Source organism: Sceloporus occidentalis, unplaced genomic scaffold (genome assembly GCF_023333645.1).
Source record: "Sceloporus occidentalis isolate IW3139 unplaced genomic scaffold, rSceOcc1.0.p SCAF_11, whole genome shotgun sequence".
Taxonomy (NCBI): Eukaryota; Metazoa; Chordata; class Lepidosauria; order Squamata; family Phrynosomatidae; genus Sceloporus; species Sceloporus occidentalis.
The window spans coordinates 12,254,601-13,408,033 of NW_028316991.1; the positions used below are offsets into that span (position 1 = coordinate 12,254,601).

The 1,153,433-nt window shown below is 40.0% G+C and overlaps 18 protein-coding genes, 1 non-coding gene and 1 pseudogene across 21 annotated transcripts in view; 8 read left to right on the forward strand and 12 right to left on the reverse strand.

Moving 5' to 3' along the window:
• Positions 1–430: 430 nt before the first annotated feature.
• LOC149305585 (NIPA-like protein 2) lies at positions 431–37,464 on the reverse strand. Its single transcript, XM_089477584.1, has 11 exons — positions 37,360–37,464; positions 30,965–31,033; positions 27,318–27,489; positions 22,099–22,158; positions 10,788–10,909; positions 9,137–9,233; positions 8,814–8,949; positions 7,413–7,501; positions 5,750–5,813; positions 2,220–2,314; positions 431–498 (listed from the first exon to the last, which is right to left on the reverse strand). Exons 1-11 carry the CDS (start codon positions 37,462–37,464, stop codon positions 431–433), a joined length of 1,077 nt encoding a protein of 358 aa, XP_089333710.1.
• Positions 37,465–86,548: 49,084 nt separating this feature from the next.
• LOC149305586 (delayed-rectifier potassium channel regulatory subunit KCNS2-like) lies at positions 86,549–87,982 on the forward strand. Its single transcript, XM_089477435.1, has one exon. The coding sequence runs from the start codon at positions 86,549–86,551 to the stop codon at positions 87,980–87,982; it is 1,434 nt and encodes a 477-aa protein (XP_089333561.1).
• Positions 87,983–125,505: 37,523 nt separating this feature from the next.
• Positions 125,506–216,459, reverse strand: LOC149305587 (serine/threonine-protein kinase 3). 3 transcript variants are annotated; one of them, XM_089477354.1, is made up of 11 exons: positions 216,437–216,459; positions 206,868–206,948; positions 201,677–201,805; positions 200,605–200,719; positions 197,310–197,474; positions 197,052–197,219; positions 167,035–167,172; positions 160,328–160,453; positions 152,882–153,083; positions 147,067–147,242; positions 125,506–125,664 (listed from the first exon to the last, which is right to left on the reverse strand). In XM_089477354.1, the coding sequence occupies exons 1-11, from the start codon at positions 216,457–216,459 to the stop codon at positions 125,506–125,508; spliced, it is 1,482 nt and encodes a 493-aa protein (XP_089333480.1). The 3 variants fall into 3 exon arrangements, with proteins under 3 accessions (XP_089333480.1, XP_089333479.1, XP_089333481.1); XM_089477353.1 differs by having other exon boundaries at positions 152,882–153,086; XM_089477355.1 differs by lacking the exons at positions 197,052–197,219; positions 197,310–197,474.
• Positions 216,460–242,404: 25,945 nt separating this feature from the next.
• Positions 242,405–245,398, forward strand: LOC149305588 (protein odd-skipped-related 2-B-like). Its single transcript, XM_089477428.1, has 3 exons — positions 242,405–243,060; positions 244,576–244,675; positions 245,216–245,398. The coding sequence occupies exons 1-3, from the start codon at positions 242,405–242,407 to the stop codon at positions 245,396–245,398; spliced, it is 939 nt and encodes a 312-aa protein (XP_089333554.1).
• Positions 245,399–286,379: 40,981 nt separating this feature from the next.
• Positions 286,380–670,082, forward strand: LOC149305589 (intermembrane lipid transfer protein VPS13B-like). Its single transcript, XM_089477585.1, has 61 exons — positions 286,380–286,526; positions 290,321–290,464; positions 315,784–315,904; positions 321,184–321,351; positions 321,820–322,001; positions 323,250–323,424; positions 334,929–335,194; positions 338,646–338,741; positions 339,742–339,864; positions 340,739–340,876; positions 342,661–342,748; positions 343,308–343,499; positions 344,431–344,600; positions 345,616–345,810; positions 349,233–349,357; positions 365,547–365,731; positions 399,103–399,237; positions 402,088–402,261; positions 444,423–444,532; positions 449,469–449,613; positions 463,088–463,215; positions 475,674–475,908; positions 484,795–485,015; positions 490,049–490,252; positions 504,543–504,714; positions 504,995–505,109; positions 507,694–507,835; positions 509,575–509,989; positions 510,359–510,470; positions 534,224–534,427; positions 546,974–547,097; positions 550,360–550,503; positions 563,671–564,358; positions 574,625–574,762; positions 580,235–580,642; positions 601,738–601,940; positions 602,863–603,073; positions 604,209–604,393; positions 612,477–612,673; positions 619,052–619,233; positions 620,283–620,632; positions 624,191–624,352; positions 631,273–631,428; positions 632,420–632,683; positions 634,864–634,947; positions 635,110–635,285; positions 637,481–637,651; positions 638,146–638,347; positions 641,147–641,335; positions 643,579–643,725; positions 644,253–644,536; positions 645,068–645,195; positions 645,490–645,686; positions 646,024–646,142; positions 647,621–648,441; positions 654,025–654,201; positions 657,530–657,700; positions 662,204–662,380; positions 667,870–667,972; positions 669,351–669,600; positions 669,834–670,082. Exons 1-61 carry the CDS (start codon positions 286,380–286,382, stop codon positions 670,080–670,082), a joined length of 12,084 nt encoding a protein of 4,027 aa, XP_089333711.1.
• Positions 670,083–672,836: 2,754 nt separating this feature from the next.
• Positions 672,837–674,118, reverse strand: LOC149305590 (cytochrome c oxidase subunit 6C-like). Its single transcript, XM_089477489.1, has 3 exons — positions 674,077–674,118; positions 673,413–673,547; positions 672,837–672,962 (listed from the first exon to the last, which is right to left on the reverse strand). The coding sequence occupies exons 2-3, from the start codon at positions 673,524–673,526 to the stop codon at positions 672,837–672,839; spliced, it is 240 nt and encodes a 79-aa protein (XP_089333615.1). The 5' UTR covers positions 673,527–673,547; positions 674,077–674,118.
• Positions 674,119–686,663: 12,545 nt separating this feature from the next.
• LOC149305591 (regulator of G protein signaling 22-like) lies at positions 686,664–721,006 on the reverse strand. The gene is made up of 20 exons (XM_089477586.1): positions 720,982–721,006; positions 719,513–719,541; positions 717,947–718,009; positions 716,772–716,984; positions 715,739–715,824; positions 714,303–714,468; positions 713,478–713,622; positions 712,055–712,698; positions 711,197–711,358; positions 706,546–706,671; positions 705,832–705,933; positions 695,666–695,860; positions 694,569–694,670; positions 692,376–692,536; positions 691,881–692,043; positions 690,838–690,996; positions 690,173–690,241; positions 689,023–689,184; positions 688,243–688,422; positions 686,664–686,837 (listed from the first exon to the last, which is right to left on the reverse strand). Exons 1-20 carry the CDS (start codon positions 721,004–721,006, stop codon positions 686,664–686,666), a joined length of 3,126 nt encoding a protein of 1,041 aa, XP_089333712.1.
• A 5,473-nt stretch (positions 721,007–726,479) lies between these two features.
• LOC149305592 (F-box only protein 43-like) lies at positions 726,480–731,729 on the reverse strand. The gene is made up of 4 exons (XM_089477587.1): positions 730,351–731,729; positions 729,634–729,736; positions 726,988–727,167; positions 726,480–726,728 (listed from the first exon to the last, which is right to left on the reverse strand). The coding sequence occupies exons 1-4, from the start codon at positions 731,727–731,729 to the stop codon at positions 726,480–726,482; spliced, it is 1,911 nt and encodes a 636-aa protein (XP_089333713.1).
• Positions 731,730–737,481: 5,752 nt separating this feature from the next.
• Positions 737,482–739,623, forward strand: LOC149305593 (DNA-directed RNA polymerases I, II, and III subunit RPABC4-like). Its single transcript, XM_089477477.1, has 3 exons — positions 737,482–737,542; positions 738,948–739,040; positions 739,601–739,623. Exons 1-3 carry the CDS (start codon positions 737,482–737,484, stop codon positions 739,621–739,623), a joined length of 177 nt encoding a protein of 58 aa, XP_089333603.1.
• Positions 739,624–742,659: 3,036 nt separating this feature from the next.
• LOC149305594 (sperm-associated antigen 1-like) lies at positions 742,660–763,329 on the forward strand. Its single transcript, XM_089477588.1, has 18 exons — positions 742,660–742,772; positions 743,656–743,815; positions 744,569–744,679; positions 745,427–745,476; positions 745,802–745,917; positions 746,271–746,376; positions 747,679–747,809; positions 748,640–748,746; positions 749,350–749,473; positions 753,267–753,632; positions 753,773–753,872; positions 759,474–759,626; positions 760,161–760,333; positions 760,718–760,859; positions 761,159–761,285; positions 761,773–761,934; positions 762,325–762,693; positions 763,198–763,329. The coding sequence occupies exons 1-18, from the start codon at positions 742,660–742,662 to the stop codon at positions 763,327–763,329; spliced, it is 2,742 nt and encodes a 913-aa protein (XP_089333714.1).
• Positions 763,330–770,903: 7,574 nt separating this feature from the next.
• On the reverse strand, positions 770,904–788,491 carry LOC149305595 (E3 ubiquitin-protein ligase RNF19A-like). The gene is made up of 9 exons (XM_089477589.1): positions 787,908–788,491; positions 783,787–783,995; positions 782,046–782,190; positions 779,592–779,754; positions 778,562–778,676; positions 778,008–778,169; positions 774,996–775,209; positions 772,471–772,614; positions 770,904–771,579 (listed from the first exon to the last, which is right to left on the reverse strand). The coding sequence occupies exons 1-9, from the start codon at positions 788,489–788,491 to the stop codon at positions 770,904–770,906; spliced, it is 2,412 nt and encodes an 803-aa protein (XP_089333715.1).
• Positions 788,492–863,229: 74,738 nt separating this feature from the next.
• Positions 863,230–869,351, reverse strand: LOC149305596 (ankyrin repeat domain-containing protein 46-like). Its single transcript, XM_089477459.1, has 3 exons — positions 869,041–869,351; positions 866,587–866,745; positions 863,230–863,446 (listed from the first exon to the last, which is right to left on the reverse strand). The coding sequence occupies exons 1-3, from the start codon at positions 869,349–869,351 to the stop codon at positions 863,230–863,232; spliced, it is 687 nt and encodes a 228-aa protein (XP_089333585.1).
• A 2,507-nt stretch (positions 869,352–871,858) lies between these two features.
• On the reverse strand, positions 871,859–892,285 carry LOC149305597 (sorting nexin-31-like). The gene is made up of 13 exons (XM_089477591.1): positions 892,226–892,285; positions 890,228–890,302; positions 888,017–888,131; positions 883,162–883,226; positions 880,706–880,816; positions 877,959–878,049; positions 877,127–877,214; positions 875,769–875,838; positions 875,374–875,466; positions 874,616–874,819; positions 874,415–874,519; positions 873,943–874,020; positions 871,859–871,951 (listed from the first exon to the last, which is right to left on the reverse strand). The coding sequence occupies exons 1-13, from the start codon at positions 892,283–892,285 to the stop codon at positions 871,859–871,861; spliced, it is 1,248 nt and encodes a 415-aa protein (XP_089333717.1).
• A 1,807-nt stretch (positions 892,286–894,092) lies between these two features.
• On the reverse strand, positions 894,093–894,175 carry TRNAL-UAA (transfer RNA leucine (anticodon UAA)). Its single transcript has one exon. It is a non-coding gene; the product is annotated as a tRNA-Leu (tRNA).
• Positions 894,176–909,443: 15,268 nt separating this feature from the next.
• Positions 909,444–909,562, forward strand: LOC149305599 (5S ribosomal RNA; annotated as a pseudogene).
• Positions 909,563–916,159: 6,597 nt separating this feature from the next.
• Positions 916,160–924,433, forward strand: LOC149305600 (polyadenylate-binding protein 1-A). The gene is made up of 16 exons (XM_089477170.1): positions 916,160–916,541; positions 917,801–918,025; positions 919,076–919,269; positions 919,696–919,811; positions 920,043–920,182; positions 920,427–920,521; positions 920,823–920,960; positions 921,062–921,157; positions 921,269–921,538; positions 921,624–921,711; positions 921,807–921,920; positions 922,020–922,180; positions 922,423–922,507; positions 923,564–923,694; positions 923,800–923,899; positions 924,192–924,433. Exons 2-15 carry the CDS (start codon positions 917,833–917,835, stop codon positions 923,890–923,892), a joined length of 1,914 nt encoding a protein of 637 aa, XP_089333296.1. The 5' UTR covers positions 916,160–916,541; positions 917,801–917,832; the 3' UTR covers positions 923,893–923,899; positions 924,192–924,433.
• A 14,036-nt stretch (positions 924,434–938,469) lies between these two features.
• On the reverse strand, positions 938,470–949,504 carry LOC149305601 (14-3-3 protein zeta/delta-like). The gene is made up of 5 exons (XM_089477167.1): positions 949,211–949,504; positions 940,125–940,245; positions 939,521–939,684; positions 939,340–939,435; positions 938,470–938,529 (listed from the first exon to the last, which is right to left on the reverse strand). Exons 1-5 carry the CDS (start codon positions 949,502–949,504, stop codon positions 938,470–938,472), a joined length of 735 nt encoding a protein of 244 aa, XP_089333293.1.
• A 78,566-nt stretch (positions 949,505–1,028,070) lies between these two features.
• On the reverse strand, positions 1,028,071–1,029,929 carry LOC149305602 (transcriptional regulator ZNF706-like). Its single transcript, XM_089477465.1, has 2 exons — positions 1,029,795–1,029,929; positions 1,028,071–1,028,166 (listed from the first exon to the last, which is right to left on the reverse strand). Exons 1-2 carry the CDS (start codon positions 1,029,927–1,029,929, stop codon positions 1,028,071–1,028,073), a joined length of 231 nt encoding a protein of 76 aa, XP_089333591.1.
• Positions 1,029,930–1,068,199: 38,270 nt separating this feature from the next.
• LOC149305603 (grainyhead-like protein 2 homolog) lies at positions 1,068,200–1,124,997 on the forward strand. Its single transcript, XM_089477592.1, has 16 exons — positions 1,068,200–1,068,327; positions 1,094,467–1,094,653; positions 1,096,026–1,096,093; positions 1,097,846–1,098,236; positions 1,098,688–1,098,743; positions 1,099,526–1,099,679; positions 1,102,271–1,102,382; positions 1,106,490–1,106,584; positions 1,113,444–1,113,602; positions 1,117,133–1,117,220; positions 1,118,171–1,118,310; positions 1,119,049–1,119,080; positions 1,119,533–1,119,624; positions 1,120,379–1,120,464; positions 1,122,020–1,122,084; positions 1,124,880–1,124,997. The coding sequence occupies exons 1-16, from the start codon at positions 1,068,200–1,068,202 to the stop codon at positions 1,124,995–1,124,997; spliced, it is 1,971 nt and encodes a 656-aa protein (XP_089333718.1).
• A 26,427-nt stretch (positions 1,124,998–1,151,424) lies between these two features.
• The window catches only part of LOC149305604 (neurocalcin-delta-like), a 9,489-nt gene continuing 7,480 nt past the window's right edge, over positions 1,151,425–1,153,433 (reverse strand). Inside the window, exon 3 of the mRNA XM_089477172.1 lies at positions 1,151,425–1,151,522. Coding sequence (XP_089333298.1) covers positions 1,151,425–1,151,522 — 98 coding nt within the window. The remainder of the gene's footprint in view (positions 1,151,523–1,153,433) is intronic.

Here is a 1,153,433-nt window from a genome sequence, read left to right on the forward strand (position 1 = left end):
ACAACAACCAACAAGAGGTATATTCTCAGTGTACATCTCTGTGGTGGCAGATAAAGTGGAACCTTCAATACAATGGAGACAGCATTCGTTCCTGAGCTAGGGGGGTCTTGCTGCATGATCTGTAGGTTCTGAACAGAGACCCCATGGAATTCAGTGGGATTCAACGTATAGGAACTCTGTTGATGTAAACATTGGAATTTTTAAACAGAGGTTTACTCATGTTCTTGAACAGGGATTGGCAACATGGACCACTTATGCTCCCATGATGTTTTGCCAAATTGACCTTATGCCAACACAAGATTAAAAAACACAAAAACAAATGATTAGACACAGTACAGTAACACATTTTAGGGTTTATGTGATGGCTTCCTCTTGACAACCCGCTTTTCATTCCGCTTTCATCTCACTGGTTTGGCAGCCGTATGAGTAACTAATTAGGCAAAGTCCCGTATGAAATGCTGTTTAAATTTGGCTGGATTTTATCCACAGTTTCTTTCCCTGCTGAGAAACAAAAAAGGATAAAAGAAAACTATTCAATACATATATATTTTGTTATCATACAGATCTTGGGACATTATTCCAAGGATTTGTTATAATTTTACTTTTTTTCATCCTGATGGATTTCTCATGCTGTGAGACACTTCAATCAAGGAAATAATGACTAGAACAAGATGGTCAGTATGTCTGTGTTTCATTGTACAGAATTTGTTTATATACATACATACCGTATTGGCCCGAATATAGGCAGAGTGGTAGCATATCGGGGGGGACGACAGAGTGGCAGCATATCGGGGGGGCAGAGTGGCAGCATATCTATTACAAAACTTTTTCTTTAAAAAAAGCACCAAACTTTTAGGGTGCGGCCTATATTCGGGTGCGGCCAATATCCAAGCCAATACGGTATATATATATATATATATATATATATATATAAAATTCATCATTTACAGAAGATAGGTAAATGTGTAGGGGAGATCATCACAGTTATCTGGAGATGGATTAAGAAACACGCAGACTCTAGTGCATTTGTCACATAACGAGACCCCACGGAGCTCCTGGCAGAAACCCCATTAGTGCACCAGGATAATTCACCAAAGCCGCCATCAGCATACGGCATAGACTTTTCTTTGACTGGTTACAATTAAAGTCAGGCCGAGAACATATTTTGCAGCTGGCAGCAATATCCCCGGCTGATCTCACAGATACAGGGGCAAAGTTCAATTTTTAAGGACAGATTTATTCTTTATTTTTACTTTATTCCATTCCCTTTCCGTTCTTCTTTCTTATCTGTAATCTCACCAAAGCAGATTGTGCTACCTAACTCATATTTCACTGGCAGCTCTTTAAAACATTTGCCTTAAAATGATAACTTTGTGGAAACATTAATCTGGCAGCTGTTTTTTAGTTAATCCAAATCCACTTGTCTCCGTGAATCGGATGCATGCTTTTTAAATTGCCCACAATGGAACCTGAATTATTACTTGGGTCCAGAAGGTGGGGACCACAGCCGGTTTACTTGTGCACAGCCAAAAGTTACTCTTACTTATTCTTTGAATAATCACATTTGTTAACAAAATGTTTTTCATTTATTTAGCTTAGCCTAGCTTACAAAGGCTCTCAGAATCTAATCAAGGTACTTTGTGCAATAGAACATCACTAGTACTACAAGGAACACACGGTAAAGGGGGTTCCCCCATTGCACCTAAAGTGATATCACGTAGGAAATGTTTTGGCATTTAGCAGTCATTCAATGGCTTACACTTGCCGATTCTTTACAAATGCTTTTTGGTGAAGGTTGTATATGCGGCTGGTTAGTTAAGAGTAAGGTACATTTGTCTATCACACGCTTCTCATGACTCAGAGCTGTGCACGGGTGAGATAATCCTCTCTATGGGATTTTCTTCCACTGAGGTCTGATTGGGATTCCTTTAAAATGTAGCAATGGATTCCAAGAGAATGCTTCCAATTCCATTCCTTCAGAGATCTTTTACAGGAAAGAAATATGATGGCATGGAAATTGTGCAATCTGGGAAGAAGACGTGTAAGTCGAAGTGGAAATAAACATATAATCACAGGTCTCCAGGAAACGCCATAGATCAATACAACACTATAAATAAATCCAGATCTACCATATTTATTTTACAAATGCGTCAAAGTGACTTGTATCGTGTGCTGCTAACGTCTCATCTTATTTAGCCAAGCACTCGTATATTACGTACCAGGAATGTCACCAAAATTGATAAAAGGTTCTTGCAAGGGTTGTTTTTCTTGGTTTCTTGCTATTAAAAACACACCAAGGAAGGACAAAAGGCACCTGCAGACATAAATTTACTTTAGAATATGCATGACTTACACTGTGCACCCACATATAACAGTTCATAAAAGATCCCCCCCCCCAAACAGGTTTGCGTAAAACAATTATTTTGAAACTTTCATAGAATTAGCAATTTTGTGAAACCCCGTGGAGCTAATCTCATATACTGTCATACCACAAGAGGAGAGAAGCACAAAATAATATTTTTAAACATATTTATTTATACTGTATACATCTGGTGATGTAAGCATTCGAAATAAGGGCCTAAGTATCCTGAAGGACTGACTCAGTACAGTAGTAAAGTTAGTCCCAAGGCCCAATATCCCAGTTCATAAAAAAAAAAAAAAAAAAAAAAAAAAAAAAAAAAAGGAAGGCCCAGATATCAAGACCCGTAGTGTACCTTGGGGAGTCCGCCATTTATTAAGGGGGTGCCATCAAGTCAGCATTGAGGTCGTGCACTCAGGTCTGGAATGCTTTACTGGGAAACCAGGAGATTTCCAGGTGGGCCGCCCTAGCAGCACTGGGGCAGCAGACACCCAACGCGGGCCCTCAGCTTCCCCTGCCTCCCTTGGGCGGAAAAGAGTTTCCTCACACAGTGTGTGGGTGCCACAGCGGCAAGCTGTGGGCACCCATAAGGCAGCAGTCGGGCCGCATAGACATCTACATGGCCCCAGTGCTGCTCGGCCGGCCCCTGGACCAGTGAAATCTGTAGGTGAGTTAAGGGGGTGCGGGAAAATGAATGAGTGAGTGACTGAATGAATGTATAAGTGTTTAGGGGCAGAGGTGGCATAGGCAGGCTGCTTCAGGGGCGGAAGTGGCATAGGCAGGCTGCTTCAGGAGCAGAGACCTACCAGATCAATGTCTGGCACAGTATATAGTGATGGGGGTTATGCTGTACTGTGTGGCTCAATGTATAGTAATAGGAGTTATGCTGTAAAATATCTGTTCAGAAAATTATATTTATTGAAACTTATTTCTTAAAGTTAATTATTTTTTCAGATTTCTAGTTTTTTTCCAGTTGACACAAATTTGTGAAATAAATATTCTTGCCAATCAGTTGACAAACTATCCCTCAACAGCAGCTTTGATACTAGATAAAGTGATCCAGTAACGCGGGACACACACATTCTGACCATTTGTCCTTTTCAACAAGCGGTAATACCCAAGGATTGTGTCTGAAACATAGCGGCATGAATCGTAGGGGGAGCATAGCTAATAGCCAGAAAAGAGAAACAAAACGGGTAACACATTAAAAATAAGTAAGGATTAACTCTTCATTCAACTAAACCAAAACAAATCTAATAAAACATCACCGAAATAGTAGAATTAACCCTTAGGTGTTAACAAAATATTAGCTTGATATGCAACTTACACATTTATTTTTCATATATTCGAAACATGAGTACCCCAAGACTTTTTAATAATGAGTACAATGTTAGCTATTTATTCTTTGGGTTTTACACAGTCACACAATTACCTTTGTTAATTATAATATGCATTGTCTTGTGAGGCATTCGAGTTCATAAGAACCATAAATAATAATAAGAGCCACTTTTGGTTTTAATGTAAGTGGATACGAAATAAACCAGACAGCATTTCTGCAAAATATGAGACTAATTACTCGATCATGTCTCTATAAAGTGCTCTGTTATAGCTTCAAATTAGATAAAGTTGTAAGAATTGATAGTTTAAAGTGTATTTTATTGATTACAGAATCGGAGAAAATGTTTACAAGCGCGCCTGGATTCGGGAATAAAAAAAGATTGATGAGAGTTGAAAAGCTTCATATTTTACTTGAGGGGAACAGTCCTTATGTTCAGCTTAAACACTGCCAGCTACAGACACCTTAACTGATTGCACGAGGACCACTCATAATAAATAATATAAATTATATAGTTTTATATAGCGCCATCATATTCCATAGCGCTGTAATCTGCTAAACAAAATTGTGACTATTATTTTAATATCATTGTTAGGATAAACTGCACTATATAAATCTGCAATAGTGTATTACAGGTTTTTTCTGTACTAGGCATTTTCATTATTGGACTAAAGAACCAAAATTCTTACAAATCTAGGTTCGTGATTTAGACAGCTATCATTTTAAGCTCTTGTTGGTGAAATTATTTGGATGAGTAAATTATACGCTGTAGAGACAGTTTAATTTCCGCCTGTCCTTAAAGTACCGTAGTGGAGGAACAACCATGTTATACTGAATCATGTTTATTTCTCAGTAGATCAGTTGCACCAACCTTACACAGCAGCGTAGTCACCAGGGGTAAAAGTGTTGGGAAAGGGGGGGGGGGGGTGCCACACAGGAGGACACATAGTGCCGGGGCATCAGATTAAATCACTCTACAAATCTTTAAAATTGGTTATGGGGTGCTGTTCGGACACATTGCCAAAGAAGCAGAATTCCCTGGCTACCCAACATCCAGCCTACGGAGGAGCGCCAGCCAAGTGGCTCAGTAATAAAAACAGCCCAAAACACACTTGCCAGATGGCACATTCAGTATATTATAACATACATTCACTGAGAAGGAACAGAAAACCCATAAAAAGAGTACAGAAAGGATCCAGTCCTCAAGCCCATGCTACAAAGTTCTAGTTGCTCTAGACCCCTGGTGGAATGTGAACTGTTAAGCAAAAACACATGAAAGAAGTTTCATACAGGGTCACAGAATCTTTAAACCTGAGCAGACCAGAAGGCAATTACAACTTGTGCCTGTTGTCAGCGACCCCCCCCCCCCAAGCCAGTTGCCTTTACAAAAACTTTATGAAGAAGCATGATCAGCAGCACTCCCAATGCCATCTAGCTTAAATGTTATCGGTTGCCTTTATCCATCATTGATTTCAAAGGCGCTTAGACCCCATTGACTTCACTGAGCAGCCAGGGTGTGGAAAATAATGAGACAGAACTCCAAAAATGGAAAATTGACTCTAATATTCATGTAAATTGAAAATAAAGCTGGATTGGCCTTTTAGGTGGAAAGGTTATTTTTTTAATTTGTCTTATGGTTATTCATTCTGCACATCATTCAAACATCAACCGTTTCCTCACTAAACCACAGTTTAATTTATTATTTTGCTGCTGTATTTTTGCTACACAGTGAATGACTCCTAGTTGCTCTGTAGCTTTATAGGAATACTACTAGCTAATCATCTAAGAAAGGGTAACAATAAAACAAACATTATTTTAAAAAGTTAGTTGGCTTGGCTCCATGCAGTGCTGTACAATTTAAATATGTAGCGCTAAACAGATATATAACCAACTTTTACACATACAACAGGAGTTAAGGATCATGCCATTAAACTTGCCATCTAGCCTTAAAGCACTTTAGACAAAAGGAGGGGTAAAATGAATCCCCAGTTTAATAGTATTTGCTCATTAACTATTACACAATGTCAGTGAGCTGAAATATAAAAGGTACTTACCCAAAAATAAACATGAAAACATTAAACACTGTTGTATCTTGAAATTCCTGGTAAAATATTACCCCTGTAAAACATACAAAAACAATGTTTCACGTTTACATATTAATAAGTTAGGTTATCAGAAACAAAACAAATGTGCATTTATATACAATATATGACCAAACGTATGTGGACAACCCTCCTAATTATTGAGTTAAGGTGTTTCAGCCACACTAACTGCTAACAGGTATATAAATGAAGCACGTAAGCAGCGATCCCCAGAGACAAACATTGGCAGCAGAATGGGTCATATTGAAGAGTTCAATGACAAACATGACACCTACATTGGATGCCACAAGTCTGTTCATGAATTTTCTACCCTGCTAGAGCTGCCCCGCTTCACTGCAAGTGCTATTATTATGAAGCGGAGGAGTCTAGGAGTAACAACAGCTCAGCCCGGAAGTGGTAGACCGCGCACAGTGGAAACGTGTTCTGTGGAGTGATGAATCACGCTTCACTATCTGGAAGTCAAATGGCCGAATCTGAGAAGCAAGCTACAGGAATGCATGGCGCCTACTGTAAAGTTGGTTGGAGAAAATTAGGCTTTGGCCTCTTTATATCCAGTTAGGGGTAATGCTAATGCTACACCATACAAAGACATTTTAGACAACTGCATGCTTCCAACTTTGTGGGAACAGTTTGGGGAAGGCCCTTTCCTGTTCCAGCATGACTGTGCCCCTGCGCACAAAGCAAGGTCCATAAAGACATGGTTGGATGAGTTTGGTGTGGAGGAACAAATGCTCCTTTGGCTGAATGGGCAGAAATTCCCACAGAAACACTTCAAGATCTTGTGGAAAGCCTTCCCAGAAATGGTTGTTATAGCTGCAAGGAAGGGGTGGCAACTTCATATGCCTATTGTTTTAGAATGGGATGTCCAACAACCTCATATAGGCATGATGAACAGGTGTCCACATACTTTTGGTCATAAAGTGTAGTGTATATGGGGATACATTTTCCTAGACAATACTTGTTAACCTTGGACCACAGACAGTGGATCAGTTTCAAAGGTCCAGAAGAAGTTCATCCAAAACTGATCATGATTTGTACCATTTATTTTTTTTTACATTATTGTCACTCCTGTGGTAGCACACTATGGTACGTTTCAATATGTAAATACATCACTTAAAGTATGATGTGAGATGTTAAACAATGGTTAAACCACATCTTCCCATATAAACTCTTAACTCTACGTCCTGTAGAGACTAACAGGTATGTTCCGGCACTAACAATTTACGCAGAGCTCGTTACAGTGCATACATCCAAAGGGTTTTCCAAAAGTAGAATTGACAGACTAAGTTTGCATTAGGTAAAGAGGGACTTGCTCTGAAAATATTTTTCTGTTATGTTAAAAAAAACACAATAAGCTGGGGTGGCATTAAATGCATTTTTTGGAGACGGTATAACATGGAGTAACTAGGAAACATACTTTATTGACATCATACCAAATTACAGAAGAGTTATTAAGCTTATATGTGCCAGCAACCAAATGAGAACTATTTGCTCCATTGTAGCTCTGCTGATCTAACTTAACACAGATGGTGCCAAAAAATATGGGAAAATAACACTTTTACTTAGTAACATTATGTAAACAAACAACATTAGTTCCAAACAACATTTTTAGTACCTGCAAATATGGCACTTGTAGTAAAGAACACAAAGTTAATTGGCACCACTTCGGTGGCATTGTAAAGTTGCATTGCTTGATTTAGAAACCTAGAAGAAAAACATAAATATGTACAAAATTATTCCGCTGGCATTCTGCAGTTACCATCATCATAAATATTTATGCAGTGTACTATTCAGCAAGAGCCAGAACGCTTTCTAATGCACATAAGCTGAGAAACACAGAAAGCCTCATTAAACAAATGCCTTCCACTCTGAAAGCCAAGTATTGCTCAAGAAAAAAAAACATGGTAAATTATAATGAACCTAATAAAAATTCACTTGTCTTGTGTGTACAGAGATTTTATATTTTGTTCTTAAGTGAAAAGGAATATATAAAGATGATACAGACTGTTACTGGGGGGTTATAGGTACTAGTGGAGACATAACAGGGGTTGATGGGGACATGGCCATACCTGGGAACTTTATAGCTCCAGCTACCTGGAGCCCCCTCCCGCTGATGTAGTGGGTGTCAATGGGCATTCCCGCTGATGTCAATGGGAGATGCCGCTGTTTAAGCGGGAAATTGACAGGAAGTAGGGGCATGTCAGAACATCGCAACCCACAGATTTCCTGTGCCAACGAATTCCCAGGTATGGACATGGCGGGGGCTGATGGGGACAATACAGACGTGTTATGTGATCTGGTATAAGAGATATCCTTTCCCGCATATCTTAATGTATTGGCTTGTTTTTAAATTAATTATTGGTCATTAATTTAGCCATGTTATTTCAGTGACCCCAATTCTAATGTGTAAATTCTTCTGTTTAGGGCCTACTAAAGTAGGCACACCACATTCCAGCAGCCCTTCAACGGAGGTGCTCAGCTGGGCCACGTTACACATCGATATGTGACCCTGCATTAGTAGGTGTGACTGTGCATGTTGGAGTATGGTGTGAGAGTGTGTTAAAGTGTTAGTGGCTGTGTATTAGTGTATGGTGTAAGTAGATGATGCTAGAGTGTGTGGGTGTTAGGGTGAGTTTGCATGTTAGAATGTTTTAGTCTGTGTGTATGCAAGTATGCCAGGGAATGGGGCACCAAATAAATCCTGGACCCAGGCACCAGTAACCCTATGCTCACCCCTGCATTATTACACTCACAAGTCTGACAAAAAGTAATTTATTCCAGAGTCCAGGGCTGCAAAATACAGCCATGTGTGTGAAGGCAAATGCTTAATAATTGTGAAAGTTTTACCTTAGCAACATTTTAGGTCAAGTTTAACTACCAGCAAGGCTAAATCCCATTTGAATATTTGTTCAATGTTCACGTGCGGATAAAAGAAAAATATAGATGTATAAATAAAAAGCACAAAGAAGTACAACAAAAGTGTACAAAAAAAGTGTAAAAATCTCACAGTACTTACTTGACCTGAAAGGCACACGAGGCAACCATTACAACAAACATGACGTAGAATATAGGGTACGTCAGTTGCATTTTACCCTTGAAGGTTTCGGTTATCATACCAGACACGGCTTTTACTGAAATTACTGCCATAGACGCTGAAAATAATAACAAAAAAATATATAATTTTTTTTTCTGATCATGAGAAGTGACTAACTTTTTGTTGTCCTTTTCCCAATAATCCCAGTATTGTCTGGCTGGCAAGAAGACAGAAATCCAACGGAAAACCATTACTAGCTCTCTGCCTGGGCATATGGTGGAAGTAGTTGATGGAAACGTACTTACCAAGCAATGCTACCAGGAGTAACAAAACCACAATGTGATCCACCCCCTTTCTCTTGTAGAAATATAGCAAGGTACAGAAGATGACTATTTCTAAGATCTGGAAACCAAAGAATGAAACATTATTTCAGTACACATCAGTACATCAAATGCAAACCTATGGCATTCATTACCAGACTATAACTAGAAAAATAATTCTAAAACAATGTGGTACATGCAGTATTAACAATTAGATTAACTGTTTTAATGGATCGCCTAACACGTATTTGATTTATGATTTTAAATGTCAGTGAGAAACCTAACCTACAGATTTTTCTATTCGTTTCAGACACGACAACATAAGGGAACCAAAAAAAATGACTGTTTTTTAATAAAATTTAGTGCAGTGCATTATTTGGTTTTGCTTTAGTAAATACACACTAACACTAATTTTTAACTAGTCACTAGTTTTAAAAATTCCAGCGGCACGCTGTTTTAATGGCATACCTAATTTTTATATTAATTATTTCCTCTCTCCATTGATCTGCTCATACATTTACTAATGAATCCCTTAGACATACAGTTAGTGGAAAGAATACTAAGAGCTTTAGCAGAATATTTCATGTTTTCTCAATATATTGTTAATGTTGCAACTGACTATAGCAGCTGGAAATGGTGACCCCAAACTTTTGAACAGTAGTGTGTATAATATAATATACACACACATCCAAACAAATCTTTCTAGACATTAACAAAAAAACAGAAAGGCAATATTTTATGGGGGGTTTTTTTTACATTTAAAAAATTACGGGGATTTTGTTTCAGGACATTGGACAGATGGGCCTGGAACGCATTTCACATCGCTATATTAAAGAAGACATTAGTTGACTTGTAGCAATAAAACTGAATTTATAAATCAAATGAAGTAGCTGCTTCTACTAAAATCCTCCAATGACATCATTAATTGGAATGTTTGGCCACTTTTCCTGCCATTTTAGATTGTATGCATAAATCCCCTACTTTAACTTCTCCTTCGTTTATACAATGACTTTTAGATGGGCTTCTGACAGCATAATACAGTTACTGGTGCAATCCTCACAAGTTAAATCATAAATGGCTACGACAGCAATAATGATGGTTGAGATAAGTAGTGCGAAGCTGAGAGGTTCAATTTGTACTAATTGATGTCAGTCAGCTGTCAAACCAGTGAATATGAAGCCAACATCCTTAAAAATACAACAGATTTTCATTCTCCAGTAGGATTTCAGAAAAATATAGCTTTGGGAACGCAGAATGGTTTTGGAGCAGGGCATGCAGAATGACTAAATATACCAATAAACAAACACATGCATGATTATAAATCAGGGGGGTCCTGATAAGAATGCATTGATTACAAACCGATAGAGAGTCCTACAGACAACGTGAAATGTGTTCTGAATCCATAAATCTTTATTCCCACAGTAAATGTATAGATCATACATATAAAATGTATAGTTATATAATGCTTAGGCAGGACATGGGTGGGTGCGTTGACAGGGTTCTCAGTAATATGTTTCATTTGTAAATCGTAAAGTGATGGAAATATACGTTTTATCTAATATAAAATAATGCTAATTTACAACTCAAAGCCATTTAAAACTTTTTGTAAACTCTTATAAAACAAAGAAAAACTCACCAGATAAATTAGGAACTGCCAGCTTACAAGGTACTTCTGTACTTTAACGGCAGTTACCTCCTGAGATACATTTGGTGAAAAAGTGACTAACAGGTATGTTCCGGCAATTGCCAGCGTTCCACCTGAAAAAAACAAAAAACGACCATGTATCAACATTAAACGGCTGTATTTTTCACTCTACTTAAATCAGAAAACATCTCCGTAGGCTGCGGTGAAAGTTATAAGCGTTGCCTTGTTAGCACCCTGCAATAAAACACGTAACCAAGTTCAATGCCGCAACAGCGCATAACAATAAAAGAGAAATATTTGGAAATGGGTGTTCATAAATCTTCGCAAGTTTTCCAGCATTAAATTATCTCGGACAAAGTAGTGGAATAGCTCAGAGGCCAATAGTTCATACTTTCCTTAAAACAAATCTTTAGAATTGAAAGTTTACGTAGTCCCAGTGATGTGTCAGAAAGTAAGATCTTCCTACAGCGGCAGTAATAGGTTAGGATTTATTGTGGTTTAAAAATGGTAGGTTTGAAGCTATGAAGACTGAAGCTGGTAAACCTGGTGAATGTAAAAGGGGTGACCTTGTCTGCTGGTATAGTAAGATTTAGTGACTACATGTTATGAAGAGAGTGTTGTACATTTCCCATTCTACATAAAAGACATTTGCCTTGCACATGAAACATCCAGAAAGAACCAACTACAAGTTGGTTTTCTTGCTTCTTCACAACCTTTCCATCTCTGCAAAGAAGAGATGGAAAGGTTATGAGATGAATTCTATACAAAAAGACAGAGAGAACAGGATTCAATTGCAAAGTTTGGTGGAAACGTGTTCTTCTCCGTTTAATTATCTGAAGCTGCTGCATACACTTTCATCAGAAGATACTTAGACCAGGTTTTCCCTTATACATCAACAGGTGTGGTGTCATGAGGAACTCATCTTCATTTGTTCTCAAGAGTACCTTCTGTAGCTAGAAAGTCCCTAACTGAAGGCATCTAGAATGCCCTCAGATCTCCATCTCCTCAGTTTGCCCCAGGTCAGGATATTTACTGTTATTTCGGCCACTATCACAGTTGGTGCTTTTGTCGAAGGACATGTTAGGTCATTGTAACCATTTTCTGTTGCGCTTAGTGTTTTCCGGACCCAGTGGGCCATTTCTGATATACAGGAGAGCCTCTTTGAAGTTAATGGGATTATTATTTCAATTCCAGTTCTGGACCACAGGAGAATTATAAAAATCAAAGAAAACAATCCCACGTGAATAAGTGAAAAACTTAATTAAAAAGTTTGTGAGTGGTATTGATCTACATGATTTCTTGACACTTTATCTATACAATATTGCACTATTATTTTTCCCATGTATATGCACCCTATGTTGTGTCGAACCACAGGACAATTATGTCAGGATGTTGAAGTCATGGTGCAAGATCAAAGCCGATTTCCTTTTTTTACTTTTGACCCATTCTTACATCTAGAACGATTGGCTTGAGCTCCAATTTGACTTTGTTTGCAGCAACGTACTCTGAACGTCTTCCTTAGAGACTGTAAACCCTCTAGCATTGACCCAGTTTGTTATAAATATGGTAAATCCTGCTTTTTACACAAAAACAGTTTGTGCACATTTTCCACAAAATGAAAAGCAATTACATTAGAAAAACGGACAGGCTAGATGTGCCGAATTGTTCTTTTCTGCCATCCAATTCTATATTTCTACAAGCTATCACACTTGAAGCTTTACACCAAGCACTCTAGACATACTTATTACATTTCATCTGCAATTTCACAGAGACTGAATCTCTGCTGCACTGAGAAAGAGGAAAGCATCGCACCTATTTCCCGAGACGATGATCCTAGAGGTTCTGAAAAATATGTAGTATTTGAGAACTAAAGTAGCATATTTCTGTATACCTGTTCTATACAGCCAAAAAACAGGGATCAGCAAAGCTTCCCATACCAACAACCCAAACTTTTTTCACATCACAAAAAAGGGAAAACTATGTTTTTTTCAATATACCTGTTTATCAGAATTCTGGGCAGCGGAAACAGCAGACTATAACAGAAACAAACAATGGCCAGACTAGACAGGCCAAACAGTTCTTCTGTCTGATTATATGCAACCATGAGGCCACCTTTGACATTAGCCAGCCATTATGACCCTTTACAGATTAACCCACTGTTCCCCCAGAGCGGCATCAATGGTAATGTACCCTAACAAGCAAGCTAGGGCACATTAGAAAAATGAAGGGACTAAAACACAAAGCTTTTCAACAGGAAAGGATTAAGGAGGTTTAAATATAAAATAAAATTGTTGTGATAAACAACTGTTCCTTCAAATATTTTGGTAGCCTTCTAGGGAAAAATGTTGCCACAATGTAAAAAATAAATATAAGTTTATTTTTACAGTTTTTACAGTTGTGGCCCCTGCAACTCCAATAGTTACGCCACTGCTCAGCCCTTCTTGCTGGAGAAAACAGCCAGTGTTGGCCCTTCATATTGTATAGTGAAGCAAGAGAGTTGAAACCACAGCTCTCCTGCAAATTCTCCTTTTAGTGAATAAATCCGAGATGATCGTCCATTTCTCATTAACGCTAGGTCTACAAATTGTAAAAAATGAATCAAAATCTCTGTTTGATTTGCTTTTTCATGATTTGGTGATCAGCTTGACGTGCTTGTTCACATGTAGCCAAAAAATATTTATTAGCCGATCCATCTGGAATGCGACTTCTCTAAGCTTACACCCAACCCTAAGGAAAACCTTGAACTATATGAACTGACAAAGTTATTTCAACATGAAAAAATGACTTACATATATGACAGTACCTGTGCCATAAAACTATTTCACTTAGTCCTTCCAGTGCCACTTATCTGGATGCACAGTTTCAATTACTACTGGAGACGTTCTTTCAAATTTTGAAAATAGGAACCTCTACATGTTCTAGTAGAATTAGCCCAAGGCTTCCCTTTTCTATATCAAAAGTGGAATATTTACCAAATACATCTGTAATTTGCTCATGGATAATAGTACATAAAGACAAATTTTGATATCTAACATGTTTACCCTGATCATGATGGGTTAGAATACAAGTTACTGGAATCCACTGGAATCACATCTGATTACTGACATAATCAGGGGCCTTTGATCAATGGGTAGGAAGAGGTACTTAGCTCTGCACAACACCTCTTTGGAACCAGTCTAGCTCATATGGACAGCTAGGTCCACCCTACACAACAGGATCAAGAGTGGGAGAGCATCAGTGTATCTAGGCAGTTTCCAGGTACTTCAGGTAATTTCCTAGCGTGGAAAAACATGGCCATAATGCACATGTTTGAATGTGCTCAACATCCTGTAAGTGCAATTTATTGTTATCCCTACATATTTGGCCAAGATACCGCGCAATTGTTTTTTTTTTCTTTTCGTCATATATTATTCTAGATGTAAAGACATTGGAAAAAAAGCCTGACAACTCTATATAATAAATGCTTGAAGACCAGGAACATGTATATTTAGTCCACAAAAAAGACAGCGTTTGTTTTATGATCTAGGTAATTGGTAGTTACGTTGGAATACTAATAAATTCCTCTGTTAACTGATCTAAAAGCTGTGATTATTTAGTTTTTTTAATGTTTCATCTGAATAAAGTGTGGAACTAGAAGCTGCCGCTGTAACGTTCACCCTTTGCTGTATGGACTTGGTTAAACTTTGTGCCATTCATTTCATGTTTCCAGCCACTAGTGGCCACCCTTGCCATTCAGAACCACTCAGACTAATTATCAGGTCCAGCTGCAGTTGCTTACCTGATCAAGTCAGCCTTTATAAACCTGCCCAGCCCTGCATTCGGTGCCTTGACATTGATGTTTTAGGACTGCCTGTTTGGTTCCTGATCTGCTCCTGCTTTGACTAAAGAGCGAGTGTATTTTATACAGGAGATCTGGTCAGAGGTCCTGGTGTCAGCAGGGTACGGCCCTCGGCCTCCCGGCATCGGCCCTTGTAATGGGGTCTTAAGCCGGGAGCTGCTATTGGGGGTCCCGTCAGAGCTGGCATCGGGAACGGGTAGCGATCGAAGAGATGGCGGTTCCTAATTTTCCTAACACAGTACGTATGTATATTGAAGATGAGGAGCGTCATCGTTTCATCACGTTGGAGGAAGTCCAGGTTCAAATCGTTGAAGGTCTGCTTCAGATACCCAGAGAGGAGATTTTCTGCCTGCAGGATTTCGGCTATCGTGGTGTTTTTGATATTACCTTCAAAACTATTTGGGGAGCGCGGAACTTGATGGAGCGCAGTTTGAATCATGCGGACCACATCTTGCTGAGAGGTATTGTTTTTCGTCCTTCACTTGCGGTAAGGAAAGCATGCATTACAGTACATATGTATAATCCTTTTGTACCGGACGATGCGATTTGCGCGTTTCTTAGTCGCTATGCATCTAAGGTGGAGAACCCAGAATATGTACGGAATCCGTTTGGAGTATATAATGGCCGAAGAAGGTTCTGGGTAACCTTAAAGCCCGATGAAAAAGGGTACGGAGGGATGATGCATCCGCCGCAGAATTTCTCGATCGGGGGAATCAGGGATACCTTTTTTATCCCAACAGTCCCATATACTGCCGTAAATGCTTTCGGTTTGGACATACTAGCGAACACTGTATCGAGGAGCAAAAATTTTGCCGTAATTGTGGCCAGAAGGGGCATGTGGCATTTGAGTGCCCAAAACCCCGCAAATGTGATATATGCGGAGACATCAGGCATGGGGCTTGGTCATGCCCGGTGTTGAAAGAACAGCGAAAGAAGGCTGCAGAGAGACAGGAGGCAGATGATAAGAGGAGGGAGGCTGAGCTGTCTGCTTATGTGGAAAAACTGGTGGAGCAAGGAGCCCCTGTGTCCGGAGCATCTGTCAGATCGCTGCCCGGAAGATAGACCTTCGGTTCCTGTGGTGCCTGATCAAGTGGCTGAAGATGTTGTTGTGGATCCGGTGCAGAGTGGTGTTGCTGTTGTTGAGAGTACACCTTTGATTTTCGAAAGGGAAATTGTGCAACAGCAGGAAGTTTCCATGTTGGAAGCACCTGAAGATCCTTCACTTAGTGTCAGATCTGCCAGATATTGGCAGTATGGAACAGGAACCATGGGGGGTGGAAGTTAGATCTGTAGAAGATGCGATGATGGATGCAGGGGAAGGATGTAGTGTGGAAAAAAGAGTTCGGGAGGTAGGAAAAGGTTCTTTGTCTGATTCCCCCCGGTTAGGCGAAGTGGTGGTGAGCGATGGGAGTTTCTCTCCGCTTTCAGGGAGGTTCTCTCCGCTCTCAGTGTGTTCGGAAGACCTGGGATTGCAAGGAGGCTTTTTCAGGCGTGGAGTCGCGGATTCTGTAAAGAGTTCTTTGGGACTGGTGGAGGAGACATTGGTGGAGAAAGGAGCTAAAAAGTTCCGATCTGGGACGTGAGGTGTGTGGTATGGAGAGTACTAATGATTATTAAGTTATGAGGTCTCTCTGTATCGCATCCCTCAATGTCAGGAGCATTAAGAGGGCTGCAAGACGTGTTGTGATTTTTCATACATTAGTGGATCAAAAAGCTGATGTGTTTTGTCTGCAAGAATGCAACTTGTCTGAACCTCTGCAGGGCCAACTTTGGACCTTGGGTCCTTCTGTATTCTCTTTCGGGGTTAGACGGAGTTGTGGGGTGGCTGTTTTATTTCGGAGTTTTGATTTTCAGGTGGTTAGGGTAGTTGAGGTGGAATGTGGAAGGGTGGTGGTAGTTTTCTTTATGTATGGGGGTGTGGGGTTTAAGTTAATCAATGTGTACGCACCGGTAGATAGGAAGGAGAGGGTGACGTTGTTTCAACATGTTAAACTGTGGTTACCAGGGAGGGAATTGGTGTTTTTGGTGGGTGATTTTAATCCTAATATGAGGATAGGGTGGGTCGTAGGAGAGGTGCGAATTTGGATGGCTCCAGTAGGGAGTTGGGTCAAATGGTGGAGGATTTTGGGTTGATTGATTCAGTTCGGTTGCATAAGTCGTCTGAGACGTTTTTTTCTTTTTTTAGTCTAGGATTGATTTTATTTTATTTTCAAAGTATTTGAGTGGGGTGGAAATGGTTGGTGTGCGTTTGCCTTTTACAGATCATGCTTGTTTATTATGTAAGGTGGAATTTGCGGTGAAAGTTGTGTTGGGTCGTGGGCAATGGAAGTTAAATGTGCTATTGATGGAAGATGAATGGGTGGTTAAATGTTTTGAAAGATTTTTCTTGGGGTTGCGGAGGAAGAAAAGGTGTTTTATGTTGATTGGTAGGTGGTGGGAGTTTGTTAAAGTACAGGTGAGGTTGTTTTTTGTGAGAATGGGGCGGGTTAGGGCAAAGAATGAAAGGAGAGAATTGATGATGTGGCAGAATCGATTGGAATATTTGAGGAAATTGAGGGGGTTTGGTTTGGATGTAAAGAATGAGTTGATAGAAGCAAGACAGCAGGTGAATCAGTATGTTGAGAGGAAAGGTAGGAAGATAATGTTTCAAGCTAGGGTGAAAGTGTTAGAGGAGGATGAGAAATGTACGAGATTTTTTTTCAAGAAAGCGTTTGGTGGTAAAAGTTTGATGGAAAATGTGTTAAATAGGGATGGTGTAGTTGTGGAAGGGTTGGGGGTTGTGGATGTGGTGTTGGATTTTTACAAGGATTTGTATGTAGAGAAAGCAAGAGATTTGAAAGTGGAGGATGAGATTTTGGATGGTGTGGAACAGGGTGTAGATACTGTGGATGCAGAGGATTTGGTGAGGGAAGTGACGAAAGATGAATTAGAAAGGGTGGTGAAGTGTATGGCTAAAGGGAAGACGCCTGGATGTGATGGGTTACCTGTTGAGTTTTATTGTAAATTTGGGGATTTAATTGGAGATGATTTTACGGAAGTTTGTGTGGAAGTGTTGCATAAGAATGAGTTGCTTGCTTCAATGAAAGAGGGCGTGATTGTGTTATTGTTTAAGAAAGGAGATAAAAGAGATTTGAGGAATTGGAGACCGATAACGTTGTTGAATGTGGATTATAAGGTGGTGGCGAAAGTGTTGGCAAATCAGTTAAGGATGATTGTTAGTAGTTTGGTTGGAGAAGAACAGGTGTGTGCGGTTCCTGGGAGACAGATTAGTGACAGTTTGATTGTGTTGCGTGATGCTTTGTGGTACTGTATGGATAGGAAGTTGGAAGTGGCTATTGCGACGATTGATTTTGAGAAGGCGTATGATAGGGTGGTACATGGGTTTTTGTTTAGAATATTGGAGAAGTTAGGGATACCTGTAGAAATGTTGCGGTGGTTGCGAAGTTTGTACAATGGAATTAGTAGTAAAGTGATGGTGAATGGTTGTTTGACGGAGAGTTTTTGTGTAAGGTCAGGGGTGAGACAAGGTTGTCCGTTATCACCGATTTTGTTTATCTGTGTGATTGAACCTTTGTTAAAGATGATTAGATGTGATAAAGTAGTAAGAGGAGTAGAAATACCAGGTAGTGGGGGGAGGAGTTTGAAAGTTTTAGGTTATATGGATGATGTTACGGTGGTGTGTAGAACGCAAGCTGGGTTGCGGAGGGTTAAGTTGTTGGTAGAAGGGTTTTGTATGGGGAGCGGGTTTAGAATAAATTGGGATAAATGTGCTTGTAAAGAGTTTGGTGCTTGGAGAGAATTGGAGTTGTGTGGATGGCCAGTGAGGAGTGACGCGATTGAGGTGTTGGGGGTTAAATTCAATGAGAAGTTGGATGGATGTGATAGTTGGGATAAGGTGATAGGGAAGGTGAATCAAAAGTTGGGGTTTTGGTCATCTAGGACTTTGTCCTTTTCTGGAAGGGTGTTAATTGTGAAAGTTGTGATAGTTCCTCTGTTATTGTATTTAAATGTGGTTTTTCCTGTCGGGGTGCGAGTGATTAAGATGTTGGTGAGACGTTTATTTTTATTTTTTTGGAATTCTAGGATGGAGCGGTTGAGAAGACAGAAAGTGACTTTGAAGGTAGAGAATGGGGGTATGGATATGCCAGAGATTGAGCGTTTTTTGATGGTGCAGTATATACGGGTATGTATGAAGGCGAGTAAGAAGGATGCAATGGTGGGTTGTATGTTGAGATATACGGCGGGTGGCTTGTTGAGGAAGTATGGTTTGTATGAATTGGATCGTAAGAAACCAGTATGCTTTAAGGTGCCTTGGTTTTATGAGAGAATTGAGCTTGGAATTAAAAGGTATGAGTTGCAAGATGTGACAGTGTCTATGTGGGAAGAAAAGAGGTGTGTGTTGAAGATGATTAGGGATCGTGAGTTGGTTGTTTGTTTGGATGGTTTGACTGAAGGTCAAAGCAAGCAGGTGTGGAAGATGTTGTCTGGTAGAGAGTTGGTTAATAGACAGAGAGATGTGGGTTGGATGGCGGTGCATGGGTGTTTGCCAACTAGGGAGTTTCACAGAGTGAGGAAGTTGTGTGTTTCAGAAGTTTGTCCTAGGGAAGGGTGTTATAGAGTGGAAAATGTGGTACATGTGTTTTGGGCTTGTGAGTATGCTGTGCAAGTGTGGCAAAGAATGGGGAGGTTTGTGAAGGAATTAGTAGGGGTGGAGGGAGTGGGGTTCGAGGAAGTGTTTTTTGGATTATGTGATTTAGAGAAGAGGAAGAGGCGTCTGTTTTGGATGTTGATAAGCTGTGTGAAGGAATCTTTGTGGGATGTGAGGAATTTGTTAATATTTAAGAAAGATTTGGTTGAGGTTGATGGTTGTGTAAGAATGATTCGGGGACGGATGTATGTGTATTTTTTGAGAGATTTACGGAGGTTGGGGGAGGTTGATGCGGAAGGGGTTTGGAAAACCAAGAAATGGAGGGATTGGGGTGGGGGTTGAGGGATGGATTCGGGTGTGGGTGTCGTGATAGATTGGAATCGGGTGGTGATGTGGGTGGTTGATAGGGTTGCTAAGGGGTTTTTTTGGGGGGGTTTTTTTGTATATACAATTGTACATATGGTTTTATGTTGCACTATTTGGTGTGGGATTCTATGGGAAAAATATACCATGAGGATGTTGTCTCTAATGCCGTCCGGAGTATCATCTGAGGGATGTGGTATTATGAGAAGAGAAAAAAAAAAAATTTGTTCCTGCTTTGGTTCCTGATCTGCTCCTGCTTTGTCTCTTGCCGTGTTCCTGAGTTGCGGCCAGCGCCCCACTAAGCGGACTCCCAAGTCGAGTGCCCTGCAAGTGGGCAACCTGCCGTGTGCCCTGCAAGTGGGCAACCTGCCGTGTGCCCTGGAAGAGGGCTTCTAGCCGTGCCGTGTGCCCTGGAAGAGGGCTTCTAGTCGTGTGCCCTGCAAGAGGGCTTCTAGCCGTGCCGTGTGCCCTGCAAGAGGGCTTCCTGCCGTGTGTGCCCCATCCCGTGGGCTTCCTGCCGAGTGTGCCCCAACCCGAGGGCTTCCTGCCGAGTGTGCCCCAACCCGAGGGCTTCCTGCCGAGTGTGCCCCAACCCGAGGGCTTCCTGCCGAGTGTGCCCCAACCCGAGGGCTTCCTGCCGAGTGTGCCCCAACCCGAGGGCTTCCTGCCAAGTGACTTTCTTTGTGTATATGTATATGTATTTATATATATATATATTTATATATATATATATATATATATATATATATATATATATATATATATATATATTGTACCATCATATGCAATACAACTCTTAATCCGCATCTTCTGTCCTTGAGTTATTTCCTGCGCCTGTCTGTACCAACCCCAAGCCATCATGCATCGTGGGGTACAGACAGAGCCCCTCGTATCCCCTGCACCTAGGCTCTATATCTACCTGTGTCCTCGGTTCGTGACAGCCGCATTATCATCAATGACGTCACTTTTTAGAAAGATATTAACTATACAGAATGGTAATACATAGTAAAGAAAATATATTGGGAAAAATTTTAATTTGTTTTTTTTTAAAGATTAAAAAAGAAAAGTAATAGATACAAACAAGCTAACAATGCTATATCAATTCTGGAATAAGTTACAGAAAGATCAAGCAAAATCAGAGGATACTTTATTTAAACGTGTAAATGTCTCTGATTTCTGGAAAACAAAAAGAAAGAAGAAAAAGCTGAATTTGCAGCTTAGAAGCACATAGATAAACGGGAACAAAGGCTAATGACAAAAAAACAAGGTATTTAAGTCCAAAATGTACATTTACCTTGTGCAACATTCGATCGGTTGTTAGGATAAAACTAAAAATTTGAGTACGGGCAAACAAACATACATTTAAACATTAGTGTTCATGTTTTTTTATAATCGTATTAGTGCATCCAACAGGAAAAATGGGCAGAATAAATGAAAATTGTTATCCCATAATAAACAAATTTTAAGCCAGGAGAGAGAATGCGACAGGGTTTACTGTATCCAGCATATGCCGTTAAGGATATTTCATGGTTCTAATGTATTTACTACAGTAAAGTGGGAATTGGTTTTAGTAAAGCAATTTATTTATGCTAAAAGTTATGGTAGAAGCAAAGTGTCCTTTTTGTAAATCCGTGTTACTGTTACAGACACTTAGATACTTAATTTAGCATACGCTGAGATCTGTGGGTGCATAGGGTATAACTTGCTTTATCTAATTAAATTAGATAAAGTCATGAACCCCTCTTCCTTCTTCTCGCATTAACCTTAAAAGGACTGCCTCACCCGTGTGGAAGTAATACTGAGACATGAATGAGCATTCTGGTATACTTCAACAACAGAATAATTATTTTAATTAGATGGAATCATAACCATAAATGTAAACTAGGTTAAATTGATTCTTCTTCCAGCAGTTCAGAACATTAGAACTTTGAGTGTGTTAACATCACAGGAAACATATGTACATAATACTTTGTCCTTCCTAAAACCTTTAATTAATAATTTGCAATCAGTATAGGGCATTCAGAGTTTGTAGGTAACTGTACCCTAGCCATAACTAACATCCCCCATGCCAATTTGAGTTTTTACAGAGTAGGTAACAGATGCCTGAACTTCCTAGCAGACTACAGTTATAACTTAAATATGATAATTCGCCTAAGAAAACAATACATTAAATTATTATCAATAAGTTATTCATTAAAACACCTTAACTAACATGGCACAGGCCCCACCAGAAATAGAGTTATATTCTTCCATATGTATTCAGCTAAAAATAAATGCATCAATAAAATAGTTCATTTTTCAATCTGAAAAAAACAGATTGAATGAGCAGGACTGCAGCAAAAAAAAATATTTTCAAACTCATCCATTTTTTTTTGCTAATTTATGAATTTACCCTGTAGTAGATTTCACTTATCAAAGATTTGTTTCCAATAAATACTTTTAAGAAACCTTACCAATGACATCAGATGCTCTTAGACTTTCTTTCAGGAACACAACAGAAATTGCGGCGCTGCCTGGAGAAGAAGATAGGCGTAAAATTAATACTTGTAACTAATGTAAATAACACACATTACAGAATAAGACATGGGTACAGGAGACTAGGATGTGATGGTAATACCTCCAAATTAAAGGTCACAACTCTCAATACTTTGTGTCAAATAAAAAAAGAAAGATCAGCTTTCAATAAACGATGAGTTGCATGTGAGACATGTCAAGTTTTAACTTGACATGGGAATGGCTTATCATCAATTACCCAATAAAGACAAGGAGACCCACTGGATTTTAAAACGGTCAAAGATTTTATTAAAACACCTGCGACAAACAAACGTAAACATCAAACATGTAAACATATTAATATCCCGCAATTAGCGCCAGCTAATTACATCATAATAAAGTGCTTAAACAATTAACGTCCTAGCTTACTAGGACGGGATCCTCCGGGAATGCGTTTACTGGCGTCCTCCCGGCACTCTAGCAAAACCGATATGAACTCCCCAGGGCCATCCCATGGGGAGTCCTGCATGTAGCCGTCCGGCTAATGCCACCCGAGTTGCCATACCTCAGATGGCCAACTCCCGCACTGACGCCAGACCCTGAGGGACCTCCTGCCATACCCTGAACATAACAAAACAAGGGAGCGCGGGAACTTCACTTCTGTATAACTTTCCAAAACTGAAAGGAAATCTCCCCTGTGCAGAAATAAATACCCCGTGGGAGGGGTAACAGATAACATTAACATAATCCTTATCATAAGGTCGCTATTGGGATACCACCTAAAAAGATACATAGGGCAAATTACATGCAGCCAGCCCAGTCATGCTGGCCCTGCGTGTATGTCCTCTTCAGGCCAATACTCTCCGTCTTCCCTGTGCATTACGAAGGGCCAACCAGGTGAGCTTTAAATGCAAGATGTATGAGTGGACCTTCTATATTCTATAGTTGGCAATGATGCTTTCAAAATTATACCTATGATTCATGCTGGGCCCTTTTTGCAAGAGAACATCATAGGTTGGCCATTGATAATGAATAGTTAAGCTGGTGTGACTCAGGGTTTGAAGAATTCGTTCTGATGGTTGGTTCAATAAGGTGAGTAAGTGTTCTGGTAAAACAGGTCCATGCAGGTACTTCCTCATTCTACAGCGAATGCACAGTATCCACAATTTTAAAAAGGAAGATTAAATAGAATAAAGGCTGTCCGAAAGAATAAATAGTGCCAGATCCTTGGGGTATATTTTATAAAGCACTTTAACAATTATGTCCAAAGACCGGGGGTAACCCATACCCTTGTCAAAGAAAGCCACAAAAACCAATTGGAATCCTAGCAACAATAGTAAATATAAAACATGACTTTTAATAATAAATTCCACTAAAACAATTAATGTACCAAAATAATATAATAAAATTCCAACCATTTTGGTACATTACTTAATTGTTTTAGGGGAATTAATCATTAAAAAATTATGTGTTATATTTACTATCATGAAAAATCATGTGAATTGAGTAGGGGGAATAGGTCTGAACATTAGAGAAAGGAAAAAATAATGGGCAGAAATAGGGTTGTCTTGCAAATGATTTGTATAAAATGCAATTGTAAACAACCTCTTATTAAAGTTATATATTTCAAATATGTATAAAATGTAAGTATTGCATGCTGTGGAAGATACTGTTAGGATTAATATAACATGCAAACTTTATGCAAACTATTTGCCAGGGATTTTTTCACAAATATTTGACAAAAAAAGTCATTCATACATCCTTTAGCAAACTGATACTGAGAGATTTTTATAACACAAAAAAAATAATTTTAGAAAAAAAGCCATAGAAATGAATCATATCGCCACAATTTATCAGACATGAGCTGGTCAAGTGATTGGTTTCCATAGCAATTGTTCAACGACAAAATGTATGTGTTGATAAGTATGAAAGCATTGTGTGGTTATCTGAAGCCTAACACAAAGAGGGCGAACAATCAAAAGTGACAGAAGCAATTTACCGATTTATCGCATAAAAGTGTAAACTTAAAATAGACCATCTGAATAATTTTCAGGATGTTGTTATGAAGGGAAACCTAATTTTCTCTTTTTATTAAAGCCTTAGCCCCTTAAGGACCGGGCTCATTTTTCGTTTTGTACCCTGTGGGACCGAGGCTGTTTTAATACTTTTGTGGTGCTTGTGTTCAGCTGTAATTTTCTCCTCACCCATTTAGTGTACCCACATAAGTTATATATTGTTTTTTTCAGGACAAGATGGGCTTTCTTCAGATACCATTATTTTGATCGTATCATCTTATTTACTATAAAAAAAATAAAAAAAACATGGTGACAAATTGAAAAAAAAACAAAACACATTTTATGACTTTTATTTGAAAAATCTTTTACTCACCTAAAAAAGTAAAAAAACTAGCTAAATAGATTCTACTACTTGTCCTGAGTTTAGAAATACCCAATGTTTTTATGTTTTTTTGCTGTAAGTTATAGGGCAATAAGTACAAGCAGCGTTTTTTGATTTCCAAATCTTTTTTAACTAATCTGGTCAGTCTGCCTCCATCTCCTCTTTGGAATATCGTTGAAGCCTGTTAACTCAATTTAACCCATTCAAACCATATATTTTTGAAAACTAGACACCCAAGGGTATTCCAAATGCTGTTATTTTAACCCTTTCCATGCACCAATTATAGAACTACACTTTGTCAAACTTTGTAATAGTAATTTTTTGTATTTTTTTTTTCACACAAATTGTACTTTAGTTATAGATATACAGGTCCTGGTATATGTCACTGTCAAACAACCCCCCAATATGTGTTCAGGAACATCTCCTGAGTACAGCGATACCCCACATGCATGGGTTTGTCAGATTGTTTGGCTGGTAAAAGGCTACTTTTGGGGCATGCGTAATTCAGGTGGTCATTTGGTCATTCTGCCTCCATCTCCTCTTTGGAATATCTTTGAAGCCGGTTAACTCAATTTAACCCATTCAAACCATATATTTTTGAAAACTAGACACCCCAGGGTATTCCAAATGCTGTTATTTTAACCCTTTCCATGCACCAATTATAGAACTACACTTTGTCAAACTTTGTAATAGTAATTTTTTTTAAATTTTTTTTTCACACAAATTGTACTTTAGTTATAGATATACAGGTTCTGGTATATGTCACTGTCAAACAACACCCCAATGTGTGTTCAGGAACATCTCCTGAGTGCAGTGATACCTGACATGCATGTCGGGTTGTTTGAGATTTAAAATGCCACATTTGGGAAGTGCGCTTTTTTTCTCCATTTTGGTCAGTCTGTACCTATGCCCTATCTTTGAGCTCCGCCACTCCAATTTACCCCATCAGCCATTTTTTTTTTTTATATATATTAGACACCCCTTGGGTATTTGTTGAGATTTTTGAGAAATTTTAGCACTTGCTCAAAATAATAAACTTTATTTTTTTATTTTATTTTTTTAATACTTTTTTTTTTTTATTTTTTTTTTTTGCACATTTTGCTGGATGGTTCATCTATTGACATCACTGCATAATTATTTTTAAATGTTAGCACTTTTAATTTTTTCCATTTTTTTTTTTAATATTTTACTAATCACATTGTGATTAGAAAGCTGGGCTCCATTGACTTGCATGGTTAAATGCAGTACCTGTATTCAACCTGCAAGTGGAGCCAGAGTTCTCTAGAGGGTCTGGAGACCATCTAGCGAACTCTTTCTTCTTCATTGTTTTTTTTCCCGGGTCGCCGCCATCTTGCTGATGGCAAAGATCACCGGCAGCTGCGGCTGCGACCGCTCTCCGGATCGGTCACAGCCCATCCAAAGGTAAGTGTTTGGTGTCGCTGGATGCCATCGTTGATCGCCTCCTAAACGCTTTTAAAACGGGCGTCCGCGGCTGTTGACGCCCCAGGGAGGGGCCAGACATGGCCCCCGATGCCGATCTCGGTGTTACTGAATGCCTCGACATCGAGGCATTACAGTAACGCAGTTTAAGCGAAGAAAGTGATCGTTGATCACTTTCTAAGCTTATTTAATTTTTTGACGGTTCAGGACCGTCAAAGGTCATTTAGTGACCTTCTTGTCATGACGGTCCTGAACCGGCAAAGGTCGCGAAGGGGTTAAGGACAATGGGCAGTCCCTAAACCCATTGAAAACAATGCATTTTGAGCCCGTACATGTACAGGCTTTGTCATTAAGGGGTTAACATCACATTTTTTTAGGGTGGTGGTAAAACCCTATTGCACCAATTAAAGTGGAACCCCCACAATGTTTTTCCTTTTTTTTCTGCATGTGGTATGTTTATGGTGTCAGTAGGGTATATAATAATGTGCAAAGTGGCTTTTTGTTACTTGATTTTGGTTTTGTATCGCTGTCAATCAGTTCCTGACTTTCCCGGTTTGATTTACGTGCAACAGTTGTGCGTTTCCTTTCTTAGCTGTAAATAGCAGAGGATCATGGGTAGGCATAACCGATAAATAATATCTATTAGGAATAACTGTTAAATTACTCTTGCAGCTTTTTTTTTGCCACAAATATTACATCCAACTCCAGAACAAAACCTAAAGGATAGTTCCACCGCCAAGATTGATAAGTGGCCTATGGTCACCAGAGCAGCCAATAAAATGATCAGGTGATCCTGCTGATTGGATCATTATCTGCTATGGTAATATGACCACTGATGAAATTTTGTACCAAAACAACTTTTTATACAGTGATCCAATTGTAGTTATTCCCAGCAGAAATGTGCTGATTCTAAGATGGTTAAAGACCAGCATCTCAAAATAAGCATCCTATTTTCTGAAACAAGTAAACATTTTATCTTAATGCCCTTAAATCCTATCAGACATTATAAATCTGAGGTCACAGAACACAAGAAACACGATCATACCCCTTGGTGTGCTGCCAGTCAATGGGCCGGCTACGAGGGGATCTGTGTTTACTCCAATCAACCCATTTATACTACGGAGGACTCTGTCGAGTGGGCGAAGACTTCATACCATGCAGTAGAGGTCACTGTGTGCCTTTAGACACTGAGCAATAAACATGGCACTTGCGGAAAGGGCAACTAGGGGGTAGCCTCAAGTTAGGCCTCGGGCAGCACCCAGGGTAAATACATGACTAATTGACGCTCCATTAGGTTTTGGATGGGATGTTAGACACAAAACTAATGACTTATAACCCTTACCTATAACAGCCACACACCCCAGAGGAGCAATCAGAGTTGCAGGAGCAAAGCCGTAAGCAGCAAAGTTTCCTAGTTCACCAATTCCCATCAGTACCATTCCACACCACCATAACTTGCTTTTGTAGTAAGGGATTGGATTTTGCTGGATGGCGAGTCGAAGATGGGTATATTTCTGAAATGCAAATATTTGTGACGTGAAATTCCATGTATTTTCAGCATGTTAACAGATGCAATTACATTTTCTAAATTAGAGATCTGTCAACTCCGTACGTTGCACATCAAGATAACTTTTCATTGTAGGTCCAGCAAACCCCAGTAGAAGACATATTCATTATAGACGTCTGCTGGTGGAAACTCATTTATCACCTCCCTTTTTAAAAGAATTGCAATTGTGCGAGCATAAGGTGAAACAAATAACATAAGAATAAGAAAAAACAACATGTCATCATACAGTGGGGCAAAAAAGTATTTAGTCAGCCACCAATTGTGCAAGTTCTCCCACTTAAAAAGATGAGAGGCCTGTAATTTTCACCATAGGTACACTTCAACTATGAGAGACAGAATGAGACAACAAAGTCCATAAATCACATTGTCTGATTTTTAAAGAATTTATTTGCAAATTATGGTGGAAAATAAGTATTTGGTCAATAACAAAAGTTCATATCAATACTTTGTTATACACCCTTTGTTGGCAATGACAGAGGTCAAACATTTTCTGTAAGTCTTCACAAGGTTTTCACACACTGTTGCTGGTATTTTGGACCATTCCTCCATGCAGATCTCCTCTAGAGCAGTGATGTTTTGGGGCTGTCGCTGGGCAACACGGACTTTCAACTCCCTCCAAAGGTTTTCTATGGGGTTGAGATCTGGAGACTGGCTAGGCCACTCCAAGACCTTAAAATGCTTCTTACGAAGCCACTCCTTTGTTGACCGGGCGGTGTGTTTGGGATCATTGTCATGCTGAAAGACCCAGCCACGTTTCATCTTCAATGCCCTTGCTGATGGAAGGAGGTTTTCACTCAAAATCTCACGATACATGGCCCCATTCATTCTTTCCTTTACACGGATCAGTCGCCCTGGTCCCTTTGCAGAAAAACAGCCCCAAAGCATGATGTTTCCACCCCCATGCTTCACCGTAGGTATGGTGTTCTTTGGATGCAACTCAGCATTCTTTCTCCTCCAAACACGACGGGTTGAGTTTCTACCAAAAAGTTCTACCTTGGTTTCATCTGACCATATGACATTCGCCCAATCCTCTTCTGGATCATCCAAATGCTCTCTAGCAAACTTCAGACGGGCCCGGACATGTACTGGCTTAAGCAGGGGGACATGTCTGGCACTGCATGATTTGAGTCCCTGGCGGCGTAGTGTGTTACTGATGGTAGCCTTTGTTACTTTGGTCCCAGCTCTCTGCAGGTCTTTCACTAGGTCCCCCCGTGTGGTTCTGGGATCTTTGCTCACCGTTCTTGTGATCATTTTGACACCACGGGGTGAGATCTTGTGTGGAGCCCCAGATCGAGGGAGATTATCAGTGGTCCTGTATGTCTTCCATTTTCGAATAATTGCTCCCACAGCTGATTTCTTCACACCAAGCTGCTTGCCTATTGCAGATTCAGTCTTCCCAGCCTGGTGCAGGTCTACAATTTTGTTCCTGGTGTCCTTTGACAGCTCTTTGGTCTTGGCCATAGTGGGGTTTGGAGTGTGACTGTTTGAGGTTGTGGACAGGTGTCTTTTATACTGATAACAAGTTCAAACAGGTGCCATTAATACAGGTAACGAGTGGAGGACAGAGGAGACTCTTAAAGAGGATGTTACAGGTCTGTGAGAGCCAGATATCTTGCTTGTTTGCAGGTGACCAAATACTTATTTTACCGAGGAATTTACCAACGAATTCATTAGAAATCCTACAATGTGATTTACTGTATTCTTTCCCCCCATTCTGTCTCTCATAGTTGAAGTGTACCTATGGTGAAAATTCCAGGCCTCTCATCTTTTTAAGTGGGAGAACTTGCACAATTGGTGGCTGACTAAATACTTTTTTGCCCCACTGTATGTACTTACTAGTAAGTGGGGCAAATAGTATATTATATTGTATGTATCTCTCACAGGTATATGGCTGACCGCATAACCTGCTACACAGTGACGTAACTACAGAGGTTGCAGGGGCTACAACTCAATGCAAATGGAATTTTAAGTAAAAATTACAATTGATTGAGGAAGAAAATAAACACCAAATATCTGATAAATATGAAAGCCAATATAAACTAAAGATTAAAAAGGGAAGAACTCTAGACAGCATTAAACATGTAGATTGATTAGGAAGATGCAATAATAATAAATAAATACACGTGTGTTCTGAATGTAGGTAAGAGATATGTATTCATATGCAGAGGGAAATCTTTCATTCCATGTACACTTTGGGGAATTTTATTTCTTCAATTTGTGATATATATATATATATATATATATATATATATATATATATATATATATATACATACACATACATATACCGTATTTGCTCAATTATAAGACGACCCCCCAAATCTGAATATTAATTTAGGAAAAAGAGAAAAAGCCTGAATAGAAGACGACCCTATAGGAAAAAAGTTTTACCAGTAAATGTTAATTCATCTAAACTATTTTTTTTTAATAAAAGCTATGATTGAGAAAAATATTTTGGTTTTATTTCCTTCTATTTTCCAACCTGCCCCTCCAGTTATGCACATCTGCCCCAGAAATGCCTTATGCCCCCTATATGCCACTGTGCCCCATGATATGCCTTTTAACCCTCTAAATGCCACTGTGCCCCTGATATGCCTTTTAACCCTATATGCCACTGTGCCCCATGATATGCCTTTTGACCCCCTATGTGCCACTCTGCCTCCAGAAATGCCTTATACCCCTATATGCCACTCTGGCATTTAGAGGGTTAAAAGGCATATTATGGGGAAGAGTGGCATATAGGGAGGTTTAAGGCATTCAGGAGGCAGAGTGGCGTATAGAGGGTTAAAAAGGCATTTCTGGAGTCAGAGTGGCATTAAGGGGGTTAAAAGGCATTTCACAGAGCACTCTGCCTCCAGAAATGCCTTATGTCCCCCATTTAACACTCCCCTGGCACCACCCCAAACTTACCGGTGCTTCTGACTTCCCTGTCATGTAGCCGGGGCAGCGTGTAGATCCCACGCACTTCCGCTGCAGCAGGAAGGAGGTGTGGCTAGCAGCGGGGGTTGTCTGCGTCCATCGCGCAGACCTTCCCCGGCTGTCAGAGATCAGAGTTCCCCGCACCGGTGGACAGGAGGATCCAGGTCCCCTGAAGCTGCGGGGGATCTGGACCTTAGTCGTCTCATAGTCAGACCTATTTGAGGTCTGATTATAAGACGGCCCCGATTATAAGACGAGGGGTATTTTTCAGAGCATTTACTCTGAAAAAAACCTTGTCTTATAATCGAGCAAATACGGTATTTAACTATCCAGAGATCTCAATTTCTGTTAACTGGTCTGAAAGAAGGAGCCGTGTAGTTCCTAGTTAACCCTTACATTGAAAATTGGTTACGGAACAACAATTATGTGTCGATACAACCCTGATCTTAGGAAATAAACAATTAAGAAAGAAAATAATGTCATCATATAAGTAGTTTTGTTACCTGTAGGTTAAGGGAGATGCTGATTAAGAAACTTCCAACTATTGACAAGATAATTCCAAGTATTTGGTTCTGAAATGACAAGAACAACATTATAGTAACAATGATTATCACAGCAAAAAAAATTGTAAAGCAAAATTAGGACAAATCATTAATTTTACTGTACTTCTTCTGACATTAACTCACTCCACTCGTATCTCTCAGTTCAATAATGCACCTAATATGACACACAGGAAAAATTGCTGCTTGACCACATTCAATACATTGCTCTGTGGCTGAATCAATAATTATACACAAGACACGGTGAGTGTTTTCTGAGGATTTGCTTGAGAGCTTATGCCATAAATTGTCTCAGTTACACATGCCTCCCAGCTGTCCCACTATGCATGAGACAGTCCCAATTTTGCCACTCAATATCTCAATAGGAGATCTCTTTTCTCTCCATTCATGCCAATAATATGTATAGTCAATGCAAGCCAGCCAGCCATTTAGCACTTACATATTGGCTTAGCCTTTGAATTTACGGAACGTATGGACTTGAAATTTATCCCACAGACACCAAGGACCAGCTTTCTTTATTTAAAAAGGGAGCCCCTATGTTTCTTCTCTTAGGTGACCAAAATTTGAATGTGCCCTACTTGCTGATCTGCAAAACTAGGCCATGTCCACATAAGGATTTAGCTTGTATCAAGTGATGTACAGTTGTGTGAAAAAGAATGTACACCCCATTTGAATTCTATGGTCTTACATATCAGGACATAACAATCATCTGTTCCTTAGAAGGTCTAAAAAATAGGTAAATACAACCTCTTACTGATGACACCGTAAGTATATACACACGGCTTCTCCATTTTGGCTTTATTTTTATTGCATGAATCATGACATGGTGTAATATATTATGTATATGAACACATGATTATTATGTCCTGATATCTAAAACCAAGATGGTGTACTTTTTCTATTACATGACTGTATTTCTAAATCTAACTTAATGCAAAGCCTAAAGAAACAAGTAATTCAATGGACCCAAGATGTCAGGCAAAAAAAACCCCCCCAAAAACACTTATCCACAAATAAAGCAATTTTAATATTATTTATTTAATATTGTTTTATGGCATTCGGACTTTAGACTCCTATGTCATTTCTGTAAAATAATAAACAGTGTAAACACGGTTTCACAGTCGCAGTATTTTCTTTTATGTTTGAACAGGGAAATAACAGTGTTATGGAATCTAATTAAAATATATTAAAAACTGTAAGTCATATTAAAACAGTGTTTATAAAACACAATGAAACATTAAATGATGGGGTAAAACTCACACTGCAATGTACAAATGTGTAATACTAAAAAAACAAATATATCTGCCATCTGATAAGTGTTCAACAAGTACATGCTGATCCAATGATTACTCAAATGAGGCAATGTAAAAATATCAGTTAAAGTACATAACCTGAATTATATTAAATGTTACAAGATTTAGCAGCACTTATAATAAATTCGGGACTCCTTGTAAATGTTCTAGAATATTTCTTCTCCCTTTTGTTGTTGTATACAATAGCCATATGAAATTGTGTTCACATATTAGAAAAATCTCAATTATTATTCCTGTATAGTGACTTATTTCTTCAGTATTAATAAAGGGACATCCTAGCCATCATATGGTACTTTAACACATAGGATAGTTACATGGTCCCCTTATACTTTGGTGGTATTTCCCTTGCAAAGCCTCACCCCCAGCTATTTCTATGTAGGAGATCTCCCCCGTAAAAAGGCCCTTAAGCAGTGGAATAGTGGGGGGCCTGATCGTCCCCCTGGAGCTGCCATCCTAAATCGGCCTAGGCCAAATATGTCACAGCTTCTTGTACCGAAAAGGATTAAAAATAAAGTATGATGGAGCTGAAGGAGCAGCCACTATAAAGTCTGAAGTATGCTGCCAAAGACAATGGAAGAGCTATGACATATTAACACATGGAGGGCTACGTGTAAAGTATCTTTGCAATAAAAATAGAGCAGTTGTGACAATGTCTACATCTATGTACTAGCTGTGTCTTAAGAGAAATGTGTCCACATTTTTAATTAAAAGTAATAAAATTTCCCTCTCTTTGCTCTTAATTAAACCTCCACTTAAACTACTTTATACATTCCACATACACCCAGTTGCCGCGTTTCTTTGGACACTTTTCCAGTTTTTAGCTGCTCTTTTTAATATATATATATATACATACACATACATATATATATACACATATATACATATATATATATACACATATATACACACACACTCACATGGCCAAGACAACTTGCTAAAGTTCAAAACGAGCATTAGAATGGGGAAGAAAGGGGATTTAAGTGACTTTAAAACGTGGAATGGTTGTTGTGAAGAACCCTGTCTGATCTTCACTGTTATTATTATTATTATATTTATTTGTACCCTGTTTGAATGTGGCTGCAGCTCCAGCCTTCAAAAAGACGATCCTATAATCCGGCTGGGGCTCTTAATCAGCCAGCACAGTCCTGTCTGCCCAGACGGCACCCGCACTACAGGGGGAATAACACAGGTGGGGGAAACCCATTGTATCCCTTAATCCCCTCACCTGATACATCCCCTGTATACCGATGGGATTTGTGACCGGATGTGGCTGATGGGATTGGGGGTTGGGTTCGGTGCACAGTGAATGGAGATTGTATATAAATTCTGTGTGTTTGTAATAAAGAGAGTTCTGTTTTTAACCTCAAAGCATGAAGTCCTGTCTCATGATTGAGGGAAGTGCTGGTCTGTGACTGCTTTCTTCGGACAGCCACAGCGCGTCCGCTTACTGGGAGAGGGAAGGAGCTGACGGGCGGATGTGTCCAGTCTGGGGCACAGGACAATCCGTCACAGTTGTTGGTGCCAGACGGGCTGGTCTGAGTATTCCAGAAACTGCTGATCTAGTGGGATTTTCAGGCACAACCGTCTCTAGGGTTAACAGAGAACGGTCCGGAAAAAGGAGAAAATACCTAGTGAGCGTCAGTTGTGTGGAGGAAAATGCCTTTTTTGATGTCAGAAGAGAATGGGCAGACCGGTTCGAGATGACATAAAGGCAACAGTAATTTAAATAGACCCTTGTTACAACCAAGGTATGCACAATACCATCTCTAAAGGCACAACACATCAAAGCTTGAAGCAGATGGGCTACAGCATCAGAAAACCACATGGGGTGCCTCTCCTGTCAGTTAAGGACAGGAAACTGAGGCTACAATTGGCACAGCCTCACCAAAATTGGACAATGGAAGACCGGAAGAACGTTGACTGGTCTGATGAGTCTCGATTCCAACTGCGACATTCAGATGGCAGGGTCAGACTTTGGCATAAACAACTTGAAAGCATGGATCCATCCTGCCTTATATCAACGTTTTAGGCTGATGGGGGTGCAATGGTGTGGAGGATATTTTCCTCCACAAAAAAAAAGTATTGTATATTTAGTACAGTATACCGGGATATGCAGATATTCACAAAAGCTAGCCCTAAACATTGAAATGTTATCCCCATAAGATTACATGTTGCGTTCATAAACGTCATAGATCTACAGAGTAATGCTGTATAACATATTATAAATATAACATCTCCATATTGTAACGAGTCTTGTTGCATGCAAATATATAGTAAATTACATCAATGAAAGCAGTATAGTATATAAACAGCCCCCTCAGCTGTTTAGTGTATACACAGTACGCCCTACATCATCTCTCGATGTAGGACAATGTATTGTAAGATGACGCATTGTGTCTGTTTATACAGCCTGCTTACTAGAACAAGCAACTAATGTTTAAAAACAATTTGATCTGCACATCTCCTAGCGTATAGAACGCATTTCAACGGCAGCATGTATAGAACCTAGCCATAAAATTGTGAAAGACAGATAGGGAATAATCTAATAAAAAGCAGGGTGCAGAGGGATCATTGTTATCCATCCAAATTGTTTAAAGACATAGTGTGTCTGAAACTCCTCTCGCTAAGTCAACTAGAAAACGTTATAAAATAAGATGTCAAACAGGGAAATACAGGGATTTTTTTTTTTACCTCTGGCAGTGCAATGTCTCACTGTGAGCCTAATTAATCAAAGCCAAGTAAATCACACTGAAAGTATCTATCGCCTTATAAGAGTCTCTCTTCTGTGTGAAAATCACCATAAATTCATAACATTGTTTTGGAAGATCTTCTCACTGTGATCTCTCAAGAATATGCTGGGAAATCTCTCTACCGATGCAAAAACCTTTGGGCCTAATATTACATCCTAGTGGTCTTTTAGGCCTATGGTCATTAAGGGGTTCCAAAGCGACCTGGTATATATTAAAGGCCCGGGTCTGTTTTGGATCGCAGTCTGGCCCCAGGGGGAAGCATAGTTTTACCATGAGAAATATAGGTATCATTATCAGAACGAAGACTATTTTGTGAATGCAGTTTAAAACACTGTTTCCCCCCTGGGGATTAATCTGAACCATTCATACAGCCCAGCACTCTAATTCATGCTAATCCTTAGTAACTCTCTGTTTTACTTATTTCAGGTCCATAATCTATGAAAATAGTTCAGTAATCGATGTGATTCACCAAACAGAAACAACACTGATAATCTATCACGTTCTTCTGGTATGTTAGTTAATATTGTGGGGCAAACACCCTTCTTCATCCTGTAAACACAAGTTGTGACGTTTATGCTGTCTCTAAGGTCTCTGGCCTCTGCAAGAAGAAAAATATGCAGTCCTGATAACGGATAGTAGCAATTCTCATTCAGAAAACAATAGCCAACTATTGACACATATCAGTATGGAACACAAGGGGAACATCTTCTTCCCACCTACTACAGGAGGTCAGGAAGTGAAGACAGTCTCTAACTTGGAAGTAAAAAGATTCCGGTCAACGAGATGCAGGCAGATCTCTGCATAACAATACTTTCTCTTGTCTCCCAGGATAACATGGTAATGTATTTAGCCCCAGGCACATGCAATGTATAGACTTACAAAGGTCCTTTGTACTAGTTAACCCCTAACATGCAGATTGTATTTTGCATGGCAAGCCACACGAAAATGTCCTTACAGGATAAGTAGAGGACACGTGACTCTAAACCTTTTAAAAAATGTTTTACACATCACATATAACTATCATAAATACTATGAATTAGGAAAAATGTAGATCAAAATTCTTCAACCTTTTATGTGAAGTTAAAAAAAAAAAGTTGAAATTCAGGTTTCCCGATCATCCAAAACTGGGATAAATAAAGACAAGCTGGCCATAGGCAATGTAAAACATAAAAGGCATCCATTAACCTACATAGTACAAAACAAATCACAATTGCGTTTTAGTCATCTGAACATATATCAAGCAAATACAATCAGGGTGCTAAGGTATAGCGGGGCTTCTTACATTTCTTTATATATTTGCATTAAAAAATAAGCATTACAATTGACAGCTATCATATGCATTCGATTGCACAGGATAGCAAAGTTACACAAGGAGCCTTCCAGCTGTGATGGGTTTCAAATCACAATGAAAGGCAACTTTAAATTGGGATCCAGTTTGGAAGTCTTTAAAACCCAAGGTGTTAAACAGGCAACAGAGCAACAGTAGATCTTCAAACACCATGTTATATATCTCATAAAATCTTCTAAATACATAACATTTTATTAGAACACTTTTGCAACCCCAACTGCCCAACCTGCAAAAAAAGACAGAAGACAACAAGCACAGATGTTTAGTTTGCCATTTAAGAAATGAGTCTTTTATATATTATACACACCTCTTAATGAGGGCGACTGGCAAGCCAAGCATTCTTGCATGTCTTGCATGACCACAAAAGTAATAATTTAAATGACACACATAAATAAATAAATATGTAATACACTTTAAACTGTGCTGTCACCAGTACTTCTGGGAAGTTATTTTTTTCAGATTATTAAATTACACCAACAAATGGAATTACCCACAATACATTTAGGCAAGTGGCCCATATGCTAGAATTTTCAAGACCACTAGCTGGTGACGGTGCAGTAATAATATAATATATAATAATAAATTACTTAATGATTGAGAAAAGACATGCTGGTGAACTTTGTATGTTCAAAACACAAAGCAATCAAAACACATGTTTAATTATAAACATGTAAGAGATTGTTATATGTGAGGTTTAATAAATCCCTATGGCCAAATATATTTCAATTCAGAAAATAGGCAGATCCTTCCTGCTAGGAGGGGGTTTGCCAGCACATCTGTCTTCTGGGTACTCGATGAGCCAGAATACCATATGTAATAGAATAAACAAGCTACTGCATTCTAAATGGAGATACAAATATATAGGAAAAGGCATGTTCTCAATACAGCTCACTTGGTATCCCAAGGGTTAATTAGTGTAGCACTTACCTGGTGTGTGTTATTATACAGACTGAAGAGACCTGTGTTGTTTTCACTATTATGTCCAAAAGTTTCATTTTCAGGCAGAGAAGCCATTGGGCCCTCGTTGGCCATTCTCCCTTAATCACAATGGGATAGATGGATGGTTCTGATGAGCCTTCATGGGAACTTGGCATGAGTTTCCCAGCCCCCAAGCCCAGTAAGAGATCAGCCAGCTGGTTTGCAGTGTTTGTGTGGCAGGCAGAAACTCCCTCTAAGCAATCACTTCCTACACCAGGAGGGTGTGTGTTAGAGTGTGTATGGTGCTGCTAGGCTCTGGCCCTGACACTCCCTCTCTATTCAACGCAAGTCTCAGGGAGAACGCATGTGAGCCCTGGCCTTATACTCAGTCTCCTGTCTGTAAGGTGATAGAAACAACGCGTCTGGGTAATTCAATTTAAAAGCACAGGAGGCTTACAGGCTGGAGTCACCTTAACAGGATGTGCTTTATCTAAATTAGTACAATGACACAAATGTGAATAATACTGGAAATAGAAAATAATGCATTCTTTTATGATAGAAAAATAGTCAGGAGTAGCAGTAGAGAAAGGGGCCAAATTTATTTTAATTTATCTGATCTGAATGTAGCTATAATCAAGAGTACAAAAACCCAGCACTTCTTACATGCTGAAAATAAAATATATTGTATTTTCCTGAAGATCTCAGAAATAATCTACAGTGGATGTGCCACTGTAGATTATATATATATCTATATCAATAGATATACATATCTATATATATATATCTATAGATAGATAGATATATAATTAGAATGTATGTATCTGTTGTTTGTTAACAATGATCTTGTCAATTAGTGTTATTAGGCAAACAGCTCTGTGTACACTTGTGGTATTGTACACAAACAGTTCACGATATGCCTGGAAGCACAAACTATTTAGGAAAAATATGAACACTTGTTTGCAAACTGGTCTTCCTTTCTGCATTTGCATGTCACTGGTTCTGAGAGGTTTAATTGAGACTTCATTCACAAACACAGGCAGTGAAAGATTAGTGGCGCTTAAAACTGTCTAACCTAGTACTAATCGAATGTAGAAGAATCACTGGGTTGACCCTTTAAAGATCCTTAGTATCTTTTAATGGATTTTTAATCCAACTCTAAACAACACCGATTTCCATTGTCAAACCCCCCCAATATCTGAAGACAAAGATACTTACTTTTTGTTTCTATTTTTATGTTGCAATTTTTTATGTTATGCACTATTTGTTGTATGTCCTGTTTACTTACTGTACAGGGCTGTAGAACATAATGACATTATATAAACCAGTACATAATAATCCACTCTTAATTTAATCTCAGAATTGTCCAGTGTTAGTGAATGTTACTATGCTACTTGAGGCTCTTCAGACATTAAAGATCTACAAGCCCCAAGATCCTATGAAAACCTTGTACTTTGAGAGCTGCTAAGGACTAAATAAAAATTTGCAGGATCTCTTTGCTCATACTGTGTGCATCCCCAAGAGTAGAGAGAAGACATTCTGACATTCCCACTTTAAAACCTCCATTTACCAATGTAAAAATAAATAACCATAGACACATGGAATTGTTTAAATATTCGAAAACTTTATATTAAGTATTAAAATTTCATATTTCCGCAGACAGGGTGCAAGCTGCAGTGAAGACAGAGGAGGGAGGGGGAGGGAGAACTGTGCCAGGTGCACCAAAGGATTAGGGGAAAATAGGGGGGGAAGTGTTAATATGTGCATGTGTATTCGTGTATGATGTTAACGTGTATGTGAAGGTTTGTATGTTACTCTATGGAGTCAGAGTGTGTGTTAGTGTAAGTATCATGTCATATAGTATGAGTGTGTGTGTACAAAGGCTGGAAACTTCTAGCCCAGGGCAGGTACAGCTGAACGCTTCCTCACATACACACACTTACACAAGTGCTCACGTTAATACACAGTAACACAAATTTACACATACACACTCACATTAACACACACATGCACATGCCTTCATCTTTTTCAGTGCAATTTGGGTTTCTTGGGAGGGTTGATTATGTAACTATGTAATTTATGAACTTTTTATATTGTATTGTACTGATTATGTAACCATGTACATTTATGAATAAACCCAATCTGGGTTTCCATATGGATTTGTTATAACATGTAAAGTAAAAAAAATGTTTCCCAGGATATGTTGAGAAACAAACATCTTGCAGATGCCTAAGAGTATTAGATGTTAGTGACAGTGCTTGCATCATGGGTCCTTCTTTGAGTATAGGACCCTGGGAATTCAAATGTGAAGAAGTAACTTAACCGAGTGCCCCCAAGTCAGTGTGTGTGAATCCACTTTAGTTTTGAAATATCTTCCTTTAGTCCAAACTATATTCCTGCTGGATATGAAATTGACAATTATGTTGGTATAAGGGGCTAATCCGTGATTTAGTGTTACATTACAGTACATTACTTTATTTTGTAAAGCACCAACAGTGTCAGTAAAATAATTTCAAATCACACACACAATAGCAAACTGGTACAAAGGGAAAAGAGGGCCCTGCTCTTGAGGGGGAAGTAAAGCAGTAGGAGCAGACTGCTTGGATGAGGATGAATTGATTAAGATGTTGGCTGAGTGTTATGAAGGAAGGTTTGTACTCTTCTCAAAAAGAACCCCAGACAGTATATCACAAGGGAGTGGATTAATATTTTAATTTTTTCTTGAGTGAGAAATGGCCAAATTCTGGAGATGTTTTCCGGGTGATGGCAACAGGGTTTGGTGAGGGACTGGATGTGAGGGATGAAGGAGAAAGCAATGTTAATAACCATATAATATAACCATAGGGTAGTGGAATGCCATTCATGTTTTAGTCCCAGAAAGACAGTGAGGGAGTTTGAAAGGTCAGAAGAGGAAATGTAGATATGGGTGTCACCCACATATAGGTGGTATTGGAAGCCAAATGAGGATATGAGTTGTACAATGGAAGAGGTGTAAATGGAGACTAGTAGGGGCCTGAGCCTTGGGGAACACCAACAGTTAACAGTAGGGGAGATAAACAAGTTCCAGAAAAGGTGACACCAAAGGTAGAGGTAGAGCTAGGAAAGAGCTGTGTGTAGGGTTTGTAGAAGGAGGGGGTTGGTCAACTGGGCAAAGGACTGCAGACAGGTCCAAGATTATATGGAGTGAGAAGTGGCCTTTTGTTTTAGCAGTGATGAAACGTGTTGTGTCTCCGAAACATACATAACACTAATCCGTAGGTACATTTTTGGACAGATAACACCCATCTGCGTTATTTTACTAATATCTGCCTATAAGGACATGATTGTTTTCCTTTTCCTATTTTTTCTGTTATTTTTGTCATTATTTAAGAAATCATAAGGGATCATCAGTACAAGAATTCTGGGATTATGATACTAGAAGGCTTCCTCCTATATCATGATTAATAATTGTAGATAAGTAAGACATGGAAAGACAATGAACTACAGGTGTTTTGATACATTACAGAGTAAGTAAATGCAACAGCATTGCACTTATTACTATAGATGCTCATCTCATCTAAAAGCTTTATGGTGTTCTATTACAATCAATGCAATTATAATCAAAGTTGTGTCTTTGCGCTGATTGCATTTAAACAAATTATTCATTGTAAAATATTAGCATATAGCTGATTATATAATTGATTATCACGAGAGATGCTCTGTCAGGAGACTATGGAAATAAATCACAACTGATGTTTAAATTGTAACTCACCATGACATTCCACATAGGAAGACAAATGACCCTTATCTGCTCATACTGTTTATATAATAATATCACATTGTAGGCCATGGACCTAATAATATCATACACATGTTTTAAATTGCAATCATGTTATGAACAAAAAAGCCATGTATTTTCAGTGATGTACCTAGAAACAGACAATGAAATACATATTTCAATAGGTTTCCAGGGTAAACTGTTGCTTTGAAGGGAAGATATTTATTTATGTGTTTATTTCTGTGTCATACAAAGTTATATACTGTATTAAGAAAGGCATATTGAAGAGTAAGTGCCCAAAGGGGAGTTTGGGGGCATCAGTAGGTGGTAGTTGGACAGTTGGCCAGCAGACTAGGTGACCAAACATTTTTGGCACAGTATCATCTTTGGGCCCATGCCCCACTTTGTCATGGTCCATAGTGGTGGGCTCCAAAGCTGCTCTCCATTTCAAAAGAAAGCCTACTCCTTCATCCCCCAAGGTCCTCTTTTTAAGAAAATACATCTCCCCGGGCTCTGTGTTAATTCCTGGAAAACTCTGCTGTGTACACTCCACTGGTTGCAGCCCTGAGGTGGTTTAGTCACTACACTCAGAGCCGGCCTTAGGTGTTCTGGCGCCCTGTGCGGACTACTCCTCTGGCGCCCCCCCATCCCCAAAAAAGAAAGGAATAAAAACTTGTAACAAAACTTGTAACAAAACCCCAATCACTATATACTACGCCAAACATTGATGTGGTGTAGGCCTACCACTTCATTGTCTGGCTTAGTAGTAGGGATGCACCGAAACGAATTCTGGACTGAAACCGAAAGTGCAGCATTTACCTGGCCAAAACCGAATATGACCCCCCCCACACCATAAAAAAATCTAACACTTTTATTTAAAGTAAGTAACACACCAAAATAGGACAAAACAATTAAATAATATTATATATATATATATATGATTAACAGCAATCACATTCCTATCATGCCCAGGCATACCCAGATTCCAGGATTTACTCGCAGACTTGGCATGATAGGAGTATGATTGCCCTATCTACCCCTTCTCACTCCCTTCTCCCTATCTACCCCCTTTCCCCTGTCTCACTCCCTTCTCCCTATCTACCCCCTCTTAACTATCTTTACCCTTTCCCTCTTTGAAGTTCACTTACCTTTCAGGAGTCCTGCGGTGGGGGTGCAAGGCCTCTGCCTCCCAGCTCTGTATGGAACAGTATAGAGTGATGGGAGTTATGATGTACTTTTAGAGCATAATAAGATCATGAAAAAGACATTGGAAATGGTACAGCATAACACCCATCACTCTCACACACTTACCAATCCACACGTCTACCAATCCACACATATACACTAATCCACACATATACACTAATCCACACACACTAATCCACACATTTTTACCAATCCACACGTATACCAATCCACATTTACCAATCCACACATATACACTAATCCACACATATACACTAATCCACACATATATATACCAATCCACACACATATATACCAATCCACACATATATACCAATCCACATTTACCAATCCACATTTACCAATCCACACTTATACACTAATCCACACATATATACCAATCCACACATATACACTAATCCACACATATATATACTAATCCACACATATACACTAATCCACACATATATACCAATCCACACATATATACCAATCCACACATATATACCAATCCACACACATATATACCAATCCACACATATATACCAATCCACACATATATACCAATCCACACACATATATACCAATCCACACACATATATACCAATCCACACATATACCAATCCACTCTCACTGAATGCTTTCCTACCTTTCCTCTTTTCTCCTTACAGCTCCTTTTCCTCCTCTTCTGTCTTCTGTCTTCTTCCGGGTCAAAGGGCACGGACAGCGGTGGGCGCGGCTTCAGTGTTGTGCGCCGGGATCTGACAACAAACCCCGGCGCACAGCAGCTGTTGCCGCGCGGATCACAAGGGAGCGGTATCGGAGGTCTTTAACAGACCTCCAGCTCCCTTGAGTGAGTTTAAGCCGGGTTTAAGGGAGATCCTTGAACCGGATTAAAATCACTCAAGGGAGCCGGAGGTCTGTTAAAGACCTCCGATACCGCTCCCTTGCGAGCCTGCTCCTCCAGCGGCGGACATTACTGTCCGTCTCTGGAGGGGTGCCGGGTGCCCCCCTGATGAGCGGCACCCGGTGCGGACCGCCCCCCCCCCCCCGCTAGGTACGCTGTTGGCGGGAGGGGAACGCCACGGTGGCGTCGGACCCCGCGGCGGCTGCGGACCCCGCAGCGGCGCCCCCTGGAGTGTGGCTCCCTGTGCGGTCGCACAGGTCGCACACCCCAAAGGCCGGCCCTGACTACACTGAGTTTGATTTGAGATAAAACTGTATCTGCTCATTGACTATATTATTCTTTATTAAGGATCAACCCCCCCAAGGTTTATCTGTGAGTAGGTCAGAGGTAATCCCAGCGTAATGCATAACAAATAATTCTGAGCATAAATTGTGGATTTTAAAGGGCCAACTTGGGCGTTTATGCAGTGAGGCTCATTATTAATTCATAGTAAATGTGGTGAGATGCAATGTTTTTTTGTGTTATGTCACTAACAGACTCACAGTTTAGTGAATAAACAATTCATATTTTTTTATTTTACTCATTTTTTTTAAATGCATGCTTCTGGGTATTTAAATTTTATAAAAATATAATCTTTTTTAAGTCTCTTACAAGGGATACATAGATTACAAGTAGATTACAAGATATTGTAAATTGTAAATATGCCTGTGTACAATTTAAAAATATATTTAATAATTATTTTTAAGAATTATGTATTCTACAAAGGCATTCCAGATCCCATTGTTAATTATGGCAATCAACACAGTGGAACTAGAATTATGATTATATTCTTTAATTGCACGTGTCATTGTCATAAATTAAAAATCAAATGGATGTTAAAGTAGTTGTCAGTGTTGTTAGCTTCATGTGTCTCTGTTCTTAATCAATTCCGAAGCTTGTGCCAGTTATGAAATAAACTTATTTCAAGGGAAATTCATGAATAAGGTCTGGACTATTGCCCTAAGTTAGTAATAAAACAAACATTTTTTTATTTGCCTCAGGTCTAAGTAAAACAAGAGAATTTCTGTACACGAAAATGTTATTCCTATAGATCTCATTTTATTTTTTTATTAAAATCTTGGACACGTGACAGGTACTTTGTCAGAACTTTTGATTTTTTAAATGTTGTTGAGTCTATGTAGCTGTTTGCAGAATGTGATGCTCTTATGGTGGCAACATTAATCTGCATTATTGTAGTATGTAATTAAAATAATAAGATAAAATAATAAAAGTAATAAAAGCCATTCGGCCCATCTAGTCGGCCCAGTTTTCCTTATGTAGAGTCCTTGGTCTTGTCTTAGATTCAGGATAGCATTGTGCCCATCCCATTCATGTTTAAATATTAGCCTCTGCCACTGATTTGAGGCTGTTCCATTTATTTACCACCCTCTGATAAAATACAAAAAACCTATTTACATTAAACCTAAGCCTATGACCCACCAGACTATGCCCTTTTGTTCTAATGTTTGTCCTCTGAAGTAAACTGCCCTCCTGTACTTAATTAAATTCCTTTAAGTATTTCAATCTTGAGATCCCTTATTTTTTCCTGATAATTTTAACTCTACAAACCATTTTAGTAGCCCTCCTCTGAACTCTCTCCAACATGTCAATATCCTTCTGGAGATGGGGTCTCCAAAACAGAACGCAATACTCTAGGTGAGGCCTGACCAGAGATCTGTAAAGAGGCAGAACTACCTCTCTCTTCATGCTACGAATGCTACAATCCAGCTTGTTTTTTTTTTCCATTGCCTGCTTGCCTTAAAGTCCTCCCAAGTCCCTCTCTTCTGTTGACAGAACAGTGCCCCCAATGCTATATTCTGCTTTGGGATTTTTATATCCAAGTACATTATTTTAACTTTTACATTTACTCTTTCTTTGATTGCTCCTATTGAGAAGACTCCTTACACTACAGGAAATGTAGAACAATGTAACAAATGAGGATCAAACAAGGATATGAAGAAATTAGAAAGGCCACTCAAGAGATTCTTCTCTAACGAAATGTAAGTTTCTGGATAAAGGAAAGAGAAATGATGGTTGTAGCCCGATAAATATGAAGGAATGTAATTGCAATAACAATTAACAAAGAAATAGAACAATAAAAGGAGGGACAATGTTCACTTATATGTCTTTAATAAAATCATAACTTTCCTTCATGCTTTGTTCTGAACATAGTATTACAAAACCAAGAAAAATGATCAGCAATAACCTGATTCGACACATCTTAAATTGCTTTAAAATAAAATATTTTAAACATTGATTCCGTAAACCAATGAGCTTTCAAAATGATGTCCAAATGTCCTGCACACATTTATTAACATCAGCGATGACTATTTGCATGAGCCACAAGTACATGAGTTCATTGGTGAATATGGTTTCTGCGGTGGTATTAAAGTTGTGAACACTTTTATCTTTGACATTAACCCCTTGATGACAATTGCCGGTCCGGGCACGTCACGGAAATTCATGTCGATAACGACAAATGACGTGCCAGGACCGGCACGTCATTAAACGGGTGCAGAAAGCGATCTATTTTCGCTTTCTGCACCGAAACGGCGTTGCTGTAATGCCTCGACCTAGAGGCATTCAGCAACGCCATTATCGGCACAAAGAGGCCATCTCTGGCCCCTCCCCGGGGCGTCAACATCCGCCATACTTTGTATGGCGGCGGACGCCCGTTTTAAAAGCGTTTAGGAGGCGATCAACGATCGCCTCCTAAACGTAAATGGTGTCGCTGGAATGCCTCGATCAGAAGGCATCCAGCGACACCAAACACTTACCTGGGGATGGACTGTGACCGCTCCGGCGGTCCGGGAAAATTCAATAAAGAAAAACAATAAAGTCTAAAGAGTTCGCTAGACGGTCTCCAGACCCTCTAGAGAACTCTGGCTCCACTTGCAGCTTGAATATAGGTACTGCATTCAACCATGCAAGTCAATGGAGCTCAGCTTTCTAATCACAGTGTGATTAGAAAAAATAAATTAAAAATAAAATAAAATTAATAATAATTAGAAAAAAAATAGTAAAAAAACAGTAAAATGTAAAAATAATTTCCCACTGATGTCACTATCAGGAGAACCTTCAAGTTGAAAAAAAATGTAAAAAAAATAAAAAAAGGCAAAAAAAAAATATATATATATAAAAAATATATTTTTGTGAGCAAGTCCTAAAATTAGCATATTAGCTTAAAACAATTCTCGCATGGAAAGAGTTAAAATACTGGCATGTTAAATGCCCATGGGGTGTCTACTTTTAAAAAATGTATGATTTGATGGGGTAAATTGAATTGGCCGGGTTCAACAAGGTCCCAATTAACACGGGGGGAAGGATGGCCACACATCTAATTTCCAATTAGAAAAATGCACACGTACCAAATGTGGCCTTTTAGTTCCCCCCAAAAATGACAAACCCATGCATGTGGGGTATCACTGTACTCAGGAGATGTTGCTGAACACATATTGGGGTGTCGTGTGACAGCGGCATATACCAGGAGCTGTAAATGCATACATAAAGTAGGTGTGTGTGGGAAAAATACACACACGAAAATACTACTGCAAACTTTAAAAAAATGCTGGTGGTAAAATGTGTGCATGCAAAGAGTTAAAATACCAGCATTTAAAATACCCTGGGGTGTCTAGTTTTCAAAAATATATGGTATTGTTGGGCACCCTGAAATGGCCCGGCTCAAAGATGTACCAAATAGGGCATGGGCAGTGGATCCCCAAATGCCAAAGTTCCACATTGAAAAATGTGCATGCCCCAAATGTGGCCCTTTTGCCCCCAAACAGCCAGGCAAAATCATTCATGTGAGGTATCGCTGTACTCAGGAGATGTTGCTAAACACATATTGGGGTGTTTTTTGATAGTGACATATACCAGAACCTGTTTATTTATACCTAAAGTAAAATGTGTGTGAAAAAACAAATGCAAAAAAATTACTAGCATAAAGTTTGACAAAGGCTGATGGTAGAATAAGTGCTTGGAAAGGGTTAAAATACCAGCATTTGGAATACCCTGGGCTGTCTAGTTTTCAAAAATATATGACTTGATGGGGTAAATTGCATTGGCCGGCTTCAAAGATACCCGAAATGGCACATGGGGGGAAGAATTACCAGATTTGGAAAAAATGGCTTTGAAATAGCAAAACGCTACCTGTACTTATTGCTCCATAACGTGCAGAAAAAAGCAAAAAAACATAAAAACATTGGGTATTTCTAAACTCAGGACAAATAGTAGAATCTATTTAGCAGGTTTTTTTATTACCTTTTATAGATGAGTAAAATATTTTTCAACTAAAAGTTAGAAACAGTCATTTTTTTCTAAATTTTTCACCATATTTTATACTTTTTTTAATAGTAAATAATATGATACAATCAAAACAATGTCATCTAAAGAAAGCCCTTCTTGTCCTGAAAAAAACAATATCTAATGTGTGTGGGTTCAGTAAACGGGAAAGAAGAAAATTACAGCTAAACACGAGCAGCGCAGAAATGTTAAAACGGCCATTGTCACGAAGGGTACAAAAAGTAAAATCAGCCTTTGTCACGAAGGGGTTAAGCTTCCTGAATTCGCAAGTTTGTAAACATAAAACCACAAGGAGTTAGGGATTATCCAGCAAATTAAGGTAAAATTAATTATTTTGATCACTCTAGATGATGTAAAAGGTGTACTGGAAATATCCACAGCCTTGTAGAGATCAGAAAATCGTTTGAAAGAAATAAAATTAAAAAAGTAATGTTGTCAACTTGGCTAAAAGCTGTTTCTAAAGATATGTACTCATTAGAAGACCAAGATTGCAGAAAGCTTAACATAACACTGACATCTCAGGTATCATATTTAGAACACAGGAGCCTTTCCATGTGCAGCTCTAAAAAATAAAATGCTTCCCAACTGGCACACTGTTTGTAGGAGAATGACCTGCTGAGATTACTAAACTGTAAGTATTAATCATTTGATAAGCTTTCCCTTGATCAATACAAGAGATCCCATCTACAATTATTACTGAATCTGCATGGACAGGTTAAATGCCCTATTTAAAGCACCAACAAAAACCAAATCAACAAGATATTTCTATAAGCCAACTGGTTACCGGGAGCCAAGGACAGCATTCTTCAATATTCCTCAATCCCAGCAAAAATATTTTTGGTAGGTCTTAATTTATTTGATCTTGGCCCACCCCACATTTAAGGGCATGCCAAGTATTGGACACATTTGACATTTGAGTCTTATAAACCTTACTTGGTATATAATGTCTTATTGTTGAGATACAACAATAAGAATCCAATTTCTTGCACCTCCTTTCTCTATGAATTGGACAAACCTCTCCTGAATGTTAGCTCACTCCTATGCATTTAGGTGGCAACTTGTCCGTATTAACTTGTTCATCTACTGAAAACATCTTAACTTGTGTGACTGTCATTATGTTTCCTCTGAAAAAACCTTTTAAAACCAGTGAGTGTGCAAATGATAAAGACTAAGTATCAGACATAATCGATGTTGCTGATATAATGGCTTTTTACACAGTCTGGTCTATCAAAGCACCCATGACGGCTATTCAATTGAGAATTCCAGTAGGATAAACAATATCATTCAAATACAAATAAATAGGAATATATCATACGAGAAGTACAGCTAAATCAAATAATTAGAAAGAAACAATACTGGAATAAACAATAAAGGAAATAAAGTAAACAAAACATAATTGAAATTTAAAGGCACAAATAATTAAGAAAACAATAAAACAATATTAGTTTATACAGATGGGATACTTATTTCCTGAGGGAGCAATAAACAAAGAGGACTACGGTTCTATCCTAAGCTGTAATTGGTTTAACCTCTTTGTTCCATTACATATTTTTACGGTGTTATGCCTTGTTATTGGCCTTCATGTAATTTGAACTTGCTGCTGAGGGGTAATAAAGGGAGTACTCATAATATGAGCCTCCAGCCTTGTAATACATTTCAAGTAATTTGAGGTTGATAATTATAGTAGTTAAGTATATGGCCATTTAATAAAAACACTTTTAAATGCATTTTTTTTTTTTTAAGAGAAGTAGTAAATTAAATATGGATTTGATCCAGAAATAATCCAGAAGTAATTTGTTTTTATCATAGTAAAGGTGTTCATGATATACTGTTGCATGAAATAATATAATGCATGATATTGTTTAATAATGCATATTGTTATTAGGGTATATAATATGTCTGCTTTGGTTCCTGAATATTTTACGTCTTTTCAAACCGTGCTATGTTAATTATGATATATATGATCTTTAAGTGCCTTTCTTTGATTCAAAGGCATATGAGTTTGCAATCTACCTAAATATGAAAACAACTAAGTTCTGTTTCATAAGTTACCAGCCCAACCAGATAACGTCAGAAGCCAAGATGGAGGTGGTTTGCGAAAGTGTAGAGCATTCAGCCCACTAGTAGCAGACCTACTAAAGAAATGAGATCAATGGGTCATAGCTGTGATTTGGCCTGAAATTGCATTACACATGAAACCTCACAGACATCACATCCAAAGACACACAGACACAGCTGCTGTTCATTGTTGCCATGTGTAGTGACATATTTACTTTTGATGATGCCATAGCCCTGACCCAGGGCAGCACCCAGTTGCTCTCTGGACTAATCTCACTGGCTGCAAACCTTTATGACATCATATCACACTGCCACTTATGGAGAAAATGGGTTGGCTATAACAGCCCGTTATGGTGCTGTTAACAAACTATAGTGTGTATATGTCAAAGTTAATACCTGTGTTAGTTTCTTAATGGTCGAATCCTTGTATGACACTGCACTTCAAACTTATGTTGTTTACTATTGAGTTTTCACTTTATAGGTATATTTAACTCTTTTCCCGATTGCTCTGTGAACATAGATAAACATTCCATCATGGTATTCATTATTTTTTGGGAAAGTGCAATAAATAATGGCTACAGTTTAATTTTGGGTCCTACAATCACTAGCTTTTTTCTACTTCTTCTAATGCTACTGGACTTTCTCAGAGAATACCTTGGTTAACCACTTCCTTAAGCAGAGCCATATATTTTCCTATTTGGTAGTGATTAAGATAATTGTACACAGATAGGTTAGATTGCAAACTGGTTATTGTGAAGAAAGAAATAACGCTTTACTTTTTTATCTTAATTATTATTTTTAAGATTAAAGATAAGATCAAATATTAACATAAAACAATGGGCTAATCTGTAGTTAGTCCTAGGAAGAAGGCACAAATGTTAACCTGGTATCATGGAAATTGATAAAATATATACAGTGAGTGTTTAATTATAGACAGATAACCATTAACATGGACCCTGTTTAGCCAGACATGTTGACAAATGTATGTGTTTTTTTACCTTACTTTATCAAATGAGCGTAGAATTAGCACACAGCTGGATATACCAAACATACATTATTGTACCTATGTTCAACTCTGTGTTTAAACTACAAGTGGTAAAGGGAAATTATTTCAGGGTCCTCGTTTCCTAGAATCTGCCACTAGGGAGCTATTAAGGATAGCTTTGATTACCTTACGTGTCATGAAGACTCTGGGTATAGGAACTAATTAACTCTGGGCAAGTCCTTTAGATCTCTGTGTGGGTAGAGGTTAGCATAACATTCTACCCAATTCTCTCAGTCTCTTCTTCTCACCTGGTGACATCACCCATGGTGTTCCTCTAACAACTCATGGATTGAGAAGGAAGAGGGAATCACTGGGACTGCAATCCTGGGATTTTCCCAGTTTGTTTATATGCCCACAAATAAGGTCTTTCAAGCTCTCAGCACGGAGGGAGTACACTATATGGACAAGTGAATTGGGACACAGCTCTTAATTATTGAATTCAGATGTTTCAATCAGGCCAATTGACACAGATATATAATAAAATCAAGCACTTAGCCATGCAGTCTGCATTTACAAACATTTGTGAAAATAAATGGGTTGTTCTGAAGAGCTCAGTGAATTCAAGCGTGACACTGTGATAGGATGCCACTGCAAAAGTCAGTTCGTAAAATTTCATCCCTGCTAGATGTTCCACTGTCATCTGTAAGTGGCATTATTGGAAAGTGAAAGTGTCTAGAAACAACAGCCACGACGTGGAAAACCATGTAAAGTCACAGAGCAAGGTAACTGAGTGCTGAGGTACATGGTGCATAAAAGTTGCCAACATTCTGTTGATTCCATAGCTTAAAAATACTGAGCAGGAATGAGTTTCCATGGCCAAGCCCAAGATGGGCTTTGGGATGAACTGGAACAGAGATTGTGAGCCAGGTCTTCTTGTCCAACATAACCTCACAAATGCTCTACTTGATGAATTGGCACAAATTCCCACAGGCACACTCCAAAATCTTGTGGAAAGCTTTGGTACAAAGGGGGGGGGCAACTACATTTTAATGTCTATGAATTTGGAATGCAATATCATAAAAGTCCCTGTCGGTGTAATGGTCAGGCGTCCCCATACATTTGGCCATATAGTGTATGTATGTTGGAATGGGAATTTTATGTATAAGTGTGTGTGTTAACATGAATGTGTATGTATAAGTATGTGAGCATGAATGTGTATGTGTAAGCATGAACGTGTAAGTGTTTTTGTTTGTTAGCAAAAATGTGTAAGTGTGTGACAGAGGAAATGTTAGCATGAGTGTGTATGTGTGAGTATGTGTTAGTATGAGTAAGTGTTTGTTAGTGTAAGTATATGTAAGCATGTGTATGTGTGTTAGTGAAAGTGTGTAAGTGTGTGTTTATATGTGTGCCAGTGTGTATGTAGGTGGCAAGGGGCCGATGGGGCCACTTTGCTTTACTTCTACCCCTGGGCCAGAAGGTGCCAGCCCTACCCTAGTCCTGACTGCTTTTAAGTATTTTTTCAATAACACACTAATTTGTGTTAACTTGCAAAACCTTTGAATTCCAAAATTACCTTTCAGTGCATATTTTTTCATTTGAATTCCTGAAATGTAAGTTTTGCAGAATGTTTATTGTTTAGGCTGCTGGCTTGCAATTAAATTTGTATTGAAGTAAACACAGGTCAAGAGATCAAACAAACAATTTAGCATAAAATTCAAAACTCAGTAAACAATAACGGAAGAAATGTAACCAAAAGCCCATCAGCTGCACGTAATGAACATCCAAATCAGGATCATATTAAAGGAAGTAAAAATCCAATCCTGATCTAATTTGAAAGTTGAGCATAACAATGCCAATCTGATAAAGAACAGATTTTTAAATATTTTATACTGTATTAAATCTTATTTAGCTTGGAATAAACAGTGAACTCTCCTACTGGATTCTTGTTTATTGAAATATGTACAGAATGCAGCAACACACTTTTTTAAACATTTTTCTGTATTCCTTACCTAGAACTGAAATTGTGTCAGGTACTGTCCCTTGCCTTGGCGCTCCTCCAATGGCTTCCTTGACGCATTCTCACATTGGCTTGTTACTCTTGGGCAGTTGCTCCTGTTATCTTTTATTATTACTCATCACAAAGCCATGCTTTATCTTGAGCTGCTGGTCATCTTTCACCATAAAATGGTGTCAGGTACAATCCCATGCATTGGCCTACCTCCAATGGCTTCCTTGAAGCATTTTCGCATTTTATTATTACTAAGTGCCTTCCGTCTTGTTGGTATTCTCTGGTTACACGTTTGATTGTTTTATTTTCTAGCTATTTCTTTTAACCACACCATCTCATTAACCTAGTTTTTTTTTCTTCTTCTTGGGTAAGCCCTGGTCCACAATGCCCACAGGCTCAACCCGAAATAGAACATAACTGTCATACCTGAGAACTTCCCAGGGCAGATGCTCTCTTCTGAGAGACAGGGCAAGCCACACACAAGGGCAAGGCGTAATGTTATGTCAGGCTTACTGGTCTAGGCCAGGAACCCTAGACCAGAGTTGAGGTAAACCCAGATACCAGAGCAGCTTCATGATCATACAAAGCCAGGTTAGGATGCCTGAACAGTAACATGGTCAAACCCATGCCAGGATACCGGTACAGTAGAGTGGTCAAGCTAAGCCAGGTCAGAATACCAGAACAATAAAATATACTTACAATAGCAAAACAAGAAAGCACCACAAAAGGGTACCTTACAGAAGCCTCTGGGCCTTAAAATAGTGAAACCGGAGGAGCCTCATCATGTGATCTCTGGCGTGGTGTTGTCAGACGAAGGTGTCTAAGGAAAGTAAAACGTTCTGAGCATGCGTGTGCAAGGTCATGCCACACCCCTTCCGAAAATAAGAAGAGAGTGACCCAGAGACTCCGGGTCAAACCCAGAGAATTCCATGGTACGATGACTGTTGTGGGGAGAAAACCTTCTGTTCTAGTCATCTCTGACCAAGGGTCCATCCTTCCATTTCTTGGAAGTAAAACTGAGTCTGCAGGTTATAATTACATTTACATGTGTTTCACTAAACAGAGTTAAATAAACTGTGGTAGATTACTATTCATTTTGCATTACTTTCGGTTTTCATGAGGCACCTTAAAATGTCACCTCTATGAAAAATGATTGCATTTACTCCGACCTTTAAAGATGCTTAGTAACTCTTACGTCTGGTACAGAAATATACTTTCTACTTTGTTGTCCTTTGCATGTTCTTCTGGGACAGACAAGTCCAAATCCAAGCATCTGGTGGATCTCCTCAAACGGCCATATAGGAACTTTTTGAGGGTTATACGGCCCCTTCCCTATATAGGTATTTTTTAACCATACATTTGTTTTGAAGGTGCATCCGGCTAATGAGTGCCACCAGATGTCAGTATACCATACACTACGAATGAAGTGTTAGTTTGCAGTAGATGGAGACTCTTGAATAAATGATTAAATGGCTGTTCAGTTTTTTTACTACCAGGCTCTTGTCACGCATTAATGTGTTATAATCCAGGGCTATAAATCATAAACTGTAATGAAGGAAGTTATTACAGTTAAGGAATATGGATTACTACTGGGGTTAAGTCAATGTTTTAAAATGTAGAAATCAATTCATATCACCATGAGGCCAATCCATGAATACTTTATGATGGTGGTAGATTTCCAAAGCGTGTGTTATAAATAGAAGGAGCTGAAAGCAGGAGCTTTTCACTAACAATCCCTTTGAGGGGTTTCTTAAAATAAGTTAAAAGTATATATTTCATATATTCTGTGCAGATCTCTTTGCATTTCAAATCCTCTACTCTTGTGAACTATTTGAATCTAAAATCTGAATCCAGATAATCATTAAAAAATGAAATAAAAATATCAAAAAATTGTATTTTTATCATTATTGATGTCATGGATGTTTGGATCTACAATGAGAACATATTTTGAGAAACTATAAACTGACAATTCTAGCAATCTAGCAAGGGAAAGAAAATAAATGCTATATATTATATGTTAAAAGCATAAATAACATTCCAAAGCCTTCTCTGAGGGCCCACAATCCTGGAATTTTATTAAGCCCAGATTTGGACATTAGAACGCTTGATATTTACTCCAGGTCACCATGTCAGAGGAATAATGTATATATTCCTTCCAAGGTGGCTGGACATGTACCTAAAGTTCAACTTGTTTAAGGCATCAGTAGAGGCAAATTGGGGAGTGGAGGCATAGCAATGGGTACATTCACTATTGCTCAACCTATTTTCAACACATCTGTGTTATGTTGGCATGCGTCTGAGCTATTGGCCATGTTTACTCATCTGAGACTCCACAGTTACATTCTCCTGTGTCTTGCCTGCTGCCGCAGTAGTCTGCATCCAGTTCCCTGTATGTCTCTGCCTTAGTTTGTGTTTCTCACTTTCTCGTTATTATCCTGTACCTCTGTTTGGTTCCTATTAACTACATGTAAGCTCCTTGATGCTGTTTCCCCCATTTTAGTCTTGATGTTCTGGAACACGGGGCAAATCCCGGTGGGCCGCTGGTCGGTACCACCACACACTCACCTGATCTGCCTCTCCAGCCGCCCCATTATCATCAGTCCGGTCCTAAAAGTGTGTATGTATATTTTTAAGTTTTCAGCACCAAAAGATTCACTGTTTTACTGTTTAATAAAGGGGAGACACAATAACTGCAGTTATATAATATGTATAGTTATCTAAAAACATTTTGACTGAGGTACAATAAGTATGGATACAAGTAAATATAAATATAAGTAAGGTGTCCACTACCGCAATTTGTGGTGTCCGCCATGAGTGCATTTTAAACATTTTATTAAAATAGTTAAAAGGAAACCTTCAAATGTTTTTCTGACAGTTTTGTTCAGAATTCTAAATATATATTTGACATTTTTGTTTGCATCCCGTTTATGACAATCATTTTAAAAGAAAGTGATCAATTGGAATGTGAGTTGTTTCCATGACTTTAGATAGTAACTGTCCATAGTTACTAAATATTATTCTTTAAAAAAATAATTTCAGGTTACTCTCCTTATCTGGCTGTTTGCAGTCTGCAATGCATTGTTTTGTAACGGTCTTTACTCGGAGCAGATTATATCAGGAACACAAGTATCAGTCCCCTAGCAACATGTGGGATATTGTATAAATGGTCTAAAAATAGGTTTAATGATGATAAAAATGACATGGCAAACTACAAGAAAACATTAACCAATTCTTATTCCATCCATCAACGTTAAAAAGCAGCCAAAGTAAAGGATACCACTGAATGTAGCTGAGTAGAATCCACTAGAGGATACAAGGTTTGAAAATTTCAGTGGTCGAATATATATATATATGATTCTGTTAAATCTAATTATCATAATTATAAAAACGTATTGTATTTCCACCAATCATGGTGGATATGTTCCAAAAGTGTTTATACTTTCCACATGAATAAGTCTTTCTGTGTGATTAGTTACAGGCATAAGGAGCAAAATTAATCTTGTGACACATAAATGCAATTGGCATGATGGTTAGATGGACAAGCAGTTATGCCATAGAACATTTTTTTCTGCAGTGGAACACTTCTTTAGCTTGGATGGCCCCTTACTTATGGGTGACATTAAGTCGCTGTCAAAATAATCAGATTATTCCTTTGGTCAGGGGTGATCTGATCATTATCAGCCCACTCCTGAATCGCTCTGCAGCAATTTTAACTGCTGCAGAGTTTGACAGCAGTAGATCTGGAAGCACCTTTGACTTCCTTGTCATTGCTGCTGAAGACATTTTTCATCACTCTTTCAATGCTTGTGCATGGACTGTGATTTGATCACAACAAACTTGTGGAGACTGATGATACATTTACCCCTCTCAAGGAGTGATCAGGCAGCAGGGGAGGATTGGGGCTGGTCTGAGGGAGCCTTTTCCACTGAGCCCCAGTAGGTACAGTTGCGCTTCGGCACGCCCTCGGCACGCATATATACGTCCACATGGTCCTCAGGCAGGCTAGGCCTTGATGTTCAGTAGGCCGCATTTGGCCCTCAGACCACATGTTGGATGCCCCTGCCATAGAAAGAGAGGGACTTATCTGGTCTGCAGAGTGCACCACAAGAGTAAAGGAACTTTAAAAAATGAGTGTTCCATGACAAAGCAGTACTTTACAGTTCTCTTGTGAGTCCTCACCTGTAATGTGTGCAGTTCTGGAGACACCATCTCCTGACATTCTGGATAGAGTTCAGTAGAGGACTACTAACATGGTGAATGGTTTGCAGGATAAAAATACAAGGAAATGCTAAGGGATCTCTAAATACAAGTTGGAGAAGAGAATAGAGAAGGGGAGATGTAATAAAACATTTAAATACATAAAGGGGTTTAACAATATACAAGAGATATGTTTATTTCAAAGAAGGATAAATGTTAGAACAAGAGTTCATAATCTAGATGGTCAGAAGTGGTAGATGTTAATAGAGGAAGAGTTGAGCCAGCCATAAATAGAATAAAGCAGGTTTTCAAGGAAATGGACTGCTTACTGCTAGTTTTATACAACATGTGTTTGTTGGCAAAACAATGTTTGGTGTAGGATAATATTAAATTATGGGATACATGATGCTCTGGAGGACAGTTTTATTATTTTTCTATTAAATTCAAGACTAGTCCCAGCAAGGAATCGCAAAAAAATAAGAGATGTTAAATACTTTCAATCCAAGAATGATACATCACTTTTTTATTTAATATGATAGCAATCATTACAGTTACTACTGGGAAAGAAGGGTGTAGGACACTTGTAATGAGCAGTTAGTAAAATCCACTCTTGCCTTAAATGACCTTTAGACTCAATAACAAGTCTTAAGGTTAAGTCAGGCTTAATTACTTGGAACATGAACTATAGAACCCAAAGTAATTGCTGATGTAGAAGGCAAGTCCCAGGCTGCAACAATGGGTAATTCAGCACCTTTGAAGAATTATTGATGATTTAACCCCACAAAAATGCACAACAAATTACACACTTTTTTTTCCACTTTGTCTTGGTTGGCGGGGCGTTTTCTCCTAAACCACAGATGGAATCAATTTCTAATATTTAAAAGTAAAAAAGAAAACAAAATTCAAAACACACACATAGATCTGTCTGTTTTCCATTGTGATTTTCCCAAACATTACTTCTGATATATTTATTCTTAAGCCAACTGGCATATATCAGTAGTGCACATAACATTGTGTGTTCATCTGTCAGAAGACTAACCATGTAACAAGATTTATTACCAGACAAAACCTGGAAAATTCTTCCACTGCAGCATTTTTTGTTTCTCAGGTCATCGCTGGACTAGTAGATAAAACTTTTTGGGTGTCAAACGGGTGAATGAAATCCCTGATTAATTTCTCTTCCATCACAACATATAGATTAACTTCAAAAGATGTTGGAAATTATTCACCATGCCCTGATTTAGCCCAAGTAGACTTTGATTGTGATAATTTTCAAGTTAAAATATATAGATACAATTGTCACTAAAACTTTTCACTATGATTGATGCTGAATTTTTGTATGACACATTTTGATCTTGTCAAAGTCAACATCGAAACCACTTTCTGGATTAGAAGTACCCAATTTTCGCATGAGGCATTTCACCTAGTTTGATTTTCTGAACCAAATCCCTCTCCACGTAATCTTTACTGGGTGGATTCTAGTTGAGGTCCTTTTTAAGATCAGAACCTGGAACACCTTGCGTTTTATTTAATTTTACAAACATAACATTTAAACAAAAATAGCATGTTTACCTGAATTAATTACATTACAATCTGCTACATAATGTTCCAATTCAATTTCTTTTTAATTTTCAAATTATAACTACTTCATAATGTTTAAATTATACCTCCTACAGCAGGGGTTCTCAAACTGCGGCCCTCCAGCTGCTGCAGGACTACATCTCCCATAATGCTCCTTCAGCTAAGGGGCTGGCTGAGGAGTATGGGAGATGTAGTCCTGCAGCAGCTGGAGGGCCGCAGTTTGAGAACCCCTGTCCTACAGGGAAGCCCACCTCAAGAGCTGTTATACTGCAGGCCTTCAGGGTGATACTTAACATTCTGCCTAATTGCTTAATTCCATGTTAATTAGAGAAACCATACAGCTCTGCTGATTAGCAGGGCATTGGCACTAGGTTGGACAAACCTCACCTAGCTGATTAAGGCCACTAAGTGGAATTAAAATACATTTTAGTGCTCTTATTTATTGTTTGCTAAATTATGTCTATTTAAATAACAGATTTAAGATATACATGAACCCTCCATGATAACAATATTGAGACAATGCACAGCATTGTCAAAGAGAGGGTTCTGTCTATAGCAGGGGTTCTCAAACTGCGGCTCTCCAGCTGCTGCAGGACTACATCTCCCATAATGCTCCTTCAGCTAAGGGGCTGGCTGAGGAGTATGGGAGATGTAGTCCTGCAGCAGCTGGAGGGCCGCAGTTTGAGAACCCCTGGTCTATAGCATTGGGTAATAATTAGTACATTTACATTATATGGAAATGTTAACTGGAAATTGCTGTAGGACTAATCTGTCTGGATCTGTATCACACACAGAAATTGTGCACGATCCAGGGTACCACCAAGTCCTTCAATAAATCCAAAATAAAGAAGCAGAGGCTCAGCACTCAAATGGTAAGGTGAGTTTATTTCACACAGGCCTGCGTGAAATAAACTCACCTTACCATTTGAGTGCTGAGCCTCTGCTTCTTTATTTTGGATATGTATCACAGGAATTATGGACCAGTTGGGAAGATCTCCCCTGCACGGCTCACACTAACACACATAAACACACTAACCCACATACACCCAGACAGTCCCGTTAACACACACCTAGATACTCACTCTAATACATCCAGATACTCACAATAACACACCCACAAATGCACACCCAGACTAACACAACCAGACACTCAACACTAACACACGGACACAGAAACTCACACTAACCCTAAACTACTTACACAAAACACACAAACACATACATTTACTTATATCTATATACACACACACTAAAATACCCAAGCCCACTTATTAACATACTCGGACACACACACACACTAACATAACCAGACACTACACTAACATAACCAGACTAAAATACCTAAACATGCACTCACTAATATACACAGACACTGACACAAATGTAACCACAATAATACACCCACACACACTAACAAACACACACTAACCCAAACTCACTCAGACATACAAATACACTCACACTATCATACCCAGACACTCACACTAACGTACCCAGACACTCACACTATCATACCCAGAAACACACACTAACATACACTACACAGAAACTAACATACCAGACACACACTAAACATACCCAGACATACACATTAAAATACCCAGACACAGAGACCCTTACATACCCAGACACAGACAGATTATAGTGTAAAGGCATGTGCCTACAGCTAAACATGTTACATGAGATAACAGGGATTGAAGCAATTTAACAGTAAAAGCTTGTAGAAAATTAATTCATATCATTCAGTGTGCAGATGACGAGTACTTTATAGCCTCAGTATTCATCTCTACAAGATCTAAGCAGATGATCATACAGCAGATGAAATTAGGTCTTTCCTTTGAATCTCTTTGAAGATTAAACTCAAAAGATGATATTGGAAAAACTTAAAATACTGGTTATGGAAAGTCACTATTTGATCATTTTAGCATGTCTACAAACAGGCCTTCTTTCTTTCTGAAGGTTAAAAATTGAAGGGGTAAAGTAATATTATTAAGACCCTGGCAAATCTTCTGCCCTTCGTTTAAACATGACATCAGGGGAATGTAATATTAATTATAAATATACAGAAAGGGGTGTTGCTGAAATAACCAACATGTACACACCCAGCAAATACTATTTTAAAGCACCCGAGGCATAAATATTAGGGATTCCGTCACACTATACAGCCATATATTGTTATCTCATGTAACGTCAAAGTACCCCAAGCTTGGTGAGTCCTATATCATTTTACATGGGTATATTGCTTACTAAGGATTACTGCCCATTTAACCCCCAACTTAAAGCCTTCTCAGGACACCATTAATGAGGTACCTGTGTGCCAGGTGTGGCTGCTCAACCCTAAGGTTTGGTCAGAACCTGTAGATCTGCACCAAAGTGTATAAGAAGGGGAACACAACCATAAAAACATACACATTCAGATTCTGGGGTCTTGCTGAAATGACCAACATGTACACACAACAAAGTCAGACCTTTAACCCCTTGATGACAATTGCCCGTCCGGGCACGTCACCGAAAATCAAGCCGTTAACGACAATTGACGTGCCAGGACCGGCACGTCTTTAAATGGGTGCAGAAAGCGACCTATTTTCGCTTTCTGCACCGAAACGGCGTCAACATCCGCCATACTTTGTATGGCGGCGAACGCCCGTTTTAAAAGCGTTTAGTTTTAAAAGCTTTTAGTTTTAAAATCGTTGATCGCCTCCTAAACTTAAATGGTGTCGCTGGAATGCCTCGATCAGAGGCATCCAGCGACACCAAACACTTACCTTGGGATGGACTGTGACCGCTCCGGAGAGCGGTCACAGCCGCAGTTGCCGGTGATCTTCGCCATCAGCAAGATGGCGGCGGCCCGGGAAAAAAAACAATAAAGACGAAAAAGTTCGCTAGTTCTCTAGAGAACTCTGGCTCCACTTGCAGGTTGAATACAGGTATTGCATTCAACCATACAAGTCAATGGAGCCCAGCTTTCTAATCACAGTGTGATTAGTAAAAATAAATTAAAAATAAAATAAAATTAATAATAATTAGAAAAAAATAGTAAAAAAACAGTAAAATGTAAAAATAATTTCCCACTGATGTCTCTATCAGGGGAACCTTCAAGTTGAAAAAAAATGTTAAATTAAAAAAAGCAAAAAAAAAATATATATAAATATAAAAAATAAAATTAGCATATTAGCTTAAAACAATTCTCGCATGGAAAGAGTTAAACTACTGGCAAATTAAATGCCCATGGGGTGTCTATTTTAAAAAAATATATGATTGGATGGGGTAAATTGAATTGGCCGGGTTCAATAATGTTCCAATTAACACAGGGGGAAGGATGGCCACACATCTAATTTCCAATAAGAAAAATGCACACGTACCAAATGTGGCCTTTTAGTTCCCCCGAAAAATGACAAACCCATGCATGTGGGGTATCACTGTACTCAGGAGATGTTGCTGAACACATATTGGGGTGTCATGTGACAGCGGCAAATACCAGGAGCTGTAAATTCATACATAAAGTAGGTGTACTGCAAACTTTGAAAAAATGCTGGTGGTAAAATGTGTGCATGCAAAGAGTTAAAATACCAGCATTTAAAATACCCTGTGGTGTCTAGTTTTCAAAAATATATGGTTTTGTTGGGCACACTGAAATGGCCCGGCTCAAAGATGTACCAAATAGGGCATGGGCAGTGGATCCCCAAATGCCAAAGTTCAACATTGAAAAATGTGCATGCCCCAAGTGTGGCCCTTTTGCCCCCAAACAGCCAGGCAAAATCATTCATGTGGGGTATCACTACGCTCAGGAGATGTTGCTGAACACATATTGGGGTGTTTTGTGATAGTGACATATACGAGAACTTTTTAATTCATACCTGAAGTAAAATGTGTGTGACAAAACAAATGCAAAAAAATGACTACCACAAAGTTTGACAAAGACTGGTGGTAGATATGGTGCATGGAAAGAGTTAAAATACCAGCATTCGAAATACCCTGGGGTGTCTAGTTTTCAAAAATATATGGCTTTATTGGGCATACTGAAATGGCCCAGCTCAAAGATGTACCAAATAGGGCATGGGCAGTTGATCGCCAAATGCCAAAGTTCAACATTGAAAAATGTGCATGCCCCAAATGTGGCCCTTTTGCCCCAAAACAGCCAGGCAAAATCATTCATGTGAGGTATCGCTGTACTCAGGAGATGTTGCTAAACACATATTGTGGTGTTTTATGATAGTGACATATACCAGAACCTGTTTATTCATACCTGAATTAAAATGTGTGTGAAAAAACAAATGCAAAAAAATTACTACCATAAAGTTTGACAAAGGCTGATGGTAGAATAAGTGCTTGGAAAGGGTTAAAATACTAGCATTTGGAATACCCTGGGCTGTCTAGTTTTCAAAAATATATGACTTGATGGGGTAAATTGCATTGGCCGGCTTCAAAGATACCCGAAATGGCACATGGGGGGAAGAATTACCAGATTTTGAAAAAATGGCTTTGAAATAGCAAAACGCTACCTGTACTTATTGCCCCATAATGTGTAGAAAAAAGCAAAAAAACATGAAAACATTGGGTATTTCTAAACTCAGGACAAATAGTAGAATCTATTTAGCAGGTTTTTTTTATTACCTTTTATAGATGAGTAAAAGATTTTTCAACTAAAAGTTAGAAACAGTCATTTTTTTCTAAATGTTATACCATATTTTATACTTTTTTTAATAGTAAATAATATGATACAATCAAAACAATGTCATCTAAAGAAAGCCCTTCTTGTCCTGAAAAAAACAATATCTAATGTGTGTGGGTTCAGTAAACGGGAAAGAAGAAAATTACAGCTAAACACCAGCAGCGCAGAAATGTTAAAACGGCCATTGTCACGAAGGGTACAAAAAGTAAAATCAGCCTTTGTCACAAATGGGTTAATGTTCTAAATATAAGAGTAGGCAACCAGCAGCTGAGAAGTTTGCATACCTAGGTATTTATGAGCCTTCACACTTGAATCTGTAGAGTCTAGAGGAAATGCCTGATAAGCAGATTTAAATAGAGTAGGCAGGAAGCGGGAAGAATATATAGGTGGACCTAAAAGCCATACCTATTAACAACAGATTAAAAGACTTCAGCAAAAACATGTTTACCTGTTCCCATGACATACCTGCAATTTACAGACTATAATTTGGTTTTTCAAGCTGTATTCACACTCAGCAGGATAACTCTAAGGAATGCATGATTTAATTTTCTCCTCTCCAAATCCTACTTACAAAGGGTGCACATGTCAATTTCTGCCTTCAATTGAATAGTAGCCAGGGGTACACACCTATGTGGGATATTTGGCCAAATCCTTTGTAGAAACCAAAACAAATCCACAATCTGGTCCTACTTAATACAAAATAATCTGCATACTAGGAACACACAAAGTATAGAGTCCTGGTCTAAATGCTAAATGCTGCCAAAAGCCCTTGTAACCTTTAGTGGCTATACATGGAACTGCAATTTAAAAAAAAGCAGAAAAAGCTTCTGCCAATCAAATCAAAAGAGCCCTTCTTGCCCTGGATAAAAGTTCTGGCTTTTTTATTATTATATATTACATTCATTAATTGTGGACAACATAGCATGATTAGTGTGATGTGTTTTTAATTTGCTGGATAGCATTCCAATGTATTTTTAGTTATATGAAGTTACAAAGTAGCATGCCTGTATAAAAAATCTTAGAACAAGACTTATACCTCCAGAAATTCTGCATTCCAGTGTTGGGTACACTACAGAGGACACCCTAGCTCATGTCCTAGTCTAGGAGGGATATCACGTGGCAGTTATTTCGATAGTTGTGTTCTGTTTTTTACCCTTCAAGGATGTGTGCTTTAATATCTACGTAAAGAGAAAGAAGACATGTGAGATTTCTTTTTTATTCTGGCACATGACTGAAATGATAAATGTTTTCTTTTCTTTAGATTCCACTTGTGTCCTTTACACTGGCACAAAATGGAAGAATTTGTTAATGTGTTCTCATCTGGGTTGGAATGGGTTAATATCATAAACCACATTGCCATATGACATAGTGTTTTACCATTGCAATGCTTTGTCGTCTGCAGATGGCAAATATAACTGTGACAGCTTCCACAAGCCTGCTTAGTTTATTAATATAACCTTCAAGAAAAATGCCAGTGTAAAAATGCCAGTGTAATCTACAACGTTTGGCTTCGACATGCCCTAGTATATTATCCTGTTCACATATGTTTTCAGCATGTATAAATTAAAAAAAAAGAATACAAATCAAGTTTAATACTCTTCCTCAAGTATAACAATATGGTTATATATATATACACAAAGGTATGGGGCACCTGACCATTACACTAACATGGACTTTGATGGCATCACATTCTAAATACATAGACATTAATATGTAGCTGGTCCCCTCTTTGCTGCTATAACAGCTTCCACTCTTCTGGGAAGGATTTCCACAAGATTTGGAGAGCTTCTGTGGGAGTTTTTCCCCATTCATCCAGTAGAGGATTTGTGAGGTCAGACACTGATGTTTGAAGAGAAGGCTTGGCTCACAATCTCTGTTCCAGTTCTGTTTGATGGGATTGAGTTTAGGGCTCTGTGGGTCCGGTCAAGTTCTTCAGCACCAAACTCATCCAACCATGTCTTTTTGGACCTTGCTTTGTGCAATGCCATGCTGGAATAGAAACTGTTCCCACAAAGTTAAAAGCATAGTATTGTCAAAAATGTCTTGGTGTGCTGAAGCATTAAGATTTCTCTTCACTGGAAGTAAGAGTCCCAACCCCTGAAAAACAGCCCCATATCCTTATCCCTCCTTTACAGCTGGCTCAATGCAGGCAGGCAGGTAACGTTCTTCTGGCATCTGCCAAACCCAGACTGCCAGAGAAGCGTGATCCCTCACTCCCCAGAACACGCTTCCACTGTTTCAGCGTCCAGCACCTCAGCACTCGGTGATCCGCTCTGTGATTTCACGTGGTCTTCCGCTTCATGGCGGAGTTTCTGCTGTTCCTAAACACTTCCACTTTCCAATAATACCGCTTACAGTTGACAGTGGAATATCTAGCAGGGATGAAATTCTCCAACCTGTTTTTTCCACAAATGTTTGTAAATGCAGACTGCATGGCCAGGTGCCTGATTTTATACAGCTGTAGCTATGGGTCTGATTAAAACACATGATGTCAATAATTAAAAGGTGACAGAACTGTAAAACATTGCTCCTAAACTATACATTAGATGCAAAAATCATAAAGGATTGGGAGTTGTGATGAGGCATTGTAAGGATGTGTGGATATAAGGGGATAACTATCAGGGTGGCATGACTGGTTGCAACATAATGTCTACCTATTTTCTTTCATATGTGAAATGAAGTGTGCTTAGCTATCTGACAGGTCAGAGAAAGAGCTCACATTAGTTTTAGTGACGACTTCACATTGGCTAAGGATCATTAAACAGCATGTCCTTTCTTGCATCCTACTAAAAAAATCTAACTTTGCTTTCTGTACCATATAGAACCTCCCATTATAACCTATCTGTACCTTCCCTGTATCTGTAGCTTTATTGCTTCCATCGTGTTAATGGGGGGATAAATGTGCTTCACTGGAACACAGACAGTGTAATGAATACTTTAATTTATTTATACTTTAAGAACAGAACGCTCGACATGTATACAGGAACATTCCAGAACTGCCATGGATTTCAGATTCAGGAGCATTTCCTGAAATCATATCCACCATGTCGCCTGTCTTTGGTGGGGAAGGACACTTTACTTGGCCCCACTCTATGACTATATTTGTTACTGACATTCATATGGGATAAGGAAATAGATTATTCTCCATAACAATAAATAAGAAGGTGGGGGCCAGAAGTAAGGACTTTATTTTGGTTACATTTAAAAAAAATTTAAATGGTTAAAATTGTTAAAAGCAACTATACCCTAACATCCTATACAAGGATGTGGCACAAGGAGTACAAATAGAGGGTTTCATGACAAGTAATAATCTCCCAAAATTATTATTATATCTGAACATTCTGTGTTCGGATTTTAATACATGGAATGGGACCAAAGAGCAATTTTTGCTCTTGTATTAAATGCTTCTAACCGTGTTGGTGTCTTGAAAGTTGTGTTGACAATAAGTCAATACGAGAGCATTCTGTAGAGTACCAAATATTCATCTCAGTGCACGTGAATGGCTCCCGGGTATTTGGATTTTCTGTCACTCCTCTGATGCGTTTGCTTACACAGTACTGCGTACATACTCTTGATTAAGCAATAACCATTTACTCTGTTTATATATTTTTTTATTGTACTTTCTAACTATTAAATTTAATGCACTTACTACAAAACATGTTAAAGTAAATCCATGTAGATAAAACATGAAGTTGTGTAACCATAACGTAATAAGGTATTTTGTAATAAAAACGTAGTATGTGCTGAAAGAGGCAGTTTGGTTTAAGGACATGTAAACACATAAAACAGCAAAAAGATGAAAATAGCTTTTGTTTAACCTAGCACAAATACAGTACAGAACCCCCTCCCAAAAAAACAGGATAAACATTTTAAAAGCATTTTTTGAAATTAGTAGGAAATTAAGTTAGCTATATTTATATAAAATGTTAGCATATTTAGATTCTCAGAGACTGCAATCCATTTCTGTTAACAACATAGATGCATGAGACACTTGGGCATATTTTGAATTTTATATCATAGATGTTGTTTCTTAAAACAAAGTCACAAGTCAATTCTATATATACGTTAATTATTTGTATCATTTGTGGAATAGGACATGGAATCACCTGATGTCAGAAACAATTCTTTCTGTAGTTATTAGCTTTTTCCGGTAAATAGAATTACTGTCTCCCTCGCAAAGAACACTACAGTGTCACAAAGACCAAGATTGTGAGGGGTTTGAAAAGGAAGTCAAAAGCAGCAAAAAAAAGATCCAGAAGGAAAGTGACCAGTGATTAAATCACTGGTCACTTTAGCAAGAGCAGTCTCAACAGAATGTCAAGAGCGGAATCCAGATTGAAGGGGGTCAAGTAGAATACTGGAGTAGAGAAGCTTGGTTAGTGGGATGTATAACAGTTGTTCAAGAAGCTTGCAGGTTAGAGGAAGTAGATGGATGGGTTAGTAGTTTCACAGTTTGATATGGTCCAATGAGGGCTTTTTCCAGAGTTATTGTGGCAAAAATCTCACTTTGAGTGACTGGAAAGAACTGGTTTAATCTAGGAGAAGTGCAGTTTAATGTAAGTGAGTAGAGTCAAAAGGAGGATGAAAGCAAATATTTCACATGCAATTGTCTCACTTTTTTCATTAAAGTAGGTATATTAAAGTCAGAGGCAATAAGGCTAGTGGAACAGGACACAAAAACATTGAAACAGGACAAAAACATGGTTGAAACTTTGAAGATGTAAGGTGTCGTGTGCCAGGTTGGGATGAGTGAGTAATGTCTGGGGCTACGTTCTTAAGACCAGATGCAAAGGTGACGTTGCATAGAGAGAGGTAGCTAGGTGAGGGCATGACATGTTTAAAAGGAGAAGACAGGTCAGGTAGTAGATTGGTTGAGGGTTGCTGGAGACTATTTGGGGAGAGAGCTGTTGAAAAAACATGGCCGTGATGAGAAAAGGGCAAAGAAAGTAACGAAAGAGCAATAAAAATACTATATAGTGATGCTTATAAGAGGAGAGAGAGAAAGTTTCTACCGATGATGGAAGAAACTGAATAACAACAAGAGGATTGTGATCATGATGCCTGGAGAATGAGAGAGAGAGAGAGAGAGAGAGAGAGAGAGAGAGAGAAATGGCAGTGGATATTAAAGGGAATAGAACTTCATGGACAAACACACTCAACCATTATTCTGGTGTCCAAAAGTGGAGACCATTCACTGTTTAATAGACATTTTGTATTAACAGTTAAAAGAATAAAAACAATCCTTGGTTATTTATCTTTGAGATGATACTAAAAAAAGACACTAAACAAAAACATATAAATGTGTGATGCAACTGTTTTGGTGGGGTTTTTTTCCGTGGCACAGAGAAACGCGATGTAAGTTGTGTCTGAGATGTTTATGGGGAACATTTTAGTGATTAAAGAGTGGGAAGGCTACGCAGTGTTGTTAAGTATGGTTCATACTGGTTTTGACAGCTCAGTCTCAGCCAGAGACAGTGGTTTGTGATGCTAGGTGCATGAAATTATGCTGCAAGCAAAGAATGAAAACACACTTTAAAAATGTAATAAAATTCAAAAAGATTTACAATTGCAATTTACATAAGCCTTCTCTAACCAGTTTTACTAAATCATGCGTGGCTGGTGATAGGGGAGCTTGTATGTGTCAGCCAACCTCCAGTTTCATTTAATTTTAAGTTTGTTGTTTTGCAGGGATAATTCTTCTTGTTTGAAGTTTCATATCTAATGAGTGCCACTTCATGTAGGGGATGCATTCATAACAGAAAAACCTGCTTTGTGCAAAAAATGATTGCGTTTTGCCTTACAAGTCATAGCCATTTTAACTGACCTGCATGTTTTCAAGGCACGATCTTACAACAGCTTTAAATAAAAATATTTGGGTTCTTTCATTAATATTATTCTAGAAAATGTCAGGAATTAATTTATAGACAGCGAGTATAAGGAATAAAAAAAGATGAGTATTAAAATATCTGACTGTTACAGGCTTTCTCCTGTGTTGTAGAGATAAGCATTAAATGTTCTAATCCATTTAACTGATATAAATATGAATGAGATGAATGATGTGCTAAAAAATAAATGCTTTTTTTGTGAAGATAATGCAAAACATCGATAGGACAAAAAGTTTGCTTTGGAAACTTGTAGCTAGATTTTGCAGGAGAATCAATATGTGTATTAATCTGTCCACACGTTCAGGCAATCAGTTGGAGAACTATTACAAATCTTTGAAATAATTAGACACAGGGGTTTAGTTTTAAGGGAAATATCACAAGGAAGGACTGTTTTGTTTGTATATATAGTAAATAATGGGCTACTATCTACATGAATGTTTTAAGAAGAAGGCTAAAACCTATTTTTCAAGGGTCTTGCTTATTTGAATTAAGTTCATCAAATTTTTAAGATGAAATCATGTAAAATGCAGTTTAAGTTTGGGAATATTTATGTAATTGAATAGGGGTTTACCTTTATTTGTATTTAAAGCAAGAAAAAGTTGCTTTTGAAATTCACTTTTATATTTAAGAGGGTTTCAGGAGACGGATGCAGTAACAAACATCAATATGGGGATGGAGACTGTAAGAATTGGGTGGAAGAAGGATGGAACTGAACAGACTGGCCATCTGGCACAACAGGCAAACGCCCAGTGGACCAGTGGCTGATAGCACCACACGCTTACCTTGTATAAGAGTACAAAAGCCCAGCGTTTGGCTGTGCATATCCAGCCACTGGCCACTGTTCTCAGAAAGCAATTGGCTCATTTTGCCTCTATTCACCCATTAGAAGTGGCTGTTTAGGCATTTTGTTAGTTTGCCTTGTGGTTAGACCAAGTGCATCCTGTCACACTAAATGTCAACTGCACTCAAAGCTGCTCCAAGGTCCTGAAATGAGATGGAATTTATTGCAATATACTAGATTTAGCAGATATTACTGGAATTATTTGTGTGCTGGCCCAATGAAAGGAACTTCATCTAAAGACTCCATAAGACAATAGGAAAATGAGATATCGGGGTAATCTGAGCACAGGGTGGCGTCTTACACTAGAAAACTAAAGAAAAGGGTAACCCAACTATTTCTGCGACAGAGTGGTATGCAGTTACCCTCGGCTTACTTAAAGAGTTAAAATGTGATCATTTTGAAGCAAGCCTTGTTATAATACGCAGAGATCTCCACTTGAACTCTTCACTTTATTTTTTATGGATGTGTCCTCCAAGAAACAAATAAACTACAGCCTCTGTTTGGACATGGATTGCCAACCAAAAACCTGTTTAGTATCTCTAATGAAGTCATTACGTTAAATGTAACATCCAAGGTTCTTGGTTTGCATAACTGTGATCTAATTTGATAATCAAAGTAAATAAACTGTAGCTGTTTAGAAAAGAAAAAATTAAATTGTCAGTCCATCAACATGTTTGGAAGCAGTTTTTCAACAAACTGACTACAGAGGACATATGCAACATGACTCATCTACAGCAACACTGAGTTTAATACCATTACTTCCAAGTTAAACTAAATCAGATTACGCTTCATGTTTGACAACAGCAGAAAAAAAAATACTTATCAATTTTACATCTTGCAGTCAGATCACATAATCCCATAAATAATATTTCATGGCTCTATCTACGTTTACTTTGTAGAAGAGAAAGTGACCCTCATCTAATAGATGAGAAGGAATAATCGCTCCCTCTGTGTGTTGGTCTTCAAACGGCAGAAGAGCTACATGTCCTATTTCACAGCAAAAAAAAAAGATTTCTATGTGCTTTAGGAGTAATAGCAAAATAATGTCACTGCACTGCCTCAGACTGGTCAAAGGTTAAGTGGTTATCCAACTATAAAACACACGTATTGTGTGATATTGGTGTATTTTCATTTTTTTGTGATCATTCTACAAGATTACATCTACCTACCGGGATAATGGGAGATCTCCCAGTAGGCCGACTACCAGGGGGCCGGTATTGAGGCCAGGCATCTAATTATACATGTGGCTGTGGCCGTCAGTGAAGTGGCAGGAGCAAAATAGATTTTGCTCCTGCTGCTGCATTGGCGTCCACAGTCACGGATACACGTATAAGGACTCCCACTGCAAGTCTGCCAGTCAGCATTGCACCAGGTATGAAGTCATATCCGATTTAATGCTGACTGGCAGATATAACCCCGCAGTAAAAGTATGCGATTGTCAGTGAGAAAGCTGCGGGTGAGTTAAGGGGGTGTGAAAGGGTGTGAGAATTGTATGAATTAATGAAAATTGTTGTTCGATATTGTATTCATGATAAGTTATGTTAGGGAGCATGAAGATGAAGGGAGATGATTTTGGTGCAATATGGGGTGATAAAGGGGATGAAAAAGATGATGGGGAAGAATATGATGGCGGTATGAATATGGTGCTTAAGGGATAATGATTGTGGTTGTGCATTGGAATGAATTAGGATGTTGGGGTGTGCTGGTGGCCAGGGGCAGCTACACTAAAACATTTATACATACATCCAGACACTCTAACACCATACACTTATATATATATATACACACAGACACTCTTAACACCATACACTTACATACATACAACCACTCTAACAATATGCACGTACACATATACATACTGTATATATACATACACACATTCACTTTCTCTGATAATCTATGCAGGTCACACAAGTCCCCCTCCCTCAGTCTCCCTCTCACATTTTTAATTCAACATTTTTTATGAGTGCTACAGGTTTATTTGCATTGTTTATTACCTACTGCGAAATTGTTTTCAAGAATTTAAATAAATTTGGAAACGGTTAATTTCATACTTTGTTTTTTCCGCATTATACAAACTATACCAGTGCTCTCTCAACAACACAGGAACTAATAGGCTTTCTCATTAGAGAGACATCTCTCACTCCAGAGTTCACCTCTGACTGTTCTACAGCAGTTCTCCTAGACTAAGCAATTACACCCACCAGGAATCCTTAACAGCTTGAATCCTGAAAGATCTTCCAGTTCAATCCTGTGTTGAACAACCGAGTTCAACGGGATTTGTTTTGCGCTCATCAGCTAATCTCTACAGAGTTTATATTAAAACCCAAGATCTCAATGATTTAGTGACTACAGAATTTGGTAGATGACCAAGGGCTCCACTTATAAAATAGTTCTAAGGTCTGAAGTAAGTATGCGTTCTAGACTTCTGTGTGTTTTTGGGTTTTTTTTTTTTACAAAAAAAGGTACAGCCTTGTGTAGGATCTGTGTACCTACTAGGTAGGTTTTTTTAAAAAAAAATAGCTAGATAATTGCAAAAAGGCAAAAATGATTGAGCCTTCATAAAGTTTTGGGGAAAATATATAAACATAAATAAAGGGCTGATTTTTAAATAAGGTCAAGGTTTAGCTGATACTACATTTTACATTCCCTGTTTGATAACCAAAGTCACGTGTAACATAAGGAAGTTATTGGTAGGGACACACAAACTTGCAACCAGCCACTACATCTCAAACCAGGATTTGTTGACTTTATACATGCAGAAGTATGAGAAGGACTGCAGAGGAAGACATTGATGTTCTTCAGCTATAACTCTTACCAGGTTGTTGTTAAAACTGGGTTTTCGAACTGTCATAACTATACTGAGAAACCTGCTAAATATTTAAACTTGCACGTCTATATGTCCTGCTCCATATGAATAAAAGCAAGTCTAGCCATGCGTTGAAGCTTATCATTGTAAAAGAGGTAAAGGGTGGACTAGACTATGTAGGAAGTGAGCAAATCCCAAAACCATTTGGACCACCCAATGAATAAGGTACTACCATGAAGGTCCAGTACTGTGATAACATGACCCACTTGGGCAAATCTGGACAGTTCCCAGGAAGGGCCCTGAAGCAGCCCTATAAGTAACATACATTCGTGACAACAGGGAAAACTAAGGGAATTCAACATTTGTTTCATTTCGGATGAAACTCTGAAGCTGATGTTCAACTCATGGACATGCTTAACAATGGGACTTGTTGTATCCCCCCCCCCAGTTTATAAAAACATTATAAAACAAGTGAAAAGGAAACCATGGTCAGAAGAGGAAAGGGCAAATTCTTAGTCTATAGTGCAAAATACTTGGTAATACATGAAAAGAACGAATGCATTCTCTTGAAATATAATCACATGCCATTTCTCATTACAACAGCAGTTATATGCCTCATTTGCACTGTTCTTATAATGAACAAAATGACTAGTTTTGATGATTCTAACCTAAATATTATTTCTGCTGACAGGTTTTGCTAGCATTTATAAGGTGGGATTAGCAGTTCTTGACAATCTCATATCCAGCAGTGTGTGTCTCAACCCCCAGAACGGCACAGACAGGTGCAGATGTCAAATCTAATCTGTGTTTTCATGGAAGCACAGTAAATAGAACCATGGCTCTGATGAAAAGATACAATGTAATCTATTGGAAATGATGGCAAACACAAACCTGCTGTTCCCTTTAATCAGATCGTAGGGGGCATACCATCTGTACTTGTTTACAGATCTGTTGAGAGAAGCACCTCAGTATGAAAAAGAGACAGGACGTCTAAAGTCTTGTGGGCATGGAAATAAAGAAACCTGAAGACATTCTAACATTAATAATTTTTTTTCTCTCTTAAAACAAAAAAGCATAAACTAATGAATCATAATCTCATAAAGTTTGGTTGACTAAGGCATATCTGTCACTTTCCAAATCCCACATTTTACAGTTTTATACACTGAATAAGTACATGTAATTAATGGTATTTACATATTTAAATGAGAAATTCTCTTCCACTTCTCTGAGGTTAATGTTGAAAGTTTCTCCGAAACAGTTACATGTATTGCCAAATTAAAAGCTGTAGGTAACTTGCATGAAAATAAAATCAGTTATGGTAAAAGCTGTGATGGTTATAGTTCCACTTGATTTGAAGGTTGATAAAGGAAAATGTTGCATACATTCTATTGAAATGAAAGTGAAATGTTAAACTCCAGTGCAAGAAATATATTTTTGGGGTGGCTATAAGCAATCATTATGGGCAAATTTTGTGGAAAGACAGGTGATGTCATCTCAAACCCATAGCTGGTATCTTCCCAGGGCTGGTCTCCCAGGACTCCCCTTTCACTGTTCTTGTCTGCAGCAGAACCCAGCCTTTGGAAGGGTTACCCGCCAATAGCTTGAAAGGGGCAAGCAAAAGACAGGGCCAAATGCCGCTACACAGCCTGGGAGATTAAATGCTGTCCCGAAGGCTTCATAATCATCAGAGAAACCTGGAGCTGTCCTAGGTACCAAAAACAAAATACCGTCTGCGCTTCTCACCCTAATAAAGTTGGCAACAAATATATAAACATAATATAAATGAGAGGTTTTGGTTATATGAATTGGCCAAAGCATAATTAAGCTCACCCGCCACGTCAAGGCACACTCTCAATAGGGTGAGATCCTACTCTCACCTCCTACATAGTGGGCACACAAAGCAGTTTATACTGCTACCAAAACCTTATTAATGTGTTGGGGGAGGTGCAATTAAACCTCCTCCCATTTAACCCCTGGACAGCAAGCGGCAACCAGACTGACGAGGAGCCAACAACCTCACATATGTGCAAACAGGGAAAAGAAAAAAATGTCGGTGCGCTAAGCTAGTCACAGGCTCAAATAATACAAATGTATAATATGAGGCCTACCAAACAGGTATAAGCATGCTGCAAATACAGTGTGTTGGCTGTACAATGTATACAAAAAACAAAATACTGTCTGCGCTTCTCACCCTAATAAAGTTGGCAACAAATATATAAACACAATATAAATGAGTATTTTGTTTTTTGTATACATTGTACAGCCAACACACTGTATTTGCAGCATGCTCACACTGTTTGGTAGGCCTTATATTATACATTTGTATAATATAACACATTATATAACACAAGGTTATGTGACTTGAGCACAAATATGGTACTGTTAAGATGTTTGGGCACACATACGGCACTGTTAAGCTGTTTGGGGACAAATATAGCACTGTTAAACTGTCCAAAGGAGGAAATGGTGGAGTTTACAGTGGGAGAAGTGTGGCCTGAACAGGAAGAGGGGTGAGGCAAATTCAGATTACGGGCTCATGAGTTTAGTCAGACCTAGGGCAACACAAAACCTAAATACACCACAGGAGCCATCCATAGTTAGAACACATGTATGCCTCATGTTCTTTTATCTTCTGTTGACTTATATGAGAGAGATGCCATCTTGCCATTGTTTTAAACGTGTGCCTCTCCTCCCTAGAATAACTGAACATCTACAAACAACATATAATGTTAAATGCTCACAACAATCTTCTAAAACAATGCAGGAAAGTTTTGGTTTTTTTACAAATTATAGGACACTAGGACTCAGATGCAAGCCTCCTGGGAGGATCTTGGAAAAAAAAAAGAACTAGTGACTATGCCTTTGGTAGGGGCAAATGGGATGTCAAAACTATAGAATATAACTCTTAATAATTTAAAATGACACATTGAAAAAAAATACAAAAAAAATACTCATGTGATAGATTTTCAGACTTTAACCTAATTATGGTTTTATCTCAGATGTGACAGCTTTAAAGTACTTTCTATGGATGTCATCTATCGTCCTGACGCTCACCAAGCAGTTATATTTCAGGAGGGTTTTGCTGATTAAGGACTCTTACAGATGCTTTGCAACATTTAGCCTTGAATACTGCAGAAATTCCCCATAGAGAAGAAAGGGATTAAAAAAATGTATGACTTCCAACAAACACAATGCCCACTGTTTGTTTAATTGCACTTCAATTATAATTTGCTTGCAATTTCATCTGAGCTTTTAAAATCTTAAGATTCTCATTACTGTTTTCTGCGTTCCACGAACTGAGGCACGTCGATAACATCTCAGCCTGTTAATTTACTGTTTGTATGTTATAATCAAGAGACTAAAACCTGTATAGTTCATTGTGTAGATGAAAAACACAACATTTAATGACCAGTCTTCATGATAAATGCATAACCTACATAGGGTTAGCTCTGGTCATCTCTATACTACCGTTGGGTAGATCGCATGGGGTCAAAGGGGATAACAATGAGAACTTGAGACTTATTAGTGAGTGACATTTCTGGCAGTTTTGTGTGGGTGGCTATACTTAGTATAGAGTGTAGCCAATTACTTTCAAAATAAAACAATTTAAGATTCCATGCAGCACCAGGGAGACAAACATTGATGCATCTGTCTAAAGAAGAAGAAAAATAAATGCAAGCCCATGTATTGGGAGACAGTCAAGCATGCTTGCACAACAGCAACACAAATAATCAAGGAGGGCTCCAACTGCATCTGTTACTGCTGTGGGGAAAAAATATTATATTTTTATATCCTATAACTAAAGTTTCTGCTTTAATTATTACAGTACTGTGTAAGCTATAATAATAGAGCATATTTATTATTATTAGTAGTAGCGGCAGCAGTAGTAGTAGTAGTAGTAATTTGAGTCAATCATTGAAATGACATGATATATAGATCTTTATTTCTACCTATTTTTCTATTCTGTTCTTCCTCGTCTCTTTCTATCTCTCTTATTTTTCTTTTCTCTCTCCCTCTCCTTTCCCACACACAACACGAGTGAGAGAGACTATTATTATTTTAATGTGTTACAGACCTGGACCACAAATATTAGTATAGTATGTTAAATATATTGTTAAAATCTGCTAGGTAAAAATTACTTTACTAAAGCTATATTGCCAGCACTCCATACCAAAAAAACATTTTTACAAACAAGACATTTATACATTAAGTTTTTTTTAATTCATAACATTCATCTGCAATTCTTTTGTAATAGCCCTAAAATTATATATTTTGGTGTTTTTTTTATGCAGGACTCTGGTTACTGGGTCTGTATCCTACTTTACTACATGGATTATTTTTTATATAATACAATTGAAAATGTATTAAGTGTCAAACTTAATTTGTTATTCACTCTGTTCCCAGTTCTCTTGACTGTGTACTTTGCATGGTAGGAAAACATGAAATCATTTTCCATGTTTTCATTTAAATTCTGCAAGTATAAAGCTTCCTATTAGAAGCATAATTAATATATTTTTTTAAATTTTCAGGCAAGGATCATACAACCTGCCATTTCATAGACACAGAGAAATATTTTGTTTGCGAGCGATTCATTTCTATGATTTGCAAACAAAGAATGCATTTACTGTTGGTCCAAATACACTATTTACTTAAAACCACAACAATTTTTCCATTTGAAAATTTAGTGAAAACATATGCTAGCTCTGTTTCTTTATATAATCTAGACCTCCTGCTGAGTAATATCAAACGTTAAGAAAAATCTCTAAAAAAATGAAAAAGTGATAAAATTATTTCCTGTGCAATTAATTTAAAGAGAGATAGTAATAATTCAACTTCAGAATTTAACCTCAAGCGGTCGAATTTTTTTTCCCTATTACATTTTCATGTCAAAACCATCCAGGAAAATGACGGTTTGACTCATTCTTTGCCACATACATTTTAAATAGGTTATCCAAAGCACACCTTTATGTAAAAAAAATGATATCAGAGCATATTGCATTTGATAATATATTTATTTCCCCACCACTACAGTGTTATGGGGGGATGGAGCTACCTCCTCACAACTGTCCAACAATTTGTTCCCCTAGATCAATTGGACATAAATACCACATACCTTAAAATCCTCTCTCTAGTCAGCATATGAAAATAATGAAATACTATAAAATTGGCTGTGGACCCCCAGATCCTTCATAAAAAAGGAGAAAGCTGGGAGATATGGATGGTGCACAAACCCCTGCTATTAGCAGTAGAAAAGGCAATTGATGGTTTTCCATAATCAATGGTTATTTCTATGTCCTACGAGGGTCGCAGTAATAGATATATATCTGATAGATTTAAATATCCAATAAAATAATGGCATTGTGCCAAATTTGCATGGGTCAATATATGCATAGTAAATTATTATGATGTTACTGTTAAATAATTATGAATCAAATTCATATAAAATCAATCAAATTAATAAACGCAATAACCTTTTATGCCTTACAAACATTTAATAATTTTTACCATGAAAATTGTAATCGCAAGCAATCGTGCAACCTGAATAGGATAAAAATAATACTGTATATAAAGCAAAACCGTTTCTTCCACAGACAAGCTCTTTGTATATTATTTCTAAAGAGCCATTAGTGTCCAGTTTATTTCACAAACTACTTAATATCAACAGAACTTGAGTTCAGATGTAAAATTACTTTATTTGATACTTCAGGGCGAGGAGAATGAGAACTGGAACTAGAGTGGGTGCAGGCTGAGGAATGTAGTAACCAGATTGCTTATATACTATTTAAAACTAAAGGTCAATAAATGCTATTTTATTCACTAAATACATCTTAGTGTGTTCCCTTTATAAATCCCCCCCTACCCCTAGAACTTAGTGAGCAGGTCCCATCTGCCTTTTTGGAAACCCATTTTCTTACCATTCTTCACTTTGATTCCTCACTATGGAACTATGGTGTTTCACGATGCACCCTACTACTCAGCTCATCTATCTTGTTGACTCACTAGATGCACTACAATAATATAATAGAAACTGTAAGGTAGTTATAATAAGGCATTCATTACTTGATGGTATTACTATTGTTAGAAATAATTCTGCTTGTAAAAGCATTAAAGACTGGTTTTACATTCACTGAATAGCTAGTCGAATTTGTAGCCTTATTATACATTGGGGAATCGTGTAGTGAATTAATTTTCTGTGACAGTAATAATGAGGAAATATTTAAACATTGCTTTCGATTCAACAAATATATTCTTCCATGACTAAGAATAACTTACAGAAGGAAGATGTCCTATTATCTAGAAATGATCCTCTGACAAACTAAATGAGCAACCATTTAAAAGCTATTGGAACCCGTTCAAGCAGTATTCAGTAATACCATCCGTGAAATTCACACGATTCGGAATTAACTAGGTACTTTTTCTCTCAATCCGGAATATCATTATTTTGTAATAGTGATGTTTAAAAGTTAAATAGGTCACATGCATTTAAATGCCATCTACTGGAAGTCAGCACTTGAAATTCAGAGAACAGTAAATAAATACACTTAATAAATATTTAAAGTAAAATCATAATAAATATTAGGTAAAATAAACATCCAAAGTAAGGAAGCTATTTAAATGATTACTTTAAATTCTAAGTACAAAGTTGTTCTCTTCAACGATATCATTCTTTGGAGTCAAAATCTTTGTTTGCGTAATATGTAATTTCAAACTTTTTTGCATGCTTTTTATAGACTAGAACCTATATAGACGCCAGGCATTATAAGTTTTTTTTTCTGAAATAAGGGTCAATCTGGCCCTGTGTAACGGTTATTGATGTAACTTTCAAGAGCTCTCCCTACATTATCCATATATATCATCCATATATATCAGTGTATTTTGGGGGTTATAAATGGGGCCCTATGTTCCACCAAAGCAACAGAAAGAATATTTTTTCCCTAGCTAATCCAATTCAAAAGTAATGATGACACGTGTTCCAAATAAAATATACTATATAAAACTGTAAAATATGACATACTTGATTTTGTCCTCTTAATCCATTAGAGATGCTGCTTAATCTACTTGGGTATATATAAGATTTGTGCAAATTTAAATTTTAACAAAATTTGCAAATTTGTCAATTTGTACGAATCTCCAAAAACGAGGAGGGACTCCAACAAAAGAAATGAAAATGCAACAAAGAGCTCTGAATTTCTTTGGTTTTTCACTCTGACTCACTCTCCCTGCTTCTCTTACTCTGTCTCTCAATGTCTCCCTATCTTCTCCATCTTCTTGTTCATCTTTCTTTTGTCTTCTTTCTTTTCCGCTGCTCCTTGTGTCTTCTTTCTTGGGCATGGCCTTCCGGTGAAAATGGCGAGGATATATTTGTGGTTCTGCCCTTCTGCACAGAGGACAACTGAGCAATAATGACTGGAGTTTAATATTTCTTGTGCTTGTTTTGGCATCACTAGATTCCAGCATTTTGTTTCTTCCCATGGAGGAGCAGCTGGGCCACAGGAAGAATATGATTTATTGGATTTTACCTAAATATAGTTAATTGAACACCCCCACTTTTCTTATGATAGGCTTTAACTCCTGCATAACCTTTTGCAAAACATATATGTCCATCATGCCTTATCAAAGGCATTAGAGTATAAAAATCACTTATCTTTATGAATTTAAACCTTAAGGCTTTTTGGGGAGGTTTTATTCTATTCTTATATTGCATCATTAAGAATTCACATCAGTTTAAAGTTTTATATATATTTTTTGTCTTCATAGCTAGTATATGAACCGTGTGGCAACTAGGTATATTTATTTAACTACTTTTATATGCACCATTTATAAGCATTATTTGTTACTCTGATGTTATTGAAATGATCATGTACCAAAGTAGGCTCCCTTTTGCCCAGATAGAGTAGATTACAGACAACAAAAGGCAAGACCGATCAGAATGCCAAATGTCAGTGGTAACAGGGGCAAGCCAGGCCAGGATAACCAGAAATCAACAAGGAAATACATCTTGAACAAGACACCATCACCAAAGATGAGTTGGAATGAAGAACAGTGTTTAAATAAACCAGAAGACAGATGAGGTCATGGAGTGGTCCAAAGTGCAAATTCCCTAGAGGTGTCCTTGTAGGTGTTCTAGCTGTGTAAGATTAGCCTAATCTACTAGACAAACACTGCCACTCCTTCTGATAATGTCTTTTTGTGAACAATAGAATGCCTTGGTCTAAATCAACTGTGTTTGAGCAGGCAAAGTAATCTAAGATATCACAAAACACATGACATTGGAACCCTCCAGGTCTGCAGATGAAGGAAGTTAATTGGTGCAAAATAGGATTACACTGAAGTTTTATAATTCCCTTTTACTTCATAATAATAATAATAATAATAATGTCTATGTAACATTAAATGTAACACTATATTTTTGTATTAGTAGTAGTATTGTATACTATTTATACTTCTTCTTGTATTTAGCATAAATATGTATATTAGTCATAAATATAGGCAACTGATACTTGATACAGCTTTTACTAATAAGATTACAGTATTTTAAACAGATTATACTACTTTTCATTTTAAGCACTTGGTGAAGGATCAAATTATTATCTGCAACAAGAGACAATATTTCATAATCCTTCATATTCTTATTACTTGGATTTAACAACCTGTAATTACTAAGACTTTAATTCAAACTGTAGAACTAGATACCAGATATTCCAAGTTTAATGAATTAATGCATATAAATATTTATACAAAATATGAACATCCCCAATAACTAGCCAAACAAGGATAAGTTAAGTAGTTTGGGGTATCATATTTTTCCATGTTACCGGCTGGAAATAAAAACAGTAGGAGGAAATTCTACATTCTTAATTAAGCATTTTGGGGTCCTGTCAGAACCAGTCATTTCCCAGACAAACAGGAGCTGCTTGTGCCAGCAGTGGAGCTGGAGGTTTACAGATCTGGCTTACATCAGAGAATGTCAGTGTTTGGCACCAGTCCTCAAATTACACTAACAGGGCAGGCTTTAGTAATTACCCCATTTTATACCAATAAAACAATACATAACACCTGGACTAGTGGTGTGTCTTGAAGATTGGGTTGTGAACCCCTGTTCTACACAATGATACTTGTAATAAAAAATAAATAATAAATTACAATTAGCGGGACTGTTTGATTGGTTAGCAGGTGCTTGCCAGGTAGCCAGTCTGTAACAACTCTTAAAATAAAACCAGGAAAACCTTTAAGGAACCCCAATTTTACACCAGTAGACTAGCCAAGCAGCTGGAAAGGGACATTGGAAATTCTTTCATTTTACGGACAAAGCAGATAAACATCCAATTTTAAAAATAATTGAATTTGGACTTAGTGCTATGTGCTCAATATAGTACCAAAAGTGCTCAATATAGGGTTAAGTGTAGTAATACCAGCAATGGACTATTCACTTGAGTAATATGTTTGGATAAGAAACTGTCCCTATGGGGTTTGTGGCATCATAATAAATACATCTATATAAATCCTATTTCATTGGCATTTAACAGAAGAGTAATATTGTTATGCTTCAATCTATGTGTTGGCATCAAAAGGGTTACATTATTTATATATACTTGCTTTTTGCCTGTCTGTGGATGCGCAGGTTGTTTCTACCATTAAATTGTGTTAGATGCACCTTGTGGAATCTAGAAAAACCTTTTCATGGAATGCACCTTTAAAAATGTATACATTTAAGTTCTGCTAGTATTCTGAGGACCCCATCAAATTGTTTAGTAGAAATTGCCTTGTATTATTTTCAACTCAGCTTTTTTTTCCATGGAGTCATATTGTAGATTCCTCTATTTGACAGCTATCACTATTTGGGGAATAGTTAAGGAGTTGAAATGCAAACCATACATTTTCAACCACCAAAGCACCAATTAGCGTTTACATGGATCATTGAACTGAGCCCTCTAATCTCCAAAGTGTCCACCAGGCAAATGTTATGCAAACTACTGTCAGCAAGGACACTAAATAAAAAGGAAATATGGACTTCAAATTTACAAAAGATTATCGATAAATACTAGACTCACAAACACATAGTGCTTTTCTAAACCACTTGGTATATTTAAATGCAAAAAATTTTATATTGGTCTATTTGTAGGAGGAAATATGTGTCTTTGAAGCATTTGATTCACAAATGAATGTAAGTTATTCTAAAATTGCCAATGCCTCTAAGAGTGGGTTCCAAATTGACAATACACAATTGTAGTGTTAGTTAGTTAGTTAGATAGTTAGTTAGTTGTGTTAGTTCTATTTAATCAATAAAGGCCTCATATTCTAGTTCCCCATTAATAGGCAAATTAAACCAAAAACTTGCTTTGTTTAAACCAGTGTCTATACATGGAATCCAGCTCCTGTCCAGTACCAAGGTACAAATGATGCTGTTGGGGGTAAGATAAATGGACCTGAACGTCCATGATCTATTAAATCAGAGGTTCAATGACAATAAGTAAAAAAGAATGGCTGTATCACTATTAAACAATAATTTGGGAAATTTATCAACACAGCTTAACACACTGCAGCTAGAATAATCTTTCTCTGTCACTGTTGCTCATTTGTTGCTCCACTAAGGCAATCACTCCATTGGCTCCCCGTACCCCTCAGAATCAAATTCAAACTTACGACCCTGACCTACAGAGCCATTAACCACTCCGCACACCCCCTGTATCTCTGCCCTACCATGCAACTACATCCCTAACTGCTCTTTTCATTCCTCTCATGACCTTTGTCTATCTTCTACAGTCATTACCTCTTCTCACTCAAGCATCCAGAATTTGCCAGGTGCTGTACTCCTTCTCTGGAATTCCCTTCCTAGTCAGACTTTCTCCCTCATACGTGAATTTCAAAAGCTCGTCCGAAAACCCACCATTTTCAAGAAGCATACATCCTTTCCACCTAACACTCTCAGAGATCATCCGGACCCAATCAGCTCATCCCCATCCAAGCTGTTCTCTTCTCTTCTACTGTTTCATTTCCCCCTCAACCACCGACTAGATTGTAAGCTCACAAGAGCAGGGCCCTCTTCTCCTATGGTACCGATTTGTTATTGTTTGTGACTTTAAATTATCCCACTGATTGCAACAGCGCTGCGGAATCTGCTGGCGCTACATAAATACATGTAACGTAATGTGCTGTTACTTTATACTCAATATGATCAGTAATAAAAGAAATAGTGATAACATAGACGGTTTTCTGTGGCGAGAGTGTCATTTTGTCCATCTGCAGTTTTATTGTATGGAAAACAACAGCTGCTTCCATAAAATGCAGTACTCCTGCTTGGTAACTGCTGCTGGTAATACATTTGCATTGTGTTTTGTCACAGCATAAATAGAATATAGATAAGAGCTCCTGAGGATCTCTTTTCCATGCTTCATAGGCTCCCTGCTACCTGAGGGAGTGACATGCGGGTTAACATTCTGTCTCCACCAGAGGAGATCCTGGTTCCCCAGGAAACAAACTTCACTCCAGGAGAGACCTCTTAGCAAAATGGGACATCGCCGAATAGTCAGAATAAACACAATAGTCATGAATGCTGCTTCTCCAGTAGAAAATTTATTTTATTTAATGTATTTTTATTTTTTTTTACTAGTTTCCAGTCTGGATTTATTCTTCCTGTTTTAAGAAGAAGAACCATTTCCGCAGACATATTCAAGGTATGACAGGAAGCCCAATAGGGTGACCTTGCATATTTTATTGCTACCATCAGCAAAAGCTATAGACTGCCTGGTGCGAAGAATTGTGGTAAAAGATGATCCTAATGAGAACTAAATACATGACACTGTTCCTTCCTGCCATTGATTGCTATCAATTCAATTCTCAAAAGTAGGTTTTGCATATGAATACAGCAGCAGTACTTTAAAATGCATGAACAGTAGACACGATGGCTCTTTAAGTGCATGTAATAGTTTCTGAGGAATGGCTGTTTTTGAGATTGAATTAATTCATACCATAATTTATGGCATCACTAATGTGATTAGAGTTTTAAAAATGCATTACTATTGTCCTTCATCATTTGATGGACCACATCTCCTATTAATCTCAGCCATAGAGATCAGCAACATCAGCTGGGCAGCAGCCCTGGCATATAGTTACAGACATCTAAATGGTTAATTCGTTTCAAAGCATCAATCAATAATTTTACAAGTTGGACAGAAAACTAGTAGTATACGTGTTCCTTTTTAACAGGTGAGATTGTAGTAATATTACAATCTAATAACCCAGCAGTGCCTTTAAGGGATCCCAGCTTTTTACTCTTATTATATGTAAATAAACTTGGTTTTCGTTAAAACGGAGATTATACCAAAGGCTTTCCGCAGCATCCGAGTGTTTGCGAGCAGCTGGATCCACAGACCAGTGGGCTGAAGGATCCTTACTTAAATGCTGTAAATCTTATCTATCTTCCAATTGAAATTCTCATTCATTTATGTTTAATAAGGTGATAGATTTGTATAGCAGATTATTTTAAAGGCAACACTACTGATGTAATAAGATCACAGACAATCGGTGCATCCTATTGTTCTAAGTGGCTCTATTTGGATTGCTATCTTATGCCTGATATCCACGATGATGCAGGCGTGGGTGTTAGAGTAGTAATAGTATTTACTCACATGCACTCAGAGGGTGTAGGGAGGACAGGGATCACACCGTGTGTACTAATGGCCCCTGTGTAAGGTGAGCCCCAGCTGATTTGTTACACATCTGATCTGCCACTAATCTCATTTCATGCCCGTGGCTGCTCTCATCCATCTCTGCTGCACGTCACATCTCCCATGTAGGGCGAACTTTCTCTTTTCCCAGACATACAGCTCATCTTTCTTTCTCCTCCCCTATTTCATGATGCAAAGGAAATCCAGACTGAAATCCGCATCAGTCACAAGGAGCACCTGAGCAACCAGCTGAAATGCTGTAAGGAAAACAAAAAAACCCTCCTCGCCTAGGGAATGCCGTGCAGAGATAGGCAAGACAATGAGCCATGAGACAGAGCCAAAGGATGGGAGCTCTCTAGGCAGGGAGAGAGAACAGAGTGAGCTCAGAGAGAGAGAGAGCGCTGGGAGCTGTCCTTTCAGCACCAGGATTCCACTGGTGACTAACAGGTCCTGCCATTCTATCAGCACAACTTGCTGCACTAACAATCCATCTTGGACCCGAGAAGACCTCCTTCAACATCCAGCCCTGCCTTGTCCTACACCAGGGTTCTGATGGAATATTAAACAGATCAGAGCTCACAGCCACAACCATCTGGAAACTCTCACAGAGCCATGGGATGTACCCCTGGGAGTTGCTTCTGTGCAATTGGTTCTAAACTTCAAATAATAAGAGGTATGATGTTTTATTTGAAGAGTGTAGGAGAGCAGCCTGAAGCTATGAGCTTAACACCTGGTTGGGCAGCAAGGTGTAGTAATCAGTTTATAATTAAAAACAGGAATTTGGATAAGGCATGGAACAACAATCCTTGAGGCAGACGTAACCCCCTCAATGCCAGACAGGTGTGTAATGCTTTTTGTTTCATTTTCTTCACACAAATCTAGCACTGAAAATGTTAATTTATAAAAGACAATATCGCTGGACTCGGAGTGCTGAAAAGTTATGTAATTTATATTGAATTTACTCACGTCTGAGAAGCCAAAATAAAATACACATGGCATAAGGGGAATAATAGCATAGCTCTTTAATTGGCATACTTCAACATAGTCATGCTATAATACATGCATGTGTTACAGTACCCTGTAAAATAAATACTATTAAAAGGACATCTTTATGACATGAAGCTATTGCTGCTAATGTATACTTCATTTATTTGTTGTGTTAAAAGATGTGTTTAAGTGTATACAATTTCCCTTATTTACATTCTGTCCCATTGTCTTTCACCTTGCCAGAGCTGGTGTTTAAAATTGACCCTGTGCCGATTTGCTGTATTTTAGGAAGTATTTCCATAAAACCTTGAAAGTTCAATATGACAGGGGAGAGACTGGAGGATTTGTCTGGATGGCATTTTGAAGATACAGAAATAACTGTAAATGTTGGAGGGTACAAGAAGAAGCTAAGGTATGATACACTGTTAAAATTCCCAGACACCAGGTTGGGAAAACTGTTGGGTTGTCAATCGAAGGAATCCATCCTGGAACTGTGTGATGATTATGATGACGCAAAGAACGAGTTTTACTTTGACAGAAACCCAGAGCTTTTTCCCTATGTGTTACATTTTTACAATACGGGGAAACTTCACGTCATGGGAGAGCTTTGTGTGTTCTCCTTCTGTCAAGAGATCGAATACTGGGGGATAAATGAATTTTTTATAGACTCATGCTGTAGTTACAGCTATCATGGGAGAAAGGTTGAACCTGACCAGGACCAGTGGGAAGAAAAGAGTGAGCAGGAAAGTACTACATCATCTTTTGATGAGATTTTGGCTTTTTATCATGATGCTTCTAAGTTTGACAGGCAGCCTTTTGGAAACATCAGAAGAAGACTTTGGCTAGCTTTAGATAACCCAGGGTACTCGGTCATGAGCAGGGTATTTAGTATCCTTTCCATCATCGTGGTCCTTGGGTCTATTGTAACTATGTGCCTCAACAGTCTGCCAGACTTTCAAATTGTTAATGCCAATGGAAGTTCAGAGGAAGACCCCCGGTTTGAAATAGTGGAACATTTTGGCATTGCTTGGTTCACTCTTGAATTGGTCATGCGCTTTGCTGTATCTCCGGACTTTAGAGCTTTCTTCAAACACCCACTGAACATCATAGACTTCATATCGATTGCGCCTTTTTACATCACATTAATAGTCAACTTGGTAGTGGAAAGCAGCCCAGCTCTGGCAAACTTAGGCAGGGTAGCCCAAGTACTCAGACTTATGAGGATTTTTCGCATTCTAAAACTTGCCAGACATTCGACTGGTCTACGGTCTCTAGGAGCAACCTTAAAATACAGCTACAAGGAGGTTGGCTTGTTGCTGCTCTATCTGTCTGTCGGGATTTCCATATTTTCTGTGGTCGCTTACACCATTGAAAAGGAGGAGAATGACGGTTTAGCCACAATTCCAGCTTGCTGGTGGTGGGCTACAGTTAGCATGACCACAGTTGGTTATGGAGATGTCGTCCCAGGTACCATTGCAGGAAAATTAACAGCTTCAGCCTGTATCCTAGCTGGGATACTGGTAGTTGTGCTTCCTATCACTCTCATATTTAATAAGTTTTCCCATTTTTACAGAAGACAAAGGCAGTTAGAAAATGCTATGAGAAGCTGTGACTTTGGCGATGGAGTGAAAGAGATACCATCTGTAAATCTGAGGGATTACTATGCCCATAAAGTCAAAGCTTTGATGGCAAACCTCTCTAATATGAGCAAGAGTACTCCAAGTGAACAGAGTCTTGATTGCTCTCTGAACTAATTCAGCCAGAAAACAAATACATCTCAGGTGTATAGAACTTGCTGTCATATGATTATACCAGAACATACCCATACGTATACATACATGTTGGATAAAGAGAGTCACTGCTCTGCATAGTGTGCGCAGAATATGTCCAACGGATATCTAACACTGACCCTATTAAAAGGTTTGGTTCCTATGCTTCCACAAACTACTGATCTTTATTTGTGATTTGCTTTTAACCAATGCCATTGTAACGCCTGTTCCTGCCAAATGTGAGCAATGTAGTGTGCTATCAGGTGTGTATATGTTTATGGCAGTGTGAAGAGTAACAATGATGTCTGTTCAGGTCCCCTGTCTTGTAATGCGCAATAATTTATGGCCCATGTCTTCACTGAAATGTTTGCCTGACAGCGTGCATAGATTTGTTATATAATATCAATGTTCCGCATCTCAAGATGGTATCTAAAATTGGAATGGAACATTTTAGGTGGGTTTCTATGTACAACTTCAAATGTTATAGACAATAACACATTTATTATGATATGCATATGCAAGACAAATATGTAGAGTTTAAATGCATGCACGACAATGACTGTCAATCTAGTCTGTATTGTATTTTGCAGGACTACGTTAAAGCAGATCTGTTGATGTGACAAACTCACTATCATGTTAGATGTTTTCTTTCCTCAGATCTGAGCTGTTTGCGTTATGGAGTTAAAGACATCTCTGCCTTTTTCCGTATATATTGCTTGCAGCTCCACTAATGAAAAACTGGTTTTCTAAATGAATTATATCCTAAGTTTCCTTGCCTACATATAACACATTTTTATAAACCTTGTTTTACATAGACATGAGACATAATGTAAAACACAATGAGATATAGCCACTCAGCTACTTGTAGACTAATTGTGCGGGGATACTGTGATGACGGTGGTTTGTTGCTTGTGGTCAAGCATTGCACAAGGCTAGGTTTAGAGAAATATATGTACAACTTGATACATATTCTTGGTAATAATAATAAAAGTATCAACTGCAAATAGTGATGATTGCTTTACATGTCTTTTGAGTTTACTGGATATATATTAAATTATAAACATATGGCATGCTGAGTATAAGCAATAAGCCCAGTAAGGGGCTTACAATAGGCACTGTATTGACATTTATGTTATAGGTCACCGCAGTCACATCACCATGTAAGAAAACACATAATTATTTTACGTTGCAAGATAATTGTCTTGTATCAGATTACAGCTAATTAATGGCTGGAATTATTTGGTTTGCTTAGCCGCTGCCTCTGATTTAAACCGCACAGATCTGGGTCTGTGATGCCACTGTAATATAATATTGAATGCTGAAAACTCTATGACTTGAGTTTTACATTCAAAGTCCTCCTAAAAACAAAGAAGAGGCGCTTAACCTATTACTTCTCCATTGTTCTTGTCTGTTTTCTTGTTATTTTTTAAATAAAATGTTAAATCTGTATAACATAATAAAGGTTCCAAATTGTTTATTAAGCATATCTTATGGTTAAATTAGTGTTTCTGAAATAATGTTATGTGATTCCTGGGTTTTTTTGTTTTTTTCTTCCTAGCTCAAAAAGTATGTTAGTAGAAATTTAAGCCACTCGCCTACCTGGCTGGTCCATCTGGACCATAAACACTGCCGATACCTATGATGTTACAAACATAGTTGTTTGTGGTCAGGGTTGTAGTTACATTCCATGTAAGCCTGGGTGCAAATACTACATGAGCTACTATGTCTTTCACCCCAAAAAAATCTTGGCAGGAGGATATTGTGATATAGAATATATGCATTCTCTACATCACTCAATGGAAAGGAAGAGTAGATGCCAAATGGCCGGCAGAGAGTACAGTTCTTTATCTAGGTCAACCACTTTCCATGACGTACTCTTTGTTAACTTCAGATATTGTAAGACAATCTGTTTGACGATATACACTCAGTAATAGGAAACGTTGGTTGTTGGCAGAAATGAACATTTAAAACCCCAGCATGTCAGTTGATTAATTGTGACTGATGATTGCAAATAATCTAAAAATAAGCCTTTTGGAGCCACTGAGTTACCAGGAGTTGATGATCCTCAAACATGTTCCTCTTACGCATTCTGAAAACTAAACTGGGCAAAACTAATTCTAGGCTCGTGGAGGTCCCCACCGTAGTTGGTTTTTTGTGGAAAGTTTTTAAAACCACCCCCAATTATATTAATGCAGAAAAAAGAACCCCCTTGAAGTGAGCCTGTGGACCTCTCATTCTTCTGAAATGAATGGAAACTTGCATTACTGTATGGAATTAGTCCACAGCATTTATTGTACTGTTTTTAAAAATGGTAAATAAATCTACTTTCTCTTTGGCGGCAAGGACAGCGTCAAAGATAAAGAATTTTCTGGAGAGGAAACATACTTTATGTTCTATCTTATGGTGGCTGATGTATGGGGGCCGCTCTAAGCCTGGAAGTTTCATGAGAAAACGATTGGGTGCTTCCGGGTGATACACTTGATAAAGAATTGCTTTAGTAATTTTTCAACTAATAATTTAGTTGCACCTCCCAACTGAAATGTTTCCAAAATGCTCAGAATCACCATTGTGTGTTCTGCGTGTTTTTTTATAGCTACTCATGCGGATCAGTAAATAATCAGGTAAAAAATATACTAAGGGCCCATTGTTTGCCTTTCAATGACCTGGCTGACCCCTGTGTGTCGGAGCGTAAACAGAGGCAGAAAAAACATTTAGGAACTTTACATAAAACTGAGGAGAAAAGATTACTGCTCCCCCTGTCTCTAGTGGTTTGTTCCATGTCTATTTCCTCTCTGTAGTACGAACAGAGACCTCTTCCTGTGACGGGGGGGGGGGGGGGCAGACTGTAGAGAAGCCCCTTTTGTTTGTATGAATGCAGGTAAGTGAGTTAGGAGGGTAGTTACCTTCACTTATTACTAACATACTTCATATATTCCATGGTTGTGATTGCCTATTATGATAATATCTAATACATTTTATTTAATACAAAAAAAAACCATATTTCTTAATATATTTTTTCTTTATTATTTTTTTTACTTTGCTCGCCATAATATATGTGCATTTTATTATTTAAAACATGATTAGCCAATGTAATTGGTATATGGACACACAAATTTACATACAGCTTTACATATATGCATCTATTTCATGCTTCTCTGTTTTTCTTACCTCCTAATGTCTCGTATGGCCAAAGAGGGGTACGGTTAGAAGTGTGGCCAGTCTTTACCCTGACTTTTTATGCAGCTTTGTGACCGATTATGTGTAGGGCATTTAGAGGAAGACTGTTTCTATTTACACAATTTTATTTATAACATGTAATTCCATATAACAAATGGACAGATTTAAGGCCCACAGAGTGACTTTCCTTTCTAAAAAGTGATTCCTGAAGCATATTAACTGTGGCTACAGTGTTTACTATAAAACAACAGGATTTTCAAATTATCATATGACCATAGATTGCCCACCCACATGAAATATAGGTATAAGGGCCAAACAAAAGAGGTCAGAGCCCTGGGCCCATGAGATAACAGCACTGATCACATGGGAAAGTGTAGGCAGGAGCTGTATCAACCTCTATGTGATAAATTTTACTTGTACGGCATATTAATTTATCATCATCTACAGTATATAAAATATTGGTATAAACTGTCATTTTTACTTAAAAGACAGTAGAAATATCCCAAAACCATTAGGAAGGGCCAATGGGCATCTATTATGATTTTAATAAGCAAGGTTTCAGCTAAGGAGAATTCCAGCACGGGGTATGGTCAATCTATTATCATCTTAAGCAATTACTCAGTGTTAGCGAGCTGGCTTTAAGCTCTTAGAATTCACTTTTAACATGAGAATCCCTGAAACCTCAGTTTCCAAATGTAGTACAGAAGCATAATATTTTTTCAACGTCTGAAAAATATCTCTCACTAAACTCCTCAGATATTTTCTGCAATGGATGGGGGGGCAGGTTGGTGCTGTCCTATGATACATTACATTGGTTTGGAGATCGTTATAAACCCATTATTTTTTATTGGGTCATTGAGTGCAGAATGCTCCTGGGCAAGTAGGAATGTAAAGTTCACTTGTGATCATTTCATTTTTAATAAATGCCATAAACCCTGTAGATGTTTATGTATCTGTAAGATTTATGATGACTCTACCAAGTGTGATGGTTGCTTGTGTGTCCAGAGAATTGACCCAGAATTGGTAAGAAGAGTTTATTTTTTTCCCAGTGTACTAATTTGCTTTAACACCTAGTCCTCCTCTATTATGCAAAAGCATAATTATGTACTGGAAAACTTGTGTTTTTTGTTGCAAATGCATTTTCCTGAAAATTATACACATTTCTAGACTGTGGTTTAATTCAAACTAAAGTTTTAATGGTCTGTGTAAACTCTCAGGATTAATATAAATTTAGTTCTATTACCCATGTTTCAGTATGATTTATAGTAAACATAACAACAGGCCTTGTTTTCCATTGGTTTTATAGATTTGGACACCAATTTTCTTTTTTTAGGCTTTATTTGGGTGCTTAAATGTAATATTGAGAATAGAATGGACCGCCCCAAACCTGTGGTAGTGAAGCACCTGTTGTAGAAATCACAACACACTCTACACCTGAAAGTACATTAATATCTATAAAACCAATAATATACAACAGCATAAATTATTTGTCTCACAGATGCAAACAAGTCAAAACTTTCAAACAACCATTGGATCAAAACATTTGAAAGAGCAACATTAACCCGGTCTTTGAATGTAAAAGTAATTGCTTTTGTAAAAAGGGCACATCTTGCAAACTGCTGATCTTAAGGTTTCCAGCATTCTATTCCACTGTTAATGGAACCCATGTTCTGTTTCAAAGTCTGTCTAACACAAGTGATATATAGGTCCTTGTTAACTAATGGTCATGTTTGCCCATGTTTGACTGTACTGATTAGTCATTAAATCATGGTTGATCATGTCAGACAGATTTAGTTAATGCCATGCTACAGGACAATGATTTATTATGGATTAATTTATACGACCAAAGTGGGCATATTTTCACACAAAATAAATGTAAAGTTTATTTTCTTTTACTTATTTTCTTTTTCTTTTAAATATACAGTGAATAAACTGTGTAGCGATTACTTCCATATGGTATAATATCCCAAACACCACCCCTTGCTGAACTAAAATAGTACCGGTAATAAGAAAACAAAAACTGTTATTGTCTGGGCCGTCCCCAATAAACATCCCAAGAAAATATTTGGAGGCAAAGTCTCCAAATAAACACAAATAGTTTTGACTTATTACTTTATGTTTGCATAATAATAATAATGGGCATTTTCTTAGCCACCCACAGTTGTTGCAGATTTTACTAGAGCTGTTTCTGCCCAATGTTTTTATAAATGTCTTGCACAGCTTCCATTTTTGACAATGCCAGGCGGTTTATTTTTAAAGAAGTCAAGCTTTGAAGAAATCAATCTTTCATGAGTCATATCGGCGTTTCTTTCTCGCAAGTTCCTCCTGCCAGCACACTTTCCTTTCCCCAAAATAGCAAAACAACAAAAAATCTGTCATTCTAGTCGGTAGTCGCAGAATGAGATATCAGAGAGCTCCTAAACCAGCCCCAACATATCTGGCTTTCGTAATCACGCTCAGCATGATGATAAACAAACCAGCTCATGTGCAGATGTTTAGAAAGAGAAAAAAGCCGGAGTTGTTTTATTTATAAAGAGAGATTTTACCATGCACAGATGAGTTTATAGGTCTCTGTCAACTTTGAGTAGATCAAATAGACATACATAAATAAATAGTCACACTCAAGGTTTGAAATAATAATTAGCCATGTGTTTTGGCTTCTGTTCCACACCCAACATGAAGCAGCCATTTTTTGGCCCACCTTTAAGATACATTTAGGGTGAAATATCAAACCTAGATAGTAGTTGCCTGGCTATGTATTTAGACTAGAATCCACGTCTTCTCATTTCTTTGTCATTTAAAGTAAGTGTAAGTTGTAAATAAAATGCAGGCAGCATAGTAAAATGCAGGCATTGTGGATATAACAATCAAATATTGGTGTCTCGCTTAGCTTTTACACACTCACCTATTGTTAAACGTATCAACAGATATGCTCCATCTTCTTATCAGCATAGTTATTCCCTTCACATCTTACTCTCTTGTCCTCCCAGCCTTTCCTCTTCTCACTTTCTCTTAAGATGCCAAAGTGTGTTCATTTTTTCCTTACCTGCCCCCACCTTGCCATGTTATTACCTGCTGCTCAGTTTATGGCTCATACTTGCTTCCATTCCTTGGAAAATTGTCACAAAACACTATATCCCGTGTTATTAACGTTAAACTGTATGATGGTGATATGTACCTTGGAGGTCATATCAAACTGGTCAATACAGGATCCATATATGCAGGAAATTCCGAATTCCTTCCTTTTGATCCTTCCTGGAGGTCATTGGTTGGTGACGGTAACAAACATGCCTTTGAAATCTCTTTCAACATCTTTGAAATCTCTTTTGCATAATCGGTTTTAATTTTAGCATTCATTGACCATATATAGTCATATAAGATAACTTTTTATTTCTTGATTTCTTGTAAAGTTGCACATTTATCAATGACCACCAGGAAAGTATAAGCATTACTAGTGTTTGGGTTATAGGGTTAAAAGTAGGCCTGGGCAGACACCAACTTTTAAAGACACAAAATATTAAAGACTCAGACTAGGACTGTGTATGTATAAAGCTGTATGGACAAAGAATCATTTTGAAGATGCCCAAATTAGCAACTGAAAACAAAAATATAGAAACATTCAAGACCGTATTCATTTCGATCCTCAGTTTGGCTCCTATTCAACCAAGCAAAGATGGATAGCATTATACATTTTCCAGCCATATTTATTTCTCTTAATGTTTTTGATAGTTAAACAGTATTCTATGCGTCCTCAATATTTTTTTAATCTTCTATTTCCATGACCCTATTCTACTATTTAAGCTACTCAGGTATAATTGTTTTCTACAAAACTGTACAAGATGATGATAATGATAATGGCTGCCACCAAGAATCAGCGAGACTACCTCCGATGTCAGATAAAAGTAATTAGAAATGGCTTACCGATGTACTACATTGAATAGATACAGTGTCCTACCAATCATTATTAAAATTACAATTATTATAAGACTAATTTAAGTTTCCAGAGCAACTTTCCCCTGGCATTTACTGTCAGGTAGAAAAATATTATGCTCCTTAGAGACGATCAGTCTTCTGACATCAATAAAACAAGAAAAATGAGAGACTGATGAACACAATTTAATTAACCCCAAGATAATGAGCATGTCATGCAATGTTCTAACAAATCCTGAAGTTCACAGGGAAAACAATTTTAAAAGAACAAGATACATTGGCACCTTGTCAAATAGCAATATATTTGTCTGTCACAGAAGGATGTATGAGGGAAATGACAATAATCTTTAATTTACCTGTATCGCACACACACATATATATATATATACACACACATACACACACATGTACTTGCACCCCAGTAGTGATGCAAAAAAGATCCACATCCCCCAGACGTTTTAGTGCCACTTGTAACTCAGATTGTAAGCTCGTTTGAGCAGGGCCCTCCTCCCCTGTTGTCTCTGTTAGTCAAATCGTTATGTTACATACTACTTGTTATGTCCTGTCTACCCATTGTACAGCACTACAGAATTTGATGGCGCTATATAAAACAATAAATAATAATAACTTAAAAGGACACTGCGGCCATTGTATGCACTCTAATGCATATGATAGCTGAGTGGCCATTTTAAATTTTATTGGTGTCCTCCTTGCAAATGCATTGAGACATTCTGCGTTCTAGATGGAGGAATTCAAGCAGCCAATCGGTGGTGCAAAATATCAGAACATGGAGGCATGGCGGGCTGCAGCTTCTTCTACAGGTAAGTAACTTATTATATTTTTTAGTGAATACATAGTGAAATGCTTACAAAGTCACTGTCTACCGCCACCATATTTCATTTTGATATTAAGGTAACAGGTGTTGCTCCATGTACTGAAATTAAATTAGGGTATGTTTAATACCTTTATTTATGTTTAGTTGATATTTACTATATTATATGCCAAGTGATAGGATCTGATACCTTTGACTCTTTGATACCAACTTTGCAGACTGGTTTTGTATTTTTGTTTTTAATAATATTTTTTACATTATTAATAATGAGAATACAAAATTAGAATATACTGTAAGCACATACTGAACCAAAGTGATTTGCACTGTACATTATTAATACATTGCCAAAGCCTTCATGTGTACTTTAAAATATATGATCAGTGCCTTTAAATGTACATGGTGTCCCCCTTGAAAACGTATTTCCTCCTTTTCCCACCCCCCACACATTTTCCACTTGATATGCTTACCACCGGTCAGCTACACTGTGGGCTCATGGGATCATCGCAGTGGGGTCTAATTGATTTCAAAAGGAGGGCTGTGCTGCCACTGCTGCTTCAAGCAACCAATCAGTGGTAAAAATGATGCGATCACAGAAAAGCCATGGAGCTGCAGCTTCTATTTACGTACTAGTATTTTTCAATAATGCATTGATGGAGCATGGGGTTAAGTCTGGGGCTGAATTAAAAGGTCAGGAGGGCAGTGTGGCATACAGGGGGTATAAGGCATTTCTGGGGGGGGTGGCATATTAGAGAGGCAAAGTGGCATATAGGGGGTATAGGGCAAATCAGGGAGTATAAGGGATATCTGGGGGGGCAGAGTGGCAAGTCAGGTCAGACAATAAATAACAAGAAATGCATTTTTCTCAATCATAGTTTTTATTAACTATGAAAAAAAAAGTTCACATGTGAATTAATATTTACTAGTAAAACTTTTTTTTCTATAGGGTAGTCTTATATTCAGGCTTTTTCTTTTCTTCTTCAATATTCAAATTTGGGGGGGTGTCGTCTTATAATCAGAGTTGTCTTATAATAGCGCAAATTCGGCATCAATAAAAGTGTTTCCTTGTACCCTTTAATGGTCCAACGTTCAATTTATACACCAGACGCTGTCCTGAGGATTTATTTTTACTTGGTTGTGGTAATCCCAAGTGATCCCTCATGTAAGGAATTACTTAGTGGCACATTTCACAAAATAAAGGAAACAGTACACAGCTTTAGGAATTTTATTTATTTATTAACTAAACATGAATACAACATATTAGGTATATCGATCTTCTCCTCCTAACTACATTTAAATGTTTTGGTCTTTCATGATATTCTATTGGAGATCTGGAATAAGATTGGAAACATTGTTAAATCATCAGATGGCTTCACGCTGAGTTACTGTTTTTTTGGAAAGATAGGAAGCATGATCCCTATCAGACTCCCCAAAAACTCCCCTAAAATATCCAATAAAATGTATAAAGAAAATCCAACAATAGTGTATCATACCGGTAACTTCATACAAACATTATAGGAATCAATGGATTGTTTCTGCGGCTTCCCCCAAATGAAATTTTATATAATTTCTCTAGTTTTGCAACATAAAATATGATCTGTAGTGTCGGGTGTTACTTGTATATTTAACAAAAACATACATTTTAAAAACAGACCGTATTTATTGTATCTCGTCTTCTCCAGAACGACCAAAGCAACAGCATCTGAAAAAGAATCACCCCGTTAAAAACTGTTCCAACATCTTGATCTTTATTGAATAATGGGAGAGCTGGCAGGAGAGTTTTGGTTTCCGCTCCCTCACTTCTCTATTTATTATGAAAGGCCAACACTTTAAGGTTTCTCCAGCAGGAAGGGCTGAGCTGGCCCTGGATAATATAGATCTGAATGGATGAGAAGACTTTAAAGAAATCTCACTGATTTAACCATACAGTATAGAGGGCCCTCCAGGATTTTCCTGTAGCAGAAGTTCACATGGGTCAGCCCTTCATCATGTATAATGAGGACAACCTCCTGCAAACGCTCCTTGTAATTAATAGCCCCAATAGTGATAAATGTGATGATACATCTAACTAAAAGGCAGAACAATGTTTTACATTATTCTGTAAGCAGGGTTTGGGGGTGACTCCATAACTGATGAAAAAATACTTTGTATGTATATTAAGGTTAGACTGTGTAAACTCTCCATTTCCAAGTACGCGTTCTACGGTTTTAGCCATATTCTATTCTCTATTAATAAACTGTCTACCAAAACCACAAGTTCGCTCGTTACCTGAATGCATGTAAAGTAACCATTCAAATCTCATTCTAGCCATGTTCTAGATCATACAGAACAAATACACTACATTCTTTACATTGTCTGAATATCACTATACTGTACTATAACTATACTATTACTATAGGTAGATATAATATGACTATAATGTGATACATACGGATTGCACAACAGGCTGGGTGTGACTATGTACGTTCTCATCAACATCTTTATACACGGATGCTTTTTGTATGTGTATGTAGACTTGTAGGTGTCTATAACTGGGATGAAATGCAAATAGTACTTACCCTAGGCAAAGATTTTTAGGTCTATATGAAAGGAACAAAAATGAAATCAGTCAAACCAAGCAGCAATACATTTGTTACATAGAAACATATATTCTGAAATAAATCAGGAAATGGGATGAAATTACTTTTGGACCTGATGGTTCTTGATCACTACTTTTTAGATATTTTTGGAATCACTTGTTTTTCTTTTTTTCTTATAATCTAAAGCTTGTGGATAAAAGACTAAACCCAGAGTTAGTTTTAGGTTTAATGATTCTTAACAACAAAATATATACAGCTAGGATTCCCATGATATTGTTAAATAGTTATTTTTGTATTGTATTTCCCACTGCAAGTGTGTATAAAACCACTTAATGGTTTTGGCAATGGTAACTCCATCGTGATCCTTGTACTGTATGTATGATATTGACAAACAGAATCAGTTCCTTTGGCCATTACTCACCTTCCAACAGCTGGAACTCCATCTGCTCTTTTCCCTTTCTTTTTGAATAGGTTCCTCAGGTTCTGCAAAACTCTTTGCCATTTGCCTTTCTTTGATGGACCTGGGCAGGTCCCATTAAGTCTAAAGATATTGAAACAAGTTGTGAGTATTTTTTGTGAAATGTAGTGATTTGTGTGGATATAAGTGTCCATAAGTTGACTTCAGGTGAGTTGAGTTTTCGTGAGCTGAAAAAGACAAACAGCTGACTCATTAACTCACAAGTTTCTTGTGACCTCCTTATGTTGGAAGAAAGTTCCAATTTGCACATTTCACCTCACATTGCAAGAGGAAATGCCTATAATAAAAAAAGACAAAAAACCCAAAAGAGTATAAAAACCCACACACTGAATGGCAATTGCCCAATATTTTCACCAGCCCCATCCACGGACAGCTGAGAGGTAAAATCAACCTGGGGGGTTATAGCCCCAGGTATTGCCCCTCTAGGTAAAAAGTTATAAAAAATACCCTTTGGATGTACAGACCCATCGTATGCATTTTCCTCATCCACAAATCCATTCCTGGGGGGTTGGGGGATTAAAAGTAAAGTTACTTTTCCATTTAAGGTGTTTAAATACAATAATAATATTACCTAGTGTTCCCTGCAGCTCCTGTAAAACAGAAAATATCAAAATTAATATTTTAAAGTATATTTGAAACATAAGTTTAAGATGAAAAGATACATACCAGCAACAGCAATGGTAGCGGGGGTGTCCTAGAAAAAGATAAAAATTCAATTTTAAAAATGTTTGAGTTGTACAGAGGGACGAATCACTTTTTTTGTGTATCTGCTGAGCTCCTGACTAATTTACTACATGGAGAAAAGGCAGGCAAAGATCCACTTTTTTAATAATCTCCGCAAGAGACAAGAAGGTGCCGCTCAATGACCCATTGTTTTTTCCCATTTTTCTCCATTTTGTAATTACACCCAGTATATTAAACATAATAAAGTATTTTTAAGGTTATGGCAGATGCTGGAAACCTGTGACTAGGGCCACCTGCCAAAAAAGTGAAATAACTCTGAAAAACATGAAGAAAATAGTTGCACGGTTGTTTTCTTGGACCCTACATTCAGCATTATATAAATCAACAATGTAATTTAATTTATATCACTCACAAATTCTCTTCCATATTCAGTGCGCTCTTCATTTTCATCTGCAGGAGGAACAGCCTCAATACTACAAAAAAGAAAATAGGAAATAAAGGCACATTTTAGTTAAATGATTAAACACATTGTGTATCCTCTGCCTCTAATGCTATTATTTACATATAATTAATTCATAATACGAGTGAATGACAGCAAGAAAACATCAAACCTATGAGTTTTGGTTTCGCCTCACATCACAAAACGTTTTTTTATACATGATAAATATGTCTATAAAACTTTTGATCTGGGAATACTAACAAAAAATGAGCAGGAGCAGGGGCAGGGACAGGGGCAGGTCCGGAATTATTCTCCTCCAGATTATTTATAAGAATTCTGTAAGAACAATAAAAAGATGTATTGTGAATCATATTGTCATCTAACATGCAGTTATATAGTATAACATTTGAGATTATAAGCATGTAACGCTTGTCATAAATACAGTTGGTGTTATATGAAAGTATAACCATGGTGTTTTATGCCATGATTTAAACAGATTACCTGTTCTGTGCCCCGATCTCTGTAAAAACAAAAAAAAGAAAAAGGAATGTTTCAGCGACATTGTTCTTGTTTCTGAAGAATACATATCACTTTGAATGTATATGGCTTGATGCGATACATACCTTTCAAACTGAAAACTGCAACATTTATTTCCTATAGAAAAGAGGAAAAATTAAAAGCCATTGAGATGGAATTTTTAGTTGTTTTGTATCTTCGTTTGGTTGACTGACAGAATGGCAGTCAGTTGGTTTTTGATATATTTCAACAGTCACTTTGTGGTTCCACCTATCGATGGAAGTAGCGGTTTACGCTATTATAAACAGGCATGGTGATTCTTCCCACAATAGGAATGACTGTATCACTTCATTTTTGCTCGCATTCTGCAAACATGACAAATTTACTGATAATCAAGTTAATACTCACAGTTTCTCCTGTGGCCTCATTGAGTCGAGTGGTTATCCATCCTAAAAAAGTTATTTAAAAGAATTAAACAAAATGAATAAGCAGCCGTGGATGAGAAAACTCTTTCCTTTCTACCCAGCTGTCTAATACAGCACAGATATTTACGTATAAAATATTGGTATCAATGGAATAAGACTATCTGCCTCAGTGTGTTATAAAGAGCTCTGCCATACAAAGGCTAAAATCACTTAATATAACTCTATATTACATTGAAATGGTGTATGGTGTCCTACAGTAGTATTTACCTTTACCAAAAAAACATAAACACTTTATGTTAGGTTGAGACTAACAGAGAATGGTTATTGATTAAAAATCCCATAAAAATTGTATTTGGGCTGCAGCTATACAACTTGTTTTCACTTGCTTTTAATCCCAAGTATTTTGGAAACCAAACCATGCCTCTGATTGTAGTATTGAGTTCACGTATCCAACAATTGCAGTGGCGCATACCCCAAAAAGCCTAAACCCTGATGTACTCACCAAAATACACCACATTGCCTTCTGTGATAGAGAATAACATATAAGTCACATTATCTGTGGAAGAAAGTAGAGGGTTCTTCAGAACCCTTCTATAAATCATATTGGTAGAAAAATCAACTATCAGCTAATCTCCGTATTCTCCAACCAACTGCTTGTAAACAAGTGATGAGTGCCCTGCACTCACAGATGCTTGTGCTGCAGAATGTGTGATGTCATAAAGCCTGAGCACAGACATGTTCAATGACATCACTTACTGTGTCCACATGAAACACATATTAATATTACATCTGTGACTAACCCCAAACACTTATACCTCCAAAGTGACCCACTTTAGAAGGGACAGTGACACCTCTAACCACACACCTAAATACAAAAGTGTCCCTCTTTGGCCATTTAAAATGTTGGGAGGTATGAACATTAGAAAACTATAAAGTAGGGTTTGAGTTTTCCCCTTTTGTGTAAATAAACAGATCAATTAATTATGGATATTGTAGCAACAACTTGATTTAATATTATTATGATGTTGATGTGAAGTATTAAATGAGTCATGTCTGTAAAATAAAAAACATAATGCACTCAATTCAATGATGCTGTTTAAACATTTATCCAATTATGTAAATTAGCACATTCCAGCCAATTGGAACTCCGATGCATTTATTATATGTAGTTCCAAAAGTTCTGAAAAAGGTAGGTTGTGAGCGCCTTATACCCCTGAAGATTTTTGAGGGTGATAAATCATGCCAGAGCAGACTATGCATAGGAGGCTTGTAGTTTTGTAGCTTTTCTTTTCCAAGGTGACATAGAAGGTACATTTGTTGTCATTATATTTGCTGATTCTTTTTTAAAGAGTTCACAGACTAGAAGGAGATGGATGCATTGGTTAAACAAATATGATCTAAACACCCAGAAGAAAAAACCCTAGAATATAGCATATGGATGTGGCTTTCAAACAAAATTAAGGGCTTACCCGTTCCTATGTTTAATTATTAATATTTTTTTCCCTGTATGAGATGAAAGGTTGGATGACAACGGTGATGGTTCACCAGTATGGTATGATGTGACACCTTGCCTCGTTATTCTCTATAGTTAGATATTGAAGCTGCACTATACTGTATGGCTTTGAGAGTTAGAGAAGTTATGGATTTACACATATAAAGATAAGATAATCACTTTAATTAAATGCATTTATATATATTGTTTATGTGAATACTATGCATTTAATGCCAGTCATCCTCTCTTGGCTGAGCTACACTATATTCATATATCATTAAAATTTATCTCAACCAGGGACCAGACGGACACAAAACGTAAAATGCAATCACCTTTATTTTAATAACAATAGTGTACAAAGCCAAATCGTAATCCAAGAGCGTATACCAAAAGACAAGCCGGGGTCAGGAACCAAGACGGGTCAGCAAAGACAGGAACATGCCAGGAATCAGGAGCCACAAGCCAGGAATCAGGAGCCAGAAGGTAGGTCAGAGAAAGCCAGGTCATGCACGCGAATTAAGGAACACAGAGATAGCACCTGCAGCCGGAAACAACACAAGGGCCAGGAGGAAGTGAAGTGAAGTTTGGCAGCTTAAACAGCCAGAAGGGGCTGGCTCTGGGCTGGACAATGGGCAGAGTCACAGGAGTGACAGGAGTGTAGCCATGGCAACCCAGCCAGGCTGTATTAGCTTCCAGCAATGCAGCAGGAAAGCAGCTAGGCCATAACTGGAAGTGATCCGCCTCACTATGATAGCACCATAAACAAGATATAATTTGGTTTAGTACACCTGTTTCAAAATACCAATATTCATATACATGGTGAGCAGTAGCAAGAAAGATATGGGAGTAGCATTTGGATTTAAAAATTGTTAGCTTTTGGGGGGTTAAGAATATGCTACTTGGCATGCTGATTTGGGTTGATTATTCCTGAATTCCTGTCTAAGTCTAACATTTTAACAACCACCAGCTATAACCTTTCTCAATGGCAATAAATGTATAAATTTCCCCAGATAGCCTTAGTAACTCAAACAATTGAATCTCTCGTAGTATAGTATCAGGACAGCTGCCTAATGGCAATAGCCAATAGGGCGGTATATCCAGTTGGATGTGATTTGAATGAATGTCCAGGGCTTATCTCTCCACATGTGGTTATAAGGGATATATGAAACAACATGAACACCAAACCCAATTTGGATGAACAGGTCGTGGTCTTTTATTTAGCTTACATCGTAATCACCAATCAACAAATACTTAATAACAGATATATATGTACACATTGTCACCACCTTACACTCTTGGCCCAAACCCAGAGTGAAACCAACTTTAAAGAATCCCAGGCCAACCGCCCTAAAGCCAGAAGGCCCATTAAACCACCAGTTCACACAAACGCTAAAAAATTTAAAATTAACCATTTGTGGCCCACCCCATAAAAACCAGTGCTATAAAGTTCTGCATAGTTATATTTAGCTTGTGCCTAACCCTATCTAGCACACTAAACTCTGGTCTATTGAGCCACATAAGCCTGGGTATAATATTGTACTAAATAAATTATCGCTTCGATAAAATATTTTTTTATATTAATAATAAGCTCTTTGAAGAGCAGCATTAGCTCTATTGATTTACCTTTACCCAAATCATTGCCACCACAGTGGATAATGATCACAATTGGCCATGAAAAGATATTAACATATTCAAATAAAATACTCTCTAGCTAACAAATTCCCATACCCCGAACACCTAACCAATAAACCTTAACATCATCAATTTCAAACCCGAGGTTTCCCAGAAAATACAGGAATGTGCCACAATCCACACCACTTTTGGATGTCGACGTAAAAGATACAACCATTAGCATTCTACAACAGGTTAGGTCTAACAAATCTTAAAACTGTCCATTTCCCACCTCCTGATTCTCTTAATGATTGACTTATCTAAGCCCAGTCTTGCAGCCTCCGTTGCTGCCCCAATCCGAAAAGAGTGCGTAAAATAATTTTTTTTCTCCAAACCAAGTTCCACAAAACATTTCTTTAACACACTTCTGAACTGAAAACTGTGTTAAATGCAGACCAGAACCATCTACCAACCAATTGCCTTGAACCTTAGGATGCAGAGCTATAAAAGCCTCTGCCATCTTCACAGGGCAAATGCCAGCTCCATTAATTCTTTGCAATACTATCCAGCATCCTCTTGCTTTTCTGTCTGTCTTAGGCGATCTCAAAAATAACTAAATTTTCACCACAAATAACAAACTCCACTTATAAACCCGAGCCGCCCCGTTTGTTGATAGTCACTGGCTCACCAACCCAAAAGGCTCCAAAGAATGCGATAACAAACGCAGTTTTGAACAGGCAAGCTTCAAACTTGTTCCAACAAATCTTATGTAAAACTCCCATTAATTCATGTAATAAATCATAAGATATAGGCATCCTAGAGTCCTGTGTGTGTTTGATACAACCATAACCTTTAAGAATCTGCCTCAATAAGATTAAGAAGTCTCTAAACATATGCCGGTTACCTGATAACTTAAAGAAAAAAGATGCACCTAATAAACATTTATCAATAAAAGATCGTGAACAAACCCTTTCTCATTAATTTCAGGACAAAATCTGAAGCTGTCTCAATACTATTATCCAACATATCCGCACCTCTAGTAACACCCGACCACAGTTTCCATGACTTCCTATAGCTATCCCAGGTACTTTAGGATAAAGATCTAGCAAATAAAACACCCTAAATGGGTGAAGTCAATCCCCAGAGGCTCTTTGGAACTCTCACCCCCATCCTCCTCTGCTTGGGGTACCAGCTTCCTGAAAATCGTGAAATAAAAGCGTGATAAAGCATCAGCTATAATATGCTTTTTCCCTGAGATTTTAACCAAATATTATTGATTTAACAAATGTAAACTAAACGCCTTCAATGTATTAATAACCCAAGCCACTTCCATATTGTCGCAATTTAACGAAATCCTTCTATTACACCATACCTTTCCCCAAAATTCCAATGCCACCACTACTGGGAATAATTCCAGCCAAGCCATATTTCTAATCCAACCTGCTTTATACCATTCTTGCAGCCACCTAGCTGACGCCCCTTCAGCATCAGTAAAAAACTCCAGATCGTGATTATCAACAAAATCTTCTTGCCAAATAGCTGCACCAAATAGTCTTTAAGAAATAAATTCCACACTTCCAGATCTTCTCTAATTTGCTTAGTAACCCCCACTCTGATATCCTTCTTTTTCCCCAGCAATGGTTCTTGCCATATGACTAGAAAAAAACCCTACCCATAGGAATTACTCTTGCAGCAAAATTCAGCAAACCAAGCTGAGACCTTAATCATGAACCTAAGCTTAACAATTGTATCCTTAGTCAGTCAAAACAACATATTAACAGCATCTATCTCAATACCAAGGAAAGGACAAAGAAAGAGTTTAACAAATCTAAACAATCATCACTACCGGACTTACCAATAAACAAAAAAACATTGAATTACAAATGCAAATGCTTCAAAATAAAAACATGAAATAGAACAGCCCATAGGCAAACATTTATCAAAGTAAAATGCACCATTCAACTGGAAACCTAGAGAGGGAAAACAAACAGGGTTATTTGGCAAGAGCCTAAAAGCTGCCTCATTGTCCACTTTAGCCAATAAAGCATTTATACCAAACCTTCTGACCCACTTTAAAGCGTCTTCAAAACTCGCACCGAGAAATCAGATTTATCAATATCATCATTAAGAGAGCTGCCCTTAGGAAAAGGTAAATGGTGGATTAACCTGTATGAACCTATTTCTTTTTGGGGACTAAACTTAAAGGTGATCTTCTAAAGTTAGTAAAAGGAGGAACATTAAATGGGCCTGCAACTCTACCAAGTAAAACTTCCTTATTAATCTTCTCTTGCGCTATACCGTGATTGACTTCCACCGATTTAAGGTTACCAACCCAGCTCAGATTTTCACCTTTAAATATTGGTATATTGAAACCTAGCTTAAAACCATCATATAACAGCTTAGCCATCCGCTTGTTTGGATAGCTGTCTAAAGAGAGGAGCAGCTTTAACCCCTTCACTGGGGTCTCTGCCTTTCTGAACCTGTTCCTTCCCTTGCTGTCCTTTACGAAAACACTTAACTGCCGGGTGGCTCCCAGCACAAATAGTACACTCGTTGTTAAACCTACATGAATTAAGCAATTTACATTGAGAATTGTTAAAAGACCAACAAATACCTTTCTGCCGCATATGCTAGGAATTAACCCCTTGAGATCTAAATCCTGACATACCCTTCTGTGGTAGTATAGCACTAACTCATGTACCCACATCCTTCATACCCCATTGCAGGTTCTAATGAACAGATAGCTTTTGCCTAGAAATTTCATTGTAATTAAACCAAGACATACCACCAAAATTCTTATATGCTCCTAAAACACCTTCTAAATGCTGAAATAAACCAGAACTTTTACTACTATGTTTCTCATAGTAAACACTAGTAAATATGCAAAAGGCTCTGAACCAGTTATTAAATGACCTGGGAACCGGCCTCCTCCTATACTCATACTTGTCATGCTTGTCATGCAACAATGCAAAAATGTCAACATAATCACCATTCCAAATTTTTTCCTTAATGGCATTATGCAAATGAAAACCAAGCAGGCACATTTCACAAGCTAATGATTCCTTCATACAAGTTTTTTACAATACTTTTAACATTTCCTCCCCCCCTCAAGCCTGAGCTGGACTGGAAGACTGCAATTCCTTTAAAAACCCTACTAAGGAGGCCACTATCTCACTAAGCTTATCCATATCATTTTTGTGACACTCACCAACCCCAGCTCTGCCTTGAGTCCTTGGTACCCCAGAAGACGTGTCCTGCAGCCGTACAGCTTCCTGTGATGCCAGCACCTGCCGCCTATCCAGCTGACTGCTGTGGGCTTGTCTTCTGCATGCTGCTGCTGTTTCTTCCTGATGACTTCTCTCTTCCCTGGGGAGTGTGACTAGGACCTCTTCTGTCCTGAAGCCAGTCTTCTGCTGCGTCTGTTAGTTCCTGGTGCTGAAAGCACGTTTTCCTCCAAATCTCGTGAGAATTCCCTGATGTCCTGCAATGATACGCAGAAATCACAAGTGCCTTCTTCTGGATCCAAAATTTCTTCGTTGTGGAAACTCCTTCCCCGGGCTCCACCTCAGCCACCACCACCTCCAATTCTCTGCCTATCCAACCATGTTGGATGTCGTTGTCAGAAAGGGCAGACTCCAGGCAGCGCCTCGGCAGCTTTTTCACGAAGCCTGCAAAGAAGCTCTTCCATCTTCTGCCTTTGGCTCTCCCGCTATGCTGCTGCTCACCAGACTCAAATTCATATAGTCTAGGTAGATTTATTAGTTCCAATATAGATATTATCTCGTGGTCTTTATAGAAATACTTAATAACAAGGAATACAGACCCCACACCCATTAGAGATTAAATGAGTCCCTACTATTATGTGACAAAAATAATAAAGACTATATAATTGGGCTGAAGGGTTTATGAATAAAAACAACAAATGGATTCAAATGAAACACTGAGGAGCACCTTTAAACCCGTGATGAAAATTAACTTAATTAATAGACTCGCCGGCGGAAGGTTGTCAATGCACATTATGCAGGCGTTCACCAGATGCCCCACTAAACACAAGGGAGTCTGAAGCATGGGGGTAAGTCTGGGGATGCATTGGTAAATTCACAAAATAAAGGAAACAGCTTTAGGAATTTTATTTATTTATTAACTAAACATGAATACAACATATTAGGTATATCGATCTTCTCCTCCTAATCACATTTAAATGTTTTGGTCTTTCATGATATTCTATTGGAGATCTGGAATAAGATTGGAAACATTGTTAAATCATCAGATGGCTTCACGCTGAGTTACTGGCTGTTTGGAAAGATAGGAAGCATGATCCCTATCAGACTCCCCAAAAACTCCCCTAAAATATCCAATAAAATGTATAAAGAAAATCCAACAATAGTGTATCATACCGGTAACTTCATACAAACATTATAGGAATCAATGGATTGTTTCTGCGGCTTCCCCCAAATGAAATTTTATATAATTTCTCTAGTTTTGCAACATAAAATATGATCTGTAGTGTCGGGTGTTACTTGTATATTTAACAAAAACATACATTTTAAAAACAGACCGTATTTATTGTATCTCGTCTTCTCCAGAACGACCAAAGCAACAGCATCTGAAAAAGAATCACCCCGTTAAAAACTGTTCCAACAACTTGATCTTTATTGAATAATGGGAGAGCTGGCAGGAGAGTTTTGGTTTCCGCTCCCTCACTTCTCTATTTATTATGAAAGGCCAACACTTTAAGGTTTCTCCAGCAGGAAGGGCTGAGCTGGCCCTGGATAATATAGATCTGAATGGATGAGAAGACTTTAAAGAAATCTCACTGATTTAACCATACAGTATAGAGGGCCCTCCAGGATTTTCCTGTAGCAGAAGTTCACATGGGTCAGCCCTTCATCATGTATAATGAGGACAACCTCCTGCAAACGCTCCTTGTAATTAATAGCCCCAATAGTGATAAATGTGATGATACATCTAACTAAAAGGCAGAACAATGTTTTACATTATTCTGTAAGCAGGGTTTGGGGGTGACTCCATAACTGATGAAAAAATACTTTGTGTGTATATTAAGGTTAGACTGTGTAAACTCTCCATTTCCAAGTACGCGTTCTACGGTTTTAGCCATATTCTATTCTCTATTAATAAACTGTCTACCAAAACCACAAGTTCGCTCGTTACCTGAATGCATGTAAAGTAACCATTCAAATCTCATTCTAGCCATGTTCTAGATCATACAGAACAAATACACTACATTCTTTACATTGTCTGAATATCACTATACTGTACTATAACTATACTATTACTATAGGTAGATATAATATGACTATAATGTGATACATACGGATTGCACAACAGGCTGGGTGTGACTATGTACGTTCTCATCAACATCTTTATACACGGATGCTTTTTGTATGTGTATGTAGACTTGTAGGTGTCTATAACTGGGATGAAATGCAAATAGTACTTACCCTAGGCAAAGATTTTTAGGTCTATATAAAAGGAACAAAAATGAAATCAGTCAAACCAAGCAGCAATACATTTGTTACATAGAAACATATATTCTGAAATAAATCAGGAAATGGGATGAAATTACTTTTGGACCTGATGGTTCTTGATCACTACTTTTTAGATATTTTTGGAATCACTTGTTTTTCTTTTTTTCTTATAATCTAAAGCTTGTGGATAAAAGACTAAACCCAGAGTTAGTTTTAGGTTTAATGATTCTTAACAACAAAATATATACAGCTAGGATTCCCATGATATTGTTAAATAGTTATTTTTGTATTGTATTTCCCACTGCAAGTGTGTATAAAACCACTTAATGGTTTTGGCAATGGTAACTCCATCGTGATCCTTGTACTGTATGTATGATATTGACAAACAGAATCAGTTCCTTTGGCCATTACTCACCTTCCAACAGCTGGAACTCCATCTGCTCTTTTCCCTTTCTTTTTGAATAGGTTCCTCAGGTTCTGCAAAACTCTTTGCCATTTGCCTTTCTTTGATGGACCTGGGCAGGTCCCATTAAGTCTAAAGATATTGAAACAAGTTGTGAGTATTTTTTGTGAAATGTAGTGATTTGTGTGGATATAAGTGTCCATAAGTTGACTTCAGGTGAGTTGAGTTTTCGTGAGCTGAAAAAGACAAACAGCTGACTCATTAACTCACAAGTTTCTTGTGACCTCCTTATGTTGGAAGAAAGTTCCAATTTGCACATTTCACCTCACATTGCAAGAGGAAATGCCTATAATAAAAAAAGACAAAAAACCCAAAAGAGTATAAAAACCCACACACTGAATGGCAATTGCCCAATATTTTCACCAGCCCCATCCACGGACAGCTGAGAGGTAAAATCAACCTGGGGGGTTATAGCCCCAGGTATTGCCCCTCTAGGTAAAAAGTTATAAAAAATACCCTTTGGATGTACAGACCCATCGTATGCATTTTCCTCATCCACAAATCCATTCCTGGGGGGTTGGGGGATTAAAAGTAAAGTTACTTTTCCATTTAAGGTGTTTAAATACAATAATAATATTACCTAGTGTTCCCTGCAGCTCCTGTAAAACAGAAAATATCAAAATTAATATTTTAAAGTATATTTGAAACATAAGTTTAAGATGAAAAGATACATACCAGCAACAGCAATGGTAGCGGGGGTGTCCTAGAAAAAGATAAAAATTCAATTTTAAAAATGTTTGAGTTGTACAGAGGGACGAATCACTTTTTTTGTGTATCTGCTGAGCTCCTGACTAATTTACTACATGGAGAAAAGGCAGGCAAAGATCCACTTTTTTAATAATCTCCGCAAGAGACAAGAAGGTGCCGCTCAATGACCCATTGTTTTTTCCCATTTTTCTCCATTTTGTAATTACACCCAGTATATTAAACATAATAAAGTATTTTTAAGGTTATGGCAGATGCTGGAAACCTGTGACTAGGGCCACCTGCCAAAAAAGTGAAATAACTCTGAAAAACATGAAGAAAATAGTTGCACGGTTGTTTTCTTGGACCCTACATTCAGCATTATATAAATCAACAATGTAATTTAATTTATATCACTCACACATTCTCTTCCATATTCAGTGCGCTCTTCATTTTCATCTGCAGGAGGAACAGCCTCAATACTACAAAAAAGAAAATAGGAAATAAAGGCACATTTTAGTTAAATGATTAAACACATTGTGTATCCTCTGCCTCTAATGCTATTATTTACATATAATTAATTCATAATACGAGTGAATGACAGCAAGAAAACATCAAACCTTTGAGTTTTGGTTTCGCCTCACATCACAAAACGTTTTTTTATACATGATAAATATGTCTATAAAACTTTTGATCTGGGAATACTAACAAAAAATGAGCAGGAGCAGGGGCAGGGACAGGGGCAGGTCCGGAATTATTCTCCTCCAGATTATTTATAAGAATTCTGTAAGAACAATAAAAAGATGTATTGTGAATCATATTGTCATCTAACATGCAGTTATATAGTATAACATTTGAGATTATAAGCATGTAACGCTTGTCATAAATACAGTTGGTGTTATATGAAAGTATAAGCATGGTGTTTTATGCCATGATTTAAACAGATTACCTGTTCTGTGCCCCGATCTCTGTAAAAACAAAAAAAAGAAAAAGGAATGTTTCAGCGACATTGTTCTTGTTTCTGAAGAATACATATCACTTTGAATGTATATGGCTTGATGCGATACATACCTTTCAAACTGAAAACTGCAACATTTATTTCCTATAGAAAAGAGGAAAAATTAAAAGCCATTGAGATGGAATTTTTAGTTGTTTTGTATCTTCGTTTGGTTGACTGACAGAATGGCAGTCAGTTGGTTTTTGATATATTTCAACAGTCACTTTGTGGTTCCACCTATCGATGGAAGTAGCGGTTTACGCTATTATAAACAGGCATGGTGATTCTTCCCACAATAGGAATGACTGTATCACTTCATTTTTGCTCGCATTCTGCAAACATGACAAATTTACTGATAATCAAGTTAATACTCACAGTTTCTCCTGTGGCCTCATTGAGTCGAGTGGTTATCCATCCTAAGAAAGTTATTTAAAAGAATTAAACAAAATGAATAAGCAGCCGTGGATGAGAAAACTCTTTCCTTTCTACCCAGCTGTCTAATACAGCACAGATATTTACGTATAAAATATTGGTATCAATGGAATAAGACTATCTGCCTCAGTGTGTTATAAAGAGCTCTGCCATACAAAGGCTAAAATCACTTAATATAACTCTATATTACATTGAAATGGTGTATGGTGTCCTACAGTAGTATTTACCTTTACCAAAAAAACATAAACACTTTATGTTAGGTTGAGACTAACAGAGAATGGTTATTGATTAAAAATCCCATAAAAATTGTATTTGGGCTGCAGCTATACAACTTGTTTTCACTTGCTTTTAATCCCAAGTATTTTGGAAACCAAACCATGCCTCTGATTGTAGTATTGAGTTCACGTATCCAACAATTGCAGTGGCGCATACCCCAAAAAGCCTAAACCCTGATGTACTCACCAAAATATACCACATTGCCTTCTGTGATAGAGAATAACATATAAGTCACATTATCTGTGGAAGAAAGTAGAGGGTTCTTCAGAACCCTTCTATAAATCATATTGGTAGAAAAATCAACTATCAGCTAATCTCCGTATTCTCCAACCAACTGCTTGTAAACAAGTGATGAGTGTCCTGCACTCACAGATGCTTGTGCTGCAGAATGTGTGATGTCATAAAGCCTGAGCACAGAAATGTTCAATGACATCACTTACTGTGTCCACATGAAACACATATTAATATTACACCTGTGACTAACCCCAAACACTTATACCTCCAAAGTGACCCACTTTAGGAGAGACAGTCTCTCTTTTGGCCTCTAGAATCTAACTATTCATTGAAATGCATGAATCTGATACATAAACAGAGGTCAAATTACTATCATCATTTGGTTTAGTACATCTGTTTCAAAATACCAATATTCATATACATGGTGAGCAGTAGCACTTACAAAGACTGATATGGGAGTAGCATTTGGATTTAAAAATTGTTAGCTTTTGGGGGGTTAAGAATATGCTACTTGGCATGCTGATTTGGGTTGATTATACCTGAATTCCTGTCTAAGTCTCAATCGCAATAAATGTAAAAAACTACCCGAGACAAAAATTATAAAGACTTAACTTTAATTAAATTAGGTATTAACACAAAGCGCATAAAGGGGGAAATCTAGAAGACCTTCATACAAAACTAGCTAAAATCAGACGGATTAGGTGTGCAAATGAAATTAAAGTATAAAGTGGATATAGAGGTAAAAGGTGATCATTGTTGACCTTATTTGCATGCGCCTACCCAGAATCCCTTGTGGTTGTGGCAGCATCATGAGATTTCTGAGGGAAAAACAAGCCTTCTGGCTTGTCTGGTGTCTGTAGATGAGTGTTTAATAATACTTCTATTACCCCCCAAATGAAATAACGCAGAGATAACATTTAAAGTAGAAGAAAAAGTGAACAACTCCATTCTATCCTTGAACCAGTAATGGTATCCGAGTAACAGCAGGGTTGGGAAGCCTCTTTTGAGGAAAATTAAGTTTATGCAGAAGAAACATAATATAAATAAAATTTTTGTAGACAGCAAAACATAGTTATCTCCTAAACTAACCTGCAAAGCCTTTGCAGACTTTTATAAAGCCTGGTCCGAAAGGATATTCACCATTATAAATATAAGAAGTGATTTTTTTAAAAACTCTTTTTATTAATTTTGAACAGAAAAACAAAGCATGTGATGTATATATAAAATGTGATTTTAATATACATAATTTGATAATTGTTCATATTTTTATTTCAATATTCATTGTGAAGTAAAGCTTTTTCAATGGCAACCAATCGAAATACTAAGCATGTTCATTGAGAACTTACATTTTAAAGTATGGCTAAACTCATTTGATCTATATATTTGGACAAATGCAGGAGAAATGCGGTGTTCCATCAAAATAAAAATGTACATATCTCAGAATAGTTAATTTTCTTAAAGCTATTAAAATTATCACAGAATCACCATTGGATCAAATATAACAAAGTAAATAGAACCGTGGAATTATATCTAGAATCAAATACCAATAAATTCCGAGTCTGATGAAAAAATAAAAACTATGACCAATTGAGAGGCATTTACCAACTTTATAAATCTTTTCTGTTGGAAACCTGCCTTAAAGCCTGTGTTATAACTTGGAAAGCTGTCCATGGTATAATTAATCTTCAATAAACCTACTTAATAATTTTACATAAATGGAATTTGGTTCGATATAAGGTCAGCATATGTTGTGGGAATCTGCTGGAGATGTGGTACTGAGAGGTTGACACTTTGAGACGTATTTGGTGAGACTGTTCGAGTCTGATGGCTAGTAAACTATGTATTGCTAGATATTGGAAACCACTTAGGCGAGTCCTACACTGAACAATTCACCTTGCCGCTCTGAGCTAAAGGTAAACATCTCTAATGAGGCAGAAAGGGGTATTCTCTGAACCCCTACACCCTTATTAGCCCTTAATAGGCACCACACGGGGTGGGCATCAGCATTTGTAACCTGGTTGTGAAATACAAATACATAGAAGAAAGCCCTGCGCTAAGAGGTTTGCTGTGATGTAGCAGGCGAGCTTCCACTTTAAATGGCCATTGGCGTGAAACTAAAAACCTCCATTAGTCTAAATAAGCATAGAGCGCAGGTAACTTTTTTTCAGTGTTTAAGAGTGATGGAAGTTTGAGCGCAGGCCTTTCTTCTATGATTTTGTTTTTTGAATAGTATTTACTGGATGTGCAGTAAACTATCTACCCACACACACAGAAAAGTAATTAATTTTAGATTACAACCTGTCATTTTGACATTTCTCATCCTTTGAAATACACATTTATCCATATCCCAGTCTTTCTTACCTCCATGGTATACATATTGAGAAACCTGCGACATGGCAAGATAATGCCATTGCCACTTGGTCAGATCTTCAGCGGACAGAAAGTCAGCTTTACACAGTTTGTCCAGCTCATCACGTAGAATACGTAATACTTCAAAAATTGGCACTTTCCTAAAATCATTAGAATAGTGATAGGGGTCATCAGCTTCTGATACTAGTAAATCCTCAGGCACTTAGAACTTATTCTATCCCACTCCCAATAATACATATTATTTTCAGCGATGAACTACTTAATCATCTCCTACCAGAGCTTTTGAATTTAGAACACTCAGCAATTAACAATCATAGAGCGGGTTTTATGTGCTGAACATTATGTGATGTGGTTTTTTTCCTCTGGACCATCAAGTCTGCAAAGATATCTTCTGCCATAATACAGTTTGGCTTCCAAAAGGCAGATAAAAACCATAGAGGTGTTGCTATAATGGAAGTGCTGGCAGCATTATACTTTCTGTAAATGCAACCAATGTAGATTGGTCTATAAAGAACCCTAAAAAAATTGTAATATGAAAGGAAGAACAACGCACATGAAAAAAATGTAAATATTTTATTGTTTCCAACATCTTCCAATATACATTTAAACTGGAGAATCAGTGTCTTCATAAAGGCATATACGGTGTGCATGGATCTTACTTTTATCTTAGGAGGATGTGATCATGGAGCTATTGCGGTTGACTTCACTGAATGCTGACATCTCTGATTGATCTGCATTTGTAGAATAAATCAGACTAAGCTCTACCTTTTTATAAAGCTTCATGGGAGACAAGAATGGCTGAATATACTCGTCTTTTCATTACATTGTCATCTGTCTTGTCATATTTTCTAACTATGCCCTTTTTACTACGCATTAAATTGTATGTTAAAGATGTCTCCTGCTGTATCTTCAGAGAACAGCATCATGAAGGGTAGATTCTTTACTTAATGATGGCCTTTTCAGGGATGTCAATGAAGAAAAAGGTATCAAGGTTGCTCAGTGGATTGCCCAGGCTATTACATAGGTATACAAGGTGAACCCATGTGCTGCTGTCACTGCCATTTTCCTCCATAAGTGTTATGTGCTGGGATATAACGTCATATCCCAGTGCATAGCATGAATTGCAGATGTTTTACGAGAGAGCGATTATCAGTTAATTTTTCAAAAGCCGACTTAAAACATTAACCAGTCAGTCGGCAACCTTGCCGCCTGCCACAACAGAGGTCTTGACTTGCCTGTTGTGCCATAGGTTCATCATCGCTGGCCTAGGGTCTTTAAAAAGGTCCCAAGAAAGACTTCTCCCTGGTGACTAGCCAATCTAGGTGTTCTAATACTGGCCACAACCACCACCAGCTGCTTTGTAAAAGGTGCTGAGGCCAAACCAAATGGCATTAGCCTGATCTGAAAGTGTATCTCAGTGTCTCCTCTTTGTCTGTACAGGGAAGCAACGCTTCAAAACTGCCTCCCACCCACTTCCTGCCTACTTCCCACCCACGTCCTGCTTACTCCCCACCTACTAAATGCTGCTTAGAGCTAGCTCTGCCGCTATGCATGGAGGTTTCCATCCAGTAAAATATTGACATGCAAAAAATATGGTTGGAGTGCAAAATTTCCATCCCCTTCTCTCCAATCTTTCTCTTTACCTCACTGCCTCCTACTCTTATTTTTTACCTCTATTAATAATTAGCAGAGGCCTGTTTTATATGTGACACAGGGGATTATGTTTAAGGAGCAATTGTTGCAAAAGTGGCACAGTCTCCATAGCAACCAATGTGAATCCTCCTGCTGACTACTCCATATTCATTACCTTTGCGCCAAAGTAGCTGTTTATACACCCCCCAAATACATTTATTATTACAGAATTATTGGCCTCATTGTGTCACATATACTAATTATTATAGAATTTATATACTAATTTTGGTAGATCCAGAATACCATTGTTTTAGTGTAGAATAATTAATGAATATTCACTTTTCAGGCGTCAGATTTTGAATATTCCCTAAAGCTATTTTACGAAGTGTCAGGAAGCTGTAGATCTCATCTTCAGTGAGATGCTGAATTGTCGTTTTGTGCCGATCTCCTGGACTTGTATGACTCACTCTGCGCTAGTGGCAAACTCTCATCAGATTGCCGTTCAGACAATCAAATTACTCCACAACTGGCTACAGAATATTTTATTAAAATAAAATAAAAAATTCAGTTGTCGCTTACACTTCGCAGGAATCATTTTATTTTCTAATGAAAGGAAAAATGACAGAATAATTAGGCGACACATACTAATACTCATATAAAAGTGGTATCAACAGTAATGCCTCCTCTCTGGTTATCTGCTCTCAACTCCCCGGAGTCCAGTTTGTCCAACTGAAGACCCATCTTGAACACCGAGTCTTACACTAACAAGAATAGGACATCTTACACGTTCACTGGTCACGGTAAGGACCAATAGGTTTAGTTAATGTTTGACCAAACATTAGAATGGGGAGACACTTGGTATGCCCGAGAGTTTAAAGAATGGTGCCATAGACAACATCGAGTGGCCGTTCAGCGAGCAAGAACACCTTGTTAAAGACGAGATCTCATGGCAAGATGGCTTTTCTATAAAAATGTTTTAACAGTTTTTACAGAGCCCACCCAAATCTCAGTTAAAGCAAAGGCAGAAGATCCATCTCTGTTAAGAAAGAAAATCATATAGAATATATATATATATATATGAGAGACAGTGTGGGCGAAGAATAACTCTGACTTAAAGTTATCATCATAGTAACCAATAGAATGGTCTTAACAGGAGCACATTTAAATTCTAATTTCTCTTCATATATAATGAAGTGTCTTTTTATGCTATAAAAATATATTGCTATTTGTATGTATTATTCCTAAATGTTAACGGCCAGTAACCTCACTTTTGTAGGTTGGACTTTTATTTTATTTGCTAAACTCGAAGCCGTTTTTTATTATGTTTTTTCAATGTTTTACCTGCCAGTGATTTATCATCCATTACGTATAAGTGAGTGAGATTAACTTTGCAGATGACAAATTTATCATTGCTGATTATATCCTGACACGTCTATGATTAGACAGTTGCTTTCAGTAGAACGTGTTGCTGTTACTCGAAGAAGCCGAGTCTATTTTTAACATGTATGAAACCCACCTTGATCTTTTAATGCAGGCATTTTTACACTTGTAGAAGACAGCATTTTCTGCGTTTCTGTTATATTCAACCGTAATTCCCCTCTTTCTCAGTTATATGCTGAAATTATATATTTTTATTTTCAGGACAAATAGGGCTTTCTTATATGTTTTACAGTTTTACCTCTTACAAATTTGAATGCAGATGAGAAAAACAAATTATATTAATAATACCTATCCTGGGCTTGCCTAGGATATATCCTTTTATGCCAAGGATTTTCATTTACTTTGGTAGTTATTGGGCAAATTACAAGTGCGTGTATTTTCTCAAAATTGTAATATTTTCAATTCTGGTATTCTGAGTTTCTAACTTCAATAGCGCTCACAGATCTCAAAAGTGAAATCTACATAAAAGTGTATGTTTATGAAAGTTATCGGGACAAGAAATGTGCATTCATTTTCCCATCATCATCCAAAAAAAAATCTACTTTTCAAACAAACTTAGTAATGCTGCCTTGAATTTCTAAGGATACGTGCAATAATTTGTGTTCTGTAGCATTCCCTGAGTATATCGATGCCCCACATGCATATTTACAAGCTGACTGTAAGGAGTAAGAGGGTATGGTGGGAGACACCAGACAGCAGGAGCGAGGCTAGAAAAGGCGAGGCAGAGTTAGGTCGGAGTTAACATTGACATTGTGAGGCTTCCCTGAATAATGCGATCAATGATTAGAAGGACCAGGGGGCATTATATGGTTTGTATACAATGTACAAAGTTCTCACAGGTTAGTACAGGTTAGTATTAGATTTGGTGCAAATAAGCTCATGTGCTATACAGTTTCTTTTTTTCATCCCATCCTACAGTGCAGCCGTCCTGTTCCTCCCTGACACTGTAACTTATAAGACGGTATAATAGGCGGACGGTGAAGACACATTACACCGATTGTGTCCCCCACCCTCATCAGTATTAGAGACTCATCACTAGAACTAGATTTCTCTCTGAGTATTGGACTATATAGTATGTGTGTTATATATACATATTTTATATATAATCATAACCTATAAGCAGATTTTTGTTTGTTTGTTTTATGTGCAGCAAAAGAGAAATGTAGTTCTAGTGTTCAGTGCTAAAGGTCAGGGTTGAACTGATATTGGACCAAATCAACTAAATAAATCATTTTAATGAGGAAGTCTATGGATATGCCCACATTAAACACATTAGCCCCCCCCCCCCAGTCTAGTGAGTGTATATTGCTGTATTTATAGGAATTACATTACGGTATGTTTAATACTTATTATATATATACCGTATTTTTCGCTCCATAAGACGCAGTTTTTTTCCTCCCAAAGTAGGATGAAAAATCAGCCGCGTCTTATGGAGCGAAGATGCAGGCAGGGAGGGAGGGGCAACGATATACCGTATTTATCGGCGTATAACACGCACTTTTTTAACTAAAATCCGGAGCTTAAACCCTACCTGCGTGTTATACGCCGATAAATCCGGGGTCGCAACTGAGGCAGGCGGCGGCGGCCGCCAGCAGAGGAGTCCTGGATTTCTGCCAGTCAGGGGGGCCCAAGGGGTGCCGAGCGGTTGCTGAAGACAACCGCTCGGCAACTCTCGGGCCCCCCTGCCTGACAGATATACAGGAATCCTTTGCTGGCGGCGGCCGCCGCCACTGCCGCCTACCTCAGCGCTTCAACTCCTGTGTTGGAAGCGTTTGTCTCGGGTGCCGGCGCTTTAGGCTGGGCGCCGGCATATGACGTCAGACGCCGGCGCTCAGCAGTGAAGCGCCGGCACCCGAGACAAACGCCTCACGCTTCCAACACAGGAGTTTAAGGTAAGTGACCGGGGCGGGGGGGGGGGAGATCCTGAGAAGGGGGGGTTAGGGAGTTAGAGGGGAGATCCTGAGAAGGGGGGGTTAGGGAGTTAGAGGGGAGATACTGAGAAGGGGGGTTAGGGAGGGAGGTCTTACTGTGTGTGTCTTACTGTGTTTGTGTGTGTGTCTTACTGTGTGTGTGTCTCACTGTGTCTGTGTGTGTCTCACTGTGTGTGTCTTACTGTGTTCATAGCTTATTCAGTTATTGTAATAAATATTTTAGCCCATTTTTTAGCTCAAAATATTTTTTCCTTTTTTTTCTCCTCTAAAATCTAGGTGCGTCTTATCAGCAGGTGCGTCTTATAGAGCGAAAAATACGATATATATATATATGTTTGGGAATCAGACAAACTTTATAGGGTTTGACAATTAGACCTTATATCAAAGTTGATAGAACTAAATATATTTATTTCCAATGTAACTTTTTGTTATTGAAAGTTTATGTATTGAAACTAAAGGGGACAATTTACATTCTTTGAGCTATCTTGGCTGGGGAATTAAATTTCAAATTTTATTATTGTTTCTTTAATTGATGCTCTGCCAAGAGACAATGTTAAATATATTTTACCATTTGACCTGCTTACTTTGAAGCCTGGATTTTGCCAAAGGATAATTTGATGGTCGCTATCATTGCTGTTTTTTTCATATTTATTATCTTGCCTTTGCTATTCTCAGCATTGTATATATATCATCTGATCCCATTTATTGTTCTATTTAAGTGACCATTCAATTACCTGTATTTCTGTCCTATAGCCTTCTCCGTTTTGGCTGTGGGTATATACAGTGGATATAAGAAGTCTTTTTTTTAACCCCCCCCCCCCCCCAAAAGTGTTCAGTTTGTTTTGCAATTTAATTGTTCATGTTTTAGGTCACATTAAAGGTGGCAAAAGTTCTGACATGATTTATCTGTCTCATTCTTTAACATTACAAGAATCTGGCATTTTAGCAGGGGTGTGTAGACTTTTTATATTAATTGCCCAGTAAAACACTTCAAAGTACTTTTGCATTTTTATTTTGTTATATTTGAGAGAAAAAATATTGATTTTTTTTTTTTTTTAATAACGTTATTCATAACACATATTCCGTGACATTTTATCTGCCACTCACACAAAATTTCCCCATTTTCCGGTCTACATGGTGTCTAGGGGCTGCACTCCTAACGGGATGTTTAGGGGGATCTCCGATGTAGAGGGCCACATTAATGACATCATAACAAAACACCATAAACCTTTCCTAGCAAGCTGCCTAACGGAGCACCTGAATTGAAATGTGTCTTAAGTGTAGCATTTGCAGAACGCTAGAGACACCAGCGTCACCACTAGTTTCATAACATTATACCAACGCACATCTAGCGTTCACACGCAGTGATAATGCCTATGATTTTGTAAGCTGGTAATAATGTTTGTTGTCGTTGGGTCCCCGCACTGCAGGCCAGCAACTCAAAAGCTTATTCTACAGACATCCTACTTATAATTATGTACAATTTAACACCAAAAGCTACAAAAAGGGACACTTTAATGCAGATTGCAGCAAAACACACCTCTTGCTTGCCAATGCACATGATCGCTCCACTTACCAGCAGCATACTCCAGCATTTTCACATTAGTTATTGGCTGCCCCAAGCATCCAAAACAGCTGTGAAAATCACACAGCAGAAGGGGTGGTGTGCTGCAGCTTCTCCTAAAGGTGTTTTTTTTTTTTTCCTGTCAGCCTAACCATAGATCTCAAAGTACTTGATCATGTTATTGGGGAGGGAGTGGGACCTGCCCGATCATATTATGTGCCTGATGGAGGGAGGGCCTTCCAGATGGTGCTGTGTGCAGATGGATAACATGTTTTAGATACAAATGTGAAGGGGGGACAGTGAAAGGACAAGATCAATGTGTATATCATCTTAATTTATTCTCAGGAACAGCACATTGACACCTCCACATTAAGTTATCGCTTATCTCTTACTCTCCCCTATTAGGTTGCTGATAGTTGTTAATTGGTTTGGGAATACTTTGTAAGGACAGAACTTCCGCGGCAGATCATGCTGGCTCTACCACAGGCAACCATTGATCTTAGCTTTCATGTGGTGACCTTTTAAACATAACTTATCTAAAACAATTATACTGATAAACAAAAGAATTTCATTAAGTTAATGTTACGGTTTTTATAGATACATTCTCTGTAGATTGCTTTACTTATTGTGAGTTTACAAGAGACATTTAATCACCACTGAAATTAAGATTCTTTGCCATGCTTTACCAGTCTAATCTGCATCGCAATTAGAAAACAATGGAGACAACACACTTTGTGAAAACATTTTTGTTTTATTTTTACTCAGTACGTGTATATATTAAAACAAATTCTTATAGAAGGCAAACTGAGGAAATAGTCCAAAAGTGGTTATCCCTAGCCCCACGTGCTTTTGTCTCTGGCTCATTGAGGGGTTAAAAAGATGCAAAAAAAAAAAAGGTAAGTGGTTATGAGACACAAATTTGCAGCTTTACATTACAGCATTTTTACCAAATACAAACACCTGAAAGGAAAAAAATTCTAATAAAAGAATTACACACACAACAAAATTCTTACACAAACGTTGTGACACAGCGAAATATACAGTGTATTGAAAGGTTCTCAAGGAAGGCATTATAATACAATATATTTTAACAACCACACATACAATTCTGAGAGATGGAAATTCTTCATATAACTGGAGACCAGGTGTAAATTACCTGCAATAATCCTTTTGTTGGTGAATTTATGATACAGTACAACAAAGTCATAACTCAATAGACGGTCTGTATGTTTCAGACATCTGTTCTAGTATTGGTCCCTAAATATAGGGGGGTATAAGTCATGTCAAACTTAGTTTTTATTTACTCTCCTTGGTTTGCTTTACTAGTTAGCTGCATACAGGTCAGCTAAACTTATTTGTATAACCTGGTCATTTAATGTATGAAAAAAAAGTACACAAAAGTGGCCACACTGATTAAGAGATTACCCGGCAAACGTCAAGGCACACATTTGATCTGCTGAATTATATAAGGCAAACGTAAAAGTAAAGAGTTGATCGTCACGTGGCGGCCTCACCTTGCAGATGGTCTGCCGGTCATCTCATGGTCACTTGGATGAACCGAGTGTTCCAGGAAAAAATAAAAGTAAAAAAGTCTGCATGCTAAGTAGACTGACTCATGGAACATTAATTCCCGCAATGTAATAGATTCATTAAACAAAGTACTTTTAGTTCCTTTAAAACAAGACCGCTAGCAGCAATGTCACACTCTACATGCTTTCCATAAAAATGACAGGAATTTAGAGGTTATTTTCCAGAATATGTTGTATAGTGATAGTGGCGTCTCTGCTCATAGGGCTGCTTCTTTGGTTATAAAATTAATGGTCCCATGAATGCAACATTCAGATGTATTTATTAAATAAAAGCACCAACTTACAAAATTTAGATCAACTCATACACAAAACGTTCCTTCTTTCTTCTCACTGAAGGGCTGAACACTTAATAGGCAGCAGAGATAGTGCTAATCCTTGTCTTGAACTACAGACACCAGGTGATGGGTGCAGCTTGGTTTAAACAAATTATTGCTTTAATGGGAGTTGGCAGCATAAATATAGAGAGCAAATATACCAGGCTAGTAGAATTGGAAGCAAATGCACATTGGAAACATCACCGTGAAGTAATATGTTAAGTACTTTAAGCCTAAGACATAAAAGTACTTTGCATGTAGAGTCACATGGTGATACCACGAGAAGCGTCTTGTCCCCGCACCTTTGCCTTCAAATATCCAGCCTGAATGTATTGTGTCAATTACACCAGAGGGCCCTTTAATCCAACATTGATACTATTTAACACACACTGCATGAATAGTCAGCATTTTAATAGTGTAACATCCCTTGGAATTTTCACAATTCTACTAAAAGCCTATAGAGTTTTTGCTTTAATAATATAATGGACATTTATATGAACTCATTCTACATAAAATAGTTTAAAAAATAATCAAGTAACTGATTTTGTAAGGAAATGCCTTCATTAAACACTTAAGGTAAAACTGGTATATGCTACATAGAAAATGTCAATAGATATGATAGGGGTGATTAAGCAGATCTTAATCGTCACTGATGCACCTTGTGCAAAATGCCATCGCAGGGAGCCTTGCTGCGGACTTAGAACATAAATTAACTTTCACCTAAAGCTGAGTGGTGTATTAACTACATACTTCCCTACAATACCGAATATTAACCAGTAAATGCAATAGTCAATCAAGGCTGCTGTAGATAGAATATATTCCAATCAGGAAAGGGACTGAAGGCCATATACTGATACTAGGCTTTGGGAAGCAGCCCCTAGACCATGAAATTAACACAAACATATGTGCAAGAAACGGTTTCTGCCGCAACCTCTGAAATGGTAACTAATCACATCTGCTATTGCTAAACAATACACAGTCTATTAACATCAGGGGGGTTTATGGGCTTCACTTTTACAAACCGAGGTCCAAAATATACATACGAATTTTCACAAAACTTGACAATATAAAAGTGTTAACCTGGCAAGGTGTAAATAATTAAGCACTGTCCACGTAACATGTTCATGTTCTTGTAAACTGTTTTAGGGATCGGTAAGTATGGCTCTGCTGCTTTTGATATGAAATGGGTCGTTATATGGATATTCTGAGGGCCTTTACATTAATTTGCAATACAGTCCAATTATTCAACACAGAAGAAAATAATCTAAAAACCAAAATCGGAAGAATGTAGAGGTTTACCAATGACACAATAATCAGGAAATTCATCTGTGTGGTAATCACAAAATAATATTTGGTCTCGTGTGTGCATCAAGAGCAAAACAAAAACAGATACAAGTATCTTGAAGGCAAATTTACATCTAGCAAGGATCAAAAACAACCCTGATGACACTGAACAGCAAAGCAACGATTCAACAAATAAAGAAATTTATTTTTTTGGAAAATGGGGATCTACCCTAAGCTCTGTAACAATCCTTACCTACAACACATAAATAATGAAGCTTATTCAACTACTTGTAACTAATGCCAGCAAGGGCACCTGAGGCTCAGCTTTGGATGATGGTCAGTGACAGAGGTCCAACATTCTTCAATGACTCCACAGAAGGGGTAAAAGCAGACGTGTTAATTTCAGGGTTACATAATGCTTTATGTGTTCCAGCTACAATACAGCAACGCTGTGTAATTGAGGAGGTTAAAAAAGAACTAATTTAGACGCAGCTCTGGTTCTACGCGGAGTGGTAAATGAAGCACTGAAAGGTCTCAACCAATGTTTTGATGTAGCTGTGATGTGTTTGTGATCACGGTTTTTATCGAATTCCTAAAAAGTAAGTGTCCGCTAGTGGTTAAGAGTTTTCCCAGAGATAGAACTCCCTCATCAGAAGTTCTGCTGCCGTCGCTTCTTGGCATCCATTGCATCAAGAATGGGTTGCCTCTTTGCAGTGTACCTCTGTCGAAGTTCTTCGATCTCCCTTTCCATCATGGGGTCCAGAGCCTTCAACCTCATCTGCAGTTCCTCAAAACTCAAGTTCTTCAACTATGAATGAAAAAAAAAATAACACAATTATTAAAATGTGATTTAGACAAGGAAATAAATCACATTCTAAAAACACCTCAGGCATGAGGTTGTCTTTCTGAGTACAAACATTACATTTTTTGCATATACTCTGTGTTCCTATATTATTCTAGATCGAATAATAAAAGCCATAAAGGAAAAATGCCATAAATTCAGTAAATTTAAACAGAGAAGACAATCCAGGTCTGGTTATGATATTTCCCTTCATATTTCATGCATCAAGGAACCCCCAAATTTTTTTTTGTGTTCCTGAAAATAATGACTTCTGTGCAATTACCTCATAATAGCATCTTCCGCTATTCATTTAATAAATATTTCACTTTAAAGGCAAAGGGGAAAAAAAACAATGTAACCCATTTAAAAAAATTCTGGAAACGCTCCATTCTGTGTTTTCCAGAGCTTCCGTTTTATAGATTATGATATATCATCATCCGCGCTTCACAGGCCCATCACAGAGCGCTTCATGTGCATGAATAATTGATCTAGAAAATGTCAAACATGTCAAAATAAACCAGCCACTGGAATTATAATATACATTGTTTAGCTGGAGGCCAACAGCGTAATGGCGGCTTCTCTTAAGTGTAGACTTACTCTAGAAAACACAGAAAAGGGTATAAAAACGTAGAGGCTCCAACAATGTTACCCATACATCATCTTAAGCCGAAATACCCGAAAACATAGTTATGGGCATGAGAATCATTCAGAGCGCACAGTTTTGGTTACTGGCCATACTAGTATTGAATATTTGGATGTGGGTATATTAAAGACCCAGTATGTTATCTAGCTGCTTGATAGAAAAGCTGATCTAGAGCGTACAGTTTAGATGGGTTATAATCTGTAAACATTTCTGACTCAAAGCCAAATGAAACTATATTAAACTTTAAACATGACATGACCTCTGCAAGACCCTGCAATAGATCTATAATCAGGATGACAAAGAAGTGCGGAAGAAATGCCAGAAACAGAAGCTAAAAAAGCTTTGGAAGCTCAAGATCTATTCCCGACACCCCGGATGTGCAGTTCAGAGCTTTCCGCGCACGATCGCTTACATTATGCAGGAAGCAAGCAAATAGGTCATTTCATATTCTTTTTAGAACGACTGTCTCGGCAAAAAAGGTAAAAAAAAAGCTGGAAGGATTTGGAAGAACTCCTGGACAGGTCTGTGTGTTAAAAATAAAGGGTCTAGTTTCACTGTATCGCCTGTTGCTTGTCCTAAAAACCTACATCTTCACACATTATATGTTCTACAAAGCGCACAAAACTATTTTACAATGATCAACTACCAGCTCCCATTTATTGTAAAATCTCAAGTATGCTATTCTTTTTTAGGACCGTAATTGGGGAAACGGCTTTCATGACGATGTGCCGTGAAGCTGAAGAGTCGTGGGAGAAGAGCAACGTGACACGTATTTAATGGCTGTGCAGCTGATCGGTATTTAGTGTCATATAAATCAACTACATGCAAAGTGGGATAGGAAAATAATAAGCAATACAGATGGGACTACTGAAGGCAGGGTAGGGCTATTGCCCCATGAGTAGAACATTGGCCAGATGCACTTCCTTCTCTCTGTAAATTTCACATTTTGACAAGTTGATGCATTTCAAGCTGTAGGTGGTTATTTTTCTGATGAGTTATCATTCCCTTCCATTTAATTCCTTATGTGTGTTTAGAGCAAATGCATGCTGCTTGTTTCCGATATTAATGAGGTTTGTTCCAAATTCCATCGCGTGTGACACCCATGGAACTTCTAGAAGAAGGATAAGAGTTTTTTCTTTCCACAAGCATATAAATATTTTCCACTTGTGAGAAAAGCTCAGATGAAGAATGTAACCACGTATCACACAGAAGTCCCCGAAACATAATGGAGATGTAGTATTTATTTCTCCACCTTGGCTGTCTAGCAGTCCTGCATGCAAAAAGGGCATTTGTCTGTCATTAACACCCAGCATTCATACGGAATAATGCACCAGGGATACTCAAATACATTGTGTGTTCCTTAGTTTCCCATCTTAAGAGCAGGAACTGGTGCAATCTCTGTCTTGATCACCAATTAAGTGTACATTGCTTTTATCTCAGCTCATCCATTGAAATTTAGTTTGCTTTCCTACAGCTACATACAATCTAGTTTGAAAAACACAAATGCAATTTACCTTTCTGTTCTTATCCGATGTCATTCATGCTCATTATTAGGATGTGTCCTTACCCCCAAGAGGTAATTTGAACAGGATTTTAAACAGCCAGGATAATTGGCCGAGACAATAACAAATTTGGAAAAATTCAATATACAAACAGCTTATTTTGGAAACCCGTCAATATGCTTCCATCTCAATTTTATTTGAAGGGTTTAAACTACAGAACTGCTACTGAAATAGATGTGTGTGGAGCCGGAAAGCATCCAGGGCTGCATGAAATGCGATATCCACTCTCTAGATGCGTTCTGAAGTAGTAGCTGAATTTATTGATCCGCACGGCAGTAATAATATTTTCAATTCCCATCTTCACACAGAACCCCAAAAGCAACTCTCATCGTGTGTGAACACAACAAAATATATGTTTATACATAAGGTATTTCAAGGCAGGAGTCAACAAATTTTTGATCTACAAGCCAGCATTTTTTTTCAGCCATGTTTTATATTCACATATTAACCAACTTGGCACCCAGGGTTTGTCCAGCCTTGTCATACACTAACATCCATTTACAAACTAACACATTACAGTTACAGACGCACACTAACATATTATGCTCATAAATACTAACACTACAATAACAGTCTATGCTCATGTACACATGATAACACCATACACTCGTACATACACTAATACTGTATGTTGATATACAGACATGCTAATGCTTACTGTAACACCATACACACACAGGCCAACACTACAGATATATAAAATTACACACTAACACTAAGGACACACACACACACACACACTGGATCTAGCACTACAATACTGTAGACATACTGACTCTGGCAATATACATTTATACACACACAATGCTTCCAGCACTATACACGCTCACACACACATACACTACTCCTCCTCTCGCATGCCATGTCTCTGCCATTGCGAATTCAGCTTCCTGCGGGTGCAAGGTAAAGCGAGTGACCCAGTGAGATCATATAGTGTGCATTACATTACCCCGCTGGGCACCTCACGGCACCCGTTAAACCAGATTCATAACAGAAGCCTTACAAAACCCTAGGAGCCTGGTTTCTAATGGTTTCTATTGGCCATGGCGACCAGGTTTTGTCTCACCCTTAAAGTTAATAATAAAGCATCCTATCCATTCCCAAGTATTAGCAGGAATGCGTGTACATACGTGGGAGATAGAACTATAGAATCATGACGCCAGATAAGAACGGTCTGGCCATGTTTTCTGATGTAAGACTCAGACCTACATCAGTATCTGGTCTTGTCTTGGATTTAGGGCAGTTTTAGGTCTATCCCATGTTTACATTCAGTCACTGTTTTAGCTTCTTCAACTTCTGATGGGAGGCTGTTCCATTTAACTACCAACTTCTTGGTAAAATAAGACAACTCTAACGTAAAGACAACCCAGGAAAACATTGGAGCCGTAGAATAACTCTACATTAACTCTGCATTACACAACAACCACATGCTGGGCTCACGCACTAATGTCTAGTTTGGCTGAAAAAACCCTCATTTTTTATATTCCTTATTATAGCCATAACTTAAGCCATAAAGACTGAAGCGTTTTTGAAATATGGTCTCTGTTTCTGTGAATCAGGACAATTTATTGGCTACAAGCATACTCTGACATCATACATCCAACAGGAAACTGATCCAACCGTGCACATGGATCAGAGATGTATTCGGAGATTAGAGAAAAAAAAATATCTTAAACATAACATTGGCAGATTTAATGTCCAGCTACAAAAAATTACATTAACAAATGTAAAAAAAAAAACAAAAAAAAAAACCTTTTAATTAGACACTAACCATCTGATTATTACTGTTAAAAAAGCTAAAGAAAACCCAGTTTGCATTCAACATTCTCGTTCCTAAATGTAGATGGAGCCAGCGATGTAGAAAATCTGCATTATCTAAACTGTTGAGCCGAGACTTGATGGAAGAAATAATGTTCTCCCAGGGTAGCTTAATGTGAATGCCTGTCTAAAGTAATATCACTCGCATTTTGCCATTATGTTTTGAAAGATTTACAGTGTTTGGCTTAACATTAAATACAGGCTGGCATTTCAGTTAAATAGAATTAAGAATGGAGAGATGATAAACCCCGTGAGAAAAGGGGACCGGGGCCTAAATAACTGACTTACCAAGGTTGTGATTTAACATAACTCATTGGTGTGGACCAGTCCCTTCCAAATGCCTACCTTTCATAGTTCACTAAAATGGTTTAAACTGGGACTGTTTTCAGGATGTACGGTAACTATTGTATCATAAATATCCCTCGTCTATTTGCTATTTGGAGCAGTCATCTTAAATATCCCAAACACTACTCTTTGTAGGTAGATTGTTCTTCCCCTTTGGTGGAACCCAATGAGACATCAGTGTAGTTGTAATTCATTAAGCAGGTTTTCAGATAATGAGGAGCACCTCATCTGGTGTAGCAGATTGGCTGCAAACACAGCCCATTGGCTGAAACATGACATCATCAGCATGAGACCAGAGGCTGTTGGAGCAATCAACTTGTATGCTCCTGCTAGTTTTGGGACACAAATAGTTTGGGGGATCTAGTAAAGTTCCCAATCATTGAAAGACATTTTACGCACAGGAGGGAACAAGCATTTAACAGACAGTGATCTTGATTTGTAAAAAAAAAAAATATATATATATATATATATAGGGATGACTTAGGTTACAAGTAAAGCCTCTCAAAGCAATCCTAAAACCATGTTACTGGGAAAGATCTAGATCTGAATGTTGTAGACACCAATATTTTCAATCAAACGCAGACAACAGTATATACAGTATATATTATACACACACATATCCCTGCATGGGCTCCGCAAAATAACTGAGGGTTCTAACACCACTGTCAAGCCCAAGCTACATTTTCATTGCCTCGGACTTACCTTTTCTTTCCATAAATCCAAATGATTTCTTATGTGGAATATGAAGGCACTTATATGAAGTACTTGGTTTGTTAATAGAAATAAAATGCTCATTTAAAAAAAAAATCTCAAAACACATTAGTTATATGAAATACCCTTGATTATTGGTTTTTTTTTTTTTCTTTTTTTTGAACAACAAACTTTCTTTACGCCAGGGAACAAAGTCCATTAACTTTGGACATTGTTTATATAGAAAGCGTTTCTAGCTTTAAACGTGTCAAATTGAAATGCACCCGCTTGATTGAGGTAAATACCCTTATCCAAGATGTCTGTTCTCCGTGTTATTTTAAGAGCTACGTATAAAAGATTTCAGTGAACTACAAAAGAGCTAACTGATATAAAAATGAAAACAGCCCATTACTGTCAATCTGTAACAATTACACGCAGCTACTTGACACCCAATAAAAGTCACTTTTTCAATCAGGAGTAATCTTCTCCTCCTGGTAAAATAGCATTTGCTGCTGCCAGAACTCCAGATACAAAAGCTATTTGTGTGTGTGGCTTTAAATACAATTTTTTTTTTTTATTATTTAAGACTTGAAGGGTACTGGGGAGAGTGGAAGTATAACACAGGCAAGGATTTCAGATACACATATATCTATATATATACACACACTTTAGACTATATCTACATATACATTATATATATTTTTATTTGTGTCCCAATAAATCTGCCTGGGAAGCCTGGTGATTGGTACTGTCTTTGTAGTAGAACAAAACAGTAAGCACTTTTACAACACCACGAAATAAGAATAAAACTCATCAATGAGGTGAAAAAAATGACAAAGATGATAGTTTTTCTGTCACTGTAATTATTTGTTGACATGGTTTAAAAGGAACAGTAAGGCTCCGTGGCATATATGTAAAGGGCACTTTTTGCAGCTGAATTTGCTTGCTTTGAGAATTAGCAGCCGCTGACCGCTACGAATGGTTGTGCTGAAAGAAACAAGTTTTTTTTTTTACTGAAACAGTTTTTGAAAAGGCTGCATGTAGGTTAAAGAAGGAATAAACGCACCTGTGGGACTGGAATTGTGTGCTTCTACAGGACTTTTTCAACAAACATTGCACTTTTCCCCCCAACAGTTCTAGTTTTTTCATAATATAACGTTTTCAAATAAGCGATTTGTAATCCTTCTGGTGTCCGGATCCTTTTTCTCCGGGCAGGGAAGCCACACCCACTCCCCCGCCCACTATCAGCAAATTTAAACCCATCAGGGGCTGGCCCTACTACTCATCCAGCTAGTCCAACCTCCACACGTCACCACTGCCCCAGAAATGGGGAGTTCCCAGGTATTCTTATACATTATATATTAATATATATTCTTACATATAACTCTATACAGGAACGCTTTCACTGCCATAAAGAATCAGCTCAGTGCGGTGCTCGAGGAGGGAAAGTCACCCAAAATATCACATGATGCAGATCTGAGAAAGGTCTGATCAGCTCTGCAGATAAAGTTATTGTAATCTAGCCCTGTGTCTTTAATATATATGTCTATACCATCTGTCCTGTCCATATCCAGACTTGCCTGTCATCTTGCCAAATATAAAATGTTACATGAACAATCAGACACTAACAAAGTAAGATATGTATTGTTACTATGGCAACCGAAGAGTCTCATTAAAAGGAAAGCAGAGAATGAGCTGAACATTCAAACTACCCAACAATGACGAAGCAAAGCATTGTACTGGCACAACACAACTGCACGGCCTCCCGCGGACACAGCGGCCAGAAGATTCTTACAGAAAGGTTCGCAAACCATTGAAACCTGGCTCCAAGTGTTCATAAATTCGTAAATGAAACGGTTTTAACCAAGTCAAGGCTTCTCCAATACAAGTCTGTCACTTCATGCTTATATCTGCACAATGTCAAAATGATAAACACAAAAAGATGGTATAGTCTTTCATCAACTGGAAGTCGGCGTATAAACTGGATCAGATATTTGTTTCAAATCACCTGGAAACGTTTATTACGAACCGTAATATTACGGGCAACCTAACATTTTTCACGTATATCTATACCAGCAGAGAGATAAGAGAGGTCTTAAAATCTAAACACGTCATTCTAGAGCTTTAGCGCCCATATTGTGAAGAATGACTTTACGTGTTTACGTTAGAGCCTTACTGAAAAAGCTCGGCTTTACTTATTTAAATTTACTGATAGCAAAATCATTAGATTTTTCAGATTTGTGTGTTTCTTCTCTACAACCATCTCCGATACAAATTAAATTGATTTACTAAGCTTTGTCCAATCATATGTTTCACCTTTGTGTAACTCGGTGGAATTCATTTAGAAATTGTGAATTTGATTACAAGGGATGAAGGGATTTTTTGGTCTTTATCCAGCTGTGCATATGCAGCCTGGAAGAGGCTGACCCAACGAGCTTCCTGCTTGTCAAAGCAATGATGTAAGCGCAGTGATTTCACCCTCCAGCTCTGCTGATGTCAGAGACGCACTCGGCTAAAGGGGAATTAATCTGATTTAGCACTTTCCTCACAGCACAAAGGACAGGATTACAAAGAATCTAACCATGGTAGAGGAAAAAAAAAGGCACTTTTAGTTAAAATAGTGTTTGATTTTGTTAATCGTATACAAAACTTGAAACGTACCACATACATCCAACTACCGTAGCCATAAACCACCACCATCTCTTAAATCTGGTATAACTCAGTATAATTCCTAAAGAGTGAAAATTGCTGTTTGTTATTTATGCCTTTTGAAGGGGTTGAAACTCAAATGTATAATCTCCTATAAATAGAGGGTCGTTCATGCTAAGCATGTGTATGGTCTGAAGCGCCCCTTTACTTACAGTAAAGTTCTAAAAGATCTATGTTTCAGAAAAGATCATGTGAAAGTGGTACACAGGGCGATGAATGCACAGCTGGGCCACATTACTAAGAAAATACATACTGGCATCAGTAATATTTTATCTAAATCTTTCCATACTTCTAAAAGTATGTTAAGTGCTTCTCGTTATTCCACATTCAGCAGCAAACTATTCTGAAGATCTTCATTTTAGACCAAACCCTTCAGTATCTCCACCGTGTCTTATTTACAAAGAATTTTCTTTATGGAAAACAGCTCTGGTTGTGGTTCGCGACGGGCAATTTACGTTAAGTGGTTGTTACAAAATGTTCAGGACGAAACAAAGTTAAAAAGAGTGGAAAGAAGTCTCGACTGTGAGAAAAACAAAGCAATTCTTCAATTCCGTGACATTTTCCGATTGCCAGTTCATAAGTCTTTATTTAATCGGAGAGGCATCTAAAAGGTACTTTCCTCTAAACCGCGTGTTCAAATATCACACAAACACAATTATGATATTCTCTGGTGTTTATTCACTAAAAGGCTGACAAGAGGGTTTGTGGGATACTTGTGTTTCAGCTCATTGACTTTATTATACATCATACAGGACCAACCTATTTCACACATACATGCGCTGCATTGTTGGATGAATTAATCTGACCCATCTTGCATTGGTTACCTACAGCTAGCCACCAAAGCCTTACTTCTTGTTACATAAAGTTAAAAATATAAAATTGCATGTAACAGCTGGACGGTATTCAGCCTTGGATAAGGATTACAAACTGCTCAACAGCCATGCGCATGCCATATTGTCAGGGACAGGCGATAATCTCCTACAACTCCGTGAAGATGTAATCTGGCATCCCTAATCTGAGTGCTTGTTTGACCAAAACCAAACTGTATTCTCCAGAAGGAATGCTAAGAGTTGTGATGAAGACGTGGGTGTATCCATAACCTAAGAAGCAAACAATTGTGTCAGAAGCTCTGCACGTCTCTCACTGGAAATATGTCAGAATAAGGATATGACCAGGAAAGATAGCCAATAAAAATGTATCACTAGTCAGTTTCTCCAGTAAATCATGCAATAAGCTGTCCTCCATCCAGAACCGATTCTCACTTCTGATATAACTTGTCAGCTGCTCATACCGAGGAGCAATAATTCACAGACACATCCGAAAACGAGAGACACATACACACTCCTACCGTAGGAACTCGCTTTAATTACACCACATACAGCCAACAAACCGGCTACTGCTGTGCGGATCCTTATGCTTCTAGTAGCCACCTCCATAAAGTATCGCTTGCCAAGTACATAACAGCTCCCTAGGCAGATGTGCAATTTGCCTATATGGTAGAGCTGCCGGATTCAATGTAAAATGTTCTAGACTCTCTTAAAGTAAGGTGGGTCCTGGCTCAAAGGAGCTTACAATCTACAAGGTGTATTGGGTCCATAACCCTTACCTGTACCTTTGGAGATCTGGATTCATAAAATGAAAATGTGCACTAGAACTGTTAAGCGGTGGCTTAAGCATTTACTGCAAACTTACGAGTGAGCTCCTAAGCCCAGTGATACAAGTCAGTAATACCGAAAGTGAATTTTCCCAAAGTAAACCTGTTCTTAATTGCATCCCTACATTACCTGCAACGTCCCAATTAAACATGTTCCTGCATGATTTAAATATGAAAGCAGTTCTTGACTCTTTTTAAAACATAAATGAACTTAACTCTGAAATGTTCCACAAGCGAAGAGATTATTTTTCTTGCATGTTTTTCATACACACTGGCCTGATTAGAGTAAAACATTACGGCGTGTATGTATAGAAGCATACAATGGAGCTTTATCTGTAAGAAGAAGTCCATATACGATAAAGGCATACAACGTTCACACGTTCATTTTTTGTAAAAGGATATATACATAGCTAATAAGCGGTACTAGCTCAGATAACAGAGCTCGGCACTTAGAGAATGAGGCACTCTGGTGACAGCTGAAGCCGTCTCGCCGCTGGACACAAAGGCCTGGTGAAAAAGCATCTACAAAAACAAAGAACTTGATGGAAGATCAGAGCCAATGAACCCCATCCCAAAAAACATTCATCCTTCTCGGATCTTCTAGTTTTTGACTGTGACACTATAACATTTCTCTTCTTTTGCACTTTGAATTTAAATGTCTCTTTTACATCTACCCTCCGATCTATATCTATTGTAATCCAGAAGCCATTTTTCATACCCCAAAAAAACAACATGCAAAAGAAAAGCAACGTTAATATGTAAAAAAAGATGATCTGAACAAACCTAGCACAACAATGGAGTTCACTGATACAGCATGTGCTTTGTTACAAGGAAACTTTAAACATGTTAATGTTACTCTCCAAAAACAAAATATGTATATAATGGTATAAAATGTGAAGTATTAAATTAACATTTTAAAAACTCCCAGGGGGTGTATCATCTGCCACTTCGATTTTTCCAGTTTTCTATTTTTTCACACACATTTTCAACCAAATCGCCACAACTCTGTTGTACGGAAACCAAGAGTGGTTGTTGATGCGGGGAAATCGTGAATCAGCGGGGCGACTGTTTAATATTTAGCAGAGCTTGTTTTCTGTGCTCTATCACCGAGACACCGATCATTATCACCGACTCCTTGTGCCATGGAACTGAAACGTCTGTAAGGGAGCCAGGCCTTGATTCCTACAAATGCGAGGATGAAATCTGGCTAATGTATTGTTGGGGTTTCTACATCTCATCGCCTTTTCATTTATTCTGCTTTCCTATGTGTGGAAAATGAAATCCTGTTGATGGCATTGTTTCTTTTCATGTAAGATTTACAGATATTTCAGACACAAATAAATATTCACAAATAATAAAAAGCCGCTGTGGCTTTTTATGCCGTTTTTTCTTTTTCCTTAAAAGGCTTTGGATACAGAATTAGCATTTTTTTGGTTTGAAACATTCATAGCTGCACAAGTGGGGACACTAAATAAAACAAAGGCAGTGGAGCTGCGGGGAGTATGACTCCCATGACACTCAGCCATGGAAAATGTAGTTAAGAATAGCCAGACGGCGCAGGGCAAGTTCTCGGGGCAAAATAAACATGAAGTACGTGTTATGTAAATTTTTTATGTTAATACGTGAAATAATATAATTAAAAAGTTATCTATAGGCACGAGGATCATTATTCTGGATATCCGGAAGGTGAGTTTCCCCGTAGAGGTAGATGAGTTTGGTTCGGATTGTGAAAACTTCTGAAAGGCTTGAAGAGGCCTGAAGAAGAGACTTCTGTGTCCTGAAGCCCTATGTTTATATTGTTTTAGCAATCCTTTTAAAAGGTACTATTTTTCCTCCAACTGACCCCGAAAATGTCTCTAAAGTCTCTGAAATACGCTGGAAGACGGAAGAGCTTTATGTGTCAGAAATCATCTCACTTAACAAAAGGACAAGCAATCCAAAACATTAACATTCAGCTGCGTCCCCGGCCGTCCATAAACACTTCAGGAAAACACTCCCCAGGATGGAGGATGACAGACTGCTTTTTCAGGAGCGGATCTCGGCTCGTTGTATTTTAATGTACTGATACTATTTTAAATTACCTGCAAGCAACTGGGACAACAAACATCAAAACATAATAGGAAAGCCTCAGAATGGGAGTTTGAGGAGTATGATTAGAAGCATGGAGTTGAATACTAATGGACTATATCAATTTTCTACAACAAGGACAAATGGGTTATATCAAAGACAAGAAAATACGTAAAATTAATAGAAACCAGTAACACAAACACTGCTACTTGAAACATTTATTCACAAAGTTGTTCCTCTGGAGATATTTGAGAATAAGTAATTGGGACTACAGACCAAGTCAATAGTCCTCAAGGGTTGCATCTTCTGGCCATGCCTGACTGAAAATATAATCATGAATTGTCCAACTGTGGGAAGTCATAAACCGGGTGCTGCAACGCGCCACTGATATACCGATGAGCTTCACACTCAACAAAACCAAGAAACTCAGATTCTCGTGGACTACCGAGTTTACACCGCCCAGAAACCCAACAAGATGCCCCTTTCTGAGACATCAATGAATGCATAATAAGTGATTTGAAAGGTGTTTGGGAGGTAAAACAAAAAAAAAAATCCACATAGTAAAAAACAAAACAAAAAAAAAACCAACAAATTCTGCAACATTTAACTTAATATGGCAAAGTTTAATTAATCGGGCACAATGTCTCATGGATGGCTATAGTAATAAAATACTATAAAAAAACTCATATCTGAAAAAACTTCAGATTAAAATAATATTCCGCATGTATTGTATTACATAGTTACATAGGCTAAAAAAAGACAGCCTTTCCTATATCTGTTCATTTGTTGCTGTTGATCCAAAAGAAGGCAAAACCCCAGTTTCGCTCTTTCCAATTTTGCACTAACCAGGGAAAAACTTCCTTCTTGACTCCAAAATGGCAGTCAGATTTCTCCTTGGATCAGTAAGCCGTTTCCCATAATTAAAGATTATTTCCCTGAATATTATGTTTTTCCAAGTATCCATCCAGTTGCAGTTTAAACGTCTGTAGAGACTCCGATAAAACCACCTCTGCAGGCAGAGAATTCCACATCCTTATTGTCCTTACTGTAAAAAACCCATTCCTTTGTCTTAGACTAAATCTCCTTTCTTCCAGTCTGAACGCGTGACCACGTGTCCTATGCATAGTCCTGTTTATGAATAGGTTTCCACACAATGGTTTGTATCGGCCCCGGATATATTTATATAATGCTATCATATCCCCTCTGAGGCGCTGTTTTTCTAAACTAAACAGATTTAAATTAGTTAACCTTTCTTCATAACTATATTGCTCCATTCCATTTATTAATTTTGTAGCCCGCCTCTGCACCCTTTCTAGTGCTATGATATCCTTCTTTAGAATAGGTGCCAAAAATTGCACAGCATATTCAAGGTGCGGCCTTACCATTGATTTATAAAGAGGCAAAATTATATTTTTATCCCGCAAATTGATGCCCCTTTTTATACACGACAATACCTCACTGGCCTTAGCAACTGCTGACTGACATTGCACATTGTTTCCTAGTTTGTTGTCTATAACAATTCCCAAATCCTTCTCATTTGTCGTGAACCCTAACTCACTACCGCTTAGGGTGTAGGTTGCTTGTGCATTTCCTACCCCGAAGTGCATAACTTTACATTTATCTACATTGAATTTCATCTGCCATTTGTGTGCCCAGTCCCCCAGTCTATCTAGATCCCTCTGCAGCGCTGTAATAATCTGCTTGTGCTGTATTACTTCACCTAGTTTAGTGTCATCCGCAAACACAGAAAGATGACTTTCAACGCCTATTGCCAGGTCATTTATAAATATGTTGAATAAAATTGGTCCCAGAACAGAACCCTGAGGGACACCACTTACCACTTTTGACCAGCTTGAAAATTTACCATTTATAACAACTCTCTGTACTATCTCTAAGCCAATGTTCTACCCAAGAACAAGAATTTGCATCTAGACCAATTTCCTTCAGTTTGAATACTAACCTATTGTGTGGAACCGTGTCAATTGTACATTGTACTGAATGTAGTGAAGATCATCCAGGCTTCCACGGGGGGTGGGTGATGCCACTCCTCTGTGCGACATAACTCCATATTCCAAATGTAGAAAATCACGACGACGGGCTTATCGCACACCAATCCAGGACACAACCATATCAAATTCAGACAGTAATGTTGCAGGAGTCAGAGGCCATCGTATACTGGAAATCTGACACTTAGGTTAGCATGTGCCATAGAAGCGCAGAATGTAGCAGCTAGAAAATGGCATTACTGTCCCTTTAAGAGATTGCTACCATTAACTCTCCAAGAAATTGGCGTGGATATTTATCTTACTGTAAATAAGAAACAACTCGGGCCTCTAACCAATAACGACGTATAAATACAGTAACTGGCTGTTAAAGTGAGGATATGACCGAGACAGACACTGTTTCAAGGTAATGGCCAAGGTGGCCCTGGAGTCAGTACAGCGATGGTACCGTGTGGCAGAATGATGGGGCAGAATCAAATCCATTCACGCGTGGACCGAGTACCGAGTGCTTTCACCCAGAGGTCTCTGAATCCGCTTAACCAATAAAGAAAATCAGATGCTTCTGTCTAATGGAAAATGCACAGAGAAGAACGTCTTGCTATTAAAAAGAAGTGCACTCCCATAAATAATGCAGAGTATGCCCACTGTGGCTATGTCTTTATGTGGTAACGGTTATATAAACATTATGTGATATTGAAATAATTTTTTTTTTCTTTAAAGGGACAACCCAGTAAAAGAAAATATATTTAAAACAAAAGTGATGTTTTACCAGCAAGAAGTATATGGGATTCATATTTATAACATTAACACCTACTGCATAGATGTTGACCTAAGACAGATGACGGTATAACCCAACGTCAATGAATTGTCCCACTACAAAAGCATTTATTTACCGCCGGCCTCTATTACACCCGCAGCATCTGTATTACACGCAAATATCCTCAAAGCTCCCTCCCTGCCATCAATCTCCATTACGCAGGGCGGTTTTTATAATGCAGAGTAAGTGCCCACGCTCCTGTAACGCCCTGCTTTAAGAAGGGTGAGAAAACAGATTCCCCGAACAAATCTGAAATGTCTTTTCCTGGATGTTGAATTGAACGCTTCTTAATAACTTGGCAGCACATGAGAGCAATCGGGGTGCACATAATGCATCTGTTAGCATTAAACACGTGCCCCGAGGCCTCATGTTCACATCGCACTTAATATTCTGTGTAAGGGCTTTGATGAGATTATTCTCACTTTGCAATTATTTTTCCATTCATTGCAGGTTATCCGAGGTACACATCTGGGAAAAAGTCGAGAGCTTTAAAATGATCTATAAAACGTCAGCATATATTCTAATCAGGTACGCAAAGCATTAAGAGGGGCAAATGTCCAGTGGGTTGCGTGCACCACACACTGACCCTAGCAGCACATCAGGTCCTGCGGTGTTACAAATTGCTAATATGCAGTCTTATGTACATCATTTAACGGCTTCTGTGCTTAAAGCACCAGGTTCGCCCCGTTAAGATATCCACAGATAAGTTCTGCATCGTGTAGAGAGAAGATCAGCCTGTCAATTAGTTTTTCTTCTTAATGTTCCCTGTCTCTCAAAAAACTTTAAAATGTAGCTGAAAAACTACAGTTGCCTAGAAGAGTCCCGACAATCCACCAAAGCCTGCCATATGTATTATATCACAGCCTTCCGCCATTTCATGCTCTTGCATGTGAAATAGCAACGCTCAACATACCCTAATACACAGTGATGGGAGTGATGTGTAATAGGAGTGATGGGAGTGAGCTCCCTTTAAACTAGAATACCTTAAAGGTAACACCCCTTCAATTATGCCAGGGATGGGCAGTATAGACAGACCAGATCATGACGCCCAACAAGAAAAGGAACAGGTTTATTTGATAATACAGTAGTACATCATAACATCTAGGGAAGTTTTAGATGGTTTCTCCTGGTTTCACACAGCTTTGAAGCCTTCCAAACATCTAAATACAAATGCTTTCACTCAACTGCACTGAACATGTTAAAATCTCACTCTTTAGTTTCTGAGCATACCCAATATTACCTTAAGTTGGGGTTTGTCCAATTGTATGCTATTTACAGGTATAAATGATGCCCTACAAAAGGCTCTCTTCCAAACCCCCCCAAAACCGGTCAGTCTACTGTTTTGAAGAAAAGAAACGCTCCACCACATTGAGTGCAGATATATAAAACCCATCTACCATGTCGCTTCCTCCACCTCCAGTGTAAAATACAAGAGACGTATCGAGCAAGAAGAAGAAATCTTATCACATAATGTCATTTAAGAAGTTACAGAATTAACGTCTCAAGGAGATCCAAAATTTTACAGCACTGGCCCAAATCTGCCAGATCAATTGGACAGGCCCAACGCCGTACAGCTCAGGCACACATCTCCCGGGCCAATCAGACAGGCCTTTCAAAGAGTATCGGAGCTAAATATCTTAATGTTCCACCATGTCAACCAGCGCATTAAATACTGAAAAACATTTTCTGCAACACTAACATTCAAGTTTTTTTTCATTGTAATAGGGAGAAGGAAAATAATGCGATATGGGGTTGATGTTTTTTATAAGGACAATTTGTTTTGGGCATAAAGAGAGCTGTATATTTGTGTGTACTGCTTGGCAGGTGTTCAACAGATTCACCCAAAATGTCGCTGAATATTTCAAACATATGCTGGAGACGCGCACACAACAAATGCTTCTGCCGAGATGAAATACAAAACACACTAAAGTATGCAGTGAGAATTCAACTGACTTCATTTTCTATTGTGGATTATTTCGTAAGTGAAGTGAACACTCTTGGGGGGAGTTGCATAGACTTTCTGCTAAATGCACGCAATGTCAATGCATTAGTCCAGAGGCTAACGCACCCCGAGACCCCTAAGGAGCGGCGGTGCTGCCACCAGATACAGAATGTACCTCCTTAACAAATCATCTTTGGCTCTTAAACATTTGAATTTTAGCATCTATGTATATTCTCAAATGTTGCTACCGGGATTTGTCAAGTACCGAGCGACAGAACACAGCTAATTCTCTGAATTATGTCAAATATTAACCTTCACTTGGTGCCCTAAAATCAAAGTCAAAGGTAGTCTTAGACATATAGCATGTTGTACAGAATAACTAAATGAGCCGCTGGGGTTTGCAGTATACAGAGCATACATCTCTTAGCTAGAAGAAAATCCATATAAAACATAACACTGTCCCTGGAGACACCCAGATTCTAGTTTTTATGTAAACTTAAGATGTAGAATACTAACTATGTCCTCAATATGTCTACCTGGATTGAACAAGCACAGAAATAGAGTTGTGATATATATATATGTATTTAATTAAGAGTTTTTTCCGCATACACAATAAATAAAGATCTGTGTTTGGAATAAAAGTGAGCAGCTCATTCATTTATCTAAACCGCTGTCCAAAAAAAGCAAGAAAATACCCACAGGATTCCGGACACACATCACCTCGGCTTTCAGTTCTGCTCAGAAATCGCAACCCTGTGTGGCAACCTTAAGCCGGGGTCACAACTACCGTGTTTCCCAGCCATTCATGCTTCTAATTTATTTCTTCTGCTCATTATACCAGCGAAAATTTTATGTTGTGGTTAACAGATGGCTCTTTCAAGTTCTGTTACTATTCCAGCATCTTTAGAGGACTGCGAATGAGCAAACTTAAACAGGAAGCTTACTGAAAAAGAGAGGAGGGGGATCTGAAAGATGTGCACATTTGTGCCTCATGCCAAACAATCTGGAAACCATGTCTTCTTGGAACTGGTTCCATCAAAGTGACAGAAATAATTACCCTGGTATTGCTGTAATAAACAGATTTTCCTTCCACATGGTGCCGTACTTGAGCTGAGATCGCTGATATAATGCAGAGTTCATGCAACGCTGAGCTAAAGCTCATTCATTCGATCATTCACGGTAATCTCTAAAACCTATAAAACCACCGTTACTTTGTAGATCATGGTACGGTGATGTTAATGGCAGCAAATAGAAAATTATGCAGATTTAGGAGTATATTACAAGAGTATCAAGTAATGCCTCGGGTAAATGAAAGATTATAATCAGAACACATCATTATCTTTAATATCTGAGAGTTTACTAAATTTGCATTTTTAATAACAGAATCACTTTTTTTTAACATTCTCTTCTGTTTTTGCATGTTAAAGTACGCTTTTGTTGAATGTAGATTTGAGATATAGCAATTATCTAATTATTACACTGCTCATTCAATTGACAGTATTTAATGCAATTTGTATATATTTTTTTTGCACATAAGAGACATAACTGCTGTGTAAACACTTATCAACATTTCACTGCCAGCATGACATCAGCTTGAAATATTTATCACCTCCAAAAAAGTGGAACATATAATATGCAAATCTTTACTCCCCGCCAGATCGGCTGTTACAGGAGATATTCCCTCTCTGCATGCGTATCTTAAACGGAGAAGGTTAATCCACGTCCTCCTACGACCTTCCTCTTGTTGTTTAATTGCCATAATCCTCAGGTAGGCCTACTCCCAAAACGCTTTCATGTTTACTTAAACCATGTCAGTGGGTAACTGTGTATAATGCCCCCGCCACCCCTGCAATTCCGGAGGTACACCTACCTGAGGACTATGGCAATTAACAACTGCAGTGACAGATTACCCTTCCCACGGGATAACCGTAGGCATTGAAAGCTTCCCCTCTTGCACCTCAAAGCGTAAATTGCTCTGCCTTTCAGAGAGCCTCGCTGTTCTTTTATGGGACCATTACAATTTTTAATCAAAACTTATTGCAGTTTCATCCCCGAATCTCATTTCTTTCATATATAACCTACTGAAAAAAGCGCAGAAGCAATAAAAAAAATGTATTATAAGGAAATAAGCCTAACATTCTATTGTTAACTCTTAATATGAATATTGTTGTGAACTGATTAATGCACAGTGTGCGAGCCCTCCTGCGTTCTGCTAGAATTCAGAATGTACATTGGGTCCATTTCCATCTTGAACCCAGAAATGGGGGAGAATGTTAGATGAGAAGCTGCAGGGACAGTGAAGGAAACAGTATGGAGAGGAGAATAAAAAAACATCCTAAAATATCTTACAATATTTTAAAAATTGCTCAACCTCAGCAAAAATGCGAACACTATCCACCAACATGGCGCTGTGATAAGGTGACTGGTTTACCATAAACGCATCACTTATCACTCGTCTCTTACACCAGTTACATCTCCACTCACAGCAGATGGGTCAACTGTGGATTTCACCAAGGAGAGCCCATAACTAGTATTTTAAAGTAATAAAAAGGGATAGATATCAGACACCTTAACGGCTGCAAAAGACATTAGTAACTGGGACACTACAGACATATGTTTGTTGCTCTATCACGCTGAAGATACCGGTAATTCCAGTCCTTGTGTAGACAATGCACGGAGTGAGGCTGAACACTCAGCAGGGGTTATGAATAATTCCGCTCGGCTCCCTGTAAGGACACAGCAAGCATCCGACAGGAGCCGTCCAGACCTGTTGCAGTATGGACGCTCTGTTTTAAGCATGACAGCCCAAACGTATAACGAAATAACGTTGAATGAAAAGGTATAAGAAGTATGCTTGTAAGGCAGAGCAGCTAAAGGCTAAAGTTATAAACACAATAGAAGCTGCTTACAACAGCAACCACCTAGAATATGGAATTAAGGGATGGTTATTGCCGACTCTCCTGCTCTATATATTGTATATGATTTTCAGAAAGTATCTCATTAATATTCCCTCAGTGCAGAGCAAGGAAAACCCCAGGGGACATGTCTGACAATCGTAACGCTGACATGGAAACTGCTTATGTACTGCATATGGATGGAAAACTGAACGGTCATATAATCCACAATTATCAAACACATTCTAAACTTTTGAAAGTAGGAGAGGAATCTGTCTCAAGGGAAGGGGCAAGGTGAACATAAAGGGGTGAACATAAGAAGAAAATGAGACTCCTGGTAATGCAAAGGTTATTTTTGGTGAAAGCTCCCATTAAAAGGGAGAACCAAATCATGATGCACTGCTACAAATCAGAACCACAAAGTGAAAGAAGGTGTCAGAGAACCTGGCATTTATTTTGTTTTCATAAACGCTTGAGAGATATATATATACCGTATTTGCTCGATTATAAGACAAGGTTTTTTTCAGAGCAAATGCTCAATAGGTCCGACTATGAGACGACTAAGATCCAGATCCCCCGCAGCTGCAGGGGACATAGATCCTCGACCTGCACCTGCCCCTTAAGCCCGCCGCAACTGCGACCGGGTCCGCCACTCAAAGGGGTCGGGAAGCCCCCACCAGGGCCAGCCTTACGGGTGTGCGGCCGCACAGGGTTTAAATTAAAACATCTGGCTTTTTTTATTTTTTTTTACTTTATTTAACATCCTCCATGTTAAAGTTTTTGTTAAATAAAGGTAAAAAAAAAAACCTCCGATGTTTTAATGTAAGCCCTATGCGGTCGCAGACCCCTAAGGCCGGCCCTGGTGGGGGCTTGCCGGCCCCTTAGAGCGGCGGACCCGGTCGCAGTTGCGGCGGGCTTAAGGGGCAGACGCCCCTTATGCCCTGCGTTAATGCGGCCGTAGAGGCAGCATAGGCCCAGTCAGTCCGGTCCTGCCGCGGGCCCGGCCACAGTTGCTGCTTGCTCCGGCAACAAGGTAAGTAGGGTGAGGGAGGGGTGTGCAGTGAGAAGGGGCAGAGGGGGGTTAGATAGTGAGAAATGGGGAGAGGGGATAGATAGTGAGAGGGAGTACATAGTGAAAAGGGGTACATAGTGAGAAGGGGCAGATAAGATGGGGAAGAGGGGGTAGTGTGAATGCGTATGAGAATGAATGAATGAATAAATGTGTGGATGAATTGTGTGAATGCGTATGACAATTAATGAATTCATGTGTGGATGAATTGCTTGAATGATTTGTGAGACCGCATTAATGAATGTGTTAATGATTTGTGTGAATGAGTAAATGCAAAGATGGTACATGAAGGGTGGGCTTTAACAATAAATAAATAAATAAATATGGGCTGCTCGGGCTTAAATGCCCGGGCCTATTTTTTGTCCCAGTCCGGGCCTGGCGCAGACCTTCCCTGGCTGTCAGAGATCAGAGTTCCCCGCACCGGTGCGGCACCGTGTAGACATCTACACGTTGCCCCGGCTGCATGAAAGGGGAGTCAAAAGCACCGGTAAGTTTGGAGGAGGGAGTGTTAAATGGGGGACATAAGGCATTTCTGGAGGCAGAGTGTTCTATGAAATGCCTTTTAACCCCCTTAATGCCACTCTGCCTCCAGAAATGCCTTTTTTTTTTTTTAACTCTCTCTATACGCCACTCTGCCTCCTGAAATGCCTTAAACCTCCCTATATGCCACTCTGCCCCATAATATGCCTTTTAACCCCCTTAATGCCAGAGTGACATTTAGGGGTATAAGGCATTTCTGGAGGCAGAGTGGCACATAGGGAGTCAAAAGGCATATCATGGGGCACAGTGGCATATAGGGTTAAAAGGCATATCATGGGGCACAGTGGTATATAGGGGGTATAAGGCATTTCTGATGCAGATGTGCATAACTGGGGGGGGCAGATTGGAAAATAGAAGGAAATAAAACCAAAATATTTTTCTCAATCATAGCTTTTATAAAAAAAATAGTTTAGCTGAATTAACATTTACTGGTAAAACTTTTTTCCTATAGGGTCGTCTTATATTCAGGCTTTTTTTTCCCTAAATTAATATACAGGTCGTCTTATAATCAGGGTCGTCTTATAATCGAGCAAATACGGTATATTATACATACACAGGTACATACACATACATACGTATATAGTTAGATATAGATATATAAACAGAAACTACTCACAAAGTCAAAATCCCCATCCGGAGGAACCTTCCAGTTGTCAGGGAAAACATTTTTTGATATATGGAATTGTTCGTGCACATTTTGATTGCAGTTCTCTAGAGGTTTATTTTTGGAGTCTTGCTTGTCGAAGTAATCCATAAATGACGGCCGTGGTGCTTGTGGAGACGTTGCATTTCCTAAGTGTATAAAATAAATCGAACATTATTACCGATGCATCAACAAACTGGCAAAGACAGACAGAAGCACCAGCCTCCAACCTGCAGGTTGCTAGCTAAACCTCTTATGGTTCACATGTAAACAGAACACGATCAAATATTTTTCTTAAAATCAAAATGGTTCAACCCAAAGCAGAATGCACATTTTTAATAGACAGTACTTATCTCACAATGAACACAATGAATGGGATACCTTTACAGATGAACTACCGCTGACCACATACTTTAATTTGCTAGATGATTCATGAACCTGCCTTGCTACACACTATGTGGACCACTTACATTCACACATTCTCTGCCCTGCTGAATAAACAGCTAAACCACCTGTATGGATTGGTGAGCAAACCAGCTATAACCCAACTAAGTAACGTTAAAGAATGTTATTTCCATGCTTTTTGCCATCCAGAATGTACACGGTTCCTGTTGTGGGTGTACAAGAAACCCTGTGACTCTCTGACCTCCCAGATGCAGACATATTAGACATGTGCAAATCGCCTCCATCCACTATGGGCTTTCTGGATATTTAGAAGACCTAGTTTTTCCCGGAGGTGGACAGTTTACAGAAAAACTCTCAATGTTAGTAATTAACAGCTCAATTAAGTAATTGTTGTGTTTTACGGAAATTAAAGCCCATAGGGATATCCCAAGCATGTTTGCACTGAAAGTGTCGCATGATGAATATGCTTCAATATAAAGTACAGATGCTAAAGCAACTCGAGCTTCTACAGAGAGAAAACAAAACACCTGCCAGTGTCAGTGTCACCCGGCCTCAGTGTCGACCGTCGAGAAGCAGTCAGCGACCTGGAAGTTACTTTTCGTTCTAAACAAAGAATAAATGTAAAAGGTAGATCTGCCAGCGTTAGCTGAGACAATGCCTTCATATTCCTTCAAAAAACACAAATAATAGTAATTTGGGCTCACGTCTAAAGGAAGGTCCCAAAAACCTATATTGCATGCACATTGTGCAATAAGTACACCGGTAACATTGAGGCCAGGGGAGGAAAAATAAAAGTTCCATTTAGTACAACATTCTGAAACCTCTCCAATATGTCATCGTCAGATATATCTGTGGAAATAATGCCAATATTTCTAAATGATTTAGTGTTCTGTTTTGTACAAGTGATAATCCCATTTTCCTAGGTCTCCCACGTGAGAAAACGGTTTACAGAGGTTTTCCATAACCAAGTAATTCTCCGCAATTCGTTACTGCTCGATCCAAAATTCTATTAGTGCTCACTTTCTAGGATTTCGGTGCAGAATATTTTTATGAGAGGAATGCTCGGTATGCCCGCTAGCAGGCAAAACATTTAAAGTAAACACATGTAAGGTGCTCTTCACACTTCAAGGTCTTGTCTTCTGCAACTGTGTGACACTTGCAACATTAGGAGCCAAAACTGGGGGAAAAAGTACTGTTATCACCGAAATATGTCAGAAGAACAATGAATAACGTATTAACAGATGAACTATGCAAATCGTGCTAGAAGCTAAGGGAAAGCTTCATAGTTTTTTATTTTAATAGAACTTTGCATATTTGCAGTCCGTAGTTTAGACCGACACCTTTATTGTCTATCCGCTTGGACCCAACATGATGGCAGACTCACAGGTCTTCTCGTTATTATGGTTTTTCATCACCACAGCGGTGGGGCTCAACTCAACCTAAAAATCCCATCAACAGGGCAGGACTTAGTAATTACTACATTCTATTCTACAATGGAGATACAAAACACTTGGGGACCAGGCACTGAACTAGAGTAATGCTTCTTCATATTCTCTTCTATTTAAAAAAAATAAAAATGACCATGATGCATAAAGGACGTGCTGTAAGATGAACAATTCACGACTTAAATGGTCTTCAAATAACTGCACCGGGCAGTGTTAACACATAATCCTTGTATTAGTCCGATACTTCACTCCATGCTTTAAATAACCTTTTTTAACAGCATTTGGTTGCGTGTAAATATCAGGCTCAACGTACAAAATCTTATCTCACATCAACTATACCAAGAAGCAAGCCTGATGTAAACGCGAGGACCGCATATACAGAAACAGATAACATAAGCTGTCAAGCAGAAAGGCTTTAATAGCAGCTGATGCATCTAACTCCAAGCAGGTGCGGTATATGTGCACGGTGGAAACACTCCATTATGTATTATCTGTCACTGTCGGCACAATTGTCATGGATTTGCTGGCGGAGGCGTTGTAATAGGATTCACTGTATGTCGGTGGACAGAGCGAGCAGACTCCGAGTGCCCTGTCGGCAATAGCTGCAGGGCTCCATCATAAAGGATGTGTGCTTACCGCAGACGGGCCGGCAACAGAAGAGAGGCCAAATGATACATTCACATATTTCCTCAAAACAATGTCTTAAATTATAAAAGATAACAACGTAATCATAAAGTGTGACCTTTTACTTTGTGATATAGTTTGTCTTACAAAAGACACCAAGCACCTCTGGACCATCTTATGTTGGTTAAGATCACTCCAGCGTAAAGTTTTCTGGCGAGTTTAGGAAGCGGAGGCACATGCATCAAAGTAGATTTCTAGACTGTGATGGGAAAGTACATTTAGGACAAAGAATAAAACAAAACATTCCCATCGCATGTGCAGCATGAGGAACCAAAGGATAATTGGGGTAATTACAGGTAGACGTTATTAAAGTAAATGATGCCTGAGACAGACGTTACTCCGTGCTTCAGAAAAACAAATACATTAAACAGAGAGAGTCATTTAACGGGACCTGCACTGCCCGCTGACGCGACGATCTGGAGAACGATTCGGTGTTTGCTTAACAAGTACGGCACTCACTTAACATCTTGTAATTAAATGTCAAACGGGTGCTGATGAGTTAGGGTTTCTAAGTGTAGACAAATAAAGTGGATAAACGATGTGCCGTTAATATGAACACACTGGATTTATGAAAACATCAGATCATTTCACGTTTTTGGATTGTTAGGATGTTATTAAAGAAAGGGGTCCATGTAAAGAAAAGAAGAAAAAAAAAAGAAAAAAAAAAAAGGACAGGGAGTGGCGCTAACAGGAAAAAGACAAGATTAAAAAATACAATTAAAAAAAAAGCTGATGGCTGACCACCCATCCATGCAGCTCTATGTCTAATGGAAATCAGAGGAGGCTGCCGGACATTGGGGTATAGCAAAAGGCTGAGGGGCTAAGAAACGGAAGAAGGTAAAACCTGGATAAATAAAGAGAATCCATGTCCAGGCTCCATCTGTGACAGAAAGTGTCCAGGAAAACCCAGTTTGTGCTGGAAAAGGTATAGAAACACCAAAAAGAACTCCAGTGACATCCCCAACAACTCCAATCTAGAAAATGCACTTAACGCGAACATTACTTAAACTCTACGTTTTACTGTCAAGAGTTTTAAATAAAAATAAAAAAAGCCAACCTGTAGATAATTTGCCAAAAGCCAAATAACAACGATTTAAAAACCCAATGACATTACTCTTTTTTTCCCTGATGTAAAGACTTCAGTGCTTCTCTTCTAATATAATGTGAAGAATAAATAATTTGCTTTACACAATGGTACATTTTCATATTTTATAAATGTTATACAAGAAGTCTTTGATAAGTATACTGTTCCCAATATTTTCTATGTACTGAACGGGATCATCGATTTATTATAACATATACAGGATATATATTTATATATATGTCATTTTTTTTTCTTTTGACAACATATTAATAAAACTTCCCAGCAATGTATGCATTCCTTTCTCAGCACATAAAGGTCTCCATAACTCCTTGGTTAATACATTCACTTGGTGTTACAGTAACTGAAAGGACTCTGTGTTAATGTTAGGAAGTGACGCATGATATTAATGAATTACTGAATCCCTAATAAAAGCCTAAATGGCAGGTTTCTTTACCAGCGTAAATGAATTAATTCCATTCCCTGTGTAAACACCGTCGCATTTTTAGGCAGCTAAGTAATCTCAAGACTGCTCTTGATGTCCATCTAGTGGGTAAAACGGGACATTTTCCTTCTGGCGCGTCGCTTCTCCCATCCAATGTCTTTTCTTGGCATTTATTTGTACTTCTATTCACATCAAACATCAACATTACCCTTAATAGATTTTTTTTCCCTTAGATTTTCACAGACAAGCTTAATTTCAAAGCAAATTGTCCAGCAAAGAATCAGTTTGGAAGAGTTTCACAGAACATGCTGCAATTATACGATTCCAGGAACCAACCAGCAAGGAAGCGTCTGATGTTACGTCATGCTGTGGCTCACACCTGACGAGCTAAAAACACATTCATTTAGTGGGTAGCTTCATCTGGTGCGCTGTCAGCGGAGATCTTGATGTATCCGCTCGCTGGCAGCTGGTAAAGTTCTGTCGGTGTAAACGCTGTCTGAGCACTGGGGTCCGGTGCCAATACAACCACCCGGAAACTCTGCAATCACTCATCTGTCTTGGCATCATGTGAGTGTTCAAATGTTACTATTCCAAACAATATGGATATACAAGTATGCTATAGCTTATAGTCAGCTTAACCCCCCCCTTAGTGTATGGCTGACTTACAGATACGGATTTTTTAATTATGATCACACCTGCGGGCAAAATAATTATATATATCTTGCTCTGCCTTTTTTTATTTTTTTTTTTCTTTCTACTGATTTGACACAAAGGAGTTTAAATGTATCAAGTCTCTCATACATGTAATATTTTGAAATGGTGGTAAAGAGCCAGATTGCAAGAGCCAATAAGAACCTACAGTGCCATCCTAACGGCCCAATCAGAAACCACGCTCTAGTCCTCATGTTAGCCCTTTGCAGACTCTTAATGCTCTTTTTTGTTACGGCCCCGGGAAGGACTTTGTTGCTGTGAATGTAAATGAACGCATCCACCAATAACGCTCCGTTACCCATCATTCTGCACCGAGTTACGCAAATTGTCACAGCGCTGCTCCTGTTAACGCAAATCATCTGCTGTTCTTTTGTGAGCGATGTAGTTTTAGTGATTAGAGTGATAAGTGATGCACTGACAGTGCTATTAATGTATAGCAACCTAACTACTCCTAAATGCAACAAATCAGAAGATGTTTAAGAGGCAGAGTTTAAAGAAGCCTCTCGCCACATCCAGGGCATGGCATAGTAGTTCCTCACACTCCAATCTTCCAGCGCGCTGCATTTATGCGCAGGGGGACAGATGTCTAAGACTCAATCCTTGTGACTCTCGGCATCTATCACTGCAGCATCCCGAGACTGCCTACTGATGCTGTCGGGAAGGGATTTGTAGTTTTATTACAAAATGTATCCTTGTATCTGGTCACATGAAGTGCCCAAACACCTCAATCTGTCCCTGAATTGGCTTCAGCACAAAAATGTACAAGTATCATTGTTGGAGACAAGATTAAATAGTGACTGCAGAGAATATGTATGGCTGCAAGGAATGTGAAATTTAATTTAAAAAAAAAAAAAAAAAGTTTTGAATATGTTTTGTATGCTTTAATACCCGAGAGGCCTACTGCAAGACAGCATCAGGTACAGGCCTAGCATGAATACTACCCGATTTTTCATTATTTTGTATATGTTCACACATATATTCAATGGTTTGGTAAATTTTTTGGACCACATGACTTACTTTTCATTGTTCCATCTTCTTCTTCCTCTTCTTCATCTTCATCACTATTGATCACCATGGTCCCCAAGTCAGACTCCAGCATTGTGCTGTTGTGCTCAATCATGGTCTGTGCCCCTTCACTCATGGTGCTAGCGGCTCTCATGGTCCCCGCACTCTCCGAACTTGTCTTGACCATGGTGTGCGAGTCAAGCTCATCTTCTTCCTGCTCAGAGAAGAGGACGCAAAGGGTTACTAACAGAACACCCCACAGATTAGCTTTCATGGAAACATTCTGAAACCCATCTCTAAGTATACAAATAAGTTTATATAAATGATTCCCCACAACCACATCATAGAGTCCTCAAACCATAACATAAATACAAAGGTCTCGCACAGGAAAACAATGGCCTCTAACCACACATTTTTATTGGTTTAAGTAGTTTCCTAAGTCGTAATTTAGTATTAAAGCAATGCTGCAATGGCAGGCTTGGAAGAAACGACAGGGGGTACTTCTTTCCGAAAACATAAAACGTGATGTCAATTTATAGATGGCGCTTTATTTTACTACTCATTTGGCAGAGCGATGGGGGTTTAAGGAATAGGGACGAGCCATTTTTAGTAACGAAAAAGATCTGTTCAGCAGATGCTGGAGAATTGTTGAAAAGAACAGATTCCAGTGTTGGATAAAACAGCATTTCCAATCAGTGGCAGTAATGTTCCTGGAATGTTAAGCTGAACTGATGATAATCCAGTGTATGATTCATAAGCCCCATATGGAGCGCAACTATTTCAATACAAAGGAAAAAACCATTGCGTTTTCATTTTAATAAGGGGTATGTGCAAGCAACACAATTAGCTCATAATCACAGCAAACGAGGAACATAAAACTCTTGGCTGAGCAATGGTACAAATCTAAATCTGTGCATTCAATTGTCTACGGGGGGAAAAAAAAAGGTGAATTGAGATACAAATAAGGGAGCAATAACAACGGGGGAGGAATAAATATATCTTAAAAACAGGACTTAAAGAGGCTGCAACTGCAGCATACAAAACGGAGAGATTACTTCTGCTTATATGAATCTGCAAACATTCCGTATACTGTATAAGTTGGGAAAGCGAATTCCCCTTTAAGAAGCGTAGTTAAACTAATAGTTACATGAAAACACGGCTGTAGCTCGATTTTTATTCTGTGGATTCAATTATTACATGAACGGAGCAAGGTGTGATTTACATTTACAACATAAGCATGTCCGTGCATCACTATCACGTTTTTTCAGATATAAAATAACTCCACTGTTTTGTTTTTGTTTGGGTTTTTTAATTTAACACCTCTTTCTCATTCTTATCGCACCCAAAGCAAGTGCAGTCAAACTTTTCATTATGTAATGAGAAGCGCGCTGCCTTGCAGGAAGGGTTAAAGTAAATCTATAGGTACAATACTGGGCACTCCATCACATAGGGGCATTTTCTACTAAATTGATTGCACTGGCCTAAGGGAAATAATTTCCCTTTGCACATACCACTTCCTGTTCAGGTCTGCCAGGGGAAAATAATTGCTACCATACTGAAATCATATCACTATTACATTACTGTAAGATGTAAGTCCTATTTGTGCAGATGCCGGCTAAATACCTGCTAATTGGCAACTATACCTCGTGTGCCGAACGGCAGCTGTCTTCTGCTATAGATCTGCTCTAAACATGCACCGGATAATGGTCTACTCCAAATGCATGCAGAATAGTTAATGATATTAAGATGTTAAATTGTGCATGGAACAAGCGAGCACAAGTGATTAAAAATAAATACATCTGAAAAAATTCCAGTAGAGGTATATTTCTATAGAGAGAACGTGCTTATAGATGATCTGCCATATCTAGTGCAAAATACAATGAGTACTAAAAGAGCACCACTACATTCAACACTATATTTAATAAACATAGGTACATAAGCAATGCCTTAATTACAAAGTATGAAGGGCCGAAGTTCCCTAAAAATTAAGAGCTGGCTCAGTATAATGAGTAGCGAATCACAACTAGACCATCCAACTATGCCGTTCAAGTAAGATTTGCCGTTAAAGAATCAAGATCGACGCATTGTTTTCCTTATATAAATATTAACGCAGATACTGGAGGGCATTTTGTAGAACAAACACAGACCACTGTGTAAACTAATCCACCAAATATTATTCATGCAGCTTCTTTTTTTTTGTACATAGAATTTAGGAGCCTAAAAGCGGAATTTCTATGGATATTAACGTAAAATAGCACAAAAACATAGGCAACAGCTGTAATATTATAAGATCCTTGGCCACCTGGCTCCTGGGATCTATACAGCTCTGCGGGTGAATAAAGTATATAATACAATCAGGAAAAGAGAATAAAAATAGTGACAGGGCCATACTATTAAATGTGTTAATAAGTGGTACATTGTATAACACACCCTCAGTTTAACAATTTTATATCGATTAGTGGAAAGTAGACTAATATTAACATTCTGGTTAACTGCATTGTTAAATGTATGCAATACTTCCAACAAACACTAGAGGGCAGCACAGACAACAAGATAAGCTATGTTCTTAACATTAGAAAATGCCAAAAGTGCACAGGTATGGTGGGAGATCGCTGGCCAGTAGCTAATGACAACATAAGCACAAATAATGACCACCTTGCTGAGACTGTCACTGCTGACAACATATCTGGGAGCAACTTGATGAGAAATGACAGAGGAGCCTTTACAGTGCAGCTTCTAAATCAGCTGTCAGATCAGAGATAAAACTATTAAAAAGATAACATTTTAAGGAGACCCTGACAGAAAGCAGATGCATTAATATGCTCCCCAAAATAGGAATATACAGTTGATAAAGCTTAGTGAATAGAGTTCCTACAGCTACAGCTACAGCTAGAAGACCCAGAAAATCTCAAGGGAGCTTCAAAGTTTAGACTGTGCTTAGAATTTAACGTTACGTCTGTGGAAAACCGTAGAGAATGCATTATTATTATTATTATACTTTATTTATAAAGCGCCGACAGATTCCACAGCGCTGTACAAGGTAAAAATTTTACAGATAACGACATACAGATCCAAGAGGAATGGAGGGCCCTGTTCCCGCAGGAACTTACAATCTAGGTGGATAAGGGGTGAGAAACAGGAGGTGAGGACTGCGTGGTAGTGAATGACGTTAATGTAGGGGGAGTTTATGTCAGTGGTAGGCTTCCCTAAAGAGAAAAGTTTTTAGGGAGAGTTTGAAGGAGGGTAGAGTTGGTGAAAGTCAGACACACTGGGATGCATAATGCATAATAAATACACGACGTGGCTGAGAATACTAAATGAGTGTCTTAACCGTTTTTGCTCTCAGCTGCTTATCTACTCGCCAGTACTGCCCAACTCAACCCTCAGTACCCAACATCCTCCTACAGCCTAATCATGTCATAAATGAACATTTACAGGCCTGAGCTACATGTGCCGCATCATTATGAACAATGCGGAAAACCGGGTGATTCCAAAGGGTTCCTTTACTTTTTTGCCCACTATCTACCACCCTCTCAGTAAATTAAAAGTTTCCCAAGCACTCGGCATGCAGCCAGAGGAACGGACCCACATCTGCCAATGGACTCCTTTCTCTAAAGGCAGACTCGTGTTCTTGTCCCAACATAGCGGGAGAAAACTGGATAAAATAAGTCATATTAAAATGGAACACTAAAAACGCTCAGTGCGATAATCTGCGCTTTGTAATAATCTAAGCCTCTCTTGTGTTGAAGGACGCAGGCTATCAGCGACGTGGACTCTTTCCTGTAGAGGGATTAAACATATTATTGGTCTGATCGGTATGATGGAAACTTCTTCTGACAGCATGACATGTTTTGATAGGTGCTGAGGTAAGCAAACAGATTTTTTTAATTAGCTGAAAACGGCAAGCAAAGTATTCTACAGAGGAGGTAATCCAGATCTGAAAGTTTAAATGTTAGTTTAAGCATACTAACTATGACCAGTCTCTTCACGGAGAATTTTAATTTTGTTGGATAAGATTTTGATTCAGGTCAAGCAGCTGTGCAGTGGAATGTACCACAATCAAAACTTGGTTCAAGTACACAGGGAACATGTCCAAATATTTATTACCTTAAAGAACAGGGTCATTTGGTTTGGGCTTTTAACTCCTAAAGTGACTGTTGCCTGCACCCCTGGCAATAAAATAATTTACACTAATTCAGTGAAGTCTAAGGTGATTGCACAGAAAAACGTATAACATGGAGCAGATATGTTTTAAACATGTTGCGGTTATTCATATATATTCTGAGGAAGACACAAACAAATTGGATAGTAAATACGTAACACAACAGGCTCCTTTCCAGATCGTTATACAGTCAACCCTGTCCAAAACGCAGCCACCGAGTATGTTATTTTTGGGGCACTTATTTTTGGCTGAAGCGCTTTGTTTTGAGACATTTGAGTCGTTTATCCTTATTTACCTGGAATGCTCATCTATCTCTGCTCTCATCCGCATACACGGCCAACCAGTACCTCCTCGTCTCCTAGTTTTTATCCAAGCTGTGAAAGGCTGTCGTAATTCAGAAAACGAAGGGTTAAGACTCAGCAGTGTTTTTTGGTCATATCTTTGCAGCTGACCAGTAACCCTCTTAAACCAGGCGGTGATCACAGTATTAATACAATTTTCATCAAACCCAGCTTTATCTCCCATTAAAGAGCAACTGTCCAGGTTACTCCCGATCTTAAGTCCTAGTCTTACAGGCTGCATGTTTGGGTTTTTTCACATGATGATCAATACAAAAAAGAGACTGTTGGGTACAACGAGAAAGTTTTAAATTCCTGCTCCTCCATATGTTGTTTACTGTTGAGAATTCCAAAATCTATCCAAAGGCCCAGGTCAGACTCTCCTCTGAAAATCCACCTGTTCAGAGAAGCATACAATCTTCCTAATAACCACAAACCGTATGCTAAAAGAAACCATTTTCTCCCTAAACCTTTTTTGTATTTAAAATATTTTTAATTATAAAGAAAAAAAAAAGGTAAACAGGTTGATGCCTGTTTTCCACGTAAACGGTGAAAAAACAGGCATCAATATAGATTGTAAGCTCACAAGAATAGGGTCCTGTTCTCATATACCAGTATTGCTTAGCATGTGTTAATGGTATTGCCAATTCGTACTTTCACCTTTTCAGTATTCCCTATTGCACAGCACTGAGGAATCTGCTGGAGGTTTATAAATAAAATTTAATGTAACGTTACAACTTCCTAACGCGACTAATAGGACTCCAACGGAAGTGCTGTTGAGGGATCCTAAAGGAGCTTTTGCATGTAACACCCTACATGGATTGGGGTGAGGCAGATGGGACATAAGAGCTGAAAAACAGATGCATAAGCAATCCCCTAGTTTTAAATTAATAATACCACCAACCACCGGGGGAATCGGTGATGTAGGCCAGATTCCTGGCTAAACGTTCTGGGAGATGCATGAGCCGGAGTACACAGTCCCTGTCCTATATGCTGCAGGCCAGCTGGACACCAACTCTGGTCTCCCCGTTTCTGTGGCTTACCAACGCCTACATAATGTTCTCACTGACAAAGTAAAACGTAACCCTATATTCTTTAGCGCTTGAACTTTATATCTCCGACATGCATGCAAACTAGGAGTGAACCAACTTTGGATACCATGTCTGTTTAAAATTTAAAGTGACCCCCAAATTGAACACAGCCAACATGCTCCCCCTGCAAATACCTTGAAGGGACTATTCCTTTCTTCTAGAATGTAGATATATTTCCAGGCTTAGGCACACTGTACTTTTCTTTTGAGACTTATTGATTAACCAAGCATACAGATGCAACAAAGCCTAATTAGAACAGTTCCCTGTCCCATTCTGCCGGAAATAATATGGAAAAACGGACACTATTACAATGATGCGGAGAGATTAATCATCGCGTTGTTATAGTGATCAGGTAAACGTTTTCTATCTCTGGCTAGGTCTATGGAAATCAGCGTGAGTAACTCTGCATCCCGTCCCATAGACAGATCAAGCTTCGTAGCCGACATTAAAGAGTCACTATTATTCCAATACTGGGCTGCACTTCTGTGTAAAGCTAAAGTCTCAGTATATTTCTCGTGCATTTAGATTTCTCGGTCCTCAAACTGCATGAAAACCTTACTGACACATCAGTTATCTGGGGACAGAGCCTGGCTCGCTACATACTATAATCCTTACGTGGTGTTTAGGATACAGTGACAGCGCGTTATGGTCTCCTTTACCTGTATTACGTGTGCAGAAACATCTTTCCCAGGAAACATACAAACAGGAAACAGTAAAACAATAAAACATACAGACAATAATAAAGGCACCGTCTTTTAACGTATTTTATACAGACCCAGAGCTCTGTTTCATGACCATCAATTCAGTATTTGCTAATTCAAAGCAACTGTGATGGCTGAATCTTGCACGTGAACTCTTTTGTGCGTTTCCTTTATATTGAGTACCGACACAAGCTACACAATCAAATCAGTCAATTTTAACAGGACAGAGAGCAATCTTCTCTTCGAGACACATCTTATGACACAAAACTCGCAATCTAGGTAAGATCATTCTAACCGATCACCAGTCTGCACCTCAGAAGCAGTGACTCTTGACGAGTTGAAGCTGCCCCCCCCCCTAGAGAAAGCAGTGTACGGAAACCATGGCGTCTGTACTAAGGGCGCCAGTGTCCATGACAAGGCTTGCAGACGTCTATCGGCGTATTTGTAGCATATACTGAAAGGTCCATCACAAAGCCTTTTAAATGTTTAGAGGCACTTTGAATGCTGTGAAACATTTAAAGGTATAAAACATCACAGGTGGGCTCAGCACATAGAGTCATTGTTTTTGGGAATGGGGGGCTAGTATTTGAGGCTCAGACAGCAATATATTTTATGCAGAACGGCAACTCTAAAGAAACGTTCCATAGACTGCAAGAACCCTCTTCTGTTTCTGTACCTGAAAGTCTTACGGGGTTCACGTTGTTGTGAATTTTGGTTTTTACCCTGACTGAAACAGCGCCATGGAATAAATGAATTACGTAATAAACACTCGTGCTTCATTTCACTGCAATTAAACTTCATAAAACGACTAAACAGAACTCGGCTATCCTTAGAATGTTATAGCCTTCTCTGAAATGATTCATTTTAAAGTACGACATGTACCTGTTATTTCTATAGTTAAAGCTATCAAGTCTAAGGGGGAAAATGACCTCCCAGCAGAAGTGGTAAGGCTTGAGGAAATTTAAACATGCATGGAATAGGCCTAATTAATAAAGCAAGGGAACCTCTAGGCTTCAGACTAAACTGAACTTAATACAGGACAAAAGCCAACCAGAAGTGTCATTAAAATCTCAGTTTCTAGGCTTCCTCACAATGGACATAATTCAAATAATGCATAGCAGAATTAAATATCCTTAGATATTTAAAAAATAATTAAAAGCAGATACCGAATTTTCGTCTTCCTCTTCCAGTTCTCTTTGCTGCTCTTCGTGTCTTTTTGCCTTAATTTCCATCGCTTCTGTGATTAGATCTCTCAAAATTGACACGGCTTTAGCATTTTTTATAAAGGTGTGCTGGAAAGAGAAAAAAATTAAAAGGTTACGGCAGAGATAAGATGGCTGAATCTTTTGTTAATGACTTTGGCCAATTTTTATTATCAATGTCCCCATCAATGGCAACATTTGGCTGTGCAGGTCAGAAAATTAATGTATGTTAACATTCTATATACGAGCAGAAGCACCTACACCTACACCCAGGCCTATCCCTAAGAGCCGTGTTTTTGCGACCAACTTGGGGTGCAGAACTCTTTGGAACAGAATCCAGAATGTCTTGCGTTTGCAAAGTTACTGTTTCAATACAAATGCCTTGGAGCATCAGACCAGCACTAAACTGGGTCCAATTAAACCCACGAATAGGCAACTTTATTTTTCAGGTTACAGCTGAGCTACCTTGAGATTTTTTATTCTCAAATTACAAATAAACCAGTTAGATGTTCACAAAGCATTGTATCAACTCCATCAGTAAAGTGAGTGTTTTAAAGCTGGAAAAAATGACTGGTATTTGATAAGTTTTAATAGCTATTGTGCCGCTTCTTTAAGTTTTAGCTTTGCATAATATGTTTTTCAGGAAGCTGCAGCTTAACTGTTTGTATGTCTATCTCGGTTATCTGAGCCCAGTCTACTAGACAAACACGCCGAGACTCCTCGTAACAACTGTGGTAAATAGAATGGCTCAGTGTTAATCACCCACAGACATTAAATAAAGTCTATGGGTGAATGGTGAGTGGTGATTGTACAGGGAAAGTCATCACATGAATGACCGACAGCCTCCAGGTCAGCAGAGGAAGTCAAAAAAGTTTTGGGTTTTTTTCCCCATTTCTAATGCTGTGATTTGCAGAAGATGTCGTCACTGGAGTATCGATGTGTACAAGGCCAACTACCTTAAAACTGAAACAAACAATACATGACGTATCAATCACACAGAGAAGGGGCTAAATTTACATTTACTGTGTCCCGTAAACTGTGGCAATCACTGTGAAACCTTATCTTTGGTACAGTGGAACTGTTGCATATCCAAAAAAAAAAAAAAGCTCTGGGGTCATAAAGTGATGGCGTATTGCTGCTTATGCTGAATTAACAGTAAAATAAATGACCTACTACCAGAATAGAATAATAAAAAAAAAAAACTGCAGCAGAAATGGGATGGGGCTAAACCATACCGGAGCAAACTACTGCGGTGAGAGGGGGCTTATAAAATGTTTATTAACGTAATGGCCCCAAAGCAGATACTCCAAACATATTAGTGATACATTTAATCACACTAATACCCACACACAGAGAATAGGGCGTTTTTAGAGCACTCTTTACATTAGTGTTCTTTCTGGGAACAGGATTGTTTTAAAAATATAGGCCAGTTTTAAGGAAGGAAACCTTTACTGGACTATCCACCTACACAAAACAGCAGTGTGTAGGTGAATGAATGATGTATTATGCAGGGCATTGGCCCTACTTAAAGCATCGATAAAACATGTAATTTTAAGTCTGCTCATTTACAGTCCATCAGCCTCCCTTAGTCTCTCCCTCCTCCATGAAACATTTTTATGAGAACACTCTGCTTGGCTGTTGGCTCCTTTTAGGTTTATGGCACATTGGCCTGGAAAGCTGCAGGGTATGGATAGTGCGTGGTTATTACTCTTCCTAATGAGGGTATATTTCTATCCAGTAAATGTTGCCCAGGTGCCAGTTTGGCTGTATGGCAACATTTGAGAGGCATGTCTGCAACTGACAACATACTCACACATTCATGCTGACCTCCTCATACTGGCTCTTTGAGATCTGAAAAATTATTGACCACATATGCCCACTTTATTACTATGTAGTTAATTATCATTAGGGTATTCTAGCAGCCAGGCCTAAACATTTGCTAAAAAAAAAAAAAAAAAAGGCTCTTGAACATCCTGTATATAATACTATTGCCTCTCCCACACCAACAGCTGTCCTCAAATGGAGACCCAAGGTATTGATAGGATCTAGCTTTAGGCTTTTTATAGGGTTGACCATATCAATTAATATTCTTGGTAGCTGTAACTGGAGGCAACATAGATTTACATTTTTTTTTTTTAGCAGAAGGCTCAGTCTAATTTGAGAGAGATACAATCAAGCATTTACCAGTAGAGTCATTTGGCATAATCAAGGTACATTGCTGCACCCCATTTATTTCAATATAAAATATACAAGATTAGCAGAAGTGCTTGAGAGGTGTTTTCTTGTTTGTTCCTAACAGTCTAGCATAATAAACCTCAAGTATAAACCATAAGTGAAGGAAGCAGGGGAAAAATGTTAACTGAATGGATACAGTAATTGTATAAAGGGACTGTGCAGTAGGTAGTAGGCATGCAGAATGGTGACTGGATGACATCTTAAAACAAACATCCTCTGTTCTTTATTTCAAAACCTCCACCCCCAAAAAAACCCCATGACATTTAGCAAACTGACAGTGCAAATTAGTGACGGTGAACAAGTAGCCATGTCTACTGTGTGTTTTACAAGATCTGTGTTCTGTGACTGTAAGCTTTATGATTGAGAAACACAGCACAGAATGCATGGAAAGGGGAAAAAAGATAATATCTAACATAAACAAGGAAATAGCTTAATTTGAGCCATTCTCAAAACATATTTAAGCTTAATTAGAATACAATTAGTTGGTTTTATATGCCATACAGACTTGCACGTGTGTAACATAATACCTTCATTAACAGTAAATCTGCAGCTGAATAATAAGAATTCTGGAGAACTTCAAAAGGCCCGTGGAACTTGCCAAATAGCCAATGAACTTTGTGGGATCTCAAACATCTGTATAGTTGGTGTATGATGTTTCCCAGTATAATTTAGTAATTTATCCCATCATTATTACACAATGTATTAAATATTTGTTTAGAATTGTGGATAATGTGCATGATTAACCATTACCTCCTCCGGTAACGCATTCATTAGGCTAAACGAAGCATGGTCCCCAAGAAATGATCCCAAGATACACTGTTTCACGGTGACCTTTTTGCAAAAGTGACAATCTGTGACTCTACAGTTATGTAGACCTTATAGTCTGACAACTCTTAAAACCCCTACAAAAATCTTGCAGAGTCACAGAATTTAGATATTCGGAATTTAAAAATTTAGAAGCGATCATACAAAAATAGAATCGGGGGGGGGGGGACACACCCGATTTTATTGGATCCCAGACCAAGGAAGCCGGCTGTAGGACCACAATTTTTGTATAAGGAAGTGCAAACATAGGTTTACAAGTTCTATATAGCTCTTTGCATGTGAATACTTTAACAAATATTGTTCATCCTACTGGGTTAAATAAAAATGTAATGTCAGCCCCATGCAGGGACGGAGTAATAACAGACAGTTATTAACAAACAGACAGGATTAACAACCCAGACACTGCCCTCTTTCACAGAGGAAACAAAACACATTAACGATCTTAGCTCTTGCCCTTCCCCTGTTCTGTACTACATTCCATGAACTCCATGTCACTGACCTAGAATAAGTCACCGATAGGGCCAAGCTCCAAGATCTGTTAATCATTTGGGCAATCAGTGAATACAGCACTTAGAGAGCTGATATTTATTTCATTTGGAATGCTTCCATCTGATATCTGAGTAACCAGCTCATAAAAGTTATTCAATACAAAAATAAGAAGTGTTATGGCCAGAGAGATATAGATTGTGATATGCAGTAACTTTCAGTGTCATGATAGAGCGACTTTAGAGCTTCAACATAAACAGAGAGCACAGACTGGACTAGTCCGATAGCAAATGGATTCATTCAACCCATTTTAATGAGTGTCTGGCTGCTACACCCATTGTTTTTTGCTGGTTTGTGAATATACTTGTTTAAAAAGTAGCTCTCCAATTCTTAATGAACCACAATGCTCATTACCATCCAATTCACATTTTCTTTAATGATGACTGAGAAACAGAAATTATCCACTTCGGATCTGCAGGCCATTGTTAAACCCATTGGAGGCATTTTCCACTCATTGAAGATACTAGTTTTATCAAAAAACCTCAATAAAAGGGTTAGGGTAGACACATTTTCTGTTACAAATATAAAACTTGGGCCACCAAGAGGTGCTGTGTTCTAACAAATTAAACCTCATCCAAACTTTGTAGGGGGGATTTGATTTTCTGAGCTTAAAACCTAACTCAACAGCAACAAATTAACAGATATAGGAAAGGTCGAACTTGATGGACGCATGTCTTTTTTCAGCCTATATAACTATATAACCTGCCCCTGTATGATTTCAGAGACTGACACACAATTTTATGTGGTTTCATTTAGGGCTGCAACTAACGATTATTTTAATAATCGATTAGTTGGCCGATTATTTTTTCGATTAATCGATTAATCGGATAAAAAAAACAATATGCAAATTTTTTGTTTATTTAAAATAATTTAATGAACTGGATGTTAAAAAAACAACTTAAAATTTACATTAACATTCTTATTTTGTTATGATGTAATAAAAAAACAATATTTTCAAAGTACAAAAACCCAAACACAATATTTATGAAACAAAATAACCCCAAACATTCTGAAAAGAGGTGGACTATTACTGTTCAAGAAACTTTGCCCCAGCCCTGGTACTTTGCACCCAGCACTTTGCACCCAGCCCTGGCACTTTGCACCCAGCACTTTGCACCCAGCCCTGGCACTTTGCACCCAGCACTTTGCACTTTGCACCCAGCACTTTGCACCCAGCCCTGGCACTTTGCACCCAGCACTTTGCCCCACCCCTGGCACCCAGCCCTGGCACTTTGCACCCAGCACTCAGCACTTTGCCCCACCCCTGGCACTTTGCACCCGGCACTTTGCACCCAGCCCTGGCACTTTGCACCCAGCACTCAGCAGTTTGCCCCAGCCCTGGCACTTTGCACCCAGCACTTTGCACTCAGCACTTTGCACCCAGAACTTTGCACCCAGCCCTGGCACTTTGCACCCAGCCCTGGCACTTTGCACCCAGCACTTTGCACTGTGCCCCTGCACCCAGTCTCCAACTCTGCCCTGCACCCAGCCCTGCCCCCACATTCTGCCCTGCCCCCACACTCACACCCTGCCCCCACACTCACACCCTGCACCCACACTAACACCCTGCCCTGCATCCACACCCCCACTCTGCCCTGCACCCAGTCTCCCACTCTGCCCTGCACCCCCACCCCCACTCTGCCCTGCACCCAGTCTCCTGCCCTGCCCCCACACTCACACCCTGTCCTGCAGTGTAGAGAGGGTATGGGTATAGATGGGGATGTAGGTGTTGAGGTTCATGTGGACTTCTACTCGCAAGCCCTTCGCTGCTTTTAGTGTGCCTTCACACCATGCACCCCTTACACATGTTTTTCTTTCTATGTCTTACTTTGCTTTTTCCTTTTTTCCTAAAGGTAAAATATGCTGACAATGCAGCCGGTAGATTCTAAAAGTTGTCTAATCTTTCCTGCTTATACATACAAACTAACCATACATTTAATAAACACTCCAAGATATAGTAACAGTAGGTCCAGAAAGAACACCTTTGCATTACATGATACCTCTACCTTCTCCAATCGTGTTTCCCCATTTCTAGGCCTTGGGTTTCCAGGACGTTTTTGTATCAGAAACAAAATAAAGGAAGTTCCCAAAATATAGGGGTATTTTAAAAAACAATTAAAAGTTGAAGACATTAAACTATGTTTTTTTGTTTTTTTTTTTTAAAGAACGAAATCTAAATACTTCCGAAGTGGAGACGCAAAAACTGGCATCACAATTTTTCTCCACACGACAACACTATGGGGACTGTGAAGTGCTACTGCCCTGAGCTGCACACCATCTTGCTTTTAGCAGCTTGACTGCCTTCCTTTGTATAGGAGTTACCTCTTCATACCTGCTGTCTGTCACATCTTTACAACACCTATTTATTGGACTAACATTCCATTTTAAGGACCAGCTTTCCAGAGTATCAACCTCCATTTGTCAAGTTAAAAGCAACACTAACCAAAAAATATTGGAGAGACCATGGGCAGCAGTCTAGAGGTTAAGGAGACCGATACGGTATAGGTCACAGCTGTTTAAGGTGGTCGTATATTAGTCTAGCCAGTGTGAGAAGAACTTGGAGGGGTAGAGGGAGTGAGTATTGCTAAAAAAAAAACTTGTCCATATATCATTATATAAAGTGAACCCAGCATAAATCAGAGTAAAATCACAGAAATGTCACGTTATGTTCTGGTAACGTGACAGGAATCCTAAATCCATGCTTAATCGGGTGTCCTTGATGGTTAAATGTATTTCAAATGTGTTTCCGGCTTTTGTGTTTTTCAAGTCCCCCTTCAGTACTTTTATTTGGAGACCCTCGATGGAGTGGGCTCTCTGGGTGAAATGGTAGCTGATGGGGTGCAGTTATTTTCCGTGTGGCTGAACACAATTGACAAGGCTTGTTTATTTCAAGGGGGGGGTGCAATTAGAGGTTTGGCTAGGGGTAGGATTTTATTTCAACATTTTATGTGCATTTGTGAACTCTGGTAAACAAAATTAAAAGCAGCAATAGAAGCCTCATCTTGTAATCAGGATTTTATTGTAAATCATACACAATGAGTGCTTGAACTGTCACAAAAACTTACCTGCAGAAGCTGGGTGGCAGTTGCCCTCTGCTCTGGATTCTTCACTAGACATTTCTTCACAAAATCTGTGAATTCATCTGACCAGAGCTCTGGTTTCCTGAAAGTAGGTGGAGGATTTGTGGGAATCATAAAAATTGCCTAAAGGAAAACAAATATAGATTAGAAATAAAAAGTATGTACCAAATAGAACTGTGCAAATTAAGCAAGGCAGACCATGGTTGTGTAAGGTGTACAGTGGCACTAAATGCACATGCATACAAAAATTATACTAAATCCATAGAAATATATTTTTGAATCAATACATCTCTAGAAGCTTTCTTTGAAGTACAGTTGTGTGAAAAAGAGCGAACACACTCTTTGAATTTTGTGGTTTTACATAGGACATGACAATCATCTGTTCCTTTGCTGGTCTAAATTATAGGTAAATACAACCTCAGATGAACAACAACACATGATATATTACACTGTGTCATGATTTATTCAGCAAATATAAAGTCAAATTGGAGAAGCTGTGTGTAAAACTAAGTACACATTGTGATTCTATTTCAGCCAAGCTTTAGTTGTCTGGTAGATGGCCTCACACTTGTCTCTAGAATACTTTCGTATACAGAGGAGTTCATCATCTACTCAATGACTGCAAGGTCCCCAGGTCCTGTGGCTGCAAAACAAGCCCAAATCATCACTGCTCCACCACTGTGCTTGACAGTTCATATGTTTGTGCTGATATGCAGTGTTCGGGTTTTTTTCGCCAAACGTGACATTGTGCATTATGCCCAAACATCTCCGCTTCAGTCTAGAAGTCTAGAAGTCTTGTGGTTTGTTCAGATGCAACTTTGCAAACCTAAGTCGTGCTACCATGTTCTGTCTAGAGAGAAGAGGCTTTCTCCTGGCAACCCTTCCAAACAAACCATACTTATCCAGTAAAGACAGATTTATGAAAATCACATTGAAGCCCATAAAGCCATTAAATGCTTATCTTCAGCATTGCCACGCTGAAACTATTTTACTTCTCCCATACAAAACAAAGATCTTGACAGCGGATGGAAGACATTTGGCACATCTAGTCTGCCCATTTTGGTCCTTGGTCTTGTCTTTCACTCTGTACAGCCATTATTATTATTATTAATTTTTTCATATAACACCATCTGATTCCACAGCGCTGAACAAAGTAGACATGACATAATTAGTATAAAACATAAGATGACATACAGAAACAAGTGAGGAGGGCCCTGCTCAAATGAGCTTACAATCCAGTGCCTATCTCATGCATGTGTAAAATGCCATCATCAATTCCAAAGACCGTTGCCCTTTACTACTAAACACTAAACAATAAAAAGGACTGCAAGAAAGAATCAAGAACAAAACTGCAGTAATCTGGAGAGTGGGTTCAAGCACAATATGAACCAAGGATCATACCCTCTAGACAAGCAAGGAAGCTGGTACCTGTCATATAAACCCGGAAGTGACAGCTCATCAACCACTGTTAATTCAGTATAACTTTTACTAAATAGATGGATACAAAGGAGACAACCATACTAAAAGTGTCTCTGCATCACCTTCAACATTTCAAAAGGTCAAAGAGCGACACCATAGTTTGGGAGCGTTTGACTAAAGGAGTGGCCAGTATACAGGGCTTTACTGAGACTTGATAGCTATTGATAGAATTAAACATGGCATCCAGAGGCTGTAGATTAAAAAAAATAAATTACATTTACTGATTTTGTAGAAATTATTGTAACTTTCATAGCTGTAGAACATATGAACAGTGGATAATGCATACCACCAAAAAACAAACAAAATCTCCCACATATAAACCAGGCTACTTTCATTACGCTGCTCAGGATGAGAAGTACCTAGACATGAAGGTCAGGTGCCTTCCCCGGTAATCTAATTATCAAAAAACCCAATTGTTCTTTTAACAAGCATTTTATTTCTACTTTTTCATAATTGTGACAGATTGTGTTGTAAATTAGTTATTTTACAACCTGTGTTACTCTGTTGTGTTATACAAGATGCAATCTTTTATAAACTCCTCCACTGCAGTCCTTGAAGGCAAGTCTGAACTTTGATACTTTTAAAGTTTATAGTTATCACTTGGTAATCAATTTCAATTCAACCCCTATTCAGTAGCTATCAAAACCCGAAACTTTAACCTTAACAGCTGCGTACTTCTTATCTGTAAGTAACAACTCCCAAATAGATCACATACTTTATGTGTTATGATGGGTAATAAAATAAAACACTGGCTTGACACGGAATTGGTGGTTGTCAAAGTTTTTTCATGAAATCAATAAACAGCAGCACTGAATCTTATCACAAACTATTATTTTCCCAGTCAATACCTAAACAAACAATTAGCATTTGTCAGATACTTTGCGGACGACAATAACCATAACCGCAAGTCATCTCTGTACAGCATTTTCTCTAATCGTCACAGAACAAGGGTAAACCTGCAAAGTCTTGGAGCTCTGCAAATACGATTCGATTTTGTGGGTGCGAAACTGGATCCAGTGGCAATATAAGGCAAGACATACACCCCCCACCCCAAAAAAAATTAAACAGTAAAAAAAAAAAAAGCTATAAAAATTATCGCATGAAAATAATTTTACGCAGAAACATATAATTTGACTAAACTTAAGAAGCATGAATGTTTAAATTCTCATGTTAAAGTCCTCTCAACAGTTTAGGTTTCCATATTCTGGAAGTGTTCTTTTGGGAGTTTAACGTTCAGCTAAATTATTAATCTTAAAAGAGTTGCGTCTTCACTGGCCTTATAACTGCAAGAGGGAATGATTCAACAGAACTTCCAGATAAAACGAACATAACGAGGATGAACGGGGATACTTGGGAGGATATTCTGTAACCCTGACATGTTAAGAAAACCATGAGTTGGAAGCACTGCTAACATTTATGGATTTTTAAGTGGCAGGTCCATCTTCAACTTCAATTGTAAACTAATCCCAATGCTCCCTTGATCTGGTACGTAAAGAGACTTCAAATATAACCCCGTTTCGCAAGAGTGAATATTCTACATGTGAACTCAAAAGGCTTGTTAGGCATTTATCGCCTTATCTAATCTCTGTTCATAAAAAATAACTACCGCAAATATTTCTCTAGTCAGCAGTTTGTTTGGATAAAGAGAAGAAACAGAAGCTTACACATAAGGGAAAACGGCAAGGATAAAGTCCCCACCAACAGCAGAAAACATTATCTTATCTTGGAAAAAGACAGATACCAAATAATAGTTACATCAGGTAGGCAGAAGCAGGACAGCTTGCATTTTAACCCCTTAACGACCTTTGCCGGTTCTGGACCATCATGGAAAAATGATCACTTAATGACCTTTGACGGTCCTGAACCGTCAAAAAATTAAATAAGCTTAGAAAGCGATCAACGATCACTTTCTTCGCTTAAACGGCGTTACTGTAATGCCTCGATGTCGAGGCATTCAGCAAGGCCGAGATCGGCATCGGGGGCCATGTCTGGCCCCTCCCCGGGGCGTCAACAGCCGCCACACATTGTATGGCGGCAGACGCCCGTTTTAAAAGCGTTTAGGAGGCGATCAACGATCGCCTCCTAAACTTAAATGGTGTCGCTGGAATGCCTCAGGAGGCATCCAGCGACACCAAACACTTACCTCTGGATGGGCTGTGACCGCTCCGGAGAGCGGTCACAGCCACAGCTGCCGGTGATCTTCGCCATCAGCAAGATGGCAGCGGCCCGGGAAAAAAAAACAAAGATGAAAGAGTTCGCTAGATGGTCTCCAGACCCTCTAGAGAACTCTGGCTCCACTTGCAGGTTGAATACAGGTACTGCATTTAACCATGCAAGTCAATGGAGCCCAGCTTTCTAATCACAATGTGATTAGTAAAATATTAAAAAAAAAAAAATGGAAAAAAAAAATTATGCAGTGATGTCACTAGATGAACCATCCAGTACCAGCAAAATGTGTAAAAAAAATATTAAAACAAGTATTAAAAAAATAAAAATAAAAAAATAAAGTTTATTATTTTGAGCAAGTGCTAAAATTTCTCAAAAATCTCAACAAAGAGTTAAAATAAAAGCACTTCAAATACCCAAGGGGTGTCTAATATAAAAAAAAATGGCCGAGCTCAAAGATAGGGCATAGGTACAGACTGACCAAAATGGAGAAAAAAAGAGCACTTCCCAAATGTGGCATTTTAAATCTCAAACAACACGACAAACCCATGCATGTCGGGTATCACTGCACTCAGGAGATGTTCCTGAACACACATTGGGGTGTTGTTTGACAGTGACATATACCAGAACCTGTATATCTATAACTAAAGTACAATTTGTGTGAAAAAAAAAAAATGTACTATTACAAAGTTTGACAAAGTGTAGTTGTATAATTGGTGCATGGAAAGGGTTAAAATAACAGCATTTGGAATACCCTGAGGGTGTCTAGTTTTCAAAAATATATGGTTTGACGGGGTTAAATTGAGTTAACCAGATTCAAAGATATTCCAAAGAGGAGATGGAGGCAGAATGACCAGATGCTAAAAGTCTGTGTTGCCTCAAAAGTAGCCCTTTACCAGCCAATCAATCTAACAAACCCATGCATGTGGGGTATCGCTGTACTCAGGAGATGTTCCTGAACACACATTGGGGTGTTGTTTGACAGTGACATATACCAGAACCTGTATATCTATAACTAAAGTACAATTTGTGTGAAAAAAAAATAAAAAAAAATTACTATTACAAAGTAGAATTGTATAATTGGTGCATGGAAAGGGTTAAAATAACAGCATTTGGAATACCCTGGGGTGTCTAGTTTTCAAAAAGATATGGTTTGAATGGGTTAAATTGAGTTAACGGCTTCAAAGATGTTCCAAAGAGGAGGCAGAATGACCAAATGACTACCTGAATTACGCATGCCCCAAAAGTAGCCCTTTACCAGCCAATCAATCTAACAAATCCATGCATGTGGGGTATCGCTGTACTCAGGAGATGTTCCTGAACACACATTGGGGTGTTGTTTGACAGTGACATATACCAGAACCTGTATATCTATAAGTAAAGAACAGTTTGTGTGGAAAAAAAATAAAAAAAATTACTATTACAAAGTTTGACAAAGTGTGGTTGTATAACTGTTGCATGGAAAGGGTTAAAATAACAGCATTTGAAATACCCTGGGGTGTCTAGTTTTCAAAAATACATGGTTTGAATGGGTTAAATTGAGTTAACCGGCTTCAAAGATGTTCCAAAGAGGAGATGGCGGCAGAATGACCAGATATTGTAAAAAAGGTTTGGAAATCATAAAACGCTGCTTGTACTTATTGCCCTATAACTTACAAAAAACAGCAAAAAAAACATACAAACATTGGGTATTTCTAAACTCAGGACAAGTAGTAGAATCTATTTAGCTAGTTTTTTTACTTGCTTTTTTAGGTGAGTAAAAGATTTTTCAAATAAAAGTCATAAAATGTGGGGGTTTTTTCAATTTTTCACCATGTTTTTTTTTATTTTTATTTTTATAGTAAATAAGATGATACGATCAAAATAATGGTATCTGAAGAAAGCCCATCTTGTCCTGAAAAAAACAAATATATAACTTATGTGGGTACACTAAATGGGTGAGGAGAAAATTACAGCTGAACACAAGCACCACACAAGTATTAAAACAGCCTCGGTCCCACAGGGTACAAAAAAAAAAACAACAGCCCGGTCCTTAAGGGGTTAAATGAATATGAATTAATGTGAATATTACAGTTTGACATAAACCCACCTGATGTAAACACACATTCATGCATATACACACACGTGCATATACTCACACACACACGCATATATTTATACACACACGTCTACTGTATTTTCTTGCTTTGCACTCTAATCTACTGGCCTGTATATATCTACAATATTATATCTCAGTAAATCACAATAAGTTAAAATCTAGAAGTTGAGAAATAGTATTTAGGAATTTGAGTGCTTTAAAACTCAAAAATCAGAAAATGTAAGGTTATCAAGAATGGTTATGAGGTGTGATAGTATGAGAAAGGCCACACGCAGCTAACATGCATTTTTTTCCTGGGCAACCTCAAGCTAATCACAGGAGTCTTCAGTTTGTGACAAATCGAACCCCCGTAAAATCAGATTTGGGAAAGTACCCCGTCTCCCTGTAAATATAACATTTCGTAATAAGAACTGTTTAAATCCAAATACTGAAATGTAAGAAACCCGCTGAAAACCTTTGTCACAGTGATATCTGTTGGCACCGGAGATATTTCTTTCCTTCAGATATACTCTTATCAAGATATCAGCGATCTCGGGTTTACTAGTGGACAATTTCTTTATTACCTTAGCGTCTTCCAAGTGTCCTACTAAAATTGGTAATCACTTCCATCAATCTTAGAAGTTATAAATGTTATCAAGCAGAAAGATGGCACTTTATGGTACTATGAAAATTCCCACCTTTGGATTTTGTAGTTTGAAAAAAACAGAAATATCACCAGTCCAAAGGGATATAATATTTTTCCCGTCCATGATGATACATATGATATTAATTATTCCTTCGGTGAAATCATAGTTGATGATTAGCACTGGGTAGAATTCAAGGCTTGACCGAACATGAACTGACAGGATGTCGGAAGACATTGCAAAGTTAACGACCTTTGAGAGTAAATAAGCGAACAGAGCACCAGAGAACAGCATTGGCAGCCACCATCAAAAGATCGGACTGAGATTAGAACTTCCATTCTGAAGCATGCATCATTTCTAGAAAGCTACTGCTAGACCCAAGCAGATGGTGGTAATACCTGGATATATTATCACAACCATGACATGAGTCCTGTGTAGGGTAAAATAAAATAAACCGAAGGCTAGTATGGAATTTAATGTTTTATGCATTTCAACCCTTTAAAAAAGCAAACATTTCTTACGGCAAATTTAAATAGAATGCTGTCTCTACCTTGCATGGGTAGGCCTGGACAGATCACAGGTAGCCTTGGCCATCCTTTTGGCGTGGGCTCCTAACCTTGTGTGCCTTCCTATTAAAAACTCCATAAATACATCCATGATTTCCTCCTGAACATCTACATAGTGCCAAATCTTGTCCACCTGGCTCATTACTTAAAGGGACGTTCCTGACACTCCAACTATAGAATAGAGAATGCATATTGAAGTATTCTGTTTAATGTGCATTCCTCCAAAATGAATGGTTAAACACTTACCTGACATAGAATTCACAGCCATGTTGCAAAATAATCTTACTTCTTCCATGATCCAACATTTCATGCCACTGGCTGTTTAAGATCTCAATCAGTGACAGGAAAGAGCCTCCATTGATTTCAAACGATGCACTTTCCTTGCACTGATTGATAGTTTAACCCCTTCGAGACAAAGGCTGATTTTACTTTTTGTACCCTTTGTGACAATGGCCTTTTTAACATTTCTGCGCTGCTTGTGTTTAGCTGTAATTTTCTTCTTTCCCGTTTACTGAACCCACACACATTAGATATTGTTTTTTTCAGGACAAGAAGGGCTTTCTTTAGATGACATTGTTTTGATTGTATCATATTATTTACTATTAAAAAAATTATAAAATATGGTGAAAAATTTAGAAAAAAATGACTGTTTCTAACTTTTAGTTGAAAAATCTTTTACTCATCTATAAAAGTAATGAAAAAACCTGCTAAATAGATTCTACTATTTGTCCTGAGTTTAGAAATACCCAATGTTTTTATGTTTTTTTGCTTTTTTCTACCCATTATGGGGCAATAAGTACAGGTAGCGTTTTGCTATTTCAAAGCCATTTTTTCCAAATCTGGTAATTCTTCCCCCCATGTGCCATTTCGGGTATCTTTGAACCCGGTCAATGCAATTTACCCCATCAAGTCATATATTTTTGAAAACTAGACAGCCCAGGGTATTCCAAATGCTAGTATTTTAACTCTTTCCATGCACCATATCTACCACCAGTCTTTGTCAAACTTTATGGTAGTCATTTTTTTGCATTTGTTTTGTCATACACATTTTACTTCAGGTATGAATTAAAATGTTCTAGTTTATGTCACTATCACAAAACACCCCAATATGTGTTCAGCAACATCTCCTGAGCGCAGCGATACCCCACATGAATGATTTTGCCTGGCTGTTTGGGGGCAAAAGGGCCACATTTGGGGCATGCGCATTTTTCAATGTTGAACTTTGGCATTTGGGGATCCACTGCCCATGCCCTATTTGGTACATCTTTGAGCCGAGCCATTTCAGTGTGCCCAACAAAACCATATATTTTTGAAAACTAGACACCCCAGGGTATTTCAAATGCTAGTATTTTAACTCTTTCCATGCACCATATCTACCACCAGTCTTTGTCAAACTTTGTGGTAGTCATTTTTTTGCATTTGGTTTTCCACACACATTTTAATTCAGGTATGAATTAAAATGTTCTCGTATATGTCACTATCACAAAACACCCCAAAATGCGTTCAGCAACATCTCCTGAGTACAGCGATACCTCACATGAATGATTTTGCCTGGCTGTTTTGGGGCAAAAGGGCCACATTTGGGGCATGCGCTTTTTTCAATGTTGAACTTTGGCATTTGGGATCCACTGCCCATGCCCTATTTGGTACATCTTTGAGCCGGGCCATTTCAGTGTGCCCAACAAAACCATATATTTTTCAAAACTAGACACCACAGGGTATTTTAAATGCTGGTATTTTAACTCTTTGCATGCACATATTTTACCACCAGCATTTTTTCAAAGTTTGCAGTAATATTTTTGTGTGTGTATTTTTCCCACACACACCTACTTTATGTATGAATTTACAGCTCCTGGTTTATGCCGCTGTCACACGACACCCCATAATGTGTTCAGCAACATTTCCTGAGTGCAGTGATACCCCACATGCATGGGTGTGTCATTTTTTGGGGGAACTAAAAGGCCACATTTGGTACGTGTGCATTTTTCTAATTGGAAATTAGATGTGTGGCCATCCTTCCCCCCGTGTTAATTGGGACGTTGTTGAACCTGGCCCATTCAATTTACCCCATCAAATCATACATTTTTTAAAAGTAGACACCCCACGGGCATTTAATATGCCAGTATTTTAACTCTTTCCATGCGAGAATTGTTTTAAGCTAATATGCTAATTTTAGGACTTGCTCCCAAAAATATATTTTTTATATATATATATATATTTTTTTTTTATTATTTTTTTTAAAAAAAAATTTAACATTTTTTTTCAACTTGGAGGTTCCCCTGATAGTGACATCAGTGGGAAATGATTTTTACATTTTACTGTTTACTATTTTTTTTCTAATTATTATTAATTTTATTTTATTTTTTAATTTATTTTTACTAATCACACTGTGATTAGAAAGCTGGGCTACATTGACTTGCATGGTGAATGCAGTACCTGTATTCAACCTGCAAGTGGAGCCAAAGTTCTCTAGATGGTCTGGACCATCTAGCGAACTTTTAAAATTTGTGGTTCCTGTTACAGGACGGCGGCCATCTTCCTTGATGGCGAAGATTGCCTCGAGGTCGAGGCATTCAGCAACGCTTTTTGGGTGCAGAAAGCGATAGTAGATCGCTTTCCGCACCCGTTTAAAGACGTGCCGGTCCTGGCACGTCAATTGTCGTAAAGCACATGCTTTTCCGTGCCGTGCCAGGACCGGCAATTGTCATTAAGGGGTTAAGCAGCCAATCAGTGGCGAGAAATGCCGGATCATGGAGGAAGTAAGATGATGGCAGGGAAGTGATGTCACTAAACTCAATGGGCAGATGTTACACATGTGCACTGGGTCTAAACAGACCCCATTATGCAGCGTTCAGCAGAGCCAGCCCTGGAGCTGACTGGGGGTGAGTACATCGTGTGCAGGGAGATGCATTCATTCAAATTAATCTCCTGGAGGACATTTAGTCGGGGGGTGGGGAATGGGGCAAATGCATTTGGGGGACTCTGCAGATTCCTCCCATATATTTGCAAAGTCCAGCGCATGAAAATGTAAAGGGACCCCACAGCTATCCTATGCATGAAAGAGCACATGATGGCTTGAGTGTCCCTTTAAACATACATTTGTAGAGCAAGGGAGTTTCGTTTGCGGTCTCTGCAATCGACAGAAACCTCAGTTGTCCATTTATTGTACATCCTGCACCACAACATGAGATATACGTGCTGCAAGAAAAAATCTAAATGAAAATTATACTGGTGAAATGCGGAAGCAATGTAATGTTTACAGGCTTCAAATTAGCATTCATCTCTAGTTTTTCAACTAATTTTATTTACACAGGAGTTGTTAGATGTATCCGCAAAACACACTAATTATTCAACAAAATTAAAAAGAAATTACTGGGGGAAATACTCATTCTGGGCTCAGACAGCAGTGGGTTACATGTATAACCGTCCCACAAGTAGCAAACTTTTACAATTGCAACCAGTAGTTTAACAGCCATTAACATACTGTAAATGTGTCTCTTTTATTAAACCGGTACAAAGGTTTCATTTTTTTTTGTGACAAATGACGCAATTAAGGCCATAAAGCCATAGACACATAATAAAGACAACACACGGGTATGTTATGGAAACAATGCTCACATGGAACAGCAGAGATAAGTGACTAGTTAACCCCTTCGTGACAAAGGCTGATTTTACTTTTTGTACCCTTCGTGACAATGGCCTTTTTAACATTTCTGCGCTGCTCGTGTTTAGCTGTAATTTTCTTCTTTCCCGTTTACTGAACCCACACACTAGATATTGTTTTTTTCAGGACAAGAAGGGCTTTCTTTAGATGACATTGTTTTGATTGTATCTTATTATTTACTACTAAAAAAAGTATAAAATATGGTGAAAAACTTAGAAAAAAATGACTGTTTCTAACTTTTAGTTGAAAAATCTTTTACTCATCTATAAAAGGTAATGAAAAAACCTGCTAAATAGATTCTACTATTTGTCCTGAGTTTAGAAATACCCAATGTTTTTATGTTTTTTTGCTTTTTTCTACCCATTATGGGGCAATAAGTACAGGTAGCGTTTTGCTATTTCAAAGCCATTTTTTCCAAATCTGGTAATTCTTCCCCCCATGTGCCATTTCGGGTATCTTTGAACCCGGCCAATGCAATTTACCCCATCAAGTCATATATTTTTGAAAACTAGACACCCCAGGGTATTTCAAATGCTAGTATTTTAACTCTTTCCATGCACCATATCTACCACCAGTCTTTGTCAAACTTTGTGGTAGTCATTTTTTTGCATTTGTTTTGCCACACACATTTTACTTCAGGTATGAATTAAAATGTTCTCGTTTATGTCACTATCACAAAACACCCCAATATGTGTTCAGCAACATCTCGTGAGCGCAGTGATACCCCACATGAATGATTTTGCCTGGCTGTTTGGGGGCAAAAGGGCCACATTTGGGGCATGCGCATTTTTCAATGTTGAACTTTGGCATTTGGGGATCCACTGCCCATGCCCTATTTGGTACATCTTTGAGCCGGGCCATTTCAGTGTGCCCAACAAAACCATATATTTTTGAAAACTAGACACCCCAGGGTATTTTAAATGCTGGTATTTTAACTCTTTGCATGCACACATTTTACCACCAGCATTGTTTCAAAGTTTGCAGTAGTATTTTTGTGTGTGTATTTTTCCCACACACACCTACTTTATGTATGAATTTACAGCTCCTGGTATATGCCGCTGTCACACGACACCCCAATATGTGTTCAGCAACATCTCCCGAGTACAGTGATACCCCACATGCATGAATTTGTCATTTTTTGGGGGAACTAAAAGGCCACATTTGGTACGTGTGCATTTTTCTAATTGGAAATTAGATGTGTGGCCATCCTTCCCCCGGTGTTAATTGGGACCTTGTTGAACCTGGCCAATTCAATTTACCCCATCAAATCATACCTTTTTTAAAAGTAGACACCCCACGGGCATTTAATATGCCAGTATTTTAACTCTTTCCATGCGAGAATTGTTTTAAGCTAATATGCTAATTTTAGGACTTGCTCACAAAAATATATTTTTTATATATATATTTTATATTTTGTTGCCTTTTTTAAAAAAAATTTTTAAACATTTTTTTTTCAACTTGGAGGTTCCCCTGATAGTGATTTTTACATTTTACTGTTTTTTTACTATTTTTTTCTAATTATTAATTTTATTTTATTTTTTTATTTTTTTTTTACTAATCACAATGTGATTAGAAAGCTGGGCTCCATTGACTTGCATGGTGAATGCAGTACCTGTATTCAACCTGCAAGTGGAGCCAGAGTTCTCTAGATGGTCTGGAGACCGTCTAGCGAGCTTTTAAAACTTGCTTGTTTCTCTTGCAGGGCGGCGGCCATCTTCCTTGATGGCGAAGATCACCGGCAGCTGCGGCTGTGACCGCTCTCCGGAGCAGTCACAGCCCACCGAAAGGTAAGTGTTTGGTGTCGCTGGATGCCTCCTGATCGAGGCATTCCAGCGACACCATTTAAGTTTAAACGCTTTTAAAACGGGCGTCCGCCGCCATACAAAGTATGGCGGATGTTGACGCCCCGTGGAGGGGCCAGAGATGGCCCCTTCGTGCCGATCGCGGCGTTGCTGAATGCCTCGAGGTCGAGGCATTCAGCAACGCTTTTTGGGTGCAGAAAGCGAAAGTAGATCGCTTTCTGCACCCGTTTAAAGACGTGCCGGTCCTGGCACGTCAATTGTCGTAAAGCACATGCTTTTCCGTGTCGTGCCAGGACCGGCAATTGTCGTTAAGGGGTTAAACAGTGATACATGAGAACAGACTTACACACCAGCTATTAAGGATGGGCACAGGTGGAAGTTTATGGCTCTTTCAATAACTCGAAGCCTCCCGATAGAGTTTGTTTACAAAACCAGGCAGAGGTCTCTTGCTTCACCCCTACTCTGTACTGCGCAGTTTGGCAGCCTATAGCTGGCAGAGGATTATGGGAATTGTAGTTCATGTAAAGCTTGCATTTGTGGCAAAGTGCAAGACAACAAAGGAACACAAGCAACTACTACAAAAACAACTTTAATGGGACAGACTATGAAGAGGCCAGTAAGGCATGAATTGGATAATTATTCTTCCGAAGACATGCTTAGGTCACCCAGTGTCAGATAAATATCATTACAATAACAAAAATGTTTTTTATTTTAACATATCATCCTATCGTACATTAACTCTGGTCTACTGCAAGGTCATCATTTACGTATGCCATATTTAATAAGTGATGTACAATGAGGAAACTGAAAACGTTATATGTCCATAAACCTCAAGCACCTAAGTTTGACTCTTTTGCACAAAAATGTAGTAAACATGGTTACGAGGGACTGACCCATGAAATGACATTTGGCCAATTTCAGCCCGAAGAGAACACCAAGACACCGATGTAGCAACAACCAAAGAGTACAGAAACTTGGTGACCGTGTTATGTTACTAGTGGTAAATTGAGAAAATCCTAACGATATTATTATATATCTCACAGCAATTTTAAGATATGATTAATGTACATAAAGTGCCTCTGATCTGTTAGTTCAGTAATCTATATAAAAAAAAAAACAACACTACTATGCAATTACAAGATCTTACCATTTATACGTGGGGGGGGAACAGTTTGTGAAGTGGAAATATCCTCATAAATAGCAATTTCTACAGAATAAAAATCTGCACATAAAAGGAGACCGGGGCCGTGATGCATGCTGCAAAACGCATATCAACCTGAAAAATCTTTCCAACTTTCTCCTTTCCTGTATGAGACCAAAACTATGTCATGTTTTGTTTGTACAACAATTACACTAATTGAACGCAGGTCATTTGGTTTTTACTGTGTCCATATGACATTTAGTAAAGTAAATACGGGCCAATTAGTCAGAAAGAAGTGTATAAGAAAAGGGGAAACGGGAAGGCCAGCATGCCTTTAGGTAGGTCGCACAGTGGCAACGGAAAGTTATATATATTTATATACAACCCACATATTACAGTGAGGATCATTAGCACGCGTTGGCTATAATTCTTTATATTATATATATATACATTTATATTTATATTTATATATTCTCCAACTTCATTCTGCATTTTGTTAAATGATAAAAATGACTGTTTGAAAACATTCCTACTTTATGGCATTTTTTCACACCAGCCTAAAACATTTGCACAGCGGTGTGTGTGATATATATATATTTTTATATATATATATATATATATATATATTTATTATAATCTGTGTGCATTTTACAAACTACTACAACACGAGGTCAGATACAAAACAGGAATTTAAATACAAAAACAAAAAGGAAATTTTGAGCACTAATTCAAAAAAATTAATCAGGAAACTACATTAATCAACACTAATAAACAAAGCAATACTATGATATCATTGAATTTGAAAGTTTGACTAGAAAGTACTCATGTGTAACCAAGGGAACCGGAAGACCCCCCTAGGATTAAGATGAAAGAGCAGCTGATTGGACGCGAACTATTAACATTAAATGGAATTTGTTAATGTTTGGGCTAATTAGCTGAAATTGCGGGACTAATTTTGGGGATATTCTCAAATGTAAGGTTATACCTGCATACTGCAAAAGGTCAATGGGCCTTAAGATGAGCATGGAGTTCGTTTCCAAAATTAATGCGTTAACCCTTTCCAAGGCAGAAGTAAACACAAGGCAGAGCACATACAAAGTTCTTTCACCTGTCCCAGTGAAGGAATTATCTATAAAACACCTAATAAAATTAGAGTGAAAGCTACGTGTGCCAGCCCGGCTGGGCTAACACCAGAGATCATAGACCGGCCACAGACAGGTACGGTGTGTTAGCAAGAAGTAAGGCTATTGTTATGGCTTCTATTTTTTATTAAAAGATGCACATATATGTAATAAAGATTAAAACGAGGTTAGTGTGTGGCATCTTGTGCTTTACTAGATGAAAAATATTTCTGAGTCATAAATAATGGAAAATAAGGTGGAAATCTAATGTTTCAATAACACTTGGTCTTTTCAAAAATTAAAGCTGAAACTCCATCTACAGAGTAATGATTTTCTGTAGCAATATCGTGGATTACATGAAACTAAAAGGCAGAGAATGGATTTATTTGAAAGGAAAACGGCAGATAGTGAAAATCTTTAACCGTTTTAATCAATACGTCAACCAACGCAGGTACGTTATCAGACCTTTCATGTCATGCTTTATCTGAACTATGTGACTGGTTTTGCCTGACTAGCCCTTGAGACAATTAGCGGTCTGAAAATCAATGAAAGATTAGTTATGTAACAAGAATTGGATACAGATATTTCTCCTTTCCTCCAAACCTAATAACCTCTTATTACAAGAAGGAATACCTGCTATATGACCGGCACCTCGTCTTACGAGCAGCGATTTCATTCCATACGGAAACAGATCTCAAAGACCTCTACCGGCAACTCACTCTGTAGGTGACGGTACTGAGAGTTAGATGAACGGGCTACGGGCAGATTTAATAACCAGTCTCCATGATTCTGTAAGAGATGGAAATTAATGGGGCCATTTTAGAGTGAGCTGCACTACACAGAGCCCCCCTAGAGTTGTATGGAGGGCCTGGATCTGGCCCATGGTTCACCGAGCATCGACAGCCATTCCAGAGGAGCGCGGATATTGTGAGCCGTCCACTTTTCTCACAGCGAACCTCGTACAAAAAAATTAATTGCCCCTGTTAACAGCAGACTTAATTTTTTTTTTTTTTTTTTTAAATAGACAATTATGTCTAAAAATATGCACATCTGTTACGACAAAACTATGTATTGATTTGTTTTAACACCAACTTCTCGAGAAACTGTCAAAAACATGCTCCGGGAGGGGAGATTATATTTCCAATGCTTTATGGCCACATATTCTACATTTTGCTTCATTTGTTAAAAAAAGTTTACATATTTCCACAAAAGCTAAAATTTTCTTGGAAATGAAGAGTACCAAGAAGTATTTATGTTGTTGAACATTTATGCATACCACTGTCTGTTAAGCAAGAACATACATATATTATATATATATATTATATATATCAGATTCATTGATTTTTTTTGTCATATGAAGGATAAAATTATTCAGATTATATGGGGGATGAGGAAGATTTTTTCCAATCAACACAATGTGTTTTCCCCCCAACGCAATAATTTTTATGTTAACATCCCAACTACTCAACAGGTTTGTTTCGGTTTTTTTTAAATAAAACTGAATCCATTCAACGGCATGCTAAGCAGATGTTATGTGTGAATGTACAGTGTATAAACATAATGGAAAAAGACCAAGGATAGTCCGTGGGATTGACGGCAAATTAATTAATCTACCGTAATGTGTTCACAGACGAGGCAAGACAAATAAAACAAATAAAAAAAAAAAAAAAAAGTAAATGCCTTTCTTTAATTAATCCATCCGGATTACCATCAGGGGAAGGATCAGGAGAAGTTTCATGCCCTGTGGTGGTTGAGCTGCACACCATTTGGAATTAATAACACCTACTTTGTGCAGAAATGACCCACGGCGGAAGTAAAGACCATCTATATTTTTTTTTTTTGCCCCAAAACAGTTCCTTAACAGCAGCAATCACGCTAGTACCTCGGAATGGCTTTGAAAGGAACGCCTGCTCATTGCTAACAGATGTCTGTGGCACATTTTCCTTAGAATTATTGAACAACTTTCCTTTCACTTTCATAACAAATTAGCCAAGGATTTCTCAAAGCACCTGAAAAAGTTATAAGATTGCAGGCCTGAAGGCAAGGCATGCACCGGAGAAACCTAAACCGTCACAGCTGTCACTCGCACTCAGCACAAACGCGCCCTCTGGCACGCCAAACTTATTAGGTCTTAATTATAACACATTCGGCTTACTACAAAATTAATAAGATCTAAACGCAAATATTACATATTCATATTTTAAGATAAAACCACTTGCTGTGGGATCATTAAAATCAGTGGCCCATAACTTAAGAAAAAGCTATTCCCGAAAAAGGTTAAATCCCATACCTTTCAAGGGTATAATAAAACACATTATATATCTATCATACGTATAAACTATTATATATCACTGTCACAGATATCTGCATCATCCATTAAAACTCGCTTGTAACTATTGCTTTTGGTACACTTAGGTTTACTGTTCCTCGCGAAGCTAACATTGGTGGCAACAGTGGCATGCCTAAGAAATTTCACGTAGTGAAGGTATCTCCTCTCCCAACACACTCTTCAGATGGGGAGGAATAATCAAGTATATCGTGAGAACAGGATGTTTGGGCTTCCATTGATTTATAGAAAGGTTGGTTTCCAATATATTGCTCATTTTAATCTGTAAACACTATCACATTGGTTTACTGTATAGTAGGAAATTTGACGGATCCCATCGAAATGGGAAATTAAAGGGCCGCCGACATACACAATAGGTACCCGACAGAGTGGATAGAGAAGGTCAATCATGTAGTCTCTACGTGGAGCATGCTGTGACATTACAGAATTTTATTTGTTGTGTGGCGGGGCTGCATGGGGACCACAACCTGCTCCTTCACTATCCGCATCCGTTTTGGCTGCTCATGCGTGGACGGAGCTCTCGTTATACTCCCTGGATCTCTCATGTGAGCCGGCGCAGTATAACTCCATCCGCATGGGTGAGCAGGGTATGCGTTCAACTGAGCTGAAATGCATAGAGGGGATTCCGATATATCCCTCCATATATATATGTAAAGGGAGTTGAATATTATTTTTAATAATCAGGTCTGTATTTTAGAAGGAGTGTTTCCCTCGTACAGGTAAATCGAAATCAGCATTTATGTAATATATCTCTTGCATCATGCTAAAAATACATACTCTAGCAATGAGAGAAAAACAGATAGCAACTGTTATCCGGCATGTATTTTATTGTATATGTTCAAATTTTCTAGATCAAGGGGTAAGGACTGCGTTGACACATTTGTGTATAAAGGTGTATTAACCTTAGAGTTGAGCAGCCCCTCCTGCCACACAGGTACCTCATTAATGGCGTCCAGGGAAGGCTTTAAATTGCATGAGGGTCTCTTTTGGGTTAAAATGCAGAGCACTCCCAGTGATTCAGCTCCTTGGTAAGCAATATAGCCGTGAGAAATTACATGGGACTCGCCAAACTGGGGGTGCTTTTACGTAGCCTCAGGCTGAGCAATATATAGCCATATAATGTGACAGAATCCCCAATATTTCTGCCTCAGATAGTTTTTTTTTAATGGTATTTGCTGGGTATGTGCTGAATTCTTGCTTGTAAAATATAAAGCAGTGAAAGCACTCAAGTCCAGTCCCCGGTAATCTCAGTTCTGAGTAAACATATCGATCACCAACATATCATATACTTATATCACAGAGTACTTAACAATGAAACCTTTGTTTATGTTTTATAGTGGGTTGTACTATCGTAAAACCATATTCCAAGTCCTATAAATAAATAAAAAAAGTCACACTTGTCCCCAGTTGAAAGGTGGAGATAATTAACCTGGTATTTTTACTGTCTGCAACTGGTTGTTTATAGAGGGCATAAAAAAAAAAAAGAAAAATTGTGCTGCAAGTTATAGTTTGAATGAGATATGCGCTGGACACATTCTCCTAAAATAAAGGTAGTAACATGTACACATTCACTAGTCACTTATATTTACACATCTTGCCACATGAGATTTGGGGGGGGGGGGGTTGAATATACAGAGAGCCTCATTCTTCCTCTAGCTAAATTAAACATGGATAGCTTATATCGTTCCATATTTGTTCATAAAACTAGCTACAGCTTGAGCTTTTTTTGTGCTTTGCAGAGTGATTAATAAGAGGTATTAACGACTCCAGTGATGTCACCATGACATCATTAGGAGAACCATCCAGTTTAAAGAAAATGCCCCAAAAATGTAAATACATTAAAAAAAGAAAAACATGTATATAATGTTAGGAGGCATTTTACACCCTTTTAAATTAGTGTATACTAAATATTTTTCAGCATATATTTTTTGTATGATATGATCAATAATCCCTTCTTGTCCCGAAAAAAAAAAAAAAAATTATATATATATATATATATATATATATATATATATATATGATTTGTGTGAGTAGAGTAAATTAGAAAAAACAAAACAAAAAAATGCAGAAATGTTAAAACAGCCATCGTCACAAAGAGTACAAAATTGGAAAAAACGAAGGAGTTAAGATCTGTGGGGAGAGGGACTTCAGCAGAACGTGGAGGACTTCCTTTGCATTGCTGTGCACCATCAGCTTAGTTTGGTCGCAACGTAAACAAGATATAACATGACTGCCGACAATGGCAATACTTTCACTAAAGTATTTTATTTTTTTAATGATGCCTTGAATTGGAATGTTTGCCACTAGGTGGCATGCTTTGAGTCCGAATAATAAATGGTTTAGGACTGAAATTCATCCACAATTTGCCAGAGTAAAATACATAAAATTAAAAACCCAACTTGCAGAAGGCCATTTCCTTAGAGACTGTCAATACAAGGGTATAAGAAAATGATAAAAAAAAATAAGACTTAACCTCTAATATAAGATGTGTGGAAATTATGTATGAGCTATATTTTTACACAATACTATAATGAAGGCAAAATGTGTAACTTTTTTTATAATTATTAAAAAATGCAAGAGAGGTACTATTGTTAATAAAGCACTTTGGTTAAATTGTTCATCAATTATAATAACCTAAACCGAGGAGTCTTCACCCAGTCCAGATGGAACAGGTTACTTGCTATTAGGAGAAAAAAAATCTGATGTTTCCAACTCTACCATCTGCAAAGACCGGCAAGTCACAACCAAGGGGAATACTTTGGGAATAGCTCATATACCAAGCCCTTTAACCCCTTTAGCTTCAAGAAGGACCAAAGGCTATGCAAACATGACTGAAGGTTATGTTCACAAACAGAAAGATTACCATGCACATGAGAACAAAGTCAATCAGGAATAAAATGAGAAAACGTAAAAATGAATTCATCGATTTCCCATGGTGTTTTATTTGCAACGCTAAATAAATCAAGTGCTATGAAATAAAGATACATTTTAGACAATTTGTCGTAAAAATTAGGAATATTAGGAATATCCCTGCATTTAAAGCCATATAGAGGTTTGGATCAAAATCAGCTAAAGAAACGTGTGATATGGTTGCATGTCACTAACATGTTACATACGGCTCATTTACAGGCCATAAGACTTGTATATAAGTAAACTTTATGAACGCATATTACTCCAAGAAATACTTTAGCTGGAAAACGTTCCTCTGACTTCTAAATTGTACGTTAAAATTAAACAAAAGTATAAACAGAGCTAGAAAGGAATGGTAAATAAAAAATAAAATAAAAAATCCCTCCCCACTCCAACTACAAGTTTAATCCTAATTTAAGATCTCATAAAATGCTGTAAAGGCGGATTTTTGGAAGTATAAAAAGCATAGATTTTTATCTTAATACATTACTTCATATGCTAGACATAGAATGATAAGTAAACATATTGAAGATACCAAAAGGCTCATCTATGGTAGAAGTTAACGAATAAATTGTGTTGGCTTCCAGTGACGAGGCAATGCAGTCAGCTCGCACAAAAGCTTTACTGTAAAATTCAGTAAGACCCCAGATCCCTGACTGTTGAGTAAATAATGTAGAACATAAGGCTATCATCCCGTGATGTGGTAGAGTTCCATATCAAACATTGTGTAATGATATTTGTCACTAATTTCAGGCAGACTTCCATCAGAACTCCATGAACTGTAAAATGGAATTTACTATATGGGATTCAGAATATGGGAATAATTAGTGTTTGTTTGCAAGCAAGCCTAAATAGGAAATCTCCCCAGGGGGTTTCTCTATGTTCATAGCATTAGTTAGTAGTTTTGAGGAAACCTCAGCTGATAGAGTAATTGCATTTCTGCTACTATACATGGGATGCCCACGTAGAGTTTTATTCCCTTTGGTTCAGCTATATGCAGTGTAACCGAGCTGTATCCTTGCAGAATAACCTATGTACAATACTCAACTGGTCACGAACATAACCATCAGAAGACAAAACGTGAAACATGTCCCTTTTAAAAAAAAATTACAAATTCACCATTAACTTAACTCACAGGCTCGCCAGCAGGTTCTTCATACCCCCATCCTAAAGCCCTAATTCCAGATTAAAATTTCAGTAAGATTGTTTTCATTGCCAGTGACAATAACCTTCAAATAGTGTGAACCAGTGACAAACTAAAACAAACAGCAAAACCAAGTCATACCACATAGGACTATGTTGGACAGAACTAAATTGTAAATATTACTTTTTCCAAATGTTACTTCATAGCTCAGTCTATGCGAAGGTATTAACAAAATACATTAGCATGCGGCAACATACGGAGTTTCCTCAAACAAAACATTTAATTTGTATATGTTGGGAGCTGGGAGCCCTTTACCTAATGTATCAGTCTGTCAATTCTAGTTTTGTCAAACCACTTGAAGGCATTGTGCTTTACAACTCCCCCACATACACAGTCAAAGTCATAAGGAACTATCTTCAGTGTAAAGCAGAACAAGGAGTCCTGGAAGGGATGGTGTGGCCCCCACAAAGCCCTGATCTCAACATCATCGAGCCTGTCCGGGATTACATGGAGAGAAGCAACTGAGGCGCCTAAATCCACAGAAGAGCTATGGTTAGTTCTCCAAGACGTTTGGGACAACCTACCTGCCGAGTTCCATAAAAACTTGTTTGAGTGTAACTAGAAGAGTGGATGCTGTTTTGAAGGCAGGGGGTGGTCACCCAATATTGATTTAGATATTTGTTCACTCACTTTGCATTTGGAATACTCGTGTGTTATGTGGGTGCCGCATCTAGTGTATTGTTGGATATACACAAGTATAGGCGGCATCCGGATGATAAACAAGTACTGCGTTCTGTCAAAATTTTACCATATACTGCTATTTTCACCACATGTTCTTGCAATGTCAATATTTTGTATTTATGCAAGAAAGCACGTTTCTTATATTTTTGTATTTTGTGTAATTTATTCACAATGTAAACATTGCACAGAGAATTAAGTCACTTTATGAAAAAATGGTGAGGCAGCTTTAGACCGAAAAAGGCCAAGGCTCTGCCGTATAATTCTTTCAACTAAAAGGGGTTAACAAGCCGAACAGCAGGCAACATCTGTCAAGGAACCAAATGGTTCTTTCAGCACAGTGACTTCCCCTCTGCCAGTTCCTTTCATATTTCAGGGTGGTCTACAAACCCATTTTGATAGCGCTGTTGTTGCCAAGGACACTAAATGGAAACAGGTGCGATCAAATTTTAAATTAAAAGATTTTGCTGAGCTTCAAAACTACCTGAAGTCATGTTTCCATGAACCCGTCCATCGCAACTACTGCACAAAAATAGAAGAAATGTTTTAACAGGAAAGGGATTATAAATTGCCTGTGGACCATCACATTTTAACCGGAGAAATTCAGATTGATTGTGGAACTTTCTCTTTGAATATTTTGCTTTGCAATTAAATATTTCTATTAAGTGTTTTAAAGGAATCCAACCTGCCACAGAACTTAAAGAACGAGCTAAGGTGCAAGATACTATTTGTTTTATGGTGTACATATATATATATTTATTTTAAGAAAAAGCATTCATTTCACAGCACAAACATGTAATAATTAAAAAACCTGTGTTTACAAATCCCTGTCATCATACCAAAGACCAGATTTTATATTAAAGAGGCTAAAATGACATATATATTGTGATAGCAATGAAATAAAGTTTATGCCATCGGCACATCACAGTTGAATGGTCTAGAAAATGCAACTACAGCAAAAACACATTTCAGGTGAAGAACTTGCCTACAGTTTTATGTTTTTTTGTGGGGGGGGGTTGGGGTCAATACAATCTCTCAAGGAAAATGACATGGACACAGAACAGGCAAGTGAAAGGGTGCAGTCAGGGGCTACAACAGTCTGCGATTCACTGCACGTTATATATATTTATATATTCCAAACACTATGTACTTATATGCAATGTATACACATAGGTATAAGTATAATATTCCCATACATATGCAAATGTGTATGAAGAAATATAGACTGTTAAATATGAAAGGGATGCTGACATAAATATGGAAGTAACTTTAACCACCCAAACCTAAACTAGATGATTTTCCATGATGAAGAACACGTGCTCATTAGCCTGGAATTCGTATTAAGAATCCCTATCAAACAACTACCAACCAGCATTCAGCAGCACTTTGCAATTTACGCATTACTTTGAAAGTAATACCCCAACTTTAAACATTTGTGTATTAAGCCCTTTATGTAAATATATCAATGGGAACATGGTGCAGTTTTGGAAAAGATTAGCACTTGTAAGAATGTGAGCTATTCCTCCTAAATATACAGTGCCTCCTATAAAGTAACCAACATCCAGTTAGCCTTCACTTACCGTAGGTAAAGTTTCATGTTAAGCCGTGTATGTGTGTAATTTTTGAATTATAGCACTGATTCACTGCTTACTTTGAAAGTGATTAATCAAAGTCAAGGCAAAACCAACCATCAAATGGGGCATGTTTCAAATTTCCTCTTTTTATACGAGTATGGGTTTATATACATGTATAAGGAGAGAGAGCGAAAAAGAGATGAGTTTATTCCTTTTAATCAAAACAGCATTTCCAAACACAAGTACATGCATCCCATTTAATACCAATTAGCCTCCAATTGCTGTCTGACGTTTGCTTCGATCTCGGTTTCTGCTACTTGATTACACATTCCTAGCTTAATCCGTCCATTGAAGCCCACACAACTGATACCGACCAATTTATAAACCACTGCTCCCAATTCAAGATGCAGCCGGAGGACAAGCAACTCAAAATAGCGACTGTGTCAAGGATACCGGTTAATAGAGAGCTCCACAGCCCTATTGTTCTTTGGAGAAGTCCTACAATGGACCACACGCCATCACCAACATAAAACCAATTCTGACCAAACCGCAGCAAAATTCAAAGATAGTCCTGCTTCCTAATGTTCACCGAGAGTGTCATCACATGCTACATGCTCGTCATATTCCAGTGAATCCAACAGCATAATTACTTTCTTCAGGCAAGGATGCCCACTGCATGGCCTACGGACAGTTTAAGCAAACAAAATGGGCAGCACACTACGGACCATATGCTTAACCAGCATGATAAAACAGACCGATATACAAAGACACTGAAAATACGGCATCTCATAACACAGCACTTACCAGCATGCCTACTTCCCACAATACAAGATTACCCCACAGATTTCTTTTTCCTCACTACAGCATGACAAAGGTCTTTGTAAAATAACTCATCCGCCTCCCTCTAAGTGCCCCCTGCCTTTTTAAAGCACCCATATTTTAGTTGGGGTTACCCAATTACTTTGGGTACTATCTAGAAAGTGGAGTAATAGGCTTGAGGGGGAGAACTAAATAATTGAAAGATTGCCATCTAATGCAAATCACTTTGCTCAGTGTATACATAGGTGGCTTCTACAATGCAATCACTCATAGAAAATACAGTAAAACCGAAGGGCATAAAAGGCTATAGCGGAGGCGGACGTCACCCTTACATCCTTTCAACGTCTCGCACTGCTAGGAGCAAGATTGATGGAGTTTGATAGAGCAAGATTCCTCCCATGAGGCCACTGTGGGAAGCTGAAGCAGCAAGGTGATACCTCCCATCGGACCTGTTCTGGAGATGAATATATCGTAGGTTTTCCAGGCTTTTCGTGTTAGCGGGTGGCATGCATGGGGTATGGGGAACACATCTGATTCAAGCAGTAAGTGATATTACTTTGAGAACCTGGCTCTGGATTTAACAAAACAGAACAAAGCCAACTGATCGCTTCGAGGAACTTTCTTCAGGGTGCCTTTATTTGGATTCAATAAAATACCTTAAAATAATATAACTGTTACTGTCTATCCAACTAAAGAAACAGTTACCATGCATTTCAAATGTAAAAAAAACAATAATGACTTTATATATAATATATATCATACACATACAGACTGCGCTTAAAGCGTACTAGAAATGAACGACCTCTAAGGTACATAACGGATTCCTGTGTATTTTGGCAGGTGAAAGCAATCCTAAATAAGGAAAACATCTGGAATGTTTTCTTTTTCCCAGTGATTTGCACAGCTTGAAGGATGAATTTATAATCTGTTCATATGCATGCCACATCTCCTAGCTAAAGCTAATTATCCTTATTTAAATTATACAACTTGGTTCCTAGTAAAACAATGTTACACAAATATGTAAATTGATTGTGCAGCATGATAACACTACGTGAGAGCTTTCACACCCCATAAATGTTGCTTTAAACCAAATATTTACATTTTCCAAAATAATGTGACCTGACAAGGGGTGTATAAATGTATATATATGAATTGTGGTTTTAATTCACCATAAGCTTTCATTACTCCTAGAGCCTTACACTATGAACAAATAATCAAGTCCACACTCAAACTGCATTTCCTAGAACAGTTTCATTTGTATCAGCTCCATACGACATATTGTCCTAAATAGGCGTTCGGGTTTCACACAATGGTTGAAACAGCTGCCAAAGATATCAACACTTTGAGGTGTGAGATCCTTGAAAGGTCTGAACTTTCTTCTTACTACATGTCATGTCTTCTGCGTGTACATATTCTAAATGGGATAAGGGAAACCTAGTTTCTTTACCGAGTTTATCTCGATAGACTGTAATATATAGTATAAACTGGAAGATAAACTGCTCCATGGATGAACCAGCCCATCAAAATATGAAGCAAAATACCATGAGTGGGAAAAAAAGCGGGAGCCCCATCTCAAACCAAGAACGGACAGCTCTGAAATATTCTCTCACTTGCACCATTACAGCGGAGGCCTCTCCACTAGAATATGAGACTAGCCGACCATCAGGGCCGTCCAGTCCCGAAACACACGGCAACCACAGACGTACGTTTTGGCCTCTCATGGTCCGGCTGGTATCCCTCTAGGTGCAGTGAGACTACCCATGCGTTTCGGGACTGGACCGCCCTGATGGGTGGACCAGTCTGATATACTAATGGAGAGGGCTCCTCTGTAATGGTGCACCTTCTTACAGTGCAGGCTATTTCAGCGTTCTTGGTCTGAGATGGGGCTCTGTTATTTCTCATGATACTCACTCACCTTCTGAAGACTCAGCCTGTCACCAACGCAGTGCACAACCTTGCGTTCCAGTTTCATAATAAATGGTGGATTCTGCATTTTAAAATGGTATAAAAAGCTATACTTCTGCCTGAGAAAATATATAAATTGTGTGGTTACACTAAACACAAAAAGGGCAGCACCCCTCAGCTAGTTGCTGTAGAGGAGATGTGTTTGCGATATACTCTCCTCCGGTCAGCTCCAGCACTAGCCTCTTCACACCCCGTGCACATGATTTCAATGAGATTGCTGTCCTGACACCGATTGGCTGCTTTGATCAGTGGCTAGCATATTCGGGACACAGAGAAGGAGGTCAGTTGCAGCAGCAGGGCAGACTTCAGGTAAATTCATTATTTTCATTTTTGAAGAAAAAAAAAATAAATAAAAGCACAAAAACACTGGGTATGACTGCCCCTTTAAGCTACTCTCTCTTTGACCAAGCATGTGGTCAGCCTGTCATTCTTGCGTCTTTAACGGCAACATATAATTTAGGTACATTTCTATGAGTAGCTGAAGTGCGGTTATCAAAAGGAAGCAATGCTTGTTTGCAAGGAATCCACCATTTCCTCTCTGCCAAAAACACTTGTTTAAAAAGTCGTGTAAGATTTCTATTTAAAGCCTCAGCTTGGCCAAGTAGGAAATGGCCTGCTGGCAATAGATTAGCTTTGTGGCAGTGCCAACCAGCCTCCGGCTAAACCGTGTGTGCAGGACCATTTCAACATGCACTCCCGAGAAACAAAAACTATATTTTACATAAATAGTGCAGAGCGTGGCACCTGGCCAGGAAAAGCAAAGGAAATTTGCATTGGCTTTCATGCTTACCATTATCAGCGCAATGTTATAACTCAAACTAAATCTAAATAACTCAACACATGTCCAGGAAGCTTGTAAGGTCAAATCAGATAAGCATGAAATAAGCAATGGGATATACAGATAGAAGAAGAAGAAAACCACTCCTGATATAGCAGGGTATATCTAGGAGTGTTTTAGATAGGTTTGCAATGGTCTAAAGCCTGTGTTTTTTTAAGAAGGGGCATGTGTCAAGGAGATCAATACGAAATATCTTTTGAAAGACATCTATACTTTAGCGAGAGAGCACTGCTTAAAGAAGAACCCAACCGAAAAGATCATCTGGTGCTCTTCAGTGTCTTCCCTCGTGGCCTGGAAGCCTCCTGGACCTCAGAACACTGCGGTGACGATGTTGCATACAATGGAAAATTAAAATATGCAATATATATATATATATATATATATATATATATATATATATATATATATATATTTATTTACTCACAGAGTCCATTGCACACCATTCCAAATATTCCAAGCCCGGTGCTAGTAACTAGCAGTTTCCATATAAAACACTTTCAAAAAGATGGTCAGCACTCCAGGTCTTTAAATAGACAATTTCATTTTATTCAAAGTCAAGTTGACATTTCAGTCATCACTGACTTTCATCATTTAAGACAAGGAACTTATTAGACATGCTAGTTTGCTAGTTCTGTCACAGATCAGTCCACTCTACAAGTACAATGTCATGTCTTATAGCATATTATTTAATACGCGTATTAACTCTTGATGTTAATCTGCACTGACACCCCACCAAAGAGATCCATAATGTGACATGCGTCAACACCTTTTTCAGCACAAGACAGCTAGGCACATGCCATTGATTAACAAAGGTTTGCATTTTTGTTTCCGTTCCACTTTAAATTGTCTAAAAATAACTTCTGTAAATGATGACTGTGACATTTCTGGCTCAAGTCAGCATCTTGCTTGCTGATGTCCACGGGTACTCCAAAATATTTAAATCTGTGTAAAAACTAAAACCTGCTACTTGTATATTCTGTAATAGCGAACCACACGAGTCTGACGCAAAGTTAACAGACACTATTTTCATGACTGGTTAACTTACTTGTCCGTAATGCACGGCTTAACCGATTACCAATATTAAAGGAACGCTAATCCTTCCAAACAGCCAATGACCTTTCTTTGTTATATGGTTATTATCTCCAAAAATCCATGTTGGAAAATTACCCTTTAACTTTTTGTAACCGGTGGGTGTATCTAAGTGCAATTAAGTGCTTTGAGTGAATCCAGCTGTTCACTTGATGATTACATAAAACTTAAAAATATTACCACTGAAAATCAAGCTACAGCAATCAAATAATTAATCTGCAATCAATACGACGACCTGCTCAACGAACAGATTTTCCGTTTCATACCAACCCACTGATTATGGGGGAGGTTTCCTTGCTTTCTTTGGTCGTTAGTATACCCCTACTCGGCTCCACAAAGTACAGAGGAGTAACTCTCTGAATGCCGTGTTACTTAAAGGATATTGCGGGACAACTCTCACACCTCCAACGTACTCTGGGAATTTAGTTCTGACACGAATGGTCCATTCCACAAGACAAAATACAACAAAAATAATAAATATTATATATAATATAAAAACTTGTATAGTGTTCTTCATAATATTCTTTTTAATATGATCTACACCCCCATGACCTTTCCCATTCTAAGTGTTAACATTTTTACAGAAAATCCACACATAGAAATATATAGGCTCTTAGATATATATCATTAAGTCCAGCCATGCGATTTCAAACAATTTATACCATGTTTTTTGTTATTTGAATACTTAACATTATGATTCTGTAGATTTCAGTTGAAACAAGAGGGAAAGTGTAACTCCCATCATGTTACGGAGCCGTGGTTAGAGCCATATAAACACAATATTTAATAGACGGACAGGCATGCATTTTTGCGCACAGAAGCACACAGACGTTAATTCTACCCCTGAGAACATTCACGGATGATGCTTAAACAACTCTGCAGAGCCCTGGAATCCCAGCGGAGGAGATGGGATAGCGCTCGTAATGCAATAAAACCTTATTTCAACTGGAAATCTCTTACCGCAACTATCTCCAGAAACCAGCAATGTATATGCTTGGTATACGCAATCCCAGTGTTACCCCATAAATAAAAATATATTTCTGGAAAAATATCCGTCACAGGGAAGTACATGCAAGCACTGGATGTCACATATAATTATGTGAAGATACCAAGCAGACAATGATAGAATATCCGTGTCTAGTAAATACACTAACTATCCCGCCTGCCATCCAAACGTGGTTTCATGATTTAATGAGGAATAATGAGAAAATCTTATCGTATTTACCAGTCAACATTGGAAAATTCATACATAAGAAACACAGAATTTACTTATTAGCACCAACAAAGACTAATTCTTGGCTTTCTTACAGAAAAAAATATTGTCGATTTAGAAACTTAACTCATCAAAAATAGAGGTTACTACGCCACGGTAATCAAAACAGACACAAACATAAAGGCATAATTACTACATAAAACTTCTTTGCTTTTTATGAAACAAGAAAACAGATGAACAAGTGCTAAAAAAGACCTGGGAGAAGTATACAAAATGGGCATCCTTGACAAATAAGGCTATTTATTTTTTTCTAGGTACATCAGGGCCTTACAAAACACAGAAAAATACAGGATATGAGCAAATGCTGTGACAAAGAACCATTTTTTGTGATTGGTCGCTTCTTTTACTAAGATGTGATTACTAGTACAGTAACCTATTTAAAATGTAGTTGTAAATACCGTATCATACAATTTTCACAATAAAAAAAACGAAAGACAATTGAGAAGGGTTGACGCAGGAATATGGCAAAGACCACGTCACAGAAACCCTTATTAAAAGAATACCAGCTGTATTGGCTGTAATGGAATATTCATGAGAGGACCTATGTATGTATAGATGTGTAAATGCACAGACACAGACACACACATCACAAAATAAGTTACAATTCTGAAACATTTATGGAATTTAGTAATAATTACATCTTACCCTCATGGGATGAATGTCTGCATATGGAGGCTTCCCTTCTGCCATTTCTATCGAGGTTATGCCAAGAGACCAGATATCAGCCACACAATTGTAGCCAATTTCTTGTATCACTTCAGGCGCCATCCAGAAAGGAGTCCCTATTACTGTATTTCGTTTTGCCATAGTGTCCTAGGAAAGATCACACAACATATAGAAGTCTATGAGAGGCTATACATCACCACTGTTACATGTTAATGTATGGCTTGAAAGGCTACTCACCGTCAGCTGCCCGGCCACTCCAAAATCTGCCAGCTTTGCATGGCCTTCAGTGTTCAGAAGAATATTTCCAGCTTTTATATCTCTGTGGATTTTTCTCATAAAATGTAAGTACTCCAGGCCCTTTAATGTGGATTTCAGAATCGTAGCAATTTCATCTTCCGTTAACTAAAAGATTAGAAAGTTTCAAAAATAAGAACATAGCTTTTTCCCCCATACCTGAATACATTTCTACTGTAAAATACCCAAGACAGAAGTTGTGAAGGCAACGGTGCTTGCTGAAATCAGCGGGTTGGAACAATCAGCCCTCTTCAGACTCCTGCTTTAGTAAATAAAGCCCTCATCACCAGCAGGCAGACACCTTCCTCTGGTATTAATATAGTTAATTCAGAAGGCTTCACAGGGTAGGAAAAGTTTGGCTTATCATATGATTGACCCTTAATGCCTAGTAAAGGGTCTGAGTGAGATAAAGGAATATCATTCATATAATTCCACAAATGTATGAGGTGTATGACAATGTATATCGAGTACAAGCACTAGTATAAAAAAATACAGAGGTTTTAGAATCCTAACACACACACACATATATATATATAAAGGGTAAAGGGTCTGAGTGAGATAAAGGAATATCATTCATATAATTCCACAAATGTATGAGGTGTATGACAATGTATATCGAGTACAAGCACTAGTATAAAAAAATACAGAGGTTTTAGAATCCTAACACACACACACACATTATATATATATATATATATATATATATATATATATATATATATATATATATATATATATTAGATTTGTGCATTCGTATTCGGGAGAACATGAAAACCAACATGAACGTTGCATTTTCGTTGTTCAAACCGAATCCTAAATAAACTAAGATGGTGCCGGGTAAATGTAAACAGACACTCAACACAAAGAATCTTTGTTTCTTCGTGGTCGTCTTCATAAATATCTCCTAGCTAATCTCCCTGGTCCCTCCCTCCCCCCAAACAAGTCACTGCCTCTTGCCTACCTAAAGTCTTTGTAGCATAGCAGGGGTTAACAGGAACCCATAGGATTCCGCCAGGAGTTAAAGGTCGCCGGAAGGGGCCTCCTATGGCATTAACCAATGAGAGTAGCCTCAGACAACTGCTCTGATCAACTCGGCCTGGGAGTGAGAGGGATTTAAATCAATCTCACAAAAGGACAGGGCAAGGTACACCTAGGAGCAACTTGGCCTGAGGAGACCAATGGCTTCGGCATCAGGCGTTAGAAGGTCCGTAAGAGCGACTCTATTGGTCACCAGCAGAGGGCTCGTCTGGCATCAACCAATGAAAAGCAGCTGCCCTTCATTGATTGATGCCAGAGGAGCCCCGCTGCCGGTGACCAATAGAGTCGCACTTACGGACCCTTAAAATCCTGGCACCAAACCTGCTGCTGTTACTGCAGTTTAAACCCCTGCTAGAGAACCAGCAGAAAAGTAAGAGAAAAATCTAACACGAAGAACACACATGAATATTCACTCGAAACGAAGGGTTTTTTTTCCCATGAAGACTTGGCTGGAGCCCAAGTCATATATACACATACATACATACATATATATATATATATGATCCTCAATTTCTTGTAACCTTCTGCTAAAAAACAGCAAATCTCTGATCTAATTTAAATAACCTTTACCCAATGAAAACTGTTTTACTACACATATGTGGCCAGCTAGCAATACCAGCACTTTACTCCAGGGGCAGCCAGTATACTCAAGCGTGTATCATAAAAACCGAAAGGTTAAAATATGTCCAAGTGTCTAGTCCATTTACAGTTGCCACTTCAAAGTCCACTGTAAGGTCACAGACTCAAAAATGCAATCACAGGCTCTGCGGCTACTACAGATGTTTCTCCCGAGCAGCTGGAACTTGTACAATACGCCTTATCTGGTACGATCAGCAAACAGCAGAGTTTCTGAAGTTAACATGATTGCAAATCCGGCCATTATAAAACAGGCCGTTTCACCCAAAGATTAAAGGAGACAGAAGCACGGGGGCAAACAATAAAACCGTTAACATGAACTTCGTGAGTCTTGCTGCGGGCTACACGGCCAAGTCAATGTATGCTGTAGATTTCGGATCGATTTAGCGGAGGTGGTTTTCATCCTGTGTACATCATATTGATGGACTTGTATAAAAACATTTACCCTGAACCAATTATATTCTCCCCAGATTGCATGGACTTTCCACCACGACTGCCACATATAATTTGTTATTTTCCAGTAGTTTCTAATTCTGCGCAGGTCCCGTTTTAAATAATTGAGGGCTTTATCAGATAAGGCTTCCGTGGCAATTTTTTTCAGGACTTTTCCAATTAAGGAGCATTCAGTAAAATGTAATTATCACTAGTTTTTGCTGTGTTGCTCATTACCTGGCTGGTGTGTATATAGCACAGCAAAAAAATCAGTTGAATCAGAATACAAGGCAAATAAAATAAGTCATAAATTAAGGTATATTTTGTCAATATCAGCCAAAACCAAGACTTTATATTAATGAAAATCTGAACTGTATATGTAATACATATTGTAACACGTTGTAATATTGCCATTAATATTTTTCTGCTGTATAAATGTGTCATGAAACAAAAGGGGGCTTGCATTTACTGAATTACAATGTAAGGACCAGCTTGTAAAGCCTTTTTTTTTTGGAAACATCAGCAGCCACGGACAATGATGCTACGAGATCATAGCTCGTAAGGTTCGTGTACCATGAGCCTCCCAAGCTGACCAAGTACTAATACTTAGAAACTACTCGTATAAAATGGCATTCCAACACTAAAAACAACAAAAAGCATTATTGAACTTGTCTGGAAAAAAGTAAAGGTAATCAACTGACGGTTTTTCTAAATTACTTATCACTCCAGTTGTCCTTTTTATACTGTTGTATTATGTTTAACGATTTGAATAAAAAGCGCTAACATCTATTTTTTTTTGTCAAACACTCCAGTCATCCTTTGCACTTTGATGCATGTGACAGCTTTGAGGTCCATTTAAATTTTCATGCTGTCCAAAAAGCAAAAGCATTTGGACATGGGGGGTCTAAGAAGACCACATGATGAAAGCTCCTATAGATTTCCTGCCTCAGAAGAGGAGTAGAGCTGCAGCTTCTCACTATGGCAAGTACCATTTTAATAATGCAGACAGTAGTTTAATAGGCACTATTATTTGGAATAGCTCCCAGTGACATTAAACTGTCCTTTTCATGTATTTGGTTCTGGTGAAAATATTGTAAACAAGTACAGTGAAAACACAATATTTAAATATTACCGTTTTATTCCTTAGTCGGATGATATCGGAAACAGAGCCAGCTCCGCAGTACTCCATAACAATCCACAAGTCAGTGTTCTTAAAGTAGCTTCCATAATACTTGACCACATAATGACTAGATACAAAACACAGCAAATGTAATATAAAAGGCACACAATTAATTACTGCACAAAATAAACATTTCCACTACAGTATACGTACAAAGCATATTAAACATTTAACTCAATGTCATTTACACCATCACAAACTCCTGTGAGTTATAAAGGCTTTGAAATATATTTGGGATTAATATTTACACAACAACAACATAGCACATTTGTATCCAGTTAGTAGCCAACAAGCCAGAGACAACCGCCACATTTTTGACAGCATATGTAGAAGGGCCCTTTTTTTTTTTTATCAATTAAGTAAATTAGTTTACGACACAAGTAAGTCATTAAGATGAGGATAATAAAATGTGGACTTCACAAGAACATCTGGTAACCTCTCACCTGCGCTGCTTCTACCTCCCTTATTTAGCTTCTTGTTTTAATCCCCAGCAGAAAGAACATATAGAAGCAGACAATTGACCACTTCCAGATATGTTACCTTTAAGAAGTTGGAATGCATTATTAGTAGATAAAATTAAATTGTGCTGAAACAGTGCTTAAAGTTTAGGGGGGTTAAGTTCACAAATCACCAAGTTTAGAAGTTGCTAGCTGGGGCCACTATAACTCCACCACTCGGACACTGAAATCACAGAAAGTCACTATTTACTGCACACTTTCAAGGTTCTGTGTTTTCTTCTTGGTGCCCTTCAAGCGCTTGAGCCCTTCTCTGATACACCGACATTGGGACATTAACTATTTGTCAGTTCTCTGGTATAATTTCTGCCATCTTCCTATTAATTTGACCTTGTTCCATGGCCCCCTTTGTCAAGTTCATCTCCATCAGGTAAACTACATGTGTTTTAGTTTAGGGTTGTTAGGCAAGCGTAGAATATAAATGGCCACAAGCTGGCACCAAACGCTCACTTCTTTACGGGAGTCAGGTCATGGTGCAAGGTCTGGGCAAATAAGTTTACATCGCTTACCTGTCACACTGCTGCATTATGGATATCTCTTTAATAATTTCTTGAAGGTCAGATTCAACAGGGACTTGTTTAATTGCAACAACTTGCCCCGATTCTTTATGGATGGCTTTAAAGACACTGCCATAGGATCTGCAAGGAAAGATGAAACATGGTTTAGAAATGTTCTATATGCTATGGCATATAAATTCTTATGTGCCTTAAAGAGACACTCCAGGGTAGAGGACTGCATTGGGAGGCGGGTCCCGCCAAAAAACTTGCGGGCGGTCAGGCACTGTACCTGCGGGTCCCGGTAATCCCGCGCAGTCCCGCAAGGCTGTTTTCTCGCTGTTCCATAACAGTGTCTCCTATCTTGCTCCGCCCAGGAACAAGGCGGAGTCACGTGATGTGATGTCACTTTCTGTGACTCCGCCTTGTTCCTGGGCGGAGCAAGAGAAGAGACGCTGTGAGGGGAAAACTTGCGGGACTGCGCGGGAAATCAGGTAAGGAGGCGGGCGTGATTGGCCACAAATGTGGCGGGAGCGGGCGGGATTGGCCACAAATGTGGTGGGAGCGGAACACCCACATTGCGGGAGCGGGCGGGATTAAAAAAGCAGTCCCGCGCAGGGCTCTACTCCAGGGCACCATGCAGCCCCAAACAATCCATATTACGGTAGTTCAAGGTGCATTTATTTAGTAGAATAAAAAAAAAGCAGGAAAGCACTCTTACTAGAATCAATGGGGACGCCGTCAGATCAGTGTGCAGGGAGAGGTCTGCATGGACCTCGAAAGTTTCGCACAAGGCAGTACTGGAGCTGGCCGGTGAAAATAGATTATGTGTTCACAAACTAAAGGAGCTGGGGAAGTGGGGAATGAAAAATGCATAGGGGGATATTAATGAACCCCTTCACCTTTTGGCAAGGGGTAAATGTTGAGTTAAAGAGAACGCTCGGCTATCATATGATGCTGGAGGGTTCCTTTAACTCACTAGCACTAGGGTATACAACTCGGCCATAACCCTAAAAAACGGCACAAATGTTATGCTGATAATTCCTCTAGAAACAAAATCACAACGTAGAGTTTAAAAATCATTTAGAGGAAAGGAAAGGATATTTTTTTACGATTTTACACAATAAAGATTTTTAGAGCTTTTATGATTGTTTTTTTTTTGTTTGTTTTTTTTACGAAAGAATACGTTAACCCAACATTTTTCCTTTGCAAACCCAAAGAGTTATTAACACTATATACAGTGCCAAAGTGTGAAGCAGTAAGTACCGAACAGAAGAAAATGTACAATAATCAATCTCTTTAATAATATGTATAGGACATCCTTCATAGGTTAACAGATATCCATATAATACGTCTTACTCGATCAAGTATTAAAGTGGAATATAAATTGATTATTGGACTTGGCCAACTTATCCCTTCCTCATTTTTAGAATCTATTTCCCGGAAAGGTAAAGGGGCACCCATTTAACGCTATATGGTATTCATTATCCAGTAATAAAAGCTAAGTTGTATTTAAAACACTGGTCTTTGTCTTAAGTATTTACCAATACTGATGTGGATTATTTATTGATGCAAGTACAGTCGCAGAAACATGTTTTACATTTGTTTGTGTTTCTAAGGAACCTGGCCAGGAATAGATCAGAACTGCCAATGTGATGTAAAAGAACACATCAAGGTTTAGGGGAAAGCTGCCAAAACTGTACTCAAAATGATAGCAAGTTCCAGATTTGACGACATTACAGTGTCAGCTGGCAATACACAGCGGTTGTATTTTGCAGGTATCCCACCGGTGAGACCCAAGAGGCTCAATGCAGTTGATCTATGTTGGAACTGATCAACAATGGAACAGAAAGTATACAGCTATGATAAAAGTCTTAATGGTATTTTACTGAGGGGTCATGAAATCACACAGTGTAAACAGAATGTGAAGAGTGAGGGTTATACTACAAGACACATGGATAATTGGTTAAAGAGTCATCCATTTCCACTAAACATCCAGGTGGCCAGAGATGTGATAATCCTTACATTTTACAGCAGAGTTATCAATGCGGGTGTCCATCCCAATTCATAACAAAAACACCAGGAATGAAAATCTTCACAAGGCCCCTCCCATTATCTACCCTTCCTCTCCCTCCCTATTATCTACCCTTACCCCCCCCCCCCTTGTACTTACCTTTCAGCAGTCCTGCACTGAGTCTCCCTGATCGGTCTCGGTGCCGGCTTGTAATGCTGAGCGCCGGAAATGAGGTAATCTTTCGGCACTCAGCATTACAAGCTGGCACCGAGACCGAACAGGGAGACTCGCCGCAGAGGAGAGAGAGACGGGCGCCGAGCGGGTACTGACAGCTTGGTAAGCAAAAACCACTCGGCGCCCCTTTCCCTGTCTTTCGCTTAAAAAATAAATAAATAAAAAAGGGCTTGGGGCAGCAAAGTGCCGCCTGGAGCGGTTGCCCCACTCGGTTCCATTGTCGGGCCGGCCCTGCTCGGAAACTTCCCCAAATGAAGTCTCTCTTACTGTCAGCTAAGGGGAAACCTCCTACATGTGTGGAGCAAGTAGCCCTAGATTTGTCTCCTCCAAGCCGTTTGTACAGATGGGTGTAAGTTGGAGAGTTGTGTTTTTAACTTCACTTTCATTCTGAAAGGTCAACAATTAATTGCCTATCCAACATTTTTAAACAGTAATATTTCTCCATTTTCTTGACAATGATCACAAAGTTAAGGGAAGCTTGGGAGAATAAAAAAAAAACAAAAAAGTATTCATTAAAAATCAAGAATTGGTTACAAGAAGCGTTTGAAGTCACAATATTTATACCCGCTCAAAAACGTGCAAATATTGTCGAATATACACACATCTGCCTCTGTGGCTCTTTATCAAAGAGTTTTGTTTGGTACAAGAAACATCTGGGTTTGGTATCAAGTTCTGATGATGTTATTAACTTTCTATTTTCTGCTCCACTGTGATGGAGCTCTCATCTATGGGAACATCTGCTACTACACTGCCTCTGTATGTCACTATTAATTGCAGCTTTTCAACACGCAAAGCAAGAAAACCTACACAGACTAAGGAGCAAATTGGTCTGTCACGAAGAATTACTAGGTCACAATATATCAAGTGAGGTACATTATCTCACTTTGGCCTAAGTGTCAAGAAGTCTTCAAATGCTGTAATCTTCTCTCTTACAGATGATACCCCAGAGGATCATGAAAGGGTTGACTTGAGGTGAGAAGAAATTCTTGTGTCCAACTACATTACACATTTCTGTTCTGAGCAACAAACACATTCCACACAGAAATCTAAAGGTTAGCGCCTTGCTAAAAACACTATATAAGATAATGCCAGTGCTTGGCTTTTGTACAGTGTTGTGGAATATGACAGCATTATACACGTGAAATTATAAAGGCCATCATGCTGTGTACGATACTTAAACCTTAATGACTCTCCCCAAGGGGTACCCAAATCCCATCTAAACTAAAAGACTTCTAAATCGCCATTAAACTTACTTTTTTTATTTCACTCTTAAGAAAACGACTACGCTAACTTTACATTAGGAGTAAGGTTTGCAGAAACATTGCCGATGCCCAATTGCACCTTCATACTTTTTGCTGTTGACCCAGTCAGAGGAGCCAACAGCGTCCGTCCCGTGCATTTGGAGCCTCACTCAACATTAACAATACGATAATAAGAGGGGTTTGCTTAATCGTTTTCTTAGAGTGTATCTTCATATATTTTTAGGTCATGTGGTCTGCCAGTCAGATCACTAGCATATGTATTACTAAAAAATATATTTGGATGTAAGGTTAAAATTGTGCCTTCGTCTATACATATCTTATACCGTGACCAGTTTCCCATCCACTAGCGTTTAAAATGATGGGCAAAAGGAGTTTAAAATTTTGCTTAGATTCCACTTTATTTTCCAGTTAGACCAACTCTGGCTTTTCTACTAGTTTGACTGAAACACATGACATTCGAGAACGGTGAGCTGGGAATCGAATCTCGCCCCAATCTCCTACAATAAAGCTAAATTCCACCGGCAAAAAAGCAAACACTCTAACCTTAAAAAATACTTTTTTCTACATTATTTCATATGAAGTGAGACTTTCAATATGAAACACGTATTTTTCCTATTAGTACCGGTTTCAGGAAAGGTTTTCATATTACACACTGCAGTAATCCTGTACATAATGGGAATGGATGGTACTCAATCATGAGATAGTTCTTATGTTTCTCATGAGATTGTACCAGCACAACACAATAAGCACCAGTATACCATCAAAGTCCTCGCATCGGTGTCTGACAGTAGCCATGCACAAAGTAACTGAGTGTTTATTAAAACGGCTCTTCCACATTTCTTCTATAAAAACTGATTTGCAAAGAAAGAAGCGTTTCCGCACTTCTCTTTCTTCGCTGTCTGCTTTATTCTGGCCCCTTGGAGTACTTTCGCAAAAAATTGCTTCCAGTAGCTTACACTACAGAGAATGGTCTGTAAATTGGTTTATATATTAAATTTGAAATATGATGTTATATTAGGTGAATATTATAGATCCCAAATTTATCACAAGTACAGTGCCATGCACACTGTAGAGGTCCCAGCTGAGCTGAGCAAACAACACTCATTATCACTGCTGCTTTTTTGGTTGGATTAGCATGCCTTGGGTTGTAAAATGAATAAACGCTGTTGTCCAGTCGTGTGTTAGATGTGAATGTGTCTATAGTCACATATACTCACACTAAAGACACACAGTTATTAAGCACAACAATGAACTCATAACTAAGAGTCATTTAACACTTTAAATTTAAATTCAAGTAAACAAAACAAGCAGTGTGCGAAAAGCCATTTAAAAATGTCAAAGAATAACGATGGAACTATTTTGAAAACAGTTTATTCTGCATAATGGAAATGAACATGTGAACTGCCAAAAAACAAGCTGCCCGAAACTCTAGGAATATTGGATGTGAGGTTTAATGACACGGCCCGTTGCTTTTATTAGAAAGATTCTGGCAGTGATTCTTTTTAATATACACTAAATTGAACATTCCTCCCCAGATATACTAGTGATATTACCCAGAGCGTTTCAGTACTACACACTTGATTTACAGAAATCTAATAAAAATAGTTTGCAGCCACTATCTAGAAGGGTAAGAGATGCTGTTTTATCTTCAAATCCATGCACAAGTGATAAAAAGAATATTACATTTCACACTTACCCTTCACCAAGCTTTTCCAAAACATCAAAGACCTCTTCTGGCTGTTTAGTCAAACTGTCTTCACTCAGTTTTTTCAGCTTGCTAATAAAATGAGAGAAACACAGGGACAGAAGGTCAGCATATCTGAAATGTGAAATAAACGTACCCAGAGCCACAAACGCAAAAAGAATTGCCAAGGAAAAACATCACGCCTGTGCTCTAACCTACTGCCCCCTGAGAATTAAAGTATATCTGGAATGTGCAAACGTAATGCTTTAGAATTCTTTTATTATTAATTATTATTAATTATTGTTTTATATAGCACCCATCAAAACCGATAGCGCTGACTTCACATAAAGCCCACTCTGCAGACGTTCACAGTAGGTACATATATTTACATTGAGCCATCATATTGTGTGACATAGTTCAACGGGTAAATGAGACATACGTATAAATACACACATACACTGGTGTACCCCAGCCTAGGCTCGGGGGGGGGGGGGGGAGCCGTGCCCCTGGTACAAAGCTCTCCCCCTCTCGGTTAAGTAAACCCCCTGGTGTATCCCCAACTGGCCTATTTAGGCTCCATAGACTTCATTGAGTGTTACTCACCCTTGGCATACAGCACACCAGGATATGACATCATATCCCACCTCTCAGTTTCTTAAAGACACGCAGCTCATTTTATTGTATCAGAGACGCCGACCATGAAGGTAGAGGACGCTGGGGCTGCGGCTCAAGGTTGGGACTACGGCTGTGCTAAAGGTATTAAAATACAGCATTCTAGGGGTGTAATTGTATATATATATATACATACATTCACATACATGCATATACACACACTTCCTAGCATTACAATCTATTACATACATATACCCATTATATACGGTATATATTTATATATAAAATGTATGCTTTTTAGACACATGCAGGTTGCAATATGTGTTGCCTATCATTCGATACAAACGAACTGGGAAGGAGTCCTATTACTATAGAAAGATACATAAGAATGAAGGAAGTTACTCAGTCCAGCGTAACAATTCAAAGGAAAAGACAGATGGCTGGCACCGGACGTGAAGGCTCAAAGTTGTAAGGGCAGCGATGCATGCATCCTATGTGTCTCCACTATTAATAATTCATTCCATGTTTAACATCTTAAGATTTTGCAAGACAATATACAATGATTCATGTCATGGAAACAGATGCAGTGTGTGACATAGAGGCAAAGTTATTTTGGTTGATGGTGTGTCAGAGCAGCTAGAATGTTAAAGTACCGTATTTGCTCGATTATAAGACGAGGTTTTTTCCAGAGCAAATGCTCTGAAAAATACCCCTCGTCTTATAATCGAGGTCGTCTTCTAATCAGACCTCATTCTGCTGGGGCCAGGCTGTCTTACCGGGCTTTGGTCGCGAGCAGCGTCTCTGCTACTAGCAGCAGGAGAACAGGAAGCTAGCAAAGTCCTCACATAACTCTGCCTCCCCCTCCTTCCTCTGGGGGCGGGGCCAGAGAAGTTGCTCGCACAGCCGGGCCCCTGCAGAAGTCTGCGAGTGAGAGATCTGCAGTTCAGGTAAGGAGGTGGGGGAGGGTTTTTGAGTAAGTGTGATTAATGGAATGAATGAGTATTTAAATGTTTGTGAATGAGTGTGTGTGATAGCATGGATGTGTAAGGGGGGTGGTGGTGGTAGCATGGCATAGGGAGGCTGTAATCACACTACTATAATCCCCAGGTTCCAGCATGTACTGGCTGCCTTGGCTTGATAGGAGTGTGATTGCTGTTATATATATATATATCTCCAGAAATGCATTTTAACCCCCTATATGCCCCTCAGCCTCATGATATGCCTTTTAACCCCCTAAATGCCACTCTGGCATATAGGGGGTTAAAAGGCATATCATGGGGCAGAGGGGCATATAGGGGGTTAAAAGGCATATCATGGGGCACAGTGGCATATAGGAGGGTATAAGACATTTCTGGAGGCAGAGTGGCATATAGAGGGTTAAAAGGCACATCATGGGGCAGAGTGGCAAATAGGGGGGTATAAGGCATTTCTGGGGGCAGAGTGGCAAGCCTAGGGGCAGATGTGCATAACGGGGGGGGGCAGGTTGGCAAATAAAAGGAAATAAAATATATATATATTTCTCAATCATAGCTTTTATTAAATAAGAAAAAATAGTTTACATGAATATTTACTAGTAAAACTTTTTTCCTATAGGGTAGTCTTATATTCAGGCTTTGTTTTTTTCCTAAATTAATATTTTGATTTTGGGGGGTCGTCTTATAATAGAGCAAATACGGTAGTATTCTGATGATCATAATAATTGAAAAAAATATTTGTAGCAGTTATTCGACAATAAATAGTAATTAATAGCTATTAAAGAATTCCAGCCCCTTCTCCTGATTGTCATCGGTCTCGTCTTAGATGCTTTCATTTCTTTCTAAAGTACTTTAATAGAGATTCTTTATTGCCAAGACTGTATGGGACACTAGACTGCCTCTGTGAGTAAAAGCTTTATCACATTTATATTTGGGGGGAAAAAGACATTTTTTTCTTCTTCTGGTGGCCTTCCTTACATACAGTCACTTTCCTGAGCACGCTATGTGTTATCAGTAGCTGGATGATTATTAAAATGAGAAAAAAAATGGCTGCAGCGGCCCCCCACATTAGCCACATGATAAGTGTACTTGCCACTTTGCATTAAACGCCAGGATGAGTATACAATTGCATTTAACAGAAGAAATATAATTCATGATGCCATGTCTTCATCATTTTCTTTTTTTGGGGGGGTATAATGTATGGTTACAAATATTAAAAAGGAGTGATAATGCAGCATACCATCAACCTAAAGAAAAAATGTAATTCCAATAATTTTTAGTAACCGTTTCCAGCTTAGATTACTGCGGGTAAAGCTCATGTATGTGGGCTCTATGTTCCACGACGCCACCAATGTGTTAAAATGATTTTCTGTCTACCATTGGACCATTTATCTGACATTTCAAAGGCAACTAGTCCGTTTGATGCAAAAGTTAAACTCGTGACGAGTGAATTTTGAGAGACAAAACAGCTGATGTCAGTTCCCAAATGAGGAATGTCTAGGGCGCTGATAAAGAATAATAGTATGATTGTACATTTGCAAGCACAGTTTCATAGGATACCCTGCGTCTTGGAGATAAGAAGAGACTGATCACTTTATAATTGGTGACTTTTTGCTACTGTGAACAGCCTTTATCTCAGTGCCTATTCATAACTACTGGCAACATTCAATTATTGTGTAAGTTATTGTACTCTGAATTACATGGCTGCTGAAAACAGACTACGGAAATATGAAGGGTATTGATTAAGAAATCCCTTTCCAGATAATAGCAGTATTACTCCTCAGTAGCCACCGGCAGCGATAAATTCAGACACCAGTCCCTATACGGTCGCTGCTATAACCAGCCATGACCTGGGGTCCCTCGGTATCAGTAGATCACAAGCCTTTCTAACCTGCCACGTATTAAACCTATTTGGTCAGGTAATCCACAGGCTATTATATGTGGAACCATACAGCAAAAAAATTTGGAAATTATAGCCATATTAACTGCAAACTACTAATGAAAAATACTTATATTCATTGCTATTCTTCACAGATTATGACCGTACAGATAAACTCCTGCATACCTAATGAAGTCCACGGGCCATCGTTAGTGAGAAGAAGCCTCTGCCAACTGCTTACTTTTGCAGAGTAGACATAATTCCACAAGCAACACATTGGAGTTTGAGCATAAATAATTATTCCAGCCTAGTAAACACTTAAATCATCCTATCAGTTGCGATGCACCCATCACTTTGTACAAAACCCCTGCTGAATGTAGGCATTTCCATCATATGTATTTTAAAACTATGTCCTTTCATGTGTGAGAAACTAAATCAGTTAACATATCTTTCTTTCAGCATTACACACAGCGCTGTACGCAGACATGTAGTTTAGAATGTTAGAGAAAAGTGCATTTTATTCCAATAAATTCCCTTTATCTGCAGGTCATCGTTGTAGGCAGTCATGTGATATACCGGGCGACTTCCTTTTCACACTGAGCTGTGTTTATGGCAAAGTTAATGAAGTCCTGCGTCTCCAATGAAATCCTTTCCTTCAGTCACTTTCTTAAGTCACGGGTCCTACAGTCTGGTTAAGACTGAACAATTTCATTGTTAACCACAGGGAGTATGATAAGGAGTGCGTGCGCTTGTCTATTAGATCGGGCTAGTAATAATAACAGACAAATAAGAAGTTTTCTTATATGAAAACTAGAATATTTTAAAATCAGAAGGCATTATTAAAGACTTGATTTAAGGCGATACTAGCAATACAGATTTTTGGTGGGACTTCCCCTTTAACGAGCCCAACACTTATACGAGTACTAGAAAGTATTTGATCATAGATTTTAAAATCCCGCTGTGTAACTTGCTAAGCTTCCCGTTTTGCTGATGTTAGTTATCTTAATTACTAAAACCAAGAGGGAAACATTATTCCGTGACTCCTAATAAATTCAATGTGTATCTGTGAGAAGAAATAGAGCAGATCTAATGTGTCTCGGGATTTAATCCTTTGTGGTTTTTTAACCAGGACAGCGCATACGAGATGCAGTTAGTGTTTCAAGGGACTAGCCAGAGGCTAAAGGACAGTTACACAGCGATAAAACGGGAACCCCTATTTTTTTTATTTCTCAAATCAGATAAAAAATAAGTTTTCAAAAATATTAACAATTTGCAACATATCACAGCTCCTTTAAGTGTGCCCAATGTACTATACTCCTTATCATACAGAGTGTGAGAAGTAATAGAATGTCTAAGTTTTAATCACCCAGTCTGACACTTTGGCTAATGACAGTGTATGGAGGAAAGAGATCAGTGTGTGTTTGAGCAGAGAAGATCACCCATCATATTACAACTGACAATTATTTGCAGCCCCCAAGTTGGCAGATAAAGGAAGATTACGAGATAAAGTTTTTTGTCAATGCCTACATTACTGGATTTTAGGCCCAAGGATAAGTTTTTTGCCATGGCACTTCCCCTTTCAACCAACCTTAACTAATATTCTTACACACATTTGTCTCAGTTTTGAGCAAACCGTGTATAAATGTACAAGTGTAAAACCATTTGTTCTCATGAGTTTGAAAGACTCGTGCAAAGGCGTGGAACAACTTCACTGGAAGTTACTAATATTTCAAAAGTCGAACAAAAGGGTATCACTTGGATTCCTATAATAAATAGAAAAAGTAATTAATAGATATTCTATTGCTGAGCCTAGCTAATAATAATCGTGGTTATTCACTAAAAGAGTTGTCAGGAGTGTTCTGTTTCCACGAACCTCTCTTCACGATCAATGGGAACACTGGCAGGTTTTACCAGCAAGGAGGACCGAGTTGGCCCCATTTAATTCAATTGGGTCAACCAATCTTTTCTTCTAGCTCAAGCTTATTGAGGATGGATTTACATAATTTATGAGTCAGTTAAACCTTCAGCTCTTCTGAGACCTCTTCGTTTAGTGAATAAACCCCAATGGGTTCTGGTAGCAAGACAAGCGACATCTCAGTTGTGGTCCAGTATCAGCTAAAGAGCCACTGTTAGCCACATAAATACCAGAAAATAAAATACACAAAATGGAATATTAGCAGAATAAGCAGCTGGTGGAATTATATTTATTGTGTTGGCATTTCCCCTTTAATAGGCATATACTGAAAATATACTAAAAAGGTTATAAGAAAAAGCACAGCTTTACCCAAACAAAATACAACAGGGAAACTGAATGCTTATTGCCTATATATGACAGCATAGCAAAAAGATCTAAACAGCTGTGTAATTTTTCTAATTTTATTACATCACCCCAAAATGCTTTACAAAGCATTTATTACGCATATGTACCAAAAGTATTGCAGAGTTTTGTGTCATTTTTGTCATAGTATGTGTTACCCCTCTTATCTAACAACACACATCACTGCGACGAGGCTAGCGGGAGAGCTTCATACCTATCAGCTGCCCCAAGACACTTATGAGACCCTAGATAAGAACCTTCTGGGACGTTAGAAATCTATACGTCAGATAACATGATCTTTCTGAAGATCTAGCCAATAGGATATATCCTAATTTAACATATATACGTATATTATAACTAGAACTATTATGCATCTTGAGTTTTGGCCCATAACCTGAGGTGAGAGAAAACATTAATAACACCGGAGCATAGTTTACGTGAACTTTGTCAACTAAAGGAAACATAACAAGGAACCCAGAATCAGTCGTAGTTATTTTACTCAATGCGTTCACACACATGAAACACAAAATGATTATTCTGCTGGTATAATAAAGCATTTAAACACAAACAGAGTTTGATGGCAGATTAAATAATTTGGTCCATCTATCTAATCAAGATGGCTTTATGCCTAACCCCTGCATGTTTAAATTCCTTCACTGTATTAGCCTCTACCACTTCTGATCGGAGGTTGTTCCATTTACCTTCCACCCTCTTGGTAAAGTAAAACTTACATTACATCTAAATATCGACTCTAGTTTTAGATTATGATCTTTTGTTCTAACGTTTCTCCTTTGAAATACACTTTTCTCCTGTTCTTTGTTAAACCATTTTGTGTACGCAAATGTTTCTTTAATATCTCACCTCTCTCTCGCTTCCACACACCGATCAGCCATAACATTATAACCACCTGCCTAATAGCCCCCCTTCTGCCACCAAAATAGCCCTGACCCATTAAGGCAGGACTCCATTAGGCCACCTTCTTCCATTGCCCCGTAGTCCAGCTCTTATGCTCACGTGTCCATTGTTGGCGCTTTCGGCAGCCGGCAGGGGGTCTGCATGGACACCATGAATGGTCTGTAGCCCCATACGCAACAAACTGCGACGCACTGTGTGTTCTGACAGCTTTCTATCAGCATTAACTTTTTCACCAATTTGAGCTGCAGTAGCTCGTCTGTTGGATTCGACCACATGGACCAGCCTTCACCCGCACGTAGATCAATGACCCTTGGCCACCCATGAACCTGTCGTTGGCTACCTGCTTTCTCTTCCTTGGACCACTTTTGACAGGTACTGACCACTGCAGACCAGGAAAACCCCACAAGGGCTGATCCTTACGGGCTTTTTCCTGCTTCTAACACATCAACTTTGAGGTCAAAATGGGCACTTCCTGTCTAATATATCCTCCCCCCACGATAGACTCCATGATAAGATTATCAGTTTATTCACTTCACCTATCAGTGGCTGATTGGAGGAACTTGCTACATTTGCACCTAAAAGCCCCCTTTCCACAGGAAGACAACACCAGCCAAGACTTTAGCAGTACTAAATAATAATACTTAATGGTACAGTTATAACTAGTGATAGTTCTACCAGTCCTAAAGGGACACTCCAGCCAGCATAGGCACTTTAAAAGTTTGTGGTGCCCATTTTGCAAACGATTCTGCGGAACCCCCATATGTGTTTATCTGAAGTGCAGTAGATGAACACATCTCCTCGACAGGTGACAGACCTACTTCCAAACAGCGCCAACACTGGCCAGGCAAACACCACGGCAGGGGCCTGTTCAGATCCCTATGCGCATGAGCGGCATGCATTTAAAGTGAGCGCTTTCCTGACACTGATTGGCTTCTGCAAGCAGCCAATTAGTTGTTACAAATGTCATACCATGGAGGAGGAGGGCTGCAACATTAAAGTACTTTACTATTTACTCTTCTTCAGAAAGTCCGTTTAAGGTCAGCAGAGCAGGTATAACACCACCAGTCATCATTGAAAATCCATTCTGCTTGAGGATCCCCACTGAGTTGTTCCCTCCCGTGCAGCACATTAATTATGGGGGAAAAAATTTCATGATCCTGATTAGCTTTCTTTATAGGAAGCCAGTTGAAGGACTGCTGCAAAAATCCAAAATGACATCATCGTGTCTCTTTACAGACATCAAAGAGGAACTGTTTCCATCAAAGCTTAAAACTAGGGTATCATGCTCATGGCCCGTCAATCAGTATAACTGGTGTAGAAATACTTAAAAGCCCAGCTCATGGAAGCAGAGATCATCGGCACAGCCCAGAATGATCTAATCGGTTTTCTTGTCTTAGTAGGAATGTCACCCTTTTCCTCACTCATCACACGATGAGCATATCAGCAATATGGCAGCAATAAGGATGCAGATCCCCAGAATTAAAGATACAACTTAATATGTATATATTGCTTTTTTAATATCTGTGAGTGACATTACACAGTAAGACATAGAATCTTAGAAAAGGTACACAACTAGTTCAAAAGCCACCTGTACAAGTTAACAAAGTCACTCTAACAAGCCTCATACTAAACAAAGCAACATCAGGGGGCAACTTCAAGCTAGCATTTACCGTGCATAGCGATAAAGGCACCAGGGGTAAGGATGAGGTGCTTCCTAATAATACAAAGAGGCGGCTTAAAGAATAACACGTATTACCAATAAATGGCACCACATGTTGGACATTTTGGGCCACTATCAGAAACATTTAATTGCACTTGAACGCTAGATTAACAAGGACTTTGTGCAGCATTTAAATCATGTCTGGATCATTTCTGTGTTCCTATCATAGGAGCCCCTACTCTATTCAGGCCCCGGTGAGTAAGTTGGGTTCCAGAGATGTATCTGCTGTGTTAATGGACACTTGGTTGGATTTCTCCTTGGACTGGATGGTGCCGGCCTTCATTACGTGTCATAACAATTGGGCACTAAGAGGTTTCCCCATCATACGTGTTTCAGAGCAGCACTACATCAAGAGAAAAATCCAGCATTAGGGATGTTGACCCTGGAATGAGACAAATCCTAATACAACGGTGGGATGATATTAAAGGCAGGACCAGAGACCCCAGGAAGTGTGGAAGAGCGGGCAGCAAGGCAGTTGTTGAACTACAATTCCCAGGATTCACAGTTTTTTGGTGTGCCAATGGAACGTTAAACACAATACAAAACATATACATCTGTCAAATACACTAAACTAGCACCTTATGCACAGGTGTGTTCTTAACATCAGAACCCAGTTTTATAACCGTATACATTGTTTAAAATACACAATAAGAAAGCAACCCGCTACAATGAAAACACCAATTAGACGCATACATACATATATATATATACACACACACATTCACTCACACATACATACACTCACACATGGACACCTAAGCCAGGTAACTTTGTTATAATGGATGCAGCCTATTATGTATTGATTTATATAGCGCCCCCATACTCACTGTATAATGGCTATTATCAGTAAATAATGTATGTTAATATAGCTGCATGTGTAGTAGGGCAAGGAAGGAAGTAACCTTTTATTATTCATGTCAATGCAATGGCACAATGTATAGAGCACAGCATACTATACCCCATCGAGACAACGACCTCCTTATACGGAATGACTTTGGAACAATAAGGCCGCTACATTGGGAGCTGTGAGGGAGGGCATTAATGTCATGCACCATAAGTGGAAGGTCCCAATGGGTCTGTAGGCTCGGGGCCTTGTTGTGGAACTGGCTGAGGTGCCTGCCCTCTCTTATGGGGGTTAGAGGGCCACTTGCCCAGCACGCTCACCTCTTGGGCGCTGGGTGCTCCATAGCGGACGTCTCAGCTCAGCCACCACACGCCGAAAAAAAGAGGAAACGACACGTTCAGGAGCCGCCACTAACTCCGTACAACTTCCATCTTCCTCTAAACACACATCCCCCTCCTCCTTCCTCACACACCAAACCAAGCAGCTGCCAGGCGTGCTCCCGCCCACAACGCAGCGGCAGACAGCCCATTGGCTGGCTAGAAAGTTATCTCACACACGGATTCGTCAATTCGCCTGTCACGGCGGATGGAGTCACGGTGTAAAGCGCTTTAGCCCGCCTCTTCACCGCAGCGTACGCACAAGGAACCAGGAAGAGAAACTTGACAGCAGAGCATGATGGGAGCGGGGACACGCCTACCCAGTGCGGGAGGGGGGGGTCTGTGTGTAGAGGAGCGGGCTCTGTGGCTGCAGTCCCACTGTATGTCCATACTGGAGCCAGGCTAGAGGCGCAGCCGCACTGGGAGTAATAGTTAGAAGTAGGGGGGCAGTCCCCGTGGGAGGTATTAGGAGTGAGCCGCAGACACTCTCACGTAACGCCACTCAAGAGATGCCTGAGCCACTCACTCACTCACTCACATTCTTTCTTTATGGCCTTTACGTAACATGGGAAAAATAAAATTTGATGGCAGATAAGAGCTATTCGGCCTGTCTAAGCTGTCCATGTTTATCTGATGAAAAGACTTAATGTCTTAGATTTAAGACATCACTATGTCTGCCAATGCGTGTTTAAATTGGCTTAGTGTATTAGCTTCTGCTAGGTATGCTGGGAGGCAGTTCCGCTTATCTACCACCACCTAAGTAAAACTTCTTTCCGTTAACAAATGTTAGATTGTAACGTAGCTCCTCCTTTGGAACCTCCAAGATGATTTCCTCCTGTGTGTTGGGTTTGCGTCTTTCTTTGTTGTGATGCGGAGATATCGTTGAGTAGGGGGGGTGTACGGGCTTACCTTCCAGCAGTCCTGCGGCAAGTCTCCCTGCTCTGCCACGGTGCGCGCTGCTTTACTGCTGAGCTCCGGAAATGACGTCATATTCCGGCGCTCAGCATTAAAAGCCGAGACCGAGAATGAGCTAGAGGGCTTGCAGAGGAGAGAGGCGCGCCGAGCGGGTACTGAAAACTTCATAAGCGAAAACCGTTCGGCACCCTCTCTCTCCTCCGCTTAAAAAAAAATAAAAGGAGCTTGGGGCGGCAAAGTGGCGCCTGGGGCAATTGCCCCACTCTGTTCCATAGCAGGGCTGGCCCTGGGGGTGTAGATTAGGTTTGGAGAAGAGGAAGTTTGTGAAATAAACTGATATGATGTGAGTCCAAACATGAAGCTAGCAGGGAGCAGACATGCTCATCGCCCCTGCGCATGTGCGGTATACTCATACCTTCCAGCGCTGCAGGAGACCCCTGTGCGCATGTGCAGAAAGCACTCCCATTGGAGCAAAGGAGATTTTATCCCCCCTTCCCCATACAGGTTGAAAACTTTGCATTGCACTTAAGTATATCTTCTTCATTGGTGGGGATGTACTTAGTCTTCTGGGGCAGATTTGTACAAGGGGAAGAAAAACACAGTTTAAGGAAGCTGGATCAACTCATGGCACACGGCGTCTGCTCCCTGCCTCTCGGTACACGACGAGAACAACCACAGTACTTGCGTTTCCCGCAGAGATCGTTTGCTGCGCTGATCCCTGAAAAACCCAACCAGACTTCCTCGCTTCAAGAAAAATAAGCAAATTATGCAATAGGTGACAATTGAAACTGGTGTTTTGCCAATCCAATCACTTAGGGGCCACACGAGTGAGGGGGAGCAGGACCCTACTAGCCCCTTCCTGAAGAGAAAAGGGACTGGCAAACCGGGTCCGTTTCAGTCCCTCCAGTCGGTCTTCCTCCCCAAACGTTAGAACATCCGGCTGTGTTCCGGTTCTAAGGGATGGAGCTTCCCGTGTCACAGAAAAAAGTGAATAATCGAGTAATAAATAATTACCTTTGCCTTAATCATTCTTTGTGAGATTTCTGTAACGGTTGGTTCTAGGTCATTCTAGCAACATTTCCAAAAGTCAGCTTTTTTTACACATTTTGCTGATATAAAAATGAGATTTATTAGAAAAACATAAAGTAAACGTACACTACATTCAGCATATGCTAACTGCAGTTTTTCCCCACAATCCTACACATAGGAGATTAGCTTTTTTTTTCCCTATAGCTTTGTCTAGATGCCAAAACTCTAAATATAATATTTTCCCCCTGGTAGTAAAAGAACGTGCTTTATAAGTTACGCTGTAAAGCCGAATTGAGATTTTAATGATCCCAATACCCCGTGCCCCCATTCAGCTTCCAATAATCATAGAAGGTCGCACTCAATAAACTACAAACTCTGTTTGAAATACAAGAGGTCGACGGTTTTTCACCTCTTCTAGTTAAACCTCCGCAGTTATCAATGTGTTTTCATGCGTTTTCTGGAAAGCGGAGTAAGCGAAGATGTGTGCGTTTGATCTATTAGCCTCCAAACGCATTTTTTTTTTTAGTCGAGCCACGAATAATTTCATGCCTTCAGCTAAATACGTCCGAATCTTGACTTTTCCTTTTCCAATATATATTTTTCTTTTTAACTCTACCGTTCCAATTTACATTTCTGAGGCCGTTATATTCTGGCTGGAAATTTCCCACAAATCCCAGAATAATAAGGCAAACACAATGTTTATGTTACGACGTCACTGCTCCTATTGGGGAAATAAGTAATTAGGTCTGGAAAGTAGTTATTCAGCTGAACTTCAGGCCACGAGAGTTATTTGTATGTATTAGGTCTTATTTCATATGCCGTACAGGGTGCTGCGGACGTATAATCACTGAGCTAGTTCAAGAAGAATGTGTGCTTAGAATAATATGACTGAGGATCAGAGCGTTTTACAGGTTGCATCTTTCTCACATATATTAATTCATTCTACAAACCAGTCCCTGGCAAGCTTTAAAGAGCCAAATGTATCTGGAAGTCATAGAAATGTAACTAGAACACTAACATTATCACGCAGGCTTTGTAATTGTAGCAGTTACTTATTATTAAAGGGACGCTCCATCTAACGCATTTTAATGAATATGATAACTGAGAGGTCCCTTTAAATGTCGGTGACGTCCCCCTTACAAACGCATGGTGGGATTCTGCCCCCCCCATATGCATTTGTACCCCCAGCTATTTTTTTTTCGTTGTGGCTGATGTGTTTGGAAAAACTTATCTCCCTGCATGTAATATACTTACTGCCAGTCAGCTCCAGCGCTGGCGCTGCAAACACTGGCATTCTGGTGTCTATTTAGACCTGTATGTGCATGCACGGAAAGTGCTCCTTTTGATTGCTGTGGGAGCTCTTTCTTGCTCGACCAAGCAGCCAATCAGTGGCAAGAATCTTTGGCCCACAGTATGTTTTTTTGCTTGAAACATATTCGAGCTCTCTCGGAGTCCTTTATTATCCATTCTTCTTTAGCGGGGCTGTCAGATAGTAAACCGCCCCTCATTTAATGTTAATTGTTGTTGTTGATGGTTGAGTATTAGACTTGTCGCCTCTTGTGTGTTTTCATCTATCAGATTTATAGCCTGTTGGTAACTGTTTATTTTTATTTAGAATACATTTTGCTAGGAAGACTGTTGAGATTTTTCTTGTTTTCCAGTGTATTTGGGAGGGCACGTGTGTCATTATAGGACATGTAGAAGAAAAATGTATTTCCCCAAACCTAATTTGCAAGTGTATATTCTGCCATTTATATACACATTATTTTGATTTTTAGGGCCGTAGTACATTGATACCCAAACCCAGCAAACATTCTGTGCTCCAAGAAAAGAGAGATGACGGGGAGGACATAGGGACAATGGGTATGTGTTTCAATGGGAATCGGAAATATACATTCTATTTTCATTTTTAAGTGTCATTGTTAATTGTTAATCCCAATTACAAAATGAAAGAGGATCATATTAAGAAATCAACGGCAAAAATGTCATCCTAAAAATACTGCTAAAGGGGCTATCATGCCTTTTTTTTTCCCGGAAGTCAGTGAAAGAAATATTGTTAACTCCGTTGATGATCTTCTTTAGGTAAATGAGCAATGTTTAGAAATACCCGTTGGTTACGTTCCTGGTAACAGCTTTCCTCCACTTCCAGTGAATTCTCAGTCCGAGGGTCTTGCTGACCGCTCCATGGCTTGTGATGATGACTAGATGGGCCGAATGGTTCAGATAAGCCGCAAAATTCTATGACTTTGTGTTATTCTGCGTTTCAAACATTGCACCATATTCACCTTTTATACATAATTCCCACTGCTCTACGTAAATCTACTTTTCTCCTCCACGTAAATTCTTTATTTATTTATAAATGGATTTATCTCTTGTTCAACTGATCCGCCTTATAAATTAAAAAAAACGCAGGCAGATCTCATTAGGTCCTTTCCATCAGTTTGTATTTGATTAACTGGATCAAAACTGTTCGTGGAGTTTATTCACTAAATGGAGAGTTAAGGTTTCACGCCTCTACTTTTCACTGTTCAATATAAAGGGCCAACATTGCAAAGTGTTTACAGTACGAATGGCTGATTTGGCCCTGTATATTGCAAAATTCAATGTCAGAAGGAATCTCGCTGATCTAGCCATGGCCAGGAATATTTCCCCTACCTGTGATTACCATATCAAAGTAGGAGAGCAGGAAACGCGTGATATTTTACCAATCTAAGAAAACATTGGGGGTTCTGGACCCATCTACTATCCGACCCTTCAGGTCTTACTGCTGGGTACGTATGAATGAACAAGTATGGTTGTCTTCCCAGCTTTTATTGATGGTATAACTTCTTGTGAATCTCCATCTGAAAAGGAAAGCGATGCCACGTTAAACCAACTATAGTATAGAAATGGTTAAATGATTACCTGATCAATATATATTTGTAAAAAAAAAAAAAGTCCTCGACACATTAATAATTCCAATAAACATCATCCAATCTGTCCCTAATGTGGGCTCTTTTAAAGGTGCTGTCCCACCTGCTCTGCTGAATAGAACACTTTTGTAATTAAATGCATTATTAGAAGCTGCTATCTTTTGGATGCCCAGACTATTTCTCCGAGATAATTATGTAAAATCAGCACAGATACGTTGGAAAAGAAACTGAAAAATGACACAATGACATTATTTAATCCATACGTTTGTTGCTACATGGAATGCTTCTGTTTTGAAGACAAACTTTTGTCACTGTATTTTTTTTCTGAGTACATTAAAAATACCGGTTCACTCTCCATCTCTGATCTCTTGATTAAAACCCGGCTTATAATTGGGCTCAGCAGAAAATCAGTTTCTCGCCCTTAATTACTTGAATGAGATGTTCTTTTTTCCATTACACATGATAATTGCTGTTGGCCCCTAGAAGACTATTCCAACGAACTGTTTTATAATGTGCTTACAGTAAAATAATTGTAGGGTATATTAAAAGAAAACATTTTGATTTCCAGATGTTATTTTATGTTGTTATTCAGACTACTCCAAACTAAAACTTAAAGAAGGATTGGCATCATTAAAACTCCTATCTATTGTGTCAATTTGTTCCTACTATATTTTGGTCGCTTTATTTGCTCTGGATTGTAACCTCACCCGTTTCTGTATATCATCTTGTTATGTTATATGCTAATTCCTATGTCCTCTCTACCCTTTGTACAGCACTGTGGAATCTGATGGCACTATATGAGACAATAAATAATAATAATGTGGTCTTGACCCTACACCCTATTTTGAGTATCCAAACCCTTGCAATGTATGTGTAAACTGCCTCACTTACCTATAGTCAATCTTGTCTGCCACACATTGGAGGATGACAGGTCTATTTTGATGCTAGTCTGTTTTAAAGATATTATTTTACCCCGTGGAAGCTGCGATCTGTGGCAAAGGTGCCAGAACAAACATATTCCCTGTCCTGATCTTATCGTGCCTCTCCCACCCACCTTAGAAAGGCTGCCAGAATCAGCTTCACTCAACGGGGCCAAGGAGGACAGATCTAATTGTGTTATATCTGTTATATCTGTGTATATGTGTTATATCTGTTATATCTGTGTATATGTGTTATATCTGTTATATCTGTGTATATGTGTTATATCTGTTATATCTGTGTATATGTGTTATATCTGTTATATCTGTGTGTATGTGTTATATCTGTTATATCTGTGTATATGTGATTCTACCCAAGTCGGTTTAAATCCAGCAGCTCCATCTATCCTCACCGCGTGCCATATCATGGAAAGGGAAAAGCCCTGCGCAGAAACTCTCTGCAGGACACTGGGGGGGGGGTTGTGACACCTCAATATGCATTTCACAGTAATAATCATGTTAAAAAATCACTTTAACCTCATCATATTTGCCTAGACACAGCAAATGTTTAAAAATGCTCTGAAAACACTATGGTCCCCAATAAAAAACATTGTTTGTGATGTTCTGCGTCCATCTGGCACGGCAATAATTACTAAAATAACTGTTTCTTTATTATTTTCAAGCAAATATTGTTATTGAGATTTCCGTATAATATACAATAATATGAAACACACATTGTTACCAGAGGCAGTACGTAGTCAAAGATAACTGGTGTTTGGCCAAAAGAAACACGTAATGTATGTGTAATTAGATGGGTCATCATGGTATAGGCAATTTCCTATAATAAATGACCTATTATTCTTCATAAGGTTCTCACTAGGTGGGTTATAGAGGATTCTATATTTTAACCCAACCAATGAATGTTGTGACTAGAGAACTACAATGCAAATTTTTTTTTTAATTATTTTTTTTTTATCTATCACAGAATAAAATTTCCCAATAGAAAATAAAAACGTTCAGTTAATGGATTTTAGCACAATGTATACCAGTTCTTGTAAAACCCATAATACTGTGGGAATTTTGGGCACTAATCTATTTGTTGTTTTCTACATATATAGAGTATATACCTCTAGGTAAGGGAATTAAGTAGCTGCTTAGGGCTTAAAATTGCCTAAGGGCCTTCCAGTACAGGATGGAAGCCACACAGAGACCTGTTTAAGTATGACATTGATATATCATAGAGTTATACTGCTATCTTAAAAAACATTATAACCTATGTATTTTGACCTTGTATACAATAAATCCATACCTTATGTTTATACTAGCCCACCTAAATATCTTCAGTAGGGCCCCATAAACCCCATGATGATCCCACGCATTGCTTACTAATATAATTGCTTTCTTTATTTTAAGTACAGGTCAGTTTGATTATCTATGTCTATAAAAGGATGTCTCCCGATGCTAAAGTTACCTAATCTGGTGTCTTTTAGAAATTGTTGGGATACAACTCCCATCACTATCTGCCATGTTAGTATACCATCCTTGATTTATTGCTTGTAAGTACAAGATTGAGCAGCCTTCTGTCCTCCAACTGTAGATAAACCACAAGCCTGGAGCATTACGGCATTTATTGCTCCATGCCTGTGTCATAATGTTGTGTAAATGAGTATTTGCCATTTACAGAATGTTTTTGGCAAAGAACATATTTCCAAATGTTTTACTAATGAGTATTTGTAGAAAAAAACAAGATATTTGTCTCCTCTATGGAATTATATGTATTTATCTATATTGTAACATGCAGCAGAATTTTCTCATAAGAATGTGTTTTCATTGTAATTCATCTGGAAGTCCGAGATCCCGTTCAGACTTTATCACATGTGTGTTCACTTTCTGTGAGTAATGATCTCTGAGAATTGGACTGCATGTAGTATATAACAGCATTTGGTCATTTATTAACTGCTATAGTTATTTCTCTCTCTTAGAAATAATCATTTTGGCTTTTGCGCGGATGATAGAGTTGTGTGCGATACAGGTTATGAACTCACACTTTCATTCACACTAAAATCCTGCTTGAAAAGGACTCGAAGACATTTTAATTCTAAAGGGGAAACGTCTACTCATAGCATTTGCCCATTGCCTATAATTTTTCAGGTAGTCCAAATGTCACAGTATACTTTCACTCCTCAGTGGACTCTTTTTTTCATTATTTTTTTGTTAGGATCTTTGGGTGATTTTATTTATTGAAGTAAATTAAAATAGATAATAATAATAATAATAATAATAATTACAATACATATATTCAAGGGGTATGACAAGACTAGAATTGACAGACTAAGACAAACCGATATATAAGGTGGAGAGGCTTGGCTCGCAAGCTTACAATCTTGTGGGAATGGGTTGAGGACAAACATAAGGCACAGAGAAAGGGTGAGAGGTAGTGCGGGGTTGTATCAGTGACAGGGAAGTTCTAGAAACGAAGATGGTGCGGCTTCTCTGAAGAAGTGGGCTTTGAGATGTTTCTTGAATGTTGGGAGGGAGGGAGAATGCTGAAGGTTCCTTGGGAGTAGATTCCAGAGATATGGGGCAGCCCGAGTGAAACCTTGTAGACGGGAAAAGGAAGAGGTGATAAGTGAGGAGGAGAGCCTTAGTCCATGGGAAGAACATAGGGATCAAGTAGGAGAGTATTTGCTTATGAGGGCAGAAATGTATGGAGGAACAGTATTATGGAGTAGACTTGGGCACCAGGGGGCTCTTTGTGCTCGTCTTCGGGGGGAAAAAAATCTTCGTATTCCGTGAATATTCGCCTGTTCCTGTCTTCTGTCTTGGTTGATGGCAGACGAGCCCCCTGCTGGCGACCAATAGGGTCGCTCGTACAGACTGTTAAAGTCCTGGTGCCGTAACTTACCCTGCAGATCCCACTGGCCTCACTGTTCTATCAGTTAAATGTCTGTACGAGCGACCAATAAAGTCCTTCGTACGGACATTTAACTAATTGAACAGGGAGGGAGACCAGTGGCATCTGCAGGGTAAGTTGCAGCATTGGGGTTTTAAAAGTCTGTAAGAGCGACCAACATTTGTTGAGTTATAAGGAAGTTGGTCTATGTTAGATTTTCGGGCAAGCTGCAAAGGAAAATCCTGATTCATCTCTTGAGGAAGCCGGTTGTCCGGTGAAACGCGTTGAGAGAGAGGGATATATTGTGAAAGTTCTTGCTGCTGGACGGTGGACTTTCCTGTGCCTGGTTTAAAAGCTGATTACCTTGTGCACGCTTTTGTACATTTCGTGTGTTGTAAGTGCAATATTTTACCTTATCCACATGACCAAGTGATACTGTGCCATTGCTGCTGTGTTTTTATATTTTTTAGCCACAAAGAATTAAAGAATATTTTATGATGAGCGCATTTATGTCCTTGGAAATGTGAGTGCACTACTTACTTGCAGTATTGCTAAGCCTTATTTGCATACAGAGTCACACTATATATTTTTTTAAAAATCTTTTTTCCCCTATGTGGATGTACGCCCCATTTGGAAGAATTGTATAGATCATTAAGTGTTGGAGGAACGCTTATTTGGGTGCTGCTGCCTAATTAGGGAAAGTATTACTTATTCATTTACACTAGTGGTGTGTGTTTTCTTTTCTTGTGTTTTTGACTTTATATTTTGGAAAGGAAACATTTCCCTCACCATGAGGGGTTTTGCAGAAAAGCTATACGGAAATTTTCATTTAATGTTTGACAACCAAGAGATAATGCTTTGGTCCTTATATTGCTTCTATTATATATATATATATATATATATATATATATATAAACATTATAATAGATAGATAGATAGATAGATAGATAGATAGATAGATAGATAGACTTTTCATGTTATTCTTATTATACTTATAAAAATATAATAAAAATATCTAAATAATGAATTAAATTAACAATAAGTCGTATTAAAACAGGCTTCTTACCTGAAAATAATTACGATAGAACATAAAACTTCTTGTCAATTAACCAGTTTTTAATAACATCGTTGTACTTATGTGGCTGGATGTCCCTTTAATTGTTCTCTCTAAGGTGAAAAATAAAGTTTAATGTCACTTAAACTGTCTGTTATACTGGTACGTCCTGTAGGTCTCCAGCTGAACTATTAATTGTATTTGTAATTAACATTGGCAGAGGATCATGGGAGTTGTAGTTTACCAGCTATGGGCTAGCCAATTCTGTTTTAGCTGTAGTGACATTTCTGCATACCCCATCAGGCTGAAAAAAGCAAATGTTGGCAGTGCCATGGTCTAAATCCCAAGATCCATTGCGGTGCAGGATCAGATTACAAAGACATGGGTTTATTATAATTACAATAAAAAGTGTTTAGATCTATTCTTAGATATGTGTCATACCTCGCATAGCTATAAACCGCATTCTCATAATGGATGTAATAGAATAGGAGTGGGCTTTTCAATACTTAAAATAAATTGTGCACATGTTGCAGTTTTATATTAAAACCATCCATCTTATTTCTTTATCCATGAAGATCTTATCATTTTCTTCTTTTTTTACAAAAACACTTGGTTTTATTACAAATTTTACACTCTGCTGCACAAGGTCAAATGGACAACTATTCAAAATACCTTCAGAATGTTTAGCAAAATCATGATGAGCTTTGCCAAAAACTGAGATGTATTTATAGCCAATCCTCCGGGTACTTTTGTTTCTCCAGCAGCATTGTGAATGAATACATGCATTTTTTGTTTTCATTTTCCCAATACATCAGGGGAGTTCTTTGCACTTGGATTCCTACGATGGGCGATTTGTTAAACTTCTATTTCACCTTTGGGAATTATGTGCAGTTCACCACACCTTAAGAGATTGTATCATGTTAAATATTGTGTACTTCCAAGAAAGCAAACGATGAAAACATTGTTATGTGGCCCTAACAATGGGGCCCACCATTTATATTTAGCTACAATCGGTTCCCTTCTTCAGTTATCAAACTTTAACTGTCTTTTATTACCAATCTCAATCACAGTTGAAAGACTGCCTTTTGAAAACATAATCACATATACTTACTAGGGCAATTAACTATTTGGCAACCAAGCTGGCGTTGTGGTTTCAAGAGAGTGGCGCTGGTGTCTACTACCACAGGGTTGCGTAATTCGTGTTTTGACTACGCTGGGTGCTTCTGTTACCGGACACCTGGGTCTATTTCCCCTAACTCAGCACCCCCACCCCCCCAGATGCCCTGGGTTGTCGGGCTGTTCATACTACATAAATCACTTGCCACCTTTTTATGTCCTGTTTTATTTTCCAGCCAGTCATATTCTTACCTCTTGTTTCCGTTAGTCAAATTATTACAATGTACAGCACTGCCGAATATGCTATATAAAACAATAAATAATAAGATACTATGAGTAAGCTGTCCCACTCTGTCATTCAGATTTTTTCTGAACATCTACACGTCAAAAGTGATGATCCCCCCCCAAGATGATGAGTAATACAATACCAATACTGTGATAATTAATTCATCACACTTATATTAAGACTAATAAACTGAAAAACATGAAAGTGATAGATCTGTTCTTATTCATGGATTTAATCATGACTAAATTAAAAAATGTTTTTTTGTGTTATGTGAAATTCAAGAAATAGTCTTAAATTTTTCTTGTAAAAAGCTTCCAACTCTATTAAATTAAGAGATTAGAAAAGTGGCAACTGGGTTTTGGTACAGAACGATGTATATATATATATATAATGTGTGTGTGTATCTCATGTATATATCGTGTTTAATATCACATTCATTCAGCTGTTAGGTGAACTGTGTATAATACACTCAAAGTCTGTAGGTGGACTCTTGACCCTAAGAAGCTAGAAGTGCTAAGCAAAACTGGACTACAATCCAAGATCAAGCCAAATCGACAGACAGGCTAAATACAAGCACAATGTAAGTAGCAAGACAAAAGGTCAGGGCAGGCAGAGTTATAGCAAAGTTAAGATATGAAGCCAAGGTCAAGAATACCAGTAAGGTGTCTTACCCAAAAGATTATTGAAAGTTTTACTATATGGTGCCTGATGCACAGGCTCTCTCAGCATGAAACATTAAACTCGACCATGACGCTGGACATTGCAACATACGCAGAATGATGTATGAAGGCGCACATATATGAAGGCTCGACATCAAGACATACCTATGGAGGAGTCTAAGGTAGAGAACCCAGTGATCCCACCTAGAGGACAAATATGGTCGAGCTGCCAAAGGCAGGGTCCTGACACTGTGTGACAAACTCTCAGAGTAAATCATTGTCCATTGAAGGGTCAGTTTACTGTCATTGACAGCCCCACTAAATAACAATGCATATTAAAGTACTTTGTGAGTACTTTGGCTATCATATGCATTAATGTGCCTATAATGTATATATAATGTAAAAAGTACTGACAAATTTTATGATCACATCTCTTCATTGCTTTTATTATTACTGTATTTCAGAAAAGCATGTGAATTTATCAACATTAGTTTATTAAAAAAATCAATTAATCAATGTAGAAAAATCATTGTAAATCCCAAACTATTATTCTGTTATTTTATTAATGTTGAATTGTGCCGCTGTACTCTACTCTGTTTTTTTATTAACATCCTATAAAATATAGGATGTTAATTAAAAAACATATACAGTAAGCTTGTTGAAGGCTTCCTATTGTGTTGACCATAAAATCATGAAGCTGAAGTTCTGTTGTAAAATATTTATTCATATACTGTATCATTATGTTAATTAACTAACATAGTTATTTAGCATAAATGCTTCTCTGAGTAATGTGTGTATTCTGATTGCCCTTGATTGTCAAATTCTAAATACGTTATAGACTCATGTGTAGACAATAATGTTTGACATATTTTTGATTCATCCACCACAAACTTGCCACTGAACTTTGATTTCACTTCTCATATCCAGAGAAATGAAAATGCTTTGCAGATGGAACGAAGGCAGTAAATTCCTTTTTTACATCAATCATTTATTCTAAGCAGTGACTCAAATTTAGCCAAACCTGTTGATTGGAGATTTGCTGACTCACAAACCGGCAAAAATAGCTGAACTGTTAAAATGCTATTCACATAAACATAACACATTTGGTTATTGCATTTTTTCCCATAGATTAGGGTTCTAACTCCAATGTTTAAAAGGTCAACATTTGTTGAAAGGTCAGTATTTGGCTATGGTTGACAACTGAGGTATTAAAAATCTGTTTTTAAAACTATTGTACTGCATTCTTTTTTAAAGAAAAGTTATAGATTTTGAAAAATATTATGTTCTGGCATATTTGCCATTTAAATGTGTTATTCTCCTGTTATCTTACCCAAATCTAATAAAAAATACTCTGACTCACCCAGCTGGACAATGTGATAAAGGTCTTTGGAGGAACAGACTTCATTAGCATTGCCATAAAGAATCAGATCGGTGTGGTGTTTGAACAGGAAAAGTCACCCAAAATATCACATGACTGACAACTAAAAAGAGACTGGGATGACTGAGCTGCTCTGGCCCTTAAAGCGGTTGCCAAATTACCTACATGCAGCCACTGGCTGGATAAGCGCAGCTGAACAATAAGTTTTTATATCTATCCAGCAGCACCACACATTAAAGGACCAGAATTGTTGTTGAAATGCCTAACTATGGCTACCATTTTTTTCCTTTTTTGCAGAAGAATTCTGTTTATAGATAATCCCGGGTTGTCATACACTCCGGGATGATTATAAGAAGAACGTTTGGAAGATAGACTAGCAGTTATGTGGATCTAACACCCATGTCAAAAAATACAAAAGTTGGCAAAATATTGTCCCGTCTTAATTGAAATGCCTCTTGTGCCCTTATGTGGTACTACAAGTAACAAAGTGAACCAAATCTAAAAACTCTTCAGCTGTAAACGGACATTATTTTCTGCAATTCTGGAGGCGAGTGCCTGCTCTTCTTGCTAGCCTTCTCTGGCATGCATTACCACATTTGCTCCTTTCGGAATGACTGGCAAACTGGTCTTCACATTAGCATATGTGCTCCTTTCAGAATAGTTTAGAAAGTGGTTTATGAAAAAATTAGAAAATAGCCTCAGATCCAGAAGTTTTTTCCATGTGGGATGCGTTATCACCACAATTTTACCACTAATAAATTAAACTATTTTATCTTTAAAATATTGGTCATTATTTGGTGATAACTTTCTACAATCAACAGCTAATGAGATTTAATGAACCTTTTATCTTTAGCCATGCTGCTGGCACAAGAGGTTGCTGATTATCTTATGTAGACAAATAAATTGCGAGATGGAATGCCGTGAGCAACCCAGCTTGTTTCTCAAAATGTACCATGGTTTAATTTGTTAAGCAGCACGTCCTTGTCATTGGTAAAATAAAGTGTGATCCTTAGTGTCAAGACAGCAAAACATTGAGAAGGAAACAGTTGAGAGAGGCTGGTGGAATCAAAGAGGTCTCAACTTATAATAAGTTCTACAGAAAGAGTTGTAAATGCACAGGAGAGTCTCTAGGCAGAGATAGCAGGGGCATGTTAACTGCGACACACCATTATTCATATGCCTGCCAACAATTCATATGTCTACCAAGGTAATCATCGTATTGGCTTTTCTCTCTACTCATAATCCATCGTGTTAACATATTTCCGTTTGCACTAAAGTAGAATAATGTCTTAATTGCACTTAAATGAATCTGACCCCTCTGCTCCCTTTTGGTTTAGTGAACATCTTTGGTGGTGTTACGCTTGGGATTTCCACCATTTTAGGGATCCCCCTGGCACAGATGCATTAACACATACCCATGCCTTCCTTTCAACTTAATTTTGTGGTGTCTGCTTTTTTCCCATAGTTCCCTTGAATTTAATTGTGGGGTCGCCTAGCCCTCCAGGGCTGGTCTTAGTGCCAGGGGAATCGACCAGCAGCCTGGACCAGGTGAGGACTGACAGTCATCACATATACCCCCAATGAATAGAAGTCAGTCTGATACCTGACAGAGGTGCAATATACTCTACAATGTGCGGGGCAAGTGCACAAGGATCTATGTCTACATCAGCATTCTAAATATTGCCTGGCTCCTTACAGTCATTGAAATGCAATGTCTGTCCTTAACTTTTGAGGTGGGCTCTTGTATGCACTAAAACCTGAAGATATATTTCATGCTGCAACAATGCTTATAATACAGGACTGCTTCCAAACAAACTTTCTGAATGAGTCGCTAGTGCACCTGCTATCAGAATTAGCTGCATTGGCCATTATGCTCTGCCAACATCTAAATAAAAGAACGTGCCTGCAGCCAGGTAAATATATCATGTTCCACAAACAGCTGGAGAGGCACTTTCTGGCTTCCTTAGTAACCTATTAATGATCAAACCCCCAGGTTTTTCTATCCCTTTGCGGAGAATGTATTAGACCTGTAATTATGTTTTTATAATAGTCTTTACCTTGTGAAACAAACCTATTTTTATTGAAATGTAAAACAGTCACTTACAAAGCAATTACCAGGACCCAGAGAAAGCGTGTTCGTGTATTAAAAGTGCAGTGCATATAGTGACCGGTAGGTGGCGCTGCAGTACTTCGGACGGTACAGTAATAACGCTCCCCTCCCCCGCCTGTTCCATACATGTGTCCAGTTTCCATGCAGTGTGCTCTCGTTGTCAGCCTCCTGCAGAGCTGGCAGCTTCATTGATCATTAGTACCCCCTCTAAATAGCTGTGCCCTTTGCATTAGTCTGAACGGCCATGAACACTGGGAATTACCCTTGTGCCCAATAAATGCCTAGAATACCTATGGCAGTAAATGATCAGCAGCACTAACTCAGAAATGCTTAACTCTTTTGATAGCATCTCACCAGACTGTATAGTGTAAATTATTCCAGTGACCATAAATTGAGTCAGACCCTGATGATGTCCATTAACCCATTAAGATCTTAGATGTGAGTGATGACATACACTTTGGGTCCCTTTTAACAATATAACTGATTTGTTCATGGAGTAGAATGGGATTACCATTGCCACCACCTGCTGCAGACCGCCGATCATTCTCAGCCAAGAGTGACTGCAGTGAACGGCACCCGGATGTGTGATGGGAGTAGTTGTGCTTAACTGATGATGGAGTGGCTGATGTGACCCGTTAACTTAAAAATCCAGTCCACAGAAGCCAAGCTCCAAACACTGTCGCTTCGCCATAGGTTTTATAGCAATACTTTCTCTTCCCGAGCAGGGATCGCATGTTGGGCCCTGTTTGCGTATAAATGTTGTAGTAAATAGGACATAAAAGAGAACATCTGAAGGAGATAATTGCTTTGAGATAAGAAAAACCTCACATTTTCTCTTTAAAGAGACTTATCTACTGTTTGCAAATTTACCTTCCCCGCAGTATGCATTATATACACACCGCTGGGACACTTACTACAGCCTTGTATAAGCAAACAGTTGCTAAACATCTCTGCCCATATATCACTGCAATAAATCCAACATCTCCAACTGGCCTTCAGCTGCCTCCAAAGAGCTTACACACCCTGCGAGTAACATACACAATATATAAATATATATATATATATATATATATATATATATATATATATAAAGAAGAGCATCTTTCACCAAAACCTGTAAGAATAATTACAAATAAATCCAAACTGTGTGTTGTATATATATATAACTCTCGAAAGCTTGTGTTTTAAATATTATGTTAGTCCAATAAAAAAATGTATCACCGCATACTCTGCAATACTCTGTTTTTTTTGACATCGTATATATATATATATATATACTCTGTAGCAAAGGACAACTAAATGAAGACTGTTTAATGTTAGGATACAAACTACTGTTGGGTTAAGAGAGTAGATTTAGTAAAATGTGAAATTTAGAGTTATAGGAAAAGGGGTCTTCATGGGGCATTTAATTTTGTAAGTTCTTTCTCTGGTAAATCTATATTTGCACAGTTAAGGGTATTAGCCGTTTGTTTTTGGGAGTCCACCACCCCCTAGCAGAGCCTGGATCTGCCCTGCTTGGCGTAGGGCAAACACTTCGATCACAGAGTAAAAGCTACCTACTTGGTGCAATTATTTCTGTCACCCTGATGATGGGAAGGAGTGTGTGAGCTGCTTTATTCCCATTCTATTGCTCCTTTATCCAGGAGGAATTGTACACATTTTGTCTGGATGTTAGCAGATCATCTGCTCTGTTTCCAGTTAAGGTAACCGCATACAAATTTGAATTGGTATATATTAAAACATCAGCATTCTGTGGTTTGAAATATCCCTAAGGTTTTCTCTGAGATTCTGAAAAGACAGACATGTTTATAAAAAGATAGTCCATATCACCCCATGCCCTTTATGATGTGCTTTATATATGGCTAAGACTTTTATTTTCATGTTTAGGTGCCTTTGTGATGTAAAATTCCACTAAAAGTGTGATTAGCCCCTGGGGATAATGAAGCTCTTCCAATTCCCCCTTATATTAGTCATGGAGATGTATAGACACAGGATATCTGCTCATAGTAGATTATTTATTGTTATTATTATTATTATTATTATTATTATTCGAACTTTAACTGAACTGAATTCCAGGTCATCTTGAGTGCTAAATGGTGGCTGTTTAATGACAGTGATCTTGGGGAACGGCATACAGAAATCCAATGAAACGTAACATTTTAAATACAATGTACACACCAATGGCTCCTGCTGTGTGGGACCCTTATATCTCCTAGCAGTAAATAAAAGTGAGTGTTCAGTTTAAAGCATTCATATTATTAGCTGCACAGGAAGATATAATGTATGAGTTATGGTCTTGGTGAGTTGTTAGGTTATAGATGGGGAACACGTGTGAGAGTGATCATAGGGGACTGGGGTATTCACAGAAAATCAAAATACCTTGTGTGTGGTCTATATCAGCAGGAAGCAGCTGTGGATGAGGAATATTAGATTTATACACAGTAAATACTGGTACATGCTGCCCACCTTAGGGGAAATTTATTTAATCCTCCTGCCCCTTTTTTCACTGTCCTTTTATAAAAATGGAAAAATATCTAGAATGATTTGTGTGTTACATTTATCTTGAACAATCTTGTAAATAGTATTATTTCAGATACAGAAATTAAATGAAGAAAATAAAATATTTTTGGTAGAATATAATTAATTGGAAGCAAGGGATTGTGATCTAAAGGGATCAAGGTGTGGGTAATCCAAGAAGCAAGGAGTTGTGTTTGTACCAGGATCTAAACATGAAGACCCTTCCTTCTTAACTCCACATCCACCGAGCCTTTGATCTCTCTCAATATTTTATGCTGAGCAAAAAATCAGAGATCATATACACCACAAATCCCAGCTTTCATGTATCATCCCCCACACACACAGGAGAGAATCTGCAGGCATGTAACATTTGCCCTCTCTATGAAAAAGAAAAAAAACTTTATTTTTTATTTTTTGCAGAACATGGTTTTCAAAAGTTTTTTTTTTGTATTTGAAAAAAAAATCCCAAATTTAGCATCTGAACCCTAACCCTTTCCCCCCTGTTTCCTAATCCAAATCGAGCAGGTCTTTCTGCACATAGAAGTCATATATAGGTCTGCCAGATTTAACCCATTAAGTGATAGAAACAAATACACAGTCTCCTGAAGCCACAGGCTTAATATATTTCGTAAAATTACTTTTCTGGAAAAAAAATCGGATGTTATAATGAACTCAGAATGTGGAAAGTTGCAGAAATCCGAGTAAATAAAAACAGAGGTTTAGATATTTTAACAGGAAACGTGATATACGATAAACCAACTGAGGTTTTTATGATGCGGAAATGTATTTATGAAGAACGGCGATTATTTAGCATTCAGACTGATTTACCAAAAATATTGTGTCTTTCTGATCATACAAAGTATAAACTGGCCATTTGATACAAAAACATTATGTAAGTAAATTAGATAGGAAGCCTAACCTATATAAAAAAGGACACATAGGGACAGACTTAGTAATATATGTTTAATAATTAGGTATAATATCTATGAAACTTTCTTGTAATAAAAAATACAAAAGATTAAAAAATATTTTATGTTATGAACAATTACAGAAATTGTTAACCACGTAAGTAGATCCCTTTTCTGCTTAAAATTCGTTTATTTCGCCATTATAAACGAAATTAGACTCGTTAATTTTTGTAATTGCGCGAAAATAAATAACTATTGCTACATGGGTTATCATCGAGATTTTTTCTACTTGACTTTTTGTTAAAATTATAAAGATCGCAAAAAGATGTTTCTCTTTTTGCGATCTTTATAACTTTGCGCATGGCTTTAAGCCGATGACACCTTTTAATAAATAATCTCAATTAATTTTTGCTTAATTCCGTATTACCAGATTTCTAAAATCCTACTTTTTGACAATAATACAATAATATGAGTAATATCAATTTATAAATAAAGGCAATATTTATATATTTATTATGCATTTATAAACAGATAAGCATATATTTATATATATATATATAGCGCTCTAATTAATGATCTTGTCTTGATAGGTGTAATGTATATTTTGGGGGAAACGATTTTCTTGCTGAATCATCATTTAAATAAATAATATATATTCTTTATGCGATTATTATTACCAAAATATGCTGAGCCTTGTTAGTTGTTTGTTTCTTGTGAGCTCATAATTAGCCCTAATGATGTCTACTATCGGAATTAACAAGTGTAAGAGTACAAGAACATTACATTTCCTTTTAATAAGCATAAGGATTTGGGTTATGTTTAATCTTCGTGACATTATATATATATAATGTTACTGCATGAGCTGGGTGCCAGTGTGCCCCCAGGTACTGGGAAATAACATTGGATTGCTTAAGAAAACCTGTTGTCTGATCTGAATTAATACAGAATGGAAGCAATAAAATATGAACGAGATATATTAATGGGCATTCCCCTTTGACTTTTGTAATAATTGAATACATATAATTCGGTTTTACATGCACTTTAAACCGAAATACATTGTCTTTTAATTAACAGATTCCTTATTACCCATTAATCATTAGACGGACTGAGACAGATAATTGGTTTTATTCTTCATACTGTATTTATTGCAAAAGTGCTGAAAAAGTAGTTGCGTGATCTCCTAAAGTCACAGTCACTCAGGGGTTAAGGTTTAAAGTGGCTTTTGTTTCATACTTATTAGTTAAGGGCACATTTCTGCAATCAATACTGCGTGACTATACATCATAGAGAAGAGAAATATTACAGACCTCTGGGGTAATGATGGAACTCCAGGGAATTTAAAGTAATTCCAAGTACAGCACTTCATAAAACATTCTTCTTAACGTACAACCTCTGTGTTATTCTAGCTGGCACGGAATTGGTTAATAATAGCCACCTCTCGCTAGCTAACAAGTGATCAGGGTTATAGAGAAGGGGGATTTGTGTTTTATTTCCCAATGCAAAGGCCACTTTAGGTTGTGTTGTGTAAAAAAAATGAGCTGTCCCTTTAAGATCCAGTTGCCATCCAAACAGAAGTAAACAGAACGAGCCATTAGAGATGCTGCACTGTAAAAGGGGCGTTGTTAGTTCGTTTTTTGCTGGGCGGAGATAGAATTTTACTACTGCCAACGTTCCATGAGTGGGCGTGGCCAGAGACATGTCTGCAGCTGGAGGGCGGGGTTAAGACTCCAAACCACTGAGAACTGAAATTTGATGGATCTGAAAGGCTGTTCTCAGACTTGCACCAAACTTTCCAAGAGTAAAAGCAGGAGAGAGAGAGAGACAGAGAGAGAGGGAGAGAGAGGGGAAGCAGAGAGCACAGACCCGGGACTCTCCAATATAAAGTACTTCAACTACAAGACTTGTCTAGCACTGACTGCCCCACAGACCCTGCAGCCCCTCACTATGATTCCTGCTGCCGGGGAGGGCATGGGCCAGCTCTGCTGAGATTTTATTTTGGACCAACTGTGTGGATCTAATGAAAGGACAGAAAGCCTTAGGGTCTCTGGCGGAGATTTGGGATTGAAGAGGCCCCTGGGATCTGTTGTTTATAGGTAAGTACTAAGTACCTCTAAGTGGGGAACTTTCCGTGTTGAGATCCTGAACTTCTGATGTATTTGTGTGTTTGACTGTATCTCGTATGTGATGTATATAGCAATCCTCTAGAATTAGATTGTACAGCGCTTCGGAATATGTTTAATAAATAAAAATATTAATCAGAATAGTAATGTATTCCAAGGCTGTGTGAAAGAAAGGAAACCCGGCCTGCGATCAGAGCCCATATTAAGACTACATTAACTGCTACCCCCAATACAAGCAGTGAGATAACCGACCTAAAGGATGCATAAATATAAACACGAGTTTAAATATAACTTTAACGTGTTGGATGACTGCAGAAACATTTATTTAGTAGACTTTCTTCTGTCTGTTAAAGGGGACATAGAGCCTAAATCAGTAACAAAGCGTTAATCCGCTAATGTAGTGCATTAACCAAGTACAGATTAAATGTTATAGAGGTGGATGGTAAATGTATACGGTCCCACATACTTAAATCAAGCAGAGAGGGTAAAGGTGTGTGAATGACAGCTGGACTGTGCTTTTTGTGGCAGATTGACAAACAGGAATGGGGATTGTGTTCTGGAGCATTTAGGGTTAAAATATATCCAAATTATATACTACTATCAGCTAACCTGAATGTATTTTCTTTTGTATACATGTAGTATGTAAAGGAACAAATACGATAAATTAGTTTCAAGTTATAAAATATTTATATCCATGTATAGACCCCATCCTGACTTATTGGGGTAATATATGAGCCTTCATCTTCCTAGTTCTTAAAATAAGTGGCACTTGTTATACAAATATAGCTTGGTTATATTTATATCTTTACAATTGCTTCTGATGTAAATCTATACATTGCCTTAGAAGTTAATTATCCTGACAGTATTCTATGTTCTAGATAGGTTGGTATATATATATATATATATATATATATATATATATATATATATATAAATGCGTATTAAAAGTAATTATATCCAGTGCTGATAAGATATCAACTTATTTCTTTATAAAAGTAAAAAAATAATTTATGAAATATTAAAATGTAACACGAGTTTGTTTATCATAAATCCTACAAATGTAATTGAGGAATTACTGACTTTTTTTATTAAAAGTTTTTTTTTTTTAATTACTGACATTATGCTTAAAATTATTGTTTTTTCAATCATGACTAATCTGAAAAAAAAAATACGAAATCGAATGGGAAATCTAAATTACGAAAATATTTGTATTAATATTACATTTTAACTTATACTGCGCACTCTGATAAAACTAGAATTTCCAGTTGCTTAGCTAACGATAATTCTTTAGAAAATGTGACTACTCATCTCAGATAATTCCAGGGTTTGAATAAAATATTCAAAAATCACTGGATTGAAATAAGAAGTAAAAATTACTTGAATAAAATAGATATTAAAATCACTGATTTACTAACACTTTGTGAGAATATTGAGCATTACGTTGATCAATCAGTCTGCAGCAGTGACCCTGATGGATGTTCTTTGGTGTGTGTGTGAGTTAGTGCATCTAATTGTTTGTTAGGCGTGTAAAGATAGGGATCTCTTAGTATATGTGGGTTGGGGGGGGGCATCTCAATTACTTATAGAACCCAATTCCAGCATAATTTTCTGCCTATGTGTTTAAGGCTGAAGCAGGTGGCTGGAGAATTCCATACATTGCATGTAAATCGAGACATTAGGCACAGGTGTAGTCACATATATGTAATTATACATTGAGGGTCTTGGGTTATTAGTTCTTAAGGGGTCAGTAACGTCCTGTGGGTGAGTGCTCTGTCCCCCAGACCCTGCTAACTCATTGGCCTTAGTAATAGGTCCTATACCGCAGAGCCTGCTACCACTGGGGCCCTGATCAAACAGCTTTGCAGGGGCAGCGGGGCAGCGGTGGGCAGCAAGAGCAGCGGTGGTAACCAGGGTGCTTCTCACAATTGAAAGCATTTTACTAAAGGTAAAACACATGATTACTGCATCACACTCAAGTGATCTAATCAATTAGCATTTACCCAAACCCATATATCTATTCTATTTAACGAAAACATATTTTCTACATACTATAAATACATGTATCTATCTATATCTATCTATCTATCTATCTAGTTCTCTAGGGGCTAATATATATATATATATATATATATATATATATATATATATATATATATATATATATATATATATATATATATATATATATATATATATATATATATATATATATATATATATATATGTGTGTATGGTTTATTTATTTATATCATAATAATTATGTCCTGCATTACAACCTCGTATGCGTTTCTTATAATTCAGGAGGAATATATGAGACGCTGAAATATATTACTATATATCTATTTAATACTTATTATTTTTTGAATAGTTATATTTATTAATTAGTTTCTAAGTGTTGCTCATTAGTTTTTTTAATAGTCATATTTATCACTTACCAGTCTCTTATTAATAGGTATATTTATAGTTTATTATTTTCTATTTAATAGGTATATTTATTAGATTGTATTTATTAGGGGCAGGCAGGACACGTTCAGAGTATGTGTATATACAGGCCATGCCCGTATATGCTGTAATAAACACACAGCTGTGTGAATGGGAGCATTGTCGTTGTACCTGAAACATGCACGCACGGTGTATGCCGCCAGGTACATGCCCCGTGTTGTCGCGGTGTCATGGATGTGTGTTAATTGCCCCCCTGACACACAGGCTTGGATGCTACCGTTTGTCCCAAATCTGCATGTAATTTAGTTGAAAATACGTGTGATGCATTTCAATGTTACTGGAAGTGACAGCAGGGCCTGCAGGGCCTTAATTCTGGCGAAAGGGGCATTTTACACAGACCCCCGCTACATAAAACAAATTATCACCCCGGAGGGGGTAATAGTGCATATTATAGACTCCAAATCAGCGCCATAATTACTACATTACTGCAAGTCACAGATGTGCAATGATCACAACGCACAAAATACAACAAAGCACCTCAAAATACCACACAACCCCACAAAATACCACACGACACTACATAATACCAATGCAACATGACACTACATAAAGTACCACACAATACCACACATCACACGATACCACACAACACCACAAATTACCACAAAATATCACACAAAACCACCAAGTACCACAAAATATCACACAAAACCACCAAGTACCACAAAATATCACACAACACCACAAAATATCACACAAAACCACCAAGTACCACAAAATATCACACAACACCACAAAGTACCACACAAAACCACATGATGGCACAGGGCTGAAGTCTAACATCCCGCCGCCCCCGTCCCCCCTTTTTGCGGTATAAGAGTCCTCGCCATCCCCGGTTTGAACGTTATAACCGGGAGAAAGTTGTCACCTACAGTGTGTGCGGCACAGTAACACCGAGTATTTCGTTAAATGTGTGTATTAAACCGATGTATGGGGTTTCCCCGTTACTGCTTGTAATACACAGGGGTTCCAGCAATATTCATAGAACTCCATCGCGGTTTATCTCGTTGGTTCCGTTGCTGTGTATGGGGCGGCTCCACCGGACACGTTGCTCTGTAGGTGATGACATCCAGCTCCCGGGGGTGACCTCCCGCTTCTGTAGTGTATAGCGGGTCAGGCCTGTGTTAATAAATGACTTGTTTGGGTAATTTGGGGTGTTGGGAGATGTTTGTAGCAGAGGAGCTGTCCCTAAAATGTTCATCTCATTGTACCGCGCCGCGCAGTATGATGGCGCCATATAAATGCATTAATAATATGATGACCGTTTCCCTTATCATGAATACAGAGAGCCCGTGGAGCGCGCCGTTCGTCGGGGTTTGTACAACGATTGCCCGAAACCGCGGAGATTATTCCGTAAAGTGATTCAATGTATTGGGTTTCTATGAACCTGTCCTAATCTGTTCTCAGGGGCCGGATTCTATTACCCCAGATGATCACATCAGGGGTAACTAAATACAGATTCCACTACAGACAGCAACCAAACATTTCCGAGATTAGAAACAAACTCTTAGAATATAATCCCAGGTCTGTAACAGATCGCACATTATCAGCCCTGCGGGGCGGCGCTGGGGCAGAATGTGGCAGGGAATGGAATGTCTGGGTAAAGTGGCATTCTGTCCCAGAACATCTCCAGATTAACCCAGAAAGGGGATCCAAAGGTGGAGCCCCTTCCCATGGGGTCCGCCAGCCTGCGTGTGTCCGGCGTCAGTGGGGGACACACGTGGGCAGATGTCGGTGGCTGCCCCCTCCGTGACCACCTGGAGAGGATCCTGCTGTAAAGTGGGTCTGTTTAGTAAAGTGTTACTTTTCTCTCCTGGTTACCTTGAAGAATAGGTGCCCCTGGGTTAACCCCTTCTTTGCTTTGGGGAAGGAGATCCATTAATCCCATGACATAAATTAATACAGAGCAGCAACAGAGAGTGCAGAAATAATCTCCCCCCCCCAGCACAAAAGGAGCCCACATTGAGCTACAGGGCAGAGATTTATGTGTGAAACAGCCCTGTGTCCACATCCACAACCCTCCTCTGCTCCCTGTCTTGGGTCCAAGGTATGAATACATGAAGGTGTATGTGTTCAACAGCAACAAGTCCCCATCACATGCCATGTAACAGACTTTACACATCAACTGAGCTGCAGTCAGTAATCTGGCTGTCCTCCATCATGCATTGCTCCCCTAGTCCTACCTATAGTGGCCCTTTACCAGAAAAAAGGACTGCAGTTGTAAGATTTATAAATTAAGTTGGCTGGTGTTTGGCACAGAGTACAAGGTGATCATCTCTCCATTCCTGCTCAGGGAAGCTTAAGACTTTTTGGTTCTAATTATATGTGAAGGTGAAGTCCTTTGGAAAACATTGTTCTAAAGAACAGATCTCACAATTACTGGAGCCAACTGAATTCTTCCCACGTCTTGAATCACTTTACTTTGACTCTTAAAATACACGAGGAAATGAAATACACATTGTGAGTAAATGCACTTTTTTCCTTCTTCTTTTTTTCCTCTTCTAGATTTCCCTTGTTTTGTGTAGACTTCTTTCGGAGTGGATCAGTTCCAGAAGGAAAAGGTGTTGGGTGCTGAGATTGGATCCATCTGGGAAGATGGGAAGTAAAGCTCTCCCAGCTCCAATCCCCCTGCATCCTTCCCTGCAGTTAACTAACTACTCCTTCCTGCAGGCCGTCAATACCTTCCCTGCGGCTGTAGATCATCTGCAAGGGCTTTATGGACTAAGTGCTGTACAGACCATGCACATGAACCACTGGACTTTAGGCTACCCAAACATGCATGGCATCACCAGGTCCACCATCACTGAGATGGCTGCAGCCCAAGGCCTAATGGATGCCCGTTTCTCCTTCCCAGCCCTTCCCTTTGCCACACATCTCTTCCACCCCAAACAAGGAACCATTGCCCATGTAATCCCAGCTCTGCACAAAGACAGACCAAGGTTTGACTTTGCCAATTTGGCCATTGCTGCAACCCAAGAAGACCCACCTAAAATAAGTGACCTTTCAAAACTGAGTCCAGGAATTGGAAGCCCTATCTCAGAGATCAGCAAGTTATCTCCAGACCGAAAACCTTCCAGAGGGAGATTACCCTCCAAGACTAAAAAAGAATTTATCTGCAAATTTTGTGGGAGGCATTTTACCAAGTCCTACAACCTGCTCATCCATGAAAGGACCCACACAGATGAGCGGCCCTACACATGTGACATATGCCACAAAGCTTTCAGACGACAGGACCACCTCAGGGACCACAGGTAACCTCCATACCTCTATCACAAATTTACCAGCACTGGATCCCAAAGGGTGTTACAGACCTGCTATGTAGAAGATATTATTTCTGTGTTTGAAAGGGGCAAAAGAAAACTCACTCACAAATATTATACACCATTGGTTGTTCCATTAAAACTGATCTAACATTAATCTCCTTGATTCCTCCCTCTGCCAGCATGTTTGTATCATACTGGCACCTGAATATGATGGCTACTCTCATTATTAGCTTTTGTGGTGCTAACAAACTAATTAGCAAGTATGTGTGAAGCTTAAAATAACAGCCCCCCCTAGGTGTAGCAATTTTATGGAGTCTGTGTACTAAAGGTCACCGTGTTCCTATAATTCAGTAATTAGAAGATCAGGAACTGGACTGAGAAACCTGAGAACCTTGACAAGTCTATTCACATTGGCACATCCCACCTTTACTTATTTTTAAATATTTTACAGAAACTCTCCATCTAGAGCCTCTGGAAGCAACCATACATTATATTCACCTCTGTGAGCTTTACCTAACATAGCTAATATTAACCCAAAATGTATTTCGACAGTAATGTTGAGCCCTCTATTTATGAATATTAACCCATTCCGTTGCTGTGATCATACAGCGCTATAAGCAAACTAGAAAGAGACCCCTAGGGAACTAGAAAGAGCCCCGGCTATATCTGGATAATAAGTGCACATTTTGCAGGTCTGCATTAAACTTTCCTCCTTACCCCCCCCCCCCGTGGACTCATATCTCCGATATCACAAGGATAAATCATGATGTTATTGTCAGCATTGTGATCTATGTAATATAGATACTATTTTACCACCACTGAGTTATTTACACATCTTGTAAAAAGTCCTGTTCGCTTTTACTTTGTACAGTTGTACCCAGGGGTGTATAGTTTTGCCTATCTTTAGCAGCCCAATACTACAACTCTCATCATACCCAGCATATGTATGTTCCTTTTTAGATTCTGGTTGCTGTAATATATAATTAGTGCAAATACTGGCTGAGTAGGATGGGAGTAATAGTTTCCTCCATTGGGAGTGCCAGAGGGCAACCTATCCCTGACATGAAGGGAAAATTATTACAGCAACTTAAACCCTGACGATTTATTTACAGGAGCTGATGAGATTAGACTTTGTGTGAAGGTCGGTGTTTCTGTGCAGTTAAAGTGACAGATAAAACCAGGGCTATATATAATGTTTACTTGACACACCGGTTTACTCTAATCTACTGCTAGAGAGGGCAATCGGGCTTTGATGAGGATCACTGATCTGTTTTCAAGTGACCCTTTCTGGTTAACCATACACAGAATTGCACCAATATTCCTTTGCAAGAAGGACAGTCCTTGCACACACGTAACGTGCCCCCCCCCCCCGGGACGCAGATAGTTAAAGCTGGGGGTTAAATTGTTTTAGGTTATCTCTAGAGATTAAAAAATAGTAGGCGATTGATGTGAGTAATGTTCTTCATTGCTGTTTAAAAACCAAACCTTCTTATCGATTTGCAGATACATCCATTCCAAAGAAAAGCCTTTCAAATGTCAGGAGTGTGGGAAGGGATTCTGCCAATCCAGGACCCTGGCAGTGCACAAAACCCTACACATGCAGGTGAGGGCAAGACACCATATATATAATATGTTTTCCAAACTAGTCATTATTTTAGTTTAAAATGAAAATCATCATCCTTTCCCATTGCTCCTGTGTTCATAGTCTTTAAAGGCCCCTCAATGCACATTCACTGGATACAGCGCCTAGAAAAATACTATGTACAATCATGGTGTATATTATTCTAAGAGCAGCACACGGGGGAATCTTCCTGGAATACACATTGAGCGATGTGTCTTAATTATAGGAGGGATAATGTTCTCTTATTGTTTGGAGGTAAAGTTGTATTTTATGGAGGTTATAAAAGGAGCAGGCAACTGGCCCAGTGCAGATCTGGTCTAATGTATTACCCTGTGCAAAAATAATAACAAACAAAACCCAAATAATAATAATAATAACAATAATCATAACAAAACTAATGTTATTTGAATGTTTCCCTGTGTCTCATTATATCTGCTATAGACCAAAACAAAAAATATATATATACAGAAAAAGGAAAGAGGTGTGAAGGATTAATCCTTTGCTTCATTCAAATCTGCACAGGAATCGCCCCACAAATGCCCCACATGTGGAAGAACGTTTAATCAGAGAAGTAATCTGAAAACTCACCTTCTTACCCATACAGACATCAAGCCCTTCAATTGTGAGCGGTGCGGGAAAGTATTCAGGAGAAACTGCGATCTCCGGAGGCACAGTCTGACTCATAGCCCCAGACAAGACTTCTAGAGCCAGACCACAATGATCCTGGCCCAGGGGCTTCCTGCTAACATCCAAAGACTTATGGCCCTTATGGACTGGACTTCTTCAAAGATAACTCCAGACTGACTGAAGGCTGCACTTGCCTCCTGTACAGATGTTTTGTTTTTCTTAAAAAGGCTCATTTTAGAGCTTGTGTAAATAACGGTATTTTTTTTTATTATTATTTTTTTGTCCAGTTTTGATGCACAAATGGTACAGACTTTTAAAAGAAGATACTTTGAAAAATGTATTTCAGAAAATAAAATCATTTTTTTCAAAATATATTTATTCACTTAATGTATTTCTGGTCTCTGCGATTTTGTTTAATAATTGCCTTTGTCTTCAAAATTGAATATACCAGCAGAAAAGTAGTAATTATATATTAACCCTTTAAAGTACCAACTTAAGTTATCATTTGGTTTTGAAAGGGTTAGCTGTGTAGGAACAGTATCATTATCCTATTTGTTGCAGAATCCATATGACTATTGTTAACCATTTGCTCCCTTCTTGCATCCAGCGTGTTAAACAATTCTTGCAGTCTAGGTTTAGTTAACAAGGTTTAAAGAGGCCAGTGGTAACTTGTAGCCAGTCAGTTGTTATTTTAGCCATCCGTGAAATCAGTGTAGACCTTCAACATTAATAACTTATTATAGACAGCAGCTTAAAAGATATAAAACAGCTGTCAGATGATATTGATACCTTTTATAAAACAAGATCCATATTTACAGGACAAGATACAGTTAATTGCATTTAGTGATACCTTTTTAACAACTTCAACATTTACACTCTTCTACTTTCCTACACATTTTCTTGAGCATTCTTTTTAAGATTTCAAATTGGTATAAATAATTGTAGCTGCTACTGTGAAAACTTAGTATTAAGTATACATGTACAATGACGTAAGCATCGGAAAAATATTTAGGGGGGTCTTGGTAATTATTAGGGGGTATAAAATGGAGGTGGGAGTGAATCTCTTCTGAAACTCACTTATTTTAGACGTGTCTGCCATTGCACATGTATGGTGGGATCTGGATCCCTCAGCAGTTACTCTGTGTCGGTGCTGCAGACTCTCACAGCTCCGAATACTTTAACATGACAAAGGATTTAGATTTCAGTTTATTTGAGAGGTGTATGTTTTATTTTGTCCCCTGGGTATTCAATGTCTATTCCATGAAAATTTGGAAACACAGCAACAAATACAACCAAGATTAAATCTGAACATTATGCGTCTACAAATATTGGAAGGGTAAACTGGTGCAATAAAAAATATATTAGAAATACAATTCAAAAGAGTGAAAAAGAAATCAAGAGACGAAAGCACTTGTAATATAAACCTGCAGCTGAGGTATCCTGAAAAGATTCGATAGTGTGCATGGTGGGTTTTACATGGGATCAAATATTTTACCTGCTTTACAATGTGCTCCTGACATTGCCCCTGAACATTTAGTCGCTTCTCTATACTTTATTTTAGATATTTGCTGCATAGTTCTGAATCACACATAGTTCTGGATCACGAATAGATCTAGACAGTGGCTCACAATTATTTGAGTGAAATAGAAAATAATTTCCACTAAATTTCGTTAGCAAGATTTTTTTTTTATTAAAAGAATACTTAAAATAGTTAATATGTAACAATGTTAAAGGTGAAATATACATTGGCAAAAACTTAAAGAAGACGTTCATTTATATCGATGATTTTTTTTTTAATATAAAGATTAGGTTAACAGGATGTTTGAGAGGAGGGTGTATTTATTATTTAGCAACTTTTAACACAAACCTTGAAAACAAAAAGCTATATTTTTATATATATATAATCAACCCAAGTTCCGAATTTTAAAAGAAATAGTTATAGAGTTATTGTGATTTTTTTTATTCAAGCAAGAAAACACCAATTTCATTAAATATGTTCTAATTTAATTAATTTGCAAGTAATTTAAATAACACATTTATTGTATATAATGAGATTCTATTTAATTCTGTTTAAATAAGGGTGCGCGATACAACGCAAAATAATAGAAAAAACCCTTCATATTACGGAATTATCTGAACAGCTAATAATAATGTCAGATTGTAAATTTAATATAGTTTGCGTGGGGGAGAATCGTGGCTGCGTGGGAAAGAGCGATTAACGGTCTCGCCCTGTTTTTCACTCCCGGTGGTCTTCTCTTCACTGCCCACGAGCAGATCCCGGGATAACTGCTTTGTCTTAATTATTTAACGGGGTTTAAAGTAAGTGGGGAAATAAGGATCAAATTGCTATGGACATAATCTGTGGCTTATATATATTTATTAAGAGTATTTATTTAACAAGAGCGATATTTCACGAAAAAAGCTCGAGAAGCGCACACGCTTATTTTATAATATTTAATACTTTTTTCGTTTTCTATACTTTTCTATATTTTTCGAGGAGTATCCTGGAAATTATTTTTACATATTACAAATAGATAAAACATGATTTCATTTATTTGTTAAAATTACATATCAACGAAACATGCCTAGTAACGTGTTCTATGATTGAGGTGAGAAGAACTAGAACGTGTGCAAGAAAACTTAATGCTGTCATTTCAATTATTATTATTACTTTTTTTTTAAACTTAACAAGTTTACAATAATCAATTAGTTGTATTGTCTGTAAATGTGGAGATGTTTTGTTTTGGGCTGAGATTATTTTGTAAACATGGAGGCAGAGGAGGCAGCGGAGGCAGCTAAACTGAGCTGACAATGGCTGAATCACACAGTGAATTATATCCATTTCAGGTGAGAATACATCTGTTTAACCCTTTATGTGCCTGTCTAAGGCTTTATATTCCGAATGTTTTAAAAGGACAGTGTGGGTTGTGGGTTCCTGTTGGCTAGCTGGGAAGCATCTTTGTGTTCCAGAAATATTGCTTCTGCACTTTATGGAGATGATGCTAGAGTGTGCTATGTGAGCTTTTGAGTATTTTAACGTGCTGTCACACTGTGATATACACTCAGTATGTGACCATTATGGTTACTTTGTCACATAGAGAGGGTTCGGATGTGTGTTGCTTAGAAATATTCTCTATTTATTTGGGTTTATGGCCCATTTTCTCCAGTTTTATGAAACCAGAGCAGATTCCTTGTGTTCCTTCCTAGATGGCAGCCATACCATGTTGCATGATGTTTGGCAGCATCAAAGCTGTCAGCGTTTGAACACCCTCTCAGGGCAGAGGTCAATTTATGTAATTGTCCAGCATTACCTATGGGCACGGTTTCTTCTACTATTATATGCATATTATTTAATTTATTTTATTCATGACACTACTTATCGGCACTGGATATAATTTTTATGCACACACATACATAAAAAAAATAATAACAATCTATTGGTAATTTCCAAAGTACTGGATACCAGGGGTACCTAATTATAAGGATACATATAACATAGTGACATACTAATACAGAAGATGAGAGCCATTGTTTATGAGTGCTTGAAATTGCAGGGAAAAACACAATAGCTCTTATGAAGACTCGAATGGAATAAAGTACAGCTTGTAGACAGCAAATAATGCTCCAGTTGGTGTAGATAATTCCCTTGAGACCCAGTCAGCATTTCTGTAAAAAAGAGCCTGCCTGTCTAGCACAGGATTCTGGGAGTAGTAGTTCCACAACAGCTGAAGTGTATCATGTCAGCCAAGGAGCCTGACCCTCCTTCTGCCAGAATTGGGTTTGCGGTGGCTACAATATGCTAAGCTGTGTTAGAGGCAGAGCTTTATTACCTTGATGTCCCAAGAGAAGATGGAGTCTTTAGTCGTAGGTGATTTCAAGCTTTTATTGGGCCAACACAGAAAAAATATAGAATCTGATAAGCTTGCAAGACCTCAGAGATCCCTTTTTCAGAGAGTTTGTTTCCATCACATATCACAGTTTCCTCAACATTACAAATATATTTTATTTATCAGAACGTAAATGTGATAATGAAAACATTGTATTTAAGAAGTTTCTATGCATTTTAATGGTTTCAAAGGAAAAACAAATATACTCAGTCCCCTTTCCTAATGAAACCTTATTAGGTAGCCCCAAAGTCCATACTGTTCAACTACAAAGCCCATGATTCTCAGGTAGCCTTTTACCAGGATACACCGGCTGGCTGACCTTCGGAACAGTGGCGTTAATCTGAGAAGCTACCTGTTGGCTAGCTCTGAGTATATCTTATGTAGGTGATATATCAGGGTTATCAAACAAATAGTCTGAAGTAGAATTCCATCAGATATACAATCTGGGCAGTCGTCGTAAATATACCATTAAAATACTTTGATCTTTAAGGCACATTAATTCCAGTAATCCTGCAAAAGCTTAATGACTGTGTGGCATTGAACAGAAGGAGTGTAAGGAGATAAGGTTTCTGGTTAAGAAGTCATGTCAATTGCTCTGAGAGCAATAGCAATTCCGCAGACAATTCCAAGATTTAGCCACCAAGAAAAAGTGGAGCTGAGGAACAAGTGCAGAATAAATCTAAAGTAAATATGTTTCTGTACTATGTATTGTGGGCCTTCTACATGGTATTGTGAACCTCTCTAGACATTGTATATAATGTTATAAGAACCCATAACCCTTTACTACATTGGAGGAGACACATGTCTACTACCTTGGGTTGATCAATTTTTAATACACGTTTTACTATGCAGAGTATAAGTTATTAATGAAATGATTATATATATATATATATATATATATATATAGATAGATAGATATATAAAATATTGCATTGAAGTAGTGTCTTGCTGGTGAGAGGCCTTTGGTATTGCAGGAACGCACAACCCAAGCAGATCATAAAGCGTGGGAGAAAACATAGAAAAAATTTGAAACCCCTGGATGGCTACTCCCTAAGATCCCTTTAGGAAACATGCCCACAGTGGCTAATGGGACATGTCCCGTATGCTTTGTTTATTACGCCTTTCTCCATGAAATTTGTGACCCTCGCTATTTCACATTTAAAGGGGATCTGCCACTTTCCCCAAATCCTAAATTTCTGTACACCGAATAATCCCATACAGTACTGGACCAATCACGTGCTAGCAGCTTGGGCGCTACCCTTTTGTAGCATGTCCCTCAGGTATACCACTCGTCCGACAGTAATTTATTCAATAAATAAAACCAATACAAACCCTTTTTTTAAATCCTAGGGTCTTGTTCATTTTTGAATAAGCTGATGCACCTCACTTGGAGTTTTATTCTTCCATAATATATTCTGTATCTTCCTACTCCTTACTTCTTTACCTTTGCTCCTTTATGCTGCCTTTTGCTTTAAATCCATACATTCTACATGTCCCGTTCTCGCTTTCATTTACAATTATTGATTTCTTATATCTCCTATCAGAATACCTTTCTCTGTTTTTTATTGAGACCCAGGTTTTTACTAGTGCGAATACGGAGCCAAACCTGGTATAAGCCAGTCCTCAAGTCCCCAGATATTTCATGTTTCATCTCTTTTTCCAATAATGTAGACAGTATTCTTTTATGCATAATACTTCTTTGTAATAAGTAGATATTATTCTATGAAACTTGGCAAAATGTACCCCAAACCTCTTGGACAATCAATATCCAATCGCCTGAACTGTAAAATTAAATTAAAGAGAAGTTAGTGTGTCCCACGTGCTTGAAATACTGTCTGGGTCAAGGATCACTTTCATAGATTAACGTGTTGCTAGATAACACAGAGCTGGTTTTGCTATACTGAGCTGATGCTTTATGGTAGTTCTAATAAAGTCCTTTCACAATAGACTTTCATCAGTCAGAGTGTCTAACTAGGTGATTAAGACTGAGATATTCTATAAATTACCACATGCAGTGTCAGGGTGCTAATATGCATCTGCCTTAAATAATTATGTATAAAAAAAGAAATAATATGTTTTCAAATGTATTTTGATATATTAGTAGTAATTGGTGGGATTTCCCTTTTTAAATTGGGGCTGATATCCTTTGAACTTTTCACAGTCCTGAGATTGGCAAATATCGATATGTATAAACGTCTATATTGTGTTTGTGCGCATAAGTACTCCATGCAAAACACTGCAAAGCATAAATGAATTGTTGCTACTAAATCATTAAATCATTGTTAAGGGGCCACAAACGAAGGAAGAATGGCTACCATCACAGGATATCACTGGGTTATGATTATTCTTTCCATTATACATACATTTCATATGTTGCTGACCAGCACATGTAAGTCCTACTCCTGCAGTATGTGGGATGTATAAGTCCAAGAAGGCAATCAATCAGTAAGCATGCCACACACTGCAAGGCAGCACTTTACATGTGCCAGTCAGCAACATGTGAAACATATGTGTTTTGATATGCCTGCTCATTGAGAGCTTCCTAATTTATATCTTTTAAGCCAGGCCTCGACTGGCCATCCACCACACCAGGCAAATGCCCAGTGGGCCACCAGCCAAGAGCACTCCATACACAGATCTGCCACTCCATAATGTGCAGCGTGTCATATCCAGCTGTCGGCCACACTTACGTCATTTGGCGACTGCCTCGTCATTCCTAGCCCCGCTTCATGCTATACATATGCTATTTCTCTAAACTGGAGAACTATCAGAAAACATTATTTGTGCAAATGGAATTACTAAGTCCAACAAACTCCAATGCAGAACCGCAGCAAGTGATATTATAATGTGAATTAATATATAAATCACACCTTCTAATACTGCCTTTCCACCTTCAAAGGAAAGATGTGTATATGTGTGACCGAGTATGTTTTAGGATATTTTATAGAACAGCTGGCAATACAGTGTTCAATTGTAATTTTTTTCTGAATGTTTACAACAGTATCCACATAAAATTAAGGTATACAACAAAAACACTGGTAATTTCTTGAGTTTTTCATATTACAAAAGTGAAACTAGGATTAAATAAACATGTAACAAAAATGTGAATATAATTTCGATCTTGAATTTTTAAACTTCTCCAGGCCATTAAGAGGTTAATGTAGTAAAGTTACAGAAGCTTTTAAACAGCAGAAACAAATGGCATTAGGTAGATGACTAACTCAATTACTATAGGCAACCATGATTTTCAAGTGTCGGTCAGTATCCTTTTAAGCTGTTTAACAAAATTTTGCCTTGCAGACTACAAGGACCACTTGCGTGTCCAGTAATTGGTAGTTCATTTTGAATTTGGGATGTTAGCCCCTGGATTTTCTTTTTTAGGTGCAATTCCACATGTGGCCACAGGGGTGTCTGCAGTCACAAACACACAGGACTTCATGGAGCATGTTTGATGTGCTCCTCCTAGGTATTTTTGTACATGGATTGTTTCAGGTGTTTGGACGGTGGGGTGATGTGCAAACTAAATAGATTTTGAGTCATTTTATTTACAGAGTCATTTCCCCTCTCCTGATGGCTTCCACCAACATCACATTATACTCTCAGGGTCATACAGTCTGGATCTGACTCCTTCATATTCTAATGATTTAATCTGAGCACCCTGTTTGGGGCTTTTCTCACTGCTATAACACAGGTAACCTAATACAGAATGTCTTTACCTCCTGACAAGTAATGGTTTTGGCTAATTTGAATAATAGATTAATTACTGGAAATTGCTACAGTAGACAGCCTATTAAAGGGTTAATATTAAGAGTGTCTCATAGTCATCCTATTTACAAAAGTTCCCAGGTATGTTTCCCCGGATGCCTGATGCTGAAATCTCGGAAGCCCCGGGTGCTCTAGGAAGACGTGTAACATGTAACATTAAAGAGATACATTAATTAACATTAAATGCCCAATCTGAGATCTTTGATCTGAGCTGTTACTGCTGGATTACTGCGTCTGACTGTGATGTGCATCTCAAATGGCTTCAATTATTGGGTATTTCCTGTGCTATCAGCAAACACCAGGCCCGCTAATCACTTCTTCAGCCTCCAGACTAATTGAATTAGAGCGTCATGTATTTTACATAATACTTCCCATTAACCCTTTAAGCAATGGGGATGCAGCATCACTTTTAAGTACTTATTATCTGTAGTTTAAATTTGTGTCAATTTTAGAACATAAGACCAAAACACTGTGCGGTGCTATCATAATCATTAACCCTTTGAGTGTTTTCCAGGCTAGTTTTCTGAAGTTGCCTTAGTAACCGATTACACTTTAACTAGGGAGATTTATATATATATATATATATATATATATATATATATATATATAGGCTTTATCATAAATACCTAGTTTAGGGAACACCTTACATCCCATCACAAGCTCGTTTGAGCAGGGCCCTCCTCACCTGTTGTCTCTGTAAGTCGAATTGTTATGTTACATACTACTTGTTTTGTCCTGTACACCCATTGTACAGCGCTACAGAATTTGATGGAGCTATATAAAACAATAAATAATAATAAATACAGACATTAGTTATCACATATAGTGTTATAAGTACAATCCCACAGCAGGAAAACGTAACCCCACCAATTATTTCTCCATATATTCAAATCCAAAACTCTAGAAAGCTGTTTACCACGGTAGGCAATAGTAGGATGCTTTGGTGTAGTTATGTGCTAAGCAACATATAGCTATGGCTATATATTTTCAACTGAGAGATATTATATTGATATTTGCAGTACGTATTTAATAGATGTACAGCAATTCCAGCAGTACCCCAGAATTTCCATTTGTTTGCCTGTTAGGTCAGTACTTCCTTATCTGCATTTTATGTATAGTTGCACAATGGTGTCCCACTGACCTTTGGCTAGTCTGTTAAATAACACAATTTTTACTTAAGGCTAAATCAGCTATTTCTTAAAGAAAAAAGACTGTGTTTATGCAACGTCACACTGGGAGGTATATATTAACATCAGGGCACGGTCAATGAGCCCCCACAGGGACAAATGTATGGGGCTGTACAATGACTCCTGAAGAAGGCAATCCACATCTCACAAGGCAGTTGTATGCCATCTTGCCGAATGCAACTGGTTTGAGGATATTTGTTGTGTCACCTTGATGTGTGTGTGTGAAGTGTCACTGCATGCTTGTGGATATTCATGTCAAAAACCAGTAGTTGAAAAGTGGCAATACAGAGTAACCAAGATAATAGTTCAATCCGGTATATATTTTTACTTATTGGCCGCTTCAAGAATTGTCAGACCACAGAGGAGGTGGGGAGCTGGAGCTTTAAAGCTGCAGCTTCTCCGTAATGTAATTAATATTTAAGCTAACAAAAATTGGATTATTAGCTCTCAGGGTCCTCTTTGACCTCTTTCATTATAAGGCTGTCCTCTTCGTACAAGCGATCATCAGGCTCCTGTAGTTGCGGATCTTGCCATCCATGTTCATGCGTTACAGGAACATGAGTTAAAGTTGTGCCTGAGTTCCCTTGGTTCCTGTGTTCCCATGATCTTATGTTATCCATGTGTTCTCGCATTGACTGTCTCTCCGGTATCGGATGGGATACAACATAAAGTAACCGAAAGGAAGCTGCATAAAATAGAGGTGGTCAAATAATAGGAGCACATAAATGATCTAGAAATGTTATAAATGCTCCATAAAATCCTGGTTAGTGTAGACACATTTCTGTTGGACTACAAAAATATACACAATAAAAGGGTTCTGATAGCGGACCAGAATGCCCAAATGAGAGGTGCCCACCCTGCCCTGTTAGTCTTAAGTTATTACAGCCCATTCCTTTATGTTATCGCTTTACTAGTTACTGATCACAAACCTTTTCTTCCTGCCCATTTACTTGATATTGCCATTCATTCCTTACTTTTATGCCTTCAAATACATCCATTGGAACCATGTATGCGGCCAGGATTGTAAGCCTGTGAGCAAGACCCTTCTTACCCAAAGTATCGGTTCGTCTTAGTCTGCCAGTCTAAGTTTTGTTATACCCCTTGGATTTATGTACTGTAAGAAGCACAGCGTAAACTGTCTGCACCATATAAATAATAATAATAATAGTTATGAGAAGAAATCTAAGATACTGTTAAGATGCTTCAAATGCCTTTGCACACGGTGTTAAATATTAAAATAATTTTCGTGCAAATATTTTAATGTATGTTTGAAACATGCTGGAGTGATGTTAATGGTCAATAAATAAAAGGGAAAATTCCCATCTTATAACCATTTGATAAAAATATTATTATTTAATTCATGTTCCGAGTTGAATAACACAAGCACTCTGCTTCTTTAATCATTCTAGCATTAGGTTACACATGTACATAACAACCAAGATCAGTCAATTATTTTGCGTATTATGACACAGAAATATTAAATCGACTCGTGGAATCTTTACTCTGAATCGGAAACATTGACAGCATTAGATTTTGCGTCACACCCACTACACACACTTACGTAACCACACAAGCGTACATTTTGCTTTTCTATAAGGAGTAGGGTGGGTTGTATTTGTATTTGTGGGTTTTCTGTCCACAACGAGCCTAATAGATTTGCGGCAAGCAGTCATTAAATTCGGTGACTTGATAATGTATTCTGCATTAAGGACTTCAAGTAATTGAATATACTGTCGGTCGACAGGAATCTATGCTTCATGCAGTTCCACGTCACGCTACGTTTGGAAGCTCCTCATAAGTCTCCTGTTTTTTGGGGAAGAACAGTCCCTCTTCATTGCCAAATTCACCAGGCACACTTTTATGCCTTTTTACTGAGCTCTGTATTTCGGTAGGCATCGGGTGTCAGACATAAAGTGAATAACAATAGGTATATAAACCGTAGTCAAACATTGCAGAAGCTGAGCTTTGGGTAGGACCAGTTTTGACGTGAAGTTATCTAATGGAAATATTTTTTGCATTTGTCTTGACAACACATAGACAACACATAGAAATAACAATGAATCTAATATGACCTCTAGAGCCAGTATGGTGAAGAATACATGGAATGGCCTCCCAAGAGGATTCAAACATACATGTGATAGACATACGGCTATCCTGAATATTGAGCAAGACCAAGAAGCTAATAAATTCAGGTGTTTTGGAACAAATGTATTAGTTAATTTATTAATTAAAATATAATGTTTGTTCATTTAAGGGCTGGATTTACATTACTGTGAGGATGAACAATAAAAATAAATCATGAGCTGCAAATTCTGCAACTGTATCTGTCCCTTTATTATTCATATAAGTTGCAATAACTATTGTGCTTTAAATGGAAAATCCAGCACTGGTCATTTTACTATAAACTACCCTCTATAATTAAAAGTAGGACACCAATTTACACTGCTTTTTTAATGAATGACTTCATCCAGTACCAAAACATCCTATAAATTGATGCCCCTACCAGGGCTGTTAGAGAAGCTAATCTTGTTCTTTCAGTATAACAATATCTGCTTTGTAAATAGAGACTTATGACATCACAACTACAAAAAAACATTTAACATCACGTAGGAATCTTTGTGTTGCTTTCGTCAGATGAGATGACTATGTGGCACCTTCAGTATGTGGGCCATCATTACTAATAACAGTAAATACTGACAATAAGTAGAAAAAAAAAAAAAAAAAAAAGAAAGCTAGTTATAACTTATAACAAAAAAGCTGTGTTATCAGTAAAATAAGATTTATTTATCATACCCATTGTACAGTGCTATGGAATATGATGGCGCTATATAAAACAATAAATAATAATTTATGTGCAATTTGTGGTTTTAATGTATTGACAAAAATATTTCATATTTTGCAGTGCCTTCCCCGTGGAAGTTAAAGCTGATTTAATATTATTAGCGTCAATTCTATTCCACCATCTTGATAAAATGTCAGTAATTTATTTTAAATGATGTGGATTTGCAAAGGAAGCAGTTTTAGATTTGAACACCTGGATATACTGGGTTAATTAGGTGCCATTTGAATACATTTTTATGTTAGCTTTTCACTCTCACATATAAACAAAAAAATGATAAAGTGTTAAAACACAAATATGTAGCTAACAATGTATATATATTTTTTAATTTTAACAATTTTAGTTTTTCAGAAATTATTTTAATTACCACTTTGAAAAGCTTGTTGGCGCTTTGTAAATAAATTGTTATTTTAATGGTCTAGCCTTTGTTAAAAGGCATATATTCATAAAAGGACAAGGTCATTTAAAAAATGATGGAACTAAGAAATATGTTCTTTGTTAAGCCTTGTAATTATTTCTTCAAATCACTCACGCTGGAAAATATGTCATAAAATATATTTGGGTTAAGATGACTTTTAAATACTTAGTATTCAACATTAATGCTTTATTCATGTAAAATTACAAAGAAATTGGTATTTTAGTTAACACTTTCATTCACGTGACATATGTTGCTCATAAATAGTTCATAAAAAGGAAGAATTTTTTTTTTTTTTAAAAAGAGTACTCCTTGCCAAATAATTTTCTTACATATAGAATCTCCCATAAATCACCCAAATCAATTTTAAATGAGATAGACCAATTAACCCAGCAAATAAACACTTAGAGCCCTCGTTTGCTGCATTTGAGTTAAATAAAATATAGCAGTGCTTAAAAAGCCATCAAACCTAATTATTTAGTTCATTCAGTGAAAAAGACTATTGCTTTTTTTACATGATGGATAGTGGATAACTTTCTTTACGTGATTAATGATATGGCACGTGTAGGCAAAGCTTCCAATGAGAGCTTGTAGGAGAGCCTTATCCTGTATGTATAGATGAAGTTTTTTTCTGGTAATATTCTGTCATGTCTGTTCAGTGACATATTTTTATTACGTGAACGCCTCTTGTGTAAAGAATCAACGTGCCAGGAAATGCTTATGAAGGTGCTGATCTACCCTATGAAAAGTATGAATAGAAGGTGTCTTGGTGCGCCGGTGACCAATTATTCTGGATTTCTGTGTGTCAGCTGCGGGATCCATAAATGCTTCTAAACATAACATTTACTGTACTGTCAGAGCAGCAAATGCTCCCTTATTAACTGCATTAAAAAACTGGAGCAGGAAAACTGTAAATCCTCGACCATGGGAGAGTGACGGAGTGGAAAAGTCAGTTTAACAACATTTTCTTTATATTTCTCTGTGTTTTTATATATAATTCTAACAAATATTCACAACTCCTGAAAAAAAAAGAAAAATATTATATATAATAATTTATACATAAATGTATAATATTAATATAAGCCCACGCTTCCTTAATACATCAAGATCTTTTAAGAACACGTGGCAAAGATTATATTCATATCAGTATAGGATTGTAGAATTTTAGTAAAGTGTCATATTTTGGAGGAGATGTCTTTTTGGCTTCCCAGTATGTGGATATTACTTTTTCTCAGGACTCGTATAATTAGGAAATATTTCTGCCGGAGTATTCCGGTTCTGTATGATTCATCTCCTTTCATTGTCACAGCCCGTGCTCCCTGCTTGCTAAAACAGCTATTTTGTAGCATTTTTTTATGTCATGTATGTACGTGTTTGATAAAATAGTTGACAATTATAAGAGTTAGGCATCTTGTGAACCATTGTTATTTACCAGTTGTAATGATAATGACATGAATACCCATGAGTACGATCCCGTGTATTGTACGGATAACACATATCGGCCATTTAGGTCACATGTAAAGTGCTGCCCTGCAGTATGTGAGATGTATAAACAGCAAAACCAGATGGGAGTTAATTCAATAATCAGTACCCTTCTGTGAATTTATACTCCCCATATAGCACAGAGTAGCATTTTACATGTACCGGCTAGACATATTCATTTATATGCCTGATGTGGCAACACTTATATTATTATTTATTATTTCATGCAGCACCATCATATTTCATAGTATTTATTTAAAATAAATTGTTTCTCACTGTGTCCCTTTTGTGTGTGTGTATATATATATATATATATATATATATATCCAGGAAGATCACCAAAACTCCCAAAATGAGGATTTTTCACAGACATATTATGACACCATAATACTGCTGGTGGTTATACTGTTTGAGATGAGTATTTTTTGCTTGAGGATGTAAGTGTTTTAACTCAAGCCATGGGTAAACAATAGAGGGGTTCAGACATAATCACCCGGTCGGATACTTTAGTTAATGAAGCTCTGTTGAGGAATGGACTTCATTAGCTTTGCCATAAAGAATCAGCTCAGTGTGGTGTTTGAGCCGGGAAAGTCACCCGAAATATCACATGACTGACAACAATGGCGGCCTCCGGGTCTGCAGAGGGAGTTTATTGTAAGACAATAAGATATCAATGCCGACCTGCATTACTGTATCCTACACCATGTTTTATGCCCAAGGGAAATGTCCCCTTTTAAAAGCACAGAGAGACTAACACACGTTCCAAACACTTAGATTACAGTTATGTTGCACAATATTTAGAACAAAGTAAGCCGAGCTTCTCTTCTAAGCCTGCATCTGGGGAGCAAATTGTGCCATGTTTATTCTGTTTTCTATTCGCATTCACCCCGCTCATACTCTTGTGACAGGCATGGCATTTGTCACACACAATTCGGCTAATTTGAGGAGGCAGAAAATATATCACAACTGCGTGAATTTTTTAATAAAGCAAAATAATGATCTCTCATTGTTTATTAGTAAAATGATGGCTTTATTTAGTAATAGTTTGGTTTTTTTTCCCCTTAGCTTTGCCATTGCTTCACATTTGGATTTAATGTAGAATGCTGGTTATGTGACTAAAGTTTAAAAACATGGCTGCTAACCATGTGCATGAACGCAATGGGGATTGCTTAGGACTGGGGCAAAAGTAGAAATAGATTTACCCTTGTGCAGGATAATTAGCAGATTAATTAACATATTGTGAGTATTTCAAAAAATGCAATTTGTTAAATTTAAAGCAGAGGCTTTTAGAGGAACCCCGGGTGTAATTTAGGCCCTTGGAGCCCCTGAAAGAGGCGTCTCTGCACACCAGTGGGCCCTTTGGAACTGGAACTAATAATATCTGCTCTTAATGGCTTCTGTAATTATTTATTATCAGTAATGTATAAGGTGATTCTTTTATCACCAGCTTCTTTTGTGTGAAATGCCACCTTGTAACGTGCAGAGACATTAAGTACCATGACAGGACTGCATACATGAAGAAGAAGCCCCTTAACATAGCTTTGGGGGGGGGGGGTGTTGTGTTACTCCATTACCCGTTTCAATGTCAGGGGTTGAAACACTTTCTCACTCATGGGGGCCAGGACAATTTTCATAGCTCACCTAAACTGAAACGTAACTTTTATTTAATCCATGGTTAAATCAGACACTGCTGGAAAAGGATAATTGCTAAAAAAAACTGCGCCGGGCCTGCGTTTCGGGCCCCTGATGAATCTGGACGATGAAGCGCTTACCGAGTGCAGCCATCTTTTCACCAATTATCCGAATGGCTCTATTTTAATTAAATAAATATAAATTATTTATAGCAATAAATAGAAAATATGAGATAATAGATAAAAAATACATCTGTCAATAAATACCTAGAAATAAGTATAAATAATTGACCTCAGTAGATTACTATAATTTCATGTGAAAAACTCATGGATAAATATTCTATAATAAATAAATACAGTAGATAAATATATTTGTATATTATGTTTATATATTTATCCACTGTATTCATCTATTTATTATAGAGTATATGAAGTTACAGTTATTTGATCTATACCTGAACTTCATGAGGGTGGAAAAGACAGGTGTGGCAGAGTGAAGGAGGGGTAAGGGAACTCTGGGGGTGATGATGGGGGAGGGGGCACCACGGGGGTGCCCCTCACAGTGCACCTCAACACCTAAAGCTGGCCCTGATCATGACTCGGACTCTGTTTCATGTCACTTGCTGGTCCCGCATTGTTTATTCGCTATGTGATCGTAGTAGTAGTATTGCGCTCCTCTGCTGCCCTGCGCGTATGGTGCGATGATCTCTCATGCGGAGCCACGTTAGGGTCAGAAGGAGCTGACAATCTCCTCCTAATCTGCAGAGTCAGTGCGACTATTACATTTTGTTTTTTAGTGTTGCTTATTTGGTGTTGGGGTGGAGGGTGTGATTGCATGCCAGGGAGCGCAGGGGGGCCAAGCAAATGCTTCCCCAGCGTCTACTGTAAGAAGCTACATCGTGTTGGTTACTGTTTACTTAGGTAGACAAAGGTAATGTCTATGTTAATCAACTTTTTTTTATAATTTAATGTTAAACATTGCTTCTAGTGTGCCGGGTTGGTATATTTGAAATCATTTTAACAGCCAGGAACTTTAATGCCATCAGAATTCCCTGACTAATGTCCACTAATGTGTCCTCACTGCCCAGGAATACATCAGCTCTCACCAGTAAAACACTTGCATGCCACAGTTTCAGTTACAGGCTAATTTGGCTCTCAGCGTGTGCCAGACATTTTTAATAAAAATGACTTTATATTTCATAAACCATAACAAATTGTAATAACCTCTCTTATTGGGAGTAGATGTACAACTGTCTTTTGGAAAGAAAAAAAAAACAACGAAAGACAGAACAAATGTTTCTGTCAAAAAACATATGCAATTTGTTGATGGGGAACAATTTGAGAGGTTCTTTGTGTAATGTCTGCCATGACATAATGTGTAATCCGCTTCAAATTAATTACTGAAAAGGAAAAAGACAATATAAAAAATATTAAAAAGATCAGACAATGGTTTCCAGTATTCTGATGAAGAGAATATTGCTTTGTAACTCATTACTTGAACCAAACCACTCATGTTCAGGAATTTTAAGCTTGCGAGCAGCGGCGTCTTTACCTATAGAATTAGTTTGTCTTAGTCAGTCACTTTTAGGTTTGTGAGTCTCCCTTAACCCCTTAAGGACAATGGGCGGTCCCGAAACCCATTGAAAACAATGCATTTTGAGCCTGTACATGTACAGGCTTTGTCATTAAGAGGTTAAAACATATCTATTATACAAAGCAATGTATAAATTGATGCTGCTATAGAAATAAAAGATAATAGTCATTTTACTATCTATTCAAGATGTACAGTAACAGTATATGACTCAAATAAGTTATTCTAGAAAGACTATGAGATTTGATCACCCCCCAAAAAAAATTCAAAAACTAAATTAAACTAAGATTCTATGAGCTGATCATAAAAAGCCATTGGAACCCGGTGTTTTATACCCCAGTATGTGCAAACTAATGAAGTATATGTAGAATATTAATTGTGGACCACCCTATATGGCTCTTTATCCCTATTTTGTGTGAAATAAAGATAAAGATGGAGAGAGGAATACAATTTTGCTACTTTAAAAACTATTTCTTTCTCAGCTCAGTCATTACTGCGGTCCCTCATCTGAAATTTGTTGATTGTCCAGCTGTAGGACGAAAATCCTTCAAAGTTATAATCTTTAAAATAAAAAACAGTACATAATAAATACCGTTTAAAGAACAGACTGAGAACACTGTGTACTCTTAAAACTTAAAAGCAAGAGGCATAATCTCTTTGCCTAGTATCTCCACTTTAGCCACACCAACTGCTAGCCAAACATCAGCAGAATGGGTCATACTGAAGAGCTCAGGGACTTTAAACATGGCAGGTCATAGGATGCCACTTTTGCCAGTGAAATTCCTGCCCTGCTAAATCTGCCCTGGTCCGCTGTAAGTGCTTTTATCATGAAGTGGAAGTGTCTAGGGGTAACAACAGCTCAGCCATAGGTGTGATGGTCAGGTGTCCGGATACTCTGGGCCATATACTGTACATCTAATGATAACATGTGTCTACCACCAGAAGATTTGAAGAGGAGAGAGAGACCCGTGCATTCTCTGATTTGAAGATTTGGGGGAACTATCATACTTTTCTGCATATCTATTTGCAATTCCACATTTAGCCACCAAGTTATTTAACCAAAAGTTGGCCCCCTGACCGGATGGTTTATGTTCCCCTTTTACCCCTTTCTTTCCAGTCCATACCCATCCTGTGTACAAAGGTTTAACCCTTTGGACTTGAAGAAACTGATTTGGGAACACAGCAGGGTGTTACGCATACATCATGGCCAGATTGGTGTATTGTAAATCATTGTAACAGCCACTGCCAAGATAGAGTCCATTTGGCAGTACAAATATCAATAAGATTTTACCACTTACTAATTGATTTGTTCAGTAAAGCTTACCAAGGACCTCAGGTTAATGAGATAGTAAAAAAGAAATGGCGGTAATTATAGATATATATAGATAGATAGATGTGTCATTAATGATAATAAAGGCAGAGCAACTCCACCATGTTTTCACAAGCGGCCACTGGCTATATCAGTTACTTTAAATGCCCTTGTGTGTTATCAATGTAGCAGATCTGTGACTTTTTCCCAAATTCAGGACCAGCACTGGTAGGTTTTCCATTTTGAAGGGCTGAGCTGACCCTTTATTATGCATAATTCAATATGAATTATAATATAGATTGTACAGGTTTACCCATGCCCTTCCTGCAGCAGAAACTCATTGGCCCTTTATAACATTTAGTGAAGTAAAGGAGCTGAACCACAACTCGCCTTCAAATGTAACCAACTTTAGTGAATAAACCCCATAGACAATAACAGAATCATACATTTACCTAGTCATCTATGGCTATATGTGGAATTGACATTCAAACATTAAAAAAACCCTTCTCTTTATTACCGTCACTACCATATCGGCGGACTTGGTGGCTGTCTAGGACATTGAGCGGCATGAGTTTTTAATTGCTATGTTAGCAAGCTAGTGCATGCAGGAAGGGGGCACCAGAGACATAGCTTGCCCAAGGGGGGCTACAAACCCTAGGACCGTCCCAGCTTCTGATAGCAAAGCGACATTTTCAAATCAAAGCAGCCCCCTGGCTTATTTAACTGCAGTGTGTATCTAGGTGGGGTTCATTAGAGCACTAACTGCGGATGGGGTGTTTTTGAGTTCCTGCAACTTTAATTTACCTTTAAGGTTTATATTTTTTACTGTAAATGGAAGGAAGAATGAATGGAGTTGGGTGACTGCGTGGGTCTAAAACTGCTTAATCCATTATGTGGTGAATGGTTGAAATTACCCCTTAGTGTTTAGAACTTGCTCCAAGACAGTATAATTTGAGCATCCAAACTGGCACAAACATAAGCTGCTGGAAAATTTATTGGAAATTCTAATAAATGACATCTGTCCCTTTCTGATGTGCCACTGAATTTCATACAAGCTTCTCACTGGACACTACAAACATTCCACTGCGAGAATGGGCAGCTTCGAGACATCTAATAACTTAAAATGTCATTTTCACATGCAGAAATTGGCAATTGCAGCAAGGTTACAGAAAGTTGTTTTCCGATGCTGAAAAGGACTTGGAAATCAACACCAACACTAAGAACAGTTTTACGTCTACTTAAATAATCCTGGTTTACTGTTTAATGTGCGCGTAATGTTTGAAGAAGTTAATCTTCGCCAAATGGTGCCACGAAGCCCAGTTTAAGTATAAAACTCTTCTCTGTATTTGCAAGGAAGAAGAAACATCTTTCTAATGTACTTTGCATTTTCCTTGTGGCACAGTGTGGCACAGAGTAAAAGAGATTCTTTATTTAAATGATGGTTTATTTCCACAAAAAAGTAAATGAATCATTCCATTAAAATCTTCCATAGGATTACAGTGGATTACCTATGGTCACGAACTTTCGTGGCACTTCATAATGGGACTTGCCAACTCCCGATGACCAAAGTACCATAACGGTAAAATCTCGATAAAAACAAGGTGGGATGTTGAATATGTATCCAGCAACAGTCTGCCTAAATTTATTTAGAGAGTAAATACAGTGAAAATGTAATATTCTTACATATTGTGATAAATAGGTATGTATATGTGGGACATAAGACATTATCAAAGCAACATTTTAAACCCTAAGTAGCAACTAAACAAAGGTTTATCCTAAATATTCACAGACTGCTATTCTCTTTCCATGCATTAAAATGCTTAAAGGTGTACTGCAGGTAAAATGCACATTGGAGTTCACTTTGCACTCCACTTTACTGGAGACAAAGACAGTTGCAAGTTGTTTTGCATCTGCCCATGGATGGATTTGCATTCCAGGCACAGAATATTATTGACCAATTGAAGTTGGCCCTGACACTTGGGCAAGGTAAGTGTGTAGTGCCATTACCCACTGACCCATCAAGCATGAACTGGGCTTGTCTGATGGCCGGTCTAGGTCTGTTACTATCCCTGTCATATATTAAAATAAAATCAAGTGGAGAAATAAACTTGAGAGTGACATGATTTAAATCAAAGCTTATGGGGCTAATTTAAATCGCCTCTTCTGCAATTGGCGTGGCATCCTTAAACCACTTCATGTGACTTTGCTGCTCTTCCTTATGTACACTCAAGCTGTGTGATTGCTGGAGGTCACACAATTCACTGCGACTATGACCATGACAGCTGCTAGACCCCAGATTACATGGCAGTAGTGCAGACATGTAAAGGGGTAGGGAGAACATGCAGAGGATATGACTGAAGCACAGCGCATGGAAGTGTACCCAGGTGTGAAGGAATCATACGTTACCATTATACCAATTAGTGCTCAAAACTTTGTAAGTATTATTATTGTTCAGTATTTTACATAAAAAGGATATAGTGCTGTACATTATAAAACAATTTGGACTCACGGGGCAGAAAGTAATATTTTTGGGGTGCAGGCAAACATTTTCAACTACCTGTCTATAGATAGACTTGAGGCTGCATTCACCTTCTGCTCCTTGGTCTTCAGCTTAATGAGATGTACAAAAGCATAGATAACATTATTTAGTAATGCAACAAATGCTTTCCTGCATAGGCAAAGAACTGACATGTTCAATGTGATTATGGCTGATGCCAAGTTTATTGCCCATTTATTTTTTTCAAGAGCACCCACTATATAGCATGTGTTAAAAAGCAATGGAAATGCACAAAGATTATGTTTTATATTAAATACAAGTCAAATACCCAATGGCTGATATTGAAGAAACCCTCCCAGCAGCCCAGGAGAGCCTTGGAGACATCTAGGAAGGACTTCTCAATCCAAACATCATACCATCTGGTGTATCAATGGAGGAAAAGGTCTCTCTGGGCCTGCTAAAATTTCTCCCAAAAGAAACATATAATTATCTTGCTGTCAAACAGCAAATTAAGCGGGGTTCAGTAATGGAGAACCATGCAGTCAATTACATGACGTTAATAACTTCTCAGTATCTAGAGACTTGGATTAGTAACACAATATATGTCCTACATTTCGTGTGTTCCAAACCACATATGAAATATTACATTCTATGTGCTCTGGAGTCCACGTGTTCTCAAGGATAATATTGATGTTAGGATATCAGTATATAAAGTAAGGCTTGGTAATCTCCCCTCTGGCACTTTTAGTGTTAACCAGCCGCAATGTTGCTCATTTTCCTCTTCATCCTGTAATCTAATGTTATAATTTATAAAAGGTTAAATTATTCACATATTTCTACTTGATATGTTCACCTTTTCTACTTCCTATGGCTTAGTCAGTGGTACAACATTCTTCACTGCTGGGAAATGATTTAATGTCGGACTTGCTGACATCCCTTAATGGTATGCTGAAAGAGACAAATCGCAACAAGACTTCAGTTTCACAGGTTAAACAGCAAATTTATTCTGTGGTCAGAATAATAATACCCAAACCACTGTTTTCTTTCTCCTTCATTTTCGGAGTCAAAGGCTTCTCAATTACACAATTTTCTACATTGTTCCTCCCTCTGAAATTACTTTTTCCGTTTAGCAGGCCCACAATCGGATGCTCAGGATTACTGCCTTAATACTCAGCCTTCAGGATGTATATTTTATTTATCGACAACGAAAACAGTGTTTTCAAGTATTAAAAGACTCATCTTTAGCAATGTATCTTATACAGAGTGTGTATACGAGTATATATAATATCAGTATATATCAGTAACAAAATATATGATGGCGCTATATATATATATATATATATATATATATATATATATATATATATACAGTATATATCAATAAATAATAAATTGCTGCATGTGCTCTTGAGGGACCACTCAGCTATCATATGCATTAAAGTGCATCTGACGAATTGAGTGTCCTCTTAATGTTCTAGAAAGATTTGTTTAATGTCATGCTGGCTTCATTTAGGTTTTAGTTTTTAGTGAATGTTGCCCTTTAAGTTGCATGGGGCACCATAGGTTGGGTGGAGGCATTCTGATTGTATGCCAACAAAAGGGCTGCACTTAGGCTGGGGTAAGCAGGGCACGTTGGCCCAAAATCTAGGAGAGCCAAGATGTGCCATATCCCAATGCTCCCCTTTCTCTCAAACCCCAAAATACTATAAGCATGTAGGAGAGTGGGAGCCCCAGTTGCCCCTTCCTAAGGGTCTCCTTGCTCCTGTACATTCTTTAGGCAGCCCTCATCAACAGCAGTCTTCCTCAAGACAAGGAAGCATTATCAGGAATGTTTTCTGTTCTCTATACGTGCCTCAGCAAAAGAGACCTCAAAGGTTCTTTTTCCATACACTTTAAGGTAGTTGAGTTCTTAGGGCTGAAGAGGATTAGGGTGTAAATGATGTAAAACACTAAATCTTTTGAGGATGCATAGTATAAATCTTGTGGGGCTCTAGCTGGGAACCACCAGACTTCTTACAGTCCTCAGTTTACCCTTTTACACAACTTAATGATGTCAAGTCCAGGGCCAATGCTTCTGAAAGGTATGTGGCCCTCCACATGAAAATTAGACAAGACTGCACTGAGAAGAGCCAACACTAAATGTTGTAAATGTTTCATATATCAAAATGAGCGATTGCCTCTGGGGATCCTTGCTATCCTCCCTTCCTGCTGGATTCTCTTTGGGTGTCAAATACTATTTAGAAATTATTGCTTGGGAGTTTGGTGAATAGGAATGGATAAAAAGGGTAATCTTCATCTCTTTCGTGTGACATGGATTACTTATTGCAGTACAGGCCCCCAGTATATTTCAGAATGCACCAGTAATGCCCAATTGACCTGTTTACAATAAGGTGCGTAACCATAAAATGTGGAGCACCACGTGTGAATATTTCGCTGATTTTACACACAAAGTAACCAACACAAGGATCTGTTTCTCTGTTTATTATAGAATTATTACGCAGGCATAAACATTAGCTTTGTGCCTATCACATGCTTGCAACACCTTTATACATAAGCCCCCCCTCCTGTAGCTTAATTTGGCATTCTATATGGCATTGTTACTAATAAACATAATTCAGTTCCATGGTCATTATCCTTTCCAACCCATTATTATTATTTTTTGGGTCGAAGCCCCCCCAGCCCTGTAAGGCTGGCTATGAAAAATTATGCATATGCTGCCTTCTGCAAGGTACACATGACTACATGGTACATTCTAAACACTAAAGGAAGGGTCTGTTGCATAGGTATGTGGAAGGCAACGGGTACTGCCCACCGGCCTTTTGGTCAGTTTGCCCAATGGTCAGTCTGGGCTTGATTATTATATTTTATTTATAGATCATCAACAAATTTTGCAGTACAATAGATGGGTATACACACATAATGACATATTAAAGAGAGGTGGAAGGTGCAGAAGGCCCCTAATGTCATCTTTTCTTGCAACAATTACCAATAAAAACAACTGGAACATACATATTATATCACTAATAATGAAAAAATGGTCAATAATCTGTAAGAAAACCAGGTAGGAAAGCACCAACGCAAATTGCCAAAATATCTACATATTACTAATGGATAACTTATAATGGAAATCATATTTTTTTCTTAACTGTTTTAGGTTTTTTTTATTATTATATTCCATTAAAGCTGGTTCACTCAGTAGTCACTAAAATTCTACCCAAGGTTGGCTTTAATTACTTGATGTCCACCGCTTTCTACCCTATTGATTTCGTAACACTGCCCATATTTCAAAGTTTTTTTTTTATATTTAATCTAAAAATTGAATGGTAAACATCAGTCTCGAATGTTATTCTGTAAGCTTTATTTGCATTTATCTAACGCCATTTGAAGTATAATCAAAGACGCTACTTTTTATGTAAATGTCGTTTCTGCGTCATGGAGAGATGCATGTGTGAAGAAGGACGCCTATAAAATAACCATGAGGACAATGTTGGACCATGTGTTCAATCTAAATGTTGGTTGCTGCATTCCAGGCGCCTGTTAAGTAATGTAGCAGTTTGTGACCTGCATTTGACAGTAATCTCTGGTCTGCAGGCACAGGTCCAACAGAAGCAATTTGCCTTTTGGAAAATACACAGGCTGCTTAGCCTCCAAAGAAGAATGCATGGTCTGGAATTCTCAGGCTTCATTCTGCTGAACTTTTCCAGCTAACGGCATGGGAGTCGGTTTTCAAACGAGTTGGTGTAATATGTCAGTTTACAGGAATTTTGGACACTGTGCAAGTGCTTGGCTACATTGGAGGTTTTAGGCATAATCAAACTAAGCTATTGATGGATACCCCGGGGAGTGATGTACGGGGTATGACAGCCTAAGAAGAACTAGTTGCATTTATAAAATTAAAAGCCATTTATTGTAAATGTTTCTGTCCTTCATTGGCCTACTTCGGAATGGATGAATGAATACTTTTATATTGGAAGAGGTACTAAATATGTATAAACTGAAACTAAAATAGCTATTTATTGATATTTTAGAAAAAAATTGATTGACTGAATAGCCTTCAGATTTGGTCTGTCTGAGACACATGAAAAAAGTCTGTGGCTCAATCACAAAACTACACTTGTTGGAACCGTTGGTAAAAGTTACGTAACACAGACCACCTCTGGCTCAATAACTGTACTTTATTCTTCAAAAGATGATCTCTGTTCCACGCGGTATCAATGACCATTTTAGTTCACCACTTTTTCCTCAATGGAAAAGTGTGACAATCACAACTAACAATATTCTACATGTACTGCCGTCGGCATTGAACCCAACTGAATATTCCTTGCTTTTTATCAACCACTATTGGTACTTAATGCTAGAATTCTTCTATTTTACATACAATTCTGTAGTATAACGGAATAGTAGTCTGTTACCCTTGACTGTGGCATTACCAATTTGCTGACCCGGATTCCCATGAATGTATGGGAAAACAGATCCAGCAATAAAATTGTTAACACAATGCAGTCATTGTCAAGATTACTACCAAACACAATAGATAACATATTTCCCCCTTTTATTTCCAATAATCCACTGACAATGAAACCCCCTCCTCATACATAAAACGCCACAATCACCCCAACAACATAACCACATCAGGCAATAGCATACACAGATGCACCTTTCCCACACAAGGTTCTGTGACACACGCCAGCTCAAAATCGCCAACATAAACCAAAAACACTAAATGTAATATTAATTAACCATTATTCCACCCGACCTTACTCTCAGCAGCCCCACCATTGTGACACTGATAAGAAAAACCCCTTTACCAACATTATCAAATAAAGGGAGGGTGGGAAAATTCAGGTAAGAAGAACTATATACAGGATCTGACCAATAACCAATGTCCCAATAACCCCGTTGTCCTCAGCCCACCTCCTCGCACAGTCAAGGCTTTATCTACCTGCTCTGTCCCATGGGCTACATTACTTTCCAGCTTCAGAAGTAGGGGTTGGGTGCCAGAAAGCCTTAAAAGGTGCAACCTTTTATCTAAAAACTGTGGCAAAAAAATCAGCAAAATATTTATACATATGGCACTCCACATTTTATGGCATGGTTATGCACCTTTTTTGAAGGAGTTATTTTGGCATTTTGCTGTATTAGTGCTGTTATAAAGCCTTCTGTTTCCCTGTATTACTTTGCCTTAATATCACTTTAGATTTCCTTAATTTAACCAAAGAGATTGCTCACCAGCTGCTAATAAATGATTTAAAGTATGTTACATGTTTAGCAGTGTCTCTTGCAGGCAATTCTTTTGAGTCCCAGCCCTCTTGGCCTGTTCCTGCGGCATAATAGTTGGATCCACTCACAACTAGACAAGGGAGAGGTAAAGTGTTCACAAGACACTGGTGTCCAGGAAAAAGGCTTGTAGAAGACACTGATTTCAATAAGGAGTTCTGCAAAATGCTTGTTACAAGGCCAGTTGGCTTCTTACCTCTGCACTTAACATATTCCTAGATCCTGGTGCTCATTTCCAGAGGCCAGTCCAGTGGAGATAATTACTGTCACCAAATCTTAGACCTGCCATGTTGTGATTCCTATGCCAAGAGACCAGTGACACAAGATGTGCTGATGGGCAGGAACAATGGTTTCAACATACTGCTTACTATAAGTACATAAAACCTGGATAAAAACCTAGTTCTGTATTTTTTCCAATGTACACTTGTGACTCCCATTACATCTAGTATAACATATGGTTGTATAAGGACCTGGTCTTCCCACATGGAGAACATACATTTTTTTCTTCACGCTGGTGAGAAGCATGGTCTGCCCCGGGCTTCACAGATAAAAATAATAGAAAAAAATTCTGTCTGTATAAGGCACGCTAAATAAGCGATTTTACTGTTCTGGACACCCCAAGACACTTTAAACTTTTCCCCGTGCGGATGTGAAAAGTGCACATGGAACATGTCACACTATATGTTATCTTAGGTCACTGGGGTCTACAGTGCAGATAAATAATTTTAAAGAATCTTAGTCTAATTAAATTAGACACCTAATTGATTGCAAAGAAAATAACAGTTACATGACCTTTGGTTGTGTGTCTGAGTGCATTTTTTTCAAACAAAATTATTTTTACAGTTTAATGAATGACCTAGGCAAGTAAGCCAGGCCTGGCTTGTCTGTGAAAACAAAAAATGTGTGTGCTCATTGGAAAAACATGTTTGAGTGCAACACCGACCACTGGTATTATATATATATATATATATATATATATATATATATATATATATATATATATATATATATACATATATATATATACATATATACACACACACACACATACAGACTTAACACATGGAATACATTGAGGTATCTTTGTAAGTTCCTCAATAGGTTACTTTTCAGTATAATGGAAAATGCTTCCTAAATGTTGGATTTTCTTTTTGCAGGCTTTCCATAGTGAGTGCAGTCCTTTGGGGAGAGGGGCATCATGGTGTATTCTAGGCTAAACTGACTATAGGCATAGCCTATGCCTATAGTCAGCTTAGCCTAGAATACACCTATAGCCCCCTCTGCCTCATCACAGGGAGTGGTTGGAATCCTTTTTTTTTTTTTTCTCAATTCACCGTTTATTAAAAGAAAAACAGACATAGCCATACATCCAAAGGACAAAGCACAGGGGCGATGATACATGAACATATAGAGATAAATCAGCATGCAAGAAACCACAGTGGACACATGGCAGATAACAAAACCCCATGGTAAAAAGTAAACAAGGAGCCGAACGTAATGGAAAGGCCCCAGGGGTTAGGGCCAAAAGTACAATAAAACAGTAGTAGCCCAGACCTAGGCCCCACATAGCGAATCATGCAGGAGGATTCCCAGCTCAAGTAGGGCGGGAATTGAGCAAATATGAGATCAAAACAAAACAAAAAAAAAAAACACAACAACCATAATAAAGGAAACCAACCGTGGTGGACGGACGGAATACCACTAAGACAAAAAGGAGGCTACACAGGCCTCCAGATGTATGTGCAGAGGGAAACCAGAAATGCAGGGACCGCACAACGTAGCAAAGCCTGGTACCAAAGGCCCAAGGAATCAGGGGAAGTCAAGGGCCGGAGGGCTCCCCGCAGACGCGCCCATGACCCTATGAAAGGAGGGAGAGGACAGAAAGGCCCTCCAGGGAAGCCATTTAAGACCATTCTTGTAACCCCTACCTCTAGATGTCAGAACTAAATCCTCCATTTGACATATAAAGTTAACCGTAGCCAGCCAGGCAGAGATAGGGGGGGAACAAGGCTGTTTCCAGAATCGAGGAATGACCGCCCTAGCAGCATTAACCAGGTGGATAGAGAGGGACCCCTTGTAGGACCCCAGGCTCAGTTCGGTGTTGTGTAACAGCATACACTCAGGGGAGAAGGGAAAATCAGGATCGCCCAATTCCTTAATAACCTCCCAAACCCTAGACCAGAAAGGGCGAACCAGAGGGCAGTCCCACCACAGATGTAAGTAAGTGCCCTCTCCGGCCGCACAACGCCAACACTGCGGGAGGACCTGGGGAAGGAAGCGGTGCAGCTCTGCTGGAACCTTATACCACCTCGTGAGCAATTTGTAAGCGGACTCCCGCAGCTTACACGAAGTGGCACCCTTATGCACCAGGGAACAAATCTGGGTCCATTCATCAGAGTCAAACGTGCGGCCCAAGTCCCTCTCCCACAAGCTAAAGAAGTAAGGCTTGGTCGGAATCCGAAACGACAAAAACAATTTATAGAGGACGGACAGAAGATGGGAATGACGGCCAACATCCGAGCACAAAAGTTCGAATGGCGTGAGCGGGCGAGCCGGGTCAAAAGCCGGAGACAAGGAAGAAAGAAAATGCTTCAGTTGGTGATAAAGAAAAAGGGAACCAAAGGGCGCCTGAGGGGCCCCCAACAAATCAGATAAAGACCGAAGCCCACCATCCTTATAGAGATGGCCCAACCGCAACACCCGCTCCCCGGAGGGAAGGAAAGGACGAATGGCTCCCCGAGAAAGCCCCGGGGGAAAGGCAGGGTTAGAGGAAACAGGAAAGAGTGGACTAGGAGAGCCCACCCAGCCCAATTTAGGGAGGTACATTCTGATTACCCTCAAAGTCGCCGCAATGGTCGGATGTGACGAGAGGGAGGGAAACCTAGGTGGAGTCCCCAGCCAAGGTACTGCAGAAACCTCGAGGGGGAACCACGAGTTCTCAAGCAGCACCCACGGCCTCGGAGTCCTGGCCGTCCATTCCACCACCCTGCGCATATGGGAAGCAACCCAATACCCCTCAAGGTCTGGGAGACCCAAGCCACCACAATCCTTAGGGCCTACCAGGTATTTAAAGGCCAACCTGGGAGAGCGGTCATGCCAAATGTATTTAGTAAAGACCCTATGCCAAGCACGAAGGAGCGATTTAGGAAGGTAAACAGGGAGGGTCTGAATCAGGTAGAGAAACCGTGGTAGTATATTCATTTTCAACACCCCTACCCTCCCAAACCAGGAGATATGGGGGAAGGCCCACCTCCTCAGATCCGCCGAAACAGAGGCAAGAAGGGGAGCAAAGTTAACTGCCATCAGGGTAGTAAGGTCCGAGGGTATACGTACCCCCAAATACGTCATAAAAGAGTCAACCCAGCGCAAGGGGTAAGCACGCTTAATGGCCTCCTCCAGGTCAGGAGGAATATGAGACCCCAGAATCTCGGATTTCTGTAAGTTAATTTTATACTGAGAGACAGAATGAAACGTCTGTAATTCAGTAGCCAAATGAGAAAGGGAAACCAAGGGGTCCGACAACATGCAGAGCAAGTCGTCAGCATAAATTGACAGCTTGTATTCCGCACCGGCCACGGAAAGGCCCGAGATCCCAGGGTTCGATCTAAGAGCATTCGCCAGGGGTTCTAACATAAGAATAAACAGTAAGGGCGACAGTGGACAGCCCTGCCTCGTGCCGTTTCCCAAAGGGAAGGCGTCCGAAAGCAGGCCACGCACCCTCGCCGAGGGGGAATGATACAGCGCCCCAACCTGGTGGAGGAAGCGGGGGCCAAGTCCCAACCTCTCCAACACCTGAAACAAAAAGAACCACGAAACCCTATCGAAGGCCTTCTCGGCATCGAGAGAGACCAGCAGAAAGGGAGTGCCACGGGATTGAGCCAGAGCCAACAAGTTAAGGGCCTTGATGGTGCCGTCCCTAGCCTCCCGCCTGGGGACAAAACCGACCTGATCACTATGGATCAAACCTGGAATGAGGTGTTTGAGTCTATTAGCCAGGAGTTTTGCCAAAATTTTAAGATCCGTATTTATGAGGGAGATAGGGCGGTAGCTCCCACAAAGATCCGTATCCTTCCCGGGTTTGGGAAGAACCGTGATATGAGCCTGATTGGAGTGAGGGTCCAGGCGAGTACCCGTGGCTAAGGAATTGAAGAGAGAGACCATTTGAGGCCCAAGGACGGGTAAGAACCGGCGATAATAAAGTGGAGTGAACCCATCAGGGCCAGGACACTTCCCACGGGGCAGAGACTTGACAACCTCTTCAATTTCTTCGAGACAAACCGGGGCGTTAAGCGCCACCCGATCAGCGGCCGAGATCCGCTTGTGTAAGTGTTTGGTAAGGTAAGTGTCCACAAGCGACCGCATCTGAGGACTAGGACCCCCGTCAGGAGAGAGGTTATACAACCCGCGATAATAATCAGAAAAGCAAGCCGCAATGTCTTTGGAGACATAACGCAGGGAACCAGCAGAATCCCGAATCCTGGGGATATACGCAGCCGCTCTCTTAGCCCTAAGCGCCCGAGCTAGAAGCTTGCCCGGCCTGTCCCCCAACTCATAAAAGTGACGCCTGATAAGCAGATAACTACGCCGAAGCCTAGAATCTAAAAGCGACGCCAGTTGGGACCGCAGGAGTTTGAGTTGTTCTAGGATGGCGGCCGAAAGGGTAAATTTATGCCTCAACTCCAGGTCAGCAATCCGCCTGGACAGGGACATGAGCTCGAGGTGATTAAGTCTCTTGAGTTTGGAACCCAATCGGATAAGGTGGCCTCTGATGACAGCCTTGTGGGCCTCCCAGACCGTAGGGAGAGGGGTACCACGATCCACATTCTCCGCAAAGAAATGGCGCAGGTGAGAGGAAAGCTCAGGGATGTACGTTGGGCCATCAATTAAATTCTCGTTAAGCCGCCAACACCAAACCTTTGGAGGAAGCTGCGGGAGACACAACGTGAGGTGGGTGGGGGCATGATCCCCAAACGTCACGGAACCGATTTCAGAGGACCGCAAATACGGGAGGTGGTGATGGGATAGGAACAGAGCATCTATACGAGTATAACGATTGTGCACAGCCGAAAAGAAAGTATAATCTAAGGTAGAGGGATGAAGCACACGCCAGGCGTCTATGAGTTGATTAAGGACGACCATACGTATAACCCTCTTAATGCGAGCGAACGAAATGTGAGAGGATCCTGTGGAGCAATCGAGCCTGGGGTCCAGAACCATATTAAGATCGCCACCAAAAACAGTCAAGCCCTCCTGGAAATCAGCCAAACCCGATAGGAATTTGACCAGGAAAGGAACCTGGTCCTTATTGGGAGCATATACAGTGGCTAGCGTTATTTTAAGCGTCCCAAGAAAACCCTTAACCATCAAACCCCTCCCCTCAGAATCCCTCCAAACCTCCAAGGAACGAAAAGGTAATGAGCGGTGTAGGAGGATAGCCACCCCCTTGGTTTTAGACTGAGGGGAACTGGAGAAAAAGGCCACAGGAAAATTCCTATCAGTTAGCCTAGGTTCCTTGGAGCCAAGGAAGTGTGTCTCCTGCAAAAAAACCACCTTTGACCTAAAAGAATGCAACAGACGGAGTAGCCTGGACCGCTGCTGCGGTTTGTTTAATCCCCTAACATTGAGGGAAGTACATTTAACAAGCGACCCAGACATTGAGCACGAAATGCACATGAAAATAAAGCAAGAATATATCCCAGAACCGTCCACCATAACAGGAAGAACCAGGGCAACAAAAAACTAAGAAAACAACAACGAAGGGCACGAGAAGCCCGATGCAACTGCATCGAATTGTGAGCCAACAGACCAAGGCATTGGTCCAAGACCTAGGATCCTGATCCATAGGACCAGGTAGGTAGGCTCTGGTGGGGGTGAGTGGAGCGGCACAGGCAAGAAACACCGAAACCCAACCACATAGCGCCTAAGCACCCCCTCCGTGTCATATGTATTAAAAAAAAGAAAAACAAGAACGTGTGTGCATGAGAATGAGAATGCTGGGAAAAAAGGGCAAGTATGAAAGGAGACAAAAGAAAAAATAAAATAAAATAAATAAATAAAGAAAGAGAGGTACAGCAGAAAAAGTGTGGTGTGTAGTGCAGGACCTGAGTGTAAACATGGAGGTATGCAATAGAACAGGGGACCCGGGACCCGTGTCCAGCAAAACAGAGACCTCACATGGGTACCCAAACCGGTAAGTATAGCCGGAGCAACCGAGAGCAATCAAAAGCCGACGCCGAGGAAAAAAGGATCGAAAAAAAACACACAAAATATAATAAAAAAGTCCACAGTACATTCCAGTCCCGCATCCAGGGTCCAGCACGAGACGTAGCAGAAAGCCTCATGGGAGTAGCGGCTTAACCGCAAGGCAGGAGTGTCAAACGGAGATAGTCCACAGGACGCGGAAACCGAAATTCACGACGACGGGTACGTACGGAAAAAAAATGTTAAGGAAAAAAGAAAAACAAGGGCCGAAAAACGCGAACGGAGCCAGGCAAGTCCATCAGACCTGGGGTACCTTCTGGCGCTTATTCCTCCTAGGCCGTGGGGACCAGTCCTTGGCCGGATCCCGAAGCGGTGCGGGGGCCACAAAGGCGAGCTCCCAGTCCGGGATGTGGATATGTGGAAGGCCCAGATCCTCCAGGAACCGCGGGACGTCCGAAGCTTGGCGAAGAACGAAGGAGGAACCATCCCGTCGCGCAATCAGGGCGAAGGGGAAGCCCCACTGATAGGGGATGGAAGCCTCCCGTAGCGCCGAGGTAAGCGGCTTCAGGGTACGCCGAGCCTGGAGCGTGGAAGGCGAGAGATCCGGAAAGATCAAAATCGTGTGGCCCTCCCAAACGACATCACCTGAGGTGCGACAAGCCTTAAGGATGCTCTCCTTAAGGGGGTAATCCTGGAGGCGGCACACGACATCCCGCGGAGGAGCATTGGCATCCCCCCTGGGTTTCAGCGCACGATGCGCCCTATCAAAGAGGATCGGCGCGTCCGCAGGCCGTTGAAGCGCGGTGTTAAAAATAGCCCGGAGCGTCTGTTCCAATAACGCCGGCAGAATCTCCTCAGGTACACCCCGCACACGGAGATTATTCCTCCTACCTCGGTTATCGAGGTCCTCCAGCTTGCGGGCGAGCAGTCGAATGGTCGACGTTTGATCGGAGACATGACGATTCAAAGCGTCCACGGTGGCGGTGGTAGCCGCACTGTCGCTCTCCACTGCGGCCACGCGGTCCCCTAGCTGCTGCACATCAGCTTTAATCTCAGACAAGGCATCCCGGATGCTCTGAGTCGCCTTTTCAATTAAAGGTATCATGTCCTCCTTTGTAGGAAGTTGCCGCAAGACCTCTTGAAGAGAGGCATGATCCCGAAGGGGAAGATCATCCATACACTCACTATGTGAGCTGGCGGGAGAAGACGACGCCATCTTGGAGAGCGAGTCCCCGGAGTCCAGATCCTGAGGCCCATGAAAAAACGACCGGACAGAGGTAAGTTGTTGCCGATCCTTGCTCCCAGACGGCCGAGGAGTGCCGGGAGCCTTGTGAGTCTTGCCCATGCCGAGAAAAACACACGTACAGCGGTGCTACACGGAGAAGGTGCTCAGAGCCCAAAACTTATGCGGCCATCTTGGTCGGCTGCGAGACCACGCCCCTCGTTGGAATCCTTAATGGGATGGATTGATCCTGATCTCCTCAACTGGCCCATTAACATTATGGAGGACTTTGCTGAGTGGGTACATATTTCCTTCAGCCTGGCAATGTGCATCCGTTAAAAGTGGAGTGCTGGGACATGGCATTTTACACAGATGCCCAGCAGCAGTAAGGATGGCGGTGCAGAGGGGCTTGCTGGGTTAGGGCAACTCCGAAGACAAATAGACCACTGGTTCCCTGGGTGATTTGACTTTTGCAGGCATCCTATTCAACCTCAGTTTTCAGGTGCCCACACTTTTACTTGAAGTCACGTTTTCACCACTCTTCTGGTGGTTGTAGATGGACACAGACACTGGGCAAGGATCTACGGAGCGTAAGGCCATGGGCAGCTATTCCATTATGCCCAATGTAAAAGATGACCTTGCCTATAATAATGGCTTTGCTCATTTTTTTATGAAATTAAATTATTATAATGGAATTAAGGTTTCCAGTCACATCAGCTTCACGAACGCTTACTAAAGATGCAAAATAAATGGTGTGTATTAAAGTATAAATTAATTGGATGGCTTTAAAAAAGCTTAAGTCAGCCAATTCAGATACAAAAGTTTTTACCAGGAGTCCAGCAAAAACATATAAAACTATCCATTTTATTAGTAAATAAGTTAAAAATATACACAGGGTATGACACTCCATTTGGGACAGTTACTGAATATATCATTACACTAGCCCTAATATTTGGATTAATCTGTAGATAAAATTTGGATTTATGCTGTAGTTATATTAAAAATACAGTGATTGGCCACACAGTTTTTCATCTTATAAATCTGGGGTGACATATATATTTCAGTCACTATAGCATAGACAACCAGGGCCACAGGTCCTAGAATTATATTTATCATATAGAATCTGAGCTGAATGATATGAATGTAGATTTATTTCATAGATCTGTCCATCCGCATATATTATATATATATATATTAACGTATATACAATACAACATTAAATAAACAAAGAGTATATATACACACATTATATAATATATATATTACATTATATAATATATATATATACATACATATACACACACATACCCTATGGAAGAAGTACTTGCCATAACATATATTCCACATCTTACATGTATATTTTTGCTTTCAATTAATGCATAAAGTGAAATCATTCATGCGGTTTCCCCCCCAGGGCTTTTAAAATGGCCATAGAAATAATCAGAGCTTCCTGAGACATTAAAATACATACGTGAATACACGCTCCCAGAGACACACATGTCATGCCTGGGCCTCACAGGTGAAAAGGTTCAGCACACAACCCAGGAGCAGAATTGAAAAATTCTGTTCCCAGCCTTCCACGCACTATTTATAGGAATTCTATGTTACCATCTGCGCTGCTATGCACATTTCCCCTGCTAATTCGGGCAATGAAATCCTCTGAAATGTGAATTGCTACTAATTTTGTTGTGAAATATATTTATTACGCATTGAACTAGTTTGGATCTAACATGCCAACCCTCAGTATATATATTATTGGCAAGGAAAAACAAACAAACACATAAAATCAATTATTATTAATGTACCTTACTTCATACAACGGACCTCAATGATTAAGCTAATAGACTGTTATGATACACATACATTATATATATATATATATATATCTCATATACAGTAATATGTTATTTACATGTGATATGCATAACTCCTTCAGACCTAGATGTATTATAGTAAGACAAATTTATATAAAAGTAATTATATATATATATATATGACACAAAACAGCAGGAAACATATTTACTATAGAGATGACCCACACATCATGCAGGTGGGTAGATGGAGCTGGGGTTAGTTTAGTGAATAGCTGAGAGCATTTTCACTGGCTGTGCTTTTAAATACCTGGGTGAATGTTTAGGAGGATGGGAGAGTAGATAAATGAGGTTGACAGTCTATAAATAAATGTGTATATTAAATTACATTTTACATATTGAAACATTTATTCTAAGCGACGGTTTTCCTGAAAAAGGCTTCTTCATTTTTTCAGCGCACACCCAATCCATATTTAAACAGCAGATGTCCGCCACCACTATTATTAGTGCGAACAGTTGTACGATGATCTACCTATGTCAGCAGCTAAGACTTCATCAGATGAAAACAGAGAAATGACGACAGGTGTAAAAACCTACGACGGCACTTGTGCAAGTCCGCCACTAAACGGAAGAAGAGCACATATATAGAGAAACAGATGATGGATGCCCGGGGTTGGGTAAACACCCGCTGAGCTGCGGTATTAGTCCCGTGCCCATGCCTGATAGGAGTTGTCACCCAGTCACGAGCTTGTCTTTCAGGCTTCTGGGGCACGGTCAGGAATATCACCGCTCAGAGATTTATTGTAATAAAAGGAAAACATATGGCTGGATTTCCTCCCAGATGTGGGCAGACATGGGAGGGAAGAGCTAAGGTCACCCGGAGAAATAATTCACCTAAGGTGCACATTCTAGCTGCTTGCTTTTGGCATGATGACCATTAACACTTCATTTGCTGGTAAAAGCTATTGACTCTAATGCATTTTGTCAACCGTTGCTCCCACACAACCCTCATTCAAAGGGTTAAATCTGCACGCATAATGCTCTATAAGCAACAGATCTAATAAAGCCCACATAAGCCTGTTTTCATCTAATGCAAGAATAAGTGGTGTGGCTACCTAGGGAGCAGCTTTAAACATAACTCATATGCTTTACGTGTCATTTTCTACATGAAGCCAATGGAGAGCTAGATATACATTAATCTATTACATTACATTTTATTAATAGAGCCCCCTGCAGCTTCCACAGTTCTATTACAATAGGAAAATGAACAATTAATTCACAATGTATTAACAGTTCCAAACACATTAACACACCTTCACACATACTGGGACAGAAGGGGACGAGGGACCTGCGATTTCAAGCTTACAAACAATTAGCAATAATCTGAATGTGTATTTAAAGCCTGCAAAAACGCTTATTATATCAAGTCATTTTCCATCATTCGTCAGTAAAAACTATTTTCTGGGAATCTGCTTAGGGCTGCTGTTTAGAATGAAATACAGAAACAAATCAGTTGCTGAGACAGGAAAATTCACTTTAAAAGGGGAAGGCTTGCTGACCTGTGGTAGCTAAACGGTTACATACATCGACCTGTCAATCAAACCCCACATGGCCATTTCTAGCAAGAGGTTAAATAAACTAAAAAGCAGTGGATACTCCAGATTTTGCTCCCGAACAAATGTCTTCAGTGAAGGGGCACCCAAAGGCCCCCGGTAAGACGTTTTTAATTAATTTTATTCCTTTTTCTTAAACCTTTTCTGTTCTGATAATTACAACTTTTGGATTCTCCCAGTACACACAGTAAAGCAAAAGAAAAACACAATGCACTGCAAATAAATCAATCAATAAATATATTATCTGAATTGGTACCTCTATAATATATTATATTATATATTATAGTACATGTAATACTTTGATGTGTCAATTATACTGATATTTTTTGTTTTAATGCAACAAAAAATCTCCATAAAACAGATACAATCAACCAAAAAAAATCTAAGAAACATTATACAACAGAAAAAAAAATACTTCATATAAATAGCAAAACAAACAACAATTTAGGAACAAGCTGCAGCAATATGACCCACGTCAGCATTGTAGTAAAGTTGGGGCTGTATAGGCCATCGGGGGGTTGGCAGCGTTTTTCTTCAGTTTATTGGAACTGGAAGAAGCAGAAAATCCCAGAGTTTTTGGTCTATCCAAAGTTGGGATCGGGATAAAAAGCTTGAGCCGAGGACCTCCTGATGGAACTGATCTTCAGGGGACAGCTATAGAGGTTTTGCTACTCTGGTACGTTTTATTTTATCAAATGACAATAAAATCACAAATGTACATGTATCAGAAATAAAAACTGAATTTTTACATTTACATTTTAGGAGCAAGCTCTACTACGTTGCAGGATACCCAATGACACGTCTTTATGTACAGTTTAACCAAACATATGTATGTCACGCTAATCAGTATTCTTCCGATCACTTGCTGCAAACAATGGAAATTTCAGCAAGCACATACATTATGTCAAAAGGGTTAATAATAAAAGCGTAGCTACATCCATCAGTTTTATGGTTTGGTCACAGTTAGGCCATTCATGCAAATAAAAATCAAAAACAGGAACAAAACCAAGATCTTATGATACTTTATACCTTCATTTTCCTGTATAGAATGTATACATAATATTTTCGGTGACGTAATATTAAGTAATATATACATAATATTACGTCACTTGAAAGCTGCCACTGTGGACATCCTATCCGCCGATGTACAATGTAACAGCATAAACCCCACAGATCTCTGCTGTGATCTCAAGAGCTTTCTGGGGGATTCTGATGATACACATAGCTTGATCCAAAAAAAAAAAAAAAAAAAAGGCCCTCTAGATTGTAAGCTCCTTTGAGCAGAGCCCTCCTCACCTGTTGTTTCTGTAAGTCAAATTGTTATGTTATATATTACTTGTTATATCCTGTCTACCCATTGTACAGCGCTACGGAATATGATGACGCTATATAAATAATAATAATAAAAAAAAGTCCTGATTCCTGATTAGTGTGGGATAAGCAGGGAGGGAGACCGGTGTGAGAAGAGTAGAAAACAAAGTACAAGAACATAAACCTAAAAACAAAAGTACCCTGTAACATCATGACATCATCAGGAGTTCCCTTTAGTTAGGAAGAAGATCGGTAAAAAAAAGCAAACAAAATCCTGAAGTAATGAAAAAAATATAAAAAGTGAAAAAAAATCACTCGGAGTAAATATCTAAAAACAAAAAAAATATATAAAAAGAAAAATGGGTGCATTTAATTTTTCTTCAGCAGGTCCAGCCAGAGATCTTAAAACAAAATTAAGGGTGTATACGAAAAAAAAAGGCAGCCTTTTTTGCCATCAACCTTTTTTCAAAGCTTGGAGGAGGAAGAGCAGGAGGATAACCCTTTCAGAGCCACCGAAGGAATTTCCAAACTCAAGATAAGTAAATGAATAATCGTTTTCATTGGCATTCTCTGCACACAAATCATAACAGGCAAAAAATGGGTTACTTTACCCCTAATAGTTTTATTTGTAGGATTTCAGATTCGACTTGCTTCTGTTTTAGTTTTATAACAACATGAAACAGCCTTCAATAAATATCAATTTCTATATATTTAAAGGGACCCACCAGAGCACTCCGAAAATGACGGATTATTCTTGGCGCCTGAGCCCAAGGAAGGGAAGCTGAGGATAGTGAGAGCACTAGCTGTTAATTTGACTATTAGGGCATGATTAGGGTACAGGGTGCCCCAAACTAGTTGCTGGATCAGGGTTTATTCACCAAAGTTAGAGGTTGCAGTGATTTGTTTCAGGTTCACTATACATCATGAAGGGCCAGCTTCAGTGAGTTTCTGCAACAGGAAGAGCCTGGCTGGCCCTGTAGAATGTATAGTGAAGTCAGTTTCCTTACTTGTTATATTATACATTATACAGGGCCAGCTAAGCCTTTCATGGTCTGCCAGCGTTGGCCCTTTATAATGAAGAGTGAAGTGATCCTTCATTTAGCGAATAAACCCCTCTGCCTGTGTTGCAATATTTCACTACAAATACTCATGATACAGCGCCACAGAAGTGAAATAAGTTTGTTAAATGGGAGCTCATTTAATTCTCTAACTTACTGGAGGCATCAATCTGTAGTGAATTTAAGTCGACTTCTCCTGTATTTTGTCCAAAAGCGTGTCCCTGAACACGTGACACTAATACGAAATACAGAACTCGCAACCTAAAAAATATAAAATGCATGCACATTCAGATTCCCGGGAATAATGCCCACATTACATACACACGGAAATACTCGCACACCGGAACACACTGAGCTCACGCAATAACATAGCGCTCAAAGAAATGGCGTAAAAAGTGCATTTCTTTATCGCCTATGCATGTATACGTGTCATTAACCTCATGTCGTCCATTAACACTTTTATTGCTGGGAACCAGTGTAACGTATTCCACAGTCCTTCTGGCACACACTGGGTTACACGAGGCCAGCGATAGCAGAAGCCGGATGCTCTGAGTTCCGGCTGGGTGTGCGTCTGTTTATATGACGTAACATCCGGTTTACCATGAAGTAACACCCGGAAGTGCTGGCAGAATCACACGCTGCACTGGCAGGCAGGGGATGCGCCAGGAATCTTATGGGGTCCTGTGTAAGTGTGAGGGCGGGAGGGTCCTGCTGGCACCTCATTGCAGCCCGCGCATTTCAGCCACATACTGGCAACCAATTTATTTCCTCTAAGCTTAATACCTTACGTAGTGGGCAGCTGCTGGCGGGGAATGTTTGGGTGACTAGACAGGACATGACAGGCTTTATTAACACTACGCACTCCGTGTTCATGTACAGAGAGTATATGTTTTTAATCTGCTCCCAGGCTTTGTATGTGTGACTGCTGTCACAGGAGAAGCACATTAAAGCACTTATTATACGCATGACTTCCTCATACTGTCTCATGTCCACATACCGGTAATACTATGCGTTGGTTTGCATTAAGGGTCTAACACGTCATTAACATGAGACAGATTATTGCTGTGATGTCACCCATGTGGTATCCCCAGATGACTGTAATAACAGAAGCCAATGGATCCTGCATCCTGAAGCAGTCTCCTAGAGCTACAGCCTTGTGATGGATAACTTCTTATTGTGAAACGCTAATGAGAAGTTATGCTCGCAGTGATTTCATTCGCACTCACAATGGTAGAGCGCAGAAAGCACACTACGTTTTACATAAACAAAACGGGCTTTGTTGGTTCCAATAAATGTGCATTCAGTCACCGGCAGGTGTGTTTATTTAATCTCTGGTGACATTTTTACTGGATGACTTAACGTGGTTGAATGTTTATAGTATTGCGTTTGATTCAGAGCATTGTATATGGAAGCTGGTTGTGAATGGAGTGTGTGATGTATGTTTTCACGTGGCATTGGGTGGATAAACGCACTTTTCTGTTCTGAATTAACATTCTGCTTTAATATTCTATCAGTAAAAATTATGTTGGGGGAATGAAGGCAACCCCTGATGTGATTCTGTCCTTGATTATTATTGTTTTATATAGCGCCATATATATGGAATATATATTCCATAGTGCTGTATTTATTACGCATTAACATATTCCTCAGTGCTGTGCAATTTGTATATGGGATGGATCACAAATACATAACAAAGATACATTTACACATGCAGATACAATTGAGGGCCCTGCCTGTGAGCTTCCGATCTAGCCTTCTGACACTTTTCAACAAAGTTCAGGGTGAGAATGATAGGATTATGGGAATTCTGCTCACAAGCTTACATTGTAAGAATTTTTTTAATTTTGTGGTAAGAAGAACCAGATCCTAGTAAATAATGTCTTTGTCGCTAGCAAGTTTATCACAACTTTTTTTTTTTCTTTTTCAGGTTTAAACTGGAGCCAGAAACTTGAAGATCCCAAACATGTTGGAGTCCTACGTAACTCCGATCCTTATGAGCTATGTCAATCGTTACATCAAGAATTTGAAGCCTTCAGATCTGCAACTATCGCTCTGGGGAGGGGATGTGGTTCTCAGCAAACTTGAATTGAAACTGGATGTTCTTGAACAGGTATTCAACATTGTGCACTTGCTGTGGCGTTTCTGCTGTCAGTGTTCTCCAACTATTTCTTGGGGTGACCACATGTTACAGAGCTTCAAATTATTAAGGGAAGCTCCCCCCTTTGAAGAACTTTTACAGTTAAAGGGAACCCAATTCAGTGTGGGGTGCTGAAAATGTTAATTATAAGATGGTTTTGGTAAAAGAGGCATCTTGCAAGAAATCGTGGAAAAGGAGTATCTAGGGGTTTTGTTTTTTCCATGATGCCATGCTATGAAGCTCTGATCGCCATATTATACCCAAGCAAAATAGTCTCCACTGCAAATTGCAAAAGGGAAATTCAATTGCAGGTTCTGCCTTTATGAAATGCACTATACCGCAACGGTAAGAACATTCAATAAACCTTGTGACATTTTCAAAACTCTTGAGCCACAGCCAAATGTTGCAGTTCACGTAGCACCTACTGCTTAATTATAATTGTGATTCCCTTTTGCTCTTGTTTCCCCGTGCAACTCCTGTCAGTGGATCAATAACGTTTTGAAAAAGCACCACTGGTGATGATTGAATCCTCTTACTGATCATTCTTCTTTCTGGACGTGCATGTCTCGTGTTGTTCCTAACTGTCAATGAATCGTGGGGTTGTATTTTCTTATTGGGGTAAACTATGGTACAAACGCAACGTGTGTAGAAAGCTGTGTAGTTTTATTAATCATTGGTTTTGTTGTATATGGATAATGAACACTTTCAACTCAAACTCAGATTCTTGATATTTAGTCTGGAGATGCACCTACTCTTTCTTCCGTAACCATATGTCGAGATAATGCAAAATCAACAAATCCAGCAGGGATATTTGGGGCTGCTTTTTGTTTTGGAACATGGCTCAATTAAGGCATGCATTTATCAGGCTAATTTATTTAAAGGTACAGAAATATTAAAGTGGCACTAAACTTTATTTTGAACTTTTAAGAAAATTATTAAAAGTAAAGGTTCAATAATAATTCATTTAAGTGTTAAGTAGAAAAAGTCCACATACCTGCTGATGCTCACCTGAACTGCTCATGAGCAGTGTCTATAAACAAGGCAGCAGCAGGCAATTGAGAGCGCCGGAAGGTAGGTATAAGATGAGCTTCTATTAAACGTTTAAGGGAACAATTCTGCAGTCACTACTTGTAATAAGGAAAATAATATTAAGCGTTACTTTAAAGTTTTATTTTGTGATATAAAGTAACTGAAAAAGTGTATTTGATTGTTTTTAAGAACATCATTTTGTTTTATATTATCGATATTGTTCTATTGTCTGTTCATTAGATGTCTTGCATCTAATGCATCCGCGTTAACTTGCTCTTTAAAGGGAAGAAAAAACCCTCTAAACCTCTTTTTGAGTTCTTTCTCAAACAATTTTATGCTGAGGTCACTTGAGGAATGAGGGGCATACAGATCACAGTATATCAAAGTAGATGTTCTAATGTTTCCTGCAATATAGTGAAATTACATTTTTTATAGTAGATTGAATAGATAAGATCTAAACAGCAGAAAACATTCCATCATTAGAAGCAGTACCACATTTATGTCTCCCCCTTAGAACTACCGAGCAGTAGAGGTCCCGCTCTTCCTCCTCAGGTGGATCTTCTTCCTGCAGAGCCCTGGGGTATGAAGTCATATCTTGTGACTTTCGCCAGATTCTCTTCTCTTACATCTTAGTTGACAGATGCCTAAACGTTTCAAGATCCTATTATTAAGTCACCAGTCGTGCTGCTAATTGGACCAACAAACCACATGTTTTAACCATTCTCTGTATAGCTCACCAACAATATTCAGTCACCGAAAACAGAACTTTGATATGCGTTATCTCCCTCCCTTTCTGATGTAAAGAAATCTGTTAGGCCAGGAAAATACTTGCTGTGGGTCAATAAATAGAAAAACAGCTGCTAGCTAGTGTTGGAAAAAGATACTGGTTCGGTTGGTTTTCTGAAATTCTCTAGTATTTCTTACTTGGCTGATACACTTATTTGTTGTTTTTCTGACTAGTCTGTGACCAGATGTGATGATTCAAACAGTGTCTATATTGAAAATGTGTTCATCTTAATCATCATTGGAGCCCACCAGTCACTTCTGTAGTTGCGATCCCAATAAAGCATGTGTTAACTCTTTTGTGTGCACTTGCATTTTTGGTGGTTTGTCGGCAACATCAACGGGAAGTATTTAACCTAATCTTTTTCCCGTAAGTGCCACTTGTATTAGTCTGTATTCTAACATGTTCTAATTGATCTTCTGGTTTATTGTCTCTCGGAAAAAAAATATTGTAGGATAGAGTGAAGTGAATGGTTCTAAATTGTTTTCTTGATATATAAAAGGAGTTTTCTAGCGTGGAAGTTTGAGAGGGATATACACATCTAGAAGCTGTGGCTATCTGATTTATGAGATATCATCTAGTTGTTGCTTTGGTTGATGTAGTGTTAGCTGCTTAGTTTTTGTACAGTTACCAACGCTAGAGCAACTTGGTAGATAATACCCCAGATGTGTTTCTAGATGTGATTTATATCACTTGGAGTCAGCCTTTTCATAGTTCGTGTCCACCCATTTTACAAAATGGATTATAGCCTTACGATGACAGTAAACAGATTGTCCTGGAAATGACAGCAAAAAGGTTTGGGGATTGAACACTTAGCATAGTGAGCTGGAAGCAGTCTGAGATATCAGATTGTATTATTTTAGAGTGGGGTACACATTTAAACTTTTAAAATATTTCAGATAAGGTAGTAGACATAACATTTTTAATAAGGATTATTCTGTATCGAAGCCAAAGTAAATGTCTTTACAGTGAGCTGCTCACATTTCTCATTTTTTTAGACATGGGATATGTAGGAGCTGTTATACCTTAGTTTTAATTCATACTTAGCAGAAACAAATTAACCAGTTTAAAAGTACTGCAACAGAGATGCCATGAAAAGCCTGTATATAGAGCCAAATTAGCTCAGATCTGTTTCAAATTCTAGCTGTATAGTAATTATAGTGTGCAACATTTTTACTATGTAGTATTATATTGCTATTTTTCACTTTCTCAGGATCTATTGTTTACCTTTATTTAATTTTATTTATATATTTGTAACATACTCTATCTAAAACAGTTTCTGGACTTGGTTCCCCAGGACGTACTTGAAAATAAGGGAAATCTTAACGTATTCTTCCTGGTAAAACATAAATAAATAAGTGAAAAATATCACCCGTCTTATATACGAGATCATTTTATAATCTGACCTCAAATAGAGGTCTAACTATAAGACTAAGATCCAGATCCCCCGCAGCGCTGCAGGGGACCTGGATCCTCGTCTCTGGCCGCCAGTGGACGTCTGAGCGATGCGCGCAGACAACCTTCGCTGCTGCTGGCACTTCCTCTGGGGCGTCTATGACGGAGCGCCGGCGTCACATGAGTTTCCGGTACTCCATCATAGAAGCTACAGAGAGGGTTTTTCTGGACAGTGGATCATCTATCACTATATATTATCATGGGCAAGCCATGGCTGTAACTATACATTATTCTGGACCAAATTAGGCTTTTATGCAGGAGACACTTACTAAGGTGTCGCTTTGATAATGCACCATAATATGAGGAGGTTAAATAATTCAACTCTCCTGCGTACTCGCTCTCTAGTGAATTTGCTCTAATCTACAATTATTTTGCTATAAGGACATATGGTTTAATAAAGTGTACCGTCAGATATTGAATTATTTCTCACTTTGAAAACATGCAGCCTTGAAACAATTCTAATTGATATATTTTTTCTTTGTTTAAAAACAAATAACAGGAACTGAAGTTACCGTTTATGTTTCTGAGTGGACACATACACGAGCTCCGGATTCATGTACCATGGACAAAACTCGGCTCGGAGTCTGTAGTCATAACTATTAATACTATGGAATGCATCCTGAAACTGAAAGATGGTGGACAGGTAAGGAGCAATATTAGCTGGCATTTAAGAGATGTCTGGTAAATGTAAGCCTGGGGCGATGGTTCAGTTATACAGAGCTCTAAAATGCAGTTGGCAGTTAACACGCTCGGTGATCACTAATCAGCCCTGTGCAGCACATTAACTGTAAATCACATGTGAGGAGCACAGAAAGGATATAACCAGGGCTTGTGATGCTCTAGACATAAACTTCTTCTAGTAGTCTAAATCTTCAGATAGTGGCATTTGCCCTCCACCCTCTTTGCCAGCCCATCCCTTCTGGCTTTCACTTTATGTTTGTTTACATACAAATTATTGCATTAATATAACTCCATTAGCTGTAACAAACACAAGGGACATATAGCAGTATATATGAGTGTAGTTCAGATTTTGTAGGTTAATCCAAAAAGGATAAGCACTCCATGCTACATTTTTTTTTTTTGCTACATTTTTTTTTTAAATATTTGTATGTAACTGGTTTTTAATGGGACATGTACTTTCATCCAGAAATTCATATTTTTTTTAAGTAGTTTACAAAAAAAAAAAAAGAAAAATAGAGCAAGCCCTTTAAGTGAACATCGTTTCAGAAACTTGGTTGAACTATATTCTGTGGCATGACTTTTGAATGGCCAAGAAGATTACCACTGGAACATGACCTAACTGGAAATCCATCTTTGTGTGTTCTCTTGGCAAAATGGTACTTGGAAAATAGATCAATATTTTCATTGTTCAGAGGTATTCTGAGGTCATATTGTACGGTTTCCATGGCTTGGGTTTGTCATTCCTGTACCAAGTTGCCAAATTGTGTATGGTGATGTGGAGCAAAGAGATCTGTGGCAAAACACGAGGCCAGGGCTCCGCTGTAAGGAGCAAGAGTATTTTGTGTAAAGGCAAGTATCTTTTGATATAAAACTTTGTGCATGGAGGGAACAGGAGATATATTTTGTCACCTTAAAGGTTCTAAGGAATGCTTAATTAGCTATTTCAATAGAGGAGAAAATGAAAACCTACCCAGTAACCTTTTAGTGGGACAGATGCTGCTAGCCCTTTCTTTTTAAAGGGAAAGTCACGTTGAAAATGACTTTAAAGTCCCTGCGGCATCCTGTTGCACTACAGGGTGTTTTTTTTCCATTCACATCAGTGACCTGCTGCCCAAACCCGTTCAGGTGCCTAGAATGCGTATGATAAGGACAATTAGGAGCAGCAATAGAAATCATTGGAAACATCCCGTGTAAAATAAAAAAAATAATGAAAAATAGGGAAAATCAACAATGGGGCACATTTATTTTTCATTTTTCCCTATATGTTCATGCGCCCCATTGTTGATGTACTGATTTCCTGAGCATTTTTGAGGAGTGTTGATTGGGAGCTGCAGTATGTGTAGGGGAAGTATTTTTACTATTTTTACTTTTTCACGTGATTGGTGACTCTTTTCTTTTTATTAAACATCCCGTGTAAACCATCCATTGCCGTTGGAAATAACGGCATTGAGATGACTCCTGATCCTCCATTCAGGAAGGCTCTAGAAACTCTACTAATTTCTGTGGACAAAGGGCATCGTTAATGCCCAAAATAAGGAAAGGAAACATGACTGTTCCTTTAAACATGCAGAACAAGGTCACGTGTTCTTATCAAACCTTTTTACATTTTTTGGCAAGGTACACACTAGTTTAATGCACCCCGTTATCCACTTCAATGTTATGCATTGTTATACATTTTGCTCAATTTATTATTTTTAATTATCATGTTTACTTTGCTGCTAACTACTGATTAAACATTTCATGGTTCTTATGTACTAAAAATCGTATCTCTAGTTGTGTGGCTTTGTATCTGAAGAGCTGTCCTGCAGAGGTTTGTAACAAATACAGTCTAGGTTATGTAAGATATTATTTTATGCTGCTCGCTACATATAAGAAAGCAAAAAAGTTTCATAAAAACAAAATATCTCATTCTATAGAAAGTAAAATAGGAAAACATGATTTCCAGTGATTACACATGAAGGCCCTTAAGCCTGTATAATGGATACAGAGAAACCTTGCCAAAAATAACCAGTGTGTGTAATATAGTAACCCAATTAGATTGTAACACATACAGAGTACAGTTAAAATATGTTATTGAATGGAGAATGTGGCTTGTGGTGCAATTATAAGATATCCTATACCTGTTCATGGTATAAGAACGTTGAATGTTATGATTTTTTTTATCGTTCATATGTCTCCCGAGTGTGGGGCTTTTGGAGCTCTCGGTTAGCAATTATTTGGTGGTATGTACAAATTTTAATGGTCTGGAGGCTAACCTCTGGATATAAGCCATTTTCTGTAATGCAGATGGATGTATTCTGCGTCGCATCTATGTGGGGCCCAGAAGCTCTCTAAAGCCGAGTTATGAACTAGCAATGAAAGTATTACTCACCTCAACGACTTTCCTCAGGTTTAAGGTAGTAAAGGTTAGCCAAAGTGGAGAATGTATTCTGTGTGTTATTGCAGTGGGATGCTGCATAGCGTGTAGCATATATACAACAGGGGTAATCAGATACTGAGCACCGGCGACTGCTGGTACAGCCTTCCCTAAAACTTTCACCAACACATATATACGCGTATAATTTACAAGACGGGATACGCTGTTAATAGATCCTTTGTATAACGAAACTGTGCGTCGGGTCACATGAAATGAATGGTAGTAGTTAAAATGCTAATATTTTACGCGTTTTGTGCATCTGAAATCAGCATCATCACCCTGGATGTGAGTTATAGTCCACAGAGAAGGTCTTCGGTCCATTTAAAAAAAAAAAAAAAAATACTTTCTTTATATTGCATTTTTTTTTTTTAGGTGGGGGCACCTGTGCCAAATACTAATGCCTGCATTTTAGCAGGGATCAGTTTTTTTTCTTACCAAATGCCACAATAGATCAGCTGGCATAATGCTGTCCCTTTAATGTACATACGTCTCCCTGCCCCATGTTTCCATCCTACTTTAGGAATAATCAGATAATAATCCCTTTTAAACAAAGCCTCTGCATTTAACGGTAAATACAAAGCTTTCGTCTTCAACCAATGCCTTGCTCGTACAGTTAAACATACAATAGTTTTGCTGTAGGGAACTGATCAGCAGCCCTCCTATGTTACAGAAAAGAAGAGCAGACTCTTTTGTGCCCCTACATCTTATATATGTGGCTGGCATCCTGGGCCCACTATTATAACCTCATATCACATATGTACGTGTCACTGAAAGCAGAGGCGTATCTAGGGTATGGCACCTATGGCTCATGCCATAGGCGCCATTTAAAGGGGGCGCCAGTGAGCGGCTTTCAAACGCCGTCGTTTTTTTTTGTTTTTTTTTTGATGCGGAGGATAGAGAGGGGCGTCTAGCAACCGCTCGGCTTCACTGCTGGGCGCCGAAATATGACGTCATATTACGGCTCTCAGCAGTGAAGCAGCGGGCACCAGCGAGCGGTGCAGGATGACAGCAGCATCGTGCTCCCGTCGCTGGACTTCAAGGTGAGAGAACTACGGGGGGGAGGGTATATAGTGGCTAGGGGGGGAGAGGGTATATAGTGGCTAGGGGGGGAGAGGGTATATAGTGGCTAGGGGGGGAGAGGGTATATAGAGGCTAGGGGGGGAGAGGGTATATAGAGGCTAGGGGGGGGAGAGGGTATATAGAGGCTAGGGGGGGAGAGGGTATATAGAGGCTAGGGGGGGAGAGGGTATATAGTGGCTAGGGGGGGAGAGGGTATATAGTGGCTAGGGGGGGAGAGGGTATATAGTGGCTAGGGGCGGGAGGGTAGGTATATAGTGGCTAGGGGCGGGAGAGGGTATATAGAGGCTGGGGGGGGAGAGGGTATATAGAGGCTAGGGGGGGGAGAGGGTATATAGTGGCTAGGGGGGGAGAGGGTATATAGTGGCTAGGGGGGGAGGGTATATAGTGGCTAGGGGGGGAGAGGGTATATAGTGGCTAGGGGGGTATATAGTGGCTAGGGGGAGGGTATATAGTGGCTGGGGGGGAGAGGGTATATAGTGGCTAGGGGGGGAGGGTATATAGTGGCTGGGGGGGTATATAGTGGCTAGGGGGGAGAGGGTATATAGTGGCTGGGGGGTATATAGTGGCTAGGGGGGGAGAGGGTATATAGTGGCTAGGGGGGAGGGTATATAGTGGCTAGGGGGGGAGAGGGTATATAGTGGCTGGGGGGGTATATAGTGGCTGGGGGGGTATATAGTGGCTGGGGGGGTATATAGTGGCTGGGGGGGAGAGGGTATATAGTGGCTAGGGGGGGAGAGGGTATATAGTGGCTGGGGGGGAGAGGGTATATAGTGGCTAGGGGGGGAGAGGGTATATAGTGGCTAGGGGGGGAGAGGGTATATAGTGGCTAGGGGGGAGGGTATATAGTGGCTAGGGGGGAGAGGGTATATAGTGGCTGAGGGGAGAGGGTATATAGTGGCTGGGGGGGAGAGGGTATATAGTGGCAAGGGGGGGAGAGGGTATATAGTGGCTAGGGGGGGGAGAGGGTATATAGTGGCTAGGGGGGGGAGAGGGTATATAGTGGCTGGGGGGGTATATAGTGGCTAGGGGGGGAGAGGGTATATAGTGGCTAGGGGGGAGGGTATATAGTGGCTAGGGGGGGAGGGTATATAGTGGCTGGGGGGGTATATAGTGGCTGGGGGGGAGAGGGTATATAGTGGCTAGGGGGGGAGAGGGTATATAGTGGCTAGGGGGGAGAGGGTATATAGTGGCTAGGGGGGGAGGGTATATAGTGGCTAGAGGGGGAGGGTATATAGTGGCTGGGGGGGAGAGGGTATATAGTGGCTGGGGGGGTATATAGTGGCTAGGGGGGGAGAGGGTATATAGTGGCTAGGGGGGGAGAGGGTATATAGTGGCTAGGGGGGGAGAGGGTATATAGTGGCTAGGGGGGGAGAGGGTATATAGTGGCTAGGGGGGAGAGGGTATATAGTGGCTAGGGGGGAGAGGGTATATAGTGGGGGAGGGAGAGGGGGGTAGAAAGTGATAGGGGAGGGAGAGGGGGGTAGAAAGTGATAGGGGAGGGAGAGGGGGGTAGAAAGTGATAGGGGAGGGAGAGGGGGGTAGAAAGTGATAGGGGAGGGAGAGGGGGTAGAAAGTGATAAGGGAGGAAGAGAGGGGTAGAAAGTGATAAGGGAGGGAGAGGGGGTAGATATAAGTAAAGAGTGTGCATTAATGTGTGGATGCATTGAGTGAATGAGGGAGCGCATGAGTTAATGTGTGGATGAGTTGTCTGAATTAAAGTGTGAATTAGTGAGTGACTGTAAATGTGTTTGTGTGTATCATAGATGTATAATTGTGGAAGGGCAAAGATGGCACTAGCAGGAGGTTTGAGCCTTGGGGACCAAGATGGCACAGGCAGGGTGTATATGGGACAAAGATGGCACAGGCCGCACTGTTTGGGGACAAAGTTGACTTGTGCTGGGCTATTTGGGGACAAAGATTGCAAATCTAATGTGTGTTATCTGGGTGCTGGTCAGGTTCTATGCGGGCAGTGTGGACGCCAGGGCTGGCTTTGGGGTGTGCAACCTGTGATCTATGCCTGTAATTTATGGGTTTTTAAATATACCTTTAATGCCGTGTTTTTATGTGAATTCCAATTGATCTTTACCTGCAAAGCTGGGTTTGTGTTATTCTGTAGATCCATATGTGCTATGCTATGCTTCCATACATTATTTATGTGTACCTGCAAATACAGGGTTCATATGTCTTATTCAGTTGATTAATACCTGCAATGCTGTTTCCATGTATTTATTTGATCTATACCTGTGATGCTACGTTTCATATATTATTATTGTATACCTGCAAATACAGGATTTGTATGTCTGATTCTGTTTATTTGATATATACCTTCAGTGCTGAGATCACAAGTGAATTTCAATTGATATGGGTTTGTGTGTTGATCTATACCTGCTATCGGCAGCAGGGACTAATATTTATATATATATATATGGGCAGCAGGGGCTAGTAAATGGGTTTTAGATATTTGGACAGGGGTGCAATTTCAGTGCTTGCCATAGGCGCTATTTTCAGTAGATACGCCTCTGACTGAAAGAGTTAAATCTGTGTCCAATAGCAGCACACATGTTGGGCATTACTCTTCTAGAACTTTAGGCAACAAGTGTGTACACCTACACAAGTCTCTCCCTCTTCTGGTATGTTTTGCTTATCCTTCCTTCCCTCCCTAACTACAGAACCCCGATAGATATTATGATGTCCTGGAATTTTTAAAGAAGCTGTTGATCTACGCCGCATGACCTAGATCTTGCCTTATACAAAATACGTAATGTGGAAAAGGGCAGGGACTGACTTAATTAGGTGTCTGTAGTCATTTCTCATTCATTTTTATTCCTCACCTTCGCTTGACCTTTTAAATTATTTTGCACGGTGGCATGTAAAATATTCCTGTTAAATCTTGTGGGTAACAGAACATGTTCTTAATTGTGTTCGTTGCTTAAACCTAAATGCTTGTGTGCTTTTTTAGTGTTTGCTCTTTGATACACCCAGAATAGAGTGGGGTAAAGTGTGTGTGTGTGTGTGTGTGTGTGTGTATATATATATATATATATTATATTCTAAAAAAAACAAAACTCCCTAAAACACTGGTGACACGCCGTCCAAACTATCCTGAAACCTGAAGATTATTTTTGCATAAATTCCTGTTTTTATTTTTTTTACATTATATTTTTTCTTTGAAGATTTCTGCAGATATGGGAACAAGGTTTTTCCCAAAACAACTTCCATAGAGCCAGAGAATTTTTTTTTTTTGCTCAACCGTATTATCGAAATGCTTCTTTAGTAGAGATTATCGCACATCTCTTAGGAATAAACCTTCTACATTTCTACATATATATCCAAGTTTTCCCTTTACCAATCTCAAGCTGTTTTCCAAATAGTAAATAACAAAAAATATATGTACATGTATAATATATATATATATATATATATATATATATACTGTATATGTAATGTTTTTAATCTTAATATTTGGAGAAAAAAATAGTCTTGAAAAATTTAGATCAGTCGTCGTGATTCCAAAAATTAAGAATTTTCCGATGAATGGGAAACCTTCTAGATTGTGTTGTGACAGCTGTAGCAGACTTATGTACGATGACAACTGTCGGGGAGAGTTCCATGTTGGAAAATGATGATGTCTGTGGGTCATGGGTTGGGTAAAATAATAACATCCCTAAACATTGCAGAATTGAGTAACCTGTTAGCAGGTAGTCGGTTAGTCACCACTTTATACCATGAACACCCCAAAATGCACATTTGGATTGTAATAACATTTAGCTGGAAAACGTAATATTCTTTTAGAATTTAATTGCACAGAAAATTTGTCATATGTAGACCTGAATAAAATAACGTTGGTTTCTTTCTTAACTAGCCTAGTTTGTTTTCCGCCTATACCCTCTGATCTGTTTTCTACAGAGTTTATGGCTTGTTTACTGTTTCTGAGAACATATATTAAAGGACTCGTTTTTTCCTGTCCTGAAGTTATCGCCCCACGGTCCAGAACTGCACGTTAACATGGCTGCCCAATGCTATACACATAAAGTTGGTTCCTAACACACACATATATTGGTTAATATAAACACCATTACCTGACCTATAAATCATACTGCTTAGGAAAGACTACAACACAGCAAGCAACATCTTTGCATGAAAAGTGGACCCTTAGGGAGTTTACATACCGAGGGACCAGGATAAGCGTGAAAAGGAAAGTAATGAACATAAGACATTGGAAGCCTTGACAGCGTTCACATAAATATAATTTTTGTGGATTATTTCACTGGAACGCCATTTTCCTAATGTGAGAGAGCCGGAGTGGCAAGAATTGGAACAGTGGGGTTGTTGGGTAATGGACGGAACTGTAAAACACCAAAAGAACAAAAACTCTGATGCTCCAAGCCAATTAAAATTAAATATTTACAGAAAACTGAATAAGCAGAATTCTACACGTGGACAATGTATAATCGCTGGACTGTGTAAGATTTGGTCTGGAATAAATGTTTTGTTTAAATTATAAGGGCCCTCTTGTTACCCTTCTTAACTCCGGCTTCTCCTGTGAACAGGGCCGGACTGGGGAAGACCAGGCAGCTCTGGCTCTTTAAGGCAGGAGGCCGCCACTGGTTATGAGCATATATGTTGTTATGCTCATGTGTGGCCAGGCACCCAATCGCACGCTGGACCGGTAGATCGGCTGCGTATTGAGCTTGGTACCGGCCATTCCCTTCGTTTGCCAGCCTGGCCCTGGTTCTATCAGTGTCCCATTTCTACTCCGCTGGCCAAACATCCATGAATTGGTTTGACCCGTACAATGTTCATAAGATTTTTCGTGTGTGATCTGTTGCAGTGGCATGTACTGATGTACAGCGTCTGCTTAGTTTCCTTGGTGAATGCTAATAACTCTTCGGGGATTTATAAGTGTAATGCTATTCTATGTGTTCTGAAGCTCACTTCTCTGTTGACAGGTCTGTCTGTCTCAGGACACATTGGCTTTATGTCAGTGTAACGCTTTTCACACATTTCTTTCAAGCTATTTTTTGGTGAACACTCAGAACTTGTTGTTCGCGATTTCCAAACTGAATTAAAGCATAATTCAGCTTCTTTATAGATAATCACGCTCGTAAATACTGTAACCTTTTTTTGGTATTATCGCACATTTAGCAGAGTAAAGGTTCACACAATTCCTAGGTGGCTAGTAAATTATGTTACTAGAGCAATTATAATATAATAGAAACTTACGGAGTGATGCTTGTTTAGGTTGGATAAAACGTTGGAAGATTTTGTGCCAAGATGTGTTAATGTCGAATAAAATTTCAAACTGATAAAATAGTTTTCTGGCGATTAAGTGATTTGAAGTGTCTCCTGAGAAATGAATATACGGTGTGTGTTTTTTGTAGTAATGGGCATATTTCTGCGTGTTGACAGTATCTTGGCATCTACCGTGTTTTTTAAATTTGTTATGATCAGGTAATACCAAAAGCCGATTTCTGGTGCTACATTATCTAGGTGGGAAAGCAATCAATAATGATATTTTTTTTTTTGTTTGATTTAAAAAAATAAAAATAAATGATGTACTGATTTCTGCATTAAAGCGTAATGGAACAGCCTTGAATTTCAACCCCATTGTACAACACTACAGAATTTGATGGCGTTATATAAAACAATAAATAATAATAATGAGGCAGTGGTTACCCCCACTCCGTTCACGCCGAATACAAACATTTTACACTCTTATGCAGAAAGTCTTGTGGTGGCCAGAGGGGGAGTGGGGGTTAAGTCTGACACATGGCAGCGCGCAACCGCGTGTAGTGAGCTAAAGGTTGCACGCTAAACGACAGGATCTGCCGCAAGAGCTCCAATAAATGTATGTGGCAGGTGCCATTGAGCATAAACATGTATTTATGAGCAAGGAGTCCTAAGAAGTAACCGTGACTGTGACTCCATCTAGCACAGGACAGCTCTGCTCATGTTATAAATATGCTGGTCCGCAGCCTCTAGAAAGACGCAAAGAATATAGAGAAGTATTGTGTATGGTATCCCGCAGTCCTGACGTATAGACCACTCTAGCGATGTTCACGTATGATGAGTCTTCACTTGGATGGGAAAGACAGCTGTCCTAATAAAACCAGGTAATACAGCAGAAATGGAGAAGAAGTGGTAAAATATTTACTGCGGAGAAAAAGCTCCATTTCATTCACACCTCCTCATCGGCGTCAGAATCCCAGCTGTATCGTTTGCAGTAAAGCATGGGAGATCTCCGCTACAAACTAGTTTTAGCCATAAACTTTAAAATAATCTTAAATTACATAAACTCTGTTATTGTTTCCTTGCAACCTGTACAGGGATCAATATTCTGTTTGTATGTTGGAGAGTGTTAGATGTGTTAGATGCTCTAACAAGGCTTAGTACCCGCTTGTGTCAGTGGACCATTATGTGGCGTAGAAGACACCTTCTTAAGTTCTGGTTTCTGCCTCTTATGTATGTGTTCCTGTCCCCTGTAATACGTGTCAGAATATTCCATCAAACAGCTAGTCCGCTAATAGACAAAACATGTAATGCGGAGAATGCTTGTAACTACACCGCTCCCTTACACGTTAATCCAGAAATTGATGTTTAAATGCATGGAAATTGGTTTATACTTTTCCTGCACATGTTCAGCAGCTCGCCAGCTTGTTGCTTCTCTTTATTTCTTTTTATGTCTCATAACTCCATATCTATGAATCTCTGGACTCTTAATGTATATAAACTGGATATAGGATCCCTCTGGGTAACTAAAACGATAGAGAAGCACTAAAACTGGGTCTATAACTGCTTGGATTATTTACAAAATGTTACTTACGTTTTGGTGAAATGTCGCCTTTAATATAAGCAAAGTGGTTTGGAGGCGGCAACGAAATGGATATTCATATTTTATATTTATATATATATATATTTGGTTTCAGTCAAAAGGTGGAATTCACGTGCCTTTTTGTTGTGGACTAAGTGTGGTATGGTGGTATAATAATGCTAAAATCCACCGATTTCTCTCCAGGAAAGGTGACTTTATGTTGCAGCATAGGGTGTATTCGGTTTTATATGTATAATAACATTTTCATGTGACTATGATTCTTTAGAACGTGCCTGAAGTCCAGATTTCTGGGGAAGCTCATAATAGAAGCACAGAGAATATTATAGAAGAAATGGAGTCTTTTGGAGAGAGTTAAGTCGAAATTATTTCAGAAAAGCCCATGACCACATGTTGTTAATAAAGCGGCATGGCAACCCTAGCAGTTAACAGGAGGATATCCCTTTTAGGTTGAGCCACGGTATACTTTGATGTGGGATAAGATGGGGGTTTAATGCCGGGTTCTTTGGTAACCCATACATTTAACGAGCCATGAATCTGCAAAAGAGCGCTGAGTAGGTGAGGAGATTTGGTGCAAAAAAAATGTATTTATTACATGAACTGGGCACAATATCAAAAGTTCACAAAGAAAGGCAAAGGGGTCTCTAAAATCGGAGATGTTTCTAAACACATTGAAATGCTTTTCTGCTGTTCTTCAGGTGAACTAACAGTGTGTCTTCAATAATCCCGAGGAAACCTCTTGTGAAATGTTTTCTTTAATCAGTTGCACGTAATCATTACAGTGTATGCTGTTAGCGGAATATGTTTATTATCGGGCCAATGTATTTAACCATATGTCTTCTGCTAAAGAGCAGCCCGTAGCTCTAAGAGTGTTGGGTTGTCTATATCGTGACTGCACAACCCCAGTCCTCGAGGCCTCCAACCGGGGTGCCATTTTGTATATCTCAACTTGAGCACAGGAATATTTAACCCCTTCTTTACTGAGGGTAAAATCTAAAGCTTTTTTGTGTTTTTTATGGTATGTGTAGCTTTAATTACCCTTTTTGAATTTTTGCTGCACCCATACAAATTATAAATCATTGTTTCAAGGAGAGATGAGGCTTTCTTTTTCGGGCAGTAAAACTAATATTAAAAACTCCTGACATTATTTTTGCAGTAAGAGTAAGTTTGTAACGGTGACAATGAGCAAAAAAACACCCAAAAAACAAAACTATCAGTAACGCACATGGTTAACCCACTGAAAAGTAGATACCCTGGGGAATTTCATTGGGAGCTTTTGGACATTTGGTCTTTGCCAGTGTTATTATTTTACATTTGTGTTGGTTATTGTTTGCACGGGTTTTGCACCAAACATCTCCAAAATGTATACAGCTGCCCCATATGCACCCCCTTCAAGACATGCGACGGCATACTAAGCAAACACAGTTTAGGGTTTTCAATCAATGATACAAATAATTCCTTGCCTTCTAGCCGCCCTTGAGGACTGGAGTTGTATGTACAGCCCTGGTCTACACATTTTAGCACTTATTTTCTTAATGAAGTACCACAACCTTGATGCTCCTGGTGATCAGGCAGTCATGGACTGAGTTTGTAGAGACGATAAGTATGTTTGAGACACAAATTTAATTAAAAAGAGGCTCCAGCCATCATCTCCATTTTAATGCATAATATAGCTGGGTGTGGATGGCCGAGTGTGTGTCTGTATGTGTATGGGGGACTAATGAGACCCCTTTACGCATGCGCAGAAAGCTCCCCCAATGATATGAATGCTTTCCTACCAGCTTTCCTTTCAGAAGGATTTTTTGCTCATTTGAATGAGTTTTTCCATAAATCGGAGCTATTGAGGCTCAGTGTTCCAGTTTGCACTATGTCACTGGGTGTCTCTATGCCTGCTAGGTATGACCTGCTTTGAGCACTAGGAAAAAACTAAACGGGTTGAAAAGGGCAGTAAGTATCCAATATGTTATTAAACGGAGTGTGAGACCAGTTTATCATTGTACAAAACCCAACACATTTTATGCAAGTCAGTCTCTAAAAGTCAGTTTTTGGACCAATGGGTTTATTATTTACAAAGAAAACTATTATTTGCCAGGTCAGTGGGTATCATCGCTTTGGTGTTTTTTTTGTTTTTTCCTTTTTTTTTTTTTTACGTGACCTTGCCAAGAATTTCAATGACACCCTCTGGCAGCTCTCAAAATTTTAGACATGATGTCATAAAAGGGGCACAAGAGACCTTTCAATACTAGATTGTTAGGTTATGTTTAGCGTAAAGGCGCATTTGGCAGGTTCAATGAGCGCTCTTTGCACAACCTTTTTCTTGAATATTTAATGTCCTTATTACAGTAAATAAAAGGCCAGTATTTTGTATAACTTGTTTAATCTAAAAATGTAAGATATATTTTCTGTTCAGCTTTTAGACTAAGAAGTGAATAAATGCTTGGGTTTTTTTTCTCCCTTCTTCCTCTTTTTCTTTTTAATTAAAAATGCAGATTTTTCCTGTATTACTGTGACGAACATTATAAGTCATTGCCACGATTGGCATTATCTGTCTCATAAACCAAACGAAAAATTATAATTTAATTTATAATAAAAAAATTCATACCCTTCCTTGAAAAAGTCAAATGCTCTCCCAATCTTGTGTTTAATATTTAATATCCGTATTGTTTAATATATACAATTTAGCGTGACATCACACCGTGGTTAGAAACACTTTGTTACCATCTGTTTATCGAAACAACTCGGTGAAGTGTCTAATAGATTGAAAGCTTCGTAGAAATAAGAGCATGTTTGTTACAATGTGAAGGCGTTTTTTTCTTTTCGTTTTAAAGGTCAGTACCCTTATGATGAAGAACACATTTGGGGATAGCTGTTATCAGGGCGGTGGTTCTGGGTGGCCTAGGTGCGCACGTAATGCATGCTATCCATCACCGACTTACATTTGGAGAGTAAGGTAGAGATTTAAAGGCTGTATGTTTTATTCATCTGTATGAAGTTTAGCTTTTGTATCGTCACCCAGACAACTACACAATCCCATCTGTATTACTGCGGCGGTTATCCTATGTCTTCAATTTAAAGTCAGATGCATTCTTTTTGCCTTACACATTAAATGCTCCCTCTGCTTCTCCGTTTGGCATTCTATAAGAAGATGTTTCCAAATATTTCACATTTTCCCACACTCGTATCTTTTTCCCCAGTTACTTTTTAAATCTTGTTTTCTTCACCAAGTTGACCCACGTATAACCTTTCCTTTAATTGTATTTTTTATACCATGCCTTCAGTTTTATTGCACAGTTAAATGTTCAGAAAGCTTATTTTTATCTCATGTTCTCCTTTTGGATTTCTTGCTCTCCTTATATTACCTGGAAATGGCAAGTCGTGTTCATAAACGTTTACAACCTCCCATGATTTCCCCCTGTTAGTAGAACGCTCATGTAAGTTGCTTCTCTTGTTAATAAGAAAAAGGTAAACAGGTTTAAATATTACAGTAATAATTGTTACTGTATCATTCTCTTTTCTTTGTCCTCCTATTTTTTTAATTTTTATCCTTTCAGATTTTTTTTTTTTTACTACAAAATCCTTTAAATGGAGGAAGATGTATTAGGAAAGTCCAAAATAGCACTCTGCTGATGTTGTTGTTTTGAGTGCCCTGTAAGGATTGTGTCCAAAGGACAAATGTGATCTGTGATTGAACAGGGAACAATATGAGTCTTTGTCCTTCTGTGTACTTAATATAATGTAAAACTGCGACAGAACTCTGCCATGGAATTGGGAAGATCCTTGATATACGGTATAGCTTTACATATTCAGTAAAAGAATAGAGAAAAACAGTAGGTGTGCATTTTCTCATAATAGTCGTAAGAAAGTTTGAGCCGTCTTTCCAAATTTTTTTCTCCCTCTTCCACTGCAGTCATCTCTAACTCCACCAGACTCCAATGACGTAACAGGTTCATTCGCATGTTTGCTATCAGGAAATTTGAGACACCCTAAAAAATCTAATACATGATAATATAAATGCTAAATTGTTATAATATTCCCATCTGTTCATTGCCTCTACCCTTATTTCGCTGTGTGTGTTTGTGTGTATTTATACGCACGCACGCACACACATACATACATACACACAAACACACCGATCAGCCATAACACTATGACCACTGACAGGTGAAGTGAATAACACTGATAATCTTGTTATCGTGGCACCTGTCTGTGGGTGGGATAGATTAGGCAGCAAGTGAACATTTCATCCTCAAAGTTGATGTGTTAGAATCAGGAAAAATGGGCAAGCGTAAGGATCTGAGCAACTTTGACAAGAACCAAGTTGTGATGGCGAGACGGCTGGGTCAGAGCATCTCCAAAACTGGAGCTCTTGTGTGATGTTCCTGGTCTGCAGTGGTCAGTACCTATCAAAAGCGGTCCAAGGAAGGAAAAGCTGTGAACCGGCTACAGGTTCATGGGTGGCCAAGGCTTATTGATGCAGGTGGAGGGTGAAGGCTGGCTGTGTGGTCAAATCCAACAGACCAGTTACTGCAGCTCAAATTGCTGAAAAAGTTAATGCTGGTTCTGATAGAAAGCTGTCAGAACACACAGTGCATCACACTTTGTTGCCTATGGGGGTGCGTAGCCGCAGACCAGTCAGGGCACCTGAGCATAAGTAGCGGACCATGGAGCAATAGAAGAAGGTGGCCTGTCTGTGGGTCGCTTACCTGGAGAACACATGGCACCAGGGTGCATCCATGGAGGCCGCACCTCGCAACTTGCAGGACTTAAGGATCTGCTGCTAATGTCTTTGTGCAAATTACACAGCACACCTTCAGAGGTCTAGTGGAGTCCATACAGGTCTGTTTTGGCGGCAAAAGGGGGACATTAGGCAGGTAGTCATAATGTTATGGCTGATGGGTGTATATATGTATATATATATATATATATATATATATATATATTAATGTTGCAGGTTTAGGAGTTGCTTAAGTCGGGATAATGATGAACATGTAAATAACGGGGAATTATTGTACAGTAGATTCTAGGAGCCGGAAGACAGGCTGCTTTTGTGTCTTTCCTTCAATGCCCAGTGTTGCTACTGTGACTTATATAGCTCTCTAGGTGTAAAAATTGATACTGAGCTACTAACACTTATTTAACGTTTTTCTTGTAACCATAGGTGCCAAAATAATTCCCAAATTGGGAAAACAGCTTTCAAGTCCCCCTCCTTTTGATTGTATATGTATAAAATCTGTAGACAGTATGCAGGTATTTACTAAAATCATTTTTTTCCAAATTTGCCTGTTGGGGAAAACAAGTGGTTCTAAAATGACGTTTCTTTCCCGCATATATGAAAGAACCTGTGTGGAATATAACTATTGCAAATTCACAAACAAGCAGTGGTACAACAATAAATTAATAAATAAATTAAAACTTCAATGAAAAACTATTAGTTAGCTTTACTTTTTTGGTGAAGTTTTTAGTTCCACCCTTCTTTCCAGGGGTTATGTCCACACGACACAACAGAGGTGTGTGCTGCACGTTCTTGCCTCTGTACACATGCAGGATGACTAAATCTCACCTTTAACTGGGAACATTATGTGAAATGTATAACGCATAAGACGCTCCACCTTATGAGATACATCTTTTATAAATATCCTAGTTTAGACATGTGACCGGACCACCTCCATATACAATCTGATCCCATTGTGTTTTAAGAGTCCCTAGAATTTGTTCTGCTGATAAGTAATTATAAATGTTATTTTAGCAATTTAATAATGTCATATACACGTGGCACAACGGGACTTGTGGGTCACGTGCTCATTATAAACCCCTGTGTCACAGCAACACTGAAACCCTTCATAGCTTTTAAGAAATGGGCTTACACTGGACTTTAATAGTCTCCAAAGTTCATTTATAACAACATCCACAAAGAATTTTCACGCCGTTCCTATAAAAGCGATCACAACGTGCACACAGTGAACATGTTTTCGGGGCTGTTGAGGTAGCTCCAAAAGTCTTTCTACTAGTTAGTGTTCCATGGGGAGATCTGGAAATGCTAGAGGTCAGTGTGTTGAGGCAAAAGACAGAAGGAAAAGCCTTTTTTTGGTTTCCTTTTAGCTTCTAAAGCTACACATCTGGCTATAAAATTGCTTCAAAAGTCACAGCTTATCCTTCATTCTCATTAATTTTTACCAAACTGTGCCAAGAACTTATCAGGGTGCGTTACTCCGTCCATCTGTAACCTACTGCAAGCTTGCTGCAAGGCTCTGAGAGCACCTGGGAGTTTGGCCCCGTAGGAATTGGTACTTTAGTTTGTAGTCCTGTGGTTGTTATTGCATGTCTAAGTGTCTTTGCAGGTGGGGATAAATTTGGTGTTTGGGTTATTACCTGACTGGCGTCAGTAGCCAATTACAGGGATGCATTCAAGGGTCCCACCATTGTGTTTGATAAATAACACTGCTTCATTATTTTGTCAAAGTTGTATTTTAGAGAAGTCGGTATAATTTGCGGGGAACTTGCCCTTTTCTTCTCTTCATGCTGTTCATAAGTATATGACCATGACCATCACACCCATTCCAAAAAGCAAAGGCAATATTTTTTGCCCCCTCTTTGTGGCTATAACAGCCTCTACTCTACAAGACTTCCATATAGTGAAGAGTGATTTATCACTCCAGAGAAAGCATTTCCACTGCTCCTGAGTACAGTGACTGTGTGCTTAACAGCACTCCAGCTGGCACGTGGCATTGTGCTCGCGTGGAGCTGCTCGGCCATGGAACCCCATTTCATGAAGCTTCTGGCACTCAGTGCTTGTGCACATTTAGAGTCGCTGAGCTCTTCAGTGCGATCCATTCTACCGCCAACATTTGTCAGCAGGAAATCGCTGCTATTTGAGTCAGTGGTAGTGCTATCTGCGTATGCACATGAGGGGTCTTGTTAGACCCCTGGATCTCTTTCGTCAGCCAGCGTTGGAGCTGACTGGCAGTGAGTGTACTGCTTTAGTAAGTGGATGATGTGTTCAGCCGAATACATCTCTTGGCAGTTTAGGGGACTGGAAAGGAGGGTTTCTGCAGACTCTTCCCCATGTGAAAAGGAGACCACATGAAGACTCCTTAACTGGGATGTGCACTACATTCACATTTCTTGAACTGCTTATCAGCAAAATACAAAAAAAACATACTACAAAACATTTTGAATCTTCTGAATTTGACAACAATATATACTTATTATATATATATATATATATATATATATATATATATATATATATAGTATAATATATGCACACTTTTGATATCTGTTTGATCTTGGATTTGTCAGTAGGTGTCTCTCCCATTTTGCTTTATTTTATGATGGATTATAATTTAATATATAACACCCCAAGCAAGGTGACAAGCAGTCCTTTTAAATAGTCACTTTTATATAATTACTGTATAACTAAACACGTGACTTTTTAATGTCAGACAGCCTCAGGGGAAATCTGTACTTAATCTGCGCTGAATTTTCTTTTCAGACCTCTTGAAAATGACTCAATCCAAACACAACATTCAGCCTATCTATGAATTGCCATCATGGGTTGGTTTTTTTTTTTTGCGCAAATGAAAATGGCTTAAGATAGCACTTGTTACTGTGTTATTACTGTGTTACTATGTCTTAGCTATGTGGGGATTATCAACTATTAGACAGATTTTCTATGTGTCCAAAGATGTAGGGTGTGCTAACTCTTGACTTTTTCCACGTATTGAGCCTCCACCTCTGGACATGTGGTGTTTCTTATGAACATCCTTCCATCTTGTACTCTGATATACTTGATATAGTTGTGGAATTTAGTGTGTTTTGTGTTCGCTGTGTGGTTTTCTTTCTACACAAGTGACTAAATTCTGATTTACTGGATTTAAAATCCTTAGCTTCTAGCATACTTCATTATTAAATGAACAAAGTGAAGAAGACTGGGGATTATGTTATAATATGTTATATGTGCCTCCAGCTGAATCCAGTGCTGGACTAGTTTATAACTGGGAGAATGGAAATTCTACTGGCATTCCACCAGATTGTGGCTGGAGCTGTGGGTATATTTTACATTTTGGAGGAAATTAGGAATTATTCATTTAGTAGTCAGATGGAATAGTTTCTGTTTTGACCATACAGTACAAGGTAGTTTTCTAACCGCTTACGAGACATGACTGATATAGGTACGGTTGCCATATCAGACATGGTTTGATGGACAGTTATACATTTCTCATGTTTCTGATCAGCATATTTAAAGCACCGAGCTGCAATGTATGTGCTGTAAAAACTCAGTTATACATCCCACATACTGTAGGGCAGCATTCTAAATGTCAAATTTATTTGTGCCTCTCTATTTACATTAGGGTAGCGAACAGCCTCTGTCCTTATGCTAATTGACTTAACCAATTCCTGCAGTAAAATGGACCCCAGTATGCATTTTCCACAGATATAGGGCTGGGGTGGCTCTTTCAGAGGGATCTGGTGCGGCTCAAGTGAATCCACTTTGTGCCCTGCTGAGTTAGATGGAGGGGAAAAAGATACACTAAGCAGGGTATAGTAATGGTATAGATTGCCCTGTATGAGGGTCTATTCTTTTAGAGTAAGTCACCATGGCAACTAGTAATCACTTCCTGGCAGGAAGTACACATGGCACTGGTGTACCAAGCCCTCTGCTTGGCTTCCAGTAGGTGTTGAGGCAGGTGCTGCAGGCACATGGCACCCGGACACTCATGTTACCTGATTACATGGTGGTACAAAGGCAATGGCGGCAGCTCCCACGCGATACAGACACGTCTGACGAAGGGAAAGGTTTGTCAGTGATTAGTGTAAGTGTGAAGCATGTTACAGTGTGTTAGTGTTCGTGTAAGCATGTTACTGTGTGTAAGGGTTCGTGTAAGCATGTTACTGTGTGTTAGTGTTCGTGTAAATATATTGCAGTGTGTAAGGGTTCGTGTAAGCATGTTACAGTGTGTTAGTGTTCGTTTAAGCATGTTACTGTGTGTTAGTGTTTGTATAAGCATGTTACTGTGTGTAAGGGTTTGTGTAAGCATGTTACTGCGTGTAAGGGTTTGTGTAAGCATGTTACTGTGTGTTAGTGTTTGTATAAGTATGTTACAGTGTGTAAGGGTTCGTGTAAGCATGTTAGTGTGGTAGTGTTCGTTTAAGCATGTTACTGTGTGTTAGTGTTTGTATAATCATGTTACTGTGTGTTAGTGTTCGTATAAGCATGTTACAGTGTGTAAGGGTTCGTGTAAGCATGTTACAGTATGTACGGGTTTGTGTAAGCATGTTACTGTGTGTTAGTGTTCGTTTAAGCATGTTACTGTGTGTTAGTGTTTGTATAAGCATGTTACTGTGTGTTGGTGTTCGTGTAAGCATGTTACTGTGTGTTAGTGTTTGTATAAGCATGTTACTGTGTGTTAGTGTTCGTGTAAGCATGTTACTGTGTGTTAGTCTTCGTATAAGCATGTTACTGTGTGTTAGTGTTCGTATAAGTATGTTACAGTGTGTAAGGGTTCGTGTAAGCATGTTACAGTGTGGTAGTGTTCGTTTAAGCATGTTACTGTGTGTGTTGAAGGGGCTTGGAGGCCTCCACAGTAAGTCTTGCAGGTGGCCCGACAGTGTATCATGTTGGTAACCGTGTGCATGAGCATATGGTGTTAGAGTGTGTGGCTAAATGCTGTTTTTCTGAACACTTGATGTTAGCGAGTATGTCTGTTACTGTGTGATGTTAATGTGTAAGTGTGTGTGTTAGTAACAATTTAGCAATTTAATATTTATTAATAATTTGACTAATTTAATGTAATATATTTATCAGCTTATAAAGTGATTAGTGATTGCAGCCATTTATCATTTTTTTTAATTAACTGGATTATCAATATATATGTGCCAAATATTTAATTTATTGATCAATGCTTTATTGAAAAATAATTTTTCAAGATATCCATTATCCTTAGAATGGAACATATTTCTTCATAACGGTGTCTGCATATATATATACCGTATATATACGTGTGTGTGTGTGTAGGGGTGACCAAAGCTTTAAATACATGAAAATAAAAGCATGATTGGGAGGAAAAATACTTGGCTCCTACATTTTTCCGGCTGGCTCGTAGATCCAAACCCTTGTTTTAAGAAGGTATGTCATACCGCTACTTGTAGTATGGAGCGCTCGTGTCTGCAATGAGTGATATAACTACAGCTCTGATGTTGTGTAAATTTGTCTGCCCAGCAGTGTAACAGAGGAAACATTTCTATTTCTGACATGTCCGTTCTGTTACTTGATTTAAACCCTTCTGGCCGAATTAATTGAAATACAAATCTTCACCATGGACCGGTTCCATATGTTTATGTATTCTAAATGACCAAATCTCTTGCATGCTTGTGCAAACACTAATGTTCTATTTCCTAGTCAGATTGTTTAAATATACAAATGCGGAAAAATGACGCTATGACTGCTTGGCTTTCTTTATGACCGTGCGACAGTGTGAAATCGCCACATGACTATTTTTATTTTAACAGCAATGGTTTGACATGGCAGCAGAAGACTATTAGCTTGGCATAGGTTGTCATTTAAGTGGCTTTATTCCTTAATTAGTAGTTTAGCCCTGTGATTAAGGCTTCCTGGATCCTTGTTCAAAGCGTGGCGAGTGCTGCAGGACCCGTATCAAGCGGGATCAATCGCAGGGGAAATATGCTGCTAGGTGAAGCTGAGCCTACAGATCTTCAAAGTGCGGCTCTCCCGGCTGCCATTCATTCGCAGGGCCTTCTGAAGACATTTATAATGCACATATTTCATGAAATGTCTAAAATATAATTGGTGTTCCTTTTCCTTTTTCATTTTCACATGTTTATTGTCATCTGGTGTGAGCCAGATTTATGGAGCTGCAGTAGTTTTAGTGCGTTTTGGCCTCGCTGTTTTTATGACATCATCTTGATCTATATTCAGTGTGTGATTTCAGTTGGTCCCAGTGTTAAATATTTTCATAATTATGCTAGTTTTGGCATTCCACTTGGAACGTTCTCACATCTCTTTAATGAACATGTTTTACCTCTGGGCTTATGAGACAAGCTCAAGTTTGAAAAATTAATAGCGTCGTTTTAATGCTAAGCTTTTGCAGAAACGTGTGAGCACAGAAGTATATTTTTTTGGAGGTAATGTTCTTGAGGTGTAATAAAATTACATACTGTACAGGAATGTGTATCCACGTTAGCTTTATCTGGATTAACGCAAACAAATACTTGAATTTTGTTTATATATTGTGCAGCCTTAAAAATTACTTTTTTTTTTTTTTTAATCATAAAGCATTTTTTTTAACATACATGCCTCAACCATCGATCAAACAGATATGTTTGCATCTTACATATTTTTCTATTCTTTGACACCAATTTTGATCAGGATTTTGTTCAAGGCAATCTTGATAAGGACTGACAAAACATATTAAGGGTTATCAGTATAGGATTCTTAAAAGCATAAAGGTAACTCGGTTTATTTGATGCGCGTATAACGCAGGCACTTTATTCCTGAAGGGTATACAACACCCCTAGTTTAGAGAGGGAAAAAAGGAAAGAGCAAAAAGTTTACACCGAATATACTTGGGTAGCGAGACATGGTTGTCTCCTCTGTCAGACTGTTAGCCGCCTATATGTCCTACTGGAACGTGTTGAGCACTATGAGATGTGATATGTTCTGAGCTTTAGTCCCCAGTCTGCCCGACCGTGGTGGGGTACATGTTCGGTGTTGTAGGAATCCGCAATCTGTCAAGCTCTAGTATATCAGATGTGCGTCTTAACGTCCAGTCTGCCCTTCTGTGAGCTCGGCATTACCCACATGTAGAAGATCATCATTAAATCGTTTTGTTTGCTCTGAGGTTTCTGCTATATGCAGTAATATTAAGTGGGAGGAACGTACTGGATCCCATGGATGTAGAAGTGCTTGATCTGAAGGCAGTACATTTTGTAAAAGGGTTATTTCTGAGCAGTTCACTCGGGCTTTTCGAGGCATGGAGAAAGGTGTGTGACTGATTAAGACCATGTGAGAGCAAACTGCGCCAAGAATCACATTGTTATATATTGAGGGAGCTCTGTGGTACTGATACTGTATCAGCAGGACTCCATTACTGTAGGTTTGCGGATGTATGCGTATTTTCACAGATTTTGTATGTGTTTTCCAAGATTAGTCTGTGCATGACCTACAAGCAGAACTTTACTTTAGTAATGTTTATCTTGTGTCTGGTATGTTTGTGTTAATTGTGCCTAGATCCTCTTATAGTATACACTGTGCTGCGGGATAATGATTTGCGTGTAGGGAGCGTTCCCCTCATTAATGCCTTTTACTAACTATCTTGGCCAGACACCCCAGGCTTGCGCGGCAACACCTGCTGTTACAGCATCTGGAGCTATCAGAATACTACAAAGTAGACCTTTGTCCTGCTGGAGTGGGAGAGAAGTGAATTACTTTGCAACTCAGTAGATCCCAGCCGAAGTCCCCAAACCTCACTAAGAGCAACATTTCAGCTCTAATGTTGTCCCAGGGAGCCCCCTATACAAACAATGCTATGAGAGTTAGCCAATAAATGGTATCATTTTAACTATACTTTTCTCCTGTTTTTCAAAGACTAACACTTTATATCACGAAAGTACTATGTAAGCAAGAATCTCAAGAGCAAGGAAATGTGTTCGACCAAACCGAAAATAGCGAGGTCAGGGGCAAAGGCACATGAAGGTATTCTGCAGAATCCCCTGCATTTGGAAGGGGGGCATCATGGAAATGTAAAGATACCTCTCAGCTATCCTAGCCACCTTAGTTAATATGATGACCTGTGTGTGTCTTCTGCTATCAACCCCATTCCTCACCCGCCATCATGTTCTCTAGAGGAGCTCCAATCCCATGGAATCTGCCAACTCTGATTCCTGGATGCCAGAAACCCCCTCTAAACGTTTTCATGAAGGTATATAAAGTGATCCCCTGTGGGTCAGAGGACAGCATGGCCAAGGTTGTGTAGTGTGAGTAGGTAATACAATATTAAAACATTAACTCATCATATTCCTAATCCTCCCTGTTGTAGTATAGTGTTCTGTACCTATGTAATAGTGAAATAGTGTATATACATTGAAATGCTGAAATACATTTGCTCACAGTTGTGATATTTATTTGGGGTAGTATTCATGTTTGTAATGTATGTAGCCACGCTAGTAATTTTGTTGCAACAGTACTTCGTACATTTCTGATGTAACCTCAGTCGATCACGTGCGTTTAAGCAGGACCCTATGGAGTAGGGTGACCACGTCGGCCATGTTTTCCAGGACGCATATATCATTTTTCCATATTGCTGACCAGCCCAGATAAAGTCCTGCAGTATGGGTGATGTATAACTGACTAATTGGTTCCGTTCCATGAGTCTATACACCCCCATACTGCAGGGCTGCATTTTACCTGGGCTGGTCAGCAATATGTAAACATGTGTCCTGGAAAACATGGCGGATGTTTTCACCCTACAATTCAGTAAGCGTGTTCAGTGGAGAGTGTTGCTTAAGGGCTGCAGCTGTGTTTCCATAAACAACAAAGAAAGGAAAGTTTTTTTTCACCATTATTCCACTATCTTTCCCCCTTTTTGTCGCCAGTTTTAAACCTTCTTTCTACATTTATAATTCAGTAACTGTGCCTGATTGTGTCCTGGGTATTACATTTCTAGTAGAATAGAGGTTTAGTCTGTGTGTAACGTATATTTATATATATATATATATATATATATATACTTATTACTTATACTATTACTTAGTAATATATATATTACTCGGAGGGTGTTAGAGGAACAGCCAGCAGTTTGCTTCGTGGTGCATTGTGGGTATTTCCGGCACCAATGGTGTTAACCAGCAGATCTTTGGTAAACAGTCACCAGGGGTGTTTATCTGTTTGGTGACCTCTTTGCTGCTCTTATAATCAAACAGCCTTCTACCCCATGAAGCATCTTTAATGAAGCCTGGGATGGGGGAGGGGTGGAGAAGAGCTGGACATCATTAGTGATCCTGATAAAGGTGGATTAGGTTTCCTCCATTTATTTTGAAAGCTCTGGGTTTCCCTCCACTCTTTAACCTGCCGACCCCTACTAGACATTTTTGAGGTAATTTATTTAGCGCTGCCAATCTACTGTGTGCTCAGAATATAACCTTATATATATGTTTATTGAAACAATTATCACCTGCTGATGACCTTAGTATGACTATATTAACCCCGATTAAAATCATGTCAGCCCTGTTATATGGAATCAGAGAATATTACTAACTGAGGATACCTTTTGGTTTAAGTTCTGTTTATGTAAGATTTGCTGTTTATGATTGAGTTTTTTTAAGTGAATTAGATTGCAAGCCTTTGGGTATCATCTTTACCGAATGTATTTATTTTCTTTCCGTGACCAACCCAGTTCAGCACCATACTGTTTATTGAACGTCACACATGTTTAACCATTTCCTCAGATGTTTTGCGTCGTGCGTTTCACTGGTAATGCCATTTTTAAGCCATTTACTCCATGCAGCTTTATCTTTTATTATTTTCTCTCCTGGTGTTTCCTGCTGTGCTTTCTTAGCGTGCAGACTTGTAATTATTATTATTTTAGTAGCAAATAAACCACGTGACACCTAATGTTTTCTTTCTTTGCTGATTTTAATCAGATAACTTCCAAGCTCACAAGCCATTTGGAGTATGGAGAATTTAGAGACTGATTCTTATCAGTTACTAGCAAATGGCTACCAAATTCCATCATTAAGGACTGACAGCTTTTTGATTCTTGTTAGAACGCTCGTATTTAACCCTTCATGTATTGGTGGGTTGAGGAGCGTGATCCACTGCTTTGACTTTATAAACACTGCTTTCTGAAGAAATCCTCATATTGGTTGATATTGTGTAGATTTAGTTATCGCCGGAGTTTTTCCTGGATTGTAATGATTTTTCTTGGTTTTGTTCCTAAAGGAGGACCATGAAAGCTGTGGTTCCAGTTCCACCAATCGGAGCACAACAGACAGCGTCAAATCCCAGACCAAACCGCGGAAGATCCAGCAAGCAGTCCCCGCCGACCCGGATCTGCCACCAGGTGACGGTTCTGTTATCTTCTTCAGTTTGCCGATGATTCTTTAGCATTACTTATGTGATGACTATATTTTCATTGGGCCAGATTCAGGACAGCTGCAAACTGCAACTCTGTAGCCGCGCATAACTGCTGTAGTATACTGATTTAGGAGCTAACATGACCCGTACTCCCATGATACCGTTACATCAGGGAGATTCCCAGTCCATTTATTAATCCAGTCGTAAATGGTCACCATTACATGTGTATCTAAATGAGTTGCCAGCTTCAAACCCTTATTAATTCATAATACACAGATTAATGGCTGACCTCTGATTCTTTATACAGCTGCAGAGGTTTGAAAAGTTGCCTTAGTGAACTGTACATACGTTCTGTTTCCATGTTATGTCAGATGCTATGGAAAGGGAGGAGAAACTGGCAGAAGTGAGAAGAGAGAACCACAATAATGTATAGAGAATAAGGAGAAGGATTATTGCAGAAGATGGTGGAGGAAGAGGCTGTAGACTTTAATCTAGCAGTCCTTATTTTGCCAATGAACCCCCTATATCAGCTGAATCCAGGACAGTTGAAATAAGAAAGGTATAAGAAGAAGAAGAAATGTATAAGTGATTCAGTGAAAATTGCAATGAAATTAGCAGAATGTGACCAGAGATAATTAGCACGAGAGAGGGCCTTATTAACTAAGCTATGAGTTGAACTATCCAGCTCACTAACTCTACGCTGCATTACCAAAAGGCCGACACCAGAAGGGCTGGCCTTGTGTAATGTTTGATAAAAGACACAATTTAAGGAATCCGTGGCCTACCATCCTGTCTGATAGGGCTCAGCATGTCCTTCCGGGGTTACGTCCTGCAAACCTCTTGTCCAGGGAGTTCAGAGTGCTTTCTGTATCCACTTTTCCCTGTCCTAAAGTTTACTTTGTTACATTTCCCCTGGCTGGCTTTTCATTTCTCTTCTGCTCCTGTTCACCTCACTCTGTAACCCTGGGTAGGTTGACATGAGGGTGAAAGGGCAGACGCGGTTACTGAGAAGGTCACAGTAGGTTGGCGGAGTGGTAAGTGGGATGTTTTATTATTGACAGCTCTCCCATTAGACCTCCTGCATTCCATCAGGCTTCTTACCGCAGACTAGGGATTCCTCCACTGCAGCCCTTTGAGAGGTTGTTTATTATGCTTTAACGCTGCCATAACAGCTTGACGATGATGGAATAATAGAGATATGTGTGAAAAATAGGTCCGCGGGGATACGTTGTTCTGTTGGCTTGTGATTTATTAAAGATCCTAATTGAACTATATTAAGGCCTCCTCTCGTAATACTCCTTACTACTAAAGCCTTCACTGCTGTATTAATCGTTTAAAGGAAATCTATCCTCAGCTCTCCGTACAATCATTTTAACACAACCTTATTTAGCACATTATCTGTTTTACATACTGGTAGATCTATCTTCCTGTACTTTTAGAGGCAAGCTTTCACAGTGCGTTGTTAATTACCTGATTATCCTCTGACACTTAATTTAAAGGAAAGGGAATTTTGTCACCTTAAATGTCTAGTGCTGGCCAGTGGAATGCTCAAAAATCTCACATTTACAGTGTTATACATTTAATAAAACACTAAACAGACCTAGACGTATTTATATGTGTGCATTTTAACATCCCGGAATCTCGTGACTTTCTGCAGATGTTGGCCGGTGGTGAGTGTCCTGCGCATGTGCGTTGCTAAGCAGGAATGCATATTGCCTTCCTGCGAGGGAAGAAGCTGGGGTGGGATGAAGACCCAATGTTTAGAGGAGTCTGATGAATTCCTCTTCACATCTAAAGGCAAAACAAGCTAAGGTGGCTGGAGCTTAGTACTTGGTTCTTGGTTCTGTTTGCGCATCACAGTCTGGTATACAGCGGGACGTGCAGAAACAATCAGGAGATCTGTGAGCCGTTCTAGCCTTATGCTCAATTGAGTAATCCAAGAAAATAAAATAAATGAAAACCACTATAATTATATACAAATTGGCATCATTATGTTATTATAACTGAAAAGATTGTAATTACCATAAAAAATATATAGAAACAGAGGCGCGCACAGCTTAAAAAATACACAGAACAAAGCAAGAATTTAGCACATACCCAGTGGGGGATGTTTATGCCTTAGCGAAATGTTTTTTTAATGGTATGGTATTCAGTGGGCATGTGCTGAATTATTGCTTTGTTTTGTGTAAATTGCCATAAGCAATATTACCTTCTGTGGATGAAAGGGGCAGAATTGTCATAATACATGGGGGGGGGGGGAACAAAAATGTGGAGGTGCATTTCAATTCTTAATTTGTATACAATAAAACCATATATAAAATGAGATTGAATACTAAATGATTTCACCTGCAGCCCTGCAAAGCCTAGAATCGGCCATTGATCATTGCATACGCTTGTTCTGTGAGATTGTACATTAAGGACGTTTGTTAGCGCTCATTAGATTTTCTTCTCAGCAGTTTTATTGCATGACTATTAGATGCATCTTCGCCTTGAAATTGATAGGGGAGACTTTGGTGGTCCGGTCATTAGCGCAGCTGTTTTAGAGCGTTCTCAAGGTTACGCAGAGCCGAGTTAGAATTGTCTCTTTATTTCGCCTCTTGTATCCTCATCGAATAAACAATTGCAAACTAAGGACACCAGCCTTCCCACTTGAATGAAGTATATGCTTTACAATATAAGCACGTGCCAATATTTGTACCCGTAACTCCAACAACTCTTTATTCTTTTAATCTTCCATTGCATAGAACTTCAATGCTGATTTTTGCCTAAAGTGGACGTTTTACCTACGCTGCTGAATATAACAATTTGTTAAAAAATGCAGCATTAGAAACATCATCCCATCATCATCACCACCATCCCAATCCCAACCCAGAAATTATTTTATCACTCAGAAAAAAGCTTCCCACAAGTTTCTGCTTTGTATGTGATTGGACATTCAGAGGAAACAAAGCAACAGATCTGTTAAAATATGTCTTTTATATCCCTAGTTATATATATATACACTCGATCCATACATATAACCCTGCTTGGGGAGGTGTGTGTGTCTGTATATATGTGTATGTGTGTGTATATATATATATATATATATATATATATATATACATATATATTTTAGCGCTATATATATGTGTATATATGTATATGAAATATGCATCCATAAAATAGTTTATCACAATTGCGATTAGAAACATTAACTATACCCTCTAATATGTTTAGCAAATTAACCTTAAATGACATTAAGCGGCTGGGACTTTTAATAGCCTTTTCTGGAAGTGTTTGGATGTTGATCTTTACTATAAACAGTTAGGAAAGTATTAAATTCTGTCCACCTAGCGCTCTGAATGATAGAATCTTCCCAGGTGAATGTTCAGCTAAAGATCTGAGCTCTAGAATCTACCTGCGTGAATATTCAGCTATACTTTGTGTCCGCTGGGTGACCGTCCACCTGCACGTCTCTGTATACCGCACTAGATGTGACCTACAGAGCGGCCGGTGTTCACGCTAAGAAATGGTCAAGCAGAAATCCAGCTGTGGGGACCAGGCTCGCTAATAAATGTTCTGCCTGTAATTTTCCCACCCGTTGCAATAGGCATCCATTGGGGAAAAACTGAAACAAAGTTGGAAAGAATTGGAAAATAAAACACACAGCACTTCTTAAATCACAGCGAATGTCTTGGACAGGAAAAGCTATTCTGCTACTTGAGTCAAAATTGCAGTGTTTGTGAGCAGCGATGCAAACAAGGAGGGTGTATGGGGAATTTGTTTCTAGCCAGGGGTATCTTGTTCTTGATCAATACACACATTTGTTAAAAAAAATAAATAAAAAAAATCAAATGTAGGCGCTATAAAAGGCACCATTAAATGTAACCCCAAAAGTAGAAAAGTGAGATAAATATCATAAATATACATGCAGCGTATTTTAAAGAGTGCCAGCAGATTCCATAATGCACTTACATTGAGACAGCATACGAAACATATAATTAACACAAACACAGGTTTGACACTGGACCTATGTACTAAAATCTTTTCAAATGGATGACGAGTCAGACGGACGCGTATTCGTGAAAGGGAATACAGTGACTGTTATACTTATTATTGCCTGGGCAGGTCATTAGGCTTCAATATTTTAAATCAGTTAATGAAACTTTCCAAGCACAAAAGCCTATAAACGGTTGTTGTACCATATATTGGACCAGTGAAATGGGTTAAGGCGTAGAGTCACATAACCCTTTCAAGACATTCAGCTCTCGGTTCTCCATGTGTAATCAGAAAGGCCCTCGGGGGTCTGGAGGGTTAAGTGATTTTATACAATCTGAATGTCGTTCTACTAAAAAGTAGAAAAAGCAGTATCTGAAATTAAAAGCTCCTGTTCTTATTCACGCAAGTGTGCCATCAAAAATGTACAATTTGAAGAGTAGCAGTTGAAGAAACCTTGCGTAAAAGAAGCAACCCCCCAACAAAAACTCCCCAGTTAACCCTATATGTGACAAAAATAGAACCAAAGCCCCTTTAAAGCTTAGAGTCCCATAGGGCCTATAGGCAGCACCTTTTTCACCTTTGTGGCGCAAAAAATAAATTTTAAGTGTGTTTTGGGGCAAAATGCCTTTGAAATGTGTGATGCGGCCCAATCTGTCTGTAAGAATAATGCTGCCGTTTGTAAAGGTTGTGCGATATTGCTGAGGATGAGGATATTTCTGTTAGATTTCGGTTAGAGGGATTGCACATCTGTTAATTGGACTTATCTGTTTATTTCTGTGCAGTAATTGCTGCAGCTATTAGCGCGTAATACTTTCCGTATACAGGACATATGAAGATAGGTAGGATAACATTTATTTCCTGCTTTTTATTCATGGGACCTTTACCTCTCGATATCGTATGAAGGAGTTTGTTGTTCTCCGTGCTACACGGTTCAGCACATTCAAATAGTCTTCTTCCCTTTGGATTAGCAGGTAACGGCTCCGTAAGAGGCCACGTGTTTGCAGCCCCAATACAACATGTTGGTTTTTTTTTTTCTCTAGAATATAAGTTTTAGTTGATTAGGTCAAAAAATCAAGGAATAGCACCAGGAGTTTGATCTCTGTTTTGTAGTAAAGACCATTAAAAACTATTATTTTTAATAAACTAGCAATAAACCCACCAAACCAAGTAATTAGTTTTCACTTGTGACCAGGATCCTTGTATTTTGTTATCCCTAATTCCACATAACCAACAATTGTTTTATTGAGAAAATAACAAACAAAAACTTGAATTACTATATTCTTACAGGATACGTCCAAAGTTTAATAAGAAGAGTTGTCAACAACGTCAACATTGTGGTGAACAACCTCATCTTGAAGTATGTTGAAGATGACATAGTCCTGTCTGTTAATATCACGTGTGCCGAGTGTTACACCGTGGATGAGTTTTGGGACCGAGCGTTTATGGATATTTTGGGTGAGTTCATAATTCCTCATTCTTCAAGCCTCTGGATTTGGAGCTTCCATTGAGTTCTGTGGGAGAACTTGTGTGTGGCTGGCTGTATTAGTTATGATGTAAGAAGTCTTACATAGCATAAAGCAGATTTAGATTTCTCGTCTGAGATTATGTATATGAGATTTCTTGCAGAACAATTGTCTTATTTTTTGCTGTGAAAGTGGTCTTATCCTCTATTTAATATGCAATTGCCCCCCTTAATGTGTTATATTTACTTTTGTTAGTATGTACAGAGAGATTTTTGTGTTTGACATTTTAGGGATAATGTTAATCTAAACCTCTTGTTACTTTGGTAGAGCAAAAAATACATTGCCTGCCCACAAATTCAAGGCATGTCATTGTGCCAAATGTTTTTAATATTTGCTTCACGTAGCTGATCATTGTTCTGTTCAAAGCCAATTTAATAACTTTTTATGTTCTGTGTTTCAGCCACTGAACTGGTCCTGAGAAAAGTTATTAATTTTTCTGACTGTACTGTGTGTCTTGACAAGAGAAACGCCAGCGGGAAAATAGAGTTTTACCAGGACCCCCTGCTGTACAAATGCTCTTTCCGAACCCGTCTGCACTTCACCTATGACAGCCTTAATTCTAAAATGCCCTCTGTGATTAAGGTACGCTCTAAAAGTCACTGATATATTTTCTGTTAAATAGCAAATATTTATCTTTGTATTGCTGTATTGCAGAAAGATGATGCGCACAGGCACTATATTATTATTATTATTATTATTTATTGTTTTATATAGCGCCATCAAATTCCGTAGCGCTGTACAATGGGTAGACAGGACATAACAAGTAGTATGTTACATTACAAATTGACTTACAGAGACAACAGGTGAGGAGGGCCCTGCTCAAAACAGCTTACATAACCATTACACCAACAGGGACTTTGATGACATTGCATTCTAAATACATAGACATTAATATGTAGTTGTCTCCCTTTGCAGCCATAACAGCTTCCACTCTTCTGGGAAGAGAAAGTCTTTATGGCCCTTGCTTTGTGTGCTGGGGCACAGTCATGCTGGAATAGAGGAGGGTCTTCCCCAAACGGTTCCCACAAAGTTGGAAGCAGAGCATTGTCCAAAATGTCATGGTATACTGCAGCATTATGATTTTCCTTCACTGGAAGTAAGGGGCCCAACCTCTGATTTCAGTAATTACGAGGTGTGTCTCAATACTTTTATCTATAAAGCGGTACACAAAGTAAGGTCAATAAAGACATGGTTGGATGGGTTTAGTGTGGCCGAAGTTTACTGGCTGCACAGAGCCCTGACCTCAACCCCGCCTTTGGGATGAACTGGATTTTATAAATGCTCTACTGTATGAATTTATAAAAGTTTCCCACAGAAACACCCAAAATCTTGTGGGAAGCCTTCCCAGAAGAGCGGAAGCTGTTATAGTCCTTGGTGTAATGGTCAGGCGTCAAAATACTTTTGTATCATATGTATCATATTGATGTTATATGCAACGAACCAGGGTAGCGCTACCAAATGCCCCAACATCTCTTTCCTCTGGGCCTGGCAAGGATTTGATGTTCTTTCCCATTTCACTGCATTTTAAGGTTTTATGGTGTTAAGTTTGTTATGGAGGTTGTAGTAGCTAGACAGTCTATGTAGGCTTGTGACAAGGGAAGTCCCTGATCTCTTGATGTTTTACGGGCGCTATATTAATGCGAAGTGTGACCCTCGCTTTGGGTCTTGAGTTCTCCTGAGAGCTCTCAGGAAAGTATTTGTTTCTCTTCATGCTTTGATGATTCTGTGTGTTTTTCCTCCCTCTCGGGTTGTACTGATAATTAATTACTCTAGGATGTGAGATGCTCAGCGTGACTGATTTGCTTGTTATCTTTTTTTTTTTCTTCTTAGATTCACACGATGGTTGATAGTTTGAAGGTTTCTCTCACCGATCAGCAACTCCCTATGTTCATCCGCATAATGCAGTTAGGGATTGCTCTGTATTATGGAGAAATTGGGAACGCAAAGGAGGGAGAAACAGACAACCCACCCAGTCACGCTAAAGAAACAAATGTTACCATTCCTGGTAAGTGAGAAATCAGCAAGGCGTTGGTTATAGGCATTGGAAAATCCGTTGGCTTTATCACCAACTAGTCCACAGTAGAGCCCGTGTCAACTAGGCTACTGAAAAGAGTGGGATTATTAAAACATTCTATTACATTAAAACTAAAAAGGTGAACCATCACTATTATGATCATTCTGTTTGGAGGAAACCCCTCATAATAATCACTGCTATCCAACCTTCCTATTTTATTGACCAGAGATCCATTATATTCATGTAGGTATGGGCTGGGCCCTGACAGACAGCCCTCTCCTGGACTATTACACTGTATGGGTCTCTCATCTTCTGTCGCGCTGTCAATTGGAACAGGGATCAAAAGAATGTCTGCCCAATTTGCTTTTGTGGTGGATCATAATTATTCTCTACTGTAATTTTAGATTTTCGTGTTTTAGCTGATTACAGGCAGAAATTAACTTTGAAATAAATTTCAACCATGTAAAATGAGAGATGGGCAGGGGGGGGGGGTTCTTGAGCATCTGTTTTAAAGCACTTGCAGAGGTAATGATTGCCATGTATGACTGTCCCAGTTGCAGTACATAATTGACTGCTGTCTTGGCTTAGAAATGAAGTTTACTCCAATAGAAAAAACCAGTACTCTTCTCAGATTGTTCTCATTTTACCAGCTCTTGGATTTTCTTATAGTTTCTGTTACTAAGGTTTACGAGATTAACCACTTTCTGTTTTTCTGCTTATCATAGTGTCGCTGATAATGAAACATTTTGCATTTCATTTCACTGACTTTACATTACGAAGGGCCAGCCCCAGTGAGCTTCTGATCCAAGGATAGTTTGGATTGTCTTGTATAAGGCATGGTTAAAATAGGAAGATATCCTGGAAGTCTCCTTAAGGAATTTGTCAGGGATGGTCCTCTATATTGCATTGAATTCATTGACTCGAAACCACAAATCTCCGTACCAGCTCCATCTGAATAAAACCCATTATGGGACCAAGAAAGTGTTTTATCCTCTAAACTGTATAATCGCAAGGAACAGCAAGTCAAATTAAAGCAACCACAGTCCTCTATATTAGAACAGAAACAAATATACATTTATCCCTTGTTAACAAGAAACATATCATTTTTCTTCAGCTTTGCACTGAAATATTTAAATATTAGTACTATTCAGGTTTCGGTAGTTAGAATACTATTGTTCTGTTGTGGGGACCCACCCCAAGCATGATTAAAAAATAAATGGGGAAATTACCGATACTTCAGATGATTACTTTTCTGTTTAGCTTTCGGCCAGTTTTCAATACTGAATTCAGAGATCCAAACAGTGCTCCTTAATACGAGGGAATATGTTGAGATGTTTTAATAGAAACATAATCTAACCCAAATATTGATATTGAAATTACCCTCATTTGTGGACTTCCTGAAATAAGGGAGCCGATTGACACTTGTGACTGAGCGTGTATATTTGTAGCTGTCAGGGCTTTGTGTTTTCACACAGACCTCCGGGATTAGACCGTTAAACTCTTTCTAGTCTAGTGATCATGGATTGTTTCAAACTGACCGCTTCGTGTCGTACAGAAAGTGACGCGCCTGACATCAGATAAGGTCTTTCTCCTCTTACTAATGATCCCAACAAAACAATTTGATCTTTAGTTAGAAATTTACCTGATCTAACTCCATGTAACTGAAGGCAAAAAGAAAATATTTAACCATAATTACCTTCGCAAAATGTGTAATGTCACCTGTCACCAGGCTTATTGATGTGGGAAAATGTAATCGTAGTAATGTAGTAGCGCACCAGTTTATTACTGGCTGTACAAATCCGTATTATCACCTAAAATGATCTTCTCCCAATGTCTGCTTTACAGAAAGCAAAATGGCTACCGCTCGGTGTTATGTTTCAGTATTTTATTTAATCTTGTTTGCATATATATATAGTGTATGTGTATTAAATAAAATACTGAAACATAACACCGAGGGGTAGCTATATATATATATATATATATATACATATATATATATATATATATATAATGATATACACAGGGCCGGACTGGGATTGAAAAGCAGCCCTGGAAAAATTTGGAGACCAGCCCCATATAGTTTATCTCACGGTCAAGCTCTTATACCCACACGCACCCCTTATACATACCCGCGTCACACTATTCGCCATTCTTTTTATCTCATTATTTGTATTAAAATGCCAGAAAGCAAAAGTGTTAAAAGGCCCTAATAAATTAAATACATTACACATAATGGGATCAAAACATTTGCTACTGCGAACATTTTTAGATGAAAAAGTTCCATTTTATTCAGTGGAACAAAACACTGATCACATTATTCTTCACGATATTCTGGTAAGAAACTTTTATTTCTTTATTAATTCATGTAGACTATTTTTAATAAAAGCTATGATTGAGACATGTTTGGTTTTTATTTCCTTTCATTTGACAACCTACCCCCGAGTTATGCACCTCTGCCCCCAGGCCTGCCACTCTGCCCCCCTGATATGCCTTCTAACCCCCTATATGCCACTCTGTCCCATGATATGCCTTCTAACCCCCTATATGCCACTCTGCCATATAGGGGGTTAAAAGGCATATCATAGGACAGGGTGGCATATAGGGGGTATAAGGCATTCTGGAGGCAGAGTGGCATAAAGGGGGTTAAAAGGCATATCATGGGGCACTCTGCCTCCAGAAAAGCCTTATGCCCCTATATGCCACTCTGCCCCATAATATGCCTTTTAATACCCTATATGCCACTCTGCCTCCAGAAATGCCTTTTACTCCCTGTCACTCTGCCTCCAGAAATGCCTTATACCCCCCCATATGCCACTCTGCCTTCCTGATATGCCTCAACCCTCCTATATGCCCCTCTGCCCCGTAATATGCCTTTTAACCCCCTTTTTGCCACTCTACCTCCAGATATGCCTTTTGACCCCCTATATGTCACTCTGCATCCAGAAATGCCTTATACCCCTATATGCCACTCTGTCCCATGATATGCCTTCTAACCCCCTATATGCCACTCTGGCATATAGGGGGTTAAAAGGCATATCATGGGACAGAGTGGCATATAGGGGGGTATAAGGCATTTCTGGAGGCAGAGTGGCATATAGGGGGACACACTTACATACACACACATGCCGATTTTTTTTTTGTTTTTAACAAATACAAAAAAATATTATACAGTACAAAAAATACATTGGTTTACTGACCTTCTACTTCTCTTGACTTCCGTCCTCTGGTAGCTGCACACTGTTCTCCTCTATGCTGACAGGAAGTCACTGACCTGACATCCGGTGCTGCAGCAGTCTGAGTGCGAGGGGGCGGAGCTTTCACCCCTCACGCTGCTCCCACACTATGCAGCCATCAGACTGCTGGGAATGTAATCTAAACGGCCGATGCGTATGGTAAGCTGGATCGGCTTGCCATATGAAGTAAAAAAAAAAAGTATTAAAGCAGAGCCGGCCGGCGGCATCAGCACGCATCGGCCGTTCAGATTACATTCCCAGCAGTCTGATGGCCGCATAGTGATGGGAGCAGCGTGAGAGGTGAAAGGTCAGTGCGAGGGGGCGGAGCTTTCACCCCTCACGCTGTGCTCCCATCACTAGACGGCCATCACACATGGCTGCTGGGTGCTGATGCTGGCCGGCTGCATCAGCACCCAGCGGCCGCTTTGATTAGATTTCGGGCAGCCTGGGGGGCAATTGCCCCCCTGCCCAGCCCGCCCCTGGCGCCGAGGGAGGCCTTCAATGCGATTTGCAGCCGCTCAGCGGCTGTCTTCAGGGTTAGTCTGTCGGCCGCCCAGCCCACGGACCTGCCGGCCCACCGGGAAATTTCCCGGTATTCCGGTGGGCCAGTCCGGCCCTGGATATACAGAGAGAGAGTGTGTGTGAATTGAAAGAACAGTACAGTTCCCGGTTATGTTTATATCATACCTGTGAACCTTACTAATGAGGTGGTTCTGGGATGATTGAAACGGCTTTGCTTAGCCCCCCACTCTATTCCCCCTGACACAGACTTTTACCTTTTTACTGGTGAAGCTTATTATTGACTCCTACCCCAGGTGGCACCACATTTATGCCAGGTTTCTGGGGCTGGTTACATTTCAGTATGACATTTTATATAAAATTACTTTGAAGCTTTTGGGCACCCACACACTTTTCATTCACTGCTTTGATTTATTCCGGATGAAATGCACATCACTGCTTTACCTTTGGCCAATTCTAGTGCCGTGAAAGAGGATAAGACTCGGTTCCTCTGGCCTTAGGGTCACTGTGAAGCTTAAGGTGCTTTTAGTGCCCGTAGATAATGGTGTACGTCAGAGGGTTTGTTTTCAATGGTGCCAAGTGCTGTGCCGTTATAGACGCTGGCTGCACTAGAACCTGAAGTGCCCTTTCTTCACTGATTCAGCCTTTTGAATGATTTTTTTTTTTACATTTTTAACGACAGCTTTTCTTCACACACGCACTTTTTTGGTTTTTATTCACATGATAGGTACTGTTTGCTTTTACACACTAAAAATACACTACGAGGATCGTCGCACGAAATAAGGTCTGTGGGAAAAGGTTTAAGGAAGGACATACTAAAGAGGAATATTTAACCAGAAAACTTAATGAGGAGATGCACCTCACGCAGCTGAATATCACACCAACCTAATAGCCAATTACAATGGGGACCGTCTCCTTTATAATTAATACAATTTATAATAAATTCCAACAACAAAAAACACAATTCAATTTAATGGTGTGTTAGGAGTTTAAAAGAACTGGAGCTTTTAGAGATCATGAAGCTATAAATATTACTAGTGGCAGAAACATAAATGTACAGGATATTAATATTTTTGTATGCTAATATTAAATGTATGTATTATAATCCTTTATATAATCTGTCTCATGCCATGAGCACCGGCATAAAATAGTTTGTGTAAAACACTTAAGCCCCATTCCAAACCTTTAAAAAGTAATTTCTTTTTATTCTCTCTTTATTGTTTCTATGTTCCCACATTACCTCTACCAGTTTTTGTATATAGTCTATATCTGTACCTGCCATCTCCGCTGAAGACATGATGCATCTGTATATTATAAATATAATTGTACATGTTAAAATCGGTTATTTTGAAAATAACTTTCTATTTTAATTGTATATAGGGTTAACATCTGATGTTTGATAAAGAGCATATAGGATTGAATTAATGGTAACTTGGTGTGAGTTACCTGTAAAGTATGTAACACATTTTCCAGAATCTTTTTCTGGAGGGTTTATATTACCTGAAATGTTTCGGGGATAAGATGAATGTGTGTGTGTTTCAATGTATATGAATGCACATAACACAGCTGCATGACCTACACCTTAATTGATCTATTTATGTTGTTTGGACTCAGTTTTTCATCTTTATAAGCAAACATTTTGTGCACATGGTACAGAAACTCTTTCATTGGTAATGGCACTTAGGAGAGACGGCTCAATTTGTAGGTTGTCATCTCATTCAGTTCAACCCCACACTGCCGCGGTGTGAACTGGCAAGGCGTACCAATACTCCATTACAGAACTTAACTGCGGCTGGGCATAGCCCTATGTTACCCATGGGGTACCTTGGCATCACGGGTTATATTATGCCCCATTGCACAAGTACATTCCTAAAAGTTCATTCATTTAATAAAGCCTTTTCACGTTTAGTACTGCTTCTGTTTTTCTCTGCTAAACGTGACAGGGTTTTCCTCGTACATAGTGATTGTGCTTTGCAGAGAGGTTAAAGCGCTGGTGGCATGGACGTTATGCTGCTGGGTTTAGTAGCCATGTGTATACTTGCCACTGTGCACGGTACATGCAATGGAAATATGGTGTTAGAATTGAATTTACTCTCCTTGTACATTAGCGAGACTAGAACTGTAACACAAACAAACTGTAACTTGCACCTCTTATAACAAAGAAAGAAATCCTGCTCCTTTTGAAACCTCCTGTTCTCTTAACGTCATTTGTCTCATTAAATGGATATGCGTTCCTTCGTTAAACGTACTGGAACTGGACACTATTGAAAGTCCCCAATCCCTATACATCGTAATAGCATTTTTCTTTTCATCTTTTCTGTGAGTTGTAAAGTAAATTTTTTGGCCTGTATTAGAATCCGCAGAAGTGGTGCATTTTTGGCATAAAAACGGGTAAAATGCCAGCCTGGATCCTTGGGGTCCGGTAGATTTTTAGGTCTTTAAAAAAAAAACCCCAACTAATAATGTAGTACTGATGTTTTAGATCTTGTTTTCCAGTGGATCCCTTTCTGTATATAATGATTCCTTCACGTTCTGTGAACATATACATTGTGGCAATCCCTATGTAATAATGAAGCAAAGGCCAGCGTTTTAGTGAACTGGTATTTCAAATGTGTGGGGATTCACCACCTTCTTAGATATTGTTGACAGAAATCACAATTTCCTGTGTGCAAATATAGTCCATCCCGGTTTCTTTTGGTCTCTCATTTAAAGGCTATGGCATCACAGATTGATTATAACTAAACTAAACTACATTTGCAAATTGTAAAGTGCACTTACGCTGAGGCATGGAAATTGTTTTTTGGCAATGTATTTGTACTGTATGTACATATTTAATATGTTATCCACATACCCGGCTCATTGTCAGGTTACACCTCTTACCATCTTTTCATCTATAACGGAATGGGCCTGCGCAGAAAAAAAAAGCACTAATTCTCTAAAATTCTCAGAAACTACACGCAGTGCTTGGAAGGGAGGGAGTCTCATTTTAAGCACGCTAATTCAAAAATAATTGTTTTACCGCAACACACAAGGGAAATCATACATTAACAGATTTTCATATATGGTTCATAAAATACAGCTTTTAATTAAACTATCCAATTGCAGAACAACAAAGATCCACTATTATAAAAAATGGTTTGGTAAAAGGGAAAACAGGTGCCAATAGAGAAAATTTAACTTTGCGGTATTAAAGATGAAATGGTTAACATTGCACTTTGCAGGTTGTTTTAAGGCCGAACTGTAGTGTTCCAGGTTGGCCTCATTACTTATTGTAAGAGCCATGTACAAGGTCTTGTTATATTTCCACTTAAAGGGACCTGCTAGCTATCATACACACTGTAATGCATATTATAACTGAGGTCCCTTTAAATTTTCATTTGCACAAAAAGCACTCCATTGATTTGTATTGGAGTGCTTTCCGAATACTGATTGGCTGCAGCTTCTACCTAAAATACTTCTCACAGACTACTTTAATTAGCATTCTTTAGTGAGTCTGTCCGTGACAGTAATCTGTCTCTTAAAGTGTTATTTCCAGCGCTAGAGGCTCATGCATACCCAACTAAAATAATTCAATCAGATTCCAGGAAGCATCCAGTAAAATTTCAAACCTTAAATAAACCCTTATGTTTGTTACCATGCAGTATGTATTTGTGCAAACAGTAATTGCACTTTTCCAAGTACTAAATTACTTATTACAAGTATTCACTATGGTTTCAATCTGGTGTCTTTTATTGGGCAGCAGAGGTCTCTTCTGCAGTTTTCATCATCTTCTGCCCTCTGCAATCCTTTTCAGACTGTTGGTGTACTTGTGGGTATCTCCTGATAGGATAATGAATGGCAACCCCCTTTAGGATCATCCATGTGCTTATGACATGATGCTTCACGAGGAGTGATGATTTTCTGTAGTTTAGCTTATTTCATGTAATAGGGCTACTAATTTCAGTAATGGGGAGCCTCTACCTTATGTCTTTGAAAGTGACTCAGCTCACCAAGTGAAGACGTATACCGGTAACGTGCTGTTAATGGTGATATAGAATTCAGGTACTTGGGTGGAGGGAATAAAATGAGTTCAGTTTTAGAAAGATTAAGTTACAGGTAGTGTTGTGACAAGAATGAAGAAATAGCAGACAAGCAGTTGGTAATACGGGACATGAGAGATGGAGAGAGATCAGGAGAAGACAGGTAGATTTGGGTATCATCTGCATATAGATGATACTGGAGGCCAAATGAGTTGATTAGTTTGCCAAGAGATGAAGTATAAAGAGAGAACAGCAGATGGCCAAGGACTGATCTTTGGGGGATGCCAACCGTAAGTGGAAGGGGTGATGACGTCTTGCCACAGAAGCTGAAAGAGAAGGGTTGCTTAGGCAGATATGAGGAGTGGACAGGGGCAATAAGAGGGCAGATATAGGAGAATAGGGGGTTAGAGGAGCAAAAAGATAGAAAGTAAAATATAACAGACATAAGTAGAGACGTGCATGACATAAATGTAACCAAATAAAAACAATCAGTGAGAAAATGCCACATAACCCTGTATGGGCATTCCTAGGATATCAAGCACAGAAAGACAGACGGGCAATAGGCAATTCTGGGGCAGAAATAGGAAAATAATTTATAAAACATTAACCGCAAACAATGATAATCTTCTTGTCCACGCTGTATAGCTTGTTGCAATATGTTGCTGGTTTGCTTGGGCATCAGTTGTTTTTATAATTTATAACACACGTTGTACAGCGCTATAGAATATGAAGGCACTGCATAAATAAATAGCAATAATAGACATCGTATAGTGCTGCAGGATATGATATCGCTATATAACTCAATTAGAATGATAAAGTTACATGTTTATATGTTGCCAATTGTCAAAAAATGTACATTGACAAAAATACTAAATCCCTGCGTTTTGTGCAGATCTTACAGTTGCTGTCAGAGGCACTTTAAAAAAAAAAAATCTTTAAGAATAAGGGCTTTTTATTTATTAATAGCACACCTTTTGCAGCAATAATAACATATCTGTATAATCTTTTTTGATATTTTATATCCAAATTTGCTGTTCCTTAAACTAGTAAATCAGGAAAAACCCCCCGCGTTTTCTTTAGAAACGATCTGGATTAACCTGAACCTTTTCATACCACACTGTGGGCAACAACGCTGGAAGAAAATGGTTAAAGAAACGAAGCCGTGTTAACCGAGCAGCGGTTCCGCACACATATTTACTGTCACTCTTAACCTTTGCCTAAAAAAAGAGAGCCTCGGATGCCTGCTTAAGATGGATTTGTCTAAATTCGTCGTAGATAGGGAGATGGTGTGAATGAATGAATGAATGGATGGCATTACAGCAGAGTATACTTTTTGACATCTGTTTGCCATATTTTAAAGGCATGCAATGTTCATCTTTTCAAAAGTTTGCACTTGAAACAGGTTATAGGAAGTTATTTCAATTAGGTGCACCTTGCTTTAAAAATGGACTAAAATATTAGGAATATTCTACATTTTTCATGTTAGAATTAAGCATTTTAATGTCATTTCTGGTGTAGGCCTTATCATTCTCCATAAATACCTCAGTTTAAGCCCGCACTCTTCCCGGAGTCCCGAAAGGATTGACATTACTAAATCGTCTGCAGGTAGACTTGCCTGCGCCTTGGGGTTTCTATGGAGTATCTGTCTGTCTGTCTGTCATCTGTTTAGTTTGTACAGTACAGATTTTGCACTAAAGGGTTTCATGTATGTCTTGAAAACACACTATTACATACAGACGGAGAAAAGTTGTAACATTTAAGCATCTTTTTTCCCTTCCTAGTTGCTTAAAACACAAAATGTTATATTAAAATTGGAATTTTACAATATTAGAGCACAATAAGAGCAGAAGGATGGATACATATGTCAGGGAAAAGCCAAAAACTGCACTTACAGTAATTCATTGAAATAACGAGAAAATAAGAAAACAAAACGTTTATCTTCATGAATTTGCAGTGCTGTCTAAAAAAATAAAAAATAAAAAAAAATAAAAAAATACCCATTGGTTTTTCCCATGAGAAGTGTAATAGCGTAACTTATAAAAGTGAATGGTGAATGTAAGTGCGATAGTCCGCTGTGTCGCTGCTCATTTCCCCTGTGCATATTGTATTGAGAAATGACATCCTAAAATAACTAGTTCCCTTGAAATAAAAGCAGTGTTTTTTTAATTTATTAAGTGGATGTTGTAGCTGTCATGTGTCCTTCTAATGCGTTTGATGGGTGTTAAATCAACACAGTTTCCCCTTACAAACGCATGCATTGTTTCATCTTCCCCTTTGTATTTGCGAGGCGTTCCATCCCTCAGCGTTGCAAGAGACGCGTTTGGTGGAATGCATCTCCTGCGCAGAAGTGCATGCGTGGACACACCGCCCGCCAGCACAGACTCCTGAGAGACTCGTTGGCGGGGTGTACGTTTTCTCGCATGTGGCTGAAACTGGCACGGCTTGTGAATCAGAGGGGGAGATGCGCTCCATAATTCCCGTAAGGTAAACCTTTTAGATTGCGCTGTTATGGGATGTATATCGGTGTATTTACGGTAGGCTTTAAATATGCATTTTGTTGGTGAGGTTGAACGGGGCCGACGTGTCTGAACAGAGTATTCCGATTACATTGATCGGCACAAAAAAACCTCAGAAAGATGTAACGCTTGTGTTTGCTAGCGTAACTGTCCGTTATTTCTAGTTCAAATGGCCTTTGTGAGCATAGACTTGGTTGTCTTCAGTCAAGTTGTACGGATTCTAGAAGTAAATTAATCCAAGTCTTTAGTTCAGTGGGGCTTCAGAATCACTTCTTGTAATTTGCATCTCTGAATATTTTTGTGGCCCGGGAAAGATCTTTCTTGTAATTTTTCAAAAGATTCCTGTTAAGTGAGTGAATGAAGCGTGTCCCAGTGGGTAACTTATGTTTCGGAATGATCCATCAATGTTTTCAGCAAGCAGAATTAGTGATACAACTGCGTTGAAATGTGAAAATGGAATTGTTTCAGTGCAATATGCAGAAAGAAAGAGTAACCGGGAACATTAATTCCTTTGTGCATGAAATACCTATGTGTTCAGTTTCTTGTCTTTCTCATTTATACAAGATCTTAGCATCTGGGCAGACAATTAAACAAAGTGTTCTGTGTACCAAGCGTCCTTACTTGAAAGCAAGCAGTTTCTTTTTAATAGAATGCTCAAATTGGTGTATCCAATGTTGTGGTTTGCCGGTAAGATGTTGTTATAAAACTTGCACATAATAGGCATACTTTGTACACTTGTATAATATTCCCTTTTCTTAAAATAAGCAAACCCGGGCTTTGCTGTTATACATAAATCTAATAGAATGAGTGTTGGAATAGGTAGGAGGAACTGGCTACGCAGGGTAAAGTTGCCGAGGTTGGGTGATTGCTTAGAAGAAGGGATTGTTGGGTTGTGGGGTTATTGGAGACTTGCCACCTTATCCATATTTACTGTTCACATGGTAGTTCCCATAAGGTCACGCTGTCATTGACCAATTCCATTCCATGGTTAATGTGTTCTACCTCTTTCTGGGCAGCATTTACACAAAGATGGATTGGCTACAAAATACATTTGTTTAGATGATAGCAGAATATAGAATTTTACAGCAGATAAGATTAAGTAGTTATAGTGCACTCTTCCTACCTTCATACATTAAAGTGTAGTGCTGAGATACTTCTGTTTGTTCCTTGAGGAAAGTAGATGACATGCAGAATGATCTGTTTTGCAGGAGGGGAAGAAGAATTAGTGTCAGGAATGCAGTATCCAGCACAAGATGCCTACTCCGTGCTAGATGACGATGATCAACAAGGATGGGTATCTTGGGCCTGGTCATTCGTTCCGGCTATTGTCAGTTATGGCGATGAAAATGAAGGGGATGGGGACGACACTGCTTCAGAAGATAACGCAACACTGCAGGGGCAGAAATCACAGACATCCAAAGATCCGATTGTCTCAATAGGTTTCTATTGTACCAAGGCTACTGTTACATTTAAGGTAAGTGAGTGGCAGAAACATAACTCTACAAACAGCTCTGCTCCCACCAGTTTTACCCCCTTACACGTTACCCCATTTACAAAAAATACTACATGGATTTCAGTACCTTACACCTATGCCAGGCTATCCTTAATCAGCCAGCATGTACCTTAGTCTCCTATCCTGCCAAAGTTGGGTTGCTTAACAATACCTACACCCACATTGTGTCTTTTCAGGCATTCTGTGCCCATTTTTGCTTAGTTTGTATCTATGCCATAACAAAACCATTTATTTCATGATGGCGTCTGCTGTAGCCATCCGCTACGATACTGGGGAAGTCTATCATCATTTGCAGTTGTGCACTAGTCCAGTAAGGGGTTTGCACATCACGCATTCAGAGGATTGTACATATAATATCTCTGAAGCTCTTTCTATGGTGTCAAAATGCTCCTTTAAGTCAAAACATTGCTTAATCTGTACATTTTACCAGAAATATACAATATAAGTTTAATGTTCTTAGATCTTAGATCTCTTAGATCTTTGCAAGAAAATGTACGGGACTATACTGAAACGTGTCAACAGATTATTAGGTCCAAATATTTGTTGTTACGGGTGATATGTTTAAGCACAGTAATCTGTTTTATTGTCCTATTTAGCTTCAGACGTAGACAGGTTGTCGTATAAATAATATTTGAAAATTACTTGTAAGCGTTTTCTCACCTATTATCATGATTAGAAAACCTTCAGACCGGACCACAATTCTTGGATATTCCTGTTTGATCACAGGCATCTATATTAAAACAAAAAACATTAAACAACCTGTTTTCAGGTGAGGACATACATTGTTCCTGGCCTACATGTGGCCTACCAAGCTTATAGTTGTATACCGCTTATCAAAAACCTTTAGATACCCATAGACTCCGGGATCTTTTTGTAAAAGCAACTCTAAATGGTAATGTAATCATGCAGAATCATGTAAGAGTCACTTGATTAGGTGGGTAGCAAGTATAATATAAATGAAACAACTTTTTCCTTTTTCGTCATCTTGAACAAAAGGAGCTTTCTTGGCCAAAAAAGTCTTTCTAGGGTTGAGCTTGCCATGGTAAACAGTCCTGTGCTATTGGGACAGGCACCGAGGTGACATGTACAGGAATCCTCGCGTTCGCCTGAAATGGAACGGTTTCAAAGTATATTTAGTTTTACAGTAACAACATTGCTCTTAACACCTTCTCTCCTTGAATGACCTGCAACAAATTAACAAACTTTCTGCGCTGCGGAGATGTTCCATCTGCAGCGAAATGCTCTGTATGAGATTCACATGTTAAACTGAGACGGAAAACATTAGCATTCATTGTTCTAGTTTCTAGCCTGGAATGTATGGAATTAATTTGTGGTTCATATTTTGGTATTAAAAAAAGGTCAAGTTTCTGCATTAGCATTGTGAGTACTTGATAGTCTTCCAGTGAACGAAGAAGGAAAAACATGCCAAATTAAACGTAACATTTTCCTAATACTGTTGAAAATTGTTCTTGTAATGTTTGAGTTCTTTTAATCAATTAATTGCTTTCCTCTACAATAATTGCAGACAGCTGATAGGAAGGAAGGAACAAAATTGTGTTATAGAAGTGCATTCATGGCCTGCTTTCTCATATGGTCCTCATTTCTCATTACAAAGTGTCTTCAACTATCTAGTAAAGTAGAAGAACCTTTCAATCCTTTGCTTAGATTGTTACCCTGGTGCACACACATTCGCAGGATTGGATTGCTTTTACATATACGGTATATTATGCTGGGTGCTGAAGTTACCTTTTTTTGTTTTTTTGCTTGCTGGTTAAGATGTTTAAAGCCCACAGATTGTGATGTGCTGCCAGTTATAGACATAGAGAGGCATCGGGTACTAGAACGTAAACCCACTTTCTATTATAGACTAGATTGTAAGCTCACAAGCCCTGCTCTCCTTTTGTACAAGTTTGTTATGGGGTATTAAATTATTTACTGCTTATAACAGAGATATGGAATCTGCATGCGCTATATAAATAAATGTAATGTCTTATAAACCCATTAGGATTTCCTTTGACGTAAGTGCTGAACACCTGCCTTTCCAAGCTGATGAATTTGTTTCAATCTGTTTCTTCATTTTGGATCATTTTTTCGGTATCAAATGCCTTTATTTCCCATCCTGTCACGAACTCTGCCAGGCTTACGTATGTTTGTTCACACGGGGCATGATTTCCGGGTGTCTGGTTTTCCTGTGCACCTGATAATATGAGATATCACCAACACTTACGTATTCTGTCTTTTTTTGTTTATATATGTATGCATTTTTTTTTTATAAATATTAGATGTAAGAAATGCATTCTAACCTGTGATTTTATTCATCATTTCCAATATTGGCCACCTGGTAGACAAATCAAGTAATTAGAAAACCAAGAATCTCATTTTATAAAATATTGTAAGAGAAGATATTATATATATATATATATATATATATATATATATATATATATATATATATATATATATATATATAAAATGTAATTAGTTGTGTATGACGTCACAACATGTCTTCCTCAGAATTATTATTCAACTTGCCAATATTTTGATGTTTCTAATGAGCAGAGGCCTTCTTGCATATTAATATTATGTATCGTACCATTTTGCGAAACGTGTTGGTGCTCAATGAATAATATATACCAGAAGCGCGCGCTAACAGCTCTCCAGCATTATTTCATGAAATGTGGTATGAATACCCCTTGGTGTTCTGATGGCTCCAGGGGGTACTTAACTCAACTATGTAACTATTGTATTTCAGAGAAAACATAATAAGGGTACTTTCTGAAGAAATGTTTGATATCTTGTTTACTTGATAGTTGCAACCAGATACATGGGCACATAGCTGGAAGCGCTTTAGAGGCATTTTTCTAGAATATTAAATGTATCACAAAAAAAGGTCCCGGCACCTTCTAGCTGTTGATTCATATGTTTGGGAAATGCAATGCAGAAATACTTTGTTCTCTTCAAATATTGTTAATGCCATGAAAGATGTGGAAGGTAATATCTCTGAGACGGGTTGAGTGAGCCGTCACTAACTGACGTTTAACGTTTACACTTGCTCATTTGTGGTGAGGAGACTCCGATACCACATGGTGTGATTTTAAGTTATCCCGTCATTTTTCACCCTCTGTAAGAACAGGGTAATGAGAGAAGAAGGGAACGTTTTTAATGTATATCAGAGTGGTGACTGAACCGACCCCGGCCCCACATTATATTACACGTTCAACTCCAGCACCCTATGCGATAACGCGGATAATACGTGGCAGCTGTTACTGCAGCTGTTTCCTGTCCAATAATCTGTTTTAGCCAATGATGGACTTTAATTTCTCTTCATCAATAGAGGAGAGGAATGTCGCGTTGTCACTCTTTCATGTGACGCTGTTCCTGGCTGAAGGTGTTTATCTTTACTGTTTTCTAGTTGACTGAAATGCAAGCCGAGAGCAGCTATTACAGTCCTCAGAAGGTTAAATCCAGAGAAGTCGTGCGGTGGGAGCAAGAGGGGACCACGATAGAGGTACATTCTGAATTCTGTCTTGGGAATATGTACAGTACTGTGCAAACGTTCTGGGCATATGGGGAGAAAATGACTGCTTTCAAAAATAGACATGTTACTAGTTTATTTTTATCATTTAACAAAATGCAAAGTGAGTGAACAGAAGAAAAATCAAATGATTTAGTGTGACCACCCTCTGCCTTTAAAACGGCATCAGTTCTTCTAGTTACTCTTGAACGCAGTTTATAGAACTCAGCAGGTAGGTTGTTCTTGAAGAACTGACTACAGTTATTCTGTGGATTAAGGCACCTCAATACAGATCCATGAAGCCTTCAAGCTCCCAGATGTCCTGCACACATTGGGGCGGTTACAAGGGAGATCTTTGATGTCCCCAACTGGCCTATTTACGCTCCATAGGCTTCATAAAACAAAAAAAAAAGCTCGCCTTTATGATTGAGCGCTCCTGGATACGATGCGATATCCCAGCGCTCCTTTTCTTGAAGGCATGCAGAGCCGACCATGCCCAGGGCAGGAGCAACGCTAAGTACAACACTGTTCAGAAAGACCCAGGTACCATTAGTCACGGTGTTTTTGTATAGGAGGATGGATTGTGTAGGCTCCTTTTGATGATGTTGGTTTTCATATTCCAGGTTATAAAAGCAGTCAAAAATTCAAGGCACCTTTGTACTCCTGGCCAAGCCTTTTCATATGAGGCGCCAAAAAATATTTTCTTAATTAAAATGTAGGATTTTCGATGCAACAGTGGAGGGGAATGTACAAATTTACTTTGCGTTTTTGCATAGAATATAACTATCGCTATTGTATTGATTGAAATTATTTGAAACACTTGGTTTTATTTCTTTATTGATGATGAGTTCTAGAGTATCTGGCAAACTAATTTTAGTTACGTTTTTTTGTAGTCCAAGTTCACTATTTAAATTGAAAGAATTTGCGTTATGGATTGATAGCGTTCAAATATATTTATAAAGATTTCATACCATGTATTTTCTGTCTCCCGTAGGTTCTCATGAAAGGAGAGCCATTTTTTGACTGCCAGGTTGGGTTCGTGGGAAGCCAAGCTCTGTGCCTGAAAGGGATCATGGGAGTGAAAGACTTTGAAGAGAATACTGGCCGGTCGGATGGGGTAAGGTCACACTACAGGCATTTGTGTATGAAATCTTCTTTTAGTGGCTAAATCTCTAGTATATTATTTTTCATTAAACTTAATCCACTATTTAGTAGGATGCTTACACATAGCGCAATTATCTTTTATAATTAGGAAAATGAACAAGGATCTCAGCATCTGAACGGTCTTAATTATGCTTTCTACTGGAAGTTACTTCTAACAGCTGCTCATTTTGTTTGGGAATACACTATTAAAAATATGTATTTCATTGAAAAGGGTTACTACTACTGATAATGCTTAAACCCTGTTGCACAGACACGCTTACAGTGTCCAACTTTGCCACCGTTGCAGAATTCTCATCTCATTTCAGTTTCCTGTCCCGGTTATTTATTGACTTGTTTGTTTGTACCCACGGTCATTTTACTGTCATTGAAATGATAATAATTAACAAACTGAGTAAAAACCTCCAGGGAATGCACCCACCAGAGTTCACCGGTTTGCTGATGTGGGGGACTTCTGTTATAGAAGGGGCGTCACACTATTAGTTGTGTCCAAATACAAATATATCCAGTGCTGGGGAAACCATGATCCATGAGTAATCCCAGTAAAATATTGGGATTCTAGAAATCCTGCGGCTGGTGGTTCTCCCCTTAAACATACCCTTTGGTAACATTGAAGTGTTTGTCTCTTTTCGTATCCTTTGGCACGCAGCTGGTTAATATTTGTTATATAATATAAGGTTTCTTCTCAGAATGCATTCCCTTTACAAATTGTATTGGATAACTTTTTCCAATATCTGACAATACCATTGATCTTACCACTGCTCACTTTTCATTGCCAAATGAACTCGTACCTTCATGTTATGACACAAACGCTGCCATTGTCGTTATAGGAAGCCTGTTTCTTTACCTGTGGGGAGAATTTGAGTAACAAAGGAAACACTTACCTCACCAACTCGCTTTTTGACTACAGAAGTCCAGAGAACAATGGGATTCGGGCAGAGTTTATTTTAGCTTCGACACACCATAAGGTCAGTACGCTTGTAATTGGCATTTGATTGTAAGCTCTAGTGAGCCGCACACGTATGGCTACATTGGCGTGTTTCATGATGTTTCAAATGTGTGTGTCTCCAGACTGGTACAGCTTCCAGCCCATTAGAGCTTTAGAACTTCTAGCAACAGTATTATTATAGGGCACATAAATATCATTTATGTGCTTTACCATTTATGTGCTTTATCACTTTATCATAAATCAATAAACAAACATGATTATTTCATTGTAAAGTAAGACGTGTGATTGTTTTCTTTTCATTAGAAAAAGCATATTTTGCCAAACTTGATATCCTTCGTGAAAACTCAACAGCGGTATTTATGTGGCAGGAACAGGCGCATCTACAATGATTGTGCTACCTGGCAGATCGTTCTAATGTAGTGAAATCCAGTTATTTAAATCATGTTTGGAGAGATTTATGTTCACTATTTGGTGTTTTAATCCTATACAGCATTTTGTGTTTTCCATTTTGCCATTGGTAGCCCCAGCTTCTAAGCTATTTGGTGAAGCGATATCTGATTCCATCCATTCTTCTGTTTGTTTTTTCTCAAAACATCACAGAAATAAATTTTTTTGACAAATGTATAGGCAATATATCAAGTGAACCCACTCTGCTAGATCTAGAATCAGAACAATGACATTGAAGAAACTCTCCGGAGTACCCCCCTGCTTGGCCACATTGGGCACCCGACCCTATGCAAGGCATCTCTGCCAAGAGCATAGACCCAGCCACAAAAAGGAATTGCGCTCCCAGGTCGATACGGGTTATTCACACATGAATTTTTGACATCCAGAACCTGCAGAACTGCTTTTCATGACAGAGTTGTGCAGATCAAATGGGAACTTGGCGGAAAAAATAGATATGACTGACACCGTTAACCTTGTTCCTAAAGGGACAGTCTAATGTTCCAGGCAGGCACCTTAACAAAGAATGCATATTAATGTAATTTTATATGCATTCTTACTTTCTAAGAAATTGAGAGGGATATATCTGTGGTGCTCTACATTAGAGAGGTGCTGTATGTAGATGTTTATTGAATAGAGGTGGTGCGATAGAACTTCTATAGGGGAGATAAAGTTTACGGTGTTCTTAGCAAAATTCTTAGCAAAAAGGGAAAAAAGATACCAGGAAAGAGATTCAAGCATTTTAAGGCAGAGGTGAGACAGAATAGAAGCCATCACATACCTCAGAGAAATACAGAAAGGATTGTAGGTGGTTGGAATATCTCCCCAGTGGAGGTAGAAAAAGCTAATTTAGTAAAAAAAAGAAATGATCCACCATAAGCAAAGTGGGCCGTTTGGTTCTGTGTATTTCTGTACTGGTCTGAAAATAGATTTTAGAGCTGAGCCCACACAGTTAAAGGATAGATCACAATGTATTTTGTTGCCCAAAGTGTCTGTCGCTGGGACGCTGGTTATTTAAATAAAGATGTGCAATGCCCCACAAATTACAATTCTTTATGGCAATACCAAGAAGGTCAAGGAAAGCCAAAATAACCTATTGAAGGTATTGATTAACTAACCATTATTAGTGTTGTAGTTACAATGTCCATCCTAACCCATATGCTTTTGTGTAGCTTGCTATAGAAGTTTAATTGCGATCTTGAAAGGTGAGCTCTTTGGATAACATCTGTTCTTTTGTAGGGATAAGCAGTTCTGTGTGTTGACACTCAAACCCAAACATGCTCACGTCTGTGATACTTTGTGATCTGGGAGTTCTCTGTTTTTTAACATGGCCATTGTTTGCTTTCCTTTTGTTCGCAGGAGACCTACACCGAGATAGCAGGAATGCAGAGGTTTGGGGCCTTTTACATGGATTACCTGTACACAATGGAAAGCTCTGGTGGCAAAGGTACACGTTTCTTGTGTTTGTACTCCCTTGGACAAGAGAAACCAATCCTTCCTTCATTGCCACCTGGTCCTTGACAGTCTGCCCTGAGTTTTACCTCTCATTTTACCTTTTATTTGCTGTGTGGGTCTTGTCCTCTGTATTTTTCCTTGAGGTTGAGAAGGTGTTTGTAGCTGGGTCATCTCCAGCATTCACCCATGCCCTCTTGGAGAGAACCTAGGGTTGTTCTCAAATAGTTTAGTAAATGGTCCAAAGGCTGCCTATATTTAACCCTGCAGGTTAGCAGACTTGACAGGTCAACGATATGCAATTTTCATCAACAAGTAAAAAAAAGACTTGTAACTATAATAGTTATGAGCTTAAAATATTACATTCGACATTATCAGCAGAAATTAGATTTTTCTGGCACTTGGTCTTCTCAAATCTGGTAGTCAGCCATTCTGATTGGAGGAATGCTTATATAAACTGTTTATTTGGGAAGAGTGATGATCAAACATTTATAGATGCACGTCCGTGATCCTGTACATCGTTGTTCTGAAAAAGTGGCTTTATATTTCCTTAGGTTCCTCTTGCCAGCAGGACTTCCCATCCTTAAAGCCGGAAGAAGCTGGCAGTTTCCAGGAGACGTCCACTAAACGTGTAGTCGTAGGCCCCATGGATCTCCGGCTGGACAGCAGTTCGGTGCACAGGATTATGAAGATGATAGCGTGTTCTTTGGACCATGAGTATGAGGCATATTGCACTCCTAAGCCCGGTACGGTTCCATATTATTTTTATTGTTGGTAATTAGGTTCCATTGAGCATTGGTTAACCATCCATTTGCTAGGCTTGTAGCAGAACGTGAACGTATAAAGACTTATTTGGAGATTCAAAATTACAACTAAAATTAAAAATGTGTCTTATTTTTAAACCATGAGCAGTTCACCCCTCTGTGTTTGTGACACAATATGTTTCTGACAGGGCAAAAATACCAATTTTGACCAGTTTATAAAGGGAGAGCTTTTGTGACAACAGCCACAGTCTACTAAAAAAACAAGTTTCTTTTGCGCATATTATTAAACTCTCAAAGTGGTATTATTATTGTTTTATATAGAGCCATCATATTCTGTAGCGCTGTCCACGTTAATCCTAAAACTATTAACAGTGTCTGCTTTAGTGTGGAATGGCAATTAAGTGTTGCTAATTTAAATGATGATCAAGACAAAAAAAATACTAGGAATAATGTTTCTTATGCTCTAATTAGCTATAGAAGTTACAAAAATTCATCAGTCGGTGAAGAGCAGCTCTACATTATGTCTTCCCTACTATACAATAAGGAGAAGGAGAATGGAGAGAACTTCAAGATAGGAAATCATTTAGGAAAGTTACCAAAGTCATCAAGTAAAATAAATATAGAATCTATAGGGAGTTTTAATAAATATATCAATTTATGGTAAAAGGTGTCAGTTTGCATTTCAATGAAGTGGTTTTTTTTTTATCTGTTGTCCACTGCCATACACTTTCATACAATATTCCTTCTTTCGTTCTGTTGGGTCACCCTCCCTTAACATGAAGATATACCCCCCCCCTCTTGTTATACAATAATTTTGGCATTTACAATGTAACTAAAGACCCATCAATGTGCAGGTGCAAAAAAGATTCAGTAGCTCAGCGTGAACCCTCATTCTGTTCTTTTCTTTCCCCAGTTACAGTAGAGGAAAGCAAAACCTTACCGAGTTTCGAAGAAGTGGCATCTTTGGAGGAATACATTCCCACTCGGCTGACTTGCGTGACGTTGATGAAATGCACTATTACAATCACTATGGCTGAATTCAACCGTCTTGGGCATTTAATGCCTATAATAATGGGTCACAAGGTACAAGCTCAGTAACTTTGTCAGTAGCTATTTCAGAAACTGTAAAGATTATGTATAAAATGTGGAATTTTGCTGACAGGTAACAGTAATTAATTACCTAAATGCTTCCATATGTTAATTCACTCTCATCTCCATGGCTTCCTTCCCTTTTTGATCTTTTGTAATGACATCCAATTATGCGTAATAGAATACCATTTGGTGAATTAAGGGCTTAACTATAGAGGGAACTCATGAAAAGCTGAACTGAAGTTATTCCATATTTTTGAGTTACAAGCTTAGGTTTGGTTGAAAAGAAAGAATATTTAAGTTGTATCTAATCATCAATTTTTAAAGGAAGCATTTAACAATCAGAGCAATCACCATTAGTTTCAAATGCCTTTTAGTTTCAGAATCCCATACTGGTTTTATTTATGTTGCCTATCTGTCCATTTCAAGATCATTAACCTCTTCATGACCAAGGGTGTTTCGCACCCTAAACAATGTAGCCCCCCCCATTTTTACCAATGCATTTGTTTAACCATAATTGCCCCTTTTTTTGTTTTAGTGTACCCACACGAATTATATATTTTTTTCAGGACAAGTAGGGCTTTTTCTGAAATCGGATTCATGCAACATGTCTTAATACTTGAAAGCGACATACTGGTAGCACCAGCTTGCTAGCAGAAACCTACGATTGTCCAGGAATATGTCACTTAAAACAGAGCCCACAGCGAAATGCAGCTGATTAATAATATTTGTGTTCCTTGTTGATGAACTTGGCTTCTTTTCACCATGTTTGGGGAAGAATGAGAAGTGCTTTATCACATACTAGGTCTGGTTATGTATAAAGAACAATTCTGGTGCAATGGGACATTGGTTGCTTTGGTGATTGCGCTACTTTTCCAACTTGGCATCAGAACGCGTACCCCCCTAAATCTGTTGTAGTCTATTAATCCTGTAATGTGAAGCTTGAGTTGAAGCTTCTCATACAAATAGCTCTACAGGAATATGATGTTTGCTTTATTTCTCTGTTTAGCACTCCAGTGGGCCATTAAACTCAACAAATTTCCAGCCAGTTCGGCCTTTGCCTGCTTTCAGAATGCATGCCGACAAAATCAACTTTGAGCATTCGGTACCTATGTATGCAGAACAGCTAATCCAGACGGTGAGCAGCCTCAGCCAGCCCTCGGATAACCTGCTTCACCACTGCTATGCCCACTGCTATCTGAAGGTAATGTCCGTGCACCCACTACACCTATTCTACGACTGCATTTCTCTACCTGCCGTCATTATACTGTAAAGCGTTAACTACATCTGTATAAATAAAAGCATTCATACCTACGTATTCCTCAAAACATTGTTACGTGGTAAGAAATGATATTCTGCTGGTCTTGCTTATATTTGTGTTCTTTGGTTTTAATGCCAGTGGAATTTGACGACTTAAGTGTGAAAGGTATTAGTTCTGCTTCTCGTTTATCTCTGGATGTATCATGAAAAGCTCTGTGAATGATGTCAGGCAAAAAAATACAGGGTTTGCTTGATGGGTTTGTTTTATCATGTGCAGTTTGAGAGCAGCAGCCTGAAATATTCTCATCCAAAATAATATTTGTGCTGTATGTATGTCATAGTTAGCAGATTCTGCGTGCACTCAATTGGGGGAGATTTTATTCAATTTCATGAAATCTTAAATCCCTGAGGAAGCGCAGAACGTTTTCCATTAAGAAGCCGTTCTAAACACATCAGATCATTGTTTAATTACCAGCACGGGTGTGTAGAGCTTCCAGAACTACAAACACAACGCAAAGTGTTAACTGGTTTACGTTACTGGTGCCGAATGTATGCCTTTGATAAGGGCGTTCTTTTCGCACCCCTACATCCCACGGATGCCCAGTAAAATAGAATAGTCCTGTTTTAATTAAAGTATGTATTTATTTTAACTAGTTGTTTTTATGTACGTTTTACTAGATTGTAACTTCAGTAATCAAACTAGTACTTATTTATATGGTAGTAATGTAATGGTAGTACAAATGCTCTAGGACTGTAGAAGGCATTCATTTATTTTTGTATGTGTATTTGGGTTCATGTTAGACCATTTTTTTTATTTTTTTTTTTTGAGGATGCTGAGTCACTTTTTAGTTCTGCTGGTTTTTTTTTGTTTTTTTTAATTATGCTATAAAACCAAAAACTGCTTGATTTTCCTCTGACCCGCAAAATGGAACAAAGAAAGCTTACCCAGAACATTTAGGTAAATTGCTAAGACATCAAAGAACTGGAACATCATCATTCCAGGGAAACACTAAAGTTCATATGTATGCAGACATGGAACCAATTATGGACCTCAACAGGTCTTTTTAGGATAGATGTTTGGGGAAATATTGTAAAACATGCTGTTCTGGTTCATGAAGTGTAATAAATCATTAACACTTTAAGAAAGATGCAAGTGCTAAGGGCAATTCATAATCTAATTAGAACACTGGCTAAGTGTGTTATACTTTTTTGCTAGAATACAAAAAATAAAGTAACATTTTTCAACTCAAGTGACCCCAAAATCTCTTTCCCTAAATCGATATAGTTAAAAAAAAATAATAAAAAAAAAATAAAAAATGAATAGCCTTGACCCGTTGTGCTGCTGCAGTGCCCCTCTCATTGAGAAAGTACAAAGTAAGACTTGTAAAGTTTATTGCACTTTTATAGAAATTGATACAATCTGACTGTATGCATTTTATAGACCTGATGTTGTGAGATCTTTAGCTTTCTCCTCTACGTCATTTTCCTTCTTCTTTTGAAAAAGCAAAGTAGGCCAGCCATTAAAGAACAAGCTGTCAATTTATATCGCAGAATAAATGGCTGGTAGACTGGCCGTAACAAGCAAGTGCTCACCAGCCCTACAGAAAATCGCCATATCTAGGTTTTGTGTTATTAGACCTTCAGATTAAAGAATCCCACCATGGATCTGCTAAGGTTTTGTTCTGACAATGTAGAACGGAAAAGAAACACCTTCACGAGTGGGTAGGTCTTGAAAAATGAATATAAAATAAATTACAATACCCTACAAATCTTGCTGCTCCCGCAGATCAACACTCCTCATAAGTGTTATAACAAATGATGTAAAGGGAAAAGTCGGGGCGCATAGATATGTGGGAAAAAATAAAACAAATATAGTGTAATAAGTAAATACGAAAAAAAATAAAAATAGAGATGTTAGTTGCACTCACAAGTGTATAAGAAATTGAAAGCTCGTCAAAAATCCACACTCTCTTTCGTTTTAGGAGCTTCTGTGTAGAAGATAAGAAACGAAATAGTGCAGTAAAAAAAGATATTGTTTAATGAATATAGATTAAAAACTTACAAACAAGTAGGCATAACAACTGGGTTATGCGTAAGAGCAGTGTCCTTTATAAAGATAAGTGGATGGTCATCAAGTCCATGTAAAGTCCAGGTTTTCAGTAATTGTAAAGTTTTCCAAAATATCTCAACGCGTTTCGCCAATATAGGCTTCCTCAGGAGAAAATTTAAGAAATCAATCTGTGTTGTTGAACAAAGGTTTTGTTCTGAACATGACAGAAACGTAGTTAATGTGAAGTGAAACAGGACCCTTAATATCGATAATATCAGTCCGGAGATGAGAAAAAAACGCTGCTGTTGCACCCCCATTACTGCGCTCCATTTAGGCTGCGGTGTCCCGTTCTACCCCTTGTAGTAACAAGCGTTTGACTCGTTAATCTTCCAGTCACAGACTATGTGCATTACCTGCTGGCCTTTTTTTTTCTGGTGTGCATTCTTCGAACAAAAGTTTGCTTCAGCTTCCTCTCTGAAGTGATAACAGATAACTAATTATTTACGTCTGACTCCTCTGTCCTCGTCAATCATTTTTGTTTAAATATGTTTTCCCACCTTGATTGTAAGCTCTTAAGGCAAAGATATCTCTGACTACATTAAATGCCAAAACATGTTGTTGATCACTACTGGGCTTGAGAGCGCATCCGATTATTTACATGTCAGATTATAGATCTAAAAAAGCAATGAATACGTTTTATATTTCATACTTTCTTTCTGCTAGCACACTAGTTCTTGCTGAAAAGAGAGATATTGCTGGATGACATCAATGTAAAATGGTTTTAAAATGGGATTTTCCCCTAAATTCATAAATGGTCAGTTTAATAAGTAGACTCAGAGTGTATTAAATATCCCTTTTTATTTCTAGTCCTGGTGAATTATTCTCAGCCCGGCGTATTTCTAATTGTATTGTAATACTGGTGAACTGATGTAAACATATTTTATGAATAGGTTGTAAGCTCACGAGAACAGGGCCCTCTTCACCTTGCGTGTGTAAATGATACTGCCGGTTGTTAATTTTCACTCTCGTCTATTGTAATCGTGCTACGTAATCTGTGTAAGATATGTAGCATCAGCAGTTTACACGTTTTACATAACACTTAAATAAATAAATAAAAAAGAAATGGTGGGAATTGAATAATCCAATAAAGAGGGCCCTGCTTTCACATTGTACAAAGTGATATGATTTCGTAATTGGAACATGCATTACTGAGCTTTCTCAAATGACCCTTAAGAAGGTAATTTAAGTTTGTTTTGTATATCGTAGTCTCACTTTCTGTCCCTTCACATAATTGTTTTTTTCCCTTTGCATTCCAGGTATTTGGTTTTCAAGCTGGACTCGCATATCTCAGCAGTAAAGGCGCGTACTGCCCTCCTGTTCCGGTGATGCCCTCCTTTAGCACCGCTGTGTATGGCAAACTTCTCAGACTCCCGCAGCACTGGTAAGCGTGGAAGGTTCTGCATACTCGCATTCGTTGTTTGCATGAAAAAGGTTAAGAGCTGGCCACATTTATATCACTAACTCCATTTGCCCGTTTCACTTGCTCAGTTTCAGATCTGTGTATTAAAAGTAACCCATTCATTGTTGAGTTTTATTCTGGGACATTAGTGTGCGCCTAAAAGACAGCACTTTCACACGTACTAACAATTGCACCCTGCACACAGTGCTAGACTCAACTCGCGTCCCATATACAAGTTCCATGTTCTTTGTTCTTCTTGACTCCTTCTTATGCAAACTCTTAAGGCTTTATAAGACTCGACTTCAACTTTATTTCCTTATAGATCTGCCACTGTCAAAATACGAGATGACATATTAGGAATTCCAGAGTGATCTGATGATTGTTTGCTTTAGTTTGGGGAGGTCAGCCAGGCTCCCTGCGGAGTTTGTGCTCCTTTAACATAGTATAACACAGCGCAGCTTGTTTACCCAGCACATTTAAAGAATCACACCTCTTGTTTAAAGTGTCAGCGTGCACAGTGTGCCCTCAGTATGCAAGGAAAAGGGAGAAGTAAAACATCCCAGCCAGAAGCCACTCGGTTTTATTTAAAGTGTTGTTTTAAGACCTAGTGCTAGTGTTTTGTCTTTTTTTATGTTGTTGTTTAACAAGCTCTCGCTATCCTGCTGTCACCGCAGCGGCTATGCCTTGAATACGCCTGTAAACAGCAGTAGGTTGTTCAGGGTGAAAAACACTGAGGTGTCAGTGGAATAACTTGGTGTACAGTGTTCAGTAATGAATTTTAAATAACTGACCTGCCCTTGTGCATTGTTACCTTTTAGCTGCTTGAAGTCAAGGGTTATGCGATGCACCCTTCCCACCTTATGTTAAAGAAACTATTTAATGTCACAGACAGCCTTGTTAAAGAAGAATACACATAAGAAGTAGTACTTTTTTATGCATTCTTTAAAAGATTAAAAACACATAGGGAGAAGCTGCAGCTCCAGAGCTGTAGAACGACTCCTCTTCTATGGTCTGAAGTTAACGCCACTGATTGCTGCTTGAAGTGGGAAAGGGGCCAATGCACCAAATGCTTTTTTGCAGTAGGGTAGTCCAACTCCCTATAATCCCAAAAAGGCTGGAGATTGTCATAGCAAACCCACTAGTGCCTGCAGGCGGTTTTGGCAATTACACTTTACCCTGTGTGCAACAGAAGGGGTGTTATTACTTTTGCAACATGATGAGCACATTATTGGAGGACAAAAACATTTGACTGTCATGGGAATATTATGGATACTCAGCTAATATATTATACTTATAGGTAGAGGCTAAACCATTTATCTATGTATGTGTGTGTATATATATATATATATATATATATATATATATATATATATATATATATATATATATATGTTTCTGAAGTCTAACATTCAAAGAAAGTTTTCTTAGGCTTTATAATAGTAGGTAATAATCAAATGCCAGAATTGTTCTGTCGGGTAAAATTACCCTGATTCAGAAACATTTCAACAATGTATAGGCATTTTTAAAATGTTTCTCTAGGTAACAAGTTTCATTGTATAAGAAATGACACGAAAAAACTCTTTGTTTCTGTAAGTCATCTAATTTACTACTTGTTACAGCTGTATAGCGCTATGGAATACAGGCTTTCAATACATTAACGTTTTAGTCGATCTTGTCAATGGTGAATGTTTAATTTTAGTGACTTTTTTCACCTGGCTGCCCCGCTCTCTGAACTCCTGGTATCTTGTTACAGGGAGTGTTTCACGCTGTAAGGGATCTATCTTCTCGCTATGCTTTCTGTCTGTCAGCGATCCAGACACCTCGACTGGGAATCCAAACAGTGCATCGTGCCGCTCTGTTATGTAAACGCCACAATAGCAACGCTTGGCCAATAAAAGTAGGAAAATAAATGAGTAGAGCAGCAGCCCACTTAAATGAAGTGTAGCTTGAAGTGAATAAAACTCCAGATGAAATGCATCATATAGCACTTGAACTAAATCGAAGTCAGCGTGAGTACTGAGAGCTCCATTGAAGTCATACAGCGAGTAAGAATTAGTGTGCAAGAATAACCTGGTAATGTCATTAAACTCTGAGTCACTTCTCTATATTATACCACCTGCTTTATGCGCAGTTTCACATTTTACTTTCCCCTCCTAACAGTACACACATGTGATGTTACATATGTTCTTCTGTTTCTTCCAGGAGGGGAGCGCAGCTTGTGTGTGTGTGTGTGTGTGTGTGTGTGTGTGTGTGTGTGTGTGTTTTTTTACCCTAAAAAATAAATAAAATTAAAAAAAAAAATGAAGAAATTTATGAACTGTTACAGAATCCCTCAGGTAGTATGTTTTGAGTTAACAGTGAAAATCCTAACTTTATTTCTCACATAAATCAGCATCGGAGCAGTTCAGATTGAGTTTGTAGTGTCCTGCATAGATTTCAAATTCCTTAAATAGGGGGTAAGATAATTAGACCCCGCTGGCTTTTTATCAGCATTTTACGACATAACTTTGAAATATGGGACAATTAAAACCAGCCTTATGATATTTTTTAGAGTCTTATCTCTTTATTCTAGGTGTTGTCTGTTTATTTATATGAACACAACTGTATGTGTAGATTTATTTGTCTTCATTTATCTTTGCGATGCTTCTATGGAATCCTATCATCGAAGTGGAAAATAAATCAAGCTATATTCTATATTCCACCCTTAGCTGTTAAATACACCTATAGACAGACCTTATTTTTACAGCCTCATCCTGATTTTTAAATGATTAAGATTTAAATTGTGAAGCAGGGCCCTTGTTTCTGTAAATCAAATTATGTTATTTGCTATATGTCCTGTTTATCCATAGTACAGTGCTGCTGAATATGATACCGCTATATAAAACAATAAGTTATGGTAATAATATGCAATTACGTGTTTTTTTTTCCTTTGAAGCCTGAGGTACAGTCCTTAGCTGTGTAGAAATTAAAACTAAGCCACCTTGGACTAAAGGTTGAATTTGACCCCTTTCCTCTCTCGCCGAAAAGGCCAGTTGGAAGGCTGGATCTTCTTAGTCGCCATCTGAAGGGGGTGACAACATAAGTCTAGAGATGCCAGCCAAAATGCTAAACGTTAAGGGACCAGGTTCCACTAAAGTGCAAAACCATGTCAAATATCAGCCTTCAGTCAAAAAGTGAAAAATACAAGTGAAAGTGCAATACATACATACACAAGTGCAGCCAGTCAAAGTACCAGAGTAGATGTGTGCTAATCCGCAGTTCCAGACTGCTGTTACCCCTCCACCTAATAAAAAGCGTGGACCGTGTCCAGGTTGTACCTCTCTGTGGGCTCAAAAACTCCTGAGCTTTAAGCTACATTGACCTACGCTTGATCTTGGCCAAAAGGCGTAGAATCAAAGTATGGTGATCCTTAATGATGCAGGGTCTGGGCTTCATTAAACGCACAGTATTATAGAATTTAGCTTGAAAAGGTGTTGTGGGAATACGTTTAGGATGAGTTAGGCCAGCACCCAGTGAGCGGTGGATATCACACTAAGCTTACCCTTGTTCCACTGTATCCATCAGAGTGTAATATCTGGCATGGTGTAAGCGTTATCTGTTGGTATGCAGACAGCCAGCCACCCCCAAGCCAGGGTTACTGTCCTGTGCAATACTTACTGACATTAGCACATTCCCTGTTACCTTGCAGGCTGTGCTGTCACCAGCGGGGCGTAAAAAGTTAATAGAAGTGTCTGGATTGGCATGGAAATGCTAAAAGTTGCAATGAAGGCACTTATACAACTGTTTGCTTTCACTAGATTGCAGTCTCACATTGTGTCCAGCACTCTTACTATTCTTATCTCGCGGCACTTCCTTGTTTGCTTAAAAGGTCACACTGTACAAAAGCTTTCATTAATTCTTATCTCCCAAGATGGACGATGCAGGGCCTTTACATGCATATTAACATCCTTGCACTGGAGAGATAAGTTAGCTGTAATTACACAGAGACTCTGCTGTTATTTATTCCTTTTAAGCAACCAGGGTCAAACTTTTTTTTCCCATTAACACCTGATCCCATCCCCCAACAGCCCATTGGGGGTGATCAAAGCACAGATGAAGTGAGGTGTGCTGTATTAGGAGTATGTATGTAAAATGGGCTGATTAGGGTGGGCCAATTGGTTGTTATCAGCTTCTAATCATGCATATGGCTTTGTTAGGATATCAAAGTTTTCCAGAAGCTCCCTGCTACTGGAAGAGATTGTGCGTGAAGATGATCATATCTCAGGCCCATTAGCATCCGCAGCTCTCTCCTTCTTCTTCTACCACCGAACAACCGAAATCTGGGTGGCCCAAGTTGGTTTTGTTAGTGTTGACTTCATTTGACAGCAATAGAAGGGGTTTTATGATGTCTATGTTTGTAAAAACCACATAAGGCAAACAATGGGAGCCATCAATGCACATCTTTCTAGTTTCATCTGTAATGTATATATGTGTTTGTATGTTCAACTTGTTTGCTAAATTGTACTGCATTTAGAAAAGAAAAAACAAAGCACTTTCACATTGTGATTTGGTCCTCTAGCATTTTATAAGGACGTTCAGTTTATTCTCATATATATAACTGGGTTATGAGTTTTTATTTTTGATTAATAATGTCTTTGACCTGTACTAATATGACCTGAATGTTATAGTTGTCTTAGTGTATACAAAAGGGAATCTAGGGGAAATATAAATATGTATAATCAGAGGATTTATTTGTGGTGGAGGTATTTTTACCCCTCCTTTTGTTTCAACATACTATTCCTTTAGGTTGTAAGCTCACGAGCGGGGCCCTCAAAAGCCCACCATTTCTGCCTGGAAAGTGCCATAAGGCTAGATTGCAAGCTCACGGGCAGTCAAATTCCTTCACACCAAATTCATCCAACCATGTCTTTATGGACCTTGCTTTGTGCGCTGGGGCACAGTCATGCTGGAACAGAAAAGGACTTTCCCCAAACCGTTCCCACAAAGTTGGAAGCAGAGCATTGTCCAAAATGTATTGGTATACTGCAGCATTACAATTTTCCTTCCCTGGAAGTAAGGGGCCCAACCCTTGATTTCAATATTTCAGGTGGGTCCCAATACTTTTGGACAATGGTATGACAAATAATGGTGCACAAAGCAAGGTCCATAAAGACATGGCTGAATGAGTTTGGTGTGGAAGAACTTGGCCGGCCGCACAGAGTCCTGACCTCAACCCCATCAAACACCTTTGGGATGAACTGGAACAGAGATTGCGAGCCGGCCTTCTCATCCAACATCAGTGTCTGACCTCACAAATGCTCTACTGGATGAATGGGCTAAAATTCCCACAGAAACACCCAAAAATCTTGTGGAAAGCCTTCTCAGAAGAGTGGAAGCTGTTATAGCCGAAAACGGGGGACCAACTACATATTACTGTATATGTATTTAGAATGTTATGTCGTAAAAGTCCCTGTCGGTGTAATGGTCAGCTGTCCCGATACTTTTGTCCATATAGTATGTATATGTGTGTGTGTGTGTGTGTGTGTGTGTGTGTATATGTGTATATATGTATATGTGTATATGTATATATATATATGTGTGTGTTCTGTTGGAGTGGTCAGAGTACAATGCTCTGATCGTCGTGTGTTTGTGGTCTGTCTCCTGTCTTTAGGGGTTTAGATATTTTACTATTCTGTGTTCCTGTACATTTGGTCCAGTTGGAGATGCATTTTATTTTTCTTTGGTTTAAAATGGGTTAAGTGCACTTTGTGTTTCGGGGTCTTTTTTCTTTGCAATGTGAGTTTGTAGCACACGGTTTATGATTAGATTTACTTTTGAACTCTAGCAACCAGACAAAAGATAAGCTATGTCTAATGAACTGATGAAAAAGGCATTCTGACAGGGAAACAGGTGACGGGATGGAAGGCACTCGCATTTTTACTGCAAATTGGTCAATCTGTAGTCAATTTTAAGCAGTCTTACACTGTAGGCTTTGAAGTAACAGTCTGTCTTCAGCTAGACCTAAATGATGCGTGCATGTGTTTCTAAGGGCATTTTAACTTTTTTTTTTTTTTTTTTAAATCTGGTTTGTTCCAGTTTTTTGGGGCAGCATTTATAATGTTACTGTTCTGCTGGTGTTGCTTTGTTAAGCATAGCCTATCGAGGGATAGTGTAATTATTATTGTAATTAAAATATTCTGAAATTGTTTTTTTTTACAGTTCAAAGATGTCACCTGCTAAAAAAAAATTATGTATAATATATATAAAATACACTATTATATGCTTATACATTTAATATACATATATATATATACTATGTGTGTAACATGTATAAGCACCCGCAATCAATAGTCTCTCACATACACACAAGAAGTGCCATTGACCACTGGGGGGCTCTGCTCTCAGTTTGTTTTTTGATGAAGGACTCTTGGTGTGTATGCCAGAAAGGGCCTTACTAGTACCTTAATGTGGACTAAATGTGTTTGTCAAGAGTTGGGAGAGCAAAAATTAACAATACCATGAAAACAGACGATATAAGGATTATGACACGTTAAGACACACAATGCTCTTGAGCATTTACATTTGTCTGTCTATCCTTCCTATTGTCTGATCAGAGCGTTCCTCCAAGGCAGCCTTTCATCTGCTAGAAGCTTTTGGAAGCCAACACTCTTTGTAGAATTCAGTTATGATTAATATACATATCTGATCGATGGTGAGAAGAAGTTGCCTTGTGCTGTGGAGAGTCGGGATGTCTGTAGCATGTAATACAGCTCCATCGAGATTTGTACATAATGCTAAGTTAAAATATTTAAACAGCTGTAGGATCAATGCCATTTGAGTAATTATCTGGGTGATGTATAGAAGGATGAAATGTTTAAAAATAAGACTGTCCTTGTAGACTTGATGACCACAAAGTGTCCTTCACCCACTTGTTTGTGTATGTATAAATTGGGCTGTTGTAACTAACATAAACGTAACCCAATTGTAACGACCAGACAAAATAATGTTTTTTGGGCTTAGATGCATTTGAAATCAGTTGTTTTTCTATATGTATATTTTTTCAATCCGTTAAAACCATTGTGTGCCAGTTTTGTTTTAAATGTCTAGGAGGAACCTCTTGTGGACCCTTCGGTGATGGAGTATTTTTAGGAGGCAGGGAATTGATGAACAAAACTTTTTTCTTGCACTTAAACAGTGACGTTTGTAGTCATTACTAATTAGAGTAAAGCAGCTTTCTCTCATAATGAGACTCGTCAATGATATGTTTATTTTTGGATTTTTATCTTTTAAACCCCGTAATTAGATTTTGCATGTTTCATTTGTAATGCCACATTATAATAACATAAAGCTTAGCTGGACAATTTTAATCCACAGAAATCCTATAAAATGGTGCTTGGCAACATATTCTGTTTTGTGTCTCATTTTGTGCTAGAAGGTAATGTATATAATATTGTATACCCCATTTGATACTTGGAAACTATAAAAGCCTAAAAAGAGGTTAATATATATAATAATATATGCCTGGCACACTGTCAAAGAAAACATCCTTCTGAGCGATCTTGAAAGGATCTTTGATATTTGGTAGCAGACAAATAAGACACAATGCTGCGTAAGCCGGAGAACAGTACATTCACTTAATACCTTTCCATGGGGTAAGCAAGTTCAGAAATCAAGCTGTTCAAGGGTCAAGAAGATTCTAAGCAGCTTTCTCTGGCTGATCAGCAGAAACGCAGTAACTCAGTCCATGACCTGGGTTAGGAAACATTAGTGTGAAACGGGCTGTAACTTGATAACGTTTTAGATTGACATACAGTCTCCATGGAATGGAAACAAGAAGACCAACCAAGGTCTTGGCTGACTGTCCATGTTTTCAAGGCCTGTTGACTTGCTTATCCGAGCATCTCTGTGGATGATCTGTGTGCAGAAACACAGCACACCTGAGAAAAGCAGTTACAGGGCTATTTCTTTACAACCACGATGATTCTAAAATGTTCTTTAGAATGTTTTGTCTAAGAGCATGTAAAAGTAACTCTATCCTCGGTAGTTCTGGAGAAATAGATTTTTCATTTCATTTTGGCTGCAGTGTTGATATTACTGTATATTTTATATGCAATATACTCAAAGCCATTTTAGCACATTTAATTATAGCTCTTTCTGAGTATGCAAGCAATTTATTTTTACTTGTGCTAGATTGGTAGAATATACCGTATTTGCTCGATTATAAGACGACCCTGATTATAAGACGACCCCCCAAAATCTGAATATTAACTTAGGAAAAAAGAAAAAGCCTGAATATAAGACGACCCTAAAGGAAAAAAGTTTTACCAGTAAATGTTAATTCATGTAAACTATTTTTTTTAATAAAAGCTATGATTGAGAAAAATATTTTTTTTGTTTTTATTTCTTGTATTTTCCAGCCTGTCCCCCAGTTACGCACATCTGCCCCCAGGCTTGCCACACCAATATGGCACTGTGGCCCATGATATGCCTTTTAACCCCCTATATGCCACTCTGCCTCCAGAAATGCCTTATACCCCTATATCCCATTCTGGCATTTAGGGGGTTAAAATGCATATTATGGGGCAGAGTGGCATATAGGGAGGTATAAGGCATTTCAGGAGGCAGAGTGGCATTAAGGGAGTTAAAAGGCATTGTATAGAGCACTCTGCCTCCAGAAATGCCTTATACCCCTATATGCCACTCTGGCATTTAGGGGGTTAAAAGGCATATTATGGGGCAGAGTGGCATATAGGGAGGTATAAGGCATTTCAGGAGGCAGAGTGCTCTATTAAATGCCCCCTTAACGCCACTCCAGAAATGCCCTATGCCCCCATTTAACTAACACACACACACACACTCTCTCCCCCCCCCTCCCCTCTCCTCTCTCCTCTCTCCTCTCTCCCCTCTCTCCCCTCTCAGCCCTCTCTTACCGGTGCTTCCAGCCGGGGCAGCGGGTTGACGTCGCCTTCTGCTGCAGCCGGAAGGAGGTGGAGTTGGCAGCGGGGGTTTGTATGCGTCCGTCGCGTATACTTTCCCCGGCTGTCAGAGATCAGAGATGTATGATGGGGGGGGGGGTGAGACAGGAGGATCCGGGTCCCCTGCAGCGGTGCGGGGGATCTGGATCTTAGTCTCCTAATCAGACTCTATTTGAGGTCTGATTAGAAGACGACCCCGATTAGAAGACGAGGGGTATTTTTCAGAGCATTTGCTCTGAAAAAAACCTCGTCTTATAATCGAGCAAATACGGTACTTTACTGAATATTCTTTACTATTCTTTACAGGTTTTTTTTTAAGGTGATCATATGTAAGTCATATGTATAGTCAAGTCTTATTATAGGAAGTAAATCTAGGCCAGAAAACATCTTAATAATCTTTCAATGTAATGCTGCGTCATCTTACCAAATAATTCATTTAGCATTCCTGACAGACATAATTTCATGTATTACATTGTCTAATTTTATAGAATTTTTATATTAGGTTAAGCTTCCTTTTTTAATGTTTAGTTATCCAGTGTCCTTGCTTGTGGTAAAATGTATTGATATACATAAAAGCATCTTTTCATGGTCTAATTTAACAAAAACAATACCTATATACTGCCTTTTGACTATTTTTACTCAGTCTACAGTTGTCCAAGTAGAAGTTGGAAGTGGCCCACTAGGTGCAGATCAAGTTCCGGTGGGGCCCTATGGCAACACTGTTACAAGAGGTGTGTGTGTGTGTGTTTCTTGACAATAGCAAAATTCAGAATGTTTGAGAAAAAAATTTTTTTCTTAATTTATGTCAAAGTAGCGCCAAAGCACACCTCCAATCCTGTTTTTGTTGATTTCATTCCAGGTTTGCTAACTCATGACTCCTATTAGCTTTTGTTGCAGTGACTCCAATTGCCCCATTGTTAATCCGCACCTGTGGCCAACTAACAAGGTGCTGTAATACATATGCTTTATTTAGTTGGCATATGCTCGATGGTCGTTGATTTTGCGGGGGGATATTTTGTGTTTTGTGTATAATAGTTACATAGATTAATGTTTTTCTTTTTCAAAACGGCACCCCATGCAGGCAGCCTTCTTAACTAGCATTCAGTCTGTATGTACTGTTTGTACTGAACAGCGATTGAAGAAAACATATACTAGATCTCTGGCAATGAGTGAAGGAACTTTTCTTTGGAACAGGTGGAGAATTTAAGTAGAATTAACTCATTTATTAGTTTTCTTTCTTAGCTGATTTCACAAAGTTGAATCTGGCAGCTACAGACCTATAGATTTTTAATTTATTTCGGATGTCTTAAACATTCGTAGATGCCCCTGCTATTTGTGTAATTGTAACATCTGGCTTTTCTTCCACAACCTAATTAAGCAATGGAAAAAGATGCAAGTAATCCTCCAGAAACATAACATGTTACAGAAATATCTTGCAAAAACATGCTCCTTGCGTTTGTCGTTTTGTGGTAGCTTGAACGACATGTAAGTGTACTTCTTGACTAATTAAAAGCACCTGAAGCATAAATATTGGGGATTCCGTCACACTATATTGCCATATATTGCTCAGCCAATGTACCCCAATTTTGGTGAGTTCTATCTAATTTTACATGGCTACATTGCTTACCAAGGAGCTTTTAAAAAATGTTTGTCGGTGTGCGCTGACCTTTTGCTTTGTGTGTGTATATGTTGGTCATTTAAGTAGCACCCCGGAATCTGAATGAGTTTGCCTTTTAAGGTGTTCCAAAATTGGGGTACTTTCACGTAGTTTGTTGCTCTATAAATACATCAAGTTTGTTGAATGACTGTTTATTTTGAAAACCACAATTTGCTTTCAAGAGTTTGTGGCTTTAATTGGATATTATATACAGACTGTACATTCTGTACTAACTATACAAAGCAGTAAATATCATGATAATGCGATCTGTAATTGATCCTCCCAAGGGCAGGACCCCATTTCCTTCCATACCAGTATGTCGTAACGTATGTTAATGTTCTTATTCATTTTCACTGCCCCTTATTATGAGAAGTCTCCAGGTGTGACCCTGTTTCTCTGGGTCAGCATCTTATATCGCCGGCCAGTGGAGTGACGTATGGGCACGGCCACGTCCTGTAATCTCCCACCAAATGTTCCTTGATTCCTGCACACTCCCCCACAAAAAGCCAGCACTCTGTTAGCCCTGCCCCTCATTAAGCCACTCCCCCAGAAGAGGGGGAGCTCTGGGAAGTTAACATGTATATGCCTATTATAATAGCACAATAGAATCATTTATATATTGGGCCCTGTTTAGAAAGTTAGTTTTTTGTTTGTTTTTATACCTCTACAGAACAAAAAGGGAATGGAACCCGGTCTGATTGTCAGTAGTTCAGCGATTGCTCTTGAAGGTAAAACAATGGCATGTGGTTGATGTTGGCCAACTAAGAGAGATTTTGACCAACCCCAGGAGCCAGAGAGCATTGACTTAGAAAGTCACCAATTGAGCTAAAAGTGGATCTGTCAGCTTTTCCAAATCCTACATTTACAGCTCTTACTGATGGTTACAATTTAAATTAAGCAATGTATATGTATTTAAAACCAGCCTTATCTGTTCAGTCAATCTGCCAGATAATTCCACCCCATTTTATTATCTCTTCCATATTGTTAAGTTTCTGATTGCGGTTTGGTACGTTCAGGCAGCCTTTGCAAGGATGGGAGAGGAGAAGGGAACTTAAGAACCGGACAGTGACTTGATAACGCCGGTCCTGCTATTGGCTTCTTTCACTCTTAAAGGAGGTGACGTTTGCAATGAAAGAATCTGCTAAGTGGTTTTGTTGCGTTGACTATGCTAAAAGCTTTGACAGGGCAGTTCTATGTACACATCGTTCTCGAATCTCCCTTCCAAATCCGACATGCTTTTGCCCAACATGTTTTAACAAGCTAAAGCGATCGTGTTTTAAGTGGTAATTAGTATCTTAGGGCTGGATTGGTTTGTTTCTCGGTCGTGGAACTCACCGGCTCTCCTGTGTGAAAGCAGCGCTGCTTACTGTATAACTCGTATAACAGATTAGCTGCGTAGCTTTAGATATTGCTGGGAAGGTGTTGCCTTTAATCCCTGTTTACATGTTCTTTATGAAAGTGCACTTCATCTTCCAAGACACTAATTTAGAAAAAAACATTTTAAGCCCCTACAATACGTCTCCGCTCCCCCTACTTTCCCAAACGTTCCCTGGAGTTGGTCCAACTTTCCCTTTAATAAGGTTTCTGTTCAGCTAGCTACATTACAATTTATTTTTCCCTTTAGAACATACTTCAAATTGATCGTTTTTTAACCTGTTCACCGTTCTGACATCTCAGCGATGCTGTGTATAGCTAAAGATATTTCTCTTCGCTGTAAACTCTTATTCTGTTCTATTAAACGTCTTCATCGGTTTCAACGAAAGACGAGGGTATTCAACAAAGTTAAATTATAACAACTTTAGCCACTCAGTAACATTTTACCTCAAAAATAAAAAGCGCTAGATTAATGTGCCAACAGCAGCCTCTGTACCTCTGTCGTGAATATGACGGTAGATGGTATGGCGAGTGTGTCTGTGTGTGTGTGTATGTATGTGTATACATATATATAGATATATAGATAGATAGCAGGGCTCTCTCCACCTCCTCCTCCATGTATTGTACTATTGTTGATGCTATATAAATAAAAGATAATAATAAAAATACCTGATCTCTCACTCACTCACTCACTCACTTTCGTGTAGCAACACACACACGCAACACCCAATCAGTGCCAAATTTATATTTGCGTGTGCTCAAGAACAATCACTTAAACTTTGTGTAGTCATTGTATTAAGTTCTTCACGGACTTAGCCAAATGACTACATAAAAAAGATGTGCGCACAAACAATATATATGTGTGTGTGTGTCACATGCTGGATGCGTAAACATTTTAGAGTCCGTATAACCTAAAACTTAGAAATGTTAAGTTAAATTGAGAATTGTATAAAATTATTTTTGATTGTGAGATCACTCCAGTTATGATGCATCCCTAAAGCACGTTGTTTGTGTGTACGGAATACGGACTCTCCTAATAAGAGAAATGCTCAGTAAAACATTTGCTGAGGGGAAGCCGAGTGCAGTTTTTGTGGTTGTCCACATCGTGATTAACGGATCCAGTGGCCTTTGGTAAGGGGAACGTGTGAGAAATGAAACTCTAAAAGCCCAGCTTCCCCTCCATGTGTGCGTCTGGAGAATTGTATATTTTTTACTGTAGAACATTAAGCCGTAATTCACGAATATCAATCACGACAAGCAGGTGCAGTTTGGCAACTAAATTAGTTTCCGCAAAAGTAATGTTTACATTTAACCCCTGAAATTTAGCAGACCAAACCTGGTCTATTTGGGTTCCTTTTATCTCTTGTCAATCTCAATTAATGATTCTTTTATGGAAAACATTTGCTACACATATGACATGGTCTCTATTACAATGAAAAGGAGAAAAAAATATTTTTCCCGTGTCGTAAAATAAACAAAAAATAAAACCGAAATCTTTGCCGTTTTATTTCCTTAGAGATTATTAAAATCTGCAGTGAGAAAATATTTGATTTTGGATTTTCATATCCATTTATAGTTTTTAATTAACTGCAGGTTCTTTAACACTCATTTGGGAAATCCGTGTAACTTTTTAACAAGCCTTTTAGATTAGAATATTAGGCTGTGTTTAGCACCTCAAATACATTTGAAGAATGGAGGGAACGTTAACTCTCTATTTCAGAATTGGCTTGTAGATTGAAGGTAGACCTGTCACTGAAAAATAAAACTAGATGTAAGGAGCAGATGTGTGTTGTTGACAAACAAACAGCGAATTGGACAGCAGATAAGAATCATCCGACTTGTTTTTTGTGATGTAGAGACATTCTCTGATGTAGAGACCTTTATCAGTCATCAGTCATTAGTCTCATCCTAAAATTCCGGAGCCATATGCTTATCCCATGCTGTTCCTGTGAAATCACCTACACCTCTGTAGCGTTAATAAAACAAGTTGCATATATATATATATATATATATATATATATATATATATATATATATATATATATATATATATGTGTGTGTGTGTAAGAAATTCACAAAATAGGAGGCCTGGTGATAAATGATTTACAAGAAATAAAAACATATATTTGTTTTTTTAAGATAAAGGAAGTTGTTGAATCGTTATTTTCTTAAAAAAGTTGTTAAAATTGTTTATCGAACTTGTCGGCTAAACATATTCTTGGAAACTGATTTTTTTCTCTATCTTTATGTGTTTTTTTTTCCCTTGTATATTTACTGGCAACTGTGTCTTCCTAGGGGAAGTTTTTTTTAGCTATTGTGTTCTCTGCTGGTAAAAAAAGTTTGAGTACCTGTCTGGTAAATAATTAATACTCTATTTATCACGCTTTTTGGTTTGATATGGTGTATGTTTTTACCTGGATGTTTATTCACTAAAAGGAGGGTTGGCATGTGATGGTAAATCTCTCATTTCACAATTCATTATGTAGGGCTGACAGTGGGAGATTCCTCCAGCAACAAGAGTCAAACTGGCCCTGTATGATGTATAACTGAGTGAGGAGAATTTGAAAAATCCACACTGATTTGACTATACATTATACAGTCCCAGCAAAACTCATCATGCAAGAGAAGCTCACTAGAGTTGGTCTCAAATGTATGGTGATGTCAAAGACCTTAAAGTTCATCTCTCCTGCAAACACTCATACAAACTTTCCCTTTAGTGAATAAATCCCTTTGTAAAACTATTTAGCCCCATCCTCATGATTTGACATAGTAGCCATTTCAGCAAGGTAACTTGCAATGGCTGAGAGGAGAGAGAATGTATTGTGAGCACATGAATGCAAGCTCCCAAAGTATGGGGAAAATACAGGAATGTCTTTAAGACTACAGGGGTTGGTGGAAAAAAAACCATTTTGCTTCACGGATCCCTATAAACCATATATATACGGTATATATATTCCCGTTTTGATACATATGCTTGGCTCTGTAATCTAGGCGTTTGGCGTCTGTAAATCTGTACACATGTATAGACATCAGCTTCCTAATGGCCAAGATGCCCTGGTATTTTTGCCATAATTATTGCCAGTAGCAAGAGAAGAAATGGGAAAATATGTATAAGTCGTAAGTAAAATGAAACTCTTGTCTGATTTTTAACTATTTTTTTAAAAGTGACATGTCCCCAAAAATTAAAATGTGGATTGCATTGCACTAACACGTTATTTACTTAATCAGAATAGAATATTTGGTTAAAAGGTTTTGTATAGAGTTTACAGATGTTGAGCTCCCAGTGGAGAAAAGCATGCCATTTTACAAGTTTCACGCCAAGAAAGTATATTTCAAGGAACTTCCTTAGCAACGGTTCCTTAATAATAGTTTTACGAATAACAGGACTCAAGTGTATGATTCACTGCCTTCCTCAACTCAGTCTTTCTTGAAAGGCTCACTCCAATCACTTTAATATGATAGCTTAGAGGTTACTTGAAATTTCCATTGTGTCCCTTTTGCAAATTTAGACCCCGCATATGCATTTACTACTTTGCTCACCCCGCCAGCTAATGTCTCCTTGCACACGATATACTTACCGTCAGTCACAGAGTGAATTGCTTAACGTTTGGGACTCAATAAGTTTGAGGATTCTAGAACCCTAATAAAGTAACTCTGGAACCCCTGACCTTCACTTCGTTCACTGCACTGTATGATACTATATGATGTCTGCCATGGAGTTGCTAAACCCCAGATGCTGCGTGTTCGCCCGTGTGCTCATCTATGGCCCTTCCTGAAGTTGTATGTAACAGTGGGAATACAGTGGAAAAACCATTGCGGAAAGCAACGGAATGTAGATTGAATTGGGCATCATCCCACCATGCATTTGCCCCCATATAAACAATGGCCAGTGGCTAAAAGAACAGTCATGCCAGGAAAAATGAAATGGTTATTCCCCTAAGCAAACTGGAGTTTGTTAGGCGTATGAGCAGTCCTACTTGAGCTGAGGTTGGGTTTCTGTACTAGGCAGTTATTTAAATCCTTTTGGTATCAGAATTTATTTTCTCAAGGTTTTTGAGCAGATAAGGTAGGATGTGAAGCTTAAAAGTATCTACATGAGCAAATGTTTACTGATACATTGATTTGTAAATTTATGCATACTTTGGCTCATTTCTATCATTTTGTCTTTTCTTCTGTTTTTGCACAGGGCTAACCGAACTCACGTTCCGTTGGTTGAATACATCTTTGAGCTGCCTAGCCTTACCATTCAGGCAACAAGAGCTCAGACACTTTTGCTGCAAGTTATTTGCCACAGCTGGTTTTACAGCTCAAACAATTTTGGTTCTTCAATGCTAAGCGAGGCGCTACTGAACGAAGTGTTCCCTTCAGCAGGTAAGCTTATCTGTGATGTTATGAGAGGTGGCCGTAAATATTACTTCACTATTCTATATCTACTATGCCCTGTATCCGCTCAGCTTGCCTAAAACTTTTGCACAGTACTATTTGTGTCCCACACATACAGTATTACACGCAGATAAGTTCCTAAATGGCTTAAATAGACAGCACAATTATTTTTATAGTACAGAATATCTGAAGTAAGACCAAGATACAGTGTAAGGGTTGGAAACATTTCAACATTTGTCTCTAAATAAAGCAAACCATCCACTATGTTGGTCGGTTTTAGGAAACTAGTAGAACTGCAGTTCCCCAAAGTCGACAACCATGTAAGCTGTTGTGCATGAAATATAACTGCGTAATTTTTTTGTTGTCTGCTACATAATACGCTCCATTTTTTTTTACCATGTTCATATGGTATACTTTTATGTATATATCTGTTATTTATATTTTAAACATAGAAACATGATGGAACTAAAGCATTATTGTCATCATTCATAGTTTTCTTCAATGCACCAAACTATTCACAGGAATAATTCTTTAATCACGTAAAATGTTGCCTCATAGATATTTGTTGCTTGGAACACATTTGTGACACCAAAGCAAGTACTGATAGGTTGTTGCCATAGAAGAAGAAAACACTTGTTTATTTTCACATGATAAAACCTTCAGAGAAGAGAATAAAACTACCGATCCACTAAGGTTAATATTATGCTATACTATAAAATACTGTGCATTGTATTTTGTTTTGTCTAAGTGAAGCAGTGTATGTAAAATGATATTGATCCTAACACGATACGCTCGCAGCAAAATAAAGCACAGAAATCCCCTTCATAACAGGACCGCCAGTGGTTCACTTTACCAGACCCTGTTGCTGATATTAAATCAAGTGAGTAAAAGGGAGTCTGAGGAAAATAGCTGTAAATCTTGAAGTAGGAATGGTTTACGTGTAACACTAATGGCAGAGAGGGAGGCTGGAACCGAGCAGGGAGCAGACAGTGACCTATGCCTAGTATCTGTTTATAATTTAAGTGATAATTTATAGAATTCAATGAATTCCTCAACTATTTTAGGACATGGATGTGTAAAAATAACCAAGAATTATACCATTAAAACAACGGGGCGGCTTTTTGCCCTGCCGTTCCTGGGTAAAACTTCTCTGGAGCAATAAATACGAGTAATTCAGGATTGATGAGGCTAACATTCCTATGCAGAGATATGGTTTTTGAGAACCATTGACAGTTTTAATGGGAAATGACTGGAGTCCACTGGGTTAAGTGGTCCTCTATGGAAACAAATATTTTAAGTGTTTTAAAGCCCCTGTGCACCTAATATAAAGTGTCGGAAAGGCTTTGATTTCTTGATTAATTGAGCAAGAAATAATGTGCACAAAACAGATGTGTGAACAAAACAGTAAAAAGTTAGTGTGCCTCAGCAGGCCTCTTCTGACAGACACTTTAATGGTTTTCTGCACTTTTTAAATCTTTAAATTCACAGATTTCAGATTCCACTGAACATATGTTATATGCTAATTTAGCCCAAATCAGTCCTGTCTTTTTTTCATATAGCTTCTCTTTCCTATTAATGTAACTTGGTTTTGTTGCTGTTCCCAAATCTTGCATTTGCTGATTCAATGCGCTACATAAGGGTAAAGACGGTCTTTTCCCGTTATAAAAGCACTACATGCGTTAGAAACACATATCAAATATGTATACCATAGGAGCATCCATCATCATTTCTTGTTCTCTGTATGAATATTCCTCCTCATTAATTTACTTACTTTAAAAAAATATATTAAAGGTAAAGTTTATGAAGACTGCCAAACTAGATATAGATATATGCTATATATATTATATAGATACATCTTTATAATATAATAGTTTTTGGATCTTAAGTATTGTCTTGTATGGCAGTATAGCTCATGAACAACATCTTTTTGCGGACATTTAGTTTCCTGAAAATCTTTTTTTTGACACGCTTACTCTTACTGCCTCACTAGGCTCAGGGGTCCTTCTTTTAGGGTATTGCCTTGCTCTGGGAGCACAACAGAAAATAGCATTGGCCAGGGCTCGAGAAACCCCAGGAGCCAAGGTCATCACGGTGGATAGAAACCACTTCAGAGGTTTGCAAAACAAAGAAGGACGACAGGCCAGTGTCACCATTAGAAACTCAGGGCCCCCTGCTTGACTGCTGGGCCGCGGTGTAGCGGGGGAGATGCCCAGCGGATTACATAACATGCATTACGTGACCCAGATGTGGAAGACACGTAATAGTGCAGCAGGTCTCTGTGAGGTGGCAGGGAGGAGGAATAGCGTATGTTTGAGTAGATTGTAATGTCAGAGTGAATGTGTGTGTTTATTGTGCTGGAGTCTGTGTATATAGTGTTAGAGTAAGTGTGTATTTTATGTATAGTGTTGTTGTGTGTGTATGTTGTTGGATAGTGTGTGCATGTGTATGAGTGTGGTGTTTTGTGTTACTGTATGTGTGAGCCTAGGGTTAGTGGCCCCTGGGAGATGGAAAGGAAAGGCGGGAGACTGCTTGATAGGATGCGGGCTGCACGGGGTCAAGCGGCATCACGTGACGTATTCTACCACCAAATGTACACAGAACATAAGTGTCAGGCAAAGTGAGCTCCATTCCAGGTACATGCTACTTCGTTTATGTTTAATAATTGTTGTTTCTCCAATTATTTAATGTATTTATCAATTTATTTAACTTAATTTACCAACAATTAAAAATATTAGTTTATCAGCTTTTTAAATGGATCAATGTTTTCACTAATTTATTAATTCTTTATGAAGTGAATTATTTTTTTCCAAATATTTCATGTATTCCAAAACTTTTTTGTATTACATATATTTTGTGAGAGATCTTGATCTTTAGAATAGGACTTTTTTCGTAATTGTGATACGGTGGAGCATCAGCTTAAACAGAAAGGAGAGGGGTGATATGATCAAAACCTTAAATATATGATAATAAAACCATGATTGGGAAAGTAGAAAATAACTGGCTACTAATGTTTTTGAGCTGGCGACTAGATCCAAAACAAATTTGTTAACCTCTGGCAATGAGGGTTTTTGTTGTTCTAGAAAGCAAAAACTAGAAAAAAGTGACAGGTCCTCATTAACGTATTAGATATTTTAATCTTAGTGCTTGTATCTTATGAAATATTTCATCAAATGCAGATAAACATGTAAATGAAGCTCGTTACAGGTAATATTCTGTACTAGTTGTTTTCCTCCTCTACTTATTAATTGAGGAGTTTTTTCTGTACAGAAACTTTGGGATGTATTTTCCTCTGCTAATGATTCTTGCCCTGTCCAGTCCCACTGGTGCTGAAGCCTTGGGCATGAACACTAATTAAATCCTAAATTAGCCGTTAACACACCCACGGTGCAGATTAAAGGATTGTGAGGCCGTTCAGTGCACTACACAAAGGCTCTATGTCGGCTGTAGTATAAGCGGTCCCCCTTACCGCAAGAATGTATAAACCAGGCATCAACTGGTGATTATTAGATACACACGCTTTGAACATTGTAGAATGTGTTAAGTGCATTAGAAGCTTCATGCTATTCAACATCCCTTTTCCAGTTGTCTTTTCAGGAGAGAATTGGGTGCCAAAAAATTGAATTTGTTCTCCTTCATACTGGTAATAATGTACAATTTTTATTCTATTGTAGCGCTCTGCAGACATAATCAGCGGTGAAATACTTAAACCTATGCTTTTTACACTGTTGATGGTATCTTGTAATTTAACATTACCATGTGGGGGATCTTTTCCCCTCCTCATCAGCAGGATGACCCTCAGCCTTTGGTGGGGCTGTTACACTGGTGTGATCCTCCACACCCCTGATTTCTATGCTAATTCATTGTTTTAAAGGTAGGGGCTTGTAACAGGCTTGGGGATTCCCATGAGTGTCTTTAACCATGGTGGATCTAGGAGAACGGGGAATCGTTTTTATATAGATAGATATATATATATATATATATATATATATATATATATATATATATATCTAACATAAAGGGCACCTTGAGGGACCGGTATGATGGGTCGTGTGTGTGCAGGAGAGTTAATACTGCTCTAAAGTTTAAGATGGTGGCCCTGTCGGTCTGTGTGTCCAGGGAAGCTGTGAATTAGGTAATTTTCCTGTTTGGCTGAAAGAATTCTTGAATGTAGGTATCCTCGCGAGTGCGTGTGGTTGGCCACAAAATAGAAATGTAAAGCTTTACATAGCTAGAGATTTCACACAGAAACCAGCTTACAATTTATGAACCTTAGTGGGTCATACATTATTTTGTTGACAGCACGGCATCATTAATCTGGTGCTTTTGGTGGGAAAAATGACTTGCAGGCCTGACATTCCTTGCCCAAACCCATTGTCTTGGGATTCGAATTCCTCCTGCAAATGGTGTCTTGAAGTTAAAATAAAATCTACTTTCCAGAGAGCGACTGTAAAACTATTTTATACAAGATTTCATTTGGGATACCTTAATGGTTGAATAATAAATTTTGCCTCATAAAAATGAAATTCAATAATACAGTAGCTTTTCTCAGCGCAGTAGCATCTGGTTGATCCTCACGGGAGCCAATATTTTCCAACTCATTAGGATCATGTCGTTCTGTATGTCGTCAACATTTGGTTAGCCAAGCTACCTTTACTTACATAACCACCAAACTATTAAATAGGTCTCTTGTGGAGTGAAGTCAAATATTCCTCTTATTTTGCTTTTTCACTTTAGAAGAAGAGAGGTGAATGTACGTAGTGTAAGATTTAAACATCTGGTCCAAACCACATCAGGGTAGAACTGAGGAAAGTAACAGAATTCCCTATTCCTCCCAGGTGTGCTTATAAAACAGGCTGCAGTCACCGCATACTTCTTTAACCACTTAAGGCAAGAACGGGAAGGGAATGAAAAAAAAAATGGAGTGCTCGCAATAGCCGCTCAAATGCTTCAGTTTTCACGAGGATAAACAAAAAGGATCATTGAGTAGGAATGACATCATTTGCTGCGTATTGTGCCAGCTGGGTAGCTTTGTTTGAGCTAAAGGACTGCCAAGGTTGGCGGGGTGTATTCGCCATGTAAATATATAACAGAGAAGCTCAACATTTTGTTTTTTGGGAGTGGTGAAAAATAGCCGAACGTGATACGGACATACTTATAGGCAGTTTCTGAGTGTGTATACTGTGTGTGTGTGTGTATGTATGTATATATATATATATATATATATATATATATATATATATATATTCTTATAATTAAGCACCTCTAGAAGACAAAAATGGTTACAATTAAAACAATTACAATTCATACATACTTAGTGTAGTAAATAATAATTAGTGGTTTTTTATCAAGTGATATATCATGTGTTATATAACATGTTTATATTATCAATGCAGTCCGTGTTTAAATGATGTTACCATATTTGCATATGTAATTTTGAGTTATTTCAGTAACTAGGTAAATAAGGCGGTTAAATGTAACATTTGTTTATCTTCGCACATTGCGTGATTTACTTTTTGCTGAAACTGTTTATTATAAAAATACAACAGTTAATGTTAAAAACTGATACTAGCTTCAATGGTGATTCTAATAGAAAATGTATACTCTAGGGCTGTATTAAAATCAAAGCTACTCTGCGCTGGTCTTTCAAATGCCCCTTGGGCCATCTCCTTACCATATCATAAATGCTCTCTTAAGTTGTTTTTATGGGAAGGCTTTAGAAACACTGAACTTGACGGCAGATAAGTACCATTCAGTCCATTTAGTCTGCTCATTTTACCTGATGCAGAGGCTCAGACCTTAATCAGTCCTTGTTCTTGCCTTAGATTCAGGAACCATATGTCGTGCATATACACATGCACTGCCCTTACACAAACCTCCCCATAAACACACATACACTGCCCTTACACACACACACACCTACATATGAACACGTATCTCCATACACACACAGCTTTTACAAACACCTGCCCATACACACATGTATACACATACACTGCCCTCACACACATACACACAAAAACACCAGCTTACAAACAAATATTTACCTACACTGATCTTACACGCACCTGCCCATACACGCAATGACCTTATACACACCGGCTTACAAACACACATATACACATATTCTCCCCTTCTCTTACCGTTCTCATCTTCCTTCCTGTTGTGGGAGCGCAAGGTCTGTCATTTCAGATCCCTGCTTGCTCGCTCATCACTATGCTCCGGCTATTAATGCAGAGCACAGGGTTACGACATCATATCCCAAAGCATAGTGATTAGAGAGCATGGAAGCCGAGGTCTGAAGTGACTGACCTCGTGCTCCCTAATGTTGGGCTTTTTAGAGGGGGATTGTGATTTCCCCAACCAGCCCTGCTCATTGAGCACCCACTGAGCAGGGCTGGTTGGGGAGATCACATTCTTGCAGCTGCCTTGGTGTGGCGCTTAAGACTGGCCCATGGGAGGGAGGTCTTTCCTTTTGCACCCTTCCTTTAGATACGCTTATATTTTAGGGGCTTCGTGGCAGCAATGTGACTCACCACAGGCCCCCAGAAAGCAGGGCAACTGCCCAGTGTGCCCATACATTTAGATGGGGGTTACAAGTTCAGTGGGGGGAATAATCTAGGGGGGCAATTGCCTCCCCTTGCCCCCCTGTAGCGATGCAAATGCTAATTAGAAATAGAATTTCAAGACAGATTAAGCAGTTTCTCAATTCAACTAACGAGGTTTAATGCAGCGTTTATATTGAACATAAAGCTGTTAGCGTAATTTCTGGCTTGTTTGCCGTAGCTCAGTGAATATTTGCTGATGTTGCACATATGAAGAGTTTACAGTCTGTTTGTTTTTGTGACAGTAACAAGTAAAATTGCATGCAGTGTCTAATGTGTAATAAAGCAAGAATAGGATAAGTGTCGTGTTACCAACGCCTAATCTGAGTACAAAACAAATAACTGTGTAAGCAAATGACTTGTTTTAAGTTCTCAGAAATCTGAACATTAAAGGCCATGCTTGGTCAGAACAATTAATCTAATCCTCATAATAAATTAGCACTGTAAAGAGGCATTGCAGAGGGCTTAATCAAATAAACATGGTCCATAAAAAAACAGTGCGTAAAAACACTACATAAATCTCACCCCGAGCCATCGCAATAAAAACAGAATGGATGTATATATCGAATATCAATAAAATACAAAAAATAAAATAAAGTTTGAGAATATTTTAGGAGTTGCGTCTGAACGAGGAGTTATTAGAGAGCCGCAGGCATCATGACGATGTGGTGTGGAGTCGCTTAGAAGTACCCATGGCACGTCCCATGTTTTCGGCTCATATGCGTGTTTCGCCCAGATAACTTTCACATTTGATTGAAATAAAAAATAAAACCCCAGGTTGCATATTTTAAAGCTTATCTTTATCTGGAAACAGCTTTGATTTTTTTGCATATATTCTGCCGTATTGTTGAACACGGAACATGATTGAGTCGTGGCCAGGGGCTGACGTTTCTGGTACAGATTTTCCTCGGCTGACCGAAGAGTTTTTATTTTATTTATTTATTAAGGCATGGCGCTATCTGACCATATTTTATTTGGTTAACTCATACAACTTCTGTATTGGATCATTAGGTAGAGATGTAAGTGCAGCAGTTCTAGTTTTTAGGGTTTATTGTATTCTTGGTAACATTAATAACAGTTTAAACGCAGAGAGATCGTGTGTACAAAGCGCCGTCACTGCGCCTCATTATAAAAGATATACGAGTTTGGCTCTCTTTCCTTACAAATCTTTCCAGAGTGGAAATGCTTTACTGATTAATTTTTAATACAGCTGTTGAGTTGCTGTAAAATGAGCCCTGGAAGAGAGTTTTACTTTTTTGTTTTAACCCATGCGTTGCTGAGTAAAGCAGCATCTCTGCGGAAAGCACCGTTGTTTATAGTTACGATTAATGAGGTAAACCTGAGTTACAATCTGTTAATCAGTGTTAATTGAGTGACATCATAAGCACACACAGCGAAGTTTGAGTGCTCTATTATGTCACCTGACTCCTGAGATTTGATTATTCCTGTTTGTAGACACACACATTATGTATAATCCCATAGTTTCTGCAGAGGTGCTTCCAAGGTGTAGCACTCTGGGGCCGCCATCACCAGTCTTTGGTCACAGTAGCAATTTTGGGCCTGGCTTCCAACCTGTCACAGTCCACCACATATCCCTGTGGGCTATTATTTTTTTAATAAAAATTGTTCACCCATCTTGCCTCGGGATCCGTATGTTAAAAATGTACAGCTTACCCAAAAGCCATGTTCCAACGACCTTGAAAATCATTGTCTTGTGTGCCACAAGTAGGAGTGTGACAAGTAACCAGTGATTTCATCTATCTCTCCACCACTTTTTAGGGGCAGGATAGAAAAATGCATAGTGAAAGAAGTAGAAAACTATGATCTTCAACCAAGCATCAATGAAAGCTTCCCTTTTCAGTCTCCAGCATTTTGTCAGTCCCTCCACTTTAGATTATTTAAAGGGATAAATAAAAGCCTTCTTCTTTTAAAGATCTACTCCAGTCCTGTTTTCATTTCCATGTTCTTTTCCACACTCATGGAATACTTTGCCTTTTACCGCATGCAAACTGATGCAGGCATATTCTTTACGAGGCATATTCTTTACGAGGCACGGATAATGGCAACACAAAAGCAGGCATCTACCGCACCAGACAGGAGCCAAGGGGCAGGTTATGTAGAGAGGCTTCTGAGACAGTCCAACACATAGTGGCGCAACATTAGGAAGAAGGAGTATGAGAAGCTGCAGAAAGTAGAACTAGCGAAGATGTGGAGAGTGATTGCCAAAGTGGTCCCGGTGGTCATAGTAGCACTTGGGCTAAGCTGGGAGAGTGGCTCCAAGAGATTCCAGGAACAACATCAGAACACTCTGTCCAGAAGAGACGTATTTTTTTTTTCTTTTCAGGACAAGTTAAGCTATTCATACATAGGACATTTAGGATTAGCTAAAAGAATGCTGACCCCGTATTTAAAATGTATTTTGTTACCATGGTAGTAGGCAGCCATATTGGCTGCCTGCTTTAGAAACCCAGTCACCGCTTTAAGGCAGTGATCAGATTTTTTCCTTTAATTTACTCTTAGCGAAGCTACTGATCTGTAACAGATCTGTAACAATTTCTCTTCTCCCCGGGCAGCCTCTTGTGTGTAACAGTTTAACAGAAGACAAATCTGTCTTTAATGGAAGTCTCACATGTAGCTCTAAACAGGCAAGACTCACGCCAGGTAAGGTTGGAGAAGGCTGCACTAGGGAGACCAGGTGTGAGCGTTTGCTTGAAGGGAGATATGCTACTCCGTATTGTGTGAATGTGCCCCTTTTCAGTAAATTCACGTTTTTGTCATAACTGTTGCACAATGAAAAGTTTCAATAGCAGTTTTTCACATATTTCTTTACATTTTTCTCTACTTTACACTTTTGTGAATCCCCAACTTGTAAGCATAAGTTCTGAATAGACAATCAGTGTGTAACCATAGAGGTATGTATTTACTGCCAACAGCAAAAGGCAGAAAGTTTTCTTTTCGTGCTAGCAACAGTAAGCTGTGTTTTCTCTTGTGTATAACATCATCCAAATATTCTTTTAAAGATCTTATGTTCAGCTTTTCTGTTGGGGTCTATTTTGCTTATCTCAGCCAGCAGGCCTCAAAATATAACAGATACGCAATTCAATTAGTATCATCTAGTTATCTTACACTCATGTATTGAAGTTGTTTATGTGATTTCACTACCTCTTATATTTTTGTATAACGTAGTTCTTGCGCACTTGGCACTTGAGTAAAAACTTACATGGGAACTCCCTTCTGGGGCAGCGGCTTTATGAGGAATGGGGCTAGCCAAGTGGGTAAGGAGTCCAGCGGAGTCAAATACTAACCAGGAGATCCAAAAAGCATGATGGGAGATGCTTATTAGAAGCAGGTGGTGGGATCTTGAAGGTCCACTCGTTGTGGACCCAAGCTTTGAATGATCTTTTACTAAATAAAAAAAATATACGCTCATTTTTTCCCACCAAGGCATTTGACCTTTTATTTTGGCTAATTGAGCGTTTCTTCATGTGTGTGTACACACAAGTAATATACTTATTTGTACATGTATTGTATGAACGTGCCATTTTGGTAGGCGTGCTTGCTTTTAATAAACTAAACTACCACAGAGCCCTTTGATATTTGTTCTGGGATTATTTGAGCCAAGAAACATGTTTGGCAAGAGGAAAGGGTTTTTTTTTTTTAAATAATTACTTTCTTTCCCCTTATTTTGGAATCAGATTTTATGGAGAGTTTGTAATAATAAAATACCCAGCAGAAATGGGAAATATTTCACTGACAGGCTCCGCATTTCCATGCAACTGCAATCATTATAACATGGCGTGTTCACATATGGCATTGCAAATTTCTCAGGTCCGTTTTATTCCGTTCCACTCGTTTTTTGTGATGTGTGTGTGATCTGGAAGTGCTTGTTCTGTATCCCTTTTACCTTGAAAGCGATAGACTGGCAAAAAACTGCATATGTCTGGTGCCTGGTTTGGAATAACGGGGATTATTGGTACGCAAATATATCCCTTGGGGATGCTTGTGCTTTATCAAGATAAGGAAGGTAGATGTAGCCATGTCTAAGAGAAGGTGTGGCGCCTTTTGTCAAAGGGGATATCTTTTTTGAGGTCAGCATAGAGAAAATATGTAGATTCACATATGCTTTGGGAAGGTATATGTGTGATGTGAACGTGTCGCCATCGTGTTTGCTATCAGTAATTGAGCGCTTATCTGGTGTACTGTTAGCTACTTTTGGGATTTGTTGCGTGCACAAAACATTCATTTTCCGCTTCTGCACCTGCCTCCGAGATGTAATGAGACTTGCAGAGCTTATTGCTGTAATAGTTGTCTTTCATATTGTCCTTTGCTGAGTTTGGGAACCGTTTGATATTTAAGTTGTGGGATTCTGTTTTCTGACCAAAAAAAAAAAGTCATGTGATTTGTAACACAGAGGTGCAATAAGAGCTCTCATAGGATTACTTTAAATAGAATCGAAGACTTTGGGTATATAAAGTTGTGTGGCCTTGAATGTGATTTTTATTTGATATATGAGCTGTGACATAGTTATTGCATGACTGAAATGTGCCTGTAAGCGATGCAGTATGCAGATGGGGCTCCTCCGAATCAAAGCCAGATACCAAACGCAAATGCGCTCATTTAGAGGGGTAAAGAATACTTTGCAAAACATAAGGAAACATTTCAGTTTCTTAACCCCTTCAGAGTCAGATGGACCCACATTTCCTATGGCAGTGCAGGCCACACTCACAAAGTAAGCTTTAAAAAAGTAATTGGTGTGTAAGCAGCTCCGGGGCCCGTCCGTCGCTAAGCTATTTTCAGTACAACACACTTTTTTTGTTTTAGCGTTGATTTTTCCCAGATATTTCCCAGATATTGCATTTTGCATGTCAGTTTTTTTATAATTAACTAAAATCAATTACTTTAATTTAATAGAAGCCCCTGCAGAGCCACCATTCAGTGGCAGGAAAGTGAATTCTCTGCATGTGAAGAGAGGGGTCTCATTAGATTTACATGCGAAAAGATTATTACATTGGAATGTGATGTATAACTGCAAAGAATCTTATTTACTCTTATTAAATAAAAATGTGAAAGTGTTTTTAACCCTTATATTTATTTCACAGTGGTGTCATCATTGTATTTGGCACTCATTGTGATCAATTCTTATAAAACCAAATAATGACGCTAAATATAAACATAACATTATACCACTTTTTTTGCTTATAGTAAAACAATTAAGGTTAATTCAATTTCTTTAATCAATTGATTTTCAGAACCGGGGGCCAGACACAAGTGGCTGTTGAAAAATAGGCATTGGTGCACCAGGTTGTCCACAGTCCATGTTGCCTCAGAAGGGGTTAAAAGAGAATAAACTTTTATTTTTCCCTTTTTTATTGTTCAACATGTATTGAGTTAATTAAAACAAGTAGATGCAAGAGATAGTGTTTCCTACCGAAACATCTTAAAATGTTGTATAGTTTCCAAGCGAGTAATATAGGACACATTTTCAACAACAGAAGAAATGACTTAATTTCATTAACTGTGGTCTAATATATTGTGCATCTCTCCCTCGGTAAAACCACAGAGGCATTTACTGGCAATTGCTTCAAAGTACTACTGTTTTTGTCTGCTTTGTTTGGCCAAAAGTGTCATGAAACCTAACTAAGTCTTGGAAAAGAAAGCTCATGAGTTTTTTTTTATTTTAATGATAACTCATCGCACTTGTTGACATAATCAACAAAAAAACTCTCTACGTTTTTCCCATTTTGCTTTTTTGTACAAAATATATTTTGCCAAAATGAAAAGGATGAGAATAGTCTCTTTGCTGCAACCACGGCTGATTATAGCACAGTCCTCCATATAAAGTGGTGGGTATTTAAGTATTAAAATGTAGATTTTGTGCTTGCGTGACTCCTTTCGTATTCCGGAGTCCCTTGGAGATTGATAATGTTGCCTCAGCTGTCTTGGCATCCCTCACACTTTCCACAAATCCCTTTTCTCTGTGGTGTTTTTAACAGGTTTTTTTGGTGGGGGACTGAGAAGGGATGTATTAAATTTTGGGTAAATTGAAGCACATTGTAATTATATTTTCCCTATTTCAAACATTAACACCTCAGAGAAAAACAAAACTTTTGTGCCCTGACCAAAATGGAAATTGGTTCTGTATATCTCTGTGATGCCAAAGGGTCCTGTAACATGGTGTTTGGCTGTAGTGGAAATGCAGGTGTTACATGTGCCTTACTTCTACGCCGTAAAGTTTACATTGGCACATAAAGTAGCTTAATACATATTTCTCTTATTTGTAAGAACGGAAAGGCAAATTGTAGGCAGGAGGAAAATTACATGAGTTGTGCAGGATGCTTTATCCATGAACATTTATAACACCTGTTGTGGTCAGATCCTCAGGGGTGGAAGTAAACAGAAAAGCTTCCAGGTCCTCTTCTAACGGATTATCTTTGCAAGCAAGGGAATGGGACTATAAAGCTACTGGCAAATCTGACAGTGGTCTAGAGCAGAACATGTTTTTCTGTTGCCTTTGGATTAGTGTTCTCCACACTTTCTGCAGCCATTACACTGAGCGTATTAGCGCAGTACAGACTCCTCAGCAGACCAACCCTCTGGAATATCATCAAGTGTAAGACTTTGATTTGTGTCTTTTACAATGTTACAGCATGCGCTGCTGCTCTAATGTAAACGTCAGTAGTGGCAAAACATTATAGCAGTGGCTACCTAGTCCCTGCACGACCACTATAAGTGGGCATCACCATGATTTTCTTATTTTGTATGTGGACCTACAGATGGGGTACAAGTGTTGGGGTATTTGCATACCAGAGTATTTTGGTGAAGCACTGCTTTTACTTTTCTCCGGGTAAGATTTTCTGAACATGTGTGCAGTGTTTGGCCGCACCTATTCCCCTCCTACGTAACGTTGTCTGTGCTAACCCTCCCCCACCCACAATTAGCCCTCCCACACCCACAGTTAACCCTCGCATGAAGCCACTCCATTACCGGAGAGCTCTAGGTAGCCTGCACTGGGAATCTCCCAGGGATCGGCACTCGCCTGCTGCAGGAATGTTTTTCTCCTGAGGATCAACCTTGAGGTACTTAGTTTCCACTCAGACTTATCTACAAAAAAAGTGATTAGTCCATTAGTGCTCCATTTAGAAATCACTAAATAAAGAAATATAGGTGCCCTGGTTTAAGGAGAACATCTCCTACTATGGAATGTTATAAAACATTGAAATCATTAATGAAAAGTAGTAAATGAAGTAAGGACATCCTCATCAGTTTTAGTCCAACACCATAATAAGAACAGGTAGAGTGCACTTGGCAAACTGACTCCTCGGCATCCAGCTGGAGGGGCTGGTATGGCTTTTGGATATTTGTAGGACACCCGAGTCATTACATTTCTTCGCCAATTCACATTTCAAACTGATTACCAATTAAACTCGACTGTACTCAGTGTGATAATCTTTCACTATTATATTGAATAACACAGAGGAGGAGCAGATATGAGACAACATGTAGTCAAGATGCCAGGGCCCAATTTATCAGTGCCCGATACTAAATGAGTAACAACATAAGGCAAGATACCCTATTCCTTAACCTCATGTTCAATTTATACCAATGATTACACATTGTAGCTGTAATATGTATATATAAGAAATGAGACTTTTGGTGTTTTTGTCCTGTTTTATGGCAGACAGGGAGCAGGCATTAGAGTTTTTCATGTGTAGTTTTTAGTCAGGTACTATGATTTGACAGCTTCCATGACTTGTATCTTTGGCCAGCAGACATGTTCAGTTCTGTGGAAGTTGGTGGTTTGTTCTCATTTGGTGTTCCTTAGGTGTTTAAAATGTAGAACTATAGTTGTTCTCTTTGATGCCGCATGGCTCAAGAGGATCCTTATGGTCCTCTGCTGCATGGCTCTAGTGGATCCTTCTGATGTTAGTGGGTCCTTATGATGTCCCGCTGATGACCATGTAATTATCCTCCGTGAGGCTGTGCTTTTTCGCTGCATCGGAGGCTCCCTCTACTTTTTCGTCACACAGCTGTTATGTTGTGCCATTATTATCAGTGTATTTTTTCAGAAATATCCTTTTTAATAGCTCATTTCAGAAAAGCCTGAAAAAATGAATATGAAAAAAACGGTGCTCAACTTCAAAGCTTACGTTAATCAGCAGATGAAAAGAACAAACAGCTGTTACTTGGTTTTGTCTCAAAGTGTTGTTAAGACATTGTGGTCTGTATTGTGTTTCTGATTCAAAAGCTAAACTGCCAGCAGACGTGCAAATGTGCATAGGATGGGGTTTAGGCAAGAATGCAGTTATGTAAAAAATAAAATGGAAGCATTAGGAGGCAAGAACTGGCCAGATGTGTGCAGGAATTTCTCTTTAATTATGGGTTCCTTCCATTCAAAACAGGTAACAGGTGTAATGTGAGCATTCAAAGAAAATAGAACATTTGCATTAAAATTATAACTTATCACCCCACTCCACCAGAGTTTCAGATACCCTAATGATACCGTAATAATTTCTCTCTGCTATCTGTAATTGGAAGACTATTTATCATTGGGAAGCGTAAGCTGGGGACCTGGTTGCGATTAAATAAATTATATAATAGTCAAATCAAGGGTTTTTTTCCTGGAATCCTTCAATGCCCATCTGGCAGCTCTTCTTTACAGCCTACTGGACCTTTCATAAAGCCTGGTATAAGCAAAGACCCGGTTATGGTAATATATTATTCTGTCATAAACTCTCAGGTATAATACAACCTCATGTATATAAACAGGGGCCTAACTAGAAACTGCAGGGCCATCTTTGCCCACAAAGAGCTTGTGCCACGTTTGCACCCAAGAAGCTTATAAGGGCCATCCTAATCCCCGGTCTGGCTGTGCTGTCATTGTCCTCAAACAGCTTCTTTGGCCCCCTGCTTTGCCTCCTACATACACTCTGGTACACATATGTAAATACACTTACACATGCTTACACACACACTTACTCGTACTCACTAACATGGACACACTCATTTTAACACACACTCCCTCTCACACCACTTACACATACACTCAATGGCCACTTTATTAGGTACACCTGTTCAATTGCTTGTTAACACAAATAGCTACTCAGCCAATCACATGGCAGCAACTCAATTCATTTAGGGATGTAGACGTGGTCAAGACAACTTTCTGAAGTTCAACCTGAGCATCAGCATTGGAAAGAAATGGGATTTAAGTGACTTTGAACGTGACATGGTTGTTGGTGCCAGACGGGCTGGCCTGAGTATTTCAGAAACTGCTGATCTACTTGGATTTTCACACACAACCATCTCTAGGGTTAACAGAGAATGGTCCGAAAAAGAGAAAATATCCAGTGAGTGGCAGTTGTGTGGAGGAAAATGCCGTGTTGAGGTCAGAGGAGAATGGGCTGACTGGTTCGAGATGACAGGCAACAGTAACTCAAATAACCACACGTTACAACCCAGGTATGCAGAATGCCATCTCTGAACGCACAACACGTCAAACCTTGAAGCACATGGGCTACAGCAGCAGAAGACCACACCGGGTGCCTCTCTTGTCAGCTAAGAACAGGAAACTGTGGACAATGGAAGACTGGAAGAACGTTGCCTGGTTTGATGAGTCTCGTTTCCAGCTGCGACAGGACAGATGGCAGGGTCAGACTTTGGCGTAAACAACATGAAAGCATGGATCCATCCTGCCTTGTATCAGAGTTTCAGGCTGGTGGTGGTGTAATGGTGTGGGGGACATTTTCTTGGCACATTGGGCCCCTTAGTACGAATTGAGCAGCATTTAAAGCGAGTAAGTATTGTTGCTGACCATGTCCATCCCTTTATGGCCACAGTGTACCTATCTTCTGATGGCTGCTTTCAGCAGCATAATGCGCCATGTCACAAAGCTCACACCACCTCAAACTGGTTTCTTGAACGTGACAACGAGTTGACTGTACTCCAATGGCCACAGTCACCAGATCTCAATCCAATAGAGCACTTTTGGAATGTGGTGGCTACCTAATAAAGTGTCCAGTGAGTGTCCATGCTTACGGGCACATTCATGCTCAAGCGTCCTTATATGTAGACATCCATGCCCACTCATACTTATACACAGACATTAATCTAGACAGCCTTGGTTTTACCTCGGGGTCATATAACATAATGTGACCCCCCTGCGTTCCTGTCACCCCTGGTTCAAAATTGTTCAGGGTTACTCCAGCCTGTACCAGGCCCTTTCTAAACAATTTTGAATGGCACAAGGAGAATGGAACAAGTGATTGGAAGGGTTTTCCTGGGTCCCCTATGTAGTTAAGCCACTGAATATACATAATTTATTTAGAACTATATCTTCACCAAAACTTAATTTAGGCGTGATGTTTAGTAAAAACCTCTCCTTTCTAATGCTAGGGCAGAGAAAAAAATACTTCAAAGAATGAAATGTGTTTTTCTTGTTTAGTTGGTATACTTCCTTTATTAAATCTCTACCATCTGGATACATCTATCTATTTGTAATTTCTCAGCATGAAACCCACATGTGAGATTATTCATACTCTGTCAAACTTATCATTTTACAAAGTCACATGAGGTGGCTTGGTTGGTGTGTACTAAAGGGGGGTATCCTTCTTTCTGACTGCATAGTACACAGGCAGGAAACCTGCAGATTTTTTGTGTTATTATGTATATTTTTTTACCCCAGAAGCTGGAGCAGCCATTAAAACAAATCTGTGCAGCAGGTTTGTTGTGCTGAGCCCCTCAGCTGGTGGGGTTCCACAGCTTTGGGCTTTTATCTGGTACTTCTGTAGTAGCCTGAAGCTGACTGAGAGTGAAGGGTCAGTATCCTCTCTTGTTATGCGACAGGTTCAGTATCATCTCTCCTGCCATAATACCATTATGTCGTTTTTGTTTACCTTGACTATATCATATGGTTAATGTTTTCTAAATTAAAAGGACTTTTTTATATAATTCATCCTAGCCATTTGATGGGAAGATTGGCAACTGTCTTTGATGTTTTCCAATTTTGAATAATGTTTCTCACTGTAGAATGATCAGACCAGCAAACTGCTAAAACTTCAACTTTTATAGCGGTGTCACACTTGCAGATGATCAATTATTCAAGGGCATTTGATTAGCAGCACCTGTCTGCTACTTAGCATCTTAATTCCAATGGAAGCAGTAAGGGTGTACTTAGTTTTTCACACATGGCTTCTCCATTTTGGCTTTTTTATGTTGCATAAATCATGACAGTGTAATATGTCATGTGTTGTTCATCTGAAGTTGCAATTACCTAATTGTTTAGTGTACTTTATTTTTCACACAATTGTATTCGTACAGAAGGAGAATTTGCTATTAGGCAAATTAGGTATAATGTGACTGAAGAAGAGATCTAGGTAGCCTCAAAAGCTTGCAGTCTAATGCAATTTAGTTATCAGACAAAAGTATCACCTTTACTGGATTCACACCTTCTCTTTCTGCAGCTAACCTCGGCACTATGCAGGTAACTAAACCAAAAATAATCTCTTAATTCAAAAAACTTTGCGTTTAAACCAAAATGCATCATCCTAAATAACCATTTTATTTAGTAGCATTTTACCATGAAGTGAAAAATATCTGAGTTGCGTATCCTGACAAAGACCTTAATAACTGCACATTACATTAAAAAAAAATGACACAATCCTGCAGTTATTTGGTAAAACTGGCACAATCGTAAATTTGAAATCCATGCTTCTCCAAAGATACTAGCCCATATTGTTCTCGGTGGACCTGGTGCTGGGATGACTAATCCAGCTGCTAAGGTCTCCCTTTATGCGTTTGATGGAGCTCTTGGATTGCGAGGCTACAGCTGCGTATTTATGTGCACAGCACACCTGCAGCCTCCGGACAATATACTCGGCAGCCTATACAGAACTACCCTGACGTGGCGGCAAACAAGGACCTTTCTGGTTTGGCGTCCATGTGTGCGCTACGTTTCAGATGCCAGCTGGGCTATTTATGTTGCGTTACACAGATGTGCCAACTGATTTTATACCAAATAAAGTCTAATCTTTTTATACATATTTGGTGTCAGAGTTGTGAAGGGGTACTTACATTTTTTCTCACGACTTTAACTTTATTAAATTCAAATTGACAGTAAAAAAAAAATATATATGTAAAAATCATATACTTTTGGAAAAGCTTTAGTGTGTCTCAGCCAATTGCTGAAACAAATATTATCATTACAGAAAGGAAGAACAGCCATTTATCACGCTTTGCTCGGCTATTTTCTTTTAAAGGGACATGCTCATGTTTTTATAATCCCTTTTAGGTTTAAACACAGCTGTTAGTTGTGTAGCTTTGAATTTTAGCTGCATTTGATTTAGTAATAAAAGTACTTTCCCTTCCCTGTACACTAATCCAGCTTGTAGTCTCATCCGTAACAAAAAAGGCTAATTGCCATTTATCTTCAAAGCCAGTTATGGAAATGTGTATAATATGTGTAAATATATCATTACATAGTTAGTATAACACCGTTTTAAGCGATGTGTTGCGCTGTGTTATTTAGGGGCATTCAAAGTTAAACTAAAAGGCTGTTTATGTATAAGAGTCCGTAAAGTAAATATATATGTATTTGAAACCCACCTCATGTGAATACCTTTTGGAATCTGCCGTCTTAAGTTCCTGTTGTCAGGATCGTATTCATCCCTTTTGAGTTGTCACCGTTAATTTCCTAAGCTTTTTCCTCCCCATTCCATGGAAGCTGATTGGTTTAGAGGCTTTGGAAGAGTTATGGAGAGAGGAAGACCATTCATAACACGAATTTATCTGTTATGGCACTTTTCGTGCAGATCTTAGTTTCACATTACTCTTTTGTGTCAACCATATAAGAGATAAAAGAGGGCCCCCCAGATTTCCGAAGCATGGTGGCATTCTAACCCACGCTGGTTTTAGCAGTCGTGGAAGAGACCTTTTCAATTTTGGGGAGTGATGAGCAAACATGTCCCTTATCGTGCGATTTTATGTGGTTAAATGTACACCTGAGGACGGTTATACGCAAAATCCTAATATATACAGTTTAACCTGGACGTGTCAATCGATGATGTAGCCCGTTGGCCACTTCTTACAGCACACAATAAATTCTGATATATCCATGCTTGGTGCATAGATGTGGTAGCTTTAGGTAGCTCCTGGTTACCATGGAAACACCATGAAACATCTTATCACTCAGATTTAAAAAGAATACATACATTAAGAGTAGATGAGCACTTATGAACGACAACTCCCATTACTTTCAGCCACAATAAAGACAGTCACCAGAGCTTTACACACACACAAGAAAATGCACCGGGGGCACAAAGAGTTCATAATTGGTGAAAATATATTTCATGCATAGATTGTGATCCTTTGGTAAAGTTGTGTGTGTGTGTACCCGGCAATATGTTGTGTACTGTGACCAACATATATTTGATGTTTTTATTTCTTTTTTATGTTGTAATGTTACAGCTTTCAGTGCCAGTAACTAGTTTTTGTTAAGAAAGAAGGAGGGAAAGAAAAGATAATCCTCTGTCAGATGTAGCTGACAGGTAGCTAACCAAATAGCTTAAGAACTAAAACACCAATTATTCATACAAGTTTATTTCTTATTGATCATCATGGGAGCATCAGAGTGCGGTTCCTCACCATCTACGATAAGACACTTTCTTTTATTTAACGTAATCACGTTTTATGTGGCTTTACACATTTTTACCCCAATGGGACTAGAATTAAATTTAAAAAAAATAGCTGAACATAATTCATTTATATGAGTCATAATATGCATTGTTCATATTCCAGATTGGGTAGATATTGACTGATTAGGTTAATACTGGAATAAAATTTGTTTAGCAAGATTTTTCATATACTCCTTTTAGGCATTAATCTCTTTTTTTTTTTTATCTGTCTCCTTAAAAAGTAAAATGATTACATAATCAGTCTTCTCTAAAGATGAAGATATGAACGTTGATTTTTCTTAGAAAACATCTTTTATAAAGCATTTCTAAATATGATGTCAGCAAAATGATTGTAACAGATGATAGAATTTATCTTATGAATTCCAGCACACATACATCTTGTTGAGATTAATATACTAGGGCTGGAAGAAATACATTCTATTATGTTGTTGTGTTCTTAATCTCATCTTTATTCTTTTAATATTCATCTTATAAAGTCAGGCTCTTACTTTTTGCAGTTTTTTTTATATTTTAATGGCATATCTATCTTCAGTTTATTCCATGAGGTTTTAAAGAGATAAATGATCTCTTTATGGTTTTTTTTATATATAAATCTACCTTTTAGAAAAAAAAAATTCTCCCAGAGAAAACCCAAGTCAAATTAAACTTCTTTTGTTTCATCCTCCAGCAAATTCATTAGTTTTACCCTAAGTACCTACTAAATTGGTGCACTTTTTGATAGACACCGCTCTCATTCCTCATATTAAATCCCTTGCTACCTTTGTTTAAAAGACTGCTTTTAACATGTATTTTGGTTTTCAATCCTTTATGGTTGGTAGGATCGATCAAGGGAAGACATAACTTAATGGGGAGGAAGAATTAGGCAGAGCCAGAAAACAGGAATACACAAAAATAGTCATTATCTGGAACATGGATTCAAAATGGATCTTATTGGACTTTCCCGTAAAACTAGAATTAAGTTATTTGAACTGAGTGGTTTTTTTTTTTTCTTTTATAAAATTCTCTTAATGCCCCTCTTCAGAGAGTAATTCCTTTACTCAGATTCTTCTTGCTACACTAGAAATGACCTGAATCTCTCTATGGTGTGGTCCTCAAGTGCCTTGCAAAGTGTTAAATCCGTACGCTTTGTATACTTATGCTACATCTGTGTTACTGTGTACCATATATATTTTCTATCTTAAACAATTCTACCCCTTCTAGTGTAGAGCAACTCGTATCAAACCCAGATACATTGCTGATATTGTATCTTCTGTGTAATCCCCAAAGCATCACTGATAGATTTCTCTTCCCAGAGATCTACCATATAAAGGGATAATGCCTAATAAGCTTGCCCGGTTTTACAATGTGTGCGGGGTAATTGGTTTTGCCCCAGACTGTCAGGACGGCATTAATCCCGTTTGGGGATGAGGTGAGGACAGGTGAGGTAAATGCTCTGCATGAAATCTTGAATGCGAGTTGCAGTCCGTCATCAGTTTGTATTTCCGTTGCTCTCCAGTAAGTTTGTTTCATTGAGTAACCATATAAAATGTCCCCACTTTGTTCCAAGTCATGTCTGCTAGGACTGGATCAAAACAGAACTCAGTCCATGCCATTCAGGAAGGGCTGACTGCAAGCTGTTAATGCATTAGGACCAAGGCATCTTTTAACGTCTATGATGATTTATGAGCCATGCAGTGATTTTTAAACCTCCCCCTACAAATACAGCATGACATTTACTCAAAGCTAATTCTCTTTAAAACAAATCTCCCTTTCATATGTATGTGTATTTTTATTTATTGTAAGCGCCATCCTCACCTGTTTCTGTAAGTCAAATTGTTATGTTATAAACCATTTGTTATGTCCTATCTACCCATTGTACAGCGCTACGGAATGTGATAGCTCTGTATAAAACAATGAAAAGAAAAAAGGGAAAAGAAAAAATGTCGGTGCGCTAAGCTAGTCTCAGGCTCAAATAATACAAATGTATAATATGAGGCCTACCAAACAGTGTGAGCATGCTGCAAATACAGTGTGTTGGCTGTACAATGTATACAAAAAACAAAATACTGTCTGCGCTTCTCACCCTAATAAAGTTGGCAACAAATATATAAACATAATATAAAACAATACATAATGATTTATTGAGCGCTAACGGATGAACCTACAGGTACAATCAGGGCATTCTTATAATAAACTTAGTAGTCGTGCAGACTTTATAATTAGGATAGATAGCCCTTAAGAGGCTGTGTGCTTTCTGACTAGTTTCATAGTATACATCGCCGAAGACTATGCTTACACATGGGTGTCTAATTTGGCAATAAATACAAATTTTTGGCTTAAGTGTTTCTATTGAAGCCTTCGTGAGGAATCTTGTATTAGCCAGCAGATAATTTATTACTGCTTATCAGCAAATTTGGAAAATATGATACCGTTTATTGGCTAACTTATAATATTGGCTAATTATAATAGAAGTGTAATATTGCATATATATATTATATTTTGAGACTATCTTGGTCACTTAGTCAGGCATATTAAAATGATAGAGATCTAGAAAGTCTTAAGATCTTGGAGTCAAAAGTTTGCTATTTATCTTTCTACAGCTAAATGTGGTCCAACTCTATATACGTTTACTGTTTTTATAACAGTATTCCAATAACTTATTTAAATGTACACTTTAACCAGTAGTTAAACAAGTTGTAGTTTCCAAATGTCTTTTTTGCATATAGTTATGTTAAGAAAGAACATTTCTCAGGTTGCAGCCATTATCCTTATCTTTTCTAACACTCCACCCTTTCCCCAAACAGATATTATACCTTCCTGGCTGCAGTAGCAGTAAACACTAGTAGACAGGTACACAGAAAGTAGAATATACATCATGTAGATAAGCCATGTTTGTACTCTGTCTGACCTGGACATGACTGCAAAAGTTTGGGTAAGGCAGATAATAAATTGAGACAATAAATAATAGTGAAGGGATTTTGGTATATTTGCATCATATTAGTCAATAACAATTTATTGATAAAAACCGCAAGAGACATCATAGAGAAATGTAGTTGACAAAATCTGATGTCATGTTAGCTAAGAGCATTAAGGGGCTGTGAGTTGGTGTCAGGGTACTGATAACACAGGTTCTCTTTAGCATTTACTTTTAATTACATTTTTAAGGTGATATTGAATGATGTAATAATTTCCTGCAAGCGAGCGGAGAGTAAACACCTCTTCTTATTAACCGTGGCTTTATTAACTCCGTCACAAGCTTCTTCACACACTTAAAAATTATGAAGGTATATAAATCAGTGAGAAAAAATGTTTTGTCTCAACAGACTACAAGAGTTTCAGATATACAGCCCTACGTGGAACTGTTGTTTTATAGTCTTTTCTGTCCCAAATTTAAGTATCTGTTTGCCTAAATGTTTTCAGGTTTGACTGTTTAAGAATAGCATACAGCTTCCCATATCTATAAAGTATAGTTATTGATCAGACAGAGACATAGTCACCATTTGCTAATGGGTTTGTGCCCCATCTGCAGCCACTGTCTCTTCTGTTGGGTGACAGCATATGATGTCATAGCCCAGCGCTCTTTCTCTTAAGGGTACTCAGCGCCAGGTACTGCAAATGGTCCATTGGGAATCTGCACTCCAGGGGCTTAATCGCCCAATAGGATCATCTGCCCCCAGTTTACTGCAGAGCCACTGCCACCCCACTGGCCCTAGGTCTCGTTGTCTTGGACCAGATTACGCTGCTACCTATGAGTTATTTGACTCTAGACTTTCTGTTCTTGCATGAAATCACTTTGTGAAATGATCACAGCTCACAGGGTGAGGTTCTTCCCACTGATCTACAGGGTAACATCTGGGCTTCTTCTTTAGATACTCATTTATCAGCCTGTGCAGGCTCCTACCCTAAATCTTCTGTATTCCTTTACACAGTAATTAATAATTGCAGAATAATAAATTACTGAAGCTGTTATTCTATTAACATTTGTGATTCAGAATGGGATTTATCAGTTTTGTACCCCTCTTCTGTTTGGCCAACCTTATTGTTTTTGCCCAATAAACTTATTTAAATTCTAACTTCCAAGTGGTATAACTTTATTCAAACTTAGGATACAGCCCCCCCCCAGTTTAATCTCTTTTGTGATTGATCTTATTTAGCAAAGCTTTTTGGTGGAAATGTGCCAGTCAAAGGTCAGCTTTTGGAAGTTATACTGTGTATTTGGCAGGCGAATCAAAATAACTGAATGGTGAGAGGTAGGTGTGATTTTCCAAAAGAGATGCAAAAACAACCCATCAAACCTTACTGCCTGAGTGGGCAAATATCTTGGCATACAGAGCCATGTAGCTGAATGTAAAAAAAGAAAAAAAAAAAAAACAAGAATAAAAGATAAAATGATAGGCTTCCCCAAGCTCACGATATACTATTATGCACACACAATGCATGCTTAAAAGTTGTAAGATATTACATATACAATATGATATATGTGACGTAGAGAAGTAGTTCTGCGTTTTTACTTGTATGCTCTCGCTATAAAACTGGTTCCTGTAATATAATTGTTCTGTACACTTAGTATTAAAGGGGAACACCCTCCATATTTTATTAATATTATATTGCTTAAAAACAGCTTTTTGAAAATGTCACTATTTGTGCTTATCTTATGTATGAATATCGTAATCACCTGGAGAAACCATGTGACTCATGAAACCCTATGGAGCAAAGGACTTTATTAGTATTGCCATAAAGAATCATCTCCGTGTTGTGCTTGTTTAGGGAGTGTCGTGCAATATGTCACATAACAATATGCAGTGGTGACCTCCAGGTCTGCAGATAAAGGGAGTTAATTGGAATAATGTGAAATTATTCCCGCTTCAGCACAATGCTACAAAAGTGTCGCTTTAACAATGGGACTTCTCACCAGAGAGACTGTAAAATTCAAAAGGCACGTTACAAATCAGACCACTCAACACGGAATGCAAAAGAGCAGGAAAATAATCATTTCTTATAAGCAAATTAAAAGATTAGTTTCCACATCATTCAAGTCATATTTTAGTGCTTGCCCTGGAAATGCGTAGAAATATGTACATGTATTCATATAGCTACGTGTATCCCAGATTTATGTAATATATAATTGATTTAATTATTAACCTGGAATTACAATGACCCCATGGCATTTTTGACTTGCACAGATCACATAACCAGTGCCTTTAGTCACAAGATCATTATCTTCTGTTCACGTTGATTGCCTCTACTCTAACAACATGAAAGATGCGGCTTATTATCATCCTTGAATGATTAGCGAATGTTTAAGTGCTCACTTTCTTTTAATCACACCTTGAAGCGCAGGCCTTAAATTGTTATTACTATTATTATTATTTGTTTTATATAGCGCCATCTGATTCCACAGCTCTGTACAAAGGGTAGACAGGACATAACATAACAAGATGACACCCAGAAACAGGTGTTCAGAAAGTAAAATAGTCAGACGCACTTATTTTTTTCCTAAGGTTTATAATATAACTTTTGACATGAACATATAGTAGAATCTTAGCAGCCATAAGGTTTTTTCCTAAGATGCGTTATACAGCTATTCTGGTCATTAGCCCTGGTACCTTCTCAGCGTTTTGGGCTACTGTCTTGTGGTGAAAGAGCTTTGGTTTGTTTCCTGGGGTTACCTTTAGGCAAATATCACAATGTACAGAATGTCCCAGAGTTCCATGTACAATCCTTAGGTTTGCAATGTATTTGCATCATCCTCATGTGACTATAATTTCCATGTTTAATGGGTTTATAGTAGGAACAATTAAAACACTAGTTGAGAATACCCTAGTGTGTTATTACTAGCATTATGTGGAGCTTGGGTTGTTTAAATAAAGCATATACAATATATATATATATATGTGTATATATATATATATGTAGGTACATTTCTCTGATACCAGTAAGGCTGGAAGCATAAGGTTTTAATCTCTCATTGATCACTTTGGTAATTGAATAAGAAGACATTCCTATGCAATGATCTGCCCGTGACAGTGATATCTCAAAAAGCTTGTGGTCACCGTATACTTCACACTGAGGAGGAGAACACATTTTTTGGGATGCTGGTAACTTCCTTAAAAGAAATAGCAGAGATCCCAATCATTAGCGAGAATGTTTATTCACCTCCTTTCTTTTTTGTGGTAAAAGCATTTTTGCTTGAATAATGACACAATTTACCCAGTTCTGCAAATATGGTTTTATCCCCTTAAACCTTAAGAGAGAAGCCAAACTGATAAGGAGCAGCCGCATTTCACAAATTAAACAGCCTGCTCCCCAAACGTGTACAGAGCTTGACTTTGTATTTAGGATTTTACTAGACCCATTGTCATGAGCAAACCCCATCCATCTCTTTAGGCAAATAGTCCTCATTTTGCAGATATAGGGAAGTTAATGAGTATACGGCTGCTGAGTTTGTGCACGGCCCCCAGCTTCCTTTCAGAGAGTACCAAAGGACTTTGAGCTGTTTTTAAAAGTAGCTATATCTTAAAGCTCTGCTTTTAATGTTTAACAGCAGAAAGGAGTTGCGTTGCTGTGGGAAAATGTTTGCGTGACCTCCCAGATAGTGGAAAGTCACTTGGATGGCAAACTAACATGGGAAGTGATTTAAAAGACAGTGGATAGTTAAATAATTAGGCTGCCCTCCTTCTAGACAGGACTGAAACCTTTAACAGTGATTTTATTAGCACATGTACAATTAATCTCATGCTATATTGCAATTAAAAAAAATCTATTTGCGTTATGTAATGAAATATAATTTTATTAAACTGCCACTTGACAGAATGACACTATGTAGCAGAGCATACAATCTTTAATTTTATTTTTAGGATCAGCAATTTTTCAGATAATAAAGTGCCACTTAACTCAAAATCAAAAGAAGCAAACAAAGGCTTTTTTTGGCATGTTTTATATATAAATGCCAGACCCCCTGGTTCTTGCTACAGTTAAGTCAGGGATCTTGTATGCATATAGTTGGGTGTATGACAAAACAATTATACCAAACGGGGGCTAATGATGATTTAATCAAGGTGAGGTTGCTGAAGACAGTTTAATGCCATACATCATAGCAAGCAACAAGACACAATGTAGTGATACCGCATCAGGAAGGTCTCTCCCAGACAAACATTTCAAGACAGACAGGGGTTTCCAGGTGTTCTGTTCAAGCAAGGCAACCGTGAAGCATGGTGGACGTTCTTTGCAAGTTTGAGGCTGCATTTCTTGGAGCTGGAGATTTGGTCAGAATAGATGGTCTCCTCAGTGCTGAGAAGTACAGGCAGATACATATCCATCATGCAATACCATCAGAGAGGCATCTTATGGGTCCCTAATTTATTCTACAGCATGGCAGTGACCCCAAACATAGAGCCAAAGTCATTAAAAACTTCAGCAAAAAGAACAAGGTGTTTTGGAAGGGAAGGCAACTGAAGCACCTATATGACCATCACACCTATATGAGCTTGTTGAACATCCCATTCCAAAGGAGCTTATGCCACCTTAGAGACATGATCTGTATTGTGTTGTGTACAGGTCTGGAGACCCCATCATCAGAAGGATATAAGTATTCTGAGAGTTCTGAGCAAGGCTACATAAACGATGAATAGTTTTCTAGATAAATGTTATCATGAAAGACTAAAGAATCTTAACGTCTATAGCTTGGAGGATTGAAGGATGTGATAGAAACATTTAAATATGTAAAGACATTTAACAAAGTACAAGAGGTGAGATGTTAGGACGAGGTCAGGGTGGCCGATACGTGGTGCAGTGTTCCAACACAAGTGATAAAGGTTCATACATAGTTTAAGCATACATGGGATAGGCATATGGGGATCCTGAATATCAAACAAGACTAAGGACCAAGTAAAGTGTGAGGTTTTTACAACAGTAAAAAATGGACAAAGTAGATGAGTGAATGGCACTGCGTTATGAAATTCTATGTTTCTATCTAATCTCTTGTCACGTGAACTCTTGGGCAACAAGTCAGCCATCATGTTAATTTATCATTTCATCTCCTGTCTAAGGACTAACTAGAAAAGAAACATTAACTCTATTGAATGTTACAAAAGAATATATATATATTTTTTTAAGTATTTTATAGGGTGATATATTATTCATTGTGGATTGTAACAAGAAATGGCCAATAAATGGTGACATTTAAACATGGCAGAAAGGACTTGGCTATCCCTGCATGATGAGCACTTCATACAGGTGACTTACGAGAGCAATGCATTATGTTTTTGCAGGTTCAGCTTGTTGGGCAGATCCTTGATAATACTTAGTGGAGTGAATGGATTTTAGAAACCAAAGTCGCCTGCAAATGCTTGTTTAAGTGAATATAGCACACGAGGGGCAGTTGAGGAATGTTGATCCACAATGTGCATGGGAGAGCCGTACTGTCATTTCAAACCTGTAATATCCCCACTGGTTTACATACGTGACAAGTATGAGACAAATCATGAATGATAAAAATGATCCCCCACAGTTTATTAACATGTTTTGAGAAAATAAAATAAATGTTTCCTGGATCAAACACAAAGCAATTAAGAACAGGTTGTATTACAAATGTTACAGCAAATGCTATTGCATTCCAAGATCAAAGAGTGGGCTTCTTTCTGTGACTATAGAAGGATTAGACTGCAGGTCTGTTATATCCTTGCAATATCTTAAAGAAAAAAGAACATCCTATATCGAACGAGAGTCAACATATCCTTATTAGAAACATATTAGAAGCTGTGAATGGGCTTTCCTTCAATAAGATTTCAACATTCGGAAATGACAGAGCTGTTCCTTTGATCAATTTTATGGGTGGTACAGGATTTATTTAAACATGTTGTACATCACGTACATTGGGGTAGGAACACTTATTGCCTTCTTCTGTATCTTTGAAATTGGACTTGACCACCTTGGGTGACGACTTCATCTCTTTACATTATTATTATTTATTGTTTTATATAGCGCCATCTCATTACATATGGCTGTATAATGGGTAGACAGGACATAACAAGCAGTATATAACAGGTAGCTTACAATTTACATAATGAAAGGTAACCGCTGTGACCATGTGTATGTCTAGTTTAAAGTCTCACTCATAGTATTTTGTCTCGTTACACAATGATCTCAATATACACCTCAAATACCAGTCGCATGGGGCAGTAAGCATTCGTTTGCCTCCTCCTCGACTGTCTTTTGTTCTTTAATCCTACTTCATAACAATTATATGACTTTAAGGTGAGTAAAGCATATTCAGGCATTTCTATGATATTACAATATTCAGTTACAAAATATCACTATGTACCCGATTTCATTCTAATTTATAATCTGCTACACTTCCTCTAATCCAGGGGTGTCCAAATTTTTTCTGCAGTGGGCCACTTCATCAGAATTGTATACGTGCGAGGGCCGCACTCATTTTTCACTGTGAGAAAATATAGCCTTTAATAAAATATGCAGATTAAAATAAAGTAAACGACACAAAACCTGGTTGGCTGGGCATGATAGGAGTGTGATTGCTGTCAACAATCATATATAAATTAATGGTTATTGTATTTTTTTGTCCAATTTTAGTGCGTTAACCACACTTGTTAAAAGTAACTCCACAATTGGAAAAAAAAAAAATCAACAATATGACTTGGCATGATAGGAGTGTGATTGCTAACAGCAAACACACTCTTTTTATACCAGGCAACCAGTAAATGCTAGAACCTAGGCATGATGGGACTGTGACCGCTGTTAGCAGATTGCTGTTAGCAATCACACTCCTACCATCCCAAGTCAGCCAGTACATGGTGGCTGTAAGTGCAGACCCCATACTGCTGGCAGCATCAATACACAAGGGGGGCAGCTAGCCAGGTTTCAGCATGTACTGGCTGACCTCGCATTAATATAAATTAATGGTTATTGTATTTTTTTGTCCAATTTTAGTGCGTTAACCACACTTGTTAAAAGTAACTCCACAATTGGACAAAAAAAAAAATCAACAATATGACTTGGCATGATAGGAGTGTGATTGCTAACAGCAAACACACTCTTTTTATACCCAGGCAACCAGTAAATGCTAGAACCTAGGCATGATGGGACTGTGACTGCTGTTAGCAATCACACTCCTATCATCCCAAGTCAGCCAGGACATGCTGGTACAGGGTGGCTGTAAGTGATGTGCAGACCCCATACTGCTGGCAGCATCAATACACAAGGGGGCAGCTAGCCAGGTTTCAGCATGTACTGGCTGACTTGACATGATAGGAGTGTGATTGCTAACAGCAATCAGTCCCATCATGCCTAGATTCCAGCACTTACATATCCATGCTATCACACACACACACACACACACAAATTCATTCACAGATTCATTCACAGATTCATTCCCTCAATCAGGCATACTCATTCAAACACCCACCCCCTTACCTGCACTACAGCTCTCGATGCCGCTCACAGACTTCAGCAGGGGGCGCGGCCTCCCGCTTCCTCTGTGCAGGACAATAAGACCTCCCACAAGTAAGCAGCAGGGCTCTTGTGATCCTGGCTGCCGATCTCACGCGGGCCGCACCTCAAGGTCCCGCGGGCCGCGTTTGGCCTGCGGGCCGCATGTTTGACGCCCCTGCTCTAATCTATTACATTTACTTTTTTCTTATCAATTAATTCTTATATAATCTGTGTATCTCGGCAGGAATATATCCAGTGTTCCCTAATAATCTCTTACTTTATATTGATCTCTATGGATACACCCACTCCAAAACAACCTCTTAAAATAACTATATATGTGTAATATTTGTGTGTCCATACATTGTGATCATATTTTCTCATTTCCCAAGAATCTGTACTCGGCAGCTGCGATGGTGCGAGTTTACTTGCTATATATATATATATATATGTAATGTAAAATTGTGTCTAGGTTCTTTTTTCCCTTAAAGATGAGATCACCTCGCCTGTACTGTTTTTAATTTGAATGTTGTGTTGAAGGTGGGAGGAGGAGGCACCCATGCAGGTTGCTGTCTAGTGTCCAAATTGCTGATCAGAGGGTCTTTATGTGTGTCTGTAATGTGCTGTGCAATATAAGATGAAATATATTCCACTGGGGAGGAAGGCGGAATAGGTTACATACGCTCTTCCTAAGTGCGATAAATATAAAACTCCATTACTCACTTTAAGCAGGTGCTTTTTATGTGAGGTTTTAAAGAAATATAAAGCTGCTGGTGAAATGATTGGTTTACACAGACGCTGGTCCATTTACATGGCTTTCTTCAGCTGGAGACAGTAGATTTTTTTTTTGCTAAAGGTTGAATTTAGCAAGCCAGGTCGACCACTGTAATGCAAATTTTGCGTTGGAGCATGAAATGCTATTAGTGGGGCTTATTATAACAAGGTAAAGTAGAAATATAACTTGATTTGTGTCATTCTTAAGTAAAAAGACAAAGTGTTGATTTTAAGGACTTGTTTTGTAATCTGGGGTCGCTGTCTGGGCATTAGCTAAGCACCAAAGGCTGACCAGGGTTGGACGAATCTTTGTAGAAGCTATTTTAAGTAGACATCATAGTTTTTCATTTACTCTGAAAGTATGTTTCTATAGACATCAATACGCGGTGGTACGAAAAGCCGTATGTAGATACAGACACCTACCATGGCAAGATTAAAGTACCATATTTGCTCGATTATAAGACGAGTATTTATAATCGAGGTCGTCTTATAATCAGACCTCAAATAGGTCTGACTATGAGACGACTAAGATCCAGATCCTCCTGCCCCTCGCCCCACTTACCGGTACTTCTGAGTCCCCGGTGTGTAGCCGGGGCAGCGTGTAGATGTGTACGTGATTCGCGTAGACAACTTCCGCTGCAGCAGGAAGGAGGTGTGGCTAGCAGCGGGGGTTGTCTGCGTCCATCGCGCAGACCTTCCCCTGCTGTCAGAGATCAGAGTTCCCCGCACCCCCTTAATGTCACTCTGCCTCCAGAAATGCCTTTTTAACCCTCTATATGCCACTCTGCCTCCTGAATGCCTTAAACCTCCCTATATGCCACTCTTCCCCATAATATGCCTTTTAACCCTCTAAATGCCAGAGTGGCATTTAGGGGGTCAAAAGGCATATCATGGGGCACAGTGGCATATAGGGTTAAAAGGCATATCATGGGGCACAGTGGCATTTAGAGGGTTAAAAGGCATATCATGGGGCATAGTGGCATATAGGGGGGTATAAGGCATTTCTGGGGCAGATGTGCATAACTGGGGGGCAGGTTGGAAAATAGAAGGAAATAAAACCAAAATATCTTTCTCAATCATAGCTTTTATAAAAAAAAAATAGTTTAGATGAATTAACATTTACTGGTAAAACTTTTTTCCTATAGGGTTGTCTTATATTCAGGCTTTTTCTTTTTTTCCTAAATTAATATTCAGATATGGGTCGTCTTATAATCAGGGTCGTCTTATAATCGAACAAATACGGTATTGTAGTGTAGTTACTCAGATCTGTTGTGTGTGTGTGTGTGTGTGTGTGTGTGTGTGTATGTATATGTGTGTATATATAAATATGCCAGAGTTAGATTAGTTTTTTGCAGAAGAGTACATGTGCAAGCAAGTAACCCCCCGTGCCAATATGTTGCCTGTTATATACCATCAATGGATAATTAAAGAGTCTCTTCCCCAAAAGGTCTGTCAGTCCCCCGTGTTGGCAACGCATACCTTCCATACTGTGTTAGAGCAATGCCGCGGATTGCAGAAAACTTAAAGTGCAAATATTGAGATGTGACATATGGGGTGGATAATACAATTAGATTGGGCGTAATTGAATAATTCCTGATAATGCCAGTTAAAAGAATATGGAAGCCTTTTCCCACTGAAATAAAGTACTGACAGCCACCTGTGTGTCACAGATTTTCAAAATACTTTTGTTCTAAAGACATTTAAGACTTAATACTGTGAGAACATGAATCAGATATATGTGATGTTGCTAATTTAAAATAAAAAAAAAATGTGAAATGATTTTATTTTTTTTTACTAGTGTCCGAATGAATGAATACAAAAGTATATTACAATTCAGCAGGCTAGTACATTTGCAGTTTTCTTTTATTAGGTGTAAAATCTAAGAATCCCCTGCCAACTCTTGAGGGTTCTATCCAGAACGTCGAGCTGAAATTCTGCAGCACATCATTGGTCAAATGTGTCTCCGGGACCGTGGGATCAATAAAAATTTGTGCCAAAGCCCCAGGTATGTGCAGCTGGACCATGTAAAAGTTTATTGCCTGTATAGGAGAATTGGCCTTACTTTTTACAAGGAGAGTTACTGAAACAAGAATTTATTCATTGTTCCTATGAATCAGAGATTTTATTTTGTATTTCATTTTATGATGCCAGGGTAATACATTATGACCTTAGTGGACTATGTGTTATGAAAAAACTTAAAAATTATGATAATTGAAGTGGTATCAGAATATACTATGTTTTGTGTTTTTATATTTATATATTTATATATTTATATTGTGTATATATTTAAAAAATACAGAAGTTCCCAAGCTTCATTTACTTTGCCAAGTAAGTTTATTTACCAAAGTGCTAAATGTACATTATATTAATAAATTAATGCCCCCCTCAGAAAAAAAAAATATATAATTAATTAGCTGATTCCTTATTTATTTTCATTGGCAATAAAGGAGATTGGAAACATGCCAGCACGATAAAGACCATAACTGATTACCAACTTGTGCACACAATAGAGCCGGGGATATTATCTAGGACGAGCATGACAAATCCAAAGTTTTTATGACTGTTGTAAAATCCAGAGTTGATTTCCCCTTTTAATTCAGCATGAAATTAAATCGCAGGTTGTTTAGCCTCAAGGAATCATTTACATGTTCAGGGGATCTGTTTAATGAACAAATCCATATTTCTTATCCTCTGCAGAAAACCCGCGTTACTTGCAGTTATTGCAGAAATACTGTTAGTGCTAACTGGCAGGTTTGAAAGTAATCTGTGCTGATTGTATGGGAATAGTGTAGGGCAGGATGGAGTTACTAAAATTGTAGGAAGAATCACGAAGAAATGGCTTTAATAAATGTTTGTTTTACTACTTAAATAGCGGCACTGAATTTACTTTCAGCTCACTGATAAAATGTCATCAAGATTCCTACTGCTTACTCTATAAAACTAAATGAAGTTGGGAGTCTGGCTTGGTGGCTGCTGCGGATGTTTGACTAATGTCACAGTGGTTTGCGTTGCATTCCTTGGGCAAATGGACCACATATAAAGTTTTACATAGCGTTCGCATGAGCAAGTCACTGAATCATAATGAATTATTAACATGTCTGCATCGTATTGAGTTAACTTGAGGAGACATTGGGTTTGTTAATTAAAAAAAAATAGTAAAAATGTAAAGCGAGATGACTGATGCACAAGTATAGAATAAATAAATAATGATAAAGTTGGCGTATAGTCAGATGAGCAGAGTCATTGTAGTTGTAAGCGATCCATAGCTAGCAGTAGCGTGTCCCTAATGCAGTCGTGGAACACGGCAATAGTAAAGCCATAGTAGATGTCGCCTTTAAGGTGGAAGTTGTGCTTCCCCACGGCAGCTGGCTGCTTTTTCAAAGACAATACGGTCTCATGTTTAAATAATTTAATACAAATTATTCACTAAATGCATTATACTGCAGTGCTGTGCAAAAATATTAGCCCCTTATTATTTATTTATTGTTTATATAGCACCATCAAATTCCGTGGCACTGTACAATGGGTAGACAGGACATAGCAAGTAGGATGTAACATAACAAATTGACTAACAGAGACAACAGGTGAGGAGGGCCCTGCTCAAAAGAGCTTACAGTCTAGAGGATTGATTTCTTCGATATTTGCATATTTGCCGCACTTAAATGTTTCAGATCATCAAACTACTTTTAATATAAGACAAAGATAATGAGAGTAAACACAAAACGCAGTGTTTAATTTATGATTTCACGTTTAGAAGGAAACAATCCAACCCTACCTGGCCCTATGTGAAAAAGTAATTGCCCCCTCAGTTACTAAATCATCCAATTAACTACATTTAATTGATAATTGGGTTTAATTTTACTAGACACACCCAGGCATGTTTACTGCCCCTCCTGGTGAACCTAAACATCAATTAAATAGAAACAGTGAAATAGGCTAAAAGGTCTCAAAAAGCAGCACATGATCTAAAGAAATTCAAGAGCAGATGAGGAACAATCATTGACATCTGTCAGTCTGGGAAGTGTTACAAAGCCATTTCTAAGGCTCTGGGACTCCAGCGAACCACGATGAGAGCCACTATCTACAAATGAAAAAAAACTTGGTGGTGACCCTTTCCAGGAGTGCCCGGCTGACCAAAATTCCTCCAGGAACACATCAAGTTCATCCAGAAGGTCACTAAAGAACCCAGACTAACATGTAAAGAACTGCAGGCTTCGCTTGCTTTGTTTAAAGTCAGTGTTCACGATTCCAGTTAGAAAGAGACTGCACAAAAATGGCATCCATGGGAGAGTTGCGAATCAGTTCTTGACCCTAAGTTTAAGCGCAGTTGGGTTATGGAGCAGGACAATGATTCAAAGCACGCAAACAAGTCGCACATTTTTGAAATTGTTACCGCCAAGGGCACCTCAAACGGTTGTTAGGTTTAGGTGGGCAAATACTTTTTAACATGGGTGATATAGGTTTTGATGAACCGTTTAACATCAATAAATTAAATGATCATTTAAAAGCTGCATTTTCTGTTTGCTTGGATTATCTTTTACTTATAATAAAATTAGTTTGATGATCTGAAACATTTAAATGTAAGAAATAAACAAAAAGAAATCGAGAGGGCAAATTCTTTTTCATATAAGGTTAAATAATATTCTTGCAGTTGTACTACCTTGTTCATCATCATTTCATTACTTAATTGTAACACGAACCCCAGCATTTATCATCAAGTCGGTGTTATGAAGGCATAACGGAGAAATAACAGATTCATGACCTTTGGGCTACAAATGCTTATAACCTCAGTGAATTATCCGTGATATACATCTGTTTTATCCCAGTGGCTGCTATATTGATTTTTTTCTTTAAGGTGAAGGAGGAAAAGAGAAACTGATGCCTTTGATTCAGGGTCCTTCTGACACTCGAGATCTCCATCGGAGCAAGTGGCTGAAGGAGAGCAGAAAGCCGGACTCCCTGCTTGCTCCTGATCTATTAGCCTTTACAGTCCAGGTTCCTGAGCAGATGGACTACTGCCACAGCTCTGGTGAGTGTAAAACCCGTGTAATGTGCCCTATAACCTATAACTGCTGGTATGTGATCCTGCGTTCCACCCTCTGGGACCAAAACACTTTAAGTTCCTTCTGTGTGACAGTAACTGTTTTTCATTCTAGCCTTTTGTACTCATTTATGTATTTTTCACTTATGCTTAATTACACATTTTAAAGATGTCGGTATCATCCCGTGAGTTGAAATTGTTAACCCACTATATGATTAGTTACTGATCACTGATTCGTAGGCTGATCAAGAATGGGTTTCATCAGTAACCACATTTTACATTTGAAACATTGGAGGAACATTTTTTTTTTCTCCTTTTTTTCCCCTTTCATTGAGAGAATCTGTTTTCCTAAAGTGAACTGCGGTAGACGGCACTCAAGATCACCGTCTCCTTCTTCCACCTTGGTTCCTATTTAAACCAAAATCCCTAGGATACTCAACGTTTTGAACCACTGACCACCTCAATTACTGCTCATTCACTTTTGTGTTATGTGTAAAAATGATAGCTATCTATCTTGTTACATTTCCTTTTTGGTCTCTGTGGAACTGACTGCATACTATATTTGTAATTGTTGCCAGTTTTCTATCGTATTCCCACCGGGCTCCTGGTGCAAAAAAAAATTCTTATCCTTTCGATGACAGAGCTTGCCCGAATGATTTCATGCTCCTAGCATTTTTCTTCACGGGAATTAAGGGCAAAGTGAACATGCAGCTGAATATAACATCTATTTTTGTAATTTTGAAAAGTTTAAAATCCCTTATTGGAAGAAAATGAAGAGATGCAGGTGTTCTCCAGTCTGGGTCCTCTGGGAGTATTTGATGGTAGATGGTTGAAAAGAAAATGCATGTGTTTCTGGAGTCAAACAGCAGCTGCAAGATGAGGATTTATGCTTTTCTCAGAACTTTGGGATTTCAAAATGTTACATTTAATCACAAGCACAGAAAACAGAGCAAATGTTAAAGATGTTACATATAAAAGCAGCGGCCTGATTTCTTTACCATACCCGGCCAGTTGTGGGAATTTAGAAGCAAAGTGATCTTTAATCTTAATATGAGCAATTTGAAAAGGATTACAGCAGTTGCCAGGACAGTATGTGAGTGTGTGTGTGTGTATCTATCTATATATATAGTATTATATTTTACAATTGTAATTATGTTAAAATATGGTTTATATTGGTTAATTTTCTTTTGAATGCGTGAGCTGGAATACAGAACACAAGCATGTTTATAGACATTGCAATACAGAGGAATATTTCCTAGGCCAGTAGCTCTGTAGATGAAGACATCAGATTTGCAGAACACGCACTCTATACTGAGCAGTGGAGAGCACCCTTCTTTAAATCACTCATGAAAACATTAAGAAAAGGTTGATATATATATGAAAAAAATGTCCAACCGTCCCAGAAAAGTGGGGACATCAGATGATCTCTCTGAATGTTAGATCTCTGTAGCTTCTATATAAGAGCAGAAGGTAACTTTTTTTGTAAATCATAACCTTAGGACGTACAACTATGTACTACAAAATATGGTCACGAAGATCACTAGAATGTAATAGAACACACTGAGGATTTTGTAATGATGTTGAGACCCCCCCCTTTAGAGATCAGACTGCATAAAAGTTAAAAAAAACAAAAAAAAAACAAAAAGCAAACAAATCCGTGTTGTATTTAAGGGAGAGATTGACCCCCAGAGCATTAAAACCTTTTTATATTACTGTACTTGGGGGGTATTGCTGAACAAAAGTTGTTTTTTATTTAAGCACCTATCATATGGAAGAAATCCTAAGCGAAATGCCCCCCCCAAAAAAGTGATTTTTAGACCCCAAAGGACACCTTCAATTCCAAAAAAATATAAGACTTCATAGAGTTGGAAAAAGTTTGATCAAGAATGGATTAAGTGAATAGTCAGGTTTTACCTTACACTATTCACCAAAAAGGTTATCATTCTCGCCTTACAGCAAGACCTTCTCAGAGAAACATAGAATATGGAGACAGTTAGGAACCGTTCGGCCCATCTATGCTCTCCATTGCTCTTGGGGTAAAGGCTCAGACCTTAATCAGTCCTTGGTCTCTCCCTATTCCCCTAAATTCCCATACCGCGTATGGAATAGGCGTAATGCTGTCTTTTAACAGTTATGGCAAGGTTTTTTCTGTAGGAGGTTGTTGAGTTTTGGTGCTAGACAGATATAATTTGGAGCTATGTTGGTTTTGAACCCAGGGAAGATGTTTTTGAATTAGTTTATATGAATGTTATGCGCCAGCAGCAGTATGTATTGGACCCGCTGCTCGCCACTGGCGGAGATTAGCCTCCTTAGAACACACATCCATTACTAGACGTGGCATTCCTTGCACCGGTCCCTTGGCTGCTTTTATGGTAAATATCAGATCGCTGCTTGCCAGTCTGAACCCCAGCGTATAATAAATACCGGGGAAAAGTAATTGCTTATGTGTGATGCACAAGCCAGCAAATAGAGAGATGATTTTGTATATTAAAGAGAATGTCCCGTGACATGCCGCAGTTTATGCAGTTCTGTAAGTATATGCCTAGAGAGGAGCAATTTGGTAGTTAGTTATTAATTGTAAATTAATGGCTAAGATTGGTGGGAGTCATTGGGGACTGGAATAGCTTATCCTCAGCCACAAGGACATCAGTATTTGGAGCACCGAGCAGCTTTCTCGGTGACCTCAGCTGACCACATGGCGGAGATTAGTTTTCTGTATTCATTCCACTCACCTTAAAGTGACGACATTTCCAAGTGTGTTGGCCTTTGTAGTAACATTTATATTTATCACAGTGCTCCGTTTCATATTCATATCACTCATATAGAATGTATGGGGTTGGTTCCCAAGGCAGGACTTGTGGAAGGTGTTGGGGCTCCTTGCACTTTGCTTTCTGAACAGCTAGACGTAGAATTTTGTGTTTGTTCTTGGAAACTTGGTTTTCACCCAAGGTTTTTTAAAATGTTTTGGATGGCAGGTGTTGGTAGATGATCCTAGCGACACCAAAAAAAAAAGAAAGTGAGTTTAGACACAACCGCTTTGTCCGCAGGCATCAGTGGTCTTACCCTCTTCAGGGCATATATGCCTCGGATACCATGGAAAATCATACCTTAAATGAATTTGCAACGCATTTTTGGTGTGCATGAGGCCATAGCTGAAAGATTGTTCTTTAAGCTATTGCTGAAAAGCTACATATTTAACACGCAGAACAGCGATCACTTCATATTAATTCTTTGCCGACCTCATGTTGCCGGTTAAATGCGTGGTGCGTGGGTGGCTTTCCCCTCCTAATTTTTACACGCTGTGGAGCGATTACTGACCAGGTTTTCTATGACTGAACGGTCTTTGCTTTTAGTCTGACTTCCTTTTGAAGTTTTAGTACTTAACATAACATTAGCTGTCCGGAATATATGGAGTGAGTTTTATATATATATATTTAGACCATTGTTATGACGATGCGTTTCACTCCGTTGCAAAGCGCAGGTCTGTTACTCGGGTGGGACAGGGAGGGAGCCGCACTTGGCTTATAACAGTAAGTGACTTTGGCCCTTCTCTACTCTGATTTCAGGGGCGCTTTTCATCTTGCAAAGTTACAGCTCTGTGACAAAGCATTATAACCTCAACAAGTATATGGTGTCATTCAAACTACATGGGTCTCTCCACTTCTGTTTCAGAACATTGTCTATGGGATGTTGAAACACTGCTGTTGACCATCCACATTAAATCAAGTCTTCCTCTGTTCCAGATATATATATAGAAATATATATAGAAATATATATATTTTAAAATAAGAACTTTCTTCTTTTTTTTTAATAAAAAGTGGTGGAAGTGAATCTAGCAGCCTGGATTCTTAACTTGCCCACCCTCCCCCAAACAAACTTACACACATTCTATACTTTTTATAACTAAAAACAGTACAAAGGATAAAAGTATATTTGTGTACATGACTTGATTTTAGCACAAATCTCTTACTTTTCAAACCAGCTAAAATGAATGAAAGTAAATAGATTTTGGTCTTTTTTAAAAGTTTTCATAATGTTTTGCAAGCTAATCCGATATTAGAGATCCATATACCTATAATAGAATAAAACGAGAGAGGTGCTAATTAATTGCAAATGAATCACCATAAATGAAATGTGTGTCTAAGCAGATTTCTAACTGTGCTTGCAATAATTCTTTCCTCTATAAACTGTTTCTGATATACAATGTATTGAGATAAACATCTTATTGATGTTACATTTGTTTAGCTGTATAATTAATACTGATAGAGAAAAAAAAACCGTCTAAACTAATCAAAATGGATAAAATCTTTGTTATAAAAGAGATACGGACACTCTTCCCATTATACCTCTGATGGCATTGAAACACGGACTTCACCGCTATCCCAAATCTATTCGTTTGTTCACTGATTAATTATTTCATTCATTGCAATTTAACTAATTGATGTACTGATTTTAATCTATAGTTACACATTTAGTGATTATACTCTCTACATATAGTATACATAGTTTATTTTAATTGATTAGCTTGTTTATTATTTCCTTTAGTTAATTGATAGTACCAATTACATTGTATCATGTTTAAACAACCTCTTTAACATTTAAAACCTGTTTCTGAGTAGTTTAAGACAGTTGCCAATTTACGCTACTAGCCAAACCTCTAAATGCTGGTCACCCCTCAGTGACCCTCAGGGGGGTTAAGGGCAAGTTGGTCCTTCTTGAAAGTCAGTCCTCCCAAATAAGGGTACCCAGCACTCAATATTCCAAGTGAGTGAGGTTCTGGTGCTGCTGTGGGGGACGGTTGCACACACCAGTTCACATGAGGCTCACATTCGCCTCAAAAGTCTCCAGGCACCTAATACAAATATTGGAGGGATGTTGTGTTTATGCTGTTTCTCCTTTTTGTTTGCTATCTGCCTCCAAGAAACAATCGGCAATCTCAAACTCCTTGTGGGACACTAATAAAAGTGCCCCCCACTGCTCCTCCACTCGGTTGTGTGATGCCGACGGCAGGCTCTAACGTGACCTGCACTTGATGGACATAATGAATAGGGGAAGCTGTTCTATAGGTGATGGTCTGTAATCTTTGTCTTCTGGCTCCAAAGTCACCCTGTCTTCTTGTGGTTGGTCACTATTATTTTGGGCTAAAAATTATACTCTCCAAGCCACCCTCAGCTCTCATGGTTTTGTTATAGCAATTGGAGATTCCAAGTCTTCAGACTCAATAGCTTGTACCTCCTCCTCCTCTAGGATCCTGATCTGGATCGGCATCATCAGCTTGTATCAACTCAAAAGTTTCTTCCCTTATGTTACAGGATTGTGTTACCACTGGCTTTTATGTATCCTGTAAAAGTGTATACAGTTTATATAAAACAGATTGTTAATTTAGTCCTGAAAGTAAGTGACACCTTTTTGCCATGGGTGCAGCTGAAGCACTTAAACTCAATAATTGGGAGGTCAGTCTATATAGTTTTGGTCATATAGTGTATTTTGAGGTGCATTCCCCTGTATTATCATCCCTGCTAGCCCTGTCCCCTGTTGATGAGTTTAACATGACGGAGAAGTTAATAGTAAAACACAGTAGCAACATCTCACTAAGCAAATCATTCAGTGATGCCCATGTTTTACAAAGTGATTTTCTTGGAGTCGTTCTCTGTGCCCTTAGCGGAACAAATTAAACTCTTTCTGGTTGGGTGCATGCAGCCAAAAAGCAGAGTATTGGGGGTGGATTGTCAGTCAGTTAGTTTGATTGGTTTATTGGCAGAGGATTAGACTTCTGCCAGTTTTTCCCATGTCAGAGGGTAAGTATGGAAACTTCAGAAGTTTTAGCGAATTTATGGTGCTGTGTGACAGTGAGTTGCCGAAAAGCCATCAAAGCAAGCTTGTTATTAAATGGCAATTCATTGACTGAGTTCCTCTGACCACTGAAACATAATAAGTTTCAGAATACTCTTTGAAAGCTGTGTGAGGTCCGTGAAATCTGTCAGCTAAAGTGTAATTACTGAACTCAATGAAACAAATAAATAATTAAAAAACCATCTTGTAAATTTTAACAGCAACGTTCTTAAATTGAAAAACAATAACTAATTTAAAACCTAGTATTATTTTCTTATGTTCAAAAGCATTACAAAAGACTAACGAGTCAGCCTCTTTTCTCTTTGTTTCAGAGGATTAGGTTTCTATGCCAAACATAATGGCGTTAATGTAAATGAATTCAAGATTTTTCTCCCGATATACGCTTGATTTGATATTGCTGCTAGTAATATTGCTATAAATCAGCAAATAAAGGTACTAATTCTACTTTGTACCAATCGCTTCTGCTGGGAGGTTCTTCCACTTATTTTAGCTAAATGCTGTTCATGGGAAGTAGAAAGCCCGAACATTTGTTTTTTTTTATTTACATGCAACACTTGTTAGTTACAGAATAAATGGTTTTGGACTTCCGCTAAGAGATCTTGCTAGTTTTTGGAGGCAGTGTATATTTTTTATTGCATTTTATTTTAAAAAGCCACCTTTTTGTTAAGGAGCATCCTGATCACTCAGCAAGCTTATTTTATACTAGGTAGCGGTTAGAAGTCACCACCTCCTGCTTGGTCTGAAAGTAGTTTTTTTTACACTTTGAATTCACCTTTTTAAGAGTTCTATTTTCTTTTACGTTACACCAGCATCATTTCTGTTCAACATCTCCGCTAGGAAACATCGTGTATATGATGACCTCTGGATTGACCTCTGGGCTAAAGTTCTTCAGACACAAAGCCACCATATTAAATCCAGCCGAGCAGAAATCAAGTAGGTTGGTCTATTCAGCCATGAACATTTTCAGTGAAATTCACCATTTTTTGGGCATCCCTTCACTTCCAGTGTGTGAGATAAAAGCTAAAGCTCTACCCCACCTCTTTTATCAGTTAAAATAGATTCACACCATTAACAATCACTCTTTTACACTAAGAAGAACCAGGTTTTTTCTTGATCACTTTTGGTGACTACTGTTTAGCTTAGAGGGTTAAAACTTCTCTATTTCAAGACTGTTTTTTCCCCTAATCGCTTTTAAAAAGCTATTTTTGCTCTTTAATTCCCAGTGGGACAACTGGCGTTTCCTCTGTGGCACTCGGATAGTTAATACTTATTTTAGGGAAAAGGAAATCCAGTACGGCGAGTGATATAAATACCCAAACATGAAAAAATAAACCATGATATGATTTGTTTTACTAAAATCAGTTTAACAGTCGTCTGGCAAGTTTTAAAACATTTCCATATGAGATAGGTAAGACCAAATGTTCGAAACTGTGTTGGTGGGCACAGCACAATGGGAACGGAATTCCAGCCCTGATAGCTTTATTAGGTCATCTCTGCAATTTGTAACTTAGATTGTATCTTTAAAAGTCAGCGGGACCTAGAACAATTTAATAACAGAGGATTCTTCCAGGACAGTTCCTTCATAAAAAGATCATCATCCCGATTGTCTGAGCTCAGCTGCAGCAGTTAAATCTCTGGCGAAACCATTATTAAACAGTTCAGAGTGACCTGAACAAGAACAAACCGCGAGAGAGAATGGCAATGGCATCGGAGTCTGTATATAAAAACAATCTCTTGTAAATAAAGTGGATTTAGCTAAAATTCTCCAATGGTCGTTCTAGCCTTAGTGGGGTTGGGTGCCAAATATAATGTTGTAATAAAACGATTACTCTTGTGGAGAGTTATATAAAGCACTTCTCCTGCTCATATACAGTATGTTGTGTTAAGCACTTGCTATATTGTTATTTTCCCGTGTTGTGTCTGTAGGAATGATGTGTAGCATGTGTAGTAAAATTTCAAATTGGGGCAGGTCTGATTAATCTCGGACTTACCGAGAGTAGCAAGCGGGCCAACATTTTTAGATAAAGTGAAAAGAAAACTTAGACTAGGTGAGCTGTGGATAATAAATCGCTAAATCAACATAAATCAATATGTAAAACGTGTTGTTCACACCCTGTGATATCAAAAATTAATATAAAAGATACATATACTTATATCCGAATGTGGAAGGATCTTCTGTCCGAATATTTAGAACTCGTAACATGAAACATAAAAAAACAAATAATATATAGCGCAACCTCTAATTACAAGATGAATAAGATCGAAAATGTGTGCAGTATCAAACTCACACTTTACAACAGCACTAATAAAGTGCTATATGCGTGGATCATAAAGAGTAAATAAGATCAGTCAAGGTCCCGCAGAATAAACTTCTATATGTAGGTTTAATTCCGACATCAAATAAATAAATATGCTTACAGGACCAATGTATACAGCCAGCATAGAAGTCCCAAACGGAAGGTAGAAAACCTAAGAAAGTCCGTTGGCGTCTATCTTCTATAGTGCTGTTGTAAAGTGTGAGTTTGATACTGCACACATTTTCGATCTTATTCATCTTGTAATTAGAGGTTGCGCTATATATTATTTGTTTTTTTATGTTTCATGTTACGAGTTCTAAATATTCAGACAGAATATCCTTCCACATTCGGATATAAGTATATGTATCTTTTATATTAATTTTTGATATCACAGGGTGTGAACAACACGTTTTACATATTGATTTATATTGATTTAGCGATTTATTATCCACAGCTCACCTACTCTAAGTTTCTTTTTTCACTTTATTGGTTTTGGGTGTGTTCAAGGGAGACCACCTTGAGTATTTGGTTTGGAGCTTTTCTTGCTGTTTTGCTAGCGCTGTATTTCACTTCTTGCTAGTTTCTCAACATTTTTAGATACCCCAGTTTAAGCACAAGTACCTCAATGAAAAATTCATTCAATTACTATTTTCAGGCAAAGATGCACTAAATTCCTTGCCTGGGATATACAAGCTGTGGTTTGGAAATAAATGGTAAATTTATCGGCAGCTCGGGGGGGCAGATCCGCATTTAAAGCCCGCTGCTTTGGGTGTACGCACACTTTACTGGCCATCCTAACGATGAATCAGTTACTTCTGCGATGCCGCAAAGACAACGAATTGTCCGCATAGTTACTTGGAAAAGTGTTACCGTTACGCAGGTTATTCTTTAAGCTTTTATTCTGCAGTAACATAAATTCTTTGTTTTTGTCTCATGAGTAATGTTCTTCTTTGGGGAGTTAGTGGCGTGTGATGATTTCTTCTAGAATCCCCACTTTGTTTTGATCATCGTAGAATTAGGATATGTCACCACCCGAAATCAAGCAGGACTCCTGAGAATGTCACCGTGCGGCGAGGAGTTAATCGCTCCGGCTGATCTGCTGCCACGCACTGCTGCAAAGTTTTGGACGGGGTCTAATTTTCGAATGTCTCGGATGCCTTTGTAGTGGTTTAGTATAAATTGTTTTGGTTACTGTCAATGTTCACCCTTAAGCCTCTTTATTTTACTGGAACCCCTAAGTATTTACAGTGCAATTTTGGGCTTTCTTGAGGTTACGATGAATCTGTACTGCCTTTTAAAACCAGGTTCTTTATTTCAGAAGGACGTTTTTGATCATGAGATTTTTCCATATCGTTTTTCACGTTCTGGATGTTTTTAGAATGCCATTTATTCTTATGGGCTGATTAGCTTTCTTAAGTAAAATTGTCAGGAGCATGAATATCTATGGTTTAAATACTGCTTAACATCCCTGTGAATCAGTCTATTATTTTCCATACGTTTTTGGACGTCCTAGCATTTTCATGAAATTACTCTAGGCTTGTAATGTACAGAAGATATCCTTGTGATTCATTACACATAATGCAGATCGTTAATGCTTACTTCATTTCTACTTGCCTCTCTTTGGTAAAGATTTGGGTCTTTGTGATTCCCGGAAAGTGGCCTGTGAATTTTAAGCTATGTTATAGGATATTCACTAGCAAGCCAAGAGACCAGAATACACTGTGCACACAATTTAAATATGAGTCTTGTACATTTGCTGCGAAACACACACACGCACACACACATGCACACTATTCCTGGCAGACTGTGTCTGTACAGATAGCCTCCTTATATAACTCCTTATAACTTCCAGTGCTTTTTTACTTTTTTAGTTCCCACGGAAATAGTCAGCGTTTGCCCGTCCCGTTAGTTTACTTCTAATGTCTAATTTGCTTCACCACCGCAGAGAAACTATATTTCTTCACTTTTTTTAACAGATTTGGGGATGTTGCACCAGTATTTTTAAGAAATGGGTAAAAAGTAAGATCTTGCGTGAGGACTATATATGCTTTAGCGGGTAAAAGTATGGCTGGGGCCAACATATGATGTGCCAGCCGGTCAGGGTGTTCGGGTGGAATTGGAAGCAGCCATAATATACAGAATTTGATGAGGGATCTAATAATGACATACAATATGTGTTTATCTGCATATCTCTAGACATCATTGGCAACTAGTTATATTGTACATACAAATTTTATATGTATTTAATTAAATTCACTTTTTGATTGCTGAACTTCATTCGCCAATTTAAATAAAAACCTTTCACAGGATCTCACTATACCATGACACTGAAAGCACTGCTGCCGAAGGAACAACATGCTATTTATTTGGTTAATACGTTGTATGTTCTGGGGGTTCTGGCTGTCACTAGATTAATAATTATCTCATTCCATTGCCATTTAGGTAAGGGCTTCATTTTACTTAGCCTTAGAGCTGTAAGTAAAGGTCGAGTTAGGCAAACATCAGTAAAATGGGCATTTGATCTCACCGGTGACCTCCGTGTAGGTCTGTGGAGTTTCCTCCATAAAAAATTCACTCTGACACAGTTATGGCTGATCTTATCATGACTTTTTATCAGGGTTGGACTCTACAAAAACAATGGGTGACATAATCACCGCAAAATTCATTATGCCTCAGAAATCAGGAGGTTAAGCGAAATACTCATTAGGCTAACCCTCTCCAGCGTTCAAATAAAGCAGAGAGAGCTATTATGGACGTATTACGGATGTTTGTATATCATGACTTTAAATTGCTCATGGAGAGGAACACAAATCCTCTTAGCTATTGAGCTTAGTGATACATATTCCACTAAACATTGTAATCAGACCTAACAATGGCTGAAATACAGCTGATAAAATCCCCATATACCTATACAAACACACACACACACACATATATATATGTATATGTGTGTGTGTATATATATATATTCCTACACCCAAATCTATTTTTAGATTTCTCTATTTTTGTCAGGTCTCGACCAAGAACAACAGGGAAAGGGAAAGTTGTTATTATTATAACCTTATTTCAGGATCAAACGCTAAAAGCTGATATGTTCTCCCATCTGCAAATGAGCTATTAAGAAAAAAAACTCCCTTTGTATATATTTAAAATGTAAAACACGTGTAATATTAGCTCCTCTGTGGTTTGCACAGGGTTAAATGGATTTTGGAAAGTATAATAAAACGCAGTTCAATATTGTAATATCTCCTGTTCTGATCAAAGGTCGAAGATGCGAGTGTCTGAAATGTCAATGGGTTATTATTGTTTTCCATATCGCCACCATATTCCACAGAGTGGTACTGTGGGCAATTTTTGTATCTAGTGCTTTCTAGGCTGTTAAAAGGTTTAAGTAGTGAATCGTAAAGCATACTCTGTATTTAGCAGGAATTAAAAATAAATGTATTCATGTATAATTTAGGAATGAACTTGTTGGGTTCTGGATATAAGGCTAAGACCCAGTTGTATCATATCACCAAAGTAATTGCCAAGGGTGTTATTAAAGGAGATAAATTGGCTGGTGAAGGTTTTATAATGCGGTTGACCATACTAAACACCTTCAATGGCATTTGAGAGAGAAAAAAAAGATGCTTTTGTAATAAATGTAGTTTAAGACTTCAGAGAGTTTAAGGGGACTATTCCGGGAACACTCCTCTGAAAAGGGGGCATCTGGTTACCCTAATCCCAGGTCACTCTATGTGCCTGGGGCATTAGACACAGTTCACAGACTACAATTGTGTCTTGAAGTAGGTATAAATATTTAGCACCATCTCGGGTAATAAACTGGTAATTGAACTGTCTTACTGGAGGACTCTTTAAAAATAGTTTGTTTGGGGGCTATTTGGCTGGATTGTGGCACTTTGCACTGCTTTTATTAGGCCTGAGAGATTAAAACGCAAACAAGTCATGACAAGCACAAGGTCACCCTAATACCATCAGCCAAGGCTCTTCTAGTTATAGAACAAAGTACTTTATACCACTATATAACCAGGTTCACAGGGCTGGGAGCTAACCGCGCCACCAGCCTGCCTGAAAGGTTGTAGTATGAGACAATTATTTATTTAAGATGTTTGCTTAGAACAAGTTTGCTGTCCAAGCAGTGCCTACAAGTACTTACTATATACCCAAAGGCTTAGAAACTATTTAACTTAATGATTGTTTTTATATATTGCTTCAACAGTGTATTTTATGCTCAATAAACACTGCTAAACGGGGCAGTAGCATTAAAGGGCCATTGTCTTTGTGGAATCACAATGCTTCCCGCTATATATATATTATATATATATTATATATTATATATTATTATATTATATATATATTATAAGTAGTCTTTGGAATGTAGGATTCGCTAAATGGGATGTGTAATACAGTTCGATTTATTGACACCTCCAATGTTTCATAAAATGTAATTTATGCTAAATGACCTGAATTAATAATTATGGGATTATGTGTAGGAGTACACATATATACATTTTTTTTTTATTTAGCCCTAAAAGATGTACTTAGCACTTTACACTATAATAAAGAGTAAGTACAGTAGTCATAGACATTATATTATACAGTTATAGTAGCCCTGACTACATTAGGAAAGGCAGTCTCTTAACAGATTTCCTAAGATCAGCGCCTTTCTGTTTTTTTGGCTTTTTTCATTTCTTGCTCTCCTGTTAGTGAAGTCAGAAAATAATGCTATTCCTCCATGATAGAAGCACCAGAGCATCATTTTACACCCGAGGGGTGACCTGCTGATGTTTAAAATGGCTTACCCCCTCAAATAGGTATCTTACATTTATTTTTATTTTTTAAAGAGGCAGTGCTGCCTTTTTACACCCCTGGTAATAGATACGAGTGATCCCTTTTGTAGTTAAATGTTAATGGCTGGGCAGGGTGGACATGGAGAACCTGGCATCCTACTCAGTGATATGACAGTAGCTGGACCCAGAGATAAAAACCACAGGGGAGCCTGTAAAACCCCACAAGGCACTGAACACAACTGTGTTAACCCCTTAGGGATTCACAACTGTTTTTTAGCGCTTTAGCAATGTCTTTGTTCATCTGTTATATATATATATATATATATATATATATATATATATATAATCCAGGTTGTCATTTCACATCAGTAGTACGACATGATTTGACATTCTTTTGCAGTCTTTGCGAAGCAGTCTCTCTTCTGTCTCAACCCCCCAACATTGGTGTTGTAGTCAATTGTATATTGTTAATTTTCGATCACTTCTATTAAAATAATGCTACGGAATCTTCTGGTTCTAAACATCTAAAGTGTAACTTTTTTGTCATTCCAGAAGATGTGTAAATAACCAATATTCGTTATATTGCACCATATGCTCTGCAAATAGGTTATGACAATCCCTTTAAAAAAAAAGAGAGACTACAGGCAGTTTTGATCTTATTCTTTGCATGGTGTTCTTGGCCAGTTTTAATATACTCTCATGGGAACCATAACTCAACTCGGTGTCCACACTTGGTACTATTAGATCAAATGCTAATTGAATTGCAGCCATGTCCAAGTGGTTTGGGAATTGTTGCTCTCTCTGTCACACCAATGGCTCTATCCACTGACCTTTCCGCTGGTCACAACTTCAAAAGCACAGATCTGCAGGAAAATTTACCTTTTTTATCTAGTAAAACTCACCGAGCAATAATCTCATTGCCAAATTCTTCAAATCTTTTAAAATTCTTAATTAACAGTTAATCAGTAGGGATCAGTGTAAAAGGAGGACTACAATCAACATGGTTTGGTCTTGGTAGAAAATATTCTTTGAATTTAGAGAACAGAATTTCAAATTACTTTAATGTGCCTTAACCTATTAATTGGGGATTTCTTCTATTTTTTAAATACACAGCTCTAGAAACAAAGCGCATGAGACAGAATTGCACTTGTATATTTTACTGGCAAGAAATCATGAATGTGAAATATTGGCTAATTGTTTTACATCGAGTTTCATGGAAATTCTCCTGGGATTAGTTGTAGAGTCCCTGAGTCTTCAAGCTGGAGTAATTTAAGGAAAACAGAGAAAAGCACCCAATTAGTTTCCAGTGTAGCCCTGAAGAGCTTGTTTTGTTTGCAGAAGCAGACTCCTGACCCTGTCTTAGCTCCTGCAGTGAAGTTTGACAGGGTCCCGAAACAGAAAGAAAAACAAACAGATCAAGGCTTGAATCACCAGCCTAGCAATTGGCATGGTCACTGCCTGCGCTGTCCTATCATGTTATCACGGTCCTAGCCAAGCCATCTCTATTACACAACCCAAGAGACCCATCATAGAGAGAATCACACGAGAATGAGCATGGCCCTCTTGTCCGTCTCTAATGTTAATGTTATTGTTCATTTTCAGTCTCTCTATTGTAACGGTGCTACAGAATCTGCTGCAGCTTCTGTAAATATCTGGGTTTTTATGCCCTGTATTCCATGCTGATCTATCGGACTCTAACATAGTTGTACTGCTTATGTAATTAACTCTGACTATTAGAGTAAGATGAGTCCGTTTTGACCATTTAATGTACAATCCAATTGGCAGCTACTATGCCTTTTAGGGCTGTAGAACACTGTGATAGACTCATACCCGGCAAACATGCTGAGCGCCTAAAAAACAAAGTGAGACATTAGGGACGGAAAAGAGGGGAGAGGGATTTGGGTATCAAAGATTTTATCCATATTATCCAACGGAAGAGGGATTGAAGGTGATACATTTTATTGGACCAAGGTAGAAAAATCACTCCTAAATCGAGCCATAGAATGTATACACTTCCTAGTGCTATGCTGATGAGAATAGGGTATGTGCATCCATTGAGTTCCAAAGTGTGTTTTTAAGGCTTCATTATGCCCGTAAGCAGTGTTGTCGAAATCGAGGCCTATAGGCGTTGCATGTGTTTTTGGACATCTCTCTTGCAGTCTGAAAATCCTATAAGAATTATTGCACTTCATTTATTTAATAGTCCTCATTCCATGTTTTCTCTACATAGAAAGCTAGGTTTCACCAGTCTAGCTTTCTTACAGGAGAACCTAACTGGGGCTGGCCTTTCATAATAGCTGAAATGGTCAACCCTACTGCCGACTCCCAGCTCAGTGAATAAACCCTTCATTTCATATTTGTACTCCGATTCCTTGCCTACCTGATAATCAGAAGCCATTCACAGAATCCTCAGGCACTAATAACTTTTCGCTAACAATGCAAGTTTTTAGAGTGGGTGCCATGTACCCTGTGGTATTGATGGTGGTAGTAACAGTATTACCTTGCAGGCATATGTATAGATCAAAAGAAAAATGCTTTAGCTGTGCTGTTTGAAGATGAGCTATAACAGTACAAAACATTTCTTTTCCGTATAGTATTGGTTGATTATGTCACAAATTGATCTAACAAAAGCTATTTTTTTCTTCCCTTTTCCTGCTTTCCTGTTGGCTCAAGATATCTATTATTTTCACTGTGAATATAGAACACACAGAATTAGTATGATATTCCGTCCCTTTAACCATATAAAGAGGCATCCACCAAGCAGTTTTTCCACATCTGTATAGATAACATAAATTTGGCAGATGGCATTAAAAAAAAAAAAGAGCGAGCACAAAAACTGATAGGAGGAATTTACCTAATCACTACAGTTGATAAGTGGCTAATTTATATTAAACAGCAAGTAGGAAAACCTGCCCTTCCCAAAAAGCTGATCTCTTGCAGGAGAGCTTTTTCATTACCCTGTGTGTTTTTATTGATGTGATAAGCTGGATCATGGATCATTCTAATTCACATATACTACCTGAGGTTATTAGAACGCGTCCGCCCTGATACAAAACAGACTCTCTTTGGCTTTCATGCTGTCACTAACGGATGCTAGGATTTCCCACTTAATTTACGGCATTGTCTCTTAAAGAAATTACCAGGGATGCCAAATTCCTTGTTAACACCTCCCTTATCACCTCTCTTTGAGGTGCTTGTAATTTATTTCTATAGCCTGTATACCGAGGCCTTCTGCAAAGGGCAGCTGTGATATTTTTGGATGAGTGTTTAGAAGAACTATTACCAGTAGCTCTGACGGCATTTTCTTGGAGCCAAATGGGGTGACTTAAAAGCCATGAGGCATAGAATGTAACCCCCTGCGGGGCCTGGAGTCTGCGAGCTCCACTGCCTCCTTCATGTCTAACGGGGTCACCTAGTGACTTTGTGTTTTATTTCAAGTGTTTATTTGTGTTTGCTCTTAGCAGGTTTAGGGTAGGTTGAAAGAGCTCTGCTTTACACCAAGGAAAAGGGCAATCAAAAGAGGTTTTATAGAGGAGATCTGTTTATTGTTAAATTCCTGACCCTGGAGTGGACATCTCTTGCTGCTGGGGCACATCTCTCATTATCTCTTCTGTCTGCTCTGCAGCCCTGAGCTTCTCATCTGGTTCATATCAGGATTTACAGTTTCTAATGGATTGCTGCTTGGTCAGCCTTACTTGCACATGTTATGGTATTTAACACAAAGATGGCTTTTGCTACCATCCTTAACGATAACGAACCCTTTGCCATGAAATTGCAAGCTCTAGAGAGCCCTCTGAACCCAGTGACTCTATTTACCTATATTAACACATATGACCCAGCATTGGAAGATACTGCTGACTGTGAATGTTATTTTATTATGGCGCTACAAAAACACTGCTACTCTATAAATGCAATGTAACAAATATTAAAGGCACAATATAATGTCCCAGGCAGCCACACTAAAAAAGAATGCATCTTAAAGTACTTTTTGTGTACTTTAAGATGCATTCTTTAAGATGTAATAGATATACCGTATTGGCTCGGATATAGGCCGCCCCCATATATAGGCCGCACCCTAAAAGTTTGGTGCTTTTTTAAAGAAAAAGTTTTTTTCTTTAAAAAAGCACCAAAAAAACATGCTGCCACTCTGTCTCCCCCCCCCCGAGATATGCTGCCACTGTCCTCCTTCCCCGAGATATGCTACTACTGTCCTCCCCCCCCCGAGATATGCTACCACTGTCCTCCCCCCGAGATATGCTGCCACTGTCCTCCTTCCCCGAGATATGCTACTACTGTCCTCCCCCCCCCCCCGAGATATGCTACCACTGTCCTCCCCCCGAGATATGCTGCCACTGTCCTCCTCCTCCTCCCCCTCCCCCGGAATATGCTGCCACTGTCCTCCTCTGCCCCCCCCCCCCCGACTTACCGGAGCAGACTCCCGGGTGTCTTGCGGGGCCGGCGGGGGACATCTACGCAATACGCGTATTGCGTAGATGTCCCCCGCCGGCCCCGCAAGACACTCGGGAGTCTGCTCCGGTAAGTTGGGGGGGGCAGAGGTAAAACGCATCGTGCGGACGGTCCGCACGATGCGCTCAGACAACCTCCCGTGCCGGCACCCCACCCGTGGGAAGTGCTGGCAGGGGAGGCTGTCTGAGCGTATCGGGGAGTAGGATGCAGGTCCCCCGCACCGCTGCGGGGGATCTGTATCCTAACCCCGCTGCCTGCCCGGCGCCCGGGACTGCATGTCCCGGGCGTCGGGCGCTAGACCCCTAATATAGGCTGCACCCCCACTTTAAAGACTTAAAGTGGGTGAAAAAAGTGCGGCCTATATTCGAGCCAATACGGTACATACATAGGGTTTAGGTAGACCCCTGTAATGCTGGGGCCGACTGGTGGAAATTCATAGTGTGTGTATGTGTGGGGGGATGCATATGGGGCGATTCTGCAGTATTTTTAAGGAGGACACCATTTAATTTTAATCTGGAGCCTAAGAAAATAAAAATAAAATATTGTATGGCACTGGAAAATATCTATCATATTGTACTGCTGGCTAGACAGGCTGGGGTGAGAGCATCAGTCAAGTTTCTTATAAGATGGGTAGTTGGGGACCTTCCGTTTTCTATTATGCAAAAATAAAACACTAACAATGAAAGTCTAACTATTTTTGTTTTATTAAATCTATTTCTAGAAACTACCTAATTTAGGTTTCTGTTCCTCAGACTGTCAAATAAGTTGGGATATATCAAAGCTACTAGTAAGCAAAATTATTATGTGCATGGGGCTATACCCTCCTTCCTCTGCCATTTGTGATGTGGCCGGGATGTATGGAGTAAAGGAGGAGAGAGTTTAATGGGGAGAATAATCGTGCGTTGGCCGGTCACCTAGAGAGACAAAGCTCCACTTCATTACATTCAAAACCAAAAGCTGCTGACATTTATAGTAGTTGACACGTTCAGATAGTAAAAGTGGATCTGTCATATTTCCCAAATCCTCCACGTTACATTTCAGTAATAATGGCATTTACAATATTAATATATTTCAAATACTCGCCTTCTGTCTATACCATGGGGAAAGGTGTCTCATGTCCCTGTTCTCATGGTCTTTATGATTGTTCCTCCCCATTAACTTATCTCTCCACTACTGTTAGGGAGCTGAATATTCATTTGGTTGGGGCCTTTGTGTGAGTTGAGAAGAGATCATTTTAGGACAGAAACCTGATTGAATAAAGCACATGCTATGAACCTGTATAATTTTACACTCCCGCATCACTTTTGGGGTTAATAGTTGTTTTCTGATTATGAGGTTATTTTGACGGTGTAACCTGAAACGTGGAGCAATTAACAGATCATCGCCTCGCTGCATTGCTTTTGGGCAGTCTGTCGGGTGTTAGAAATCTCCTCTTCAGTAGATCACCACATTTCCAAAAACAGAACCACAAGTTGCAACTAAATCGAATGACTTCTTAATTAAGATTTCCTTGGCGTCCTGTGCTGATGGTGCACGGGTCCGTCAGCGTCCTGAAATCAGAGCTGATATATGAGACAGTATGGGCACTGCGTGTGATGTATTATCTTACCTGACATAATGTCCATATATAAGACACAATATCTTTGGAGAGATATACTTACACGTGGCTAGCGCCAGGACTTTTTGTCCCATTGATACACATGTAAAATAAGGTGTTTGGAACTCGAATAATTTATTTCATTGAGATAATTTAATTTATAAACCCATTCAGGGGAATGGATACACTATATACACTATATTCTCCCATGTGTCCCTCTATGAGGGACATTCTCTCTTCTGACTACCAAACGACTTCAGTAGAACATAAGACAGCAGAGAACCCGGGTAGGATTCAGAATACCGACTCGTTTATAGTCAACAATAAAGAAAAACAAATCCATAATCTATGGCAGCATTAAACCAGGAGCTGTTGTCTAGTAGCTGCAGAAATGTCCCCATTTTTCTCGGGCGACACGTTCACTGGACATCTAGACCCTCTTACATCATTTATGTCCTGCAGTCTAGAAAATTTTAACACAGGCCTGGAATAATCTAAGAACCCCAGAGGGCCACCTGTTGGAGAATGCTGCCATTCCGAATGGGAACTTTGAGATATAGCAGGTTGGTGCCAATGATAGCATAGAACCTCCTAAAACATTGGGTTATTTCTACCGCATTAATTTTATATATTTTTTTGTTCTCAGAATTCATGCAGTACCAGGTTAGGGTCTAAGTAAGGCTGAATGCTTCTATCTTCCATCAAACCCTGTGTTTCTGTAATGCTAACGGAGAGGCATCTGGTCTCCTCTTGCTGAGTTCCAATTCTATCTTATGTTAAGTTTGGGTACTTTATGGCCTCAGCTAGTGGATAATTGGCTTTGTGTGGTCGGATACTGGTTGTAGCAGCGTGTTGTGATGACCCTGCTACCACAAAGTAACAACTTTTTATCCAGATACTAATAATCTCAGAGTTAGCGACCCCCGTGTCCACTTCCCCAAAAGAGCAACCATTTGTGTAACATTATGGGGTAAAGGTTACTTAATGGGTTTCATTGATAGTTTGTACATATCTACATTTTGGAGGTAATTCCTTTTTCCAGATGCTGGAAGGATAAAGAGGCAAAATGACTCGGTCCTCTATAATGTTATTTTATTTGTTCCTTTATACAATATCTGTGTGTTTTATGTTTGATTTTTTCCGCATTTTACTAGAAAGTGTGTAGTTGCTGATATAGATAAAATAAACTAAGGAAGGTTGTCAGAGAGAGAATAATAAATTATTATTTAATTTTAGCCATTTGATTGAGGAGTCCAAGCTGCAACCAACGACTAAAAGTCATGATTGGCAAAGAAACCATGAGCTGGTTCCATAAAAACTGCAATGAAACATTTGACACGTGCTCTATGACATCATTTTTTCTTTTTTTTTTTTTAATTAGATGATTGCCTTTCCGTTTAAATGGCTAGTCAGTTACATGTTATGCTGAAATCCAAGGAAACCAACTAAGATAACACTTTCACAAATAAAACTAACAAGCGCTGCATGTTGTAATACACTTACTTTTTTAATGGGCCACAAAGAGCAGGTGCTTTCATCTCTCCATGCCTTGGAAATCATGTTTTCCGAGCTGAGCTCACACAAGATGCCAGAATATTTCATTTTGACTGAAAACATTTATTTTTGTGTGATTTCTGCCAAGTCACAGGTGAGCACATGAGAGCTGCTTGTTAACGCTGGGCACGTGTCACTCGCAATCTGAAAGTTTCCACTTTCCAGTGAAAGTTTAATCTCCGTCTACGGCTCCCAGTGCGAGGCAGTAAATGCCCTCATATCCTGTCTTACAAAACCAGATCCACGTTTCTTACACCCGCCACAAGCCGAAATTCGGCTTCATGTTAATCCATATTTAAAAAAAAAACAAAAAAACATATTGGGTATATGGATATATTTTGCACAGATTGATAAATGGTTCTTTTTAAAGGGACACTCCAGGATCCCCCCTAAAAACAATCAAAGAAAGTACTTTTAAATAGGGAAAGCGGAGTCAGCAGAATAGTGAAGATTTTCCCCTGTTATTTAAGACAGTTGTCACGTATGGGCATGTCACTTAAAGACCTAATCAGGTACTTTGCATTGTATTGTGTCGTTTGTAGAATTGCAATATTGTATTTTATTTATTTGTTATGTATTTGCTATGTCTGGCAACACAAGCTTTTTAAATGTTTTAATGCGTCGGTCGCTGTCAGTGTTTGCTGGTCCAGTCACCGGAAAACATTTGTTTTTCCTTTGTTGCTGTAATGTAATGATATCGATTGTTTTGAAACTTTGTAAAATATGTAAAAATGTTAACAATATTAACATATTCCATACATTTTTAAAAATGTTAAATATATCAGCATTCTGGACTTGAGGCCCCGTTTCACAGAAGAGAGCCCCATAATCAGTGACTACATACTGTTTTTGACAGTTTTTTTTTTTACTTTGTATTTTGTCCTTTACATCCCTTGCTAGTGTAATAATATTTTCACATGTAATTCCAAAAAATGTTCTAATCACTTTGCCTGATGTGAGTTGCAGTCCAGAAAGCCTGTGTTTCTGCCGGACTCCTCCAATGCTATCGGGATCATGTTTTCCATTGCAGTCACTAGCCGACCTTTGTCATTATCTAACCAGCCTCTTAACCCAAGACGTCCGTGGGCCGAGCGAGGATTTCTGCTAAACATGGTGTAAATTGGAACAAATATTTCATGCTTTCAGAAGCTGTCAGGCACTGGGTGGTCTTGCAAATACGCTCCTGTGGTAACATTTTAAAGGGGAGTTTGTTTGACAGGCAATAACCTTAATCTTTTGTGTTATTTCCTTTTAGCTTATGGCTGTATATCTTTAGAATTTCATTGATTGTTTTGAGAGAGAGTTCCATGTGAACAAGTTAATTAAGGCACAAGGAGGACATCGCTTGGAATTCTCCTTCACATTACTGCCCCCGTATGGAGATCGCTCGCAGATGCGGACGCGCACACCTCACACGCACGCACACACACACACGCACACAAATCCTTTGATTTAGTTTCTGCAGATTGTATTTAATGATTTGTTTCTGTTTGCAATAATCCATTGTGAAATTTTGTGAGTAAAAAAAAAAATCAGCTTGTACGGTACATGCTGACTCAAAAATATTCAGGATTTGTATCTGCATTAGAAGAAAGATTTAAACAGTTTGAGTAGAATTGTTTGATTCTGAAAGATTCTGACGCAGCTAAATACCGTGTGTGTGTGTGTGTGTGTGTGTATATATATATATATATATATATATATATATATATATATATATATATATATATATATATATATATATATATATATATATAGCACCATGGATACCAAAGGGTTACAGACAAAAAAGGAGCTCTCTAAAGACATCCAAAAGTGATTCTTTCAAGTTTTAATGCAAAAATGCAGTCCTCAAGTGGGACTGAAAGAATGCCTGCATTTTTTCACTTTTTAATGTCCTCAGTGCTCTGTTTTTATTTCATAGATAGAGAGAGAATATATAATCTCATTACCAGTGACATCGCAAAAAATATTGTTTGATTTCTCTTTATGCCATAATCCTAATAATTTCGACATGGTGAGCAGAGGATTGCTTTGGCACTTGGAGGGTTAAACAAATTTTGTTTGGCACTGGAATAAAATTAGGTTTCTCTGGAAACAATTGTGTGTTTCTGCATTATCCATATAGTTTGATTTACGGTTGCTCCAATACGTTTCTAAACTACATATATTCTGAAGGTATTAGTAAGAAAACATGAAAGTGCACCTTTGTAGGACAATATTAACATTGTAGGCATATGTGCCAAGTGTCTACACACACATACCGGTAATATGCAAAGACAATATATGCCCATCCCAAAAATATCCAGTGTCATACAATATCTCTGTATTTAATTTACCGCGTGTTTAACTCTCTCTTTTACTTGCGGCATTCATCGTAACGACATCTAGGCTGCTGCTTTGGGATCCTAACGCAAACAAAACATTTTAAAGGCACAGCCTCATCTGGAAGCTTTGCATTGATCCTTTTTCTGTTATATGAGATCAGAATCTTTTAACCCTTCTATCACCACTAGAGGCTTTTACATGTAGGTCGTTTTTATTTAGAACTCATGTTCCCCAGTTGACAATTTTCTTGAGTCTATTTGGCAAATTTCTAAGCCACAATTAATCACTGTAATTACTGCGGTGTTGGTCAGGTGAATTAAATCTCCAATCTTTTTATATCTCCATTACTTTAAATGCCTTTTCATTTTATGTTCAGACAATATCAGATCGTTCTCCATGCTAGTGTATATTTGTGGCAAGCAATTAATAGCCTCTTCTAATTTCTGCTACTTTGTCTTTTCTTTACCTTTTCTCCTAAACCATAGATATGGCCAGAGAAGCACAAGGGCAGGATTATTTTGATAATTAGTCTTGAGAATGGCACTTTGACTCTGTAACGGATTTCCAGTACAGAGAACTTTCCAAAAGTTGTCTCTTTTAATGGTCTATTGTTGTTTTGCAATAGAGCTTCTAACTGGCACAAGCTAAAATGAGAGGGAAACTGGGAGTAGATATTGTATAGTGTTTTAGGTTTCTCCTATTGAGAAACCTGTTTGGTCAAAATGACATTTTCCCGTTAACTAAGCAATTCTGGAATCAAAATGAAGCATTCCTTAACCTGATCCAACCAAATGGGTCCATTCACGTTGAAGCACTTGTATGAGCAAAATCCGATTTTCTGCAGCCTACGCCTGTTACATGAAGGGTTCTGGGACCCACTTGGTTTTGTAGAGCTTGCTTAATGATACACTTCAGCCCTTATATGCACTTCAATGCTTGTGATGACTGATGCTAATGTAGACAGACCCTACTGGCATAGTGGAATCCCAAACCATGGGCCAACATCTAGACACTAAATCATTTGGGCCACTATTAGCCTGGGGCCACTGGACCATAGTAATAAACTGGACATGCTAAATGGGTTTGAGGCGTTGTCGGAAATAAATACAAACATAACATACAAGTACAGCATAGTCTTTACATCTGTACTTAAGTAACAAAAGCTTCATGTAATTGGAAGAAGATCCCTAATAAAAAATCATTGATACGTATATGTCCTTGACATATACGTTGTCCTTGACCAAATGTGTTGCTGTTAGCCTCAAATGTTTCTCATTTAAGGAGTGTGCTTTAACTAAAATTTTATTACATTTAATTTATTTATTTAACAGTTATTATTGTTTTTTTAATATATAATGGCATTAGAAATTACAGTATTCAGTAAATATATAGGTTTACAGTCTTGCATTCTTACAGTAACAATATTACCAAACGCAGTATGGCTCACAGAGGAGGGGGCACTGCCATGCAGGCGCTAGGGGGCTTGGGGAGATCAGAGATTTCTCGTCTGCCTCCAATGCCCCGTCAATACAGCAGTAAGAACACATTATGTGCCTTCATCAGCCCAGACCTGCCACCTGCTGCTGTTAAGATCTGGAATATGATGTCTTCTGTAGAAACTCCTAACTCTGAGCACAGCTGTATGGCGTCGGACAATGGCGAGCGAGAGAGTGAATGGAAAAATCCCTCTAAGATGCTACACCGGCATCAATGAGTTTAGGATCACCCGGTACCTCATTTAATAAAATGCTTCTGTATTTGGAAATATTTATTCATTTACAGCAGATGAAAAAAATTTCTAAGGGATTTAGAACAGCCTAAACCGTATTAAGTCCATTGCGCGTATTTCATCCGTTATTTAATATGACGCCGTAATTCAGGTGATGCAGCCACACCACACGAAGCAGCAATTTACAGCCATAAATCACAAAATCATTAGTGTGTTTTTTTTTTTTTTTTTTTTATCTCCCCTTCATCCCAGGAGCTGCGTCCGTTCAAATGAAGTGTCAGAAATCTTTTTCCCTGGCTCGCACATGACTTGTATTTTCTCTAGAAATTGTTTGTGGTTCCCTGGATCAGTACGGTATTCCCATTTTTGGAATACTTCAATTCAAAAGATTATCTTTAACAAGACTCATGTATGTGCACGGAAATCCAGTAATGGGGTCATTAATAAGGTGGAGATTTACTGTTACCACATCCCTGCCGTAGCTGTGAGCGCATATGTGGAAAGAATATTTCGATAGTTTTTCCAGGCAAGGTCAAGTATTCCTTACTCTAAGTAGTCAATTTCCTTGATTCTTTTAATAATTCCTTTGGACGCGTTACAGGGAAAGGCTTTAGAAGTGTAGAATCTCCGAAGAGGCAGCAAATATTGTGTCATTCCTTAGAATTCATTTGATTTCTTTTTATTGCTTTAAGTGATTGAAGCATTATAATTGTACCTAAAATATACGAGTTCTTTTTTAATGTACTTAAAGCACGCTGTATGTTTGAGAAGCATAACATGTGAGGAGCCTGGCCTTCCATATATATTGTTCCGTTCAGAAGGAAGAACATATATTAAATACCCTGATGCTAAGACTTTCTTTGGAAATGCCGGGGACGCTGCAGTGTTTTCCTTGCGTTGTGAGACCCGGTCACAATTGTTTCAAGTTATTTTTTACTTTAACCAAATTGGACCCCGGTATAACCGTTACAGCTATATCTATTTATAGTTTAACTTTTTTTATTAATAGGTTTAAAAATGTTTACATACCGTACGCCCCGACCCCTGGCTGAAGACCAAGCAATGTAAATCACATAGCTGTGTCCAATAAAGGCCTAGTAAAGGACTACCTGTGCTGCTTTCTTTAAGTCTCTTTGCCTCAAATGGCCATCTCTTGGTAAATAACACGTTCTTACCCTGTTGATCATATGGTGTTATGGCATAACCCTTTGTTTTTCAGTTCTTCTTAACCAATTAACATGTTTCACGTCCTTAAATGTTTCAGGTCATCAAACCAATTTTAATATTATACAAAGATAACCCGAGTAAACCGTTTTTAAAGGAGGGTTTCATGTATAGAAGGAAGAAAGCAATCCAACCGTACCTGGCCTATGTGAAAAAGTATTTGCCCCCTTAGTTTACTAAATCGAGCAATTAACCAAATTGAATTGACAATTGGGTTCCATTTCATTAGTCACCCCCAGGCATGTTTACTGCCAGAATGACTCTGAAGAAACAAAATAAAGGTTTTAGTCCTGACTTGGTGCCGGTTGAGATGCTGTGGTGTGACCTTAAAAGGGCCAGAATCATGGGGGAAAAAATCCTCCACAGCGATGTGAAACACTCGCTGCCAGTTATCACAAATGTTTGATTGCTGATATTACCGTAAAGGGAGGCACAACCAGTTCATGGGGTTTAGGGGACAGTTCCATTTTCACGTGGGTGATTTGGGGTTTCATGAACTCTTTCAATAAATGAAATGATCCTTTAAAAAGCTGCAGTTTGTGTTTATTCACATTGTCTTTGTCTAATATGAAGATATGAAACATTTAAATGTGACAATAATGCAAAAGTAGAAGAAATCAGGAAGGGAGCAAACGCTTTTTCACAGCCCTGTAAGGTGAGTTTGTGATTCCTATATATGGTTTATTTTAATCAATGAGCACTATTAGGTGGGTTTATTTAACATACCGATCTGTGAAATGTAATGACAAATCCATCCCATGTCCTTTGACAATTGGGGACAGTTACCAGCAGGCGTCACCGCTCAAATGGGCAGATATGACGGCAAAATGAAAGCGTGTAGGCTAAAAGCCGCCATGTAAGTTGAAAGAGTCTATATTCCATTATATTTTTGTTTTGCATTCCCATTGCTGATGCAAATAATTAATTACAATGATTTATAATATTAGGAATTGTTGCTTCAGCAAATATTTGCCCACAAAAAATGAGCAATAAACATTTGGAACACAGGGTTGTTTTGGTTGTGTTAAATTAGTACACACATTTATGAACTTAGTAACATCGACAACGGTTTTCTTCCTTATTTGCCTGTAGTCATGCCAATGAACTGATTTCAATCATTGAACTGTCTCATTGGCGTTCATGGCCAAACTCCCTTGCGAATGTATAGCATTAAAAAGTAATTAAGTGACTTGTGTGCAGACAGACTTACGTATAAAAATCGATTGTAAGCTTGCAGCAGCAGAACCTCTTCTTTTTTGTACTAGTATGACTTAGTGTGCTCATATTGTTCGTTTTGTGTATTGTCCGTTTTGATGTTTTTGGTAAGTTTGTATTTACCCTTTTTGTAACAGTGCTATGGAATGTGCTGTTGCGATATGTAATATCTATTTCCCTTTTCTGACTTTAGGTTGTAAGTTTGGGAGCCAGGCCATCTTTATGTAATATATATCGGTTCACCTTAGTCTGTCTGTTCTAGTTTTGTAATTCCCCTTGAATATATGTATTGTAAGACACACTGCATAAATAAAAAATAGCATAATAATATGGAAACTCCCTACCAGATATAGATACACTATATGGACAAAAGTATTGTGACACCTGACCATTACACCAACAGGCACTTTGATGACATCACATTCTAAATTCATAGACAGTAATATGTATTTGGTTCCCCTTTGCAGCTATAACAGCTTCCACTCTTCTGGAAAGGTTTTTCACAAGATTTTTGGGTGTTTCTGTGGGAATTTCTGCCCATTCATCCAGTAGAGCATTTGTGAGGTCAGGCACTGATGTTGAATGAGAAGGCCAGCTCGCAATCTCTGTTCCAGTTCATCCCAAAGGTGTTTGAGGTCAGGGCTCTCTGCGTCCGGTCAAGTTCTTCAACGCCAAACTCATCCAACCATGTCTTTATGGACCTTGCTTTGTGCTCCATTACACGGACGGAGTATTGGGATGTACCTCTAAATAATCAGAAATCAGTGAATGCACGTACTAAGCTGCTCACACATACACGCGGACACTAAAACATCCCCAGTCTGTCACACCTCCACACTAAGATACCATCACATCACATTACATGACCCTGAAAAGTTCCTGTCTCCATGAGTGGGCCAGTGCAACTTGAGCCCGGCCCTGTTTGAAGAAGTTTGGACCAGCCTGGGTCCCGGCATCCACCTCATACCTTTTGATTGCTCACCCATAGTTTCATTTAGTTGTGTTTTGTTCTATGGAGGAAGGCTTACTTTTGTTGTTTAGTTTTTTGTTTTGCTGTACGAAGCATACTGAATCAATTCCACTCCTTGAACGTCATTATTCCTAAATTCCCGGGAACATAATTGCATTGACCTGCCAACGTGTTATTGCTGCTGTTATGAGTATTCTGCGTTCGACCTCCTGTTATAACCTTAATACCAAGCTTCCTGCCTCAAGTGTTGGCCACCTGTTTTCTTACTGCAGTGCTCCATGCCTTGTTACCTGTGTTCTATGTGGCTTCTGTCTGAATCGACCAACGGCTCATCAGTGTTTGAGTTTGATGCTTTGTGCTACCCGGTCTTTAACTGATTGATGCCTGTATCGCAGCTGCACAAACTAGAAGGCTCAATGACTGGTGTAAGGTACTGAATTACCCACATTGTGAGTTTCACAATATTATCCTAGTTTGTTACTCTTCTCCTTTACTGATGAGAGTTGTCCATATGTTTATCTGGAATAAAAACCACTTTGAAATGATAATGCTGAGTGTGCAGAATTTAAGTATAGAAGGATGTTCATACTGAGCAACAAGTTAAAGGGCATTTGTCTTCTGTTAATTACTATTGCGATCACCCATAAAATTAGCAAGACGTCTTTGTAAGATGTTTTATTGTCTCCAGATGAAAACATATCATTTGACACAGTGGCGGTCACATCAGGAAATGTTACCCTTTCAATTTTCTTTACAAATAAATGTTCCCCTGCCTCAAAATTTACTGTCACTAAAACATGCCATGTTTCCTACATAAAAACAGCAGGCTACCAACTAAGGATTCGTTTATAATAAAGCCGGGCCCATCACAAAGCAACATGGAGTTCATTCAAGGTTTATGTTTGTTCTGAGCTCTATTGTTAGGACTACTACTAAAGCCACCGATAATAGCATCACCCAAAGATAATGCTTACGTTTGCTATTTTATTTAGTTTCTCTGAATATAGTATTCTAGAATTGAGACAAAAGCCTAGGCAGATGAAAACCAGATGCACATTTGTGGCGGTTTGTTTAAGTTTAATGGCCCTCAAAAAGAATGCAAAGATCTAGCCACAGCACTGACACATTCTATTTTTGTGATCTTATTCACATCATTTACCTATATCTGTAATAATGAACCTGTCTTTTGTAATCTGTCTTGCGATAAACATGAAAACTGCAATATAGTCGTTATTCTGAAGAACAGTTACAAGAGTGACTCCGGATAACGCCAAGAATGACAGACTTTATCACAAACATTTTCCGGAAAGAAGCCAGAATGTTTTATGTTGTGATATTTGAACAGCATAACTGTCCACACAGCACATACCATGTCCAAAAATACATAATTTATAATGAAGGGAGTGTTTTACTGCGTTGTGTCTCACAACCTGAGCTGTTGGACGTTAACTCCAGGATGACCTTAACTTTCTTCTGAAAGGAATACAACGGGATTCACTGTTACTAATTCTAACAGGCTTTAGGGATCCGTGGGAGCATTGGCATGGGTTTCAGGTGGGTCCATGTTCCATATTAGCATGGCAATTCCAAATTTCAGTTGGCACCACAGTGTGTTGCCCGATTTAGGCAGTCAAGAACACAACATGGAATATCTTTTTGTTTGATGGAGTATCTGGCAACGCAGAGATACTTAACCAATAATAATATCCTTTTCTCTCTTGTTGGCTTCCTGTTGTCTATAAGGTCACATGGAAGCGTGGAAATCACATGCAGTTGGAAATTACATCTACGCTTTTTACTCGGCAGAAAATTGCTGCTGATGTAGACCGCTCTGTAGTCCTAGTAAGAAGGCTGTCATTTGTAGTCAATAAATTAACATTGTCAGTAAAATAGTATCTCATGACCTTGTTACATAAAGAATGACAAATGCCTTTTTTCCCAATTACATCTTCACAAAGATGTTTAGATATTTGAAAGGATGGACTGAAACGCACAATTGCTGTTGGCATATATAGTGAGATTTGATAATTAGAAATGGCACAGATTAGGGAGGCGCTCCCTGGAGGCCATCATCTTTCAAGATCAATGTGTAACTCCGTGAGACGACACCGCAAATCTGAAAACACGGGAGGGGAAGGATTTGCTTATAAAATGCACTGTGTCTCCAACTAAGTCGACACTTCTGTTGTTTGCCTTTTTGCTAAATTCTTCTGTGAGAGTTTATATAGTAATTCTGTGAAGAACAAACATTATTAGGAATGCCAAAAGAGCAGCAAAGGTTGCAGTGATTTCTGTTTGTATTTAACATTTTTTCCTGGAATACACCATACAGGATGAAAAGCTGGTTTCACTTAAAAATCAATTTTTTCCCTATCCGCTGTATATTTACGAAGATCCACTGCAGCCTGCAGGCCAGTAAGTTGGTCCATGTACTGCGAGCGTTTGGGATATACATTTATGCAACTGTTAAGATTGGGTTTCCTGATAGCAAGATAATGTAAAGTGAGAAACCACGTCAATAGTTAGAAATGGAGATTCTTGAGGTTTTCAGTAGTATGTTTATTTTCTTTTCCCTGATCATAGACACATAAACACACAGCTATACCAGCTCTGTAAAGGGTGTGGGCGCATAGCAAGAACTGAGAACAAAAGTGTTACAAAAGTGCAAGTATCCCTACAATATGTAACTTGTTAGCCAACCGCATTGGGAAAACTCTCCCAGTTCACCCAACCTACTCCTGTACACTCTTATGTGTAGAGCGATGGTAGTGATACCGGCGCTGCTCCATGCAGACTCCCAGGTAATGAGCGCCAGGGTACCGGTGGGATTTTATGCCCTTTAACGTCTCACTTAAGGTGCTGCAGGTTTAGTTCTGTGGTTATTGTTACTGTAAGTGCACGTGAAGAAATAGATTAGTATTCATTCTGTTATCATACAAGCAGCACATGGTTTATTATTATTATCTTTTATTTATGTAGCGCCAACAATTTACGCAGCGGTTTCAGTGTTTTCAGCACTGATTTAGTGGTACTGCTACTGGGTGAAAATACATTTTCACTTTGAGACTCAACATGTTACGGGACACTATTGTTTCCAACGAAACTTTATGCTCATCAATAATTTCCACGGCAGGGAAGGAAACATGTTTTTAGGAAGTGAGGATAATATCTTTAACATTGTGGATGCTGAATGCCACTGGTTCTCCCTTCGCACTGGCTGCCATCCAGGGCCATGAAGACGCTACTAATTGTGCTGAAAATAGAAGAAAATTTACAATTTAAACACTTGTGGTTCTGTGTCCTGTGTGAGTTATTCATGCTCACGTGTCCACAAGTGGAGAAAAGTGCATCTCAATGTCTGTTTCCAGTCCAAGATAAATGTTAATGTGTTCATAGCCTGTGCTGCGCATGTAGCCGGAAGGATGGCCTGCAGAGAAGGAAGCACACGCATCCTCGTAACCACAGATACATAGCGAAGGACAGTTTCTCATGTTTCATGGTTACAGTGGAAGCCTTGAGTTGACCGTTGTCTAATTCTGTGTGGATTTATGTGAGCCTGGAGCAGCCTTGATCTCATTTTACTTCAGAGACTTGTTAGCAAATTCTGTCTTCACTAAGTAGTAGTGAACACACACATCCTCATAAAAGCCATCATTTCACTTGATTGTGCTGTCCCATTCTGTAAAGAACAACACCTCCGTGTTTAACGCTTCTGTTGCCAGAAAGGGCAGCTCATACTTTTTTCCCGGACGTACCTGCCCCAAGTGCCAGGAGTGCGCATCTGCGGCTGTCCAAAACATGTAGGCAGAAATGTAAATGGGAACTGTGCTTTACTTTGTATTATAAGTGTAATTTCAATAACAGCTTCTGGAATATGCTATAGTTTACATAATACATTGTTTTAAACTAATGCATATTTTCTTTAGGCCAGTCTGTATAACAAATGTAGTTGTAATAACTTGTGAAGAACCCATTATTCCACCTCTTGTTGAAACCTAAATTCATGTGATGTTTATTGGCAGTATATATATATATATAAATATATATATATTTTTAACATTTTAATTGTGTCTAGTTGCCTGACCAACTTTTCTGTGTCTGGGACACCGGGGCATGTGAGGGTCGCAAAATGACGCACATTGGTGGAACTGGTGCATGCTGAGCCGCCAGCAGTCCCGCTAAACAGGACAGTTACATATAACCGCATGGGTAGTGAGTGAGAATGTGAGAGCAGGGCCGCCATCAGAAAGTTTGGGACTTCTTACAAAACAAATTATTTGTCACCCTCCTCCCAGGTATTCCCCCCCCCAAACACACACCCCACCAGGATTTTCTCTCCTGTTTTTGTGGTGCCAAAGATGGCACATGCAGGCTGTTTGGGAGCACTAAGAAGCTGTTTCATTGTTAAGATGACACTGAGAAGCTATTCGGGAACAAAGATGGCACTGACAAGCTGTTTCGAGACAAAGACGACACTGGGGTCTCATTACAAATTGTATTTTTTCCCCCCAGAATGGACCTTACCTTATTTGCAGCATTGTTCAACCACCTTGCTGCTGTTCTTGGGTCATGTCAGAAAATCACATCCAGTGCTAGCTCACAGACGTCATTGAGACATTGCGAGAGACTAGAAACTCTGAGACTAGCCTCTGCCGGTGAGGACTCCTCCTCCAGTATCACGGTCATGAGAAATAAACGTGGGAGACTTCCTCTCACCGAGTGGGTACCCCAGGACAGCCAAGCCCCTTTCAACTATAATAGTTGTATCCCCCAGATGGCGGCCCTGTGTGATAGAGCACGAGAGTGAATTTTTTTCATGATATAGCATAATGGATGTAGGTGTATTTTTTGGGGGGAGGGCAGCATTTCATCCTTGGTCCCAGACACCAAAATATCTTGATCGACCCTGAGTTTAACCTCAAAAACCTGTGATCAGTTATGTTGTGGTCTGTTACACAGCCTGAGCAGTTCTGAGTAATGCATCATTATAAGGTGATGTCCACAGTAAGGGCTGTAAAGGTGCGTTTGGCACTTTCTGCTGTTTAAGGTTATAGTTTTTTGATAACTTTTTTTGGACCTCAACCAAAGGACCAGAGACTTGATGTATTAACCAACAATGTTACTTTTTTGGACGGGGACTTTAAAAAACATATAGGTAAGACCCAAAGGTAAACTCTATCGATGGGCATCTCATATAATGTTCTTTCAGTCATTAAACTTACTCCTTAATCCAGAGGCACCATGCAGCCCGAATTTAAAAATGTTGCATTCACTCGTCTTCTGAATTCTTAGTCTTCTCAAGTGCTTCATGAATTGTGATATTGATCAGATACCACTGCCAAGTATAATACACTCCACAAAACTATATTGGAGCAAAACATACCATGAAATAATAGTTTCAAGAAGTACGATAACTCCCTTTCCCTAAATAAAACACCACAATGCATATGTTGAAAACATATGTTGGCATATGTGCAGCTTGTCAGCAATAACGCAAGCTATTTATCACTGAGTAGAAGAACAGCACTTCTAGCGTCTGCCAAGACACTGTCAATGTACAAATCATATTTATGTATATCAGCGTTCACCTGAATCTCCTCTCCCCATATGAGTGGTGTTTTCTTTGGGGTTTTTTTGTAACAATATTTGTACAAGTCTAGTTTTGTTTTGCCTGTTTAGGTCATTTTTTCTGGTTTTCTAGTTACAGCGTACCCATAATTTCCTTTAATATTTTAAGTAACATAGTAACATAGTAACATAGTTCATAAGGTTGAAAAAAGACCAAAGTCCATCAAGTTCAACCTATATACAGATTGTGCCCCTACTGTGTTGATCCAGAGGAAGGCAAAAAAACCCTTATGAAGCAGATGCCAATTGCCCCATACCAGGGGGAAAATTCCTTCCCGACTCAAAATATGGCAATCAGAATAAATCCCTGGATCAACGTTCTGTCCCTATTAATCTAATATCCATAACTTGTAATATTATTGCTTTCAAGAAACACGTCCAGGCTCCTTTTGAACTCCTTTTATTGAGTTTACCATTACCACTTCCTCTGGCAGAGAGTTCCATAATCTCACCGCTCTTACTGTAAAGAACCCCCGTCTGTGCTGGTGTAGAAACCTTCTTTCCTCCAGCCGTAGAGGATGTCCCCTTGTTATAGATACAGTCCTGGGTATAAATAGGTCCTGGGAGTGATCTCTGTACTGTCCCCTTATATATTTATACATAGTTATTAAGTCCCCCCTAAGCCATCTTTTTTCCAAACTAAATAACCCCAATTCTGATAATCTTTCTGGGTACTGTAGTCCTCCCATTCCCCTTATTACACTGGTTGCCCGTCTTTGAACCCTCTCCAGCTCCACTATATCTTTCTTGTACACTGGTGCCCAGTACTGTACACAGTATTCCATGTGTGGTCTGACTAGTGACTTGTACAGGGGTAGAATTATTTCCTTGTCGTGGGCATCTATGCCCCTTTTGATGCACCCCATGATTTTATTTGCCTTAGCAGCAGCTGCCTGACACTGGTCGCTACAGGTAAATTTACTGTTAACTAAAACTCCTAAGTCCTTTTCCATGTCAGTCGTCCCCAGTGTTTTCCCATTTAATACATATTCCCAGCCTGGATTTTTCTTCCCCATGTGCATAACCTTACATTTATCTGTGTTGAACCTCATCTGCCACATCCCAGCCCAAGCCTCCAACCTATGCAGATCCATTTGTAATCGTGCGCTGTCCTCTATTGTGTTAACCACGTTACAGAGCTTAGTATCGTCTGCAAAGATTGATACTTTACTATACAATCCCTCTACAAGGTCATTAATAAATATATTAAAAAGAATAGGACCCGAAACTGACCCCTGTGGTACCCCACTAGCAACAGTCACCCACTCATAGTATGTACCATTAATAACCACCCTCTGTTTCCTATCACTGAGCCAGTTACTTACCCACATACACACATTCTCCCCCAGCCCAAGCATTCTCATTTTATGTACCAGCCTTTTATGTGGCACCGTATCAAATGCTTTGGAAAAATCAAGATATACGACATCCAGCGATTCACCCCGATCCAGTCTTGAGCTCACCTCCTCATAAAAGCTGATCAGGTTAGTTTGACAGGACTGGTCCCTTGTAAACCCATGCTGATATGGAGTCATACACTTATTTTCATTGAGATACTCCAAAATAGCATCTCTTAGGAAACCCTCAAACAGTTTACACACAACAGAAGTTAAACTAACAGGCTTATAATTCCCCGGGTCACTTTTTGTCCCCTTTTTGAATATTGGCACAACATTTGCTATGCGCCAGTCCTGGGGAACAGACCCTGTCACTATAGAGTCCTTGAATATTAGAAATAGGGGTCTGTCTATTACATTACTTAACTCCCTTAGAACGCGGGGGTGAATGCTATCTGGACCTGGTGATTTGTCTATTTTGATTTTTTTAGGCGGCACTGCACTTCTTCCTGGGTTAGACAGGCGACATGTACTGGGGCAGTTATCTCATCCTGCTGTATATTACCTGGCATTTCATTTTCCTCTGTGAATACAGCAGAGAAGAATATATTTAATAGATTAGCTTTTTCCTGATCCCCGTCTATAACTTCTCCCTCATTACTTTTTAATGGGCCAACGCTTTCATTTTTAACCTTTTTACTATTTATATAGGTAAAGAACATTTTGGGGTTTGTTTTACTCTCTTTGGCAATGAGTCTTTCTGTCTCCAATTTTGCTGCTTTTATCTGATTTTTACATATTTTTTTTTTCCCCGATAGCTTTTAGTGCTTCCTCACTGCCTTCCTGTTTTAGTAGCTTAAATGCCTTTTTTTGCCATTTATTGCCCCCTTTACATTTTTATTTATCCACATTGGTTTTCTCTTGTTCCTGACTCTTTTATTCCCATACGGCATGTACCTTTCACAGTGAGAATTTAAGATATCCTTAAAAATCTCCCATTGAGTGTCTGTACTCTTGTTTTTGAGGACATTTTCCCAATTTACAGTGTTAAGGGCTTCTCTTAGTTGATCAAACTTTGCCTTCCTAAAGTTCATAGTTCTTGTGGCTCCTCTAAGAGTTCCCTTATTGAAGGACAAGTTATAATGTATCATATTGTGATCACTATTTCCTAGATGCCCCCTGACCTGCACATTAGTTACTCTGTCAGGTCTGTTGGTTAATATTAAGTCCAGTAGGGCGCCCCCTCTGGTCGGGTCCTGTACCATTTGGGACAGATAATTATCCTTACTTATAGTCAGAAACCGGTTTCCTTTATGAGATTCACAGGTCTCGGTTTCCCAGTTTATGTCGGGATAGTTAAAGTCCCCCATAATAACCACCTCATTGTGATTTGCTGCCTTGTTTATTTGCTTTAATAATTGATCTTCTGCTGCTTCCATTATATTTGGTGACTTATAGCAAACCCCGATCAGTATTTTATTATTTTTCTTTCCACATATTTCTACCCATAATGACTCCACATTATCATTTCCCTCACATATATTCTCCCGCAGTGTGGCCTTTAGGCTGCACTTTACATAAAGGCAAACTCCTCCAACTTTTAGTTGAATAGACTATAACCCTGTATGTTAACCGCCCAGTCATAGCTATCATCCAACCATGTCTCTGTTATACCCACTATGTCATAATTTTCTGCAGACATTATTAACTCCAGTTCGTCAGTTTTATTGGTCAGACTTCTGGCATTAGTAAGCATACAATTTAGAGGTGTATGGTTTTTTTCCCTATGAAGCCTATCCCTATTAACTATTCTAACCCCTCCCTCCGCTCCACCCCCAGGTACATTTATAAGCCCCAGCTCTCTATCTACACTATCTTCCCCTTCTATATTGTAGTTTCCCTCCCCCCTTTCCCTAGTTTAAACACTCCTCCACCCTTCTGGCCATCTTCTCCCCGAGCACAGCTGCACCCTCCCCATTGAGGTGCAGCCCGTCCCTACCATAGAGCCTGTATCCGACAGAGAAGTCGGCCCAGTTCTCCATGAACCCAAACCCCTCCTTCCTACACCAGCTTCTGAGCCACTTGTTTAGCTCCCTAATCTCCCGCTGCCTCTCTGGTGTGGCACGTGGTACAGGTAATATTTCAGAAAATACTACCTTGGAGGTCCTTGCCTTAAGCTTGCTACCTAAGTCCCTGAAATCATTTTTAAGGACACTCCGCCTACCTCTCACTTTGTCATTGGTGCCAATGTGCACCATGACTGCTGGGTCTTCTCCAGCCCCTCCCAGTAATCTGTCAACCCGATCCGCGATGTGCCGAACTCGAGCGCCAGGCAGACAACACACTGTTCGGCGATCCCGGTCTTTGTGACAGATCGCCCTGTCTGTCCCCCTAATAATTGAGTCCCCCACTACCAGCACCTGTCTGGCCTGCCCTGCGCTCCTCCTTCCCTCCTTACTGGAGCAGACACCCCTCTGGTGGTCAGAGGCAGTGACTTGCTGCAGTACTGCTAACTCTGAACTAACATCCCCCTCATCTGCCAACCGGGCAAACTTGTTGGGGTGTGCTAGATCAGGACTAGCCTCCCTGGCGCTTTTCCCCCTACCCCGCCTTCTAACTGTAACCCAGCTAGCTGCCTGACTGTCCTGTACCTCCATCCCACTATCCTCCCCCACCTCTACCCCCGAGAGAGCTTGCTCAGTGAGCAGCAGACTCCTCTCCAAGTTGTCAATAGATCTCAGTGTTGCCAGTTGCTCCTCTAGACTCAGGATTTGTGCTTCCAAATGAGCAACCCGCACACATCTCGCACAGCAATATGCACCCTCGAAGCGCTGATCAAGGATTGCATACATTGAGCAAGATGTACACCTGACCGCATTGTCAAACATGGAGGACATCTTGGCAATGGGGATAGCTCAAATAACTGGCAAAAACAGACAGTAAGGTGCAATATATATATATAAATATATGGAATCACAAGGATTTATACTTTACCCTCCTTCTTGCTTTTTAACTCCTTCTTTGCTTGTAACTCCTCAATTAGAGATGTCACTTAGGAGATTCGCCCCAGCTCAGGATTCGCTTGTGTGTCCAAGCTAAATGCAAATGCAAGTGCAAAAACCAAAAAGTCTCTGTCTTATATACCCAATGTTCCAAAATATTTTGTTTAATTCGCTCTACAAACGTTAGTGGGAAAGCTTAAAGGAACAGTCGTCTCCGTTCTTTAAGATGCGTGTCAGGGTCTGTTTGTCAGGGTCTGTTTTGCGCGGACCCCAGTGCATTTTTACAATATGAAAAGGAGTGCCGGCATTCTTTATTTCTAGGTGTTAGGAAATGACTCCCCGGCTGCCTGTACTGGAACCAGGGAGTGTAAACTGGAAGCAGTAGCAGAAGCCAGTTGCCACAGTGCGGTCATGAACGATTCCCACTGTAAGTAAAGGTTGTTGGATAGCATTTCATTTTGACAGAATTTATTTTTTTCACTAAAGGATACCTGACCCGATTCCCGTGCATTAAAACGCACCTGAGTCCATGCAAAATGGACTCCAATATGGCTTTAACATGAAAATAAGGCTGGAGCGGTCCTTGAATTGGGCCACGAAACCATATTCCCAACAGTCAGCGGTGTAATATTTAATGGGTGTGAAGCTTATTGCGGGTTCTAAACAGAATTATCCACAAGTCCACCTGGCACACGGAAGCCTTCAAAACCAGCTTATTCACTGTGGTATTCAATTAGACGTTTGTGGTTTATTTAGTATCAACACCTGTTAAACATTTAAAGCCGTTGAGACACCTAAAAGTCATTTGGTTATTACTTGCTGGATTAATGATGCAGGGCATAGTAAATGTTAGTGTAATATTTACTCATGCCATTTCACTCTTGTAACAACATAACAAACCTTGCCCAAATGTAACCTCATATCGTTTTTTGGGTGGAATTATAAGGATTTGTTATAGTTTTGTGAGCATATTAGTTATGTAGATTTCCCTCAGATGTGTAGCAGTTCAGCTCAAGCCGGTGTCAGACCTTTAAGAAGTACGACGCCAGAATTGTTATTCTCAACTAACGATTATAGCAGATTTGATGAATATCCATCATTCAGCATTTCTTTGTATGTGCCGTAGCCGCGTGTTGGTTGCAATGTCGATATGTTCACTAAATTATGTTAAAAGGTAGGCATGGCGTGGACATTAAAGGACCACACGGTGACAAATCATTGTAAAGCCAACAAAATGTCGTAAAATATATGAAGCTTAAACTTGCTAACTGATGCGATGTTGATGACTGTCTGGGGTCCCAGAGACTGCTGACATAGGCATAGCCACCGGCGTAACGTCCCCTGCACGGTGGGCACACCGCCTGCCACTCCCCAGGGACCCAGCCCACGGTGACTCCTGCACTTGGCTTCTTGTGTTGGTTCCACCCGACCTAGACATACCCCGCACCAGCACTGATCCGGACTTCAAAGGAGAGGGGAACAAACCCTTGCTGCAGATTTATCCAAAAAGATCTAAAGTCAGTGAAGCCCTACCATTTATAAACCTCCCATGATTCCTGCTCAGAAACCTCTTCCTAATTTATTCTCCCTAATCCACATTGACCTGAACCCTGGGCACTGTGTATGTTATGGATAACTACCCAGTCAAGCAGCTCCTTCATTAATGCTGTATCATTGTTTGCTATCAAATCTCCAGAACTCACGCTCCCGTTCCTGGACCTATGTCTCTGTATGTAACGGAACTCCCCATCACTCAATCAGACGTGTAAATACTTGACTTCTGGGCTGTTAAGCACAATGGGGGCTCATCACCCCAGCCTACCTAACTGCTCCCTGCACTGTCTATCCTGCACTGATACAGAGTATTAAAGCCGACCTAGTAAACTGTACTTAAGTGTCTCCTGCCGCTTTTTAATAATAATTGTTACTGCACCAGCAACGGACACGGGCTGTTAATGGGTTTGTCGTTCGTAAGCGCAGCCATCACATTCATTTATGTTCTACGTGTAGCACTAATGCTTCAATTGTCCAGCAGCGTCACCTTGTTTCAGTTAATGATTGCGTTCCGACCTACATATTAAGTCGTTAGCACCTGTTTGGTATAATCATACACCCAGCTACATGCCTACAAAATCCCTGACTTTGGCCAAGTGTGCCTAGAAGAACTGAAGCTTCTTTGAAGGCAAAGGGTGGTCACACCAAACATTGATTTGGGTTTAGATCTCTCAATACGGTACTCATAGCTTCACGGTATTTTAGAAACCTTATCTACAGATACCGTGTGATTCAGTCATCTGCTGTGATTCTGGCATGTAATGGGTTTTTAGAAGAGCATTTTGTCATCTGTGGAATATGGAAATCATTATGAAATAAATCCCTGTGAATCCACTCAGCTTGCATGCGTTTACCAAAGATTAATATTTCTTAGGAAGACAATCCCGGCTAAAATCCAAAGTTTAATCAAGATTTGTAAAATGAAAATATTTGCATTGGCAATGACGAGGAAAAGCCTCTCATCTTCGTCGTTAAAGGCATTTCATCGCTCTCGTGGTCTCCTATAGTCACCCTTTGGTCATCATAGAAGAAATTTCACACGTGGAGCTCATAGCATTTTTCTGGTAAATGTAAAATAATAATTGTGTGGGAAATATGAGACATTGGTCTCAGCACATGTCCCTTTCTCACATTTTCTTACGGAAAATTGTGTTTAACAGAGTGGAGTAATCTAGATGTTTCATTTAAAGGTGCTCATCCTCCTCTTCTGGTTTTATACAACTAAATTCATAAAAAATGACCTTCGGCTAAAAAAACAAACAACCCATGAAAATCCTCCAAGATCTCAAATTCTGTTCACTAACCAATCTTCATCTGCTTAAACATACATAACACTGACACTTATTCTTCACTGACCTGAAATGTTTTCCAAGCCTTTGAGCTGATATGTTACAGCGCTTTAGGAAAAATATATATATAATCATATCATTTTTCTCTCTCTGTATGTCTAGGCTGTACATTCGACTCGAATGAGAACGGTCATCCTTTGTAAGCGAGAATATTGTTGGAAGCTGTCCTTGATACACTAGTCACTAGCAAACTGTAATAACGACACAGCTGGGGTTAAAACCGACATCTCATTCACGTAACAATTAAGCGAAATTATCCAAATGTTTCAGAAACAGATTTCCAGTGTGAGCCTGTCTTTCATTGTCAGATGTTTTCATGACCCCACACTTGCGAGTTTTGTGTATAATCATCTGGTGTAATAGAAATAGTGTCAAAGGGATGGAACGCTATTGCCGAGTAATGGTCTCTCGCTTTAAAAATAAACATCTTAGCTATGCCTAAATATTTACTCCTCATAAGGACTTCATCTGCCACATTACATCAGGAGACTATTATCCTCCCGCAGCCATCCATCCAGGTGACAATCTTCGCTCTCATCTGACCCTCCTTGGCTCATGCATCACGTAAATCATTGATTGTTGATTATACTTTGCCTGCCCGCTCGTTGAACGTGTATTTAGCAATTTACAAAGGCACTGGCTTGAGCAAATTGTTTTGAAGCTTCGCTATTAATGTCTACCTCACATTATTCAATACCTTCGCTTTAATATGGTATTATAGCCCTAAAAAGAGAGACTTTTTGGTTCATGACGTATTCCAATTCAAATGTATGTTTCCAGTTCTAATTGTATAGATGTGACGCCCCCTTGCCTCAGAATGTCTATTATGTTTGCAACAGTGTTTAAGTTGATGACGTAAAACAAGAACTTCACTATGCGTTATGAAGGGCCAACCCCAAGGAGTGTCTCCTATGTGAAGGTTAGCTCTATGCAATACATCAGTGAGGTTTCTGGAGCCGCCTCACACATTAAATTATGCACCAGGCAGGGCCATCCCAGCCCTTCTTGCAGAAGAACGTAGTCAACATTGATCCATGTCAAATCACTAGATTGAAACCACAACTGTCCTGCCCGCATTAATGAATAAAATTGGTATTTTAACACATCGTGTGTTACTGCTCACCATATCTACATCATTAAATAAAGTACCAGAGTAGTCTTCCTTTGCTTCCCGTGATCTGTGTTCTGGTGCGTTATTACCCTGTTTACATAATAATGTATTTACGGGTTTTTATTTGCCTTTTTTTTTGTTTAGGTGCAGTGCTTCTTGCCAGCATTCAAGGCGTAGCGGTGAACGTGGATCCTGTGGTGTATACATGGCTCGCTTACCAGCCTCGGAGAAGGAGCGGCAGACAGCCGCAGCAGGTAACGGAGCCTCGGCGTTATACCTCGCCGCTTGTCTCTCGCACAGCTTGATCCCGCCGTGACTCATTACTATTCTATGTCTACAACGGTCCAACCAGGCATCGTTTTGGGCCTCAGACCAAAGCAATGCTAAACACCTATTTTTAACTTACTCATAACTTCTGCATTAAATCTGCTATGTGAACACATTTTGGCAGTTTTAAAGTTGAAGTCGACACTTCTCACCACTTTCAATATATCTTTTAAAAAAAAGGACTTAGCGGTACTCTGCCTTGGCAGTAGAATAAAAGCAGCTTTTGCATTTTTGGGGAATTATGAGTATTGTCTAGTCGAGAATGTATAGTTTTCACATGCTACCAGTAATCCTCCCTCTAATGTTTTGGTAAATGTTCTCACCTCTTTTGTGCTCATCTGATGAGGTGGCGGAGACAAAGGATCACAGCCTTTGGGTTATTCTGTCAGCTATTGATTCACATCCGTCCTCAGTTTGTGGAAGTGCGTTGACAAAGTGTTTGCAGTCGCAAACATTCATACAGAAACTGTAATCAGAAACTCAATCAGAAGAATCTACAGCAGATGAAAACCATTTGTCCTTCCCTGGGTGACAGTTCTTTCTGGTGTGAAACCTCAGCCCACATTAGATCATTCCACTCCTGCCATTTATATCATCGGTGGCATTTGTTTATCCATTTATTACATCAGCGTTTTCTGTTGTGAGAGGGATTCTTTTACCACCTTATTGCTGCATGTTCCAAACCCCAGAGAAATAATGATCATGTTGGTTGCCTTACACTAGAGCTTCTTGCCACCTCTTGCCCAAACCCTGCTGGCTCTGTGCCTTCGGCTGAGAGAGTGTGCTTGACTCGTGTTGCAGAATTATTCTATGTTCTGCACTAAGGTATCTTCACTAAGCTTTGATTAAGGCTCAGTTAATCACCCTTGGTAATTACTAAATTGGACCTAAACCAGTTTTGTTGTCCCATTGTAAATCTTGATGATCTCCATGCAATTACCGGTATCACTAGTAGAAGAAATCATTAGGAACTTGTTGCAGCTCAACCTTCCACAAAAATCCAGCTTCAAGTTTCAATGTCCATAACTGGTTTTCATTTGTTTGATTAGAGAAACTTCTACAGAAGGGTCATGATGTAATATTATTACATATACAGTCTATTGAACATTAAGGAGATTATGTGGACACGGTTACCTTCTGTTTTATTAGTGTGTTCACAATGTTCTTAATTAAAAGAGAACTTTTATGGTGGAATATTTTTATGTTTCAGTGTCTGTGCTCCTCTTATATATACTCATTAGCGCACGCATCTTGTGACAGTGACATCCAAGATGATTTAATATACTTGTTTTACCAATTGTTCCTTATACTGGAATTTTGTATTCCGACTGACATCCCGGCGTCTGACGCTTGTTTATAGAGACGATGACATGTGCCATATAAGTAAAAATGCTCATTAATTACCTTTGATCAGAAAAATTCCATTTGAATTAGCTTTTGTAAGATTATTACATTGGTGTTTTAATAGGGTCTGGCTGATCAGCATGTAAGACTAAACAATATGTGGCCCACCCAGAGAAATAGTTGGACAGCACTACCCTGGATTATGGAAGAGACACAACTACTAGGTGTTAGTTCTGGCTCCAGCAACTCTAATGAAATTGAAGCTATGGCCGGCCTGCTTGACAAAGCCAAATTACTTTTTACGAACTAGCAGTTAGCCCTGATAGCTGTATTTTGGCATGAAATACCCGCATACGATGCATGCTGGGAGCTCAGGCTGTGCAAAGGGAGCCAGCCTAAACCTTATTGCCAATGTTTATAACGCCAAGCACACAAAAGGTGCCAGCACTCATGGGAGAGAGAGAGAACGGAGACCAAGCGTGTGGTATCAGTAAATAAAAAAAAAAAAGAAATCAGATGTTCCTACCCGGGAAATTGGGAAAACATCAACTGTTTTTTCTTTGAGAAATTAGTGAAAGTGTTCACAGATATATCGTGGTTGTGTTTATTATAAAAAAAACAAAAACAAAAGACATTTTGAAAAGCGAGATATCAATTAGTTGGTTTAACAAAGATAAATGCTATAATCTGATGGTTTTTAGAAGGCGATCTGGCCATTAGTAAGTTTTATTTTCCCCTGGATTTCAGTGTTTTTGTTTTTGTTTTTTTTGTTTGTTTTTTTAGAAAATCATCCGTTCAATATGTTGGTATCTTTCCTTGTTGTGTTCTGTATAAATACCGGGCTCTGCTATATCTGGAGCAATTAATGTCGAAGAACCATCGGTTTTTAGCTGGGAGGCTGCTTCTAAAACAGCAGAAATACTTTAAGAAATAGATTATTCTTCTAAACACTTTAATAATTAGCATACATCATCAATAGATCACAAAAACATATTCAGGAGTCCTTCACGTAAACACCCCTTTTGGCAGGTACTTGGGTTCCGCGCTGAAATAAAAGAATTATTTTCGTACCCAATAGCTCCTATCAGTAACTCTATGATTTCAGGAGGTCGCTGGGATGTACACGTAGTTTTTTCACTTAAAAAATGAAGCTAAGATATCTTTTATTGGTATAGTATTTTTTTTTTATTAAAAAGCGTTCTGCTGGTGTTGAGTCCAGTCGACGGATAAGTCTTGATTGACTCTTAGTAGCCTCTAGGTCATGCTGTGTGTCATGATGGGAAAGTCCAGAACTCTGTTGATTGTTGCGCTGCGGTACAGCTGCTGGACTCTTGTCATCTTCTATTTGTGAAGCTCATTTTTCTTTAGCTTATGACCTCTGACCAGCATCTCCGCTATAGTTTTCCACCCTTTTCACGAGTGATCTTTCATCTTTAGCATCCCTGAAGCCAGCAGTTGGCTGCCAGAAGACTGATGAAATTGTACAGGGCGTCTTCAACTGCAGCGTCAGGCCGGGTTTTAGTAAGAAAAGCTGAAACAGCTGCCTCACCATCCTCTTTAACATGTCTTCTCCAGCTGGAAACACGCCTCATAGGGTGGCTGTTTTGGAAGTGCTTAAAGAGGCATGGCTGGATATGATTTACTGCTATTGATTAACACATTTTGGTCTGCAGCACAAAGGTTATCTCAGGACTGTGTTATTATCTTGTGGCCTCTGCTATCATCTACATAAAAATAAGAAAATGTTTGGTAATCATTCCTTTACCTATACAAAGAACCTTGAATCATTCCATCTGAATAACATTTGAGAATGCATAGATAATTTATTAGTAGATGGACGCCTTGCAAAAATGGACATCCTCATACCCTGAACTGGTAATATTTGTAACCAGCGCCATCACCTTTCGGTAACCCCACACATGCGGTGCATTGCAAACTAAAAGGACGTTTATATGCTGGATGAATTTGTAGATTGTGTATTGTCTCCAGGACCGGACTGGGACTGAAAAGCAGCCCTGGAAACATTTGGAGAGCAGCCCCATATAGTTTATCTTGCGATTGAGCTCTTATACCCACACGCACCCCTTATACATACCCGCGTCACACTATTTGCCGTACAAATAACTATAAAACATTCTTTTTATCATATTATTTGTATTAAAACACCAGAAAGCAAAACTGTTAAAAGGCCCTAATAAATGAAATATATTACACATAATGGAATCAAAACATTTACTACTGCAAACGTTTTTAGATTGAGACATTTTTTGTTTTTGTTTTTATTTCCTTTTATTTGCCAACCTGCCAACAGCCCCTTCTACCCCCTTTTTATTTTCTTTTGCACAGAGCCCCATGTCAAGGAGCTTTCAATTACTTAAGTTAATAGAACCTGATTAAGTTAGTAGAATCTGATGTCTTTTTTTCGTATTGCAGGGTACATCCAGAAAACAAACACAGATCAATTCTGGTGGAGTGCCAGACATCTGCCCCAGGCTTGCCACTCTGCCCCCTTTTAACTCCCTATATGCCCCTCTGCCTCCAGAAATGCCTTATCACGCTCCTCCCATCACTATGCGGACATCATTATTAATGGAAATTTAATCGAAACAGCCGATGCTGCTGACACCGCCGGCCGGAGCTACTTTAATTCTTTTTTTTTTTTAATTGAATATGCCGGATCGGCTTGCCATATAAAGTAAAATAAAAAAAGTATTAAAGTAGCTCCGGCCGGCGGTGTCAGCACGCATCGGCCGTTTCGATTAAATTTCCATTAATCTGATGGCCGCATAGTGATGGGAGCAACATGAGGGGTGAAAGGTCCGTGCGAGGGGGCGGGGCTTTCACCCCTCACGCTGCTCCCATCAGTAGGCGGCCATCGCACACGGCCGCTGAGTGCTGATGCCGCCGGCATTTTTTACTTTTACTTTAATTTAATACTTTAATAAAAAAAGAATTGAAGTAGCGCCGGCCGTTTAGATTAGATTTCGGGCAGCCGCCCGGCCTACGAATCTGCCGGCCCACCGGGAAATTTCCCGGTATCCCGGTGGGCCAGTCCGGCCCTGATTGTCTCTGACAGTAGAAAATCTCTGGGTCACAATCCGGTTTGTGCAGATAATAGCAGTTATTGTTAAATCTGCCACCTAGAAAAAGCAACGTCATGCCAATCATTTAGGCTTCAGAGACTGTTTTGGTTTTCTTTATCCACCTTTGCATCATAATTGCGCTCCATATCTAACCCCAATGAGTGTTACCCCAGGCAAGCTTAAACTTTTAAAAGTACTTTAAAGATTGCTGAACTATGAAAAAAGTTAATACATCTTTTATAAGGTTTGTCTATGACTAGATAGTGCTTATTTCTAGATTAATTATATATATATATATATATATATATCAGTACAGAATATGTGAATCTGTATGTGCTCATCTCTGACCCGTGTTCTCCGTGTTCTTCTAGCAGCCATAACTCACCTGCTTACATGTGTAACACCGCATGGATTATTCTCTCTCATTCCTCCGTAGGCTCTGGGATCCGTTCCTCTTCCCGTGTCCCTATTGAGGAAGAAGGAGGATGAGGTGTCGGTTGGAAGCGCGCCCTTGGCAAAGCAGGCATCAAATCAGCCGTCTGAGTATGCCAGCAGCCCTGTCAAAACAAAAACTGTAACAGGTACGCACTCTTCTGTAGCTTAAAAAATACATATCGGGGGCTTTTAGTGGGTCAGCTGTGCAAACACGCTTTGGGCACCTCTGGGCTTTTCACAAATAGTCCCTCTGTTAAAGATTTAACGTTTCTATAATTAAAAGCCATCCGTTTTTATTATTCCTACGGCTCAGGTTCTGTTTTTCATCCAAACTTTACTTCTGTTTTGCACATTTTGTTGTAAAAATGCACAGAAGGTGCAACTCTGTTTTTGTGTTTTTTTTGTGTGCTCAGAAGTATATTTCAGAATATTTTTATAATCTGCAAACAGTTTGTTGTCACTTTTTTTTACCGTATAATGGATTTGTACTGTTTATAAACATAACAAGATAATTGGAAATTCTTCCTACTTTGGTTATTTGTGTCATTCTATTGGGCCCCTAATAAAAACAATAAGAAAGGAAAGATTGATTGCCTGGCGCCTGTTTTGGCTCTTTGGCGCCTTCTTTCCACACATACAGACTGATAGTTGATGAAGACATCTTGGCTTAATCCAGCATAGTTTACTGATTTGTGATACGTTTACAAAGTGTTGCTGACCCCCCCTTTATTGCATGCTAGAAATAAACGCTAAAGTTCAAAATGTCTTTTTCTCTGGATCTAATGATCACATTGCTTTTGAACTTGAGTCAATTGGAACAGTTGAATTGCGGGTCATCGCAGTAAAATATTGTCTTTTGAGTTTCTGTCCATATTATCCGTCTTGAACAGGGTCGGACTGGCACGCTACTTTTTTTTTTTTTTTTGCTCACCTGGCGTACGGATGGGCATATCCAGCCGGCAGATCGGTGGAGTTTGTGATGAAGTCGGCCGGTGGTCCGTCTGGCATTTGCCCCATTTGCCAGATGGCCAGTCTGGGCCTGGTTTCAAAAATGGTGCTGTCATGATCTGTCTGTCTACAGCTCTAACCACGAATGCTATTGAAACATGAACCTTTCTTTTTGTGTTTAAACTTTTCACAGAGGTAGTTGTTGATTATCGCATGAATCTGCCTTCCTTCTGGGTAGGTGTTCTGCTCTATAGCAGATATACCAAATCTGCAAGACGTTGGAGGGAGGCTTTATTACTTCTGTTTGCTTCCACGTGCAGAGTGATGCTTTATTCTTCTTCAGTATTTCTCATGATTTAAATTCGGACAAATGTGCTCTGATTGAGTATTGTTTAGAATCACTGATAAGTGAAAATAAATAGTTCATTAGGCCTGTTCCTCTGAAATATTTGTTCTGCACCAAATATATATTTTTTTATAAACATCAGTTGAGAAGTCGGTTACAAATGAGAGTCCACATTTTGGCTCGGTAGGATCTTCCCACAAACGTTTAAATAGTAGCCTCGAAGAAACGCTGAGAATTGAAAAAAGTTCCCAGAAACTGCTGACGTTGCGGACCGTTAGGATGACCTTTCGTGGAGGATCGACATGGTCCTGTAGCAAAACGTACACTAAAGGAAACTGGCTGGAGATAAAATGATGATTGACTTCTTTAGTAGTTTGTGTATCATCACAAATAGATTAACTGTCCCAAAATAAAGGCCGCCCAGAACCAGTACAGCTGCCATGCAAACTCACTCGATGCCACGCTCATTTCATTGAGAAGAGCCGGCTCTGGGGCCGTCCAGTGGCTTCGATAATCGCTTAATCATATTGTTGGCATAAATGTATCCCCTCTAGACCCCTGGATAACCCACATTTTAGCCAATACTTCATTTGCTGTTCTTTTGTCCTTCATATTTCTGTATGAAATGCTTCATAAGCTTCAGTTTCGTAGAGTAATTCTTCGCTGAGTGGTAGTAGATAAGGGATATAATATTCCAGCAGGGGTGATAGCCGTTAATGTTGTGAGGGAATCCAAGCGAGGTTACACTGAACTCCTTCACTCTTTTAGCCACAGCTTTTATTTATACATCATACTGTATGTTGAGATGAAATTAAATAAGCCGAAATGGGCAGAGTAGATGGGCTGTGTGGTTCTCGCCTGCTGTGGTTGTAAGACACTCATGTTCAGCTTCGCCATTTGAATCAGCGATGAGGATTGCCGCGGTGTACATACTTTTCCATGTGTTCCCCATTAACACTCTTTCCTTCTGCTCAATACACATCTATGCTGAGAAATGTCTGTGCCCCGTTTACCTTGTACTTATCCCTCTCTACTGCAGCCAAGCTCAGAATATTCAAAGATGACGTCGGCCAATCTCCCCCGCGCTTTCCGTTTACTGCCACTTACTTATTTATACCCAATCCTACGGGTTTTACTCGGTTTTAAATGCCTTGCTTCCTTTCGCTGTTTACCCAAGTCTTGTATAAATACCTTGTTCCAGATGATTAATCCCCCTGCCTTACACTACAGCTTCTTGCCACCTCTTGCCCAAACCTTGCTGGCTCCGTGCCTTCGGCTGAGAGCTTTTCCTGCAGATACTGTGCTTGGCTCGTGTTTCAGAACCACACGAGCATCATCTTCACTCTGCGTCTCAAGCTAAAGATATGTTTATTGAAGAAAATGAGTAAATGTTGTGCAACAAATGGCTTATTCATGTAACCTGGATTTAAACGCGTTGATAAAGACTGACATCATTTTACTGTGTTACTTGGATACATAAAACGAGCCCGGGCCGTGGATAGCTTCATTGCTCCAGCCAGTGTTGATAAGAATTTGTTTGTAGGAAATCCTAATACTTCGGCTTCTTATGCCAGTAAATTAAATGGTATAATTCTTAATAAATAAAATCATATTAGTCATAAATTCTGCTTTTCTCTTGGTGACTTGCAGTCTTTTCCAACATACAATATACTTTGTTCTTTCACCTTGGTCTGACGTCGTTCATTTTTATTTTTATTTTTTTGTGGTTTTATTATGAACGTTATGAATTTATAGTCACCTTAAAAGCTCAAGTCATTTTAGCGCATCAAACCATGGATATTAATGTTAATTTATTCATTATGTCTCATGTTATTCACATCTGCAAACAACAAACAGGCAACAAAATTCACCCGGAACACAATACGGCATCTGTGATTGTAATTTATCTTTCCAATTTGGAATAGTTCATTGCGGATGATGAACGATGTCGTGCATTTAATGTTAAAGAGTAAGTATGATGTTTGTAAACGCAATGGGAGTAATTTTGGTGGAATCGTCAAACTGTAAAATCCGTTTACGGCTACCAGAACTTAACCCGCAGTAACTATTGTTTTATTGCAACTGTAAACTTCCACTTTTCATGTTTAGCATAAAAAATGACCTTCCAGGGCAGAGCAGCTTATTTTAGGTACAGCATTTGGTGACATTACTGAAAAACCTAGGGTTTCTCCACCTTGAGTAGATTTTACTTATTTTGAGGTTTGAAATGATAGAGTAAAGCACAACTTGCATAAATGTCCTATTTTTGGTAATTCAATTTTGTACATTGCACCAAAGTATATTTTTTACAGTCCATTCAATTTAAAGATTGTATTAAATAGAGATACGTATTCTATCGTCATTCTAGTAATGAAGTCTGTGAGATTGTAAATATGTTTGTCGGTCCTGACGGAACTGAGAGCTTTTTATTTTTCTGCCTTTTTGCCGTCTCCGAACCTCACAAATGATCTTGTTTTCTTTGGATTGCCGGCTGTAAGTAAAACGTTGTGATTTAACAGTTATTTTTAGCGTTGGGTGGAAGCCACCTCTGCACTTACACAAAGCCGAGGTGCGAGTCCCACAGAACAATTGCATGTGTAATGAATATGCAGCCGGCGTATCTGGGAAACTTTACGGTGCTTTTCATGCATCGAACAGTTCATTCACCGCTAACATCACACAGAACACAGCGCACACCCTATCGCCTGTAATAGGGCCGTAAATTCCAGCGGGGGGGGAGCCGGTGATATCATAAACCGCAAGAGCAGAACGCAAGCCGTTTAATAATGTCACAGGAACTTTTAGATGGAATTACAGTCTTACTTTTATGAAGCATTTGGGTGTATTTTATTTACTGTAATACATGGTAACCAAAAATAACACACACCAATTTGTGCATCTTGGGCTATTTTTTTTTTTTCCGGCTGTAAATTCAATAATTGAATGGGATATTGTAGGGAGAATTTCAGAAGGGACTTGGATTTGGTTTTGATAACCCAGTCAGGGTTCCTTACTCATGAAGTAAGCGTTGCAGTGCACCATATTTAACACCCAAGGAGTATTTAAACATCTGTGCAGGCGTACTCGGTGAAACCGCTGTAGGAAGAGCTCCCGTCCTGATTGCCGTTGCGTTCCCGTTATTGATTTGCAGGATATTAAGCACTTTACTGCTTGGGGTCAGCATGGAAAAGCATTAGACTGCAGCCTTCTTTATCCAGTCTCAGCATGGCTGTTAAGTGTTTTGGTTGGGGCTTTTCGTGCGATATTGCTGAATTAAAGAGTCGCGTAGACAGAATAGATGTGTGTCTCTCGTATGCTTATCTGATCAGATGGGACTGTTGGATGGTCTGTCTACTTATAAATTAATTCTTGGCAGGGCTGGACTGATAATTAAAATGTAAATACAACATTAACAACGGTTTTGACATACTGCTACACAAAAAGAACAATATGTTACAAGGTTAAATTACATCTGTATCTAGTGATTTACAAATGGTGCTTAAGGGCCTTTAATGTATGTGTGTATATATGTATATATATGTGTGTATATGTATATATATGTGTGTATATGTATATATATATATGTATGTGTGTATATATATATATATACACAAACACACAGTACCATATACAAGTGTCCGTGTTTTTGAAAGAAAAGCAAATTTAGTCTATTAAAATAACATGAAATGTATGAGAAATACATCCCAGACGAGGTTAATGTTATAAATGACTATTGTATCTGGAAACGGCTGATTTTTTAAATGGAATATCTTCATATTTCATATATTTATGAAGATATATATACTCCCATCGCTCCTGCGTTCCAATGGCAAATTGTGTTCCCTGATCCAAGTTTACATTTAAAAAGGTAATTGATCATTAGAAAAACTTGTTTTTTTTATTATTATGTTACAGCTAGAAATTTAAGTGACCCTAAACTTTTGAACATATATACACACACACACACACACACACACGTACACAATAGTGGTTTTTTTGAGAAAATACACATGAAGAGGACGTTGTAGGACTGAAGGTCGGTACTGAATCCCAGGAATAGCTGATTTAAGGATTAAATTATTTTGTATAAATGAGCATCTTTTTCTCCCTTAATTTACATGTGGTATTTATTCGCATTTGTTTTACATTCTTCTGAATAGTTCCAAAGTATCACTTTAAAACTAAAAGCATTTATAGAAAGAAAACAATAGTGAACTCATTGTGTTTTATGTTTATACGGCCATGACCTAGAGGATGTGTGCCAAAAACGTGTGCTGTTAATTTAATTAAAACATATAGTAAGTAAACATTTTCTGCTTGATTGATAATTTTCCCAGGTTGCCAAAAAGCACAAATAGCTTTTTATTTCATTGTTGATTATAATTGCCTTTCATCGATTTGTAGCTCAGAGGAACGTTTGAGAGTAAATACTCTTGGCACTATCATATTACGGATAGCCAGTGCTATATTGTTGGAATACTTCTGCAAAGTTCTGCCCGTACCTCGCTTGGTGGCGTTTCAGCCAGAGCCGTAATTGCCTGTAAGTGTCAGTGGCTTCTTCCACCGCCGACGATCTACCCCACGTACCTAATGGCTGTGCACATGTCTGCTGTTTGCAGAAAGGGACTTGGCTTGACCTGCCTTCCGACACAGCGTGGCTCCTCCATAGGTAGCCCCTGTTTGTTCACCTCCATCGTTCCACCACCTTTTCAAGGTGCTCTGTCGGAGAGGAGAGGGTTGAGGAACACTGCTTAAGAGCTTACAATCTATTAGTGTTAGATATATTTAACTATTCCTGGGTCCTCTTTTCTCTGTGGCTATTAGTCCCCTGATCAGAGATTCTTTTGAGAAATATTTCGGTTTTGTGCGTTATTGCTCTGTGAACTGTGTGCTCATGGTTTATTCATGCCTGCTGCGTAGTCTTTGAGCACTCGTTAAGATGAAGGGACTCGGCAGGGAACACATGCTGGAGTTAAGCAGTCACGCATGAAGTGAAAAGTCCAGCGGAGTAAGCCGGTTACTGTACTATTATATTGGCTTCCATCATGCGTGCGGGGCATCGAGCTCTGCCTACCTCCAAAACCAGGATGGATTACAACTGCGCTGACAGTTTGGGTGTAAAGGGAAATTGAACTTTCCCTTCTCTTAGTGTTTGGGGGTCGCAAATGCTCACCTTTGCCATGCTGCCTTCTGGCTGTGCCAAAGGAGCATATTACATACATACACACGCCAGCAATTCAAACCGCCCACCCCTCTGGCGTATCGGTGGTTAACTGATCCGTCACTCTTGGCTTGGCTTGGCAGGGAGAGGGTTATTGGGTTACTATGTATAAATCGCACACCATGTCATCTTGTCTGTCTTAATTCCCTTATGATAATGTTGCCTTTACTTCCCTGTAAACCAGGGATCAGAATTACATTAGGTAATGCCTCTGCATTTGTTTCCCTCATGGAAATAAATGTTCTTACACATGGTATATTACTTACGAGGGTGTTATAGAAGGTGTTACCCACCCTGCCTGTTTCCCCAACTGCATATTGTTCTCCAGTTAACCTTTCTGAATATATCCAATTTCTCTGGTAGTCTTTGCCAGCAAAACACACCCCGAGCACTTACACCTCCTTGGATCCATTTATGATCACGTCCCCGGACCTCTAGGACCTATCCTTTATTATATTGTCTTGCACCGTATTGGATGTCTGTTTAGCGCTTGGTTTGAATTATCATTTTTCCTAAGAATATGTATAAATACTACTTTGGATCTGTTGCCATTACCCTGCATGGTCAGCCACTTTAAAAAACCTCATAAACCAGCTGGAGCTTGGGGGTCCCTCAAGGGCTTATGGTCCAAAACAAGAAACCAATGAGTAATGTATTGTGTTAATATAGGACATGTGCGAGGCGCTTGTTATCATATCACGGGTTTATTAGATCCAAAAGTATGTACATGGGGCGGGAGGCCCCACGACACAGCATGCCGGGGCCCCAGCATTTTGTGTTAAACCTTGGGTCCTTGGAGCTTTGTATTATAATGTTCACAAGAAACAATAGATGACTTCTGTATATTGCAGTCTCTGTATGTTTTAAGGACACTTTAATATTTGTTTTCTATCTTATAAGATATTTAACTATATTGTGTTAAAAGTAACAACTTATGGACTCTTCTGGCACCTGTACGGTCGGTGACCAGTTCTGTACAGAGCCAAACCACATTTGTATTGAATCCACTTGCATGAAGCTAAGAGTGTTACTTGTAAGGATTTATATAACTTTTTTTATTGTTTCTTAAATAAAAGAGGTTAATGAGGTTAAAACCATTAAGAATTAAACCCTCACTCATTTAAATGTGTGGTAGTCCGTATCGAACTCCCTGCCCACTCATGTCCTATGATTTAATATGATCAACATGGTAAGAAGCCATTTTGAAGTCCTTATTGATATTGGTTAATTTAAATTTAACTAATTATTGCTTTAAAAATTGTCTTTTTTAGTCCCAGTTTTTTAAAAGTCATGGGTATTTGTAAGCAGGGCCGGCCCGACAATGGAGCCAAGTGGGGCAACCGCTCCAGGCGGCACTTTTGAAGGGGCGGCACTTTGCCGCCCCAAGCCCTTTTTTTTTTTTTTTAAAAAAGGGAAAGAGAGAAAGGGGCGCCGAGTGGTTTTCGCTTACCAAGCTGTCAGTACCCGCTCGGCGCCCCTCTCTCTCTCCTCTGCGGCGAGTCTCCCTGTTCGGTCTCGGTGCCGGCTTGTAATGCTGAGTGCCGGAAGATTATCTCATTTCCGGCGCTCAGCATTACAAGCCGGCACCGAGACCGAACAGGGAGACTCGCCGCAGGACTGCTGAAAGGTAAGTACAGGGGGGGGGACGGAGGGAGAGGAAGGGTAGATAATTTGGGGGGTTGGCAGGGACGGAGGGAGAGGAAGGGTAGATAAGGGGGGGGGGGGGCGGCATTTTAAAATTCGCCCCAGGCGGCATTTTGCCTTGGGCCGGTCCTGTTTGTAAGCTTTATTCTTTTTAAGCTTTTCAGCGCATAATTATTGTTATTTTGTTAATGGTAAAAACACCCAACACACACACACCGAATATTATAAAATGGACTGAGAATATGGAATTTAACATTTGTTTTGTAGTATTTTTACTTAAGCAATTTTTCTCTGCAGGCTTACAAAATCTCCTAAGCACAGTTTGCTAGTTGACTTGCAAAGTGAACCACATTTCTCATGGTTGTCCATGTAATGCCCAGAAGACCGCATATAGAATATTTCCCTGGAAATCCCACTTATTCCATCTTAAATGTATTCTGACATTGACAAATTGAGGGATGAGTTCTCTGGTGATCTCAATAAGCTAATGGATATCACAGTGCGGCTGCCCTGGTTATGATGAGGTGGAAATTGAATATTACTTTACATTTATTTCTAGAGCTCCATTAGGAGAGTGAAACTAACAATAACATTAAAACTGACAATAACCAATTTGACAATAGATTAACACATGTTAAACCATACTGACACACAAGGGGAATTGAGGCCTTGCTCGTGTGTTTACCATTATTATTATAATGTGTGATATATGTGTGGGTCCTTTTTTTTTTATTTTAATGCAGGGGTCGACAAATTTGCTTTGGACCTAGGAGCCGGTTTTTTTTTTCCAATCGTATTTTTATTTTTATAAATTCAAAGTTACGGTCATATCTGCCCTCTCCTTTCTGTCTAAGATGCTACTCTGCAAGACTTTACAATATACACAGACGCATACACTAGCACCACAATACATTTACACACACCCACTTTGACACTACAGTATACATACACACACAGACTCCAGCACTATACATAGACAAACATACGTACTGACCCTGACAGTACAACACACACACACACACACACACACACTACTGCCCCCTCTCACCTCACAGAGACCTGCCGCACGCCCTCTCTTCTAACTAGGGGTCATGTAATATACATTATGTGACTCTGCTGGGTGCTTCGGTTCACTGTGCCCTTGAAGTCAAGCGGAGGGAGATGGATTTCTGATGGAGGCCCTGGCCAGTGCTACCCCCTTGTCCTTCAAAATCCCGAGCCTAGGAAGTGATTTCTAGTCAACTTGGGGACCTGGGTTTGTTGTAGTCTGATCGAGTAATTGTGCTTCGGAGTCTGGGACCGCACACTAAATAGTATTATCTCATGGAAAGTGAAAAGGTGTGATACACTGTCTGCAAGAAGGAGTCAAGGTAATTTTGTAATAAAGAATTCACAGAAGCCATAAGGTTATACTTTAATGACTAAATTGGGGTGGGAAATAGCCAAGGTTGCAGGACACAATGGACCCTTCTTCAAACGTTACTTAACAAATACTTTTAGAATAACATGGTCTATATGTTTTCACTTCAATTACAGCTTGTTGCCTTCCGATTGGTTGTCGGGGTTTAACCACAAAATTAACGTACCTAAACGTTTCGTCCTCATGAGTTCCCACAGTCATGTACAAAAGGAATTGCCGAGGATATGTTCTGTAAATAAGGCCTTCTTCCCAGATCATGGACCAAGTTGGTAAAAGGGAAGCCTTAGATACTCTGCCCTTTGTGCTACTGCGAGGCAGGACTTTCCGGTTCCTTTAACCCATGATTCATAGTTGGACTTATAGCAGGGATATCGAGGGAGATTGTGTATCAGATCAGTTCCAAACACCCTTTTAGTGGAAAATGTATGTGTTTGTACATTCATCCATTAACTCACTGTTTTGTCTGATTTAGAATATGTTCTGACACAGCGAATGACTGGTTCACTCACCACAATGTTGTTTTAGCTGTAGAACGAATGAAAGGAATCCATAGTTTTGGGGGGGGGTTTATTATTAATGTTTAATGTGGAATATTTTTACAGTTACCCTTTGCTTGCCATTATGAAACAAGATTTTTTTTAATCCCGTTACCAATAAAAAGCAACTTGTGTAAAACAGAGATTCTCAGTGTAACTGATAGGGTTAATGATCTTTAAAAGGAGACTTTATCAAAGGTGCTAGGTTGGAATTGGTATTAGGCTCATGGACTGGCCATATGGCAAAAATGGCAGATGCCAGCAGGGCCAGTGGCTGATAATGTATCACGCTTGCATGTAATGCCACACCCAATCATTATACTTCTCTCGCTGCATACATGTGGCTGCATGTCGCAAGGGCTGGATTTAAAGTGCCAGGGCTGATCTTCATCCCAAATGTGGCACTAGGCAGACCAATTACTAAGGAACTGAATGGGAGAGTGACTAGTTTAAGACACCCCCCCCCCACAAAAACATCTAATGATTATGCTGGGCTACGCACATAGGGATCGTAGTATCTGTAAATTTCCCAATGGAGCACAAACAAATAAGATCGGGCTGATCCTCAATCTGCCAGAGCACTGGCTGAAACCCTGAGACACTAAAACCTTTTTGAGATTCCCTATACATGTTAATTCCACAGATTTGGGGTCATTGCCATGAAGTAAGGGTGGTATATCTAGCCCTGTTCTCTCTCTTTATGACTGATACTTGTATTGATACCTTGTGTTTTTGTCAAAGCATTGTTAGATTATCTGTTATTGTTAATGACAACCTAGACATTTGTTGTAATGATTAAAAAAAAAAACCCTACGCGCTCAATCAAGAGTTTAATCCTGTCCGTATGCATTTTTACAATTTCACTCTTTTCGTTTATATGGAAAGATTACTCATGCTTGATGATGAGATCGGCTGTAGCGAGGCTCGGTAATTTCCAGCTGTAACACATAATTTATTGCCGAGTTGATATTAATAAAAACAGAAGCGAGGAAACGCACCTGCATCAAACTATACCTACAGGACCAGCGGCTGGTATTAGCAAAGAATACGTCTCTTGCTAGGAACATATTACCTACTGTTTTGTGTGAGCGTCTCCTTGGCAACCTGGTAAACGGCCCCATTGATATGGGAATATATGTGTATGACATCGCTAAATAAAAATGACATCACTTCTTTCCAGAAGAAATGCACCCTACATACCAAAAGATTTGTAGGTGAATTAAATGTACATACGTTAGCACAGACTTTATGGTCCGTGGAAATAGTTGAAAGTTGTAGGACCCATGGTGATTATTTGGAAGCACTAAAGATGAGCGTTTGGAAAATCTTTTCATTAAGTAACTCGGAATCTCACATAACTGATTACCATACCTGGGAACTTTCTAAATAAGATGGCCCTGAGAAATAATAATCCTTTAATAGTCCTTTGTGAAGATTCTATGTAGTGACTCGCCAGATGTGTTATCCAGATGTCTCTAATCCCTGTCCTCATGGAAACCTAAAGATACACGAGTCACCTACATTCAAGCAGGGATATCAGCCTTAACACACTGGTAGAACAAGCACCAATATATGATCACAGTAGTATGATAAAGGTAAGAGTCAGTTCCAGACTGTAGGACCTTGAGACTCGGGGTCAAACCCCATGGGTTTCCGGGTATGGTGATTACAGGTGGAGCCTCATTTAATGAAACGGTGTATAGCTGCCATTTCTATTGTCAAACCTTTGCAATATTTATAGAAATATCTGACTTAAAGGCACCATGTTACCTTAGCTGCGATCTATGGCAACAAGTGGCAGAACAATCATACCACCTTATTATTATTATTTATTGTTTTATATAGCGCCATCAAATTCCGTAGCGCTGTACAATGGGTACTTATAACCCCCCATCCTTACAAAGACCACCAGCAAATTGGGCTAGACAGAAAAGAATCAGCTTGTTATAGGAACTTATTGCTACATCCAGTATGGATTGCCACCCTTTAATCTGCAGTGGATGATGGGAGTTATAGTCAACAGCAGCTGGGCTGTTATTGGTCGCCTATCCTGCAATTTGTATAAGAAAACAAAAAATATTGTAAAAATATGAAGTTATGTGTACGTCACGCAGGGCATGAAACTGCGTTAGCGGATGCATTTACACGAACCCCGCTTTACAGAATGTGAACTTTTGTGAATTACACGTTTAGCTCTTGGTAAAAAATGAATATTTATGGCTTCCCTGAATTTTTCGGGTCTTCAGATGTGTGGCTTGTTCACAGATAAATGTGTTTACTGAACCGTGGAATGTTTTTCTGACCAATCTGTCAAATTACTTGTGACATTGCAGGATTACTGTTCATTAACAAAAAAAAGAAAGAAATGCTAAAATGCCGTATTTTCATTAGGCCATAAAAAGGGGTTTTAAGGAGCCCAGGAATGTAACATACCTAGGAAATTGTCAGCAGCATTTAGTCACTGTTTAATAAATAATACGGATCAAACGCTTTTCTCCGCAGTATTAGGTTTGGGTAAGTGCTTCTTCTTGCGCTTAGTAATTGCTTTTACGCGTTAAAATGGGTTGATTATGTGCAGCCTTTGATCATGTGTAATATGATTTCATTTGCTTAACAAAACATTCCTTGTGAATGCGATTCAGCACAGCAACCGACTTCGGGGTAATGGCTAATAATTAGCTCTCTTCCATGTTGGACACAGCTAATGCATTGTGCAAAACTGCAGTATTTAAGGGTCTTTATGTAATGGGAGCGAAGCGCTTCTGAAATTTGTTGTACGCGACACACTTGGCTTTGGAAAAAATATACATGCGGGGCAACAAAACCGGTAGCTGTGTCCGTATGTTGGGCTCACCGGGACATCGGGCGCTGAACGCGAAAAACCTTTCTACACCAGACCTTCTGCCGTAGTAATGGCTGTCGGTAAATGAGATGACTCAGGCGAAACTCCGGGAGGTTTATATTCACAATGAAATTCTCCGTCATCCAGCACACAACATTCTTCAAAAGAAAGCAGGCCCTATGATAAGACAGATCTTGCCTCTGCGTTTTAGATTTGCTTCATTAATTGGTTAACAATATTTCGTTTTCTAATGAAAAGTATTTGTTTTTAAACAACATCTCCAAAAATCTGCTTACACTTTGAAACCAAGACATTATGATTGTTATTGTTGAATAAAGAGACCATTATATATATATATATATATATATATATATAAGCGTGTGTGCGTCTGTGTGTATATATATATATATATATATATATATATATATATTTATGGAGGGGTTTCTGTTTGTTTTTATCTACCATGTTAAATTCCATGCAAAATTATACAAGACCTTGTTGCGTTTGGATTAAACATGGCTAAACTCACTGCGTCCTAATTTAACATTCAATTTACGTGGCCAAGTGCAAAGAAGAGTGCCGGCTTGTTAGTGTATTACATATTAGCTTCAGAAGTTTGTATCACCAGAGGAAATGTTTCAACTTGTCTTTGTTTCCGTACAGAATCACGTCCTCTGTCTGTTCCTCAAAAAGTCCTGCAGACCAGTAGAGATGGCAGCAAAACTCCAGAGGAGAAGATGAAAGAATTTATTGCTGTTATATGGAACGCAGTGAAGCGCCTCACGCTCCAGGTAAGATTACGAGGGGAGATAACACCGTGAGCGGACCATAAGTGTAAAGGGAATCGGAGAGGATGTACCAGTAGAGCCAAAAACTGTGGACCGTTTACAGTCCCCAATGCCTAGTGAATTAAATCACTGTCCCATGAGCTAAAGAGACAGAAAAATCTTCAAATAAAACCATTATTTAAATTCCATCAATAAGTGTGTGTTTTCTATAAGTACATTATTATCCTTTATTTATTAATATTAATAACAATAATAATAATAATAATATGGACACAGCCTTACCTGTTCTAGCTGTAGAGTAGCCAGATCTCTCCTTACCCACCTGTGGAAATTGTATTCTGCACATTGTGTAGGAAATCATTGCTTTCCTACACAATGTATTTTTAAACTTGTCCTAATTTAGAGGAGCCGCCCGAACATCATATTGTTACCCGTCCATGCGTTCTGCTGCTTCATCCTTATTAACCCCGGGAATGGTTGTTTGTAAGATCTTTACGGTACCACAAAACAAATTTTGGTTTCTATGCATGTTAAGATTCCATGACTTGAATTCTTGTTTGGAATCAACGTTAAATTTGGAAATGTTTTTTTAAGCCACCGTGAAAACTATATAAAGCTCCTATGTTACAGCAAAACATTAAGGGCTCTATTCGCAGGAAATATTATGCACCTATTTCATGCCCGCAAGTTAGCAGAGCGATTTCCTGAACTGTGCCGATATTCACTAGAATCTTGGCTCATGTTAAAGAATCATGTTTTGAGGAAAAACAGGATGAAACTATAATTATAATATACCGAGTTGTTCATTTGATTTAAACAGACTAATCTTTTGTCTTAATCTGCAGAACCTGTTTTATGGTTGTTAAATACAGCAAAGGTGCATTTTCTGAGCATACTTTCATACCATGATCTCAGTCCAAGAGGAATTACTGGCATGAGAGTTTTTGGATTGCTGGAGCCCTGCCACTAACTCCCACGAGTAATACTTTCTTTGAAACACACAAAGTATTTCTTGCCATTGTGTTGTTCTTAGGGGTGGTTTAATAGGAGGTTATTGACTGTTCCATGGCCACAGTGGACAGAGAAGCCACACTTTAAGTTACAAAGCCACTATGTCACGCATGCAAGCATTGGCTCACTTCATCAAGTATGTATATATATATATATATGTATATATATATATATATATATATATATATATATATATATATATAAAAATAATACAGATCAATTTACCCGATTCTGAGTTTCTTCCGTTGTCCGTCGCTTTGTATAAAGAAGTGATGTTTTTGCCTTACCAATTGTTTTAAAGCAATTTTAGTGAAATAGAGAAAAATTCATGTGTACAGACTATACGTACAATTCTACAATTAAATGTGAAAATGTGTTTTAAGCATCCTAAAATCTATATAAAGCTTCTATGTTGGCATTAAGGGCTCCATTCACAGGGTAGCTGCATTCTTTTCTCTGAACATACGATAATACATATTTTGATGTATAACGTTCAGTGGACCGATCCTTGGTCGTTAGATGAGGATCTCACTATGGCCTTGACCCCTTATGGACAACAGGTTGGCCTTAAACCCATTATGGACAATGTATTGTGAGCCTGTACATGTACAGGCTTTGCCGTGAAGGAGTTAATGTTCCTTCACTGGTATGTTTCCCACGTAGAGAACCTTTTTAGAGGGGTCTATTCACTAAAGGGAGCGTTGGCTGTAGAGTTGTGCTTTTTATTCCCCCCATGTCACTATTAATTATGAAGATTTTTCCAGTGTAAATGGCTGAGCTGGCCCTGTAAAATGCTTAAGTCAATAAGTAAGGAGACTGAAGAGATCTCACTGATTGATTATACATTATGCAGGAGCAGCCAAGCTCGCCCTGCTGCAGCAACTCTGTGGGGTTGGCCCTTCACAATGAATAACCCATTCCTCCTAACATTTTAAATGGCTCAAGAGGACACTTGTTAGGGGATGTGGTTAGAGATGTGACTTTGTGACCTCTAGTAATTTAGAAATTCAGAAGATTAGTAATATATTTTATTTAAACAATTTAATTTATAAATGCACTTTGTGCTGCATTATTGTAAGTTTTAGAACTGTAGAATGTGGGGATACACTTATGCCAGCAAACATTTTGAGATAATATAAAAAGGCATCAGCAAAGAAAGAGAGATTTAGGGTCTAAAAAGAGACACTTTGGAGATATGCTAATGAAGAACTATCCGCCAACTCTCCCTTTAGTCATTAAGACAGCATAACATGTGGGAGCATGAAGCTAATTCTTCTTAAAAAAAAAACTAACATGAAAGGTTACAATGAAACAAAAGCAGGTATTTGCTGTTATACTTTTCTGACTGTAGTGAATTGAGCTGAGTCTTTTTTATCTTTTCCCTTTTCACAAATGCAGTGGCGACTCTAGAAACAATATATAGGGGGGGCACACAAGATACCACAGTCAAACTGGGGGGGCATTAATAATTTCCACCATTAAAACATACCACTGAAAACACACACACACACAGATATATATATATATATATTTTGCCAAAAGTAATGTGCTATGGAATGATACTTTTGTTATTGGACAATACAATACTTGATCATTCAACATGGGAAGCCCGAAGCCACAATTTAGTACGACTAATCCTTGAAATCCTTTCAACACAATACCTTAACTTTTCCACTTAATGATTTCAGGGCCTAATATTAGTCCCTGCTGCCGATATATAAATATATATATATATATATATAGATATATATAAATATTATATCCTGCTGCTGATAGGAGGTATAGATCAACACATTAACACACAAACCCAGCTTTGCATGTATAGATCAATTGAAATTCACTTGTGATCTCAGCACTGAAGGTATATATCAAATAAACAGAATCAGACATACAAATCCTGTATTTGCAGGTATACAATAATAATATATGAAATGTAGCATTGCAGGTATAGATCAAATCAATACATGGAAACAGCATTGCAGGTATTAATCAACGGAACAAGACATACAAACCCTGTATTTTCAGATATACATAAATAATGTATGGAAACATAGCATAGCAGATATGGATCTACAGAAGAACACACAAACCCAGCTTTGCAGGTACAGATCAATTGGAATTCACATAAAAACATGGCATTAAAGGTATATTTAAAACCCCCTTAATTACAGGCATAGATCACAGGTTGCATACCCCAAAGCAAGCCCTGGCGTCCACACTGCCCACATAGAACCTTGTCAGCACCCAGATAACACACATTAGATTTGCCATCTTTGTCCCATATACACCCTGCCTGTGCCATCTTGGTCCCCAAGGCTCAAACATCCTGCTAGTGCCATCTTTGCCCTTCCACAATTATACATCTATGATACACACAATCACATTAACTCATGCTCTCCCTCATTCAGACAAATCATCCACATATTAACTCATGCTCTCCCTCATTTAGACAACTCATCCACATATTAACTCATGCTCTCCCTCATTCAGACAATTCATCCATTTTAAGAAACTACACCCCTTGGAGCTTCAAATGAGGGACTACATGTATTTCTAGGACAAAAGTTGACTGCACAAATAATGATGGAATATGTCGCTTTGGCTAGAAAATATGTTTTTTCTAACCATAGCGACATGTTCATTTGTGTCTTGCGCACTCCAGGTTTGTACTAGAAACACATGCAGCCCCTCATTTGATGCGCCAAGGGATGTCGTTTTTTTTTACTTTTTGTGCCATAATTTAACTTCCTACGTGAGCAGTAATGCCACGTCAAGGCTTCAACCCTAATTACTGATCATTCACACGCCTTTCATATCTCCATTCACTCACAGAAGCACACGCCATTCTTTCCATACATTTACTCACAGAAGCACACACCATTCTTTCCCCTTACAATCCCAAAGAAATGATGGTAAAGGGAGAAGAAAAATCACTTTTACAGCAAAAATACGTTTTGCAGTAAAAATGCAAGGCGCTCCAGGGATGAGATGGTTACTCACGTACCGCACGGGCTAAATGGCTGATTTTAATAATATTTGCAGTTCATCAGGATTTCAAAAATTGCCTCCCTCTACCGTTGGCTAAATTTAACCCCATGATCAAAGGGATCATAGGATTAAAAATTAGTATCGGCCATTTTTAAAAAGGGAATGTGACTTTATAGCTATATGATCGCTGTGGTAACATTGGCTACCACAGTGATCATTTAGCTAGAATACTTAAACTTTTTTATTTTTTTTTAAAGTTAAACTACTTTATGTTTGAATAATTTAATTTGGGGGTTTCTAGGCAATTTTGATCTTTTTTTATCTGCCTTTAGAGACCTCCAAATCATTTTTTTTACATTTTTATGTTTTTTTACTTAATATTTTTTACTATTTTTTTACAATCTATATACCGTTAGAAAGGTGAGGCGATTACCTTTCCAATGGTATATGTTGGGGGTATGTAGCTGCTTAGATGCTTGAGATACAGGCATCTAAGCAGCATGCCCCCATACCTCTTTAACTGACAATTGTCAGTTGTTAATAAAGTTGCGCGGTGACGTCATCGCGTCATTGCGCGAGACGTCACCGGGCAGATCGGGTGGCCCCGGTGATGCCCTTCAGTGCGAGGGGCAGATCGCCGGGGTAGGTGGTGATGGAGGTCCACAGACCTCCATCAAGGTAAGATAGTGCTAGTGACGGCAGGGTGCCGTCGTTAGCACCTGACTGGGACTGCTAGCAACGGCACCATGCAAATTCGGCGGGGGGGCAACAGGGGGGGCAAGGAATAACCTAGGGGGGGCAATTGCCCCCCCTTGCCCCCCTGTAGCGACGCCACTGCACAAATGCCAATAAAAAAGGTGATGAGCTAAAAAGGGAAACATTTTTTCTTTTAATCCTTTAAATTAAGAGGCATTTCTTAGAAATTTAATTTTTATTGCCCGTAATTAATGGCAGAATTACACCTGCATAATGACGTTTTTCTCCGATGGTAAAGCATTAGGGGATGTGACCCAGCGTTCTCTAGTTGCTTTATGTGAGACTTGGTTAATGAGTGTTTTTGGTACATCTGATTGATGGTGAAACTACCAGGAAACTAAAATTCCATTTGTAGCTCACCTCTGATGTGATACCCGTGTCCTCCCTTGCTCCTCAAACGTCTTTTTGCGTTTTAGGCTCCCAACATCTTTCTTCAATATGCTCATTACACACTTTTGAGAAATTGTCCTGACAAACAGTCGAGTGTGTTGTCTGCCTATGGTCATTACGCGTATCCATTCCTGACGCTCCTGGGTTTGTACAGAGAGAAATACATAACTTACCCACCTCTTAACCGCTGCCAGATGGGCGCAGTGGTGCTTTGAAATACCTCTCCACCCCAAAACAGGATGTTTTGGTTCATTGATGTTTCAGACATGTTCTGTAGCATTCACAGCCATATGCTCCTTATTCTTGCCAAACAGCACAACATGGGTCATTAAAGTGACCTTGCAGTGCTATAGAACTTGCATGGAGCCTCATAGGTCTAAGGAGCAGTAATACGCTACTCTGGTTAATGTAAACATTGACTGCTTTCCTTCTTTATGGATACCTCCTGTATATGCAAAAAACAAACCTACGGAATTGTGTAATTACTATACAGTAAAGTTCCAATCATTGCTTTTCTGTACAATATATTTTAAGATGTGTTCTAATTTAGAGGGGCTTCCTGAACATCATTTCGTTACTGCTCGGTGTATACTCTTCCATACGTTCTGCCTCATCATCCTTATTAACCTTGGGATTGGTTGTTTCTAAGATCTTTACAGTATCACAAAACAATTTTTGGTTTACATGAATGTTAAGATCCCATGACTGACTACCACTGTATATACAAAAAAACATGTTATCACATATTGGAATTATTGTGTATCTTTTAGCAGGGTCTAAGAGTTCACCATTTCTTCTGTCCCTCTGATGCTCGAGACTGGGTTACTCTCATGTGTTGTGTGTATTAAATATTAGTCATTCGCAGTTAGACAAATCTCTGCAGACAAACAAAAGGTTTGATATGCATGTTCCAGTGCCAGAGAATATACGTTGAGTATATTAACAGACTGATAATCAAAATTTGCACGAACTAGTGAAACCTTATCTTGAAAACGTACTTTGTTTGTACTTGACATTCAGCAACTAGCCATCTTCATTGTTTAGTCCGAAACTGTTCTGTTTGCAAATAACAGAAAAACAAACTCTCTCCCTTTCCAAATATAGTACAAGCCAACTAGGTCAACCAAGAAGGTTGAACAGGTTAAGGGGGAATTGCTTCTTTTTTTTTTTTTTTTTTGTACGATTTGTGTGAACACACTAAAAACTCACACATCAGCAGAAATTGTCCACCTTGAATATTCTAAGAAGCCAGAGTGACAATTACTTCACAGTCGAGTTGAAAAAAGGAACCCCAAGTCTTGGTGAAATGCTTCCCCTTTATTCTGACTGCCGTACCCCAGGTGAAGGAGGTCAAAAGATATTAAGCTTGCAAGAGCAGGGTCTTGTTCTCCTTCAGTACCAACATGTTTTATGTGAAGTCCTGTTATTGTTTAAGTTATTAGAGTATAGAAATATGTAGTCTTTGTCCATTCAAAACACGATCTTATAGAATCACCAGTGATGCCGTAAGTCCAGATACTATTGTTTAGAAACATTCAATACAGCACAAAGTTTCTCCTTTCTTGAGCAGAGCAATTATAGTACGTTGACTTTCTTGGGACCTGTAAAAGTTTCAAAGCACAGAAAGTGTAACTAACCAGGAGGGTAACGCTTTGAATTCTTCATCTCTTCATCATTAACTATTGATATTTTTCATATGCAGCTCTTGACATAACATGAATTAAAATAGGAGGTGATTCTATTTCAAGAATTTGCAATAATTCCTTCTCTTTAACACATAAATGTGTTCAATATTGGCCAAAGAACACGTTGCTACCAAAACTGTAACCGGATCCCTGAAACAGAAACGGCGTTTCCATGGAAAGATGAAGTAACGATCGCTCCAGCTGTGATGCATTAATGAATGGGATATTTTTTTTTAAGATCATTTATGTTTGGTGTGGCTCAGAGGGTCTCAACCAGATGGTTTCCATGAACAGGATCTGACCCCCAGCTTGAGGACTTCTGGCTAGCAGATTACTTCACTTCTTTAGCCTGCAGTGTCAGATACCTACATTAACGCAAGATTTACTGTTACACATTTACACATACGCATATAAAAATATTTTTAAGCAAGTTGCTTAAAATAGCTTTGTTTGTTACTTTGATGTGACAATAGTAATTCAGTTCATCGTGTGGCTTATAGAGGAACTTTGAGGGTTATGCATGAAGAGCATTAAAGTCAATAGCATCGCCATAGAATCCATGATGTGTTAGAATTACTCTTTATACATTAAAGCTATTGTTGGGGTATTTAGAGGACTAGCAATGTAAGGTACAGAGCTGACCTGCACATCTCGTATATCACCAAGGGCCATAGTGCTTCTGTTTAGATAGAGGGGAGTCACTGGACAATATACTTTTATTTCAACTAATGTTTTTATTTAAAATTAGAATAGACATCCCATTAATAGGAAGCACACACATAGACTACACACTGATGCATAAAAATCAATGAAGAAATCAGCCACATGCATCACTGTCGGCTACATATACCACACTCAGCCACGCATGCGTCTCCTGGTCAGGTTATCGACTTCCGCGCTAGCTGGGCGCAGGCTGGTAGCGATATTCTGTGGCCTGTTCATTCAAGCTGCTGTAGGAGCAAAATTATGGTTCACAAACTATGGCTGCTCTTCATAAACACAACAGGCTGGTTTTGAAACGAAATTTAATCCCAGAGAAGGTGTTCACTACAAGTATGTTCTTCGATGGTACCTGCACAGCCTCTAAACTTTTTCACTCCTTGAAGAAATATTAACTTTTTCAAGGAGTAAAACTTTTTGAAGAAAAACACAGAATTTGGAAGATAAAAATAATTTGACCATTATCTACTACTTTTTTTGTTCATAAAAACTTTAACCCTTATTTGTCCATCACTGTATTAACCCCTGTCATCTAAGCTATCCCGGCTATCTACCTTTCTCTCAGTCAAGTAGAACATATACCTTTTTGGGTCTCCTATGTTCAAGGAAGTGTCCCCTCAAACAATAGACTGTTGGAGAAGAAAATGTTAACAGTGTAGAACTTAGAAAAGGAAAATGTCGAAGCTGCCTTACCCTGGGAATGAGGTGGTGCACTCTTTGGACCTGAAATAGTAGTCGATGACCTTGTTGCAAGAACAGTCAGACCATGAGACATGCAGTGAAGAGGCAGTGATGTCTTATGATTAATGCAGTGCTGATTTTTTAACGTAAAAGCGATTTGGCACCATCACAGCCTCGTGTAGGTGTCTGTTCACACACCAATGACCTGTGTGTGGTTATATACTGTGCATGTCAAAGACCATACACTCACACACATTCTCGCTGGCTTGCGGGCAAAGACAATTATGTCCTTTTATCTGTGATCTTTGCCATGTCTCCAAAAGGTCATGAGCCATGATGAGTTTACTATTTGAGAACTAGTTTTTGTGTTTATTTTGTACTAGTGTTATAGGTAACATGCTTACATTAACACTCAATAAAATGATGGCAGATACATACTGGAGTTTTCATACTTATTCTTAAGCTTGTGGAATATGCATCTCTATCGTTGATGGTGTTATCCGGAGCCTGGCAGGATTTTCTAACCAGTAGCTAGTAACTGTTTATGTAGAAATTACATTGATGACATCACCGTATGATGAGATATATTACTATATTTAGAAAGGGTTTGGGAAAGCACTGAATGTCACTTAACATGTGAAATAATGGTAAAATGTCTCAATTTACATGAATTCCACTGGAATGTTTTCTCTAAAGCCCCATGGGTGAAATGTTGAAACAGTTTCTCAATAATACTGTAACTCTTTGCGTCATTTACAGGGATATTAAATACATTGTTTCTTAAATTGTGTGTTGATCAAGATGTCGCTCTCTATATGTATCTTATAACTCATGATTGAGGTTACTATTATTCTTTTAAAATATTATGAGATCTTGAAAGGATGCTCGCGATGTGGCAGTGGAAGACTTTGAGCTGTCAGCTTTTTTGATGATGCAACACCTTAGATATTACTGTATCCAATAATCAGCATAATACAATGTATATGCCAGTAAGTATCATTAGATTTGTAATCCTTTGCTGATACAATATGTAGCATGTATAGTGTTGTGTGTATATACATATCACTATATATATACACATATATACATACATATATAAAATATCTTATATTATTTAATACCAGAGGAATAAACGTAAAAAAATGGCACAGTGACTAATTCTAGCCATGATTCTGACATTTCAAATGCCTTACATCTGGAACAATACAGGTCCAGGATAAATAAAGTATTTCTGCAACCTTGGATCAATAAACTACTTATCAAAGGCAGTAATTAACTTCAACGCATGACTCAAATAGCACTAACTCCAGATGCAAACAGAGACTTTGTGAAACAATATATTTATTTTTCCAGAATTCCGGTATTTTCCTGCAGTGAATTCTTGTCAGGTTCACTAAGTAAAAATGCACAGACACTTTTAATCCACGATGCATATTTAGGCCGTGTTTGCCAGGTTTCCCAGTTGTTTATAATGGCATCTTCATCCCTATTTTCACTTTTTTTAGTACTTCAGTACATTCACTGATTGTGTGTTTTTAGAATTTATCAAACTTTTGAAAATGTTTTATCAAATTGCATACCATAGATATTGCGAAAGGGTTATATTTAAAAGAAACGTTTCAGCTTTAGCCAGGGGAGCTGCTTTGCGGTCCCGTCCTTTATACTTTTCCCGAAGAGACATCCTGTGTCACATTTATTCCCTTTGCCCTACATTTTGCGTCGTATGGAAGTCCACCTTGAAGGTCTGGTGGTCTGAACAATAGTTTGCTAAGTTTTCCTTTGGCTCTGCTCTAATGTTTTAGGTGTGTCAGCACGGCCAATGTAGAGACACTTTCTTCTCGGGGAGCAGGTGTTATAGTGTTGAAGGGAATATGACTTCCTTTCTTGAAGAATGTTTTGTGAGAAGCAGATGTTGTGTGTCACCATGCAATTTCTGCCAATATTCACAAAAACCTCTTGGCTACATTGTCTAAATTACCTTTGCCTCGTCGACCCAGTACTTGCTTTTACACAGGATCCACATTTCTCAAAAATCTACCTTAGTAGAAATTATTTTTGGAAATAACTCAGGAGTTCCGCTAGCCACAGAGCATAAATAACTGTAATGTCCTCATGACTGTCGTTATGGAGTGCCGTCTATCTCCCTGCGTTCATCGTCGGTCTTTCTCTGTTACTTGCTCTGGAATTATGTTCTCTTCAAAGGAGTGGAATGTAAGCCGTGCGGCTTTAAATGTGGCAGCTATTTAAATTACTGAATGGTTAAGTCAACTCGTTTTAGACTATGGCCCTAAATCTCATGTTGTGGAAGGAAACGTTTGCCACAATCTTATAGAAGATCTAAACCACAATTAAAAACATAGGAAAAGAGTTTAACATTTTTAACCTCAAAAACATCTTGAAATCAGTTTCCTAATCCATCAAAGTGCCTTTGTTTGTAATTAGGAGGCACCTATGTTTAACACTTGGAGTGCTGAAAATATTTGACACAGTAGTTATGGGTTTACTTGTATTTTTTTTATGGTCACAGTATGCAGAAATACATCTTGTATGGGCATTTGCTTGAAGAGTATTTAACGAAGCCCAAAGAGCTTCAACAAAGAACTGGGGGAGGGGCTATATTTCAAAGAAGGAGAAATGATAAGGCAAGTGATTACAGTCTAAAACTAGACCGATGATAGGAGACTTGGATAATGTTTTAGATAAAGGGGGAAGAGTAATAGATAAGTGGTGTAAGTTAAAACAATGAGGGAATTTAAACATGCATGGGAAAGGCATTAAGCAGCAGGAAAAATGGGCAGACCAGATGCGCTTGAATGATTCTTATCTGCTGTCAATTGTTGTATTTCTGTGATTCCACACCTGTAGAAGCAGTACCTTAAAGTTTAACATTGGCTAGCTGCCTACAGCCCACCCTGATTGTATATTCACTGCTGCAGCACTCCACCATATAACCACGAGACCCTTCAATTCCACCTCTACTCACCCCACCAAGACCTCTCTGCCTACTTCTCTTCCATGTCCACGACCGGTTCATCCTATAGGCAATTCCTTTTCTAGATGGCAGGGTTTAGAGGACACAACGGAATTCCAGGGGGTATAGCTTCACCTACCTAATCCTTGTTTGAGGAATTCTTAATCTTCCTATCTTGTCCATGCCAACCTACCTCCTTCCCACCGTCACCGTCTACGTGCCTGTGTGCGCACTGTTTGAACATATTCATATCTGCATATTTTGGAAAACATCAACGGCACTTGGAACTTGGGTTGAAATGTTGAAGGAAGGCTGTGTCCTCTTCTTGTATGGTGTAGCGTGTGGTAGCCTGACTTTGCCTCACATAAATCTAATGAAATGTAAAAATAAAAAATAAAAAATGATTTTCTCAGTTGTTATCCCAACACGCGTTGAAGCTCAGTCATACTTCCTTGGAAGGAGCTGTGGAAAGGCAGATAGATTTCTCATTCCGTGCGGAGCATATGGCTGTATCTTCTGGACCTCTCTTATTGCTGATGCATTTTTATGTTTTTCATCACTTGAAACATGAATAGACGTATTAACAGCTTCATTTGCTTTGCCGAGCTCAAGCGAATTCCAAGAATCTGTTCTTTCATACACAAGAAAAGTAATCATATTTTACGTATTTTGTATCCCCTGCTTAACCCTTTAGGCTCATGTAGCTGTATACACCATCTTTTTGCAGTCATTGACTCATAATGCAATGCTTCCCTCGCCATACGTCCGTGTCCTTAACACTGTTTTTGGGAGGGTCAACCTTAGGAGGGTTCTACGCACCCCTGCAGCACATCTCCTCTATCCTTTCCCTTTCGACATAAAATCTTACTACTTAAGGTATTGCTGGGCCTTGCTTTTGTGACCCAATCCACTCACCGGCTTCATTATGTATTTTAAAGGTCCAACATGAAGGACTGAGGTGACTTCCAGTAAAATGCACTGATTTACCTATTCATTATAAAGTCAGTGTAATGTTACATGCAACTTATGTCCTTTTTACCCATTATAGAGTGCTACGGAATTTAATGCCTCTGTATATAACAAGAAATAATAATAATAATAAGGGGTCGGCCTTTTATAATGATTAAAGAAATTATTGAGTTGCAACTGCAGTTGTCCTGTATACGTACTTAAGATGCCCCCTTTTATTGAATTAATCTCAATGTTTTTGTTTTTTTTTTCTTTTGCTCTTTCTTAATTCTTCTTTTATTATGTTACAGGTTGAACTGCAGACATGCTGTGTGTTCTTTCCGAGCGACAGCTTGCCATCCCCGAGTACGATAGTGTCCAGTGATATTCCGGGGACGGTGAGAGGCTGGTACCACGGCAAGACCAATATGCCAGGAACCCTTGTTCTCTGTTTGCCACACATCAAAATCATGAGTGCTGGACACAAGTACATGGAGCCAATTCAGGAGATCCCATTTGTTGTGCCGAGACCCATAGTAGAAGAAGGTTTGTTTTTCTTATTTATTTTGGGAATTAGTTTGAGGTTTAGTTGATATTCTATACTTATTGCTATTATGGAAGCTGCTTCATATAAAAGCCTTCTACTTCCACCTCTATAAATGTATGGCTTTCTTCAGCCATGCCCTTTCCATCACTAATGTTTATTCGTACATTTGCTCTTCTAACCTCATTTTTTATACCCTTACCTTTTATAATGCAATTTTTGGTTAAGCGAAGTGATGCCCTTAATCTGGAGACGGCACCCAAGAGTATATAATGTATATACGATTATAGAATATATCATGTGCTGGTGCATGTGACAGGGCACACAAACATACACTTCAGGGCACACGTCACAATACCGTTTTCCCAAGTTTTTTGTTTTTTTTAATGTATTTAAATTAACACGTGGATTTTTATTTCTTTGTTGAGTGGTTTTCTACTGAAATAATAATAATGACCAATAATTACATGAAACAAGGCAAGAATTCAATGCATACAGAGTGAATACATTCAAAAAGCACCCAAGGCTTAAATATATGGCCATTGCTCAGACGCACTAGCATTCTCATTAAAGTCAAGGAGAGCTCAACATTGGAAACAGTCAGAATACTGCTAGCCAATCTGTGTATGCTAGCTGAACATCAATGTTTGCGATTGGCTGGTACAGCTCTCATTGATTTGAATGCATCTCAGTGCTGATTTATATGCAATGTAATACATTGGGGGTCTATGCAACGTAATCACCAGTGTGCGTTTTACATCAAAAATGCCAGCGTCTTCTGTTAACTAAATGTTTAGTAGTAATGAAGATTTAGGGACATTTCTAAGGCTTTGGAAAGCAAGCCCGCTCCGTTATAGTGGTTCACTAAACTGACTGTTGCATTATAACCAAATGAAAAAATGAATTGAAGGCGGTGTACATTATCCAGCATAGGAGAAACTTAAAAATTGGTAATTTCAGTCGTGGTCATGCTACTGGATTCTGATCTAAATTAAACAGATAAGTGGAAAAAGATGAAAATGCGAATAAATGGAATTAATCAAAATGCCTGCCAATCAGAGTCGGGAAAGGAAGTTCATCAAAGGATGAAATGGAAATGAATGATGTACATTAAATTAAAAACATGTATCCCCATTACCCCTGAAGCACCGCATATTAGACTGTTTTGCTGTATCTCATGGGAGCTGGATTAATGTAATGTATTTTACATCAATAGAGGCACTAGAAAGATGCTCTAAACGTTTACTCGCTATGTAACATTGAACCTTCTAGTTTACTAGTATTGTTGCCATATATATAGCTTTAGAACTCCCATCTCTCACAAATGATACGGTTTAGAGGTCAAGTTGAAATGAGGTAGCATTCAAGTAGAGTTGTTAAGCATTGACTGCATTGATTTAAAGCAGAAGTCCCTCGGAAAGAAATGTTTTTCTACTTGAACATAAAATCCAGTGCTGTATACAGAAATGTGGGTTAATACTGACAAAACCTAGATTTGTGTCGTTTTGTTCCAATAAACATTCTTTGCTTGCAGATCTGGAGACTGCCATTGTTGTCAGTCATGACATTTTGTGAGACAGTCACCGCACAGAGCTAATTGTTTTTGGCATTTCTTTGATAGACTTTTATTAGTCAGAGAGTCGAGCTAGATGATTAAGACCGAGCAGTTCTATTGTGTATAGGGTTCAGAGGTCTTAGATCTACAACTCATACAAATAGCTAATATGCAGATGCCTGGAAACATTATGCAAAAACACATATTCTTTAGGGACTTCTAATCAATATTAAAACAGTATTATATATTGTGAAATGATAGAATGTGTATGTGTGCCATAACGTCCGATCTCTCTGTTATTTCTCACATGCACATGTTTGCGGGAAGGAATACTGTGATCAATCACTTCCAGGTGACGGTATTGTGTTTCCAATTAGCTACCTTCCCATCACATCCTGTATGCCGTGCCCAGATTTCCCCCCGTACCCTTTTATTCTTTTGTGCCAAAGAGATCAAAAACATTTTTATATTAAAATCACATATGAGAAATAAAAGTTTGCACTTCACACCCAGAAGTTGGGCTCGTGTCTATTTTTCCTTTTGAAACACAAGCGTAACAAGCTGGCTGTTATCTTTCAAACTAAGATGTCAGACGGGTCCAAGTCATCAAGAAGGCACCAGAGATGAAAAGCTGATAGATGCAGCAGAAGCTAAACATGTCACCCATTTCTCAACCTGGAGAACTCAATCTTCTGCATAACGGAAGAAATTTCCCTTCCTTATGATAGGATAAATCCTTTTATAAAACAGTTTATTTTTATAGTGGTTTAGGCACTGGGAATAATGCCAACCAAATGTTCACATAATCCTGATATTTTCAATTCTTTAATGTAGCTGACGCCATTCCCTCATGCCGGAACTCTCCCTTATTGAGGCAATTATGGTACAAGTTTTAAATCATTCAAGGTGATTTTTGTTCACTCTTTGTGTACATATGGATATCTGTCATGAGATGTTTTAAGATAATAATCTAGCTTTTTTTTTTATATAGTTGGAGCTCAGCCTTGTAAAGTTTTTTCATATATCTGTGTATGATTTTAACATTTAGAAACTAGTGTCTATAGATAAATCGTTTATATTTTTTCCTCTGTAGTCCCCTCTTCTTTTTGAGGGGATTGGCTGCTTCTGTGTTATTGTGAATTAAATTTTCCTGCGCAATAAACAAAACCGCAGAGAAAAAGTTCTAAATCAAACAGGAAACACAATAGTTCTAGAAACTTTGGAAATGTGTATTTATAAAATCTGAATGTCTTATGCATACCACCGCGATCCCCTTTATAACCATATTTAGGAATTGTTGGGTTCCGTGTTTTGTCGCTGCAGTGGGCTTGCAGACAAATGCATATTTGTTCACCCACAGCATATGTTAATACGAAAAACACCACCAGGCATTGTTTTTTTTGTCCATGCATGACAGTGATTGTAAGTAATTTACATTCCACTACCCCGTTAAACCTACAAACATTTTACTTCTGACTTTCTCCACAAATCAAAAGCACATTTGCTAAGGGATGTGTGTGCTACTTTTTCTGAAGACATATTTCTTTCTTTACTAAAACCATTCTTTTCCTAAAATATGTTGTCTCCGTTGGTTGAAATAGCAATTTACTAACGCCTATAATCTCTCTCCAAGAAGACAGTTCTAAAACCAATGACATTCAATCACATGAACGTGGTGGGTACCACAGAGATGTTTGTGTGTTATACCCTTTTTCATTATTTCGCCTGGGGTGGAGTTGTAGTGTCTTATAGAAGGCTGTGTATCTGGATGGGCCGTCTTCTTCCCATGGATGGCCCATCCTTTGGTACTTAGATGTTGGCCAAACCTCATTGGAACATTATTGTGTTACAGCTGGAATGCTAGACTTCAGCCGTCAAAAAGCAGCACATAAAGTCAAAAGTTATTCTTTGTCAAACCAACAGAGAGGTCCAGGCGGCTGTAAGCCCCTTCGCCTTGGTCAGCAAATTAATTCTTGGTCCATAATAAATGGAGTAAAAGTTCCAAAAGTCCAAATCAAAAGGAATGCTTCCATCTTGATTCACTTGCCTAATCTGCCAATATCTGTACCTGCCATTAAAATATCAAAGCTTTGTCTTATATTGTGGTGGCATTATGCCCTCTATACCTATTTAACCTCATCGTATTATCTAGACGCAGCTGTGCTTGTTTTAAACATTGGCAAGAAATATCACAGATAGCTAGTATTAAGCTCTCCAACCTTTGCCAATTATTAAAAACTACATAGACCGGCATGGTTTGGCTTTTAAACAACACATTGTTGAGTGATAATCCTGGTCGTATAAGTAAAGTATTGTTTGTGAAGACTAGGAGCTAAATCTAGTTCACAAACCGTGTAAACCGTTGGCCAGTCTTCTCCACCATCATTTAGTGAATTGTATGCAGATTCCTGAAACCCGTATTGTCTGCTTAGTTTCAGAATGACTATAAAATGGATAGCAGGTGGTAATCCATGCACGGAAGATATGTCAAAGTTTGTGTGAGAAAGGAAATAGAACAGTCACCTTAAATTGTAATGATGAAACAAACCAGCCGTTATCGTTAATCTTATATACAATTTCATCAGAAAAGGTTATCCAAAAGGTGTTTGCAAAATACAAGAGATCAGACATTTACCTTTCATAAATATGTCTGCAATATAAGCATATCCAGTATTTCTTCTTGCACCCTTAAAGAATCGCAGAGTCTACATATTCCAGGCGTACATTAAGTCTGTTGCTCATCTCTACACATTCTAGAATACTTATTGATAAAAGGTTTGATGAATACTATAATATATTGGCTCTGCTCACAATATTCCATGTACCGCAAACTTTAGACATAGTGAATGCATGTGTGTTCGTGCATTGAGGGTGATACCTTTGTGCTCTGATAAATGTGCTAAAAAAGTCCTTGTTTGCCCTATTATTGTTAGTGCCTTTGGAAATCCTGCAAAACCATCATGTTGTCACTTTAGTCCTTACAAGACTTAAGGTGGCTAAAATAGGTGGTTATTTTGATGCTCCCGGCAGCTAACATTGAGGCTGTAGAGATTATCCCTGTAGTTCCTGGGAAGAGCACATCCCATGTCTGTTATCAATAGGTGGGCCGTTAAAATATTTTTGGCAGATGGGGTAGTGGAAAAGTCTGAACACCTGGCTACCCCTTATTTGAGATGCCGTACGTAGGCCATCTTTCTGCTGTATCCTCCCACTTACAGTTGTCTGTATTTTTTCCATCAAGCGTTATTAAATGCTACAGTTGGACAATCAAAGTTCTTTAGATAATGTCATCCATATGGCTAATAAAATTAACCATAGATTTTGGGAGAGACTTGTACGAATTGAACATTGCTACAAAGTGCACATCATGCCTTTGATGTGGACTAATAATTTGTGTAGGGGAGATTGGACAGCTATTATCCTCACTTTAGTCCTTGTAATCAGTTCCTTTCTATCAAAATCACTTAGAGTTGGTATGGATGCGTGGCATATGTATCCTTTTATTTAAGTGATCTCACAGACAGTAACGGGCATGTTTTATCAGAGAGGACAGATCTTCTTGTTTTCATCTTTTTTGAGACCGATTTTATGCTTTTGTTTCTTTTTAGCACTTACATTTCTTTTATTAGCCATTTAGGAGATATTTGCTAAACCATTAACAAGTGAATGATCTCCATATAGGATTTAGGACCTATTGGATCTTTGATTGTTTTAATAGATAACGTAACTGTTTTAAAGTCTGTTTTATTTTGTTTAAATTGTTTAATTTGGCACCTCCATGGTTAGGTGTGGCTATTATATTCAGCCAATTCTCATCCAATTCCCCTCCTTTCCCTGCAAAATCTCTTTCATATCTCATATTATACCCTTTCAGTTGAAACCTCAGCCATTCCCCCAGATTTCTTCAGGTGCAATTAAATAAATGAAATAAAAATTGAAAAACAATAGCCAACATTTTCGCACTATGCAGTAAAATCCTGATGTCCAGTTCATATATTTAGAATTATAACTGAATTATATAATTATCTGCCCCACATAAATATCATGACTATTATATATAACATACTGTAAATCTTGATATAGAATTAATAAGTAGTTTAAAAAGAAAAGTGGCAATACTTGTAACTGATTTAAACAGCAAGCATATTAAATTACTAAATATCGTTAGCATATGTGGTAATAAAATAACCTTAACTACTATGAATTGTATTGATGCAAATTAGGATCTTAAATGGAAGTAAACGTGGTACTAATGTAGCTCAGATGAATTTGACGGCAGATAAGAACCATTCAGCCCATGCTGTCTGCCCCTGCTTGGTTATATTGTTGCCCCTGCTGTACCTACAGTCTGCCCCATTCCATCAGATTCTCTCCTACTTCATCTAACTTTAATACATATACAATCCGTCTTCTTCATCCTCAACCTGCATCCAGATCCTCCCCACCTTTGAGATCTCAGGGCCACACTTTCTGCATATATTATTCACTCCCAAATAGTCCCTCGCCTTCTGTCTAATTCCCCCCAACCTGTTACTAGATTGTATTATTACAAGAGCAGGGTCTCTTCTCCTTCGGTACCAGTATGTGTAAATGTCATATTGTATATTATTCTTTTTGATGTTGTTGCTAATTTCATGCCCCCCCCCCATAGTTATAGCTCTACAGAATCTGCTGGCACTCTATATGGAGTAAGGTAATGGAGGTAGCGTGTTTGCGGTGTACCTTATAACGGCAGGCGTGTGTCACTTAGCCCACCCCTGTAGCCTATCATGATTTTTTAGGCGTCTAAGTTCGTTCACAGCAAAACTTAACACACAGGAATATTTGCTATTGAATCAAAGCAACAATCAGAGATCAAAGGATACCAAGTCCTTTCTAATTCCAGAATGTCCGTGGTGCCTCCGAAGGAATTCTAGCCGCAACCCAAATATTTAAAAATCTCACCAGTTTCAGATGGAGAATACCCATCATCGGGACAGAGCAAAAAGAAAAATTGACACGCGCTTGCCATTTGAAGGCAGATTGAGATCATGTGTATGTAAGACACAATTAAGCAATTAGCCGTAACTATGGTAACATTAATTTATGACAAAACATCCTCGCCTCTTTCAAAAAAAACCAGTGCAAAACGTTCTTATGTTACTGACAGGATTTTGTAGACGTTGCCGTTTTTTTGTCTAATTTAAGCCATGCTGGGTTTATGATTGGGATGTGATTTGTCAAGAGATTGAGTGAAACCGCGTGGAAGATTCCCGTACTACCTGTAGGTCTGTCTTCACACTGTATTATACTAGCCAAGGAAGTGAAATAGTTAACACATCTTTGATGGTGATAACACACAATCTGAAGTTGGAGGGGTTTTTTTTATTTTATTTTTTAAGATTAATTAACTCATGTAGTGTTCCTCTACTCCGTATCATTAGACCCTGCTGGAACGTTCTGGTCCGGTAATAGTTCTTGAGGTCTCTAGAAAATCGCCTGTTGTTGGGTTGCCAAATATTTGTATTTTTGGTCTTCAACCATTTATTTTCTTAGCCCGTGGCATCGTTTGGCAACATGATTATTGATCGGTGTAGTGTGGAGAAGTTCAGTGTTCATATGTATTCTTTCGTAAAGCTAAATTGATCCAATGTCGTTACATTGAAAAATGTATGACAAATTAGGAATATTAAATAGTCACCGTGTTGCTTTGTTATGCTTGTTTATATTATATACGTTTTTTGTAGAATAAGCCGGTTGATAAGGTTGGTTAGTATGACCAGGTTTTTCTCCTATTTCTGCAGTGTATGGTAAGAACAAAATCCCTTCCTCATTAAACACTATTTTTGACAATTCCCTGTTTTGTATCCCGTTTTGGATGTAAAGGCAGCATTCTTGAAGATGTTATTAAATGTGTGAAATTAGTGCCCACTTACATGCACTTTTATTCTGGCTCAAATAAATGCAATTTAGCTCAAAATATGAGCTGGTGGTATGTTAACAAACACCTTGTGTACACTCGGTAATAAAATATTAACAGTAGATTAGGGCCAGTTTGAAGGGTCCCACTTGTGTACCAAGAAGTCTTGGGACCCCTTAAGATTTGCCCCCCCCTCTGCTTAATGCCCCTGCTTTCAGGGTTCACAGAAGGTTTTTCTATCCAGCCTTTAATTGTTAAATGATTTTCCTTTTTTTCTCATACTATCTTCATTAGAGAAAACCTTAGCGATTAGTCAGTGTTTTGAATACTGTATATACCCGGCTATTCTGATCTATAATTACTTTGTTTTTCTTTGGTGCAATAAACATTTGGAGAAATGTCATTGTTGCTTTGGCATCTCCATTAAATTGTGAAAAATATTTTTTTGCTCCAGTAATTTTATTTACGGTATTAATAAATGCCCCCAAAACATACTTTTATCAGTTAAAGGAAATGTTTAAAATAGCGAACCATAAATTGGTGAATTTACAAAAAAATTAAATAGAGTGTGTAGGGAAATATATATATTATATAAAAGTGACCAGATGTGAAAGCCCAGAGTTTTTACTAATTTACACCTGGTATAGTAATTTATTTCATTGTTATTGATGCTGGTGAGGAAGTGAAAAATAAATATTGGATGTTGTAAAAATGTTATTTATGAATTTATGTACAAATAGCGGATATAGGAATATATCTTTTACATAGTGACGGTCTGCCAAAGTAAATAAGGCCCTCATATAATAACCAATATTAAATAACTCTCCAGAGATCCCACAGTAGGCAGAGCTCTGATCTTAGGAAGCATTTCGATATTCTCACTCTGCCTTATGATAATTTGGTGTCCTCAATTTGTTTTTTTCTGGTTTATTTTAAAAAGTATTCACAGGTTATATTTGCAGTGACTCGGGTACTGTTTGGTTAAATACACCAACACAGCACATTTTGATCTGTAAATGTGTTGTATATTTATTAGATATATCCTATGTAGCTGTCATAGTCTGTGAACGCTGGCGTGATTCCATTCTCAGCCCAAGTGTGTTGGTAGGACTTACGTTTATTACCCGAGTATGGAGAAAGGCTAGCCAGCAGCAAAATCTCCAACTTTAGCCAAACTAACCTTCCCACGAACCCCCTTTCGCTGTAATTAAACTGGTGAACTATTTTAGGATTAATTCGGAGCAACTTGGATATAACACACACAACCATTGACATGAAACAGACTTTTTTTTTATTTTTTATCAAACCATTTTCCAAACTTTGGAGACGTTTTCTCCAATACTGATAACTGCTTTATATGATCTTTGTGAGCCGTGTATGTAACTCGTTAGCATCGTCTTACTCTTTACACGTTTTCGCTTTCTTTCCAACCAGGTGTAGCATTTCCTTGGACCATCAGTCTTCAGCATTTCAGTGTCTATACTCTCCTGGATCATAGAGTGATTCTGAACTTAGTGGAGCCCATGAGCTGCACTTCCACCCTCGCTGTGACCTCCCACAGCCTGTCGTCTTCTGAGCCTGACCCTGGACACTCTTTCGTGGTCTGTCTACACGTAGATCTTGAACCACTAGAAATAAAATGCTCCAATCCACAGGTCAGTAGTAATCATAGTGCGTACACTGACAGACCGGACAAACCGGTAATCCTTTTGTAATTCTTTTATTCTCAGATCGCTAAGTGGGGTAAGGTTAGATTGTGTTTTGTTTCATAATTAATCTATGCTTCCTCTTACCCACCTGAAAACAAGCCTCGTGTAGCCAAAAAGTAAAAGTATCTGTTGTGTGAAAGAAAGGAATAGGGATCAGATGTGGACTTTTTGAATCTTAACACATGATTATTTTGTCTTATGTGCGTTCACTTGCTAAAAGACTATAAAAATTCCACTCCAGTTTTTACCCTCGCGCCCTTTCACGCTACATGAAATTTTGATTGGAGTGCGCCTCGCGGTTAAAATTGCCTGGAATAAATCAGAAGGAGAGAAAAGAAAAAAGGTGATTACAGCTGCAAGACACAACTTCAAAGTTTGCTTAGATTTTCCCCCCGCTAGTATGTTCATGTATTCAGTGCTGTAGCCGTGTGTCGGATTAGGAGATGGCCTTGTATAACCTGCAAAATGGCCCGCCGGTAGAGCAAAATGTCAATGCTTTGGCACGTGTTGCATAATACTGCAATAATAACCACAGCAATCAGGAGAAGTGTTGTCTTGACCATGAAGTTTATTATTAAAGGTGCTGCGTTCTTTGGGAACATTTAACACTTGGAGGAAGGAATGTCGGGAAGATGTAGAAGCTCTCCGATGTAACAGTAACAGTTTAAAACCTCTACTCTTTTTTTTTAAAACTTTTTTTAGTGAGTTAAAATCTCCTTTTTGAGGAGCTGAGGCTGTGCTTTCACTCAAAGGCATTAATGAAGTACAGCATCGGGCCCCACCGTCACGCTTTTTCAGACTGGTCTATGTTGGCGTTAAAGGAGTTCCTCCTGTAGTAATGGGATTTGACCCATGGTTAATAAGTCACTTTTAGCTGCTTTCATATATTTTCCCAAAAATCTAAATGACTTAAAAAAAATAAATTAAAAAAAAGTTATTTTTTATAGGGAAAAGTAAATCCTGTTTACAAAGGTCTACAATGTATTGAGATAATTACTATTATTGAGAAAAACAGCGCACGTGAGTGAGCCAATGACACAAGAAAGGCCCCTCAAGATTAATCACTGCATTTTGGCTACAAATATATAGTATCAGATAGTATATAATGTTTCAGATGGGAACGCCCATTCTTTATATCTTTGATATCAAGTTACGCTCACATGCTCACACACCATTGCTACAGATATGTCCACCATGTTTGTGAATGCCATGTACACCTATGATGGTGTAGGTAGAATGAGCGTGGAAATTAAATCCAAGTTTTCCTACAAGCGATCATCATTGGTGTTTGTGGTGATGTCGTGTAGAGCCTTTCTAATTTTCTCTAACCCTTAAAGTGTCAAATTTGTGTTGCATTCCATGTAGGTCACGACATTAAATGTTTCACTAAAAGTATCACTGTTCATATAGTTAGAATTCCAAATCTGTTACAACGGATCAGAACAGAATATTTGGCCTTTCGTAATATATTTTGGCTTATGGTCAGCCTCGCTGCAGCTGGGTGACCCTGGCCCATACTATGCAGTCTATCATATGTCACATTTCTAGGAAAGATGTTCCATAATTATTCCCCCTGTGATTAAAAACAACTCGTAAACATTTTGGAAATCTGATGTGTAGACAGCATATTATTTTTTTTCTATATACCAGATGATTATAAGAATATGAAAAGAGCAACAGCTCAACCTATATGGTAGAAGACAGTAAATACAGTGGTGCCTCCGTAATGGTGTCCAGAGAAGGCTTTAAGTTGCTTGAGGGTCTCTTTTGGGTTAAAATACAGAGCAGTCCCACTGATTGAGATCCTTGATAAACAAAATAGCCATTAAGAATTAGATAGGGCTCGCCAAGCTTGGGCTACTTTGATGTAGTGTCGGGCTGAGCAATAATATGGCCATAAAGTGTGACGGAATCCCCAACATTTATACCTCAGTGTTTTTTCAATAGTAACCGCTGGGCATGCACCGGATTCTCGCTTTGTATTGTGTGTTTATTGAGCATTATTATTCTAGGGGCAACCTGGGAATCTGAATGTCTATGCCTTTTATTTTTTTAGGTAGTGCGCTCCTCTATTTTGTATAAAGAGAGGTTTCAACTAAAAAAAACTCCCAAATTATGGCAATGGCAAATAGCAGTTTACTGCACTTAGTAATTTATAATTTTATATCATCAAATTTTAAAATCCAGATAAGACCGTCTAATTCTGGAATTGTTTTAATTGTTTATATTTCTGTGAATCCATGCGGCAAGGTTCAGACAATCCATTCGCAACTCCTGCCACCAAATGTTTGGGCCGATATACACGGCACAGAAAAATAAACAGAGGCTTTGCTATCAGCAAGTACACATGTAATTAGTCCCTTCTAGATCGTGATGTGAAAGGTTTGCAGCATATTAATCAGCTGGTGGTTAGAATGTGTCACAAAACCACGCAACTAATCCTGTGATTGTTGAAGCTTTGTATGTATGTAATAAAATGTATATCTGTCCATGTGATATAGAGAGACATAGATGTACCACTGCATGGAAAGATGAGCAAAAGTTTTAATGTAACGTGTAACCTGTGCGGAACTGAAGCTATTTCTTACCACCATGCATCTCTATAATATAATAAAACACAAACCGTTTAATAATCTATTAGTCTCCTTAAATGATGTCTATAGAAGGGTCCCCTGAGTCAGTGTTTGCTTAGGAGCCAAAAAAACCAAGTAGTGCCCAGATGTTTGGAGAAATCTGACATGGACGTTGAGTATTTGGCATTCCATTAAGATAGTTCAGATATTTGTAGGATCCAGATACAGAGCGAGCTTGAGAATGAAGGCTGTTTGTTTTTGACTGTATCGCTTATACTTAACATATTAAACAATCCTGCAAATGATTTTATAGCCTAAGGATGCTTATAACCATCCCATGAAGTTAATTTGAAAACAAAGAGCGATTTATGTAAATTGCCTAATGTTTCCTTTTTGTAGAAAAATAGCGAGTGTTGAAAACTTTAACGAGGAAAAAAAATCAAGTGCTGTTTTAGATCAAATGGAGCTTGACCTCTGTTTTACTGCATCTGTTCGGCCACATAGGGAGCAGCTCCGAGTCTGTGTGTGTCCCCAGGCCGCAAAAAAAGGCGGAAAATATAAAAAAATATTCCCCCTCAATGTGCGAGGAATATGGCATCCAGCTGTGATCTGCTTATAGATTGTGTTAGCATTTTTGTACCCAGCCTTGTTTTATACACTGCGTGGCAATATGTTGTCACACAAATTCTGTGATTAATGCTTATTTACAAAGGCTTGTGTAAATATCTGAGATAGAGTCAAACAACGTGCAAGTTAAACAGTACGATCTGCGAATATTGGAATGACAATTCTCCGCGGGCCGTTACGCCGGGCAGCGCAGGCTTTCCTTTTAATCCGGCTGTAGAGGCTTACTTTGCTTTTATATATTTACTCTTAATAATTATCCCATCTTCACGAGCACATGCAGATCATTTTAGGAAAATGAAAGGGTTAATTAAATGTTTTACTTTTAGGAGTGTATGAATATAATTAGATCCATACTATTAAGAAAACTCTAAATGTGTTTGACTTTGTTTATAGAGAATACATGGATTCACTATAAATGTCTCAGATAGAGCGTGTAATGGGTGCGGGCCGTTGTTGTTGTAGTAAACAAAGTTTTATTTTGTTTTTATTAGAATTTAATGAGTGGACCGAGTTTCTGACTATTTATTAAAATGTTCTAGTCTGAGAGTCTCTCCTCTTACAATAACTAGTAACGTTTGGGATAAAGTGCTTTTTACTGTATATAAGGACCTTACACGCCATCAGTGAATTTGATCATTATGTGCTTAGGACACGATCACAGAGTCACTAAAGCGATTTTTTTTTGTTACAATCCGTATTGACTCATTTAATCCCAGGGCAAAGCTGCCAAAATAAACTTCCACTATCACCAAGTTGTGGGGACAATTTTTTTAAGACAACCATGATGCATGAAGGGTTAATGGATTATCTGCTTTATTGAAGGTTTATTCTGAATGGTAAGTCCGTAGGGGCTACCGTAGGCTTAATTTAGGTCAACGTCCCAGCCACCCCTCACCACTTTCCTCTTCAGCCGCTGTCCTCTCTGCGAAGCCTGATTTCCCAATACCTCGGTATTCTCCGGGTGAAACCCTGCCTCCCCAGCTCTCTACATCCTTTCATGAAGCCACTTTCCCAGAAGAGGGAGAGCTCTGGGTAGCCTAGTCCGGGATGTCCCAGATGTTCCAGTAGAGTGATCTGCCATCCAGGCCCTCCTTGGCTGTGGTCAGAGTATGCCACTGCTGTCGGTTGACTAAGACTGACTGTTATATTGTTTTCTACAAAGCAGTAGGATAAGGACCTGATGTGTTTGTGTTTGGTTCCCCTTAAGAGTTTTAGTCACTAAACATTGAATTGTAGGTAAGTTGATACATTTCAACCCATTAACCATTAATTATTTGTGCCAAAGTCATATTCAGGGTTCAGCCTAGACTCCAGTCCAAGGATTACATAACTGCACTGGTTTTATAGTCAACGCTGCATTTGCACAAGTAACTGGATTACTGATTATCCCTAAAATGATCACCGTCTGGTTGCCCACAGAGCATTTGTCACTTAGAGCTGCCATGACAGCCGCACAAGCGATCGAATGCCCCGACACTATTCATTTCATTCACAATTGCCATGTGATAATTTGGGCAATAGTGTTGCAACTAAACTGCAACTGTTATTATCTATGTATATTTATCCAATGCTTATGCACAAACAAGTTATATTAAGTGTCAGGTTAACCATGGATGGGTTAGGACGGGTTAATGCGCTTAGGCCAGTTGCTTTTCTAATGTGCTGCATTTATGAATGTGTCGGGAAATGTACCGATTAACAATAAGTCTAAAGACGACACACTTCTTCTGGATGTATACCTGTTAGTCTGTAACCCGTGTATAACCTCTGGTTTTTCAGGTTGAGCTGATATACCAGTTAACGGACACCATGAGCAAAGTATGGGAGAAGATCCAAAGGAGAGGCATCCTGTGTCACCCGTCCATGTACACCGAGACCCCTGCCGGCCAGACCCCCAGCTCTCCGGTCAGAAGCAGCGTTGGTACCGCTCCTCCAGATACCAGCACATGCAGCCCATCTGCTGACATGGGGACCACAACTGAGGCAAGTGTTTCTGATAGATGACTCCGCTATCACTATATAAATCCCCAAAAAGCATCACAAACTGGTATGTTAATGCGGCCATGTATGTAAGCGATCCATCTGAAGACACGCATCAATACCCGTGTTATATGTGTCTCCTTAATAAACTCCTTACGTTCTGTAGTTCACATAATGGAAAAAACCTTCTGTGACCGTGTTGGTTAATTAATGGTAGCCGTATTGAAACCATAAACCTAGTCTGTTAAATATTACATACAGCTTGGAGAAGATCACAAAGACATTTAAGACATTTTCAAGGCACAGAAGGCTGTGTGCTTCAGAGAAAAGGGTGATCCGTGGGAAAAGCGTTCCAGGAAGTAAACTTATCGATCAGTCCCTCGGGAAATGTGGGCTTTATTAATATTACAATTTGATCTGGAAGGGTCTTTCCTTGTATGTGGCAAGTTTATTCACCAAGGAGAGGGATCTGAAAGAGAGTGACAGAAGATGGGTACAGTAATTAGAATTTGATGGAAAATCAGATTAAAGTTTCAGCTGCTTCAGCTAAAATAGGCACTACCACACATAAATATAATGTGTACAATCTACAATTTAAAGCAAGAAGGAGTATACGCTCACGTATGTTGCAGGAAAGCATGAGACTTCTGTGGGTAACTCATCTCCAATCTGTATCGTGCCAGAGGTTTAGCCATGATGTATTTCAGGTTATCTGCGAGCACCATCCAATACCTTGAAACCGTTACAGTTTAATGAGCATTTTGGCTAACATAAAACGTAACAGCAAAGGTGGGGACCAAGCCAATACGGCATTGTGTCATGTAGACACAACCCGCAGTACAGACGAACGCATTCGAGGATCCGCAGACTTAATGTGTAGATTAATGCCAGTGTTTTGGTTTTTCTTTAAAATGTTCTTGACTACCACAGTCGTAACAGCTGATTCATGTTCCAGGCTCTCCTTTATTTTGCTAATTACCTTCATTGCAGTAGGAATTTGCAGTAATTAATAGAATGCAGAGGTCAAGGGTAGCCAACGGGTAACCTTCCATCTGATGTACATCAACATCACATCGCAGAGATCCGACAGCATCGTCACGTACCCAATATAAAAAATACCACAATAACTAGCTTTGTATACACTTTATTTTATACCGTTTTCGGTGTCATTGATGTCGTATTTTGAAGAGGTTTTCAGGCTAAGCCAATCATGAAGGAACAGCGGGGATTACACAGTTAGCTGCAGCGAGTACATGAATGAAACCCGGGCAATCGGTGTCCAGTAGGGGGACATGAAATAAAAGAAGTGTGTGAATAGCAAGGTGGAATTAAAACGGTAGTTGCCAAAATAAAAAAATAAATGTAAACTCCCGTGGGAATGTTGGTTGGTCATATGTCAGGTGAGAAAATAAAATCTTTAAATGTATGCACATAAGAAAGAAAGCATACAATAATTAGAGATAGTCTATTACCAAAATATATATATTTTTTATTATTATTTGATTAAGAACATATTTTTTATACAGATCGTGTCTGTGTGTGTATATATATTTATATATATTTTATATATATATATATATATATATAATTTTGTTTATCAAGGAATCCAATGCCTTTTAAATGTTCGGTTCATTGCAGAGCAGAAACCACCACTTTGGCACAGTGAGGGTTAATACAATATTCCAGTAAACACTTTAACGCAGATGCTTTGCTACAGTCAGGCGGATACGTTCATTCCTTCCAATAAACGCATGCATTAGCCGGCATGAAAAAAGCCAATCTAATTAGCGAGTGGACCGTGTCCAGGCAGGTGCGGCGTGTTAGCGCAGGTATGCCGACGCGGTGTTCCTGTGCGAGTGCGTTTCCGCGTGTATTCCTTTCATTAGCGTTCCTCGGCTGCCGCGCAACACGAGAGCGCCGGAGACGTGCCCTGCCCTGGGCTGCTTTATTTGGCCGCAGCGATGCAGTAACCTGGCAGAACGCTTAACGCTGGCCGGGGCAAAATGCTTGGGAAATTGCTTTTGGCAATTGAAAAATGAGCTGGTGCAATTTAATACAACACCGTGAGAATACAAAGCAAATTTAAAAATAGTCGGTTTTTTGTAAGCAATGCGAACACATTTCTACCAGATTGTCAATAAGAAACCCACATGTTTCTTCCCAGGCAGTGGAAAATTGATGTTGCACACTAGATTACAAACATATATATATATATATATATATATATATATATATATATATATATATATATATATATATAAATATAATTTAAATGTAGCTGTTTATCAATTTTTGGTATATATATTTTTTTTAAAAGGATTTGCCACTAAAACACAAACATTTTTTTTTAATACCTTTTACCATCCCATTCTCAATCGTGCCATTCTCTGATAGACTGGTATTAATTCACCAAACACAACCACTACATGTCATTTGTATTAATGATTGATACTTCAAGGTGATAACTCAACCTGCAAAATATACCGTATTTTTCGCTCCATAAGACGCAGTTTTTTTCCTCCCAAAGTAGGATGAAAAATCAGCCGCGTCTTATGGAGCGAAGATGCAGGCAGGGAGGGAGGGAGGGGGGGGGCAACGATATACCGTATTTATCGGCGTATAACACGCACTTTTTTAACTAAAATCCGGAGCTTAAACCCTACCTGCGTGTTATACGCCGATAAATCCGGGGTCGCAACTGAGGCAGGCGGCGGCGGCCGCCAGCAGAGGAGTCCTGGATTTCTGCCAGTCAGGGGGGCCCAAGGGGTGCCGAGCGGTTGCTGAAGACAACCGCTCGGCAACTCTCGGGCCCCCCTGCCTGACAGATATACAGGAATCCTTTGCTGGCGGCGGCCACCGCCACTGCCGCCTACCTCAGCGCTTCAACTCCTGTGTTGGAAGCGTTTGTCTCGGGTGCCGGCGCTTTACGCTGGGCGCCGGCATATGACGTCAGACGCCGGCGCTCAGCAGTGAAGTGCCGGCACCCGAGACAAACGCCTCACGCTTCCAACACAGGAGTTTAAGGTAAGTGACCGGGGCGGGGGGGGGAGATCCTGAGAAGGGGGGGTTAGGGAGTTAGAGGGGAGATCCTGAGAAGGGGGGGTTAGGGAGTTAGAGGGGAGATACTGAGAAGGGGGGTTAGGGAGGGAGGTCTTACTGTGTGTGTCTTACTGTGTTTGTGTGTGTGTGTCTTACTGTGTGTGTGTCTTACTGTGTGTGTGTGTGTGTCTTACTGTGTGTGTGTGTCTTACTGTGTGTGTGTGTGTCTCACTGTGTCTGTGTGTGTCTTACTGTGTCTGTGTGTGTCTTACTGTGTGTGTCTTACTGTGTTCATAGCTTATTCAGTTATTGTAATAAATATTTTAGCCCATTTTTTAGCTCAAAATATTTTTTCCTTTTTTTTCTCCTCTAAAATCTAGGTGCGTCTTATCAGCAGGTGCGTCTTATAGAGCGAAAAATACGGTACTTGGTGTTCTGTTTTTTTGGCTGAATTTATCAGGCAATAAGCATACAACTAATTGCATAAAAATGACAGGAACGTGGTCTGTATAGAATGTTTAATAAATGACGCAAATGAACAACGACGTGGAGCGATCCTAGAAAATGTAACAATACGTAGACTCGGATACAGCAGATTTGCAGATGCTTTTGTTCATGTCGTTTCTTTCTAGGACATATCCACCTTTGCTTACCACCTACTATAGCGCCGCCTGCAGTATTTACATTTACAGAAGGTGATTAATTACTTAATCGGGTTTATGCTTCCTTGTTGATGCAGTGAAGAAAATTAAACGGGGGTGGTCAGGAACATGTAAGACCAATAATGACAACCCTAACATTGTATTTAAGTGACCTGTTAATCTAAATTAAATCTTTTGCTAAATATGAGGTGCTCCCTTAAAGTTTTGGTTACCACAAAGATGCAGCCATCAGTCTGGCAGATGCTGCTCTGCAAATTCACTGTTGGCCAGGTTCCTCCAATCTTGGCCAACCTGAGTATCTGTTGGTTCCCTGCTGAATGCTGTGAAAATGCTGTTTTTTTATCTTTATAATAATATAATTACCTATGAATACAGTGGCTGCAAGCCCCTACCAAGTACCCCACCGGAGCCTGCAGATCTCTGTTCCCTTGACATCGGGGAGGATCCTTCAAAATGCAAAAGCGTTTACCAGCGAATAGCCCGATTCACAACAGTTTATTTCAGTAACTAAAATTTGTGAGCCAAGTCAGAGCCAATGCCATGAAGGAGAATCAATGCAAAAAGAACCAATTAAAGTTGTTGTTCCACTTGTGTTCTCTTTTATGGCAAGCAGAGTGTCATTATATCCTTCCTTGTTAAGGGTTAATCACATAAAAAGCCGAAAATAGAAAGTGATAAGTGGGACAGCACCTTTAAACCCTTGCCACTTTGAGTCATTGGAACTGCCAATCTATAAACCCAAGAAACATCTTCACTTCATGGTGGATTATTTAGCTTTCCTTCTAACTCATTTGTAGCAAAAGGAAAATATTTTCTTCCATACTTTCCTATTTACTGCTATTGGGGTTTAATAAAAAGAATCACAGTGTTTAAAGTAGAAATGAATTAATTTCATATAAATTGGCTAATTCCAAATAAATGTTCCACAGGCTTTTATTTCATTGCTCTTAAGTGCTTTTTAATGCTGTAAAGCGTATAATATGAGAAGACTGATGTTATTTCATGTGATGCCTGCTGCCAGTTATAGAGCGCTGAGCACTTGTTCTCAGGTTTTCATGGATAAGGTTCACATGGCTGGCTTTTGGGAGCCAGAAGGGTACAAAATACACTCGGCAATCCTCTGGCACCCGAAGGGTTCTGTGTAAGAATTATTTTAAACTACAAAGCTTCCCGAGTATATTTTGATGCATTTCCATAACTCAAACAGTTTACATTACAGATTAAATAAGCCGGCTGGTAATAAGCAGTCCTTCCTTTAAAAGAGCAGTCAAGCTGGGATATTTTCGGAGATCAGTGACGTAGGCAGTGTTTGCTCCGAGCACGCGTGTTTATTGTGTATGTGCGTGTGTTTACAAACACTGGGGACACATGTTTGCACACTCACAATGCCTTCTCCTCTAGGACTCCAGCCTAACTAGCCCGCAAGGACAATGTGCCACCAAACCCATGAGGAGTGAGCCAATCTGCAGAGTATTTCTCCGCGAGACGCTATGGGAAAATAGGGGCACCTTTGTTTTATGGGGTGTGCTTGGGGTGGAACTTTATCCAGACTTTTTATATAATTGCGACTGATTTATATATATCCGAATAAGGCATCCACGAGAATGTATTTTATTTACAGAAATTAGGTTATTTTTATACACATTGTTGTAACTTTAAAAGCTCTAGTGCACTCGGATACATTCATACTCCCCAAACATTTTAAGATAATAGAAAAGAGGGACATCGGGATAAGAAAGAGAGATACGAGGATTACGGTCCAAGAGAGGGACTGTCCCTCCTAAACAGGGACACTTAGGAAGAATGCAAACCTGTTTTAGGGTCTCCATCCCATTAGTATAAGCTTTAATGTTTCTTTGCTGTGCAGCATGTGTTTGGAATCATTCCCTGGCCATTTCCCAGTCTGTCAAGTGCCTGGGCCTATTGGAGTTTGAAATACCCTCCATAATACTTTGCTTACATTAAGTAAATAATGAGGGAATGGAATGTGGCATTCCCTTCCGGATCCCCGAACATGTCTAACAGATACCACATAAATAATATATTCATTTCTACTGTAAGCCTGCATTACATTAGCAGGGGGCTATTTGTATAAAAATGCCAAGACGTCAGTTGCGTTCGTCATAATATCTCTCTCGCGGCCCGCTAGGGACTGAAGAGCATACAGCATGAGGCATCGGCCCGATGAATGCAGCACCCCTTAGGAAGAGCAAATATTTGGATTTTTAATAAACCCCATCGTATGTGTGTTTCAGCTGCAAAGAGACAAAGCAGCTAGCGTTTCTCGTACGTCTTTGTGTTGTGCGCCTGGAGATCTGTTCAATATATCACAACACGCTCTCTGACCGCGGTACAGTCCTCCCGGTGAATCCGGCACACGCAGCTTCTACGGCTGATACACGTCTTATGAGCTCTTTTTAACTGGTTGATAAATAGTCTAATGAAACTGGAAACCAGAAAGTATATAAAAATATAGTGTGCAAAGGGATAATATGGATCGAAAGAGTCCGTACATTCAAAATGCATTTCATTGAAACCTGTCTGCAGCTTTGGAAGTTCAGCATGTGTTTTGTTGCGTTTTTCTGTTCTAAATAGTATTCCTTTTCCTCTCAAAGTCAATTTTCAGGGACCCCCATCAATTGATTTCTCCCTGCATGAGCACAGGTGGCTGTTTAATTGCAAAGATCAGAACTTCTGATTGATCCACTTGTGCTCATCTGAAGAAGTCCTGAAAACACTTAAGGACTACGCCTCATTCATCGGAATACGCCTCATTCATCGGAATACGCCTCATTCATCGGAATACGCCTCATTCATCGGAATACGCCTCATTCATCGGAATACGCCTCATTCATCGGAATACGCCTCATTCATCCGAATGCTAAATGCTGGAAGGAATAGCTGTCTGAGCTATTCCTTCCAATGAGAATATTTTTTGCACCACAAACGCACATAAAATCCTGATTCCACAAGGCAGTTTGGTACAAAGTGTCAGTAATTGTCAATACTTTAGTGAATACACTGGCTTAATCACAGAATTACAACGCCTGCTACATATACAGTGCACCACAAACACGCTACTGCCTCTCCAAGACTTGTAGCGTCTCGGGCGTTACTTTTCTCTAAAAAAGGATCAAAAGCCACATCAATGTTTTCCAATCTAATATAGAGTAATAACCCAGAAGTTGAAAACACCTAGTAGCGGAGGAATCAATTAACCTGCCACCGAGTATGCTTTAGGGAGCCCTGCAAATGGGAGCCTGCGTGGCCCCCTAGGTCCCATGACTATGAAGCAATTATACTATATGTAGGTCTTATTACGGTTTTATAATTATTGCCATAAAAATGAGATTTTCCACATGTAAAGTATGAATAAAAAAATAATCAGGTCAGTCAAAATATAAAAATCTCTGAAATCCAGGGTTATCAGAAAAAAGTTCAAATGAAAAAAATAAATATAATGGAATAAGGATCACCCTAGAAATGCTCAGCCCTTTACTGCTCTCAACTATTTTTTTTTTTAGCCTTCAAGCCCTTTCTCGTAATAGATGATATTATTGTTTAAACTGAGAGGTTCTTTATTTTCAGTATGTCGTCGTGCTTTACTACGGGGCTTTAGCGTTCCCCGCTTGTTGGGTTTAAGGTCATAACGTGTGGGAGCCTCGGGCTACACTCGGCTGCGGCTTCATGACCTCGCTGATTAGTCTGAAGGAGCGTAACATTAATTAAGTTAACTTCGGAAGCCGTGTTTACACACCTCGCGAGTTGTCATGTATCGTGCACTGTTCGCTTCCACAACCTCTTTCTGTGTTCCAACTAACAATCGCCATTTCAAACATATTTGCTAGGTTTTTTTGAGGGGGGGTAAGTTTAGCGCAATGGACAATGTATCTGTTGGACTTTTTGCCACTAAGAGTCTTTATATCTAAAATAAATGGACGTGTTTACCTTGCAATTTATCAAAAATGAAAATATGAGCATAATTACATCCCACTGCAGGAAATGCGCCTTCTGATTTAGTAATGTGCTTGAAATGCAGCTCTATATGAGGTTAACAAGATTTTTTTTAATTTTTTTTTACAATTTTACACAATTTTACATTTCAAGTAAGCTCATCACATATTGCCTCAGCATGATAGTATCTCGTGCTATATTTATCTACGTGCTTTGTTATATATTACAATAACACAATTGTACTTGTGATGCATCAGACACAGAAATGAACAATAACATTAAATAACTATATTATATAATAAACTAAAGCTGTGTCAGGGGTAAGGCATAAAGGGGGTCCATGTGCGCCGTATACTTGCTGTTCACAATTCAGGTTATATATGAATGAATTGTCTTTACAGTACTATGTATCACTTATCGCATAATCATTCTATTGCTATCTATCGGGGTTCTTAGATGTGGGCTTCTGCGGCTTGTGGTCTCTGTCACACCGCATATCATAGTCCTTTTGGTGCGTAACGCACGTCTTACGTCACGGGAGCAGAAGCTTAAACTCCCGGGCCGATTATCTAAATGACTGCTGACCACCCAACGATCCTCTGTGCAGTGTTTCCCGGGGAGTCGGTGGAAAGATGAGACATGAAAGGATCCAGCGTGCATTTACACATCTGCACTTAACTGTTTTTTTTCCCTTTTGAATTGATTTTCACCCCGGTTCAGCCCACTCCTGCTCCTGTTTTATATCTTGACTTATACCAAAATTCCAAATATGTTAGAAATGCAGAAGGAAGAACAACCGAAATGGACAATAATAGCCGTTATTTTCATTCTCCCCCCCCCCTTATTTTCTCTCTTAATGTCTTGTACTCTAGCTCTTTTACTGTCACTATTTACCAATATCAGAAATTCTTAAACAGAATTCCACATTTGGGTTTTTGATGGAATGCATTGAGGGCGAGGAATAAATTGCTAATCTGGTTAAATTAGGGGTTAAGGCAGGTGGTTTGTAAAGTATTGTTATTGATTTATGCAGCACCGTCATATTCTGCAGCGCTGTACAATAGACAATCAGGACGTAACAAGTAGTATCTAACATAGCAGAAGAGGGACCAGGAAAGGTGAGCTAAAAGTAGCTGGGGGGAAGAGAATTAACGTGTTGGGTGATAGACGCTGTCCCTTTCTGGTCTAACGTACTCCTTTTTTGTAAAAACCTTGTGTATTTTTTTTTTAAATAGTTTAGTAAAATGATTCCATTGAATTAATATATAGGAATATATGACCTTTTTCGCCTATATGCTATACTATAGGTCCACATTATTAAAAAGAAGGCTTTGCATCCTTACACATTTTTAAAAGAATACTCATCTATAATGACAAAGTACTCTTTTTAATCAGTATTGTGGTGGCACATTTTTTTTTTTTAGGATTTTTTTTTAACCATTTCTTTTTCACTTCTAGCGTCCAGCGTTCTGGTTGGTGGTATTTTTGGCCACAATGCTTTGATTTTTCTTTTGGTTTCTTGAGATTGGCAATGAAGTGCACTCCAGAGTAACCTTTCACTTAAATGTTTGTATTCTCAGCATGCCTTGGGACCCGTTTAAAATTGCTCCTCCCCCCCCCTCTCTATATTGTTTATGCGTTCCTCCAATTTGCTTTTAAAACCTTGAGCAATGTCAAACAAAAATAGTTTTCCCCTGCCTTTATTTATGAAGTTTTTGAACTCTGTACGTTTTGCATATAAAGCATCCTCTGTTCTGAAGAGGAGGAGGCTCGCTGATTATTTTTCATAGTCCTCTTTCAAGTGTAGTGAACTTCTAAATGAATTTTTTCAAAGGGGGGCCAGAAGCCCATCTGACCACTTTGTTTACGTTAAATTGAGGAAAAAAAGGAGCATTTGCTTACAATATGTGTAGATGATTTATATTTTGAGCTGTGAGTAATTCTTTTCACACTGACAAGTTTATGGTGAACATTGAACTCCTGTGTGTGCACCCACCGGCCGGGGCAGGCTGTTCCCCATAGCCTTCTTTATATCATTTCAGTCTGGGTGGTGCGTGGGGGCCGATGGTAGGCGAAGGGGGAGCAGACTTAGGAATGAGCGTTCAAATGATAGCCCAAGAAGAGTTAATCATTTTTACCAGCTCTCCGATTAGGCCACAGCAAAGAGCAGGGGTAACATAGTCTACGCCGCACCACTTGTTACTGTTTACATAGGCACAAACAGCGGCAGAAGTGTTTAGTCCTCGGGGAAGCTCTGATTGAACAAGAAGTTCAAGTTATTTTGATAAGACGTAGCACCGGTGTGGTCAAGTAACCACGGTCGTCTTGAGGGCCTTGAGGCAGGCCAAGGATGAAGACCTTATGTGTTTTGTTCTTCCTGACGAACAAAGATAAATCCTGCTAACAAAATAAACCCGGTGTTTGGAGAAATTTGCACGGCATTGGTGGAAAAACGACATTGTTTATTTTGGGTCCTGGCGTGAGAAGGTGTGGGAAATTTGCGGGGAGAGAGTGTGTTTGTGAACGCCCAAGACTCTGTAAGACTGGAAGCGGAGCAGAAAATGTACGGGTAAACACATTTAATGAAGCAGCACCGTTAAAACAGGAATAAGGAATTGGAAGTTGAAATGGAAACGAGCGTCAAATGGTTTGCAGCTTTGATTGCAAATTAGTACTTGCTATACCAACCTTATTAGTAATAATTACACAGTGACTGCTATTCTTTTTCCTTCCAGAGCATTGAGTAGTGTATGAGGGCACAGAGTAAAAGATGGTGTAAAGTATATTGTGGCGGTGCGGTGCTTCCACCCATCTATACTATTCCCTTCGGAATAAAGAGAGGTGTGTACTGAATGCATATAATGCTTCATGGTCCATTAACATCAGCCAAGACCCTTAAGAACAGCCATAATTGGTCCCTGGCCGTTGATGACCTGGCTCTTAAGGAAATCCTTTACTGGCCATGGTCGGCTAATAGACCCACCAGTAGTATCAATATATATATATAAGGGACTTTATACATAGTGTATGCATAGTTTTTTAGCAGCATGGACTCTAAATGATTAATCCTTACTGATATTTTAAAGCAGTGGTTCCTGATCCAGTCCGGAACACACATCTATGGTCCAGGTTTTAGGAATCACTTTAATTTAATCTTTGTTGATGTCTTTTGAGGACTGGCTTTGGAACCACTATTATTTGTGTATTTTTATGTTATCATTAGTCTTACAGTGAGTGCCGAGAACATTATATCCTTTATTCCAGGACAGACCGAAACAGATAGATAGATTTTGGGTATAATGTTTTTTTTTTGTTTTTTTTTTTTATTTGGTCTCTAATAAAATCATTTTTGGGCATACAACAGACACCAATTAGCTGTAATTACCAATACTATGATGTACAAAACATAAAATATCTGAGTATGAAACATCATAAAATGTGCTGTATATGTATTCATTCAAGGGCTTCTAAGGTATGGCTGGTGTCATAGACCACGTGACGGTGCAGTCCCACTGGACAAATGATAATCTGTTCCAGCAACTAAGTAGTTAACGGCCGTTCCATTTTTGTCCTTCACAGTGAACTTTTCCAAGTAGTGCCTTCAAGTGTGTTTACCCCATTCAGTAACCCCGTAATTGCTCTGGAAGTGTATTCTGCACTTAACCATCTTTCATGTAATTTTTCACAGAGACCACCCATGCAGGCTTGTGCATATTAACACCCATCATGTGGCGGGGGGGAGCGAGACTTCTACAAATAGTCCTACATCACAGAGCAGCTAATCACGCTGAATGACTTTGGTAAATACAGTGCAGTGTTCCATATACCCCACGTGCCTACTTTGTATACACAGTTTAAAATTAGATAATTACACCAAATGACTGCTAAACATAGTGCTGCGTTTCCTTAAAGCCCAGGTGTCTGCCTTAAATAGACAGTTTAACCCTTTAAGCGACAAAGGTTAACCTGTGAATGCCGCAATATCGTCTGGGTTATAATGCAATCCACCTCTGGCACACGAAGAGTTACATCTATTTTTCCCGGGCTTGTGGAATTGTTAGGGGTTTTTTTTTCGCTTTAATATTAAAGCAAGAATCATTTTTTTATGTATGCATTGTTTTTAGTGTTTTGTTTGCTTTCCCTTCCCCCTTCCATTTCTTTGTCCGCGTAGACAGACTGTCATTAGTTTTAGTGAATATAATTAAAGATGTTGTAGCGCTGCTCTGGAAAATTAAAATTGAACCCGTAAACACCAGTAGAGACCACGGAAGCTAAAGTCATGTAAATACACAGTATTTACAGGACACAGCGGTCTGTTTCACGCAGGTCTTTGTCTATATCACGTGACATTTCTTTACAGAGCACCGGCAGATTCTGTACTTCTATTACAATAGTGGGACGGTGGCGTTAAAATGAATAATATACAATTTGACAATGAGCCTAATGTGCTGGGGCATACCGGTACAACAGGGCTCTGTACCTGCATGCTTACTGTCTATTAGGTTGAGGGGGGTTTCTCGGGTGAGGATCTTTCCCTATAAACCCGATGCTAGTGTGTCCTACTCAGGGAGAAATTAAACTGTTTACAGAGTGAAACAAAATATATCATCACTAAATGTAAGCCTAATGTGTCACATTCAGAGAATACACTATATGGACAAAAGTATTGGGACACTTGTCCATTACATCAACAGGGACTTTGATGGCATCACATTCTAAATACATAGACTTTAATATGTAGTTGGTCCCCCCTTTGCAGCTATAACAGCTTCCACTCTTCCGAGAAGGCTTTCCACCAGATTTTGGGTGTTTCTGTGGGAATTTTTGCCCATTCATCCGGTAGAGCATTTGTGAGGTCAGACACTGATGTTGGACGAGAAGGCCCGGCTCGCAATCTCTGTTCCATTTCATCCCAAAGGATGCTTTGGTGCTGGGGCACAGTCATGCTGAAATAGAAAAGGGTCTTCCCCAAACTGTTCCCCCTTCAGCATGAACAATATGGCTGACTAGTGGCATTATGGGGTGGGGGGGGGGCAATAAGACCATCCAAATTGCCTCTAGTAAAGCACCCCAAAAGATACTCGCCAGGCTGAACACTCCGTGGGTATTGTCCTGTCCAGACCACATTTACAAAATGTGAATAAAAAACAAAAAAAAAACTTTAAACGTGGAACAGAAACAAGCTCTTGTCGTGGGCTCTATATGGTAAAATGCTAGAGAAGACCTTAAAGCCTTTAAATCCTTCCCCTAATTTAGACCTAAATAAATAATACATTAATTTTCTCATGCTACACATGCTACTGCCCTTTGCAAAATCAAAGTGATTAAACTTAGTAAATTCCCCCATACGAAATATAACAAGTACCATCGATACAGAGCACTGATGATTACTTTCCAACATGTTCTGCTTCTTTAACGGGAATCCGGAGTATGTGTTTGGACCCTCATTTCCCCAGCCAAGGCCACAACAGGTGCCCCCCCCTATCTGCCTATAGGCACCCGGTATCTGCAGACAGGAGTGAGAATCCCATGCACTTTGAGTATTCTCTGAGTACATCGCCACATCTGATGGCAACACGAACCTTCTGAGACAAACCCGTTTCTTTAGTAAAGTATCAAAGCCGCGTACAGCACTGCAGAATCCCAGCGGATTTCCTACAAAAACAGGATTTAGTTACTAAGCGGAAATTCTTTCCGTCCAGCGAATGCCGTTCCAATGCATTAGGCAGAGCAGAAGTGGTAGCTGACATCCACGTCAACTGATATTGCCAGAGCTAATTGAAGCAGGGATCGGGAACGGTTACATGAATAGGAAAGCTCAGTAATCAGTGCACTCGTATTCTAAACACTTTCTGTATATGCATATGCCGCTGACATTACATGTGGCTAATTTTACTCTCCCTGTGTGTTTGAGTTACATTCGGTCTTGAGACTTTTCGTTTACTGCTCGTTTCCCCCCATATGTAATAGACTTGATGAAAATATAATTGGTTCTGCATGTAATCCACGGTTTGAGGGACAGCCGGCTTCCTCTGTGCCGGGATAAGCGTGATCAGTAAGTGTGCCATTTATATGGAAGGAGCTGCTGTAAAGCGATGAATGCACCGGGATTCTTCCCGATATCTCTGTCTCTCTTACATATAAGAGAATAACTGCACTTTAATTATGTTAATAATAAAAGCTAGAAGGTCAGAATGTAATCTATAGATAAAAGCGTCACAAAAATATATATATACACACACACTTATTCACCTGGGCTTGAGTTGGCAGGAGAGCTGCAGTTTCCAATCACCATCACTATATCTTATGAAGGACCAAATTTAGGGGGCCTGATTGAACTATGCATTATACAGGGCCAGCTGAGCCGTTCTATACACGTGTACCTCACCTTTTCAGTGAAGAGGTCTATATTTTTGTGTGCGCTTTGCCCATAATTCTACGGTAACTATTTAAGAAATAAAAAAGAACATTTATTTTAAGGTCAATGAAGTACTTTAAACATCACCACGTTACCCTGTCACCGGGCTGTGTGATAACGCATGTAAAATGTCACCTTGGTGTTAGAAATCAAGTAACAGGTCAGCGGATGTAAGTTTTCCAGATGCTTACAGGACTTCTCAATATGTTTCTCACTCCAGGGCGATTGTGTGAATGCAGCGGAGGATTCCCCATTTTCGGACTCCGTCACTCTGGAGCAAACGACGAGCAGTATCGGCGTGTCCAGCGGACGGGTCAGCCTCTGGATGCAGTGGATGCTTCCCAAAATCACCGTGAAGTTATTTGCCTTGGATCCTGGGTGCAAAGAAACAAGTAAATAAATCATTTATCGTATCTATCTGTGTGTAAATAGGGGTATAATATTCCAATACTTTTCCGCTCAACCTTCAAACGACCGTCAGGCAAACATTTGGCCCGGGTGCAACTCAATCCACAATACGTAAATCTCCCAAAAAAACCTTGCAGGTCTTAAAAGTAAAAAAAAACCCCTCACAATTTATGCGTAGTGCATGTGCAGCGCTTCAGTCCGCATGGTGGACTCTTATGACTTTGATATATATGCATACACACTTTCCTGTTTTCCTTGTTGCAGAGATTTGTGTGGTGACCGAACTTGAAGACCTCAACGCATCCGTCGATGTCCAGGACGTGTACACTAAAGTCAAATGCAAAATAGAAAGCTTTAATGTTGATCACTACAGGAGCAGGTACATTTATTCCCTCTTTGGTGTGATAATTATACGATCAGAATGACCCGCTAGAAGGTGACGTTTCCAAGTGCTTGAATAATGAGCGCATTCTGTCTGCGCTCTGCTCTGGGGTCCGTGGGCCGGTGACACCGGTGTTACTCTGTAGCAGCAGTGCTTTCTTTAGTTACACTGACACGAGCTCCACCTGGGCTCCAGTTTAATCAGCTCGTAATAAAAAGGTCTCCGAAATGTTTAATGGCTCGGAGATTTCACTTTAATTTTTACTGCTAATGAATGTAATGTTTAAGCACTGAAGTTTAGTGAAAGGAACAGTAGCATCTGTGAAGGGCACACAAATATTTGGGTTGGTTATTGATCAATTACATATAATTTATCATTCTTTAGATTTGTTAGAATTTGCCGCACAGAAAGTCAACCATTTGGGTAGATTTCTTGTAAATGTTTTCTGGAAGTCGGTTGTCAGAGCGAAGCATGCATCGAGCAGAGACTCACCTCATCGGTCAGAGCTCTGTGCTAATAGCTGCTCATTCCAGCGATCCCTTACGTACGAACCCCCCGCGGCTTCATAGGCTTCACTCTTCCTGGGATTCCAGAACGCAGCTGCATCTCGGGGCCACTCATTGCCGCTCGAGGTTTAGCCTACGGGGACAATAATTAATGATCTAAATGCAGCCATTTTTAAGGTTATTGAGAATTAATGTAATTCCTTCAGCTCATGTAAATAATGTTTGTATGGGTGAAGGAGAAGCATGTATATATTACAAGCACCTATACTATAGCTGCTATATCCTGCTATACAACGCAAACAGATACTATTGTGTGTTATTATTCTTTTCGTAGACTGCCACCACTACAATAAGAGTACAATTATTTAAATTGTTAGCAATTCTGTGAACAAACCCAACAGTTACTCATAAAGAGGAAGAGAGAACCCCTTATTGCAATCTTACATTCTGTTAACCAATATATGTTATGGTTAATTTAGAAGCCGTCTTTATTTTATTCTCGGGTCTATGGGGATTACCACAAAAAGGCCCAAAAATGTATTCGGCAGTCAAGGCTGCCCTTTGTTCCCTTAAGGAATGGCATACAGTTTTTGGGTTATAATTTGATTGCTGCGTTGATGACATTAGCAAAATATCAATGCAACAGGACTCATCCTAAGGGGGATAATAATAAGGTGCGGGCTAATGTATAGCTATTTCTGTTTATTATTCAGCATTATTCAACTGTCTACTGCCAGTATATACAGAAATCAATGTAACTTCAAATTTAGGACATAAAGATGTTAATTAAATGTTAATATTTATTGATAATGCTCCAGAAATATATATGGTATATCGGACAATGCTCCCCAGGTATCCGGTAAATACTCACTTGGTCGGCATCGAAGATCGTCCCCCCTTTGCTTCACTCAATATCACACTTTCATTTTCAGTTGATGGACAAAAGCCGACACGGTATTGAAAGCTGCTGATGTTCGATTATTTGATTGTAAATTTACATCCTAAATCCAGAATCTGAATAATAATCTTTCTTGTTGCATTCTCCAGTTGGGTCATACTTTGTGTGCGTGTCCACCATTCTTAAATAGTATGTTTAGTGTATTTATCCTTTGCAATGGTCGATATGTTGTTTTAATCTTCATTGTTTGCACTCACCAGATAGGGGTAATATTATGTTTTTCCAGGCCAGGTGAAAGCTGGCAATCAGGCGATTTTCTTGGGATAGTCCTACAATGCAAAGAGAAACACGTGGTGAGGCTGATAACTGCTTAGAACCTGGAGCTGTCCTAAAATCTGACCCGGATCATGTTTTCCTCTTAAAAACAGCTGATGAATACAAGAATGGAAAGGCCATAAAAATCTCATCTTGAGATCTGTTTAACTTCAGCTCTGTTAGGATTTTCCAGTGGTTTACATTTTTGTTTTACAATAATACGGAGATTTTAATCACATGACGTGTTCTCCGGCCATGTTTTTAACTTTGTCCATTCTTGTAGTAATCTGACTGCGGTCTAACCAAACTTCTAAATCTCAAAAATCATCTCTTCCTGTGATTTTTATCTGCCAGCGATCGCCTCTTGCTGGATTGCTATATACATTACTATCTTTTTGCAGGAACTTGGTTTTCCACCTAAACACAACTATTCAGGCCAAAACTCAGAGCACTGAAAGTTACACATCTTTAAAGTGCAGCGCCAAGATTATTATTATCCAGTTTATTTATACAATTAAACCTACTTTTGTTCTTCGAATCATTTGTTAGAGATGCAAGTGCCTATTTCTACATCTTATTGGGAATATTGGATGTTTGCTCACCTGAACCACCTGAAATGCCCATGTTAAGGGAAAATCTTTTTTTTCTTGCTTTAATTTTCAAAAAAAATAAAAATATTTTATCACTATGTGATAAAAGAGCCTCGAAATATCGAGATACTTTACATCTCAATGGCTAATCATTCAGTGTTCATGAAACACTCATGTGTTCATGTAGGTTACAGCAGCCCAGCAGGTTCCAAGTTCCTCCATGACTCTTACTGCTTTTTTATTATTATTCTGCCTTTTTCCTACTCTTTAAGCCTCGCTGAAGACTCTTGGTGTCTGGGGCAGTATGGAGGCGTCTTCCTCTCATGTACTGACAAGCTGAACAGACGCACAACGCTGGTCCGACCCGTCAGCAAGCAGGATGCTTTCAGCAATTTCTCTGGCTTTTTCCCCTCTGTAAGAAATCATTTTTATAACCTCTAACTTCCATCAGCATTCCGAATAATGCTTGTTCTCACGGCACATTTAGATATAATTATTTTTTTGCCCCCCCCCCGACTTCATCTACCAATTGAAAAGCATTATTAAGACAATGTTTATGGAAGTTCTGTGTGATTTGTTACCCTGCCTCTATTATACTTTTGATCAAGGCTTGTTGAATACCTTTGCACTGTTTGGCATCTGCCATTACAATTACTTTGTTTATTATTCTTTATAGTAACTTCTTTTATTACTTACCATGGTTTTAATTCTTCTTGTGTTACACAAAAAAACTGTAAGTATTTCGGGTTATATATATATACCTGAAAATGATAGTAATCATCAGTGTCCCAAAAAACTTTTTTTTCTGTGTTACATAGTTTAAAAATACTTTGCCTTTTTTATTTTTTTAATAATAATGTTTGTTCTCTGTGCATGGGAGCTCCATATGCCGCTGTACATCTAGACACACACTTTTAGCTGCCTTCTGGCATTCTGTGCCAGTTACAACGTTAAGGCGTTTTTATAAAATACAAAATGAATAGCTAATTAGTAATAGAAAACATGTTATTTTATGTGAAAACTTAGTGAACTATTTAATTAAAGTGGAAATTTTCTAATAAAACAGTGCTGGTTTACCTAAATGGCAGAGGAGATAAAATATTACTCTATAACGCAGATAAATATAGAAAAGTTTGATATGCCCCACGCGTAAGGCAGGTTGTTAAGGTTTTCCCCCCTCACTGTCATCAATGACCGCTTTGGTTTGTAATTTGTGACCGTGTTATATGATTGCATGGTTTCGGGATGCTTTGTTAAATCTGTAATCATAAAATGCACAAAGCGGGAAGTCATCATGTTCTCAAACAAAAATGGTAACCATTATCCATTTGGAAATGTTTAAACGAAAGCTCTGGACTGTGAATTCCACCATAGACTTGTCCGCATAGTTCTCTTTGAGTGATTGATGTTATTACATCTGTCAGATACAGAGCCATGTACAACATGCTACCGCTCTTCACTTATCTGCTTCCTACCTTTGATCATTGTGGCAGAGTGCTAAGCAGCGCTTAAAGATTTACGAGTGTGTACAAGAGACCCGGCACGCTTAACCCCTCACTTTAACTGCACTCTTAGTGCAATCCTTACGCTTACTTACAAAGGTGCCCCGTAGAGGAAAGGTAGATGTACCAGGTGCACAAATAATGACGACAGGCAATTGGTAGATCTATATCTATATCTATATACAAGCAGAGATCATACCTCCCAGGTGTCCCTCCTATTTTCTAGGAGCGGAGTAGGTTTGCTGGGTATGAGCGTATCACAGTGTAACACTACGCTAAAGGCAGAATAATATGTAGACAAAGTGGAAAAGTGCGGAAAAGATATTCTACTTAACATCTTAATTTCATCTATAACTGACTTAAACCAAATGTCCCCTATTGGGAAGTATGAGAGAGCGCGAATAAACTTCCAAGACATTGCAGCAGAGAAGTGCGCAGGAGGCTGTCCGCAGAAGATTTCATAGTAATGTCCACACATAGCGTCTCCATCCCAGCTGTTTGTAGTGGAGTTACCCTGCTTTTAATATAGCAATATCTGCAGTCATAATAAAAGTTTGATCACAGAAGCATCCCGTGCACGTTTTGTGGTTTAAAGCAGGCACTGTAGATAATCTTTTATTTTGCTGATTTCACGTTTCTTTTCCTAAACAGACAACGGCAAAGCTTTTAGAAAGCTCCCACCAGCAGCACGGGTTTCTATCGCTAACATATACCAAAGCCGTGACCAGAAACGTCCGCCACAAGTTAACCACTCGGAGCGAACGCAACGCCCGGAGCCTTCAGAAATTTGCTGAAAGTCCAGCAGATGGTTCCCCTCACTTCCTTCATGAAATTCTTATTTCCGCGCAGGCCTTTGACATTGTCCTCCTCTGCCCGCTGTTAAACGCAATTTCAAGTATTTTTGAGGCCAAACGACCTCAAAATCAGAAAGAGAAACGCAAGTCTCCTGGGCACCCCATGAGATCCCACACGCTGACCTCACGGAATCTCCCTTTGATCTACATCAACACCAACGTCATTCGAGTTTTCTTCCCTAAACCTGAAGAGAAACAGCCGAGTGTAGCAGGTATGTGGAGAGAGTGAGAAAGGTATTCATTATTACATGATTTTTAGTCATTTTTAATAATGTAGGAATCTGGGCTACTTATTTCTTTGGAATATGGGGAATGTCCCAGTTGGAAAGGCAGAGTTAAAGGGCTGTTCTGCTCAGTTGGGACTCAAAACATTGGTGCAAAAAGTTTCTCTCAATTGACCCCTTTGTCTTTCAATGAGGAGAATTACTTCATCGTTTACTTTTACCTCATGCGGGATGGATGAGCAGAGATTTAATTAGTCATACATTAGTGCTTATTAGTGCAATGTTATATTGACCGTGGTGTTAATGTGGATAGAGTTCTTTGTGTGTTTCTAATGAATGTCTTATCTATCTTCCTAGCGAACCAGATCACAAATGAAGACACCTTGGTTCTGAAAATTGGCTCAGTGTCCATGGCTCCCCAGGCGGACAATCCCCTCAGCAGAAGTGTCCTGAGAAAGGATATTTATCAGTAAGTTTACCTGTTCAAAATGGTGCTTGGGGGGGCATCATTATATACGTTGTCTCATTATTTTTAGAAATAAATGAAAAACAAACCGGGGAGGTATCATGTTTAAGGTGGGCTAACTTATATAATTCAGGTAGATGTCAAGCAATCAGAAAATCAGATGCGATGGTATCACCTTAATGTGTTAGTTGTACTTAAGTGCTATAAAAGAATATTAGATCTAGTGTTTGGGTGCTTCCTGTTACTACTGGTTGTAGTGCATTTATGCAAAGTTCATCGACATACAGTATATGAGACCTGGGCCTCAGATTTGTTTAATTTTCTTTTTTTCCCTGTTTCTGAAGTTTGCGCCTCAACCAAGACATTTGACAGAAACACCTTGTTATGATTATGATTCTCTGGTTTTATTGTATGGAAAATAAAAAGCGCCTAGTTATTCTTAAATATAAGCGTCTGAAACGCAGCACTGTTGATGCTACTTGGATCAAAGTAAAAAAACAAGGGGGGAAATAAAACATATCAAAGTTCTAAAAGAAAAAATACAGTTTACTGATTTTCTGTGAAATCTCATGCGCTGGTTTATGTCACCTAGTGATTTAAACCATATTGATCATAAGGGCAGCAATCCTGGCAAATAGAAGTAATCAAGATCACAATAAAAAAAAAACATGACATTGAATGAAATTGGCACGCTCGCCAGACTTGAAAGCACGCACACAAATGGTACCAAGTGAGAAAACTCACAGAAATCTCCGCTGAGTAACTGTGTAAGCAATTCATCCCAAGGACCAGACCCTGTCTGCTTCTCAGATGTGGCAACATTCGTGTTCCAAAGTGTTTCCTACTGAACTTCAACAGATGTTATAAAAAATGAAATATACATTCTTGTTATAAACAATTCCCATTCTCATACATGACAATTGTTTTGCTTCCTGCGTTGTATATATGGAAGAGGTGGGACGGGAGGGGAAGAAAATAATTACTGAAACATGATAGTCATACTGGAGCTGTCAGCCGGTTGGGGAGCACTACAGTGGCCTCTATTCTGTTACATTTCGCTTTGGCTTCAAAAAACAGACCGATGAGATTTGTGAGTTATTGACTGGAAGGCAAGATTTTAATGGCTATATCCTGACTTCAAAGAGAGCGTGCCTCTCCAGCCTCTGGTGTTTGACAGGAGACATTGCCCTTAAACTGGGCAGACAATGGAAACAGGGAGCACTTATCTTATACGTGAAAGTAGTACTATGTGAATTAACAGGATTCACATTTCTACCCCATCCCGAAAGACATGGTGGACCTGGTTAAATTAAGAAGTGTAGTGTTTATTGTAACCCACTTGACGTGCCCTGCACACAGCTTGATGAGGGTTAAGTAGCGTCGGTAATGTGTGTGACATATGAGAGACAAGGCTGTGGAAGTCACTGATCGAATTGATCTATGAGGATTTACTTGTAAACAAGATAAACATGTCTATATGTTAATATATAGTCTACAAAGTCTGTAGATGTCTACTCCAGTTTCAACCTTACTGAGGATAACATCTTGAGATCTCCTTTTACCTGCCCCCCAATCGCTTTACTCTTCTCCCTCTTCACCTCTTTTGCATTTACCATGAGGTAAGAATGCTCTTCTGTGCTGGTCTAGTAAATAGATTAGAAGTCTGTTCCTCCTCTTCTGCTGGGGGGCTAACAAGAACCATTTACCTTCTGGGGTGCTGTAGTGTGAGGATATAAGGTACCTGGTTCAGGATCTTTTATTTTATGTCTTTTTAAGTATAGCCACTGAAAAGTATCATCCTTTAGCCACCATTCACACCGTACCTGGAGCAATTCTCTGCTCCTTCTATGGGTTTTCTGTGCAATGTCTTTGGTGTATGTTACAGGACCAGATAATGAGCACTGAGCCTGGTGTCTAGCCCTGTCATGTGTCTGCAGGAACGTACTGGGCGGCTTGGCCGGTTGTGCATATATATCTCGTTGTGGCCGTTACGTGGCTTCCAAGTCCATATCCTGTCCCATCTGCATCATACATGGAGCAGGGATTGAGATAAATGCAGGGAATGCGCTGTCTATTTCCATCAGACGAGTCACATACACATACGTTTTTTTTCTTTCAATGAACACTAAAATCCATTGTTAAAAGGTAACGTAGCCGTGTCTTGGTGATCCGTACTACAGATTAAATGTTTTCTTTCAATATGATGAACTCATATATATATATATATATATTGACTAACCTCACTGGGTTATTCAGTTACAATCTCCCTCTGAGTACAAATTGATCTATTAGTCGCCACTTGGTTGCTAAAGGGTTGACGATAAAAATGCAAGCTAACATTTTGAATTGATTACCATATTTTCATGGATTTAATTTAAATTGACTAACACCGGTAGCTTAGCTTTGGCCAGCTTAATAAAATGTAAATGAAAACAAACTCATGGCAGATGGTAGGAAGAACTCTTCTCTTCTGGAACCATGAATGCTTTCTAAGTCCAATGAGCCAAAAAAAAAAAAAAAGGTCTGCTGCATTCTTTGGGGGATTCGTGAAAAAGGGGGATTAATATAAAAAAGATGTCACATGAATTATAACAATGTTAAGTAAAAACTATTTTTGAAAGGAAATAAAAATAAATAAATCAAGGATAGCACTTGAGACAAATGACTTTTATTTTGAACAGTGCTGTTCCTTATACAAAAAACACTGAAATAAGTCATAGTTTCCACAATCTTGCAATTTAAAACAGTTTCGCTCCAGAATAATTAAAAAAGTAGTAGTTGCTTTCTTTTATGATTGTTACTGTATTCACAAAGGTTCAAGGTGACCTTCAGTGTTAGTGCGTTGTGGGGTTTCCAGAGTCCCTCAGTGACACTTAGGTGAGTCCTATCGTAAATGTATTTTCTATGAATTATGCAACTTGTGGGAAACTTACGGCACCTTGAGTGTTTTCGGTGAGTTACTGTTAAAAGTTAATTCCACATTCAGATAAAGTTGCAAAACTCGTGAGGGCCATGTGAATGAATCCAATATGCAGTTGAACTGCGGTCTTTTATGCCCTATGTGCTGGTTATGGGACGTGCAGCAAGGCGAACTATAATAAGTTTGCATAAAATCTTAATTGCAAAACGTGGTGTCATATTCCGTTAACAGTTACTGTCTTCTTCTAAAGCAGACTCAATCTCCTCGTTTGTAACCATGATAGTCATCATTCAGCATGGTATCTCAATAGCATCATTCTTATTAAGGTTCAATGTCCCATTAGGATCTTTCTATTGGCACAGTGACCGATCAATGGTTTATCTCCAGCATCACTAGTGTATGACACAAACCCATCTCTGAAGGCAAACACGTCTTGTGTTCTGACCGAGAACACTGTAAGCCCTTGATGTAGGCAAAAAGAACACGGAGTACAGTTAACATCGTGACCGTCAGATGTTCAGGGTGTCTCATGAGAGCGTCAGTCTCCATAAGTTACGTCCAAGAGCTTTTCTGTCATTGGGGAGATCATTTTTTCACATGTGAAATATTTGAGAAGATAAAAAGACTGTGAAAGCCTCCAGCACAGTAGGATGTTCTATAGATTTATTAGTTTATCTAAAAATTCTCACAAGCATTGAAACAGGTTAGTACATTTTGTCTCAGTTACTCAAAGGCTGAATATTAAAAGCCATTACCACGTTTAGCATAACTACACACGGAAAATGCCCCCTCCCCCACCTATGTTTTCACAGAGGTTTTTTTTTTTCTGGCATTACCTTCACCTTAAAAAAAAAAAAAAAAAAAAAAAGTCAATTACACAAATCTTTTTATCAGCACTAAGAGTGCGACAGTCTCATTTAATAGAACCTTTCATCACGGTTTCCCCTTTGAAATTAACTTCCCTCCTTTCTCTTACTGAAAATGTCTCTAAGTTCTGGAGCCAAACTGGGCCGAGCGATTCCCCTCTTATCTGACATCGTTCTCCTGCAGTGTACCCAAAAATGTCGCCAGAACTGGTTACAGAAACCAGCAGCCATAGTAAATATAGAGCGTAGCGGGCGGCCCAATCTCCGCATTCCAATGAATGAAAGCAACACAAAGATAAGGAAAGTGGCGCTGCTCCTCGAGGTATATGTCAGAGTTCATGTCCACAGACCACGGGATCCACTCTGTAAGAGCAGCACGCCAGAACACGCCAAAATAATGCTGCTTCTCGGCAGTTTAGCGAATACATTAAATAGAACAAGTTGAGGATACCTCAAGTCAACACCTTCCATTTATCTGCATTTAACTACAACTGAACAAGAGACCTCTGAGGCCCCAAAACATCCTGTGCTCTACATCTTTTTCTACGTTGATGCAATAAAAGTTATAGCTGACGGCCGGAGACTTTGTTCTCTCGGACCCGCACAGCTGCATCAGTTCTCTTTATAATGCTGCGGCCCTAACGGTTAGCCTGAGCATTTAAACCCATTAGGGGAGGATTTGTTTTGTCCCGAAAAGGCAAATAATGATGTCAGATGAATGATGCTTAGGCTGTCAGATTACATCATTCAAGATATAGCTAAAGGTAAGTGACAAAAAGCTTCAGAGACGCTCCATTTCATCCAGCAGAAATTCTGCTAAAACCCGACATTGTTGGAAACAAGATATTCCGCATGATGCACATCTCCGCATATCAACACACCTCGCGCTCCCTTCATTCCCAACCGGCCCGGTCTGCCCACGCCCACTGCCCTCCTGATTGAGGCGCACCCGATTTTACATTATATATTTAGCATCTATATAGGATTTCTCTGTATTTTTGGCCAATCTGGCCCCTTTCGAGTGATTTTAGGAACGACATTTTGAGATTTCATCATCAGTTTTTTAGAAGATTTTGGATTGTTTTTTTCTGAAGATCTTCATATTGTCAGTTTCGTACTTTCTTCATTTGTGATTAATCTGAATTGATTAATAACAGTTTTAATAAACAGCGAATATCAGCTGTTACCAAACCTAAGCAGTGTTTGTGCTTCTGGTAAAATACATACAATAATATATAGCAACCGGAGCTGCTTATAACGTGGACTCCACTCTGTAGGTAGCAACAATGAATATAAAAAAAGGCTCTCAATGAGAGAGACAGAGGAATAGCTACTCACTGGATACAAATGTATCACCCTCAATCATAAATGAGGAGAAAGTAGAAACATCAGCCAGGATAATAATCAAAGCAGTTCTTTTCTTTATTTCTGGAAACACCGACCGGTTTGGCGTGAACAAACGCCCTTATCAAGGTAAAACATAAAATAATAAATTTAAACTAATAATACATTGAATTATGTGCATGAAATTGAATTCTTGCTTATTCATGGTCACTGTTGGCAAACCAGCAGCACGGTACCCTCATTGTCCCGTTACCTACTCAGTGAATTGTGACATCATCGGTGTCTGTGACATCATCGGTGTCTGTGACATCATCGGTGTCTGCCTATAAAGCTGCAAGCCGCACCTCTTTCCCTTTAGTGCAGTTGGGCGCTCGACACTTCAAGGTGCTATTCCATAGCGAACTTAAAGTGTTGCTACCAACTATTTCAAACCATTATGGAGAAGAAAAGTAAAGCAAGCTCTGCGGAGAATTGCTGTCTCTTTTCTGGATTTAGATGGGGTTTAAAGAGATGCTGCCCCAAAAAACTGAGAACATTCTGCAAAAGAGTAAGATCAGCTTTCATAAACACTGTAAGGCGGACGAGGAGGAGAGATGAAAGCACGAAGCGCTTGGCCAGTAGAGTCGTACTCAAAAGAAAGAGAGAGAGTAGCAGTTCAGAGGAAGAAAGATGTACAGGAAGGAAGAGGAGAAGAGTAACTGCTAATGACAGAGATGATGGCAGCCAGGATCTGGGGCAGCAGGGGGAACAAAAAAGACATGAGCACCTGAAGCAACGCATGCTGATGAAGGGAAAGGTTCCCATCAAAAGACGGAGGAGTCAAGAGGAGAGTATTGTTCCTGCTAAAAGATTTAGGAGTCTTCTCCCCATGTCAATCTTTGACTTCACCTTCCATTCCGTGCTGGGAAAAGGAGCCTTTGGAAAGGTTGTGTTGGCTTCTGTCCCTGCCAGGGACTCCCTGGTAGCGGTTAAGGTCATCAGCAAGAACGCCATGAGACCTGAGAACATTATAAAGGAGAGGAGGACCCTGGAGGTGGCTCGCAACAGCCCATTCCTGTGCCATGGATACGCAGCCTTCCAAACACAGACCTGCGCTGTCCTTGTCATGGAGTATATGGCCGGAGGGAGCTTCGAGTTCTATCTGAAGATTTACCGCTCCTTCACTCAGTCCGCAGCTGCCTTTTATTCAGCAGAAATCGTGTGCGGCATCCAGTTCCTCCACTCTCGGGGAATAATACATCGCGACCTGAAGGCGGACAACGTCTTGTTTGATGCAGAAGGCCATGTAAAGATCTGCGATTTTGGAATTGTTGCAGAAAATGTTTTTGGGACCGCACAGGTCACAGAACCTTGCGGCACATTTATGTACATGGCCCCAGAAGTACATCTCAATCAAGCATATGGCGCTGCCGTGGACTGGTGGTCCTTCGGGGTGTTGCTTAACCGCATGCTCACCGAAGCTTACCCTTTCTTTGCTGGCAATTGCAAGGAGGCTCGCTTCAGAGATATCGTGTATGGCAGCCCTCGGCTTAGCAAAAACCTGAGCAGGAAAGGACGTGACATCTTGAAGCAACTCTTGGAGAAAGATCCTGAGCGTCGCCTCGGACTGAAAGGAGATATCAGAGGGCATCCGTTCTTTCGAAGAATCAAGTGGGACGACATAGAGAGCAGACGTGCAACTCCGCCGTACCGGCCGACAGTAAGATTAGATCTCCACCGGAATAAACGTTGCATGTATCCATCGGTTCTGCGGATCCCAGATAACTTTTCCTCTTCATCCGATAGAAAGGAACTGTCTGGCTTTTCATTTGTAACCCCGGACTGGATGAATTGAAGGATGGACTATGCCCCGGCCAAGTGACTCCTGATCTCTTGTTTCCAATAACACACAATAAATGAAGGAAACAAAACACATTTTTGGTTTTTGTCTTTAAAATTCTATGGATCTCTGGATGCTGTTTTCACCGGGAGCTGTAAGTGGGTGTGACCTCCCAATACAGCTTCTGCCTTTGTGACATCATACACCGTGACACGTTTCATATACTCTGAAATATGGAGACAAAATAAAACAATGTCACAAATCTACTTTCTGTACCTTAAAATTAACACAATCTGGGTGAAAATGTACACAACAAGTGTACCTTTTCCAGTGATGATGATAATAATAATTTTATTTAATTATTGGTGACTACTTAATTGTAGGCTTTTAAAATGACAATGTGGAATGTGATTAATAACCCTGTTCTCGTGTGCCAATCTATCCCATTATCCTGGGCAGCACAAACCTCCATTGCATCTCCCACATGGCTTTGCATTTGGTAAGGTGGAAACATAGAGGGTTATTTATGAAATGTGATGCTGGCGCAGCATCAGCAACCAATGAAATATTCCTCCTGGCTGGACAGTTGCACTGGTTGCTATAGCGATAAGAGCCATTTCCAAGCTCTGTATAATCCATAAACAGCAACAGCATCGTTTGTTACTCCAGTTGTTTTGTGAAAAGTCGGTGCCGCGTACAAAGTTCCATTTCATTTCTGAATGTATGATTTTAATCATTTCCTCATTCATTTATTATTTAACATTGGAACGTATAACTCCTGAGACAGCATATACAGCGCTATACGGCAGTAACTAGAAACATACAATCTGACGGCAGAGATAAGAAGCATTAAGTCCATCTAGTCTGCCCATTTTTATAAACCTTAATCAGTCCCTGCTCTTGTCGCCAATCTGTAAGAGCCAAACGCATATACTGTGCATGTTTCATTCCCTCTTCTGATGGGAGGCCGTTCCATTTACCTACCACTCTCCATATATCCTCTTCCCATGATATGTTTAATACAATGAAGGTTATTTATAAAATGGGATTCTTATGAGCCAATGGGAGGCTCTTTGTGGTTGTGATTACAATTTGAATCAGGGAATAACATAGTAACATAGTCATTTATGTTGAAAAAAGAGTCCATCAAGTTCAACCTTTCTACTTCCTTACTTTTGATTAAGCTCTAATGTTTGTCATATGATGCAAAGACTGGCACTCCACCCTAATAGCCATTAGAAAGGAACCATGGTACTGCCTTTAGAACTTTAATGAGAATTTGCGTTTTATCGTCCCTCTTTCTCACGTTGGTTTCTATTACTTCTTTTCCTTTTTTTCCCATTCTGGCCGTAATTCCCAGTAGGAGAGGGCTATGCCGTGTTCCAAGAATCAGGGGTTATTGCCGCACACCTGTCTGGTGGGGTGTATACACTACAGGCAAACGCATTTCATTCTCTGTAAAATAGTAAAAAACATTGCCAGTTTTGTAATTATTAGCAGAATGCTATCCGTCCCTCTGTGTCTGGGATGCCTAGCGGAGAAATGCTGAGAAAACATTTGTAGCAAATGCATTCCGTATGGGCCGGGGAAGAAAGATAAAACCTAATACCCACTCGTTGTACACATTTCATATTCATTAATTTCTTAATCCAAATGAGCCGGTTCAGCTTTTTCCTGTCTTTCTAGATCACAAGCCATTAAGTGGCTCTGTTTCTGTGGTTTTCCCAAATTCTATTGTTTATGTATAGCTAGTGACATGTCGAGCGTGGCGCTTCCAGAAGAAGTGCATTGATGTTAAACCGCCACCGGCGGGAATGTCTTGAATGTCCTTGGAAATGGTTACATTTATAGCCGCAGGATAAATTGTTAGCCGTATTATAATCGTTGTTTTACAGGATGGAACATTTCTAATTCTAAATTTCAAGCTCTTTATGGAAACATAGATTTGGTGCCATTCGACCCATCCGAGTATCAGTCCTTGGTCTTAGATTCAGCATAGCTTTATGCCGATCCCATGCATGTTTAAATGAAGATCCACCGCTATCTACCAACCTTTCAGGAAGGTGAAATAAATGTTTATGTCCATGTGCGAGCCTTCAGATGTTATGTGTACTGTATATAATTATGTAGGGAGACTCATCCTTCCTGATGCAGCTACAGGGACCGACGAGGTTAACGGGAACCGGCATTCATGGCGGTTGGTGGAACATAAGAGATGTATTTTTATACTTTGACATTGAAAATATCTGGTGCAAGGATTTTACTAAAGGACCTTCAGTATAATGTCACTTTACAAGAAAGATTTACATTTTCTCAATCTTTTATCCATAAAACCAGGAGCTTGCAGTTCATATGGAACGTGAGTTTAGTCCTTCTACCAGGTGAAGCTCACTGAGGTATGCCCCGTATTAAGAGCTTTAATGTTATGATCTGTCATCTTTAAGTTCAAAATAGTTTTCTCAAATATAGCACATGGTATCGTAACGAATTAGTTTTGTATACACTGTTTCCTTTGTGTTAATGTTGTACGCGATACACTGTCACACATCAGATTCTACAGATCTTTTGCTATGTATGTTTTCTGGATGCCACCTGGGTCCTGTAAATCATTGCCATACTGCGGATTCTTCAATGTTTAAATGGGTTAACAATACAAAGAGTAATAGGAATAGCTGTGATAATATTCTGGGTTATCACCCCCCTTTTCTATGTGTTTTTAGATGCATGCCAAATATTTTCAAAATGATTTGGGAAGCCAACATTTACAAACTGATGGCTGCCAAGTAAGTTGTGCATTGGAATCTCTCATCTGCCATAAAATAGGAGATACCAAGAATCTCAGCAATGTTATTACATTTGGTTTCCCTGAATGTTTAGTCCTTTCTGCCGTTCAGTGGAATAATCCATAGAGTGTCTGTGAAGAGGCTGTCAGCCACCACTCTTGTATCGATGGTTTTGCGGGGACTTTGGACAGGGTTCTAATAGAATATTGAACATGCCAAGATTATAGAACATATCAGCTCGTATTAAGTGTTGAATGTACGCTGTGCTCCTTGTAATCTAACATTTTTGTAATGTACCAGGAAGTTCTGAAACAGCATGGCATGTATTTCAAATAACAGATGTTCCATGCATTGTGTCATCCAAATGGCAATGGCTCCTAAATTGCACATTGGTTTATTGTACAAGGCGGCACTTACATTGGTCGGCACTGCTTTGTTTCTAGAAGAAATGCCTTTTCTGGAAAAGTGTTGGAGTTAAACCCCTAGCACCATGTGGGTGGATCTGGGTAATCTCCAGACAAGCAACGGCTGACCTAACTGAGCGGAGTTATGAATAGTCTCAGAAAAAGCTATTAAGTGGCTGATCGGCAGCCATACTAAGAACAGCGAAGCTCCACAACAACCTCTGGGCATCAGATTAAGAGGGTATCAAAGTGGGTGTCAAACCCAAGACCGAATCACACAATAACCTGGAAAGCACGTACACATAGATATATTACATGCTTCTTATGTTTGAAGTTATGGTACACTTCTCATCAACTTTATGGGCATCCCTTACAAAAAAATTACTGCAGTTTTTCTGAAGTAATACTGCTGTTTTTTGGACATGAAAATACTGCAATACTGCACTTTTACTGCAGTTTTACTGCACTTGTACTTCACTGTACTGCAGTTATTTGTGTAAGGAAGTACAAATGCAATAAAGCTGCAGTACATTGAAACACAACTGTAGGTTTGCAGTATAAAAAAAAAAGTGCAGTAAATGTGCAGTAAAACTGCAGTACAGTGAAGTACAAATGCAGTAAATGTGCAGTAAAAGTGCAGTATTACTTCAGAAAAACTGCAGTAATTTTTTGTAAGGGATTGTTGATGTCCACCAACAGAATCCTGTAGGTTGTCTTTGGCAAACATGCATCGCTCATTAAATGGATTCCCTTTTTTTTCCCAAAGTGTAAAGTGGACTTACAATGGGATGCTGAATTAGTTGAGACTTCAGAGAAATGTTTAGTCACAGTTTAAAGGTAATGAATTAATGGGTAATAGGGAAGGTGCAATACGGTCTCCTGCACTGTGAGAGTGGAGCTGAGGGCTTTATCGGCATATTGCAATGTGCTCCGTTGCCTCGTCGGATGGGCTGTTTCCTGTTCATGGGATGTTACTGCTGACATCTAACATATTTGGTGTGTGATCTGCTTTAATTTGTTTCACGTGTTTGTTTGTTGAGTGTTTGCTTTGTGATGATCATTCCATTGCTACCAACTGTCACTAGGATGGAGGTCTGTTAATTAATTCTTACGTTTTCACATGGAGAAGTAGTTAATGTTTCCTGCTCTTTGCCTCGGGAGATTCTGTAATCTAACCCTAGTTTCATTAAAAACAGTGCACACCACGTTTCAGTTGAGTCTGTGCTTAGCATTTTTTTATGTGAAATCTTTTTTTTTTAATATACATTTTTTTAACCGCATTGTGTATTTGTAACCTAACTATGTACATATGCAATATACATGGTAAGGTGTATATTGGACATATTTGTATGTATGTCTGGGTCATAAGAACATATTTTATGTGAGCACTTCATCCTGGGTATCCCAGGGCCATCCCTTGATTTTGACAAGCCTCTTTCCTACCAGATGTTGTTTAGGACAATAAAAAGCCCTGGAATTTAATTTGAGGGTTTATTCACTAAAGAGGGAGTTTGCAAGACAGCCGTAGATTCACATCCTGCATATTCCAATAAGTGGGATTTCTTTGAAGTCACCTCACTGATTGAACTACGCATTATGCGGGTCATTCTTGCAGAGAAATTAGCCAGAGATGACCTTTTATAGTGTATAGTGAATTCAGGTTTAAACAAATCCTGCTCTAGTGTCTCAGATGTTGAACAATATTCTGCAGGAGGATTCAGCCATCAAAAGCCCAAAAGTTGTTAGGAACTTTTTTGGATTGTGCCATAAAGGCTTAGATGGCAAGCTCACATGCATGATCCCCAACGTCTGTCCTTCCTGCTTCTATAGCTGAATATGTTTGTGCTTATTAAATAAATTAAGTACTCTGCTGTCTAAAATGTATCAGTGATTTGACGGGGTAATCCTAGGATTCTTATTGCCCTAGGTGATATTTGGGGCCCTCCTCGTCTTCACACAGATTTCTGCCGGGAGCCACCTGGCTAACAGGTCCACCATATGTGATGGGGGGCATGAGGTGTGTGCCTCGTGTTACTGCGTGCCGTTGGTAGGAAGCTCCAGGATATGGCTTCATATTCTGGTGCCCCAATTGATCATACAGCAAGACATATAAGAAGGATGACATATAAGCTTCACATACATTATTATAAAATAAAGATACAACAAACGTGCTAATTTACAGAGACTCGGCTATCTGTGACCATTTCCATTCGGAGATCCTGTGTAGCAAGAACCCAGACAGTTAACTCCTGAAGGAATTCATTTAAGAAAGATTCAGGTTTTTGCCCAGTTTAAACCGTCCTCTGCCAGATTCTTCATCATTCACCATCTGGAACATGAAGCTCTTGGCAGTCGTGTAAATCATGAGCTACAGTGATCAATTTTAAAAGCGGTGAAACATTATCAAGATTTTAATTCCATATTTTGAACATATGGCAATATTCGGCCTTTGAAAATGAATAGTAATATTTGCCAAAATCCAGTTCAAGGTCCATAAAAGCATGCAATTTTTAACAACACACTGTTGTAGCTATAGCGGTAATGGAATTTTAATATGATCCACAAATTCTTTTTTTTGTTGTATTGTTGCTGAGGTATAAGCCAATACATAAAAGATCTGACTTTTAAGAGACCACAAGCAGCCTGAGACTTCACATTATTAATGCTAACTTTATAATCACTAAAATGCATAATTGTAAGATCACGAGCGAGCCCCTCATAAGCCCACCATTCTGATCAGGAACTTTCTATGAAAGTACCATAAGGCTAGATGGTAAGCTAAGGCCCGGGTCCTTAACCCCTGTATTATCTGTATGTGTTCATTTATATTAGTTTATGTATGTTAACTACCCATTGTTCAGCGCTGCATAATATGTTAGCGCTTAATAATTAAGCGTAATATTTATTAAGGTAGACTGAAAGGCAAATTCTGTGTTTAAATATTAATACTTGTCCTATAGCACAGTTTTTATTTTTTTTGGTATGCAATGATTATATTTAGAAACCAAAGGTTCGTGAAAATTGTAATTCTTATTTTCCAGAAGTTTTTTTTTCCTCCTAAATTTGAAAATGTTGAAAACCATTGCGGTGTTATAAGTTCTATAAAATACACATTTTAATGACTGCATTTTTGGCTAATTCATCTAGTGCAAACTTTGATCAAAGTCAGAATGTAGTAGAATGTACTACTGTTCTATAAAACGTTAGCACTGAGTCATTTAAGGCTATATAATTGTTCCAGAAGTTCCTCATGTAAGCGTTGAAACACATTATATGAGTGTGGCAATGCCAAAAAAGCGTGTCTATATAGCATGCCGGTACCTTACACCTAAGCCAGCACTTCAACAACAATAGGTTTCGTGAGCTTTGTAGAGTTACCTGTACAATGTGGATACCTAGTACAGTCTCTAATTAAAGGTAATGCTTTTTATTGGGCCAACACCATAAAAGATTTAGAGTCACATTGGCTTTTGGGACCTCATTGGTCTTTTTTTCAGATTGAATCCCATCTTGCTTCTGAAATCTATAGTACTAGGATATGAAGCCTACATAATACACCCAAAGGTGTGTTCTTTATCACTGGTTCTAGCACATTGAGCATTAGCCATGCCCTGGAAGCTGTTGTGATAAACATAAGACAGCTTTAAGAAAATTACTTTCTTGACAGGATGACAAGAATGGTAATTTAATATGAACTTTAATATTCACTGATTTTTTTTTTCATTTTTTTTTATTTTTAACCTTGTTCTTCAAAAACTCCCTTGCCTTTCAAAGCTCTGATCATCTGGCCTCTGAAAATCTATTGACCACATGTTCTTTTCCTTTGCTGCTCCGTTAATGGGAGAGATCTGGAGTTTCGGCTGGGCTGCCAGCTATTCTGTCTATTTTTCCCCTCACTTTTTTACCACTGCTTTGGTTCCCTGGTGGTACTTGACTCATTTCTGTTCTGCTTCCAAATCCATCGTTCTCTGGGCTTAATCTTCTGTTTTTGGCACGAGGCCTAGGGAAAGTCCCATGAACTTGCCAATTAGCCTTGACCCTCGTTGAGTTGACTGTATTATTAAAGCAGTTTGTTGTGAACCATGTCAGTTACGTGTAGAGCAATTGTGTTTTTGTTTTGTAACTGAATAGTGACAATTTAAGCTCCGAAGATTGTAGAGATGTTAGTTTTAGCGCTTATAACTATTCATACTGTACTTAAGAGCTCTGATATCCAACCCACAGGCCACTGTGGCCCTCTAATTAATTCTCCTTTTAATGTCCTTTTATGCAGTTAGTGAAAAAATAATTTAATATCATTAGGTAATTTTTCTTACCTGAGAATGGACTCTACCAGGAGTGGACCATTCAACCCAGGGGGCAAGTGAAGCCAGGGGGCAGCTCTAGGAGGAAAAGAGTAATGACTCTTTCCCTGGCAGGGACTTCTGATTTTACTACCACTTACATTGAGATGGGACAGAAGGAATTTAGAAGTAGAATTTGGTGAACTTTGTAGACTGTATACGAGTTTAAAATGTTGTTTGTATTGCTTGATATCACTGTGTGTCCTGAAACGTAGCTACAATAATTACGAAATAATTAGTCTCTGGAGCAGCCCCTTGTATTACTTTAACACAGCTGTCTGTGATATTCTTAAATTATTGATGTAACCATTACAGATACTTGAAGCAAAGGGTGGTGATCTTCGTGACAAAAGCAAATGATTCATCTAAAAGTGTTCTAGAACAATGAGTTAAACACGATATTTTGTGTATCGCGTATCTTTTCCACTTTGGTCGTCTGTGCCACGTAAAGCTTTAAGGTCTGTAGAGAATAAGAAAGGCCCAGATGTCTGCGGCCACAGGAGAAGACATTCATTGGACTCACAAATGCTTCTGTTTTCAAGAAACACCTTGGACAAAAAATGTAAAAGAAGAGAAAATAGACCAGTCCAGCTGGGTTTGGACCTCATCGTTTCTCAGTGCATAAATTGTGTTTTCGGTGTGTTTGACCAAACACAGATGCTAAGGTGTGGGGAGATATTCTTCCGTCAGCAGTATTGGGATTGTTGAGAGATCAGCGCTGTATCGGCAGTCTGTGTTTTAGGAGGACTACTAAGGCTGCCTTATACAGCTGGACACTTTTTTCCTGTTCCAGTCTTGGGAAAACAGTGATGAAAAAAAAGTATGTTAATTTATTGCTGAAAAACTATTCCTTTATGCCACATATTGATCTTGAATACACAGTTCTGGATGTTTTGTAGTTTTTTTTCCGGACTTCTGGGAGGCACCATCTTACTTTTCTAATACACCTTCTCGTGGTGATGTATGTATCAACTGGGAGTTCATTGAGGAAAGACAGCTGTAAGTGATACTTCACTTACATGTAAGCTCTAGTCACATACTTCTCTCTCCCCATAGCAGTTTCTTATATATTAGTATCTCCTATGAGCTGGTTCTGTAGGTAGAATGACATAACCCTGTCTTTCATGGACCTTATCACATGCGGCTACATGCCATTGGCATACCTCCAACGTTCCAGGTGGGACAGCTTTGCGGGGGACATAGAGGCGAGCTGGGGCAGGACCATCTGCCTTCTTTACCTGTCCAGCAGAACACAACATATATCATCAAATTGCTGCGAACAACTACGGTACACCCGAAGATGGCCAAATGGAATCCGCAAAAGAAACAGACCTCAAATGATTTCATAGCTCAGTGGGACATAAAGAAGAAATCATTTAGGGCTGAAACGACTAATTGATAAAATCGATAATCGATAATGAAAATCATTTTCATTATCGATTAGTCGAATCAATTTTTATCGATGTTATCCTTATATAATCCGACCTCAAACAGAGATCGGATTATAACACTAGAATCCAGATCCCCCGCAACGCTGCAGGGGACCTGGATTCCCCTCACTGTCGGCCGGTCTCTCACTTCCGTCTCTCTCCCCCCTCCCATACACCCCTCTGACTCCTCCCCCTTCCCATACACTGCTCTGCCTCTCTCCCAACTCCCTGGTGTTTTGTGAACCTCCGTTGCTGACAGGCACTTTCACTGCAGCTTCATAGAAGCCTCAGCGTAAGTGAAGGTGAGTAACGGAGGCTGTCTGTGCACATCGTGCAGACCCCCACCGGCTGACAGAGAATCGAGGTCTCCTGCAGAGGATCATCCTCTCTGTCAGCTGGTGGGGGTCTGCATCGCACAGACAGCCTCTGTCACTGCCCTTCACTTACGCTGAGGCTTCTATGAAGCTGCAGTGAAAATGCCTGTCGGCAACGGAGGTTCACAGAACACCAGGGAGTCGGGAGAGAGGCAGAGTGGTGTATGGGAGGGGGGAGGAGTTAGAGGGGTGTATGGGAGCCACCCTCCCATACACCACTCTGGCTCCTCCCCCCTCCCATATGCCACTCTGCCTCTCTACCCGGCTACCTGGTGTCTTGTGAACCTCCGTTGCTGACAGGAGGCAGAGTAGAGTATGGGAGGGGGGAGGAGGCAGAGTGGAGTATGGGAGGGGTAGGAGGCAGAGTGGAGTATGGGAGGGGGGAGGAGGCAGAGTGGAGTATGGGAGGGGGAGGAGGCAGAGTGGAGTATGGGAGGGGGAGGAGGCAGAGTGGAGTATGGGTGGGGAGGAGGCAGAGTGGAGTATGGGTGGGGAGGAGGCAGAGTGGAGTATGGGTGGGGAGGAGGCAGAGTGGAGTATGGGAGGGGGAGGAGGCAGAGTGGAGTATGGGTGGGGAGGAGGCAGAGTGGAGTATGGGTGGGGAGGAGGCAGAGTGGAGTATGGGTGGGGAGGAGGCAGAGGGGAGTATGGGAGGGGGAGGAGGCAGAGTGGAGTATGGGAGGGGGAGGAGCCAGAGTGGTGTATGGGAGGGGGAGGAGCCAGAGTGGAGTATGGAAGGGGGGGGAGGAGGCATAGTGGTGTATGGGAGGGGGAGGAGGCAGAGTGGTGTATGGGAGGGGGGAGGAGGCAGAGTGGTGTATGGGTGAGTTATAGTGGTGTATGGGGGGTAAAATGAATTTCAGGGAGGCAGAATGGCGTATCTGGGGGAGTTAGAGTGGTGTATAGGGGAGGTAGAGTGGTGTATGGGGGGTATAATGAATTTCAGAGTGGCATATCTGGCGGAGGCAGAGTGGTGAATCAGGGAGAATTTCAGGGTGGTGCAGGGCATTTATGGGGAGCGGAGTGGCATATCAGGGTGCACAGTGGCATATAGGGCATAAATGGGGGCGGGTGGCATATTGGAAGTTATAAGGCATATCAGGGGGGCATAAGACATATCTGGGGTCTCAGTTGGATATCACTGGCATATAAGGAGTATAAGGCATATCGGGGGCACAGTGGCATATCAGGGGCACAGTGGAATCTCTGGCATATAAGAGGTATAAGGCATATATGGGGCAGAGTGGCAAGCTGGGGGTCAGATGTGCATAACTGGGGGATGAAAGTGTAAATTGTACGTTTTTTATTACATTATTTTAAATAAATAAAAAATTGCATTTTTTATCCGATTAATCGATTAATCGAAAAAATAATCGGCCAACTAATCGATTATTAAAATAATCGTAAGTTGCAGCCCTAAAATCATTACAAGATTTCGTGGGTTTTTTTTCTTGTTCACCTCATGGTTACAGAGAGAAAAGGCAGTCTGTGGCAGGGCCAGCAGTTTCTAATCAATTTCTTGTCCTGAATCGCTGTCCCTTCTCCTAACCCACCCTTATAAAATCAGGAGGGCAGAGAATATGTAATGGGGAGGAATAATCATGCAGATCCCAAATAAAAGGATAAGCCCTTTCACCATGAAGAAGCATAAGACAAAAAGTTGGGGCCCACTTGTGAGCTGTGTTAAGGGCCCTAAATAACATTTTGTAGATGTGGATGCCAGCGCCTCAGAATATGCCATTCCACGTGTGTGAAGTTATGTTGGTTTTGCACATGGATAAGCTAGTGATATCGTAACAAACACAATAATTTATTTGGGTCAGCATGAAAGGCTCCAGTTGGGCCCCAAGAAACCTTTAGGGGTCTCCTAGGACCTGAGCCCCACTGCACAGGTCTATATATATATATATATATATATATATATATATATATATATATATATATATATATATATATATATATATATATACTGCTTTTTTAATCTGTAGACATGGGTGCGTTTCGTGTACAGAACTGTGAGATATGGAATATGGGGGGAAATGACAGATGTGCTTTAATGATTTCTAATGCTTTGCCTCTTTGCTTCAGCGGGCTTGTAACATGCTTCACATACTTTAATGGAGACCATGCAGTTCTACGTTTATAGTCCAGCAGGCGTGCATTAGAATAATGAGGACGGGATGTATAAGGGTTGCTAACGTTTAGACTGACCAATGTGATGTCGCCGCAGATTACACAAATTTGAGCACTTTCCCTGTATTTTGGTTCTTGGGATGTTCATTCCTGGATGCGGTTCTACTTTATACAGCTGTATATTTGTGTTGTATGCAGGCTTCTACAGCTGTTTCTTTTTCTTTGTCTCTCCCTGAGACACCTATTGTGTATTTATAAATAACAAGCTTTTTGAGGTTGACAGAGATGATGCCACTGCTCCCCCCACCACCCATACGAAAAGTAGATTAATTAAAAATTGATTGGCAACAATGGACGGAGTGGACAGAGCTTAGCACTAAGCCCCGCTCCATCCCTTTGCCTTCCATGGTGCTCCAGACAGACTTCAGGTCTGTCTTACAGATCCAGAAACATTGTGAACAGTGCCGCAGCTCAGTATGCACATATGACCACCAGTGCCAGCAAAACCGTGACATTACCCAAAAGTCAGGACTGCAAACTGAGACAGTTGGGAGGTATATATATATATATATATATATATATATATATAATGTCTGTAACGTCAATATTCAGAAAAGGTTTGGTCGTATTGTCCGTCCAAGGTTTGGGTGAGTTACCCTATAAAGCAACGTGGTTTTATGTCATCACGCAGGCATTTATTGCTGAATGCATAAAAATATATGTAAAGGGGGTCAATAATCCAGGTTGGCCTGTGGCCCCATCAGAGTCAGACAAAATTGTATTTTCCCATGTCACACATTTAATAAAATACATTCCTTGATATAGAATAGTATGTGTTTATTGTTCAAACTCTTCATCCTCATTATCTGCTCTTTCATAGGAAATGAATGCGAAGGGTAAAATAAAGGTCATGTATTATTTTTTTTACACGCGTGTAATTACGCAGTGTCATAATACTGCATGGATTCTGGATGACACATTTAAGACTTGACATGTGCTTTGCCAAGAGGAATGTCTAGTTTTGAGTTTCTTCTTGGTTTCCTGAATCTTTTTATTTAAGATCTCCAAGGATTAGTAGTTCTCAGAGCTCCCTGGCTGTCTGGAGACAGAAGTATAACCTAATACAGCTCTTCCTATGGTACCTGAGGTCTCTAAGGTTTATTGATATCCACAAAAAAGAAATAAATCACCTCTTTATTACCCAGTATATTACTACAGTATGAGTTTACCTTCCAGTCCTAGAAACAAGGGGGTTTATCAAGAAGCATTGGATTTGGTCTTTGTCGCCACAGCAAAACTGTAAATAAATCATTATTTTATCTACAATAGCGGATCACTGCATCCATGCTCTTCATCTTCTGCTACACCAGTGTCTTTCCTAAAACCCAGCTAGAGCCTCAAATGCGCTCCTCGGCGTGTAGGATGCTTACCTGCTTATTGGAGATCAAAAACATCTAGCAGGGAACCTAAGCTTAAGAGAGATGCTACCCAAAATCATGTCGCATGCAGTGTATTTGCCAATATTTTCATTCTTGTTTTTGCTGGTTTGGCCTGTGATACCTGTACAGGAAGATAGGAATATAGCATGATCTGTACAGACCAGCTGAGTTGTATCTATTCTTCACACACTGATACATATTACTATACAACTAAAACGCAAGAGTGGAGAACATGTTGAACTCATTTTGGGGGGCAATGGTTGGGAACTAAGCCGTTCCTGCTTGATTAAGAGTTATTGTTATATAGCTTCAAGGACAGAACAATCTTATCTGCAGTATCGTGAAGGGTGTCTGTCATATTCCATTGGGTCTTTGGACTATTAGTGAAATTGGGTACAGGAGCCAAGCCATGTTCCCTAGAGCCCTCCATGGGGCTGCAGAAGCTCCCCCCAGCCGTCATGTTACAAGTCTCTAGCTTTGAAAGCAATCCATTGATATTCAAGGTAGAGATGTAGGAGGGGGTACAACAATGTGGGACCTCTGGGACATTCCAGGTGAGCCCCATACACGTAATACCTTGAAGGCAGCCCTGCATGAGAGGCACAAATCTGTCCTGCGCGGCTGCTCCAATGTCCATCACGGTGAGTTAGGCCTCCTTAGGTCCTCCCCTTGTCTTAGTCACCCTGACTCTCCGAGTGAAGGAAACTTATGTGGGACAGATCACCGAAAGAGTCTTTATAATTCTCTATTGGAAGAGTCAGTAACACGGTTTCCACGTTTGAGGTGAATTCAGTGTGACAAATGAGGTTGTGCAGGGACCTGGCAGTGATTACTGTGTAAATGTTATCTCATGGCTGGAGGAATAGCTCCTGGAGACAGGGTGGTCCGCCGCTTCATTATATGCAAAAACAAAGCTTTCAACATCCTTACATCACTTGTGCCAGTGCAGCTTTCCTTCCAGTTGTCCTTTAGTTTTTAATGATTTATGTGTCTCGGCTTTTACAATTATGGGCAATCAAGTCTATTTTCAGTCTTTGGAGCTGTGTCAGTCTAACAGAGAAATGTGTTGCAATAGTTGGGGAGCGTAAGCCAGAAATAGGAGAAAACACACACAAAAATGTGATTGTCTAGACCACATCACTTTTAAAGTAAGCATTAAAAAGCAAGTTCGCAGAAAATAAATAATAATTAGTGCAGTCTTTTAGCTGAGCTGCTACACTGTATTTCTGTACATTAGGATGTGACCGGGCGTCCACTTCTTATCAGATTCATTATTATCGATCAAGGCAATTTTAACATAAAAATGTAATTTTCTGGTGCAGTTACATTAAGAAAGTAGCGACTATCTCACATGCAAAGATAAACGAAGAGCTTCAAGAAAACTTCCTATTAAAGGGGGTGTATCAAGGCCCCATATAAAACAGTAACTGATCATTTCCTCTTAGAGTGCCCCCACACGTAATGCAGCTGAAAGCTACGATTGAAATCAGGTTTATTAAAGTGATTACGTAATTCATGAAATTCTCAAGAATTTTTTTGCAATTAAATAGATTTTTCAACTCAGCAACCATGTGCTAAGTACAATAATTAATGAAGAAGGTATCGAAGTATCCTGCAGTCCGATCAGAAGCACCTAAAAGATGACTCGTTTCAATACAATGGAGAAAACGTACATGATTTTTCTTGGGTCAACGAAAATGGCTGTTTCTCTCAATAGTTCCAGTAGCGTTACCAAGACGATATTTTGACAGGAATAGTCATAACCATACCGAGGGTTTTTGCCCCGATTTCAGTGTCTCGGAGTAAAGTGACAGATTCTCAGGGTCACACAGTCTGGAGCTGACTCCTGCCTATTCCACAATAATTCTACCTAATTGGTGCCTTTACTACAGTGTGCTAAAGTTGATATCCCTGCTTGAATGCAGGGGTCTCAAGTGTATCTTACAGAAAACAAGTCAAGATTCCCTTCAGGGCCACTATTAGAGACATTTGGGGAATCGCAACATAGTATTTTCATGATGGGCTATTTAAAAGGTTAATATTTCAGGAGTCTCGGGGTCGGATCATTTAGAAACTCCCAGGTATGGGCCATAACCTGAAAAAAATAAAAAAAGACTGGGACATGAAAGATGTCATTTATAAAACAGAAATACACAGAGGTTGTCAAGGACCTGAACCCAAGATAAATGCATTTGGGCGAAAAATTGCGAAAGGTATGATATAAGTTAACAGAGAAAGGTAATACATAAATTATACGCTGCAAATACATTGTATTTACATAAATCCAGTTTATATTACTTAATGTTACTGGTAGGGCTGTTCATGTAATGGTCCGGATGGTTATAAACTAAAAGCTGGCAAAATCTAGCATAAAGTGATATTTCATGCATTTTTTTTAAATTCTAAACGAGGTTGTACAACAAAGGCCTTTTGATCTAACTTTACATTGTTATTAATGCACTGCGCAAAGATTAAGAGGAAAGTGGGCTGTTATTTGAATGAAGCCAGGATATTTCCCCCATGGTACCACTGAATAAAGCAGATTTTCACCACGTAATACCATATTAAAACACACACACACAAGCACATGACTGCAGTACCATTAAGTGCCTTTGTTTTGGCTAATATTTCCAAAAATGTACCGCAACCTTTATTTGGGTTAGCCAAAGCAAATAAGCATGTTAAAGTATGACCTGATGTCACTCATTGGTTTGTAATATAAATGAAGGTACATGAATTCATAAAACTGCCTTGGTTAGGGAAATAAATTACGTCAACGTGATCTCTGGGAAAGAAGCAGTAAAAAGAGAAATTTCGGTTTCTAATGTGCACGCTAATACTTAGGTGAAAGCTTTTAATTACATGTGCCATATTTTAAGCACTTAGCCGAGACTCTGAACTTCAACTGTAATTATATATTAAAAAAAAGAAAAAGTCGTGGAAAAAATAAAGAAGACAGTAATGTCTGCTAAAATCAAGCTGCTTTTTCAACAGACGGATTCCTTTATGTCTGGCCCAGGGGAGTCCAAAATTGAAAATCCCACAAGACTGGGCATACTTGTTATGTAGAAGATGAAAAAATATTTCCTCCATCCAAAAAAAAAATGTTACTTGGAATGATGCCTGGATAAGCAAATATTTATTAAATCTTCATCAAGTCTGTGTATCCAGTAACCAAATCTGCCAGTTCACTTAGGGAAACGGCAATGAAAAATACTTCCAAGAAGGAGATAACATAAGTTTTTTTTATGGAAAATACAAATTGGATAAAGCAAAAAAATCAACAACTTGGCATCTTCTTTCTTTTATCTACAAAAGCAAAGATTTTAATTACAAACGTGTGAACAGAGCCATAGAAATTGGCTACAGAGGGTAATTGTTGTTTCATGTGGATAACGCGCTGGTATTTTATTCACACTATATTCACAAAATCTGTACATTTGTTGTGGATAATAATGCCCAGAGAGTCGTTTTGACCTGCTGCTTTGCTAACTGGCCACAAGACAGCTTAGCTTAATGGGGATTCAACTTGGTAAAAGTGTGCGGGTCCAAACTTGAGCAACCAAGAGTAATGTAACATACATTTGAACTGATTACTGATTTGAACTGATTACTGCTGTGTGTTTGTGGTGGACAGAGCTGCTCCGTCGATGTAGTTTGTGCTAAGGAACTTTCTTCTGTAGGCAATTCTTTGGCCAGTTCAGCCCTCATGGAAAAGACTTCCTTGTCTATGCAGCTCTAAACATCTGCATTTACTGTGGGAGGATAGAGTTTTATATGAGATCTCACCAACATACTACGCATTAAGAAAATAAAATATATGGGGTTAATGTGAAAGAAGGACTCTTTCAGTGCGTTTATACATTTTACTAATTACACGTATCTGTTTTTTTCCCCGTAGACGTGCCTTGAACCTGGGAATTCTTAGGGATCCGGGATCAGAAGTCGAAGACCGACAGTACCAGCTTGACCTACAGTCTATTAACATAGGGACTGCCCAGTGGGAGCAACTGAAACCTGAAAAGGAGAATAGCAGCGGGGGTCATCTGACGGAAGGAGACCGGGGATCACAGAATCCAGCTTTGGAATGGAACATGGCCAGCAGGTAACGCGGCACTAACCTATAGATTTGGTCTAGACCATAGAGGCGTGCTGAAGGCTTTAGAGAATCATTGTGAGAAGTGTTCCTTTTATCGGCTGATGAGCCATAATCCATCATGTTTTTATGCATCATGTTTTTCATGATATACTTCAACACAATTCCTTGTCCTTTAGAGTAAATAATTTCCTGCTGTTGTATCTTGAACTATTTTTAAAAAGAACTCTGTTAGGATGCCAGTTGAATCCTTGGTTGTTTTTTTTTAGACATCCAAGCCCAAAAGAGAAGTCATGTAGAGAAATCGTAGTATTAAAATTATCATAAAAAAGCTGCTTAACGTGTCTGCAATGCAAACTGGGTACATCTTCACTCAAACCACACAAATGCAGAAAGTCAATTTGGTAATGATGATAACTTTATTGGCTGAATGACTTATAATGGATTAGAATCTTATAAAACTATCTAGGTCTCTTCTAACCTTACCTTGATCTCTACTTCATTGAAATTAGATTACATTAAAATGGATATTGCCACATTGGACCTAGGTAATCCAAGAAGACTAGTGATACCTTTTAGTGGACCAACATTCCTAGAGTAAGAACATAATCTTCAGAGACACCAAGCTCAACAAAGATCCACCAAAGGGTATCACAAACGTCTTTGGACTATGAGATTTAGGGCTCAGAAGCAGATTTCTGGATGAGTTATTAATATTAAAAGTAACACTAGACACGTAGAAGGAACTTTGGATAGTAACTCTGAAATGATTTTCAAATAACCCATGAGTTTATTACTCATTTCATATTCAACCACGCATTCTTGTGATTTGATACATAAATATTACTATAACTTACATTTTAGTATGTTCATTTTATTTAAAATTTTCAGCACTTTACAAAGAGAGAAATATGAAGAATTAGTTGTAAGGGGAGAATAAGTCTTGCGTTACTAATGTGCACATACAGTTCTAATCAGCATTACCCCATCCCGTAGACATAATTATGAGCTTGATCCATTTCTAGCTTTAAATAAAGGTCTTTTTACGAGAGGTCTCAGCGTATAACAGTGTAAGAACTTGACTGCATATTTAATGCCCTTGTTGGTGGTCCGAGAATTGTTCATGACAGGGAGGAGCAGCGTTATGGCAGCAGTTTTATTTGACATGTAAAATGTTTTTGGCAATCCCCTCAATATTAGCGCAATTCAGAATTCCGCCGCCCGAGCTGAACAGAGCTTTCCGAATGTGATTGCTCTATCGTCCTTTTAAGAGTGGAAAGCAATACAGTTTGTTTGAAATTGCGTAGCTACGACCATTAACACCCATGTGTAATGCGCCCCTGATTATTTGTTTTAGTGCTAACAAATGTTCCAATCAATATAGCAAGATTAACCGGAGGAACGTTAACACGGGAATGATTTACATTTTCAATTTGACTCATGCTTTTTGTATACATAACAGTGGTATGTTTATTAGGCTAGTTCTGCTGAATGTGATTGAATGGTGTAAAACATTCCAGAATACATTATCTTCTCTATGATGTGGAGTTTTATGCTCTGTAACCAGACAAAATCTATAACTTGCACTTTTATAAAAACAAACCACAGGTGGGCTGCTTTAATATGTACTCCGGATTAAACAAAGGGCTTTAAAGAGATTGTAAATCGGGCTTCTACTTATCTCCCCTCGCCCCCTTAGCCGTGAGATAAATTCGCGAAGGACATAATACTGCTGCTTGAACCTCGCTTAAAAAACTGGATCTGTGACAGTTCAAATATACCAAGCATGCTTCTGCTTTCAAGTGTTATCTGGAAGGAACACAACATTCGGTCAGAACAAAGTAGCATGGGAGTGTTACTCAATCATGTATAGAGCTATGTTTATATGGATGTGTTGGCTCAAACAGTCCGACAAATTGTTATTAGTTAGGCCTTCAATGTCCTCCTCATCCATCCTGTTCCTCAGTATTAAAGGCAAACTTATTTAGGCTAAGGCGGTATATCGCAGTTAGATAATGCAGCCCTAGGCCAGCTGTTCCAAGACTGTGCCAGAATATATAATATGATATGAAGCGGATATGCACAGTGCTATTCCTTACGCCTTTCAAACATTCTAAATGTAATGTTTCATTACATTATAATATATTATAATATATATTATAATATAAACAATATTATTATTATTTTTTATTCATTTGATTTCTACAGCACCATGTTGTGCAGCTCTGTATTTTAGAAGCAAATATTTGAGACATATACTCTGAACTTTATAGGACACAGTCTACTAAATTGAGAATTTTAAGTGACCCCCTTGCTGCCTTGACCAACTAGAATAAATTAGAAAAAAACATTTTGTTAGCCGAGTTCCGCAGGGGTTTTATTAATTTCAATTACAAGCTTTATAACATCAGGTAACTTTGTTGCTTGTTTAGTCTAGAGGGAAATAGCGGCACATAACTTCCAGCTTCATTATAAACGCCGCAGGAAACGGTGTTTATAAAATTAATAACTCTCTTATTCTATCATGAAGGTCGGACACGGGCAGACAGGGCCTAAACTCTCACTTGGCCTGAACTAAAATCAGTTTCCAGAACGTGCGGTCCCGTTCTCTGTCTGGAACTGAATATATTAATGAACGCGCTCTTCTGTGTTGGTGGTGAGGCTGCAGTATGTTTAGCATCTCTGGACAGCTGTCTATGCATTTTCCAATGGAGAACGAGCTGCTGACAGCGAACACATTTTTCTTCTGTCGGGAGTATTATTTTAAACATCGTGCATCCACTAGCGTCAACTCACAATATACTCAATAAATGCCGTGGGTGATATCTATAATGCATGCTATACAGTCATCCGCCGGCCAGCACACTGACCGGTTCCATCTGGGAAATGACAGGGCTGAGTTCCTAAGACACGCAACTGTCCAAGAGTTAAATGATCATCCTCCTCTTTAAAGAAGATCTGCCTCGATTACCATAGAAAACCACCCAAAGCAGCCATTTTATCTCTATGACCCTAGGATTTCTATGGTTTTTCCTCCGTTATTCTTTTCCTTTTCCAATTATCTTCCTCACAGCCTTTGTAAGGTCAGGTGAGGAAAAGGGTAATAATTACACAACATGAAACTAATTAATATGTAATATAATTAGTTTAACCACATATATACACTTCTCAAATCCAAACGTCTCCATATTGATGGCATTCACTCAGTGTGTCCTGCTCACGCTCCTGGTCCTGAGAGGGTATTACCTGTCCTCGCATGTCCTATAATAACTTTGTTTCCTTTATCCCGTCTCCCCGTATTAAACATGCAGTGTTGCCGCTCTCCACTAGCTGGCCTGCAGCTTTCAAATTCCAACTTGGTCATAAACTACCCTGACATAAGTGCTGTAGATGGACAACTTTATGATGTCACTACTGCTCTTGGAAGGCTCTTGGTGGTCACTGTGCACAGATTCCTTCTCCATGTGCAGCAAAGTACTACTAAACATAAAACGGCATTTATTAGAGGATTAAGTTTTGTTAGTTTGCGAAAGTCCATAAACGTAGGAGTCCCTGTCTGACTCCAGTAAATCTTCTGCTTTACTTGGAAGTTCCCATATGTGAATCGATGGAAGTTTTTGCCTTCTGCAGGCAGTAACTCATTTCTCCTCCTTCTTAGAGCAACCAGACAGTGATCTTGATCGTTCGTCTGACATAAGGAAGAGCAGTCACTAGCATGGATTCTTCTTCCCCTGCCAACACTAGTTGTTTCAAAGAAAGATTTGCTGGCCTGAAATACATACTCAGCCCCTGAAAAATATATCTAACAGATGGACTCCGTCAATGCGAAACAGTAATGCTCTCTTGTAATTGGCCATGTCATACTTTAGATCCCTATAAAGGAACAAGGAACGTCAGCTCCCTGTTCATTTTCCTCCACACCCTCTCCGTTAACTCAAGCCTTTTTTTTTTTCGGCCTTGCTCCAAACTAGCCCCAGCAACAGCTGTGGCCGTGGTATTTTGTTTTTTGGGTATAAGCAGTTGAATTGTTTCCAGTCCCTGCTCTTTTTATTTTTCTCTGCCTGAAATGAGAAAAATACAGATGTATAATGTGCCTTGAGTTATGTTCCATTGCAATAGCTTGTGGGTGATAAGGCACTGTACCCCATGCCTGCCAGCACAACTTGTTCTCATTGAATACACATGTCTATGTGCTTTATACATAGTGCGTGTGCGTTAAAAGTTATTCCACCTCCTGGGGAGTAACAGGGCGCCGGAGAAAGAGAACGGCTTACCTAAGTGCCACATTTGAATGGATGGAATTTATTGCAACACTGCACCGAAACATTCGGAATATCCAGGGTTTTTAGAAGGAGATATCTGATGACATTCGACTTTATGATTTATTTATCTTTTTTTTGGGGGGGGGGGTGATTTTGGGGAAAAAACCTTGAAATGTTTTCTATAGAAAGTGGGCTGGGCAATTACGCTACTTTATTCTGTTCTAAAAACCGTGATAGTGGTAAAGGAAGAGCTAGATTAGTATGACCACTTCTCCTTGCTCATGGATTGAGATGAGTATGTGTGGACCAGCGGGGTATTCTTTCTAGGGTGGCATGTCTGAAGAACATCAGCAGGAATACATTGTGTCAGAATTGACATGCAATTTATCTGTAATTAGCAAAGAAGTAAACTGCTCCATAATTCAAATCCAAAACTATAAACGTATACATTGAATAAACATGAGGTTTTAGTACTGTATTTTGGACAAACCACACAAGCTCACCTGTAACCTCAACACTGCCCATGGAAGCTGAGGAACAAACAGTGTCAGTTAGCCAACATAAGTGGTCTTGGCTTCTACACAGAAGTGAATATCTGCAATAAGAAAAAGGATAAGCTTTATACGCCTCAACCTTACAAGCACGCTTATACCAAGAAGAAGGGACATCATATATCTTCCAACCCATGTGTCATTACACAATTCAATAAAAATATATGTGTATTTTATGAGCATTGGGAGGTTGATGTAATAAGCTTACAAACAGACACCGGGTTCAGCAGAGATCATGGTATTGGAATACCCTCCTCCGCAAGCTATGCAGTGGGGGTGGGGGGTTCATGGTTTTTAGGATCTAGGTCAAGTATAGGACTGCACATCATAAGTATATCAGGAAGTTATAATATAGTAGATGTAAATCTTAACTAATAATAGCTTTAATAGTTGTTTGTAAGGATGGGTTTTCTAACTGTACATTGGTTGTCCTTTATTTTAACAAAAAAAGACAAATCTTCTCTAAACTTTTGCAAACAAATTTCCATCTAATTGGAGATTTTAAACTGTAGGCGGTGTTGTTGTAGTCCAGTGTTAATGTCTTTCTGCAGGAATTGTCTTTGTAGGCACTTTGTGGCTACAAAGACATCTCTCTGGATCATGTGTAGAAGTCTGGGTTCCCATGTGGTTGTTCCTTCTATTGAACAGAAAGCAACAAAAGTCAAACCTAAGGGCACAGCCAAGCCTGTGTAAAATCTTGAATAAAAAGTTAAGCATGCACATTAAAGACATTACAGGATGTGAATTGTAGGTCATACAAGAAACAAACAGGATAAAAATACAGCGTTTAATGGGGTTATTGCATTATGCGACCATTTAAATGTTATGGGTTGGGCCAGGAATAAGCTTACTAATAGCAAGTGGTATATGTTCACCTGCCACACTTTTTATATATTGGCTTCCAGTTCACCGTACACATAACCCAAGCTGCCATTAGATTAAAAATGTAATGGAGTTTGGATCTAGAAACATTTTCTGTGATTAATGGAAGGAATGAAATTCCTCCCCGTAATATTAATGATATTGTCTTTTATCTTTCTTTGGCCAGAAATATTCTATGAAGCCTTTTTTAAATATTTGTTTGGATTTCTCTCTATAGAACTAATTTAGTTTGACAGAAACCGTATGTTTTATGAGGCCATATCAGACATTTTGGCTTGGCAGAATATCCTGTTATCCCTCTTTTCTCAATCACTTTAAAACCTTGGGAAAATTGGTTGAGATACATGTGAATGAAAATCTGTGTATTTCTTATGGACAGCAAATTATACTTCTGTGTTTTTCTCTTTGGTTAATATTTAATAGTTTTAGGTAGGTGTGAAAAAAATACTGTAAAGTAAGAATGCTTTCAAAAATAGACATGTTATCATTTAACCCCTTAGCGACAAGACTTTTATTTGTAATACACTACATAACAATAGCTGTTTTTGATGTGTAATTTTCTCTTCTCTCGTTTAGAGTACCCACACAATTTTTTATTTTTTTCAGGACAATTTTTTTTGTAGATACTATTTTGATCATATCATCTAATTTTATTATAACACAAAAATAGTAAAATAATAAATAGATTAAAATATTTGTCCTGATTTTAGAGATACCTAATGTTGACTTTTTTTTTTTTTAAACAAGTTGTAGAATTACTATATTCCTATTTTAATCTGGTCATCCTGCCCCCATGTCCTATTTGGGACATTTTTGAAATCAGTCAGTTCAATATATATTTGAACCCTGAGGTATTTCAAATGTTGGTTATATAACTCTTTCATGCACTAATTTTTTTCACACATATTGTACTTTAGGTGTGAATTTACCGCTCCTGGTATATGTCACTGCCGAACAGACACCCAATATGTATTCAGCAAAATCTCCTGAGTACTGTGATACCCATTTCTAGGGTTGTCAGAGAGCTAAAAGGCCATGTTTGAGACATACACATTTCAGTTTTTAGAGTGAGATTTTGACACCAAGCCTGCCCCCATATCCAATTTGGGACATCTTTGAAGCCAGCCAATTCAACTTACCCCATCAAACCATATATTTTTGAAAACTAGACATCCCAGGGTATTTGAAATGTTGGTATCCTTTCCATGCACTTATTGGACCACAATCCTTTGGCAAAGTTTGTGGTAGTAATTTTTTTGTGTGGTTTTTCCACACACATTGCACTTTGTACAGGAATGAATTTCCAGCTCCTGGTATATGTCATTGCCGCCAATTTAATTTACCCCTATCATACCTTATATTTCTGAAAACTTGACACCCCAGAGTATTTCAAATATTGGTATTTTAATTATTTTCATTTGCTGTGGATTTTTTTAAACTGGATGGTACCCTGATGGTGACATCACAATGAGGGTGCCACAAGGCATACATTACACAGGGCCGGACTGGGACTGAAAAGCAGCCCTGGAAAAATTTGGAGACCAGCCCCATAAAGTTTATCTCACGGTCAAGCTCTTATACCCACACGCACCCCTTATACATACCCGCGTCACACTATTCGCCATTCTTTTTATCTCATTATTTGTATTAAAATGCCAGAAAGCAAAAGTGTTAAAAGGCCCTAATAAATTAAATACATTACACATAATGGGATGAAAACATTTGCTACTGCGAACATTTTTAGATGAAAAAGTTCTATTTTATTCAGTGGAACAAAACACTGATCACATTATTCTTCACGATATTCTGGTAAGAAACTTTTATTTCTTTATTAATTCATGTAGACTATTTTTTTCCATATTTAATAAAAGCTATGATTGAGACATGTTTGGTTTTTATATCCTTTCATTTGACAACCTACCCCCGAGTTATGCACCTCTGCCCCCCTGATATGCCTTCTAACCCCCTATATGCCACTCTGCCTCCAGAAATGCCTTATACCCCCTATATGCCACTCTGTCCCATGATATGCCTTCTAACCCCCTATATGCCACTCTGCCATATAGGGGGTTAAAAGGCATATAATGGGACAGAGTGGCATATAGTGGGTATAAGGCATTCTGGAGGCAGAGTGGCATAAAGGGGGTTAAAAGGCATATCATGGGGCAATCTGCCTCCAGAAAAGCCTTATGCCCCCCTATATGCCACTCTGCCTCCCCGATATGCTTTATACCCTCCTATATGTCACTCTGCCCCATAATATGCATTTTAATACCCTATATTCCACTCTGCCTCCAGAAATGCCTTTTACTCCCTGTCACTCTGCCTCCAGAAATGCCTTATACCCCCCCATATGCCACTCTGCCTCCCTGATATGCCTCAACCCTCCTATATGCCCCTCTGCCCCGTGATATGCCTTTTAACCCCCTTTTTGCCACTCTACCTCCAGATATGCCTTTTGACCCCCTATATGTCACTCTGCATCCAGAAATGCCTCATACCCCTGTATGCCACTCTGTCCCATGATATGCCTTCTAACCCCCTATATGCCACTCTGCCATATAGAGGGTTAAAAGGCATATCATGGGACAGAGTGGCATATAGGGGGTATAAGGCATTTCTGGAGGCAGAGTGGCATAAAGGGGGTTAAAAGGCATATCATGGCACACTCTGCCTCCAGAAAAGCCTTATACCCCCCTATATGCCACTCTGCCTCCCTGATATGCCTCAACCCTCCTATATGCCCCTCTGCCCCGTGATATGCCTTTTAACCCCCTTTTTGCCACTCTACCTCCAGATATGCCTTTTGACCCCCTATATGTCACTCTGCATCCAGAAATGCCTTATACCCCTATATGCCACTCTGTCCCATGATATGCCTTCTAACCCCCTATATGCCACTCTGCCATATAGATGGTTAAAAGGCATATCATGGGACAGAGTGGCATATAGGGGGGGTATAAGGCATTTCTGGAGGCAGAGTGGCATGAAGGGGGTTAAAAGGCATATCATGGGGCACTCTGCCTCCAGAAAAGCCTTATGCCCCCTATATGCCACTCTGCCTCCCCGATATGCTTTATACCCTCCTATATGCTCCTCTGCCCCATGATATGCCTTTTAACCCCCTTTATGCCACTCTGCCTCCAGATATGCCTTTTGACCCCCTATATGTCACTCTGCATCCAGAAATGCCTTATACCCCTATATGCAACTCTGGCATATAGGGGGTTAAAAGGAATATCATGGGACAGAGTGGCATTTAGGGGGTATAAGGCATTTCTGGAGGCAGAGTGGCATATAGGGGGACACACTTACATACACACACATGCCGATTTTTTTTGTTTTTAACAAATACAAAAAAATATTATACAGTACAAAAAATACATTGGTTTACTGACCTTCTACTTCTCTTGACTTACGTCCTCTGGTAGCTGCACACTGTTCTCCTCTATGCTGACAGGAAGTCACTGACCTGACATCCGGTGCTGCAGCAGTCTGAGTGCGAGGGGGCGGAGCTTTCACCCCTCACGCTGCTCCCATCACTATGCAGCCATCAGACTGCTGGGAATGTAATCTGAACGGCCGATGCGTGCTGATGCCGCTGGCCGGAGCTACTTTAACACTTTTTTTTTATTTATATGGTAAGCTGGATCGGCTTGCCATATAGAGTTAAAAAAAAAAGTATTAAAGCAGAGCCGGCCGGCGGCATCAGCACGCATCGGCCGTTCAGATTACATTCCCAGCAGTCTGATGGCCGCATAGTGATGGGAGCAGCGTGAGGGGTGAAAGGTCAGTGCGAGGGGGCGGAGCTAGACGGCCATCGCACACGGCTGCTGGGTGCTGATGCCGGCCGTCCGCATCAGCACTCAGCGGCCGCTTTGATTAGATTTCGGGCAGCCTGGGGGGCAATTGCCCCCCTGCCCAGCCCGCCCCTGGCGCCTTCAGGGTTAGTCTGCCGACCGCCCAGCCCACGGACCTGCCGGCCCACCGGTGGGCCAGTCCGGCCCTGACATTACATGACCCTGAGGATATCTGTCTGAACTTCTCAGCATTGAAGAGATCATTAATTCCCCCCAAATCCTCCAATCACCCTGCTTCACTGTTGCCTACAAACACTAATTCGTGTACCGCTTCTCAGCCCTTTGGCAAGCAAACTGGCTTCATCAGTCCCCCCTGCCCAGCCCGCCCCTGGCGCCTTCAGGGTTAGTCTGCCGGCCGCCCAGCCCACGGACCTGCCGGCCCACCGGTGGGCCAGTCCGGCCCTGACATTACATGACCCTGAGGATATCTGTCTGAACTTCTCAGCATTGAAGAGATCATTAATTCCCCCCAAATCCTCCAATCACCCTGCTTCACTGTTGCCTACAAACACTCATTCGTGTACCGCTTCTCAGCCCTTTGGCAAGCAAACTGGCTTCATCAGTCCCCCCTGCCCAGCCCGCCCATGGCGCCTTCAGGGTTAGTCTGCCGGCCGCCCAGCCCACGGACCTGCCGGCCCACCGGTGGGCCAGTCCGGCCCTGACATTACATGACCCTGAGGATATCTGTCTGAACTTCTCAGCATTGAAGAGATCATTAATTCCCCCCAAATCCTCCAATCACCCTGCTTCACTGTTGCCTACAAACACTCATTCGTGTACCGCTTCTCAGCCCTTTGGCAAGCAAACTGCCTTCATCAGTCCAGAGCACCTGCTGCCATATTTGTATATCTTGTGTTTTTGTGACTAGTTGAGCTGCTTGGCCATGTTTCCACTTCGGCGGTATGGCTTTTCAGCCTCTAGTCTTCCATGAGGAGCACTTCTGAGGCGATTTCTCTGTATAGTAGATGGGTGTACCAGGGTCCCACTGTTTTCCTCCACTCTTAGATGTTTTTTGATTGCAAAGGGAAGTAAGCATGGTGTGCCTCTCATCTGCTGCGAGTTTCCTTGCAGTCCATAACATTGCCCGTATCTTTGTGCTTCTTCAAAGGAGCTTGGACAGAACATCTAGAAACCCATCTGTGTTGAAATTGCTGCCTGTGAGAGACCTTGCTGATACAGTATAACTACCCTTTGTCTTGTTGCTGTGCTCAGTCTAGCCATGCTGTATCACTTTTGACATTATACTATCTTCAGCAACGTCACCTTGTTAGTAAGTTTGACTGCTCACCCAGTTTTTTTGATTGTGTTTCCACCTACATATTAAATTTATGATTATTAGCACCTGTTTGGTATAATTGTTCAATCATGCACCCAACTATATGCCTACAAACTCTTGTGCAAGTGTGCCTTCTTCTTTCTTGTATATGTATGTATAATATACTTTTAATAATTTTGAACAATGTTGAAAAAATTGGAATATGATTTACAGCATCGATTGAGGCTAAGGCCTGTCTGAAGAGGGCTAATGATGAAAATATATAGAAAATGTCCAACTTTTATATAAATCAACAGAATTCTCTCCAGCAAAACAAAGTTAATTGAATTCCCTAGCATGCTAAGCAAACAAACCTCAACAGATCTGTGGCTGTATTCTTTCCTTTGGAAGTTTAATTCTGACAAAGAAACCCATTGCAGCAACCTATCAGTGTCTGCTTTGGCGTCACATGACAATTAAGTGTCCTTGGCAAATTATTAGTGGGGAATGATTGTACATGATGAATTATTTCTGAGAAAGGTTTGGACATTCAAGAGCACTATGAATGATGCGTGGAATTCTGCTTTTGGTTAAGTTAATTAAATTGAACAATGCTGAATTAATCAGAGTAGATGGAACCACACCTTTAACTAGAATTCCTTGGCAGATGTTTTGGGGGCATTTAGTGCCCATAGCTTTTGTGTCAGCAGCACCAAAAAATAAAAATGTGACTTAAAAAACATTTTGCTTGTCAGAAATATATATATAAGAACAAAAAAAAAAGTCTGAATATGATATAAAATATTTAGTTTTGGGAAATTTGACAGAAACAAAAAAACAAATATGCCAGCTACGAGCAAATATATAAATTCTGCATACAAAACGTCTGTAGTTATCTCAAGTATAATGGACATATTTTACCTAGGAATTTAAGGAAATTTGTTGATGTAGATATCATGTTATATAAGGAACCACAATACTTCCATGCTAACAATATATAGTATACTTTTTTTGTTTTTTTAGATATATGACATAAAACAATTCCACATGTATTTTATTTTTGCTGAAAATATTTCCCAACGTTCCTCTTGCGATTGTTTAAGTCTTTGCAGCTAACACAGAAACCAATAATTGGCTGGTGGATTTACTAAATGCCTATAATGCCCATGGCATGAATTTCTAGTAAAATATCTTATAAAACACCTAACTATTTAAATATATAATTTAAAACATAGCCTTGTGACTGATGAATGTTTTTTCAAGTTTTCTTTTGGGAAGTAGTCTTTAGTTATGATGAATGAAATGTCTAAATCTGTGCCCTATTTTAAACGTGCCCTCTTTTTGACTTGGAACTCTATCCACTATTCTGTTCTGCTGTGTTTTCCTTCCCAGGGTCACACTCGCCAATTAAACTTCTTTGTATGATATTTAGAATGAAATGTAACTCCCAGTTGTGTCACTGTTACATCTTAATTCAGTGGGCTGCCAAGGTAATTGGTATAATTTGGGGATAAAATAATAATTGAACGGTAAGTAAACCAGAAAACTAAAACCTATGGGAACATTCTTATGGTTTATGTTCCTGGTTCAGTGTTTTACTACAGCTTTTTTTTTTTTTTTTTAAACAAGATGTCATATGTCATTGGAAGGTTAAGTAATTACCTAGCTAGTCCTGTGGCCCAAGATCTCTTAACTGCAACGCTCCTGAGAAAGTAATATGTGATGTGTTCTCTTTGTGTTCTCAGCATTAAACGTCATCAAGAAAGGAGAGCAATACTCAGTCCGATTTTAACCGATTTCACGGTTCGTGTAACCGCTGCTCCAGCTATTATATTCAGTAAAGTGTCCCCTGAGAATATGCACACTGAGGTGGGTACGGACTCCATACATGCCATCAATGGTACTCACTTCTGTATTTTGTTCTTGTTGAGAATGTATTAAGAACTACAAATGAATGTAAGATCCACAAAACATGCATTTGTAGCCAAAGGCACATGGTAGTAAATTAGCATTGCTCCTCGCTACAGATTGAACTGGATGGTAGTGTGTAGTTTGTCATACCAGGCTGACCCATTGTGCATGCTCCACAATGTTTCTCCTTTGATCACTGGCACTACACATGTTTCTATCGATGACTGAGGATTCAACTTCCTCTCCCTCTAGTTTGCAGGTTAGACACACTGCTTTGATTAATGGGACACACTATATTGTGCTAACCAATGTCATGTTATCCACGTCCTATTATTCTGAGTAATGGTGCACTTATATACCCTCTAAGCAATGCTATACTCCCCACTCCATATTACTATAACTTAGGGTACACTACACACCATGTTACTTTGCTCTATCCCATACTACTTTGTTGGATATATGTAGTCCACATTATAATACACTGATTAAAGGTACACACATCACAACAATTGTTATAACTGATACATATTGTTCATAATTTTGGTGATCTCAGGCATGCATGGGCGTAGGAACCCCTAAAAATCTGGGGGGGTTTTCTGCAGTGGGCCACTTTATCGGAATTGTATACGTGCGCAGGCCGCACTCATTTTTCACTGTGAGAAAATATGGCCTTTAATAAAATATGCAGATTAAAAAAAAAGTAAATGACACAAAAAGCTTTTCCTCTCACTGATTTCTGGGCCTAGAATGTTTTGTGACTACAAATTTAGGACTCAGGATAATTAAAAATGAAATAGTTCTATTTATTCTAGGGATGCACCAAAATGAAAATTCTGGACCAAAACATTCACAGTTCGCTTAGCCAAAACCGAAAATGACCCCCCACCTTTAAAAATAATAATAAAAACTCTAAAAAAAAATAAAAAAATAGCAATATGACTTGGCATGATAGGAGTGTGATTGCTAACAGCAATCACACTCCTATCATACCCAGGCAGCCAGTACATGCTGGTACAGGGTGGCTGTAAGTGATGTGCAGACCCCATATTGCTGGCAGCATCAATACACAAGGGGGGCAGCTAGATAGGTTTCAGCATGTACTGGCTGACTTGGCATGATAGGAGTGTGATTGCTAGCAGCAATCACAGTCCCATCATGCCTAGGTTCCAGCACTTACACATCCAACCAGTAAATGCTGGAACCTAGACATGATGGGACTGTGATTGCTGTTAGCAATCACACTCCTATCATGCCAAGTCAGCCAGTACATGCTGGTACAGGGTGGTTGTAAGTGATGTGCAGACCCCATACTGCTGGCAGCATCAATACACAAGGGGGGGGCAGCTAGCTAGGTTTCAGCATGTACTGGCTGACTTGGCATGATAGGAGTGTGATTACTAACAGCAATCACAGTCCCATCATGCCTAGGTTCCAGCACTTACACATCCATGCTATCACACACACACACACACACTCATTCATTCATATACTCATTCATTCACAGATTCATTCCCTCAATCACGCATACTCATTCAAACACCCTCCCCACCCTCTTACCTGCACTGCAGCTCCTCGATGCCGCTCACAGACTTCAGCAGGGGGCGCGGCCTCCTTCTGCGTTCTCTGGTACTGCCAGAGGAAGCAGGATGTGATGTGATGTCACGTGAACTTTGTTGGGTTCTGCTTCCTCTGTGCAGTACAGAAGACCCTCCCACAGGTAAGTAGCAGTGCTCGAGGTGCGGACCGCATAAGATCGGTTGCCCTGGCTGCCGATCTTACGCGGGCCGCACCTCGAGGTCTTGCGGGCCGCATTTGCGGCGTTTCTATTGGGGGGGTTCCTACGGCCCTGGGGGGATTTCTTCATTATCGGTCCCCCCTGCATGAGTTACTGGGGGGGATCTGTCCCCACCGGTTCCTACGCCCATGCGGGCATGTACCGCACACCCTAGTGTTATGACTATTTGGCTATACTAAAAACAGAAAAAAATGCCTCTAAACAGTAATACATCAATGTAAAGAGGACAAAATGGGTAATTAAACCCCAAATGAACAAAAACAAATATCCTTCCCTAAAAAATAAAATCCACCTTTTATTTCAGATGTTAAAAAGGTAAACACTGAAGGGCTGAATTTGGCTATATGAAAGTAATAGATGCTAATGGACATACTGTGAGTTTTTAATAGAAATGCCTGTAAATAAAGCTTTGGATCTCTTATCCATATGTAAATTAACCCTATGAGTGCAGCCGAAGATTTGTCAGAAAAAAGCCAAATGGAATCTAGATAGTAGTCCTGTATACTACTCTAACCTCTGGTCCATACTCTGTACTACTCTGTATATTTAATTTCATATGAGTCCTATAGTACTGTGTGATACATACCGTCCAGTTCTAGTGAGCGGTGCACAGTCCACTTCCAATTATGAGTTATATTTGTGGTGGGTTGTATTTAAAGGGTTTCTTCTCAGTAGAGTAATGCAGTAAAACGAGATGGAAGCAAGAATTCCCATGGTTAAAGAAACACATTCTATCATGTATGGATTTTAGTCTCTATTTCCAGTTTTGTTCCTAAAGCATATAAATAAAGGGCCAAATTCTTCCTAAGGCAGTTGAGGTATTTACCATTTATCTAGGCATGCAGTGAGAGGCAAATGAGAAGAAGCTTAATAATAGCTCTGCATACTTGCATCCATTTTTGCCATGTGCCACCTATTTCCATGCTTATTCCACCCCTCTGGGGTCATGCTCTGCCCATCTTCACGCAAAACTTTTCTCAGTGGTGGTAGGATGTATTAAACTAAAGCACTGGCTTAATAGAATCCAAGTCCCGGGAAATCCAGGCCAGTTGGTAAGACTTATATGCAGGGGCCATTTCAGCTGTTGTGAAACTCCCCTGGCACGGTAAAGGTTAATGAGTAATGTCCTTGCCATTCCTCCGTTTGGAGGTATTATGTTTGCTTTTGCAGATTCATACTGTTTTTCAGTCTATTTGAAATGTATAAAAGGGAGCTTTTCTCAACATGTGAGATTTGCTGGGTTCTGAAATTTTGGTATTGATTACAAATGAAAATAAACTGCGTTTGAAGAATTTGGCACCCGCTTGAAGGTATTTCAGGTGCAGTTGATTTAAGACATGTAAGACATGGGCATTTTGTGAGGTTTGTTTAGTCCCCTGAGCTTAAGTAAACACAAATGACATGAGATCTACCTTTTCACCCCAGGATATTTTAGTGTGTGGCCATGCATTGGAAGTGAACGTTACCACAAGCTTGGACTTCTTCCTAAGCGTGGCTCAAGTACAACTTCTTCAACAGCTGGTGCAAGCGAACGTGGTTGGATTTGAACAAACAAACATGGCTGCCGAGGTAAGCGATGATAGCAACCTGCATTATAGACCCTGCTTAACTCTTTGTCTGCCATGCACGTGGCAGTATTACTGGCTCACCTGTGCAAAGCTTGATTCGTCAACATTTAGGGAGAAAAAGACTAATTATAAAATTGCCATATGTTTTTCTTAAAATATTCTCGGTCGTATTTATCTCTCGTGTACTTTTTGGAAACTGAAATGAAGTATGTTTGGTGGAGCAAAAGAATGTGAAAAGGAAATCAGGAAAAAGGAAAGTCTGGTTTCATAACATTGTATGAATGTAACGGTCACCTGTTACTATCATTCATATCACGCCAACAATTCCCACAGCGCTTCTCACAATACATACGTTCTAAGGGTTTTACAGACCTAATCTCTACAATCTAGAGAATACGCCGCAGATTATGGGGGTGCTTTCTAACTAATACTTTCTCGAAATGTTCACGTGTGTATATGAAATAAACCACAGGAAGGAGCTGATTCTTGGCGTAATAATGAGCAGAGCTTTAAAGCAGATGCCCAGCTGCAGCCATACCGCCTGCCAACCCCTCATTTAAGGTGAAGGTCACTGAAACAAATTGCTACATTTCATATGATAACAAAGCAAAAGTGGTATCCAAACACTGCTAATTTTCTGATTTCACACTTCAAAGCCATCAATTTCATAAACGGTTTGAAGCCGAACTTAGCGTACTGTTCACTTTCAAAGAGCAGGTGTCCGGTTGAACTAACGCTGGCCTTTAACAAAGTTAGGTTTTTTCCCCATGTTATTCCAAAACATCGCCTCTTGAATAGCCCCTTGTATCAATTAGTAGCAGGCTTTAGGGTATACTGGACAGGGGAGATACTTATTGCCATTCACAGAAAACCTCGCTGGATACCTCCGTGCTTAGGATAGACATTCCTGTACCTCACCCAAATCCCTCTGCCGCTCTTTTCTCCTCCCCAAGGCATACAAGTTCATTTACAGCCCTAAACCTCATAACAGTGTGTATTTTAATAGCAGAAAATGTTTTTCAATTATATCTAATGCCTTACCTATCAATAGGTCTCAAAGTCCTATAAAAAGTCTTTGTATATGCCTGCCCTCTATGCCCATTTTATCTAGACCACCTAAAATAAATAAATTTATATATAATTTTTTTTAAATGTTGGCAGCTATGTTGTTTTGGCATTAGTGAGAGTTAGAGAGTGGATTTTGGAGTTGCACGTTGACCCAAATCGTGGGAAATTGAATTAGTCACAGGACATGCTGGACGTGCATGCAGAGTGAATTCTCGACGTGGAAGCACTAGTGCAGGACTGGTGCTACGTAAAATACCTGTGACAACACGGTGCTTGACTTTTAGATATACCCAAGGACAGGGGGACCTGTGGGGGACTCGAGTCATTAATAAAGAAATCCAGCAAATTCAGGGCAGTTGGTAAATGTGTAAATATGTTCTGTAACGTTACTAATGGTAGGGTATTTGTTTTATACAGCACAATGCTTCGGGAAAGAAGGTAATCCCTCTGGCCATTTTATTGCACCTGAACTGCCATTCTCCCTCCATAGATTACAGTTTTCCTAATGAACATACAAATTAGGGAGCTCATGGAACCCATGGGTCAGGAATCAAAAAGTGACATATTGTTCATATTGAAGGGGCTTCTATCACTTTCGATCCAGCATAAGAAGAGGCTTATGTTGGGTAATGATATCAACTTTGGATGTGATCATATTTTTCCCATTGTAGACGCATCAAACATGGTTAGAATCAGTAGATGCTGCACTTTGATGTCATGGCTTCTGCCGGGACACGTGTCATGGTCTGAGAAGTTACTGTTCACATTGACCTCATGTACCTGGTATGAAAAAATGCACAAGCAATGCAGGAATAATTCTCATGTGAATGATGCTAACAGTTGACTGAATTATGTGAAACGATCTTGCAGAACAGAGATGTGTTTGGAGATTTTCAGGCTTCAGCGGGAACAATGTTATTCTAATTCTTTATTGTTTGCGTCCTTAAAGAGTATGCATGACAGACTCCTTGTGGTTTTCAGGAAGTCTCCATTTTATGCTTTGTATGTCAGCGTGTCCACAGAGCCTATAAATTTAACGTACATGTTCTATAATAGAAAGCCCCGCTGTTCAAAAATGTTCCTTTAGCTCTTTGTTTTGCAAATTCTGTAGCTCCATAAAACATAAATCACATCAGTGAAAAAATAACAAATTCCTGAGGCCATTGTCTTAAAGATGTAGTCAACATTTTATGCCTTTTAAGTTCACCAGATACTGCTGATGTTTTTAACTTGTTAAGCTTAGGATGATTACACATGGATGGATGGCTGGGGTTTTCCTGTTCTTGTTATAAACAGCTCTATACAGGGCCAATAACAGAAATAACACATGGTTCCAGCCGATTCCTCTTGATATGTAGGGCCAGATATATATTTCTAGCCTGTACTAGTGTGAAATAATCCAGTTCTTCCTCAGCCTGAATCATTCCTATGTTCTTAATGCACAGGTGAATACTTTGGTGAGAGGGTTGTTGTTGAACTATAAAGGGGTCTATTCACTAAATATTTACAATACATGATCAGCTCCAGTGAGCCTCTTCTGCTGGAAGAGCTTGACTGGTCCTGTGAAACATATAGTGAAATCAGCCAGATTTCTTCAAAGTCTCCTCACCCGTTGAACTGTACATTATACAGGGCCAGCTCAGCCCTTTTTGCTGGAGGAACCTGCCAGTGTTGGCTCATCATAATATTGAGGTAAAGGCGTTAAAACCACAACTCCTCTGATAACGCTCACTTTAGAGAATAGACAATTGTGTTATTGTGTTGGACGTACCAAGTCAAGTCCTGGTTTTATCTCATGTTGAAAGCTTGACAATCTTAAACGAGGAAAAGTCTGGATTAGAGATGAAGATTAAATACCAGTGCATTGAAGACTGGGAATGTTTAGCCTGCGCAGGGATATTGAAGTCTAGTGCTCATGGGCTGCAGGCAGTGCTGGTTTCAGAGAAACCTTTTAATACACTGCTTCATGATAAATATACCCGAAGTTCCCTAAATTTGCTTTGGATACTCTAAATATGAGATCTGATTGCTGGGCGTTGGTTCAGCTTCCTTCCTATCCGTTTATCCTGTAACTGGGGAATGGCCATGCCTTCCATGTTTGGCTAAGATCCTCCAGTTTCCCCTATGGAGGAAGAGCCCTGTGGAGCAGCTCACCACAAATGTGCAGATGAATGGTAATAGACAATCTAATTTTTTAACTAGGGAATGACTAAGACTCAGGTCCAGACATAGTTATAATTTAATATAATCAGTACCTTCTGGTTCCATCCCAGTGATGTTTACATATGCCAGTTATGGTGGTGGGCATCTGAATTAAACATTCTTTAAGTTCCTTGATTTGTGCACCCCCGCTTTACCTACTCATAAAGTGGAGACACAGTAGCCCAAATGGCTACTCATGGGAACCCCAACATTGTAGAAACATCAAGTGTGCCTTGCATCAGCCGTGCATGTTTTCAACAAAGTTTCTTTGTTGTTGTTATTGTGGCTTTGAGAGAGAGTTGTGTATTTGTTTTCATTTATAGTGCAAAATAGACCCAAATATGGTTTGTGTTTTGTGCCTCATTCATTACTTCTGGCTGCATGAGTGACATTTGGTCCTTGTTTGTTTCATAGCAGTGAGGTTTATCGCACATATCTGTCCTATTGTTTCCATGCCGTTTAGCAGAAGTGGCTTCCCATCAGATAGAAAAAAAACAATCATTTTTCAGAGAAGCTCATGAGGCATTAATATATGCCACACTTGCCCCACGGTGCAGTAAATCGACCTATTGAACTCTGCGGACTAGCTCAGGGTGAGGAAAGGCATCGCTGGGCAATCTGTGTACATCAATTCCTATGACTTGAGTGTTATTGCAGTTTAACAAAACCTGGTAGCCAGCCACAAGTTATTAAAGCTACAACCACAGTGGGCCACTCTCTGGGGGTCGAGGGTCACCTTCTGTGCCTATGCCTGAACTTTTGACACCTGAGTTTCCCCTGAGTGTTTTTGCTTATTGCTTGAGCCTAGTGCTTTAAGTACATTTCCATCTATCATGCACTGAAAAGGTGAGTCCTCATTTATTTAAGTTCCAGATATGCAGTTCATTTTTGGCAGTGGGAGGAAACTCAGATAAAACATACTTTTTAAGAACTGCTGTACTAAACAGTGTTAGCTAGCTCGGCGCCCCCAGTCTTCCAGCTGGCAGCATGTTTGTTTTTGGGCTTTTAGGTATCATATCTTTAAAACATTGTAAATCACGTTGCCTTTGGAAAATCTTCCGAAATCTGCAGGTCCCTTCAGAAGCAGTATGAATAATGTGCAATAATCAGGAGCTGATCTACTCAATGGCATGCCAATATCAGTGTCCATGGGAAGTAACAATAGCCACAAATGTTTGGGGAGCATTCTAACAGGACAAGATTTAGTAAATACTCCGTTTTGTGCTAGTAGGGGCATCCATAAAACCTGCACTGTCAGTGTCCCTTGAGGACTGGGTTGGGAAGCACCCTATTATACAGCTCCTATATTGGAGAATTTACACTCTGGAAATCAGATCTCGAACACTGCCCATGTTAATCCTTATTGTCCGCTTAGTCTTGTTCATGCGGTCTGATGTGCACAGCATGGTGTCGCTGACCCAGGGCACTGCATTCTCCTGCCCTGTAATTATGATGTGATTATTGCTGACACAGAGGGGCTTTAAATCTCATGCTCCAACGCCACAGCTCTTTCATCATCCCAGAAAAATGCAGGAGATCAGTGCTCAGAGCTGCCATGTTCCATGATCACGATGAAAGGTGAGGGCAATTTACTTACCCCCTTTACATGAACCACGCATGGTCTGAAACTTTGTTATATCTGTTGATGGCGGGTGTACTGTACATCATTTCCATTCAACCTGTCTCAATACTGTAACGTGCGCCGTTTGCTGCTCTTTGCCATATTTTTCCATTGGGCACATCATCTTTAACCTCAAAGGGTTAAAGGAAGAACTGGATTTTTCCCCCCAGAACTTGGTTGGTTCTCAGGGACTGGTAGCACATGTGATAAAGTTACTGACCGCAATAACGTTTCTGGAACTATCTACACACTGTCTAGTGACATTTGCCCAACTTAATGCATTGGTTAAAGGTGAAGCGAGTGTCAGGGGGAGCAGCCATTCACTAGGGGTTGTAAATATTATCAAAACACATGAAAGACCTAGGTGGTCTATGTCAAGTACACACAGACAAATATGCGGGTGAATTGAACCTAATTGGAATTTAATTGGAAAGGTTACTGCCTGACGTGTGACAGATACACAGCTCGTAACCCAGAGGTCATGCGTTATGTGCCACTTAGTCACTCTGTGCTTTATTAAAACAAAATAAAAGGAAATATATTAAACGCGCTTTGCTTAAAAATAAAACGTTAACCATTGCCGCTTTTTTGGAAATATGACCATTTCAGGAATAGTAAAACCTTTAAATGATGACCTGAGAAATCTGGATCGTGTGTCATGTTATTCTGAATTGTTTAGAATAATTACAAAATGATTTGGGGGACTTGAGAGTTTGGGTATTTCTTCTATGTATCTAACCACGTATTTTACCCCCAATACAGTCATCCATCTCTGGAATCCATTCTCACCTGCATCCTGTATATGACCAGCTTGTTAATGGGGGGGGTCCTTTTGTGCTCAGGAATGACATCATTGCTTTGACTTATTAAAGCTTGGCCAATATGCATGACCTCAGAGAAGCTGGGCAGGTGAGATCAGTACATATTACCCATTGTACAGCGCTGCAGAATGTGACGGCACTATATAAAACAATAAATACTAATAATTTAAGGATAGAGACATCTGTGGTTCTGCATCACTAGAGAAATTAGTGCTGATTACCCCCTTCCTATTTGCAGTCTGTAGTCTTGTAAGTAACACATTTTCAGATTTTGATCGTACGTATGGAACATTTGGAATTGGCCCGATTTATTGCCAAAACATAGGAATTATAGGAAAATAGGGATTTGCATATTAGACAGAAAAGCACTGAGAAATGCAGAGCTACAAACCACGCAAGCCATTTTTCCATTTTATTTATTTTGCTATAAGTTACACATTCTTCTCGGTTGCTAAAGGTGTTCTCCTTAGAGCCGAAGCTTGATTCAGACTTCCTTTGATCTAATGACTCCATCAGTACGGAGTAATTTGCCAATTGGCTTAAATCCAGCTGGCGGGTATCATGTGGTACGGTGTTTAGATGGTGCACATTAAAGAAGCCCTTTGATGGTCATTGTGAAACATCCAGGAATCAAAGTGAATTAATTTAGCAGCAGGACACGTGATTAATGATTATCTGTGTAAAAGAGATTCTGAAGGTTAAGTGGTTTAATAGTGGATCGCAAAGCTGGCCGTATTCAAGTCTATAAATAAGAATATTTAACAGAGACAGAGCTCATTCTGTACGCAACCATTAAACAGACCCTATTGCGGACAGGGCTATTTATGCAAGGTTTCATTATGCTTAATATACAATAACATTTTTAATGTTTAATTGTAAGCTCCTTTGAGCAGAGCCATCCTTTTGTTTCCGGATTGTTATGTCCTGATTATTCTACAGCGCTGCGTTATATGATGGCGCTATAAAAATCGATAATAATAATATTGAACCATTAGCAAATGCAGGGTCTCACAATTTTTTTTTATTCTGCGAGGTCACATGGCTTGCTAAATCTTTGCAGATTATATGAATGGGACATAGCATTGTCTTATTAAACAAGAAAACATTTAGTTAATGTGATGTGACACTTGCTTTTATGTTACCTGATTTGTTTCATTTCTGCAGTAGAAGATATATTTCTTTTTGGGTAACTAGGATACACATTTGTGATTCAGATATTTCTTGTAGATTATCGTAATTGTGTTACACTCCCCTCTATGTTGATGTATATTTAATTACGTTTCATAAACTCTAATCTTTTTTTGGCATTTTTGGGCGGCAGGAAACTATATATTTTACTGCAGATCATACTCATTTTTACAATACATCCCTCAAATGTATGTTTTATTTTTTTCGTTCTTGTGAGTTATGTTTACTTTTCATAATCTAATTCATATAACTTTACATTGGAGGTTGAGTAAAATGTGCCGGAAGTTCCCGCCTGCATCCTGACGGAGGATTCATTTGTCTATCTGATCTAGAGAAGCATTTTTGGGTTAGCTCATTGGTAAATAAATCACTCCCAAGGCTCCAACTCAGCGTTTGTGTAGGTAGATAAAATTTTGCAATGAAACCACTAAACACGAATAGGTTTCTTCATTTTTCTTTCTTTTTTTAAGCAGAGGGTATGATTTCTGCTTTGGACAGATGCTAGACTAGGCTAGGTAGTGATCTGTCCGTGTGTCCCATCAGGACAATTATGTAGGAATAAATGCTTCAATACATATAAAAATTCATGCATTACAAATGGTTTTTTTTACATATTTTTTGTTACTTTACTTTAATTAATTGTGCTTGTTGTCATGTTAAAGGGACATTCTTGTATTGAGTACACAAAATGGGCTCTGGCAGCACAGGGTGTGTTTGGCCAGGAAGGAGGCAGAATCATACGGGGGGGATTTGTCAGAATCCCTCCATGTATTTGCAAGCGGGTTCACCTGATTTAAAATGCATATAATGGCTGGGGTGTCCCTTTATGCAAATAAACCTTAGCAAATCTCTAATTTTATTCTTTACTCTCTCTTTTTTTTCCCCCCTCCTTCTTGAAACGACCTACTCTCCACGTGTGTCGTTCAGACTCATCGCTGTTGCCGTATCACTCAATAAATCCTCTTTCTCTAGTTACTAAAATCCAACATGCTTCTTTTATAATGTCAGACATCACCAAGCCTTGGCCTTTCCCGAAACTGGTTAAAGCGGCCTATGGAGCCATGAATGATGGCAGGAGTTGCATCAGGAATGACCTTCGGAAGCGTCTGCATTCTCATAGGAAACTATATTGTAAACAGTATCCGTTACTTGATTTGCAGTAGTGATGTTTTGACTTGCAAACCGCATAATTCATAATTTGGGTCTGCAGGCTCCCAGCTGATAGGAGCTGCTCTCCCTTTCATTGAAGAAAAGCAAAAGCAGCTGATTTTTCTCTGTGTGTTTGAAGATGGGGTAGACCTTAGTCAAAGCTCGGCAATCTGCATCTTCTCATTTATTTTAAGTGAACGAGTTTACAACGGGGGAGACAGATCAGATAGCATGTTTCTTTCATGCTTTTAATCTACAAAATGCTGCTTCTGGCGTACAGCTAGGATTTTCGTTTTAAAGATTTTGCTCGAGTTCATAAGTTAAGTCATTTTTCAGTTGTTTGGATAACAGCTCAATCAAGTTTAAAATTCCCCATGCAGGTATTCAGAGCTAGAATTGTGTAAATATCCCATAACTGGTGAACGCAGAAAATGCTTTGTAGAAAATGTGTGTTGCTTTACAAAACAATAGATTGCGGGATACCTTGAGGTCCGGTATGTCCATGAGCCCAGAGCTGGACTGAATGGAAGATGAATGAACGGGTAACTTATTGTTGTTGTCAGGATTAGTCTTTGTTAATTCAGAAAGCATAAAGTACATGGAGGTTGCTTTGGGACGGTATTCCCCTATATCATGTCATAAGGCTGTGTGATTTGGCCGCGCGTCTATTGCAGTCTTACTGTGCTAGGAGTTCTTAATGGAAAGGTAGGATGGCAGAGGCCAATCCTCTCATCGTTCATGAAGAATTTTCAACGTCATCCTTTACGACCAACGTGTTTAAAAGGGGGGACTGCCATTGTCACAGCTTTTACTTTCAATGAATTTGTTGAAACTACATGTAGCTTTGCTTTTTCTTTGTCCTTATGCTTTCGTTTCCATCATACAAGCTAAAATTGTCTCGTACGATATCCCCCTTCTCCTCCATGACACTTACAAAGTCTGTCTGAACCAATCGCCAGAAATCAGCAATTTAATAATAGGGAGAGATGAGTTAAAGGGAGGAATAATACTTAATACAAGGTCTGAAGAAGAGGGAGTTAAGATGGCCGCCCCTATGCTATACACATAAGGAGGGGTTCTAAACCATATGTATTTCTATTTTTTGTCGGTAAACAACATTTCATAGGTTAGTGTAAAAAACCTTAAAATGCAGGATCGACTTTAAGAATCTCCTTAAAATTTTTCTGCCCTCTTCTAGTTAAATCAGTGCTAATGAGAATAAACAGAAGATGCGTCTTTCTTTAGGTCTGATGGTGATCAAATTGGTATATACTCGACCTGCAATAATAACATTGTATGTTGCTTATTTTATGGGCGTATATCACAGACATATAATAAGTAACTGTTTTCCTTTATGGGCCTTGCGTTATTCCATTCCATGGTATTTAAGGGTCATCCGCTTTTTTGATGGAGAAATTCTTTCCCTTCTTGAAACCAAAGCCCAGTTAGCGCAGGGATTTGTATAACCGCAGATAATTAGTTTATTTTAATGTAGTATGTGAATTACTGGCATGTGGTGGGAGAGCTAACACAAAGTATTTCAGCTGGAAATCTCAGGTGGCAAATTTGATGTACCGTAGTGTTCTTTATCCGCTCTCGTAATTAATATTTTGTAGTTTTCAGATCTTTGTGTGTGTTGGCAATCAAGCAAAAGGAGTGTCTGAAACCAGATAGCCTTTTTTATAAATGAATGTGGGCAGAGAATCCCGGGCTAGCAGTGACTCACAGAAAAACACATTTATATGCATTTCATCATGGATCATCTGTACCTCTGTTTATTTGTTCAGATGTATCTTTTAGCTGTTATTTTTTTCTTGCAGCAGCCATTATAAACCCACTCCGAAGGTATCCAGCGGCAATCAACGAATTGAATAACTAAATAAATAAAACGTCTGCGCATCGGCTGTGTACTACGTGTAGGGATAATAGCTGGAACACACGTGATTGATGTACGATGGTGTGTTTCAGTGGATTATCACGCTATAGAGCACGTATCTTTCATTCGTAAGATAACACGTAACAGCTATAACTCCTGATACATTTTTAGGACTTTTAATTAATAGGCCAAAGCTTAGTTGGATGTATGTTAATCATCTGCGTGTTCGTTTACACTGATACGGTTCATCCAGGACATGCTAAGGTTTGCCAGCGTCTGAAAGGAGTATATACAGGAGCAACGAGGCAGACAAACCGATGTTCGCTGGATTAACCGCCTATTACAGGTCCTCTACAGGTCCTTGGATCTCATCTTAAAAGTGGTGTCCCTCACCCTCAATGACACGAAAAGTAGAAAAAAAAAATATTAGTATTGGCAAAGACCATGCCTATTATTTTCGGCCCATATTGAAAAAGTATATATATATATATGTGTGTGTGTGTGTGTGTGTAATTGTGTGTGTGTAATTATGTGTGTATATATTGTGTTGGCGGTCATAGCACTCATGTTGCATTTTGTTAGAATAACTATTAATATGTCTATTTTGAAAGCGTTCTGACTTTGCAGCGTTTTTCACGCTCTCCGTTACAGAGGTAAGACTGTAACCAATGATCCAGAATTCAGGAGATTCCTCCCGTCTTCTCTTAATAAAATGTCTTTTAATGGTATACATCTATTTAAAATCGCATTAGCTGATGCTTTGTAATGGTTTGCAGCAGGTGATAGAAGAGTTAACTCTTATCAGGCCACTGAATTAACCCCTGCATGCACAACATTTCACCATTTGTGTGTAGAAGTATGGCCAATAGGGATAACCACGTAATTTGTGTTGTAGAACACAGAACGCTCCATTCTACCTAGAAGCTTAATGATTAAACCCTTGATTTGGTGATTGTGGCCCTAAATTGTCACCGTGAATGGAATGTGGCTAAACCCTTTAGCAGGTACCACACGGTGATCAGACTGAAATGAGCTGCAGGAGATTACAGGAATAGTGCGCACTGCCTTCCTACCGATGATTTTACTCGGCTACAGAGTTATGAGAGGAAGAGAATTAATTAACCGTACATCTATAAGAAAAAAAAAGTCTGTACCTTTAACTGTGATTATGTCAGCACCCCCCTATAGCCACCAAATTACGATCTTTACAGTTGTAACCCTTCTACTACATTCCTCTTTGTATTTTAATCTAAGGAGCAAGTTCCTCCTGTTTTTGTCTCCCATTTTTTTCTATTTTTTGTTCTTTCATTTCTGGTGAAGATGTTTTTTTTGTTTTTTAAGGAAAGGTTATTAGAATACCAGGAGCTTGCACGGTTTAGGAGTTCCAATTAGTATCTGCTGCCCGGTTTCTGTTAGCAGTCTTCATCCACTTATTGACGTATTATGTCTTGAACCAGCGTGTACTCTGTGTGTCTCTGTTGCATTCCTCTTGGCAATAGTTTTTTCTTGCTTTTTTACATGTTAATTCCTTCTTGCCATTATACTTATTTGTAGTAAAAAAGACTTGACGTTAATAGGAATAAATCCTATGATCTGTGCCGCGCTTGATGGGGGTTCTGTGCAGATAGGCAGCTGCTTTTGGTGGCTATAAAGTAATATTCCGTAATTCATCAGCATATCACCATCTTCTCCTTACTTCATCGGCCACTTCCAATCCTTACAGCTATGTGTGTCCTCTTTCTTCGTTTGACACAGCTTAAAAACAAAAGTCTTGGATCAATTAGAGTCTTTCTTGACTCGCAGCATCAGTTTACTAGTTTAAAAGGTATCTGTTCTACTTTTTTTTTTTACATTTAAAAATAAAAAAAGCGAACAGGATTGCTTACAATTATATTGGCCCCAGCTGTATTGGGTGATTCTTAGAACAAGCCCAAGCAGACGTTAACTGCATCTCGAGCCACAACAGTTTATCTTGAAACATCGTATACTTTTTATGTTCATTATATTCTAATTGGCCATCATTGAACCGAATTCCCCTTTGTCTTAGTTCTTTGAATACCGTTTAATTACCGTTATCATGCCAGCTATCGGAAAGGTTACTTTACCAATACGGTTTGATTTAATGTACTCCATATGGAACCAATAGCCCTGTTTCCTAAAGTGAGTGCTTGGAAAATCTTACATTCATATGTTAAGAGTACACATCCTTTCCTCATTAGCTGGAAAGCAGAGAGATCTTGGCACGGCTTCTACGTGGAAGCATTGTGCTGCTTTTATATGGATTTTGTTTTTAGCCTTTGATGACACTGTTTAGAATAGGAAGTATCTAATAAGTAAAGCATTTTGTCTAATGTGTTGCCAGTGTGTTTAATATATGCCTGGAGGTCTGAAATACTATCTTCTTCACTACAGTAATATGCATTTAATTCTCTGAAAGCAGAAGGTCGATCTTTTTAAAAAGAGACCCAAAGTACATTTTCAAATGGAGTAACTTAAAACATCTGGCCAAGGGTACAGGAGTAATGTACAGTTGTTTTTTTATTTTTTTTTTATGATTTAGTCATCATCGTGTTAATCCACGACGGTAGCTAATTAAAAAAACTTTTACCATTCTCTTTCAATAGGTTATTCGTGAAATTACTTGGTGAGCTCCGTACACGACAAAGAACGACTATCCCTCACACTCGCGTAGAAAGCTTGTCACGTAATTTCAATTGAGCTACCCCAGTCTATGTATATATTCTTTTGTAAATTGCTGTTCATCTGCTATGCTTTTATTCCTTTGCTGTTGTGCAGTGGTGTGCCTCAAAGGGTTAACCTCAGCGTGAGAGAATTAATAGTGTTGTGTAGAACAGGTGATTGTGATTTACAACACCCCGGCCCAGAGCCACGCTTACAGGTCTGCGTTTTCCACTATTTAATATGTTCAATTAGTCACATATGGCTGCAGAATTAGCATTTCCGAGCCCACTCGGTATAGCGGAACATGAAATAATTGGCTTCTGATAAAATCAGAGTGTTAAGATGTACATGCTCGATATTTCACGGTTTGTTAGGTACAAGAAAAATGCTCGCTAACGAACACAACAAATTGTATCACGCACTTACAACAGCCCCCACTTACATTTGCCTTTATGGCTAATAACATGGCATTTTCTCGTTATTTCTTTTATTTCCTGTTTAGTTGTTTGTGTATACATCATTTCAGATGCAGATGTAATGCGTTATGTCTCCAAACTGCAGGCTTCCAAACAAGAGCAACAGACACTGGATCCCACGGACGGGCGCACCGTTGACGCATCGTCCCGATACAGTGGCGCCCAGGATAGCGGGATTGGAAGTGACAGCGTGAAGATAAGAATAGTTCAGATTGAACAGCAAAGCGGCACTAGCCATCACAGAATAGCCAGGCCTTCCAAGCAGTCCTCTATTGTAAAGAATCTTAACTTCATCCCTGTTGATATCTTCGTCACTGCCAGTCGCATATCTGTGATGACCTACTCTTGCACTGCGGTGCCCAAGCTGAGAAGCGATACTGAAGGGGAAACAGGAGGGAAAAGTTCACTAAATCTTTCAAATGCCGAAGCCGACGGAGTCCACGACAAGTCAGCACAGTCTTGCATCTCCACTCTCACAGCTGAGGACCTTTTGAATAGTAACACTTCTTCTCCTAACAGCGGTAGAACTGGAGTCCTTTCTCTTGAGCGTCTTCACGCATCTACGAGGTCTTCTGCCCGCCAGGCCCTGGGCGTTACAATCGTGCGGCAGCCCGGCCGAAGAGGGACAGGGGACTTGCAGCTGAACCCATTCTTACATCTCACAGTGTCCCAGCCTTCTTTGCTGGTGAGCTGCCATCACCGGAAGCAGAAGGTGGAAGTGTCCCTGTTTGATGCGCTCCTCAAGGGTGTAGCTCCTGAATACAAATGTTCGGGTAAGAATGTCTTATACGATTTACCATAACAACGTTACCATATGTTTTTTAAATCCATATATGACGTACCCCACAAGTTATACATCTTTTTGTTCAGGAATATTTTATTTTAAAATTATAGAAATACAAAACATCATAATTATTAGTGCTTATATGTAAAAACAAAAAAATCTATACTAAAATAGATGCCATTGCTGAACAAAGGGATCCCCAACATCATGTAGCCCTAGCATCACAAGTAAAAAATCACTACTCCCTAAACCTGTTATACCAGTAGTAGTAAAAAAAAAAACACCCAATATAGGGTAAGATGTAAGGAGTGGATGTATTCCTTTAATAAAATGATTTAGATTATACAAAACGTTACGATAGAGAAAGTTCCCTTCGACGTCCTCATGGAAGTCATGTTCCTGGGTGCTTTAAGGGGCAGCCATGCGCGGCTCACGGTACAGCGGCTCCATGCCCTGTAACCCAGCTAGCGATACTTGCGTGTTCTCGGTACATGACAAAGCAAACAGGAAAACATATCTATGATTCATTTGGCAAAAGAGGCCTGAAAATCAGCTCACATTCTTCATTTAAATGGATTTAACCACCATGGGCTCTTTAGATTCTGTACATTTATCACACAGAAAATTTCCTATCGATCGAGATAAAACGCATACTATTACCTGCAATGAAAAAGCACCGACTCATATGTTTTTCGTTATGATTTTTAAAGTGGATCTAGATTACACTTATTCAAAATATCGTAACCTAATATGCAGTCTTTAAAAGCTTGAGGAAGCAAATAGTTCAGGAAGGATAAAGAGATCTTACTCACGACTACATTACTTTAGAAATAACATTGTTCTAGCAGATTATCTTGTTAGGCCAGAGCATCAAATCATTGTTTTTATTTCCGTTCCAATGGAAAGATTACGCTAAATTCTGTATGTAGTGTTTTTGGAGAGAAGCAGGATTTATCCCCTCAAGCATGCCTAAACCAAAAAGCTATAAGACAATCGAAAGTTTACCTTGCTGTGAAAGTAGCTGTCGGGGAGCACTGATCAAAAAAAAAATAATCATTGTTTCCATGACAACTTAAAATTAAAGGGTGTTGTAGTGACCGGATTGTCCAAAAAACAGATATAAATTTAGCGGCTGTGATTTATAGGCTATATATATTGTATATATGTATATTCTACAGTGCTTCTATGCAGCATTTCACAGCAGATAAGAACTATTCGGCCCATCTAGCCTCCTTTGGATGTAGAGACTCAAACTTTAATATTGGTCTTGTCTTAGATTATTTTAAATTCCCTGACTGTATTAGCCTCTACCACTTGTGCTGGGAGGTTGGTCCATTTATCTACTACACTCTCAGTAAAGTAAAGCTTTACCTCACCAATATGCATTCTTTAGCTGTCAAAAATATTAAAAGAAAACCTTGCCTGGAGGTGAAGTTTCAACACACGCTGGTCCATGGACCAGGTTCAGTGGCCGAAAAGTGCTCTCATTGGAACACATGTGAGCTCCTTCTGTGCATGTACATTGAACCCTGGCGATTAAGGCGGCACAAGATGGTGGTAAATATGTTTTTTGGTAAGAGGGCATTGGCCCTGAACACATGTTCTACAAGCTGGGAAAAGGGTGAATGCATTAGGGGAGGCAGTCAGCTATCATGTGCTCTTACGTGTCTGTGATATGTGGATTTCCACTTTTTGGTGGCCATGTCCGCTAGTCCTTCTGAAACGGCCTACATGCAGTGAATCCTCCAGCACTGTGTATATCACTCTCTGTGCATAATGTCTTGGACTCGGCCATATGCTGTCATATCCAGAAATCCTTATCCATACTAATCAGCATGTTTATATCCTGCTAAACAGCCATGGAATGTGACCGCTTCCCCCACCCACAGCGGCTCCTTGGATCCATCTTTGATGATTTGTTTCTGCAGCCCTGCCTGTTTCAACTTATTATTAGATTTTGGGAGATTGAGGTGTTTTGTTCATTGACACTGAAAGAATGAAATACCCTTTGGCCTATAGTTTAAACATGTAGTTGAATTCCATAGATAATAATTCCAGAAACAGCTTGTGTGCGCCTGACAGTTAACATATGTACGATACTTCCCTGCGTGGGTTCTGACCACGTAACATGTTACTGAGGAACGGACAGCACTTATACAACAAATCGCTGTAGGTCATGCTGAAACGCCGCCGAACGGTCCGTCCGTGCGCGTGACTATTCATTTCAACTGACGTGATCCGTAGATGTGGGTTAATAGCCACCAGTCGGACTGCAACTCTCATCCCCAGCCAGCCGAACATATTGTTTATGTTTTTGGAGAAGTGCTAATTACTGATGTTCTACAATACAATGGCAGGGCTTATCGAGAGACACAAAGCAGGACGTTTTCTGGAGCCAGGCAGCCATGTCTCCTATGATTTTACTACTAGGTTCTAGCTAAGGGTAACAAGATAGGGTGGTGTATTTAGGCTAGGGTTGCTCTAGGCCTGACCCAGGGCAGTTCCCCAGCATCCCACATGGTCTATGCACTGTGGTCTTGTCTGCTGATTGCCAGCAAATGATGTCTTATCCTGGTGCTTCATCTCTTAGTGAAATGCAGTGTTGGTAGCGGATTCTATGGAGGTTGTGCTGGTTGCAAGGAGATCGCTGAGAAAGAGTTGGAGAAGACCTCAAAGAAGATTAACCACAAATGGCGCCATTATGGTCAGCCCCATCCAGCAGAGATAACTGTAACATGTCAAACTCTTTGGATGCTAAAAGCAATGATGTTAACATTTGACAAGTGGCTAGATTCCTATGGGGAATTAAATATGGATAAAGCACACCCTGCTCAGCAGCTCTTTTCACGACAGGTGTTAATGCTTTGAAGTTAAAAGTATTATTGGTGTTTTCTTTGTTAAATATGGCAGCTGGAATCATGTTTTCTCCAAATACTTGGTTCTTTAATAATATAAAAAAGGGAGGGATCTGGGGAAGGCATTGATCACAGTAGGATCCAACCTTATGAGGATGCTAGTGACTGTCCACCGGGAAGCAATGCATGCTTTGATGTTTCTGCACTTTGTACATTTTTTGATGTTTTTACCTTTAATCACTGAGTGGGCAACTTTTTTTGGCAGCTTTTATTTGGCCGTGGGTAGTGTCCTATGAGTTATGCCACATTCGGCACATAGAACTTCAGATGAACTCATAATAATGCGACTCCTACCGAGATAAGTCCTGTTCCCAAACTTACTACTGTTATTTTTTGTTTTATGGAGGTCAAGAGGGAGCCTCAGAAGCGGTTTACAATTACACGTCCATTATTGTTGCTAATAGCTCCTGGTGGCAATGTATATTTATGTGGAGACTCATCCCTGTTACAGTTGCGATAGCAATACTGTCTTCATGATATCCGTGTTTTCAGATGGTCTGTTCCTTTGTTAGAAAATATTGAAGACAGAAAATTATATGAAGAGTGATTGCTATACCATGCACTCTATAAATAAAGTATAAATAAAGTAAATGGAGTAAACCTCTCGCATGCTAAGCAAGCGCTCTACCATTTGAGCTAAATCCACTTTGTGTTCTACTGTTAGCAGCAAGCCGATCAGTACATTACATGCAGCCAATACACGATTTCCCTGTTTCACCTAAAACTAATAAAGCTATGTAGGGGAAATAGCGCTGCGACCCATCTGAATTAAGTCTCCTTGGGTAATAAGGTCGCTGCTCATATAAACCGCCTGTGTAAGATCTTGGAGAAGGATATCATGCTAAATAGAAGAAAAATGAAGACTTCCCCCATTATCAGAATCTGTCCTTTTCTCTGCCTTTGTATGTTCCTCTTTGTATCCTAATGGCTTTTGGTCTCCCGTATCGTTCTGTACACTATATACTGAACACTCTACACTATATACAGCTGACACAGCACATTTTCTAGCTGGAGACTGTTGATTATACTAATATTTTCACTGATGAGCCCCGGCTCCTATACCGAGTTGTCCTGCAAAGGTGGTTTGTTCTGCTTGGAACCAAAAGGAAAATGCCTGGAAATTATGCTACTAGATTTGGGGATAAATAAGTAACTTCATTTCTTTGTGTAGGCAAAAACATAACTGTAGACTGATCAGTCCTAATACAACCTTCTTCCCTGTATGGAGGAATGCTGGTGGGGACTCGAGAAATGGTAAAGTTCTCTTTGGATAGGATTACAAACTGGACATTTCATGCATAGTCGTAACCTCTTAAAACCTTCATGTCGTTCCATACCGTCATGAAAAAGTGGCCCAAAAACTTCTGACGGCATAGAACATCATGAACAATCTGGATCGCTGATCTAAGACTTTTTCTAAGGCAGTCCACCACCATTTATGAACCCCATGTGACACTTCCTTTATGAATGGATGTCTCGCGTTCACAATGAATATGATCAGGACCCCCAGAAAAGTAAAAAAATATATATATATAAAATTTAAGTTAATAAAAAGTATGCCAAAGTGTGTCAGCAAATCTATGATTAGATCATCCAGGTGGCATACTGAAAAAACTGTCATGCAGGGGATCAGACATCATGGCCAGCCACCAAACCCCCACTCTCCAACTGCAAATAAAATCACAACCTCATGCATTTCTACCGAGATATCCCCATATACATACTGCCATAAACACAGGTCCCCGCTCCTACCTGCAGAGTATCTCTCTTCCTCTAGCTGTAGCCTGCTGGCTGGGTGATACTCAGAGTATTCGGTACCTTTACCTTGCAGCTTCCACTAAAGAGGAGCTTCTTACTGGCTGATCCTGTCACATGATAGGAAGCTGACTCCGCCATCACCAATGCCCATAATGGCAGCATTAGAGGGGCCCCTGCACCAAGTGGCTCCTCATCTGGGCTCCCATATCACAAAGCACAACAAGTTTCAGACACGTACATAAATGATTAAAGAAAGATATATGATATAATGTGAGACTGCTGATGTGTAATATAAATATAAAAAAATTACTGATTAATGAAAAATATAATAGTGTAAAAAATTATAATAGTCATATAGGGTTATTAAAAAAAGTCATGTGAAAAGAGTATCTGAAGTTCGAGAGAGAGAATAAATAAAATATTAAAATACATCACTAATGAATTGTAACTGGATATGCAAACAAGAGGTTCTATGTGTATCCTTATATCACACCAGCACCGTTATACATCGCTTCCATTTTTCCAGCACTACCTGCCCTTCAGCTGAAAATCGCGCTCTTATTAGGGATAACTGCTTTGCAGGAGAATGTGTGACTTTTCCATATCCGCGTGAGTCTCGACACACCCATGGAGTATGTCTTCTGGGTTGGTGCTCTAATTGGATATTATTACACAAAGCAAATCCCCGCTCTGGAATGACGTTTGATCTCGATATATGTATATGAAGGGCTGAGGGCATGGTCTGTTGATTTTAATATTTTCCTCGAAATCACATGAGGTTTATATGATTCACATGATAAGGTCAGAAATACAGAAATTCCAGGCCTTGCTTAAATGCCCAATCCACGTATGACACAGATACAGCTCCGCCATATGTTCAGTGTAAAAGTGGGTGTAACGTGGTTACAGATTAGAATAGGAATCCGGCAATTAATAACCGCCGGCGTAAATAGCTGTTTCTCGAGGACCGTGTATTACAAACAGTGAAGAAAAATTCATTTCACATTTTTTCTAGTTCGATGGTGTTTCTTAGCAAGAAAAAAGAAAAAAATTACGATTACAGAAGCACTCATACTTTATACGTTTCTGAAATTACATTTTCTGCGAGTGAAATTTACAAAAAAATATTTTATTTTAAAAATGGCCTCTGAGACACATTAGATGCTGAAGATACTGGTTACTTTTAGGTCATTTTAATACCATCTGCATATCCAACAAGAGTTTCCCTAGTCATATAGGGTTAGGAGAAGAGTGATGGGAACCGTTGAATAATTATGCTGAAACTAAGATTGTTTATGTGTGAATTCCATCCAGTGTAAAAACTTTTCTGACATACTGTTCCTTAGATGCCAGAATTAGAGAAATCCAAATATTTGCAAAAAATGTTTATAATAAGACGTACCCAAATCAGAGTTACAGCTAATGCAGGATTCTCAGGGGCTAAAAGCGGAGCTTTCCATGAATATTATAGGATATAAAGAACATAATTAATTGACTCCAGAAGGCAGCCATTCCCATTGAGTCCCGCAAATCTGAACAGAGTCAATAAATAACACACATAATGATACTTACTCTGCAAATAAATTGAGTACTCAAGATCTATAGGCAAATTAATCCATGTAATTTAAATATTTATATGCAGCATTGGTAATGGGGTTTAATTTCAAGGGCTTAATAAAGTGGGGCCATTTTCAATGCAATTTAGTGCAAGGTGCTTTCTGGTGTTTGAATGGAGTCACAGCTTCTCTCATTCATTCTGGCATACGGCACCGCAACTTTGAAGTTCATTCGCTACGTAACACTAAGTGGATGTTGGCATGGGTAGGATTAGTGGGTTAAATCTCACGAACTGATGACTAAAAGGAAATACAGTCACAGGAATCTGTTCAACTTTTATTTCCCCTCAACGTGTAATAAGATATTTCACATATTTAATCACATTTTATTGCAGTGTTTAACATTAAGTGAATAGAATCAGCCAAAGCTTACATGCATGCTAAATGCTACCATAAAAAGGGAACACATTTGGTATATCCCTTCATTGTATTATAGTTAAATTACCGATGGTTAGAATAAATTGGGGGATGGGTAAAGGCTGGGCTTGATCAATATTCCTTTGAAAATCCGTATCCCCCTCTTTTCATTTTATTACCGTTCACATTTTTATTTTCTTTTATTTTCAATTTGAAAAATTCCTGTTATTTCACGTGCTTCACTGTCTGTTACTGCAATTGGGGGTGTTTTTTTTCTCATTTTTTTTTTTTTACTAATATATTTTATTGTAAGAATATTTTGCATACCTGATCGTATTGTACTAGAAAGGCATTCTGTGATCTGTCACGTTTGTTTGCACAGTTATTCTGGTGACACAGAACAAATTCTTAATACGTTTTAAATTACAAAATTAAATGGGTGCCTTCTAAAGGGTATTGGAAGCAGCCATCTAAATGTATTTCTCTTTTTTTGCTTTCTTATAAGGACTTGTTGCAAACCGACAGGGATGTCTCACTGAGCCCTCTCTGTAAATAGAGTGAGAAATTCCAGTATGAGATAGGAGTCCAAAACATACTTATTTATTAAAATTAATAACAAACAATTATTCAGACCCCAATGATGTCACCATAACATCAATAGATATACCATCTGGTTTCAAAAGAGAGAGATCTTCAAGGCCTTTGAAGAGCCCCAAGAGATTTCTAACCAAAAAACAAACTATAACAATAAAGTGAATATAATAAAAAAAAAAATGCAAAACGTGAAAGAGTAAAAAAGTTTGAAAGATATCATACTCCGCCCACTAGAAATATCATTTAAATGTTTTTACCCCATACCATAAAGTTAAAAAAAAGTATTATGTTTGCATGTTCCTCGCCAAAAACTGTGAGGGGTATCACTGTATATAATTACCCCCCCCCAGCAGACCCCTCTACCTGGTCTACCTCTACCTTGTTTAATGCAATGGGAAAAAAAGTTTTTCCATTTTTGACATATATTTCATTTCTAATAAAAACCATGTACACATGTGATATAATTTGTATAATTACTAGGACACAAGAAAGGGGAATTGTGGTTAATATGTGGTTTAAAATTACCAAAACCCTCCTGTCTTTGGGAATTTGAAATATCCTTTGTCATGAAGTGGTTAAATGAATGCGATGAAGTGTTTCGTCCAAGCTTTGTGTCTGGAGAATGAACACCAACGACACAGAAACATGCTTCGAAAGACAACGCGTGTGACCCGCACACAAACACAGACACACCATCAGAGATGACTGCTCGGTGTAAAAGGACGCAAGGTCACTTCCATGCCTCGGAAAAAGTGATGTCTAAGGCGGCATTAATTGCTCTGCTTCCTCAACATCGCTTTGATTTCATCTATCAAATTGTTACAAATTATATTCAAGACATAGAACCATTTGTATTTTCCCACCAGCTTGGGATATAAGTCTATAACAGGGGTGTCCAACATGCGGCCCGCGGGCCAGGTGCGGCCCGCGTAAGATCGGCAGCCAGGGCAACCGATCTTACGCGCGCCGCACCTCAAGCCCTGCTACTTACTTGTGGGAGGGTCTTCTGGACTGCACAGAGGAAGCGGAGTTCACGTGACATCCTACTTCCTCTGTGCTTTAGCGGAGAAGGCAGAGGGAGGCCGCGCCCCCTGCTGAAGTCTGTGAGCGGCATCGAGGAGCTGCAGTGCAGGTAAGGGGGTGGGGAGGGTGTTTGAATGAGTGTGTGTGATTGAGGGAATGAATCTGTGAATGAATGATTATATGAATAAATGAGTGTGTGTGTGATAGCATGGATGTGTAAGTGCTGGAACCTAGGCATGATGGGACTGTGATTGCTGTTAGGAATCACACTCCTATCATGCCAAGTCAGCCAGTACATGCTGAAACCTGGCCAGCTGCCCCCCTTGTGTAGTGATGCTGCCAGCAGTATGGGGTCTGCACTTACAGCCACCCTGTACCAGCATGTACTGGCTGACTTGGCATGATAGGAGTGTGATTGCTAACAGCAATCACAGTCCCATAATGCCTAGGTTCCAGCATTTACTGGATGGATGTGTAAGTGCTGGAACCTAGGCATGATGGGACTGTGATTGCTGTTAGCAATCACACTCCTATCATGCCAAGTCATATTGCTAATTTTGTCCAATTGTGTGTTACCTACTTTTATTTAACATGTGAGTTTTTATTATTATTTTTAAAGGTGGGGGTCATTTTCGGTTTTGGCTAAGTGAACCCTGAATGTTTTGGTCCAGAATTTTCATTTTAGTTCATCCCTAGAATAAATCTAGGGAATCCTGAATTTGTAGTTGCAAAACTTTCAAGGCCCAGAAATCAGTGAGAGGAAGAGTAAAGGTTTTGTGTCATTTTACTTTATTTTAATCTGCATATTTTATTAAAGGCCATATTTTTTGTCACAGTGAAAAATGAGTGCGGCCCGCGCACGTATACAATTCTGATGAAGTGGCCCACTGCAGAAAAAACTTGGACACCCCTGGTCTATAACATTACCAGCAGCAAATGTGTTTGAATTTGTAAAACGAGTCTCCTCTTTTTGGTGTATGTTCCAGTTTCTTGTCATTTGAGTTCGGGAGACTATAGATTTTAGAAATTGGACAACAACGACACCATGACCTAGTCTTTCTATAAATATATATATATGGACTGGAATACTGGAAAATTATTTCAAGATTAGATTATATAGTTAGTAAATGTCCTCTAGCAAGACACATTTATTGAGGAAAAATAAGGATAATTTAGACATTTTTATCTATGAAATGTTCAAGTATACATTTCATCTCAAGAGAATCATATAACCTTTCCTATGTAAACCATCAGTGTTCTTAAATATACTTTTTATATTTTTTAATTTTGATTCTAGTGTGAATGACTATATGACTACTTACAAAAAACATTTAGAAGACAAATGTTTTTTTCCCCATGCATATAGATTTATAGACTTGTTCTGCTGCTTTTATGACTTTTAAGGCCGTAGAACGCTATGTTACGCTCATAACCAGCAAACATGCTGAGATACAAGAAAAAGGAAAAAGGGTCACATGGATTTGGGTGCTAAAAAGGGAAACTGTAGTTTTCAGGATTGACAAAGTTTCAGAGGATGCCACGTTTACCATGTCCTGCAGACTTGTGGGGTTTATTGCAAACTTATCAGTGCACACTTTGCATTTTAACAACGATCAACATGCCTTCCGAAAAGGTGTGAAATGTACTGAAACAAATAAACTATGAGCTAATAATTATTTAGATACATTAATGTAATGATACCCGCGACAGGGTCACTTTAATTAGCTTTAAGTTGTAGATCAGTGTATTTTGGCATATGACTTTGCCCCAGTACTGTTACATACATCTTAAAGGTGCTGTTCCACCTAGACAAGAAAAGAAGGGCCTTGTTTAGATGGTATCGGTTGTTCGAGGTGGAAAGCTGAAGAGGTTAAGAAAATGAACACTGATATAGCTGATATCCACCACAAATGCTGTGTGATTTGTATTGTAAAATGTAAATGAAGTTTAGAGAGTGGCGTGTGTATTGGAAATATTTTCTTTGTGTTGCAGATGCTGGGAAGACTCTGCCAGAAGGTCTCGATTACACCGAGATTTGGCTACAGACGGTAGCAGGAGAAATAAATGCAAGAAGCGGGATCCCTCCTCCATTTATTACCCTGCAAATAAAAGATTTTCTTAATGGACCAGGTATGGGAAAGATAGGTTAATCATAGAGTAAAAATAAAAACTATTTCAAGCAGTTCTGTGTATAAATGTAACTATAGATAGAGTGGATCTGTTGTTGCCAATAGCACACCATATTTACCCTTACTGCCCCTCCAGTGGTACATCTGGCCCTGCAGAATGCCGCTGTGCATATCAAGCCGTTGGCTCCCTGTTCATCATTTGGTGGCCTCTGGCCTTAAAGTGCCAGGGCTGCTTAGTCCTCCCCAGTCCAGCTCTGTCTTCTATGTTCAATTCTATTTTATCATAAATATATTTTGGCATAAATTTTTACTAGGATTCAGTGGCCAATTAAAAAGCAATGCAACAAACCAGCCAAGCATTGAATGTCACATATAGCTTCTTTTTTGTACATACAGGAGACTTCAGTCATCTGTTCTCATCTCTTTAGCGGAATTCCTAGATGTCTTTGCGTCTCTACGTGGGTATATCATTTTCCAACAAAGCACTGTGTGTTATAATCCTCCTGCAGAAGGAGTTGAAATATGTTAGTCTTATTATCAGTGGCATGGATACATAGAAATTAACTTCAAAGCTTTAAAATTGCTTCTTTTTTTAAATGAGGGGTAGAAAAGACGCAGGGTATATTGTCCAGCATTTACAGCAGAAGACTGTATTACCCTTAAGTGTGAGCGCTCGAGCTTTATCTGAAGCAGCAGTACCACCTAGGGGTTCTTCAAGTCCTGGCCGTCCACATCTGTAGCGTTAAATTATAGCTGTTTTCTGCCCTTCTCGATGACGATAATACAGCACATGCTTATAACCTGACCGCATACTATATATTAATACCTAATTACTAAAACTAAAAGTTATATAACATATAAATAATCTACTTTGAAGCTGTTCATTTAAATTACTTTCTGATTATACATATACCAAAAGTCTATATATTGATTACCACATTATTAATATTTTGTCTTAATTTACTGTTAAAATGATCAGTACAAATGCATGATTAACATTTAAATCCTTTGTACTTAGATATATATAATACACACGCACACATAAAACTAAATGTTTCAGCTTGACATTTTCAGAACTATTTCAATATGATGTAAATTTAGTTCTTGCCATATGACAAAAATTCTGTTTAGTGTATATACTATGTTTAAAAATACCACCACCGCCATATAATATAGTGTCTGTCCCATTAGGGAAAAAAGCATGTATAGGGGGAAAAACCCGAATTAAATGCATTTTAAAAGATGTTTAAAAACAGCTCTGCTTTAAATATATTTTTTTCAGCCAAATTAAATTGTCAGCTTCTTTAATAATGCAATAATGACAAAAGAACAAATAAACGTCTGTTGCATTCTCCTTAATTCCAGTTCATTTACATCTTAACTGTCTTTTCTATTTTCTTTTTACTTTCTACATTTTTTAATATCATGAACTACAAAAGGAAACAATAAAATTGTGGTAAATATATACAAACGCCCATCGAGTATTTTTTTTTTAATTAGCAGTTTTACTTCCTAAAAAGCCAATTTCTCCATTTTGTATTTTTTTATGATTATTATAATTATTAGAGTTTTGGGCTAAGAGCAAGTGTTTCACCTTGTAAGTGGGCTTGACCTCTTTGGTACTGCAGGGGTTAAAGATCTAACGCTCGACTAATGGAATGAGGTATTACAGCAGCTGCGGCTCACATGGCGGCAAACCTGCTCTTTCCTATTCCTTTCTTTAGTTACCTCATAGCCGTTTGTCCACGAATATATACCACATAAAAGTTTCATCTGCCGCAAAAATATTTTGGTTTAAAAAAAAAAAAAAAAGGGGCCAATTACAGCCATTAGCTTAGCCTCGTGTAAAAGGCAGGGACCCCGCGGGATAATATATCCAGCAGGTGATAGATTAGTTGAAACAAATTGGAAGCGTTGCACTTAATGGCTCCTGGTTTCCATCAAACGATTTTTAAAATGTCGTCATTGTAGCAGAGAGCCGTGAGCCCCGTGGAGCGGTCCGCAGCAGGTTAATTTGAATCATATGATGTGTCACTGCCCTCAGCTGACATGTGGGAAGCCATAATAAATCCTTTCCCAACCAGGGCCAATTCCCTGTGAGAAGGTGAACTGATCCGGCCCTCACACCGGCACGCTAGCCTCCGTAATTGAAAGCAGGGCCACCTGCTCCTGACAGCGCGAGCCCACGGCAGAGACCGGGGACGTGAGAGAGGGAGCGGGGACCACGGCGTGTGCTTCCCGAGTGAAAGAGATTTACCACTCCATTTAAGTCAGACTCGGTTAGGCTGCACTCGGCTTCTCAAACGGCTCTTCTTCCAAACCCTGCCTTTAATCATTCGTTATTCCAACAACAGCCCTACACTCGATTTAACCAGAAACGCTCATTTGTTGCCCAGCCCTGCCGCGTATGAGGGCACTATATAAATCAATAAATTGGAATAATAATTCAGGGAATGCGTTGTTTTAAACTCTTTTACGTGTTTTGAAGTTCTCCCTGTTACAGGGCAGAAATATCTGACAGGGATCAGTGTCCCCACCACGTACCCCCCGGGAAGCGATCGTGTGTGTTATCCATAGACGTTCCGAGTTATGGGGAAATCGTGTAACCGCCAAATGCTATTTATTTCTACTATAACACGTTAATTATTTGCTGCAGGGTTTGTCTTTTCAGTCTCACAGCCTGAACTTAACAGGAACATTAAGCACCCATAATGGTTATTAACACTTCTGATCAACCAATTACCTTCTGGAGCTGCATTAAGATATAAATAAATAAACCATGTAAAAAAAAGTTTTTTTTGCAAAGTGTTGCTTACCCGTTTGATCTTCGCGTACAAATAAAAAGGCCGGATATTTAGAATCACTAAACGCTCTCCGTTACTCCACCAAGATAGGCGTTTCTCTTAGTGCGACTCTGTGTGGGAACACAATATGCCCGCTTCATTCCTGTTCAGCAGATATGTAAAGAATGGTATTTTTGTAACTTTTGAAATAAGATTTTTTTTTTCCTGGATGTGATTTAATGAGTTCTGACACGCGAGAAGTAGAGCTGGCTGAAGTGCAGACTTTTTTAATTAATGGAGGGTCATTTGCTGGAAAACACTTCGGCTTCTCGATAGTCTTCCGTCAGGGCTCTGCAAACGTTTTCTTTCACCCGGCAGACAGTGTCATTGCGTTCGCACAAACCGCAGATCCCGCGCTGAGCGTGACGCACCGTATGTGCCAAGGCGCCAGCCGCCACTACCCTCGCGGGCCATACGTGACACACCGTAGGTGCCAAGGTGTCAGCCGCCACTACCCTCGAGGGCCATACGTGACACACCGTAGGTGCCAAGGTGTCAGCCGCCACTACCCTCGAGGGCCATACGTGACACACCGTAGGTGCCAAGGTGTCAGCCGCCACTACCCTCGAGGGCCATACGTGACACACCGTAGGTGCCAAGGTGTCAGCCGCCACTACCCTTATATAAATAAGTAGCAAATAAGCACAAGGAGCCAATACCAGCAGAGGTAATTAGCACCAACTTTAAAGGTCTCACTCGGGCATCAAGAAACCTGAAAACGTGCAGCACTGGGGCTGGGGGTCCTATGTTTTCCTCTTCATTAATCCTGTAAGCCCAGGAGTAAATCGTATTTACCATTGTTTTTGTTTTTGCTGTAGATGCCATTGAAGTTATTTAGAATAGTGGCAGTATTTTCCTGCCTTTAAATTAAAATCATTCATATGAAGTATTCCAAATTTCCCCAGATTTTATTCTTGAAAATCTTATCAGGTTAAATACTGTTTCCCAATTAAAGTGTGAGATTGCCAGAATGAGAACAATACATGTAAATGCAGGGAGAATTATAACATCTTTATATCTGTTTTACTGCATCATACACCTCGAGTCCCAAATATATTCATCTGCTAGTGATCAATTAAAGCGAGATTGGCTGCTTGCACGAATATTCAAAAAAACATTTTTCATTTGCCTTTTGCAATAAAATATTTTCATATACTTGAACTATCTATACTAATGTTCAAATTCTTACTATATATATATATATATATATATATAAACAAGTATATATGTATATATATGTGTGCGTATGTATATAAATATTATATCAAAAAACACTTGTTTAATTGTTTGCAAACCAGATAAAAATTCACTTGGCCAGAATGTCCCCTTCATAGTTTGTTTTGCCACATAAGACAGCCTATGAACTAAAATGTTTTCTTATTAAATAGAAAACTGCATGCATTTAGAGTTTTAGAATTATTATTTCAGGGGAAAATACAAATATTTAATTGGTGTCTCTTAATGTGTATTGGGTTTTCTTTTTTGCCTAACTCTATGGGGGATTCTCTTCTTGGTTTCTAAATTAACATATATTTTTCTAACCCTGATGAAATACATATCAATATATATAGAATGTCATTTAATTTTTTGCTTAATACTAAATTTGTGTTTTAGTCAAGAAGACAAATTAACATCAGTAAATGTAAGCCTTGATATTACGTATATTTTTGTGCGATGAAAACGGAGTCATCCATTCTATTTGTGTAAATGCAGTAAAATTGGCAGATTTACTACAATATTCTGTTAATTTAAAGACGCTTCAGTGAGGTTTTTCTTGTACAAACCTTGACGTGTGACATCTTTCACATTGTTAAAGTGAATTTACAGATATAACACTTCCTATAGCCATTTTTATCTTGATAGTGAATGTTTTGTTAAAATTATTTCCTGCTGACTTCTGTCTATTTTTGGATTCCAATTTCATGACATTTCTGTCGCCGGCCGTTTTTCGAGTCGTGGGACCAGTTTCTCGACTGCTTTGTAAAAGTCCAACAGCAAATCAGTCTTTTTCTCCTATCAAATATCTGGATTATTTCCAATGATCTGAAAATGAGAAAGAAAAAGGCACATTTTTCTCAATTTGTTCCTATAGTCAGCTTTTATATAATTTCTCAGTCTGTTCAGTTTTTATTTTTTTATTTTATTGTTTTTAGTTTTCATCCCATCTGGTATATAGACCATACTCTGATTAATGGGTCTGTGCCAAGTGAGTAAGGTGAATGTAATGTTTGAATAATCGCTAAGTCTGGAAAAATAAGTTAGTTTTGTAACACTAAGTGTCTTTGCTACCCCGGGGAACATTTTCTGCTAACATTTGTTTCATATGTCTTTTTCTAAATTGGTCTGCTTCTCAGCTCCTTCATTTCCATTTGTTATACATTTCTTGCTTAAACAGGCGATGTCAAAGGCTCTACAAGTGTTCTTTCTTTCTTCTTTTGCAGAGACCCTCTAAATTGAGTATTGTTAAATATTTTTTGTGTAATGTCACTAAAATTTTAGTTATTCATTTTACCCACAATCAAGTCCCACTGTGTTATTTTATATAATATATTATGAGGGTTGACTTTTTAAGCTAACCGACGTACTAATTATTATTATTAATAATATACCTTCTTTTCTTATTAAAACAGCGGATGTCAACATAGAGATATCAAGGCCAGTAAAAGCCAACCTGAGCTTCGTCAAGTTGGATCAAGTCAACCATTTCACTGAGAAGATTTTTATGAAAAACCTAAATGATGCCCCACAGGACACAATCGTATTGGCCAATCCCGTTCTTAATACACAAGAGACTCCAAAACATGTATCTTTCCAAAGTAAGGAGGTGGGCGCTTCACTCAGCAAGGAAAATGTTAGAATCGGTTCCTCCCAGGACGATGTTTGGAAACCCATATCCTGCTTCCAGAAGATCTCTTTCCATACTACCCAAGTGGTGTTTTCTTTGGAGACAGTCCCACACCCCAGAAATCCCTGTATCTTAACATCCTTCTCAGATCTTCAGGGATCGCTTACAACCCAGCCAGGAAGCAAGACATCAGGTAAGACCAATGTTTCTTCCTTTCCTCCCATCCTTGGCAGCCAGTCCGGTTTGCCATGGTTAGCTATAGATGCTTAGAGCAAATCTGCATGGGTGCTTTTGTCTAAGGAAAATAATTAGAATATCGAAGTGAGCCGCAAGTTTTATTCCTAGACATCAGCAATGTAATGGTTCATCCACAATCCTTACAGACATGTCAAATCAGAATTTACTACAAGAAAACTATTATAAAAAAAAACAACATTTATTTTACCACTGAGACATGCAGAGCGCTGGATACTACCATTGTACAGGACTGAGGAATATGTTCTATAAAACAAAAAATTATCAAATCTACTAAAAAGTGAAAATCTGAGTGTTTAGAAAGTGTCTCTTGTTCTGTGGAAATAGTAAGTGTACCATTCATCATTCATCAAGTGTGCCGCTCTTCCCTGGGAAACGGATCCTACTACCGCTTTATCCTCGCCTAAGGCTAAACATTCCCTATTTGTTAGCTCATAAAGTCACATTCTTTCCTAGTGCTAACTTATACAACTTGATTGCCGTGTAGGCCGATAAGCTTGCCGCGAGGCTTTTGTGTGTATCCCACTACTATGTGGTCATTACCCTCATCATGAGCGGCTGCTGGCCTATCTTGTGTTTTACTTCCAACATGTTGTAAAACAACCCAATGTATGAAATCGTCTTGTTTGGCCCCAAACAACTCTGTCCCGATTTACTGAGACTTATCACCATCAAAAAGATCTAATTTATACAGTTTAGCACTTGTGTGACATCAGTAGAGATACTACGGTAAGATAGGAGGGAGGTCAATAAATATTTGGTAATATGAAACGGGTCCAAATAACAAATATCTCTATTAAAGTCTTTTGCTGCATTCATGTATAAGACAGTTCCCCCAGGGGTATTGTTAAAAGATTTAACGGGTGACTAATCGATTTTTCAGATAAATATTTACAAAATGGAACAACTAATTGGTGATGCTGTGCCATTGACATCACTTTTATATTGTTTCTAATGTTAATTCTTCTTCACTTAGTGCAAGTAACATGTGTTTGTTTAACCGCTGGGATTTATTTTCCAAGATCATGACATAAGCTTTCATCCATTATTCTAAGTAGATGTTTTAATAAAGCTACCAAGTTAGATTTTTATTGCTCTTCTAGCAGGATTGGAAATGTAATTCCTAGAATTTGTTTGCCCAAACTCTTCCTGGAAATAATTAAATCATGTAAAATTTTGTCGTGTTAAGATTTTTTGGGGGAACCCTTACTTGTCATGTGGCACAAATGCCACAGAATATGAAAATCCCATTCAAAAGGGGAAAAATATCACAGATACGTAACGTATAATGTTTTGTTCAAGTGGAACGGCACCTTGAAAATGCATGATCAACAGCTTAAGTGGTTTGATTTTTATGGAGCCATCAAGCAATTCTGCGTATGAATAAACACTGCTGTGTTTATTGGTTATAATTGGTCGTACTCCGTATGCCCTGCGTAGTGAGACTGCCGAAATGTCTGCCGTGTTCCGGATGCTGGCGTGTTTTCGAGTGGTTCTGTTGAGATAGCTCAAGAAACCGTCTTGGCGCATGTTCCCTGTTTGCTGGAATTTCACGTGGCCTCCCACGAGAGCCAGCTTTTGGGTTTACTGGCGGCTCATCGTGCCTCAGCATAGAAAGTCCTCTGTAAAGACGAGCGAGGGGGAGAAACCAGTGGTCTGTAAGACATTTTGATTATTAATTGGCAGTGCCCGCAGTGCTTCGAGCTTTTTATAATAAGACAGCCTTATAAAGAAGAATACAAGCTGAAATTCAGCATAGCAACATAACAGATACAGGAAATGTTTGTAACTGAGAAGCACACATTATGGGCCAAGCATAGGTGATTTATTTCCCTTCTACTTGAAATATTCTGGCAGAGCTTGATACAATTCAGTGCATTTTACAAATGCTTTCTAAACTCAAATGCAACATGAAAGGTTTTGAGAGGGCTTCAGGGCGGCGATCTTGATTTAGCCATAAAGACATCTTAGAAGTGTTTTGAACATTGTGCTCATTCCCTCGCTTACCTTAGCTGGGGGTTTAAAGACCGAACCAGAAGTTAATGGCTAGCGTGGGGATCATTGGGTTATTTTACATACTTTGTACAGACCCAGCATAGACTGCATTGAACTTCCCACTCAGTAAACTGTGCAGACCAAGGTATTTACTAAGGTAGAAAAATATAAAGGTATATAAGCTTTTGTGATCTCTGGGGTCTCTTCCTCAGATGGAAGCAGCTTAAGAAAAGACCCCACTGAGTTCCCAAAAGGTTATGTAAAACTTTACATCTTTTTGATGTAGGCCCATTAAAACTTCAACTTCAACTAAAGACTCTGAAGCTTTCTCTGACATAATTATTTAATCAAGTAAAACTCTTGCATAGTTGTGTGACACAAAAGCAGGCATCGATATACAATATGTGACCAAAAGTATGCTGGCAGCCCTCCTATTTATTGAGTTTAGATGTTTCAGCAGCACCAAGCATATAAAATGAAGGAAGAATGAGGAATAATAATATAAGGCTGTTTTTAGGTTTGAGCCCCTTAGTTGCAGTGAAAGGTAACGTTAATGCTGCAGCATACAAAGACATTTTAGAAAATGCTATGCTTACAGCTTTGTGGAACAGTTTGGGGAAACCCATTTCCAGCATAATTGTGCCCCACCGCACAAAGCAAGGTCCATAAAGACAGGGTTTGATGAATGATGAAGAGCCCTGACCTCAACACCGCAGAAAACCTTTGGGATGAACTGGAACGGTGATTGCGAGCCGGGCCTTCTGATCCAACATCAGTGTCCGACCTCACAAACACTCTACTGGATGAATGGGCAACAATTTCCACAGAAACACCCAAAAATCTTGTGGAAAGCTTTCCCAGAAGAGTGGGGAGTCTGTTATAGCTGCAGCTGCATACTAATGGTTTTGGGACAAGCTCATATAGGTGTGATGGCCAGGTGTCCACATACTTTTTTTTTAACAAAAACAATTAAAAGAAAATGCATATCATTAACTTAGTGATCAAGTTGAGCAGCTCCAAAAACTGGTTTTGTACATACTAAATAAACAAAACATGAAAGAAAATGTAACTGACAATCACTATCATATTGAAAGCTGTATGTGCCACGTTATTGTTGCATTGGTCCACATGTAAAGGAACAACTCCATGCATTTTACTTTTGTTTTGTTAGAAAGCTAAGATTTGTGTAGGACATAGTTGTCGCCCTGGTGTATACTAACATGAGTACGGAAATGAAGCTGGAGAAGCCAGGACAGACTTTATTGCTTTTTGGGCACTAGGGGAAATCTGCTTTTATTCCCTGCAGGTTCCTAGCTCTAGCCCCTCTCTACAGCTCCTTTAATTCATCCTCCCCTAAAATCCCATTTTCTCATTCTCCACTCCATCCGTTTTGAAGCTCGGGGAGTAATACAAAATCACACAGTTAGTTCACATAGGCAACCCGTTGTGGGCTATGAAACATAATTGTGGAAACATTTTGCTAAGAACCGTTTGGCCCAAATAGTCTGCCCATTATATCTGTAAAGACTTGAACCTTAATCACGGAGACATAAACAGCCGATGCATTTGCCTAAAAGCCACCACTGTGGGACATTGTTTTCCTGCACTCTATCCCTGCCCGGAATCATCATGGGCTTGGTGTCTGCTCAAGTGTATGTGTGCATAGGCACAATTTACCGCCAATATATAATTCCTGTACCTAGGATCTTTCACTGAGATTAGCCCTCACCAGGAAGAGATGAAAAGCTGTGATTATTGAGCCTCCAGGACAAACCTGGTGACCCCCCTAGGCAGGCCCGGACTGGGACAAAAAATAGGCCCGGGCATTTCAGACTGAGCAGCCCATTTTTATGAAAAAACATATATGTACATACATATACATAATACTTGGTCATTCAACATGGGAAGCCTGAAGCCACAATTTAGTGCGACTAATCCTTGAAATAAATATTATAGAGTAAATAACACAATACCTTATCTTTTCCACTATTTCAGGGTGATTTCAGGGCCTTGAATGTTTTGTCCCCTGAAGTCACTACAAATTCAGGAGGGCATTTTATCTCTGGATAAATTAAAATGAAATGGTTCCCACTGTAAATTAAGGAAACAGATAACCAAACACACACACCAAGACAGGCTTTTCCACACTGACGCCCAGACACACACACCAGGACAGGCTCTGCCACACCGACACCCAAACACACACCAGAACAGGCTCTGCCACACCGACATCCAAACACACACACCAGGACAGGCTCTGCCACACCGACATCCAAACACACACACACACCAGGACAGTTAAAGAAAGAAGAAATGTTTCAGCACTCAACTCCCAGGAAGCTGGGAGCTAGCAGGAAAAAGGGCAAAACAAAAACAGAAAGCATAACAAAAATAGCAACGTTTCGGCCAAACAGGGCCGTTTGAGCTTGACAAAGACCCTGTTTGGCCGGAATGTTGCTTTTTTGTTTTGCTTTCTTTGAGTAAAGTAACCTAAGGATAGGAAGCTGATTGGAGTGCTGGGGTTCTTTTCTGTGTTCGTACACACACCAGGACAGGCTCTGCCACACCAACACCCAAACACACGCACACACACTAGGACAGGCTCTGCCACACTGACACCCAAACACACACATCAGGACACGCTCTGCCACACTGACACCCAGACACACACATCAGGACAGGCTCTGCTACACTGACACCCAGACACACACACCAGGACAGGCTCTGGACAGGCACACCGACACCCAAACACACACACACCAGGACAGGCTCTGTCACACCGACACCCAAACACACACACACACACACACACAACAGGACAGGCTCTACACACCGACCAAAACAGCCTGCCTGTGGCAACTTTGCCACCAAAACAGCCTGCCTGTGGCAACTTTGCCCCCCCCCCTTACACATCCATGCTATCACACACACATATTCATTCACTTGTTCACAAATAGTTATTCACTAATTCACAGATAATCATTCACTCATTCAGATATTCATTCATACATTGATACTCATTAATTCCCTCATTCGGATACTGATTTACATATACTCATTCACAAACATTCATTCACTCACTCCTTCACAGATACTCATTAATTAACTCTTTCATTCAATCTCACATACACCATACAGCCTCCCTCACCCCCTTACCTGAAACGATGATGCATGCGCCGCTCACAGACTTCCGCTGATCTACACAGGGGAAGCAGACGCACAGCAGGGTCATGTGACGTACGTCACGTACGTCACATGGCTCTGTTGGATTCCTGCGTCCCCCTGGCCGTGGAAGGGACGCTGCTCGCGCGCGTCTGCCAGTAAGTAGCGGGCCCGGTCGTAGTTGCTGCAGGCTTAAGGGGCAGGTGCCCCTTTTGCCCTGCGTTAAGGACGACCGCATAGGCCCAGTCAGTCCGGTCCTGACTGGGCCTATTTTAAGGTAATGGAGCTGCAGCTCCATTAGCCCCTAAGTCAATTCAGCCTTGGCTGGCCCGGCCGCGGCCCTGCTCCGGCCCACCGAGCAAATGCCCGGTGTGCCCGATGGCCAGTCCGGGCCTGCCCCTAGGTATGACATGCATCTACATACTGATGTTCTTGACTTCTATGTACTTGTTTTATTGTCACAGTGACAATTTTTTACTACATCTGTGTTCATCTTAGAACTCCCTTTTTACTACCAGACAGCTACAACTATGGAGGTCAGGTCCGTTGGTCTTAGGTGCATCTGGCAACTATACCAGTTTATTTGGTTTCTCAAATGTTTTGTTCTTTTTCATTTTTTTCATTTGAATTTTCTTGCAAAACTAGCTGTAAAACAAATTATCTGGATAAGATGAGCAAAGCATGTATCCAAATGTAAACTAGCTTTGTTTCAGGTCTCCAATCATTATTCAACACTAATAAATGTCTTTTTCTGGTGGATGTAAGTTATGATATGCAAGGTTTTGCTGTAATAAAATATAGAGCATTAAGGCATTGTAAAAGAAATCAGAGAAGAGAGTCATTTTCACTAAAATACAGCTCTTAAAAATAAAGACCCCTTCAGCAGCCTGAAAAGCTGTGGGCTTACCAAATTTTATGAGATTTAAAAAAAAAAAAAAATGTTAAGATGCCATTTAGGTGGAATTATTAGATGGCCTGAGATTTAGTGCGGATATTTATATGTAAATATAAATCTTGTTATAAAATTTCTTATTCTGATGCCCTTAAATTTTGGATTTCTGTGACAAAAAGGTCTAATCTTGTGTGGAACCTACCAAGCCACCGTGTTTAGGTCAGAAGACAAGAGATGTGAAATTATTCCACCACTCTAGAACAATCTGAACAATGTAACAGTGGTCACAAAGTCATAGGTAGTTAGAAGAAAACCTTAGAACCAAAATATTTTCTTTGGCTACACTATTTGTTCAGGTCCAGTAGCTACTGTATGGAACAAAAAGAATGCTTTCCAAAAAAAAAAAGTCACCCAAGGAAAACATTAAATACATTGCCTTTGACTTGACTCTTTTGACACTTACTACCTTCTCAAGCGTTCTTTCAAGCCAACACATCCTGCTTCTGCACCTTACATATAATTTTCATGATCCCATAAAAAGATAGTTCCTATGAAAAGGAAGTCCGGATAACATTCTAACGATTCTGTTTCACAAGTCCTCCTTCTATTGTTCTACTCCTGCAATAAATGAAATCCAGTATACGTTTTCCCCCCAAAAAGCGCTATCTATTTCTTGAGCAGATACCGTCAGCATTCCGGATTCATGTCAGTATTTTTATAGCGTGAAACTAATACATGAATACTTTGACTGTTTTCTTTGATTTTATAGTTGCTCAATATTGCAGCCATCTGCAGCAGCTGCATTTTACAAATTTCTTGCTGAACCAAACCCAGCATAGCGACAAAAGTTGTCATCTCAGATATACAGTTAGAACAGGAGATCGAAAATTGCTACTCTGCTGTATGGCCATCTGCTCTACAGATGTTATTGTATAGAATTACGTGAAATAAAATGATAGTAGCGTTTCTTTTTTTTTTTAATCAAAAACCGCAATCATTCGCACTTGTTTACTTAGATCTGCATAACTGTTCAATGAAACAACATGATACACTTGGGGTTTGGTTCGTTCTCCTTTCTCTTTGATGGTTTTTGATGTGCTGACTGTTATAAACACACTTACCAATCCCATTCTGAGACTATCATGGAAAAATCTACAAAGCAACATGAGGAGAAGACGTTCTAATCCCTCTCTCTTGTGTGCACATGCTAAATTTAGTAAGAGAAAGCGTTCTTCTTTCTTACACATTTTATGTGACATTGTCACGTAAACAAAGTTGAACTGTTCTTTTCCAAATATTTTAATTTGGAGGCTGAAGGTACTTAATATGTAATCTGAGTACCAGTCCCTGCTGTTCGCCATTCTTTTATCTCCTTGTTTGAACACCATGGTGTTCCTGGGCGGGTGGGAAATGGTTTCTCAAAATGTGATTTATATCCGAAATTTGAAAAGTGATAACTGCATTATTTTTTTTTTTAAGTATTAATAGAAAAGAAGGAAATCATTTTCTCTACCATCAAAGATAGGGGTTATTCTGTTAAAGGTGCCATTCCACTTAGAGAAAACCCTCAAAGTTTAAGTGCGTAAAACAAGATAAGATGCCTTAAGAATCTTTTTGAGTTTATTTGGAGCAAACCTATCAGTACGTACTTTTGTGTCACATGACAAGTATTCTCAACAAAAAGGGCGCATGCATGAGCCAAAATTGTATTTGATTACAGAATTATTTCTGGAAAGGGTCTGGACAGTCATCACTAATAGACATGATGTTTCTAATCCTACATTTGGTTACAGAAGTGCTAAATTCAGCCGAGAGGGTAGAAACAGAGACACTGCTCTTCTGTGAAAACCAAAACCAACTGTATTTGATCCTAGGTCATGTCTCAGGATAGCCTTATGTCCATGCATGTTTAAATACCCTCACTGTACTAACCAATACCACTCGCACTGTTTCACTTATCTATCTTCCTCTCCGTGGAGTAATCATTCCTTTAAAATCTTACTAGGTTAAAATCCCCTTTATGGGTTATTTAAGTACATTTGGTGTAATACATAATAGTTACAATCAACACCACCAAAAGCTCTAGAGTATGAACACTTTGCGCTTATTGAATCTGATGATCAGAGCCGCCCTTAGGGGCAAATGTCCCCCGGGGCCGGTCTAAAATTGTTCACAATGGACAGGCTCTTTGTGAAGAAATGTTGACACTCGCAGGCAGGTAGAAGCGCAGAGAGGTCCTGACCTGACTATGTGGTGAATGCAAGGCTGCTTCCACAGTAACCAGAGAGAACGCTGCCAGCGAGGTAAGGGGGTGCGAGAGGTAGGGAGTATGTGTGAACGTATGTATGTATGTATGTTAGAATGAGAATGTACTTATATGTGTATGTCTTGACATGAATGCATATGTGTGTGTTAGCATGGGTGTGTATGTGTAAGTGTGTGCTAGCTGTGACAAACCTGTGTCACTATTAGTTGATTGGGTCCTGATGGGATACCCAAAGTTATTAAAAGATCTTAGTACTAGCAGAACTAATACTAGCAGAATCTTTAACAGATTTATTTAACCAATCGTTGTGTCACGGGAGTAGTCCCAGAAGATTGGAAATTAGCGAATGTTGTGCCCATTCACAAGAAAGGCAGTAGGGAGGGAAGTGAGTCTTACACTGGTAGTGGGGACATTAATGGAAAGTGTTTTTCTATGAATCCCATTGCAAATGTTAGGGGGCAAGAGGCCGATGGGGCCATTTTGCTTTACTTGCCCTCACTGCTGGGCAAGTCCTGTGTGTGCCAGGGCTGGCCTTTGGGGTGGGTGACCTGTGAAATATGCCTGCAATTGAGGGTTTCCATGCATTATTTATTTGATCTATCACTCCAGTGCTGAGTTTGCATGTGATTTTTCCAGTTGATTTATACCTTGCGTTTGTGTGTTATTTAGTTGCTCTATACTTACAATGCTGTGTTTCTATATGTTCACTTGATCTATACCTGAACTATATGAGGGAGGAAAATACAGGTGCGGCACAGTGAAAGGGGGGCTCTGGGGGTTATGACTGGGGAGTGCCACAGGGGTGGCCCGCACAGTGCGCCTGAACACCTAGGCCAGTGATGGCGAACCCGTGGCACGCGTGCCGCTGTTGGCACGCCGAGCCGTCTCTGTGGGCACGCCGTGACTACAGTAATATACTATAGTCACGGCGTCCCCCGGACTACATCTCCCACAGTTCTCAGTGCTGAGCGCCGGGCGACTGGATATGACGCTTATATCCAGCCCCGGCGCCCAGTATAAACAGCTGTGCGCGGCTGCACTGCACAGTTAGAACGGAAGAAGCAGAAAGGAAGAAGCAGAAAGGAGGAAAAGGAAGCAGAAAGGAGGAAAAGGAAGCAGAAAGGAGGAAGAAAAAGCAGAAAGGATTAAGAAAAGGTAAGATTTGTGGAGAACCAAGGTGGGTGGGTGGTTGATTATTGGGGGGGTCTGATGTGGAGAACGAAGGTGGGTTAGGGGGGTCTGATGTGGAGAATGAAGGTGGGTGGGGGCATCTGATGTGGAGAATGAAGGTGGGTTAGGGGGGTCTGATGTGGAGAATGAAGGTGGGTGGGAGGGGGTCTGATGTGGAGAACAAAGGTTGTGGGGGGGTCTGATGTGGAGAACAAAGGTGGGTTGGGGGGGTCTGATGTGGAGAATGAAGGTGGGTGGGGGGGTCTGATGGTGGAGAATGATGTGTGTGCATATACATATGGTAAGGCATATGTATGGGCACTTGGGCAGGCATATGTGTGTGTGTATAGGGCAGCTGTGTATATGTGCGTGTATGTGCATACATTTATGGGCAGTGTATATGTGCCCACAAAAGGTGTCTTTAAAAAAATACATGCACGTGTACAGTTGTTTTTTTTTGGTTTTTTTTCAATACAAAAAATGTTTAATGGAAAGCTCTGTTATTGTGTTTTTCTTTTTAAACAAAAGCTGTTAATTAGTTTGAAAAACTGTACGAATTGTTTTTTCTAAACTAAAACCTCGTTATTCAGGTTTAATGGCAGTGTTGGCACTTTGAAAAAAATAAGTCGTTTTGGTTTGCAGTTTGGGCACTTGGGCTCAAAAAGGTTCGCCATCACTGACCTAGGCGTTGTGGACAATTTATCCCTGACAATAAGGTGTACACAGTAAACCTCTCTTACATGTTCTACGTGGCTCTGGAAACAGTTATAATGCTATAAACTTTTGGGGTCTTATTGCAAATGTCTCAATGTGAAGTAATTTTGGCCACAGATAGAACTGTTAGAAGGTTCAGTAACACTTTTCACAAAGCTGGTTCTTCTGAGTGACCTCCAAATATTATTTAAATGATACACATGTGATCGACGTTAGCTGTCCTTTAAGCTTTGATGGATCGTCTAACTTCGAACAGTGAGGATGTATCACACGAACACGTTTGGCCTTTGTAAATATCACGTAATTTGTTATCAGAAGAGAAGCCAACGGGCCAACTAATAAGGCAGAAAAAACAATATGAAGATTAACCTGACGTTCCCTCCTCTTCTTCCTCCTCCCAGCGGGACAAATACAGCAGACAACTTATTTTAAATCTGACAGCCATGTTTTGTATGCCTTCTTCCTGAAGAAACCAGCATGTGTGCTGCAGATGTATTGCTCAAGAAAGACTTAAGTACATGCTACTGGGTTTGGTCTGTACGCGCCTGGGCAGTCATTGCTATTATTCATAAACCAGCGCTGGTTACATATGGTTATGTCCTAATGCTTCTGACAAAGGCATGTCGTGTTTACTTAATATATGTGAATAATTGTGCTTTATGGCCAGTACGTTCAATATGGCAAATAAATTTGGATTACTAGATAAAGTTTAATTTACCAAACTTATCTATATTTCACATTATAGACAGTGCCCTCCACTGATATTGGCACCCTTGGTAAATACAAGCAAATAATGGTTGTGGAGGATTGTGTTTATTGTTTAACCTTTTGATGTTTTCTTCAAAAAATAAAACACAATTATTGGCTCCCTTTTTGTCAATACTGTGTACTACCTCCCTTTACCAAGATAACAGCTCTGAGTCTTCTCCTATAATGCCTGATGAGGTTGGAGAATACATGGCAAAGGATCTGAGACCTTTCCTCCGTACAGAATCTCTCCAGATCCTTCAAATTACAAGGTCAGCCTTTTTGTTATGGATTCATTCATTACTTGTTGCCTACTAAATATTTTAATGTATGTATTTTTGTGTCCACCAGACCTGACAAGGTTCTAGAACTGAGAAAGACCAATGACCGTCCGTAGCAAAAAAAAAAAATGGAGACACTAGTTTGAAAAAAAAATTCAAAGCATTAAGTGTCCAAATAGTGTCAAACAACCAATGGAGCAAAAAAGGAAGTAAAACGATAAATTGGAGCTATTCTCAAATATGTTGAAACAGCTGATAGGGACTTGGCATCTTAACTTGGTGCTGAATATACCAAATAAACCAATCAGAAGCTACCAGTCGCCTTAACTGGTCCATTCTGCCAGGGTGTATAGATGCATAAAGTAAAAAAGACATTTTAAAGGAAGTCAATATTTTGGACATGATTTACGTACTAAAGTAATTGGACATTTGGAAATTAAGTTTTTATTTTATAATCATTTTGACAAGTAGAATAGAACAATGACTATATATATATATATATATATATATATATATATATATATATATATATATATATATATATATACACATAAATGGAGGGATTAGCTTTATTCTTAGTTTCATCAAGAAAAATCATTGTTTTTGCTGGTTACATTCCAATATTGTAATCATAAGAAATGAATATGTTATAGAAAATCTTCAAGACGTTGCACTCAGCGCATTCCTGCCCCCTTTTTGCAGCTAGTAGGTAAAGCGCATTATATGTATTACGACGCATTTCCCTGCCAGACAGAGAACCTCCATTTTGCCAACATGATCTCCTGTGTATAAAGAGCTGCAGTTTCATGAAACTTAATGATTTTGAAAGCCCAAAATTCTTGCCATTGGACAATATTTAATTTTGGATGAGATTCAGTTACTAAAATGTTATGAGAGGCTCTGGAGAGAACAGAGCCAAGAAAAAAACATAAGAATAAGAACATGGAATGCTGAAACATATTGGCAGATACTTGAAAAATATATTATATTTTACAATATGTTTACAGGCACGGCTACAGTTAGGTGTTCAGAGATAAGTAACAACGCTTTTGTTGTTATTATTGCTCTATATAGCGCCATCATATTCCACAGCGCTGTACAATAGGGAAACAGGACATAAATAGTGCTTGACATAGTTTGGATTTACAGAAACGAGGGCAGGGGGCTCTGTTCAGATAAGCTTACAAACTAGAAGGAGGTGAGGTTATATTTTATTAAGAGGTCAGAGTAAATGTTTGATGTGGACAAGCCACACAACATGCCAGTGTAAAGATGGTTTAAGTAAATAATATCACTAGGTGTATGTGCAGGCTGAACACTGAGGTATGGGTAGAGTAGTCCTAAAGCCTTGATGAGTCCTTGGAGACCTAATGTTGTTTTTATTTCTTGTTTCCCAGAAAACAAATTATTTTATTTTTTTTTAAATAAATAAAGCCACTTCACGGTGCTCAGCTGCAGAGCATTGCGATGTGGCTGCGTGGGAGCCGCAGTGGAGGTCTGTAATTAATGCATCTTCGCAGACCTTCATTGATTTTACTCATCCCTGTGTCACTCAGGGAATATCAGAGGATCTCCCCGACAGCCTATGATCCCCACTATCCACAAAAGTGGAACAGTACATGAAAACTGGTAGCTATGAAAGAAAGTAACAGGATTAACAAAAATTGTTAAAGGCAGTTCTGCGTCCCGGCACTGGGTATGACTTCATAAATGGAGGCAATAGCCGGTGGTAGAGGGAACGCTTATCCTGCTCCATTGGCTCAGCAAGAAAAGATTGTCTCCTGGCCGCCAACCTGATTCACTCGCTGGATGTGACATTACGGAGCAGATACTTGTTTTTACTAGTACAATCTACTACTACTGTGCATGAACTTCATCAAATAACTGCTTTATGTGCATTTCAACATCTGTTTCACTGACAGGAGGCATGATACGGACAGGAAACTTATTTTAAGTTTTAAGTTAACATGTTATAAAACTTTACATTTGGACAGAAAAACCTCCAAAATGATCCCAACACATATTACCCCAACAAACTTGATCTACTTAAGGTGTATGTGTTGCTTTTATCCAACTCCTATATCACAACGGACACAATTGTGAACACAGACTGTTGCTACCCCATAGATGAATGTACTGTATATAACATTGAGGGTCTTCTATTATGAAGGCAAATGATGCAAGAAAAAAAGTACAACGTTTGGGGTGGTCAAAGAGACAATATATTTTTGGGAACATGTTTAGAAAGTTTAACTCAGGGATGGTAATGTACTAGATTATTTAGTTTCCATTTAATTTAAAACCTGAGGTATCATGCTTAACATCTTCCGTGATGAAGGATGCCGTGACACCTGGTCCCCAATGCTTATTATCTGGGGTTTCGCTTCCCAAAAGGATATATATCGATATTTCCATAACTAGGGCATTCGGAAGAATAATGTATTACACATAGTTACATTTCTATATCCAGTTTCAGCTCTTTTTATAAACATTATTGTGTTTTAGGTAGAAACCAACCTAATAGTCCTAGTTCCTAGAAAAGGAACTCAAGGATTTGGGTTCCACAGAAGGACTCCTCGCTAGCATGAGGGTGATAATAAAATTATTATTATTTATTGTTTTATATCGCGCCATCAAATTCTGTAGCGCTGTACAATGGGTAGACAGGACATTACAAGGCCATAAGATACAGAAACATAAATGCAGCCTACATTTGGCCCGTTTCCCTATTGGAAGATGACCCAACATAGTATTCCCACAATTACCGGATTGTTGTCAGGTTATGCTATATTATATATCTATATTTCATCAGATGATCATTGTCAGAGAGTAAATTACCCTTTCAGATATCCACCGGAGGTTTCCCTAGTGTTACTTCAAATCCAAAAGCCAAATCTCAGCGAAGTGGAAAATATATCGTAACACTGATGTCATTTCCAATATCGACGACATGTTGGCTGCCTATCTTTTTTTTCTTTCTTTCTTTCTTTTTTTAAAGCAATAATTAATTGTTCTCCATAGTTTAATCAAATCAAGAACTGGCATAATTGTTTGATATCAAAGGTCTCTGGTACAAAAATATTCGGAGTATATTCTAAATAGTGATTTTTTTGCAGTGAAGTCAATTGATACAATAATTGGTTGCCTATTCTACAAAATGAAGAAAAGGTGTATTGGAAACCTGTGGGAAATAAAGCATTAAATTAAAAATGACTACCTACAATAATAAGCAACAGAAACTAGCCGTTTAAAAGACCCCAAAGGCCTGTTTAACTTTTACAAAGAAATAGAAAACTCTCTCCAGCACTTGAACAATAGGAAATGAAATCTCTGTCGAGAAAGCCAGAGGACAAGTTAAGTAATGTAAATGGCCAAGAGGGATTAAGGTGGAAGTGCGGTATGGTGGATAGCTAAACAAATTACCAACAAAGCCTAATGAATATTGGGTGTGGGCATCAGGGTTCTGTCAGAAATGACACCCTGACCCAAGTAGTGTAGACCAAGCGCTCCAGGAAAGGTGGAGACCTCATCAGCTTTCTAACATCTGGGATTTTATTTGTCATTTTGGCTTTCTGTGCAAGTGCAAAAAAAAAAAAAAAGAGTAAAAGGGGATTATCCTGACAATGAAGTGAGTTACTGAATCTTGTGATAATGAAAAGCAGAAGAATTCTAATTCCTTTCTATGGTCCCTGAGGTGAAGGTACGTTTATAGCTGAGCAGAAGTAAAAATGTAGGAGGGAAGAACAGATGGCCTAAAATCCATGAAACAAGACACCATCTAATCCCAAGGCTGAGTACCACTATTAATCCTGGTCAGTCCCCTACTGTTGGTTTAAAACAAGACTTCTCAGCAGCTACTGATAAACTACGTGAAACTCTTTGCTGCGCTCTTCCAACTTATACATTTCGCAACTTAGTAGCCTGTGAATTCAGTCGTATTTTATTGGCTGAGTCTCTATTCTGTAAAAGGAATGCTTATGGTGTTCTATATAGATGAATAAACTAAAATCCAGTTTTCCCTGGGATTACTATAAATGTTTGTCCTTTTCTACATCTCTTGGATAGAAAGCTGCCCTTTTCTAGGGTCCACATGTCTGTTCTGCAGTAGCTGTGGCCCCAGCGACGTCTATTCCTCATAATACCGGGGGCTTAGGCTGGCTCTATATAACATGAGCAGTTGTACATGAGTGTCACCTAGGTCTCTTCTTGGTTCATATCACTGACCTTCTAACAAGCATAGAGTATGATGCAGCATCTGAAAACTGTATATTTAATAATTAATTTAGACACTAAACAACTGCTCTAAGGGATGGAACTTGTAACGGCTTGTGGTGAATGGCGACTTTACTTCACAAGTTTAGTCCCTCAACAAAAAGCTTTGTAATGCCATCAAAAGTTGAAACATTGTTACTTTGTTCCCCTCTTGTTGTGGTGCTAACACCACTTTTCACGCTTTTCACCAAAATCACTTTTTTCTTTTTTAACTACTGTTGTCTTGCCTCTTGAAACCCACTTTATTTAATTGACAAAAACAAAGCAAATATGTTGTTAGGTCATCAGCAAAATAAAAACTTCTGATTTGATATTATCACCTAGCGTGTGTCCGGATGAGTTGGGGGAGTTACATGTGCATGGGCACAGTACCTGCCTAGTAAGCAGGGATGAGCTCACTGTAAACAGATCTTTGCATCTTTGACTCTCTTACTGATTCATCATTGACCTGAACTCGGAGTGAACTGTGTTTAGACAGAAAACAAGCAGGATTCCTGGCCTGAGTTTTAAAGTGTAATTAAGGCCTTTTGAAATCATGTGTACAGTATAGGAGCTTAACGCAACCCCCACTTTTAGCCTTACCACAAGCAATAAAGTTTAAGTGCAGGCACTGCCTGCGGTGGATTAGAAAGGTTTCCAGGCCGTACTTGTGTGTTTGAAATGTTTGATGGAATAGGCACTTCACAGCAAGTGTAACTAAATTCTACGAGGCATTTAATAATTTATGAATGCATTGTATCTGTTTAACATCATCATGTCACCGCACTTGTAACTTGTAAGCACACACGTATTGGATCCTGAAAGTAATTTTGAAGGGACAGTTGTTTAAAGGTCCAAATCTCTTCCTATGAGCTCAGAATGTGAGCTGTACAACAACAGTAGCGACCTGTACCTTCTGCATGTCCGCCCAAAAGGACCATCAAGGTAGCACTCTCCACCTAGCAGACAATGGTTCAGACAAAACAATAATTTTCTCCATTTTTGGATCAAAAATTTTTGGACCAAGCCACTAAATCTATTAAAAGAATGGCTTGAGAAGGCTTAACGTATCGATTGTACAGTGCTGGTGGTGCTATATCAATGAATCAATAATACATGTACTGTTGGTCGGGAATCATAGTGTAGGAGCTACTGTTTCATCTCTATGAGGCATACATGTGTCTGTACTAATGAGATACTATTATAGCTGCCCTTTCATATTGTTCTAGACTTCTACAACTAAAGAAACAAAGGATTTCCCACACTATCGACTAACATACAGGGGATGTGACACAAGGGCTACGGATATAGGGGATCAGTTCTCTCCTAATGTAAGGTCTGTTGGCTGGCATTAAATGATAGATCTTTGTCCTAGTTCTCTGTGTTGATACCAACATCTACATCTTTAGATGATTGTGGTCTAAGTGGATCCTTTCCCTTCTGTACATTTATAATCTGAGGCATAAATATTGGGGATTCCGTCACACTTTATGACCATATATTGCTCAGCCCAACACTACGCCAAAGTACCCAGAGTCTGGCGAGTCCCATCTAATTTTTCATGGCTATGTTGCTTACCAAAGAGCCAAATCAGTGAGCAGCCCCTACTGCCACACAGATGCCTCACTCATGGTGTCCAGAGAAGGCTTTACATTTTGTGTTTTTATTGGTCGTTATTATTCTGACAGCAACCCAGGAATCTGAATGGTTATATCATTTCAGATTCAGAGTACACCCGTTATAAGTGGGTATATTTATATGTTTTAAATCGGGTTAAATGGGTAGAATGTCACAGTCGCACATATTGGAGTTGTATTCTGCGCAATACCGGGAAAATCATTATTTCTGTGTTGTCCTTTCTCTAGTGGGTAACAAAATTGTATGTAATTATTATTTCAAGTTATAATGCAATAAAATAACAATAAAAAAGTAGCTATCAGTCTGGATAATGAAGAACAAAAACACTGGTATGTTTTCAGTCTTGAAAATTTGGGGATTCTGCAGTCGTCACAGTTATCAAGAATGTCTGTAAATAAATTCCACATGGCGTGGTTCGGGAGGTACGATCAAGAACTATTCTTCCAATTTGTAGTAATTGTTTTATTCTTACTGTACATGAGTTGCCTATTAACCGTTGAGAACAGTATGATTTTTAGTTTGCTTGTAGAATGATTCGTTTTATGATGGGATAACGCTCATCCAATTGTTATTTACAATCCATATGAAATGCAGCCGGAAAGTATGAACGGACAGTCATGCTTGACCTAGCTACCAAATTTTCCTTGTTCCTTCTTATTATGGGTCCCAAGAAATCCCTCACTCCTCGTTGTAAGCAGGTTGCATCCTGCTGTTTTCCGTGAGTCCGGTGTCAGTACTGCTAATTGTTAATGTCTCTCTGAGGGGGGCAGATCCAAAATAAACAGCAGTATGGAAAGAACAGCTGAGAGATTATTTTCCTTCAGGTTGCTGGTTTATAAAATGTTAGTTTTGAAAGAGTCGGAAAAAAATTGCCCAGTATTCTCCCAAAGGAATCTAGCCAAGATTAAATGTACTGATGACTTACTTCCCAAAAGTCTAGTAGCTATTGCGCTCATGACCTAGAGCCATCTGTGTTCGTAATGAAAGGCTGAATGCAGCATTGATGAAGATAATTAAAGATTTTTAAAAAAAATATAGTGTGACTCTGTATACAAATAAGGCTTAGCAATACTGCAAGTAAGTAGTGCACTCACATTTCCAAGGAAATAAATGCGCTCATCATAAAATATTCTTTAATTCTTTGTGGCTAAACCGGCTCCCTCAGGTGGTCTATGTTAGATTTTCGGCCAAGCTGCAAAGGAAAATCCTGATTCATCTCCTGAGGAAGCCGGTTGTCCGGCAAGCATGTGCCATACAGATAATAGGAGAAAGGGAGAATGTCCTTCAAGGCTACAAATAGAGTAAGCCTTCTTACTGCAGTAGAGTTGTCAGAGCGTCCTTATAGAAGGATATCTATCCAAAGTGGCCCCAGACATACACATAGTTTGAGAACCTACCTGCTTTAGTACAGGACTGGGCTTCTTCTGAAGTAAGAAGTAAAAGAAAAATTCAGAGTTGGGGTTACAAAGAGTTGCACTTGTAAGATTTGGTAAGAGACACACACCTGTACCCGTGCCATATGTGTTATTGTATGTTTGTATTATTTAAAACATTGTAATCATTATTCTACACTAAGTCTCCTGAAATGAGTCTAGGAAACAATTTAGTGTTTGTGCTTAGATCAAGAGTGTTTCAAGAATATTTTGTCCAGATATATATATATATATATATATATATATTTGACTAGTAGTGTTCATTTCTAAGCGTCTTTGGTGCTGTAATCTGGAGCTGCTGCTTTAAATCAGCTGGCTCTTAGATTTTGGCATCCTGTTGCATTTTTCTGGAAAATGCGATTTTTGTTCGTTGTATCTGTTTCAGGGGATTTTGTTTTATAGTGTTTAAATGATTTTGCCTTTGGGAGTGTATATAGTTAGAGGAGATTCACGCTCATGCCAAACAATGCTTTTACGCCTAATATAACTGTTCTCATGTAACAAGGATCACAAATCCCTGCAAAATAGTCATTATATCGAGTCTTGATCACTTGTAAACTGTGTACCAAATGTGTCCCGTCCAGCTGGCAGGAACAGACCTCTTATCAAATTTTCAATGGAATTTTTTGTCTCGGAGTACAGCACATTTATTCGGCCGTCGCTTCAGCTTCAGATATTATTATATTATTCCCCTGAACTGATATCCTCGTTTAATAATGACATTGTCTCTCTGGCTTATATCTGATTAATACTCAATAGCCTGCACTTACTATGAGCATATACTGGGGCTATGATGGATCCCAGATTTCCCTGAGTTAGGTTAAGGGCATGTGGCACTAAGAATTTTGGGGAAAAAATATTCATTTTTATGCTTGCATTTGCAGATGTGGTTACAGAGGTCTGCTGAAGATAATCTGAAATTAGTTTTATTGTTATGTAGTTTAAGGACAAATGGGTATTGATGTATTAGTCCCAAGAAAACTTTGTTTTGACATCACTGAGTCACATACACATATTAGCATTTCCAATGGCCAAGGAGGGGCACTATTACGAGGTATGGTTAGCGGTCCGTCCAGGGACAGGGCTTTTGCAAAGACTTTTATGATACTTTGTGACATATTTCTATGTAATTGGCCTGTAATAAACTATATGACGGAGATTATTGCATGTCCTTTTTATTATACTATAAATGGTAAAGTACTAAGTACATCCGATAGCGCTAAATAAAAATATACATACACTCATACCCACCAAACAGTGTGCGCTTCTACGGAAGGAGAGAGGAACAGGGGGAATGGGATCCCAAAGATGGACAATCCCTCCTAAAGAGTATGACTTGCATGGCATTAAAGTACATTTTCTTATAACAAGTCTGATCTGAATTTGGTAGCTGCAGAGCGCCAATGACTTGAGAGGGAAAGCGTCTGCAGCTTATCTCAGCAGCATTTATCGGCATGGGGGACCCGGCCGCGGTGAACCCAGCAGGGTCCCAAATTCAAAAGGCCAAGCAGCGCCTGTCTGCTCATGTTGCAAACAATTTGCGTTGGTGAATATTCATATCAGATTTTTATATTTGTTAGCGCTGGGTTGAGCTGGCCACTTACGGCATTTTTTAATAAACCTAGCCTCGTTTTACCCCATTGACTTTAGCTTTTACAGCTGACTGTGCCCATAATATATACGTTCACTAATTTATTTCATTTACATACCACATATTATGAATTTGTAAAGGTCCCCCCTTCCCATAAGTCCAGCATGATATTTTAAGCATCTGCTGGCTTTTTTATTACATATCGAGTCCTTTACCACTGGTGAAGCATGAAAAACAATCTCCATTCTGTGTATAGCGCAGGTGGGAAATTGGGCATTTATTGGTGCCTTTCCTCTGATATGCTTTTATAGCGTAGCCTTTTTCTCTAATTTTGGAAACTAGAAACATGTGTGTTCTGTATGTAGCCCCCTAAGGCCATTGTCTCTCTATATTATTTCAAGTTATCTTATTTCATAAGGTCAGTGAACAGGCACATTGTGGAAGGCTTTGTGCAATTCAATATATGACACCATAAAGTTCAATTGTACAAGCAGCAGGGACGGATTTCTCATTACAGCATGCAGGACGTGCCACGTGAAACTGTCATAAAACTCAATATTTTTACATTTTTGTTACCGCTTACTGTGTGTTTAGTAAACCTAAGTGATGTATGCTGAATTCAGACATCGTTACACAGTAACCATCGCACGTTATAAGTCCTCATTATGCAAATGGAATGATGGAATCTGTCTGATCACGGGATATGAAAGAATTTCTTCCGAGTACTGGCTTCCCTATAACACCGCCATGTGTCAAAGACAATCATTCATGGAAAACGCTTTCCTGTTTTTGTTCTAGATTTGATTTCTGCGAACTGTGTGTAGCACCCAGCGGCGATTGTTAGCGCACCAAAGAAATTGTTAATATGATATAAAACAAATTTGTCTTTTTAGATCCAATCGCTGGTGCGTCATGTACCCTGGACCTTAACGACTTTGTTCTGAAAACACGCTTGAATGAAAGAAACAGGAATCTGATTGGCCCCGTGTCTGGCTCCATTAACGTGGAAGCTAATTGGTGCAAACATAGTGGAAACCCCAGCTCCAAACTCACCTTTCCCAAAGTACTTGTTAATTTGAGGTGTGGGGTATTGCAGGTGAGTTGAACGGCTAGAATGCTTTCAGAGGGGTCTCACTTGATGTTAAATATTTGGGTCTGTTTTTGCATTCTAAAATCTGAAAGTTGTTCAGAACCCATGCATTTCTTCTCATTGAAAGTATATTGATTATGGGAACATCTGAGCGTTTTAATGTATTTACTGTAATTAATCTAACAAAAAAAAACATTGATATACACGAAATGTAGACCTCTACATTCAAGAGCAAGATTGAATACACTTTCAAACTGTATCGCAGAGAAACTTACAATGAGGGAACCATATCTGTGATTTGTGGCCATGTGCAGGAAGCGTACCAACGAATGCTTCCTGCTTTCAGAATAGACAGCTGGGGGGGGTAAATGACACAGGTGTTTCATTTTCTAACTAAATGACTAAAGAATACCTGCACTCACCTGGGTGCTGATACTAATTATATTTACTGGGGTATCAATACACACCTGATTAGTCGTTAGGTTGTTGTTGACTCTGGAGTACAAATAAATCTCTACACTTCAGAAGTTGCTTACAGCGTATTTCATGAAGTCCCACATTTCTTGGAACTATATATTAATTTCCCCACCCAGCAATAGCGGGGGCAGTGAATAGCACACAAAGGTGTTGGTAGAAACAGGAGGCCTTCTCCAAGAGGTTACTCAACCTGAAAGCACTGAGGTATTTCAAATACTGTACAACAGTGGTCATATTAACATGTGTTTTAACAAAAGCCATACTGTTTTGTGGACGCAAGTCGGAGGAAGTTATCTCTCTTGTTTTTAACTTTTCTCATGAACTATAAGTGAGCCTTTGCCAAATAAAATATATAATCAGCATGGATAAGTTGTGTTTAGATAAGTTCCAGATTGTGCTTTTTGTAACATTGCCTTTTTACCTTGAAGACCCTATCATTTTGTCTTTACAGGTTTTCTGGGGTCAAGAGAACTTAAACTGCTTAACACTTTTAAATGAGCTTCTCCAAGAATACTTAAAAAGACAGTCCAGATGCGACCCAGTGAGCTATGATCAGTCCCATTCTGTGACCTCTCCTGCTGTGGGGAAACCTCAAAGCTTTAAGACAGAGCAGAGCTCCGATGACCTGAGGACTGGACTCTTTCAGTACATACAGGATGCAGGTAAGAAAATATATTCAGTGAATCCTTCTTCTTGACTCACTTTCTTCTACAGGCATTCGAGATACAGCTCTCTCCTGGATCTCCTCATATCTGTCTAACCGTTCCTCTTTGTCATCTTCTCTGGCAAGACGTCATCACCCCTTCCACTTTCTGTTGGCGTCTGTATCAGTCCTTGGCCCTCTGCTGTTCTCTCTTTATACTTCATCTCTTGGCAAACTAATCAACTCATCTGGCCTCCAGTATCATCTATATGCAGATGATACCCAAATCTACCTGTCTTCTCCTGATCTCTCATGTCCCGTATTACCAACTGCTTGTCTGCTATTTCTTCATTCTTGTCACAACACTACCTGTAACTTAATCTTTCTAAAACTGATCTAATTTTATTCCCTCCACCCAAGTACCTTAATTCTGTATCACCATTAACAGCACGACTATCTCTCCCGCTAATCAGACCCGATGCCTTGGGGTCATCCTTGAATTAAACCTTTCCTTCATCCCTCACATTTAGTCCCTCGCCAGATCCTGCCGCTTGCACGTAAAAAACATCTCTCGCATCCACCCATTCCTCACCCAAGAATCCACAAAAACTCTGGTTAATTCACTTATTTCCCATCTTGACTCGACTCTCTCCTCTGCAGTCTGTCCTAAATGCCGCTGCTTTATAAATAAGATAATTAATGGACACCTTCTAAGATGTATTTAACATACGGCCTTGTAAAAGAAAAAAGTGTGTGTTTACATATTCGTATTAACCACAACAGGGGCGTTTAATTTATTTGACCAGTTGTTTCAATGAGATTCTGACATTCTAAAACTGCTATTTGTTGACGTTGAGAATCATGGAAGATGGTGTTCCAACATGGCTGGAGAGCTTCCTGTCGGCTTCCCTTAGTGTAGCTCAGGGATGTCCATCTCAGTTACTGTTTCGGATTCTTTAATTAACATGCACTCTAATAATTAGCATTCAGTGGAGAAGTAAAACACCGGTCTAGCCCAAGTCATTAGCTGAACATATGCCTGCTATTCAGTCTGAGAATAGAAAGATTAAATATTTCTTGATTATTATTTACTTGCATTATGTTGAATACCCCTATGCCAGGGCGAATTACTTCTTTATTTTCTCACCTATTAGATGCACAGAAACAGCCAAATGCATATGAAGTGGTATTCTATAACGAGACAGAGGACAGTCCCGGGATGATGCTGTGGAGATACCCAGAGCCCAGGGTGCTGACACTTGTAAGAATAACGCCAGTCCCATTTAACACAACAGAGGATCCTGATATCAGCACTGCAGACCTGGGAGACGTTCTACAGGTATGTTTCAAAATACACAGTCGGTATTATAACCAACAATCATATTTAAAGTGAACCTGCCACTACCTTTCCGTTATTAGGAACACTGCATGTCATTATGTCTATCAAACAATTGCACCAAAAATATCTAAAATGTTTAAAGTGAAAGTGCCGTTACATGGTTACATTAACCAAAAAGTTGATTACATTATTTTTTATCATGTACAAAGGTCTATAATTCACCCTCCCTTTGTTGCTGTACATCTGCTGAACAGTTATATTGGATAAATAACATTTGACACACATTTTCTTGTTTTTTTTTTAAAATTCATTTTAAGCAAATGTTAAACCCCTGCTGTACAAGAAAGAACATTTCATATTGAAAGGGCCCATTCTATTGTGTTTAAAGCCCCAGCAGCATGTAGCATGCCTCTGACTTTTGCATGGAAGAAGCTAGCATCCTGGCAGTAAAATATTTACAGCCTATAAAAATAATTATATTAAATGACAAAAACACTATTCCGTAAACATGTTTTTAGGACTAGTTGAATATATATATATATATATAAATATATATACATATATATAATACATTAGTTGCGGATCAGACCTCTAGAGCGGATTAAGTAATATGTCAGCATAATGTACATTGTGTGATAAAATTTCCCCCGACGCACTGGATTACGTGAGTGGAGGGAACCTTTGACATATCTGCTGTTGGTGATTTTCAAGTCTTAAATACCCTAATCCAGAACTGTACAACTATTTGTTCAGTTCAATAATATTTGTAATAATAAATAAACCTTTATAATTTTATCCACATCATACAAAAATATGACAGTTTGACAAACATGGTAACTTAGCTTTTTTAAATAACATATTAACCACTTAATTTTTAAATATTGTTTTTTGCTTTTTGTTATTTACATATTATGCCTGTTGTGTATTTCCATTTAATAACACTAATTGCTGCCAGTTAAGTAGAGAAATACCTGGAGCCTTTACATCTGGCTCCTAAATATTTAAAGTGCCCAATGTGAAAGTAAATACAACACATATAAGGTGATCTATATTAACTACATGTTCCACCTATATTCTGTCTCTGCTCCTGGCAGCATCACTGACTCTGTATATATTATAATTTTTGAGCAAGTAAGAAGTGCAATAACACGTGGAGCATGTACTTATATTATCAAAACAAGAAATCAGCACACACCCAGCGAATACCATTCAAAAAACACCTGTCCGAGGCATAAATATTGGGGATTCTGTCTCATTATATGGCTATATATTGTATGGCCTGACACTACGTCAAAGCACCCCGAGTTTGGCGAGCCCTGTGTAATTTTTCACGGCTAATATTGCTTACCAAGGAGCTGAATCAGCGGGACTGCCCTGCATTTTAATCAAAAAGAGACTTTCAAGCAATCGGACACCATTAATGAGGCTCCTGTGTGGCAGGAGGGCTGCTCAACTCTAAACTTTTGGTCTGAAAATATGTACAAAGAAACATATATAAAGGGAAATGAACCACCTGAAAAGCATAAAGATGAAATTCTTATACTTTCTACTTAAAAGCGGCTGCTATATCATGAGTTGACACCTTATTTCATTGCTGTATAGATGTGGCACCCATTCTTTCTGCAATACATCCCCCTTCTTGTCAGGTCACCTAATAAACAACCACATTGTTGTGGAAGCAGATGATGATCTAGATCTTTGCACCATGTCTTACAAACCACGTAGAACCATAAATGTAGAATAATCTCCAGTCCCCATCCAGTTAGCTCATTATACACCTTGGTTCTTGGGGTCAGGCGCAGTTTAATGTATTAGTCCCGCTGTGTGACTCGTGCGTTGTAAATTTTGATGGAGCGCAGCACACAGTGATTCTCTGGATCAACAAATCAATATTTGTTTGTTTGCACAGCTGTGGACATTCTTGGGTATGTTTAAAAAAATGTCCTGTTGGAAGTGAGAGCTGCAAAGCTGTTCTTGATATGTTATTACAATTATTGTTTTTTGTGAGGAAATGGGAATTTGATGATCCTCTCGGTGCTTGAGGGTCCTTCTTTATATACGGCTCAGTAAATAACGTGTGTAACTCCAAGACATATCACTCATTTGTACTCAAATCCCAGGACTGTGAATGTTCCCTGATATTTCCACATTTCTCCAGTAGGAGTATTTCTCTACATATTCCAGAGTTATTACATAATAAAGAACTAAACCCAAAATACAGCTTAAAAATACATTTATGGAATGATCCAAAGCGATCATTGTTTTAGCAGATCTGGACTGGAACCAGTTTTTGATAAACCTATTCCTCTTTTCACAGTTGAGTTTGTGTTCATGTTTTCACCATGTCATGAACATATCTCATGTTGTTTCCATCTCTGAAGGCAACTTCTGAAGTTAACAACATTCTTTTACTTCTGAAGCTCACTCCCACACCAGGTCTTGGGCTGTATGATTACAGTTGATAGAACGCTCCTGAACACAGCCTGTAATCGGTGGCTTTTACCTCGCATTAATCTTGGTATCCTGACTTAAAACACTAGTGTTGTAACACCGACAATTCTTTGCCCGTTCAGGACCTGAATAGCATTTTTAGTGATAAACGTGTTGCACCCAGCTGTGCTCTAACATCCCCTCTGTCTTTGTTCTCTGTAAGAGAGGAAATCTCTTGTTATATTCACAAAATGGCATTCCTGATCAGCTTGGCCCATGCTTGGTCTCTCTTAACCTCTGCCGCCACTATGTAAAATTGAGATTGCGTTGCCTCCTTCTCAAAGTTCCTAGGTAAAACTTTATTATTTTAACTTTTGAATAAACCTCCAGAGGCAAGTATACAGACATGCATTATCTAACTGACTCTAAAGAGAGTGTCCATCTTATGTCAAGCCCTGGGACCAGCATCTTTCGTAAAGTTATTTAAATCAATACCTTCTTCATAGATCCCGCAGTACTTGTTGCCCACAAGAACGGTACGTGTTCACCTCCATTGTGACTGCTAGATTCAGGCTAAGTTACTTGCTCGGAGGACAGGTGTCCGCATCAGTATTCACCCTTCAAGCCCGAGCACAGAAGCCAGGGATGTGAACATCATGGAAACGTTTTGGTCTTTGTGTGACAGGCGGAGACTTCAGGCTATTTGGCTGGGGTTACTGTATTATGGGTTGTAAATATATGGCAGATGTGAATTTCCAGAGACTGGAAAGTTAGTGTACTGCCCGCATAACAAACAGAAAACAAAGGTTTACATAAGCAGGTTGAAATAAAGGTTCCAGCTATTTATAACTGGCCCACAAGTTCTCTAGCTTAAATGGGACCTACATGGAAAAATAATCAGAGGTGATCGGTGACATGGTTTGAAAAAAATACGGGCAGCTGTGGTCTTTCCAAACTTCATAAAAGCTCTAACAGCATGTAACTTTTGGGTGATGGGAACAAACGTTTCACATATTATATATACATATTTATATATAATGAGTGACACAATGGAAAGTGGAGCAGAAACCTCCCATTGATGGCCACTTAAATATAAACTATGCCCGAGTCATCTACAATCAGCCAAAGTTCTTAACTTCGACCAGGTAATCAGAACAGCATCAAATAACAGGCTCGAGTGCCGTTATAAGCCCAGTGGCCCTTTGTGCACTATGGCTAGTAGTGGCCCATTTGTGCACTATGGCTAGTAGTGGCCCATTTGTGCACTATGGCTAGTAGTGGCCCATTTGTGCACTATGGCTAGTCTAGGCTTCACTGCAACCTCAGGTAATGACCCATTCTTTTATAAACCTCCTAAGCCGGGTTTTTAGATCATTTAGAGGTATGTAAGACAGTTACATTTCCTAATGTTGTCTCTCATAGTTAGGAGTTAGAAAACGTATCTTTGAAAGAATTTCTTTTAACCCTTCGTTGATGTCGTTAATTGGCAGGAGGTGGCTATTTGAAACCTTGCCACAGCCTCCAAGGTAAAGCCCTGCATTTGATCCCCTGCACATTCTCCGTGGCTCTGCTGCCTGTATTTAGTTACGAAAGGTTATAGACGTTTCACCAAATGAGATTTGCAGATATTAACTACAATCTTGTCTGTTTTACATCGCACACCTGCATCTCACTCCGCTTACGACTAACGCGATCCACTGATAAACTCAGGTCACGTAGAAAAAAAACATGAGCTGGAAAAGAGCTGGAAAAAAACCCCACAAGATTGTAATAAAGAAAAATAGTTACATATTTCATTGAAAAGGTTAAAAAGTATTTCTCAGGCATCTTGAATTACAGTGTTACAGTACCGAGGGAAAATAAAAGCTGGACTGAAATCCTTGTTTCTACTTAAAGGCTTTTCCAGACAGGAAGGTAATCTTGATGCAATACAGTAAGCCACAATACCAGTGGGGCAATACAGGTGAAACTGCCCCAGCTGTGCCCAGCCATGCAACGCACAGCAGCCGTTCAGCGGGAGATTTCCTGGACGCAGAGAGAGTTTGGTTAGTTCCGGTTCCCAAGAGTAGATCACATTAAAATGTTATAAAATCATGATTTCCTGCACTTGAATGCTTGTGGTTTATCAACTGGTTCCAATATTACAAAGAATGGGGATTTTTATGGCTCCTATTAGCTGGAGATGTATGGACCCTTCGCTAAAATCCATTGCAGGACAACACAACTTTATTTTAATAAGTTTTAAGGCACGCTTGCGTTTTAACACAGAGTGTTCAATATTTATAGGACAGGGCAAGCAGCGCAGAGCGGATATACCCCAGTGACCGGGCGGGGGGAAGGCAGAGGCTCAACACTTTCCTACAGCGTCTCATAACTACTGTTTAATAGGCAATGTCTTGGCATCATATTGGAAGCTGTCATCATTTATAAATATATGAAGAAGGCAGGGAGGTACAAAAAAAAACAAAACATAGAAAATCTTAAGTGAAAATAACGTTCAAGCTGGAAACAAAGCCCCTTTGTGAGACCGTTATATTAAATGTTTAGCATTTTAAAGGGGGAGAAATAGTTATTTGTAACGCTCTTCCATAACTGTATAGTCAGCGTCCTGTGAATGATCCTTTCACTGGTTTATATGTAAAATGCTCACTTTTTGCATAACGTCCGGATTATTTTGCCATATGGCGTAGGACCTTGTTACTTTTACATAACCTGGCCCCTTCAAGTAATTAAATGGTCAATCAGTATAAAAATGCATTATACTGGGGAACGTTTAAAGCTTATAACTGAACACATATCTCACATGCAGCGCATGTCCTCCCTGCATCTCCTATCATAGTCTGCTGTTATAGTTGTGTTTGTCTATTTTAGGACTCATTCCAATATTGTGGTGGCGATGTCTACCCTAGAACATAAAATGAATATTAATTGTAATTATATATTTTTTTCTTGTGTTGTATATTATTAATTCATTTTTATTTGTTTGGACAGTAGATTATATTATTTTCTTTATCTGCTTGTAACATGCGGTTTATAGCTCTTTCCTTGTTGTGAAATTAAAAGGTTAAAGCTGCCTGAGGTTTATGATAAGAGTAAGAATTACAGGTGACAAAGCTCTAAAGTGTGTGTAAATTTTAGCAGGTCCACCTTAACCCTGCTAGAGAATTGCCTTCAAACCCAAGATCTGTCAGCAGCTCTTCAGTCCAGAGTGGTTGGACGTTCAGATCTAGCAGATTAATGCTGGCGTAATTAAGTGCCGTTCTCTGCTTTATTAGATCAGCTCTGCAATGAAAAGATGCATTCTGCGCTCAACCTTTTTGGATCCTCATCAGAAGCACTAATGGATTGATTTTGCAGATTGCGGCTGAGCCAAACTAGGGTCATTTTTCCATAATGTTCTAGATATCATCTTTGCCTGCTCAGGAGGAAGTCAAACAAAAGTAGCCAAAGCCTTGAAGGCGAGATGGTGCTGCTCAGCGCTGTGGGATTTTCTTGGCAGGTGCATGTGTTAGAACCTGTAATAATTGTAGAACTGGGTTAGCGATGCAGAGTGGGGGTCATCTTAGATCACTTATTGGAAAATACAACAGGAAACTCTTTTTTTTCCTTTCTTCGAGAAAGATCTGTTTGTCATTTGCTTTCTGCTTTCGTACTGGAATGGCTTTTGACATGAGACTTTTGTCAGCTCTGAATTACCTTCAACAGAACTGATAAACATCAGTGTTAGATGAAAAATGCTCTTACTGAATTACACACGGTTTGCCAAGATTTCCTCTGTTGCGAGACATGTGGACATTTTGTTTTCCTCCGGTTCAGTACGTAGAAGATTTGTATTTTAAAGGAGCTGGCTATAGAACAGAAAATAATAAAGAACTACGATAAGCACAGTTTATTCATCCTCAGGAAGCCTGGGTTATAATCCCAGCATGATCTGGCATCCGCTGCCTGATACAAGATGATATTGTCTTCTGCCTCCACATTTCTTAGGTGGCCCTGCCGAAGAAGATAAAACACACACTCCAGCTTCCTGCCTCCTCTTCGCATCTTATTGTACGGTAGTTATTTCTGGAACAAGAACGATGTTCTCTCCGAGGAAAGCCCACCCTGTGTGGGGCATCTTCCGAAGAAGGTTACTGGTAAACGTTAACAAACGGGGGAGACCTCTTGAGGAAATAGACAAGGAATTACACAGAAATCCAGCTGTGCGCGTCTTCCTATCTGTTGCTGAAGTCTTTTGATGAGATTCATCCCTGATCTTTGAGCAGGTGGCAGGATCTGGAACATTTTACGTGCAGTAATTATCAGTGGGTTCATTGTTACACAGAATTCCAAAGCCCTGTTTGAGGCCTTGCTACTTGTCTCTCTGAACTCTGTGGTTGAAAGATCTTCCTCTAGCATTTATGTTACTGCGTTTTTTTTCCGGATTAGTAATATGACCTGCATTACAATTGTTTGCAGCGTATGCTAAAAAAAACAACCCACAGCAAAACGCATATGGCAGTATAGTTAGGGAATCTTAACTTTTGTTTTCCAGTGATACAGAATTCAGGAGCAGCGGATCAGGTAGACACTGGGGTATATTTACTAAAGCCGTACAGCTTATTTTTATGCATGGACTCCAATAATCCTATTTAAATGCTGCCCTGGGTGCATCTACTGGAACCAGCATGCATTAGACCATACACCTATTGCACATGCTCAGTTGCACTCCTGCAGAAGTCACTGAAGCAGCAGCCAATGGCATGTGTGCTTGCAAACAATAGTGTTCAGTAAGCATACTTGTGATTCGCTGGTCCAACTCCATTAGAGCGCCGCTCCCTTTAACTAGAATAGGAGTTCTACCGATCATTTGCTGGATGTATACTGACCCTCTGCTTTTAGTCGATTTTAGCATAAGAGAAAATTCTTAATGGGAAGCTGTCTCCAGAAATCTTACAATTAATACAAGCTTAAAAAAGCTTGTAAATTGTGTTGGTAATCGTAATTCTGGTCAAACACTTCACATTCTGCCATTTGGGAAATGTTATATTCTCAGAGTACCATGGAAATTTGCAATACAATTTCAAAATATCTTAACTTTTGTGGCTCAGCAGTTGATGTCTAAATGAGCGCCCTGCATTTTCCACTATTGTTGGCTCTTTAATACACATGCTTCCGGAGTACATTTAAGTATTTCAATGTTTTCTCTTCTTTCCTCAGAGCTGTACGTACTAAGATCCCTTAGTCTTTCCTGAAATTTTCTACAACTATTTACAACTTAGATTTTAGATGTTAAATGTCTTCAAACGTTATTTTCTAAGTGGCCGGCATTCTTGACTTAAATTTGATAACGAATGAAAAGTCTGATGAGTGGTTTCCAAAAACTCAAAAGACAATGTGACACTTAATGTAATTTGCTATGTTCCTTGATTAGTTATTTTTTGTTCTAGGATTCTTTTTTTTATGTTTTTCCTTTTGTTAAATATATTCCATTGTGAGTCACTCAGCTCTGACTCACTCCTAAATAATGATTTCTATGTATGGTTGTGTATTTTTCATATTTATTTATTTAGACCTCACAAAGGTCTTTTAAGGCAAGATTTGCATTCTTGTATATTCTCTTGCATATTAAATTTTAAAGCCGAAATAACTGGATTTTTCATTGTTTTTATAGATCCCTTGTAGCCTTGAATACTGGGATGAACTCCAGCGGTCATTCGTAGCCTTTCGAGAATTCAGCCTGTCTGAGAGCAAGGCCTGTGAGCTCCAGCTGCCTAGCCTTTCCTCTATAAGCGACCAAAAGGAACTCGTAATCTCTGACCTTTGGCGTATCGTCCTGAATGGTAATTCCAGTGGAGTCGATGACCAGAGGTAATCGGCCCAAAAATTCTTTCTGTACTTTACACATTGACAAGTGTTTCAAAGAATTTTAACCTCCTGTATAGTTTTAGGACTTTATGCACCTGCATAGGGGTATGCCACCTGGACAGAATTTGTTTCCTAGTTCAGCACCGACTTTGTTCAGAGCAGTATGAGCACTTGAGTAACTTCTGCTGCCGCTGATTCTAATTATCTCTGATCACACACATCTCTTGTTGGAGTAGCCCCAGTTTGTTTGAGGGCAAGAAAAGGTGCGATTGTTCCAGGTTTTCCCTCCTTGACCCCTGTGGCTCCAGTACAACAGTTGCTGAGGGCACAATAGTTCTTGGTCTCTGCCAATGTGGACTGGGAAGGGACCAAGGAAGAGACCTGTTGAACAAGTCCCACTGCCTCCCACATCTAGTTTAAGCATCCAGCATAAGTCACAAACCGGGGAATGTGAAGAAGAATGAAGATCGATGTTATGGAATTGCTGATCTACAGGGTAATGGCACATGGTTTACAGGCGTCAGGGAGAGGAAAAATTAAAGGGCAGAAGAAGTGTATATGAAATTTCTCTCTAACAGAAGTATTATAGAGCAATACAGAGAGGGAATTTAAACATGCATAAGACTATGGTTCTAGGTTTAAAAATCACAGGCAAGGTATTGGGACCCCCACCAAATAGAGTGAAAAGAACGGGGAGACGGCCTCTAGCATACATCGTCATTTTTAATGCGTAGGTGGCTAAATTGTTGCTTCTCAGCTATTTTTAGGCTGCATTTGTTAGCATTCACAGCCATCCGAACCCAAGGGAACCAAGAACGTGTGAATTATGACAATCCATAGCATGAAACTAGAAAGCCCAAGGTTGCTGGTGTGTGCAAATTGTATCCAGATAGTACTGAGTCTGCACAACGATGGGGAAATCTCAACAGATGCATAAAAAGTTTTGTAATGGAGAAACTGTATAAGTAATAAGCAAGATAAAAAATAAATCCAGTTGGAAGCTATTACATAGACATGTTGTTCCCCGAGCAGATTTCAGTTGGATGTTGTCCTCCAGTTTCTAAGCACTCTGTGGAGATACTGTAGAAGGAATTTGTGGGGAATATATTTGTACAGGGCTTGGAATTGACAGTGAACTTAAATTTGCAGAATTTAGTGAAAAGAATGGTTTCAATATCTCCATCAGCATGGTTTTCATGCTATGCTTCTCTTATAGGTTTTTTTTTATGGGTAAAGGCAGGCTCCGATATCAAGAGTATCTGAGAAACAGTGGGACTATGGGTGGAGAAGAAAAAAAATCAATAACAAAATTGAACATCTGCTTTCAATTAATTGGACAGAGTTTGGCTTTATCCTTGATGCTAATTGTACGAGAATGCATTTTTGTCATTGAGTGGCTAAATGTTTTAGACGGGGTTAATTCTTCTGAGTGTGGGACCTTCTTGAAATTACCTTTTGTGGTGAGCTTGGCACCGCAGTAACATGAACGCTGGGGGAATGAAACATTAAGATAGTGGAAAGAGCAAACTGTTTTGTGCTTAAAGTGCAAAACTAGCACTTTGCAAAGCATTCAGCACATCAGTCAATTAGTGCACCAAATTATTGGGTTTCCTGGAAGTGTTATACTTAACAGATATAGGTTTTGTATACAATATTGTCTATGTACCTATTATATTTACAGAACTTCTCTGTTTATCAGTTACACCTACTTATGTCATTATAAATCTATATAATGTCTCTATACGTATAGCAGTTAGTGTACCTCTCCTGTTCAATTGTATAAGGATCCTATTTACATAACGATACCTTTCTATGCTGTAATGTTGGCATACCTATTACACATTCTGATGATATTACACTTACAGTAATCCCTAATTGTGAACGTCTGGATTCCTATTGTACTTATTTCATAATTATAATATGTGTGTGTGTGTATATATATATATATATATATATATATATATATATATATATATATATAAATAGTACTGTGCAAAAGTTGTAAAGAAAAGTGGAAAATGCTGTAAAGTAAGACTGCTTTCAAAAAATAGACATGTAAATAGTTTATTTTTATTATTTAACAAACTGCAAAGTAAGTGAACAGAAGAAAATTTAAATGAAATCAATATTTGGTGTGACCATCCTTTGCCTTCAAAATAGCATCAATTCTTTTTAGGTCCACCTGCACAAAATCAGGGATTTTGTAGGCATATAGTTAAACAATAATACCAACCAGGTACTAATATGTAGGTTGAAACACAATCATTAACTGAAACTGAAACAGTTGTGTAGGAGGAATAAAAAGAACCGTGAGGTTGCTGAAGAACATCTAATGTCAAAAGTCATACTCCATAACAAGACTGAGCACAGCAACAAGACACAAGGTAGTTATACCGCATCAGCAAGGTCTCTCCCAGGCAAACATTTCAAGGCAGACAGGGATTTTCGCAGATGTTCTGTTTAAGCCCTTTTGAAGAAGCACAAAGAAGGAGACAGTGTATAACGAAGTGGTTGGAAGAGGAAACTTAGTGCAGCAGAAGAAAGACACGTCATGCTAACTCCCCTTTACAATGAAAAGAAGTCCAGCAGTGACAGAAAACAGTGGGGCGCTGGTACACCATCTACTGTCCAGAGACGTCTGTCAAATGACAGAACTGGGGTGCAGACAAATGGCAGCAGGTGCACTGGACTGAAATATTTGGCTATAGTAGAAGGCAGTTTGTTGGCCGGAGGGCTGAGAGCGGTACAAGAATGAATGTTTGTAGGCAACAGTGAAGCATGGTGGAGGTTCCTTGCAAGTTTGGGGCTGCATTTCTGCAAATGGAGTTGGTCAGAATAAATTGTCTCCTCAATGCTAAGAAGTACAGGCAGATACTTATCCATCATACAATACTATCAGGGAGGCATCTTATAGGCCTCAAATTTATTGTGCCTCATGACAACAACCTCAAACTTACAGCCAGAGCAGGCCTTAGGCGTTGTGGCGCCCTGTGCGGACTACTCCTCTGGCGCCCCCCCCTCACTACCTCCCCCCCCTGCCCCTTCAAACTACACCCCCCCTGCCCCTTCAAACTACACCCCCCCTGCCCCTTCAAACTACACCCCCCCCTCTGCCCCTTCAAACTACACCCCCCTCTCTGCCCCTTCAAACTACACCCCCCTCTCTGCCCCTTCAAACTACACCCCCCCCTGCCCCTTCAAACTGCAGCCCCCCTCACTTACCTTGTTGCCGGAGTCCTGCGGTGAGAGCAGGAGGCGTCCGTCTTCTTGCTCTGCCGCGGTGCCGGCATTTCATGTTGAGCGCCGGAATAGTCCGGCGCTCAACATGAGATGCCGGCACCGCGACGGAGTCACGGAGAGTAAGGGGCGCCGAGCGGTTGCTGAGAACTTCACGAGCAACCGCTCGGCGCCCCTGCCCGGGACTTAGATTAAAGCATCGGGGGTTTTTTTTGTTTTTTTTTAAACTTTATTTAACATGAATGATGTTAAATAAAGTTTAAAAAACAAACTATGTTTTAAGTTAAGTCCCGGGCAGGCGCCCCTGCTACCATGGCGCCCTGTGCGGTCGCACAGGTCGCACACCCCTAAGGCCGGCCCTGCGTACAGCCAGGACATTAAGAACCATCTTCAGTGTAAAGAACAAGGAGTCCTGAAAGTGATTTATGGTCCCCACAGAGCCCTGATCTCAGCATCATTGAGTCTGTCTGGGAATACATGAAGAGAGAGAAGCAACTGAGGCGCCTAAATCCCCAGAACAACTGTGGTTAGTTCTCCAAGATGTTTGGAACAACCTACCTGCCGAGTTCCTTAAAAACAAAAACTGTGTGCGAGTATACATAGAAGTACTGAATCTGTTTTGAAGGCAAATACTGCTTACACCAAATATTTTGTTAAGTGATAAATATAAACTATTAACATTTTTTTTCCACACCTGCCCTAAACTTTTACACAATATTATATAAATACTTCAAAAATTATCTGGACAAATTTTTTCAGATCATTCCATTTCCTGCCCATTAATTTTGGGGGATAGTCATTTTCTCACACTCTTATTTACTCTCTCCTTTACACTCTCTGATTGCCTCCCTACCTTTTCCACTGACAGCTTCCTCTTCCGTGTCGCGCAGCTCCCCTTTTATCTCAAGCAATCTCCTTCCTCTTCTTGTTCTTCAATCTTCTTCTTATTTCTTCATCCGCATCTCTGCGAGCATGACCTCCCGCTGAATTTCTGCAAAAATGGTGGAGCTTCTGGTGAAGTCCACTTCCCCAATTGGAGGGTCAAGGAAGAGGGTGTTCGCGGAAGCTCCGTTATTTTACCCGAAGATAACCTTCTGTGAACTTCTGCAAAAGAGTGGCGATGATTTCAGTGACGTCCTTGCCTCAGATTGGAGGATCAAGGGAGAGGGTTTTTTTTTTTTTACCCGAAAATAGTCTCCCTTGAACCTCAAAAATTATGGCACCAACGAATTTTGCACAAAAAATTTAAGCTTTTTGCTTTGTGTTTGTCTGTTTTGTGGGTAATCTCGTCGGGTTTTCGGAGATTCATACGAATTTAGCAGATATATACCTGTATGTGTTCCATATGAAAGCTCTATGTTCTTCAGCCGAACGGGAACTCTTAAGGGCCTTAAGTTGAGGTTTACTGATTAACATTTTGGTGACCCTCCTGGAGATCAGTTGGGAAAGCGTGTATTACTGGGGATCTCCATGTGGCACTGGATACACTGGAACAGTGCACTTCGGGACAAAGTCTTCAGTGGCTGAAATAGCCTGACAGGTTTAATTTCACGCCTCTGGAAAACTGATGACGTTCACGAAAGTTGTGCGATCGCTTAATGTGTTCATTAATCATACAAACGGCCCTGCATTAGGAACACAGTGTTATCTAATTCATTATAAACATACTTGTGTGGGGAAGTAAATCATATTTCACGACCCAGCTAATTTGAGCCGAGCCTACAAGTAAACATTTCACTGCGGAGTAATTTCAGCATCATAGGTTGGGACGCAAGTGTGAGAATATAAACAGCATTCCCAAACTGTGCCGGGCCCTAATGACCGCTAAATGCAATTTAAATTGAGGCTGTTGTTTATACTGGCCTGGTACGATAGAAAGAGAAGAAATTATTATGTACAATTGTGCGCTTAAGAAATCCGTTCTTGGGGTCAAGAGCTGATATTAGCCTGAGTAAACCCAGTGGGAGCCTTCAGCAATCAAAATAAATTCCCCGCTCCCATTTCTGATGGCCCGGTGAAGGTACAGCAGCATGAGGACTTCTACGTGTGGTCTGCAAAAGTCCTAAAAGTGACCAAATCGAAAAGAATGATTTTAATGATTTAATAACAATAATTATCACGCTGCCCCTGTGTAGTGAGACCTTTATGTTTTTAAAAACATTCTGTAACGAGAGAGGTGTTTCCCTTCATCACCATTTATCATTATCTCTGTATGAGTTATTACACAAAACATCGGCACCTACCTCCTAATAGCTTTACGTCATAGAATCCTAAACCCTAACTTAACTCTTTACAGTAATCGGCACCCCCTGTGGAGGTGTGATGGGCTTACGTGAGAATGAACCAATTGCACGCTCATTCCTGGAGCTCGTTTCGTTTGTTTATTCAGTTTGGGTTGTCCCTTAAGAATGCATTTTAAAGAGGTAGAATGCATAAAAAGTGCCTATTTTGGAACAAAAAAAATGATCACATACCTTTAGTAGATGCTCCATGGTCCAAGGGTTAGTGGCACTAGAAAGAGCTTGCCTTGAAATCAATGAAAAGTGTGCAGAAATTCTGCGCATGCTCACAGTGACCACTCAAGCGAGCACATCTCCTGCATGACAAATAGCTGGTGGAAGGGGCAAATGCATATGGGGCAATGCATTGGAAATAGGGACCTCATGGTGTCATTTAATAATATAATTAGCACAAAATAAACAACCGGGAACACATATTGGCTCCATTTACAGTGGACCTTTTTAATATTGGTGATCTGGTTAAATCATGGTTATTTTTATTTATTTGTGCCCCAGGTGTATAGTGAATACAGATGATACTGTTATTTATTAAACAAATAAATTACAGCTGTTGCGTTATTTCTGCTTCTATCTTTTTTTGGCTCATAACGTGAAGGATTTTTAAATTCTAAATAGGAAAAAATAACAGTATTCGGATATAATTATACAATTGAATGCCACTTTTTCCAGATAAATATTTATGCAAATCCTAATGGTCAGATGCGAAATTAAATCTAATTATTTTGGCTGCTCTTTCAAGAACATTTTGGGCACGCGGACAAAACCGTCTGTACTTATATAACGTTTTATAATCTTGGAATTGTTAAATAAAATACTTTTTTATTTTATTTTTTATTTCTCACAGCTCTGAAAGCGAATCTGGCTCGCAAAGCGCCTGTGACCAGCTCGTAACTCCCACAGCGTTGGCAGCCTGTACCAGGGTGGACTCGTGCTTCACCCCGTGGCTCGTCCCATCACTTGGAGTTTCCTTCCATTTTGCACACCTGGAGCTACACTTGTGCCATCACCTGGATCAGTTAGGCTCAGGTATATCATTGCGTCTCTGTAATAATGACAACCACGACAACTGAATTTCCTCTGTAACCCTCAGTCGTGGGGATCTATTCACTAAATGTGGAGTTTGCAGGAGAGTTGAACATTGTATCTTTCTGCTGCATTGTGAAAGGCCAATCCCATCGAGCTTTTCCTGCAAGGAGGCATAGATGGTCATGCGTAATGTAAAGGTAAATTGATGAGACAACTTTCAAGTCATTTCCCCATGTTAGGTATACTTTATGCAGGGTTAGTTCAGTTTTGTGTGCATGACGAGCCCAATGTCATTGTTCAGATCTACATAACCTCTTCTTTAGCGAATAGACCCAGTGGTTATTTCAGATCAGTAAAAATGTAGAGGAAACTATATTATGCCTATTAAGCAGATAATATTGTACAGGACGGAGTGCTTATACCTCTGAAATCAAGATATGTTTGCCCCGCTGCTTAGATTTATGGGTTTATGATTTTGCAAACAAATGTATTGTTTACCCAGAAACGTAATGATGCATTTACGAGCCTTAAAGTTGTGCTGTGCCTCTCGGGGTTAATCGGCGGTATGTGTGATGTCACCAAGGTTGCGTGTAATGCGCTGGAGCACCAACTACTTGCTGTTGTCTTCATTGCTGGATCCCCAAAATACACCTTTAGCTGTCCAAATATTGGGGAGCTAATTCTCCATGAGCTCCTATTCCCCATTCATATGGCCTTCTCTGACCCTTGCTGCTTTGCCCTTAAACACTTAAAATCAGCAAACCTCCCCTTAAAACCCTGACATTAAATTAACCTCACAATTTGTCATGATCTTCGACTAAGTGTTTATTTTGGAAAACAAAAATATAACGATCGTGTTTACTCCTTGGAAGGGTGAGTTTGATCTTAATCCATCCACTTCATGAATGTTTCTGGAAAGTAGTTTTTGACAGTAATTGTCTCAGATGAAACTATTGATCTTTTTTTTCCCATTTTGTGAGACAGTATTTTCACTCCTTTTTATAAAGTGCGGTTTCTTGTAATGTTATTTCTCTCATTTTTACTTCTAGTTCCACCCAAATGCTTACACCCTTTTAAGTCAGATAAGACCATGCCAGGTGACGTGGAATACATGGTCATCTCTTTGAAAGAACCTCATGTGTATGCACGACAATGGAGCGAAGTGTCCGTCTGCAAAGAGATACAGTTCTCCACCACGGCAGACTGCAGTCTATTGGAGTTCCGTAACCTCACCATGAGGGAGCTGGTGAAACAATTTCACATCCAGGGGCAGGTGGCCGTTTCCGACAGTGCCCTCGAGAAGATTCTGAACGTCACCGTCTTGGTTGATCCAGTGTTTGTCAACTTCGGACAGCATTCGGTGCAGTCCATTAACACAGCGATTCAAGCTTGGCAGCAGGTAAGAAACCTGTTCTAACTAATATTGACAGGAGTGACAGGATTTAGAATTAATGAAAATAAAAATGTATCGCCACGTACAATGAGGTAAAATCGTTCTCTCCAGCAAGTCTGTGATGTCATATGCCAAGAATGTACTTTTTGGTCTTGGGGGAACTGTTTGTGCGGCTTGGGACATTTTAGGTACATGCCTCACTATCACCGACTGACAAGATTCCCGGGGTTCTGGTCTCCACCATTTAAGTCTCCATAGATGTAGGAGTCAAGCATTCAGAATCAGCATTAAATCATTTGTTCAACCCAACTAGCCCAACTACTTTACAGATTGAAATCACCTGAATACTTAGACTAGTGGCATCCGGGAAGTACAGTCCCACCAGTATGTCCTATTGAACAGAACATGGGAGAGGAGATTCGTTCAACAACCAAATTGGGCTTCTTGGGTTTATCAACGTCTCTGGTGTCAGGATTAAGAGCCATGTTTACTCAGCCCTGATAAATCCTTCCAGAACATTTTCCAGTTTGTTTGTGTGTTTGTTTTGTACTGCCGAGGAATTAAAGAAACCTCGTTAATGTTTTGGCATCAAAGCATTCATGTCTAGTGGGGCCTGACTTCTCATACTATATCCAAACAAACATCGGTTTGCTGGTTGTGCCGAGGATCATCTTGCTCACAGATTCTTCTGTAACAGCATGTAATTATAACAGCATGTTTCAAAGGAAAAAATCCTACGTGATCACGGACCTGTATTAACCACTTAGACAACCGTTACACGTGACTTCGCTTCTCAAGGACCACAGGGATACATTGTTTCCATGTTAGTACTTTGGCATGTAGTTTTGTGAGGAGCAATGCTGCATGTATGTTATATATGAAAGGTCTTTACTATCAATAGTAATGGCATACGTTCAGTCACGTACGCTCTAGTGATACACTGTACTCTACAACTTATCAATAAAAATACGTTTTTGTTAGCTACTAAATACAAAGTTTTATAATTGATGGTATTTTAACCTTCTCATTGCTCAAGGGGTGAGCAGGTACCCAGCTGATTCCTTACTTCTGTCCAGCCTAGCAACCCATTAAGTAACCAGATATAGGAGTCTTAAACTATGTGAACGGTCTTGGTGACCCTCGGAGTATAGCCAAGGTTATAAAGTTGTGGGTTTTGGGGTTTGTTTTTTTTTGCTTATGAACTAATCACGTACAAGACGTGGGCTTTGTCCTGTCCACTCCATGGTCTTGGGCAGTACCATAGCTGTCCCGTCCTTCCTCTGTTTCATGTAATAAATTGTACGTGTAACATCGGGAGCCAGGATTCCGACTTGGAAACCCTTCGCTAATAAAGTGATCTTCTCTACCCCCGGGGGGTTACTGCGCGCTCCTCCCACGAATTAAGTTAAGGAAAACAAAGTCATTTTTATTTATACTTCTAGAGATCCCTAAAAGCTGGATTAATTACCTAACATGGCACTGCAGCAGGAGCCCTAGAAGAAGATAAACCATCTGTTTTATATCAAACATTCTTTTTTTAAGGGCATTCCATGGTTTTCTTACTGCAGGAGGATATTCATAAAACAAGAGCTGGTGTGATCTAAACCCCTACAGCTGGTTCAAATATCATTCTGAAGAGAAACAAAAAATCATTGCAGCTCTGGATGTCATGTTTTGAACAATACATTGAAAGGCATCATACAGAACGGATTTCTTCATGGTTCATTGAGACAAGATGATCTCAGTACTATGGCTGTGACAGATAATAAAAGCACTGGGAGATGGATACATACCAGACATTAAAACCCCCCAAATATCATATAAAAGGATAATATAAGGATTAGCAGCATGATATATAGAAATACTAAGAGCATTGTATGATCATAGATAAAATTGCGTGTGAGCATGTGTGTACACGTGTGTATGTGCATACATACAAAGGGGGCTTTAATATTTCACAGTGCGGTTTCTCCTGCGAGAATGGCTGAGCAGGCCCTGTATCATGTATAGAGCGCCTGGCACAATGCTCTGTAGATCAGAGTCAGAATACTGTACTGCCCCTGAGACATTAATAGATAACATGATGTAAGGCATATATTTAGGCATCGTTCAGATGTGTTTTGAACAGAAAGAGCCGTAGAAAGGAGATTTCTGTAAAAACAACAAAAAAAAGCTAATGGACTCCGTTATTGATGCGGCTGTCTTCTCTGCAAAGCAAGTATTTCATTTAACCTGAGCTGGTTATTCCTCTATTATATTCCCTTTTCTTTTTCTTTTAGATTTTCCCCTTCTAGAGTGGTTTAGAACCCCAGCCCCCTTAATATTTGGAATATGACTCTTTCGCTTTCTTAATAACCAAAGGTTGCTGAAGCTTAAATAGAATTTTGAGAACTTGCTTTGATCAGGAAAGAGTGGAAGTTGTGACTTTTAGTGACAAAAATCCATTATTTGTCTGGAATGAAGCCATAGTGACACAGACAGAGAGAAAAGTAAAGACAGAGAGCCAGATTGATAGGTAGCTGGATTGGCAGGTAGCCGGACATGAAGCTGGAAGTATTGGACACGTGTATATTGTGCAGGTTTAAAATGCTGGGAAGCTCATTCATCCGCATCACGCTCCTATACGCTGCGAACGACACAGATGTGTAATAACTTCGTTTTCTATCAGGTTTCCTAATCTGAATAAAAAACACAGGCTCCAACACATACAACAAATAAATATTTAAGTGTCTTAAATCCGCATCAACGTGTCAATGAATAACTGGCTTAAAGAAAAGAGATGGAGAATTGTATATTTCGTTAAAATGGTATAATGCTGACATGTACATTCTGAGAATAGTTGCTCCTGATTTCTAAGTGGATTTAGCGGTGTTAACACGAGTTCCACGAAGACATGCTTGGGTAGTTTTCTTTGATAATTTTCTTGTTTCCCTTAATATCGAGGTTATTTTATAACACATGTACTCATTGGATATATTCTAGGTCCAGTATTAACGAAATCATTAAAAACCAAAAGAACAAATCCCCAATTTTCTTTTCATAGCTTTGTTAAAATTCAGGCAGACTGATGGTTAATCTGCGTATGAGAGATGGGAAAAGGGGGGGTTCCAAGGTTGATAGAAGTTGCCCCTGAGTTCAGTAAGTAGAGAAGCTCTCACTGAACCTTATATTATTCTTTGAATAACCTTTTCCCTTTGGCAAAGAGGTTTTCTTCGCCTACTGGACATCTGTGATCGATATACCTTCATTTTGTGTCCTTTGCTGTTCTGTAAGGGTTTCGGTAACTCATTCAGTGATTTCAATTATTTCACAGCAGCTGTAAAGCATGATGGTCGATGCACTGTGTGTACAATGATACAGGCAGCTATCTGGGGCTAATGGGGATTGTAGTCTGAGACCAGCTGTATCGTTTTCTTCTCTTATTGCCTTTACTTGACTTTATGTGTAACTGTAATTGGCAGATAACTTTCTGGAAGGGTTGGCCCTGGAGTTGAATGCAAGGGACACATAGAACATTATTTTGGCATTTTCTGTATTAAAACATCCTGTTCTTTTGTGTTCCAGAATCAGTGCCCTGAGGCCGAGGAGTTGATCTACAGTCATTTTGTCATCTGTAATGACACGCAGGAGACGCTGCGGTTTGGCCAAGTAGATACTGATGAGAATATAGTGCTGGCCACTCTCCACAGCCACCAGTACTGCTGGCGCTCACACAAGTCCCCACAGGTACGAATCAAAGGCTTTTCCAGGCCACCAATCCATCTGATTAAGTCTCGCTTATACTTTCTCATGCTTTCATTTATAGAAATACCGTAACAAAGTCAAAACAGTTTGTTTCCCCGAGTGAGTGTGCTGATCCAAAACCAAGAGAACCAAAGTGTACATTATACTAAAAGGATGCAGAAAATAAACATATCCTAAAGCAGCCTAACTGGAAACACAATCTCAACTCTGAGCTGTACTTCACAGCGGCTAAACCGTATTGATTTTTAGGGTTCTTATGAAGTCCATCCTAAACATTTTGTAGCAATGTGAAAGTAATATCCCTTTAAAAGCATCCCTGTGGCGTGGGCTACGGTACACTTTACATACACACACGTACACACACAACTGTACCCTCTCAGGACCTTCTTTTGGCTCTATGTTATCCCTGCCATTTCTGTTTCTCTCTCTCACCTCAGTGTTCATTTTCTTCTCTTTGTGTTTTTATCGATTCCTTATTTTGTTCCGTGTCTTTCTCTTATAGTCGCATCATTTTTCCCCCTGTCCATGTTAATTTATCTCTCTCCTTTTTCCTGTATTCAATATACTGTGTGATGTCTATTAAACCCAAACCCCATCCATGCCCCTACTCTTACTCAACAGTAGTAAATGGGCACAGGGGCTAGTAAAAAGTATTTAAAGTGTTAATAAAGTGCTCGGCCGGATATCATACAATGCTTTGCGTACTACCACAGGTGTGCATGTCTGTTGTCCTCATCCCTTCTCTGCTTCTTCTGAAACAGAAAGTAGACTTGAGTACACAGATTGCCGGCTTCAGCAGAGGTGTTTAGAGGAGGCATTGGCTTCATGCAAGATGGATACAAAGTGCGTGTTACTATAAGTTAGGGAAGACGCGTTCCTTTAACCAATGAAGCATGGGACATGTACATGTTGCAGCAGAGGAGGCATTGGGTGACATGACCAGTACTTTTACTGGTATGTTTGGTGGCTGCAGCTTCTTGGTTGAGGACAAGCCCTGTCCTACGGTGCTACTCGGCACCGAGAACATTGGCCAAGGAGACTTGAGCAGGGAGCTTCCCTGAGTGATGAGTTAAACGCATTAACCTAGACTGTAGGCGGTAAGTAAGGGGCTGTCGCTCCATGTTAATATGATTTGTGGAAGTAAGAGTGCCTTGAACCGAGTTCCATGCCGTTTATTTGCTAATCTGGCCTAAATTTAAAAAAATCTACTCCGAAGCAAACAAAAAGATTAGATGTTTGTAAGAGAGTTTGGAACATGAAGTAAATCAAAACTAGTCTAAACTAAACATGAAACCAAAACAATGGACATACCAGAATGAGGGTGTTTTATCAGATTGTCGAGGAGAATGCTTTAAATCACCTTCTAAAAATTCCATGGCTACTCTTAGTTTCATAAACACCTCATTACACCAAACTTGCATTATACAAAAAGGTTATTTTCATGATGAAACATTATGGTTTATACAACTTAATTTCATAGAAGTCTAGTGTATAAAACAAAGGTTCTGGCAGGAATTGTTCTCTTTAACTCTTTACTACCAGAGCTGTACATCTTGAAGAACAGTTCTCTCTGATACAGTGAGCTGACCCCCAAAACAGTGAATGATTGAGCTAATGTGGTTGCCCAATAGGTCAAAACTTCGTTGTGTAAGAAGTGAAGCCAGTTTTGGTAACTGAATTGCACATTAAGCGAATTTGTGGCAAGCAGAGGGCATTGTTGGAAACTAAAGCTCACCAGGCGACCACCTTTGTATTGTAAGCCTGTGATGTGCACAAAACAGTTATCCCATAATTAAAAAGGTACATATTCGGGTCTGTTTCCAGCTATTCAAAGGCATTTTTTAGACGCTGACTCCTTGTCTGTAACGGCTTTCCTACAAGGCCTGAAATACATAAACTGTCTCGTAAGACGACTGCATTACCCCTAAATCTAAAGTCCATACAACAAGATCTTCCTACTTGGAATCAGTATTATTTGTATTGGCTCCTCTCCATCAAGAAGATATTTCTAGCTTTCTTTTCTAGTAGGAAATATCAAAGCCCAAAAGACAATTGGAATGGCCAGTTCAGAAGTATTAACACAATATATATATATAAAGGTTTTAAGTATGTAACATACTAAGATGATGTGACCATGACATGTTAAAAGTGAATGACAATTTTCTTCTCCAGTTTACTGTGAGTTTTTTTGTTTTTTTTTAGTACATAAAATAAATATGAATATAATATGTCCACTAGTCCATTCACCATTCAAGATGTATTAAAAGGGTGGACTATGGACTGGCTAAACTAGTTCACCAATATATTTTTATATTTTATTATATATGTATAATAGCAAAAAATGGCAGATCATTTTCCGTATTGGCACCTATATTAAATGGCGTTCTTGTTTTTACTACTCAGACATTAAAAGCCATACAACCCAGTATGAAATAAATACTTCATTTCTTTATATGTTAATGAAATCCTAAAACTGGCTGGTTTGCAGCCCTTGAGGACGATGTTAATGTAGCATTTTAAGTGGTACGTCCGCTGTGAACAATGCCATCATTTCTATTTTAATTTTTAATGTTCCTTTAAAATCGGAAGGCATTAGTGTTTCTGGTCCCAGCAATATTTGCTATTATTCAATTTTCCAGTTTGCATTCTTGTTGCACATTCAGATATTTGATATTTTAAGGCATTAAACCGACGTCTAATAACATTGCCTTGGTGTTGAGACTGTGAAGGGAAATACAGATTATCGCCTATCCGGTATATATTATGAATTCCACCCAACACATGCAGTACTTGTGGTTTTCCTCCCATGCTATTATTTTTCCTCTAAATAATTTCCATGTTAAATGAATTAATGAAGTGGGATTACCTGTAAGTCAAAACAGTGCCCAAGCCCCGGACGATCCCTGCGAGTGTCAGATTTATGGAATTTGGGATGATCTCATAGTTATGAAATTGTTTCATTTCTCATGATAATTCCCCATTGGCCAAGTTAGTGAATTTTAAGAACTCTGAGAGCAGATTGCGAGATAAATGCGAGTAATCCATTCTTTTGGAGTAGTGTGCGTTCCCCTAGGCATTGCTTCATACTTGACTTACGTTTGGGAATAAAATAAGATAGGGCAAGTTCTTACACACCACATTGTGTTACTGGGTAAGCAAACCATCTTACTTCTGCGACTGGTTCATATTTCCTATCGCTCCAGCCGTACGGGTCCATGGCTGCTATTGAATACTTTGTTTAACCTTTATAGTGTTTTCATAGCTTGAGAACACAGTTCAATTCGATGAAAATAGTTTCAATGCTGTCACTTTTCTTTTACCTTTAGATCAATTAACCTCCCCATTCCCTTTTTTTTCCTTTTTTTTGCAATTTCTAAGAGCAATTTGTAACAGTCGGACAATAAATTCACAGTAATGCGTTTATTCAGCTGATTTGTTCAACACTGCAAAGTTGTTGAAGAAAGAAAAATAAGATTATATTAAGCCATGTTGCCAATTATTTTCAATGAAACATTTTAAAGGAATGTTTTCAACCCCAGGAACTGCTTTATAACACATTTTATGTTGTAGTTAAAATAACAGGAGGATCGTGCAGGTTTCTGTAGATCAGGAATCCCTATGTATGAGCCGGGGTGGATTCCTATAAGGCGTATAAGACAATGTAATAATCTACATTCACAGATGTTCACTAGGCTTGGTTAAATATTTTCTGGTATATTTGCTTTCTTGACCCCAAAATCTTGTCTTCATCCCATGACCACTTCTAGAGCCTTCCCAGCAATGCCAGTCCTGCGGTATCACAATCCCTTTCTACCATGATGGCTAATCCCAGGTTTTTGGAGGCGAGTAGGCAAGTCCGGCCAAGTGTTTTATTACTCCTCTGGTGCAAGTATACCTTTCGGCATTGGCCAGCACAATTGTCTAACATCAATATACTGGCAAAATTAATGTTGGGGTTTTCATCATAAATGGGTAATTTACAAATATAATTACATGATAGAGGCATTGACTGGGATATGGATATTCTGCATAATGTAACATGGTTAAAAATATCCTTAGCAGAACAAACCTGGCACTTTCATTGTGGGCTACACATGGCTTGGAGCCACCATGGGCGCATGCCCATAGTGCCATCCGTGGTACTTCATGCTGGCTATGGCACATGAACAGCAATTTAATATGAGTATTACTTAAGCTTCGGAGAGATTAGCAGTGACTGTAAGTACCAAATCAGGACAGTACCCCCATCTTATAGTATGGTTAAAAATGAGTACTAGGATTTTTTTGTCTTATAAACCTTTTATATGGTGGCAGTAATTCTGTCTCCTCTTGTGGATTCCCATCTTTCTGCTCTTCCTGCTAAAATGGCATTTCACTCGGTCTTGTCTCTTTTTTCCCCGATTAGCCCCTTGGCCTTTCCCTGTTTCCTTTCTTCCGTGAACCGTGGAGTCACAGAAGCATTAATCTTCATGATGTATGGAGGAAGCTTCTGTGCCAACAAGTATGAAATAAAGTCTCACAGATGCGAACCGACAGGCGTATTCCTCCATGACACAGACTCAGCGAACACTCTGTTTATACATTTTTCTTGAGCCGAACTCGTACAGAAAAGCAATATGCCTTCTGCTGTGTTTTACCGCATGATATTTATCTTTGTTATTCCCTGAAAAGTCTATCCATCACTTTCGATAGACAAGCGCTGGCCGTTTCCTAGATGGATATTATTAGCAGGCGGTTGAAGTAGTTGAATTATTAGTCTGTTTTGTTGTGTGTGATCTTTAGGTGTCACATAGTAGTGCGACCATTTTTTAAAAGGCTTGGTTTCGTTTTTTTATCCCTGTCAGAGGGGTAATTTACTATCCTTCCATTACATCCAGCCTTTTCCAGCAAATCGTATGAACTGAGACGCTCCGACGGTTCTCAGGAAATCTATCCCATTACATGCGCACATAAGACCCCCCGACATCCTTCTCTGAGCCAATGCTGGAGCCGACTGGCGAGCCACGCGTGTCCGACGAACACATCTCCTGCACGGCGTTTAACTGTGGGGTCTAATGCATATCATGGATTCTCCATGATTCTCTCGTGTATTTTCAAGGGGGGGGTCACGTAGATTTAAAGGGACCTCTCAGCTGTCATATTTGTTAAAGTGCATTTGATGGCTGGAGTTTCCCATGTTCAGTGTGTGTATATGTGTGTATATATATATATATATATATATATATATATATACACACAGTAAATTAGGTCATTATTTGTCATTACCGAGTATTCACTGCTTATATACACTATGCATGGTTTTCATGTGTAATGTCACCTCCAACACATGAAACTTGGCACAGTATATATTTTTTGTGCTTTAAATCGCATTGCTTTTTACTGCCTGAATCCTGGACGTTAAATCCTCTTATTACCTTTATAAGAATGCAATAAAACTTTTAATATCTTTCAGTAGAAATGAACATTGCGTTCCCTGCTCTCCCATTGGTCAGTTCGTTTAGAAGCCCCCCCCCCGCTCTTTGTTTATGTCTGTTCTCCGGTCGATGACAAGGACATCCCCGGCTATGCCAGGTCTCCGAGGCCGCCACGTTAACCCTTGTTAACAGGATTATTAATTATTCATTGATTATTAATGCAAAAAATAATCAACCATTTGTTGTTGTTTGTTTGTTTTTTTATGAATCTCCTCTTCCTGTTCAGTTCTGTTTGATTTTTTTTTGTTTTGTTATTTTTTGTATTCCTCTCTACATCTTGGTTCTGATTTTAAGGAACCTCAGGATCAGAAGTGCAGTTTGTTTTGGTTATTGTAACTCCTTAAATTCTATCGTACTAAATGACATAAAATGCCCTTATTATAACTTAATGTTCATTTTGGGGAAAAAATCATTGAAAATAATTGTTGCAAAAAAGGCTTTGTTTAAAACAAATAAAATAATAAAATGTAGCATTACTTGTGATGTGCGGGTAAGCATTTGGAGTAGATGGGTGGATCTCCAGGTTACGCAGCAATGTAATCCACATTCATACGCTGCAATGAATTGCCACCGGTCCTCGCTGCCTTGACGCAAGTGGCCCTCTATATGTGTGGTGTGTGTGTCACAGATAAACCTCATATTGATGTGTGTTGTGAATGTGTACACAGTGTAAATGGTTCAGTAACAGCTGAAAAGCTTTAAATGAAGTTTTGACATGTCTTAAAGCAGATTGTCTGACATGTTATTGTCCGTCAGTGAAGTCTAACTGAAGAGGAGTCTACATGGACCACCCCTACAGATTAGCCTTTAGCGAGAAAGTAATTGCTCCAAAAGTGTCTTTACCGTTAACCCCTTTCCCACCGGAGCTGCGTACAAAACAACATATTCTTCATGGACACTTAAGTGTTCCCAAAGAGTAATTAACAGGCTCTTTAAGCCTTTTAAGTAACAAAATGGGGGTCTCTAGAGCAATACACCACCCCCCTATTACTTGTGGTTTCATTTCCTTGACTTTGCTATACATTATTATACATTGCTATACATTGTTGTACATTATTATACTTTGTTATACACTGTGATGGTCCGATTCCATTGAGCATTTTCTGCAGGAAGAGCTTGGCTGGCCGTGTAAGGGATAGTTAGACGATGAAAGTGTTGCATTCACCATAGCGATGCATTGATATTGACGATTTCTCCACTTTTACCCAATTCCAAAAGTGTTTAATAATTTATTATTTATGAAGACCAAGGACACGGATATCATGTGAAGCAAGTTTAGTGTGTTTTGCTGTTCACGTTGCAAACCTTTTATTTCCCAGAAGACGCTAAAAGTCCTAAATCTTTACATGTGCGTAGTAAAGCATCCTCAGTGACAGAAGGCTGCGTATTTATGATTCTGACCTCCTTATGGTTTTTCTGTCTGTACAGCTGCTCCACATCTGTATCGAAGGCTGGGGAAATTGGCGCTGGTCAGAGCCGTTTAATGTGGACAATGCCGGGACGTTTATCAGAACCATCCAGTACAAGGGACGGACGGCGTCCCTTATCATCAAGATCCAGCAACTGAATGGAGTGCAAAAACAGGCATGTCATGGGCATTCCAAGGGTTAATACCTATATTACACCACCGGGGGCTATCATGTATACATATATATGTACAGACACATCTTCAATATAAGCAGAATTTTTGAACCGCTAATTAGCGTTAGTTCCTGTGTTTTATATTCTTCAATTAAGAGGAACACAATTGATCAGACCTAACAAAAGATAATGGTCTAAAACTAGAGGGCCAGATGCTAAGATATGATGTAGGAAAGGTTTACTTTACTGAGAGGGTGGTAGATAAATGTAACAGCCTTCCAGCGGAAGTGGTAGAGGTTAATACTGTGAGGAAATTTAAACATGCATTGGATAGGCATAACGCTGTCCTGAATCCAAGACAAGAGCAAAGACTTACTAAGATCTGAGTCTCTACAGCAGGATAACTAGACAGACTGGATGGGCCGAATGGTTCTTATCTGCCATCAGATTCTATGTTTCTATAATCCCCAACATACCTGTAATAACTCCATGTGTGTGTCCAGTGGGATGACACATGTTTTGTTTTCACATAATGTTAGGCTTACTGTAAACGTGTCTAGCGGGAGATATATAGGATGCTGGATATATGGCTTCTCCCACATTATTCCTTTAGATAAACAGTATTTTATATTGCGTTCCTTAAGCCATATCAGGAAGCTTTCAATCTTCTCCTTGTATTACATTTTTAGCCGGCTAGTATTGCGGTAAATATCTGATGATCAGGTTACCTTCAGGCCTGAACAATCTGGGTGTATTTCTTATTGTGTTACTCAATTCTCTGACATTCTTAGGTTTAAGGAGCCATAGAAGTCCAGTTCCCTGCCACATGTATGCTACATACATGTGCACGCTGTATGCACGCAACTGGGACTAAAAATCGTCATTACAAACATTTCATAGCATCACACGGCCACCACCAACAACTCTAAGCAGCGCAAGTAACTTGAGAGAACGTCACGAACATTACAACATGTTTTCTCCCCATTTCTTGTAGGTGACGATTTGCGGAAGGCAGGTCATCTGCAGCTACCTGTCAGAGAGCATCGAGCTGAAAGTGGTTCAGCATTACGTGGGACCCGATGGCCAGGCTGTGGTACGGGAACATTTCGACTGCTTAGCAGCCAAACAGAAACTGCCTTCTTATGTTCTGGAAAACAATGAGCTCTCCGAGCTATGCGTTCGGGCAAAAGGAGACGAAGACTGGTCCCAAGATGTATGCCTGGCATCGGATGCCGCTGAGCACAGCATGATAATTCAGGTACTGAGACTCACAGAGTCCCTCGGCTTAGAGTTCTGTGTGTCATGTATTAAAAGTTCAGCAGCATGTTGCTAACATTGTGCAGGTTAAAGGTGCTGTTCTATTCTGATATATTAAGCAAATAAACCTTTTGCTCATCTGTCATTTTATTCTGTTAGTCACATAATACCAACACAGACATAATTAAGAAGTGTTTCTGTTTCAGTGGCAGCATGTTGCGAAACAATGAAGTGTCCCCCAAAAAATTTTCACATGTTTAAAGAAATGTTTCTGGGAACAGTTTGGGAATTCAACAGTACCAAGAAACATTCTAAGAACCTAAAAAGCACAGACAATTGCATATACGGATTCATTCTTGCACAGCCCAATATGGATTGTGTGTATATCTGCTGTCTATCCATCCTATTCAGAATCATTTGGATTATTGAGAAACCTATTTCAAAAACCTATAGAAATGCCGAGAAATACCATTGGATCAAGAGAACGGAGTGAAGTATTTCCATTCACAGGTCTGGGGGTGCAGTTTATTATCTAATCATTTCAGTGTCACAATAATGTTAAGAAAATACGTGATGTTTCACCCTGCAAGGTCCGCGCCTTGATCTAGACACCACGGTATATGAATGAAGGTCTTCGCACAGGCTAAAATACTGGCTATGAGCGCGTAGAGCTTTTACCCGTGTAAAGTGCCAGTAAACGTTATAAAGATAATCTTGTCTTCTCTAGAACAGCTGAAGCTGTTTAGGGCCCCAGAACTGTGATGAAGCCGCTTGTACATGGTAAGTTACAAGCTTCTTTCTCACTGTGACCGGCAATGCCTGTTCTGCCCGCTGACAATCGCTAACCGCTCCTGGGGTGAGAAACGCTGGAGGGGATCTTAACTAGATGGTAGTTGGGGAGCTGAAAAGAGCATTCCTTATTGCAGGAGCAGAGACAGAAGGTCACTTTGTCGGCTCCCGATCGCAGTTGATTGGCTAATCTGCAGCCAATCAGCTGTCAGTCGGACAGCCACAGAAAACTATGTGCTTCTTCCTTTTCTTAAAGTTCCAACAGCAAATAAAAAGAGCTACGGATTCCATAAAAGAAGCCGGCGTTAGTCTAGAAGTTTACGGTCTCTTTAACTATAGTGCGAACACAACTGCCTTTTCTGCCATATGCAGCATGGAATCCGATTTACGATGTGTAACGACTCCGAAATGCCATCCTCTGTATTTGTTTTTTTTAGTGACTTGCGGTTCTTGTATAAACGTTTTATTTCAGTTGGGTTGAGATACATAAGTGTTATTTATATTCCCCGAGATTCTTGCTGACAGTTTCTCCCGAACGTTTGGTGTGATCAGGACGTGGTGTGGTAGCCGCGAGCGGGGAAGTCCGATCGCTGTAGGTTGCAGAAGTGATGTGTATGAGAAAATGGTTGTGCGATGCTCTCATTTACACACCCTGTGTCCCTGGCCTGTTTAGAACTTGGCAGCAGCCTTGTTCTTTGATTATGTGCTGCCGATATCATACATCTGTTCCCTCTACTGTTGATGTGTTAGACATGGATTTCCTGCTTTCCAACAAAAAAAAGGCCAAAATCTTGCTTGACAAAATAAATTCCAACCTCTCCACAGATATTCATTTGGTTTTTTAAGGTGAAGAATTTGTCCAGCAAAACTCGTATCAGATGGGTCTCGTATGAATGCCATGCATATGTCGGGGCTTCCTGGCTGCATGCCATTCTTAAGATGAAAATGAAACTCATTAACCAGCGGAATATTCTTTATAGCGCGGCACTCGAATGGTTACGCGCGTTTAAAAAAAAAATAAAAAAATAATGATAACCGTGGGACCCGTTTTCCCAGAATGATGAACATTCCTATTTTATTTTAATCAGCTTACAACTAGGTTTTATTTACTATGAGAAATAATGTATATATATGGTAGAAATAAAAAGCGCCAAAAATATGACTTTTCATTCAAAATATCAACATTTCTCCAAACTGATGTAGAGACGTTCTTATTCATACATATTCAGAATAAATATTTATATAGCACCAACAATTTACGCAGCGCTCCATACAATACATTTATTCAGAAGGTCTGACAAAGCGAAATTGAAAGACTAAGACAAACCGATGCATTGGGTAAAGAGGGCTCTGCTCGCAAGCTTACAATCTAAACGTGTTTATATGTCACAGGTGCCGTCTTCAAACAGGTCCATCATCTACGTGTGGTGCTCTCTTCTAACGCTGGAGCCCAGTTCTCAAGTGCAGCAGAGAATGGTAAGTTTTCCCTATCTGGCAATAAGTTCCTTATCGTACTGACCTTTCACGGGCTGGATGGGAGGAAGGTCGGTGCGACCTTGAAAGCCAAAATTTACTACAGCAGGCAGCTGTAAAGAGCAGAGAATAATGTCACCCTGTACTTTTTTTTTATATCTCTAGATCATGTTTAGCCCACTTTTTATCATGAGGAGCCATCTCTCTGATTCCATCATCGTACATTTGGAGAAAAGGAGCCTTGGGTTAACGGAAACGCAGATAGTTCCAGGAAAAGGACTGGAAAAAACACTACAGAACATAGAACCGGAGTTAACCCATCACCTGATGTTTCAAGCAAGGTATCTGGTGTGCCATTCCACTGCTTGTCCTTATTTAAATACATCAGTCTGTCACCGCCATTGAGTGTTACTATACACCCCATGCATATTGTTACTATACACCCCATGCATATTGTTACTATACACCCCATGCATATTGTTACTATATACCCCATGCATATTGTTACTATACACCCCATGCATATTGTTACTATACACCCCATGCATATTGTTACTATACACCCCATGCATATTGTTACTGTACACCCCATGCATATTGTTACTATATACCCCATGCATATTGTTACTATATACCCCATGCATATTGTTACTATACACCCCATGCATATTGTTACTATACACCCCATGCATATTGTTACTATACACCCCATGCATATTGTTACTATACACCCCATGCATATTGTTACTGTACACCCCATGCATATTGTTACTATACACCCCATGCATATTGTTACTATACACCCCATGCATATTGTTACTATACACCCCATGCATATTGTTACTATACACCCCATGCATATTGTTACTATACACCCCATGCATATTGTTACTATACACCCCACGCATATTGTTACTATACACCCCATGCATATTGTTACTATACACCCCATGCATATTGTTACTATACACCCCATGCATATTGTTACTATACACCCCATGCATATTGTTACTGTACACCCCATGCATATTGTTACTATACACCCCATGCATATTGTTACTATACACCCCATGCATATTGTTACTATACACCCCACGCATATTGTTACTATACACCCCATGCATATTGTTACTATACACCCCATGCATATTGTTACTATACACCCCATGCATATTGTTACTATACACCTCATGCATATTGTTATCCTTTGTATATAATATCCTTTGTAACGGACTATTATTTGAGTTAATTGCAAGGTTTGCATTGTAACATTATAATTATATTGTAACGCAGCTCCACAATAACATTAGTGATCTTTTTGCATTTGGCAAGGTAGTGGTGCTATCACTATGGCAACTAATGGAATGGTCCAATCAGCAGGGACGTTCTTTGGTTACTGGGATTACCCCGTTGCACGAGAAACATTTTTAATACCTTTGGACATAGGGGGAGAGTGGCCATTGCTTTGCAGGTACCGGTTTCTGAATATTCTGCCCGCCGCTTCCTGTATAAATACATTTTTGTTTCAGACACGCAAGTACATTTCCTAAATAACATTAAGAAATGAATATTCTGATATCGGCACACTGATCTGTTTAGGCCTCCACCCCGTTAAGTGTTTCCCAAACCTTGCCAGTTCATGTATTAAGAAATATTTCTGTAGGGCGAGGAGAGAAGTAGTAATGTTAAGTGTTTGCTCCGAGCGTGGAAATTCCTAGCTTACAGTGCATGGAGCGGCAGAAAAGAGTGCTTGCAGCATTGTGGGTTTTTATTAAAGCACATGTTGTTGCTGATAATTGCCTCCCGTTTCAAGACGTCTTAACCGTTCTTTTATTTGTGGAGTGTTTGAAAGAAGCACATGCCAAAACATTTGGGAAAGGTGAGGGTTTCCGTTCCCTGCGTTGGGATAGTGTAGTGGGGTATGACACCCGATGAGAGTTTACAAGCACAAGGTAGTTTGGAAATCCGAATAAAAAACTACATATAATATATACATTAGGCTTGTCGACCAGAATTGCCATGTGCTGAAATGCTTACGTTTTCGGTATCAGAGAAATATGAGTTAGGTGGTGCTGTGAGACCTTGACATACCTCCCAAGTGGGACCCAAATCCCTCTGTCTTCTTCTTCCTCCCTTAAAAGTTCAGAATGTTTGCATCACGGTGTTCTACAAACACAACGATCTGTATCAAGACAGCAGAACATATACATTAAACTGTCTAAATAAAATCATTCTTCTCTTTCTACCTGCCTTAGTTACAGCCGTAGAAAGGATCGCTCTCAGAAGTACGTTCTCTGTGCCTTACTTTATGAACACTGACTCTGACGTTGTTACACTAAGCGTTAAGATTTGAAATAGAATGTATTAAGTATTTCAAAGCATTTAAGAGAAATGGGATATGATAGATTTTAATACACATCTTAGGAAATAATAATGATTTTATGTCTTTTTGTTATTACTAAAAATGTAACTAAGTAGTGTGTTGCATGAAAGCTTTGTTCACCTTTTTGTTATTTTGTGTTCTTTTTATTTCCAGGGAAGAGGATGACCCCTCGCGATGTGCCGTTCCCATTTCAACCTCTCTTATTAAACAGATAGCCACAAAAACTCAGAGCGGGTATTCTGCAAGTGAGATTATTTCAGAGTTCTACGGAGATGAAAGCAGTTCTCAGCCAGAGTGGCCTTATAATAAAAAAGAAACGGAAGGGTAGGTCGTCTTCACTCACCCACCTTGCAAGTACAAATGTGTTTATGAAGCTGCAGCCTTGCAAAATAAAACAAATTAAATAATAACAAATAATTGCTATAAATGTTTCTTTAAATGGCTTTGGTCCAGGTATATATAGTATAACAAATGATTTGTGTGTTATATTGTTATAATTCCACTCTTCTTGTTTAATGCTTTATGTGTAGCTAGTGTCTTAAAGGGGAGCAGTTTATTCCAGATTACGCTTCTCTTATATTCTCTTTTTCTCTAAGTGGAAGCCGCTTAAACAATGCGGGTAGAGTCCAAGTGTGGTCAACCTCCTGCTTGGGCTGACAATAGCATTACAAAGAATGTGAGGAATGAAAATGTACATGAATGCCCTGGTTAATACCTTTGGTATAGTCAGAAGTTTGAATAAGTAATATTCAGCTCCCTCTTTAGTTGCACTTGAGTTGGGTTAGAAACTAATCCCAATTTTGTGTGTTGTGTGGTAGCGGTAAGCAGCTGGCTCAGTGGGATAGCCCCATGAGGGTGAAGCTTTCCATCTGGAGACCTCACTTGAAGACGCTGCTCATTGAACTGCTCCCATGGGCTCTGCTCATCAATCAATCCAGGTGGGACCTCTGGGTTTTTGAGGGTGAGAACATTGTGCTCCAGATTCCTGCTGGGAAAACCATCATACCTCCCAATTTCAAGGTAAATCCATCCTCCTAACCAGCAGTCTGCTAAATTACTAAACATTCAATGCTACCTTTTCAGATTATTATTCTGATGCAGGTAACATGCATTTTGTTGTATTTCTGTTTGGTGACAATCATGATATATGTTTTTTACATGTCCTGTAGTACAAATTCTTCCACTTTCTCCCAGGAGTCTGATGCTCTCTGGTTTCAGTTGGATGTTTCTCTTTTCTTTTTGTGTTTGCTATTAACTTGTAGCAGTAAGCTGACCAAAACCTAACTTTGTGCATTCTAATTGTTCTAAGCGACTGCTTTTCTTTATCTTATTGGCTCTCGTTATAAAAATGTTTAGTTTCCGTTAATCTAGTTGTAACATGTCTTATAATGCTGTGTTGTAATAATAATGATACTATTCCATATGAATACATATACAGTATTTATATGTACACTGTATATTATCATATAGCTTGCCCTCATGCTATCTTCAGACTTAAGTGAACGTGTGAGTGGTTTGTAGAGTTGAGATGATGTGTCCTTCCCAAGTGTTGAGGTTTCAGATCTTCACACTCCTGATTGACTGAGGTTCTGAACACTTGCCATGATACGGACGTTGTGCATTGCGGGGGAGACATGTATGTTGTGTAGCAAGGGCCTGACGTCACTGTCCTGCTTCATAACCAGAATGGGACACGTTGGTTTGTAAGAAGTTGTGCCACCATAATGACCTTACGGTGCTGAGATCACGGTGTGGCTGTTGAGAAGAGAATGTCAAAGCTGGGCATTGGAAACATGCAGAAGAGATCTGAGCATGATGGGAGTAGAATCCGTGCTGGTCCTACTAACCCTTGGATTATGTTTATGTAATTGCCACGTATACAAGATACTTCGTGTCACCCTGTGAACCATTAACCATAAATATCTTCATTCTGTCACTGTAAAAATGGTGCGAGAGGCCTTGTGGCCCCATGGAACTCTAGAATGCACCGGTTTTATTTGATGGCAAAATGATCACAAGATGGAAAAATGCATCCACTCCCAGTATGCCCTCCTAGGGGCATCAATAAATTTAAATAGGAATAAAGCTGCAATTGCTACCATTGCGTCCGTTTGTTGTAATGGACGTCTATACCGTGTAAGAGTTCTGGTTATGACCTCATCTCCTTTTCATCTTCACGTGGATGCACGGAGGTTTGTTACAAAGATGGGGCTTGAACATTGTTACGATACGCACTGCTGAGCGAGGAAAATCCCATCAGCCCCTCCTTTTGTGATAAAAACCAAATGTGTTCATTTTTATAGTGATCATAAACTGCAAATACACGGCAGAGTGTGAATAAACGCTGGACAAAGAGCGCCATAAGGGAGTTAACATAAAAAAAGATTTCTTCATCGATTGCAAGAAATTACAACCATTGACAACGTGATACAAAACATTTCAAAGCAACGTTTTTATAAAAGGGAAAACCAGCAGATATGGTGGGGGGATAATAACATTCTGATGTATGTATTATTGCGACATATTTGCTTTGCCCCCAGTCTCTTTCTTTGGGAAGAAGGGAAGTCCAGACACAATAGGAGAACACAACAGTATGCATCCTGAGGGCCACTGCCGCAGCTATAGGGGCCATATACTTTGTTTCTGTCTGGGGCAAAGCATAGGCTGTGGCCACAGCATCCAAGGACACATTTGTTTGAAAAATGAAGACTAAGGAAACTAATGAATTCCCCTCTGAAGCCAATGAAGGCTCGACGTGGAGAACAATACAGGAACTTTGTACTAAATACAAAGTTGAAGAAACTTAAACATATTTCAGGGGCTGACATCTTAAGCATAATGGATAAAGAGCCCTTTATCCTTTATCCAGGGTATTTTCCATTTATTTCGCATTTTATTGCACACATTTAGTCATACACGCAGTGCACTTTGTATAAGAGCAAACATGATACACTTAATAGGAATAACGCTCGTTATTATCTTTCATTGTTTTTTTTCTTAATCTTATGAATCTAGAAAGTTTTGTTAACCCCTTCTAAAGGCTAATATAAAAAAAAAATTTGAGAATATTTATTGTTTTACCTTAACGTTATCTTGAAGCCAACCCTGTTATGATTTCATAATTTCAGGAACGTTTTAGACCCATTATTTTAATCAAGTATAAAAAAAACATACATTCTGTATGATACAACCTATTTATAATAAACTGAATTTCTGGAAAACAAGAGGTTAATCTAACCCCACTCGTGAGGTTTTGAAAGAACCGAAATAGACATGGAAAATACCATCGCTGTGTCCTTGGAGGTCACGTAACAAGGTCCTCGAGGCCTTACTGAATAGGGGTTCCAGTATATTTCCCGAGTTACTGCAGGCACTTTGAACTTTTCTCCCTCGAAGTATCTGCTTTCTGTATCTGCCTGTCAAGTAGCTGTTTTTCATCACATTTCGACAACATGCTTCAGCAGTTGAATTTGTTTCTTTTAGAAGGAAGCTGCGGCCCGTAATATTTTCGGTGCTCATTGTAGGTATTGTAGCCTAAATGATGCCTACCAAAGAGTTCTGGATGCCCTGCTCTATTTCACTGACAGCCTTGGTTGTGAATGCGTAAGACGTGAAAAAACACAGCCATGGAATAACGTGCCTTTCCTCAAAACACCTATTATCTCTTTCCAAGGTGCTACTTAAACACGCCGTGTTATGTATAATCTGCAGCAAAGCTTTCCGTCACGGGAGGTGCATGCTAATTCCTTTATCGTAATTATATGGTGAGAGAGACCGAAGTGTTCAATAAAAGTTGTTTTTTTGTGTCTGTGTTTTTAGGAAGCCTTTCAAATAGGGATTTATTGGGCTAACACAAACACGGTGCACAAGTCAGTGGCGGTCAGACTGGTCCATGACATGACGTCGCCGAAATGGAAGGACGTGGATAATGGGGAAGTAGTGACCTTGGATGAAGAAGGATCCGTCGATGCCAGCATCAAACTGGGTGCATTCCCTGGACATCAAAAGGTCAGCAAAGTCTATATTTGCTGTTAATGTACTAAAATCTTCTAGTTAATCTGGAAACCTATATTTTTATTGTATCTTGTTTTAAAACAAACTTTTAACAACTTTTTAAAAAGAATTTTAAAAAGTTGTTCAACACCAATCTTCACCCATCTCCCCTTCATTATGCAAATCAGATTAGATCTCTTTCCTCTGTTTACTCCAATCGTTGCATGCCCATGGCGCTCCCCTACTTCTTCCATTTCTTGGGGTTTGAATATTAAAATGAAGTAAAATAAAATGTTCAGAGAGCGGCATGTAGGGCACCGGTGTGTAATCTGTGTGACTGTCACATTTAAATCAAGTTACGGGTTGAGGCAAGATTGAGATGTCAGTGTTCGGTGGTATCTAATGTATTTAGTGCTGGGGTCTTCCCGGTATCTGAATGGTTAATTAGTGAAAGCGTAACTGAGGAAATATACCTGAACCACTACAAACTCACAAAGAAAAATGTAATTTCTGACCCCATATAATAAGTATAAAAATTGGAAGCTTTAGGTTTTGTGGGGTCATGAGCACATTTTTCCTACAGAGATGAATGATTTAATCATGCACACTAGGAAACCTGATACATATGCTCACGATTACTTTTAATTCAGTATCGTGTGTGCGTTATCACAAGGCTATGTCACATTGGAGCAGCTCTTTCCTCCTCTGATGCAGTGCCATAGATTAGTGTCGGTACTAAGCCCTTTAGATAGCAGTGGTCCCCATAGCTATGAACGTATACAGAGCGGTCCTTTCAAAGCCCCGGATACCTCCTTTCAGAGACCCCTTAATATGTGGTGGTACTAAGGCATCTATGAGCACATATCCTAATCTCATTTCCCCTTTGGCGTTTCTCCTCAGTGAGTAGAACAAACACCTGTTCTTTTGGAGCAGTGTTCTTTTCTTTTGAGACTAATCCCATTCCTTTTCTTCCTTCTGTTTCCAAACATCCAGAAAATATAATTCCTCATACTTTCTCAAAGTCCTCCCAGCTCTTTTCCAGACGTCTCCGTTACTGGACCTGGCCACGGCAACATAACCGTCAATTTGTGTCATTTATTACCCTCTTCTCTGATTGTTCTCTTGTATGTCTGAAATTGCGGCTGTGTACTTCATCCAAATAAGTAATTTGATATAAAAGATGTATTTCTTCTAAGCATAGAACATCCTGGAAAAGGGGGAAAACAGAACATTGCTGCTGGTTTTAATTCCAGCGGCGCCGCTAATGCAAGTATATATGGTCAAAAGTTGTTTCCCCAAGAATTTTTATTAGAAAAATGGATATAGCCATATTAGCAATAGGGAAAATAGTCTTTTATGTAAGAAGTAACAATGTACAGAGCTATGGGAAAGCTGAATTTTCTTTTTAAGTTACAAGCTGCTTTCTCTGAGCAACCAACAATCACTCCCTGTCACGTAGCTAGAGGATATAAGGAATATCTCAGGTTCACTGAGGTTATTTTAAAGCTTTGCGGCCCTTTAACGCACGCTCTGCAGTATAATTTTTCCATAACTATCCCCAGTTACAGGGAAAACTTGAATTACGCACAGGAGTAATCAAATAATTGACAGTTACAATCGTCATGTTGTGGTTACATCTTTTGGATTAAGGGTCACAGATAGAGAAAGGAGTATTCGGATGTGGCAAATGTATCAACATTGTTAGACGTAGAGAATGCCCATCAAAGTCGGAGACTATTGACCAGATTCTGCTTTAATCTTTTATTGCGTTACCATCATAGACACGTTACTAACACACTGCTTTTAGTGGTAAAGATAAAAAATGGTGGATGCTGAGAACTGCAAACTGCATTTCAGTGGAAATAGATCCATGTTTGATTAGTTATTACTTTGGACCTTCGTCATCACTTAGTACTAATGGTAGATTGTAGAGCAACAATATAAGCCATCAATGAAATAACTAGAAGAAGGTATCATCTCACTTCTTTTATTATGCGGTATGAACAGGACAGGCTCTCCAGGGTTGACCCTTCACTATGCATAGTTACAGATTAAAGGACATAACTGAGTGATAGGGAGATTCTGAATGTGTCAGGTTATGGTCCAGCACACATACCTTAAGACCCTCAGGGTACAGGAGATCACCCTGCTTAAACATGGGATATAATGTAAGGGGCACCAGCACCACTGTCAAATATGGGGTTTTAAAAGATGCATGTTCCAAGGCCTTGCACGTTTGACATCTGTGTGTTTTTCAGCTCTGCCAGTTTTGCATCACATCCATGGTTCGAAACGGAATCCAGATTTTGCAGATTGAAGACAAGACATCAATTGTCAACAATACTCCGCTGAAGATTTATTACAGTCCACAGATGTCCATCTTCCCGCAGCGATCAGAAGAGGAGGTAGGACTTGGTCGTTACTCATTTCTTTGAAGGACCAATCTTATTTTGATTGGCTGAAAAACAGTAAATTGTGGCTAAAATAGTACTTTTCTTAAGCTTGACTACGTAATGGTTGTCCCGCTCATACGTTATCTGTGACGGGAGACACAGGTCAACTAACTAGAGCGGGGCTTTTCAACAGCTGTGTGGAATCTGACCAATACCACATGCGTGCTTGTCGTCTTCTGCATGTATCTGTCTACAGTATGCTATAAGCACAAATATTTTTTGAAAATAATTGTATTTCACCTGTTACTTAGTCAAAAGCTGTACAGCAAGACCTTTCTGTGAACTATGTTTAAAGCCTAAGGAAAAATGATATCTTTGTGCTCTGTATTGGAAATCTGGCAGTTCTTCAACAATCCAATGTTTGGCTTCATATGTCCAGCTCATAATAATAAGTCAACCCTCTGCAGACTGAATCATCTGTTTCTTTTAATCAAGCTTATCATTTTTGTCATTTTATTTATTTATTTTTCCTTCCAAAGTATGTGCCTGTACCAGATAGCACTGTTTTCACCATCAGCCCGGTCGGGGAACATTCCAATGCGAAATCCAACGCGGTTCCATGCTGGGACCTCGTGTCGGACTCGGTGCACCCAACTGTAGAAGCATCGCCCCTACAGAAGTACCTCCTGCTGAGCCTCTGCCCGGGTGTTGGGGCTGGCAGTGCTGAGTGTTGGAGCCAGCCTGTCATGATACGTCAAGACCTTCCAAGGCAGAGCGTGGCGGTGCCCGTGTCCGACTATGGAGATAGCGACTTATGCACCAAGTATGCCAATACCAGCATCTGTTACCCCTCTAACATTATACCCTCCTCCCCAAAATAATAATAATCAATTAATGGTGAAACCACATACCTGACAAAATGAGTATACCTGAAGGATATATTATACATTACATTAACATAAAGGGATGCATCACATAAAGATAAACCAATTTAATATTTGTATCCATCCTTTCGCGGCCACTATCCTCATTGCGGGGCATAGGGATATGATGTCATATCATAGTGCTCACTGTCTCAGCACTGCTCGACACAGTCCTCCATGGTGTAAATGGGCCAGTTGGGGAGACCAGAGATCTCGCCTGTACCTGGCCCATTAAGCATGCATTGACATATAATTAGCTTAAGTTCTCCACATCAGCTGCAACCCTTGCCAAGTTGTCCCTAAGGAACAACTTGGGTTGCCGAACATTTGTGACCCTACTGAAAATAACATGCGTATTATAGTACATATACAATTATTATGTATTCTCTATATGAATATGATATTGATGTTGACCTTTTCTCCCTCTTAAGGGCTGTAGTGATGACCTACCAAGAGCACCTTGGAGTTACTTACCTAACTCTCACAGAAGATCCCAGTCCTCGCATTATAATTCGCAACAGGTGCACGGTTGCATTGCTGCTGAAGGAAAATATTAAAGGTATAGAATCTCCTTTTTTTAATCCTCAACAACTCTACCTCTCGGCACCTTCTGGCCCACACAGTATGCGAGTCCTTTGGTAATTCACTGATTTCCAAAATGTTGTGGGTGACATAGAATGGTACAAACATAGATACCCCAGAATGTAGGTAAATAAAGTTTGTGCTCACACAACTACATAAGTATGTGGTGATAAACCTCAATAATATATGCTATGAGTGAATGTGCCTGATCGATACAGAATGTCATATCTGCTACAATCCTGTTCAAAACTCTCCTGAATTATTTTTCCAGATGCTCCGCGATTTCCAGTGTATTGCAGGAAACTTCCAGCCGAGTGTTCGGTCCATTACGAGCTTTATCACCAGCTGGCGGGCTTTCCTGACTGCAAAACCAAAGATGTACTTCCGAGCATTTTTCTGAAAGTATTGTCAGATGAAAGCGCAGCAGAATGGAGTGACATGATAGACATCAGTAACCTGGGCACTCAGGTAGTAACGCTTCCCCATGAATTAGCCTGGTACATCCATCCATGGGGAACTGCTGCCTATAGTCACAGTGTTCACGTGCTCGAAGATGTCAAAACTATAGTGTTTAAAATTGCAGCATTGGGGCTGTCAGGAAGAATAGACGTGTATTATTAGTGACATTTCAGCGGCTCAACTCTTCCAGGTTTCATTGGGGATATGTAGCTAATAGAGACTTAAGACATCTGCAGTGAGTATGTGTCTGTAATACATAATCCCCTGTTTAACAGAAACATAAATTGCACTGTGTATAAGTTGCTGAATCCTTGAAGTATTAAACAGTTACCTGCTGTGTTTTTAGGTTGTGTTTCTGACCGGCTATGGCTATGTGTACGTGGATGTTGTTCAGCACTGCGGTACTTTGATCATCACGCTTGCACCAGAAGGTAGAGCTGGCCCTGTGCTAACAAGCCTCAACAGGTAGGAATTACCTTGTTTAACCTGAAAACAGCAAATAAGCTAAAACCTGCTGGGCTCCAAGCAGATGCGCTACCTAAATATATGCTGGTAACGCTGGGAAGTTTTAAAGATATGTCTAATAAAATATTTGTGTTTATAGAACCCCAGAATGTGTGCATAGAAGTTCTGTTACACTTCTGCTGCACCACAAAGAGGTCATAATGTCTGAGATGTGTGCTAACACTCCATTCTCTCATGTTTTCCTTGTGACATTCATTGGATATAAGATCTTGGATTGGATAGCTGTGGGACTCTTGAGTATGAACTCAGCCTTTGGCAATTGTACCATTTGCCTTAAAACAGCCCCAATTGCACCGATTGCACCAATTGCACATACCCCACTGCTCCATTCAGTACCATGGACAGAGGATGAAAGATATAAGCCATGGTAGCAGAGGTCCACCAATATAAGCTGCTGATGGGTAGATCTGTTTGCCAATCTGATGGCAAGATGTTTTTCCCTTCTTTTTTTATATCTAGAGCAGTACATTAAAATTTATCCTAATCAATAATCAATCGTAGGGACTTGTAGATCAGAAATCCATGTGGACGTTTTTTATTTTTGTGTGTACATTCTGTTCCTTGACCGCTTTGTGCACATTAGCAGTAATTACCAAGGTCAGACTCCTGCATCACCTGTCCATGACACTCAGGACGTGAGGCCTCCAAGTGTGAATTGTGTACACAGTATATTTCTAAAACGCCCTGCTAATTCCATTCCAACCGACGACTGGAAAACATCGCTCATCGCCAGGGCTTTACTTGGCATTTTCTAGCTAAGGCAAGGGCAGCTATTCATGCCTAAAGCAACCGTACTGTGACGGTGTTAGTTGTCAGTTGGGGCGACAGCGTAGAATCTTTCATCATTTTAACTAAATAAGTATATCTCTGCATACAGTATACAGTGGCCAGAGAATCATGGCTTCGGGACATCTTAGCATCTGTAGGACTACAAAATTTGTATTCAAGTATGAAAACCGTGGTCCCACGGGTGTTGAATTGCTGCGAATGGCCATCTAATAAGTATACAGGTCCATATTTCCCAAAGTTCTCGTTTTCCACAGAAGAGTCCACAGGGAGTTCTGCCAAGCAGTCCCACCGTCCTGCTGCCTCTTATAAAGCTCAGCCCATAGAGATTCCCAGGTATTATGGTGAGAAACGAAAATGACAAAAAAATAAAATACATGTCAATATGGACAGCCTTGCTGGGCAAGGTGACAATGCTGTTGAAGGATTCTCGTGTGTATACAGCAGGGGTGTCCAACCTGCGGCCCTTCAGATGTAGTCCTGCAGCAGCTGGAGGGCCAGAAGTTGGACACCCGTGCTATACGGTGTTCATATCACCATCCAAACAGATGCATTTACGCTCTTCTGCTGAGTTGAAGGCGCATAGCTCATGTACATATTTATAAAATGATGGATTATTTCCTCTTCCACAGGATGCAGAGCCAGAGGATTGTGTATAAACTCTTCATCACCCAGCTCAGTCTTGGAATTTTAGATGATGTTACAAATTACAAGACTTCCTCAGAGCTTTTACGCCTCACATTAGACAACGTTTACCTTCACATGGCTCCAGTCAGCAGCTATCTCCGGCAGCCGTGTCGAGAACTTCAGTCTGATATTGTAAGCTGCGTGCCGTTGTTCTACAGCTTGGAGGTGTACTGTGGAGACTTACAACTGGATAATCAGCTGTATAGCAAGTCCAATTTCCATTTCCCTGTCCTGGTTTGCCAAGTAGAAAGAAGTGACAGTGCTAAATGGCCAAAGTCAAATCTTTATGTGTCAACAAAAGAACTTGAAGACTACAAGGAAAGTTCCTTCCTTAAACTCTTCATTACCTTATCTGTAGAACAAGATGTGTATGATCTGAATGAACTAAGCTTTGAACTAAAGCCTTCCCGGCTTTATGTTGAAGATACGTTTGTCTATTATGTGAAGACCCTGTTTGACACTTACCTTCCAGAAAAACTACTAGAGGGCACGGTGAAGATTGCTGCAGCTAAGACCTCTCATACATTGCCAGAACAAGTCCAAAACTATGCATCTGCCCTCGTCAGTCCAATTAAGCTCAGGAAACTAACAGTGCAGCCCGTCAACCTCTTAGTTAGCATTCACGCTTCACTAAAACTCTACATTGCCTCAGATCACACTCCGTTGTCCTTCTCCGTGTTTGAACGGGGACCGATCTTCACCACTGCCAGGCAGCTTATACACGCCCTGGCCATGCATTATGCTGCTGGTGCCCTCTTTCGAGCAGGTGAGTTTCCGGAATATGTTACTCGCTACGCGTGTCCTACAAAAATCACTGTTTTTAATTTGGATTGTACTATCAGTATTTTTATAGTTTTCATGAGGCATTGTGGAAAGACATGGGAACGAGCACAACGTTGAAATGGTAGAGATGGGTCTTCTAGTTCTGCCTTATTTTTGCCCTTTCTTCTTCAAACAAAGCTGTATGGAAATGTATCTGAAAAGTTTCATTTCAAAAACTACATAGAGGCCCCTCTGCGTTCCCGATGTTCATGGGCTTATTATTTTAAGGGATGTAAAATGTAAATTATTCCATTATTCTTTAACCTCTGACTCTGAAAAGGTTGATCTAAAAGGGTGGTTTACTTTATGTGCTTGCAAGAACATAACCGTCACCTGATGCTAAACCATGTTCATTGGCACATATAAATCTCCTTTCATCTCTCCGGTAAATGCTAAAGACACAAGTCTAATCTTCGCACACACAAGCATTAGAGACTGGTGCGAAATACCAAGGCATTCTGTGACTGTAGCTGACCTGACAAGCGTGCAGTGCCCGGAGATCAGTAGTGAAGAAATGTCCTTAATTAGCAAGGTATTATGCTTAGCGCTGTCGTGATGGACCTTGTTAAGGGTCATTGCTCGAATTAATGTTAAACCTTGATTTTCACACACGTCACTGCAGCGCTGAGGTGTAAATAAGCCTGGCAGCTCAATACTGGCTTTAACATTTCCTCTGCCTTGTGTAGTGCTGCGAAAGTAGAGGCTTTTGGACATTAACATTATCTAAAAATGTGATATACAGAGTTTGACTTAGGTTAGATCATGGAATTACCATATTTGCTCGATAATAGGACGAACTTGACGTCCCCGGAAACTTTGGATCTTAATGAGAGTAAAATAGGAAAGACTTAATGGGGAAACATCAAAACCACTGTTTTTTTACTTTCATTGCTCTCTCACACACACTCTCACTCACTCTCTCATTCATTCGCCTACCACTTGCGTGTCCATGTCTCCTTTTCCTCAGCTGTGCTTCTTTTCTTGCCTCTTTTTGCTTTTTCTCATTGTAACGGGTTCACCAAGAGAGCTGTAGTAACTCCCAGAGATCACCCACATGTATCCTCCTCTTGTCCCCAAAATCACTTCCAGCACCAGCCAGCATGCGCACCTTGGAACCCTGCTATGTGTACCCAATAAGTAGACACAACTACCTTGAATTGAGTACAGCAGGAATGAACATTTTATTGTTGTAAAACATAGACTCATTTAGCCACAGAACTGCATTACCATAGATAAACAGTTACCTTTAATTCCCTGACAGTAATCCTATTGATGGGATTAGTTAAACAATGAAGTTCCTACCTGTGCTATCTCTGTTTGTCAGCCAGGCTGGAGCCATCTCTGAGTACCTTGGGGCCCCTGCATGACAGGTCATTCTGTCACATATCTCCCCATGTCAGGGTTCGTGTACCGGACCCTGACGAAGTCACTCACCTGAGTACCCACTAGTTGCAGGTACCAGATCCAGCGACGCGCCTTCTGCCCTCTCCGCATCCAGCGGGACTGCTTCTAGAGGCGTGTGCGACCCCTCAGCCAACTTTATGCGTCCCCGAATGGAGACGGCGGGGGAAGCGCCTGGATGATGTCACGCTCGGGGGCATGGTATCCCCTCGAGTGGCAAGTTTAAAACCCAGCACTGCGTTTAGCTCAGTGCTCGGTTACTTTGCCGAGTACGGTGTTCCTATTGTTATATTTTTATTCTTGTTTTATTTTTGATTCCTGTTACCGAACCTGGCTATTCTTTCGATGTTGCTGCCTTCTATTGTCCCAACCTTGGCTACTAAACGCTGTCCTTCAATCTTTGTGTACCGACACTGGCATCTGATTTTGACTACGCTGATCTCTGTGAACCTGACCCCGGCTAAGTGTACCGGTTACGCTGCATTTAGTTTAATTGACCCTGCTTGCCTCTCATCTCTGTGTTTTCCTGCATACTGGACTCCTCCATCTCCCCCAACCTTACAGCCCTTTAAAAAGAAGAACTCTTCCACAAACTCGTATGTCAACTCTCCCTTTAGTGAATAGACCTCTCTGAGCCATATTTAGAGAGAATGGGCAAGTGCTACATGCGGGGCGTTGTACAGAATCATTCTGTTGGTTTCCATGGTGATTGCTCTGTATTTAGAGTGTAGTCTGGGATGCATCATAGGGGAACATAACCTGGTGTGAATCATAAAAGTGACAAAACGGAACCTTATCTATCACTGTTGTGTAACAGAGAGCAATGCTAACAGCTACTGTGCATCACTGACCCCATGGTGCAAAGCAGTATGGGAACTGTAGTCTTCACAGCCAGATGGCCACTGCCTATCCATCACCTATAAGGTGCTTAAGAAAAGTGACAAGAACACAGCTGCCTTCTGCTATTTAACAAATGTGACCAAACAACCCAACAAACGCACAACACTTTGAGTTATTTTGGCCACATTTGTTAAATAGCTGAAGGCAGCTGCGTGTTTGTCACTGGTCCACGTTCGTAGTCCATCTAATGGTGTTTAATCGAGATCCTTTGACCTATAATGTTACATCCATGACAGCTACTTGGTCCTTGGGATGCTTGAATATATGAGGTTTCTCACAAAGTTTTGTGGCCAGAACTTTTTTTTTCTAACATAATAATCCTAAAGGCAATTTGTAACAAATAAATACTTTTGGGTATGAATAAAACCAACATCATATTAACATATTTTTTTGTACTTAGATCATCGCATATAATGGTTTCACATGCTTTTCAAAAAAAAAAAAAAAAAAAAAGAGAGACCACAATAGAACATCGCAGAACATGAGAATTGTTAGTGCAGCTGAGACAAAGCAGACATGTACTTATGCCAGCTTTCTAATGAGGACCCCGAATAAAACGCTAAAGCAGATACAGGAACATTCCTCCTTTACAGCGTTTACCGCTGCCTTTTTGTTTTTGGGAGGATAATTAGCTGTGTATGTGTGCCTCTCACACACTCCTCGCTGGATTCCGGATACGTTCCAGTTTCACATCCACTGGCCGTGAGCTTTTATCCATCCTAAGGTGACCCTCGCCAAAAGCAATCCTCAGCAAACACTCGGAGCGAGGAGCTAATCAGCGGGAGGATGTCACTGCTTTACACAAATGGAGATGAAGTAAAACAGTTATTTGGCAATGAGGCTTCTCACTCAAATCAGCCTTTTTCCACTAGCACTTAACCCTTTAATGCCTCTGCTTGCGATGCCCTTTGAGCTCTTACTGAATTGAAGGGGTTGGGAATGGCACGCACTTTTTGGGCTGCGTGGAGAGGAAAATGATATGAATGAAGATAGACTAAAGGTGTTAGTGGTAGATTTTATATTACAGATAATCCTAATCCTAGCAATCAGATAATCCTAACCGTCACGGTAATTGTTACGTCAAATAATACCGAATTACCTCGACATCCTAGCCGTATGAAGAGTGCTAATCCTAACGTCACAATCACATAAGTGTGAATCGCAGATAACCCCGTTTTACAATTTTATAAATTCTTATGGGAATTGAATATTGATTATTTGCTCAGAAATGTTTAGTCATTGGAGCATGTTATCATACCTCCCTAGTCACCCTCTTCATATGGGCCAGTCCCTCTTTTGACTAAAAGTCACAATAATGGCAGTCAATGTGTTTAAATGGCCTTTAAACCACTTCCCATAAAACAGGCGCATTCTTTGGCCATTTCAGGTTTTGTGGGGTAGGTGACACTGGCCATTTTTTAAAGATTAAATAAACCCTCCTTACTTCACATCCATAGACACCTAAAATGAACCGGCAACAGCGGATCATGCAGTCTGTTTCACGTTCAGATCTCTTTAGATGGCCGGTGGGATATTTTCTGCCCTCACTAGTGAATTTACTCACAGATTTAATCAGAGAAGCCACGCCGGGTTTATATCTGCATCTTATAAAAGAGATTCCTGAACCAAACACACGCGGCTTTTCTTTTACATTTATGTAAAAGCGTGTAATATGAGGGTGTGAAGGGGAGATGTTCTAAGGGCAGCTGTTAGATAAAGTAGACGTGATAGTGCAGCGGATTTAGTACTTTGCACAAAGGGTAAATTCCCACCACCCCTGAGTGCGAGCAATACCAACATTACAAGGACCTTGTTTTGCTTTCGAGTGCTCTGGTAAATGTCCGAAATGTAGTTTTGGATTTGGGAAGGGGGGATATGATGTGTTATGCATTCCCCGCTGATAGTATACTCTGATGAGCTGTCACACACTCTCAGTAAGGGGTAGAACACAGAGCGAGGTCAGCATCTAGGAGCAAATGGATATATGCTCTTACGGGGCTGGGGCTGTGTAATGTGAGGACGTACCCGCATAGCTTTATCCATAGTTGGCATTGTTAGCGTAAAGGCTCGTTGCCATTTCGTGATACTTCCCCCCCCTCCATCATCTCAAATGGCCAAACAGAAACCATCCATCTGCACCCATCTACTTCTCATCCCAAACACCACCACCCTCGAAACACACCAATAAAGACTGTATCTTGCAGGGTATTCAATGGAAATTGAATTTGTTGGTTTGCCTATCCATTAATTTAAATCACTTCACTGTAACCATCTACCACTTCTGCTGGGGGACTTTTCCACTTATCAACCAGCCTTTCAGTAAAGCAAAAATGATCTGACGTGGTTAATCAGGATAGACGGTAGAAGTGACTCACCGAGTTTCATTTCTAATTCATTTAAAAAAAGAAAAAGCGATTTTATGTGAACAGACCGTGGGCATCCACAGATCAAATGTATACCAGTATAAAAAAATCTTGAGAGATAAGTCCCTTGTGGGACTATTATTATTGTTTGGTTTTTATGTTGCCGTTATATTTCACAGAGCCGTAGGGACTCTTTCACAAGATAAGGAGTTTGGGGTAACAATGCCCTTTAGCGTTAGACACCCTGGAATCGTGGGCTCTTCTCGTTGTGTAGGAAGACGCACTCATCTCTTTTGAAGGGTTAACATGTTTTCTGACAAAAAAAAAACCCAAACCTCTGAAGATACAGAACAAGCCTTTCTGTCTGCACGGGGCAAAGGCAGCAGACTCACTTTGCCGAGCTAAGTGGTGCTTGAGGTCACACGCTGGCCAGGAACGTAGGATCTTTGGCAGATATTTCTGGAACTGAACAGAATCCTTAGAAAAGTCGGTAATCTACGGACCCAAACTGCAGCCCATTCCACAAGAAATGCCATGTTGGCATCGTAAATTGTTTGTTTTTAAAAAGCTCCACTCAAATCAGCCTTTTATCTCCAGCACTTGTGGAATATTGTTCTAAGTGCTCGGGCGATTCCTGGCACAGAACTGGGTGTCTCTGGCTTACTGGCCACGGTTTGTATTAACGATTAAGCTGTACTTTGGGGCTATTTGCTGCGGGTTTGATGGTCTTTGTTAACGTCTGACACCCCCTCAGTGAATCTCCTTTGAGTCCTTACAGGTATGTGTATTAGCTGTCAGACGGGAAAACTGATACGCTTTGTGTTTTTTCTCACACTAAACTATACGGATTGTGTTCTCCCCAGGCTGGGTGGTTGGATCTCTGGAAATACTTGGAAGTCCGGCAAGTCTTGTGAGAAGCATCGGTAACGGAATTGCTGACTTCTTCAGGCTCCCGTATGAAGGACTCACTCGTGGCCCCGGTGCATTTGTTAGTGGGGTCTCTAGAGGCACCACATCTTTCGTAAAACACATCTCCAAAGGTATGTGAGAACATATTGCCTTAAAAACATTGCCTTTATATAGCAGGGACTGGTTTCCCTAAAACAGAAAACCCAAAGATGCAGTGACAACCAAGAAGCTCATGTGGGTTGGCCACTCATGATACACAACATCTGGCTTAGTAAATACATTTTAGTGCAAGCAGATTTTTTTTGGCAGGGTTCTTGGCAGCTTTAACTTCTTGTTTGCCATCTTCCATGGTACGAAGAAACTTTTGAGGTTTTTTTTCCCCACTGAATGCCTTTAGTGGCACGGCCACAGCCCGGGCTGTGACCCCTCCCCTACATGGCCACTGCCCGGCCTGACTCCTCCCGTACACGGCCACAGCCCGGCCTGACCCCTCCCGTACACGGCCACAGCCCGGCCTGAACCCTCCCGTACACGGCCACAGCCCGGCCTGACCCCTCCCGTACACGGCCACAGCCCGGGCTGACCCCTCCCGTACACGGCCACAGCCCGGGCTGACCCCTCCCGTACACGGCCACAGCCCGGGCTGACCCCTCCCGTACACGGCCACAGCCCGGCCTGACCCCTCCCGTACACGGCCACAGCCCGGCCTGACCCCTCCCGTACACGGCCACAGCCCGGCCTGACCCCTCCCGTACACGGCCACAGCCCGGCCTGACCCCTCCCGTACACGGCCACAGCCCGGCCTGACCCCTCCCGTACACGGCCACAGCCCGGCCTGACCCCTCCCGTACACGGCCACAGCCCGGCCTGACCCCTCCCGTACACGGCCACAGCCCGGGCTGACCCCTCCCGTACACGGCCACTGCCCGGGCTGACCCCTCCCGTACACGGCCACAGCCCGGCCTGACCCCTCCCGTACACGGCCACAGCCCGGCCTGACCCCTCCCGTACACGGCCACAGCCCGGCCTGACCCCTCCCGTACACGGCCACAGCCCGGCCTGACCCCTCCCGTACACGGCCACAGCCCGGCCTGACCCCTCCCGTACACGGCCACAGCCCGGCCTGACCCCTCCCGTACACGGCCACAGCCCGGCCTGACCCCTCCCGTACACGGCCACTGCACGCTGATGGGGGCGGATCCAGAGCCAGGCCTTGGGTGGGGCACTCACACTAACACAAAGACCCACACACACACACACAGTCACTCAACACTCACACACATCCAGGAACTAACACTAGACACTCAACACTAACACGGTAACACTAAGACACTCACACTAACATGACTATACACTCATACTTACACAGACATTCACACTAACACACACTAACATACTCTGAAACTAACACACACACATCCAGACACACACACTAGCACAATTAGACATTTAACAGTAACACACACCCAGACACACTAATGTGCCGAGACACACACACTAAAACAAACATCCAGATGCTAACACAACCAGATACTCAAACTAACACACAGATACTCACACAAACACATTAATCCCTTAATGATAAAGCCCGTACATGCACTGTTTTCAATGGGCTTAGGGACCGCCCATTGTTCTTAAGGGGTTAACATACCCAAAAACACACTTACCCAGACTTGCATATACAAAGGCTAACATCCCCAGGCAAACACAAACATACCCACACACACACACACTAACATAAATAGACACACATGCTAACATACCCAGACACACAAACCCATCAGATACAACTCAAGGCATACATGGTCAGGTCTACATACCCCATAAACGGCCACAGTCAGGTCTACATACCCTATACACAGTCAGGTCTACATACCCTATACACAGTCAGGTCTACATACCCTGTAACCCGGTCAGGTCTACATACCCTGTACACGGCCACGGTCAGGGATGATAAGATATTATTAGTGATGTTGCATGCCAAATGGGTGTGGCTAGATATTAACTCCACCCAGTCCAGCCCATTTTTCATGTTTCACTTTTGAACAATCTGTCACACAAAATTAATCTCATTTATTAGAACATGAATGTGTTTGTTGTGCCAAGGAAAGCACATAACCCTGCCCTGGCCACATCTTTAGCTATAAGTCCCAGAAAATCATTTGACTAATATCCCCGAGCCCTGTTTTTGTCTCCTGGTTTTAGTTGACAGGAACCATTCGTTGAGTTGATCGTTGACGTAAATACGGTATATATAATATATATATAATATATAGGTGCAGCCTGGGCAGGACCTAGTGTGCTTTATAGAATTTCGCTTGTGACCAATAGGCGTATCACCAATTAATAGGAACCTGCTAAGTAAATGGTTATGTTAAAGTAATTTCTCCATTGGGCATTTTTCTTAATCTAAACCACTCCGCTGTCAAAAATTAGCCCCTGGCTGGGGCGTTTATTAAATTGTAACTGATACAAGCACATGCCAAATCGGGTCTTTTCCCTGTCCCTCCGAGGGTATAACTTTATAAAAATAAAATCTTATCTGCTGAAACCTTGTGCTCTGTGTGGTCATGCAGTGTATCGATACAAGCCCCACATAGCAGGAGAGTTACACGGTGCTGCTTTATTAAGACAGCCAGTATTTTTAGCTCGCTGGAGTATAACACACAACCACAGTATATTCTTTCCTTTATATACATCTTCTGTGTGGGAAACCTTTAAAAAGTAGTCTGCCTCACAAACCCCCTCAGGAGTAATGCGATGCGGGCTGTAGAGCTTACTGCACGTGATAAATGCAGATAAATGTTCAGAATATTCAGTATTTCTGCAAATGATTAGAAACCCAATTCCTACAACATCGACATGCAGTCCCCGACACTCCGCTTCCGACTCGCCAACAGTGACATCTAGTGGGAGGATGCGGTCACTGCGTGCCAACTTCATGATCGGTGCCAGAGGACAACAGGACATAACAAGAAGGTCATCGCATAACAATTTGGATTTAGAGAAACAAAAAGTTACAATCTAAAAATATACAGTAAATACCTTGAATATGTAACCGCTTTCTACATGACAATAAGAGGCACCTTCATTTCTTTTATACATGTTTAAAAAATTATCTCTTACTTGAAGAAACAAAATCATTGTTTTTTGTGGCACCAATTTTGACAAAGTCTTTAAATCTCTTGTTAAAATTACCTTAAGGCTCCTTATAATACGCTAGGATTATCGTCTTGTAACGATGGAAACCTGAGATTTTTAACACAGAACAGGGGTTTGTTCTTGTTTTATTCCTGATGTCAGATTTATAATAAACAGAAAAATGACTTTCGTGGATAATGCTAAGTATCCATCTTCTTCCTTGTTACCTGCCTTGGATGATTTATGAATGAGGCATCCCTTGGCATTAGTAACATGCGGGATTAAATACTTCATCCCCAATGTCCTCATTTTCTACAGGTACGCTCACATCTCTCACTAACCTCGCCACAAGCCTGGCACGCAACATGGACAGACTGTCTCTGGATGAAGAACATTACAACAGACAAGAGGAGTGGAGGAGGCAGCTGCCAGACAACCTGGGAGAAGGATTAAAACAGGGATTGTCCCGCCTGGGCATAAGCTTGCTAGGTAATCCAACCTGAACCTTTCTTTTCCATCATTAGTACAACAGATCTCCGGCTGGCCAGCTTACAATAGTCCTACCTGTTTTATTCTGTGCACTATTCAAATGAAAAAGTTACTGTAATGAACAGGCTATTAGAACTTTGTCATGTGATGATATTTCTTTGGGGTGTTTAAGATGTTTGTATATTGAATACATTTCACGACTATACACTGCTACTTGCCTTGTGAAGTAGTCCTTACGCCTCCTGATTCTTGTACCAGCATTTAGAAAATATAAAGTTGGAACAGCAGGTTATCCCCTAAATGCTAAAGCAGTACTCCAGCACTAGTTTCATGTCAAAGAACATCTTGCACGGAGAACCATTCAGCCCCTCTAGTCTGCCCATGTCTGCTGATGTAGAGACTCAGACCCTGGCCTTGTCTTTGATTTAGGATAACTTTATGTCCATCCCATTCATGTTTAAATTATTATTGTATGGGCTCTACTACATCTGATGCGAGGCTGTTCCATTTATCTGCCCCCTCTCTGTAAAACTTCCTTACATTACACCTAAATCTCCGGCACTCCAGTGTTAGGCGATGGCACCTTGTGTTAACAGCTCTCCTCTGAAATGATCTTCCCTCCTGTATTCCTTAAATCCCTTTAAGTATTTAAATGATCCTATCACATCAATATTATATATAGATATATTATATATAATACGGGGCACCTCTTTCCTTGCTAGGTTGTTCTAGGTATACTCTGCACTGGATCTCCTTACTAAATGACGATTCTCTGCTATGTTCACATGACTTTTGCATTCTGCTCAAGTAGTTTTCAAACAAAACTAAGCATCCCTGGTATCGGTGCCGAGGATTCTTCGTTCGCTAAGGTTTGGTCCGCAGCGAGCCATGCTGTAAACATTTACACGGTTATATCTTTCTGCTGACAGCCAGCATGCCCGTCACAAACATATTCCTGCGTTATATTCGCCAGAAGGTTTAACTACCGGGAATCCTAATCACTGTATGTTCCTTACTGCTGAAAGGTTATATACATACGTTTTTATTGCTACTCATTGTGTTGGCATCTCACCTGTTACATTGTACTTCACATGCCCAAAACCCGCCAAGATATTCTCAAGCCCTTCTTTGCCATAAGGAGCTTTAAGAAGCAACTGGGTATGGCTGCTGGCACATCCCATTCCATCCATACCCATACATGCTATCAATCTGTCTGTGGCCTGGGATCTAAACGATGGACATGGATTCATCAATGCATCAACATTGTAAAACTCATGTGTTTCAATTGAAAACACCTGTGTCTAGTGTATTCTGTCACCGCAGTTTGAATCGGGACACGGATGTTTGTACCCAAGAACATGCGTCATTGTTTGCATGTGACCGAAAAATGGTGTTTAGACTTGTGGTTTTCCACAAGCTTCGTTGAACGTTCCTAAAGTACGAGATGGTAGATCAAAGTAACCATAGACATTCCTTGCAAGAGGTTGGGAGGGAGATGGCTCTGTAAGGATTTGTAGACTTTCATAATCTCTAGTACATGGTCCTAAAATTGCAACCACAAGCCTCAAAAAGGTCCCCGGAGGAAGCGGGGAAAATCTTACAAGTTGAGCCAGAATAGCTGGAAGTGATTTGCATTCTAGCGTTCTGTGATGTGGGGGTCGTCCTTCGGTAATCTCAGTAAATTCTGATCAGGGCTGCTGGAGGAGTTATACGGAGCCACAGGGTAAATGAACAGCATGTTATCACCTAACCCTCTCGCTGATAATCCGATGCTGCATTGCGTTGGTTTGTCTCTCAAAAGCTTAATATTTGAATTATAATATTCAAGTATATATAGCTGGAAGTACATTTACAAACCATTTTAATCATACTAGTGTGGCCCTTAACAAACTTCAAATACCTATTCTCAACTTTATTCATCGATAATAAAATAGGATTTAAAAAAAAAAAGTCTATCCTAGACTGCCTCGACCTCAAGATGAAGAAATATCAGTGCAAAGTAAAATCCTTCCCAGCCGTCATACGCACTTTAATGTGTGCTCCCTTTACATTTTCATGATGTTACTTTTGGAAATGCATAGTATATTGTGCCAAACCCCCCCTCCCACATTTAAAAACCTTTTATCGCTTATCATTATTTTAAATTGTGTCTAAATTTCCCATGATGCTTCAGTGCAGACAGCATGCGCAGGAATCCGTGATGTGCCCCGGGGCTCTATCTGCTCTCTTTCTATCAGTCTGCCCGTGTATTGTCTTTAGAGATTAGTATCATCTATGCAGTTATATAGAAAGCTGTTATAGTGTTTTAGGATGAGACACTCGTACAAAATAAGACGGCGCTCACGGCACAAAGTAACAGGCCATTTTATGAATGATAAACAAATGATAATGTGTTAAATATACATGAATAGCATAGTGAATGGGTCTGAAAGGCTGTGAGGCTTAAAAAGCAAAATCTCCATATAGCCAGTGAGCAGTGAAACCAGACAATAACACTCATAACACTCATAACATGACCCGTACACTGCCCTGCACTTTATTGTATGATTTCCCAATGTGCATGGATCGCCATCCGAGTCACATGATCCGAGTCACATGATCCGAGTCACATGATCCGAGTCGGATTGAGACCCTGCATGTGGCTCCTCTTAGGCATGTGCCTAATGGATAATCCACCACCGCATGCGATCATCTATGTGCTTTGCTTTGATCAGCCTTTATTGGTCCCAAAAGCATGGATATGGACCTTGGCCCTGCTTGGAATTAGCATTTTTTTCTTTTTTAGTTTTTAGAATATTTTAGCCAATAAAGTATTTTTTCTTAGTAATATGACAAGCACACAGTGCATGTTTCTTTAATACAACATTCAGCCTTCATAGCCCATTAACGCGTGCCATATAAAGAATTTATAGCTTTCCAATAAAGTTAGTCATCCGTATAACTGGGCCAACTTGTCGGGAAAATAAATGCTCTGTTCATACCAAGTTACAAGCGGCTGATGGCTTGAAATTTGTGAGCGGAACAAACACAATGTGGTCCAAATCTCAGAATGGGACAAGAACATATCTTTGACTCTCCGATATGCAGTAAAGATACCTGTGATATTTACATATAAACACTTTATCTGTACGCTACGAGGAGCAGCCATCGTACTTTACTGTTGTGGATTGTTGATTATTGGTTCAGACAGCCATTGTAAGGGCGTGGATAAAGAAGGAAGAAACTTCGGAATAGGAGATGGAGTAAATAACGCTAGTTATGCCACATTTCGAGAGATATATTCCATGTAATAACATTTCCAAATGCAAAAAACTGCAAAGTGTTTGCATACTTCCCAACAGTCCTTGTTTTTACTTGACAGTCCTACTTCTGGGGCTGACCCCGCCCCTCCCATCTCTTAGCACACCCCCAGCATAGGGCACCTGACATGTTGGTAGTATATCTTTTAGTTATAGCAAAATCTGTTACGACAAACTTCTCCTTAAGAGCTGAGGTTTAATAATAAGAAAGTGGATCACGTTCCAAGTCATCCTCTGCTTCTGCAAATCCCGCCGTGTCCTGGTGTTACCTGCTAATTCCAAACACAATATTCCATCTTCAGCGCCGGGGACCATGCAGCATGTAATATCATTACCAAGACTCCACGGCCATCAAAAAGATGCATTGATGAGTGACTTCGGAGTAGAGGTCATGAGAAAACTCTCCGTTCCAGCCGTTTTTATGGAGTCCTGGTCACTGCAATCATTTTCCTCCAAAACAAATAAAAAGCAGAGGATTCCCAATTGATGTCTAGAACCCGTGATGCCGAAGGAGAAGTATTTTGTGTTACTGGAGATAGAGGGTAGGGCTCTAGCAGTGACAGGTTTTTGAATGTCACCTTCTTTCACAAAAGCCTTTTTATATCTCTGGAGTCCAAATATCTAAAGACATGAAATTGAAAAGAAAAAAAGGCAATATCGTAAAACTGTAAGAAACCGCTCTGTCCCCTGATAAACGTAATACTGTATTGTTTCGCTCCAGCGGAATTAAGTGTTTCAGTACCTTACTGAAAGCATCAGATTTCACAGGCTGTATTACTTTTTCAACAACAAAGCCAAAAAAACAATATTTGTCTATCATATATGTTGGCCAAAGCCAAAATTTGCTTTTAAGTTTAGTTTGCAAGATGACGAAAAAAAATTAATTCCAGGATGGTGTCCAAACTATGTTTAGAAAAATCCATACATCATCAGCCCGGCCGAGTTACGCCGAGGTCTTCGAGAACAGGGAATGGAAGCGAGAAGGCTGGTTGGGTGATACTGGAGACATCTCATAGACTTTGGAATGCTGGCCCATGGCTGGAAATATGACGAGCAAAGTATCACTGAGATCATTGATAAATGTGTTGAGCGGAAGGTACATCGTCCAAACCCAACTCCATTCCAGATGTAAATGTCCCCCCTTGGCTTGCGTTTACTCTCTCTTATCTATAGTAACGGTTTTGACTTATGGTTGTTATTTCAGGTGCAATAGCTGGCATTGTGGATCAGCCAATGCAGAATTTCCAGAGGACATCAGAGACCCAGACATCAGCTGGGCACAGAGCCAAGGGAGTTATCTCTGGCGTGGGAAAAGGGATTGTTGGCGTCTTTACCAAGCCAATCGGAGGAGCGGCAGAGCTGGTGTCACAGACCGGATATGGTAAGTGCTCAGAAATACATCATGTGTAATAGGGAGGGTTCTAGGTTTCCTTTGCCTTTTTAGGTATTGGGACACATCTATTCATTATGGCATTCGGGTGGTTTTTAGACCCATTCCCACAGGTGTGTAAATTAAGCACCTGGCCATACAGTCTGCATTTACATACATTTGTGGAAAAAGCGGGTTGTTCTGAAGAGCTCATTGAATTGAAGCGTGGTACTGTGATAGGATGCCATCTTTACAATAAATCAGTTTGTGGAATTTCATCCCTGTGAGATATTCCACGGCCGGCGGAAAGCGGAAGCGTTTAGGAACAGCAGCAACTCGGCCATGAAGTGGAAGACCACATGAAATCACAGAGTTGGGTCACCGAGTGCTGAGGAACATGGTGCGTGAAAGTCCCCAACGCTCTGCTGTTTCTATAGCTGAGGAGTTCTAAACTTCCACTGACATCAATATCAGCACAAAAACTGTGCAGCGGGAGCGTCATGGAATGGATTTCCAAGTAAAATGCCAAGCGTCGGATCGAGTGGTGTAAAGCGCGCTGCCACTGGGATGAACTGGAGCGGAGATTGCGAGCCAGACAACCTCATTCAACATCAGTGGAAAATTCCCACAGAAACACTCTGAAATCTTGTGGAAAGCCTTCCCAAAAGAGTGGAAGCTGTTATAGCGGCAAAGGGGGGGCCAACTACATATTACTGTCCATGTATTTAGAATGCAATGTCATCAAAGTGTAAGGGTCAGGTGTCCCAATACTTTTTTCCATATAGTGTATATGTGTGTGTCTCTAAAAAGTGACCTATACTAAAGGGTGACTCCTATATTACTTTTTGAAATGAACATGAATTAATAGTGTTTGCAGTCTCCCAGTAGCTGAGGGGTTGCAGACTGCAGTTTATATGTAACTGGATTTGGATCACCTAGGATGTTCAATAAGTAGGTATGTATTTATTTATATATAATGTATGGTCTAAGTGTTCTCTAATGAGACAAATTATCAGGCATAATGGAATTATTGAAATGAGATGCTCGGCCATTGTTTTGTTGCCATTGCAGCTGCTATATGTAACTCTTTTCACAATGAAATCTTTATGAAGTGGCAGCTATAGTTGGGGGGGCAGCCGGCACAATGCAGCAGAAAACGCACTCTGCTTAAATAACTTTGCGAGGGTTCGTGGCCCCTGTCGAATGTTTTATGGTATTGCTGAAGGTTTTACAAACCACTAATTCTTGCTATAATGACCATGCCTCATTTATAAAACCTTTACAAGCCATCCAAATGTACACATCTTGTATCATCTTCGGGGCTCCGTTTTCCACCCTGAGACCGGGTTAGATACTCTGCGGCTCGTCATTCAGAGAGCATACAGAGGAGCGCACGTCTCCAGAGGGCTCATAAATGTATATGTATCCACGTTTAACAGCTGGATAAAGTAACTGCTCTATAAATACCCGATCTAGGCAAACAGTTTGTTTTTTTCAATTTGACCGTCCGTGACACATATACATAGAAGTATTTTATTATAAAGCAGAGGACATTAACTACAGCCTTGACTATTTTCTGTATAAATTGTAGACCGCGTGCGATACCATTTGGGAATGGAGAGCTCTCAAGGGTATTAGGTTTCCTCTAATTGCTAGTATAAGTTTGGCTTTCAAACATCCATTTTTTTGGTTTTTAGCTAATGCAAGATCACTGGGGTTAAGTGCGCTGACATAGCATTTTAACATGTAAAGAATTATCTACGAGCTCCACGCTGCCTTCCAAACTTCTGACATCATTTCAGAGTCGTCTTATTTTGATTGCACTGTTTCAAATAGATGGATGACATATCTTACACATATTGCTCGCTTTAGATCTATAGTAGCACTTTAGCACTTGAAAATCTGGCCGTTACGCAGCCTGGAATTACTTGGGTATTACTCATGGAAATCACCCGTATCGAATAATGTGTACGGGTACAGACTGGGTTTGTGAGCACAGCCAGGGGTGGATTAACGATGGGGAAATGGGGCAATTGCCCTAGGGTCCCACTTGCTGCAATGCAGTTTGTATTGGTCAGAGCTGCAATATAGTTGTGCTGAGTGATGTAGGGGCCCCCACTGGATGCATGGGGCCCCGCAGAGAGACAGGCAGACTCCATTTCTGGAGTATGGTCAGCGATGGCAGTGTTAGCTTCCTACTTCCCATCGTGTGACCAGATTTGACAGTAAGAAGCTCCTCCTGTAGTCAGTAAGTGTGGAAGCTGCGCGGCTCTCTGCTGGGGAGGAAAATGCAAGGCTCAGAATTACTGCGTCAGCATCCCCGAGCCAGGAAGCTGCAGCTTCAGGAGAAGAGATACTGCGATGGTCAGAGCTTGGATCTGTGTTTATGGAAGTCAGTGGGGTTTGCAGAAGAGATGTAGTTTCACACTTTGACTTCAATTTGCATTATGAAGATCCAACTCCAGCCAGCTTCGACTGCAGGAAGATCTAAGCTGCCCTATATAATGCATATTTAAATCCACAGGATATCTTCTACGTCTCCTCACCCATACAATTCTGAATAGTAAAATGTGTGTCTTTGATATCTGTGTATGTTTATCCATGCATGTGCATTATTCCTTTGTGTTTTGGACCATTCCAAACGCTCTACTGGATGAATGGGCAACAATTCCGCGCAGAAACACAAAATCTTGCTGAAAGCCTTCCCAGAAGAATGGAAGCTGTTATAGAGGCAAAGGGAGGCCAACTACATACTAATATCAAAGTCCCTGTTGGTGTAATGGTCAAGTGTCCCAATACTTTTGTCCATGTAGTGTGTATATGTATATTATTTGTATTTTTTTAATATACCGTATTGGCTCGGATATAGGCCGCACCCGAAGATAGGCCGCACCCTAAAAGTTAGGTACTTTTCTAAGGAAAAAATTTTCTTAGTTAAAAAAAAACATAGAATAGATCTGCTGCCACTCTGCCCCCCCGAGAAATGCTGCCACTTTGCCCTCCACCCGATATATATACTGCCACTCTGCCCCCCCCCGAGATATGCTGCCACTCTGCCCCCAAGATGTGCCCCCCCCACTACTTACCAAAGAAGACTCCCGTGTGTCTTGCGGGGCCGGCAGGGGACACCTATGCAATACGCGAAGACAACTTCCGGTGCCGGCACGGGAGGTTGTCTAAGCGCATCGTGTAGACGTTCACCGGCTGCAGCGTTGCGCGTAAACAACCTCCGCTGCCGGCACGTCTGGACGATGTGCTTTAACAATCTCCCTTGCCGGGACTACCCCCGTGGGAATTCCGGGCAAGGGAGATTGTTAAAGCACACCGAGCAGACGTGCCAGCAGCGTGGTTCGTTCACGCGCATCGCCGGTAAACGTCTGCACGATGCGCTTAGACAATCTTCCGTGCCGGCACTCCCCCCGTGGAAAGTGCCGACAGGGGAGACTGTCAGAGCGTATCAGAGAGTAGGATGCAGATCCCCTGCACCGCTGCGGGGGATCTGTATCCTAACCCTGCTGCCTGCCCGGCGCCCGGGACTGCATGTCCCGGGCGTCGGGCGCTAGACCCCGAATATAGACCGCACCCCCACTTTAAAGATTTAAAAGGGGGGAAAAAAGTGCGGCCTATATTCGGGACAATACGGTATATTATATGCAGGGGGGGGCTTTAATAGTGTTGGACCAGTGCCCAATGTGATCTTATCCACCTCTGAGCACAACCCTAAATGGGGGCTTCTTTAATGCAAGTGAGTAAAGGAATATTTATTGATGAGAAAAATTTTATCCTCATTCCACATCATCCTGAGGGACCAACAGGGCACTAATCAGTTTTTAAATCTGCTTATATGTTGGTGTGGCCTCTGCCTAACCCTGGGTTATTGTTACTTGGATTGTGATAGATCTGTCATCTTGAAGTTGACAAATTTGTGGTTATGATGGTTCCATTTTACTCAACTGGAATGTGCTACATCAAAGTTCCTTTACCTTGACTTTATATATCAATCAACCTTCTGGCCACAAAGCATTCAAGAAAAATGTCATTATCCTTGTTTGTTCCAAGGTATAGGCATTCAGCGACACTGAACTCCCACTCCGGAGAGCGGTCTCTCCAGACCCTCCTGAGAACTCTGGCTCCACTTGCAGGTTGAATATAGGTACTGCATTCAACCACGCAAGTCAAAGGAGTCCAGCTTTCTAATCACTGTGATTAGTAAAATAAATGAAGAAAAAAAAAAATTTATAAAATCAGTTAAACAAAAAAATGGTCACATGTTAAAATAAATTCCAGTTCCAAAAAATGTAAAAAATAAATAAATATATATATAAAAAAATATATTTTTAGGAGCAAGTCCTAAAACTAGCGCTTTATCTTAAAACAATTCTCGCATGGAAAGAGCTAAAATACTGGCATGTTAAATGTCCATGGGGTGTGTACTGTACGTATGATTTGATTGGGTAAATTGAATTGGCCGGGTTCAACAATGTCCCAATGACCATATGTCTAATTTCCAATTTAAAAAATGCACATGTCCCAAAATGTGGCTTTCAGCCCCTCAAAAGTCCATGCATGGGGGGTATCACTTCACTCAGGAGATGTTGCTGAACACATATTGGGATGTTGTTTCACAGTGACATATACCAGGAGCGGTAAATTCATACCCACAAAAATACTACTGCTAACTTTGACAAAGGCTGGTGGTAGAATTAGTGCATGGGTTAAAATACCAGCATTTGAAATACCCTGGGGTGTCTAGTTTTCAAAAATAAATGGTTATATTGGGCTCATTAAATTGGCCAGCGTCAAAGATGTACCAAATAGGGCATGGGCAGTGGATCACCAAATAAAGTTTAACATTGAAAATGTGCATGCCCCAAATGTTGCCCTTTTGCCCCAAAACAGCCAGGCAAACCCATGCAAGGGTGGTACCACTGTACTTGGGGGATGTTGCTAAACACATATAGGGGTGTTGTGCTGCCTGGGGCGAAGTTTGAAATGACGCAACCCCCCCCCCCGCCGACGCCACTGCTCATTATCTACCCTTCCTCTCCCTACCTTCTCATTATCTACCCTTCCTCTCCCTACCTTCTCATTATCTACCCTCCTCCCTCCTTATTATCTACCCTATCCCCCCCCCCTTTGTACTTACCTTCCAGCAGTCCTGCGGCGAGAGTCTTCCTACTCTGCCACGGTGCGCTTTGCTTCACTGCTGAGTGCCGGAAATGACGTCATATTCCAGCACTCAGCATTACAAGCCGGCACCGAGACCGAGCTAGAGGGCTCACAGAGGAGAGGGGCGCCGAGCGAAAACCACTCGGCCCCCTCTGTCTCCTCCGTTTAAAAAAAACACCCTGTGTGTGTGTGTATGTATATATATATATATATATATATATATATATATAAAATGTGTGTGTGTGTGCAGACATTAAAGATGCCGTGTATGCATCCTATGAACAATATGTTTATATTCTGTAAATAAACTAGCTTTTTTGTTTGTGCTAAAGGTATCTTGCATGGAGCAGGACTCTCCCATCTCCCCAAGCAACGCTATCTGCCCTGTGATTTGAAGACCAACCAAGCTCCAAACAGCCATGTGAAATATGTCTGGTAACGTCAACCAACTATATCGTTTCCAATTTCTAGTGCATTCCCGTAAAACAAATGTTGATAAACAAGTAGAGGATACAGCTTCACCGCTATTGTTGTAAATGTACAGTCGTGTGAAAAAGAATTCTATGGTTTTACATATCAGGACATAATAACAATCATCTGTTCCTTAGCAGGTCTAAAAATTAGGTAAATACAACCTCAGATGAACAAAAAGACATGACATGGTACACAGTGTCACAATTTATTCTACAAAAATTAGGCCAAAATGGAGAAGCTGTGTGTGAAACACTTTATGACGCAATAGCTTGTTGAACCACCTTTATCAGCAGTAACTTGAAGTAATTGTTTTCTGTATGATTTTATCAGTCCCTCACATCGTTGCGGAGGAATTTTGGCCCACTCTTCTTTAGTTTTGCTTCAGTTAATTGAGGTGTGCAGGCATTTGTTTATGCACAGCTCTCTTAAGGTCCTGTCACAGCAATTCAATCGGGTTGAGGGCTGGACTTTGGGCCATTGCAACACCTTGATTCTTTTCTTGTTTAGCCATTCTGGTGTACATTTGCCGATGTGCTTGGTTTCATTGTCCTGTTGCATGACCCAATTTCAGCCAAGCTTTAGCTGTCAAGACAGATGGCCTCACATTTGTCTCAAGAATACTTTGGTATACAGAGAAGTTAATCATCTACTCCCAAACTAGCCATACCTCTAAAACATTGGCTTTTATAGAGGTGTTGCACTTGCTGATGATCAATTAATCAAGGACATTTGATTAGCAGCACCTGCCTGCTACTTAGCATCTTAGTTCCTATGGAAGCAGTAAGGGTGTAGTTATTTTTTCACACATGGCTTCTCCATTTTGGCTTTATTTATGCTGAATAAATCATGACACAGTGTAATATGTCATGTGTTGTTCATCTGAGATTGTATTTACCTAAATTTTAGATCGGCTAAGGAACAGATGATTGTTATGTCCTGATATGTAAAACCATAGAAATCAAAGAGGGTTACTTTTTTTTCCACACGACTGTATGTAAGACACCATCAGTTATACTGGTGGCGCCCCCCCTTACTATTTTTGCCCCTTGCATGACCTACCCGTTATTCTACTGTTGCTGCTGGCCTTAAGTCATCCCCAGTCTGTTCTTTGGCAGCATGCTTTCTCATGTACTGTTTCAACACCCTCTATATGTCATCTTCCTGCATGCTCTACTTAGTTTTAACAGGGTTCAAAGCTAGTTCAGTTATAATGGCGGTACACATTAAACCTAGGCCCGAAAAACCTGGACTATACGTTTTGTAAGCACCAGTAGATGACAGTTCTGTCTTACATGGATTCTAATAATGTTTTCCCTTTGCTGTGTTTTTTTCTCTACAGGAAAATGCTGCAGTCTCTGGGAAGACCTGAAGTCCACATGGCCCTTGATGTAGTTATGGTCAGTGGATCGGGACAGGAGTATATGGGATGCTTGCTACTCACTTCAGAAGTCCTGTTTGTAGTCAGTATCAGTGAGGACACACAGCAGCAGGCCTTCCCGGTCACTGAAATTGAGTGTATGGAGGAGCAGGGTACAGAGAACTGTCTAATAATTCAGATGAAGCAACAGCCAGCAGTCAGTGAACTGGAGGTAAGAATCCTAATGTCCACACTTACTGCTCCTACGCACCAATATCCGCTTCCAGCTGATGATCATCTGACACCTTGCTATTCAGACACACAGATTTTATTCACTGCCTTAGCAATTTGTACAAATCAAATCCATACTAGGTGTGTACGTTACATCCATGTACCTCTAGAGCAAGTACCGGTTTAAATCTGACACTTCTAGCCGGAATAACCCTATTCTCTTGTCTCATTTAGAATGATGGAACCAGAGAGAGACTTTCCGAACAACAGTACAGTCGACTGGTGGAGTATGTCTCAAAAACTTCTCATCACCTGATCCATAGCAACTCTAACCAACACGTGGCGTCTCAGGTAGTCGCTGCCGAACCACCCCCCGCCAACATCAAGACTTATCAGTACCTTGTGGACTGTCATTCTGGCAGGATATTCATTAACAAATTCAAAATAGTTAAAAATAAGGCTCTACGCAGGGGCTTCTGCTAATCCTTTGCCTAAACATTTACATAAATGATTGGATTGTCCTCCATCCACTCGGCTACAAAGGGAAGTAAAAATATAGTGCAATTTCTGTACATGAAAAATGTTCAGGAAGCCTTATATTTAAAAAAAAAAAAGTTTCAGAATAATGCACAATGTGTGATCTGCCTTTGGATCCACATTGTTCTGTTGCAATATGTTGAGAATGTAATTGTGATATACAGATTACCTTCATGTCAAGTGACCTAATGGCGGCTGCTTTCTTCGGTGGAAAAATGTTTACTTATGAGTACCTGTTCATGATACAACACTTAATTTAAAAAAAATAAAAAAATATATATATATACACCGTATGGCCAAGGAAAGGTTAAGCTAAGAATAGCCATAGATAGTGTAATGCCAATACCTTGTTCAGAGGACCAATCCAGCCGCCCAGAAACTGTCCCCCCAAGTGAGGTTACTCTGGGTCATCAGTACACTATATTGTTTTCTTGTCTTCTGTAGTTATGACAGATTATTTTGGGTAATGTACAGTAAAATATGAAGTTTATGGAATAACAAAACACTAGTTTTTATAGTTATGGCCCGTGCTGTTTCTGGGTAGGAAGACGGGGAGAATTGCAGGAATACAGAAAAACCAGGATCTGTGATTGTGAGCCTTTTCAGCAGCAAGCTTGGATTTGGAGTCTCATTTCACACCCATTGAATCTCCCCTCCCTCCCAAAGTGGAAAGAAGTATACCATATATCGTAGTTTCTACATACCATGCGATTGTGCCTGGGAATTATACGCACCTGTACTGAGCACAGCTATATTGTCACCTATTAAGTTGAAAGTATTTTAAAAAATATTTTTCCTGTGTATTTTGGATTTAAAAAACAGAACATATGTAAAATATCACAAAACTAAACTTAAATCTACGTTGGAAATGTTTAAAGAAAGCAATGTCTCGTGTGTTTTTTATGCATCCCGTGAAATGGTTTACTACAGATTGAGAGCTACTGCCACTGAGCATTTACAACATACACATCCAGCATATAAAACAGCAATATGGGGACAGATTTCTACATTGGTTAAGATGTCAGGTCATCCACTGCCGGTCAAGCAATAGGCCCTGCCGGTAATGCTAATGGGGGGGGTCATTTAAGACCTATTCGTTTGCTAGCACCCTGTGGAAGTGTGTTACAGCATCTTACTAAGGACTACACCTTAAATACTCTACCATTCTTTGGCCAACATGGAACATCGCAATTATTACCTAAACTGTGAAAGTAACCATTGTAGATATTTTCCCACTTCAGTCAGAAATCTGTTGCTTTGGATGTGGTATAACCTTTAAAGTGACAGCACTTCACAACTGGAGGTTGACAATATTTTATTTACGGTTTTATATCAATTATGTCCAGCACTGAAGCCCGCTTCCAAGGATCCCATCCACGTCAAGTCCTGCAAAAAAAAAAAAACACTATTACTGACAACTAAAAGGAATTCATCTGGAAACCCTCTAGCTTTACCACTACATTTAGTTTACTCCGTTACAGAATTTTGCAGGGGGAATCAAGGAGGAGTGTGAGAAGCCATGTTTCTCACTTTTCTCCCATGCTGAAACACAAATCAGCAACAAATTTAAAAAAGTTATTTTTGTTTAATAAACAAATCACTAAAATACAATATTAATTAAAAACAAAGTGAGCTAAGTGATGTTATTGCGACATCACCGGCATTAACACGTTCAAAAGGGTCCCTAAGAGGACCTCTAACCATACTGCACTGATAACCGTAGACAAGAAAAACCCTTACATCCCATTGCCCTAACACAACATCTAAAAGGTATAACCCCCCTGCCCCTGTTTACAACCCCAAACCTGTTAAGCCGTAAAAAAAAAAAACAAAAAAAAAAACTACTACCCTTACTATATGTAAGGGATGAATATGGCCCTCTAGAAAGAAAGGATGTGGGGTATTTCCGTAAGCAAGAGATGCAGTTTAACAAGTTTGGCTGGGTTTCTCTGCCACAACACATACTCTGTGCAAAAAAAAAAATCTAAACAGATGTGTTGGGGAAAAAAAAGCACAGGAAATAATTTCTGCGGCCACCTTTGACAGTGATTGGCGGGCAAATAGCTGCATGAAGAGTGCCTAAATACTCCTGATAAGAGTCTGGGTTGTCTGCTTTACAGAAATATATACTTTTGTGGGTATTTTTGGTTTGTTTAAAATTAGTTGCAATCCAATCATACCTAATGCAATTCTACAAATAATGTACACCTTATAGTATGTTCCCCATAAGTGCTGGGAAAGTATGGAAATTCTATATAAATGAGGTATTTTGGAAATCAGGACACCTGAATTGATAAACTTAGAGGGGATTTTCCGCCGCATTACATAATTTTGTGAGGATTCAGAGGGGAAATATATAAAAATTAGGGAAAAGTAGTAAATCTGGAAAAAAAAGAAAAGTTTCTCATCCTAAATTTTCAGCTAATTATCTACAGTATCAAAAGAAAGCTCTCCTTAAAAAAGCAATATTTAGTTTACATGGGTACACTATTCACAGGAAAAGAATAAATCGCTGAACCGACATAGCACAAAAAGGGGCAAAATTGCTCCGGGACTTGAGGCACCAAAAACCCCTGGGACTGAAGGGGTTAAGTAGACAACCTGTCAGTTTAATTACATAGAATATTATGTACCGAAGACTTTTCTGTCCTGATTGAATAGGATTTCAAGCCGGCCATAGAGATGACAAACCTTTTTTGTTCATTTGCCTTTTGGTGGCGCAGACTGAAAGACTCCCGCTTCCCTCATGGCCTCAAACTCCTTCATGGCATCGAAGTTCTTGTAGTAGTTTGCGTAAGCCCTCTTCCTTGGCTCTGCAACACCGAACTGAACAGTGGGACAAGGGTTAGTCCGTGAGATGAGATCAGATCACCTTTCCAGCGAAGGCCGGATCAATTCTAGCGGAAGCGTTTATATAGACAATTCAGAGCGGCCGCGTACAGCGGGAGACGAGCGTTACCTTCTCGCATCATTCTGCTGGATTTATAAATCTCGCTCTGCGTGCAGAGAGGCAACAGAACGGGTCAGGCAGTTCTGGGTAAAGTTCTGCTGCCGACTGCCTTCATTTAACAGCAAGACAGGCTGATGTCCTAAATTTTCAGAATACTCACTGAACCCAAACCAGCCCAATATATCCTGAGATACTCGCTACACATTCACAAACTACCCCGGGCCACAGTCGCGTCCAATAAACCTGCCAGGCGGGACGAGCGTGGGATGCGGTTATGTACAGTTATAGCACACTCCCTTATACAGAATACAGAGCATGTGTGTTACCTTATACAGAGCAACAACCCCGAGAGAGACAGCGAAGGCTCCAACAATGTGAAATCGTAAGCGTTTGCCCAGAAGGCCTCTCATCTGAGGTTTGGCGAGTAATCCGGCCGACATGTTTATCTTTTTTTCCTGCACCTGAAACAAAACATCAAATGCATCAGCAGCTCAAGATAAACAATGGATCCCCCAGCCGAGCTCAGCTGCCATCCCCGGGCACCAGAGCAGGAATTATCCCCCGAAGTGTTCGGAATGTTATACATCCGATTCGCTTCATAGATCTCAATATGAAGAATGGCCTCTGATTCGATATCCGGACCGCCCAGCCAGCTTCCCCGCACCGGGGCCCTGCAGCCGTATTACGGGTCAAAGTGACCGAGTGACCTTGGGCAGAGATGGGGACAGCCGGCTGCGGGAGCTCATGCCCAACACCACACACCGATACTCTTTACCCCGCTCTACCCCCTCCCCGCGCCCGATCTGTCAAGACCCCCGGTAGGATTAGGGTCCAAAGCGAAAGCACAGGCCGTGCTCAGTCCCAGCAGCCTCCCCGTTCCCCAATGCAACTGCAGCCCGCAGGTCAGGTACAGAGTCCGCTAACAGCACCTGGTCCAAGACAGAAATAAACCCGTAAAGCCCCTGGGGTATCCCACGCGAGTTCGCTCACCTCCACGCAAGCCGCAGCGTCCTTCCTCAATGAGAGCTGTCCTCTCGCCTCAAAGCGGAAATAGATGTGCAGGGTGCCGCCTTTTCCGGTATAACGGAGGCCGAGTGGTGTCAAAAAGGACTAAGTGTCACGTATTCTCACAGGAAGCGCTACCCCGACTCCTGAATGTTATTGAAACATACCATCCAAGTGTCCCTGCTTAGGAAGGACAGTCCCTTTTCGGGACCAAAATCCCTGTGTATCTTTTTCCCCCTGATGTCCCTGTTTTCTTGGAGCTCAGAATGTTTGTGGGTATGAGTTATATCATCAATGCCCTACCGCCCTAAAAGGCACAACAACGTATAAAAAATAAATTAAGTAAAAAATGCATTATTTGTGTTAAAATGAGGTAATTGTAGGTGTCAGGGTCACAGAGCGCTGGTCTATGGTTTTCAGGACATACACTGAACGCCAGACTGCAGCATGTGGAAAGCATGTGTGATTTGGTCTGGAGTGGGTAAATGCTGCTCCCCTCCACCAAGAATGAGGAGAGCGACCCGGGGAGCAGCGCTTCACCCCGAGACTTCCTGGCGGATGAAGCGCTGTTAGAAGTTCGCTGGGTGGCGGATTATCGCCATTCAGTTTGAAGAAACATAAGGAAAGTGTACAGCGCAGACTGGAAGTAACTTCGTACCAGCCTCTCCTTCATGTGTCTACCCAGAGTGCATTCTGTTCTGGGGGAGTGGCTTTGTATAGGGGCAGGGCTAGCTTTGCATGTGGGCGGGGGTAGACATGTATGGGTGGGGTTTAGTGAGAGGGAACTAGGTGGGGAAGCGGCCGCTGCTCCTCTGTTGACTGGTGAAGCACAGCCGCTCCCCGAGACACCGGGTCACACTCAGCCGCCCTGCCCCTGGGAGAGGTTTTTGTTCTCCCCGTTTAGAAAATGTTTGCTAATCAGAAAAAGCCTTTCCATTTGATGATCTGGAATCGTTTCTGGAGTCAGTCCGTTTGGGTAAATGCCAAACTTCATTGCCAGTTCATTGATCATAACGGTGAATTGGCCTAGAGATCACATGACGAACGTGAACACTAGAATAATGAACTCAAGTGTTCACTTAAGGTCCAGCTTAGCCTGACTCTTCGTGTCGGGGTTGCCGCAGTCATACTGTGACCTCATCCCTTGTTTTATCCCAGGACATATATATATGTCACATATTGCTGATGAGATTGTGATCTCCTGAACCAGCCCTGCTCATCAGGTGCACCCAGGCACCATTAGTGCTGGTATGGGTAGCAGGCACTCGCGGGAGCACCCGCTGAGCAGGGCCCAACATTAAGGGAGCGTGAGGGCTGTCACTTCTCGGCTTCCGTGCTCCGGGATATGATGTCTTATCATGGCGCTGTATCAATTGCCAGGGCGTAGTGATTAGGGAGCAGAGGTCTGGAGTGACAGACCACGTGTGCTCCCACGACATGATGGAAGACAGAAGAGGAGAAAGGTGAGAGATGAGAAGAAAAGGGTGCTGTAGGGGCAAGTGTGACCTGGCATTTCTGTGTGTATAGGCAGTGTGTTTGTGTGTATATAGGCAGCGTATATGTGTGTATATAGGCAGCGTATATGTGTGTATATAGGCAGTGTATATGTGTGTGTGTAAGGGCAGTCTATGGGCAGGTGTTTGTACGGCACTATACACCGATCAGCCATTACATTATGACCGCTGGTGAATAACACTGATAATCTTGTTATCATGGCGCCTGTCAGTGGGTGAGATATATTAGGCAGCAAGGGAGCATTTCATCCTCAGTGTTAGAAGCAGGAAAAAAAGAATCTGAGTGACTTTGACAAGAACCAAGTTGTGATGGCGAGACGGCTGGGTCAGAGCATCTCCAAAACTGGAGCTCTTGTGTGATGTTCCTGGTCTGCAGTGGTCAGTACCTATCAAAAGCGGTCCAAGGAAGGAAAAGAGGAGAACTGGCGACAGGGTCATGGGTGGCCAAGGCTTATTGATGCAGGTGGAGGGTGAAGGCTGGCTGTGTGGTCAAATCCACACAGACCAGTTACTGCAGCTCAAATTGCTGAAAAAGTTAATGCTGGTTCTGATAGAAAGCTGTCAGAACACACAGTGCATCACACTTTGTTGCCTATGGGGGTGCGTAGCCGCAGACCAGCCAGGGTCCCCATGCTGACCCCTGCCCGCTGCCGAAAGCGCTTACAAATGGCACGTGAGCATAAGAACTGGACCACGGAGCAATAAGAGAAGGTGGCCAGGTGAATCACATTTCTTTTAAATCCCGTGGCTGGCCGGGCGCATCAGTTACCTGGAGAACACATGGCACCAGGATGCATCTATGGAGGCCGCACCTCGCAATTTACAGGACTTAAGGATCTGCTGATAACTTCTTGGTGCCAGATACCACACCAAGAGGTTTAGTGGAGTCCATGCCTTGAGGGTCAGGGCTGTTTTGGTGGCAAAAGGGGCACCTACACAATATTAGGCAGGTGGTCATAATGTTACGGGAGATGGGTGTATGTGTATATGTGTGTAAGCATGTGTATGTGATTCAGGCGCATACCTATACTATTTGGCACCTGGGGCAGATCCTCGCCTCACATCATGTTTTTTCTTGGGGGGGTAGGACCCTAGTGTATTGCTTTGCTTAGGGCCAACAATGCAGTTAAGACTACCCTGAGACTAGTGTATGAATACAATTATTATCTATTGTTTTTATATAGCGCCATCATATTCTGTAGCGAAGAGCGTTGCTGTGATATGTACAGCTGATGAGTGTCTACTTTCAAATGGCTCGTTTGTTTCTTATGTCCAAGCACAGCGCCTGTCATCTAAAAGTTACTTCTCATCGTGTTCATCGGTTTATCCAGAACCTTCGCTAATCAGGAGCGTCTCCAGAGCATCATGAGCCATCCGACCGCACATCCCCGGCCTCAAACCTGCAATCACCCCTAATTGTTCTCACACAAAACCACAGAGCCCCCATAATCAGCCCCTGCGTGCATCATTTGGGAATGTGAACCGTGATTATTACCTGCATCATTCTTTAAAGCCGCATTAACATTTCTAGCCCTGATCTGGTTAAAATCTGGAACGGACAGAAGAGATAACGTGTAACTTAACAAGTTGTTTACGCTCTATGTAACATTGTAACTGAAATTGGAAAATGTGCACCAAGCAGTTCTAGCAGAAAGTACCGTATTTGCTCGATTATAAGACAAGGTTTTTTCCAGCGCAGATGCTCTGAAAAATACCCCTCGTCTTATAATCGGGGTCGTCTTATAATCAGACCTCAAATAGGTCTGACTATGAGACGACTAAGATCCAGATCCCCCGCAGCTGCAGGGGACCTGGATCCTCCTGTCTCCCCCCGCCCCACTTACTGGTACTTCTGAGTCCCCGGTGTGCAGCTGGGGCAGCGTGTAGATGTCTACGCGATTTGCGTAGACAACTTCCGCTGCAGCAGGAAGGAGGGGACGCTAGCAGCGGGGGTTGTCTGCGTCCATCACGCAGACCTTCCCCGGCTGTCAGAGATCAGAGTTCCCCGCACTGGTCGGGGAAGGTCTGCGCGATGGACGCAGACAACCCCCGCTGCTAGCCACGCCTCCTTCCGGCTGCAGCGTAAGTGCGTGGGATCTACACGCTGCCCCGGCTACATGACAGGGAAGTCAGAAGCACCGGTAAGTTGGGGGGGGAGTGTTAAATGCGGGGCATAAGGCATTTCTGGAGGCAGAGTGCTCTGTGAAATGCCTTTTAACCCCCTTACTGCCACTCTGCCTCCTGAATGCCTTAAACCTCCCTATATGCCACTCTTCCCCATAATATGCCTTTTAACCCTCTAAATGCCAGAGTGGCATATAGGGGGTCAAAAGGCATATCATGGGGCACAGTGGCATATAGGGTTAAAAGGCATATCATGGGGCACAGTGGCATTTAGAGGGTTAAAAGGCATATCATGGGGCACAGTGGTATTTAGGGGGTATAAGGCATTTCTGGGGCAGATGTGCATAACTGGGGGGCAGCTTGGAAAATAGTAGGAAATAAAACCCAAATATTTTTCTCAATCATAGCTTTTATTAAAAAAAAATAGTTTAGATGAATTAACATTTACTGGTAAAACTTTTTTCCTATAGGGTCGTCTTATATTCAGGCTTTTCCTTTTTTTCCTAAATTAATATTCAGATTTGGGGGGTCGTCTTATAATCAGGGTCGTCTTATAATCGAGCAAATATGGTATTTCTCTCCATTCTCAGTTAAACGCAGATTTATTGGATTTGGAGGGCCGTTTTTTCATGCGCTTGGACAGGCTCAATATGGTTCAGTGAATTAAAAAAGGCATCATTCTTCCCATATGAAAAACACTACATTCTAACTACTCACAGATTGCAGCAGGGTATTAATTACTGCAGTTTTCCAAAAAAGACCTGTAACAACTGTAAAAGAAACTCTAGAACAGCATCTGCAAGAACACGCTGCGGTCGCCAAATTAAAAACATTCACCAAATAATACAAAGTAGACGCTATTGCTGTAAGGTTGGCTTTTGAAGTCACTGCTAGTGATTTATAGTTGACTTCTAGAATAACCAGATTGGTAAACGAAATAAAGATCTGCTAAATGACTAAAATGTGTATTAGCTGTGATTGTGCTTCGCTTCGTGTTTATCACAAGTTCGCTGAAAGCAAACTATTTGGGACAAAATGCAGATTCTCAGCCCAATTCTACGAATATGGAATATTTCTGTATTTCTCTAACCTAAATGCGTTTTAGATGTATGAGAATTTGCCTCGAAGCTGTTTTTTGGTATTGATCAGAATACAGCATTGGGTGTTACTGTATTCTTCAAAGGCCATGTAGCGCCACCCGCATGCTGAGTTTTCCCAGATTCTCGAGGGCCACACGATAAAAGCCTGTTTAGAAGCTTGATCTGTGGGGGCCCAATGTGATGGAGTGGAGAGATCTGGACAAAGGCGACACAGTCTTACTCCACGGAGAGCTGGGGAAGGAGGTTAATGAAAAAGAAGTCTCATTTACTAACTCTAATAACCAAAGAATATGGACTCAGATCCCAGAGACAACGTCTACTGAACACCAGAACATGCAGAGGGCAGCTAGTCTGCCCAACCACTGAGTACTTTCCTTAATCCCTGGCTTTATTTTATATCTAAACCAGCCTTATGCCCATCCTATGCATGCTTAAGCGCCTTCACTGTATTAATCTCTACCACTCCTGCTGGAAGGCTATTCCATGCATGCAGTACCCTTTCAGTAAAGTCATATTTCCTTATGTTATTGTTAAACCTTTGCCCCTCTAGATTAAGATTATGTCCTCTTGTTGTTAGTAGTATTTCTTCTTTTAATGCAGAGCAGTGCCTCGTGCGACCTTATGGAAATGCCGTCCTTGCCTGAAACAGAACTAGAGCTCCTAGAACATAAGTGTTATAGAATTGCGCAGGAACTTCCTACCAGTTAAAGGCCCTTATACTTAACCTTTATTAACTAAAATGCAACCGACAAATGGATAAACCAGGATATTTTCTCTATTTAAATACAAGGACTAAGAAATTAATCAATTTGTGTCTGCACCTATCTATAACTAGTGCCTGAAAAAAAGCAGTTTATTCCAACTCTGCTAAAAAAAAAACCCAAAATGTACCCGAATTTAAGGTTTTTATTACTTAATTAAGTCATATAAACCTCTGAAGCTCCATCCCTGGCATCCCTGGCAGGTTTTTTCTGTAGAGTAACCTGTAGTGTCTTTAGAAAATGTTTTCCACTTCCTCGGACGCATACCATATGATGTCATTGAATTTATAAATGGCGATAGATGGTAATGGGAAATGATGACATCAGAAGCCTTGATATCTTACGTGTTCCTCCATCATGTGCTATTCAACTGATTTATTGCATAGGTTTAAAAATATTTATCAGCTATTTTATGCTCCTCAATATGTTTTGTCACATATCTGCAAACACGCCAAATGCATTTTTCATTAGCTTTTACCCAATTAATAACCTGGCTGAAGAAATCAGGCATTTGGGCCCCTTACTAGAAAAAGGTTTCTGTCAACATATGCCAGAAGGGAGGGTTAATTCTATTCTAGATTACACATGATGTGCATTTAACAAAATCTAAATATTCTAAACAAAGTGATATGCTTTTATATGCCATACACCGTACATGAAAATTAATGACATCATCAGGAACAGTGAAATAACAATAACTTCATAAACAGTAGTTACTAAATTATATTTGTATGCAATCTAAAAACATGTGATATATTTATATTCTTTTAATATTTTGATAGGAACACATTTATTGTCAGTCCAAGAGGTATTAGCAGGCTGTTGGATGATGAATGTTGCCGGATATTAAACGAACTCCAATCTTGTTCCATAATGACAAATTATTTTGGGTCTTGTCAGTTTATCTTGTTAACCAAAAAATAAATAGTTATTTTATGCTATAAATTAGCCAGTAGGGAAAAATGGCTTTTATCACATGACTTTCTGCATGATTTCTAAAATGTAATAAAGTCATATATTCCCTGCCATCTTGGATTTACAGATCCGCCACCCACGCCCCATTGCATCATTTCTGTGATTGGCGCTCTGAGTAACGGACAAACAGGTGAGAAATACCCCGAAAAGCACTGCGGGTAACGGGCGACATGTTTGCGCAACATCAGTTTTTAACGTAGAATTTGACAACAGATAAGAACTACTCGGCCCGTCTAATCTGCCCGTTTTTTACTGATGTAGAGACTCAAACCTTCATCAGTCCTTGGTCTTGTCTTCAAGAGCCTTTCCTGTGTATGTTTAAATTTCCTCACTATATTAACCTCTACCACTTTTGATGGGCGGTTGTTCCACTTATCTACAACCCTCTCAGTAAAGTGACTTCCTTACATTACATCTAAGCCTCATTTTGTTAAAAAGATCAAGTTAGAGATGACGTATCTGACATGGTAAATCTAAATTTTTATAATATAGATTAGCTTACACTTGCTATATATATTATATTATATATTATATATATAAATACCGTATATATAAATATATATGTATTCTACGACTCCATAAACACTATGTGGCAAAATCCCTTTAATATATTAGTCTTGTGAAAGGGTCCACATGCTATGAAGTTGCAGGCGGACGCAGTTTCCTTGTAACAAATATCTCCTTGTTCATCTTCAACAATACTTAGGTGATTTATGGACGCAGAAAGAACATCGCAATGCTAAGAGCGCATGACAGATGTATTAATGATTATCTTTCGTTTCAGGAGAGCGTTAATAAAGAAAGCATTGAAGCCAACTCAGAACATCATGTAACAGCCATCTGGAAATGCTGATCCAATAAACGGAGAAGTTGCGATCCATTCCCAGGCATTTCTGGGTCTGGGTCCCTGAAAGTTAATTAAGGCTCATCTTGTAACTTGCGCTGTGTGTGTCTCAGTACGTGCTGTGGTTTGGGTTTTCTTTGAAATGATCACATATGGATGTGATCATTCTTGCTAAGAAAAAAAACACACACTGGGGTTCTGTGTAACATTTGGTAGCGTGTGCAGAATAATTAGAATAACGCATCGTGTCGTACCTACATGCGTGTTCTTTTCACTTTCTTTTGTGTGATTCTTTGAAATATTTGCGCCATAATCCCGTGCGTTTTGTAGCGGCACGCAAGGGAAAGACGTATAACCCACCCTTGTTACGTAGAATGTACTGGATAAGTGAACAGCAAGAACCCTTTGAGAACGTGGCTGGCGTTGGACGCCGTGGGTGCCGTGGACTATTTTTTCTCCAAATGGTATAAATGGGATAGTGAGCACACAAGTCACGAGAAAGAAAGATCGCGTAAACCGGCCAACTAAACGGATGCTTGGTTATGATCTTGGACGTTGTACAGAAACACTTGGCGCTTAACCCAACATCAGCTGTAGTGCTGTACAATGTTACTCTCCTTTTACAAAAATACAAGATAAAAATACAACATTGGTGATATCCAAAAAGATATAAAAAAATGTATATATAGTAATCTTGTAAAATAAAGTCAGACTTCCAGATTTGGAGTATGCATGAAAAAATAAATAGCGTAATGGCATAATAATTGGTGCTATTTTGTGATGCTGTCACTTATACATGAAGATCCAAAGGGATGGTCTTTAGATATAGTAGATGATGCAGTTCAACGTTCACCTATGGAATATACATTAGAATATATATATGGTGTAATATTGTAATGGTATAATAATTAGATAATTAGTGTTGCCTTTTAGTGCACACACATATGTATGAAGGTAAGAGGGCTCCTCAGTCATTTCTAATGGTCTACTTGTCTCCCAGGTTCAGAAAATGTAGAGAATAGGACAAATATATATATAAATATATATATATATATATATATACACACACACACACACACACACAATATATATATATATTTCAAAGCAAAAAATTCAGGTAGGGGAAAAAAACAGACCCCCCCCCAAAAAAAATAATGAAAATAAAAGTAAAAAAATACAAAATTAAACGAAGTCCAAAAATACATTGCAGCTCCAAAATATCATGCAGCGCGTTTGGCCCTATGGGGGCTCCTACCTGGCGTTGATTATGATCATTCCTCACTAAGACCATTAGCCCTGCTGTCTTTTAACTGAGGCCAACGACCACTAGCCTGATTTTGAAAGTTTTTCAGGCAACAAGGGAATGGAACATCCCGTGTATATACCTAATCTGCTACCAGATCGCTGATCTGTGACCGGCTGAGGGTTGTGTGAGTGGCTCTGTAATATCATGTAATGCAGAGGACTTTATTGCACGCAGATGAAACACAGGCCTTTACAAAGCACTTCAGTCTCGATGTTGTACGATTGCCAAACAGGTCCCCAGTATGGTGCTTTGGTGGCCAGTGTGAAACCAATAAAATAATGGGCAGCATTTCACCACATTTATTAAACCGCTTCAGACAGCCACCTTATCTCTGAAAATACAATCACCTTCTTGCATCGGCTGACTGAATTCTCCCCGTGTATCCAGGCCGGTACAAGGAGCCGGAGGTTCTGCCCGTTCTTTGCGAGGCTTCCGATCTCACGCTGAAGATTGATGAGTTATCTACGAGGGAAAGTTAGTGTAAAACAATCATATTAACAGTCTCTGCCAGAACTAGAATGCTGCGCTGTATCACCTGTCGGCCGGTGTTTCAATAATATTCTATAAATCATGGCTTCGTGCAGATACGTCGTTTTTTCTTCTCTTGAATAATTGGTTTACCTGATGAGAAGGAAGATCTGGTATTTATTTCCAGGTCTTGCTGGATTTTCAAAAGCATCCTTTCTTGCTCCAGACCTTCCATGTACTTTGAATACGTCCAAGACACCTGTTGAAAATAATCATCATTATTATTAGAATGCCTATTCACTAAGCCCTACGTTTGGGCCATTGGATTACTAAAGTGAAAAAAGACATATTTTTCTTCTGTTTTATATGGCCCTTATTCAGTAGATCGTTGCCCCATTCCATCAGCACCATTTTCTCGCCAGGTGCATGGGCAAACCACGGGGCAAATTATTAGTTGTTATATTACTGAAGCTCACTTTTCTAGTTATTTTATAAGCCGCTTTGTGATGAATTTCACATCCATGACCGACACTCTACCATTTAGTCTAGAATGCTCTTAGTTAGTATTTTATTTTCATTTTTTAGAAATGGCAAAGATCGTTTTGGACTAAATACTCTCAATAATGTGATTTTATGTTCTAGCTCTCCACGCTCACCACATTTTCTCCTCTGCTTTTCCCGCTGGCGCAGTAGTGTTTTCCGTTAGTAAATCCACAGCGCTGTGCAATGTAGTCACACTTTTACAAACGTCACAGGGACGAGAGGTTAGGCGTAGACAGCGATGTTAACACTTACGTTTCTGCTGCGTCCGTACCCCTCCGGCGCAGCGAAGACATCTGAACTATAAGTGCTCTCGTTATCTCCATACAAGTCTGACAAAGTCTCTTTCCTTTTGGCGTTTTCTTGCTGGTGCTGCAAATGTTAATAATTATTATTATTATTTATTGTTTATATAGCGCCATCAAATTCTGTAGCGCTGTACAATGGGTAGACAGGACATAACAAGTAGGATGTAACATAACAAATTGACTTACAGAGACAACAGGTGAGGAGGGCCCTGCTCAAACAAGCTTACAATAATTGTTATTAATAATTGTTAGTTGAAGTTAGTTGAACAGTGTTTGTTATTAAGCCACAGATTAAGTTATTAAGCCATCTCCTCATCGGCTGGAACCCTGAGCTTGGTGAGAACGAGAATTCCATCTATCAGTCTGAATGATGTTAAATTTACTAAGCAGCTAGCCAAGTTCATTGACCCCCCACTGTTACCATATTTATGTTTATTTCATATTCTGGTAAGGAAATGCTTCTTATTCAGAGCAAAAGTTGCCTGGGTTATTAAAATGCAGTTTGGCTGAACACATCTCCTGTGTGGAAAATAGCAGCGTGGGGGGCAAATATATAAAATATATATAGGACATTCTGCTGAATCGCCCCATACACTTGCAAGGGGGGTACCATGATAACTTAAAGGAACCTTTCCGCTATCATACGCATTAAAGTGCATACAATGTCTGGAGTGTCCCTTTAAGCAGATCATATCAGTGTCCATCACACCAGTAACTCCATCTCCTACTGGCTGAATACAGTCCGGACCATCTTCCAAACCCCACTGAATAAAACGTTTATCCAGGGAAGCTTCGTTATAAAATTGAGATAACGTGTTGAGCTATGTCTCATGCCTGCTCCAGGGTGCCTGCAGGATATCACCAGGTTCTGTTTTGTTCTGGACAACATCCGCTGCTATGTCAGGGCCCTGGTATGTGGCCGCACAACCCTAGCCGCTCAACACTCGGGGGAGTGCAGTCACCCATCACAGGTCCTGTCCTACTCCACTACTGCGCAATAACTCCTGAATGCCATCATTGGGCGCTCTGGCTCATCATACTCGTCTGTATGGACCCAGTCCCCGATAGCTGAGAAGCTCGGAGGGCCAGTCCCACCTTACAGAATACATAGCATGATGTGATAAGATCTTTCAGGGACCCCACGATGGTCCTCTTTTGGTTGAAATGGAACGCGTTGCACCAACTATCAAAGATCCCTTAACAATGTTTTGCTCGAAAGGCAACATGCTTGGCCATACTGGATATTCAAATAATTTAATGAATAAATAATCTATTACTGACCCAAAGAACATTAAATTACGGCTTCATATCATAAGAATCAATTGAAATATGTCTCGCTGCACTGAAATGAGCCCAAATCGAACGGGAGATCAGTAGAAAGCCTATATAATTCAATCACACCACGCGAAATCCCAACAGCTATTAAAAGCCTGGAACGCAGGAACGTATCCAGACCCAGATGGTTTTCGAACATCAGTTATAAAATCTGAACCCTCCATTCCACTAATACTCTGTACCCTTCATGATTATTTAATGGACTTTTATAGGTATCGTGTTTGCCAAATGACTCAGGCTACCATAATAGTGCTCTTGATAAGGCCAAAACCCAACGGGCCGGGGGGTGTCTGCGCTGCACGGGCGCACCGGCCTTTGCCAGAGGCTTAGCTAGTCGAGCGGAATCGGCTGCGGCAAGAAAGCCCTAAATTGGATAATCTGTGCTCATTTTACATTTCTACATCTCTGCATATTTACGGGGATGAACGGATATAAAAAAGCTTTTGATGCGAGGACTTGGTAATAAACACATTTAGACGCTCAGAATATCGTCTTTCCCGGGATTGGGAGCGCACGTTAAATCCCATTGTGCTGGCATGCTTAACCCTTTCATAATCAGAGGATAACGGCACCAGGACATTAGAAAATATTCTAATTATATATTAATTCTGCCCCATTATATAAAATTGGGCAGAAATGTAACTTGTGCTTCAAATAGCTACTGCGTCTGTGAATGGGTTCCATATTTTATATTTTCTCACAATGGAATGAGAAACTGTATATGTATGAATAGGTTATATTTACTAAAACAAGCTGAGCTGTCCCTGCATAAAGCATGGTTAATAAGGGAAGATTGTTTCATAATGCATAGTGAAGGCAGGGAGTTAAAGATGAACATCTATTCATATTTACATTTGCTACCAATGCCGGTAGTCGGATCCTGGTATTGAGTAACACTGCTGGTCCTGTTTAATTACTCCATTTATTAGCTTATTAACAGAGAAAATGCCTCTGAATGTTATACCGCCATCCACGTAAAAAAGATGGACAGTGGATAAAGGGAATAATATCCATTCCCTTTATTAATGATTGGCAGCACTGGACTGCCCTCATTATAGAAGCTGTTCCCTGATTGGCAGCACTGCCCTCATTATAGAAGCTGTTCCCTGATTGGTAGCACTGGACTGCCCTCATTATAGAAGCTGTTCCCTGATTGGTAGCACTGGACTGCCCTCATTATAGAAGCTGTTCCCTGATTGGTAGCACTGGAGAGCTCTGCATGTAGAGGTACCTTGTTTGCCAGCCAGCAGAATAATGAATAATAATAAATATAGAGTAAAGAATATGCAGTCTTAATCTAAAGGTTCCTGACCTGGGCAAGTCTCTCTTCTTCTTTCATTTTCTTTTTCATCTGCTCTGTTTTCTTTATCTTCTTTCGCTCCAGAAAGGGGAGAATCTTCTCGTCTGCCAAGTTGCCACGAAACTCACAAAACTCTGGCCAATATTTGAACATAATACTGAAGATTGTCATCTGGTTGTAAAAAAAATATATACAATTAATTATATTTGTGTTTTTACCCAACAGACCAATACTCTGGGTGCCCAAATTATACCATTACAACCCATATTCAACTTTTCTATTTAAACAGTCAATTCTCTGCAAAACATGGTAGGCTCTTCAAAAGAAAATAACTATTACGCCACCAGTGCATCTACTTCCCATATAAATACTCTTAAATAATACATTTTCCGTAAACCGGTAGGACCCAAGGCAAATCCCCTTTACCTCCCGCATAAAAGTACATTAAAGGTGTCCAGCGCTATGTAAATACTCAGTATTACTGGGCATCTATTTATATGGTTACATACTTTTATGAAGTTTTTTTCCCTCTTATTGGGATTTTCAGTGCAAATAGTTTTAGTTATTTAGAGTGTCCATATATCACTCCTGATCGCTTCTAGCATGTTGGGTAGCATTTGCTGGGTCGGCGCATGCTGCCAGGGGTTATAAAAAGAGCCCCCCAATGCATGTAAAGCCCACTGAATTAATAGAGCTGCTTTCATTGCATTGTAGGCTAAACATACTAGAATACCCCAGATCTCCGCTTAACATAGAAAAAGACACAACTATCAATCCATCCCGCCTCACAATCAGCCTGTGGTTTATCATGTCGGTGGGGTAAACCTGTAGAGCCATGCAGCGATCAGAAAACACAGTTGGAAAGTTATACTTGTGTTCTTTTTTTTAAGCTTGTTTTGAGATAATTAACTAAGCGATGCGGAGAGTAAGCCTATAAACAGCTGGGGGCCTACGGTTGCCCAATACCGATCTGGAGAACTTTACAAATGGATAAATGGGTGTACGTTGTCGTCACTAGCAGAACAAAAGAAGCCAGATATATCCTCCAAGGATGGCTATGTTGGTACATGAAATACAATTAGATCAAATTCTTTACAAAATGTTCCCTTTATGATCACAGTCTGACTGCACTCGTAACTCCACAAATACCGAGACTGGATTATTCTGTTCCTCGTACATCGCTGAGCACTCAGCCTGTTTCTTATCTACAGGACAGCACACTGTCATCACAACAATCTCTTCATTCTGACAACAAAACATCCTTTCAAGTGTGCGCATTTATATCATAGACCCATAGCATACATTTTATTAATACCATGCCTCCTGGATGCAGCGTACTTTAAAGCAAAACACTATCTGCCCCACTGAAGTTCTTCTCTCTACATAAATAAGTCTCTTTCACGGCTCATTAGAGGTAAATTGCCAGATAAAATTGGAACGACTGACAATGTCATAAAAGGTATATGATTTACCGCATTATTACATTTTTAATTAGGACTACATCAGAGTGCCGGCACGATAACTAGATCTTGGGGGTAATGTAACAGGCAGGTGGCAATCAGTATTATCAGCCCACCTGTGCTTCACGGAATACATAGGGTCCCAAATCTCTCCTATGCTCGATGATCTTCTCGGCTTGCTCAGGTGGGACGTCGATCTGCAAAGCTGGAGGGATCGACGAGTTGATGAAGCAGTTGATGATTGCAGTGATCTTGCTTTGGATTATAGATTCATCACAGTGCGAGTGACAAAGTTCCTAAATTATAAATTCATTAACATTTTTAAAAATGTATTTGGTTGTAAATGATTCAGTAAGCTGGCTGTATATTTTTATGTAAGGATGTGATGTCTCCGTATGATCTGCGAAGAATGACGTCAGTCGAGTCATTACAGAAACATTCTAACACGTCAAGGAATTACGTCGTGCGAGACACGAGTGTTATTTTAAAGAAAAGGGGGATGCTAGACGTGAGGGGCAATAATTAATGTCCGAGGATGGAAGACTGAGGGGTAATGTGAGAAAAGTATTCTATGCAAAAAAGGATAGTAGATACAACCTGTAGTAGTACAGGTAAACACAGGAAGGATTTCAAGAAAGCCTGGGGTGTGCATGAAGCTATGCTAATGAATGAAAGAGACTGGGACATTCTTTTGCATCTTACCAAAACCTAAATGCTTAAAAAGTTCATTTTTCAGATGACTCGTTTACTTATTAGTATTAGTTAGGGATAACCCAGCAAGGGCTATATTTAAAATATACCAATCTAGTTATGTGGGACCCATATGGAAACTATGCTGTCCTTGATGCAAACACAGCTCTAGGTGAATTAGCATTATGCGCAAATTAGAATCATACCTTATATTTCTGTACTTCTTGCCAGAAAAGTAGCCCATTTTCAAAACAGTCCCCTTTGAGTGAGATGAACCGCTGGAACTGGTTGGCAGTAACTGGGTTTAATAAAGCTTTGCGGAAAGCAATTAATTCTTTGGAGGAAGAAATCCACTTATTGTCCAGATGCTGTAAGAAAAGTAGGAGCTGTATGAAATTATCAAGTAAGGGATAATCTGTAATGAATAAAGAAAACTGATGCTAATATAATACTGATGTTATAATAAATGTTTCGGATACTAATACTGATGTAACAAAAGTTTCTGATAAATGTTCTTTGGATTTTTTGTTTTGTACTCGTGAAAATAAACTAAAAAACAAACTCTGCAAACTTTGTAGCATACAAAGTGATGTTTCCATACTCAGATTTTCATTTGCATTATTATAGCCAACTATTTAACAAAGACCAGAATGGATATCAGGTCATGTGAAGAATGTTAATTATAGAACAGCAAATAAACATGATGTAAGCTAATAGGATGCACAGAGCCCTTTACACCCTGTGTACAAATAATAATAGTAATAATTAATTAATGAACCGAACATGAAATGCAACGTATATATATATATATATATACACACAGATATATATATATATACATACACACACATACATATATACACACCCACATATATATATATATACACACACAGACACACACATATATATATATATACACACCCACATATATATACACCCACACACACATATATATATATATATATATATATACACACCCACACACACATATATATATATACACCCACACACACATATATATATATATATATATATATATACAAACATTTATCGATATCTTGGTGAGATTAGGAGAGAAGGAAATATATGTGTTAATGAACTATTGATTGGACCGGATTGTGGGGAGAATCTTTACTCAGTTCTATTACTATTCATTTCTATTTTCTGATGTCATGCCTTTCTGTGCGATTCTCATGGAACACGGTTATCTTGGGGCAAAAGTTTGACAGTAATGCCAAAGATATATTGGTGACAGCAGATTGTAGAATGCTTGGCACCAAATGCCTCAATCAGCAAGACATCATTTAATTAGACTTACAGAAACAGAATGAATATTTCCATGAATGTCACTCTCACCTTCCATACTTCTATTTTCTTCTTGTTTGTCCGAAATATAACATCTTCTGCAACATCCTTCATCTGTGCCTGGATGATAAAAACCATATAAAAATGCCTTCTATGAATAAAATATCTTTATGTGCTCGTAAAAATTGGGAAAATATAATTCCATTGTAGGTGCACTTGGAACATCCAGATACCACGGAATAAAACTGCTGGTGGTATATAAATAAAAATAATATAAATTTAAATATAAAAATATAATATTTAATGATTTATTAACATTGTTTTTTGAAATTCTCTTCTGTACTTTGATGTCTCCCCGGTATTAGGAATTATATGTATCATTACTATACGTTTGTCACCATCTACTGACCACTTGCAAGAATGCAACTTTTAGAAATTCCAGTAGTCAAATGAGTATTTACTTTACATCTGCATAGTGGCTACCAAGTAAAACAACCACAACAACACAAAGCCAGAGTTTACAGGGACTCCATACCATGATGGCAATGTTAACAAGTGTGTGAGATCTCTCCAACTGAACCACTGGCCCAAGCCATTATAAGTCCAAGAGGTGGATGGAATCCTAATGGCTACTCTACTGGTTTCATTACTTGCCATTAAAAGTGTGTCCGGCCAGTATAGGTGTCAAAACTAAAACCCAAGAGCGCCGATCTCACCTGTAGTTTCTGGCGCTCTCTGAATTCCTCTGTCGCCAGATACATTGGGAGCCACTTCTTTTCTATCCTCATTCTGACGTATTTTTGTACCTCTACGAGGACGTTGGAAGAAAGCCTGTCGTGGAGAATTTTGCCCCAGCCTCCGGCGAGCTGCATGACCTGTGAACACAGAACAACAATAAAATACGATTCCAACACCAGTAACAGGGTGGTAGATAACTGGAAATGTATTTTCCTGTATTTGGTTGAAAATGCCAACTGTCTACTCAAGAGGTTAAAAACTGTGAAACGTTAGGATTTTTTAAATAAAATGTAGTTATCTGTAGACCGTGAACTTTGCCTTACTACTAAGGGGGTTCTCTCCATGCCATTTGCTGACCCTCATAGTATCACTTGTGACCCCAACGCCCCAGCACTTGACAAAATGAGCGCTCATACACAAAAAAGAATAAGATCAGCACCAAAAACAAACAGAGTCGGTCCAGGATTGCCTTATTCTGGCCACACTCCCGTCTAATGTATTTGAACCCTGGGACATGTGTATTATAGAAGAGGTAAGTGATATGCTTGCTTTCCTCCAGGCTTCATGGGACGGCTGGTAACATTCAGCTTGGAGGGAGAAGTCCATCCAAGTTGCCCGGGGGTAAAAAGCCAAAAACCATATTTAGCAGACGACATCCAATATGCAATAACCAGTCCTGTCCAATGTAAATTGGCTTAAAGAGAATGCAAAGAAAACCCCAGAGCCCAGAATGGGTTCAGACATCAGGTGAATGGAGCCTACTGTCCTGCTACGGTGCCTCGGTGACTGCATGCCTCAATGCAAGAAAAACACAAAAACCTTTGAACCAGAACAGTCCATGGGGCAATTGCCCCCACCACCTGGCCCATAAACAATTGGATGCAATTGCAGAGGTTTATTAGGAGAAACGTCCTTGTGCCCAATCCCACTTATGTTTGTCAAGCAAAACTTCACTCTGTTGTAACTGTTGAATGTTGATGATAACTTTTATTGAAAGTAATGGCTCTGTAAATTCCCTCACCTGCTCCTGTTGATCTCTTGTGGCCGGGCTGTTCGGACCAAAGAAATACTTTTTATTTAAATATTTGTTCTTAATTTCAATGGATTTCTCGTGGCGTTTTTCCTTTTCCTTGTAGTCCATTCTTCTGAATTGCTCGAGGTCTATCCAGCACTGTAGATCCATACTACAAATACAAAAACGCAATCAAGCTACGTTTACAGGCAAAACAACAAATATATATATACAGTTTCCATAACGTATGGAGTTCTACAGGCACCTAGCCAGAACCAATATTCTGTGGGCCGGTGATCTGGACCAGTACAGAAGGCGGCTCTCCAATAGAAGATTACACTGTAAGGCATCCCTACTGCGGCAAATTATCTTGGAGACCAGATCTCTGGTCATAGCTGAGGAACAGGCACCTCGCGGCAAACTACAGACTAGCATCTACACTTACTTTACTCTCGCTTATAACTACAACATCATCAGAAACTATTCCGCCATACACTTTTATACCTCGCAAAATGGTCGTCTAGAAATTTTCGGAAATGTTCCAGCTCCATTCTGTGCCGAATTAAAGTACCGAGGTTGTAGTTCTTGTATTCGTCTGGAACCAGGTCCCACAGGTTGGGTTCTCTGGGAATGTCAGCGGGTGGAACAAAAACAGACTTACGAGTCTGAACCTAGCGGGAGAAAGTGATTAATCGGTGTGAAACTTTATATATTCGATAGGATTATCAGAGCAACCGCGGGCACCTTGAGCTGTTGAATGTAGGACGGCTGTAACGGGAGGTGCAGGAAACATTCATTAATATCCAATATTCCGCTGACAGACTGCCAACGCAAACACCGGTTTTGGCGTCTTTTACAACAATAAAGTGGAGTTGATCAAATACATCACAAATGTAGACGGATTTACTAAAAAATTACAAAATCATTCCATGAAGACGTAACGTGTTGAAAAAGAATATTAATTTTAACTTTAGATTCCATTTCAGATCATCTTACAGTAATGCGGTGATTCATGCTGAAGGAAATATCAAACTGAAAAATGACTTAACTACACGCTGTTCCGACACATGCAAAAACATATCCGTCTGGGTATCAAAGCTCACTAAGCCATTGTTCCTTCTAATTTTCCCACTATACATTATATATTATTATCATTATCACACATTAAGCCATGCAGGGACTGTTCTTGTGAGCGTACAACTTTGCTATTATTTATCATATCGCTATAATGTTGTCACAAAGACAGTAGGTGTGTCCTGGTTAATTATTGGGAGTTCGATTCAAGAAGTCATCTAAGAGGGCCTTCATTTGTATAAACGATTACTAACGCTCCTCTGTAGAGTCCTAGCACCAGATGTCAGATTTCCAGGTGTTTTTGAGGCCAACTTTTTGAAAACTTCCAATTGGTAAAAAAATGACATCGCTGCCATGAGTCATAAAAAAAAACCCAATATGGCGGTAGATCTGTGGTCGGCTTTGTTTTGAATCATCACCCACTCACTTGAATCAGTTTAGTCAAAATCTTTAATAAATGTGGTAAATATTTTATTAGAAAATCAGGGACCTTGAAAAAAAAACCAGTAAATCTGCGTATCATACAAGCAGCATTCCCAAAAATATATATAAATTAAAATGATCTCTTTATCCCTTTAAACCATAACATGGTTTAGAGGTTATAGTAAGTTAGATTACTCTGAGAATTTAAAATGATCCATGTAATGGTAATTTTAGCGTTTCAGCCCATGCCCACTACTGTGATTCTATAATACACCTAACACATTTGTTTTACTATCTGCCCTGGAGTTCCGAGTGTCCGTTTCCAAAATCTATGGTAAGAACTGCTGTCAGCTATGAAAGAGATACCAGGGGAAAAAAAGGTTATCGTTATCTTAGGGGAAGGAATGATAAATTAGACCCAACGTTCTGCCACATTTTTGATAAATGACTCCACTAGCAGTCATTAATCTCCATGTATAAATGGGATTATGGGGTTTTCTGCATTTGACATTGTTTAATATGTCACTCCTTACTACATCCATCCAAAGCGACTCTGACATCTGCAACGTGGATTTGAGGAGTTATGTAATAATGTCTTCTGGATTTGCTACAACATCAAATTTGTCAGAATAGAAACAGTGATATTTCAGAAGGCAAGGAATTAGATTTATATGTCTGGTGTTACCCCGGCTGGCCAAAATCAACACTACACGTTCTGCGCAGACATATATAAATGACACATGAAGTATTAAAGTGACGAGGCCTATGGCGGCAGGTCCAGGGGGGCGTACAGCCTCCATAGACTGCATTAAAGGGCTCCGGGGGTCTTAAAGGCACATCAGGTCCTTTAATGCGGTGCAATCACCGACAAAGCAAGAGCAGCTGGGGAGCTTCCTTAGGTCGGCCCTAACTTACCTGTAAACCATGGCTGCCATGTCTCACACGCTGCCTGCCTCTGAGTGCTGGGAAGAGATATAAGCTGGCGCTCAGAACCAGTCAGCGTGCTGGGAACGCCAATGGAGAGAGCTTACCGGCGGCGGTATGCAAAGTGTATATTACATTTATTACATTGGTATACAGGGCCATTTAGTTTGTTGTGGAAGCCATTCCATGCATAACATGGTAGAACCCTGTTCTTTGGGTTCTGTCCATTAAACCGGCCGTGTGTATTATCTTAATAGATGGTTTTCTTAGAAATGCTCCTCTTACTTGGTCTTTCCTGGCCGCCTCCTCCAGTAGCAGAGCCTGAAGCTTTCGATAGCACTTGGAGTCCAGCTGTCGGACCTCTTCCACCAGCTCCACCTAATGAGAAAACCGCGCATAGTTCAGCACAGAAAAAAAAACGCTGGATGAGAATGAATTCAGGTGTCGGATTTATAACTACGTTTGGAGAGAGAGCGGCAAAGATGCGGAGAGTGTGATCAAGACAATAACTCATCACTCTGTAGGCAGCAGCCGATGTGTGCTGAGGGAGCAGATCTGCGGGATCTTCTCGTCTATTCATCACGCAGACAGGCTGCCGTTAGGGACTTCAGACTGTATAGCCAGAGAGCCTGCCTGAATATCACGTGTTGTGAGGTTTGTGGAACAAAAGTTATAAACCTTGGCGTTCCACCCAAGCAATACTAATAAGATGTTTACAAACCAAGTAACTTGAACAGTAAATGTTTCTTACCAACATGCTTCCTATCACATAATAATAATAATAATAATAATAATAATAATAATATCAGAAGTATCTTTTGGGTTATATTTACTAGAAGCTGAGGAACCAAGTTTTAAACTGAATACTTTTAGATAAAAGGAAACTACGGGTATATCGGGTGACAAAGTGACAGTGACCATAAAAAAGTGAAAAGTGATATTGTAATATTATGCTTGTTGCTGACTCCATAACTCATCATAAAAGATTTCCATTAATGCTTTCAGTCCCATGTAGCACATTGCTCACTCCTAAAGCTTAAAGGGTTAATTGTGTGAACCACTAGTGATCATTAAAGCACTATAGTGAGAAAGAGTAGAAAAGGTTTCTATTATTGCTGTTGATCTCTAAAAATAAGCTGTTTAGTGTCACGCGGGGTGAAAAAAGTTGTGATTACTCCTCATCTACGGACTTTTAAAGAAAGTGTTGTGAATTACAGTTTTTATGATCACGGTTGACGAATGTTTTTAAATATATAAAATTTAATACATTGTAAAAAGAAAGGATGGGTCGAAAATCCCACGATGACAAGACATAAAGTGTAAGCAAAAAAAATGGATCCAAGCATGTAAGGAGGCAAGAGTTTTGGCTGTACCTTGCTGTAAGTCTGCCTGTCTAACTCGGTCAGGTGAATCCATGCGGAGAGGAGAAGTGTGAGCACGTATTCTTCAGCGGAGTCAAATAAATCCTCAAAAGGTGGATCAAGTTTCTGGTAAATCTCCTTTTTTATGGTCTTCTCAACACCAATATCCATAGAGGCAGAGGGAGCGAGGTAGGTGCCAAAAATGAGCTGGGCCAGAAAAACACAGTTTTGTAAATTTTATTAATTTTATCTGAAACTTGATTTTCATAGAAAATATGATCCAACATAAAACTAATGCTCAAGTATTCTACTGTAACAGTCCCTTGTTTGCATTGTTTAAACATACTGTATATAACTGATGCTGTTTAGCGGTGATACCCAAAGAGGGTGGTGGTTAAGTGGAGTGGCCTTCCAGCGCAAGTGGATGAGGTTAATGTACTGACTCTCAATATAAAACAAGACCAAATTAAGCTAGAAAAATGGATGGAAGGCAGTGGCGGATCTACCGGGGTCGCAGGGGTCGCGACTGCGACCGGGCCCCGGCGGCAGAGGGGCCAAGCCAAGGGGCCGCCCGAAATCTTTTTTTAAGTTTTTTTTTTTTTTTTAAATAAGGCAGGGGCGTCCAACATGAGACCTCGAGGTGCGGCCCGCGTAAGATCGGCAGCCAGGGCAACCGATCTTACACGAGCCGCACCTCAAGCCCTGCTACTTACTTGTGGGAGGGTCTTCTGGACAGCACAGAGGAAGCGGAGTTCACGTGACATCCTACTTCCTCTGTGCTTTAGCAGAGAAGGCAGTGGGAGGCCGCGCCCCCTGCTGAAGTCTGTGAGCGGCATCGAAGGGAGATGCAGTGCAGGTAAGGGGGTGGGGAGGGTGTTTGAATGAGTTTGTGTGATTGAGGGAATGAATCTGTGAATTAATGATTATATGAATAAATGAGTGTGCGTGTGTGTGTGTGTGATAGCATGGATGTGTAAGTGCTGGAACCTAGGCATGATGGGACTGTGATTGCTGTTAGCAATCACACTCCTATCATGCCAAGCCAGCCAGTACATGCTGAAACCTGGCCAGCTGCCCCCCTTGTGTAGTGATGCTGCCAGCAGTATGGGGTCTGCACTTACAGCCACCCTGTACCAGCATGTACTGGCTGACTTGGCATGATAGGAGTGTGATTGCTAACAGCAATCACAGTCCCATAATGCCTAGGTTCCAGCATTTACTGGATGGATGTGTAAGTGCTGGAACCTAGGCATGATGGGACTGTGATTGCTGTTAGCAATCACACTCCTATCATGCCAAGTCAGCCAGTACATGCTGAAACCTGACTAGCTGCCCCCCTTGTGTATTGATGCTGCCAGCAGTATGGGGTCTGCACATCACTTACAGCCATCCTGTACCAGCGTGTATTGGCTGACTTGGCATGATAGGAGTGTGATTGCTAATAGCAATCAGAGTCCCATCATGCCTAGGTTCCAGCATTTACTGGATGGATGTGTAAGTGCTGGAACCTAGGCATGATGGGACTGTGACTACTGTTAGCAATCACACTCCTATCATGCCAAGTCAGCCAGTACATGCTGAAACCTAGCTAGCTGCCCCCCTTGTGTAGTGATGCTGCCAGCAGTATGGGGTCTGCACATCACTTACAGCCACCCTGTACCAGCATGTACTGTTACCTTACCGGCGGTTCCAGCGTTGCCGCGAGCAGGGGAGCCGAGACGCAGCCCGCGCGTTCAGCCCCCTGCTCGTTCTGTTCGCGGGAAGACGCGTTGTGGTCCGTCCGGCCGTTAGACGCGCGCCCCCGTGTGGTGATCTAAGGTTAGACGGGACGCGCGTCTCAGCAGCATGAGAGCCGTTCGCGCATGCATGAATATTTATGCCGCGTCTTAAAGGGGTACTTATCTCTTTTCCTCCTCCCCCTAATTTAGGGGGTAGGAGGATCCTGAGCTAGAGGACTATTTAAACCTTCAGTCTGCATGTACCCCTTGCCTGTGATAGTGCCTTTATTGCCTTCACTAGCGTTCCAGAATCTTATTTGCCTTTTCGTTGCCTGAACTTTGCTTGAACCTGACCATCCGTTGTTTGCTGCCTGCCCTGACCTCTGCTCGTGACCCCGACTATCCGTTGTCTGCTGCCTGCCCCGACCTCTGCTCGTGACCCCGGCTATCCTTTGTTTGCTGCCTGTCCTGACCTCTGCTTGTGACCCCGACTATCCGATTGCCAGCTCCTAGTACCATCTGGTTATTCCTGTACTGCTCGTCATCACCGCTTGGGGGCGCCTTTCCTTGTACTGCAGCGTGGATCCACAGCCTGAACCACCGTTAGTGACAGTATCACAGGCCATTCATATGGATCCCGCAGACTTGGCAAGGATGTCCAACCGACAAGACAGACAGGATCAAGTTCTAGCTGCTCACGCTTCTCAACTCCAATCCTTGGAACGGAAGTTAGACGATGTTGCAGACTTACTAAGATCTATGGCCACAAACTTGTCTCCGTCCATCTCGCAGGGGGCATCATCTGATTCTGCTCCTCCTGTTCCGGGGCCAAGTACTGCTGTTCCAGCTCCCAAGATGCCTTTACCTGACAAATTTTCGGGTGATCCTCAAGAGTGTCGTGGGTTCCTCAATCAGTGCGCCCTACATTTCCGGGCACATCCTCATACTTTCTCCTCTCATTGCAACAGAGTGACTTTTATTATAAACTTACTAAAAGGAGAAGCATTGGCGTGGGTATCACCTTTACTTGAACAGAGCTCACCCATTTTGGAAGACGCGGACGCGTTTATTGCATCATTTCGTGCTGTGTTTGATGCTCCTGGGAGACGTGAAGCCGCTGAATCCAATCTTATGGAACTGCAACAGGGCAGGAGAACTGTGGCCCAGTACGCCGTTGAATTTCGTACTTTGGCGTATGAGACAGACTGGAATGTCAGCTCCCTGAAAGCTGCCTTTCGCAGGGGTTTGAACGAATCCATAAAGGATGCACTCACCTATCGTGAAATTCCCCATGATCTGGAGAATCTGATCACATTATGTCTACGGTTGGAGGCCAGAGGTCAGGAGAGAAAATTTGAACGTGACCGAGAACGTGATCGTAGGCCACGTCAAGTTAGGCCTTGGATCAGACACCCTACTCCTGCACCTGCACCTACTGAATCTGCAGCTGCTGTGGCAGAGCCTATGGAGATCGGTCCTGTGCTTCATTTATCCATGGAAGAGAAACAACGCCGCCGATCTTTGGGACTGTGTTTATATTGTGGACAAAAAGGACATTTGATTTTTGCCTGCCCTAGGAAATCGGGAAACGCCAGAACTTAGTGGAGGCCGGAGGTGCTTCACTAAGTGCTACTGTTGCTTCACCTCCTCAGTCACCAAGACTTTTAGTTCCCATCAAGCTGCAGTGGACAGGCCACCAAGTGGCCACCCAAGCTTTCATTGATTCGGGTGCGGCTGGAAATTTTATAGACAAGGGTTGGGCCCTGGAACACAGTATACCCTTACTGCCCAGAACTCAGAAAACCTCTATTACGGCATTAGATGGCTCTCCTCTAGGAACCGGGATTGTGTCCCTCCAAACCGAGACCATTGGTGCCATCATTGGGATACTCCACTCTGAAGAAATACGGTTTGATGTGTTATCCAGTCCTCATATTCCCATCATCCTGGGAATGTCGTGGTTACAACAACATAATCCCAGCATCGACTGGAGAGAAGGACAGATTCTGGCATGGAGTAAAGAATGTTTAAAGAACTGTTGCAGCACTCCTACTAAATTAAATCTTATGCTCGAAGTACCTGCTCAGGATCCACGCCATCTTGTACTCCCTCAGTATTGGGAGTATTTAGATGTTTTTTCAAAGAGAAAAGCTGAAACCTTACCTCCTCATTGGGCGTATGACTGTAAAATACAATTGTTGCCTGGCACCAATCCACCTAAGGGACATACATATCCATTATCCCATCCGGAGAATCAAGCCTTGGCCCAGTACATAGAAGAAAGTTTACAGAAAGGGTTCATCAGACCTTCCGCATCACCAGCAGGAGCAGGCTTCTTTTTTATTTCCAAGAAAGATGGATCCTTGCGCCCCTGCATTGACTACAGGGGTTTAAATAAAATTACCATAAAAAACAAGTATCCGCTTCCCCTCATTACAGAACTTTATGATCAGCTGAAAGACGCTACTATCTTCACGAAACTAGATCTGCGAGGGGCCTACAATCTGATTAGAATCGAAGAGGGGGGCGAATGGAAGACGGCGTTCAATACGAGATATGGACATTATGAATATCTTGTGATGCCTTTCGGGCTATGCAATGCCCCAGCCGTGTTCCAGAGCTTCGTGAATGATATCTTCCGTGATATGTTGTTATCACATGTTATGGTCTACCTCGATGACATTCTCATTTATTCTAAAGATTTGGAAGAGCATCGGCAACATGTTAACCAGGTGCTACAAAGATTAAGAGAACATTCCCTATTTGCCAAAGTCGAGAAGTGCGAGTTTGAGTGCGACAAGGTGAAGTTTCTAGGATATATTATTTCTGCTGGGCAGCTGGAGATGGATCCAGGCAAGATAACGACCATCCAAGATTGGGAAGAACCTTCTGACATTAAAGGCATTCAACGATTCGTAGGGTTCGCCAATTATTATCGTCGCTTTATTCGCAATTTTTCCCAGATCATCTCTCCCATAATTGCACTCACTCGGAAGGGGTCGAATCCAAAGTCTTGGACCCCTAAAGCTCGAAATGCTTTTGGAAGATTGAAGTTGGCCTTTACAACTGCCCCTATCCTACAACGTCCCAATCCAGACTTACCGTTTACCCTGGAAGTTGATGCGTCTGAGACCGGGGCTGGGGCCATTCTATCTCAGAGAGACCAAATTTCGAATCGTCTACATCCCTGTTCTTATTTTTCGAAAGGCTTTCTCTTCAGCGGAACAAAATTATGACATAGGGAACAGGGAGTTGCTGGCTATTAAATTAGCGTTAGAAGAATGGCGACATCTGCTTGAGGGGACTGAAATTCCAATTACCATTCTTACAGACCATAAGAACTTGGTGTACATAGAAAAGGCCAAGAGACTCAATCCACGTCAGGCTCGATGGGCATTATTCTTCACACGGTTTAATTTTACCATTTCCTTTCGGCCGGGTTCAAAAAATACAAAGGCTGATGCGCTGTCCAGAAGACACGAGGCGCCTAATGTGGAAACGTCGGTCGAACCTATAATCCCTCCTACGAAAATAATTGCCACGATACACAGCACTCTCATGTGGCACATCTCTAAATCACAAACACCCCGTCCCAGAGGACAAATTCCTCCGCCTGGGAGACTTTATGTGCAACCCCGTTTCCGTAAAGCCATTTTGTCCTGGGGTCATGCCTCTCCGGTAGCGGGTCACCGGGGAACTCGGAATGTTAAATTTCTTTTGCAGAAGAATTTCTGGTGGCCTACTATGATACGTGACATATCTGAATTTGTGCAAGCATGTACTATTTGCGGTCATAATAAAACCCCTCATACCAGACCGGCAGGGTTATTATGTCCGTTGCCTGTTCCAGATCGGCCATGGCAACACATAGCCATGGATTTTGTCACGGACCTGCCTCCTTCTCAAGGCCATACGACTATTTTAGTAGTGGTTGATTTATTCAGCAAGCAAACACATTTTATCGCTCTAGCTAAACTTCCATCTGCCAGTACATTAGCGGACACCTTCATGAGAGAGATCATAAGACTACATGGAGTTCCGCAAATCATCATTTCGGACAGAGGGTCACAATTCATCTCGAAATTCTGGAGAGCGATGTGTAAACTGATGGGAATCGAGTTGCATTTTTCATCATCCCATCATCCTCAATCTAACGGGCAAGCTGAGAGAACTAATCAAGTACTTAAGCAATATCTTAGAATGTATGTCTCGGAGGATCAGTCCGATTGGTCGACACTTTTGCATCTTGCGGAATGGTCCTACAACTGCTCTTATCATGAAGCACTACAGATGTCCCCATTCAAGGCGGTTCACGGTTATGAACCGGCACTCTGGCCTGAAGAAACCAGTTCTACGGGGGTACCTGCAGCTGAGGCTCAATTTCAAGTTTTACGTGACCATTGGGCACTTATTTCGGAACAGTTGAAGCAGACTAAGATTTTGCAGAAGAAGACCGCTGATAAGTCTCGATCCAAAGGGCCGGTGCTCAACCCAGGAGACTATGTGTGGCTTTCCACGAAATATCTTCACCTCCAGCAAGCCGCCCGAACTTTAGGACCTAAGTATATTGGTTCATATAAAATTAAAACAAAAATTAATCAAGTTACTTATTCTCTGGTTCTGCCTAAAACACTGCGCATTAATAATGCGTTTCATATTTCTTTATTAAAACCGGTAATTAGAAATCAATTTTCCCCCACGGTTCGTACTCCTGATCCGGTAATAGTCCAAGGTGAAGAAGAATATGAAGTACAAACCATCTTAGATTCTAGAAAGAAACAGGGGAGACTGCAATACTTTATTAGATGGAAGGGATACGGTCCTGAGGAGAGTTCCTGGGTCCCGTCCTCTGATGTCCATGCTCCAGCCAAGATTCGTGCCTTTCATAGGAAATTCCCCCAGAAACCGGCTCCTAATCGCCAGGATGGCGCTTGTAGACAGGGGGGTACTGTTACCTTACCGGCGGTTCCAGCGTTGCCGCGAGCAGGGGAGCCGAGACGCAGCCCGCGCGTTCAGCCCCCTGCTCGTTCTGTTCGCGGGAAGACGCGTTGTGGTCCGTCCGGCCATTAGACGCGCGCCCCGTGTGGTGATCTAAGGTTAGACGGGACGCGCGTCTCAGCAGCATGAGAGCCGTTCGCGCATGCATGAATATTTATGCCGCGTCTTAAAGGGGTACTTATCTCTTTTCCTCCTCCCCCTAATTTAGGGGGTAGGAGGATCCTGAGCTAGAGGACTATTTAAACCTTCAGTCTGCATGTACCCCTTGCCTGTGATAGTGCCTTTATTGCCTTCACTAGCGTTCCAGAATCTTATTTGCCTTTTCGTTGCCTGAACTTTGCTTGAACCTGACCATCCGTTGTTTGCTGCCTGCCCTGACCTCTGCCAGTGACCCCGACTATCCGTTGTCTGCTGCCTGCCCCGGCCTCTGCTCGTGACCCCGGCTATCCTTTGTTTGCTGCCTGTCCTGACCTCTGCTTGTGACCCCGACTATCCGATTGCCAGCTCCTAGTACCATCTGGTTATTCCTGTACTGCTCGTCATCACCGCTTGGGGGCGCCTTTCCTTGTACTGCAGCGTGGATCCACAGCCTGAACCACCGTTAGTGACATGTACTGGCTGACTTGGCATGATTGCTAACAGCAATCACAGCGAGCACAGTCCCATCATGCCTAGGTACCAGCATTTACTGGTTGCCTGGGTATGATAAGAGTGTGATTGCTGTTAGCAATCACACTCCTATCATGCCAAGTCATATTGCTAATTTTGTCCAATTGTGTGTTACCTACTTTTATTTAACATGTGAGTTTTTATTATTATTTTTAAAGGTGGGGGTCATTTTCGGTTTTGGCTAAGTGAACCCTGAATGTTTTGGTCCAGAATTTTCATTTTAGTTCATCCCTAGAATAAATCTAGGGAATCCTGAATTTGTAGTCGCAAAACTTTCAAGGCCCAGAAATCAGTGAGAGGAAGAGTAAAGGTTTTGTGTCATTTTACTTTATTTTAATCTGCATATTTTATTAAAGGCCATATTTTTTGTCACAGTGAAAAATGAGTGCGGCCCGCGCACGTATACAATTCTGATGAAGTGGCCCACTGCAGAAAAAACTTGGATACCCCTGGATTATGCCCTTTGTACATGCGCCCCTTTTTCTTTGATTTTTTTACAGATATGATTCAATATGTAAATTGAATTTGTTGAATTAGTTGAAAAATAATTGTTGGGTAAAAATCATGTTTTTTTGGGGGGGTGAGGGGGTGGGGGGGCCCTTAACAGATTCTCTAGTTACGCCCCTGATGGAAGGGATTAATATCTGCCAACAAAAGTTGTTTTCTATGTTTGTAAGGAGTTCCCTCAACCTTTATCTATCCATGTACCCCCTTTAACCAAAAACCTATGTTCCAACTGAGGGGCTGACGGGGCTGAAGCGCCAAGCCCATGTGTCTTTAATGGACTACTAGCCAAACTAGGCTAACAATGGGTCCAGGATTGCCACGTCCGGAATGTATTGTCCCAAAACCGATTTGGGTCCATCAAAGCGGCACTCCACTCCACTCCATGGCTGTGCCCTGGGACGTGAAAGCAGAGGGACTGAGAGAGAACCGCTAGAACACGCTGTGCCCTACTGATACCCTTCAACCGCTGCAAACAATATGGCGTAGAAATCACACTTATGTATTATATAGGAGTACGACTACTAGTTTTCTTCACTCCCATTCCTATGATTTATGAACTTGGCTTGCCAAATCACTAAGGTATTTTTCTCTTGATGACCAAGTCTGTGATTGTGATCCAGAGTCAACTATCTGGCCTTTGATGACTACATCAGACAGGTTAAAAGTACTGTATGTTCTCTGCTTATAAAAGGCACGGAATGATAAGGGCGCTGTATTTGTTCGGTACACTGCCAGTATATTTGTTTTATGGGCCCATTCATCTGCCTTCTCTTTTTACAATATGTGACATTGCAGGCAATGAAGAAGAGGAAGGGGAGATTGCTGACGCATAATTTTTAGCTCTAGGGCCTCAAATCCCTGTTTTTCCCAGTCAATCAGTGTCAGGGAAACACTCCATTGAAATCATTGAGAGTGCTTTCTAAGAGGAGTCTCATTAGACCCCCACCCTGAACGGTTGCCAAGTCAGCGATGGAGCCATCTGGCGACGGTTATATAGCATGGCAGGAGATGTGTTTGACCATACACATCTCCTGCATGGTAAATAACTGGGGGGTGGGCATGTAAAAGGGGCAAATACATTTGCAATGAGGACCACATGTAAATTTAATGGGGTCACTCAGCTGTCATATGCATTAAAGTGTATAAGCTGGCTGTCCCTTTAATCCAGCCTGTGGTCAGCACCAAAAAAAGTTAAAATGTACCCCCAGAACTGCACTACGAGGTATACACAATCAACATGTTGAGAGCACTTTGTTGAGAGTGATGTTTTTTGGATTTGGATTAGGATGTGTGGACCACTATTACCCTTCTCCTCAACACCATGAGCTGATGTCAAATCAAAGGTAGTTCACACACTATGGGGAAAAAGTAAACTCAGTGGAGGGTATTTTATATCTGACCCCCATATTTTATATCCGCCCCTCTTCAGGGCAAGGTTACCTGTCTACCATATTGTTTGCTGTATTTTCCCATTCTTGGACTCAATATTGCGTCCTCTATTAACAAAGTTATTTCGCTGTCTTTGGGTGCATTGCACAAAGTTTAGGTCATGTTATCACTTTATAAAATATAAAGTAATTGTCCATATTGAGCAGCCAGCCCAAAGAGACAAGACCATGTGCTATGCTTGGATACACGTCGCTCACACACCTGACAGCTCTGAAATACCTGCATCGCACCTGAAATCCAAACCCTACATTACGTTCAAGATAAAAGTCAAGCCACATAACCCGATTTAATTTGCTTTAACTGCTGGTATTTTTCCAAAACACGAATTACATTTTCCATGTGGCTGCTGCCAAACTAACATAAAAAGTGTGGAAGATCTCTATACATGGAATGGATGTGAAACAAAAGTCGGTGAAATAGAAAACATTCCCAACATCTCTGCGGAGACCCTTAACTACACCGAATATTAATGCCTTAACGGAATCTGTTCACTAAATCTTTCGAAATAAACAATGAATATCTATCATGCAAGACCTTCAGGGATAAAAACAAGTTGGAAATGTTAAAAAACACTAATTTTTAAACATTGTATTTACACTTTTGGAAACACCCCAAAAATGCATCACAAGAGCTGCGACATGAATCCATGCGTGGAACTTTTTTCTATAGGGTATTGCATAAGTATAATATACCAACGTATAGAATGATCAGAGCCCTCTGGTTATTTGTTACTACAACTTCCATAATACTCCATGTGTCAAGATCACCAGGGATCTAATTCCAATTTTGTCCTTATAACAGTCCCGAAACAATCTGATGACGAGACATCCGACTTACTTGGGATTGCCTGCATAGTTTAAAAGGCTGCAAAGTCTCCTGGTAAAACATGTGGTGATAGGTTTGTAGATCGAACCAGAAGTAGACAGAGTTCTCCCACAGCTGGAAACAAACAAGCGAAATATCTCAGTATGTACCATTATAAAAAAAAATACATGCCATACGGAGAGCGATACATCTCATCAACTAGAGATGAACTGATCATTGATGATATGATATAGATCACACACTATAAGTATTATCTCTGCTGATCCTGGTATGTCCAGTTTCCTTATAAATCCAGAAAGCCAAAGTGATCCTTTATAGGCTCGGGAAAACTCTTCTGCTGCCTGTTCCCCAGTGGTCTTCACACACTGCTTGCATCTGAGCAGCAGGAATTAACATTACCTCCTGCACTCAGACTCAGTCTGTGGGACCAGTGGGACTGGGTATTCAGGGGTATTCCGGGGTGGGGGCAGGGGGCTTCCCGCAATGCAGGGGCCTCCATTTTGCAAAGTACAGGGCTCCTCTGCAAAACCAAAGGCGCCAAGAAGTGACTTCTTGTCATCATGCGACCTGGCGCCTGGGGTTTGTTGAGTTGGCTGTGAAATTCAAACTGCAAAGCTCACTCCAGAAAAGTCGAATATGTCTAATATTACATGTAATCCAGTTTAAGAGCTGATTGGGATGTCCATGGCATGGTGGTGCTGAGGCCCTATCCTATAATAGACTTACCTTGTTTCCTGAACGTTCACAAAAAGTGGTGAAATAATAACCCGCGCGGCTGTCGAGTCGGAGGGCTTGTAACATTTCCTCCATCTTAGAGCTTCTCAAGACGTCGCTGCTAATCGCATCCTCTTTCTGCAACAAAGAAACACTTTGGGAGATGACTGATGCACACGACTGGTTCCCAAAATCAAAATAGCCGTAACAATGTAGCGGCGTTTTTTTGCATTCTAGGCATAAAAGCTGTCCTTTAGGAAAATGGGGTGATTTACGTTTAGGTTTTTTAAATATGACGTCTGAATTTTGTGATTGGCATGCCCTATTCAGAAAGCTCTTGTGGAGGCGCAAATTATCTGCAAAAATATCACCCAGTGGGTGTTAGTGCCATCAAATAATTCATCCTCCTGTAAATGTAGACACGTTTTATTATACGGAAGACGTAAATCCACATAATGTAACTGGTGAAACGCGATTTCTGGGTGATTTTTGGGTTTTCTCGTAATCTTTCGAGACCGTGTTGGCTCGTTCCCTGTTTCTGCAGCCTTGTCTTTTGTAGACCGCTGTGGCTCTCAAATCTTACAGAACGGGGGTGGATGGCTAATGACATTGTTGAGCTGCCAACTTCCATGGTCAGCCCAGGAGTCAGCGTGCAGGTCCTTGGGCCGGACAAGCATCTTTGGAGTTGTAGTCCAACAATTTAAGCTCTACAGGTGGACTACACCCATGTTTATACAGTCGCGGTATTAACAAGCGGCTATTTGACCTGAGAGAGAACTCCCATCTCTGCAGTATTATCATGACCTCAACAAGACACTCATCACTTCCACTTTATCCTCATAATCCTTCTCTAAGCAGCCTGGACTGCAATCGAGCTGTTTAAGCGTGGAACTATTCAAACAGAATCCCCTACCGATTACTAATTGCTGGTGGAATTATTGTCTCAGCCGCTAGGAATGCTAGCAGGTATGTCATATTTAAAGTATTTCATAAATCACCCTTTACATTGCCAGATAGTCAATGTTTACTTTTTTGGACTCGTTTGTTGCTGTTCCTTTCCAAGGCACTTTACGGGGCTGTGTCACAGAGAACCGAGGAACATCCCGCGGGATGAAATCTTGATAGCTTCCATTTATTTCGAGAAAGCAGCAAATTAAATGTTGTTGATTCCTTTATGTTATTTTGGGCTGCAAGTCAATATTCCGTGAAGTCATTTCCCGGCAGGGAGAAAGGCTGCGTTCCATGAAACGCAACATACATCGCCTGTCATGCAAAAGGGCCCCGCTCATATTTTTTAGCTTTAATTATATCGTTTTTTTATAAAGGCATTACAAAATAATAGAAAGGGCTTCCAGAAATGACCAAGAAGCTAATAATACCAAATTATAAATGATGAAGTATGTAAAAAAAAAATGATGGTTTGTATATAGATTTGAAGAAGACATTGGAGGCGGACTAGAAATTCTCAGCCCAATAAAACAGTCTTATATTACAGTAGCCAAAATGGCTAATGTGATCCATGCAGCTTCTGTATCAATGTCACTGCTATGTCCTTTCCACAAGGGGAAAATAAATCTATATGTGTTGGGAGAATAAAGAAATATCCAGATTTGTTCTCTAGATGACACGGTTGGAAGCGCAAGTCACAAAACAACTTTTTATTCTCCTAGCATATAAATTTCTGTAGTCATAGAACTCACTTTCAGAACGTTTCCCAAAGCATTCTGACTACGTGTTGGTGGCACGCTTGGCGCTTCCTTGGCTGTATCCAGAGTTATGATGGATGGATGGCTGCTCCTACATCTTGTTCTAAAAAATACAATAGTTAATAATACTTAAAATGCGTGTTTATAGAAATCTTGGAATGATATTTTACATTCTTGTGTATTTAGTTTCTTTGCCGAATCTCATTTTTATTTGTATTCATAAAATATTCTTATACTAATGGCGCCTTTTGTCACTTGTTTTGACAATATATTAATCCCAAAGTGGGACTGAATTTATGTTATGGGGGGTTATTAATGCTAGATCCTGGAGAAAGACAGGAAAGAATAAAAAATGCAACTGACGGGGTCTTATTTATAAGAATACTAAGAAATTGTTAAACAAATCTGAAGATAATAAACTAAAACAATAACCAAGAAAATCCTAAACAAATCCACGGAGTAAGATTAAGGAAGTAAACAGTGCTTTAATCCATTAGGGGCAGGGCTATTTTACGACACAGGACAATAGCAAATTTGGTGTTTTTCCCCGTTATTTCCCTCTTTTCTCATGTGAACCCACACAAAATATATATTTTTTTGATACGGCTTTTATTTAACAATATTCATATATAAAAGACATCTTGTTTCATTAGTAAATTGCTAATTTAAATGGAATATTTCAAAATACCCCCACAACTACACAATATTAACTAACAAGTAAATATTAAAATTAACCCCTTAGGTCAAGTTAAAAAAAATAATAACACAAATTATATTATTTTTCTTAAAACCTGGGAAATATTGTTTCTTACTGTTCTCTGTCTGTTAATTTGAGCTGGAGAGAGAGGCAGAGAACAGAGAAAAAGCGAATCTGACGCTATGCACGCATCTGAAAAATGTTTTTCGTTTGTTTCAGCAGCTGCCGTGAAAACCTGTGAACGCTGTGAGATATCCTTATACCGGATCACAGAATAATTACCGTGTCTTGGCGCTGCCGCTAATTGCACTCGCAGGCAAACTTCTGCTGCATTTTCTTTGTGGTGGGAAGTTTGCGGAAATCATATTCCCGGGCTGCTTCCAACTGGAACTCCTTGGCATCTTTCTTGATGATGGCACTGGTGGGTCACTTTTAATTAACTACACAGAAAAAAAAGTGCATCAGTGAAAGAGTCTGCAGAAAATATGGGTAACTACTTATATGATACTAATTACAAGTTATAATCACTATTATTACTAAAGGCTTTAAATACCAAAACAGATTCCAGAGCTATGAATCAAGTTGCTACATAAAAGTGTAGAAAAAAAACAACCTTTGGTTCTGGGGTAGACCTCATTTATTATTAATTAATTATTAATAGTAATACTATCAATTATTATAATAATAATAATAATAATAATTATTATTATTATTATTATTATTATTATTAATTGATTTATTATTTCATAAATACACAATATGCAACAACCTGTTGGAAACCGTGGACAAATGTTTGAGTTTTTTGGTGAGGTTAAAGTGCATGCTGTGATTGCAGTTAGCTAATTAACAAACATTTGGTTTAAAAGGACCCCTTTAGACAGGCTATGGACCCCAAGGACTAGACTGCTCCACTAGCCATACATGTACACATCTCATATGTCTAGTCAATCCAGGAGAATCAATGGCAGCACAGGAACCACATACTTAATGATATTGTACGGTTAACCTTACATGTGCTAATGCAAGCAGTCTTCACACTTATTTCCTTCTTTATTGCATGAAAAGGATGTCTACGTTAAAAGAGTGTTGAGTTGATGCCGGCCGAGGACGGCAATTTGCAATCTAACACTTGGACATCAATATGGGGTTAAAGAGTCTGATTTTAGATCCCAACTTGTTAGAATGCAGTAGTCACACCAGAACTGATATAAATGAGGTCGTATTTTTTCGGTCATTCTGCTTAAAGACGCCAGTCTATATTTTTATATATATATATATATACTCACAGGAGGAACAGAGCTAGGAATTCTTGGCATGCATGACTTCGGTCTTAAAGGCAACAGCGTCACTGTATGTGCAAAAGGGTCAGCATCTCTTTTGGGTCTCAGCTGGCGATCATACCACAGTTTCAGGCCAGCATCAACATTGTGAGCCGAAGAAGAATCAGCCAAACAAAACCGAGGTCCCCTTGTAAGAGAAATCCAATGGAAAAATATACAGCAGAAACCTACTTGTAAACCAATGAGCAAAAGGAAGGATACTATAGAAGTATATGGTAGAAATGTGAATGTGTAGTGAGTTATCAATCACAAAATAGGTGTGTGAAAAGTATTATAAGAGCAGTGATTAACACCTTACGTACAGTTATAGGTAGCGCTATAATGACTGCATAATGGATGTATAAGGGATGTATATGACATACAGACGTTATGATTGTGTAATAATGTACGCAAAGGTTAATACCTAGTCCAACTAGGGCTAAAGAGGCAAGTCCCTGTGCCATATTTTTTGGGCAGGTTGTCCTATTGGGGGATTGGACTCCCTGGTGGGCTTCGGCTCAATGGGCCATTCGGGAAGATCCTTGTAACGGCCCATTTACACTGCGGAGGTCTTTGTCTATGAGGCATGGTCTATGTTGTGTCCTCTCTGTGAGAGGAGGGTCTGTACCGTTGTAAAAAGGATGCATTGTATGTCCAGCATGTACGGCATAGCATGTCATGTGTATATGGATATCCGGGGAACTGTGCAGATATTGGGGTAATAAATACACACATGCTATGTATTGGGGTAATAAATACACACATGCTATGTATTGGGGTAATAAATACACACATGCTATGTATGTGGAAAGGAGTGTCTGCTTTAAAGGTGGAATCAAAGTGTAATTAATAAGTAGATACTGAAAGGGGTGCATACAGTGCAAATACAAAGGCGGGGTGTGCATCACATACATGTATATATAGAAGAAGCTTTTTCTCACCAGTACAGGAGTAAAGGTTTTATTATCTCTGCCTGGACACTGAGTATATGGTTCACAGTCCACCCGGCTGTCTCCAGAAGTTCCAGTTTCTGCAACACTTCGGCACCAAGAGAGCGAGTTCCGCTTGTCACCAGATACAGCCTTTTCATCTGGTTTAGGTGTCTAGGACAGTAATATTACACAGCAGACAGAGCATATTTGTAAGTAAGAAGAATAATGACATGCAATGTATGGGATGAGATAATGGGAAGGGTACTGAAAATTGGGATGGGGTGAAATAATAAAAACACACATATGGCCTGGGAATATTATTATTATTATATTATGGGATTATTAACAGTAGATGCAATATGGAAAAAAATGTCAATTCGAAACACATAAAGCTATGTTGTAATAAAGCTAAAAGAAACATAATTAAATATTTGAAAGAGCTAAGAAAATCTTCCTCAATGCATCGTCTGTGATAAACACAACTGCTATCCAGTACCTGCCAAAATAACATCATTTGGAGGTGGATTCAACGTCTTTATTGACTTTACTGCACAAAAAAAATCATATGCCTGCACGCTAGCTTGGTAATTCTATTTATCACAAGACCCTGAGAGATATTTGGACTCTCCATGAATACCCGTGAGATTAGATCCCATTGCCGCTGCTGTTGTCATAACAGAACCCTTCAAGGCCTTTCCCCATTTATGTTGTTTTCTACATATCTACAGCTGAATAATGCCCTTCCTATGAACTGGTGACCCATCCTGCTCTTTATAGTCATGGTCAGATATCTTTCATCTTGCATCTTTCTTCTATTCTTAACATAAGGGGCTTAGATTTTGGAGTAAAATACCTCTGTTGTCTTGCTGCATCCGGAATCGTTTTCAGCCTTTCAATGTCCATCCACAGCCACCGCAACTTCTCTCCTGATGTTCCTTTCAGAAACGATTTAAATTTTTCGAACTCGCCTCTGGTTCTGATGTGAGCGACTTCTCCTTTGTGACTTTGGGAAACTGGAGTGTGTCCTTCCTCACATTCAGACCCGGCAATCTCTTCTTCGATGCTCAGTTGTGAGCTTCTAGAACTAATGGAAGGTGAATCTGTACTCTCCAAGTCCAAGATTGACACGTGATCCAAAGTATAGATATCAAGTTTTTCAGCGATGTCCTTAGCGATGTGTCCAGTCAGCTTAGAGACTACAGATTTCACAACGCAGCCGACATATAAATCAGCAAACTCTTCCAGCGTCTGAAAAACTGGAACTTTTTTGGTTTTGATGTCTTCCAAAACACTTGTTTTCTCTTTCGGCTCAGCCTCAGATTCATTTCCCTTCTTCCATTTAGGTTCAACATACAGTCTAATGGGTGTAGAGCTTTGGGAGGGTGCGATAGACACAGAATATTCATCCTCATCTCTGGTTCTGTAGTAGCTCCTCTCTGGTGTTAAAGGCCCACGGGTTTTGCGCAGGAATGTGTTATGAAGGTTAGACATACATTCGTGGGAACAGCCATCTGTACCAAATAAAGAGAAGAACTTCAGAAGGCTAATGTCAGAACTTCAGAAGGCTAATGTCAGTGAAACAATTTACTTATGCTCCTTACATTACTATCTAGTCTACAACGAATGCATCTAGTTATTCCTCATCCCTCTAGACTGCTCAACCACCTGTATACTATAAAACCAGGCTCCATTTTACCATTAGAACTAGACTTTATAGCTTACATGACTAGACCTTAAAAGATGGTAACCAAGCAACAAAAGATGATGGAGTTATTTGGTTTGTTCCTTAAACGGGCATCAGACATCACAGTGATAATAGCCATAAATCCAGACATTGGGGCATTGAAACCGGCAAGACTAGCAGCATTAAGGAAGCCTTTGGGTGGTTATGTTCCCACTACCTCTACTTAATTCACGCACAAAATAGCAGTTCTAGTCTCCATGTTCTATCACAAGGTTCCAGAATAATGATATTTGTGGTAAATCTTACGGTCCGTTAAATTTGACCTATACCTACGCATAACAGAAACGCAAAACATTTCATAATATATACTCTTCTTTAACCTGAAACATATTTAGCCTTAATAACTAAGTGTAACATGGGCAGTTTCCAATAATAGCAGAAGACTATGTGTATTGCTATGTCTGTTGCTATTTTGGAGGGATCAGGGGGTCCCCAAAATTTGGGGGGAAAGTGCTAATCTCACTCCTTACAGAAAACTTGCATTCTGTCCCAAGATTTCTGATCCCGGAATGAAATGTATACAAGTAATGAGAATTTCTCACTCACCTTCACTACCATTACTCGTGGTGAACAATGCAGAGCTGCTCCTTGGAGACCCCCAGGCTATGGGGCGAGCGAATGAGTTTGTGACAGCAGTTTGTTCGCTTTGTTTGGCCACAGTAAACCAATCCTTTGTCTGGGTAAACGATGCCTGGGAGATAATAGTTGTAAATTTACCACATTTTGGATCAAACGCAAACACTTAAGAAGCAAAGTCCATCTCTAAAGCATTCCCTGTACTTAGAAAACAGACTTTTTGTGTAGTATGTGATTAAAAGTACTTGGAGATTAGTAGAAAAGTAGAATTGTCGTGTTTTGCTACACTGCAAGCCCCCTAACACATTTAGTGTGTATTTATCTTAAATACAGATATAGATTAGCAGTAATAGTATTTATTATGTTAGAATGTAATTGTTTATTCATGTTCTTTTTCTTTATAAGGGAGACAAACTTTGTTTCTCTCACTGAACTCCCTGACTGCTGACCTCACAACGATCAAAAAGCGAGACGCTACAGCCCTACGTTCCTGACCACACCGAGTTGGAAGGCGTGGGGACAAAGAAACATTCAAAATGGTTTCGTCTGGTATACATTGGGATCCCTTCTGTGGTGCCAACGCTGACACAGGAGCAGCAAGAGAATGCAGCGATGCCGGCTCCCGATGCGCAGACTATCAGCGAACTCCCTTTCCCATATGACCGCCGCGCGCATGGAGGCGCACTTGTGATCACTGAAGCAAACATCATCTCCTCAAGGACACTAACCACAGCTCCGCCACTTACTTCATAGGCCTGGGTACAACGTATAATGGTATAACATCTAGATTTATACCTGACCGAGTGTGACAAAGAACTTCCGCATGATTTCCTGGTCTTCTGTCTCCAGAGATGGTGTTGGGCTCTTTTCTTTCTTGTGTTTCCAAGGCACGTAACTTGGGTCAATATAGACTTTCATACCTATGTTTTTCACTTTTACCTGCGACATCAGTTTGGCAAGTCTGTAGAGATCAGTATAATATATTGTTCAATAATAAAATAAATAGATTAAACGCGCACCCAACTAGAACTCAAAGTACTAATGGAATTTTGGTTCATGTTCCCATTCTATAATAAGCAAAACAAAGCAGAATCTTGTGAAGCCCACCTTCTAGTTACGATATACCGCTTACACTTTATACCGCTTACACTTTATACCGCTTACACTTTATACCGCTTACACTTTATACCGCTTACACTTTATACCGCTTACACTTTAGTTTTCTGGACAATGGAATCCTTTCAGTATCCTTGGTTACTCTCGCTTTTTATGGGTCTGATGTACAATTAAAAAGCCATTCCTCCATCCCAAAGATCTTTGTACTATTAACCTCGTAAAACTACTCTCTACACGCCTTTCCTCATTCTCAAGAGCCCAACTACATGCCCAGATACAGGCAGTGATAGAACCAGCTATGGTTTTATGGGTCAAAGCGTAGCATTTTTACAGTCGCTGTGTATAGATGAAGTATGTGTGGGAAACAAGACAAAACACCGACAAGGTCCGTACCGGCACAGAAATTGTCACTATAACCACTTTGTACTAAGCATTTTTCTCCTTAGTCACACACCTGTCAATCAAAGAATTGGTTACACCTCTTATTACATTTGTGTATTTGGATTTGTATAAATTACAATTTTAACGAAAATTGGCAATTTCGTTAATTCGTATGAATGTTCGAAAACTAGAAGGGACCCCCAACTAACCAATGACAACAAAACAGAGAGCTCTGAATTTTCCTTTGCATTTTGTTGCTCTCACACGCTCACTCACACTCTCTCAGTGTCTTGTCTTGTCTCTTCTTTCCTCGTCCGGTTCTCCCTGATATTTTCTCCGTCTACCAGGCCTCTGTAAATTTGTCTGCATTTTTCTGGCCTTCAGCTATGGCCATGGCTCGCACCACAGGGAAGCACTCCTTGAGGACTGGTTAATGGAGCAAATATCGGGTAGAAGCAGATGACGAAAGAAGGAAAAGAAGAAGCGGAGCTGCAAAAATGGGAGACAGGGACAAGAAAGTGGTCATCGGAGAGGGTAAGGAGACATTAACAAAGTGTGAGAGCCATTCTGAATTACAAAAGCCCCCCAAATGTTGTCCAAACCAAAAGGGCAGAAAATTAAGTTCATTGTCCAAAAACAAATGGAACAAAAACGAAATTAAAATTTTGACTGAATCATTTTTGGTCTGTTTGCACATCTGCTAACTATCAATAAACCATTGCTCATTGCAGTACCTGTATTCAAAATAGCAATCACTTTTTAGAAATGCCGGAAGCCTCTCTCTCTTGATCCACTGAATTCCTTGCTCACGACTCAGGCACTGAAAAATAATTGGGATATATCAATAAAAAAAAAGACATTTAAATAATGAAGTACAAACAAAAAGTCATATTTAGGGATCAGCACATTTCTACTGTGACTTAAACCTTATTTAATTACTAAATCAGACACTTTGGCAACGTTTGGCCAGTCCAATTCTCCACTGGACAACCCAAAAAACGTAAGAGCCACCAAAGTGTTGTGAATGTGCTTCTTATTTGTCAGCATTAAGTTAAAAAAAAATAGTTGGCCCAGTTCAGATTTTGGATTGGCCAGTAAAAGCCTATACATTTCCATTGGCTCTGGGGTATTTTTATTACTGTCCAAATGAGAACATAAACCAAGTTAACTGGGAATAAAACAAAGTATCGTAACTGATGTCTAAGGGAACCGGTTTGTTTTTCAGTCACCCATTCCAAATTGCCGAATGGAAAGTTTTTTCTGATACAAGACATATTTTTATCATTAAAAATGATGTCCTTATGTTGTATGTTGCAGCCAAACCACAGCTGTGTCGTCATTGTGCAGTTACATATGAGATATATAAAAAAAACATTTCTAAAAACATCTTCGTGATCTGAGATTAGGTCCAGGCTCTTAAAAGAGCAAAACAGCATAACTAATTATTCCATGAGCCTAAAAATATGAAAAAGAAATAAATAATTGACAAGATTCACCCTTCTGGACCCAATACATTACATTTACTTATATAGCGCAAGCAGATTCCGTAGCGCTGTATTCCATAGTATTTTGCATCTCACTATGGCCATGAGCCCCACAACAAAATGTACAAATTATGTGCTGGACAAGATAAGAAAAAAAAATAAAAATGCATACAAAACAATATTCACAAAAAACTACAATATTTTAAGACAAAGAATAATTAAAAAAGAGATTTTAAGGCAAACTATTAAATTCCGTTTTTACTAAGTAAACACAAAGTCTTACCATGACGCTGTAATTGTTGTCTATATTGAGATCAGTGAAAGATGTTTCCTTTGGTATGAGATATTTCACATTTCTGCTGGCATCGTAGACGTGGCTGGAAGCTTCGTGCAGACGTAACATTTTTTTAATTTGCTGGTTGAGTCGTTCCGGCTCATTGCTTATTACTTCAAAAATTCCATATGTTTTATTGAATTTAATTGGGTCAAAAAAAGTCTGAAAAACAATTATAGATGGTTTAGACAACATGAATACGACTATGAATGGATTGATTTGAGACTCTTCAGGAAGTAGGAGGATTTTTGGACCGAAGTGAAAGGTTTTTCCACAGATTTCCTTGTGTCAGGTGACCTGGCCGTATTTAATTGATGACATTTACTCAGAAGGACCTGGGTCCACACTAAGTATTGTCTCGGGGCTAAATGCAGACAATAATCATCTTAAAACATACAAAGCTCCAAGTCGGTGATCACTCTTAGGTATAAGGGAGTTGTCATATCCGGTTTTCATTTATATAATCCATGCCAACATGCTGGGCATCTTGGCATCCCTACCAATGCAGTCGCCAAAAACCTAAATATCCCCAGACAGCTTGACAATGGTCTATAGAGTTACCTCCCAGTTGAGATCCTGAGTCAAATGAAGAAAAAAACAATTGTGCAATTACAAAGGAAAAATATAACTGAAGGACAAATGGCTAATTTGCAAAACACTTTTAGTGTGAAACAAATCTCGGAGCGGGTCAGGGAAGTAATGCTTGGTGTCCATTCTTTTGCTATGTAAATTTATATGTTGCTGATACTCTGTATTCCTGCCTAGGTCTTCTTGTTGTTTGCCATCACAATGACCCCCTCACATCCAAATGTTGCCCCCTATGTAAATAATAAATGAATGCTGTATTTAGAATATGCGTCATGTTCTGATTTTCTTGGTTAGTCCTTAGGTCCCTGTTCTTATTTTTTTTTATAGGTTTTGTTACTTATTACGCCTCTGATAAATTTATCATAAATAATATGATGTATATGACATGGCCTCTCGATGCATATAACATGGTGTTGGTGGACAGGAACTGGCAGTTTCTTAACACTTTTGCATTCATCACGGTTACTGCTAGAGTTACAAAAGGAAATAGATGAAAAAAAGATGATTTATTCTGAAATATATATTGAAATACTTACAGGAAGACTTAAGAATTCATTAAAGTACTCGACAAGCAAGTCGTCCGCTGCTAGGAAGTCCTCCTGTGCCAATAGAAATGAAGAGATAACGAAACTTCAAGGGGAGCTATTACCACCATGCCCAATATTTTTGAATAAAGTATTATTATCTAAGCAATACATATTTAAGTATTTAATGCTCCATATTGTCCTATGCGTTAGACTGAAATCACAGTTTAATAATGAGTTTGAGTTCAAACTGCCCCCCAGAACCCTTTTGCTAGAACCCCAAAAACCTATTAGAAGCAACAAGGAAATAGAAGCTTCATAACAAACCAAAGCGTCTGCAATCAGCTCCCCATGCACGATGATGATGAAAAATAATGATGATGACGATTCCCTATTTTAAGTGTCTTTACAGACTCTAGTTATTAACACGCGGTCCCAAATTGGAAGATCGGGGGGGTTTTCATGAGATGACGGATATTTGGTTGTAATGTCCCAGTGGCAGGACTCACACCCCTCTTACCAACATGTGTTCAAGCAAGCTTAGGGTATCCAATACATGGTTAAAAAGTGGGTGAAGAAAGATCCAACTTTCCAGGTCACACCGCCACACACATTGCTGCCACATTCTATCATGACAGCCCAGCGAAATAATGGTAACTATGTTTATACGTGTAGTGATACACATTCTAACACTACATCATCTAGCTTATCAATGACAAGCTACTCGAACTGCGTTACTTTGAGTGTTTGGCGATAAACCTCTAATAGTAAAATATATACATTAGCCTCACATAGCAACTAACACCCAGCAATGTGTCGGCAGCACGAAATACCTACGTCTGTACAAACATTGTGCAACTCCTTCAATAGTAAAAACAAATGAAGCACCTTATCCACACATCATAAACCGGAGAAAAGAAAAGGGGAAAAAAAGCCTCTCTGAGCTGTATCAGACCTTAAATGTTTGCATTATATCCTACAACACAAACAGTTATTGAAACAACACTTATATAGTCACTTATTGTTAAGCTTGAGAGCGAGACCTTCTCTGCCTAATGTGTCGGTTTGTCCAGATTTGTCGGACCCTTGAATGAATGCATTTTCATTGTGGGAGATAAATGAGTAATAAATCAGTAGCCCTGATTATACTTAAAGCAGTCCAGAGAGCCATACATAGGGTCCAGCCCGCTATTGACATCATATCTACTTCTAGCATTGAAAGGAGATGAAGGGGTATTGCCGGCCAACACCTCAAGTAGCCCCTTGGGGTAGCTGCCCCTCTTGCCCCTAGTAGTTCCTGTCCTGGAGTAGAGATTTCTGGGCACCATATTTAATCAGGTAGTTTATCTTTTCATCTCACAATAAAGACCCCAAATCACCGTTTAGTGAGTCGATCTCAGTGTCTGGTCTACTTAAACACACAATAGACCGTTACACATAGATAGAACTAAACACATCCGATACACGGCAGATCCGTGATCTGTTCCCATCCTCACATCGGGTTCATATGCACACTGACAGCCTTGGATATCTAGAATGTATGATGTAGACTTTACAAGTATTAGGGTAAATACTTACGAAATCATCTTCTGTTATATCAGGAGGCTCTAGAACAGAAAAAGAGGAACGTTTAAGATAAGTTACTGTCTGAGATGTTACTGGGGGGCCGGGCTGATGACTTCAAACAATATAACTAGGACCCGATCAAAATACACTGAGCAAACCAATATGTGCATTCTACGTCACTCAACTAAATAAACAGTTTCAGGCAAGGTAATTGGTTAGTTACCCATTTCACAGCACCAAAAGGGTTAAACGCAGGCAAAAGACTCGTTAATGTTGTCTTTGAAACATTTAGCAATTTCTTTTGTGATTATCCTTTCTTTGTGCTTCTTTTATTTATATTGTGTCCCATGTATATTGTTTTATTGTTAGCACACCACCGATAACTCCGGAGTATACAATAGGGTTGCGTATCAGGCAATTTTTTGTAGGAGAATTTTCCGACCAGTGCATGTAAAGTATTGCCCTAAAGTATGTGGGGCAAGGGCAACTGATTCCTTTCCGTGGGTTTATATGCCTCGCGTACAATATATATATATATATATATATATATATATATATATATATATATATATATATATACGGCCCGTCTATGTGAGCACAGCCCTCCTTATCTTTTGTTTTTGTACCTCAAAATTGTTATGCACTACTTTTTATGTCCTGTTTACCCACTGTGCATCGCTGCGGAATATGGTGGCGCCATATAAATCAATAGATAATAGAGGAGTATATCTGCGATACATTGAGTCACGTGGGAAGCCACTGCATCTATTTTTCGGAAGCCGTTATTTTGTTCATGTTTCAGGCAGTCTGGTTCGAGGTGTATCTTGGGGGCAGGCTGTCATTAGAAACTTTGTGACCCTGTGCTAAATGAACTGGGTGATGCGCATAGAAGAATATATTTTATATACAGGTACCCCCCTAAATATTCTGAGCTCCCACAAAAAGGGGCATCTGGGGAGGAAAAGGGCAAACAATGCCCGGGCACTTTGGAGATATGTTTGCTAATGAGTGCAATTAAAAGTCCTGGAAATGACAGGAATGGTTAGTATGAAAGCACCAGCGTTAAAATCAAACATATATTATTGTCAATCTCTTCACAGACTTACTGGTGAAAATAATGAAACTTTATAACATCTGTAATATAATAAAATAATAATAATGGCAAAGAAAATAATAATAATTCATAAAAAAGCTGCCTCATCCCCAGATCGTCCGCTTGTGATACTTTTTCCCACTCTGCCCCACAGTGGATTTAAATGCCCAGCTGTTAAAAAAAAAACAAAACAGTCTATAACTCGGTCATTAAAACTTTATTCTTTTCTACGGGAGGAAATGTATTAAACCGGAGTATAAAGTAAACGGGGCAGTAGCTGTTTGTTAGACAACGTGTTGCCCAACTCCTGGCACGGCGATTCCGGTGTCTGTCCTTATACCAGGCAGCTGAGCGCCCACAGCCCACGCTAACCACAGCCCACTCTTACCGGTTGTCAACGTCTTCAGCCTCATGGTGAGAGACACAGGTCCCGCGTGGGATCTCACTGGGCTGAGTGGAAGTGATTAGGGCTCATGGTGGGATCAGGGTGGATCACTGGGGCTGGGATCCACGCACTCGGTGCTGCGTGGGAGCTGCCTGCTCTCTTCCTGTGTGTAAATCAGGGTTGCTATGGAGTCCCTCTCTGTGGCATGAATGGTGAGACTTCCTCTCCTCCCTACTTTGTTGTTATCCCTCTCCAAGGTGCTGTCCCTGTGCTGTGAGACTTATCCCGTGATGTGAGGCTGGAACCGGCTGTACTGCTTTTCACATGTAGCTGATCTGCAGGATTACAGGACCTTAGCAAAGGCTAGGAGTCATAGAAAGAAATGTGCACGTCATTATTTATCATACACTGCCCCAAAAAACACTGAACAGTGACATCACAGTCCAGTTAAAAAAAGAACACTGACATCACAGTCTGGTTAAAAAAAAATAAAAAATACACTGACATCACAGTCTGGTTCAAAAAAGAACACTGACATCACAGTCCAGTTCAAACACAGAACAGTGACATCACAGTCCAGTTAAAAAAAGAACACTGACATCACAGTCTGGTTAAAAAAAAAAAAAATACACTGACATCACAGTCTGGTTCAAAAAAGAACACTGACATCACAGTCCAGTTCAAACACAGAACAGTGACATCACAATCCAGTTCAGTTCAAAAACAGAACACTTACATCACAATCCAGTTCAGAAAAAGAACACACTGATATCACTTGAATATCCAGTTCAAAAACAGAACACTGACATCACAGTTCAGTTCAAAAAAAGAACACTTACATCACAATCCAGTTCCAAAAAAGAACACACTGATATCACTTTAATGTCCAGTTCAAAGACAGAACACTGACATCACAGTTGCGTTAAAAAACAGAACACTGACATCGCTTGAATGTCCAGTTCAACATGAGTAACTGGCCCAGGCTGCATTTATACAGAGGCCATTATATACACTTTAACACCCAAAACAGCTGCGTGATCTCTAAATCTACCCCATATCAGTTTGCTCCTGGAAATGTAACTTTAACAATCTTTTTAGACGTTTTGTGGGTTCTCAACTGGGTCCTACACCAAAAATACGTTCAATGGGAGGCTGTGCCAAACTGCGTCTGGTTCTTTGGGGTGTAGTCACTCGCATTAACCCGAGCCAACTGCCCACAATGAAGAAAGAAGTCCATCCAATTCCCTATATACTGTGTATATATATATATAGTATATTATGTTTTGCAGGAGTTTTACGCAGGTTGCCCCGTATGGAGGTCTAGTAGTGTTGTAGCAGTCCTTGTGAGGAGTGATTTGCACACTTTGCCCCAGGCAGACACGCATTCTCTATGTGTCATTCACTTGTTAACGTGTTTCCCAGGAGATGGAACACGCTGCATGCTCACCACACAAAGAGAGGTGGATGGGAAATTGAGCCAGAGATTGCCCCACACCCAGATCCCTTCACTGTAGCGTGCGTTTTGAAATACAGATTTAGGGTTTCATCATGCATGGCCCCTCCAATAAATGTTTTGTCCGGTGAAAGAAAATATACTTATTTGTTCTCCCTGCTTAAGCATTTATATTACAATAAATAAATGTGTTATTCCCCTCTGTGCTTCGTAGTTGACCCCTTTGCTTCCAGCCCCAGCTCTAACTTTTGGATGATTTTTTGCCCGCATGCCACTCTGATTGCGTAAAGGACCCCTACACTGCCCTTTCCTCTGTATTTATATATCAAGCACCTATATGAGTTTGTTGGATATCCCATTCCAAAACCCTTCTATAACAGCTTCCACTCTTCTGAGAAGGCTTTCCACAAGATTTTTGGGTGTTTCTGTGGGAATTTCTGCCCATTCATCCAGTAGAGCTTTTGTGAGGTCAGACACTGATGTTGGATGAGAAGGCCGGCTCGCAATCTCCGTTCCAGTTCATCCCATAGGTGTTGGATGGAGTTGAGGTCAGGGCTCTGTGCGGCCGGCCAAGTTCTTCCAAACCAAGCTCATCCAACCATGTCTTTATGGACCCTGCTTTGTGCACCATTATATGGACAAAAGTATTAGGACACACCTCGTAATTACTATAATCAGGGTTTGCGCGCCTTAATTTCAGTGAGGGGAAATCTAAATGCTTCTGCATATCAAGACATTTTGTCTTTGCAGGACGTTTGGAGGATACCCTTATCTATTCCAGCATGACTGTGCCCTAGTGCACAAGGCAAGGTCCATAAAGTCCACAGAAACTCTAATGGGAAAAGTCATTTATACCATCACATTTCCCGGCATAGTTTCAGAAGGGGTGTCCGAGTCAGTTTCCCCATTTTCCCCATTAGACTTTGCTGATGTTTTGAGTCAGATGGTTCCTAACTGAAAAAGACTTCTTGGACCTTCTGCTAGTCATGGAGTTGCCGAGGCTGTACACACACCTCTGACAGATTACCCGCTGAACGAAACCCATCAGGAATATGCCTGCCAATGCCTTCTTTCTACAATGTCATGCATGTTTCTGTTTTCACAGTCTTTTTATTTTGCTTTTGATTATTTCAGGAGTATGATGTCAGGAAACTCCAGACAATCTTAAAGAATGAGTTTGAATTGGGGATTAAATCCTATATCATGACGTACTACACATTTTAACCCCTGCATTTCAAACATCGCTCTTCTAAATTTCAGGTTGCGAGTCAAAAGATTTTTTTAGAATACTGTTCCTCTGGGAATCTGTAGGCAAGTAAAAGGGATCAGTAGATTGAATATTACCTGGAATGCATACATCACAGCCCTATTTGTATAGATTTAAACCGCATTATAATACAGTTTAGTTCATTCTTTCTCTACATGTAGAAATGTATGTGCATATTGATAAATGTAGCTATCCTAAAAGAAGTGAAGGAATGAGTGCTTACGGCATAAGGTGGATTATAAATAACAAGCAAAGGAATGCACGTAGGCAGGGCCGGCCCAGGGCAAAATGCCGCCCCCCCCCCTTATCTACCCTTCCTCTCCCTCCGTCCCCCCCGTCCCCCTTGTACTTACCTTTCAGCAGTTCTGTGGCGAGTCTCCCTGAACAGGAATACTCGCCGCAGAGGAGAGAGAGAGGGGCCCCTTTCTCTCTCTTTCGCTTTTATATAAAAAAAAAAAAAAAAAAAAAAAAGGGCCGTCTGGAGCAGTTGCCCCACTCAGCTCCATTGTCGGGCCGGCCCTGCACGTAGGGAACTAGATGTTCTACTGAGTTCCAATGCTTCTGATGGCGGTGATTAAGTAATGACCTGGCAGAGTGGTTCATTTTTAGCTCTTTGCACACAAATTGTTTGTTTATAACCCCTATTGTGCCTGAACATATGAAGGAAAGTATCCATTTTTTTACCTGGACACAAATTGTGGCATCAATATACACTAAACTGCATTTGGTCACAATAATGGGACTATCAATAGCCCCTATCAGTAAGTGAAATCCACCTTAACAGTGAAAATATGGGCATCCATTGTACGTTGCAGAATATGATGGTGCTATATAAAACAATAAATGTGTTTTAAGTAATCTAAAAAATTAAACATGTTTCCAGTAATATAAATCCAGTTACTTACTGCCCTCCAGTGGCTGGATCATTATATTGGAATAAGCAGAAGATGTGATTGGTTATTTGCAAAGATTTAAATGGAAAAAGACGTTAGAAGGAAATGTCTTTTACTGGGTCTTTGAAAGCGAGGGCTGTCACAGTGTCAACACATATGGTTTTCAGTTTAACTTATAGGATGTGTGGCATAGGCTCTGCCCATCCTGAGTGACAGATATTGGTCTCCTACATCAAAAAATTTTTTGAGAACTCAACAGATCTGGCTAACGGTGTTTATAGATTTTAAAAATGTGACACAAAAGGTATTTTTACTGATAAACGGTTTCCTGGCTATCCATGACAAACATGGAGCTCTTCCCCTCTCTGCTGATAAGACAGGGAAACTGAAAGAAGTATCTTTCCTGTCCTCAGTCTGACAGGTTATCTTCAATTTGGCCTGCCTGTCGTAGCCTCACTCTTCTTGATGCCCTCAGCATTTACCTCCCATACCGAGAACAAAGGGCCAAAACAGAGACAAGGTAAATATGATGTTCGATCTGAATATGCCAAGACAGAATCCTCAACCTTCCCCCATCCTGATTGGAGATGAATCTTAATCATTGTTGAAGACTGAAATTTCCACAAAATCTTCAACAATGTGGGGTAGAAAGGAGATGCTTGGTGATCTTGTGGGAGCAAGTCACTGCCCTGGCCCAGGAATAGTAGCCCTTAGACAAGAAAACAAAACAAACAAGTTTCACCTAAACCCTGAGACCCCAGTACAGTAATCCTGCCAAGAGCAATATGACAGGCAAAATGACTCTGCAAAATTGCCTGCTGGCTAAAAAGTAATTGATCACATCCTGATTCAGGCATTCCAAGCATGGTGCTTAACCCAGCTTCAAGGAGCATGTAGCATCAAAGTGCCATTAAAAATTCAAAACTTTTAGAACATAAAATGAACAAAAAATAAAATGGATACAATTAAAAAAAAAAAATAAAAAAAAATCCCTAGCTGGACAACTGAGTAAACTGGAACCAGAACGACTGTTGGGTACCACACCCCACTTGACAGCTCACCGAAGAGGGGAACATACCTTTTAAAAATTAAACTTGAAAATTATAAAATAAGCTGGTAAAAGAATTACTATTGCAACAACGCATCAGTTGGGTAAAACTAACCTACCTCATGACTGTCTAATGACAGAAAGTGTGTGTGTGTAGACTTATTTTGTACATTAATCTACTGAGCGCCAATGTTTTATGGAGACATCATTCCTGTGGTGACCCGTTCTGCAATGAGCAACAGAGGAGGAACGTCCTGTAGGAAATCATTGTGTAAATCGTAATAGAAATAGCATTTCATTATTTTCTTAAACTGAAAACACACACACACTTTACCACCACTTTAGGGAAAAAAGGGTTGAATGTTAGGACATGCTCTACAGAGACAGAGGGTATATCTAATAAATCGAAATACACATCCATGTTTAATTGTCTCCATATTATATACACACACAGACTATTGAACAATTAACAGAATAGAAGAGATCTGCTAAAATATTTATTAAAAATATACCAATAAAATTATATAAAAAAACAAGACATTAAAAACAAGTTACAGAATATTTGCAAGTTAATGTATGTACACAAAATAAACGAGAGATCATTTAAATATGCTAATACAATATACAGAGCTAAAAACACCCAGATGCGAGAAAGCAGTAACAAGTGCTATACATGAAATGCATTAATTGTGTTATTTGCCCCCGATCTGCAGCAGTGCGTCTAGCTGAATGCATTGCAGTCCTTTACATTATAAATTAAAAAATATATAGTCAGTCAGATGTGTACGCCACCATTGTCCTCCAAGACACGGATAAAAACAAGGGTCCCAAGATGAGAAGTCAGAGTCTTCTGAGGTTCCGCTTACTCTGGGCACTACCAGGAGGTGCATCCTTTTTGTGTATTCTCTTTGCAGAACCACCAGCACATTCTTTTGAGCCATGAAAAGCACACAGACACAGACCGCAGAAGTTAAACCCACAGTCTTTCCTACTGCACGTGCCTTGCTTCTTCAGCGGCTGGTATTTTGCAGGGTACTGACATCGTGGGCAAGGCTTTAATGCTTCATCTGTAAAGAGCGTTTTGGCTACCTGCAGATCAAGGGACAGAGCATTGCATACCACTTTATTTACAAAGAAATAAAACCTAATTGGCGCTTCATTCATTTGGACCCACGATGAGCATTTATTATGGTAGCAACGCTAGAGACATGTCCGTTTTAAAGAGAAATCCTCTATATTCCAATTACAAGCCTACTATGAAAGATCAGTGCTAGTTTTTTGTTTTTTTTTTATTAATATGAGCTCGGTAGGAAAATATAATATTTTTTTTTTTTTAAACTATACAAACCTTAACATACTCTTGCTGTTTTCTAGATGAATGAGCGATGTCATTTGTGTCTTTTGGAGTGAAAGTAGAGTTTGGCGTCTGAAAAGAAGACCTTGCCTGTGCCTGAACACATTTCAACGCAGAGCGACTTAAAAGGTTTAATCTGGTTGCAGCATCTTCTGAAGACAGTGATCGCCCATCCTACAGTGGAATAAAAAAAAAAAAATCTGTATAAATCTGCCATAAATGCGATAGATTCTGTACTTGTGTGTAATAAGCCCCCCGGTCCAGTGATAAATAAAGTAAAGAGATCGTACAGTAGTGTAAACAGATTAACCCCTTAATGACAATTGCCGGTTCTGGCACGGCACGGAAAAACAAGTCGATTATGAGAAATGACGTGCCAGAACCGGCACGCCTTTAAACGGGTGCAGAAAGCGATCTACGTTCGCTTTCTGCACCCAAACGGCGTTGCTGTAATGCCTCGACCTCGAGGCATTCAGCAACGCCACGATCGGCACCAGGGACCATGTCTGGCCCCTCCCCGGGGCGTCAACAACCGCCATACATTGTATGGCAGCGGACGCCCGTTTTAAAAGCGTTTAGGAGGCGATCAACGATCACCTCCTAAACTTAAATGGTGTTGCTGGAATGCCTCGATCAGGAGGCATCCAGCGACACCAAACACTTACCTTTGGAGGGACTGTGACCGCTCCGGAGAGCGGTCACAGCCGCAGCTGCCGGCGATCTTCGGCGGCCCGGGAAAAAAAACAATAAAGGTGAAAAAGTTCGCTAGACGGTCTCCTGACCCTCTAGAGAACTCTGGCTCCACCTGCAGGTTGAATACAGGTACTGCATTCAACCATGCAAGTCAATGGAGCCCAGCTTTCTAATCAGTGTGATTAGTAAAAATAAATGAAAAAATAAAAATTAATAATAATTAGAAAAAAATTGTAAAAAAAACAGTAAAATGTAAAAATAATTTCCCACTGATGTCACTATCAGGGGAACCTTCAAGTTGAAAAAAAATTTACATTTGTTTTAAAAAAAAAGGCAAAAAAAAAAAAAATATATAAAAAATATATATATAACCCATGCATGTGGGGTATCACTGCGCTCAGGAGATGTTGCTAAACACATATTGGGGTGTCATGTGACAGCGGCATAAACCAGGAGCTGTAAATTCATACATAAAGTAGGCGTGTGGGGGAAAAATACACACAAAAAAATACTACTGCAAGCTTTGAAAAAATTCTGGTGGTAAAATGTGTGAATGCAAAGAGTTAAAATACCAGCATTTAAAATACCCTGGGGTTTCTAGTTTTCAAAAATATATGGCTTTATTGGCCACACTGAAATGGCCCGGCTCAAAGATGTACCAAATAGGGCATGGGCAGTGGATCCCCAAATGCCAAAGTTCAACATTGAAAAATGTGCATGTCCCAAATGTGGCCCTTTTGCCCCCAAACAGCCAGGCAAAATCATTCATGTGGGGTATCGCTGTACTCAGGAGATGTTGCTGAACACATATTGGGGTGTTTTGTGATAGTGACAAATACCAGAACCTTTTAATTCATACCTAAAGTAAAATGTGTGTGGAAAAACAAATGCAAAAAAATGAGTACCACAAAGTTTGACAAAGGCTGGTGGTAGATATGGTGCATAGAAAGAGTTAAAATACTAGCATTTGAAATACCCTGGGGTGTCTAGTTTTCAAAAATATATGGCTTTATTGGGCACACTGAAATGGCCCGGCTCAAAGATGTACCAAATAGGGCATGGGCAGTGGATCCCCAAATGCCAAAGTTCAACATTGAAAAATGCGCATGCCCCAAATGTGGCCCTTTTGCCCCCAAACAGCCAGGCAAAATCATTCATGTGAGGTATCGCTGTACTCAGGAGATGTTGCTAAACACATATTGGGGTGTTTTATGATAGTGACATATACCAGAACCTGTTTATTCATACCTAAAGTAAAATGTGTGTGAAAAAACAAATGCAAAAAAAATTATTACCATAAAGTTTGACAAAGGCTGATGGTAGAATTAGTGCTTGGAAAGGGATAAAATACTAGCACTTGGAATACCCTGGGCTGTCTAGTTTTCAAAAATATATGACTTGATGGGGTAAATTGCATTGGCCGGCTTCAAAGATACCCGAAATGGCACATGGGGGGAAGAATTACCAGATTTGGAAAAAATGGCTTTGAAATAGCAAAACGCTACCTGTACTTTTTGCCCCATAATGTGTAGAAAAAAGCAAAAAAACATAAAAACATTGGGTATTTCTAAACTCAGGACAAATAGTAGAATCTATTTAGCAGGTTTTTTCATTACCTTTTATAGATGAGTAAAAGATTTTTCAACTAAAAGTTTCAAAATTTTTCACCATATTTTATACTTTTTTTAATAGTAAATAATATGATACAATCAAAACAATGTCATCTAAAGAAAGCCCTTCTTGTCCTGAAAAAAACAATATCTAATGTGTGTGGGTTCAGTAAACGGGAAAGAAGAAAATTACAGCTAAACACGAGCAGCGCAGAAATGTTAAAACGGCCATTGTCACGAAGGGTACAAAAAGTAAAATCAGCCTTTGTCACGAAGGGGTTAAGCGACATCACTAAATAGTATGACGTTGGGGGGAAACTGGTTCGTAGAACGTTACCTGTGCTTCAGCTCTCTGCTTTTTCAGGAATACCTTTCTTCTCTGATACGCACTTTTGTCTTGAACTACCATTTCACGCCACTCTTTGCTGACTTTCCAAATGCTGTAAAAGTAGACGATTTTCAGTTAAAAAAGTCTTAAAAAGTCTAATTACGCTGGAATTAACCAATAATATACATCACGGTATCGTTTTGAGAAGTTTAACTATTTTGGAGTAGCCATTTAGACTTTGCTAGGAAATTGCCAGCAACAAAATTTACTTAACGATATGCATAAAAAGAATTACCAATTTATACCTCACATCCTCAGTTTTATACCATCTTACATGGAAACTCTCACAGGAAAGACAGGCTTATATATCGACCAATCTCATTGAATTTCTTCTTAATAAAGCTCAATATAGCAGGGGGGTGTTGGTGCAATGGCAACAATAAGCCTTTTCTGCCATAGGCATCACATGCCGGATTACCAAAATTGCAAACCTGAGTGGACTTGAAGTTGAACCAAATTTATATAAAATAATCATATATCCAGCTGAAGATCCACAAGCTCCTATTTTCTCACACTGGCTATGCCATTGGCATAAAAAAAACCTCTAATAGAAAAGAAAGTTTTTCTGCATAATAGACAGAGTGCCCAAGAAATGGCTTAGGACAATACACTTTCCCAAATTGCTGCTCAAGCTATCTGGTACTTGCTCATTTAACTTTTTCTTACCTGCATAGACTTTCGACATTTAAAGAGTCAAATATACAAGCAATTACATGCTTCAAATTTCTGTATTTCAATTCTGCTAAAATATCTAAGTTTTCTAAGCCCATTTTCCTGCCGATCAGTCTTGTAAGGGAATCATCTGACAGCTCAGAACTATCCAGGCTTCCCAAGATATCTTGCACCGATGCATGTGGTTTCCGTTTATGGCTGCTTCGGACAAACATCTCACGGACTATACGCAAGGCAGGTGTCCCTGTCAAATCTTCAATCTTTAGAAGAGAGCCCTCCCTGCAATCATCAAGGCTGGATTCAACTTCTTCATCAACAGACTCTCTTGCCACTTTTGACTTGTATTCGAAACTCAAGAGTTGTGTTTCAGCCCATTCTTCTTCCACTTCTGACTGTGAGCCCCTCTCTCTAAGTGTAGATAATCTTTTACATCGCTCTAGTTTCCTTAGACGATTTTTATTCTGAACTGCCTTTGGGGTCTCCTTTTGTTTTTTAATCAACTCTTGGAAAGAGCCCTCATGATCGGTTAAAGAGTCTTGTGATTTATCAAAGCTGAGAGAGTGAAACGCGCTGTCCTCTGCCGCAGAAGAATCAAGGTCAACTGCTACAGGGTCAGTAGGCGTACATAAATCAAAGTTAAACTTTGCAACAAGACTGCTAATAGGAGTCTGAAATTCTTCTTTTGCCCTAGAAATTAGGTTACAAATTGGAGTTTCGGGTAATTCAGTAAGGTTTTCTTCATTAATGCTCAGAATGCTATTGTCAGTCACACGGTCTGAAGAATGTTGGACCGGAGATAGGTTTTCTACTTCTGGGAAAGGAACACCGTCACATTTAGAATCATCGAAGGTCGATGTCCTCTGCTGAGCAAATGACAGCCTCCACTTTTTGCATGAAGTTCCTGATTCAGCGTCGGCTTTTAAAGTGCTTGTTGCGATTGGTTTGTATGTAGGATCTCTTGGAGAGTGACTAAAAGCCTTTGAAACATGGTCTTCAAAGGTAGGACACCGCTGAAGAGATTTCTTCCTTTCAGAACTCTTTGCTGAACAGTCCAAAGCATCAAAATCTAAGTTACCACCAGATGTAGCTTTAGAAAGAAGAAGTCTCCTGCGCAGGGAAAAGTCTCTCTTAATAACTCGTGGAGTTTCATAAATTCCTGAAGTCATCTGTTTTGGCTCCCATGCTCTCTCCCCGCTGATCGGAGAGAGTACCAGAGTAGGGTCTATATTCTCAGAGTTCTCACATTCGCGTGTCAGACTTGTTTTTCCCGGAGACTTACTGCTGCGTTCACCACAATGAGGGCTGAAAGACTTTAAAGAGTCATATCCACTGTCCTGGGATACACAGGAAGTGTCTGCATAGCCACGCTGCATCTTCCCTTCGTTTATTCTCCTGGTTATATTCCTAGGAAGGCATTCCAAGGTTGCCCTGTTTGATGCCATGTCCTGTTTCTTCCTATTGTAAGCCTAGAAAATAAACAAGCAGCATTAAGTGCATTTTTATTCACACAATCTGTCTAACTTGACTACTAACAAAAAAAAAAAAAAAAAATCCAGTCATTCCACATTTATATTTGCATGCCGCACTCATACACACACACACACACACACACACACACACATACATACATACTAAAAATCTAGAAATCAGTTTAATACAGTGTCAGGATTTCATAGGCATCCCCAGCCAATTCCCTGAACCTGCAGCCTGATTCCCAGGTACAGACCCACAGGCTGTCCCGCGCAGATGCTACAGGAAGACTTGTGCATTCGTATTCGGGAGAACATGAAAACTAACACAAATGTTGCATTTTTGTTGTTCAAACCGAACAAATATGGCAGCGGATAAATGTACACAAGGAATCTTTGTGTGTAATATATACACACATACATACATGTACACACACACTAGGCTAGCCTATTGGTTAAGAAAAAATCCCTTAATATCTCCTAGCTAATCTCCCTGGTCCCTTCCTCCATACAAGTCACTACCTCTAGCCTATATTAAGTCTTCTGGGGTATAGCGGGGGTTAATACAGGAATTCATAGGATCCCGCCAGGATTTAAAAACGGTCCGTAAGAGCGACTCTTATTGGTTGCCGGCAGGGGACTTGTTTAACATCAACCAATGAAGAGCAGCTGCCCTGAAAATCCTTGTGCCAAAGCCATTGGTCTTCCCAGGCCAAGTTGCTCTAAAAATCCCCATTCCTCCCAGGCTAAAGAATGAATGGAAAAAGGCAGCTTCTCTTTATTGGTTGATGCCAGGCGAGCCCCTTGCCAGCAACCAATAAAGTCGCTCTTACAGACCTTAAAATCCCGTATTAACCTCTGCTATACTACAGAGGACTTAAGAAAGGCTAGAAACCAGCAGAAAAACGAATACGAAGAACCTATACGAATATTCGCCCAAAACGAACACGGAAACAGGCAAACGTTCTTAGGAAATTAAGATTTCTGAGGACAATCACGAAGACTACGCAGTGCCCGAGTCTAGTTAAAGGCACCTATATGTGGTGCACCAAGTGCATTCTCCCCTAGGGCTGCACAGCATGAGATATACAATATATAATCATATCGTCGATCTATATATTATGCTCACCCACACGCACAATTGGAATATGTTCCTGCCCCAAAGGAACAAAGTACAAGCCAAAGCCGGGCAACAGGCTCCATAGGTTTTTGCTGGTATTTAAAGCGGGCAGGATTATTATTGTAATACATTTTCAGTAAGTGCGGTATAGGACTGTATACAAGCCTTCTTTAAAAGGGACTGGCAGACAAATGATGGGATTACTAGGTGTAATAGTTCATAAACCTGTGCTCCATCCTCTCCTCCATCCTGCGCAGCACAGAGGACAAAGTATACTGTCAGGCATTGCTAAGGGCTCAGCGGTCAGACAATATACAGAGGCAGGAGTGCAAAACTATTGGTTTTCTTTAATCAAATCAAAATATGCATTCATTTGCCAGCCATTCATATTACAAAACTAAACCGTGTTTCAGAATAAAAGAAAGTTTATTATTCAGCTCATCGATCTGTAACGAGGGGATTTCATACACAGACTATTGTTTGCGGCTCAGGCGTCTATTATTACACGACTCAGACGGCAGATGAGAACCATTATTCATCCACTCTGCACGTTTCCTGATGCAGAGACCCAGACCTCAGTACTCTGCCTCATCTTAGATTCAGAATCCATGCATCTACCCAATACATATTAAATCCCCGCGATGTACTGACTTTTACCACTTTGTCTGCCAGGCTGTTCCACTTATCTACCACTCTCACCATAATGAGAAACTTCTTTACATTCCACCTAAAAACCAACCACAAGGTGCCACCAAACAATATTGTCACAATATTATACACACACTAAAATATATTTATTACACACATACACACACACACAGCGGAATTTGATGGCACTATATAAAACAATAAATAATACTACACACTTCTACATATACATGCACTACATACAAACATCATAATATCCAAAGCAGCATCACTTTAGAGAGAGCTGTAGCTCTTTACAGTATAAACCGTATGTATGATATAATATTTATATTAAATACTGCCCCAGTAACAGTGAAATAACAGACATGCAGCCCCAGCTCCCCCGGTCACCTTCACTCCACAGAAGAAGCCCCAGCAGCCAGGGCCACATCCCGCCTCCATAGGAAGAAATCAGAGATAAAGAAACACACACCGGTACAGTGGCAGACAGTATGGCAGCTGATCCCTGCCGCCTGTCACCAGAAGACGAAAAGCCCTGCAGAGATTTATTATTACTACCAATGGCACTTTCCACATTTCCTATGGCAACGCCAATCCCTGAGCCAGGCTATTCGCCATGGGAACGGTTGGCCACGGTACGCGTGCCACAAGCCATCCGTTCCCTCACTTAAATTCAAACTGCCCGCCATTCCCCAACTGTCCTCTCTCTGCCTTGGGAAGGCGCGCTCAGTCGTATTTAGACCGCCGCTTGCTTGGGAGCGAGCAGAATGCCGGCGGCGCGCTCATCGATTGCGATGTACCATTACGTTCTCTAGAAAGAGCGGGGGCGCGCTTTGCAAGGCAAGCTGCGGCATGTTTTGCAGGGGGCGCGCGCACGAGTTGTGGCGGTGATTCTGAATGAAGACGCGCGCCTACCTCTGGGCGTGTGCACGAGAAGGAACCTTAATACTAGGGCTAGTCAAATTGTACGTTTCTGCGAGAGCTTTCGCTTGCTTGCCGAGGGCCTTTCATCACAGACACTCCCCTCTACCGATAACACGAATATACTGGAGGTTAATTAGTAGTCACAAAAAAAATTTAAAAAAAAATAACCGAAAACGTATCACATCTTCACAGCCAGGGTGTTGAGAAATATTATTAAAGGAACACTCCAGGCATCATATGCACAATAGCCAAGTGGCCCCTTTAAATTTAAAATTTTATACGTACTGCCACCCCAGCTTCAGCAATGGCTTCACAAAGCGGAGGGGAGGCTAATGAGAACCCCAACGCGAGTGATCCAAAAGTGCTCCACACATGTGAACAGGGGTCTTTTCCTGCCGCTGATCATGTGCTTCAAGCATCCAATCAGTGACATGAATCACCAGACCAAGGAGGAGGTGGGAAGCTGCAGCTTTAAGTCCAAGTTTGAAGCACACTTTCTAAAGTTTTTTTTATACGCAATGAAGGGCTGTCTTAGACACTTCCATTTATAGACAGAAGCAAAATGAATTAAGACTGAAGGCCCAACCCTGGTAGCTTCTAGAACATGTAACCAAACATGCTAAGCATTACATGAGAGACTACAGGGGCCGGTATACAATCAAATAACCAATGTCTTCCCCTTTAAGGGCAACTCCTCACAGAACATCGAGAATACACTGTAAGAGACAGAAAGGGCTGTTACCAAGGCGTTATCAATTAGCCTGCGCTTCTCACCCTTGACGTGGCGGGTGAGCTTAATTATGCTTTGGCCAATTCATATAACCAAAACCTCATTTATATTATGTTTCTATATTTGTTGCCAACTTTATTAGGGTGAGAAGCGCAGACAGTATTTTGTTTTTTGTATACGTTGTACAGCCAACACACTGTATTTGCAGCATGCTCACACTGTTTGGCAGGCCTCATATTATACATTTGTATTATTTGAGCCTGAGACTAGCTTAGCGCACCGACATTTTTTCTTTTCCCGGTTATCAATTAGCCTGCCAGACACAAATTGCCCCACCTAGGTTCATCAGGAGGAAACTGTTGGGGTACTTTAAGGCCAAGTTTCTCAGAGTTTGTATTAAAAGGCACACTCCAGCCCTCACGTACACCGATATATATTACCGATATATATTACCCATCAGAATTCTCTCTGCCCGGCTAGTTAAACCAACGTGAAACACATTCCATCGCGGTGAACTAATATTCAGAGGGTTTACACTACTCTTCCAGGGGGTCTAATGAGCCCACCATGCGCAACCCCACCAAGTTCAATGGGAGCTCATTACGCAGCTTCAAGCAGCCAAAGCTGATACAAATAACATAGGGGGGGTGATCGTTGGAGCTGCACCATTTTCAGAGAGCAAAAGCATTTTTTCACATTAGTACAGATTAAGTTAGTTTCATATGCATTTGTGTCCGTGGGGCAGTATACTGTGCCTTTAAACTAAAGTGTGCACACAATACCCACCGCATTCACCTGCCGTTTCCCTCATAAGGACGCATTTTCCCAGGTCGCAATTAAAGGCACTGTTCCACTTAGAAGAAGAAACATACCTTCATTGATAAGGATTTATGTGAAGGTTTGGGCTGCTAACTGCAGTAGTTGGGCAAATCAACCATCAGACATCAAAGATAAGCATCAATATATTCTACAGTCTCAATTTAGTTTGTTGCAGATATAAACACTAATAAATACTATATATATATATATATATATATATATATATATATATATCTCAAGTTATAGGACATCCTCTATAATACAGACCTAAATATACCAATCACACAAAAAGTCACCTTCCCTGAGGAGCTGATATGGAGTCAGCCGCTTCAAACGCAGAAAAAATGAGAACTCAGGAGTAGAAACAGATGGAGTCCTACCTACTGGTTTCAAATTTGTGAGTTCTGCTGGTCATGTGACTAATACCCATCAGGACATCTATTTAAAGGAACCCCATGCGCAAACATGGATTTGTAATTCAGTCCAGTAGTTTTAAGGGACCGGTTATTGCGATTGTATATGTAATAATAAAATATTGCATGCTTGTGTGCGCGCAATAATCACCAGGAAAATAGCCATATGTTTTTCTAAATTTTGCTGCGAAATGTATCGGTGAAGGGAAATGGTTATGGCTGTCCCTTTAAGGTTCACAACTATCATCTTCTTGACTTTATTTTAGATGTTTTAGGACTGGGATTACATTTCACAAATAAATAGAAATTCAGGTGTATCGTGAGAAAAAAGGTCACTCCATTAGTTGCTGTGGTGACTGCACTACTTATACCGTTTGCACTGGGGCTTTATACACTTCATTCCCTCACAATTAAAATTAGTTTATGTCAATGTTTGGTTTTTCTGAGGGATAGGATTGGGTTAAATGTATAGAATTTTCACTGCTCAGTCATAAATACTCTGTACTCTGCTACTTTGTAGCACTTAATATTATCGTGGGGTTTAATATATATATATTTGTATATATAATCTATCTCAACTCCTGGCAGCTCCCACAAACCTATGATTAACGTAACGGACCTCTGGTTAAGAATATAGTTTAATACAAAGATGCAAATAAACCATTAAATCGATTACTAGATCCGCGGATTTCACACACGTAACACAAAAGCGCGAATGAATAAACACAAGTCAAACCGCTCTGCCCTCTTCAAAGATGGCCGCTGGGATTGATATCCGCCATAACACTTCTCGTTGTCGTCACTGATAGGCGACGGGCGACATTTTTTTTTTACAGCACATTGTGGTGGTGTAGGTTTCAGAAGATATTGTCTTGTTCGGGGAGGTATGTTAGTAAGAGTTTACCGGGATTCCGTGTGCTATTCTTGCATATAGCCAGCGGCTGTCACCCGATCACCCATTTGTAATGCCTAAACGTTATGTGCCCGTTATTTTAGGATACTATGGAAGCTCCTAAGGATGCGCCTCCCCCAAAGCAGCAACCGATGATCTATATATGTGGAGGTGAGAACTCTTGCTCGGGACTGCTTCTGAGTATTGAGTATTTTTCCTTTAATATGTTTTAATATTGATCAGTTTATTTAGATATATGAAATATAATATATATATATTCATTCATGAGTGTCTTGTAGAAAGTAATGCTGCCATTGTTTAATTCCCTCAAGATTGTAAGCTTGCCAGCAGGGCTCTTTCCACCTAATGTATCAGTTATTATTATTATTATCCTTTATTTATATAGCGCCAACAGTTTACGCAGCGCTTAATACAATACATAAATTCAAGGGATATGACAAGACAAGAATTGACAGACTAAGACAAACCGATACATTTGGTGGAGAGAGCCCTGCTCGCAAGCTTACAATCTAGAGTTTGTCTTACTCTTTCAATTCTCGTCTTGTCATACCCCTTGAATAAATGTATTGTATGACGTGCTGCGTAAAATGTTGGTGCTATATAAATAAAAGATAATAATAATTATTGTCACAGCCCAAGTAGTTTTAATGTTAAATATTTGAAATCAGCTGAAGATTTCATATTTAGAATAATTACCTGTCCGATTAGTAAAACTGCTGTAGCAGAACTGATTTTAGATTAATAAATTAATCACTCATATTTGGAGAACTACTTATTGTTTCATGTAACTAAAACAATAACATTATATAGCATAAATATTCTTGTATTTGCTTAAACGTCAATGTTAATTAACTAAAGTAGGTAAACAAAATATCTTTAAAAAAAATCGACATAACTAAGCTCTAGATAGATTTTTCCTCCAAAAGCATTACATTAAAAATACAGTACATTTAATTTAAACCAAAAAAATCTGATTTTATTATTTTTTAAATCATTGATATTTTTTATTTATTTTTATTTTTTTTTAATTTTTAATCCACCCTGCATACTCCATTCTGGTGCAAGTTTTGAAAAGTGGTCTTATTACCATAGTAACCAATAGAATGGTTCCATCAACAGGGACATCCCACTGTTTGCTGTAGTAATAGGAGCACTTTGAAAATTAAGTGAGGATGGCACTGAAATATAGTAGGTAGGATTTAAAAAAGACATTCTCATTTGCTAAAAGCGCTTAAAAGGGAATTTGTATGTTTTTATATACACAAGTCCATGTAAAACGGGCACCAAACATTCAATTTAGGCAGTAAAATGAGCTTTAATGCTATGGTCTCCATGTGTAGACAGTTTGTGTATATATATATAATATACATGCTTTATATAATCACTTAAAAAAACATGTATTATTTGTATTAATTGTGTTGACTGGGTTAGATTTGAATTTGAAATATACCTTAATATCCAAGCTAATAAGTAGTTTTGACTGTAAACATATGAAAAGTTTTTTGTGTTCCTGACTGCAAACCCTTAACCGACCTTCCCCTCTCTCGTTCTCTAGAATGTCACGCGGAAAACGAGATAAAAGCCAGAGATCCGATCAGATGCAGAGAATGTGGTTACAGAATAATGTACAAGAAAAGAACTAAACGATGTATCCTTTTCCTGTTGCTACTTTGTTTCTATCTTAAGTAACCTTTAAAGTCCATTCTTGTTGGTACAAGTCACAATAAGCTATGAGTTCTATTATTATTATTATTGTTTTATATAGGAGCATACCCTCTAGCATAGGGCAGTTTACTTAACTAAAGCACTTAGAGTGCCACTATTTCTATTATTAATAAATGTAATACCTGATGCCTATCAGAAATTCTGAAGCCTTTGAATCAAGCGTAATCGCTTACAAGACTGCATTATGGTTTCAGCAATGGTGAAAAATACACTGTAGTGGTGATCTAATGATTTTTAGATAGGATAATATTATCCGTATTGCTGATAGGATCGCTTCGGCTCCCCATTATAAAGAGGGCTTTGCTTGCTACACAAACGCTTCTTTCTTCCTTTATGGAGATGCATATTAAGAAAGCATCTATTTCCCTTAAGAACAGTTGTAACTTTATTTATTTTAACACAGGGTTAAATCTTTATGCCAGATCTGTTGTTCAGTTCATTTTCCCCTTCACTTGCTTTTTTCCTTAAGTCATAATATTTCAGTGGTTGTATTTGACGCCCGTTGATGCGGCAGAACGTTTTTAGGGTTTTTGGAATGCGTTCACACCATAGTAAATATTTCTATTTGTTTATGTTTTTGAGGCAATAAAGCGATGTGTAATGTTTCAGTTTGGAAATGTAAGTTATTACATGTTTTGTAATAAAGGCTTTAGAACTGGAAATATGATGAGACTTCTGTGGTTATATCTATTGAATGGGATATTAAGTCTGATACAAGGAGTGTTTAATCACACTATAGGAACCACAACTAAAAGGGCTCTGCTATATTTGCCACCACAGCCATTTAAAACTTGACTTTAAATTCTATGCACCCCATCAGTTCCCAGCGGTATGTAAAATTCAGTGTATGGGAAGGATTTATTGACTCGTAGTGGTCAAGGTGGTAACTTCACCAGTGCCCCGCAAACTTTTTCCAGTACGAAACACTGCAAAACCTTGTGCCTGTCCCATGTGCGTATGTAACAATGTGATACTCTCATACCCACCAGACATAATGACAACTGAATATGAGAAAAAAGAGGCCTTAAGACCCCCAAAAGGGACTGATCCTCCATAAGACGATGCCAGTGGGCATATGCAACATACACATGATTAATAATGTTTCATAAATCTCCAATTTCCATTGTCCTTCATTCAAACCATGATAAAAGACTGAAAAAGTGAGTGTTCTCAGCATGTAGAGAGAGAAATATATTTAAAAGAAGAAGAAACATCAGGACAAGGTGAAAACCAGAGGGTGAGCGGCTTTTCTGTGGATGTGTGCAGTAAGTACGACGCATTTAAAAAAATTCATGGAAATCTATACATTTCCTTTGCTTACCCGCTTACCCTCCATCTACTACCTGTATACTTAATTTGGAGGATGAGAAACTCAAACTGAGAAGAAGTTATATCCGGAGAGGTGTATAAGCCTGAACTGTCCTGATCAATGATCTATAATGCTGGGCTTCTTGAAGTTACAAAATAGTTTTGAACAAATAAACGACCAGAGGACTGATGTCTGATGTGCCCCGGAGCCCAAGTCGCAGCTGCACAGAGATTATATATATATATATATATATAGTGTGGGGCCAAAATCTGCTAGGGATACCGCCTTTTCAGTAAAAAAATAAAAAAAACCTCCCATGGTATTAATTTTATATGAATATTACTGGACTTGTTTTCTACTGGCCTGTCGGTAAAATACAAGCATCTAAGTTTGCGAGCCGTGTTCTCTATAACTAATGTATCGGTTTGTCTGTCGGTTCTAGTTTTTCATACCCTTAAATGTTTGCGTTGTAATAAGCACTGTGTAAATTATTGGCGCCATATAAAAAAAATATAATATTTTTAATCTTACATCATTACATCAAGTTTAACCTTTCCAAGATATCCCCGGTTGTACCGATCCAGAGGCAATGAAGCCAACGTTGTTTATAAAGTCACGATAATTTTGCCCAGACGGGGTAAAAAGAAAAACTTTCAGGGCTGTCAGAATAATGACAGCAGCATCAACAACTCATTGTGCACCCAAAATATATCCTTTTAATTCAGTCAATTATTAAGTTTTAATAGTACCTGCAGTCACCACCACCAAAGGCAGTGCATTCCAGGTCTTTACGGTGTAAAGTGCTTTAGCTTATATATTTTATTATACTATTGTACCCCTGTAATTTACATGGAACTGGAAAAAACATATGTCAAATATTTGCCTCCACACAATAGACAATTTAGTGGAGCCATAAAGCGTCGTAGAGCTGGTCTCCAGAAATATGGTGCCTACAGTCAGTTCTGGAACTGCAGTTTGTGTTCTCTAGTATTTATACCTCCATGCAAGCCCAGGCTGGGCCGTCATGGGGAGGCGTGTCGTGTCAGCGGTAACGGCAGTTGTTTTTTTTTCCCCATTGGTTGCTTGAGAGTGGGCAGGGCTTCTCCTTGGCAACTGCAAACACTAATATTACCGGTCCGTGAAACGTGCGAGGAGCCTTGTGTTTGTTGTTCGCCGTGGCTGTGAGGCGATATCCCAGGTAAACATCATTATTACAATAATAACAATAAATGTTATCGGTGCCTTATTTATTACATAACGCAACCGGTGTCCACGGGCTGCCCCGAGCCCTGGCTTACGTTCAGTCTGAACTTGGTAGGTTTCCCTCTGGATGTTTGCGAAGGAGAGCTTCCCTATCCTGATGAAATTAGATTTCTTCTTTATTGTATTTATTAATCATAATAAACCAGCACGGTGATTAATTAAGTGGTTATTAAGAATTGATTAATAATATCTGGTCCTTGTAAAACAATATATAGGGTGGATTCGTATCTTATGGTTGAGAGACACCTAAGCAGGGCTTAGCCAAGAGGTAGCTCTCTCTCTCTTTCTTTCTCTCTTGTGTAACTCCCATTAAGCTTAGCCAGCTAAAAGCATGTTCCTTTTTTTATTCCGTTGCCTGTGCATCATTATGTCGTAGTTCCATTGGCTATACTGGTTATAGTAGCCATTGGTCACTGCATGGCCAGGATGATGCATCCTTTGCACTTTTAGGCTGTGTGGCTGGAGCACAATACATCCAGCAAGTGTTGGCACATTGCAGCACCCACTGGGGTGAGTGTGGGGTGATGTCTGCCAGCGGTCCAGCAGGCATTTGCCCGGTGTGCCGAATGGCCAGTCCTGGCCTGGCTACACGTATAAGTCCATTACAGTCTCATTAGCAACACACTAACAACACTATTTAAAAGTAAGAAACATTTAAGCCCGTTTGCTCGGTGCTTGAGGAGGGCTTGTCTTCCATCTTCTTCTGGACACGGCAGGTGGGGATTTACTCCATCTCCAGATTAAAAAAAAAATAAATGTTCAAGAACCAATGCTGCATTCTGCCCTCCAGAATATAGTTTGCCAATAAATTGGTTTGTAGTTTGACCACTTACATTTTCAGAAAATATATACTTTAATTTTGTATTTCTGCTGTATTTCTCCTTGGAATTCATGACTTCTCTTATTATGAATGAATTGTTCATTATTCATGAACCTCCAGGCGATGAGTGCTACAGATGTTTCGTCAGCGATGAACTACGGGACAACTAAAAGATATGAAATTCCCATTGACCATCTTGATTACCGTTTCATAGAGAAGTGCACAGATGTCAAGCACTTAGAAAAGCTCCTGCTTGTTCTCAGGTAAGATGCTTTCTTGTTATATGAGATTGGGTCAGTTATTGTAGGAGATCAATCCAGTTTAGGACTAAACTAGTCACATAGTCCTGCATCAGTGGTGTAGTTTGGACTACCTGCATCTATACAAACTTCACCGGCATTTACAAAGTTTAAAGGTACACCCCGTCCATCATAAGCACTTTACTGCACGTGATAGCTGAGTGTCACCTTATATTATAACTTTTTCTGCATGCAAACGCATCTGAATCCTCTCCATGCATTTATTCTCCCCGTCCATGCAGCTATTTGCTTGCAGGAGATGTATTCCATTGATGTATGTAGATTTCCAGGGGGTCTAATGAGACACCCCCTCTTCATCAGGGTAATGGGTGGGAAGGGCAGGATGGCCCTGTCAGCAGATTAGTGTTTTGTTCTTAAGGTAAAACATGCATATTAAAGTACATACTGTTTTAATATGCATTGATCGTTATTGAGGCTGTTTTGGGTAATAGATTGATCAGAATATTGTGAAAAAGACTATTGGTTCAAATGGGCAAATTATAATTTTTTTTATTCTTTTCTGCAATATGTATTCCCTGTAAGTATCGCTCATTTAAATAAGGGATCTTCGGTCACCATGTCAAAAAAAAATCCTATGTTTTTAACTATATTGGAAACGAATGGGAATTGTATATAAAAAGCAAAGTTTGAAAGATGTCCTATCGCCATAGCAGCTTATAGACCATTCTATTAGTTGCTGTGTTAGCTGTCCCACTGTTCAAAGTGCACCAGAAAAAATTTTTATACATAAAATCCAATGACCTTGAAGTCATTTTAAATTAGTTTATCTTCAATTTGGTATTGGAACGTGTGTGAATAATCACATTTTCAAATTTTCATAAAAAAGGTCCGGGGAAGAAGGACATTACCCAGATCTTACCGAATTCTGCGAAAAGCGGATTGCAAGTCTGTCTCCTCAAAGTCGAGCTCTTCGGAAAGACAAACCTCCAGCAACCGCTGCTGACTTCTCCCTGGATGAGTGGCAGGCGATTAATGCCGATTTAAAGGTATGAAACATTTTGTTGTAGTTTAGGTGTGTACCACAAAGCTTTATGTCTGTACGCTTACGTGCACATATACACAGTGCTACATGAGTGAAATATAACAAGCCTCTGTGCCTTTATTCTTAAATATATACTTAATTATTATTTTCCTTGACCATAAGATCCAGCGCTGTATACAGTAATGTAGGTCGGCATTGTCAAAAACCTGGTTTTATCTTATTTTGTTTGTATATCTGCAGTCCTGAAGGCTGCCATTGTTGTCAGTTGTGTGATATGTTTGTGGGTGACGTTCCCTGCACAATCACTACACTGAGCTGATCCTTTATGGCAATGCTAATGAAGTCAGTTCCTCCATAGAGTTTCATTAGTCAGAGAGTCCGACTCGGTGATTAATAATGAGCTATGCTATTGGGTTGTTTGTCTAGTAGATAACGGAGCTAGAACACAAATAGCTAATATGTTGCTGGCTTAATTGTTTGGAAACATTATTTACATCTGAGTTCCCCTTTAAGCTGACTTCTAAATCTAAATTGCATGTCTGACACCTTAAGAATGATTAAAGTTCAGCTCCATTACTCGGATAGGAAGGCAGAAGCATCATTCTCTTCATGGAGGAACAAACCCATGTGGTGTTCAGTCACAGTACATCTGCTTTGCGGCTTTGCAGTTTGTTTTTTTGCAGATTTTAAAATGTACATAAAACAATGAATTACTAAAACAATTAATTTGTAAATTTTTCATTTTTTTTCAACCCAGAATTGGTTAACTGATATAAACATGAAGGATCAACGGGGATCTGCTTTACCACTTGAGGCTGAAAATGTGCCCCCGATCCGTAGCTATACCAGCTGTCCATCTGCTGATAAGGTATGTCTTCTTAGAAACCAGTACTTGGGTATGAGTCCTATACAAATATATTTCCCTATGGGGGTAAAGGCATTTTTAACCAGGTACGTTATGGGATAAGCATCTTCATCTGTTACTAAAGAGTGATTATAAGGAGACTAAGTGGAACAGTACTGTTAACAGTGCCGGCCCAAGGCAAAATGCCGCCTGGGGCGAATTTTAAAATGCCGTCCCCCCCCTTATCTACTCTTCCTCTCCCTCCGTCCCTGCCGCCCCCCCCCCCCCCTTGTACTTACCTTTCAGCAGTCCTGCGGCGAGTCTCCCTGTTCGGTCTCGGTGCCGGCTTGTAATGCTGAGCGCCGGAAATGAGGTAAATCTTCCGGGACTCAGCATTACAAGCCGGCACCGAGACCGAACAGGGAGACTCGCCGCAGAGGAGAGAGAGAGGGGCGCCGAGCGGGCACTGACAGCTTGGTAAGCGAAAACCACTCGGCGTTTGGGGCGGCAAAGTGCCGCCTGGAGCGGTTGCCCCACTCGGCTCCATTGTCGGGCCGGCCCTGACTGTTAATAAATACAAAGTGATTTTAAAAAGGGAGAATGGTTTCTTTTCTGACAGCGCTGTTTATGTAGATATCTCATCAGGTTCACCAATCAATCCATCGTATTGCATTTCCTCTTAATCGCTGAATGCATCTCTCTACAAAGATCGTAGTTCCTATCTCAAAGCGCTACACATCTTTCTCTCTGTTTTAACAGAAAGCAAAACAGAATAAAGAAATAAAGAGCAAAGCCCCTCGGGATTACAGAGATTGGGACAGGTAAGAAGTGTCATTTATAGTTACTGTGAGAAAAACATCCATTTGTGCCAGTTAATAAATAAATAAATAAGAAATTGGGGAAGTCTATTCTTTTCTTCAGGTAAGTTCAGATAAGAAACATGGTTACATAGGCTGAAAAAAAGACACGCATTCATCAAGTTCAGCCTTTCTCATATCTATTAACATCCCCTTTAAAAGTCTAGTGCTCTATTCTAACTCATCACAACATCAAATAACACTTAAACTGCTTTAAATATTTGGGAGGTAAGTTTAGTCTGCTGGTCTGTTCATCTGGCCCTCTCTTATTCTTCTATTTTTCTTCTAGGTTTGATGTGGAGAAAGAAATATCCAAGATCCAGGAGCAACCCAAAGAGGATGTACAGTCACAAACTGTAGTAAACCGTACGGCATCAAAAATAAAGAAGAAAATAGACACAGCAGGTCACTACTACTGAGTATTTTCAATGCTTATTGCTATATTTTCTTTTTTTGTAATGGTTTGGTATACACTGTGGATTTAGAACAGGTCATTATGTAAAAGCAGAATGTCAGAGGCTCACACGGAACGTAAGCTTTACGTTACTGATAGGGTGGTGTGTACGTCTAGCAGCCTTTCAGAATCTCCTTAGGACATTCATGCAAATAAATCAATGGAGCTACTGACATGACAGACTTCAGATCTGGATTTGAGTACAAACAAAGGAGCCTATTTTTTGTTTCATATGCTAGGATCTTCTGGATTTGTAATTCCATCTCATTGGAGCGTATTTTGTTAATGTCAACATCTCCTGTAGGTTTTAGTGAAGAGCAAAGAAGTTTTATTGCAAACCATGAAAAGGAAAAAGGAAACGAGGCATTTCGATGCGGGGACTACGAGGAAGCAGTGTCCTACTATAGCAGGTAATCGCCCTGCGACGTATGCACTGGGTAGACTTCACATAGTTACACATGAACGCTGGAGAGCTGGATACTTTCCTACCGGTAATGTCATGTAATCAATTAGAAAGCTGTCTGTTGTGTGCATCTGGCTAGTATGATTGCTCTAATACATACAATATAACACTTTACCAAAACTGCCGTTTTGGGGTTTTTTTACTTTTTTATTACAAAAGAAGAAATTTATTAGGATCTCTTGGGTTGTGTATTTTTTCAATGCAATTCTCCATTAAGGAGGGAATCTGATCACCCTTTTTCCCAGCGCCTCTCTTATTTTTATTTACCGCTGGCAACATGCTGAATCTTCTTTTTTGCGGCCGACAGAGGGCAACACCTGTTTCTGAAACATGTTCCGTATTTATCTTTCAATGATTTATGAAACAAGGAATATTTCTCTTGGTAATTGATTGGTAACGTCTGTTTGCGATGCAATTACTGTTTCTGACTAGTTATTGTTCCTATCGGCCGAAAACAAAACCAGGGTCCTGCTGATCAGGCTGCTTGATATCTCTTAAAACATAAAGGGTTTTTAACAGTATTTATAGAGAAACTCATTCATTTGAATTTAAGAGACATATAATGTAGCAAAGGCACAGCAGGTGCCCTCCTGGCACTATTACACCCAACTGAGCCACATGACTCCGGTCGTATGTATGAACAGATCTGTGTGACGCATGTCACAATCACGTTTAGCATTTAAAGTACGGTGCTCTCTACCTTACTGAGACCATGTCGTTTTTTCATCCAGTGTTTATGTGCTTTTTCATTGATACTTTTTTACTTAAAAAGCTTGAGAAAGGTGAATTGCTGCACATATTCGTTCATCTTGGGGTACTTTGGTTGCCTTCTGAGAGAGAGCCCTGTAGTTAATGGTACTGTCCACACATTAACGATTATGAATAAAGAATGAATATGGTGCAAAACCATAATAACATCCATCTGAATGTTTCTGCTGATTGGGTCATTCCCTTGCTTGCAATGTTGCACAATAATAATTTTTTTAAGGTAACCCCAGTAGACTTTTGTATTCTCTAAAAACCTTAATGTTCATGAATGAAGGAATTATTGTTAACCTACACTTGTTATTAGAGGTGTAAAAAGCCACACCATAAGAAAAGCCATTACTAACAACCATATGGGGAGACGTTTAAGTCGGCTCTGTTCTAGCTCTTTATTTCTCCACTTCTGTTGAGCTGAATCAAACCAAAGTTTGCTTATCCATATCTGCGATTTTAATCACACCAAGTGTTTTTTTTTCATTTTTAGGAGTATATCTGCCTTACCCACCACAGCAGCATATAACAATAGAGCACAAGCTGAGATCAAACTGAAGAACTGGCAAAATGCCCTGAATGACTGTGAAAGAGTCCTTGAATGGGAGGCAAGCAATATGAAAGGTGAGAGCATAACAGATGTTATTTATTGTGTTTAAATCTGTAGTCCTGCAAGGTCATGGCAAGACTTGTTGTCTACCACTATACATTAAAATACTCTTAGTTTTGGTTATTTGACCCAGTAATTTTGGGAAAGCAACTTGTACTTTACCCCTGATGGCAGAATTCCAAGTAGCTTAATTAGGGGTTTTTTGCCTTCCTTTGGATCAAAAATATGAAGATTAGGTAGAAGGGTTGAACTTGATGGACTTTTTCAACTTTACACAACGTTATGTACTATGTAACTATGTTACAAGCTGTTTTCTTAGGGGGATGCTAGTGATGGTCATTGACTGCTCCCTATTATTACTGAGATTAGCAGAGGGACTCCATGTACGGTTTAGCTGCTGAAAGAAGAATTCCTTACTGTGGAAGTAGAGAATTTTGGACAGTATCCAGTCTGGGATGTTTGAAAATTACAGAAGCTGCATCTCTTTTTCTAAAAATTGCAACAGGAAATGAAAAATGTAATGAATGTTATAAGATGCTGTTCAAACTTACACTATAAGCACAATGCCGAAGGGTTTTGTGTATGGGTGTTATCTATTATCATGTTTCTCCCATCAAGTAATATGACTTGTGAATCCATTGTTCTGCACAGGATTGATGTATTGTTGAAAAACAAATGGCTAGTTTATCTCACGGTAAACTCTTTTACATACTGTGCATTCACAGTCAGTCACTAATTATTTATATTCATCTATAGCATTATGTACATGACCTGTTTGGTTATATTTTTGTAAATTTTTCTGACATTATTTAGCATTCTAAATACTCTTTTTCTGGGATTCTAGCTCTCCTAAGGCGCGCTACAGTTCACAAAAACCTATGCAATTACCAGGCTTCATTAAGTGATCTGAAGAACGTGTTACATCATGAGCCAGATAATCCTATAGCTAAGGTATGTGTACGTGTTAGTCTGTGTCGGCTGTTTCCCATTTCTTTCAGACATAAGAAACCTTTTTTTAACGTTAGTTCAGACTAATTGGTTCTAATTCCCCATATGGCTCCACCAACAAAGAATGCATATTAAAATATATTTCCCTTTTAATAAGAAAAATGATTTGAATGATGAAAATGCTGCAGTGTTGTCCCAGTCCCTCCATTTCATGCCAGTTTCAAACACTGGCAGGAAAACACCAAAACATTTTATCCAATGGGAGAGATTTCTGCACATGTGAACTGGGGGTCCCTTTAGAGTTACTTTAACTCTTGGGCAAGGCAGCACTGGGAAGCTGCAATATTTTTTATATTATTTTATATATGGAAAAGTCAGAAAGTGAAGGAAAGGTGCATAATGGGAAGCGATATATATTTTTATGTTATGATTTATTCATATATGAGATATCATTATAGTTCTATAATATGTACACTATCTATACAGAGATCCTGCTTCCATTGTCTTCAACAAAGATTACCTATTTTCAGTAGTCAGGGGCTAAAAGTATTCAGTAATGACCTCATATAATTGAGTTGAGTTTCTCTTGCTATTGATTGTGGGCAGAAAATTTTGAGTGAAGTTGAGAACCTTTATCAAAAAGCTGAAGAGGAGACTGCAACCAAAGGAGTGAGAATTGCTATTGAGGAAGTAGAAGGTTCAGCCGAGGAAGAGACGGGCTGTGAGAAAGGTAAAAAAAAACCTATATTGATTGATTTTTTCACAGAGAGACCCTTGTTGTCTGTGGAGATTTATATTTTGAGCCACAGACGAGGTGATGGGTACCAAGATACTCAACACAATTGAATCTTTAGAATCACAGTTTGCAAACAAACATCATTTTTTATGGTGAAGAAATCTGAGAATATTTGCTTTGCATTTATTGAGCCAAGAAAAAAAATTATGTTGCTGCAGATTGCCTGCGATTGCTATATCTGTATGGATAACCTGTTAAACCTGTTTAAAAAGAAATGATCCCAAAATGCATAAAAGTAACTTATTTTATATGGACTTGTATTGAACATTTTTGGCATTTACCCTTCATATTAAGTTAGGCAACAGATCTGAACATTGATACATGCTCCTGTCCACATACATATAACCTATACATAGTCTGAGGGTCCACAGTTGATCCACCAGGATCTATCTGAAAGTTAGAATAAGACCTATTCAAGGTGAAATGTATATTCAAATACATTATGTACTTTATAGGCAGCCTTGCATGATTCTACATGGTATTATTTTGTAACAGAAATACTATATACAAAAAAAACAATGTGTACATGACTAAAATATGTTGTAGGCTTTTATATCTCTATATCTGTATCAGGCTTCTGACCACAGAAACTGTCAATCATATTGGGTAGGGTTTGAAGGCAAGGTGCAAAGATAATACACTTGGTACAACATGATTGGTCCCAAATGCACCCAGGGTTCCAGTTACCACTGGATCCAGTCAGCAGACACAATGTACTGTTACTGTGTCTTGTGGGCTGGTTTGGCAACCACTGGGCTATAGTTAATTATTTAGATGTATATACTGTACTTGTGTGAGTATGTAAACTGCAGAGAAAGAAGGAGAAACTGATCCATGTTTTATGTCTTTTATCTTACATATTCTTTTTCATATTCAGTATTTCTTCTTTACTGAATTCTGAATACCCATGTTTAAATCTATTTATCACAGATTTAGCCAGGCCTGTATCCAATTATCTTACGTGTTTACTGGTTGCTGATGTATGTAAGTTTATTATATTACAAAATTAATTATTTACCAGTAAAATCGTCTTACAGTAACTCTGGTGTTTTTGCATAGAAAGGTAGGAAAATCTATGGACTAGACTATTACCTGTGTTTTTTTCCTTTTCTTTATTTTTGATAATGCTATAAAGGCAACCAAAAAAGGCTACTTCTGGAGTGGAAAAACTCACATGTGGGGAACCTCTGGGGAACCATGGCTTGAATAACTTTCTTCACTCTGGGCTTAAAGAGACAACTACGGAGTATTTAACGATACTTGCCTTTTAACATTTAGATTTGTATGAGGCATAATCGGCATTGTTTGCAAAGCACACGCTCATTTCTGTCCTTGCTTACCCTGTTTGTGCTCCATCCCAAAGCAGCATGGTCATACACTTTGTGGAAGCACTGATCACCAAGAAAGGGTACACAGTTAGCTGCACTCAGTAACTAGAACCTCCAAAGCTCAAGGTCAAATTTCAGGTGGTCACTGTGGGGAAACTCTGAGTTGTGGGGGCTGTGTTGTGGCATGCTCTGCTCCACGCCCACTTCCCCTCCAAAAATGGACTGTGTCTCACAATGACAAGGGGGACCTCTTATCCGCATCACGCAAGGGTGGGAGGGGGGGTTCCAGGTAGCTGGAGCCAGAGAGTTCTCATGGATTAACATAGCTCTTTATGCCATAAATAATGGTATCCAAGCCCTTTGTGTAGGTGAAGCTCTCTGTGTCTGGTAGTAAAAAGAAATAATATTTTGGTTCATACCAACTTGCCCACCCTACTGTTAAAAGAACAGTCATGTCAAAAATCTTATTTTGACTATGAGTCTTCTATTTTAGTAAGAACATTAACCCACCCTTCCTCACAACCTACATGAAACGATCAGCACTTAACCTTTGGATAACATTATAGTTCATGTATGAACAGAAAACACAGTGACCAGGGCAATGAAAAAATGAAGTTTCTCACAGAAGTGCTGCTCATTTAGCACTAAGACAGGGATCAGCCAGGTAATCCCAACCTGTATATTGGGCTATTTAAAAACTAGTCTTGTATTAAATTAATGGTACTCTCAGCTTGATTGTGAAATCCTGCTTGTGTCGGCTTTTTAATTCAGATAGACACATTGATGGAGATTAGTGATGGGGTTTAATTAGATCTCCTGTGACAGCAGTGGATTAAGGCTTCTATGTGACCCCCCTAGTTAGGACACCGTACTGAAATGCTTCTTTGCATTGACTTCCATGGAGCTCTAAGTATGCGCATGTGTATCCCTTGATGTAAATAGGAAATACTTGGACCGCACAGCTTGTGTGTGCCAGATAGTGGTCTTACCCTGGGAGAGATGACGACAGAGCCATCTTAATGACAGTTATGTAACGATGGAGAGCTTTTTGTCATATCAGATGTCTTGATCTAGTTTGCTCTATTGATTTGCATTTGCAAAAAGTAACACTGTGTGGGAAGCTGTTCTCTGTTGCATCAAAGTGTGAATTCCAGTTCTTTAACGATATAAAGTGTAAGTCACAATGTGACGCTTTAGGTGTTTTTCAGATGAAAACAGCTCGGGTAATGATGAGCTGGATAAGTCATTGAGGGTTATGTATAAAATGTCGTTCCGGGCAAAGTTTGAAATTGGGTTTATCACCAAAGCAGCCAATGGAATTGTCCAGTCAGCTAGAACATTCAGTTGCTATAGTGATACGTGATTTTCCAAACAGTGTAATAAAATCTCTCTTAATAATAACAAACAATTAGTATATTTGGGGATGCCTATCCAGTACTCTTCATAGACGTATCCTTGATTTACAGCAGGGTGGGTGCCGTTGTATAACATTAATGATCATTCCTCCCAGCTGTCCCGTATTTCAGGCACTATTCTGTTGATCTGCTCCATTGTCCCATTTGTCCCAATAGATGGTCATAGCTTTCCTCACCTCGCTCCAAAGGTGTGCCGCTGAGGACACCTGAAGTGTTTGGAGTATGAATGACTGTTAATGGACAAAAAGGGGCTTTATGTTATGACCGTAAATCCTCAATAGGCGCTTCTGCGGCAGGAAGAGCTTGGCTGGCCCTGTATAATGTATAGTTAAATCAATAGGATTTCTTTGTCTCCTCGCCTGTTTAGCACAATCCTCAGCCCTTCTTTCTGGAGAAACATGCCGTTCCTGGTTCTTCATAATAAATAGTGAAGCGAGGGCGTTAAAACCACAACTCCTTTTTTTTTTTTTGTGAAAAGACCCCGGATTGCTAAATGTATGCATCATTTATAAAGGTGTGTGTTTAACCCAGGATCATAAATCCCTGCGCTACATATCTGTGTACAAAAGTGCCTCGTAAAACTTTTATTTCATAAAAAAAAAATCCATATAAAAATATATTAAGAGCCCAGCTTTTATTTCATTCTGTTAAATCCTGGTCTAGGAGTGGGTTAACCCTGCCGTATCTCCAGCATGTAATGGGTTAGCAGCAGGAATGAGGATTACTCTGGGTGTTTTGATTCATACAGCATCAGGGGCGGCCATTAATTTACGCCGGCAATAACCCGGCCTGTCCTGAATTTACTGGGACCGGAGCCCTGTGTGTTGTTTGTTTAATGGCACTTTTAACTAGTGCTGCCGTGGTGATAGGCCTCTGTGACAATCACAGCTAATTGGCTTTCCCAGTGACCCCTTGCCCCCCCCCCCCAGCTGTGCAGTGGTTTGTTCTGGTGATGTAGACGCTAAACTTGTAACTTCCTTGTAGAAGCCGGTGTGACAGAGGGAGGAGAGGCCGCCGGGCAGCGCACGGCAATGGGGAACGCACAGAAAAAGTCTCCCAAGAAAAGCCAGCACAAGGACGAGGATTGCCGGGTCCCGAAACACAAGAGCGGCGCCCCGAACGGGCTGAGGAAGGACTGCGGCAACGGGCGGACCGCAAGCAATGGAAGCCTGGAGCAGAACCGGATATCAGCCGCTGACCAGAGAAGCAGCTCTCAGCCCAAAGAACCCCAACTGCCCGCCTCACCGGCAGCCGCGCTCAAAGCAGAGGGCAACCGGCTCTTCAAGAACGGGCAGTTTGGGGAGGCGGCGATCAAATACTCGGAGGCTATTGAAAATCTGAGAAATGCAGGTAACCGTACGTTCGGTATACCGCATTCATATGCCGTAGTGCCGTACAGCGGCATCCACAATGCTTCAATAGCACTGCGTTGTGCTGCAGTTCCACTGCTTCGCCGTGTCCTCTTCTCATATATCTGTGTGATGTTGCAGGAGCTGAGAATGCGGAGGAGCTGGGTGTCTTATTCTCCAACAGAGCGGCTTGTCACCTGAAAGACGGCAACTGCAGGGACTGCATTGAAGATTGTAACCGGTATGTTATAATGTATATAAAAATTATTATAAAAAGCACGCTTTAAATGGTTAAAGGTATATCTGCAACCTGCAAAATGCCATGAATATGCAAAAATACCTGCCTCAGGATCCTAAAGTGAGGTTAAAGGTCAGGGTGCGTGTTTAAGATGTCTCACAACAGACTGGTTTTAACCAGATATCCAGGCTCGCTTTTTATCTAGAATATAGCGGGGTCCGTTTTCTATTTATACTGATAATGATAATTTTAAGGCGTTCTGATTAGCTCAGCTCAGCAATTTTTGTTTCCAGGCAGACGATCTTTACATATTGTTACGCGAACCGGCCGGCTGTATAAACGGGGGTGTAAATAACAGCGGAGACGATCTGTTTCCCAGGCGTTGCCGTCGTGAGCGGTTCTGTATACGTTGCGGGAAGCCTCGGGCAGATGCCTTCGCTGTATTTGATTTGCGGAGCGGGTTTTGGTCGCAGTTTCCCTTTACTCGGGGTTATTGCGTAATTATGTTTCGCAGTCACTTCCTGTGGATCCTCGTGCTGGATGGCAGTGATCATTGTAACGACTGACCTTTAATAACATCACTTCCTTGCAATGAACATCCAGACGGATCATTTGAAGGATATGGCCGCTGTTATTTCTCTGTTTTGAATTTACGTCAAGTAATTCCTTTAATTGTTTGATACAGAATTTATCACTCCTCTGTTTTTTCCGTACGTTTTCATTGTTTAGCTCGGGGTTAAATCCACATTCCTTTCCAGACACATCTTTTCACTGGTTACTCACAGAAAAGCCATTTTTTTTGTAAAAATCGGAAAGAAAGCTGCTGTTATGAGGTTTCTTCTTACATATTGAGATCAATTATCAGGAAAGACTAAATGATCTCAATATGGATAGCAAGGAGGAAAGACACGGAGGGAAGACTATTTCAGAGGAGAAATGTTAGAATAAGTCTACAACTAACCCTCCAGTTTTAATGTAAGGAAGGTTTACTTTACTGAGATGGTAGTAGATAAATGGAACAGCCTCTCATCAGAAGTGGTAGAGGCTAATACAGTCCACTGAATACAGTCTGAGTCTACATCAGGAGAAATGGACAGGCTAGATGGGCCGAATGGTTGTCTGCTGTTGAGTTCTTTTTTCCATGGATTAGAGGTGTAGATCCTTTCTAATCACATAATTCATGGAGGCTGTGTTTGTCCGCTCCGCAGAGAATCAGCATTGCGTCTGATGAAGGGATCTTTACAGACAAACAATACTTTAAATATAAATAAAGCTGTTTTTTTGTATCTGGGCATGGAGCGGGCAGGGTTTGTTATATCTCTGGTTATGTTACCTGGTCTGGTTTGTCCACAATTCTACATTTAGCGTTAAAAAGTAGTTTGTGGTTTTTAATGGGAAACGCTGCCTGATTGTAACTGAGGGAATCGCCTAGTCCTCAAAATTGTATTTCTATCGCAGACAGGAGTCGATTGTATAGCAACATATCACGGATTCTTTAACTGTTGAAGCTTGAACAGGAGACTTTTGTCCTATTTAAAGGGAAAGCTTCCCAGACAAATAGTTTTCAAGCCTTAAATACAGTCTTGTGTGATGTAGTTGTGCATTGAAGGAAATTTCATTCTGTGTATATAAACCTCGTTTATCTGCAGACCTGGAGACTGCCATTACAGACAGTCATATGATGCACCACACTGAGCAAACGCTTTACGGCAATGCTAATGAAGTCCTGCGTGTCCGGAGAAGTCCTTTCCTTCATAGACTTTGATTGGTTAGAGTGTCAGTGTCTTGGTGTGATAAGGAGTTGAGGGGTTAATGGTTAATATGCAGCTGCCTGGATATATATGTGATACAATACAAAAATATTTCTAATAATTCTATTTTTTTTTTTATTTCCCAATCCTCCCCTGGCTGCTTCTACTGAAAGCAGGAAGCATTAGTATGTACATTTCCTGCACATGCTCAGTTGAAGTCAGTGATGCAGCAGCAGCCAATCGCACGTGTGCTTGCAAAACGGCAGCATTTAGATAGCACGTGCTTATTGGCTGCTGTTACTTTCAGTAGCTTCTATTGACTGGCATGGGAGTTGTATTGAGCGCGTGCGAGAAGCATACCGAGGTACGCTCCGTGTTCCAGGTGAGGCAGCTGGGATCAGAGTCACATGACGAGGAATTCTTTACCAAACGCCAATACCAAAAAAAAAAAAAAAAGAGTGCACCAATTTGCATGCAGGAAAATGTTCCGGAGTCCATGCAAATAGTACTCCGATACGCATTTGGAATAAAAATAAGGCTGTAGTGTAGTAATAAAGGATTTCCCCAAGACTTGGCAAACCAGTCCTGCCAGTTCAGAGAGAGAATACACGTTTGTATCAATCGTCTGTTTGTTGCGTCTTTTATTTTTACCTTAAACACAGAAAGAATTTACGCGATAATCTCTGAAATCTACTACCTGGTAACTAAGCAGGAGGATTACTTTGTTCGGAAAGTAGCCAGTTGGGAAATTTGGTCACAAGTTGGGAAGATTGTATACTTATGTATATTTTTATTTGGCAGTAACGTATGTACCTGTTGCTTTATAGTTAACAGTACAATAAAGGGTGAGTACAGCAGACGTGGGGTACAATAGGCATGAATATATTAGGAATGCAGGTTCCTACCCCAAAAGAGCTTGTTTAGCGGGAACTGCTCATGTTTTACTGAGGCCTCCTTACAAATGGAACGGCCAGTATTGGTCAGAGGCGTATATAGGGTATGGCGCCCATGGCACGTGCCATGGGCGCCATCTCAAGGGGGGCGCCGGTGAGCGGCATTTTCTTTGATGCGGAGGAGAGAGAGGGGCGCCTAGCAACCTCTCGGCGCCCCTCATTCTCCTCCACGAGCCCTCTACCCCCGTCCCGGTGCCGGCATTTCATGCAGAGCTCTGCATGAAATACCGGCACCATCGAGCGGCTTTTAAACACTGATGCGGAGGAGAGAGAGGGGCGCCTAGCAACCGCTCGGCGCCCCTCGTTCTCCCCCGCATAAAAAAAAAAGACAGCGTTTAAAAGCCGCTCGCTGGTGCCCGCTGCTTCACTGCTGGGCGCCGAAATATGACGTCATATTACGGCGCTCAGCAGTGAAGCAGCGGGCACCAGCGAGCGGTGCAGGAAGACAGAAGCATCGTCCTCCTGTCGCTGGACTTCAAGGTGAGAGAGAAAGGGGGGGTGAGGGGTTAAAAAGTGATAAGGGAGGGAGTTAAAAAGTGATGAGGGAGGGAGGGAGTTAAAAAGTGATGAGGGAGGGAGTTAAAAAGTGATGAGGGAGGGAGTTAAAAAGTGATTGGGGGGTTAAAAAGTGATGAGGGAGGGAGTTAAAAAGTGATGAGGGAGGGAGTTAAAAAGTGATGAGGGAGGGAGGGAGTTAAAAAGTGATGAGGGGAGGGAGGGAGTTAAAAAGTGATGAGGGAGGGAGTTAAAAAGTGATGAGGGGAGGGAGGGAGTTAAAAAGTGATGAGGGAGGGAGTTAAAAAGTGATGAGGGGAGGGAGGGAGTTAAAAAGTGATGAGGGAGGGAGTTAAAAAGTGATGAGGGAGGGAGTTAAAAAGTGATGAGGGAGGGAGTTAAAAAGTGATTGGGGGGGGTTAAAAAGTGATAAGGGAGGGAGTTAAAAAGTGATGAGGGAGGGAGTTAAAAAGTGATGAGGGAGGGAGTTAAAAAGTGATGAGGGAGGGAGGGAGGGGGTTAAAAAGTGATGAGGGAGGGAGGGAGGGAGTTAAAAAGTGATGAGGGAGGGAGGGGCTTAAAAAGTGATAAGGGAGAGGGGGTAGATATAAGTAAAGAGTGTGCATTAATGTGTGGATGCATTGAGTGAATGAGGGAGAGCATGAGTTAATGTGTGGATGAGTTGTCTGAATTAAAGTGTGAATTAGTGAGTGACTGTAAACGTGTTTGTGTGTATCATAGATGTATAATTGTGGAAGGGCAAAGATGGCACTAGCAGGAGGTTTGAGCCTTGGGGACCAAGATGGCACAGGCAGGGTGTATATGGGACAAAGATGGCACAGGCCGGACTGTTTGGGGACAAAGTTGACTTGTGCTGTGCTATATGGGGACAAAGATGGCAAATCTTATGTGTGTAATTTGGGTGCTGGCCAGGTTCTATGTGGGCAGTGTGGACGCCAGGGCTGGCTTTGGGGTGTGCAACCTGTGATCTATGCCTGTAATTTAGGGGGTTTTAAATATACCTTTAATGCCGTGTTTTTATGTGAATTCCAATTGATCTTTACCTGCAAAGCTGGGTTTGTGTGTTCTTCTGTAGATCCATATCTGCTATGCTATGTTTCCATACATTATTTATGTGTACCTGCAAATACAGGGTTCATATGTCTTATTCAGTTGATTAATACCTGCAATGCTGTTTCCATGTATTTATTTGATCTATACCTGTGATGCTACGTTTCATATATTATTATTGTATACCTGCAAATACAGGATTTGTATGTCTGATTCTGTTTATTTGATATATACCTTCAGTGCTGAGATCACAAGTGAATTTCAATTGATATGGGTTTGTGTGTTGATCTATACCTGCTATCGGCAGCAGGGACTAATATATATATATTTATATATATATATGCAGCAGGGGCTAGTAAATGGGTTTTAGATATTTGGACAGGGGCGCAATTTCAGTGCTTGCCATAGGCGCTATTTTCAGTAGATACGCCTCTGGTATTGGTACACGCTACCTGTTGGCTTTGGATTTGGGATAGGCCATTAGCTTGTGCACAGTGAATAATCTGTAAAACAAGTAAAAAGATATGCTTCCCACGTTATATATATATATCTCTCTCTGAATGAGCAAATAACCCTATTTCCTCTCCTAGATGGTAACCCTTGTAATAGTTGTAGTAGATACTTTGCACAGAGTCGCTTATGAATACCCCATTCTGTTTACTCCGATGTACCCCATTACTGAGCAGGAACGCATTTTTGCTCTAATTTATCCATACATTTGTCTGCCCTGTGTGTGTAATTCATTGTGTTTTACTGTATTGCAAAGTTTGCAGTAGTCCGGCTCTGTGATAGCTATTGATTAGCTGGCAGACATGCGGAGGAACATCCAGGTGGCTAGGAGTAGCCCTTAGTGAATTCTCCATTGGCCAGGCAACTCCTTCATCAGGTCTTCTCAAGAGGCAGCTGCAGAAACACTGCAGAAAATAAAGTATGGTCTCCTCATCGTCCTCCGTGGATGCTGTAGTGATAAGACCGCTCTTTAAACTGCACCGGAATCACGTTTAATAAATAACCTGTGATAGCTTTAGATGTCTACAGTAACTGCCGGAGAATTATGGTAGAACGTTTATACATTGGAGCGTTCATCTCATCCAGACGGTTCTGAAGCTCCATTGGAGGCCTTTGAAAGTCTTTTCTTCAAGTCGGACTTGTAAGGGAGCTCACTGGGGTTCAGCTTGGGACATCTTGGAATTATACCGAGCTGCCAAAAGACAACTGACTTCGAAGACCATTCATAGCCAAACTCATTAAATTCCACAAAACAGTCTTAGTAGGTAGAATTGTAAAGGTGGAACCTGTTTATTATATTGAGGGTTCTTTCTCTCTTCCTAAAGAGCTCTTGAACTTCAGCCGTTCTCCGTGAAGCCTCTGTTGCGTCGAGCGATGGCCAGTGAGTCTCTTGAGAGATACAGAGAAGCGTATGTGGACTATAAGATCGTTCTCCAAATCGACAGCGGGATGCAGATGGCAAATGACAGCATCAACAGGTGTGTTTTGGTATTTAAACTCTGAATCGGTCTTCTGAGTAACCTTCTCAATTGCAGAGTATTTCCACATTTTATGGAAATAATTACAGGCGCACATTATATATGATAGAAAAATCAATGTAAACAATGTGCATGTTCCATTTTCAGTTATTGAGGAACAGTTGATGCTTGAGCACAGGTGAGTTTGAACAGAGACATAGCTAAGCGCTGTGGTGCCTGATCGCCCAGTAAGGTGATCTGTCCCCAGTTATGTAGCAGAGGGGCCGTCACCCCTTAGACCTGTCGTCCGAGGCCTAGGCCAGAATACACCAATTGGCTTGAGCTTTAATAACTATATTATTATTATATTATATATTATTATATAAGGGAGCCTCATAATGCTAGTTTCTTGGTGATTTGTTCTTCACTATCCCCCCCTCCCCCCATGCTTCGGACACATACACTCCAAATGGCACGTAAGGGAAATGTATATGTATACTTAGTGCGGATAATGTGTATGTATCGCATTAACACGCCATGTGTCCTTCTCCACAGAATAACAAGAACATTAATTGATCAAGATGGGAGCGGCTGGAGGGAGAAGCTTCCCCCAATTCCATCTGTACCCGTCTCTGTTCTCTTACAACGACACGAAGGCAATGCTGCAGCATCCGGTGGCACCCATTCAGTTAATCCAATTAAAAATAATGAGACCGAAAACATAACAGGTTTGTTCTGTAATATCAAATTACCCAGCAGATGCGCAACTTATTAAAGGGCAACCGTCACTCCTGCAGTAAAACCAAACTAAAACCTATTAAAGGGACACTTCAGCCCATCATATTACTTTAATGTTTATGATAGCTGACTGTACCCTTTAAATCTTTTTCCCTTAAAATCGTGGAGGAATTGGTGAAAATCCCTCGTTCCCTGCCCCAGCTCCTTGGCTTGCTGGAGATCTGTGCCTTTTGTGACAGAACGAGTGCTTACTGTACGGTGACTCAAACATGGCTTGTAGTAAATTCTTACTGACACGCAGACTATAAATCCGTGTCATGATCCGTTAGGCCGTTTCAGATCCCCGTGACTTATTTCTGAATGTTTTTTTTCAGGTAAATCAGCCGAGGAGAGGTTCTTGTCTCTGAAACTGGAAGGGAATGACTATGTGAAGAAGAATCAATACAGAGAAGCCGAGAGAAAATACACTGAATGTCTGACGCTATATTCTGAAGAATGCACCATATACACAAATAGGTAACACAATAGTTCATAACAAGTTACCAGGTCTTTAAACCTTTTCATAGCGTATCCCGTTGTGTATGTTTTGTAAGGTTGGGTTGGACAGTCCATATTGCTGCAGGTTTTGGCCACAACTATATCAGTGTTTCTGCTGTGACGAGGCTTGTGTTGGATCTTTATCGTTTTTTTGCTTTGAAATGATCTATTTTGTTCTAATGAATTCCTCACCGAGTGCCCGCAGACAGTAAGACTTGGTGAAAGTGCCCAGCTGGCGGATGGTATTGTGTTTGCTGACTATACATTCTCCGTGGCAGGGCGCTGTGTTACTTGAAACTCCGCCAGTACGAAGAAGCCAGACGTGACTGTGAACGCGCTCTACAAAGGGACAGTTCCAATATCAAAGCTTTGTACAGACGCGCTCAGGCCCACAAAGGATTAGAGGTAACGGCCACATTAACTGCCAAAACATGACCGCTTTGCTTCACAATGTTTGCCACCAAAAGCTACTGATTCTGTAATGTGATGTGGAAGTTACTCCTGTTTTGGTACCACCTGTATTTGATACGCAGGCGTTTATTATTATTATTATTATATATTCTGCTGCGCTGTACAGATAGTGCCTCATAAAACCATTTACTAAAACAAAAGGTGGACTAATGTTTAGTCACTGAAGGGAAAGTTGAGTTTCAGCTCCTTGACTTCATTATACGCTGTGAAGGCCAAACGACCCCGGTGAGCTTCTGCTGCATGAAGAGCTTGGCTGGCCCTGTATAATGTATAGGTCAATTTTTAATGCTTCTCCAGTCCCTTTCCACCCGACTCTGTGGAAAATGCCGTGTTCTGTGTAAATAGAGGGCAAACCACTGTAGTTACTAAAAATATAAGGGATACCTTAGGCCTTCATTAAATAATTTACCTTTTGTTTTAGAACTACCAACAATGTGCAAATGATCTCCAGAAAGTTATCTCGCTGGACCCCGCTACATCTGAAGCACGGAAGCTCCTGGCGGAAATAACTCCGCTGCTCGCTACCAATGATGCTACAGCAAATAACCACGAGAAACCACGAAAGAAGATTGTGATAGAGGAGGTAGGAGCTCGATTTCCTTATGGGGGAGATTCTTCTCGTTATTTATCATAAATGCCACCCAAGCGTTCCTTTTTCTGGTTATGGCTGCATGTACGGATGTAAATGTACTCATACTCTAGGAGCAGATGTCACAGATAGCCCCTTCAGGTTTGGCCCCCTCTGAGTAGGTAGTTCCAGCCTTGACAGGTTGGTTACATTGAGTCGCATATTATGAGTCCTAACTCAGTTGAGCTTTGTCATGAATGGTGGTGTGTGAATATAACGCGAGAACTGGTTACTATCACCAGAAAATGCTTCTAAAACCAGTTATTGAGCGCGGTTTATCAATGGAATCGTCCTGTGATGTGATGGCCGTTTACCTGCTTCTTAACCACTTCATTTTCTGTCAAGGTGTATGAAAAAGACGAGGCCACCAGTGACTCTCAACACAATGAATCCATGTCTACCCAGTTATGCGCCGATGGTGGCCATGAAAATACACCGTCAGCAACCCAAGTGAAGCCTCAAATTACGAAGCCTACCGATGCCTATGAGTTTGGCCGGCTAATAAATGAGATGAAAGCCGTGAAGGATACAGCGGCCTGCGCAGAACTATTGTCTGCCATAGAACCAAAAGACTTACCGGTGTTCCTGAGCAACAAGCTGGAAGGAGACGTTCTCGTGCTTATCATGCAGTCGGTGACGCAAGAGCTTCTGGAGAAGAACCCCGCATTAGTTTACCAGCACCTTTCACACCTGACAAAAGCGGAACGGTTCAAGGTATATCTCGTGTGCAGCGAGTGTGGTGTGTGTGTGATAGAAATGGCTTGTGCTCTTTGCTGAGACCAGACCTATTACAAGCGCTTTTATATTTGTTAATTTAGCTGAATCATGGCATTCATGTTCCTATCGCCAATGACAGTGCTAATAAATACAGCTAAATGATGCTAAATGGTTTGGATTAACCCAGAAATACACATTACAGGGACAGCGAGGGCTAGATCCAGCCCTGCCGATACACTTTTATATGTAGCTTTAACTGTTTCAGTCCTGGGCTGCACACCTAACTATTGAATACTCTTATCGCTGTTTGCTGCGTTTCTACTTGTTTTGCTGCATCCTTTTTCATTAACTTCTTATGCAGCGACAAAGCAGACTAGATAAGGGCTTTTTACTAATCGCATCCTATGTGACATCGCGTTGTGGACCCCGGCGCTACACACGGGTAATCCCTGCAGTCGGCTGCCATGCGTATTAATAATACGTCGCATTTGTGTCTTTTAGGTGGTGCTCATGCTTCTGAACAAGGATGAAAAAGTGGAGGTTCACCGTCTGTTCTCCTCTCTGTCTGAAAAGCAGTTTGAAGACATCAGCCCTGCGGATGTGCGGAGTCTCGCAGATGAATATGAAGTGTGATTATGCGCTCCCCGGGCGCTGTGATTTATGGCTATACTATGCAAATTTAAAAGGGTGAGTGGGCAGGGGTAAATCATCAACCCTTTTAATAATAATCACATTTGGCTGTTTTACATGAAATTCACACTGAAACGACACCCTGGACTGAAATAATTTTGTAGGCTGTCACTGGGATTTGTTATCCCTCCCCAGCAGGAATGGTTTGGAGTCATCTGTCCGCAGTATTCCAGGAGAGTTCATTCTGCAGTAGATATTCGATTAACAAGTAAATTACCCCACCGCTGATTTATTGAGCTCACTGGTCTGAAACGCTCAGCAGCTACAATCCATGGACAGTACCAAATGACTGATGTTTAAGATGTGCTCATAAAAACTGTTTGCCCGGCTGCACTAATTTAAGTCTTGCACGGATGCCTTAAACACGCAGCCCTATCCAGAATAGCATGAACTGTACCTGTGGATGTTTGTTTATAGAACAGTAATAATTTAAAGAGTCATACGCCTTCTTTTCTATCCTCTAATACATTAAAACCCCTTACTTGCATTAAAAATGACATTCCTCCGCTAAGGTGTGAGTACATTTAACTGGAGCAATGCCCGCCCGGCCTATCTGCTGCTGCTGGGGTGATAAGCAGAGCCACTCACAGAATGTATGGGTGCTGGCAGTGTCCACACGCGCCGTGAGATCAAACTGTTGGAAGTGAGGATCCGATGGCACGCATGGACACTGCCGGCACCTTTACAGCCTGTGACCAGCACCGCTCCCAGGGCAGAAGGGAGAGTCAATAAACTACTGATAAATGTACTGGGGTGAAGAACGGATATCTATATTCCATCTGAAGACGGGACTTATCAGGATATGTAAGACTTCCTTTTAATGTATTTATCCAGAACTGGAAATGTTATTTAATTGCATTTTATTAAAGACCCAAACAAACGTTATATCTGGCCCCTAACAGTTACAGACCGCTGTAGAGGTCGCAGATCAATGTGGTGCCATCTGCGGCATGAACCACTGTCCATGAAGTATGAAAGTACAATAGCAAACAGTCCGTACGCTCCATTTATAAAACACGATCAAGGTAAAAGAAAAGGGCCCGCAGCAAAGCCCTGACGATGGGTAACGTTGCTGTCTATAGCTACTTGTTTGCCTTTTCCTTGGGGTTAGCGGAAGGTCTGGACTCAGGCTCTATAAATCTTAGCCCTATCTCAAAGTAGGGAGGGCCGGAGGATGCTCGCTTAACAGGACGTTGGTGCGTGGTCATCATGGCAAATAATCTGAACGACCCAGACCGACACACGAGAATTATCTGCCCTACGCTCTAATTAAATTTGTGTTCTGGAGCCGGTCGGCCCGTCAGCTCCGATTCTCAGAGAGTATTCAGTCGGAAAAAGGGTTGCTAGAAGAAAAAAAAACCCCTCAAAGTAAATTTGACAAATTCTAGAAAATGCTTAAGGAACTGTTATATAAAGTCACGGCTTTACGAGCCATTACTATAGAATCTACGATGTGCTTAAAAATCTTTAACTTAAAATGTACCTGATCTGTAAATTTCATTTTATTGTCCCATCTGAAATATACTTTATCTATGTTTACAAATACCCATCACCGATCACTTATTAAAACGGGGACTAGGCAGTGTCCGTGATATGAGGACGGTGATGATGTTCTAGATTATTCCGGGTAAATATGGTAAATCCACTGCTTTAGGCCAAGGTCTGAGCTAATTTCACTTTTTGTTTTTTAAATTTTCAGATTTATTGTAAATACTTAAGCTGCTTTCACCAAAAAAGATCTTTATTTTAAACAAAAATGACTTATAGTATTTTAAATGAGTAAATTGTGGCAAACGTTTGCATATATTGCCTACAGCATATTTATCATGGTAAAATATTTGTTAAACACGTTTTTCATTTGAGTAGTCTGTGTGGTTGTTTTTTTTTTATATATATTATATAGCTATATATATCTCATTCAGCACGGTGCCCTTTTGGTATAGAGCGGGTGTGGGAATGAATTGAGCCAGATGTTTGGCATAAGAGTAAATGCAGATGTAGGGGCAGCATCGTGTCCTAATCAGTCCATGTTCTTCTAGTGATCTTGTGCCTCGGGTACCTGCAGACAGGACCGTCCCTGATGGGGTTTGGGCCCTTGGGGGCCCTCTGTCAATGAGAAGCATGATCATCGCTTTTATGGTCCTACTTGCTAGTCTATAAGGGCCACATTCTGAGTATAAAAAAGTTTCTCAAGGTTTTCTCACAGACTAACAGGCTCAGTTACAGCAAGAAGCCACAGAACGCCAGCATCTCCAACACAGCGGCTTATTTACACAGGGTATAAAAGATGGCTCTGCCCGGCCGTCCATCGCTCCAAAAGGATTGAAGCAGAAGTCTTCTGAAGAGTATTACACAAAACACGCTTAAAGCATGAAGTTCAGGGGGTAGGAAGTATCGATTTAAAAACAAAAAAAAAAACTTTTAAGTGGAATGCTGGTGAAAGTAGGGAGTGTAGGTTTGAATAATTATGCTTGTTGTATGAGTTCTAATGCTTTTTATTGCTAGCGATTCCTTTGTGTTCCAAGGAATACGAGCACCTTGCAGCCGGGGGAGTCCGAGGGTCATTCTGCATTTCTGTCTTGCTTAGTCACTTCCTTACAGCGCAAGCAAAACCCCTGAACCACAGAAAAGACGCACACACAAGGGGAAAAGACACACACAAGGGCTGCACCAGCTGGAGTTACAGCAGGAAAACATCAAAAAAATAAAGGGAAATTATAGCCCGGAATCAAGTTTCACACAATTTCACATGGAAGTTTGTAGAATGTTAAGAATTCCCAGAATCTGATTTGTTCTCTTCTAGTCGGATACATAATGGGGAAAAAAAACATTAAGCCAATGTACAGCCTTCTAGGGTGTCTTTTTAGACCCTTTAAATGGGTTAGTTTTTTTGAATCATCTATATTATGACCCTCTTCCAGTAAACTTATTACATGACCAGTGTCTTCTTACACGCCAATATGAAATCCCGCTTGGATCTTATGGGTGAAGAGAAGACTTAATACAGAATGCACCATGAAAGGGGTTAGAGCCGAGCATTTCATTGGAGAGGAACAACTTCCAGAGGAGACGACACTGAAGGTACGGTCACAGAGTTATGTTTGAGAGCCAAGAGGCCTCCGTGTTACAGATGTCATGATCATGAAGGAATTTCAGTAGAGGGAATGGTCATTGTGAAAGGCTGTGCACAGGTCCAAGGGTAGAAGCCGCGAGAGGTGAACATTTGTTTTAGCAGCAAAGAGATGATTAGTAATTTGGTGAGGGCTGTCTTAAGTGCTATCGGTGGAAGCAGGATTGGAGATGGTCAAGCAGGGAGTTAAAGAAAGTAAGTTTAATGTTCTAATAGTTTAGAGGCCAGAAGGAGGCGAGAGAAACAGGTCGTTGTTTAATGCGTAATTGGGATCAAGGGAATGTTTTTTAGAAATGATTGCGTGCTTGAAGGGGTTAATGAGATTGGTTAGGTTTGGTGTATGGACACCAGAAAGAGATGGCAGGAGATGTGAAAACAGAGTCAGGTGGGAAGATGAGGACATCACAAACCTCAACAAGGGTGATGACACTGAAACAGCTGTGGGTGGCTTGTGGCAGAGAGGGGTTAAGGTACAGTATTAGCAGCATGGGGGAGGATGTTATCCCTAATATTTTCTATTTTATTTTCACAATTGTTAGTGAAAAAATGGGCCGGAGGAGCCGGGGGACAGACAAGAGCGTTAAAAGTAGAAAGTTGTGAGAGGAGATTAATGAAAAAGGAAATTTGAAACATTACATACCATGTGCTCCTGGAAGCAGAAGGGGACACAAGGGCACTGCCGCAGGGTGGCCCAAGCGTGTTCATCCACCTTAATGTTCCTGTCGCGGCCACCCCTCTTACACCATATGTGCCTCAACATCTTTTTCTATAGGCACACAATAAAAGCCATCGCCTTTGACTACAGACAGCATTTACTGAATACAAACATGTTTTTGCCCAACGAAATGTATTTTCCAATGGAACTTCCCCTTTAACCTATAGACACCCTGCCTCTCAATCTCTGGGTGATGTCCAAAGTTCATTAATAGCAGCAGTTACAGTTCTTGTAAGTAGCCACACGTGGGCGCTCTATCCACATCACAGTCCATGTTAACAACTGTTTTGGCTTCAGAACCTGAATGTTTGGGCTGAGACTCTGCAAACTATTAACCCATTTATAGCAAAAAGACCCGATTTACTTACTAATTCTGAAAATTAAATGGCGGCTGTTGCTCATTATTGCTTTTTTAATCTTAACACTCAAACGTTGTTGTGAGAGCTGTGCAATTTATTAAACGCCAGCCCATGATGTATTTTCTGAGAACTCCTCGCTGGTCCGTGAACGGGGTCAGATTTGCATTTAAAATAACCAACCTTTGAATACACTTTGCTCGGCCTAATCTTACAGGCCTTTCTTTAACAAGAAATGATTTAATCGCAGCTGGTGAATAAACACAAAAGCTCCGATAATGGCCGACTCAAAGTACTTTAATCTACATACTTCAAAAACATAAAAAAACACTCACCTGAGGTAGAAGCGGCAGTCCTGCTACTGCAGCTTCCCTCCACCTCTGTTTGATGATTCTTGCCAGTGGTCCTCTGATTCAAACAGCTAAAAAAGTGGCTGGAAATCATGGGAACAGCGCCCCCCCCCCCCCCCAACACCTGCAGGCATGACGTATATCACATTGTAGTAAGCGTGTTCTGTAGAAACGCCTCCTCGAAGAGGGGGTCAAATGCATATGGGGGGGTTCTGCATGATCCTCTTTGCATTTGCAGGGAGGCACCATGCGCATTAATACGGACTACCCAGCTAACATGCGTAGACACGTGCCTCTAAATGTCAGTTGTCTCAATGTGAACAGTGCGGGTCCCCCCCAGGACCCCAGAAACTGCAGGGTCCCACCAGTACTGCGATCTCACGATGCTCCATGTAATAACGCCCGACCATCTGCGGCAATGTGCAAGTAGTGACGTCCGCACGGTATCTATGTATACCAGCAAACGTGAGTGATACCTTACTGGGGAGGAATAATCATGCAGATACTAGGTAAAGGCGAAAATATCTTTCCCAGTTGTATACAAATAAGATGAGTTTAGAAGTTTAGTTTAACGCGTAGAGACAGTTACGCAGAATTTGGTAAAATGATGAGGTAAGAGACAGATCTGCTTGAAGTACCACGTGGAAGAACAGCGATCTTTTAAAACTTTTTTTTTCAAATTCCTATTCATGAAATACTTTATCTGACACTTTATAGAATGCTGATGATAAAGAAACCTTCTCCATCCATTTCCTTGGCTTTGTTGTAAGGCGAACGCATCACCGACAGCATCCAAACGTTAATTAACAGAAAACCTCTTTACTGCAGCTTCTCACTTTATCCTTATCTGTGATTTTTTCCTGAAACTCCGATCATCAGCACCGAGGAAAGGTACACTCGGATCTCACACACTGTAGGGACTTTTGGAGCCGAGATTATACCTTTAGCAAGTTACTCCATCATTAGATGATCTCTACGGGTAGTTTTATGAATGCCGTTCACTATAAGGATTACCCAACAACTGCGTAAGATCGCTACATGATGCGGCATTTACATCGCCTGAAACAGAGGAGGCGACAAAACAAACTGCCCCCGGTGCATTTACACAACACCCCACTACCTATAATCACTGCGGCGGGCATAGAATTAAAGGTCCCTGATAGAAACGCTCCGCACGGCACCGGGAGGGTTCTGGGGTTCCATTAATTTTGCAGAAATATAAAAAAAGATGCCGTTATTCATCTCGTATCATGAGCTGCCTTCCCCTGGATAAAGTCCTTCCAGAGAAGAAACCCAAAGTTACCAGGGTCTTACAAACCTCCATTTGGTTGTCAGGATTAAACCTATTTTAGTTACTGTGAAGACCTTTTTTTTTTTTATTCCGTCGGCGACCGAGTTTTGTTTGACATCGTTCCAGTATATACCAGATCTGGAGGTCACTATTATATGTGTGTATTTAGCTTTCACAAATAGTTTTCCTATTTGCATTGTGTAGAATATATATATATTTTATAAAAAAAATGAGCATATTCTTAGCACAGAGACATTTATTCAGTATGCATTATACACGCATATTGTTGAGGAAAAGAAAACTGCAAACAAATATACAGATACCATAACAAGCGGATTTAAATATAACTGGCACTAGTGTTATAAGCAGATTAAACTGGTGAGAAAAAAAAATAAAATCATGGAAACGGACATGAGCACGCGGCAGAACATTTCTAGAAGCGCTCCGTAACATTCAATAGCACCGTCTCGGCAACACTTACAGCAAACGGGACAGAACATCAACTGTTTCAGAACCTCCCGGCTTTGTTTCTGCATCAGCAACGGGAATTACATTGCAAAGTCTAACAGCGCAGGCGCTGCGATCGCCTCGGGATTCTTACGGTCAAGTTTTATTCCTCTTCAAAGCTAAAAATGAGAATTGCCAGCCGTGGCTCCACATCCACCCTCCGTACGAAAGTCATCTGCATATGCGGGGTTTGCGCTGTGCTTTATAATACCATCGGAGAAGCACGGAAAAGACTCCACCGCGTTTCCTCTAAAGCCTGAGTGAGTCTTTGGTAGGGTAATACATTTAGAAATGACATTTATAATCTACCGTAGTCATCGTACTGCCCGGGATATTCCTTCAAACTCCTTCAGGTGGTCAGAGAGAACTTTCAGGAAATCATTAATTAGGCAAAAATTCTCTAAATGGACCAGGCACTTTAAGACCCAGTCTTTCTTTGTAAAAGGCACCAAAGAAAATCATCAGAGGGTGGTCTGCTCCCCGTGAAAGAAAGGTGACACTGCACAGCCCCTTTAAACGTTTGTTTTGCACGTGTCCCCCGGACACGATTTCGTGATGTCATACATTAGTAATACTATTTTACCTGCGACAACGTATCGGTCCTCTTTTAGATCAGATGTGCAAAAATCACCAGTACCCTGCTCGTATCGTGTGTGTGTTCAAAACTCTCTGCTAAGATGGGGTACCCACCATGGTACCCTGTTTAGTGACAGCTTGGAATGAAGATATCCCCATCACTATACATCACATTGGAGTTATGACCCTGTTATGTCATTAAAAAAAATTAAAATAAAAACAAAAAGTCTCTTTCACAAAACTGTTTGACACGTGCCCGCTATATGGGCTCAGCAACGCCCTCAAGCCATTTTTTCTTCTTTAAACTTAGATTTTTTTTTTTTATAACAAAAGTGTGAGCTTTTGCCGATATTCTTAAATATAGGTGCAAACAGCTAACGCTGAACCATGGACAAGGAAGAAACCTTCCCACTGACTTAAAGCCATAAATCTGCTAAAGCAAAAGACTGAAATTTTGGACTTTCCAAATGAACCATACACCAGAGGGAGGTTTGAGCGTTCACCGTTTTATTCTGTTAACGTTCTGAGCAGCTCACAGCGTTCGGTGAGAGCAGGGCTGGTTAGTGGTAACAGTATTGCAGCATTATTGGGCCTATATGTCCGTCTGGATTGCACTGCTAAGTTCAGGATGAGTCTTTGCATTTGTTGAGGTGTCGCCAGAGTCTTCTACTGTGTTGGGGATGCCGCCGTGACTCACGCTCTCCTCGGCTATATAACTTAGCTGGGGGACGTCTGTGCACGGAGAAGGGGTTGCAACAGCAGGCATTCCACTTTGGTGTGGAGAGTTCTCAAGGCGATCGTTTTCCACCTCGGGAAGAGGACTAACGGTAACAAATCGGGTGTGATAATCGCTGGAGCCGTGGCTGCATGAGGTTTTCATGCTTTCCAGGTCTGAGCAGCTGAACTCAGAAAAGTGACTGGAGTGAGAGTCAGCCACTGAGGGTACGCTGTCACTCAAGGAAGGAGAGTCAAACTCACTGGAGTTGGTGCTTTGCTGCTCCAGAAGCTGAGCGTCCATGTCCTCTCTGGTCTCATTGATCTTTGTGCCGTTCTTCTTTCTTAGTTTGCCTTTGCATTTTTTACCTGCAGTTCCCTCCTTGGACCACTTGGCGGCGCTGCATTTACTCTCAGTAACACCCGCTGCCGAGCTGCCGGCATTGCTGCGACTTGGTGCACTGCCATCGTCAACACTGCTGCTACCGCTGTTATGCCTAAATTTTGCTGGCTTAGATTCAATGTCCACTTGGACCTCCATACTGTTTCCTTCCCTGAAAAAAAGTTTTCAAGAATTACAGAAGTCATTATAGAAGTGTTTCTCTCCTACCGAGGGGTTAACCTGCTGCACCCCTGTACTTCTGTGTAACACAACACTTGTCATATTCAGCGACTCTCTGGGGAAGTGACATTTGTAACAGGGAATGGACAAAGATAGCCCAGTATGATATCCTCGCCCACAGCACAGCAGTACTGGAAGATATTCCTATCTCTGGAATTATTACTGGTGCATAGAGGGAGTGCACCAGCAACAACGCGCTAGTGAATAAAATCCTGCCTGTGAGTGAACTGACTATACTATAACGTTGTCATTTCAAAGACGTTCAGGGGGAGACATATAGGTACGATATGGAAACGATGCCTGCTATATCTGTTCATACATCCCCAACACATTATACAAAAGGGAAATCTTAAACTCTTAACCTAAACTATAGAAATTAAATATGAGTGCATAATATTCTATGAGTGTGCAATCATTCTCCGACTCGGGGAGTTAGAAGACCCCCCCAAGAGGCAAACCTCCAGCTGCTGCTAAACGAGAGCTCCCTTGAATCTCTTAGAATAATGGGAGTTGTATTCCAACAGCAGGTTACCAACAGGGGCCACATTGCTTTTTAAATAAACCTGATGCCTAACAGACAATTCTGTCCTTAGTAAGTTCAAGTGGTTAAATGCGATGAACCTGAATTCATTATACTAGGCGCACCGATGGCACCAAGCGCACCGATGGCACCTCAATTCGTGTTAATGCACATTATGAATTTAATTTCCTTTAAGTCATAAATGCAAGATTATGCCAACATGCCAGGTAAACACAAGTGCCTGCAAACCGGAGCGTGAAATAAAAATACATTAACCATTCAACGCCGCGTGTCACGTCTTACCTGTCCAGAGGGATGTAGGAACTTAAAATGGATCCAGCCATAGCTTTGGTGCTCGCATTATCACTGACCGTTCCCAAACTCACGGTGCCTGATTCCCCACTTAGACTGTATCTTTCCTTCTGAATGTCCGCCTGGACTTCTAGCCTGTATGAAGGGAAGGAGGGCACGTCAAATGCCTGTAATAACCATTAACAATTTATTTCATGGTCTGGAGGCCATATCCCCGCGTGGTACGGATAGTAGCATCGAGGCTGGAGCAGCATTAGCGAGTTTCAACAATGGCTAAAAAGCGAGTCTCCAAATCCTTATACAGCTCACAGTCTTGAGGCACACAGAGCGTGAAGTAACGGTGGCTTAACCTCTATGTTAAGACTGAGCAAAATAAAAAAATCCAGTGTAAGGGAATTCTGTTGTACGTGGAGATACAGGACACCCATCTGTTGGGTTCTGGGCAGATGCCAGGGTTTTAGGGAGACCATTGAAACCTGCATGTGCGAGGTGCGGCCCGCGAGACCTCGAGGTGCGGCCCGCGAGACCTCGAGGTGCGGCCCGCGAGACCTCGAGGTGCGGCCCGCGAGACCTCGAGGTGCGGCCCGCGAGACCTCGAGGTGCGGCCCGCGAGACCTCGAGGTGCGGCCCGCGAGACCTCGAGGTGCGGCCCGCGAGACCTCGAGGTGCGGCCCGCGAGACCTCGAGGTGCGGCCCGCGTAAGATCGGCAGCCAGGGCAACCGATCATACGCGGGCCATATGTCAAGCCCTGCTACAACAAGAGCCCTGCTACTTACCAGTGGGAGGGTCTTTTGTACTGCAAAGAGGAAGCGGAACCCAGCAGAGTTCACGTGACATCACATGACTCTGCTCCAGTCCTTCTTCCTCTGTGCAGTACCAGAGAACGCAGAGGGAGGCTGCGCCCCCTGCTGAAGTCTGTGAGCGGCATCGATGAGCTGCAGTTCAGGTAAGGGGGTGGGGAGGGTGTTTGAATGAGTATGCGTGATTGAGGGAATGAATCTGTGAATGAATGAGTATATGAATGAATGTGTGTGTGATATCATGGATGTGTAAGTGCTGGAACCTAGGCATGATGGGACTGTGATTGCTGTTAGCAATCACACTCCTATCATGCCAAGTCAGCCAGTACATGCTGAAACCTGGCTAGCTGCCCCCCTTGTGTATTGATGCTGCCAGCAGTATGGGGTCTGCACATCACCTACAGCCACCCTGTTCCAGCATGTACTGGCTGACTTGGCATGATAGGAGTGTGATTGCTAACAGCAATCACAGCAAGCACAGTCCCATCATGCCTAGGTACCAGCATTTACTGGTTGCCTGCCTGGGTATGATCAATCACACTCCTATCATGCCAAGTCATATTGCTAATTTTTTGGTCCAATTGTGGTGTGTTACCTACTTTTATTAAAAATGTGAGTTTTTAGTATTATTTTTAAAAGGTGGGGGGTCATTTTCGGTTTTGGTCCAGAAGTTTCATTTTGGTGCATCCCTAGAATAAATAGAACTATTTCATTTTTAATTATCCTGAATTTGTAGTCACAACACTTTCTAGGCCCAGAAATCAGTGAGAGGAAAAGTAAAGGTTTTGTGTCATTTACTTTATTTTAATCTGCATATTTTATTAAAGGCCATATTTTCTCACAGTGAAAAATGAGTGCGGCCCTCGCACATATACAATTCTGATGAAGTGGCCCACTGCAGAAAAAACTTGGACACCCCTGACCTAAGGGATCCACCAAAGCCACTACCACCTAAGGGATCCACCACAGCCACTACCACCTAAGGGATCCACCACAGCCACTACCACCTAAGGGATCCACCACAGCCACTACCTAAGGGATCCGCCTGGTTTATACAATCCAGCAGGCGGGGGTTTTGAAGGCAGATCGTGTTTGAATGTTCCAAAATAGCTGATCACCTTTTTGACCTCTGCTGCTGGTAAGCAGTTTCCCGAACATGGCAGGATTTTGTTCGCTGCCTTGCAGCATGCTATGAGCATGTTAGGGGTTTTCTGGGGTCAGACAATCTATTAGTACTAGTTACATGGTAATCCGTGGGCAACCATTGCTATCAATATCATGTCCGTTACAATTTTGGGGGTGACATTGTTCCAGAGTCCTGCCAGTGGAACAGCAAGAGCGAAGGTCTGGACAAATCCTTTTGGATATATGATTACTGCTTCCCCACATAGAGGGGATATGATCAGCACTTTAGAGAGAATGTCCCCGATCACTGGGTGTGTAAAAGGGGTCTCTTGTGATTGCCGTATATCTTGGTAAGAATAATGACATACATTAAAGTGATCTATTACTAATGGATGGAAAGCATTAGGATTCTTTATTTGCACTACATTGATGGACACCTGGGTATTAGACAACCTCTCGGAAGGAGTTTATATAAAAGACACACTAGCTTTCCCTGCTGAACCAGGTGCAAAGAGTCAGGTCACGCATCTAAGCTGTCATTTCCCAGAGACATCCCGCCACCCATAGACGATTCGACATTGGATCTTTACCTATTGAAACAATTCACCATGGCGCTTCCGGAAAGGCTGCCCGTGATGCTCGCCCCTGCCAGGGCCATCGTGCTGGCGGTTTCGCTAAGATTATCGCGGATGGCCCCGATCCGGTCCATGTGGCTTCCGCTGGCGCTCAGGCTGCCGGTCATCCCCCCCACGCTTCCTTCTCCGATGCTGGGGTTGTGGCGGGCTTCGGCAACCGATGTGGCGTCTAGATAAAACAGACAGCATGGTGAAATACAGCTGACGGCGGGAAAGGGCTTAAATCTGCTTATTAACTTCATTTTTAAAATCGAGGAGATATTTAACACTATAGGTGCCAAGCGGCAGCAGTCAACAGCACGTCAGGCAGCCCAGAAGTAGCCCAGCTTCTGTTGTTGAAATAACTTGTTCACTTCAAGTTTTTAAAACATTTTCTAACTAAACGTCTTTTTATTAAAACATCTTAAAGCCTCTGCCAAGCGGACTTCGTGACAGTTCTTTATAAATGGTGTTGCGCTGAGCTCAGGGAGTTATTGAGGAGACTCTGCGTTTGGCTCCTGGGTGGATCTAGCCCGAGAAAGTCCCGGCTACTTCTCCAAGATGGCAAACGCTCAGGCTGAGAGAGAGTCTTTGGCTGACACTACGTGGAAACAGGATGGAAACGCTGGGGTTTTGGACACTGAGTAACTTTTCATTTGCTGGGAACATAAACAGATCCAGCTGACAAAATACAATGGAGTTATTTAACCCATACTTCACCCGATTCAGTATTCAGCAAGCTTCTTAACTTGCAAGTACAACTCTCTCTCTCGAGTCGGGTTAAACGGTGCAAATATAGTAAGTTCTAACCCCCTGCCCTCCTCTACATGGAGGAATTGTCGGGTTTAATTGCTTAAAATGTGAAGAGGTGCAACTCGTATGAGTAAGAAATGGCCATTTCCAGTAACGCTGCAATTTATACCGATAAAGAGGTTACATTTCCGATGAAATCACGCGTTCCGTGCGGCTGCTCTGCAATGATCTGTCTGGTAATGATCTGCAGCTACTACATTCACTTGTATTTTAGAAATAGTTTTCCCATGATGTCTAACGCCACGCCCATTATATATTGTCAATTAGCGGATGGGTGGACATGATGGGCATCATAGGAGTTGGACTCCATGGCAAGGTTGCAGTATTGCTCCTTTATACTCTGTGGATTCCTATAATCTGAGCATACGAGCGGTTAAACGGCATGTGACTGCCGGCTCATTCTCCGGCAGCATTATGTTGGAGCGATATTGTCCTTGGCTTCCCTGTGGCAGGAAATATTTCCCCGTCATGAATAGAGGGAGTTTTGTGTTTAATCTTTCCTTTTATGGAGTACTGTGGGTTTTCCACCAAGTGTATCAAAACATGAGAATTAACCCTTGCACGCGGATCACTCTGGCGCTGCATCAAAACAGGCAGTAAAGTGTCCACAAGCTCAACATGTTTCAGAATAAATAAGCAGTTAACGCTTCTTTTGGATCAGTTACCCCTAAAAAAAATCCTGCATGTTTTAGTGCAGCAGGAAACGAACTCCAAGTGTAGACAAATTTGGTTGGGATTTGGGAGATAGTCAAACATATATAAGGAGAGTTTTTTCCCAGTGATGCTAACACACATACTGACACACATAAACATACTGACACTCACCCATTAACATACACAGTAACATACTTACAGTGAAGGGAAAAATTATTTGGTCCCCTGCAGATTTTGTACATTTGCCGACTGACAAAGACATGATCGGTCAATAATTTTAATGGTAGGTTAATTTGAACAGTGAGAGACAGAACAAAAAAATCCAGAATAATGCATTTCAAATAAATTATAAATTGATTTGCATTTTACTTGGTGAAATAGGTATTTGACCCCTTTGCAAAACACGACTTAGTACTTGGTGGCAAAACCCTTGTTGGCAATCACAGAGGTCATAAAAGGTAACAAACTAAGATTAGGAGCACATCCTTTAAGAGTGCTCCTAATCCCAGATCGTTACCTGTATAAAAGATACCTGGGAGCCAGACATATTGCTGATTGATAGGGGATCAAATACTTATTTCACTGAGTAAAATGCAAATCAATTTATAATTTACTGGAAATTCATTATTCTGGATTCTTTTGTTATTCTGTCTCTCACGGTTCAAACGAACCTACCATTAAAATTATAGACTGATCATGTCTTTGTCAGGGGGCAAACGTACAAAATCAGCAAGGGATCAAGTTATTTTTGCTTCACTGTACTTGCATACACACACATTACAATGCTACACACACACACAGTAACATGTATACACACACGCTAACACAGATAATTACACACATTGCGTAAGAAATTAATATTTACACTCGAACGTTTTTTGTTTGTTTTTTAACTTCTAGCTTTGTTGGCCCAGAGCAACCCCTTCTACTCCCTTACGACGCGATACTCGCTGTCCGAGTGACGACATACCCCTGAACTCAGACTAGATGTGCTGGGACTATGGGAGCGGTGTATGCATGATGCGGGGACTGGTTTCATGAGGGTACAGCATTGCTGGTGGTGGGTGCTCCCAAACCTTAGGCGCCAGGAAGCCATTTGTTGTAACCATGGCAACCTGGGGGTTTGTCAAGCCCTGGTAATACAACTAACACAAAGAATCAGAGCTGTCGTATATGTGTGTGTGTGCGTGTGTGTGTTAGAACACAGATAGATGCAGAATGTCTATAAAAATGTCAGATTTACAGGTATTTGGGGCCTATGAGATAAGCAACAATGTGACCCCATCCTAGTCACCAAGTCACTTAGGTGAGAAACCACTCATGTTACAGAGTACAATGTAGTATGCCAAGCAGTTTAGTAATTTTAGTCGCAGTCTGATGACACACGGAGACTCCCTGGCCCATGATGGAATGTACGGACAGTATAGTTGAGGTGGGCGCACCAGCACTTCGCCCTTCATTGACACGTTTGTGACAGTAAGAAGAGAACCGAATCGTAATGAATTCCACAAGGCTTCTTACCTGTGGCTGTATTGACTCCCCCGACATTGATATCATTTTCATCGTCAAATTCAATCCGTACACCTTTGCCATTTCCCGCAGACACTCCGCACCCTCCACTCCGACAGAGAGATATGGGGACAACGCCATACACATACGCCAACATAATAGGGACACCAATACCTGGGAAAAACACAATATTTTCTCAATAGACAGGTGAGACAAGAACACATTTCCAAATAACAGAGTAAATGCTTGTCTAATACAGAGCTGTAAAACCAGACTACAGGAGTGGAAGCAGCTAGTGTTACACCTGTTTGCATGCGCTATCAAATCAGATAACCACAACCTAGAACACTACATTTATTATTATTTTCTTTAGGGTACCAAGGCTATACTACTCTATTTTAGATTCCTGAACAGCACTGCTGCTCACCCTAAAATCACCTAGACTAGGATTGACTAAATCACTCATTGAAGACAGAAAAACTACCTTTTCAGCCTCCCTTATATATTTAACTGTACAGATTAAGGATAAAGCCAAATATTGATTAATGTAAGGAATTGTTCCATACCCACGGTGACAGCAGCGACTACCGGCGACACGATGACAGACAGGGTGACGCTGCCTGCTATGGCCAAATTCCTCTTGTGTTTGGAAACGTCTTTGCCTTCATAGCGATTGTGAATCTGTGGGAGATGACCGCACTATGCATTAATCAGAAGACACAAGCGAATGTCATAAAACAGCAAAAAACTCCCAAATGACCCTCAGCTATGCCCGTGTTTCATCAAATCCACGCAATGGAGAAAAGATTTGCTCTACAGCAGGCATGTCGGTGAGCAGGGGACGGAGCGTTATGTACTTCGTGCCGCGTTATTAGTGAGATGACAGAACACGTGGAGAAGCCCCTGCCTCATGTGTCGGATCATAACATTAAACAGCATTGGTTATATTGGATCTGTACAACAAGATGAACATTTGGGCCAGATGTTTTTTTCCTTCCATGTTCAGTTCCTGACTTCATTAAAGAGCTAATTTCACCTTCTAATAAAGCAGGGGATTGTGGTGTCGAGGGAGAGCTCTGTTAGGTGGCATAACCACAATGGCAGCCATCTGCCGGGTCCCAGCCCCACGCCTGCGCTCCACAGGATCGGTGGAAATGATCTCCACTCAGCACTATTTTACAATCAATGGTGTCTTTTTATGTCTGCCTGGGACAGGATGGTTTGTGTTTATATGCTATTCCTGATTGATGCTCCACGGCTGTCACAGAAACAGCAGATGATTAACAAGCAAGCATATAAAGGGATTTATATCAACAATATAGGACATTATTGTAAAAGCAAAGGCACGGGAAAGCTTCTGCGGTAACATTATTTGCAGGCAATGTTCTCAAACCTAAATTAAAATAGCAGTATTTTTTTTTTGATTAAGCAAACATGTTTTTATATCAATATTCCTTTTTGGAATACTACAATATAACACTGTAAGCACTGCAGGTCGTATAAAGTCTAGCGCATGTTCATTACAGTTTTTTTCTCGTTTTTCTTACTCGCCCAGGCGATTTCTTTTTAGAGTAGTGAAAAGCAATTAAGATTTACCTTGCGCCCGACATACACCGGAATCCCGATGATCATAGCAGGAATGGCAATGCCAGCTATCAATGCGATGCCCACTGGCGCTCCCACTAGGGTTCCAAGCTGCCAAAGGATCTTCTTCTTCCTGCTCCATGGCTTTTTCCCCCAAAATGTGCATCCTGAAGGGCTACGGTATCAAAAACAAAGCCACAGCGCTACATCAAAGATCAGGTTCTACAGTCATTACAGTACCTGAAGACGGACAGGCTGCACACAATACCAAGTGCCGACACAGACTAAAGATCCACCGTCTGTCCCAATAACAAGATGAATGAGCGCTCGAGTGCGACACCTAAGTCTTACTACACCATCATAGAAATGGCTGCATTTCAGCTGCGTTATAGTGCTAATTAAACATAAACCACAAGGTAGGGGACACCGTCCAACATAACCTGACAGGTGAGACACGAGCCCAGGTCATTGCCTAGATCTATGAATACCTAAAACAATCTTTCTAAAACCGAGCTCATAATCTTCCCTCCACTACCTGAATTCTCAATCACCATTAACACGCCTATCTCTCCCACTAATCAGTGCCTTGGGGTCATCCTTGACTCAAACCTTTCCTTCACCCCTCACATTCAGTCCCTCGCCATATCCTGCCGCTTGAACCTAAAAACATCTCTCGCATCCGCCCATTCCTCACCCACGAATCCACAAAAACTCTTGTCCTACCCCGTGAATATATGATGTATTGTATTAAGCGCTGCGTCAATTGTTGGCTCTATACAAATAAAAGATAATAGTAATAATATGCCTAGTACTGGCTGACCAAAGGGTCACCATAAACATAGGAAGGAACGTCTAACGCAGCAGTAACGGGCTTTTTTTCTTCCTGTTGGGGTACACAGACGTGTGGAGGAATGAACGGTCTGCCATGGATTAGAAGCGTGTTTCTTATTGACGTTGCAGCGGCTTTAGGCTTTCACCAGGCCCAGAAATGTCACCGTAGTGACATTAATCATAAATTAACTTTTTTTAACCTTTATTTTTGACACTTTTTAGGACAATATTAAAGTTTTTTTTCTTTGCCTGGATCCACAGATATCAGGGCTTGGATGTATTGGCTTTTTTATATTTATTGAATTTGACTTTTAACAAGAAACACACAAATACACATGTAACATGAAACATTGTGGAGGTTTACAGCACGGAATTGAGCTTCGCTGGCCGGTGGCGATGATTTAATGAACAACTACCTCCATAACGAAGTTTATGAGCAGTATGTCTGTGTGCGGGGTCAGTCCGACGAAGAACAATATAGTTATTTGGGAACATAAGAGGGATACATGAACCATTCATGGAAAAACATCCATTCATGGCAACTGGGAAGAAAAGCCAACAATTAGAGTGCGTTGTCTCGTGTTGTTAACTGGAATTTAGCCAACTGAAAAAAAAAAAGCTATGAAAGTCATCCCATAGCCTGTAACTGCGCATGAAGAGGCTTCCAACCTCATGCATGCTAACAAACCATCAGGTGCATCAGGGAGCTCAGCTCTCAGTGACTAGAGTGGGAGGGCTACTGAGCATGTGCAAGGAGCGTACATACAAACGCTGCCTGGTGTGAGACGAGGCAGCCAGGGGAGGAGTTAAACGAGACTCCCATAACTAAAGAACGCGTGCACCAATCCGCATGCAGCTAAATGCACTGGGGGGCCGTACAAAACGGACTCCGAGCTGGCGAGGGGCGTTAAATTACACTTTATAGTCCTGTGGCCCCTGTGACACAGACAAGGCTTAACCCCAGGCCCTGCCTCATTAATCCTCACACCGTGAGTCAGAGGGAGCAACTTCTGGCAGACCGGAGGATAAAGCAACAGCCACTTGACATTTTTGTGTTGTCTAGCGGAATAATGCAAAAAGTTCGCCTCCTCAAGCAGCTGCAGGAGAAAGTGCTTTTTTCTTTTTTTGGTATCCAGAAAATAAATATTGCCCTTCAGAGCAAAGAATACAAAACGGTCTGCGTTTTTCTCCTAATCCCTAATCTAAAGCGGGTGACGATTAGCAGTTAAACTAGAACTTGTAACCCTTTAAGCACCAGGAGGTAAACGCGTGCAGGAGCAGAGAACTGAATGGCGATTTGGAATAATGTGCAGTCTCGTTATTGTGATTGCGCAATCACATCGCACATCGAATGCCCAGAATATGCCAGCGGTAAAGTGAAACACTGGGGAGAAAGAGTACTAATAGAAGCGGATTCACATAATAATCAGAATGCTGACATGTTGTGAGTCTGTAAGCAATGTTTCAATAAAAATATATATATGTGCAACAACGCATTATATTTAGTAACAATTTACCCCAAATCTTACACCACTCGTAAACCCCCTCCAGGTCTAAATGTAAACCCATCTGCCATGTTAAACACACCATGGTCGTAATGTATTAAGGTGCTGTCAGTGTTAGGATTGCACTCACCTGAGATAATGCAGGTCGGATATCTCCTTCATACAGAGCCAGCAGAACTCACAGCCGCACACGGCGCAGGTCATGTGGTTGCAGCTCCCATCGTTCATTTTTATGATATATGCAGCACACCTGGGACAGGGTTTAATGTCATCTCCTAGCAATGGAAAATCAAACCGATATTAGATTCTTCTCCAAATAAGCGGTCTTCTTACAGATATACAACGCCGGCTATACCGACAAGAGAAATCTAAATATTCATTTTATTCCTCACTACATGTTTATGAGCAACGGGTACAAGAAGATCAGCCGAGACCTGAGGAAGCTTATCAGCTTGTCCTACGGAATAACAACGACCCGGCGCATTTCACTCGTGTGTTTGCCCTTTTAACCCGGTACAGATCAAGAAACCCGCATGAGGACAACGATGCCAGCCGGGACGCCCATTCATATCTGAAATACTTGTTACTTCTTTTAAAGACAAGATCTGCTAATTCTTACACATTTATTCATCACATATTTTCTCACTTAAGAGATATAGAAACAGAATTTGACAGCAGAGGAGACCCATTTTTCCTGATGTAAAGACTGATCAGTCCTTGGTCTTGTCTTATTCAGGATAACGTTATGCCTATCCCAAGCCTGTTTAAATTCCTACCTCTTCTGCTGGAAGACTATTCCACTTATCCGCTACCCTATGAGTGAAATAAAACGCTTATAAGCCTCTGGTTTTAGATCATGGCCTCTTGTTCTAACATTTCTCCTCCTGTGATATAGACTTCCCTCCTGTACATTGTTAAATCCCTTTACGTTCTCCTCCGAGCTTTACACTAAAGACTATATGCCTCGTCTAATGTTTAGGGTTCACGGTAGGGTTTCAACGCAATGTCCTCAGGTGGGAATTTAAGGAAACCTTGCATGCAATGCCTCCGGAGAAAGCCACAGCTGGGAAATACAACACTAGATGTTGTGTTCATTTGTGTTGTGTTGGCCACATGATAATTGCTCGTAACATGCCGAATGGGAGACCAACAAAACATGACTTTCCCATATCCAAGACACCTAGAAATAGCAAAAATACCTAAAAGAAACATTTAGGGAACTTTGCAATGTGTTAACGCAACATGTCAACGGTTTTGTCTGAACTATTAATGAAAGGTGTTGCGCGTTTGCAGCCGTTTAGATTTTCGCAGATATCACAATGTTGGTTACAGAAGTAAATATTTATCCTTTAAAGAGTTTAACCAACAGAATTATCTCTCAACGAAATCAGATTCACGAGAACAAAAACCCCAATCTGTCCTCGGTGCTAAATCCGGCACACGTGATAATATGACGTAAAGGAGCTTAGTGCCCAGCGAGCGTCGCGTGTGCTACATAACGCCAGCCGTGACATGCTGCACTCACGCCTTTTGTGAACCCCACAATGTGTATTCTGCAATAGGATATCGCTCTGAAAGCTGGGCTTCCGTATCTACTAGAGCCCTAAACAGGTCACTCGAAAAGGAAGCTCCAGTGATCATATGCACTTTAATGCAAATATCCGAGCCCCCCCCCACCGGAAAGACATGGAGGAATCCTCTTTGCCCCTTTTCTGACATTATACTTCTTACTTGCAACCGTGTACACGAGCTACAGTAACTCCCAGCAAGCTCAGCCTCTGCCCATCTTAGGTAGGCGTTAAGAAATGCATTACACCTTACAAACCAGAAGGAGTTTCCGTACATGAAATGATCACGGCGTGCGCGATTACCTGCTGCGCCCGACTCCTGGCTGTAGCTGACCGATGAGGAGCGGATGGTACGCAGACGCAGACTTTGGGCACGCTCCTGGCGGGCCGCATCGCACGTCTGGTTCGGGTGCCAGATCTGTTTACAGTGGTAGCAGAATTCTGTCCCGCATCCATCTCGGCCACACGTTAACTTTGGGCAGCTGGCACATCCAAACGCAATTACGGCGTACCTGAAAGAAAACGAGCACCAAAAAAAATAAAGAGGAGCCAATAATAATTATTCCGAGGTAAGCATCGACGGGCTGCATCTGAGATAATAGCCAAAAATCAAGGAAAGCAAAAGAAGGATCAACATTCACTAAAAGACACGAGGTTTTCCATCCCTACGGCCTTAACCATTCTGCATCTTTTCCATATTTATGCTTCAAGGAGAGAGGCGACCTACATCACTTTTGGACATCATTTCTTAAAGGTACTGTAAAATAACTGCTTTCATATAAACATATGTATAATACACAGGCTTCAAGGGGAAGTTCCTGGGGCGAAAAAATCTCTTAAGCATACAGTGCAGCATAATGAAGATCAGGACTGACAAAAGTCTGGCCAATAACCCTCCTTTATCTACAGATCTGGAGGCTGCCATCGTTGTAATTTGCAGTATTTTGGGTGACTTTCCCCTTCTGAAACATGAATGTTGCACACTTCAGTCTAAGTGGAAAGCCCTGTTAAGCACAGCTATACGTTACATAGGATATACGGAAAAATATATGTGATTTTTATTTAATATGAGGGGACACTCCCTCTCTCATATAATTGATGTGCGTAGGTGCAGCTAGAAAAGACAAGGTACTGAGCCATCATTCAATAACAGGCAGAAAGTAAAAACCTTCACGTTTCCTTATTCCCAGACATTTCCCACGTTGCCTCATCAGCAGGATACGACGGACAGCGAAACTCCCCGAAACCTGTCCTACACGTCAAGCAAGCACAGGCAAAGCTCCTGAGCCAGAAACCGCAGCAAACTCTTTGCCTTCCTAGACCTTAACCCACTCCGGTCTACAAAAGGCCTTAACTGACAACGTAACCCAAAAGCCTGTGCAAGCTCAGTGGGACACGAAGTGAATTGTTGGGGCCCAACAGCTTCTACAGGACCGGCTTCCCTGAAAAATCAAAAAGTTTCTGATGTGGCATTTTTACTGTGTGTCTCAACAAGGATGTAAATAAATGTAGAACTGCATAGATGTACAGACACACAGATACACTTAGTTCCGTCTACCAGCTCCGTGGTCATCCAACCACCATAAAATGAGTTACGCTCTCGAGTAACGCGCTCCACTCTCCAAACGTGATATTGCTGCGGTCAAGAGGACCATGAGCGGAACATGCTTCATTAGAGCTTCCGCAGCCAAACTCCAGGGTGCCCACTTTTCAGGCCCATGGGCTGGAGGTCACTGAGCAGGTCGAGTGCTGAACTCTCCTGACCTTGCCATAGACACCCCAGCTTTAAGGATAATACTCAGCAAATGCTTTGACACATCAGCAACTTTGACAGCCCTGGCCTAACACCATAAATAAACTGGTTTAGACTACACTATCCAACTGGTGGCCTTTGCAGGTCCTGCTTGAACACGCCACATATCATGCCGAACACGTGAATATTTTGCAGTCCCCCGCTTGGTAGAATAACATACTGGTGTGACACCTCCATCGCAGACATAAGTTTCTTTTGTTATTTAATGGATTTCAGGCCAATACTGTTCTAACCTCAGAGTGTCAGAGTGGTGAACACCTGGATGCAAAAACCCTTTTTAGGTTTCTTCTAACTCGTGATGTTTAAACCTAAAAACGAAATGATTTTCTACCCGAATGGATTCACATTCACTGTAACAGCATCCGCAAATGGCAGCAGAGGGTTATTTAAGTTAACGAAGGCTCAATCGGTCCCATTATACAGCTCCACGGCAGGCTGTGAATGCGACCATCTGTCTGAGGGCACACGTCCCGACGGCTGATAACACAAAAGACAGGTAAAAGCTAGCAACGGAAATCCCGGATGCAACCGAGAATAAATGGGGGCAGATGGTCGGTCACAGGATAGGCCTGGCGGGGTAACTACGAGAAGGTCAGCGAGCAATGGAGCGAAAGAGGCTGTAAAATGTGACGCTGACCCTGGACTCTGGAGCAGCTAGGAACCAGTAATTAACCATTAAGGCTTGTGCGCGTCAGCAAAAACAAACGCTCTCCAACATGCTTAAGAGTGGCAAATCCCTGCAAAAGAGACACTCATTAAGTGAGTTTCTTTCAACCGCGATTTATACCGAAGCAAGTTATTGTGCAGCTGCCGTTACTGCTGGGCGCTCGCAGGACGTGTCCGGCAGAAAACATGTCTCCTTTCCTCAGGCATCCTCTGCTATAGCCCTCCATGACCAATTTGTTCCTCGTTTGACTCAGAAGTAACAGATCTTAGACTCGGAGCACAAGTCATTTCTTAACAGCGAGAGAAAACACAAAAACATTCGCTTTTATAAAGTATTTTAGCAGGAAGGACACATTGAGAGCTTTCTTGTTTTCATGTCCTGGGTTCATAGACATTACATACTCCCTGCTTCACATACAGACGCTGCATGGTTATTCTATAAGTTGCTAGTCATGGTTTCTTCTCATGTCCACACTCCTGGCATAGTCTTATCCAAAGTAAGGTGGGGACCGTCTCCTCCGCCGCGTCCTTTCATTTACTCTAACATGAATCTACGTTCCTTCGCTGCCGCTGAACACTCTTTACAACAGCTGTCATGCTGCACTATATATTTTATAGAGGGCAGTTGCATTCAGTGTTTTTGGAGATGTCTTCTTTAAAAAGGACTTGTTTTCGCTATCGTAGCACTATATGGAGGCCAAACCATCCTAAGACTTCCACAACTGATTGGCAAACAGAAAATAACAGGGTCGGGAAAACTCAGAAGTTAGTCATAATCCTGCAGATCTTGTGATGAAGAAGGTAAGATAGCTGCTCACGTGGTATACAAGTAATGTGGGTTTAGAATACATATATCTTGGTTGTTTTAATCTGTAAACGGCACCGAGTAAGTCTACAGAGTGTACACAGAATGTAAAATGCAGGATATCCCGTTTAAGCTTTGAAATAGGACACCCGAGCAAGTTGGCTTAGAAGTAATGGAGTATCACATGTCGCTGGCAATAAAATAACCCAAAATGCTAGAGAGAGAAAAAAGTCAGCTGCTTGCCTGTTATTTATATCTGCATTATGAGATCTGATCTAATAACCAAGGTTTCCCAACACACAGTGTCTGCCTTTGCTCCTAAACCACATTATTCTGCCCAAAAAACTAAAGCTCTCACAAAACAACAGCAACTGCATCACGTGTCCATTTTATGTTTTTTGGTAGAAAAGCAATAAGTGTGTAAATTAATCTGGATTGCGAGAAGGATTCCACATTCATTATCTTTAAGCCAAGTTAACATCGTTTATGGAATCGTACGATGTCTGACAAAGGCAGGGAGTCCCAGGCCTTGCGGATGTTTTTGTGCTGATGCATGGACTTTTTGGTATTTTAGGTGATGGGTCAATGAGGAGGAAAAATAAAAGACAGGTCTGGTTGTCCCCTCTTACATGAAGCAGCACTTATCTGCCAAGATTTTACAATTGACCTTAGATAGAACTGTGAGAAAGCCGGCACCAAGTAAAATCGTGGCTGCTACCAATACATTGTTATAGATCTGGTGGCCTGCTGGATACACGTGGCAATCTTTACACCTTTTGCGTCACGCAGCCGCATTCATAAAGCAGAGGACCACATACTTGACTATGTAAATAGGAGGTAGGCACCACTGGGCATTTGCCTGGTTTGCCCAACGCCCATACCGGGCCTGGCTCACAGTATATCAATGTACATCTATTACCATTCAATAGAATACTACAAGCTTTTGCAAAAATTAAAGGTGGTTCTAATCACATCTTTTATTAGATTAAGATTTTTAAGAAGGCCGGTAGTCAACATGGTTCCTTGCACAGAGGTAATTGAGGTCCATTGTCTCTGGGGGCCTGAATAATATAAAGCTCTGCACAGGGGTCTACACAATTTTGGCCAAATTCTACCAAACAGAAGTGAGGTTTTTCTTACCCACAGTCTGGAGCTGGACACCACCGACAGTCAGGGTCTGCCACAAGCCATCTCCTGAGCATGAACTCCTCGTATTTCTCCATTAACACATCATCGTTTAGTATCAAACGGATATCATAGGGGTTAAAGCGTTCAGAGCACTCGGGGCAGCTAATGTTGACCCTGCTTTCAGAGATCTCTATCCGCAGGTATTGACGCAAGCAGTCCGTGCATGACCTATGGTGACATGTCATTATTTCAGGGAACCTGTCCTTGGAGTACCGTAAAAGGCACAAGGGACACTCCATAAAGTCTCCACTCTGCTTACTTACAGAGGCTGTCCCATTGTCTGAAGAGTTCATGGAGGCAGAAAATATGGAATTTTTATCTGTACACATCTCTGAGTGAATACTTTCAATGCTTGCAATACCATCAACTCCGCCATTTAGGTCTCTAGACTTGCGCTTACTGTCCTTTTTCCTTCGGAAGATAGAACCCCATGGCATCCTCCTTTTCTTTGGTGCCTTTTTAACAGGAGGGAGGCTGACCGAGGAAGTCGATGATTGCAGGTCCCGATCTGAACCCATTTGCCGATGCAAACTCATTTCTACCTTACCGCAAAATGTTCAAAGTATGTGCGTAGCACAGATCATTATGACTCGTATTAACCGTTGTTCAGGGGAGTTTAAATGGGGAGTGTGTGCGTGGGGGGTTATTTTTCCTCCGGATTCACTGGACAATGTTTCAACTTCGTCCTGTAAATAAAACAAAGAGAAAAATGTATCAAAAAAAAAAGTGTTGATAAATGGAACGGTCAGCTTCCTCTTATGAGAATAATAAACGAACAGAGTTCATTTTGTCTGCTGTGAAGGAAAAAGTACTTTGTGAACTAAAACTTTTTTCTTTGGCATTAAGTGTCAAGAATAGCGTAAATTACAGTTACTTGAAGTTCCCCATTCAGCACTTGGAGGACATTGCGTCTTTCCAGCTGCCATGTGGACCGAGGAGGATTATGGGTGATATTCTCAGCTAACCCGGGGTGCAGATACAGCCTCCGTTGTCCATTACAAACACATGTGAGAAGACTCAGCCTTACATCATTATGACCTCAGTTCAAAAGTACACATCATATGAGTGAAGCCAACACATTAATCCAGATTAGCGTTCAGAGAATGCTGCACCACTAGTTCCTCAGCGGGATTTCCAAGATATCGGCGAAGCACTTCTTCTCAATAACCAGGAATTCTTTTTATATTGAAGCACATTTCAGAATGTATTCCCAGCCACACACGTTATGCAGCGTTGGTTGACCATTCATTGTATATCCCACCAGAGAATTAAATAGCAGAGAGTATCTCGGAGCTCTGCCAGGAAGCGGGCAGCCATGGAGGCATCGGCAACAAAGGTAATAATAATAATAATAAATAATAATAATACCGTATTGGCTCAAATATAGGCCGCAGTTTTTTCCCCCCACTTTAAGTCTTTAAAGTGGGGGTGCGGCCTATATTCTGGGTCTAGCGCCCGACGCCCGGGGCATGCAGTGTGGGGGGGGGGGGGGGGTGCCGGCACGGGAGGTTGTCTAAGCACATCGTGCAGATGGTCACCGGCTGCGGAGGTTGTTTACCCGCTTCGCCGCAGCCGGTGACCGTCCGCACGATGCGTTTTACCTCTGCCACCAAGACTTACCAGAGGAGACTCCCGGGTGTCTTGCGGGGCCGGCGGGGGACATCTACGCAATACGCATATACAACTTCCGGTGCCGGCACCGGAAGTTGTATACGTGTATTGCGTAGATGTCCACCGCCGGCCCCACAAGACACCCGGGAGTCTCCTCTGGTAAGTCGGGGGGGGGGCAGAGTGGCAGCATATCTCGGGGGGGGGGGGGGAAGACAGAGTGGCAGCATATCTCGGGGGGGGGAGACAGAGTGGCAGCATATCTCGGGGGGGGGGGGGGGACAGAGTGGCAGCATGTTTTTTTGGTGCTTTTTTAAAGAAAAAAATGTTTTCTTTAAAAAGGCACCAAACTTTTAGGGTGCGGCCTATATACGGGGGCGGCCTATATCCGAGCCAATACGGTAATAATAATAAATGTGCCTCTCCCCACATACTACCGATTACCCATGACCTGCAGACTGCTGTGTGAAATATCCTCTAGGACATCTCTGCCCTCCCCATTCTCATTATAGTAAAGACAGGTTTGGGGCTAGGAGGGTGTATATGAGAAATGCTGCAAGTTTACGAAAACAGGAAACACAGAAGCAAACCTGGTTTTCGACAAAGATCTGGATTGTTTTTAACCCATTTTCCCAAAAATAAAATAAATCTCTCGCCATACACTTTCCATTATGTCTGATAGCATTAATGACCTCAATTAGCATCTCAGTTTCCACATATAATATATATTATATAATAGAGCTCACAGTCACTACGCACTCTCCAGCCGATGAAAGACTTTCATACAGCTAAGGAAACTGATGGGTGGTTGCGGTAAGACTGTTCTAGCTGGGGGCTTTGATCTATAACAGAGTAGTGTGAAGAAAGTTTACAAAATGACAAAGGAAATCATGAAATTGAAAGTAGATAATGAGCACACTAATGAAGGGAATACGAAGAATTACATATACATGTTCTGGTTTTCAGCCATGCTCCATGATGCATCTGTATCTATTCCTCAAGACTCGCATAAACAGCAGCTTTAGAACAAACTGGCAATATTACTGGGGTTTTCAAACTTCGCCTAAATACCATGGACGTATATATAAACTTTTATTTTAATTAATGAGATCTTTCCGGACACAGCAGGTTTGCTTGCTGGCAGCCTTAGAAGGGTCTGCTGAAGAAGCAGGCAGTGAATTCCTTTAAGCGCATCATTAGAACAACACAAACCAAGACTACGGTTACCATACCAAACCGAGTCCCTTTGGGGATCAATCAGGGCAATAAATTACTGACGACAGTATTTATACAGAGCCCTAATACAATAAGTAAATACAATTGTGTACCCCTAAAGCTTTTGTGTCCCGCTGGCATCCGTTTAAAGCAGGGGTTCTCAAACTGCGGCCCTCCAGCTGCTGCAGGACTACATCTCCCATACTCCTCAGCCAGCCCCTTAGCTGAAGGAGCATTATGGGAGATGTAGTCCTGCAGCAGCTGGAGGGCCGCAGTTTGAGAACCCCTGGTTTACAGAATAAAGCTCTATGAACAGGCACCGGCAATTATTCCATCTCTAAGAAAGATGATACATTTGGACCTTATCTCTAAAAATATTCTCACGTGCCCAGAGGGTCTAATCTGGCCTAGAGGGGAAACCTTTTCATACCATATTAACAGGCTACATCATGACGAGCTGGGTGGTGATTTCACTATAGGTTCCATTTTACTGATTATACTTTGATTAACACAAAATATATAAACTACTTAACAGCTTAGTAAAGCAGCATACGTCGATTTAAATCTGGTTACACGTGCAGTGGTGAGAGACGGAGAAACTCAAGCGATCACATGCACTTTAATCCATGCGATAGAGTCGCCTTACGACAACATACTTCGGGGTCCACACATTTTGTTAGCCAAAACAATTTAGGAGCCAACACCGGATGCCAATAGGGCAATACAACAAAAAACAAAACCCCACACCTTTCTTCAGTGCGCTACTGCAGTTAACTCCTTCGTGACAAGGGGTATTTTACACCATAAAGAGTCAAGCTTGTATTTTTAACCATTATTTTTACACACAACACTATACAGTGACACATAAGCAACATCTTATGTTCACAACCACCTTACAGTAACACACACACTAACATTCTACACACAAGCCAACACAGACCATATGCTGACATACACTCATGCTAATGCCATACTCTACCATACACACTAACACTACACTCTTATACAGACGCACACACACTGGCTAGCACTATACATATATAAAACCACACACACGCTAACACTATGCACACACACTATATCTGGTACTATAAAACACAGTACCCATACTGACTCTGGCACTGTCCATTTACACACACTGACTCCAGCACCATACACATACACACATTGACTGACATAACAGTCACCCTCACAGACCGACTCCAGCACTATACACACTTACTGACACTACCGTATACACATACATACGCGACACTACCCCCGTCCCGCACCTTGTAGAGACCTGCCACCGCCTCATGGCACCCTCTTCCCCTCAGGAAAGCGTAGGGATTCACAACGGTAGCCCTGACCAGTTTTTTGTCCCTTGCCCTGAAAATGCAATGGGTATTTGATGAGTGGAGTCTCCTTTACCTTTAATCTATCTATCTATATAATTTATTTTATGGTTACTGTTACCAAACATTTCTTGTTATGTTCCTGCATAAAAACCCCATGATTTCTTTTTGTCTCCATTACATATGGGGAAGAAGAAAAATACCTTTGTCAACACTAATATTCACAAACGGTTTCCTCTTGAAACAAAAAAAGGAGGTTTTTACTGGAAGCCAAGCCAGTTTCGTTACGAGAAAAGCACCAGCACTTTCACTAACTCTTCCCAAAAACTTCTAACCAACTACAACGCGTCAACACAAGGTATAAGATCAACGTATACCCAAAAACATACAGGTTTTAGTAGAGATGTACCTGTAGCTACAAGAATTGTAATGATAAATGCTGGACATGAGTAATATAAAAAACTGAAGGTTGTGAATTTGTGCCATATACTGGAAAAAGTGGTGCAATCAGTAAGTACATACCACTGGTTGCTATGGCTACTGTGCATCTTAATATATTTATTATATCATTATATACGGCACAGTCTTTAGAGCCCAAAATGCTGAAGCACATTCTCTACAGCAACTCCACGGCCCCAATCCCAGGCCATTAGCGATTATAGAGAGGAGAGAAATATGACAAAATACTAATAGAGCTGTGCATGCGCTTTAAGAATGAATATCCTATGGCTGAGCATTTGGTCATTTAAGGCATTATATTAAAGGTAACGATTATATCCAAAATGTTAATTACAGCAGAGGACAAAGGGTTAACCATAATGGTCACCCAAGGCTAGGAATTCGTCATGGGTCATCCACAGAGAGGCTACATGAACCCAGGGAAGGACATACAAGACTGAGTGTATAAAGGGTGGACTTTGAGACAAGTTGGCCTTGTAATAGTAGGTGGAATCTTTAATTACGTCCGTCAACAGCCTGTACAACGTAATTGCATTTGATTCAGCACATCATTAAGAACCTGTATAAGCATCGAGGCCAAGCACAATGACTACCTTCCCTGGAAAATAATTAGAACAAAGCTCTCCGTAAGCCATTTAACATCTTCGTGTGGGAGGCTAAATACAGACACATACCGGGTAATGTGCACAGCGAACGGTTACGCCCTCGCACCCAGCGTCTAATATCGACGTGAACCGAGTACTTTCCTACCCTCTCACAAGCAACGGGCGCTGCAACCGAGCTCTGAATAAACAGTGTGAGACGAGACCAGAAAGAGCGTTCACTGGAACCGCAGCATTAAACCCAAAAACATAAGGGAAATCAAACCACCGCTTCTTAAACAAGGCCTTTACTTATTGCGATATAAGACCGTAGTATACACTATACATCGTAATCAATGCCCTGTGTCACTGACTAGTTATATAGCATTATATATCTGTGTGTGTGTTCTGATATTTTCACCCCACACATCACAGCTTAACTCCCATCACCCACAGGCAGTCACCAATGACGTGCTGCAGGTGAAGGGCACAGGAGAGCTCATCAGAGCATTTTACCCAAGATCAGTTTTCTCTTCTGCAGACCAGCTTCCTTTGCATGATATACATTATATCAGGGCTCGACAAATCCCAGGCGCCAGGTCGCCATGGCGACTCAGAATTTTGTCCCGGCGCCTAGGAGTTTGTCAGCCTCTTACGTCCAAAAAAAAAAAATGCCCCCGCGTCACCACGGGGGGCGCTGCTGCTGCTGTCTGCCCAGGAGTCTGGGCAGACAGCACAGCCACTCAGAGCCCGCCCCCGAGCCTGAGATCCCTCCCACGGAGTGATCCTGTAGGCTGAAACCGCGATTGCAGGAAAACGGGCAATAGCGTTTTCAGCTGTCACAGGCAGCTTCAGGAAAGGGGGTTCAGTGTTGATTGGGTCCCCACACAAGTGTGGGGACCTGACACAACATCCCCCTGCTGCCTGATCGCTCCATGAGAGCAACAGGGCAGCGTTAACCCCTTCAATGCCGCGATCGCGGCATTTAGGGGTTAATTCCCGTTTTGTAAGGGGCTCTGCTGCTGGTGGTCTGCCCAGGCAGACCAGCAACAGCAAAAACCAGCCCCCACAAGCCCTTTGACTCCAGTAGGCATGGAAGCTACAGCAGTCATCAGAGACTCCCCCCTGCAATGGCTGGTCTATAGACCAGCAATTGCGTCCCAGCTGCCAGAGGCAGCTTCAGGGACAGGGGAGAGGGTTCTTTGGTCTCCACATGAGTGTGGACACCAGCCCCAACACCCCCCTGCTGCCTGATCGCTCCATGAGAGCGACAGTGCAGCGTTAACCCCTTCAATTCCACAATTGTCTATAACACATTTGTGGCATTGCAGGGGTTAACATGTGTCCCCACAAGCTTGTGGGGACTAAATATCAGTCAATGCTGTGCTCCAATGGAACATCAGCATTGAAAGCGTTAAAAAAAAAATATATATATATAAAAAAAACTAAAAAAAAACCAGCACTGACCTAAAAGTCCAGGGTGCTTCCAGGTCAAATGCTGTGAGTTTAGTAAGTGGGCTGATGATGATCCGATCACTCCTGACCAACAATTAGTGTAAAAAAAATTCCTGGCTCCTAACTTTTTTAGCTGGCGCCTAGATTTACAACAAATTTGTCAAGCCCTGCATTATATTATATAGCATATTAGCGGAGGGTCGGCACACATGGGGTCTTCCTTTCTGCAGACACAGGAACGCCAAGGAATTACAGCACGAGTGTAATTAGATAATTTTTTTCTTAAAATTATCCTCCCTTTATTCCAACCCGGTGCTTGGGTAGCTCACATTAACGAGGGGGTTAATTATTCCAGGCAGCTTTACCATCGGAGAGGCCTTCGTACACACTGAGCCGGAAACACAGGGAGTATCACAACTCCACCCCGGTCAGCCCTGCAACATTAAACACTAATAAAAATAAATGAGCACACAGCGGCTTCTAATAACCCGTTTATATTAAAAAGCGAGTGCGGGCCAATAGAGAGATAGGCTGATGCTGTCTTAAAATTAGATCCCGTCTGATTTCAGAACCCGAGCCAGATTAGTGTGCAGCAACAGGGAAGCAGAAGGACTTAATGCCCTAGTAATTCAGGGCCCCTTTTGGCTTTATTATATTAATATTTTAATAGGGCCCATCAACTAACTGCTATAAAAAGTGTCTCCATTCATAACACACACTGATTACTACATAGGCTGTGTGATAAAGATCTTTGAGAGACTCTACTCTCAATAACATACTTTTTATTAATTTGATTTAAATGACCTAAAGATACTCCATCATCATGGGCTGCCATATACACCCTTTAGCTCAAAGACTGCCTGGGGTCCAAAGTATCAGCACAACATGTACCGGGAGCAGCGAGTGCCGGCCAAATGTACAATTTCATGCCTTAATGCCACAATAATACGGCGAACGCACGCTTCAATCCTATCACCCCTAGAGATCACGCATCCAAAAAAGCATATTCACAAGATCAAAGCTTACAGGAGAGGAAGCAATGTGCAATTCCGCACGATCGGCACTATACAGACCCGGATAACCGGGACGAACGTTGATTTTCGCCCCACGGCAACGCATTCTTGTGTAAGGTTTATATTCGTGTTTGGAGAGATCTCCCTGCCGGAGGATGAAGCTTTCACGCTGCAGCCTTCGGGTCAGACGCTGGCGTGTCAGGAAACTCACAGGGGGGCAGCCAAAAGCCAAACAAGATCTATGGGAACCTTACGACACTTTATGCAAAGAAATTGCATCATTTATCCCCGGACTGAAGCCTACGGCACACTCCGTACGAACGCTCTACTCTCATGGTCTCCATGGAAAACCCGGCTATAAACAGAACGCGGGCGTCTGTCAGTGTATTTTGGTTCTTATTTATAGCATGTATTGTCTTGAAAACAAAATACTTAATAGATTAAAAGGAGGCGGAAAATAAACACATGCCATAAAGATAAAGATACTTCAGGAGACCACAAGTGTGGGGAAGGAGATCAGCGCCATGTCAATCATTACTCGATTAAGCCAAGAAACGTGCTACAGAACTCATTTGCCTTTAAAATATGGAAGTAAAGCAAAGATTCAACGAAGTTTGCTCCTTAAGGAAGGAGTGATACGTCTCCTTCCTCAAGTAAACGGCCGTGTTTATTCTCCACGCACTCCACGCATACACCCTCGTACATTCTTCAGCTAAAAGGGTGTACTGTGCACTTAAACGACGCACACTGCTTCTCTATGGCGGCGGCTTTCCACGCTGCCGGGAGCAGAAGGTTCAGATAAATACATTTCTCTAGCAGTCGGATCAGCCAGCAGATTTAGATCACTGACGCCATTCACTGAAACGAGAGCTTCAGTGACAGTCAGTCTACTTTGCCGGTGGCCTCGGTCTTCTTCCCGGTAGGCATCAGCAGCAGGTTCGCAGCGAGAAGGCGAGCAGGCATTTGGTCAAACCTTTTAACATTTGATATAACTACATTCCACTTCATTTTCTTACGTGTTAAGATATAAAATGTAATTTTGACATTTTTAGCATTTGTTTGTTAAATCATGATTCTCTTTAAATATTTGATGGCCCCACCTGAACAAAATGTATGTATTTTTCTATACTCTAGGTGCCAGAGCTGAATAATGAACCACTTTATTTTACAGTTAAACCCCACACACGTTTTTTATGTTTAAGTGGGCCACACCAAGGCTTTACATATTACATTATTTTTTTTATACCACTGGGTTTTGGGGTTTGACAGTAGTGATTTGTAATACATATTTTTTTTTAAACTTATAGCAGTAGGTCTAAGGGGCACTTAAAATGTTGTTTTTTATTTTTAAATGTCCTTTTTCTCCTAATTTATTCTTCATTCTTTGGAAGTAGGAGAAGCTGTATTGACCTGCTTTGCTGCTTGCAATACATGTGATTGGCCAGCAGGGATTTCCTGTCCTCGAGTGACATTTCTTTTATGATGGTGGACCGGCCCTTGCGTGGAGCGCCATTACGCTTGATCAGCCGGTAGGGGAGGGCCAATAGACAGCCTGATCTCTCGTGCAAAGTCAGGACGTACTGGTACATCCTAAAGGGCTTTGTGGCTCAGGTTTTATGGACATACCAGTACGCCCTAAGTGGACTGAAAGAGTTAAGACTTTTGTATTTTATAGTTTATCGCATGCAGTATAAATCAAGGGGTGTTTTCTTTTATGTTAGCTCAGACTACTAGACAATCTATTAATCTGAACAAAAAAAAAAAAAATAGCATTAGAATTCCCCTTTAACAGCTGTATGCCATAGGTCAGCTTTCCAGCGTAATCATCGCAAAGGGCAAAAACAAATCAAGCAACAACTGTGCCAAGAATGTTCAAGTTCCTGCAGTTCGTACCTCCACTAGAATATAATCCGTTTTGCCTTCAGAGCGAGATACTTATCTAACCAGGCCCCGGTAGTAAATCTCAGAAAGCCTCAAACTCCATCTCAGCCACAGCCTTGTCAACAAACAGCCGGAGTCAAAGCAATTCCTCTGCACAGGAAAAAGGAAGCACTCACTAGAGTAAGCGTGCTTCCTGCGACAAGACGCGGTGCCAGGAAACCCTTTCAGAGGAATCAAAACATTTCAATTAAACACCATGGCAGGACATGCTGTTCTGTTAGTGCAGGGTTATTTTTCTATTAAATAGACATTCAGACTTACTCCCATTTATCCAGACAATAACCTGTGACAGTCCTGGGGTGTAGCAGGTATATTCCTATGATCAGCCCTGAGTAACCATTACAATCTGCATCAGTATGTACCGACTTCTAACAAAAGGCAGAACACCCCAGTGGTGGCCGAGAAACCGGGCGATGACTTCAACACAACAGGAAGCAGCAGATTACAGTTTCAGTTCTTAGACTAAGAAAAATAAATATTAAGAAGGATCGGTACAATGCCTTTGGAAGCACATCTCTACACTTGCTTAAAATGCCATGTGGTTCTGGGGAGAGCAGAGAGATGTTAAATGTATCCCCTGCCACAATTATGCCCCGCGGACCTCAACACGATTGCCCTGTCTCAGCCAGCGTCCCAAGGTGGGATTCTGCCGCAGCTAGAAAGATGCATATAGCGCTTACAAAACGGACCCGTAGTTCTGTACCTAAAATTCATCATTTTTTAAAATGCCAGTGTTTTTCTAAATTCTTTTTATTTAAAGTTTGCTATTGTATTGTGTAAAAAAGGAGAAACTAAAACTTTTTAGATACACCTCTATGAGAAGTCGCCCATTGACTTTTACCTCTGGTGGAGAGAGTGGTCCTTCGATCTCAAACAGTGGAACTTCTTCTTTGGATTATCCAGGAGATTACAAAAGCGGACCTGCACACCACCCCTGTGTGCCCATCCATGTGTAAGCGCAAACATTTTGTTTTTATTCTTTATACGTGAAGATACCATCCCATTTGGCTTTTTGTTTTCTTCCCTTTCTGCCACTGAATTTAGATGAAAGAAAATTGAGAAAAGCTTGTGAGTGCCACTATTTGCACAAAACATTTATTGCTGATTTTTTTACTGCACTATTGTGTTGTATTTTGTTTTTTGTTTATTTACACGAGCGCCCCTAGGTGGATATCATCATTTGGAGAGTGTCGTTTAGGGCCGTAGCTGTGAAAGTAAATAAGGAAGGGGAGTATTTATTTTATTATTATTGATAAACCTTTTTCACTATTAGTTCTTTCCGACGCAGGGAGATGGGTCTCAGGAGACATCTGCGGCTAATGAAATCTTCACTTGTGTCTGAAGTCTAGGTAATGTTTACACCAAGAGTGGGAAACATCCTTTTCCATGTTATAGTCCCAAACATCCTGCATTTGCAAACAATGCAGTAATAAAAAAAAAAGGGGCTTAGGTTATAAGAGGGGGAAATACTCAACATCAATACATTGTTCACCCCCCGGGTTAAGACATTATCCTCACTGGCAGGATGAGATCGATGCCCTATGAAAGATCACAGCGTGTCCTGAGAGGAAGCATTGCGTTGCCAGCTGATGCCTCCTAGAAATGGCACGGGTTACTGCCATGCTGCTCAGCCGTGGACTTCTGCCCATCACCAGCTCCCAGCACAGGACATCCCCTTCATTCATTAACATCCTAACACCTGTGTAAATATGTATACATACACACATACATGCATCCATACACATGCATGCAAACACTTCTCCCCCAAGCTGCCTGGATGCCTGCGATGACAGACACTCTTTGGTTACCTCTTTTGATGGCCATAACAGCTGTGACCTCTGGTGTCAAAAATATATCCTGGAACGCACACAGATTAACATCATGCAGAGGGACCTCATATAACCCACAAGCACTACAAGTCAGGACCATTTCAGTCATTGGGGGAAACTGTACTTATAACATAAAATTCTCTACCATACACCTCGATGACATAGTAACGCAATCTGTGACGATGCATAGAATGAGCTAAGAAAAGGCGGGGCGCCCAAACTCTAATCCCGGCTCTGACGAGGGTGGCTTGCATGGCTGTGTGGTTTGGAGCACTAAAGATTCCATCTTTGATGTTAATTATGTCCTGTTAAGCATCACAAAATTAACTAAAAATCTGTACTGCCATCCTTTGTGCAACATAATCTGCCAGCAGCTGCAAGAACATTAAACTTCTTAAAGGAGCTAAAATATTTGCAGTAAAAATCAATACCTACGGTACATCCATATGACAGGGGTCTCCGTTAGGGTCGAAGAAATTTACTACCTTTCAGCCATTGTTGGATTACAACTCCTATCGCCCTGAATCAACAGATAGACGACAAGGACTAGAGGCCAGCGGGTCGTCCAACGCTAAGGAAATCCAACAGATACTGTACACAGCAATGGCTTACAATGAACAAAGCGCAGAGCGAGTCCCGTGTTTAAATAGGTTTCTATGTATACATGTACAGACCACATACTGAGATTCATCTCATTCCAGCTTTGGGCATTGCTGGGAAAGAAGTGCGTGCCAACAGATAAACACGGCTCGGTTGTCTAGGTGCTTTGACTCCCACCAAAGCAGGAGATTGCTTCTCTCTTTATATTTCTATGACATTTACCTTCCTGATCCATGCTGAAGTCACCAACCCGCCAAGTTAGCCCACTCGGGAGTGCAGTCGCTGTGCAAGCAGGTCCAAAACCACTACGTAGTTCTCTAATATACAGCTTTATAAAAGCAACTAAGGTTGTTTGTGTGAGTTACTGATTAACTCTACTAGCTTGAATATTCTCCTATAGACCAAATGACGAGGACGAGAGCCTCGGGGAGTTTATTAATTAAACTTCAGAGATCATTGGTGAATTCACACAGATTTAAGTGTGCCACATGCAGCCGTCATAAAGTATATGGAAGTCAGTGAGCGGATATGGATCTTCCTCACCGGTGATGGAACCCCCTGCACTGCACTCCAGGATTGGCCATAAGTTTGGGATGGCAGCCAGGGGGAGGAATTTCCAACTCAAGCGATTTGCATGAAGTAACATCCGGCTCCAATACGCATTTTACATGAATAGGGCTGGAGTCCTCCTTTAAACTAGATTTTAGTAGACACTTTAGGTGCAGTCTGCCTTCAAATCTTCTTTCTGGAGACCTTCATGTCTAGCGACGGCCGCACTGAACAGAAAGGTTTAGAGGCTTACTGTAGGTTTAAAGATACCTTCAGAATGACTAAGGAAGTACAACCATTTAATTTAAAGAGGATGTTCTGGAAAATATTTCTAAGAAGCCAGGGTTTCCCCTTCAGCTACATCCACTCCAGCAGAAGAACATATCTTACAAAACAGTGTCAGCTCTGTGGCATCTGTTGTGGCCACTGAAAACAATAGCAGACCAGCAAACACTTTTCTCCCGACGTGCGGCCAGCTGTGAAGGTTTACGCCTTCCTACTTTGAAAGACAAACACTACAAATAACATCTGGGCTTTATGAGTCAACGTGATACACTTCCAGACAATACCAGCCTTATTAGGCCAAAGAGATTACCGACTATTGTACAGACGCCACGTGATGTTCAGAAGATTGTAATACTTTTTAAAGCAGTCGGCATAAGATGTAGCATATGAAAAGCTTGAGGGGGTCTTAAAACACTATTCGTATCGTGCTTGCTGCATAGCGAGCCGTCACCATCAGAAGAATTCCCCAAAGCTTTTACCAAAATAACTGCTGTTTTGGGTTTAACACGGAAGCTGCATTTAACTTGAAGGTTCAGAAGACTTAGCTTCTGGTGATCAATGGTCTATAATCTATAAGCATGTCCAAAGACAGTAGCTGCGGCCATTTAACTGGGTTGTATAGTATTCACTAAACAGAGCACCGTAAAGGGCTCCCAGAACAATGGGAACACTTTGGACGTGTATCTGCATGCTGATTGGCTCAGACATTCATACATCTGAGCAGAGAGAGGTCCTTTAGGTTAACCATCCCTCCACTAATACACATGCACCATATAAGAAATATCAACCTTATAAACATAAAAAACAGCCCACTTAAAAGTCTAATGTCTAACAAAACAAAAAATCCGCTGGAGTTACTGACTCTTCTTGGCAGCGCTCAGGAACTTTCCCATAACAGAAAGCATTTCTACATGCGGACCGAGCATTTCTGTCTGCAAATCTGTGCAACCGCATTAACCACAAATTTGAGCCTTTTCCCCGTAACTACTTTTCCCATCTAAAGTAATATAACAGCTAAGATATGACTTCATTGGATCAACATTCTACTGAGCGTGTACCACCCAGCTCACATTATTGTTATCAGCGAATGAGACTTTAAAGCAGATGGTAAAACCGAAACAACCCACAGCTCCATGCTATACTGTAAGGGCTGAAGCAGGGAGAGCTCATTCACCGCTCCGTTATACATACAGAGCTGGAAAAGGCTGCATGATGCCCAGGGTTAGGAGGTGGGCATCTAGACATGGGTTGGTGTCTGTGTGTTCTGTCAATCCAGATGCCAATAGGCAAATTTACGGACAACTTTCATTTCCCCCAGTGGATGCCCTTCCTGGCCTTAACTGCTAGAGGCAATCATCATTTTGCCAGGTAGCCTTAGCCATGAAATCAGAGCAACTGGGGTTAAAAAAGGAAGGAGTGCTAGTCGGACTGATGTTTTAGATCAGTTAAGGCCGATGACGCTTATCATGGTACTTTCTTTGCCAGTAGATTTAATCCTGCCACACGTTGAGTTCCAATATGCAATTAAGAGGCTACCTCAGCGAAGACATAGAAGCTCTAGATTTGCTTCAGGGATAAAACAAAGCATATCTCTACCGCAAATGCCTGTAAATGAACTACAGCACACCTAGTTTAAAGACTTTATCCAAACTCAGCGCCAGGCACAAGCCCTTAACCTTCTGTGGTCGATTTACGTGAAGTATCTGGCTTAAAGGAGCTTTATTCATGAACACTCACATCTGTAAAGGTCACACGCACATTTTCAGCTACCATGTATGCCCAAACACCATGGAAACAGAAATCAACGTTGTTTTCACCATATCGCGGAATATTACATTCTTTCCAGCAACTGAAGGAGCAAAAGAAGCCATATGTAAGCACTGTGGCTCACTGAAGGTCCCGACAATAAAGGGCATACATTTCATTATTTAGGAATACAAATTTTACTGTTTTAGGCACCACAGATGAAAAAACTGTTAAATGTATAGTAAAGAAAGCAAAAACTTCTTAGATGTTTATTTCTGTACACTCCAGCACTGTTTGGAACAATTGAGAAGAAATGGCCAAATCATGGAGGCCAACCAGCTTCTGGGTGGGTCCTATATTCATACCGGCGGCTTCCAAATCTTTGTTCTAATTCATACTGATCTCTAAATATGCTTTTGTTATCTTGTAACAGCTGCGAAAATGTATACAAATTGTATAAATGTATCTTTCATTTGGATCTAGATAAGCTCACGCTATGCTAAATATGCCCGGAGTCTTCAATAACCGCGCTTTAGGAATAAAATAGACAGGACGGAGCGTATGAACGGGAAGCGCTGGTTACTGTGGAAAGCAGCTGACTGAAGGATGACAGCAGCGTTATAATCCAGCCATGAGTCAGAGGCTGGGTGGAAAGCAAGCGTGGAGCGTTAACCCTGCAGACGAGGGGACACCGGACCGCGTTACTCACAAATTATAATCTCCACTGGCATGAAGGTAACGATTACTAAACACTCCTCGCTTTGGTCAGATTTTGTCCCCTTTATCCTCATTCTTTAAACACGGCACACAGGGTTGTGGGACTTAATTTCTACCTTTTTATACATATACACCTAGCTCACCAATATATGTATGTGTATATACGTTCAAGGCTAGTCACTCACAAAGGACGTGTGATATCCAATTCCCAGTCGCGTGCAGCTTTTATGGTTTTTGCATAAATGGACGTGATGTGTGGGTTTACCCCTCATAAAATGTTAATTCACACATTAACGTTGCCTGTGAAATCCTGTAGCCGCGTCACGCAATCGCTGTTAAAATGAATATTACGCCCCAGAACAGTGAATGCGGAAGAGAGAACACCCGATGCAGTATTGCACAGCACAGAACACGCAGGTGGATCCTAGTGTGCGAGTCTCCGCTGGATTAAAACAATGCCGACAGTTTCTATTTTTTCTGCATCCGCATCAACCTGTAAAGTTTTTCATGAAACTACACACACGACACCAGGTTGGACTCCATTTACAGTAAAGCAGTGCTGACCTGGAAAGAGCGGACGAGGACGGACTGATTCAAAGGACTGTCTGTACAGACAGAAGTGAGCGACAGTCTTACTAAAGCACTATGGGCTAAATTTGGGGACAGGGGGTCATTTATACCATAAAAAAACCACTTGCGTGTTACGTGTGCGGCGAGTTGCTCTAGCCATGAATTCCCTTTTCCACACGACTGATCTATGTTACTTTCCAGTGCGGGAATTAGCAAAATGTGGATGAGACCATACATTATATGGTTAACCACCAGTTGCCATAAATACTCTAGTAGTTGGGCATTCTGCTGCGATTGTCATCGTTTCTCAAAAATAACCAAGTGAAAAGCTTCAGTTTTGGCAGGGCCGAGGAAACGGAAAGTTCCACACATTTCCCCCCCCCCCAAAACAAAGACTTGAGTGTAGCAGGGTTAGGAGAATTTGCAGCGGCTTAGCCATTCGTACAGAAAATACGGAAAAAAAAACAAAAAACTTTCCGCATATATACACAAGCCGTGAATTTATACACATAGCCACCAGACTGGTACAGTTTGTTCAAAACAGATAATACTGACGTGGGATATGCTGCATTCGCAAATTAAGAAAGAAAATTGAAAACTATCCCTTTAGGGAAATCCAAGCATCCCCAGAACAGAATTAGGAAGAAATGGATTGCTGAAGAGCCACTAATCTTAACAATAATAAGGAACGAGTCAGGGGATGCACTTCATTTGCCAATATATAGAAATTACTGTTGGATTGTAAAATTACCGTAATGCCAAGACGGGCCTTCAATACCTGGCAAGGATAACACATACAGGGAGAGGAGTAATGGCACAGACATGTTAGGTCTATGCTTTGTAAAAAGAGAGGGAAATTGTTGCACAGCCTGCTGGGAGTTGTTACAACACAGATGATGAGGCTCTGTTGCCCAGTCCTGCTCAGACAGCAAACAAAATGAGAGCCGTGACAACCAATTCCACCAAAAACCATGCGAGTTACTCAAAGAAACAGTTTGTGTGATTTGTTTCCTGACTGTCGGAATAGTTAAGTAAACCTAGAGAGGAATGCGTTGAAGTAGGCTAGATATGGATCATCCAGAACATTTACACGCAACAAACTGGTAGAGTTTCACTGCAGACTGAAGAGATGTACTAACTGCTTTCCACTCTGCACATCATAAGAAATAAACATAAATCGGTGGAACTACTAGGAGACTTACTCATTTGTTGTGTTCGCCTCTTAGATGTTCTGAGTTATTCATTTAACCCAAAAAAGAACATGCGCGCACTCGAGTCTCCCACATACGAAAGGAACAAAAGCAACCAAATACCAGGGATGTTACTAAGGCTGAAACGTTGATTTTGTGCTCTCAGCCCCTGCCGATCTTCAAAAGGTTCAGTCCCACGTAGCAACAAATGGCTGGTTTATCCAAACCTTGCGCTCACGTGTGGCTTTTAAGTGGTATTTTCATTATATAGTGTATGCGTATGACATTCAACCTCAAATATATACGCTCTAGTGTTAAAGTAGCGGACATGTGCAGAACGCCAGAAATGGGCGAAGCGGGCAAGGTCCGGCAGACTTATCCACAACGTAACGTGGATTTATATCGCGGATTAAAAGCATTCAGGTCCTTTAAAAAACATACAAATGCAATAGGTAGCCGTGGACAGATTATAGTGATCAAGGATTTTGGGAGATTTTACCTGGCCTTTATACCGGAGCCTTAATCATTTTGCACGGCTCCGGTATAAAGGCCAGTACTCATAAGATCGTGAAACTGGAACCGGTACAGAACCCCGAAGCCTGGAAAGGGCAGCCACCCATTTACGGTCAAAGAACGGCTAATCGCTGGATTATCGGATGTATCCAAAATCCCACAGCAACAAATCACGCCTTGAAAATATTCTCGGGCACCTGTGCAAGCATTCATAGACGATTCCCTTTCTTCATCTACACATACATTATACATTCTACGACCTCAGCACCAATTTGGCAGCCGAGACGCATATTAATTTCTCAGGACTTGAACAAGAACATCAATGACTTGCTTGTGGACCCCTCTAACACCGATAAGGGGCTGCAAAACTCCAGAACATACAGCGATTCAGACTCTCAAAGGCAAGAGCTATACTTTGCGAGCACTTATTAACTCTTAATGCAAACCGCCACACGCCGATACACTGCGGGATAGGTACTCTGTTTCAGAATGCAAATTAAATGCTGCATTATGTCGTTATAGCATCGCAAATCTTCCACCCCATCTGACAGATCGCACCATCAAAATGACAAGGTCAGTGCACAACCATGAAAATAAAATACTACCAAGGGCAAGCCTATATTTATTGGAACTTACGGCAAAGAGCACTGGGGGAAACGAAAGCAAAAGCAAGTCACGGGGCAGGATATACGATCACCTAATCTCAGTGAAAATGTAATCCACCTCCCCCGTTTGCACAATAAAACTGCACGATATGTTTGTTTCTTATAACCAGTTATATGGAACTATAAACAAAACCGGTTACATGGGACAAAATACACTAGAACTGCACATGATGAGAATACAGTACAAGACTAGCCGGCCAGCCGCTGATCTGGAAGAGAATGGGAGTTGTGGTTCTGTAATAGTTACAAGGCTATTAGCTGCTGTCGATAGACTGCGACATAGCTCTTAAAACACTGGCCTTTAGAAACAAGTTAATAACAGTTGGATAGACAAACGTAAGGAAGCACACTGTGGACAGTTATATGAATATTACAGGGTCCAATAAGTCATACTCTTGATCCAACTACTCTGGGGCCTCCAGTAGCCAAACATATCAGGAGTATCAATGTATAAAAACTAAGCTTGTGACATAATGGTATAAACAGAACTAGCGCCATTTAAACATATGGATGGGATAGTACCATTAATTAAAGTGGGGTTTACATAGCTTTAGGGGCCTTATGTTCAGAGTTACACTGTTGTGCATATTTGGTAAACAAGGCAAATCTGATGAAGAATACTTAATTATCACAAAACGCGCCCACTCTTGGACACCTTTACAGATAACTGCTATTCTCTCATCCGATACGATGGTTGTGATCACAGAATGTGCCGAGCGGCTGATTTAAAGTGACACTGCAGTCACCGCACACACATGAATGCATGACAGCTGAGTAACCCCTCGTAAAATGCATAGAGGGATGTACTTTCATATGCATTCTCTGCTGGTGGGGCTGACGGGGACACCAGACTGTTCATTTAAAGCCCAGTCATTACTAAGGTTGAATTTAGATCCTTTTAGATATAAGTAGATCTGGTATGGGGTATTTTAACACAACGCAGCGATGCAGATACAAATAGTGTATTACGAAGCCTACACACTGTACCTTTCTGATAGAGGTTACTATTTCCTGAACTTCAACACAACGTATTTAACAGAAAACGACTACACAGTCAACAAAAGTCTTCTTATAACACAGGCTATGAAGAAGTGGACAGACAGTAAAACGCTGCTCTGAGCCGTAAGAATCTGCCAACCTTCAGTAACTTTTTGTAGAAAATTCTAGATTACACTAAACACGTTTCCCCTGCCTGCTTCTGGCTTTTATAAGGACAATCTGCGAGTTCTCACAAACACAAACTTATTCCTTCCCAGGTCTTGGAAGTAAGGAATGACGTAGCCATTTGGAACGCTCTAACCACAGATGACTAACTATCCAGAATAATAAATACATATGACGCTATAAAAACGACCTGCAGGACGAACGTACCATAAACATGTAAATGCCAACGCTGACACATTGAGATTGCACTCATACTCAGATTATGAGTATGAGTGATGAATCTGAAAACCGTGGAGCTGACCCGCAAGTCTTGAGCGACGTGATACGCTGATAAAAAAAAAAAGCAACCAACATGAGAATAATGGTAATTCCCCAACGCAGTATCAGGTACCGTTTCCATGTTTTAACACGTCCCAAATCTTACTTATGTATGAGCAGAAAAACGGTACAAAAAAGGTCATAAACATAAAGCTGAATAAAACAGGACCTTCTTCTAAATTGCAACACATTGCAGACAATTAGAGTTACAGTTACTGAACGGATTTCCTTACTGGGGTTGACGGCATCAACTTTTCCCAACACGACACGCAGCGCTTTAAATCCATACAAAGCAGATCGCATCATGCCCCAGCCGGGCTTAATAATTAACACGCAAAATACATACAAGCAGATTGTTCTTCAGCCCTGGCAGCCAGACACAAAGTACCAACCAGCCCCATACACTTCCCAATCTAGCCTGGCAACCGGATAACCTACGATGAACCCCATAATGTGGAGGGGAACTTTTATTATAGCCTCCTGGCTTCCATCCAAGTATCCCACAGTATGCTATCTCTCCAGCAGCTGCCACCCATGAGCAGACACCCCATCTACCACCACAGTCCAGAAATACATTTTTAGGCCACCTGGCTCACTTCTGCCCCCTATCTCAAGTTATTAAGCAAACATGTACCCCAAAAACTCAACACCCCCCACAAAATCTAAGGGCTTTGTGGGCTCTTAGGAGCACCAGATCCTCTGTCCACTTCCAGTAGATCCTATCCTGTGGTGGGCAGCCAAGGTTTCACGCCCCACAGAATAAAGCCTCCGTCCCCATTAATGACCACCGTGTGAGCCCCTGGCAACCACCCACGACCGCAACCACCACCCACCCGTGTAACAAACCCCATAGCCCTCACTTTTACAGCAGCCCTCACCTAACTAGCAGGCGTGTTCCTTGACTCCTCCAAAAAGCGGGTTTCCTCAGCTACCAAGACAGACAATCAGTATGAAGCGGCACGAACAGCAGGAGATACAGCCCCGGTGTGAACCACCCACCTCGAGCAGCCGCTGTTCCGGACCCCGGAGCCGCTGTCTGAGCCCATCAGAGAAGCGGAAGTGAGAGCGCCAGTGAGGAGGGGGGAGGGGGAAGCAGGAGCAGGGAGGGACGCGCGCTCCCGAGGATTTTAACAGTCACTACGAGAGACAGCACGATTCAGTGACGTCACGCGCGCTCGCGAGAATCCGACGCACCCTCCCACATAGTCAAGCGTGCTGCGGAACAACGCGGGGGCGCGCATCGTGTTTGTCGGGAGAGAGCATGCAGCATGTGACGTCACACGCTTTCCTGCAGGTTGAAAAATAACAGCGGTGGGTGCGCGTGTCTCTGCTGTGTAGTAGTGATGGGAAGTTCGGATCATTAAAGTGAATCGGATCATTTCGATTCGTTCACTGAAATGATCCGATTCATGATCCGGATCTTCGGATCACTCAGTGTGTCTGCACGGAGTTACTGTTTTCCAGTAACTCCGTGCAGGCACACTAACGATTGGCCCCGCCCCTTTCATTATGAATCCTCCCCCCTGCCTCCAGTGATGTCAATGAAGGCAGAGAGTCGTTCAAAGATTCGGATCTTACAGGGATCCGAATCTTACAGTGATCCGGATCACTGTAAGATCCGGATCATTGTAAGATCCGGATCTTTGAACGACTCTCTGCCTTCATTGGCATTCTAATCATTCAGAGAATGTACCATACTGTTATAAATAATACATTAATAATCACTGCCCCCAGGATTTACATCCCCCTTTACCTGCAACTGCACCTTAAGCTAACTTTATTAAATTAATTAAATTAACCCTCACCATTAAATTAACCCTAAACACCCCATCAACCATGACTGCCCTAAAATTAACCCTTAACACCCCATCAACCATGACTGCCCCTAAAATTAACCCTTAACACCCCATTAACCATAACTGCCCCCAAATTAACCCTAAACACCCCATTAAGCATAACTGCCCCCAAATTAACACTAAAGACCCCATTAAGCATAACTGCCCCCAAATTAACACTAAAACCCCATTAAGCATAACTGCCCCCAAATTAACACTAAAGACCCCATTAAGCATAACTTCCCCCAAATTAACCCTAAACACCCCATTAAGCATAACTGCCCCCAAATTAACCCTAAACACCTCATTAAGCATAAATGCCCCTAAATTAACCCTAAACACCTCATTAAGCATAACTGCCCCTAAATTAACACTAAAGACCCCATTAAGCATAACTACCCCCAAATTAACCCTAAACACCTCATTAAGCATAACTGCCCCTAAATTAACATTAAAGACCCATTAAGCATAACTGCCCCCAAATTAACCCTAAACACCTCATTAAGCATAACTGCCCCTAAATTAACACTAAAGACCCCATTAAGCATAACTGCCCCTAAATTATCCCTAAACACCCCATTAAGCATAACTGCCCCCAAATTAACACTAAAGACCCCATCAACCATACCAATTTATTAGGTAATTTATCTGGAGTACATGCAATTAATTTAGGGGCAGTTATGGTTAATGGAGTATTTAGGGTTAATTTCAGGGGCCGTTATGGTTAATGGGGTCTTTAGGGTTAATTTCAGGGGCCGTTATGGTTAATGGGATCTTTACGGTTAATTTCAGGGGTAGTTATGGTTGATGGGGTATAAGGGTTAATTTTATGCTGATGACTGAGGGTTAATTTCATTAATTTAATAAAGTTAACTGTAGGTGCAGTTATAGGTAAAGGGGGGCAAACTCAGGGGAATCTAAATCCTGGGGGCAGTGTGAACATTATTAATGTATTTATTTATAAAAGTATGGTATCAGTGATATTCTCTGAATGATTCGAATCTCTGTAAGATTCGGATCCTTGTAAGATCCGGATCCCTGTAAGATTCGAATCATTCGACTCTTCGGATCATTCGACTCTTCGGTTCATTCGACTCTTCGGATCATTCGACTCTTTGAACGACTCTATGAGTCATCGTTCCTGTGTGAATTAATGAGCTGTAACCTGACCCCAGAGTGCTCTGCAGATGACTCACAGCTCTAGGATCAGGTTACAGCTGCATGATTCACAGACTGAACCGCTACAAACGAATCGTTCAGTCTAGTGAACCGACTCATCCGGATCACTAAAAAGAACCGGATCAAATGAACGATTCGTTCATGATCCGGACATCACTACTGTGTAGGTTAGGTTGCCAGGCGCCGGCAGTTAGAAGGAGAACGAGAACGAGAAAAAAAAACGGCAGCCGTTAAAGCGGAAAAATGTAAAACATATACATGCTAATGCATTTCACCTGCGGTAATACTTTGTTCACCGTACGGTCGGTTTTTAGCGGTTAGTGGCCCGGTTGGTGAGTTTGTCAGAGGGCTGTCAAAGAAAGTATTGCACAGCAATAAACAGGGGTTATAGGACTCGGTTTAATGCCAACCTGTGAACCACTCGTTAAAAAGGACACACCAGCCGTCTTATGCCTTTCATACAACCAGGGCCGGACTGGGACTGAAAAGCAGCCCTGGAAAAATTTGGAGACCAGCCCCATATAGTTTATCTCACGGTGAAGCTCTTATACCCACACGCACCCCTTATACATACCCGAGTCACACTATGTGCAATTCTTTTTATCTCATTATTTGTATTAAAATGCCAGAAAGCAAAAGTGTTAAAAGGCCCTAATAAATTAAATACATTACACATAATAGGATCAAAACATTTACTACTGCGAACATTGTTAGATGAAAGAGTTCCATTTTATTTAGTGGAACAAAACACTGATCACATTATTCTTCACGATATTCTGGTAAGAAACTTTTATTTCTTTATTAATTCATGTAGACTATTTTTTTCCATATTTAATAAAAGCTATGATTGAGACATATTTGGTTTTTATTTCCTTTCATTTGACAACCTACCCCCGAGTTATGCACCTCTGCCCCCAGGCTTGCCACTTTGCCCCCCTGATATGCCTTCTAACCCCCTATATGCCACTCTGCCTCCAGAAATGCCTTATACCCCCTATATGCCACTCTGTCCCATGATATGCCTTCTAACCCCCTATATGCCACTCTGCCATATAGGGGGTTAAAAGGCATATCATGGGGCACTCTGCCTCCAGAAAAGCCTTATGCCCCACTATATGCCACTCTGCCTCCCTGATATGCTTGATACCCTCTCTTTATACCCTCACTCTGCATCCAGAAATGCCTTATACCCCTATATGCCACTCTGTCCCATGATATGCCTTCTAACCCCCTATATGCCACTCTGGCATATAGGGGGTTAAAAGGCATATCATGGGACAGAGTGGCATATAGGGGGGTATAAGGCATTTCTGGAGGCAGAGTTGCATAAAGGGGGTTAAAAGGCATATCATGGGGCACTCTGCCTCCAGAAAAGCCTTATACCCCCCTATATGCCACTCTGCCTCCCTGATATGCCTCAACCCTCCTATATGCCACTCTGTCCCATGATATGCCTTCTAACCCCCTATATGCCACTCTGCCATATAGGAGGTTAAAAGGCATATCATGGGACATTTTTGTTTACTTTATATGGCAAGCCGATCCAGCTTGCCATATTAAATAAAAAATAATATATGCCACTCTGCCATATAGGGGGTTAAAAGGCATATCATGGGACAGAGTGGCATATAGGGGGTATAAGGCCTTTCTGGAGGCAGAGTGGCATGAAGGGGGTTAAAATGCATATCATGGGGCACTCTGCCTCCAGAAAAGCCTTATGCCCCCTATATGCCACTCTGCCTCCCCGATATGCTTTATACCCTCCTATATGCTCCTCTGCCCCATGATATACCTTTTAACCCCCTTTATCCCACTCTGCCTCCAGATATGCCTTTTGACCCCCTATATGTCACTCTGCATCCAGAAATGCCTTATACCCCTATATGCCACTCTGCCATATAGGGGGTTAAAAGGCATATCATGGGACAGAGTGGCATATAGGGGGGTATAAGGCATTTCTGGAGGCAGAGTGGCATATAGGGGGACACACTTACATACACACACATGCCGATTTTTTTTGTTTTTAACAAATACAAAAAACATTATACAGTACAAAAAATACATTATTTTACTCACCTTCTACTTGTCTTGACTTCCTGGTAGCTGCACACTGTTCTCCTCTATGCTGACAGGATGTCACTGACCTGACATCCGGTGCTGCAGCAGTCTGAGTGCGAGGGGGCGGAGCTTCCACCTCACGCTGCTCCCATCACTATGCAGCCATCAGACTGCTGGGAATGTAATCTAACCGGCCGGTGCGTGCTGATGCCGCCGGCCGGAGCTACTTTAACACTTTTTTTTTAATTTATATGGTAAGCTGGATCGGCTTGCCATATAAAGTAAAAAAAAAGTATTAAAGCAGAGCCGGCCGGCGGCATCAGCACGCACCGGCCGTTCAGATTACATTCCCAGCAATCTGATGGCCGCATAGTGATGGGAGCAGCGTGAGGGGTGAAAGGTCAGTGCGAGGGGGCGGAGCTTTCACCCCTCACACTGCTCCCATCACTAGACGGCCATCGCACACGGCTGCTGGGTGCTGATGCCGGCCGGCCGCATCAGCACCCAGCGGCCGCTTTGGTTAGATTTCGGGAAGCCTGGGGGGCAATTGCCCCCCTGCCCAGCCCGCCCCTGGCACCGAGGGAGGCGTTCATTGCCATTTGCAGCCGCTCAGCGGCTGTCTTCATGGTAAGTCTGCCGGCCGCCCAGCCCACGGACCTTCCGGCCCACCGGGAAATTTCCCGGTATCCCGGTGGGCCAGTCCGGCCCTGCATACAACCGATAGCTGAGAAGTCCCCTCCCCCCCCGAACGGGGCTTTTAAGAAACTACCCTGTATGCCAAGAATTTTCATTTATTTTGGCTTCTATAGGGCAAATATCACAAGTTGCGCAAAACGTTTCAAAGTTTGCTCCTTTAACGTCAATCATTGCCACACATCTTGAAACCCCCATAAAGCTACTATGTATGCATGCATGTATGTACCGTATATGTGTGTATATATATATATATATGTGTATAAATGGGGCATTTTGCTAGGGAATTTGGACTCTTAGGGCATCTGCTTCGTCACTGATCTCTGCAAAGGTTTTGTTTTTTATTTTTGTAAAATATATAATCCAGGCATGTTTTTTACCAATGTTTTCAATTTTTTTTGCAGTTTTGACATGTAATGTTGCCCAATATCCTCCATTTCGAATTAACTAAAACAATTACTAAATAGTAGTCAAGCCAGAGTATTCTGCTGGGTTTAGTCACAGTGCTAATATTAGATAGATAGATAGATATGAGAGATGTCCTCTATCAGAATAGCTCCTTTGGGTTTTTGTCTGACCTCAGAGATGCTACTAATGACATCACCTGTAGGGTTCACTTATAGAGCAATCCCCTGGTAACCCTCTGCTTGCTGTTTGCAGCCACATCTCTAGAGGCCCCACAAGTCCCTGCTGCATGATGGGGATCCCCCAGTGATGTCAGTGATGAGATCACCGCCAGGGAATGCCCCGAGTTCCTGCTTTTAAATCTTTTAATGTGATGGTGCTCACAGAGAGAAGACCCGGCTGTCATTGCCACCAGTAAAAATTTAACTTTTTTTTTTTTTTGTGATGTTCCATCACCCTTAAGAAAAATAATTATGTAACTTTTCTTGTATGAAAGAGTGATTTTCAACTTTCGGGTGACATACAATTTTTACAGTTTTATAAATTTTTCTAGAAAGGCTTTGCCACGCATTGTGAAATTGAATATAAATGAATCAACCAACTTCCTGTTTTTTGCCCTATTTAATACATTTCACAGGATACCCATACAGTCAAGCAAATGAGAGACAAACAGCAGAAAATCACTCAAAATACTTTGAATTTAATACTTAATATTATAATGTTACATTGCAATTTCTGGTGAAAATCTGTATGGTCCAGTATATAGAAAAATGGGTAAAAGTGATGATGAAAAAATATATTTTATATATACGATGTGCGCAAAACTCTCACAAAATAAGTAATATTTGCGAATTGCCAGCCTGCCTTATATGCTCTACGTGTGTTACAACAATGCTACTCCTATGTCAGATACACTCTGCGCAGCAGTGTTGTATTGTAAGGAGCTGATTAGAAAAATGCCATTTCATCCCACGCTGAGATCCATTGTTCACAGTGTACGTTGTACACAATTCAAAGGGTTTCTGATATTCCAATTGATTCTGGGGCTATGTGACAAATGTATATACGACAAATAGATAACATTATATGACTAATACAATTTTGAATCGTGAGTATTGTGGCCTACATACACTATATGGACAAAAGTATTGGGACACAGCACTTAATTATTGAATTCAGTGGATTTTTAGACCCAGTGCCACAGCTGTATAAAATAAAACTTGGCCATACGAACTGCATTTACAAACATTTCTAAAAAAAAAAAAAAAAGCAGGTCATTCTGAAGAGCTCATTGAATTGAAGTGCGCTACTGTGATAGGATGCCGACTTTGCAATAAGTCTGCAATAAGTGGGAGTTTTTAGGAACAGCAGCAACTCAGCCACGAAGCGAAAGACCACCCGAAATCACAGAGTGGGGTTGAGGCACATGGTGCGTAAAAGTCGCCAACGCTCTGCTGATTCCATAGCTAAAGAGATCTAAACTTCCGCTGACATCAATATCAGTCTAATATCAGCACAAAAACTGTGCAGCGGGAGCTTCATGGAATGGGTTTCCATGGCCGAGCAGCTACATACAAGCCTCACGTCACCAAGTTCAATGCAAAGCTCCGGATCTAGTGGTGTAAAGCAGCCGCCACTAGGCTCTGGAGCAGTGGAAACGTGTTCTGTGGAGTGACGGATCACGCTTCTCTGTTTGGCAGTTTGATGGGCGAGTCTGGGTTTGGTGGATTCCAGGAGAACTTTACCTGCCTGACTGCATTGTGCCAACTGTGAAGTTTGAGGGATAATGGTATGGGGCTTTTTTTCCAGGGGTTGGGCCCCTTAATTCCAGTGAAGGGAAATCTTAATGCTTCTGCATACCTAGACATTTTGGACAATCCTTTTCTATTCTAGAATGACTGTGCCCCTGTGCACAAGGCAAGGTCCGTAAAGATATGGTTGGATGAGTTTTGTATGGATGAACTTGACTGGCCCAGACAGAGACCTGCCCTAAACCCCATAAAACACTGTTGGGATAAACTGGTTATGATGTCATAGCCAAAAGCACATGGAGAAAGTAGAGATAGGGTTGGCATAGGCATGGATCTCCCTGCCCTACGATGGACAAGCAGAGACTAACCAGCCCTCTAAGAACAAGGTGGGATAGCCTCCTAAACGCTTTTAAAACGGGCGTCCGCAACCATACATTGCATGGCGGATGTTGACGCCCCGGGGAGGGGCCAGACATGGATCACGGATCGATTTTTTTTTTTTCCACCCGTTTTAACAAATGACGGTCCTGGCACATCATTTGTCGTAAACGACTTGTTTTTCCGTGACGTGCCCGGACCGGCAATTGTCATCAAGGGGTTAATACTTGGGTATAAACACAAAACTGGAAACTGAAAGTCGCTATTCTATACAGGTTAAAGTCAAATGGATATTGCTGTATTTGCTGAAGACACAATGGAACCTTTTAGTTGAAGTTATTAGGCATAGAAAAAGATTTAAATTTACACAAGCTTTTGGTACCTCAGGAAACTTCTTCAGAAAGATTAAGAAATGAGTAGTCTTAAATACATACAACATGAATGGAGACAATAGTGTAGGTGATTAACATAAACTGATAATGCATTGCATGTGTACCAATACAACACACAGGGGCATAGGATTAGTGGAGCCAGAAAAATACAAACAGATAAAAGGTGTGATTACAAAAGTTCATAGTCTGATATCTTGGTTCCAAGATGTTGATACACGGTGGCAAGAAAAAGTAAATGAACCCTTTGAAATTGCCTGGTTTTCCAAATTGTTCATAAATGCCTCTTATGATTTTTTATGTATTTGTTGAACCCACCCATTAAACATTCACAGTGCTGGTGGAAAAAGTAAGTAAAATCTTGATTTGATAACTGGTGAAACCTCATTTGGCAGCAAGCCACACAAGACCTGGGGATCAAACCTGCATTTCATTCAAAGCATCTCTTATGGGTTAAGGTCTGGGCTCTGACTAAGCCACTCTAAAAGACATTTGTTCTTGTTGTTTGGAACCATTCTGTAGTAGATTTCCTTGATGCTTAGGGTCCTTGTCCTGCTGCATCACCCAACCTCTACTGAGCTTCAGCTGGCAGACAGCCATCCTGACATTACCTGTGTGATACCTTAATAAACTTGGGAATCTTTAAATTCACCTAGGAAGTAAGTAGGTTTAAAGTAGGGTTTACAGCACAGATTTATTATTATTATTATCTTTTATTTATATAGCGCCAACAGTCTACGCAAGAGTTCATCATCTGTACCGCTAACAGCAGCTGATGGCACCTCAACTCCTGTTATGTCTGTATGTGTAAATGTATATTTGTTAACCATTATATCTGTAAATTGTACTGCTCTGCGTAATATGTTGACTCTTAATAAAGGCTAATAATATGATTAATAATAATCAAACTCTACAACAGGAAAATATGCGCAACCTGCCAGCAAATCTCAATGCAAACCACTCTCTAAGATGCACACACAAGTCATTCACTCCCTAATCTACCCCAATCACAATGTGTGCATTATATGAATGTGTTTTACAATGATTCAAAGTGACATATAATGTTGCCCTTCAAATCTTAAGTAAAAATGAATATTAGATTCTTCTAAAATGACATATTAGAGGAACATTTTAATGGCCCACACAGCCAAACCAGAAAAAAGCATATTGAAGTACTTTATGAGTACCTAGGAGTTTCCCTTTAACAGGTCATTCCTATGACCTGTTATATACTGTAAAAGAAATTCTAGCAGTTAAATGTAACTTAATTTTAACCCTTTAAAATCAAAAGTATTAGGAGAAAACACAATACTAAAAATCAGATGATTAAATGCTCGGCAAAGCAATGTAACCCGGCATATGAAGAAGGATTATTCTTGTACCTGTATTGAGACATGTACTGAGATCTATTTTTAAAAGTTACTTGTTGGAATCATTATGAATGTACAGAAATAGAGGGATTCGTGTTTTCTGTGGTAGATTAAAAGAAGCAGTCAATGAATAGATGTAATTAGTACTCATTTGCTAAACATTAAAATATGAATAATTCATGATATTCAAAGCAGACGTATAGCACATGCCCTCAAATACCCTCTGAAAAAATATTTTAAAGTGCATTATGCTTAACCAGATTGACGGATAGAACAGTGAAAGCAAGTGCGTTGGGGGTGTTAAAACTGTTAAAACTACTTGGCACTTGGAAGATAAAAGCAATACATGTAATAATCACTTTTTCCATCTATAAAAAAAATAAATTCCATCAAAAAATATATTGATAATTAGATTATATTGATAAAAACGTGCAACATAGCTGATGTGAACTGGCACCAAAAAGTTGATGTTGAGAGAGAGTCACTAAGCTGTTTTCATAGAAAATAACACAATATCTAGCTGTGTTAACATAATTGCAAAAGGATTTTCTAATGACCAATTATTCGATTAGCCAATCCAATGTGCCATTGAAACACAGGAGTTATGGGCGTGATAAAGGCAGTTGCGCTTCATTGGTTGATGCCGGAGGAGCTCCCTGCCGGCAACCAATAGAGTCGCTCATGTGGACCTTTAACTCCTGATATCAAAACTTGGCATGGGGAGGCTCCAGGAGTTTACTGTCCGTATGAGCCTTTCCGGCTCAACGTAATGTTAGGGGAGAAAGTGGGCATGAAAGGGTCAATGGTAAATAAATCAGCCCACAGGCTCACTTGCTGCTCTCCCCACAGGGCCCAGAGCAACTACATCTTAACCCCCAAATCTGTTCACCCCATGACCCCAACGTTAATCACTGCCACCTCCAAGCTCTCTGTAAGCTCCTGCACCACTCAAACTATAGAAAACCCCAATTTAGTAAAAAAAGTAAAACTTTCCAAATTAGAAAATAGCTAACTTGATCACTCCGACTATCCCAGAAAGCTATAAGTTCAAATTCAGAGCAAAAAGACAGAACTGATTATATCTGACAAAAGTGGTTACAGTGCTTACAGAAATAATGGTAGCAGATAACATACAAAACAGTGATACAATAAATGGGGATAAAACACAGAAAACGTACATATAACGTAAAAATCTAAAGTAAAATAACCCGCGGGAATCTCCAGATGTTAAATCCCTTGTCAAACAATGTTCAATAAAGGAAATTCTTATTCTCAGGTTCCTATTCTTTTAGCAATTCACCTTCCTTTGTCTCTGGGGGATGCCCATTTGCTTTCTCATGGGGAATCTCCTAATGAGCTGGGTCGTAAAGCCTGGCAGCAAACCCCTGCCTGATATTTTAATATGACGTATTTTGTTGTTATGGTACCTTGTATGTTAATAAAACTGGGGTGTTCAGCCGATGGTTTACAAGTGTACAAGTACCAAATACTCCCTGTTTTTACTTCCCAGGTCCTGTTTAACCCTCTCCTGCCTTGTTTCATATGCTTTTAGAGGTCAACCTCTAAGCACACAGTACATCTTGATATTATTATTTTGTTATGGAAACTTAACCATTATACTCAAATCATAACTCTAAAGAAGCTGATTGCTGCCAGTGCCTGGTTCCCTGTAGGAATTTATGGCACCTACAACAGGACAACAATTTGGCATCATTTGAAGATGTCATGCTTGGATGCTCTTCATGTTCAATTTACTTTATGGTGGGATCTGGCCAGGATTCCAGATAACCTTTATGGCAGAACGTGGCCTAAGAAAAAAAAATATTTTCTTCATTGAAGATGCCTTAACTATTCTTTTCTCCTGTTTTTCCGTGGCTAACACGGTACACACATTTTGAGCTTCTTAACCTTTATACATAGGTATTTTGCATGACTTGAGTTGGGTTTAGTGTAGGGATCGCCTGTGCCATCACAATTTTAGTTTTTTGCTTTAAACCCTCTAAATTCCATATTTTCAAGGAGGGGACGCTGTGAACATATAAAGGGACCACACAGCTATCATATGCATTAACGTGCATAATATGGCTGGAGACCTCCACCGCTATTCGTGAGCCGGAATCAGCATCCTGAGCAGACTAGATGGGTCGAATGGTTCTTATTTGCTGTTAAATTCTATGTTTTTGACTACACGAGCTGCGAGAGAGGATCAGCTTGAAATGACATATATTTTGCATGCATCTTTCCAAAATCTGGAGCCAATATTTGCTGGAAAATGCTTACATTTGTAATAAGTCATTAGGCAATGAAAATTTCCTGTTACAATCAAAAATAAAATAGTATTTGGAGGTATAAATCTTTTAATGAATTTAACCTTTTTCGATACTGGAAGAAAACATGATATATATTTACAAATCCATTAATAACCTTTTAACACAACGTGTTTTGGGCTGTAGTAATTTCAATTACAGATATGTATGGCATGTTGTTTTTTATAAGGAGATTTACATAAATTGAAGAAGCAGAAGTTCATGATGTGCTCCATTCAGTGGGACCTGAATCCTTGTCCCTGTTCCTAGTGTCATTCACCACGTACACCCTCTGTTTTTGGAAATGTCATGGTCAGTTGGGAGCATCGGCAGAGCTAAAAATAATTTCTAAATATTTTCATATCATACGCATACACATCATCATAGACGCTTTAACCCTTGCCCCACTTGGACAGAAAGAGTTAACTAAACAACTCAAAGGTACAGTAGAAATCAGTACCTTGCTTTCATTAGTAAACCTCTCCTGCTATGGTGTTATTTTGATAAAATCCACTAAAAGGTGGTGTTTTTTTTTGGGGGGGGTATCCTAGTTTAAACTACTAACCATCTATATTGCTCTGGCATTTTATACGGCAACCAATGTGTGATGCTTTAGTAATAGTTATAAAGCACGTACCCAGCAACTGTTTATGAGAAACGTAAACACGTGGAAGCAAAAGAGAAACTTTTATTTTAAAGGCACTTGTTACTGAATTTCAGGAATTATAATTCTAGCCACCAACCCATTTGTTATTGAGTAAAGGGAACCAAAATCTAATTTATAGTAGACGTACAAATGACTTAAAAATGATGCAGACTAATTTTTTGGGTTTTTTTCATCCAATTGTTTCCAGACAAGAAATTCTGTTTCATGCAGATGTTTACACAGGGTTATCTTAGGGGGAAATGGAGGAGGTAGGGAGAATGAGCAAGTGTGAGTGAAAGAGAAATTTTGAATTTGTCAGTTTCATGGGGGTCTGGCCTCATTTTACGAAACCGGCAAATTTCATTGCATTTGCAATTCGTACGAAGTCTAATTAGAACGTATTTTTGGACTCAAAAATAGCTTGTAAATTAGATCTAGCATGCCCAATATAAACCAAGAGGGCACCTATGTATGTATGAGTCTTGACCTAACACATTCCAAGATTAAAGGGCACTCCAGAGATCATATTCACTAATTTATATTATATTAATATTTTCACTAATAAGCATTCTTCTATTATAGGGCTGTCAGGGACAGTAAGCTGTCTTGTTAAGCCTTCCCTGCCTTCCTACCAGCTTCATTCTGAAAAACCTACTGCTTAGGTGAAAGGTGGAGTCGAGGACACTGCACGGTAGTAGTGAAAGCTCAACCTTAAGGAAACTTACCATATCCAAGTTTTTTTTTATAGTGAGTTAAAATTTTGAAGCCTTTTTAAACATTCATGCTACTTGTTTAAGTGTTTCTACTGATGCCATCACGCAGCGTTACCCAGCAACAAGAGAACTGTCATGTGATGACCATCATTGTTAGGCTTGATTAGAGCAGCTGTCAACATCCTACAAAGCTGAACTGTTCAAGTAAATGAATAAAATATGTAATTTAGTTATTATTAAGCGTACATTCGTACTTGTTCAAAATGACTCAGTAAATCTTGCAAGTGACAATAACGCCTTTTCTCACCCAAAGAGACCAAAATGGTACATTACTAAAGTGCCTACACACACTATAGCTTTTATTCATTTTTAACAACTAAAGATATATGGTATTAGTCTTTCCCTTATATACCACAAACATTTTGGCAAATTAGGATTTAGATTGTAATATATGGGATGGTGTATGAAGACGTCAATTATCTTGGTGAAAAACGATTGGAAATTGCGGCTCATTCATCTGCGGAACATTCCATGGAGATACCCATTGGGATAAGCTGATAATATTCCACAATCTTCTTACATTTGTAGAGTTTGGGCCATGAAGTCACCATCATCATTTTTATCATGCAGCTTCACATACGGCAACAAGAAGAGTCTTGAAAAAGTGAAACCATATTTTTTAGAGTAGATTTAAAGTGACTGGAAGTTGGGATGAATTTCTATAACATATGACCCACGTGTCCCTGTCTAAAACTTCTTTCCTTGATGTCTCTTTTTTTTTATGTTTGCTGGCTATGAGTTCATCACTATTTCCATAGTCCTTAAAAGTCACATTAAGATGTTTATAAACAACAAGAAAATGTGTTTAGAAATAAAATTATGTAAATACACTTCATTGTTAATTAAATATATTGCTCAATTACATTAGGAGCTATCAATGGGTTATGAAATGACCTTAAACATTTTTGATTGGGATAGTCGCTAGGGAAGCCTTGATCCCACAGGCGTAAACCCTGCGCCCCCGGTCCTGCAGCCGGATAGCAAGCTGCAGGAGCGCTGAGAGGTAAGCAGAGCAGGAGGTGGGATGTATGTATATGTTTGTATTTGCATATATCTATAAATGTGTATGTGTGTGTGTGAGCATGTATGTGTACTTGTATGCATGTGTGTGAGCATGGATGTGTACGTGTGTTTGTATGAGCAAGGATATGTAATTGTATATGTGTATGAGCATGGATGTGTAATTTACATGTGTGTATTTACATATGTTGTATGTTAGAAGGGGGAGGCAAGGGGGAAAATAAGGCACAGACCAGTTGTATAGGAGCAATGATCGCACAGACCAGCTGTTTAAGTTGGTGACAGGGTAATTTTTCGCACCAGGGCCCCGTGGTTTCTAGTTACGCCCCTGCCTGCTCCCTCTAACCTTACCGCCTAAAAAAACAAATTGTCCCCATTTGGTATTTGAAATGTTGGGAGGTATGCTGTTAGGTAACAAACTTTCTTGGTGAGTAGTAGTTTTGGCGTATTGTAGTATACAGAGATGTAAAGCCTGTAATAAACACAGCTGAAACGTAATGTTTATTAAACTCTTTCTTTTTTTATCTTTTACACACATATACTATGTAGAAGCAAAATGAGAGGAAACAAAGTAAAAAAATAAATTACATCAGCACAACCAAAAATAAACAATTTTTTTTGTTAGATTACAAGAGTTTTAATGGTTCAGTGTATTAAATAAATTACATTTTGCTGTATGATACCAAATACCTTGCTTTATATATGTTTTGGTCATGATATATATGTTAAGAAGAAATGTTTTTACCATTTTGTAGAAGGATTGCTACTGGATAAAGAGGTAAATCCCTGGTCCCAGGAAATGCAGTGGCCATGTGCATCTGCATTCCTCAGAGAGGGGACTAGGCAGCCTTTGTAGAGTCTCCTCTCTCTATTTTTCAACTTTCTTTTTTCTTTCTCTCTCCTGCTTTTTTCCTCCTGTCTCTTCTCTTTTGTTCTTTCCTTATCACCTTCCTCTTATTTTCTCCCTTCTCTTTTTTTCTCTTTTCTCTCCTTTCTTTATACGACAGTAAAAACCACCCCCATGGTTGCACTAGAGTTACGACCTCTCAAAGAATGTCCAGGACATGGCTTGGCAAAATGGTAAAAATTGGTTTAATGTTGTTCTATGGAACCCTTGTCTATGGACATCTACTTTCATCTATATTTGGCACATTAGGGATGTGCTCTGGTGTACCATAAACACTCCCTGACAAGTACCAGTTATTCTATTTATGTGATATACCTGTGGGCTTTTAATCAAGTACATAATCTGTAACAGGAAGAGGAGATAATGCTCCATTATTTATGAAAGGCTTGGTGCAGATAGAAAAATATTGACTGTACATTTTACAAGTACATCATTAAGCACACAGCATGAGTAATAATTCACTTTTCTGGTGCATCAGGAAAAATCATTTTGACCAGTATTCCAAATGAAGCTAAACATGGAGACACGCATTTAAACAATGGCTTCAGTCTTATACATATGCTGTGGTAATTGCTAAATAAATTGATCTATTATTATTTTATTGATAAGCTGCATACTATGACAACTGTCCATCTTGTTTAAAACTTATGTACTGCATGTCACGTGTCTGAGTGTATTTTTTCCTTAATCCTACAGTTGCAGCTAAACACAATAATCTAAGGAGAAGTGTCCTATACTGTCCCATTTTAAATCACCAAGGCATGTGATTGTGCCAGAGGCCTTTTTACACCTAGGCCTGATCCAGGGCAGTGCCTCTACCTGAGCCCCCCTAGCAGCTGCCATCCGCATCATGGAGGGATGGGGTATTATGTCGAAATTCGGCGCTCTGTGACTTAAAGCCTCAGCACAGCCTCCACAGAGCAAACAGGCCAGTTGGGTTATCAGAGATCTCCCTTGTAACCGGCCCATTGATCGGCAGTACACTGGGGGCTAATTGTGCCTGCCGCACCCCTGGACCTACTGTCCTAGAAATAGGCCTAGTCGGGCTAGGCCAGAATACATGTCTGGATAGCGCTTTAATAAATATAGTAACAGTGTTTCATCTCACCACCAAGATGCAAAGGCTTCGGTCTAATGCACGCTGCTAAGCAGGCTAACAGGCTGTCAAACTAAAGATGATGATGAAGACTCTGCTGCAGAGTCTTCCACATAGAGACACTCTGCATAGTAAGGGAATATAAAACAATAATCATGTTTGTTTGTTTGTTTGTTTTGATTTTTTTTGCAGTAACATTTCCTTGAAATTGCCATGGAAACCGATGGTCTATGTTTGGTAAGATCATCCTTTTTTGTAATAAAACCAGTTTATAGCTCCTTAAAACACCAACTTAATGCATATTATCTTCCAGAACTACATTATTATCCTACATTATGCGGCTATAAAGAGCTGATATGTAACCCACTTTTTGTAGATGCCTAGAAACCAGAATAGGCGAACAAGGAATTAACCAGCAAAAACACGAAATCACACAGCAAGGTTTAGCAAGGTTTAAAAATGTATATTATCAGGCCATAGCTTCTACAACACTCAGTGAGTTAAAACCGTACTTGTGTTTGGACTGTAGGGCAGAGTAACTAATTATAATCCCCTGGACATGTGTTTATGTAGAAGAAGCTCTGTCTGTCAGGAAACAGACGTTACGCAGGCTCTGTGCATATAAACGAACTAAATTATACGGTACACCATTCTTGGTGCGCAAGAGCGATTGGATATGCTTGGCAATGTCTACAGATTTCCCTTCAATTGTTTCCTCGGATTTCAGTTTACGACTATTCGTAAGACTGATTATTTATCTTCTAGTAGCATTTGTCTCTTTTAATACCCGAAACCACAGCCGGTTTTATGTGGTAAACTGCAAGGGTTTCATATGAAGTGACACCGAGATAGAATTTGATGGCAGATAAGAACCATTTGGCCCATCTAGTCTAACTGTTTTCCCTGCTGTAAAGACTCAGACTGTAATCAGTCCTTGGTCTTGCCTTAAAGCCAGGATATTTGCCTTATCTAATCTAATGCATGACTTAATTCCCTTACTACTGTATTTGCTTAATTATAAGACAACCCCCCCAAAATTTCAATATTCATTTTGGAAAAGAAGAAAAAGCCTAAATATAAGACTACCCTATAGGGAAAAAAGTTGTACTAGTAAATATTAATTCACATGTAAACTATTTTTTCATCATAGAAGCCCCGGTGGAAGTGCCGGGCAGCATTAGAGGTTGCGCGCAGTGGTCCACCGGCTGCCAGAGAGGAGGATCCAGGTCCCTGGATCTGGATGATAGTCTTATAGTCAGACCACGATTTGAGGTCGGATTATAAAACAACCTTGAATATTAACATTTGCTTTATCAAGTCTGCTGGGGGTTGTTCCAATTATTTACCACCCTCTTAGTAAAAAAAGCTTCTGTACCTTACATCTAAGCCTCTGACCATCTACTTTTAGATTGGCTTCCTTTTCTAACATCTGTCCTCCTTTGAAAAAAATGTCCCTCCTGTACTTTGTTATATTTCTTTATGTTTCTGATTCTGGCTCGTTCAATCATTTGTAATCAAACAGGTCTTCATAATAATCTTCCTGACATTACAATTTGATTGAAATATATCTATTTGCATACTCATCGGAACGTCTCCAAAAATTTTCTCTCCTATGTTTTCGAATTGCTTTGTCTTTTACCCAGCAACTCAACCTGTACGCCATGCTGATTTTCCAAATGTAGCTATTGTAATTGCTACAGTGACATTTTGTGGATATTTTCTGCAGAGTTGAAGGTTAATATATTTTGCACTATATTGACAGGTTACAGAAGTGGGCGGTGATTCCCAAACAAAAATATTAAAATTCATTCATTTTTAATACTGATGCATTTTTAATAGTGACATCGATTAAGTCGCATTTAATTCATTCTTGTTCAATGTTAATACATTTTGGAATTTATTATAGACACGTGCACATGGCCAAAAACAAATTATTGGAGAATGAATGTTGGATCCTGCCGTTTTGGATTGGACAAAATTCAGAAACTTTTTTTCCCAGAAACAAAATTTGTTCTTGTTTTCTCACTAACTTAAACTCTCACTCACTCTCTCCCTACCTTCTCTGACAATCAGGAGGAATGGGGGTGGAGGATGTCCCTGTGGTGTGTTTGAAGTGGTGTGGCTTCTGTTGTGGAAGTACTCTGGAGAGCGCTGAAGAGGAGAGAAGAATGTAGACAGAGAAGCTTCAGATTCTTAGTGAAGGGTTCATTTGCCTTGGGTATCACACTGGTTGGGGCTAGATTCTGCTGTCAACAACATGATTTAAAAAAAATTACTTTTCAATTTGATACGTTTTTGTAACTGAAACTTGTTGGTAGTTAAGATGTGCCGGTCTACAAATGCAAAGAGTTAGATGTGGTTATTGAATGATATAGGAACCTGCATTTTAACTGACCGTAATGCACCCTAAAGGGAAACTCCAGCCATACACTTTAGTGCTGAGTATCCCCCTTACGTTATCAGGTTCTCCCACTGTCAGACACCAGCAAGTGTCTGTGTTAGCAGGGTAGAAGGAGCCCAGAATGCAGGACTACTGGAGGTAACCGGAATAGTCCAGAGTAGTAGAGATAGGACGCAGTAGAAAACTCAGGTAGAGGCAGTACTCAAAATAGCATAGACAGGTAACAGGCCAGGGTCAGGTCCAGGCAGCAAAGTAGCGAAAACAGGTCACAGGCAAGGGTCAGGTCCAGGCGGCAAAGTAGCGTAAACAGGTCACAGGCAAGGGTCAGGTCCAGGCGGCAAGGTAGCATAAACGGGTCACAGGCAAGGGTCAGGTAACAGATCAAATCAGGAGACAAATGGGTAAAGGAGCACAGTACAGGAGACGCTGTGTAGGGCACAGAGCGTCTCAGAATATCTGAGCGCCGACATAAGGGAGCTTGAGGGTTTTATTGAGATCCCAGACGTGGCCCTCGGTTCCGCCCCCAACCCTCCAGGGGAAGCCTCTCTCTCCACTCCTCCCCCTCCCCCCTGCATACTGTTAGCAGGAGGAGAGGAACTTAGAGCGGCGTGCTGGAGCGCCGCCCCCTCCGTGGGGACCAGAGCCGCGTCGCCGGCGTGTTCCCCAGCTCCCCGCGTGGACGCGGGGAGTGAAGAACAGACTGCTCGAGCGACAGGGACCGGGAGCCTGTCACGAGCAGACGCGGTCTGCCACGGGAGGTAAGTCCCGGACCTTGAATGGCACGTACCGTACGCTGGGCGGTACGTGCCTTACAGAACCCCCCCTAGACGACCCCTCCGGGGGCGTTCAAGTTTGGGGCGATCAGGGTGGTTACGGTAAAATGCACGGAGTTTAACAGGCGCATGAATATTACTAATGGGTTCCCAGGAACGATCCGTCACCCCATAACCCTTCCAATGTATGAAATATTCTAACCGGCCGTTCTTTATGCGGGAATCAAGAATGTGCTGAACCTCGTATTCATTCTCTCCTGCAATCTGCACAGGAGGTGGAGGAGGAGGATCTGACGAGGGTCTCCAGGGTTTCACAAGGGAAACGTGAAAAACAGGGTGGATACGATATTTGTTGGGTAACTGGAGACGGACTGCAGCGACACCAACCATCTCAATGACGGAAAACGGACCAATAAAGCGAGGGCCAAGTTTCTTCGAGGGACAGGATAGACGGAGATGTGTAGTGGAGAGCCATACTTTGTCTCCTCTTTGGTAACACGGGGTTGGAGAACGAAGGCGATCGGCATAGTTCTTGTAGGACTCTTGGGCTTTAAGGATGTTGGTTCGTATGGTATTGGATGAGATGCTGAAGTCTCGTTGCAGCTTCAGGCACAGAATCGGATATAGGCACAGCTGGCAGGGAAGCAGGGTGATACCCAAAGTTGGCGAAAAAAGGGGAACAGCCAATAGTTCTTTGTGTTTGGTTATTATAGGCATATTCGGCTGTTGGCAATAATTGGATCCAGTCATCTTGAAGGTAAGTTATGTAGCAACGTAGGTATTGTTCGAGTATCTGATTAACTCGTTCAGTCTGCCCGTTGCTCTGAGGATGAAAAGAGGAGGAATAGTTGGGCTGTATCTGTAGTCCCTTGCAGAAGGCATGCCAGAAACGAGAGGTGAACTGTGTTCCACGGTCAGTGGTGATTGAGCGGGGTAAGCCATGAAGACGGAAGATCTCTTTGAGAAATAAAGTGGCTGTTTCAGAGGAATTGGGTAGACCTTTGGCTGGTAAGAAGTGGGCCATCTTGGTGAACCGATCCACCACTACCAAGATAGTTGTGTAACCATGTGAATCAGGTAAGTCTACAATAAAATCCATTGAAATATCAGTCCATGGTTGTTCAGGTACTGGTAGTGGTTGAAGAAATCCGGCAGGTCGTTGGCGTGAGGTCTTAGAAGTAGCACACACTTGGCACACTGAAACGTAGGCGAGGATCTCTTTGCGCATAGCCGGCCACCAAAAGAGACGTTGGATTAACTCCATCGTTTTACGTGAACCTCCGTGTCCTGCAGCCAATGTAGAGTGGTTAAGACGGATTACCTCCTGTCGTACAGGAGGTGGAACGAAAATCTTGTCGCGGAAGTACAGCAACCCCTCCTTACGAGTACAGAAACGAGGGGCAGTAAATCTCTTAGAGGTGCTATGGTAACGAAGTCTATCCCACATAGACGGGAAGGATGCTAGAAAATGACCCTTGTGTAAGATGGTCTCATCAATGTCTGGTGTACTCTCAAATCTTTCAGTCATACGTGACAGGGCATCCGCTTTGCCATTCTTGGATCCCGGACGGTATGTAATGTTAAGATCAAATCGACTAAAAAACAAGGCCCAACGAGCCTGGCGAGGTTTTAGCCTTTTAGCTGTGCGGAGATACTCCAGGTTACGATGGTCAGTGTACACCAGTACAGGATGAGTAGCACCTTCTAAATGATGTCTCCATTCGTCAAGGGCAGATTTTAGGGCAAGTAATTCGCGGTCACCGACATCATAATTCCTCTCGGGAGGAGTCAGTCTCTTAGAGAAAAAAGCAACTGGGTGTACCATGTTCTGAGGGCCATCTCTTTGAGACAGTATAGCCCCTATCGCAGAGTCAGAAGCGTCTACTTCCAAAATATAAGGTTTGGAGGGATCAGGGAAAGCAAGGATAGGGGCTGAGGTAAAGAGGCCCTTGAGACGATCAAAGGCCACTTGAGCGGGAGGAGTCCAGGCGAACCTACCCTCCTTCTTGGTCAAAAGTGTAAGAGGCTGTATTACTTTAGAGAAATCACGAATGAATCTTCGATAGAAATTAGCGAAGCCTATAAAACGTTGGACCTCTCTTTTATTGGTAGGGCAAGACCAGGAGGTGATGGCTTGAACTTTCTTGTTATCCATCTGAATCCCTTGGGGGGTTACAAGGTACCCGAGGAACTCCACTGTGTCAGTCTCAAATGCACATTTCTCCAATTTAGCATAAAGATTATTTTCACGTAGACGGACGAGAACCTTGCGTACATGTTCTCGATGCTCTTTCAGGGTTACCGAATATATCAATATGTCATCCAAATAAATGACAACGAAGACATCCAAATAGTCCCGGAATACATTATTCAAGAAATGTTGAAAGGTTGCTGGGGCGTTGCATAAACCAAACGGCATCACAGTGTACTCAAAATGTCCGTACCGTGTCCGAAAGGCCGTCTTCCACTCGTCTCCTTTTCTTATTCGTACCAAATTGTATGCCCCACGTAGATCAAGCTTGGTATAAATATGGGCCGAGCTAAGACGATCTAAAAGTTCGGGTATCAAGGGCAACGGTTTTTAATTGTAATGTCATTAAGAGCACGATAGTCTATACAAGGACGCAGTCCCCCATCTTTCTTTCCCACGAAGAACATGCCTGCACCGGCCGGAGAAGTAGAAGGTCTTATAAACCCTTTATTAAGAGCATCATCAATATAGTCTTTTAAAATCTTGAGTTCAGGACCCGAGAGAGGATAAATACGTCCGTACGGAATGGGAGCACCAGGAAGCAAGTCAATAGGACAGTCATAACTGCGATGAGGCGGGAGTTTGTCTGCACCCTTTTTTTCAAAAACATCGGCAAAGGTATAGTAGTTGGAAGGGATACCCGGCGTTATCTTGTTGACAGGTTGTGACTCCAGAGAAAGCAACTGTCCATGTGGAGGAGTGCGTTGACATAAACAAGTAGTTCTGCAATGGATGGAGGAGAAGGAGAGTGTTCCCTTCTCCCAATTTATACAGGGGTTATGCCGTCTTAACCAAGGTAAACCGAGGATAACAGGAAACAAGGGGGACTGGACTAAATCAAATTGAAGAAGTTCATGATGACGGGTTCCCAGGCAAAGAGTAAGGTGAGTGGTCTCTTGAGTAACAGGACCAGAGGCTAGAGGATTACCATCGACCAGGTGAATATGCAGAGCTTTGGACTTGGTGAGACGAGGTATACGATGCACGGAAGCAAATGCTGAATCCATGAAGTTCCCGCTGGCACTGGAGTCCACCATGGCCGACGTGGTGACGGAACCCTCAGTCCACTGTAGAATGAGAGAGACGGATAAGTGAGGAGCAGAACGAAACACGGTGGGTCTTTCTGTGGAATGCATCGTAAACAGCTTACCTCCCAACTTAGAGGGTCTTACAGGGCACTCGCGGAGCATATGGCCAGCCTTGCCGCAGTAAAGGCAGAGATTCAATGTCCTTCTTCTGGAATGCTCCACGGCTGAAAGTGGTCCCCGAAAGAGGCCTATCTGCATTGGTTCCTCCATGGAGGGAGAAAAGATCTGAGGAGATCGGACAACCGCAGGAGTAGGGGCTGGAGCTGGAGCAGGAGCCTGATAGAGCCGACGCCTCGGAGGGCTGGATTCCAAGGTACGCTCCTGTCTACGTTCACGTAATCGGCGATCAATCTGAATCACCAAGTCTATAAGTACCTCCAGGGAGGTAGGTATCCCAACGCGTGCCAGTTCATCTTTCAAAGGGTCCGAAAGACCTAAACGGAATTGATCAAGGAGGGCTGCCTCATTCCACATAGATTCAACCGCAGCTTGACGGAAGTCGGTAACATACTCTTCCACTGGTCGCCTACCTTGCCTGAGGTGGCGCAGTGTTTTCTGGGCAGTAGCTGCTCTTAGTGGATCATCATAGACCTTGATTAAAGCTGACTGGAATGTGGACCAGGAGTCAGTGACCGAGTCATTAGTGCGGAGGAGGTGATGGGCCCACTGCTGTGGTTCGCCTGCTAGTAATGAAATTACTGTGTGTACCCTCGCACGGTCTGAGGCAAAGGTGCGGGGTTTCAGTGTAAACATCACCTGGCAAGCTGTAAGAAAAGTCCGGAATTGGGACCTCTCTCCGGAAAATTTATCAGGCATAGCTATCTGAGGTTCCGGGTCCAAAACCCCTCCAGGAGCTAGGCGTCCGGATCGAAATTCCTGTAGCTGAGACCGGAGATCAGCTACTTCCGCTTGAAGTTCCCCCACAGAGCGGTTAAGGGAGGTTATCTGGTGAGACATAGACGTCATGGCCTCAGCTAGCCCCGCGGACTCCATGTATGGCTCAGATATTATGTCAGACACCAGCAAGTGTCTGTGTTAGCAGGGTAGAAGGAGCCCAGAATGCAGGACTACTGGAGGTAACCGGAATAGTCCAGAGTAGTAGAGATAGGACGCAGTAGAAAACTCAGGTAGAGGCAGTACTCAAAATAGCATAGACAGGTAACAGGCCAGGGTCAGGTCCAGGCAGCAAAGTAGCGAAAACAGGTCACAGGCAAGGGTCAGGTCCAGGCGGCAAGGTAGCATAAACGGGTCACAGGCAAGGGTCAGGTAACAGATCAAATCAGGAGACAAATGGGTAAAGGAGCACAGTACAGGAGACGCTGTGTAGGGCACAGAGCGTCTCAGAATATCTGAGCGCCGACATAAGGGAGCTTGAGGGTTTTATTGAGATCCCAGACGTGGCGTCTGACGTCACGTCTGGATCTCCGCCCTCGGTTCCGCCCCCAACCCTCTCTCTCCTGTGAGACGGCACCAGAGGTGCCGCCCCTCCAGGGGAAGCCTCTCTCTCCACTCCTCCCCCTCCCCCCTGCATACTGTTAGCAGGAGGAGAGGAACTTAGAGCGGCGTGCTGGAGCGCCGCCCCATCCGTGGGGACCAGAGCCGCGTCGCCGGCGTGTTCCCCAGCTCCCCGCGTGGACGCGGGGAGTGAAGAACAGACTGCTCGAGCCGGCGACAGGGACCGGGAGCCTGTCACGAGCAGACGCGGTCTGCCACGGGAGGTAAGTCCCGGACCTTGAATGGCACGTACCGTACGCCGGGCGGTACGTGCCTTACACCCACTTGCAAATGCATGGAGTACACATGCTCTACAGCCACAGCCAGCTCCAGCAAAAGAATTCTAGGGAATCTTTGATTTCAATGCTAGCACTTTCCTGCCGCTGATTGGCCGCTTCAGGTAGCTTAAAGTGTTCTGAAAAGTCATCGCGAAAAGGTTGGTGAGCAGCACCGTCTCCTTAATGTGACTTTTTTCACCCAGGTTAAAGAATGCATATCAAATGATTTACCAAGTACTTTAATATGCATTCTTCATTGGCAGGGCTGTATACAGAGCCGGCCCTTCTATGGAGCAGAGTGGGCCAATTGCCCCAGGCGGCACTTTTGAAGAGGCGGCACTTTTTTTAAAGCGTAGGAGAGAGAGGGGCGCTGAGTGGTTTTCGCTTACCCGCTCGGCGCCCCTCTCTCTCCTCTGCAAGCCCTCTAGCTCGGTGCTGGCTTGTAATGCTGAGCGCCGGAAAATGACATCATTTCCGGCGCTCAGCAGTAAAGCCGCGAGCACCGTGGCAGAACAGGGAGACTCGCCGCAGGACTGCTGAAAGGTAAGTGCAAAGGGGGGGGGGGTAGGGTAGATAATAGGGAGGGAGAGGAAGGGTAGATAATGACCCCTGGCGTTGGTGGGGGGGTCACATTTTAAACTTCGCCCCAGGCGGCATTATGTCTTGGGCCGGCCCTGGCTGTATAGGAAACTCAAATGTAGAAAAATTTCAGCCCAACATAAAGTACATTATTTTTCTTTTTATAAGCCCTGTGACCCATGGCTTATCTAGTCGTCCTAACCTGTGGGTACTTGCAGAATAAATTGGGGCCGTCTATACTCTACACAAGCACAGTCCTTGAGGTAGTACAACTATCTGAGTAATAGAAAAATAATCAGATTTAGATTCCATGTCATTCCATGTCAAGCAAGAAAATTCTAAACAAAAGTAAATTTCTTAAAAAATCTTGAAGATAAGGGCCTCACCTGTTAATACCATTTTTGTTAAATAATTTAACAACAAAACAGTAGAGTTTATTAGATATTATTTTTTTGTATATTTAGTTTAATATGACACTTTTGAAGTTTACTCAGTCAGGGTACTTCACGAAATACGTTTACTGTCCCTTTTACTAGAAGTTGTAAAACCCCTTAAAGCTGTTTAGGATAAAAGCTGTGTTTAATCCAACAGCACAAAACCCTACACATCCATGGATATATTTGTAGGTCATTTTGCTCGGCTGTAACACAGATGGTGTAACTTACTGAGCATGGGGTGAAAGGTTCTTGAGATCTTAATATTTAGCAGAAAAAACGGTAACGGGAAATACACTCATCTGGCTGCTGTCACTTTGTTATCTGTTAAATGGAATTGAACATATTTATTAGTTTTAGTGTTCAGACTGCAGCACTAACAGGTTAAAGATCACCAGCTTGCCAATACACAAGAAGATTAATTTGAAAAAATAAAGCCATTTCCATGGACACAAAAGTACAAAAGCTGATCCCTAGCTTTTCTGCCTTAACCATTCGATCACTTTATGCAAACAGTTATGGACAATTCGCAAAAAGGAGACTTGAAGCAAGATAAAATATTTGAGACATTGTATTAAACGGATAGTCTAGTGTCCCAGTCAGCCTTGCCATCAAAGAATGCACTTTGTGAGTACTTTAATATGCATTATTTAACTTGCAGGCCCCCCCTCCATGGTCCCATTTTCTCATCAATCAGTGGCAGGAAAGTGCTCCCATTTAAACCATAAGGAGTGCTTTTATGGGCACCCAGGAATCACATTAGACCCTCACTGAGCCAGCCTTGGAGCTGAAAGGTAATGAGTAACCCATGAATTTGCTAGGAGAATTACATGATAGCCTAAAGGCGTACTCGGCTATAATACACACAAGTCAGGGGTGTACTAATCTTCGGTGCTGCCTATGCAAAACGAACGGACAACTGCCCAGTCCACGCAACCATCCTTCTTCTCTGCACTTGCGTTGTGCCAGGTGGAAATAAATCATGAAGGCTGTACCAACTCGGCACAGTCCTTCATAGTGTTAATAGGTTGGCTGAGGAAATCTTCCTTTTAACCAGCCTATTGAGGAGGGTGATTGGCTCCCTGTTATGTGGCTGCCATCCGACATGGACCTGACACCCTAGTTGGTCTAGGCGAGGATATGCCACTGGTTAAAGTGCTTATTATGGGTGCAGTATTCCTTTAATTATAAATTAGACTTGAGCATTCAGATTCTTACAACTTTTATTTTCAATGAAATTTTACAATTTTGTGTGTTTGTACGAATCTCTGATAATGAGGAGGGTCGCCTACAAAACAAACTAAAACCTTTTGTTAGGATTCGTTCCTTTGTTTGACATGTTTGGCACTCTTTCAGCAAGTAAAGGGGTAAGGGATTGTGTGTAGGAGGGTTTTTTCTTTACTAATTTTATTCTTGCCAATCAGCATCAGGAGAAGGGACAAGCATTTGCATATAAGCATGTAAGACAGTCAGTGACAGTAACAATGTCAGATTCAGGTGAGATTGAGGCTCATCTACCGTACTGCAAGTGTCAATAGTGTAGTGGTGAGGTGCATTGGAGATGCTCCCTAGAGTCGATAAATTTTTTTCCCCTTTTTATGTAATAATCGATTTATTTATTAGGGCTTTTCTTTCAAACATTTATAGCAATCCATGGCATCACGGAAAAGATCTCCAGGATCTCAGGATCAGAGTGAACCCGCTCTGATGTGCTACAAACGCATTATGCGACACCTAAATTTGTTCTCTACTCAGCTTTTTAAAATAGGCTCCCCTACTGATAAAATTGCAATACTGTCTTATGAGCTTCCCAAACACATGCGGGGAGCTATCAAGGGAGAATTTTTTTGAGATAACATTTTAGTAACTTTCTGGTGTCAGACAAAAAACCTCATCCTTCTATTTAATTTCCAATGCTACGCCTAGAGACGTGCCTGGTAAGTAGATTAACTGATGAGTGATCACTCCAGGTGATATGACCAATGGAGCTTTCACATGTGAGACTCCCTGATAGTTGGGTGCCAGAAGCACCAACAATCAACCATTTGCGGTTTCTTGACAAATAAGTACCTCCCCACGCTGTCCTTCAACTGGTCGATAAGGGAGAAGCCCAAGGAGGGGGCCAACAATATGACCACCCCCTTTGTCTTGGACTGGTGTGAGTTGCTAAAAATCTTATTGGGTTCTTTTGATTAGCAAGCTGAGGGAAAGCCCTGTCTCTAAAGAGGGAGGTGTTTCATTATACGTCTATAGCACCAACAGAGTCAATATCACTGTTACAACAGAGTCAGTAAAATAATTTGGAATCACACACAATAACAAACTGGAACAAAAGTAGAAGAGGACCCTGCTCTTGCTAGCTTTATCCCTCAAAACCCCTTCACCGAAAGTCAGCAACGTCTCACAAAGGAATGGCATACGGGTTAAACAGTCTTGCCACCTAAAAATGAACATGGCAAAAATAATGTCCAACATGATCTTGCGTGCCATGCACAAGTCTATTATACATTAGACGGGCTGTAGAATGCAAAATGCACAGTGAAACTCGTTTTTTTAATAAGCCTGAAAGGGTTAATTGTTTTGGTTGGCTTACTACATTGGCACACACGGTGTTACAGGCAGACACAATGTTGATGGAGGAAGCCGTGTGAATGTAACAAGCTATGATCCAGTAAATAACATGACTACATCAGTTAACAATGTGGAGCAGATTTATACAGGATGTGCTATTGTGTTTGCGGATTTATTTTAGGCATGAATGTGCATTGTTAACAGTTATACAAAATGTATACAAAATGTATGCTCCAAGGATGCATGAAAATCGGTGCTGCCCGTGTGAGGAATCTGTGGTTATAGGGTCTCTGTACCCCTTTTATGTGAAATACTCTGCTAAGCTGTACCAACCCACTGCTGTCACCGCATTTCCCCAGAAAAGTAAAATTAAGCATGCAGGTAAAACATTGACAGAATGGACGTTATGTTCCTATTCGGTGACCAGATAGCTTGTTTAACCTAGCTGCAGGACATTCTAGGCACATTTCTTGTTTTTTCCATCTGTTGTCTGTTTTTATATACAAAACCAGAGGCAATGAGCATGCAACACACTCTCCAACACTATATACCGTATTTGCTCGTTTATAAGACGACCCTGATTATAAGAAGACCCCCCAAAATCTGAATATTAATTAGTGAAAAAAAGAAAAAGCCTGAATATAAGACGACCCTATAGGAAAAAAGTTTTACCAGTAAATGTTAATTCATGTAAACTATGTGAACTATTGTTTGTTAATAAAAGCTATGATTGAGAAAAATTTGTTTTTGTTTTTATTTCTTTTTTTTCAACCTGCCCCCCCAGTTATGCACATCTGCCCCCAGGCTTGCCACTCTGCCCCAGAAATGCCTTATACCCTCTAAATGCCACTGTGCCTCATGATACGCCTTTTAACCCTCTATATGCCACTGTGCCCTATGATATGCCTTTTGACCCCCTATGTGCCACTCTGCCTCTGGCATTTAGGGGGTTAAAAGGCATATTATGGGGCAGAGCGGCATATAGGGAGGTATAAGGCATTTCAGGAGGCAGAGTGGCGTATAGAGGGTTAAAAGGCATTTCTGGAGGCAGAGTGGCATTGAGGGGGTTAAAAGGCATTTCACAGAGCACTCTGCCTCCAGAAATGCCTTATGCCCCCCCATTTAACACTCCCTCCCCCTCCCTCCTCCAAACTTACCAGTGCTTCTGAGTCCCCGGTGCTTAGTCTGGGCAGCATGTAGAGCTCTATTCGCTTGAGCGGAAGTTGTCTATGTGAATCGCGTAGAGCTCTACACGCTGCCCGGACTAAGCACCGGGGACTCAGAAGCACCGGTAAGTTGGGGGGGGCATAACACAGGCGGAAGATCCAGGTCCCCTGCATCGCTGCGGGGGATCTGGATCTTAGTCTCATAGTCAGACCTATTTGAGGTCTGATTACAAGACGACCCCGATTATAAGACGAGGGGTATTTTTCAGAGCATTTGCTCTGGAAAAAACCTCATCTTATAATCGGGCAAATACGGTACACTGACTCTAACACTTTACACACATACTGTACATATATCTACATATACTCACTCTACCCCCCCTTCCCCTTTTACCTTGGTGAACCCTGTCTGCTATGCAGCTCGTACTCTCTGTGAAAACTGGCACGCTCAGTGGCATAACAAAAATGCTGGGGCAGGAGCACAGTATTAATAGAACGCACTAAGACTGTATACACTATAGTAAACATAAGTAGGACCATCGGAAGGCAAGGTGTAGGGGTTCGTTGATGTTTTTATATGAGCAGGGAAGAGAAAAGGTGCCAATTTATGCATTGCCTCATCACGGCCATCTTGTGTGTGGCAGGCAAGACCACAGCAAGCCACTTTAGACCAGAGGGAGCTGGATGAGAGAGGGCCCAGACCAAGTCTCTACTAGTGGACCTGGATCCTCATTGGTTCTTTAAGTTACCCCACCTGAATTTTTGTACCGCCACCTCAATTCACCATCTACATATGACAGAAAAGGGCCTATCTAGGGGAATGAAACAAAACCACACTGTGACTTGGACATGTACATGACCTGCAAGGAATGAAGAACTCGTATTAAGACCCACAGGTGCTCTTCCTTTTTGAAACTGCTGTTCGTCTTGTCTGGGTGCCAGGAACTTTGTTTTAGTTCAAAACAGTCATATTTGGAGGTGGAAAAACAGACTTCTGAAACCCCAGGAGTGCAGGGGTGCCCCAGATTTTAGAAGATCCCCCAAACTTCTTGGGGAGGGATAACCTTGCATATAATATCAGGGTAAAAACTGATGCTGATATGTCTAAGGGCACGACCTTCTAAACTTTTTATAGAGCAAGCATAATCCTTGGATTTGCCTCTGTGTCGTTTCTGCTTGCCTGCTGCTAAATGATCTTTGCCATTGTTTGCGCTACAGGTCTGTGCTGCCTGTTTCTATTTATATGAAGCAAAATACACAACCACAAACCGCGGCAGAAATACAACGCTTTTCACAAAGTATGTTTAGAAGCTGGGATATAGAAACTTAGAATTTGGTAGCACACAAGAACCATTCGGCCGTCTAATCTGCCCATTTTCCCTGCTGTAAGGAGTTAGACCTTAATCAGCCCTTGGTCTTCAGGATACCTTTATGTCTACCCCATGTATCCCTCCATACGGATACCAGCCTAATGGGGTTAAGTTTTAGCCCTATGAGCTCTCAGTCCAAAAATGAAGGCACCCCTTATTGTAAATCAGCTACTGCGGACTGTAACTCCTATTAACCTCGGTCAAATCCCCAACCTCATAGACTTTTCTTTCTTAGCTTTTTCAATATTTTCACAAATCTGGAAAGCATTCACGTATTTTTTTTGAAAAAAACAAAGGAAAATGCGGTTTCTGAAAGTAATGCACACTTCACAAAAAGAGCTCATTAGAGCAGGTGTTTCAATTAAAATCAATAATTTCAAGTAACGTGTGAATCATTAGAGTGAACAGTAGCGCCTGGATTTATTTAATTAGCAGGGGCATGGCTTTGAGTAATAACAATTACCTTCGCCAGCTCTCAAACAGATGAACACGAAGGTAATTACAGCAAAAAAATTATAAAAGAACAAGGTGGCACTGCACCGGCCAGACAGCCATATGGATAGAATCAAAGAGAGCAACTCTTAGCAACCGCTCTTTAAATAAAACAAACAAAGCCTCGTACAAAGCCTCCTCGAATCCCTCTGTGCCGGAGCTCAGAATACCATGCGCGTTACGGAACTGCAGGGAGACTCATTTCACGCTATGACTTGGGCATTAATGCATTTTAAACATACTTGCTCATCAGAAGAATATAGACATCTACTGACTGCCAGGTTAGAATAACCATCATGTCCTAGCATTTTTTTACATGGGATCCCTGCTTGGTCAGAGGTGATTTATCACATGGTAAAGTCCAATATTTGACTTGACACATATGGTATGTTACTATTTAGATTATTGTCAATGGTTATAACATATATAAATGAATATGTTGTTGTTATGATTAGTAGTAGTATTGTAGAGCTGGATGTTCATTAAGGCTGTCCAAGTCTTGTGCTCTATACCTGGCTTGTGTGACTACCTGCTCCGTGTACTGACCTTGGCTTGCCTGACTACTCGCTTAGTGTCCTGAACCCAGCTGTGGCATTGCTACCTGGCACCCGGTGCTACCTGCCTTGATATACTACCTGTGGTATTACCTATACAGATATCTGGCTATTTCTACAGTGCTTTTGCCACCTATACTCAAAATGGGTGACATGGTCATCTTATGTTCAAGGTAAGATGGCCAATAGAAAACCAAAAAATTAGGGAGCAGGGCCAGTAATAGTACCAGATGACTCAGACAGGTGCCATGGTGGCGTTGTCCAAAGTAAAAGCTCCCCCAAAGTAAAAGCTCCCAATGTGTGGTAATGGGCTTGGTACTTGCCAGTGGCATAATGGAAACCTCAGCAAATCGTGGTGGTGCACACAGCAGGTCTATGTCTAATTGGCATTCTAAATGTGAAAGAAGACATGGCATGTGTTTGCTTTGGGAAGCTAGTTGGTCGAGGACCATCCCTGGCAAAAATGAATTAGGTATATGTTGGTATGGTGGAGTTACTGGCAGGATGTAAAGTATGAAAATGGGTGATCTTCTAAGTTGGAATTTAAGTTAGACGATAATTTCCTTGACAAAACTATAGAATGTGAACACCTGGGCAGGATATCCAGAGATTGTTGTGGGTACTATTCTTAAGACTTAAGTACCTTCTCGAAGCTGAATCACAGTTTAAATCTTTAATGACTCAGAGGCTTTATGACATCTAAATACTGTGTGAAACCATAAGGTCACTATTTTTGATAAGGGAAATTTTTATTTTTATTTTAAGATTCACTTTACTTTCAATTATTAATAGACTCTATAAAAGGATAACAAATTGTACTTACCTGAGGTTACTCACTTCCTCCACCATTACAGGCTCAGTTAACACTGTAACCCTGTAATTTGATAAACATGACCATATGCTTGTGTTCATAAGAATTAGAGGACTATCTGTATGTATTGTCGATATACTGTATATGGGACACCTTACCATTTTGGAGAGTTTCTGTGAGAATTTTTGCCCATTCATCCAGTAGAGCTTTTGTGAGGTCAGACACTGATGTTGGATGAGAAGGCCGGCTCGCAATCTCTGTTCCATTTCATCCCAAAGATGTTCGGTGGGGTTGAGGTCAAATTCTTCCACACCGAAAATGGCAGTTTGGAACTTCGTGACACCGCTCTGTGACTTTACGTGGTCTTGGTGACTGCTGTTCCTAAACGCTTAAACTGTCCAATAATCCCACTTAACATAAAGATTTTAGTCCATTGCCTAAAGCCTTTTATTTGTGTTAATTGTAATTTCACATAATGCCACCAGGATAGCGAGCATTACAAGGGCTAAAATAAATCTTTACATGCTGAATGAGTCATTTCTGTGATTTCTATGCTATGAATGTGAGTAGTGCAGGGCATACTTACCATCAAGGCTCATTAATGCCAGCCCCATGATACACTGGTGGATTGCATATTTATGCCTTCTGTAGGTGAACTCTTTATCTATGAAAATTAAATAAAAACATTTTTTCAGTACAGTAGGCTCCTGGTCTCCATGTGGTCGGTCAACATAAGCTCTTATCCTGCCTATTTAAGGCCATTTTTTTTTAAAAAAATCCACTTTTATCACTCTTGTTGCTAACTTAACCTTATTGTACAAAGACCGGCGTCATATGTGATTGACTACAAATAAAATGGATAAGCAAAACTACATTTATAGGGTCTAGTTAAACCTGTCTAAAATATTCTATTCTGCCTTGCCGGCTCTTTCAATGAATGTAAAGCAGCGTAATCAGAATGTTTAATTAGATACGTGGAAATGTAATTGTTACAACTGTGAAACGTTGCCTCCTTGGAAATGATTGTGACACACTGCTTGCAAGAATTTATACTGGCAGAGCGATATTATCAGACTGAAGTAAATGCTGAAAACAATCAAATCCAGTTCTAGGAACAATAACATCAGAAGCACACTGTTCTTTTCCTAAATTGAAGAATAGTACATACATAATGTACATTGTCTAAGTTTCCAGCTGTTGCCATAATCAGTGCTATTCATTGACTGCATCTGTAGTCTAGAAAACTGGAGCTATATGAAGTCTGTATTTATGAATCTGCTCTAGTAACACATTAAGGATGTCCACATTAAAAGGAAGAATGTTTCTGATGGATCAGCAGAGAAAGTTCCAGCGGTCCAGTTTGTCTGCAATTGGTCCCGTGCTTTTCCCCTTTAAGACAAGACCTGGTAAGGAACACAGTGGTGCCATGTTTCACTGGCACAGAAGTCTGTTAGGAAGTCTACAGAAGCAGGGCTGCCATCAGAAATCTTGGGGACCAGTACAAACCTTAAGACAGGCCCTATCTGTCCAGTCCCACCCAATCCCTGCAATGGAGCCACCAGGCCCCAAAGTCCAAAAAAGGTCCTACTGACCCCAATCTACAGATGCCACCTGGGCATCAAAGTGCGCAAGGGTGGTTAGCAGGTGGCAAATGCATATGAGGGAGCCTACTCTGTGGTCTGTTGTTTCATTCCACTGATTGCCCCCTCGGATATTTACCAAGTCTGCACTGGAGCTGTCTGGTGATATGTAAACCAAATGTCAGAAGATGTGTTTGGCCAAACACCTGGGGGGGATGCTTATGGGGAACTCTGCAGAATCTCCACATGCATTTACAATAGGGACCACATGAAAATTTAAATTACATATGATAGCTAGAGTGTCCCCTTAAGAGGGGGAATAATAAGGACAATTCTGGAAAGTTTGGAGGCTGGCATGGGAATTAGGTTATGAGCTTCTGAAGGCAGTAAGAAAAATGGGAAGGTGAGATGAAACAAGAAATAGATGTATTATGCACATTAGTCTGCATGATGGCTTCAAGGTAAAAACTCCCCCCAAGGTTTCTTGAGATAGAGGCTTAACTCAGGACGACCTCAGATCTAGATTTAAAATTAGTTTCTCTTAAGTGGAACACTGAACTCATTACAGAAATATAATATCAACTCTTAATCATGGCCAGGATGACTAGTGAGACAAATCTATTTCTTATGATCAGTTCAGTATATCTGTGCTATGGATAATGAATGATCACATTGCCACACACTGAGAATCAAGCTTCCTTTAAATACTGTAAATTCATTCCTCCATAATGTGTCCAAGACTGGAGAGTGGAACGATACATTGATGACATTCTTGTTGGGTTTTTGGCAGGGGATAGCAGGGAGGTCCTCATTCCACAGGGTCCAACCCTGCAGCAGAATGATACAAATCACAGCAAAGAACAGGAAATACACAGTGATGTGGGATGCTATTTTAGACTTTGTAACCCCACTGGACACATAAACAATAAACAGCTGATTTGCATAAATCATTAACTGACAGATTATGTAAAAACAGTGGTGAATATCTAAAAATATAAAAGATATGTTCATATTATCAGAGATCCTTGTTCCTTGGCAGTCACCCCATGAGGAGCCAATAAATATAAAGGCTCAACAGAAAGCATATCTTTAACGCAGCACGTAATCTGGCAGGCATGCTCTGCTCTGTAAGAACGTTATATAGGCACAGAGACATGTCGTTTATGAGATCTGGCCTGGCTATTGATAAACAAAAAACAAATACATATGAATGAAAATTGAAGTTTCAGAATGATCGTACATCAAAGTATTTTTAGATAACTAATGCTGGACCTCAAGTGGCAAACATTGCATGATACCAGGAGTTCTTTGTAAGATTTTCAGGGCACCTTTATTTCCCCTGTTAAGAACTATGTGTGTTCATGTAGATATTATATACCATCGTATACTGGGCCTTACAACATACAGTCCTACTTTCTCCACGTTCTCCTACAATATCAGATACAAAATAAAACATGTAATTAAGAACATTTTAATTATTCAGAAGCCAATAAACTCCCCCTGGGTAGTAATGAATGGAGCAAAGTCCTCTTGTGTGCAGCAATAGAGCAGTGCCCTACCAGGCACATAACAAGGAAATATGGTGGCGATATGGTTTATTTATTTTTCCTTTGAACTTTAGCTGTGACCGAGTATGATTATGTAACAACTTTACACGTATTTATAAGTCAATGTTTGCCAACGTGGGCTGGGGAAATCTATTTACACATAATCATTACAGTTGGTCCGCAGACCTTTGACTAACTCATGACTGATCGACATCAATGCTTTTCAGACTTTGACCCAGCGACTGCCAGCAGTCCCTAAAGGACAGCCATGTCTAATTTTTTACTAAATCTAAATTTAATTTTAGTATGTTTATTTTTTGTTGAATAAAATATTGAATCCCCCACCATCTCCTAACATTCCAAAGCTTGCAATGATGGACACCACCCTACCCCTAGCTCTGGCACACAGTATGTGAGACCAACAAAACTGCATCCACACCACAGGACCAGCTTTACAGGACAGAGCTGCAGAATTGGGACAGTCTTGCATCCACTGGGACAGTTGTGAGGTATGCTATCCTAGAGTAAACAGTAAGCTCTGAACCTTAGTCTCTGTCCCCCTTATACACCAGCTCTCCAGCATATCTATTAGGTTAATATACTAATAGCATGGACAGAATACCATTGGGTTCTTCCTTCATCACAGGAGCAAGTAAAAAATCATTATGACAGTGTGAATACACACCCATATGTAGACAGATGGCAGTGTTGGCTGACTATAGTAAGAAGGCAGCCAAAAGATCAGGGCAGGACCAGGAATGAAAAGAAGCTCGGAAAATAGTTGGACACCAGCCATATATATTATATTTTGTGGTTGAGCTTATGTGCCCACACTCCACACCAGTGGCGTAACTAGAAACTACAGTGCCCCTCAGCAGAAATTGCCCTGGGGCACCCCAACTTCACATGCAACATGTCCTACAGTGCCACCTTTGCCCAAAAACAGCTTGTTTTTGCCACATTTTCACCCAAACAGCACCACGTGCCATCTGTTCCCCTAAACATGTCTGTGCCATCTTTGCCCCAAAGCAGCTTGTCAGTGCCCCAAGCAGCCTGCCTGTGCCACCTCTGCCCCTAAACAGTCTGCCTGTGCCATATCTGCCCCTAAACAGCATGCCCATGCCATCTCTGCCCCTTAAACAGCCCTCCTGTACCACCTGTGGCCCTAAACAGCCTGCCTGTGCCACCTCTGCCCCTAAACAGTCTATCTGTGCCACCTCTGCTTCTTAAGCAGCCTGCTTGTTCCACCTTGGCCCCTTAAACAGCCTGTCTTTCTCATTTCTGCCCCTAAACACTTATACATTCACTCAAACCCCTTTACCTCACATGCAGATTTCTCTGATCCGAAGGCTGGCAGAGCAGCACTCGGGTCGTGCTGATGTCTATGCGGCATGATGGCCGCCAAACATGGGCCCGCAGCTTACCTATGTGGTGCCCGCACACTGTGTGAGGAACCTCTCTTTTCCCACCCAGGGAAATAGGGACCTGGGTGGGAAAAGATAGCTTTATTGCACAGTGTGCAAGCTCCACAGTGGTAAGCTGTAGGCCCGAGGTGCGAGGTCCCATGTCGACCTTGCCCTCTGATGGTTGTACCTATATTCACCATAGTGCATTCTATCTCAGTGTGTTCAATTGCTCCTGTGTTTGACCCAGCTTAAATTTGTTACACGGCATTCCTGGTCACTGACTCCTGGCTTAAGACCCATTTGATCTACCTGTAAGTGCACCCTTGGAGTTAGTCCCCAAACTTGGAAAATCATCACAAAAGTCCCACAACCACTCAAACCCAAAAGGCTCAACCCAAGGGGGAACCGGTTGGAGGGTGAAGAACTCCTCTGAGACCGACAGGCTTTCTCTCATAAGGACACATGTTCCTACCCTGCACCAGTGTCTCCTCTGCTGTGTTGTGCGTGACAGACTGTAGCTTTTCTTTCGTTCTATTATGGACTGTCTATGCAGTCTCTTCTGGTGAATGTGTGTTAGACCAAAATGGATAAGGCGTGGTAAGCAGCCAAGCAAATTCCAGTCGTAGTGTGGATTCCTGTCCCTGGTGCTAATAACAGAAGCTGTTACATTAATGTCTGTTTGCTATGTTTTAAAATATATGGCATGTATTTTAAAGTTAGATGTTTAAGCTCTTACAGTGCTGTTGAACTCCAGTCCTTTCGGGTCACAAACAGGCCATATTCTGTCTATCCTTAAGTATTTAGGGATTTTCTTTTTGTCTTGACAGGTTTATGCTCAACCTGGGATATCTGAATATTATGGCCATTAAGGGGGATGGGGACAGTTAATGTCCCTAAATATCTCAAAATGGCAGCAAGCAGGTATGTGCATAAAACAAAGGGATTATAGAAAATAGACTAAATACGTGAAAATAATGGCAGCTCCACTACACTACAGAAATGTTTACGTGCATGGGATACATGGGATACATTGTTGCTCTTCTAGGTCCACTTTGCCAACCTCTTATTTCATGCATGCTTTGCAGTGAAAGGGTTAAATTGTCATATTCTCCAAATCCTACATTTTACAATGATATACATTAAAACTCAACAATTTAGGTACTAGGAACTGTGCTCCCAATCGGTGCTGTGACACTTAGGAACTGCATTAATTGCCACTAGTAACCTTAGTAGATCTGTCATTTTATCCTGAATGACGTAAAACACATGTGAGAAGTTTTTTTCAGTTTCTATGACAACAACCTATCAGTGCGTGTTTTTGTGTCACTTCACAATTAAGTGTTCCTTGCAAATGAGGCGACATTTTACGTGATTAAAGAATTGTTTCTGTGGTCCATTTGGTCATTACATAGTAACATACATATTAACTTGGGTTGAAATAAAGATACAATTCTGTTAAGTTGAAGCCAGCTATTAATCCAGAAAAAGGCAAAATCGCCAACTTTGAAGTGGTTTCCAATTGTGCCTCAAAAGGGGGAAACATTCCTTCCTGACTCCAAAGAGGCAATCTCATTTCTCCGGATCAACAAGCTGTAATTTATTATATTCTTTTAACCTTTAGATTGTAAGCTCATTTGAGCAGGGCCCTCATCACCTGTTTCTGTAAGTCAAATTGTTATGTTATATACTGCTTGTTATGTCTTGTCTACCCATTGTACAGCGCTGTGGAATATGATGGAGTTATATAAATAATTAATTTCTATACTCCAATAAAAATGCCTGTGGGCAACTATACCTATTATTTAACTGCATCTATTGTCCCTTCCTTTTGCCTATACGGTAAACTGTAAAGAGCTAAGTGCACATAATACATACACAAACTGCATTCACTTTGGGTGAAAAATACCAGTTTTACAAACTGCCGGACATCATCTGTCAGACTGACCTGCAGCATGCAGAATTCATAAGTCCTCGTTTCAAATGGCTGAGCTTTCTATATAGCCAAGCGATAGCACTATGGCTGGACAAAAAAGTCCTGTGATTCTTTTCCAGAGCTCGGATGACCAAACACTTGTTGAGAATAATGGAAGTGGTAGTTCAGAAAAATCTGTCTGTTTGCTACTGGTGCTATAAGCCAATATGCATTGTAGCCGTGACCTGGAATAACGTGATGATTGCTGGCCGAGTGGCAGGCATTAGCTTTTTAAATGTGCTTTCAGGTAAAAAGAGTATTTGGTTTCTCAAGCTGTACAAGTGGAAAAACACATGAAATTTGTTTGATACCTGAAACCCATGGCGATGGCACTTGGCACCACGAGGTTATTAAGCTGTAGAAGTATAAGATTTAAATTTAGTTCCAAAATACCTCAAATAACAAAGGAGAATGTAATTCGCTTTTTGCCAAAAGTGATTTAGTCTCTATTCATTGCCATCCAATTAAAATATAAATTATACCGGGATTTGGAGATACAACAGACCATTATATTCACATCCGTTTACATTCCACCTCTTAAAGTAAAATAAATGCATTTTGCTGTAATAATAATAAAGGTGGTGAACAGACTGTGAAAGTTTTTAATGGCTTCAGATGAATGGACGTCAGTGGGAAACCATTTGTAATGGCAGAGTTTAAAGCCAATTCTGACATGTAAACAAGATCACAATCCATAGTTCTATCTGGGATGTCCCATGGAGAAAAAATGTTCAAGCAGAAAATCCAGTAATGTAGGTCGGGACTGACAAAAAATTATTTTATGTCTTTTTGTTCTAATAATCTTCCTTTATCTGCAGACCTGGAGGCTACCGCTGCTGTCAACCGTGAGATATTTTGGTTGACTTTCCATGCTCAAACATCCCACTGAGCTGATTATGGCAATGCTAATGAAGTCCATTCCTCCATAGTCTTTCACTAGTGAGAGTGTCCAGCTGGTTGATTAAGACAGAGCCATTCTTTTGTTTGCCACAGGCAGTATGAAAAGGGACCAGGGGTCTAGTACACTAAAATAACAGAGCTAGAAAACATACAAATGGCTAATGTGCAGCTATCTTAACACATTATATTATGCAAAAACTAAAACGCGTTAAAAATGAAAACAGAGCAATATTTTTTAAAATGTATTTATAATCTGATACTAATCATTATCCACGAATGGGGGTATTCACTAAAGCAGGACTTTGCAGGAGAATTAGTGGTGATTAGTGAAGGTGTTGAAGGCATGTGATAGGGCTGGACGCTGTATGTGAATTATTATTATTTATTGATTTCTATCGCACCATCATATTCAGGAGCGTTGTACAATGAGTAAACAGGACATAACAAGTAGTGGGTTGCATAACAATTTCACTCACAGAAGCAAAAAGGTGAGGAGGGTCCTGATCAAATGAGCTTACAGTCTAGTAATACTACTCAGAAGTCTTAAAGGAAAAAAGTCTTCTATTTCAATACCTTTTCACAGACAGTACAAGTAGGACACAGGCTTTGCAGAAAGTCATTGGCCGCGTCCCATTATTTATAGAAAATTGGTACAAAGCTGATATTCGGTGCAACACCTAGAAAATGAAATGTTAATATTTTATCCTGTTATATTTGTAATAATAACAAAATATCAACAAATACATAATGGGAAAAATGTGCTTCCTGATAATGTGAAGCTGAAGTGGCTGTTTGCCTTTTGTGGAGTAATGTTGAACACAGCAGGTTTTACAATGTTGTCAGGATGCAGGAGAACAAAATATGACGCCTACAGCAAAAGAAGATAAACATGGTTATTTTTTAGGTTTTGTTTGTACACAATGGATACACAGTCTACCTTTTATTTCTCTGGAATTGGGTCACCTTCTGAAGCCATTATGTGGAAGATAAAGGGGACTTCATTATGTAATCTCAGTCGATGCCTGTCCTGAAGACAAATTTGCCATTACACTCCCCACTAACTCTCAGAGCCACGACTGCTCTACAGAAATCACTTTGTCTTATTCCATTTAACGGCTACTCCATAGATGAACTCATGGAGAACATGTGGTCGCTCTCCATAATCTTCACACAAAAATAGGTTTCCACAAAAAATCCCTCCAGAAATCATGGGTCTGTAACATACTTCTCTGCTCCAAACCCCCCAAACCATCTTTTGAAATTATAATACTGGGCAGCGGCAGCCAGTAGCCGGGGAACCGTAGAGTTGCTCTGATCTGTGCTAACAAACATTTCAACTAAACACAATTTAAAAAAAAAATGTGAAAGATATCAAAGATTTGCACATTGAGGGCATATGAGTAAAACCCAGTAGGGATGTGGCGATACTAGATAAGGCTGTATATATGTGGCCGCACGCTACATTTTTGTGTTCATGTAGTGTTTGACCATGCCCACTCCCAGGGGCGCCCCCCCCTTATCTACCCTCTTTCTGCCCCCGTCCCTGCCGCCCCCCCATTATCTACCTTACCCCCCCTTGTACTTACCTTTCAGCAGTCCTGCGGCGAGTCTCCCTGTTCGGTCTCGGTGCCGGCTTGTAATGCCGAGACCGAACAGGGAGACTCACCGCAGAGGAGAGAGAGACGGGCGCCGAGCGGGTACCGACAGCTTGGTAAGCGAAAAACACTCGGCGCCCCTTTCTCTCTTTTTCGCTTTAAAAAAAAAAGGGCTTTTGCGGTTGCCCCACTCGGCTCCATTGTCGGGCCGGCCCTGCCCACTCCCCATCCGACTCCTTGCCAACTCGGAACAATCTGGGACTATCCCCAAGCCCCACTATGGACAGCTAGCCCCACCTCCACATGGCTAGCTCCGCCTCTATGGCTGGCTAACCCCACCTCCCTGGCTGGCTAGCCCTGCCCCCTTTCAAAGCCACTCCTCTAGAAGAGGGAGCGCTCTGGGTAGCCTATTCTGGAAGTTCCCAAACATGCACATAAGAGGGGCATGTTATTATTATTATTTATAGCACCATCATATTCCACAGCGCTGTACAATGTGGCTTCTGCATGTGCGTTTGGCTAACATAAAGCAGGACAGTGCATACCTTGCTCATCCACGCACAGAGCATATCGCATGCTTAAAAAATCTAGCTTGGAAACACTGATGCACATCTATCATAAATAGCATAAATACCAAGCATATGAGGGATTTCCAAAATAAGGACAAATAAATATATATATATATTTTTTTTAAATCCAACTTTTTTTTTACATTTTGTTCCATACTAAATGATGGTTTATATATATAATAATGATTTTAAAAGAAAGCCCTACATGTTCTGAAAAAAAAAATAATTTGTATAAGTACACAAAACGTGTGGGAAATCATAGTTAAATAAAGACATAACAAAAAAACATGAACATCGCTCTCGTCCTGTAGCACAAACATAATAAAATAACCCTGGTCTTGAAGAGGTTAATGTGTTCCTTGTTCTGTATTTTAGGTCCTGCAGACTCCGAGATTACAATATTTAATTTTCTTTGACATTGAACTCCAGTATTCTTTAGTAGCGTAAAACCTGTCTAGCCTGTTAATTCTATTCATCTTTGAACAATATTTCTCAGCGGGGCTGCTAGGACTGAGTGTACTTGTCTCGCACTCTCACACAATGTCACAGTTTCACACTTTAATTCTAGGTTAGTGGATAAGTTTATCTGTATTATCCGACTAATGACAGAAATCCACCTATATATACTTTCCAAACAAAAGATAAGATTCTGAAACAAATGCCAAGCCATGACGCGTAGCGACCGGGGCACAGCGTTGTTAGTTTACTTTTTTTTTTTGTATTGTGGAAAGAAAATTGAAAAGATCCTAGGAAGTTGGAAAATAAGTCATTGATGTGCCACAAACATTGACAAACTATGTCACTAACTTTGGAAGAAAGCAGAGATATTTCTGATTCTAAAAAAATAAAATTTGTCTACAACATCGAAAACACTTAGTGGGGCGCTTGCCAAGCCAGTAGACAAGCAGGACATACTGTAGGATTGTTAAGGCTGTCCCAGCAAATTCAGGACTCTTGGCAGCTAAGCACCGTATTTTTTAACGTATCAGTGATCTGTATGCGTTCCCCACACAGCTGTCCACAGGTTCTGCAGTCTGTTCATAAACCTAGGGAAATATAGAGGTATTATGGCCCCTGGTGGTTCATGCAAATGCTACCAGCTTGTCTAACCTGGCTTCTGGCACTTCCACACATCTGGAGTCTGACAATCTTAAAGTGCAGGAAAGAATCATTAAATTCCCCAAACCCTCAAAAACGTAGGACCCCACCACAGAGCTCAGCACAAGATCCACTGACCTAAGAGAAACTCTGAGAAAGGTTCCTCAGAAGTTTACTTTATAGTGTGAGCTACAGCCTCTTCTTAATATCAGAAAGTCAAATTACAAGATTAGGGAAACATTTCAGCTAAATTATGTTACTCTTATTGTTTTGTATTGGCGTGTTATGCAGTCTGTTTTCCAGTAGATGGCAGCATAGAAATTGTGCACTTCTCTTGTGTTTATCCCCTTTTACCTTTTGTACCCTTTGGGACAGAGGCTGTTTTAACACCTTTGAGGTGCTCGTGTTTAGATGTAAATTTCTCCTCACTCATTTAGTGAACCCACACACGTTATATATTGTTTTTTTCAGGACAAGAAGGGCTTTCTTCAGTTTCCATTGTGATCATATTATCTAATTTCCTATTAAAAAAAAAGAAAATATGATGAAAAATTGAAAAAAAAATTCTGACTTTCATCAGAAAAATCTTTTACTCATCTATAAAAGCTAATGAAAAAACCTGCTAAATAGATTCCACTATTTGTCCTTAGTTTAGAAATACCCAATGTTTTTATGGTTTTTTTCTGCAAGTTATTGGGCAATAAGTACAAGTAGCGTTTTGCTATTTCAAAACCATTTTTTTCCCCCAAAGCTGGTAATTCTTCCCCCCATGTGCTATTTCGGTTATCTTTAAAGCTGGCCAATGAAATTTACCCCATCAAACCATATATATTTTTGAAAACTAGACACATCAAGGTATTTCAAATGCTGGTATTTTAACCCTTTCCATGCACTAATTCTACTACTACCCTTTGTCAAACTTTGTGGTAGTAATTTATATTGTTTTTTATCACTAAAATTGCGCTTCAGGTATGGCTTTACAGGTCCTGGTATATGTCACTTTCAAACAACACCTCAATGTGTGTTCAGCAACATCTCCCGAGTACAGTAATACCCCACATGCATGGGTTTGCCAGTGTTTGGGCTTAAAAGGCCAGATTTGGGAAGTGCGCTTTTTTCCCCATTTGGGTCAGTCTGTGTCTGTGCCCTATCTTTGAGCCCGGCCACTCAATTTTGTATTGGATTCTACGATACCCCCAATTCGTATGAAGCTTTGCAGAGTTGCATTTTTTGCACAGATGAAACTAAGATTAACCTGTACCTGAATGGCATACCACATCATCTGTAAAACATGGTGGAGGCAGTTTGATGGCATAGGCATGCATGGCTTCCAATGGCGCTGGGTCACTAGTCTTTATTAATGATGTGCCAGAAGCAGTCAGATTAATTCTAAAGTGTATAGGGATATATCGTCTGCTCAGATTCACCCTAATTCAGGGAAGTTGATGGACAGCGCTTTACTTTACAGTTGGACAATGACCCAAACGAAAGCAACCCAGGAGTTTTTAAGGCAAAGATGTGGAATATTCACCTGATTTCAACCCGATTAAGCATACATTTCACTTGATGAAGACAAAACAAAAAGAAAGGCCAAAAAACAAACTACAACTGAAGACAGCTGCATTAAAGGCCTGGCAAAGCATCACAGAGGAGGAAACCCAGTGTTTAGTGATGTCCGTGCGATCAACATTTAAAGCAGTCATTGCCTGCAAAGGGTTCTGAACAAAGTATTAAAAATGAACATTTTATTTATGGTTGTGTTGATTTGTCCAATGACATTTGAACCCCTGAAATAAGGGTACTATGTATGGAAATTTTTGTTCAACTCCTTGAATTAAAGCTGAAAACCTGCACTTAAATTGCATCTCAGTTGAATCATTTCAAATCTATTGTGGTGGCGTACCGAGCCAAAATTAGTCAGTGTCTAAATATTTCTGGACCTAACTGTATGTGCAGAATAGGCCTCCATTAATTTTACAGCTTGCAAAAACTGGACCATGTCCTAAAAATCTCAGAAAAAAATGGATAGATGGAAGGTATGTTTCACGTTCCCAATTATGACCCCATCACCTTTTGTTTCTGTAAGTCCAGATGTCCTTTTTATCCATTGTACAGAATTTTATAATATGATGGTGCTGTGTGCCACTATGACAGCTTTTGATAGATGCATGCAACATAAAGAATAGGAAGTTGTGATGGCCGCTACAATGGTATACACATAAGGTGAGTTCATAATACATATGTAAATACAAGTCCAGGGGCAAAAAAAGCTAGTGAACCCTTTAGAATTACCTGCACATATGTATACATTTGTCTTAAAATATACTATGATCTTCATCTAAGTTACAGTAATGAACACAATCTGTTTTAACTAATAACACGTAAATTATCCACAGTTTTACAGCCCACCAGTAGTGTGAATGTTTAATGTGTGTGTTCAGTAAAGACATGAAAGATTACCACTGTTAGTATATTATCTTAAGCACATTGTGTTTGTCTATACGTGTGCCTTAGATGTAGGTCACAGGGCCGGACTGGCCCACCGGGATACCGGGAAATTTCCCGGTGGGCCGGAAGGTCCGTGGGCTGGGCGGCCGGCAGACTTACCATGAAGACAGCCGCTGAGCGGCTGCAAATGGCAATGAACGCCTCCCTCGGTGCCAGGGGCGGGCTGGGCAGGGGGGCAATTGCCCCCCAGGCTTCCCGAAATCTAACCAAAGCGGCCGCTGGGTGCTGATGCGGCCGGCCGGCATCAGCACCCAGCAGCCGTGTGCGATGGCCGTCTAGTGATGGGAGCAGTGTGAGGGGTGAAAGCTCCGCCCCCTCGCACTGACCTTTCACCCCTCACGCTGCTCCCATCACTATGCGGCCATCAGATTGCTGGGAATGTAATCTGAACGGCCGGTGCGTGCTGATGCCGCCGGCCGGCTCTGCTTTAATACTTTTTTTTTACTTTATATGGCAAGCCGATCCAGCTTACCATATAAATTAAAAAAAAAGTGTTAAAGTAGCTCCGGCCGGCGGCATCAGCACGCACCGGCCGGTTAGATTACATTCCCAGCAGTCTGATGGCTGCATAGTGATGGGAGCAGCGTGAGGTGGAAGCTCCGCCCCCTCGCACTCAGACTGCTGCAGCACCGGATGTCAGGTCAGTGACATCCTGTCAGCATAGAGGAGAACAGTGTGCAGCTACCAGGAAGTCAAGACAAGTAGAAGGTGAGTAAAATAATGTATTTTTTGTACTGTATAATGTTTTTTGTATTTGTTAAAAACAAAAAAAATCGGCATGTGTGTGTATGTAAGTGTGTCCCCCTATATGCCACTCTGCCTCCAGAAATGCCTTATACCCCCCTATATGCCACTCTGTCCCATGATATGCCTTTTAACCCCCTATATGCCAGAGTTGCATATAGGGGTATAAGGCATTTCTGGATGCAGAGTGACATATAGGGGGTCAAAAGGCATATCTGGAGGCAGAGTGGCATAAAGGGGGTTAAAAGGTATATCATGGGGCAGAGGAGCATATAGGAGGGTATAAAGCATATCGGGGAGGCAGAGTGGCATATAGGGGGCATAAGGCTTTTCTGGAGGCAGAGTGCCCCATGATATGCATTTTAACCCCCTTCATGCCACTCTGCCTCCAGAAAGGCCTTATACCCCCTATATGCCACTCTGTCCCATGATATGCCTTTTAACCCCCTATATGGCAGAGTGGCATATATTATTTTTTATTTAATATGGCAAGCTGGATCGGCTTGCCATATAAAGTAAACAAAAATGTCCCATGATATGCCTTTTAACCTCCTATATGGCAGAGTGGCATATAGGGGGTTAGAAGGCATATCATGGGACAGAGTGGCATATAGGAGGGTTGAGGCATATCAGGGAGGCAGAGTGGCATATAGGGGGGTATAAGGCTTTTCTGGAGGCAGAGTGCCCCATGATATGCCTTTTAACCCCCTTTATGCAACTCTGCCTCCAGAAATGCCTTATACCCCCCTATATGCCACTCTGTCCCATGATATGCCTTTTAACCCCCTATATGCCAGAGTGGCATATAGGGGTAAAAGGCATTTTTGGATGCAGAGTGACATATAGGGGGTCAACGGCATATCTGGAGGCAGAGTGGCATAAAGGGAGTTAAAAGGGATGTCATGGGGCAGAGGGGCATATAGGAGGGTATAAAGCATATTGGGGAGGCAGAGTGGCATATAGGGGGCATAAGGCTTTTCTGTAGGCAGAGTGCCCCATGATATGCCTTTTAACCCCCTTTATGCCACTCTGCCTCCAGAAATGCCTTATACCCCCCTATATGCCACTCTGTCCCATGATATGCCTTTTAACCCCCTATATGGCAGAGTGGCATATAGGGGGTTAGAAGGCATATCATGGGACAGAGTGGCATATAGGGGTATAAGGCATTTCTGGATGCAGAGTGAGGGTATAAAGAGAGGGTATAAAGCATATCAGGGAGGCAGAGTGGCATATAGTGGGGCATAAGGCTTTTCTGGAGGCAGAGTGCCCCATGATATGCCTTTTAACCCCCTATATGGCAGAGTGGCATATAGGGGGTTAGAAGGCATATCATGGGACAGAGTGGCATATAGGGGGTATAAGGCATTTCTGGAGGCAGAGTGGCATATAGGGGGTTAGAAGGCATATCAGGGGGGCAAAGTGGCAAGCCTGGGGGCAGAGGTGCATAACTCGGGGGTAGGTTGTCAAATGAAAGGAAATAAAAACCAAATATGTCTCAATCATAGCTTTTATTAAATATGGAAAAAAATAGTCTACATGAATTAATAAAGAAATAAAAGTTTCTTACCAGAATATCGTGAAGAATAATGTGATCAGTGTTTTGTTCCACTAAATAAAATGGAACTCTTTCATCTAACAATGTTCGCAGTAGCAAATGTTTTGATCCTATTATGTGTAATGTATTTAATTTATTAGGGCCTTTTAACACTTTTGCTTTCTGGCATTTTAATACAAATAATGAGATAAAAAGAATTGCACATAGTGTGACTCGGGTATGTATAAGGGGTGCGTGTGGGTATAAGAGCTTCACCGTGAGATAAACTATATGGGGCTGGTCTCCAAATTTTTCCAGGGCTGCTTTTCAGTCCCAGTCCGGCCCTGGTAGGTCAGATCACATTTTATGAACAACTAATGCAGAAAAACAGGTTATTCAAAAAGTGTGACTTTCTTGCCACTGGATATCATCAGTAAACACCATCATCTGGGTTAGCCACTGAGCTGCAAAACATTGCATTAGGGAAGTGCATTCCAATGTTTAAAAAAAAAACCCTTTTGATTTGTTTTGTATATTCTCTGTCTGGCACTAAATGGATAATAATATCTCTGCTTTTGTATCCTTGTCTGCGGTACAAACTATTGTTAGCTTTTCTGTAGTATGTTTTGAATAGCCAAAGCATTTCTGTTGAATTATATTGATGTTCTTAATTTCTGTATTGCTGCAGACTGCCAGGAAGTAAAAAAAAAAAAAAGTAAAACAAAGATAAATACAAGGTAAATAAAAGAAAGTAGGATTGGGAAATATATACCGTATTTGCTCGATTATAAGACGAGGTTTTTTTCAGAGCAAATGCTCTGAAAAATACCCCTCGTCTTATAATCGAGGTCGTCTTCTAATCAGACCTCAAAATGTCCGCTGGGGCCAGGCTGCTTACCGGGCTTTGGTCGCGAGCAGCAGGAGAACAGGAAGCTAGAAGAGTGTCACATAACTCTGCCTCCTCCCTCCTTCCTCTGGGGGCGGGGCCAGAGAAGTTGCTCGCACATCCGGGCCCCTGCAGAAGTCTTCCAGTGAGAGATCTGCAGTTCAGGTAATGGGGTGGGGGAGGGTTTCTGAGTATGTGTGATTAATGGAATGAATGAGTATTTAAATGTTTGTGAATGAGTGTGTGTTAGTATGGATGTTTAAGGGGGGTGGTGGTGGTAGCATGGCATAGGGAGGCTGTACTTAGACTCCTACCGTGTTTCCCCGATAGTAAGACACCCCCGATAGTAAGACGTATCGGGAGTTTCAGAGGGGTCAGCTAATATAAGCCGTACCCCGAAAGTAAGACATATGTTTTACTTTCGGGGAAACACGGGGGATTTGCCTACGGCCTACGGCCGCATTAACGCAGGGCATAAGGGGCGCCTGCCCCTTAGGCCCGCCGCACCTGCGACCGGGTCCGCCACTCTAAGGGGCCGGGAAGTCCCCACCAAGGCCGGCCTTACGTGTCTGCGGCCGCACAGGATTTAAATTAAAACATCGGGGTTTTTTTTTTAACTTTATTTAACATCCTCCATGTTAAATAAAGTTAAAAAAAACTTTATTTAACATGGAGGATGTTAAATAAAGTTTTTTTAACTTTATTTAACATGGAGGATGTTAAATAAAGTTGAAAAAAACCCCCGATGTTTTTATTTAAACCCTGTGCGGCCGCAGACCCCTAAGGCCGGCCCCTTAGAGCAGGGCCGACTTTTGGGGTGTGCGACCGCACAGGGCGCCACACTCCAGGGGGTGCCAACCTGCGGCACCCGGCACCCCTCCAGAGACGGACAGTAATGTCCGCCGCTGGAGGAGCAGGCTCGCAAGGGAGCGGTATCGGAGGTCTTTAACAGACCTCCGGCTCCCTTGAGTGATTTTAAGCCGGGTTCAACCCGGCTTAAAATCACTCAAGGGAGCCGGAGGTCTGTTAATGACCTCCGATACCGCTCCCTTGTGATCTGCGCGGCAACAGCTGTTGTGCGCCGGGGTTTCTTGTCAGATCCCGGCGCACAACACTGAAGCCGCGCCCACCGCTGTCCGTGCCCTCTGACCCGGAAGGAGACAAGAACTGGCGAAGAGGAGGAAAAGAAGCTGAAAGAAGAAAGGAAAGGTAGGAAAGCATTAAATTCGAAAATTTTTTCCCAATATAAGACATACCCCGAAAGTAAGACATAGTGGGGCTTTTAGGGATAAAAAGAAAGTAAGACGCTGTCTTACTTTCGGGGAAACACGGTATCATCCCCAGGTTCCAGCATGTACTGGCTGCCTTGGCTTGATAGGAGTGTGATTGCTGTTAGCAGTTATATATATTTATTTATATACCTCCAGAAATGCCTTTTAACCCCCTATATGCCACTCTGCCCCATGATATGCCTTTTAACCCCCTATATGCCACTCTGGCATATAGGGGATTAAAAGGCATCTCATGGGGCAGAGTGGCATAAAGGAGGGTATAAGACATTTCTGGAGGCAGAGTGGCATATAGAGGGTTAAAAGGCACATCATGGGGCAGAGTGGCAAATAGGGGGTATAAGGCATTTCTGGGGGCAGAGTGGCAACCCTGGGGGCAGATGTGCATAACTGGGGGGGGGGCAGGTTGGCAAATAAAAGGAAATAAAAAAATATATATATTTTTCTCAATCATAGCTTTTATTAAATATGAAAATATTGTTTACATGAATTAATATTTACTAGTAAAACTTTTTTTCCTATAGGGTAGTCTTATATTCAGGCTTTTTGTTTTTTTCCTAAATTAATATTCAGATTTTGGGGGTTCGTCTTATAATCAGGGTCGTCTTATAATCGAGCAAATACAGTATATATATATATATATATATATATATATATATTGGTTTTTTTCCCTAAAGGGGGGGTCAGGTCCTTGATTTCACTGTACTTCACAAAGGGCCAACCCCAATGAGCTTCAACTGCAGGAAGAGCTTGGCTGGCCCAATGTATAATGTATAGCTAAATCATGAGATTTTTCCAGGCTCTCCTCGACCACTGAACTATGCATTATACAGGGCCAGCTCAGTCCTTTGTTGCCCTTTCATAATAAATGGTGAAGTGAGGGAGTTAAACCACTACTCTTCCTTTGGTGAATAAACCCCCTAATCCGGTACAAACTGTTCTTATTAGAACATAGCACAGTGTTGGAATGCAGTACACATTTTGGTAGTTTGATTTGCAGCTATTAGGCAGAAGGAACCAAAAGCCATGGCATGGGAAGGGGTAAACCTACTTACCCATAACATCTTGGTGCAAAAGTGGGACAAACAAGAATTTTCTAGTTGGTATAAGCCTGTTAAAACTTGCTTATAACTTCTTTATTTACATACACAGTCCGAGTTTAACCGTATATCTTTTTCATATCACACTTTAGGTGAAATTATTATTAATAACGTAAATATTAAATCAATTCTCATTTAACAGCGATACCAAGGGAATGTCAGTCAACTGTGACAATTACCCCACCTAGTGGAAATAAAGGGTACTACAGTTGGACCTGGTATTGCCTCATGATTCAGATGGGGCAATAAGCAAATTATGTTCCTATTGCCAAAAAAAAGAAAACTAAATTAAAAAAATGAAGTCTCATAAAGGGCTTCCAAAATATAGATTGTTCGCATTTTTGTGTTACTAAATTTTGCTATTACAGTCAATCTAACACCACAAAGCAATATGTGACCTTTTTAGAGACCACAACTTGAATAGGCTGGTTGAAGAAATTGGGTATTTGGAGTCTACTATTTCATATACCCCAGTCAAGGTCAAAGCAATGATACATTTATTTTATATTAAGGGGAATCTTTTGTCCCAAAATGTTGCTTTTGAACTGGATGCTGTTTTTTGCTATATACAGCGGTTACTTTGTATCTGTGTCACTTGAATATCCCCTTCCCCATGATTTCAAATTTTAAACTTGGCAAACCATTCCTATTTAGTTTAACAAACACAGCATGAATCATCAGAATGTTAATTAAAAGGTTGTAAGCTTACCCTCGTAACATTCAATAATAAATTGCTTTTTCTGACTATGAATTTATTACTGGACATGGTGGTGAGTCACATAAGCTATTTATTAGGGTTTTCACACATACATTAAAGGAAAGCACGAATGCCTTCGTCCCGATGTTGGTTACTTGTTGGGTAGAGGGGCTTACTGCGTTTTAAAGTCATCAATAATTTTATAAAGGTTTAACTCCTAGTTCCCCAGGTGGGCGTCTAACTCCAGGACCAGAGGCCTGCATGCAGACCAAGACTTCTGTGTTTCTTTACAGAGAAGAGTGCAAACGAGGGCAGCGTTTAATCGTCCCCTGTATAAGCCAGCACAATGCTACATAAAAATAACTACTAAATATGAAGTTACCGTACTTTTTACTCAAATGTAAAACTAGTACAAAAGTTAACACTAGATGCCAGTTCCTACAATCAGATATGCAGACCCTGCAAATGGCATAAAAAGGTTAATGATGTCAATCGCATGACAGGGGCCAACAAGGGCTATAATTTTGTGATTGCCTGGATTAATTTTTTTTTATTTTTTTTAACAGTAGAAAATCTTTGTTAAGGATAACCTTTGGAGGCAATGCATATTTTTTTAATTTATATGGTTATTTAGGCAATGAAAATAAAATAAAAAAATAAAAATAAAAAAACAGTACATGCAACATTTAATGACATTTATATGCCTGAAAGGTATGAAAAGATATTGCTCAATTCCATTTATCAACTAGGAGATGTATATACAGATTTCCCCAATTTGCAAATAAATGTTCAAATGTTGCCTGAAGATTATAAATAGATTTATGAAGGCATTAATGTTTTGGAAAATATAGAAAACAAAAAATGTAAAAAATAATAAAAAATAGCTGATTTAGGTAATAAAAGTGATGTAAATTTACTTTTAAATATTGCAGGAATTATATATAGTTTCCATGATCCTTTACTATGTGGCTAATGGTTTATTAACAGTTCTAATGCTGCCATTCTGCCTTCACAGAGGAAAACACCCCCCCAAAAAATACTAAGTAAAGCATTTTTAACAGCCAGTATATTTCAGTATTAAGCTAACATTTCATTACAAAAATTAATACAATTGAAAAGAAAGTGACCGCATAGCTGTCCTTTACAGATAATTTTACTGTAAAATAGTCACATATAATAGTTACATATTTAGAAGAACATATTAGAGAGTCACAACATAACAAAAGTAATTAATCTCTAACACACTAAATTATACAAACACTGCAAAACTGTACATACATATGAGCATGCTTAGGTCAGTTAATTATGGACAATCAGTGAAATGTACTGCATTTTTTTTTAATGGGTCATTTTGACTTCTAAAGCTTCATACAGCCATACTTACTCAATAATGAAAACAAATATATATAAGGAAAGAAAATAACTAACTGAAGTCACAATATTTAGGTTGTGTATGGCTACCAGCGGCCCTATATACAAGAAGAACCTTTTTTGGCATACTTCAATAAAGCCCAATATTATCTGTAAAGAGGATATACTGATCTCTATGATGCGCTGAAAGAGATCAGCTATCAAATGAAATACTGATATGACTATCTTTGATTTACACCAAAAGCCCCCCCCATACGTGGGATACAAACGGGCCATTATGCCGGTAATTTAGGCCTAATTAATCTTACTTAGCAAGTATTGGATCCAATATTTCATAGTGTGATTTAGAATAACGCACATATTGTGCAAATATTCTAACAAGGTTATTCAAGAAATTATTTTTTAACTGCATTTACCAACTTTGGGCAGTTTGTAGTCAAAAAGAATGTGGCATCTGCTTTAAGAAGACAGGGTCTTTATTGCCAGAATGCTGCTTCGGGGGGGTCAAGGAAGCCGCATAAAGCAGCTGTTTTAAGATGAATTCGTGATTTCACTTTGGCATATTCGGGGAATGTTCTTTGCAAGTCTCAATTTCATTATTTTAGAATATTAAGTCGATTTGTTAATGTTAGCTTAGTTATTCACACAAGTGATGAATTTAAAAAGGTCAGACTGGGGAAAAAGATGTGTTTGCTGGAGCATCGTCTCTCTAACACTCTGAATGGCATAGCATATGAACGATCCAATGTAAGATATCTGAATCAGTCATACCATGAAGCCATGGAGACATCCTCCACAATGATAATACTGTGTATCTCTTGGCCATGTTGTCATTTAAGTAATGGGCTGGATATTTGGAATGACACCAATGTGTTTGGACATGCTGTAGAAACAGAGTAACGGTAGAAGCACAGCCGGTAGATAAGGTTTTTGAAGTCAGGGCTACTGGCTTTCCTGTAACATATCGGGCTATGATAAACCATGAAATAGTTTTATCTTTGAAACAGTATTTCCTAGAGCCCCATAACAGACTGCCTTCACATTCCCCCTGATAAGAAAGAGGGAATGCTGGAGGTCTAGGCCTGGTTTTCATAAACCTCAGACCTCATGTGTATGAAGGAGGCCTCATTAACCTCCCAACTTGGTCATTGAACTGGTTCTCGGTGCATCATAAAGTGTACGTACGTCATGGGGAACAATCCGTCATTTTTGGGCACCGCATAACATCTTTTGTAGCCACACTGTGAATCTGACCCATGTGAAATGTTAACTAAAACAGGTCAGATTGATGCTTCTCACACCTTTTGATCATGAAGAAAAAAACAAACAAACGTATCCTTTCAGTCCCTCAACAAGAGTCTCATGAACCCATGGCCAGACAGAAGGTATATTCGCTAAAAACCTAAATGCAGGGCGAGCAGCCTTACTGCTTTGTTTCAACTCTTCTGATGAGTCCATTCCATCAGCAGTCTTCAAAAACAAATCAACAGAAAGCTCCTTTCCAAGAGCTTCTGTGAAAGTACAGGGATTGTGTTATTAGTTCCAAATAATGGATGATGAAAAATGGTTCTATGCATGAATTCAGCATATACAGATGCCATTGGATTGGGAAGTAAGGAACAGATTACCCCCCCCCAATGGGATCACCCCATGTCCTAATGCACTAATTCAGGCTGATTCTCCACAAACGGAAGCACCCCGCTGACGTAGTATGCTATACCCAGGGAAAGCAAGGCGATGACGATGAGGAGAAGAAGCACTCTCCAGAACCCCAGATCTTCCACAAACTCTTGCCAGGTGGTGCGGAAACTGGAGAGGACTCCTTCCCCCTGCTGCAAGTTTGGATTTAGGAGGGAGTGACTTTCCATTGCACTGTAAAAGAAGAGAATATGTTAGTGTACATCAACAAATCTTATCTAAGGGCACAAGTAAAGATGACATCCAAATGAAACAAACAAACAACATACCGTATTTGCTTGATTATAAGCCGACCGCCCAAAATTTGAATATTAATTTAGGGAAAAAAAGAAAAAGCCTGAATATAAGACTACCCTATAAGAAAAATGTTTTACACCTGCAGGTCTCCTGCAGCACTGCAGGGGATCTGGATCTCTATTTGAGATGGGGTTATAAAATGAGGGGAATTTTTCAGAGTATTTGCTCTGAAAAAACCCTCATCTTATATTCGATACAATTGATTAAACTAATCGATAATGAAATTCATTGGCAACAATTTTCCTTTTCAACTATTATCGATTAGTTGTTGCAGTCCTAGTCTCATCTGATTTTGTTGGAATAACCCTTCTTTATCTGCAGACCTTGAGGCCGCCATTGTCAGTCATGTGATATTTTGGCCGTCTCTCCCTCCCCAAACACCACATTGAGCCGATTCTTTATGGTAACACTAACGGAGTCTCGTCCTCCATTGATTTTCAGTAGTCACAGTGTTCAGCTGTGTGATTAAGACCGAGGTATTCTATGGTTTCCTACAGAGAATACAATAAGGATTTGGGCTGTTTGGTAGACAAGGAAAAGATAATAGGGCTTAAAACACATACAAATAGCTAATATGCCATTAGTAGCCTGAAGAAAATGTATTTTCAATGTATTACTAGAAAGAAAAAAAAACAGTGGGAGTTCTTCTTTTAAGTAAGAACAAGTAAAAAATTTTTTGTGTATGAGGACAGGCAACAGAGATAACATTCTGACATTTCATGAATCATTTTGTGTCTGCCAACCCACAAGCCTCCAGTCTGTGTATACAGAAATGTCATTTCAGGTCCCTTAAGTGGATGTTGTTACTGCACAGAATAAAACCATTATTTATCCTGCTGTAAACAGACATTGGTTTATAATTAATATGGTGATGCAGGCCCCCATACTGCGAGATCGGGCCATCAACAAATTAACCAAACACTGCTGATAGCCTGGAGAACACTTAAATGATTTCATAGCTTGGTACAGTATGTCCTAAGCAAACAATTCAAACCGACGAGTAACGAGGCCGGACGCTGCAAAACAATCACTGAACCTGCCCTACTGATAAAAGAGAAAATGAACATAATAAAGATCCCAGATAACGTTCAGTTATAAAGAGGAAAATAAAGCTATATATATATATATATATATATATATATATATATATATATATATACACACACACACACATATATACATATATCGTTCTAATTCAAAGTAAATGGACCAAAATGGCTGTGCCTAAGAAAGTGGATTAGTGTATCTTCACCAACAAGCTAATATGTAACCAAGAAAAGCAAAGGTCACTTTCACGGTGAATACCAAGTAACGTTAATTTTCCATTACGTTTCTAAGTAGCTGCATTTATTTTGCATTTAAGGGGCAAGGAGACGTACTTGAAATTGGTACCCATATTTTATCTGTTAAAATTGACAAGCGGTTATTTATACATGTATATTACAAGACTATGAAGTGCCAACTGTCTGATAGACACATTGTAGCCGCTGATAGGGACGTTGTTTGATGGGTGATTTCACTTCCAGCACGTTGGTTGGTAAGTGTCTCGAATGTGACGGAATCCCCAATATTTATGCCTATATTTAGTATGTGCTGGGTGTGCGCTAATACAATAAAAAGAAGACCATATCCACAAAAAAACCATATCCACAAGGCACATATACCAGCAAGTTGTCTCTTGTTAATAACTCATAACTATTTATACACGGCTCTGCTCATTAGTTCTGCTTCAAATCTCAGAACGCTTTCTAGTATTTGGTTTTTCCTAGAAAACCCCCAGTCACATTAGGATAATTACTGTGCACGGAAGTATTGCCAGTTACATTAATGTTTCTACAAGACAGAAAACGGCTGCTGAAAAATAAATAAATATTAAAATAAAATTAAAAATTTAGAATTATACAGAGCCTAGTGATGTCATCATGGCAGGGGTACAGTCCTTAAGATTTAAAAAGTAAAATAGCAATATATATATTTTTTTATAATAAAAAAATAAAAAAGTGCCCAAAGTGTTATACCTCTCCCGCTTTTATAAACCCAATCCAAAGGTGCTAAAAAATAATTTATTGAACTTGGAAGATGCTGCTGAACAAGATTTTTTCCTCATTGTACCCACACAAATAAATATACCACAAGAGCTTTCTTTACATGCCATTATTTTGCTCATGCCATTTATTTTAAAAAAAATCCGGTGAAAATTTTAACTTTTTCTGCCTTTCATTTGAAAATAGCCTTTTGTCTTTAGTTTAGAAATACTCAATGTTTTTATATTGGTTTTCCAAGGGCAATAAGTACGAGTAGCGCACATATATATATATAATCAACAATGAATAGAATCAGTGAAGAATACACAATATTTACAGCTATGCAACCATGGCGTCAATGCACAATATGTTTTTACTAGCGCATATATTGGTTTCCCCACATTTTTCTTTTTTCTGTACCCAGTTTATTCTTCAAAAAAGACAAACATTTAAAAAAAATATTTATCAATTTTAATGTTATTGGTAATTTAGTTTTTTCCCTTTAGCGATAGCTCTATAGAACCTACAGGAGCTTTATAAATAAAACGTAATTTAAAGAAACGTAATGCAAATGTATTAAGCTTTTTCCTCTATGCTGCTGGTATAGAAATAATACACATTTAAATGTACACAGGCTCTGTGGGTATTAACAGTCAATTAAGTTGTTTTCTGCAAAGGGAAAAAAAAGACCATGTTCCAATCAGCAACATTATGTCAAGACAAGACATGCCTATTGCTAAGCACCACGGCCCAGGGGTGGACCTAGCTCCTTCTCCCAGAGCGCAGGTCTACTACCGATTGTCTTGCTTCTATGTAGAATCCACGTGACCAAACATTAGAGATAACAGCATATTATTAAGCAATATAAATCAGGTATCACAATCAATCAGTAATGAAGATAAATTGCTCCCAACGTACCAATCTTCCTCGGGGGATCCTTCGGACAGAGCGTTGTGTCCCTTTTCCATTAGAAGCTCAGAGCATTGGACATACCTTTCGCTCTCGGCTGTCTGCATGGCTTCTAGCTTAGAATGAGTGCCTCTGTTGAAGCCTTTCACTTCTTGCTCCTCCAGAGATTCCAGCATTCGGATGACTTCTTTGTTCACTCCCCTACGCTTTGCCAGGACAAGTGGAGTGGCGCCTTGGTGATTGCTACAGGTTAAGTAAACAGGCGTTCAGGTTAAATAGACATATAGCAGAAATGATGGCCAACGTTATGCCTGACTGCACAGGATGAATGAAGCGATAAACTGATGAACTGCTGTCTCTGCTGTAGGTGGTTTCTGGTCTACTAGTTTGATTCTAAGACGTTCCTTTATTACACCCAAGTACTCTTACCGCACTACTGTACATCTGAAACATTTACAAAAAAACCTTACTTTTAACCCATACTGATATCTAGAAAGTATATCCGGTGACCTCCTCTCCCCCGATTGGAGCATCAAGGAAAGGGCGTCACCCGCCGCGCCGCCATATTGCTCCGAGTTTAAGTTAGGGCCAAAGGACAGCGTTTTCAGTGACATTCTATCCCCTATTGTTGGAGCGGGGAGAGGATGTCACCGCAAGTGAAACAATTTTGGCGGAAGTTCCCGTCGGGTTATGTTCGCGGAGGTGCAGAGAAAGATAGAAGATAAAAGATGAAAAAGAATTCAGGAAGCGGCCAAAGAGGTTTATGAAGTAATAGTTTGAGACATAGAAAAAACAAACATAAAACTATAACGGGCTGTCAATGATTTCTATGTATAATAGCTAATCTATTAAGGGTACATTATACACTAGTACGCTGGTTCCAAGGTCTGTGGATATCTAGAAAAGCAACACTTTCATTTAAAGTTTCTTGCAATTTCTTAACACTCATTCGAATCAAAATCAAGACCTCGTCTTACTGCTCTGTGGCTTGGATTTTTAGGGAAAGGTCACAGGTTTTACTTTATTGAAACCGGCCATTTGTTTTGGAAACATGGAACCTGGGATCTGTGTCTTTACGTGGCATCATGTAATTAATTCCCTGAATTCACCTTTACAAAAGCTGCCTTTACCAATCAACAATAATCAGCTTAAGATCAGCAAGAGAGATCACACAGATAAGAGGGAAAGGCATGTAGATTACTTGGTACAGTTATGCATTTCTAATACATATACATATACATATACATACATACATACCGTATTTGCTTGGTTATAAGACGAGGTTTTTTTCAGAGCAAATGCTCTGAAAAATACCCCTCGTCTTATAATCGGGGTCGTCTTATAATCAGACCTCAAATAGGTCTGACTATGAGACAACTAAGATCCAGTTCCCCCGCAGCTGCAGGGGACCTGGATCCTCCTGTCTCTCCCCCTTCCCGCCCACCGCCCCACTTACCGGTACTTCTGAGTCCCCGGTGTGTAGCCGGGGCAGCGTGTAGATGTCTATGCGATTCGCGTAGACAACTTCCGCTGCAGCAGGAAGGAGGTGTGGCTAGCAGTGGGGGTTGTCTGCGTCCATTGCGCAGACCTTCCCCGGCTGTCAGAGATCAGAGTTCCCTGCAACGGTGCGGCACCCGCCCCTTAATGCCACTCTGCCTCCAGAAATGCCTTTTTAACCCTCTATACGCCACTCTGCCTCCTGAATGCCTTAAACCTCCCTATATGCCACTCTTCCCCATAATATGCCTTTTAACCCTCTAAATGCCAGAGTGGCATATAGGGGTATAAAGCATTTCTGTAGGCAGAGTGGCACATAGGGGGTCAAAAGGCATATCATGGGGCACAGTGGCATATAGGGTTAAAAGGCATATCATGGGGCACAGTGGCATTTAGAGGGTTAAAAGGCATATCATGGGGCACAGTGGCATATAGGGGGCATAAGGCATTTCTGGGGCAGATGTGCATAACTGGGGGGCAGGTTGGAAAATAGAAGGAAATAAAACCAACATATTTATCTCAATCATAGCTTTTATTAAAAAAAAATAGTTTACATGAATTAACATTTACTGGTAAAACTTTTTTCCTATACGGTCGTCTTATATTCAGGTTTTTTCTTTTTTTCCTAAATTAATATTCAGATTTGGGGGGGTCGTCTTATAATCGAGCAAATACGGTATATATATATATATATTTTGCTTATTTTAATCTGTTAACACCATTACCAAGGTTTACTTAGTGTACAGAGCTCCGAAGTGTAGGATTCACTTCCACTTTCTTCATGGATTAGTACAGCAAGTGCACTGTGAGCAGTCCTTTACACCATGCTAACGAACCACTAAATGTTCTGCACTAGTGGTAACTACGGACATGCCTTAATGTTAATTAATTGGAAACTGATATAGGTTTAGTGTGTTTGATTACCAAATATCACCAAACTGATCACCAGTGGATCGCCTTGGGCACTCCATACGGTTTAAAGTATTTTTTTGGCTAAAAACATCCCATGTATCTCTGTTTCAGCGCGGGCTTCATACTCACCAAATGTCAATCTTAAGTCCATTAGATACAAGGAACTGTATAGTGTCCACGTGGCCACACATATGCAAGGCTGTGTTCCCCTGGTAGTCCGTAGCCAGCAGGTCGGCACCAAACTTGTGCAAGAGCTGGCAGATGTCTACGTTCCCTCTGGCGGCAGCCAGGTGAAGACCGGTGCGTCCCCGGATGTCACGGATATTTGGGTCAAAACCGCTCTCCAGCAGGCGTTTGGAGTAGTTGAAGTCACCATCGATACATGCTTGAAGCAGCGGCACATTGGTCAGAGAGGAGTCGTTGACAAAAATGTAGGACATCGTTGTGTCTTTAAAGACAAGACTGCAAGTAAAAAATATTCCATAAGTAGACATTTAAAAACTCCGAACATCCCACACTTATGTTCTCCGCATTCTGAAGGATTATGTAAAATATAGGCAGTTTTAGTGAAAAAAATGAAATAATGCATGGGATAGGCATATAGCGGTCCTGGACATAACACAAGACCAAGGAGTGAAGATCTGAGGTTTTTAGAGCAGAAATAATGGTCAGACTAGACGGGCTGAATGTTTCTTATCTACCATCAAACGCTACATTATGATTATTCATTAGTCTCTAATGGACACGGATACCTGCTGGTTCTTTAAATGTTAAGATCTTAAATGATTAAATGGGAAGGAACTGTTACCTCTGTGGCTTATCATATTATTACATACAAAAAGTACATTGTGTTTTCTGTTTTGCAATAATTGTATTTCTTATGGAGATGAAGAATTTTAAAGAATTGGACTTTTTCTACACCAAGAATAGTAACATCTATTAGCTTCCTCTTCTAATGGAGAACGATAAAGAAAATCATAAGAATCCTGAGAACGGGAGGTGTATCCATGAGCCGTATGTGAACCGGAAAAAAGCAATATTTGGGGGGAGAGAGAGAGACTAGTGCATACTGTAATATACATTTTAGACATTATGCTTGTGTGTTTATTGTGATATTATAAAATATATACATAAATAATCCGTCTAATCTGCAGCTTTTTATTTTTTGCACTACCTGACCCGGGAAGCAGTTAAAGCCCCTGTGGTGTAACTGGGTTTTTGGGGCAAGGCAGCATTTTGTGCTCCTTTAAGACATCTGATGCGGGCGAGCGGCACTGCCATCCACATTCTTAAAGCCTTCAACGTTCAGATACATTCTATCATTTAATACAAACACCAATGGATGCTAACAGAATGCAGACAGCGGTTATGTTCATGTGCCCTCGGGAAGCAGACATCTGCCGCTGTGATGGGCTCATTGCAGACATCCAATGTATTCTCTGATGCCAAACGGTGTTAATCATCTGCTCAAACCCATATGGACCTGCTTCATAGAGTGCAAGCTCCTAGGGGCAATGTGCTCTAAGATGTGTGTTTAGAAATAACTCTTATCAGTCAGATCCTGCGGCTGTAACTAAACCAGCAGCGCACAGCAGCGAATATTTCCATCTATATCACATTTATTTGCATCGATTTCTTTGTTTCTATTTTTATCTGATTATCACATCTTTATGCACATCTAGATCATCCTAAACCACACCAGATCTCCCTGCGAGAATATAGTAACGCAAAGCCCCGGATTACTAACATATTCTCTGCCGGTTGTCACCGCCCAAACAGGAACTGGCACTCCAGCTGTTGTGCACTACAATCCCCATCATACACAGCCTACTATTGTCTGGCTGAGCGTGATGGTGTTTGCAGTCCATAGCAGCGGGCGTGCTGTGGACTGCTTATACATGCCCCCCCCATCCCATCTATTCTTATGTTCACCCCCAGTTCAGCGGGCTGCAGGGCCCGACTCCAGTCACTGCCCTGAGGCCCATCGCTGAGGATCAGGTAGCGGCGGCTGATCCCCAGGTTCGCTCCCTCTATCCAAGACATGAAAAGCCTTATATATTACACAGCAGGAACTCACCTACCTCCGCAAGCAGGGCCCCCGAAAGCGCCGGAAATACCGCAGAAGGGTCCAGCACCGATATAATAATAATGGACAGTGATACCAGAGAGTGTGCAGCTCGAACAGCGACACCGCCCTGTGACCAGGGAGTACTGCGCCAGTAGGAGGAATACAAAGGCTGACATCTACTGGCCGGTACCAGGTACTGCAGCCAGAATAAACAGCACAGCACAAAATGACCAAAAGCTGTAAAGTTCTCTATTTCTGTATCCAATGGGCTTCTTTTTGCAAGAGCCTGTGGATTTCATCACTTTTTCTCCAGGATTATTGGGCATATTCCCAGGGCCGGCCCAAGGCAAAATGCCGCCTGGGGCGAATTTTAAAATGCCGCCCCCCCCCCTTATCTACCCTTCCTCTCCCTCCGTCCCTGCCCCCCCCATTATTTACCCCCCCCTTATCTACCCTTCCTCTCCCTCCGTCCCTGCCGCCCCCCCCCCCCTTGTACTTACCTTTCAGCAGTCCTGCGGCGAGTCTCCCTGTTCGGTCTCGGTGCCGGCTTGTAATGCTGGGCATTACAAGCCGGCACCGAGACCGAACAGGGAGACTCGCCGCAGAGAGAGGGGCGCCGAGCAGGTACTGACAGCTTGGTAAGCGAAAACCACTCGGCGCCCCTTTCTCTCTTTCGCTTTTTTTTTAAAAAAGTGCCGCCTGGAGCGGCTGCCCCACTTGGCTCCATTGTCGGGCCGGCCCTGCATATTCCCAAGAGCAGTCGGGGAAAGCTTCAGGAGCAGCAGAGGTAAGCGGGAGATGGGGTAGGAATATCTATATATCTATGACAAAGGGTGCTACATTTGGGAAACGGGCCTTAAGTTGCATCTCAGAATGAACCTACACAGAAGCTCTATCAAAAACCATGAGGAAGACAAATATTGCATCCTGGTAGAACATCATTTCACCCAAAATAATCACTCCATCCAAAACCTGAAAATTAAAGTACACAAAGGAAATTTCAGAGACTCTTAGGAAAGGAAAACATTTGAGATGAAAATAATAATGTATTTCAACACCATAAAAGAGGGTCTTAATGTGGATTCTGGTTTCCTGACACACTACCAGAACTTCATATGAACATTCATCTTAATGTCTAATGCTTTGTTATAATTGTCTCTGATGTGTTAATGTGTTTATTGGTTATCCTATGTTTATTTGTTCTGTCAATAATGACACAGACCAGCTGTTAATGTTGGGGGGCCTGGTGGTTTCTAGTTACACCCCTGTTGAGGCCCAAGGCTCTTGTCTCCTTTACATACCTCTCAAGTGTCCCTTTTTTGTAGGATTAGTCCCTCAAGAACTGGTATCCTGCTATGCTTCTGCAGTGTCCCACTTTTCATTGGCTAATTTAGTTCAGGCTATGTAGCGCTCTATGCGTGGTCCACATCAATAGAACAATGGTGTGTGTGTAGACAATAGCACACAGGTTTTTAAAATTGTTAAAAACTCAGTGGGCCCCTACATTAAAATCAGTGGAAAAGTGCTGGAATATTGTAACTTTTGTCATGTTTATCAATGTGTAATATATTACAACACCCTGACAAATAGAACACACATTTTATTACAAAACAGTTTTGTATAAAGTGTTACGATATACACTGCAGAAATAGACACAGTGTTTTACTGAACTATGCGGCCTGGTTTGAGGGCCTATCATTTTTGTTTTTACAGAAAATATTTATTATCTGTGCTTTAACTATATATTACATGTTTATATCATATAAATGTGCTTAGGTGAGAAAGGGATGAAAAACAATATATAAGAATCCAAATTTTACATATAATACTATAGCAATAACAGCAATGTACATTCTGGACATAACATACAATAATTAGCGTGAAATACTACAAATGAAGGTCAGTGAAACCATCAAATATCACATTTTCTTCTTTTGTTGAGAGAAAGCGTCCTTTTTTCATATGTGCTCTGACCTGTAGGAAAAGTAATGGCATACGGAGATTAGTAAGAATCTGGAAGGAATGCGATGGTCAGAGGTTTGAGGGGAACGGTCACCTCTCTGGTGACAAACGACCCAACTTTTGGGAGGAAGAAAGTCTAAGAACGCAGCCAATAGATCACATTTTTAGGGGTGATATGAGAGGTAAAAATCATGGTTTAATTATAATCCCACAAAGTAATATATTCCCAGTCAGCCTAGGCCTAGGGCGGCAGTACAAAACCGGGGGACAGATTGCCGCCTTTGGGTGATCTCCCCTTCGCTGCGCTGCTATAAATGATCCATTTATAGAACCACATACTGCATGAATTATTATGGTTTTACTTATATGGGAAATCCTCTCATGTGAACGTATATCATTTTGAATTATGTTGTTTTTTTTCTTACCTTTTCTGATTTTTTACTTGATTTATTTGAGATCGTTCTACTTTTTTCAGCCTGCTAAAGAGAATTCCACGTTGAGCTCTTGGAACAGATGTATATGGATCACAAATAAGCTCAGCTAATACAGTTTTTTTTTTTTAAAACACTAGATATGTGCAAATGAACATGCAACAAATTACCTCCCCTGCCCATTTGGTGCGGACAAATAAGCGAAAGCATCACAATTTTGCCCTAGGGTAAACTTCGGTTAAAATGGCGGGGCTTTCCTTGACATCCTCTCCGTCCGCGGAGATATGAATGAAGATAAAGGAGAGAAGATGAAAGACAGAAGGTAGAAGATGGAGAATAAGAAGATGTGGAAGCGGAAGTGGTCAACAGAGAAGGTAGAGAAACCTTTAGAGAGCATGAGAGAGACAGAACAAGAGTGAGAGCGAGTGTGAAAAACGAGAGAGAAAAATGACAGCTGTTGCTGTGTTTGGCCAGGAACTCCAGTCACTTGTTGTCCACTTTATTCTACATTTTTGTTTGTTTGTTTTTTTAAATCTGGTTTCTTTTGTAATAAGACAGCACATTACTTACAATCTCCAAGGCTTCTTTGATAGATGTCACCGGCTGCTCACACACCATCTTCTTTAAACAAGAACTGAGCAGGAATGCCTGCGTAGAAAAACAGAAGAGATGGACAAAGATGGCACAAAAAGTAATCGCCAGATATTCGGATTTTTCATGGCTGAATAAAATATTTTTTTGCAAGCTGTTGTTAACAGGAACAAATAAAAATATGTATGTAGATGTAGAGGCTTCCATTGCACCCCATCAGATACCAGACTGAATTGAAGAATGAGGGAATTTGTCACAAGGGCAAAATTCCTAGGGAAAAAAATCAGTCATATTCCAAATATAATTAAATATGTAATATTTTTTTAAGGCATGTGTTACAAAAACAAAAAAAATATTTTTATTTATAGATTTATTTATAACTTGTGTGCGTGTGTGATGTATGATTTATATATATATATAACATACGTTATATTATTACAATAAAACACACCTGCTGTGTGCGGATGGTCACACATTTCTGTGTTTCTCCCTGAATATATTCCAGCGTGAACTCCAGATGATAACTCTGTCGGGCCGAGTCTCCTTTAGCTGAATGCTTTCCAATCATAAAAAAAAGTTTATAATTTTATATTATTTTAAGGTAAAACCGATGAGTTGATTTGTTACCTATAAGAAACAATTGACTACTTACAAGCATTTGGACATGCCAGCAAGTCATATCAGCCACACGGAGCTGAATTAGTTCCGCCTGGCCTTTGGAAGGCTGGAAACAGAAGCAGAGTTCAAAATTCCCCACAGAGACCGTTACAGAAGTCTCTGGTTCAGGGTAGTCACTGGTGCAAGAATGAAGTTGAAGGTATCCGTAGTGTTCAACTTTTTGCATCAGCTCCAGAAACTGCACGACATACAGATAAATAAAGTGGAGCAATTAGCTGGGGTTATCTCAAAAGGGAACTCCAGTCTTGGCTGTCACGTGTGTGCGTGTCACATTGCAGAGAAACATACCCCGGTTGGCACATGGCTAGCCACTAATAAATTAGGAAGGGTTAGACCGAGCTAAATTCAACCCACCTAGAGAATAAAGCATTTAACACATTTAGATTGTAAGCTCCTTTGAGCAGGGCCCTCCTCACCTGTTGTCTCTGTTAGTCAATTTGTTATGTTACATCCTACTTGCTATGTCCTACCCATTGTACAGCGCTACAGAATTTGATGCCGCTATATAAACAATAAATAAGAATAAATAATAATAACACCAAAGACTAGCTAATCAGCTGTGATAACCTCAGTCTTTGGAGCAAAGCAGGAGAATTTCCAAGTACGTAGATGACAGGTGCATACTAAAGTGTGGCAAAGTACTCAAGGAAACACAATTATATCCTGCAAACTGGTCTGGAAACCCTGCTAAAAAAATCTCAAAGATATGGGGTATTATTACCTACATATTACCTTGAACTGATTTCCAGTTTCTATAAGATGCTGGAGTTTCTTCCGCTGTTCTTCTGTGGGTCTAGACCAGTTCATTTGAAATTCTTGAACAGCCTTTACATAAACCAATGAAATATAAAATGGAATGAAATGTCTTACCCACTGATGTAATATACAAACATATGATATGGTTATAAAGAGCTATTTTACAATAACAGCTATTTTCAGAAAAAAAAATACAAAAATAAAACGTCTCTTCTGTAAACTTAACTTTTAGGTAAATATCTTGTGTACAAAGCTACCAAAAGCTGTTGAGAGTCTAGCTTCCCCACAGGCAGTCTGTATAAATAACCCCAGTTCTACACCAGACAGCTTCTGCACGTAGTATGCGGTGTTACTAAAGACCAAAGGTTTACCTGCATATAAAGCAAACTGATAGCTGCTGTACATCCCAATAACAATGAATCTGTAGACGGATTCAAATACCTGGAAAACAAGCAAAGATAAAAAGGATCCTACTTTTGCACTTTTGAATGGTTTAAATACACGTATATATATATATACACACACACACATATAAAAACATACATACATACATGCACACAGTGTATACACCGATCAGCCATTACACTATGACCACTGACAGGTGAAGTGAGGTGGGATATATTAGGCAGCAAGTGAACATTTCATCCCCAAAGTTGATGTGTTAGAATCAGGAAAAATGGGCAAGCATAAGGATCTGAGCGAAAAGGGACATCTGGGTCAGAGCATCTCCAAAACTGCAGCTCTTGTGGGGTGTTGCCAGTCTGCAGTGGTCTGTAAATATCAAAAGCAGTCCAAGGAAGGAAAAGCAGTGAACCGCTTACAATGGGCACATGAGCATAAGAACTGGGCCACGGAGCAATGGATGAGGGTGGCCTTGGCTGATGAATCATGTGGATGGCTGGGTTCAACAGTTACCTGGAGAACACATGGCACCACGATTCATCCATGGAGGCCGCAACTCGTAATTTACAGGATTTAAGGATCTGCTGCTAACATCTTGGTGCCAGATACCACACCAAGAGGTCTGGCAGAGTCCATGCCTTAATGGGTCAGGGCTGTTGTAGCAGCAAAAGCGGGACCTATACAATATTAGGCAGGTGGTGATAATGTTATGGTTGATCGGTGTTTATGCATAGTGTGTGTGTATATATATATATATATATATATATATATATATATATATATATATATATATATATATATACACACATACACACACACACACACATATAAGCACACTTTACTGAGAAAAAGCTTTAGGCATGAAAAAATGCTGTTAACGTAAGAATGCTTTGAAAAAGACATGTTTATTTTTATTTAACAAAATTTAAAAGTGACCTTTTGTCTTCTTCTAGGTACACTTGCACAAAGTCAGGGATTTTATAGGCATAATTAAACAATTATACTAGACAGGTGCTAACGATCATGAAATATACAGTATGTCCGGTCTTTGAATAAACTCAATCAAGCCTTCATTACAGGTGGTTATTGGGTTTAAGGTTTGGGTTAAACTGTAAAGTTTGATTACCCAAGAATCATCTTGTAAAATGAAATTACCGCTTTTAGTGGTATATACATATAATGGGTCTATAATATATCTTCTTTTTACATTGGTTTATTTAGTGCATTAAACTGCAAAATTTTATATTTGGGAACATGACTGATACTCTTCAACAAAATACGATTTTTTATACTTTCCCTAGAAATTAATCTGTACTTTAGAACTCACCACTTTCTGATGTCAATCTGAAATTTATCATCTGGCATATTCCAAATTGTGATAAATGGGAGTTCAAAGCCTGCGATCTGTTTTACCACTGCAGAGGAAGATATGACAGATGTATCAATCATACTTTTAAATGTCTATAAATAACTTCTGTTTCTATATTTCAAAGGGACACTCCATCCATCATATACACTATGACTGAGTGGACCATTTAAATTTAAGGTTTGTCTCCCTTGCAAGGACATGGTAGGATTTGCCCCTTTGCCCACCCACAAACTCACTCCCTCCACCCCTAGTTGCCGTGCAGGAGGTGTGTTTAGCCAAACACACCTTCTGACGGGTGATACACCTATTTCGAATCAGCTCCGGCACTGGGTCAGCAAGCGTGATTGGTAGGGGGAAGGCAGTCTAATGTGACTCTCATTTGATAAGCACTTGCTATATTGATATAGCTTAAATTAAACAACAAGAAATGGGTAAAGAGATATCAGGATCTCTTAATCAGTGGGGCACCCCTACCATATATATTAGTAATTAGCACCGTGTCTATAGCTGTGCCCTACAAGCCAGGGAAGTAGTATCATACAACTCAATGGATCCTCAAACGCATGCAGGCGCAGTATACCACCCTGCTCTACTTTGAAGGAAAAGCGAGACAGTGGACTGCATAGGGTTAAAAGAAAAATGTCTAAGGAGAAAATAAATACAGCTGTGACTTAAATACAATACATTATAATATGGCACAATATGGGTTACCCTCATAACACTAACTACTACCAACCCCCAATGACCACTATTTATCGAGGTTAATAACACAACAGTCCTGTAACCATACCGGTGATGTTCGTATCACTTTCCCGGCGTGTAATAAACAAGCTGAAATATTCCTTTAGCTCTCTGGACAAACGCAATTTGTACAACGCGGCCTAAAAATATAGATATGGAAGTGAGGTTATTAGAGGTTCTTAAAACACAGCTTAAAGATCGTACGTTTAAAAAAAAGTCATATAGTACCTTATTGGTAAATACTTTCCATACAAGAGACCATTTATTCCACATGTTCCATGTTAAACAGACATGTTTTATACTTGGTGCCAGATGTATAATAGTTGCATATGATTAACGAATAAAAGCTATAACATATACTTTTCCTGTGCCAGCTGAAGGTGTCAGCATCTACATTCCCTCATAGGAATCCCCTGCGAACAGAGGCATATTTTGGCCAACTAGGCCTAAACCTAGGGCAGGAGGTCCAGTGGAGTAGCAGTCTCCTTGCTGCAAAATGATTTGGGCACCCAGGTGCCACTAATACTAGGTTCGCCCCTGGCTACACGCCTTAAATTCACAGAAATTAATAAAGTTAATTTCAAATATTACACTGTTCTGTTACACCAGGGGCGGCACTCACATAAATCCCATGAGGGAAAGGCCTTTTGAGAATATGTGGGAATTTCCTAGATGTAGCTTATGTACTACATCATGAGGTTAACTTATTAAACCATGAGCTGATAATATACCTGACTATTTAGGCCTATTGGCTTGTACCCCAAACTCCTTCACCCACCTTAAATGTGGGTAAGGGCATTGGTTAAAGCTTAATTAACTCCCCATGCCAGAGTAACCATATAACCTGCCAGCCTTTGAGCCCAGCACATGGTTCACACGCAACCCGGACCCGGCCGCTGGACCCACCTCACTAAGTTCATTAGGGGCAGCCTACAATATATCAACCACACAACGTTGGCCAATGGGGGAACTCTTCCACTGCCGTGACTACAAAAGATGACAAAAAACAGAACAGCAAACATCCTACATAAACATCCCTATACACAAAAGTGGAGGGAGGGCAGGAAGAGTCTGTCCTTAAGAGCTAGATGTGAAAAAGTTAGGGGTATCTCCCTCCTCAAGTTGTAAAAATCGGCCTAGGCCAATAGTCATATCCCCCGTTCCCCAATGGTCCAGGAGGACACGTTTTCCTTCATTATAAGGGGGGGGATGCCAAGACTTGCACCATCTCAAGCTGTTCCAGTAACATCCCAAAACACTGAGCTTGCACATATCTTAATAAACCTTAGAACGCCCATCAGGGAGAGGCTAAAAAAGTAAGGGATGTTAAACATGCATGGAATACGCATGAAGCTATGATGAATCGAAACCAAGGACTGATTAAGGTCTTCTACATCAGGAAAAATGGGCAGACTCCATGGGCTAAATAGTTCTTATCTGCTGTAAAATTCTGTGCTTCTATGATACTACTTATTATGTGAATTAACACATTTGACACTGTGCTGCACCAAGAAAAGCCTGGAATTCCTCGGTTACACTGAAAGCACCAGGAACGAAAAACAAGACAGACCAGCACAGCAGCTTGAGGTCACAAACCAAATTGTATAAATATTTGAGACCAAAAAAATTTTGCCAGTTATGCCATGTTACGTAAATTAGAGGTACAAACATAATGAACATTTTTCTAATACAGTAATGCAAATTCCAGGTTTGGGAAGTATGAAGATCATCGTTTCCTAGGAGTGAGGGCGAGATTAAGGGTGGGGCTAACTGTGTGTATAGGTGGGTTTTGACTAAAAGCGGGTAGGAGCTGGGCAGAACTAGGGCAGAGAGTGGGCATGACCAAGCGCCACTTCTATGCAGGAAATAGAACAGATTAATCTGGAGCCCCGGAACCAAAGACCCTGAAGTCAAACCCGACAGGCCCCTAGGAATCAGCGTAGGGGCGGGAGTCCATAGGAAATAAAGGGTGCCCTCTGGGTGACCCCGGTCACTGTCACTTTTTCATAGACGGCTAACAGGCTTACCTGCTTCCCACCCTCCCTAAATTTTATGTGCTAACTTTCTTTCTTTTGACACAGCTGGCGGTTTGTGTGTCCTTGCCGGTCTGGTTTGGTAAGTGATGGAGTTTGGATGCTGGTGTAACGGAAGGCTCAATCCTCCCCTGACCTCTGGTGTTTATTGGACGTGCCCACCGAGGTTATGGTCGGCTGGTGGTTAGCATTGGTTGTGGGACAGCAGAAGTTAGCTGTCAGTTTTGTTTGAACGAGGGGGGAGGTGAGTACCTGTGGTTTGGATTGTACAGTGGTGAGCGGCCGGCAAGGAAGGGGTTAATTCAGTTCCTGTGTTGGTTATGTCTAAATGTATTATGGATTATGTTGATATGTATATTTGTACTTAATATGTATTTGTTGATTGTTTACTGTGTATTTATGTTGATTGGTATATGGTGTTTAGGCCAACACAGCTTTTGTGTTTATTGTTAATAAAATATGCTGTGGTCTGTTTTATCCAGATAGTTGGTTGGCGGTGCACGGTACACACTACCTACATACATGATTATCTCCTAAATTTTATAATCCCTAGAATGCTCAGCAAATCTTGTGGGTTATTTTGGAAAGATAAGACATGGGAACATGAGAAATTAAACAGTGTAAATAATAATCTAGTTCCCATCAAAAAAGAACACCATATTTTAATTTATAGGAAACTTTGATTTATACCAAAGGGAACTGAACTGACCATGTAAGCACATAAGCAAAATTATACAACTAAGATCAATAGCCATATACATACCTCAAGTACTCTTTCAGCAGTGTCTGATGTGTAAGCATCCACTTTAACATGCTGACCATCTGGTAAATAAACATTCAGAATAATTTTTACTGATGACATCTTAAAGGTGTCCTGTTGAAACATAAATGCCATAAATCATATTTACATATCAGCAGATGAATGTGAAATATGAAAACTCAAATACATTCCACATTAGCCCTCAAGCATACATGCAAAATTACTACCTTTGTTTCAGGAATCTGAATTGATTACTGGGCCTTCAGAGCAGCTATTGACATCTGAAAATGTCGCACAACCCACGTACCCCCTTGTGTGCAGCCAACATCAACACCCATGTGTGGTCCCACCCAACTTCAATGAGAAGCATGGGGCATAGCTCCTTGATACGACCATACATATTTTGTCTGGAAGTCAGAAATTATTACCAAGACTCCCTTTCTAGGTACTGCTCCATAACCCAAACACTCCCCTGTCACTTATACGGAGTAGAGGAGGTCATGGGGGGCCTACAGCTTCATTTGAAGTTACAGAAAGGTTTGGAAAAAGCAGGGCCTATTTTAATGTGCCTATCGGCAAATTCGTACAGTGACTCAAATCCATGCAGTGACTCACTCGCACCTGTGCTGCAGGAGACAGGGGTAATGAAGAGGTCGGCAGAGAAGGTATGGAGACATTGAGGGAAAGAGAGAGTAAGACCCATCAATGTCTGGCTCAGTATATAGTGATGGGAGTTATGCTGTACCACCATCAGTGTCTGACTCATTACATAGTGATGGGAGTTATGCTGTACCATAGTCTGTTGCGTTGGCCAGGAGCTTTGACTTCTTATACTCTTCCCTATGGTAGGTGTTAGTAGAAGATACCCATCTGTGTATCAGAAAATTGTTCTATTCACATGTCCTTTCTCTGGTGTTTATAAAAATATATATTTTGCCATTTTGATAATTACAACACTGAAATAAATTACAGCTGCACTGGTAGGAGGTGGCTGTATTCTTGTAATCTCCATATACATCATAATCATGATCAGCTAAAATTATAAAAAAAAAAAATTGCCTTAACTGGGATACAAATCTGACAAAGTTATTCTTCACATTGTTTGTCCCGCAGCCATTCTAGAATGTATGTGCAAGCACTTTATTCAACATAAATCATGAAAAAGGCAGGTCAGGCTCCATTATATGTTATATAGAAAGCTATACGAGTTGGCAATAGAATAAAAGTCCATGCAGTTTTTTTTAGGTTCTGTTGCATGATAACAACATTTCCGCATTACATCTGGCACATGTTGCTCTTACTCTGAGGAGACTAACATGGGCTGTTCTATTATCTGTTATTGCAGATCTCACTGCCATTCTCCTATGTTCTCTCTTACAATGTACAGGTGCACAACCCATGTGACCATGAATCAGTGTGTTCATGGCTTAGCATATAGGGATGGACCTTTTCCTGTGCCACTGTCAAGATATTTGTACACAGATGCCAGTAGCAAGGTTATCTTAATATCTTACTGTATCTTAATATCTTACTGTTTAAATAATCATGCCTTTCTTTATAGGTTCTAAATACTGGCAGAAAGAATTTAAAATCCAACATGCTGTTTTATTTAATAACATATCATATTTAAAATTCACACTAGAATACTGATTTATTTGAAGAGTCATTAGACAAATAGGTCTAAAATATGCTTTGCAGATCATATTTAATATTACATAGAATATTAGACATATGTGCTTTTAGTTAAACTGTGTTTGTGTGAGCATGGATGTGTAAATATTCGTGTGTGAGCATGGAAGTTTGTGCGAGCAAGTATATGAAAAAGTGTGTATGAGTATGGCGATATAAATGTTTGTGTGTGAGCATGGATGTGTGTGAGCATGTATGTGTATGTATGTATGAATATGGATATGTGTATGTAAGTGTGTGTGAGCAGCACTTGGCAAAGGACAGTGGAAGTTAGGGATTCCTGGTGCAATATTTTTGCCGTTACTAGACATACTTGAATAGAAACAGATTTTTTGACATGATCAGAAATGGTTGATGAAAACAAACATTTTTAGTGAACACATGCTGCAGTTTTATTTATTTTTACTTCCATAAAAAAGATCAAAATGTGGTGTGTATACAGTTGGAGAGGGGAACTTGTTTAAAAGTTAACGTATACTGCAGTGATGATTATTCGATTCCCTTTTATTTGGATACTACATGAGAAATGTCTCAATGTGTTTTTTTCATTAAACATTTTAACTTATATAATTATAATATCATCTAAATGATAAAATGTAATTTAATAATTAAATAATATATGGCTCTCACTCCATACTTTTACTTGGCAAACAAGTTTGGTTTTGACATGCAGTGAGAATGTTTTCTTTAAATAGGCCATGGGCAAAAGAAATGCGAACTTTCCTAGGCACATCGAGTTTTGAGGCAAGGGAGATATGAAACATACTTACCAGCTGTGATTTCTTGAAAAATTCCATGAATTTCTCACTGCCAGAAACTACCGGATCTGAAACAACTAACAAGACATATACGTTAAATTTGGAAACTTGGATATGAATAATAAAATACAATGTATATACTAAAATAGTATACATCTATATCCTAAAATAGAAGCCTGTAAGTACAGATAATAAATTACAATCAAAAGTATGCGATGACTGGGGGCGGGCTGGGCGATTGCCCCCCAGGCCGCCGTAAATCTAAACACTGGCCACTTTAGTGCATGCCCGCACGACCGCTAGGGCCATCTTAAATGCAGGACAAAAGCCTGTGATAACGGGGGTGGGGGTGGGGGTTGGGGCTGCTGCTAACCTGTGCGTTGCTTGCACACAATGCGCAAGCAACATCTCTTGTTCTGCCCAGGGGAATTGTTGTAGCTTAGCCCATCCTGGTGTGTGTCAGTGTGGCAGAGCCTGTCCTTGTGTGTTTGTGTGTGTTTTGGTGTCGGTGTGGCAGGGCCTGTCCTGCCCACTCATATCATTTAGAAAGGGCCCTTCCGACCTGGACCGCACCGATGTGTCTCTCTATATATATATGTATGTATGTATACTTGTGTGTGAGAGCATGTATGTGTAATTGTGTAAGCAGGCCCGGACTGGGACAAAAAATAGGCCCGGGCATTTCAGACTGATCAGCCCATTTTTATGAAAAAACATATATGTACATACATATACATAATACTTGGTCATTCAACATGGGAAGCCTGAAGCCACAATTTAGTGCGACTAATCCTTGAAATAAATATTATAGAGTAAATAACACAATACCTTAACTTTTCCACTAAATGATTTCAGGGCCTTGAATGTTTTGTCCCCTGAAGTCACTACAAATTCAGGAGGGCGTTTTATCTCTGGATAAGTAAAAATGAAATAGTTCCTACTGTAAAGTACACACACCAGGTCAGGCTCTGCCACACCAACACCCAAACACACACCCCAGGACAGGCTCTGCCACACTGACACCCGAACACATACACACTAGGACAGGCTCTGCCACACTGACACCCAGACACACACACACACACACACCAGGACAGGCTCTGGACAGGCACACCGACACCCAAAAACACACACACAGACACCAGGACAGGCTCTGTCACACTGACACCCAAACACAAACACACACCAGGACAGGCTCTGCTACACTGACACCCACACACCAGGACAGGTTCTGCCACACCCACACACACACTAGGACAGGCTCTGCCACACTGACACCCAATCACAAACACCAGGACAGGCTTTGCCACACTGACACCCGCATCCGGAGGGTTTCCACGGACGGTTTCACTCTGCCTGCCTGTGGTATCTTTGCCCCCAAAACAGCTTGCCTGTGGCATCTTTGCCACCAAAACAGCCTGCCTGTGGCATCTTTGCCCCCCCTACGCATCCATACTATCACACACATATTCATTCCCTCGTTCATAAATATTTATTCACTAATTCACAGATAATCATTCACTCATTCAGATATTCATTCATACATTGATACTCATTAATTCCCTCATTCAGATACTCATTTACATATTCTCATTCACAAACATTCATTCACTCCTTCACAGATACTCATTAATTCACTCTTTCATTCAATCTCACATACTCCATACAGCCTCCCTCACCCCCTTACCTGAACCGATGATGTACGCGCCGCTCGCAGACTTCCGCGGATCTGCACAGGGGAAGCAGACGCGCAGCAGGGTCATGTGACGTACGTCAGATGACTCCGCTGGATTCCTGCGTCCCCCTGCCAGGTAAGTAGCGGGCCCGCTGCTAGAGTGGCGGGCCTGGTTGCAGTTGCTGCGGGTTTAAGGGGCAGGTGCCCCTTTTGCCCTGCATTAAGGACGGACGCATAGGCGAGGCAGTCCGGTCCTGACTGGGCCTATTTTAAGGTAGGGGCCTGGAACTGCAGCTCCATCAGCCCCTAAGTCAATCCGGCTCTGCCACGGCCCGGGCTGGCCCTGTGTGTAAGCATGGATGTGTAAGTGGGGTGAGATGGAGTGTGTGTTAGTGAGTATGAGTAAGTTTGTGTAATTTGTGTGTTTACATATGTTTTATGTTGGAAGGAGGGGTCAAGGGACAAAGAAGGCACAGACTACCTGTTGAAGTTGGGGGGCCCGGGGTGAATTTTCGCAACAGGGCCTGGTGGTTTCTAGTTACGCCCCTGCCAGTACTCTACACAATACTCCAAGTGTGGTCTCAGCAGTGCTCTGTACAACGGCATGAGCTCTTCCTTCTTTCTATTGTTATTACCTCTCCAAATACAACAAAGCTTTCTGCTAGCATTTCCTGCCTACCTTTAAGGCCTTTGAAATAATTACCCCAAATCCAGTTCCTCGGTTGTTGAGGTTAGGAATGTATCAGATATTCTATACTTTGCCCTTGGGTTTTTATGCCCTAGGTGCGTTACTTTGCATTTACCCACATTAAACGTCAGTTTCCACAGCTCATTTTTTAAGCTTACCCAAATAATTTGCCATTTGGCTTCTTCCTCCAGGAACATCCACCCTGTTGCAAATCTTTGTGTCATCAGCAAAAAGACATAACTTACCATCAAGACCCTCTGCAATATCACTAATAAAAATATTTAATAGAATCGGTCCAAGTACAGATCCCTGAGGTATCCCACTGGTAACAAGACCTTGCTCTGAATATACGCCATTCACTACAACCCTCTGTTGTCTGTCACTCAGCCACTGCCTAAAATCAAGATAAGCAATGTTTACTGCACCACCTTGATCTATTATTTTAGTCACCCAATCAAAAAACAATAAGATTAGTTTTTCATGTTCTTCCTGAAGTTTACCCATGTTGTTTATGATCTTGAAATCCATGTTATTTTAGATTAACAAAGATTGGTTAAATAAATATCTTAATGGTTTTGTTCGTACACCATTTAACTCCCATCAATTTATTTGTCTTTCCCTTAGACAGCTGAAGTAGAACCTCTTTCTCTATAACAAATGTATCAAATGTTTTTTGTTCCTGAGGTCCCTTTCCTTCATTTTCATCTCTAAAAACTGAATAAAAATATTCATTGAGGCTGTCAGCTCAAATTATCTACTTTTTTTCAGGACAAGAACAGCTAGATACTGTTATTTTGATTATAGCTAATCTATAATAAAAAAGGTTTTTCTTTTTTACTTTAATAAAATATTTTACTCTACAAAAGCTGATAAAAAAACCTTGTTAGATTTTAAAAATACCCAATGATATGGTGTTTTTTTAGCAAGTTGTAGGGCAATAATAGCATACGATTTCTTTTTCAAATCTATTCATCCTGGATTCTCTTTGGGACATCTTTAAAGCCAGCCAATTCAATTTACCCCCCCCCCAAAAACACACTTTTGAACAGTGGAGGCCTCAGGAGGGTATGGACAGAGCCTCTGGAAACTCTTACTTTTTACTGTGCGCTGTGATCTTGTGTGGAGACAGCATTTTCAATAGTTTCCTAAGCTCTTTACGGCAGATGGGCGCCATCATATTTAATATGGCGAGTTTTATTAATTGTTTTGCTCTTACGGACAAGCTTATTATAAGTGTCTGTTGCCTTAAATAATTCTACTTTTTTAAATAATCACAATTCTTGTAGACTCCATTTAAACCTCTCCAGCCGAATAATGACTCCTTTATACATATTCTAATTATAGAAAAAGTAGTTTCTTCTAAAATCTAAAACTTTTTTTTTGCGTGTGGTATCTAAAACTTTCTTTTTTTTTGTGTGGTATGAGTCACTGTTCTTATGTTAAACCACACCGATGATCACTAGATCCCAAACTTTTACCTACAGTAATATCCGATACCAAATCAGTAACTTGTGTTAGGTAAGATCTGTAACATACAGTGCCACCCTCCCCTCTCATGCCTACTCTGTCTTTTCTATTTAAAAGGAGGACCCTGGTATTGCTGCCCCAGTCCATTTTCTCATTATTCCACTCCATGTTATTTACCACACATGCTGCAGACACCTTCTGTCCTTGTTTTGGGCAATACCTCCTAGCAATTTTTTTTTATTTATTTATTTTTTTTAAAGTGGTTTATAGGCTATTATCTGTACTAACCAAGGACCCAGATCCACCCACCTGGGAACCAGCTAAATGCCTTCGCTTTCTACACTGTCTAGCCCAGTAATTATTGCCACCCTTCCCAGTTTAAGATATCCTCCAACTATCTATCCACCCTCTCCCAAACACATTGGACTCTCTTGCATTCAGGTGCAATCTATCATGGCTTTGCTCTAAAAACCTAAAGCCCTCCTTCTTACATCAAGACTTTAGCCGTGCATTAAGCCAGGGCATAACTAAAAACCACAGTGCCACCTTTGCCCCCCTAAAACAACTCATCAGTGCCCCCAAACAGCTTGTCTGTGCTACCCCCAACCCCAACACATTCACATCTAGTTACCTCTGATTTTTATTGATGAACATGCATATAGGGTATAGCTAAGGGAGGGTTGTATGCATTTCTGTCTTATGTGGTGAAAAAAAAAAAGATACTAAAAAGGGATGTGACACTTCCACATTAAGTATTTGTCCTCATATACTCCCCTATGTTCTTATACACTGGACTAATATGGTTACTCCAAACTACAGTACTATGGAAGATACCCCTATGCGCTGCAAATACCTAGGTTCTTTCAGCCTGATGGGGGCAGCTGAATGGCCAGGTAATTTAGTGCCTTTATTGGCAGGAGTAGAGGGGAGCGTTTTGCATATGGGCCCGATCAGACTCCACAGTGCCACAATCCCAGAGGGCTCACAGATACGGCCCAAACACATCCATCAAATGAGGGTAAAGTATTCCCAATTACGTTTCTGCAGGTACTGCTCCAGCTGCAATCTTCTTTCTTCTGCCATGGCCTTGGTCATTGCCAGGAAATATTTAGGTGGGAATTTTGGCAACTGATTTCCAAATAAGTGATGAAGCTGAAACCAAACAGAAAGGGAAAAAATGAATGGGAGCAGGAACAGTTAATAAAGCGCTTAGGTTCAGTTAATAAAGAAGTGTTTGGATGCATTCTAATTGGCAACCAATGAATGTTTCCACTGGGAGGACCATGTTGTTGGCTGATTTGGTGAGAAATTTTTTTATTTTTTTTTTTAAATATTGTCTTGGATAGTTAAGCATGTACAAGATTTGATGTATGGCAGCAGGTAGACGGGACAGATTATCTGACATCAAATTCTGTTCCCATATTTTTATTGGAACTGAGACATTTATCTACCAGTTTCATCGTTAATTATGGAAACATCTCTACTTTTACAGCTTGATTTCATCGGCTATTAGCATGTTTCAACAGTTGTAATGAAAACGGTACAAACATTTTGTCCCTCATCAAATGCCGCCTGGTACATCCTGCTTAGCGAGTTTTGTGAGTACATTTCCCTAGTACTGTAAACAAAGCTAGTATAGTATAGTGGTCCCACGCATATGTAAACTAAGCATTTGGGGATTTTCTTGGGAAAATATATTTTATTTTGTACATGTATTTCCTCTTTCTAGGTACACTATATCTTCTTATACACTTTGTGCCCTTCAGTTGTTTGTATTAGACGACAAAAGGCGTGCCTATTGTTGTTTTAGCAGAGAACAAATGAAAAGGAACATGTGTTTCTCACATTCCTTGTCCTGATAAGTGGGGGGGGGGGCTCGGGGTTCCGGCACATCAAATGTAGCATCTGGTAGTAAAACAGAAAATACAGGTTCTGTATAAAGGAACAGTCAGGTCCCTGGTCTTCCCTTGTTCTACAGAGTGTGAGACGCTTTGCAGGACTGCCTGGCTCCTCTGCTTCCGACTTGATGCCCCAGTAGTATATTTGGGAGGCTAGCATGCCATTGGCACGGATAGAGGCTAGCAGGATTTACTCCTGACCTCTGTGGCTATGGAACAAAGCATTGGGAGTCCCCAAAAGGGTTCCTCAAATGCCTGTAAATATTTAAGCAGTCTCTTGTGCTCATGTATAATTGTGGTTCTCTGAGAAACCTCTTATTCCCTACCTCCTTGGAGACCACATCTTCTTCCTTCTATGTTCTAGGTTTGTCCGCATCTCCGTGGGTGAGAGGACGTCGCTGAATGTGCTGCAATTTTACCAGAAGTTCACCTTAGGGCAAAATGTCGGCTCTTTCGGAGAAGTCCTTTCCCCCAATTGGAGGATTGGACATAACCTGGCACAGATTTCCACCAAAATCGCGACCCTTTCTGTGATGTTCTCTCCCGGATTGGAGGATGTCACTGGAAGCACCACCAATTTTATCAGAAGTTCACGCCAGGTTACGTCCACGGAGATCAAATGATAAAAGACAGAAGATAGAACATGGCCAAGAAGATGCGGACGTGATCCGCAGAGAAGCGTAGGGAAATATAGGGAAAGATTTAGAGAACGTGAGAGGGTGAACAAGAGTGAGTGTGTGAGTGAAAGCCAGTGAAATGTGAGGGGGTGCCACATATAGGATCCGCCTGGCTGCCAAATACTTTAGATACGCCACTTTCAATGAGAACTTTAGTTTTAGTTCTTGTTTACAGCGATGGTAAATATATTTACTTTTATATTTTGTTTCTGTATTTATTTAAGATTATGTGTGCAATATTGTAGTATTTTTTCATTGCTGCCCATATTTCATATAAATTAAAGAACTATATTTGTGAGGTTGTATCAAAACCACAAATAGCTTTTAAACAGTGGAAAAATGTGTAATTTTTTTTGTACTGCAGCTGAAACTTAGGTACGTGGGGTTGCAATCACAAGGAAAGGGCTTAATCAGAAAGAGGCGTGGCTAAGAGAAGGGCATCGCCATGGAGGGCTCGTGACTTTTTCTTGCCCGGGGGCCGTGGATGGTCTCAGTACTCCCCTGAGTTGAACCTAGCAAAGGTGTTAATCCACAACGGTGACCACAACAGACCCAGAATATGGATTTACAAAAGTCAAACATTTTACTTCTGTCAGAACCAAAAGAAAAAGTTTTGTCTATCCAAGTAAATAAATACAATACAAGGGACCATGATCACCATGAACACACATACCTGCTCGTTCCACAAATGTAGGTCTTTGTATCGGGCCTTGAAAATAAGGAATCCTTCCAGATACACGGAGTAAAGCTGCAATCACACAAGACAAACTGAACGTGAATGGCTTGAGTTGTCTACGGTTAAACAGGTGATCGCCGGTGGCATTGAATTGCACCGGCTACCTGTACTAACACCGGCAAACAATTCACTCTATAAGGAAGGCTATACAGATGGATAATACAGTGACATCTTTTCAGTGAAAACTCTGCACAGACCTGAAAAACTAGCACGGAATTTCATAAATTTCGGAAATATCTACACAAAACCCAATATGATACAAATTAGAACCTTATTGTTAAAATAAGTTTTACCTTATGTAAAATATCCATAAGAGATGCTGACATTTTTAGAAAAATAAGAACATGCTTTTAAATTTGGTATCTTTGATCAGCTAATCGCACCCACTGGTAATGTCCTCAACAAACGTCATTTGTGATGAGATATTTATATATACAAACATATATATATATATATATATATACACACACATATACATACACACACACACAACTTGTAAGAATCTTATTCTACAGAACAATGATCTATTAATAGGAAACAGGAGCGTATTACATATAGATGTACTGTCAAAAAACTGAAATAACAAGCACATGTCCTTTGCCCGGGGGGGGGGGGAGAGAAGGGGAAGACGTATCATTTAAAAAACGTGTGAAGGCAGTCGATCACATTTTCACAAACGAGAAAATCAGGAGAGTCTAAGTTTAGGGTTCTGTTCCACTTTATTAGAGTGTTTTACATACCCACAGACGGCATTTTAAAAATAGTGTATGGTCTTTAAATGGCAATTCCGTATGAACACCTGCTTTTGTGTCACAGGACAATTTAGTATTCCCAACAAAAGTTATTACGCATTTCACATGATTAAAGAATTATTGCTGGAAGGGTTTTGGTATTCTGCAGTAGTATGGATGATGTTTCCAATATTGCACCTTTTTCGATGGCAAAAACCAAAAGCCAGTACATGAAATGATGAATGGGGTGATTTTAAAGAAAGCAAGCCAAAACAACTAATAAAAAACAGAATAATCTATTTAAATAGAGGAACTTCATCTCAATATGACGTCCATTGTCAGGGGTTAGTTATGTAAAGTCTTATGGGTATATTCCCTAACCCATCAATTTGCACCAGAGTAGATATTATAAAAGGGCCGACACCGGTGAGCTTCTCCTGGTCCCTTGTATTGCATATTTAGTGTGGGGAGTAAGGCATTCAAAAAGTGTATCAGCATAGAGGAAGCCCATATGGATTAACCCTTCATAATGTAAATTGATAATAAATTGGTTCAGCTCCACTTAGTTGACTTGTGAAGGTGGCACTACTAAAGTATATCATCCCACTAACTCCTGTAACTATTTTCAGGATGATGCTCAAACATAGAGAAAGTTTAATGTCTCTGCTAGTGCTGTCAGAGCATGGGTGTTTTTTGGTGTAACAAAGTTGCTTATAAATGTACAAATTGTTATAACAGCAATAAATAAAATAATATGTTTACTATTAATTAATATTATTACTATGAATGCTTTTAAATGTACCCAGATTATCATTTTTGTTTAAAATGCAGCTTAACGTTTAAAAGCCAGAGAGAATACAACAACAAAGAAAAAAAAAAAGAAAAACAAACACGAAAGGAGTTAAAAACATTTTCAGCAACATAAACAAAGCAGAATAGCAGAAAGCTGGCTGAGAGTATTTGGTGCTGAGGTTTGGCAACAGACTGCCATCATTAATCAAAGGCTTCAAAACACAGACAAATGGAATGGTTTAGATACCTTCTGAACAGTACAGCTGATTTGGGAGTTAATAGGATTATTTTGGATTAATGGGTACATTTTAGGTCCTTTTACGCTGTAAAGCATTTAAACAAGTTTTATTCCCTGTAACTCAGCCCCAGAAACATGAGCATTTCTATTTTACTAGACAAGAAGGTGCCTTACCACAAAGCGCACGCCCAGGCTGTCCTGGAGGTCTTCAGTTACAGGTATATTGATATGCATTGATCCAGATAGTAGGGAACCCACAGAACGGAGAACGCTATCTCTTCTCTGCTGGATATAACAGTCTCAGGGCTATCTCCGAAAGGCAGGGAATGTGCAGGTGCTGCCTGGTCTCACTATACAAGGTGTGCCCTGTGTGTAGGGAGGAGATTCCCACTGACATCACAGCACACCTGATACAAACAACCCATTCACAAAATACATATTGCTGTATTGGCTCCATAGAGCATAGAGTTCCTAATTAACGCCATAGCAACTCATTCAAATGTTGATGCCCCCATCCCTTTTATACCAAAGCTATGTGCTTAGACATAAACCATTCTGCTTTCAGTGTACTGTCCTGTCTACCAAGCTAGCGGCCGTCACATTGTAAGGTGCTGCTGGATTTGTTTCTTAAATTGCAGGAAGAGCTTGGCTGGACTCGTCTAATGTATAGTTATATCAGTGAGATTTTTCCCCTTTCTCTCCTGGCACATTAAATTATGCATTATACAGGGCTAGCTCAGCCCTTCTTGCCAGAGAAACTTGGCAGTGCTTTATAGTGAATAATAAAGCTGAGATCTTTAGTGCATAAATCCCCATATTGCACTCCACTTACACGTAGAATGGATTGAATATTTTATTAAATCATGTACATGGAGATCCGGCTTTCTTTGTAAAGACAAGAAACTACCTTATCCTTGATTGTAGTTTTTACAAAAACGCTAAAGATGAATCTGCTCATATTTTGCTAGATCGTGTATAAGTTCCTATAGTATAGCACATTCATAAAACCCACAGGTATCGGCATCTGTGACGTTTCTGTTCTGTACCATGAAAATACTGTAAGTCTGGCTACCCTGGGGCAATTGCTCCTCGAGCTCCTTTCTACAAGCAAGACCAGTCTCACTTCTTAAAGTGTGAATGTCTTTGTGGCGAAGCACTTTCTATGAATGTTCTCTGTTCAACTTCTAACTCTGACTACTCATCCAGTGAGTCCGATCCACAGGTTTTGTGTAATGGAGTATTTGGGTCCTCCAAAACATGAAAAAAACCTATGAGATATTGCGGTACTTGGGGCACGTTGCTTGTGTATGTGTTTAGCAGCGTGTGAAAGAAATACTAAGCAAAATTAGGAAAAAAAAAATATTTTGTCTTTATTTTTTTATTCACATTCTTATATATTAGCAAGAAGACTGGTGATTCCAGATGGTATAACCAGACAGATGAGATGCTCAGACAAGTTTAAAAAGTAAAAAATTTACAATACAAAATCTAAAAGTGAAAAAAAAAAACAGTTCCCTCCCAGCTGAATGAGATGAGGACAGAGCAAAAAAAGGTTTTAATAATAAACATATAAAGTTAATAAAAAGGAAACAGTCTCTCAACATTTTATACCCCTCCCAGTACAATGTAATAAAATATGCATTTTTCATTTGTGGCTACTTTTTCATATATTAGTGCTATTGAACATTGTTGTATACATATGATTATGATTTTTAAAAATATTAAAAAATATATTTTGTTTTTAAAGTTTTGTCTACATTGTCATATATTAGTAAGAAGACTGGTGATTCCAGAAGGTATAACCACATCAAACAGATGTTCAGGCAAAAAATGTTTAAACAATAGAAAACCAAAACATAAAACACATTAAACAAGCTACCTATGGTACTTGATCAACACCTTAACCACCTAATCATCCTGATGAAGCACTTTTGTATTTTCAGGACGCCTAATACTATTTTTCAGTCTGTTTGCATTTATTTTCCTTCTGATTTCCACAAATGCTATAATTTGGTTAATTTATTAGGTTAAAAAGATCTTCTACCAGGAGTGGGGTTCGAACCCACGCGGACACATGTCCATTGGATCTTAAGTCCAACGCCTTAACCACTCGGCCATCCTGGTGCAGATAAAGGTGGGATGGGGAATGTCAATAACTCTAGGAATGCTAGATGTAGGACTGCAAAACTCTTCTTAGAACTAATTCTTTTCATCATGTAGCATTTCAGACATGGTGGACCTGCCTTGGGAAGAGGGTGTTCAGCAGGGTTACCGAATGCCTATATAAACGAAATAAATATACAGAAAAATACAGAACGTTCCCTGTACTATCACTGACTACTCATCCAGTGAGTCCGATCCACATGTTTTGTATAATGGAGTATTTGAGTCCTCCAAAACATAAAAAAACATATGAGATATTGCTGTACTTGGGGCACATTGTTTTTGTATGTGTTTAGCAGCGGCACCTACCATGTAAAACAAATATTAAGCAAAATTAGGAAAAAAAATATTTTGTATTTATTTTTTTGTTCACATTCTTATATACTGTATTTGCTCGATTATAAGACTAGTTTTTTTTCAGAGCAAATGCACCTTAACCACTCGGCCATCCTGGTACCAATGTAGGCCATCCTGGTACCAACGTAGGGTATCCTGGGAATATCAACAATACTAGTAATTAGACTTGTGCATTCGTCTTCGGGCGAACATGAAAACGAACACGAAGAGTGCGTTTTCGTGTTCGTTCCGAAAACACGCCGAAGAGAAGACGGCGGCGGTAAAACGTAGGCGAAGACAAAGACATACACCATGAAGATCTTCGTGATTGTCTTCGTCTTCGTCTACCATTCCCCCCCCCTTCTAACTTACCTTGTCTTCGCGGCATCGCGGCAGTTTCCGGAAGTGGAAATCCGCAGGTTCGCCGTCACGGGTTACAGGGCATTGCGGATGAGCCTATTGGTCACCTACAGGGACCTCCTCTGGCATCAACCAATTGGTTGATGCCAGAGGAAGACCCTGCAGGTGACCAATAGGCTCACTCGCACGGTCTTTGTAAGTTAACCCCTGACAGCGAACCTATGGATTTCCAGTGGCATCTGCAGGGTAAGTTGCAGCATTGGGGTTTTAAAACCCCAATGCTGCAACTTACCCGGCACATCCCACTGGTCTCCCTCCCTGTTCAATTAGTTAAATGTCCGTACGAGCGACTTTATTGGTCGCTCGTACGGACATTTAACCCGGCACAGACTAACTAATTGAACAGGGAGGGAGACCAGTGGGATGTGCCGGGTAAGTTGCAGCATTGAGGTTTTAAAACCCCAATGCTGCAACTTACCCTGCAGATGCCACTGGTCTTTAACTAATTGAACAGGGAGGGAGACCAGTGGCATCTGCAGGGTAAGTTGCAGCATTGGCGTTTTAAAACCTCAATGCTGCAACTTACCCGGCAGATCCCACTGGTCTCCCTGTTCTATCAGTTAATAAATGCTAGAACAGGGAGACCAGGGGGATCTGCCGGACAAGTTACGGCACCAGGAGTTTAGCAGTCTGTATGAGAGACCCTATTGGTCGCCAGCAGGGGGCTCGTCTGCCATCAACCAATGGCAGATGAGCCCCCTGCTGACGACCAATAGAGTTGCTCATACGGACATTTAAACTCCTGGCGCCAGAGCGGCTTTAACTCCGTATTAACCCCTTAACCGGGGAAAACGAAGAAAAAACGAACACGAAGAATGTCCACGAATATTCGCCCAAAGAGAAGACAGGAACAGGCGAATATTCGCGGAATACGAATTTTTTTTTCCCCCGAAGACGAGCACGAAGACGAACACGAAGAGCCCCCTGGTGCCCAAGTCTACTGGTAATGCTACATGTAGCGCTGCCAAATCTTACTCACAACTAATTCTTTTCATCATGTAGAATTTGGCATAATTTTTGCTGGAAAGCATGACTATAGTCCGACACAGCACTGAGTTCTTGTTGCCATAGAAACTTAAAAAAATGTCTGTGATTAAACGGTTAAAGTGCAATTAAAGGCATAGTATAATGCCCCTGACAACTTTGGTAACCATACAAATATATATATAATGTATAATTCGTAGGAATAGAATAAAAAAATGTAAGAAAAAATGGGGAAAAACACTCCTAATGCATTTTGTACACACTCTCCAAATATATTCATTTATTTTTCATTAATCCTAGTTTTTGTCAACTGATTTTTAAAAAAAAACAAAACATTAGATTCTAGGACTGTCTTTAACCGTTTTGGTGCCAACCATGTATGTATGCTGGAAGAAAACTGATCCCTGCTAACATGGAAGGATCAGTGACTGTCCTCTTCACCCCTAAAGTCAATGGGGAAAAATACAAAAACACAAGGATATATGCAATATTTGGCAGAGGGAGCACAGAAAGGAACCAGTTAGGACATAGTGTGCCTAAATATTGAAATCAGAATAACTATAGCAAAACTACAAACAAATGGCCTGATATTTGAAAAGAGAAAAATGTGTCTGCACCCCTGGCACCTAAAGGGTTAATAACGACTTTAAAAAAAAGTGCTAGTACTATGTAAATAAATATACTATATACTATGTATAAACCCGTTCTGGGTTAAAAGATGTAGCTGAGCTTGTGACCGAGACCTTTTTATGTAACTTTGTGACCTATCGATAGCTGTTGATGCCACTTAGTAAGGCCTTAAGAAGAGGAACATTTATTTTATTTAAACAATTAGGTATCGAAACAGATTTTGTTCAGTTTTGGTACAGACACAATATTGTCACAATACCCAGAAAACCGTCTGAGCTTTTAGAAAAGAGGGACATCCGGGGAGGGAAGAGAGGCACACAGAGCTGGGTTCCAAAGAGGAATAATACCTCCAAAAAGGGGCATTTCTAAGGTATGCTAAAAGAAATATTAACCCTTAAGAGTGGTTGCGGCAATTCAACAACCTTCTAGTCTAACCAGCCCCGACTGCAGAAGTACGAAGAAAACTACTGGACATTCAGGTCTCAGCACTAACATAAAAAAAAAGATGGCTATACTGAAGTATGTGCTCCACACAGAACGCCGTGGTCATCAGTACTTCTCTTTAACCGATTAGTAAATCTTTCCTAGAAGATTCACACAACAGAACATAAATTGGAGGTCAAGTATAGGGCCTTATTTACAAAACCATGCCAGGTTTATAGTTTAGACCCAAAAAGCAAATGATTGGAAATACTGAGTACTGTGCAGGACTTCCATGATACCGAAGTAAACTAAAGCCCATGGAGAAATTACCAAATCAATAGGCAAGAGGTTGTTCAGATAACTACAAGCTAGATAAAGGCTTCAGTCACACCAAGTAACTTCAAGCAAAGCTTCAGGCATCATAGTTTATCCTGAGTTCAATATAGATTAGATACATAGATAGTGACAGTAGAGAAAAAACTATTGGTCACATTTTCCTTATTTATTCTCCTTGCATTCCTTTACTGTGTTTGCCTGTGCTAATTCCACTGGAAGCCCATTCCAGGTACCCACTACCTTTTCTGTAAAATAGAACTGTATAGTATTAAATATTGCAAACGATATATCACAGGAAATAAATACATAAAGCAAAATCGTAAATGCTGGTGTTGGCTGATGTATATGCAGCCTGGAGTCAGATACTCCAAACTATATATACCGGTAATACACCAGTTAGATGAAAAAAGAAGCATTGCTTGCGGTAGATTAAAGGGAAGAAAACCAGCAAACACAATATTCATGGTTCAGTTATAGCCAGGCCGCATGTGAGCACTTACGTGGCATTAAAACTCGTGAGTAAAGAACTCATCATTTAGTGAGTAAAGCTCTAACTTTTATGGCTCTGGAGCTGTCATTTACTTTAACAGCCAAGACATGACTGGGTTCATCCCGTGTATCCTGACTAGCGCATGGAGAAGGCAGAATAAAGGGAAATGGGGGCTTCATCGTCTCCCCCATTATTATATTTCCGTAATGACTGTTTTCGACTTTGAGGAGCTCCCGGGATCCTGGAACTTTAATGAAGTATCCTATACTCTTGAGTATAATATGAAACAAGTAGTTATTAATGAGTTAGCAAGAAAGTAAAACAACTGCTTTCTCAGTTTGCAGAACCTACGCCTTTGTTTGCTTAATGGTAACATTGTTCAAATTTCTTTAAAGTTAACAATAACTTGAGAAATGCTAAAACTGCGATAAGACGTGCATTTGTAACAACCTCTGCAAGGAATGTGCGAGTCACGTGCCTCGTCTCAACAAAGTCAAAAGTGGAACTTCTATCCTCCTTTTTTATCTTTAGTTGTTGGCCTGTGGTAATATGTGTTGCTATTCCCATGTGACGCAGCAAGCATCCTAACACCAGCCCTGCGATGTTGCAAAACACAGCCAAACACAGCTTTGTTTGCGAAAATACTCTGCCTTCACGTACAACACATATGACATAGAAACGACTATTAGTACCTGATGTTCTGTAAAATGTCCTGTTAAACTGTCATATAGTATGTATGTGTATGTGTATGTATATGTATGTATGTATATATATATATATATATATATATATATATATATATATACATACAGTATCTCACAAAAGTGAGTACACCCCTCACATTTTTGTCAATATTTTATTATATCTTTTCATGTGATAACACTGAAGAAATGACTCTGCTACTATGTAGTGAGTGTACAGCCTGTATAACAGTGTAAATGTGCTGTCCCCTCAAAATAAATCACCACACAGCCATTAATGTCTAATACCAACAAAAGTGAGTACACCCCTAAGTGGAAATGTCCAAATTGGGCCCAAAGTGTCAATATTGTTTGTGGCCTCCATTATTTTCCAGAACTGCCTTAACCCTCTTGGGCATGGAGTCCTCTCCTCCTCCATGACGACATCACGGAGCTGGCAGAAGTTAGAGACCTTGCGCTTCCCCACCTTCTGTTTGAGGATACCCCACAGATGCTCAATAGGGTTTGGATAAGTTTATCTTGGTCTTGTCGGACCACAGGACATGGTAATCCAGTAGTCCATGTCCTTAGTCTGCTTGTCTTCAGGAAACTGTTTGCGGGCTTTCTTGTAAATCATCTTTAGAAGAGGCTTCCTTCTGGTATGCCATGTAGACCAAGTTAATGCAGTGTGCGGCGTATGGTCTGAGCCCTGACAGGCTGACCCCCCACCCCTTCAACCTCTGCAGCAATGCTGGCAGCACTCATACATCTATTTCCCAAAGACAACCTCTGGATATGACGACCATGGTGAGGCCTGTTCTGAGTGGAACCTGTCCTATGAAGCCACTGTATGGTCTTGCCCATCGTTCTGCAGCTCAGTTTTGGGATCTTGGCGATCTTCTTATAGCCTAGGCCATCTTTATGTAGAGTAACGATTCTTTTTTTCAGATTTCAGAGTTCTTTGCCATGAGGTGCCATGTAGATTCACACCTGAGACCTTGTAACACTAATGAGTCACATGACACCGGGAAGGGGAAATGGCTAATTGGGCCCACTAATTGGGTGTACTCACTTTTGTTGCCAAGGTTTTAGACATTAATGGCTGCGTGTTGAGTTATTTTGAGGGGACAGCAAATTTACACTGTTATACAGGCTGTACACTCGCTACTTTACATTGTAGCAGAGTGTAATTTCTTCAGTGTTGTCACATGAAAAGATATGAGGGGTGTACTCACTTTTGTGAGAGAGAGGGAGAAAGAGGAAGAGAGAGGAAGAGAGAGAGAGAGAGGGAGAGAGAGGGAGAGCAGCTTCAGGGCTTCCTTAGTCAATTCAGACAAAGGGTTCTGCCTTATATTTAACCACTTAAAAGTTGAGAGTGTCATTAAGTATATTTTTCATGAATGTCTGTAATAGGTATTGCACTCCTGGATGTGGGGTCCAGTAAATTACTTTATTGTTTTCTTCATGGGCTTGTATATAAAAAGAAAGCCCTCCTTAACAGGGAGGCAGTATGTCCTCATTGCAGTATTGCCTCAGTGATAATGATGGCCTTATTCCAAAGTGAAACACTGCCCTCTAGTGCTACAGAGAGTTACTGACAAACAGTCAGAGCTATTGGGTATACAGTATGTCAGAGCTAAATATACCCAAGGTCCATGAATTAAAATACTATTTGTCATAGCTGTGTACATTTTGCAGAAGGGTTCAGTCTTGAACCCAGATCCCAGGAATGATTGCACTGGGATAACGGCCCAATGTGTGTGTATAACATGTTAATGAAATCCCTACTCAGATAATAGAGATGCCCACGAGAAGAGAACAGGTAACTAAAGATTAGTTTGTCAAGCCTTTTCAAGTTTAATAAAGTATATGTGTTCACAAAAGAAATGCAGATGCATTTAGAAAACACAATTAAATCACTCAGCAGAGCCATAAAACTGTCTAAAGGTAGAATTAAGGATGCAAGGATTGTCCGTTAGACAGTGATATAAAAGAGCTCCAAGATTGTTACATTATGTGTATTGTTCCAACTCCTTGGTCAGTATCAAAATGGCTCTGTCTCTATTCCCAAGTCATCTTGAAGATTTTTCCACTGAAAAAGCAACATATGTGAATTAAATCTGATGCGTACAGCCAGGGGAAAGGTATCAACATCCTGTTCTCAGCATCAGCATAATTATTCCTCCCCATTGGGTTATTTCTTCCCTGTTGTTGAGCTGTTGATTGCTGTAGATTGGACAAAACAGTCTTTGTAATTGTGGGATGAAGGAAAGTGAGAGAACTTCTTGACAAGAAATGGGTTGGATGATGATGACCCTGGTCCATACTGTTTCTGATCCCACCCTCCATGCCAAATTGTGCATCTATTGTAGCGTTATGTGGTGCATCTATCCTTTGAAATAAAGAATAGATGTGTGGGATAGTAATACTACAGAAGCAACACAGACACATCAATCTGGAGTGTATATTCCATATGCTCTAAATGTAATATTACCAAGACTTACGTCTGTCCACGCGTTCCCAGTCCAATGTGTTTTCTCTGTGGCTTTTTCCAAGGATTCAAAGACTAAACGTGTTAGACTGAGAGTTAAATTAATTCTAGTATATTGTTAGTTTAATCAGAGGTCCAATTCTAATACTCCCTTTAGCAGGGGAAAAGAACCAGAGATGAGAAAAGTAACAGTGGATTATGTAGCATAAATTTAGTACCTTGAGAAATTAGATAACTTAAAAAGTCCACTTAAGCCTGTAGACTATTGGATTGCTTTAGCTATTCAGTTGCCTGTAAATCCAAGATCCCATGCGACAATATATATATATATATATATATATATATAAAAAATAAAACATATATATATAAAAAAGTAAATGCAATATTTCTTAAAACTCTCTAAACACAAGCCAGATCTGAAGAAGAGTCCCCGAAATAGTGTTTACAAAGTAACATGTGCACAGGCTGAGATAAGACACTTGATAAGACTATTTTGGCTCTAAAAAGTCAACACTTACTTACAACTACCTGTATTAAGTATAGCTGACCTCCCCATGTAGCCATAAAACGAATGCGCATGTTTAGTAGACACGTTTTAGAATAGAAGTTATGTGTGTAAACACAACACTAAGTTTCTAAAGGTTCCTTTCCTTTGAATCCTCCCATTTGGGATGAATTAACCATTTGAATACTTAAATTGCTGTTGGCATGCAGGGTGGTGCTACAATATACGCATATTAGGCAGCTGCTTAGGGTCCCCATTGGTCTAATGGCCCATCTCAGAGGAAGAGTGAAGCATGGATTCAGTTTAAATGTATATGAATTATAATTTATCTTGTATCAAATGTCTGATCATAAGTATGATGTGCCTTCATTTATATATTTATATATATATAATTATCAATTTTCATCAATTGTACTTAAGGACAGTATTTTAGGGTGTCGTGGGAGGTCATTTTGGATGATGGTCCTTCCCAAGACTTTTAAGCTTTAGTGAGATATATAGAGGATCCCACTAATATCATAAGACAGAAATTGGAGGAATCGTTGCAGTATGGACTACACATGAGTTATATTACAATGGATGAATACAATTTTCTATTGACTACTCACCCGAGAATACCAGTCATATACATGTTACCTAAGATTCATAAAAATTTACAGCAACCACCGGGGAGACCAATAGTTTCTGCCATTGGGGGAATCTTAGAACCCGTGGCGAAATAGCTTGATTTTTAGTTTAAAGAATCAGTAGAAGCCATACCCACGATTTTGAAGGACACTAATACCTTGATTAAACATTTGGATAAAATGGACATGGACATGGAAGATATAGTCCTAATATCTATGGATATCAGTAGCTTATACACAGTAATCCCGCATGAAGAAGGGCTTGAAGCAAAGAGAAGTTTATTGTCTGAGTCATTACATTATAATGGACCTCCGACTGAATTTGTTTTAGAACTACTAACATTAACCTTACAATTGAACTATTTTAGGTTTAAAAATGATTGGTTCATGCAATTATCAGGCACATCCATGGGAGCAGCTATGGCTCCTATGTATGCTAATGCCTATGTTTATGGGGTGGAGAAAGTCTATTGGTTGGACAAATATAGTGAGAATATCGTCAGATACTTCCGATATATCGACGATATTCTCATTATATGGAAAGGTACAGAGGAGGAAGCGAGGAAATTTGTACAGTATATTAATGAATTACCTACACCGATTAAGGTTACTTCACAGATACATAAATTTAGGATCCAATATCTGGATCTAGAAATGTATATTGTAGATAATAAATTAAATTATACATTATACACTAAACCCACTGATCGTAATACCATCCTACACGCCAAAAGTGCACATCCCAAACATTTAATTAGGTCTCTACCATATTCTCAATTTTTGCGGGTGTTTCGCAATAATTCTGATGTAACTAACACAGAGAAACAATTAAAATATATGCAACATAAATTTTTGGCAAGGGGATATACACAGGACCTGTTACAACAATCCCTGAGGGAAGCTAGATTAGGTCCCAAAGAGAAGATGACACCAGATAGTTCCACATTATATTGTAGTACTACGTATAATAGAAGTAGTTATGAATTTACCAGCAGCATTCATAGAAATTGGAACATGGTAGCCAAAGATAAAAAACTTCCTACTATGTTTCGACATAGACCAGTGATCAGTTATAGGTGGAATAAAAGTCTTAAAGATTTACTGGTAAAAGTTGACCCAGTGGATAGCTACATTAAGGAAAGTAAAAAATATATAAATAATGGCAGTGTACGATGTTTGGGGTGTGTTACATGCAGTCATATGATACCGAGCAGAACGTTTTCCCATCCACATACAGGAAAGATATTTAATATTAGACATAGGATTACATGTAAAACAATGTACGTAATATATAAAATACAGTGTCCATGTGGACTGTCGTACATTGGTAAAACTGAAAATACTCTAGGTGAAAGAATTAGGGGACACCGTTCAAGCATTAGGGTAGCATATAGAGATGGGACCTCAGATAAACCAGTAGCTAGACATTTTTTGGAAAAACAACATGCATTATCATCTCTTCGCTTCATAGCTATTGATCACATTCCTGAATCCCGACGTGGTGGGGATAGAGGCAAAATTTTACTACAGCGTGAGACATTTTGGATAGTTCATTTAAAAACTATGGCACCAGGGGGGTTAAATGAGAAATTAACATTTTCCTCGTTTCTATAGCATTAAAGATATTGGTCTAATGAATATAATGGGGTTAAATCTCCTTGGTTAGAAGTGAGAGCCCAAAAACTTAATGACATATATTTAGTATAAATATGAGAGCCTTGCAACTATAGCAATATAGAATTATTCTATATGTTTCACAGAAATTAGCATTGTGTTATGTGGTGCATTATTCTATGAATAGTGATTAGTAAGTGTTTAATATCAACAGGTCAATTACATTAGGCATAATTTTCACTTTGTACACATAGGGGTATCATTGGGTTATGAGTATATATTTAGATTAGGTCGTATTAAGTTTTTATATTTATTTATTGAATTATATATTGATTTAATTAGTTATAATGATTGTTATTACTTTACATGATTGAATATTTATATTTCTATTTAATTTGTCACTATAATGGATTCATGTATCTATTTAATTATACATCTATAACATAGTAAGGTATTTACACTGTATACATATGCACACACACATCAGTTTATATATTTCTTTTTTATTATAATATATTCACATTTTTTAAGTACTATATTTTTTATTATATGAATATAAGTGATCTGATAGATACAAGTATAGCACTATACACACGTTTACATATATATACATAGTCTGAGATGCCAGTATAAGGCTAGGTTTCCACTTGGGTTTTTGTCCTGCATTTTTTTCTTGATGGAAAACGCCAGGAAAAACGCCAAGAAAACTGCCACTGCATTTACCTGCGTTTTGGCGTTTTTTCTGGAGTTTTTTCTGGCGTTTTAGCCTTTCTGTGGAAATTGCTTTTTTTTGACCTTAGGCAGTTTTTCCAGCCTTTACAAGTTAGAAGTTTCACCCAGCTAAAAGGGATTAGGATAAATGGCAAGTATCTGCCCCCTCCTGATGCCATTTACTTGGTAGAGTTCTACTTAAACGCCCCGGCGGACCCTTTTGTCTCTTTTCTGTGGTTTGTAAGGCATGCTTTATTCCGAATGTCTGCTCCTCTAGGAAGATTGGTCCCAAATGATGGTGCAAATTGTTTGCTGTTGCTTTTGGCACGCAGGATCCCGTTGGTTTGTTTGTAATGGCATGTTTGTTCCAAATGGTGTAGAATTCAATATGAACTTTGTTTTGTGTGAAACTGTTTGTTTCCAGCCTATTTCTCGTAGGACACACAGATACTGGGTCCATCCTCTGCACTGTAACTGTGGAAAAAAACGCCATAAAAAACGCCAAGGCAAAAAACCCACATGGCTTTTTCATGGCGTTTTTTCTCTCCCATTGACTTCTATTGGAGAAAAACGCCAAGATTTCCTTGCAAAAAACGCCAGAGTGTCAACATGCTGCGATTTTGAAAAACTGCCACAGAGCCCAAAAAAGCAGAAAAACGCCAAAGAGGACTAAAAAAAACGCCAAACAAAAAAACGCCAAGTGGATATGGCATTCTGCGATTTCCTATTGAAGAACAGCTAACATCTGGCTGCAGCGTTTTTTCACAAAAAAACGCCAGGTGGCGTTATTGGCGTTTTTATGGGCGTTTTTAGCAAAAAAAAACCAAGTGGAAACCTAGCCTAAGAGACACGGACTATGCAGATCCTTGCACCATAAATAAACATGTGATTATAAGCACCTGGGACTTGGAGATATATATGATTGATCCAATATACACGATTATAGCACTATATACACTTTTTTATATATACATATATAGAGACTGAGATGCCGGTGCACGGGACACGGATTATGCAGTTTCCTGCACTTTAAATACAAATGTTACTATAAGGATCCGGCACTCAGATATATACCTATATTCATATTAGTTGTTCACATCACATTTTCAACAAAATTTTTTACATACTTTTCAAAACACTTTTTAAATACTATACATATTTGTCTCTATATTTATCAATTTCAACATAGTAATCACAGTTTACTTGTTGAGCACAATAATACATATACATTTATAAAGGCATATATAGAGGTTGGGATTCCGGTATATTAGATTTGTACTATACAGATTCCATGCAGTTTAAATATACATGTTGCCATGATTACCCAGCACATAGATTGAACGTCTGAGACATGGACGTAGCAGGTGACGTAATGCACATGCGCACTGGGGGATGGTACACGCCGGGTTCAGACACTCCTAGCACTACAGGTGTGGTAAGTCTTGCTAATTATGTTGTTTTAGGGTATAAATTTGACTTGCATTCCGAAGTTATTTGTGTGGTTATTTGGAAAGTCCCTGGAGTGCCGGTAACTATTTTTGGACTTTATATTATTAACTGCTACAGCTATTTGGCACCGGGCATAAACTTGGCATTTGGAGTGCAATTGTTAATTTTGGACTTATAAATATATATACTTATAGGATTGGTTGTGTCAATGATAAATGTTTATTGAATAAATTAAATATCATATAGCATCATAGCTGTTGCTGGGCATTTTGGAAAGGGTGCAGAGTATACATCTTTACATACTGATCCCTGGGAAGGCTGTGCTACATAAATAAGTGCAATCTCTTCTTCAGTCCTCTGAAAATCTGAAATCTTATACGACTTTTCCTTTGTTGCCCTAACAAAGGAAAAAGATATCCCTTTTGGCTAAAACTCTATCTTGTCTATAATAAGTAAATGTGTAACTGAAAATGATACCCCTTCCCTATCTGCTTTCCATGGCCAGCATCGACAAAAAAAAAAATACCAGTCAGTCTATATAAACTTTTACAGATTTAAGAAAAGTTAGTTATAACATTTAATTATTTAAAATCGCTACATGTATGTATCCCGCTTAGCTGAAAAGAAGTCTTGACAAAGACGCGGTAATTGCATTGTATTATGCCAGGCAAGTAACTTTCAATTCAGGCAAATGAATTTAAATACATTTCAGCCTATCTGGTGTTCTCACCTGCCACTAGGTATGGGGTAACCGGCTGCCTGCTGTGAATTGATAAGGAACGGGAGTGTGAAAGCATTTGCAAACAAATGTCTCTGCTGATTATCTGTTCTGTCTGCCTCTTATTAAAGAAAAGTATGCACTTCAAAGGGATGTTACAAAAAAACACTGTTTCATGGTAAATACAAATTAAATTTGCGGTCCTTCTTTCTTCTTTTAGCCTCCTCATTTTCTCATCCTAAACGCTATTAGATCATGTTTGAACAGTTTTGTATTATTTGTATGGACACGTAACATCTTGCTTGTTTGGGGTCAATGCTTTAAGCGTTAAATAATATACACTATAGACACATTTTCATTTTTTAGTAACATGTCCATAAATTCCAGTAATATGCGAATTTTATTATTAATCGACTTGCATAGCTCCATCATATTCCACAGTGCTGTATGGAATATGATGGTTTATTCACACAAACCAGTGTGAATAAACCCCAAATCAACAAAACCTTTTTGTTTTCTGGCCTTATATGGATTTACCTATTTTTTTTCTTCTTAGGCCGACTAGTCTTAGGGGTGGCAATGGGGGGATGGGACATTAGCACCTTTGCTGTCAAACCGGGGGGGGGGGGGGGGGGGCAGGTAGATCAGGAAGCCTGGTATGCAACTTATACAAAAAGGTAGTTGAGACCAGACTTGTACCTTGTAACTGACCCAGCCGGTCGTATCGGGTACCACAAACCCTTAACCCCTTAAAGTACAATGAATTTTTACACTTGAAGATGAAAGCATTTTAAACATTTCTCCTATGTCTGTAATTTGCCTCTTTCTCATTCAGTGTACCCGCGCAAGTTATAGATTTTTGTTTTGAGGGCAAGTAGGGTTTTGTTTTGAAGCCATATTCTGTATCTAGCTACCTATATAACCCATCAACATTGTTTTACCTGTTTGTACACAGCTAGTGCAAATGAGAAATAAAAACCCAAAATATATTAAGGCACCTGTTTGGATACACCTTATCTGCCTAATATTTTTATTTTGGTAGTTATAGGGCAAATATTAAATGGGGATCATAAGTTTTTCCAAATTGTGAGAATCTCTCTCTGAATCTCTAAATCTCTTCAAATCTCAAAACTACTGCAAAAAGTATATATTTGTGAAAAATAGACAACCAAGGATATTGCATTGCGGTAATTTTTACAGGAATTTAGGTTTTTAGCCCCGGATCGAAGTCTTCCAGCGGGAGATATGATGTCATATGATTGAGGTCAGCAGAAGACAGTGGGGTGGAGGTAAGTGGCTGCTCTTTATGTATGAATAAAACATACATTTGTATTATTTCTGCTAGGTTGGAATGTATGTGTTTGTATTATTTGCTTCCGATAATAACCAACTCCATTCTCTCTCTCTTGTGATCTTGCAATACAATGGGAAGTGTTACCAAGCTTTTCACACATATGTTTTACACACACACACACACACACACACACACACTCTCTCTCACAACAAATACTTTTGTCCCAGCACAGCTTTGTTATTTAGCTGTAAATTCCGCAAAATATGTTAATGTTTATTAACCTTGCCTTGTTCTTAGCGCACTTTGCTAGAGCTTTTAGAATTTTCTCTCTGGTTTTAACAATATAATTGACTTTTATAAGCACTCTTTTCCTGTTTAAAAAAAAACAACAAAAAAAAACTTGCCTAATAAAAATGCTGCAGCTTTTTAGTCCCTTTCTCTCAATGTTTGGTGCCAGTTTTGGCTGTTGAAAGTGCTCCCACAGAAATCGATGGAAGTTCTCTGTGTAGGAGATTCTTGTAAGTCTTTCTGGATTCCAATCTGAATCATTACAGGAGCTACTGCGCAAGAAACGCATCTCCTGCAATGCAAATAAGCGGTGAGCAGCAAAATAGAGCAAATCCACTCATAAATTCCTACATGCATTTGAAAGCACAAAAACCTGTTAATTTAAAGGTGATATTCGGCTATTATATGCATTAAAGTGATGACTGGAGTGTACCCTTAATGTTATAATTTATTTTTATGCTCTGACATGTATATACATTTATACACAGAAAGAAAGGTTGGAATGCAGCACTCAGTAGTGAGAAAACATCTAGGGTGAATTTGTTATCTAAAACACATAGGGTTCCTCAGAACAGACTGGCTTTTGTGTCCAACTTTGGTACCCATAGCAGAGATGTTACAAAGATTTTTAGAAAACATTGGCATATATTATCTGATGGTTACCCAATGATAAAAGAGTTTGCATCGCCCCCTCTTATGGCATATAGAAGGGGTGGTACCAGTCGGGATCAATTGGTCCATGCTGAACTTAAAAATGTTAAATGTGATAACTCGGTTTTTGGGTTTAAAGAAATGTGGCAATTTCCCATGTTTAGGTTGTGTGGCCTGTCCTGATATATTGAAGGGGGACAGATTTAAACACCTACAGAAAGATAAATGGTATAATCTTAAATCCCATTATACATGTGAATCATCCTATGTAGTTTATATACTTACATGTCCTTGTAAACTTTTATATCTGGGAGAAACTACACAGATCAAAAGTAGATTTTCCAAACATAAATCCACCAACAAATTAAGAAAATTGGATTTACCGGTCCCATCACATTTTGATGAGTTGAAACATAAATTGACGGACCTTAAATTTCGTGTTATTGAACAGGTATCTAGACCTAAACGAGGGGGTGATCGAGTTCATATTCTAAAACAACATGAAGCATGGTGGATTTATGAATTGGATACATTATTTCCAAATGGACTCAATAGGGAATTGGATTTAATGCCATTTTTGTGAGCCTACGGCCATACCATCCTGAATACACCCGATCTTGACTGATCTTGGGAGCTAAGCAAGGCTGGGCCTGGTTAGTATGTGGATGGGAGACTACTTGGAAGTACCAAGTGTCATAGGCTGTTAATTTGTGTGAAAGCCTTGCCCGAATATGAGATACTTAGGATGATTGTGAATCAAATTATTTTGGAAATATATACTTTTATAGGATGACATTCTTATTTATTAACTTAAACATTATCCTTTTATCTCTTAGATTCTGTTTATTTCAGCTTGGCTGATGGTTATTCCGGGACGCAGCTGGTCCTGTAGGTTTATTTAATGCTTCTTTGTAAATTTTGAGATTATGAAATATTTGACTGGTGCAGCTGCGTTGACAGACCGATCTTTAATATTGTATATTATCAAACCACAATTTTGTTACAGTAATATCTCTAGATCATATAGTGTCTATTTGTAGTACAGTGTTGATTTTAAACTTGCGTACAATTTTTTGATATAATAGATATGTATTTTTAGTATATTACTTCACTTTCATATTTATTCAGACTTTTAATATTTATTTATATATACACATTGACTGACTATCTTTGCACTGTCGCTTTATATATAGACTGGTCAGTTTGCACTGTTACTTTAAATTATGTAGGATCGGGTGTGTCCGACCCCTTAATCACTTGTTTTTGCATAAATACTTAAGTGTGTGCACTAATGTTTCTAAGGCTTGAGAAAGACCTGTGTGTCAATGTTACCTGCGTGAAATAAACTCACCTTGAGTGCTGAGCCTCCGCTTCTTTATTTTGTATATACATTTATGACCTGAAAGGCTAGTAGACGTTTGAGAACGCACATAGTGTATTGAAAAAGGTTTACTTTAGCATTGTGCCGTGTTGCCAATCTCTGCACCTAAACGTTTAGTACCCTGTGTAGTATAACTCTGAGTGCCGTATTCTGATCTCCAAGAACCTCCATATGGCATTACCTGTGCATACAGCGCATGGGCTGAGGGATCTCACTGTGACCAGATTTTGAGCAAAGTATCTCCACCGCTGGTTCTGCTGTAGTAATGCCGCACATTTGGAGATGGGGTTTTATGGATAAGCACACATCTCTCTGCTTTTCTGTATGTTAATCTATTTGATATACTTCCAATGATTTATTGATTCCACCAGGAAAACTCAGATAGTACAGCATGCCCCAAACCTTTAGTCATGGATAGTCCTTTGCTCTCCAGGTTTAAACAATGCAACTTTTCACTTTGAGATGCACTGAAAGTTTTCACAACAAAGAAATTGACTACAAAATGTGTACAAAGCCTTACTCATTTGAATTGCTATAAAAATTTCACACTAGGTCATTGGTTTTCAAATACATTGTTTCTGGGCACAGGTGTTGGACTCCAAGAACCAGTTTTGAAGACTGTTCCATTTAGAATTGTCAACACCCCCCCCCCCCCCAAGAAAATACATTATAACATAAGAGCTAAATCTGTTACCTCCTGGTCCCACATTCTGGGTTGTACACATGGGAATTATTGTAAAGATGTTCAGTTTATCAACCTGGGGACAATGCTAAAATGTCCTGGGGGCAACTGGTGCCCTGTAGCCCATGGATATGTAAAATGGATGGAGGTCTGTGCTGTTTGTCATACATAGTTTACAATTTCCCTTCATGGAAGCTGAGACTAGTAGCAGCCTGTGGCAGAGGCAACGTTATCGCTCTTCTCCACACCCAACCTTACAAAAGCTGCCTCAACAAATCAACAACAATCAGCAACTTACCAATATGGAAGGCATGCAGGAAGAATCCTGCACCACTAAAATCATGACGCTAGGATGCTCCATAGCATATATGTGGGTGTTTTAATACACATGTTGTGCATTTTAATGTGCAACACAATTACAACTTTATTTTGTGTATAGAATGGTAAATGTAGGATTTGAGAAACATTACATATTTGCTTAAAATATGCAAGTTATAGTTCACCCCCCCCCCCAGGAAGCATTAGTGATTCTAGTCTAACGTCGCATATCATTTGAGACTCCTAACTTTCTGAAGGCACATTTTAAACTAGATCTTACAGAAAAATAAGATTCAGTTCATTGCATAGGATACCGACAGCCATCGCAAATGACACATTTCTCAAGGGGGGTTATTTTGAATTACTTGCTCCGCATGCAAGTATCCTTCGATATGCATAGAAAGAAACGAGAATAACCTCTTGTTGATCCTTTCTTACTTCATATTGTTATGACTGAACATTATGTGCTATTTTCTTTATAAACTATAACATTCAAACAAAATGTACTTTATAGGATTGATTCTAAAAACATACCATACGAAACAACGTGCATTCACTTTATGTTGCACGGCATCTAAAAGCACAAAGTAAAAATGTTTTCATGTTAGAATCCCTTTTAGAAGATATTTAGCTTAGCCCGTGTAATACTAGCTCCATTTTTGAGAAATAAATAAAGTGGGAGCTGGACCCATCCATAGGTATTTCCATCAGCTAAGACTCTAATATTACCTTTTGTTACAGACCCTGCTTTGCTAATCATTACTGGAGGATTAATACACAATTTACACAATATACATTCAGTCTGAATAGGGGATTGACATGAAGGGCATATAAGTCTATACACAAATTGTTATGTTACATACTACTTGTTGTGTCCTGTCCACCCATTGTACAGCGCTACAGAATTTGATGTCGCTCTATAAAACAATAAATAAAAATAATAATGTTTACATTATATGTGTGTAGATATTTTATAAGCTTTACAAACATGCTTAGAACCAGGGTAGAACACATTACTCCCTAGGACATTGTGTCATTGCGCTCCAATAATATTTAGATTTAAAAACTATATGCATTTACACTTTATCTGGGGAAATCACATTACATTAAAAGAAAAAAAAATCCCCATTACTTCCCTACATGTGCCAAAACAAATGATGAGAGTAACGAAAACTAAATGTTCTTAAACACCCTGCCCCCTTCCTATATATATATATATATATATATATATATATATATATATATATATATATATATATACACACACACACACCGGTCTATCATACACATATATATATATATATATATATATATATATATATATGTGTGTGTGCGTGGCTGTCCATATGCCTAGATTGCATATGAAACCCATAACGGTAAGTGAAATTGCATGGTAGGCACACATGGAGTTTAATGCCATAATTATATCCATTATATAATTAAATGTAATATCTAGAGAGAGAATATAGATATACTTTGACACACTTTTTTGCACTTCTGGTGCACCAACTTTTGTGGACTACAATTCCCGCTCCAGTCATCATGTGTTATTTAATGCATTGGAATGATTTGTGTTACATTTCTTTTTCTTACTGCAAGTATATATAAGGATTAATGAGAATCCCCTCTTCCTCTCTATTTACATTGCAGTAAACGCGTTTGATCAAATGCATTCTTTGTGTGGTAGAGCCTATGCGCTCATGCTAATGGTATTATGTGAATATTGTAGCTCACAACCAACTTTTTAGTTAAGGTGTGGATTTCACACCTGACCAAATTTAGAGGGAAAAACTGGACACTCCAATGGCCATTGAGATGCTGTGGTACTGAAATGTGTGGTGTGATAATTACATCCATACTTTACTTTAATCCACTAAACATCAATCTAAATACAAGTTTAATGTGCATACATTCTAAATATGTGGAATTACCAGAATTTGACCCATCACACCTAGCGTGATATATACCCATGTATGCCCATATCATTGTAAACCAAAGGTTACTGGATCACCTAATTTTGAATATGTTGCTGAGTCACAAGGAAATCTGGTTACATTCTTCAAATAAGCTGTTTCCAACATGTCCTTAAACAGCATAATTTCCCTTACATGACTTTACCGAGAAACAGATCTGTCTTTTGATGAGCTTAGAATGTGGGTGTAGGAACTCAAAACATGCTTATTTATTACGCGACAAACTCAAAGCTACAGTGTTTAAGCTATAATAAATGACCGTATAAATTACCATACTTATGATCCAGTATACGATGTCATAGGCACCTATAGGGCAGTATTCAGAATTACATAGGCAGTATCAGATTCTACCATTGTTCTGTGCCTGAACATCTACTTCAAATTTTCCTTGTAGTTCTTTGGACGAAATAACGTTAGTTCTCCTGTTACCAGAGTTGCAAAAACACCCGCGGATTTTACCCATTTTGAGAGAAAAAAACATCTACTGGCCATTTTATTCTCGCTGGGAGAATATAATTAAAATTATAAGGGACTTACTCATTTACATTGTGGGCTAATATTATAATATACAGTAATGATTACTATTGCAGTATAACTGGCCAGCAAACAAGATGGCATTCCCATTAGTGCCCAAGGCAAGAATTCCTAAAATAATTACTAATAGTAATCATTTAAAAAAAAAAAGAAGAAGAGTTACGCTTAAACAAATATGTTCAGACAAATCAGCTGCCAGGGAGTGTTGCTCACTTTATTTGGTGTGGCTGTAGCTTTACAACATACATGAATACATCGGTGCTTATTCACCAAAGAGAGAGCTGTCGGGCGAGTTTGCAGATATGGTTTTAACTTATGGAATTCATTATGGATTATGCAGGGCCATCCCTGGCTGGTTTCTACTGAATGACCGGCCTTGAATGACTTTGCATAGTTTATTCAGTAATATGATTTTAAATCATCTTCTTCCCCTCGAAGCCCGATGGACTTGTGCTTCACCCGATGCAAAAAGTGAACCAGTGCACTCCCCATAAGGGGCTATTTTTATTATTTTAATTATTTATTATGTATAGATGACCAAATTTACTTTTGGCTACTAGACATAGTTTTTTTATTGTGCTGGTTTAAAATTTGCCAGACCTGTCCCAGTTCATATGTAAATCACCAGCGACAATGCAGGTAAGCCTGATCTGTATGTGAAAAGCCTTGATTGAATCCTAAAGGGGGAAGATACACTGCTAATTGCGGAGTAACTATTTGCATACAAAGTAAACTTGATAACACCAGAGATAACGAGCAACAAACCCATCTGTTATCTCGCGAGTAATTCTCACTGTAACCAGTTCATTAACTTTTACTCGGCCAACCTACACTTGTTTTATAACAAGTCTCCCTTACCAATCTATAATAAAACCAAGGGAAAATGTAAAGACAACGCGTTCTGGGTTATTTTAGCAAAGTTATTATACACGGTTTAAAAAACATATAGTAAAAAATGCCAAAGAAAAATCTGTCGTTAAAAGGTATGAAAAAACCCCAGGTGCTGAAATGGATCAATATCAATAGACTGACACCGACAGCGGCCCACACATCTGCAGATAAAGCAAGTTTAACCGAACCTGTTCTGTTTCTTGTACCCAGTGACTGCAAGTTATTGTTCTAAATACTATTCTTAGATTACGTGTTCGCTCACAGAACCTCTATAGACATCGGGGTTCCACAACTTGCCACAAAGGCCTAGGATAGCCATCAACCATCGCTTCCAAGACACACACGCAACTAGCCATCACTTCCAAGACACACACGCAACTAGCCATCAACCATCGCTTCCAAGACACACACGCAACTAGCCATCAACCATCACTTCCAAGACATACACGCAACTAGCCATCACTTCCAAGACACACACGCAACTAGCCATCAACCATCACTTCCAAGACACACGCACAACTAGCCATCAACCATCACTTCCAAGACACACGCAACTAGCCATCACTTCCAAGACACACACAACTAGCCATCAACCATCACTTCCAAGACACACACGCAACTAGCCATCACTTCCAAGACACACACGCAACTAGCCATCAACCATCGCTTCCAAGACACACACGCAACTAGCCATCACTTCTAAGACACACACGCAACTAGCCATCAACCATCGCTTCCAAGACACACGCAACTAGCCATCACTTCCAAGACACACACAACTAGCCATCAACCATCACTTCCAAGACACACACACAACTAGCCATCACTTCCAAGACACACACACAACTAGCCATCAACCATCACTTCCACGGCACACGTAACTTTCACAAGTCGTCCGGCACACATAAACGGCCAACCTGCTATATGCGTGGCGTTAAGTTTATACAACTCAAATCCAATAGCACGTTACATGTGATAGTACGCAACATGTAAAATACACGTATCTTTGGAAAATGACACAGTTACCCCACACCATACACTCAAACACACCTTCTACATTCCCTCAGAATACCTACCATCAACTCAGAAAACCCTGTATTTTCCTAACCACCCCAAGCTGCTCTATAGAACGCGATATTTACACGCAGGCGCAAAACTTTTGTTGCATCTGCTCTTCAACTAGTTTTAACTGGTGTCTCTTTTTGGGTTATTTTCCATACCTATTTTTCCTCTCAAATACTTTAGGAGGGGAGGGGGGAAGTAACATAAATAAATAGTCTTTCCGCCATTAACAAATAATAACATCTCCATTCCCAAACCGGTGAAACGCACGTATGACGCAGGCCACCACTATCATGGCGACCACAAGCCTACTCACGGAACACAATGGCCCCGCCCCTTCCCCGGACGGGCGGACTTACGAGGATACGTCACATGCGTCGTACGTACATGCGTCCCTATAAATAAGACGCCGATCGGCTCCGGCCTTTTCCCCTCTACCCCGGCTGTTAGTGCTGTGTGTGAGTGTGTGCTCCGGAGCCTGGCCTCGGCACACATTTCTTATTATTAAAAAAATATAAAAATAAAAAAAAATTACAAAATCCTTTGAAAAACCCAGAAAAAACCCTCTTTTTTTTTTCCTTCCAACGTTTTATTTTTCTTTTTGGTTGATTTTAAAAAAAAGCAGATTTTTTTTCCGCGCCCTCTATCTGATTTTAACGCTCGAGAAAAACAAAAAACAAGCAACGGACGAAAAATACACGACTAATTAAAAAAAAAAAGAAGAAAAAAATTGCAAAAACAAAATCCGTTAAAGGAAACCGGTGAAGCAGGAAGAGGCCTCAGCGCACGTTCCGACTTGGAAGTGGCGAAATCGGGCGAATAACCGTCACTCAGGACCAGGTGAGTCTCCTCTCGCATGGGGGCCGAGCTGCTACCTGTTTCTGGGTAGACGGTTCCAAACGTTATCGGTGAGCGCCCGAGTTTGCGTTATTCGCTGTAGTTCACGACGCTGAGGTCCCCGTACTAGTCTGGTTAGAGCCACAAGGGTTAACGAGGGTGGGGACTGGCTGACCAGGTGAAGAGGAGCCGGAAAGGCTTGGAAGTTACATGGAGACGTGATAGACTTAAAGGGGCCGCATGGCAGCGCAGATACACCGGGCCTCGCGGGTATTGCGTGATGTTACGGAGTAAGGTTGCTTCGCTGGGCCGCCCTGTTAGCGTAGGCCCGGGCTACTTTAGACTGCGAATGCTTTGTGGCTTAACGCCAGATGGGCGTAGTGCGGACGCCCCGGATCTTGCCGAAACCCGACCCACACGTGTCGCATTATTACTCGCTCGGTTTAAGCTGCGTTTCGTCAGTTTACGTTTTCCCGTGGGCTGTTGGGAAGGGTATCGGTTTGGCTGGCACGATGTCGGGTGCTCAGGTCATCTGTAGGAGATCGAAACCTTAAACTGCTGGGTCAGAAGCTTAGATGTAATAGGAAGTGGATAAGTAGATCAGCCTCCCAGTAGACGTGGTAGAGGCTAATAAGCATGCATGGGGTAGGCATATGGCTCTTGGTGTGAGTCTTAAGGGCAGGATGAGTTGAGTCTATGCTCTGTAAGGCTCCTCCATGTTCTCCCACCCTTTCCTGTCATCTACATACATGTTCTGGCTGTGAGCACATAAATGACCTGGTTTGTGTGAAGCTGAAATGCGGTCACGCCGTGTCTGCTGACTCACTCGCTCTGTGTTCAGCCCTTTAAATCGTGCTTGTAGTTATTGTTCCACCTCCCGTCTTATCACGTTACTCACGCTGGTCACTCTTGCACCGTAGAGCTTGTGATAAGCTTCTGTCAGTGCAGTAACTGGTTAAAATCATACATAACTATCATGTTCCGGTCCTAAACACGTGTGTGAGCGCGAGCATGTGCTAGATCTGCTTTCATGTAAACTACAGACGGTGAAAGGTACAGAATGCATGCATCACGTGTGCCAATGGACTGAAAGCTCTTTGGCCGGGGCCACGTCTCGTGTTGGTGAATTAAAGTCCTGTGTAAACTAATGCGGTCGTCTACTATGCCATAAGTACGTTGTATTGCATGTACAGCAGAGCATGATGAATACATGTTTACACCCAATAGTCTCCCCTAACGTGTGTTTTTTTTTCTCTTTCTAGCTAAGTTATTCTCTCTAGGAAAAGAGGAAAAGATGAATCCCAGCGCTCCCAGTTACCCCATGGCTTCCCTGTACGTTGGGGATCTGCACCAAGACGTGACGGAAGCCATGCTGTATGAGAAGTTCAGTCCTGCAGGCCCCATCTTGTCAATCAGAGTCTGCAGGGATATGATCACCCGGAGATCTCTTGGCTACGCATACGTCAACTTCCAGCAGCCGGCTGACGGTAAGAGTGGCGTGACCCGCTTCGTGTCCGCTGTTTACGGTCATGTTCGCGGCTAGCGCACTGTTCTCGCGTTATTAATGCGCTTGTATCGTGACCTCAGGCATGATGGGTTACTGACACAAGTTGTAGAAGTTTTACACTTTGATTCTTGGTGGTTTTAACACAAAAAACAATACTTTTTCCACAGCCAATTTTTAAGACATTGATGGCAATATAATTTTCAGCCTTGTTTGCTCAACTTCTGCAATCTTGTGCCAGAATTCCTTATTCATGACTCACACACTGCTTATCATCATGTTTATATAGCGTCGGCAATGTACATGGCACTTCACATCGTGTATATATATATATATGTGTGTGTGTATGACAGCTAGAAACTCATACGTTGGGTAGCGAGGTCCCGGCTCGCTACCTACTGCGGAGGGAGACTATTCACCCTATTTTATAGCTTCCGAGCTTTCTGACTTTTTTTTAATCTTCACGGTAAATCTTCCTTTTTAATGCTTTGTCACAGGTGTCGCATTCAGTGTGTATACTGTTAACCCTTAATGTACTACAGCGGGCTTCGAAAGTTGCGATAACTGCACCTTGTGTTCTTTTGAGAATGACTTGTGTTAATAAACCGTTGACCAGACTTGCTGATCACGTAGAAGCTTTAGTTTTTACAATAAGTCTTACAACGCCTGCAGATTGGGTGAATCGATCTGTTAATAGAAGTGTGTGTGCGTGTCCTTAATGTACTCTTCTGTGGGCAACATATTACCTAAAAACCATAAAAATCCACATGTTATGCCTTAACTCTTAAATAGTGTTAAAAACACTAAATAAACATTTTGGTAGAGTTAATTGCTATTTGCTTTGCCTACCATTCATCACCCCGGTCCCCTGAACACTCGCCCTGAAAGCTGCCAGGCTGGTTATTCCAAAGTTTTAGATTACTTTCCAAACCGCATTCCACGTCTGCTTTCTGCAGACATACCATACATTATTTTGGTGTTTGTGCAACATGTCTTGCTGTGTTGTTAAACTCTATTTTTTTCCCTTTTCTAGCTGAGCGAGCTTTGGATACGATGAACTTTGATGTCATAAAGGGCAAACCTGTGCGTATCATGTGGTCTCAGCGTGACCCCTCTCTCCGTAAAAGTGGTGTTGGTAACATCTTCATCAAGAATCTGGACAAGTCTATTGATAATAAAGCTCTGTACGATACCTTTTCAGCGTTCGGAAATATCCTTTCGTGTAAGGTAGGTTTGCTGAAACGGTGTTAAAAATGGTTTATAGGATACAAATATAGTAAAAACCAAAGCAACTCACCATGAACACCCTAAGTAGAACTCTCAGGGGGCATACAGACATTCAAGTACATGAAATCTGTGCTAAGGCACTGGCTTAGTTTGGGTTCTCTGTTTAGCAAACATCAAGGGGTTCTTTTAGTCTTTGCTCTACTGATTCCCCCAGGATAGTGAAATCAATTCAGCGCTTCTGAGATCAGCCGTGGAAAACACTGTTCCACTTACATGACATGCGATTTGGCTCCACATAGGTCTATTCAGAATACAACATTGGCCCAATTTGTCTGCTATAGCAAACCTCACATCCTAGTCTGCATTTATACCCCGTCAGATTTGCCTCTGTGGAGTAATGCCACTACCTGGCACTCTGTATTTTAGGTCGTGTGTGATGAAAATGGATCAAAAGGCTATGGATTCGTTCACTTTGAGACACAGGAGGCTGCTGAGAGAGCCATCGATAAAATGAACGGCATGCTCTTGAATGACCGCAAAGTGTATGTATCACAAGTAGTTTGTCAAGTTAGATGTTAGCATGTGTGCAAAGATGTGCGACTATCTTCTAATGTGTGCGCAAAAAAAACCCCAACCTACCCTGACCGTGTCAAACTATTCTCCGAATTACTTTGTACAAAAGTTCTGTGAATAGGACATTGCTTCGGCGCAAACGCTTTCGATTGTGGTGGTGACGTGTACCCATGTACTTAGCTTTCTGAATATTTCTGAAGGTTTGTCGGCCGTTTCAAATCCCGCAAAGAAAGAGAGGCTGAACTTGGAGCCAGGGCTAAAGAGTTTACAAATGTATACATCAAGAATTTCGGGGAAGACATGGATGACGAGAGACTTAAGGAAATGTTTGGTAAATACGGTAAGATCCTACACGCGAAATCCGATTACAGGTATTCTCCGGTGAGCCAAACAAGCTCCCTTACTACAACCATCTGTTAACTGATGTTGATTACCAGAAAAATAAATATATGTGTAATAGCTTGCTCTGGGGGGCCAGTTTATGTAAAACACTATCACCCCAATACTTCTATTCCGTTATGCAGTCTTTTTTGTTTCATTATTACTGTGCGGCTTGCATGTCACTAAAGAACTCTTCCTTTCAGGACCAGCTCTTAGTGTTAAAGTTATGACTGATGAACATGGCAAGTCCAAAGGCTTTGGCTTCGTCAGCTTTGAAAGGCATGAGGACGCTCAAAAAGTAAGTTCATTGTTTTAGGAGTAAACAGTCCTGTATTGGTGACCTTTGTGAATATTAATGCATAGAATGGATGTAGATCCCTGATGGTCGAGGGCTATTGTATGCTAAAGCTACAATCGTTGATCATGGCCTCTTTTTCTTAAAGGGCTTAATCACGTTGGCTTGTGCTATAAACTATTTAGAGTAGGCATTGAATTATGTACCGGTCACATTGAAGTTTGGAAAGTAAGATGTTTCTCTAGCAGAATTTATGTACATGAAAAGTATATCTTGCTCATGTATATGTTAATCTTCCTTCAAGGCTGTGGATGACATGAACGGCAAAGATATGAATGGCAAAGCCATATATGTTGGCCGTGCCCAGAAGAAGGTGGAAAGACAAACTGAGCTGAAACGAAAATTTGAACAAATGAAGCAGGACAGAATCACCAGATACCAGGTAAGACGCGTGTCTTGACTAGCCTTTCCTACATTATGAGCTGCAATGTAGTGTTACTCTGTCCGTATTACTCCTCCTGGTAATAAGATTTTTTGTTGTAGGGTGTGAACCTTTATGTGAAGAATCTGGATGATGGTATTGATGATGAACGCCTGCGAAAAGAATTCTCACCTTTTGGGACAATCACCAGTGCAAAGGTAGGTTCCCCAGTGAATGAATTGCTGATGTAATGTACTTCTTTCCCGAACGGCACTTGTAGCATTTTTTCCAGTATCTTTATTCAATTAAATCTCATAAATTTGTTTTAGGTCATGATGGAAGGCGGTCGTAGCAAAGGTTTTGGATTTGTATGCTTCTCCTCCCCCGAGGAGGCCACCAAAGCAGTTACTGAAATGAATGGCAGAATTGTGGCCACCAAACCATTGTATGTTGCTCTGGCACAACGCAAGGAAGAGAGGCAAGCACATCTGACCAATCAGTATATGCAGAGGATGGCCAGCGTTCGTGCCGTACCTAATCCCGTAATCAACCCCTACCAGCCACCACCATCCAGCTACTTCATGGCTGCCTTACCACCTGTAAGTCTATTCTGCCTTTAATACAGTAGTAGATACAACATATATAGCCCATATTTGCGCAATAATATTACTTTTTCCTTCCCAGACTCAGAACCGCGCTGCATACTATCCTGCTGGGCAGCTTGCTCAACTAAGACCAAGTCCCCGCTGGACTGCCCAGGGTGCCAGACATCGTAAGTGTGGGGAAGCTTTTAGACCATATTGAGGTTCTACCACCTGAAGTGGTTGTTTAGACCATAGCAACAATATCTTACCTATTCTTCTACAGCGTTCCAGAACATGCCAGGGACTATCCGCGCTGCTGCTCCGAGGCCACCAGCTTTCGGAGCCATGAGGCCAACCTCTTCCCAGGTTCCACGTGTTGTGTCTGCACAGCGTGTTGGTAAGGATTCTGAATCTCCCCCCCCCCCCCCCCCCCAGTAAGTAGCTGATCCATTTCTCAGTGATGTCTGAACATACTAATATATTTTCCTGTTCTCAGCAAATACATCAACACAGACTATGGGTCCTAGACCCACCACAGCCGCAGCGGCAGCAGCTGCTACTTCCACCGTACGCTCTGTTCCTCAGTACAAGTATGCTGCTGGTGTCCGTAATCCTCAGCAACATCTTGGCACACAACAGCAAGTTACCATGCAGCAGGTATGTTTTTAATATTAAAGGGAACTTTATATTATAATATTCAAAAGGGACTTGCAGATTTTAATGCAGCGGTGTAATGATTAGTCTGTAAGGGTACCTTGCTTTACAGTAATGTTGCAAGTCTGCATGGATAAGCAACCTTGTATAAAGAAGAATCTAGCATTTTTGTATATTAATTAAGTGTTAGTGTCATTTATGTGGTGAGCTACTTAAGCAACTTTCCATGTGCTCTTGGTTTCCAGCCGGCTGTCCATGTGCAAGGTCAGGAGCCTCTGACTGCTTCTATGCTGGCTGCAGCGCCTCCACAGGAACAGAAACAAATGCTTGGTATGTGAAGTTCTCTATTTTTAAAGAGCTGACTGGCGTAGCACGTTTATCTTATTGTAGGCACTAGTAGTGTAGCTTAACCAGTGCTTCTAGAGGAAGGGTGCAAACAAAAGGCTGGGGGATTTTATAGGAAAAGTCTCTAAATGTTTTAATTAACCCCTTCAATCCCCTATAGACGTACCGGGACGTCCAAAAAACGCCCACTAAGAAACCCCTATGGACGTCCCGGTATGTCCAGCCCTTCGTGCGGCGTCGTTTGACAGCCTGGACTCCCCACTGACAGCAGAAGCCGGCTTTCTGCTGTCCGATCGCCTGTAACAGCTTCCGGCATGAAAGCCGGTAAGCTGTTACACTGTAAACTGCCTGATACCTAATTTATATATATTTCTGAAATCAGGACACCTGAATTGATAAACTTGGAGGGGATTTTCCATCACTTTACCTAATTTTGTGAGGATTCAGAGGGAAAATGTAAAAAAAAAAAAAGTTTTTTTCTAATCTTCGCTAGTTTTTACTAAATTTCTTATTCTAAATTTTCAGCTAATCATCCAACTATGGTATCAAACGAAAGCTCTATCTCTCCTTGAAAAAACAATATATAGTTTTCCCTGTGAATAGTGTACCCATGTAAAGTGAATAATCGCTAAACCGACATACCGCAAAAAATGGCAAAATTGCTCTGGGCTTTGAGGTACTAAAAACCCCTGGGATTGAAGGGGTTAAAGCGCAAATCTAGCTCTTGTGCACATGATGGTTTTATATAAGAAAACGGATAAAAGTAATGGCACAATAACAAACGTAACACATTGGGTAACAGTGTCAAGTCACTAAGGATATTTTATTTAATATAGACTGAGACTGATTTCTCATCTTTCAGCACAGCACCCTCAGATGGCGCGTGTACTCTATAGGCAGCTCTATTGGCTTTTATATTTGACTCATTTTCTGCACATTTGTTGTATGTGTGCTTTTGGGAGTCATATTTACAATAGGTTCCCACTACTGCTAGTGAGGACTTCCCTTTCTCTGATTAAACTCTGAACTGTTATCTTTTAGGTGAGCGTCTATTCCCTCTGATCCAAGCTATGCATCCAACCCTTGCTGGTAAAATTACTGGCATGCTACTGGAGATTGACAACTCTGAGCTTCTTCACATGCTGGAGTCACCAGAGTCTCTGCGCTCCAAGGTATGTTAAAGCTCTTGTCTGAAGCAGACTAATGCCCTGCGCCTCTGATAAGCCTCAGTTCATGTGCACGATTGTTAAAAACTTGATCCTTCCTGATTGTTGCAGGTGGATGAAGCTGTTGCTGTGCTGCAGGCCCATCAGGCTAAGGAGGCTGCCCAGAAAGCCGTGAATAACACCACAGGAGTGGTTGCTGTGTAACATACATGTAAGTTCAATAGGTGGCCTTACTGATTTGATTGTTATCTCTGGGGTTGTCATTTGCATGTTGACATAGACCAACAGCCCAAGTTGAATGTCTGAACTTTCCATTAAGCTGTCGGTATTTTCCCCTCCCCAGCCCAAGATGTGTTTAAGACATTTGCTGTTAACTTTAAACATGCAGTAAGGTTATAAACCATTCTTGAACTGAGCAGAAGTCCCAAACAATTGATTGGGAACTTTTAAGTAGACCAGCCTATGCTCTAAGTACACGTTGGAGTAATTTTTTTTCTTTGAAGACAGATGGAACGTCAATGAACCTCACTTCACCGGAGAAAACTACCAAAACATGGAAAAACCTGAAATCTTGCAAAAAACACTGCAAAACATAAAATCCAATAAAAAAGGAAAGGAAACGTCAATGCTTACGTACAGAGCAAATGCCAGGTCTGGCATAATTGCTAGTCCTAGATAAAAAAAAAAAATATATAAAATTAAAAAAAATAGCAAAATAAAAAAACAAACCTAATGTTTTTTTAGTCCTGGGGAAAGGCATTTTGAAAACAGTACGGGAAGTTAAGCATTCCTTTCTTTTGATTTTGTAATTTACTGTGGAAAAGCTCAGAATTTCACTGCAGTAGGTTGTGGGAAATGATAGCTGGGCAAAGAAACATAATTTGGATTATAAAAATTCTTGCTTTAATAAAATTACTTTAAAACAATTTTGATGTCCGAGTGAAACTTATTGTAGGATAAGTGGTCTATGCCACACTCTCTCTACTTGGCCTTACAAGTGTCAGAAAAGTGTTAAATTGTACAAATTCAGTTTCTGGATATTGGGTGATTGGTCATTTTTATGTCATATGCATATTAGCTCCATTTTAGTGTAAATGACTTCATGCAAATAGGTTACATAGTTATATAGGCTGAAAAAAGACATGCGTCCAAGTTCAGCCTTTCCTATATCTGTTAATTCAAATTACCGTATTTGCTCGATTATAAGACGAGGTTTTTTCAGAGCAAATGCTTTTTTTCCTATAGGGTCGTCTTATTTTCAGGATTTTTCTTGTTTTCCTAAATTAATATTCAGATTTTGGGGGGTTGTCTTACACACACACACACACACACACACACACCGTATTTGCTCGATTGTGTGTGATGAGCAAGTTCTAAAATTAGCACTTTATCTTAAAACAATTCTCGCATGAAAGGGCTAAAATACTGGCATGTTAAATGCCCATGGGTGTCTACTTTAAAATAAAAAAAATGTATGATTTAATTGGGTAAATTGAATTGGCCGGATTCAACAATGTCCCAATTAACACAGGGGAAGGATGACCATATGCCTAATTTCCAATTTAAAAAAATGCACATGTCCCAAATGTGGCTTTTAGCCCCCAAACAACCCGACAAACGCATGCATGGGGGGTATCACTGTACTTAGGAGATGTTGCTGAACACATATTGGGGTGTTGTGAGACAGTGACCTATACCAGGAGCAGTAAATTCATATTTGAAATACCCTGGGGTGCCTAGTCTTCAAAAATATATGGTTTGATGGAGTAAATTGTATTGGCCGGCTTCAAAGATACCCGGAATAGCACATGGGAGCAGAATTACCAGATTTGGGAAAAATGGTTTTGAAATAGAAAAACGCTACTTGTACCTATTGACCCATAACTTGCAGAAAAAAGCAAACAAACACACGTTATTGGGTATGTGGCTGAAAGCTTGGTCGATTTAGCGTCTAAACGGTTCCAAAGTTCTAAACATCTTCCATGAAGAAGGCAGATTGTTTGGATCTTATCTATACCAATAGAATATTATATTGTAAATAGTCAATTCTGAGCTAGAACCTCCGGGTCCTATATATAATAGAAATTTTGGAAGGGCCAAAGAAAAACTAGCCGATCCTGAGACATTTACATTGTTCTATACCTAGATTGGCTGGTAATTGCTTCTTCCACAGACATGCTTAGTCTTCATTTGTCAAAAATCAAGTCAACATTGGAAGCTCTAATGTCTAGATGTTAACAAATGCTTTGATTTATGGGAATGATGATAGATTCCAAGATGGTGAGAATTTTTTTTTCTCTCTGGGGAGACTAGAGGTCAAAGGACCAATTCGATGTTCCATAAGAAGAGCCATGAAGGTTCTACGTTCTCTGGTCACTCCTATTCCGGTGGTTCCTTGGGAAAAGCACGCGTGAGTCCTTTACAAATGATGATCCTGAGGGCTTGGGATAGACGTCAATGTTAAATTATTTCACCAGAGTTCACAGTCTCCTAATTAAAGGAAGGGGATGTGGTTCCCCCTGAACAGTTGGTGCCCAATTACCAAAGATGCACCGGACAGATTGGAGAGCCAAAGTGACAGGTCATATGTTAAAAATGGGAGATGGAAACAAGACAATCGGATGCGTTCTTTAAATTTCATGGATCTAAAGGCAGTCTTCTAACTTCTAACATTTAAGCTTTTTATCCTAGGTCTTTCAGTTCTGGTGCTATCAGACACTACAGTAGTAGCTATTTGAAAAAGCAGGGAGGTACCAGGTCTTAATCCCTGGGGAGGTGGTGTGCAATTGATGTGAATTGGGTACCAAAATGTACCATTTCTGCAGTTCACGTCATAGGAACTCAAAATGTTTTATCAGGCAAGTTAAGTCAAGGTTCCCCTCAGCAACAAGCCATCTTCAAAGATTGTAGAGGTCCTGTCGTAGACCTTGTGGCAACAAAAGAAAACTCAAAACTTTTTGGTTCCTTAAGAATATGACAGACTGGTGATTTATAGCATCACACTCATTTCACTGGTTCCCAGGGTTATTCAGAAAAATACGAAAGACAACGTGAAGGTCATTGTGATCATTCCTTTTTGACCCAGGAGAGCATGGTTCACTGTACTCCTTTACTTTCAGCCCCTGTCCTGCCTCAAAGGATTCAGAATTAAAATCACTATGGTTGGCTGCCGTTTAGAGTCTGGAAAATGAAATTTCAAAGTCACTCCTGGTAGCTTATCCAGGTAGGGTAGGAAATTATAAAATCCCCAGAACCTCCCCTTTACCCTCACTGCAGATTTCTTCAGCAAGTTGGTGGTTCTACCAGCGGAATGATGCCCGCTGCCTAAGCTACACTAAATTTCTGAGTATTACAGAAGAATGGGGTATGTCAGACATAGACCTCATGGCCTCAGCATTTTAAGCAGCTCAATGCATTTAGGCATGTAGACGTGGCCAAGACAACTTGCTGAAGTTCAAACCGAGCATCGGAATGGGAAAGAAAGGGGATTTAAGTGACTTTGGTTGTTGGTGCCAGGCGGGCGGGTCTTAGTATTTCAGAAAATTGTTGATTTCTAACGATAATTTGTTTTTCCTTAGTCCTAACGGCAGCACAAGAGGGGTATTACTGCCCCTGTGAACAATTAGGACAGGTGGAAAATTAATGACTTACACAATTAAATAAGCAATTAACCCCCTTTACTACCCCTATAAAAGGAACTCCACCCCTAACCACAGAGTGCTATAACAAGAATAATAAAAAAATATAAGAGGGAGGGATATTAGTGTGCTGCCGTTAGGACTAAGGGAAAACAAATTATCGTTAGAAATTAATGATTCCCTTACGTCCTAACTGGCAGCACAAGAGGGGAAGTAGCTAGAAGATTACCTATGAGGGAGGGTCTTCCGGCTGAACGACGTTCAGAACAGACGGCCCAAAGGCAGTGTCTTCCGAACGTCTTAAATTTAGCCTATAATGGCTTATAAAAGTGGAGTTAGAACTCCAGGAGGCTGCAGCACAAATATGTTGAAGAGGGATGAGGCCCCTCTCAGCAGCCGAGGTAGCTACCGCTCTGGTAGAGTGAGCGCGGACAAAGGAGGCAAGCCTTGAGCTGAGAAGGGTTCTCTGATGGCTTTCTTTATCCACCTGCTCAGGGATGGTTTAGAAGCTTAAGATCCTTTGTTCCTGCCAAAAAACTGTGGAAAGAGATTTTCATCTTTCCTGAAGACACCGGATCTTTGTAGATAGATCTGCAGACATCTGGAGACTGTAGAAGAGATTCTTCTTCTGTTGAAGGATCTGGGTGAAAAACAGGTAGAGAAATGACCTGATTAATGCTCTGAAACGAAGGTCACTTCGGTAAAAAAGCTGGCAGGAACCTTAGGAGAACCCTATCAGGCAGGAATAGGGTGTAAGGCTCAAAGGCACACAGAGCTCACCAATTCTCTTGGCAGAGGTGATCGCCACTAGGAAGGCAGCCTTCCAGGAAAGGTACTTCATGTCCACGCTTTCCAATGGCTCGAAGGGGGGAGAGCATAACCCCTGAGCACGACAGTAAGGTCCCATTGAGGGAGTGGTCTCAGGATCTTAGGTTTTAACCTTTCGGCTCCTTTAAGGAACCTCCTGATAAGGGGTTCTTGGGACAGAGGTTCCCCTAAAAAAACCCGATATGACTGAGGTGTGCACTCTGAGAGTAGAGGGAGCCAGGCCTTTATCTAGTCCATCTTGGAGGAACTGTAATATGGAAGAAATGGGGGGATCTGAGAAACCCACTTTGTTCTTCGCACACCATAATGAAAAAGAGTGTCTAATCCGGTTGTAAGCTCTATTAGTAGACTCCGCTCTCGAATGAGACAAAGTCCTCAAGACCCCAGAAGAAAGTCCACTATCCTTCAATAGGGAGCTGTCAATCTCAGGCTGTCAAATTGAGAATTCTCAGATCTAGGTGAGAACCTGTGCCCAGAAACACAGGGTTCTCTGATATTGGAAGCTTCCAGTACAGACCCTGACTCATCCCCATGAGCTGGGTGAACCACTCTTTGGCCAGAATGGAATTATCGCAATAATCGAGGTCTGTTCCTGTCTGATCTTCATCAATACCCTTGGTATCATTGAAATTGGAGGGAAGATGAAAGCCAGCCCGAACCTCCAAGGGATGGACAGAGCATCTATCACCCAAGGATTGTCCTCCCTGTATAGGAAGCAGAAGATCTTCACCTTGGCGTTGAACCTCGTAGCCATTAAGTCGATTTCTGGCATTCCTCACCGAAGAGTAATTTGATAAAATACTTCCTGGTTTAGTGACCATTCACCTGGAACATTGAGACCCTGACTCAGACGGTCCACTACCACATTGAAATATCCGAACGTGGACTGCAGAGAGGTGGGAGAGGTTCTGCTCTGCCCATGATAGGATCATTCCCACTTCCTTGAGAAGAGGTTGAGATCTCGTGCCACCCTGTTTGTTGATGTAATAAACCGCCGTCATGTTGTCTGAACGAACTCTCACCGCTTTGCCGCGGATTTGAGGAGCAAAGTGAAGGAGCGCCAATCTGATTGCTCTGAGCTCTCTGAAGTTCGAAGACATAAGGCTCTCTGGACGGGACCAAGTACCTCGTACTGGAATGTCCTCTAGATGGGCTCCCCAACCTAGAAGGGATGCGTCCGTGGTCAACAGAATCCAGGCTGGCTGAATCAAGGACCTCCCATCTTTCAGATGCTCCCACCAACTGAGGGAGCGACGGACTTGAGGAGACAGGGTGCACATTTTGTTCAACCCTAATGGGTTGCGATTCCAAATGCCCAAAACTTCTGATTGGAGAGGGCGTAGGTGCCAAAGGGCCCAAGGGACTGCATCCACAGTTCCTGACATGTGCCCTAACATCTTCATAAGCGTTCTGATGGACACCGACTGAGGGGTCCTTAGAGAACTGGCGGCTCTGACAACCCGATTGTGTCTGTCGAGAGACAGAGAGAGAGAGTCATCTGGGTCGAGTCAATTATGAACCCCAGAAACTTCCTGGAAGTGGATGGAACCAACTTGGACTTTTGGTAGTTTTTGGCAGAAAAATGAGCCTGCTGAAGATGAGAATACAGAATTCCTGTAGAAGCGGCTTTTAGAAGCCAATCGTCTAAATATGGACGATTTCTAGGCCTTCTAGTCTCAAGATTGCTACCACGACAACTACAACCTAGGTAAAGGTATGAGGAGCAGAGGAGATTCCGAAGGGAAGGGCAGTAAACTGAAGGTGTTTCACTTCGCCACAATGGGATACAGTCACACGCAGATACTGTGGGCTTGGCAAACAGGAACATGAAGCTAAGCGTCCTTCAAGTCTATAGAGACCATCACCATCTCCCGGAGTAAGATATTTATTACAGAGCGGATGGACTCCATGCGGAATTTCTTTCTTGCTATGAACTTGTTCAAATAGCGAAGATCTTTGATCATCGGCCAGTCTCCTGTATATAGGCGTGGATAGAAGCCTCTAGGACTCTTAGCCTCTCGCACGAGAGAATCCTTGTCAGAACAAAATTAAGAGGAGGTAGAGAAACAAAAGGCTTTGGTATGTACCTCTCCCAAGCCTCCAGAAAAAAAAGATAGACGACCTCCCACCAGGGGGTCAAGCACTGGAAGGAGGGGTTACCTCCGGACTCTCTGGCGCCAGTCTCTCGGCGACAAAGGTCCTTTCTCTTCTCATAGGACCCGCAGGAGCGACCTGCTCCTCTTTTCTGAGTCCCCTGACGCCATTGGGATCTAGAAGGTCCCTGGGACCTGGATCCTCTGGACTGTCTGCCCCTCCCTCTAGAAGCCTGCTGGGGGAGGGATTTGCCTTTCTTGTCAGAAAGGCCCTCCATGATCCTGTCCAGCTCACTGCCAAACAGCTTGCCAGGTTCGTAAGGCAACCCACAAAGCGAAAATTTGGAGGCGTTGTCCGCTTTCCAGGGTTTTAACCATAGGGGTCTCCTTGCAGCAGCAGATAGCGCCATAGATTTGGAGGCTAGCTTCAGATGTTGAGGCGCAGCATTCGAAAGGAATACCACAGCCAGTTGAGCTGTTTTAAACTGCTTCAAGATATCATCTCTTGGAACACCTGCATCAATATCCGACCGGATTTGAGACATTCTGGTGCACAGAAAATTAGTAACCTCACTAGAGGCAATAGCCACAGAAGCTGAGGCAGAAGCAGCTGCATAATTGCGGCACAAGGAACACTCTGCGCGCCTATCCATGGCATCATCGGCCGGTGCCACGGTCCTCTTGAACATCTTGGCGATGGCCATATCGACTTTAGGGGGAGGACCCCATGGGCGCTGCTGGTCTACATTAAGCGGAAACATAGATTTGAACCGCTTGGTGATAACCGGACCTTTTTCCGGGAATTTCCATTCAGTCTCCATTAACTTAATGAGAGACTCATCCACTTTGAAGGCCCTTTGCCCTCTAGAGGTGGTTTCTGGAGCTTCCTTAGGGTCAACATCCTGGTCCCCCTGACCGGATGGACTTTAGTAACCGTTGGGTTTTCTCAATGGGAAACCAGAACGATGAAGCAGGTTCTTCTTCTTCAGAAGAGTCAAGCTCACCTACAGTGAGATAAGCGTCTTCAGACATAGGGACCACCCTAGGAGGGGATTGGGCCATAGGTCTCTTTATCTGGAGTGTATCCTCAAATCTCTTGATAGAGGATCCAACAAAATCTTTAACCCAAATCATCATATCATGTATATTGGGTTCTGCCTCGGGGGATCTCTGCAACTTGAGCAGCGACTATTAGGGTAAGCATCCTCTAGAGGTGTATCACACCCGCGGCAGGTAAAATGCCTGCGCTTGGCAGTGGACTTGCGCCCCTCAGGAGCAGGATCCTCTGGAGTACGGGATGACATCTGCAAAAGAGATGACCAAAATAATATAAAGAGTTTTATTAAACATAAAAATCTTTTTAGTTATACCTACCCTGAGATTGAAAATGCAAGGGAAGGATAACACACAAAGCCAAAGATAGACAGGAGACTCTAGGAAGGCTAACTTAATAGCTGTACCAAGAGACAGCCTAAAGGACACTACCAGGTTAATATACACTGGCAGAGAGCCAAAACAGGAAGCCACGCCCCCCGGAAGTGATGTCAGACACCACAAAAGAAAATCAGGAATCCAAGAAAGAACAAACTTTCTAAAGGAATACTACTGATGCTGAGGGAAAAGAAATGGATTCCTTCCCCTCAGCAGCTAAAACGAGTACAGGGAGGCATAGAGAAACTCCAGAACATCACAGCCTAGATCAGCAGACATGAAGATAAGCAGCTGGGAGGAGACATCCAAACCAGTCAGGTATAGATCCAGCACGAACACACAGATAATGCTGGGTGAAATGAGGCCGTCCTGCAGCACAGCAGGGCAGCAGATAAAAATAGGATACACAATCCAACAGGAGGGCACCTGAAAAAAAGTAAAATAAAGGTTAGCAAGCTAACACAAGGTCTCACACAGAGACCACCACCTGTCCCAATATGTCCAAAGGACAGAAAAAAGCACTCTGTGGTTAGGGGTGGAGTTCCCTTTATAGGGGGAGTAAAGGGGGTTAATTGCTTATTTAATTGTGTAAATCATTAATTTTCCACCTGTCCTAATTGTTCACAGGGGCAGTAATACCCCTCTTGTGCTGCCAGTTAGGACGTGAGGGAATGCTAATCTACTGGGATTTTCAGAGAATGATCCGAAAAAGAGAAGCGAGCGGCAGTTGTGTGGACGAAAATGTTGATGTCAGGATAATTGGCAGACTGGTACAAGATGACAGAAAGGCAACAGTAACTCAAATAACGACTCGTTACAACCAAGGTATGCAGAATACCATCTCATGTTGAACCTTGAAGCACATGGGCTACAGCAGCAGACCACACCGGGTGCCACTCCTGTCAGCTAAGAACATGAAACCGAGGCTACAATTCACACAGGCTCACCAAAATTGGACAATGGAAGACTTGGAGAACGTTGCCTGGTCTGATGGGTCTCGATTCCAGCTGCTGCATTCAGATGGCAGGGTCAGACTTTGGCGTAAACAACATAAAAGCATGGATCCATCCTGCCTTGTATCAACGGTTCAGGTTGGTGGTGTAATGGTGTGGGGGACATTTTCTTGGCACACTTTGGGCCCCTTAGTACCAATTGAGCATCGTTTAAATGCGACAGCCTACCTGAGGTGTTGTTGCTGACCATGTCCTTTGGGAGATTTGCATCATGGATGTGCAGCCGACAAATCTGCAGCAAGTGCGGGATGCCATCATGTCCATATGGACCAAAATCTCTGAGGAATGCTTCCAGCACCTCGTACAAAGTACGCCACGAAGAACGAAGTCAGTTCTGAAGGCAAAATGGGGTCCAACCCTGCACTAGCAAGGCATACCTAATAAAGTGGCAGTATATATTTATTAGATTCAAAATGTATTTTGATTACAGTTTACTTAACGATTTGATCTTTCATTTTTTATTTATTGATTTAATATTTGTGTACTTTTTCTGTTGGTATGTAGAAACAGCCCGGTAGGATTTAACTATTTATTTACTAGGCTTGGACATCTTATCGATGCAGACATTTGACCAACTATTGAATTGTTTTTTTTTAACGGGGGGGGTCTACTAATTGTCTGGTAAGTGCTTCATTGTTTTCAACATAATTTAATGTGGGTGAGTGCCTATATAACTAGTATGGAAGTGACTTTTAAAAAGCACACTGGTGCGTAATCTGTCTACCGTTTGCTTTTCCTTCTCTACATAGTTTTGTCTTTGTAAGAATTATATCATTGTTTTCACATAGCTTTGATTACAATAAAGAACAGCTTTTACTGCATTGTTACCCTTTGTGGACTTCTGCTCTTCTTTTTGGTGTGATCACCCTTATCGTCTATTTTGATTGCATGAGATGATGTCCCAGTGTGGCTTTAGCACCCAATTGTAGGAGCACCGGAGATAGTAACATAGTTCATAAGGTTGAAAAAAGACCAAAGTCCATCAAGTTCAACCTATATACATATTGTGTCCCTACTGTGTTGATCCAGAGGAAGGCAAAAAAACCCTTATGAAGCAGATGCCAATTGCCCCATACCAGGGGGAAAATTCCTTCCCGACTCCAAATATGGCAATCAGAATAAATCCCTGGATCAACGTTCTGTCCCTATTAATCTAATATCCATAACTTGGAATATTATTGCTTTCAAGAAACACGTCCAGGCTCCTTTTGAACTCTTTTATTGAGTTTACCATTACCACTTCCTCTGGCAGAGAGTTTCATAATCTCACCGCTCTTACTGTAAAGAACCCCCGTCTGTGCTGGTGTAGAAACCTTTCCTCCAACCGTAGAGGATGTCCCCTTGTTATAGATACAGTCCTGGGTATAAATAGGTCCTGGGAGTGATCTCTGTACTGTCCCCTTATATATTTATACATAGTTATTAAACCCCCCTAAGATGATGATGATAACAAAAAAACCTACAGACTAAGCCTATATATGGTTGTTTGAGCGCCTCCCTGCAATATGTTGCATACAGTCATCTATGTCTTGTTTGATCAACACGAATCTATTTGTATTGTCTGTATATAATTTACATTTATATATTTATTAGGGTTGTGTGGGCTTTTAAGAACATTTCGGTTTCATTGTTTTTACAATTTGGTTTGGCATGAGTTAAAAATGGAGGATTCTTGTCTATTAACAATTTTTTAACAACAAATTGTATGCACTATTTGCCTTAAAAACGCAAGCCGTTTATAAAAAGGTTGCATAAAACTAGCTATAGTAAAACTGTTAAAATTGGCCTGACCTGCAGTTACCAAAATAGGCAAAAATCCTAGGCATAGGAAAAATGTTTAAAAGATGGACAAAGAATACACCGCATGTGCTTGATTATAAGACGACCCCCCCAAAAATTTGAATATTAATTTAGGAAGTAAAAAAGCCTGAAAATAAGACTACCCTATAAGAAAAAAGTTTTACTAGTAAATATTAATTCACATGTTTATGAAAAAACTATTTTTTTCATATTTAATAAAAACTATAATTCAGAAAAATGTACTTTTTATTATTTCATTTTATTTGCCAACCTGACCCAGTTATGCACATCTGCCCCCCCCAGATATGCCTTATACCCCCTTATATGCCACTCTGCCCCCCCCCCCCCCAAATGCCTTATACCCAGTATATATCCCCCAACTTACCAGTGCTTCCCTAGACCCTTTGAATGTACGTAGTTTAAGAAGCCCGGCCTGAATTTTTGGTTATATAAATAAGAATCATAATTACATGGACATATTCATATTCTCTTGACTACGAATATATCCAAGTATATGGGTTGATTATGGCCTACGCGACGGCCTATTCTAATATCCATAGCGTCTGCATATAAGTCCAGGATGACCTGAGGTTTAGATGTTAAATCCCCAGCAGTCATATGATAGCATATAGGTCTAGTATGGCTAATGGGAGTTGCATGCGAAATGCAACAGTTTCTCTTACTTGAAAGCAATGCTTCATGGTTAGACTTTGGGGGTGAGGGGGATAAGCAAAGATTAATGAAATTTCTTAAAATATGCTCAGGCTCAGGTGTTTCCATAGCACTTATGGAGTGTGCTCTCAAACCAGCTGGAGGGTGTAGGCATGTTCATATGTTAATGCAGCATGGAAATTGTGGCTGTAACCCACTGGTCACAGCCTTTTGGCAAATTACCAAAAGGTGCTCTACTCAAAGAAACAAATTGTGAAACCAAACACTGCTCAACATCTAGGCAATTTAAACTACTCTCCCAAAACTGTGTAAGACAGAAATGCAGCCACAAAACTCCTTTGTTAAACTGGTCACCCTTAGGTACTTAGGTGTGAAATAATCCAAAAACATGCCTCATACACTCTGCGGACAGATGTTATGGCCACCAGGAAAAAGACAATTTTGTTGTGTGTATTTTTAAGGAGTTCAAATGACCGGTCAAGCACATATAACAGTTAAATCAATGGATTTAGCGTCAGGCTCTGAGACAAAAGCAGCAATCTGGTTGTAGGCACTTTCTTAAACCCAATGGAAAATAAATGTAGACTATGTGTCACGGTCGCAGTAAATGGGTCAAGTATTCCTCCTACCACTCCAGGATCATGTTCCAAAGAGGGCCGCAGACAAGAACCCAGTGGCTGTTGATGCTTCCACACTGATGTGAGGGTAAAATGCTATACATTTGATACAATCATTGAAAAGAGAAATATGATCAGCAGCCTTGCAAATGCATTGTCCTTCAATGATCCCTTTCCTTGATTTATTTCTGTTAAGTACCCGAAAGTAAAAATTTCCCACACCATTCAAAATTCAAACCAGTAGTTATTAAACATTAACATAAATCGAAATTCAATATATAGATATATATTCTACAAAGAAATCAACAAGTTGGCCGAATAGGTGCATTTGATTGGTTTACAGTGCTAATACTTGGCACCGTAAAACAGATTTAATGATGCATCACCTTCAAAGCGCACATTACTGCACTAAAAATTCAAATTAAATGCATTAAAAACACAGCCCTGTGTATGTACCATGAGAAAGCGTAGCTTTTTTTTTTTGTCAGGATCCATATAATTACCGTATTTGCTCGATTTTAAGACAACCGTGATTATAAGACCCCCAAAATCTGAATATTAATTTATGAAAAAAAAAGAAAAAGCCTGAATATAAGACAACCCTATAGGAAAAAAGTTACCAGTAAATGTTAATTCATGTAAACTATGTGAACAATTTTTTTTTTTAATAAAAGCTATGATTGAGAAAAATATTTAGTTTTAATTTTTTTTTTTTTTCCAACCTGCCCCCCCCCAGTTATGCACATCTGCCCCCTGGCTTGCCACTCTGCCCCAGAAATGCCTTATACCCCCTATATGCTACTGTTCCCCATGATATGCCTTTTAACCCTCTAAATGCCACTGTGCCCCATGATATGCCTTTTGATCCCCTATGTGCCACTCTGCCTCCAGAATTGCCACTCTGGCATTTAGGGGGTTAAAAGGCATATTATGGGGCAGAGTGGCATATAGTGAGGTATAAGGCATTTCAGGAGGCACTCTGCCTCCAGAAATTCCTTATGCCTCTCATTTAACACTCCCTCCCTCCTCCAAACTTACCGGAGCTTTTGAGTCCCCGGTGCATAGTCCGGGCAACGTGTAGAGCTCTACGCGTCCATCGAGCAGACCTTCCCCAGCTGTCAGAGATCACGGGGAGCTCTGATCTCTGACAGCCGGGGAAGGTCTGCGCGATGGACGCAGACAACCCCCGCTGCTAAACGCACCTCCTCCCGGCTGCAGCAGAAGTTGTGTACGCGAATCGCGTAGAGCTCTACACGCTGCCCGGACTACACACCAGGGACTCAGAAGTACCGGTAAGTTAGGAGTATCCAGGTCCCCTGCATCACTGCGGGGGATCTGGATTTTAGTCTCATAGTCAGACCTAGTTGAGGGGGTAAGACGAGCATTTGCTCTGGAAAAAACCTAGTCTTATAATTGAGCAAATACGGTATTACCTTCCAATAGGTTGCACATTCTCTATTAATCTGTTGATTGCCGTTGACTGGTTCAAGCAGCCTTCGTAAGGTTGAGTGAGAAGGTAAGGAACCTCAGGACGGGAAATTAATTAGATACCGATCTGCTGCTTTGACACACAAATCTCAGCTTCCATAAGATAAATCTTTTAAACAATTAGACTGTTTAGCACAAGCTATAGGTAAGCCCTAACAAATTTAATTGTTCTGAATGTGTTTATGGCAACTTCTCCCGTTTAAGGTCACGAAGCCACACTGTAATTGAAAAGTCCATTCATAAAGCTTTTATTCCACTTACATCAACTTACACATGTTCTTCAACAATTATGCTTGAATTGTTCATGAAAATTTTATAAGACATTAGACAAAGCTAGCCGTCATCAAGTTATCCCCCTGGTAACTTTTTTATCATTATTATTTATTTATTTGTACAGCCACATGCATGTTAGGCCAGTATCAAAAACAAAAATACAACTTAAAAGTTAAATGTTCTGCTGTGCTTGATATATATATATATATATATATATATATATATATATAGTGAAATTATGAATACCAAGCATAAACGTCCTTAATGCATTAAGTACTTGATCTTAGGTTGTTTAAATACAGATAAAACTGATATCTGCAACATATCCAAAACCAAATAGGGAAAAAAAGGAACATGAACCGCTTCTCTCCCAAGGATTTTGGCTGGATTTTAGTTTGCCCTAGATAACATTTGGTGAAAACACAGGCATAGGATTAAAGGAGCATACAGATGTGTTGGTATAACATATGGCATGTCCCCCCTCCAATGTGCTTAGGAAATGTCAAAATCTGTGGCCATCTCTAAATTATCAAATATTGTACAATACAATGATCAATATACAAGGAGGCCATGTTACATAGAAATGGGGGGGGGGGTTTGTAGTATTAGCTCTAGCCTTGTGATAACCCACAACATACCAGGAGTACTATGCCAGACATTTAAAACATGTATAAAAATTCCACATCCCTGGATTGGCCACTTTGGATGAGAAAAAAAACCCCAAAACATTTAACACCCTAATATTTTAACTGGCCCTATTTTCATTATTAAACACAAAACCACATGGGAAATATAGAAATCCAGATAGAAGTAACAAACCTTCCATAAGGGTTATTAAAAAAAAAAAAAATCTATTTGTGGGACAGTATAGATGACGAATGGTCTATTGTGTAGATTTATAGAATGAGGCAGACAAAATTGAAGTGGATTAATTCTCTCCTCCTTCTCCTTGCTCAGCGTCGTCACCTTGAGTGTCTGACGTCCACAACTAAAAAAAGGAAAACATTGTTTAGCACATCCAAATTCATAACCATCCGACTTCTGTTATCTAGTAAGCTGAAAGCAAGCATAAAAAAGCGTTGCTAAAAACAAAAAGAGCTGGTGATACGAGCAGGTGGATTAGTTTTATATGCATCTAACCATGGCCAGCATCAGTTTTGGAGACAAAACCCCCGACTCAACTGGCATGTTTCACTAATCTATAGAGAAAAAAACATCAAGATTTATGTCCAATACCTGTGACCAGTTTATAAAGAAACAAAACTAGGGCTGCAACTAACGATTATTTTAATAATCAATTAGTTGGCCGATTATTTTTTCCATTAATCGTAAGTGAAGGTGAGTAACGGAGGCTGTCTGTGCGGATCGTGCAGACCCCCACCGACTGACAGAGAATCGAGGTCTCCTCTGTCACTGCTCTTCACTTACGCTGAGGCTTCTATGAAGCTGCAGTGAAAGTGCCAGCCAGCAACGGAGGTTCACAAAACACCAGGGAGTCGGGAGAGAGGCAGAAGTGAGAGGGGTGTATGGAAGTGGAGGGGAGAGGCGGAAGTTGTCTGTGCGCATCGCACGGACACCCACCGGCCGACAGCGAAGGGAATCCAGGTCCCCTGCAGCGTTGCGGGGGATCTGGATTCTAGTGTTATAATCCGATCTCTGTTTGAGGTCGGATTATATAAGGAGAGGAGTTTTTCAGAGCCCAACTAACCGATAATGAAAATCGTTGACTATTTTCATTATCGATTAGTTGTTTCAGCCCTAAACAAAACTACAAATGTTTTTGACTTTGTGAACTTACTGTTAAGTTGTCCCTCAGTAACTGCATTATTAAAGTGCTGTCTTTGTAGGATTCTTCACTCAAAGTGTCAAGTTCAGCAATAGCTTCATCAAAAGCCTAAAATGGAATTAAAGGAGGGAAACTATTAGAAAAACAAGAAACACAAAATCAAGTTCTGCAGCATCAACGCCAGCAAACTCACAGTCTTTGCGAGAGAACATGCTCTGTCCGGGCAGTTGAGGATCTCATAGTAGAAAACAGAGAAGTTCAAAGCCAGACCAAGCCGGATGGGATGCGTTGGTTGCATTTCCAATTTGCTGATGTCAAAAGCATCTTGATATGCTTGCTGAGACTGGTCCACAATCGCTAAAACATAAGAATATGGAAGAATTACTTCAAGTACTTTAAATATGCATTTTATGCCGCTTTGTTGATTTTACGTTTCTACAGGTTCATACAAAGGCTGATAGATATCAATGCAATTGAAGAATCATGGAAAATACATGGAAACTTGCATGAAAAGTCCTCTCCCTAACCTTGATGGAAGCAGAAAAAGCTGGAAAATATTAATTTGAGTAAAGAGGGGTGGGTGAAAGAGTTGTAGGTTTTCAGCGTTGGGTTCAACTGTGGCTCTTATGAGACAGATCCTATGGGTTTTGTTTTTACAAAATAAATTGCAGATTAATGCCAGAACAGGGAGGCTGTCAGCACATGCAAAACATGGACACAATAATAAAAGTAATAATGGATTCTAATATACAGGAGGGTATTCTAAGGTAAAACATGCACTAATAGCATTCAAGTACATTGCTTTTCTTCAGAAGCAACTTCAGCCAGGTAACGATAGTAGTCTCCTTTCATTTTCAAATAGAAGACTTTACTCTCCGCTTGCGAGGCTTTGGGGATTAGGTAATTGTCCAGGAGACTCTGTAAAGAAAGGGAAAAAAATTAATACATTTGAGGTTACAATAAATCAGCCAAACTCTTATGAGGGAATAGATACAAAAAAAAAGTCACATATTACCTTTAACACTAAAGCTTGAAAAAAACCTAAAAATTATACATTAAAAGCCACCCCTAGCTAGTCCTTCAGTTTCGTTAGACACGTGCAGACATACAAATATGCTGAAAAAGACTAGCAAATAGTTAACTTTTAATTAGCTACTAATGCCCTAAAAAGGGCTCTACATTCCCAAATTTATTAATATTCCATTTTGAAAACCTAAACATTTCTTTATAGGAATAACATGCCTATAATACAATGTTCAATTAATGATCACAGTAAAAATAAGACAATTTCGATATAACCGGAGAAAACTACGGCACAACAGAAGGACCAGACTGAACCCCAAAAAACCCAAGCACAGCCTTAACTTGGAGTATTTATAACCTTCTTTAAGAGGTAGGAGAGTACAATTCTGAACACCGTGTTGGGATTTTTTTCTCTTCGATTACACACTCAATTGAGACTAGTCATTTAGATCCACTAGGTCAGGGGCGTCCAACATGCGGCCTCGAGGTGCGGCCCGCGTGAGATCGGCAGCCAGGATCACAAGAGCCCTGCTGCTTACTTGTGGGAGGGGCTATTCTCTGCTCCAGTCCTGCCTCCTCTGTGGGGAGAACGAGGGAGGCCGCGCCCCCTGCTGAAGTCTGATCGGCATTGAGAGAGCTGTAGTGCAGGTAAGGGGGTGGGGGAGGGTGTTTGAATGAGTATGCCTGATTGAGGGAATGAATCTGTGAATGAATGAATTTGTGTGTGTGTGATAGCATGGATGTGTAAGTGCTGGCACCTAGGCATGATGGGACTGTGATTGCTGTTAACAATCCCACTCCTATCATGCCAAGTCAGCCAGTACATGCTGAAACCTGGCTAGCTGCCCCCTTGTGTATTGATGCTGCTAGCAGTATGGGGTCTGCACTTACAGCCACCCTGTATCAGCATGTACTGGCTGACTTGGGATGATAGGAGTGTGATTGCTAACAGCAATCACAGTCCCATCATGCCTAGGTTCCAGCATTTACTGGTTGCCTGGGTATAAAAAGAGTGTGTTTGCTGTTAGCAATCACACTCCTATCATGCCAAGTCAGCCAGTACATGCTGAAACCTGGCTAGCTGCCTCCCTTGTATATTGATGCTGCCAGCAGTATGTGGTCTGCACTTACAGCCACCCTGTACCAGCATGTACTGGCTGACTTGGGATGATAGGAGTGTGATTGCTAACTGCTAACGGCAATCTGCTAACGGCAATCACAGTCCCATCATGCCTAGGTTCCAGCATTTACTGGTTGCCTGGGTATAAAAAGAGCGTGTTTGCTGTTAGCAATCACACTCCTATCATGCCAAGTCATATTGTTGATTTTTTTTGTCCAATTGTGGTGTGTTACTTTTAATAAAAGTGTGGTTACACACTAAAATTGGACAAAAAATACAATGCCCAGCCAACCAGTATATGCTGGAATCTGGGTATGCCTGAGATTGCTGTTAATCATAATATATAATTTTTTGTACAATTTTGGTGTGTAACTTACTTTTATTAAAAGTGTGTTTGGGGGTCATTTTCAGTTTCGGCTAAGTGAACCCTGAATTTTCGGTTTTGGTCCAGAATTTTCATTTTAGTGCATCGCTAAAATAAATAGAACTATTTTATTTTTACTTATCCAGAATCCTGAATTTGTAGTCACAAAACTTTCTAGGCCCAGAAATCAGTGAGAGGAAAAGTAAAGGTTTTGTGTCATTTACTTTTTTTAATCTGCATATCTTATTAAAGGCCATATTTTCTCACAGTGAAAAATGAGTGCGGCCCTCGCACGTATACAATTCTGATGAAGTGGCCCACTGCAGAAAAAACTTGGACGCCCCTGCACTAGGTAATATTGGCCAGTAGGCCCCTACACGCATTTTACTTCTTGTTCAGTGTATCACATGCACATTTGTTTGTACGTTAATTGCATTACATAAAAAAAAAATACATAAGCACACAGTGTTCGCCATAGCGACCAGAAATCCCTTCCTTGTGCCTAGGGGTTTTGAGGCAATCTGTCACCAGCACCTCACCACCTATGTTGAAAGCACCGTGGGGGTAACCAAGACCCTGGCGTTAAGAAGGGGGTTGCTTTTCTTTAAAGCCCAAGAACATTTCTAAGCGATCTCAAACTTTTATACAGTAATATTACATTCATACACACTTTGTAAAGCAGCAAAAGATTCAATGGCAATTATTAATGGGATAACTTATTTCAGATTCTGTAATCAGTTTCTTTAAATTAAATTTTTGTAACATAATAGAATATTTTCCACTTTAATGTGGCCGGTCTAAAAATAAGGAATCCGGAGACAATCTGGGGTATAAAGACATACGACTGAGCGAGTACATTGAAAAACAGTCATTGCACGTTTATGTAATGTAACGGTTTATGGATAAAAGGAAAAAAAAAACAAACAAAAAAAAAACACCCTTTGGCTACATTATGGAAGTCCTGATGAGTAGTATAAGCCAAATGTAACATTACATCTTCCAGAAAACATCCACAACAAGATTTAGAATCTTACAGCAGCCTTTCCAAAGTCCAGCACCCAAGGACCACCTACTGTACTCCATGTCCGGCACCCAAGGGCCACCTACTGTACTACTACTCTGTAGGGAGGGGGTTGTGTGATATACTAGCACTGCTAATCCGACAGGCTAGGTGAACAAGATCTACATTGGTGACCTCATCAGCTAATGCTTAGATGATGTGAGCAAAAACAGACAAAAAAAAAATTATACCTCAACACAAGTGTAACATTTTTTTGTGTGCTACACAAGGAGAAATATAGTTTTGGCCTCATGGGGGAGTACGTAAGGCTGGGGATTTTGAGGCCTTTAGCTTGTTATGTCAGGAAAAAAAAAGGAAAAAAAAAAAAAAGTTACACAGAAACAAGCTCAAAGAAATCATTGACAGTATAATTTAACATCCGGTGAGTAGCTTCTGTACCGGCCCTTGAAAGATGTGTGAAATCACTAAGTTCTGTAGAACCATCACATGAGCAGAAAGAGGTAGATTAATATATCTAGTGACAGAAGATCCTTAGTGTTTATCCCATTAAAATTAGGTTGCATGATTTCCACCTGATTCACTTTGAATTCCTAGTTTAAGTTGTATTGCAGACACTACTACTAAGTTTACTACTACTGCTGCAGCTGTTAACGTGGATGAACATATACCAAGGCTACCAAACACAGCTTTGCTGCAAAAAGGCCCAACGTGTTCCCTCCTGGGGCCGAGAATCACGAGAATTGTTTGAAAAATTTTGTCCTATTAAAATTACCCTCCAAAACATTTAGTTTTGATTGTTAATACGACTGTTTAGGGGGTTATAGCAGAGCAGCTTGTTCGCTACCTCATTTTCCATTACAAGTTGTTTCAAACACTTTATTTCACCAATTCCCCTTAATTTTGTCCTGAAACACACAGCCTATGCTTCCTATTACTATATTATTGAATATATAATTATTCATGACAATGTTGTCCATAAGTAGTTTTTGCTACATTATGTTTGGGTATTAAACACAATGGTTTCACACATTGTGAATATAGCTCCATTAACAGTGCATGGGGTCTTAATGCATAAAGTCAACACACTATATGCATTTCTATAGGTGGTAGCAAAATGGTGCAACCAAGTATGTAACTTGAGCAAGGCATGGCGCTGAAGGGTGATGGAAACGCATACAAACCACACATAGTGGTATATACTCTGCACATTTGTTCATAATGTTTTGGCTTGTGTTCTGTATGAAGAGCTTGCTCAGTAAGCAAATTCTGCGTTTCTTTAAACAAATTAAGGACCGAAGAAGCATAAGTACATGTGAAGATCCTTTAGATTTTTCTGATCATTTTTATTCTACAAGCCATTTACCATTTTGGTAGCTCTCCTCTGAACGCTCTTCAATGTGTCCATGTCCTTCGGGAGATACAGTCTCCAGTGTTTTACACAATACCCTAGGTGGCATATAACCAGAGATCTATAAATCTTCCTGCTAATAATGCCTCCAGCTATAGACCCCAGCAATCTGTTTGCCATTTTTTATTTGATTGCTTACCTTTAATTCCTCAAAAATAATTACTCCCAAGTCCCTCTCTTCTGTCACTGGTAGAACAGTAGCCACAATGCTTTATTCTGCCTCTGGGTTTTTACATTTATCAAGATTGAACCACAGCTGGCACACTTTCAACCAGTCTCCTGATTTACTTAAATCCCTTGCCACGTGGCTTGATGTAGCAGTAGAGTCTACCCTTTTGCAGACCTCCATCACCCGAAAAAAAAGGACAAACTTTACCATTAAGTCCTTTGGTAAAACTGCTAATAAAAATATTAGAGTATAGCTATCAGTACGGATCCTTGGGGTACCCATCCACTAGTAACAAGACTTTCCCTCTTATCACAACATTAATCAAAACCTCCTATTTCCAGCCACTCAACCATTGTCTTATCCATTCAACTATTTTAACCCCTTAATGAGAACAGTTTTACCCGTAGTACACTTTGGGACAAAGGCTCTTAAATTTTTTTTTAATTTTGCTGTAATTTCCTTCACAAACACTATATATTGTTTTTTTCCAGGACAAACAGGGTTTTCTTTAGATACCATTATTTTTATCATATCATTTAATTTACTATTAAAAAAATGGAGATTTTTTTTGTAAAAAAAAAAATTTCTCATCTTTATTTAACCCCTTCAGGACCGGGATTTTGATACTAACGTGTCGCTAAAGGACCGGAGCCGTTTTTGTGTTTTTGCCATGTCTTTCTTCAACTGTAATTTCTCTCTTATCAATTGGTGCACCAACACAAATCATATATTGTTTTTTTCAGCACAAGTAGGGCTTTCATTTGAAACCATAGTAAGCTGGGTAGTACATTGTTTTGTTTGAAAAAAACTGGAAAAAGTGGGGAAAAAATGAAAAAAAAAAAAAAAAACGCATTTTTTTACAGTTTTGTATACATACAAATTGTACACACATTAAACCAATGGGAAAAAATTATCCCAAATATATTCATTAGGTTGTCCTGATTTGGAAACCACCCAACATGGCCAGGATTTTTATCTATTTTGACCAGTATAGGGCAAATATTGCAAGGCATGCATCACGTTTTTGAAATGTAATTTTTTTCACATTTGGCATGGCAGTCTAATAACTGCAATAGTTGTCACAGATACTGATTACCCCCCCAAAATTATATGTTTATGAACAGTAGATAAGTCAAGGTGTACAACTAGGGTCATTTTGACACTTTTCAAACAGGGATTTTATCGCCAATTGCTGCCAAATTTTGAGGTATTTTTTTTATTTTTGGGGTTTTTTTTGCATATGTTGCAATGTTGCTTTAGATTTTATATTATATTTTGTATAGAATATGTGCAACTGCAGAACAAAACACCAAATTGTGTTCACCAACATCCCCCGGTTCCAACAAGGCCTCACATGCATGGTTCATGCATTTTTTGAGGAAGCTATGAGGGCAAAACTGGAACATGCGCATTTTCGTTTTCACATTTGGAATTTTCAGAAATTGGTTTCCTGGGCCCATATCCCATTTGGGACATTTTGGAAGCCCCCTGCTGTAAATTACCCCATAAAAGTATATATTTATGAACAGTAGACAAGTCAAGGTGTTCAACTAGGGTAGTTTTGACAGTTTTCAGCTAGCCTTTTCTTCACTGATGTCTGCCAAAGTTCACGGAAAATTTATTTTATTGCGTTTTTAACAAATACATTTCAATGTTGCAATTTATTTCTTGCACAGCATATGTGTAACACTGGAAAAAAACCACCACATTTTGTTCACCAACACCCCCCGGTTCCAACAAGGCCTCACATGCATGGTTCATGTATTTTTTGAGGAAGCTATGAGGGCAAAACTGGAACATTTACATTTTTTTAAATATTTTTTTTCATCAGATTACTTGTAAGTGACAGGTTTAGGCCGCTGACATCAATCAGGGAGACCGATCAATAATCAGCGACTTAAAATGTCACCGACAAGTGATCAGGTAATAATTATGATTTTTTCATTTATTAATAATTTGTGTTTTTTCATAATTACTCTAGATGACCCCTCTCGCTCTTTGTAGAGCAGGGTCATCCGTGGGCTGCCATAATGATCCGATCACTCCTATTGGCCAGGAGCGATCTGATCAGCCCAGCATTTGACCTGGAAGCACCCTGGACTTTCAGGTCAGTGCTGTTATTTTTTTTTAATTATTATTTTATTAATTTTTTTTACATTTTATTTTTTTTATTATTATTTTTTACATTATTTTTTTTAACTCTTTCAATGCTGATGCTCCATTGAAGCACAGCATTGATTGATATTTAGTCCCCACAAGCTTGTGGGGACTAATATTAACCCCTACAATGCTGCGATGGGGGTCATACACAATCGCAGCATTGAAGGGGTTAATTGAGGAAGAGGGGGTAGGGGTTAACTGAGGAAGGGTGGGGGTGGGGGGGGGGGGTCTGGTCTCCACACTCCTGTGGAGACCAAAGAACCCTGTCTCCCTGTCCCTGAAGCTGCCTCTGGCAGCTGGGACACAATCTCCAATAGACTGGAGATTGTAGGGGAGGAGTCTCTCTGATCGGTCCTACAGGACTGATCAGAGGACTTCTGGGGGCTCGTTTTTGCTGTTGCTGGTCTGCCTGGGCTTCCAGGCAGACCACCAGCAGCAGAACCCCCTAAAAAAACGGGAATCGCGGCATTGAAGGGGTTAACGCTGCACTGACGCTCTCATGGAGCGATCAGGCAGCAGGGGGGTGTTGGATCAGGTCCCCACACTTGTGTGGGGACCCATTCAATACCCCCCCCCTTCCCTGAAGCTGCCTGTGGCAGCTGAAACCGCGATTGCAGATTTTTCTGCAATCGCTGTTTCTGCCTACAAAATCACTCCGTGGGAGTGATCGTGGGCTTGGGGGCGGGCTTAGACAGGCTGTGCTGTCTGCCCAGGACTCCTGGGCAGACAGCAGCAGCAGCGCCCCCACGATCACCGCGATTGTGGTGATGTGGGGGCGTTTTTTGGAGGAGACGTACCTGGTACGTCCCGGTCTACCGGTGACTGTTAACCAGGAAGTACCAGGTACGTCCCGGTACTGAAGGGGTTAAAAAATTTTTTTACTCATCTGCAAAAACCAATGAAAAAAAACTGCTAAATAGATTCTACTTTTTGTCCTGAGTTTAAAAATACCCAATGTTTTTATGTTTTTTTGGGGCAATAAATACAAGTAGCGTTTTGCTATTTCAAAACCATTTTTTCCCCAAATCTGGTAATTCTACCCCATGTGCTATTTCAGGTATCTTTGAAGCCGGCCAATGCAATTTACCCCATCAAACCATATATAATTTTTGAAAACTAGACACCCCAAGGTATTTTAAATGCTGGTATTTAAACCCTTTCCGTGCACTAGTTCCACCACCAGCCTCTGTCAAAATTTATGGTAGTATTCCCCCCCCCCCCAGTACGTCAGGTACAAATTTAATGCTCCTGGTATATATCCGTCAAACTCCCCCCCCCCCCATATGTGTTCAGTAACAGTGATGCCCCCCCATGCATGAGTTTGTTGAGTTATTTGGGAGGTAAAAGGCCACCTTTGTGAGGTGTGCATTTCTTGGCATTTGGACATCTGGTCAGTCTGTGCCCATATTTGGGACATCTTAGCCGGCCAATTCAATTTACCCCATTAAATAATACATTTATTTTTTTTTAAACTAGGCACCCTATGGGTATTATTTTTACATGTCACCAAATTTTTTTATTTTTTTCTACATTTTATTAATCACATTGTGAGCCAGTTGACTTGCATGGTTGGATGCAGTACCTGCATTCGACCTGCAGGGGTCAAGAGTTCTAAGGAGGGTCTGGAAAGACCCTCTGAACTCATTGATCTGACAGTTGGCGCCGCCATCTTGTGAGTGGGGGCAACAGCATTCACTGATGGCGTTTGTGGTTGCTCTTTGGAGCAATCACAAGGCGATCGAGGTAGGGGGTTGTGTTGCTGAATGCATGTCAGCAACACCGATTACGGTTAGAAAGAGATTCCTAAGCTCTGTTTTAGCCGGCCGCCCCTGAACCGATCATCAGAGGATCAGAGGTGGCGGGGGTCCTTTCCTCCCATGATCCACGGGAGTTTCCACGGATGCTGCAAAGCTGCCCTTTACCTTCCTCTGGCCATAAGATCTATCATTTAAAGAACTCCCCTCATTCTTCTTTAATTACGCCCCATTTATTTGTTTCTAAAAAGTGTTTTTTCCTCTGAGTTTTGGGGAAACTGTTTTGCCTCCTTAACTCGTATTTGCTCTCACAGTCCTCATTTTGAGTATGTTTTTTGTATCCACAATAAGGATCACAACTTGACCACCTGCAACTTGCATGTATTAACTCTCATTCACTTATATTCAGTTAATCACAAGCTACAGCAATGTTCAGATAAGTGTGGCTACCACAGGACTACAGCACATTCTACTTGACTGGCAGCCAAGAATCTCACAGGCTGGTCTCAGGTGTTAAATAGTGACGCAAGGCGGTCCGTGTGTAACAAGAGTTAATTTCTCAAAGGATTGGCAGCTCTACCATGCTATAGATGAAATGAGGCGACTTAGGCTTCAGTTATGTGTACACACAAGTTAGCAGCAATAAGTATAAAAGGTGATTTTGTCCAACTCCTGCAAAGTTTACGCCAAACTCACCTTTACTTACAACTTGCACTCATCTGACCCAGTGAGCTGCTTTTAATGCACATAAAGTTAGCTTCACACAAGCATCTCACCCATCACAAGCCAAAAAGGACCAAAAATTTATATTTACTTAAGAGAATTTGAAAGAAAAATCGGACATTAAAAAAAAACAAAACTCACCAGAACATCTGTACAGATGTCTTTAAGCTCTTTCTCAATCTTTTCCCTGTATTCTCGGGCCATTTGCTGTTTTTTGTCACTTCCTTCTGTCTTTTGCTCAATACTAGAGACAACCCTCCAGGACGACCGACGTGCCCCTACTACATTTTTGTAGGCCACTGAGAGAAGGTTTCTTTCCTCATTGGACAGTTCACCGCCTTCCTCCGTCACTCTCTTCATGCAAGCTGCCATATCATCGTATCTCTCTGCCTGCTCTGACAATTTAGCCTTCTGCACCAGCTCGAGTTTATCCATGATTGAATCTTCTAAAAAGAAAGAGAGAGAGAGAAATACAAATTACTTACAATACAATCCCCAGCAGGTCAGTTTGCTATGATTAACAGATCGCTTATAATGGCAGAAAACACAGTCACATATAAGAAAGGAATACACAGGTACAATTTACAAACTGAATATTCCAGTAGTTACATTTACTCTAACATACATAAGTAACTAAACTGGCGCTAAACAAGGTAGGTGGATGTATTCACTAGTAATACTAAAGCATGCACGTGGTGAGCAAGACCACATTAAAACAATAATATTCTATTGTTTGCTGGGGATAAAAGTGTAGTGTAAAATAAGTTTTTATGTTTTCATTATGTGAGTTATGTATAAAATATGCTTTGAAAAAGTGTTTTTTCACAACTGCAAAACGTCTTGGGCCAATGAGGAGTATTCTATTTTGCTACATAGCCTCCACTTCACCAAATGTCATTAATTTTGTTTAAGCTTACCAGAAGTATAGCATTTTGTTTGCCATCAATTCCACCATTATCTGACATACCAACATGACCCTGCCTATAACTAATTTATAGCGACCAATTTGTAGCAGCCTTATGTGAAGTTTGAACAAAAATAGGAGTTGCTTCCCCTAAGCACAAGTCAAGAGTAATATCAAAAAGGTGAGCAAGAACTGAATGAAAAGTAAGAGACTTAGACAAAAATTAAAATCACAATTAGGTTGCTGCTTTAAGACAGCAATTGGCCCATGGAGCAGGCAGCCTAATATGGCTGCTTGCTACCATGGTAACAGACACAGTGGAGGTAGGGAGGTACTGCGAGATCAGCTGGCTAGAATACTGGTGAAAAAAAAATTACCACCGTTATGCAGGGAGCAGGAGGTGAAACGTTAAGAAAAACTCATGTTTTAAAGAAGAAAAGAAAATGACTGATGAGCTTGAGTGGACTTAAAATCTCACCACACACTGCGATGGGAGTTGTAGTTCTCAAAAGCATGTGTGCTTTGTATTCCACAGTGAAAGTGCACACTGCGTTTAGGTGTTAAATGTAACAAATTGCCAGAAAGTCGACTGGCAGGGAAAATAAGCCCCGGCACTCAAAATTACATTTCCGGCCTTCTTCTATTCCTTAAAAATATTTACAAAATAGGCAATGGACAGTCGATAAAGAAATGGCTGGTGGCTTCTGGTAGACGGGGAATAACAGAACTCCAGCAGAAACAGTTGCAAATGTAAAACTACCACAATCAACACCGCTATTTTTTTTTTTTAAATGTAGTTATTTGTAGCTATACGTTACCCTGATAAATTCATATACTATGATGTGTGGCTACAAAAAAAAAATATTACTGGACAGACAAATCTATCAACATCTCCAGTTTCCAGTATGCTTCTCTAAGACTTGGATCAAGATTCTCAGTTACTATTCACCCACCACACGACCTGTACGTGGACAGATAACTGCTCCGGCAGCAAACAGCGCTTCACATTCCCGTCACCCGACCCAGAAACATACTAGGAGGGATGTAGAAAATGCGGTCAGAGACTGAGCAGCTTGGTACACGAGCAATTGAGCAGTCTCCCCGAGGGGAAGGTGTATGCAGCGACAAGCTTAGGTCACCATACAACCCGACTAATCATTTAGTCATGAAAAGACAAACCCAAACGCCACACCTTATTACACAGTCTTCTACTGCTTGGGTTTCTGCAGTCTTTATGGGCTAATGCCTTACCATCAGCCCCTGGGTTGTTGCCCAGTTACCTTTCCCCCACTAGAGAAAATACCACTCAGTCCATTTTACACGCATCTAATCGATATTATAGATTAAAATTATTCTGCAAGCATCTGGAAGCTATTAGTTCATTTGGCCTACGTCTGCAGCAAAGAATCATCACAGGTTAAAGGCGAAGCCCAACTGCCGAAGTTATTTTGCTGTCTGACAAACCTTCAGCATTAAGATTGCAATAAAAATGTAACAATATACCAATTAAATGCCTCTCAAAATTACAATAATCATTCATTGCCAGGTGCACAGACCATTCCAGGGCTCCAGGAACCCTACTTGCTCATATTATTGCTCTTAGCTCACTTAATTGAGCACTCCGGCCATCATTTGCTACCGTACCCCTACAGGCATGGTCAGAAAGCGCTCCCATTAGTTTCAATGGGACCATTTTCTTGCCACCGAGACCAGTGAAGCGAAATGTCAGACAATGGAGGAGATGAAACTGGAGTGTCCCTTTAACAATTAAGATATTTTCAGCTTTGATATCCCATCTGCCTCCAAAGACTCAGTTTGGTGAAGATGTCACTGCTATCCTATCAGGAAAATCTAAGTCCACTATCATTTAACAGGCTGTGCACAAATGTGCGGCTCTAGGGATTGCGCACACGCTCTTCATAATGACTATATGAAGGACAAACAATTAAAATGGTATATGGCAGCAAGATGACAATCCAAAGAGGTTAAAGGAAAGCCACCCCCAAAAGAGAATCAGGGATAACTTGCTATATGAGAAGAGCCAGCCGGGTATCTCCTTTCACAGTCCATTTCCGAGTAGATATTTACACTTAAATGTTCACATCAAGCTTTATGATCACTACAGAAAAGATAATAAAGCAAGACCTTAACATTACAAATAATTAGGAAGGAGTATAGGAATGATAGTAGGTACTGACAGCACAGGGTTAATCTCACCCGGGAGCTACACTTGTATGAACAAGAAAATGTAAAGAAAGAAAAAAACAAAAAAAAAACAAGCTACCGCAACCAAAGCGAAAAGCCACGGTGCACAATTCTGAGATGCCTTAAAATGCCCCTCGGCAGAAAAGGTTTGATGCATGTATGGGAATCCGATTGTTCCTAAGTGATGGCGCGTACCTGCAGCACATCTGATTTTTGATCAGATGCCAGACTTTTGTCTCCACAAGACTCACATTTACCCCAAAACACAGAACAGGTTAAAGAACAGAAAGTATAGCGCATGTCAAAAATGACAAGGATTGGCAAATACTGCATGATGCCCATCAGCCCGGCCCCTCCCGTGTTACCTGTTTAAAGCATGTCTGGCTACCTGAGCGTAACAATGAGGGATTACAACTTTATACACGACGCCTTCATTTTATAGCAAGGGAGGTGCATGCCTGTAAATCCATCATCGCGAACATACGCTCATACAAAAGCTCCGGCATAAACTGCATTACATCATAGGTTTGGGAGTCCGGTTTAATTCTGGGCAGGAGCTAACAGTAGGATCCAGAACCAAAATGCTGCGAAATTTAGAACAATGGGGAAAATCTAACTACTTGTTAACGACGAATACTTCATCAGCCATGAGAGATTCAGATGCAGTAGCGCAATAACCATAACAACCAATACAACGTGCCTGACGACTGCTCCTCGTACACTAGGACCGATGGTTATAGATAACTTCCATTCTCCTTACATAAAGGACCACATCTGCATAACAGAACACGCCATCCGGTAATAGTGTCAACAATTATCATCCATGGCAGGTCCCCAGTGGGCGCATCCGTCATCAGGTCGATGGAAATGACAAAGGCTCAGATATGCCCGACGCATTGAAATCAGAGCAGACAGGTTCACCCGTACCAAAATTTACTAAACCCAGAGTGGACCAACCGCATCCGTGTCCGAGTCCCCTTTTAACAGCTAAGCTAAGTCTGTCCAATTAGTCAGTATAGTTAACCCCACGTAACAAAAAATTTTTGTCGAATTACACATGGTGATTATAATAACCGTATTAACCCATTAAAAACCGTGACGTATTTAAGCGCCGGTAGGGCTAAAAGCTCAATGTTAATAAGAAGGTGACAACAATGAAGACACGGCCTATTGTATTTACAGAGAGGTCACAGTGACCTAGACTAATACAGGCATGCGCTGCGAAGCCTATGGGTGCGCATCTGCCATCGGCAGGCCGTCTTATGGCAAGCCAGCTGTGTGGGGAGTTGATAGTAAAAAGGGGCAATTCAAGAATTTGTCTTCCTCAAGACAAAAGGAGAAAAAGACAATGGCGCATTTTACCAGCCACAGCCAGCTAATAATAAACCAGTCCAAGCGACTGGCAGCCATATTTTCCACCTTAATGCAGAGCTTGAATCCTCGCTGTAATCTGGCTCCTCTCACCTTGCCCCCTTCCCCAGTGACCCAGCCAAGGGATGATCGCACCAGAGACGCCTCCCTTTCCCTTCCTCCCCGGGGACTCATGGAGAAGGAGGAGTGGGGGGAGGAGGGAGGTGGCCTCACCTGTGCTGCAATGCTTGCTACTGCAGTTTTTTGTAGCATCAATGCAAAATGGGGGATGGAAGCAGAGACAGTGCATGCATCAGATCCACAGCATTATCAGGCAACCCTTTGTGTGCCAAAGCCGTGCGCCTGACATGACAAAGCAATGCCCCCTGCGCACACTTCCAGCCCACAATGTGTTAAACTGAGACAGGGTAGATTACGGCGGAGATCGCCGATCCTGCAGAGCGTAAATATATTCGTGAATAGGGGGTATCCACCAGTGAATGTATAAGCTCTTTGAGCAGGCAAGTTCAGTCAGGTCTATGAGGGGAAAGGAAGCAGCATGGAGACCGCGGGAGGAACCTCCCATATCCATTATTTAGGTTATAAATCGGTGTTCTATAACCGAGATGTATAGCATGCGATTAAATGAAAATGAATGAGAATGGGTGCAGGGTGTCAGCTGGTGCCCAGCCCGCCTCCCCCTCCACAGCTTCACGGACAAAGCAGCTCTCTGCCATAAGCCCGGGTCCAGCTCGGCCTTGCAGCCGTTTAGCCGACCGCTTAGCAAGTGACCTTTCGCCCTGGTGCATACCTGTGTCGGAGCAGGAGTACGGAGCGAGACTGACGGTTGCCCGATACAGAGGGGGGGGAGTGCACGTCTCGCGATCTCTCACACACACACTGACTGCCGCTGGGAGAGTCCGCTCTCCTCCAAAGGGCTCCAAGCTCTAACCGATCGACGGGGTTTCCTCCAATGACTGAGCAGGGGCCGGGGAGTGACGTCAAGAGCTGCCATGGCAACCGCTGACTGGGTGGCATAATAACCGCCCGCCTGGGCCTCACATTCCCCTCCCTCAGACCGTTAGAGCGCGGTGGCGGAGGGTGGGGCGCTCGTGCCCGTCACCGTGGCTGCAGTGTCACTGGCCTGTGCGCGGGTGGGAGGCACGGAAACGTGCTGCAAGCCTATGCGCTGCTTCGGGCAAGCGACGGCTCTGCCAAGGGGGTGAAATCACCTCACCATAATGGCGGCATTGTTACAGTCTGGCTGCATAGCATAGATACTAAATACAGTTTATTTTTATACAATTAATCATTTCTGGTTACCGGGCAAAATGTGTTTAGATGTTCAGAGCACTCCAAGCATTAGTTTATAGTTATGGCTCGTCTGCAGAATTTATTGGGTGAATAAGAGACAAAGAGACATCCTGCGGATGGTTAAATGGTGACTTCTTATTTTGGTTGTCGTCTTTTTGAGGGGGCAAATAAAATACTAGCTATGCTATTGTCTCGTGAGGATAACAGGTTATTTTGCTATAAACCTTTTTAACTGACCCGTCAAAATACTGACCTAGCAAGCATTTCTGCATGAATTCGGCTCTGCATAAAGGGACCGTCTAATGACACAGACGCTCTCACCAGTGGAGAAGGAGTATAGAAGTATGTAGTAATTACTTAAATCCCCAAAATACTGCAGTGATGCTCTGCTTGGGTAAGCCAAGCCACTGTGTTAGCCTGCATTGGCGAGACAGAGGCCATATTGCTTGCAAATGAGATAACCGGGAGGGTAGACTTCAATTATGTCTGCAGTCATTATTTTCAATATGTCTTTCAACCACATTTTCCAGTATGAGGGCAATTCAAATACACTGCCAACAGTGCATGATGATCATGACGTAGGAGACTTCCACTTTTGTTCTCGCAATGTCCTTTTGCACAGTCTTTGTTAGGAACCCTGGAAGTTCCGCTCCTACCACTTGGTTTTGTGTGGACTTTTTATATTTTCTTGAAGCTCATTGCCTATTTTGTTAATTTGTAGGAATTTCTGAAAATGAGCAGGGGACCAAAGAAAACAATTCACGCCTTCTCTCTCTCAATGTCTCCCTGCCTTCTCTTGTCTTATTTTCCAAAGCTATGCATCTTGTTCTCCGCATCTTTCTTCTCCGGGGTTCACAGTGTTACCCTGGCCTCCTGGAGTGCTCTTGCATTAAGAAGGAGCCTCGGTGAGCAACTTGAGGTAGAGGTTGTCATTGTGGTGCGCACTAAGGCTTTGTCCTGATGCGGAAGTGCTCCAGGAGGCGAGGGTAATGTGGTGGATCACAGAGAAAGCAAACAAGAAGCAGCAGAAAACTAAGAAGTAAGGCAGAGAAGCAGAGCAGGATCGACAGGGAGCAGGAAAGGAGACGTGAGAGAGAATGTGTGAGGTCTGTAGTACGTCTCACCGGAAGGAATCCAAAGTGCAGGAATGAACACGGTTGCTCTACATGGAACACGCGCTTGGAGGCCTGGGGTAGACAACAGGGCATTCTAGCGGTGTAACTGTAAGCACGGGTGGTCGAATAGCAAGCCGGGTCAGGCTGCCATAGGTCACGGGTGGTCCTATAACAAGCTAGGGTCAGGATACCAGAGGTCACCGGTGGTCATATAACAAGCCAGGGTCAGGATACCAGGGTCACTGAACAAATCAGATACACAGGAAATGCTCAGAAGTATGCTGAGAAGCTGGAACATCCACTAGGAAGCCACAGTACAACTGAGCAGCGGCATAAGCGTAAGACAGCTTTAAATAGCCCGGGGGGGGCAGTCCTGAGCGTCGGGAACGTAACTGCGTCTTCTGCCGCAATAGCAACGCTGCGAAATCCAGGAGGCGGTCCACCTTATAAATATTAATGAGGCGGCCGCATTTTTCCTGCCGCGGAGAAGAGGACGATGTCTGCAGGGAAACCTGGTTCCTTGAGGTAAGCGCCTTACAGGGTGAGAAAGAGTGTGACGGAGAGCTTGTGAGAGGAAATTTTATTTCAGAATTTAAAAAGCCATCCAAATTGTTTCCGAACCAAAAGGGCATGAATGGTCCATGTCTACCTGGATAGAGAGAGATTGTCCTAGGATTATCCTCACCTTGCATTTAAGACCATTTACTGATAGTCTCCTGGAATACTTGTCCCCGGCGTATCCATTTTTTTCCCCCCTGTCTTCGGTCCTTCAAAAAGTCCCTCCACTTCTTTACAGGTGATTACAAAAGTACATGTTAACACCCTCCCGTATTCCTTTAGCTCTCCTTTCCTAGTCCCTCTCCTGGAATACTTTTACTAGTGTAGCTGGTCCATAGCTAACAGCAGAGTGGCATTAAGGGGGTTAAAAGGGATTTCACAGAGCACTCTGCCTCCAGAAATTCCTTATGCCCCCCATTTAACACTCCCTCCCCCTCCCTCCTCCAAACTTACCGGAGCTTCTGAGTCCCTGGTGTGTAGTCCGGGTAGCGTGTAGACCTCTATGCGATTCGCGTACACAACTTCCGCTGCAGCCGGTTGGAGGTGCGGCTAGCAGTGGGGGTTGTCTGCGTCCATCGCGCAGACCTTCCCCGGCTGTCAGAGATCAGAGTTCCCCTCGGACAGCCGGGGAAGGTCTGCGCGATGGAGGCAGACAACCCCCGCTGCTAGCCGCACCTCCTCCCGGCTGCAGCGGAAGTTGTGTACGTGAATCGCGCAGAGCTCTACACGCTGCCCGGACTAAGCACCGGGCACTCAGAAGTACCGGTAAGTGGGGGAGGGGAGACTGGAGGATCCAGGTCCCCTGCATCGCTGCAGGAGATCTGGATCTTATTCTCATAGTCAGACCTAGTTGAGGTCTGATTATAAAAAGACCCCGTTTATAAGACGAGGGGGATTTTTCAGAGGATAACAACAGCCCTGGGAATAACTGAATAGAAGTCCCATATTTCATTGGACATGTGTACATGACAAATATATGTGGGAAGCCAGCTCAAATATTTATTTTCAGGGAGAGGATGTCACTACAAGCGCCATCATTTTGCCCTTAGGTGAACTGACTGCAATATGGTGGCACTTGCGGTGATGTCATCTTCCCGATCCTCCAATTGGGGGAGAGGACATCACCACAACGGACATCATTTTACCTTCACATGAACTAGCGGATGATGAATGATTAAAAGATCATTAATCTAAGCAGCTTCATATTTATGAACAGGAGGTAGGACAGGTAGAAAAAATGGGATGGGCAATAAAATGAGGTCAACAATCAAGCCCTTAGCAACACGATCCCGATGGCGTAATGGTAATGGGTGTAACATTCCATTTAGGTCAAACCTTGACCTGTTTGTTGTTGGTGCAAGCCTTGACCAAAAGACTCAACATCCTAAAAGAAGATAGGACACAAAAAAAGTTTAACTAATTCCTTGTCCTAAAAAATAGTTTTTGACCTGCAACTGGAGAAGAGTGCCCCATGAAAGAATAGACATACAAAAACAGGGATGTAAAAACAAAGTCCTGTGAGGAGGTTGAATGTTGAATGTTGAGTGGTATCTGATTTTGAAAATTTGTAACCTTGTAGAAAACAGAACAAGTGTGGCTGGGAACATATTCCAGGAACCATAAAGAAGGCATGTCCAAAACTGTTCTGAAGGTTAAAATGTAATTGAAGCAAGTGAAGAACAAATATAATTGATACTTGTGGATGATATAGTGATAGGAATAAGAGTTCTTTGCAAGAGATGTCTCCATTTCTCAAGTGCAATTATGATGGTTAAAGGTTCTCATTTTGCCCACAACGAATTTCCATTTGACTTGAGAAAACTGTTTGGGAAAGAATGCACAGGGATGTAGGGGATATTATAAGGATTGAGATCTCCCCACACTATTCTCAGAAAACATCTACGGTACTTCAACAATACATGCTCGGAAATACCAGTCGTTTTGTAATCCGGTTCATTCAGTGTCACTTACAGCAGTTACTACTTACAGTCCCTCCCTGCAGTCACACTGATGATTGGCCCTGCCACTTTCTACTTCCCAGTCCCTCCCTGCAGTTACACTGATGATTGGCCCCGCCCCTTTCCTTATAGCATCCACACTGCTCAACAACTCATCTAACAGTATAAAACTAATCTTTAGGGTTAATTTAATGCTGAGGACTGAGGGTTAATTTAATTAATTTAATAAGGTTAACTTAAGGTGCAGTTAGAGGTAAAGGGGGGCAAACTATGGGGAATCTGAATCCTGGGAGCAGTGAAGACTAATCCTGTATTTATTTATAGAAGTATCAGTGTGCTCTGAACGAGTCTGTGAATCTATGAGGGCACTGTGACATATCTGGGGGGTATAAGGCATATGTGGGGAGGGCGGAGTGGCATATCTGGGAGGCAGTGTGGCATATCTGGGAGGCAGTGTGGCAAGCCTGGGCTCAAATGTGCATAAGGGGGGGGGCCAGGTTGGGAAATAAAAACCAGAAATGCATTTTTATCAAAGTTTTTTTATTCTGCTGTTTGTTTTTAACATCCTGTTTGTTTATTAAATTATTTTAACATAAATTAAAAATTTACATTTATTTGTTTATCCGATTAATCAAAAAAAATATCGGCCAACTAATCAATTATGAAAATAATCGTTAGTTGCAGCCCTAAACTCCATAAAGCATTGAAAACCACAAAAGGGTATTTTTAGTGAATGTTTGAAAGCATTCAAAAGAGCATTGCAAAGTACGAATGGCAATGTTAGATATTTGTAATGCTTGTACATGGAGATGACAATGGTTCAATACAGCTTTGCTCCAGATAATTTTGAATATATATATTGGGCCAGATAAACTATATTGCCCCTGAGAGGCATAGCTCAGGGTAACAATGGGGCCGGTTCAATAACAGACAAAAAGCCCTGATGAAGGCATTGATGAGTCTTGTTCCACAGAAGAAGAGGCATGGGCCAGAGCATCTCCTTTCAACAAGGAGTCAATGAAAAGAAATGTGAGCGCTGTGACTGGCATAAGTATGGAGTTGAGGAATCATATGCATTGGTTAAGGAATTCTTGTCATAGCTGAGGTTCTTCTACACAGTGCTCAGGTAGAGGGAGTCTATGAGAGAGCAGCTGTTCAAAAGACACAGTGATACTGGAAGTAGATAATAGTGAAGGAAGGGCTTGGTCAAGCTGATAGATTCAATGAGGGCAAAAACATTCTCATAATCCCTGCAAGGGCATAACATTTCTGAACTGGTCCATGGGTTGTAGTTGGAAGGCATTGGAAGTCAACATCTGACCTTGTTGATACTGCCTGGCAGCGAGATAAGACACCTTCTCTGGGTCACTAGTATTGCCCATCCCAGTAGGATTCTAATCCTAAAGTGGACTCACAGTGAAGAGGTGTGAGGTACAATAAGTCTCTAATAAGTCAATAGTAGTGACAAAGCATACATCTCCAATAAATTAATAGTAGTGACAAGTGAAATGTCCATGGATACAGTGCCAAAAGATAGTACTAGAGCATAACCAATGATGGTGTTGAACACAAAGTCACACACAGGCACAGATAAATCTGGCTCATTAAATAGTTACTGCAAAATCAGGAAAGTAGCATGTCTGTTTGGTGGTTTGAGGATGCCGAATACATACATGACATTGGTCATGCATTGATCCTTAACTGTGTGTCTTTCTGAGAGGAGGTAGGCACGTGACAATACTTTTGGTGTTGCTTTTATGTAATTTTATGCATTCCACTTTGGTGACTATGTCTCCGCTAGAAGTATAACAAAGGCCTCGGGTTCCGCGAGGGGGTCCCCCAAGGCTTCTTGATGCATACTAGGCGTGCACACAGTGTTTGTAAACATATCACTAACACAATTGGCATCCTCTCTTCATGTGCTCCACACTATGACCACACATAAGTGGGCACTGAATCTATGCCAAGTGATATCTTCGGAGACATTTAGATACAAAACCGGACCGGACACATGGGAAGGAGGCTCTTCAACATAGCTTGCAGGGTGACTTCTCATTTTGTGCTACACCACTGCATAATCTACAGTTAGTGTGGTGTCCTCCAGTTTTCTACTGATTTCCTTGCCTAAACATAACCCCTGCGCTGCGAGTTACCAGCCATCCCCTGGCAATGTGTACACATGTTAACTGAAGTTGTAATTTAATCATATCCCGGCACTCAACATACAAGCCGTGAGCACCGTGAGTGCTCCTACCACGGGACCATGTTACTGTCAGCTGCCTGCCAGTTCGCCACCAGTGGTCTCTCGTCCACCTTTCCACTGCAGATGAGTCCTCCGGAGGATCCGGCTCCTCTCCACCTGCTGCTCCGGCTCCCTCTAACTACGGCCTCACATGCCACACTGTCTTCATAACTCTACAGTTTTTACTAAGTTGTAATATAATAATATATATAATTTGATTTGCATGAGAAAGGGCGATGAGTGGAAGACGGCTTTTAATACAAGTATGGGACACTATGAATGTACAGGGAACTCCTTTGGTCTGTGCAAACCACCTGCAGTGTTTCAAGAGTTTATCAATGACATCTTCCGTGACATTGCCCTCAGCAAGGGCAAGTACCTTGATGTCCCCTGCCAGGTGCTCCCGTGCCTCTATGCCTCCTGCTACAGCTGGACATCCTCCCCGTGTCCTGGTGGTCGGCATTCAGATCCACCGCTGCTCTTCCAGGTTGGACGTCCTCTTGCAACGTCAGATGCACGTGCGCTTCCGTTGGCTAGTACGTAGCCATGTGAAAGCTCGTCTCTTCTGGGTTCCATACAGTCCTTTTTAAAGGCACATATACCACTTTTGCCCTCCAAGCCTCATTTTCCCTCCTAAGGTGGGAGCTGGAATTAGAGTGCTATTTAAACACTCAGAATACAATTAGTTATTGCCTATGAAAGTGTCTTGTGCATCATGGCTCCTGTATATCACGCTTCTGGTCAGTATTACTGGTTTGACCTCTGGCTTGTTTGTGACTTCTCCTGCTTATCTCCAGTACTTGACCTTAGCATGTACCTGACCATGAGTTATGTCTACCTGCCTGCCTAACTAGTTACCAACCCATGATGCTCCGAAAAAAAGAAGTTCTCTCCACCTGAATAGAGGGGGCAAGAAATCCTTACAGACCTCGAGAATTTGGAGTACCTTGGCAAGGCTAAAATGTTGAATTCTAGAAAAGTCAGATTGTTCCTTGTTTCCCTGCAGATTCCACTTCATTATTTCATATTGCCCTAGCTTAAAGCAGATGCCTTATATGGACAATTCATTGACCTATTGTTCCTCCCTCACAGATTGTAGCTTTCGTAATTACTCGTTTATTGTCTCCTTTATTCAATAAGACTGGATTCCCAGTCTGATGCTCCTGTACACAGCAAATGGCCCACTGGCACTCTTTTTGTCCCCAAAATTGAAAGGAGTAATGTTTTAGCTTGGGCTGATACACCCCGCTCCACAGGACATCCTAGTCCTTGACGCACCTGAGACAAAACAGACAGCACCAAATATTTGTTTGCATTTCATGCTTTTTCACATTCACGCTCTCTCACACTGTCTAATGCTCTCTCCATGTCTCCCCATCTTCTCTGCCTCTCCACTTTTTCTCTTGTCTCTTCTTGTTCTTCTGCCTTCTTTCTTCTGCCTTCTTTCTTCACCCGCTTCTCCAAGGTATAAGGTTCGGTGCCTCCACGCATACCCTCTCCCTGTTTGGAAAGCGTGAGAGAGACTGTCCTCGAGGCTCTGCCCTTTTGTGCCAGTGGAATGCAGACAGATTTCCAGAAAAAGAGAGGTGAAGAAACAATTCTTTTTCTCTGTGAATCCGTCTGCTTTTATGCTGGCCTCTTGGAGTACTTTTGCAAAAGACTGGTACTCACCACGGGGACACCCTCTCCCCAGTTCCTCTAATTGTCCTTTTGTGGAAGCGCTCCTACCCAGTTAGAATCTAAGTCATTTACAGTTATTTTTGTGGTTGGGGGGCAAGGAAAGGCTGTCCCGAATACTGAAACTTTAGGGCTCTAATGAGATCTGGCTGGATCTTTATCAGACTTAAGTAAAAGGATTGTCTTAACATCTGTGACCGTAGTGAATTGCGTGTCCTCTAGAAGCATGCCATTAAGATCAGTTAAGGAACCTTTAATATGTGGAAGCATAATCTTGTAAAATGCTCCAGAGTATCCGTCAGGGCCTGTGTCTTTCCATTCTTTAATGGTCTTGACTAAGTCTCCATGACGATTAGACAATCTAAGGGGTTTAGCTTTTTGTAGTAAAGCTATGCCGTCAGATACACCGTTGATGGCTGTATATGTTGTCTTAAAAGTCCGTAAGGGCCTCTGGTTGATTTATATGACTAATACATTGTTTACAGGACCTCTTTCTTGCCATATTTTAAAGCTGTGTTGTCCCATTGATAGAATTTATTCCTAGTGTAGTCCAACTGAGGTTAGTCCTCGCTAGCAAATATGTCTCAAGGAGCGGCTTTGTTTGAGTATAAGTATTCTTGTTTTCCACCGAGGGGTCTTGGTGGAATATGTTGTATGTAACAGATACCTGATGATTTAAGTCTTCGAATTTAGTTTGCCAATCTCTTTTTGGACTTAAGAGGTATATTATATATTATGCCCTTGCTTAACTACCTTTGCTGTCTTCCAAAATAAAAGGTTGTTGTCTACATGCTGTATATTGTCATCAAGTAAGTTTCCCCAGGCCCCCTCCAAAAAGGAACTGAAACCCAGCATAGTGATTAAGTAGGTTGTGAAGAAATAGTGTTTAGATCTGGGGAAAAGGAGCCCAGGCTAAGCTCCATCTCCATCAAGGCCTGATGTGAAAGCCCGTAAGGGGACAATGAGGTGAAGGTTATGCATCAAGAGTGTGATAACTTCAGGTAGTCTATTAGGTTACTGAGTCTGCGATCCCAAGAGTTGGGAGTATTTTCTGTTTTTCATAAGCGAACTCTAATTTAGATCTGTGTGTAGCGAGTATTTTGTTATCATAGCCGTTTAAGACTTTAGAAATGACTGGTCTGGGTTTGGATAGGGCTTTCTGCACTCTTACCCCATCCTGTGAGCTTGTTCAATTAATAGTGGACAGCCCTCAGGATAGCTAGATCTAGTGCAGTTAGTATGATTTCACGGATTCAAGAAAGTTAAGAAGTTTCAGAGTCTGTAAATGGCACATGCAAGAAAAAGCTTAGAGTATGTGTAGAGTATGGGACCAAATATTGGTGACAAAACCAGGCACTATTCTATATATAATATTGGGAAAATTCAGTCCTACCTAAAGAATGTCTATCATCTGCCAGCGTCTGCCTGCCCAGGCCCAGTGATATACTATTGCTGTTGCTGCTGTTACACTGCTTTGACGGTCCTTATTCTAGGGGAACTTAAAAAAAAAAAATCTATGATGAAAAGGGAGTCTAGAAGGTATCAGGAACCTCCCCTTTTGGGAACACCCCCCTACGTTGTTCCGAATCAAAAAAGGCCCTCAAATTTTGTTCATGCCAAACTGCTGGAAAATGAAATTTGTTGCCTAAAAACAAAGGCAGCAAAAACAAAACAAAAATGTTATTCAAAGCAATTTTGCTTGCCACGCACAAGTCTAATTGCCACCCCGTGAGCTGATGTTGACTTTTCCCGGAAGGAGGAGCTAGAAGAGGGCCGCCTGTAACTGTGCAAGGAAGACCACAGAGCCTTCCTCTCTGCTCGAACCATTCTCGTTCCATTCTCCTCATCAACAAGGCATTTTCATCCACACAACTGCCGCTCAATTCGGACCATTCTCTGTAAACCCTAGAGATGGTTGTGTGTGAAAATCCCATTAGATCAGCAGTTTCTAAAAACTACTAAGACCAGCCAGTGGTCTCAACATCTTTATAGTTGATCCAGGGATGCACACCTCATGATTAGGGGGGTCTACCCCTAAACTACCACAGTGGCGTTGCTGGGGGGCTACTGGGACCGAAGCCCAGAGTCTAAGCCTTAAAGCATACTTTAGCCCCAGAGTCTCAATTTGGGCTATGGGCCAACTGAGGAGATTATAGATCTCTTCTCACATGGGCTGCTGGGCCCCCCTCTGCACTAGTGGGCCTCCAAGAGCGTGACCTGCACCTGTGGCCCCACAGGACCCTGATCCTTACAAGCAGGCAGGGAGAGCCCAATCTAAAGTTACAGGCACAAATAGAGGGCCTTAAGTGTCATCCCCATACTGGGCTCCAGGGGCTGTGTTATTCCTAAACTTGGTTGAATGGGCCATGTCCCCTCCCCAAAACTGAGCAACATGGGCCCTGTACCCCACAAACAAGAAGGAAACATATAAGAAGAAGAAAAGACAATGAGTGATAGAGAAAAGGACCAAATACTTATCATACTGCCTTCTGATAAACAAAAGAATGTCTCAGTCTTAATCACACAGCTGGTCTCTCTGATTAATGAAAATTTATTAGCATTGCCATGAAGAATCAGACTGGTAAACAGACATCAAAACACAATATGACTCACTTTACTGGCTGTGGCTGTAATGAGCTTTTGCTGTGGAAATGACCTGTGGTATTACCAAAATTTCCTTTGATTTTATTAGGTTTGCAGTAATTAGGACAGGGCTGAAGCTAGGGTCACTGATGCCTGGGTGCAAATCTTTTTTTGTGGTGCCCCAGGTGGGTATGGCTATATTACTAACTCCTCCCTTTAACTAACATAACCCCTCCAACCACACCCATTTTCTATTGCGACCACTCCACCTTTTTGGGCCCTTCAACTTCACCATGTAACATGTCACTCACTTCCCACAGTGGCAGCTTTGCCCCCAAACAGCTTGTCAGTGCCATCTTTGCCACAAACAAATTACCTCCAAACTTACCAATGCCATCTTTGTCCCCAGATTGCCATCTTTGTACCCAAATAGTTTGTCAGAGCTATTCTGATTCTAAATGGGTTGTCAGTGACAAATTTGCCATAAAAACAGAATTACAATGAATCTGTCACCTGGTGCTCTGACTTTAAATGAGGCTATGGCTAGCTCCTTTGGGGCACACTATATTTTTAAAGAGGTTATTTTGAGCAAAGTAGATAACAAGGAAATTTATGATATTAGAACCGCAGAGAGTTCAACAATAGTAAAAAATTATTTGACAAACCCAGTGATTTATTTACATTTAGACACTGAAGGTGGTACACGTAACTCCCATAAATATCTACTGAGCCTGACAGTGATATTGTATAACTCCCATCAATATATATTGAGCCTGACAGTAGTATACCACAACTCCCATCACCACACCCAAAACAGTATAACTTTTATTAATATATAGTGATATAGACACTGAAGGTGTTACATTGTATCTCTTATGATTATATAGCAAGGCAGACACAGAAGGTGATACAGTATAGCTCCCATTACTACATACTGTGCCAGACATTGATGATAATACACCATAACTCCCATCACTAAATACTGGACTAGGCACTGATGTTGGTACAGCATAACTCCCAAATACCACATGAGTTTTAATTATATGTGCTGGGCCATTGGTGCAAGCTTTTCTAGTTTTTACACCAAGCAGTGTCCAATTATATATTGTGAAAGACCAGTTTAAAAATCTAAAAGGACCAGCTACACCATGAATGCAGAAGAAACAATAAATAGCTGGCCTCTTAGAATGCACAATTAAGAATATGAATACTGATTCATCACAGATCAACAAATTCATATTTTATAGTGTAAACAAAGTTAGAAGCAACAACAAACAGAAAACTTCCAGAGTATGATCAAGTGAAAAATGCACATTAGTATTCATTGACCCACACAGCAGGTATAGGTCACACACCTCAAAGGCCAGCACTTGCACCCAGATTGCATACACCAGAATTGCTGCAGCACCCAGATTGAACTCAAATAACTTGCCCCAGCACCCAGATTGCACACATGGGACTTGCCACTTTTCTTTCTCCTCCTCATTATCTCTCCCCTATATGTTTCTCTTTATCTCTCAATTTTCTTACCTTTCTCACTATCTACCCCCCCTTCTTAATCGCTTACCTTGCTTAAGTCCTGTGGTGGGAGGACCTCACTGCTCCATTGAGATGAGTGCCGGTTCATTGCTGAGTATTAGGATATGATGTCATGTTCTGGCGCTCAGCTTTAAGAGCCGGCACCGCGATGGAGCAGTGAGACAGAGGCCTCTCACCTCCTCAGTCAGGGCCACACCGAGGCAGGTATCAACAGGGAACGGAAGAGGGGGGTGCTTGTTTGTGAGAATGTTTTCAGCGACTGCTCAGCACCCGCCTTGGTACGTCCCCTGAGTTAGGATGTGTAGGCAGAGCATGTTTTTCTGTGATTCTTAGAAACACTTAATGCGTAAATGCATTTGAACAGTTAGAGATCGTATTTTGGATTTGTCTCTTGGGACTAAAATTGTTTGCTTGTCAGGATGTTTAAGGGACTATATTTTTAGTCTTGAATGGAGCTCAATGTGTGCCTTATGTTTCTTCTGTTTTGATGATTCTGACTAATATATGATAATCAAGGATGGAATCCCAGTAATTATCTATTTCAACAGAGCTCTAATCTGACACATCCACAGATCTATAGAATAAGATCATGTAAGTGGTGCGTTTTAGAGCTTTCTAATTCTATACACTATGAATGTTAAATGACAGAATGTGACTGATAAAAATCTTTGCGTTACATGAACGAACTTACATTGAGAGGTGACATTATTAAAATGTAGGTGCTTTTATAAAACAGAAATTTCTCTTTAAATTTGACTTCCTCACCTATTGTTTCTGTAAATCAGATTGGTATGTTATATCCTGTCTAGTCATTGTACCGGGCTACAAAATATGATGGCGCTATATAAAACAATAAATAATAATAATTGTATTTTGACATAAAGCTGTGTATGTTTTTTTTTCATTTACCAAGCACAATAACATCCCTATATGGTTTTTTTTTAGACACAGAAGGATACACTGCAATATTTATAGTTGTTCTTTTGTGTGTGCTATATGTAATTGTGTGTCACATGTGTTATCTGTCAACACAAGGTTACAGGGAGTAACTGATGTCATTGAGAAAGAGTGAGGCTATGAGTGAGGCAAATCAAAGGAAAGGGAGGGTAGCGTCTTGGCGTTTAGATTACATTTCAAAGAGTTCTGTGTTTAAGTGGATCGCAGCTTGTCTTTAAAGACTGTGATGGAATTACAGAACAACCATTCCTGGATTAACATTTACACATCATTGTTTTATTAAAGAGATTTCAAAGTAAGACTCGATTTCTAAGGACCTTAATGCATTCACTTTTAAGTTCCCGAAAGGGAGTTCCACTGTTTAATTAAATAATTTGTTACAGATTTCCATATTAGTTTAGTTCCAAATGAATGTTAGTTTGTGCATGTCCCTATAATCGTGTCATTTCACGTTTGAGACACCAGCTTTCCAGTCCAATCTTGGAAACTTAAAAATAAGGCAACTCCTGAAAAACGTATACGTGTTAAAAAAAAATATATTTTATTTACCAGTGTACTGGGTTACACAATGGTTATTTTCCGCAGCTGTTGACTGTAAACTGGTCAGCACTAGGCAGCCTAATGCTGTCAGCCAGTTGGATATAAGGAAGATGTGTCTATAGTTATATCGATGAATAACTATACATTCTCGTGTTACCAGCAAGCCAAGGAATTGCCCAAGATTTGTGTCATAGTTGTTTTGGAGCTTAATTAATCAAATGTATTGAACTACTGATTGATGTCAATCTATGGGAGGATAACCTGGCCATAAATCCAGACCTTTATTAAAGCACAAGAATACCGAATGTCACATTAAATATAATAATGATAGATCAATAAATTGCTTAAAGAGAACATGTTACTAAGAATACATTAGCTAAACTAACCAACTATTCCTTCTAAACATTTTCCAGGTGTGTACTCAAGCAAATGACTCAAAATATCAAGATTTTATATTATCTGCCTATGACAACAAATGCATCCTACCAGATATATTAACTTCTGGTTTTAGGTACTCCACTCGCATTATTATAAGTATAGTAATGATTGCAAGTACTATAGAATGTGAAACTGAACAGTATACTGTAAAATGCTTGGTTTTAAGTTTTAATGAACAGTTTAATAAACAGTTCAATGATTTGTATGCACTTAAGAACATAGTTCCTGTCAGGATTGGGTTTGGAGCGTAAGAGCAGAAGATGCTATCTCTTGCTGGCAGTGGCGACTCTAGAAACAATATATAGGGGGGGCACACAAGATACCACAGTCAAACTGGGGGGGGCATTCATAATTTCCAAAAATGTTTGAAATAGATCACAGGTTGCATACCCCAAAGCCAGCCCTGGCGTCCACACTGCCCACACAGCAATCACACTCCTATCATACCCAGGCAACCAGTAAATGCTGGTACCTAGGCATGATGGGACTGTGCTTGCTGTGAGCAATCACACTCCTATCATCCCAAGTCAGCCAGTGCAGGGTGGCTGTAAGTGATGTGTAGACCCCATACTGCTGGCAGCATCAATACACAAGGGGGGCAGCTAGCTAGGTTTCGGCATGCACTGGCTGACTTGGCATGATAGGAGTGTGATTCCTAACAGCAATCAAAGTCCCATCATGCCTAGGTTCCAGCACTTACACATCCAACCAGTAAATGCTGGAACCTAGGCATGATGGGACTGTGATTGCTGTTAGCAATCACACTCCTATCATGCCAAGTCAGCCAGTACATGCTGGTACAGGGGTGGCTGTAAGTAATGTGCAGACCCCATACTGCTGGCAGCATCAATACACAAGGGGGCAGCTAGCTAGGTTTCAGCATGTACTGGCTGACTTGGCATGATAGGAGTGTGATTCCTAACAGCAATCACAGTCCCATCATGCCTAGGTTCCAGCATTTACTGGTTGGATGTGTAAGTGCTGGAACCTAGGCATGATGGGACTTTGATTGCTGTTAGCAATCACACTCCTATCATGCCAAGTCAGCCAGTACATGCTCGAGGTGCGGCCCGCGTAAGATCGGTTGCCCCGACTGCCGATCTTACGCGGGCTGCACCTCGAGGTCTCGCGGGCCGCATTTGGCCCGCATGTTGGACGCCCCTGCCTTATCACTTTCTAACCCCCTCTCCCTAACTTATCACTTTCTAACCCCCTCTCCCTCCCTTATCACTTTCTAACCCCCTCTCCCTCCCTTATCACTTTCTAACCCCCTCTCCCTACTCACTATCTACCCTCCCTCTTTGTAGTTGTCTCACCTTTAGGTCCAGCGACGGGAGCACGAGGCTTCTGTCTTCGTTCTCTGCTGCGGTGGCCGCTGCTTCACCACTGAGCGCCGAAATATGACGTCATATTTCGGCGCTCAGGATGAAATGCCGGCACCGTGACGGAGGTAGAGGCTTCGTGGAGGAGAATGGGGGGCGCCGAGCGGTTGCTAGGCGCCCCTCTCTCTCCTCTGCAAAAAAAAAAAAAAAAAAGACGGGATTTAAAGTCGCATTGCGACTTTATTCCAAATTCGACAGGGGGGCAACAGGGGGGGCAAGGATTAACCTAGGGGGGGCAATTGCCCCCCTGTAGCGACGCCACTGCTTGCTGGGCACCCCTTACCAGGTGGTCCACAGAGGAAAATAAGTAGGACACCCTGGTAGGAATGGGAGCACGAGAATGCAAAGGGTAATCCAAAAGCAGGTTTCAATGCAAACAACAGTTCACAGGAAGTGATGAATGACCGGTTATAGTCACTGGAAAAACAAATAGGGAGTTTGACACGGTTCTGGAACAGCAGCAACACCAGCAACTGGAGGTCCCACATCTGGTACTGGAGGTGGTTGATTCATTGCTGGAGGTTGTACCAGGACCGGTTATAGTCCCTGGAACTGGGCTTGTAAGGCAGCTTGGTTGTCTTGTATGCCTTGTGCCGTGTGGGATATTGTGGTAAGATGCTGAAGCAGTGCCGGGATAGCATCACCCATCCCTGCTAGCTCCATATGTGGCTCCAATGTATTGTCAGGATTGAGTTTGGAGCGTAAGAGCAGAGGATGCTATCTCTTGCAAGGCACCCTTACTAGGTGGTCCATAGAGGTAAAATAGGACACCCTGGTAGGAATGGGAGCACGAGAGTGCAAAGGGTAACCCAAAAGCAAAGTCAGGAACAGTCCAATAGATCCAGGCAGGCGGCATTCAGGAAAAACGCTAATCCAAGCAAGGGTCAGGAAATAGACAAATAGGGAAGCCAAAGGTCAGGTAATGCATAATCCAATGTAGGGCCTGTAGCAAAACAAACAAAGAAGAACTGGAATCTGGAGTCCTAAAGCACACAGGAACCAAAGCTCTGGAGCACTGGAACAAAGTAGTTCACAAGTGGCTGCGCTCACACGGGTGTGGATATGTGGTAGAAAGAGAAACACGATGCAATATGTCTCTTAAAGCTTATTTTTTACAAAATGGAATTGCTCACTCCTTAGCGCATAGGTGGTATGATCCCCACCAAGGATATAGTGGTGGCTAACAAGGTACTCTGTCTTATAAAGTACAAAAAGTCCAGGAGCAAGATAAATAGTTAAAAAAAAAAACATATTTATTCTAAACTTTCAGTAATAAAGAACAATAAAAACAATAAAAGGTTAATAAAAATATAAAATAACACACAAACACGTTTCGCCTAGCAAAGGCTTCCTCAGAAGAACTTATGAGCTAAGGAGTGAGCAATTCCATCATTGCTCACTAAAATGTAACTGAGGACACTTCAGACTGCTCCAAAAGTTGTTGCCAAAGAAATCCCAAGACGAGGATTATATTGCCCAAGCGCACACTTTGGGGGTAACTGAAGAAGCCCCCACTAAATTTGAGTAGCCCCTTGCGGCCTTCATTTTGTAAAAAACATGCTTTAAGAGACATATTGCACTAATGTGTTTCTCTTTCTTCCACATATCCACACCCATGTGAGCGCAGCCACTAACCCCCTTGTGAACTACTTTACCTGTCTAAGCTAAGAAGAGGAAACCTTCTGCTGCTATATTCACAATAACCTTGTTTCAATAAGGACTTTTTATTGTTCCCAGTCACCGCTAAATACTTTTACTGGTTTATAGTTGATATCCTTAAGCCTTTTATGCCTTTTAGTGATTTATTGTTAGTTTTTTTATTGCTTTTAGCGTTTAGCTTTTATCCTACCCCTTTTAGTTTACTGGAACAAAGTGGTAACAGTCTGAGGGGTCTTTATGGTGCTGTACTCCTCCCCTGTGCTGGACAAGCTCCTCACTGGATTGGTTACCAGAGGGGAGTGCTTCCACAGCACCTCGCTCACTGTTTCTCTGCATGGACATAATTGGTGGATAGTTGATGGTGGAGGCTGGCTTTACTTCCCCTCCACAGGTGTACAACGTTCTGCTGAAGTCTAGGCAACACATGGAAATCTTCCCTGGGGTGTCCTGCAACTTGAGGCCACGGCTTCGGCCTACTCCGCGATCATGGAGCTTTTAGGAGGCCTGTAGAAACGGATGACAAATGGGGAGAACAGGTATGGGTGAGAGGGGCATCACAGTTCCATTTATTATATGATCCATGGGCGCCTGGATGGAGGGTACTTGCCCCCTTCTCCCTGAAAATTCAAAGAGGCCCACTGGAGCAGCAGCATTGTTTACAGTAGACATAGAGAGCAGAAAAACACATGGTAGTGTCACTGCAACAAAAAAGCTTTTATTTAATTCTGTAAAACCTTTGCTCTCAGAGTGGTTTGGTCTGCTCTCTTCCTGTCCCTCTAGCTGGTCTCCTGCCCTTCGTTCTGTCAGCTGCTTCTTCACAGACACCGGGTAGAGACACAGTTTGGATGCTGCAGGCACAAGGTAGTTTATTTTAAACATATATTGCAGCCAGGGTTAGTTAATATTCCAGCTATTGAGAATACATGTCTCATGACTCCCCGCCAGTCTGGTATGGGAAAGTGAGGACTCAACAACTGGAGCGCCAAAGGTTAGCTTTAATATCATTACTACAGCTGGTGGCCTACACTACACTAGGCTGGTGGCCTACACTACACACTAATATTTCTGTTGTTGACTGCAACTCCCATGATATATAGTCAGTCCTTACTAGCTGAACACCATAAGAATTGTAGACTAGTGTAGTTGTGGCTAAACTTCATATTCAATTGTATTGTAAACTAAAGTTCTCATGTTCATGCTGGTCTGTTAGCTACTACTACCATGGTCATATATATTCTTTTTGTCTCCCACCAGGAAACCCTCTCCTGAGGCAACAAAAGTAGGCAGTGGGGAGGTATTTGTGTGGGAGACCCCCATAATCTGATCTCTGCATTTAGAGCTGTCTGAGAGAGAGGGGTGAAGGCAGGCAGGGAAGCGCCTTAATTACAAGGCAAAAATGTCCAATTGTGATAATAAGAAGCATCGCTGGCATTCATTACAGATTACTGTGATTTGACAATATGTATGGCTTTTTAATATACGTACAATTTAACAATGGCCTTAAATGGTCTTCTAAGTTTTGTTGATAGGTGGATATTTGTTTTATAGAATAAAGACTGTTGTGCATGTATATAGGATACTAGTGATTACTCCTGTGTCTGATCTATAGGTGTAATGAACAAATAAAACTAACAATGATATACAATGTACAATGTTACAGAGATGGCTGGGACCTTTATGTGTCCAGGCTATCCCCTCTTAGTCTGCTTAATGGGGACACCAGCATGTGATAACTAACATGGATGAAGATTTGAAGATTTTGCACCCTGAGCAAAAGGACCACTGTTATTTTAGAGGTTATTTTAGATTGAAAATACATTAAATATCATTGCTTGTCATAGTGTTTTCAATGAACACTTTGGCCTTTGCAACTCCACTAATGCCATCCTATGGTTATTCGTTTGCAAGATGGATGTCTGTCTTGGCGCCTCCCTCGTCAAGGAATTTCTTAGTGCATTGCACAATAAAAATGTCTAATGTGAGTTTATTCTAGATAAGGAAGACAGTATTCATCATAGCCACACTATTAGGAAATGTGCCTATGGCTGTATATTTTACTTTATGGAATTTATTCACAAAGACAATAGACTCAAGGTGAAATGCTCAGTGGATAATGATTGTGGTCAATGAACCAGAGAAGGAAATGAAATCAACAATTCCCTTATCAGAATCTCGACACTTTTCCATGATATATGCTTGTCAGGTATCAGAGAGCGATAATTAGGGAGTAAATCCAACTCATGACTTACACATTCAAGGCCACAAAGAATGCCACGTTTTTCTTTATAACTATTTCTTTCCCTCTCACCATGCCCAAATATTTATCCTTCCACCATTCACAAATCTTACACTATTTCCCCTATTTTGTATTTTATTTCATTGTAATTTAAGACCCTGAGATTATTTCCTCACTCGTCCTTTGTTTCCATATCATTATTTTTCGCATTGGCTTCACTTATATTTTTAACATTTGTCCATCTATAAATAGACATTTGTAGAATATCATCTTAAAAGTTGAAAAACATGCAAATTAAGCTTCCTTGCGGTATTATTATTATTTATTGTTTTATATGGCGCCATCAAATTCCGTAGCGCTGTACAATGAGTAGACAGGACATAAGTATATGTAACATAACAATTTGACTTACAATTTGTGTATTTTAAAGACTACTAGTGAATATTTTTCCTCCAAGTTCAAACCATGCCATCTTAATTGTAATTATTTTAAATGAAATACAAAACAATACAATACTACTCATAATTACTTATCACTGTATATTAGGGCCATGATGATTTAATAAGGCATTTTATTGTAAAAATACAAAGTATTCTCTTTGTAGTATTGTGTTTCTATGTTTGCTTAGAATCCACCCTTGGAATTCCGAGAGCATCATAGATAGAGAAAAGCAGTTTTACTACTTATATGATGTATGTCAAATGCTTAATTCTTGTTAGAAGCAGACAGCTTTGTTTTAAAAGCCTAATTTTCTTTTTTCTGAAATGTAATAAAAGCCAACACTTTTCATGTTATATGCTTGCATTTAGTCAGAATCCAAATTATTAACATATTTTAGATGATGAAAACCTTCAATAAGCATTATTGGCTTAAAACACAGTCTATAATAACATTTACTTCATATAATTAGTCTTCAGCAAAATCATATTTGCTCGTGTTTATTGCTGATTATGCTCTTAAAAGGGTGAAATAAAGTGGAGAGTGCTTCTATGAAGTCTTTATGAGTCACTAGAGAAACTATGAATAATAATCCAGATGTATAAACTCATTGATGTCCCATTTCTACAGTGGTGTGAAAAAAAGTATTTGCCCCTTTTGCTTAATTGTCACACTGAAATGTTTTAGGTCATCAAACTAATTTTAATATTATAGATAAATATAACCAGAGTAAATAAAATGCAGTTTTTAAAAGGATGACGACTCATCCAGGAGGTCACAAAAGAGTCCAGACTAACATTTGCCTCATTTGCCTCAGTTATGGTCAGTGTTTACGATTCCACATACCAACAGTCAAACATGGCGGTGGTAATGTGATGATCTGGGGCTGCTTTGCTGCTTCAGGACATGGGTGACTTGCCATAATTGACAGAACCATGAATACTTTTCTCTACACAGAATGTCCGGCAATCTAATGCTCAAGCTTGGCTGGGTTATGGAGCAAGACAACAGTCTCTTATGATAAAAGCTGCAGGTTTATTTGAATTGTACATAGGTTCCAAACAACAACCAGTATCTTTATGAACCAAGCAAGGAAAATCTAAAAACAAAAGCCTTGCTTAATTTGAGCACTAACTAAACTTAAATAATGTCCCCTTTGAGAGCTTTCTTAACGAAGAGAAGATATAGACTTAATGGAAGATAACGAGAATACAGTCTGGGAGTTAGGCCATATTGGCAGGTACCTGTTTTTTTAAACTGTTGGTGCCTGGTGGGAAACAGCCATATGTGATGGGCAAAGAGCCACATTGAAAACCTTCTCAGGTGGCACTCAGTTTGGTATATGCCACCCCTTCCTTCTCCTTGGCTGAAGCCATGAAGAGGACCACAGACGTCTCCAGGGTAAGCCAAATGACATCACCACCCTTCCTACCAAAAAACGCAATCTTCTTTGTTCTAGCTCCACTGTAGCATTTTTGGTAAAGCATTTCTGTCATCAGAGCCTGTATCATTCATTTGACATCATAATTTAAAAAAATCCAGCAAAAAACAAATATATTTAAAACCCCAAAAACACAAGAGCACAAAAAAGAAAAGTTAGTGCCTCATGCTGGCATTATCAAAATTGCTCTTCTTTCACTACTAGCCAAAAAGGGCAGGGTAGCTGAATAATTGCAGAGAACGTCCATAGTCCATACGTCAATAGCCTTACTGTGACCTTACGTATTTTTTGTCATTTTTTTTAAATTATTAACCACACTCATTATTACATGCCAGCAGGATTATAATTATTTTTATATTGCACCTCTGTGTCCAATGTATTGGTTGTTCTATTTTATTCCATAAAGGCATCATCAAAATTATGTTTATAAATGTAATACCATTGTATGTCTTGGATGAGTATTTCTTTTTAACATCACAATTGCAATTTTATGTTCATTAGCAGTCGTTGATGTGATTTAAACCCAGCTGGATTGGAATTAGCCGTCTGTGACTTCATTTGGGAGACTGACAGTGTTTTATTGTTATAATTGTAGACAGAATGTGTTTTGCTTCAAGCATACTAATTTGTAGCAGAGGACTGAAACATCAACAATTTTTAGTAACCGACAAGTCTTTTTTTTTTTTATCTGTCTTTAAAATCTGTTTACAGGGGATGGCTGGGCGGGGGGGAAATTTCCTACTGAGTTGCTCCAATTTTGGACACCTACCAGAAGCTTTTTTAGTGTGTTTACCTGTAGTCCCACATATGGCCACCAGGGAGCCAACCGCTACAATGTCCTTAGGCTGGATTGACATCTGTATTAGATCCTTTCTGTGTCCTTTTTGTGGGTTTTATATGTTCTCTCTTCTCGGCATTTTGGCTAAGATCAAGTGTAGTATCCTATGGAGGGGGACGGGACAACTTGATCCTCTGGTCGGTAGCATGGAGCCTGAGGTGTATACTTGAGCCCCAGAGAAGTCCTGGGTCACTATCACAGCCTTGCATTACTGTTGTGCACTCTTCACTCCCTGACCCTTATGGGCTTGTGTGTGGACAAAGTTTTTTTATTTCAGCCCACAGCTATGGCTGAACACTTTTTATTTATTTATGCACTCACTATTTAGCACTGTTTTAAGTGCACGTGTTTCACGATTTTTGATCATGGCAAGGATATGATATTGTTTTTGATCATGGACCTGATTCACGTTTTGAGCACTGCAGCAGCAGTAGTACTGGACTTCTAGTCCTTTGCTGGTAGAGGTAGTGTGATGCCTTGTGGCTCCCTACCTCTTCCTTACAGTGGTCCTCCTCTTCAGAGGCGAACCAAGAAGATCCGGCCCTCCTGCAGGCCTTCTGGCCGGGAGGGAAGGAAACGATCTCGCATATCCCTTCAGGGAATGCTGGACAGAAGACTTGAAGAAGGATCAGGCTTCTGCTGCTTTTCACTAAGCAGGAATCACTCCAATGAGAAGCATGACACCTTGGGCTTCCAAAAAAACCCCCCAAAAACCTTGGTGCTGCCCTTGTCAGGTTGGTGAAGCACTCTATTGGTATGTTTCTGTATACTACAGTGCTGCAGAGGCTCCCAAAGAGCTGTTTCCTGCTGTCTTCGATGCTAGTCCTGCCTGGCGGTTGAACTTTCGTGTTCCTGGTGGCCATGGAGAGAAGGAAGGAAGGAGCGTCTTGCGGGTGTACCCAGTCGGGGTACAGGTCGTTCCCGTCACAATTCACTTATCATTTCCCTTCTTGACTACTGCAACACTCTTCTGGTTGGCATTCCGCTGTCTCGGCTCTCTCTTTCATAGTCTGTCCTAAATGCTGCTGCTAGGCTTATCTTCCTTGCATGCTGCTCTTCTTCTGCTTCCCCACTCTGTGAAACCCTCCACTGGCTCCCTATTACCTTTAGAATTAAATTTAAAATCCTGGTACTAACATATAAGGTCCTCCATAATACTGCTCCTCCATACATTTCTGCCCTCATAAACAAATACTCTCCTACTCGATCCTTACGTTCTTCCCATGGGCTAAGGCTCTCCTCCTCACTTATCACCTCTTCCTTTTCCCGTCTACAAGATTTCACTCAGGCTGCCCCATATCTCTGGAATCTACTTCCACCGAGCCTTCAGCATTCACCCTCCCTCCCAACATTCAAGAAACATCTCAAAACTCACTTCTTCAGAGTAGCCGCACCATCTTCGTTTCTAGAACTTCCCTGTCACTGATAGAACCCCCCATGTAAGGGCCCAGAATTGACTGGACTTCTGGCAACTGTCTCTTTTGCCCCGAGTTAAAAACAGCCCTGTATCTGGCTCAGTGCCAAGTATGTAGAATGTAGCATGTAGAATGCTGCAGAGTTTAAGAGAACGTGATAGGAGTCAATATAACATTGTTTAGTGAGTATTTATGGTGCTGTCAGGTATACTTGCTGTAAAGTACATGAGTAGGTAGGAATTATAAAATATGCATAATATGGGATATCAAATTGTAATCTTAATTTATGGCAGTTAATGAGCATGAGGAATTACATGCAAGATATTAATCTACTCGTTACTGCAATGTCTTTTTAGTTCTGCTAGTAATGACATACTAAACACTAAACAGTATATTCATATATGTAAAGTACTACCCTGTGTAGTCATTCCCATTAAACATATTGGCCAGCTCCATGGGGACAACAGTTTTTTTGACATGACTACTGCTTTCTCACGTTTCCTCGTGGCTCAGGCACACACAAGGCCCTGAAGTATACCTGTGATGGGACAAGCAAGCCATTGTACAGAGTACAAATGCTTTTTGTGAATTAAACACTTCTCATTTTAATTAATTAAAGTCATAAGTGAGGTAGACGATGCATGTTTCACTGATCCCAGATTAGAAAAAGAATAAAATGTACATAAATAAAACATCTCTGTTAGTGTTTTTTATATGGTAAGGTTATTACGCCTGGAAAGCACGAGGCCCTAGGCAATAGCTTGGCAGGTTATGCTTTTATAGCAGAATCACTCAATCATTTTATATGGACAAGAACAATGTATATTATTTAACTGTGCGATGCAATATAATGCAAAGTATCAAATAATCTTTACAGGAATATCATTGTTTTTTTCCTTTAATATTACATTATATTGAACAGTCTTTGCCCTGGTCAATTTGATCAAGAAGTAGATATTGCTTCATATGAACACTTTTTCTTAGGCAAGCAGTAGACATGTAAGCAATAACCATGCAACATGGATTTAAATAAGCAAACCATGATCAAAGCAAGGAACAGAGTGGGGCACTATGGGAGTTTAACATTATTATTATTATTTATTGTTTTATATAGCGCCATGAAATTCCGTAGCTCTGTACAATTGGTAGACAGGACATAACGAGTAGTATGTAACATAACAAATTGACTAACAGAGACAACAGGTGAGGAGGTCCCTGCTCAAAAGAGCTTACATCTACCAATATTGTGTTAATTACATACATATTCATAGCTCATAGTAATATAGTAATAAACTGATTACAGCATTATAATATACTTGGAAATTTAATTAGATAATAAGTAGTTAGGCTGGAAAAAGATGCATTTAAAATGCATCTTGAGGACAAGGCAGGATCTTAATTAGGTATATTTATACATGTTCATATCTTATGTATGAAATATGCATATAGTAGATTCCATACAGCTCAGTGTTTGTGAAGAAACCATGTAGCTGAAGGCCATAAATGTCACTTTCAAGCAGGGGAGGGCTGGTACCTTCTGGCCCAGTGGGCAGGCAAAGCCCCAACTGGACCCATCAGCCTCTTTCCCCCTGGTAACTCACATATGCACTGGCACACATATTTACACAAACTTACACATACTTACACTAACACACACTCATGCTAACACATAGTCCCTCTCACACACTTACACATTCATGCTTACACGTTTACATTCATACTCATTAGACTTGTGCATATATATGATATATATGAATTGAAAGCTTACAGACTTTTGGCAAATTTGGCGATTCGTATGAAAATATGAAAACAAGACCAGGGCCCCCACAAAGCAAATGAAACAAAGCAAAAAGCACCAAATTTTTATCAAAAATCCATGGGACCTTTCACACTCTCTCATATTCTCATTCTGGTTCACTCTTTCTCACACTCTCTAAATGTTTCCCTACTTCCTCTGCTGACCGCTTCCACATCGAAAGATAGATAAAAAGTGCCACAGTTTTTCCTTAAGGTGAAATTCCGCCCAATTGAGATACTTTCCCTGATTGCCGGATCACAGGAGAGGTTTGGTATTTATGTATGTGCATCCTCCACATCACTGAACAGGTGTCAGGGTCTTACCTCAGGCTCCCGTCGTCCGCGGGAGTCTCCGTCCGGCAGGGGAACTGTCGGGCTTCCGCGTACCACACGGACCCATAGGTGAGGGGAGGATCGCTAGAGCTGGTGGGAGGATCTTTATTTTGGCAGACTATTTAAACCCACAGCACCTATGCATTATTACTTGATTGTTCAAGTCCCTTCCTGTATTTCACCTACCCGTTTTACTGATACTCGTTTTTGGATTCACTGGACTTTGACCTTTGCTTGTTTATGGACTTTGCTGATATTCTCTTACCCCAGACCACGGATTTCTATACGGTACTGTTTATGCCTTTTGTCTACCTTTTACTGCTCGGTGGAATAGATCATTGCTGATATTCCTTATACTGACTTTGCATCTGCTGTTTGCCTGGTGTCTCTCTGCGCTGTGCTCCAACCTTACACACCCTGACAACAGGATTATTTTGTCCAGAGGACTTGTTGGGCAAAATGATAGATCTTTAGACAGTACAGTTTATCCTTGCTTGCTGTGTAAGTGGAGAGGTTGATCACACAGCTTTGTTCAGTAGGTTTGGGAGGTTGTGTTGGGAATCTGTATTTTAGCCTTAATCTCTGATGAGCGTCTCTTGTAGTACTGCTGTAAATATTTTGTGTCCTCTGTGTTTGGTTCCAGTTTTTCATTGAGAATAAATGTCTCTGTTTATTTGTTGCTCACACATATACACATTGATGCTAACACAAACACACTCTCACTCTGATATACCTACATTCATACATACATACTTACTTACTCCCTCTCTCCCGTAACTACCTCACCCTCTTACCTTATGACCTCGCAGTTTTCGTTACGGCTTTTACTGTGTGGGGTCATATAACATTGCATTACGTGACCCTGCTGCGTTTCATGTGAGGCTTTATGGAGCTTTTATACCCATGACCTGATCCTGTTGCAGGCTTCATAAAAATCCTGGACCGGATTGTGAATTCCTGGTTTAGACATCCAATCTGTTACAATACTGGAGTTAGAGCATTGGCCCACTCCGATCTGCAAATTGTCTATCTCAGGGACCCATACACATTACATGTGCATAGAATCCACATGTACATCCCCTGGGGCTATACAGTGTCACAATTGTTAGGAATATCTACATACACAGACTAACATGTTCATATACCATAACAGACTCACTCTAATCATATTACATGTACATGCACAAAGCAATATACACACAGTTCTATTGTTGGTATTGATCTCCTGCTCCCTTGGCACTAATGCTAGGAAACACAGTATTTGATGGCAGATAAAAACCATTCAGATTATTTTGACTGCCGATTTTTCCTGATATATATGGACCTTAATCAGTCACTGGACTTGTCTTAGATTCAGAATAGCTCTATGCCCATACCCGGGAACTTGTGGGCTCTGGCTACCTGGAGCCTACCTACCTGAAATGGACAGGGAGTGGGGCGTGTCAGGACCCTGCTCCCACAACCCAGAGGATTCGGGTGTTGACCTGGAGAACCAGAGAAGTCATGAAAAGGGGCCAGGCGGCAGCAGGAGGTAGCCCCCAAGCCTCTGCTATCACCGAGGGTCTAGAGACAATAATCTTTCAAAATTAGCAGAGGCCAGTAGGTCAAGCCAGTTGATACATGTTGCTGTATATTTTTTGCATTTGGTCTGATGTAATGAGCACTATCTCCTCTAGGACTCTGGTCTCCTCTGCCTTCTTCACCCAATCTCTTAAATAGGGAGTCACAGGCCTCTTCCAATAGACAGAAATGAGGCATTAAGCAGCACTTGGTAGATGCCTGGTCAGTGACCTTTTCTAGAATGAGAGTGATTCCTCTAGATTAAGGAGTAGGATCTCATTCAGGGCTTTGGGTCCTGGGGTCCGCTCCCCACTGCCCTTTTAAATAATACAGTGCACCCCCAACTCCAAAACGGCTTGAGTCTTTCACAATTCCACCAAACGTGGAGAAACGTCCCCAATTCAGTTTCACATATCCAGCAGTTATCTGAAATAGTGCATGCCACAGAGCAACTCCCCATGAGAAAGTCTGTGTAAAGGAAGCACTCTCATTTCAGAGCAGACTTGAGCTGCCCTCACGCAGGCATGGAAAGCTCAAAAAAATCAAAATATCCCCGGACCAAAATCAGGATTAATTTCCACTAGTGTCAACGGAAAGGGGAAAGAGAAGAGTAGGTTTCCCTCCCCTCCATGTACCACACCTCCAAGAAAGGGTTGGGTTGCGTGGCTTGTCACGCCGTCAGTGGGCCAGTAAATCTGCAAGAAAGACCTTGCCAGATAGAATTTTGATATTTTGTATCCTACAAACTATTTACCATTTAGGGGTGCCAAATAGTCACAGTGGCCAAGTGGCTGACCCTGACCCTGTTGGTAATTATCTATATAAATGAATAATTAAATGTAGCAATCATTGGCAGCATGATATCTGGCCCATTCCTAGAGGGATACATGCACTTCCAGTGACAGGAGGTATGTAATGTTGGTCCTCAGTTCCGTTTAAACAATTATGTTTAAGTAAAGAGAAATGTTTTAAATAGTAGCTTCATGCTGTGATAATTTAATCTGCATTTCCATAGCCCTGATCTGATTAAAATGCTGCTTGAATTAATTAAGGTTGTTTTTCTGAAGCTAAATATAATTCTATAGCAGCAAGTCTTGTTAAAGATGTTAAAAAATATGATTAGAATTAAAGGTGGCTGATCCATACTGTTTAGTTTAATCTGTATATCTGTCCAGCTATTTCAGTTCTATTCCTGAATATTATTCATTTGGTCAATAAGCCTAGTACCTCATTAATCTATTGTTGGTTTAAGTTGTTCTGGAATCACCTTGGCATGAGGATAAATGGAATGATTTAGAATAGATTGTTCATGTAAATTCCGAAGATGCCCAGAAAGGACAAAGAATACAAACTGACTCCAATATTTTTATTTAAAAAAGTTATTAAAAAGCATTTGAAAATACATTATTACCAGCAATTAGGGATATATATATATATATATATATATACATATATATATATATACATATAGTATGTATGTTTTAATGTAATATTGGTTTATTTTAATTATATTTTAACTATAGTTTGTAAGAAATGTAGAATATTTACGTATTTACATATGAATAGAAACATTTGTATCTATAGAAATATGTATGAATGCGAACACACTTTGCCAGTGATTTACTGTATGTTTATGAATAAACATAAACTGAAATAAAAACTGTGTAGGCTTCAGTGCTGACTAAAGGGGGGATGCATTTATAACAGAATTCTACTGTGCTGCTATTGGCAAACGGTTTATTTAAACTTTACTAACGAGCGACTTTGTTTCATCAACAGAAAAAGACCAGGTGTCATTTTATTCATCAAACTATGAAATATACGTAACAGGTACCAATGGTTTTATAGTAAAAACACTGAAAATAACATATATAAACACGTGATTTTGGACTTGGACTTGGGCGGTCAAACTGATTATATAAATTGTACCCAAAAGAGAAAACAACAGTGCTCTTTGTTTGGTGAAGTAGTTTTTGTGCACACAATGTAGTTATCACACTTACAATTTTTAAGAGCAATACACTGTTCTGGTGTTCATCCAGCTCTATGTACACGAATCTTGTAGCAATGTGGGGGCTTTTCAAACGAAAGGCAATATGGCTCGGCTCCAGATTACTATTTATGTTTATTTCTAATTTATATATATTAAATATAATTAATAATATTTATCCTAGTTATTTGTTTTATTCAAATTTCTCTTTTGGGTACAATTTGTATGATCTTCAAGCAGAATTACTATACAAGTTACTTAAGTTTATAAATATTATTTTTATGTGTTTTTTTTGTTGATATTTCACATATATATCTAAATCACAGTTGTGTTGTTTTTTTTTTGCGTTTCTAGTTTCTATATGCTAATAACACACATACAAGTAACTCATTTACCATGTGAAGCCTCAGCCTATGGGCTACTACTGCATTGGAAAAGGTTTCCTGACAGTGATTTTCCGCTGGGAATTTTTAATAGTAGCTTTATCTTTATGTGCAGTTGATACAACTTTTTATCTTTAAAACTTTTTTCATTGGCCCGCAAGCGTTGTTGATTTTCAGCACTAGTAGGTTGGACAGCACCCACTGCACAAGATAAACATTCTTTGAAAAACCTACTGTATTTTTTATGCATTTTTATGCTTTTTTTGTAATTCTTATGAACTGCATTGATTTCCTTTAAAGTACATATTCTTATCATTCTGTTGCAACTATGGCAACCTCTGTTAGCAGAAGGATTGCACTCAGTATCTGCAGGAATAAAGCTCGGGAAAAAATGCCATCTACCCCTCCGAATGATTTGCTTTTATTGCATAAAAGCTAATGTTTTTGTTTAATTAAATGCAGACATTCATAAGCCTCCCAATTAATCATATCAGAGGTGTAATATTTTTTATCAGGGAATATTTTAATAGGATTCTTTTTACTATTAATTTTTTTATAATATGTTTTATGGGTTACTCGACTAGAACTGTTCATAAAATAATAGATATTCATGTTATAATATTGGATATTAAGAAAAAAGTGCTAGGTACATCTGTAGGACTTAATAAAAATATAAATATACATATATGATACTTGAATCAATGTAGTATACAAATACTTAACAATTTTGTAGCTGCACACTATAAAGAGCAGCGGAATTCTGATGCACAGTTGTGTATGTGGAGCAATCACCATGGAAACTACACCAGGTGTAGCAAATATGGCTCATGTTTCAAATAGAGCTGCATATTGTACAGGTCATGTTGCTTTACAGTGATTGAGAGCGGTATCATCTTTCTTACCAGAACATGATTGAGCATTTACTTAAATAATGATACATTTTCTTTTAATTTGATGTTTGCTTGTAGCTGGACCTTCCCTACCCAAAACGGAAAACATGACATTATTCACACTCCTCAACATTTCAGATGTCCAAATTGGGACATCTGTGTTGGGGGGATGTTGCATGGAGTTGACCCGGAGAGGGCAGGACTGGTCCTTAAAGTCAACAGGCAGTGGGACAGCTATGGGGGGCAGAATTGTCCTGCGAAAATTGGGCTATAGGAGGTATCCAATATACATAATTTTCTTAGGGCCCAACCACTGCTTCCGATCTTTCTCTTATTCTCTCGCTTCTAAATCATTTTCATTAGAAAGTGAAGGAAGCCACGAAACTTAAGCCTCATCCTTTTTAAAAACAAGAAATTCCATCATCAGTTAAACATCTGAATCTTGTTTTCAGAGGAGAAAGCATATCTACTGACAACAAAATTACTTTTATGTATTCATGTGTTTTAAGACTATTAAAAGCCTCTAAGTGAATCGGAGAGGAAGGTGACGGAAGACAGTTCATACATTTTAAAGTAAAGAAGACATAATGGATTTTTAGATGCAATTTCTCTTTAAGAGGAAGTTAAAAACAAAATGAATTTTCAAGCCTGTCAAAAAAAACCACATACAATTTCAAGCATCTTATCCTCTTACTTACATATTCTAACAGTTCCCTTCTAAAAGGAGCCTGACGCCTAAAAGAATTTAGTTTTTTACTACCCTCAGCATATAAACAAGTCCAGCATGTTTAAGTCATTTTAAGACACACTTAACACATAATGATATGCTTAGTAAGATTGAAAAAAGTCCATCAAGTTCAACATTTCCAAGATAACCTAAACTGAATTGTTCCAAAGGAAGGGTGAAAACCCCTATTAAGCACACAGCAATTTTGTTTAGAAGGGAGGAAAAAAGTCTCTCATGACTTTATGGGCAGTCAGATAGACCATAACGCCAGTATTTCAGATGTGCAAGATGAGGGTTCATATACGTCACTGAAAGGTGCACTCCGCCGTTTTGACACATTTTATGGAGGCACTGCTGGCTGCGCAGTCTCCATAGTGTAAATAGGCTGGTTGGGAATATCAGAGATCTCCCTTGTAACTGTCCCATTGAGCTGTGATACACCAGGGAGTCTGATTGCCAAAGAGGGTGAACTGCCGTCCCGTTTGGTTTGTGTGTGGGGGGTGGGACTTCTCTTCCCCTGGACCTGTCTGGTCTCTACATTTTACTACTGTTGACATGCTGAAGGTATATGTTAAGGTTGGGCATGTGCTCTCCAGTATTTGGGAGGCTCGTGTAATTTAATATTAATGATATGTTTATATAAGAAATAAATAATAGTGTCTTTGATTAAATTCTTTAAATGAAAATAATGGCTGAAACATTTAACATATTTACTTTTCAGACATGTATAATTCTCTCTTCTATCAGTTTTCAGATAAATAATAATAACACTGTAGAGTAGGAGCGCTTAGTCATTTTAGATTTTATACCCTTCCCTTCATCTAATAGATAGAAACCCGCGTTAACTTTTGACATATTTTTTTGTTCATGAGACAATTAACTTTTCTTTACTTTTCCTTTTTTTTTTTTTATATATTTTTTTTTTTACATATATAGGATATGCTCATCTCCCTGCCTATATGCAACAACTGGCAAAATATTGACCCTAAGGATGTAATAACTAATGCCACTAAGATAACTTTTAAAATACAAAGAACAATATACAGGGCCCTTGTAAAACCAGGGAGAGGGAACCCATCTTTCTCCCCCTGAGTTTGCTACATGTTTAAGAGGAGAAGAGTAATCGTGTTTGGGGAAGCTGCTCAGGAGGTCCTCATTCCTCATTTTTCATTGTAGGATGGAAGAAGTAACCGAATCAAGGCTGGATCTCCACACATTTGCCACATATCTGCCAGGTTCTTTTTTGTGGACGGGAGTAATAAATGCCAGTATGGCCATAGGGATGCCAAGGTCTTAGTATAATAATATGCTCAGTAGGCCAGATTTGTTGTTGAAGAAGTGGGTGCATTGAACTGGTCTCTCACACATGCTGCACATTACTAAAGGAGGATATGAACCATTGTACAGGGCTGTGAAATATGATGGCGTTATATATAAAGCAATAAATATTATTATTATTATTAATAACAACAACCAGTACCTATTGGTTATTATTATTTTAATTTAAATTTTTGAATTTGGGTAATGTCTGTGGGGATGAGGACGAAGGTAGAAGATGACAGATTGAAGATAGAAGATGGAAAATGAAGAAGCAGAAATGGTCGGCTGAAGCAGTATTGGTCAGCTGAGAAAGTAGGGAAACATTTAGAGAGCCTGAGAGACAGAGTGAATGAGAGTGTGAAAGAGTGAAAGTGTAAGAGTGCAAAATTTTTTCTGCCCTTTTGCACATGTCTACTGAAAATAGAGATTTACTTCTTTATTTTTAATGAGAAACTCAAACTTGGTGGGAGTTTGTCATCTTGTGTTATATTCATGGCTTTACATTACAAGTCAGTGACTCATCTGTGATTTCCCACCTACGGAACCCTTCTTCCTTATGACTAAAAGCAGAGGTGAGAAACATCACCAGGAAATACAATACCAAATATGTCAAGTAAATTCCCAGCGACGTGAGGACCTCTGAGTCTTTTGTGCAGAATTAGAATAAAATGTAGTATGATAGGTTGCCAATTCAATGTCATGATACATGTATGTAGGATGTCCTTACAGGAACGTTTGTCTTGTGCATTTTCAGGAATGCTTGGTTGGGTTTTTTTCAGAAGGAACATTTACAAAAATGTAATTTACTTTGTTCTGCCAACCATTGAATATTTAAAAATAGACATTTGCACGTGACATTTTTATAATTTTTACTGCTTTTTACTCTGTGAGGAATCCCCAACCAAATGCCCCAGAAACAATGAGACTCAGAACTTTAACTTGACAATACACACGCTATTCAAATATAGTCAGACTTACTTAGTATACATTGATCATACACATCTCCAAAGTCATCTTTTTCTGGTTGTTTATGTACCTTAGATTTTATATTTTCTCTCCTCACTGCCTTACTCCCTTTATACAATAACAGCCTAACATAGGCGAGAGCTTGCTTTGCTGAGAAGGTGGTAAATATGCGGAACAGCCTCCCAGCAGAAGTATTAGAGATTAATATCGTGAGGGGAATTAAACATACATGAGGTAGGCAAATGGCTCCTCAATCTAAGAAAGGAGCAAACCCTTATTAAGGTTTTAGTCTATACAGCAGGAATATAATATAATGTTTCTTACCTTGCTTTGGCTGATTTGGTGGTTTGCATTGTAACAGTAGAATTAAGGTAATATTTATCATGATACAGCCTACTTTGTAACACTTGTCAGTTTAAATAGCGTGCCCTAGGAACAACGTGAGCATCATAACAGCCTTCAAATAACTATTTTTTGCCCAAATAGTGTCGTTTTTTCCCCCAATATTCTCATGCTATTCTGAAAGCGTCTTTTAGCCCACCATATGAACAGTTTATTACTGCATGTCCATCAGCACTGATAGTTTGATCTGTCTGCTTGGTGTTAAAGAGCATCATTTATTTCTATTAAATCAAAAAAGTTCTTTTAAAATCTTCAATCAGTGAGAGATAATAGGAGAATGAGTTAGGATGACAGTACTTTGCTTTAACTCGTATACTAAATATATTTTTTTTTCTTCAAAGGGATGAGGAAATATTAATCTTGCTTTTCATTTTCATGTACATGTGAAGATGTGGAGCCATGTGGGATTGCTCATAATGTAATATTAGCATGGTTGCGCTCCTGGCACCTGAAGAGTTTGATGGACTCAAAATATACTCCGGAAAGAGATGGCAGGATACAGTTGCTTTGTATGTTGAGGATATCCACTATAACTTGGATTATTATATTATTTAATTCCATTGGGTCTTAATTTGCATAATTTTACCAAATGGAACTGTAGATTAGCAAATTTGGTTAACTAGTTTATTTAATTTTGATGCAGGCTCTTAATTTACAGAATATTAAATCACTTTGTGATTGGCAGTTCCCTTTCCTCAGAATGAATAGAATGGCATGCTCCCCAACTTCTCCCTGCTAAAAGGGAATATGCACACATGAAACAAATACCGTATTTCCCCAAGTATAAGACGCTCCCTTGTATAAGACGCACCCCTATTTTTGCGGGCCGAAATGTAAAAAAAAATATTACATAAAGTTATTGTACTGGCTGCCTGGGCATGATATGAGTGTGATTGATGTTAGCTGCTAGCAGTTGTTAGCAATCCCACACCTATCATGCTCAGACAGCCAGTACATGCACATCACTTTCAGCCTCCCTGTGCCCCCTACACACGGATCCATGCTAACACACACACATATGCATACATACATACATTTACTCCCCCACCTTACCTGAACTGCAGATCTTCTGCTGCAGCTCGCAGACTTCCATGGGGGCCGCTGTTTCCCCTCTGCCTTGCTCGAGCAGGAACAGGAACTGAGTGGAGTCATGTGATGCGATGTGCATTTACGTCACTCCACTGGGTTCCTGTGCAGCCTCGGCGGATCAAGAGACGCTGCTGAGCAAAACAGGTAAGCAGCAGGTCCCCTTTTTAGTGAAAAAAAAAATCTACCACCACTGTATAAGACGCACCCAATTTTTAGACCCCACATTTTTCTAATACATGGGGAAATACGGTAATTATTTTGGCAAGCCTTTCTTAGCAACAGAGCACCTGCAAAACAAATACCTTCTCAGTAAATGTGTAAATAAAAATAGAGAAAATCTTGAATCTAAAACAAGGACTTATTGACCAAATTCTTTTGTACTGTCAGATTCTATGTTTCTACTTATCTATTTCCGATGGAGTTGGACATCTCTATGTGTTGTTTGGAATAACTCGAATAGATCACTACAAAAGTTGCTGACTTCACATGACTAGGCTTACTGTAATATCGCTAACTGTAATGACATTTTGTGATTTTATTCTGAAGCTGGTTTCTGGAAAACCGAATACACTAAGACTTGGTCATGCCACCGAATTCCTGAAAATTAGGCTATTTCTGACCCTAGTACTTTACGAAAACATATTGTTCCCGTCCATGATGGATGTGCAAGAGAATGATCATTGCTAAAAATATGTTTTTTTTGCACGAATGCTATATGGTCCTTGGCACTAAGAATGTGGTATTTGTGTGGGAGGAAAACTTTCAGGGAATGCTGTCTGATTTAATTAGATACAGGAATATTGATAGTGTCAGAGTAAATTAGAATGTTCTCGGCTTCTCAGCAATTAAGGTGTCAATTTTATTTCAAGCTCAGAATGCAAATTGCCAAACAGAAAATTGTGTTTTTTTTATTTAAAGTTGCCTCTTTTCACTTGAAGCAAATTGTGGACTATAAAATTCTTCTCTGTATGGTAACCAACGATTAAATCCCTTAGGTTATCTTCATCCATACTGCTGACGAAATCACATCCTAGGCTCGTTGTGAATAAATAACAGTGTTGACCTAAACCTTTAAGCACAGTGGAGAAGGCAAGCAGAACAGCCTTTCATGCAGTATAATGTTAATTTACTTATATTTCAAAATGAGGCCAACCATTTTTTTAATTTGAAATCACATAAATTGCATTAAAATACAAAGCCAAGCTGTGTCTAATCCATTCTATTCAATAATAATGGGAAATAATAAAAGTAAACCAATTGAAAATTCTCCAAAATCTAGCAAAATAACAGCATAAAGGAATTACCCAGATACATAATTGTAAAGCAAGCCTCTGCTTAATGTTACTAAGGACAAGATGTAACAAAAACTAACACGTGTGAGATTAAATGAAATAACCTAGGGCTGGGCCAGAGAGACACTATTACAGCCATTGTGAACGGATAGAGAAAGCTAAATAAATGAGTGTAAGTAGATCTTGTTATATGCACACAATTGTAGCAATCACGTCCATAATAATAGTAATAGTCGTATTAACAATAACCATAATATAGAGGAACAAGGAACGAGCATCAATATACACCATAAGACATAAGTAGCTATTCGTTAACTCCCTGACATTTGATTTCCAGAACAGAAAAATGTCACTGGCCACGCAACTGTTGCATTATATAGGGCATTTCTGGAATTTTAGAATTCTTCCAATGCCTGGCAAAAGCCAATTTAATGGCGATGAGACCATGGAGAATTCATTTTTACACTCCCACTGGGACGTGGAAGGAAATGGAAAAGAGCTGTCTCTGGCGAAACAGGCAGGATATTACCTGTAACATCCCTTATCATCTTGTTCAAATGTGCACAATGACCGGCAGATATATGCCATATTCCCCAGACCCCTGCATTATCTACAGCAAAATCCCAGGGAATATTTGTGCAAGCCGAACGGGTGTTAGATACCACCTACACACAATTTTCTTTTGTAATTCTAGATGATTTACACATCGGGAAACTCCATGCATATTCTGTTCTCCTTCCTCCCACTGCTCGAGAAAAGAAACTATTAAGATCTTTTCCCAAAGCCAACATGTAAGGTAGTTTTGTGGCACATTTAGCAATATTGAGAGCTGAATAACACACCTAGATTATTATTATTATCTTTTATATAGTGCCAACAATTTGCCCAGTGCTTATTACAATCATACATCTAGGGTTTATGGCAAATCAAGAATTGACAAACTAAGATAAACTGATACATCAAGGAGAGAGGGCCCTGCTCGCAAGCTTACAATTTACAGAGAATGAGGTAAGGAGAAGGTAGTGTGGAGGTTATAGTTGTGGCAGTTGTATTAGTGGCAGTTCTAGCTACAGAGATGGTATTTTTTTCTAAGGGCAGAAATGTATGAAGTTGCACTATTATGGAGTATGTAAGCAGAAGAAAGTGTTTTTTTTAAGGAAGATAAGCCTAGCAGCAACATTTTGGATAAACTGCAGGGGAGAGAGTCGATACACAAGATACAAAAGTCGGGAAATGATAAAGGAATTAACTAGAGTTTTTGTGTCTTCTTGCGTGAGAAATGGGCAGATGTGTGAGATGATTTTAGGTGCAAGTGGCAGGATCTGGCGACGGACTGAATGTAAAGGAGATTTAAGTTGAAGATGACCCCAAGGGATCAGGCCTGGGTAGTGGGAAGGATAGTTGTGTTATTGATGGAGATAGAGAATTCAGGTACTGGGTGGAGATGGAAGGAGGGAATATAATGAGTTCAACTTTAGATAGATTAAGAGAATTCATTTATCCTGCATCTCTCGCAGTAGATAAACCCAAAATTTTGAGTGAAACAATTTTCATGATATACAGGAGTTTGGGTATAAGCAACACCTTGATTGCTGCTATTTTACCACGATTTTGGCCAAAACAGAATCACCCCTGTTAAGGAGGACCATTGTCAAGAAGACTTAAGAAATTGCATTTTGTGTGTCATGATAGATAGGTTAATGCCCAAATATTGAATATAATCTCTCTTTATCTTGAATCTATTTTTTTCTTATGAGACAGAGACAATGTCAATGAGTTGACAAGTATTTTCAGAGCGTTGTCTTGAACCCAACCTGATCTGTATGAATTGGGTTATGGAGGAGTGGAGCCAATCTGTCATCTCAGACCTTGGCATAAATCTTAATGTTACAATTCAAAAGAGATATAGTCTTGAAATGCACAGATCGACTCGAAGAATTGCCTAGGTTTGCAAGTTTATTATTATTGCACAAAGATTTTCTGCAAGGACCTGGCCTTACTCTGAAATTATGGGAAAAAATTCAGTATGTGCATGGCGAGAAACCCTGCAAAGTGTAATATGAATTAGGACATGGTGCTGAATTACGTTTCAAATTGGCTCCATCCATATGTCTCTTGTGTTTTGGACAGGCAGGCTAAACTTACTTTGTTAAGAAGATCACTCGTAGAATAGGAGAAATGCAGGTCATCACGCAAATTATATAATTGAGAATAATATGTTGAAAATTGATGAACAATTTTTATGGGATCAGTGATTTTATTACCTTTAGAGTTAAAAGTAAACTGGGGCCTGGAAGCAGCGTTAAGGCTTCTAAGTGCTAATAGTGTACTGTCCTTATAGCCTTTGGCATAAAAGCGCTGCTTTAGACAGAGCAACATGCATTCTGACTTTTGGGGTTTGATTCATCTTATCTGATGTAAAGAGTCTTTCAAGCTCTGAGTTTTGGTTAGATGCTCTAGTTAATGTTTGGTCATGATGATGAGATGGTTTTAATTGAGTTTTTTTTATTGCTAAGGCTAATTTGATAATATGACCTCATTACTGCCTCATGAGTGTTCCAAACAGACACGGGGGAAATTCCCTCATTTGAATTAAAGGGAAAGTAATCCTTAATGCTAGCTGAAATTTTTGAAACAAAGAACACTTTTGTTAACAGGCCATTGTTTGACCGCCAAAGTCCTCTAACTGAAAAGGGAATTCCACCTTGATTGACAATGTTATGGCCTGACTACGAAGTCACTCTAATAGAACAGCTGTATTACCTTGGATAAAAGAGCCTTGTCTGTTAAAAAAAATCCATCCTGGAGTGAGGTGCGTGAGGTGCGTGAGTAAAAGGAGAAATCCCTTTCACTCTGATCTTGCACTCTGCAAATGTCATATAATTAATATTTCTGAAAAAGGGAGGATAACTTATGTCCCCCTTGTTGGAATGACTTTTAATTATTTGCATCACCAATGACTACATTTTCTAAAGCCATATTTAGGGTTGTGTATAAATCAACACATAATATTAGTAATCTCTCTTGGAATACAGAAAAATTAGTGAGCAAACCCGACAAAAAAAGCAAAAGTTTCCGTATTCAGTGTATACAAAGTAGCTAAAGTGTTTCATATTATTAATAATACATTTCAAAAGAACACTCCCCTTTTGGGTCCCTTTTTGCAATCTATATATGTAAAAGCTATTTTCTGCAACACCAAGATTGCAACACCCAATTTTTTTTTCTGATGACTTAAACTGGTCCAAGAAGAATTAAAGCTTTCTCTAGTCCCCCTAGTAGAGTAAGCAAACAAACCAGAGGTGGATCGAGCCAGCTTACTGGCATACGCAGGATCATCCCTTAAGGAGTAGCCCAAAAAATAATAATAAAAAAGGAGGGGAAGGGAGGACTGCTTTGTGGTGTTTTCTTCTTTGAGATTGTCTTCCACTCCATAGAAATGTGTCTAGGGGAGGAATATGGAGGAGAGTTTCTCACCAGTGATGAAGAAGAGAGCATAATATTGCTCTTGCAAAAATTGAAATGATATGCTGAAGCTCCTTACTCTTTTGTAAGATAAATGGAGATAAGTCTGAAAATAAAAGAACATTTCGATATCTTTCTGGCTTCTGGAAAGTGGCTCTCATTATTTTTAACTTTAAAGTGAAGAAATGTACCCGTGTAAAGACATTCTTAGGGAGTTTCACTTGTACTCCTTTGGGCCTAGGGACTCTGTGGGTCCTCTCCGAGCATATCTCAAATGTAAGTTCTGCCCATAGCAAGGGCCTGAAAAGCTCTTGAACATATGATATGAGATCCTCTCCAGGAACATCCTTTGGAATCCCTCTGATTCTGATGTTATTTATTTTAGATCTATCCTCTAGATCCATTAACCTAGTTTAAAGAGCCTCTCTTTCTGCCTCCGAGAGAGTTGAGTGTGCCATCCTTCACTTGATCTTGACAAGAGTGGGCAATTTGCTTGTTGATTCTTAGTATGCTGACTGATATCTTGCTCAAAGATTAAAAACTTTCTTTGAACTGGCAATGTAACTCGGAGCCCCACATTAGGGTGGTCATCTTCAGGAGACCAACCATTTTAACCGGTGAGGTGCATGATTGTCTCAAGCCAAAGGACTTGCTAATAACCAGACAAATTTAAGTAACAAATAATGATTATAAAAACAAAAAAGAGAGCCATACATTGATTGGCTTAAAGGTACAGTCATGCCTGGAGCCACGTAACTACTTTCCATTGTGTTTTATGATTTCAGTGGGTCTTCTGTCCATATGTGTTTGCTGCTGCTTACTTGTCCAGGCATTGGGAGTGCAAGGTAACACACTTCCAATGCCTTCTCCACTAGTGGCTGGGTTTAAGTTTGAAGCCAAACGATTTAAATACTCTCAGAGGAAAAAGGCTGAATGACTCTTCAGGGGACAGTGAGTAGAATGTTAGTATTTATTAACAATGAGCAGTCATGTGAAAAATATTTTTGACATGGCTGTCCCTTTAAGGGCATGTTTGGGTACCGACCTCCTTAGCTGTAGAGACTTTTAAGGGAAAGTAAAGAGATGCAGCAGAAGTATGTATTAAGGGAGCCCTGGGGTGTACCTTTTTAAATGGCAATCTTTTAAATATCAGCCTTCATTAAAAGCAGAACAACTGATCTGTTCTTAAAGCCTAGCGCTTATTATGAAGATTAAAAAAATGTGAGAAAAAGCTAAACTTCTTGACTGCAATGTCGATATGAGGTTATTAGCAAAGTTTTCAATTTTCCCTCTTTTCAATCTTTATAATAAATGCAAAGTTTTAAGAGTATATGAGTGGTTCTACAATCATAACCTCTCCCCATTAGCGTATTCAGGATTTCACCTGCGCTGCACCCCTTTCTCTGGAATTCCCTTCCCCGTCCCATTTCTCTTGTATGCAACTTTCAAAAGCTCTCTGAAAACCCACCTTTTTTAAAAAGCGTAAACCTTTCCTTATAACACGCTCAGCCATCAATCTGATCAAGCCATCTGAACGATCAGCAACTTCAACAGATCATCCAGACCCTATCAACGCATCTCCATACAAGCCGTCCTCTCCTACTGTTTTACTTCCCCCTCCTCAACCACCGACTAGATTGTAAGCTCACAAGAGCAGGGCCCTCTTCTCCTTTTCCACCAATGTGTTATTGTTTGTGACTTTAAGTTATCCCTACTGATTGTAACAGCGCTATGGAATCTGCTGGCGCTATTTACTCCTGGAGTATTGAGCGTACCCTCGTGATGGCGCCCCAGAGTACTAACATCAGTACCAAGAATTTTGCATATATTTATATATAAGATCATTTTTATTGTACACACAAAATGGTCTTAGTTTGATCTTTTTAACCTGTGACAAAATCAGTGTAAAAACCGGCACCATACTTCAAAGAGAATTCCTGCACCAGGTAGCCTTATTGTCACTGTATCTCAACATGTTCCTGTGGGATTTACTGTGATGTTCATTCACATAGACGTCATGCGCTGTATTTGTTCCCATAGTAACAAACCCTGCTTACGGGATATTCTTAAGTAAAATCCTATGTAAGGTGCTTGCGTATTTATCGTTAGTGTATAACGGCAATTCAATTCTTCAGTTGTTATGAAATGTTATATTAACCGTTCGAGTGGCAGCATGATGCGAAAACATATTGCAGTGGCTTCATTACAATATTCTTGTATTCCGAAGCTTTGTGCATTTAGGCGGATCTGTACAGGAATCAATACACTATTTGTGATACTTTGTATTTGGGCATTGATGAGAAATTATGTTTGCAAATGATATGCAAAAAAACATTCAAGTCTATACAGTCCCGTTTAAAGCATAAAATGCACTTTAATCCATATATGACAACTATTACTTATAAAATATTGTATTTATGTAATTTTGGAATGTTGACCTTAATACCGTATTTGCTCGATTATAAGACGAGGTTTTTTTCAGAGCAAATGCTCTGAAAAATACCCCTCGTCTTCTAATCGGGGTCGTCTTCTAATCAGACCTCAAATAGAGTCTGATTAGGAGACTAAGATCCAGATCCCCCGCACCGCTGCAGGGGACCTGGATCCTCCTGTCTCACCCCCCCCCCCATCATACACACACTTACCGGTGCTTCCTGCTGTATTGCCGGGGCAGCGGGTTGACGTCTACGCGATCCGCGTAGACAACGTCCGCTGCAGCCGGAAGGAGGTGTGGCTAGCAGCGGGGGTTGTCTGCGTCCGTCGCGCAAACCTTCCCCGACTGTCAGAGATCAGAGTTCCCCGCACCGGTGCGGGGAACTCTGATCTCTGACAGCCGGGGAAAGTATACGCGACGGACGGATACAAACCCCCGCTGCCAACTCCACCTCCTTCCGGCTGCAGCAGAAGGCGACGTCAACCCGCTGCCCCGGCTGGAAGCACCGGTAAGAGAGGGCTGAGAGGGGAGGGGAGGGGAGAGTGTGTGTGTGTGTGTGTTAGTTAAATGGGGGTATAGGGTGTGTGTGTGTGTGTGTGTGTGTGTGTGTTAAATGGGGGCATAGGGCATTTCTGGAGTGGCGTTAAGGGGGCATTTAATAGAGCACTCTGCCTCCTGAAATGCCTTATACACCTATATGCCACTCTGCCCCATAATATGCATTTTAACCCCCTAAATGCCAGAGTGGCATATAGGGGTATAAGGCATTTCTGGAGGCAGAGTGCTCTATACAATGCCTTTTAACTCCCTTAATGCCACTCTGCCTCCTGAAATGCCTTATACCTCCCTATATGCCACTCTGCCCCATAATATGCATTTTAACCCCCTAAATGCCAGAATGGGATATAGGGGTATAAGGCATTTCTGGAGGCAGAGTGGCATATAGGGGTATAAGGCATTTCTGGAGGCAGAGTGGCACATAGGGGGTCAAAAGGCATACCATGGGGCACAGTGGCATATAGAGGGTTAAAAGGCATATCATGGGCCACAGTGCCATATTGGAGTGGCAAGCCTGGGGGCAGATGTGCGTAACTGGGGGACAGGTTGGAAAATACAAGAAATAAAAACAAAAAAAATATTTTTCTCAATCATAGCTTTTATTAAAAAAAATAGTTTACATGAATTAACATTTACTGGTAAAACTTTTTTCCTTTAGGGTCGTCTTATATTCAGGCTTTTTCTTTTTTTCCTAAGTTAATATTCAGATTTTGGGGGGTCGTCTTATAATCAGGGTCGTCTTATAATCGAGCAAATACGGTAATCAAGAAGAAGAAGAAGAAAGGAAAGATGTATCTCCCTTTGTTTTATGCCCCAGAATATTCTCATACAAGTAACCATATTACAAATTTAGACAGATTTGACCAAATAGCACCTTAAGAAAAAAAGCCCCTTTTTTGCCCCCCACACACGTGATGTAGGCATAGATTTCCTGTGCACGCCATTCACACGTTATGGAGACTTCCACTGCACCTCTGTCAATTACCAGGCCAACTTCTACACGCTGGTGGCAGGACACCAAGGACACTAAAAACGGCTCTGAATTTGTATTTTAGGAACTGAGGGTTAGAGCTTCAGTGTGTATCAGTCAAGTGCACATGTACGTTAATCTGACAATTTAGCTGAAACTTGGTCTAATATTAATATTACACAAAACAAAGAATTCAGCGCATACCCAGTGAATACCATTCAAAAATATTGGGTATTCTGTCACATTACATGGCCATATCTTGCTCAGCCCCTGATTTGGCGAGTCCTATCTCATTTTTCATGGCTATATTGCTTACCAAGGAGCTGAATCAGTGGGACTGCTCTGCATCTTAACCCAAAAGAGTCAAGCAAATTAAAGCCTTCTCTGGACACCATTAATGAGGCACCTTTGCTATTAACATACCTGGGAACTCCCCGGGTTTGCCCAGAGATTGCCAGGTGAAGCTCCGGTTCTCCGGGTCAAGACCCAAATCCTCTGGGTCGCGGGAGCGGTGTCTTGACACGCCCCTCTCCCCGCCCCTTTTTTCACTTTAAATGGGGGTGTTTCCCGCTGCCGACGGCAGGAACACTCCTGACGTCAGCAAGAACTCCCCCAACGTCAGCGGGAGCTCCCACCAATATCAACGTGAACTCCCACCGACGTCAGCGGGAACGCCCCCGACGTCATGGGGACCTCCCACCGACGTCACGGAACCGCCCGCTGACATCAGTAGGCAGTCCTGGCCGCGTCCCGCAAGGGAAGGCTCCGGGTAGTCGGAGCCCAGAAGTTCCCAGGTATAGTTATTAACATCAGTATTTTATAACATACCAGAGAAGTGATCCGAGAATCTCAAAAAGACTTCCAGAACCTATAGTTTAATAAATAAATCCCCTGCTTGTCTTCATTAAAAAAAGATAAAATTGAAATTGCAATGTTCAAAAATAATGTCTGCATTATAAAAGTAAACATATAAAGTAAGGGGCAGGAAAAGTGAAATGTGTATTTTTTTAATTATTATTCATTACATGAAAAGCACATGTAAACATTATAGGTTTTCTTCCTTTCCACTAGAAATGTGGAAGCCATTTGAAAGCAAATTACCTCTTCAGTTGAGCTCTATTCAGACTGCATTTCCAGTTCCCACTTCGCCGCTCATCCTGAATTCACAGAAAAGAAAGAATAACCTATCTGCCCTGGAGTGCTCTGTGGGTTCCATCTTATTGCATATCAAAGCGAGATTGCGCAAGGTTTCAGTTTTCTCTTAATGAAATCTTACGGGATTGATGCAATGTTTTAGCTTTAATGAACAGAGAAGCTATCAGATCAGATAACAAGCTTAATATATGTGCAGCAGGTGCAAAGTGAATAAAAGGCTTATGGCATACATTACATTCCGCGGTGAATGTAGGATTTTTACACGTTTAACCCTCTCAGCGCTGTAGAGCTGCACAGTTCATGACAGCTGAAGGATTAACTACACACAGTGGCGACTCTATAAACAATATATAGGGGGGCACACAAGATACCACAGTCAAACTGGGGGGGCATTCCTTATTTACACCATTAAATCATACCACTGAAAAAACATACATATATATATATATATTGCCAAAAGTAATGTGCTATGGAATTATACTTTTGTTATTGGACTAAAATAATACTTGATCATTCAACATGGGAAGCCTGAAGCCACAATTGAGTGTGACTAATCCTTGAAATAAATATTATAACACAATAAATAACTTTTCCACTAAATGATTTCAGGGCCTTGAACGTTTTGTCCCCTGAAGTTACTACAACTTCAGGAGGGCGTTTTATCTCTGAATAAATATAAATTAAATAATTCCTACTGTAAGTTAAGTGCCAGGAAACAGATGACCAAACACACACACAACAACACCGACACCCAGACACACACACACCAGGACAGGCTCTGCCACACCGACAACCAAATACACACACGCACACACCAGGACAGACTGCCACACAGACACCCACGCACATCAGGACCTGCTCTGCCACACCCACATCCAAACACACACACACCACGACAGGCTCTGACACACTGACACCCAACACACACCCTAGGACAGGCTCTGCCACACTGACAACCGAACACACACACCAACACAGGCTCTGCCACACCAACACTTATACACACACACCCCAGGACAGGCTCTGCTACACTAATAACCAAAAACACACAAACAGCAGGACACAATCTAGGTCACAGATGTCTACATCGGGATGGATTTTTCACACTGCATTGTCGTTTATACCCCCCTTAGTGTTTTTGCCCCTTGTGTATTGATGCCCCTGCTGCCCATATATTAATATTAGACCCAATTGCTGATATATATTAATATTAGTCCCTGCTGCCGATAGCAGGTATAGATCAACACATTAACACACAAACCAAGCTTTGCATGTATAGATCAACTGAAATTCACTTGTGATCTCAGCACTGAAGGTATATATCAAATAAACAGAATCAGACATACAAATCCTGTATTTGCGGGTATACAATAAAATATGAAACGTAGCATTGCCAGTATAGATCAAATAAATACATGGAAACAGCATTGCAGGTATTAATCAACTGAATAAGACAGGGGCGTCCAACATGCGGCCCTCGAGGTGCGGCCTGCGTGAGATCGGCAGCCAGGATCACAAGAGCCCTGCTGCTTACTTGTGGGAGGGTCTATTCTCTGCTCCAGTCCTGCTTCCTCTGTGGGGAGAACGAGGGAGGCCGCGCCCCCTGCTGAAGTCTGTGAGCGGCATCGAGAGCTGTAGAGCAGGTAAGGGGGTGGGGTAGGTTGTGTGAATGAGTATGTCTGATTGAGGGAATGAATCTGTGAATGAATGAATTTGTGTGTGTGTGATAGCATGGATGTGTAAGTGCTCGAACCTAGGCATGATGGGACTGTGATTGCTGTTAGCAATCACACTCCTATCATGCCAAGTCAGCCAGTACATGCTAAAACCTGGCTAGCTGCCCCCCTTGTGTATTGATGCTGCCAGCAGTATGGGGTCTGCACCAGCATGTATTAGCTGACTTGGGATGATAGGAGTGTGATTGCTAACAGCTAACAGCAATCAAAGTCCCATCATGCCTAGGTTCCAGCATTCACTGGTTGCCTGGGTATAAAAAGAGTGTGTTTGCTGTTAGCAATCACACTCCTATCATGCCAAGTCAGCCAGTACATGCTGAAACCTGGCTAGCTGCCCCCCTTGTGTATTGATGCTGCCAGCAGTATGGGGTCTGCACTTACAGCCACCCTGTACCAGCATGTATTGGCTGACTTGGGATGATAAGAGTGTGATTGCTAACAGCTAACAGCAATCACAGTCCCATCATGCCTAGGTTCCAGCATTCACTGGTTGTCTGGGTATAAAAAGAGTGTGTTTGCTGTTAGCAATCACACTCCTATAATGCCAAGTCATATTGTTGATTTTTTTTGTCCAATTGTGGACTTTTAATAAAAGTGTGGTTACACACTAAAATTGGACAGAAAATACAATGCCCAGCCAACCAGTACATGCTGGAATCTGGGTATGCCTGAGATTGCTGTTAACAATCATAATATATATTTATTTTGTACAATTTTGGTGTGTAACTTACTTTTATTAAAAGTGTGTGTGGGGGGGTCACTTTCAGTTTCGGCTAAGTGAATCCTGAATTTTCGGTTTTTGTCCAGAATTTTCATTTTAGTGCATCCCTAAAATAAATAGAACTATTTTATTTTTACTTATCCAGAATCCTGAATTTGTAGGCCCAGAAATCCCAGAAATCAGTGAGAGGAAAAGTAAAGGTTTTGTGTCATTTACTTTTTTTTAATCTGCATATCTTATTAAAGGCCATATTTTCTCTCAGTGAAAAATGAGTGCGGCCCTCGCACGTATACAATTTTGATGAAGTGGCCCACTGCAGAAAAAACTTGGACACCCCTGGAATAAGACATACAAACACTGTATTTGCAGGTATACATAAATAATGTATGGAAATATATAGATATGGATCTACAGAATAACACAAAAACCCAGCTTTGCAGGTATAGATCAATTGAAATTCACATAAAAACACGGCGGTAAAGGTATATTTTAAACCCCCTAAATTACAGGCATAGATCACAGGTTGCACACCCCAAAGCCAGCCCTGGCGTCCACACTGCCCACATAGAACCTGGCCAGCACCCAAATTACACACATAAGATTTGCCATCTTTGTCCCCATATAGCACAGCACAAGTCAACTTTGTCCCCAAACAGGCCGGCCTGTGCCATCTTTGTTCCATATACACCCGCCTGTGCCATCTTGGTCCCCAAGGTTCAAACATCCTGCTAGTTATATATACAAACAATTTTACAGTCACTCACTAATTCACACTTTCATTCAGACAATTCTACCACACATTAACTCATGCTCTCCCTCATTCAGACAATTCATCCATATATTAACTCATGCTCTCCCTCATTCAGACAACTAATGCTCTCCCTCATTCAGACAATTCATCCACATATTAACTCATGCTCTCCCTCATTCAGACAACTCATGCTCTCCCTCATTCAGACAACTCATGCTCTCCCTCATTTAGACAATTCACCCACATATTAACTCATGCTCTCCCTCATTCAGACAATTCACCCACATATTAACTCATACTCTCTCTCATTCAGACAATTCACCAACATATTAACTCATGCTCTCCCTCATTCAGACAATTCATCCACATATTAACTCATGCTCTCCCTCATTCACACAATGCATCCACACATTAATTCATACTCTTTACTTATTTAAATATTCTTACTACCCTCTTCCTCACTTTCTACCCCCCTCTCCCTCCCTGATCACTTTCTACCCTCTCTCCCTCCCCTTTCCCTACTACCCTCTTTCTCAATATCTACCCCCTCTCCTTCCCTTATTACTTTCTACCCCCTCTCCCTCCCTTATCACTTTCTAACCCCTCTCCCTACTTACTATTTACCCTCCTCCTTTGTAGTTCTCTCACCTTTAGGTCCAGCGTCGGGAGCACGAGGCTTCTGTCTTCCTTCTCGGCTGTGGTGCCCGCTGCTTTACTGCTGAGCGCTGAAATATGACGTCATATTTCAGCGCTCAGCATGAAATGCCGGCACCGTGACGGAGGAAGAGGCCTCATGGAAGAGAATGGGGGGCGCCTAGCAGTTGCTAGGCGCCCCTCTTTCTCTTCCGCATAAAAAAAAAAAAAAAAGAAAGACAGTATTTAAAGTCGCATTGGCACTTTATTCCAAATTCGGCAGGGGGGCAACCTTGCCCCCCCCTTGCCCCCCTGTAGCGACGCCACTGACTACACATAAGGGTTATTTTAAAAGCTCAGTGTAGCAGAGGGGAAAAAAGCATATGTACAGATCTGAGTGGGATGATTGTTCTACCTATATAGTTATTTTAGCTAATATCATATTATATATATGTATTTATATACACAATAACGTTCAAAAGTTTGGGGTTGGTGAAAAACAAAATCTTTCGCTCTGCTAATATAAATGCAAAATTGATTGCAAGTGATCAAAGACAGTGTGTCATTGGAACACAGGAGTGATGGGAATGATAAAGGGCCTCTGTATGCCTATGTAGATATTCCATTAATAATTAGCCGTTTCCCTCTAAAATAGACATTTATAAGATTAAAAATGTTTACACTGTATTTATGATCCATTTGATGTTATTTTAATTGACAAAATGTGTTTTTGTTCCAAAAACAAAGAAAATATACTACCCTTAAACTTCTAAAGGGTAGTATGTATAATATCTATCTATCTATCTATCTATCTATCTATCTATCTATCTATCTATGGCTTTGTAACAGTAAACCCGTAGAGCAACTATGGCTGGCCAAAGCATTGTCATGGACATACCTGGGAACTCCGGGTGAAGCACCGCCTCTCCAGTTCTTCGTGTCAACACCCAAATCCAGTTCCCCTTTAAACGGGGGTGTTTCCTGCTATGTTAGTGGGAACGCCTCCTGACATCAGCAGGAATGCCCCCAAAATCAGCGGGAACGCCCCAATGTCAATAGTACTGCTCCCTTTAGCATCAGTTGGCGGTCCTGGGCGCATCCCGCAAAAATAGGCTCTAGATAGTCAGAGCCCAGAAGTTCCCAGGTATGGTCATGGATACTGGTGGTGTTGTAGAGTTGGCCTACACGTGGGCAAAACTAATCAGGGAGTTTTTATGCAAAATTTTCAAGTAGTAGCTTTGTCTATATTTTGGTCATGCCATGTGGGAACTCTCCATGGTTGAGTGGAAGGTTGCAGGAATAAGTGATTATTGGCTCACCTTTGAGTTTCTCGGTGGAGTGATGCTCAATGCCATTCCCAGCTCTATATAATGTGGCAGAGGAAAAGGAGTAATAAGGGAAGCTGGGGATCCCCAGCTGCTAAAAGTAGAAGGGGAGAGAATGGGAGAAGGTCAGAATAGGACTTATGGGAGCAGAGAGATTGCTGAGAATGGAGAGAGGTGGAGGAGAGATGGTAAAAAGTTCCTGGGATGAGAGAAGAGGAGAAGAAAGCAATGAGGGAGCAATACAAATATAGTGTGGTGGTGCTGCTGGATGTAGGGAGATAAAAGTTCTATTTACTTCCAAGGAAATTTGAGAAAAGGAACAAGAGGATTGTTGACATGGTACTTGAAGAGTGAAATGGTAGTGGATAGATTAAAGGAGTGCTTCCGAGTTCCTCTTTATTCCTCCGTGTTGCCCTTCTTGTTGAACTCCCTTGGCAAACTCTTAATTGCTGGTACTTAATAATCTGTAACACAGATGGAATATGGCTTGTGCCTCCAAAGTTAGTTCAGATATACGGATAGCTGCTCATTAGGTATTTACCAATTGATTAATTACTCCGCAATAAAATCACAGACACATGGGAGAGGGGGAGGATATCTAACAGTGTACTAATAATTTAGGATAGACAAATCAAAGGACAAACATAGTAATAATACTAATGCAAAAGTGGGATACCTAAACCTAAATAAATAATTAATTAGTGAAATACCTGTAGACGAGCGAAAAGAGTTGACAAATTAGTTCCCAATGATTAGTATGGGATGAGTATCCTCAGAATATGCAGGGGAATGAATCCCTTGGTAAACTCCTAATTAGCAGTACTTAGGAAATTGGCACTTAGATGGAAAGTTGCACACAGAAATTTTAGTAATCAAAACTGCAAAAGGGCTATAAAACAAAATTAAACTGAATTATGAGGCCACATCACAGATCAAGTAAAACAGTTATAACTGTATTTTATAATTAAACTAACCAGCACAGTTGAGGGACATTTTGAATCATCAGAAGTGAGGATCAAACTCTTAATGGAATGATACTACAAATGTAAGGTTACACAAGTAATGTTTGTGTAATTATTTTTGGTTTGCGTCAGTTTAAAAAACTATATTAGATTATTTTCACGCAAGAACAAACTAAAATCAACAAAGCAACTTTAAGGCCGGCATCCGATAAATGACATGTATATGACCACCAGCTGTACCACACACAGCCCCGCACTATGCTCTTACACAATAAAGGATGGGATCGGCCGCACTAACGTGAGCTAATTGGCCATATTTTCAAGGACACATATAGAGGTCTATTGACTGTGTGCAAGTGCTTGTGATTTGGCTCAACATGTGAATTTGCAGCAGCACAAGTTATACAAAAAATATGCAGGTTGGGGTCCTTCTATGCTCTACAAGCAGCCCACATAATAACCAGAGGGGGGCAATAAAGTGGAATGTTGGGTAAATATTACACTAGACTCCCTATGGGAGGCATTTATTTATTTATTTGGATTGATTGTACAGGAAGGAAGAGCCGTGCTGTTTTAGGTGAGGACATGTAAGGTCTAATTGAACCTGCATACCCTTGCTAGAAACTTGCAAAATGTAAAGTTGCTTGCACTCACAGAAAAATCACACATTAGCGTACCTGGGAACTCTCAGGGTCTGACCCAGAGTCTTGTCCCCCCCCCAATCTCAGGGTCAAAGGACAGATTCTTAGCGTCAAACTTCTTATTCTTTACTGATGCGATCATATATAAGACTCCTAATTGTCATTTCTGCAAGCATTTTATGGTAGATATTCCTACTTGAATTCAGGTGACTCAATTAAGCGTATTTTTAAATAATGACAAGTCAAGGTTTCCATGAGGACCGTTATTAAAGCTATTTGGTTAACACATGTGGCAGGTTGCTACATGTTGACGAATCTTCATGACGAACCATTAAAGCGTTAATATTTCAATGGTCTTAGAGTCAGTTTATATAGAAAGTTCCCATGTGTGCACATTAGTGAATATTTGAGTTGTTTTGTGTGTGTTAGCCTGCATGGGCATGTAACCTCGGTCCAGTCTGGTCAAACCTTAACTCGACTAACCAATAGACGTCTTAGTAAATAGGGCCAATCAATTTGAGTCAGCAATAGGTGAAAGTTATATTTGTCTCGTGAAAACATGGCTGATGTGGCTACCCTCTGTGTATGTCAGAAAATATTGCTTGTGTAAGGTGGCACAATAGTAAAAGAATTCAATTATATGGGCAGGTAGGAGGGTTTCCATCTCTAGCTGTGAAAGTGCAATTCACCAGAGTCTTATTACACGATTACAAATCGTGCTCAGTTTACAAGATTCTGTCACGAGGTTGAACAGAGCACCATCTGTTGCCTTGATTTACATGATTACATAGTTATTAATTGCTTTGAGAAGCCAGCTGTAAATTACACAGAGGATTACAATTCTGTCATGTTGACCTCTTTTTTTGAACTTGGTCTGATCCTTTGCCTTACAGATGTAATTGACATTCTGCATTTTAGGTAACAATTGCTATGCATTGTGACCTAGTCACTTTAGGGTGTCTACCAGTTTCTATGCTATGCAATACACTACAGTAGTATAAGAAACAGATGTTATACACTACTGCACAGGATAAAAGTGCATGTCGGTGTGAGATTTCTGGTTTTCAATCAAATGGGTCTCTTGATTTAAATAGGTATGGGTTTTGTCACCTCTTTGGAAAGTTTAGACAAAGTGGCACATCACTCACAGTAAGGTGATCTGTGCCCTTACTAGGTGGAACTATATCGGGATATAGCAACATATTCTGGCACTCAGCAGTAAAGACAGCAGAGATGGATGGGGTTGACTGCTTTGCGTCTGGCCTAAGTACCAGAATTAAAGCGTTCCCAGGTATAGGCCCATGCACACCAAATTCTGATATAATGTTTATATTGTTTGGAGGAAAATGAACTGATGCATGTCAAAAACTATAAAACTATTTTGTCTGTAGTAACAAAATTTGCTTGAACTTTCATAATGAAGACGGGAAGCAGTTCTCTTCAAATCTTAAGAACCCATTGGCCATATTCCAGCATTCCAGCATCATTGCGGCCTATGTTTCTCTTATAAACTTCCAAACACATATCTGCCACGTATTTTTCAAGATCTATAGAAGTATTAGTTACTAGCAAAACCTAATCACTCTAAAGGGTAACAACATTTTACATACCTGAGGCAAATTTTTTAAATTTTCTATACATTTTTTTTTTCATTTTATTTTTTAGCACAACTAAAACCTTCTGTTTTTTCAAAGTGTTCTACAAACATTGGATAATGGATTGTGTTTGATTCTCTGTGTAGTTGTAATTCTCAGCACCAAAATGATAATCAGTTCCAAACCAATAGAAGTCTTTGATAATAGGTCTTACACTTAGTGAGGTAGCATGGCCAAGGCTGACTAGGTCCAACGGGGCTGCAGTGCCCCTGCCGTAAAACCAGGGGGTATATTGTCCTCTTTGGTGTACAATTGTTCAATGGGCCAGTTACAAGGGAGATCTCTGGTCTCTCCAACGGGCTCATTTGCACTATGGATGCTGTGCCAAGCCGGTCACTGGATTTTAAGTCATGGAGTGCCGAGGCATGATGTCTGTGAAGAACCCTGTCTGATCTTCACTGTTATTATTATTATTATTATTATATTTATTTGTACCCTGTTTGAATGTGGCTGCAGCTCCAGCCTTCAAAGAGACGATCCTATAATCTGGCTGGGGCTCTTAATCAGCCAGCACAGCCCTGTCTGCCCAGACGGCACCCGCACTACAGGGGGAATAACACAGGTGGGGGAAACCCATTGTATCCCTTAATCCCCTCACCTGATACATCCCCTGTATACCGATGAGATTTGAGAGGGGATGTGGCTGATGGGATTTGTGAGGGGATGTGGCTGATGGGATTGGTGATGGGATGTGGCTGATGGGATTGGGGGTTGGGTTCGGTGCACAGTGAATGGAGATTGTATATAAATTCTGTGTGTTTGTAATAAAGGGAGTTCTGTTTTTAACCTCAAAGTATGAAGTCCTGTCTCATGATTGAGGGAAGTGCTGGTTTGTGACTGCTTTCTTCGGACAGCCACAGCGTGTCCGCTTACTGGGAGAGGGAAGGAGCTGACAGGCGGATGTGTCCAGTCTGGGGCACAGGACGATCCGTCACAATGTCTTATTCTGGCGTTCTTCCGTACAGATGAGGGCTGGGGGCCGCTGCCCTGGCTAAGGTGTAGTGCAGTGCCCAAGGTAAATACACCTTTGCTTACCCTTTTGAGATGAGCTTGTTGCTGCGATTGCTTCCAGTAGCACCTTGAACTTACAGACCAAGTTGAAGGGAAGATGCAGCACTCGGAAGTAAGCTTTGATCATGCTGGATGTAGAAACTGAAAAATAAAGGGATAAAAGGCAATAGACACACCTGATGTGTTTTGTGCCAAAAGGTGAATTATCATATTTTCTACTTCGTGTCACAGGTAAGTGGAATAGCCTTCCAACAGAAATGGTAGAGCAAGTTTAAACATCCATGGTATAGGCATGAATATTTACAATATAGGAGAATACCATGAACAGAATAGGATGAACGGACAGATTAGATGGGTCAAATTCTGTTTCTATGATATTAATGGTTAATCACTTTTTTAGCTCAAATATGTAACACCTCTTGTTCCCCCATAGTTTTTGTCCATGGGACAGTAAAGTTTCCATCTGATCTTGTTGCCAAGTGCCTTGCCTGCCCTCCAGTTATGCATATGTATGCAAAATATAGTTGAAATAAAGTTCAAGATACAGTTCCTAGGTAGAAGGAAGCTATATCATTTTAAAGCAAACTGTCCAGAGATAGTTAGTATCTATCTGTGCCAAATTCAACAGAAGATGTATAGACACGGTAAGGGCATAGTGATATGTTCTCCAAAATACATTGCCCTCCTGTCTGCACCAGACTAAGGACATGCTTTTTATGGATATTGATCCCTGCCATCTTGTGGTAGATGTGTAAAATGAAAGATGTACCTCTTGTGTTAAAGTGTGTTTATTATAATCAGTAGTGAGCTTGGTGTTTCTAAATCTATGTATCTTTAACTCCTACATGGACAGGCATGCCACTTTGCAGGTTGCCAGCATTAACACATCTTTATTATCAATAAATCTTATTGTCAAAAGCTCAACCCGGTGCAATATGGATGTTTCAAGTAGTCAGTCCAAAAGAAGATGGAGTCTTTAGTCAAATCTGATACCTTTTAGTGGGCCAACACAGAAAAATATGTGGTCACATTTATTACTTATAATAATAAAACAGTTTTTGATCACCTGAACTTTAGCTTCCTACTCAAAAACTTTACCGAGGTATACAAGGCTAATGTTGTCAATAAACGAAAACATAATTTCTGCATGGAATTCTTTAAAAGCAAAAATGTAATTTGTGTGTGACAGCTGCCTGTTGATAATGGGCTGTGGTGGGACCCTAAGGTGATACAGAACCTCTACATTTCTGGAGGTTGTCCTGCTTATAAAAGGGCACTGGAAAAACACACTTCATTAAGTGCACTATTTTTTCACACATCATGGTCAATGACCTTTTGGAAAATGGGAACAATTTGCAGGAAAGTCTCCTTCCATACAGGTAGGATTAATAACCACTGAAGTGGCTACTTCCTGCAGACTCTACTAAATCAACCTACAAAAAGACCTTAAAGAATAATCCTTGTCTCAAAGTGTGGGAATGATTGGAGAGCTTTTATATCACGTTCTGCCGCTCCTTCTGATTTAGCCATGACAAAGTTAGATGCTCCACCATGTCTCCCTCCTTCATTTCTATGTTTTCCTTTTTGTCCTTCATGTTCTTCTCTTTATAAGTAGTGAGTGCGCTCCTTTTCTAAATTGTAAGATTACTGGAAATAAGAATTGGATGATCAGATTATATCTGACAGTGTTGACCTCATTTCTTAGATTAAACCGAGGCTAATTCACATGTTGATTTTAAGAAGTTGCTTTTTCGATGTTTCCAGTTTTTCATGAACTAGAAAACTGACCTATAATATAAAAATACTTCTCTCAATGGAATTGGTGTTCTACTTTAGAAGTAGGGAACATTGGTCTTGCCATACCATCCAGACAGACATCTTGGGAGCCCAGAAGAGCGGCAGATGCTAACGCTTTAATAGTTCTTACTTCACTTCTGTCCGGAATTGAATGTCTTTATTTGTTGCAAGCTTATGAGAACCTGGAGTGCTGGTTTCTGATCTATTGCATGTAAACCTGGACACCCATAGAAACGGTAATAGTGCCTATATTGGCTTTAATACTGTAATTGTGTTTATATTCAGGTATACATGTCACTGGCTGTTATTTATTAGTTATTATTTTTATTGAAAAGGAGGTACTTATAAATACTAAATGTCATTAGTATTATTAAAAAAGGCCATAGTAAAGTAGAATGTAATATGTATAGTGTAGAATATACTCTCTAACCTTCCCAGCCCTGGAAATTTTCATATAGGATGGTATGTAGGATGGAAGGATAGAGTAACCAGAGGGCACTTTTTAAATTGGGGACGCTTATAGATTTAAAAAAAAAAAAAAAGTCCAATTATAGAGGCTGTAAATTTACTGGATGGGATTAGTTTCACTGTGTTACCCCTGCCTGGAAAGCATGGCTTTACCCTGTAGGTCCTAGAGATAACTGTCAAATCTGGGGTCTCCAAGTTCAAAAAGGTAAGAGTGTGGAGGTAGCAGGGAAACAAGATGGATGCTTCTTTGGGAGCGCCATCTAGGGGAGGCACAATACCATCTCATATACAGAGCACTATCGGAGACATACACCTGACATACATCTTAATGGGTTATTTTCAGCCCAGACAACAGCAAAAAGGCTCTCCGCTGCTATCTACTGAGATGTAGGAAAATTATACATACAGACCTGGAAGATGTGATTACTTCTGCCTCCCTGAAGAGGATGTTGCAGAAGATGAGAGAGAACATTAGAGATAATTTCAAGCAATTGCTGTCATAAAGAAAGAGGTGAATGAGTTGGGTGCATTAGTGGACCATATGGAATCCAACATACACACAAAATATATGCAGAGAATCCTTGTACACCTTAGAGGCCGGATATTCCTGCTGTTCAAATGAATTAAACACAGAAATTATGGAAGCCAGCAAGCCAAGACATTTTGGACAATGCTATGCTTCCATCGTTGTGGGAACAGTTTGGGGAAAGCCCTTTTCAATTCCAGCATGACGGTGCCCCAGCGCACAAAGCAAGTTTCTATAAAGACATGGTTGGATACGTTTGGTGTGGAAAAAGTTGACCGGCCCCACAACTCCATCGAACACCTTTGGGATGAACTGGAGCGAAGATTGTGAGCCAGGCCTTCTCATCCAACATCAGTGCCTGACCTCACAAATACTGGATAAATGGGCAAACACTCCAAAATCTTGTGGAAAGCCTCCCCAGAAGAGTGGAAGCTGTTGTAGCTGCTAAGGTGTGCCAAATACATATTAATGTAATGGTCAGTTGTCCCAATACTTTTGTCCAAATAGTATGTGTGTATATATATATAGTTACCATTTATATTTCTAAACAACATTCAGCTTGCGCATATGATATGCCTTTATAACAGTTAATTATATGAGTTATATTTATTTCTGACAAATTGCATGCAAAATAACTGATTGCTATCTACAATTGCTAATCAGGAATGTACATCAGCATGTTCATTGATAGTGTAAGGCAGGTGTGTCAGATGTATAGTTCATTAAAGGTAAATATCTTGAGATTATTTTGGTAGATGATTTTACATTTTGCATATAATTAATTGTTCAGATGTGGTATAAGCTAATTATATGTTTTACCTTAAGTTAAAATAATGCCTAAACAAATACAAACAGGCGTAAAGCATTGTTGGCTCTTGCTATAACTATGTTCTATGAATTATGTTTTTATGTGAATATATCTAAATCAGCCCTGCAGCCATAATCAGTGCTTTTCAGAAGCAATGACAAACTAAAAGGCTGCATACAATGGCAAAGTAAATTTTTGCTTTGAATATTAAACACCAGGTCCATATCTCGTGGAGTGGTGTAATGCTTTGTGACAGCAGCTATATTGATATTGTCATGAACACAAGTCTAGCATTATTGATATTGACAATACGCAACATACACTTCTGTCTTTAAAGGGGTTTTAATGCCAAAATAGTTTTGTCATGGATCAGTGGCATAAACTATTCTTGCTTTGTTATCTTTCCAACCCAAATTGTATTTCGGTGCTTGGTTACTTAGTTGATGGCTTCACATATGTTCAGCAGGTTCCAATACCTTTTCACCTTTCAGCTAGGAATGTAATGGACACAGTAGAACGATGCCCATGCAATCAGCATGGTGACATACTACACTGGATGGGGTGACAGAAGAGGGACTTTGCAACACCACAGAATGTTTCTCTTTGGAAGATGGGGCTGGGATGATTTTTCTAAAGAAAATAACTAATAAAGCAGAAAAAGAGAATTGTCATATAATATGTACGAGCAACTCTAGCAGAGGTAAAAGAGGTACAATTTTGAAACATTTATCCTTTTTACACTAATTGTAGTATGAATGAAGATGATTGGAGTCATAGATCACAGGCAGACTAACCACATGAAGATCTGCTGTTTGAAGCATTCAGTGAACTTTGAGATTGGCTCCATGTTAGTTGTAAAACCAGGTCACATGTTTTATTTATGAATACTTTTTTACCACTGTTTGCACAAAATTTAGGGTACAGTGATGTAATATGTAATAAAATGTGGACATTTGGCAGAGGAAGATCTGTAGTACATTCTGAATTTAAACTATGTAAGGTTAGTTCCTTCACCAAATATACTGGAAATGTTTGGACATTGGCACAAGTTTTGGTTGTTTGACAAAATATATTCAAGTTACAGTTATAATGAATGTGGGCTTAAAGTGCAACCTCTCGGCTTTAATTTGAGGGTATTCATATCCAAATTGGAGGAAGGGTTTAGGAATTACAACTCTTTAATTTAAAGCCCCCTCTCTTTCAAGGGATCAAAATTAATTGGCTGTTTCATGGACAGATGTTGGCTATTCCTTCGTTATTTCTTAATCGATTAAGCAGGTAAAAGGTCTGGGGTTGATTCGAGGTGTGGTGTTCGCATTTGGAAGCTGTTGCTGTGAACCCACAATATTCCATCAGAGAGAAAACAGGAACACTAGGATTGGCCAAATCAACAGTTTGGTACATTTTCAGAAAAAAAGAACGCACTGTGAGATCTACAACACAAAAAAGCCTGGACGTCTACTAAAGACAACAGTGGTGGATGATCATAAAATCCTTTCCATGGTAAAGATAAACCCCTTAGCAACACACTCCCCAGGAGGTAGGCATCATTATCCAAGTCTACCATAAAAAAAGACTTCACAAGAGGAAATACAGAGGGTTCTCCACAAGGTGCAAACCATTCATAAGCCTTAAGAATAGAAAGGCCAGATTAGACTTTGCCAAAAACATCTAGAAAAGGCCAGCTCAGTTCTGGCTAAGTACTCTTTGTTCAAATGAAACTAAGATCAACCTGTATCAGAATAATGGGAAGAAAACAGTATGCAGAAGGCTTGAAACGGCTCATGATCCAAAGCATACCACATCATCTGCTTGGCTTCCAATGGCACTGGGTCGCTAACAGTGTTCCCTCTAAGCTGTGCGCTTGTGCGCGCGCACATAGCATTTTTAGAGAGCGCACACGTCCAAAAATTGCGCACAGCAGTTTTTCCCCCCCAAAAAATATATTATTTTTTTGATAGTTTATGCGGCGCGGATATTGTGCGCACATAATTTTGGCTCTGGGAAAATGTTTGCACAAGAGAAATTTTCTGCGCACGCCAACTAAGAAAAATTAAATGGAACATTGGTCGCTAATGTTTATTGATGATGTGACACAAGATAGAAGCAGCAGGATAAATTCTAAAGAGTATAGGGATATATTTATAAATTATAAAGAGTATAGGGATGTATAGGGAATGCGCGATCGGGCATTCCCTTCCGGGTTGCGTCACTGCTGCTGCTGACGTAACCCGGAAGTTCATCAGAGGACAGGATATCCCCTGCAGGGGATATCCTGTCCTCCGATGAGGCACAGACGCTCCGATCTCTATGCACGTCTGTGAGGACCTGCATAGAGATCACAGTGTGATCGGTGCGGGGGGGGGGGAGTGAGAAACCATGTCTCTCACCCCCATCCCGTCCTGGAACAGAGAAGGAGAAAAAAAAAAGTTATTCATTTAAAAAATAATAATAAAAAAATAATTAAAATAATAATATAAATAATAATAAAAAAAAATAATAATGTGAGACAAGTGATGTCATTGTGATATCACTGGCATGTTCAGGAGGTCCCTAAGAGGACCTCTAACCATTTTTAAAAATATACATATAAAAAAAAAATATATATATATATAAAAAAAGATAATAATCATAAAAAAATTCAAAAACCTTACATACCATTGCCCTAGCATAACATCTACCCAGTATAACCCTCCTGCCCCCGTTCACAACCCCCAAACCCGTTAAGCCATAAGCATAACAATTCTACAAAAAATGTACACCTTATAGTATGTTCCCTGGTGCTGGGAAAGTATGGAAAATCTATATAAATTAGGTATTTCTGAAAATTTTTAAAAAAATTAGGTGTTTTTTTCAAATTTTCGCTAGTTTTTACTAAATTTCTCATTCTAAATTTTCAGCTAATCATCCAACTATAGTATCAAAAGAAAGCTCTATCTCTCTTTGAAAAAACAATATATAGTTTACATGGGTACACTATTGACAGGAAAAGACAATAATCGCTGAACCGACATAGTGCAAAAATGGCAAAATTGCTCTGGGACTTGAGGTACCAAAAACCCCTGGGATTAAAGGGGTAAAAGGCCTGGCAAAGCATCACAAACAAGGAAACCCAGTGTTTGGTAATGTCCATGCGATCCAGACTTTAAGGGGTCATTGCCTGCAAAGAATTCTCAACAAAGTATAAAAAATGAACATTTTATTTATGATTGGGTTGATTTGTTCAATTACAGGGGGCTCCGTATGAAAATGGTTGCAATTCCTAAACGTTTCACACAATATTTTTGCTCAACACCTTGAATTAAAGCTGAAAGTTTGCACTTCAATTGGATCTCTAGATTGTAAGCTTGTTTGAGCAGGGCCCTCCTTGCCTGTTGTCTCTAAGTCAAATTGTTATGTTACATACTACTTGTTGTGTCCTGTCCACCCATTGTACAGCGCTATGGAATTTGATGACACCATATATATATATATATATATATATATATATATATATAAAAATCTGTTGTTTCATTTCAAATCCATTGTGGTGGTGTACAGAGACAAAATTATGGAAATGGTGTCAGTATTCAAATATTTCCGAACCTAACTGTAAGTAGTTAGGGGGGAAAAAATGAAATTGTGGTTACCAGGTCTTAGCCGTAACGCTCAGGAACTGTTTAGCGGCTAGGATCCATAGAAGTGTCCGCTGACTTTATTCCTAAATATCTTGGACGCCCATTGACCCACCAGAGTGCTCTTTTGTACATCTGCCAAACATGTGGTTGGGTACAAGGGAGAGGTGATTGGGAGAGTGAGTTCATAGGGGAACACCAAGTTTCTATCACCTTCGTTAGGCTGGGGTTCAGCAACCGCAGCTATGGAGCCTCCGCTTGATTGCATTACAGACTATCCCTGAGAACTTTCAAACTGCTTCCCCCCTGGGTCCCGACCACAGATCATGTCACTTTTTGGACCGGGATTGATACCCCGCCACCACTCCCTCGGGATCACCCTGAAAACAGTGACTTGAGGTTATACGGGCATTACTGTGCTTGGTGGTGGATTGTGGCCCCAGACTGCTTGGGCAGGGTATTGTTTGGTTGATGCAATTATGCTCCTTATTCTATTTTCCACCTCAACATTGGTTTTGTCCAATAATTGGGGTGGGCTGCTATAACAACTTTTTGTCTTTTTCAGGGTAGCTCCGACTAGCCACAGCGCCTGCAAGGCTCCATTATATTGCTGTCCCGCTTCCTCTCGCTCGGGGTTAACTGCTGAAGTCTTGGACCAGTCAGGGTACAGGACATCCCATCATAGTTAGCAACCATGTTTCTCAAGGACAATGACAATTTTACTATGTAAAACAAGTGAATGCTGGTTTAAGATGTGCCACTTTACCGTGTGCGCTACCGGCACAGCGTGTGCTCATGAGCTCGTTCGTGAAAATGTACACAATAAAATGCATATGTCATTGGAAACATGTATTTGTTTCACAAATTTCACCACCACAAAAATTGGAACAAAGCATTTACTTAATGATAATCCCATTTTCATGTTATTCAAAATGAAATTAATAGATCTTCCTTCAGACTATTTCCTACAATTCCTGCACAAATGATCTAGATGCGATTGGAAGAGTTGTCGACTTAGTAGTTGCAGTATGATCCTTCTTTTAGTGCGAACAGCCATGGTCCATCAACTCCAGCCCCATGGATCCTGTTGTTTTTAATTACCGCATCTTCATCTTCTGACAAGGGGGCTTATCACCAATAAGTCCTCCCACAATTGTATTTCTTGGCTCCATCTATTTGAATGAGACGTTCTTTGTTTCCCGCCATTTGACCCCATGCTTCAACACAGACGGTAACCTTCCAAACTTCCCTGCACATGTTAAACCAGTCTGCCATGGTTACAGAAGACTGTCCTGTCAGGTTAGTCAGCACGTTCGTTGGCTTCTCCAGTCCAAATAGATACCGTATTTTCCGGCGTATAAGACGACCCCCAACTTTTCCAGTTAAAATATAGAGTTTGGGCTATACTCGCCGTATAAGACTACCCCTCTACCCAGTATACAACAACCAGCCAATCACAGCAAGCGATGTACCTTACCGGTGATTGGCTGGTTGTTGTATACAAAGGCTGCTTGGATTGGGTGGGTCTGCTCTCCCTAACATATGCCTGTCCACACACACATGTATAGACATACACTGCCCTCACACACCCCTTCCTTTACACACATATACACGTACACACCAGCTTACACACATATACACATACACTGCCCTTACACACACCTGTCCATACACATACACAGACATATACACACTGCCCTTACACACACACACACATATATATATACATATACACACACATACGCCTGTCCATACATACACATTTATACACTGCCCTCACCACACACCTATATATATATATATATATATATATATATATATATATACATACATATATACCGTATTTGCCCGAATATAGGCCGCACTTTTTCCCCCCCAATTTAGTCTTTAAAGTGGGGGTGCGGCCTATATTCGGAGTCTAGCGCCCGACTCCCGGGACATGCAGTTCCGGGCGCCGGGCAGCCTTAAGATACAGATCCCCCGCAGCAGTGCAGGGGACCTGTATCCTACTCTCCAAAACGCTCAGACAGCCTCCCCTGCCAGCACTTTCCAAGGGGGGAGTGCCGGCACGGGAGGTTATCTAAGTGGATCGTGCAGACGTTCACCGGCAGCAGCGATGCACGTAAACAGCCTCCGCTGCCGGCACGTCTGCACGATGCGCTTTAACAATCTCCCTTGCCGGGAATTCCCACGGGGGGAGTCCCGGCAAGGGAGATTGTTAAAGCACATCGTGCAGACGTGCCGGCAGCGGAGGCTGTTTATGCTCGCAACGCTGCAGCCGGTGAACGTCTGCGCGATGTACGTTAACAATCTTCCTTGCCGGTACTTCCCACAGCGGAAGTGCCAGTACCGGAAGTTGAATACGCCTTATGGAGGACATCGTGGGGACAGAGTGTCAGCATATCTCGGGGGGATGGGGGGTATAGAGTGTCGGCATATCTCGGGGGGGGGGGGAGGCCGAATTTTTTTTCTTTAAAAAAGCACCTAACTTTTAGGGTGCGGCCTATATTCAAGCAAATACGGTATATACGCACACCAGCTTACAAACACACAAATACCTACACTGCTCTTACACACAACTGACCATACACATACACTGACCATCTCACACCAACATATAGACACATACACTGCACTTACACCCCTTTCTCCCCATCTCTTACCTTTCTTATCTTCTATCTTCCATCCAGTTGTGGGAGTGCGAGGTCTGTCATTTCAGACCTCTGCTTTACTGTTCCCTCATCACTACGCGCCTGCAATTGATGCTGAGTGCCGGGATATGATGTCATCCCCGCGCTCGGCATCAATAGCCGGCGCGTAGTGATTAGGGAGCACGGAAGCCGAGGTCTGAAGTACCAGACCTCAAGCTCCCTAATGTTGGGCTAGTTAGAGGGAGGTCGTCATCTCCCCAAGCAGCCCTGCTCATCGGGCGCCCCCACTGATCAGGGCTAGTTGGGGAGATCACGATCTTGCACCTACCTCGGCACGGCCCAGGGGAGGTGGCTTCTCCGCTCTTAATGGGCATGTGGGGAGAGGGAGACGTATTGGTTTTCATTATCTTCCCCCCAATCTCCCCTGCACTGAGCACACTGCGATCAGCAAGCAAGACTCCATAGTCTTTGCATTGCTGATAACGATGTGTGTGATCAGCCAGCAGGGAGGGCCACCCGAGATCCCAGCAGGGCCTAGACATACCCTACTGGATCTCTCCTCCAAAATGCTTACACCAAGCACTGCTATACCCAATCGGTCAGCAGAAAGCCAGCAATACTGAGGAAGTCTAGGCTGTATATAGACAAAACACATGACGTACAGGTATATCCTAAGGGTAATCTTGCCACAACTTTTATGGACATACCTGTATTTCTATAGGGTAACAAGGGGGTTAATACAGAATTTAATTTGTAAGTGGACTTTAGTTAAATCATCAAGATTTCTTCATACATTATGCAGGGCCAATCAAGCTCACTGGGGTTTGCTCTAAATAGGCTGAAACAACTTTCACGTTAATAAAAAACCCTGTAGTACACATGGTGCTTTAGTGGGTCCATTGTAACATTGACGCTTAGGGTTGACAGACAAATTAACTCCTAGATTTCCATGTTGGGGGGGGTCTATCTACTAAAAAGAAAGAATTCTTACCTGGGAATTCCTTTTCCTTGTCCATTTCCAAGGTGGCACATGAGAAGAAGGCTCCGCCTACCAGGTAGGGCAGGAAACACTATAAAAAAGGAGACCTCCCCCTTCCTCCCCAGTGTGGTTAAAAAGAAAGACTCAGACAAATAAAAACCAAACAAAGTAAATTTAATGGGTGGGAGAAAAAGTGTGCCACCTTGGAAATGGACAAGGAAAAGGAATTCCCAGGTAAGAATTCTTTCTTTCCCTTGCCATTCCAGGTGGCACATGAGAAGAATTAGCAAGATAGGGAGGGAAGGATTCCAGTCTGTAGGACACAACGACCAAATTGAGACTCATCTGAGAGATGAAGATTCAGCCTGTAGTGCCTTACGAACGTATGAATCGACCTCCAGGTCGCTGCCTTACAAATGAGAGACGGAGACACCCCGGAGAGTTCAGCCCAGGAAGTCGAGACGGATCTGGTCGAGTGAGCCTTCAGGCCGGAGGGAGGTACTCTTCCCGCAGAGACGTAACACAAGGTGATAGCGTCTTTAAGCCAGCGGCTCACGGAAGCCCTGGATACTGATCTGCCCTTGCGGGTTCCTGCAAAGGACAGAAAGAGAGAATCGGATTTCCTCCAGGCAGACGTACGTGAGAGATAAGACAGGATACATCTCCGCAGGTCTAGCGAGTGGAGTTCCAGTTCTTTGGGATTCTTGGGATCCGGACAGAGAGTAGGCAGAACGATCTCCTGATCCGAATGGAAGGGAGAGACTACTTTAGGGAGAAACTCCGGAGGCAAACGAAGGATAATGCAGTCCGGCAGAATCCTGAGAAAAGGTTCTACCCTGGAGAGAGCCTGGAGCTCGCTCACCCTCCTAGCAGAAGTGAGGGCTACTAGGAGGTCAACCTTGTAGGTGAGCAGCTTGAGAGAGGTATCCTCTAGAGGCTCGAAGGGAGATGTGGTGAGTTGGTGCAACACAAGGTTAAGGTCCCAAGGCGGGACCGACGGACGGAGCCTAGGGCGAAGTCTACACATTCCCTCAGAAAATCTGGAGATCCAAGGATGGGAAGCCAGATGGAAGTCCAAGAAGTTGCTCAGTGCCGAGATCTGGACCTTGATAGTAGCAGGTTGGAATCCTTTATCAAAGCCATCTTGAAAAAAGCGCAGCACCTCACGGATAGATGGAGAGGATACTTCGTGCACATTGCACCAGGCGATGAATGTTTCCCAAACCTTCTGGTACTTGGCGGTCGTAGAATTTTTGCGGCTGGAGAGAATGGTGTTCACTACTGGTGCAGCTAATCCTTTAGAGGTCAGGATCTCCCTTTCAGAAGCCATGCGGAGAGGTTGAATCGGAAGGGATCTGGGTGGAGAACAGGACCTTGAACGAGAAGATCCTTCACCTGAGGAAGAAGCATGTGTTTGTCTATGGACAAGGTGGTAAGGTCCGAGAACCAAATTCTTCGAGGCCAGAAAGGAACAACCAGGATGACTTTTTGAGGGTTTTCCCGAATTTTCCGGAGCACTCTGGAGATAAGGGGAAGCGGAGGAAAAACGTATGCGAGATCGAAATCCCAGGTCTGCGAGAGTGCTTCCAGGCCTCGGGGACGGCCGACTGGTGAAAGAGAGAAAAACTCCTTTACCTGAGTGTTCAGATGCGTGGCCATCAGGTCTATCTGGGGAGTACCCCATTTCTTTGTGATGAAGGCGAAGACCTTTTTGTTTAAGGACCATTCTCCCGGAGGTACTGAGTTCCTGCTGAGGTAATCCGCCTCCTGATTCAGTGAACCCTTGATATGGACCGCGGAGAGAGCACAGTGACTGAACTCCGCCCATCGGCAGATCTGAGCAGTCAGGGTCTGCAGGCGTCTGCTTCTGGTGCCACCCTGTTTGGAAAGGTAGGCCACCACGGTGACGTTGTCCGAAAGGATCCTGATGGACTTGTGCCGCAGGATTGGAGACCAGAACCTTAGAGCCCTCCAGACCGCCAGCAGTTCTAGAAGATTGATGTGCAGGCTTGATTCTTGAGGAGACCAGGTTCCCTGGGTAATATGGCTTCCCATGACAGCACCCCACCCCAGCCTGTCAAACTGGCGTCGGTGGAGATAACCACCCAATCTCTTGTTTGCCAAGGGAGTCCCTGTGAAAGCTTCTTGGCTGACAGCCACCAACGGAGTGACTCCCGAACGAAGGGAGAAAGCCGGACCTTCTTGTATAGGGACGTCCTGGAGCGATCCCAGTGATCCAGTAAAAACTGTTGAAGAGGTCTTGCGTGAGCCAGTGCCCAGGGAACCGCCGAGATGGAGGAGGTCATTAGACCGAGCAAAGACATGACGGATCTGAGGGACACTGACTTGCTCTGTAGGACCGCATGTGTGAATTCCCGTAATCTTAGGATTTTGTCCTGCGGGAGAAACGTCTTCTGTACTTCTGAATCGAGGATCATTCCCAGAAAGGTCTGACGTCTGTTTGGAAGTAACTTTGACTTTAGAGAGTTCACCAACCATCCCAGGTTGTGGAGAGTCCTGAGGGAAAACTCTAGATGGGATTGGAGCAATGATGCCGAGGCTGCAATTAGGAGCCAATCGTCCAGGTATGGGACCACTTTGATGCCTCTTTGCCTCAGGAAGGCCACGACCACTGACATGAGTTTCGTGAAGATCCGTGGTGCTGAAGCAATTCCAAAAGGAAGGGCCCGAAACTGAAGATGACGAACACCTTGAGGCAGTGTAACGGCCAGACGGAGGAATCTTTGGTGGTCTTCCCTGATGAGGACATGTAGATAGGCATCCCGCAGGTCTATAGTGACCATGAGGTCCCCCGATGAAATAATCTCTGTGGCTGACTTCAGGGATTCCATCCGAAACCTGTTGTATCTTATACAGGCATTTACCAACTGTAGGTTGATTATTAATCTGAATTTCCCGGACGGTTTTGGCACGACAAAGACGTGGGAATAGGTTCCCTCTCCTATTTCTAGATGAGGCACCGGGACTAGAGCCCTTTCGTGAATTAAGTTGTTGAGTGTGGAAAAAAATCCCGCTCTTTCCCAAGGATCTGCAGGAGGCATGGACAGCAGGAATTTCTGGGCAGGTAGGTGAGTAAACTCCAGTGCATAGCCTTGATTGATGATGCGAAGGACCCAGGGGTCTGAGGTGATCTCTTCCCAGGCATGAAAGAAACCGGTTAACCTGCCCCCTACTTGGAGCCTGCTGGCGTCAGAACCTTCCTGATTTACCGTCCCTGCCTCTGCCTCTTCCTCTCTGGAATCTACCTCTTGCGTAGGGTTTACCACGAAAGGACTGGTAGTCTTGATTGGAGGTAGAGGGCCTGTAGAACTCCCTGTCTCTTGGAGCTCTATAATAATTAGACCTGAAACGAGGTGGTCCTTTCCTCTGAGGTAACCAGTGCTTGTCGCCCGTGGTGGATTCTAGAATCGTGTCGAGGTCGCTGCCGAAGAGGTGATTCCCCTGGAACGGAATGCTGCACAGCTTGTGTTTTGAGGCATTATCTGCAGACCATGACTTAAGCCAAAGCGCTCGTCTAGAAACCGCTGAAAGTGCCGTAGCTTTAGCAGATGCACGGACAGCTTCAATGGAGGCATCGGAGATGAAGTCAATTGCTAAGCAGGTGTCGGACAGGTTTCTTGCAACCTGCTCAGTCCCTGGAATAGCTGCCAGGTCTTCCACCGCTTGTTGAAGCCAGATCTTAATGGCTCTAGAAGTTGACGCTATGGCAATGGCTGGACGAAAGTTCGCCGCTGCTGCTTCAAAAGCCCTCTTGGCGGCATTCTCAGCCCGCCGGTCCATGGGGTCTTTGAAATGGGACGCGTCCTCCATCGGAATGGCTGTTTTCTTCTTAGCCTTGGCTACTGCGGTGTCCACTTTCGGAACTTCCCAGGCATCGGAATTCTTACCATCAAAAGGGAACAGCTTTTTGATTCTTGAAGACGTGAAGAATCTCCGGTCAGGATATCTCCACTGCTCCGTAATTATTGCTGAAAGTGAATCGTGAACTGGAAAGGTCTGCGGTTTCCTAGAGTGACCCTGAAAAGGATCCGGTTTTGAGACTGGTATGTCATCCTGTAGATTCAAAGTAGATCTGACTGCAGAGATGAGCTTCCCTGTTTCTTCGATTGGGAAGAAAAAGGTTTCCTCTTTAATTTCCCCCTCCTCATCCGAAGACTGGGGGTCATTCGACTGGTAGTCATATTCCGAAAAAGGAGCCGAATAATCTTCCATGGCATCTGGTAGAACATTTGGTGGACCCTGCTGGTAAAGTTGATGCTGAGGCACCGGCGCCTGAGGGGAACTTGCCATGGCCCGAAAACAGTCAAAGGTAGACTGAAGTTCTCCCTTCAACCAGGAGGTAAATTCTGTTGCGGAAACTTCTTTAGGCCGAGAGCAGGAGCTGCACATTTTGGCCGTGGGGTCGTGTAGGGTCTTTTTACAGGAAGAGCAGGCTTTGTGTTTCGTTTTTCCCACAGACTTCCTATGTGGGGAGGCCTCAGGAGGAATGTCTGGATTTTTGTCTGACATGACTGAGGAGAAAAACACAAGGATGAGACCACAGAAAGTAATAGAAATAGGCAATGGTTTGAACCCAGGAGGGAAAACCTACTTGAAAAAGGCAATATACAATCCTCAGGCACAGGCAGGCACAAAAAAGGAGTAGAAAAAGCAATAATACAGTACAGGAACGAGAGCAAGGAAAGATCTTACCCATTCTGGCGGTTTTATAGCGGCATTTAGGCGCCCAGGCCCGGAAAACGTCACATCCGGAAATTCCCCGTCAATTGACCTCTCGTGACCCCGGACGCAGTGCCGGAAGAAAAGCAGATAGGAGAAATAATAAGAAAACGGGTGCCGTGAAACCGGCACAGCCGGCTATAGAGTCCCGCTCGCAGCGCCTCCGGAGCGCTCTCCTGCCGTGTCTCACGCTGAGGATTCCTCCTCCCCGGGACGGAGAGAACCGGAGCCCGGGGATGCACCTCCCAGTGAGCCCCCTGGGCTGTGGGCAGCATATAACGAGGACTGAGCCTCGAGTAACCGCGAGGACGCGGAGTTACATCCTCCGAGGCTGCCGCATCACCCTGGATCCACCGGGATCACTATCGGGGATCGGAGAGAAAGGACGCCCCCCCGGGGCTCCAAGAAAACAAAAAAGAAGAAAGAAAAAAAAAAGGTAAGCTAAAGCCTAACCGCTACCTGAGTAGGGCAGGAAACAACACTGGGGAGGAAGGGGGAGGTCTCCTTTTTTATAGTGTTTCCTGCCCTACCTGGTAGGCGGAGCCTTCTTCTCATGTGCCACCTGGAATGGCAAGGGAAAAAATGAATCTGGAGGATAGCTGAACATTTGAATTATCTGATATCACTATACATGATGGACAAGCCAGTGAGCTGGCCTGTACATTGCAAAGAGAGTTGTAATAAATCTTACATTAGCCATCAATTATGAAGGAGAGGCAGACAGATTTTGACCGTGCTCGTGCCTAGTGATGCAAACTCCTGCATAACTTTTTTGTAAATAGGCAGCTTCAATATTGACTGGGTCACTCTTCCGACATTTCTCCAGCTACTTATCGGTCTGGAAGGAAAGCATGTGAACCGCTCTTGCTTGGTGGTTTACACCAGTCCTGCTTGTGACTTTTCTGGTTAGTCGTGGAAAAGAAGCCACCTTATTTGTATTTATCGTCATATCTCAGACATTAATAATTTTGTATCACAGATGCACCAAGAATTATAAAACTGCAGGTCTGCAGTACAAATTGACTATTAAGAACATCCTACTAATCATCCGCTCCTCAAAACGCTTAAAAAATTTGCTTGTTCTGTTGCTACCCTTCCTGAAAATCATTTGCAAAATTAGGTTTCTCCAATTAATCAGGATATCTATTCCTTAATTACATTGGCTCATCATCATTTCCAACTAATGAAAGGCATTCAACATCATTTTTAGAAAACTCAAGTAAATTGGAACTGGAAGTGCAATCATTCACCCACATCCTTGAGGGACACGTGCAATAAAAGTAATTTATCTGTAACTGAGAAGGTTGTAGAAAAGCCAGATATCACAAAGCTTTCTACTTGTTCACACTGTATTTGAGCCGTGTCAAGAAATTGGTGAAATGTCACCTCATTTAAATCATTTTACAGGGCCAGCTCAGCCCTTCGAGATAGAGAAAACGAGAAATAATGCAAACGCTCTCCTTACAGTACACTTTTCACAGTGACGGACAAAATTATGCATTACGCAGGGCCAGCCACGCTCTCCCTAAAGCAGGAGCTCACTGGGGTTGGACCTTTACAATACATAGGAGAATCTAAAGGGAGTACACAAGAGGTACCCGCTACAGAAGGCAAAGCTGCCCGTCTATACTACAGTTAAATATTTAGTGATCACTTACCGAAATTGCTAAAAATAGAGCTTGGAGGGCTGCTACGAAGTATAAGCTGGCAGTCTTTGTCCACATTGCCAACTACATATCTCCTATGAGGCTACCAATACCGAAACCGTGAGCAATTAGGGTTTTACGGCAAGCAGAGCAGCTACCGTTCTGTATATGTAAACCCTACTGTGTTATTTGTACAGCATTGATATGTTACTCAATATAAACCATTCCTAAAAAGTTTTTCTGTATTGTTCGTATCGATAATGTGTAGTTTCACTTGTGTACAAAAGCCCGTCAGGTCTGCAAACCTTGAAGGGAAATCAGATAAGACATGCAGACTAGTGTACTGTGCCAGAAGAAAGATAAAGCGAAAATAACTGAATACACCAAAGCGAAACACTGCCTCTTGGGCTGCCTTCACTGTTAAATGCAATGTCTCATTGATTTAACAGAGGTTAAGTCTTGCCAAACTAAGGTGAATCCATCACAGCCAGTCAGCAATTAACTGCACAAACACTGCATAAACACCAAAACATACGAAAGAGAAGCGCTACAGGACTTGTTACTGTGCCACATCGTCACCATTCATAGTGGTAACAAAATTAAGCACTACATTTTAAAATCAAGGTACTACTTTTATTGAACAAATTATACACATTATGGACATCAAACCAATATAATTACAACTGTAAAAATTTGCATGACTTGCCCAACTTGAGAGATTTACAAATTAGTAATAACTGTACATTTACAGAGGATATTTTATGAACCCCACAAAGGGAACAGCATAAAAATATGGATGTTTCCAGAGCCCCATTTCAGATAAGCCAGGGAATGGCAACAGTCAGTACTTTGGAAGAAATCTAAAAATTAGAAAGAAAAAAAAAATTAGTGTACATTTAAAAAAATAGCCAAACTATTACAGATCATATTGTCGCTATTTGAGACAGGATACCAACTCATTTAAGTAAGCCAACAAACCAGGATTTAGAGAGATCATAAGATTTTGGCAATGTGGGTGTCTTGAGGATTGAATTGAACACAACGCTCCTCTGCGGTCTATCCTAAACGCTGCTGCTAGACTCATCTGCCTTGCACGCCACTCTACTGCTTTCCCACTGGCTCCCCAATACCTTAAGAATTAAATTATATATTATATGTTTATAATAACATATAAAGCCCTCCATAACACTGCTCCTCCACACATTTCTGCCCTCATAAGCAAATACTCTCCTACTCATGTTCTTCCCGTGGGCTAAAGCTCTCCTCCTCACTTATCACCTCTTCCTTTTCCAGTCTACAAGATTTCACTCGGGCTGCCCCATATTTCTGGAATCTACTTCCACCGAACCCTCAGCTTTCACCCTCCTTCCATTCAAGAAACATCTCAAAACCCACTTCTTCAGAGAAGCCGCACCATCTTCGTTTCTTGAACTTCCCTGACACTGATACAACCCCGCACTACCTCTCACCCTTTCTCTGTGCCTTATGTTTGTCCTCAACCCATTCAAGACAAATATATTCTGGGACACAGCAGAGAGGACTGTAGCGTGCAGATGACTGTTGGGGGTGGTTGGTGCACTGCCATGGGTCAGGCCTAGAGGGCCCCCTAGGCTATATACAACAGGAGGTACAGCTGTTGTGGTTAATAAACTGATCTAAGGTAAAAGTCTGCCAATATGTTCCAAACAGGCATTAAAATAGTCATGGTGAGGCAGGTTCAGCATGGCATTTAGCACAAGCTGACCTCAAATAGGAAATGAAGAAAAAATTACCAACCAGTCTGTTTTTATTTTATTTTTCTGTCTGGCAGTACAGTATTGATGTTGAATGCTCGGAAGAGAGCAGTATTTCTACCAGAACTTTGAGATGCCTTTAGTTTTTAACTCATCACAGTTCCTCAATGCTTCCCTGTCAAGCTGGAAATGTCAGCTTAATACAGTCATTCTTTATAGAGAAAAAGACAAACAATCGTGTTATGTCACACTTTACCAGTAAACAAAATGGTTTAACGCAAATGTTGAAATATTAAGGCGAATAAATGGAGACCACGTTTACATGTGCCAACAATGAGCAGCACGTTTTAACCCCTTAAGGACAATGGGCGGTCCCAAAACCCATTGAAAACAATGCATTTTGAGCATTTTGTACAGGCTTTGTCATTAAGGGGTTAAGTTTTAGCCTGTTTATCATGGTCTTTCCTTCCCCTTACCTTATGATCTAGGCCTCAACACCAACCAATTCTGGAGGAAGGGGGACCTTTGGATGCTTGCTCTCAAAGTGTTGCTTGAATGTTTTGGGGTCTGGCATTTGAGTCTGCACATAAAGAAGAGAACGCTTACAAAAAACTAAAACAGCATAGCAAATATGTCTATATGTGTGTATATATGCTCCGTTTATTGGTAAGGCATAGAATTGGCTGACTGCAGGTTAATGGCTGTGTGTGTTTGGTCAAGCTTTGCTTTTTAACCCCTTCTATCCCAGGGGTTTTTGGTACCTCAAAGCCCGGAGCAATTTTGCCATTTTTGCGCTGTGTCGGTTCAGCGATTATTCTCTTTTCCTGTGAATAGTGTACCCATGTAAACTATATATTGTTTTTTCAAGGAGAGATAGAGCTTTCTTTTGATACCATAGTTGGATGATTAGCTGAAAATTTAGAATTAGAAATTTTGTAAAAACTAGCAAAAATTAGGAAAAAAAACACCAAATTTTTTTACAATTTTCCCTCTTAATCCTCACAAAATTAGGTAAAGTGACAGAAAACTCCATCCAGATTTATCAATTCAGGTGTCCTGATTTCAGAAATACCTAATTTATATAGATTTTCCATATTTTCCCAGCACATATAGGCAACATGCTATAAGGTGTACATTACTTTACACAAAACCGTTAAAATTAGCTATGATGGGACTGCAACTCTAATTTTAAACAAATTAAACAAAAACACCCACAAAAGGTATATATTTCTGTAAAGCAGACAATCCAGGCTATCCTGTATTTCCGGTATTTGGAAGGGAAAGCCCGATGTTGCATTTCCAACTGTAACAGTTTACCGGCATTCGTGCCAGAAACTGTTATAGCTCCCTCATCGGAGTGATCGGGTAGCCCAGCAGGGTCTAGACAGACCCTGCTGGGCTACCCGATCCTCCCGTGAACTTCCAGGTCACGTCAGTAGTGACTGACCTGGAAGGGAAAGCCAGATCGCGTGATCGGGCTTTTCTATCTTTAACAGTTTTACGGCTTCGCGCCAGAAGCTGTTACAGGAGATCGGGCAGCAGAAAGCCAGCGACGCTTGCTTCTGCTGCCAGGGGGGAGCACAGAAGGGCTAGACGTACCAGTACGTCTATAGGGGATTGAAGGGGTTAACAGTGGTGTGTTCTCAATGTATTATGTTATTGGAAATTCACATGTGTTGTGTTGGAAGATGGGGATTTACTGGAGAGACAGCAGGTAATATTAAACTGACCTAATTTAGTTAGCATCCACACCAATGTTAATTTAATATTTGCTCTACATTTATTTTCTAAACAGATGCATACTCATAATGGAATACATCAGTTATGTAATCATGGAAATGGGAAGATCTGAATGAGACAATCATGTCAGATTTACAGTTTTCTGGGTAATATGTCTCTGGGGAACTTTTTTCAAGCATTACATTATTTTCTTACATTATGGATATGCCAGGATAGTGCAGAAAAGGGTGATGTTATCCGAGGTAGTATAAAAGATAGTGTAGGAGACCAAGGTACTATAAGGTCGAGGCTGGCGAGACCCAGGACATCAGGCCATCAGTCGATGTTACCATTGAGGGAACAAACGCGCGTCTCCTTTGCCACAGATCAGCATTAGTTGCAAAATATAAATTTGGAAAAATAAACTGGACAAACGGTGGCTTAAAACAAATTATGTTGTATGGAAGAGGCAAAGGGCCATATACTCACCCTACACACAGAACAGGTGTATACCAGGGCAGCTTTGGCCGCAGCTTTCTGATCATGCCCTTGTTTTTTCTTCAGGTCGGCTTGCTTTTTTGCATTTTTCTGTTGTGATTGGATCTTCTGGTGTCCTCTAGCCATGTCTGCAACATGTTAAGATTTAAACAGTTTATAGTCAGATGGAAACTAAAGAACGCCACTTTAACAGGTGCACATATCCAATTTATGGAAGAACAACACATAAGAATGATGAAACTCATGCTGTGAACTGCTGTTCGCTTAACAGCTGTTAGTTTCCATTCTGAAGATTATTTCCTTTGCCCAAATACAACCTGTGTGTGTTCAGAGATATGTAGCCGACTGTTACACTGTATCAATACTTTTATCTAAGTTCGATACTTAACCATGTTCTTGGCCACTACTTAAAGGGCAAGCATAACAGTTTTCAGCACAAGTAAATTAATGCTGGCAGATTGGAAGAAACCTGCGGCTGGGCCAGCATTATCTACTTAATTTCATGTTCAAGTTCTGGTGCTTCTCCTCACCTCTCCCTTAAAAGGGCTCCCCAAACATTGCTGCTCCTGAGAAGTTTAAGACCAAAGAGTATATGTATAAAATGAGTTTGTAATAGGCATACATTTCTTTATTGTATCTGTCCATAAATTATATGAATACATTTAGTGTCCAACTGATTTGTCTTTAAGGTTATTTACGAAGCACTAATGAAAATGTGTATACGGTAAAAAGGAACACTTTATTGGCTTAACCAATGTCCAAAAGAAGTGGAAATGGACAGCTGAACCTAGGTAGGGAACTAAATGTTTCACAAAGAAAACATACAGGACACTTCGGAGAACTCAAACTTTTATTGAATTCTGTAATCAGTTCACTTTTTCATTTACAAAATGAATAGGGGTTTGCATTTAAAGCAGATCTGTCGCTTTCCCATACAGCATTGTCCAGAAGTTTTAGGCGAGTGTGAAGAATGCGTTCAGAAATAAAATATGTTAACAGTTTATTTTTATCATTTCAAGAATGCAAGTTCATTGAACACAGGTATGACTTTCGACATTGAATGTATTGAGCAGCCTCACCTTGTTAGTGAGTTTGGCTGCTCCTCACCCAGTTTTACTCCTCCTACACAGCTGTTTCTGTTTCAGTTAATTATTGAGTTTCAGCCTACATTTATGATTATTAGCACCTGTTTGGTATAATTGATCGCACACCCAACTATATGACTAACAAATCGCTGATCTTGTGGTCACACCAGATATATGATTTTTCTACTGTTCGCTCACTTTGCATTTGATTAAATGATAAAAATAAACATATCAACATATCTATTTATTAAAGCATTCTTACTTTACACCTATGAATAAAAAGGGAACAATACACCACTGGCCCCATGAACAAAATTACACAAGAAAGTGTTCCTTTACATAACTATACAATGAATGTGGAACACACAAAAATATCTAGTCTTATCTACACACACAATAAGTCATTTCCTCTGTTTAACCCCCCAAGACTGCAAATCCTTAGCCAATCCCATCAGCTTGTCGGCCTGGAGTCAACAGCTGCCTAGCATTCAGCGAACAAGCTTCTAGAAAGATACAGCCTGCAGAGCACAAAGGCACATGAGAACGCAGGCAGCAAGGATAAGTTACAACACCTAACCCTCAAAAAAATAATACGCTGCTATCCATACAATCTGCATGTTGTATTAAACATGCAAAATGGCTACAAATTAAGAAACATTGCCAATAGTAGATAAAATCAAAAAAGAAAGCTTTAGTAATGAGCTCTTTGGATGTGGAAACTTTGTAAATAAGGAATTTGTTGAATATGATTAAATTATATATTCATATCAGGATTTCTTCACTTCAATGGGGACCTGGGGTAGTTTTGGTAGCTGGTTAGAACTTGTTAGGGGTAGCTGCATGGAAAAGTGTGAGGTTGCGTTTTTAAATGCCTCATGCTGCTTTTTCCACAGCGTAAAAACTTCCCTTCAACACTATTAGATGAATATTTCCAGCATTACCAAAGATTACCAACCGGCTGAAAACCCAAGGTGATTTTTGGCCAACTTTTCAATAAGGACCACACATCACTGAGAAGCAAGACAGACAGCATTAAGACAGAACCTATGGATTTTTTTTCCTTTTAGACAGGCTGTAAATATCCTACGGCCCACCAGTCACACAACCTCCATATGTTAGTAGGGCTGGTCACTCGTAATTATGAATCTTCAAACAAACAATTATGCATATAAAGGACATCACAACAACTAGCCAACCAGCACATGATCTCACTCAACATGCTAGATGCCATCAGACTACTGTGACTACATTTTCAGCTTTTCTACAAATATGTCACAAGGGGGGTAAAGAATAAGCCCACTACATCCTTCCCTACTAAATATTTATATACACATATACACCTCAACATTCCATTGGGTAATATTTAGGGATATCAGCTCTGAGGATTCGTAAGACCCCCACAGCATTGTTAATGGCCAAGGTCGGGATACACAGGTTCAGGTTCACTGTAGCACAAACCAGCACAGTGACCGATCTCACCAGATTGGGGCAGCCTGTGTTAGGTAATGGGGACAGTCACGTTTTCCACATCATGACAGAACAGTTAAAGATTAATCACACTACAGGCAGCACAGGAAACAAAGGCCTTTTTGCGCCGGACTCGCTAAACACAGCATGGACTTAACGAGGGGTGCCTCAGAGAGAGAGAGAGATCGTGGGCTAGCTGGTACCGGCTTGTTCTGAGAAAAGAAGCAGCCTGAGCTAGCCGTCTCTCCTATAGAGCCCATGCGCATGGCGGGCAGGCTTCCTTACACGGTAAACTACCGCACACGAAGGGACTGTAAAGGTAGTATCGTAATCCACAGCTCCACAGACCCGCCAATGAAGCCCCGGTAGCCTCGTCTACTTACCGTGCGCTCGGAAGCTCCGGCGGGCCGGTGAGGCGGCTGGAAGAAGTACTGCAGAGCCCTCAGTTGCGCCCTGGGGAAGAAAGAGGGCGGGGTCCAGGACCGGTCGTATCCGGCACTGCGTCGCCTCAAGACCCTCCTACTATCTGCAACACGCACAGCCTTACGCAAGGGCGCCAGCCAGCGGCAGTATCCAAGGGAACCACGATGAGAGAGCAGGGTGGGAGGGTTATGCGAATGCGTCAATACACTGGGAACTAATAGCCAATGAAATTCACGGAGGGTGATGTAATAAGAGGTTACAGGGTGGGACTGGCGTTGCTGGGCAGCCTAGGCATGAAGCGGCGAATAGCTGTAGTCCTCTCGTGACCTTATTTGCACCCGCTCCTTGTGACCTGAGGTGGTCTCATGCCAGCAAATGACATTATTTTCATTAGTTTTACCTGGTTTCCGTTCTGAATCTAATATGTTGTGAAATATAATATAAAGTAATATTGGGTTCATAAGTAATACTGAGTATAAATTAATATTGGGTATTAGACCTCTGCATTTGGATTAGTACAACTTTTTTTTTTTTTTAACAAGCTCGGAAGAGCAGGGCCGTCTTCTCCTTTGTTATGGGTGCGATTTGAAATTATTTTACTGTTTAACAGCCCCACGGAATCTGCTGGCGCTATTTAAATAAAGTTAATGTAATGAAAATTGCCTGTTTTGTGCATCTGTACAAGTCTCCGAAAATTAGGGTGATCCCTGATGAAACTGCCAAAAGCGAATTGCAAAAGTGCAGACATTTAGTGGGGATTCTTTCATTTGCCACCGCTGCTATTACAAGCCATTTTTGGCGCTTGTTGATGAGGTAAAGGGGAGTGCATATCAATGACTGATAGGTAGAAGTAACAAAAAAAAATCCAGGGGGTGGTCTCGTTGATGGTAATGGGTATGATTTAAATGGGGGTGTTTCCTGCTGACCTCTGTGGGAACGCCCCTGACATCAGCTGGACCTCCCACCGACATCACGGGATTGCCTGTGAGCAGTCCTGGCCGCGTCCCGCAAGAGAAGGCTCCAGGTAGCCGGAGCTCAGAAGTTCTCAGGTATAAGTGCGCTGACGCCATTTTAACTTGGCGGCAGCAGCAGCGGCAGCAGCAGCAGCAGCAGCAGTAGTTATAAACTGATGGGAGTTGGAATGTCAAAAATATGTTGTATCATCTTTCTAGCTTATCATATATTGTTTTTCATCTTCATTGATAAATAATAGTGACAAAAACAGGCATTCTATTGGGCTTGCACACAGTGTAACTGTGCCTACAGGTCTTGTGGCTGGATGTGTCAGTCTGCCGGTGCCTGAATGCCCTTTCTTACACTGGGGGATCAATTCAGTTTTTTTTGTGTGATATGGATGGGGGATCGGTCTTGTGGCTGGATGTGACTGTGTGCCAGTGCTTGGCCTGTTCTGCTCTATGCCCTGGCCTGTGCATCAACCCCCCTCTTTACTCTGGGGGATGAATTCTTGTTTCTAATATGAGGGAGAGGTCAGCCTGTTTGTCAGTGCCTGCCCTGTGCCCTGCTCTCCTCTGCTGCTGGAGCGCAATTTCCTTCCTTACTGTGAGGGATACATACTTTTTGGGGGAACTCCAGTGTCCTGTATGGTGGGACTGGATATGTGCCAGTATCTACCTACTCCTGTAGCCATGCTACAAGCTCCTCATAAAGTTCATTGCCTCAAAACGAAAGCTACAAAAACTAAATGAAAATTTCATCCGAATTGATTTGCTTGACATGTATTGGGTGTGTATGTAATTCTCAGCATGTACACAATATTGGGTATACTGAAATAATATGACCCAGCTTCTGTGACATCTCCCTCAGAAATATATGGTATGTTAGTGACCAACATAGAAAGCCAATAACTCTTTCAATTAAGAGGACAGTCAATAACCTCTATGGGATTTGCAGACAGGCCGGGGAGGGCTGTCAACCAGGGCTTTCCAGGATACATATAATTTTCTCATATTGCTGACCTGCAGAGATGAATTACTGCCCTGCACTATGTCATATGTATAACAGTAATTGCCATACCTGGGAACTCACCAGGTCCGTTTCCTAGTTCTCCAGGGCAGTGGAACAGTGATGCTCCATGCCAACTCCACACCAAATTTTCCCACTCACAACCTATTTAATGGTATTTGGGGTAGCCCTAGTCTTGTCTGTAGCTAGCACCATCCCTCCCTTGGCTAGACATGCCCCTTGAACAGCTAGGCCTGCTTTTGCATGCGACTATTCCTGCTCCCTCTCAAAGCCACTATGTCAGAAGAGGGAGCGCTCCGGGTAGCTTGCTCTCTAACATTCCCATTTAACATCCCACATACTAATACCCCCAACAATTCACGTGTCCAAAGTAGGACACCTTTGATGGGGTGTGTGGTCATGAGTACGCGTAGCTCCCTAGGCCAGTCATGAATGTTCTACAGAAGCGCTACATAAATTGTTGGTGCTAAACAAATAAAGGATAACAGTTTAAAAATTATATTATGAGAGGTCCTAAATTTGTACCTTGTTTTATTTTTATATAAATCCTTTATACTCATGGGAAATCAAATGTGAAGATTTGAGTGATAGTGTGAGAAGATAGTAAGAGAAGATAAACCTGCTTGTCAGCTTTCTACCCTTATATTAATATTAATTAATGTTTATCCGGGAGGAGAATGCTAGAAATTGGGTCATGCGGCAGTGACCTGGATTCAAGTAGGTCCCAGAGTAGATGCAAAACACATATAAGGTGTCGATTTTGCCTCTAATCTTTGCTTACGGGTACCACATGAAATTCTCATCTATTCTGTTATTGCCATTGTCTTGTTTATTACTGCATATTATCCTTACAATGCTTTTTGTTTTTCCTTTTTTGCACTGGTTTGTAGAATAGTGGAGCCTCACCCATATCCCAAGAAAATCTTTATTGCTTCTGTAGATCATGGTTTCATTGCAACTTTATATTTTCTTCTTGGAAAATTATTTCATGTTCATATAGCATTTCTCATAAAGTTCAAAATCTCAGTTGGCAGTTTTTATTTTTTCCATCCTTTTTACTTTTGTTCTCTAAGGAAGGTGGAACACTTTCATTCTAACAGAACAGTCAAGGTATAAGACTTAACGATCTTACAACTATCCTAATCACAGGATCACCTTAGGCAGTAGGAGCGATTTGCGTCATTGTGTTTGAGAGAGGATTACAGCACCCACAAATCTCCTTTAAATCTGTTTAATTAACTTGTGTACAGACATTGCATGTCTGCTTGTAATAAATGTAATGTAAACCCAATTGGTTTTATTAGTTCCAGCTGGCACTATATATTTTTATTTTATGGTTACCATTGTAGACATCCAGCATTTGGCAGGGGCTCCGTTTGCCAAATAAGGGTTTTTAACTGTTGATTTGGGTTTAGTAATTATTTTTCATTTATTAAGTACTTCACGGCAGAATACATTCTATGCTATCCTAAAAACAATGGTGCCTCTTGATGGAGGATGGCATACAATATGGTCTGTCCTATGGCCCACCGTAGTTGTGACCAGAACAGGACAATTATGGGACAGGCCCACCAGATATGAAGCAGAGTACCAGGGGCCGTCCCGCACCTCCAACACACATCCGACACATCAGGAAAAGCCTTATGAAGGAGAACTGGAGTCATATACCACTGTGTGAGCAGTTTATACGAGGTTTCTTGAGCTTTCGTATTACGTGAGCATTTGTGCGTGAGAACAAACATCTTGTCCCACTCTGCTTGTGTCAAAGAGGTGTACAACTCTTGCTCCCAAAACTCCTGGAATCGCAAAGGTGCAGTCCCTTGTCCCCGGATCAGTAACAGGTACAGGATGGAAATGCCATGGTCCGGAAGGTCAGTTCCGCTACACAGCTGCTCAAATCAGTGAGATCTCTTGTGAGGACATGTTTCCGTCAAATGCTCCGCAAATAGTTGGAAAGTTGGAAATAGTGGAAGCGGTCCACAGGGGATGGGGTGTGGCCCCCGAGGATGGAGTCCAGAGGTTTGAGCTGGGCTCCTGACAAAAAGTGCAAGAGAGGAGTAGAGTCAGCAGACAAAGTCCCCAGGAAGGAGCCCCCCCCCTGTCCAGGAGGGAAATCCGGATTGCGTTGAATGGGTGTCATAGGGGATGGATAGGTAGTAAGATCTCGAGACCCGTGGAGTGAATGTAAAGTCCACAGTGTAGCAGCAATCAAAGGGTGAGCCTGAGCAACCATTCTGGCATATTGTAGCGGAAGCCAGGGAAGATGACACATAGGTAGGCCAACCAGACAAACCTCAATGTCCACCCACAATTAATGCGTGAGTCGGTGTGACCACTCAAGGACCCGTAGTAAGTGACAGGCATGCTGACTTGGGGAGAATCAAAGTCGAGAACTTCGTCCTAGGGCATCTGTTTGAGCGAAGAAGGCCAGTGGAATCCGGATCGGAATGGTTTGAAAAAGGTACAGTATTCTGGGCATCACGTTCATCTTCATCTTTACTTTATAAAGTAAAGAATCATATCTAGTGCAACTGTGCTTAGATCCTCTGGTTCCTTACCCAGATGGGGAGAACATTTTTAATCCTTTTTTACCCAAAAGAAGAAAGAAAAATTGCTAAACCGGGGATATCGGAACAATAACTATTACTTGTACTTATAATTGATTTCATCTGTTTTATACCATTTTCTAAAGTTTTTCCACCAGGGGAGGGCTGGCAGCCTAAGGCCTGGGGGGCAAGTCTAGTGAAGTGACCCGTTGCGCCACCGAATCAGTCCGCTATCCATGCCCATCTTTTCCTGATATTCTAATGCATATTGATGTAATGTGATGGTATTGGGAGTACATCAGTACACTTAAAAAAATCATCATACAGTTGATGCCTGAAGCCACAATTTACTGCCACTAATCCTTTTTAATAAAATATGCAAATTGAAATAGAGTAAATAACACAAAACCTTTACTTTTCCTCTCACTGATTTCTGGGCCTAGAAAGTTTTTTGTCCTCTGACTACAAATGTGGTGGAGGGCGTTTTATCTCTGGATAAGTAAAAATTTTATTTGTTCAATTTATTCCTACAGAAAATAAAATGCCAGGAAACAGATGACTAAATACACACACCAGCATGGTCTAAAAACCTGGGTATAAAATGGGCATTTTCCCCCATCAGATACCTCACTATCCCCTACCCCACTTTCTCCCCATCTCTTTTTTTTGCAAACAAGTACAATAATATATATATTGAGACACTGGTAAAAATAATGTACATTTAATATATTAAATATAGGAAAAAACAGCTAATCTTTGTAACAAACATTTTTTAAAATATTGAAAATTGGACCCTAGGCAAGCATTTGCCACACTGACTGCAGATTAGGGGAAGACTGTGAAAGTCAGTGAAGTCTTCCCTCCTTCTGACCCTACCGTGACTTTGAGAGATCCTCTCCCCCTCAATCATCCCCAGAGTCCCTTTGTCCCCTCATTCACGAAGCCATGCCTCTCTTTTCTTTCCTCTGTAGTTCAGATAGAGATCAAATAAACAACACATGTAAACAGCACTTACATGTATAGACCAACTGAATAAGACATAAAAACCCTGTATTTGTAGGTATACATGAATAATGTATGGAAACATAGCATAGCAGATACAGATCAACAGAATAACACAAAAACCCAGCTTTGCAGGTATAAATCAACTGGAAATTACATGTAAACTCAGCATTAAAGGTATAGATAAAACACACACACACCAGAACAGGCTCTGCCACACTGACACCCAAACACACACACCAGAACAGACTCTGCCACACTGACACCCGCATCAGTACAGGTTAATTATTATTATTATTTATTGTTTTATATAGTGCCATCAAATTCCGTAGCGCTGTACAATGGGTAGACAGGACATAGCAAGTAGTATGTAATATAACAAATTGACTTACAGAGACAACAGGTGTGGAGGGCCCTGCTCAAACCAGCTTACAGTCTAGACAATCTACACATAAAAAATGCTTTTCACACAGTTTTTTTTGTGTATTGATGCCCCATTTATGCACCCTTGTGTATTGATTTATGTGATGTCCCCAGCCAGCCCCCCTCCCTTATGTATTGATGTCCCCTTTTGTACTGGTTAATGTACCCATGTGTATTGCCCCAGCCTATGAATATGGGTCCCCTTCCACCTACCCCAACTATTTATTTATTTTCTTTTAATACTTACTTTTCGGCTGCCTTTCTGTTACCGCTCCCGTTGTGTTGCCGGCAGGGACGCCGAGACGCAGCCCGCGCGGTCGTCTCCCTGCTCGCGCCGTCGCGGTGAGCTGCCGCCGGGTCCGTCCTCCTCCTTCGAGACGCGCGAGTTCGAGGGATCGTGACGGGGCGCCTCTACGTCTAGTGCCTTTTTGCCTACACTAGCGTTCTGAATCCTGATTTATCTCTCTGGTATTGACTCCTGCTTGAACCTGACTTCCGTTGTTTTGCTGCCTGCCCTGACCATTCCTTGTGACCCCGACTACTCTTTTGCCTGACCCCTTGGATACCGTTATTATTTTTTATTTTACTGTTCCTGTGTTTCACCTACTCATTACTCTCGGTGGTGAACGGTCTGTATCTCTTGTGCCCTGGTGGCAGTGCGTCCTCTCTCCACCAGGAGGCGCCGATTTTGCAGCGCGGTTCCAGAACCTGTACCTCGGTCGTGACACTTTCTTCCCTGCAGACGGCTCTCCAACGGCATGCTCTTCTAGCTGTCACGAGGAGCTGTTCCGCGTGAGCCCGCCCCCTTGAGCGGCACGTCATGTCTTTAAAGGGGCGAGACGAAGAACCTCACTGAGCGGCCAGCGTGTCTTTTCGCCGCTGTAAAGCTTGCAGCAGCATCTGCATCTCAGTGTGCCGGCCCACGGACAGGCCAGCTCGCCGCAGGTGCTGCAGGCTTTTCCCCGCATTAAAGACGGCCTGGCGCAGCCGAATTGGCCACTTCAGTGGGAGGCCGTGCAGCAGTTTTATTTAAATTCAGGGTGGCCTGGGGGTCAGTTGCCCCCCCGGCCCAGCCTGCCCCTGTTTTCCACTGTCTCTATTGAACATTTGCCTTTTAAAACATTATTTTATTTTATAATTACCAGATATGGCTGGAGAGTATAAGCATATCATTATGGCATTTTGGCTTATTTCTTGCAGTCACATCTTTGAAAATATCAAAATAATCTTTCAATATCAGATACAAAAGGTTTATACTATAAATTAGAGAGTCAAAAGGTCTGTGACTTTTGTTGTGCCAAAACCTCAAAATGTAGAGCAAAGTTGCTTATATCTTGGTACTAAAGTAAATAAGTGTCCTCTTCAATACTCCAGCTCTTCTATTGAAAATTGTCCTTGTGAATCAGCGGGCTGGGTGCAGATGTATTGTGTCTTCATGGCCCAACGGTTTAAGTTTTAGTGCCGTCTTGTATCTTTTAGACCTCAATGTGGGGTAGGAACAGAACTTGGGTGAAGCAAGAACCACACTGACCAAGAGGTGGCCTGGTAATCAGTTATAATTTTGAAGCTCCCAAGTTTAGGGAACCCATATACCACAGTGTAATCTAACAAAATCGGACTCATTCTAATAATTTTCCAGTTCCCTCTGTCTGATGTGAGACTGCTGGTATATAATGATTTTGCAGTGTGCAAAGGGATCCATAGTGGAGTCAGAGCTGTAGAGCCATGCCCTCGGGAAACACACATAGATCAACATGTATCGTCCATGCCATAATGGGACTGGGTGCTAAAGATATGCACCAGCACCAGTATTCCTCAGTTTTACTCACATACATAAGCTTCATTGAAATCTGACAAGACCCAAGCCCGCGCTCTGCCCAAAGCGATGTATGATGTAGCAGGCATATACAAATAAGGAAGACCATGAAGTCATGAAGATCTCCACCAAGAATTGAAAATGTTACACTGATTTGAATTCAGAGCAGGGTTGTTCTTTGACATGCCAACATTTGTATTTTATTTTGCTGATCTTTAAATTTGCACTTATTTGATTTATGATCTGTGAATCACCTGCAAAGGATAAATTGGCAAGTTCCACTTAAACGTAACCTTTCACATGCATGGTATATAAGATGAAGGTTCACTGAACCAGGGTGTAGCAGCATAGACTTGAAATCCCTAAGGGAAGAAATCTGTCAGCAAGCTGAAGCATACACACCTTAGTAGCTAAACGCCTGCTTGTGGGCAAGTATGATCCTATAATTATATATTTATAATTTACACATTATAGCAAGTGGCAAAGTATCGCAGGAGATGTAATAATACATTTACTGATAACCTAAGCTGGTTATGTTGTCAGTAGGGCTTACCCTAGTATCTAGTACAGGTATGTGCTTACAAGTTGAATTTTTGAAGATTATTAACAAATGTCCCAAGAAACCTTCATATTAGAATTTCACTCAGCATTTTTCATAACCATATAAATTAAAATCATAAGTTATTTCTTATAGGCGCAGTCATATTTACCCTGTCCCCCATTCCATGAAATGAGCAATGCTTTCATGTTGAAAACCACAGATTTTGTTGTGCAAGTCACTGCTAGCAGACATCAGCGGTGGATGTACTCTGCAATGCATTTTCTGTTAGCGCCAGGGAATAGGATTAAACTCTGCTTGCACCTGTCTGGCAGTGGAGGGCTGACTGAGGGGCAGGGAGGCAATTGCCCCCTCCACAAGCTGTTTAGACAGGACCAGTCTGACTTAATCAGGCCCACTCGCAGAGGCAGGAGCGCACCAGGGTCACATGCCTCGATATATTACGTGACCCTGCGGAAATATTGTGTCTGCTCGCACAGGAATAAGAAAGAGCACCAGTCTGGGCAAGGTAAGGGTGTGATGTGTGTGGTCAGGTGTGGTGATGTTCGAGGAGTGATTGATTGAGGTGTGATGGACTGAGTATGTTTTAGTGTAAGTGTGTGCTTTAGAGTGAGTGTGTATGTGTTAATGTTAATGTACCTGCCTCCCAGGCAAGAAGATGCCAGCCCTTCCATGGGCACAATAGCCCGCTTAGCAACCAGACTGGTTATTAAACTAAAAGGGGAAGATATTGGGAACTAATTAACAGCAGCCTCAAAAAATTTCATGACAAGTGCATGCATTCAGAATCATGTCTGCTTTTCAGTATTTTGTCTGTTTTGCAGACAGGCTGCATTCCTTAGATGGTTTTGATACAAGGCAAATTTGCATGACCCTGGGAATTTCCAGTTATACTTTTATTTAAAGTTGACTGCTTTGCAGTGAATACTAAGTAGACTTGTGCATTCGTCTTCGGGCGAACATGAAAACGAACGTGAAGAGTGCGTTTTCGTGTTAGTTCCAAAGACACGCCGAAGAGAAGACAGCGGCGGTAAAACGTAGGCGAAGCCGAAGACACACACCACGGAGATCTTCGTGATCGTCTTCGTCTACCACTCTCCCCGGTCCCTTCCCCTTCTAACTTACCTTGGCATCGCGGCAGTTCACGGAAGTGGAAATCCGCAGGTTCGCCGTCACGGGTTACAGGGCAGTGCGAATGAGCCTATTGGGAACCTCCTCTGGCATCAACCAATAGGCTCACTCGCACGGCCTTTGTAACTACTGACAGCGTAAAAGTCTGTACGAGCGACCAACAGAGTCGCTCGTACAGACTTTAAAAAGTTAACCCCCTAATGAAGTAACTTGCCCGGCAGATACGATTGGTCTCCCTGTTCTATCATTTATTAACTGGAGACCAGGGAGACCAGTGGGATCTGCAGGGTAAGTTGCTGCATTAGGGTTTTAAAAGTCTGTACGAGCGACTCTAGATTGTAAGCTTGCGAGCAGGGCTCTCTCCACCAAATGTATCGGTTTGTCTTAGTCTGTCAATTCTTGTCTTGTCATATCCCTTGAATTTATGTATTGTATTAAGCGCTGCGTAAACTGTTGGCGCTATATAAATAAAGGATAATAATAATAATAATAATAATAACTTACCCGGACAAGTTACGGCACCAGGAGTTTAACAGTCTGTACGAGCGACCCTATTGGTCGCCAGCAGGGGGCTCGTCTGCCATCAACCATTGGCAGACAAGCCCCCTGCTGACGACCAATAGAGTTGCTCATACGGACATTTAAACTCCTGGCGCCCGTATTAACCCCTTAACCGGAAAAAAACGAAGAAAAACAGAACACGAAGAATATTAGCCCGCAGAGAAGACAGGAACAGGCGAATATTCGCGGAATACGAAGATTTTTTTTTCACGAAGACGAGCACGAAGATGAACACGAAGAGCCCCCTGGTGCCCAAGTCTAATACTAAGAACCAGAGATACTTACGAACTGTAGTACAACACCCCCAGGTGGACACAGTGGGTAACTTCTCAAAGATGGTGATACATCGAGTTTGGCATTTGCAGGGGAGGATCAAGGGGCAATGCTGTTACTAATTTTTATATATATATATATACATACACACATTCTTAAGGGCTGTGAGGTTTACCATGGTCAATAAACCATTTTTGTGTCTGCTTTTCATGTAAGTTTTGGATCTCTGTCCTGCTGGAAGATCCAACCATGGGCCATTTTAAGCTTTCTGGCAGAGGCAGTCAGGTGATCATGTAATACCTGTTGATATTTGATAGAGTCCATGATGCCATGTATTTATATATAATATTTATGTTTACGATGCATCATATTTAACCATGGGCATGAGGTACTTTTCCACATGGCTACCTCTCTGTGTATGCCAAACCCACATTTAGTGTCTATTATCTATTTATCTATCTATCGATCTGTCTATCTATCGCCAAAAGCTCATAGAAGCTGAATCCATTTGGGGAGCAGCTTAGAGAGGGACAGAGCTAGCCTCAGATATCTTAAATCTCAATAGAGGCGAGAGGGGAATGGGACGGGATGTGGGCATGCCTAATTGCCACCACCGCGACACATAGACAGTACAGTGGCCCTCGCGATTCGGTCACATTACAGGAAGAAGGGAAGCTAACTCTGCCATCATTGAAAATGCTTCCAGAAAGGAGTCTGTATGTGTTCCTGGAAATACCCCTGCTGCAGGTAAAGGACCACATGCACCTTTTGGAGGCTCAATTTGGAGTCCAGCATCACCCAACAAAACAAGTACTGTATCTCTTCTGTGTAGTGCAGGCTAATACAGAAATTGAGAGACCATGGGACAAATGTCATATTTGCCTCATTGTTAATCAGGCCCTGAAACGTGCTGAAATCTAAAAGTGTTTTACATCATGGTTACTCTAATATTACAACCTGCCTGTTAAAAGCCCACAACTCCGAGAAAACACTGCTGAGTGAAAAAGCACAGATAAACAAGAATAATGATTATCCCGGATTTAAATCAAAATAGAAAAAGGCTCCAGGCACTCAAGGGTTCCATAGGCAGATTTATTGAAGGAGAAGGACAACAACGTTTCGACCTCACGATGAGGTCTTTATCAAGTTAACCACACAAGTAAAAGTAAAAGTTTAAATAGCACATATCAATAAATAGATAGCCAATCAAAAGACCGATCTAATCTAACACCATGTGTAGTATAATTGATAATCATGTATTGACATAAGTAAATATTCAAAAGTATACATCCCATAGTAAATAAATGATACTTGCAGATGTTAAAAGAAACAAGTGACAAATAAAAAAATATATTAAGATCCATATGTATTAAATAACCAAAGGGAATATATTAAAAAAAATACCCATAAAGTATGTGCAATCAGTGTCTGTAATAGACACTTACAGAGATTTAACTAGTGCAGTTCCATGTATAAACAATCAGTGTTAATACTCCAAAAAAAGTGTGAATTAAGTCAAACCAAACAACCAAATCGGCAAAAGCAAGTATACTGATTAAAATAAAAGAATATCCCGGATTTAAATGCACCCTCAAGGGTTCTGGCTTTGCTAACCACGTCATCATTCACTTCTGGAGCATTCTGTGAATTCATAGCTCTCTTTGTTATTGTGAACGGCATCCTCTGTTGATTCCTGAGCCAAGTTTAAATAGGGAGAAACTTTGATAACCTGATGTGTATACCTTTGTGTATGTTTAAAAAAAACCTCTTAACCTCTAGTCATTATATTGTTTCATTATTACATTTCACTAAATGCAGTTAAATACAAAACACGTTGGCAACATGTGAACAGTATAAACGGAGACAAGCAATGGAAAACAAAAAGTATTAAGAAGGTACATATTTTACTTACACAAAAAAAAATTGTAAGAACTGAATGTACTGTATACTCAAAAAAGTATAAAACTTGGGTAAAAAAAATAGGAAAACTGTAAGGGTCTAAAGGGTATAACTGTTTGAGGTTGGAAATATACATCATTACTGATGCATACACCAGCATATAACCATGACTGGAGAAGGGCCCAAACGGCAACCTCTTTATCCCCCAAGACCCCAAGAAACAGGCTTACACTACTGTAAGGGCACTGGGTGTCGGCTCAGGTAGGAGTCTCGATGCATGGGCAGGTTCAGATTCAGAACATGGCTGTAGGCAGGCTGATGATGGATCCGGTTCTGGGTTGCACTCCACTTTAGCCTTAATCTTTCTCTTGGGCGCCATCTATAGGTATTCTGAGAACTAGCAGGAAATAAACTTGGGGTGACAAGCTTAGTACAGGCACGAAACTGGAAGCGCACCAGCAAGGCAAGATGCAGGAGCACAGCTTGGAAGCCCTCTGGCAGGGCACACGGCTTGGACAGGCCTCAAAACCAAACAATGCAAAGGCCAGAAACACAATGCTCTAGCATTGCTGTTTGGGCCTTAATTGATTGAATGAGCACACAGGAATAACATGGCCAAGGAGAGGCAGAAGGAAACAGCAACCCAAGATCCACCTGGTGGTGTAGTGGATAGATGATACATCTAGATTCCAGAAGGTTGCAGGTTTGAATCCCTGTGGTTCCTGACAACTGCATATATTTAACAAATCAATTTATTTGTTTCTTTATTAACAGATTAACTTAACAGTCAGCAATGGAAATATTTGACCATGGTGCCATCCAACTTGAATCCCTGAACCGTCACACTAACCACAACTTAACTTGGTTCAAGTTAAAGTCAAAATACTATTAACCCTTCATAAGGCTTTACTAACATGTGCTGGGCACTTAGCCGAATGCCCTTTAAAGGTTAACCAAATAACACCAAACTGAAACTGTAACCAGTTCTCACAGTCAATGAATAACAGCTGGAATAGGCATAGGCGCTGTGACTGGCGGCATCCATTGCTCGTCAGCCCATGGCACCAATAGGAATCCCAAAGACTCCCATGCCAAGGAGTGTCTTGCACTTAAACCCAAAGGCTTGTGCACTATGAACCAACCACCCTTGGTGATTAGCCCTTGCAACATGCCAGTGTAAGACCTCAGAAAACAAGCCAACATCACTGAAAAAAAGATGGATAGGTGGGGACATTGTGCACTCTAAATAAAGAGGCACAACCCTGCAGGGAGCCCTTCATATAGCCTCAATTACCACAGGGGCTGTCCCCTGGGGGCCACTGACCAACCCCAGCTGACAGGGCCGGCCCTACAATGGAGCAGAGTGGGGCGGAGGAGAGTGAGGGGCGCCGAGTGGTTTTCACTTACCAAGTTGTCAGTACCCGCTTGGCGACCCTCTCTCTCCTCTGCGAGCCCTCTAGCTCGGTCTCGGTGCCGGCTTGTAATGCTGAGCGCCGGAAGTGACGTCAGCATTACAAGCCAGGACCGTGGCAGAGCAGGGAGACTCGCCGCAGGACTGTTTAAAGGTAAGTACAAAGGGTGGGGGGGAGAAATAATGGCGTCGGCGAAGTTTAAAATGCCGCCCCCCCCCTGGCGTCAGCTGGGGGGGGGGGCATCAATTTAAACTTCGCCCCAGACAGCATTATGTCTTGGGCCGGGCCTGCCAGCTGACCTCTTAATTAGCTATTTACATATAACTGAACTGCTTAACACCTAGCAAAAAAGGGGGAAGAGGAAGGGCCGTCTAGGCCCCCACAGTCATGGGCCCCTATGTCCATTGCTCTCCCTCCTGGGCTATGCTGTCCAGGATGCAGGTGTATGTCTAATTTGGCACATTTTAAGTACAGTTAAGTAAAAAAAAAAGACAATTGTTTCTAAAACAAATAAAACTAGCTTCATTCAGAAACCTGTCTAAAATTGAATTGGCATTAATGTATGTTTTATTGTTCATCTTGCTTGATAAACCCAAAAATTGTGCAGGCAAGCAAACAAAAGTATACCACAGGGGAATTTAACCATTTCAATAACAGCTCATAGACATTGCATAAAAAGTAACCACATTGTCTTGAACATAGTCTTCACAGTCACTTTCAAACAGATGGATTCTTATCTAGTAGATACATATTATTAGCTGCAAAAGTAATACATTAATTTAAGCACACATCAAGAGACCTCGGCAAAATAAAGGTCCATATACAACTGGATGTACCATATTGGCATTAATGAGCTGCTGCTGTGGCAATGATCTATGTTAACTTCAGTTAGAAAGTTTGTTTTAATCTTATTAAACTATCATTGGTTTAGACATGGAATCAGTGTACAGGGTGTGATTATAATGTAAAATTTGCCAAATGTGTATGTGCATTTGAGCAGATGTTTATCTTATTTTGGATTTGTGCTCGTGGCATTTAAATGCTTACCTGTAAGTACTAGTTTAGCTGCAGACTTCAGTTTCACCAGAAGTCTAGGTTATCAGTGGGTCATTGAACTGAGACCAGTAATACTGTAAGATATTTTTGTTATCTCTAAGAAATTTTGTTGCTGTGCTGTGTAGCAGTAGCATTGTTTTGACATGTTGGGGAGATGAAAAAGAGACACATTCCAGACAGATATGATCATCCTGTGAACATCTATCTACTCTGTAACATGTATGAAAAAGCTCAAATTAATCTGGCATCCATTGTGTTAAGCTAGTGTTATAACTTTTGGTATTTTACTTCATTTAAATAGTAATATCTCTGTGTTGGGCTAACGCAGGGGCTTGGCATCAGAAAGGTTAACCTAGCCAGGTGTTTTACAGCCTGACTCACACCTTTTACATACCAGACCTATGCCATAAATTCATTCAGGTTGAGCCTCAGTGGCTATTTGTTGTAACTCCCCTATAAAATGGAATTTAGGGTGATGGCCTTTATTGCTGGGTTTAGGTCATCTTGAGGACACAATAGAAGCTGTGAGTCTCAATAGATGTATGTTAAATATATCTATATACATATTTTTTTATATTAAGGACTAGGACTGGGACATCTCTCTGTCATACTGGAGGGGCAGAACATGACATGAAAATTTCTGTCTGGAACTTTCTATGGATTATCTTTGTAACATCAAATTTAACAAGGACATTGATATTCCTACAGATTACCTATATGAGTTTTGTATAATTAGGTATTGCTATATATACAGTATATAGTGATGCCAGTCATGCTGTACCATTGTCTAGTGTGTCTAGCTCACTAAATAGTGATAAGAGTCACCCTGTACCACCATCTTTGTCTGGTTCACTATATAATGATAGTAGTTATACTGTACCACCCTCAATGTCCAGATCACTATATAATGATAGGAGTCATGCTATAGAACCATCTGTGTCTGGATCAGTATATAATCATTAGAGTCATGCTGTACCACCATGTCTGGATCACTTTATAATGATAGGAGTTATATTGTACCCCCTGTTAGTGTCTGGATCACTATTAAGTGATGGGAGTTGTGGTGTATGACTGTCAGGCTCATTATATATTGACTGGCGTTATACTGTACCACAGTCAGGCACAGTATAAAATAAAGGGAGTCATGCTGTACTACACTCACTGTCTGTCTTACTATATAACGATGGGATTTATGCTGTTCCACTGTCATTGTCTGGCTCAATATATAATGATGGGAGTTATGCACTTCAGACATCATGTCTGGCTCAACATACAGTAATGGGATTTATGCTGTTCCACATATGTCAGGCTCACTAAGTACTTTTGCGTACTGTGGGCTGCACTGTACCATATCTGTTTCTGGCTAACTGTATGCTGATTAAGGCTATGCTGCACATGCATAATCAAGATTATAATATACAACCTCTAGAGTTCCAAAGGTTACTTTGGGCACAAAGATGGCACTGGCAAGCTGTTTACGGACAAAGATTGCACTGACAAGCTGTTTGGGGACAAAGATGGGACTGGCAAGCTGTTTGTGGCAAATACAGCACTGACAGGCTGTTTGGGTACAAACAAGGCACCGGTAAGTTGTTTGGAGGCAAAGCTGGCACTGTGGTAAGTGAGGAGGCCCAAAGAGGTGGAGTGGTTGCCATAGAAAATGAGTGTAATTAGAAGTATTATGTTTGTTAAGAGGGGAGAGCTATCAACTATCAACCCAGATATCAGTGACCCTAAGCTTGGCCTTGGAGATGCCCTGTGCAAAATCCACCAAATGGATCCTCCACAAAAGGTAAATACTCATCACACTTATATACATACATACCCAGAGACTGCACAAATAGATACATAGACTCACTTGGTTGTTATGAATAAAGGTTCCCTCATCCGAAATGCTTTGTACCAGAAGTATTTCTGATAAGGAATCTGTCTTGTCACCTGTTGTTTAGGCTTCTCCTGGGTCTGGCAAAACCTGAACAACAGACCGGAAGTGCTCTGGGCCTGCTGGGAGAAGCCTGGACGACACAGCGGACAGCACAGAGAAGCCGAAAAGGAGGTGGGGAAATGATCTTCTTACTACAAGAGACATCAGACACCTCTTTCCTGCCCCCCCCCAGGTTGTGAACATTCCTTATGTGAATTATATAAATATTGTTATATTTAATATAACAATCACAAATATTCTTCACTGATTATGGGGGTGCCACTTTGTCATAGGGACAATTTTGCACTCCCCTCCTCATGCCACTTTTAAGAGTTCCAGCAGTATAACCATAACTGTTTCATTATAAAAAGCCCCCCATTTATTATTTACACCTCACATTTTGTGGATTTGGAGGATGCTCTGCTACTCTCAATTATCATAACAGAGTAGAACAATTGCACCATGCTACTTGTAACATTAACAGTCCTTACATTTCACATGGGTTGCAATCACTCTACCCACAATAACGCAACAGTTTGTGTAACAGGTGTCTTCTATAAATAAAAAGTCATGTTCTTTTCTGGTCCCTATGTACAGAGCAAAGCTAGAGTCTCTTGATTATAAGATGAACATCTAAAACCTATAAAAAAAATAGCTCACCATGGTGCTGGTAGATTAATGCAGACCATACAAGAACAATATATATATATTTCAGGTTTGATGAAAAACCTATTGGTTAAAAATATATTTTCATTAAAAATGAATGTTTCGTGTTATATATCCTTTGAACACTAGAGTGTGCTCCAAGCACATTAATTCTGTAAGGATATGTTTCTCTGTAACAACTGCATTAAGGGAACATGGCATATAATACTCAAGAATAATGAAATGGGCTGTTATAGTGGGGTAAAGGTGATGGAAAACCCTTCCACTTAAAATTAAGGGGGCAATAGAAGCATTATTAAACACTCCTCTACAGACACCAGACAAGCCAGAAGGCTTGTTGTTCCCTCAGAAATCTCATGATGCTGCCATAACCACAGGGGATTCTGGGTAGGCGCACGCAAATAAGGTCAACAATGACCACCTTTTGCCTCTATATCCACTTTGAGGTAAAAGGTGATACAACAAATAGTTTCAACAGCATTAAAAGCAAAAGGAACTATTTACTGTAAACATTAATAAACTAATTTGATTACATTATTTGAAAATGAAAACAATATCTCTGAAGGGGTAGGAAAAAAGTAACATTATGAGTAGTTACACTGCAAAGTCAGACATGTCCAACAACAAAAAAAATAAATGACGTTAGAAAGACAGTAAAGCAATGTCTGCTAATACATTGACCTAGATGAGAGCAGGTAATTTATCTGTAGCTCAATAACTTTTTGTTTGGCATTAGAGTAGAAATAGTTTGCCAACAGGCTCGAAATGGCTATCCGGCATATCGGGCAACTGCTTAGTAGACCGCTGGCCTACAGTGCTCCACTGGTGTTAGTAGTGTTTCTGGATGTATGTCATTTGTCATATGTTGACATGGAAGTGCATTTTATCACACACATTTTCTGCATTTGAGTAGAAACGTAAAGTTGGCATTAACAAAAGCTTTTCACCATTTCGTCAAATACAACATGCACAGGTTCACAGGTTGAAATCCCAGCAGCATCAACCCAGCCCTTCATCCATCAGAGGTCGAAAAATGAGCACCATCAATTGGGAGATAACAACATCTGGTATTCAGCTGTTGATTCAAAGATCGATTGCTAAAAAGCACTTTGACTCCTGCTGGGAGAAATTTGCTATATTGTTATTATTAGCCACCTGCTAACAGTTTATTGCCTAATCCTTTTCACTGATAAATGCATATTAAAGTACACGATAAGCATTATTTATCTACCCCCCCCCGTTATTAAGAATCCTCTTTTACGAAACATGCATGTGTGATAACCATGTAAATATTAGTGCAAGGTAGTACATTAAAAATGTATTTTAGGGCACTAACTTATGTTTGCAAGCAATAAGTTTAGCCAACAATTAAGACAAAACATATCTTTCAATATATAAAAATTTTGTTGTTTAAACAAATATTGACCAAGAAGAACATCCAAAAAACTTATCTAAACCAGCATGCTATTACCCAGTTTCATCTTTTGAGAGTTTAGTGTAATATGTAGGATACCTCTATTGTAAAAGTTATTAATTATCTCCTAATGCTGCTGGACTGAAGGAAAACCAACATGCTTCAGTTGCTTAATAAACCAATAGCAAAAGTACATTAATACTAGAGAAAATACTCCATATTTGTTGTGAATTATGGGGGAGACAGGAGGATCCAGGTCCCCTGCAGCTGCGGGGGATCTGGATCTTAGTCGTCTCATAGTCAGACCTATTTGAGGTCTGATTATAAGACGACCCCGATTATAAGACGAGGGGTATTTTTCAGAGCATTTGCTCTGAAAAAAACCTCGTCTTATAATCGAGCAAATACGGTAGTTAAAAAAATTAACAAGAAACATATTAAAGAGATTAGCAAAAATCATACTATTATTAGACTTGGGCACCAGGGGGCTCTTCGTGTTCGTCTTCGTGCTCGTCTTCGGGGGAAAAAAAATCTTCGTATTTCGCGAATATTCGCCTGTTCCTGTCTTCTCTTCGGGCGAATATTCGTGGACATTCTTCGTGTTCGGTTTTTCTTAGTTTTTTCCGGTTAAGGGGTTAATACGGGGTTAATGCGTACCGCAGCAGCTCTGGCGCCAGGAGTTTAAATGTCCGTATGAGCAACTCTATTGGTCGTCAGCAGGGGGCTCGTCTGCCAATGGTTGATGGCAGACGAGCCCCCTGCTGGCGACCAATAGGGTCGCTCGTACAGACTGTTAACTCCTGGTGCCGTAACTTACCCGGCACATCCCACTGGCCTCCCTGTTCTATCAGTTAAATGTCCGTACGAGCGACCAATAAAGTCGCTCGTACGGACATTTAACTAATTGAACAGGGAGGGAGACCAGTGGGATCTGCAGGGTAGGTTGCAGCATTGGGGTTTTAAAAAACAGACTTTTAGGCTCCTGGTGCACTTGTTGCACCTTAAGGGGTTAAGGGGCCGTGCGAGTGAGCCTATTGGTCTTGCACGGCCCTTTAACCTACGCATTTCCGCGGAAATCCATAGGTTCGCTGTCAGGGGTTACAAAGGCCGTGCGAGTGAGCCTATTGGTCACCTGCAGGGTCTTCCTCTGGCATCAACCAATTACGCTGCCCTGTAACCCGTGACGGCGAACCTGCAGATTTCCACTTCCGTGAACCGCGATGCCGCGATGCCAAGGTAAGTTAGAAGGGGAAGGGACCGGGGAGAGTGGTAGACAAAGACGATCACGAAGATCTCCGTGGTGTGTGTCTTCGTCTTCGCCTACGTTTTACCGCCGCTGTCTTCTCTTCGGCGTGTTTTCGGAATGAACACGAAAACGCACTCTACGTGTTCATTTTCATGTTCGCCCGAAGACGAATGCACAAGTCTAACTATTATACTATATTATAAACATGTTTTAAAGGAAGTTTATATATATATATATATATATATATATATATATATATATATATATACTACTTGATATTGTTGGTCCAAGGACAAATCTGATTGACATTTGGAGTCAAGACAGATAGTTCCATTGTGCTGCTTGCCTTTCTTATATAAACAGCATCGACGGTGACGTGTGAAATCCCAGACTTCAGTTACTATGTAAATATATGTATACTGACTGATGTGGCCGTCATTAAAACCACAACAGGTAATTAAAATTATGCACCTGTGTGTGACTGATTTGGATACAGACATACAGACAACAAGCACACAGTCAGATACAGGTCTGCAATACATTGGTGCACCGATCACCGCTATGTCTCTGTGAGCCGGTGACACCAGCATTATAGACACATAATGGTGACGCTGCATATATACATGCCGGCTTTTCCAAGAAGCTAGAAGTCTGCAAGATCCGGTCCGAGATTCCTATGGGGCCGACATCAGGCACAGGTGCTGGGCATTAAAAACCCCTGGAGCCTGATACTCAGAGAGACTGTTGGGGGAAGAGGAAGTTTCCCTGCGCTCCCAGGGCAAGGAAAGGCCCTGAAGAAGACCATCCCTTTTAAAAATACTGTTTTTGCTACAAGCTGCTGTTCCTGACTCTGATTGCCCTTGAGGACCGTGCTTAAGACCCCTAACTGTGACATTCATGGCCCTCATGCTACAGGGTTTGTCACAATACATACACATATACATATACAATGAAGGAAAAAGTTATTTGATTCTCTGCTGATTTTGTTTGTTTGCCCACTGACAAAGACATGATCAGTCTATAATTTTAATGGTAGGTGTATTTGAACAGTGAGAGACAGAACTAAAAAATCCAGAATAATGCATTTCAAATAAGTTATGAATTGATTTGCATTTTACTTGGTGAAATAGGTATTTGACCCCTTTGCAAAACATGACTTAGTACTTGGTGGCAAAACCCTTGTTGGCAATCACAGAGGGCAGACGTTTCTTGTAGTTTGACACCAGGTTTGCACACTTCTCAGGAGGGATTCCCATTACTCTTTGCAGATCCTCTCCATTAAGGTTTCGAGGCTGACGTTTGGCAAATCAAACCCTTCAGCTCTCGCCACAGATTTTCTATAGGATTAAGGTCTGGAGACTGGCTAGGCCAGTCCAGGACCTTAATGTGCTTCTTCTTGAGTCATTCCGTTGTTGCCTTGGCTGTGTGTTTTGGGTTATTGTCATGCTGGAATACCCATCCACGACCCATTTTCAATGCCCTGGCTGAGAGAAGGAGGTTCGTGATGAAAACCAGTATGAAGTGGGTGTATAGAGAAGGAAATTCAATAAAAAATACTTCCCTTATTATATTGTGACCTTCCCGGATACTCAGCTGCAACCCGTACAAAACACTCTCCAAGTGTTTCCAAACAAGAACTAAGAACACTAGGGGGCGCTCGTGTATACAATTGTATAGAGCTCTTCTTACTTTTTATTTGGACTTTTTACTCATTTTAAGCATCCCCTAGCGGATGATTGTTAATCTTTTATTATTTTGGCTTGTAAGCCTTGAATAAATAGGTTTTATATTACATATATAGTGGATGTAGTCTGATTCCAGCATTGGATACAGCTCCACACATACAGATCATCTGAAGCAGTTACAAAAGGAGCAGAGAAAAGACATTTGCTGTGTAAGGGTTTCATAAACCCCTCCCGAAGTGTAAGTGCATTTTGGTATTTTGCGTGGTACATACGTTGCGTGATAACACACCATTGGGGTCCCTACCTGTCTCTCTGCTTTTTTGCATATTGGTCACACATCCATCTGGAAGACTAGATTGTCTCTTGAAGCCTGTATACGTGTAAACACTGTAAGTGCATCGCACAGACTTGCAGCGATATCACCTGGGTCTAATATTACACAATTATATTCTTTCTTTTTTTGTATTTTATTGTTCATTGAAACCGGTATACACGAGCGCCCCCTAGTGTTCTTAGTTCTTGAGAGAAGGAGGTTCCCACCCAAGATTTGACGGTACGTGACCCCATCCATCCTCCCTTTGATGTGGTGAAGTTGTACTTCAGAAAAACACCCCCAAAGCATAATGTTTCCACCTCCACATTTGATGGTGGGGATGGTGTTCTTGGGGTCATAGGCAGCATTCCTCCTCCAAACATGGCGCGTTGATGCCAAATAGCACGATTTTGGTCTCATCTGACCACAACACCCAGTTCTCCTCTGAATCATTCAGATGTTCATTGGAAAACTTCAGACGGGCTGTACATGTGCATTCTTGAGCAGGGGGACCTTGTGGGCACTGCAGGATTTCAGTCCTTCATGGCGTAGTGTGTTATCAATTATTTTCTTGGTGACTATGGTCCCAGCTGCCTTGAGATCATTGACAAGATCCTCTCATGTAGTTCTGAGTCCTCACCGTTTTCATGATCATTGAAACTCCACGAGGTGAGATCTTGCATGGAGCCCCAGACCGAGGGAAATTGACAGTTATTTTGTGTTTCCATTTGCGAATAATCGTACCAACTGTTGTCACCTTGTTACGAAGCTGCTTGGTGATGGTCTTGTAGACCATTCCAGCCTTGTATAGATCTACAATCTTGTCACTGACATCCTTGGACAGCTCTCTGGTCTTGGCCATGGCGGAGAGTTTGGAATCTAATTGATTGCTTCTGTGGACAGGTGTCTTTTATACAGGTAACAAGCTGAAATTAGGATCCCCTTGCTGATTTATAGGGGATCAAATACTTGTTTCATTGAATAAAATGCAAATCAAATAACTTATTTGAAATTCATTATTCTGGATTTTTTGTTGTTATTCTGTTTCTCACTGTTCAAATAAACCTACCATTAAAATGATTGTCAGTGGGCAAACTTACAAAATCAGCAGGAGATCAAATATTTGTTTCCTTCACTGTATATACATATACCTAGAGTTTGTACATTCTGTTTAATTGTTTTAGAAATAATTTGTCTATAATTTAAGCACTGTTTTACTGCCACTAATTCCCAGAACTACTTTTACCTGCCTTCCACTCATTCCCCATTGTAAGGAATACAAAATAGTTTAGCCGACATAAAAAAAAAACCTAAAAAAAAATTATCTAACTTGTTTTTGTTTTATAAGAACTTTGTTGTTAAGTATTTTTATTTATTGTTAGCACTTTATACAATACCTGCATTAAAAATAACATGCTCAGTTCATTACTTATGTAGCTCTCATATCTGAAATAATCATTATCTGTTGCTCTGAAACGCTTCTTGAGATAAAATTACTTTAACTATGATTTATTACTCATTAGTAGTTGATAAGAAAATACTCGATAAAATAATTCTGGATGCGTGTTTGCAGTAAATATAGATTACAGTGATAAATTACAATGCTATGAGGGGGAGTCATTTTAAATCCAAGTCTGCTTCTTAATGCAGAAAAGGATTCTAGTACTTCTGGTTTGCTATATCTTTAGAGGGTTCATATTGACTACTTCCAGGAGCTTAAAAAAAAGCCTGCTGAGGCCGTTCATAAGCTCTCAATGTTTTGGTTTATATGCCATAAAAATACTCATGCATGATGCTCTATCCTCATGTGCCAATGAAATGCGATCGTAAGGGGACTGGCTTGGGTAACTATGATATAGGGGTAGTTGTAGGTTGAGATACATATACACACATGTGTATATATATTGTAACAGAGTGCGGTTTTACCCTGGGCAGTGGAAAAATCCAGCCCCAGGGAGAGCTTGGTGCAGTAGCGTACCTAGCGGGGGGGGGGGCGGTCCGCACCGGGTACCGCTCATCAGGGGGGTGCCAACTTGCCGGTCTGTTAAAGACCTCCGATATCGCTCCCTTGCGATCCGCGTGGCAACAGCTGCACAACACTGAAGCCGCGCCCACTGCCGTCCGTGCCCTCTGACCCGGAAGAAGACAGAAGAACTGAAGAAGAGGAGCGAAGAGGAGGAAAAGAAGCTGTAAGGAGAAAAGAGGAAAGGTAGGAAAGCATTCAGTGAGTGAGAGTGGATTGGTGTATGTGTGGATTGGTGTATGTGTGGATTGGTGTATGTGTGGATTGGTGTGTGTGTGGATTGGTGTGTGTGTGGATTGGTGTGTGTGTGGATTGGTGTGTGTGTGGGTTGGTATGTGTGTGGGTTGGTATGTGTGTGGGTTGGTATGTGTGTGGGTTGGTATGTGTGTGGGTTGGTGTGTGTGTGTGTTTGGATTGGTATATGTGCGGATTGGTAAGTGTGTGAGAGTGATGGGTGTTATACTGTACCATTTCCAATGTATTTTTCATTATATAATTATGCTCTAGTACATCATAACTCCCATCACTCTATACTGTTCCATACAGTGGCAGAGCTGGGAGACAGAGGCCTTGCACCCCCACCGCAGGACTCCTGAAAGGTAAGTGAACTTCAAAGTGGGAGAGGGTAGATAGTTAGGAGGGGGTAGATAGGGAGAAGGGAGTGAGACGGGGGGATAGGGGGTAGATAGGGAGAAGGGAGTGAGAAGGGGTAGGTAGGACAAAAGTGAGTGAGAAGGGGTAGATAGGGCAATCATGCTCCTATCATGCCAAGTCTGCGAGTACATCCTGGAATCTGGGTATGCCTGGGCATGATAGAAATGTGATTGCTGTTAACAATCATATATATATATATATATATATATATATATATATATATATATATATAAATATTGTTATTTAATTGTTTTGTCCTATTTTGGTGTGTTACTAAAAGTGTTAGATTTTTTTTTATGGTGTGGGGGGGTCATATTCGGTTTCGGCCAGGTAAATGCTGCATTTTCGGTTTCAGTCCAGAATTCGTTTCGGTGCATCCCTACTACTAATGAAGTGGTAGGCCTACACCACATCAATGTTTGGCTTAGTATATAGTGATAGGAGTTATGCTGCACTATTGTCAATGTCAGGCTCAATGTATAGTGATAGGGATTACGCTGTACCACCGTCAATGTGTGCCTCAGTATATAGTGATAGGTGTTATGTTGTACCACCGTCATTGTCTGCCTCAGTATATAGTGGTAGGTGTTATGCTGTACAACCGTCAATGTCTGCCTCAGTATATAGTGATAGGTGTTATGCTGTACCACCGTCAATTTCTGCTTCAGTATATAGTGATAAGTGTTATGCTGTACCACCGTCAATGTCTTCCTCAGTATATAATGATAACAGTAAGTGTTATGCTGTACCACCTTCAGTGTCTGCGCCGGTATATAACGGTAGAAGATATGCAGTTTTAAAGCGTGTGTGTGTGTGGGGGGGTGCCACATACAGGATCCGCCCCAGGTGCCAAATACTCTAGGTACACCCCTGGCTTGGTGTATCTGTAAATCCAATTATTTTGCACCTTTGGGTCTCTGGGATGGGGTATCCGGAAAAGCCGAGTGAGCCAGTTCTCCATCCCACACCATTATACACTCTACTTTCCCCAGGACTGTCTGTTTGGCATGAGGGTAACTGATTGGGGATACGTGGGCGCAGGCATAAAAAGCAGGCTAGGACTGAGCTCAGAAGGATGGCTACTTTCTTTGCTGTATCTGATATCCGTGGATTATATTAAACAGACCCAAGCCTTTTAAGCAAAGAATGAGAGTCAAAAGTGGTTAAAGTAAAATCTCGGAAAAAACAGTCATTCAGCAGGGATGGATTAATTATATATAAATGAGGTTATTGTTACTCACCTGCCCTCGGCTCCCATGTTGCCGCAGCAGCCTCCACGCAGGAGAGGGAGACCCCCCTCCCGCGCACGGCCATCTCCGCAGCAGCCTCCACGAGGGAGAGGGAGACCCCCCTCCAACGCACGGCCACCTCCGCAGCAGCCACCACGAAGGAGAGGGAGACCCCCCTCCACAGCAGCCTCCACGAGGGAGAGGGAGACCCCCCCTCCACCGCACGTCCACCTCCGCAGCAGCCGCCACGAGGGAGAGGGAGACCTCCCTCCACCACACAGCCACCTCCGCAGCAGCCTCCACGAGGGAGAGGGAGACCCCCCTCCAACGCACGGCCACCACGAAGGAGAGGGAGACCCCCCTCCACCGCACGTCCACCTCCGCGAGGGAGAGGGAGACCTCCCTCTACCGCAAGGCCGCTTCCACTACCTTCCTCTGAAGTGCCGCGTAGGAGAGGCAGACCTCCTGGTACACAGTGTCGTCCTGCTGCTGCGCGCGCACGCGCGCCCTCTGGTGGCAAACTCGCATACTGCGGGAATTTATGAAGGGAGATTACGCCATCCACAAGATGGCCGCGATTCACAGACACCGGAAGTGATGTCATGAGGGGCTGATGGGAGATTCAGACTTCCTCTGCGGTTCTCCATTTAAACCCCTCAGACCAGTTTCACCTTGCCTTCTGATGGTCGTCTATGCCTTGTGCTAGCACCCAGATAGCGTTTATCTTCTTGATTCCTGTGTTTGACCTCGGCTTGCCTGACTACGTTGTTATCCTGTATCCTGACCTCGGCTTGTTTATAGTTTATCCTGTTCTCCTTAATCCTGACCTTGGCTATGTATACCGGCTATCCTGTTCTCCGGAATCCTGACCTTGGCTTGTCTGAACTGCTCTGTCCTGGAGTCCTACCTGACCATGGTGTCTCCAAACTACTTGTATGTGACAGTTTTACCTTCCTTTTATTGGAATAACATTTTATTTTTTGGACAAGCTTACTGGTTAGTAAAGTTGAATATATTTGTTACTAGGAAAAGTTTGGGGTTTTTTGCCCGCACCCGCAGTAGCTCCCACTGAAGTACTGATGAATGGAAACATTGTGTATGTTGCAATCATCAGCTGTCACATGACTAATATGGCTGCGGACACACAGATGCCAGAACAAGGTTTCTTCATGGGATAGGTGCTCCTTTCTTCCGTTATTAGAGATGAGTGAATTTCCTTTGGCCCAGTTGTATTGCTAGCTTTAGGTTACTGGAGTCAAGCTATCAGACACTTTCAAATCAGTGGTCATGCCATCAGACGCTTTTTCTTTAGATTAGCAAAAGGTGCATTAGACCTGGAAATGTGATAATAATCATATAATGTTACAATTTTTAGTGGATTTTGCAGAGTTCTCACACAAATATATCTCCCTGCAAAATTAGATACGTTTATTAAACCAATTAAAGGTAAATATCCGCTCATATCTAGCACATTACCTTTTATAACATTTCTGCATATATTACAAAATTCCACCATTGGACCAACACATTTACACTGCACATATCTCTCACACACACCCCTATATAATATCTTACAATATGGTGCATTTTAACTGTGGAAATTTAAAGATATAGCACCCCAAATAGCAGCGCAGTACTTGATAAATGTCATATTTCAACATTCTACATGGGGTTAAAAAAAATTCCCCCATTGGACCAATACAGTTACACTGCACATATCTCAAACACAACCCCCTCTATTATTTCTGAGAATATGGTGCATTTTTACTGTGGAAATTTAAAGCTATAGTGCCCCAAATATCAGCCCAGTAGACAGCAACTGGCATTTTTCAGAATTCTACAGAGGGTAAAAAAAAATTCCCCATTGGACCAATACAGTTACACTGCAGATATCTCAAACACATGCCCCTCTATTATTTATGAGAATATGGTGCATTTTTACTGTGGAAATTTAAAGCTATAGCGCCCCAAATATTAGCCCAATTCATAGCAAATGGGATTTTTCGAAAATCTACAGATGTTTAAAAAAAATTCCTCCATTGGACCAATTCAGTTACAGTGCATATATCTCAAGCACACCCCCTTCTATTATTTCTGAGAATATGGTGCATTTTTACTGTGAAAATTTAAAGCTATAGCGCCCCAAATATCAGCCCAGTAGACAGCAACCGTCATTTTTCAACATTCTACAGGGGGTTGAAAAAAATTCCCCCATTGGACCAATACAGTTACACTGCAGATATCTCAAACACATGCCCTTCTATTATTTCCGAGAATATGGTGCATTTTTACTGTGGAAATTTAAAGCTATAGTGCCCCAAATATTAGCCCAATTCATAGCAAATGGGATTTTTCAAAATTCTACAGGGGGTTAAAAAAAATTCCTCCATTGGACCAATACAGTTACACTGCAGATATCTCAAACACATGCCCTTCTATTATTTCCGAGAATATGGTGCATTTTTACTGTGGAAATTTAAAGCTATAGTGCCCCAAATATCAGCCCAATACCTAGCAAATGGGATTTTTCAAAATTCTACAGGGGGTTAAAAAAAAATTCCCCATTGGACCAATACAGTTACACTGCAGATATCTCAAACACATGCCCTTCTATTATTTCCGAGAATATGGTGCATTTTTACTGTGGAAATTTAAAGCTATAGGGCCCCAAATATCAGCCCAGTAGACAGCAACCGTCATTTTTCAACATTCTACAGGGGGTTAAAAAAAAATCCCCATTGGACCAATACAGTTACACTGCAGATATCTCAAACACATGCCCCTCTATTATTTCTGAGAATATGGTGCATTTTTACTGTGGAAATTTAAAGCTATAGTGCCCCAAATATCAGCCCAGTAGACAGCAACTGTCATTTTTCAACATTCTACAGGGGGTTAAAAAAAATGACGGTTGCTGTGTAACTGTATTGGTCCAATGGGGGAATTTTTTTTTAACCCCATGTAGAATGTTGAAAAATGACGGTTGCTGTGTACTGGGCTGATATTTGGGGCACTATAGCTTTAAATTTCCACAGTAAAAATGCACCATATTCTCAGAAATAATAGCGGGGGTTGTGTTTGAGATATGTGCAGTGTAACTGTATTGGTCCAGTGGGGAATTTTTTTTAACCCCATGTAGAATGTTGAAATATGACATTTATCAAGTACTGCGCTACTATTTGGGGTGCTATATCTTTAAATTTCAACAGTAAAAATGCACCATATTGTAAGATATTATATAGGGGTGTGTGTGTGTGAGATATGTGCAGTGTAACTGTAATGGTCCAATGGGGGAATTTTTTTTAACCCCATGTAGAATGTTGAAAAATCCCATTAGCTGTCCACTGGGATGATATTTGCGGCGCCATAGCTTTAAATTTCCACAGTAAAAATGCACCATATTGTAAGATATTATATAGGGGTGTGTGTGTGTGAGATATGTGCAGTGTAAATGTGTTGGTCCAATGGTGGAATTTTGTAATATATGCAGAAATGTTATAAAAGGTAATTTGCTAGATATGAGCGGATATTTACCTTTAATTTGTTTAATAAACGTATCTAATTTTGCAGGGAGATATATTTGTGTGAGAACTCTGCAAAATCCACTAAAAATTGTAACATTATATGATTATTATCACATTTCCAGGTCTAATGCACCTTTTGCTAATCTAAAGAAAAAGCATCTGATGGCATGACCACTGATTTGAAAGTGTCTGATAGCTTGACTCCAGTCTTTAGGTTACTGTAGGAACTGCTATTTCCTTGTTTCTCTGGGAACAAACTGTATTATTTGAGTTTTTGCCAAAAAGGAAGTAACAGCCTTTTGAAAGAAATGATGTATAAATCTGTGTTGGGTTCATCTCTTTGGTGAGCGTAAATTCCCAGGTTTTCTCTTAAAGGCAATATGACACTCCATTTTAGTGTTTCATAATTATGTTAAAGGCACAAGACATGGTACAACACCATCAATTAACGACCACGGTTTTTCATTGAATGACACAAAGAAATTTACTGCATTATTATAGCCGTAGATCATCCAGAAGTCTAATCAATTTAGTAGTTTCCAAAAAGCCTGTCGTACCTGGGGAATCATCAATCTATTTAAAAAAACAGGCATCTGGACACACATGAAAAAATTATGTAACGATCACACAGTGTTTGATCTTAGAAACATAGAATTTGACGGTAACAAGATCTGCTGTAAAACTCTGAAACACTGGTCTTATATTCAAGGTATCTTTATTGCTCTGCCATGCATGTTTAACCTTAATATCTACTTAATATCTATCACCCTGTCTGTAAAGAAAAACTTTCTTACATTATATCTGAGCCCATGACACTCTAGTTTCAGACTATGACCTACCATTTCTCCTCTTTTGAAATATATTTCCTTCCAATACTTTGTGAGGTTCTAAAAATCATGTTATCAGGTTAATTTGTGACTCTCTCTCTCTCTCTCTCTCTCTCTCTCTATATATCTATATATATATATATATATATATATATATATATATATATATATATATATATATACACAATGCGTTTACATCTTGGAGGAGCATTGGTAAGCAATGTAAACATTACATAGGACGCCAGGAATCTCTTAGTTGCTGCTTGGGTGTAGACAGGATGAGAGGTTATTCTTACAGCGAACCAAATTAATTTAAACCTTCTCCTTGAAATTGTCAAAGTCGCAGTTTGTCACAATAAAACATTGAAAATTAATTTTTTTAAGGCTGTCTGTTCTTTTAATGCATTTTTAAAGCTTATTAGCATACGAGGCAACATAAAAAAGCATAATTGTTACCCTTCCGTGCTATGGACAAAACAATCCCAGGTGTATACCAGCAGCAGTACATACAAAGAGTATGCAAACCATAGGGAAATGTCAGCTGCAAAATAAAAATACGTTTCGGTGTCTACAACGAACCTATTTAAACTATTTGTGGAAGAAAGAGGGAGGACAATGGAAATAACTCCCCCCCCTGCCCCCCACCCCCGTCTCTGGGTATTCAGGTAGTCTGGATATAGCGCATCCAAATTTAAAATCTTTGGATGTAAAAGAAAGGACAGTCCACCCCCTGTAATATTAGCTAGACTTTGCATCGGTTTCCTTACAAACTTTATTTTTAACAAAAATTGCCTGTTTTGTACATTCATACAAATCAACGAAAATGAGGGTCTCTGACGAAACTGATGAAAAAGAAATGCAAAAGTGCAGAAAATTTGTCATGAGCTTATATGTATAAGTGTGAAGAGTATCATGCATGTATGCAGAAATACACACACACACACGGTAAGAACATACCCTGTTGCACTCAGAGGAAAAAATACAGAGAAACACTTATCTCCTGCATACTCTTAAACCCACTAACTTACACAAACCCTTGTTTGAATATCAATCAGTCTATCAATTAGTGAAAAAAAACTTCTAAACCAATGTAATTAAACTGTAATTAAGAACAAATACTAACTGTCCCTAGTTTCCAGGGAGAATTCCACTATTTCTGCTGTGTGGGAACTTGAAAGTTTGAAGACAAGCATGTTTATGAAATATGAAATGTCAACAATGACTTTTGCCTGCAGAGGTTGGCTCTCGATTAAAAGAGGATGTTTGCATTCTTCCTTCTTGTCCAATGTTCTAAATCCACCCAGTAAAAGAAGATACAAGCATATTTGAACATCGCTATACTGTTTGAGTTGAATTTCTTTTTCATTAAGTGTTATTTTATGTTGACTAACTTTTTTTTTTATATATATGGTTCATGTTACCTTATATATATTTAATTTAGAATAAATATATGAATATATTATTATATATAGGTTTTTCAAACAGCACCGGCAATCGTGAGGTGTGTGCTGTCATTGCCATATGTTGCGTGCACGTTTCTGCATGCGGGTGCAACTAGCGAGAAGGACCAGAACGTTTTGTAAGACTGTAGATGTTGAGATTTATCTAGTCGGTTTTGGTGTTATTCCATACTGCACCATCTTTGAGCAAAACAAAAGGTACAATATAGAGTGTGGATTCTAGAACAAGTGACTGAATATAAGACTTGTGCGGTCAGATTTGTAGAAGTAGCAAATTTACCAAATTTTGGCAAATTTGGCGATTCGTACAAAGCCGAGAAAGCAAGGACAGACCGTCCCACAAAGCGGACGAAAATTAAGCAAAAAGCTCTATGTTTTCATCGGAAAATCACAGGCCCGTTCACTCATACTTTCTCTGTAAATGTCTCCCTACCTTCTCTGGTCACTTCCGCATCTTCTATCTTCTCTCTTTGTTGTCAGCAGAAGCGGTCGGCAGAGAAGGTAGGGAAACATTTAGAGAGAGTGAATGTGAATAGGAGAGAGTAAGAATGTGAGAAAGTGTAAGTGAAGGGACCCACAAATTTCAGGCCAAAATTCTGAGCTTTCTGCTTTGTTTTCGTCCATTTAGAAGGTGGTCTGGCCTCGCTTTTTCAGCTTTCTACTAAATGTCGAACTTAATTTGTATTATTATGTTGCAAGCCACACTACTAGCTCCTTACATTTTATTTCTACTCTCTTTGTAAATGTAATTATAATCCAGGATAGGCTACTTAGTTGGTGACTTCAAGTTCCTCATGAAATTAGCTATAAATAGCTTATTCATTAAGAAGTTCTTAAAATACTAAAGTGAATATACTAAATTGGGTTCATATGGTAGCTCTCTTGTAAAACCAGTGATACAAAAGGAACTTTGTCCCTAAATTTGTCCCTAATATAAATACAGTACATATGCGTTGCTGCACACCCACCTCACAACATGAACAAGTTCCATGGCACCAGCTCCATTCCCACCTGCATCCTCTGTACAGCTTCTGTGATCTCAGCGGTTGTACTCTTGGCTGGGTGCTGGTGCCAGGGCTTGCTACAGAAAAATGGTTTACATACTGCTGCTTTAGTGCCCCTGAGAATGATGAAAAAAAATCTACCCTCCAGTTGTCTGTTATTGATTTCAGTCGCAAGCAACCATTTACCTACATTGGACCAAAATGGGAAATTGCCCCAGGACAATCGTTGGCAAGTGGCAGCCAGTTGTTGCAGAGGGCCCCTCTCCTGCAACAGCTACAGGAGAAGAGACACTGATCATCTGTGGGATCAGTGTTTATGTAGGTTAGTGGGGTTTAAGTGTTTGCAGGAGATACGTGGTTTCTCTGCATTTTCCGGGTATCTGGGTATGTCTTTTAAGAATATCTGTGTTTTTTCCATGCATACATGATGCTTTTGTCTGTCTGTATATCACTGTAGCAATACAAAAACTGCCATTACATATGCAAAGATTTGTCTGATGGGTATCTAATTATGTGCGGACATTTCTTGCAACGTTATTTGTTGGGCAGACTGGATGGGCCGAATGGTCCTTATCTGCCATCACTGTCTATGTTTTCTATTATAGGAATAAAAACTCACTTTGCATGATGGTCCCAACTGGCTTTATCTATGGTTTCCTTCTTGTCCCCTTAAATACGATTTGTGATGAGATTTTTTTTTGTTACCCCCCACAGCCCACCTAATCTTGACCCTACACTGTACATCTCCCAAAAATCCCAACATCAAAATTTTCAATAAGGAGGAAAAACCCAGAATTAGAAGAACCAAAACAAAATTCCACCAATGTGAAACAAATTATTCAACATGCTTAACTTATTTTGTTTTTTTAAACAAGCTCGTCTTTTAACCTTCAAGTTCCCACACAACAGAAATAATGGAACTCTCCCTGGAAACTTGAGACAGTTAGTACGGTATTTATTCTTGATTACAGTTTGATTACATTGGTTTAGGACGTTTATACAACGATAAACTGATATTCAAACAAGGGTTTATATTCGACATCTCATATCAAGTTGATGTTAACTCAAAATTTTAGAAGTGCCTTCTGTAAGTTTATGATTAAACATTTGTTTGTACTAAACATGAAATGCAGAATTACAGATTTGCAATACAGTAAACTTATTTTATAACAGTTTTTGGACTTAACACACCGTGGAAACGGAGGTTCTCTGATTTTAATATTTTGAGTCACTATCCTAGTTCCTTTGCTTTATTTCTTACTTACAATTCCATGTATAACATTGGGTATCAAGCATCATAACTAAATCCTTCCTGTACTCTTTCCAGGGGCTTTCCATCCACTTATTTTATTTATTACACATAGTTACACATTCAGATTCCAGGGTGCTGTTGAAATGACCAACATGTACACACAACAAAGCAAAAGATCATATTTCCAAGCTCATATTATCTGAGATATAAATATTGGGGATTGCCTCACACTATATGAGATCTTGCTTCTATCAGAAAATTCAAAAGGTACTTGAAAAGTTATACTGCATCTTAATTCTGCAGTTCCAGATTTTTACATTCATTCTCCTCCTGGTGAGTACTCATCATCTGCGTCCTGGTTATGTGGCATATTAATAATCAAATAAACAGTGGAAATCCATTAGTCACACTAATATTTTGCCTTTTTATAACCCTTTTCTTGGGTGATGTAGGCACCCATCTAAATTTACCCATTTGTGTTTTTATCCTGCTGAATATGTAATCTCTTTCATCTTCCAGCGGATTATGGTGGTTTGACTATCTCCTAGACATGCTCATCCCATTAATTGCCTGAAACAACGAGTAATGGCAATGTGTAGAGTATGTGGGCCAGGTCAGATATAACTTTGTGCATATACCTAGAACATCTATAGACATGGGAGAGAATGCTCTCAACCTCTTGATATTAAAGAAAAAATAACATTTACAATTTGGTCAAAATGTAGATGATTCCCCTTCTGCCTGTCTAGTACTGTAAAGACGGCTGAATATGGCGGACAGCATTGATTTTACCTTTCTAATGAAGCCCTCATCCTTTAAGTGCCATAACTTTCTGGCACTCAACAGATATTGAACCCAAACTCCCCATCCATTTAAGCAAAACAATAACCATTAAGATACAGGAACAGAGGTTAATTCAGCCATTAAACCTGTGTGACACTTGTGTTGGTTATTGCTACTACACTACTGCATTTTTCAAGGATGTTTGTAAGTAATTAGCTTGATAAACAATTACGCTCTCTAAATAGGAAGTCTGTTTTATTACTTTGTAGTTAAAGGACGGAATGCGCCTAATGTCTGTTGTCCAAAATAAGTAACATATTAATCTATTAACATAATCATTTAAGATATTTTAATTGCATTTCTTTAAAACGCAAAGGCAAAGCTGGGCTTTGAGTGTTGGCTTGACAAATGCCTTGCAGAATAATTGAACTGGTTACATTTTTACAGCGTTCGTGTTTGTTGAATTTTGGATCCCTGGCTAGGGTTAGAATATATTCTGATTAAAGAAATGAATGTTTGGTAGGGTAATGCAAGTTGCTATATTCCCTAAACAATTAAATGATGAATGTATGCTTGTTTATATATATAATTTTACGAGAATCTTCAGGGAAAAAGTGGCAATTGAAAGGGCAAAATAATTCAGTTTTGTTGACATTGTAATTCAGGGATACCAAGTCCAAATCCCTCCTTTTCAAAGCTGTTCAGAGTTGGTAAGGTTGTATTCTTCATTTTTACGGTTGGAACATGGCGTAGAATATGGATAAAAGAGGGAAAGTAGCCCATTTCTCCATTTGTAAGAAGCTGACTTCAGATTCCTCAACTTTGTTGGCCCTGACACCAGATCCTGTCCCTCCCGACGGCATGGATAAGAAACAGCTGGTGGGGTAAATCGGAGGAGCATTTCTCAGCGACAAATTGCTTGCTTAGCCAGGACAATGAAACAAAAAGTTTTCCACCAAATCCTGAAAAGAATTTGATCTTGACTGCCCCCCTTAAGCTAAAAACCTGTGCATTGTGTTGTACACATCTCCACATCCATACATTGGCTAATGTGTTGAGTCCGCGGAATAATACAGAAACTAATCTTTTTAACTTAGAAAGATCCAGTATTTAGGGCGTTGAAACCACAACTCTCTTGTAAACTCTCCTGAGGATTCTCCCTTTAGTGAATAGACCCGTTTATGCTTACATGCACTTTTGTCTGACGGAAACCTTTTCATGGTATGGTATAAGAATACCATAGATAAAGCAGGGAGTACATTCAAGCAGTATAACATTCTCTAAAGCGCTACAGTTTGTTTAAAAAAGTATTATACCGTGCTTTAAAATACACTGTAATTGCCAATTCTGGCAAAGATATCACACTGGTTCCATTATCTGGCTATAAACATAACACACATGAATGCAGATTTGCCTGAAGGGACACATTATATATTTTACATAAAACTGCCTTAGTTGAAAAAAATCATAATAATGATAATTTGCATATGAAACAGTTAATACCTAAAAAAAGAAAGTTTGGCCAAATCTAATGTTTGGTTCAGAATTCATGAGGAAGCTGCCTATAAAAATGTTTCAAACGTGCGTCGTTATTCCACTCCTTCAATCACTATAAATCCATGCCACTCTCTCCCTGGCATCTGTACCGTTCACAAAAAAATACATTGAGAAAAAAATAAATAAATAAATAACTTTGAGAATAAAAACTTGCCATGGTATTCTAATGTATAAAATTAAGCTAAGACAGAAAGCAAAGATAAAAGGGCTTAGAAATAATGGTCATTCGATACATGTTTTCATTCCTCATTTCACGGAGAACACAATGGCCACTAATTGCCAATTAATGGTGTGAATTGTCAGACTACAGAGAGGGCAGTGTGCTTTTTTTTTAGTATTTTTTTTTTTTACCATTTTGAGGAATAAATAATAAAGTAAATTTAAATTTTAAATGAAAAATGCAATCTTTATTGGTGAGGCTGCCAGGGACATCGGACTGCCCAATTACAGTTGGCTAGAGCAATGGTTATAAAAAAATATTTTGTTGCCAAATTACAATGAAGCAAATATTGAAAGAACTGCAAAGCCTGTGCAGAACTGACAAAGTTGCCAAACAGGTAAAAAAAAAATGTTTTTGACAGATTGTGTTCTGTTCAAAACTAATCCATGCAGAATATTTTTTTAAAAAATAAATAAATAGTAAAAAAAAAAAAAGGTAATCACTCCACCCTTCCCAGAGGGTATTTGAGTCGGTGGAAAAAAATGGGAAAACACAATTAAAACTGCACCACACCTATATGTGCTCTGAATAAATACCTTTTTCTGACCTAAAGAAAGAACAAGGCTCTTGCTTTACAGAAATGTATGCACAAGGATAGCATTACCTTTGCACACACAACCTGTTCTGGTCTTAGAGTATATTTTTGGTAGCAAGATTGATCATCTAAAAGCCACTTTGTCTTCTTACCTTTTCATGAAGATATAATAATACAGTCATGGAGAACATAAGCCAGAAATCACTTGTAAAGAGTGGTGTAACTATAGTTTGCCGAGAGGGTGGAAGATAAGTGGAACAGCCCCCCACCAGAAGTGGTAGAGGTTAACCAAATGAGAAAATGTAAACATGCACGGGATAGGAATAAAGCTATCCCGAAGACAAAACGAAGGACTGATTAAGGTTTGAAGAAGTGGGCAGACTAGATGGGTGGAATGGTTCTTTTCTGTCATCGCTGCTGTGTTTCAATATTTATACTTACTTTCTCGTCCCCGAGTGCAATGTCTGATCTGCCTTGTAGTCTAGCATGGGAGAACTTTGGCATAGGACTCTTTGCACTCTCGTTCTCCTGCTGCAAACAAACATGGGAGAGGTAAATACAGTCAGAAGCCCTGTGATTAGAGCACCCTAGATTACAGCTTGTGGACCCCCTACTATCCAAGCTGGAAGAGAAGAGCAGTGGCAGACAAAATCTTGGGGGCACAGCCCTTTGTCTATTAATTGAGCCTCTGGTTCTACCAAGTTCCCTTACACAGCAATCATTTCTGAGTGAAGAACTGATCAATTGGTGTACTCGCTAAAACCTTGCTATTCACAGGGGTATTCATAGTGTACATGTGATATGACCAAGGTGATGGTATATATTCATTCCATGCAATTTCAACATTGTCTTCTCCTTAGACCAAAAATAACCAAATGCAGCTGCCACATTTGTTCCCAGGTTAGGCAATATCTGCACTGCTCCTTATAAGGTTAAGAGTTTTGTATATATTTTTTGTATTTTTTTTTTTTATTTTGTATATATTTTTTAATTGTTTCAGAAAAACATGCTAAAGTTTTATCTTAATGATGCTAAATACCTTTAAGTTGTAATTTTGGAGTTCCTGTAACCTAAAAAATGTAAACTTTAACTTCACGTCAAATTTTTTTGACAGCGACAAACTCCCCTGTACATCCTATTCGGGTACACAGAGGTAATCTGTCATCTGCTACAGCATCAAGGATGGCATCTAACAAAAGGCTGTTTGCTTTGTCTACATTTCAGAAACCAAAGTGAATTTATCCTTTAAAATAGAGCTTTCTGATTCTGCTCAATTCAACTCAACAAACAGATTTATTTACACTGGGCATTACTGTTCAAATTAAGTGTGTAAACCAATACATTGATAATTAAAGCCGAATGCTTCTTTTTTTTGTTCAGGAAACGCATTCCAAAATTAAGAGACAAATAATAGATTTTCCATTTTGTGTGTTTTTTTTTTTTTTTTATTATGCAGACCATTAACATTTAATTGATCATTCGTCATGCATCTAAGTACTGCCCCAGACCGTTGTTCAGAACAATTGAGGTTTCAACCTCATTATAGGGGTGTGCAGTCGAGCTAACATATAGGGGCAGTGGCTACGACTGTGCTTGGGGCATTATGATACCTATGAACCCAACAAACCATCCCCCAAACATACTTGTATCCAAATGTGGCCCTTAATTTTTTTATTTTTTTTTGCAAAAATAAATCAAATATGTATATGTGAACATGTTCTATTTTATTTGTAATTTTTTATACAGCCATCAGATCCCATACCATTACTTGTAAATTTCCATTCTTTGTTTCATAGCTGAATGCCCTGGACGATATTCTATTTTTCCTAGGAGTGCATTGGGTTATATCAACTCACCCCATGTATCTCCCCACTATCCAACTAGTCCTCACTTAAATACTGCTTATTATATGTGTGTCCGGCCCCAATTTTTGCATATGACATACCAGTAGCAAAAGCACCAGTTAGATCAATGTATAGTATGAACGAGTCAGCTTCAGACTGTGTGACCCTGAGATTGGCGCAGAAACCTGGAGACTCCGGGTCGAACCCCCAGAGTTCCCAGGCATGGTTGTAATAACCCTGACACTCACCACTTAAGGAAGCAAAACACTGCATAGACCCATCCCATGGGTGGCTTAACTAGCAAGAGATTACTGTTTAAGTAAACCTATATAATACCTATGGAGGAACGCTATAATTGTCTTCCCGGTTATACATTAAGAGAGCTGCAGTTACAATACTATTCAGCTCTTCAATGTTTTCCCTCTATAGAAATGATGGCTGTATTCAAATTGCTGTCCTTGTAACACTAACCAAAGTGCAAGACCTAAATTACCCAGGAAAGTGCTGTAAGGTTCTGCTTGATTCTGTTATAAGATCATTGTCAGTAGAAAACATGTAGCTGATAAGATGAATCCACCCTGTCAACATTCAATACCCTATTAATAAAATAAAAAACCTTTAAAACAGATCAATCTTTTACATATATTCAAACACTTCCAGGGAGTATCTAATCGGATTATAAGCAAAGACCCAAGTGAAGCATTAGCGCATATTTAACTCATAAGGCAAAGTAAGAGATTATCATTTTTTAGCAATTCCAGCTTTAAAAACAGCTTTACACACACTGTAAACTACAGCACTCCTAGCTCAACAATTTAATTGCGTAACGTGTTTGCCATAATATGAGCGTGAAGGTTTCATGAGACCTTTAAAAAGCACACGTGATCTCAGTTATTGGCTGTTCTATTGTCCTTTTTCTCTAACCAGTATTCCTTCTGTTTGCTCAACCCAAATATTTGCCAAATATTACCTGCTCTCTGGAAATAAAGGTGCACTCGTTTAAAGTTTGATTGCTATTTTATCTACCTGCCCTTTCAGCTAATATTACAGGGCTTTTTACATTTAATAATCTAATTTTTCAGTTCATAGTATCCATGTATGTATTAATCCTAATGTGCATGTTTATAACATATATATATACTGTATATATATATAAAAATATAGCAAGAATAGTAAATTATATTATATATAATTAATTTACAGTTAATTATTATATTGACACAGAGGATATGTGTGTTTCTACACCTGGCAGAATATCAGTATTGTGTGACTTCTGTTGTGTGTATACCGTATGTGTAGAAAGTATGTTTGCCCTGTTCAGTACACCTGCTCTACCAGTTTATGTAAACTGTTAAGTTTGGTGCAAAACGGGTAGGACAAGTCAAAAGACTCTAAAAGATCTAAGAGCAATTAAGAGAGTGGGAAAACAGATTAACAATTATGGAAAGAACGTTAAGATCTTCACACATTCTCTCAATGTAGAACCATAGACCAAGTTCAGTAAAATAAATATTTTTGTATTATTCGTAAACAAAAACACCATGTATAATTAACAAAATGTAACTTGTATATAGACACATTTAAATGTATACATTGCATGCATCCCTGTAATAGCAATGTTTAGTGAAGCTTCATCCTAGTGTTGATTAAGGATTAGATGGTAAGGGTAGCCCTATTCAGCAACAGGGTTTTATGCAATCACTCATTGATTTGTTGTCAGCTCATAAAGTATATGAATGGGTGCCAAACGACAGAGGCTTGGCCAGGGCCTTGTTAGAATTAGACAGCTGTGATAAGGAAGTTTGGAAAACCCAAAATGGCAGAGGCAGGGTTAGGCATAGTAAGAGCTGAGTGACTTGTGCCAAAGATGATATATTGGAGAGTTTGTAAATTGCAAAGCATGATAGAAGGCTTCAAAAGGTAGGTGACTCTGATTGAGAACTAGGCCCTCTGACTGGTGCTTGACCATTCTGTGGGATTACACACTCACAGCCAGGTAAAGACACAGGGCCACAGGCTGTCAATGGGACAAAGCACTGCTTACCACCAGTCTGACAAAGACCTAATGCATTGGGTGCTGAAGACCTATGGCTACTGAAAACCAGTCTGATGAAGACCAAGGACAAGTGACCAGCATAGTGACAAAGATATGAGTTGGCAGACTAAAGGAAGGAGTGACTTGGTACCTCAGTGGAGTACCTGGGTATACTTTTGGGTTCCAGCTACCCAGAGTCTACCATTGTGGGACGCATCCTCTGACATCAGTTGGTGGTCCCACTGATTTCATGGGCAGTCACAGGCCATCCCCCCCATTTAGGGGGGATGGGGTGTGTCAGGACCCCGCTCCCACGAACCGAAGGATTCGGGTGGAACTCAGAAGGTTCCCAAGTTTGGCCGTCGTGTCACACATATGCAGAGTGCAAGGTGTGTGTGTGTGTGTGTGTCTGTAGCTGTGGTTATATTTTTTAATGATGAGTGGCATTTCAAATATTTCTTTTATATAGAGGTGTACAGGATCATTCCCAGACACACACAGAGAGGCAGGTTCACTATCATTCACTTTATATTGACATTCCCAGGAACATTCCGGAGTATGCTACTCCCCATGTCCAGAGAAAAAGAAAAGCGACTCAAAGACTCTGGCTCCCAGGTATGTGAATCTTCCTCCCTTGCCCCAAGCCAGTCTTTAACCTCATTCACAATCATATGCCCCACCTGTCACGAAGGGAACATCTGTGTGGGATTGTGGAATTGTACTGAAACTTGTATCCAAAAATTACACAAAGTATCCATGTGAATGAAGATTTTTTTTTTATTTTAATGCAATTAACAATTTAGAAACTTCTTTCTTTACAGGACTTGCATATCCAGGCCATTCTGGTTTCCCAATGGTACTTCTCACTGACGTGTGTCAAAAAGACGAATGCAACTGATTTATCAGCCACTAGCCCTAAAGTGCCAGGGATGCTTTACTGCTCCATAATATATTTGCATAATGATGGATAGTGCTAACAAAACTCAAAACATACTATATATAATATATATATATATACACATACAGACAAACTACCGTTCAAACATTGGGGGTCACTTAGGTAACGACATGCAGGTAAGGAGATGCAACTGTGGAAAAACACAGAAAATGGAATACCAAAGAAAATGGATTTCCAAAATCTGGAAAAAATAAAGAACAGGTTGAGCATCTAATAGTTCACAATTGTAACAACTATCCTAGAAGTGATGGCTCTGCACCAACATATATTGTTAATTCTGTTGTATGTTTATTATACTTATAGATATATTTATAGATTTTGCACCTTTCTTGATTGCTAGTATGATGCAGTATATTTATAAATTGCATCATTGTATAAAATAAGTATTTATTATCCAAAATGAAAGTTTCTTTAAAACCAAAAACATGATCACAAAAAAATACAAACAGACATTTCTTTTTGGGGTAATTAATTTAACTTTATGAAAGACAAGTGCTAACTTTTTTCTTGGCTAAACTAATTTAAACTGCTACTTTGTAACATTTAAAGACATTCCCTTATGTACTCACCTGTCAATCAATAAAATTAATCCATGTTTCAAATAAGTTGTCTAGTTTGTCTGATTTGTGATCTCATCTGTTGATTTAATGCATACAATAGCTGAGTTACCCCTTTAAATTAAACACTTTCCCCCATGCAAATGCACGAAGGGATTCAACAGATTCCGCCCCCCGTGGCTAGCGGGAGATGTGTTTGCCCAAAACACATATCTAGCTTGCCATGGCACATGTGCGTTATACTCACCGCAAGGCAGCTTCAGCAGTGGAGTGTTCTGTCGTTCATGTGCATATAGTAACATAAGAATTTAGGTTGAAAAAGACCCTATCTCCATCAAGTTCAACCTTTCTAACTATCCTTTCGACTTTTACTCCAAAATAAGGAAAAAAATAACAATTTAGCTATTTTTCGGATTTTGTCACGGGGGGGGGGTATGTAAAGTTCTCCTTGGATCAATAAGCTCTAAAACATTAATGTTACGTTCTATCATTTACAATCCCCATTCTTTGAAGAATTTCCTTTATATTAATTATCTGTTATCTTAGCCAGCGGGTACCTTTGACAGTGCTGACATCCACTTGCTCATACTAGTGACCCCGACAAAAGATGCTATGCTACGTGTCTAGTTATTGGCTGACCTCTTGGTTTTCCTTTCATTTGCAAAGCAGCAAAGTTCCCATCCTGACAGCACACTACTCCGCAGCTCAGCCTTTCAGGCAATGCGGCTGATGAAGATATAGTCTTGGTACCTTGCATTGGATCCTACATTAGCCACTTTAATGTTTCAAGCCATCTGGACATGTTTTAACAGTGTAGGCATTCATTCAATATCTGTGATAAAACACATTATCTTCGCCAGCACGGGCGTGGGTGCAACAGCGGCAAGCTGCGGGCTCGCAATAGGTGGCCATTGGGCCACAAAGACATCTGTGTGGCCCCAGTGCTGCTTGGCTGGCCCCAGGACCAGTGAAATCTGCAACAGAGGTAAGAGTGTTTAGGGGCAGAAAGGCTGTTTAGGGGGGGAAGAGGTGGCATGGGCAGGCTGCTTCAGGGGCAGAGGCATACCACATCGATATCTGGCTTAGTGTATAGTGATAGGGTTATGCTGCACTACCGTCAGTATCTGGCTCAGTGTATAGTGATAGGAGTTATGCTGTACCCTATCTGTTCAGTAAATGTTATTTATTTAAATTTATCTATAAGTTAATCATTTATTTTTCAAGATTTCTAGTTTTTTTCCAGTTGACATACAGTTTAAAAGTTTGTGAAATAAATATTCTTGCCAACATTTTTTGCAGGGGGGGGTTCCACATACAGGATCCGCCCCGAGTGCCAAATACTGTAGGTACACCCCTGCATATCAGAATGCTTTAACCCTATCACATAAACTCATACTTGAGATTGTTTGGGGCAAGAATGGTCTAATGGAATTCCTGAATTGGCAGATTAGTAGGAGAGACAATACTAGATGTGGTGTTTGAATTTCTAGCAGCAGGAGGTAGCTATGACTTGCCAGCCCACATTGTTTGCTGTTCTCACATAAGCCCGGCCAGGATGTATTATGAAAGTTGACAGAGCTGCTGCCTCTCTGTCTCTCACTGTAAGGTAACATTGCTCTTATGTTCCAGAGTCGCTGGAAAATGGAACAGTGCGGAGGAATGATAGGTGTGTGTGCGGTATAGCGTTCCGGTAAATTAAGACACTGTATTTCTCAATTAAAATGTACAAATAACCTCCATCTTTTCTGGATCCTCTATGACTTTGAGGATTGTATCAGACAAGACCATGGTGATGACTAAGCAGCATGAAAATTGTAGCGTGTAGCCTTATCATTGTCGCTGGACTACAACACCTATGACGCCCGGTCAGACCTTGGCTTGGGACACGATGGTTAAAGGCTCACAAGCTGTTGTGCAGCCACAGACCTGTTAAGTACATTTGTGCTAATTGTTACAGGTATAGATCCCTGGTGTCACTGCATCAGAATGATCAAAGGATATCCCCCCCCCCCCATTCATTTATAAGATCCAAAAAGTCTGATGCCTACCCGAAGGAAAGTAAAATATATATCATTATACATACGTTATATATATATATATATATATATATATATATATATATATATTTCCTGTGATATGATTTGGGTTAAGTAGAAAAATAATTCCAGTGTAAAATGGAGCAATCAGCAAAAACACTTCATTGTTTACCATGGCAATTGCCCCACTGTTTGTCAATCCAATGAATCATCTGTATAAAAAAAAAATCTAAGGCAACAGGTCCATTGCTCCCCAGTTAGCAGCTTCATCTTTGGAAACAGGGCCCCATAAACCCTACAGCCCAACACATATGGCAGATAAACAGATGAACTGTAGAGTGTATGTACACAGAGTCAGACATATAGACAGGACAGGGCCAGCCCCACCCGGTTGTAAAGGTGTAAAAGAGGTCAGGTGGATGTTACACAATACTTCCTCCTGTCTTAACTCCTTCACTCCCAGAGAACACAGCATACTCCTGCAATATGTAGAGCGCGGGCATCACTTGTGCTTCCGGTGTGACGGCACCCCTTCACAGGAGTCACACTGTTAACGGTGCATACATGTAACACCGGCAATGCGTTCACAAGGCTGCGCGGATGCAGCACGTTGCTGTTTGGTACCGATGGAGGATAAAGTGTCAGTTTGTCCTCCATTCTCAGTTCCTGCACGGAGTAGTTGTCGGCCTGTCATCCGTGCCGCCTTTACACACGGCTGCAGGAACTGCTTCTAATCCGAATTCCCGGCGTAAGCAGGCCCTTACCTGAGCACAAGGAGCCAATAGGCGCTCAGCTCGGAACTCTGAGCCGGTGTCAGCCAATCAGCGTGCGGCAAAACAAGGGGCACCCAGTATTAGCATGGAGTGAAAGAATTTACCTGCACAGGTAAAAAAATCCCTGACCTGGATCTGTCCCAGCACACCCCAGTGTCACCCTACAAGCAGGGAAGGGGCTACACACTGATCCACTCATCCTCCCACCCTGTCCAGCCACCAGCGGTGAAAGGGGGAGGGCAGGAAGGAGGGGAGAGGGAGGGACTGTCTACCTGTCTCTTACCTTTCTAGCTTGGCTAGAAGAAGAAAAAAAAAAAGAAAAAAAAAAGTAAAGGGGGGGAGGGGTGGAAGAAGAAAGGAAAAAAAAAAGAAGAATTACCAGTAGCTCTAGTTCTGCCATCTCTTTCCCCTTACACACTCCACACACCTTTACCTGCACAGACTTGAAAGTCCAGTTCCACCAGGGAGCTAGGGAGAAGATAAAGGGAAAGTTCATTGGATCAAACATGTCACAAGAGACGGACAAGTAAGTGATCATACTGGTTTTGGGATCTGGTGGCAGAAGTCGGGAAACTTTGTATTCCTCCCTCTTGCTGTCGGACCTGATCAGATGGAAGTCAGTGTGGGGATCCTGCCGGATTCCTGCTGCTCGGTGCGATCTCTGCCTGTAGAGATCCCATTCTTTCTTATCCCCGTCTTGCTCTGGACTCTCTTGCCCGGGGAGTGTTCACGGAGGCCGGCCTGCTCAGCGCCAAGTGCCGGGAGAGGGGAGACTTTGGCTTTTGTGCGCCTCCAACAAAGGGCTTTTTCTTTTGCTGTACAAACGGCCATATTCTAGGATCTGTGTCAATGTGGCAGGGGAAAGCAGGTGGGCTCCGTATAAAGATCAAAGCTCCCTTAGTACATGTTTTAAGATAATTTTTTTTTTTTATGATTTTTAATAAATTTATTTTATTTAATCAGTTCTTTTGCAGACAATGTGTTGCTTGCATGAGATGAAATTGCTTAAAGCAATTGATTTTTGGCAGAGGGTTTTAAATTTGTTTAATCCACTCTTTGCAGTTGGATGGAAAAATGATGGACATAAGAAATCAGAGAAGACAAATCATATTTGTAACTTGATTCTATATATAAATATATATATATATATTACAGTCTTAAATTCTAATCATAATTTTTATATAGCGCCATCATATTCTGTAGCGCTGCACAATTTAAGGTCCTAAATGGGTAGTTTTCTCTGGAGTGGAAGCTTCCATATCATTTTGCTCAGTGTATATAAATGTTAGTGTCAGTATCGCAGTGCCATGTGATTTGCATTGTGATCACCTGCGGATAAATGTTATTGTAAAAACCTAGAGAACAAGTAATCCAGGACTACATGTTCTAATTGCACCCCCTGCTACTCTCTTGTATGTGATCTCGACACATTTATTGACTCTTGGCTGTCCCTTTGCCAGTCATGGCATGTCATCCATCAGTAGGCTGGACTTACAAAGTAAAGATTTCAATAAACTGATTGAATGCCCCCAGGCAAAGAGTCTTAGGATTTGGAGACAAGTCAGGACATTTAGTCTCTGTAGACTTTCCACCTTTCATCTGTTATAGGTCTTTCTTGTTTTCTTTTCCTACCTATTTTCCTGTTGGGAGCTAATTCAATGCAACCCATGAGCTCGTGGTGGACATAATGTGTAGATTCCTGGTTGTCTCATAACATTTATCTATGTTTGTCTTAACATCAACAAAGGTAACATGTTCACGTAAAGTTGACTTCTGTGAATTTTCTGTTGGCCAATATCCAGTTCATATAGTTTATCTTTTTTATAGTTCACCCATTTGTGCTATAAAATGCCCCAAGCATCAACAGACTCCTTTCTGATATGGCAGATTCTTAATGCAGCAAGCTGGGACAAGTGTACACCAAAATCACAATTTCAAGAATGAGAAAGGAGCAAGGAAAAGCTCCCAGGGTTGAGACTGTGGGATGAATCCGCCTTGGCTCATATGAGGTCATCAGTAACTCTTAGGGAATCTTAATACTAGTTCAGTTCCCCCTGTGTAGCTTTTGCTGCAGTCGTACCGTAGCGGATACAAAACCTCTAATCATTGTTTTTGACCTTCACCCAGTCCTTCTGTAATGTATTTTATGAGCAGCTGCACAGAACTCAGTGCTGGAATAGCTGTCTTGCAGTGTAGAGGGATAGGCATTGAGCCTGTACTCTAAAATTACATGATACAATTCATCTTGGTCTGGCTCAACAAAGATGTTAGTAAAATGTATTTATTTTGCAACCTTCAGCAGAGGCCACATTACCAGTAATAGGGGAGAGAAATGTGATGTGTTTATAAGGAAACTTTAATACTGTAGAAGCAGAAGAATCAGTTTGCATCATTGATATTTAAAAATAGTATCCTGGATGCGGCTGCCCATTTAATGCCTGGTTCAGTTTGTCTCTATAGACCTCTGCTCACCTATAGACATTGCCCTGCATAGGGATGCTGGAGTGCCAGCTGCCCCGAATCCATATGAATCAGAACAGCTTTTATGCCCTGCTAGGGTTGTCTGAAAGGGATACTTTTTATTAGGCCAACATAGAAAGCAATCAGGGGCGTAACTAGAAGCCACAGGGCCCTGGTGCGAAAATTGCCACAGCGCCCCCCCAACTTTGCAACTTGTCTGCGCCTTCTTTGACCCTTGCCCCCCCCTTCCAACATATGCTTTGGCACACAAATTACACACACTTACTCATACTCACTAACACACATGTACACATTCATTCTGACACACACCCCATTTCACCCACTTACACATCCATGCTGACACACACACACACACACACACAATTACACATCAATGCTCACATACATACATATACAAACACATTTCCATACATCCCTCACGCCCCTGCTTACCTCTCACTGCTCCTGCAGCTGTATCTCTGGCTGCTCTCACACCGTGCAAGGAGCCTTGGTTTTACCGCGGGGTCAGGTGACATCATGTGACCCCGCTATGCTCCTGTCTCCTTCCGACCTGGATCCGTGCAGTCCAGGTCGGAAGGGCCTTTCTAAACAATTTTGAACCGATACGAGGAGATGGGAAGGGGTCACAGGGATTGCACCGGGCCTCCTAGAGGCACGGGCCGGGTCGCAGCTGCGACCACTGAGACCCTTGTAGTTACGCCAGTGAAAGCGATGTAGAGTCACATGTTTTAAAGACATCAGAGGTCTTTTCCTCAGATGGAATGAAGAAGAGATTGCTGAGGTTCTGAAAGCTTACGTAACTATATATTTTTGTAAATTGGCCAAATAAAATGTATCCACTTTGACTACAGACTCCATCTTCTCATAGGCTAATACAGCCATATTACTTTTCTTTCAGATCATTTTTTAACATCTGTGTTTCAACTAATTTTAACGATTAGTAATAACAGCAATCTATGTATTGCTGAAATGGCTGCTAAATGTTATTGGGCAATTGTAGAATATTGTATTCTAGATATCCAGTCAAATAGTCATTTCTTTCTCATGCTATAGCAATGTCTCAAATCTATCTGTATCTCAAAAAACTCACAAGTCTTATAAGTTAACTAAGTTCCTGATTTGCTTCCCATCTGGCAATCTTTGGATACGCCGTAGCTTCGAGGAGGTTGGAGTTAAAGTACAGAACTCACAGGATCCTGCAGAGTTTGGCCTAGGCTCATATTTAAGCATCTGTTTGAAGTTGAGCTTAACTACTTCTGCTTCAGACATTACCTCTTCTGATAGCTTTGTCTTTCAGCCCAACAATTCAAGAATGTACAAGTTTTGCCATGAAGCAACCTTCAGCTGAAAGCAGGAATCTGTTCTGATCTAGATCTGCTTAATGTTCTGATGCACTTGATAGGTCAGGGGAAATGGCATAGTAACGTACTGGCCAAAAACACATTTAACCAACTACCCTAAGTGGCATTTATTTACTAAGCGATAATTGGCAGTTCAGTTTACAGGACAGTTGTGGATTCAGTTCCCTTACTTTACTATCCATTATGAAAAGCCAACGGTGACAAGTTTCTTCGGGATGAAGGGCTGTGATGGCCCATTTAAGTTTAATAGTATGTATATAACTATACATTATACAGGGCCAGACAAACTATTCCTGCCGAAGAAGCTCATGGAGGTTGGCTCTTAATTTTTATTGAAGTCATTGTGCTGAAACAGAACATTCCGGATACACTTTATCTTATTCTTAATGGCCAGATTTGGTCATATATAGAAATGTTTTGGGTTTTTACATAGACTGGCCAATACTATTAAAGATATAACACAAGTTTACTTGGCTGTTGTTTATTTAAAAGAATGTTGTTTTTCCCAAAGCCATTTTCTGTATTTAAGGTTTAATCCCCCAGTACTTATTTTTGTCAACATGAACTGTTAGTGAAAGAAGACTTGTGATAGGGTTCCGGAAGTCAATATTTGCCCGTGCAGCAATGCGCGGTGTTTTTATGGAAAATTCTGTTAGAAATAATCAGTCTATGGTTTTCTTCTGCCATACACTAAAAGACCAATCATTTCGTAATTTGGTATTAAGAAAAACAAGATGGAGTGATCCTGCCAAAGGTCTCTGCTGTTCTAATTATCATATCCACTTCTTTCGTTCAGTACTAGCGCTAGTTAAAGGAGCACTCCAGAGTTAGATGACTTCTGTCTTATTTAACTCCTCCCAATCCTCTTCTATTGAAAGTAGTGAGCATACCTAAGTATGCTTCTACCACGTGTCCAGTAGAAATCCCATTCTAGTCAGTAGCAGCAGCCTGTCACATGTAACATGTATGTGGCCTGAGCACGGATGTTTTGCCAGCATACATTGGCTACTACTGTAATAATGTTTTAAAACTTTTGTAATTAAATGCAGCATTAGGAACACCATTCCTAGTCCCGTTGAACGCCCGAACCCACCGCATCTTTCAATCAAGGAGAGTTTTTCCTGTTTTGTAATTTTGATGGAAACATTTAATTGAAAAGATACTTGTTATTGTCATAAGCGCTAAAAAAACTTTGTGAAGGTTTCTTTTTTATTTAGATTTCAGAGGAAATACTAAAAATAACAGTTCTGCTAAAGTTTAGTTGTTTAGTATAATAGTACAATTCATGTTTTGTCCATGTGGCACGGGATCTTTAATCATATGCATGGAAGTGGCTCTCGTTGGGTCCACAGGCGCGATGAGCCACAATGGGTGACAGTATCAGAGGGCAATATATCCACGGCCTGAATTAGTGTTTTTTTGCTGGAAAGTAATGTTAGGTCCTTAAGAGGTTAATATGCATATGATGGCTGGAGTGCCCCTTTAAGCCTATATGAGTTAACTGAACCACTGGTAGATGCAGACTGTCATTGTTTTTAAATGTTTGTGCCATATGATGAAATCTAATAATAATCTCCATGAATCATTAAACCGGTTTTATCTTGATCTATTAAGGCATAGTCTTTAAACATGTTAAATCTGGTTTATTTTGACCCTTTTACTACAGAGAACATAATTGGCAGCACTGATTAAAAGAAACATCTTTTGTGTTTTATGGGCATGTCAGGAGCACCGTATAATGAGGAATACAAGTCAACGCTGTTAAATAAATAGCTAACCCAAAACCTGCTGTTAGTCGCCATGAAATGATCGAATGTAGTATGATCGTCAAGTGGGAGTCAATGAAATTTGTCCTAAAATTAAATTTTTAACTCTGTATACCTGCCAACTAAGAGAGAGTTGGACATTTCAATGCCCTCATTACACCATTTGTTATGAATCAAGAACGGATGGTTTCTGTGTGCATTAGTGGTGTGTTTATGGGGTTTGTTGCACTAGACAAGGGCTTCTAGGGCTGTAGAATAATGGGATGCATTCATACTCGGAGGGATATTGGTGAGGAAAGCGCAAGCACTTTGGGTGTGTTTTGTAAAGCTGACAACACTAATATTTATACATGCTGGAGCTAAGACTCCTTATAGCCAGCTGGCTCTTCTTCTTTATGTTCGAGAATCTTTGGCTTTTTCTTTTTTAAACTAAACCTTCAGAATGACCTCCTTATATTGACTAATGTGAATTTGTTTATTTTTTTCTCAGGGGTGAAAAAAACCAACAAAACATAGTATGATGTATATAATATGTGCCTTTTATGAACTTCTCGTACCTATTGTAAATATTATTTTTAAACACATCAGTTTTAATTTCTGAATAGGACACTTCTCTCAATTCTTGGTTAGTCCCCCAAAATGTATTTCCATTCTACTTTACCTTTTTCCTCCAGCATCCACTTGCTTGCCCTGCTTTTTTCTTATCCCAATGTATCGAGTAAGGTGTTGAACTTTTAGGGGTTTAAGGGATGCAAATTGAACCAAGTCTCCTAGGTAAGACAGAGCATCAGTGGTCCCTCACTTTCTGGGACAGTCCTGATTAGCAGGTTTATGTCCTGGCTGCTGGATGACCCGCAGATGTCCCGTTTTATGTGACTGCATGCAGGTTTGTCTTAGTCTGCCAATTCTAGTCTTGGTATACTCCATAAATATATGTATTGTATTGGCAAAGATAGTTAAATCTAGCGTTTAACGTAAGGGTAGCCAATCACATGTTCTTCAGAGGTACAGATCAACCAATGGTAATGATCGACATTCATTTAAAAGCACCATGCAAGGAAGTGGTTGGGCAGTTGCTGTGTTGGCTGTCCCTGCTGTAGCATGTTGGTGTGCACAGGAGTAAAGACACTAATTGCATTGCCTATAACGTCAATAAACTGATTTAGGGTTTTTTTTAGATATTTTCTTTTAAAGTCCAATATTTGGAATAACACCTGGCAAACTATTATAATAGTGTTGATAATTATTCCCCGATGGATATTTAGAAAATCGTCATCCTTACATCAAGTCTACAAAACCTGCCACCTGAAGAAGTAAATAAATGGTTTTGTGAAATAAGAGCATGTTATAGCTCAAGCAAAACTCAACTGTGCTTAGAAATTAGTCAGAAAATGAAAGAGGACTGAATTAATCTGAAAATTAGTTTTGGAAAAAAAATTAAATACATTTAATGTGGTTCCCAAATGCGCACAACATTTGCGGATGTCCAAACATTTCCAATGGCCAACGTGGGACTTCTTTTTGCGAGTGACTAGCTAGTTGTCAGAACTTTATCAAGATGTTTTATGGAAATTTGTGACTTATTTATGGCCATTTCAAAGAGATGTCTACTAGAATGGGCTAAGATAACAGAGCTAGAACACATACTCATATTTGCAGATGCCTACAAACATTATAGTAAGCGGAACACAGGATGTTTTAAATATTGGTGGGAGCTCCACTGAATAAGACGGTTAAGATATGTAATCCATATATTAATGCACAATACTTTTTAAGACTGAATTATGTATTTGCGTGTAAAAGAATTAATATTCACAATGAAATAAACCAGTGTGTTCCGAAAATATCTTAAGGAATGTTTAACCATTTCCAGACCAAATGTAAAGGGAGCTTTAATTCTGGGATTTGCTAAAAAAACTATTTACGGATTAACCCCTTGATACTTGTTACTTAAAGGGGCAGCAGGAACAGATACAAGACTACACACGATTTACTTACTATGACGATGATTGCTCTAAACTACGCTCTCTCTAAGAAGCGTCTCTTCGTGAAGATTAAAGGATGAGCTGTGAGGATTAAAATATGTCTTAAATCATGAAATCTGTACAAAATAGCTTTAAATACCAGCAAGTAACTGAAAACAACAATTCTTAATTTTGGCTTTAATTTGAATAATATAAAATGTTTTTTTTTTTTTGTTTGTTTTTTATTTTTTCTAAAAGCGCTTTTTAGTTCCTCTAGATCCTTTTACACCCCATCCCCCCTCCTTTGTCGTAACAAAAAGAAGAGGGATATCACCAAATTTGAGAGTCTGCTGAGACACATTGATTGAGTGAAATTCAATAGTTTCAGGGTGACAACCCCCCTTTTAAAGTAACGTGCGGTTTAAATAGTGGTAGTGAGCTAGCTGTGTTTATGACATCATCAAGCGGGGGGGGGCATAGAGGCGTCTGAACACAATGTAGCGCAACTGAAGAATTATTCTTCCAGATTAAAAAAAGAATGTCACACAATCATACGTGTTTTATAATAAACTATCCCGCTATCTGATGTCGTGATAAGAATGTTTAAAAAAAAAAAAAAAAAAGCACATTTAGAGGAGGGACATTTAATTTCTATTTATTCATCTATTTATTTATTTTTCTCCTGCATGTAGAAGTCCTCCAGCAATTTAACTTTTCCAGAAATTAAGCTTTGACTGTAGTTAATAATTAACATTATTGGAATTGAATAGTGTTGTAGTAAAGCAAAACAAAGAGGATGCTCGGTGGTTGCGTGTGTGCAAAACAAAGCAAAGTTTACATTCAACAATACCGCACCTGCAACGGCAAGTATACGAACGTCAGGGGGTGATACGTTTTCTACCATTTACTCTGTTACACCCGGAGCGAAGAAACTGTGGTTATTTACTTTACTTTACTAGGGAGAATATATCGAGGTTTCTCTTGGGGAACAGTTACAAGGTTACGTATGTAAAACAATAGACATATATGTATTTTCTCTACGATCAGGGACACAAACTGACCAAGCTTAAATTTTGGTACTTGAAGCAGGCAAATGATTTTTGAAAACTGAGGATCCTTATTAAAATCTTTTTTTTTTTCTTCTAATACGCGACCTTATATTTTGTCTGCTTCTCTAATATGCGACGCAGAGTAACGTAACCCGGAATTAATAAGCCACAATGGCAAGGCTGAGCATTATCTTTGTACAAGAGATCATTCTAGAGAAAGATGCTAAGACAGGTGGCTTTCTCCACAGTTGGCTTGAAAAGTGACCGTAAGAAACTCAACGGTTCTTCTCTTTAACAAGTTTGCCCAACACAACCCTCTATGTAGTCCTTAAGGATCACTGCGTAGAACACTGCACACTAAAAATCGCTGCATATTGGTGTGTGTGTGTGTGTGTGTGTGTGTGTGTGTGATCAACACAATGGGTAGGGGAACCCAGGATTCTTGTTAAGTCTGTGTTCGCTGAGGTTCTGCTATATCTTTGCTATTTTTATTTTAATTTATGTGTTTCTTGTTTACTTTAAGACACACAATGTTTTTTTTTTTTCTCTGCTGCTATCTTTAAGTAGTCTTTGTATCTGATAACAAACCCAACAACCTAGCATCAGCCTGGAGGCAGAGGAACTCCCCTCCTCGCTTGCAGTCTCTCACAGACTTATGCCACCTCCACCCCCTTTGACTTTCTACACTTTCTCAACTTCTCACACAAGCTGCAACACGATAACGGCTTCTTCCTAAATGCCATTCCCCACCCAAATCATCGAAAACACAACAGCCAGACGTATCGCTAAACTCTGTCCCACTCCCTTTGATGCAAAATTCCCATTGCCTAAGTCAACGTCGATACTTGACCTGCATAAAAAGATGAACGCAAACTATTGAAATGGTTAATATTTAAAAGAGTGTCAAAATCAACACATTTTGAGTTCCCAGGAATAGTATACTGTCGTATCGTTCCTTAGAAAAGGGGAATTAGATGGCCTTAACTTTCTTATCATAAAGAATAATTAATTATTGTGTTTTTATGTTTTTGTTTTTTGAATTTGATTACTTTGTATATGCTGCCTATCTATGAAAGGTACATTACTTATGTATTTTTGTTTGTGTATTATGTGCCATCGACAATTTGTGAACAAACCTTATAATTCCCCAAAAATGCTCTTAAAATGTTTCTCTTTCACATTATTTTTTTTTAAATAGCTTTCCAATGTGAACTTTAGCAAGCTTATAAGGTGCGTACAAAGTTTCAGGGCCGATGTGGGGACGTTAGGGTCACCTGTGTAGGGTGACCACATTGGCCATGTTTTACAGGACACATATCATTTTTCCATATTGCTGACCAGACCAGATAAAGTGCTACCCTGCAGTATGACCGATGTACATACCTTTGGAACTTCTGGGCTTTGGCTACCAGGAGCCTTCCTTCGCGGGACGCAGCCAGGACGGCATGCTGATGTCGGCGGGCGATCCTGCTGACGGCAGCGGGAAACACCCCCGTTTAAAGGGGAAATGGGCAGGGCGTGTCAAACCCGGAGAGTTCCCAGGTATGCTGATGTTTAACTGACTAATTGTTCGCCTTCCATGAGTCTATACAACCCCCCATACTGAAGGGCAGCACTTTACCTGGGTTGGTCATCAATATGAAAAACTTCCACATGTCCTGGAAACCATGGCTGACGTGGCCACCCTGCACTTATGTATCTTCCCCTACTATGTGTTGCTCGATCAACTGAATAACTGAGGTAAATAAGCATTCAGAACGTCGCGTTATGGGAATGGGTCATCGATTCTGGACACGGAGCCCACAAAATTGGGACTGTCCTACATGAATCGGGACAGATGCGAGGCATGGAAACAGACAGGAAGGCCAGGAGATTCCAGCCTAGGATAAGACAGCTGTATCAAATTGCGAGAAATCACTTCTATTAACACGAGGATGCATTAATTTTTTGAGATACCTAAAAAGTCATAGTTTGAGACCCCTGAACAAGTTTCTGGCATAACATTCCAATTTTCCCATTTATTAGGATGCTTCCAATGGAATTGCATATTATACATGGCCTCAATGTCCTCTTGAAACTATTTTCTATATTTATAATGCACATGTTCACAAAATTCATTACATTTTATAGTAATTGGTACAAATGTCCATTCATCATGGTCTGTGTAGAAGGTTCTTGAACGCTAATAAGGTCTCCAGTGTTTGACAACCTCCTAAACAGCTGGTATAGTCCAGATAGTAGAGATGTATGCATAGATTAGAGATAGGTCAAAGTCATTTGTGTTATTTGTACACTCCACACAGGTCTCGTGACTTGGGTTTTGTCCTAGACACTCTTGCATGAAGAGTGGTTGGAGCCTGGGCGTGTATGTGCTGCACCTTTAACTGAGATCAATATGACAAATCCTTTAAGGATTAATGATAATAACGTGTAACCTGAAGTCTAAAGCCAATAATGGGAAAATTTCAGGGGGAGTGTAGGTAATTACTCAATTCAGACAATTTTTTTTGCGTGGCGGGGGTTGGGGTGGCTGGGCAGCTAGAATAGTGAATGATGGCGGTGGTAGTAAATAGAACAGCTAATTGTCATTTACATGACATCCTTGTGTTCACACACGCATACTCTGAGTGGCATAGGGCCACAAGGTAGCTGCATTGGACAAGCGCCACCATTTTTATATATGGCCCTGTCTGGGTTAAGCTATCCTGGTTTATTAAAAGGGAAATAGAGGACATTTTATTACTCCCCCCCCAGCTTGTTATAGGCATGGGGGCAGGACAGATACACTAAAATAAAAACGAATGTACCCACAATAAAGAAATATTTTGAAAACTTGTTTTGTCTGAAAAATGGTGTTTAAGGGTAGAATTCAATAAAATAAAATTGCCAGGGTTAGTAAGAAAAAACTTTTAATCTCATTGTGGGGGAAAAACCAAAAGAGATCTAGGGGTCCGTTCCAGGAACAAATTGAAACCAAGAGTGTCTTAATCTGGACATATCATGAAGAAGAGCACTTGGTGACCTCAAAAGCTCGCAATCTATTATATTTCAGTTAGCCAATAAATATATCATATTTATCAAATGTGCTCTTTTTTCTTTCTACGACTAACACAGCACAACTATATAGTTGATTTAAGCATACATTAGATTTTTTTTCCTTTTCATATACCCCAATGAGTCCAATGATTCAGAGTTTTTGACGGTTACAAGGAGAATTTGCATCTGGCTTCAGTTAACCCCCAGTTTCTAATTAATGGCATCCTTTATTTGCATGCTTGCGTAACGTCTTTTGTAAATGTTAGCCTTCTTGGAAAAGCCCAACTGTACACAAAACTATGTGACATCCTTCCAAGTTTAAAGCCAAAAAATATTTAATGTAGCCTTTCATACGCGAGAAATGCTAAATCGTTTGCAGAATAAGAACACCAATAGATCTCGGTATATGTAGCTTGGAGGAGAGAAGAGAGAGGGGAGATGTGATAGAAATATGTAAATACTTAAAAAGTACAGGAGGGGAAATGTTTAAACAAAAATTAAAGGGTCAGATGTTTAGATGTAATGTAAGGAAGATGGTAGATAAATAGAACAGTCTCCCATCAGAAGTGGTAGTGGCTAATACAATGAGGGACATGCATGGGATATGCATACAGCTATTTTTAATCCTTACATCAGGAGAAATGAGCAGACTAGAGCCAAAAGGTTGTCGTTAAATGAAATTAACAAACTAGAACAATCTTGGTGTCACTTGTCGAAGTTGAATACATTTCCGGCCAAAAAGAGCATCAACTTGATCCACTTTATAATTAAAGAAGAAACAAAGCCCTTTAAATTCAATTTAACTGTTAGGGAGAATTCATTCCCCCGACCTTAAAGCTTAAAGACTTTACTCCTTTAGGACAAAGCATTAATAACCTTCGCTGGTAGGATGCACAAATAAAACGACAGATCTGTTTATTAACCCCTTCGCGACCTTTGCCGGTTCAGGACCGTCATGACAAGAAGGTCACTAAATGACCTTTGACGGTCCTGAACCGTCAAAAAATTAAATAAGCTTAGAAAGTGATCAACGATCACTTTCTTCGCTTAAACGGCGTTACTGTAATGCCTTGATGTCGAGGCATTCAGTAACGCCGAGATCGGCATCGGGGGCCATGTCTGGCCCCTCCCCGGGACGCCCGTTTTAAAAGCGTTTAGGAGGTGATCAACGATCGCCTCCTAAATTTAAATGGTGTCGCTGGAATGCCTCGATCAGGAGGCATCCAGCGACACCAAAGACTTACAGCTGCCGGTGATCTTCGCCATCAGCAAGATGGCGGCGGCCCGGGAAAAAAAAAAATAAAGAAGCAAGAGTTCGCTAGACGGTCTCCAGACCCTCTAGAGAACTCTGGCTCCACTTGCAGGTTGAATACAGGTACTGCATTCAACCAAGCAAGTCAATGGAACCCAGCTTTCTAATCACTATGTGATTAGTAAAATATAAAAAAAAAAATATAAATGAAAAAACATAAAAATGTGCTAACATTTAAAAATAATTATGCAGTGATGTCACTTGATGAACCATCCAGTACCAGCAAAATGTGTAAAAAAAATATAAAAAAAGTATTAACAAAATAAAATAAAAAAATAAAGTTTATTTTGAGCAAGTGCTAAAATTTCTCAAAAATCTCAACAAAGAGTTAAAATAAAAGCACTTCAAAGACCCAAGGGGTGTCTAATATATAAAAAAAATCGCACTTCCCAAATGTGGCATTTTAAATCTCAAACAACCCGACAAACCCATGCATGTCGGGTATCACTGCCCTCAGGAGATGTTCCTGAACACACATTGGGGTGTTGTTTGACAGTGACATATACCAGAACCTGAATATCTATAACTAAAGTACAATTTGTGTGAAAAAAAAAATAAAACAAATTACTATTACAAAGTTTGACAAAGTGTAGTTCTATAATTGGTGCATGGAAAAGGTTAAAATAACAGCATTTGGAATACCCTGGGGTCTAGTTTTCAAAAATATATGGTTTGAATGGGTTAAATTGAGTTAACCGGCTTCAAAGATATTCCAAAGAGGAGATGAGGGCAGACTGACCAGATTTGTTAAAAAAGATTTGAAAATCCTAAAACGCTCCTTGTACTTATTGCCCTATAACTTACATAAACAGCAAAAAAACATAAAAACATTGGGTATTTCTAAACTCAGGACAAGTAGTAGAATCTATTTAGCTAGTTTTTTTACTTGCTTTTTTAGGTGAGTAAAAGATTTTTCAAATAAAATTCATAAAATGTGTTTTGTTTTTTTCAGTTTTTCACCATGTTGTTTTTATTTTTTTTATAGTAAATAAGATGATACAATCAAAAAATGGTATCTAAAGAAAGCCCATCTTGTCCTGAAAAAAACAATATATAACTTATGTGGGTACACTAAATGGGTGAGGAGAAAATTACAGCTGAACACAAGCACCACAAAAGTGTCAAAACAGCCTCGGTCCCACAGGGTACAAAACGAAAAATGAGCCCGGTCCTTAAGGGGTTAAAGGTTTAGTCGCACAGGAACAACACAAACATTTAAAAAGGCTTTTCAGTTTCTATGGCAACAACCCATTTGTGATGTCACGTGACAAGTGCTTCTAGCAAAATGATGTAAAGATGTATAAAGTTAATTATTTCTGGGACAGGTTTAGGCGTTCAACAGTATTAAGAATGATGCCGCTAATGCTACATTTAGTTACACATTTTAACCTTGAGAATAGGTGGACTAGCATCAGCAGCCAAATAACTATAATTAAACTAAAATAAACTAAAATTCTTAATTCCAAGAAAAGCTAATATAGATAGTGTGCAAATGACACTATTGAGAGCTTGCAAAAATCTGGCCTTTGTGGGTAACTCATAACATCACATTTCCTTTTTGATGACTACCTTTTTATAATTTTGTTCATAAAAATATTTTCAAAATAGTTTTCAAGCCTGATAGTCTGTGGAACACAAAGACAGGGCAGCCTCCAGCGTGAGACCTTTGTCTGATCACTTTTAAGTCTGAAGTTGTAGAAACCCTGATGTTGCACCCTACCAGTTTCAAGATAAGTGAGGTCTACACAAGAGGATTCCTTAAACATTCTTTGCTCTCATTACAGTCCAATCCCAACTTGTAATGTTTTTCGTATGCAAACCACATGTATCTGATTGATCCCTTGTTTCTCGAGAGGAAATAAATTACTATGGATGAAGCTACAACATCTCAAGATAACTTATTATTGACCTTTATTCACCTGGTCCTACAGCATCTCCTGAATTCAATGAGATCCTTTAGAGCCAGGGATCCTGCTCAGGTCATTATGATTGGAACTAGATTTAGAGTACATGTTTGATTTGAGATTAACCCTTTTTGGACTACTGAAGGAAAGGTCTGAGGATTCTTGAGTTAAACCAGAGGGACAGCTTTCTACTCACATTTGGAGACAGTGCCGGGTCTTATACATGTTGGATTTGATCTGATACGTAGCACCGGAATTTCCTACAACCTTTTTTCAATTTATTTTAAAATCAATGATCGGCTGGATCACTGTAGTAAAAACTTTTTGTTCAGCATCACTCGATTACAGCCTGGCGTCTTTCATCCATGGGGTAACATGCTGGAAGTTACAGTGATGTCACTATCGTTAATAATTTAAAAAGGAGCAAGGATTGGAATGGTTTTTTTTGTTTCTTTTTTTAAATATTTGCTTGTATGTGCTTGTCTGCCCGGAGTAAGGCAGAGTATACCTGCATACATCCAACTCTCGAATTGCTGAGATGAATTGTGGAACCCTTTCTGTGAATACGACAAAATGTGGCAGACTGTATGGAGTGGTGCAGAATAAAAGTTCATTTACAAGGTTACCGTGACCTAGCTTATTATCGGTTATTGAAAGACGGCCCATGGATCACAACTGTCCAATTTGAATATTTGATTGCATTACTTAACTGCATGCCCTGAATCTATCATCTACTATCCATTTTATTTTGTGAACACATTTTGTTGTTCTTAATAATGATTTCATTGTGCTCCCCGTAACCTGCACACAGGATAATTCATATACTACATATGTTGGCTTATCCTTCTGCCTCACCAAAACATTTCCCAGCATTAATGTAATGATCGTAACTAAACTCACTGTTGCCACCGTAAGCGTTATCAGATGTGTTATGCATTTCACATTTTTATTTTTATTTTTTTTTGAATTATAGCTGTATTCCAAACAAAGGTAGTTGAGACTGTCTGAAAGTATAGGATATTGATTTGTATATGCACGTTTTTACATGATCCTGCCTTTTTGCAAGAGGCTCGAGATTCCTTTTAATGCATCGTTGTTATTTGCATAGAGATTAATAAAACTGCCATATAGTCATTGAAAAGGATTATCTTCTTGTATCTATCCGAGACAAAATTTGCATCACCCAGGAATGACTTTGAAATCCCCCCTTTGCTTCAGCCTCACATTGTCACAATTGTTCACTTTTTCAAATTTTACATTACACTACAATATTACATTTATTTGCTATTACAAATGACAACAGTTTCAACACACACTAAGACAAAATCTATGTGAAACACACACAAAAATAACGCCACACATGCATACATGATAAATAAAGGGGGGAATGAAATAAAAATGTTTATCCCCCAGCCCCCCTGTTGTTTAAGGTGGTTGCCATAAGCCTGTGCACAGCTATCCTCCTGAAGCACCCTACTTTTCCTGGTTCTCAAATAGAACAGAAAGGGTTCCTAGCCAGCCTGGGAAATTCCCAGCTATGATTAAAGTATACTATATAAGTACGGTATATATTTGTGTATATATCATTTATAATGTACATTTTTATCTAACTGTAAGTTTCATATGCTTTTCTAGTAAAAGGCTTGTGGTTGTGGTTCCCAATGAAGCAGCTTTTAATACCCTACGGTCCTACACCAGTGAGGATGAGGCATGGAAGTCCTACCTGGAAAATCCTTTGACAGCAGCTACAAAGGCTATGATGAGTATAAATGGAGATGAAGACAGCGCCGCTGCTTTGGGACTTTTGTATGACTATTATAAGGTAGGATACATGTACATTCTCTTCCATGTGATTCCCTGTTCTGAACCACTGGGCAGATTTAGAGTTTAATCTAATATACTAACCATAGTGGCTCAGAAACAATATTACAATCTCTTATGGGTGCCTTCCAACACTTCTAATGGCTGAAGAGCGAAATGTTTGTTTTGGGGGTGCAGCTGTGGAGGGGTTTTAACTATGTGACCTACTGAAGTTTTTTTATACACTTGATCGTTTAGGAAATACAAATTTGATTTATGATTGCATACAATTAGAATCCACTTACATTTCCAGCTTTAAAAGATTGGGAGAATGATCTACAGGTAATACTACATAGGGACTGGATTAATGCAATTAGGCAATTCAGTATAGCCATAAACCTGAGAGGTTGCTTTGTGGCCGGTGATAAGAAATGGAGAGAGGCATTTTGAAGCAAGAACATGCTAATAATGTATTAATAGGATTAAAAAGCCTAGAAGAGGAAATGTAATAATACATGTATCTTGGGAATGGTAATGTAAAGATAGAAAAAATGGTCTCCGCTGCACCTAAATATTTATAAATAAAAAGATTTTGGTATTTTATGTTTATGTAATTCTGTGTGTCTAGTACAGTATTTTATTGTGTTATATGTAATTTGTTATATAATGTCTAGTAAAACAAAGGGAAAAGGAAAAAATGATACGGGACCTATTGATAGCTATGTGATAGAGTAAGGTATTTAAATGCAGACGGTATTTGATGACATTATTTTTAAATATTTTCTGATGTTAATGTGCACATATTGTGACTTTGTAGGAATTTACTGTAGCATATTGTGATGCAGACCGAACATTCTCTTTAGCTTATATGTGACACCTATATGAGTTTGTGTTGTTTAACATACCCTTATGAATGCAAGTTCATTGTTTTTATTGTCACTAGTTTAAAAAAAATAAATAAATAAATTATATATATATATATATACCGATATATATGCAGATACACTAGAACATATCATGTGATGCTCTGAAAACATATACCTTCACCCAAACCTTATAAATCTAACACCACACAAAATGTCATATTTAAAGGAAATAAGGCACATCTGAATGTACAATTTATGAATATTTAAAATTGAGGATAATTTTTTTTAAAAATCCCCAGATTATGTTCTTGTTAGTCTGCATTTCTCATAATTTTAGTTAGTAAATAGTAACCGCAGTCATCTTGCTGTGGTTTAAGTTGGCATTATAAGTGTATCACATACATATATTCTGAGTACTCTTACATATTCAACAAGCTGGACATTTGTTACGTAGTTTATCACTCACCATTAAACTTTTTTCTTTTTATGCAATGCTTACTTGTATAGATAATATTGTATTGGTTTCAGGTCCCGAGGGAGAAAAGACTTCTGCCTTTAAACAAATTAATTGATGTACACAATGAACAAGATAAAAGGTAATGGCTTAATACCTTCCATACATGAAAATAATATATATGGCACCAATATCCTCATTTTAATCTGTATTGATATTATGGTTGAAATACTGACCAATTCTTTGTAAGAATATCTAATAGTATGTTTCATATATCAGCCCTAACACCTATGGTGCATTAAGAATAAATTGATACATTTATTGGCTAACTAATGTGTAATCAGTTGCAAGCTTTTAGACTTTCAGATTTGTACGAATATTAATGAAATCTGCCAGCTTTGTTAATTTGTACAAATGTCCAGACCCCAAACGAAACAAACAGAAAGCAGAATTTTCATTTGTATTTTGTTGGTTTTTTTGCACTCTCACGCACGCTTTCTCTCCATATCTTTGCCTTTTCTTGCTCATTTGTCATTCTTTTTGGTCCATTTCTCCCCACTATCTGCGCAGTTAATCTGGCGTCCCGGATCACTTCTGCAAAAGCTTGTAGCCTCCGCAGACACAGTCTCCCCCGATTGGACTGATGGGGAGAAGCTGTTCCTGTGGGGTGCTCAGTGGTCTTGCCCTTTTGCTGAAGTACTCCAAGAGGCCAGAATAAAGCAGATGGATCCGCGGAGAAAGAACCAACTTCATTATTCTGGCTTGGTGTAGTACTACCGCAACATGGCGGAGCCACAGTGCTCATCCTCTTCCTCGATTGGAGAAATACTACACCAGGCTAGAATAATGAATACGGATGCGCAAGGAAAGTGAAGCATTTTCCATATTTTGTGTCTCTCTTCTTCAGACGTATTATTTACGTAGTCTCGAAAGCCTGTAATCGATTATATTTAGTTATCCAATAATAGTAGCATTTTTACCAAGTGCGCTTTATTTCATTCTAGAACACTGTACCACTGTATACCTTTTATGTACATTAAGAGGCATTTTGGACACTCCTATACTGTCTTCTGCGCCAATTACAAAACAAATGTATAGGATTTAAAGAAAACAGGAAGATAGTTTGTGATTGTAGACAGCATACCCCATCGTTTGTGTGCCATTGTGTTAAATATTACTGGCCATCAAAATGGGTTCTGGGGTATTTCGGCAGGTCTTGCCCAAGGCTGTAGACCTATATTGTATAATCCTACAATTAATGCTTATCCATATCCTCTTAGCTTCTTCAAGTTGCAATATTTTTCTTGCTAATAATAATTACAGTCCCTTCCTATCATACTGAGATGATAAGGAGAATCATAAAACACATGAAAGCTATTCCGCTCATTGATGGAACTGAAAAAAGATACAGCGCTCAGTTTATCAAAGGTTTTCAAAAGCTTAACAAATGTCTCATTACCGGTAACTGTTCTGAAATACAAACAAGCAGTAATCTAAAGACTCTTAAAGATATATGAGCGCCTAATATGATCTTCGACCAGGCGGCTAGTAAAAACGTAAAATGGACTTTCCTTTAATGCTAAGCTCTGCTTACCAATATTAAACTCAGATAGTTACAGGTAAAGACTATTAGTGTCTTATATTTGTTAAATTTACTCACACGTACATTAGAAATACATAATTTGAGAATGCTGGTGAAACGACAGATTATATTTCTGCTCATGCTTACTTTGGGAGATTTTATATATTGTTTGTAATTCCCTTCCATTGTATGATAATAGTTAATATGGACCACAGCACAGCATTCTGGACTTTGATATGTTGGAGGTTTCAAAGGATTTCTATTCTTGAATCTTTCTCTGATGTTATTACTGTTTCTATTGTTGTTTTCTAGAAATTGTCTTCCAAACAATGAAACCCCAAATAACCTGAGTCCTGGTGAAAACCGGGTTCAAGTTTTGAAAACGGCTCCTGTCAACCTGTCCCTCAATACAGAGACCGCGGAGTCTACCAAGAGAGAGCAGTTCAACAACACCGTGCCTGAAAGCCCCACGTCTGCTCCGGCATCCGCAGTCGCTGTGGTAAAGGCGGAAGAGTTCACTCCGGTATTTATGAGCTCTTCAGTGCCATACAGGGCAGAAAGCGAGGAGCCTAGAGGAGTTATCTTCGAACAAACTCACTATGGAGTCCATAATGTTACTACCCATACAGGCTACCTCAAGGATGACCAGCGCAGTACTCCAGACAGCACATATAATGAGACCTTCAAAGAAGGAGTCACTGATGTAAGAACCAGCTCTTCTCCTTCTTATCTTCTAATTTTTCAGTTAAAAGTTGAATTATATTTTACCTATTGCCCTCAATTTTGAAAGTTGGGTGCTATTGGGGTTAGACTGCCTTGTAAGCAGTTGCCCTGCTGGAAATGTTGTACAGATCAACGATCCAGACCATTATTCCATCAGACCATGCAGCAAACAGCCCCACCAAAAAGACACATTCGATATCACAACCAAAATATCTCAGTATTTGTTCATCAGTTTTATTTCAATTTTATTAACTCCTTATTGCCCCCCAACAGTTAACTAATGATATTTTACCACTAATGATTTTACAAATATTTTTTACTTGTTATTAATGGTAGTTTCTCTATATAAAAAAGTGCGTGTTTCCTATTCGATATTCCTAGTAGGAATATTTACATTTTTTAAATAAGTTTTTTTTTTATTGTGTTTGTAGAAATATCGAAGCTCTTCAATAGGGGCTGAAGAATTCATGTATGATCAGACAGCGAGGTATGTTTTAAGATCTATATAAAGAGTTCTGTAAATGCTGACATTAATAAAATTTGCAGATTTTATATGAGATTGATGTCAGTGTTTGTCAAGTTGATAAAAACTGAGGTATTTGTGATATAATTACAAATCTGAAAACACTCTTAGAAAATGTGTCAGGTATATAATATTGGAATCGAGATGAGAAATGGAGACGGATAAAATGCCATTTATTTTTAGCAATTAGATCTGTTTCCACAGTGGATTTATAATCTTTGTAATCTTTATAAATCTTTCCCTTTTTTTAAGAACTTATGTCAAACTTTATTGAGCCGAACATCCATGACTTAACCAAGCACGTTCCAGTTTTTCTTACAATAGTTTAACATTATATTTTGTCTTTTTGCAATAAATATCCAATGTTCTTAAAATATTACTTGACTGATATAAGCATCACGGCCTGGTGAAGATAGTATCAGGCGTGAAGATAGTATCAGGCTTGCTACAGATACTTTGCCTTCCCCGATCATGTCTGCCAATTAAGTCCTTGTTAGGTAATAATTCATTCTGAATTATTAGGAAATAAAGTGAGATACCAAAAAATATAACTGCTGGTCGTTCTTGTTTCCTGTGCTCACCATGTCACCACTTTCTGTTTTGCCATCTGAAAGTCAGGTTTTCTTGCAGGAATGGATGTGAAATTCTGCAGAAGACAGGCAGTCATTTTGTACAGAAGAACAGCCTTGAAAGTCACGATGCCACATTTGCTTCTGTTTGTTAATGCTTTTTCTTGTCCTCTGTAGCACGTTCCAGTATACTCTAGAAGCAACAAAATCTCTGCGCCAAAAACAAGGAGAGGGGCCAATGACTTATTTAAACAAAGGACAGTTTTATGCTGTGACGCTCAGTGAAACTGGAGCCAACAAGTGTTTCAGGCACCCAATCAGCAAAGTGAGGGTAAGTATTTATATTTTCAAATGCGTTTTGGGGAATCTTGTTATAAAACTATATATATAGTCATAGTTGACCTTTTTTGCATTTGCCTAACCAGAATTCCTTGTGGTTGTGGCAGCACCATTTGATTTCTGGTTTCTGAAAAAATAACCTTCTGGCTTATCTGGTAGATGTGGATGAGTGTTTAATAATGCTTACACACATACATACATACATACATATATACATATATATGTAACCAAAGAAAAATGGGCACTCATGGGTCTTTGTAGCAAAGTGCATTAAACACTCAAGGTCTTGAGAAAGGACCGGAGGTGGTCCGAAACGTTGGCCGTGCTGATTGAAATAAACTAGTGTTTAATGCACTTTGCTACAAAGACCCGTGAGTGCCCATTTTTCTTTGGTTACATGTGTCTGGCTATTTTTGGAGCACCCGGGCAAATAAAAGCCTGTGTATATTAACAATATTTCTGAGTGTGCAGCCGCTCCCTTTTGGTTTGTACATGTATGTGTATATATATATATATATATATATATATATATATGTAAATAGAAGTATTATTAAACACCCATCTACACACACCAGACAAGCCAGAAGGCTTGCTTTTCCCTCAGAAATCTCATGGTGCTTTCACAACCACAAGGGATTCTGGGTAGGCACATGCAAACAAGGTTAACAATTATCACCTTTGCCTCTATATCCACTTTATACATGGATCCCTTGAAAGTAATTGCCCGCTGTACAAGACAGCCTTTAGACAAAACTCAGAAAGAGGTACAATAGCCAGATCACCACTCATGGACAGCTGTTTCGTCCTTCATGGGACTCGTCAGCATGAGGTTGTGATACTGGCTTAATAGTATGAGGCTTGGGGTAGCTATATATATATATGTGTGTGTGAATGAATGAATGAATGAATCTGGACTTGGCTTGAACTATTTTCTGCTGGAATGTTAATCCTCATGTGTTAGGTTATGTTACCTTTCAAACATTCCATATATCAGGGAGTGGTTGTCGTCTAGAAAAGGATTCATATAAAATAATTTGATGCCAGTATATTTGCAGGTTATTACATGACTAGGTGGAAGAGGGAAGGGTGGGGTATGCCGACTAGGTGAACAAAGATTGCAGCATCTGCTTATGGGCAACACATGATTTTTTTTTATTTGCTTGAACAAACACCCACCAGATAATTTGCCTTCGTAATAAATAAATGCAAAGCAAATGAAACTGAAGCTTTTTCTGACAATTTTTTTCCAGTATGGCTGTGCTATGCTATAATTAGGTGTGAGCGGATGCATACAATTAACAAGCTGCATTATACCCACAAGCAAAGTGATGCAGTACATTACACTGCATTTATGTATATAGCGCCAGCAGATTCCATAGCGTTGTTACAACCGAGTCAGTAGAATATTTTAACATCACAAACTGAGTAAAGATGTACCAGCTGATGGATCTTTGAAAAAAACAAATACTTGATGCTCTGCGAGAAATGGATTGTGGAGCAGGGAGCCTAACTGGACAGGACTTAAAGTGTAATGCACCTGAGCAAAGGTCATTTGTAGGTCAGTCCCAGAGTGATCAAGTAGTAGTCTCCAACAGGTCGGTTACTGGCACCCATTGTGTATTATTATTAAATATAATAAACAGGACATATAACAAGTGGTGCATAACGTAACAGGTTAGTGGGTCCTGCTCAAGGTATCTTGCAGCACCCCAGTAGAGAGACTGACGCACTTCATGTCTAGAGAAGAAGACATAATATATGTAGCTTTTCAAACACAACTAACGCTCGGGAAGGAAGTAAAAGAAAAAAAAATCTAAATAATAAATTAATAAATTGTTTCAAATATATCCATGTCCATGTTGATACCTTTTTATTGGGCCAATGTAGAAAAAGCTGAAAGGCACATAAGCTTTCTGGACCTCAGAAGTCTCTCCATCATCTAAAAGCTTTTGTGACATATTTTCCTGCATTGGCCCAATAAAAGGTATTAACTTTAACTAAAGACTAACGACTCCATCCTCTTTTGGGCTAATATGGCTCTATCCATAACCACTTATATGCACCTCGAAACGCTCAAGGTTTTGTCCGGAGACTACGGGTCAAACTCTGCTTCTCCAGGTCTATTTCTCTGAGTCTGTCCCCTCCCACCCCGATGGCCATGCCCTCTCCCACCCTGTACAAATATAAGGTGGTTGGGGCTACTCCGGCCCATAGTTGAATAGACCACACCCACTGACAACATCTGCTCCACCCACCATTGTCATTAGGCTACCCAAAGAGATGGGAAGCCAAAAACTTCCGAGGTATTCTTATATGGTCCATTCCCCAAAATGTTCCATACTTTGGAAACATGGAGTTAATACAGAACAGGTCATAGTCTGATGGAGCAGGCAGTTTACCCATAGGTATATAAAAAAAACTGACAACACGTCTGTATACTGTATAAACATACTACTTATTAATACATGAGTTAGTATATTGCGATCCATTGGAAAGATATGCATAGTATAATATAGTATATGTGAGGCTTTACTGTATTCATACACATTTGTTAACATATATGTTTACAATATTTCTGCACAGAGTGTGATAATGGTTGTGTTCAGTGAAGATAAAAATCGTGATGAACAGTTAAAATACTGGAAATACTGGCATTCCCGACAGCACACGGCAAAGCAGCGGGTACTGGACATCGGTAAGTAAAAAAACTGGTGGGATTAAGGGAAATGTCTAAATTACTCAGGGAACCCGTGGCCACAAAACCCGTATAAATTGTGACTTGCAAAATGGTTATATTTATCCCCTGGAAAGTTCACACTAGAGCCCTGCGCGGGACTGCTTTTTGAATCCCGCTCCCGCCCACTCCCGCAATGTGGGTGTTCCGCTCCTGCCACATTTGTGGCCAATCCCGCCCGCTCCCGCCACATTTGTGGCCAATCAGCCCGCCTCCTAACCTGATTTCCCGCGCAGTCCCGCAAGGCTGCCCTCGAGTTGTTACCTCACAGCGTCTCTTCTCTTGGTCCGCCCAGGAACAAGGCGGAGTCACAGGAAGTGACGTCACATCACATGACTCCACCTTGTTCATGGGCAGAGCAAGATAGGAGACACTGTAATGGAGCAGCGAGAAGGCATCCTTGCGGGACTGCGCGGGATTACCGGGACCCGCAGGTACAGTGCCTGACCGCCCGCTCCTGCCCGCAGCCCCAGAAAGACCGCCCACGCCCGCAAGTTTTTTGGCGGGTCCCACGGGACCCGCCTCCCAATGCAGTCCTCTAGTTCACACAATGCATTGTCTCGGGCCCCGGGACTTAAAATCCCATACATGTGGTCACCCTACTTTCTACTCCTTTGGAAAAAAATAAATATTCTCTGAATTTCCGCTTACTCCTATACCATCAAACAGCAAGCTCTGTTGAGAGTTTCATCAATTGCTCAACTTGGGGAAACGATACCATTAGAAGATTTTTGAAAATACTCTTGTGGTTATTTAAGTCATAAAGGAAGCAAAATGTATGACGCTTTGTAAAATATTTGTGTGTTTTACAATGTTTGCCGTTGATGGCACACCTATGGCAGCGGCACCTGAAAAGTTAAATAAGAGAGACTGATCTTGAAATAACTTTTCTCTAAACAATATGTGAGTGTTCCCAGTATGAAACTGGAAGTCCCAGAGCGATGTGACGTCCGCAGCAAACAAAGCACCGGCCCTGTTTACATTACGTGAACTGATTTCTTTCATAGGTTCTCATACAAACATTGACTATTGTATGTCAGAGGCTAAAGCAATAGGAGAAATATGCAGCTCCACCTTTGTGTGCCGTTTTACACGTTCTTCATTTTTTCCCCTTTCTTTGCTGAGCATTGCGAGTTTTTTTTGTCAGGTGTATGAAATAATTATTCTGGACAATACCCACAAACTGGTATTGCTACTCAAGACTGATACATAGTAACTTGCTTTGTGACCTCTCCTTTCTTCCAGTACAAACAAGATAAGATGCTTATGTTTCTTAGCTGTTGTTTTTTTGTGTGTGGTTGTTCATATTGGTAAAGTAGTAAAAGTATATGCTTCTTCTGTTTTCAAAGTACTCTTCTGCATGACTGCTATGTGACATGCACTTGTCATCAACATCAGCAAGAGGTAGTAAAGAAAAAAAAAAAGTATTCGATCCATACAATATGGTATAAATCCTTTTTTGTTTATTAGTAAATGGGTTAAAAAAAATACCATCTGTGCCATGGATGTAGACAAAAAGCACAATATGTTGACGTCACTGCTCTAATCTTCAGCACTGCCCTATAGGCTTAACCCAGAGTGACGGCGCCAGATGCCCCCTCCTCATAGTCCTGCTATGTCTGCGTGCTGGGAGATGACATCATATTCCACCACGCTGCCCTTTTCTTGGTGCTGAGCACTATGGACGCAGTGCCGACTCAGAATGGTCCTTGATAGTGTTAATGTGCCAGTTGGGGAGATTAGGGATCATTCCATAATAAGAGACCTTTAAAAAGTGCCACTACTGAGAATCTGATCACCCAATAGGGGCAGAAATCATACAAATTCTGACAAAAGTTAAGGTACCTTTTCTCCAAGGTATATTTGTGAATTGGATTATAATAGCTATATATTGCTTATTTTAGTGTTTAAAGACAATAAAACAGTGTATTGAAAATGTAGTATTTCAGAAAAGTTACAATCAACTTAAAGCCCATAGGATGTATTATTATATATAATCCTCTTGTTTTTGCACCGGTGAGGACATTTTTGGCGGCTCAATTACAAGAATAGGTCTGGGAACTTAGCCAACTGTTGTTATCGGCATGATGAAAAATCATTTCAGACCAGTGATTGGTTGGCATCAGCAGTTTTGGAACTTGCAGTACAAGAATTACCACAAACAAAGAGTAACTAAAAAGATACTTCCGCTGCAAAGATGTTACTGTACTTCACTGTAGGACAGAACTGGTCCCAAGACAGATGGCACCAAAGAGTGGTCACTGAAATATTTTATCCAGAAACTTTGAATGACCTATCCATTCCATGTCATTACAGCCTCACATATATTTTGCCTCTGATATAAGGAGTGCTAATTAATGTTTGTCAAGACAAAGTACCAGTCATTCTAATAGCCTGAAAGGGAATTATATCCCCTTTTCCCTATAGTGAAGGGACCTTATTACAAACATCTAACAGTTACAAATCTTCATTGTACCGAAGATCACCAATCTCGAACCCTATATCGATGGACTACAACTAACAGCTTGGCCTAAAAAAGACTAAAAAAATTGCGGCTTTGATTTTTGGTGCCCAGCAGAATTGTAGACTTGCAGGTTCTGGGTGTACATGACTTTTTATAGAAGGTAAAGTGGTTATTACACACCTAGCCTTATTTCAGGTCCAAGGTATCCAATGTAGTTACCCTAAACCAAAAGACTGTGTTGCCATCCTTCTGTCCCAAAGACAGACTTGGAAAAGGGACTTTATTGATAAAGATATTAAGTTCTCTATGGTTTCATATTTGGCCATGGCACCACAGGTCAGATTCAAAAGGCAAGATTAACTATTTATTAACGTTGCCCCTAAAACTACCTTGACCAGGATTACATCCAGAGTTTTGATAATGTATGAACATGCATGCTTACTACACTGAATTGGTTTGAGATCTCTCACCCCCAGAGCTGTGGGAACATCATGGATGATGAGCTTCTGTTGAACGGACTTTTAAAGCACCCACCTGGGTGACTGTCGGTCATAAGATGAAACTGGAGGCTCCTGGAGATGTTACCTTCAGTCATTATGCGCTTCTAACAGTTGTGAAGTCCTTGGACAATCAGCTTTTTACATCCCTGGTGCTGTCGCTGCCTTGTGCTGTCATACGGATGTAACATTCCACCTTTAATGTGTGACCTACCTTTAAATTTACTTCTCTTTAATCCTAATATCTGAATGAAGCTGAGGCAAACACAATACGAAAGGGTGTTAGAGTAATTCTAGCTGTACTATAGATTCGCAAGGCTAATTCGCTCAGTAGGAATGTTTATGTAATAATACAAATGGCATTAAGGTAATCTCATTAAACCTGTTTTTTTAATACTGTTTCGGCAGCAAAAGTAAAAACCAGTCAAACTAATCAAACCATCAGTGTCTTACCTGAAATATAATGTGCGCATGGTGCCCATGTCTATGTTATGTTTGTCCCACAATCACTGAATAGTTATGAGTAAATGAGTTACTTTATCTAAACGCTCAATGCACATCTTACCGTTTCCCCAACACCAGATACAATTTTTTTTATACTTTGTCAATACTCAGGTAAAGATACCCAATATGTTATCTTTTGTTTATGTAGTACTAACAGATTCCTCGATTCTTTACAATGGATTTAAATGCTCTGAGACAGAATTTGCGGTTGACCCTTGCTCTGGAGCTTACAATACGATCTCTGCAGCCACGTGGTTGAACAGACTCCATCATTTTATGTCATGCTACATACAGAAAGAAAGAGCTGCTAGAATTATACGCGCACAATAAAAAGCTACATTTTAACGTGGAACCTTATTACTTTGACAGCGTTAATAATTCCAGACATTTTTATTGACTGGTCTTGCTGGAATCCCACAATGCATTGGGGCAGCTTGTTGCATCGCAGTATTGACCGCAATTGATTTCTTAAATCTACTACTTCCTTGTAATATTTGTGTTTGAAACATTTGTGAATGGCAATGATAGGAGCTCACGATACAATGTATAAAGATTCTTTAAATGCTGTAATATGTCATTAAAATGCATATTTTTCAATTACAGCAGATTATAAAGAAAGCTTCAACACCATTGGCAATATTGAAGAAATTGCATATAATGCCGTATCATTTACCTGGGATGTCAATGAAGAAGCCAAGGTAATTGTCTTTTCTACAGTGCCTAAAATTGAATGTGTCAAGAAACCGGGGTATATAACACCTCTATATACATACCAGGGTATACCCTTGAATAATATATTTTTAATTCAGCCATATGTGTGAAAGAAGGCAGTACTTTGCATACTAAATATTGCATGCATAATTGAAAAAAAAAGAGAGAGAGAAAAAAAAGAACTGTATAAATCCAGATTGTGAACTCCAGGATATATTACCGTGCTTTGGTGCTGAGTGAACTTTCCCTGTGTTTCTCATCTGCATTAGATCTTGATTCAGAATCTGACTTGTAACTGGTTCAAACTTGCCGTACTGCTGATGCCTCCTTTATAGTGTGTACAGTGTTATCAATTTCATCATGCAATGGCCCATAAAATCTATGGGTGGGCCGCTCCAGATATATAATACCAGCCGGTGAAAATTATGCTTTGGGGAAGCTTAAAGTGATAGTGACATGAGTTACACTCCTATTAGTTTAATCTTACTAGTTTTATTACTAGTACCAGATTAAAAATGTTTTCTTAAATGTTTTTTGTATGGACCCAATGGGTGCTCATTTAAGTCCATGCAGGGTCTGTGCCGTCATTGCCCCCGAAGCAACTTGTCTGTGCCTTCTTTGCCCCTTTCCCTCCTTCCAACATACACAGTTCACAAATTACACACACTTAGTCATACTCACTAACACACAAGTTCTGCCAAAATAAATTAACTTCTTTAATTTCCTTCATTGTTAAGACACACAGGCTAGAAAAGAACCAGTGACAGAGAAATGTGAATTCTGCAGTTCATCTTTCATAGGAATGAGTGAAATTGGTAGAAATAAATCTACCTCCTCTTTTTATTGTTAAAAACCCAACATAACCTTTGATAAGGACCTGTAAGAAGTCTGAGTTGGAGAATTCCCGACAAAAGATAAACTATTCTGTAAACCGCAACAGGCAAAGCTCCAAAAGCATTAGTGAGGAGCACTTGCTTTTGTTTTGCTAGTAGACATTTTAGTGGTTTGGAAAGACACCAGTTATGGGAGTGCTTGTTTTTAGTCATATTTATAAAAATTGCCTGCCAAGTTGCATCACCAAAGTGTGTTGCATAAACATGGATTCTGGTGCAAAGTTTAAGAATTACTCTTACTTTTTATGGCGACCAATTGAGTATTTCTGCAGATTGATCCATTCCATTGGTTGCAATATTATCAAGACTCAGACTTTATATCAGGGGTCCTCAAACTACGGCCCACGGGCCACATGCGGCCCGCGGAGCGCATTTACCCGGCCCGCCGGGTGTTTTTGCCTCAGGACATCCACACAAGGATGCCTCTGTGAAGTCCCTGCGGCACGCGTTTACTTTAAAAACGCGGGGACCGCCGGGAGCAGGCGCACGCAGCGACGTCACTGACGTCCCATGCGTGCACCCATGGCAACCGAGCATATTGCGGCGCTCAGCAGTGAAACAGCCGGCACCAGCAAGTGGCTTTTAAACACTGATGCGGAGGAGAGAGAGGGGCGCCTAGCAACCGCTCGGCGCCCCTCGTTCTCCCCCGCATCCAAAAAAAGAAGACAGCCTTTAAAAGCCGCTCGCTGGTGCCCGCTGCTTCACTGCTGGGCGCCGAAATATGACGTCATATTACGGCGCTCAGCAGTGAAGCAGCGGGCACCAGCGAGCGGTGCAGGAAGAAAGAAGCATCGTCCTCCCGTCGCTGGACTTCAAGGTGAGGGGGGATATATAGTGTGTAAGGGGGGAGAGGATATATAGTGGGTAAGGGGGGAGAGGATATATAGTGGGTAAGGGGGGAGAGGATATATAGTGGGTAAGGGGGGAGAGGGTATATAGTGGGTAGGGGGGAGAGGATATATAGTGGGTAGGGGGGAGAGGATATATAGTGGCTAGGGGAGAGAGGGTATGTAGTGGGTGGGGGGATATATAGTGGGTAGGGGGGGAGGGTATATTTGTTGATTTAACTTTACTTGTTCTTCATTTTAAATATTGTATTTATTCCCGTTTTGTTTCTTCACTTCAAAATAAGATATATGCAGTGTGCATAGGTATTTGTTCATAGTTTTTTTTTTTAACTATAGTCCGGCCCTCCAACGGTCTGAGGGACCGTGAACTGGCCCCCTGTTTAAAAAGTTTGAGGACCCCTGCTTTATATGAATAATACTTAATGATATATGTATGTATAAGTTTTGCTATTGATGGACAACTATTTCTAGTACCAATACTGCAAAACTAGACGTTGACATTAACTTCAGTTGGTAAAAGTTAGCAACTTTTAAAAAAAACTTTACGTCACGTTTACTTTACGTTTTGTATTAGACATCATTCTTATTACCACCGAATGTACAAAATCTTCCCAGAAATAATCCTGTAAATCAAATAATTACATTATATTTTGCTTTATTATATATCATGTATAACTAGAGCACCATATATACATACACTAAATCTTGAAAAACACAGCTTTATTGGAGAACAGAGAAATATGTTTACACTCTGTTGCTTCATGCTCCACCCAATGTTGAAGTTACGCAGCTTTTTTTATTGTGTAAATACAAAGGCCAATGTTTACCCATTACAGCAGCGCAAGTTGTTATTATACTTTTTAATTTCATGGAGCATGTGTTGTTTAGAGTGGCAATCTGATACTTTTAGTTTTACGAAACCAGGATATAAAACGGTCTACTTTACAGATTAACTATTACGACTTTTAGAAACTCCTTGAAGTATGACCTTTCAAAATCAACAACACAAGTAAATAGAGAGAAGAAGAAATCATGTAATGAGCTTTGCAGCACACACACAAGCATATCACATGTATGTATGTATGTATGTATGTATGTATGTATATATATATATATATATATATATATATATATATATATATATATATATATATATATATATATATATATATATATATATCAAATAACAGATGGAATAAGTATCTTGTGATAATACCTTTTTTATTGGACTAACAGAATTTTGGAATGACAAGCTTTCGGGAGCTCTTCTCCCTTTCTCTCTCTCTCTATATATATATACCGTATTTGCTCAATTATAAGACAAGTGAAAAATACCCCTTTGTCTTATAATCAAGGCAGTCCTATAATCAGACCTCGCAGCGCGGCATTTTTGTTGTTCAGCCAGAATACCGAACATACAGATATGGCGGCGGCAAAATCTTCGTGTTCGTCTTTGTTTACTAATCTCCCTGGTCCCTTCCCCATCTAGCCTACCTTATCTATGCAGCATCGCAGGGGTTAACGAGAGCGGAAATCCATAGGTTCGCCGTCAGGAGTTAAAGGCCCGTGCGGGCGACTCTATTGTTCGGCTGCAGGGGCCTCCAATGGCATCAACCAATGATGGCTTGAGGAGGCCACTGCCGGTGGCCAATAAAGTTGTTCTTATGGCCCTTTAACTCCTGACAGCAAACCTACGGATTTCCGCTCCCGTTAACCCCGTCAGGAGTTAAAGGGCCATAAGAACTCGGGCGGAAGGCGGAACTTGGCCTGGTGAGACCATGGTCTCCCCGCTCCAAGAGTTAAAGGTCCGTATGAGTGAATCTATTGGTCGTTCGTACGGACCTTTTAACTCTTGGAGCGGTGAGACCAGTGGTCTCCCCCGGCTAAGTTGTGGCACCAGGATTTTAAAAGTCTGTACGAGTGACTCTATTGGGTCTTTCATGGATTCTATTGGTTGCCAGCAGGGGGCTCGTAAATTTAATTTGGAAAAGGCGTGCATACACGTTTGTATACAAAAGCTACACCAGCTTGACATCTCAAGGTAATCATTTTCCACTCCCTTATGTAATAACGATCAAATCCCCATAAGGAGGAGGAAACAATTTTTCAGTCCTTGAGTCAGATCATTTATAAAGTTCTCAGGTATGTCTATATTTAGTATATGGGGACCCTAGTTAGTGGCTGATTACCTGGTTAATTAGGGAATGAGTAATGTAGCTTCCCCGCCAAGATAAGAATCCATGGAAGACCCAATACTGACTGCCAGCAATTCTTAACACTAAAAACCAAGTTATATTGCAAATTAAATTCAGTACTCTGCAATACTCTATCAAGCCATATGTTAAATGCCTACACTTTGAATGTATGTCTGGATAAGAAAATGTCATTTTTATTAGAAGATGTGAAAACGCTGGTCAAAATTGACATAATATGGACTCTACCAAGCTTCAAATTAAATTGTATTTTGTTTAATTCACTCTGCTGAATAAAAAACTTTATGTAACTAAATAAATCACATCCTATCCTATGAATGCAGAAAAATCTGTCCTTAATATTTTCTCAGGGAAGGCATCATTTCATAATTGAGCCATTAACAAGATGGTTTGAAAGAGTTTGTCTTGTTTGAACACCCAAGGAGAGAACAGGAGCTGAACATGATGGAATTCAAATTTAATATTTAATTTTTTTGTAGAATATCTAATTATTATAGACAAATGCACACCATCCAGCAATAACAATTCTAATATCTAACATTACCAACAGGAGCTGTGCACCATATATAGAATAATTGTTCTACTATAATTCCCATCATGCATAACTGAGATTGAGCCAAAAGTGCAGATGTGTGTGCGTGTTTTCACCGGTTCATTATCACGTTGGTAAGCGTTTAAAGGTAAAGCTTCCCGCTATAGGCGTGTACGGTGCGTAAAACGCAAGCATTTAATGGAATGTGGCTGTTTGACCTGTAACCATAGTGTCCGAATACTTTAGGTATCATTACCAGGGTGTGGTGCAGCTTAAAAGATGCTATAAAGTAATGTAAACATCTGTAAGAGGCTGTTGCGTTGTTATAAAAAAGACATAATAGCCTGATTGTCCCTTTAGAGTGTTCATAAAACTGCACTCGTTACGTTTAAATAGAAGAAGCTGCTTTAATCTGTCTCCGAAAAAAGCATTGTCGATGTTTGAGGTTTATTCTGTCTTCACTAACTCAAAGGTTCAAGTTTATTTACAAAGATACAAAATAGGATACGTTGTTTGTGCCACACCATGAAGCATAAAGTGGTAGCTGCTGTAAAAATGGGGTGTAAATGTGCTTCTGTTTCTCTAACATGGATACATCAAAAAAGGGATAATATATGTAGTATGAAGTATGAGCTCTTTCTTTTATTTGGATGGTCACCTGCAGTTGATTCCTAGTTGGTACACTTTCCACCGCTGCTCCTGAGTCTTTCGTTTCGAGTGGGTTTTTATAGTTTTGGTGATGCGCTGGAAAGGTACTGGGTACATGTTCATCTTTTGCCTAACCAGAACCGGGACTTCATTGAAAAGCAGTAAACACTAGGCAAAAATCACTCCCCTCTCTCCAATACCCTTATGATGTGACCTAACCCCAGCCAGAGCAGGTGTGGGAATCATATGAACCCCGGGAAAACCCAGGTAGGCAAGATAGTCTCTGACGGCATTTCGTTGGGGTTATCTGGTGTGATCATGTCAAAGACTTTCCCTACCTGAATCAGACTCTGGTATCATAGAACACTATTCCGGGCACATATGATCTATCCTTTTAAAGGGCACATCATTTACAACCCAATATAAAATAAGTATGGGATGTTGAAGGGTGGATGGTTTATTCCAGGACACAACAGTGATATTTAAACTATTTGGAAAAACAAAGCAGCAGATGAAAGGCTGTGTGTGTCATACTTGTGAGCTTCTTCAAATCTGCATGGTGAGGGATGATGTCACATGTGCCCCCCCCCCTTGTTTGCATGCTCATGTTTATCTCTTGAGAATGGGAACTGGCAACTCACACATATTGAGTGACTGGTGAGTAAGGAATGAGGAGTGTGCATCTGTGTCTGCTGTATTACTTTGCACTGTATATAGTACTACCCCTGATACAGTGGATATAAAAAGTCTACACACCCCTGTTGAAATGCCAGGTTCTTGGGATGTTAAAGAATGAGACAAAGATAAATCATGTCAGAACTTTTTCCACCTTTAATGTGACCTAAAATATGAACAATTCAATTGCAAAACAAACTGAAATCTTTGAGGGGGGGGGGCTCTCACAATAACCTGGTTGCATAAGTGTGCACACCCTCTTATAACTGGGGCTGTGGCTGTGTTCAGAATTAACCAATCTCAATCAAACTCATGTTAAATAGAAGTCAAGAATTAAGTTCCAAATACCAGGCAATTTTGGCACAAAACCTTCAGGCATCCATTAGGAAGAGGAAGTTCACCTTTTAGTGTGACAACGAGCCAAAGCACACATCCAAATTCTCAAAAGCATGGCTTCACCAGAAGATGATTAACGTTTTGGAATGGCCCAGACATGAATCCAATTGAACATCTGTGGGGTGATCTGAAGAGGGCTGTACAAAGGAGATATCCTCGCAATCTGACAGATTTGGAGCGCTTTATCAAAGAAGAGTGGGCAAATATTGCCACGTCAAGATGTGCCATGCTAATAGACTCCTACCCAAAAAGACTGATTGCTGTAATAAAATCAAAAGGTGCTTCAACAAAGTATTAGTTTAAGGGTGTGCACACTTATGCAATCAGGTTATTGTGAGGTTTTTTTCCCCCTCAAAGATTTCAGTTTGTTTTGAAATTGAAAAATCAGACACAGAAGTCACAGACAACTTACAATTAAACTAGGATCACAAGGTGACCTCAAATAAATCTAATATGACTTGATATTTGATAGGGTCCAAGGTGTGAGAGTCCAGTGGTCCTAGTTTTTACCCATCTGCCATTCATACATGCATTAGTTAATAAAATCATATATTTACACCTTATGGTTTTTATATAGCTGTGAGTGAAATATGTGATGGAAAAAGTCACGAGTTAATCTTTTATAAACTTTCTTTCCGCAGATTTTCATCACTGTGAATTGTCTGAGTACAGATTTTTCCTCGCAGAAAGGGGTCAAAGGACTTCCTCTCATGATTCAAATAGACACCTACAGCTATAATAATCGCAGCAACAAACCAATCCACCGGGCATACTGCCAGATCAAAGTGTTCTGTGATAAGGTAACTTCTCAATATAATCTTTTATTCCTTAAAGCGAATGGTTACTCTTGACGGAAAATTCTCGTAAGCCAAAACTGGAATCTCTATTTTAAACCTACGAGGAGGCGGAAAATTCCGTTAAATTATCATGGGTTTGGGATTTGGATACGCATCCCCATTACTTTGCACCTACACTTGATATTAAGGTCAGGATGACTTGAGGAAGACATTGTGTTACTATTTTCCCATGATCCTCGGTGTCTCCAGGACGTGTCTCTTTTGTCTGGTGACTCTTTGATACCATTGCTGTCACATCTCTCTGTTTTCTGTGGCTCTTTCCCCTGATCACCTGGCTTTTGTTCTTCCATATATAATATTTCATACGTTTTCTGTCTCTCTCCCTCCTGGGTAGAAGGTACACCATTATTAACAAGAGACTATCTATTGCCATTCCAATTCTCTTCACCTGCATGTCCTTATTGTGTAGTATTTCATGATCTATTAATTCTGCTAAATAAATGTAAATCATAGTTTACATCTGTGTTCTACAAACTTACCACAAACCCTGATGAACACCATTTAGAAAATGAAATAATGCGAATATTAAAATGTAGTCCTAACAGCTTTAATAATACCGTATTTGCTCGATTATAAGACGAGGTTTTTTTCAGAGCAAATGCTCTGAAAAATACCCCTCGTCTTCTAATCGGGGTCGTCTTCTAATCAGACCTCAAATAGAGTCTGATTAGGAGACTAAGATCCAGATCCCCCGCACCGCTGCAGGGGACCTGGATCCTCCTGTCTCACCCCCCCCCCCCATCATACACACTTACCGGTGCTTCCTGCTGTATTGCCGGGGCAGCGGGTTGACGTCTACGCGATCCGCGTAGACAACGTCCGCTGCAGCCGGAAGGAGGTGTGGCTAGCAGTGGGGGTTGTCTGCGTCCGTCGCGTAGACCTTCCCCGACTGTCAGAGATCTCTGATCTCTGACAGCCGGGGAAAGTATACGCGACGGACGCATACAAACCCCCGCTGCCAACTCCACCTCCTTCCGGCTGCAGCAGAAGGCGACGTCAACCCGCTGCCCCGGCTGGAAGCACCGGTAAGAGAGGGCTGAGAGGGGAGAGAGAGGAGAGAGGAGGGGGGGGGGGAGAGTGTGTGTGTGTGTGTTAGTTAAATGGGGGCATAGGGCATTTCTGGAGTGGCGTTAAGGGGGCATTTAATAGAGCACTCTGCCTCCTGAAATGCCTTATACCTCCCTATATGCCACTCTGCCCCATAATATGCCTTTTAACCCCCTAAATGCCAGAGTGGCATATAGGGGTATAAGGCATTTCTGGAGGCAGAGTGCTCTATACAATGCCTTTTAACTCCCTTAATGCCACTCTGCCTCCTGAAATGCCTTATACCTCCCTATATGCCACTCTGCCCCATAATATGCATTTTAACCCCCTAAATGCCAGAATGGGATATAGGGGTATAAGGCATTTCTGGAGGCAGAGTGGCATATAGGGGGTCAAAAGGCATACCATGGGGCACAGTGGCATATAGAGGGTTAAAAGGCATATCATGGGCCACAGTGCCATATTGGTGTGGCAAGCCTGGGGGCAGATGTGCGTAACTGGGGGACAGGCTGGAAAATACAAGAAATAAAAACAAAAAAAATATTTTTCTCAATCATAGCTTTTATTAAAAAAAATAGTTTACATGAATTAACATTTACTGGTAAAACTTTTTTCCTTTAGGGTCGTCTTATATTCAGGCTTTTTCTTTTTTCCTAAGTTAATATTCAGATTTTGGGGGGTCGTCTTATAATCAGGGTCGTCTTATAATCGAGCAAATACGGTATTTAGCAACCCTTTTGGTACTATGTACAAAAGGTGGTCTTATCATCATAGTTACCAGTGGAATAGTCCAATCCAAAAGAGGATTCTGTTGGTTGCTATGGTGAGAAGACCACTTTTCAAATTGTACAAATATGTGCAAAAATGACACACATGGCTCTCCATCTCACTAGACTTGATTTTATTAGGTCTTATGACGCTCACATCTTCATATAAACCAGAAAAAGTATTCATTTTGGGAACTTTAGAAAGTAGTTTGCAACCAATGTAGTGCTCCGGCCTACTGGGCTGTTCTGTTTCCTCTTATAGGAAAAAGACTATGCACCAGAATTGCCTTCTTTTTTTATACATAACCCTCTATATTCACTCCTGCTTAAAATACAATTTTTTATTATGTATTTCTACACTATAAATGTCAGGATTATAGATCTGATGTCAGCACATCTCAGCCAATCAACTGCAACCAGTGGCCTGACGGATCTATCCGTCGCTCACATAAATGCATACATAAATACATAAATCACGCCACTCACGTAAATGCATACATCAAGAGCCTTTTTTTCCCCTGTGGTTATGGATTTTAGTTTCTCTTGTCGGTTCTTGTTAAATGTGTATGTTACTAATAATATTGGGGCGGTAGGGGTAGTTTGTTTATTTTAATTAAAGCATGTATAACATTATTCAGAGCAGAGTGCGTTTCCAAGGAAACATTACATCAAACGATCAGCAACAGATTTTTTTTGTGTAATTTTCAATCTGTTTGATTCTAATAAAAGAACAAATTCAACTTTTGAAACAGAAACAAACGTTTAATTCCATAATTAAGATTGTGAAATCTGTTCGCCATTTTAAAGGATATTGAAGTTCTATGCTCAGCATTTTTTTTTTTTATTTTTTTTTTAAAAAGCATTACAATCTACTAGTAGAATCACAATTACTAAGTTAGCTCGCCTATTTAACTGTGCGATGCGATGAAGTGCAGTGTCTGTCTTATGTATAGGCCATTTTATAATTGTATTCCTTGTTATTATAGCTTCCCAACGGAGTCTTAAAAGAAATCCAAATAAACCTTAATAGGTTATTCCATCTTCCATGAAACACATCAGATCTTTTAAGAGTGCGGCTCACGTAGTATTTCGAGCAACATAAGAGGGGCCCCCTAGTGCCAAATACAGGGAATAAGCCATCTAAATAATTAATATCCTCCCAACTTAATTGGTAAAGCTAGGCTATTAAAGCACACAAGCTATTATTTCAATAATAATATGATTAATTTGCTGTTCACATCCGTTAATATTTTTAAGTGGGCATCCTTTCATTTAAAAAACCTAGAATTAATATGTGACTACTTCATATTAAAAACGCTAAAAACCGAGAGACTACACACTACCGTCAATGGTTCATAATTTTACCGCCAGTGTGTTGATCTTAAATAAGTCCTTATTAACTATGTGGCTAGAGGACTGTCGTCTGACCATTTTGTGGTCCCCCAATGCTGCTCATTCCCCCAACCTATGTTTAGCGTTTATTCACTCAGCAGGGAATGTCCACAAGATCAGTGTCCCTCCATCGGGTTCCTGACAGGTTTAACATCAAACCGGTTCTTAAGGTTGCTTTGTTATTCGCTAATATACACGGATAATAAATAGGAATTTTTTTTATATATATAGTATTATTTTTTATTTATTTTTTTTATTTCTTTTTAGGGAGCGGAAAGAAAAATCCGTGACGAAGAAAGAAAACAAAATCGAAAGAAAGGGAAAGGGCAGGCTGCACCAGCCCAGGGCAATAACTGTAAGTATCATTCATTTCTATGCGCAGGGTGAGCCTTGAGGTGCTTGCCTAGAGCAATAAGACGCCGTGAGTAATGAGAGGGCTGCATGGTCGCTGCCATTGTATAATAAATGGCCAGCATTGCAGGTGCCAGCTATATAGCAGGACAAGGCTGTCTAATGGGGGTCTGGTAGCCCCTGAATTAACAGCAGCCAGCGTTGCTAACAGTGTAAGAACCTTCTCGCTGTGACATTGAGATGGATTTAATTGAACTTTCGGCAATGTCGGCGAACGCCGTGTTCCAGTGAAACAGCCTGTTAAATTTCATCAAGACACCGCAGGAGGGATCTCACGATGTACAGAGAATCTGTACAGATCCCACTGGGGTCTCTAAACTGGTCTCCCTTCCAGCTGATCACATAGTTCAGCTCTGATTATGTGTTAGGCGGTTTTAAGTCTCAGAGGTAATATGTTCTCATGTCATTCAGGTAAAGGGAGTTTTATACGATGTTGACAACTACATTGGATTAATAGTTTTAATAAAAAGTCCACCCCATTTATTTCAAGAAGGGAGCTTTTCCACCCCTTTATGATGAAAAGTTTCCAGTTTTTAATTAGTAACAAAAATAAAGGTATATCCTGACTGTAAATAATAGAGAAACACACCAAGACAGCTGGTAGCCTACTGGCAAATCTTAATATGTAGGGGTCCTGTTCTCCCAGGGTGTGGTAACATGGCTAGTAAAAATCTGTTTTGGCCAAGATGTTAAAATCTGATTCATAAAGGAATCCATAAAATTAGGTTTTTTTTGCGTAGAAAAGATTACTTATAATATTAACAGCAATCTTCACTTCTACAGGTAAGTTTTTTAATTGGTTTGGGGTTTGTAAATACACCTTTATGATCATGTTTTGCACATTAGCTTCAACAAATTGCCCCATTTTTAAGCAACTATATTTTGGAAATCTAGCAACTGACGGGAAGTTATCAGCTGCATCTCTACAGAAGAAAAGCGACGTCACCTTCTTCAAGACAATGGCTGACTTGGACTCTCAACCTGTCCTCTTTATCCCTGATGTTCACTTTGGAAATCTCCAAAGGACCGGCCAGGTATTATCACATCGTTCCACGCCGTGTAAACACATGTCTATATTTAATAATCATTTCCGGTATGAATGAAAGTACGTACAATTCTTCTAGCTTACCCAATTTATTTGGCATTTGTCTTATTCCTGGGACTATTTACCTTTGTGTTATCTGCAAAAAATACTTGCTCATTAAAACATTTAAATATTAAAAATTGAACTGCAGCACAGATCTCTGAGATACCCTCTTATTACTACATACCTCATCTGTCATTGAGCCGTTTGAACATTGGGATCCCAGTTCTGTTGTTTATCAATGAAAATTCAGTGAGGGGTGGCGTAAAATCCTTCCTGAAATCTAGATAAGATACGTCTACTGAAACCCACACAGGCCTAAAGATCCAAAGCTTTAAATACCACTTTCCATGATTCTGAGAAACCTGCACAATATTAACTTACTGCCTACCAGATTCATCTGGATTATACTGGAGGTGATGTCATTATCTGAAACACGTTGTTATAGTTTACGCTGCTTTTAATCTTACCTTTCTTTAACGTAATTTCAAATTATAATTATATCAATATCTTATTTAATTTAACCATCAGAGTAATTATTTGTGTGCTACTTTATCAATATTTATCAACTTTATATTGAACGTCTAGATCAATGCTGTAATAATGACATTAATAAATCATCTGTTTTTTTTTTTCTTCAATAACAGCTTATTTGTTAATAATTGTTTTATGTTCTATGTTCCCACAGGTTTACTACAATACAGATGATGAAATAGAAGGGTAAGGTCAAAAATAATTATCGCTTGGAAATCTTTTAATCGATTCCTGCCATTACAATTCACACTAAGCATTTAGCCGTGCTATAGTTTTCTCTTTTACCCCATTCAGCCAATCAAATCATTTCAGTGTGTGTGTGCATATAACTGTATGTATGTATGTATGTATATATATATTATGTGTAAATTATGGCAACAACAGCTCAGGATTTAAGGGTGTTAACTAACTCCTATACATTTTTCTTCAATTCCATGTATAGTGTTATTTATAGTATAGTGATATTGATTGATTGATGAAAGTGATCGAATAATCTAGACCAATACTGCAATGATTGTACATATTACCTTCATTGATCCATACCCCCTTACAATATGCAATGTAATAGTTTTAATTTGCCAATAATCTATATTTTTGTTCTGTTGTGTTTCTTTAATTCATATAATCTTTATTTTCAGAAGCAGTGTTTTGGTGAAAAGGATGCTTCGTCCTTTGGATGACGAATATGGTCCAACACCACCAAAGCAAACCAAAGAAGGCCAGAAGAAAGGTACGGTGCTCACATTTAAACTGAGTCTATTATATTCCCAGTTCCCACCGTTTAATGCTGTACGTACTAAATAAACATGTGTAATGGAGTTTACAGGTTAACATTCAAACAGAGCTGCCATATTAACGTGTTAACCTGTTCTCAGGATCTAAATGATTAGTATTATTGCTCATTACATTTTCCTCCCTTCTGTTACTGTGTCTCTTTGGTGAAAGCTGATTGGCTGTAACTAACCTAGAAAAGGATACACATTGATGTGCTAATTTTGCCACCAATATGTGCCACGGACTGCCACCAGTCACAGCTATCATGGAAGGGACTTTTAAACTAAATGTCTCAATTACAGTGACTGACAAACCAAATGCACACGCTATAGCTAGGCAATGTATGTAGTTGTGTGAAAAATTTGTCCATTCCCCTTACTGGCCTTTTCATATTTGAATAACAAGCGACTGCTCCATATAATTGTCTATAGAACTATCTACACTCAAGTGAAACAAACAGTAGGATTTATTTATAATGAACCATTTGAAGTATTATTAATAATAATAATATTTGATTTATATAGCTTCAAAAAAGTTACTCAGCGCTTTCTACAGTTCATATATTGAAAGGGTATGACAAAACTAGAATTGACGGCGTAAGACAAACCGATACATATGGTTAAGATGGCCAAAATCTTTTTTTTCTTATGAAAGTAACTAACTTTTGGTGGAATATCATTTTTTTTAAAATTCTTATTAATATGTTTCAGTTCTTCTCTACGTGAGGAAAGAGACGGATGAAGTCTTTGATGCCTTGATGTTAAAGTATCCTACAGTGAAAGGACTGTTGGAAGCTGTAAGTAGCTTTTTTTTTTTTGATATTTAGCGGTACAATGGACACGTATCGCATATACATATGATATATGTTTAGGGGAGTTAATCCACGTGCTGGTGAGTTTTACTTTAGATGCAGCAAGATGAAAAATCTCATCTTCATCGCATTTAAAATGCAAGGTTGGTTCAACTCTTCTTGCGGGAGAAATCTTTTGGGAGTCTATTCACTGACGGGAGAGAGAGAGTGTTGTGCATCAGCTTCTTGACTGTTCTATACATTATAAAGGGTCAACCCCAGCCAGACTTATATAATGTATAGTTAACTCAGTATGATTTTATCGAAGTCCGCTCATGCATTACTACCCCCAGGTACTTTGAATCCAGTGAAACTAGTCTTTAATTCTAGTATTTGTATTCTTGATTTAATCATGATTTTGCCATGTTACAGGTAGAGGGCAGCACTAGGTAAAAGAACCAATTTAAACCACGTTTGTTTTTGTTTGAGTGATTTAGGTTAAAAATGCATGTATCGGGCATGCTCCGCTTCTTGAAGAACACTTGAGAATGAGTGGGAGAGCACACTAAATCATTCCATAAATCGTAAAATACAGAAAAAGTTAGAAATACGATATACTTGACCTTAGAAAACCGCAGTTAAACACACAAATGTGTAAGCTTACACCCCACATTGTTCTTTTAATCACAATATCGACTAATGTTTTTATTGCATGGAGACAGAGAAACACAGTTGGGGTTATTTAATACTGTGTAAAATACGTGATAGTGGGCATTATGCCTCATTGTATGCCTCACCTCCCCACACACACTCACACGCTATGACAGGAGGGGGTTAAATGGGGCCAAAGTAATAACAGTGGGTGACAAGCTGACAGGTTGATGTTTGGAAGCATTGAAATGTAACAAATAAGCAAAAATAGAGGAAATTGGGAACCTTTTCACAGCACTGTACGTGCATAGTCAAAAGGATAACACAAATGCGATTAAAGGGATTTCCGCTTTGTGGTGACAGCAGCGTATCTGAGATGTGATTGCAATGGATTTTTGACACTTCCTTTCAGAAAAGTAACTATAGTATTGAAGGAGTAGTTTGTTGCGTTCTACTGAACAGGAATTACATGGAACTCCTTACAGGGATTAAAAGTTTTTTCAGTGGATACGCTCTTTAATTTATTGATTGGAACCTTTCAGTATAAGTTATTTAATTGATGACTTGACCTCAACATCCTGTGCCAATAATTAGCATCTAATGTTTTGATAGTTGCCAATACGGCTGATTCTTCTGTCCCCTTCAATGTCTTCCTTTTCTAGGAGTACCGAATGTTTGCAGAGTATGAGTGTACGACCCTAAAAGTCACAATTGTGAATAGAAATAGCAGGAAATGGGTTTCTAAGTCTTGGTAAAGCTCTGTCCATAGTAAAGCATCTAGTCTACCCTGCCTTAAGACAAGTGAGGTGCTGCAGATAGATCGCAATATCCAATTTCCATTGTGATACATACTGATACATAAAATGCTAAAGTATAAAATCTCAACCCTGCTGTTCAACATGTATTCCAGATATCAGAGAAATATGGTATCCCAGTCGAAAAGATTGCCAAAATATATAAGAAAAGCAAAAAGGGGTAAGTAAATATATTACTGGGCTAATCTGAAGGCATCTCCGTTATTACAGACAATCAGAGAGTCAAGCCAAATATCAGGAGAACAGAAAAATTCAATCTAAGGGACAATCTGCCCATCATATGCAAGTTAATGCATGTGAGAGCTGAGTGTCCGCAGCTCTGCTTCTTGTATTGTCTTGTTTTTATGTTTTCTGTATTCTTTCTTTCTTGGTCCGCTTCTCCTGGCTATCCGGTCTGTTGGCCTGGTCTCTCAGAGCGCTTCCGGAAAACGGCAGAGCCACTACGCTCTCCACGAAAACAGCCTCTCCCCCATTCCACCGATCGGGGGAAGGGTGTGTGTTAAGGCTCCATCCTTTTGCAGAATCACTCCAGGAGGCCTGGATAATGGAGCAGATAGCAAGGAGAGGCAAGACAAGAAATGGAGCTGTGTAAGGGAAGACGGGGACATAAAAGTGGTTGGGAGAGGATAGGGAGAGTGTGAGTGGAAAAAACAACAAAATATAAACAAAAATTAAAAGCTCTCTCCATTTTTTTGCTATTTTCGTTTAGGGTCCCTCCTCGTTTACAGACATTTGCACAAATTAACAAATCAGGAAAATTTTGTGAAAATTGAAACTTGTACGATTCCGAATGCATACGTCTAGAATGTAGCACATTTGTACTTTTATTCTTTTGTATCCTGTAAAGCATATTTACCTGCATTATGTTTATTTATTGAGCACCAGCAGATTCTGTAGTGCTATTACTATAGGAGGAGAGAAAAAAAATAACAATACCCTTAATATTGAAAACTTACAATTTGACCATAAGATGAACACACAATGATTTACTGATACTCATAAGGTTACAATCTGTTAGTTTGAGAAAGAATGAGACAGAAGGAGGGACGGAACATTAGAATTTAACATGCTGCATATTTGAAATGTTAGTTTCTTATGTATATACATTAAGATTTCTTGCTAAGCAGACAGGCCTTGATCTATCTGTTCACTTGACACCACCCACCTACACACAATCACTTTGTGTAATTATACGCCTCAAATAAAACTGGAAGAATACAGCCTTTGTGAAATGTTTGTCGAAGCCAAGGAAATTCAACTGCTGATGTATGTCTTTAAGGTGAAATACCTCAATACGGCAACAATCACACACGATAAAAAGCCACATGTGATCTTTCAGTCCTCTCTGGGGTACATTGGCCATTGTGGCAAAACAGCTATAAACCAATGTGTTAGCTGCCGTCATGGCATCTCATCTGATAAGGAATTTAATGTCTTTGACGGTTTTTAGAGTCTCGATATTACCGCGTATATCAGTAAGGGCTATCTATCTATAGCGGCCCCTATGTTTCTTTGTACACCAGTAAAAGACCCCTGTTGTTAATATATACCCCCCCTTTCTGTGTCTACCTATGTAGGGTACAGGGTACACGGCCCCTAACAGTCATTATTTAGCAGACAATGGGTTGTAAGTGTTCTATGGGACTGTACTGTACCATGACATACATCATGTTTGTGATTCCCTTAAAGGTTATAACTCTTTCAGCACTAGCACTCAACGTTTCTATGCAAAGCATTGCTATGTAATGCAGTAGACTCCCCCGGTACTGAAATAGTCAAGAGAATTCAAAATATATTTGTAGAATTCTAGTATAACCGTACAGTCTGCTGCCTTGCATGATGAATCATACAGATTAAGTGGCTGGTGAACGTACCAGCTTTTCAAATGAACAGTTGTTTACTTATCCAGAAATACAATGTTTTGGTCACCTCCTTAGACCTTTTTTCAAGCACTGCTCACAGAGAGAAAACAAATAGATTATTGGCAGACTGGAATTTTGGGTTCATATCTGCTTTCTAATTCTTCTGTGAAATATGACCAAGTCTATAACAAAACAAATGTAACATACAGCTATGATGCAGATACTGGGTGTTCATCCATGGTGCAGGATATTGGGAAAAACAGTATTAACTTTGCCACTTTGCTTGAATAACCTTTTATACTGTATTTAGAGTGCTGCTCTAGCATCTTACTACCCCTTTACTGCTAACATCATATCCCAGGATCGTGCTTTTAAAGGACATACAGAGCATGCTATGGATGATGTGTCAGCTAGGCATAGTGAAAATGGGCCAATTGGGGAGATCAAAAATGGAGCTGTCCTCACGGATTGCAGGGCTGGGGCAATAAGGGTTTGTGAGGGCCTATTCCCCCTTCAGTGATCCACCTCATTCAACCATGCAGAGACCAATTTAAAGGCAAGACCCTCCAAAAAGCCTAGGGTAGAGGTTTTGATCACAGATGACCTTAGGTAGGCTCAAGCAAAGATCTCCCTTGTTAAACAACCCAATAAGCAGTTAGAGGGGCTGCCTCTGGGCTTGTTTTCTCATCCCTAGTCCATCTAGACCAGAACTTAGCACTGTCTGAGGGGGACTTCTGTCACAGGTTATTATTTGTGAATTGGATTCTTGCCTTATCCCCCCTTAAAGAGACCATCTAAATGTTCCATGTGGGCTCCACCAACAAACCATGCATATTAATGCATTTTGTAAGAGTAAAACAAAAGAGAGAGGGACAAGAGAGGCAAAGAGAGAGGAGGGCGAAAGAAACCCGTTTTGTGTATGATAATACTTGTCATGTCAAGCTTTCAGTTCATATGATTCTGATGTTCAGCTTAGCTTAATGTTTGGAATGCATTTCTCTTCTATAAACATGGTTGGAACTTGCTGTGCTATGAATGTATAAACAGCACATTTCATAAAGTAAGTTACTTTTCTACCTTTCTTGTCTGTTAGCATCTTGGTGAACATGGATGACAACATAATTGAGCACTACTCCAACGAGGACACTTTCATACTGAATGTGGAAAGTATGGCAGACCAAGGATTCAAGATCACTCTGACAGAGATCTAACACAGTAATGGACCCAATGCATGCCTGATGAGTTCTGAAAATATATATATATATATATGCGGAACCAAGAGAACAATGGATCTTCTCAACGTCCCTACACTTATCAGAGACATTGATACCAAGACCATGCTGAAGAACTTTATTTGCTGTAATAAAATACACAAGACAGCACTCCTTTATTTCATCTAAATGTTAACCATAGACTATTTGAACTTATTTATTTTATACCACTTTTGTGATATAATTGGGACTCACTGTTTGGGCAGATAAAGTTCCGATCGAGATTAAATTTTTTTCTGTAAATCTGTACAGATTTTGTTTACCAGCAAAGAAAAATTTGATCCAGCATGATGTCCAGCGGTTAGCAAGGATGTATATGTTGTGTTAGCTTGCATACACCTATTACAAAATGTTAATAAGCAAGTTATATATGAGCAGAAATTGTGTCTACAGTTATACTGTGGACCAAAAGTCTACAAAGAATATCCAATATGCAGATTTTTTGTTATTAATTTTTAAACCCATACAACAATAGTATGGTTTTCAAAATTGTATTATTTTGTAAGTTGCGTTTTTTTGTGTTTTTCAAGCATTTGTAAATTGAATGTACAGAAGAAATAAGAATTGCTTTTTAAAATATTTTGTAAGAAATCTAAAAAAAACCCCCACTTTTTAAAAACCTGTATAAAATGTTTTGTAAAAATGTGCAATATTATTTTCTTTATTCCCTTTGTTTACTGCCGGTATGGTAATGATTTAAGGATCATTAGAATGGATTATAGATATAGATATATATATCTATATCTATCTATATATATATATATATATATATATATATATTAGAATCTTCACACAATAACCATTCCTACATATTTTCATAAGAACATGCCCTGATTCTAGGAGTGTATTTTTTATTGTTATTATTATTTTGTTTTGTAATGTAAGTTAGTAAAGGTTATACTTTATTTCCCAATATTGTTTCATCTCAAATATTCTAGGAAGATGATTTCACATTAAGTATTTTGTTACATATTTTTAAAAACTGGGTTTCTGTTCGTCCTTTACTTTTGTGCAGGGCCGGACTGGCCCACCGGGATACCGGGAAATTTCCCGGTGGGCCGGCAGATTCGTATTAAAGTATTAAAGCAGCGCCAGCCGGCGGCATCAGCACTCAGCGGCCGTGTGCGATGGCCGCCTACTGATGGGAGCAGCGTGAGGGGTGAAAGCCCCGCCCCCTCGCACGGACCTTTCACCCCTCATGTTGCTCCCATCACTATGCGGCCATCAGATTAATGGAAATTTAATTGAAACGGCCGATGCGTGCTGACACCGCCGGCCGGAGCTACTTTAATACTTTTCTTATTTTACTTTATATGGCAAGCCGATCCGGCATATTCAATTAAAAAAAAAAAGAATTAAAGTAGCTCCGGCCGGCGGTATCAGCACGCATCGGCCATTTCGATGAAATTTCCATTAATCTGATGGCCGCATAGTGATGGGAGGAGCGTTAGGGGTGAAAGCTCCGCCCCCTCGCACTCAGACTGCTGGAGCACCGGATGTCCTGTCACTGACATCCTGTCAACATAGAAAACGGTGGCCTGCAGCTACCAGAGGACGGAGGCCAGGATGAAAAAGCCCCAAAGTGGAAGAAGTAGAAGGTAAATAAACAAATTTTTTTTTTTTAACAAACTGTATATTTTTTTATATAAAAGCCTTATGCCCCCCATATGCCACTCTGCCTCCCTGATATGCCTTATGCCCCTTATATGCCACTCTCCTTCCAGAAATGCCTTATACCCCTATATGCCACTCTGTTCCATGATATGCCTTTTAACCCCCTAAATGCCAGAGTGGCATATAGGGGTATAAGGCATTTCTGGAGTCAGAGTGGCATATAGGGGCTACAAGGCATTTCTGGAGGCAAAGTGGCATAAAGGAGGTTTAAAATGCATATCATGGGGCAGAGTGGCATATAGGAGGGTATAAGGCTTTTCTGGAGTGCCCCATGGTATGCCTTTTAACCCCCTATATGCCACTCTGCCTCTATAAATGCCTTTTAACCCCCCTATATGCCACTCTGCCTCTATAAATGCCTTTTAACCCCCTATATGGCAGAGTGGCATATAGGGGGTATAAGGCATTTCTGGAGGCAGAGGGGCATATAGGGAGTTAAAAGGGGGCAGAGTGGCAAGCCTGGGGCAGATGTCTGGCACTCCACCAGAATTGATCTGTGTTTGTTTTCTGGATGTACCCTGCAATACGAAAAGACATCAGATTCTACTAACTTAATCAGGTTCTATTAACTGAAGTAATTTAAAGCTCCTTGACATGGGGCTCTGTGCAAAAGAAAATAAAAAGGGGGTAGAAGGGGCTGTTGGCAGGTTGGCAAATAAAAGGAAATAAAAACAAAAAATGTCTCAATCTAAAAATGTTTGCAGTAGTAAATGTTTTGATTCCATTATGTGTAATATATTTCATTTATTAGGGCCTTTTAACAGTTTTGCTTTCTGGTATTTTAATACAAATAATATGATAAATTGTTTTATAGTTATTTGTACGGCAAATAGTGTGACGCGGGTATGTATAAGGGGTGCGTGTGGGTATAAGAGCTCAATCGCGAGATAAACTATATGGGGCTGCTCTCCAAATGTTTCCAGGGCTGCTTTTCAGTCCCAGTCCGGCCCTGCTTTTGTGGGTTGTTTTTGTATTCATCTGATGTGAACTAATATTATTTGTTTTCTCAAAAACTGCATACAATTTTATATATATATATATATATATATATATATATATATATATAATATATAAAATGCAGTTTGTAATAAAACATATATATATATTATATATATATATATATTATTATGTCATGAAAACTTATGGATACTTAAGAGTCCCTAAAGATAAAATAATTATCAAAATACCTATTCTGTGGTTTCCTGAGTAGTCCAGAGTCAAACACATCTGCCCCTGTAATTCCTAGAACACAAATACAAGATAACCAGATAAAACTATAGCTCACTTAAATCTTCTCCTTGTTTCAAGCATCTCCATATTATACGTTTCTATCCCTCTCGCAGCCCCTGGACGAAAGGTGCTTGGCAGAGTGTGACGAGATAACATAAATTGGATGTGATGGGTATTGTTGTAGCAGAGACAAGCCTGGTAGATGGAAATGTTTTTTTTTTCTTCTTCTTTCTTTTCTGAAGCCCATTACAAGCCTCGGTGGAAGAAAGCAGACAAGGCTGACATTTTATGGACATCCACTGGTCATGAGTGAAATGCTGCCCCTCACTCCAATAATCGCACAAAGAATTGTAAGGCTGTCATTATGTTACATGGCTTTATTTGAGGATCAGGTAATGCCTTTAGCGCTCTCTGCTGAATCTGTGAACTTTGACCATTCAATAAACTCTGGAAGCGAGCATATGCATTGTGCGTAGCATGTTAAAGAGCACAGGGGCTTGCTATAGAGGTGTACAGGTAAGCGTTTTCTGAGATGCAATTATTGGCTACATGAGTAAGGAGCGACACTAACACAATGCCTACCCAAGTACACAAATAGGTTACGATAGGTCATAAAGTCCAATAAATAGCTGGCTGTCTTCAGCTCGTGCCAATGTATTTGTGATACTAAGCTAAAATATACTGCTTTGGTCAGTACAGTCTAAATGTGAAGGACCTTGTTAAGTTTTTGTGTTTGTCCTATAAACTCAGCAATCAGAGATTGTGTAGGTAGGCAATACAGGTTATTCGTGAAATTTGGTCAATATTTGGCATCTGATTTACATTCTAAGGACGGTTGCTTGAGTCATTTACAAGGTCTATATGAGAGACTTTCAGCTTAACTAAGAAAGTCCTCTGTTCTGCCTTCTTCATCCCGTCTAATTGTTTTAGAATTCTGCTTACATTCGTTTTCCTACAACCACGCTTACTACTAACTATAGATGTTATATTTTGTAACCAATAAATACTCGCTTATTCAATACTTGCTAAGGACTTGCCATAATCTGGCCTTGGATAAGAGGCGTTATGTCTCTGAATGAGTGTGAGGACATCTGAGACAATTTATCTGGCATCACATAAACACCTTTTTAAAGCAATTAGAGCAGTTTTACCCTTAAATCATTTCATAATGAGTTTACTTAGGCAAGAAATTAAAAGACAAGCAAGATCACTCCTTGTTCTGGAAACATTTTAGGCCTCCTTATAGTGTATAATGTGCTTTTTGCTATCCATGGGATAACTGATCAGCATGTAGAGCCATAACTCCTATCATGCTTAGCCAAGCCTCCAGGGAGGTTTAGTAAGCACGCTGCCCAGCCAGGATTGAGAGGTATTAGTTTCTATCATTAGAGTTGGATAGTAGCGTGAATTCCTGGGGTGGTGGAAATATTCTTCACATAAAACAGTCAGTCCCAAATATATTAGCAGTAAATCCATCTCTCCCATGTGATTACTGAACATCTGATGAAATGATGACTACTGTGACCTCCTGCACTGTTATGTGACCTCCAGAAATGGATAATCCTGCAATGAACATCACTATTACAAGGGACTGGTGATTTATTGACTTTTTTTACGCTGTCTGCAAATATTGTACCCCATGGAGTGAAATGCCATTAGTAACGCAATGTCTATAATCCTGGGAACATAGCAACCATAATAGAACATTTCTTAATCTGTTCTTCCTTTTATCACCTTCAACCTTCCATATTAATCATATGGTTATATCTTTGTGAATCTTAGCTTCCAAACATATACGGCACATTTTAATATTTTTTTTGCACACAAGATTTGCATATAAAGGAAGTACAGAAAATCTAGGAAAATTCTTGTCCTGTAAATATTCTTATTACTAAGCCTCCCTTGGAAATGTATATTGAATCATACAATAGGAATACATGCGGCTCACCTACCAATACATAAATATGTGAATATTAAAAGTAATGAAAGAGGAAAGCTAAAAAGATTTTAGGCTCCTACAAGAAACCTTCGGAGACATGGCTTGCGCCAAATCTATACATATTAATATATTATTCAGGATATATAGTCGTTGTGCGTATTGTTCTCTGACAATCCCATTGAACGTCACACAGAGAGGTTGGTGCCGTGATGACAGCACGATAAAACCCTTCCTGTTATAGCCTAAGGTAGAATAAAAAGTCTTCAACCAAGAATTAAAGGCACGCTCCAGTGGGACACGGACATGCAGCCTGCGTTGTAAGTACTCTAATATGCAATCTTAAACCTGTGAAAAATAATAACATAGGTATAGTTACAAATACACATGTATGGATCCTGCAGAATCCCATCATGCATTTGCAAGGGGGTCACAATGGGGGTTAAAATAGACCTGTCAGCCATCAAATGCATTAAAGTGCACATGGTGCCTCTTTAAAGATCTTTTGTGTATCCTGCCATTTACACCGCAAAGGACTGTGATTAGCGGCACAGCCTCAGTAGTATGATGTCCAGACCCTTATGGCCTTCTGAGGAAGAGTACCAAGATACGACATTTCCCCTCGCTTGTGGCAGATGACTTGTGTCATAAGGAAGATGGCAGATAGATCCCTTAGGAGAGGCTGGGGCACCGCCCTGGGTTACGCTTTGTTTGAAATGTTTGTTTTAAAAGAAATGTACGCCAGTCCTATAAATCACTTGCCTAGGTCTCTCCTGACCATTTATTGATCCATGAGATCAATGGTGGCTAAAGCCAATATTTACCTCTTCTACAATACCAGCAAGCACAGACTTGAATTCAAAAATCCATCCAAATTAATAAACAATTAATTCCTGTTTTGTCAAGTTTACCATATTTACTGTCATAGTCCATCATATATGGTGGGCTGACACATGATAAGAATAAGTGATAACACGCATATATCAGTAGTTGCCTTTGTGGCAATGTTCATTTCTCTGTGTATTTAAAATAATTTTCTATTCTAATACAGTACAAAACGAATCCCAGTCATCACAACATCCATATTATCATGTTCAGTAATGCACTTTGTATGTTTACCAAAATGTTTTGCAATGCATTCCGTTTGGGAATATATGTTGTCAAATCATGCTAGTGACTTTTAAACCAAAATCATATTAGCACACAATTATATATAACTATTAGCAACAGGTATAAAAAATACAGATGTACTTATACCCCCAAAAAAATATTTATAAGATGATGATACAGGATAATGAAGTCTAAACCAGATAGTTAAAGGGTTTAAGAGACAGAATAACTGAATGACTTCCATGGCTGGTCGTAGACCAAATGGTCCCAGGCTTGCATACTCTTTGTTGCCCCTTGCATTTTTTCATATTTTTTTGTGTGTTTTTACCCAATTATTGTGTGTTTACACCATGACCTGTCCCTAGTAAAACAACCAGGGCCTCCCATCATTAAGGACCTTACTTTTTATAAAGAATAAGCCACTACCAGCACCTGCTTGAGTTGGGCATCCCAGGCAACTGCTTGGTAAATTGGTGCCAAGACCAACCCTGATGACCCCCTAATGATGGAGATCCAAGCAGACATTTTTGTGCAGCTTGTAATTTAGTATAGAGTGAAATTGTCTTTTTATATAAATATATGTTTTTATATGTATATTTTATATAAATCCCTAATTGAGCTACCTGCTCACTTTAATTTAAATTGTGAGCAACACAAACTTTTAATCTAAAGTTTTCTTTAAAAACTTGATAGGTGTCTATCATACATTGATTCAAATCAGCTATTTTGTCTTCTTGTGTTCAGGATCAGCATGATTATCCCTCCCCATTTCTCCCCTGTTGTAAAGGTTCTGTTTAAGGCTCCCTATGCAAAGATTTAGTGTGGAGCAAGGAGAACATTTTAAGACATGAATTCATAATATGCAAATGTTGTATCACCCTTTGCCACAAATAGCTTCCTTGATACAGTAACTGACAAACCTAAAGCAAAAGTTGTAATAAATGAATTCATCTGAATACAGGTTAAGGCGACGGTTTACCTTCAGATGTGTCACACTGCCAACACTAAATGTCTCGTTCTGCTTTAAATTAGGTGAACTCATTGCCTTTCCTTTCTGACGGTAACAAAGATAGGCAGGATTGTAGCAGTTTTTAGAATACGATAATTGCATCCAGCATTCTCACAAGGGGACTGCTTCCTATGCCAAAGAAGATTATACCTTTTTATCTCAAAATATTCCAGATAAAAACAACAGGATCCAAACCACAGTGGTCTCTGAAATATGAAAATCATTGATTATATGGTATACACCTAAAGTAGATTTGTGGTCTAGTAGTGTATGTTATTTATTTTAATCTGTAAACACTGTTAAATGTAACTAGTATTTGAATGCAAGGGTAAGTGTAAGCCAATATGTTTCTCTGTAAGGGCAAGTGTGAATGTGTGTGTGTGAATGTGTGTGTGAATGTGTGTATGGTCATGAGTGTGTTTGTGGATGGGCATGCATTTCTAAGGGTAGTGTATATCTATATATATTTGAGACTGATTAACGCATGTTTAACCCAGGAACACTATTTAGTATAATTTTAAATTAAAAAAAAAGTCCAGCAACTGTGAAAATGCCCACCATGAACCATGTTCATGCCTATCCCTGGTTAAAATGAGTGTGTGTGTGTGTGTGGGGGGGGGTGTCAGTGTACAGGATGAGAATAAGTGTCTGGGTGCCAGTATACAGAGTATGTATAAGTTAACAGTGCATGTGTCAGTGTACAGTGTTAGCGTGAATGTATGTGTATGGGGATATCAGTCCATGTATTATGTTAGAGTGTGTGTGTGTGAGTGTACATTGTTTGAGTGTCAGTGAATGGTGTTAGAATGTGTGTTACTATATGGTGTTAGACCAAGTGTGTGTGTTTACATTTAGTGTTAGAGTGTATAAGCCAGGAAGATGTACAAAGTGTTGGGGTGTGGTGCAACTTGTGTACCTGGCTCAGCTGCCCCTGCATAAGAAATAATTGCTCTGCATCCTTCCACACTGCTTGATCCTGCTATGCTTTAAAAATATATCTATGTAAGAGCATGGGGGACACAATAGAATATTCTTGCCTGGGGTGTCATTTTGTCTAGGACCGGCTCTGATTGTCTCTTTAGTTACACATCATTACCAACAAAAGACACACCAAGTTTTATCAAATCTTTAGATTGAAAAGTAACTTGTGTAAGGCGATTCCGCTGTTTTGAAAAAAACAAGCAGTCATTTTTCTTGAAGTACAGTTGATGAGACCGAAATCACATAGTTGACAGATCCGTTTAAAATGTGCTCGCTGCGTTTTTCAGACAGAAAACCTGAATTCTTGAAGACAGATTTATTCTTACCTTCTTTATGTCATTTGCTTGTCACGCAATAACAAATTTGTCATTTTACCACCGGAACATGGAGTGACAGAGGATGCAATCTATTTCTTCTTCTATTATAGTTTGCAAGATACAGCTAACCTTGTTTATACACAGAAGTGTTTTTTTGTTTGTTTGTTTGTTTGTTTTATTTTTTTTTTTAAATATGCGGAAAATCTCACAGCGGCAAATGGACTTGTAGACCTATTGGTTAAGAAGACCTATTGGTTAAGAAGTTAATCCCCCATTGGGAAAGCTTATGTCCAAGGGTAATTGGCAGTAAATTAACTCACATGATGATAGGATGATGACAGCTACAGAAGGATCCTCAAGATCTTATTTTTTTTTTGTGGAACTGGAATGTTATTTAGGAAAACCACGCTTTGTTGAAATATAGCCACTGGAGAATAAAATCACTAAAATCTGCTTTTTTTGGAATAATGCTAACAATATAGCAGAAAATTCAATTTCTTTGATGAAAAAGATACATCAAATTGTCTAGCCCTTCTATATATAGATTATATGTAGAAGGTTTGTATCCCATTTTATTGATAGCATGCGCTAGAAAGAGAGAATAGCATCTTTTCCCTGCAGGTGAAAATTATTTTCATTTAATTAATTAAAATTATAATGACCATCACCATTCGATTGCAAAGAAACCGGATCTTTCCCCATATGCTAGGGGTGTCCAAGTTTTTCTGCAGTGGGCCACTTCATCAGAATTGTATACGTGCGCGGGCCCCACTCATTTTTCACTGTGAGAAAATATGGCCTTTAATAAGATATGCAGATTAAAATAAAGTAAATGACACAAAACCTTTACTTTTCCTCTCACTGATTTCTGGGCCTAGAAAGCTTTGTGACTACAAATTCAGGATTCAGGATAATTCAAAATGAAATAGTTCTATTTATTCTAGGGATGCACCAAAATGAAAATTCTGGACCAAAACATTCACGGTTCACGGTTCACTTAGCCAAAACCGAAAATGACCCCCCACCTTTGAAAATAATAATAAAAACTCAAATTTTTTATAAAAGTAGGTAACACCACAATTGGACAAAAAAATTAGCAATATGACTTGGCATGATAGGAGTGTGATTGCTAACAGCAATCACAGTACCATCATGCCTAGGTTCCAGCACTTACACATCCATGCTATCACACACACTCATTCATTCAATCACGCATACTGATTCAAACAACCTCCCCACTCCCTTACCTGCACTCCAGCTCCTCGATGCCACTCACAAACTTCAGCAGGGGGCGCGACCTCCCTCTGCGTTCTCTGGTACTGCACAGAGGAAGCAGGATGTGATATGATGTCATGTGAACTCTGCTGGGTTCCGCTTCCTCTGTGCAGTACAAAAGACCCTCCCACAGGTAAGTAGCAGGGATCTTGTTATAGCAGGGCTCGAGGTGCGCCCCGCGTACGATCGGTTGCCCTGGCTGCCGATCTTATGCGGGCCGCACCTCGAGTTCTTGCGGGATGCATTTGGCCCGCGGGCCACATGTTGGACGCCCCTGCCATATGCTATGGTTTTAATATCGCAAATATGTGTGTAGTTAATGAACGTTAAATAATTGATGGTAATGTGTGTGGTAGTGACTGTGTTTCTAGATTTCTGTAAAAGCTGTGATTTTGTATTTTTCACTGCCTTAAACTGCTTGACTCCATATGAGCCCAAGAGGAGGACTAGCAAGCGGGGGATGGCTGACACCTTCTGGCCCTAGGGGCAGGTACAATGACATCCATTTTCTGCGACATAAATGTCTACTAAATTAATGACCCAATCTGATTTATTTTAAAAATATATGTATAATATGCCAGTACAACTAATAATAAAAAATAGAGTATGGTCTCCAGCCACCAGCTAAACAAATAGAAACTCTGTTATCATTAAACCATAAGGATGATTTCAAATAATGTATGCTGTGCTAGACCTGACCTGGCGCCCCAGCGGCCCACTGTACTCGCTTCCGCGGCAGCTATCTGGGCCATGATCAGGGCGGGCCTGACAATGGAGCCGAGTGGGGCAACCGCTCCAGGCGGCACCTTTGAAGGGGCGGCACTTTTGAAGGGGCGGCACTTCGCTGCCCCAATCCCCCTTTATTTTTTTTTTATTTTTTTTTTTAAAGCGAAAGAGAGAGAGAAAGGGGCGCCGAATGGTTTTCGCTTACCAAGCTGTCAGTACCCGCTCGGCGCCCCTCTCTCTCTCTCCTCTGCGGCGAATCTCCCTGTTCGGTCTTGGTGCCGGCTTGTAATGCTGAGTGCCGGAAGATTACCTCATTTCCGGCGCCCAGCATTACAAGCCGCAGGACTGCTGAAAGGTAAGTACAGGGGGGGGGGTAAGGGTAGATAATAGGGAGGGAGGGAGAGGAAGGGTAGATAATGGGGGGGGGCGGCAGGGACGGAGGGAGAGGAAGGGTAGATAAGGGGGGTGGGGCAGCATTTTAAAATCCGCCCCAGGCGGCATTTTGCCTTGGGCCGGCCTTGGCCATGATGCTATCGAAAATGTGCTTGTACACCAGACTGTGTAGGTAGAAACTCAAGACATATGACATCACATCCCTGTGTCCTGTGCAGACATGTGACATCATAACCATGTGTCTCTGTAGATGAGGAATAAACTGCTAGGAGGGAAGTGGTGGTAACCCAATAACATATTTATACCACAACATTGAGCCCTGAACACCACATAATTATGCGACTGAGTATTTAATTATATTATTATTAATATTAATAACAATGCTAGCAGGGTCCACGGCAGCTGCTAGGAAAGAACGCACTGGAAGATTGCAAATACGAGTCAAGAATGACTTGTGTTGGGGAAAAAAAATACCATGGAAAAGTTTTTTTCTTTACAATTTTTCTTTTTATTCACAAACAAAATGTTCATTATACCAATCAGGAAGCAAATTTAATTGAGGATTTTTTTTTTAATTAAGAAATTCTGTGTGCGCTAGAGGATTTTCGTTAAATTATTACTTTAAATTTAAGTAATAGAATACAGTGATATCCTCGTCTTCATAAAGTTATCATTAAAGCCAGTCCTTAACACTTTGAGTGCTGGAACTTTGTACAAAGTTAATACAGCTAGAGCAGATTGTCTGATGTATTCTGTTTCTGGTTTGTATAAAACACACATCCCCAAAAAGTGAAAATAACATAATACTTTCATCATGTGCAATTATTTTTTTGTATGAAAAGATACCATATCACATAACCATTTACAATACAAAAAGTCCCAACAATGAATAACGATATATTTTAAACATGTACAACAATACATATTTTTTTTTCAATATTATTTTCAGACAATGCTGCTCATTTGTTTGGCACTGGAAATTTAATGTCCCAGATGTGGTTTTTTTTGACCACGAAATATTGAGAAAATTATTCTTAAAGTTTTTGCATTCTTTGTTAACAAAATGACAGTGGTCATAAAAAGTTAATTTTATTTATATTTTTTTACCAAAGCATTTAAACAGTCATAATTTAATTATATCTATGGTTATAGCTGCAGTGCCACTTGTAACCTCTTATCGTATCTGGAAACGATGTCGAGGAGGGGAGAGGAAATGGGTTGGAGGAGCCAAATTGAAATCATGTCTGTCTGAATTTGGTAACGAATCGGTAATAATCAAGTAAGCAACAAGTGGGCCATTCTAGGAAGAAAGTGGATTAGAAAAATCCTTTATTAGATGAAGAAGAATACTCTGTTTACAAAGACCAAGCATTAAGAAATGGATTCTGATGCCCCTGGGGTGTTTTTACGGCTCTACTTTTTGGTGTGAATGTTGGTTTTTTGAACATTTTCTAGCAAAACAGCTTATATATATAAAATATATATATGAAATTGTCTGGATTGCAACACATTTATAAGCCAACCAATTTTTTGTTTTTTATTTAATAATCTTTAAATGCAAATGCAGGTAAAAGAAGTTTGGATACAGTGGCACTGCATGTTACAAAGAAATGAACTTCAATAATAGGTAATAGACACTTCCATGCTATTAGTTTCATAAAAACACTTTTTTTTTTGGACCTCATCAGAAAAAACAAAAACTTGTTCATCATTCAACATGCAGACCTGGTACATGCAGCAAGCACGTGGCGATACAAGTCAGAATACAGGAACACAGAATTGTCTTTTTTTTTTGTTGTTGTATACCCCCCTGCAGCTCAATGGGTTAACAATTTCAATGCCGATGAATCTCTCAATGTATTGCCTAGCAATCTCCTGTACATCACTTGAGTACTTTAAGAGTTAAAAGCGTACAACTACCATTCTGTTATGCTCTTCTTATGTTTTGAGGCTGCATTACCTATAAATGTTCAAGTTAAACTCAACTTTTTAAGCTTGAGAGAAAAAAAAACAATAAAATCTCTCCGCTCCAACCACAGTATTAAAGCATAACAGGGACTGCCTAATGGCAGCAATATAACAATAAAAAAACATTTTAAGATGTGTTCAACATTAATACCACCACTACTGTGTGTGTGAATACAAATATACGGATATGTAGACGTTTATTCATAATACTTGTCAAGAATTAGAAAAAATGGTAGTAGGGACACCTACCAACACACCGAGGATCAAAGCAGTCCCTGCTTAGAAAACGGGCTGGATTGACATCCCAGAGCACCCTAGGCAAAGGAAACCAGACAAAATATCTTTCGCATATAGGGGTTCCATTTACATGGGGGGCACATTCGCATATTTATTATTCCTTTAATGGAGGACACTTTTAAAAGTTTTAAACATGCAGACAGCAGTGATTTTACCTTAAAAGTATTTGAAGATGGGGCCAGGGCTGGGAACCAGGAGCAGAATTCTAAAAACCCCAGCTCTCCTAAAAAGTGGAGCTTTGTGCGTGTACTCCATTTGTGAAAAACCGGGAGATTTAAAGGGCGGCATGTTTGTACATTTACTGTCATGCTCGGAGCTGCACCATAGGACAGAGTCAGATACAAAATAGGCACAGCTGGTGGGTCTGTCCCAGCCAGGGCATGCAGTCAGCAACTATAATATATATATATATATATATATATATATATATATATATATATATATATATATATATATATGTATATACATATACATATCCGTAAACACTAGAAAGATCACACATAAGCATAGCTGCCATGACCGCCTTTCAATCTGCAAAATGAACAGAAGCACAAAAGCATTGTCACAACAGTAGGCTTGCTTACGGCAAAAAAAATACAAAGTAACAACCTTTACAAAAAACAAAACTGAGCCTTCTCCACATCCATTCATTAAATGTCTAAAGGATCCCAGGAATTCTGTTTCGAAAACGTGGAAAAAGTCACACCTGGTTTTAGTTTTGAAGCGTAAGACCCATGTATACTGTAATAAGTTACGGCTTACATTTCTATTAACAGATGTCCTCTGTCTTTTTTTATATATTTACTGCACAGTAATAAAAGATAGGTCCCACATATGCATGCGTTTTTACTTATATGACAGTAATCATACATGCAGCAAGAAACTGTATTCATTTTATATGAATGCTTGTCATTTTTTTTTTTAATACAGAATGATTGAACGCCTTCCATTTCTAGATATGGTAAATAATATGTCAATTCCAACAAAACTGATTCCAGTTTTAATTTATTTGCAGTATTTGCACTTTGCAGCATAAAGATGTTTTAACGTAAAAGAAGCCCAAATCCCACTCTTTGGATTGTATTCACTAAAGTGGGAATTTGCAGGAGAGTTGCCATTCAAATCTTCGGCCTCCTTTAAGAATGGCCAATGCCTACAAGCGTGTAAATCAGGAAAGTTACGCAGATGTCAGGAAGTTGAATCTACTGCATTGAACGCACATTGCCAAATTAAACTTTAGAGAATAAATCCCAGTTATGTTATCCCAGTATGGTAACACCCTTTAATACACATGATTTGTGTGCAGTTCAAACTTAATAAATGGGAAAAAACATTAGCAACAGTAAGCAGGGCTTTATCTGCATGTAATCCATAAATACATCCCACAAGGACAAATTATGCCAGAACTGGGCGACTGTCATTTTCACAACAAAATGAGGTGGTCCTGTGATATCATTTTACACTAACCATTCTAAAAAATGGGAAGCATATAGAAAAGATGTTATTAGACTTTATTTATATCCAAGGTATTGGGATTGATGACTGATTCACATATGGATTGCTCAATTTGGGGAATTACACGCTGTCAATGGTGGTGTCTTGTAGGAGGCACTCGCTGTGATGTGTAATGACATCACAACGTCGCCTGCCTATTGTGGGTAGACCTGCTCATGATGTCAGGAGCTCTTTGAAGTTGGTAGCCATGAGTTTGGAAAGTATGGTACAGTGGGAATAAATGTTTACTAAAACACGTTTAACTAATGGGAAATATCTCCTCTAGCAGTCAAATTCTTTATATCTGACCCTAATTTTTGCATGTATTGCCAATTACGATATACCAAGCCTGGTTCTTTACTAACGTCATAATGCCATACAACCAACATGGATCAAAATAACTATTTCAATTTACAAATGTACTATAGCCAGAAATATTAATTTTCAAAGAAATAATGAAAATGTATCCAAGTCGATTCTGTTTCATCATTTCAAGTGGACAGCAAGAAAGCATGCGGAAATGTCACGTGTACATTTTAAAGAATGAGTAGCCAAAAATAACCCCACATATACTTAACTTATTAGGTTTTTAGCCTTTACATTAGTAGTTCTTTCCTTTGTTAAGAATAGGTAAGTGGTCCTTTAGACCGCTCAATGTCTGTCTTTTAAAATCTATGCCTAAAATTATAATTAAGTAATGAGTCATAAACGTTAAGCATGCCGGATGGATTTTTTTTTCCAAATTATTTCGAACAGAGGGCTCAATTAATTGCTGAAAATGAAGATCTTAATTTAAAAATCACATGTACAAGTAAGAAATTTAACCCCTTAATGACAAATCCCGTACATGTATTGGCTCAAAATGCATTGTTTTCAAACGATGGCAGAATCCTCAAATGCATACACATATTTATGGAGTGTACATCCCATGTCTAATCAACTGTGCATTTAAAAATATTAATTCAAAAAAACCCTTATAACTGATGTTAGCTCAATTAGTTGGCACAGCAGTACCTCATTAAAGCCAACGCAGTACAGGTACTTTTTTGTTTGCACGTGATTGTTTTGATGTCTGTTTCTTTGTGCATGTACAAAATGTTTATTTTATCTTTTCTAAGACAAGCTAAATTTATTAATTATTATTAATTGTTATGGTCTAAAATGGAGTTGTAAAAATGTATCCGCCTTGAATTGTTTAGTAGTAATAATTTATTTTAATTTCTTTCTTTTTCAAGCATTTTTAAGTCACAGTCCAACCTTTCCTGATTAAAGCATGGATGATATAGCTTTTTATAGCTGCTTATGTCTGTCGAAACAAACTTAAGGCAGAAAACTAAGGCAGCCAACGTTTATTTCTGAAAAAACACGGAAGCACTGGATAGTTGAATTTACAAGATAAGAAGTGTTTGATTCTGTAAACAAAATAAATCTCTCCTACTAATTTCAGCATATGTCTGACTTTAAATGCCATCAGTTATAGCTAACAAATCCCGCCGCAAACGAATACATAACCGAGTCCTCCTGTCTCTGTGAACAACTCTGATCCGGTACTCAATAGAACATTGGAGACATACAGTTAATTATTACAAATGGAAGACGAATGTGTGTGATCCTGAAACTACAGCAGGTTGGGAAAAAAAATCACTCATCTCTGATGCTGGGCAGAAACTAGCACATCACACCGTAGGGAGACTCCCACAAAAAGTGACCACACGCAACATCACAACATATGCAGTGTCTGCCACATTCGCACGCATCAGTGCTTTAGCAGGACTTACAGTGGAAGAAGGCAAAAAAGCCAGCTCTTCCTTCGGAAGCATTTGGTAATATTTCCCCAGAATCACTGGAGGGTGTAACATTTCTTTGTTTGAGTTCATGGAATTTCCATTTAATTACTTTATAATTTTTGCTGCCAAACTCCTAATTAAAAAACAATATTGTTCAATGGTGGAGCCTGATGGATGTGTGTCTTTCAACCTAATTAGCTATGAAACCATACAGCTGTAAATAGTGAACTCAATAAAAACATCAGGTGGTAATAATAAGACTTGACGTAAAGCTATATATAATTTTTCTCAATTTGCATGTTGCAACTGGTTGTTACCAAAAGGTGAACCACACAACATACAGGGTCAATAGCTGATGGTAAAAGGGGATTTTATTGTGGAACCACTTCATATGTACACTTCATGCTCTGCTTTAATCCAGTTAAAACATTTGTATAACTAAACAATTAAATGAACATGTTTTAATAAGGTTTTAATACATTGATTTATTAATTGATCGTTATTGATCAGCTCAATCAATGGGCGAGGACAGTAGATGGTGCTAAGGCGGAGAAGTATATATATCTTACTGATGTGGCACACAACTTGGTGGAATTGCACTTTATATAAAAGCTCTAATCTTTGTTTAATATCCGTTTGCACTTGAGCATACAAACATTAAAGAGGAAATGCCAGTGAATTGAAGGAAGCAGCCTTTTACGGTTGAACCGACCACAAAACGTTTAATTCTTAGCCAAGTCTAGTTGTTATGTGTTTGTAGGCGACTTTTTCATTTTCCTGTTTCAGCAAGTCAATAGTCTCAAAAGCTATCCAGATAAGTAGATTGCTAGTAAATGATAATAGGGTATAAGCATGGCCCCAGGAATTGGAGCATGGCACTGGATTAGGAGATAAAAAAACAAAACATCAATTCTGAATGTCAAGGAGGAAATATAACGCTTTCCTTAGGTGTCTGCCACTCAAAGGGTTAAAGCAATTTATTCATCTTAAAACTACATCTTAAAACAGACTTTTGAAGAGTGGTTTGCAATCTTTGGGCTGATTTACGGAGACATTGAACTCCAAGTATGAATAAATCAAAAAAGAAGCTATGCATACATTGTTTTAGTAGAAAGGTGATTTAAAGGGCATTTCTAATCTTCCACCTTTTGTGACATCATCGTGCATCACCATACTGCTATTACAGAGAAGTTCATTTTTTCTTATTTTATACATTTGCTTAATAATCTGCCATAGGCTACATTTAGGCTACAAAAAAGTAAATTTCTTTTATAGATATGTTGTTAATATTTTTACAGGAACATATATTTGTCTTCTTTCTATGTATATAATGGTAAATCAGCGGAAATTGGCGAAGAAATAAAAGTGCAGTATTAATTTCATTGTATTAAAGTATCTTCTCTTGCCAGATAGAGACATGCAGATGGCTGAACACCACATTACAAACGGGCATCCCTCTTCATTATCTGCTAACCTTTGGTTAGAGAGCTAGAAAGAACATTTTTGCTTATGTTTCTACTGTATCCTCGGGGACCGCCAAGACTCCCTGAGTATTTGTGCCAGCAAACCAGCCTTTTGCCAACAAGTTAAATAATGATATTATGCATCTTGATCAAGGTATGCACCTTGATCATGTACAGTATATGTTCCCATTTTAAAACTCATAACACATCTCAGTGCATGGCAGGTCCACCAGCTTACAAGCATCACTATAAATCCTCTCAAAATCTACTTCAATAACTCAAACTTACAAATTCCTTAACGACTTCCTCTACCATGAACATAATTTCCTTAATTCAGGAACAGCTTCTTCATACTATTATCTACCATTGTGAACAAGAACTACATCTTTCTCATAACCTTGTATACATTATATATACAAACACCTGATAATATACAATACAATTATGGTGGCAATGTTCTATGGATTCCCTTCTCAACCACAGATGGTCAGAATGCTAATGCACTTGAGCTGTCCTAGACACCGCAGAAGGAAATCTGACCATCAGTTTGCTCTAAATATCAAGGTTATATATTCCATGACATATAAATCAAAATTTTGCCAGTTTGATAAATGTCAGAACTTTCACCCTTGTGCACAAACACAATCATTAAACATTAGCTTCTTAAAAGGTCTCACGTCCAAAACATGGATGATAACTTAGATTAACCATAAATATATGAAGCTAAATCCTCTAATGCATTAATGCCTTAGGCTGCTTTACAGAGACATTGAACTCTAAGGAGAAGAATTTATTTAAAAAAAATAATGTGATATAATAAAAGCGTAAATGCAACAAAAAATATAAAATTATCACTGAAAAAGTGTTGCATTTACCCGTTTTATGCATATTTCTTCCCTACTTATGCTGTTATTGTGGCATGGATCAAAGTCTACCGCGTATGGTGGAACACTGGTGTTTTCTTACAAGTATGAAAACTAGAACTGGCCAAAAGTAAAAATGGCCAGAGAGTAGTGCTGGCAGCCCTCAGGAAAAACATGGCTCCCAAGTTTCTCTCAACATAAATGTAACATGCGGCAGGACATCTGTAAGTTTTCCCACTTTCACAATTCTTGTCATTGCTTCCATGAGCATTCATATATGTCAAAACAAATGGAAAACATTCTATAGCATACCTATAATGTTTGCCATTTTGAGCCCACAAAACACAATCGTATGTGCCTCTCCGTGTTGACCCGTCATAGAAAGTGTTGCCATAATTCCAAGTTATCTGTCTCATTATAATTCAATGCTATGCATGACATAGTTATTGGCTTACACATAATAAATATCTGTGCGAACTGGTTTATAGTCTACACTCCAAGGAATTTTCACTGCATTTTATCCTCGGATATTTATGGGCTTCTGTAGGAATATTTTGGAATACTCTAGACTAAAATAGAAAACACATCTCAAGGGATGAAAAAAAAACGAATTATGTTGGCAAGAAGGGGAAATGGGGAGAGAAAGTGTTTTTTAGAAGCAGAAACATCCTCTGAGATGATTCCTGTTTAATTCACCTCCAAATTAAAATTGTGATCAGTCATATAATTGTGAACGGTAGGATTAACTCACTCTGTAATTTATAATGCTGAGGTATGACATTAAGCACAACTGGATCCAGGAAAGGAGAAGGTTTAGTAAGTCCAAAGTCTGCGCCAAGTATCATTTTGAAAGAAAGTACAGAGTATCTTGAAAAAGTATCTCAATGTCAACACTTTTGTCAAATTCCATGAAGATGGTATGAAGGTTTTTTTAAAAAACATGTAAACTGCATTTTTTTTTTTGAAGAATAAACTAGTAATGCATATGTAAACTTAGGAAATGTTTGGACAACAATTTTTCTACATAAACATTGATATTCACAGTTAAATAATTGTAGCACTTGAGCTGGCGTTGAAATTAAGGTTTGTGAAAGTAGTGACTGGCAAAAAATTGCCAGCGAGACGAGTATGGTATGCCCTGTTAATACCAATTTTCACTATTTACATCCTATTTTTACACAATAAGGTAACACTGAAAATGCTCTGTTACGGCCAATAAGCAATCTGAAGTTTGCACTTTTATTCTCAATATCAAGACTCAATAATTAAACATAATCATGATTATAATCTTTACGAACAAGTAATTGTCTTAATCGACAATACCGTCTGAGATTTCTGAAAATTTGGAGGAACCCATAAACATGCCTGAGTTATTCTATGACTCTGGACACTCATCAGATGTGACGGAGGGATGTCTGCTAAGATTTTGAAGACCCACTAATTCTCTGAGTGAATCTAGTAGAGTCACATTAAGCTCCAGCCAAGTACTCTTGTATTTTTTTTTACTTATTCCCATCCACTGGAGTCAGATTTTCAGATCAGGTGCCCTCTTGCTACATAAGAGAAGATGACTCTCCCTCTCCTTGTGGGACAGGGATGGGTGGAGTAGACAAATAATATTCTCATGAAATGTCTTTTTCAAGGTTTTTATGGGATAATATTCTTTGTGAGCTCCCTCCAAAAACTCATGATTGGTAAATTTTCCCCAATCTATAAAACAGTATTATCACTATCAGAACACTGTACCAAGAGTAAAGGGCGATAGTTCTATGCTGGCACTAAGAAGAAGGCTTTATGTGATCTCCTTCAACCATAAGCGTAGATCCATGAGATTTACTAAGTGGTCATAAACTGGGAAGGGTTTCGTCCAGTCCAAAATCCTAATTTTATTAATGATGACCAGGCACTATAAAGGGCTTTCACTCTTCTGAAAATGTTAAATGGTGGGCTCTGGTGGTTGGCATGATGCACAGTTACACAGTGTGAATGCTCAGTAACTTTGAGACACAGATTCTTCCCAAAAGAGTTGAATAAGCAGATTTTATTGCTCGTGCACACGAGGGAGTGTCATCAGCCAGACTACTCTCCCTCAATGAAAACAACACATGTCTTATATACCTTTACAAACAAGACAGCTACGTGCTAAGATCTGTCTACGTAGCAAGTGTCCTGAAATATACATACAGAAAACCATTCATCCTATTATGGTCAGTTTATGTCAAAGACCATGTTTGCAGCTGAGATGATCAATCACTTCTGACCCCCCTCATTGTGGTCCTTGAATAGACTTGGTCAGTTTCTTTTAACTTACTTGGAGCAAGAAATAGCCAACCACCTGTCCACTCTTAACCTTTCATTGCACATAGAGTCACACAGAAAAGGACACTCAGGGTTAACATAAAAATGTCTGCTGAGAAGCTGAAGGCACATATTCAATATTCACAGTCCTCCCTTTTTATTCTTAACAGATCCTGTTAAGTAATCAATAATTTGTTTTTTTGACGAGATGGAGCTTGTTGCATAGCGAACCATGCGTCCATTAATTCCTTTTCATGTGGATCATCATACAATGTGTCATCCAGAGTTTCCGGGTCTTTAAAATCAGGGGAATTCTTCACCTTCCAACAAAGGCATTACGTGGCTAGTGCCAGTACACTTTACACTCAGCGACTTAATTAGTAGAAAGAAAACATACACACATACAATAACAAACAAAGCCACAATCATACCAGTCACCAGCTTTGCTCCAAGTGAACCGAACCATCTTTCAAGGCCAAATGGATCCCATTCCTCATCGCTTTATAAAACTAAACCCATTACCTAGTTCCCGTGAAACCCCCGACCCGGCACAAGGACACCCAACACAGGGAGCGTCCGCAGCATGTGGAACAAACCCACACACCCAACATGACTGATCCATACCCGAAGCTCCACAAAACATTCTGCCTATGTCAAAATACAAACCATCCCTCTCCCATGGTACTCTAATATCCTCCCTTTTGTATCTGACAATAGAGTTGACTACTTCTTATTAGACTGATAAAGGGAATTCTACCAACATGCACAATCCCATAAAAATCTAACAAGACATGCAAAAAAAACATTTAGATCTTTCTTTCAGCTTTTCCAATATTTTGCTGCATGGTTTCACGAGTGGCCTCTTGGCCTTTCTCGGCTTTCCCACGTAGGTTAGTCAGCTAGGATTATTGTGCCTGTTGGAGGACTAACTTGTTGATTTCCTTGGAGTTGGGAAAAGCTTTATATGGCTGCAATGAATACAAGAAGCAATCTCAGCTACCTTTGCAGCTCTGTACGTTACAAGCAGACATGATATGGGCATTTCCAGCAAAGTTGAAGAACTTTCTTTTAAAAACTCTTGACCAATACGTATTCTTCTGGTTGGATTTGGTGAATTGGTTTGTCGTCCTGTGTCCGTGCGCACTGCTTGCACCTGTGATTTGAGAGACTTAAAGGACTTCATTAGAGTCTTACAATACACGCTAATTGTGTCATCTATCAGCATGATCATGCACTAATACTTCTAGAGAATTAGCTGCTAGCATAGGACGTCCCATTATGAGCTCGTGAGGTGTAACTTTTATGGCTGCATGAACTGAGTTTCGCATAGACATTAATGCTAAGGGTAAAGCTTCTGGCCAGAGCATATGGGTTTCTGCGCATATCTTGCTAATCTTATTTTTTTTAAGACTGCATTAGCTCTTTCTACTTTTCTGCACTCTGAGGGTGATATGGACAATGGAGATGGTACACAATACCTAAAACTTTAGCAAGCTCCTGTACTATATTAGCAGTAAAGTTGATCTGAAAAGATGTGCAGAGGTATACCATATCTAGGAATAAATTCCTGTAGTAGTTTCTTTGCTATTGTTCTTGCCTCTGCATGGGTAGGCTTCTATCCAGCGGGAATATGTACACACAATAACAAGGACATATTTATAATGCAAAGATCTTGGCATTTCAATAAAGTCAATTTGCAAACTTCTAAAGGGTCCCATGGGACACGGAGTCTTCCCATGCTCTTGTATTTGTACTCGCTTACCCACATTGTGCTGTTGACAAATAACACATTGTTCACAATATTCTTTAACAAGGGGCCGTATACCTGGGGCCCACCAATCAGCTTGTATAGCTTTAATCATTGCTTCACTAGACACATGACTCAGGCCATGCACTAGTCTGATAATATAGTGAGCCAAATCAGGAGGTAAAACTGGTAAAAGATTAAAAAAAATTGAAGGCCATGCCAAAAACCAAAAACCAAAAAACATTAAAACATTTTTTTCCACTCCTCCCTTTTGTTCCCAATATTGCTGAGTTTTCTCATCAATTTGGGAATAAAATTTCTTTAAATCAATGGAAATTGTTAGTGAGGTGGGGTCTGCATTAGCATTTCCTTGAAAAAGTTATGTGAAGGGCAAGCCTGCCGCTTCTTTAGCAGATTTATCAGCTAACTCATTGCCTTTCGATTCTGCATCAGTACCCTGGTATGAGGTGCAATTTTAATTACAGCTATTGCATTAGGCATCATGAGAGCATCTAACAATGCTTTTACATGTGTATAGTTAAGAATAGGGGAACCTGATGAAGTAAGGTAACCTTGCAATCGCCAGATGGCACCAAAATCATGCACAACTCCAAAGGCATATCTAGAATCGGTATATATGTTCACTTTCTTTCCTTTAGCTAATATACATCCTCTAGTGAGTGCCACCAACTCGGCCACCTGTGCTGAAAAATTAGCAGGTAAAGGTCCTGACTCAATCACCTGAAAACAGTCAACAACTGCATAGCCAGTCCTTCTTTTGTCCTTTTGGGTCAATGAAGGATGAGCCATATACAAACAAAATTTATACCAGCATCTGTAAAAGATATCCACTGTCTACAGTATCCTGCCATTCCCAGAAAAGCACGTAACTGTTTCTTTGTACGGGGCACTGGACAATTGATAATAGGGGTCAACCTATCAGGATAGATAGATCTATAACCATGGGAAATAAGCTGTCCTAAGTATTTAACTTCAGGGAGACACCACTGTAATTTCAGTTTGTTCACTTTAAGTCCTTTCCTAGCCAGCTCCTGCAACAGATGAAAGGAATCTGCAACACACACTTCTTCAGTAGGGGATGTGACAAGTAAATCATGCACATTATAAATGCAAATAGGTACTGACTGTCTTTATGCAAAGGTATGCTAAAGAAAGCAGAACTTAGATCAATTACAGTGAAATATTTGGCCTCTGAAGGGATAGAGAACAGGATAGTAGTAGGGTTAGGGACAACAGGAAAAATAGGCTGAACAACTGCATTTCTTAAAACATAGCGGTGTTTAACATCAAAAGAAGGAGGAGGGGAAATTGGGTGCAGAGCAGAAGGGGAAGTAGTAGATTGGGATAAGGGTGATAGAGATGAAAAGGGTGTTGGGACAGAATGGGGAGGGGTGAGAACAGGTTCAGGAATGAGGACAGGAGCATCAGCTCCAGGGGCAACATGATTATAAGGGGGAGGATTAAATATCAAATCATCAATAGTCATATCATTGTTAGTAAGCAATGGAGGATATAACTTATCAACAAGTACAACATTCTGAGATTCTTTCTGCAGTTTTTTATCAGTTTCCTTCTTCCTAACAGGATAAAGGGAACTGGCGGCCGCCTGAGGGTGTTGGGAGTTTTCAAGTGGAGCAGACTCATTATGCTTTCTCCAGATTTTGAAACCTTCCCTAAACCACATACAAAACACTCTCCATTCATTTTTGGAGACATGTGACATGTCTTTCTTTAAAATCATACAGAGTCCTTTTAAGGATTCCATATTTAAAGATCCCTGTGAGGGTCAACAATAAAAATTATCCTCATCTGATTCTGAGGCTAATTTCCATTTATACATATATTTTCCCATCTCTTTGCCATGCTTCTTAATCATGGTTTCTAGAGGGGACCCCGGGGTAACTCTGGAGAAAAGATTTCCCATCTTATTCTCCTCTACACAAATCTACAATAGCGGGTTAGGCTATGTACTCTACAATAGCGGGTTAGGCTATGTACTTCTACAATAGCGGGTTAGGCTATGCACTCTACAATAGCGGGTTAGGCTATGCACTTCTACAATAGCGGGTTAGGCTATGTACTCTACAATAGCGGGTTAGGCTATGTACTTCTACAATAGCGGGTTAGGCTATGTACTTAACTTAGTTGCAACTTCTGACAATACCATACAATACAATAACTTACTTCTTATAAACATACAAAATAGAATAACATGCATGCATCTTACTTACTCAACTCTTATGGATCCCGTCATTCAGATAGGTACCCAGTGGCCGACCCCCGTATCCTCTACCCAATACTTTACACTAAAGGCTTTCTTTTAAAAGAGGTGCCTCTTACCTTTTTTTCAGATGAGCTCAATGTTGGGTAAAGGATCGTGAGTCTGCACCGTCTGGATCCTGAGTCCGAAATGTGGGATCCCGGACGAGCCCCCAACTGTGAATGCTCAGTAACTTTGAGACACAGATTCTTCCCAAAAGAGTTGAATAAGCAGATTTTATTGCTCGTGCACACGAGGGAGTGTCATCAGCCAGACTACTCTCCCTCAATGAAAACAACACATGTCTTATATACCTTTACAAACAAGACAGCTACGTGCTAAGATCTGTCTACGTAGCAAGTGTCCTGAAATATACATACAGAAAACCATTCATCCTATTATGGTCAGTTTATGTCAAAGACCATGTTTGCAGCTGAGATGATCAATCACTTCTGACCCCCCTCATTGTGGTCCTTGAATAGACTTGGTCAGTTTCTTTTAACTTACTTGGAGCAAGAAATAGCCAACCACCTGTCCACTCTTAACCTTTCATTGCACATAGAGTCACACAGAAAAGGACACTCAGGGTTAACATAAAAATGTCTGCTGAGAAGCTGAAGGCACATATTCAATATTCACAACAGGTTCACCCTTGCCAAAAGGTCAGTCTTTCTGAGGATCCCTAGGCAGAAGAGCCACTGTTTTTGAATGCTTTATGCCATCACCAAAAACTGTATAGGTTGCTATATATTAGAACAGTTTCTTTTGTAAATGTAAAACTTCATACAATTATAGGAAACAGAGTGCAATCGCCCAGAATTTTAATGCAATATGTTTTCAAATGGTACTAGGATTTTTGTATTGTTAAAATGCCAACTTAACAGGTAACCTCAATGCACCCAACATAAAATGAAGCACTCCTTTAACAGAATTGTGGAGGGTACAAGGATACTGAAACCCTCCCATATGTTGGTTTATAAAGCATCTTTCCAAGCATAAACCGTATAACAGAACTTAAACAATTTCAAGCAAATTTTACCCACTTTTTATTTTTGTTTGGTAAAAGCCTCCAGTATGCATCGTCCTAGCATTACAAACATTAGTGTAATCTAATAAGGGTCCTGACTGTTCACGAACTTTGCTCTCCATGACACAGAAACTATTTATTAACCCTCCAAGTGCCCGAAGCACTGTGTTGCCTTGCAATAGGTCGAGCAAACTCCCAGCATTCAAAAAATTAATTCCAAAAATATAACTACAAGGTTGTTGAACCAAGTACAACACTAAAACATTATATTTAACAGATTACATTGAAACAGCAGGGGAATTCAGATACTCTTTTAGTACAGCCTGTGTCCTGCTCAATCAAACGCTGAATTCACCATTTTAGTCATCCCAAATAATATATACCACAAAAAAGGATGTCCGGCCATAAGAAGCCTACACGATGACAAATGTAATTTTGGCAAAAAATAATATAAAACAAAAGTAGAAATGTACTCCATTAAAATAATAGGTTCAGAATTGTCCGGCACTGCTTGGGTCACACTGAAGGAGCCGGACAATAGACGGGTCACTCTTCGCCCCCTTGATGAATTCCTCCAGTGATAGCTTTCCTATGGGGGGAAAAAAGTTGCAAGGTGAGCTTAGTGATTAACATTTTTTCTTTTGTACAGTTAAATGGACAGTCCAGCCTTCATGTGCACTTTAATAATACGATAATGTAGAACATATCACTAAAACTTGATCCTGGTCCTGGCACTGATGTCCATCAGAGCACTTGTACACTCAAACACACTCCATAACAGATCTGGCCCATGAGTGTCATTAAAGGTAAAAGTACTATGACAGCCCAATGGCATTTGCCCGATTAGCCCGATGGTCAGTCTGGGCAAGGGAACAACAGAGTTGTTCACCCTAAAGGGTTAATATGTGTAATCAGCTGGATTACTTTTTTTCCCCTCTAATTAGTTTTAGCCAAGGGATTTTTATATATAGCTATATTGCTATGGTAATTACCACAAGTACTTCCGCTTGACTGGATCTAGTAAGAGTCAGTGTTAAAAAAAGAATACACTTAGCTACATGATTCCAATGTATGTGTTTTTGTCATGGAACTGGCTATGTGTTGTGTGTGATACATTTGTTAAAAGAAAAGTACCGGTATCATGGAATGTATTTATCTAAGTTGTAAGTCTGAGATGATTCTATATGACATTGCTAATGGGGTCTGTTTGTCCACAAACTTCATTAGTCAGCGTGTTCAGCTGGTTAACTAAAACGGAGCAATACTATTGTTTCCCACAGGTAGAATGATAAGGAGTCAGGGTACTTATCTCGTAGATTAGGCTAAGATAATAAAGTAATACAAAAACAGTACCTAAACACAGAGTACACCTTTAAATCTGAATAACAGACAAATGAGCCGTGCCATTTAGCTCATTCCTGATGAATGTTTTTTTGCTGGATCAGGTACATGAGGATATGCGGCTTGGCTTCATTGAGCAGAGAAACAGATTTATCACACTTACAGTATGTCCAAATTATAAACAGTATTGGACAAGCACCAATTTCCTATTGTTGCCGACGTGATTTCTGCATCACCAGTTCTCATTTATGTTACTATGTGAATAACTCTGTGTATATCCTGGACTCCAGACAGTATTAGTCTTTAAAAAAAATATTTTTGCTTTGAATTAGTTACAGAAAATGTTAATTAGTCTCAAGTGTAAATATGCACACACACGATTAATATGCTTTTGGGGGAAGAAACCAACAGGTTAATCGGCTGAATAATATATATAGGGGGGGCTGATGGGCCAAGATGGAGAACTTTCTCTTTTTTGTTGCACCAGAAGGGACTGTTGTTACCCTGGAACGGCCTCCGCTAGGCCTAGTCAGCCTGGGCCAAAATACATAGCTAATTACCACAGCAACGCAATAAAATTCCATTGGTTGCTATAGTGATTTTTCTTTATGGTAATAAGACCAGAAACTCATTTTAAGAATGCAAAGCTATCTTTCTTAATTCCTCTGTCGCTGAATTATATAGAAATAAATAAAGGATCACATATAACCACCTGATGTATCTTTATGGCAAAAATGACAACATCAAAACGAATCATAATGTATTCTCCTTCTGTCAGAATGTATTTGTGTACAGGGGAAGGCCGTGTCTGTACATTTAGTCAAATGTTCGTTACATGCCTGGAAATGTCAACATGATCGCTGCCCCAATACAGCGCCAGAGCTTAAGGGTCATCACAGGCGGTGAAGCAAGACACGCGTACATGTGCATCTCCTTAACCTGTAACACGCATCATTCTGCAGCTTGATTTTGGTCAGATAAACTGAAGAGGTGCATATTAATAGAAATGGCCACCAGAGGCATTTCTTCAATGGTTAATAGGCAATACTATTGTTGCATTTTAAGTATGTGTATAAATATTATATTGAATGTTTGTGGCCTTTTATGTATTGATTATGAAATAATATTTTATTTTTGTGTAATAATTAAATGATTATAT

What these genes read in the sequence shown, in the direction of transcription:
- LOC149305586 (XM_089477435.1), top strand. Translation starts at nt 86,549, where the DNA reads ATGACAGGGGAGAGACTGGAGGATTTGTCTGGATGGCATTTTGAAGAT.
- LOC149305592 (XM_089477587.1), bottom strand. Translation starts at nt 731,729, where the DNA reads ATGCAGCGTGGCTATGCAGACACTTCCTGTGTATCCCAGGACAGTGGA. An exon ending in AGCAGAGAGCTGAAGCACAG is followed by an intron (nt 727,168 to 729,633) that starts GTAACGTTCTAC and finishes ATTCCACTGTAG; the next exon opens with GATGGGCGATCACTGTCTTC. An exon ending in AACAGCAAGAGTATGTTAAG is followed by an intron (nt 726,729 to 726,987) that starts GTTTGTATAGTT and finishes CTTGATCTGCAG; the next exon opens with GTAGCCAAAACGCTCTTTAC.
- LOC149305596 (XM_089477459.1), bottom strand. Translation starts at nt 869,351, where the DNA reads ATGTCCTACATTTTTGTCAACGACTCCTCTCTGACCAATGTGCCGCTG. An exon ending in GGACTTAAGATTGACATTTG is followed by an intron (nt 866,746 to 869,040) that starts GTGAGTATGAAG and finishes CTTAACCTGTAG; the next exon opens with CAATCACCAAGGCGCCACTC. An exon ending in CAGACAGCCGAGAGCGAAAG is followed by an intron (nt 863,447 to 866,586) that starts GTATGTCCAATG and finishes CTTCTTTTACAG; the next exon opens with TGCAATGGAAAGTCACTCCC.
- LOC149305602 (XM_089477465.1), bottom strand. Translation starts at nt 1,029,929, where the DNA reads ATGGCTAGAGGACACCAGAAGATCCAATCACAACAGAAAAATGCAAAA. An exon ending in ACACCTGTTCTGTGTGTAGG is followed by an intron (nt 1,028,167 to 1,029,794) that starts GTGAGTATATGG and finishes CTTTATGTGCAG; the next exon opens with ACTCAAATGCCAGACCCCAA.
- LOC149305589 (XM_089477585.1), top strand. Translation starts at nt 286,380, where the DNA reads ATGTTGGAGTCCTACGTAACTCCGATCCTTATGAGCTATGTCAATCGT. An exon ending in TAGCTTCGACACACCATAAG is followed by an intron (nt 340,877 to 342,660) that starts GTCAGTACGCTT and finishes TTTTGTTCGCAG; the next exon opens with GAGACCTACACCGAGATAGC. An exon ending in GGAAAGCTCTGGTGGCAAAG is followed by an intron (nt 342,749 to 343,307) that starts GTACACGTTTCT and finishes ATATTTCCTTAG; the next exon opens with GTTCCTCTTGCCAGCAGGAC.
- LOC149305597 (XM_089477591.1), bottom strand. Translation starts at nt 892,285, where the DNA reads ATGCATATCAATATACCTGTAACTGAAGACCTCCAGGACAGCCTGGGC. An exon ending in AAACTGGAAATCAGTTCAAG is followed by an intron (nt 874,820 to 875,373) that starts GTAATATGTAGG and finishes TATGTCGTGCAG; the next exon opens with TTTCTGGAGCTGATGCAAAA. An exon ending in TCAAAGAAGCCTTGGAGATT is followed by an intron (nt 871,952 to 873,942) that starts GTAAGTAATGTG and finishes TTTAATTTTCAG; the next exon opens with GTTTTGGATGGAGTGATTAT.
- LOC149305585 (XM_089477584.1), bottom strand. Translation starts at nt 37,464, where the DNA reads ATGGCCAACGAGGGCCCAATGGCTTCTCTGCCTGAAAATGAAACTTTT. An exon ending in TGTATAATAACACACACCAG is followed by an intron (nt 31,034 to 37,359) that starts GTAAGTGCTACA and finishes TTGTCATTTCAG; the next exon opens with AACCAAATACTTGGAATTAT. An exon ending in TCGTGTGCCTTTCAGGTCAA is followed by an intron (nt 7,502 to 8,813) that starts GTAAGTACTGTG and finishes TTTTTCTTCTAG; the next exon opens with GTTTCTAAATCAAGCAATGC.
- LOC149305600 (XM_089477170.1), top strand. Translation starts at nt 917,833, where the DNA reads ATGAATCCCAGCGCTCCCAGTTACCCCATGGCTTCCCTGTACGTTGGG. An exon ending in TGCCCAGGGTGCCAGACATC is followed by an intron (nt 921,712 to 921,806) that starts GTAAGTGTGGGG and finishes ATTCTTCTACAG; the next exon opens with CGTTCCAGAACATGCCAGGG. An exon ending in AGCAAGTTACCATGCAGCAG is followed by an intron (nt 922,181 to 922,422) that starts GTATGTTTTTAA and finishes CTTGGTTTCCAG; the next exon opens with CCGGCTGTCCATGTGCAAGG.
- LOC149305593 (XM_089477477.1), top strand. Translation starts at nt 737,482, where the DNA reads ATGGAAGCTCCTAAGGATGCGCCTCCCCCAAAGCAGCAACCGATGATC. An exon ending in GATGATCTATATATGTGGAG is followed by an intron (nt 737,543 to 738,947) that starts GTGAGAACTCTT and finishes CTCGTTCTCTAG; the next exon opens with AATGTCACGCGGAAAACGAG. An exon ending in CAAGAAAAGAACTAAACGAT is followed by an intron (nt 739,041 to 739,600) that starts GTATCCTTTTCC and finishes ATAATATTTCAG; the next exon opens with TGGTTGTATTTGACGCCCGT.
- LOC149305603 (XM_089477592.1), top strand. Translation starts at nt 1,068,200, where the DNA reads ATGGATAAAAGAGGGAAAGTAGCCCATTTCTCCATTTGTAAGAAGCTG. An exon ending in TCAAAGAAGGAGTCACTGAT is followed by an intron (nt 1,098,237 to 1,098,687) that starts GTAAGAACCAGC and finishes TTGTGTTTGTAG; the next exon opens with AAATATCGAAGCTCTTCAAT. An exon ending in ACAGATGATGAAATAGAAGG is followed by an intron (nt 1,119,081 to 1,119,532) that starts GTAAGGTCAAAA and finishes CTTTATTTTCAG; the next exon opens with AAGCAGTGTTTTGGTGAAAA.
- LOC149305601 (XM_089477167.1), bottom strand. Translation starts at nt 949,504, where the DNA reads ATGGATAAACTCGAGCTGGTGCAGAAGGCTAAATTGTCAGAGCAGGCA. An exon ending in TGCTTCTGAAGAAAAGCAAT is followed by an intron (nt 939,685 to 940,124) that starts GTACTTGAATGC and finishes CTTATGTTTTAG; the next exon opens with CGATTGTGGACCAGTCTCAG. An exon ending in CATGTTCTCTCGCAAAGACT is followed by an intron (nt 939,436 to 939,520) that starts GTGAGTTTGCTG and finishes ATTCCATTTTAG; the next exon opens with GCTTTTGATGAAGCTATTGC.
- LOC149305591 (XM_089477586.1), bottom strand. Translation starts at nt 721,006, where the DNA reads ATGAGGCTGAAGACGTTGACAACCG. An exon ending in ATGAATTCTTAAGTCTTCCT is followed by an intron (nt 716,985 to 717,946) that starts GTAAGTATTTCA and finishes ATTGTTTTTCAG; the next exon opens with ACTTTTTTTGACCCAATTAA. An exon ending in AGAAAATAGAAGTATGGAAG is followed by an intron (nt 689,185 to 690,172) that starts GTGAGAGTGACA and finishes CTTTTCTTACAG; the next exon opens with CATCTGGACAATAAGTGGAT.
- LOC149305595 (XM_089477589.1), bottom strand. Translation starts at nt 788,491, where the DNA reads ATGAGTTTGCATCGGCAAATGGGTTCAGATCGGGACCTGCAATCATCG. An exon ending in CCAGGAGTCGGGCGCAGCAG is followed by an intron (nt 782,191 to 783,786) that starts GTAATCGCGCAC and finishes TTCCATTGCTAG; the next exon opens with GAGATGACATTAAACCCTGT. An exon ending in TCCGACCTGCATTATCTCAG is followed by an intron (nt 779,755 to 782,045) that starts GTGAGTGCAATC and finishes TTGATACCGTAG; the next exon opens with CCCTTCAGGATGCACATTTT.
- LOC149305590 (XM_089477489.1), bottom strand. Translation starts at nt 673,526, where the DNA reads ATGTCGGCCGGATTACTCGCCAAACCTCAGATGAGAGGCCTTCTGGGC. An exon ending in GGGTTGTTGCTCTGTATAAG is followed by an intron (nt 672,963 to 673,412) that starts GTAACACACATG and finishes CCCACTGTTCAG; the next exon opens with TTCGGTGTTGCAGAGCCAAG.
- LOC149305594 (XM_089477588.1), top strand. Translation starts at nt 742,660, where the DNA reads ATGAACTACGGGACAACTAAAAGATATGAAATTCCCATTGACCATCTT. An exon ending in TGCACCATATACACAAATAG is followed by an intron (nt 760,860 to 761,158) that starts GTAACACAATAG and finishes TCTCCGTGGCAG; the next exon opens with GGCGCTGTGTTACTTGAAAC. An exon ending in AGAAGATTGTGATAGAGGAG is followed by an intron (nt 761,935 to 762,324) that starts GTAGGAGCTCGA and finishes TTTTCTGTCAAG; the next exon opens with GTGTATGAAAAAGACGAGGC.
- LOC149305587 (XM_089477353.1), bottom strand. Translation starts at nt 216,459, where the DNA reads ATGGAGCACCCAGCGCCCAAGAG. An exon ending in ATAATGCAGCAGTGTGACAG is followed by an intron (nt 200,720 to 201,676) that starts GTAAGCGATGTA and finishes TTTTGTATCTAG; the next exon opens with TCATTATGTGGTCAAGTATT. An exon ending in AAGAGGAAGACGAAAATTCG is followed by an intron (nt 153,087 to 160,327) that starts GTATCTGCTTTT and finishes CTCTTCTCTGAG; the next exon opens with CAGGAAGAAGATGAGCTTGA.
- LOC149305588 (XM_089477428.1), top strand. Translation starts at nt 242,405, where the DNA reads ATGGGAAGTAAAGCTCTCCCAGCTCCAATCCCCCTGCATCCTTCCCTG. An exon ending in GACCACCTCAGGGACCACAG is followed by an intron (nt 243,061 to 244,575) that starts GTAACCTCCATA and finishes ATCGATTTGCAG; the next exon opens with ATACATCCATTCCAAAGAAA. An exon ending in ACAAAACCCTACACATGCAG is followed by an intron (nt 244,676 to 245,215) that starts GTGAGGGCAAGA and finishes AAATCTGCACAG; the next exon opens with GAATCGCCCCACAAATGCCC.